This window comes from Eretmochelys imbricata, chromosome 3 (genome assembly GCF_965152235.1).
Source record: "Eretmochelys imbricata isolate rEreImb1 chromosome 3, rEreImb1.hap1, whole genome shotgun sequence".
Taxonomy (NCBI): domain Eukaryota; kingdom Metazoa; phylum Chordata; order Testudines; family Cheloniidae; genus Eretmochelys; species Eretmochelys imbricata.
Genome location: NC_135574.1, coordinates 109,131,282 through 110,284,714, shown reverse-complemented (window position 1 = coordinate 110,284,714; position 1,153,433 = coordinate 109,131,282). Strand labels below are relative to the sequence as shown.

At 41.8% G+C, this 1,153,433-nt stretch overlaps 5 protein-coding genes, 2 long non-coding RNA genes and 1 other non-coding gene across 11 annotated transcripts; 2 read left to right on the top strand and 6 right to left on the bottom strand.

Annotated features, from left to right (window-relative positions):
• Nucleotides 1–301,753: 301,753 nt before the first annotated feature.
• UTRN (utrophin) lies at nt 301,754–830,498 on the bottom strand. Its single transcript, XM_077813162.1, has 76 exons — nt 830,394–830,498; nt 790,695–790,756; nt 769,074–769,166; nt 768,167–768,244; nt 763,292–763,384; nt 762,204–762,376; nt 758,623–758,738; nt 757,129–757,292; nt 756,261–756,461; nt 755,030–755,211; nt 754,138–754,288; nt 752,154–752,273; nt 749,090–749,191; nt 744,161–744,268; nt 743,399–743,578; nt 741,872–742,041; nt 737,708–737,831; nt 734,530–734,617; nt 726,265–726,503; nt 725,833–726,013; nt 713,685–713,830; nt 711,206–711,418; nt 701,240–701,353; nt 700,200–700,355; nt 697,519–697,689; nt 695,198–695,377; nt 694,302–694,436; nt 693,655–693,804; nt 691,449–691,610; nt 691,021–691,149; nt 688,122–688,295; nt 687,310–687,465; nt 683,460–683,630; nt 679,740–679,919; nt 676,669–676,797; nt 676,366–676,536; nt 675,175–675,336; nt 674,395–674,532; nt 673,843–673,995; nt 662,236–662,409; nt 656,754–656,942; nt 654,540–654,712; nt 646,967–647,117; nt 645,353–645,528; nt 643,888–644,023; nt 641,395–641,544; nt 640,161–640,245; nt 634,032–634,246; nt 632,659–632,776; nt 629,144–629,349; nt 626,555–626,709; nt 619,286–619,475; nt 514,301–514,473; nt 505,959–506,115; nt 468,794–468,923; nt 452,507–452,775; nt 450,142–450,288; nt 448,614–448,692; nt 444,853–444,913; nt 427,711–427,772; nt 426,263–426,337; nt 417,405–417,606; nt 406,754–406,839; nt 397,813–397,970; nt 394,107–394,273; nt 384,892–385,003; nt 363,673–363,809; nt 361,438–361,476; nt 361,141–361,206; nt 352,352–352,417; nt 338,406–338,564; nt 337,733–337,976; nt 318,097–318,205; nt 316,226–316,312; nt 306,142–306,164; nt 301,754–303,951 (listed from the first exon to the last, which is right to left on the bottom strand). The coding sequence occupies exons 1-76, from the start codon at nt 830,485–830,487 to the stop codon at nt 303,943–303,945; spliced, it is 10,644 nt and encodes a 3,547-aa protein (XP_077669288.1). The 5' UTR covers nt 830,488–830,498; the 3' UTR covers nt 301,754–303,942.
• A 103,203-nt stretch (nt 830,499–933,701) lies between these two features.
• TRNAL-UAA (transfer RNA leucine (anticodon UAA)) lies at nt 933,702–933,784 on the bottom strand. The gene has a single exon. It is a non-coding gene; the product is annotated as a tRNA-Leu (tRNA).
• Nucleotides 933,785–947,092: 13,308 nt separating this feature from the next.
• STX11 (syntaxin 11) lies at nt 947,093–975,253 on the bottom strand. 3 transcript variants are annotated; one of them, XM_077813159.1, is made up of 3 exons: nt 974,728–974,774; nt 971,008–971,081; nt 947,093–950,449 (listed from the first exon to the last, which is right to left on the bottom strand). In XM_077813159.1, exon 3 carries the CDS (start codon nt 950,442–950,444, stop codon nt 949,578–949,580), a length of 867 nt encoding a protein of 288 aa, XP_077669285.1. In that variant the 5' UTR covers nt 950,445–950,449; nt 971,008–971,081; nt 974,728–974,774; the 3' UTR covers nt 947,093–949,577. The 3 variants fall into 3 exon arrangements, with proteins under 3 accessions (XP_077669285.1, XP_077669284.1, XP_077669287.1); XM_077813158.1 differs by lacking the exon at nt 971,008–971,081 and having other exon boundaries at nt 974,728–975,253; XM_077813161.1 differs by lacking the exons at nt 971,008–971,081; nt 974,728–974,774 and adding an exon at nt 974,216–974,316.
• Nucleotides 975,254–983,112: 7,859 nt separating this feature from the next.
• Nucleotides 983,113–1,014,583, bottom strand: LOC144262846 (uncharacterized). 2 transcript variants are annotated; one of them, XR_013345655.1, is made up of 4 exons: nt 1,014,480–1,014,583; nt 997,999–998,152; nt 986,531–986,684; nt 983,113–983,963 (listed from the first exon to the last, which is right to left on the bottom strand). It is a non-coding gene; the product is annotated as an uncharacterized LOC144262846 (long non-coding RNA). The 2 variants fall into 2 exon arrangements; XR_013345654.1 differs by lacking the exons at nt 997,999–998,152; nt 1,014,480–1,014,583 and adding an exon at nt 989,644–989,745.
• Nucleotides 1,014,584–1,015,372: 789 nt separating this feature from the next.
• LOC144262847 (uncharacterized) lies at nt 1,015,373–1,016,883 on the bottom strand. The gene is made up of 2 exons (XR_013345656.1): nt 1,016,300–1,016,883; nt 1,015,373–1,015,786 (listed from the first exon to the last, which is right to left on the bottom strand). It is a non-coding gene; the product is annotated as an uncharacterized LOC144262847 (long non-coding RNA).
• A 343-nt stretch (nt 1,016,884–1,017,226) lies between these two features.
• SF3B5 (splicing factor 3b subunit 5) lies at nt 1,017,227–1,018,138 on the top strand. Its single transcript, XM_077813157.1, has one exon. It carries the CDS (start codon nt 1,017,322–1,017,324, stop codon nt 1,017,580–1,017,582), a length of 261 nt encoding a protein of 86 aa, XP_077669283.1. The 5' UTR covers nt 1,017,227–1,017,321; the 3' UTR covers nt 1,017,583–1,018,138.
• A 100,888-nt stretch (nt 1,018,139–1,119,026) lies between these two features.
• ZC2HC1B (zinc finger C2HC-type containing 1B) lies at nt 1,119,027–1,148,601 on the bottom strand (the record flags this gene model as incomplete). Its single annotated transcript, XM_077812156.1, has 8 exons — nt 1,119,027–1,125,139; nt 1,132,067–1,132,587; nt 1,138,443–1,138,533; nt 1,141,709–1,141,802; nt 1,142,833–1,142,963; nt 1,146,906–1,147,044; nt 1,148,050–1,148,169; nt 1,148,521–1,148,601. Coding segments are annotated over 6 exons (645 nt in total), but the record flags the coding sequence as incomplete, so codon positions are not given.
• Nucleotides 1,122,056–1,123,340, top strand: PLAGL1 (PLAG1 like zinc finger 1). The gene has a single exon (XM_077812157.1). It carries the CDS (start codon nt 1,122,060–1,122,062, stop codon nt 1,123,338–1,123,340), a length of 1,281 nt encoding a protein of 426 aa, XP_077668283.1. The 5' UTR covers nt 1,122,056–1,122,059.
• Nucleotides 1,148,602–1,153,433: the final 4,832 nt, after the last annotated feature.

The following is a 1,153,433-nucleotide window of genomic DNA, read 5'->3' as shown; positions in this document are numbered from 1 at the left end:
TGATCCTGCAAAGACTTACGTACTTGAAGTCGCTTCATTGGGTTTCCTCATAATGCATAAACTTAAGCATGTGGATGCGTCTTTTCAGGTTTGAGGCCTATTTTTAAGTGTTTTGTTTACCTATAGTTTATTTTTAAGTGTAGGTTAAAATCAATCGAGACCTGATAAAATGGAAAATAACGGAAGATAGGAAATCACTAAGCTATGGAAGGAATATCTCACCCTAATTGGCATGAAGTCTCTTCACTTTTGTTTTTGAGGGCAAAATGATTACAAAGTTTTTAGGGTGACTGCCTCTCATATTAGCTGGGCATGCATCAGAAAATACTTCTGATTATTTTTGACCTCTCATCATACAACAACATGGCTGAATTGGAGTTCCTAATTTTCACGTTAGTATGCATTAACAGCCCAAGAAAACCATCTCTAAACATCCAACTCAGAATTTTCTAATGTGTTGCATAAGCAAAGCACTGCTACAATTAATATTTTTGCATAAAAAGAATAAAACTCATTTGAATCAGCTATACACTGCCTCCTCTCAGTGAAATGCTTCTATGACTCCACCTGAATGCATTCAGTAAACTTTTGTATACACATTTACAATATGTTGTTCTGAATATATTTATGACATTTCTTTTTATAGAAAAGTAATTATATTAATTCTCCAAGCTATCACAATATCATTATGACCTGGATTCCCAAGAGGCGTCTTTTAAAATTAAAAGAGATTCTGCCAAAGATTACATGTGGCATAATCTTCCCAACTAAAACTGAGTATGTAAATGTATCTGGGGAATCATAGCCCAGCTAATAGCTTCATCATCTCCCTTTTGAAGCACTATCCCTGGAAGTTTCAGTGGAGAACCTAAAATGCTTTGCCTGCTAAATGATTTACCAGCATTTCCTTTTGGTCACACCAAGCAAAATTCGGCCAGGCCCTCAACCGATGTAAATCAACACTGATGTCAGGAGAGCTGTGCTGACTTACAGTGGCTGAGGGCCTGACCCGCTTCTATTCATTTGTTTCTCTGCCAAACCCTCTTCCAACAATATCATGTGCTAGTTGTTTTTTCAAGGCAGAAGCATGTCGAGAATGATAAAGTAACCATGTGTAGTACATTTAATATCAGACTCTTGGGTGATTGCTATTTCATAAGTAATTGAGCATTTTCTGAACTAGGTTTTGTATGATCATTAATGTTATACACACCTCTTTGTATCTTATACTTTTGACTTCTATAGCATGTTCCAGTTCAGGATTTTGAAGTGGTTTACAAACATTAGTAAATTAAACCTCACAATTCTCCAGTGAGGCAGGTAAATTGTATCCTCGCAAATTTACATATGGTGAAACTGAGGCACAGAACATCAAATGACTTGCCCATGACAAATGGCTGTGATTGCAATAAAATTCAAGTCCTCATTTCCATTCCTTTGTTTGAATGTCAGGGCTATCATTTCCCCCTAATAAAATATGTATTATATATAGGTGTGTGTGTACATACAGTTAATACATTGCTTTTATTTATATTACAGTAGCATCCAGAAGGCTCAATCAGGATCAGGCCCCGTTGTGCTAGGTGCTGTATAAATACATAAAAGATACAGTCCTTGCACCCAAAGAGATTATTTGATTCTTTTGCAAGCAAACATGTATACTTTTTAATATACATTTGCAAATGTTTTGTGATTACAAATAGAATTGCTAGTAGATTCTCACATTTAGGAACACATGAATAGGTGATAAATAATTATATTCAGCCTTACATATTTGCATATTCATTCCCTCTTTGTGTGACATCTGTTATTTTTTTTCATGGTGCATTCTTTTGGGGTGCAGTTTAATTGAAATCTTATGATTAGTTTCACTCAGCATGAGAGCCCACATTTTAGTGAACATTTCCATCATCATGGGTAAGTGACAGGTTTCAGAGTAAGTTTCATGGGTAAGTGGTTATCCATCAGTAGTTAAAATAGTGTGGAGCACAATGGAACCATATCACCTGCTTCTCAAAAAGCAGGAGTAGCCTTTTGTGCTTCTACAAGGAGTACAGTCCATTTCCTATACGGTGACATGGCAGCACACCTCACTTCTCTCAGTTCTGCATTTTCATATTGTGCCATATCAGAAAGCATCATGTGACACCATCACACAATGAAACAACTGATCCAAGCATCCAGTTGTAGCCTGCAATTCTGAGGTCGACGATTCAGTGTGTCACTGCCTGACTCTGATGACAACTCCTGTGCAATCTAGGTTGGGGGTAGGCTCAATCCTAGGAGCATGGAGGAGAAAGGGAATTAGTAACGTGTGTATGGCTGCATAGCTAGTTAGAAAGCACTGGATGGAGGTTTCCTGTTAAAGAGGAGTGAGACCATATGATGTACCCCGGTGAAGGCCACATACAGAGGGAGAAATATAGCTTTCCAGAGGCACTTGAATTATTATCGTATGGAGTTCTCAGGAAACATGAAGTGGCTCAAGCTCAGTGCTGTGTTGCGTAAGGACACAAATATTAACTATCCCACTAGCATTGGTGGAGCATGGCACCCGGAACTGGTGCTGAATCTGACAGCCTACAGCCATCAAAGTCTATGGGTATGTCTACTATGCACACGAACCTCAGGCTGTGACTCAGGTTTGAGCCCAAGTCCCCCCTCCATCCATACACAAATCAGTCTGACTCAGGCCAGCAAGCACTTAGGACCTGGGTCCTAAGACCCAGGTTGGGAGTGGGTGTGGGCACGGGGTCCTTCTCTGACTTGGGCCCAAGCTCTGTCATTTTGCAGTGTGGATGCAGGTCAAGTTGCAGACCCAAGTCAGAAGATTTGCATAGTGCAGTATTGGTGCATTAGCACAGCTGTGTGACCCAACTCCAACAACTGTAAACCCAGTTTACAATGCTGTGAGGGTGCAAAAGCATGGGCTTGGAAACACCAAGCCTGGGTCCCACAGATCCAGCTTTGCAATTCAGTTACTTTATGAGATTCCCACTCCTTATAAGCTCTGATTCAAAGTCATTGCAATGGAAGCTACTCGGGTGTCTGTCTGAGACAGAGCAAACCTTGTTTAGAAAGGAACTAGTGAGACACTCTTATGTTTACGAAGCCAGAATCTACCATCAGATATGCCTGCTTCTGGCTCTCATCGATTTCAATAGGAGCACATCTGAGGGCAGAATCTGACCCAAATTTTTGATCATACATATAATAGCATTATATGTATAAAATTAAAATGTAAAAATAATTAGCCATTGGGCTGCTTGTGCTGAGGGTTTTCATTAACTGGGACCCCGGGATGGAACAACCTGCCTAATTATCTTGTAACATCAACAACAGTGGAAAAACTGCTGCTAGAAACCTTTGTAGTATTTCTCCACACAAAAACACTTGCAGGTCCCCCTTGTGTTAAATTTTCTTCTCCCGTGGCATTTTGCTTGGCTGGTATTTATCTTGAGAAGTTATTTTGTTCTGAAGTGCTTTCCAAATATTTTTTCCACCTCACTTAACTGTGTTCCCAATCCTTCCAGTAATCAGAAAATGTCAGACCTGAAAGTAAAAATGTCAGACATATAAGGAGAAATCCCTCTAAATGACATTGAATTCACTTTGTAGAGCTTCAAAGAGTTTAAAAATAGCTTTTAGATATATAAAAATTCTACATTCTATATCGTCTCTGTTATTCTTAAGGAATTAAATCAGTTTCCATGTTTTATTTGCTATAGTAGGTCTAATGCTTTTTTGGTTGTTTGTCTCTAAGACCTGGAGCTTTTAGAAAGTCTTTAGGTTCCTTTTTTTGCCCTGAATACAATTATCTATGGAAGGCTATAAATACTTGTGTGATTTCTACGACCCCTTAACCTCTTATCACAGTTCTGTCTGCCTGCTTTTTCCCCCCCGCCACTGGCATCCTCACCTTTGACTTGATGTTACTGTACTCTTAGTATCTTTTGTTTCATCATTCTCAGTCGCTTGTTTCTCTGTTGGGCTACTCGAGAACTGATTCATTGCTTTTCAAACTGAATCTAATTTTCTCTGTCTTTACCACCCACCTTTCTAACTTTATTGTTTGTAACTCCAATTCTTTATGTTCCGTATATTGCTCCTTTTGTGCTGTATTACATGTATTATTCTCCTCCTCCTGAAAGCCACCTTAATCATTTCCCACAGCAGGGTCGATGGGATGCCTTTCTCCTTCTTCTCAATCTATAGAGGTTGAAAAAAATTTATATTCCCAGGCTCCTTTTTTTTTTTTGGAGCATATCTGTCCCAAGAGGATTTCAGTTAATTTTTGCTCAGAGAGGGTGAAATTCAACCCTGGTAAACGGGCACTGCAAGATCTAAGTGACACTTAGGCCCAATTTTGAATGCGTAAGTGGTACATAGAGCTTGTGGTGGTGAATTATTATTGAACAAGTTAATTATAGTAGAACCTAAGGACCAGCCAGGATGGGGAGCCCATTGTGCTAGGCGCTGAACAAACAGTGGTAGATGGTCCACGTGCCCTGAAGAGCTTACAATCCAAATAGACGACACAGACAGGGAAGGGGTATAACACAGAGAATGAACAATGTGATGGCAGCTAACTGCATATTAATTCCCCATTTTTGAAGGGGAAGGGGGGTTAGTTAGGCAATAAGCTAAAAGGAGAGACAAGTGAAAGGAGTGGGGACAGTGATGGGCGGGGAGAAGAGCATAAGAGGTACAGTTGTGGAGTGAAGCTGAGGTGAAGAGACAAAGAGAGAAAGGGTTGGCGCAAACAGTCAATCAGCACAAGGCAGAGAAAATCCAGTCCAAACTGTAGAAAGTTCTCTGAATGTCCACAGGTCCCAGCTTTGGCTGCTTCTGCAGCTGCTCCTACTGGCTGTTTCCTCTGCAGTTTTTCCCTAATGACACATTAGTCCTGGAGCCTCCAGAGTGTGTGGGAGCTGTCACCCATACACAGTTCTGAGTATCAGGGTGGGGGTCCTGGCTGTAGGGGTGGGCCCAACTGGGTCTCAATTTACCCTCCCCTCCTGAGTGCAACAGTCCCTACTGCACTGGGTGCTTCACCCAGAGCAATTTTCAGCAGTACTCTTCTCTGAGACCACTTGCCTTAGTAAGAATCCAGCAGCACTGCTTCGTGAATTTAAATGGCCACCACCCTCTTCGCTCATCGTCTTTTCTCCTGTTTAGTTTTTCAATAAAAAAAGGAGCAATGACACAGTTTAGTCTTAATTGTTTTTATTTTAGGTAAAGGGAAAGAAGAACAAACCAACAAAGAACAGTATCTCTCTGATATAGGCTCTGCCAGCTGCCGCACAATGACAACTGTCTTTGCTGACAGCAAGCACATAGAAATTTAAAGGTGCAGTACCTAGAACATAAGCACCATGACTGCATGACACACCAGGCTTCCCTAGCCCTTCTATATGTGGGAGCAAAAACCTTGCTGACCCTCTTTAAACATTTCTTGGAGTGAAGTGCTACTGGAATAATCAGCGCCTATCTGATCTACTGCAATTGTAAGCCCAGTTGTTGGAAAGTAGGTACAAGTTCATAAAATGTTACAATAACCAGTAACAATGAATGCTGATAGAAAAGATATGAAAAGGAAACAGGCTGAATTAGCCCAAATAAAAGGGGTGACTGATGCTACCCGAGCACTGTGTTAGGGTCATGACTGATAAAGAAGAAGAGAACAGGATCAGCAATCAGTGGGCCAAAATTGGTGTGTTGGAAGTTAAGCCTAATCAGTGAACAAAATAAATGTGGGAATGGCCTATGCCACTCATCACTCCTTGAAGTTTTAAAAAGAGAAACTTTGGGACCAAAGTGGCCAACAGGGCTCTTCTTCACTCCAGAACTTCTGCCATTCACTTTTTCTTTTTGCAAGTACAGACTAACATGGCTGCTACTCTGAAACCTGTCAATTATTGGGGTGTCCTTCTGACCCACACTGGTGAGGATGCCTGAAAATCACTAAATAACCAGTGAGTACGCCAGCCTGATACATGTAAGATCCTGTTGCATCTTCTGTTGCTTCACGTGTTCCTTTATGTCCCCCACTATTTTTCTCCTGTGTTCTCGTTCTCTCTCTCTCAGCTTTTCATCTGATCCTAAGACCAGCTGCACCACACAGCACAACAAACCGGAATGAGGCTGCCCATTCAGCTCTGCCCTGTTTGAGAAGGACCAGTGAAAGCAAGGGACCCTACCAGATCAGTCGGGTGGCATCCCATAGCAAGAAATTAAGCCAGAATCCAGAATAACTGTTATCAAATTTCTAGCTCATGGTATCCATCCATGATTGACCAGCAACCTTGTATCCTGAGAACATCAACAAAAGCCGTGTTTCCCCCACCTGTACTTTCCTATCTCTTTTCCCTCTTGCGTCTGTCTGTTTTGCCAAAAGGCAGAAAATGTAAACACTGTTCTCAGTGATCAATTCAAAATCCAACAGGGTTAATCCTTTCTTCCCCACTCTCAGAAGGATTGCATGATAGAACAGGAGGTCTAACCGATATCCTCTCTCTCAAAAAGGGACTTAATCAGTTTTGATTGTTTGCTTTGTTGGACAATTTAAGTTTCAAAATGCTTTGTTTTATTGTTGATTCTTTTCCACTTGTGTATCCCAGTCAATGTATGTTCCAATTTTGGCATGAATTTTCTTTTTTGTGCCTTGGAGCTAATCAGACCAAGATCTCTGTGCTCAAAACCTTGAACCTAGTTTAACTGTTCAGTGTTGCATGGTGACAAGGTCATGTTAATACCTTTGACCCTCTGGGCTCATTTAGCCCATCCAAGTTAACACAACTGTGTTTCCCCTATCTTACTGTGATCTCTCCTCTCCTAGTTCTACTGGTGTCCATTTTTAATGACGTAACTCTGTCAGGCCTTAAATTGGCCTCCTGCTCCTGAATGAATTTCACCAATTGTGATCAGCTGCTCAACTTGCTGTTCTAACTGCTCATCAAGTGCCTCCTCATGTTGTTGGTGGGCCTTCCCCAGTTCCCATTCAGCATACCTGCACCTAGTTTCTGCAGCCTGTCTCTTTTGAGATTATTGTGCTCTGTTCTAGCCTTTCCTTAACACACATTAATGCCTAGAAGCAGATTACTTCAATTGTAAGCTCTTTGAGGCAGGGACTGTCTTTTTGTTCTGCATTTATTTAAGCTCTGGAACACACTGGCTAGGGAGGTTGTGGAATCTCCATCATTGGAGGTTTTTAAGACCAGGTTAGACAAACACCTCTCAGGAATGGTCTAGTTATTACATAGTCCTGCCTTGAGTGCAGGGGACTGCACTAGATGACTTCCTGAGGTTCTTTTCATTCCTACACGTCTATGATTTGTACAGTACCTAGCACAATGGGTCCCTGGGACTTCTGGGCACTATGTGATCCATATAATAAATAATATGCTGTACTGGGCTCAGCTTCTGAATTACCACCTTGAGTCCTAATGTCTCCAAAACCTATGCTCAAAACCCTCTAAAACTTATAGTCAGGAAAAGGAGGAAGATAAAACCCAGAAGATTCCATCTGTGTGGATTTTGACAATAAAATAGAAATTATCTCGGATTAGATGGCTCTGGGAATTGAGAATGGAGTCATCAGCCTTTCACTTTGAGATCACTGGTTCAAATTCAGTCCAATTTGTGATTGAATGAAATTCTTTACTATCTAATGACAGCTCAGCAGTTCAAAGAAAACATTGTTTAGCTAAGTCTGGTGCCTCCTAGTGGACACGAGTCTATATCACAAGCACCTATATCACAGCTGCTACTACTTGACATCCTGATCAGCAGCCTCAGAGGACCAAAAGGCTATTAATACTGAAATACCCACTCGCTCCTAGAGGTGCTCCAAGAAGTCTAGGTTTATGGTGTACTGGTAAGACAAAGTGAGGAAGCTTAAGAGTGGTTGCCTTCATTATACCTGTTCTGTGAGTAGAGAACATCAGCCTCCACTGGTCTCCATCTGGCACCTTTTACCAGAGCTAAATGTACACTGAGAAAGCAAACTAAAAGCATCCCATTAGGTTAAAACTGGCATATTGTATAACTCTAGGAAGTCTAGTCTTTTTTTTTTTTCCTTTTGTGGACACACTCATTCAACCAGATAACTGTGTAGAAAGAGAGCAACTCATGTCAAGGGACATAACTGGGGCTGAGATAAGAGGCATTTCTGGTTGAGAATATGTTCACAGGCCATTGAATTAAATGGAAAGACTCCCCTTAGATTTCAAATGACTTTGGATAAGGCCTAAATGGAGGGTGGATACATGAGATTGTATTGTATTTAATGGCTTACCTTTTCTAATATTAGTGCTTGCTTTTCCTTACTACTCTCCCTGGGATATTATTCATGATGTGTCTGTGTAAGCTAATTCCAATGCAATGTTTCCATTCCACTTGCTGCCTCCCTCTTTAGGTAAGCAATCAGGTCACTCTGTATGCAGGATTGTAATAGAACTATCAAGGGAGGTTTTTGTGCAAGGCAAAAATTTTTGGGGAAAAAAAACACTATTATTTTCCTCATTAGAGTGTAAATTAGTAATTTTCCTCATTATTTTAAAAGAAAATATTCCCAAGAGTAAACAGGCAAAGAAGTTCAATTTTGGATCTATTTACTCTGGCAATATTTTTTATGCAAGAAGCATCAATGATTTTGTGTTGCATAGAAGAATGATGCAGAACCACTAATTAAACCCATTAGAACTTCTGTCACAGCTAGAGGGGCTTATAAAGTATTTGAGTTAATTAGGATAGAACTGCTTATATTTTTTTTCCAAATCAAAAGATTTAAGAAAAGAGAAACAAGGTGCCTGGTGTTATTTCAGGCAATGTGAATAAAGTATAACATAAGTGTCAAGAATGTTTCACTTATTGAAAATTTCTGGTCCATCAAAAATAATTTGGATATTTTAATAATGTGGAATCTAAAATGTAATGTCAGTTTTATCTACATGTTAAGATGAGGCTGGAGTTTTGTGAACTGACCCCTAGGAGATATTTGATTTCTCTATTCGTATTGAAAGAACGTGATCCAGAATTACCTTTTCAGTAGTAGGGCAATCTTTTTCTCCAATCAAATCTCTACCTCTAGGCCATATCTACACAAGGGAAACTTTCTAAAGATTCACATACTGGCCCACCTCCACCAGCATCACCAACATGGGGAGTCCTAGTGTTGATGGGTTTCCAGCCACCACTGGCATTGTTAACAACTGCATCATGTGACCTTGTTCAGAGTAGAGCTGAGTGATTTTTTGTTTTGTTTTGTTTGTTTCAGTAAGAAGCTGAAAAAATCAGTTTGGGTTCAAAATGAACCTTTTTTTGGGTTCTGCAAACTGAAAAATCAATCTCTAATTCCTAGTAGTTAGCATTAAAAACACTGGTGGCCCATCTACATTATGGTTTCCAATCTTGCTACATTCTGGTGGAACAGAGCAGGTGTTAGCAGCAATGGGAATGTTTTAGAAAACATCTCTAGTGCAGACATCACTATAGTTGTGGGAGGATAGTTCTGTTTTCATGTCTACTGACTTCTCTGTCTATGTCTTCACTATCATTTTCAGCTGTCCCTGCCTACTGACTCAGCTCATGTTAAATGTCCTGGTGGTGTGGGCAGGGTCTACCAAGTTCCACATACACTTCAACCTCTCAATCTAACATGGATTGGGGAACGCAGGTTTTAGATCACTTGTCTAATGCAGATGAAACTCCTACTATACACAAGGCCTCTATTGACAGGGTGCTGATAGTGGTGATGGGTTTTTTGCAACGTAGACAGTAATTCAATATAGTAACCATATGGTAATGACTTTGTCACTGCCAACCTGCCTGCATTTGAACTGGTGAAGTAGAAATGAAAGGTTCTTTATCCCATTACCAATTTTTCAAGAACATCAATATCTGCACCAGAAAAATGAAAATGGACTAGTTCTCTACACATTCTAGTATCATAGAATTTAAGGTCAGATGGGACCAGCTCATAATTTAATCTGACCTCCTACATATCACTGGCCACCAACTCCACCCCCACACTAAACCCAACAACTGAAATTAGACCAAGGTATTACAGCCCACAGGAGACTCACCTATTATGTGCCATGGGGAGAGAATAGGCAGAGTTGAGGTGCACCAGTGCCTAAGGCCCTTGTAATGGCAGAGTATTAATTAAGGGACATATGTAGATTATCCCGGCAAGCAGCCTTCACCCCATGCTGCATAGGAAGGCAAAATATCCCCAAGATGACTGTCAATATGATCTAGGGGGGACATTCCTTCCTAATCTCACATATGGTGATCAGTTAGACCCTAAGCACGTGAGCAACAATCAGCTAGCCAAGCACCCAAGAGAGAATGCTCAGTGCTGCCTCAGAGCCCAGGCCCACCCCCTGTCCAATGTCCCATCTCCAGCCATGGCCATCTCTGATGCTTCAGGGGAAGACAACTAACCCCTTCCCTACCCAGGATACATGGGGGATAAGGGTGAATCCCTTCCTCACCCTGCAGGTGACTGGCTGAAAACCTGAAGCATGAGCTTTTAAGAACATAAGACATAAGCCAGAAGTGAGCCCCAGGACTGTTGAGCCCTGGCTCATACTATTACAAACAACCTTGTCATACAATCACACTAATAAATTTATCCAGCTCTCTCTTAAAATTAATTGTTTGCTCCCACAACTCCTATTGGGTGGCTGTTCCAGAGCCTCACCCCACTAATGATTAGAAACCTTCTTCTAATTTCCAGCCTGAATTTGTTCATGGCCAGCTTACACCCATTTGTTCTTGGGACAACATTGTCCTTTAACTTAAATAGCTCCTCAGTCTCCCTAGTATTTGCCTCTGTGGTGTATTTATAGAGCACAGTCATATCCCCTCTCAGCCTTATTTTTGCTAGACTAATCAAGCTAAGCTCTTCCAGTCTCCTCTCATAAGACAGGACCTCCATTCCCTTGATCATCCTAGTAGCACTTCTCTGCACCCATTCCCGTTGAAATTCATCTTTCTTGAACATGGGTGACCAGAATTGAACACTGTTCCAAATGAGATCTAAGCAGTGCCTTGTACAATGGCATTAACAAACATCTCTATCTTTACTGGAAATGCCTTGCCTGATGCATCTTAGGTTCACATTTGCCTTTTCAACAGCTGTATCACATTGATGGCTCATAGTCATCCTGTCATTGACAAACACACTCTGATCTCACTCCTGCTCTGTTGCCTCCAACTGATGCAACACGAGCTTGTAGCAGAAATTCTTATAATTAGATCCTCAGTGGATGCCCTTATACTGTGTACTATTGAATTTCATCCCACTTCTGTCACTCCAGGCTTGAAAGTCATCCAGATCTTCCTCTAGAATATTTCAATTCTTCTTTGTATTGACAATGTCTCTCAACTTTGTATCAGCAGCAAACTTCATTAGCATATTTCTACTTTTTGTGTCCAGGTGTGACAGGGTTGGGGAAAACACCGTTCAGTGCGGGGCGAGGGCACCCCGTCACACTTCTAACTCCAGTCTATATACTCACCCTTCTTAGCGGGGAGTGAGGCCCAATGGCCAGAGTCAATAAATTGGCTCCAGACGGCAGGGCAGTAAGGCCCAGTGGCTAAGTCAATAAGTTCACCCTAATGAGACAGGGCAATGTGGCCCAATGGTCAGCAACAATAGACTTGCCCCTCTTAGTAGGCCTAGTAGCCCTAATCAGTACATTCACCCCAGGAAGACAGGGCAGTAAGCCCTAATGGACAGAGTTCATAGATTCACCCTCCTTGGCAGGGCAATGAGGCCTAGTGGCCAAATTCAGTAAATTCAGCCCAGTTTGCAGGGCCGTGTGGCCCACTGGCCAATGTCAATAGATTTGTCCTAGTTAGCAGGACTGTAAGGCCTAGCAGCCAAAGTCCATAGATTTGCCCTTCTCAGTATGGTAGTGAGGCCTAATGGCTAGAGTCCATGTATTCACCCCAATAGCTGGGCAGTGTAGCCCAATGGCCAAAGTCAATAACTTCGCCCCTCTTAGCAGGGCAGTGAGGCCCCGTAGCCACAATCAGTACATTCGCCCCAGGAAGACAGGGCAGTAAGGCTTACGGGCCAGAGTCCATAGATTTGCCCTTCTCGGCAGGGCAGGGAGGCCTAGTGGCCAAACGCAGTCGGGAAGGGGGCCGCACAGACAAGGAGGGGGGTGGCAGCCCTGATAGGGGGGTCCAGGCCCTCCCTCACCACTGGGCCCCAACCCAGGGCCCTGGTAGTGGAAGGCGCATGTGCCACTGAGTCAGCAGGCGGGTGGGGGGGGTTCCGACTGAAACATGCTGACTCAAAACTCCGGTTCACTAACCAGGCCACTATCTAATTCCCCTGGGTTGCTTCCTACCATAACACCCGTTGCTGCGGTCTGGGTGTCTCTGCTGTCTCCAGGTTCCCCAGTCTGCACTGTCCCCAGTGACTCCTGATGCAGCGGGGTCTCAGTAGGTACCTTAGTGTCTGCTTGGGTTACAGTGTCTCCGGTCTCTATGGCCTTGGGTTTTGGCTGATCCTCAACTAGAGCCAGCTGAGCACTTCCCTCCTCTCCAGCAGTCAGTCCCAACTGAGCTCAGCTGCTCCCTATTATACCAGTGCTCCTGGAGCATGCCCAGTAGAGTAAAGGGGGCATGGCTTCCTCAACCCACAATGTAGGGTTAACCCTTCCCCGTCCAGTGCGGGGCGAGTGCACCTACTCACACCAGGTCATTAAAAAAAATACTAAATAAGATCAGGCTTGTGATTGATCCTTGAGGAACTACACTAGTAACCTCCCTCCAGCCCAATAGTTCACTAGTTTCAAATAGCAAAAAAAGGACAAACATCCCAACGCTGACAAGTAATCAAACAAGTATGTTTGTTCTATCATTAAAGAACAGGGAAGTCACACAACTGTTGATGAGAGAAAAAAAACCCCTCCCAATAGTAACTAGTTTTATGCCCCAAATAGCAAACATATATAAGGAATATGAAATTAAATTTAGAGCACAGTGAATATTAAATCCTTTTTTACTGTAATTCTTTCTCTAAGACTCAATCTATGGGTAGATGATTTACAACTCTAGCATTAAAATAAAAAGGAATTAGCATTCACTCCTGGAGATATGGAGATGAGGCCATGGGACTCCCCTGCTCATTAGTAGGAGAACAGACATGTTGTGTTTGATTACTAGTCAGTCTTGGGGGTTGTATTCCTTTCTCATTGATTAAAATGTATAGAGAACCAGCCAGTTTGGTGATGTTTTCCAGGTACGGCAAGCAATATAAGATTGCCAAATCCATGTTTTAGCTAAGATATGTTACCCTAAATAAATGCTGCTGTGAGCTGCTCATCAGAGATTGGAACTTCAGTGAACAGTTTCTTCTAACCTTTTAAAACCCCTCCTTTCTAAGATAGAGAAGAAAAGAGATTTACAAAGTTCTGAAATCCACTTCAGTGGTTCCTAGTGTGCTTATGATCTAATCTGTAGTTGGTGCAACACAGCTCATCACTCTTCTTGTGCTGTATTGGAATTTTTATTAATTAATTTTAGTCTTTCTCTTTCCTCTATCTTGGGACATTGTTTTCACTGTGCAGGATAGAATCACTCTCACTGAAGTCAATGGCATTTTTATATATTCCATTGGAGGTATAATTAGGTACCCAGAAGAGGATGTTGAAAAGTCCAACCCCATCCCAATGCAGGATTCTTCACTATAATACATTCCATAATGCTCTAAGTTGAAATGATCTTTGTAATAGTTACCCCCACTTTCTGGAAAGGGAGTTCATGGAACAAATTCATAGTTCTGATTGGTGACTTATTGATTGTGAATATGAGTGAAGTTAACAACTGATTTTTTTATTTAGGTACTAATATTTAACCTTCACTTTCTCTGCACTAGCTTAACTGGCAACGTCAGTTCTGACCTCACCACTTGTGCAGAATAATTGATTCTTGTTCTCTTTGTAACATCCCTTTAGATATTTATCAACATTATGTTTACTCTGTCATCTTTTCTCCAGACTGAACATGTCTAGTTCTCAAAATCTTTTTTGAAAGCTCTCACTGTCCAAACTTTTCATCATTTCTCTTGCCCTCCAATTATCTTGTTTCAATTTGTTTGTCTGTGTTTGTTCTGGAGTTGCTGATTAATGCTTGCCATCAGCTAAACAATTGTTTAATGAGAATCTTAAAATGAACTATCAGAGAGGAAAGGGAAGAGCAGGATAAGTGAAGGAGAATGGAGGAGGAAAGAAGAGATCAAGAAAAGATAGCCATATTTTAATGGCAAAGCTATTTTGCTAAAGAAGTCCTCAATGGCCCTTTCCCCTCATTCAAAGTGTACAAGTTTCATTTTTTTCATATTTTCCAAGGCCAGAAAGGACCATTGTGACCATCTAGTCTGACCTCTTGTATAACAAAAAGCATAGAACTTCCTTCCCCTAATTCCCAGAGTAGATCTTTCTGAAAAACATCCAGTTTTGATTTTAAAATGGCCAGTGATGGAGAATCCATCATGACAATTTGTAAATTATTCCAATGATTAATTACTCTCACTGTCAAAAAGGTACACCTTATTTCCTGTCTGAATGTGTCTAGATTCAACTTCCAGCCATTGGATCATGTTATAACTTTCTCTGCTACATTTTGAAAAGTCCACTATTAAATGTTTGTTTCCTATCTAGACACTTATAGACTGTAATCAAGTCATCCTTTAACCTTCTCTTTGTTAAGATAAATAGATTGAGCTCTGACTGTATCACTATAAGGTATGTTTTCTAATCCTTTAGTAGTTCTCACGGCTCTTCTGTGACCCCTCTCCAATTATCACCATCCTTCTTGATATTAAAAGCATTTTCGTGGATTTTTTAAGCTATGGCCATCATCCCAGAGACACTTTGGAGAGCAGGGTGGCACAGCAAGCTATTTTTTGTAGGCACAGTTCATGTTTTGTAACTCTTCTTACTTAACCTGCTTGCCCATTTACTAGCCTACAAACCTCTAAGCCTCTTTGGGAAAGGGAATAGGAAGGGGCAGAAAAGCAAGAAGGAAGATGTAAGAGAGGATAGCAAAGAAGGCCCAGTCTGTACTTAGGTTTAAATCATGATGCTAGCAGTAGTTCTATGCTATCAGTTTGCCTGCCCAGTGGTGGCAAAACTGATTGATTTGTGTCTCCTCCCTTCCTGCCTGCAGCTGAGAATCTGAGCCAAAAAGTGACTTGTCTTACTATTTCCATCAGTGATAATTTTGGTCTACTGTATTTAGCAATATTTTTCATATTTCCTTATTCCTATGGAAGGAGAGGGGTACACAGTCTTCTCCATTTCGCAGAGGAATAAGGAAATACGAAAAATATTGTAAAATACAGTAGACCAAAATTATCACTGATGGAAAACTCAGATACTTGCTTTGAGGACTGTGGTTTCTACTAAAATGGCCAAAATATATCTAACACTGCATTCTCTAGATTGGCCAAGGCAGTTATCAAAGAATTCTTCATTAGGTTTTTTAAAAAATTGTTCTATATGTTGGCTAGTATATAGTCTCCAGATCCTCATGCCCTTTCATCTTCGCTCTTTTATAGCTTTCCCCATCCCAGAGTTCTCTTTGGATTCCTGGAGAACTGAAGATCAATTAAAAGGTGGTCTAATGCTACTTACTTGTTTAACAATATCCCATCTATATTGATGATGTAATTAAAAGGTTACAAATTATGAATGCCACTAGAAAATGCTTAGTCATCCCTGCCAGACTTCAAGTCCTTGCTCCAAAGCATGGGGGCACTAGAGCTTGTCAGAAAAAAGGTCACCAGCATTTTTTTAATGGGCAAAACCCCATATTTTCCCCCAGTCTTGCTCTTGAAAATGGCTGAACTGTTTTGGCTGAAGTTTAAAAAAAAATCTTCATACTCAGGCAGACACCTGGTATGGAAAATGTTAGCTCAAATGGATACAGTTCGGCAAAGCTATAAGGAACTGAAACAGGGTCTTCTAATGGGAAGTGTCAAATAAACTTATAATAGGTGGTGCTTATCATATAAACTATATACATATAAAAGTAACAATACTTTATGGATACATATATACTCTTAACACAACAATAGATTATTTGAGCTAAATTTGATGTTGGTATAAAAGTATGCACTAGTCTACAAACTTAAATGGAGCTGCCCTCATTTACACCACTGCTAAATGTGGTCCAATGTCTGTGCCTTTGTATCAAGATAAGACCTTTATCATTAGCATAATTGCTTAAATGAATGTTCTAGTAAACAAAATGCAAGCACAATATAACAAAACAATACTTTGTTGCAGGCACTGACATTACTTATAATAAGAACATGAGGAATTTGATAAATTAAGCCAATTTGAAGTAAGCGAAGAAAGACTAAAAGCTCTGGGAAATCTTATCTGAAATCCAAGCTGCAGGTGGTTCATAAAGCAGCCAAGTTATGGTGAGCATACCAAGGCAGCATTGCCTTCTCTTTAGCTGGTAAATGCTGTCTGTTCATAGAAGCCAGGGAACAACTGGCAGATGTTAGAAAAACTAAGGAAGAAGATGTATAATGCATTAAACAAGAAGATGCTATCATTTAAAAACACTTAGATAGGCCCACTTTCCTTTACAGTAGAACCTCAGAGTTATGAACACCAGAGTTAAGAACTGACTAGTCAACTGCACTCCTCATTTGGAACCAGAAGTAGACAATCAAGCAGCAGCAGAGACCCATCCCCAGAAAAAAAACAAATACAGTACAGTACTGTGTATAATGTGAACTACTAAAAAAATAAAGAGAAAGCAGCATTTTTCTTCTGCATGGTAAAGTTTCAAAGCTGTATTAAGTCAATATTCATTTGTAAACTTTTGAAAGAACAGCCACAACGTTTTGTTCAGAGTTACAAACATTTCAGATTTAAGAACAACCTCCATTCTCGAGATGTTTCAGAGTAACAGCCGTGTTAGTCTGTATTTGCAAAAAGAAAAGGAGTACTTGTGGCACCTTAGAGACTAACCAATTTATTTGAGCATAAGCTTTCGTGAGCTACAGCTCACTTCATCGGATGAAGTGAGCTGTAGCTCATGAAAGCTCATTCTCGAGATGTTTGTAACTCTGAGGTTCGACTGTATTTATCTCCTAGCTAAAATGACAGAGTCCAAGGTAAATAATCATGTACTTGTTAGGAATGTAACTGTACACTGGCCTTGCAAAAATCCCATTCATTGACTCACTGGGGAGAAATGAAAGGGTGCATAGAGTGAATGCTGGTACAGGTGTATGGAGTGAATGCATTGATTAGGTGTGAGTAGGACAAAGAGACATTGTGTCTGCAAATTTATGTAAATGTACATACATGCATGCCATGCATATAAATATATAAAATAGTTTAAAATATAAATTAGTAAAATATTTTCTTTTTTTCATCATCAATCATCAGACTGTAATATCTCAGGGGCAAAAAACCTTTGTTTCCTTACATGTCTGTCAAATGCCCAGCACACTCTTGACGCTATGTACATAATGATGACAGTAATAAATTATCCTGGTAAAGATGAGCTGAGTAGATTTTGTGCCTGAGCTGGTCATTTCATGATGGTTTGGCTGGGCTACTACACAGACAGATGCCCTCCTGATGAAATGCCAAGTACGTTCAAACAGTGTTGTCAGTTGGGATAGGTAGTTGATGAGAACCAGGGGTGCAGGAACAATTTGTACATTGGGGGTGCTGAGAGCCATTGAACCAAACTGTAAACCCTGTATCTGATGGAAACCTCTTCAAGCCAAGGGGTGCTGCCGCACCCTCAGCACCCCTAGTTCCAGCACCTATGATGGGAACCACAAATTAATAGCACACGACCTAAAAAAACGCACAGCAACCCTCATGACTAAAAGATTTAGTAACAAAGGGCAAGTGGTCTACACACACAAGGACTAGAGGCCTCTGCCCACACACAAAACTATTTCATGTGTCCTTCTCCCCTGCCTTGCCACTGTCCCCTTGCAGAAATGAAGATGTAATATAAACTGTCCTCCTGCCTCACCTAGAAAAGAGGATGTAATAGTGATCCGCTAGAGGGCATTGATACAAAGTTGGTCTTGGTTCTCTTACCACAACAGATAAGGGAATAAATGGGAGGTAAACCCATTGACGTTGGTGGAAACTCATTGGTATAACAGTGTGAGATGAGACTCTCACCGTAGGTGTCTTAAGGTTATCTGTACACTCTAGGCTAATGAGGTTATGTACTATTAGTTAGGAGATAAATCAAGATAACTAAGCAAATTTCATGAGTTTTGGTTCACAGCAACCTCCTGTGTATTTCTTCTTACTTTTCTATTTATCTAAAATCCCTAATTTAGACTTGGCCTCCTGCATTGATATCCTAGCTATTACTATAGAGTAACATTGTGTTCCTGAGTAAAAGGGATCTGCACACCTTGTCTTTAGAGCTAGATTATCTATTACATCCCCCTTGTTCCTGGGTTTAGGGGCAAGAGAGAAGGTGCATTAAGGGATGGGTGGTTTATACTATGGTTGAAATGGTTATACACCCAAACAGATATTATTCTGCACCCACAAAGTACTTCTTTCTCCCAGAAACTGCTTAGGATAAGGGACAGTGATTGCTTTCTATTGGCGTACCCTGCAAAAGAATGTTACTATGATCTCATTCTCATTACTCTTCTGCAGCTTATTTCGCTGTCGTTTGTCTTTCATTCTAAGCTCAGTTGCCTCGTGATCTCAGCATTCCCCACGACCCCCCATGGGAATAAACTGATGATTCTAAAGAGGTAAAAACAAAAGTAAATTCTCCTGCACAAGTTGCTACCATGGAACTCACTCCCTGAATGGAGGAAACAGCCTGTGGTAGAGTCCCTCTGTCTGTCCTCATTAATACCTACTGACAGATAGTTGCTCAATTACTCTAATTCTTAATTTTCTTCCTACCCTGCAAAGCTCCAGAACATTCTCTGCTCAGACTTGCCACTCACCACATTTTCAGCCCCTCTAACCACAGCTTTTGCAGCAATTAAAAATCAATGTACTTAGCGGATACCCCAAACTGTGATACTTCTGAAGCCTTCATTTACAGAGCCACAGTTGTGGGTTTCCATACGGACAGCTTTACAATTTCACCTTTTCCTTTTCTAATTAACTCCTGCTTGTGCTATAGTGTACATGAGGATTCTCTTTTACCCTTTTGCTGTTAACAATAAGTATCTCAGTTTTATAAGAAGTGAGATGAGATTGTAGTCAAGGGAAGTTTCAAAATGGCAGTGTTTTTTGCTTTGTGGATCTCCATCTTCAAACATTAAACTTTTAGGTGTCCGTAAGATACAGGTCCTATCAAACCTGTATTGTTCCCCTGGACACTTTTGAAAATAACCTGTCTTTGCTCTTTGCTGGGAATTGTACCCTCTGCCATAACTAGAAAACAGAGGGTTGTACACAATCATTTACCTTTATTTGTCTTCAGGTTCAATGTCCTGCCCAGATGCATTACCACAAGGATTTTTTAAAAATTAATTTCAACTAATTTTGACATTAGCCTGTAAAATGAGAGGTGCAGTTCTCTGATCCTGAGTCAGTGGGCTGCCATTAGAGGCTACTGATTTTGCAATGCATTTGTACAACTTTCTTTAAAATCACACAAATATTATATCAGGCCACAAGCAGATTGCGACAGTTTATGCCATTCTGAAACCAACAGGAATAATGCTTTGCACTTACAATAATAATACTTTTAAATGTGCAATGTTTGGTACAAACAAATTACTTACTGGATGTGGTACTTGCCTTTAAACATCTCAAAGCACTTTACAAACATTCACCACTCTATTCTAGCGGTTTAATAGAGTGGTGACTCAACATCCAATGTTTGTAAAGTGCTCTGAGAAACTTGAAGACCAAGACACCATATGCTACTGGCTTAGGGACAGAAACTATGGAGTTACCCCAGCATAAAAATGGTGGTATTGTGTAGTATTATACCTATTTTACAGTAATATAAAGTTACTTATCTAGCAATTCAGTGTAAAGCCAGGAACAGGATCCAGGAATACTAACTCCAAGCCCTCTGTTAGAAATGCATGATCACATACCTTCTCTACTACAGGACATTTGTGTCCAGCACATGCAAATTCAAGATGTTGATTTCCTTCTGCAAAATATAAGCAAGATCACAAATCCCAGATGGAGCTGACATGATTACAGGGCTAGCTGTACCTCTGCTGCCTTTGTGGTCTCTCTGAGTTCACCCTCTCAAGTGTCAGGCCCTATACCTTTACCGATCCTGGGACGGACTTCCACAATTCTCCCACTCTTAGCCTGGGCCCTGGGCTTACAGTAGTTGTGTTATAAACCATGCTTACCCAGAAGGTACAACTGAGTTCAGATACCTGCAGTTCTTCCCTTTGGGAATGTGTGACTAGTGGTAACCACTGATTATACAGCCTTCTTACAACAAAGTACTGTTTATTTTGCAATATGAGCAAAGCATTTAGAGAAAAAGGATTTTAAAAGAACCAACCGTCTACACATGTCTGTCTTCCTGAAAGGCTCACTGTTCCCTGATGGTAACCTAACCAGGCCTAACTTCTTCAGGCCCCCTATGCCCCATTTCTCAACTGGGATCTTGTGTCTCAGTCTGGTTCTCCTGAATGACGACCTCTCTTCCTTGAGAGAATGTTCCTTTTTTAACCTGCCACAGTTTTTTTGATTTCCTGGCCTTTTCCTGGCCTGACTTTGTCTCTTAACAACACTTGATTGTTTCAGAGTAACAGTCGTGTTAGTCTGTATTCGCAAAAAGAAAAGGAGTACTTGTGGCACCTTAGAGACTAACCAATTTATTTGAGCATAAGCTTTCGTGAGCTACAGCTCACATCATCGGATGCATACTGTGGAAAGTGTAGAAGATCTTTTTATATACACACAAAGCATGAAAAAATACCTCCTCCCACCCCATTCTCCTGCTGATAATAGCTTATCTAAAGTGATCACTCTCTTTACAATGTGTATGATAATCAAGTTGGGCCATTTCCAGCACAAATCCAGGTTTTCTCACCCCTCCCCCCCAAACACACACACAAACCCACTCTCCTGCTGGTAATAGCCGTTGCCAACTGTGCCCACATATCTATTCAGGGGACACCATCACAGGGCCTAATAACATCAGCCACGCTATCAGAGGCTCGGTCACCTGCACATCCACCAATGTGATATATGCCATCATGTGCCAGCAATGCCCCTCTGCCATGTACATTGGTCAAACTGGACAGTCTCTACGTAAGAGAATAAATGGACACAAATCAGATGTCAAGAATTATAACATTCATAAACCAGTCGGAGAACACTTCAGTCTCTCTGGTCATGCGATTACAGACATGAAAGTTGCTATATTACAACAAAAAAACTTCAAATCCAGACTCCAGTGAGAAACTGTTGAATTGGAATTCATTTGCATATTGGATACAATTAACTTAGGCTTGAATAGAGACTGGGAGTGGCTAAGTCATTATGCAAGGTAACCTATTTCCCCTTGTTTTTTCCTACCCCTCCCCCGCCCCCCGATGTTCTCGTTAAACCCTGGATTTGTGCTGGAAATGGCCCAACTTGATTATCATACACATTGTAAGGAGAGCTTTCAGAGTAATAAATTGGTTCGTCTCTAAGGTGCCACAAGTACTCCTTTTCTTATTGTAAGGAGAGTGATCACTTTAGATAAGCTATTACCAGCAGGAGAGTGGGGTGGGAGGAGGTATTTTTTCATGCTTTGTGTGTATATAAAAAGATCTTCTCCACTTTCCACAGTATGCATCCGATGAAGTGAGCTGTAGCTCACGAAAGCTTATGCTCAAATAAATTGGATAGTCTCTAAGGTGCCACAAGTACTCCTTTTCTTTTTACTTAATTGTTCACTAAGGAGGCTGATACTGAGCCATTCTTCTTTTTTTTCCCTGTTTGTTTATCTCAACAGCCTCCTATTAAACAAAGCCAATATATTTAAACATTTGAATAAATAGGTCAACAAACACTATTCATACATTATTACAGAGCAGCTCCAAATTCATCACAGCAGCTTCTTGAGTTTCTTCAATATTATGAACTGATTCTGAATTGAGGCTGCACTGTGGAAACAAGATTTTCAGCTGAGAATTACAGCATGACTTCAGATTTATACAGTTTGGGGATAATTTTTATTTAACGGCCACTTCTGGTGTTTGGATCAATCTGTTTGTGGGATGGTATTGAACAAAAGTTCCAGTATAGGTGCATCTAACGTAGCATGAGAGATCATCGTTACTAAAAGGAATACCCCAAATGAGTAACAGCTAGTTAATATTTAAGCTCCAGTTGTATTCTCTCTATTAAAAAAGTATAGTAGGATTCTATGTAAATTCTGTCTCAATGACTTCAGACAGAATTTCCTCACTTTTCTAGTTAAAATAAGTCTGTTCCATCAGTTCTGAAACCTAACTCTGGAATTTAAGAGTCAAGCTATTCCATTTCTGGCTTGTGCACTATCACTGGGAATAAGGATTTTGCAATAGGCATTTAGTTAACAATTCTGATGATGATGCACAAACTGGAATAGAATCCGGCTTGTTTTCCTGGAATTGTGATAGCTCTGCGGTGCTCAGAGATGTAAAAGTAGTTAAAATTTATTTTTGTTGCAAAGTAGATATGGCCGAAAATATAAATAGGGAGATGATCTCTGCAATGGTGCCATTTTCACAGAAACTTTTCTGTCAATGATCTAACTTTAAAATGTAAGGCTTTGATCGTGCAAAAGCTTATGCACATGTATAACTTTATGCATGGTGAGTAGCACAGTGAGCAGTCCACTGACTTCAGTGAACTACTCCATAGTGTGTACATTTTTATCACATTTTAAGTGTCTGCAGGATCTGGCCCAATGTTTGAATTTGAGGGAGAAATCTTCAAGCCATTATGGTTGTCAATACTCCATTAGTGGATTGGATGTAGCCGAGTTTTCAGTGTGCTACTGTTCTACAGAAATCGGGCTTGTCTTGGGAAGATTGTGTGGAAAAAATAAGAACAGTATATTTATTATTCTTGCCTTATTTTCATTTTCTATTTTTTTCATCTTTTTAATGTTTCAGTATCTCCTTCCTCAATTTTTCTTTCTTCTCCCCTTTCCCTGTACTTTTTTCTCCCCCTTTCCATGTTGAAACTAGAAAAGGGGTAGGGGATGGAAGAGTAAAAAGGGGGAGGAAGGAAAACAGATTAAATGAAGACTCCAAAACTTAAATATTATTTTAAAAGGCTACATTTTTTAATTTTAATTGGAACATTTTGAAAATCTTTTTTCATGGACTTTTAAAAAAATATTCAAAACAATTTGGTCAACCTTAACTGGTTATCTGGTAAAAAGCCAAAGTAGTTTTGTCATGACCAAAATGAGGTATATCATTCACATTTCCCTGGGTAAGATGCTGGACCATTAAAAGGAAAGTCCTGAGGATGAGATTGAAAATAGCACTTTCCAGTTTTCACCATCCTCTATTGGCTATAATAGTACTGGGTTTGTGTATTTGTTTTTTCATTCTTTTTATTGATCTTTCTCGCTCACATAAATGATTGCTCCAGAAACTCTTTCACAATCGCATAAAGTGCTTCTGTATTATATTGCCCACTACCCTCTGCATGTTCTCATAGCACATTTTACACAGGACAGCTATGGAAAATTTAAAACACAATTGCCATGTAAGCCCTCTGTTCTTTTCCTTGGGAGACATTGCTTCTAGTATTTAGGTAAGGGGACTTGAGTCACGCTGTTAAGATTTATTTCCAACCCTGTCAGTGACTCAGTCTGTAACTTTGGGCACGATATCTCTCTATGTCTCAGGTTTCCCATTTGTAATATGGGGATAAAAATACTTCTCTCTTTGGGAGTATTATGAGGCTTAATTAATTAATATCTGTAGAATGCTGTGACACCCTTGAAGTGCTATAGAAGTGCAAAGTGACTGTGTTCTTTTTCACCCTATGTATGCACATGGTATGTATAGAATCTTCTGTAAGCCTTATCCTGGGAGCAAGGGGTGGCATAATCTAGGCTATAAATGTGTTTCATTTATTTGGTTTTCTTTTCTAGCAGTTGCATGCACAAGAATAGACAACCATCAGAGTCAAATTCTCTCCTTCATGCAGTTTCATAAACAAGTGGAGAATCAAGAAGCGAGAGTGGCCTAACATCACCACGCTAGGCCCCACTTGGTCCAGCTCACTTTGTCAAGGCCAGAATATATTGGTTCCCTGCTGAGGCCACGTTGATCCAGGATAATGCTTTGATTTCTCTCTCTCACTGACTCTGTTACGAGGAACACTGTGAGTGAAAAGAAGCTTCACACCATGATGCTGTTTTTCTGCGTGACGCCCAGCAGGGGTGGGGGGTGGGGGAGGAGAGAATAAAGGACAAATGAAGGGCAAGGGCGAATAAGGTTATAATTCTTCAGCTGCTGTCAGTTCCTTTCATGTGTCTAATATTTTGCTGTATAAATGGAGGACATTACTTGTATCACAGAAGTCTTATATCAAAGAAGAAACAAAAGCTGGCCGAAGGGACCTTCAGTGGGATTCATTAAAAGACTCCTCAGGTAATCAAATGCCTCTTTCTCAGGCCTGTTGGAAAATTAGTTATCTAATAATCGGTAGGTGGTAGCCAAAGACAGCCACCCATCTCATAGTCTGTGTCTCTCTAGCTAAACCTCCCAATGCACATGTTATCAATTATTGCTAGATGCCAGCCTCCAGCAGAAATTGCATAAGCATGTTGGAAGTGGTCTGCAGTCAGTGCTAGTGTTATCTGCACACGTAAAGGCTATATGTCCTGTCCTTTGAGTTTTACATAATAACTTCATTAGTGTACGAAAACGTGTGTTTTTGTACTGGTAGATGTACGTGCATATATTTGTGTGTGTGTATATACATACAAACATAAATAAGTGTGTTTGTACATTTATGTGTAATTTATTCTTAAGCGTTCAATTTAGTGATATAGTAACCTTTGTCAAGGGAAAACATTTAAAGACATAATTTGGATGATATTCTAAGCTAGTACTTTAGCTTGTGTTGCATTTCCCAGATTTGAAATGCTCATAATTCAGCACAATTACTGGGAAGCCTGTGATTTACTCACATTTTGCATAGGATTTACAGCAAATACACATTGCTAGTGTAGGGCTTTTATAGCTTGCCCTCATTATGTCATTGTGACAAAATAACCCTACTAAAATATATCCAAATTATATAGAATATGCACTGATTATGCCAAAGGTTTTCAGTTCCTGAGAAAAGTTCTTAGTCATGCAATTAGATCATATTTTGCTACAGACAGGTACTTTTCCTAATGTATTGCAAATGCCCAAAATTGACCTAATTAAGCTAAATGTTTTAAGCAAGTCTTAATCCACAAACTACATTGTGCTGCTAGATTTATGCATTACACTTCATCAGAGTGCAATTTAGAATCCACCTCACCATTTATGTCAGTAACAGTATCCTTTTTTTTCTTTTTTAATTTAGGTAAATTATAATATTTGTGACGATGAAGGCCTGATAAACTCAGACTAGAGCCAAGACGGTTTATTTGCTGAAAATTCTTCCAGAAATCTCTGCCAAGACACACCAGTTTTAGCATGCAGAACTTCTATTCCCCTTTTCACAAACATGCTTCCCAACGGCATGCCATGACAGTTTTAGTAAGTAAGTAGGTGGTACAACACAGCATGCTCCATGCGGTGCAAGGTCACACAGTGCAGAGAATGCCATTTTGTGTGAGGGCCAGACAGAATCATCCTGTTGGCCAGATTTGTCCCATTTGTGTCATTTGGACAGTGCACAGCCGGTCAGGTATGCAGGGCACGCAATGCCTTGCATACATAGACTGCAAACCACTGATGCTTCCTCAGGCTCCAGTGATGTCTGCTGTTCTCATTCTGTCTCTGCAGGCCCCATTAAAGTCTTCAGTTCCAATTATTTGCACCCCCCAGACACTATTCCTTTCTACAGCCCTGTAAACTCTGCTCTTGCTTATGTTCTCCTATAACATCCTCCTCTGGACTCAGTATTAGTGTCTCTTCTTTGCCTTCAACATCCTTCTAATAAAATCTACTGTTCCTCTGGTTCACCAACACCCTGCCCTCTTCCAGCTTTCTGTTCCCATCACTTGCCTCATCATCTCCTACCCCAAAATATGGTGTTCATGGCAGATATGGCAACTTCCTGCAATATCCTTGGAAGGCATTGTTGTATTAAATTTATGTATCACTGTGGGCCAGGATTGTACGTAACTCTCTAGAGGGGAGATGTGACAGATATTGCAACCCCATGCAGTATCTTTCGGATTCATTGCTCTAAATGAATGGCTTATATATGATTGTGTTCTACTCCGTGGGGGACAACTATCACAGCTCCTCCAGAAACTAAAAACAGTGGGTGGCGATTAAAGCAAATTAACCTGATTGCACTCCCCCCTGCCCAAGAGGTACCACCTTCTGGAGAGGCTCACATATACTTTCCAGAGACCAACAGAAAAAGATAGGACTTTTGGATAAACAGCCTGAGGTTAAACTGGCTCACGGCCTTCCGTCTGATCCAGCAAACAGAAAGGGCCTTATGTCCAAGGGGGGTTCCCAGTCCTTGCAGAAGGGTTGGAAGGACTTGACCTACTAGGGCTCCATAAGACAGAAGGGTGACCTCTGGTAAGTGATGAGTTTGTGTGTAAGTTCTTTTATTGTTTTTAAAGTTTTCTCTTGCAATGCTTTCACCTTATGAATACATGTGCTTGAGTATAAGGGACTGTGTGGTAACTGGTAACTGCGGGCAATTATGCTGTTCATAGCCCTTGGCGAGAAAGCAAAGTGCAGATGCTGGCCTGTTTGGAAAGTCTGGCTCACTGGGAATATCACAGTGTAAGACAGGGAATTGTGCAGCCTTGAAAACCCTGGTCAGGAGGCACAGAGACGTGGGTCTCTGCCCAAAAGAGGTGATGGCTGAGAGCTAGAAAGCTAAAAGTGGTTTGGTGGACCATGGAGGGGTAATAAAGGTACAGCTGCCCTGAACAGTGGCAGTGTTCTCTCTCCCATGGGGGAAAAAGGAAGAAAATCACAAATACGGATAGAAAATGAAACATGTACGAAGAGCAAAAATATTTCTTTCAAACACCAATCTTAAATTCCTCTTACATGTAAGGACTGTTACTTAAACTGAGGAAATGAAAAGAAAATGTGATAGAGTTTCATTTGAAATAGCCGACCCCTCACGCTGAAGGAATCTGAAATGAGCCAACATGAGCTTTGCATTCTACTTTCTCTCCTCTGTTTTTTTTAAAAGAAACTGACATTATTTCAAACCTGTCATGTCTCATTCTAAATAATTTAAGTATTTGTACACTGCTGCTGCCGATCTTGTTTGTCTCGACCAGCAGTCCCCTCAGGATAAGGTGTTTATAGGTTAAAAAAATAAATGTTATAACTAAATAAATAATACTTTCAACTGTTCTGCTGGCATTCGCTTGTAGCCAGTGAAACAGAAGTGGGAGGCCTTGGAGAGCTGAGCGGAAGCAGCAAAAAACAGAAATGGAGAATCTGAGTGCTCTCTCCCAGGGAAATTTGAAATGCCAGGTACAAATTCCTTCATTTTAGATAAATTTAAGGCAATTCAGCCTCTCACTCCAGTTAAACTCAGCTGACAATAATCATGCTCACTGGACCTATCAAACACCCTCTTCCTCGTACACACACTCATGCCTCAGCCATTCTCTCATGCAATCACTTATGCTTACTCCCTCTCTCTCTCATTTCTCTGTCACACAAACATATGCACTCTTATGCTTTCTCGGGTGGGGCGCGGGGGGGGGGGGGCAGAAAGCAGGGGAGAGTAGAGGGTGGGGTCCTGTGAGGCAGTGTGTGTGAGAGGCACAGGGCAGGGAGTGGGGGAGGGGTGGGAAGGAGTGGAAGGGGGCAGAGGACTGTGTAGGGATGAGGTGCAGAGTGGGGTTCTGGAGGTGGGGATTCTCAGGCACTTGGTGTGTGGGGGCCAAAGGAGAAAGAAGAGCTGCTGGAAGCAGGGCATGAGGTGGAGTCCAGGTGGCAGGCATTGGGTGGAGTTCCATAAGAGGAGGAGGAGCTGCTGGTTGCTAGAGGGGTGGAGCCTTTACCAAGGCTTCAGCCAGCCACTTTTCTACATGTGTTCCCTGGGGGTTGAGTATACTTTCCCTCAGGGGAAAGGCGTATAAATTTGAGTATCACTGACCAGTGTGATATTTTTCTGGTATATTGTTTTATCCTAGTGACAGAAATATTTGTGCAAAACAGTTATGTGGTGACAATTATGTGGGAAAATGTGTACGTTCAAATTTTAAAGAAGTCACTTTAGATTGTACTTCTTTTAGTGTGTAGGTGCTACAATAAAGGCTGAACACCTGCTTCCTATCAAAATTAAACTTAGGGTTCTTGTTGGCACACATCCCTCGATGGAAAACATCTCACCCTTAAATCAACAGACCAACTACCTATAGCCTTGCAATCACGACACAATACCAGAGGCACATCAGTCATGAAGTTCAACTGCAATGAGGCCATGTGGAGAAAGGCTCTTGTAGGCAAAGGGTTGACAATGAATCCCCATGTGCTTGTCCAACCTCTAAATCAAATTACATTTCTGGAAGAGGTGCATGCCTAGAGACCCGAGTTATAAACGATACTTGCAAATTGAGACCCAGCAACATCTTGTGAGGTGCAATACTGCAAGCTGTGGTTTTCTGATGTTGTCAGCAGCTTTTCAGTTCAGCACAGCAGCAATCCAATTTAAATGGCCATCAAAGCAGAGCTGAATGCATTAAATGGGTCTCATTAATGTCATATTTAATTTAGTGGTTCAGTGTTGAAGATGTTCATCACTGTCCTTTGCTAAATTCTGAACTTGTGGCCAACAAGCTTTATAAATTATATTTACATCTTAGGCAAGATAAACATTGAAGAGTTCACATTTCCAAACAGAAAAGGAGTACTTGTGGCACCTTAAAGACTAACCAATTTATTTGAGCATAAGCTTTCGTGAGCTACAGCTCACTTCAACTGCTCCATGTTCTGTTCCCTTTTTATTTTTATATTTTTTAAACCTGCTACGGTTGGATGACCAGTTTTCCCTTGGTTACTGATCTAGAGCACCCTAGGAAATCTTGATGGGTAGAAAACCACAACAAGGCAAATAACACCTAATTAAGAACTTTTTGTTCGCTCACTCTCTTGCTGCACAGGTCAATCCAGTCTTTTCCCACTTTGTAGACCACTTGAAATGACTGGGACTTCCTACTAACCATAGAGATCTGGCTGCCCTTTACTAAAATCAAGGAGACTTGTATTAGATGTCCTGTGAAGGTGATTCGTCCTCTTCTTAGGGACACGTGAAATATAGATGGAAGTTCTCACCTATGGGCACTGCACAGCTACTTCACCCTTTCCAGAACTGGCCTTTGGGCCCTTAATTTGGGAGATGCAGAAATGTAAATGAGAATCTTAGCTTTCATCTTCTTAAAAATAAAAAGAAGTAAAATTGCTAGCCCTGTTCCTTTTGAGGACAGCCTATGTGAACCAATTGCTAGGCTTGAAAGGAACAAGCATCTGGATACTTTATTTCTGCAGCAGGAAGTGGCAATGGGTTGTGGCAGGGAGAAACCTAGAGTAAAGTGTGACAGTAATCTTTTACTAAGCTTTGAGCCAATCTGCATTCCATATGACTGTATAATATTAGCCAGCAGGGTATGTAATGTACTAAACTGGAGTATTAGACCCGAAGGGCAAGTGTAAACTTCATGCACTGTTGAACTTTCCAACATAGATCAGAATTGCAAAAAAAATATTTGTGGTAAATAATTGCATATTAAAGCCACTGTGAAAATTCAAAATTTAACAGACTGGAAATATTTGGAATGCAGCAATGCCAAAAGTAGCCTACAGATGATCGTGGACAGGATAGTAGATAGAAAGGATACAATATGACAGAAAAAAATTAATTTGTGATTTTGAGCTAAACTCGCAAAGGCATCCTCTCCTCATCCTAACACCAAGGAACCAATAATCCTTCTTTATGTGCCGAAGCATAGACCATACCTAAATAAATAGTTCAGTTTGTCAACTCAATACCGGAAAGATGTCAGTGAATTGGAGATCATTCAGTTTGGAGAACAGCAACAAAAGTAATTGTTATATAATGGTTTGAGATATGAGAAAGATAATAAGAATTGATCAAATCATGGCCAATTGTGTATGTGGGAAGGAATAAGATGTCCATTTGCAAGTATTTAAAGAGTGTGAATATTAAGGAACAAGAGGTATTGGTTAACATCAGCAGCAAAGGAAAATTTAGGGTGAATATCAGGAAACATCCTAATCTCAAAATGTATTAGATTGTAGAAAAATCACCAAAAGGGTATTTCATTGCTTAAGTCATTTAAAACTAGCCTGGGCAAAACATGCTTTTCAAAAATCCTACCTGGAATGTGTAATTGACCTTAGAATCTTTAAAATTAAGCAAGTCGAACATAAAGGGCCATTTTCATTATTAGTGAATTCTTATGGGTATTCAGGTTTGGAAAATACTAAGGGTCAAATCCTGAAAGATGCTGAGCAGCTGCATTTCTAAGTCTGTATCTTCACTAAGAAGAAAGGCGAGTTTTTGGTGTGAGGTAAAATCTTTGTGAAGACAAGGCAGTTAGTAATTTTCACACAAATTAGCAGGTCTAGTGAAAGACTGCCTAGTCGCAGGATTTGTCTGTTTGTGTTTATCTCCCATGCCTAATACAAATCTCACCTATCAAGGGGTGCCTATGCAATTCAGATGGCAATGGCTGCACAGTTTGAAAGCTTTGGTTCCAGCTAATAGGAGGCTCTGCGGAAAACAGAAGACATGGTGATAACAATTGACAGACAATGCTGTTTTGACTGACTAATGACAGTAAAGCACAGAAATTCTAACAATAATAACTCAAGAAGACTAAATGTAATATCAAAGAATCTCCCATTATTGAATTTTTAGTGGTATTTCCAAAGGTGGAGACACTAGGTATAACAAAGCTTTTTAAAAAAAATTTTTGCAATGAATTTCAAAAATCTTTTTGTTTCAAGTAATTTCAAAATGACCATGCTGTATATTTATTGGAAATGGTCACAGTAGTGCATTACTTTAGCTCCTCCTACAATCCCCTAATAGCAAAGGTCAGAATGATCATCAGTGAAAAAAATAATAATGCTGAGAAATTTATTGTTAGACTTCAAGAATTACCCCCATTAAGGTGATTGGGACAGTCCACTCCTCTCTTAAAGTTGTTGTTTCAGGTTGTCTGTTTGTGGATTCAAGAGGACAGCATTGCATTAGTTCACATTCAGATGGTTTTCTTCATAATCAGAAGTGTTTATTTTTAAAAAGAACTTCATGGGCCTTGAGGATACTCAGTACCTGACAGAAAGCACTCAGCAACTTATCTGATTTGACTCTTTGACAGTAAGCTCTTTGGGAAAGGTACTATGTCTTTCCATATGCTTAGTAAAGTTCTGTGCATACCTATGATGGTGAAGAATATTCAGTGACCAAGTGGAATAATAGCATGCAATTTATTCTCTTGTGCAGAAGTGGCTGCTTTTCAGTGATGGGGTAAGTGATATCAATTTTGCTGCAAGTGGATTGGGATCCTTTGGGTCAAGAGGTGCTCTACAAATTTACACATCAGAAAGGACTGGTTGAGTGTACACACCAGAAAGAGTGCAAGTCGAGTTTATTCACAAATGTAGCATTAGAGTTTGTGTTTTCCTTGTTTCAAAGAAGCTAAAGTGGTCAGAATGTATTTTGCATATTAATGCTGTATATTAATATATGTTATATTTTCTCATCCTTTTAAATTCATCCTGTTATAATGGCACAGGTTGCATTAGTTGGTGCCAGTCTAAGTGCAACGCTTTGATAGAACATGATATGGCATAAGATGGATGTTCAACTCCATAACATACTTTTTCAAAGCTTGTGTTGTTAAATTTTCAAATAGTTGAATGAGATTTTTGATGTCCTATCACCATATCTTTATCAGCCCAGTGAACAGAATGCCACACCAAAACTCAGTATTTTCAGCAACCTCTGGGTATAATGGCAACCACTGCATGAATTAGGTCCTTATTACAAGAAATAGCTCAGATGATTTTGGTTAAGCTCTCACAGTGTGTTGTGTTAACTGAACTCTTCATAATGAGAACACAGTCTTCTGGCAGATTTGAGTTAATGCATTGGGTGTGTTATGGTTCTATAGTACACCATGTTCTTAGTGCATTTTGAACAATTTAAATATTAGATTATGCAAGTAGAACTCATGATTAGTTCTGGTTGGGAAAATGTTTTTTTTTCCGGTGGAAAATGTGGTTTCTTCAGTCATCAAATTAACAGAATTTTGCCATAAAATATTTTCAATTTTCTGCTGGGAAAATTGAAACAAAATGTTTAGTTTTGGATTGAGTTGACCGGAATTAAAACCTTTAATTTTGGGTTAATTCTCCATTAATTTGCATCTGCCTGAACCATCTTAGTACTTCGTGGGTATTGCCGTTGAAGTGCCTCATCCCCTATTTACTTCTGTGGACCCGGCTACACCCTGGTCTCCCTCTGGCTGAACCATTGAGGTGCATCATGGGAGCTATAGTCTGGCAGGGAAGCCCAGCCCTTACGGGAGAATAGGGGCAAGATGCACCACGACAGAGCAAGCAGATGCAGTTAAATGTTGAACCAACATGTAGCACAACATTTTGATTCGGGAATATGACAACATTTTGTTTTGATAGAAAAAGTTGAAATAAAACATTTGGCTATTTCCAAATCAAAATTCTTCTGAACCTTTTGTTCTGTGAAAATTTTTGATACTTCAACTTTTCATCAGGATGAAAACAAGTGTCAAAATGTCGGAATTTCCCAGAGGACAGAAATTCTGACTTTTGATCAGCTGTGCTCATGAGCCAGATTTCCAAGCTATCTCACTGGCTTGGAGAGAAGACTGTGGATATGAGAAAGAGAGCTATTTCAGGGAAGTGGTGGAGGAATTTGGGAGCTCTCCAGAGCTTCTTGTTAAAATTCTGCAGCCAAGTTGAAGGCACAGGCAGAAAAGATTTCCCGGGTCTAATTTGAAGGGTCACCTCCTTTTTACAAAGAGCTTGATTATCCGTTCCAAATACAACTCTTCTCTCTGAGCTCATAAACTACTTCTGAAGAGCAAACTTTTGCCTTTGGAATACACAAGATTTCATCACATGTAAGGTATGCTTCAGAAATTGTCCTTGTAGAGTATAAGCCTAGTCCCCTATGAGGTCTTCCACCTTCCAGCACCAATTACTTCTCAGGGTAAATTATAAACATTTTCAATCAGTGCTGCTTAATATAATTTTGTCTGCCTGTTGTGTAGTGGTGCTGCCTGACTGCCTCCTTGCTTGTGGTCATTATGTTTCTGTGGGAAAAGAAATGAATAGATTTCCCTGTCTCTTTCCCCTCCACTATGCATTCACAGACAATCTCAGTGAAGTAGAAGAAAGGGAGACATGACTGAGAGGGCTTTGTCCTCTCTCCGTAAGAGATTGTTGTTAAATATGTCGCCTCTGGGCAAGTTTTATCAAATAAATAAGTCTTGTAGTGCTCTCTAAAATTTGTTTGCAGTGTTGCTGTATGAGAGAGACCAAGTTGGTAAGGTAATATATTTTATTGGACCAACTTCTGTTGGTGGAAAAGGTTTTGAACTACACAGAATTCTTCTTTGCAGAACAGCTTTAAAAGGCGAGCCTGGGAACTTAAATTCATAACGCTGCTGGACACTGATAGTCAGGGACATTGGTTTCATGGCTCATTACAACAATCTGTGACATACACCTGCCTGCTAACTGTTAATGGCCCTCTTGAAACCCCTTATATATAACAATCCAACCTTTATTGCCCACTCCATCTCAAGTGAGATCCTACAACATGTGTTAACCCTTATGCTTAACTATCTGTCCCAACTTGTATTTAGCTCAGACACGATTTCTTTCCCCAGACCTGAAGGAAAACTCCAAGTAGTTCAAAAGCTTGTACCTTCCACCAACAGAAGTTGGTCCAGTAAAATATATTACCTTGCCTATCTTGTCTCTCCCTAAAATTTGTCAGACTTTGGATCATTCTTAGTAGTTCCTTGTGCCTCAGCCGTGAATACTTTATCTCAGGTCTCCTGATCTCATCCTGGGTTTGGTTAGCTGCATTGTTCCAGAGTGCATTGGTTAGCTGCATTGTTCCAGAGGAATGCCCTTGCCTCAGTGAGTCAGGGATGAAGAATCAGTCTCTACAGTAGCTACCTTATTTCCTGTCTGAATTTGTCTAGCTTCAATTTCCAGCCATTGGATCATGTTATACCATTCTCTGTTAGACTGAAGAGTCTATTATTAAATATTTGCTTCCCATGTAGATACGTACAGCCTGTAATCAAGTCACGACTTAACCTTCTCTTTGTTAAACTTAGTAGATTGAGCTCCTTGAGTCTACTACTATAAGGTATGGTTTCTAATCCTTTAGTCATTCTTATGGCTCTTCTCTGAACCCTCTCCAATTTGTCAATATCCTTCCTGAATTGTGAGCACCAGCAGCTGTGTATTACATCAGCAGTCACATCATCATCAAACCAGAGTAAAATGACCTCTCTACACCTACTGGAAATTCCCTTGTTTATGTATCCAAGGATTGGCCACAGTGTCACACTGAGAACTCATGTTCAGCTGATTATGCACTGTGACCCCCCCCACCCATAGCCATCCCACACACCACCACAAATCTTTTTTCAGAGTCATTGCTTCCCAGGATAGGGTCCCCCATACTGAAAGTATGGTCTACATTTTCTGTTCCTATATGTATACGTTTACATTTGGCCATATTAAAACGGACATTGTGTGCTTAAGCCCAGCTTACCAAACGATCCACATCGCTCTGTATCAGTAACCCATTCTCATCATTATTTACCACTCCCCCAATTTTTGCATCATCTGCAAACTTTATCAATGATGGTTTTATGTTTTCTTTCAGGTATTTAATAAAAAACGTTAAATATCATAGTACCAAGAACCAATCCCTGAGGGACCTCACTAGAAACACACCAATTCGATGAAGATTACCCATTTAAAATTACATTTTGTGACCTAACAATTATCCAGTTTTTAATCCATTTAATGTGTGCCATGTTAATTTTATATCTTTCTAGTTTTCTGATCAAAATGTTACATGGTACCAAGTCAAATGCCTTGCAGAAATCTAAGTATATTACATCAACACTGTTACCTGCAATCTCATAAAAAAAGATAAATTAATTTGATGGGATCCATCTACCATAAATCCATGATGATTGGCAATAATTACGGTACCCTCCTTTAATTCTTTATTAATCAGGTCCCAGTATCATTCATTTGGCGATTTCTTCCAAGCCTGTTATGTATATTTGTTTAAGGCAAAGGTCTTGGAATCAGGAAACCTGAGTTCTATTTGATGAGTCTGACACACATTTCCAATTTGACCTTTGGTAAGTCACTTAACTCCACTGTGTTTCAGTTTCCTCATCTGTAAAATGGAAATAATATTGCTCACCAATCCTACTTCAGCAAGGTGTTGTGAAGTTAAATACACTGACATTTGTAAATTGTTTAGATGTTGTCTGATGGAAGGGGCTGCTAAAGTCCAAAGTACTGTATTTTTATTATTGTTTTATTATAAAACTGAAATCACAAGAAAAAGAAAATATGTTTAAGTTTTCAAAATTTCATGGCCCGGAAGTGAAGCTATTCAAACCTTATGAAAAATCACACCATTTTTTCCTCCCCAGTGAAGAAGACAACTTCCTTTGTACTTAAATAACCCTCTTTCCTTTGAGGAGCTCAAAGCACTTTATAAATATGACTAAATTAAGCCCCACAGTGCAATAAATCCACGTAGACACAGTTACAGTACAGGCCCCTGTGGAGCTGGTACTACAAACCTTGGTCTTTCAACTCCAACATAACCGACCTTCACCGCTGGAGCTGGTATAACAGTGGGAGCTATCTGCTAGTAGTACAAGAAGTAGTAGGCCCTTCTATCCCTTATGTTGGCCAAATGCTTGAGAATGACATTATCACACACTTCACCAGTACATTACAACACCCCTTTAAGAAAGGCAGATATTATAATAGTCATTTAATAAATGAGCAAAGTAGGCACAATGGCCCAGATCTTCAAAGGTGTTTATTTAGACTCTTAACTCCCATCGATTACCTTTGAGGATCTGGGCCATTGTGCCTACTTTATCCATTTGTGAAATGGTTGTTATAATCTGTGTCTTGATTTCAATGGAAGTAAATACCTTTGAGGATTTGGGCCAATGTACTGAAATGATTTTTTTTTCAAGGTCAACCGGAGTCAGTGGCAGAGCCAAGACCAGTATCAAAAAAGCCTGACATTTACTTGGTTGTTCTCAGCCCTCAATTTCCCTTCCTTTCTCACACACATTCTTTTGCAGAGCACTTTGAAATGAGAGGGGAGATGTTATTGTGGCTAGTGACTTTCTAGCCAAATGGTGGTAAAAAAATTCAGTACAAGGGCTGGAACTATGTTTAAATTTATTTTATAATTCTACATAATTAGTCCCCCAGTGCTGAGTCAAGATTTTATATGGAAGACTATACTGCTACTTCAGAGATAATCAAACCAATGTATGACACTTCATTCCCAACCAGATTGGCAATCAGCTGTAGCAATTCAGCAAACTGAGCCACAAGGCAATGTAATTAAGCAATAAGCCACAGAATGACATGCATTAATAAGCTAGTGCAGCAAGCCTCAGATAGGCTGTGAGGCACGAAGTCTAATAATGCACATCCAGAAATAGCTGATTACTATTAGAACATGTGTGGAAAACAGCATTTGTACCTTATTTTTTCCTAATCGTACAATAATTTGGAGGAAATGTATATGGATAATCAGAATATCCAGAGTTATAACCATAAGAATTAAAGATTTGATCCTGTAAGGTGCTAGGCACCCTGGCACTGATCCAGCAAAGCACTTAAGTATGACAAGAAGTTAGTGCATGCATGTGACATTATCAAAAAGATTCCCCACCACCCCCGTCCAATCTGCTTTGAGTAATCAGTGTCCAAAGCCAGTCTCCCATTTTTAACATGAAAAACCTCTTTAATAACCTCTATGCATCATCAAATTAAACCCAATTTCCAGAAAGTTTCTACTTGTTAGTCTCAATGGGCTAAACCAGAGGTGGACAAACTTTTTGGCCCAAGGGCCACATCGGGGTTGCAAAACTGTATGGAGGGCCGGGTAGGGAAGGCTGTGACTCCCCAAATAGCCTGGCCCCCTTCCCCTTATCCACCCCCTGACTCCCCCCCTCAGAAACTCGAACCCATCCAACCCCTCCCCAGCTCCTTGTCCCTGACTGCCCCCTTCCAGGACCCCCCGCCCCTAACCGGATCCCTGGGACCCCACCCGCTATCTAACCACCCCCGCTCCCTGTCCCCTGACTGCCCTCTCCTGGGACCCCCCCGCCCCTAACTACCCCCCGGGACCCCACCCCTGACTGCCCTGACCCCTATTCCCACCCCCACTCCCTGACAGGTCCCCGGGACTCCCATGCCTATCCAACGCCCCCTGCTCCCCATCCCCTGACTGCCCCCCAGAACCTCCGCCCCATCCAACTGCCCCCTGCTCCCTGTCTGCCCCCCCAGAACCCCCTTATCCACCCCCCTGCTCCCCACTCCCTGCTCCCTTACCATGCCGCTCAGAGTGGCAGGACTGGAAGCCGCACCGCCCTGCCGGAGCCAGCCACACTGCCCACGTGGCGGCATGGCTGCAGGGGAGGGGCGTAACAGGAGAAGGGCCAGGGCTAGCCTCCCCAGCCAGGAGCTCAAGGGCTGGGCCAGATATGGCCCGTGGGCCATAGTTAGCCCACCTCTGGCCTAAACTTACTCAAAATGGGAATAATTATGTATAGCGAGATGCAGCTCTTTTAGAGGTAATTATGGTAACCATACCGATATATGAATGAGACAATAAATGTCTCCCAAAGGGCTAGAAGATTTTCAGCCTCTTGGGTTTATGCACTTTTGGAAAATTTTATATCTACTCCTTTCTACTATAATTAGAATAATTACCAACTATTCCCACCAATGTAATTATGGAACTATTTTCCAGTTTCTTTGAAATAAACATGATTAATTACATCAGTCCCCATCTTCCCATATAGTAAAGTAGAGAAATACTTCATTTTTTCAAAGAACTCAGAAATTTTTCAGATAATCTCTTGGTTTATGGTCCAGCCCATGATTTATGGTATTTTCCTCGATAAATGTTTCTGCCTTTTTGAAAAGCAGTCTGCTTGCCTGAAAGTTTTTAATTTTGCAAATTATTTTTGTTTTGTGTAATAAGGTTCAATCCAGTCTTCTGTAGCACTGAAGGGAAGAACATAAAAACATTTGAAAAGGGAAGAATTACAGCTTTTCTGGAAGCAGAGAAAAAGGCAAAGCCACCTCAGAAACACAGAAGGAAGGGGAGCTGCACTGAAGTGTTTGCAGGTTGAGGCAGGAGAACCCAAATAGCACCATGAGATATTTTTTCACAATTCTTGTGAAATTTCACAACAATGAAAATAAGTATATTTTTTGCTGGGCCCAAAGAAACATTGAAGAGAGGTTTTCTGAGGTGTCATGCCCTGAATTAATTCTATTCTTGGCCTTTGAGTCTTTCATGGGCTAACGTTGTGCCCTGAGGCATCATTCAATCTAGTGACGGACCTGGGAAGGGGTTATGCTATACAATATCCAGGAGCTTCCAAGTTCTGCCTTTAGCCTTACGTGCAAAACCTGCATAACACAGCTGTAACATATTCTCTGACTTCCCAGTAGAAACTGCCTTTTGCAATGATGTAATGTTCAGGTGGAGGCATGAAATGATTAAGAATTCAGCAAAAACATGAATTTTCATGAGCAGTATACATTTTTATTTTCTCATAGATCTTTATCCACCAGGCGCTCAAGGACATTTCTCAAATGCCTGAGGACAGGCTATTTAGTGAAAATAAAAGTAACAGGCAAACAAAATGATGGAGACAACTCTAAAAGTCAATTCTGCCCAAAGTACTAAACGCATTAAAAATGTCTACTACTATCACCATCATCATTACTGAATATTGATAAATATTCAAAAAAAGAATTAGATAAATTCATGGCTGATAAGTGCATTGTTGGCTATTAGCCAAGAGGGTCAGGGATTCAACCCTCTGTTCTGGTTATCCCTACACCTCTGACTGCCAGATACTAGGACTAGACAACAGGGGATGGGTTACTCAAAATTGCCCTGTTCTGTTCATTCCCTCTGAAGCATCTGACATTGGCCTCTGTCAGAAGACTGGATAATGGACTAGATGGAGCATGGGTCTGATCCAGTATGGCCATTCTGATGTTCTTAAGTAGTGCCCAGAGGCCTCAGTCAGGAGCTAGGTGCCATACAAACATATGGGTGAGGTCCCAGAGACCTGGAGACAGGTGAACATTGTACCTCTCACACCAATTAAATACCAGCAAAACAGGCAGAGGACAAATATATCCTTAGATATTTGACTACTGTTTATTCAATACTCACAGTATATCTGCCTGCAAAAATACTAGCACACTTGCCCAATTTTGTTGAATACTGACATGTGATAAACATATATGATTTGGTAAATCTGAGCAGAGTCTGTAGTTTTACTCAATTTAATAATAGCATCTTAAACAACACATCCTGGATGTGTAAAGCGGCTCATTCTGTAATGGTGACATGCTGCTAAGCGGAGCGACTCGATGATCACAGCATGAAGTTTAAAATAATAAGTAACAGCCAACATGGATATGTCAAGTACAAATCATGCTGTACCAATCTACTTTCTTTCTTTGACAGGGTTACTGGCAGTAGACATGATATCTCTTGATTTTAGTAAGGCTTTTGACACAGTGCCACATGATATTCTCATAAGCAAACTAGGAAAGTGGGCTCTAGATGAAGTTAATATAAGGTAGTTGCAGAACTGTTTGAAAGAGAATAGTCATCAATGGTTCGCCATCAAACTAGGAGGGTGTATCTAGTGGGGTCCTCACAGTGGTCAGTTATACAGTCCTGGGTCCAGTACTATTCAATATTTTTATTAATTACTTGGATAATAGCGTGGAAAGTATGCTTATAAGATTTAAGGATGACACCAAGCTAGGAAGGGGTTGCAAGCACTTTGGAGGACAGGATTAGCATTCAAAAAATGATAAATTGGAGAAAGGGTCTGAAATCAAAAAGATGAAATTCAGTAAAGCCAAGTGCAAAGGGTATATGCAAAAACTACTTGAGTGATCAGATGATTTACAGTGCAAACTGTAGTTTTCTGACCAGTGCTTGGTCTGATTTGAACTTGGGGAGTATGCAACAGTGACGGGTGGCCATAGTTACTTAGTAATGCAACGACAGCTAGAAAGGTTCAAGACACCCTTATGGAACATGAAACAGTTCATGAGTTTTATGTATCCCAAATGGAATAAAGGGAACTGACTTGGGGTGCCTGGTGACCTCTCTACATTCTTTTTCAGGACATTTGTATCCATCTGATTACAAGCACTATTTAACATTGCAGAACTCTTTGAGAGATCAACTGCAAATGCCTAGAAATAAGTGCCTCCAAGGAAGTTAAGAAGGAAATGGTTCAATGCCAAAGGAGAAAACTGGCATCAGCTAAATTTACAAAGGACTTTAGGACAAAAGGTGGGGTGGCCTCTTCTGATATACTTTCAGGATGTAAGGAAAAGAGATTGCAGCAGGATATGGAATGTTGGCATGTTGAGGATAGTTCAGGAATATTACAGTAAATTATTTCAGGAACAAACCATTTCTCCTTCCCAGCTGCAGCAGGAGTTGGACAGTACTGCAGGTTTTTCAACACTGGCAGATAAGGAACAGGATTCACTTGTGAGACCAATAGAGGAAATGGAGGTTTGTGCAGCTAGCTTGTCACTGAAGAAAGGAACATCCTGGGGGCTAACAGTTTGAATGGCATTTTTTCAGAAGTTTATGGATCCACTCTCAATGATGCTCTTGTGCTGTCACTGATACCTTGCCTAAAGGCACACTGGGATCTTCCTTTTATGAAGACTTTTTAATATTTTTTAAAAAGAGGATTTGGGAGATATTCCTCTTTTGAACACATATTACAAAATTTTGGCTTCCATTCTAGGCAAGGGTTTGAGGGAAATAGCAGGGAAATTATTGCATCCTTCTCAGTGTAATGCCGTTAAACATCACATGGTGACATTTTATGTAGTTTATGAGAAGTAATTGCGATTGGGCCACAGAGAGAATAGTAGGGTTAGCTTTTGATAGCGTGAATCTTCCTTCCTTACTGTCGGTCCTATCTCCCACAGGATCGTATGGTTTTCTCCCACAGTTTATTAACTGACTGAGGTTCCTGCATGTTCATGCACTAAGCATCTCTTTAGTAAATGGGTGGAGGAGAAAGGCTATACAGACACATTTGGGGATAAGGCCTGGGTTTCCCTTGAGTCCACTGTTGTATGGATTTTCTTTGCTGTGGGCAGTGAATGGTGACAGAAGATGTCAGGGATTAAGGGGGAGAGGAATTGCATGCTATGAATGGAAAGCCTCACCCATGCAGATGATGGCAGAGTGCTGGTGGGCAGTGAGGAAGGTAGGGACACATTCTTTGGCACGTCACATAATTATTCAGCTGTGGCTGCAGCAGTGATTAACATGAAGAGCAAGGCTTTGTGGGTGGGGATTTCAGGGTGCTCTTTCTCTCTTCCAGAGAAGTTGATAACTGTGATGAGTCCTCCCAGGGTGATAGATATTTTGGGATTCTTCTTTGGTGGTGATTCAGTAACTAAGGTGAACTGGGAGAAGTAGTTTGCCTCCTACCAGGTTAAGGTACTGAGGTGGAAGAGATGGTTCATGACATTGGCAAAAAGGGCGAGGTTAATTAAAACATCCCGGATACCCCTTAGCATTTATACAGCATATGTGTATCCTTCCCCCGGAAAACTGTGGGTGAAATTGACCGGGTTATTTTTACAGATGTTCTGGGGTAATGAAGAGAAGTATAATCTACCTGCCAGCTAAAGAAGGGAGTTTGGGGACAGTTTGCCCTGAAGATTTCTTGATGGTGTTGGGTTTTGTTTTTTAATTTTCATAGAGTTCACATGCATGGCCACTCATATTCCAGTGTTACTGGGAAATGTCACAAGGGAAGAAATAGAGTACTGGTAAGAAAAAGGGGATGAGGCCCCTACAATTTTTTGTTTGTTTCTGCAACAGCACAGCTGACTCTCTCTTACATACAACTTTAAGATGCATTTCCCATTGGCAAGTTCAGGCAACAGCATTCTAGCACTGTGGCTCACAGTTTAGAGAGCACTATATCAGAGTGTGCTTCAGGAATAAGAACATAAGAATGGCCATACTGGGTCAGACAAATGGGCCATCTAGTCCAAAATCCTGTGTTCTGACAGTGGCCAATGCCAGCTGCTTCAAAGGGAATGAACAGTACAGGGCAACTTATGATACTGGATTAATCTTCTAGTTTTCGGGCCAAAGAGTCTGTGTGGGAGGGGGTGGATGATTTTTTCTTGTATTTGGGATTTATTCTGATTGTGACTGTAATTTCTCGATTTTTATTTTGAAGTTTTTATTTCAATAAACATGAACAAACAGTTCATGAGTTCAACAACAATAACAGCAACAGTTCAACAATAAACATGAGTGCAAACAGGAGAATTTCTGAAATAACCAGCTAGAGGGAAAGAAAAACAGTAAACAGCTGAGTGAGATGAAGGAAAAATATTTCGGGGTAGCTATGAATTTATATTATGTATTTACTTGAAAACTGAACAAACATCTACCAGTTTTCATGATTAAAATGGCTTAAATTAAGGTAATAATAAGGAGTCCAGTGGCACCTTAAAGACTAACAGATTTATTTGGGCATAAGCTTTCATGGGGTAGAACCCACTTCGTTGGATGCATGGGTTCTAGCCCAGAAAAGCTTATGCCCAAATAAATCTGTTAGTCTTTAAGGTGCCACCGGACTCGTTGTTGTTTTTGTGGCTACAGACTAACACGACTACCCCCAATACTTAAATTAAGGTAGTTTCATTGAATAAATGCTATTAAACTTTTATGTATTCTGCCTCTGAAAATAATATTTTAAGGTGGGAGGAAAAATATGTTAAATAAGTAATCCTGTGGGAATAGCATTTACATTACCATAATTAAATGCAATCATAACGTTGGAAATTATGCACAGAGAGGTTGAGGGCTGATTTAATACTCAGGGCAGGGAGCATAGAATGTAATTTATGAATTAAGGGTGTTTGCAGTGATAACTTATTGAAAGGAAAGAGGTAAAAGGGATAACGGAATGGGGAGATAGGAACAAAGTTTACAGAGGAAAGGCTGGGAAAAGGCAGTTAAGAAGAGGGAAAATGGGGTGGGATGAAGAAAGAAAGAGGAAAAAAGCAGCAGAAGGAGGGAAAGTGAAGCAGTGGAAAAGCAAGAAGGGAAGGAGGGCAAGGCACTGAGACAGCAAGGTGCTTAAATACATGCCTAACTTTAAGCATATGTGGCGGAAAGGGGAGTAGGAAGGCGAAGGGGTATTGCCAGATCTGTGAATGAGAGATGCGCAGGATTTCTGTGTATGGAGTTGGGAACAAGCTATCAATGGAAGGACATTGTTACTCAGGATTCCTGTCTATAATGGGTCAGTTATTGCACAAAATAAATCATGTGTTTTGGGAAAGGAAAAGACAGAATTAATCGGGGGTGGGGGTTGATTATGTGGAAATGTTGAACACATAGGGACATGGTGGTGGGTGCACAGGGAGAATCCAAAGGTTCACCAGGGATGGAGAGACACAGAAGGAGGGGACCCAAAGAGGGGGGGGGAAACCCAAAACCTTCCCAACTCTCATGATACAGATGAACAGGAGAGAGGTATGGAGGCTCTCTGAGGGATAGAGTGGGGAAGATGCCCCACGACTCCCACCACAACCCTCCTGCTGCAGCTTCCCACATCCTGCCTTCCTCTTAGCATTGTTGCAAGAACTTCTGCATTTAAAATGGTAGTAACTTATGCAAACACCAGTTTTTCACGGGTGTAACTCATTGGATGTTTTCCTGATTTACACTAGGGTGTCTGAAGGGTGACTCGGGCTCAATCTTCCATAGACGTGTGATGGGAGATGCATGAAGACACAAGGTCTTATTGTTTTGGTGCAGATTTAGGGCAAATAATGTCCTTGTCTCATTGCCTGTGGAAGATCTTCTGGCAGTGGAAAATGATGCATCATAGTAAGGTAGCACCTGATTTAGGGGAATGCACAGTGGGTATGCAGCTCCGGTGAGATGCAGGGGTTTGCTTTGCAATGGCTCACTGCACACCATGAGGGCAGGTAAGGGTAGAGCATGTGTGGGAGAAGGCAGGGCTGGAAAATATGCTGCTCTGGAGCTTTGCCTCCTGTATAGGGGTGCTTTGAGAGCCATGGTTGCTCCTGCAGCTAGCTCAGACTAGAGCAGGTCCCTGCACACTCCATGGCATAGGATCAGAGGGTTCCTTTCCCCACTTATCCTCCTAGCCCCAGCTCAAATGCTTGAGTTGGTCACTGGAAAATGGATTTGCCCCCTTAACAAAATGTAACTCACCATGCTGGCAAGTAGAGAATTCCAAATAAACACCAAGTGGACATTTTTGTTGTTGTTGCCATAAATGTTGAGTCGTGAAATGTTTTTAAATGTTCTAAAAAGCTACATATTGCACCTGAAATTTCAAACTGTTCCATCTCTAAGGAAGCTGCTGCTTAATCTGTTTTCAAAATCACATAAATGTGCCTATGGGCTTGTGCAGTACTGGATGCGCTCCTGATTGATTTGCATATGCACCTGACTAGATAGGTGTCTAGCTAACCATGTGCCTGGGCAGGCAGAAGATGTGGGTGTACACTTCTAGAAGTGTGTGCACCACACAGGACTGCATATCTATGCATGGCAATGTGTGCCTACAGATTGACTGAAAATACAATGCCCAAGAGACTAAGATAGATTAACAGGCTAAAAGCAATGAGCTCTGTTTATCCGCAGAACAGGTGCAGCATGGGAAATGGCAGTGTAAGATTCCTTATACCGAATCCTTGTGCAGAAACCACAACTTGGGGTCTGGGCATGTCAGTAATTCATTCTCTGTATTTCTTCGGTCCTTGGCTTCTATGCCAAACAGCTAATCATGTTGGTGGATTCAGTGAAGTGGAGTCCTGTCAAATAGGAAATAGATTGAAATCAACCCATTTTACATATGATATCCTCCAGCCATCAGATGATAATGACTTTCTGTCACTACCCAGGTTTAGTGGATTCACACCAGCAACTTAGAGGAGAAGAGCTCTAGACCTCATAATCAATGCCCTGAGCAACTCAGTCTACCACTGTTAAATTGTTTTCAAGATGAGTTTTGGCTTCAGAGCAAAATTCAAGTTTCCCCCCGCTCTGAGCTGTATTGATTTATGGCACTAGATATTCAATTCTTTACTTGTGACTCAGAAACTGAATTTCCATAAATAAAAAGGGTTAGTGAAATATTGAAATAGATGGCTGTCTGAAAAATGCTTGCAACTCATTTTTCTTTATAAAAAAAAAAAAAGCTCAGCTTGGCTTGCATTTATAGCGGAATGAAGAGAATCTGTAGCCATGTGAAATGGGGTTTCAGGAAAGGTTTTAAGGACCAATTACCTTAAAATAACGTGGCTTTCCTTTAAATGCAGGGATATCAATAACAGACTGTTGTTCTTGAAGCCAATGATACTGGGGTAATGTAGCTACAGTGGTGCCTTTCAGCTTTTTGTTCAGCTATAAAAAGCAGCAGGGGCATCAAATATTGAAGAGCACATCAGGCATCTCTCTGAATTTATGTATGTTTGCTCAAGGTCTGCAACATTGTAAATGCTACTGGGATTTCACTCAGGTAAAAGCCTTCAGCACATTGATGTAGGTCAAATTTGGGGGCAGCTTTTTACTAAGTCGTCCTAAGGGATTACTGGTAGAGAAACACTAGAGGGGACAAGTCCAGTATTTTTATTTTATTTTAATGCAGAGAGCTCATCACTTTTCCATACCTCCAGGACATCTCAAAATAAGCATTCTGGGGGTAGGGGTGGGGATATCACTGAAGCAGAGTTTTAGGGGCTTAAGTTTTAGAAAGACTTAAGGATGTTAAACAAACAGTAAAGTAGGGAGTCACATCATCATCTTCTGAGGACAGCTGTAACACTGAATTGCTTTAGGGTATTCTCTCTTCACAGAGGGTTTTACCATGATATTAATTTAACAGACTTTTCAGGAACTTTGCCCCCAAAGTCCTTTTTTGAAATCTTCAAAGCGCTCTGCAACTCAAACCAGATTTAAAGAAATAGACAAGAGTCTGATTTGAGAGGTAAGGGTTCATTGGGGTGAGTTTATATTTAACCACGTGCCTTCCGTTAGAATGCTAGAATTTTCCAGGTTGCCCGCTGAGTGAATGCTTCAATTGCGGGTGTGTGTGAGTGCACATTTTAACAAGCAGATTTAAACAAGAGGAGATGCTGCATAATATATCAGCCCACACAAAGAAACCTGTTACGGTTTTGAGCAAATACCAGCATATTGCATGATGAGCAAGTTAAAAACGTACAAAAATAAAAAAGTTACAAACCCAAGCAAATAAGGTTTAAGGTGCACTTCCACAACAAGACACAGTCACACTCAAATAACAACTGCATACCTCGCTCTCCTCCATTGTGTTGGTAACCTTGTAGTAGTCTCAGAAAGAAGCAGAAAGTATTGTATTTTATTTTTTATAGTTCGATTCAGAAAGTGTATTTTCTTTTTCGTTGTAAAAGCGTATTCATTTGGATATCTTTACTTGTCATGACTCCATCTGCCACCTGTTAAAAAAAGGATGCATAAGCACCCTTTGAACATCCAACTCTACAAAAAGCAACAAAGCATTTGTCTTTTTGAAAATGGCTTCCCCTATGACCACTAGGACCAAATAAACCTTGTTTTTTGGATTACTGAACGAAAACTGAATTTGTAATGGAATGCATTGGGAAGTTACATTTAACAGAGCCAGTAGCGTTGCAAACTCTTTAGCTACCTTTGATGATGACTGTTCCGTGTAATGAAATGGGTGCAAATCTGAGACTTTGTTTTGATGCCTCTACTGATGTGTGGTATGTAGTAGATGGTGGTTGTGCAACTAGTGAAGTCTTCATCTCTGGGTGGAAGAGTAGAGGTTACGCAGAGATAGACAGGGAACTGGTTTGTTTCCTTTGCATTAGATCTGGTGGAATGGAGAGTCAGCTATTTTCAATGGATCTATGATGATTTACAGCTGAGGCTCTGACCTGTTTTGTGCAACCTACCTTGTTGATACACTGTGTAGTGTTTGTATATATGGTTATATTGTGCACATACATCTGTCCTCAGTCTACAAATTGTTAAAGTGAAATTATAGTTAGAAAAGTGACTAAAAAGGGCATTGTGAAAATTCTATACTTATTCTCGTGCTGACTTCCCTATTAGGTACTGTGTGCTTAGTTTACAATGCTTGCAAAGTCTTAATTTTTGTAATGCATCAGCCTAACAAATTCAACTGGAGCCCTGAAGCTCAAATGGTTTTCTGTTTCTTACATCAAAACTTCTGCAATCATAATGGAACTGAAAGTTTCCTGGATGATTCACAAGACAGTCTAGACTCCAGTTCACAGTTGTATACCTTTGTTGGCTCTCCAATACAAAGAGGAGTAAATAGTTAGGGTCAAAATTTTCACACCTGGATGCCAGAAGTTAGGTTGATCTGATGTTCAGGATTGTTGAGCACCCACAAATCCCATTGAAAGAGGCACGTGGCTATCTCACCATACACTGTCATTTTATCTCACGTGTATTTTAAGGTCATGGTTGTTGCAATCAAGATCTCTTCTGAACAAGGCATACTAATGTTCCTTACTTTTACTCATAAAGCCATATATATATATATATATATATATATATATACACACACACACACAAAATGATTCATAGTTTAGTTCTAGTCAAAAAATAACAGATTTGTCTCCGTGCAATACCTACATGTCCTGTAAATGTGTCCCTCTCTCAGGCACTGGCTCCTTGGTTAGCTTTTTTTTTTTTTCGTATCGGGAAGAGGGCAGGGGCTGCTTTTGAAGGGTTAGTGACATCATGTTATCGTTTGATAAATGGTGTGACACTGACTTTTTGTGCTAGCGAGTGGCAAACAGAAACTTCATTTACCGCTCGTCACATCTGTACATAGAAATCATTTTGCCACTGTGGTATATGTCACTCTGCACAATGGGGACAAATGATGCTTAGAAATAGAGAAATTGAAGGATTTTTTTAATTATCCTTTTGCTTCCTTATTCAACAAGTCCCTAATTTAAATAAGGTTAAAATCACATTGCAGCAGTGCACCAATACTCTGTTTTAAATACATTTTGGCCATTAATGGACTTGAAGTTTACATTGGCTGTTTCTGTTACCTTTACAGCATAAAATCCTAAGGAATCATTCTTTGCCCTTCCCTGCCTTTCAGTCAAGCATCGCAAAGCACTTGACGAACATTAATTACACCTGGGAGCAAGCAGCTGTGGTAGTTAGTATTATGATGTCTAAGTAGGAAACCTGTTGTTGTCTCAAGCTCTGTGTGCAGCCACTGTTGCATTCTTTTACATTTACCATACTGGCATTTGCGAGCAGTTAATGACCAGATAAGTACCAGTGGGAATGCAGGAGTTCATTCTCAACATTTAGCTGAGGTTTTAATGAAAAAATGTCACATTCAGGAAGAATCCTGGGTAATGATTGGCTGAAAACAGCCATGTGATCAGTCTGTAGAAAGTGCATAATCCTAAAGTATGAAACAATGTTAACCAGTTAAATTTCATATCAGAATGATTGCAAACAATTGGCTGCAAACTTAGAACCTAACACTGCTCATAGTTTTATGTAGCTCCATTGATTTATTTGGAGCTATTCCTCATTAATCATAGTGCCAAACAAAATCAGGCTGTAAACTTTTTCTGGAGCTCCAGTTTCATTGCTTTCTTAGATCATTAGTTTAAAAATAACAGCACTTTCTGAGGTTTACATAGCTAGATTGATGTCTAAGCTAGGTGCTTGAATGACTGTAATGAAGAGTATATGCAATAATATATACATTGTCTCTCAAAGTAAATTAGACCTCAATCAGACTTTAGCTTAAAAGGTTAAATCACTTACCCCAGCCTACACAGCAAAAGGGAGCAATAGAATAGAACCCAGGATGCTTCAATTCTTGACCTCTTCCTACTTATTCCAAAATTATTAAAATCTAGCACCATTATAAATAAAATTAAATATGTATTTTACATTAGCAATGTGATCTCTGTTATTTCAGTAATGTGCCATTCCCTTGACAAAAGTATTCTCTATAAAGACAAAGACTGAATAAAGATAATCCTCACCCTTCAAAATTTCTGTGTGACAGCTTTTGTTTGACTGGACTCTTCGGTTTGGATTGCCAAATGGCAGAAGACACATTTGCCTGGATCCAAGAGACTGAGTACAAAAATGAAGCTGAAGATTATGCACTGCATGTCCTAGAAAGTAATTTGTCTTTTGCTGGCGCACTTTCGGGAAGAAGTAGTTTCTGGAGTAAGGCAGAGCATGGAGAAGTTTGGTTTAAAATATGCATCTGTTTCTACAGATCCAGATCGTGTAACTTGGTGAACATCACACTAAGGACACTGCAGTTATTGTACATTTTGTTTTTTAAATGAAGTTTTCTAAGTAAATTTTTAAGGTTGTACATGAGTGCTTTGTTGTCATATGCTTAACGTTTATGTACTTAAGTCTGGTTTTAGTTGACTAGGGCTCTGACACTAAGTGATAGAGTAGAGAATTGGGTCCCTGGGGTGGGATTTTTCAAAAGCAAAATTCCCAGTTACATCAATACTAGTCACTGCTGATGTCCACTATTCATTTTCTATGTTGAATACACACACTATAAATGAGAAAACTGTTTAACATCAACAAACCTAGAGGGAAGGACAGTGCTATAGAAAGCTCAGACAAATAGGTTTGAATAACAATTTCCAGTGATTCTAATAGATATTAACTGCATTATAATGCCTGAAGATGCTTTACATGTTGTAAGCACCACATGGCAGAATATCAGAGTAAGTGCTGTGGTATACAGTCCGCTGGAAGGGTACATCAACATTTGAGCGAGGGGTGTAATTTCCAGCCACACATATACTAGCTTTGATAAGGACAGCATGCTAAAATAGTAGTGTTAGCCAGGGTGGTGCAGGTAGAGGAACAGGCTTGCCAACTCAAGTACAATCCCACCAGTACTCTAGGCATCTAGTCAAGTTGCTCAGGCTGTCCCACTGCCCATGCTGCCCCACTTCTATGTTTAGCGCACTTGCTCGATGAAAGCTAGCATGCGTATGGTCACCTGAGCTGGGAATTATACCCTCAGCTCACCTGTAGACATATCCTACATGTCTGGTTGTGTGCTCTGTGTACTATGAGCTCGAAGGCAAACGCTGTAGGTGCTGCAAACACTAGGCTCGACAGGCTCTAGGTCTCAGTGGATTCCTATAAATACACACTTTGAGTAATCGAGGACTGCTTTACTACAGCTTCCAGAAACACAAAGTGCAAACACCATAGGCCCAACTGCTTTTAACAGTTACAAGGAAAAGATCAACACAGATCATAACCCATCCCTAAGGACAGACGACACTAAACTGGGAGGAGTGGTAGATACGCTGGAAGGTAGGGAAACGATACAGAGGGACCTAGACAAATTGGAGGATGGGGCCAAAAGGTTCAACAAGGACAAGTGCAGAGTCCAGCACTTAAGACGGAAGAATCCCATGCACCGCTACAAACTTGGGACCGAGCAGCTAAGCAGCAGTTTTGCAGAAAAGCACCTTGGGGTTACAGTGGGCGAGAAGCTGGATATGAGTCAACAGTGTGCCCTTGTTGCCAAGAAGGCTAAGGGCATTTTGGGCTGTATAAGTAGGAGCATTGCCAGCAGATAGAGGGACGTGATCATTCCCCTCTATTTGGCATTGGTGAGGCCTCATCTGGAGTACTGTGTCCAGTTTTGGGCCCCACACTACAAGAAGGATGTGGAAAAATTGGAAAGAGTCCAGTGAAGGGCAACAAAAATTATTAGGGGACTGGAACACATGACTTATGAGGAGAGGCTGAGGGAACTGGGATTGTTTAGTCTGCAGAATAGAAGAATGAGGCGGGATTTGATAGTTGCTTTCAACTACCTGAAAGGGGGGGTCCAAAGAGGATGGATCTAGACTGTTCTCAGTGGTAGCAGATGACAGAACGAGGGGTAATGGTCTCAAGTTGCAGTGTGGGAGGTTTAGGTTGGAAATTAGGAACTTTTTCACTAGGAGGGTGGTGAAGCACTGGAATGGGTTACCTAGGGAGGAGGTGGAATCTCCTTCCTTAAAGGTTTTTAAGGTCCGGTTTGACAAAGCCCTGGCTGGGATGATTTAGTTGGGAATTGGTCCTACTTTCAGCAGGGGGTTGGACTAGATGACCTCCTGAGGTCCCTTCCAACCCTGATATTCTATGATTCTATGACAGCCCAGTACAGGGAGCTAATGGCAAGCATCTCACTATCCTCTTGCCACCAACCCACTCCACTGTATCCTCTTGCTGCAGCTACTGCGAGCCACTGGGGATGGGGAGATGTCTTCCAAGTTCTTTGACTGCCTTGTCTTTGCGCCACAGTCAGCTTCTCTAGTCTCTGCCCCTCCTCCCATGCAGCCTCTGGTTCTCTCCTGCGCCTGCTCCCTTCGGACCTCAAGGAGTACTTCCCTTTCCTGTACTCTGGGGATTATGCAATCCTCTACTGGCTGTCAGACTTGGGCATAGCACAGTGCAGGTTCATTATAAGACAAGTGCTTCTTATTTCATAGGATCCCAAAGCTCTTGGATACCTGGGTTAGGCAGAATCTGGCTGGGGGAGCCCAGGACTGGTACTGAACCTCTCACTTTCTGTCTCTGCCAGCACGCCCACCCCTGTTCCTTCTGCCACCATTGACAGAGCCTCCCCACTCCGTCATGCCTCTTTGCAGCAGCCAGGGGTGCCCCCGGAATTTTTTCACATGGTACATACATGTATCACATGAGCCAGGGAGATCCCACAAATCACCACCAATCCCTGTGGAGCCATCCCCACAGCAGCCACTGGCCCCAGCACCTCACCCACCAAGTCGGCGCATGCTCAGCTCCTGTTGGGTTGGAGAGCAAGCCTGCCACACACACACACCTCGCAATGGGAGCTCCTGGAGACAGAGGCGCGACCGGGCCAACCTGAGTGACACTGCAACCCCCATGCACCAGGTTCCAATGCCACTCGGTGTGGGAGCCTATCAAACCAGGGGCTTGGGGCAAAGTGCCCCTTTTGCTCGCCTCCCCACTCTGAGCATCCCTACTGCCAATGGTACACAGTGTGTACCCAGCTGCAGGCACCATTTGCCACAGCTGCAGCTTCAAGTGCCAGATAGCTAAAGAAAACGGGTCAGGAGAAAGTGCTGTGCAACTAATAACACCACAGGATCAAAGGCGTTGTATTACCTGAACACCTTTAATCTATTCCTGACTAAAGTACCAGCGCAATACATAAAGGCCTTTTCAAATGATGTTGGCAGTGCTGTTGTAGCCGTGCTGATCCCAGGATATTAGCAAGACGAGGTAATATCTTTTACTGGCGCCAACCTATGGCTCTTGAAAGGAACCCGACAGACAACTATATACAAGAAACCCAGGGATCACCACATGTCCCTTTACAGAGCCAGGAACCACCCCAAACACACCAAAAAATCTGTAATCTACAGCCAGGCCCTCAGATACTACGGAATATACTTCGAGGACAAAGTCTGGTATATTTAACTTACCACACTTAAAACCACCTTCCCCAAATAAGTACACTCCGCTAGAGAAATAGATTGCATATTTGGGCCACCCAAATACCCTGAGAGAAGCTGCTTCAATGTAGGGGCGAGGGGTGGGGGGGACCACCAACCACACATGCCTAGTTGTCATCTAGCATCCCACACTTACTACCCCAAACAATCACAATGTATACTCAGTGTGGGGACCACAGCCTGAAAGAAATCTTTCCCAGACCCTCCTCTTCTGGCCTTTAAACAACCATCCAACCTTGCCAAGCTGAACATCAGAAGCAAACTACCCACAGACTAGGATGTACCAACACAAAGCTGTTATGCTTATACAAAGCACATGAGATCTTTTTATAGGGGAAAAGGCAACACCCCACATTTATTGAGAATACAGCAGTTAGCATATACTTTTCAGTCACACATACACATACCATGCACACAGTCCCGCCAGTCGATGTTTATAATTACCAGTCCAGAGTCTGGATCAAATTTAGTGGCCAGCCAGATTGGTCACAGAGGGGAGCTGGGCTCTGTCGGTCATGATCTGATGCTCCTGGAGTTGTTGGCAAGACGAACCCAAAGCCCCATGGCAAAGCACCCTGTTCTTATAGTCTTTTTTCCTCCGTTGAAGTCTGTGGATTTTGCTGTGTCAGTTTATGACTGGTTACTCCTCAGTGAGTGTTATCTTTTGATGGTCCAAAACACCTCCGGGAGGGTCATTGTGTCTGGTTTCAATTTAATCAATTATCTTGTGGTTTAGGATGCCAGCCTTCACCTCAGGGTCGTCAGTCTGCCCCTCCTCAACCATGGATGCGCTTTGATGGTTCTCTGGTGTCTCTGAGTCTATTCACTCCTCCTCCCTTGGCCATCTGGCTTCAAAAATGGCCTTCACATCTTATCTTTCCCTGATGCATACATTCCTCATTCACACAAACAGTTCTTTGCAGAGACCTTCAAAAGGTAACAAATAGCAGTGTTTTATATTGAACAAGAAAGGCATCATAAATTAGACCTTACTAAATCTTGTAACTGTCCTTTCCCACATTGGGGCCTGGGCCTCCGAAATTAACATAGACACAGACAAAATCCTGTCTGTTACTTACAAGGCATGAAAAGAAAATGGCTAATACTACTATCCACTATCCTATTCATTTATTCAAATACCTTAATTCTTACTAAAAACATACAATGTATATAGCCAAAACATAATCAATTATATAACACAGTACCCATGGTACAACAAAGCGGCACCAGACCCTGCCAGAACAACAGATGCAAATGCTACAATGAGCAATATCCCCACAACACACCTGTCAAGATCCTGTGTCCTACACAAGCCTATCACAACATGTGGTATATCTCTAGTCCACTAAATGCCCCTATAACAACTATGTGGATGAAACAAGACAATCACTATGCTCCAGAATGAGCTCACATAGAAAAATGATAAAAGACCAAAACACCCTATCACCTGTGGGTGAACACTTTTCACAAAACAGTTACTCCATATCGGACCCCCTCAGTCCTTCTCCTCAAAGGAAACCTGCCCAACACCTTCAAAAGACGAGCCTGGGAGCTTAAATTCATAACTTTGCTAGACACTAGAAATCATGGCCCCAATAAAGACACAGAATTTGTGGTGCCCTACAGCAGTCAGTAACCCCCACCCCCACCCCACCCCCCACACTTTGTCCAAGGACTACAGGGATGTTAACTGCCCACTTCACCTTGAATGGTCTCTTGCGACATGTGTTATCTCCTTATGCTTAACAATCTGTTCCACCTTGTGACATTCTGAGTACGTTTGCCAGACCTGATGAAGTGCTCTGTGCAAGCTCAAAAGCTTGTTTCTCTCACCAACAGCAGTTGGTCCACTAAGAGATATTAGCTTACCCACCTTGTTTTTTCAAATGATGCAATGGATCCAGCTCTGAAGGGTTTTTACCTATTCAAATAATAAAAGCACTTAAATATCTCAGTGTATAATCCTGCAAATCCTCATTTAAATTAACAATTGGAACACAAATTGGGGTGGAGGGAGGGGTCAGCAAAGGGACTCATCATGTAAGAACTACTTTCATGAGTAAAGATTTTCAAGTGTGAGCCCTCATGTTTGTTAGAGAGACATAAGTTATTAAATCAGAACCATTTACCACAGTAACTGTTTTTTATAAATATACCTCTCCTAGGATGATATGCTCATTGCTGGGATGGGCATCATAATCTCCTCCTACATCTATCAACACAGAAAGAGGTTCTGGGTAAGCTCTGTGTGGTAATAGGCAGACTGAAAAAATGACACTCCATTTACTTCTTATACATCTTCTGATGTGTATCTTTTCTTTTTTAAGTGCTCATATGTCCCCACAGTACTATAGTGTCTGAGCACCTCACCATCTATGCCGGTATCCTCACAGGGATGCTGTGGTTAATAGTGTTAGCCCCATTTTACAGATGGGAAATTGAGGCACAAAGAACCGGAGTGACTTACTCAAGGTCGTGCAACTAACGAATTTGCCAGCTACACACTATAGCTTCCTCTCACCTCTCTGCTCTCGTACGCTCCAGTGTATGGGGGATGGTATAGATACCATAGCAAAGAAAAAAACGTTAATCCTCAAGATGTGTGCACCGACATCTTCGGCACCCCACATTACCTTATCACTGTTGCTTTTCTCCTTCTCTCCCCTAATCTCCCCAATATGTTTGTTCACACCTTTCATGCATCTTGACTCTGTAGGCTTGGCAAATGTGTTATGGTAATTACTGAAGTGCAGTAAATATGAAGCTGCTGTGGGACATCTTTTATTTATCTGTAATGTGTAATTTATCGGGCCACAGAAATAATAATAAAATAAACGCAGCGGATGAGTTATGAACATTATTAGTGAACGTTGAATATGCAACTCCGATGTGTGTAAGCCTTCTGCCAGATGGTATTGGCAGCAACAAGGGGTTTAATATGCAGGGGTTCCTTTTAACGAGGGCCGGCCTTACAGGTGGGCGACCGCCCTGAGCGCTGTGGTCAAGAGGCTGCAGGAGGGCTGTGCCCACCCGGAAGGCAGGGGGAGGGGATAAACAGGGCTGCAATGAGGGAGCCACACACTCACACACGTCCCCACTCCACCCTCCTGGCAGCATGACACCTGCAGCACCATCCTGGCTCCACCTGCTGCTGTTCTGCCTGCTGAGTGGCCTCATTTCCCCTAAGGCTGGCCCTGCTCTTTTCCCTAAGAGCAGGGCCTGCTCTTTTCCCTAAGAGCAGGGCCTGCTCTTAACAGAACCAACTCCTGCCCCCACCCAGAGATCAGGGAAAACTAACCATCACCTCTGGGTACCCTTAAGGGTACATCTACATGGGGATAAAAACCCACAGCTGCCCCGGGTCAGCTGACTCGAGCTCACAGGGATTAGGCACCAGGGCTGAAAAATTGCTGTGTAGACATTTGGACTCAGGCAACATTGTCCCTCCACCAGGTCTAAACTTCAGCCCCTGGACTAGTGATTTCAGCTCCAGTAATCACTGAGATGAAAGGACGTTTGTTTTTTTTTTTCCCCATAGATATTTAGGTCAGAAGGAACCACTATGATCATCTAGTCTGACCTCCTGCACAACGCAGGCCACAGAATTTCACCCACCCACTCCTGCGAAAAACCTCACCGATGTCTGAGCTATTGAAGTCCTCAAATCGTGGTTTAGAGACTTCAAGGAGCAGAGAATCCTCCTGCAAGTGACCCGTGCCCCATGCTACAGAGGAAGGCAAAAAACCTCCAGGGCCTCTTCCAATCTGCCCTGGAGGAAAATTCCTTCCCAACCCCAAATATGGTGATCAGCTAAACCCTGAGCATATGAGCAAGATTCACCAGCTAGATATAAAAGGAGTACTTGTGGCACCTTAGAGACTAACCAATTTATTTGAGCATGAGCTTTCGTGAGCTACAGCTCACTTCATCGGATGCATTCAGTGGAAACTGCAGCAGACTTTATATATACACAGAGAATATGAAACAATACCTCCTCCCACCCCACTGTCCTGCTGGTAATAGCTTATCTAAAGTGATCATCAGGTTAGGCCATTTCCAGCACAAATCCAGGTTTTCTCACCCTCCACACAAATTCACTCTCCTGCTGGTGATAGCCCATCCAAAGTGACAACTCTTTACACAATGTGCATGATAATCAAGTTAGGCCATTTCAGGTTCTCTCACTCCCTCACCCCCCTCCAAAAACCCACCCCCATACACACACAAACTCACTCTCCTGCTGGTAATAGCTCATCCATGAACTATTACCAGCAGGAGAGTGAGTTTGTGTGTGTATGGGGGTGAGTTTTTGGAGGGGGGTGAGGGAGTGAGAGAACCTGGATTTGTGCAGGAAATGGCCTAACTTGATTATCATGCACATTGTGTAAAGAGTTGTCACTTTGGATGGACTATCACCAGCAGGAGAGTGAATTTGTGTGGGGGGGTAGAGGGTGAGAAAACCTGGATTTGTGCTGGAAATGGCCTAACCTGATGATCACTTTAGATAAGCTATTACCAGCAGGACAGTGGGGTGGGAGGAGGTATTGTTTCATATCCTTTGTGTATATATAAAGTCTGCTGCAGTTTCCACGGTATGCATCCGATGAAGTGAGCTGTAGCTCACGAAAGCTCATGCTCAAATAAATTGGTTAGTCTCTAAGGTGCCACAAGTACTCCTTTTCTTTTTGCGAATACAGACTAACACGGCTGTTACTCTGAAACCAGCTAGATATAGATACTACAGAAAATTCTTTCCTAGGTAACTCAGATCCCACCCCATCTAATATCACATCACAGGCCATTGGACCTATTTACCATGAATATTTAATTACCAAAACCATGTTATCCCATCATATCATCTCCTCCATAAACTTATCGAGTTTAATCTTAAAGCCAGATAGATCTTTCGCCCCCACTGCTTCCCTTGGAAGGCTATTCCAAAACTTCACTCCTCTGGTGGTTAGAAACCTTTGTCTAATTTCAAGTCTAAACTTCCCAATAACCAGTTTATATCCATTTGTTCTTGTGTCCACATTGGTACTGAGCTTAAATAATTCCTCTCCCTCTCCAGTATTTATCCCTCTGATATATTTATAGAGAGCAATCATATCTCTCCTCAACCTTCTTTTAGTTAGACTAAACAAGCCAAGCTCCTTGAGTCTCCTTTCATAAGACAAGTTTTCCATTCCTCGGATCATCCTAGTAGCCCTTCTCTGTACCTGTTCCAGTTTGAATTCATCCTTCTTAAACGTGGGAGACCAGAACTGCACACAGTATTCCAGGTGAGGTTTCACCAGTGCCTTGTATAACGGTACTAAAACCTCTTTATCCGTACTGGAAATACCTCTCCTGATGCATCCCAAGACTGCATTAGCTTTTTTCATGGCCATATCACATTGGCAGCTCATAGTCATCCTATGATCAATCAATACTCCAAGGTCCTTCTCCTCCTCCGTTACTTCTAATTGATGCGTCCCCAGCTTATAACTAAAATTCTTGTTATTAATCCCTAAATGCATGACCTTACACTTCTCACTATTAAATTTCATCCTATTACTATTACTCCAGTTTACAAGGTCCTCCAGATCCTCCTGTAGGATATCCCGGTCCCTCTCTAAATTGGCAATACCTCCCAGCTTTGTATCATCCGCAAACTTTATTAGCACACTCCCACTTTTTGTGCCAAGGTCAGTAATAAAAAGATTAAATAAGATTGGTCCCAAAACTGATCCTTGAGCAACTCCACTTGTAACTTCCCTCCAGCCTGACAGTTCACCTTTCAGTAGGACCCGTTGTAGTCTCCCCTTTAACCAATTGCTTATCCACCTTTCAATTTTCCTATTGATCCCCATCTTATCCAATTTAACTAATGATTCCCCATGTGGCACAGTATCAAACACCTTACTGAAATCTAGGTAAATTAGATCCACTGCGTTTCCTTTGTCTAAAAAATCTGTTACTTTCTCAAAGAAGGAGATCAGGTTGGTTTGGCACGATCTACCTTTTGTAAAACCATGTTGTATTTTGTCCCATTTACCATTGACTTCAATGTCCTTAACTACCTTCTCCTTCAAAATTTTTTCCAAGACCTTGCATACTACAGATGTCAAACTAACAGGCCTATAGTTACCTGGATCACATTTTTTCCCTTTCTTAAAAATAGGCACTATGTTAGCAATTCTCCAATCATACGGTACAACCCCTGAGTTTACAGATTCATTAAAAATTCTTGCTAATGGGCTTGCAATTTCATGTGCCAATTCCTTTAATATTCTTGGATGAAGATTATCTGGGCCCCCCGATTTAGTCCCATTAAGCTGTTTGAGTTTCGCTTTTACCTCAGATATGGTAATATCTACCTCCATATCCTCATTCCCATTTGTCATGCTACCATTATCCCTAAGATCCTCTTTAGTCTTATTAAAGACAGAGGCAAAATATTTGTTTAGATGTTGGGCCAAATTGGGTTCTTAATTGAGTCTGATCCGCTCTGTCTTTAAACACTGAAGAGACAGGTCATGCAGTATGGCGGACTCTTTAAATAGCAGCCACACCCCCACATAAGTGTACATGTCCCCACCCCCTCTGACTTCCACTTGGACATGGCATTACTACACCCTGCTTAGCGAGTGAGGCTGAATTTAGGGTTACCCTGCTAAATCAGGGTATATTACGTATAGTTCAGCCCTTTAGTCAGACGATAAGGATAACAACATTTCATTGCCCCTGCAGCCAATACTAAAGTGAATTTTAACCCCAAACAGCCAAGATCGATCACTTTCTCAAAGCAGCTCTATCCCCGATCACCTAGGAAAAGTATGTGTGTCTATGCAACTACAGTCACCTCCTGAGGTCTTCCTCTGCCCCAGTTCATCCATAGCTGGCAGGGGAGAGCTCATTCACACCCTGGCTCACACATGTCAGTTTTAGGTAACTGTCTAATCATAACCACCCTGGAAGTAAGGCACTGGAACCCTTTATAAGGGTAAAAGTGACCATAAATTACATGAGGACAATCTTTAGCTATATTCCTCCTAAGCTGTTACCATCCATATGGATGTTGTATCCCTCTTTGGATTTTTAGTGTGTTCCTTAAATTACTGTTCATGAGACTGATTCTCTTTTTCAGGTTTTTCTATGTTTGAAAAGTTATAAGGGATCTGTTTCATAGGGGCAACTACATATGCTTTGTCATATATAAGTGAATTGTTCAGCCTCACTTCCATATAATCTTCATAGTTTTTTCTTTTTAATGTCATGGCTAAAAGAGTGACATTCAGGTATGAATTTAAATGTTTCCCTAGATACTTTTCGTAGTGACTATGATTCTTTAATAAATCTGAAATCCTATGTTCTCATTAATTAACAAAAAGAGTGATTAAACAAATTTGTTTGAAGGAGTAGGTTTATATCTATAGATGGCACACTCTTATTTTTCATAGTTTCCTTGCAAAGCAGAAAACCAGAATCTGAATATACTAGTGGTGAATAGATTTCAGAGTAGCAGCCGTGTTAGTCTGTATCCGCAAAAAGAACAGGAATACTTGTGGCACCTTAGAGACTAACCAATTTATTTGAGCATAAGCTTTCGTGGTCTACAAGCTGTTCTTTTAGTGGTGAATAGTTTCTTATCAACTGCCTTAGGAACCACAAAAAGAATATGAACGTCAGGAAAGGGAAAATAAATCTTTTATGTACTTCTGCTGAAATTGATGGTATTACATAGGGGTGAATTTAGTAGCCCATTGCTTATCTTTGCACAGGCAAAACTCTACTGTGGGCTTGGGGATGATGGAACAGAGAACAAACAGGGTTAAAGATGATCATGTTTCTTGTGTCTGCCGTGGTCTGTCTTTTGCTGTCCTCTTCTAATCTGTGCTGTGAGACACTGAGCCTGAAATGAAGCAAAATTAAAGTGTTTCATTATAACTAGGGAAAGCCCATTCACTTACTATATCAGCATGGCCTATTGCTTCTAAAGATCACAAGTGCCAAGAATTATTATGAATACTTGAGGTCATGTCTGTCAGACTTTGGAATCAGAATGGTACCTTTCGTAGCAATGAATAAAGCTGATGTAACAGTTCATACATGTATATTCTGCTTTTTAGGAACAGGAGAGATACAAACTTAGGGTCTAGTGTTGCAAACAGTTACTACTGGGAGCAGACTTCTCATGGTAGTAGGGCTTATTCACAACAGAAAATAGTTGTAGGATATTGTGCCTTTAAGATATGGGTAAATGAAGACTGCGGTGGTAGTTTCTATTATTAATTTTTTGTTGAAAAAGCTTAATTTGTGACCTGAGAAATAGTGAAGTGTGTCACCATCCATTGCAATGCTCAGTTTTTATGCCACCACTTTTTAGTTAGCAGATTTTGAGGAGTATTTAATGTTGGGCTCAGTCCTGTTCCCACTGAATTTCATGGCAAAACTCCTACTGATTGTTCCCCAGAGCAGAACCGGGTCCATTGTATGACTGTCTAACTTGAAGAATAAGAGAAACCTATGTAAATACACACAGCACCTGTAACTCTGATACAAAACAGAGTAAAGCAAGATCAGAATCTATACCCAGATATGGAGTACCCTTTGCTATAATTAGCAAATAGTAGAAACATGCAGTTCTTCTTCTTAAATTGCTACATCAGGACCTGAAATATTGTCTTGAATCTCTCTCTGTGCAGCTGTCTTCAAAAAGAGAGAACAGTGATTCTGAAAATGTTTGGCTCATATGGTCACCCATAGTACAAATAATAATGAACTAATAAAATAATAAGCTAAAATAGAGAATCCAGAAATGTATTAAACTTTTTTTTAATTATTCTGGGTTTGATTCATTTTGATTTTCATGAGTTGGTTCCATTAGATTGAACTGAAGCTAATTTGTTCCACACTATTTAGAAAATCGCGCTAGAGCATGTTTCATTGGGTGTCTTTGCTGGTCCTTTCCTGTGTGCAAGTATTTAGTAATCTGATTGTTGTCAAGTACTATATGGCAAACTCCGTCCAACTTTCCTGATTTCCCCACCACCACCTTTAGTTCCCCCAGAAAATACATAATCTTCTCCAAAGTCAATAGCTGGATAGATAAGCAAATGAGTGAATCTTTATTTTTCCCCTGACATATGCCACCTCTACAGATCTAATGCCAGCTGATAGAGTGATATGGTTATGCACCATAATCAAGTAGATTATGCACAGACTTGATTAGCACCAAGAATATTTTAATAGCCAAGTCAAAAGCAATCTGGAAATGTTTATTGATAAAAATAATTGGGAAGATAAATTCAAGCATGACTAGGGAGAACATATAAATATCAAAATTACGCTTCATTTAGTCAGTTTTAAATGAGTTCATTCCAAATATACTTCTGAAACTAATCAGAGCTGAGTAATGCCCAGATCAGGTTTACACGCATGACCTATGAATCCACAAGCATCTACAATAGGGTGACCAAACAGCAAGTATGAAAAATCGGGACAAGGGATGCGGAGGTAATAGGAACCTATAGAAGAAAAAGACCCAAAAATCGGGACTGTCCCTATAAAATCGGGACTTCTGGTCACCCTAATTTACAGTAAGTTTCATCCTCTAGTTAGGGGACTGTCATTTGAAAATGCCTGGAGAATGGGAAGTTGGCTGCCTGAAGTAAAGCCTGGTACATAGCTGACATAAACTTTTTAGTGCTCCACTGCCTTTGTAAATCTACTCACTGCATGACAATATAGTTTCGATCGTATTCACTTGCTGTCCAGGCTACTGCTAAATGAACACCAGTCTTACACAACACACTTGACAGAAGTTCCCATGGGTAGCAGAAAGTGGACCATTGTGTGCTCCAGAAAACCATGCTCTACCCAAGAAAATGAAAATTTACTTCTCAACCTCTGCTAAGCTCCATATTAATACCTTTGTTGGATCACGTGCTGTTTGTTCCCCATTTAGGTATTCTTGCAGGCTGGCAGGGTACAGAATCCACATTTTACAGTCTCTCGCTCCCAGGATCCACCATTAGCCTCCCTCTTGTCACCAGGAGTGGGCAGGTATGTGAAAAGTTCCATTTATAGAGCTGCTTTCAGTTGTTGTTGCAAACTGTTTTACAGTAATTAATGAAGCTTCACAACACTCCTGACTGGTAGGTAAATATTGTTAAACCCATTCTACAACTGTGAAAACTGACAAATGACGAGGTTCAGAGACTTGATGAAGGTCATTTAAACAGCAAATCAGCAGCAGAACTAATCATACAACACAGCAACTAGAGTTTAAAAAACAGGAGACTAAAATTAAGGGTTTAATTCTGTATTTCGGCACCTAAATAAATGACCTGATTTTCAGAGGTGCTGCTGAGGTCCAACTGCTCCCATTGATTTAAATGGGAGCTGTTGGGCACTCAGCACTTTTGAAAACTCAGGCAGGTGCCTAAATAAGACAGCAACTTTAGCCTCCTGGGCTGGGTTTTGGGGATTTGTGTGCCTCACTCCCCTTGGCTCCTTTGAAAATCCCAACCCTATTTTAAAAAAATTCTTGCCTCAGAAGTCCTGTCTCCCCATCCCTTGTTCTAAGCTTTAGTCATCACTTTCTCTCTCAAAATCCACACATACCTCTCAAACAACACATATCTCTAAAGTTCAGAAAAATGTTTAAACAGAATCCGTTTTCAAACAATTTCCTTTTTTTAGGGGAAAAAAACACTGGGGATTTTCATTATTGCCAAGTTCAGAACAAAACAAAGCAAAAATACAAGTCTTGTCACTTGAAATTTTTAGCTCCCCCCGTTTCCTTTTTCTTTTTCAAAGAACTGTCTGAAATGCCAAGGATGGCTGAAAGAATAAGTCAAGTAGACATCTGGAAAAAATATCTTTACTTCAGTGCCAAAATGGGGGAAACTACCCTAGCAGTGGGTGGCACATGGTTTATACATACTTTATAAAATTGTTTTGGTAAATGACATTGCTGCCAACTTACCCTTTAAAACAGGTGATATTTAAACAATTTGGGGCTGATTCTTCTCTCGCTTGCATTAGTGTAAATCAGGACTGACTTCACTGAAGACAATGAAGTGATACTGGTGAAAGTGAAAGGAGAATTACGTCAGTTGGTCACAGGAATGTATTAGTTTATGCATCCTGAGGAGAAGCTGGGAGGCATTTCACACTCTAACAAACCCTTCATTAACTACAGATCTGGAGGCTGTTAATACTTCAGTAAAATATTTTCAGCTGTTTATCTCAGCAGTATTATTTCATTCTGAAAGGAAAAAAGTTATGGCTTTAGGTAAATATATTGTGATCTCCATCTGAATGTGATTACAAAGCATCTCTAACGGATAAAGGTAAAATAGGAAAGTAAGTATTTAAAACCACTAATCAAAAAGAAAGATAACTTGAGTCAAAAGAGAAGAGCACAAGTATTTGTTACATTGTCTGACTATGAATTGAGTCCATGGATCTATAATTTTTTGCAATATGTCTCATCCAGGCACAGCTCTAGTGGTTCTAAGGACACATCTCTTCCCTCAACACAAGAACAAACATCAATTCAAACATCCATTGCTGAGGTAGTGGCTGACTATGATTTTTGTGCAGGAGCGCCTCATTTCCATTAACCCTCAGAGAGCTGACAGTTGGCAAATATCTATCTGGGTTTTCAGGAGCCTGGCTGGGGTCACTTGATGAGCAGTTGAGGAGAGTTTCCTGTAGCAGTGATATTAGACACACTGGACCTCTTGCAGTCCCAAACTGCTTCTCAGCTCTTGGCTGCCAGCACCTCTCCTTGACCCCCATGTTGCACAGCACACCACATATGCCCACATCTCCACTGTCAGTTATCAGTATGACCCACAAGCTGGTAATCAGCAGGGTGGAAAATGGGAGTGCACACCTGGAGTGAGAGAGACAACTGGCTACAAGCCAGAACAGGTGCTGATGGCAACAGGAACAGCAGCATGGGTGAGATGGGAGAGTGACATGAGTGCATACACCATGGAGAGGGGCATTTATTGTACAGAACCCTATCCTGGGGTGAAGTCTCAAGGAGCTGAAAGGTGCCAGGAAGTCATTTTAACCAACAAAACCATAAAGCAAAACTCCTGTTGAAAGAAAGCACAGAACAGAACCAAAGAAAAGATGCAAACTGAGTTTAGCTTAAAGGATGAAGATTGATTAGAGCTTTCTAGGGTACAGTATTGTTTTAGTAACAGACTACAATGTCCCTAGGCTGAGAGAAAGCACACAAATGTGGGCCATTGGAAATTATTCTTGAGCTGTTAAGTTGGACATATCTTTTCAGGGAGCACATGGCAACTTCCTCATCAGAGTGAGGAAGCGAGCGGTGAGCATAGCAGGGCACATTAGTCAGCTTCATCTGGAACTCAAGCTGTTGGTTTTGACCTATAGAGCCCAAAGGGAAGGGTGATATTTTCTAAAGCACCTATGTGATCTAGCAGCCTAAGTCCCGTTCCCAAAAGTGAGTTAGGCAATTAGGACTGGGCAACTTAAGTCACTTCGGTGCTTTTTAAATATTTACCCCAAATGTAAATCACAAGTGAGGCAAGGCAAGGGAGCATCTGTGTATGTCTACATGGCAAAAAAAAAGAACAAAAAAACCCCCACTCTGTGGCAGCGAGTCTGTAGCCTGGGTCTACAGACTTGGGCTCACACTACAGTGCTAAAAATAGCCATGGAGGGTATGTCTACTCAGGGATAAAAGCCCAGTGGCATGGCTGCAGCTGGCCTTGGTCAGCCGACTCAGGCTCACAGGGCTAAAAATTGCTGTGTAGATGTTTAGGCTTGGGATGGAGTTTGGGCTCTGAGACCTTCCATCGTTGTAGGGTCCCAGAGCTTGGGCTCCAGCCTGAGCCTAAATGTCTACACAGCAGTTCTTCAGCCCCGCAGCCCAAGCACTGCAAGCCCAAGTCAGCTGACCCAGGCCAGCCATGGGGTTTTTATCCCCATGTAGACATATCCATAGACTCCCAGGCTCAGGCTCTGAAGCCTGAGAAAGGGGGGAGGTTTCAGATCCCAAGCTCCAGTCTAATCACAAATGTCTACTCAGCTGCTTTTAGTGCCATAGCACAAACCCTGAAGCCTGGGTCTGTAGATCCAGGCTCTGGGACTCATTGCCGTGTTTGTCTGTTTGTTTTTGCCATGTAGCTATACCCTCTAGGGTCAGCTGCTGGAACCCCTAGGAACAGCAAATAGTGGGCACACTCAAAATATTTACTTAGGTGCTAGAGAAATTATCAGTTCTAGCATTATTCTCCGTTTTAACTACAAGGAATATTTCTGAAACCTTTTCAAAATCTGGCCTTTAGGCACTTTAGAAAATGTTACATAGCTGACCACTGTATTTACCTGTCAGTGTGTCCACGAACAGAGGGGTAAAGGGTGCTGCCCACCATTGAGCATCTGAAGAGACTCAATGTGAAGTTTCTAAGCTTTTGGGAGGAATCATTTAAATTGAAAAGAGAGAGAGAAAGAGTTTAATTGAAAATATGTACAGATATGAGTCAGCGCTTATGCAACTGCTTAACACCAGAGTCAGCACTACAGCTATGGCATAATCTCCTTTGATACGTTGTGCAGTATATACCATTATCCATGGATAATTAGTATATCTTTAGTTCCTAAAGAGCTTCTTTTTAACACTTTAATAGTTGTGACTATTTCATAGCATAGAGAGTAACAATTACTTCTATACAATGAGAATAGAAAATATTACCTGTGGGACTTCAAACAGAAATTTAATTACAAACCAAACAAGTGTATCACTTCATACCTGAAAAAGATAACATTAGGTCTGGTCTACCCACACATTTTGTACTAATATAGCTATGTCTGCAAGGGGTATGATTTTTCACCAAAATAGTTATACCAGGACAACTCCTAAAGTTGTCAGTAGAGTTATATAAGTACAAAGTTGCCTTATATCCATGCAGCTTTATCCCTCTTCCCATACAGGAAGAAGTTATAATAGGCTAAGTACTGTTGTACCAGTATAACAGTGTAACCAGGGAGATTGTAGTGTACTCTACTGATACAGTTAAAAAGATACAACTTACGTTGTACACAAGACCCGAATGACATTGGAAAGCAGAATCAAATTGTCTCTGGTAACAAATGAGGGTTTCACTAGTGCAGCTTTTCTATATATTTAATACAATTTTGTCATTCGTGCTGCAGTTATGGGGCTTAGAGGAGTTTTTAACATATGGATTTTTCTATTCTGCTGAATTTCAAATAACTATTGTTTGCCAAGGGTCAAAAGTGGAAGGAGAAACTTTATGCGGCTCTTGATCCTTGCCATCCAAAAGTTATATGGCACATCAGTTCTTGTTCATCCCACAACAGCATGCTAAACTGTGTGCTGGCAACTGTGTGAGCCTGTCATATATCGTGCATAGCCAGAGTAAGCATGTGGTCATATTTTTCCCTGCCTGATGCCTAGTTTCTCATCTTCCTGCAACTGTAATACTGGCAGTGAGGCAAAAGGGTTGGAAATGTATGGGTGCAAACATGTATTCCACTACATTCATTTTGTCTGTATGTGACTGAATATATTTTGAAGGTTTCTTTCTTGGCCAGAATTAATTCATTGATCGATTCTGTTCTAAGGGAAGGAAGGACAGATCCTAGCACACCTCCTATCCATTACTTTTTACCTCCAAAAAGGAGGAGAAGTTGGAGGTGAAGAACTGGTAGGAAAGCTCGACAAACTTTTTCTTCATTTCTGGTATAATGACAAGATTCCAGAAGACTTGAGAAACACTAACATTGTTACAATCTTTAAGGAAGGAGATAACCCAGAGTGTGGAAACTATCGAGGCAGTGCCTTGCGATCTACAGCAGGGAAAATTCTTGCCTGTATCCCCTTAAACCGATTACTTTCCCTTGTTGAGGAAATATTGCTGGAACCTCAGTGAGGTTTTAGACCATCCCACGGGACAACTGACATGATCTTTGTTGCCCGCCAAATCTAGGAAAAGTCTAAGGAGCAAAATCAGGACCTGTACATGGCTTCCATCAATTTGACAAAGGCCTTTGATTCTGTCAATCGCAAAGCCCTGTGGAAAGTGCTGGCCAGATTTGGCTTCCCTCCAAAATTTAGTAAGGTCCTAAGGCTTCTCCATAATCAGATGACGGCCACGGTTCTCTATAATGGCCTGGAGACAGAACCTTTCATCATCAAAACTGGGGTTAAGCAAGGATACCTTATTGTCCCAACCCTATTCTTCATCTATTTAGCAGTCATTTTGGTACTCGTTAAAGACCACCTCCCCAATGCAGTTGACATTCAATACAGAACGGATGGGCAGCTCTTTAATCTTCAACGTCTCCGCTCAAAGTCTAAAGTCCTCAAGGCATCCATTACTGAGCTTCAGTATGCTGATGATTGTGTCATCCTCACGTACACTGAGAATGACATTCAGTCCATGCTGGATTTTTTTGCACAAGCTTACCAAAGCCTAGGACTCTCACTCAATATTGAGAAGACTAAAGTGCTCAATCCACCTGCTTCAGGCCTTGCACATGACCCACCACAAATCACCATCGAGGGACAGACTTTGGAGACTGTGAAGCACTTTTGCTACTTCTGTGCCAACTTTCTCAAAATACAAAAATTGACAGTGAGATCCAGCACAGGATCCAGTGTGCAAGTGCTTTCTTTGGGAAATTCCTCCAATGCATTTTCATGGGCTGTGACCTACGGCAGGACACCAAGATCCAGGTCTATAAGACAATTGTTCCTACACGCCTCTATGGATGTGAAACCTGGTGACCTATCGACAGCACCTCAAGAGTTTGGAGAGGTACCACCAATGATGCATCCGGAAGACCCTTCGCGTCAAGTGGCAAGATCGCCGCACTAACACCAGCATCCTTGCTGAAGCCAATGTCACCAGCATTGAAGCAATGATCCTCATGCACCAACTTTGCTGGGCTGGACATTATGTGCGGATGCCAGAGTCTTGCCTCCCAAAACAAGTCCTCTACTCTCAGCTCACCCATGGTCAGAGATCCTGTGGTGGCCAGAGGAAACACTACAAAGACACACTGAAAGCATATCTTAAGAAAACTGAAGTGGACATCACAAGCTGGGAAGATCAAGCCACCAACCGCCCTCAATGGCACCACATCCTCCATCAGGCAGTAGCCTGCTTCGAGGAGAAGTGCCTTACCCTCGAAGCTGAAAAGAGAGAGATGAAGGAAAAAGAAAGAACTTTCTCCCAGCAGGCTGCTGGCCTGCCACAAAATGTCTGTATCTACTATGGGTGGACTTCCAGTACCAGGATCGGACTCCTGAGTCATCTCAGGACCCATATGTAAATCCAGGGTAGAGATCATCTTCAAATCAAGGGATTCCCCAATCAATCACTTTTTACCTGAGATATATGTGCACGCATTGTGTTGTATGTGAACGAGCAAGCCACAACATTCAATAAATTGCAATTGAGTGTATTAGTTTTCAACTGGATTTTTAAATGGTGGTATGATTGAGGCAATGGAATGCAGACATAGGGTAGCTCACACTGTGCTGGCTCAAGCTGTCACAAATGTTTGGGCAATAGATTTGCAGAAGAATGACAATTGCACTCAGGTGTGTGCATTATCCGCAATACCCCATCATACCCCTCTGGTCAGGAGTAACGTTTTGTATATATATGCCACTTGTGACCTTCCTTTGAAAATTCTCAGTTGGCACATGCACCACTGATGCCTGTTGCTGCATATGCTAAGGCCGGACGTAGTGCTCCAAACACTTTGAAAAGGTAGCCCATGGTGATGGTTCCAGCTTTTAATATCCACTCTTTGATCAAGTCAGGGTTTTTTGTTTCTGGCTTTGTGGTATGAGGTTCTTTTTATGGGGGAAGGATGTGTCTGCATAGGGATTCTATTGACAATCAGACAGCAAACGTGAGCTGGAGGAAAATGTTCATATATAGCTAGTTCTTACTCGTATAACCTGTTTGTTGTCCAAAAAATTAATAGAATCTTATTTAAGCCCTTCAACATTTACTAGCACTGTAGTTAAGTACAACCTAATTCCAGTCTAAGCAAGTATGCCTCTAGTTTCCAAGCAATAATGTCAGTATGACACAATAGAACAAAAGTGTAAGTCACTTCCACAGCAGTCTCCTTAGTTTAGATTGATTTAGTCAGTACTTACAGCATGCACTAAGAGGTATAACTAGGTTCAAAAAGAAATCTGGAGGATAGGTCCATCAATAGCTATTTGGTCAGGGACACAACATGCTCCAGATATCCCTAAACGTCCACCTGCCAGAAGCTGAGATGGGATGGATCATTCGACATTGCCCTGTTCTATACACTCGCTCTGAAGCATCCGGCACTGGCCACTGTCAGAGACAAGATAATAGGCTAAATAGACCATTGGTCTAACTCAGTATGGCGATTCTTATGTCCAAAAGGAATATTGAGAGGAAAAGGGCAGGAATAAAATTCTAGAAAGAGAAACTTTTTTTGTCTTCATAGGATTCTTCCTATGAGGGTGAAATGCCTAATTTTGATAATTCTGGCAGGACTATCAGACCCAACCACTTAAACTGAAATCTGAAGCAAGCAATAGCTCACTCAGACACTGGAGTTTCTGAGGTCTGGTTCTATGCATCTCACTGACTGAGCTGATGTGATATAACCAGGGCATGTTAGATGAAACTCACGTCATTAGAAGTGATGGCCCCCATCACTGGGTGCAGAATTATTAGACACTGACAGAAAGTGCTATGAAGAACATCCAGTTGACTCAAAGCATTCATAAATTCTTTGTCTCCCTTTTCTTTTCTTCTGGTGTGGGATTGAAAGCAGTTTTCTCTGGACCATTTAATTAGCCTGTCAGTATATGTTTGGAGGCCTGCTAATTCATGAGCCTATAAGACTGATTTATGGTGTGCGATGTCAGTACTCTCAGATGGAAGAAGAGAATGAAGAGAAGCTTCAAATCAAAATCACACCACAGCAGAACCATAGGAATCTAAGGCTGGAAGGGACCTCTAGTCCTTCCCCCGCCATGCTGAGGCAAGATTGAGTCTATCTAGATCATCCCTGTCAAAATTAATACTGAGATGTTTCTTTGTATAAGTTTTTTTTTTTGTACTGCCATGATAGTGTGACTTCTTTGTTTTGTACAGGACCAAAAGAAAAAAAAAGCCGAAAGAGTAGAAACACATGCCACTGCCCTGTGGCCATAGTACTACCGGTGTCTCCTGCTCTAGTTATAGGAAGAGATCACAGAATTATTGCAGGATTCTGAGTCAGTGAATTTTCATTGAGTCAAAGATATTAAGGTCAAAAGAGGCCATTACAATTATCTACCCTGACTTCTTGCATAACCCAGTCGATAGCCTTTCAGCCAATAATTCTTGCCTGGAGAGCATAACTTCTGGTTGAGCTAAAGCATCTCTTTAAAAAACAAAACATATATTTTAGTAATCTTTAAATTGGGCCCACACTCTGCCTTGCAAAAAAAAAATTGCTATTCAAAAATCTCCATTAGCCAAGTTTTGCTTTTTAAAACTAGAAGCTTAAAGCTGGGCTCCAAAGAGGGAAATCTTCAAAACACCTAAGGGATTTAGGAACCACAGGTGCCAGGTTCCTCCTTGCCCTGAGGGTGCTCAGCAACACCCAGGCCATGCTCCCACTCCACACCTTCCCCCAACCCCCACTTCTTCCCCCCCCCCAGTTCTGCCCTCTCCCCCAAGCATGCCCCATCCCTGCTCCTCCCCTCCTGCCCAGCACCTCCTACACGCCGCGAAACAGATGATTGTGGCAGGCAGGACACACTGGAACGGAGGGGGAGCAGTTACTTGGCAAGGCTGCTGGAGGGGTAGGGAAGGAGCTGGCTGCCTGTGGGTGCTAAGCACCCACTAATTTTTTTCCGTGGAGCAGGCTTGGAGCACCCACAAAGTTGGCATCTGTGTTAGGAACCCAAGACCCACTGCAAGTCAATGGAACTTGCACCCTCAGTCCATTACACATCTAAAAATCAACCCAACATCCATATTTAGGGATGGGATCTTAACACATGTACACACACACACACACAAAGGCACCTAGCTCACATTAGCTTTCAATGGAAATTGGGTGCCTACCTCCTTTAGGCACTTCTGAAAATCCCACATTAGGCTCCTAAGTGACCAGATTTTTGAAAGTGTTGAGTACCCTAGAGCTCCCATTGAACTCAATAGGTGTTGGAAAACCAGACCCCTTATTTAGAAGTCCAACTTCAAGGTCCTATGTTTGATTACTGTTTTCCCTGTAAACGGCACTCGCAATAAGTACTTTGTACATGTGTTTTAACCTTTTGCAATGTGGAGAGCCCAGATGTCTGTGGCTTCTTCCTCATCTGCCTTTCCAGTTAGCAAAAGAAACTGTGCCAATAACTTCTGGAGGTGCTCCACTCCTGCAGCTGTGTTCTACATGCAGGGAATGCAGGAGATTATTTTCCTACCGTTAGTTCGTTGGCTCCCAGACACTATTCCAGCAAACTGAAGTTTTAGTTTTCCTTTGATATTCCCAGCTCCCTGCCAATCTCAGGGCAAGAGAAGAAGAGACCGGGACCCTCCTACCACTTCCAGCTGAGCTCCCAAGTTTTAGGGTTACAAGTCCTCCTTTTCTTTTTGCGGATACAGACTAACACGGCTGCTACTCTGAAACCTGTCATTTTCCAAGGGGCCGTCATTATGCCCAAGCAACTGCTTTGCATGCTATCCCTTGCACACAAATAACAATGTATGAATTCCTACTCCCAGCTAGGCCTGTGGTGTAATGTGCTTTGAGATCTACTGATGAGAAAAGCTAAAGATTATTACAAAAAGCATGGGTGCCTTGCCTACAGAAACGTTTGTGTGCAACAGATAGACATGGATACAGCAAGAGAGACCACATTTTGAAAATCTGACTCTTAACATCAACAGGATTAATTTCCTAGTGCCACAGTTGTATAATTCCTTTTATGGAGTGATACCCCTTTCACCAGCTGGGACGGAGTCAAAAATCCTGAGAGCTCAGGACAGTGTATTTGGCACTTAAACACCAGAAATAGAAATAGTCGTGGAAGATTAGATTAAGGAAAAAATACAGCTGCATGGAGAGTTTTAAAAAAGTGAATAGGAGGTGAGGGCACTTAGAAACTTGAAGGAGGCACTCACCACCTCACGTTACCAGGCCTTTTATCAGAGTTTAACAGAAAATTTACTGGTTTCAGGGTAGCAGCTGTGTTAGTCTCTAAGGTGCCACAAGTACTCCTTTTCTTTTTGAGAATACAGACTAACAAATTTATTTGAGCATAAGCTTTCGTGAGCATCCGACGAAGTGAGCTGTAGCGCACGAAAACTTATGCTCAAATAAATTGGTTAGTCTCTAAGGTGCCACAAGTACTCCTTTTCTTTTTAGAAAATTTACTGTGTATTTAGTACACCCAGATTACCTGCACCTGAGTACAAGCAAATGGACTTTTGGTGACCTTATCAGACTTTTGTATATTTCCTCTTACTTATTACATATCTAGCACTATGCATGTGCCTGGTGTTATCTCTGTATCCTTGACTGTGCTGTTTTACCCCAGACCCATGCCATTGTACTACGTCCCTACATTAAGTGTATTTACAAGATCCCTCCAGTGCTCAGATCTATACTATGTAAAGAGGACCAATATTGTGTAGAACTCCTCCTCAGCATGTCTACATATAGCAGATAGGATGAAAGAATACATACAATTTAATGTGTCAAAATGCATTCGGTACTTATTTAACAATAAGTTATTAAGGAATCGAAGGATAGGGTCCTGGAGTTGGGGGCTCTTTTTTTAGGGTTTACTATATGTATTATAAAATCTGGTGCTGTCTATAATCTTCCTTCAGCTCACTCCTCCTCTCCTGTTTTCAGAAATATTTCTTCACTACTGAGCACCATTGAAAGAACCATGGACGACCTCCCACAGAGTAATGGGACCCACTTATTTTATACACACACACAGGTTCCTCGAAAGGGTAGTTATCTTACCCAGATAATCTGTCGGTCATCTGGAAATATAATGGCCTTTTCCAGCTACCTTTAATTCCACATTAACAAGTTGTATGGAATAACTAGAAGTGTTCCTGTATCTCAGTGGCATTCAAAGCTAGGGATGGGTTCTGACCCTTATTGAAAGAGGGAGTCCGATTTTATCCAGGATCTTTTACAAAATGGTGAAGTGCACCCTAATACAGAGCCCATTGTGCTCTTGGATGTTTCTTTAACAGATCTGCTCTAGGAATTATTTTGGGGGGGTTCTATGGCCTGTGTTTATAGGAAGTCAGACTAGATGACCACAATGGTTCCTTCTGGCCTACCAATTCTCTCTTTTACATTGGGTTGGAGGGAGTTCTATTTTTCTCCCTCCCTAGGGGGCTTAATATTTTCCATGCAGTCCCAGTACATCCAGGAAATGTGCTCATCCATAGGGATGATTCTGGTACATTCTGATGGAAACTGTGGCCTGAGCACTTACAGAATCCAGCAGGATACGTGAGGAAAAACAAGGCTTCTTCCTTGGGAATAAATACGTGAATATACTATAACATTTTCTGAAAAATTCATATAAAATAATAGAGTTGAAAACTGGGAGCCCAGCTTTTAGCATCACATGTGTAGGGCCATTTCACAAGGATTCTATTTACAGTGTTCAGGCACAGAAGTTCTACTCAATTTTATGCCACAGCAACTTTACCCAGTACAGGTGTTCAGCTTTTGTTAATATTCTGAATCAGTCTGTCCACGTAAAAACCCATTCCATAAAATATGTATGCTCCTTTAATGTCTGGTTAGCGTTACATGTACAGTAGCCAAGAAGATGCTGCACTTCAATTATCCAGAACCCCCCCTTTCTCCCTACATACTGTACAAGTCACTATTTTCCCCCATAAGTTTGCCCAACTCAGAAAGGGACAAGAGGTTGTGAAGACACACCACAATGCTTCACTGTGAAATATGCCACTGAAACAAAACGTAATTGAAAAGGTAGACAAGTAAATCAAATGAATCAATTGCAGCAGCCTGAAGGTGATCCTATCAGGTCCTCAGTGCCAATTTTGGAAGTGAGCAGTGCTGTGCATTAGGAATACAGTGTATTGTGACATTACTCAGGGTACAATCTGGACTGTTGAACAGCTATATCCCCTTAATTCTCTAGCCTGGGGTGCCTTTTACACTGCTATGCTGTCAGAATATCCATTCCCAGCTTGCTCAGCTTTCAGCATGCAAATTCACTCCCAGCTAAAACCATGAGCACTCTGACCAGTCACTCATGAATTACATACAGGATGACACCTGGAAGTTTGTAGTCCCAGCCTTGTTCCCCCAGAAATGTGTGTCTTGTTCAGTAGTGTGCTGGACAGTACAATGCAAGTTCAGAGAATGTCCATCATTTCCGATGAAAAAGATACTGCACTAGTTTTGTTATCCCAAATGGAGTTTCCCCACACACTTTAATCCAAATACACTGGTTAAGATAAGATAAAATAAGTTTATTAACTACAGAAAGATAGATTTTAAGTGATTACAAGTGATGATGCATGAAAGTCAGGATTTGGGTACAAAAAAATAAAAAAAGAGTAATACACATGCTAATACCTAATTTAACAAGCTAAGTGCACCTAAAAGCAAAGGTTTTGTCTCACCATATGCTGCTGTAAATTTCATAGGCTGGCTCTCCTTTCAGCCTGGGACCACTCCCCCTAGTTCAAGTTCTTTCAGAGTCCTTGATGTTCCTCCTGCTTTATAATTCAGTTCTTTGTATTAGAAACATCCTTGCTGAGCCATGGTGACATGCAATCCATTGTGGATGTGAGGTTTGAATTGTCCCTGTGAGGAAATGTAAATTTCTTGTTTGTACCTTCCTCCGCTGGAGGATGGCCACTTAAATGGGTAATGGCCTGTGAACACCTGTCTGGGATGCTAGTATGTCTTTGTCTCTGAAAAAGGTATTATCCAGAATTACGCATATTTCAGTAATAATACAGTAGAATCTTATAACTTGGCATACAATGTTGCTACACATCTTAACAGGTTAATGGTATTCAGCAAATTTTGATTTTTCAAATGATATTTTGTACAAAATATGTATCAGTCTTGCAAAAAGGGTGACCATAATAGTATAGACTGTCACATATATATTTGGGCTTTGTAGAAGAAGGGGGAAAGGCTGAAAGACTCATGGCTATTATAAACTCACTTCTGGGAACAACAGTGTGTGAGAGAGACACTAACCATTTCCTGATAACCATTAGTAATAATAAAAGTCAGATCCTCAGATGATGTATTCTGGCACAGTTCCATAGATTTTTAATGGAAGTATGCTGATTTACACAAGCTGAGGACCTGGCCCTTGGACCTTACATAGCACTGTGGATGCTTTAGATGGGCAGGAATCACTCTTCCACTACTAAAACACAATCACCTCTGGGGCAGGATCTGGCAGTTGTTTCACAGCTCATGGTAATGTTACAAAATAGTTTCGAGCAGGATATTAAGAAAAATATCACATGCCATTGAAACTGCTATGGAAATTTAGATATAGAATATAATTATTTCCTGATTGGGATCACCAGCTGTACGGCCACCTTTTTCTAAATTCATGTTGCCAGTGACCAGTCTGCTTCAGCAAATATTTGCCTAGGCCCTCAGCCCAACTCTTCTCTCACACTCATTTTACAGATGTATAAATCCACTGAACTCCATCCTGTTTGTGGAAGTAGATCCAAGACCAGTGAGAAGGGTGTCCTATTAGACACATCATGTCATCTTCCTCACAAACAACCAGAACACAAAATCCTTCTCAAAAGTAACCAGATAACCATTTAATAGCCTCTAGAACACATCTCCTTACAAGGGGAAAAACACTAAAAGAAAAGAAACTGGTAATCACAGTACTAAATTATAACCGGATAGAATGCTCCTTGCTTGCTGAAATCTGGTAGTGCACATATTGTGAGCACTGAATTAGACTTCTAGGAAAAATCTTAAAAGCATTGTTCTTTCTCTATCGAGTCAAGCTGTCCTTCGTGACCCATCTCTTAAGATGAAAGAGTGGCGTTTTGTCAGCTCTTCAGCTCCATCCAATGTAGAGTGTAATTCTTTTCTCTCTGGGTGGTAGATATAGGAAGATTTTTTTTCCCATAACAATTTACTTTTAATTAAAATGCATATTTCTGGACAATCCAATTAGCTTGGAGTTTTTCTTATGTTTTCAAACTAATTTCCTTCACACTTTTAGCACTTCTAAAAATATACACTGCCTTCTCTATTTCCATTAGCCATAAGGGTACGGACTCCAGGTCAGGGACAGTGTTAATTTTGTGCCATGTACAAAGCAAAGTGCATGATCTATGCTTAGCAAACAATTATAATAAGTCCCATTCCTTCATTTGATTTTTGGGAATGCAACAAGAATGTGGGTGTTATCGATGCAGTATGGAACACAATAAGCCCACCCCACACCAATGTATACTTTTCATTTAGAACCACACTTCTTTGTACTACTCCTTCCAACTCCTGCATTAAAGACTTTCAGCACTGAAACTGTTTCCTCTATCCATCATTCAGAACGGTAGCACAGGTAAGACTGACAAAGAATACAGAATTATTTTATAACTAACTGGAGTTGGAAACCATTTCTAACTAAATTAAAGATTAGCCACTGGGAATCACTCCCATTATTTACAATCTCTAGCTAAATTAAAGTGAGCTGTGGTTTTGCAAGGACCTTCAGCTAACCTGTCATGGCTCTCTGACTATAAAGCTCAGAATTTTCTTTAGATATGATCGGGGCGGGAAGTTAATCTTGAACTAAAGAAGGATTTTTTTGTGCAGTGTGGAGGAAGCATCTGTTAAATTTATTAACTGAAGTCTACAGTTGTCAATTGAAATGATTGCAGAATATCTATCCTCACAGCTGGAGAATGTTTACTTTAACAACTTCATTCCCAGAACCAGCTATGCAAATGTTGACTTATTCAGGAGAAAGGGAGACTGAAAAAATCTCAGAGAAAGTCCTCTCCACAGGAAAACCTCAGAAACCACACTTAAATTCTAATTACCTCATTTCACAGATCCTCTTCTGGGCCAGTGACCCTTCATAATTTCACCTGCCAGTCTACTCAGTACAGAAAGAAAAGAAAAGCTGTTATCAAAATACAACACTCCTTCAAAAACTAAGGATTTGTCTACATGGGGGAATTAATCTAGAATTAAGTAGGGTGTGACGTTTAAGCAGAATAGCCAACCTTGATTAGCTCCCTGTGTACATGTTCTTATTCCAAAATAAGAGTACATTATCCTGAATTAGCTTAATCTACTTCCAAAATAGATTAAACTCATTCAGAATAAGGCACTTTTATCCCAGAATAAGAATGTCCACACATGGAGCTAATCAGGAACAGTTAATTAGGAATAGCTATTCTGGAATAACTCTCCATGCAGACAATCCTTACCTTGTAATTTACATACCAATTCCTGCACTCAGTATGATGCAGGCAGTTCTTTGGAGGCTGCTTCAGAGATTAAAGGTGTTGTTGCAGTGTTAAAACATGGGACTATTTCACCAAAAGATATACATAATTGTACAGACACATATACACAGAGTTTATATACATGTGATAATAGGAATTTTCTTCAATTTCTTAAGATGTCTCCTAAAAGCAATCCACACAGCAGTAGATGTTGGAATACTGCGGTTATAAGAAATATTAATTTAGTGTCCTTCTCTATGATGGAGCTGTTTCATATAGTCCTTAAGGCTGAAGCTAGATTCCCTCCAGGATCCATGATGGATTTGAAAAACAAGGATGTGAAAACACTAGCTACAAGCTGACACCCATGTAAAAAACATTTTCTGGCCTTTGCCAGAATCAGCTCCTTAGGGGCAGCACACTGGGATATTTCCCAAAGAGAAAGTCTTAGATATATTACAATTACTTTTAGCAATGCTTCCCAAAAGCCAAAGGTTACTTGAACAGATGAGGGAGGGAGAGACACCTCATGCACCTCATGACTTTCATGTGTTTTTCTTTCTACCATTCCTCATATTCTGTCATATGCCTTCAGTGAAATTTTAGTAACGTTTTTCCTCTGCTGGTGAGCTGTAACAATACAGTCCTTGAGACTCTGACATTGTAATTTGTTGCCATGACAATGATAGTGATATAATAAATTAAGCTACTGCAAGGTCTCTGTGCCTCCAGACAGAGGCTGCAGGAGATGGGGGGCATAGAAATTTGATTTAAAACTTATGAGAAAATGTCCTCCGTCCCTCCCCCAGCAGCAAATATAGAGTATCTGCTGCTCCCATTGAAATTAATGGCAGTTCTTCCACGTACATCAATAGGAGCAGCATAAGGCAGAGTTTGTCGTGGAGATTATTATGCAGAAACAAGAGCCTGTGAGAAATAAAAGCTGCTTTGCAATCCCATATTAAAAATCCATTCTTGCTTTTTGGATTTTTTCTCTCCATGAAAATAAGAGTTAAAAGTCTGAGCAATGAGATTGGGTGGTAATCTCTAAAGTATGACACTTTGTTTTTTAAAAGGACGTGTTTGGCTATTTTTCTTGCTCAGGGAAGACAAACCCTCCTAAATAGGCTTTGCCAGTGATTACGGACCCAGTGGTCATGACACAGTGATATACAAGATGAGTGTCAAGTCAAACTGATCACTTAATGAGCGAAGGCCTTAAGACAGTATCCTTCAGCCCTCACTCACATGCATAGTCTTTAATCACCTGAATAGGTCCATTGAAATCAAGGATTAATATAAGTGAGAACTGATTCCATGGCTAAAGGTTGAGGATTGGGTCCTAAAAGAGACTAATTTTGATCTATGTCACCAACTATTTTCCTTTTCTATGATAGTAATAAAAAGCCACATCTGTCATTGGTTGTCTAGGTATGACAAATGGATGGTCTTGGTCCAAATATCAAGAGACAGCAATCTGCATGCATGAATGATCGTCAGAATCAACACTAATGATCATTCTTCATAGCAGTTTCAGTGGAGAGACTGAAGGCTACATATCTAAGGAGACCAAACTACCATTTCATTCTTAGATGTGAGCCCTCTCTCTCTCTCTCTCCAGTTCAGGATTCAGTCACACTGCCAGGGTGGGTAGAGAAACTTGCAAGAACAAGACTGGCTTCACCCTGCAAACTCAAACAGCAGCAACATTTTCGAAAGTGCTTAAGAGACATGTAGGCACTTCTGAAAAGTTTTCCATTGCTTGTGTTTGCAGGGCTAGCTAGTTTTGTGTCCCTGTAAGCTGAGCACATTTGATACAGAAAGAATTCAGGCCCAGATCCACAAAGGTACTTAGGCCCCTAAATCCCAGTTTTAGGCTTCACTGTGGTCTGCAGAACTTCTGTTCAGCTGCTTTCTCATCTTGTAAGCACCTAAACTCACTCAGCAGCTAAACTGTCAGGGTAAAAGTTCCCTAGGTGCCTATGTCTGACTCTGGCCATGCATACTGCTGCCTCTCTCTAGGCACCCAGATGCCCATCTTCTGCCTTAGCCCCAGCACAATCCACAAACTGAGGAAAGCTAGGCAGAGGAGCACCTCTCTCACCTGCCGGGCCTGATCTGGTAGGAATGCTCAGAGGCTGCCTACTGCTTCAGACGCCATTCAAAATCTGCCCATGGAAGAGATGGTGGTGACGGTGCCCACCTTATAACTTTTAGCCCTGTGGTTAAAGCACGCACCTGGCATATGGGAAAGCCAGGTTTAATTCTCCCCTCTGTCTGATGGGGAGAAGGATTTGAACGGGAGTCTTGCCACCTCTCAGGAGAATGCCATAACCTTTGGAATATGTGATATTCTCATGTGGGGTTCCCCGTCACTCCTGTTGGAGTTGTTCCACTTTGGATGAACATTTTAATAGCCAGAGAAAGAATCAGAATCACTCTATGGTCTGATAGTTAAGGCTCCCATCTAGGACGGGGAAGATCCAGGGTGCAGTCCCTGTGCTTCAATGGCTCTCTAATTAGTTATACAAAGTGGAACAGCTTCAACGGGAGACACTGACTGAACCCACATCAGACTATCCCATAGCTCAATAGTTAGAGCACTCCCCTGTAGAGGTGGGAGATCCCTGTTCAAATCCTCTCTCCACATCAAGCAGGGGGAATTGAACCTGGCTCTCCCACATCCCAGGTGAGTGGTTTAACCACTGGCTAAAAATTAAGGAGAGCATCACCACTGGCCACTTTGCAAGGAATGGGGCAGGTGCCTAACTCACTCACAAGAAACAACTTAGATGCCTAAGCTGTCTTATCTGCAGATGGCAGATTCCCAGAGGTGGATCATTAAGCAGGGCTAGGCTCCTCCCCTCAGCCTAGATTTAAGTGCCCAACTCTGTGAGAGAGGCAGGGCACTTTTCTCTTGGTAAATCAAGACTAAAGTATATTGTTTCTCAAATTATTGTGAAGTAAGTTTTAGAATCTTATCAGACAATTGAAACTCCTTTAAGTATGGGCAAAACAATTTATTTAAGGGCAAGTCAAGTCTGTTTATTATTAATAATCTCAACAGTTGATAGCCAGGCAAAGTAGGCAATCTTAATTAAATCCAATGGAATCAAAGAAAATATTTAAACCAGTTACTTAGAAAAAGCCATTTACAGAACGGTTTTAAAAACAGGCTAATTATGAATATTAATAATCCTAAATCCAAATAAAATCCCACTATCTTTCTTTTCCCCCAGAGTTTAGCCCTGTCTCTTCTCCAGGAATACATGGTCTGACCACTTGGTGATTCACAGCAGAAACATTCGGTAAATTACATTACAACAGCCTTTCGATATTCCAATAAAATCATTACAGGAGTTTTAAACCTAATTCCCTGGCAGTGTTAGTTAACTTTCTCTCACCAATCCATTTTGAAGTTTACGGGAGGTTTTACTTGAGCTGGTTTCTTCTGGAGACTTCTGTTTTCTTAGCTGTTTGAGGCAGCTTGCTTCTAGAGTGCTGTGTTTAAACAAGGTAGCAGAGGGTGGGAGGGAAGTGATGCTTACTTCAGAGTCTTTAGGCCCTTCTCCTTCCTAGTGTCATGAAAGGAAAGAAAAACACACCTCCTTCCAGCATGTTTAGATTCAGAATTTGTTGCTGTCACCCTTTCATTGGCTTTATGCCTTCAGGGTTGGCTCAGTTGCCAAGAAAGCAAGAGCTAAATATAACTTTGAAAGTTCTTTTGTTCATCCATTCTCTGAGATATTCTTTCAATTGATTAGAGTTTGACAGGAAATGAAATTCTGTTTTCAAAGAGTCCAAACAGTCCTGTTCTTTATAGAAAAGTTCTTAGTTCTCAGAACAGTCTTTTAAAACTAAGTAAGTCTTACAAAGCCTTTAGCTTAAATAATTAAAAATCTTATAATAATTTTTGGAGAGATAAATCTTGTCTTTCAGAGTTGGTTTAGGGTAGCCTGAGCACTGCCAGTAATTAATCAATTTCCTATTAATATACATATTCTATAATTAAATGGCTTCTTACACTAGTAATTAGTTTAGCATCAAATGACCTTGTGATATTTGTACATAAAACATCTTACTATTCACATAACAATGTTATCAGACAGTTACTATATGAAGACTTGCATTTAGATAAAAATATAAATTTTAAGAGACATTTATGCTATCTTCAGCATTTGAAAAAAAAAACAAAGTTTTCAAATTTCAGTGGACACATGAGTTGGAAGTAACCAATATCTTCTATAAAAGATTTCCCACCATAAATATTCTCCAAGTTTGAATAAGGAAGACGTTAGTGTGTTTACAAAAGAAATCAATTTCAATAATATTTCTAGAATCCTTTGGTGAGTTTAAACTAAGGTTTCTCTTTGCAAACATGAGGGCTAAAACCACTTTGACGTGGTTTATAGGTTTGATAACACACCCTAGGCCTGCCTCTTCTTGGAGTTTTCTAAATAAAAATAAAAACATCCTCACATTTTGACACAACCAGAACTCTTTCTCAAACACAAATAATTTACAAAATCTGTTAGACTAAGATATCCCAATTGGTATAGATATGATCTTTTACAAGAGGGATGACCCTATCCTTTGATAAGACTGTGATAGGTTTGGTTGCCTTTTGTCCAAATGGTTTCCCGATTTACTACCTACCATTTATAACTATATTGCAATTTGTAGTTGTCACAGATCAGTGTAACTGCACCTATATTTCCTCTCTGTAGTCTCTGGGCTCCCAGCCCCTCAGCTGTCACCTCTCTTGAGTGGAGACCTGTATCTCTCTCCCTCCTGACTGGGTTTGTTTCAGGCTGTACAGTTCCCTGCCGACACTATGATACCCTCAGGAAGCCAGGCTGCCTAAACAGGCCAGTGTCTGCACTTTGCTTTCTCTACGAAGGGTACGAACAGCTTTTGCCAGATACCACACAGAAAGCACGTTTCAAGTGCAAGAATTACGAGGAAACATAAAAACAACAACATTTCCTATGTGCTTGCTAACAGCTTATCAGAGATCACTCATCAATCTTATGGTGCCTCAGTAGGCCAAAGTCCTTCCAAGCTGTGATGAGTGGTGTTGTGTGTTACCTTCCTGTTCTGTTTCCTGCTTCCTGAACTCAGTTTAAAAATCAGGCTACTTATCCAAAAGTCCTTTCCTTGTCTGTTGGTCTCTGGAGAATTCAGACTAAACTAGTATATACAAGCCTCTCCAGGTGATGATTCTGGAGGTGTTACAACATGAGTGAATTTGCCTAATCACCCACACTGTTCTTAGTTCTTGGAAAATCCGTGGTCACCTCCACCTTAGAATTACATGCAATCCCTGTCCCACAATGATACATTAACTCAATATAGTAAGATCTCCTAAAAATATTTCAGGGAAATTGCCATATCTGCCCCAGTAATTACAAACTCATATAGAGTATTCTATACAAAGGACAGATCACAATAACTAACACCTATGTACATCTTTAAAAACACAGTATAAAAGAAAGTAGTATAGAACATTAAAGCAAAACAAGAGTTATAATGTTGGATTCCAAAATATGTGTAAACACACTTGAAGGTAATAAAGGCCATAAAGCCATGTTTAACTTTGACATTTGCTTGTCCTTTGAAGATAAGGTAGAAACCTCCTGAGACTCCTTTGGTCAGCTTGAATATTTCCTATAATTAAGCAAATAGATATGCATATGAGGTGCTTTACTCCAAGCACATATATATGAAAGTAATGATAAATATATTGTGAGCTTCAGTAAAAGCACAGTCATGTTTAATGAGCTGATATTAAAATTATAATAATTTTAATACAATTTTGCATCAATATTGAGATATCTCACTGACAGTGCCTAGGTGCCTAACTCAGGCTTTGTGGATCACACTGTTGTTCCAGTGATTTCTAGGTGCCTAGAAGTTAAGCACCACAATGCTGAGCACTGCAATCCCTAAGTCCTTTTGTGGACCTGGGCCTCAAAGCCACTAAACATGGAATCCAAAAAGGCTATTTTTGCAGCTACTTTTCAGAGTGATTTGCACCCAGATCAACCCCTGCTTTTCCCACTAAGTACTGTGAATACACAGATGTCCATGGGAAAAACATGGGTATCTGTCAAGGTTCCTTCCCCACTCTGAACTCTAGGGTACAGATGTGGGGACCTGCACGAAAAACCCCCTAAGCTTATTTTTACCAGCTTAGGTTAAAACTTCCCCAAGGTACAAATTATTTTACCTTTTGCCCCTGGACTCTATTGCTGCCACCATCAAGCGTCTAACAGATATATAACCAGGAAAGAGCCCACTTGGAAACGTCTTTCCCCACAAAATCCTCCCAAACCCTATACCCCCTTTCCTGGGGAAGGATTGATAAAAATCCTCACCAATTTGCATAGGTGAACACAGACCCAAACCCTTGGATCTTAAGAACAATGAAAAAGCAATCAGGTTCTTAAAAGAAGAAGAATTTTAATTAAAGTAAAAGAATCACCTCTGTAAAATCAGGATGGTAAATACCTAACAGGGTAATCAGATTCAAAACATAGAGAATTCCTCTAGGCAAAACCTTAAGTTACAAAGACACAAAAACAGGACTATACATTCCATTCAGCACAACTTATTTTATCAGCCATTTAAACAAAACAGAATCTAACGCATATCTAACTAGATTGCTTATTAGCCCTTTACAGGAGTTCTGACCTGCATTCCTGCTCTGGTCCCGGCAAAAGCAGCACACGGACGAGACAGCCTTTGTTTCTCTCCCCTTCCAGCTTTGAAAGTATCTTGTCTCCTCATTGGTCATTTTGGTCAGGTGTCAGTGAGGTTATCCTAGCTTAACCCTTTACAGGTGAAAGGGTTTTTCCTCTGGCCAGGAAGGATTTAAAGGTGTTTACCCTTCCCTTTATATTTATGATAGTGTCCTACTACGGCGTTGGAACGATGACTATCTGACTGAGCTACAACCTGAAGACAAGATAGTCTTTGGCTGCATCTATGCAATCCTGGAACCAGAACTAGCTGCTCTACATTCCTGTCTTCAGGAGAATCTGGGCAATGGGTTTAGCCCCTGTTCTTTTTGTCAAAAAAGGGGGATCCTGCACCTATGCTTGGATTACGGGACCCTCGGACAAGTAACTTTCAGAAACCTGTACCCCTCTTGCTCAACCTGGAGTTGTCTGACCATGTGCAAACATCCCAGTTATTCACTAAGCTTGACCTGCAAGGAGCCTATAACTGGTCAGGATAGGAGCAGCAATGGACGATGGCTTTTCAAACCAGGCATGGCCATTATAAATACTTGGTAATACCACTTGGTCTCACATGCCTGCCTTTGAAGTGATGCCACTACCTAGAAGGGCCCCAGCACCCAATGAAGTGTACATGGATCATAAAAATTTATATCTTCTCAAGGCTAACATACTAAACCACAAACAACTCTGGGTCCTGTCCTGCACGTGTTTTAACTTACCACCCCAGAACAAGGCCACCAAGGGTCACTCAGGGTGACTCTTGTACAGAACCACCATGCATCCTTACGCCCTGCAATTTTCTGGACACCACCATTTCCCAAGCCCTCATATCTTTAATCTGGTCAGTGAAGGGGGAGGAGCATCCTCCCAGGAATTCAAGATTGGAAGCAAGAGGTAACATCAGATATGGGATGGCTTACTCTCAGCGTACGGTCACCTATATGTTCTGCTAGGACGCCCACAACTGGAGGTACTGAGACTCAGCCACAACTCCTGATAGCAGGCTTCAGCCACCTCAAGACCCTTCTCTGGATTGCCTGCTCCTTCTGGTGTCCCTGGATGTGTGCAATTGTGCATTCCTAGGTAGATTCTTTCAAGGTATGCACTCATACCAAGAGGCTGCACACAAGATCGCTCGGCACTCTGCAAGCCACCTGATAGACCTCGGGAGGCCATCACCTTCAATTTTATAGTGGAGCTCCCTGTATCTGACAGTTATTCCATCATCTTCACCATGGTCAAACAGTTAACCAACATGGCCCACTTTTCCCCCATTGCATACCTTCCCACCAGAGAAGAGATGGCTCAGCTCCTGGTGGTGCAGATTGTCTGTCTCCAGGGACTCCCTAAACTGGTCACATCTGACTGAGGTCTGCAATTTGTTTTGCAATTCTGGTGCAATGCCCTGTGGCTGCTTGGGGTCTGTGCCTACACATGCTCCGCCTATTACCCCAGATCATTGGCCAGTCCAAGACAGTGAATCAGGTTTTAGAACAGTGTCTATGGCACTTTAAAAATTGTCATCAGAATGACTGGTTAGCTTTCCTGCTCCAGGCAGAATTTGCTACAATAATGCTGATCATGTCTCCAGCAGGCAGAGTCCATTCTATTTGAACTTTGGGTTCCATCCCTGTCTCCATCTGGCTATACCTGCCATCTCCACAAACCCTGCAGCCACGAGCTGGGTCTGGCACATCCACAAAGTCCAGGAAGAGCTTAAGAGGCAACTTGAAAATGCAAAAAGGGAGTACTAGTGATACACTGACCAGAAAGGCCCAATGTTTGCAGTTGGACAGAAGGTCTGGCTCTCAGCACAACACATGGACTGGTTTTGTTGCAAACTAGCCAGGTGATCAACCTAGTAACTGTCAGGCTCCGACTGTCCAGATCCAGCAGGGTTCACTCAGTGTTCCATGTATTGCTGCTGAAACCGCATGTCAATAACTCCTTTGCTCACTGACAACAACTGCCACTTCCTCCAGTACAGGCCCAAGGTCATGATGAATATGAGGTCCATGAGATTTTTGGATTCTAAAAATCAAACACTTCCCTCTGCTACCTCATTGATTGGTAAGGTTACAGCCCCAAGGAGTGCTCCTGATGATGGTCATCCAGGTCCACGTGCTTGACTTTGTAACAGCCTTCCATACATTCCACCCAGTTAAATCTAGCCTGGTATGTATGTGGGGTGCCCCTAGAGAAAGAAGTCACATAAGGAATGGCAGGACTCAAACCTAGGTCAGCAGAGCCACCAAGCAACAGGCATCTCCATACCACTACTTGACAACAACAATGCACAAACCACTGCAGATGTACACTACAGGAAGTCCCTCCCGTGAGATCTGATTAGCAGCTGCCTTGGAGGCTCCTGATTGGCCCCTTGACCTCATATAAGATCATGGAGCATACCAGGAAATGTCTAGGTACAATGTGGATCCATGCTGAACTGTCACAACCAATTCTGCTCCAAAACCTCTGGCATCGGCTTTGACTTGGACTCGGACTCTCTCTCTGGACCTGAAATCTTGACACAAGTTCTAACCTCTGGTAATGACCTCAGCCCAGAAATCTGACCTTGAGCAGCTCATGCCCTGACACCTGTCCCAGGACCCTGATTGTCCTTCCTGAATAAGCTATACCCCTTTATACCAATATTCCACCCATGAGATTTATCTCATCAAGACTCAGTGATGAGAATTAAGTCACAATTTAGCTTGTATACTGACACTTCCAGTTCTTCCTATTTATTCCCCATGATCCTGGTATTTGTGTATGGACATCTATGATTCCTCTTTGTCATGCTGTCTGGCATGGCTTACAACTGAGTGTGCCAAAATCAGGGCAGACTGTCAGAAAACAAGGCAGACACCCTAAATTGGTGGTATTTCCATAATTAGATTTCACCAATCCAGTAACAAATGTGTACTCCTGGATCACTACATTAGTCTTACCAGGGAGTCACAAACAGTCCCCTTAGGCTCTCCAGCCCCTCTTTTCAGCCCAGACAAACTCAACTTTGTGATGAAAAGTTATTAAAACCAAAAATCATCTCACCATAGGTTACTCCCAACCAAGGGGTCGGTCACTTACCCCAGGTCAGTGGATACTCTGGATCTCACCCCAAAGACAATGCTAAGAAAAAGAAATGAGAGTTATTGAGACATTAAACCAGGTAAAATACATTAACTGGTGATTCCAAGTTTGTAGGTCCAAAGTGCTAGCAGAGATGTAATGACCTGCTAGCTTTCCATAAGTCTCTCAGGGTTACCCAACATAATTTTGGAGATCTCTGTCCAATCGCTCAGTGTTTCACCATGTCAGAATCCATCAGTCCAGAGATACAGAATCACTTATAGCTGTTTTCCCCAGAAAGCAGTCTGGCAAAGGTCCCTTACAGCATGAGTCTATAGATTCCCCATTGCTGAATACAATGACCTGTGCTTTGCAGTTTGCATGCTTCTCCATTTACAGTTCTAAGGCTTCAATCCCATTTCATGGGCAATTAGATTTCAGATATATGCATAATGCATTTAGTTACAGTAATTCAAATAATCATTCATTAGTTTTCATGAATAATGTGATAGCCAGAAACAATCCTTCATTAGTTTTCATGCAGTTTTATGCATTAAGTAAATTCTCATCCCAAAACGATCACACACTTTTGATCTGGGGTTATCTAATTACAGGGTCTACATATATAACAAATTGTAATGCAATAGCATTCAACTGGTTACAGATAAATGAAGACAATACTATCACATTGCTTTTGAACTATGCCAACACACAAGTGAAGTGGCCTGATCACTTTACAATGCCTTTTTGATTTCTATTAGCATGCGAATGAGTTAGTGTGCTGCCTTGGTCTGAGCGGGCAACCTGCAAGCCTCACAACCTTATTATAATTGCTCTCCTAACATGTAGCCCTCTGTTAAGGTCACCCTTTCTTGTACCCACCTGTGGGCTTTTGTCAGCTTCTTTGAACCTAGTTTAAAGCTCTTCTCAGTAGGTTGAAGAGTCAGTCTCTGAAGATGCTGTTCTCCTTCCTGGTCAGGTGGACTCCATCTTTTCCTGTTATACCCATTCCCATCTCCTCACTCCAGTCTTTGCTTGTATACCAGTGCCATGTACTGAGCACCCTTGCTTTCAGCTCCCCACCCATTTCAGCACTGGTGCCTGTGACATCCACTAGACCTGTTCATCCCCATCCCAGTCTTGGCATTCTGGAAACATGCTTTGACATGGAGACAGAAATGGGGGGTATGGAAGTGGTTTGCGGGGCAGAGAAGATGCTCCCTACGTTCCCCCACTGCACAGTTCTGACCCCTTCCTTTCCACGCTCCCCTGCACTGCTCTGGCCTCCCCTCTTATCTGAGAAGTAGCACCAACTGGGGGAAGGGTAAGCACCACTTCTATTTCCTGAAAGTATGTTACTGGAGGGGAAGATGCCCAACTTTCCCCTTTATGGCTCTGCTCTGTCAGCACTTTTGAGCTCCCAGCCAGCAAAGGTCCCTTTGGGAATGACCCATATTTGGAGAGGGATCACAGAAAACTACTTTTTTTGGAAACCCAATTCTTCATCAAAGCTCTAGTCAAACTGGGCTTTAAAAACAGCATTGGGATGTTCTGTCTTCTAGGGGTGTGCTGACACCTTAGTAGCTGTGCCAGAGCACAGTCTTAAGGGATGAAGGTTGGCAAGAAGGCAGAGGTCCCACTCTGCACCCTTGCAGCCCCCACACTCTGAATTGCTCTAACATGTCTTCTCCACCCCATTTCACCCTCACTGCTGTAACACACTCCCCATATTCCCTAGCTCTGCTCCAGAAAAGTTATATCAGGAGCCCCTTGACCAAATGATCCAGCCATTTGCTTTCATCTGATCACACTCAGTTCCATTGTTCAGGAAAATGTAGCTCACGAAAGCTTACGCTCAAATACATTTGTTAGTCTCTAAGATGCCACAAGTCCTCCTTTTCTTTTTGAGGATACAGACTAACACGGCTGCTACTCTGAAACCTATAATAATTATGACTCATGCTCTTCTTATACCCTAACTACTTACTAGAGTCAGTCATCTTCCCTTTATTTCATTAATGCGGATTTCCATGACAATACTTTTGGTCGTAGGAAACAATTTCCAAAAGCAGCCCCTGTAGAAAGTAAGGACCATGCAGAACACATGTTCTCTGAAAGCTGCCAAGGGTAAGGCACATGAATGTAGCTCAGGTTCAATGACCACAGCATGTCTGCTTGAGCCACCCCAGTCACAGTTACGACAGACTGTCTGCAAACTTTTTGGCTTCATCAGAACCCTAATCTTTGCTGCAGGTATACAATTCATTCTCTTAGCTGCATCAGTTTAACTTGTTCTTACCTGGAGTTCCAAACTTCACTCCAATATCTTTTTGTATATTACTTCCTCAAAGGAGCAATGGGGCTGTGCATTAGCTGAGATCAATCCCAAGTGGGTAGCTTACAGTGACAGTATGTGCACAAAAAAATATAAGAACCAAGTGATTTTGTAAATATATGATTTTTACAAGGGGGTTTTTCTCAGGAACCTCTTGCACAAGTGACCCCACATTGAGCCAACCTACTGTACCCTTCACCCCCAAGAGGTACAGCAAATTGCAAGACTATCTGAATCAGCATATGGATTTTAGAGTGCTTAGAATAGTTGTCCTTTAAACAGTAAGTGATTTTCAACCTGGACCATAGTAGAGCCTCTCTGATATAATATATATGCAAATACCATGGATGCCAGAGCACCTCCTCTGCTCTTTCAACTTCCCAAAGACCATCAAGAATCAAATGCACCATCTTTTGCTACTAAAACCACCAGTTTTCCCTTATGATCTAAAGTAGAAAATCCAGTACTAGAGAACTATCATATAAATAGCTCTGACAAAGTTCCATATATATTTATTTCAGTAGTGGGCAGTTATGCACATGCACAAACACACACCGACTTCAGGGTGCTCTTTAATATCTTCATTTTACTACACACTTTCACATTCATTCGTAGAGCAAATGTGTTGCTCTCAGATCTCTATGGCAGTATTCAACTTTGATCTCCCACTCTCCCTAGATCTGTGGCTCTCTCCTTGATGTCAATGGGAGAGCTGTACATGGAGTGAAAGTATAATACCAAAGCAGTATGCTGTGTTGATCTGAGAAAAGAATTTTGCCTTTAGTGTTTTAACGAAGTTACAAGTGAAGATATAGGTCTCGCAGCTTGTGCAGATACCCTGCACAGATTTATAAGCCATTTTGCCATCGTCCTGTCCATTTCTCACATTCTATATTTCCATATATCATTCTGATTGCAGTCAAGTTTCTATCCGCACAGGATGCTGCTTGTATTCTTGAAAAGGATGGAAGATATTTAATTTCCTAGAATTAAGAATAGAGGACACTGACAGGAGAAGAAAAAACCAAACACTTTCACATGGCAATAGAACTGGCCTTGGAAGGAGTGAAAAATGATAACTAATATTTAGAAATCTCTAAAAATCCCTAAAATTGCTTTTCTTTATAAAATAATGTTCTACATTTAAAATCCAATATATCATTGTGTACCTAGATTAGAATCATATGCCTAATGCTATTTTAGAGGAGGAATTCTAGCTATCTTCAAGTATTAAGCTTCCATTTCTAACGCTGAGTTGGCCTTAAAAAAAAACCACCTAGGATTTAAATTAGGACTGTCAATTAATCTCAGTTAACTCACACAATTAACTAAAAAAAATTAATCATGATTAATCGCACTGTCAAACAATAGAATACCAATTGAAATTTAATAAATATTTTTGGATGTTTTCTACATTTTCAAATATATTGATTTCAGTTACAACACAGAATACAAAGTGTATAGTGCTCACTTTATATTTATTTTTGATAACAAATATGCACTGTAAAAAAGAAATCGTATTTTTCAATTCACCTCATACAAGTACTGTAGTGCAATCTCTTTATCATGAAAGTTGAACTTACAAATGTAGAATTTTGTACAAAAAACTGCATTCAAAAATAAAACCATGTAAAGTTTTAGAGCCTACAAGTCCATTCAGTCTTACTTCAGCCAATTGCTCAGACAAACAAGTTTGGTTAAAATTTGCAGAAGATAATGCTGCCAAATTCTTGTTTACAATGTCACCTGAAAGTGAGAACAGGCGTTCGCATGGCGCTTTTATAACCGGCGTTGCAAGGTATTTATGTGTCAGATGCACTAAACATTTGTATGCCCCTTCATTCTTCAGCCACCATTCCAGAGGACATGCTTCCATGCAGATGCTGCTTGTTAAAAAAAAGCGTTAATTACATTTGTGACTGAACTCCTTGGAGGAGAATTGCATGTCTCCTGTTCTGTTTTACCTGCATTCTGCCATATATTTCATGCCATAGCAGTCTTGGATGATGAGCCAGGAAGTGTTCATTTTAAGAACACTTTCACAGCAGATTTGACAAAATGCAAAGAAGGTACCTGCAAGTGTTGGGAGGATTGTTCATTGTTCTTAAGATCCAAGGGTCTGGGTCTGTAGTCACCTAGGCAAATTGGTGAGGCTTTTTACCAAACCTTGTCCAGGAAGTGGGGGTGCAAGGTTTTGGGAAGTATTTTGGGGGGAAAGACGCGTCCAAACAGCTCTTCCCCAGTAACCAGTATTAGTTTGGTGGTGGTAGCGGCCAATCCAAGGACAAAGGGTGGAATATTTTGTACCTTGGGGAAGTTTTGACCTAAGCTGGTAAAGATAAGCTTAGGAGGTTTTTCATGCAGGTCCCCACATCTGTACCCTAGAGTTCAGAGTGGGGGAGGAACCTTGACATGGTGGCATAGTGGTGGGATTAACCTGAAATCATTTTGAGATCCAGTTGAGATTTTTTGAACTAGAAATACAGATTTTAAAAAGGAAATTTTTTTTCCTTTGGAGCTGCTGGAAAAGCAGCTTGTTTTCTCTCTGCTTTGGAGCCAGAGCTGAGACAAAAGGGGATTATCTTTGTGAATTGCAGGTTTCCTTTGCCTGGAGGCAGGGTACTTAACTCCTGCAGGGAAATTCACAGTCTTCCAACCCAGAGGTTTTTTTTTTTTCCCTAAAAGTAAATAGGGAGGGGGGTGTTCTACCCATTTGCCTGGAGACAAAAGTGGCAAGTTTTTTTGTTTTTTTTTAGGATTTTGATTTTTTACAAGGAGCACAAGTTTAAAAAGGAATATTTTTTTCCGTTGGGCTGCTGGTAAGCAGGTTTCCAAGTAGTTGGAGGTTTTTTGCTTGGATTTGGGCCCAGAGCAGAGACGAGGGAATTGTCTTTTTCTGTAGGCTGACAATCACTACCAGAGAATAGGTATTCTATTCCAGCACAGCAAAATTTTACAGCCAAGTTTTGTTTATTTCTAAACCTTGGGTGTAAAGTTAGTTAAAACAGAGAGGTTAGAATGACAAAATCCACGGCTCAACACAAGCTGGAATTAGCCAGATTTCAGGCTGCGGAAAGACAAAGGGAACATGAAAGACAGATAGAACTCATGCGGCTGAAGAAGGAACAAGCGAGAGAGGCAGAACAACACCAAGCAGCTGCTCACAGGAGAGCTATGGAAGCAAGGGACAAAGAACTGGAGGAGAAGGAAAAAGAGAGGAAGTATGTGGAGGAGATGGAGAATATAAAGGCTCAGCAGAATATCCCAACAAACCCTAGTAATCCTTCTCCAGGTACCACTTCCCATCCCAGAAAGTTCCCCACCTACAAGGCAGGCGATGATACTGAGGCCTTCCTAGAAAACTTCGAAAGCGCCTGCCTTGGGTACAACATCTCTACTGACCAATACATGGTAGAGCTGAGGCCGCAGCTCAGTGGACCCTTAGCTGAGGTGGCAGCTGAAATGCCTAAAGAACACATGAACAAGTATGAACTGTTTAAATCCAAGGCAAAAGTCAGAATGGGGATAACACCCGAGCAGTCTCGTCGGAGGTTCAGAGCCCTAAGGTGGAAACCAGACGTGTCATTTACCCGACATGCCTACCACATTGTGAAACATTGGGATGCCTGGATATCAGGAGCAAGTGTTGAATCTCCAGTAAATTTGCCCTTCCTAATGCAAATGGAACAATTCTTAGAGGGTGTTCCTGAGGAAATAGAAAGATACATCCTAGATGGGAAGCCCAAAACTGTAATCGAGGCAGGAGAGATTGGAGCCAGATGGGTGGAGGTGGCAGAGAAGAAGAAAACTGGTCGCAGTTGGAGCGGAGACCAGAAGGGACAACCCCAGACCACACCCTATTACCGGAGGCCGCCCAAGGCCCCACCTACCTCCCAAAGAACCCTCCAGACCCCTTATCGTCCCACCACCCCGTTCTCCAGCAACCCACCTCGCCCCAGTGACCCGTCAGCTGGACGATGTTTTAAATGTAACGAGCTGGGGCATGTAAAGGCCAACTGCCCCAAGAACCCCAACAGATTACAGTTCGTTGCACTGGAATCACACCAGAGGTCTGCAGGCCCAGATACCTCCCAGGTACCCTTGGAGCGGAGGGAAACTGAGTGTGGGTGGGAAGAAGGTCACCGCATGGAGGGACACCGGAGCACAAGTGTCAGCTATCCATGCTTCCTTAGTGGACCCCAGTTTAATCAACCCAGAGATCCAAGTGATGATTCAACCCTTCAAGTCCAACTCTTTCAATTTGCCTACAGCCCAGTTGCCTGTCTAGTACAAGGGCTGGTCAGGAACGTGGACTTTTGCAGTCTATGATGATTATCCCATCCCCATGCTGTTGGGGGAAGACTTGGCCAATCATGTGAAGCAGGCCAAGAGGGTGGGAACGATCACCCGCAGCCAGGCTAAACAAGCCGTGAGGCCTAGCTCTGTTCTGGAAACTTCTATCAGGACCCAGTCAGAGGTGATGGACCATGACCCCAAGCCAATGTCTGCAACAGCAGTAGTGGATCCAGTCCCAGAGACCCAGATGGAACCAGTCCCAGAACCGGAACCAGCCGAACAACCAACACCAGACCCAGCGTCAGCACTGAATCCAGTACTTGCAACCTCAACACCAGAGGGCCCCACCGAACCTGAACTGGCAGCAGCCGATAACCCTACACAAGAGGCTCAGCCGGAGCCTGAATCCCAACATAGTGCACCAGTGGAGAGCAGTTCACAGTCAACAGAAACAGCTCCATCCCCTATATCGCTTCCAGAGGGACCACGCCTAGGTCCACAATCCCATGAGGAACTGATGTCTCCAACATCAAGGGAACCGTTCCAGGCCAAACAGGAAGCAGATGAAAGCCTCCAGAGAGCTTGGACGGCGGCACGGAGCAACCCACCGCCTCTCAGCTCTTCTAATCGATCCAGGTTTGTTGTAGAAAGAGGACTTTTATACAAGGAAACTCTTTCTGGGGGACACCAGGAAGACTGGCATCCTCAGAGACAGTTGGTAGTTCCAACTAAATACCGGGCCAAGCTCTTGAGCTTAGCCCATGATCACCCTAGTGGCCATGCTGGGGTGAACAGGACCAAAGACCGTTTGGGGGAGTCATTCCACTGGGAGGGAATGGGCAAGGATGTTTCTACCTATGTCCAGTCTTGTGAGGTGTGCCAAAGAGTGGGAAAACCCCAAGACCAGGTCAAAGCCCCTCTCCAGCCACTCCCCATCGCTGAAGTTCCATTTCAGCGAGTAGCTGTGGATATTCTGGGTCCTTTTCCGAAAAAGACAGCCAGAGGAAAGCAGTACATATTGACTTTCATGGATTTTGCCACCCAATGGCCGGAAGCAGTAGCTCTAAGCAACACCAGGGGTAAAAGTGTGTGCCAGGCACTAGCAGACATTTTTGCCAGGGTAGGTTGGCCCTCCGACATCCTCACAGATGCAGGGACTAATTTCCTGGCAGGAACTATGAAAAACCTTTGGGAAGCTCATGGGGTAAATCACTTGGTTGCCACTCCTTACCACCATCAAACAAATGGCATGGTGGAGAAGTTTAATGGAACTTTGGGGGCCATGATACGTAAATTCGTAAATGAGCACTCAATGATTAGGACCTAGTGTTGCAGCAGTTGCTTTTTGCCTACAGAGCTGTACGACATCCCAATTTAGGGTTTTCCCCATTTGAACTTGTATATGGCCTTGAGGTTAAGAGGCCATTGCAGTTGGTGAAGCAGCAATGGGAGGGATTTACACCTTCTCCAGGAACTAACATTCTGGACTTTGTAACCAACCTACAAAACACCCTCTGAACCTCTTTAGCCCTTGCTAGAGAAAACTTACAGGATGCTCAAAAAGAGCAAAAAGCCTGGTATGATAAACATGCCAGAGAGCGTTCCTTCAAAGTAGGAGACCAGGTCATGGTCTTAAAGGCGCTCCAGGCCCATAAAACGGAAGCATCGTGGGAAGGGCCATTCACGGTCCAGGAGCGCCTGGGAGCTGTTAATTATCTCATAGCATTCCCCACCTCCAACCGAAAGGTGTACCATATTAATTCTCTAAAGCCCTTTTATTCCAGAGAATTAAAGGTTTGTCAGTTTACAGCCCAGGGAGGAGACGACGCTGAGTGGCCCGAAGGTGTCTACTACGAAGGGAAATGTGGTGGTGGTGTGGAAGAGGTGAACCTCTCCATGACCCTTGGGCGTATGCAGCGACAGCAGATCCAGGAGCTGTGCACTAGCTACGTGCCAACGTTCTCAGCCACCCCAGGACTGACTGAACGGGCATACCACTCCATTGACACAGGTAATGCTCACCCAACTAGGGTCCAACCTTACCGGGTGTCTCCTCAAGCTAAAACTGTTATAGAACGGGAGATCCAGGATATGTTACAGATGGGTGTAATCCACCCCTCTGAAAGTGCATGGGCATCTCCAGTGGTTCTAGTTCCCAAACCAGATGGGGAAATACGTTTTTGTGTGGACTACCATAAGCTAAATGCTGTAACTCGCCCAGACAACTATCCAATGCCACACACAGATGAACTATTAGAGAAACTGGGACGGGCCCAGTTCATCTCTACCTTGGACTTAACCAAGGGGTACTGGCAGGTACCACTAGATGAATCTGCCAAGGAAAGGTCAGCCTTCACCACACATCTCGGGCTGTATGAATTTAATGTACTCCCTTTCGGGCTGCGTAATGCTCCCACCACCTTCCAAAGACTTGTAGACGGTCTCCTAGCGGGATTAGGAGAATATGCAGTCGCCTACCTTGACGATGTGACCATATTTTCGGATTCCTGGGCAGACCACCTGGAACATCTACAAAAAGTCCTTGAGCGCATAAGGGAGGCAGGACTAACTGTTAAGGCTAAGAAGTGTCAAATAGGCCTAAACAGAGTGACTTACCTTGGACACCAGGTGGGTCAAGGAACTATCAGCCTCCCTGCACGCCGAAGTGAATGCTATCCAAAAGTGGCCTGTCCCAAAGTCAAAGGAACAGGTTCAATCCTTCTTAGGCTTGGCCGGTTATTACGGACGATTTGTACCGCACTACAGCCAAATCGCCGCCCCACTGACAGACCTAACCAAAAAGAAACAGCCAAATGCTGTTCAGTGGACCGAAAAGCATCAGAAGGCCTTTAACAAGCTTAAAGCGACACTCATGTCTGACCCTGTACTAAGGGCCCCAGACTTTGACAAACTGTTCCTAGTAACCACAGATGCATCCGAGCGTGGTGTGGGAGCAGTTTTAATGCAGAAAGGACCTGATCAAGAATTCCACCCTGTAGTGTTTCTCAGCAAAAAACTGTCTGAGAGGGAAAGCAACTGGTCAGTCACTGAAAAAGAATGTTACCCCATTGTCTATGCTCTGGAAAAGCTACGCCCATATGTCTGGGGACGGCGTTTCCACCCGCAAACCGACCATGCTGCACTGAAGTGGCTTCACACCGTCAAAGAAATAAAAAACTTCTTCGGTGGAGTTTAGCTCTCCAAGATTTTGATTTCGACATCCAACACATCTCAGGAGCTTCTAACAAAGTGACTGATGCACTCTCCTGTGAAAGTTTCCCAGAATCAACTGGTGAAAATCGTCCTTGAGATGTAGAAAATATTGTTAGTCTTTATGTACTTGGTAGTATATTTAGAGATGCATGTGTCTTATTAACTCTGTTTTTCCTAGAGCTCCAGGAAGAAATCCCAGCCAGTGTTTCACCCTAGCTGAGATTTGGGGGGCATAAATATAAAGGGAAGGGTAAACCCCTTTGAAATCCCTCCTGGCCAGGGGAAAGCTCCTCTCACCTGTAAAGGGTTAAGAAGCTAAAGGTAACCTCGCTGGCACCTGACCAAAATGACCGATGAGGAGACAAGATACTTTCAAAAGCTGGGAGGAGGGAGAGAAACAAAGGGTCTGTGTTTCTGTCTATAGTCTGTCTTTGTCGGGGATAGACCAGGAATGGAGTCTTAGAACTTTTAGTAAGTAATCTAGCTAGGTACGTGTTAGATTATGATTTCTTTAAATGGCTGAGAAAAGAACTGTGCTGAATAGAATAACTATTTCTGTCTGTGCATCTTTTTTGTAACTTAAGGTTTTGCCTAGAGGGGTTCTCTGTGTTTTTGAATCTAATTACCCTGTAAGGTATCTACCATCCTGATTTTACAGGGGGGATTTCTTTATTTCTATTTACTTCTATTTTTATTAAAAGTCTTCTTGTAAGAAAACTGAATGCTTTTTCATTGTTCTCAGATCCAAGGGTTTGGGTCTGTGGTCACCTATGCAAATTGGTGAGGCTTTTTACCAAACCTTGTCCAGGAAGTGGGGTGCAAGGTTTTGGGAAGTATTTTGGGGGAAAAGACGTGTCCAAACAGCTCTTCCCCAGTAACCAGTATTGATGGTGGTAGCGGCCAATCCAAGGACAAAGGGTGGAATATTTTGTACCTTGGGGAAGTTTTGACCTAAGCTGGTAAAGATAAGCTTAGGAGGTTTTTCATGCAGGTCCCCACATCTGTACCCTAGAGTTCAGAGTGGGGGAGGAACCTTGACAGTACCAATGTGAGATTTCTAAAAATAGCTACAGTACTTAACCCAAGGTTTAAGAATCTGAAGTGCCTTCCAAAATCTGAGCGGGACGAGGTGTGGAGCATGCTTTCAGAAGACTTAAGAGCAACACTCCGATGCAGAAACTACAGAACCCGAACCACCAAAAAAAGAAAATCAACCTTCTGCTGGTGGCATCTGACTCAGATGATGAAAATGAACATGCGTTTGTCTGCTCTGCTTTGGATTGTTAACGAGCAGAACCTGTCATCAGCATGGCCGCATGTCCACTCGAATGGTGGTTGAAGCATGAAGGAACATATGAATCTAGCGCATTTGGCACATAAATATCTTGTGGTGCTGGCTACAACAGTGCCATGTGAATGCCTATTCTCACTTTCAGGTGACATTGTAAACAAGAAGCTGGCAGCATTATCTCCTGCAAATTTTAACCAAACTTGTTTGTCTGAGCAATTGGCTGAAGTAAGACTGAATGGACTTGTAGGCTCTAAAGCTTTACATTGTTTTATTTTTGAATGCAGTTTTTTGTACATAATCCTACATTTGTAAGTTCAACTTTCATGATAAAGAGATTGCACTACAGTACTTGTATGAGGTGAATTGAAAAATACGATTTCTTTTGTTTTTTTACAGTGCAAATACTTGTAATCAAAACTAAATATAAAATGAGCACTGTACACTTTGTATTCTGTGTGGTAATTGAAATCAATATATTTGAAAATGTAGAAAACATCCAAAAATGTTTAAATAAATGGTATTCTATTATTGTTTAACAGTGCGATTAATCATGATTAATTATTTTAATGGCTTGACAGCCCTAATTTAAATCTCTCCTTGGTCTACTAGTGATTACTGTCCTGTGCCTGGGACAGGGTAACTTTAGGGGAAGAATTCCACAATTTGGAAGGAAAGAAGGCTCTGGGAAGATTGTTTTTATATTTAAAAATGAGACCTGTCTGAAAGTGCCCAGAAGCTTTCAATGTTTGAAATTTACAATCTTAGTATTGCTGCATTTTATACCAGAGGAAGGCTAATTAACATTAATATATCACAAACATACACAACCCCTTATGAATAACACCTTACATATGAAATGGTGGTTTTGTGTACTTTTCAACAACATAGGTACCCGGTTTTGTTTTGCTCAGTCTTTTGTATAATTAATCTGATGTTTTGAAAGTCAATGTTAATATATGGGCTAAATCCTCAACCAGTATAAATTGATGTAACATAAGAACGGTCATACTGGGTCAGACCAATGGTCCATCTAGCCCAGTATACTGTCTGACAGTGGCCAATGCCATGCCAGATACTTCAGAGGGAATGAACAGAACAGATAATCATCAAATGGTACATCCCCCGTCACCCATTCTCAGCTTCTGGCAAACAGAGGCTAGGGACATTTCAGAGCATGGTTTTGCATCCCTGTCCACCCTGGCTAATAGCCATTCATGGACCTATCCTCCATGAATTTATCAAGTTCTTTTTTGAACCCTGTTATAGTCTTGACATTCACAACATTTTGTAAATTCCTTGTTTACAGCAGCCGAAGATCTGGCTGGCTGTTTACTATTCATCCCTGATAAACACTCTGAGAGTCAGGCATACTTTGTCATCAGGAGGTTTAGTTGGACTATTCAGTGTTTTTTTGTTTCATTTTGTTTTGGTTGGTTGTCTTCCCCCACACCCCTCACACACACTTTCAGGGCAATTTCCTGTGGTTGCCTTCATATAACCCCCTCCCCTGGTTAGTTTGTGAGTTTTCATTTCTTATGTTGATGTTATATCACTTAAGCCACACACATATACTCTGTGGAGTTTATTTGATTCCAGAAATTTATCATTTCTATGGGTTTTGCAAGACAGTAATTAGGAGTGAAAATTAAACTTTTATTTGGATTAAAATTCAACCAGCAAACAGCAGAGAAAGACTAATCTTACAAAGATAATGCTGCTCTACTGGAAACATTAGTGAGTGTTTGAACTGAAAAATCAATCTTACTGTTACCTTGGATGCATGGTGCACTGGCAAAACTAGGGACTGGGGTGTGCCGTGTAAAGCAGTATAATATTGGTCATGTTACAAGCTGAAATAAGGCAATGTGAAAAGTTCCTAAAGTTATAAAAATCTTGTTTATTAACAGTGCTTCTGGCCATCACCTGGGAGTGATACCTGGCTTCGAGTTAACCCAGGACTCTTAGGCTCTCATCCTGCAATAAGCAGGAGGACCCTTGCCCCCACACAGAGCCTCATTCAAGCCACTGGGATGCAGTTGTAGGATGAAGGCCTTAGATTGGATCAACAAGAGCTGAGAGAGTCACCACCTAAAGATAACCCCTTTAGCAACTCTCTCACTGTTAAATGACTATATTACAGGTCACTGCCACAACAATTTTTCAAACATTCCTACCCCTATCCCCTGTGATGGCGAACTATGTCCACTGACACTGAGGGGAACCCAGACCAGTTTCTAGCATTCCCTCCCCAACAATGACTTGGTCTGGGTTCCCTCCAAAATCAACAAAGATTGGCTGTTGATTTCACAGATCCCAAGGGCCACCTCTGGACAGCTGTGGGGAGGAATATATACAACCCATGTTTTTTGGTTAAAAAAAAAATCACTGACACAACAGCCATGCTACTTTCACAATGAAAAGGTTTGGAATGAAAAATGAAATGAGAGCTCATATTAGCCTTGACCTAGCTAGACTTCCAAAAATGGCGGGGCGGGCAGAGTACAACCCTGGGCTACATGGCCCACAAAAGCTAACTCTGACAGGATCAAACCCTACAGTGACTTTTTCACTTTGTCAGAATCTTATGAGTCTGTCAGATTCCCAAAGCAATGAGCAGCATTTAACAGAGGAGACAATTGTCAGCTTGGGTGTAGAGTCGATGGATAATAAGGGCAGGGCTATTTCTGCTTTGTGTATCATACGCTTCCCAAGCCTGTCTTGAGAGGAAAAGTGAGGTCTGCTAATAGAAGACAGTCTAAAACCATAATGACCCCTCTCTACAGTTAGCTCTGTTCACTCTGAATTTTAAGGCCAGACTGTGACTGGCCCTTAGCAAGTTTGCGGGGGGGCGGGGGGGGGGAGGAGGTGCCTTCCCTGCTGCCTGCCCCTGAGCTGGGCTAGTGCTTGTGTAGCTTGGGAGCACAAGCACTGTACACATCTAGTGCTGTCAGTACGGCAAACTTCCACAAAAGCAATGAAGTGAGCCAAGGCCGTGGCCCCACCTCTCTGCACACCAGCTAGTAGAGGGGAGTGCATGCTATACTCTGTCTCAGAGTGGCAGAAGTGCTATAATGTGTGCCCCCGAGAAGAAATCCTGACTGAACTCCACCCCTCCAGAGGCTCCAAGTGCAGTGTGGCCTGGCTGTGGCTTTAAAACAATCTAACCCTCTGTGTAAAAACGATGCACATGGAATGATTTTAGAAACCCCAAACATCTGATTTACCTCTGTGATCACAGTGTGGGTTATCCAACGCCAGCCAACATACAAAGTAATTGAAAACACTTGGGTCAGAAGGGATCATACTGTGGTACTACTACGAATAAATAATTAAAGAAATCTAAATTGCAGGACTTCAGACAAAAACTTGCACAGTCTTTAAAGACCTATAAGTAAGGCCCTACTTGAATTGTGGGATGATTGTCAAATAATTGAGGCTGAGTTACAGACAAGACATAGAAAATTGTAGAAAAGTAATAATAGACCTTAGGTAATTGTGGTAATTTAGAAAAGCCAGAGAAGAACTATTTGTTTAAGAAAAATTTGCTGGAATAATATAAATACTCAAGTATTATGTTATACCTGCTAATTTTTTTTGATAACCAGACATTTTGCTGTAACTATATTACAGTCCTTAATGCGTGGGGCTGAAAGCCACAGCCATAGCTGCTATCTGCCTGGGTAAATGGGTTTCTACTGTACTAATAGGGTAACGTGTGTGCTGCAAACTTCAAGATGTATGCAAAATTGTGGACTGTGCAAAGTAAGCTAATTAAAATCAAAATTGCAGTGAAAGCCTAATATTGTGTGACCCACAATTTTGCAAATTAAGTAGGCCATTACCTATAAAAACCAGTATCCACCCTTAGCTGAGTTTTTTTAAAGTCAGCAATGGGTTAATGGAAACTTTAGCTTCTTCGATAAAGCTGCCTAAAAATCAAAATGGATATATACAGGAAATGGAAGGAGGGACATGTCACTAAGGAAGTATACATGAGAATAATTTGAATGTGTAGGGACAAAAATCAGGAAAGCCAAGGCAAGGAATGAATTACAGCTTGCAAGAAATGTTAGACAACAAGAAGGGGTTCTACAAATGTCTGACAAAAAAAGAAAGATCAGAGATGGTGTGTGTCCGTGCTCAATGGAGAAGGTAGGGTAACCAGACAGGAAATGTGAAAAATTGGGACAGGGGGTGGGTGGGGGGGTGTAATAAGAGCCTATATAAGAAAAAGACCCAAAAATTGGGACTGTCCCTATGAAATCAGGACATCCAGTCACCCTAGGAGAAGGTGAGCTGGTAACAGAAGATGATAGAAAGGCAGAGCTGATCAATGCCTACTTTGCCTCACTCCTCTCAGAAAAAACAACATGACTAGACAACTAGTGAGTTACCATAGACAAAGGGGAAGGGATGCAGATCAGGATAAGTAAAGAACATGTCAGAGATCTTCTGACCAATTTGAATAAATTCAAGTCAGTGGGGCTTGATGCTATTCACCCCAGGATGCTGAAGGAATTAGCTGAAGAAATCTCAGAGCCATGGGCAATAATATTTGCAAACTCATGGATGACAGGAGAGGTCCCAGAAGACAGGAGAAAAGGGCACTTTGTTAACCTCTTTTAAAAGGGGAAGAAAGAGAAGCTGGGGAACCAGTTCAGTCAGCCGGACCTCAGTACCGAGAAACTACTAGAGCAATGTATAAAACATTCAATTTGCAAATACCTGGAGGAAGAAGGGGTTGCACCAAGCATGGATTTGCCAAGAACAAATCATGCCAAACCAGCTTATTTCCTTCGACAGGGTAACTGGTTTGGTGGATAGGGGGAATGCAGTGGACATAATATACCTGGACTTTAGCAAGGCTTTTGACACATAGTTTCACATGACATTCTCATAAGTAAGCTGGAGAAATGCGGGCTCAGTGGAACTACCATTAAGTGGATACGTAATTGGTTAAACCACCACAAACAGTAACTATTAATGGAATGATGTCTGATTGGAGGGAGGTCTGAAGTGGAGTTCCACAGGGATCTGTTCTGGGTTCAGTGTTTAACATCTTTATTTATGACCTGGCTGTAGGAATAGAGAGCATACTGATCAAATTTTCAGATGACACATAGCTAGGGGGAGTTGCAAATACTTGGGAGGATAGAACTAAAATTCAAAGAGATCTTGATAAATTGGAGAACTGGACTATAGACAACAAAATGAAATTCAACAAAGACAAATGTAAGGTGCTACACTTAGGGAAGAAAAACCAAATGCACAAATACAGAATGGGGGATAACTGGCTTGGCAGCAGCACTGCTGAGACAGATCTGGGAGCTGTGGTGGATCACAACCTCAACATGAGTCAATGTGATGCTGTTGCAGAAAAAGCCAGTGCAATTTTGAGTTGCATTAACAGAGGCATAGCATGAAAGTCATGGGAGGTGATAGTGCCACTCTACTCAGTGTTGGTTAGGCCTGAGCTGGAGTACTGTGTCCAATTTTGGTCACCAATGTATAGCAAGGATGTGGAGAAACTGGAAAGGATCCAGAGGTGAGTGACAGATGATCAAAGGGATGGAATGCAAGCCATCTGAGCAAAGGCTGAAGGAAGGGGGTATGTTTAGTTTGGAAAAAAGGCAATTGAAGGGGGACATGATGGTGGTCTTTAAAGGCTGCCATAAAAAGATGGAGAAAAGTTGTTCTCTCTTGCCACAGAGGGCAGGACAAGAGGCAATGGATTCAAATTACAGCATAGCAGATTTAAATTAAATCTCAGGATAAACTTCCAAACTGTAAGAACAGTAGGACAATGGAACAGACTGCCTAGTGAAGTTGTGGAAGCTCCTTTGCTGGAGGTTTTCAAAAGGAGGCTGGAGAGCCATCTGTCTTTGATAGTTTGGCCACAACAAATCCTGCATCTTGGCAGGGGGTTAGACTAGATGACCCTTGGTCCATTTTAACCCTAAGGTATGATGATATATTGTTAATGGCAAAGGATGATGTCCTAGCATTTATATAGATGGAAACTTTCAAAATGTTTTAAAAATGCATCCCGACTGCCAGCATTTGTCATGTTATCATTACAAAGCAAGAGAGATCAAAGGTAGGAAGCACTGTGAGTCCAAATAAAATACCACAGTATTCTGCAGGAATAACTCAAACTGTTGTCATGCATCTATTGCACACTGTAGGGCTTTGGAGCATGGCTCCAGAATAAAATAAAGATTCCTTGTCCTTTGTTTTATATCTATTCTGTTGCCAGTAATGCTGCAAACTGACTAGCCATATACCAATGTTTTCTTTTAGAGTTTGTGAAAGATCCCCAAGTTGTTTTCTGAGACTACAGATGTATGACTCTCAAGTCAGAAACAACTGGTTGAGTGTTTTATCACTTCCAATGCCCCTTCCACCTCTAAGGGCTTGTCTATACTACCCGTGTCTAATATAGATGCAATAAATCGAATGATGAGCACTCTCCCGTTGATTCCAGTACTCCACCAGAATGAGGAGCACAAGTGGAGTCGATGGGAGAGCATCAGCTGTTGACTTACCACAGTGACGACACCGCGGTAAGTAGATCTAAGTACATCGACTTCAGCTACGCTATTCACGTAGCTGAAGTTGCGTATCTTAGATCAACCCCATGTGGTAGGGTTGACAAGCCCTAACTTACCACTTTAGGTGTCACTTTTATCATTAACACTTCAAATGCCCCTTTCACTCAGAAAGTACTTGGCAAAAAGAGGTGTCTCTAAATACATGGGATTTAAGCCTCCTTCAAAAGGCCTAGACAACAAATAATGTAGTGGGCCAAATTCTTCCCTAACATACCCCCTTAAAATTCCATTGAGGTCAGGGCAGAACTAAACTAATTCCATCTCCACTTACACCAAGTTGATGCAAATCTAGAGGTTGGGTGGTTGTTAGTTACAAATTCTATAACAAAAAAACCACTGTATAATAAAGCCTACCACTAATAAAGTGGCAGAAGGGGACATTTGTAACATATTTTAACAAAACAAGTCTAGTTCTTTATCATTAATTTTTTCAATGAGACTTCATGGACTACATTTTCAGAAGTGTCTAGCCGTTTTAGGTACCAAAATTAAGCCATCTTAAAGGGGTCTGATTTTCTGAGGGCAGGATGCTCAGAACTTTCTAAAAACCAGTCCTCCTTACAGTATCTCAAATTGGGCATCCAAAAACAGAGGCACCACAAATGACGAATCACTTTGGAAAAATGAAGTCCACGTGTAAAACTTTCAAAAGTGCCAAAGTCACTTAGGAGCCCAAGTCCCATTGCAAGTCATTGATTTAGGTGCTTTTAAAAACAGGACTTTTTTAGGTGCTTTTGACACTTTTTACCCCGTCTTTTATTTTCCCAAACAAAGGCTATCAGACATAATATTTCATAGGCTGATGGGGAGGCACGATGTCAAGCGTGAGCAGACCTGGGCTCTGTTTCCAATCTTGTTGCTGTCAAAAAGAAGCCTGTCAGAGGCTTTGTTTCCAGACTCAGAGCACCCAGCAGCATTTTATTTCCTGCTCTAGTGTTAAAGGATGGACAGGTTGCCAACCTTCCACAAGACCTATGGATACAAAAGGGCAGGGGCCTTCCTTGCCAACTCTGTCAAAGAGCCATCAGCCAATCTAGAATGTCCTGGAATGGGAGAACAGGCCAGTCTTTACATCTGAGAAGTCAGTGGAGCAGGTGAGGTAAAAGAAACTGAAGTTTTTTAGAGGAGATGCCTAACGGTAACTGCAAGGGAGGTCAAAGTCTGCTGTGGGGAAGGGTTTGCATGGAAAATGGAAGATGAACAGAGGTGATTTCAGTGTGGGGAGGAGATTCCTAAGAGCCTGTTGTAGGGTATAGGCAGCTCCCCAGGTCCTATACTGGAAAGGGATCTTTTCGGGGACCAGAGGAGGAAATCACTGGCTTTGCATGAAAGCCATGAGGGCAGAGATAAGGGGAGGATACTGCTTCTCTAGTGCAGGGAGGATGGAGTAGGAGACCCAGAAGTTCCTGGTTTCCAAGCCCTGTGAAAAAATTCTAGTGAAGAAGTGGGCTTTGCCTGCGCTGTAGAAGCCACAAGCAGAGGAAGCATTTTACACCTTAAAAGAACACCTTTTATCACTCAAGACAATTATCTCTGATGTGAATCAAGTAGTCTGTCTGATCGTCAAGTATTGCCCACCTTTAGTGCTGCTGCCTTTCTTTATCAGAGCCTTTTCCTTTTACTGTGAAAGCCTTTGTGAATCCAGCCAGCAAAACATTAAATATTTTATGCCTTTTCTGTAATAAAAAAAGTCTGCATCTGTCTTAAAATGCTTATTTAAAGGGCTCGTGATCAAACTACAGTAGCTGCAAGCTCAAAGAATTTGCTCAACGGTGGGACACCTGATGGGTGTCCTGATTTTCACAATGGGTCTCTCAATATATTCAGCAATGTGTTTGTTTAAATATTCACACTTGTTTGCTTATAAGCAAGCTTTTAACGTATTTAATTTTGGAGGGTACTCAAACTCACTCTCTCCTGGCCCCCTCAGGACTTGTGGTATGCCATTAATGCGTCCTCCTAAGGTATTGTTAGCAGCTCCATGCTGTCATTCTGCAAGATATATTACCCAGAGGTAAGTTAATTGTTAGTTGGTATAAAATTTATGATGTGCTGTGAAGTGTCACATGAAGTGTTGCATGGAGCAGTAAAATAAAAAAGCAGAGAGAACAAGTAACTGCTAAGCCTTCAGGCATTGCATATACATTTATGAGATCCTCTACAATTCACTTCTCCAGCTTGTTTTCCTAAAGTTGCCATGGGTTTATTTTCAACTAAAATACAAAATAGTACCTCTAACATTCATTTGTTTAAAGTGGACTTCACTCTGTGATTAGTAAAGTACTAATAATGATGCCTACATTTACAAACATGTCCTTCATGGCAAACCCGGACCCATGGTAATGGCTCAGAGCTATCTCAACACTGTTGTAAAAACCTTCTGTGTTCAATTCCACACACCCCGATTTAGTAGGAGCCACATTAAGCCTTCTTTTTGACCAAAGTTACTAAGTTTTCCTACTCACTGCCTGGAAGTGTTGCCTGAAGTATTATAGGGATTCCTTTGTAAGAGGGAAATGTCTCTCTGTAGAAGATTTCAACAGTCGCTAGATGTTTTCATGATGTTCATACTTAACTCTTCTACAGTATTTTACATGAAGAAAGTGCTATACTAACATTAACTAATTAAGCCGTATAACACCTCTTATAAAGGAAATAACTGCCTCAATTGGCCCATTTATAAAATAGACATAGCATAGGTAAAAATGACTTACCTAGAGGTAACACTGTGCTTAGAACTCAAGAGTTCTTGACTGTCTAACCTTTGCGTATTCCTATTTACCAAAGGTACTCTTATATAGTGACTGTTTGCAAGTGCTGACTTTGATGGTGAGCACTCCCTCTACCAATTTCTAATGTACCCAATTACTGTGGTAATTGCTGAGATCCAGCTCCATGGTTATTGCACTATTTAAATCAGAACTGCAGAGATGCGGCTATCTTGGTTCAGTGGAAGCTCACAAGGAATGGATTAAGAGGAAGCATTCTTCCATGGAACGCTGTGCTGAGGAGTCTCCTACCCCTTCACAGACTGGATTAAATTGAGGTGAGCAGAAGGGTGAAAGAGAGAGAGAAGTTTGCATTTCCTGTTTCAGAAAAACAAAAGTTCTCTTATCTTTTGAGGTGGAGGCCCATTGACTCAGAGAATCACTGCAACCTTGGCTTTCACAGGCCCCTAGTGTTGCCTTTCGGATTGCCTGTAATACAGAACGAAGTGGTAGCCATTATAATAATGAACAAAGGACAAGCTATCTTAGAGTACCATTCCACTATCTGGTTTGCTTTTAGGGCTGGGTTCAGAGAGGTTTAGAACCAACTGAACAGTTTTTCCTAGAGATGAACTCTTCCTTGTTCTGTGGGTGTGGGGTGTATAGAATTGTTTTCATGACAGGATGTTGCAACAGAAATGTCTAAGTAGTGTCTGGCAAAATTAGCTCCCCACATTCAGGTTTGCTGCAGAAGGTTACATTATGTTCTGATTTACTCCCAAACAGTTTGCCAAGCACTATTTTGTTTACAAACCACCAGGGCTCAATTACAGAAAACTGCCATTTTACAGAAATCATTTTCAGGGTCTTACTCTTTCCTGAGGATTTAAAGCATGGAAATTTGGGCCCTGACATACATTATAAGCACAAAGATATAGATGAAGCATGGAGAACAAGGAGGAGCTGTCTTCGTAAAGCAAGGGTCCTAGAACACAGGCAGGGCTGGTCTTGGAAAATGCCACCACACCACAAAATTACTTTATTGAGGTAGTTAACAGGAGTAACAGGAACCTGGAAAATTGAGCAGGAGCAGTGCCATCTGTTGGCAATGCCTAACATATATCATTTCCCTCATCATGATTAACGAATCACCACTCCGTAGCCCACATTAATCATCACTCTATATTCAAACAGCCAATGCACAGCAGTGTTACTGTCAGGCCACTGGTTCGTGATGAAAGATACTGAAGGGCCAACCGTTCTCAGCAAGAAATTTGTCTAAATTAGCATTTTCCTGCATTCCCTAGATTGTGATTTTTACTAATTTGTTCACCACTTGAAATGTTTGACGAAAGTTGTGCATGAACAAATTCCATCTTTTGGATTTGCTACAAGTTTGCTTGTTTGCCACAAGTATCAATAGTGAAGCTGTCTAATTGGTCATCTAAGTCACATGGCATTGTGTCTGTTCCCTGACAGCTTTTTCAAGATGGCCTTGTGAGTGCTTCTGTTGTGAATATTTGCACAGATATAAATTTGTATGAATATTCGAGGGATTTTCTCATGGGACATTCTTGCAAATATAAAGATATGTCACTTGCATTGATGTTTGTGGGAAACTAATAAATAAGGTTGTAAATTAGGAGAGCTGGTCAAAAAAGTGATTCTATTTTCCATGACAAATTTCAAAGAACATAAATTGTTCATTTTAATTGAAATTTGAAGAATTTTTTGGGTTAACACCCCTCCAAACCAGAGTTTTTGACAATGAAAATTGTAAAGCTGATTTTGTTTTCAGATTTCAACCCCCTCAGCCCCCAATGACTTGTGTTTTCAGTAAAAATAAATAAATAAAAACAGATTTATTTGCAGAAAAGAGGACTGGAGGGGGATGAACCAATTTGAGAAAAAAAGATGTACATCTAGAGAAATAAGAAAAAAGGTGCTTACCCAGGAAAAGGTAGTAAGGAACAGGCACAAGAATGTCTATGAACTGTTGGGAAAGGAAGGGGTAATTCAGGCAGAGTATTTTGTTTTTAGGTATTGTCTGAAAAAAGGCTGCAAACCACTGGGGGTGGAATAATACAGGTATGCCCAAGGGATTTGTTTCTATGGGTGATTTTATAAACTGTGAACTGATAGCAGGAGCAAAATCATAAAGAAAGAGCCATTTGGAAAGTGGTGCCTTGGGAGCTATAAACACAAATCCTGTTGTTTGCTAACAGGATTTATGAGCAGAATTCCCCATTTGCAATGTTACAGACTATGTCCTGAAAAGATCAGAATATATCCAGTGTTGCTTTATTTAATCTGCTCATTTTTATTCCTTTATTTTTCCTTACTACTCAAGGTGTCATCAAATTCCCAGCAAGAGGGAACATTTGCCGGGGGTGCAGCACTTGTCGGCTGCATTGGTATGGGAATTAAACTGTGTAATTTCATCCCCTGAGAGCCAAATTCTGCTCTCAGTTGCACTGCACACAGGAGTAACTCTGAATTCCAGAGTCACTCTGGATTTACACTGGTACAACTAAGAAAAAAAAGAAGTAAGGCCTGAGAAGCTACTGTGAGTGGCAGCGTTCGAAGAGTCCTGACTTTTCACTAGCAATTAAAAAAAAAATCTTTTCTAGCACACTTAAATGTGCAGGGTAATTATGAGCAAGGAAACAGGCATTTCTTACATTCCCTGAAGACTGGGGGCTTATTATCCTCTAATGTAAATTGGTGTAAATCAGGAGTAACCCCACTGAAGTCAATGATGCTATCATGGTGTAAAACCAGTGTGCTAAGAGAATCCAACTCTGTGTCTAATCATGTTTTGCTTCATCCTAATGAGATAAAACAAATTCTTCCTGCCATCTGATTTGAGTTCTGTTAAGGGAGATAAATAGGTGCCAACACACCTTTCTACAAAATTCTATCTTAAGATACATGTCTTTGATGATGGGTTTGCATAGGTGTTGCCACAACCAAAAGTAAAACATTCAATTATTGAATGTAACTTTTTCATCACTTTGGAAAGAAAATTTAGCTCAGATGATTTGTTTAGTAGCTTATCCTACTAATAATTTTTAAATAAATTACAAGACCCCTGTCCATAGCTCTAGGTGCTGTACAATAACTGAAGAAAACAACTTACAAATCCAAGTCAAAATACAAACAGAAGGGTGAAATTCTCCCCTGTGCCAAGAGCCAGCACAAGGCCAATGCAAATCTCAAAATAAGCTTAAATGGCTTCATGCTGGCCCTCCCCACAGAAGTAAATTTTACCCCAAGTGAAACTTTAAGCCCAATCAAAGTCATTCACACTGAAAAACATCACCTCTGAAACTAAATAATAAAATTATTTTGCTATCTGAGAGAAAAAAGGGAGGAGCACCTTGCCCCACACGTGTTTGTCAACTGGGAAACAAACAAAAACAAAAGCCCCTGCTAGTACCACTGGAAGTGAAGTCTGCAGGGAGATATTCAGACAGAAGCTGTCTTTGGCACAAGAGTTACAGCCAGTGTCACATGAGCTCAGAGGAAGAAGCCATGATCCAAACTGGAAGCATCCCTTCACATCTCCTTTTATCTGTAATCATGATGGACCTGTCTGAAATGTGATCCATATCTATTCATTCAGGGGATAATAAAAAAAATTAATTAAAAGTCCCTTTCAAAATGACATCAAATTTGTATCTACTGTAGTTGATTATGTGTAACTATTCCTGACAGTTTGGTGGAATAATCTGGATTGTGCTTCATCCTGAGATGCAGATATTTTGGTCTAGTCATCTTGAATATTACATTCCAGTTCATCACTGCCTTGAATCTTGTGTAGTCATTTCCATGAGTGTGAGGTAGATGTAAAATAGTACCATTCTGGTCTGATAGCATTTGACATCTCCTTGGCACTGGTATAAATGACTGTACAAGGCACAGGGCAACTGAGAATCAAACAACTGAGCATCTTAGAAAATAATATCACTAGATACCAGAGACCAAGTCAAGGCTATGAAACTGGTGTCTGTAGTTGTTTCATCTTATTTGCTTAGGAATTCAATATTAGTCGCTTGTATCTCCATCTGTGTTTGTTTTTCCACAGAAGCTGTTAAGAGGAGAGAGAGAGAGAGAGAGAGATTATGCTTCAGAGGAGATGGGGAGAATTTCTTTATCTGCATCTATTGAATTAATTATATTTTGTGGCGTGGAAGCTGGTTCTATTCAGTGTATATTGGTCGTTTTTAAAATAAATTTGAGGTTCTTATAAATCCATGCTAAGTATATAAATATTAGATCTTTCAATTGGTTCCAAACCTAACTAGAGCTGCTAGAAAATTAACATTCTAGGTCAGGACTCAGAATAAGCCTTGTGGATGGGGGGAAGTGGTAAAGTTTTTGATACGGTCTCGCATGACCTTCTCATAAACAAACTAGGGAACTACAACCTGGATGGAGCTACTATAAGGTGGGTGCAAAACTGGTTGGAAAACCGTTCCCAGCAAGTAGTTATCAGTGGTTCACAGTCATGCTGGAAGGACATAAGAAGGGTGTTCCCGCAGGGATGAGTTCTGGGTCCGGTCCTGTTCAATGTCTTCATCAGTTATTTAGATAATGCCATAGAGAGCACACTTATAAAGTTTGCAGACGATACCAAGATGGGAGGGGTTGCAAGTGCTTTGGAGGATAGGATTAAAATTCAAAATGATCTGGACAAACTGGAGAAATGGTCTGCAGTAAATAGGATGAAATTCAATAAGGACAAATTTAGGAAGGAACAATCAGTTGCACACATACAAAATGGGAAATGATTGCCTCGGAAGGAGTCCTGCGGAAAGGGATCTTGGGGTCATAGTGGACCACAAGCTAAATATGAGTCAACAGTGTAACGCTGTTGCAAAAAAAAGCAAACATCATTCTGAATGTATTAGCAGGAGTTTTGTAAGCAAGATACGAGAAGTAATTCTTCTGCTCTACTCTGCGCTGATTAGGCCTCAGCTGGAGTATTGTGTCCAGTTCTGGGTTTCACATTCTAGGAAAGATGTGGACAAATTAGAGAGAGTCCAGAGAAGAGCGACAAAATTATTCAAGGTCAAGAAAACTTGACCTATGAGGGAAGATTGAAAAAATTGGGTTTGTTTAGTCTGGAAAAGAGAAGACTGAGGATATAACCATTTTCAAGTACATAAAAGTTTGTTACGAGGAGGAGGGAGAAAAATTGTTAACCTCTGAGGATAGGACAAGAAGCAATGGGCTTAAATTTGCAGCAAGGGAGGTTTAGGTTGGACATTGGGAAAAACTTCTTGTCAGGGTGGTTAAGCACTGGAATAAATTGCCTAGGGAGGTTGTGGAGTCTCCATCATTGGAGATTTTTAAGAGCAGGTTAGACAAACACTGTCAGGAGTGGTCTAGATTAGTGGTGGGCAACCTGCAGCCTGTGGGAATGGCGAACCGCTGCTACTGGGAGCTGCCTGCCTGTGGATGGTCAATGTAAACACTGTCTCGCAGCCCACCAGCGGATTACCCCGACGGGCCACGGGCAGCTCGCAGGCTGCCCATCACTAGTCTAAATAATACTTAGTCCTGCCATGAGTGCAGGGGACTGAACTAGATTACATCTTGAGGTCCCTTCCAGTCCTATGATTCTATGATAATACATGGGCTTAATTCCATGCTCTGGCATGGATTTCCTATGTGACCTTGGGCAAGTCACTTAGCACTAGATCTACAAAGGGATTTAGGCACCTACTGCCATTTCAGGCACATAAGTCCAAAATTTTAATCCTCAAAACCTCTTGTTCATCAACTCCATAGATGCCTAAATTCCCTTGGCAACTAAATTTCTACTGGCAAATATCCTATAGCGACTAAATTTCTACCACCTGACTAAACTTTTGCACATGTGCAAAGCTCCCTAAATCATGATGCTGCAGGGCTGCTCAGTGCCTAGCTCATGCCTCAGTTGCAGCTGGATTCACAGACTAGACATTCCCTTGCCTATCATGCCTGCAGGACCCAATCTAGTAGGTGAGCTCTGAAAATGCTTAACTCCATGTGAAAGATAACAACAATAGTACCCCACTTTCCTTTCCCCTATGTACAATAGCCAGTGATTAAAGTACTCACCCAGGATGTGGGAAACCCAAATTCAAATCCCCACTCTGCCTGATGTGGAGCAGGGACGTGGACCCAGGTCTCCTAGCAGAGTGCTCTAACCCAGGGGCTATTCTGGTGTGGGTCTCCTTCAATCTCTCCAGTTGAAGCTGTTCCACATTGTATAAATAATTAAGTAGTCATTGGAGTAGGGGTATTCTACCCAGAGGCTATAGTAAATCATCACTGGGCCAGTGAATGAAGTATTTCATACAAAGTGGAATGATGACTACACCTGTTTCCCCCCCTCCGTGATCCCTTAAGGGCACATGCTCTAGGCTCCTGGCTCCATAGCCGTCACCTCTCTTGGGTAGATACACATGTCTCTCTCCCTCCTGAACAGGGTTTTTCCAGGCTACACAGTGCCCTGACTACACTGTGATACCCCCAGCAAGCCAGGCTGCCTAAACAGACCACTGTCTGAACTTTGCTTTCTCTCTGAAGGATATGAACAGCTGAATAGGGCTGTATTAAGGGGCAGGCAACCCAGGCAACTGCCTGGGGTGCAGGGCTCGGGGTGTGCCAGGCTCAGGGGGCTGTTTTTTGTTATGAGTGACAAAAGGAAAAATAGAATGTTTGAAGTAACACGTTTCAGGTATTCCGTATGTGGATTCGTTTTTCACTAACCGCCTAGAATGTTCTGGACTTTTGTAGAATCTCCAGACTTTGTGAGAACTACATTTTCCTCAAACGTCCTAGAATGTTGTCAGCCGTGCCCTTGTGGCTATATAAGGGGCAGGGCATCGCCAGTCAGTCAGTGAGATACAAGAATGAATTTAAGTGAAGTGAAAGCCCAGAGGCGAAATTGTGAACCTTGTTTTATTGTGAATGTGTACTTGTATTTTAATGAGTTCAGACTCATTTAAGGATGCTGCAGAAAACTGCCATGTCTGTCCAAAATACAATGGAGAGCTATATATCCTACTCATCCCCCCTACAGACTGCTTGTACAATCCTCTGCATGCTGACAAGGAACATGTTCAGTGGCAAACTATATCAATTCTATACCGATGAGTGCAATGTTACATACCTTAGTCTCAGTACCGAGCACTTTTGCTGCCAGAGGAAAAGCCAATCTCCAACAGGACTTGTGTGCTCAGAGAGACTCTCTACATTAAGAAGCTGTTGCGCTATCTAATTTTATGGGACAGAGGAGGAGGAGAGATCTGCAGCTCAAATGAAACAAAGATGGCAGCATTAATCACAGCTGTGGTGCAGCATGAACGTTAGGTATTAATAGAAACATGTAAACCATGAGAAATAAAGAGCTTTGGAGTCAGGTCTTGATGGCTGTGTTCAGACCATTAGAAGGAGATTAATAGGATGTGAGATGCATTACCGATCAAAGGTCTGCACGCAACTCTGAAAACTGATGTGTATTTGCCATAAGAGTAAACAGTCTCCACTGTAAAATTAAATATATAAGACTATGACAAAGCAGGGCACGTGACTCACCACCTCAGCGCCGCCTGCTGACCGTCTTGGGGATTAGCTCTCAGCCCTTCCAGTCTGCCTTCGACTAGTAGTGTCACACCTGCCATCTTCTCTCTTTGGACCTGCATCACTCCCCAGACCACGGCATCCTCTTCTGGGCACAGTCCTCTGGCTGTGCCCCCATTCTGGTATCTCCCCACTTCTGGGGGACCAGCAGTCCTTAGTCCCTCCACTTACCTCAGCAGCCAACTGCAGTCCAAGGTCCAGCCCCTCGCCTCAGTCTGGATACCAGCCACTCTCCTCATTGGCAAGTGGGGTGCAAGGGCGGGGAACGACCCAGGCCTGCCCACTACTCTGGGTCCCAACCCAGGGACCCTATAGCCGGCAGCCACCTACTACCCTCTTCCAACCTGCTGCCTATTTTCCCTTGGCCACTTCCCCCATAGCCCTAGCACCCTCTCAGCCCTTGTAGCAAGGCCCCAGCCTGGCAATGTTCAGCCAGCAGCTCACCCTTGCACTCTGCTGCCCCTGCCTACTACTCTATCTATGGTGCTTCTTCAGGCAACCAGTCCTCCTCTCTTGCTTTCCAGGGAGAGATTCTGTTTGCGCTGCTGAGCAGCCCTTTATATACGGCCCTCACCAGCCCTGATTGGATGCTCCAGCAAGCCTTCCCCCTATTGGTGGGCTCAATAAACCCTTTCCTGATTCGTGGGTTCTGTGCAGCCTCCCTGGTGCTTCTTTTAACCCCTTCTTTTCTCTGTGTGGGGCAGCAATCCCACCACAAGGACCCTTAAAAACACATGCTGGGAGGCCTGATTCTTAAAATCAGCCACCCCACTTTTACCTGTGGATTATGGAGTTACATGTCTGCCTGCTTCCTATTTTGTCCACAATTATTTGTAGGCAAAAAAAGAGAGAAAGCAAATTAAGGCCCATAGTGTGTATGAAGTACAATAATGTGATTCTTAGCTTGGAGACTTGGCTTGCAACAGCTTTTCTACAATAGATAGAAACATAATTGGCTGGCACAAACAAAAAAATATCTAGAGCCAAAACAACAATATAACAATTGTTTATAGCCATTGGGTGAACTTGATACAGTTTAGTGGCTCAAATACCATTGAAAACTGCAAACGCTTATTTGAAACTGGCCCACACTTCTTTGTCTGTCACATTAGGCCTGGAAATCTCACTAAAGCATGCTCTGTTTTTAGATTTCTGGTATTATGTTGTGCCATGCAGATTAGATATGCAGTGTATTGACCTTTCTGTTTTCTGTCCTGTGTGATTCCAGGATATGTAGATGGAAAATCGAAACAGGTAAACAATTTCAGGCATCAGTCTGAGGTCTAGGTTTGGTCTGAGTTAGTTCATATTTTATCTGAACCAGCTTTGCCCATCCCATTACCACACAAGGACCTAATGAATTACGGCCAATTTTTCAAAAACTTTATTTCGTGCATACATACAATTATTACACTCAACCTGTTGCTTGCTCAAACACAATTTTTTTGTTGCAAACACAAATGTGGGATCTGGGTGTGCATATGTTGCACACACAAAACAAAGGCCATTTGAAAAGCTGTTGCTAAACATGAAAAGCAGTGGTTAAACACCAAGCAATGATTATTGCAGACGGTTGGCAATGTCAGGACATGGTACAATATACCATGGTATGGTGCCAACATCCTAGGGAAGTAAAGCTTTCCTTTCACTCCTTGCCTCAGAGAACTATGCACAACTTCCATAAATAGGACAGGCAAGAGTACAAAGGCCTCGCAAAGAAAAGTGACATGAGACAGGGTCACCTTGCAAAAGTCTGCAGAAGGAACTCAAAGTCATGATCTTATATCATGACAGTCTGAGGAACAATATTCATAAGCACTTGACATTTCAATTATGGTGAACACTAGGAAGGCCTGAGTGATTAAAAATAAAAGTAAATGGAGTCAAGCACTGCATCCATTCTCTCTATATGAGACCTTAAGCCGGTGCATCAGTGCACAAGACTGAGCAAGAGACAAGAGGTTTATGAGATACAGTTTCAGAAAGATGCACCTGAGTGAAGTCCCTCTGCAGCTTCTATTCTGGTTTATAAACTCAGACATCTTTCAGTTTAACTTTTAAAAATCATATAAATTAAAGATTGAAAAGACCTGTTTATTCATCTAGTTCTCACTCATTTTTCACAGAACACAAAATGCACCCCTGGCTTCACCATGACCATCAAAGGCCCACAATCCTTTGTGGCAACAAGGATTATTCAGCTGGGGTCATATAGCAAGAACACATGTCTGGGTTTGGTTGCGGGAGACTGATGTTTCGTGGGATAATGGTTCGGAGTCTTCTTCCTTCTCCTCCCTGCCTTCACAGCTCTCACTGCTGCAGGTAACACTGGTTCAAGAGGCAGTTTACTCTTAACCTGCTCTTGCCCAATCCCTCTAGGTTCTAGGGTAGGATTATTCTGTCTCTTCCCCACCACCCCTCCCTGACCCAAACTTGTGGAATGTAACCTAACAGACATTTGCTCACTACCTGCTTGTGGGTCATACCATGCAGTTTGAGACTTATTGCTCTAGTTCATCCACCCGCAGGTTTCCTTCAGCGTATTCTTTCTCCAAGACTTTATCCAGTTTAGTTTTATTTGTCCCTGGCAGATTAATACTCCATCACTTCCCTTGGGAGGCTACTCCACGGTCTAGCAATTCACCATCAGACAATCAACTATACAAACTGCGTTTTACAAGCTGCTGCTAGTTTTGGTTCTTCTCAGAAACAATCTCTCTGTTCCTAGATTGCTTTGAGATGAGGAAAGTAAGGAAGAGATTATGGTGATCTGTATAAAAATATCTTCCTGGGATTCCCCTCAGAGGGTAGCCGGACTTCCATCTGAGAAAAATATGTTGTAATTAGAGCTGTGCAAAATGTTCCTGCCAGTACATAAAAGCACCATAAAAAAAAACTAGCCAGGGGGTTTCATTCAAAACACAAAAATTCAGACTAGGATGAGTTGATTATGAGTTTGTTACCAAACTGACCCCTGGGCTATTGGGTCTGAAGGGGAGAAACCCTGAAGAAGTGAGTAAATGCTTGTATCATCCTCATGAGGTGAGCATACTGCATTATATGCAGCTTGAATATCCTGAAACATTGGATGGGAATGTGGAATCTGAACCCAGATCAGAACTTCAGTTAGCCTCTCTCTTTCCAATGGGTTGCATGAAAACCTGGGATTAGAAACACCCCAGTACTTTGCAGGGTTAAAAACCTATATCCAATGCTGGCACTTGGGTCCATCTCTAGTTGCAATAAAGCAGAGTATGTTGCATAAGAAAAGTGATAAAGATGTGAAAATACATTAATTGAAATATGTCATATTTGAGATGGTCCATCCCTTTCATGGCTCAGGCTTAATGACTTCTGTCCTCAAGATACTCATTACCACTATTATCTTAAAGACAGGAGTTCCTTTCAAGTGTCATAGGGCAAAATGGCTCCCTTTTTGTCAAAAAAGGAACCTCTGAAAGATTGGTCTTGTTTTGGCAACTGAGGTTATTCAACTGAGCCATCTTAAAGGGCTTTTTACACTTGAAGCCAAAGTTGTTTTGCTAAGCTCTGAAAGGGTTGCTACCTCTGTTGGTAAAACTGTCATTTGCATTTATGATTGATATCCCACTTCAGTAACTTGTCATTAAAATGGACTAGGAGTTCAATATCTTTTGCCTTTTTCAACTATTTTTTCTCTCCACAAGGACTAACCCACTTTGGAGCCCAAACTCTTCTTGACCATTTGGAAAGCGGGACAGTCTGAAGAGATGCATCTGGCTTGTGTTTGACAACTGGTGACCCCACGCAAGAATAGATTTAACCAGTCAGCAGAACCCCTCCACCAGTTGGCATCTGGACTTGCATAGATTCATAGATACTAAGGTCAGAAGGGACCATTATGATCATCTAGTCCGACCTCCTGCACAACGCAGGCCACAGAATCTCACCCACCCACTCCTGCAAAAAACCCCTCACCTATGTCTGAGCTATTGAAGTCCTCAAATCGTGGTTTAAAGACTTCAAGGAGCAGAGAATCCTCCAGCAAGTGACCCGGGCCCCATGTTACAGAGGAAGGCGAAAAACCTCCAGGTCCTCTTCCAATCTGCCCTGTAGGAAAATTCCTTCCCGAACCCAAATATTGCAATCAGCTAAACCCTGAGCATATGGGCAAGATTCACCAGCAGGATACTACAGAAAGCTCCTGTGTAGCTCAGATCCCACCCCATCTAACATCCCATCACAGGCCATTAGGCCTATTTACCATGAATATTTAAAGGTCAATTAATTACCAAAATCATGTTATCCCATCATACCATCTCCTCCATAAATTTATTGAGTTTAATCTTCAAGCCAGATAGATCTTTTGCCCCCACTGCTTCCCTTGGAAGGCTATTCCAAAACTTCACTCCTCTGATGGTTAGAAACCTTTGTCTAATTTCAAGTCTAAACTTCCCAATGACCAGTTTATATCCATTTGTTCTTGTGTGTCCTCATTGGTACTGAGCTTAAATAATTCCTCTCCCTCTCCGGTATTTATCCCTCTGATATATTTATAGAGAGCAATCATATCTCCCCTCAACCTTCTTTTAGTTAAGCTAAACAAGCCAAGCCAAATACCTCTCCTGATGCATCCCAAGACCGCATTAGCTTTTTTCACGCCATATCACATTGGCGGCTCATAGTTATCCTACGATCAACCAATACTCCCAGGTCCTTCTCCTCCTCCGTTACTTCTAATTGATGCGTCCCCAGCTTATAACTAAAATTCTTGTTATTAATCCCTAAATGCATAACCTTACACTTCTCACTATTAAATTTCAACCTATTACTATTACTCCAGTTTACAAGGTCCTCCAGATCCTCCTGTATGATATCCCGGTCCTTCTCTAAATTGGCAATACCTCCCAGCTTTGTATTATCCGCAAACTTTATTAGCACACTCCCACTTTTTGTGCCGAGGTCAGTAATAAAAAGATTAAATAAGATTGGTCCCAAAACTGATCCTTGAGGAACTCCACTGGTAACCTCCCTCCAGCCTGACAGTTCACCTTTCAGTAGGACCCATTGCAGTGTGTGTCCATCACATTTCTACAGATACCATTTGAACTGGAACCCTGAAGGTGTATGACCAGTTTCCAAGCCCACTAGAGGGACAGTATAACACTGATGACATCTCTGCAGGTGTTAGAGCACCATCAAAGTTTTACTTTGGATTATAAAGAACCACTCTCTTATGTTTTGTTGTCAGTCAATTGGCAATGACGCTAATTGTAAGAGAAGTGTTGTAAGATGTATTTATTCATATATTGTGTTTTTAAACAGTGGCAGGTACCGCTTTGACTCCCCTTGGCAAACACGACCAGCTTCATGGCTTGTCTTTCTATAAAAGAGATGGCCTCCGCAAGAAAAGTTCATATGAATTAAATATAATACTGATCTTGTAGCAACTTAAAAGAGTTCATGAATTAATTATAGCATGGTCATTGAATATTAGTCTTAAATTATGCACAGATGTGAATGTTATATTTATTGTCATTTAATCATACAAAGACATCTGTTAGAACATTAAAAAACTAGCAAACTTTTTCCATAAAACAAAGAGCCATAGCTAATTTGCAGAATGTAAGGTAATTATTTGGCTTCTTTTTAATGAATGTACTGAAAATCCTGAATGACCATGACATTAACTGCATGCCTAATGCTTTATTTTAGGACACCTTCCAAGCATCATGCAGAATAGTGTGCACAGAGCTTAATGATCATAGTTTTGTATTGAACAGTTGGCCCCCCTGGCACACATACCTTTCTTGTAAGCATGAAAGGTCTTTATAATTTGAGATGCAACATCTTACTCCTGCATCTGCCTCCTTACATGGGAATTGAGACAGGAGAAAGCCAAGCGAATTGCCCAAGGTCACAGTGTGAGTCAGTAATAGATCTGAAATTGGAATTCAGGCCCTATCCTTCTCCATTGTTCAATTGTCTGCTGTCATCTTTCACAAAAGATGAAATTTAAATAATGTTAGGACTCAGCTAACACCACAAAAGCCCTCAATTTCCAAGCAAAGCCCCAAACTCCATCCTTAACTTAGCCCGTTGTCTGTAAGTAATGTGAAGTCTTAAAGGTAACAGATTTTAAATATCTAACAATACTACTTCTGCATAATCTGGCAGGAGAAACAGGGAAATGTCTGCCTTAACTCTAAACTTCCTTACTTTTGTGTGTATAATTCAAATTCTTATCATGATCTGAACATTTAAATAATGATTATGGCATCCTGGTTTGTATCATTATGCTTAAAAGTTCTGGTACCATTTTAACCAGAATCTGTAAACTCTGAGTTCAACATAGAAAATTGTCAGCTTGTGTCAAACTTGATAATGAATGATCACACTAGTAGGGACTGGAAATATTTGTATTTATTTGTTGTGGATCAAAGGCCTGTTTCTCCACTCACTTACACTGGTTTACATCATTGTAACCCTGCTGACTTCAATGCAGCTAGTCACAGTTTACATGGGTATATGAGAAGAATCCAGTCCTTGTGTCCCCTGCATAGATCTGTCCTTGTCAGTTGTGGAACTGGGCAGTCTAGAAAGTTGGAACCTAAATGACTGAACTAACTGGACATTTCTTTAGTTAAAAGCTGCCTTTCCTAGGTTTTGCTTAGTGGTCAAGTCTCTTATCTTAGGATTATTTTGACTAACACCCCACACCCAAGGATCTTTCATTATACATTTTTCAGGTAGTTAGCTCCTTACATCATGTGCCTGCAAGGGCTGGGGGGAGATACCAGTGAAAGGAGGACACTCAGGCCTAAGAATAGTAAACTAGGCTTTATTGAAGGAAGGAAGGAAGGAAGGAAGGAAGGAAGGAAGGAAGGAAGGAAGGAAGGAAGAACTTACACTCCAATCTGCGCAGGGAGCCCCTAGGACACGTGGAGGGGCTGCAGGGGACTCTGGCCGTTCGGGACAGCTGACCAGGCAGGACTCCGCCGGGGCGGGGAGTCCTCTGCGGTGCTATATTCTCCGCGCTTATCTCGGGGTTACATGGGGTCAACAGCTGGTTACATTCTTATATGTATGATTTATGCTTATTACAGAAACTAACTTGTTTACAGGCAAAAATATGCTGAGCTATGCTACAATATCTTTTGGCAGGGTTTGTCAGACAAAGTTCATTGAAACTGCCTGTATCCTTCGCTTACATCCAGTCACGTACTCAGTCCAGCACTTAGCTCCTCACCAATCTTCCACAACCTTGCCCCTACACTCTACCCCTTGGCTGACTGAGGTGTATTAGTTACTGCCACCAGTGCACGGCAAGTGTGTGCACTGGTTTGGGGGTTGTTAGTCGGCCAGGAGGGTGGAGGAGCAATTCACGCAGCATTGAAGAATGACAAACATACATACAAAGCCCAGTCATCCAATCGATAGCAGGAGCCCAATGCGTCTCCCCCAGGTGCCGAGATCTGGAAGCCAGGAGGTAAGCCACCGCCAAGGGTCATCCATACAGAAACCTCAGAGCCCACGTCATGTAACACCTTCAAGTGGTCCATCACATTATGAACATCAGTCTCGATGCACTTATCCTGATTTGAGTAAAAACAACAACTTTCATTAATCAAGGCACAAATGCCGCCTTGAGCGGCTAATAAATAGTCCAATGCCATTTGATTTTGTAATACAACTTGCAACAAAGAAGCTACTTCTAATTGCAGGGCTTGGATTGCATCTATGGTATTATTCTCTATAACCTCTAATGTGGCTGAAATATTTACAATAGCCCGCTCCAGTTTGGCCACCCCTAGCCAGGGGAGGAAAACGCGGACAAACTGATGGAAGCCCGTGGGTCTCTGCACAATGGGGTTTGGGCTCCGTCGTGGACATGCCACCAATATGTAATTATGCACTGCATGAGCGTGCACTGCGGCCCATGGAATGCCAGCACTTGCCAACTGGGAGGCATGTGAGCCGTACCAACAGTCCAACTTGTTACCTGCTAGTGCCACCGATTGCATCCACTGGACGGCCGAGTTGTGGTGCCAAGTGGCTTGGGCACCTATTGCAGCTAAAATTAGTTCAAGGATTATGCCATAGAGAACATGCCGTAGGGCCATCACAGGTGTCGGCCTTCAGGTGGCGTGACCAGGACACTCCATGGACCCACCCAAACTGCAGTGTGGTGGTTATGGTTGCCTGGAAGAAAGACGCTTAGAGGGCACATAAATTGGGGTATCTTCCCCTTTTAGCAGTACGAGGTGAGTGTCTCCGGGCTAATGTACTGCCAATCTTTAAAAAAGGGAAGAAGGAGGATCCTGGGAACTACAGGCCAGTCAGCCTCACCTCAGTCCCTGGAAAAATCATGGAGCAGGTCCTCAAAGAATCAATCTTGAAGTACTTGCATGAGAGGAAAGTGATCAGGAACAGCCAGCATGGATTCACCAAGGGAAGGTCATGCCTGACTAATCTAATCGCCTTTTATCATGAGATTACTGGTTCTGTGGATGAAGGGAAAGCAGTGGATGTATTGTTTCTTGACTTTAGCAAAGCTTTTGACACGGTCTCCCACAGTATTCTTGTCAGCAAGTTAAGGAAGTATGGGCTGGATGAATGCACTATAAGGTGGGTAGAAAGCTGGCTAGATTGTCGGGCTCAACGGGTAATGATCAATGGCTTCATGTCTAGTTGGCAGCCGGTGTCAAGTGGAGTGCCCCAGGGGTCGGTCCTGGGGCCGGTTTTGTTCAATATCTTCATAAATGATCTGGAGGATGGTGTGGATTGCACTCTCAGCAAATTTGCGGACGATACTAAACTGGGAGGAGTGGTAGATACGCTGGAGGGGAGGGATAGGATACAGAAGGACCTAGACAAATTGGAGGATTGGGCAAAAAGAAATCTGATGAGGTTCAATAAGGATAAGTGCAGGGTCCTGCACTTAGGACGGAAGAATCCAATGCACAGCTACAGACTAGGGACCGAATGGCTAGGCAGCAGTTCTGCGGAAAAGGACCTAGGGGTGACAGTGGACGAGAAGCTGGATATGAGTCAGCAGTGTGCCCTTGTTGCCAAGAAGGCCAATGGCATTTTGGGATGTATAAGTAGGGGCATAGCGAGCAGATCGAGGGACGTGATCGTCCCCCTCTATTCGACATTGGTGAGGCCTCATCTGGAGTACTGTGTCCAGTTTTGGGCCCCACACTACAAGAAGGATGTGGATAAATTGGAGAGAGTCCAGCGAAGGGCAACAAAAATGATTAGGGGTCTAGAACACATGACTTATGAGGAGAAGCTGAGGGAGCTGGGATTGTTTAGCCTGCAGAAGAGAAGAATGAGGGGGGATTTGATAGCTGCTTTCAACTACCTGAAAAGGGGTTCCAAAGAGGATGGCTCTAGACTGTTCTCAATGGTAGCAGATGACAGAACGAGGAGTAATGGTCTCAAGTTGCAGTGGGGGAGGTTTAGATTGGATATTAGGAAAAACTTTTTCACTAAGAGGGTGGTGAAACACTGGAATGCGTTGCCTAGGGAGGTGGTGGAATCTCCTTCCTTGGAAGTTTTTAAGGTCAGGCTTGACAAAGCCCTGGCTGGGATGATTTAACTGGGAATTGGTCCTGCTTCGAGCAGGGGGTTGGACTAGATGACCTTCAGGGGTCCCTTCCAACCCTGATATTCTATGATTCTATGATCAGCTAGGATTTCCCCTTCAAGTGGGTTATGTTTGGTGGGGTCGTGGACCCAAACTGCATGTCCAGTCGAGCCGAACCCCCCCATCCGAGTGGTGGGTGCAAGCGCATCCACTTCCTGTACATTTGCGCTTGCAAATCAACTGCCCAATACGTTCGCCTTGGGGAAGGGTTACTGCCTGTGGGCTATTGTGAACCAAAAGCACGTTAGCCTCCCTGGTATAGTCAGTGTCGATTACTCACACTGTAACATTTATGCCCTTAAGGGCCAGACTGCTGCATGGGGCAATGCGCCCATAATAGCCTTGTGGTAGTCCTATGGCTAAGCCAGTACTTACAAGGTTCCGGCTATTGGGCTGTAGAGTGAGGGACCCGCAGATCAAGACCAGCACTTCCCGGGTTGGCCTGAATGGGGAGGTGGGCTTGCGGGTGCAAGCACGCACTCACAACACATGCGCTCGATGACCTCCCCCTTGAATCTAGCGTACGGGGTGGAGCCGTACAGAGGGCGGAAATTGAGCACAGCCATGGGCTGGAGATTACAGCTCCACCTGGCCAGGGACTCAGTGGGAGATAGTTTGTGTAACTGTTCTTTAAGCAAGCCATTCATGCGTTCAGTGAGCCTGGTGCCCTGCAGGTGGTATGCGATGTGGAACACCCACGCAATCCCCCATCCCCTAGCCCATTCTCTTACTTCCATTCCCATAAAATGGGTTCCCTGGTCACTTTGCTCCTCAAGGTGGGGATCCGTAGTAGCGGATGAGTTCTTCCATCCCCTTATAGTCTGCTCCTGTGTGGCACTTGCGCATGGGTATACAAAGAGCAGACCTGAATATGTGTCTACTGCAGTTAGCGCGTATTTATGTCACTGACTTTCAGGCGGCGGGCTGATGTAGTCCACCTGCCATACTTCCCCAGGTTTCTGACCTCACTTCAGGTACCCCTTCTCTGCTTTTAAGCGCTGGGGGGAGAGCCTGGTACACTGTGGGCAGTGCTGGCAGGCATCCTGCTGCGCACTAATCGTCGTCTGCAAGCCACGATCGGTGGATCATTGCATTGCTTTTTCCCCTCCCAGATGACCACTCTTTGATGTATCCACTCGGCCAGACCGGGGGCGGCTACTACATATACTGTGACTATGTCATCTACCTCTCTGTTGAACCGGGCCTCCTCTGATTCCCCCGTCAGGTGGGCATCTACTTGACAGACAGCAACGGGCCTTTAGCTACAGGCATCCCAAATGGCAGGCTACATGTTGTAACCCCAAAGGGATTTGTCATGCACCTTCCAGCCAGTCGCATGCCAGACAGCCATCCATTGTGTCATGCCTTTATAGACTGCCCAGCTATCCGTATACATATAAAGGGGCCCTTGGTTTTCTGTGATGGTCATGAATGCCGCCCGTAGCTCAGCCCACTGACTAGACAGGCCAGGGCCAGTTTCGAACAGTATTTCCTCAAGGCAGGGATTATATGCAGCCACTTGCCACCATTGTTCTGCCCCCCGTACGAGGCCGATCCATCAGTGACCCACACGACCTCTCGTTGTTGTTCGGTTAAGGAGGCATAGAGAGGGGCCTCCATACAGGGGGGTTGAGGCACTTCAACCGGGGGGCATAAGTGTGCTGGCCTCCGGAGGGCAGTTCCTCGAAGGTGACAGCACCCAGAAGCCACGCATGCGCATCGGTAATGCTTGCCTGGGTCATTTGCATACGCAGCTGCAGGTAGTGTTTCCACTTCCATAAGGTCTGAGTCTGGCTACCCCAGTCCGTGTGAGTGGGCTTTTGTCCCAGACCCAAAGCATAATCGGAAGCAGGGTACGCACCTTTACAGGCTTTGCACCCATTATGGGCTCAGTTTGCTGAAGGGCCCATACTACTGCAAGCAGCTGCTGCTCAAGGGGTGTATAACGCTCAGACGAGCCTCGTAGGGATCGCGACGAATACCCAAAGGGGTCCTTTCAAGATGACACTTGCTGCCACAGCCTCCATGAGGCCACATGGTCAACCACCGTTACCTCGAGTTCAAAGGGGATGCCTCATCTGCCTGGGCTCAGCACTGCGTGTTGGCTGAGCTCCTCTTTAGCCTGCTGGAATGCGACATGCTGCTTGGCCCCCCCACCTAAACGTGACTTTCTTCCAGATTACTGCTTGTATGGGCTGCAAGATGTACCCTAGATGGGGAATAAATGTGCGCCAATACCCAAGGAGGCCCAGGAAAGTTTGGGCTTGGCTTACTCTAGTGGGTTCTGGGAAGTGGGTAATTTTTGTGGGATCTTACGTTGAGGCCCCGACCAAAGTATTCCCAAGAGGATCACCTCCTGGCTGGGCCCCTGGATTTTACTAGGGTTGACAGCCCATCCCCTGGCTGCCAGAGCCTGCAACACATTGTTCTTGGCCTCGGAGAGTGCCACCTCATCGGGCCCGCTCAGCAGGACATCATCAATATAGTGCTCTAGTACCACTCCCTCTGGAAGGACTAGGTCTCGACTAACCAACTGGTGGCAGATGGTTGGGCTATGCTTGTAGCCCTGAAGCAGCACAGTGAAAGTGTACTGCCGATCCTCCCATGTAAAGGCAAATTGATCCTGGCTCTGTGGGGCAATGGCAATGGAAAAGAAGGTATATGCCAAGTCCACCACGACATGCCACTGCCCTACTCGCGTCGCGAGGCGCTCCATGATGGAGACTATGTTGGGAACTGCCGCTGTCAGGATTGGGGTGACCCTATTCAGGTTGCGGTAGTCTACTGTCGTGCACCAGGTTCCAGCCTTTTCACGGACTGGCCAAATTGGGCTGTTAAATGCACTGATGATGGGCGAATGATGTCCGCCTAGAGCAGACCTGTAACGGTAGCGGTTATTTCCTCATGCCCACCAGGTATCCAATACTGTTTGGTGTTGACCACTGTGGTGGGGGTCGGAAGCACCATGGGGTCCCACTGCGGATGCCCCCACTTATGGTTACAACCGCTTGGACATACAGCGGGCGCCCAAAGGAAAAGTGTCCCCATTGGGTATCTATGGTCTGCCCTTGGAGGAGGTGGAAGTCAATGAATGGCTACGCAGGTGGTGTCGGAGAGAAGGCTTTGGATTCTTTGACCATGGGATGGTGTTCCATGAAGGAGGAGTGCTGGGCAGAGACGGGCTCCACCTTACGAAGAGAAGGAAGAGCATCTTTGCGAGCAGGCTGGCTAACCTAGTGAGGAGGGCTTTAAACTAGGTTCACCGGGGGAAGGAGACCAAAGCCCTGAGGTAAGTGGGAAAGCAGGATACCGGGAGGCAGCACAGGCAGGAATGTCTGTGAGGGGAGGGCTCCTGCCTCATACTGAGAATGAGGGGCGATCAGCAGGTTATCTCAAGTGCTTATATACGAATGCACAAAGCCTTGGAAACAAGCAGGGAGAACTGGAGGCCCTGGTGATGTCAAGGAATTATGACATGATTGGAATAACAAAGACTTGGTGGGATAACTCACATGACTGGAGTACTGTCATGGATGGTTATAAACTGTTCAGGAAGGACAGGCAGGGCAGAAAAGGTGGGGGAGTAGCACTGTATGTAAGGGAGCAGTATGACTGCTCAGAACTCCGGTACGAAACTGCAGAAAAACCTTAGTGTCTCTGGATTAAGTTTAGAAGTGTGAGCAGCAGGAGTGATGTAGTGGTGGGAGTCTGCTATAGACCACCGGACCAGGGGGATGAGGTGGATGAGGCTTTCTTCCGGCAGCTCGCAGAAGCTACTAGATAGCACGCCCTGGTTCTCATGGGTGACTTTAATTTTCCTGATATCTGCTGGGAGAGCAATACAGCGGTGCATAGACAATCCAGGAAGTTTTTGGAAAGCGTAGGGGACAATTTCCTGGTGCAAGTGCTAGAGGAGCCAACTGTGGGGGGGGAGCTTTTCTTGACCTGCTGCTCACAAACCGGGAAGAATTAGTAGGGGAAGCAAAAGTGGATGGGAATCTGGGAGGCAGTGACCATGAGTTGGTTGAGTTCAGGATCCTGACGCAGGGAAGAAAGGTAAGCAGCAGGATACGGACCCTGGACTTCAGGAAAGCAGACTTCGACTCCCTCAGGGAACGGATGAGTAGGATCCCCTGGGGGACTAACATGAAGGGGAAAGGAGTCCAGGAGAGCTGGCTGTATTTCAAGGAATCCCTGTTGAGGTTACAGGGACAAACCATCCCGATGTGTCGAAAGAATAGTAAATATGGCAGGCGACCAGCTTGGCTTAACGGCAAAATCCTAGCGGATCTTAAGCTTAAAAAAGAAGCTTACAAGAAGTGGAAGGTTGGACATATGACCAGGGAAGAGTATAAAAATATTGCTCGGGCATGTAGAAATGAAATTAGGAGGGCCAAATCGCACCTGGAGCTGCAGCTAGCAAGAGATGTTAAGAGTAACAAGAAGGGTTTCTTCAGGTATGCTGGAAACAAGAAGAAAGCCAAGGAAAGTGTGGGCCCCTTAATAAATGAGGGAGGCAACCTAGTGACAGAGGATGTGGAAAAAGCTAATTACTCAATGCTTTTTTTGCCTCTGTCTTCATGAACAAGGTCAGCTCCCAGACTGCTGCGCTGGGCATCACAACATGGGGAGTAGAGAGCCAGTCCTCTGTGGAGAAAGAGGTGGTTAGGGACTATTTAGAAAAGCTGGACGTGCACAAGTCCATGGGGCCGGACGAGTTGCATCCGAGAGTGCTAAAGGAACTGGCAGCTGTGATTGCAGAGCCATTGGCCTTTATCTTTGAAAACTCATGGCGAACGGGGGAAGTCCCGGATGACTGGAAAAAGGCTAATGTAGTGCCAATCTTTAAAAAAGGGAAGAAGGAGGATCCTGGGAACTACAGGCCGGTCAGCCTCACTTCAGTCCCCGGAAAAATCATGGAGCAGGTCCTTAAGGAATCAATCCTGAAGCACTTACATAAGAGGAAAGTGATCAGGAACAGTCAGCATGGATTCACCAAGGGAAGGTCATGCCTGACTAATCTAATCGCCTTCTATGATGAGATTACTGGTTCTGTGGATGTAAGCAGTGGATGTATTGTATCTTGACTTTAGCAAAGCTTTTGACACGGTCTCCCACAATATTCTTGTCAGCAAGTTAAAGAAGTATGGGCTGGATGAATGCACTATAAGGTGAGTAGAAAGTTGGCTAGATTGTCGGGCTCAACGGGTAGTGATCAATGGCTCCATGTCTAGTTGGCAGCCGGTGTCAAGTGGAGTGCCCCAGGGGTCGGTCCTGGGGCCGGTTTTGTTCAATATCTTCATAAATGATCTGGAGGATGGTGTGGATTGCACTCTCAGCAAATTTGCAGATGATACTAAACTGGGAGGAGTGGTAGACACGCTGGAGGGCAGGGATAGGATACAGAGGGACCTAGACAAATTGGAGGATTGGGCCAAAAGAAATCTGATGAGGTTCAATAAGGATAAGTGCAGGGTCCTGCACTTAGGACGAAAGAACCCAATGCACAGCTACAGACTAGGGACCGAATGGCTAGGCAGCAGTTCTGCGGAAAAGGACCTGGGGTGACAATGGACGAGAAGCTGGATATGAGTCAGCAGTGTGCCCTTGTTGCCAAGAAGGCCAATGGCATTTTGGGATGTATAAGTAGGGGCATAGCGAGCAGATCGAGGGACGTGATCGTCCCCCTCTATTCGACATTGGTGAGGCCTCATCTGGAGTACTGTGTCCAGTTTTGGGCCCCACACTACAAGAAGGATGTGGATAAATTGGAAAGAGTCCAGCGAAGGGCAACAAAAATGATTAGGGGTCTGGAACACATGACTTATGAGGAGAGGCTGAGGGAACTGGGATTGTTTAGTCTGCGGAAGAGAAGAATGAGGGGGGATTTGACAGCTGCTTTCAACTACCTGAGAGGTGGTTCCAGAGAGGATGGTTCTAGACTATTCTCAGTGGTGGAAGAGGACAGGACAAGGAGTAATGGTCTCAAGTTGCAGTGGGGGAGGTTTAGGTTGGATATTAGGAAAAACTTTTTCACTAGGAGGGTGGTGAAACACTGGAATGCGTTGCCTAGGGAGGTGGTGGAATCTCCTTCCTTAGAAGTTTTTAAGGTCAGGCTTGACAAAGCCCTGGCTGGGATGATTTAATTGGGAATGGGTCCTGCTTTTGAGCAGGGGGTTGGACTAGATGAGCTCCTGAGGTCCCTTCCAACCCTGATATTCTATGATTCTATCATTCTATGAGGTCGAAACCCAATATGTATACATGAATCACATTCAGGTGATTAAAACGGTGACTCGTATGTGGGGGGGGGGGCTTCCTGATGGCCAGCCGTAACTGCATTGGTGCAGACCAAATGTCCGCCCCTCCAAGGCCGCTCACTGTTACCAACCAGCCCCAACAGGGCGGGGTGCCATGCAATATAGTCACCTCCACTCCTGTGTCCACAAGGGCCATTACTCGTTGTCGCGCCCTGCTAGGCCAATAGATCTCTACTGGGACATAAGGGCAGTAGTCCCCCACTACATAGCGCCTTACCTCCAGGACTGGGGGGGGGTGAGGGGGACCCACCACCACGTCAATACTGGGCGGGCAGTTTCCATTCAATATAGTCTGCCTGTGGGGCAGACTGTTGGGGCTGCTGGGGGATGCCATCTACCTTGTTTTGGGGTCCCCCTTTTCATCCGGGCCCCCATCCTTTCCTTGGTACGCTGTTCTGGCTTAAGCTGTAACCAGCGTTTTAACAGCTCAGCATTGGTTTTCCCATCCACTTCCCTCAGGGGAATCTTTAAACATAGTATTGTGGCTAACCCTCTCCTTTTACTTCACATTCACCTGCCGCGGCTTTGTGGTTTTCATCATACTGTCAATTTCCGTTAATTGGATCATGAGCTGTGCCTCATCCCCCACCAACCCTACGGCTCCCCCAACCATCGGCAAGATCATCGCCTTGAGGTGTGTGGAGGGGGGGGGGCATTCCACAGAAGCCTGGTATGGGTCAGCTCTACGACGTCAGGCCCTTCAAAATGCTCAGCAAAGATGCCAGTGAGCATCCCCAGTGGCCGGAGCTCGCTAACCCCCTCTGGGAAGGAGGCCCACTGTTTCAAGCTGCTTGAAATGCTGCACAAAATCCTGTATCTCGGAGGATTTATATTTCCAGATAAAATCCCTTCCTACCATTTGATCGTTCTCCCATGCGGTCCCTCGTATTGTGTCTCGACAATGGGCTGCAGTTGTGGGTACAGTCCCGCCTTCCCCCTCCCTGGGAGACTCATCCCCACTTGTCTCCCAAATGTCCCCATCCCAGGTCTCTAGATTCCAGTCGCTTTTGCGTACCAGTACGCGTATGGCAAGGGGATGCACGTCTTGCTGTCCTCCCTTTCACAACCGGCAGTTCGCAATGTGAGCCGCCATAACCATGCATCGGTGCTCTAACCACTTGGCCCATTCGGCCGTACTAGTGATGACTTCTTGGTTTAGTGAATGGGCCTCATTTGCTTGCTGCAAATCAGCCTCTAATCTTCCTATCCTCTGGCGCTGAACCAGCAGCACCTCATCCACCGCATGAAGCGTGGTCAGGAAGACCCATCCCAGGTCCCCTACCGCTTTTCGCTCTGCGGGTCCTACTTTGTCCAGCCGGAGCTTGAATATCAGTTCCTCCAGCCTAACTGGGGTAACCTCCGGCTCCTGCTCTAGCTCCGGCCATGCAGCGGGAGCAACCAACCCTACCAGCTTGCAAGCCACCGGTGCCCACCATCCCGTCGAGGGCCACCCGGGGATGCGGCTCTCTCCCTCCCCCTTATCCTTCCTTCCTCAAAGAGGCATCCCTCCACTGGTGTCCTGTTCGTGACGCCAATTGTGCCTGCAAGGGCCGGGTGGGGGAGATACTAGTGAAAGGAGGACACTCAGACCTAAGAATAGTAAACTATGCTTTATTGAAGGAAGGAAGAACTTATGCTCCAATCTGCATGGGGAGCCCCTAGGACAAGTGGAGGGGCTGCAGGGGACTCTGGCCGTTCGGGACAGCTGACCAGGCAGGACTCCGCCGGGGGGGGGAGTCCTCTGCGGTGCTATATTCTCCGCGCTTATCTCAGGGTTACATGGGGTCAACAACTGGTTACATTCTTATATGTATGATTTATGCTTATTACAGAAACTAACTTGTTTACAGGCAAAAATATGCTGAGCTATGCTGCAATATCTTTTGGAAGGGTCTGTCAGACAAAGTTCATTGAAACTGCCTGCATCCTCCACTTACGTCCAGTCATGTACTCAGTCCACCACTTAGCTCCTCGCCAATCTTCCGCAACCTTGCCCCTACACATAGTCTATATTCATGTGGGAATTAAAAGGCTTTAAAATGACAGGTTTATTTTTATTTCCAAAATAACGATGCCACTAGTGAGTTACGCGAGATTCCGATGAAGTGGTGTGTTTAATAGGAGTATTAAGGGAAGAGTGCCAAGCGCAGTCCTATTCAGAGCCGGTGCAGATGTTGCAATTCAAGCCAAGCCAAGCCTTTAATACTGGCTGTTCTGTGATGCAGAAATGGAACCACACCAATGCAAACATCCCATTCACTAGTATATAAAAGCCACTAAATGCTTCCCTCTTCCTACCATTCAGACACCATTCAGGTTCAATGCCAGGGGTTCCAAAGCACTTTCATAGTGTAGTTCACATTTTAATATAGGATTGTCATGTGGCATTTGCCTTCAATCCTCCAATTCAGAAATGCCTCACATCCTGGGGAAACTACAGTGATTGTTTACATGAAAAAGCAATACCGGGAAAGGATTTATTCGTTTGCACCTGTCTTTAATGTGACTTATTCTTGTGAAAAAAATTAATTAGTTTCCCCTTCTATCTGTTCTGTACCTGTCAATCCCCTGTACCTCCTCTGCTAACTCCTGCCCTTTCCCTCCTCTCCCCCTGCATGTGCTTCCCAGTTGCTCCTGTTTTCCTGCTGTGCCATACTGCCTAGCAGGCTTTATTCCTTTTCCCCTGTCCCTTTCCCCTGCTTACCTGGACATTCCTTTTTAACAGATGGCTGGCAACCCACAGGTTGTTCCTATTTCTTCTCCCTCTCCTTTGTAGCAAAGGCCCCTAACACAAACATCTAGACTTCTTGTTTGAAGCTGCCTTTATGGCCTTCCCAATAAGTCTTTGCAATTCAGAGCCAGCCTCCCACTACAAACCTCCTACAGGACTTTTCTTGGCTTGGTCCATGTTTTGTGCTCATGTCTGTTCCAGCATGATGCATACTAATTTCTTTCTTTAAGAGTGTGGTTTAACCCATTGGGCATTACCCATTATAAAACATAATTGCATCTTCCAGCTTGAATATTGGATGGTGCTATTTTTACCAAAGAACTGGGAGTGAGACTTTTGACGTTCTTTTAATCTAATGTAATTTCTAGTTTGGGTCTTCTAATGTTTTGCTTGAGATGGTACTAGATGTTCAATTTCCCTTGTTTGTTTCTTTTGGTATATTGATTAGCAGAGCCATTCTAGTCCTTACACACCTCAGACTGTAAGTTCTGTGGTATTTAGACTTCTACTAAGAAAGCTCTGACATCAATTGGGATTCAATTGGGTTCATAAAAAAAAGTAAGAGCAGCAAATGATATTGGTTACCTGTAGCATTTATCGAAGATGAAAAAGCCATGCTGGAATCAGTGGGCAACAAACTACAGTGTTGTAAAAATAAAGTATTTTACTGTAACAGAATATTGATTTGCCACAATATTTAGTAATGTATATTAATATCCTATCATGAAACCCCTGCTGTTAGCAACTATTAGCATGCTCAATATATTCAGAGTATTTTTGGTTTTGTTTGAGAGAGGAAGCCAGATGAATGAATCCTAAAATGGAAACAAATTAAGATTTTTTAATGTATTTTAAATGAATATTTTACTAATGCTTTCAGTAATACAAGAAACATACAACTAATTATGGCCAATCCAATCCAGCCTTGAGTGACAGAACATTGAAGAGGCCTAACAAACTGAAGTGTTTGAGACAGTTATGCAGCAAGTAATTTGTACTAACCCCCTAATCACTGGATCTAGACACCCCTTTTTCAGCTCTGGGTCAATATATGAATTTTGCATCTGGCCCCTTTATAAAGGTCAAAGCCAAAACCTCAAATCCAAACATTCCCAAACTTTGGGAAAGTTCAGATCCTAACAATGCAGCTAAAGCCCATAACAAACACCAGAGAAAAAAGGCAGGCACTGATAGGAAACCTACATTATTCATTACTCTGTCAGATGTTTTGAACTATTGCTCATATAAATGAATTTCTTTAAATAAAATGACATGGTGATTTGGTCTCCCCATTAAAAAGAGTGATAGTGACATTTGGTGGCCATCTGTCCATAGCTCTAAGAAAGAGAAAAATCACTTTTCATCAGAAAATCACCAGAAAAATCTCTGGTGTTTCCCATGTCTCAGGTGCATCGAAGAAAAGCCAAAATTTACAATATAGAACTAGAAAAACCAAATCAGTATATACATGATTGATAGTGATTTGTGATGATTGCAATACAATATTAAGAATTCTTCACAGACTGTCCTATTGGGGCAATTCTTGCATTTCTGTTCTTAATAACGATCTATTCAGGAAGCTTTAACAGGCTTACAAATCATTAATAGGTAAACATGAGAAATAAAACATCAGACATTACAACACTGAGCTTATTTTTTTGTTTAGAGAAACATTATGCAGTAAACATCAAATTTCTGTGCCTAGCAGGGTGTTACCATATTACAGAGTGAGCCTTTTTACACTACTCAGGATATGTCATTTCAGCTGATTTTATTAAATTGAATGGAACTCCTGACTCTGTACATATTTATCGAAAAAGGTATGTTAATTGAACCATTCATATTCAACAACATTGGGCAGGTGAGCTCGATTCTGTTTTGCAAGTGAAGGTGCTTTGAATATTGAATAAATAATAACCAAATATCTAAGTATCTATTTGTCTTCTGCCTATTTTGCTGGGGAGGTAATTGGTGCTTTAATTTTTCCATTACCACCCCCTCCCATATTTTTGAACCATTCCTCTCATTTGGGGCCATTTTTCTTTTTACAGTGAGAGGCTATCCATAGCCTAGTTGCTACTGGCAGCTGTGAGATTAATTTTTCAATTCTTTGCACGCGGCCACTTCCACGAAGAAAGCCTAGGAGGATACGACTTACCCATCAGTGTGCAGCAACGGCACACATGCACCCTTTTGACATGCGTACGTTCATAGATTGGAACGAGTGTCACAAGCAGAAAGACTACACATGTCATTTTGATCAGGGAGACGTTAACATCAAGAGCCATATTGATGAGTATCCTTCTGCTGTGTGATAAGGAAAGGGTCTAGCTTTGCAGCGGGGGAAGAATTTCTATATTTGTCTAATTACATATCATTAGAAATTCTAATAATAAATGCTCATCTGTGGTGCCCTCTCCCTGCTGTTGCCCTCTATTTTTACTCCCTGTAAACAAGGTCCTTACAAATCTCAGTACAGGGTAGAATTTTAAATCTTCAGCTCCAATTATTTTCTCTCTTTCTGACACCTCAGCAGGAAACTGGAAACCTTATCAGCAGAGAGGGGGGGGGAGGGGCAAAATAGTTACTCTCCTTTCCTCTGAGAAATACATTGAGTGTGCCTGTGGAATCAATAATCTGTGATTGTAATAGAGAAATGGGGCAATGGACTTTTCACTCCTGAATCTCAAAGACCGCTGAATCCCCAGACAGACTATGTTCAGGGAGGAGCATGGCTAGGAAGTCAAAGGGTGCAAATTCAGGCCCCAATCCAATTAAATTTAATGGGACAACTGACACATGAGTTTGTAGGATCAGGGCCTAAATATGCATTTTGTATATGCATTTCCATTGGAAGTCAGGCCAGTCCCTACAGTGAGAAACATGGATCAGTTTAGGACTTTACATAAGACAACCTTATTGTTCAAGCCTTACCTTAACACTTCTACTGTGTTGCTACAGAAAATCCATTGTTATATTTTTCACTGTGTGCGATACACCATTTTCCAGCACCTAAATCTGAATAGTTTAAGTCGCTGATGGATGTCCAGGATTAAATCGTGGTAAACTGGTACCTATTTAAATGACTTCTATGAAAATAAATGACTATTGCTAGAAGCCCAGCAATAATCTCCAAGCAGTTTACAATGAATGAAGCCTCTTAAAACCCCAGTGAGACATTATTTTCTCCATTTTACAGATGGGGACCCCAAAGCCCAGAGAGATTTAATTGGCCTTCTTTAGGATACCCAGTGAGTCCGGGGCACAGTCCCAAATGTTCTCACTCCCATTTCCATACATTAACCAGTACACCAGGCCTGCCGTAACTTTCATTTGAACTTCATTTGATTTTCACAAAAAGTTCTCCCAGGTTACTACCTACTATAGAGAAACAAAAGTATCAAAACTTTAGCCACACTCTTCTTAATGGGAATGGCATATTAAAGTGCAAATATCTAATGCAGCTTCCTCCAGTGTCCCCAGAAATATGCTTTGATAAATAATGGGGGTGAATAGAAAGCATGAGAAAACTGGATCACCAGAAAAAGCTCCTTTTTAACAATTTTTTCTTTAATTCTCACAAGAGAATTAAGTTGAGGTATTGATATTTGAATCCAGGGGCAACGTCAGCCTCTTCCCAGTGGGGCCAGGGGAGGTGGGCTAGACAGAAAATTGGGGGGGCTGTGCTATACATCTCAAACTGGGGGATGCACCCCCCTTCTCCCCGGGAGTGTAAAATGTATTCGGGTGTGGGGAGCGGAGCTGCCCAGCTCTGAAGGCAGCGCAGAAGTAAGGATGGCTATACCACACCATGTCATCCTTACTTCTGTGTAATGTTTGACCTTTGCACTGGGAGGGGTGGCTACAGGAGGGATAAGGCAAATTTTGGAGTGGCTATCGCTCCCACAATCCCTCTCCCCTCCTCCCACCCGCACCACTCCTGTTTGAATCTTCTGAAGAATAGATGAGGAAGTGGAAGTCACCGCATTCGGAAAGGCAGAGAGGGCCAAACGTTTGCAATAATACCCAACCTCTTTTCAGCAACTCCTAACCTTCCCAGGCTCAAAGGGCCTGAGAAACAGTGGAGCCCCTTCTGTTCTGCTGTGCGTCAGCATGTAGAAGGGTGGCTGAACTTCTGTCCACAATGGACTTTGCACAACCTGCTCAGCTGTCTCTGGCAGTATGAAGGGTGTGAAGGCAGAGCCAGTGGTGTGGCTGGTAAGTCTACACACAGGGTCTGTACCAGGCCATTGTTACTACTACAGTACAGACCAGAGGCTTCAGCAGTGGCTGCATGTGCCTGCTGGGAGAGGAAGCTTTAGTTGCAATTGAGTAGGTCCTTGCATGAATCCCAGGAACCCTGGTTTTCCGTGAGAGATGAGAATTTGACTGAGTACTCAAATACAAGTTTACTACATTTCTTTTTTTAATTATATCAGTTTAGTCCTGGTCAGAAGTGTCTGATTGACAGCCCCGGAGACTGAAGCCCTCTGCTTATTCACAAAACAAACAGAGGCAGTGAAAGCTTTCCTACACATCCCAGCCCAGTGGACCAGAGCCTGATTTGGAGGAACCCTCTAGAACAGTAGTTCAATTTCCATGCCCCCTTCAGTCTTTGGCTTCTCTAGTGAGCTCAGAAGTCAGCCAACTAACCATAGGTACGTTCGGGGTAGTCAACATTTATGACTTGGAGCCATTTATTGTGTACATGGCTAACCCGTGTATCTGTATGAACTTAATACTGTTACTCTTGTCCTCTTTTCTCCCTCTTCCCATCTATCATGTGTTATGCTCACTTGTTCTCTCTTGTCTTAAATTAGATTGGCAGCTCTCCAGGACAGGAATTATGTCTTCCTCTGTATTGGTACAGCACATAGCAAAGGGGGCCCCAGTGCTAAGTGGGGCTTGTAGACACTCCTGCAATACCAAATTGCAGTTTTGCAGTTTAGTGGCCAGCATTGCACATCTTAAGTGCACATGTCATGGAGTTGTCTTCCTCAATAGTTCTAGCCCATCAGGTCACCTTGGAATTCTACTCTCAGGCCTTGTACCTACAGAGTGTCACAACTGGTTCTTTCAGCTGAGCCTGATGACTAGCCAGGCTATCCTCCAGGCTGGTTAATGAACTCGGCTAGGTTGTATTAGGATGGCCTAATTGGACAGCCTGGCTGATTGGCTGAAGGAAGCTTGCAGATCTGCAGCAGCAGCAGCAATGTTGCTGATTGTTTCTGCCCTGTTCCTGTCTTGCTCCAGTTCTGTGTTTCCTTCCTGGTTTCTGATTCTGGTTCAGACCTTTGGCTCTGGTCCCTAGTTTCTGCCTCTGGCTCCTGGCCCCCTCAGTCCAGTTCTAACCACTCAGGTGGGCTGCTGGTGTGTGGGCTCCTGACAAGAAGTAGCCTGGATTCATCTCCCTAACTCTCATAAGATTACTTCCTCTTTCTTGCAACCACCACATCACCTGTTCTCTAGGGAATACTCCTGAGTTCAGCTACATTTTAAGAAGTTTTGCACAACCAGAGGAGCTATGCAAAGTACAGTAGGAGAAAAGCTCCAGGCATGAATAAACAAGAACCCACCATCAGTGCCAAGAAATGCTCGCTAGTAAAGAATGTTGTTGAAAACAGCAAGAGGATGAATCCTAAATTGTACTGGCTACTGTCAATAGATGAAGAAAGGAAATAGGATGCTTGGTGAAGCAGAGCCAGACCTCCATAACCAAGATAGATAATCAAAAAAAAAAATATGAGCGAAGCAGAAAGGGTGTGGGTGAAGAAGAAGCCCAAGAAAATTAAAGTTGTTCTTTACAGGCTGCAGGGGTGATTACATGAAAAGGAAAAAGAAAGAAGAAGAAGAAGAAGCAACAGTAGCTGTTTGCATCTCCTGACTGAAGGAAGAAGTGCTTTAACACCCAGAATGCTGGCATTTTTCACACTGCTAGCTAAGTGAATCTATAGGATGATATATAGGTCTGGATTTTACCTAGCCCTTACCTGTGTGAGCAGTTGCAGGAAGGGAGTAAAGAGCCTCCTCCCATCTTGTGTGACCTGCTTAAACAGGAGCTGCTCCCTAATTATTCTCTGAGGAGCATAAGAGGAGTGAGGACCAGGCAGAGCCCTGGCTCCACACATGCAGTAGGGTGTGTGTGGTGGGAGGAAGGAATATGCTGCACGCTTTAATAGGATGTAACAATTTGCTTGCTCCTCCATGCTCTGAGGATCTCCAGGAGACATCTTTTGCCTAAAGGAGGCAGAATGCTTACCCTGAGGCAGCATGGCTCTGAACTGCCCTCAAAACGGTACTGTGCCTAAAAGACCCAGCCTTGCCCAGAGGTAATAAACGATGATGTGAGTGTGGAATTCATATCTGTTCTAGCTTTATGAAGCTTTCCCTTTATCTAGCTGATTAGTATCAAGAGAGATTTCTAAATATCAGGCTAAAACGCAAGGCTTGATCCTCCACTGCATGGCACATTGGGTAAATGTTTACACAGTTCCAATCTCATGGGCAACAGGCATTGCAGGCCAGGGGAGACTGAGCCTACCCAAACAGCCAGGTGTGACCCCACCCACACTCCACCCCAAGGCCGCCCTCCTGCTTCCTGCTCTTCCTCCTTGGCCCAGAGTGGGGGTGGGACTTGGGCAGCCAGCCTGTGGCGACATAGGGCACCTGGGGCCAGTGTTCAGGCCACCCGATGCTGGGGTTACCTGCCCAGCACTCCAGGACTGGGGGACTATATATATATATATATATACATATATATATGAGCACAATATGTTATTGTTGGACAGGAATTTAAGAAAAAGGAATATAACTTGCAAATGAACTACTGGAACATAAATATGGCTGCTCAAACAACCTGGAAAGGGGAGGAAACAAAATCACACCTTCTTCTGTTGGAATAGTCTGGTGGTCCTCACCCATGGCCAGGTCTCCCAAATAAAGACCATTGGACATAAGATTTTCGGTAAAACAGAGGAAGAGCTTAATCCCAGTGCTGCTTATTTCAGAGAACAGGGCAAAGTTCTCAAGCAAGTTAAAAGAGAAGATGACAGTATGGGAGATAGGTGCCCAGGCACTTTTGAAAATGCCCGTAGGTGCCTATCAGCATCTTTAAGCACCTAAATATCTTTAAAGCCTGCCCTATAAAGATTTATGCAACTAGAACTACCCACATTAGTAAAGTTACTCACATGCATCTGCATTTGCCGGACTGGACCTTACACAGAGGTGAAAGTAAGCCGGTACGTCGGTGCGCCGTACCAGGACCGGCTTTCCGAGAGGGCAATTTAAAGCCCTGGGGTAGCGGCGGCGGGGCTGCAGCAGGGATTTAAACGGCGCCGGAGCTCCAGCACCCGCCACCCTCCCGGGGCCCTTTAAATCCCTGCCTGAGCCCTGCTGCCAAAGCCCTGGGGTAGCGGCAGCGGGGCTCCGGAAGGGATTGAAAGGACCAGGGTGGTAGCGGCGGCTGGAGCCCCGAGCCCTTTAAATCCCTGCCTGAGCCCTGTTGCCCGAGTCCTAGGGTAGGGGCGGCAGGGCTCTGGCAGGGATTTAAAGAGCCCCGGAGCTCCAGCCACCGCTACTGCCCCGGCCCTTTAAATCACCACCGGAGCCGTGCTGCCAAAGCCCTGGGGCGGCGGCGGTGGGGGGGCTCCAGCGGGCATTTAAAGGGCCAGGGCGGTAGCAGCGGCTGGAGCCCCGGGGCCCTTTAAATCCCCAACGGAGCTCGGCCACTGCTATCCCAGGGCTCGGGCAGCAGAGCTCAGGCGGAGATTTAAAGGGGTCAGCGCTCCGGCAGCTGCTACCACAGCGGAGCCCCAGGCCCTTTAAAGCTCTGCCAAAGCTCAGAGCCCCAGGGTAGCGGTGGCAGCCGGGAGCCCCCAGGGCTCCTCAGTGATTTAAAAGGCCCGGGGCTCTGCTGCGGTAGTGGCAGCTGGAGCCCTGGGCCCTTTAAATCACCCCCAAGCCTCAGGGCTCCCAGCCGCCTCTGCAGCTGATAGCTCGGGGGTGATTTAAAGGGCCCCGGGCTCCCAGCCGCCACTACGGCAGCTGGAGCCCTGGCCCTTTAAATCAAGATTTAAAGGGCCCCGGGGATTTAAGGCCCTGCCTCTTCCGGTTGAGGCCACGCCTCTTCCGATTGAGGCCATGCCCCCTGCTCAGGACTCTGGCGTACCGGTAAGTCCTCTAACTTAGTTTCACCCCTGACCTTACATTAATTGAGTTACACTCATACCGCACTGAACAAATCCCCCGAGGCTTTTTGCCCAGATGGTGGGAGAACCTGAAACACCCAGTTATTTACCCCAGGTGTCTTCAGCCTGCTCTTTACATGTTCCAAGGGGCCCTTGCTCTTTGCAGGCCTTCTTAAATCTAGCTGGCTTGCCCTGGGAGTTTGCTGCACTCTCCATAAAGTCAGAGTAAAGAGCTCCTGGCTGGGAGTTCCCTCCATGGCTTCAGGAGTCACTCCTTCAGTCTACTCACTGCTTAGAACGATCCTCATCCTCCCGCTCCATCCCCACTGCTGACTGCAGTTTCCTCCCTTTTAAAGGCCTCCTTGCCATGCATGCCTAACATATCTGGAGGCATAGGGCTAGCCTTGTCCCCAGCATCTCTCTGGGACCCTCCTCTCCAGTGTGGGGTCTATACACCACATCACATCCACATTCAAATTTGTGGAGTATTGCACATGGTTAAAACAAATGCATATATTTGTGTAAACTATTCTTTATTTGATCTTAAAACTTTTAATGCACAGCACTAAGTTCACCTAAACCTACCCCAGAAGTTGCTATCAAAAATGCATAATCTGTTATTTTTCTCTTTTCAAAGAAGACTTTCTTATGCACTCTAACCTTTCTCATAAATATTCTGCTACAAAATTGCAGCACATTCAATCTACTGACTGAGTCAGTTGACACACGCTGGTACAATCAACATAAACTGAGCTGTTTATTTGCAGGCTATGTTGCTACAAGTCTATAAAAGTATGTAAAGCTATTGAGTAAGTAGTCCACACAACACCCCTGGATGAACTACCAGAAACAAAGGCCTTTTTTCCCCTATGGGTAGAGCTAATCAAATGATGGGGGGAAATACATTTGTGAATAATTATTCCAAAATCCAAAATTTGCCATTAATATTTTATACAAAGATTGGTTTGACCAGTTTTAGTTGTGAATTAAAGCAGGGGACCCTCTTTAAGGATGCCTCTCAGAAAAAGAATAGCAGTACGTCTCGTTCTGACAGACCACTAAACGGCAGAATAAAATACATGCTAAACACCAAGGATATTTTAGGAAATGTAAAAGGCTTACATGGGATCAGCAAATTTTACACTAACCAAGCAAATGTTAAAACAAAAGTAAGATTAAAAGAACTTGGCAGAATGAGGCAGGCTAAAAATAACTCTATTCAGGGTAAAATTAAACATAATACAGAGAAACTAATTGTATCATGCAGTTAAAAACACCTCTCTATAAAGGCCTATAAAAACAGAAAAACAACATAATAAACAATACTAGAGGAGATAGAGGAAGACAAGTAAAGTAAGGAAAACAGGCCATAGTTTTCACAGAAGGTTTAAAGAGTGAAAGAGCAATCAAAAGCACACATCAAAGGGAGGAGAGATAGGTAGAGCAGAGAACTACAGCGTCAGCATCACCATAGGATCAAATCCAATTAAGGTTATAGTGGAAATGAGTGAGGTGGTTTCCTCCTAGCCTGTGGTGTTTGTGCACACAGTACAGAACTGTTAGACAATTTGACACGATTAGCCAAAGAAGCCTCGAAACAGAACAACATTCCTGCAGTAGTGTCTTTCCAGCAGTGGTTGCTAAAGTGGTCCATGGGCTACTAGTGGACAGCAAAAAGCTGGCTGGTCGCAGCTGGCTGGCACTAGCTTTTCCTTTTTTCTAGCTGCTAAATTGAATAAAAAGACAGCTAGAATACGTATGAATTACTTTTCCTAATATTACCTGTCTACATCAGCAATTGCTGTCGTTCCATAGGGATGTAACAAAGGAGAGAGGAAGTGCTCCTCACAGTTGTGAATGGGCTAGGAGGTAGCCCATGTGATTGAAAATGAAAGGGGGCGTGAATCAACAATACAAATCTATTACCTTGTGGTCCACACTACAAATTTCTTGTGAGGAATTCTTGCTTTTTAGCATTGTACTTAGGATGTTGTCAGCTGTCTACCAGAATATCCATTATAAGCTCTCCTTTTCAGAGGAAAATATTTTGGAATCCACTTCATAAGAATTAGTGTCCCAATCAATGGCCATTCTTCCCTATTAAGTTAAATTCTCAACTAACAGAAGATACCATGTTATACCTTAAATGGTTCTCCATTGCTCCCAAATTGCTTCACTTCACTGCATGAGTCTGTTGACTCAATGAAGATATAAAGATAATTAGGTCTGCCTTTAGGAAAGGCAGAAAGTGATTTTTCCCCATACTGAGCTAAATGCTATACCAGAGAGATAGGATGCCAAGTTTTGGAGAAGACTTGTGATGCTGCTCACCTAAGAGAAAGAGGGCGTTAAATAGAGCTTTAAGAGGGCCTTTGCTGAACTATCACTGCCGAGGTCACTTGAGGAAAGCAGAATTTACACCCAGGTATCCCTCTGAGTCTTACTTTATCACACAAATACAGATATAAACAACAAGCGACAGTAAGTCCAGGTTCACTTTCTTGGGGTGGAAAACAGAGTGAGGTAGGAGGAGCAAATTTCAGCAGAGTGCAGGAGTTTTAGTTTCATAGAGAACTTTATTATGATAATTAAAAATATCCACAGATTTGAACGATTTGATCTTATTATTGCTACTGCTGTTCTCCCCTCTGCCTTACCTCCTGTTGTTTGCTATCCTGACTTGTTGCCTCTGCACTGGGACTTGTTGCCTATGTAAGTTCCTGTTGTTTGACTGACCAAGAATCAGAGCAAGAGAATTTTCAGGTGAGAGCTCCTTATGTCTGAAACTTACCTTGTCATAAAATCCATAAGAGAATGGGGTTTAGAGTTTCAGGGCACAATGAAGACCTTTATCTAACTATTATGCCAGACTCTACAAGTTTTTCATTTAAACAGGTTCATAACCTCGTTTGTCATTTTAATCTGCTTCTGAGTTTCCCAGACATCACTGCACTGTGGGCACTGCACAAAATAGGAGGCATTTTTAAAAAATGCATAAATGTCAACACTAGACAACACAAGTTGTCAAAATATGTCTTCTCTTAGTCTACCAAGGCTTTAGAATAATCAGTGCATGCATCCTGCTGGCAGTGGCAGAAGACTGAAATAGACTAAGATATTAGATTGGTAGTGGCAAGAGCAGCAAATATTTAAAGCTAAGGATATTCCTCAGAAACATTCCTCCCCTTTCCCCTTTGAAGATTGGGGAAATTTCAGTCTACATCCACATTGAGTCTTGGGCTCACCTCTTATCCTGCCTTCTTTCGAAGAACACTGAACGTCTCACAGAACTGAGGCAAATTCAGTTAAGCCAAATGCAATGGTGTATCTGAGGACAGGGTTTGACCTGCTACTTTGGTCTTCCAATACCTGGGTGATCATAATACAGAGTGTGTGTTCTTTAGCACTGTTCCAGATGTCAAGCACATCTTTAGGCTTTACTGCCAGCAACTTTGGCTAATCTCTCTACCATTCCACCAACCCAGTAATAGTCAGAGCTGATCAGGTTTAGTGGCGACTATAGCTAGAAGGAAAAAACTCTTATTACTGAAATGGTTTACTGCTCTCAGGGTACGTCTACACTACGAAATTAGGTCGAATTTATAGAAGTCGGTTTTTTAGAAATCGTTTTTATATATTTGAGTGTGTGAGTGTCCACAGAAAATGCTCTAAGTGCATTAAGTACATTAACTCGGCGGAGTGCTTCCACAGTACCAAGGCAAGCGTCGACTTCCGGAGTGTTGCACTGTGGGTAGCTATCCCACAGTTCCCGCAGTCTCCGGAAATGAGATTCAAAAGTTCGTGGTTCTTTTCCTGTCTACCTGGCCAGTGCATCTGAGTTGAGAGTGCTGTCCAGAGCGGTCACAATGGAGCACTCTGGGATAGCTCCCGCAGGCCAATGCCGTCGAATTGTGTCCACAGTACCCCAGATTCGACCCGGCAAGGCCGATTTAAGCGCTAATCCACTTGTCAGGGGTGGAGTAAGGAAATCGATTTTAAGAGCCCTTTAAGTCGAAATAAAGGGCTTCATCGTGTGGACGGGTGCAGGTTTACATCGATTTAATGCTGCTAAATTCGACCTAAAGTCCTAGTGTAGACCAGGGCTCAGAGAGCAATGGCTAGCATACCAGCAGCAGTCTGACCTTCGATCCTTAATACTGGCGCACACACACACACACACACACACACACACACACACACACACACACACACACACACACACACAGAGGCAGCTACTTTTACAGGGCATTGGGAACAGTATGTCATGAGTTTATGAGTAATGAAAGACTTCAAGGGCACTTTATATGAAATGGTGCTAAGTACTTTCTCAGCCCTAGCAAAGGTCCATTAGTTATCACTCTAATCGAGTCAGTGCATTAGTCTTCAAGACGAACTTTCACATTGGCATTCCTGGGAGGCTATGGAATGCACAGGAACAAAAGACAAGAAAGTCTGTCTGAAGTGTTATGTCAATATAATTTACTGTAGGTCTTGCTCTAATATCTAGTATGGCAGCTCACCATAAGATAAATGTGTCTCCTCAATTCACCTTGACAGGTAGGTGGGGTATCCTTTTTTCCTTATTGGCCAGATTTTCAACTGGTGTAAAATAGTATTGCTTCATTGACTTCAACAGAGCTACAGTGATTTACAAAAGTTGAAGATCTAGCCCTACCATTATTTTGTTCTTCCTTCATTTAGTTTCTTGTATATATCTAGTGTTTTTAATGTCCCATTTCACTGTCACTATCAAAGAATCATCTACTGTTGTATTAAAATTTTAAGTGAACTCAGTGTGGGTGAAAAGTGCCAGATTGACAGCCCTAGAAACTAAATCCTCTAATTCTATCCATGGAGTTACAGCATGGGGAGCAGGAATACAAAACAGCACCCTGAAAAACTGCTTCAACCTTTTGCCTGGGGTTCTAACTTACAAAGGTTTGAGGGCACTGCAACATCCAAGCCCATTCAATTCTTGGCCTCACTGTTGATGCTAATAGTGATGCTCATAATTAATGGGTAATTCTTGGACTGTACATTGTGTTCTGGAAGACACTTGAAGAGTTAATACAAAGCCAGAAGTAGTATTGATTGCCTCCGTCAAGTCCAGCTTTTGGTGATAAAGCAATTACCTGTTTTGCAGCAGTTCTTGTGCTTTTTGATCCTGCCTGCCCCGCAACCGTGACATTGTGTCAGGACTGGCTGGATCCCACAGAGAGAAAACAAAGGGACAGGAATAAAGGCAGAAAGGGCAAGTAAGAAGAGGCTTTGTTTCCATCACTCTAAAATACCAGAGCAGCTGGAAGAAGAGGGTGTGCTGCTAGGCTACATTGAAAGACAGACAGTGGAGAGAAAGCAATTAAAACTGTGGAGGGCAGCAGAAGCAACACCCAGATGAGAAGACAAAGAGAAAAGCAACCAGAGCAGAGAAAAATAAGCTCTGCTGTAAGCGTATATGCCTCTCTACATTCCCTGCACTACAGAATGACACATTGTTTATGTGCACTTCATACAGTGCAGCCAATTCATGCTATTTTATTGAGAGTCTGGCAATATGTCATGTTTTACTTAAAGCCCCAGTTCCTGGAAACAAGTAGAATTCTCAACGTTTATTTTCTGAAAAATGTATATTTCTAGTCCTCATTATTGCAGTGGAAAGCTTGAAAATGTGACTGGGTGCACGCAAAAAGCTCAGAAACCAGAAGGCAAATAAAAAGAACCCCACATTTGCTGTTGTTTTTAAATATCGTGATTGGGAGGAGGGACTGACTCCTGAGTTTTGAACATCTGAGGTTAGCAATACTTTAATGTTTGAAATTTGAGCTGTTTAGATTGGACACAAAATCATACAGTATGTTACTGTTCTCTAATTGGATGAGAATAAATGTTAAAATCTGTTTCTGAATATTAATCCTTATGAATGTGACTTTGAAATTTGCTCTTTGTTAACTAGTCTACAATGTTCTTCTAAAATTCACGGTTTTGGTGAATGATAAACTAATTTGCTCAAATATTGATGGAAAGCAAAACACAAACAGGACACGGACATGGCTGAAGCAAATGTATATGAAAACTTGAACAAGTAATAGTGGAGGAGTTTTGGAGGATTGTCCGAGCAGTAGTCTACTAAATCCTGTTTTCTTTGGGGAATGGTAATGGTCCTGACTGTCACTGCAAAAGATTCAATCAGCTACCTGACTATCTAAAATATGTTCGCCAATTTCTGTGCCACTAGCAACCAAAATTCTAAAGTGGACCACCAGTTGGCTATGCTTACGGTATGGACATCCAACCAAGAATCAGCTTTTTTAGAAGAACCAAAAGAAATCATCAACTCTGACCAACCAGAAGGAGCAGTGCAAAACTTTTCTCAGTAGCTCTAGGAATCTTTCCAGTAGGCAGGAGAAAGGAACTGTACATCTACAGAGAAACATTCTGTGAAAATAAACACATTGCCTATCACCATTAGACAAGCTTTCCACCCCAGTAAAAAAAATCTCCCTGGACATTTTCATTCTGCACACTATTACAATCAGAAAACAAAACAATCAACCCTGTAAGCATGAGATGAAAGTAAAATTCAAGAAAAAAGTACATTTGAAATAAATCAGCATGATAAAGCTAAACTGCCTAGAATCAAAACATGCACACACACAGACCTGGAATTGAAAAATCATATGCTTAAGGGAAACCAAATCAAAGCACAGATTAGTGAGGAAAGTCTACAATAATCAGACTGAGGAATATACATGTGAATACCACGAATCAAAAACCTTACACCTCAAATGACTGCCATCTCTGCCGGTCACACATTATTTTTTCGTATCAGTCAACCCACACCTACAAAAAAAATGAATACCAATTAAGAACTCTATAATAAAGATAACAATAAAAAGAGAACTCTGTTACCCACAGTTAAGAAAGGCATGAAGTGAAGGAGCATTTAAACAGAGGTGTTTCCAATAAAAACAAAAGATAAAAAAGAATCTGTTGGGAGTGTAGAGTGGGAAACTGAGCCATATTTCCACCCAATTTAGGGTTAATCAGTTTTTGCCTTTGTTTAATACTTTTCAGACAGAATTATTGTCATTTATAGTGTCTGGACACATATTTCTGACAGATGAGTAGTAACACACAAGACAGATTAGGTAAATGGGCCCAAACTACTGCATTCTGGGGCGCCAAGAATTCCTTTTTTCCTCCATGATGGTCATCACCTCCCCTGAGCTCCTGGTCTGGTCTGCAGTCTCATTCTTCAGTTTCTGATCTGGCATTTCTCCAGTTTAGGGCCCATTTTCACATGTATTCTAATACATTTTCACATTCTCCATAGGGCTGTCAACTGATTTAAAAAATTAATCATAATTAATCATGCTATTAAACAATAGAATACCATTTATTTAAATATTTTGGATGTTTTCTACATTTTCAAATATATTGATTTCAATTACAACACAGAATACAAAATGTACAGTATTCACTTTATATTTATTTTTATTACAAATATTTGCACTGTAAAAAAAACAAAAAAATTGTATTTTTAAATTCGCCCATTACACGTACTGTGGTGCAATCTCTTTATCATGAAAGTTGAATTTACAAAAGTAGAAATGTTAAAAAAAAAAAACCATGTAAAACTTTAGAGCCTACAAATCCACTCAGTCCTACTTCTTGTTCAGCCAGTTGCTAAGACAGACAAGTTCATTTACATTTGCAGGAGATAATGCTGCCCGCTTCTTGTTTACAATGTCACTTTAAAGCGAGAACAGGCATTCACATGGCACCGTTGTAGCTGACATCACAAAATATTTACGTGCCAGATGTGTTAAAGATTCATATGTCCCTTCATGCTTCAACCACCATTTCTGAGGACATGCATCCATGCTGATGATGGGTTCTTCTCAATAACGATTCAGAACAGTGCGGACCAATGCATGTTCATTTTCATCATCTGAGTCAGATGCCACCAACAGAAGATTGATTTTCTTTTTTGGTGGTTCGGGTTCTGTAATTTCCGCCTTGGAGTGTTGCTCTTTTAAGAATTCTGTAAGCATTCTCCACACATCGTCTCTCTCAGATTTTGGAAGGCACTTCAGATTCTTAAACATTGGGTCGCATCATGTATCTATCCTTAGAAATCTCACATTGGTACCTTCTTTGCATTTTGTCAAATCTGCAGTGAAAGTGTTCTTAAAATGAACAACATGTGCTGGGTCATCATCCAAGACTGCTATAACATGAAATATATGGCAGAATGCAGGTAAAACAGAGAGGAGGCATACAATTCTCCCCCAAGGAGTTCAGTCACAAATTTAATTAACACATTTTTTTTTTTAACAAGCAGCATCAACATATTCTCTGGAATGGTGGCCGAAGCATGAAGGCGCATACGAATGTTTAGCATAGATAGCATGTAAATACCTTGCAATGCTGGCTACAAAAGTGCTATGCGAATGTCTGTTCTCACTTTCAGGTGACATTGTAAATGTAAATAAACTTGTTTGTCTTAGAAGTTGGCTGACTGACTGTGTAGACTAGTAGGCTCTAAAGTTCTACACTGTTTTGTTTTTGAGTGCAGTTATGTAACAAAAAAATCTACATTTGTAAGTTGCACTTTCACAATAACGAGATTGCATTATAGTATTTGTATGAAGTGAACTGAAAAATACTATTTCATTTGTAATCAAAAATAATACTATAAAGTGAGCACTGTACACTTTGTATTCTGTGTTGTAATTGAAGTCAATATATTTGAAAATGTAGAAGATCAAAAATATTTAATAAATTTCAATTGGTATTCTATTGTTTAACAGTGAGATTAAAACTGCGATTAATCACGATTAATTTTTTTTAATTGTGATAAATTTTTTGAGTTAATCGTGTGAGTTAACTGCGATTAATCAAGAGCCGTAATTCTCCATTACCTAATTTTCCTCCAATCACCATTCAACACATTATCACCCATTGATTTTTACATGACTCATGTACAAGTGTTAATCACCTAATGTCTACAATTTTCCTGCCAAATTTACAGTTTCTGGGTTGTGTTGCCCTGGGTCACCCTCTGTCTAAGTTTCCCAGAAACAGGGGAGGGGATTTTTTAAGCATTACATGTCTGTATCTCTTACTTACATCTTCCAACACTTCACATTATTTATCTTGCCAACAATATCATTGTAAACAAATCAGCAAATTTTATCATAGAGAAATTAATGAAAATACACTTATGCCAGACAAATCTTGCCCGGCATGTTATCTTCGCTATACTTACTCAATATCCATAATTACAATTTATTAAAAATATAGTTAACAATGCTTGTAATCTTAGCATTAGCAATCCTCCATTTTAATGTTATAGATCTGCACATGTTTTTATAAGTATATTATCGACCGCTCCTCTCAATCCCTCTCAAAATTAGAAGGGGGTTATGGAGAGCACACTCTGATAGATTCTTTAATGTCAACATTTCTTATGTTCTACAAACACAAATTTGTCAGGGGATTTTTACTCAAAGTCAAAAATACTTGGTGCTTTTTTATAACTAAATCCCATCTGTATTTTTTCTGTTACAAAATTTTAGGTTCTCTGGGTTTTAGGCATCAGTTTTTTGTCGTTTTTAATGATTCTTCAACAAGTCACAGAAAAAATTCCAACCAAAAATTACAAACAGTATTAAAAATAAGCATTTTTATCCAGCCTCAATGGAATTTCCCTAAGAAAACTCAATATGTGTCTATAAAAACTGCTCAAATCAAGCAGTGCTGATAGCAAATTTCATAGCTTTACCCACAAGCCCAGCATTTTAAAAACCATTACTTTTCTGGCAATCACTGCTGTATTAATTTAAATGTAGTATATGGGCCAAAGATTTTAACACAAACCAGTCTCTGTCCAACTTTAAACATTGTTAAACAAGATTAGGTGTTTGGTATGCAGAGACCTCAGTTTGCTTCGTACCATGGCAAACACACCATTAAAAATCCTTTTATTAAAATACAAAAAAAGAAGGGGAAACAATTGAAGCATTTGAAATATAAGGTATTAAACAAGGTTTTCTGTGACCATTGTTGCATGGAGGGGCCACACTGAGCTTGTTCAGTCAGGGCAAACTGCAAAAGAATGGGGCAAACGATCCTCCAAACTGGTGGTTATTCTAATAAATATTAGAATATTGCACCCAAGTTTCATCTCAATGTTAATATTCCCTTCTGATCTCTGAATCAATGGACTATAGTAACAGACAGGAACCCTCTGGTTACATGGTTAACATCTAACAAGATATAAGTAAACAGATACCATTAATATTTACCTCTACTTCTCTAACCATATAGGTTTACATTTCAAAGCGCTAGTCTATCTAACGTGGCTTTGTTAGCTATTTATAAGGAATGGCCCTAACTTCCATGTATATACTTTTCTAATATGCCTTCAAAGGTTGAATTTGGGTCATTTAGCCTGCTAGTCGCCTAAACCTTTCTGGCTCAATGTCACACTTTCATTTTAAGAACATCCCTTATTCCCTTTTCCTTTAGTTGGAGACAGGTTTTAGAAGGAACCCCCCCTTGTTTGACAATCTCTTAGAGCAGAGTTTCCCAAACTGTGGTCCATGGACCACCAGTGGTCCATGAGCTCCATTCAGGTGGTCCGTGGATAGTTCCCTCTAAGGTTTGTGCTTGGGTGGTCACACACAAGAGAATGAAGGGCCACCCACCTCATTAGTGGAACTGCACAGGCGTGGGTCCACTAATTAGGTGCCTGGACTCTGGAGAAGATGCACATGTAAGGTGAGGTGGTGGCCTTGGGGGGAATAGGGAGTAGGTGGGAGGGGGCTGTGCAGTGAGAAGAGGGGGTGGGGGGAATTTGGGATGTATAGGGCTGCGGCAGCCAGAGAAAGAGGTAACTTTCCCCAGCTCCAGGGCTGCTGCCGCAGGGGAGAGACAGCCCTCCTTCCCAGCCTCAGCTGTGTGGTGGGGGAGAGACCCCCTCCTTCCCAGCCACAGCTTGGGGGCTGCCATGGCGGTGGAGAGAGGGCACATCCATTGCATTAGAAAGGTAAGACTACTGATATTAAAATATGAGTTGTGTGCTTTTATTTGTAGAACAAAAAAAGATAATTATTATTAAGGGTTTTTTTTATATAGTGCTTTTATCCAAAGCACTTTACAATAGTTAGCTAATGGTACAAACAACATTTGGAAAGATCATTAAGTGACCCGCTGAGACCCTCAGCAATTTTCAAGTGGTCCACGAAAAAAGAAGTTTGAGAACCACTATCTTAGATGGTATCAAAGATAGTAATAATTGTCCTTTGGGGGAGAAGAGAAGAAGTCAGCTGAGATGGCCTGAGGCAGTTGTTGCTGCTCTTATTAAAGTTCAATCCCATTTTATCCAGGTGAAGTTTGGGATTCAGCTGAAGCCCAGGTAGGTACCAATGTCATCTGGCTCCCTTTTTGCCCAAGTCTGGTCAGGACATCTCTCAGGATCAAGATGATGAAGGCCCAGGATCCCAGGAGGGGACAGCCATAATGGTGAAACTAGATCATTTTTTTCCATAAAGTCTCTTTCCTTAAGTACCCATGGGGGGTAGGCAGAATAGCATTTTGTCCACAAATTAGACCTAGTTTTCAACACACCGATTTTGGTTCACTTTATTTCTGGTTCCAAACTTTTCTTGTTTATTAGCATGATCTTCATACAGTCCTTGAGTTATATCAGGAGGCCTTCTTGTTTGTTGTAACTCAGTCTGTCTCCCTTTTGTACCTTTCCCCATCAACATTTGTTATATTAAGTTATTGTATCGTATTATGAATTTTCAAATACATTTTACCTGACCTCATAATTAGGGGAAATTTGTAGGCCCAATTATGATGACATAATCATAATCTGATTATCTATCTGTTATATCATTTCTATCTACATATTATCCATTTTTACACATGCACACAAAAAACAAGACAATCAGTCAATTTCATAACAATAAAGTGAAATTAATCCACTTATATTATGTTGTTTGTTTTGTAATATTGCATAATTTGGGTCCTGATTTAGTTGAATAAAAGACTGCATAATCCCATGTTTAACTGTGAGACTAGGTGGTAAATTATGATTAAAGACAGAAAATAGCACTTGGGTTCAGTCAGATATCAGCTGCATTTGTATTAGCTATTTTAAAGAGAATAAAAGAAAATTCAATTTCAAGAGAGAAAATAAAATAAGAATGAAAATTCTTCTCCATAGTTTTTACACTATAATTAGTCTGTCTTGTGCCCAAAAAGATGTGGAAGAAAACCAGAGCATATTATCTGAGTGACAATGACTAATGAAAATAATAGTAAAGTAGTGACAGCTTTTTCTAATACAAAAAGGACCATTAGGCACAAAAATGCTGCTGTCGCACACATTGCTACAGGACTCTGGTATTTTCATGTGTTTATAATCAGTGGTTGGCTAATACTGCAAAAAGTTTTCCATTAATAACCCTATAAAATTTGTTCATGAATTTGCTTCAGCTGAGTTTACTGGAAGGAATACCTGATGACATAGCAAAATTTAAGCATATTCAGAATATTTTCTGAAGGTGTGTTTTGAATTCAAAACCATGAGTATGTTAATCTTATTCAGAGAGTTAAATTTATTCTTTTGCCACTTCTAATCCCATTTTTGTTATGGGATGTCACTTAACTTCATGACTTAGTGAGGTTACTAGTTCAAATTGCAAACCAAAAATGTTTGGATAGTCATCCAAAATTCTCAAAAAAAGAACAGGAGGACTTGTGGCACCTTAGAGACTAACCAATTTATTTGAGCATAAGCTTTCGTGAGCTACAGGTCACTTCATTGGATGCATCCACTGAATGCATCTGATGAAGTGAGCTGTAGTGCACGAAAGCTTACGCTCAAATAAATGTGTTAGTCTCTAAGGTGCCACAAGTCCTCCTGTTGTTTTTGCGACTACAGACGAACACGGCTGTTACTCTGAAACCCATCCAAAATTCTGGATGCTTATTTAAAACACTGAAACTTTTGAGGTTCCCCCATCTACAGTGACAAGATAGCAGCAGAAGCACCACCAATGTCTTTTCTCAGCCAAACAGGTATATGGTTCAACACCCAAGAATAGTCTGAGACATATCACATGGTCTAGCTGACAGATTTTTTTCCACTGAATTATATAATGATGTGATTTGTGTTCAATAACAAGGAAGCATCCCTGCAGTTTCTGTGTGGCAAACAAACGTTTGTCTAAAATAAGCGGTACTATACTCTGTCATGATACCAACTGGCAGTTAAACCAAACTTAGCCATTAGAAGAGTCCTATATCTCCAGTATGAAATTGCTGTGAGTGTTACCCTCTCACCACTTTTGCTGAATTAGAATAACTTTTCTAACAGAGAAAACAGCTAAAGAGAAACTTCCCAATGGCCAGGTCAGTCAGAGCAGACATGAATTTTCTCAGCTTGAAGTCAGTCATATATCACAAAATCCTATTCCTGTAGATTTTAACTTTTTTGTTGTTATCAGATAGTCTCACTTGAGTGGGAACTACTGTATTTTTGAATATAAAGGCTGCTGGGAAAGAATTCAAATACTGCTCATTTGCATCATTTTTCTGAATCTCCATAATTGACTGAAGAGGTAATTGACTGCAGCTTGTGCTTAAAATGACATGTGGGCACACCAGTCTCTTTTAGAAGACTGAAAACTTCTAAATGTTTGTTACCATTAACAGAGATCCGATTTTTGACCCTGGGATATGAGGTTTTATTGATGTTACTAGGCCTGTACCTACCAAAATGTTCTGTTACTGTAGAAATCACTGCAGAACCCTAGAGGTCTTGCTTGCCTGAGCACATCCTGATTCAGCAATCGAAAGATGCTTCTTTTTCCCTCCATCCCTGAGCTCAAGATATACCTTGAAATCAAAAGCCTCGACCCATTTCTCTGGGGGTTTGAAATCCATTCCCTCCATCCCCACACAGGACAACAGGTTTTACAAATCTTCCTGGTCAGTTTTATATCTGTCTTGTGGGCAGAGCACCTACTGACAGCATGTGCTTGCCTTCCTATACAAACGTTCTGAGAAGAAGATAGAGGATTTACCTGAAGTCTTTGGTGAGATTTTCAAAGCTGCGTTGGACACACAATTCCCACTGAATCCCAGTCTTCATTTTGATTCCCTCTGCACCAGGTGCAAGTGGAATTTGGAAAACGTGGCTGGCCTGCTTTGCTTAGTTGATGTCTTTACCCAGTTTCAATGGCAGCTGCAAAAGGCTACTGCTGAGTCTTCTCTGGTGAGGTTGAGGTTAAAGTCCTGATTAAAGTCATGAGGTTAAAGTCATGATTTTCCATTAAGTTGTGCTAGGGGCTACAAATATTTGAGACATCCATTCTGGGATGCAGCAACATAATTAAGACTAATTTCCTGAGCACAAACTGAGGGACAATGGCAATTATTTTGGAATTTCTACCTTATTTGTCAACAGGCTTCTTTTATTCCCTCTTCTGCTTTTCTCCTTTGTTCTCTGCTGTATTTTCCCATTTAAAAATAGTTTCTCTGGAATAGATTCACAAACAGAGTAACCATAATATAGCTGTGATTCAAAAGAAAAAAAAGAAAAACGTTCTAAAAAATTCAGATTTTTAAAAGAAGACACACTGTGTTCTTGTTGCACCCTGAAAACTCTGTTCTTGCACGCACAAACCAATATTTTTGCACAAATATTGGGTAACTTAATTATTTACATGTGCCAATTACCCAAATTATGAACACAAATACCACTTTGTGCATGCAAATGCAAGTTTTTGCTGGTGCAGGGGAAGTGTGTTAATCCATAATCTTTAAGCATTCTGAAAATTTGGACCAAAGTTGCGTCCTTTTTTTCCAAACCCCAGAAGCAGAAAATTCCTTTGGTGAGTTTTGAATAAAGCCAGAAGATTGGATCTGGAACACCTGACCCAGTTCAGTCACTATCAAGATTAGAAGATCCTCTTTTTCAATTCATGGGCATTTCAGGGTTAGTTTAAGTTTGTACAAAGTTTTAGTTCATCTTTAAGTGTTTTAGAATCTGCTCATTTCTAGTCACTACTGAACTAGACTATCTTCAGATCAGGAGTGGAAATCTTAATATAGCAATATAAATCACCTGCCCCTTGACAAAACAAAAAATTTGAAAGTAAATAATTTGGTGCATTCTTGATAACATTACAGAAATTATTACCATCAATTCATTCTGCTTTGAAAATGAGAACAGGAGTTCAAGTCATTTTTAAAGTAAAATTTCTAATTTTACATTTGACGCATTGAGTTGCCCTGTCTTCATCTACTGATCTCTGGAGCCATACCATTGTGTGCTGTGTTCCCATCAGATCTCATACGCTAGGCAATTTTGAGATGGGTCAGTACTTGGATGAAAGTCCTGTTAGGAATACCTAATTATTATAAGGAATGGGGTTGGTAATTGCAGTGGATGGCACTCTTCCTTCCAAATCTGTTTAGAAACAATGCCCTAGCATAGTGATAGGATACGATATGCTGCTAGAAAAGGTGCATTTCAAATAGAATGGTCTTGGAAACTTCTGTGCATGAAATGCTCCTCAAAAAGTAGAAAGATTCATAATGAGTAGAGTGTAAACTCCATTGTCCTGGCCATATGTCCTGGCTATATTTCTCCATGGGTAATTTGCTAATCTAAATTCCCCTGGAAATTAAACAAAGTATTTTACCTCCTCTTTTAAACTGTTGTGTAGTTTATGGTGTACTCTGTTGATCAGCGATACCACTCTCGGGGTTAATAATTGGTGGTGCTAATGAAGAAAGATTGATCTCCAAACTGTTGAGATTTGGAAGAATTGGTTTGGTATTTCACTGCCCAACCACCTACAAGTAGGTACATGGATATCTCATTGTTTGGAAGTAGTTGACCTTTTTGAACTACAAATCCCTCTCTAACAGGAATCATTTGTTTTTAAGATTCAAGGGAATGTTGAACAACTCAGTTACTCAGAGGCTCTCTGTCTGGAATGGAATTTGTTCAGTAATTTAGAACATCTATAACAAGCCATTAAAAGAGTGGAAGTAAAACTAAGCAAAAAAATCACTAATGACTTCCAATAACCATGTTTTCTAATTACCTTAGACATGCTAATAGACTTTCCAGTTACCATTCTGGAAGATATATCAGAAATAGGAATCAGAATTAGGATATAGTAAGTAGGCCCCCCCTACCCCCCCGGGTTACCTGCTGCGGTGCAGGTTGCCCCCCTCGACCCCCCCCCCCCCGCCCCAGCTCCCCTCCGCTCCGCCTCCCTGGGCCTGAGCATGAAGCTACCACTTGCTTCTCAGGCCCCCCCAACCCCGGCTTCCCGCGTGAACATTTGTGTCACAGGAAGCCAGGGGAGGGGGCAGAGAAGCAGAGCGGGGCAGTGCGTTCAGGGGAGGAGGCGGAGCGGAGGTGAAGTGAGCTGGGGCCGGGCGTGCGGCGGGGAGCTGCCGGTGGGTGCTCTGCACCCACCAAATTCTCCCCTTGGGGGCTCCAGCCCCGGAGCACCCATGGAGTCGGCACCTAAGGTGCCACTTTTGATGTGATCAGTGGGGGGAGCGGCCGCTGCTCCCCCCCAGCTACACTACCCCGCCCCTAGGAGCCAGAGGGACCTGCCAGATGCTTCCCGGGAGCTGCCCCAGGTAAGCACCACTGGGACTCCTCACCTCACCCCCTGGCAGGTCAGTCCCTCTGGCTCTTAGGGGTCGGGCAGGGTGGGCACCCAGTACGGTGGCCCACAAGACCCTCCTGCCCGGTTCTGGGGGCAGTCAGGGGACAGGGGAGGGGGGTGGATGGGGCAGGGGTCCCGGGTGAGCATCAAGGAACGTGGGGGGTTGGATGGGGCAGGAGTTCTGGGGGACAGGGGCAGGCCACAACCTCCTCGTGGGGTGAGGAGGGAACCGGTTGTTAAGATTTTGGCACCTCATCACTGCATAGACTCACACATAGGTGTGGGAAGTAGAGGTGTGGGGGGTGCTGCAGCCCCCACCCCCAATGTTTTATGTGGGGTCCCGGCTGCTGGTTGCGCATGCAGGGTCTCAGCTCCCGGCCCTGCACATGGGGTCCTGGCTACCAGTCCCACGCCCGGCCCTACACACAGGGTCCTAGCTTCTGGCCCCACACCTGAGAGTCCTAACTGCCAGTCCTGCACGCGGGGCTCCATACCTGCCCCCAGCCATGGCCCCGGCCTTAGTCCTCTTACCCCTCTCCAAGTCCCCCCTCCAACCCTCCTGGAGACATGACCCTGTTCCCAGAGTCACCTCAGGGGGTGGGAGGGCAAGGTAAAAAGTTTGGGGATAGTTTTGCTGACTTTCAGCACCCCCACTATAAGAAGTGTTGTAGCACCATGGGACTCTCAGAAATGTAAGACTAGAAAGGACATAAGAGGTCATCTAGTCCAGCCCCCTGTGCTGAGGCAGGTCCAAGTAAACCTAGACCACCCCTGACAGAGGTTTGTCTTAAAAGCCTCTAATGATAGGGATTCCACAACCTCCCTATTCCAGAGCTTAACTATTCTTATAGTTAGATTTTTTTCCCTACTATCTAACCTAAATCCCCCTTGCTGCAGATTAAGCCCATTACTTTTTGCCCTATCTTTGGTGGATTGGAGAACAATTGATCATCATCCTCTTTATAACAGCCAATACCATATTTCAAGACCATTATCAGGTCCTCCTTCTGTTTTCTTTTCTCAAAACCAAACATGCCCAGTATATTTAACCTTTCCTTGTAGATCAGGTTTTCTAAGCTGTTTATCATTTTTGTTGCTCTCCTTTCATTTTCTGCATTGTCCACATCTTTCCTAAAGTGCACTGCCCAAAACTAGACACAGTACTCCAGCTGAGGCACCAAGCAAAGCTGAACAGTTACTTCCCGTGTCTTATATATGACACTCCTATTAATACACCCCAGAATATTAGCCCTTTTAGTCCTTGTCACTTTGTTGGCTCATATTCCATTTTTGATCCACTATAGCCCGGATTCTTTTCTGCTGTACTATAGCTTACCCAGTTATTCACCATTTTGTAGGTGTTAATTTGATTTTTTCTTCCTAAATGTAGTACTTTGCACTTGTCTTTATTGAACTTCATCTTGCTGATTTCAGACCAATTCTCTAATTTGTAAAGATCATTTTGAATTCTAATCCTGTCCTCCAAAGTGCTCTCAGTGTGTTGTCGTATACAAATGTTATAAGCTTACTTTCTACTCCATTATGTAAATCATTAAAGTATTGAATATTAGTGGATGTCAGACAGACCCCTTGTGGCACCCCACTAGACACAGTATGAAAGTGTTACAAACTACACCTGAGAGGACACGCTCACAACTGCTGCGAATTATACCTGGTAGGACACGCACACAAATGCTACGAATTACACCTGGTAGGACACGCACACAAATGCTGCGAATTATACCTGATAGGTCACACACAGTTCGAATCTAGGCTGAGGCACATAAACAAAGTCCACAACTGCAGAGTTCCTAAAAGACACTAAGTTTATTACACTCGAGGTGGTGCCCCCGTTAGCCAGGAGGGGACCCTGAATACAGATTATACAAAGGTTATATACTTTTTAGCAAAGCATGTTGCCCTCGTGCATCGGAAACCTTAGCCAATAAACAAACCCTTTTCTTATCTACCACTTATCCCTGCTTGGTGCATTCCTCGTGCTAAACCAGTATGTTAATTACACAGCATGGTCCTAAAGCCATGCATCAGTAACTTTTATTATCAGGATGGGAGGCCTCACATCAAAGGCCAAGAGATAGGGAGTTAGAGACTGACAAAAAACAGATACTGGGAGTCAAGGCAGGCTGGAGACAAGGAGGAGGATTTTCACAGGGATTCAGTATCTAAGGATCACTCCTCCTGGTGTATGATGTGCTTGCTTTTAGACAATGGTGGGCCCCAAACCAAAATGGAGTCACATGTGCTAACTTTTCCTTAACAAAAGCAACCCCCTGATAACTATTTTTTGAGCACAGGTTTTCAATCACTTTATAGTGCACCCACATTAAAGTAATTTCATCTTGACCACATTTCCCTAGTTTGCTTACAAGAACGTGGGATTGTGTCAACATATTTATTAAAATCAAGGTAAATCACTCCCCCGCTCCATCCACTAAACCAGTAACCTGTCAAAGAAGTAAATTAGTTTGATGTGGCATGATTTGTTCTTGAGAAATCCATGTTGGCTATTACTTATCATCTGATTATCCTCTGGGTGCTTACAAATTGATTGTTTAATATATTTTTCCAGCTATCTAAGTTAGGCTGACTGGTCCATAATTCCCTGAGTCGCCTTTTCTTCCCCTTTTTAAAGATAGGTACTATGTTTGCCCTTCTCTGGTCTTTTGGGATCTCACCCAACCTCCATTAGTTCTCAAATCACTAATAGTTCCAAGATTGCTTCAGCTAGTTCCTTAAGTATCCTACAGTGAATTTTATCAGGCCCTTCTGATTTGAATACATCTAACTTATCTAAATATTCTTTAACCTGTTCTTTCCCTATTCTGGTTTGTGCTTCTTCCCTCTTGTTGTTAAGATTATTTGTATTAACCATCTGGCACAGTTATCTTTTTTAGGGAAGACTGAAGCAAAATAGGCATTAAATATTAGCTCTCCTTCCCCACTAAGTAGTGGACCCACATTTTCCCTCTTTCTTTTGCTCCTACTGTGCTTATAGAACCTGTCCTTATTGTCTTTATAGCCCTTGCTAAGTGTAGGTCATTTTAGGCCTTACCGTTTCTGAAGTTGTCTCTACCTGCTTGCTATTTTTTTTTACTCCTCCTTAGCAACTTGTCCACTTTTTGTATGGTTCCTTTTGATTTTCAGATCACTGAAGAGCTCCTGATGCAGTCATATTGGCCTTCTACTATTTTACTTATCTTTTCTTCACATTGGGATAATTTGCTGTTGTGCCTGTAATAGTGTCTCTCAGAAACTGCTAACTCTCCTGAACTCTTTTTTCCCTTAGATTTTCTTCCTGTGGGACTTTACCTACTCGTGCTCTGAGTTTGTTAAAGTATGCTTTTTTAAGTCCATTGTCCTTATTCTGGTGCTCTTACTCCTTTCTTTCTGTATGTCGGAGCCAACCCTCAGCAGTGCCAGTCCCCTGGCAACCCAATGAGTGCATAGAAGCTGTCTGATCGATTGCACCACCTGACTGGCTGCAGGAGTCTGCAGATAAATACTTAAGCTCAGGAGCAGCAGCAGTCCAATGGCTGCTCAATGCATTCCTAGCTTGCAGCTGCACTTGGTGCTGTCCCTGCCTCCACTGTCTCTAGCCTTGCTCTACCCCAGCCCCAGCCTGTAACTGCTCCCGTCCCTACCTCCTTCCTGACTCTGATTCAGAACCCTCGACTCCATCCTCTGACTGCCATTCAGGTTAACCCTTTGGTTTAGGTTTTGACCTCTGGCTCCCGGCTCAGACTCTCGGCTCCACCTTCTGACTGCAGCTGCGGATAACTCTTCAGCTTAGGCTTTGGTCTCTAACTCCACCTATGACCCTGGGCTTTGCTCCTAGACCTGTCCCATGTGGATGCAGGTCTAACTAGACTCTTGCTTCAACCACTAAGCCAGACTGCCCACAACTCAGTCACTGACACCTTAAAATCATGCAGCCTATCGTTTCATGTTCACTTTCACCCAAGTTTCCTTCCACTTTCAGATTCACAACCAATTACTCCTGCAAGTCAGAATCAAATCTAAAATGGCAGTCCCATGACTACTTCCTCTATATTTTTTTTAAAAAACAAGAAATTGTCTGCAACACATTCCAATAACTTACTGGACATTTTGTGTTTTGCTGTATTACTTTTCCAACCAATATCTGGCTAGATGAATCCACATCCCCCAGCTCTTGTGGTTTGGGTATTTCTGTAATTTGTTCTAGAAATGCCTCATCCACGTCTTCTTCCTGATTTGAGGGTCTATAGTAGACTCTAACATGACATCCCCCCTGGGTTTTTTTCACTTTTTATCTTAACCCAGAGACTTTCAACTGCTCTGCCTCTCACTTCCTTCTGTACTTCAGAGCAAGTGTGTACCTTCTTGATGTACAATGCAACACCTCCTCCTTTTTCCCCTGCCTGTTCTTCCTGAACCAGCTATGCCTTTCTTTACGAATATTCCTGTCAACATTTATCCCACCAAGTCTCAAAGATGCCAATTCTGTCGGAATTTTTCTTGTGTACTAAGACCTCCAGTTCTTCCTGTTTATACCCCATACTTGTATTTTTGTTTCAACACCTACGATATTGAGGAGATGCTCAACACAGTTTTCCCCCATTACTCCTATGACCTTATGAACATAAGTATTTTCACCGTTATATAACGGTACTACAATTATTTTCTTTCTTCTTTATATGATACCAGACATTTCACTGCCTGTTAGAATTGGTCGACTATTGTAGTTTACCCTGACTATAACTTTACAGAACAGAAATATCTCCAGGCTTGTTTGTATTCCGTAAGGCAATTAATTTAACATGTCCCCCTTACGTTTATGAACAATCAGCATTGCCTCGAGAAATATTTTAAGGCATGTCTCAGTTATCTCTGAAACGGTAAAACATATAGCTTCCTTTAGATTCTGACCATAGAGTGGAACTCCAAATTATGGAGAATTATTTCAGCAAGGTGTCAATTCACCATCCATTTGTATGCATGCAGCTTAGTTCACACAAATCATTGTACACAGTGGTAGAGCCAGGTTTTGCAACCAGGGAGGGTGTGAGTCATTGGTGGTGCCACTTTCAATTATTCATAGAGTCTAAGGCCGGAAGGGACCATTATGATCATCTAGTCTAACCTTCTGCATATCACAAGCCATAGAATTTCCCCAAAATAATTCCTAGAGCAGATCTTTTAGAAAAACAGCCAATCTTGATTTTAAAATGGTCGGTGATGGAGAATCCACCACGACCCTTGGTACATTGTTCTAATTACCCTCACTATTAAAAAAGTATGCCCTATTTCAGTCTAATTTGTCTACCTTTAACTTCTAGCCATTGGATCAGGTTACATATTTCTTTGCTACAGTGAAGAGTCCATTATTAAATATTTGTTCCCCATGTAGGTACTGATAGTCTGTGATCAATCACTCCTTAACCTTTATTTTGTTAAGCTAAATAGCTTGAGCTCCTTGAGTCTATCACTATGAAGCATGTTGTCTAATGCTTTAAACATTCTCATGGCTCTTCTCTGAATGCTCTCCCATTTATCAACATCCCGCTTGAATTTTGAGCACCAGAAATGGATGCAGTATTCCAGCAGCAGTGGTCGCACCACTACCAAATACAGAGGTAAAATTACCTCTCTGCTCCTACTTGATATTCCCGTTTATACATCCAGGATCGCATTAGCTCTTTTGGCCACAAGCGTCACACTGAGAGCTCATGTTCAGCTGATTATCCACCACAACCCTCAAATCTTTTTCAGAGTCACTGCTTTCCAGGAGAGAGTCCTCCATCCTGTAAATATGGCCCTATATTCTTTGTTCCTAAATGTATACATTTACATTTATCTATATTAAAGCACATATTGTTATAGCTATTGGCTTGCTAATTTCACCCATTATCATGCCTGCGTATTTTACACTCTATCATACCTGGCACCGCAACACCAATCTCAGCCTGGTATCAAGGGGCGGTCCTGGGGGAGGAGGGGTTGGAAAGCGAGTCCTCCCAGCACACACTTGGCAGCAGCAGCTCCTGTCTCATTTCGCTGCAACTCCTTTCAGGTTCGCCCCAGCCAATGGAGGGTCAGACAGGCCAAATTTCAGTGAGTCCCGTTGCAACACGGTGCATGAGGACTCAGCACCACACAATCCCATGCGCTATGTCACAAAGCCCATAGTGGGAAGCCAGGGCCAGCTCCATGGGAAACAAATTACTGCTGCTGGGTGAGTGCAGGGTAGGCTCGATTTTCAGCCCCTTTCTGAAAATTTGTGTTGTACACCCAGTGCTTGAATTATGGGGGCAAAATTAGGGGGCCCTGAATGAATGCAGATGTCCGGGAAGCAGCACAGAGCTAGGTGCCACAGTATCTCTTGGCCAGCTTCTGTACTGGCAGCCTCCATGTTGCTGAATTGAGCCGAACCCCGCTGTGGCAAGAGTGTCTACCTCCTACCTTCTGCCTTGCCTCCTCTGCTACCCTTAATTGACCTTTGGCCTTTACCTGTTAATCCTTGTCTTCTGGCCCTGACGTAGTACACCAAAGGTATATGTATCTCTTTACACACCAATGACAGATTTATATGAGTGTAGCCCATTTACATGGGTGAATAGGGTTTCGTGCATGTAGTGAACTCTACCATTCATGTGCAAAATGATATTGAGCAAGTGAGGCAAAGCAACAAATGCACCAATTGAGGCCATATGTTGACAATTCTGCCCCCAAACGTAAACTAAATATTTTTATATCATTTTATTAATTATTTGATGTTGGTCTTGTTGTGGTCATTTTTTAACTACTCTTTAAGGCGCTTAGCTAGAAAGAATGTCTTGATTTGGGAAGTCAATTATTGTCTTCACAGCAGATCAAGTCTGCATTTTCCTTTAAATGCTATCATATATTACACCGTGTCTATCTGTTAGTTGAGCATGGATTTAAAAAATGGAAGTTATTGACTGACTTTGGAGATAAAAAAAAATACGGAATTGCATAAGTTACAATAATAACATAATTAGAGACCCAAACCTGTACCAGCTAATTGGCTCTTAGTGCATGCAAAAATAAAAAGCTTAAAGATTCTTTTATTGACAATGACAATAGACAATATGAAAACATCCACGCATTAAACAAACTACTCCTGAAAACACTTAGAGAAAGCTGTTTCAACATAATATCATTGCTAAAGAAGGTGAGCACCTAATTAAAAGGAGACCAACTGAATGTCAGAGTCGACTAATCATGTCATCAGCCAATTAGGGGAAGCAGCAATTTCATAGGGAGATTACAAAAGCAATGAAGGGGGAGCACAATCATTTTGATTTAAAGTGGTTTTAACTTTAATCATGAAAGGCACATCTGTCATTAGCTGTATAATCTAAAATGGCTCTTTTTTAGTTCCCTTCAGCCACTGTAGAGCACAAAACAGTCACTTTGACTTCTTCTTCAAAAACGTGATGAGGTGATTAAAATGAAGAGAGACCAGTGAGTGTCTTCCTATCCTCTTGGCTGCATTCCTTCCAACTCATTAACACTGTGGGCTAAAATTTTTCATGCCACATCTCAACTAGCACTCTGAAAGGAGACACAAGGGGTGAACTTTTCTCTCTGTGCCGACTTTGAGTTGAAAATTCAGAATTGTTTTCTTTTATCTCTAATGTATCCAGATGCCATAACAATGAGTGCCCTAGGGACTTGATCCTACATAGACCAGGTACAGATTATTGTACCGATAGGGCCAAGCCCTACTATGACTGCTTTGTGCCACACATGTCTACACTTATCTCTGGAGCGATCGATCCAGCAGGGGTCGATTTATCACACCTAGTGAAAACGCGATAAATTGACCGCTGAGCACTCTCCCATCGACTCCAGTACTCCACTGGAGCAAGAAGCATATGCGGAGTCGACGGGGGAGCGGCAGCAGTCAACCTACCACAGTGATGACACCACAGTAAGTAGCTCTAAGTACGTTGACTTCAGCTACACTATTTTCGTAGCTGAAGTTGTTTAACTTAGACTGATATAGCTCGCCCCCCCAGTGTAGACCAGGCCTCAGGTGAGGCAACTTAAAGTCAGCTTAATCAGGGACTCCTAAGGATACTTCCTACACTGGAGTCCTCCCCTTAAGTGGCACAAAGCCAGTGAAGCAGTTCCTAGGCCACCACTTCCCACTCCTGCTGTAAGGAGTGTGTCTGGGGTGTGCTTATGCTCCAGGAATTTCTGGCTGTTTGAATAGGCCATGAGCAGCTGCTGTGTGTTAGTGCTGCCTTCAGACTGCATCAAGACAGTGCACGTTGGATCCAAGAGGTGCAAAAGTATCTCACCCTCCTTCCAGTTTTTCACTAAGGCCATGTCTCCACTACAAACAGTGGTTGATGCAAGGTATGTCAGCATACAGCTTTTGAAGTTTGTATATTGCTTGTGTAAGTGCATCATTACCAGGAGTGCTTGCATTAATGTAATGTGCAGTGCACCATTAGCAACTATCCCAGTGTGCTACACGTCATCATCCAACACAATGTCTTGTGGGAAATTTTTGCAATGTGTTGTGGGATAGCAATGACTTGCCCAGCAATCTTTAGGATCAAGGGTTAAGTCCCAGCATGCAACTTTCTCCATCCCCTAGTGCAGTCCCCACCCCAACGGTCCTGTCACCTTCAGGTACACCCTCAGGTGACCTGTGTGTGGCCACATCCCCCTCCCCATCATCACTTTTGGGTCCTACCCCCAGGTCAGCCCCACACAGCCCTAGCCCCATTGCCTTCATTAGACTGGCCACATGTAACCAAGAGCACTTGGCCCATTTAACTATCCTACTGGTGATCTGTGAGCCAGACTAGCCTCTGGGTCCCTCTCCTATCACTGGGCTGAATCTGTGGGGCTAACAGGAGGTTTTGTTTCCCTGTGAGCTGACAACTCTGACCGTTACCTCCAAGAGGCATTCTGCACATCACAAAGGAACTGTTAAACCATAGGTACTTCTTGCGGCTAACGGCAACTGGTAACAGAGCTGACCGCTATCCCCTCCTTTCTGTGATGCCAGTCTTTTGGGAGCACATTCCATAACTGATCAGTGAACTCCCTATACTTTATGAACCCATCCTGGCCCTGAGGGACTGGGCTCCCCACAGCGGCTCAGGCTCCCTAGGCAGCTCTTACCATGGCTTCTTACCAGCTTCTGTTCAGGCCAGGGGGCAGGGCCCTTGGGGGAAGGAGAGGAGCAGGGGGTGGGGCCCCATGGCTCAGGGTGTGGGTGGGCCAAATGTTCTTTGTGCCCGGGGCCTTTGCACATAGACACCGGAATGCATGCAACATTGACAGTGGAGAAGCAAGTGGTGATCACGCTCTGGAAGCTTGTAATGCTGATTTTCTACTGGTCGGTGGGAAATCAGTTCAGAGTTGGAAAAGTCATGCACATGTGTAGAGCCATTAATTGTCTCCTGCTATGCAGGACCATGATGCTCAGCACTGTGCAGGAAATAGATCTGGAGCAATGGGGTTCCCGAACTGCAATGGGGCAATAGACAGTACGCATATCTCTATTTTGCCACAGAGTACATCAACAGAAAGGACTACTTTTCTATGGTTATGGATCACAGGGGATGCTACACTAATGTCAGTGTGGGCTGGTCAGGGAAGGTGCATGATGCTCACATCTTTAGGAACACAGGACTATTCAGAAAGGGGGGACAAGAGGTCTTGGGACTCTGGTCATGTGGGGGGGGGGCAGTGGAAGGGGCAGAGCCAGGGACTAGCATCCCCGAAGTGGGGCTCCACCCACTGCCCATGAGTACAGACAGCCTTTCCTGACTGGTGGAATACTATTCACAATATTGAGATGCCAGTAGTGATTCTGGGAGACCCAGCCTACCCCTTAATCCTCTGGCTCATGAAGACATACACTAGCCACCACGATAGCACCAAGGAACAATTCTACCAGCTCAATAGGTGCAAAATGACTGTTGAATCTGCTTTTGGCAGATTGAAGGGATGCTGGCAGTGTTTACTCACTGGAATGGATCTAAGGGAGAAAAATATCCCAATGGTTATTATGTAGAATCATAGAATATCAGGGTGGAAAGAACTTCAGGAGGTCATCTAGTCCAACCCCCTGCTCAAAGCAGGACCAATCTCCAACTAAATCATCCCAGCCAGGGCTTTGTCAAGCCTGACTTTTAAAAACCTCTGAGGAAGGAGATTTCACCACCTCCCTAGGTAACCCATTCCAGTGCTTCACCACCCTCCTAGTGAAAACGTTTTTCCTAATATCCACCTAAATCTCCCCCACTGCAACTTGAGACCATTACTCCTTGTTCTGTCATCTGGTACCACTGAGAACAGTCTAGATCTATCCTCTTTGGAACCCTCTTTCAGGTAGTTGAAAGCAGCTATCAAATCCCCCCTCATTCTTCTCTTCTGCAGACTAAATAATCCCTGTTCCCTCAGCCTCTCTTCATAAATCATGTGCTCCCGCCCCCTAATAATTTTTGTTGCCCTCTGCTGGATTCTTTCCAATTTTTCCACATCCTTCTTGCAGTGTGGGGCCCAAAACTGGACACAGTACTCCAGATGAGGCCTCACCCGTGCCAAAGAGCGGGGAATGATCACGTCCCTCAATCTGCTGGCAATGCTCCTACTTATACAGCCCAAAATGCCATTGGCCTTCTTGGCAACAAAGTCACACTTGACTCATATCCTGCTTCTCACCCACGGTAACCCCTAGGTCTTTTTCTGCAGAACTGCTGCTTAGCTGCTCGGTCCCTAGTCTGCAGCAGTGCATGGGATTCTTCTGTCCTAAGTGTAGGACTCTGCACTTGGCCTTGTTGAACCTCATCAGATTTCTTTTGGCCCAATCCTCTAATTTGTCTAGGTCCCTCTGTATCCTAGCCCTACTGATTTGTAATCAGCTGCTGTAACCACTAGACTGTATTACAAACAGGATGGCTTAAAGCCTCAAAGAATCAATAATAGGATGCCAAGTGCTTTTCTCCAGGTCACTAGTTCTGATGTGATCAAGGTTTGGAGCAGTGAGCAAAATTCATATCTGTCAGCTCTTTGGTTGGTCTATGTGAAATGATAGCGGCCAAGTCATGTTCCCAGTAGCATCACAAAATCACCAACACCACTGGCAGCAATTGTCACAGATTAGATTCAATGGGCATGGAAATTAAACTATTCTCATGTCCAGAGAGCGGATCCTTCCAGTTCAGGGTGAAATGGGAGGGGTTTCCTACGCTACCCTTCCATCTTAAATTAAAAATATGAGTAAATTCAAGGCAGGACAGCTAGCAGCTATCCAAGGTGCTGAGAAAGGACTACTATAGGAACTTCAGCTTCATAAGGTAGGATCTGAGGTATGGCATCCAGAGCTACAGCAGCCTCCACAGAAAGTGCCCCCATGTTCCCCTGCGCGTTCTACCCCCCCTCGCCCCCACACACACTTGTTCCATCTCTGTAGGTTAGCTCCAAGAGGGATTTTTTCTTCCTCTCTTTCTCACCTTTTTTTTAGCCAGATTATTTTAAGAGTCAAATATTTTTTACCCATGCTCAGCCTTTCAAAAAAATCATGAAGGGATTTTTACTACAAAAATTACAGCTCTGCAATCTGATTTTGGAAACCACTGCACAACCTGTTGCAGTCAGAGAGCAAAGCCAATTGTCTTCATGCACAGAAAAGTGTGATGTAGGACTATACTTCTCATACCACATAGTCTTGCAGACACAAACTTATTAAAATTTAGCACCACTCTCTCATGTTGTTTACTGCATTTGAGGCAGCAAATTAAGTAGGTAGAGTTCAAAGTGTGGCATGGCCATTTACTGTGCAGATATATTATTGGAAATATGTCTTTGCACTGTTAATCACTCATGCTATAATGAAGGCTGAATGGGAAATTAGGTGTCAAACAAGGCTGTATTTCTTTTGTGGAGAACTCACCATATCATGAAAAATACTCTTGCTCGCTTATATTTTTTTTCCTTCCCTTGATTGTTTGGAAATAGCTTTCTTAGTACTTGGTACAGGCTCCTAGCATTTCTTTAACGTCTGCAGATTTCAAACAATATAATGACAGTAAATAATCATCCTGTACTTGAAATTATATCTCCTTTATTTCTTGAAATGCAGAACAATATTTGAAAGGAGACCTGGAAACACAGTGCTAAGAAAGCTGAGGGAACAGCACAGCCAGGAGCATCAGAACATAGATAAAAGACAGTGTCTAGTATCTCTTCAGTTTAATCAGTCATCTCAAAATGTTGATGAAGAAACCAAGGACTTCCACAGTGAGTGAAAGGAAACAATAAGAGCAGTTTTATATGGCACAACTTATGACATATGTGCCCTTTGTGATTAATGTTAGAACCCCTTTAAATCAAAAAGGATTATGTTCCCCTGGAGTTTTGGGATTTTTTACCCTTCCCCAATGCAACTGCATAATCCCTTAATTAGCTCGCTGACTAATTGTTAGAGTCAGACCTACATCATTCATTTGAACTAGACATGCTCTGACTGACAGCTCTCTGGGTATAATTTATTTTACAAAGCCACTTTTTAAAACAAAGATATATCTAAAGGTTGTATTAAAGAAAGACTCTACCTTAAATTGTAAAAACTAACTTTTGCAAGGGAGTTATCACTGATTTCTTTCGTCATAAAATGAAGCCCAGGGAGGAAAGCAGATGTTGCATATAATTTGAGTGGAAAGTTGATGTCTCTTGGGCCTTGCTGAAGCTAAATAGTAACAAAAGCTATGTATTGAATTTGTGCAAGAAAGTATACATCAAAGGAACTGCATAGTCCAGGGAGCTGGAAATGAGATAGTAACAATATCCAGTCACTATCAATCAGATATTCATTCCAAAATGGTGACAATCTGATTTAGTATGAAATGAATTATTGTGTTAGTCCAGTTCCTAATGTGCAGGTGTCCACATCACAAACAAAAAAAAATCTGTGGGATTAGCTTGGCATCTTTCTTAGGACTCTCAGTGGTATGCTATTGAGTGGGCAGAGGGGCTGAACTGTGAAACAATCCCCTCAGTCCAGTATTGGGGAACATTAGCAGGGAGGTATGTGGTAAAGCTTGCACTGCTACTGCCTCAGGATGAGAAGACTTCACTCTAGGGCTGATGAACATGTTGGAATGGTAACCCCAAATATTTCCTACCCAAAAAGATGAGAGGAGTTGTTCTACCTATGTATCTCTGGATTTTATACTTCTACCCATCACCACAGTATCTGATCATCTTCAGCATAAAATCAATAGCAATAATGAAGTGCCTAATGGCCTTCATGGAGTCTCTAGCATGTCTCCCTTTTCAGGGTCAAAACTCTGCTTGGGATTTTGGGTTGGTTAGGGTTTTGGAGTAGAGGGCATGTCAGCATTGTGACTGTCATTCTTGTGGTGGATAGGCTTTTTAAAGAGGAAGCTTTTGGAAGCCTTGCGCTCGCTTTCAGTGGCAACAGGATGAGACCATGAGGGCCTGATTTTGAGAGGTCCTGAAAACCCAGAAGTCCAATGGGAGCTATGGGTGCTGAGCACCTCTGAACATCAGGACCTTAGTATCTAGAACCTCACACTAATGTGTGTGTGTTCATCCACCTCTAGTTATAACGTTTCCTCTACCACCCCAGTCCTGCCAGCACTTGTGCACATACACTGTACATAGTCCCCGTCCTTTTCACAATACCACGCACCCCATGCTATGGAATAAATGGTAGGAGAGCAGTTGGGGTGAAATATTAGATGGCAGTTTAACCCCTCCTGATTAAAAGAGTTCTCATTTTAAACATATGCAGATTTAGGATTTTTATTTTCTTTTGACACAACACTAATTCCAGTCACGTCAACATAAAAATTGATGGGCATTCTTCAAAGCCACAGTGAGAGGCTGGATAATAAACTATGTATTGCAAAAAACTAAGTTATGGTTACACAGGAGGGAAATGAAAACTTGTCTGCCAACTAAAAAGCCCTGAAACAAAACACAAGAGACCCCAGTCACCTACATTATATTCCAAAATTTACCAACTATCCTGTAATTGCAAAATATATCACAATAAAGGAAACTTTGCGTTTTACAAAATAGGGAATTTGGCTGGAAGGATATTAACTGCAAAATACCAAAGCCACAGCTAAAGGAAGTAATTATTGTTCCTCAAAGATTATTCCTCCTGCAGGAGTTATAACTACCTCATCAAACCAAATAAAAATGGGATTCTTACAATTTCTGTCAACAGCCATTTCTGCCTCAGATGCAGTAGGAAGGAGAGAATACATGGACAGTGTCCCATTAGTATAACTCACATTAGATAAAACAATATGCTAAATGCTGCCATAATGGGAAAGGAAATGGAAATTGCTATTTAAAACCCAGTGAAGGGAAACCTCCAGGGGAGAGTGGCTTGTTATTGAACTTTACACTATAATCCAGGAAGACATTGGACTGTTTCAACAGCAATTGTAAGAGGAGTGTCTCTTTTCAGGTACCTGTTTTTTATGATAAGGAATGATCTAATAACTTGTGTGCCCAAACAAGGTCAGAAAATGGCCTTCATCATGCACAGAACTGCCTAATGTCACTGATAGAGATGGATTCGAAAAAAATCCTTTAAAAAGAAAAATCAGCCAGACTGGAACAAACCCTGCATAAAATGCACTTAGACCCTGAGAAGTGGGGAAGTAAGAAGGGTTTTGTAATAGGGAGATTAACTGCTGACAATGTAAAAACAAAACAAAACAAAAAACACACCCCACAAAGAATATAATTCAAGTGACATATGAATTGCACATTGTTGATGCAGTGTTGTAGCCATATAGGTTCCAGGAAAGCTTGTCTCTCTCACCAATGGAAGTTAGTCCAATAAAAATATATTCTCTCACCTACCTCATCTTTGTAATATGCGTCTCAGGTCCTTGCAATTGTGGTTTCTATCATTGCACACAACGCCTTTGCTGGGGATGAGTCAGATTATGAATGTTTGCAACATGGTTAAGCACTCAGAGCCAGAAAATGGTAAGGTTCTACATGCGGCATTCAGCGTTAACTCTCTCAAGCCCCTTGTGTCCATGCATTACAACAGTTTTTAATTAAATGCATGATTGCACACTATTTCTCAACTAATTCAACAATATCTATAACAATACTTTTTTCATTCTTTTATGCTTGTACTAATTTCATTGTTTAGATAGATACTTTTCAGATGGTAAATTCTTGCCTCTCTATGGTATGTATTTTAACAATTTGGTGCCAGATTGTGATTGGCCTCTGAACACGTGTGCATGGTGGTTGGGTACAAGGTACTGGTGTTGGATCATGAAACAATTAAAGAGTTTCACAGAAAGGGATGCTTTCTTCTTACAGCAAAAAAAAAAAAAAAACAAAAAAAACTACTAGCTTGTGGAATATAGTGCATTCTTTAGGGATGACAAGGTATGGCTGGCCAAACAAACATTCTGAATTCTAGAATATCCATCAATAGACACTGGAGATATTCAAGCGGTGGTGATGGATGAAAGGTAAAAAAGATGAAAATCTAGCATGAAATGAAAAAGGTGATTTGGTTTTCCCAAAATAGGCAGTATAACATAAAAAACACCACGGTGTCTGTACAGTTATAAGAACTAAAGGAAAATTCCCCTGCATTCGTTATTTTTCTTCACTAAATATGAAATCAAGCAGGTCTGGAGGATGCTTACATTTCCAAAAGAATGTATATATCTGTTTCATTATAAGGGAATCCAGATGTAGAGAATCTTTGCCAACACCAGAGACAGACTGGATCTGTCTGAAGAATGCACTGGAACACAGTTAGGAGGACTTTTCCTTTAAGAAGTCAAAACATACCAATACTCTTCACAGCCAGATTTTTTCCCCACTCCATATAGATCAAAAAGCATATTGGAACATTTAAATAGCCAGGAGAATTTATTTCAGATAAAAATGAGCTAACGATGTCCCATATCTAAAGATTAAATATTGAAATAACTTCTCCGTTCTATTCAATTTTGCACAATGTTGACAGTGATAAACTGCATGATGAAGTGGGAGTTCAGTTCAAGACAGAAATGATTCCCCCCAGAGGGGACACGAGGGCTGCTAGTAGCGTGACGGTGTAAGAGAAAAGTTAAATTAACATAATCAGTTGCATCCTGGTACACAGGCATTGGTCGGATAGTACTCTTGTCCATTAATGGCATCTTTATGCGTAGGAGTGATTGCTGCACAAAAATAATGGAGATTGTTTTTTGTAAGACTTCCTTTAAGATGTGACCAACCACTGTCAGGATATGAACAAGGATTAAATTTCAAATAAAAGAGATTGAAAACAAATAGATGTTGCCTAGGGGTGAGTAAGAGATTTTACCCACCAAAAACTTTCCAAATGAGCCAGACTCTACCACTGCAGCAGCTAGCTTCACGCAAACAGCTTTCATTAAAAAGACGGTCTGGAAGCATATGTAATTCCTTGGGCATATTAGTGATAGAAAGGTAAGGAAGCTGGCATTTGATTCATAAAAATTGACAGAATCATAATTTCAATTATGTCACCCTCTGAGGTGGAGCAGGGGGATTTACTCTCAGCTCTAGGTCCTCTGGTTGCTGGAAATTTTCATAATACAATGTCATCATAAATTAGTTAAGTTGGGTATCATTTGAAAGCCCTTTCTTCCATGAACACAATGGTACCAAACATGACAAACCTAGTAGATTAGAGATAGATATGGGGAATTCTATGCCAACAAAAAATTAAAATTCTGCGCACAATATTTTAAAATTCTCCATATTTTATTTGTCAAAACAACATGATATAATCACACCAGTTTCAATTATTTTTGGTAATTTATTGCAAAATACCTGTCAGTAAGTATTTTGTAATAACAGGCAACAAAAGATTCGGGAAATGTTTTTTGACAAATAGATTCCTTACTGGCATATTAATAGAGAACTGAGTAATAATTCATTTAAACTACAATACAGAACTGTCTTTCCCTCCCCCTTTTGGCCCTGTGCCTCCACTCCCATTCAGCCCCTGCCCCCGTCTGTCCTTCCCCACTAGCCCTTATGAGCCCGTCTGCGCCCCCCCCCCCCCCCCCCACCCAAGCAGCCCTACACTGTCTGTCTCCCCATATCCCATCTCCTGACCCGGCCCAACAGCCGTTGTGAAGAGGGCACTGCAGGTTCTTCCTCTTCCTTAGCTGGCTGGGAGCTGCTGCTCTGTTCTATTGCCACAGCACCCTGCAGTGGACAAAAGGTGGAACAGCACCAAACTTTCCAGCTGAAGCAGTTTACTGAACAAAATATTAAAAATATGCATGGCACATTAATTATGCACATGTGCAGTGGTACATAATTCCTCCAGGAGTATATAGGTTACAAATCAATTTTTGGTTAATTATTAGGGCTGTCAAGCGATTAAAAAAACCAATCGCTATTAATCACACAATTAACTGTGCTGTTAAACAATAGAATACCATTTATTTAAATATCTTTGGATGTTTTCTACATTTTCAAATATAATTATTTCAGTTACAACACAGAACACAAAGGTACAGTACTCATTTTATATTTATAACAAATATTTGCACTGTGAAAAACAAAAAATAGTATTTTTCAATTCATCTAATACAAGTACTGTAGTGCAATCTCTTTATCATGAAAGTTGAATTTATAAGTGTAGAATTATGTACAAAAAACTGTATTCAGAAATAAAACAATGGACATCTTTGGAGACTACGAGTCTACTCAGTCCTACTTCTTGTTCAGCCAATTGCTAAGACAAACAAATTTGTTTACATTTACAGGAGATAATGCTGCCTGCTTCATGTTTACAGTGTCACCTGAAAGTGAGAACAGGCATTCGCATGGCACTGTTTATTTATGATATTTATGTGTCAAATGTGCTAAAGATTCATATGTCCCTTTGAGCAGGGGGTTGGACTAGATGACCTTCTGAGGTCCCTTCCAACCCTGATATTCTAGGATTCTATGCTTCAACCACAATTCTGGAGGACATGCATCCTTGCTGATGACGGGTTTTGCTTGATAACAATCCAAAGCAGTGCAGACCAATGCATGTTCATTTTCATAATCTGAGTCAGATGCCACCAGCAGAAGGTTGATTTTCTTTTTTGGTGGTTCGGGTTCTGTAGTTTCCACATCAAAGTGTTGCTCTTTTAAGACTTCTGAAACCATGCTCCACGCCTTGTCCCTTTCAGACTTTGGAAGGCACTTCAGATTCTTAAACCTTGGGTCGATTGCTGTAGCTATCTTTAGAAATCTCACATTGGTAGCTTCTTTGCATTTTGCCAAATCAGGCTGGCCTTACCATGAGGAGAACTGAGGCAGCCACCTCAGGTGCCAGACTGTAGGCGGGAGGGTGGGGCACTCCACGAAGACCCAGAGTTTCAAAGTTTTGGCCCAAGCGAGCGGGTATGGGGGTGTCATTTGAGCTCCCTGCCTCAGTTGCCAAAATGTTGTGGGCCAGCCCTGGTGAAGGTGTTCTTAAAATGAAGAACATGTGCTAGGTCATCATCCAAGACTGCTAGAACATGAAAAATATGGCAGAATGCAGTTAAATTGGAGCAGGAGACATACAATTCTCCCCCAAGGAGTTCAGTCACAAATTTAATTAACACTTTTTTTTTTTTCAAAGCGTGTCATCAGCATGGAAGCATGTCCTGTGGAATGGTGGCCAAAGCATGAAGGCGCATACGAATGTTTAGCACGTAAATACCTTGCAATGTCAGCTACAAAATTGCCACACATATGCTTATTCTCATTTTCAGGTGACATTGTAAATAAGAAGGCAACATTACCTCCTGTAAATGTAAACAAGCTTGTTTTCTTAGTGATTGGCTGAAGAAGAAGTAGGACTGAGTGGACTTGTAGGCGCTAAAGTTTTGCATTGTTTTGTTTGAGTGCAGTTATGTAACAAAAATTCTACATTTGTAAATTGCACTTCCACAAAAAAGATTGCACTACAGTACTTGTATGAGGTGAATTGAAAAATATTATGTTTTTGTTGATCATTTTACAGTGCAAATATTTGTAATAAAAATAATATAAAGTGAGCACTGTACACATTGTATTCTGTGTTGTAATTGAAATCAATGTATTTGAAAATGTGGAAAAATATCCAAAAATATTTAATAAATTTAAGTTGGTATTCTATTGTTTAACAGTGCAATTAAAACCGCAATTAATCATGATTAATTTTTTTTAGTTAATCATGTGAGTTAACTGCATTTAATTGACAGCCCTATTAATTATACTATAACACAGGGATGCATTGCTTACACAAAAAAAAAAAAAAAGACATTGATCTTTGGTATTTGTAGGGAAGTTAGCCTTGACACATAGGACTAAAAACATTTATCAAAGTCATCCTCAGTGTCATCTCCATCTAGGACATGATTGCTAGACACTGATCCTCATCTGTGCTGCATTCACACATCTCTGTATGAGGCAGGCTGCTAGCCTAACATTTGTAGGGTGGTAAGCATCTAGTCTTTGCACATGAGCATTTGTTTAGCTGGAGGGTTGATTCAGGATTGCATAGTATTTCACACAACTCGTATGATCAGTCAATCCTCAAGACCCATCCAGGCCTGATTGAGCTGGTGGGTGGGGGGGTGTAGTTTTGAATCTGCTCAATCGTCCCTAGAGACTTTCTAGCACTAACTTGTCAACACAATGAGATTTTACTGCATTATGCTAACAGACTACATTTCGGGATTCTCTATGCAGAAAAGGAGAGATGGAAAATGTATTTACCCACTTAGAGCAATGCCTCTCTCAATAATCTGCTGTGATTTGAGACCATTGCAGTTAGCAAGTCCCAGATCCTCAAAAGGTATTTAGATAACTCCCTTTGATTTCAGTGAGAGCTAGGTAAGTGCCTAAGTACCTTTGTGGGATTGTTCTCAAGGTTCCAAACAAAGACCCAGCCACTGAGCTGTGGCTGAGTAATGATTGAGGTAACATGGAGTGGAGGGAAGGCAAGGGAATGTGAAAGTGACTTAAAGGTACATTTCTTTTCCCATGATGGAGGGAGATCTCCAAGGCTACATCTACACTATAAACTAGGCATGGGATTCCCCTGCTCCTAAACTCAGCATGACTCAGCCATGCCTCCACTGCTACCCATGTTACGATGGCTATACTGTTGTTTATACTCATGCTAGTTTGATGACAGCTAGTGCAAGTATGCATATACAAGCAGGGGATCACACCCCAGCTCATAGTGTAGACATAGCATTAGACAGCTAGGCCCAATCCCCTAGAAGATTTTGAGTATCGGGACTTTAAATTGGATTCTATGTTCAATGGGGAGTGGAGCACCAGGCTGGGGGTTCTCAGGGTCCGGTGTTGCTGAGCAGGCAGGCAGGCAATGTTTTCTATCAGTTGGAGTATCATGGGGTAGGTAAACCCTGTCCCGGGTGTCAGGTCACATGTGGCCAAAAGAAAAGGCAGAGGCGGTACTGCAGCCAGTTAGGTTCTATGCTGACAACCCTTATTATAAAATGTGGTAGTATTGCCTAGTGACTGGGGTCAATAAAGATGCCCTTCCACACAGGGCTGTGTGGCCCAATGGCTAAAGTCAATAAAGCAACCCTCCCAGTCAGGGCAGCATGGCCTAATGGCCAAAGTCAATAGAGTGGCCCTTTCATTCAGAGAAGCAGAACCTAAGAGACTTAGTCAATAATGCGGCCCTTCCACTCAGGACGGTGTGGCCTAATGGCTGGAGTCAATAAAGCAGCCCTTTACAGGCAGAGCAGTGTCTCCTAGTGGCCAGAGTCAATAAAGTTGCCCACTTCTGGGGTATCGTGTGGGCTATTGGCTCATTGGGGAAGTGGGGCACCACCACCAGTGTGGAGCCCAGGGTAGGGGGACTTGGGCCCTCCCTATTCCTCCAAGTCCCAGCCCAGGGCCCTGGCAGTGGTGAGGGTGCTCACCACTGAGACAACGGGGATCCTTCCAAAACACACCAACCCATTTCCTGGTTCACTCAGAGAAAAATCAAAGTTTCCTGGGCTGCTTCTTACCCTTTCTCCCTCAGCGATACTCCATGGTCCCCCTGGGTCTCTGGGGTCCTCAAGTGACTTAGTCCCTGCCAGCATGGCCTCTTCTCTGGGCTCAGCAGACTGCATGGAGTCCATCTGAAGCTCTACATGCTGTGGCTCTGTAGTCAGAGCCTGTAGCAGCTCCCTGGAGAGAGCCTGCAGTCATACGCCCCCCCCTTCAGCAGCTTGCCCTGATGGAGTTGGGCTGCTTCCTTTTATACTCTGCGTCCAGGCTGAGCATGCCCAGCAGAGTCAGATGGGCAGGGCTTCCTCAGCCTGCAGAGCACAGTTAACCCTTTCAGGGCTGGTGCAAGGTAGGTACACCCCTTCACATGGAGCTTCTTCTAGAGTGCTTGGAAAGTGGAAGTGTATAGTTATTGCTGCCCTATCTATTTCAGCACCCAATTGCATTTGTTCCTGGAATTCCCAAATATCTGTGTAATGTACATATTTGATTACATTCTGTATATTTTCATCTATTTATACCTCACTAAGTTATGGGAAAGAAGTAGCTTCCTTCAATATTAATGATGTTAAGCCAAGTTAAACTTGTGCTATGTTTCTGTACAACATTTATGCTATTAAAGTTTCAGTTTATTTTCCACATGTGCCTTAATCTTTATATTTTAAGATCTGGTTCCAAATAATTACAGGAGGTAAATCCTGCTTAAATAGGATCAGGGAAGCAGAAGAATGTCTCACATGAGGGATTTAGAGCACTCAACTGACACTAGAATTTAAAGTCACAGTTGATTACCAATGATGAAAATAATGTGTAAGTATTCTCCTGAAGTAACCAGAACTACCTGTTCTTAAATTTTAAAGCAAATTCTTTTCCCCTGTAGAGCAGGCAAAAGCGTCTTACAAAGTCTAGAGAATCCTTCAGGAAATCCGTTTTTTCCCCCATTACAATGCATGGTGTCTTATATAAATGGTATCCTGCTACAGATAAATATACCACACAGTGGCTGAATACAACTGAACACTAACCTACCATTCATAGTAAAATGTTCTCATTAAGCACCTTTTAGTTCAAGATCCTTGCTCCAAAATACCATGCTATGACTGCCTGCAAATTCTCACTGAATGCAGCTGTTCCAGTAGCAACTGCTTATTGATGATCCTTAAGATTTGAGTAGGGTATAAGGAAAAGTCACTCAGGCAATGACTGTAACTGTTTGACTTACATTGTAAGTTCTTTGAGGCAGCGACTGTTTTTTTTGTTTTGTGTTTGTATAGCCCCTCGCACAATGGGGCCTGGTCCACGATTAGGGCTCTTGGGCACTACCACAATACAAATAAATACATATAAGACGAATAAACTGGATACTGTCTGCCCTCAGTTGTACTTGAGCAACCAAATTTTAGCTAATTGTAGTCAATATGGTCTTGTGGGTAAACTGAGGGCAGAATCTGGCCTATTTATTTAACCATGTAGAAGACTACTGTGAGAGTCAGGAAGCCATATCAGAATCTTCTCAGTTGCTTATTCTTGAAGAAGAGAGAAAGCGGAGTTCTTCATTACCCCTCCCCATATCTTATCATGAAGCCAATGACTTGGAGTAGGATGCAAGGTTCAGATACAAAATGGAAAGGAGGTTGCTTCACCCCCTGCCTTGCTCTTTTCCTTTTACTGAAGCAGCAAGGAGAACATTATTGGTCTTCTTTTCCCTCTCTGTGTAGTCCCTTTTATCTCATTGCCTTATTTCTGACTTATTTTTCTCTCAGTGAGAGAATAGATTTTTTTCCCCCTGAAAACTCAATGATACTTAGTAATTAACAAATAGAGATGTGCAAATTGTCCTTCTCCTTCTTGATTTGACCTGGACCACAAGCATCATCAAATTATCCTGTAAGAGCTGTTGTTCATCTTTGTGGTGGGGCGGTTGCCCCATTCACTGAGAAAAGGGCTGGAACAGGCCTTTTGAGTCTGCGCAGACCGGCAGCCAATCAATAAAGGCCTGTGGAGGGCCAATCAGGGGAAGGAAGAGGCAGCCAATCTACAGGCTGCCTAGCAGAGAAGAAGGCAGTCTCTCCGTGACTAGTGAGGGAGAAGGACAGGCTCCTGAAGTAAGGGAGCCTGCCCAGCACTGCTCTGTCCAACGTGCTGGCTCCAGGTGCAGGAGAGAGCTCCAGCTCCCTTACCTGCCAGGCTGCAGACCCTGCTACAGAGGGCTGAGAAGGTGCATAGGGCCAAAGGGGAACTGGCCCAGGGAAGAATAGGCAGACAAGAGGGGAATGAAGGATGGCAGAAAGAGGCTGCTGCTAGAGGGTCCCTGGGTCGGTACTCCCTCTTCCCCCCCTTACACTGTACCTGGCCACGGAAGATGGTGGCCAGTATAGACTGCATCTTGGCCCTGAGTTAAGGGGCCAGACTTTGGGTTGTGGTTGGTCACTGAGGCAGGTGAGAGTCCCAAAAACTGCTGTTAATGCCTCCCCACCCCCCACAGGGGTGAGTCTGGAGTAGAGGGCACTGCTGGAGGGCAGTGTCCTGAAGCGGACGCCACCAAGCGGGGAGCAACGCAGGTCCCAGGGCATCAGACCAGACAATGGGCAAGACACCATGCGCTGAGGACGCTCAGCAGCAGGCAGAGCTAATTCCCAGAACAACCAGAGTCTTGAACCCTGTCACAATCTGTGTGAAACTAAAACGGAATTAAAATATCACATTGTGTTGTGAGATTTCCACCCTGAACTAAATACATTTTGAATCTAACCTTTTGACATTCTGCCCATCATCACTAAGAACTAGAGAAGAGACAAGTCATTTTGGACTGATGTTTCTGGACTTTTATTTCCCCACAACCCCCTACCTCTCATACTGTGTTTTTTTTTTTCTTCCCATCATAGCGAGTACTCTTGCTCCTGAGGATATAGTTCAGGTCAAGACCCCAAGATGCAGAAAGCCATGGTCACACTTTATAATAAAACTATTGCAATTTTGGTGATTATGCTTTTTGATGAAAATTTTCCAGTAATTAATGTAATCAGAAGGTTAATTACTCAGTGCACCTTTGGTTTCAGAGCTCTTATAAGTACTTTTAGAATGGTATTTATGCTATAAGAGATTACATCCAACCCCTTCCGTCCAAACTATGTTAAAAGAACATTATGGTTGCAAAGTCCAGCACTTAAAAGTTAGGAAATGCCAGAATTTAGGTTGCCTGTGCAACCTTAATTTGCTTCTCCCACCTCCTCTTGAGCATTTTGCTACAGTCTTTAATTACATGATCTCATGATTTTTCCCCACAGGATCCAGCCTTAAGTGAATTTAATATCACTTTATCTTCATCATTCAATGTGTGGCCCCATGCCCTATTTACCACACACCAACCAAACCATGCACTGATTACAGAATTACTAAATTTCCTCATGGGCATCTCTTTTGTGCTCTCACCCATAATAGCTGGGTACTTCACAAACAGTAATGAATTTATCTTCACAACTTCCCCTGTGAAAAATAGGTGGTGATATTCTCATTTTACAACCAGGGAAATCGAGGCACAGAGATTATTATTTTTAACATCTAAATTGGGGGAAAAAATCCTCTAGTTTTCTGTGCCCAAATTGAAACACATAGGGCTTGGTTTTTCAGAGTACTTAGCAGCATTTTATAGCGCTTTAAATGTTCAAAGCACAACTCCTATTGATTTCAGTTGTCAGTAGTGGAAATCCATCGATTCGCGGATGATCTTTACCACGGATTTACATATTCGTCCCAAGATGACTCGGGAGTCTAATTCTGGAACCACAGATCCACCCGCAGTTACAGATATTTCCTGGCAGGGCAGCTGCCTGCTGGGAGAAAGTTCCCTCTTTTTCAGCTTAGCCAACCCTAAGCATCTTGTCCTCTAACTGCCAAGGTGCTTGTCCTCAGAGTGGGCCATTGCCAGATGGAGGATGTGGTGCCATTGAGGTCAGTTGGTGGCTTGCTCCTCCCAGCTTGTGATGTCCACATCAGTTTTCTTTAGATATGCTTTCAGTGGGTCTGTGTAGTGTTTCTTCTGATCAATACAGGATCTCTGACCATGGGTGAGCTGAGAGTAGAGGGCTTGTTTTGGGAGGTGAGAATCTGGCATCTGCACACAATGTCCAACCCAGTGGAGTTGGTGCATAAGGATCATTGCTTCAATGTTGGGGACATTGGCTTCAGTGAGGATACTGGCATTAATGCAGCGATCTTCCCATTTGATGAGAAGCATCTTCTGGAGGTATTGGTGGTGGTACCTCTCCAGACTCTTGACATAGGTCATCCAGGTTTTGCATCCATAGAGGAGTGTAGGGATGACAACTGACTTATAGACCTGAATCTTGATGTCCTTCTCTAGGTCATGATCCATGAAAACGTGTTGGAGCAGTTTCCCAAAGGAAGCACTTGCGCACTGGATTCTGTGCTGGATCTCACTGTCTATTTTTGTATTTTGAGATATTTGGCTGCCAAGGTAGCAGAAGTGCTTAACAGTCTCCAAAGTCTGTCCCCTGATGGCAATTTGTGGTGGGTCATGTGCAAGGCCTGAGGCAGGCTGATAGAGCACTTTAGTCTTAATATTAAGTGAGTCCTAAGCTTTGGTCAGTTTGTGCAAAAAGCTTTTTGAATTCAGTTATGGTTACAAGGGCTGAGCCCTTCTGCAAATCTGGCTCCATGTGTCTCAGGTTGGGCATCCAGAAAATGAGGAACACACAATCAGTGAACATCTTTGAAAAGTCTGGTTTAAGTGAATCTTGACTGACATCACACAGGAATTCTGTGGCAGAGGCAGGGATAGAATCCAGTTCTCCAGGGCAGCACTCATTTTCCTTAACCATGAGATCCTTTCTTTTCCTACAGGGCCCTGCCTCATTCACTGCACACCTTCCAACTTCTGAAACAAATGAGGCATGCTGAGTACAGACAAGTCTTCATCACACAAACCTATTTTTTCCCCCACACAGGGAACGAATCATGTGATCATGTAATTAATTGTAGATTGTATCATAATGCATACTCAAAGGGGGGTTGTAGCGAGGCGCACGCTGGACCCCTCTGGTTTTGGAGGAACACCTCAGCTTGACGCAACACCAAGGTTCTTTATTTACAGTTCTTTTCCTGCCACCACTTTCCACCTATGTACAAGTTTCACAGCCAACTTTGCCAAGTGCAGGCCTGGCTAGCAACAGATCAGAAGGCTCCCACCTCCCTCTGTGCCTGTCCTTTCTCTCCCCACCTTCCTGTGGCTTCCTCCCAGCCTTTATAGCCCAGGCTAATGAGGCTGGCAGGTGCTGCCCATTACCAGGCAGACACAGGGCTATTCAACCAGCCCCAATCCATTGGCAGGGGCTGATTAAGTGCTTCTCACTCAGCACCCTGTCACAGGGCTTAATTAAGACTGCACAGGCAACCTTAATTCTGACTTTCTCAGTTTTCAGTGCTTGACTTTGCAACTTTAACTTTTTTTTAAAAAAAAAAACAGATGGATGTAATTTCCTAATTTTTTAAAAATACAGACTGAAAGACAGGAACCATGTTGACCCACAACAGGGGTCATCAGCAAGGTCTGGCCCATTAGAGCAACAGTCCAGAGCTCTATCACTTGAGCTAGTAACTGGTAGCAGTAGTAGGCAGTTATCTTCTGTGTAAAATAGTCACTAGATGGGAAGGACAGACACACTTTGCCAGTGGACAGAGGACTGTACAGACTAACGACTCCTGGGTTCAATTCCAGGTTCTGTAGGGGAATGTGCACTAGTAGTTAGACTCTCTGCCTCATGTCCCTAGTCTGTCTCGGTCCCTTTTTGCTGCTATCCTCCCTGTGCCCATACCTGGTCTCTGGGCCCTTACTATCTCTCCCTCAGCTCCTGCCTCCCCTTTGTTCCTATCCAGCCCCTCCGTTCCTGCCCCCATCCCACTCTGCCCCATCCCCTCCTCCCCATTCCGATCCATCCACCACAGCTCCTGTACTAGTGTCCTTACAGTCACTGTATTATGAAGTGTAATTGGCAACACTTTGTTCTTCGGTTTTAGCAAGCAACTTTCTTTACTATTGCAAAAAGTAGTTGGAACTACATTGCAGGGTGAGGAGAAGAAAATGTAGGTTACATACCTGTAAGCTGGAAGTTCTTTAAGATGTGTGGTTCCTGTGTATATTCAACATGTGGATACACAAGCACATCATACACCTGACATTGGTTGTTTAGTGTTCACTGATCTGCACCTGCATGTTGCTTTCCTTATGCTCTGAACCAAGGGTGTAAGTCTAAAATATCAAAGATGTCTACAGATTCTGGAGATGACTGGTTACTTTGCACCAAGGAAGAACTACTCCTCCATTTAGCCAGATAACATTTTTCTGGTGAAGTCTTAGATGGTGAATAGATTGAACTGCCTCCCAGCATGAGCATTCTAGGTATGGTGCCTGTCCAAATAGCAGGCCATGAAGTGAAGGGGGCCTGTGCTGGGATGTCTGGTCTTGCCATTTTCCATAGATGATAGACCCAGGAAGTGTTGGGTGCTGATGGGCAGATGCGTTAGCAGAAGGTCCAGAAACCAGAATTGTCTGAGCCAGTTGGGTGCTATAAAAATAACTTGAGCTTTATCATTTCAAATCTCCTGCAGAACTTTGATAACAGAGGGATGGAAGGAAAGGCATACTTAAGATGCTCTTCTATTATGGACAGACTATCAGCCCAGGAGCTGAGACCCAGAGTTTCTCTGCAGCAGTAAAGGGTGAACTTCTTGTTTGTTTAGGATGCAAACAGATCCCAGGATGATGATACCCATAGTGTGAAGATCTTTTTCAAAATGGAATTGTGCATTCTCCACTCATGGTCCATGGAGAAGTGGTTACTGAGATTGTCCACTAGATAATTCTGTACATCTGGTGGGTATGTAGCAGAGAGAATTGTGGTTTCTGATACACCACTTTCTTAAATTGCTTCTAAGCTGAGAGGACTGGATTTTGCTCCACCTTGTTTATGTAAAAGACAGTCATCATATTGTCTGACATTATTTGGACATGGCAAGATTAAATAAGTGAGAGGAATGCGTTGCTGGCTAGATGACTAGAAAGCTGCTATGCATCATGGCTTCCTGGGAAGACGAAGATTTTCCAGCTGGACTCCCCATCCAATGAAGGATGCATCTGTGACAATAGTCACATTGTGGGAGTTCCTTTCATCACACCCATACACTTGTTCTGGGTTCATCCATAAGCCAACGGAATCTGTGACCTTGGCAGGAATTGTTACTCTATTGCCTCACTGACAGAGAGCACATGAACACCAGACTAGAGCCAGGGCTGTAGGCAAGTAGGTGAAGTGATGAATGGTGTTACGTAAATATATAATGCCATATGGTCTAGAAGGGAAAAGCAGACCTTGACAGTGGCTCATGGTCTGAAAGTGACTTGTCTTATCAAATTGTTTGTATATTGGAATCTTTCCAAAGGGATTTAGGCCCTTGATGAGATCAAATGTAGGGTTGCTCTCAAAGTCTATAATCCTTGAGAGAGTTAACATGGGCTTTTCTTTGTTGAGACAGATTCCCAAAGCTGCTAGAAGATGGAGCAAGAACCAAGTCACTGATGAGACCTCCTGACTGGAGCGACCCATTAGGAGCAAGTTGTCCAGATACAGAATTATGTAGCTGTGATGTCTCATTTGGGCCACTGCTACTATGAAGACCTTAGTGAAGACCCTGGGTGCTGTTGTAGCCTGAATGGAAGTACTCTGAACTAGCAATATTCTTGTCCTACCGGAAACTTGAGCCAAGATCTGAGAGAGGTCTTTTCCATAAAATGTTTTCTCAGCTAGAACTCTTGAGGCTTGAAGGGGAGACAAGTGACAAATGCTGCTCTTTACTGCGATATGCACCTCTCACAGACAATAGAGGCAGTGTTGGTGCTTGTGGCTCACAGAGAAGGAGTGGGGGTAGGAGACAATTGTTAAACCCTCAAACTCTGGGCACAGTCTTTGCCCATGGGAAGAAACTCTCCAGGGCAGGGAGAAAACTAAACTATACTAACTCTGCTAAGACTAAAAGTTCTAACTAGACTACAATACAAAAACTATTTACAATATATTCATAGCTTCACTAAGAAGAAAGAAGCACAGACAAATCTGTGGACACAGAGGATTCTGACTCAGGCCAGTAAGAAGGAACTAGAGACATGTCAGTCCACACCGAGCCTTACACCCTTGGTTCAAAGGACAAGGAGAGCAACCATGCAGGTAAAGACCAAACACCTACTTTCTAGAAATCTCTGATCTCAGGCACGTGGTGTGCATGTGTACCCATGTGTAGAATACACATGGGGACTAGTACTTGAAGAATCAATTACTCTTTTCCACTTTGGGTGCTTTACTGAAAAAAAGAAAAGCAAATTTAGGTACTTACTTCTTCGTGGGCACAATTCTTTGCACAACTGTGTTTGTAAGATTCATGTCATGCAGTTCATAGAATATCAGAGTTGGAAGGGACCTCAGGAAGACCTCTGTGGTTTTACTGGTTGCATCATTTAACTGAGTATGGACACAGTGAAATGAACAGGGATGGTCAAAACAAGGTAATAGGAAAAACTGTTTCAATAGCATTTGGCAGCCTCATAGCAAAATATTTAAAGCAAGAGCACCATTTAACTGTGTACCATTCCCCTTATGTATTTTCAGTCTTTTCATTATCTTTTTGATATTAAGTAGCCTCATCCTAGCATTTTAAACTCCTCCTTGGTTATATTTAAATGTGTTACCACTCTTGGCAGGTGTGAACAATTAAGTCTAGATAGGTTTAGATATTATTTACCCAATAAATGAGTCCCATCATCCACCCAGGAGTGCAACCAACCTTACATATAATTGCATGGTTTCAAAGGGAGCAATTGAAGATGTTTGCAGAACAGGGGCAGTATCTAGTTCAACAGCTAAATTTATACTATAAGGCAAAGAGTGGAATTAGAAAAGGTCACCTGGCAGCATTACACAATTGTCGATGTGATCACTTGTCACGGGCAACGAGGTTCTGCCTTCTCTTGTGTTCAAACTACAGAGCACAACAGTGGCAGCAGAGACCTCATTTTTGCAAATACTTTGCTAGAGTCTCCAATGATGTATCAGAGGTCTATTTTTCAGGGAAGAATGAAGTGGCCAGCAATACTGACATTCTTTTTTTCATATCATTGCCCTCTGCTGTCAAATACAGAGAAGGAATCTAGCAAAAGCTAAAGGGTTGTGGGGTTTGGAACATCTGTTAATATCATCATACATGGGAATCTTAACTTCACATGCCATATGTAATGGGGCTCAACTCACCACTGTGGTGCCTCCTGCTGGCCATCCTGGGAATTCTCTCTCCTTTCACCAGAGCGCCCTCATCTAGTGGTGTCTCGCCCATCCTCACTCTCGCCTCCAAGACCCACGTTGCTCCCTGGACCACGGCGTCCTCTTCTGGACACAGCCCTCTGGCTGTGCCCCACTCAGTTCTGTCCTGAAAGTCCTCAGTCCAGCCACTTGCCTTGGTGGCAAACTGCAGTCTCTGGTCTAGCCACTCACCTCAGTGGCAAACTGCAGTCCATGCTCTGGCCACTCCCCTCAGTGGCAAGTGGGGAGGCACGAGGGGTGGAGAGGGGACCCAGGGCCACCCACCACCCAGGGCCACCCAGGTCCAGGCCCAGGGACCCTGTAGCCAACAGCCATGTACTGCTCCTCCTCCTACTCTGCTGTCTGTTTCCCTGGGCCATTTCCCCACAGCCCTAGCACCTTCTCCACCCTTGTATCAGGGCCTCAGGGCTTGTCTACACTACCGCCCGGGGTCAATCTAAGATACACAACTTCAGCTACATGAATAGCTTAGCTGAAGTTGATGTACTTAGATCTACTTACCGCAGTGTCTTCACTCCGGTAAGTCAACAGCTGAAACTCTGGTCAACTTCGCTTGTGCTCCTTGTTCTGCTGGAGTACCAGAGTCAATGGGAAAGTGCTCAGTGGTCAATTTATTGCATTTATACTAGATGCGATAAAGTGACCCCCTACCCCACCCCACTGGATTGATCGCTGCCTGCCGATCCGGCAGGTAGTGTAGACAAGCTCTTTTCAGTCTGGCAGACATCAGGTGGAGCTCCCTCTTGCTCCCCTGACCCTGCCAGGCACTGCTCTGTCCATTGTGCTGTCTCTCTCTACCCTACTATAGGACAGTCGTCCTCCCTTGGCCTCCTGGGAAAGACTGCCTCTGTTCTGCTCAGCAGCCCTTCTTATGTGAGCCAGCCTGGTGCTGATTGGCTGCTCCACCAAGCCTTCTCTCTATTGGCTGGCTCAGTAAGTCATCTTCTAATTGGCTGGGTTCTGCACAACCTCCCCAAGGCTACTTTAACCCTTCTTCTGCCTGTGTGGGGCAGCCACCCCACCACCACCATTTTATCAGGACAATACTCACCAGCAAATTATGAGTAAGGTTACAATTTTTTCAGGGTTATTTTTAGTAAAAGTCATGGACAGATTACAGGCAAAAAACAAAAATTCATGGGAGCTGTGACCAGCCCATGACTTTTACTAAAAATAATGGCGGGATACAGTGCAGGGGAGGGAAGGAATGATAGCTGGAGCCCCAGTGGTGGGGGGATTGAGAGCCCAAGCCCCAACACAGGGGGTAGGGGAACTGATAGCCCCAGGGCCATGGGGAGGGCACAGTCCCAGCTCCAGACCCTGCTGCAGCCACGAGGAATGAACAGTCTTGGCTCCAGCCACGGGGGACGGGAAGGGTGCACCATCCTGTCTGCAGCCATGGGGGAGGAAGGGGAGGCACAGCCCTGGCTCTAGCTGAAGCTGTGCAGGGAGAGAGGCACATAGCCCTGGCTGAATCTGCAGGGCAGGGATGCACAGCCCCAGCTCCAGCCCCGGCTGAAGCCCCGGGGTGGAAGGTGCACAGCCAGACTCCTGCTGCAGCTGTGACGGGGGAGCACAGCCCTGGCTCCAGCTGAAGCTGCAGGTCCAGGGCACAGAGCCCAGCTCTGCCCCCATTACTGACAGCTGATGTGGAAGTCACAGAGGTCTGGTAAAGTGACAGAATCCATGACCTCCATGACTAAATCATATCCTTAATTATGAGTTTTCAAATGATACCTTACAATATTATTACAGTTATCTGTAGGCTGTGAATACAGGGCTATATTCCATCACAAGGATGTAATAAAAATGTGGCACAGGATTCCAGTTAAGAGGCTGCCTTTAGTTCCTGGCCTCAATGACATGAATCGTCATTAGCAAATTGTATATCCCACTCCCATATGCACTCATTTCAATGGTTATTGTTTCTCAGGAGTTCGTATGTGTCTGACATCACTCACTGACTTCGGACTTGTACATCACTAATACTGAGAGCAAGCCCAGGCCCCCTTTCTCCAAAATAGAGCCATTTACAATGGAGGGTCTCTAAAAGGCAATACTTTATAGTATTAATGGGCTTCAAATAACCCTACAGTGCGGAATCCTCAGCTGGTCAGTCTGTCATAGAGCTTTTTGGCCAAACCTAGAAGTTATCACTGTTTGTTAAGCACACATTGGCTCCCTCACCTCTCCCACAGGGCTCAGTAATGATTTCTGCAACCAGTCACATCTGCACCATTAACAATAGTATGTTATCGTACTTATAGCATAGCACAGGTTGTTGCATTGACTTTTTGTTTTAATACAGTGGTTATGTGGGTGCATCTTCCCAGTTTATAAGCTATTAGAATAACTGAAGTCCTATCTCTGACAAAAAATTACCAATAGATTGTGGAATGCAAACAAATTTAAAAAGTCTGACCTTTGTCACATTTAATTTTTATATTTTCATTCTTTTAAAATAAATTCTATGTAAATATAAAAGTGATTCTGGAATAAAGTATTTTTTAAATCAACAGCTTAGACTGCAAGTTCCTTGGGGCAGAGTCTTGTTCTGCGATTGTACAGCACCTAGCACAATGGGGTCCTGGTCCATGAGTGGGGGCTTCTAGGCACTATGGTAATAAACATATTAAATACATTAAAATGCAACTGGAGACAACAAATATCATTAATCTGAGAGATAAGATAAGTGAGGTAGTATTTTAACTACTTGTGTAAATCTTAGGTACTTATATGTCTCTCTTCCCCCTACCCATCATCCCACACACACCATAGTATCCAAGCCCTCAAAATCTAATGTGTTTATCGTCACAAAAAAACCCATAGATAGGGAAGTGCTATTATCCCAATTTTAAAAATGGAGAACTAAAAACACTAAGTGGCTTGACCAAGATCACAGAAGATGTTAGCAAAGCATGGGATCAAACTACTTGAGCTAGCTTCCTAACCTCTGGACTGTCACTCTGCTTCTCTTCATTGCCTGATTTTCAGATTGTTGAACATGCAGCAGCTCCCATTGACTCAGCACTTCTGAAGAGGAGGACATTTATTTGGCACCTAAAAACAACATATGAGCCTCACCCATTTTTAAAAATATTGATCTTCATGTACATTTAGGCCCTTATCCGCCTAACTAATTCAAATGAGAGGAAGGGATTGCCTGTGTGGAGCAGTTTGCAGGATTGGGATAGTGGATGTTATTGTTGCAATATATTTCTTAGAATTTCAGATGTATTTTTATCTTTAAATACATTTTATTCTATACAAAGGTCAGCCACCATATTTAGACCAGCCTTAGCAGGGTTTTCTGTTAGTGTACCCTGACTGGCCCATGCCAGGACTTTCATCTCATACCCATTTGGTTGGGCATCCTTTGCTCACAGGACTGGTATCTTCTCTCAGTCAGCCCTGACAGACAGAAGTCCCATGTTTATTCACAGAAAGGGTATACTGTAGACAGAGAGATGCCCCATACAATCCTGCCAAAGTGCATGACTGACTTGGACATACATCATGGTGAATGAGTCAGAGGTAAGAAGTTTGATCAGTCTCTACACTCATTTGGTCCTTGGCATCTCTACCTACAGTGGTGCTAAGTAGGTCTCATTTTTGTCATGTGGATGCCTTAATACTGGATCAAGACCTCTGGCTCTTTTCCAAGAAGAATATAAAATTCAGATGGTAGTGACTAGCTTTTGGTCACTACCATCCTGAGCTTGGTTCAAACAAAGGTCAACTAGAACTTTATTTTCCCTTACTAATCCCCCATGCCATACAGCCTTCGCCATCCCCCTATTCCATCATATTAGGTGTGACAAAGCTCTGTCCTTGCCTCTGTTGGTCCCGTGTTCCCTGGCAGATTTCGCTAGGCTCAGAGGCTCACTGTGACCCTGCACATAACCCTTCTCTCTCTAGAGAGAAGGGTCAGTCTACTGAGCCACTTTCATCATAAGCCAGCGAGGGAGGTGAGGAGAAGTTATCCTTCCTTGCATAGTCTCTGTTGTCTCCCAGTCTCAGTGATTAATCAGGGGGGCAAAGGTGGGGCAGGGGAGCCTGGGCCCACCCTCTACTCCAGGCTCCAGCCCAGGGACCCTAGTAGTATCAGTTATGGTAGCTGACCTTTTAGAAACATGTACAATTCCCTGGGCTACTTCCCCCACAGCAGCCCTCACTTCAAGCTCCACTTCACCCTTACCTCAGGGCCTCCTTCCTTGTGCCTGATATGGTATGTACTACTCAGCCTCTTCAACAGCGCAACTTCCTCCCACAGCTCCTGACATGCACACCCACCTGACTAACTGGGAGGCTTTTAACTAGTTTCAGCCAGCCCCTGATTGGCTTCAGGTGTCCCAATCAACCTAGTCTTCTCCCTGCATTCTGGAAAGTTCTTAATTGGCCCCAGGTGTCTTAATTGACCTGGAGCAGCTGCCATTTCACTTATCCTCATACCAGGGATTTGTTTAACCTGGAGCTAATATCTATCTCCCACTACTTTTCTATAGTCATCTGGTAATACATAGGTAATACATCCATATGGTTTATACTCTTACTGCATAAAGGCCTTGAAAGAGAAGCATTAATGTAGTGTTGAAAGGCAAATCCACAGAGTCTGGCAGGTCCTAGCAGATTATATTAAAGTGATCAGCCTGATGAATGTTCAAGTTCTGCTGCTTTTCTTTTAAAAAAAAAAAAACCTTGTCTCCATTAAGACTTTTTTTTTTTTAATTGTGATTGAAAGATGAAAGAGCCTCATGACCTTTAAGAAATCTTTCGCCCTCCTCTCTGCCTACTTCCTCCTACAGCACTCTTCCATTAAAAATATAAAAAACATTTATACTTTTCTTTTTAATTGAACAAGATCAGCTCCAGTTCCTGCCAGGCATCACTCAGATGCAAACTGAGTACTAATTGCAAGTACTAATACTAATAGTACTCAAATTGCAAGTACTAATAATCAGAGTCACTTGCTAGTAGTGATAGAAGCCCCTGAAACTGAACTCTCCACAGCAAGCTGGATTTCATTATGTTGCTTTTCTATTTAATATCTGCTTTTAAAGATTAGAGGAAGAAACTCTCTTGATGTATACCTGAGATTTGTTTACTTTGCTGATCCTTGCCAGATGATGAGCTGACAGTTTTCAATGTCCACAGCAATCATTTCTAGTCTCATGCGGACCTAATTTTGTCCTGTTGAGCATAAAGGCAGCTATACTGCAACATCTCAGGATAACTCCTATGACAGGTGTTAAATCACTGTGTATTGTATACCTATGTAATTATCATGGGCAAACTTCACACAGACTCCTATTCCATATAAGTCAACGTCTGTGTTAGGACAGAAAGATTTTGCCTCATGTAATTCTATGATAAGACTATGTAAGTAAAGCTTATTTTTACTGTATTTCTATGCTCTGCAAAGCAAAATGTTATAGTCTGTGGAAGTAGGGAGGATATTTGGGATTGTCTTTATTTACACTATTACTGCACTATAACTAACATAGTATCTATAGTAAAGCATAATTGTATATGCCATAAGAATGGCCATACTGGGTCAGATCATTGGTCCATCTAGCCCAGTATCATGTCTTCCAACAATGGCTAGCACAAGATGCAACAGAAGGCATGAACAGGACAGGGCAATTATCAAGTGATCCATCCCCTGTCATCCAGTCCCAGTTTCTAGCAATCAGAGGTGTAGGGATACTCAGAGCATGGGGTTGTGTCTCTGACCAGCTTGGCTAATAGCCATTGATGGACTGATCCTCCATGAACTTATCTAATTCGTTTTTTAGCCCAGTTATACTTTTGGCCTTCACAACATCCCCTGGCAACACGTTCCACAGGTTAACTGTGCATTGTGTAAAGAAGTACTTCCTTATGTTTGATTTAAACCTGCTGCCTCTTAATTTCATTGTGTAACCCCTGATTCTTGTGCTTTGTGAAGGGGTAAATAACACTTCCTTATTCACTTTTTCTACATCATTCATGATTTTGTAGACCTCTCTCATATTGCCCCTTAGTCATCTTTGTTCAAAGCTGAACAGTCCAAGGCTTTTTAATCTCTCCTCACATGTAAGCTGTTCCATATCCCTAATCATTTTTGTAGCCCTTCTCTGTACTTTTTCTTAATTCTTTCTTGACATAGGGCAACTATAACTGCATGCAGGGTGTGGGTGTACCATACATTTATATAGTGGTATTATGATATTTTCTATTATTATCTATTCTTTCCTAAGGGTTCCCAATGTTCTGTTAGCTTTTTTGACTGCCACTGCACATTGAGCAGATGTTTTCAGAGAACTATCCATGATGACCTCAAAATCTCCTTCTTGAGTGGTAGCTGCCAATTTAGAGCCCATCATTTTGTATGTATAGCTGGGATTATGTTTTCCAATGTGCATTACTTTCCATTTATCATTACTGAATTTCATCTGTCATTTTATTGCCCAGTCACCCAGTTCTGTGAGATCCCTTGGTACTCCTCAGAGTCATTTTTGGCCTCAGGGCCCAGACATATAAACAAGCTTTTCAATATTATTATATATTTAATCTCTATACTTATTTTTTCCTCCAGGTGGCCCAGCTAAATTCTGCTGTAATTAGTTCATTTAACACTAATGACTGCATGGCTTTTGCCAGGTGCTCTCAGAGAGTAGCAGATGAGTTGTTCCTCACAAATCTCATCTAAAGATCAGAAACTCAGTCTCAGACTCATGTCATGGTCACTGGTGACCCTCAAAAGTGATACGACCAGTGATTTGAAGTTCAGTCTTCTATTTTCATTCAGGAAGACAAGAAATAAATGAGGGAGGGAAATTATGTATTCTATTGTTAATTCAATCAAAAATATATTCTAATCAACAATTCATTGTTGAAAAGATTATTCACAAAAGTGAAATTTCAGAAGGGTTGTTTTTCTATAACTTGTCATGATCTTTTTTATCTAAACTTTTACTGAAAAATTTCAATAGCCATTCTGATAACATTTTCAATAATATTTGAAATAAAATATTTTTAAAGGCACAAATTTTTGTGAAAAACAAAAATTTCAATATTTTTAAAAAGGCCATTTTTCAACTAAAAATGCTTAGTTTGAAAAATTTTGACCAACTTTATTTACAATATTGGTGAATTTATTTGTGGGAAATTAAGGACCTCTTTGTGGATATTTTAAGATATTGGCTATACATTTTTCAAATCATTTAGTTAAATGAATATCATCCTTTATATAAAACAAACTACATGCCAACTGTCTGAGTCACCTCCCGCTTGGGTTGTAGAATTATTTGGGATCTCAGTATATTAAATCCATCAGCATATTTTCTGATAATACTTATGCAAATATTTTTCAAGTTGCTACTACTTAGTTTTTTCCTTAGTGGGTGGAAGTTTTCTACTCACATTGCGGTGCTGACTTAAATTAGACGATTTTGTACAAGCAGAAGAGGTGGTGAAATACAGTATCTAGTTTAGTTCCATCTGGATATATCTCAATACCCCAAGCCCTAAATTATTTTTCACATCAAAAACTTGGCATAGTTCACTTGTGCATCTCTAAGGCTTAAAAGAAATATAAGCTCACAACACAGCAGTTCTGTTCACAACATATAGCAAATATGTAACAGTTACTGAAGGCTAATCTGTCAGTGGGAATTTGATTCTACCTTACAGTGGTTTGAGAGGATTCAGTGTCTAGATCAGCTACAGTAGCGAAACTGTCATTAGACTGCGGACTTTGTTTAGCTAATATAATGTATAACGTTACTACTCAGATAATAGGTAGTGAATTGTCTCTCATGTGCCTTTCAAACAATTCCAAACGCTAATGTGGCAAAGTAGATAGAGCCATTACTCACATCATCCTTTGTGGGGGCCCCCAAAGTAGGTGCTCCAGGCATGGTCATCAGGTCAGCATGTTCCATTGTATGCCAGAGCACACAGGCTTTTAAAAGGGGGTTACACTATTGCCAACATACCTCATATGTATTCAATAATGGTTTCAGCCTCTTTTCCTAATACGTACTTCAACACCTCAATAATATTGGGATCCCAAACTTAGAAAGGTCAATTAGCCATGTATGTTATATTCATTAGCATTTATGTCAATTAGTTGCCATGGTATACCTGCAGTTAGTACATGAAAGTTTCAGTTAATCTCAACATCCATTACATTTTTCCTAAAATTCCAACAGTCTATTCTTGTAGTTTTGTACTTCCCCTTTTCCCAACACATAACAATTTTGTTTACGGTTATACTTACCTTGAGACTTAAGGTCACGAGTCAGTTAGTTCCTTATTGCAAGCTACTCATGTGGAGGTAGGCCTTGGTTATTTTAAGCTAATTGTCAGATAGGCCTGAAGGTCTTGCATTACAACAATATTTATGCCTTATCTATAAAACCTAGATGGGGCTCTTATACAAATGGTCACTACACTACTATAGATACTCTGGTGATGAGGATAGTGTAAGAACCTACACAGAATAGAACTAAACTGAAATACTGGTCTTGCTGCTGCCATGGTTTGCAGGATCTTATCAGATAGTCCTACATATAGTATATGTACAGGAGATGAATTCTGCAGTGCTCTAGGTAACTCTATACGTTATTGTAGCGAGACAGGACTCACCCTTGCAGCGCCTCCTGCCGGTCTCTCAGAGAATTAGCTCTTCCAGCCTCTGGAGCGCCCTCTGCAGGCCAGTGTCCCACTCCCTCCCAGACCCTGGTGCCCCTTCATCCTGGGGTGCTGCCCCCTGGCAGTATCCCCACAGTCTCAGGGTCCCCCTTCCCCAGGGAACCCCCACTTACTATCCCCACCTCACCTCAGTCTTTGGCTACTGCCAGTCACCTCTGAGCCCCCGCACACTGGGATAGACTGCAGCATATAAGCCAATCATCACAGGCAAGGTGGGGTTTGGACCTACTGCCTCTTCCTACCTTTGGGCTGCCCCCTACAACCCCAGTACCTATCCAGCCTTACACTAGCCCTGCAGCCTGAGGAGTTTCCAAGCTGGAGCTCCCCAGCTCCCTTGGCCTTCCCCCAGCACTGCTCCAGCTCAGGTACTCTAGTACACTCCCCAGAAACCAGGCCCTTATCCCTCTACAGCTAGAGAAGACTCTGGCTACTCCTAGCCCACTGCCCTCTTATAAGGGCCAGCTGAGGCCTGATTGGGGCATGGCCACAGCTGAGCCAGCTTCCCCCAATCAGCCTGGGAACTGCTTGCTCCCAGCTACAGCCCTCTCCCAGGACTGATTTCAAGCCCTTCAGGAGCAGGTGGCCACCCGACTACCAGAGGGAGGCCTCCCTCTTCTCTGGCTGCCCTGCTGGCTGGAGCCCTCCCTCTTCTCTGGCTGGAGCTCCTTCTCCCTCCCTTGAGCTGTTGCTGGTTGGAGTGTTCCTTCCCTGGATTGCTGCTGACACTGCTGTTGGAGGGGGGGCCTTGCCCACCTGCCCCCTCCTCCACCTCTCAAGGGAGAAGCCAGGACCCCACTACTGCCACCCGTGAGGGGTCCTTCCTGCCTGGCCACTAGGGCTGCTGCTGCTCCATTTGTCCTGGGGAGCTGCTGGAGCCTGGAGCAGGAAGACAACTGAGAGGATCATCAGCTGCTGGGGGAGCGCACAGACACTCTGGAGACCACTGTGGAGGGGACCATTAAGGACTGAGTGACTATCGAACTGCGCTTTTGTGGTGGGGGTCCTGACTGTCTGTGGGGATGTAGGGGGTGTGGTGTGGAGCCTGCCCCCTGGTCCATCTCTGTCCCCCCCAACTCCCACCACCAGCATTGCCCCCTCTACCACCACCACCACCAGCCACTTACCATCTGCCTCAAGCTCCTGCCTCTAGGACTCCGCTGCTTGCCTGGCCTGCCGCGCCCATTTCCACCATTTGGGCCTGCAGCAGCAGCCAGCTAACCATTGACTTTTCACAAGCACATGTGGGTGCACTTACTCCCCCCCCTTTTTTTTGGACTGCCCCCCCTCTGATTACAGCCCTTTGTCCCCCCCGATTCTTTGCTTAAGCCCTTTGCAAGCCCAGTTTGTTTGCCTGCCCTCCCTTTTCCCTCTGCGGTTTGGTTTGGTTGTCCCACCCGAGCCCTACAGCTAGCCCCTTGGTTCCCTTGCCCCACCCCCAGCCTGGTTGCTCCCCTTCCTTTACGGCAACCCCGTTGCCCTGATTGGCTCCTCCCTTTGTGCCCCCATCCCCCTGTTTTGGTTGATCACTGCACCCCCCTGACGTTATTGCAACCTTCCCTCCCCTAGTGCACCTAGAGGAGCCAGACTTCCATCCTAGGTTGGTAACTGACCCCCCGCCCCCCAGTCCTTTATAGCCCCCATATCTGCCCCCCCCCCATTTCGGTGCCCTCCTCCCCTGCCTGCAGCCTAGGGGCGAAGAGTGGTTGACCTCCCTCCCCTCCCCCGCCCCCTTTCTCCAGTATTTTTCCCTAGCTCATTGTGGCGGGAGATACGACGGGGTGGGATCCCTGGGGCAGACCCCGCCCCCCTGACACCTCCCCTAGCCTCTACTTCAACCGCTGCTGTCGAACCACCTGCTATCGCCCCCACTGGGGCACTGGCAGGCAATGGGGTGACCTCCACTGCTGCCACGTCCCTCGCCCCCTCCAATTCTGGGAGAGCTCCCCCAGACGGCGGGAAGGGCTGGGGAAAAAAGAAGGGAGAAAGCCCCGCTAAAAAGACTAGGCCCTCCATGGCAGGGGCTGACCCACTGCTGCAGCCCTGCCTTTGGCCGCGGCATCCCTCCCCAGTGCTCCCTCCACCAGCACCGGGGGCGCCCCCCCTCTGGCTCCTGGAGTGTATGCCCAGGTGGCAGCAGCCCTCCCCCCCGCTGCCAACTACTACGTCATCTCTCCCAGCCACCACCGTTGTTACCATCCCTAGCGGCCGGGGCTCCTTCCCTACCTTGACCAGGAAGCATGGCGTCCGTTACCTCCTGGTGCCCGCCTCGCCCCACGTGGGTGGTAGGGCTCACAGCCATTGTGGCGGCCGCAAGAATGTTTGGCAAGGTCATCTTTTTCCTTGCCTCAGAGGCTGCCACCCAGGAGGCAGAGGAGAAGGACCTGGGGGGGGGGTGCGTGTTCATCCCCCTGGAGCTGCTGGGGGATCTGGGTGCCCGTGTAGTCCTGACCTCCATTCCTCCCCCAGTGCTGCCCTCCCTCTCTACCCTGGGGAAACCGGTCTCTGTCATCAGCCCTCTCCTGCTGGGCTGCAAAGACCCCACCCTCCGTCACGTTCTCTCATTCCGCCAGCAGGGCCAGATACAAGTGCCGCTGCCGGTGCATGATGGAGAGGCGCTTGAGGGGTCTTTCCTGGTCCCCTACCAGGGGGCCCATTAGCGGGTGCATTATTCCACGGGGGAGGCCCATCGCGACGTCTGCCGGGCGATGGGGTATGTCTGGAGGGACTGCCCCTTGGCCCGCATGGAGGAGCACCCGGGATGCCCGAGCCCCGGCAGGGCGCCAGCCCTGTCATTGCCGGTGCACCTGGCTGCCTGGCACCCGGAGCCACCCCTCCTCCTTCTCAGTCCACCACTGCTCCCGCTCGGGCCCAAGGGGTAATCCCCCCAGTGTGCCCAGACGAGTGGGAGAGCCCTGCCTCTGCTGCATGTACTCTGACGGGGCCCGTAGAGGAGGGTGTGGTGGGGGTATTGCCAGGAGTGGGAGAGGGCCCCCCCCAGGGGGAATCTGCTCTCCCTCGTGCTGCCCCACCATTGCCTTCCTAAGTCCCCAAGTCATCTTCCCTGCCCCCAGACGCAATCCCTGTTACTCAGCCTGCAGACAATGCCATGGATGGCTGGACCCTAGTACAGGGAAAGCGGGGCAAGTAGAAGGCTCGCGCTCTGCTCCTGCCATCCGATGTGGAGGCCCGCCAGAAAACTAGGAAGGGGGGCACCGCTGTTAAGTCTTCCACCCTGTCCACAGCCACATTCCATCCACCGGTGCCAGCTGGGGAAGACACGGCAGCACCTGAGATGAGCACCACCCCTCTGTCGGGGTCCCTCCCCATGGAGGCCTCTGATGGAGCCCCTCCTGCCCACTTAACAGCTGAAGCCCCTGCGAGTCCCAAAGCGAGCGTCGCCCCGGATGCTGGCGGGGAGGGCCCCAGGGTGGTGGGAGGTGATCTCCCCTCCATCTATGAGGAGATTGAGGCCCTGGGTCTGACCCCGGTCACCCAGCAGGAAGACAACCCTCTGCCAGTGGGCCTCAACCTGAGCAACCTCAACCTGGCCCCCCCTTCCCCATGCCTCCTCCCCCTGACCGCTGCTTCTGCTCCTGTCTCGGAGGGTCCCCTGGAGTCTTCGACCTGCCCGGTTGCAGGTGGCACTCCACTGATGGCCACCGAGGCTGCTGAGGCAACGGCCAGTGCCTTGTGGCTGGGACCCGAGTTACCGGGGTATCCCCTGTTGACGTGGGGCAACCAACTTCCTTCCTGGGCGGGGGCCCCACTGAAAATTGCCCACCTTCTGATGCCATGGCTGTCACACCTGCTGTTGAGCCTGAGCCCAGCATCACTGGGGACCCGCTCCCCATCCCTCAGACCCCTGAGCCAGACTGAGGGGAGACACCTCCCAGCGGCCTAGTTATTGGGACCCAGGATCCCGCCTCTGTCCCTCTCCCCAACCCTACTCCTGACCCTGTCCCTATCCGCTCCACCTCCTGCGATGCCATTGCCACCCCTGGGGGTGTCTCCTTCCCTCTCCTGGAGGGTGACCCCCAGAGAGCGGCCTTTGTGTTTCCCTGTCCCGACCCACTAGGGGTTGCTATCTTCCCTCCGCCGCCCCTATTGAGCAGGGGTCTGAGGCAGGCCACGTGGTGCCGGCCCATTGGGCGCCACGTCAAGGGTCCGCACCTTGCCTTCCCCTCTCAGAGGCCCCACCGGGGGCTAGTGACCCCACCCCCCATCGGCTGCGAGAAGAGCTGTGGGAGTTTCTAGAAAACGTCTGTGGCTCCCGTAATAAGGTGCAGCTCACTCTCCAGCGATGAGGGGATTTTCATCAAATCCTCCAGGCAGTAAGGGCCCTCATGGGGGACAGTAAAAGGACCAGGAAGCAGGGCGCCATGGCTTATCACCGGGCCCCCAGCTTCCGTGACTCCCTGCTCAGCTTTGGGGTAGGTCACGGTTTGCTGCACGGCCCACTGGGGGCAGTGAGTGTCCCTGCCGGTGGGGATCCCCCCAGCCCTCCTCATGGCACCTATTACCTTTGCAACACTGAACACCCGGGACTGTAGGATGGGTCTCCGCAGGTGCCAGGTGCTCTCCTTCCTTTGGGAGGGGGTTTTTCTGCGGGAGACCCATATGGATCTGGCCGTCTAAGACAGCTGGCAGCTGGAGTGGGGGACAGGGTCTACTTTAGCCATCTCACAGTTCGTATGGCTGGAGTGGCGACCCTGTCCTCCCCCGACCTACGGCCCGAGGTGCTGGAGGACCCCGAGGCTGTGCCGGGCCACCTGCTGCACCTCCGGGTCCGCATGGAGGGGCTCGTGGTCAACCTCATTAACGTCTATGCCCCTACATCAGGCCCAGAGTGGCTGCATTTTTATCAGCAGGCATCCGCCTTCCTCAGCTCCTTGGATCCTCATGAGTGCCTGGTCCTGGGCGGGGACTTTAACGCCACCCTCGAGGAATGGGACCGCTCGGGGACCAAGCAGATCCTGGCCGCCACAGACATCCTCCAGGAGATTGTCGAACATCACTCCCTGGTGGATGTCTGGCGCGACCACCACCCGGACGATGTCTCGAAGTTTAACTATGTCCGGGTGGAGGCCCATCGGTCGTGCCACTCCCAGTTGGACTGCATCTATTTGTCACGCTTCCACCTTTCACAGGCCCACTGCTCCAGCATCCAACCGGCCCCTTTTTCAGATCACCATCTGGCCACCATGACAGCCTCGCTTGGAATCTATGAATCTACAGAAATGACAAAACCCAAATTATTAACCACCAACCAAACCACAATCAGCAAAAAATGATGTGCAAATGACTGAGGCTGTACTGTATATTAAAATTAACCTTGTGTTATAATGGCTCTAGTTCTCTACTGTTGTGCACTTTGTGTAGTTATTTACAGCTGCAGAAAGTGAGTGTGAAATGCTACCATTGGTGTAAAGTATGGGAGAATTGTGATTTAGAGAGATCTGTGTCTATGTAACTAGATGTGAACTAGGAGCCATAGGCTTCCTATTTTGGGAAAAATGCATGTAGGAGGCAGGAAGGATCATTAATTTCCCCACCACCATCACATCAAGATACAGTTTTCCCCACAGGAAAGGGGTTTCAAGCCCCTAAACTGAAGATTTGGGACATCTAGTGAGACCAAGGACATCCACACAGCCCTTCCCCCATTGGGCCTTTCCCTCTCCCACCAGAAACTGGCAGCAGGATTTAAGGTAGCATGCCTCAGAGCACCCAGCTCTCAGAGCATTCTGGCCTTAGCTGTCAGGCTAGGCCCTGCTACATCCAAAAAAAAAGCAGAGAATCTGGTGTTTACTTTGTTTGAACCCTGTGATGCCAGAACGAAAAAATCAATTACATTTTCTTTGTCGTTGTCAATTTGACTTTATTTCACTGTATGGGACTCCTTTTTCAAAATCAATGATGTTGCAACAATGTAAGTGACAGATATGTTTTCAAAATCTGTGTGTTTTCATTCAGATTGTGATTAATAGTTTGAGAGGGGGTTCAGTATGATATGGATGAATTAATTATTTCCTCTTAGTTCTTCCAGCTTTCTACAATGAACAAAAAAAAGTGACATCCTATCAAAGATATTTAACTCTCACAAAAGAACCCAAGTTAAAAGAATAATTTAAATTGAGATCTGTTTTAGTAACTAAGCAATTGATATCACAAAATTGGAAATCCTTCTTATCCTAAAAAGAGACCCAATTTATGAGAGGATCTAAGTGAATTAGCTGCGGGGGAGGGGAGGGCAGGATTTCAGCCAAAAGACAGAAATTAAGTAATGTCACCTAGGATTCATAGTTCCTACTTATACTGTTATTCTGAGCGGTTCTGGTGACTGCTTAGGCCACGGACTGTGGTTGGCGCAAGTTCCATCAGGATACCGCTGCCGCAGTTATGTCGCTCGGGCAGGCGCAGACTTCTCTGATTGCGTCAGCACTGTGTGTACTCACCAGGAGTGCTTGTGTCAATGTGAAGTGAGGTGCACCACGAGTAGAGATCCCAATGTGCCGTGTGCCATTGTCTAGCACGGTGTCTTTTGGGAAATTTTTGCAACGTGCTGTGGAATCAAAATGACTGGAAGCTAGAGGTCAACTTTCTCCATCCCATAACGCCATTCATATCCTATAATTTTCATGCCTTTTTAAAAAATCCTATAAACCTGTGTGGTGCTTTTCACATCTGCCATCTCTGAGAGAAGCATGGAGCCTGCAGAGCTACGCACTAGTTTCCAGAACATTGAAAATACAGGACACACGATTCTCCTGTACTTGCAAACCCCCAGGAAGTAGTGCAACAACAGGGGACATGACAGTTTCTTAAAGGAAAGTTTGCTGTGGGACAAAGGAAAAAAAATTCAAGATTGCTGGTGGCATTCACAGAGCAGCTGCAAACGGTGAAGCACCACTTCTGGGCCGAAGTCACAAGCACTGACTGGTGGGATCATAGCATAACACAGGTCTGGGACAACGAGCACCAGCTGCGGAACTTTCACACGCAAAAGGCCACGCTGCTGAATCTGTGGGCCGAGCTCACACCAGCCCTCGAGCAAGGGAACCACAATGAGAACTGCTTTGACAGTGAAGAAATAAATGGCAATCGCACTGTGGAAACTTGCAGTGCTGGCTGGCTACTGGTGAGTGGGAAATCATTTTGGAGTTGGAAAATCCATTGTTGGAGTTGTTGTCTTTAAGTGCATAGGGCCATTAATCATCTTTTGCTAGGCAGGACTGAGAGTCTCAGCAATGTGCAGTGGATGCATTTGGAGCAATGGGTTTCCCAAACTGGGGCACGGGGAGAGAGACAGTATGCATGTCCCTATTTTGGCACCAGATCACCTTGCCCCAGATAACATCAGCAGAAAGGGCTACTTTTCTATGGTTACTTTTCTACATTGCCAGCCTATTTACTGCAATAGTGCCAGTTGAACTCCTTGCAGAGTGGCATGGGAAACAAGGAGGAAGAAACAAGGCAGCCATCCCTAGAAACATTCAGGAGAGGATTGCGGAGTACCTCCACGAAAGTTTCATCTCTCAGTAGGATAAAAGGGACATCCCTACACACATAACCAAATTGCTCTGCATGCTGCCCGTCCCCTATCCTAACCCAACAGGAGAATGAAAAGCAGGTGCGAGCTCCACCTCTGTTTGTTGTATCTCTACTTCCGCTCATACGAGTAAAACAGTGAACAGTGGAAACCTTTTTCATGTTAACTTAGGGATGGTCCAGGCACCATCTTTAAACTTAAACACTGTAAGGAAAAATGCATGCACACACTTATCCAAGTTTCCTTCCCCTTCATCAGGCTCATCTGGGATTGGCTGGACTGTGGCTCTCTCACACAGGCCCTGACTCTCTGCATGGCTGCAGTCCCTTGCCATGTCTTTCTTCTCCTTCTGTTCTTGGGGTGGGGTGGGGTAGGGGAGGGGGAAGTCTGTCTTACACTCCTCTGGTGGGCCCCACACTACAAGAAGGATGTGGAAAAATTGGAAAGAGCCCAGCGGAGGGCAACAAAAATGATTAGGGGACTGAAACACATGACTTGTGCGGAGAGGCTGAGGGAACTGGGGATGTTTAGTCTACAGAAGAGAAGAATGAGTGGGGATTTGATAGCTGCTTGCAACTACCTGAAAGGGGGTTCCAAAGAGGATGGTTCTAGACTGTTCTCAGTGGTAGCTGATGACAGAACAAGGAGTAATGGTCTCAAGTTGCAGTGGGGGAGATTTAGGTTGGATATTAGGAAAAACTATTTCACACGGAGGGTGGTGAAGCACTGGAATGCGTTACCTAGGGAGGTGGTGGAATGTCCTTCCTTAGAAGTTTTTAAGGTCAGGCTTGACAAAGCCCTGGCTGGGATGATTTAATTGGGGATCAGTCCTGCTTTGAGGAGGGGGTTTGACTAGATGACCTCCTGAGGTCCCTTCCAACGCTGATATTCTATGATTCTATGATAACTGTTGGGGATGTTGAAATGCCTATAGTTATCCTTGGGGACCGAGCCTACCCCTTAATGCCCTGGCTCATGATGACATACACAGGCACCTTGGACAGTAGTAAGGAGCTGTTCAACTATAGGCTGAGCAAGTGAAGAATGGTGGTAGTGTGTGCATTTGGACATTTAAATATTCATGGTAAATAGGCCCAATGGCCTGTGATGGGATGTTAGATGGGGTGAGATCTGAGTTACTACAGAGAATTCTTTCCTGGGTATCTGGCTGGTGAATCTTGCCCACATGCTCAGGGTTCAGCTGATCGCCATATTTGGGGTCTGGAAGGAATTTTCCTCCAGGGCAGATTGGAAGAGGCCCTGGAGGTTTTTTGCCTTCCTCTGTAGCATGGGGCATGGGTCACTTGCTGGAGGATTCTCTGCTCCTTGAAGTCTTTAAACCATGATCTGAGGACTTCAATAGCTCAGACATAGGTGAGAGGTTTTTCGCAGGAGTGGGTGGGTGAGATTCTGTGGCCTGCATTGTGCAGGAGGTCAGACTCGATGATCATAATGGTCCCTTCCGACCTTAATATCTATGAGGTATCCAAAGTGACCTAAAGGGTGCTGGTGGGTCTTCACCAAGTATGACACAGAGCTCCTCATAGAAGCGGCAGGTTTATGGCAAAGCACTGGATCTATTGTTGCACTCCCTGGCCTTGTAGTATTCCTAGAAAAATCCCTTCACATGGCACAGCTTCTGATCCCCGTCTCACCCTGTGGCCTGCATCCCCCATGCAATCTGCTCAAGGATATCCATGTTAGTATAGCTGGTCTGTAGCTGCGATTGCTCAGCCTCTTCTCCCCACAGGTCCAGGACAACCAATAATTCCTGTCTACTCCAGGCAGGAGCAAATCTAGGGTATGGAGCCAACATGGTCAACTAGGCAGTTGCACACAATGAGGGTGAGCTGCTAAGTGGGCTCACCAAGGTGGGAAATCAGGAAAAGCCATTTCAAAAACATGCAAGGGATTTAAAGGAGCAGGTGGCTTCCGGTCTCTGTGATCCCTGGGCAGTGGAGTTTAAAATGATGGCCAGCGCTTTGTCACAGCAAACAGGGCATTATGGGACAGCTGCTGTAGGAAAGTTAGGTTCTATGCCATTCAGGGAGATGGTTTTACTGTGTCATTGTAATGGGGCAGTGTAGGCTGCGTGGCCGTCCCTCCCAGTCACTCTCTGAGGGGGGCCATGCCTCCTCACTGCCATGTACTGTACAGGTGAGCTCAAAGGGGGGAATTAGCTGCACCTAGTGCTCCAGCCCTACAGCCAGGCAGAACAATAAAACAGTCTACGAGCCCCGAGGCAGCAAACAGTGAGTAGGCTCTGGCCTGCAATCAGGGCAGAGCGGTTAAGCAGTCTAAGAGCCCCAGGTAAGGGTGAGCACCTACAGAGTCTAGGGGCTCAGGTAAGGGTGAGCAAGCAGTAGGGTACCACAGACCTCCTGGCCTAGGTTGGGGTGGCAGGAGGTAGGGGAACACGGACCCATCCAACTCCACCGCATCCCGGCTCAGGGCCCTAACAAAGGAGGAGTGGTCCACCATTGGCTCAGTGGGGGTCTGCAACTGGGTCAGCAGGGATCCACCCGCAACACGCTGACCCTTTATCAGGCCAACATTCAACCAGACAGTCGTCTAGTTCCCCTGGGCTACTTCCTACCTCCCTGGGGTTTGGTACCTCTATACCATGAGGGTCGTCCGTTATCTCGGGGATCTCTGGCCAGTCCTCAAGGAGGCAGCCCCGGCAGCTCCTCTGCAGGGTCCAAGAGCAGACGGAATGCATCTGTCTCCTGTGGCAGCTCCATACCAAGTGAGTTGCAGGGCCTGCCTTTTGTACTTCCGCTTCCTGTCTCGTCCTTCCGCTTCTGGCAGGGCGGGCTTGGATCTCCTGGTTCCACCCACCAGGGGGTGTGTTGTGGTCCCTCCTAGTCACTCTCTGAATTGGGGGGCACATCTCATTACAGGCGTTTATGTCTGTCAGAGACAAATTTTCATGCAGACACATGCACACATGAGTCATTTTAAGGTTTCTTTTAGATCACAAACTTCTTTGAGATGGCAGGTTATGTTCACACTCAATTAACATTACTGTCAGGATGAGGGAATCAGAAACCCGCTCACTTAAGACAAAAGGGAGCTGTCTATCTGCCCAGGAGTGGCAGAGGGCTTTTGCGGAATATTGTTAGTGTTTTGGAAAGGGGAAGGCAGAAAACAGAAGCTGAGAACAGGGAGAGAGAGGCAGAGGCAAAAGAACAAGAAAGCCAAGAAATAGCCTGTGAGCACAGCATGACCCTGGAAAAAGCTAGAGAGAGTGCTCTTGGGTCTAGTGTTGCATAAAGAGGACTTGGGCAGTAAACTAAGAAGTGCTCCTTTTGTTCTTGGTTCCTCCTGAATTTGGTGAAGCAGGATTTTGTACCTTCCTTGTAAATAAACAAGACTGCATCAAAGAAAAACACAGACTCCATCAATTTCTACTTCCAACTGGAACATCCTCAGGGCCCCAAACTTTGACTAGCCACTTGGATCAAAAAGGGGCAGCAGAACAGTACTCCTTGTGCTTTCCCTCGTATAGCCACACAAAAGCAACTATGAGACAATATAGCCCATAGTGATGAGCTATAGCCCTTGTTCCAAGCAGCTTTTATAAAGAAACACAACACACAGGGTAACATTTCAGTAGAGGGAGGATGTGGAGAGTATTGATGAGGAGAAGTGTGGAAGGATTGCTTGGGTTTGAAAAAGAGCATGAGTGCTTGGTTGATGAGGATAGGATGATAATTCCAGGAAGAAGATGCAGTGTTTTAGACAGCACAAATCTAGAATGGGGGAGAAGTGAAGTAAGGAGTAAGGCAAGCTGATTGAGAACGGCATCTGAGGTGGGAGAGGGCGTATTGGGAAATTAGAACAGAGCGGTAGGAGGGACATGATTACAAAACAAGGAGCTTGAGTTTGAAATTTTGTTAGGGACAGGAAGTTAATGGAGGTATTCAAAGTGGGGTTAATTTTATCTCTCTCTCTCTCTCTATATATATATATATATGATGTATATAGAAACATACTCATTCATATACAATGTATAAAACACCACACAAATTGTTTATCTCATATCTGAATACTGCAACAGAAGAAACATTTTTGTATGTGTGTGCTGTTTTTAGCTGTATACACACAGCCTATCCTATGAAAAGGAACATGCAGTCTGCACTGCAACAACAGTATAATGTTTAGTAGAAAATTCTCTTTTATATGATACTGTGGCTATCAATAAGAAATATTTTTTTAATGACTGGTTTGCCATTTTTTTGCTGTATTCCTATGACAGCAATTATCTCATAGTTGCAGGTATTGTGACTGGGCATGGTATTTTTGTATAGTGTAATTTCCTCTGATTACTATATTGTGTAACATGAATGCTGCACTTCATCATGCTATACAATATCATTGCAAGTGTGCGTGGCTGCTGCCTTGCCTGTGGCTTCTGTGGATAAGGAAATGAAATATTAAATTGAAGGAAGACTTCTGGTTAACACAATTATTCGCTTACTGGACTGCACTTTCAGTATGCATAAAAGATAGAAGAAAACTGGAAAGAATAAGAAATTACACAATTTCTCTTCATAAAGATATTTTAAAAATCATCAAAAAGCAGAAATTAATTCATACAGAGTTCCTGTTACTAATGCTGACTAGGCTTTGGAAGCAACCAGAGTAATATCTAGTTATTTATATAATGTAATTAATGCAATACTGAATGTCTAGGGGTTATTTGGGGATTATTACAAGTTTATTTGAAGCTTCAGGTTATTTAATTAGCATTTCTTATTCCACCCTGCATCCCAAATAACATCATAAGACCACTCAGCCATAACGTATAGTACCCTAGCCTGACAAGAATCTAGAACAATTTATACACTATGTTACACCAATGCTGTAGGTACAGTAAAGGTAAGCCAGTGATTTATCAGGTAATTATTGTGCTAGTCCCACCCAAACAGCAGTCTCTTCACTTGGTATTGCCTTATTGGACTTAATTCCAGATTTGTGCCAGGGTAACATAGCAGAATTTGTCCCTGTGTATTTAATCTTGTAGAAGGGGTGAGATGGGGAGGAAGACATTCAATCCATTCATTGTTTTTTCCTAGCTAGCACCTGGAACAGTTAAATGCACAGTAATTTTCCTGAGGCCTAGATGTGCTACTGCATGAAGGTTGTGCCCTTTAAACTACAGAATAATTACCTGAGTAATGATTCACTTACTGCAGTGACAGTGCTGCAAATAACAATGTCCTGTGTTCCTCTTGGCCTAGAATGCTGTGACGCTAGCCTTATGACTTCAGCAGAACTGTTCCAGAGTTACACCAAGACAACAGAGTCTGGACCACTCTGCTGTCAAAAAAGAAAGGCACCTTTTTGTTTGACTCTTTAACCTTTGAGGACAGTAAAGCTGATGATGAGCTGCTAAGTGTGTGAGCTGCCATGAATGTAGGGCTGATTCTTGGAGATTAAAATCATTGAAGGTCACAAAGCTGCTAAAACTTTCAGAGATAATCGGGCAGATAATGCACTAAAGATTAAAAATGATCTATAGTTTCTGAGACTTGCTGTCACTCTTTCTGACTCACAGTTTGAAATGCAGTTGTGTCAGTATCTGATAGCCTGGTGAACTGCCCCAAAAAACTTCCACATGGAAAACTGCTGACCTACAAGTATGTTATTACTGGGAGAACCTTCACTAGGATCTAATGCTTCCAGGAGCGACAGAAAGAAGTAGGAGATCATACTCTGAGGACATAGAACTGTACCAGTGTCAAAAACACCTGACTTTTTCATTGATGAAATTATAAGTGTTTAAAGATTACACAGTTGTGTACAAAAGGGCTGACTGTAACTCTTTGCTATTTTAAGTTCAAGGGGGGAGGGAAATATTAGTTTCTGGCATAAGCAGTTTTGTACAGTTCACTCAGAGAGGCGGCAGGTTTTTTGTTTTGTTTTGTTTTTTACAAAGGAAAATCTGCTCTTGGCTTCCTGAAAAAAAAGTGAAACATACTGTGATGGGTTGGATCACAACTGATGTGCCAAGACTACTTCTGCCCCTGCTTTCCCTGCCAGCTTGGGACTCCAGCACCCTGTCTTGTTGAGCCAGACACAGCAGTCTGCTCCAACACAGACCCAGGGTCTGAACCATGTGCCCCAAAGCTTCAATGGTAACTTAGCAAGGATCAGACTGATGAGTACCTACTGACACTCAGAATCACCATCTCCCTGTCCTCTTCAAGCACACAGATACAGGGATGAGGAAATCTACTGGCCTCATTTCTAAGCTGCTAGGAGGCAGGGGCTTCAACAGAGGTGTGTTGGGAAGCTGCTTAACTCTGTCTCTCAGCACCTACTGCCTCAGCCTCTTGTGTGGCAGCTCTGCATCATCTGGTGACTCAGAGTTCAATACCATTGACTTTCAAGTACCAAAGCTCCCAGTGCATCAAGGAGCCATTGCTTGGTGGCACCCCGTATTTAACTAATCATGCTGCTGGGATTGAGTGTGGGGCCAGGTCTTTATTGATATGAATGATGCTGCTACTGAATCCCAGTGATCAGAGTCTCAGGTTCTATCTTTCATGGTTTACTGGTCCATCCTAATGTCGGACTTATAGGAGTCTCCTTGGAGCATGTCTAGGAAGACTTGGAGGTGGACATACGTTGCCTGTACATGCCATCAGTTCTGGAGGAAGGGGCTGATTGTTGGGCTTCATTAGGATGTAAGATTTTAAAAAGGAAGGTTTTGGAGCATGAGAAACACCTGTGTGCTTTCAGGAAATAACACACTGGGCTTCAGGCTTCGAGAACTCATTCCTGAAGGGCTTAGTGCCATGCAACACTGAGTGGAGCTTAGGCTGTCTTGAGACACACAGGATTGTTGTTGTAATGTTCCCTGGAGAGCCAGACACATTTGGCTGTGAGTCAACCTTGCCAGTGGAACTGAAATAAAACCCTCTGTTAAAGACCTACAATGGTCGTGTACATCACTGTTCAAACTAAGTCATCTGAACCCCAGTGACCCAGCCAGGGCAGCAACAGTGGGCAAATAATAAATAAGGTGAGAAAGAGAAGCCCCAGATAGGGAGCAAAGAAATAAATTTGTTTTTCAAATTAGGAAGAAATGCTGGGGGGGTGGGATTTAAAGAACGAATGTAACTACTTCATGAAAAGATAGTAAAATCACATGAAAAAATCAGGATTCATAGGCCAATAAATTTAAAAGGGCTTTAAGGACTGAATTTTTTCTTTAAAGCACACAAAGTTTTCAATAAAAGTGTTATCCCTGACTGAGTCTTTTTCCAATGGGGACTGACTTAGCAAACTGATTGGAGAGCAACCACATGCTTTTGACTTTGCTACCTGGAGTTTATGCCTTCCTTCTTACATGATTGTTGCCCTGCCCTTTGTTGAAGAATGGTTTTGCCCCTGCAGTTTTTACAAGCACAAATGATATTCTAGGCAATCCAGTTTAATTTCTACCTTAAGATGGTTTTGAATTGATAAGTGAGTTCTGTTTGACACCATTCCAGTTTTAATGGGCTTTGACACACATTCTGCACAGCTCAGAGGAAATGCTCTTCTTCATGAAGTGTAGGTGGAAACTGGGCTAGCAACAGTATTTATTGATTGATTGATTATTCAATAAGAATCAGGGCCACATTGTGCAAGGCACTGTATGCACATGTAATAAAAAACTCAAAGAGTTTATAATCCAAGTGCATGATGAGAGACAACAAGTAGATAAACAAATGAGGGAGGGAGGGAGGATAAGGTAACTGTTATTGTGTTCAGTGATGACTCATTGCTTAAGGTGTTTATTCTGTGTCTGATTCCAACTGGCTTTATTAGAACAAGAGCTTCACTGTCTGCAAAGCTCAGCCCTTAAAGTCATGAACAACCATGAAACAATCATGTCTAATACAAGTAGCAGTCACAGCACACCAACTTTCTAAATCCGCTGCATACCTAGTCTCTCTTCAACCACAGCTGAAACAGTTATCCCTAGCTTGGTTTCAAGTGCTTCCTGGGCAGGGCCTATATTATTTATTTATTTACTTCCCTCTGGCGGAAATTACTTTTATGTCAGCTTCATTCCAAGGATCTTTTCTTCTTCCCCTTGTCAGGCAATTCAGATAGGGAAAACCCCTTATAATCCTCACTGAATGGGCCTTTTTCAGTCTGTCTAAAACCAAGCCAAAACAGTGGAAAAGAAAATCACTCACAAGACCTTTGGAAACTAAGCAATATAATTCAAATTAATATTATCTACTTGGACATATTCTTGGCAGGCATGTAATTTTGCCTAATAAAGCTAAGTTATTCTACACACGCACACACACATAGACAAAGAAGAGTGGAAAGTCCCAAGGAACTTAATGGTGTGTACTGTAATTGTGTTCCATTAGTCTTTTTTCCTTCAGGTGATGCTAAGTGGCCTTAGTAATAAAAGATTACAGTGACAAAGGTTTTTACATTTCAATTAAGGGCTGTGATTAATGAATATGTTATCTTAGTATTAATGGACTGGCAGTTTGTGACAAGCTGAAGACATAATGGCTTCTACCATTACTTTTATGATAATAGATGTTAGCACTTTAATATTAATATTTCTCACATCACATCAATGTGGCAAAAAATCACCTACTAAATAAGGAATGATTAGAAAAGGGTCTCTGGGGGAAGGCCTTTTGGAAAAGAAAATACTCATTAAAGTATAAAGGAGAAAAGGGAGGAAACAGCTGGCAGACCTCCAGGTTCTGAACCTTGTCTGCTGAAATTCCTGCTTGCAGCCACTGTTTCTCCATAAACTTGCCTAACTTGTGGAAGGAAAGGGATACAGGTTACTGTGACATACTGGGGTTCACCCAGGTTAGTAATGGCTTCAGTCACTGTCTGACCTATACCCCTGGGATTCTTGTGGCTGTGAAGCTTTGGTCCAAAGCTGTGACCCAACAGCCTACCAGCAGCCCACGTGCCTTACCCTGGCTTTGCCAACCTGGGTATTGCTTGCAGGCTGACATTAGTGCCCTTCTAGCCCTGAATTCATCCCCAAAACATCGTACTGCAGTGAGCAGTCCCTCTCCCTGGACCTTCATAGAGAAAGAGTTAGGTGGCTGCCTTTACAGAGACAGAAAAATACTCTAAGCCTTCTAGAATCAGACACTTTACTGAATTTACCTACCACTGATGATCGATAATGAAAGCAAAAGAAGTTTATTAACACAAGAACCTGGATTAAGTGATACCAAGAAAAAAAGATAAAGGTAGAAATGGTTATAAGCAAATACAAGTGAAAATATGCATCTGAAAGTCTAAAATTGAATCTAGCAAGTTACAGTCTTTGTTCAAGATGGTTTCTCTCACTCTCAGTCTCCTTTCCAGCTTTTTACTGGCAGGCTTGGCCAGGACCCATCACAGGGATCAAATCACTTGATTTCTTTGTCTCCCAAGGTGAAGGATAAAGATGAAGTCTCCTCTCTGTTCCTTATATCCCCAAAGGGATGTCTTTGTCAGGAAGGCCCCTGAGGACTCTGTCTCCTGTCTCTCTCTCTCTGTCTCTGAGATGCAGGAGCCATGTTAATTCCCTGTCTCCTAGTTCAGGATAACCACCCCTTCCCCCTGCGCCCCGCCCCACCCGTTTAGCTCAATGGCTTTGTTTACTGATAATAAATAAATTAGGGTAAACCCAGATTACTTTGTCTAGGACAGAACAGTTTCTCTCTTTCACCTAGGCTAGACTGTCTGGTCTCAAACATATTCTAGTAACATCATACATAACTAACAACTTCACACATAACGTTAAAGTGCATTTTACAATTATATTAGTAACCAGCATGTTATTAGCTTTTACGTGATACCTCACAAGGCATATTTTGTACAAATATTATTGTGGTAGTGAATAGGATGTGAATATAGGGATGCCTGGTCACAATCACTTAGTAACAAACTGCATTGCATTTAATGTCCTTGAGACTCTTGATGCATCAAAAATACTCCCATTTATATTTTAGTAACATTGGGGAACGTACTAATGAGATAGCCTTGTTTTAATTCAGAGTCTACATATTTGTATAAGTATCTTATTATTTATTAATAAATGAAATACTTAAGTCAAGTCCTTTTATACATACCTGCTCGCTCTTTGTGGCTCCCTTTTGATTTATGGACTAACTCAACAGAACAAAAAAAGACCACGTAGTATCACAGAGAGGAGCCCAGTGGAGGAGTAAATCAGCAAAATAGTGACCCTGTTTCAAGGCAACTTCTGTTCATTACATAGGTTCGGTCACATTCAGCAAAACCACTCAAGAAACTCACGCACAGCCAAGTGAGTCATGAAAAATCCTCTGAAGAAATTAGACTGGGCTTCTGTTTGTTTCTGGATTTTAGTGATGCTCTGGTTCAAAACACTTCTTTTTGTCCAACATGACATTTTTCTTTGGTTGTTTTTTGTCTTAGTGCTTGTCTGCCTTGCCTGTTTAGGCCCTGATCCTGCAATGAGCTCTGTACTGGCAGACGCCCACTGAAGTCACTGAAGGATCGAGGTATTAGACTGTAAGCTTTTGGGGGCAGGTACCATCTCTTTCTCCATGTCTGTAAAACTTACCACAATGGAGCCCTTATCCTAACAGACCCCTTTGGTGTAATACAAATTTTAAAATAAAAATTAATCTATTCTTCCCACGGTTCTCCTCTTTTCTTCTCACTGTGTGTTGAAGGTCAATCAATCTCTTACTAATGCACTTTTTTTCTTAAATTGAATTTCATCCAAATGCACACAAGCATTTAACATAATAAGCAAGTCAGTCTGAACAAAGTAAGCATAGTACTTTAGTGGAAATAAAATTGTCAGTCCTAGAAGTCTCCCAGATTTTGGCAGGAACAAATGGTCAGTGGCAAATTCATGCTTGAAGTGTGTTATTTCATATTCTTCTTCTTCTTTCATCTTGACTTATTTTCCAATTTATAAGGTATCATCCAGAAAATGATGGAACTAGAAAAATGACCATACGACATAGAGGACCAACCATGAACCACATTTAATGGCTAATAAATAGTTAAAATGACCAATCCATGAACAACTCATCCAGGCTAGTCAGTCATTGTGCATACTTAAAATGAACAAAAGCATTTGCAGAAATCAGGATTGCCTCATGAACCGTTGGTAAATAAAAACAAAGGAATTCAGCCAGCTCAAATTGTAAGCAGGCATTTGACAGTGACATGGCATATAACATTTAAGATTTCTCTATTGATAGAAGCCCAAAATGATGTGTCAGGTTTCTAGAATTTCTTGTGAAAATTCCTGCCTCTCTCATTTTGAATTATTTTAGTACAGAAAGTTGTAATTTTAGCCGAAGCTTTTATGGCTAGTCTTGCAAGCTTCCTGAAGATTCCCTCCACCCCCACAGGTTTCTACAGAAGGTCCTGTAGGTATGGGTACTTTTTCAATAGATATTTATTTCTAGTTTACAAAATCTGTCCACAATTACCTCGCCTGGGCTACTGGACGAACTAAAGGATTTAAGAAAGGCTTTTGTTTATTATGTTTAGGTAGTTAGTCGGAGAGTGTCTCTTTTCCAACAAATGTATGCTCTCTCTCAACAGCAAGACATTTACCAAAAAAAAGAAAAAAAAAAAAGTCTGTATTAAATTCCCAAATGCCCACTCTCTTGTATGGTGTATCCTGCTCATTAAATAAGGCTGTACAAGGAATTTCTTTTAAAAACTGTGCTTTTTGTCCCACACAAAAATAGCTTAAACTGTAAGGGTCCCACTCTGGAACGTTTACAGAAAACCTCAACACTGTTGCAAAATCTTATTGTTTTCCATTCTAGCATCTCACTGGTGAATCTGCACCCATATTTTAGCTAATGTTACAAATTCTTCCTTCCTTCCTCCTTTGAATGTTCCTGGAATTTTCCTGAAATTCCTCTCTCCACACCCTGTGAGAAACTCAACTTTAAATGGTTATTTAAAAATGAAAAATTGTTAGATGTGAAGGATGTTTTTCAGTTTCTGGTATTATATTGAATACAGGTTGAAACAAAGGTCTTGCATATAGATGCTTAGTAGCATAGCCGGGAAGAAAGAAAAATCAGCTTTGATGAAGGTGAGCTAATGCAAACGGGTATGAACAAGGGTGTTTCTATAATTGAATGAAGGTACTGAATGCCAAGTAATGTTATCTCTAAGCGATTAAACATCATGACTGGAGAAACAAATGCCTTCGCTGGCCAAATTAATAATAATTCTTTCCTGTGATCCAAATGGTCACCAAAGGGTGCTTCTCACCTCAAGGGAGTCTATGGTTCAGAAAACCAAAAAACCTCCAGCCAGTAATTTAGGTGTAGGATTCAGATACTCTTACTCATGTTGGGAAGTAACTTTACACCACAAGTAGCCACATAGAAGCCAATGGGCTACAAAGAGAATAATAAATAAGAAAAAGCAATGACAAACAGTATAGTAATTCAGCCCAATTATAATCACTCTGTCTCTCTCTTTGAGAACTTCCATCTGAAGTTGCACTTTCTAGCAGAGAGAGATCCTCTTCCTGTTGGGACACGTTCACTAGAAGAGAAGCTGAAATAGACGCTGATTATCCAGAATCAACAAGTTGATCCCATCTGTTTATGACAAACTATTTAGGCAATTTACTAATAGGCCCAGGATGTTGTGTTCCCCAAAGTCAGATCTTAACTTAAGTCCCATGCCCATATGATTACTAACTATCACGCTATCCATGCTATTATCAAGAATTTTACAAGTGGGAAGACTACTTTAATTCTATTTCTTGAAGAAAATGTTTAAAGAGTATTCACTTAAGATCTCAGCATGTATTTTTTAACCCATAGAGTTGCTTAAAGACTGGTTTTTCAAAAGGCTGATAAACAGAAATCAGGAGTCAAATTCAAGTTAAATCCCACAAAATCTGTTTTAGCTAAACTAGAGGTTCCAAGTTAGGCATATTGACACCTAGAAGGATACAAGCAGTTGTTAAGGGGTCATTTCCAACCATCCCTTCTCATATTCCAAAATGAAAGGAGAGTCACACCAGGATTTGGGTATGGAAAAGGGAGTCTCATTATGGAAAAAGTTGAGAATCACCCTGACCTAACTGATCTCCTTGTTTGCTCGCCAGGAACATGATGTGCTAATAATGTTCAAGAATTAGCATGAGAAACTGTTAGTACAATTTAAGATTATATGTCATTACCCCCAGCTAAAATCAGCTTCAGTACTACTGATCTTTGCCTGGGGCACGACTTACGTTTGAACTTTAAATGATAAACCCTGGATGATAGCGATGACACCTTTTTCCGGGGTAACACCACCTGAAGAATTCTTCAAAAGGGAGCTCTCTGCACTTCCTTTAAGAGGGCCTGAATCTTCACTGCCTTGCACTTTAGGAAGTCACTTGCGCCTCTGCAAAATGGCAGTAAAACATTACTATTCAGATTTGGTAGCATTTTTACACTTCTTTTTCACAGGTGTAGATGATCACAAAATTGCAAGGAAGTGGAGAATCAGATCCTGTACATGTCAGGCAAGTCTACGCTACAAGATTAAGTCTACTTAAGTTACTTTGACATACAGCCACTGCAGTTATTAAATCAATTTTTCATGTCCACACTATGCTCCTTCTGTTGGCAGAGCGCGTCCTCCTCACCAGGAATTCTTCCACTGATTTAACTGTAAGCATGGAGCATTCTGGGGCACTGTCCGCGGAGCCGTGCCGCGTGGGGCTGGCAGCCCGGGCACCTTCTGCTCTAAAAGAAAGGACTCTAAAGTGCCTTTAAAGTTTTATTTTTAAACCTCCTCATAGTCAGTTCAGTGTCTGAGATATCATTCCAGTTCCACAACTGTTTAACACATAGTTGGTCAAATCATTTTAAAAATTGGAGTTTAAAATGCAAAGATTTGGGCATTAAGAGCACTAAAAATAAAGATGGTGCATCATTAATCTGGCATAAACCGAAGCTACATTTTTCTTTTAACTTACTATTCTTTGACGGATGAGTGTTGTAAAGATAAGCAGCGGGGGGAAATTCTCCATTACAGTTAATGGACAGTATATGCAGACCATAGGGAGAGAGCGGGAATGGGTAGACAGCTAAAGAACTAATGAGTCAAAATAAATAATGAATAATCAAAAGATTTTCTCAGCTCTGAGACTAGCCAAGATTCAATGCAAATAGCATTAAAAGCTGGTAACAATCAATTATGCTGTTTAAATTCCCCTCGTATTCACCCCATAAGCCTATGTTGTACTTTGCAGGTCCTGGAATGATAAATGGAAATTCAGTTGAATGCTTTAATAGACACCATCATTCTCTGAATGGCATCCTCCGAACTGCATATTATGCAGCCCACAAAGGTTTAGTGGAAATCAACCATTAATACAAATGCATCCCAATAGTCTGGTTGGATGGCTCCTGGCTTGTATCAACACACTGCATCCCAGGTGTATGATGAGGTGATCTGCTTTTCAAAATGAGAAGTGGGCAGAACTGTTTCAGAGAAGTCTGGATACCTCCAAACACTGAAGTGTAACTCTTCTGCCTGGTGTCAGTCACTGCCCAGTTCAGCAACAGGTCTCAGGGACCTCTCTTCAAATAAATATAATGTATGGCTCAAGTACCCACCTAAAATGTTATCCACTCCCAACATTTAGGAATTTAAAAATCTGGCATCCTTTCCAGGTGTCTCTTCGCCATTCACAAGCACACAGGAGTCCTTGGGAATATGAAACCACAAACACCTTTTATCTGGGAAACATAAAATAACCAATACTTACATAAAAATAAAACTAAGTAAATCCCAATATATCACAAGAATGGCTGACACCAAAGTCCCAGTTAATAGTTGTCCTGTTTACTGAGGCCCAGAACTCTTATGCACAAGACAGTTCCCACCCATTTACAGACTCATTCACAAAGCCAAATAGACTAAGTGGTAGTCAAGTGTGTGTCAAGGGTGGCTTCTCTGCACCAGTCCAGCAGCAAAGCCCACACTATACTTTTGTTCCAACATACATCAACTTGGTCTAGCTCCACCAGCTCAGCTGCTGCCTACTCCAGATGAGGAACTCAACTCCTCCACCACTGGTCCAATCCACAAAGTAAGCTGTACATAGGGTTCAGAATCTATGGGAAGGAAACCCAGAGCAAAGAACCCATAAGGAGCTTAGACAGAGTGCTCTGGTCTCCCCTGTTTCTGGCACAAAGGGTGGGGCTGGCTTGGCTCCGCCCACTAGGAGGTCTGAGGTGGCTCCTCCCCATCTGGCTTAGAGGGAGGCCACTCTGCCGCACTACACTAACATTCAGTTCATAAAATGGTTCATAAAATGTCACATCTGCGGCTAATTTCCATTATCAGGTTCCTGCTTATGTTCAGAAAAGAAAATGAAGTTTGGCACAAAAGAATGTAAAATCAAAAGCAAGCTGGTATCAAAAGCTCTGTGGACCAGTTGTCAATGACCTTTAGTGTGTCAGTCACTGATGGAAATCTCTTGGAGTAATTAACAGTAATAGCATAGAATGTGTTTTGCCTCACAAACTTCTAAAAGCCCCAGATTCATTTAGATCTACAAACCACTATATTCTCTTGGTATTGGATATCTGATTTAGATCTATAACCACCATATTGTTTGGGTGCTGGATATCTGTTCCCCCATTAAGAATATCTTCACTTACTTTCATGCATCACTTTGGTAGTCCATCAGAGCTGCATGAGCTAAAAGTTGCTCACGATGTGCTTGAGCCAAATGGAGTGCCCACAACTCTGGAGTTTACTTTCCTGACTGGTATGACAGCTCCAAATGGCTCACTTTTAGCTTGGTACAAGGCCTTTCTCTCAAGCTTTGGCCTAAATGAAGGGGGTAGGGTATATGGTTATTTACTTTGCTTTTATGAAAAATCTTTTTCTTTCTGCTTTTGGCTTAAAATGTAAAGACCAAAGACTGTGTACATCTGTAGACTTAGGGATAATGCTAATTCTTTTAATTATACATAGCCAAATAATAGATATCTTCTTTCAAAGGAGCATCTCAATTTGCATGTGAAGTGGCATAACCACAAAACCCCATGTACAACCAAGGAATGGAAATGGATTCAAGACCCTGGTCTGGTGGCATAAAAGAGCTGTAACTGGCTGGATCTGGTCCCCCAGGAACATAAGTTCTCCACTTGGTGTAGAGCGTCAGGAATAACCCCGTACCCTCCCGCTCATAGACTCCAGTACAGGGTGTGTGTGACAACAGTGTGGCTGGAAGGAGTGGAATGTGGCTGTGTAACAACTATTCTCAGCTGCCAGATGACTCCTTAATGGCAGTTCAGCAGTGGCTGAAGCAAGAATCCAGGGCTGCGAGGATGGCTTAAAGCAATCTTTGCCATGCCCACCTTGGATGGTGCAGTAAGTGGACCCAGCTCCACACATAAAATCGAGTGATAAGAGGTCTACCTGATTTGCATAAGAAAATGTTGTTTGCATGCATGTCTTCCAGTTTATCTAAACATGCAGATGACCGCACACACAAAATTAGGGATCAAAGGTAGGGGACATACTGATCTCTCCTTGAAGACTTGATCCTCGTTGTTAAGTGAGTGAATGGTTTTTACTGCACTGATCTAAAGCAATACTGGAGGATGCCAGAAAACGGCATCAAGGTCTCTTTAGATCTCAAATAGAGTGAAAGAAAGCAGAACCATAAAAGGAACAACTGCTCGAGCCAGTTGTAGCCTCTCGTATAAAAATGCTGCATCTGCTACTAAAGCTGAAACTTTCCAGCTGCAGCGAGGGTCAGATACCGGTTTCCTGAATTAAGCTGCACACAGAGGGATGTCCAGGAAAGGATGGAAGAAAACAAAAAGTCCACAGCTCAGCTAAGAAATACTTACCCTTCTGCTCTCTTTTCATTGCTTTCTTTCCATGTTTATCCTTCATGCTATGGCAATGATGTTGTGTGCTAATAGCACCACCAGATGTATTCCTCGACAGATGCTTCTGGATGATTTCTCCAGCTACTGAATAACTAAGGTTATTGAATAACTAAGGTTATTTCTCCAGCTACTGAATAACTAATGATTCTCCATTGCCCTGCATATTGTGTAGCCATTTACTTATGTGCAGAGTGAGTATAAAATGCTACCACCATCATGAGCAAGTGAAGAATTCTGATTTGGTAGTATTTTACACCCACTTTGCACAGTTGTAAATACATGACTGCACAAAAGGCACGGCAGTGGAAAAATTGGGTCCACTAAATTTGGTTGTTGGTTTTGTTTGTCGGTTTTTGGAGAAACAATTTTTTGGGCAGAGTACAAGGAGGGTTGGGTTACCCAGATATACTGGTACCTTGGCTATCAGTGTAAGTATTCCGAGCCCGGGCCAAATCTAATCATAAGCCAAAGAGATGTACTGACAGCTTTAATATAACAGGAATTAGATACCCCATTGGGGCACACTGAGATGTCGAGCTACTGAGATTGCAGTGTAATTTTTTTTGTCTGACATATCCATTAGTTGAAGTTCAGACTTATAGCTTTTGACAATAGGATCAATATAAAGCATGAAAATTTTCAAAGCTCCTGTATCTATTGCCTGGCTACCTTTATTTTTTTAATAAGCAGCTCGGTTTCCCTTAAAGCTGTTAACAATCAAGAGAAACAAATTGTGTTGCCTTTGAAGTGCCTGAAAAGGATCACTGGTATTAACATCTCCAAGATATGGACACTTTTAATACCATTTCCCAATTTGTGCCTGAAAGCTTAGTGAACAATGAGAGCCCACATTAATGAACACAGCCTTTCAATTAAAAAAATAAATAAATAGAGTCCAAGTCTTTGTTTAGCTCTTCATAAATTACTCTAGTTTCTTTGCCATTGTTTTCACACTCAGAGAGAATGTGAATATCTAGTGGGACTAGAGTATAGTAAAGAAGGGGCAACATTAGACTGTAATCAGTATAAAGGTCATTGTTTAATAAGGAACCTGGATATAAACAGGGCTTTGTAGATTTGTTTTTTCTAGTTCCCAGACTAATTAACAAGAACCTGTGTTGCCAAGCATCACCACACAGGGTCTGCCTAAAAGGGAGAGGATTCCTGACTACATGCTAGTGATAGCTCATTCATTTCATATTAGAAGTGGGCCCAAACTGGACAAATCAGTAAGTCAACTAGAAAATCCAACTGATGCTATGATGATGGAGAAGCAGAGCCACAAGAAAGTTCTTCATTTGAAACAGGGAATCTTCGCAGCTAAGTTTAAGACAAGCATTGGGTGTTGGAATGTTAGATTACTTTGGAGCACAGGTAGGCTGATACAAGTTTTCAGAGAAATAAAAATCTTTGGCCTAAGTATACTTAGACTGAGGGGGATAAGATGGATTGGATGAGGCAAATTATCATTGCAGGGCATGATTATTTTATATTCTGATTGAGAGGATGACAACACTGGTAAGGGGTAGGCTTGTTATTGAGCAAAGAAGCTACTAAAGGACTGAAAGAATGGGAACCTGTAACTTCAAGAATATTGACTGCATGCTTTGTGACAAACCATGCAAAAGTCACAGTTATTCAGTGTTATGCACCATCAGATGATAGGGATGAGCAGGTCAGACTGTTTCTGTGAAAGATTGCAGAACATCCTTGCAACATGATGTTGTTATCTGTAAGAGAAATCTAAATGCACAGGTTGATGATGATCATAGTGGAAAGAACTCATTACCAACAGACATGGCATCCCAGGACAGAGTGACAATGGAGAACATTTTGTTGAACTATGCAGTCTTCACTTTGGAGTTCTTTTGTATCACTACCTCTACCTGGAAAAGTGCTTTGCATTCTCATTTTGAATAGGATGAAAACTGGTATTCATAAAGTATTCAGGGAAGGACAGGCTGGATTTCAATCTGGTAGGTCATATTCTGACCAGATTTTCACCTTGAGAAGACTTTTTGAGAAAGGCTTAAAATACCAGCAGAAGATGGTTTTTAACTTCCTTGATTTTACAAAAGCATTTGCTAGTGTCCACAGAGAAGCCCTTTGGACAATTTGAAGCACTATATAATTCCAGCAAAGACTGTCAATTTGATAAAAGCTTTATACCACAAGTCTGTGTGCTGCATTAGGATAGCAAGTGGAGACACGAAGGAGTTAAAGATGGTTATTGGTGTACGGCAAGGTTGAGTATTATTTCCCCCCGGCCCCATCTCTTCTGCATTGCTATAGACAGTGTGATGAGAAGGGTGACAGCTGCTGCAGAGGACACTGGTATTATTTGGGCAAGAGCTAAGCTCTGAGATTTAGATTTTGCAGATGATATAGTCATACTGAGCAAAAAAGCAGACGTGGCCAAAGTGGAACTTCATATCAGTACACAGAAGACTAAGATCACGGAGACAGGAGAGAATTCTGTCAATACTGGTGGATATCTTGATTGATGGAGAAGAGTATGAAAGAGCTGAGGACTTCATCTATCTTGGAAGTACAATAAATGCTAACGGCCGGCACACTAAAAAAAAAAAGTGAAGGCAAGCATCAGCAGAGTAAGTGGATCATTTTCCCATTTGTCAAACATTTGGAAGAGTAAAAAAATGCATCTACACACTCAAATGGGATTGCCCAACCCTATTGTCCTCCCAGCACTATTTGACAGCTCAGAAATATGGCAGATGGGGGAAGCACACAACAGAAAGCTGAGTGCACTCCAACAGCATTGTTTAAGAATAACCGTGGGAATTCGTTGGAGATCGTGTAAGCAGTGTGAAAGTGTTGGCTGCAAAGGTCAGCAGACTCAATAATCAGACAGAGACAGCTACAATGCTTTGGCCATGTCTCAGGCTACCACACAGAAGCAGCCCAAGGTAGGTCTGAGACTGGATCCCACCTGGAGGGAACAGAAGGCATGGAGGACAAAGAATGACCTATTGCAAGACCATAATGGAAACATCCTTTTTGATTAAGATAACTTATGATGAAGTCCAACATCTTGCTCTGGACAGGCAGCAATGGGAAAAATGGGTTGTCTCATTGCCACTAGGCACAGGAGATTCTAAAGCTCAAAAGCTTTATTAGGACTGAACAAATTAGTCTCCATGAGCAATCAGGTTCTATTCAACAACCTTGGCCAGGGGTACAATAACTGAAGAACCTAAAAGAAAAGGAGTACTTGTGGCACCTTAGAGACTAACCAGTTTATTTGAGCATGAGCTTTCGTGAGCTACAGCTCACTTCATCAGATACATACCGTGGAAACTGCAGCAGACTTTATATATACATATACATATATATACATACATATATATATTGTCTGGCTATGTAGACTCCCTCCTCAGGCCCTACGCTACCAGCACTCCCAGCTACCTTCGAGACACCACTGACTTCCTGAGGAAACTTCAATCCATCGGTGATCTTCCAGATAACACCATCCTGGCCACTATGGATGTAGAAGCCCTCTACACCAACATTCCACACAAAGATGGACTACAAGCCGTCAGGAACACTATCCCCGATAATGTCACGGCTAACCTGGTGGCTGAACTTTGTGACTTTGTCCTTACCCATAACTATTTCACATTTGGGGACAATGTATACTTTCAGATCAGCGGCACTGCTATGGGTACCCGCATGGCCCCACAGTATGCCAACATTTTTATGGCTGATTTAGAACAACGCTTCCTCAGCTCTCGTCCCCTAAAGCCCCTACTCTACTTGCGCTATATTGATGACATCTTCATCATCTGGACCCATGGAAAAGAAGCCCTTGAGGAATTCCACCATGATTTCAACAATTTCCATCCCACCATCAACCTCAGCCTGGTCCAGTCCACACAAGAGATCCACTTCCTGGACACTACAGTGCTAATAAACAATGGTCACATAAACACCACCCTATACCGGAAACCTACTGACCGCTATTCCTACCTGCATGCCTCCAGCTTTCACCCTGACCACACCACACGATCCATCGTCTACAGCCAAGCTCTGCGATACAACCGCATTTGCTCCAACCCCTCAGACAGAGACAAACACCTACAAGATCTCTGTCAAGCTTTCTTACAACTACAATACCCACCTGCGGAAGTAAAGAAACAGATTGATAGAGCCAGAAGAGTTCCCAGAAGTTACCTACTACAGGACAGGCCTAACAAAGAAAATAACAGAACGCCACTAGCCGTCACCTTCAGCCCCCAACTAAAACCCCTCCAACGCATTATTAAGGATCTACAACCTATCCTAAAGGATGACCCAACACTCTCACAAATCTTGGGAGACAGGCCAGTCCTTGCCTACAGACAGCCCCGCAACCTGAAGCAAATACTCACCAACAACCACATACCACACAACAGAACCACTAAACCAGGAACTTATCCTTGCAACAAAGCCCGTTGCCAATTGTGCCCACATATCTATTCAGGGGACACCATCACAGGGCCTAATAACATCAGCCACACTATCAGAGGCTCGTTCACCTGCACATCCACCAATGTGATTTATGCCATCATGTGCCAGCAATGCCCCTCTGCCATGTACATTGGTCAAACTGGACAGTCTCTACGTAAAAGAATAAATGGACACAAATCAGATGTCAAGAATTATAACATTCATAAACCAGTCGGAGAACACTTCAATCTCTCTGGTCACGCAATCACAGACATGAAGGTCGCTATCTTAAAACAAAAAAACTTCAAATCCAGACTCCAGCGAGAAACTGCTGAATTGGAATTCATTTGCAAATTGGATACTATTAATTTAGGCTTAAATAGAGACTGGGAGTGGCTAAGTCATTATGCAAGGTAGCCTATTTCCTCTTGTTTTTTCCTCCCCCCCCCCCCCCAGATGTTCTGGTTTAACTTGGATTTAAACTTGGAGAGTGGTCAGTTTGGACGAGCTATTACCAGCAGGAGAGTGAGTCTGTGTGTGTATGGGGGTGGGTTTTTGGAGGGGGGTGAGGGAGTGAGAGAACCTGGATTTGTGCAGGAAATGGCCTAACTTGATTATCATGCACATTGTGTAAAGAGTTGTCACTTTGGATGGGCTATCACCAGCAGGAGAGTGAATTTGTGTGGGGGGGTGGAGGGTGAGAAAACCTGGATTTGTGCTGGAAATGGCCTAACCTGACGATTACTTTAGATAAGCTATTACCAGCAGGACAGTGGGGTGGGAGGAGGTATTGTTTCATATTCTCTGTGTATATATAAAGTCTGCTGCAGTTTCCACGGTATGTATCTGATGAAGTGAGCTGTAGCTCACGAAAGCTCATGCTCAAATAAACTGGTTAGTCTCTAAGGTGCCACAAGTACTCCTTTTCTTTTTGCGAATACAGACTAACACGGCTGTTACTCTGAAACCTGAAGAACCTAAAGTTTCTTCACTCCAGGTATATTTCCATTCACTGCCAAGACTAACAGAAAGCACAAAGTGATACATCTCTTCACTCCATGGAAGCTTATACTATTGATGGACACAGCATGCTCAAAGAGAAAAGTCAATGAAAGGTCTGTAGGAAATAGACTGATCTCACACCCTCACTCATTCACACAAAAAGGAACACACGTCTATTCTGTGTCTTTTCGACCAGGAAGATCTGTTTGTCTCCAAATTTTTGACCACTGTTCAGAATGAGTGTTTTAGGATCCTGCTTCAGCAAAGCAGTTCAAGACATTCCTAAGTTTAAGCATATCCTTAAGTCCAACTGACTAACAATAGCCACTGTTTCATTAGCAAAGAGTGAAGCTGAATGCAGAACTAAATGTAGAACTTTATTAAATCCTGTGTACTGCCCTGTCCATGGGGCTGCATTGCTTCTAGCCTAATTCCATCCATTCCCTAGTTCTCCTTCCACAACAGTCCTTCCAGGATCATGGGCTCTCTGACTCCAGTTCCATTGATCGTGATTAAGGCTACATTTATGTCATGGAGGTCATGAAAGTGACAGAATCTGTGACTTCCAGAGACCTCCATCACATTCTCTGCTTCAGCCCTAGGGTCTGTGGGACTCTGGAACTGGCAGCCAGAGGAGCCCTGGCAGGGTTCTAGCAACAGCTGACAGCAGTGACAGGGGGCCCCCTCCAAAGTTGCAGCAAGAGGTGACAGACTCCTGAAGGGGCCCTCTTCAGGGTTCCAGTGACAGGAGACAGCCTCGCGTGGGGGAATAGGTAGGGGGCAAGCAGCTGGGATGTCCCATTTTCATTTTGGGAAATATGGTCACCCTGCAGCTCCCAGCTGCTCTGCGTGGAGGGGACCCCCCATTCAGATTCCAGCTGCCTGCGGGTGGAGGGGGAACCCCACAGCTCCCAGCCACCATGGTGGCAGGGGAAACCATGGAGCTGCAGCAGCAAAAGTCACAGACAGGTCACAGCATCCATGAATTCTTGTTTATTGCCTGTGACCTGTCCATGACTTTTACTAAAAATAACCATGACAAAATCTTAGCCTTAATCATGATATAACCGCCAAAAGGTAATAGCTTCAAGAAAACATAATCCATCATAATCTTCTCCATAGGGAAGTTCTTGCACCTTTTCTTGGGTTGCTATTTTGAAATCCTGATGGCTTCTGTTTCCTCCTTTTGGAAAATTCCAAATCCATGACATTATTTTAGCTAGGATTCTGTCCAAGGAATTGGCTGCATCCTGGAGACCCCACCTGCTGTATGGCTGCATCAAAATACCCTAACATGTTAAAAAGGTATTTCTCAGATTTTGATTCAGTATGGAAATTAAACTACTCTGTCACTACCTAGAAGTGTTGCCTTCATGTAAGGTTTAAGGCATACTGGTGGGTAGATGAAAGAAGGTTGCATTCCTGCTGCCAAACTGTACTGGTTCCGTGGATGCTGGCATTTTCGCAAGCATTAAAATCTGTGCAAAATATAGTGTCTAATAGAACACTGTACTGCAGCACAGAAAATAATAGAAGTGGCATACATTAAATATGCTACCCAGTGGAAACCTGCAATCTAATCTTACCTAGCTATGAACATCACATTGAATTCCTGGCACTGTAATACCTACAGTGTTCATTCGCCTCATTTTTATGTTGATCTCAAGCTCATCCTCTTATAAAAAATGAAGAGATCAGCAAATATTCAAGATATTTTTATCAGCATTAAACAGTCATTGTATTCAATTTTCTCTTTCATTATGCATACCACATTACCCATTTAATCCCAAACAAATACACTCATATATATATACACATAAGATTTGCCAAGAAGTTATTGTGGAGTGAGTTTATGGAGATCCTGAATTTCTTGTACCTACCTACCTACCTATGGAATGCATAATACATCAGGGAGGACTTACCAATGAGTGCTTTGTTCTATGGATAAATTACAAGTAGGGATGATTCTACGCCTGAGCCCCAGACCTGAACATTCCAAAAGGCTGGGAAATTCTCATTGGAAGTGGATCCAAATTTTGCATCTAGCTTCTCTGAACAATAGGTGAAATCAGAAGCCCATATCAGAACACCTGAAACTTTGGGAAAGTTGGAATCTAGATCCAGTTCTGAACTTTGCAGAAAGTGCCACTTTCTACTTGGATCCAATAGGCTCCAATTAAATTATCTCACTAAGAGTCTTAAATTAGGCATAAATGTTTTATTACGAAGGGCTTTAAAGACTCTCACTTGTTTTTCTTTTCTTTTTTAAATCACATGGATTCAAAGGCTGAAATGTTAGAGAACTGCGAATCGATGAATAAGTTATGAAACACACTGAGGAGAAGAAAGTGCAGAAATACAAATCAGAATTCCAGCTCTAACTATGAAGGACATTTCAAGTTGCACTCACCCTGTCTCTGCGGATGTATTTTAAATAGGCCATCAACACAAGTTTTTCTTAAAAAACTGTTCCCTCCCCCTTTTATCATAACTAAGGATTGAGTTAATATTTTGAGTCCAGTGTTCAAATCCAATTTAAAAGGGTGGTTGCCCTGTCAGTTCCTCGATCTTCATTTGTTTAAAAATTGGCCCTCCCTTGAAGAAAGACAGGCAGGCAGGAGGGCCAGGGACCAGCAATTAGGGATTTGCATCTCAAGGTGGATGCAATCGGGACAGTCACCCTCCCAAATGCCAGAGTTGCGGAGAAGGAACAGGGAGAGGCAAAGTTGGTTTCATTGCCTCTGCAAAATTACTATTTGGGTCTGATCTCCTCCACACCCTTCTTCATTATAAGCAGGACTGCCACCATTACTCCTCTCAATGCTCAGGAAGACTTTTGAACTACAAAGAGCAGGAGAGGAAACTGGAGCTGTTTCAGGCCAATCCTTCTCTACCCCTTCTGGATCTGGGTGAGCTGCAGTATTGCCGTCCCTGAAGAATTTGAAAAAATTAATAGCTGGCTGGGATTTTAAATAAATAAATAGAATTGGGACCCTTTGTCTTTACCTTTTAGCATTGGAGCATTTGAAGTTCACATATGCAAGTTTTTCGTTACAACAGTGACGCTAGAAACTTACATTTATATAGAAAGCTGAGCTTCTCAGCTAATCACAGGTACGCAAGAGCTGAGGATTAAAGAAATACATCAAATATCATGAGACTCAAAATAAACACATCAGAATTAGCAACACTGGAGCTTAATCCTTCGATCTGGGATGGGCCAAGGAGTGAGGGTCTAGCCAGACATAGCTTCATTTCTGCTACACTCCAGGAAATTATGTAAAAGGTTGTCGTGTCAGGGAGCAAGTAGCCTGGCAGTCGCTCTATTACAAAATAGGGTTTGTAGAGCAGATCAGAACACAAGGTTCTTGTTTTCGCAGCCAGTGACATTGGCCACAGCTTTTCCTGCTCCCCTGCCTCAACTCCCTGGCATCTGTGGAATTTTGGGATGGTGCTGCTCCCCCGCAGCTCTCTCTGCCCCAGCCAGAAAGATCTCTCTGGGGAAGAGCCATTATCTGCTTTCCTACCTGCCGATCTCTATAGTGAGCCTGTCCTGTCCCCCAGTTACTAATGTGACTTGGAATGAAGCATAGCTTGGATCCTGTTCCTGATCTCCAGCTGCCTGTAGGAATTCCTGGTGCTATTCCTCTGCCTGATAGTTGCTGAAGAATGTCACTCTTCATCAGCCATGCTACATTCTCCAGCCTTCCTCCTTGCTGTAGCCATGAGGGCTTAGGATACAGCAACTCTTTAAAGTCATAAGTGAAAATGTGTTTGATTGGTGTTATCTGGACCGGTGATCTGCTACGTCACTCCAATCCTTGACTCTGGGAGCTATCATTACCCTGCTCTGCTGTGAGAACCCCCATTCCTGGGCTGTTCACGCACAGCCTCTGGCATGTAAGCTGCTCCCAACTATTTGCAACTGAATGACACTAGCTAATATCTCCGGTCCCAGACACAACCCTCGGAACCTCTGTCTTACAGTGTCCAGTTATGCTTGCTGGACGCTGCAAGCTTATCTGAGTTTGTCAATTTAACAGAGAAATTGATATGCACCAGGCTTGTTATCCCAAGGGGAGTCTCTGACATGCTTCAAACCAAATGCACTACTTCAGGTAGAACAAACAAACAGATTTATTAACTACAGAGATAGATTTTAAGTGATAATAATTCTAAGCATAAGAAGTCGTATTTGGTCAAATGAAATAAAAGCAAAATGCATTCTAAGCTGATCTTAACACTTTCAGTGCCCTTACAATCTTAGATGCTTCTCACTACAGGCTGGCTGGTTGCTCTTCAGCCAGGCTCTCCCCTTTGATCAGCACTTCAGTTGCTTGGTGGTGATGTCTGTAGATGAAGGTGGAAGAGAGAGAGCATGGCAAACGTCTCTCCCTTTTATCATGTCCTTTCTTCCGTCTTGGCTTTACCCCCATCTTCAGAGTCAGGTGAGCATTACCTCATCGCAGTCCCAAACTGACCAAAGGAAGGGGGGTGACTCCCTCAAGAGTCCAACAGATCCTTTGTTGTTGCCTAGGCCAGTGTCCTTTGTTCCTGTGAGGCTGGGCTGGTTTTGTCCCATACATGCCCTGATGAAGTGTGAACTGTCCCTCTGCTTCTGGAGAGTTTTGCCTGGGCTTGCTTTAAGCCATGAGGACACATTTACAGCCTCATAACTATATACATGAAATTACAACCTACAATATTACTACAACAACAATGCTGAGTGCATCATGAGCCTTCTGAAGACACCCAACGTGACAAACTTTGCATTAGATACCATACAATCATATTATAAGGATGAACATGGGGGTGCTGGATGTTCAGTACAGAATGTCACACCCACCCTAATTTAAATATATAATAAACACAGACACACACACGATCACAACACACTCTGCTCCAGAGGGGCAAAGGACTGTAGTAATGGTGAGTGAGAGTTGTATGGGGCAAAACTTGGTGAAGTACTTGCTCAAAGATTATGCATGGTTCCAAATAGTGCTCTCACACTCACTCTCTTTCCTGAGCAAGAAATTCACGGACACATTTTCAGAAAGAAAAAAACAGGTTCAGCTCCCCAGCTGCAGTTTAAATGTCTCACTTGAAGAGAAGAAAAAAAGCAGCAGCAGCAGTCAGTCTATGGACCCAACATGACTTAAAAGATCGTCCCTTTTTAATCTTAATGACAGCATGTTGATATTTCTATGCATCAGCAAGAAAGTACACAAAAAGATTCATGGCCATTAGCATGTTCCCACTTCACCATAGTAACTTATGTTTCAAAACCAAAGCTCATCTTCATTCACAAGTGATACCACAGCAAACAAACATTAAATAAATGTGTTGATTGGAAACATTTTACATCAGTTAGTTTCCCTAATAGAGGAATCATTTAAGAACACTTTACCAGATGCCCAAAAAGCCACAGTTGAGAAACCAACCTGGTTTAGAGGGGAAGTGAAGACAACTATTAAAATAATAATAAATAACAAATGGAAGAAAGTGGAAGTTGATAGCAATGAATATAAATCAGAAGATAGGAATTGTAGAAATTTGCAAGGGGACACAAAGAGAACTCTATAGCCAGTGGAGTTAAGGACAATAAGGAGTTTTAAAAAATATATTAGGAACAAAAAGAATCTTGACAATGGTATTGGTCCAGTGTTAGATGGAAATGGTAGAATTATCAAGAATAATACAGAAGTATTCAATAAATATTTCTGTTCTGTATTTAGGGAAAAACATGAGAGAGTCTTATCATATGGTGATTACAACACTCTTTCCATTCTGCTTGTGTCTCTGGGGGATGTTAAACAGAAGCTACTAGAGTTACAAATTTTTAAATCAGGAGGTCCAGTTAACTTGCATCCAAGAACTTTAAAAGAGCTGGCTGAGGAGCTTGCTGGACCGTTATTGCTGGTTTTCAATAAGCCTTGGAGCACTGTGAAAAGTCCAGAAGACTGGAAGAAAACTAATGTGCCAATTTTTAAAAAAGTAAATGGGATTACCTAGGTAATTATAGGCCAGTAAACTTGACATTGATCTCAGCAAGATAAATGGAGTAGCTGATATGGAACTCAATTAATAAAGAATTAAAAGATGATAACTTGATTACAGCCTATAACTATCTATGTGGGGAACAAATATTCAATAATGGGCTCTTCAGTCTAGCAGAGAAAGTTATTACATGACAATGTCTGGAAATTGAAGCTGCACAAATTCTTACTGGCAATAAGGTGTACATTTTTTAATGCTCTCACACTCACTCACTCACATTTTTTAAGGTCAGAATAATTAACCATTAGAACAATTTACCAAGAGTCATGGTGGATTCTCCACTGACACTTTTTAAAACACAATTGGATACTTTTCTAAAAGATATGCACTAGGGATTATTGTGGGGAAGTTCTATGTGTTATACAAGAGGTCAGACTAGGTGATCAGAATGGTACCTTCTGGCCTAGGACTCTATGAACCTATGAAAATTAGTATTTTATAAAATGGATATAGTTTTCCAATTAGAAGGTAAACTTTTCCAACACTGTATGTCAGCTAGCAAAAGGCAAGCCTCAAAAAGTTGAGTTCTGTTCTGATAAGCCCCCAAAAGTTTGGATCCTTACCTTTCTCTAGCTGTTTTTAACCATGCTATAGAATTTCATAGTGTGGATATAATTCTTTATTAAAGTCAATAGGCTGGCTCAAAAAGTCTATAAAATAGTTATTTTGTATTATATTCTAGAGGACTTTTCCATAATGGTTGTAGTTTGACCAATGAATTCTCCCATCCCTCAAGTTAAAATGTCAAGTTTTGTGAGGAAATATAAATGACATACAAAGGAAATTGCTAAAAATTTCCTTTCTCCCTAATGGCATCACATGCAACCTGTGCTGGCAAAGCTAGTCACTCAGTGCTCAATGGAGGTGTACGCAGCCATCTGGCCACTGTGTTTTTTTAAACTATTTTTACATGATTACTTCAAATAATGACTTACATCTCCTAAAAGTGAACATCGGTTAGAAAAAGAAAAAAACTTCCCAGAAGATTTGGCAGCATATCACAGATTACTAATGAGGAACCAAAAGTTGCTAAGGAGAATGGTCCCATCTCAGATGTCACTTTTGATAAATAGCTTTAAGTAAAGATGCCTTCAACAGGAACCTCCTGTCTCGGCGAAAACTTAGTTTCTGTGATAACCCAAGCCCTTGATTTCCTTGTAATGAACTAAGAAGCCAATTTCAAATTCTTCACAAAAGACAGTGTCACTAATTATTTCATACCCCAAATTTCCCCATCACTTTATTGTTAAACATGGATATTTTGCATCACATTCTCAGCTGATGTCAATCAATCTAGCTTCATGACAGTCAATGGAGTTATGCCAATTCATACCAACTGAAAATGTGACCCTTTATTTGTAGATTGTTGGCTGTTTGGAGCAGGGATTACTTCATCTTCTGTGTTTGAAAAACACCTAGCATGTTTTGGGTACTACCACAATATACATTAATCATCATCATGGGTATAAATTTTAGAGAGTAGCTTTTCCCCTTTTATGCTGAAAGATCTTGTACTGTGAAGGCTATTTGTTTTTAAAAATCCCCATGATGTAATACTAATGGAAAATAATAATAAATATCATTACAACAACAAAACCAATACTGATTTACTAAAAGTTGCATCCATTCCCCAAAGTGTTTTTAAAACACCATTTGTGGGAGCTAAAGAAAATCTATTGTTTCCCCTGTGGAATACAGAGAACAATAAAACATGTTTATTTCAAGTTAATAAAACCAGAATTGCGAAGCCTCTCATCTTGTGTGCTTGAGAATGGAGACTGAAGACCCCAGATGACAAGTCAGGATACCTCACCAAGAGTCTGTGGTAACACTTACAAGAGTTTTATATCAGTGTAACTCTATTGACTACAACAGTTACTCCTGATTAATACTAGTGCAAGAGAGATAAGAAACCTGAACTATTATACCATAGGGAGTCATCAGTGGCAGCCAGATGGTTGGTGTTTGTGCGTAACTAAGTGGTAATCAGAAAGCGTGCCTTTACTTAGACTAGTTTCCATATCTATGCAGAAGTTAATCAGGACATGTTTGCAGTGATGGCCTGGTTTAGTCATCAGAAGAGATTGTTTCTTGCATATCATCCCATAACAAGACAATTTACCATGAGCCATGCCCCCATAATAATTCTGCTTAAGTTGTAAAGATAAATCAAGCATGAGTAGACTGATATGGTCACCATCCAGGGGTTATGGATCAGATAAATACACATTAAAAGGGATTGCATGTTGACCCATAAGATGTTTGGTGGCCTCTGAGAAATGAACTATTTGTCACAAACCTTTTCACAGTAGATAGGTGCCCACAGCATAAAAAAAACTCCACCAACCTAAACAGTGCCCTTATAGCCAGTCTCAGGAGAAAGGCCAAGGACTGGACTGGCATGAAGATTGAACTATCACATCTTGAAGGCCAGACTGGAGGCAGAAAGCTAGTGCAGTTGGAAGAGCTTGCTCTGCCAGTCCTCTAAATTTACCTATTTTGTTGATAAACAGGGAATTTCTGTCTCCAGAATTGTCAATCTCACATTTTCACCAGGTACTGAATTTACACCATAAACATTAAAGAAAAAATTTAAAAGTTTCAGAAATCATTACATTACAGTCTGAAGGTCTTTACTAAAGAAATGAGGTACAACAATCCACTCTTCTAGCTGCTTTTATGATAGTACTGAGGTAAAATTACCTTCTGATGGAAGAGGGGCTTTTTATTAAATTGTAAATACACGACGCAACAAACACATGTAACAATGAATTAAGAGAGAAAACAGATGAGAAGAGGAAAGAGTCTTCATGAATTGTGGGATTCTCATTTCCGGTTAGTCTGTAGAAAGATAAAGCTTAGTAAATGTAAAACTAATCCTAAGGACGACAAAGAGAAAAGTAAATTCAGCTGGATCGTTAAGAGCGTTAGGAAGGTCTGTATAGATGCATAGATTATACACCAACAAACTAAACATACAAAAAATGGTTATACTCTACAATTAATTCAATTCCGTCTAACTTCCCCTGCTTCCCCTCCCCCGCCCCATTCACCCCTCCACCTCTGAACAAAGAAGAGCAAAAATTTCAAAAGACCTAAAGATGAGGTAGATGGAGGAGAAAGACTCCATGAGACAATCAACAAAAGAGAATTTAATAGCAGTATAGACACACCCTTCATGATTAATCACCGTTGGGAGGCTCCTGCCACAGGCCATCTGCAGGTGTTTAATTGCAGTGTAGGCATACCCTAATTGGTCTAACTGGATTTTGAGAAACAAAAGACAGGGATTATTCCAAAAATGGTGAATCCTTTTGTATCAGCAATTCCATTTAATTAATTTAAAACTGAAATTGAACTTTTTCAATGTATTTAAGAAAATAAGACTAGAGTTTTTTGCACTATTAAACCATGTAGTCAGGACAAAGAAGTTCATAGCTCCCTCAGATAGAGTAAAAGATTATAGAGTCTGCAGAGTAAAGTTTCCCCTGCAATGAACTCAAACCCTTCAATTGAGATGTACAACGTATTAACCTACAGTTCTTGAAAATATGATAATAAAGGAAATTGGACTAATTTTAAAAGATATTCTCTTAGTGTGAGAAGGCATTTCAGATTACCTAAGTAAGGCTGAAGATGTTAGTTTTACGAAAAGATGGAGGAGAAGATTGTTAGTCTTTTTAGAAATTAAATAGAGAGTCACATAACATGAAGATATGTGACAACATGACAGTAATTTCAATAGACTGAAGTGTGAACCCAATTATCCCAAACAAATGAAAAATGCTCCTATTATTATATGTATAACTGTATTATTTAAACAATACCATATGTGTACTAGAGGCTTTATAGTCAAATAAAAGGACCAGATCTGTAATTTAGACTAAAGAGAGCAATAAATAATGATGTGGGTGGGGAAAGAATCAGGAGGACAAGGGATATTATACAGAGTGATCATGAGATATGTTTCTGTTGCGTACACTTCATCTCTTAAACTGCTTGATTCAGCAGCAATGGAAGGCTTGTCAAAAGTCTTGCTGTGACTGGGGTCCTCGTGGGGAGCCAGCTATGATCACTCAATTAGGGTGAACTGCAAAGAATGGGGCAGACAATCCCCATACAGCTGGTGGATATTCCACTACTTAGATTCACCAACCCAGCATAAAACAGCTTCTTTATTACCTTACTGGTTACTCAGAAGTCCAAACAACACACTTCCCTAAAAGTGATCCAGCCTTAGGCCTCCATCCAGGTACCCACGTCAAATATGATGAAAATTTCTGTAAATCTTATTTCATCATATAAAAGAAAAGGTTCTACCAATCCCAAAGGATCGGACACATTACCTCCCAGATTAATGAATGTTTCAGATCTTACCCAAATACACGCTACAGCCGGTTCTTATTAATTAAACTAAAATTTATTACAAAACAAGAGAGTATGGTTAAAAGATCAATATACATACAGACATGAGTTCAATCCATTCAGGTTCAGATTCATAGCAGAGATGGTGAGCTCTGTAGTTGCAAAGAGTTCCTTTAGAATTCAGTTAATAGGTTATAATCCAATATCCAAATATCATATTCCCCGTGTAGCAGCATAACGGGAACCTCAGTCTTGCGACTCAAACTTCCCCTGATGAAGCCTAAGCAGATCTGAGGTGACGGAATCAGGACCCAAGGATCTTTTATACAATTTCATGTCTTTTGACAAGTTGGAGTTCAAAAGGCAATTAGCATGACTTTGAAGGAAGTCCATCACTGCCTTATGTTAAATCTATAGCTAAGTACCAATTTGCTTGTTCCTCCACCATTCACACATTGTTTGCTATACATTTCAAAGAGATGAATACAGAGATATCCTGTGTTTACAATTCATTTTAATGATCGGATGTTCTTTTGACCTCTGAATTATTAGAATACAGCATAGACAGGGACCATTGATTACATTGTCGACCCTATTCATACATATGTAAATACACAAAAACACAAACATTATCTCCCCATGTGTCTTTTGAGCGTTATTTATTTTGCAGAATGTATAACCCTTTCTGGCCATGCATCACACTTGCAAAGGGTTGTGAAGGAGGTAGGAGAAATTGCATGACATACAGGACCAGGGAGGATGTTCCAGGCATAGAAGGCAGCATGAAAAACAGCATCTAGTGCAGATTCAAAACTGCAAACTGTACTAAGTTAATAAAGCATGGTTGGGCCCATTTACTTATCAGGGTTCCAACACACTGCCTGTGCCTTCATAGCTGTGGGAATTAGGGGTGTTGGGGGTGCTGCTACACCCCCAGTTTTGAAGTGGTTTCCATTATATACAGAGTTTACAGTTCAGTTCAATGCCTCTCAGCATCCCCACTATACAGATTGTTCCAGCTCCCCTGCCTTCTACTGCAATGAAAGGCAATTCACCCACACTGAAGGTCCGATAACCTTTAGCAGTCATATTGTAGCCTAGCAATTCTTGTAGGATGATATACTCATATCATGCAGGAAAGACACAAGGGCCTCACAGAATACCAAGATTGAGGCCAAAAGTCAGTTTGGTGGCCCAAATTAGGTCAGAACCTAAACCAAAATGTGAAATCTTACTAGGCTTTCAGAATAAGCAGAAAGACCCAACTCAGAGAACTTTGATACCTATAGCCATAGGTGCTTGAACTAGGGGGCTGCCGCACCCCCTGGCTTGAAGTGGTTTCCATCATATACAGGGTTTAGTTTGGTTCAATGGCTCTCAGCACCCCCAATATACAGATTGTTCCAGCACCACTGCCAATAGCATTAGACTATGACAAAGAATACCCATAGGCTGGAGAGAGAAAGACAGATGTTCCCATCTGATAACCAATAATCATTTTTATAGATTTTTAGAAATTCCACTACTCTGTAGCCGCCACAGTACAATGGACATAGGACAACTGAAAGACATTTTTTCTTACGCAACATTGTGGAAGAAGGTCACATTTTCACCCCTCTACATTCCACAATTTTGGGATACAATATGGGGGACATTATTTCCATCCTTCACTCTATAAAGAGGAACGGACTGGTGGCAAACTTTGCAACAAAGAGATCCTGCATTAGTTCTGCTGGTGTATAGAACAACCTCCATATCAGTCATCAGAGCAAACCCAGTTCAGCTGCTTAGGAGTTGACTGACCAGAAGTATTGAACACAAGCTGCTGGCATTAGATGTAGTTACACTCAGAGATCCATCCTACATGGTTGTGTGTGACCAAGGCATTCAGTACAAAGGAAACAGTCAACATCTTCATCTGGCTTCAAACCCAGATTAATTGCTGTGTGACCCTAGTGGCAATAGTTTTATACCATGAAAACCTCCTAAGCTTACTTTTACCAGCTTAGGTTAAAACTTCCCCAAGGTACAAACTATTTTACCTTTTGCCCTTGGACTTTCGCTGCCACCACCAAACGTTTATCTGGGTTTATTTATTAGGAAAGAGTCGTTTGGAAACGTCTTTCCCCCCAAAATCCTCTCAATCCTTGCACCCCACTTCCTGGGGAAGGTTTGGTAAAAATCCTCATCAATTTGCATAGGTGACCACAGACCCAAACCCTTGGATCTTAAGAACAATGAAAAAGCATTCAGGTTCTGAAAAGAAGGATTTTAATGGAAGTAAAATGTAAAAAAGAATCACCTCTGTAAAATCAGGATGGTAAATACCTTACAGGGAAATTAGATTCAAAACATAGAGAATCCCTCTAGGCAAAACCTTAAGTTACAAAAAGACACACAGACAGGAATATCCATTCTATTCAGCACAGCTTAATTTCTCAGCCATTTAAAGAAATCATAATCTAACGCATATCTAGCTAGATTACTTACTAAATTCTAAGACTCCATTGAATGCATCCGATGAAGTGAGCTGTAGCACATGAAAGCTTATGCTCAAATAAATTGGTTAGTCTCTAAAGTGCCACAAGAACTCCTTTTCTTTTAGCCTTAATAAAGAGAGGTAACTCTTAGGGCTTGGCTACACTTGCAGACGTAGAGCGCTGGGAGTTAAATCAGCCTTCAGAGACCGCAGCAGGGAAAACACTGCCGTGTGCTTACACTATCTGCTGCAAGCCCACTGGCGTGGCCACATTAGCAGCTCTTGCAATGCCACAAAGAGCAGTGCATTGTGGTAGTTATCCCAGCGTACAAGTGGCTGCAGCATGCTTTTCAAATGGGGTGTGTGTGGAGTGTTACAGGGAGTGTGTTGTGTTTATGTGGGGGGAAAGACAGTGTGTTTTGGGGGGCAGACAGCGTGTCAGCATGCTGTCTTCTAAATTCAGACAGCAGCAGACCCCCCGCCTCCGGTCTCTCTCTCTCTCTCGTTCTCACACACACTCACAGCATTCCACCGTAATGGTTGCTTTGTCCTGGAGCAGATAAGCAGCCGGCTCTCAGAAACGGAGCTTTGAAAGGGGATATCCGCATGCCTGCAGCCGAATTCAAAACAATGACCAGAGGCGCCACTTGACTTCAGGGGATTATGGGACATTTCCGGAGGCCAATCACAGTGCAATAATGTAACACATCGTCCACGCTGACACCAAGGCATTTCAGCCGGGGTGCAGCAAACTGTATGCTTCTCGTGAAGGTGGATTACCAGGAGCGCTCCAGCTGCAGAGTCCAGGCGCTCTAAGTGCCTTGCCAGTGTGGACACCTCAGGAATTAGGGCGCCTGGGGCTGATTTAATGCATTCTAACTTGCAAGTGTAGCCAAGCCCTTAATGAAAATAGATCTTTGAAAAGAGTCCTATTTACTGAGTTTATATACTTTTGGGATTTTGCTAATCAACTTGGCAAAACCATGCTCAAATGCCAGAAGATGACTAGCTCTGGATGAGGGTTAAGCTGATGACTCATCTAGATCTATTAATTCTTATTAAAGAATATACAGAAAAAGGAGTGGAGTGGCAGGGCTGGAGAAGGGATTGAGTGAGTTTAACTCTATAGAGCACGAAGCCAGATAGAAGGGTGCTGGGGACAGTTCTATGCAGAAGATCTAAACAATCAGAGAGAGAGGCAAAAAGAGGCAGTATAGCTTCACAAATAATAATGTTTTCTAGAGCTGGTCAAAAATGGGAAAGGAATGTTGCAAAAATAATTTAAATTTCTGAAGTTGTTTCAATTTTGCAGGGTTCAAAACAGAATGATTTTCAGTTTTATGCAAAAAACATTTTTTGATATTTCACAATTTTGAATTTTAAAATTTTTCAAATGTCATTGTTTTTCTTTTTTCTTCTTTTTCCCACTGAATTCAATAGAAAGAATGATGTCCAGAGGTTTGTTCTTCACCTTTTTTCCCCCTACTCTAACTTTTCAAATGTTAAAGAAATTTTGGAAAGTTAGAGTGGCAAAAGGAAAAATTAAAATTGGGAAATGAGAAATGACCTGGGGATCATCCATTTTGCTACATTTGTGGCTTGGGAATCCTAAACCAAGACACAAATTTTGAAATTTTCTATTTCAACCAAAGAAAATCCAGAAAACTTCTGGAAAATAAAACAAAGCTTTTTGCAAAAGATTTTGGTTTTGAAAAAGATAATTTTCCTTTATAAATAATAAACTGCATGAAAGATTTCAGCCAGCTCTACTGTTCTCCTTATTCTAATAAAGTTCCTTTTTCAGTGTTAAAAGAAAAACTGGTTTCAGAGTGGTAGCCGTGTTAGTCTGTATCAGCAAAAACAATGAGGCATCCTTGTGGCATCTTAGCGACTAACAAATTCCTTTGGGCATAAGCTTTTGTGGGCTAGAACCCACTTCATCAGAAGCATTGAGTCGAAAATACAGTAGCAGGTATAAATATACAGCACATGAAAAGATGGGAGTTGCCTCTAACAGACCTAAAAGTGGCAATTCTTGAACAAAAAAACTTCAGAAACAGACTCCAACATGAAACTGCAAAACTGGAATTAATTTGCAAACTGGACACCATCAAATTAGGCCTGAATAAAGACTGGGAGTGGTTGGGTCATTATAGAACCTAATTTCCCCCATACTAATTTCCCCCTACTGTTATTCACACCTTCTTGTCAACTGTTTGAAATAGGCCACTCTCATTACCGCTACAAAAGTGATTTTTCCTCCCGTTGTATCCTACCGTTAATTGCATTGGCCTCGTTAGACTGACCCCCCACTCAGTAAGGCAACTCCCATCTTTTCATGTGCTGTGTGTTTATATACCAGCCTACTGTATTTTTCACTCCATGCATCTGATGAAGTGGGTTTTAGCCCGTGAAAGCTTATGCCCAAACAAATCTGTTAATCTCTAAGGTGCCACAAGGACTCCTGGTTGTTTTTTTTAAAAAGAAAAACTATTTGTGATTCTCTATCACTGTCATATAACCAGCTATTCCCTTGAATTAAAAATAATTATCTGTCTAACAACAATGGTTATGTGTGTGTTTTCTTTAAAAAAAATACACAGAATAAATTATTTGCATATAATTTTCCAGATAAATTTCCCATGAACTAAGTACAGGTTTAAAAAAATAAAATAAAAACAAAAACCTCCTCTAAATCCCTTATATTTGTAAGTGTCTTGTAATTTTCAATATCTTACTAATGCATTCAGAAAACAATATGGGAACCCTCCAGTGGGTAATTTAACACCAGTATGTTTGCATGGCTTCTTACCAGAGACTATTTCATTTATTGAATAAAGTGCCTGATATTTCAAAGCCATTGAGTTCAAATCCTATAAGGGTTGTAATTTTTATGAAATATTAATCAGACATTTTCTCTCAGAATTAAATTATGAAAAATTATACCATTAATGAGTTTTATCTTTCAAGTAATATTTGCCACCTAAATTTGTTTATTGTTATTAGCTTTTAGAATTAACTAAGAAACGTGCTTTTAGGACTCTTTCAGAGATTTTTTTAAAACTGTATCATTAAAATATTGATATGGTCAGAAAGATCAAATGTAAAAATGGCATCTTCTTACTCAGCAGATTGGCTCCAAAGATATATCTTATTACTATACAAAAAATAAATAAAGTGTACTGCTTTTCATTTATGTTAACACTGCAGAGCTAATTTAACTCCGGGAGAATAAGCTAAATTCTCTTTTGGCTTATGCATCATCAGCAGAATTGTTACATAACTTCCAACTGCAGGGGGAAGGATAGCTCAGTGGTTTGAGCATTGGCCTGCTAAAGCCAGGGTTGTGAGTTCAATCCTTGAGGAGGCCATTTAGGGATCTGGGGAAAAAATGGGGATTGGCCCTGCTTTGAGCAGGGGGTTGGATTAGATGACCTACTGAGGTCCCTTCCAACCCTGATATTCTATGATTTCCCACTGGTGATGAAGTGTGAAATAGAAAGAACACAGACTGACTTACAGTTTCTGGGTACAGTTTACCAGACCAGCAATTAGAAAAACAACAGCATCTTTTGACTGGTAAATTGAGCAAATTTTATATGGAGACTCAGAGAAAAACACAGAGCACCACAAGGTCATTGTTACAGAGTCACGTTTCATTGTAGAACCACATTTCTACTGCATTAGTGGAAAAATATGGGCACCGTCTACTGGTTAAAATAATAAATACGTTCAGATGAATATCAGTGTTTGCTGCAAAGATATGGGGTGAAATTTTGGCCCTAAATAAGTCAATGGGAATTTTGTCATTGACTTCTGTGTGACCAGGATTATTTATAGAAGAAAATAAAAAGAAGTATATATGCACAGTTCAGGCTATTTCCTATGGTTGGGGGGTACTGGTTCAGCCATTTGCCTATAGGCAGAACCCCAATAGCTTTGCTTTGGCTCACTTTCCCTGAGATCACAGTTGGTTATGAACCTTCCACTCACAATAGCAGAAGACTTAATGAAAAAAAAAAGGGAATTCACACAAATGAAGGGGGCATGTTTTGATTATTAAGCCCATTACACAAATTGCTTCAAATCGTAAACATTAGTTTGGGAATCAAGTCTTTATTTTTATTTCCATTTATCTGGAAGGACCATTGAACCAAAGGAAAACACATGGAACACTGGCAGAGTTGGAGCTTTGCTATGTTTGGGCTGGAAACTGAAATCCATCCTCACCCACATGGTGCCCACAGAAAAATCCCCAGACATTCCAACCTGAAGAAGCAACCATGATTAAAAACGAACAATGTGCTTCTGCCCACTCAAGGTAATGTAACACGTCGTCCACACTGACACCCGGGCGTTTCAGCCGGGGTGCAGCAAGCTAAATGCTTCTCGTGAAGGTGGATTATCAGGAGTGCTCCAGTTGCAGAGTCCAGGCGCTCTAAGTGCCTTGCCAGTGTGGACACCTCAGGAGTTAGGGCGCCCGGGGCACGATGACCCTTAGCCCATAAACCTGGACAGCTGGTAGTGTATTCTGAGCACTCCTACAGATTTCCTGGGACAGCTACTGCAAAAAAAGGATGATCACAAGAAAACCTGGACAGGTGGCACACTACTGTCCCTCTTCTCCCTCCTCCAGTTCCTGTCACCCTCCACCTCTACTCTTCCCCATCCTCTGGCTCCTGGAACCCCTCTCCCCTCCCCTTCTATTTCTCACCACTTTGCATTCCAATCAGGCTGCTGCATCTTCCTCCTTGAGTCCTTGCTACCTGGGTATCAGCACTGAGGTCATTGAGAGAAAAGGAAAGACATTTCCCTGCCTGGAGCCATTGTGGCCCCTGGCAACAAGAGGAGCAATTGTAGGAAACATCATGCTCAGCACTTGGAGCCCTTGTCTGAAGTGTGCTCCGAAACTCTGTGTGCACAGTGTGTGTGCACTATAGTTGCACATAGGAGCAGTGAGGGAATGGAGCATTTTCAGTGCAGATGGAATCTTTGGAGAATTAAACTGCCAAACTCTAACAAGTCTCTACTGAGCATGTGCAAACTGAAAATTCAGTGACTTAGACCTTGGTCAAATTTAGGTATATTTTCATGAGGACAGCAAAAATCACATCCCTGACACCAGGGCAACACCTTCCTCTCATTCCTCCCCCCATTCCAGACATTTCAAGTCTCTGCTCCAAAGTATGAAGGAGCAAGAGCTTCTCAAAGTGGTTGTAAGAATTTAATATGGGAGAAACAACCTATTTTCCCTAATCTCGTTACCAGAAATGGCTGAACAATTTTTGCTGAATCTTTCCAAAAAAGCCTTCAGCACAAGACAGACTCTCAACCTTAACTACAGTCAGCAGTTCCAGTTCCAGCTATAGTAGTTGTATTAAAAATATCTACTAGCTCTAATACAAAAAATAAATTCTGTATATCTTGAGGATTCAAAACTATTAGGTTTTAAGCTAGGGAATGTCTTTTTTATTAACGTTATGTGTGTGTACAATACTTACCAGAGTCAGCCTGGAGGGCTGCAGTAGAAGTAAATATGAATTAATAAACTAATAGTCATAACGATAATGTCATACTATGAACCTATACACTTTGTGTCTATGATGCACATTTGATGAGGGATAAGGTTCAGGAATTTTTCCCTCCAAAAACTGATTCATCCCTAATAAAACGCCAGAGCTCGCGGTAGCTATAACATTGCTTACTGAACCATCACCATGGATGCTGTTTAAATGAAGATTTTCTTAACAGCACCTGTGGCTGAGATGAGGAAATTAGCTATTGAAAAAGAAATGTGTGTCATTAATGGTATATTGTGCATTCAGGGATGATGGGAGCTATTGCAAACAGAGCTCACTAGGACAGAAATATCCAGTTTTTTCAAAAGCCTGTTTTAAATTCAATTTATAAAGCCCAAACTGGGTTGACAGTAAAACCAAATCCTGCCGAGCTATTTGCGACCTTGGCTCACATGCTGAGCCTCCTAAAGAAGACCAGAGATTCAGTCCATATACTATATACTTCCTCACTTAGTTTGTCTTGTTTTCCACTTGTTTGACTTCCATTCCTCTGCTGTCAATTTTCTCTCTTGCCCTACTCAGTCTCTACTTAAATATCAGGACAAGTGATTTGCTTGCTGTATGGTTCAGTATAATTGAAAGTGTTTCCAGCCTCAAATGGTCAAAAGTCATGACTCAGGTCCCAACAAATCATAAAATTGGCTTAAAGAATCAAAGTTTTTTCAAAGGATACATTCTAGGTTTTTATTTGCTTTTGGTGAGGTTAGTATTAGGGTACACACAGGTCACTTTTCAGGCCTCTCTCTTCAACACTTAGGCCTAGAAACTTACTTAAAAAAAAAAAAAAGAAAGCTGAGATTGCCACATAAGCAGAAGATTCAGGAGCTGGGGCTTTATGACATACACCAAATATCCCAAGATTTATGAAAAAAATTCCAAGACCTGGTGACACTGCGACATTTCTTTTGTGTTCTCTTTAATGATGTCCTCTTTTAGCATCTTCTTTTGTCTAGCTGTAAAATCAATTGTAGCTGGTTTAGGGCCAGGTTATGATCCCTTATTCACACTGAATAGTACCTTACACCACAAACAGTTCCACTGAATTCAGTGCAGCTAGGTACTACTTCATGTGAGTAAGAAAATACTCTGTAAAGGAGAGGAATGAAATGATGTTATGGAGTGATCATGTTATATAAAGATTTATTAATACTAATAACGCAAGAGAGAAAACATTCACGTGAAAAGACAAACATTCAACATGCCAGGCCTCTTTGCTAAACTAGGATATGCCACTGGGATTTGTTTTAAGCAGCTGTAAACTTTTCTGACATCTGTTTCATTGCTTCCTCATCGGCATAGCTGCTACTGAATATCAACAGCACAGGCTACCAACACAGGATGAGCGGAGTCAAATCTCATCTTGGGAATTTCTGCTCCATTCTGGAGTTAGGGAAAGTGAGGCTGTGATTTGCTAATGGTCAGGCAGGAAGTACATAAAAAAAGCAGGATCAGAGTCCAGATCTTGTGATTCGTAACCTTAATATTTCTTCATGAGCCCGCAGCAGAGCTCCTGCATATTGCACAACATCAGCCTTTAAGAGGACCCTGCTAAATGGAGAGTGTTTTGACACCAGGATCCTGAAATAGTATAGGGAGAGGATTAAAGAAATCTGGGGGGGAAGGGCCTAGATCAATGACATTGATAGTCATCTGTCCAGGATGTGCCATTCTTGCAGTAAACAAAGCAAAAGAAAAGAGTCTGTTAACTCCAAGCACATTTAAAGAAAGTGATTTTGACCAAACTAGATTAACAGCAAATCATTTTGAGGTAATTTAAATTGGTTGCTTACACCTTGAGTTTGTTTGATTTCTTTAACTCACCTGAACTTTCACCACTTCCTCTCCTAGCTTCAATTAATCTTGTGTTCTCCAAGCATTGCTAGAAATATAATATGCAGTACGATATTATGAAGCTTTCACAGCGTTCATGCTCTGCACATGTTTTCCTGGACAGGTTTCACAGCAAACAAGTCATGCTTTGCTGTCTGGTTAATCCTCTTAATAGAAGTGATGGGGAGCCAGGAGAACCAGCACCTTCAGTTTCCTCTTCGTTGTAACAAGTGGGTGTACAGAGAAACAGCATTGACCCAGTCACTTCCCCGAACTCTACACACATTGGGGGACAGAATTTAACTATTTATGGATATATTTTAACAGTAGACGCAAGATGTGTAACACATCACATTCTGGGTTTTCCTTGGTCCTGGTCTTTTCATCCACAGGCTGGCAGTGTCCATGTTGGCTATGCAGGCGTGTTACTCTGTGCCTGGGAAAACAGAGAAAGAAGCTTATAAGGAGGGCTCTCTATAACCCGGGTCACTGCCATGCCAGGTTTGTGGGAGTATGCAAATAGATAGGCTAGATCCACAACATAGCATGCATGGTTAGTAGGTAGCTCATCTTCAGACATACCAAATATTCCCTTCAGGCACCCTTAAGCTTTTCTCCCATCTTTCTTCAGATCCAGCAGCAGGTTTCCCCCCACCCCCCATTTCAAAGTGTTCTCTGCTTTGAGAAAACGGTTTATTCCTTCCCACCATCACAGTGGGTTAATTCTGTTCAGAGAGGATTCTATGTTAGTAGTGTTATATGTTGACATATGAGACTTGATTGCATCATTTAATGTGATGTTTCAAATGTGCCACTGAATATGCATTGAGACTGTACTGCAGGAAACAACCAGGCTGCTTTGGAATTAGGAGTGAAATATGGGAATCCATAGAGAATGTAGATTCATTATTGGGGGCTTGCAGGTTCTCTGTTTGCACTAGAAGATTTCTTGTCAGCTGTCCAGATGTCTGGCTATTTTAACATCCAGAGTGTACTCTCTAATACAAACAGCGCCTTAGAAATGTCTACAAAAAATTAAGTGGTTTTTACTTTTAAATTAAATTATATTTAACATTTAAAAGGTCATATTCATTTACCATTTAAATTATATTTAACATTTAAAAGGCCAAATTCTAAATGGTCCAGGAACACATGCACATTTATGCTGCAAATGAAGAACACACCTGTATTCTAAGTGATAGCAATTCCCTTCTCCTGAGCCTTCCCGCCACCCACTACATACAATATACTCCAGAGCAGTGTGTGTTTGTATAGTGGAACTCTACATGGTTAGGTCAGAAGGCATACATGTGTAAACATGCAGATCTTATTCCCTGATAATAGACCCTCATTCCCCAATAATATTGCCCCAATATACTCCTGCATGGCTTCAGTGTTAGAAGGCCAATGGAAACTCTGAAGAATGGCAACCAATTTTCACAATGCCAGAATTTGCCCTTAAATGTTTTCCCTCATCTCCTTCCCTTAGGCAACAAATCTGCTGCGTAGTATCTTGAGGCTGTACTTATTCCATTGCATGAAGTAAAAACTATAAATGCACACTAAGTCATTTGTTCTTTACCCTAATCCAAAACTGGCCTTCTGAAACAGGGTATTGATATATACACCGAAGTACAGATACTAGCATATAGCAGACTGGGACTGGGTCAGTCAGAGCCATTTCCAACCTAAAGCACATAGCAATGGCAAATATACCAGTTTGTTCATTATTTTCTTCCTAGATACAAGGGAGAGAATGTTAAAGCTAAAAATAAACCCCAACACCTGTACTTTTTTCTTGTACGGAAAACTGGCATCCAACAGAACAAGATGACTAACCAGCTCCTGGTGATGAATATTCCTCCCACAGACAGAAATCTTACCTCACCTGTCTCTCCCCGCTGAACTCTGATTGTGCTTGTTCATGTCAGGCAAGCATTTGCAGGGCAAGACTGCAGGCTCTGGGAACGTGCTGAGACACCTTATGCATTTTCCTCCAGCTCTTTGCACAGCCATGTAGGTGCAGCCTGAGTTTAAAAATGACACACAACTTTGATGCGTAGCTGTAGCTAGATTCTAAAGTACATAACCTGCTACATTAATTTTTATGTGTTTAATCATTATTATCAGCTGTTCAGTGCAGCTGCAAAAGTTTCAGGCATCCAAACATAAGTTAATGCTTGATTGCTTTTATAGGAAAGAACCTCCCTCCCTCACAACAACTTCCTCCGTTTCACTGATGTTTCAGATGCAACGCTATTTAAATTTCATTGCCAGTTGCATCTCATTTACAAAGGTAACAGAGTGATGGGAGGGGAGTATGAAATTGGGATTGCGTTGGTTGAACTCTATGGCTAGAACCTAGCCACATATTTCGTCTGTTGTCCGTACTTCTTCTAACAAATAAATACTCCCATGTAATGCAGAAGGAATTAATGTCTTTGTGCCCACTCATAGGTGTAGCCAAATGATTTGAAACCAGAAGCAAGCATGGAATGTTTTATTGTGAGACGGTAATTATCTCGGCCACAGGAAGATCACAATGCAGTATCATATTACAGTAGGGAGTGCAATTTTCTGATAGCTAGTGGCATTATGAATGTTGTATTGTGGTCATGTGAAACATGAAAGCGTCACTTAATATGAAATTTGAGCTGTACCACCACATATGCACTGAGATCAGGAAAGAAATTAAAGGGAAAAAAGAACCCTACCTTGCTTTCCTTTTGAGTGTCTCAGTGAAACTGGAGTGGAGGACAGAATGTCAGAGGCTGTAGAAATTGGAAGTAAGATGAAGAGCAGCACAAGGAAACTTTCAGTTTAACCAGTTCTGTGATTAATTTAGTTTTGCTCATTCTTACATCACCTCCCCTCCCACCATCAGGAATAAGCTAATCTCCCCATCCTTTGACTTACACAGGTGTGCCAACCAGCACACTACATGTTCCAGAGGTTGTCTGCCTTTAATGACCATGTGCAAGTGTAGCACTGCAGCCACACACTGTGCATTTCAAGAGAAGATAACGGCCTATCATAAAAACTTCCTTCTTACCCAAGGGAGACTCTTCTCTCCAAGATCAGAGGAACATTCGCAGGCACATAAAAACTTTCACACTGTGACTTCTTTTGAAACACAGACAAAAAAAATTCCTCCCCAAATGTCATTCTATGATCAGAAAAAGACAAAAAGGATATTCGGTGATCAGACTGAACTCTGTGTCTGGAAGTTAAGTTACTCACACTCCACTGAGCCCATGCCTTATTAGTTTGAGAGATCCTGACACTCTTCTTGGGATAAAAGAAAAAATGACCACATACCCCGCAGCTTAAAACGTCTATGCTATTAAATCTGGTGAAATAGAGAGTGCCGGCCCATGTGGCCAGCTAAAAAAAAACAGCATGCAGAAGAAGAGAGCTGGACACCTTACTACAATGGAGGAGGAACTATCTTTGAAGAGCCTGTGGGCCATACCTCGTGTCCTGCATTACACAGTACATTGCGTATTACTATGATACTACCATACCTCCCAATGTGTCCCACATTTGCCTCTCTCCCTATTGTGAGATTGCACTCCATATGTTTTATGGAAATATGCTTATGAGTGTGAATATGATATAACTGGAATATGCTTTATGCAAGAGGTCTCTTGTAAGGTATCATTACAAAGCTGATAATCGACTGAGTGTGTTAATCTTATTTGTATGCATGTATCATTCTTGTATCTGTAGCTAGAAATATGAAGTATAACTCTGAGGCCCTATTGTAATTATGCAAAGTATGTGCCGTTAATGATGGTTTAGAATCTTGATGGCTCCCATTGACTAGAACAATTGGTTGTAAATGGTTTATTTACCGGCAAGCCTTCCTGTGTGAGCCAGCCCAGGAAGAATGGAGGTTAGGGTCTCACAGGACATGTGAGCATGTCACCTCATACTGGAATCCATCTTAAACCTGGTGCTTTTTCATTTAGGAGGAGGGTTGGGGACCCAGAGAAACAAAAGATTCTTGCCTTGTGCCAAAGCTATAAAAGGGGGTGGAACAGAACAAAGGTGGCTGCCAGTCATGAGAACACCCCTGTTTTCCACCTAAGAAGTCTGCTGGAACAAACAAGGACTGTACCAGGGGAAAGGATTGGGCCCAGACTAGGAAGGAGTCTAGTCTGTGAAAGAAGCTTATTGGAACATCTCTGAGGGTGAGATTTTACCTGTAAACAGTTTCTTAATGTATTAGTCTTAGACTTACGTGTTTTTGCTTTATTTTGCTTGGTGATTTACTTTGTTCTGTCTGTTACTACTTGAAACCACTTAAATCCTACTTTTTATTCTTAATAAAATCACTTTTGTTTATTATTGAACCCAGCGTAAGTGATTAATACCTGGGGGGAGCAAAAAGTTGTGCATACCTCTCTATCAGTGATATAGAGGGTGAAAATTTTATGAGTTTACCCTGTATAAGCTTTATACAGAGTAAAACAGATTTATTTGGAGTTTGGATCCCATTAGGAGGTGGGTGTCTGGGTGCTGGAGATAGGAGACCTGCTGAGCAGTTTTTGGTTTAAGCCTGCAGCTTTGGGGGTGTGGACCAGACCTGGGTCTGTGTTGCAGGAGGCTAGTGGTGTCTGGCTCAACAAGGCAGGGTTCTGGAGTCCCAGGCTGGCAGGGAAAATGGGCTCAGAGGTAATCTCAGCACATCAGGTGACAATCCCAAGGGCACCTCTGTGACCAAACCGGTCACACCTATGACTTCAGAGTTCAGGCCACTGTGTAATGTCCCTAATGATGCCCTTCATTTCAGGATCAGCATCCCTCATTGTCACTAATCTTGTGATTTAGTATGTCCCATATTGTGGCATTATAATTCCACGGCACCTTAGGCAACTGCCTATGTCATCTGTCCCTAAAATTGGCCCTGGGCAGAGCATGGATAGGAGATCAAAGGATGAGGTTACATACCATGAACACTGCAACTATATAGGCACAAGTTCAGGATGCAGCAAACCTCCAACATAAGCTCTAAACTCTGAATTCTCCTACTTCCCTCACTATGTGTCAAAATCTCATTTGTAGCTTGGATTTGTTCATTTTAACAATAAAACATGTTAAAATAATCTGTCAGGGAAAGTGCCTGAGAGTTGACCCAAAAGACTAAAGCAGCTGTAGTGATGGGAGCTGTTCTGCTGTCTCTGGTAAACGCATACCAGTACTTAGACCCAGAGCATTTCACATTAATATTCTAAGAATTTTGTTCACCAGTTAGACTCTGACCTAAGGACAACCACATTATTTTGTATGCACAGTAATTACTCATCCGTTAATAGTCCTCCAGCTATCCCACTCAATCCAATAAATCCATATGATAGCACTATCTAAAGCAGCAAATCCATTTTAAAGCTCTACTGAAGAAAAGCTAAACAAAAATGTGTATGCCACGTGATCATTCAATACTACTCACTAGTACTGTTGACCTGCCATGGGAACAATAGTAGATTTAAAAATTGAAAGAAACTAACGACAAAACCCAAGAACTACACAGTTCTTCTCTCCCTTCACCCCATCCCACCTCAACCTTCCGGCCCACAATGACCCACTTGCTGTACATTTAACCTATCCACCAATGGCTGCTACACTATACCTATGAGTTACTTGTGTGAAACAGAAAATGACGTCACCAATTTTAAGTACAACCTCCAACTATCTCTGACTTTAATACTCATATTATTCTTGATAAATCACCAACCAGCAGCTCATCTCCACTCAGATTAAAAGGAAGTGTTGGACATATCTGGAATATTTACTCCAGATGCCAACACTGACTCCCACATGAAGCCGTTACATGGAAATCAGCTGGTGTGAGGAAATGTGGGTGTCTAAGAGAAACCTTAAGATGAACCCATAATAGAGACAGCAGAACAGTCAATCTCCACAGCGTAGAGTAATGGAATCAGCAGTAAATGACAGAGAGGGATGGAAGAGACTCATTTCCACCTGTGCACCACAGTTGGCTTGAGAAGGACATAATAATAGTAATAATAATGCGTAATTCCTTCATGGCTTTCCATTGGCTGGCAGGTTGACTCCCTAGGCCAGCCAGAGAGAAATGCTGTTTATGCCATGTATTACTTTCTACCTACTCACCAGTACTAGGGAACATAGAGGGTGACAAGTGGTTGGCATCCAAAGTAGCTCACTTTGGCTGGCCTCAAGAATGGACCTGCTGGCCATTTAGCCGTTATGTCTGCTACCTGGGGGTGGCAAAAAGGGAGAACTTATTTCCACTAGGTTTTCCCAGAAGAAAGCTAGGCATTCCCAAAATTACCCACCCATACTATTCACAGCCCAGAAAACAGACTTTGATCTACAGCAACACTGCATTCCAGAAAAAAAATATTGGCCTCAAATGCTACTGCAGCATAATGCACCAAGATATTCTCTCTGATGAAGAAAGAGCAGTCTGTGTTGTATTTATGACAGCTTACTGATCAAAGCAAGACAGGCTCTTAGATGAGTACACTGTGTCTCTTACACCTTACCAGTGGTATGTGAACAACAGCCAAAGAAGACATTCTTTTTCTAACAGGATATTGGGATAGCTTTGAGGCTCAGAGAGCAGGTAGGATTCTTATTTCCTGCATTGCCACAGGGCATTGCACTTCTGCTGTTACCAATACATAGAGGCAGCAGCAAGCAAACACACAAGAAAACAGCTGTGCTCCAAATTGCTCATTTCCCTCACACATGCACAGACCATACAAAAACAGCTGGATTGTCCAGTCACAAAGTATCACACCTGTCTTCTTCACTGGAGGCAATGTTAGCCAATGTAAAAAATACTTGGGGATTCTGGTTCACACATCTGCTGCTTCACCTGTTAATTTCATTTTATCATGCAGGATTTTCTTGACAGTGAACAGCAGACAACCATCACGTTGGAGCTGGTGTGCAAGATTTGGAACCATTTAAGCCACTCTATGAATAGTTATGAGATTTTTGCCCAAATCCATTATCCTTAAAAACACACACACACCCTTGCAGTGCTTTAGGTAATCAAGCCTGATGCCATGCTACTGTAACGCTGACAGACCCCAGTCATCAGCAGGCAGGATCAAACCTGGGGCCTCTGGAGCTTAGTGCATGAGCCTCTACCGCATGAACTGAAAGCCATCTGGCTGTTAGCTAAGGCTGTAGAGCAGACTTATTTTCTCTCTTTCTCTCTCTCTCTCTAAGGGGTCTCGGTGCCACTAAATGGGACAGAACACCACACCCAGAAGGTGTGTGGGTTACCTACTTCCCCTAGGTGAGGAAGCGTGTCCTGAACTTGAGACTTTCCAGTTGAAATCCTGGACGAGCCCCCACTTGTAACACTGACAGACCCTGGTTGGTGGGAGGGATCGAACCTGGGACCTTAGTGCATGAGCCTCTACCTCATGAGCTAAAAGCCAGCAGGCTGTTAGCTCAGGCTGTAGAGCAGACTCATTTTCTCTCTCTAAGTGGTCTTAGTGCTACCAGATGGGACAGAACACCCACCCAGAAGGTGTGTGGGTTACACTACCTCCTACATGATTAAACTATCACTACTACGCTCTTATACCTCCTGCGCTGGGGGCTTGGGGGCCAGGGGAATAAGGCAGGTCATGGGCAGCTGAGTGTAAGGAGAGAATTCAACCTTTGATTGAAATTCAACTCCACCATCACCTTCTTCTAACATCACTCACACAGAACTAGTACCCTATCTGATCACAAATCAGGACAGCTGATAGTATAAGAATAAGTGGTAGTGACACTGATCTCTAAGGTCATTGAACTAAAACTTAAATAGCTAAAGTGAGCTCTGTTATTTAATACTGGAATAAAGGACGATCATTTAGTGTTCAAAAAAAAGCATCTGGCCAAACTTGCACCAACCCCCCTCACTCTTCTTCAGTTGCTTCAAGCTCCTATGGCTAACCCTGGAGCATCCTCCCCCAGGACCCCTCGCTATCCCCTCTTCACTTTGGAGAGTTATGCAGCCACTGTGGAGTGAGTGCAGGATGGGCTCATTTTCCAATTCCCCCAGTCCTTCCCTCTACAACAGGCTGAGATAGAAACAGCAATCCTCACACATATGCCTGACCACAGGGCCTGATGGTTTTACTCAGCCCCTCCCAAGAATATTTTCACCATCCTCCTATGGACAGAGGTGATGCTAGTGGTCAGAGGAAAGCAATCTGAAGAGTTTGCAGCCACAGGGCAGTCTCATGGGGTTGAAAACACACACTCACAATTGGTCAGTTTGGTCTGCGGTACAAGTGCTCCTAGATACCTCCTGAACGCTAAGCTCTCACCTAGCAGCAACTGCAAGTAGTAAAAGGAGACACTAGTGAGCTGTAGTTCACGAAAGCTTATGCTCAAATAAATTGGTTAGTCTCTAAGGTGCCACAAGTCCTCCTTTTCTTTTTGTCCCATCCCAGTAGACAATGACCCAGCCTCAGCTCTACCAGCTTTCTTCATTTCTCATCTGGTTTATGGCAATGTGATATACCTGGGCATGAAGATACCATCCCTTAAGAAACTCCAACTAGTATAGAATGCTGCGGTGCAGTGGTTCTCAACCAGGCTATGTGTACCCCTGGGGGTACGCAGAGGTCTTCCAGGGGGTATGCAGAGGTCTTCCAGGGGGTACATCAACTCATCTAGATATTTGCCTAGTTTTACAACAGGTACATAAAAAACACTAGCAAAGTCAGTACAAACTAAAATTCCGTACAGACAATGAGTTATTTATACCGCTTTATATACTATACCAGTGGTTCTCAAACTGTGGGAGAGTTTGTTTTAATGCAGTCACCAGAGCCAGCATAGATTCGCTAGGGCCCAGGGCAGCAAGCTGTACGGTACTGAACCCAAAGCCTGAGTTTTTAAGTGAGGTGAAACTTGGGGCACGCCAGACAAATCAGACTCCTGAAAGGGGCATAGTGGTCTGGAAAGGTTGAGAACCACTGCTGCACTGCACCTCCTCAGCAACACAGGCTACCACAAGGCCAAAATAACCTGTCCTCTGATCTCTATACTGAATAAATACTGCATATAATACTGAATCAACTCAAAATCTTGGTCATTATCTTTAGAGCCCTCTGCAGATACAAAAAAATTGGATCCGCATCTGATCCACATCCGCGATAATTAACTTGTATCCGACCCATGAGCTGTACTCCACCTTTTATATGTATCCACATCTGCACCAACACTGTAAGAGCCCTGCGCGGATACAAAAATTTGGATCTGCATCTAATCCGCAAGCCGCAAAGATGGTAAACCATACAACGGCATCCATGGATGAAGATATCTGCGGATATAAAGCAGTTATCCACGGGTTTGCATGGCTCTATTTATCTTCACAGAGTTCAATAGCCTGGGACCAGAATACCTAAAAGATCATCTAGAGCTCAGGATGAAGACCACGGTTGATAACTCCTCTCCTCTGGCACAATGGAATTCTCTACATTGAGGGCAAAACTCATCTGTGCAGGAGATAGAGCTTTCTTGGGGGCTGGTCCAAGAATGTAGAATGAATGCCCAGGAGCTATGAACCATCACAATCTTCACCACCTTCCATTCCAAGTACAAGATGGACTTTTTTTTTTAACCTTGCCTTCTCTACAATAAACATATAGCAGCATGTATTTCACAAAAAATAATCAAAAAGCCTACAAGAACAAAACACTTAGTTGCACACACAGTTCTCCCTCGGGGGAGAAGCAAAGAGAGAGAATGAAGCACAGATGAATAATGACAGTCACATCACTTAATGTGCTACTGGAAGGTGCTCAGATACTACAGTGATGAGGGTGGTGTAAGAACCTATATAGAATAGAAATGCTGGAGAGAGAGAAAGAGAGAGATCTGTGATTGCAAGTAAAATTATTAGTTAATTGCAAAGAATTTCTACTGCAAATATTTTTCAGAACTGTGTGCTAAATCAGAGACCTGATAAATCTGTACATCCATGGATTTCAAATATGTGAAACTGTTGAAAATCTGTTGTTGCTTCACTTTACTTGCCAAGGCCTGAGTGCTGTGTTTGTCCTCCAACAGCGGATGATATCACAATTGCAAGGCTTTGTAATGTTTGGTTTGCTTGGGTGGGTTATAAACTAATCTGTAGGCAGCAGCAGCTGCACCTAATGATTTTTAGTCAGAGGGAGAGATAAAAAGATTCAGGGGAAGACAGACGTTACTCATGCTCAGTCTCTGAAAGGAAGGGCATCAAAGCCAACAGTAAGTCATTCTGTCAGCCAAGCTCCTATACATTCAGAGAAACACAAATCAAACCACTATTTGTCGTAGCACCTTTTAGTTCATGCCCTGGTTTCAGAAACCAGCCTGTGAGGTGCATTAATGTTGATGGCTGCTGCAGGTGCTCAGCACCTTTTAGCAGTCACACAGCATTTTGCAGGATAAGTCCATACAAATGCAAGAGGGTTGCAATGTTATGCCTTGAAGAGATTGGCTGCTGTTGCAGTACAAACACCAGTTCCTGAACTCAGGTCTAGGCAGATCATAGAACCAGACTGAAGAGGCAGTCATTTGATTAAAAGGATATTAGATTTAGGTGTGATGACAAAGCAGGGGATGAGGACACGGAAATTTGTTTTTGGCAAATTTTGGTTCAAAAAGACAATCTCCTCCTGAGATCAGCTATTCTCACAAGAGTCCCATGTTCTTGGGCTGAAGACTAGTGAGAATAGCTGTTCCTGCAAATTTTTGGTTGCATACAAACCAGAACCATACAACACGTTCCTTCTGGTTCTGAAACTAACCTACAACACTGAAGCAGCAAATTCAGATCCAAGGACTTGAGCCTAGGTCTTCCCTGAAATAGGAAGGGGGGTGGATTAGGGGCTGCGATTTTGGCCCATCTCTATTTTCAGTTTTTAAGTTTACATATGCTGTATATGCTATCAGACGCATGCCCACAGCTCCCATTAAAGTCAACGGGAGCTGCATTTTTTCACATATCCTTTTACTTATTTGGGATCTTTACCTATTAAGTGAACATTGCAGTTTATATTTAAGAAACTGGCATGCTGTAAGGGTACGTTAACATTCCAGTTTCCCCAAGAGCAATACATAGATACAATCTTATGAACCAAATGTTAACAATCCTTTGTGGCTGGAAAATGAAATGATGCAGCTGAAAGGACCTGGCCCAGGGACAACTGGGGAGGCGGGTGAGGGGAGGTGTGAAGATGGTCAGTCCTTATAATAGATTAATTGCATCCCAGCTGTTCACCTGTACCATCCTGTGATAAGGGCCTGTTGTTATAATCCTTCTGAAAAATAACAACTCGACATGCACAGTACTTCCCATGCTGTTTTAATGGGAGTTATGTTCCAAACTGCACATTAGTCACAGATTATTGATAGGACATTAAATTCCAGCAGAGCCAGAACAAGTTTTCACAGGAAGGTTTACTTCATAACTGTCCCACTGACTGCATGAAGCCAGGATGGAGGGAAGGGGAGCGTCAAGCCGATGTACTGTTCTAGGCAGCTCGATATTATGCAAACCACAATTTATTTCACTGGGTGTTTGCATGAAAAAAGAGTTCCACAAATATAACAGTGGATCTGGAGGAGCAGCACAGAGGACAGTGTCAATTGTTTTTCTCAGTGCAGCTGTCCAAAGCAGTAATATTGACTGTGGGAAGTGGTTACTTTGCACTATCTGCGTACGTCTCATTATGAAGCCATGGAGTGATTTTCCTCCCCTTTGTTTTTTACACTATAATTAAAAATAAGACAATCCCCAAATACCAAATACTATGTTAAGGGCATTACTTAAACCAAATAAAGACAAGAAAATCTCTCCTTAACTTGTCCCTCGTTGCCCATGCTATACCACTTGTGAGGTCTCCCGTGCTTCTGAGATTCTTTCAGAGCTACTCTGAGATCACAAAGAACTCCCTGCAAACATCAAAAGATGAGCCATTTCTCCCTCCATAAACTAAAGAATATTGCGACCACTTTAATCCCTGCTTCTTTTGAAGTCTAAAAGCCTAGGGCAGATAGTCGACTGCAAAATAAAACTTTCCTTGGCTCCACCTAGTAAGTGAAACACAAAATGACAATCAAATGAATTTCCTGAAGCCTGACACTCATTATTTATACAGCACCTAATAATCTACATGCTTATATCTGACCCTTCTTTTTTGATAATAATTTATAGGCAATATTTCCATTTTATTATCAGGGTTGTTTTGAAGAGTCTCTGAAAGCATAACAATCCTTCCATTTTGTTTTTACTAGGGCTGTTGATTAATCGCAGTTAATTCACGCGATTAACTAAAAAAAATTAATCGTGATTAATCGCACTGTTATACAATAGAATACCAATAGAAATGTATTAAATATTTTTGGTGTTTTTCTACATTTTCAAATATATCAATTTCAATTACAACAGAGAATACAAAGTGTACAGTGCTCACTTTATATGATTTTTATTACAAATATTTACACTGTAAAAATGATAAACAAAAGAAATAGTATTTTTCAATTCACCTCATACAAGTACTGTAGTGCAATCCCTTTATGATGAAAGTGTAACTTACAAATGTAGTTTTTCTTGTTACATAACTGCACTTAAAAACAAAACAATGTAAAACTTTAGAACCTACAAGTCCACGCAGTCCTACTTCTTGTTTTGCCAATCGCTAAGAGAAACAAGTTTGTTTTCAGCTACGGGAGATAATGCTGCCAACTTCAGCAAAGAAAGTGAGAACAGGCATTCACATGGCATTGTTGGCTGATGTCCCAAGATATGTACATGCCAGATGCACTAAAGATTTATATGCCTCTTCATGCTTCAGCCTTTGTTCCAGAGGACATGCTTCCATGCTGATGGCGTTCGTTAAAAAAATAATGCGTTAATTAAATTTGTGACTGAACTCCTTGAGGGAGAATTGTATGTCTCCTGCTATGTTTTACCTGCATTCTGCCATATATTTCATGTTATAGCAATCTCGGACGATGACCCAGCATATGTCGTTCGTTTTAAGAACGCTTTCACTGCAAATTTGACAAAATGCAAAGAAGATACCAATGTGAAATTTCTAAAGATAGCTACAGCATTTGACCCAAGACTTAAGAATCTGAAGTGCCTTCCAAAATCTGAAGGGGACGAGGCATGGAGCATGCTTTCAGATGTCTTAAAAGAGCAATGCTCCAATGCAGAAACTACAGAACTCAAATCACCAGAAAAAAAATCCACCTTCGCTGGTGGCATCTAACTCAGATGTTGAAAATGAACATGCGTTGGTCCACACTGCTTTGGATGGTTATTGAGCAGAATCAGTCATCAGCATGAATGCATGTCCTCTGGAATGGTGGTTGAAGCATCAAGGGACATATGAATCTTTAGTGCATTTGGCATTTAAATATCTTGCAATGCTGGCTACAACAGGTGCCATAAAAATGCCTGTTCTCACTTTCAGGTGACCTTGTAAACAAGAAATAGGCAACATTATCTTCTGCAAAAGTAAACAAATCTGTTTGTCTGAATGATTGGCTGAACAAGAAGTAGGAACGATTGGACTTGTAGGCTCTAAAGTTTTACATTGTTTTATTTTTGAAGGAAGGTTTTTTTGGTACATAATTCTGCATTTGTATGGTTCAGCTTTCATGATAAAGAGACTGCACTACCGTACTTATATTCAGTGAATTGAAAAATACTACTACTTTTGTTTTTTACAGTGCAAATATTTGGAATCAAAAATAAATATAAAGTGAGCACTGTACACTTTGTATTCTGTGTTGTAATTGAAATTAATTTATTTGAAAATGTAGAAAACACCCAAAAATATTTAAATAAATTTAAATGCTATTCTATTATTAACAGTGCAATTAATCACTATTAATTTTTTTAAATTGCTTGACAGCCCTAGTTTTTACTCCTACTTATCTTCAGTCTCCCTACATCACAGTAACTATCTCTGTAGAGGAGGAGAGCTAGGTGCAGTCACTTCAGTGTAACTGCTGAATCAAAAATAGCTAGATGAGAAACTATGGAGAGACCCAAGGTACCTTCTGCACTTCAGGGACAGAACATGCTGCCTCCCCAGCACTACTACTGGACAAAGAGTGAAGGACTGATCATGATACACAGCCATTTATCTAGGCAGTCTTCAAAAAGGGAGTAGAATCAAGTGACCCAGAAGTCTTTGCTTGCCTGTGTGTATTCTTCATATGGCTTAATGGTTATATAGAATGCTTGCAATATTATTACAATTCAGCATAGTATTTGTGAACCCATGGGTTATGTTCATCCTGTCTGTACTGATGTTTGGGATTTGTATAACAGGTACAAGAGGAGAAGACCTAAATGGGAAGAAAGAAACAGGAAGGTGAGGCCCTGCTGAGAGGAGACAGCCAGGAGACTGAGAACTAGGAATTTGCTCTGTTTGTGTATGTTGCTGTGCTGTGCTTGATGAATCAGACTGGGAGAGGACAATTAATCCTGTTGTGTAAAAATCTGATGAGCAGGCTTTTCAACACAACTGGTACCATGACTCAGAACATGAGAGGTAAGCTTGTTCTGGTTTCCGATAATGGAGGACATTTGTGGGACAAGACCTTCATTATCTGAACAAGACATTTTTACCTCAGGTTAACTGATCTGTCAATTCACTCATTGTACTTTCCACATTTGTAAAAAGCTAGTGTGTTCCAACATGTTTGATACAGGCTATGGATCTAAAACACAAAATTGATAAGCAATTAATGCAAGGCAAAAAATTCTACTTAGGACAAGTGCTATATAATTTACCTTACAAAAAACCAAGTAATTATACTGTGAACACTACAAAGTCTCCTAGTTGAAAAGGCATCTATTACTCCAACAATCCCACACAGACATTATCAAAAACTCCTAGCCATGTCCCCTTTTTGACTCTCTGATTCTATGAATATTCCTTTGCCTTGGTTCTTTAGTGAAGTGTTCTTAATGAACTGGTGCTGCTCTATTCTCTTCATAGGTAAATATTTCTGCTGAAGCAGATCCCCGATAGCTGCCGACACGTACACACACAATGCAGATTGGTGATTACTATCTGCTAGTTACATGACAGGAAATCAATTTAACCTCCATCACAATATTAAACCAGTGGAAATTACATTTAAATTATCTTACAAAGTCTGACTCAAAGAAATTAAAGCTGAACCTTTGAGTTTGAGTTAAACCTCAACAAAGTTGTTTAAGTCACTATAGAGCAGGGGTGGGCAAACTTTTTAGCCCGAGGGCCACATCTGGGCATGGAAATTGTTTGGCGGGCCATAAATGATCACAAAATTGGAGGTTGGGGTGCGGGAAGTGGTGAGGGCTCTGGCTGGGGTGCGGGTTCTGGGGTGGGGCTGGGGATGAGGGGTTGGGGTGCAAGAGGGTACTCTGGGCTTGGACTGAGGGGTTCAGAGGGTGGGAGGAGGATCAGGAATAGGGCAGGAGGTTGGGGCACAGGAGGGGGTCAGGGGTGCAGGCTCCAGGTGGCGCTTGCTTCAAGCAGGTCCCAGAAGCAGTGGCACATCCCCCCTCCAGCTCCTACACAGAGGCGCTGCCCCCGTCCTCAGGCTCCACCCATGCAGCTCCCATTGGCCATGGTTCCTGTCCAATGGGAGCTGCGGGGGCAGCAGCATGTGGAGCCCCCTGGCTGCCCCTACACGTAGGATCCAGAAAGGGGGACATGCTGCTGCTTCCAGGAGCTGTGCAGAGCGGGGCAGGGCAAGCTCCTGACCCCACTCCCCAGCTGGAGCGCCAGAACACGGCAAGCTCCGGACCCCGCTCCCTGGCGGGAACTCGAGGGCCAGGTTAAAACTTCTGGAGGGCCGGATACAGCCCCTGGGCCATAGTTTGCCCACCCCTGCTATAGAGCCATAATAGTGACTCACTCCATACAAATGCTTTCATCCTGAAAACACTTAGGCACGTTATGTTGCCTACCCCAAATGTTCAAAAATCATGAGTCGGATCTCAAAATATAATGAGAGTGGCTCAAAAATAAGATATTTTAAAATAATAGGTTGTGGGGAGGTTACTTGCCTTTTGTTTTTTCAGCCTTTAGAGTTTACATTTTCCAGCTTTTTCTCTGCAACCATGAAGCCTAGAAATTAATTTTTTTTAAATGAAAGCTGAGATTGATTCTCGTGACTCCAGGTGCTGGAGCTTTAAGACCACCACCCAATATCACAGAAGTTGGCAACACTGCCAAGGTGAATAGTCCCATTGAACTCAATGGAACTAGCCACACATGCAACTGTTTGCAGGACCAATGCTTAAGGCTGCTACTAGCTTTCCATTATAAGTACAATATTTATGCATATACCAACTTCCTTTAAGAAATCCTGTTCCACTTTATTTTTATCATGTGTGGTCTCCTGCCAGATATCATGCATGTAAAAAAACTGAGATTAATTGAACAAGGAAGGCGTAGCAGAGATGGGAGAATTTTACTTAGATTTGTCTTTTCAGTTTCACATCTTTCATATATATATATTTAAAAATAGATTGGTGTAGAAACTCCAGATTTGTTTTATTCCTTTGTCTGCAATAAAGAAAGTACCTTTGAGATTTTTAGGGAAGGGTTGGGGTTAATTTCCCAAATACTTCTCTCTAATTCTGCATTATGAATTCCACTGCTCTCAGGTTGATATACTATAGGTAAGGCTCTGTGTTTGTCATGGAGGTCATGGATTCCGTGATTTTCTTGGATTTCTGCAGCAGCTGGTGTGTCTGGCCTGGGGGCTGCCTGAGCAGTTCGGGCAGCCCCCAGGCCAGGCACACCAGCTGCTGTGGGTGCAATCTCTGCTCCCCCCCCGGCTCCCCAGCAGCGGGAGTTTGGGTGTGTGGGGGGGTGCTCAGGGCTGGGGATTGGGGCAGTGCTTACCTGAAGCGGGGGGCTCCCCTCCCTCAGATTCTAGCTCCACATGCTGCCTTTGCCAGCAGACACCGCCCCCGCAGCTCCCATTGGCCATGGCTCCCAGCCAATGGGAGCTGCAAAACCGGGGCTTGGGGAGGAGCAGAGGCAGCATTTGGAGCTCAGGAGCCAGGTAGGGATCCTGCCCCAGCCCCACCAAGCCTCCCACCCCAGCACCCGCAGGGCCTCCCCAAGGCCGCATCCCTCCCTCCCCCCCACGGCCATCCCGAGTCCTCCCACAAGTTTTAGTCAGGGGTATACAGTGAATTTTTGTTTACCGCCCATAACCTGTCCATGACTTTTACTAAAAATACCCGTGACTAAAACGTAGCCTTAACTATAGGACATTTGCAGCCACAGATTGCAGGTTCTTAAAACCTATAGATGGACTAGCAGGATTAAAATACAAATAAACTGTGGTTCTACTCTTTAAAGAGACTAAATGTAGATTATGAAGATTTACCTTTGTTGTGTCTCAATGATGCCTAATCAAATGTGTTTACTTTACAATTACAAGAAACTTCTTATTGGCTTTAAAATCAACCTGAGTTCTTTCCTTCTTGTATATTGCCAACAACAATAAAGGCCAGATAAATGCCCGATGTATATCCTTCACTGCGTTTCTTCAAATTCTGCCTTCACTGTGAAACTCCATTAGTGTCATTAAGTTTACCCAGCTGTAAAGCACACAGGAGTCAAGCAGAGGTTTCAGAATCTATGGCTTGATTCAAAATACAAAAAAAAAAAAAAAAGGGTAACTGCTAAAATATGCAATTTATCTATTGTGAGATTTCCTAGTGGGAACATTCACTGATTTGCTGGATCATCTGCCATGCTGCCTCTCATACCCAGAAAAAAAATTATACACCCAAAGATGCCTATAACATTCCTCTCGGCTCTTTGTAAGGTAAATTGCAGACAGAATAGATTTTCCAAGGAAGTATGAAAAAAAGTGATGAAGTAGTATTGCACATAGGAAAAACATGGAAGCTGACTCCTGACATTACCATGCAGCGATTAAAGGATTGTAGGGAGCCAGGGTGGCTCCCCTCTGAACCAGAGGTAAAGAGCCACCCTCTGAGCCTGGGCGGGGCCAGGCCAAGCTTCCACCAATCCCCGGAAGGGGAAGGGTGGGACAGGAAGTACAAAGGGCGGGGCCCTCTGCCCAGTGAGGAGAGCACCAGGGAGGGAGACAGACACAGGCTGCTCCCTCGCAATCCTGCTGCTGACCCAGGCGAAGCCCTGGGCAAGGAGGAGCCTGACCGGGGGGAAGGCCTGTGGCAACCAGGGCTGCCGGCCGCTGAATACCCAGAGGACCTGGAGGGGCCTGACTGCAGCCCGGGCCAGCATGAGTCCGATACCGAGGGGGAGCGGGGGTGGCCTGCAGCGGAATACCCGAAGGAGATGGAGGGACCGGAGCGACCCGCCTGAGAGAGACTGGGTAGGAAGTAGCCCAGGGGCCCAACTACACCATGGGGTGGGTGTGTTTGGTCAGCGGCTGCGGATTGCCCTGCTGACCCAGCGGCGGGACCTTCGCCTCCCGCCACTGTCAGGGCCCTGGGCTGGAACGCAGTGGAGTTGGGTGGGCCTGCGTTCCCCTACCCCGGCGCTCCCCTGCGTGAGGGGCGCGCTATGGACTCTGGCCGGCGCTCCCCTGCCTGAGGGGCACGCTATGGACTCTGGCCGGCACACCTTTCCGCTAATTTCCCAACGCCCGGGAGGTGGGGCCGAGGCCTGCCATGGAGACCATTGCTCTCCATCGCCCCTAGGGGCTCGGAGGACAGACCAATGCCTGTCACAAGTGGTGGAGAATGCGGGCAGGCGATCCCAACCCCTGCCGAAAGGGGTGAGTGCGAGGGCACCTCTGAAGCTCCCCTACTGGAAAGATGGAAAGGCTTATCAAGTTCCTGGCTGAGAGCCAGCAACAGCAGCAGCACCAACTCATGCAACAGCTGGGCACCCACCAGCAGGAGTTGCGCCAAACCCTGGGGGCCCAGCACCAGGAACAACAAACCCAGTGGTTCCAGCAGCTTGCAACCCTGTGGTCGGGCCATGGTGGTGCTCAACCGGAGTGGGCAGCCACCCCGACCCCTCCCGCCGCACCAATCCGTCTGGCCAAGATGGGGCCTGAGGATGACCCGGAAGCCTACCTAGTGATCTTCGAGCGGGTGGCCTCAGTGGCTGGTTGGGCGCCTGACCAATGGGCGACACTCCTCGCCCCATATCTGACGGGGCTAGCCCAGAAGGCTTATCGTGGGCTCCCAGATGATGAGGCCCGCATTTATGCTCGAGTGAAAGCGGCTATCTTGGATGCCTTCAACATTACCCCAGAAACCTTTCGGCAACGGTTTCGGGAAAAGATCTACCCACTGGACGCCAGACCCCAGGCGGTGGCCCAGGAACTGAAGGACACGGGTACCCGATGGCTCCAACCCGAGCGTTGAACCACAGCTGAGGTGACAGAACAGGTCATCCTCGAGCAATTCGTGCACATCCTCCCACCCCAGGGGAGGGCTTGGGTGTTAAGGCACCAGCCACAAAGTCTGAGCTCGGCTTTCGCGCTTATGGAGGACTTTCTCGAGGCTGAGGCCCCGATAGGACCGGCCGCCTGCCCCCCAAACCCTGGACCCAATGCACAGAAAATTGAACGGAGGGGGCCCACCTCCCAAACCAACGCACCCCACCGTACCTGATGACCAGAAGGCGGCAGGGCCGAGTTTTCCCAACGGCCCGAGTCAACACCACTCTCCGGCCCTGGACGCTTAACCCAACCACCAGGCCCCAGCCCACTCTGCGGCCCCACTGGTGCCCCCACGCGGCCGGCACACCCAGAGGTAGGACCTTGTTTCCGATGTGGCGAGTATGGGCATCTGCAACGGGGCTGTCCGGCAATGGACTGCAACTTTGGCCTGGTGTGCGCCGGGGAGCGACAGGCCCGTCTGCCCTCCGTGGCCAAACTGACAGCTCCCATGGAAGTCGCCGGGGTCCCCGTGGTGGGTCTAGTCGATTCAGGCTGTAGGCAGACCCTTGTCCGCCAGGCGCTCTTCTCGGACCCCTAGCAGAGCATCGAGGAAGTACGGATTCAGTGCATCCACGGAGATGTAAAATCGTACCCCAGGGTGCGGGTCCCCGTTACGGTGCATGGAGTAACGCAGTTAATGAATGTGGCAGTGGCGTCATCCCTCGCCTATCCAGTGATCCTGGGCCGGAACTGGCCAGACTTCGTCGAGGTGCTCCAATCCCTACCCACCAAAGAGGCGTTCAAGGGAGCCCCACCTGAGAAGAGGACAGGACCTGACTCGAGCTCTGACCCTGGAGCTGAACCAGGCCCCACCCCCCTGGGCAGGAGGGCCTGAAATGGCGGGTCCCCCTCCTGACCCGGTGGACTTTAGCCGAGATCAAAGGGAGGATCCTACGTTCCGGTTTGCCTACAAACAGCTGGCCCGGGTGGATGGTGAGGTCGTGGAGGTGCAGCGCACCACCCAGTGGCCCAGGTTTGAACTCAACCACGAGCGGCTCTACCGCCTTGACCGAGACCCTGAGACCCAAGAGGTCCGGACCCAACTCGTGGTCCCCTGCATCCATCGTCAGGCTGTCCTGAAGCTTGCACATGACATCCCGGCTGCCGGTCATTTAGGGCAGGAAAAAACTGTGACCAGGGTCCTGGCCAGGTTCTTTTGGCCCGGCGTCCACCGTGAGGTGAAGGAGTATTGTGCGTCGTGCCCAGACTGCCAACATGCAGCCCCGGCTGGGGTACGGAAGGCCCCCCTGGTCCCGTTACCAGTCATAGGTGTGCCATTTGAGCGGGTAGCAATGGACCTGGTCGGGCCTTTCCCAAAAAGCAAGGCAGGCCATCAATACATCCTCGTCCTGATGGACTATGCCACCCGCTTCCCAGAGGCCATCCCCTTAAGAAGTATCACCACCCGCACTATCGCTGCGGAGCTCGTGAAGATCTTCGCAAGGGTGGGCCTTCCACAGGAGATACTCACTGATCAAGGGACCAATTTCACATCTAAGCTGTTCCACCAGGTATGTACCCTATTGGGGATTAAGAAATTGCAGACCTCGGTCTACCATCCCCAGACTGATGGATTGGTCGAGCGGTTCAACTGGACCCTGAAGGGCATGTTGCGGCGTTTCTCCACCCAGGATCTCTGCCAGTGGGACCAGCTGCTCTCTCCTTTACTACTGGCGATTCGAGAAGTCCCACAGGCGTCCACGAAGTTCTCCCCATTCGAGCTCCTCTATGGGCGGCGACCCCGCGGGGTGTTGGACCTCTTGAGGGAGACTTGGGAACACAACCCGTCCGCAACACAGGGTCTCTTGCAATATGTCTTACAACTGCAGGGGCGGCTGGTGCGGGCGGGTGAGCTCGCGAGGGAGAACTTAAACACCGCCCAAAGAGCCCAGGAGCAACACTACAATTGGGGCGCCGAGGCTCGATCATTCGGGCTAGGGGACCGAGTACTCCTCCTGCTCCCCTCGGAGGAATCAAAGCTTTTTGCCTGCTGGCAGGGTCCGTATGAGTCCTCCGCCAGGTAGGGCCGGTAACTTATGAGATTTGGCAACCTAGTCGCCATAAGGAAAAGCAGATTTATCATGTGAACCTCTTAAAACCTTGGCAGGACCGGGAAGGGCTCATAGTGGCCCCATATCCCCCCGAACCGGAACTGGGGCCCCAACCACCCGAGGAGTCGGATAATGGTGAACCCCAGCTAGCAGAGACACTCACCGTCGAGCAGCGAGAACAGGCACTCTGCTTAGTGAGGGCATTCCCCAAGACGTCCACCACGAAACTAGGGCGGACTACGCTCACCTACGATGTGATCCAGACGGAACCCGGGGTGGTGGTCCGAGAGACAACCCGGCCATTGCCGAGGCGAATGCGGGAGGCCGTAGAGGAGGAAGTCCAGGCAATGTTGGAGCTGGGTGTTATTGAGCCCTCCCAGAGCAAGTGGCGGAGCCCCGTTGTCCTCGTACCGAAGCCCGATGGGAGCCGGCGGTTTTGCATTGACTTCCGGAGGGTCAACGCCATCTCAAAATTTGACGCCTATCCGATGCCCTGCGTCGACGAGCTCCTTAACCGGCTCGGGGAGGCCTGTTATATCACCACTTTAGATCTCACCAAAGGGTACTGGCAGATCCCCTTGGATCCCAGGTCCAAGGAGAAGACCGCGTTTGCCACCCCTTCAGGGTTATACCATTTCACCCGGATGCCTTTCGGCCTACATGGGGCCCCGGCAACCTTCCAGCGTTTGATGGACCGGGTGTTGCAACCACACACGAAATACGCGGCGGCCTACCTGGACGATGTGATCATCTATGGCAATAACTGGGAGGAGCATCTTAACCAAGTAGCGGCAGTCCTCTGGGACCTCCGCGCAGCCGGGCTGACGGCCAATCCGAAAAAATGCCGAATCGGGCAGGAGGAAACCACTTACCTGGGGTACACCTTGGGCCGGGGACAGGTCCGCCCCCTCATCGGGAAGGTCCAAGCACTCCAGGAATGTCCGGTGCCGACCACGAAGAGGCAAGTACGTCAATTTTTGGGCTTAGCTGGTTATTACCGTCGGTTTGTACCCCACTTCGCAAGCATTACGGCCCCGCTAACGGAGCTCTTGACCAAGGACAGTCCCTGCCAGGTGCATTGGTCCAATGAGTGCGAGACGGCCTTTCGAACCATCAAAGAACGGCTGTGTAGCGATCCAATACTCTTCAGCCCCGACTTTCATGGTGACTTTATTGTCCAGACAGATGCCTCAGGCGCTGGGCTTGGGGCGGTCCTCTCGCAGGAGGTGGACGGGGAGGAACACCCGATTGTTTACCTCAGTTGGAAGCTGTTCCCCAGACGGAACTACTCCGTCGTGGAGAAAGAGACCCTAGCCGTTAAGTGGGCAGTCGATGCTCTCCGCTACTACCTCCTCGGGACCCCCTTTATACTGGGTACGGACCACGCACCCCTGAAATGGCTCAATAAGATGGACAATAATGCCAGGCTGATGCGATGGTATCTCGCTCTGCAGCCCTATGCTTTCACGATCCACCATCGGGTGGGATGAGACAACGCCAATGCAGATTTCCTATCCCGCCTCGGAGAAGGTGAGGACGCCAGCTCCGAAGATCTGGAGCTGGATTTGAGGGGTGGGGTATGTAGGGAGCCAGGGTGGCTCCCCTCCGAACCAGAGGGTAAAGAGCCACCCTCTGAGCCTGAGTGGGCGGGGCCAGGCCAAGCTTCCACCAATCCCCGGAAGGGGAAGGGTGGGACAGGAAGTACAAAGGGCGGGGCCCTCTGCCCAGTGAGGAGAGCACCAGGGAGGGAGACAGACACAGGCTGCTCCCTCGCAATCCTGCTGCTGACCCAGGCGAAGCCCTGGGCAAGGAGGAGCCTGACCGGGGGGAAGGCCTGTGGCAACCAGGGCTGCCGGCCGCTGAATACCCAGAGGACCTGGAGGGGCCTGACTGCAGCCCGGGCCAGCGTGAGTCCGATACCGAGGGGGAGCGGGGGTGGCCCGCAGCGGAATACCCGGAGGATCCAGAGCTGCCCGCAGCAGATTACCCGGAGGAGATGGAGGATCCGGAGCTGCCCGCAGCAGAATACCCGGAGGAGATGGAGGGACCGGAGCGATCTGCCTGAGAGAGACCGGGTAGGAAGTAGCCCAGGGGCCCAACTACACCATGGGGTGGGTGTGTTTGGTCAGCGGGTGCGGATTGCCCCGCTGACCCAGCGACGGGACCTTCGCCTCCCGCCACTGTCAGGGCCCTGGGCTGGAACGCAGTGGAGTTGGGTGGGCCTGTGTTCCCCTACCCTGGCGCTCCCCCTGCCTGAGGGGCGCGCTACGGACTCTTGCTGGCGCTCCCCCTGCCTGAGGGGCGCGCTACTGACTCTGGCCGGCACACCTTCCCGCTAATTCCCCAATGCCCGGGAGGTGGGGCCAAGGCCTGCCACGGAGACCATTGCTCTCCATCGCCCCTAGGGGCTCGGAAGACTGACCAACGCCTGTCACAAGGATATAATCTGAGCAGGCCTGTCTGAACCTACGCTGAACGACCATTCATGCGACCAGGCATCTGGCTTACCAAAATCCCAGTTTTCCAATTAGGTCCATGTTATGCCCAGGCAAAACCCCATTGAAAGGTCTGCCAATGCAGACCTGATTGCAGGGCTGGGACCTAGCAGAGCTGGTAGAAGAATACTCACAGCATATTTAAAAATGTTTTCCCATCAGTTGCCAAATAGGTCATTCAGTAAGGTATTATTTTCCCACTAGTCAACCAGCTCGCTAGATAAATACATCAGCAAATACAACTATTCTCTTCTCTGGCTTATTAGCAAATAATGTATTCAGAAATTATTTCTTTCAGTATCCTACCTGCTCTACTGGGTAGTGTTCACAGTGCAATGCACATAGACAGCGTGATTACCACTTAGTGGCCATCAACAGAACTGCAGCCTTAGAAAAAATGGTTATTTTTTTTCCATTCTCTAACTATGATAACCTGTCTGAACATATAGGCCCTGATCCTGCAGTTGGCTCCTCATGTGCAGACCCCACTACCTACATGAAACCTGATCAGTGGGGCAGATTCTCAGCTGGTAAAAACTGTCATAGCTCCATTGAAGAGCTGCCCCAATGGATCTCCACACAGGCTCAGTGTTCATGGGGTCAATTTCAGGATCAGAGCCTTAGACAGCAATTAAATGAATAATTTGTCATCTACGAGCTTAACATGCAATATATTAACAACAAATTCCATATATACAAAAACTTTTTTAGGTTATGTGCATGAAGGCATGAATTCAAAAGGACAGTATCAATATTAAGAAATAGTTTGCTATGCTGAGCTAAAAAGTGATCCATAAATGAACACAGAGGCACTCTTGAAATTAACCTGAAGGACAGTAATAAATCTTCATCACCTCCAACCTCCTGAAATTTCAATAGGGATGCAACAAAATATAACTGACCAAATCCTCAGAGGGCTTAAACTCTGATTTAAATCTCTCTCACACAAACACACACACACAGACCCACACACACACAGGGCTATCCTGCAGTGAAATCCATGGAGTTATATCAGAAGACAACTACCCCAATTTTTTCCTAGGGTTTCTCTCCTAGTGCAGGGTAGGGTTGTGAGCTGCAGTTTCCTGGTCCATTTCCAACTAAGGCAATTATTCTTGGAAAAGTGTTGCTGGGGCTGTTAACTGGCTGATGCATTCTGTCTGAGAGGCGACTGCCTTTCAATGATGGGTGAAGCAGTGTCTGTATATGATCCATATAGCACTTCACGATCTTTCTGGATGAAACATCTTTTACTGGTTGTTTAACCTGTGGGACGGAGTGAAGCCATTTTGTAAGCATGAGGTATTATTAATACTCCCCCTTCCTGCGAGCCTAGGGAAAAATCTCACTTGGGTTTATCACAGATTTTAAAAAATTTCTTCACATTATGGCTTTGTATAGAAGTTCAAAGCTTGACTCATAGTAAAAAAATAAGTTTGATTTTTAAAAACAGCTTTTGTAGCCTTGTCTAGGTGACTTAGCTTTAAAATGTTTAATTACTAATTTCAAAAGGCAAAAGAAGTGGCTATTCCTAAAGCCCACCTTTGCTCAACGCTTTCTTCTATCCAGTACTCCACAATACTTAAATGTCTAAAATATATTTTGAAAGAAAAATGTCATCACTTTGAGTGTTCAGAGATTTAACTTTGATCAGAAAATTTACTGGCAACTGTGTCATTGGTGGTGTAATAATCTATGGAGGTATGCTTCTAATTGACAAAGACAAATCCCTCTCACTTAATTCTACAGTGGGATAGGGGAAAATATCTATTTTCTTTGTAAATCCATATTTCCATGCTTTCATAGAGATGGATATAATCTCCTCCAATTAGAGAAAAGGTAATGGGAAAAATTACAAGAAGCAGTGTATTCATGAGTGTCCCTGTATATAAACTGCTCTTGAAAAGTGAATTAAAAGAATCAGACTATACTTCTTTTTATGTAGTCTATTGTGTTACCTATAATATTACGTTATTAGCATAAATCCATATGCAATATGACATGAAGCAACCTAACTTGCTGTTCATATTCACTTTACAACTGCTTTAGTAATTGTAATGAAAAGAAATGCAACAATGGCAAACTGACAAGCAAAAGTTAGATTCCCAGACAGCTAATCCTGCTTTTTATGTTTGGTTTACTTTGAACCAAATATAAAGCTATTATCATCAGTGTCATCAAGAGGCAACATTCAAGGGAACATTTTTTAATCACGGCAAAAAAGTTGATATTTCATCATCTGGCAAAGTTATTCTTTAAAACAATCTTTTCCCAGCAACTTCACACTCAAACATTACTTTATAAGGCAAAGGAATAGTAGAAGTGAGTCAATTTTCATACCGTGGTAGTCATATGCAAGCCAATGGTAATGTCCAGAAGGAAACAATGTCACTGATTGGCAAGGGGGCAACTGCGCTGACCATCTTAAACAAGATTTAGTCTTTGAAAATCTACAGCTTAAAGACCAAATTATGAAACTTCAGTTTAACTGTTATTTCCATTTTAACATGTGGATTTCCAGCTTTTCCATCCATCAAATGTTTATACAGGCATTTCAATGCCTTCAAAAGCAAATCCCTTAGGAAAGTACGAGGTATTAATGAATTTATAACCAATACTGAGCTTCATCAGAGAATTCAATAATCATGAAGCTCTAATGTTACCCAGTAAAGAAGAGAGAAATATCTTGGATAAGTGTTAAGCATGGAGCAAGAGAATGCTGTTGCCTGCTGACTGTGAGGGTGTTGGTTCATGTTTTTGCTGTGATAATGCACAGGTTGATTATACCCCACGTCCTGCAATGAAGATTCACTAACTGGGCAAATCAACTTCAGTGGCTGTCTGGCTACCAGTTAGCAGACAAAACAGTAAAGCCATTGTGACTCTCAACACTTCATTAAGGCATTTCAAATACTGCACCGTGTCGAGTCTCTTCCCTTATAAACTTTAAAAAGCCGCCTCTGGGAGGTGAACAACTAGGTCACAGCAGTGTGCCTAGAACAGTTTACATTTCATTGTTTTCATTAGTTGCAGCTCTGATACGTCTGAGTCTACGCTGAGGAGTAATCTTTGAACAAGACTCACACACAGCTGCAAACATCTCCCAGTCTTCTCAGTCACTAGCTGCAGCCTGTGTGCAGTGGGGAGATCTATGTGAGCCTCATTACTTTCTTCTGGTATTTTTCCACTCTAAAAAGCAATTCACACATGTGATGTTTACCCCTCTGAGGAATGCATCTGCTGTATTTCATTGTACACTTTTTAGAAGTGCAGCCATGTAAATATAAAACTTGGTGAAATAACTACTGAAAATAGGTGATTTATCTTCAAATCGATATCTGCCCTGATTATTCCAGTAGCTTGAGAGTACTGAACCTTGGGGGGCGGGGGGGGTGCTGAGTCTTACAAGCCTCAATCATCTATTATCTTTTATGTTACTGCTGTGAAAAGATGGGAAAGAGATGCGGAATCTCTACAGAAATATCTAATAAGGCATTGTAACGTGATCAGTAGTTTAACATTTTTACCAAATTTACTTGATTCATTAAGGCTTTTTTGGTGTATTTGGGGAGGGATGATCCCTTGATTCCTCCAGGACTTTGAAGAGATGCCCCCTTCATCTACCCTCTTGATGCTCACAAGCATCACGATACCACACATTGAATGCAAACACACTGCAAGTGGCCACAGGGCAGAGGGTAATTTAGCACAATTGTTAGAAAGTGCTTAGTATGAATGTGACAGGTTTGTATTCTAGTTCCATTGCAACATGATGACACTGAATTCAACTGGGGGAGTTGTTCAACCATGAGTAGAGACTGTTCACCTCTAAGGGGTTGCAGGGCTGGGTCCTCAGAGGGTAGCTTTTTCATAGAATCATAGAAGATTAGGGTTGGAAGAGACCTCTGGAGGTCATCTAGTCCAACCCCCTGCTCAAAGCAGGACCAACCCCAACTAAATCATCCCAGCCAGTGTTGACAGATTTTAGGAAGGTCAGAGAACAGTCAAGATATTTGTCTCCCTACCCGCATCTATCATCAGGGTTTAAGATCGCCCAAAATAAAAACCAATAAGGGAGTGTAGGAGTAAAATGCAGGTATGTTTATTAGACCAACAACAGTCAAACAAGGTAAGTAAATGGGATATGCTCTAAAGGACTGCCAACACAGTTAAGTAAGGTAAATAGGTAAAGGTGACACTATAACTATACTGACTGTGACCAAAAAGGGTTTACTCCCTCTCCAAGATGGGTCCCAGGTAAGGGGTATGGGGAACTTGAAAGGTCTCTACCATTTCTTGTAGCTTATGTCTGGAGCTTCACGACCTCATGACACAGATTGGGTCCGGAACCGACCAGGTGACTCAGTGGGGTGAGGAGTGGACCTCAGGCAACAGGTAGGTGGTAACTCTGCTTGATGCTGGTGATTCTTCTTTCTCCTATCCTGCATCGGCGTGGCTGCCAGTAAGATCCAGGTGAGAGGGTGGCAGCTAGCAGCTCACCCTTGCGTGCAAGTGTGTTAAACCCTCCCGCAACCCTAAGGTGCGATGTTCTGGCTTATGCACCTGAGTAGAACACACTGCTGTGGTCCAGCACTCTGCCACTCAGATGGGCAGCCCCGTCCTTCTGGCATGCTAGCCCTTATATGCCCTGCTGTTCCTGGTCAGATTGCATGTCACATGGTTATTTGGTTTCCCACCTTTTCGGTGGGAAGGGCGGAAAACTATACCTGAGGAGCGGGAAGAAGGGCATCCAAGATGGATTCCTAGTTGTTGTTGCCAGAAATTCAAGATGGCGTGTGGTTATTAATGCCAAAACAGAAATTTCGCCCCTTCTGTCCCCTCCTTGTCGGCAAGCATTCCCTTCAAACATCGGGATCTGATGCAGACACACCTGGCTGACACTCAGATAGGGTGGCACACCTGGATTTCTTGTCTACCTTTCTGAAATTGTTGTGAGACCAGCTGTATTGTGACAAATGCAATATAAACATAACAAATTGCAAAGAAAACAAGATCCTAAAAGATGCACCAATTTGTGCCAGGATTCAGCAACCTTGGTGGGAGTCAGTGAACAGAGATTTCCACCAATTACTTATAGCCGCTGTCCTCTTCACTCTTTTGAGAACCGCTTCTATTTGTTCTGATGAGTGGTGAACGATAAGCATAGCTGATTACTTGGTTCTATGACCTCATTGACTTGCCTGGTGAAGTCTGCGTGCTCCATCAGTTGGCTGATAAGTGAGATGTTTAGTCCCAGACTCACCAGTTCGACATGGTCATAAAGATAGTACGTAGTTTGAATGGCTCTAGATGTCATCCTTTCTGATTGAAACATCACACACCTCTATGGTTAAGACAAAACATAAGCACAAGTTTGGGTGGATGTCATTATCTAGTCATTATTGACAGGCTGGCTATGGTCAGGGGTTCCTGTTTGATTAAGAAATGGTAATGTGGGTGGGGAACCTTCTGAGGATATGGAACGGATTCCCCTCTGGTGTGACTCCATTGCCTTCAATGAAGTTAATCCTGATTTACTCTAGCATAAGCGAAAGCGAATCTGCTCTTATAAATTCCCCACTTTGGCCTCTTGGAGCTCAGTACTAGAGCTGTCCCTGTGCAAGATGGAATAAAACTGTTCTCTCTTTGATTTTAAATGCTGTTTCTGACCAGTTTTGTTTCAGGGCCCTGCCACAGGTCCTCAACTCACGGAGCACAGCCCCAAGCCAGGACAGCCTGCAGTCTTGTGATTGCAATTCAGGAAACAAAATGTACATACAAAATGAAAAGCATCCTTCATTCCAGTAAGGCTCATGTTAATTTCAGTTCTTAATCAAGCAAGCTTACTGATCTGTGGAGAGAGAAACTGTCAAACAGATGTATCCCAGGATACCTCTTGTTTGTCTACAAAGCTTGATTCATAATTTTTCATAACAAAATGAAACACAGGTTGATGTTTCATTTCAACAACTCTTAGTGTTCAACCTCTGACTGAGTAAATTCATTACAGGAACAGGGCCTAGGATTTGGGGGAGGAAGTGACATTCTTATTCAAGTCCATATTTTACCCAGTCAAGTTTTAATTTGTTCACATCTGTCTTTATGGAAAATTGAAAGGGGCTGTAATTACATCCTGTTGGAAGCAAGTAGGTAAGAACCATACTTTCCGTTACTGAGGGGCCACTGGGATTAGAGAGAGGGATTTACATCTGGGCAGAGATTCTTTTTGCCTCTCTCTCTGCCATCTATTAAAACCTCATCACCATCACCCACCAATACACACTAAAAGGCATCTAGCAAAATCAGCTGAAGCCTCTCATGTGCCTCAAGGCTTCTGTCAAGAGAAGGTCAACAGATGAGTAGGAGAGGGCTATCTTCTCTTTCAAAGAGCTGCCCTGACTGAGTGTTACACTAATATTTTAACTGGGCCGTACTGGGAAGGAAAGTTTCCCCAGTGGCTACAGAGAAGCACTTGAGTCTCTTGAGGTTCTAGGAAAGTGAGGGGGGTAGGGGAGGGGAAGTTGTTTGACTTGGTTGTAACATAACATGCCAGCTGTGCACACTGCACTCCAGCATACAGACAGGTTACTGCGAAAGGCTGGGCTTTGCTTCTTGTATTTTGGGCTGTGATGTCATCATGGTTAGTGCTCTAGTTGGGTGTTGTTCCAGTGGGGACCACAGCAGGATTCACTACTGACTTAAAGTGGATGCTCTCTTCAGGCTGCGAGGTCTTTGGGTTCAGAGACAGATGATTGCACAGGCTTTCCTGCCACCATCACTTCCTTTTCTACAGCTTAAACTACTTATTGAAACAAGATACCACAGGGATGAGCACCTTATAAATGAGAAAGCTCTATTAGCAGTGCAACAAGGAATCATTTGTCTGATAGAAATAACCTGACCTTTCTGTAGTAGCTAGTTGTTTTTCAAAGCTTCATTCACACTAATTTAATTCTTGCCACAAGTTTGCCATAGGAAATATTATGATGGCTGTAAAGCGTTCATTTTCCCCCAGTGACAAGAAACAATGACTAACCTGTTCCCTAACTGTTGTTCTTCGAGAGGTGTTGCCCATGTCCATTCCACTTCAAGTGTGCATGTGCCCAGTGCCCAATTGGAGATTTTTCCCTTACTGGTATCCATCAAGGTGGCGTACGTGCCCTCTGCTACCTCACACTGCTGCACTATGGGCTGAAGGACAAAGCCAACCCTGGCCCACCCCCACAGTGCCTTCTTACAAACAGACTTCTACACCCAGGAGAAGGAGGGTGGGTTGTGGAATGGACACGTGCAACACATCTCAAATAGGTCAGTAACCATTCCTTCTTCTTTGAGTACTAGCACATGTCCATTCCACTTTAGGTAACTCAGGAACAGTTTGGTCTTGAGGTGGGATCAGAGTCTACCTGAACAAGCAGAATGCTAATGCTTTCCTGACTTCCAAAGTGTGGAGTCTCTTTTAATCCTTATGAGCATGAGACTTTGGTAGAAAGAAGGTAGATATGCTGCCTGCTTGACGTAGAAGTGAGACCACTTTTGTGAGACATGTCAGAGGGACAAGTGAATTTTGTCATTGAAGAAGGCTTTATATAGAAGTCCATACAATTGAGCACGTAGTTCACCTGCTTTCCTGGCTGAGGTGATTCCAACAGTAAAGTCTACCTTCAATGAAAGATTTAGCAAGGAACAGGTAGATAAATAAAACAATTATAAATCGGAGGATGGGGGGGGGGAGGAAGCCAAGATAGCTGCCAGATGGACCTTGATGGAACTAATGGCTAGACATTGTTTTAGGAATAAGAGATAGTCCAGAATACAGCGCATTAGAGCTGGGTCCAGGGAAACCCTTGGCCCAGATGGAAACCCTCCTTCTACTTTGCCAGGTCAGTATACCTAGTAGATGTCTTTCTACTACTTAAAAGTAGATCATGAACTCTCTTTGAACAAACCACTTCCTGGGAGGTTAGCCACGGCGCATCCAGCTGTCAGGTGGAGGCCCTGCAGGTTGGGATGGAGGAAGTGATCGTGATCCTGAGAGATTGGGGCTCAGTCTGGTGGTAGAGTCAGTGCCTGATTTTCACCAACAATCTGGGAAGGAGTGGAACTGAAGGAAATCTATATAGGAACTTGTCTCTGTAGGGCAAAAGGAAAGCATCTGGCTGTGAGCTAATCAAGAACAAAACTGATGACACTTTCTGTTGACTTTCATTGCAAAGAGGTCTATATGGGGAGGTCCTCAGAACTGGAAAATGCATCGGGCCATGTCTGGAAGGAGAAACCACTCATGATGACTGGTGAAAGATCTGATAAATTGTTCTGTACACCCATAAAGTGAGAGGTTTTGAGGTTAATTGAACTGGTGATGCAAAAGTCCCATAGCCCAAAAGCCTCTCCGCATAGCAGAGTCAACTGGCCTCCTCCTTGCCTGTTCACATAGAACATGGCTGCTGTATTCTCTGTAAATACAAGCATATTTCTTCTCTTGACAAGCCAGTTGACTAGCCCTCAACTCCCTTACATTTATACATATTTAAATACTGTGTAGACCAGGGGTCGGCAACCTTTCAGAAGTGGTGTGCTGAGTCTTCATTTATTCACTTTAATTTAAGGTTTCACGTGCCAGTAATACATTTTAACATTTTTAGAAGGTCTCTCTCTATAAGTCTATATATTATATAATTAAACTATTGTTGTATGTAAAGTAAACAAGGTTTCCAAAATGTTTAAGAAGCTTAATTGAAAATTAAATTAAAATGCTGATCTTATGCCACTTGCCTGCTCAGCCCGCTGTCAGCCTGGGGTTCTGTTCACCTAGGCTGGCAGCAGGCTGAGCGGGGCTAGCATCCGGGACCCCAGACCAGCTGTGGGCTGAGTGGCTCAGCTCGCTGCCATTCAGCCCACTACTGATCTGGGATTCTGTCCGCCGGCTCCTTCCAGCCAGGGTCCCGGCTGCCAGCCCCGCTGAGCCCGCTGCCAGTCTGGGATCCCGGCCCTGCGCACATAGAGTGGGTACCTACCTTCTCCCTGGTTCTAGCCCATTCTCTTCCTCTCTCTCTGCACTGAGCTAAGGGTGGGAGTGCACTGAACACAGGGATGGGGGTGAAGGAGCAGGCTGGGGGTTGGGGTGCAGGGTCTGGCCAGTAGCTAGAATGAGGGAGGGGGGTCAGGGTTGGGGCAAGAGGTTTGGGTGTGGAGTGCTTACCTGGACAGCTCCCATTTGGTGCGAGGAGTGCAGGTGGGAATGTGGGAGGGTGCAGGAGCTCCTGTTTGGTGCTCAGGGTGGGGGTGGGAATGTGGGGGGTGCAAGAGTCAGGACATGAGGTGTAGGGGGGCTGGCTATGTGTGGGGGGTGCAGGAGTCAGGGCTGGGTATGTGTGGGGAGGGTTCAGAGGTCAGGGCAGGAGGCTGCGGTGTGGGGGGGTGCATGGGTCAGGGCAGAGGGCTGGGTGTGTGTGAGGGGGTGCAGAAGTCAGGGCATGGGGTGTGGAGGGGCTGAGTATATGCGGGGGGTGCTGAAGTCAGGACTGGGGTCGTGGGGAGGTGCAGGGATCAGTGCAGGAGGCTGGGGTGTGTGTGGGTGCAGGGGTCCAGGCAGAGGGCTGGGAGTGTATGTGGGGGGGTGCAGGGCAGAGGGCTTGGGGTGTGGGCTAGGCTCGTAGGGGTGCTCCCAGCCCCCTGCCCAGAGCAGCTCATGGCAGGGGGCTGGAGGGGAAATGCCGATTCCACCCCCTTCCCCAAGGCCCTGTCTCCGCCTCCTTCCTGGAGCAGTGAGTGCGCTGTGGCTCCGCTTCTCCCTCTCCCTCGCAAGGGCCTGATCGGCAGCAGGGAGGGAGAGGAGTAGGGGCAGGAACCCAGCATGGTGGGGGGGGGGGGGAGCTTGCCTGCCCTGCAGCAGTAGCCGGCAGGACCAAGCTTCTTCACTTTGCCCCCGCAGGGCGGGGGGAGGCGGAGAAGAGTGGGTCGGGGCGGGCAGGATTTTTAATGGCACGTTGCTGCCTGCTGGGGTCCCGGCCCCGCGCAGCCTGCTGCCGGCCTGGGTTCGGCAGCAGGCTGAGTGGGGCCAGCGGCTGGGACCCGGCAGGGAGCAGCGTGCCATTAAAAATCGGCATGCGTGCCATAGGTTGCCGACCCCTGGTGTAGACCATAAATCTTGTGTCTGTAGGGAACCCAGGTGAGCTCCCCAACCTAGGGCACAAGTGTCTGTATGCAGAGTTAAAGCTGGCTGAGGAGAGGCAAACAGAAACACACACGCACACACGAAGGATTTGTCCACCAGTTTAGAGAGGACAAGATCTGAGTGGGCACTAGCACCACCATGTCTAGAGGATAATGAACTGGAGAGTACACCAAAGCTAGCAACTTTTACAGTTTCCTGAGATGGTGCCTGGCATATCAGACAACATAAGTACATGAAGCCATATGCTCCAGAAGCCTGAGTCAATGTTGTACTATCACGGTAGGATAAGCCTTCAGCAATGGCCAGTTTCATCTGAAATCCTGACAGAGGAATAAAAGCCTTGGGTTCTGTAGAGTCTAGGACCACTCCTATAAACTCTGTGTTTTGTACAGAAGAGACTTCTCTGTGTTGATATCTTCTAGTGTATTGAAGATGGATTGGAGGAGAGACCGGCGGGACAGCACTTGAGCTTGGATTGGCTTTTCATCAGCCAGTCATCAAAGTACATAAACACGTGTATTCCTGACCTCCTCAACAACATCACTACCATCTACATTGTGAAAACTCAGGAAGCTATGGACAGGCCGAATGGTAACATTATAAACTGGTAATGGAATTGATGGACCATGAATATGAGGAATTCCCTATGGCTTTGATGAATAGCCACATGGAAACATGTCTTTTTCAAGTCAAGAGCAGCATACCAATGTCCAGGATCCAGAAAGGGAATAATGGAAGCTAACATGACCATGAGAAATTTTATTTTCTTCAGATGTTTGTTGAGCTGCCACAGGTCTAGTATAAGGACTGAGAGCTTCTTTTGCTTTCAGGATTAGGAATTAGCGGGAGTAAAACTCCTTCCCCCTGAATAACTGAGGAACTTTCTCCACGGCTCCCTGCCGGAGGAGAGATTGCACCTCCCAAAGAAGAGCTTCACTATAAGAATGGTCCCTGAAAGGGATGAGGAAGTAGGGATGTGAAGGAGGGATAAAAATAAATTGAAGGGTGTATCCCAGTTCCACTGTGCTTTAGGACCAGCTGGTCTGAAGTGAAGCAGGACCAAGCATTTAGGCAGTGGGATAGCCAGCTAGCAAACAGAGGAGTAGGAGAAGCTGGCACCATGGAAGCTGATATGCTGTCCTTGATAAACACTTCAGAATATTTGCTTTGCTCCCAGATTGGCTACATGAACGAGGAGTTGCAAATGAAGGAGGGGTGGTCTTCTTCTATAACCTCTGCTCTTTTTCTTGCTAGCTCCTGGCAGCAAGGCATGAAAGTAGGAAAGTGGTGTGGCTGCTGAGGAGAGAACTTCCTTTTCTTTGTGGCAGGTGCATAAATGCCCAGTATTTTTAGCATTACCCAGAACCCCTTCAGCCTATGCAGTTTGTCAGAGCAGGCTCCTCAATGGGCAGATCCTATACGATCTGTTGGACCTCTTGAGGGAGACCTGATGACTGGAGCCATGAACATCTATGTATTGTAATGGTTGATGCCATCCTGCAGAGTCAGCAGCATCCAGACCTGTCTGAAGTGAGGTTCTAGCCATTAATTTACCCTCATCCACCACTGTAAGAAATTTTTGCCTCATGCCTTCTGGAAGTCGGTCCTGAAATTTTAATACACTGTACTAGAGGTTAAAGTCATAGTGTCCCAGCATTGCCTACTGGTTAGCAATCCTGAGCTGCAGGCCAGCCATTGAATAAAGCTTTCTACCAGACTGAGTATTTTAGTATCCTTTGATTTTGGGCAGATGCCTGCTGCCCCGCCCCCATGATCTCACTGCTTAGCAGCTGAGACCAACAACCACCCCAGTAGGAGGGGTGTAAAAATGCTTGTACCACCCAGAGGGTACAAAATACTCGCATTCAGACTACTTTAATGTGGGTGGAAGGGAAGGCAGAGTCTGCTATAGTACTATGGTGGGCTTCAGAATAGCTTCATTAATTGGAAGTGCCATCCAAGGTGGTCCTACAGCAGTCAACACGTCAATCAGACTAGCAAAATCTCTTCCACCTGGATATCCAAGGTAGAAGTCACCCTCATTGATGGGGGGAATAACCTTCTGACACCACTGCCTTGTCAGGTGAAGAGGAGGATTGGGGATGGTGGAGCCTCCTCTGGCACAACCAAGGTGAGGATTTACCAGAGGACCGTCCTCCTTTTCAGTATTAAGTGCAGTACTGTGCAAGGGCTTCCCACTGTACTTGGCAGGATAGGTCTTGACACCTACTTGAGGAAGCAGAGCTGGTAGGACAACATGCAGAAGATGACCTGTTGGAAGGCAGAAACCCCCAAAAGGTTCCAAAATAGGCATTGGTAAGGACCCAGAGCCCAATTCCTTCGAGACCATAGATCCATAATGGCACGCCAAGATGGGCCCATCAGTAGGTTCCATTGGGGTAAGCCCTTGGAGGGGAATGGTGAGGTACAAGACATGACTACAATACGTATGACCCAACCTCTGAGTCCAAAGATGAATCAGCTTCCTCTGACCAATGGAGGGGCTGTTCCTATCAGTGCCAGTGAACAGTTCTGAGAGCCCAGAAAAGATGGCATGGGAGAGATTGCTGCTGGTTTCCCTCTGGATGGCACAAACGATGAAGCAATTAAAGATCTAGAGTGACCACAGTACCAAACGTTGGGTGGTAGTGATGAGTTGATAGCCGCTTGCTGGTGTGACAACACAGATGGCACCACTAAACTCAGTAGTACAACTTCAGGGGCCTGTCGCAATGTGGCCTGTGCTGGCACTGGCATCAACAGTCTCACATGAGCAGACGACTGCTACAGGAAGTGCCTCAACTTTGAGTGCACTCTACTTCCTTTGCCCATATGCTTGCTGGACTTTGGTGACAGGGATCTCCCAGAAGCCGAGTCCTTCCGGGACAACTTGCAGTACTTCTTCCTCAGCACTGGGGAAGGAGACTGGTACTAGGATCCAGCCAACACAGGAGGGCTGCTCCTGATGGAAGCAGGAGTGCTCGGCAGCCATTCTGAGCGGGAAGACTCTGCAGGTGGGCACAGAGCTGCCTCCATCTGTAGAAATTTAAAGTCTGGCTGCCATGTCTCTCTTGATCCTTGGTGTAAAGTCCCTACAAATGGAGACCAATCCCTGATCAGAGACTCTCAGAAACACTTTAGGCAACTGCATTGAGGGTCACTTACTGACACTGGCTTTCTGCAGGAATGACCAAGTTTGAAACCTGGTGACATGGGCATGCTTCAGCCCTGGTACCGAAACCCAACAAAGGGAACCAAAGTGCATAACAACACTGAAAAAGAGACAATACTAAAAACCACCCAACGCTAAAACTATGGCTAAAGCAGTACCAACTATGTACAGAATAGGCAAACTGGGAAAACTTGCAAAGGTAGGACAAGATGCTACAACAAATGTCACGGGCGCTAAGAAGGAACTGAGTGGGGATGCTCTGCCATTTATACCATTGTGCAGTGGCACCAAATGGGCACATGCACCACCCCAGCTGGTACCGCGGAAGGAAAAAATCTCCACCAACTGTGCACTGAGTGCATACACAACGGAATGGCATGGACATGTGCAATCACTCGAAGAAGAATTGTTTGCATGTCCATCAGCTGTTCAAATATTTTTAAACAAGTATGTTGTGCTAGTTTGTATAGGTATAACAAGGGCGACTGAGGGGAAGAAAAGGAGGATAGAAAAGCTGCCTTCCCTAGTGCACGCACGTTTATAGTCCTCAATGGAACTGACATTGTCACAAGCACTTGGCATTCATTCCTGTGTGAATGTGGCATGATGAATTCTTGGCTTTCCATTTATCAAGGGTCAGTGGATTCAAGACAAAGTTAAAATGGATCTTTAAAGTGCCATGGGTTAGAAAACATGCAAGTTAAAGTCCAAAGGAATTTCTAAACCTCATGGCTTTGGAAGATGTAGAAGGGCCAGAATCTGGCATAAAACTTAAGTGACGATTCATGCTTTTATTACTTATTGTGACATTTAATTGCCCTAGTGGATGGTTTCACACACTCCCAGACAGAATTCTGTCCAGATTAAAAACTGCAGATTGTTACAGCAGAAATCTTGCCCACCCGAAGCATTTTCAACATGTCCACCTGTCAGTCTTTGAACTGACTACTCAGATCTCATACAGATAGGATAGATATTCTGTTTTACAGAAAATATCTGGTGTGGCTTATTTTAGCAACTTCCTTGTGATTTATTCATTGAGTGAAGCATTGAGGTCCAGCCAAGAAGCTGCCCAATGATTCACACCTACAGGTGTAAAACCACCAGGCTCAGAGATTTATGTGTAGCCAGGTCCTTCAAATTGGGAATTGCCCGGTCTTTCTCCTCCTGACACTATCTCAGTTTCAGCTTCCAAGTTTCATCTCAGACTGCACCTGTCTGACTTGCCATATTCCAAAGCACAATGAAGTGCTAATTTACTTTTCACTGAAGTACCTTGGCATTCAGCATCTGGAAGCGTGATGGCTTGATGTGATCCATCTATCTTTGACAGACTGATTCTCTATTAGTAACTTCAAACCTGATGACTTTTGTAAAGGTAAACAACAGGAGGAGAAGGTGGAGATATTGATAATACATGGCACTTCTACAGAGTCTTTTATCTAAGAATCTCAAATTTCTTAAACAATTGATGGAGCCTCACAACACCCTGGTGAAGCAGGCATTATTGTAATTTTGCAGATATGTAAAGTGAAGCAAGAGAAATGATATAAATCGCTCAAGGTTACACAGGGAGTCACTTTCAGACTAGGATTAGAAACCATGGATGAAATCCTGGATCCACTGAAGTCAGGGGGAGTTTTGCCATTGACTTCAACCCAAATCTCCTGACGCATAGACCCATAAGCTATCCACTGGGCCATGCTTCCTTCCTCTTCATATAGGGATAACTGGGGAACATTACCTCATCAAGAGCATTTTAAAATGCCCATTGGTTGCATTTTTAAAGGGTCATCCTAATTTTATTGTGGCCTCTTTCAAGTCCAGCAAGCCTAGCTTGCAGGATATCAGAGTATCTCAAAATAAATGTTGGTAAAAGTATGGAAAGAGAGTCATAGGTGAGAGGTGCTGGCCACTTTGTTTCATTCAGTGTTGGAAGATGCTCAGATGTTACATGGATGGGTGTAGTATAAGTAGGTGAACAGAATAAAATCCTAAACTAAGGCTGATAAAACCTTTATATTTCATCATGACTTATTCTTTCTATAGCCATAATGTAATGATTCTGGCTGACCCTGAACTCTGAAAACCTCCCTCCATTTTTTGCCATCTTACATTGCTTTAGACATTAGGCAATGTGTTTTCAAATCAGATTGCAGGAGTTAGCATCTAAGAATCCCATGCCACTTCTCCTCGCAAGGCCTTGTTCATCATTTTAAAAAAAATTGCCCTAAGCTAGTATGGTTCTTAAAATGAAATATCAAAGTGTTGTAGTTTTCTGTTGTTTGTTTTAGCTGTTTGATAAAAGATTAGAGTCTATTCCCTAGAACGGTGTTCAACACACCACAGAGTGCTCCCCAGTGAAAACAACCAAGAGATGGCAACTTCTATCTTGTTTGATTCCCAGCATTCAGTAGAATAACTAATCATGTCTCAGTGCTCTGAAAGCTGGTCAAGACTCATTCCTGTATGGTAGGTACTGTCAAATGCAAAGAACTGAAGGGAGAATGGGAGTCTCCCTTCAAACTGTGGATGTATCGATGCAGCTGTGCCACTGTAAGCTCTGTAGCATAGCCATAACCCAAGACTGAATCTCCTTTGTGAATCTGCCCCTCCTGGTGCATGGGTTGTAACTGGAAGCTAGCCAAGTCTCTAAGCTCTGCCCCAACACCATGGAATTGCAAGTAGCACCAAATATGAGAGACAAGCTCATCCTTGCCATCCAGAATGCAGAAGCCAAGACAGTTTTAAGCTCTGGTAGACTCTGCCACTGTGCTTAGTGTGCGTGATTTTCTCTGCCGAGGAACATTTCATATAGCTGATGATTCCTGGGAGCTCTTTGCCTGTGAAACAGACCTGACCTTTTCAAGCTCTTTACTCCAGGGTGCTTTACAATAACTAAAACCATTCATTGAAACATCACCACGTAAACCAAGGTTACAAATCCAGCCAAGCTTGTAAACTGATGCCATTAACATTGCTTTTGTTATTAGGAATGAACATATGCAAATTCCCAGCTTTGTGATTTCACCCTTTCATCTCTTGATGGTGATAGAGTCAGGATATATTCATTGGCTTTAGCTACATCTCTCCTATGTAGTAGTCCTCTCTGTTCTAGGGCAGCTCAGTGTTAAGGTATAAAACAAATATCACCTGCAAAACCTCACCTGCTGCCAACTGGGCGCTTGTGCAGAGAATACCTTCAGGTATCATATACCTCCAGCTCTGAACTGTCATTAATCACAACACATCAAGGATATGTAACTATAGCTCCTTCTGGCTCCTGTCCTGGTGCAGCCCCAGTCAGCCACTCTGTCCCTCCCAGGCTTGGGGCAGGTTCTCAGCTGCTTCACTATGTGATGATCTGCTCCCTGTAGCCCTCTTGTCCAGAGTTCAGACACACACCCCGTCACACTCCTTCTCTCCACATCCCTGGAACAACCAACATTTCCTCTTCCCGGAGCAATTAGCTCTTCCTTCCCCTTAGGACAAGCTTTTAAAGGGGCCATGCTGTACTCTATAAACTACAAGGGGGTTACAAATATAACTATTTCTCTTACTGACACAAACAAAACAGTAGAGAGGGTTCCAATTACTGATTCAAGAAGAATGTAGTGTCCATCAGGTCATAGAGGATGGGGATTTCTCAGGTGTGCGTATATAGTATTCATCCATAGTTGCCATGTCTCCAATGACCTCATATTAATACCTGTAGGGCTAAAATCCCAGTAAGTTGAAAGTTAGGAATCAGAAAAAACTTTGTCCAAAGAAAGGCCCCAACACACCACCACCAACGTCATCACCTGTAGCTTTAGGAAAGCCAAACTTCAGCTAGACTTCTCCTTTTTAACCTGAAGCAGAAACACTTCTGTGCTCCAGCACCAGTCATACAAATCAATATTATACCCTGTTTAATACACACACTGATTTGCTGGTAATGTTTCAGCTCACAGAGCTTTTGTCAAAATGATTTAAGCAGACAAGTCATCTGCCGCCCAATCCATAATTGGGTTTTCATGCTTAGGTTGTCCTAAATGCACATGTATAGGATCAAGGATCTTGCTGCTGGAAAAATTGAATTGCTCAGTTGAAAAACGTCACAGTCTTTCAATAGCCCATATCCTAGCTCTCTCTCTCTCTCGCTGCAATGGGTATACCAAGTAGGTAAGAGAACAAAACATTTATTTTATATCTTAATTTATAAAATGTGTCCTATTACAAGAAGCCTTAGTGTAAACATACACAATTGAAAACAACAATTACTGTTTAAAATCACAAGATTCCAGCTCTCTCAATTTACAAACACAGTCGTACATCCTGCTAAACCTGCCTGCACCCTTCCTCAAGCACAACCTGGGGGCAAGAAGAGGATCCACCATGCCTACAAGGTCAGGAAACTAAATTCCAGAGTTGAGCAGCCTCCACTAATAGCATCCAATCACCTGCCTCCTTATACTTAGCTCTGGGAATGGAATTGCTTGAGGGCATCATTGCTAGAGTCCTGCACCGATAAAAATTTATATCCGCAGATGCAGACACCCACGGATATAAATCGGTATCCGCAGAACAGCAGGGCTCTCCCAGGAACTGCAGCAGTGAAAGGAGCAGAATGTGGGGCCAGAGCACCATGTCAGCAGTTCCTCTGGCACAGCTGTTCCGCCCCCAGCCCCACCCCACTGGCAGCTGTCCCTGGTGGCACGCTCATGTTCAAGTGGCACACACGCCCCCAGACAGGAGATGCAGACAGCTGCGTGGAAGGGACGGGGGGGGGGGGGGAAGACTGGGGGTGGGCAGAGCCGGATTAACCTTTTGTGGGCCTGGCGCCCAACATATCTGTGTGCCCCATGGGGGCAGTAGAGCATGGTGCAGGGGGGTTGGGCCCTGGAGTGAGTGGCTGGCCAGGGGCATGGCATGGCGGGGCAACCCTGCTCCGCCCAGCCCAGGGTGAGGGCATTATTTACAAACTGGCAGTTGCCAGACGCACAGTGGCCCACCCAGCCCTATGCTGCCAGCATGCCCCTTCCCCTCCGGGGGGGGCATGCCATGCCACAGAGCCCCCCCACCCAACACTGGAACAGCCCTCAAATTCCCTATGGCACAACACCACCCCCGCCAGGATATAGATATTCAAGCCTGTCTGTAAAGACCTATACTTTAAGAATTTAGGTATATGTTTATCATTTAGCTAGTTATAGAGGCATAAAAGAAAGAATCTGTGTAAGGGCCTTCTCTCACCATGACAGTCAATCTGGGGCTGTTGGAAAGGTGAACCAATCTATCACCTCCAGAGAAAGGGAAGAGCCTAGAAGATGTAAAAGGAAATTTAGTTTGATAGTTTTCTGCCTATTAAGAACTCAACTTATCAATAGACACAGCTGGGAAACCCTTATGTCTTTATAGATGTAGTTGTGAAAACCTCACTTCTGTATTGTTTTGTCATTATAGTTCCCCCTTTACTATTGTTTATTTGCATGGTCTCTGTTTGGTTCTGTGATTGTTTCTGTCTGCTGTATAATTAATTTTGCTGGGTGTAAACTAATTAAGGTGGGGGGATATAATTGGTTAGCTAATCATGTTACAGTATGCTAGAATTGGTTAGGTAAATTTCAGTAGAATGATTGGTTAATGTACAGCTAAGAATATTACTATATAAATTAGGGGAAAACAGGAAGTAAGTTGGGATTCAAAATAAGAAAAAAGGAACTTGGATTTAAGCTTGCTGGAAGGTCACCCCAATAAACATCAAATTGTTTGCACTTTCGGACTTCGGGTATTGTTGCTCTCTGTTTATGCGAGAAGGACCAGGGAAGTGAGAGGGTGAAGGAATAAGTCCCCTAACAAGCCCCACCACAACTGCCCAGCACCTCGCACAGAACCCCCACTCCCTAGTGCCCAACACACACAGATCTTCCCCACCCCCTCACAGCCCAGCACCCCGCCCCTCCAGACGACCTGCCTCCCAGCTGCATGCACCAGCCCTGCTGAGAGGCGACTGTCTGCCAGTGCAGGTCCCATGGTGGGGAATAACTCCAGCCCCTCGGGAGCGGTACAATCAGCCAGGGCCTGCCCCAGCCAGCCTCCCTTAGGACCCACTTGCCTGGAGGGGCCCAGCCAAACCCGCATACTGTCCCACCCAACTGGCTGAGACTGGCCAGGCTTCTGCACCAGTCCCAGACAGCTCAGCTCTGGGGAGGCAGGTGAGGCCCCACAGGTGGTGGGAAGCGGAGACTTCCTGGAGCTGGAGGTGCACTGGGGTCCGTCCAGGGGGCAGAGAGAAGGCAGCGGGTGGGGCCAGGAGGTGAAGAGGAGCCCTCGGTGGGTAGGCCGGCCAAGAGGAGCAAGTGCTGGGCAGGATGGGGAGAGCCAGCGGGCTGCTGGGGTCTCAGGCACAGTGCAAGCAGAGCAGGGTAGTGCGCCTTCTGAGCATGGGCCTGGCTCCATGGCATCACTGACTCCATTGTAAACCTGGCACTGGAGGTGGGGCTGCAGGCAGTACAGCTGCGCCAGAGGAGCTGCCGGCGTGGGGCACTAGCTCCTGTGAGCGGCAGCCCCACATTCTGCTCCTTTTGCTGCTGCGGTTCTCGTGAAAGCCCTGAAGTTCTGCGGATACCCATTTATAGCCACAGCTATGAATTTGTATCCACACAAGACTCTAGCCATCTGAACTCAAATGTCTGGGCAGTACGTGAGGAAAGGTGTGGTCTCTTAAATAGCCAAGACCCATTAAAATCAAAATCTTGAACTGATCATGTAACTGAATAGTAATCCAGAGTTTTTCTGCTGTAACATACTGCTGGCAGCCAGTACCACCAGAGGCTCCAGGGAGGCCCTATACAGAACACATTCCAGTAAGCCAATATGGAGGTCTCAAATGCAAGTCACCGTGTTTGCAGAAAATGGTGTGTTCTAGCCTGAGAAAAGGGGAGACAACTATCCTGGGAAGGGGTTGGACAATTTCAAGCAGGTACGCCCAGGAGATAAGAAAAGACTCATAAATCCAAAACTGCTTCATGTTTGTAAACCACCAGTTGAACTAAAGCACTGTGTCCCCTAGCTGGAGGCCGCAACAGGTTTAAAGGTTCATAAATTGTGTGTGTGTGTGTGTGTGTGTGTAGGAGAGAGTTAGAGTGAGTTTGTCCATTGTGTGCTTGCTTGAAGATTACAGTGTGGTCTGTTTTGGGGGCTATGTGCTGAGCCAAGTGGCCTAGCAGGCTACGCTGAGAGCTTGCTATCAAGGCTCTTGCCTGCTATTCCTTGATCCCTAATCCCTTTAGGATCTTCTGACAAGAGGGCAGGGCTATCTCAGGGAGAAGAGCGGGGTTAAAAAGTCAGCTCCTAAACAACCAGTGGATCAACAGAGACTTTTGCAATGGACTTTAGAGAGGGAGCATGAGAAGCAGCTACATCCAACAAACATTCTCTAAATTTAGGCCAATAAAGATCCTTCACCCCCTCAAACAAACAAGACCCAGCAAGAGTAAAAATAATGCAGGCAGAAGTACAGCAGCAGAGTAGGGGCAATCCAGTTTACTGCACTGAATGCAGCAGATATGATTATGATGTATGTATGCATTCAGTGCTGGTAGCTTATAGCCCTCAGAGACAGGGTATGGGTTCCTGAGGACAGAGTGGCTGAACTGGAGGAGTTAATGGAGACAGAAAGGTACACAGGGGCACAATAGAGCAGTCCCACCCCCCCGTCTGACAGCCTGTGTGCTGTTAAGAAGGATGAAAATCTCAAAGAAGGAGATCATCAAGCTAGACTGTAGTGACACAGTCCCATAGTTGAGACCCTCCTTCCAGATGATATCATGGTATCCTCTCACACTGAGGATACCCATCTTGAAGAGGGAACACCAGTTACTAGAACGAGCAAGGTAATAGTGGTGGGAGATTCAATTATAAAAAATACAAATGCTTGAAATCTTAATACTAACATGGGTGAACTAGAATGCCTGGCATAAAAGGAGAAAATTGATATAATGTGCATTACAGAAACTTGTTGGAATGCAGATAATCAATGGGACATGGTAATACCAGAGTACAAATATATAGAAACAACAGGGTAGATTGTGCTGGTGTGGGAGTGGCATTATATGTGAAAGAATGCATAGTGGCAAATACAGTAAAAATCGTAAATGAACCAAACTGTAACATGGAATCTCTATAGATAGAAATTCTCTGCTTGAACAAGGAGTATAACAGTAGGAATATACTACCAACCACCTGACTTGGATGATGATGGTGATTGTGAAATGCTCAGGAAGATTAGAGAGGGTACAAAGGCAGAAAACACTATAATAATGGGAGATTTCAACTATCCTCATATTGACTGGGTATATATCACCTCAGGAAGGGATTCAGAGAGAAAATCCTTAGACACTGACTGCTTCTTGGAGCAGGTTGTCCTGGAACCCACAAGGGGAGAGGCAATCCTTGATTTAGTCATAAGTGGAGCATGGGATCTTGTCCAAGAGGTGAATATAGCTGAACCACTTGGTGGTAGAAACCATAATGTAATTCAATGTATCATCTCTTCAGGGGACGGAAATGCCAAAGAAATCCACCATTGTAGCATTTAACTTTAAAAATGGGAACTACATAAAAATGAGGAAGCCAGTTAAATGGAAATTAAAAAGAAGTCACAAGGGTGAAATGCCTGCAAACTGCATGGAGACCATGCAAAAACACCATAATAGAGGCTCAAACTATATGTATACCCACATGAAAAATAAAAAGTAGTAAGACGACAAAAAAAAAGCCACTAGGGCTAGCCATCAGATTAAAAGAGGTAGTTAGAGACAAAAAGACACCCTTTAAAAATTGGAAGTCAAATACTCCTGAGGAAAATAACAAGGAGAATAAATTCTGTCAAGTCAAGTGTAAAAGTATAATTAGACAGATCAAGAAAGAATTTGAAGAGCAACTAGCAAAAGACACAAGAACTAATAGCAAAAAAAAATGTTTATGTAATCTGAAGAAGGAAGGCTGACAACCAGTCAGTGGGGGCCCTGTACTATGCTAAAGGAGCACTCAGAGATGATAAAGGCCATTATGGAGAAGCTAAATGAATACTTTGCACCGGTCTTCACTGCAGAGGATATGAGGGAGAGCCATACACCCGAGCCATTCTTTTTAGGTGACTATCTGAGAAACTGTCCCAGATTGAGGTGTCAGTAGAGGTTTTTGAACAAATTAAACAATAAATCACCAGGACCAGACAGTATTCACCCAAGAGTTCTGAAGGAACTCAAATATGAAATTGCAAAACTATTAACTTGTTATCTAATCTATTGCTTAATTAAGTCTCTGTACAAGATGACTAGAGGGTAACTAAAGTAACGCCAATTTTTAAAAAAAGGCTCCAGAGACTATCCTGGCAATTACAAGCCAGGAAGCCTAACTTCAGACCAGGCAAATGAGGTGAAACCACAGTAAAGAATAGAATGATCGGACACACAGATAAAAACAATATTTTGGGGAAGAATCCACCGAGCTTTTATAAAGGGGAATCATATCTCACCAAGTACAATTCTTTGAGGGGGTCATCAAGCATCTGGACAAGGGTGATCCAGTAGATATAGTGTACTTGGACTTTCAGGAAGCCTTTAACAAGGTACCCTCAAAGGCTCTTAAGTAAAGTAAGCAGTCATGGGATAAGAGAGAAGGCCCTCTCATAGTCAGTAACTGGTTAAAAGACAGGAAAAAGGATCAGAACAAAGGGTCAGTTTTCACATTGGAAAGGGGGAAAATAGCTGGGGTTCCCCAGAGTTCTGTATGGGGACTTGTGCTGCTCAACAAATTGATAAATGATCTGGAAAAATGAACAAACAGTTAGGTGGCAAAGTTTGCAGACGATACAAAATTAATTAAGATGGTTAAGTTCAAAGCTGACTGCAAGAGTTGCAAAGGGATTTCACAAAACAGGGCAATAAAATATCAACAATGAATTTCATCTGCCAAGTGCAAAGTAATGCACATTGGGAAACATAATTCCAACTATATACACAAAATGATGGGAGTCTAAATTAGCTGTTACCCCTCAAGGAAATTATCTCAGAGCCGTCATGGATAAGTCTTGAAAACATCCGCTCAATGTGCAATTAGAAACCATTAAGAAAGGGATAGATAATAATAATGCCACTCTATAAATCGATGCTATGCCCATACCTTGAATAATGTGTGTTCAGTTTGGGTCTCCCCATGTAAAAAAATATTAGAATTGGAAAAGATGCAGAGAAGGGCAACAGAAATTATTAGGGGGTATGGAACAGCTTCCATACGTGGAGCAATTAAAAAGCCGGGGACTGTTCTGCTTAGAAAAGGGGGAATGTGATATAGGTCTATAAAATGATGAATGGTGTGAAGAAAGTAATTGTTATTTACCCTTCCACGTAACACATGACCTAGGGGGTCACCCAATGACATTAAAACAAAAAAGCAGATTTAAAACAAATGTAAGGACTTCTTCACACAACTCACACTCAACCTGTGGAACTGGGATGTTGTAAAGGCCAAAAGTATAGCCAGGTTTAAAAAAGGAATTAGATAAGTTCATGGAAGATAGACCTATCAATGGCTATTAACTATAATGGTCAGGGATGCAACTCCATGCTCTGGTTGTCCCTAAACCTCTATGAGAAACTGGGTCACTTAAAATTGCTCTGTTCAGTTCATCTGTCACTGACCACTGTCAGAAGACAGGATACTGGGCTAGATGGACCACTGGTCTCACCCAGTAGGGCTGGTCTTCTGTTTGCCAGCATTTTGCCCATGGGGATGAAAAAAAATACAAAAAGCTGATCCCATCTGCCTCCTGAGAAACCCCCCAAAGAAAGTTTGGGTTTAATGTTAGATGTCTGAGAAAGGGTGGGTGGGGTGTCCTGGTGTGTGTTTTCCTACTGAAAGGGAGTGAGTTTTCATTAAAGAGAGATTAGGCTGCCTTTCTGGGAGGCTGGCCTAGCGTATGGTTTTCTTACCTGGTAAATCAGATAAGGAGGAATTTCAGATTGCCCTGTAATCCTATCCCTTTCATTCAACCCTAGCCTTCATTCTAAACTGGGAGAAGAAATCCCACCACCTTCACCATGTTTTAACCCATAATACTCTGTGCACCACCAAGAACAGAGTATATTGGTAATTAACCTGGGAGAGTCTTGGGCAATGTTTTTAAGGCTGACGACAGCCAGCAAGACTTCAGATAGGTTTTCCTGGCCTTTTAGGGAAAACCAAAAATACCTCATCCTGCTGTAATTCCAATAGTTAGCAAATGGCTAATTAGACTTTTAATTTAGTCATGGAATGTTTACAAAATTATAAGAGAGAGCTCACCCAGTACTCTCAGTATCACCGAGAGACTTTTAAAATACACAAATGGAGAAGGGATCGAAAGCTGAAGAAACAGGCACACAGTTCAAGGTACACACACGCACATTTTCTCTTTCTCACTGCTCCACTTCCCTATCCAGGGTCCTTTGGTAGTATTGGATTCTATAGGGATCTCTTTCTGCTTTGAATACAACTCAAGATTTTTTTTTAGTTGATAGAAAGAGTCTTACTCTTCAACAGAAGTTTAGTGGTTTCTTTTGGGAGGCTTTTAATTTCATGACTGTGAAAATGTGCTTCAGCAAATATTGTAGTCCTCATACGTAACCCAAAGTAATGGGGGCAAGGCCTGCCTCTTTAAGAGAAAGAATACCTCTCCTTTTCCTGGTTTGGAGCCAGAGCCCATAACGATGGCTACCATATCAAAGTATGTGAAGGGTGAGGGCCAGTGCCCATCTTATAGATTTTGTTTCTAGAAAAAGACTGCGTTTGTAGCAAACATACCCCTGGAAACAATGGAGGAAGTAGGTGAGGATGCTGGGAACACATCAGCTTTGTGTGTGTGAAGAGGGGAGAATTTTCTGGAAGGAGAGGTAAAGTCAGATTCAGCCACCAGGAAAGGCTCATTAATCCACTCTAGCATCTCAGGAGAATTGTGGGTTTGACCACTGACACCCCTTATCTACAGAAGTCATGACACCTAGATTCTCGGGCTGCTTCATGGAGACCTTTGCCTCCACAATCTTCTTTCCCCCTTTAGGGAAAATGCATGGACTGGTTTTGTCCATCACAGCTCAAGAACTGCTTCAGCCACTGCCTTGCTCGACTGTGGAAAGGGGATTTCACGGTGAAAGCCAAAATGGCCCTGTAGCGATGCAATGACTCACCGGTGTGGAGCCTCCTGCTGGTCATCTGGGAATTAGCTCTTTTCCAGCTTACGGAGCGCCCTCTGCAGGCTGGTGTCTCACCTGCCGCTGACCCTGTGTCCCTCCCGGACCCCGGTGCCCCTTTAGCTTGGGGTTCTGCCCCAGAAATATCCCCACATTCTGGGTCTCCCTCCCTGGGGAACCCCCAACCCTCTAAATCCATCTTGCTTCAGTGGCTACTGCCAGTCATCATCTAATCCCCCGCTCATTGGGGCAGACTGCAGTGTAATGGCCACTCATCATTGGCAAGGGGTTAGGACCAGCTGCCTCTGCCTATTCCCAGGCTGCCCCTCTGCAGACCCCGTACCTTTCTGGGCCTTTACCAAGGCCTTCAGTCTGGGGGTTTACCAGGCTGGAGCTCCCCAGCTTCCTTTGCCCTTCCCCAGCACTGCTCCGCTTAAGGTACCTCGCTCTCAGGCAGCTAGCCCTTCCCACTCAGCTTCTGGCCCACAGCCCTCTTATAAGGGCCAGCTGGGCCCTGATTAAGCCAGCCACATCTGTGGTCAGCTACATAGTCAGGGCCAGCTCTAGGTTTTTTGCCACCCCAAGCAAAAAAATTTTTGGCCGCCCCCTCCTTTTTCATGTGAGGCTTTTACACATGTATCTGCCTGTACCTGAATTGGGGTCCTGCCAAATGAATTAACAGTATTGGGGTTCACCCCGGCTTTCAGCAGCAGCCACACCCTCTTCACGTCCCCCTGAGCCGCGGCGTTAGCCAGCAGGTCCCTCTCGCCGCCTGCAGCTACAGCCCCGCCTGCATGCCTGAGGGCACCAAACAGCCAGCTCGCCCCGAGCTCCCCCACTCCACCGCGTTAACTAGCGGCACTGCTGGGACTGCCCAGCATGATAGATTTGCACCGCCTTTTTTTTCCTTACAGTCCCACCCCACCCCGATCCTTCAGGGGCACCTGTGTGCAGGGCTCCCCCCGCCAGCCATGGGTGCCACTGCAGCCCCCAGCCGCGGGAACGATCCCAGGACTAACTTGGCTGTCGTCTCCCTGCTCACCTGCGCATGCGCGCTCCCCATGCAGAGAGGGTCCGCAGGGAAGCTCTGCCATTGCACAGGGAGGTGGCGGGGGCGGCTGCAGTGGCTGGGTTTGGAAAGCAATCCCTGCCCCTCGCAGGCGCCCTGCCGAGAGCTGTCCCCCTGCCCTGCTAGCGCTGCGTGCCTTCGTAGCTTTCCTCCGCCCTGATGCTTCACTCCCTGCACAGCCGGTCCCCTCTCCTCCCAGCTGCAGTGTGTCCCCCCGCCTTGCTCAGTCACCCCCGCACACGGGCATCCCCCCCACGCAACCCCCTCCGCACTGAGCCTTGAGTGCTCACTCTCTCCTGCAAAGAGGGGCGCCCTGTGGCTGGGCTCACCACCAGCTAAACACCGTCTCCTCTACCGTGACTTTGCCGCTTGACAGCGAATCTGGACCCAAGCCAGTCTCAGCCGGCCAAAATCGCTCTGATCTCTACAGAGCGACCCACGTGGTGGATTTTTCCGGAAAAAAAAAGAAAAAGAAAAAAAGGATGGCCGGAATGCCACCCCTGGAAATGTGCCGTCTCAAGCACATGATTGTTTTGCTTGTACCTAGAGCCAGTCCTGTACATAGTCAGCTTCCCCCAGCTTCACTCCCCTTATTTCCAGCCACAGCCCTCTCCCGAGCTGCATTTACCATTGGCTTCCCAGGCAGAGCTCTTGCTGAAAGGCTATGGAGAGAGAGGCACTAACGGGATAGGCAGGAGATGCATAAAAATGAATTTATTTGTCTTTAATGATTTAAGGGTTAAGTGTGATCTCCAAAGTGTGATGTGAGTACACTAAGGGTCTAATTTTCAGAGGTGCTAAGTGCATCTGTAAATCATGTCCTAGACCACTGTTCCACATCTCGCCTGTTCCCCTTAAGAACATCGGAATGGCCATACTGGGTCAGAGCAAAGGTCCATCCAGCCCAGTATCCTGTGGGCAATGCCAGGTGGCCAATGCCAGGTGCCCCAGATGGAGTGAACCTAACAGGTAATGAACAAGTGATCTCCCTTCCACTCTACAAACACACAAGCATACATTTAAAAGGCTATGCCTGATTGTGTTCCTTCCTTTAAAATTTTCTAGTAAATGTAGCAATTTTAAAGAAAATCAATTCCTATTTCAAATCATTTTTTTTAAATTGACTATTGGATCATTTGCAAATAAGTTGCTTTTCCCCATAGCTTGGTTTGTTTGTTTGTTTGTTTTTTAAATACAAAATGTATAAGTAACATCAACCAACCTTGTTTGGAAACTACAGCAAATTGTTTAAAATATGTATTCACATATTATTTGTAATACATACAGTATATATTTTTTTAAAGCAAGCAGTCAATTGCTTGGTTGTTTAAATTTAAATCTGCCACACAGCAGAGAAGGATTGCAGAGTGTCTGTGTCACCAAAGAAGGAAAATTGCAGAAGAATATGCAGAGATTTATTTTTTAATTTCCCCCATATGTTGTTTTCATAAATGTACCTTGAAGCCTGAAATACTATCCCACGGGAATAGTTTTTAAAATGTGGTTCATTTCCGAGCTGAGGAATATCAAAGCAATCTTGTGTTAAAAATTAATTTTATTTCAAATGAAATGTATAATATGTATCCAGATTAGAAGGGAGAAGAGTGATCATTCTCTACCACAAAACTCAAAAGAATGACATACCTTTTCTCAATGTTACTGCAATATACTCCTTTTATTTATTATTGTCTCAGAGGAAGAATGTTACAATGTAGTGTTTTAAGTAGCTTTTACTTGGCAGAAGAGTAGAGGACATAGCTTGCATACAAACACAGGCGGAAAAACAATTTTATACATAACCTTTCACAGACAGAACAAAAAAGCCACCAAATTGACTACTGAGACCTTTTGAATTCAGGGAATTTTTTAAAAGGATTTCTTGCATTGATATGATGTGGCCTGGTAAAAACAAAATACCTTGCAGAGAACAGAGCATAAAGCTATTTTCAATACTACTCATGAAGATTGGGTCTGAGGTAGAAAGGCGGTCATGGCTTTTCCTCTTCTGTAAAACTACTTTCCTTCTCAAAATAACTCTACTACAAATATATTTTTTCATAGATGAAGGAATCCTATAATAGCCAGTCTCTCCCCATCCCACCTTGACAATTCCTCCATTTCCCCCATCCAAAAAGAATAATACTTATAATTTATACAGCATTTTAATCTTCAAAGCACTTTACAGACACTAGCTAATTAAGCCTCAACACCTCTGAGAGGTAGGTATTATCATCCCATTTTACAGATGGGGACAACTGAGGCAGAATGGTTAAATTCCTTGCCCACAGCTTCATATGGAATCCGCACCAGAGTCTGGTTTAGAACCTGTGCTCAGACCATGCCTTAAGCATATACTGGTGAGTGAAAATTATGAATGTAGGACATTCTGGTAGGCACCACCTCAGTGAAGATAATCAGGTATTAACAAATCCTGATGTTTTAACTGCATAACTTCTAGAATGAATACCAATAGAACTATCCAATTTGTAGCTTTTCAAGACCATTCCGAGATTTTCCTTCAACAACATTATTTTAGGATATGATTTTGTTTCCTCTCATTGTATCTGAAAATTGATTATTGCATGCCATTTACCAATCAAATATGTGTTCTGAAATTAAAACAAGTGTCCATGCAACACTGTAAACTCAACAGTGAAGGCAATTTGAATATTTGTATTGTAAATCAGTGACACAATCTTCCCAAAATTATCCCTACCTTAAGCACATAAATAAATGAACAACAAATGAGCCTTTCAACAATAAAGAGCAAGACTGAATGAAAACGTCCAGGGGCCCTGAACTGGTTTAAAGAAAATGTTCCAGCCCTGATATTATTGGAGAGGGCTTCTTAATTGATTAGACATTTCCAAAAGAAATACAAAACATGTGTGTACATTCAGATCTTATGTATAAGATCCCCGGTAACTGGTCTTTACTTTGCAAATTGGAGAATCAAGGCTTTAAAAAAATGTTTGGCACAACTTGGAACAACAAAGCTCTGTCTCTGCGGGGAAAATAAAATTGCATTTAGTTAGAGAGATCCTATTAAAACAACTTAAAATATTGTTAAGTCTTTATGTAGCTATGTCCTGATTTTTGAGTTGAAATAAATCTTAAAAACAAAAAAAGAAAACTTATCAAACATAAAATCTTGAAATGCCCTTTTGGTGCATAGCATTTATTACTGTAGTTTTAAAAGAGGGTCTACAATTGTTAAATGGAGCTTAGCCTTCACACATTGCCACTATGATTTTTTTGTTAAATAATAATTGTGCAAGTTATGTGAACTTGTTATTTTGCCAATCTTGGAGACAACGGAAGGGTCTTCAGAAATCTATCTGGTTAGATGGCTGACACAAGTATAAATAACCTGTACAGAACAGTGAGGGTGTCAGAAAATAAATGTTTTTGCAATGGAAATGCAAAGAACTGAAAGGAATGTATAAATGTAACATTTTGCTCCGAACTCTATGCAGTTCTCTTTACTGTTATTAAAAAGAATGTATATAAAGCCCCCGCCCCCTTTCCCAATGCTATATATTTATACAAATCAATGACAAATGTATAATCATTTCCAAATACTCCGCTATTCATTAATTTACAGTTGCATAGAAAGGGAAAAAGGAGGAAAAAAAGAACATATTATAAAAACACAACTTCCTCATCTTTGGGTATTCAGTGTTTTACTATTTCAAGTAGAACACACAATCAAGCTGAACAGCATGTTCCAAGGTCCCATGCAGTCTTCTGACTAAGCAGAACTTGTGATTGGCATTTGTAGAAAAGGGCCATACTGCAGGTCAGGAAGTGTTGGTTGCCTTCGAAATGAATACTTCACATTGCCTATAGTGATGAGAAATAATGTCACAACAATATTTACATGCATAGTCCTCTATGCAGTGTCCTGAACACCCATGACAGAATGCAAATACGAAATTTTGAGGCAATTTAAAATAAATGGGGTATTCCAAGTGTGACAGTGCCCCCCATAAGGCTTTTTGGAAATATGCTTATGAATGTATATATGACATAACTGGAATATGTGTTATGCTACATATGCCATGTAACATATCTATGTAAAGATTATGATCTACTGAATATATTCATCCTATTTGTATGCATGTGCCATTGTTGCATTTGAAGTTATGAATATTGGCTGTATACTTGTTTGATTTCTGGAGACATTCAAGATACCATGTGGGCAATGGCTGCTGCCTGTAAAAACGGAGTCATGCATGGACATGTGACTTGCCCAGGTGACTCCAAAACTCCATCTTGGAGCTGGACTTTGAATAGTAGAGAGGAGGGTATCTTCTCCCACAAGAGAAAGTCTATTTAAGCCCATGGGAGACCCCTCCATTTTGTCTTCAGCTGGCTAAAGAGATAGCCTCTCCACCCCCAAGGATACCTGAAAGAAACTGGAACAAAGGACAGTAACTACAGGGGGTGTGCTGGACCCAGACTAGAAGGAGACTAGTCTGTAAAAGGAAGCTTACTGGAATTCCTCTGAGGGTGGGGTTTTATCTGCGTTCAGTTTTCTTAGATATAGACTTGCGTGCTCTATTTTATTTTGCTTGGTAATTCACTTTGTTCTGTCTGTTACTACTTGGAACCACTTACATCCTACTTTCTGTATTTAATAAAATCACTTATTAATTAACTCAGAATATGTATTAATATCTGGGAGGGGGTGCAAACAGCTGTGCATCTCTCTCTATCAGTGTTATAGAGGGCGAACAATTTATGAGTTTACCCTGTATAAACTTTATACAGGGTCAAACGGATTTATTTGGGGTTTGGACCTCATTGGGAGTTGGGCATCTGAATGTTAAAGACAGGAACACTTTCAGTTTAAGCCTACAGCTGTTAGGGGATGTGGTTCAGACCTGGGTCTGGGTTTGCAGCAGGCTAGCGGGTCTGGCTCAAACCAGGCAGGGCACTGAAGTCCCAAGCTGGCAGGGCAGGAAAGCAGGGGCAGAAGTAGTCTTGGCACATCAGTTGGCAGCCCCAAGGGGGTTTCTGTGATCCAACCCGTCACACCAAGTATTAGACTTATAGGTGCTGGATTCAGCAAAACACTTTAGTCCTTGCTTAACTATAAGCACATGCTAAAAATAAGCCTTTTAAAGTGCTTTGTGCTAAACGCTTTAACAATTTTAAAAGGGCCACAGAAAACTTGTATTACAACCATAGATGATAATGCTTAGCATTTATACAGGGAAGTGCCTTGCCCAAGCCTCAGAGTGCGTCAGTGGCAGAGCTGGAATTAATACACAGCTTCTAGCTTCATGCTCAATCCACTAGGCTGGGATACTTGCTTCCAAGCTCTGGAGCCAGGCTGCTTCCTGTACTCAGGGAATAGCACCCCTTCTCCAATGGGTGTGGAAATTGCGGAGTGACAGATTGGCAGTCTGGCCATCTTCTTACCACACTGTATCTCTACAAAAACTGGGGGTGTGGAACTTTCATCAGAGAACTCATGGGGCATGTTTGAAGTCCTCTGAGAGCCTGTTAAAAAGTAAGGTTCTTCTCTGGAAAACAATGCAAGTTAAACTAAGGGTTGGGGGTGGGAGGGATAAATTAAAAGGACTGCAGCCCCAAGTTATTTAGTCATTGACTGTAAGTCACAATTTAATTTATCCCCTTCAGAAATGATCATAATTTGGGAGAAGCCATGAAAATTAGACTATTTCTGTTATTTATAGACATATGGCATTACTTTCTCATATAATTAGTGTATATATTTACAGATATTTTTGTTATTTATGTTTCTGCAATTTATAACAGAAGTTACTGAAGTTTTATTAGCAGACATTCCATCCAAGAAAAAAAGTGCCATCTGTTTTTGAATGACCTTTTTTGACTTACTGATACAAAAAATCAGTAGCATTTAAATCAAACTAGTTTGCTTTGTTTTTGTCAGCTGAATGCGTATACCTGAAAGCCAATAATTTGTTATAAAACCAAAGGAGCTCTTCTGCCTGTATTATATTAACACTATGGAAAAAGTGCACCATGCAACATGTACCATACCTGTGGTCTGCCAGCGAGACTTGCTGTAAATACACCAAAAAAAAAAAAAAAAAGTTAAAATGCAAACGTACAGAATAGTACGAGAGTTAAATATTATTGTATTCAGAGAATATTTGCAACACAAGGAGAGGAAAATTTCATATGTGAACTTCATAAAATGTAAAAGCTGAATGGTGCTTTGAGGGCCAAGGCATAATTTTCTTAGCATCATAATTACTCTAATTTATCACATCATTGTAAACACTGAGCATGTGATTTGCTGACAGTTAACACTTTGTGTCTTATATATCTACACAATATTTAAGATTGCTGCATTTCAGTACTGTGAATGATAGATGTGGGTCATTCTCGAGAAATCTGGATTCAGTTAAGAGTAATATAAATATTATAAATATTGTGTTAACTATGTGGATAGCTCATTATAAGTGCAACCATAACAACAACTGATGATCATCCCTTAGGAATCAAAGACTATATGGACTTGTACACTAACTTCCTTAGGGTTACACTAAAGGACCAGGCCCCAGTAATGCTCTCCCTGTTAAGTTCCACTATAATTTTTTCCAATTGATTTTCTTTGGATACATTTCAACAGAAGAGGTCAGTGCTGTATTTAGCAAGATTTACAAAGCATATTAACGAAGGTGAGTGGGAGACCCAACAACTTAGGAGCAAGAGTAAAGGTCAGGATGTGGGAGGAAAGCAGCACACAAAAACACAGGAATTTGTGAAATATCCTTGGCAAATATATAGTGAGCTATATTCCACAGCTAACTCCAGGTATTTACTTCATTAAAATGAATGCGTTTCAGGAAGTCTTTTAGAAATTGCTAGAGAACAAACAGCCAAAATGAGAAAGGAGGGGGTGGGGCAAAAATCTCAGGCAGTGATGTTTTCACAAAAGAACCGTTTAGCATCACGTTATGAAGGTTTCAGAGTAACAGCCGTGTTAGTCTGTATTTGCAAAAAGAAAAGGAATACTTGTGGCACCTTAGAGACTAACCAATTTATTTGAGCATGAGCTTTTGTGAGCTACAGCTCACTTCATCGGATGCATACTGTGGAAACTGCAGAAGACATTATATACACAGAGACCATGAAACAATACCTCCTCCCACCCCACTGTCCTGCTGGTAATAGCTTATCTAAAGTGATCATCAAGTTGGGCCATTTCCAGCACAAATCCAGGTCTGCTCGGCAGCTCTCCAACACCACTTTCTACAAGCCATTACCCTATGATCCCACTGAGAGTTACCAAAAGCAACTACAGCATTTGCTCAAGAAACTTCCTGAAAAAGCACAAGATCAAATCCGCACAGACACACCCCTGGAACCCCGACCTGGGATATTCTGTCTACTACCCAAGATCCATAAACCTGGAAATCCTGGGCGCCCCATCATTTCAGGCATTGGCACCCTGACAGCAGGATTGTCTGGCTATGTAGACTCCCTCCTCAGGCCCTACACTACCAGCACTCCCAGCTACCTTCGAGACACCACAGACTTCCTGAGGAAACTACAATCCATTGGTGGATCTTCCTGATAACACCATCTTGGCCACAATGGATATAGAAGCCCTCTACACCAACATTCCACACAAAGATGGACTACAAGCCTTGGATTTATGCTGGAAATGGCCCACCTTGATTATCATGCACATTGTAAGGAGAGTGGTCACTTTGGATAAGCTATTACCAGCAGGAGAGTGAGTTTGTGTGTGTGGTTTTTGGAGGGGGGTGAGAAAACCTGGATTTGTGCTGGAAATGGCCCACCTTGATTATCATACACATTTTAAAGAGAGTGGTCACTTTGAATGGGCTATTACCAGCAGGAGAGTGAGTTTGTGTGGGGGGGGGGGGGGCGGAGGGTGAGAAAACCTGGATTTGTGCTGGAAATGGCCCAACTTGATGATCACTTTAGATAAGCTATTACCAGCAGGAGAGTGGGGTGGGAGGAGGCATTGTTTCATGGTCTCTGTGTATATAATGTCTTCTGCAGTTTCCACAGTATGCATCCGACGAAGTGAGCTGTAGCTCACGAAAGCTCATGCTCAAATAAATTGGTTAGTCTCTAAGGTGCCACAAGTACTCCTTTTCTTTTTACGTTATGAAGGTTACAGGTCAGAGATTAATAAGTCAGTGTCATTAAAACCTCTAGCTACCCCTTTGTCTGTAACAAATTGGAACAGATTGTGTTCACTAACTTCCCCTCTTTGGTACATGTTAGTAAACACAAGACAGAGGTTGTGACTAAACTGCACCCTTTTCGGTCTCTATGTATTTATCTATTTTAAAGATACCCGTCTATCACGGATGTATGTACAGGCCTGTGCTCCTGTGTAAGACATCAGTGTACTAGTACAGAGCACATTTCATACCAAAGTGGGCATTTCACAAAACTAGACAGCCAATAAAAACAGAATGCTTTGCCAAGAGTGAGGATAGTCCAGTGCTTATGGCCCTAGCCTCGGACTTGGGAGACCTCAGTTCAATTCCCTGGTCTGCCACAGACTTCCTGGTGATCTTGTGCTAGTCACTTAGGCTCTCTGTGCCTCAGCTCCATATTTGTAAAATTGGGATAATAGCACTTTCCTATCTCACAGAGTTTTTGTGAAAATAAATGCTATATCTATACTAGAGAGCTTGCAGCAGCACAACTGTACCTGTGCCAACGGGTGAGGCAGCAGTGGAAATGTAGGCACCTAGGGGACTTTAACAGTGTAAATTTAGGCACCATGGGATTTTAGGAACATCTAGGTTTAGGCAGTAGCTTAGCAGGGGTTTTGAGCATGCCAAAGTGTCTAGACTTTGCATCTAGGCACCTAAAGTGAGAGTTAGGCCCCAAATCCTGTGGTTCTGGGCCTAAGTGCCCCCAGTTCTCAGGAAAGTGGTGGCACTGAGCAACTTCTAGGAGATGCTCAGTACCTCATAGAAGCAGACTTGCTGGCAGTTAGTGTAGAAGATATTTAATACCCCACATTACTGAAAAGATGGGATTGCTGAAGCATCGTGTACATTCAGTCTACATAAGCAATGTAGATTCAACTTTGTAAAGCACAAAGGACTTCCAGCTGGGCTAGTGACAGACTATTACACGGCTCCCATTAATTACAGCAGCTTGGGGCATCTGGAGGAACTCAATTCTTGTTTGCTGCAATAAACAGTAGTGGACACGGTCTATATACCTTTATGAAATGGTTATTAAAGAAGTATGTTACCTGACATTCTATTTGTCATAAAAAGTCCTTTAACTTGATTATATGAATTATAAGTATATGAAACCTGATCCAGGAGACAAAACAAAAAAAATGGTGGTAGAATACACAACAGAACCTCTTCCCACCCTCTAAAAAACGAAAAACCTGGATATTTTTATCCGCTTTCAGCAGCAGAGAGCCTCCCTTTCCCAGAGGGAAAAACGGTTACTTATCTCTCGTAACTGTTGTTCTTCGAGATGAGTTGCTCATGTTGATTCCATTCTAGGTGCGTGCATGCCCATGTGCACAGTCATCAGAATTTTCTGCCTTAGCGGTATCCATAGGGTTGGCCGGAGTGCCCTCTGGAGTGCCACACTCATGTGTCAGTATATCAGGTGCTGCTGGCCCTTTGCCCTCTCAGTTCCTTCTTGCCAGCAACTCTGACAGAGGGGCCGCAGGGTCAGTAATGGCATACCAGTCTCCCGGATCCAGGGAGGAGATGATGGAGGCCAGGGAAACCATGCGGAACTTCAACTTCTTGAGATGTTTGTTGAGTCTCCACAGGACCAGAATGGGTCTTAGGAAATAGTGGAAGTAGAATCCTTTCATCCTCATTTCCCAAGGGACCTCCTCCATTGCCCCCAGCTGGAGAAGGTTGTTAACCTCCTGAACAAGGAGTTGCTTGTGAGAAGGGTCCCTGAAGAGGGATGGGGAAGGAGGGCGGGGGGGGGGGGGTGGCGGCCCAGAATTGCAGGGTGTATCCTAGACATACAATTTCTAGCACCCAATGGTCCAAGGTGACCCACAACCAGGCCAAACAGTAGGAACGAAGACGGTTGAGGAAAGGATGAGGTGGATCTGGGGAGTTGACTCTCAAGCGCACCCTCAAAATGAACACTTCTTGCCCCTGTGATGTTTCGCCAGGCCAGGTTGCGCAGGTGAACGGGAGGAGGAAGGGCAGCGACGACTAAAACTCGTGTCCCAAGGCCATGGCCGGAACTACTTCCTTGCCAGCTGAGGTGTATGCAGATCCAGCGAGTCGAGGGTGGCCCGAGTGTCCTTTAGTCCGTGCAGCCTTGCATCTGTCTGCTCTGCAAAGAGTCCAATCCCATCAAACAGGAGATCCTGGATTGAGGAGACTGGAACTGTGCCTCATGACCACCGCTGAGGTGACCGCCCGAACAAGGTCCTTTACCCTTGGTCCTTCTTGCTTGGTGCCTGGTCATGCTTTTTTGACCTCTTTTTGGGCACTGGCTAAGGGGAACAGTGCCAGGTACAGCCCAGTGCTGAAGGTGCACTATGAACCGAGGCAGATGTACTCGGAGTGAGGCCAGGTGGAGAGCAGCCTCCATGAGGAGAGCTCTCAAACGGATGTTGCGCTCTTTGTGTGTCTTGGAACAAAAGTTCGTACAGATATGACACTTTTCTTTTACATGCGATTCTCCCAAGCACTTCAGAGAGCTGCCTTGGGGGTCATAACAGGCACAGACCTGTTACAGTCAGTGCAGGGCTTAAAACCCGGAGACCAGGGCATTCCCTGCCTGGGGCAAAGTCCCTGCCGGGACCCTAACTTACTAATTACAGTGCTTAACTGGTAAGTCGCTAACTAACTACAGTAAACAAAACTATTTACAACTCTAATACACAGAGTGAAAAAGAAACTGCTGACCACTTGGCAAGGCAAGGGAGAGAGGTGCTCTGACCAACCACCCCGGGTGGTAAGAAAGAACTGAAAGGGCATAGGGCCGGTGGTGCCTGATATACTGAAGCATGAGTGCGGCACTCCAGAGGGTGCCATAGCTGACCCTTACAGATACCACTAAGGCAAAAATCTCTGACAAATGTGCATGTGGGCACGCACACACCTAGAATGGAATCGACATGAGCAAACACTTGAAGAGGAATTCTTATTTTTCATAGTTAATTTTCCCCCTTCAAAACAATGTTTTCCTGACTACAGAAAAAGGTCAAAAGCATCTTATCTGTTGAGGATAACGGACTCTTATCATTGTCCCATGGACCAGTTAATGTCATTGCAAAATACAAAGCTTTCCCAACACATTCTATTTTGGATTGTAAGATTTCACTAGAGAAGGACTTCACTGAGGGACTGTATTTCCATTAGATTTCATTTTTTTGAAATTGCAGCTATCATGAGTTTGCTTCCAGGCTCCTTACTGAGTCTAACTCAGGGAAATTACATATTAAAAACTGGCTGTACTCGAACATTACACTCTTACAAAATGACAGACTCTATCTGTTATTAACTCACTCTACAATAGTGCCTCATCTCACGTCACACATGCTGAAATACTCAGCGACAACAAGTTGACTTAAGGAATAATAACAATACATGTACTACTACTAAATATATTATTTAGGGCTGTCGATTAATCATAGTTAACTCACACGATTAACTAAAAAAATTGTGATTAAAAAAATTAATCGCAATTAATCACAGTTTTAATCGCACTGTTAAACAGAATACCAACTGAAATTTATTAAATATTTGTGATTTTCTACATTTTCAAATATATTGATTTCAATTACAATACAGAATACAAAGTGTACAGTGATCACTTTATATTATTTTTATTACAAATATTTGCACTGTAAAAATGATAAAAGAAATAGTATTTTTCAATTCAGCTCATCAAGTACTGTAGTGCAATCTCTATCATGAAAGTGCAACTTACAAATGTAGATTTTTTTTTTTTGGTTCATAACTTTGTAAACAAAACAGTGTAAAACTTTAGAGCCTACAAGCCAACTCAGTCCTACTTCTTGTTCAGCCAAATCGCAAAGACAAACAAGTTTGTTTACATTTACAAGAGATAATGTTGCCCGCTTCTTATTTATGTCACCTGAAAGTGAGAACAGGCTTTCGCATGGCACTTTTGTAGCTGGCATTGCAAGGTATTTACGTGCTAGATATGCTAAACATTCATATGCCTTTCATGCTTCAGCCACCATTCTAGAGGACATGCTTCTATGGTGATGATGCTCGTTAAAAAAAAATAATGCATCAATTAAATTTGTGACTGAACTCCTTTGGGGAGAACTGTATGTTCCCGCATTCTGCCATATATTTCATGTTATAGCAGTGGCAGATGATGACCTAGTGCATGTTGGTCATTTTAAGACCACTTTCACTGCAGATTTGACAAAAAGCAAAGAAGGTACCAATGTGAGATTTCTAAAGATAGCTATAGCACTCAGCCCAAGATTTAAAAATCTGAAGTGCCTTCCAAAATCTGAGAGGGACGAGCTGTGGAGCATGCTTTCAGAAGTCCTAAAAGAGAAACACGCCGATGCGGAAACTACAGAACCTCAAACACCAAAAGAGAAAATCAACCTTCTGTTGGTGGCATCTGACTCAGATGATGAAAATGAACATGTGTCAGTCTGCACTGCTTTGGATCATTATCAAGCAGATCTCATCATTAGCATGGACGCATGTCCTCTGGAATGGTGGTCAAAGCATGTAGGGACATATGAATCTTTACTGCATCTGGTATGTAAATATCTTGTAACACTAGCTAATACAGTGCAATGGGAATGCCTGTTTTCACTTTCAGGTGACACTGTAAACAAGAAGTGGGCAACATTATCTCCTGCAAATGTAAACAAACTTGTTTGTCTGAGCGATTGGCTGTACAAGAAGTAGGACTGAGTGGACTTACAGGCTCTAAATTTTTACACAGTTTTATTTTTGAATACAGTTTTTTCTGTACATAATTCTACATTTGTAATTTCAATGCTCATGATAAAGAGATTTCACTACAGTACTTGTATTAGCTGAATTGAAAAATACCTTCTTTTGGTTTTTACAGTGCAAATATTTGTAATAAAAACAAATATAAAGCGAGTGCTGTACACTTTGTATTCTGTGTTGTAACTGAAATAAATATATTTGAATATGTAGGAAACATTGAAAAACCTTGAAATAAATGGTATGAATCAATCAATAAATCAATTGAACAGGTTATGATTAATAGACAGTTTCTCAACAGAACAGCAAATAAGCCATTACACTTCACCCATTGCTGTCATTAGTGGCTGTAAGAGACAACGCAACTCATCAAATGTGCACACAGCACCCATACACTTTTATCATAAGCAGAACTCATCATCCAACATTTATAGCAGAAGTTACTCTGGAAAATGCACTGAATAATACACATTAAATGTGTTTCAACATTAAATTACCTGCCCTCTTGATCTGACCCCTTCCCCTGCAAACTAACAAAAGAAACCAAACTCCTTAATGAAGACGAATATTGTACTATGCTTCCATTTTTAAAACTGAACACTACTTTACAGTTAGAATGGTCTTAAACCTCCCTCTCCCACTACTTATTTGAACCTGCTCCAAATATTTCGATTACTCAGTATGTAAGAACCACAACATATCCATTTTGCACCACTGCTGAGCAAACGAATTAGCCTTTGGACCTACCTCTCAAAAACCAAATCTTAGCCAGATGTAATTTTAAATGAGTGAGAAAGAGACCTAAAATAAGGTTTATAAATAAAACAGCAGGTATAAATTTTAATCTAAGTGGGGCTACTCCAGCTTCATGAAAAAGAAACATAAAAAAGCACAGCTGATTGGGCTGCAGTGAAGGAATTTCTCAAAGTGAATTTCTGAAAGGAAATTCTATTTTGAGCAAATAGCACTAGTTAGCTAGTAAGATCTTTGCGATGGTTACTGGTGATACTTTGGCAAAAGTGGCTGACATTACTACTAGTAAACCCCAGAAGTTATATTGCGGCTAACGGCATCCTGCATTGGGGAGGGAGATGGGGAAGGGGGGGACGACACCAACAGGAAGGGATCACATCAGCTGGAAGGATTGCGGCTAACTCTGTGAGGAATGCTCTGGTGGTGCTAGGGAAACTCATATCAGGGTGGGATGCAGAACCACTATTACAAGCTCAGCTCCACTCCGCAGTGTAGAAAGGGCATGGAGTTTAGAGTTGCTATGGGGAGTAGATTCTTCCACTCCTGTTCAGGGAAAGCACAGACTGGGATTATGGCTGTCTCTTGAACAGGAATGCAAGGGAGCTAAAGAACCCTCCATTCCCTGTGGGCCTGAGCATGTCCAACCATGATCTAACCCCATATTGCTTTCACCATTGCATTACAGGCCTTCACAAAAGCAAAATAAAAAACATGGGAGGAGGGGATACTTTTCCTTCGCATTTTCCATTCACTACAGTGACAAAGAAACAGTCTTATGGCCAAATGTGAGCGGCGCTGAGCACCAGCACTACTGACTGACATCAGTGAGAGTTCCTGCAGCATAGCACCTCTCAGAATTAGGCCCTTAACATGCACTATAGTGGCCAGTAATCTAGCACTAACTCAGGACCTCAGGGGACTGTTGAAACAAGCCATGTTTTGCAAGATACTAATTTGCTTTCTCAAAATGTGTAAAATGCATTTTCTCTGATGCAATTCTTCAAAGACACGCAAAGTGTGTCGGAGAGATAAAGGGAGTGTTTTAATAGGGTTCAGCAGAGTTTGAGAAAAGGAATACAACATTGAGCGAATAGCTGACTTCTTTCGCAGGGATAAGAGATAGAAACCCTCAACATTTTTTTTCCCCTAGTGGCCATCTTCATTACTTTGTGGACATTTAAAACAAAGCTTTACAAAGATGCTATTGAACACCAGAGCTTTTATGGATTAGCTAATACTGCTAGCTTAGCTAATACTGAAAACAAATTTGTTACATATTATAAACACAAGCTCCCTGCAACATCCCACAGCTAGGAACAATAGCATATACACAACGCTGGCAGAACTAAAGGGATTCTATCTTGTGTGACCAGAGAATGCATTGACAGTAGGAAGAGAGGTCAGCAGATACATGAATTAACTGCTGTAAAGCGCTCACAGGTGTCCGAGGTGCCTCCAGCTGTATAATCTTTTCCAGGGAGCCTTCACAGCACTGGAAAAGAGACCATGATTCTCTCTCCTCCTCCACCGCCAGCCTTCCTACTTCTCCCCATGGCTGGCCCAGTCTCCATGCCTTTCTTGCAGGTCAACAGAGCGTCCCTTCCATGGGGCATGGAGGAAGGCATTCCAAGGAAGGCAACGCAGTCTCACCCCTGGATGCTGGAAAGCCATGCACAGAGGGTGTTCTCACTGGGTGAATTTAAGTGGGTCAATCTGCTCAGGCTCAGGAGGCAGTGTGTGCTCAGCCCTTAGGGGAGAAGGCTATGCCTGGTGTCTCTCTCTCCTAATATTTTATATGGTTATATTCAAACTATTTGAAGATATTTTAATTGATGCTGCCTAGAAAATTGCACAGATTCCTGATCTGGGAGGTCAGTGGTGTGGTGAAGGACCCAATCCTGCAGCTCCTATTTTGCCCCCTAAATTCAAGAGAGATCACTGGCACCCAGAATTCCAGGGGCTACATTTACTACTGGTATATGTGAGCATAACTCTATTTTACATCAGCAGAGAATCTGGCTCTGCATCTTCATTTCTTCTTCTAGACACAATTGAAGATCCTGTTTGAAGCAAACTGCTTTTCTTAAAGTAGGCCACGTTAGAGTGAATATTTTTTCTTTTTTAAACACAGGATGACTATGATTTAATTTGGCTTCATTTTATCACTCGCTATGTACGTTAAACAGTTTCAAAGAACAGGATTACGCAGCCATCACATCTTGCCAAACGTTCTTATCAGACTTAAGCTTCATTTTTCTTGGTCAATATTCTGCATATGACCTATTTGCAAATAAGGTTCAGTCTTATATCTATACTGCTCCGTGTTAACTTTCCAGAGAATGACAAGGGGAAAGAAGCAATGGCGGGGGGGGGTTGGGGAGGGGGAAGGGAGGGAGACAGATTTCACTGTACTTAACACTTACAGCAGCAAGTAGGAAATGTGCTGTTGATTTGTTCCATGACATCTGTTAGATCTGTGCTGGTATCATGAGGTGGGCCTAACAAGTCATCTGCAGATATGACAACAAGATAAGCAATAAATTTAATAAGGAAAAAAAAAAAAAAAAGAGACAGATTCTGAAAGTCATTCCCATCTAACCTACCGGCTAAATGCTCTTTTATATTTAAACTGAAACCCCCTACTTGAAGCATTTGTAATGTAATGTGCAGGAATTGCTCATTGATAATTGACAATCTTGGGAGGGGAGGTGGAAGCTCAATTATCAATTTACAACTGATCTCGTTTTTCTACTTTTGAGGCTTAACCACTGTGCCTGAGATTTAACCAAAGGAAATTGCCCACATGAAGCAGAATGTAAGAACTTACTGTTAAAATAAATAAATTATTCTCTCATCTTGTTAAGCATTTTTGGCAGCTGCACATTTGATATTCTGCTTTATTTTAAAACAATTTGCTGCGCAATTTCCAAAGCAAACAAATCTGAGATTTTTCGAAAAACATTTATCTTCCAGATAGTCTTTGTTCAATATGCATCAGCAATCCCATCAGTGCAAATGTTTTCCAGGCCATTTCCTTGTTTGTTTGTTTCTTAAAGGGCTTGTTAAATTTAGCCAATGAAATGATTAGGGAAATCCGTTTGCTTCACTTTTGGCAGTGTTATTACAAAGCATCATATATAAATCTATCAGTTCATGAAAACAGCATGACAAAAGTTTCATGTCACATTTACATTTTTTATGCCAATACTGAAAGAAAATGCTTTAGTATGAAAAACAAAAATCAATATTTTTTTAAAAATTGTTTCCACTGCATTGGAATCAGATTATCAATAGTTCAATGATTTGCATATAAGGAGTGGTGGTTTCTCCCCTCTTAGCAAAGATTTAATCTCTGAGGCCTTGAGTCAGGAGTTTAACCCTATTAAGGACTTTAAGCACTTGCTTAAGTTCAACTGAAGTCAATGAGAATTTGAATTAAGTGATGTCCTGGTAGGGACGGATTTAAGTATGTGCTTCAGTGCTGTCCTGAATTGGACCCAGAGTCCTGTAGTAATATAGCTCCATTACTTTTACAAAACACTACGTAGTACTACATCCATACGATATTATTGGAATTAAAATGTACATCAACTGTTAAAATAAATGAATAAAGTATGTTAATTGAACAAAGTATGATGCATTAGTCTTGTTTTTTAGTGTTTATCTGCAAAGGTTTTCCCAGCCATTAGTGAAAATTATTGAGGTTCCAATAGAGTAAGTTTTAAAATACCCATTTAGGTAAGATTCACCCATGTGCAGAGGGTCTGCACAACTTAAATTCCACTGAAATCCTAACAAATAAAAGTTTTTTCATCAGAATATCACTATAAGATGAAGAGGTTCATTATATCCAGAATTGCATTTAGGACTAGGAAATTATACTATTTGCTGTCTTCAAAGAAAGAGTGCTTTGCAGCCTATCCTTATGATGTGAGATGCATACCATGGCTGTAGGTTCCTTCAGTCCGATGGGATTTAATTCTTCCCTCAGTGCATTAAGGGATTGTGTCAGTAATTCCCCTTCTCAGAAGGGACAGGAGACCAAGTAGTATACACTGTCATCCATTACTCATAAAAAAACAAGTCCTCTTTCCCCAAATCACAACACTATATTATTCTTCTCATGATGCCCAGTTCTGAAAACTCCTACTACCAATTGCAGTGAGCTTTGCACCCAGCAGTGTTAGCTACAAATTATAATGGGACTAATATTGCTCCTTCAGGCACACATTAGTAAACCTGGTTGCAACCACTTGTAGACAAACACGGCACAATATCTGACCAAAGTACTAACCTGTCTGATGAAACTGTGAGCTGGTGTCCTGATCAAATGAGTAGCTGTGAGCAGAATACTGGGGTGAAGCACAGGAAGAGACTCCATTAACTCTGGAATCAGATTCAGGCTGAAAGAGGTTTAAGAAACAAAAATTCCATCATTACAGTAACGCAGAAGTTTACATGTACCAAGTTGCGCGCGCGTGTGTGTGTGTTGTTCCCTTTTTAATCACTGTCATCCATTTTTCTTCCTTTTCTCTTCTCATGTTATTTCTTGTTTCCTTTTAATTCTTCCCCACTCATCTCTGTTCCAACGTGGGTTGATCTTAGGAAGATATACTTTCTAGGAAAGTAACCTATAAAGAAGATTTGACCTTTCGATGTTGTCATAGTCAGCCTCCAATTAGCTCCATCATGTTAAGGCAGTGTTTGGCTGTGCATGTGTTCCACAGAGTAACAATCTCCATTACACAAAACAGTCCACTCTTCTTGCCCAAATCCCTTGGTCAGGCCAGGAAGGGATAATATGAAAGAATCTTACAAAGGGGCTTGGGTCTTCCATTAGACTATCTTGGAATCCTTAGGAGAGGTTAACTCCAAACTCTTCAGTCTTGTATAACTTTATAAAATTCTCCCCACACACCAAGTCAAGCAAACACTAGTTTTCAATAAGAATTATGTCCAAATGAAGTTTAAAACTTCAGCTGCTTTTGTTATAGCCTGTTCTAAAATGCATGGAGTGTGCATTTAAAAAAAAATATGTGTGTGTGTGTGTAGACATGAATATAGCTGAACTGCTTTGTAATAGTGACCATAATGTAGTTAAACGTAACCTGTAGGGGGAGAAATACCAAAGAAACTCAAAACAGTAGCATTTAACATGAAAAATGAGAAGCAAGCTAAATGGAAATTAAAAGGAACAGTCACTAGAGTGAAACGCTTGAAAGTTGCATGGAAAAAATTTTAAATCATCATCATACTAAAGGTCAAACTAAAGGTATACTCCAAATTAAAAATACAACATTAGGAGGACAAAAAAATGCCACCATGGCTAAACAGAAGAGTAAAAGAAGCAGTTAGAGACAAAGAAGACATCCTTTAAAACTGGAAATCATATCCTAGTGAGGAAAATAGAAAGAAACATAAATCTCTGGCAAGTGTAAAAGTATAATTAGACAGGCCAAAAATGAATTTGAAGAGAACCTAGCAAAAGAGACAAAAACTAACAGCAAAATTGTTTTGAAGTACTTCAGAAGCAGGGAGCCTGCCAAGCAATCGATGGGAGCACTGGACAACCGAGGTGCTAAAGAGCACTAAAGGAAGACAAGGCCATTTGGAGAAATTAAATGAATTCTTTGCATTGGTCTTCACTGCAGAGGCAGTGGGGGAGACTTCCCATACCTGAGCCATTCTTTTTAGGGGACAAATCTGAAGAACTGTCCCTGACTGAGGTGTCAATATAGGTGGTCTTGGAACAAACTGATACAGTAAACAGTAATAAATCACCAGCACCAGACGGTATTCACCCAAGAATTCTGAAGGAATTCAAATATGAACTTGCATAACTACTAACGGAGGTATGTAACCTATCGCTTAAAATAGGCCTCTGTACCAGGTGACTGGAGAATAGCTAACATAACACCAATTTTTAAAAAAAGGTTCCAGAGGCAATTCTGCTAATTACAGGCCAGAAATCCTAACTTCGGTACCAGGGAGATTGGCTGAAACTATAGTAAAGAACAGAGTTATCAGACACATAGACAAACACAATATGTTGGGGAAGAGTCAACACGGCTTTTGTAAAGGAAATCATGCCTCACCAATCTATTAGAATTCTTTGAGGGAGTTAAAAAGTATGTGGACAAGGGTGATCCAATTGATATAGTGTACTTGAACTTTCAAAAAGCCTTTGACAAGGTCCATCACCAAAGGCTCTTAAGCAAAGTAAGCAGTCACGGGATAAGAAGGAAGGTCCTCTCTTGGATCAGTAACTAGTTAAAAGATAGGAAACAAAGGGTAGGAGTAAAAGGTAAGTTTTCACAGTGGAGAGAGGTAAATAGAGTTCACCAAAGATCTGTACTGGGACAAATGCTGTTCAACATATTAAAAAATGTTATGAGAAAAGGGGTAAACAGTGCGGAGGCAAAGTTTGCAGACATTATAAAGTCACTCAAGATAGTTAACTCCAAAGCTCACTGTGAAGAGTTACAAAGGGATCTCACAAAACTGGGTGACTGGGCAACAAAATGGCAGGTGAAATTCAATGTTGACAAATGCAAAGTAATGCACATTGGAAAACATAATCCCAACTATACATATGAAATGATGGAGTCTAAATTAGCCGTTACCACTCAAGAAAGAAAACTTGGCATCATTGTGGATAGTTCTCTGAAAACATCTGCTCAGTGTGCAGTGGCACTCAAAAAAGCTAATAGAACATTAGGAACCATTAGGAAAGGGATAGATAATAAAACAGAAAATGTCATAATGCCACTAAATAAATACATGCTATGCCCACACATTGAATACAGAATGCAGTTCTGATCACCCCATCTCAAAAAAAGATATATTAGAATTGGAAGTACTATAGAGAATGGCAACAAAAATGATTAGGGGTATGGAACAGCTTCCATATGAAGACAGATTTCAAAGATTAGGACTGTTCATCTTAGAAAGGAGATGACTAAGGGGGGGGATATGATAGAGGTCTATAAAACTGTGAATGGTATGGAGAAATTTTCAGGGTTCCTAAGCACCCAAAACTACTTAAAATCAATGGGGGCTCAGCAGTGATGAAAATCAAGTCCTAGGTGACTCATGTTGGTGACCTAAAAATTGAGGCACCTAGTCAGAAGTTATTTCTAAAATGTTGGTTGTATTTAGTTTGAGTATATGTATATGTGTACATACACACACACTATATCTATATATCTATATCTAGATATATGCACAATTCTTGTGCATACACACACAAATACACATAAAATGTAAAAAGATCAAACTGTTGGTTCAATGTAACATAAATCCCTTCTGATATTTTTGAGTTTGTTCAAACATTCCTAAAAAAATTCATTTTGAGGAAGAGACTAGTCATGGAAAATTCCAGCTCCAGAGTTAAATATTTTGGGAAGCTATGAGTATGTGACAACAGGTGTTTGCGTAGGTTTGCAACCTTAACCACTGTTATCATGTATGCTGCTGAATGCAAATTACTCATCTTCCATGTTATTTAATTAAACCTGGAAAAAGCAGCCACAGAAATTGTTTTAAAGAATAATATTTTAGGACTAAAGTGGAAACAATTACTGTTTAACATTCTGACTTTTAAAACTTAGACTGAAAAAGTATTTAGAATGACTAAGAATGATGTTAAATCAATGCAGGGAGTAGGAAAAAGATGGAAAACCATAACTCCTTCACTGAAAAACCCTGCTCTCCTTTCCAGCTCAAACAGCCTTAAGTGAAACATTTAATTTCCTCAGACAATTTCTAGCTAAAAGATACCTAGAAATTGTTTGACGATGTGAGTTTGCCTTCCCCTCCATATACAATAGAAAGAAATATTCCATTGAGCACTTTAACAAAGCTGTTTTTCCCCTCTCCAAACGTCACTTTTTCTTTCATTATGACATTATGAGTACACAGCATAAATCAAGGAGCATAAGTCTATATTCAGCAGAGACATAGAAATGCTTTCAGGATCTCCAGGTGTTTTATTATCAAGAAGTTCACAGGCATGGTGGCTGACTGTTGTGTAGTTAAGTCACTTGCCATTCAACTTCAAGCTCAAATCTAACTAGAGAATCCAGATAAAATGAGTTTTTGTTGTTCTTAAAATAGTGAAGACCAAGGTAGTGAGAAAGCTGTCACAGACAATTTCGTACAGCTGCTAGTCTCAACTTGGGAAAAGCCTAGAACTGCTGTGGCACAGAGATTAAAGGTCAAGACAGACTGCTTCTTCTAGAACAAATCTGAGGTCAGTGGCATGGCAGCTGCCTACCTATCTAACAGGTGGACTGAGATTAGTAAGAGAGAACATTTGAATTCTCAAAGTTGCTAGAACCCTGGCTAGTTTTGGTCACCTCACCTTACAGCTGTAACTGTGAACAAAAAGGTGCAGAGAAGGGTAAGGAAGAGGATCAGTGTTATGTCTGGACTTCATACAAAGCAATACTATAGCAATCAACACTTTCAAATTTCATATACAGATAAACTGAATTAAGCCTGGTGAGAGATTACAAAACCAAGATTAATTAGGATAGAAAGGAGATCTTGACGGATTTAGAGGTAGTGGTGAAAACAGATTATTTCCTCTTAATTATGCCATTTCACAGCATGACAACAAGGAGCTTGCTTGGTGAATTCAACGGCAGTTAAATTTAAAACAAATAAAAGAAGATGCTACTGTACTCCACATAGTCTGTAGTCAGCCTACGGAATTCATTGCCACAGGAGGTGAGAATCAAATATTGCAGCTGGATTTTAAAACAAGCCTGTATAATTTTATAACCAGTAACATTTCATGCATGCACACTTTAATAAGGGTGGCTATGCCAAAAAGGATCATCAAATCTCACACTTCAAATGATTGTTGCAGAGGGCAAGAAAGAATCTAGGACTACACAACTGGCCAGATAAATTATTTTGCCTTCTCTGAAGAATCAGATACTAGAAACAGCATACCAGGCTTGATCCAGTATATATGTAAATAAATCAATCCATCCATATAGCTCCTTCAACCTGAGGATCTCAGTTTTTTTTTTAAAATATCATATCATCCCCATTTTGCTGATACCGAAACTGAAAGTGTCTTGCCCAAGACTACACAGTGGGTCAGTGTCAGAGCTGAGAACCCAGGAGTCCTGACTCCCAGTAAATGCTCTACCTACTAGAGCTCACTAGCATAACACTAAGCAGTCTACTTTCTCCCATGTCAACCACACACACACGTATCACAGAAAAGTTCAGGCACACATTCAAAACGAGGCAGGCAGCAACATTATACCAAATGAGATAAGAAAATAGGCCGAGACTTTCCCCTGCACTGGGGCTGCTTTGTGCCATGTTGCTGGACAAATAAAATCCAGAAAAAACAAAAGTAGTATGAGCATGTGCGCATTTTGCTCCCCAATCCAAAATCATTTTAATCTACAAACAAATAAAGAGAGGAGGTGCAGGCAGGCTCTTCTCCAGAGAACTCTGAAATTCTGAAGCAATTTTCTACATTTTAGTAGACACTTCAAAATAGATTTTGAACAACCTCTCTATGTCCCATGCAACTGTCTTCCCTCAAGAGGAAGCTGGCAGTGTTTAGAGGCTAGGAAGTGTATAAGAAACTCTCTCTTCTTCCCTTGTCAGCTGCTGTTGCTTTTCCATCCACTGGTGGGAAAGAAAAGGAGCCACAGGAAAAGGCAGCCAGGCATCAGCTTCCTTGTCCTGCACCCACTTCAGATTTCTTTGCTAGGTACATCCTTACTCCACTAGTCGGAGAATGAGGGAAGTTAGCTCTCTGCTTTTTGGCAAAAAGAGGGGGAGCTGTACTCTACCCCTGCTCCTCCTTATGGTCTAATCCTGTGCCTACTGAAGTAACTGGCAAGCTCCCATTGACTTCAATAGTGCAGAATGAGGTCCCATATGAAACCTCTGTTCAGTAGATTAGTCAAGTAGGAAAGAATCACCACACATCTGTAAAGTACAGATTTGTAATGTCCCTAGTAACGGGGTCTTGTTTTTGAGTGCAGGACTGGCTCGAGGCACCAGCAAAGCAAGCAGGTTCTTGGGGTGGCACATTTCCAGCAGCATCCGGCCACCCTTTTTTGCGGGGGGCAGTTGCGCTCTCAGAGCTGCGCCACTTAGACGGGGCGAGGGCGCCGCACCCCTGGCCTCAGTGGGAAGGGGAAGCCCCAGCCCCGGGATGCTGAGCTGCCAGGGCCCAGCCGCTACCTGGGGAGGAGAGGGCGAGTCCTGCAGGGGCAGCACCACCGCATCTGCGCACTGGCTGCTGCGCTGCCTTGTGCCACCCCTTATATCGGGGCTTGTCGGCGCGGCCGGGCAGGGGAGGGGGGAAAGCCCCTGCAGGCGCTGGGAGAAGGTGACGTCACTCCCTCCGCTTCCAGCGCCGCCTGTGAGCCCCAGCCCCACCTGAGCTTGGGGCGGCAAAAAACCTAGAGCCTGTTTGTGTGGCATGGAACCTGTAGTTTCTAAAGGAGATGAAGACGGAAAAGAAAATAACTTTTTTATGTCTCCTCTTTACAATTAACATGTCGGTGTCAAAACTGTCACATGCCACTTCTGTTTCACCTCCATGTTTGGCACTATAATCAAACAGACAGACAAACATGACAGTGTGTGTGTATATGAGAGAGTGCATGCATATGTCTGCTACGTTTGTTCCCTAAAGAATTTCCTTCAACGCTCTCAAATACAGATCAGACTGTTATGGCAGGTCAGTTTTTAAGTTTTACTAGTTTGCTCCCCACACATCTGTACGTAGAGACACCCACTCTGCATCTACTGGAGAAAGACGTACCAGTGCTTTTAGATTCATTGACAGGTTATTATCCCAAACAACGATCATGAGGTTACCCACTGTAACTAGGCAGCTGAGTGAGAAAAGACGGTCTTGCAGCTGACAGAAGACAGGAACAAACAGATGATGAGAAATGCCAGTGATGGCAAAAAAATTACTGTAAATAGGACAGTATTTTCAGACTAATACTAGTGATTATTATAAAGAAACATTGTGACAATCAGCTAACCATCCATCTCATCAGTGATGAAAAATGATCTCTTAAATCACATATCTTTAAAACAGATTTCTTTAAGGAAGTCAATAAAATTAAAGAAAAAGCAATAAATAAAATTTATTTGGACTTTCAAAAAGCTTTGATAAAATCCCTCACAAGAAAAGAAAGAAGGGACAGCGTTGAAGGCAAAGGTTTGTCATGGATTAGAAATTGGCTAAGAGACAGAAAACAAAGTAGGAATAAATGGTCAGTATGGAAGAAGGTTAATAGTGGGGTGTCCCAAGGATCCACACTAGGACCAGTGGTGATGATAAATGCATTAATGATCTTTCATATAAAATAAAGCAAAGAAATGCACCCTTGAAAGTACAACTGGAATTATTCATAAACACTGATGTGCTCTAAGTGAATCACTGAGGAAAAAGACCAAGGTGTAATTGTAGACAACTCACTAAAAACATCTGTTTAGTGTGTAGTAGTGGGTAAAAAAGCAAACAAGATATTAGGCGTGTACTTAGAAAGGCATACCAAAAACTATGGAGAATGTTATGTAAACCAGCGGTACACCCGCTCCTTGAATATGGCACTCAGTTTCTGACCACCCCACCTCAAGAAGGGTAGAGCAGAAAGAGAAATGGCCTGGAAAAGGGCAGCCACAATGATTAGAAGCATCAAATAGCTCCCATATGAAGACAAAGGAAAATTAGAGCTATTTATGTCAGAGAAGAGGCGACATGATAGATGAGTTTAAAATAATGAAATGTAGAGTGAAGGTGAATTGTGCTCTTCCATTTACCCAGTCAGAAAGAACCAGGGGACACTCAATAAAATTAAAAGGCAAAGCTGCTACAATTTTTTTTTTTTTGCACAACACAGAATTCACCTTAACTGCCAAATGATATTATTGAGAAAAAGAGCTTATGAGGATTCCAAAAGGATTACACAATTATATATACACACAATAAGAATATCCAGCTGAGCGGCAGCGAACCAGCTGAGCAGCGGGGACAGCAGAGCAGCTCACAGCAGGAGTTTGCCTGGGACTGGTAAGTATCCGAGTGTGTGTTTGTTTGCTTGCTGAGGAAGTATCCGAGCGTGTGTTTGCTGGGAGGGCAGTGTGAGAGCCTGAGTGAGTGTCTGATTGGCTGCTAGCCTGCAGGGGGCGGGCATTAGGGTGTCTGTTTGTTTGCGTCAGGGAAGCCTGGCTGTTTAAAAAGAGCCAGAGCTTCGCGAACCAGCTGAGCAGCGGGGACAGCAGAGCAGCTCACAGCAGGAGTTTGCCTGGGAGTTCGCCTGGAGTGAGCCCAGTGAGGCTTACGTCTTGCAAACTGCTCTGAGGAAGCTCGTAGTAGGAAGGTGATATGGAAGGGCGGGGTTCAGCTGTTGTGACCTGCACTGGATGTGCCATGTTTGTCTTTCTTCCACAGGACAGAAGTGACTTTGTCTGTACAAAGTGCAAGCTGGTCTCCATATTGGAAGAGAAGATTGAAGGTCTGGAGCAACAGATAACGACCCTGCGTTGCATACGAGAAACTGAGGATTTTCTGGACGAAACTCAGGATAGGCTTCTAGGGGCACAAAGCTCTAAAGATATAGAGCAGGTTGCACACAGGAGCCAAGAGGCCAGTGAAGAAGCTTGGCAACATGTGACCTCCAGAAGAGGTAAGCGGAATGTCCGGGTTCCAGTAACACAGACACAGGTAACTAACCGCTTTCATGTTCTCTCCACAGGTACCGTTGCGGAGAGTGGACCAGATGATATGTCTGGGGCGAGAAAGCAGAAGGAGACTCCACTGGTTGGAAGGCATGAGATGCGATGTCCTGAGGTTGGGGGTTCCACGACCACCACTCCCAAGAGGAGAAGGCGGGTGGTGCTGGTCGGGGACTCTCTCCTCCGGGGGACTGAGTCATCTATCTGCCGCCCTGACAGGGAAAACCGAGAAGTCTGCTGCTTGCCGGGGGCTAAGATTCGCGATGTGACGGAGAGACTGCCGAGACTCATCAAGCCCTCGGATCGCTACCCCTTCCTGCTTCTCCACGTGGGCACCAATGATACTGCCAAGAATGACCTTGAGCGGATCACTGCGGACTACGTGGCTCTGGGAAGAAGGATAAAGGAGTTTGAGGCGCAAGTGGTCTTCTTGTCCATCCTCCCCGTGGAAGGAAAAGGCCTGGGTAGGGACCGTCGAATCGTGGAAGTCAACGAATGGCTACGCAGGTGGTGTCGGAGAGAAGGCTTTGGATTCTTTGACCATGGGATGGTGTTCCATGAAGGAGGAGTGCTGGGCAGAGACGGGCTCCATCTTACGAAGAGAGGGAAGAGCATCTTTGCCAGCAGGCTGGCTAACCTAGTGAGGAGGGCTTTAAACTAGGTTCACCGGGAGAAGGAGACCAAAGCCCTGAGGTAAGTGGGAAAGAGGGATACCGGGAGGAAGCACAGGCAGAAATGTCTGTGAGGGGAGGGCTCCTGCCTCATACTGGGAATGAGGGGCGATCAACAGGTTATCTCAAGTGCTTATATACGAATGCACAAAGCCTTGGAAACAAGCAGGGAGAACTGGAGGTCCTGGTAATGTCAAGGAACTATGATGTGATTGGAATCACAGAGACTTGGTGGGATAACTCACATGACTGGAGTACTGTCATAGATGGTTATAAACTGTTCAGGAAGGACAGGCAGGGCAGAAAAGGTGGGGGAGTAGCACTGTATGTAAGGGAGCAGTATGACTGCTCAGAGCTCCGGTACGAAACTGTAGAAAAACCTGAGTGTCTCTGGATTAAGTTTAGAAGTGTGTGCAACAAGAGTGATGTAGTGGTGGGAGTCTGCTATAGACCACCGGACCAGGGGGATGAGGTGGATGAGGCTTTCTTCAGGCAGCTCGCGGAAGCTACTAGATCGCATGCCGTGGTTCTCATGGGTGACTTTAATTTTCCTGATATCTGTTGGGAGAGCAATACTGCGGTGCATAGACAATCCAGGAAGTTTTTGGAAAGCGTAGGGGACAATTTCCTGGTGCAAGTGCTAGAGGAGCCAACTAGGGGGGGCGCTTTTCTTGACCTGCTGCTCACAAACCGGGTAGAATTAGTGGGGGAAGCAAAAGTGGATGGGAATCTGGGAGGCAGTGACCATGAGTTGGTTGAGTTCAGGATCCTGACGCAGGGAAGAAAGGTAAGCAGCAGGATACGGACCCTGGACTTCAGGAAAGCAGACTTCGACTCCCTCAGGGAACGGATGGCCAGGATCCCCTGGGGGACTAACTTGAAGGGGAAAGGAGTCCAGGAGAGCTGGCTGTATTTCAAGGAATCCCTGTTGAGGTTACAGGGACAAACCATCCCGATGAGTCGAAAGAATAGTAAATATGGCAGGCGTCCAGCTTGGCTTAACGGTGAAATCCTAGCGGATCTTAAACATAAAAAAGAAGCTTACAAGAAGTGGAAGGTTGGACATATGACCAGGGAAGAGTATAAAAATATTGCTCGGGCATGTAGGAATGAAATCAGGAGGGCCAAATCGCACCTGGAGCTGCAGCTAGCGAGAGATGTCAAGAGTAACAAGAAGGGTTTCTTCAGGTATGTTGGCAACAAGAAGAAAGCCAAGGAAAGTGTGGGACCCTTACTGAATGAGGGAGGCAACCTAGTGACAGAGGATGTGGAAAAAGCTAATGTACTCAATGCTTTTTTTGCCTCTGTTTTCACTAACAAGGACAGCTCCCAGACTGCTACGCTGGGCATCACAAAATGGGGAAGAGATGGCCAGCCCTCTGTGGAGATAGAGGTGGTTAGGGACTATTTAGAAAAGCTGGACGTGCACAAGTCCATGGGGCCGGACGAGTTGCATCCGAGAGTGCTGAAGGAATTGGCGGCTGTGATTGCAGAGCCATTGGCCATTATCTTTGAAAACTCGTGGCGAACCGGGGAAGTCCCAGATGACTGGAAAAAGGCTAATGTAGTGCCAATCTTTAAAAAAGGGAAGAAGGAGGATCCTGGGAACTACAGGCCAGTCAGCCTCACCTCAGTCCCTGGAAAAATCATGGAGCAGGTCCTCAAAGAATCAATCTTGAAGTACTTGCATGAAAGGAAAGTGATCAGGAACAGCCAGCATGGATTCACCAAGGGAAGGTCATGCCTGACTAATCTAATCGCCTTTTATCATGAGATTACTGGTTCTGTGGATGAAGGGAAAGCAGTGGATGTATTGTTTCTTGACTTTAGCAAAGCTTTTGACACGGTCTCCCACAGTATTCTTGTCAGCAAGTTAAGGAAGTATGGGCTGGATGAATGCACTATAGGGTGGGTAGAAAGCTGGCTAGATTGTCGGGCTCAACGGGTAGTGATCAATGGCTCCATGTCTAGTTGGCAGCCGGTGTCAAGTGGAGTGCCCCAGGGGTCGGTCCTGGGGCCGGTTTTGTTCAATATCTTCATAAATGATCTGGAGGATGGTGTGGATTGCACTCTCAGCAAATTTGCGGACGATACTAAACTGGGAGGAGTGGTAGATACGCTGGAGGGGAGGGATAGGATACAGAAGGACCTAGACTAATTGGAGGATTGGGCCAAAAGAAATCTGATGAGGTTCAATAAGGATAAGTGCAGGGTCCTGCACTTAGGACGGAAGAATCCAATGCACCGCTACAGACTAGGGACCGAATGGCTAGGCAGCAGTTCTGCGGAAAAGGACCTAGGGGTGACAGTGGACGAGAAGCTGGATATGAGTCAGCAGTGTGCCCTTGTTGCCAAGAAGGCCAATGGCATTTTGGGATGTATACGTAGGGGCATAGCGAGCAGATCGAGGGACGTGATCGTCCCCCTCTATTCGACATTGGTGAGGCCTCATCTGGAGTACTGTGTCCAGTTTTGGGCCCCACACTACAAGAAGGATGTGGATAAATTGGAGAGAGTCCAGCGAAGGGCAACAAAAATGATTAGGGGTCTAGAACACATGACTTATGAGGAGAGGCTGAGGGAGCTGGGATTGTTTAGCCTGCAGAAGAGAAGAATGAGGGGGGATTTGATAGCTGCTTTCAACTACCTGAAAGGGGGTTCCAAAGAGGATGGCTCTAGACTGTTCTCAATGGTAGCAGATGACAGAACGAGGAGTAATGGCTTCAAGTTGCAGTGGGGGAGGTTTAGATTGGATATTAGGAAAAACTTTTTCACTAAGAGGGTGGTGAAACACTGGAATGCGTTGCCTAGGGAGGTGGTGGAATCTCCTTCCTTGGAAGTTTTTAAGGTCAGGCTTGACAAAGCCCTGGCTGGGATGATTTAACTGGGAATTGGTCCTGCTTCGAGCAGGGGGTTGGACTAGATGACCTTCAGGAGTCCCTTCCAACCCTGATATTCTATGATTCTATGATTCTATGATCCACAGTTATATTGGACGGAATAAAGAGTTTTAAGGAATGTAAACCCTCATACTTTAGGATGCAGGCTAATTATTAACTATCTGCAGTTCAACAGAAACTTCCCTGATGAGCATGTTACTGCACAAGCACCTTTCAAGGAGGTTTTAAAAACCTTCCCCTGAAGCACCAGGTAATGGCTACTGTCATCTCAAGATACTGGACTAGATGGACCACAGATAGGAAGAAACGGTTACTCACCTCCTTGTAACTGTTTTCTTCGAGATGTGTTGCTCATATCCATTCCAAATAGGTGTGTGCGTGCCACGTGCACAGTCGTCGGAAAGTTTTTCCCCTAGCAGCACCCACCGGGTCAGTTGTGGAACCCCCTGGAGTGGCGCCTCTATGGCACTCAATAAATGACCCTGCCGACCTGGTGCTTCCTCAGTTCTTTCTTGCCAGCTACTCCGACAGAGGGAAAGGTGCGTGGGTCTGGAATGAATATGAGCAACACATCTCGAAGAATGACAGACAGTGAGAAGGTGAGTAACTGTTTTTTCTTCTTCGAGTGCTTGCTCATATCAATTCCAGTTAGGTGACTCCCAAGCCCTACCTCGGAGGTGGGGTCATAGTTATGGAACAACAGACTGGAGCACTGCTCTGCTGAAGGCTGCATCATCTCTAGCATGCTGGGTTACGGCATAGAGAGTGGCAAATGTGTGCACAGAGGACCAAGCTTCCGCCCTGCAGATTTCCTGAATTGGCACGTGGGCCAGGAACATTGTCAATGAGGCCTGCGCCCTCGCGTAATGGGCCATGGAAAGCTGGGGCTGGAACGTTGGTTAATTCATAGCAGGTGCGGATGCAGGAGGTAATCCACAATGAGATCCTCTAGGACAAGAACGGGAGACCTTTCATACGTCTGCTACCACCACGAATAGCTAGTTCGACTTTTGGAACAGCTTTGTGCGTTAGATGTAAAAAGCAAGCACTCATCGAACATTCTGAGAGTGGAGCCATTGCTCTTGGCTGGTCACATGAGGTTTAGGGTAAAACACCGGCAGAAAAATGCCCTGGTTGGAGTGAAATTGGGACACAACATTTGGAAGGAAAGGCGGGTGAGGCCTGAGCTGCACCTTGTCCTTGAAGAAGACTGTGTATGGAGGGTCAGAGGTGAGGGCCCTTAGCTCCGAGACCCTCCTTGCCGAAGGAAGGAGGAAGAAGGCGTCTGCAAGGGAGCCCTGGCTCTGGAAGGAGCAGAGCCTCGGGCACTTCCTGTTGCTCCGAGTGGTGAAGAGATCGATATGGGGAGTTTCCCACCTCTGGAAGATGGTGAAGATGACACCTGGCCAGATGGACCACTCGTGGTTGTGGAAAGATCAGCTGAGGTAGTACGATAACTCGTTCTGTGATCCTGGGAAATACGTCTCCTCCAAATGAATAGAGTGGGCTATGCAGAACTCCCACAGCTGGAGGGCTTCCCAACAGAGGGGAGAGGAATGGGCGCCACCCTGCTTGTTTATGCAAAACATTGCAGTTGTGGTGTCCATCCTGACTCCCGCACATTGACCACTCAAGTGGACCTGGAAGGTCTGGCACGCTAATTGAACCACTCTCAGCTCCTTGAAGTTGATGTGGAGCGAGAGCTCATCTTGAGACCAGAGGCCCGGCATCTGAAGGTCCCCCAGGTGTACGCCCCACTCCCACGCCAACATGTCTGTTACCAGGGACGTGTCTTGTTGGTTGAACTACCAGCCCATGGACTGGAGGACATGACCTGGAAGAGTGACCACAGAGTCCAGACTGTTGCATCCCGGGCAGTACGCTGACGCAAGCCAAATTTGGAGAGGTCTGAGATGCATCCTGGCATGCTGTACCACATATGTACAAGATGCCATGTGATCGAGTAGTCTTAGGCAGGCCCTTGCTGTGGTGGTAGAGTACCATCGGAGACCTTAAATGGAGTCCGAGATAGTTAGAAAATGGGTCTTCAGCAGAAAAGCTCTGGCACAACCTGAGTCCCGCACTGCCCTGATAAACTCTACCCTTTGAGTTGGTATCAGGGTCGACTTGCTTTTGTTAAGAAGAAGGCTCTACCTGATGAGCGTAGATACATATCTGTACTTCTACCTGGTCCCTGCAGTATCCCCGGAGCAGCCAGTCATTGAGTTACCTGCCTCCAGCGAAGGAAGTCAGCAATGACTGATATTCACTTGGTCACTACCCGAGGAGCTGTGGACAGGCCAAAGAGGAAAACTGTAAACTGGAAGTGGTTGTTATTGACCACAAAACTGAGGTATCGTCTGAGAACAGGATGAATGGATATATGAAAGTGTGTGTCCTGGAGATTGAAGGCGGCAAAACTGTCTCCCAGATCCAGAGAGGGGATGATCGAGTTCAGGGAGACCATGAGGATCTTCAGCTTCACCATGAATCTGTTGAGACCCCACACGTCTAGAATGGGTCTGAGACTCCCTTTGGCTTTGGGGATTAGGAAATAACAACCTTTCCCCTTAGCTCCTGAGGAACCTCCTCCACTGCCCCTGCAGCGAGAAGCACCTGCGCCTCCTGGATAAGGAGTTGCTTGTGAGAAGAGTCCCTAAAAATGGATGGGGAAGGGGGAGTGGGAGGGAGGGGAGAAGCAAAATTGGAGAGAATAGTCCACTTTTACCACACGAAAACCCAGCAGTCTGATGTTATTTGGGACCAAGCACGGTAGAAGTGAGATATACGGTTCAGAAAACAGGGTTGAGGACCCGGTCCATAGTCTGACACACCGTCCCCAGTTACACCTTCAAAAGGCCTGCTTAGAACCCAAAGAGGTGAACACCTAGCCCTGAGTGGATGAGGGCTGGGATAGCTTCCGTCTGCCATTCCTACACACTTCCTAGAAAAATCCTGTCTAGGACGAGGTTGGTAGGGACATTGAGGAGGCTGTGGTTTAAAATGTTTCTGCTGAGTAGCCGGGGTGTACACTCCTAGCGACTTGAGCGTACCATAGAATCATGGAATATCAGGGTTGGAAGGGACCTCAGGAGGTCATTTAGTCCAACCCCCATGCTCAAAGCAGGACCAATCCCCAACTAAATCATCCCAGCCAGGGCTTTGTCAAGCCTGACCTTAAAAACCTCAAAGGAAGGAGATTCCACCACCTCCCTAGATAATGCATTCCAGTGTTTCACCACCCTCCTAGTGAAAAAGTTTTTCCTAATATCCAACCTAAACCTCCCCCACTGCAACTTGAGACCATTACTCCTAGTTCTGTCAACAGCTACCACTGAGAACAGTCTAGAGCCATCCTCTTTGGAACCCCCTTTCAGGTAGTTGAAAGCAGCTATCAAATCCCCCCTCATTCTTCCCTTCCGCAGACTAAACAACCCCAGTTCCCTCAACCTCTCCTCGTAAGTCATGTGTTCCAGTCCCCTAATAATTTTTGTTGCCCTCCGCTGGACTCTTTCCAATTTTTCCACATCCTTCTTGGAGTGTGGGGCCCAAAACTGGACACAGTACTCCAGATGAGGCCTCACCAATGTCGAATAGAGGGGAATGATCACGTCCCTCGATCTGCTGACAATGCCCCTACATATACATCCCAAAATGCCATTGGCCTTCTTGGCTACAAGGGCACACTGTTGACTCATATCCAGCTTCTGGTCCACTGTAACCCCTAGGTCCTTTTCTGCAGAACTGCTGCCAAGCCATTCGGTCCCAAGTCTGTAGCGGTGCATGGGATTCTTCCGTCCTTAGTGCAGGACTCTGCACTTGTCCTTGTTGAACCTCATCAGATTTCTTTTGGCCCAATCCTCTAATTTCTCTAGGGCCCTCTGTATCCTATCCCTACCCTCCAGCATATCTACCTCTCCTCCCAGTTTATTGTCATCTGCAAACTTGCTGAGGGTGCAATCCACACCATCCTCCAGATCATTTATGAAAATATTGAACAAAACCGGCCCGAGGACTGACCCTTGGGGCACTCCACTTGATACTGGCTGCGAACTAGACATAGAGCCACTGATCACTACCAATTGAGCCCAACGATCTAGCCGACTTTCTATCCACCTTCTAGTCCATTCATTCAATCCATACTTTTTTAACTTGCTGGCAAGAATACTGTGGGAGACCGTGTCAAAAGCTTTGCTAAAGTCAAGGAACAACACGTCCACCGCTTTCCCCTCATCCACAGAGCCAGTTATCTCATCACAGAAGGCAATTAGATTAGTCAGGCATGACTTGCCCTTGGTGAATCCATGCTGACTGTTCCTGATCACTTTCCTCTCCTCTAAGTGCTTCAGAACTGATTCCTTGAGGACCATGATTTTTCCAGGGACTGAGGTGAGGCTGACTGGCCTGTAGTTCCCAGGATCCTCCTTCTTCCCTTTTTTAAAGATGGGCACTACATTAGCCTTTTTCCAGTCGTCAGGGACTTCCCCTGATCGCCATGAGTTTTCAAAGATAATGGCCAATGGCTCTGCAATCACATCCGCCAACTGCTTTAGCACTCTCGGATGCAGCGCATCCGGCCCCATGGACTTGTGCTCGTCCAGCTTTTCTAAATAGTCCCGAACCACTTCTTTCTCCACAGAGGGCTGGTCACCTCCTCCCCATGCTGTGCTGCCCAGTGCAGTAGTCTGGGAGCTGACCTTGTTCGTGAAGACAGAGGCAAAAAAAGCATTGAGTACATTAGCTTTTTCCACATCCTCTGTCACTAGGTTGTCTCCCTCATTCAGTAAGGGGTCCACACTTTCCTTGACTTTCTTCTTGTTGCTAACATACCTGAAGAAACCCTTCTTGTTACCCTTAACATCTCTTGCTTAACATGTCTTGTACCCCTTGAGTCTTTTAGGCTATGCAGCCTGGAGTCAGTTTGGGCTGCAAATAATCCCGCCCCATCAAAGGGCAGGTCCTGGAGGGTCTGCTGAACCTCAGGTGGCAGATCTGCGGCCTGCAGTCATGAGCGTCTCCTCATGGCTATACTGGAGGACAAGGTGCACACCACTGAGTCTGCAGCATCCAGTGAGGACTGTAAAGAGGTCCATGCTACTGCCTTGCCCTCCTCAACAATAGTCCGAAACTCCTTCCTGGATTCTGAGGGTAACAGTTCCCTATATTTTTGCATGGAGTTCCAGAAGTTGAAGCTGTACCTGCTCAGGATGCCTGCTGATTAGCAATCCTGGAGCTGTAAGCCTCTGGTAGAATAGACCTTCCTGCTGCAAAGGTTGAGACCTTGACCGGTGCCAAGACCGGTACTTCTCCCAAGACAGGGATCTGTGCCAGGATGGTGAGCAGTGCCGCTAGTCCGACCGGTGCTGTGAGTCCGAGCGGCGTGGTGAGATGGATCAGTGCCGTGACTCAGAGTGGTGCCTTCTTGTCGATACCGGAGAGCGGTGCCTTGGAAATGCAGGCGGATGCAACATCGCTGGCTCACCTTGGGATGGTGCTGCCTTTGGTGGCGCTGGAGGCTTGTCGCGGAGAGCCGGGTACTGCGGTGCCATCATGGCAGTGAGATCCCTCAAGGCTTCAAAGGTGCCTGGGGTGGATGGTAGCCCCATCTCTTCCACCACATGGCTTGGGGAGTCCAATGGCACCGGATTCAACGGTCCCCTTTGTGGGGCTGAAGTCGACAGTGCTGGCTTCAAAGCTCTCGGCGCTGGGACCTCCTCCCTGGGACGTGCTCCACTGGCCAGCTCTGAAGGAGTGGGTCTTGAAGGTGGAGATCAGCTCCTAACCTGCTTCCATGTCGCCAGGGTATGGGACAGTTCCCACCGACTTCGGTGCTGGGGAGTGGCGGTGCCGCGGGTTTCTGAGCCCAGCATCTTTCCGCAGTGCTGCTTCTGCCACGGATGCTGGAGCGCTCTGCACGGATGAACTCTGTGCCGGGCCTTGCCGTGCTGAGGCGGATTGCGGTCTCAGTGCCACCTTCATAAGGAGCTGCTTTAAATGGAAGTCCGGCTCCTTTTTTGTTCTAAGGCGAAACCCTTTACAAATCCTGCATCTATTGGCTTGGTGCACCTCCCCCAGACACTTTAGACAAGCGTTGTGGAGGTCACCCATTGGCATGGGCTTATTGCAGGACTTGCAGGGTTTGAACCCTTGGGACCAAGGCCTGCCCCGAGTCCGCAAGAGGAGACTACCTGCAGAGATGAGAGAGTAGCTCAGTCTTTGGAACTGTTTATTTCTTGACCTTTCTTCCAGGACTGTCAACAAGGGTATGAATTAGTTCTTAGGTGTTAATAATAGAATAGAATAAAATAGAATAGAATAGAATGCCAAGTGTGATGTCCGTTTGATCTGATATGGCCAACAGGTTCATTCAGAACTGGACTAAGACCACACACTTGGCCCACCTGTGTCAGGGAATATTTGTCACATTGAACTAGGATTGATCAGAACTGGTGATCTAGAAGGCAAAAGTGATGTACCATCTCTGCAAATTTCTCAAGTTCCCAGATCCAAAACAGTGCAATCAAAACAATGCTTAAAAGCCAGCTTTTTCTGTACCTAGACAAGACTGTCAAAAAACCCACCCCATAGTTATTGGCACTTTCAAGAAAGAGGTAGGTTTCTCTACTGCAACATTCAGTTGTAGCTACACCATCATTTTACTGCACATACCAGATGTATATATGTGTTACTCAAAAGACTTGGTAAAGGAATTGTCTAGTTTTCCCCACTTTTCTTAGGAATTAATTTCTTCACTGCCTGCGAGACAAACCTCTTGGTCCTCTCTATCATCATAATTCTTAGCAATGGTGCAGTGCCCAACTTTAAAAGCCAGACCAAGCTTTTGGGGAAGGAGTGATAAGGAGCAGAGAGATATGGGCGAGGCAGGTACATTGTGTGGCTGGGCCCACTGGCTGAAGAGGGAGATGGATTTTTTCCCTCACTTTTTTATTTGTTTTGAGAAAATTGCTGCACTTATTTTTGTTATTTAAGTAGTTCTGAAATTTTCATAGATGTCAAAAGTGTCTTGAGCTCTTGGAAGGAAGGAAGGAAGGAAGGAAGAACGCCAGCCATATTATTAGCATGCTGAACATGCCGGATGATTATTTGGTTATTGGCAGGAGGGTGCCAAAACTGGCAGTTTTCATAGAATCATAGAATATCAGGGTTGGAAGGGACCTCAGGAGGTCATCTAGTCCAACCCCCTGCTTAAAGCAGGACCAATCCACAAGTTTTTGCCCCAGATCCCTAAATGGCCCCCTCAAGGATTGAACTCACAACCCTGGGTTTAGCAGGCCAATGCTCAAACCACTGAGCTATCCCTTATAGGGATAGAAAATGTTTTAATTGCCCCATGTGACAGGTTTTATCAATGGGGGATTTTTGAAGCATCATTTTGCTTCAAATTTTGTTTTTTGCTATCGCAAATATATTTATAACTGAAGGTAGAAAAATACACACCCTTTTCCAGACCATCAATAAAACTGAAGGCAACAGAGTAAGCTAATAAAGGGAGAAATGTCCACAAAACATTTAATGCATTTGCATTGAATGCAAAAAAATTCAACGCTGACATGAATGCCGTCTCACAAGCATGAAAGTTGACAGAGGGCGCCACTACTTATTGTACCTGCTCAAGCAGCTGCCGTAGCCGGTGAAGCTGAGATTCCAGCTGTTTATTGTGATCTTCCAATATTTGCATTCTGGCCTCCAAACGACCTTTGTGCTGCCTTAGGAGTTTGGCCTCAGCAATGAGCTCAGCATCTTCAGAAGTGTGCTGGGGCGATACAATGGAGTCTGGGGGGGAGGCAAGAGGGTTTATTCCTCTCCGAAGATGTTGTTCCTTTAGCTGCTCATATTCCACCTGGAGACTCCTAATACAATTATAAAGAGAAAAAGGAGATTACATTTCATAGCAGCATACATGACAACATAATTTAATATATTTCCCCTAATTCAGTGCATCTTTTCATTACCTATATCTTTGGAGCCTAAGTACCTTCTACCAAGATAAAGTCTAGGCTCCCAGTGTATGATAAATTAGACAGCTGCAGCACAAACTAGGAGGAGTGAAATTGCTACTTTGTTAGACTGTCTGATCACAGGACCAGCAACTTAACTTACAAAGGGCCATTGTGAAGAGCTAAAACTCTGATCAGGTTTTCACCAGAAACTGAAACTTCAGTGCCCATTTCAGTTCCTTTTCTCATTTTGTCCAAACAACGATTATGCAGTGTGTGTGCACGATTAAAACAGAGTTAATGAAATGCCAGTTCAGACGCTGCACTGGAAGATTACAAAACCTTTGCTCTTCCTCGAGGTTGGCAATGATGCGCTCCAACTCTCCCCGTTCTTCCTTTTCCACTGACTTCAGGATTTGGGCAGGACTCTGCGGTTGACTCACAGGCGACTCTCCTCCCAGAGTTTGACAGTACTGCTGGATGAGGGCATGTTCATCCTCTCTAGAATAACAAAGCAACACAGATGGAAACAGCTCATGTAAATGTACTTGATACCACTGGAAGTATAAATTAGCCAATGATCTAACAGCTTTGCTAAGTTTGTCTTTTTAAAAAAGGCTGGCACGGAGGTAAGTTGGTCTCCAAGAGTTTGGGACACAGCTGTCAGTTATGTGTGGGTGAACTATACATATCCATATTTTTTCTGACTTGCTCCCGGCATAAATATCCTGCAGGATTAAAAAATCCACATGAAAAAGAAAGATGTTCTGTATTAGTGTAAAGCCAGTTTAATTTAAATGCACATACACAGCACAATGGCTGGTGATACTTCTAAAAGAAACAAACAAAAAAAGAATCAACTACTTCTTGATGTCTTTTGCAGCAGTTGTGTATTTTAACAACACACACCTGACATCTAGTGTACTTTGAGAGATGGGAGAGAAAATGCTAGACATATGTTTCACATGCTCAATATCCTAGTAAAAATTATAGATGGGAATATTCACAGATATCTTAGCATGGTCATAGATCAGAGATACAGAAAGAACTGTGTGCTTAGCAAAGTGGAATGGTTGTGGCATTAAAGAGGAAACATGTTATGCTTATAAAATATTCTGTGAAGTTTTTATAAGCATAACAAACACAAGTTACAAATTGGTCTTTTCGCCCATTTCTTAAGATTGTGGTTCTCACATAGGCAACATACTCAGGTTCTTTGAGGGAGGTAGCTACATCCTTCTGGCTAGAGCAGAAATTATCTTGTGGTAGGCGGTATGGAGGACCTGAGGGATCCAGTAACGACTATTACTATTTGGCTGAACCTGCTTTTCTAGATGCATCATCCTTCCCCCCACTTCTAAGTCTATTAAATAATCCTGCTTTTTCTCCCTAATAATCTTCAGATGGATAGGAGGTAGAAGATGGACTCTAAATTCATTCTCTTCTTTAAAGAGAAACTGCTGAACCACAAAAAACTTGAATGCTAGAGAACTTTCTCGATAAATTCCAATCTTTACGCATCGGCTTACAAACAAAAGCTGTAATACTTTCTTCTGTACAGCATCTATCAGACCAACTGTACCCCAAAATGCTCTAGAATTAAAGAATGGATAATCACACAGGGAGAAACACATTAACAGCTACAGATATGTTTTGAGATAACATCTGGGAAAGTGATAGAGTGAGTGAAAGACAGAGAGATGGAAAGAAAATTCTAGATGGGAACTAATCACAGAGGAGAGAGTCCCTACACCAGATGTCCTGAGAATGTGGGAGGGTACAGCGCTAGATGCTGAATAGGGAGAAGAAAGGGAAGGGACAGGGAACAAGAGAGGACAAGACTTGTGAGGTAGGCTGAATCTAATCTGACAGTGGATGGAAAGAGGGCTGTTTTGACACTACGGGTGAAAGCCTCGTCCATTGAAGTCAATGAGTATTTTGCCACTACAGTGGGGCCTAGGATTTCACACTAGGAGGACAGTTTGGAATCAGTAGAGGGTGTTCTTTCTTTCTTTGTTTTGGTGTTTTTCCATAAGGATGGGAGTGGTACAGCTATTTTACATGGGAGAAAATGGTTAACAGCAAAAAGATATGATGAAAGTTCTGTGTGTGAAAATAAAAACCAATTCCTCTAAAAATAATCCATAATTCAGAAAGATAAAAAGACTAAACCATAAACTATTTATTATTGAATGTATAGCCATCTCTTTCCTTAATTCATGTCTTCAACACTCTTTCATTTAAAGACATTTATTAGGAATAATAAATTCTTTGCCATTTTTGATTGAAACAATTACAATTCACCCAGCATAACTACGGCTGAGAGAACTCTAATGCTAACATCTGTCTTAGGCTATTACAAAAAAAACCTCTGCAAAATGCTCCTAGTATTGACCTCTGTCTTCCCAAAGAGGGAAGTCCTTGTCCCACTCAGACACCTATTTTGGAATAAACTTACTGGAAGTCTTTTCATGAAATAATAAAAATACTAATTGGAGTTAAAACAGATATTTGCTGTTCTGAGGAACTTGGAAGTGATTTATTTTCTTAAAAATGAACATACAACGTTGTTGGGTCTAATTTAGACAAACAGTAGCATCCTGCTACACAAACTATTTCTCATCAACAACGTTTATCTCTTGTTATGAGTTTTTCGTCAACGAACTAACCCATAACTCCTTGATCCAACTAATGGTGCAATGGACATAACCAAAAGTAACCTGAGCCAATGCCCTATACTGGACATACTTAAAATGACAACTGGTTATTTGGAAAATATTTATTTTTGATATCAAATGTAATGGAACATTTAAAGAGACCTTTTTTTAATAGAATATGGCCAATAAGCAACACACACTTATGTAATACCATTCATCCCAAAACATTCAAATGTACAGTCACATTTTAATTATTTGAAAAAATAGCTGCTTAGAAGCAGACTCCTTTGATGAGAGACAAACCACAGTTGTGGTGGTTGGTAACCAAGAGGAATTAAACACTCATATATGTGAATTACAAGCCATCTTTATGGATGGCAATGACTTCTCAAAGATACATCAAGCCATCATCATGAATGGCATTCTCTATTCTCACAAATGCATTTAGGTAATGTATATAAGCCCTAATGAGAATTATGAACATAAACTGAGTGTGTATGTATGTTAAACCTTCTTTAACTGGGTACACTGCTGAGGCAAGGACGTTTCCTGATAGCTCACTGCATACACAGCAAAATCTGTGCAAAAGACCACTGCTATTAGGTAACCTCCTAGAGACAGTGCCAAAATATCCACAAATGTATGCAGTAGTTTTCTGCTCTTTATTAGAGGATCACTTCTACTAAGTGACTGGTGTAAGCTCATTGAGTATTTGCTTCCGGCACGTCTTCCTGTACACTAGTTCCTATGTTAGAGTAAAATGGAAATATCTCCAATATTTCTCTGCTTGAGTATAAGTAAACTACTCACTATAAGCTGTTACGTGGGCTTCTGCTTCTTGACTCTAGCTGGATTTACTTCTTGTCATTTAGGTATGAAAGTTTGGGGTTTTTATCAAATACTTATATGTTAAGTAACCCAAAGTGAAAAACTACCAATTCCACCTATATCATGTGACAGTCCTGTCAATTGTTTCAATTCATGCTGTTTCAGTCCACATGCATTCATTTATGTTACAAGAATTAAAAACAGAATAGAGATGAGAAGCTCCTTCCTCTATGCTCCTGTTTTGTGTAATTTTCTCTCAACTGGTGCAGGGATGCCTCAGAGCTCCTGGACACCGGGCAGTGGGGCCCCCAGGAGCTCCTTGCCATCGCGGATGGACCCCACAGCTCCCAGCTGTTGTGGGCGGCAGGGCAGCAGGGATGTCCCAGAACTTGGAGCAGCCATGGGCGGTGGCGGTGCCCTGAGCTTGGACCCATGGGCAGTGGGGGGAAGCCGCAAGCTCAGAGCCGGGCCCTTCGGGTTGGTGTGAGGACCCCACAGTTCTCCATTTTGTCATGCATATTTTTAGTAAAAGTCATGAATAGGTCACGGGGTCCAGTGAATTTTTCTTTATTGCCTGTGACCTGTCTAACTTTTACTAAAAATATGCATGACAAAATCTTAGCCTTATTGATGAACACTGTTGGCAGGGGTAGAAAGAGATCAATGTGCAGGTTGTTTTTTCATTTTTCTTATACCTACAAAAACAAGCCCCTTTGTCCTTTCTTCTCCCAGCTACTTTCATATCTCAGTGAAACTCATAACTGCTTCTTTTCCAATAACCTAGTTACAAACTAAAGGCCTGATTCAAAGACCAGTGGGAATCTTTTTATTGACCTCAATGGACTTTGGAGCAGATCCTAAAACATTAGTGAAAAACTGCAGTAGCTTGCCCATGTTCTTCCTTTATCCACCTTAAAAATATTCTCCAGTTATAACTAAGATTATTGCTTAAGTGTATTTCAAGGGAAATTATGATGTTGCATAAAGCCCTAGAATATTTGTAGGGCTTCATAGAATAGAATCATAGAATATTAGGGTTGGAAGAGACCTCAGGAGGTCATCTAGTCCAATTCCCTGCTCAAAGCAGGACCAACACCAACTAAATCATCCCAGCCAAGGTTTTGTCAAGCCGGGCCTTAAAAACCTCTATGGATGGAGGTTCCACCACCTTCCTAGGTAACCCAGTCCAGTGCTTCACCACCCTCCTAGTGAAATAGTGTTTCCTAATATCCAACCTAGACTTTCTGCACTGCAACTTGAGACCATTGCTTCTTGTTCTGTCATCTGCGACCACTGAGAACAGCCTAGCTCCATCCTCTTTGGAACCCCCCTTCACTCTTCTCTTCCGCAGACTAAATAACCTTGGTTTCCTCAGCCTCTCCTCTTAAGTCATGTGCCCCAGCCCCCTAATCATTTTCATTGCCCTCCGCTGGACTCTCTCCAATTTGTCCACATCCCTTCTGTAGTTGGGGGACCAAAACTGTACTCCACGTGTAGCCTCACCAGTGCCGAACAGCGGGGAATAATCACTTCCCTTAATCTGCTGGCAATGCTCCTACTAATGCAGCCCAATATGCCATTGGCCTTCTTGGCAACAAAGGCACACTGCTGACTCATATCCAGCTTCTTGTTCGCTGTAATCCCCAAGTCCTTTACTCCAGAACTGCCGCTTAGCCAGTTGGTCCCCAGCCTGTAGCGGTGCATGGGATTCTTCCTTCCTAAGTGCAGGGCTCTGCACTTGTCCCTGTTGAACTTCATCAGATTTCTCTTGGCCCAACCCTCCAATGTGTCTAGATCACTCCGGACCCTATCCCTATACTCCAGCATATCTACCGCTCCCCCCATTTTAATGTCATCTGTGAACTTGCTGAGAGTGCAATTAATAAAGAAGTTGAACAAAACCGGCCCCAGGACTGACCCCTGGGACACTCCGCTTGATACCAGCTGCCAACTACACATCAAGCTGTTGATCACTACCCATTGAGCCTGACAATCTAGCCAGCTTTCTATCCACCTTATAGTCCATTCATCCAATCCATACTTTTTTAACTTCCTGGCAAGAATACTGTGGGAGACCGTATCAAAAGCTTTGCTAAAGTCAAGATATGTCACATCCACCACTTTCCCCATATCCAGAGAGCCAGTTATCTGATCATAGAAGGCAATCAGGTTCGTCAGGCATGACTTTCCCTTGGTGAATCTATGTTGATTGTTCCTGATCACCTTCCTCTTCTCCAAGTGCTTCAAAATGGAGTCCTTGAGGACCTGCTCCATGATTTTGCCAGGGACTGAAGTGAGGCTGACTGGTCTGTAGTTCCCCAGGTTCTTTTTTCCCCTTTTTAAAATATGGGGGAAAATCATATATTTGCCTTTTTCCAATCATCTGGGACCTCCCCCAATCACCACAACTTTTCAAAGATAATGGCCAATGGCTCTGCAATCATACTAGCTAACTCCCTCAGCATCCTTGGATGCATTAGATCTGGACCCATGAACTTGTGCTTCTTAAAATCCTGGAAGCCATACAGAATCACCCCACTCAAACCAGCATGTTCTTGGACATACTGAGAAATGCTGGCAATTCTAGCCTCACTCTTCAGGTGAGAAGCGAGTGCTACAACACAGCACTGAACCAGACCGAAGAGACAGAACATTGTGAAATCAAGTTGTTTTTTTTTTTAAAAAAAGATGGTCTAAAACATTCATTTAACTGATGAGTGCAACTATTTCTTCAGGGCTGTTGTGAACGAATGGCATCATTTTGAAGTGCAGAGACATCCTTATGGTGAGAGAGACGTTTTTGTGAAAAGTTCAGGTGATACACGAAGTAAAATATTTCTATTTTGGCTACTTGAATTAGTTTTTAAATAGATACCAAAAAAGCACTGTCTAAATTACAAGTTTATTCATTAAGCACTGACGTCTAAAATAGAACTTTTTTAAAAAGTGCTCCCAAAGCTGAATTCTTATACGTTAAAGTCCTGTTCTGTCATTTCTGGCATGACGTGATAATCTGTGAATTTTTGCATAACATTTATAAGACACTGAAAAATGAAATTTACAAATGATAATGTCTGACAGAACCCTCATGGTACTGCTACTAGCTGCTGTGACTGCAACAGATAAATACAAACTGATAAAAAAAACTACTAATTTTTTTTTTATTTCGAACTCTATAATCATATTCATTCAGGACAGGAGATTTTCTCCCCTTCTCTCTCACTGTGGCTACCTCACATGGAATACAGAGGACAAAGATTGGAAGTATTGATTTGTCCATTATAAGCGGCACATTCTTACAGATAACATTCCTGTTCAATGAACACCAGATAAAGGAAGAAATCTACTTAAGGAAAAGATGAATCTTTGCTATGTATCTCTCCCTCAACCTTCTGTCTGCCTTGCTAAATTATTGGTCTGAAAGGCAGGACCTTGTGTCTGCACTAACAAATCTCATGACAGTAATTAAGATAGATCTATTAGTGGCACTGGAGTTTTAATTCAGGGTTTCATGATGACAGAATGGCCTACAAGACAAGGAAGCAGCAAATGCACTCTGGCAAACAAACATTTTGATATTGCGAATCCATTACACTTTCTTTTCCAGAACTGATAGGGGACGGTAGGCAACAACCTCTAAAAGCAGAGAATCAAAATCAACTCCTCAGCCTTTTTCAGTAGTTATTCCACTGTAGATTTTCAGCTTACTTTGATTCAAAATCAGGATCATGAAGATGGAGAAGTTATAAGACTGCACTGTAGTGTTTAGTGCCTGTGCCATTTAGCAGAATGACAGCACTAAGGTGTAAAAATGGGCTGCAGGAAGGTCAAATTTAAGAGAGGTGCATCTCACGTAACAAGCCATGGAAACCTGCACTTGAAACACGCTATTCTGTGTGTGTGTGTGGATATCTTTAAATAGGTGTGTATAGATTGTATGCATAAGTATATGGAGAATAAGGGGCAAATGGGTGTAGTTTCCCACGTCTTTCAGAGCATTCAGTCTGAGCTCTAAAAAAAGATCAAGTCTTTCTGACAGAATCATTCTGAGCTCTGGTGGATTCTTGATTCTATTTGATTGAGAAAACCAGATAGTAAATTAAATCTTATGCACTAACCTGAACGTGCTGGTGATAATTGCATTTCCCCCTTTGACCTAGCGTTGCTGTGAGAAATAGCAAAATCCTGAAGGTTCAACATGGTTGTCAAAATTTCTCTCTCCCGCTTTCACTTTTGCTTATCTGTTCTTTTCCCAATTTATTGCCAACTGAAATTAATTTCTCTCTCTGACTGGATGGTCTTTAACTTCTTGATTGTCACTAGCTGATTTAGGCACTTTGAGGGAGAACACGGCTGCTGTGCTGCTGAATGTTCAAGGTAAGTTCTAACACGGCACAGTTTTTGGTGGCATGTTCACCGGCATTGGCAGCATAGAAGGTGTGGAGTGAGACTAACAGCAAAGGGATTAATGAGAAATGTATTGTCTGTCGTAGCAGACATATGTGCATATTCTAAATAGATCTCAACCTCTTAGGTATGGTACATGTACAGATTTGATAGAATAGTTATATAGGATAATATAAAAAGTTACTTCTAAATATACATTGTGGCATTTCACAAACATTTAAAAAGTAGAAGAGAAGAAAAAGTTAGTTATGTTAACAAAAATTATCAGTATTTACTGATACAGTACTGAGTTTTGGCCTATTGCTTTATGCAGATCATTACAACTTATTTCATTAATGCTATAGATTAACATTAGTATAAATTCAAAATAATTATTTTCTCAATAATGTTCATTTTCCATTTACTACACTAAACCAGTGTTTCTCAAACGACATGACCAGGATCTCTGTGAGACACCAGAACATTTGGGGAAAGAGTATGAGGAATATCTTAATCTTTTTCCTCATGATCATTCTGAGTTTAGATTCAACAAAGGGGAATAATCTATTTTATAAATGAATAGCCATTAGATTTAGCTGTATTTGCTAAAACTAGGGGTGTCAAACGATTAAAAAAATTAATGATTAAAAAAATTAATCACGATTAATTGTGCTGTTAAACAATAGAACATCATTTACTTAAATATTTTGGATGTTTTCTACATTTTCAAATATATTGATTTCAGTTACAACACAGAATACAAAGTGTACAGCACTCATTTTGTATTTATTTTTATTACAAATATTTGCACTGTAAAAAACAAAAGAAATAGTATTTTTCAATTCACCTAATAGAAATAACGTAGTGCAATTGCTTTATCATGAAAGTTGAACTTACAAATGTAGAATTATGTACCAAAAAAACCTGCATTCAAAAATAAAACAATGTAAAACTTTAGAGCCTACAAGTCCAATTAGTCCTACATCTTGTTCAGCCAACCGCTCAAACAAACAAATTGGTTTACATTACCAGAAGATAATGCTGCCTGCTTCTTGTTTACAATGGCACCTGAAAGTGAGAAAGGGTGTTTGTATGGCACTGTTGTAGCTGGCGTCTCATGATATTTACATGCTAGATGTGCTAATTATTCATACGTCCCTTGATGCTTCAACCACCATTCAGAGGACATGCGTCCATGCTGATGACGAGTTCTGCGAGCTAACAATCCAAAGAAGTGTGGACTGACACACGTTCGTTTTCATTATCTGAGTCAGATGCCACCAGCAGAAGGTTGATGTTCTTTTTTTGGCAGTTTGGGTTCTGTAGTTTCTGCATCAGAGTGTTGCTCTTTTAAGACTTCTGAAAGCATGCTCCACACCTCGTCCCTCTCAGATTTTGGAAGGCACTTCAGATTCTTAAATCTTGCGTCAAGTGCTGTAGCTATCTGCAGAAATTTCACATTGGTATCTTCGTCGCATTTTGTCAAATTTTTAGTGAAAGTGTTCTTAAAACGAACATGTACTGGGTCATCATCCGAGACTGCTATAACATGAAATATATGGCAGAATGCAGGTAAAACAGAGCAGGAGACATACAATTCTCCCCTGAGGAGTTCAGTCATAAATTTAATGAACGCTTTTTTTTTTTTTTTTTAAATGAGCTTCATCAACATGGAAGCATGTCCTCTGGAACGATGGCTGAAGCATGAAGAGACATATGAATCTTTAGCACATCGGTCATGTAAATATCTTGAAATGGCAGCTACAACAGTGCCAAGTGAACGCCTATTCTCACTTTCAGGTGACATTGTAATTAAGAAGTGGGCAGCATTATCTCCCGTAAATGTAAACAAACTTGTTTTGCTTAGCTATGGGCTGAACAAGAAGTAGGACTGAGGCTTGGTCTACACTGGGGGGTGAGGCGGAGGAATCGATCTAAGTTACGCAACTTCAGCTACGTGAACAACATAGCTGAAGTCGACGTACTTAGATCGACTTACCGTGGTGTCTTCACCGCGGTGAGTTGACTGCTGCCACTTCCCCATTGACTCCGCCTGCGCCTCTCGTGGAGCTGGAGTACAGGAGTTGACGGGAGAGTACTCGGGGTTGATTTATAAAGTCTAGAGTAGATGTGATAAATCAACCCCCGCTGGATCGATTGCTTCCCACCAATCCAGCGGGTAGTGTAGACATACCCTAGGTGGACTTGTAGGCGGTAAAGTTTTATGTTGTTTTGTTTTTGAGCGTAGTTATGTAAAAAAAACCCCTACATCTGTAAGTTGCACTTTCACGATAAAGAGATTGCACTACAGTACTCATAGGAGGTGAACTGAAAAATGCTATTTCTTTTAGCATTTTTACAGTGCAAACATTTTTAATTAAAAATTATATTGAGTGAGTACTTTGTATTCTGTGTTGTAATTGAAATTGATATATTTGAAAATGTAGAAAAACATCCAAAAATATTTAATAACTTTCAATTCCTATTCTATTGTTTAACAGTGTGATTAATCACGATTAATTTTTTTCATAGAGATTAATTTTTTTTAGTTATTCGCCTGAGTTAACTGCGATTGATAGCCCCAGCTAAAACTAAATTAACCTACATGAAAAATTAACAGGACCCCCTTGTTCAAATGTTTAGAACATTCTTCCAGAATTAATGTAGCAAACGCTATGAAGGAAAAAAAAATTTCCTTTTCTTTAAAATATTTACATCAGGAAGGTCCTAATATTTTGCTTGATTTAGACACATTTTGGACACTCTGCACTGGACACTTTCCATGCTTATGTGCTGGCCGCCCTTCCCGCAGCCCCCATTGGCCTGGAGTGGCGAACCACGGCCAGTGGTAGCCGTGATCAGCTGAACCTGCAGACGCGGCAGGTAAACAAACCGGTCCAGCTCGCCAGGGGCTTTCCCTGAACAAGCGGCAGACCGGCTTTGAGAACCACTGCTTTAGAGCATGAAAGTGTGTTAACAAGCTCATTAACAGGGTTCAGCTGACAAGACAGAAGTAGCAACTTTCCAATGTTAAAAGTGACTTTGCCCCTATTACAAGTTTGCAATACACTGAAGGACTCTCAGGGATCAATAAAATAATACCAAATAACAGAGCTCTGATTATGAGCAGTACAGAATTTGATTTACAAATCAGTAATTCTCTCCTGAGGCCCAGCAAAATGCACTAAGATTTAGGGATTTTGCCCAGATAGGTTTATATTAGATGAGCCTGAGATTAAAAATTTTGACCTAAATTTCAGCCACCCCATAAAGTTCAGGTTATTCACATCCAGAGATTTCATTTCTGTGGTATGTTGTATCTAAAAAACCTTCAGATGGGCCTGAACCAAAATCCCAGGTATTACAGAAGTTCAGGACCTGAACTGGGATCTGGATCTGAATTTCATAGATGTCTTCTATATCTACAGTGGGCCTGTGACAGGGGCCCATTGATGGTTCACCACTCTGTGTCATCAAGTCTTGTCAAGCATTACATACTCATTATAGCCAACACACTGTTGTCATAATCTGAATCTAAAAGATTTCATGTAAAGTATATACAAACTGGTAAGATACTGATACTGATAATCATTGAGTGGTGTATGTATGGGGTATGTACTAAGAGTAATAAATACGTACTAGAATTATGTTCTTAAAATGTGTTTGGAAAGCAATGCACAAGCCCAGTCTGCCTTAGACAAAGAATGTGCATTTGCTTGTCAGGCGGAGACAATGAAGGTACATTTACATAGAAGCTAAATAAAGCTAGTAAGCAGGGGAGAAGACAGCATGCTGCCCATGCCCCAGCAGAAGAGAGAAACTTTATCTGGGGAAATGCTACAGAAGAATACGTTTCAAAGGTTTACAGGGCTATCCAAAGGGGGTCTGAACTTCAAATGATAAGCAATTGAATCAACTAATTGTATACGATATTCCTGTATTATAAAAGTGTATTCAGTAAACCTGGGACACAATGTTGATTAAAACCATTGTGAATTGTACGCATTAACACTATATAAGGAATTATGGATACTCACTGATATTATGCTTTAAAGTGGGATCAAACACATGGAGAAACAGGTTTTCTCTCAAACAGAAGGGAGGGCAGCTGTCTCCAATGTAAAATTAAGCATTATGGAATCAAAACAATGGAAGCCCTGTTTACATATGAATCAGTGGGGGAGGATGGAAATCAACAGGAAGAGGAGAACAGCAGGAAAACTTCCTGCTTCTTGTAACAGGGTCAATAAACTTTAGGAGATATAAGCGGAAACAAAGTCATTTTGGTATTCTTCACCTGAAGAGGTAAAGGAACTGAGCAACGTCCTGGCTAGAGAGTCCAGTCAGCTATGCTGGAAAAGAGACTTGGTGAGAAACACTTCTTGGAACAAGAGACTCTACTTTATTAAATCAGGTTTTGGTCTTAGAAGTGTATTTTTACTTTTGTTTGCTCGCGCCCCATTCTATCTTTATTCCTTCTACTTGGTATCACTTAATCCTATGTCCTTTTATTAGATAAACTTGTTTTACTAATAATATAAACCAACACAGTGCTGTGATTGAAATAAGAGAATTTGTCAAATTCCAGCTAAATTAATGAGCTGTTGCTTACTGACTCTTTAAAGAGCAGCGAACTTAACTTCTGTGAGCATTCTGTAAGGGGGCTAGACACGGCAGGGAGACATCTCTGGGGAACTCAGGAGTTGGGGCTTCACTGTTCGTTACCTACAAGGCAAGGTCTGGACTGGCAGAATCCTGAAGAGTTTGCTGGCAGAGCAGACAAGCTAGTATGTCACACAACTTAGCAGTAGCAAAACTTTCACTTGCTGAGGCTCAGAGGAGTAGCAGTAACTCACAATTCTGGGAGCCCCAGCAGACTGTCACAGGGCCAAATCAAAATTTTAAATCAAAACACTTTTCAATTTTGTGGGGGTTATTTATTTAGTTATTGGATCCAATTATTCCAGTTCAAGCACATCTCAAGTAAAGCCTGAAAAATACCTGTAATCAGAACCAGGGCGCAACTGGAAAGAAAGAGTTAGTGTTGCTGCCCTCCTTGACACCTATGGCTCTGCTCTTACAAATACTTAAGCACATGTGTAACTTTTCTCTACAGAATCAGGACCTAAACTTGGAAGTCATCCCAGCATCATAATAGACAGAATTTACTGAATTAACCTTTGTTATGAGGCTTGAGACCAATTTCAGACCCAGGAGTTTTAAACATTCAAAATCTTAGGACAAAACAGGGGATGAATTACTAATAAAATATTACATGTGCAAATTATGTTTTAAATGTTAGAATACATGGTGTATCTGTCTCGCCACCTTATTAGATTCATTAACTGGAAAATAAACTACTCAACCAAATGTGTAGGCATTAGCAGCTTTCAATTTTTCCTTTTATGAATACAAGCCAAAAGGCAGTGAGTTTGCAAGTTTTTCAAGTGAACCAAGAAAGGATAGCTCTGCATTCCAGTCACTGATGAACTCACTAGTAAGGAAATATGTGAAAACAGATTTAGTAGCTTAAAAATTGTGAGAGCGAGAATGCACCAAGTGTGCAGGAGTATGGAGAAGACTTCAAGGTAAACTTAAATGTTTCTTTGAAACAAACTTTTTGAAATCTCAAATCACTAATGAAAGTCATACTTAAACTTAATACATGATTAGGTTTTAAAATAATAAATACATTAATTTTAAAAATGAAAGGGCTTTCTACCTAATGAAAATTGAACAACAAAGATCTGTGTTTCCCCTGCAAGAGCTGATAATATCACAAATAGCTAAAAAGAGCCAGGATTTATCTTCCTATGCTTGGATCGTTCACAAAGCTCCCAATTTCGGTCTTGGCAAAGACATAAGAAGTTTTTCAAATATTTTTGCTTGACAATGAAAAATTATTCATATTTAATCTATCAGGAATTTGGTATCTTTTTTATTCAGCACATCAGTTCATCTCAATTAAAGCTTTTTATAAGCAAAATATCCCATAACGCTAATAACAATGTGTCTCCGTGTAGATGAGCCAATAGCTGGCAAAATCAATATAACTGTTCTGCATAAGTAACAACACAGTTCTAGCACTGTATATTCCTCTACTGAATAACTTTTTCTCCTTTAAATTAATGGGCTAAACTAGAATGAATTTATATGTGCCTTTCAGCTGAAATGACCCAATTTCTTGAGGCAGAACCACTTCACTAAATGACACATCAAGCTGAACAAACCCTGCCAATTTATACCATTACTGCTTGGAAGCATAAAATTTATGCAGGCTTTTTTGCACCCCATTTATTACCTACTTTGATTGGGACTAAAATTCAGCACTGCAACCAATGAAGATTATATTAATTAGACATTTATAATCAAATGAGTTGGCCTTTCCCAGTAGCTCTAATTGCTTGATTTACTTACACACTTCCCGTGGTGGAGCTGCTGTCTGTCAACAAGGAACCATTGGTCCTTTCCATTTGTGCCAGCCTGAAAGAAAAGAGAAATGTGACTTTGGGAGACCATGCAGAGAAAACAGACTGGGATCATTCTATTTGGGAGTGTTTCAGATATGCCAATTCTTGAAGTTGATGAGGGTTGAACCCCTAAACTGCTGATAGTTCACAGAAAAGACAATGTGGATGGATGGATGGATGGATAACAAAAACACACTAATAACTAAGGTGTTCCAAGTATTTTAACAAAACTAGAAAATATGGTGACATTATAGGTTTATCCACAGAAAATAGAATTGGTTAGTCTCTAAGGTGCCACAAGTACGCCTTTTCTTTTTGCGAATACAGACTAACACGGCTGTTACTCTGAAACCAGAAAATAGAGCGCAGTGGTATGAACCACTGATATGGATGGACTTTTATGAGAAAACTTTAAGTGAGTTAACAAAGTCTGCCTGCCCACTCATCTGCAGCAAGTACATTATTTGGCAATCCAAGAGAAGACCATTAGATTTTCATTAGCATTATCACAATCATCATGGAACCTTTGAAGCTATGCTCAAATAAATACTATTGCACAATGGACAAATTGACCTATAAAGTATTAACAGACATATTCCTGGAAAAATCATAAATTTATATAGAATAACCGTGGGGGGCTATTGCCTGTATTTCCCATTTTAATAGAATTAATTTAAAGGTTTGGGTATCACATTTTTATAAATTAAAAATATAAACTGTTTTTGTCATGCTATCTTGCAGACATGTTATCTTGTTATTGTATAGTTTGCGCAGCATTATGGAAAGAATAAGATAAGGAACACAGAATGACAATCATTTAAATTGAACGCTCATGGAGCAAACATCATCTTGGTAATTTGTTTCTTTAAAGACGTGCTAGAAATTGTTTCAGGTCTATTCAGTAGTTTTCACTGCATAAAAGGAATACAAGCCATTCTAGAAACATTTAATGGTGTGTGTAGATCCATGGGTGGCACAGACAACTCCCCTTATTACTCTACTGAATATTTCTATGGAACCACCTTCTTGGAGTCTACAAAACCGTAAGGATGTCTCTTAACATTTTCAAATCCAATAACTGACTAAAAATAATTAAAGAAATCACTGAAGATTAAAATAGAAGACAAGAAGAATTTCCAGCACTGGATTTATCTTGTTGATAAACGCCTGAAGTTGAAGGAGTTCAACCTGGTTACAAGAGATTTACTGAGTTAAGTTGGAAATAATGATGACTCTAATGTGCAATAAATAAAATAAAGAACAACAGAAACAATCAAATATCTTTCATCAAACTTATACTGACCTCAGGAAAGTGAAATTCCCTCCTCACGCCAGGAGTACTTCCCGTTCAGAGACCTGAAACCTGCACTACCTCTGTCCTCTGGGAGTTGGACCAAATAACCTAATAGGTCTTTCTTTTCCTGTTCTAATTTCTAGGATCCTAGGGAAGCTACTATGGCATTCACTATAAAGAAAAATTACCACTTACATTATATAGACATATTTGAACTGAAGAAAAATATAGTGTGCACCACCCCATGGCTCATTTTTGTTAGTTTTCTTTTTTGTCTAAGAGCAAGTTATTTAATCTGTAAATGAATTAGCCTTCTTTGAAAAAATTAGAGGCAATGAAGGAAAACCTATTATAAGATAAAGGACTCTTGATATTCTTGGTCACCTTATTCCACTGAAGTGGAGGCATGGTATAGCATGTGATGGAATAGCACTATCTAGACTGGATTGTGTATTTGGAAGTCACGTTTTTAACTCATAAGATGGCATTCAGATAATCCTCTATTTCTAGACCTTGATCTCTTGTAGATCTTCAGCATTAGCTCACACTGAATAAGCCTGCAGTAATAACAATCCTAGTCTCCATCTGTAATGTTGCCCACGTAAGCATCTATGTGGCCTTGAAAAAAAATTCTAAATTTAACTTCAAGGCACCCCTGTAAAATAGAAAAGTGGCATAACTATCACTATTTCACAGAAGGGCAAGCTGAGGCACAGAGTGCTTTAGTGACTTACCCAAGGTGTCTCAGTAACTCAGTAGCAAAACTAGGAATAGACCCAGATCCTCTGACTCCCAGGCCTGCGTTCTAGCCCAGGGATGGGCAAACTTTTGGCCTGAGGGCTACATCGGGGAATAGAAATTGTATGGTAGGCCATGAATTCTCACAAAGTTGAGGTGCGGGAGGGGTGAGGGCTCTGGTTGGGGCTGTGGACTCTGGAGTGGGGCTGGGAATGAGGAGTTTGGGGTGTAGGATGGTGCTCTGAGCTGGGACCGAGAGGTCTGGAGGGCAGGAGGGAGATCAGGGTTGGGGTGGAGCTGGGGATGAGAGGTTTGGGGTTGCAAGAGGGTGCTCCATGCTGGGATCGAGGGGTTTAGAGAGCAGGAGGGCGACAAGGGGTGGGGCAGAGGGTTAGGGCGTGGGGAGAAGGCTCTGAGCGGCACTTACCTCAAGCAGCTCCTAGAAGCTGCAGCACATCCCTATAGCTCCTATGTGTGAAGCAGCCCCTGACCCACAGAGAGGGGCCGTGCGGCTGCTTCCAGGAGGTACGTGGTGCGGCCCCCAACCCAGTGTCCCAGCTGGAGCATGGCTGAGCCATGTGGTGTGGCCCCTGACCCGGTGCCCTGGCTGGAGTTCGTGGGCCAGCTTAAAAAGGCTCGCGGGCCAGATTCGGCCTGCGGGCTGTAGTTTGCCCACCCCTGCTCTAGCCACTACATCATACTTCCTCCCCTGTTATTTTAGTCCTGTGAAGACATGTTTGGAACAGTTCTCAGCAGCACACAGATCCTATCATTACAGTTTACAAAACTCCTCAAATAGACATAATGGTGGAAAATGAGGATGGCTGTGGAAAAAGTGGACTAATGAGGTAAGCACTGGTGACATGGCAGAGGGGGTGATATAATGTGAGAGAAAAGCAGCTAGATAAATAAGGGCAGCGTTGCAAAGAGCCTTGAAAGTGAGGACAAGACATTTGAACACGATGTGATGGAAAAATGGGGGAGTCGGAGGATGGATTCAAAAGCAAGAGGGAGGGGACAGAGTGATAGGCAGGGGAGATTATATTTGTGGCTGTGTGTTGAAGGAGGATATTGGGAAATGATGGGGACAAGAGTTTTAGCTTTGTAGACCGTAAGAAATTATTCTTATAGAAGTTCACATATGGCCTCCATGTTTGGCAGAAGGGACAGGGAACAGCTGAAGAGTCTCCCAGGTTCTGGACTGGAGAGACAGGGTGGACATTGGTACTTACTAAAACATCCTTGGTAAAACAAATGTCTACATGATTTTAAGAAAGTATCCCTAAGTTTTCAAAATGTAGGGATGGGCATTTTAGTTCAATGCAACTCCCATAAATATCTATACTGTCTGGTTATATGGGCCCATGGATCCCATGCCCCACCCATATTCTGGGGCTGCTTTGGAGCTGGCACCCCCGCAGAGGAGAAAGCCCCCATACCAGCATTCAAGCTGTGCCAGAACGGAGTTCTGGAACTTCCTTTTGGAGCCAGAAAAGCATTCCAGAACTTCTGATCCAGCTCCCCCTTCCAGAATGAGTGATGATGGCTTGGTAAACTGGGAAGACCCACGGGGAACCCAGGGTACCCCTCTCCTCCTGGTGCAGGCCTAGAAGAAGAATAGGTGGAGGCAGCAAGGATGCCACCTCCTCATGCTGCCTCCTCTACATCTTCTGCTTCTGGGCCTGCTCCAGAATGAGTGATGATGGCCTGGTAACCAGGCTGCCCAAGTTACTGAACCACCATTTCTTCTTCTGGAATGGGGCCCCTCCTGGGCTTGCCCCATTTATTGAGCTGCCATCTTTCCATCTGGAGTGGGAGTTAGGTCCAGAGATTATTTTAATTTTTTTCTCTTACCTGGGGGATCACCACCCCCCAGACACTCAAGTATAGGGTGCTCCATCCCCTACATCACTGCTGGAAGATTCACCCCTTGATCCCCACCAAAAATTTTACAAATCTGGCTTTTATGTAAAGGTCAATGGTCAACAAATGACTAAAACTTGAGCAGCTCTGAAAATGTGAGCTCTGATCGAAAGACCATTGAAATTAATTGATGTCAATGGGCTTTGGAACAGACCTTTTACTGCTTTAGATTATACCCCAGTTCTGATACAAAGCCACCATTGATACATGTCGAGTATTAAAGGGCAAGATAATACCCAGACTTTTGTTTAAGATCATTAAAATTCTAACAATTAATTTGGTGTAATGCAGGAGACACTAGAAGCTATAAAGAAGACAAATATCTCCTTTTATAACATCTTGGCGCCAATATTTTTAGGGTTGTGACATGTACAGAATTATTGATGCCAGTCAGCAGAAGAAGAGAGTCTAGAATTATGCTCTCCTGGTTGCTATTTATTATTTGTATGCTTCTCTGCTCCAGAAATTCTGAGTCCTTATCCTTGGGATATTGTGTTGGTCCTTAATTGCTGAATGTATGTTTATTAACTCTTTTCTGTTCTGAAACAAGAATCATGCTCAGGTTGCCCCATTTCTCATTTATATTGTATCGTTGAGGTGGGGGTAGTCTTTCTTAGGGGTTAAATTGATTCAGCTGCTTGGGCTGGGACAGTAGGCAAGGAGGGATGTATATCCCCCAGAACTGAGAGACTCAATATGTAGCTGGGACAGAGAGACCAACCAGCAGAGGTCACCCGAAGTCTGCCTCAGAGACAGCTCTAACCGTTGGGCTACAGGAATGGAGCATGGCTTGTGGTCCAGGCCTGGCTGGGTCAGACAATATATCTAAGTAGCCATTTTGATTTTGGGACCTGCCAATCAGAATAAAAGGCTTGAGATTGACAGCTTCAATCAATTTTGCTTTTGCAGCTTTGCTGCAAAGACCACCTTCATTTGTTTACATTTTTATTGATTTAATAAAGCTATAGTCATTGTGCCTTTTCTTGTGAGGTATCTTTCTGGCAATCTCCCAGAATGGAAGATTAGACAACCTACACAGAATAGTCACTGCCAGCTACTCAAACAAATTATGTTACTATTTATAGTATGAACAATATTTGTTGAATATTTTAAAACACTTGACTCCTTCCCTAAGTAACTGAAAGGGGGAATTCAGCACAAGAGCTCAGGTCAATCATAAATGTTCTGCATTTTGAAAGAGAAATACCAGTTGGACCAATAACAAAAAACAACCCAGTTTTAATATGCAGGCATATGAAACTGGCATGCAGAATATAAGGTGTCACTAAAATAATTTCACTTCTCTTAAGCATATATTAATAGAAGAAAAACAGTTCCATTAATTTAAGAAGGTCAAGTTATACAAGTAATTAGCATTTTCTTTTAGCTTCTGAACATAGTAGGTACAGTTATAGTTCTGTAATCCTCAAGGACCCATCCATCAGTAACGTGGTTCAGAACACTTCCAACTCCCCTTTCTATAGCAGTATGACCATAATCAGGATTGGTCAGGCCAGCATGGAGTCATCACAAATGGGACTAATGGAATTATCTATTATGGTACCACTTACTGCTCTACAGTAATCTTGAAGTGTGGTTTTCACCTGGGCTCTATGAATCATAAAATCTAAGTGCAACAGGATGAATAAAGGATAGACAGACTAAAAATACTGACATCACTCCGATGGAGGCCAACTTACTTCTTAAATCCAAGTTTCCTTGCTTTTGTCTGGTTTCAAGCTGGGCTCAATGGAGTTGTGCATGTTTTTGTGTGTAATTATATCACTGACCTATTTTTTATTGTCACATGGATATTGGTGCTACATTTTCCCACATGAATGGCACATATCTGAGCAACTAAAGTGCTTATGATTTTAGCCTTTAATAATCATAGAAATGTAAGGCTGGAAGGGATCTCAAGTGGTCATCTAGTCCAGCTCCCTGTGCTGAGGCAGGACTAAGCATATCAAGATCAACCCTGTTGCATGTTTGTCTGACCTGTTTTTTTAAACCTCAAGTGATGAGGATTCCACAATCTCCCTTGCAATCCTATTCCAGAACTTAACTATATACTTAGAGTTAGAAAGTTTTTCCTAATATCTATCCTTAAGCCCATTACTTCTTGTCCTACCTTCAATGGACATGGAGAACAATTGATCAGAGTCTTGTTTGTAACTGCCCTTAATATATTTGAAGACTGTTATCAGGTTCTCACTCAGTCTTCTTTTTTCAACACTAACCATGCCCAGTTTTTTTTTGAACCTTTCCTCCTAGGTCAGGTCTTCTCAACTTTTTATCGTTTTTGTAGCTCTCCTCTACACTCTCTCCAAAACTATATATAGTATTCCAGCTGATGTCTCCCCAGTGCTGAGCATAGCAAGACAATTACCCCCCATGTCTCCTGGAAATACACGCCAAAATGATATTAGCCTTTTTTGCAACTGCATCACACTGTTGGCTCATATGTAATTTGTGATCCACTGTGACTGCCAAATCCTTGTCGACAGTACTTATTTTCTAGTCAGTTATTCCCCATTTAGTATTTGTGCATTTGATTTTTCTTTCCTAAGTGTAACATGTGGCACATATCTTTATTGTTCATTTCAGATCAACTTATTAAGGTCATTTTGAATTCTAATCCATTCCTTGAAAGTGTTTGCAACCCCTCCCAGCTTGGTGTCACCCATAACTTGTATAAGCTGCTCTTCACTCCATTATGCAAGTCAATAATGAAAATGTTGAAAAGTACTGGAGCCAGGACAGACCCCTATGACACCCCACCAAATAAGTCATCCCGTTTTGAAAGTGGCCCATTGACAACTACTTTTGAGTATAGGCTTTCAACCAGTTATGTACCCACTTATATTTATTAATGGCAAGACGAGAAGGACAAAAACATTAATTGTCAAATCAAAATGAGGAAGTTGTGGCTGGTAATAGGTAGCACTTAAGTGTTACTTTTCCCCCTTGTATGTATAATTGGTCCTTTTCTGATTGCATTTTCCTTTACAGCTACAATGTTTTTTAAGATGGTTTTGAAGCTGTTTCTTTGTGGTGCGTTTAGATAAATTCAATGGCAAGTTATACCAAATTATTTGATTTTGACTAGCAGATATAAGCTCTGTATTGCCTTTAAAAACAGAAGAAATGAAATGTGAGGAGACTAGATATTTCTGTTGCAGTGCATAAAGCAAAACTGGTAAGCTCCTGTTCTAGATACAAATCAGCTTCTTTGTTGTCTGAAGGTGAATTGTAAGCACATACCTCTAGGGTTGAACAGTGCTGAACTTCCCACTCTCCTGGGCGCAAAGAGGTGAAATGCCCATACACTCACTGCAGCACTCAGCAGATCTTGGCAGCATAGCAACTCTGCCCTAGCAAAACACACTGGGGTACTGGCTCCAAGTATGGCCCTAGAGAATCTGTCACATAGTCCAGAGGTTCTTAACTAGGGGTTCAGGGCCCGCTAGGGGCCACAAGCAGGTTTCAGGGTGTCCACCAAGTAGGGCCAGTGTTAGACTCGCTGGGGCCCCAGGCAGAAAGCTGAAGCCCCACTACATGAATCTGAAGCCCGGACCCCCACCACCCAGGGCTGAAGCCGAACCCTGAGCAATGTAGCTTTGTGGGAGCCCCTGTGCCATAGGGCCCCAGGCAACTATGCTGCTTGCTACCCTAATGCCAGTCCTGGCTTTTATATGCAGAAAACCAGTTATTGTGGCACAGGAGGGTCGCGTAGTTTTTAATAGCATGTTGGGGGGGGGGAGGACCTCTGAAAGAAAAAGGTTGAGATCCTCTGACAGTCTATTTGTAACAATTTATTCTTCTGATGTAGAACAGAAATTCACTATTTACAACTGGAGCTGCAAATACACATTTACAAATACAGCTGTAGCCTCAAGTGAAAGGAGGGGAGGTTTACAAAATGGCTCTGAGGTTACTTTGCAGAAAATCATTTATGCTCCAAGAATTAGGACTTATTCAATGAAAACTTTCTTTCAGAAAATAATATATTCTATAGTCGCTAAATAAGAAAATTTTGTATTAGGTCAGAAACTCTTTCCCAAAACAGTTAGTATGCACGATGCAGAAATCTCTTAGAATCTCAGGACCCCCGAGATGAAAAAGACCTATCCAGTCCCTAGTCCTTCTTCCCACATGATACAAGATTGTTTCCTAAGGAATTGTCAAGAGTTTTGTCCCATCTACTTTTTTACTGTTATGACTCAAATCACAGAGCTTCCACCATGTTGCTTGGGAGACTAATCTACAATCAAATATACTATTCTACTGCCCTCTAAAAATGGATGCAAGTAAATGCAATACTTCCTCAGTTTGTTTCAGAATCAAATTAAATGGCAGTTTATTCCTTACTTATTTTACCCTCCGCTGAAGTTCAGTGGTTAAATTGATATTTTCAATTATGTACCTTTCCATACTGGGTCTTTATTTATGAAGACTAGACATATTAGAAGGTCAGAATGGAAAGAAACTAACATTTGCAGAAATCCCACAGTAATGCTGCAACACTATCCATTCTATACTGATCAACAACAATTTTGATGTATGTATTTCATTCAATATCATTACATTTTAGTTAGGATAACTCCCCAACTCTTGGGGTGGAAAGATTTAACTTTCCTCTGGGTATTAAAAAGTCATGAGACTTAGTCATGCCTTTTTAATAAATACTGTCCATTCAACATAACATACATTTCACCCTGCAGGAATCAATCCGAAAATGCAGAGGTACAATTAAAATAAGAAGTCTGTATGTTTCTTACCTGGTGGCATACTGCTCTATCCTGGAGTGTGTGTCATCATGAAATAGCTGTGGAGACTGGGAGGGACTATTAAAAGAAAATAAGCACAAAAATGTTAATAGTATCTAATGTAATCTAATTACAGAGACAAGGGTTTAAAAAAATTTAAGACTGATGAAGTTGTCAAAAAACAGGCTGTTATGTGGGCTTTTGGTCAGGTGTGTATAACAGGTCATACAAATAGGTAAGCAATTAGTCAACATTAAGAAAACAATCAGCATATTCAGCTTTCTAGATACAAGAGTTGTGCATACTCACTCATATTGCTCTGGCCACATACTGATGAGTGTGATAGGACTGCAAAGAAAGAAAGAAAAAAAAGAGAAGAAAACGACAGAACAAAAACTTTACTGCAATTAAGCAAGAATAAGGTGTAAAAGCACAAACTATCTACCAATCAGCCCGCCCAGATGATTTACATTAGCAACATCTATGACACAGGAAAGCAGTAGCAACAGAGACTGCCGTGTGCCATGTGGAGGATAGGACAGTAACTGAAGCATTTTTTAAAAAAAGGGAGTTTTAAAAAATACACCATCACCACCACACATTGAATTAATCATCTAAAACTATGCCTAACTTGTTTAAATTTGGAATTTCTTATATTTAATTGCTAAGACTTTTCTTTAAAGTTACCTGTGAAACTGAACTTATAACAACTTATTTGTAGAAAAATTAAAAGGCTAAAATCAAGGTTATTACTATAATATTTTTCTATTACATAGCAAATAACAAACAAATATCCTATAAGGGAGAGGTTTTTCTTAAAGACAAAATACTTATGGCTGTTTTCATAGAATATCAGGGTTGGAAGGGACCTCAGGAGGTCATCTAGTCCAACCCCCTGCTCAAAGCAGGACCAATCCCCAACTAAATCATCCCTGCCAGGGCTTTGTCAAGCCTGACCTGAAAAATATCTAAGGAAGGAGATTCCACCACCTCCCTAGGTAACGCATTCCAGTGCTTTACCACCCTCCAGTGAAAAAGTTTTTCCTAATATCCAACCTAAACCTCCCCCACTGCAACTTGAGACCATTACTCCTTGTTCTGTCATCAGCTATCACTGAGAACAGTCTAGTCTAAGATTTATTGCTTATGGAAGGGAAGCACTGATAACATCCGTCGAAGTGGGTATTCACCCTCAAAAGCTTATGCTCCAATACGTCTGTTAGTCTATAAGGTGCCACAGGACTCTTTGCCACTTTTACTGATAACATAGGCTACAGCCACCCTTTGCAGAGAGACTATATGTATGCTTACCTCATAGCTTGACAATACACCTTTATCCCGACCTGTTGAAATATCCCTACTATTCTAATCCTTAGCCACTCCTAAGCTGGACTACCAATTTGCCAGGGAGGTTGAAGTGTTCTCCGACTGGTTTTTGAATGTACAATGTACATTGGCCAAACTGGACAATCTCTATGCAAAAGAATAAATGGACACAAATCAGACATCAAGAATTATGACATTCAAAAACCAGTAGGAGAACACTTCAACCTCCCTGGTCACTCAATTTCAGACTAAAAGTTGCAATTCTCCAACAAAAAAATTCCAAAACCAGACTCCAAGGAGAAACTGCAGAATTGGAATTAATTTGCAAACTGGACATTATTAAATAAAGACTGGGAGCGGATGGGTCATTACACAATGTAAAAACTATTTCCCCATGCTAATTTTTCCCCTACTGTTACTCACACCTTCTTTTCAACTGTTTGAAATGGGCCATCCTGATTATCACTACAAAAGTTTTTTTTCCCCTCCTGCTGATACTAGCCCACCTTAATTGATCAGTCTTGTTACAGTTGGTATGGCAACACCCATTTTTTCATGTTCTCTGTGTATATATATCTTCCTACTGTATTTTCCACTGCATGCATCCGATGAAGTGGGTTTTAGCCCACGAATGCTTTGACCAAATAAATTTGTTAGTCTCTAAGGTGCCACAAGTACTCCTCATTTTTTTTTTTTTTGTTGATACAGACTAACACGGCTACCACTCTGAAACCATGCATATATGTTTTAGAATGGTTTCATTCACTTTAAGACAAGTATTGTGTTTATAGCACTTGAAATTCCAGGAAATAAAGGAAAGTCAATTAATGGAATTACTCTCATTGTCTCTTCAATGCATCTTAATTTTTGTTCTACTAAAAGTGGCCTCTCCTGACAAGTAGTAATAAATACTAAATAAATAAAAATAAACTGTTCTCCATGAGAAAAGTTTACCAAAAAAAAAAAAAGAATTCCAACTTCACTTTTTTCTGAATTCCATGACTTTATGGCAACATATTTATACAACCAAAGTATAAAATTATTTTTAGAAAATAAGCAAAGAAAGTAAAATAAAACAAAAAAGGGTTCACAAAAAATATTCCCTCACTAAGGTTCTGGTACGATTGCTTCACATTAATTTTGTTTTTGATGGTTTTTTTAAGGGGGGGAAGAGGCTTCTGAACCACATGGCAGAGATCATGCTTCATTCAAACTTACGCCTCCAAATTATCGCCTTCAAGAACTGTTTGCACAGGAAGGTAGCCAAGTCGTGGGTGCTTAGCAAAATACTTCTTTGACCGGAACTTGTTCTTCAGCACCTTAGTGAAGTCGCGTACATCTTCTCCGGATGTTGTCTAGAACAGTAGAGAAATAAAATTAAACATTTCTAATTGGCACTGGGTTATATCTTAAATAACGCTGGAAGAGTACATATGGGGGAACTTCTAAAAGCTGATGATTTTATACTCTATGAATAGCCTGAAATTTACATTAGCAATTGTGGAAAAATGCATCGCCAGGATTTGTTATGCTGGCTTGAAAACCCACAGCGCTTAAACCTGTTAACAATGAATACACAAGGTTTCTTTATATTTTATGAAATGATGGCTAATAAAAACTAGAAGTTACAAGCCTAAAAAGGCATCAAATTATAATCAAAATGATAAAAAGTAACAAGCTATTTTGTTTAGAAACAATTACAGTCAATTCTACTCACAAAAAAGTATTGTGTTCTTTTAACTATATAAAACAGTTATGATGATGTATTCTATAGCACTTGCTTCTCTAACCCCTCTCTCCATTTACATGTCTGAGTACTGGTAGGGTAAGAAAGCATATACTTTATCAACAGGGTCACGTAAGAGACTAACGCATTCTACTTTTCCAAAAGTGCCACAGAGTATTGAATGACCTCTCCATTGTCTGATTGAACTGAAGAGAGTATCACAAGCAGTAGATTGCCCACTCAGACTCCATGCTGGGTCACTGATTTAATATTGCCTTTAAAAAAATAGGTATTATCTGCTCAATCATAAGAACTCCCCTGCCTGAGTTTTCCTTGGATGCTTCCTAGTCAAGTTACCAGAACTAATCCTACTTCTCCTTATTTGTATAACAGTAGCTCCTAGAGGCCCAAACTAAAACTAAGGCTCCATTGTACAAGGCTGTATAAAGACCTAGTAAGAGGCAGTCCCTGACCTGAAGAGCTTACATTCTAAGTGTATGTCCATACTGCAGTATAACAGCTGCAGCTGGCTGACATCAGCTGACTCAGGCTAACAGAGCTTGGGCTGAGGGGCTAAAAAACTGCAGTGTAGATGCTGAAGCTCAGGTTGGATGGAGCCCAAACTCTGAGACCTCATGAGGTGGGAGGGTCCCAGGGTCCCAGCCCGAGCCCAGAAATCTACACTGCAACTTTATGCAATCTACAGAAGCTCCACAAGCCCAAGTCAGTGGACACGGGACAGCCACAGCTGTGTTATTGCAGTGTAGACATAACCAAAATAGAAAGACAGGCAAAGGAAGGATGGAGAGGAAAAAGACAGAACGGTGAAGTGATTTGCCCAAGGTCACACAATAGGTCTGAACTTGGAATATAACTCTGGTGTCTCATTACTTCCAGTCTAGTATCCTATTCACCAGACCCCAAGAGCCTAAACATACAAGTTATGGCCATCAATACTCTCAGAAGCTTTTCATTTTTCCCTGTTGATGCTGTCCTTTTCAAACTGGCACACATTCATTTTTCATCTGTTTAGAATGACTGCTTTTAACATTATCTGTATCGATTTTAATTTGAATGGTGATGGCAACATCTCTTTCATCTTAGAGTTCAGTAACTTCTGCTAAAGAAACATCAGAAAGAGTATAAAATTTGTCGATGGGTCTTACATGAAAGTGACCTAAAAAACCTCAGGAAGGGAGTTGTAATTTTTTTTAAACTTATACTTAAAATGCATAGAACTGTTCCCATCTGTTCTAGCTATACCATCTTCAGCATGCTTCTAATTGCAGTACCAAAAACCAAAACCAACCTAACAAAAAAAAGACTATTTCCTTCCAAAAGCAGCTATTCGTTGAAGATCACAATGGAATCCATTGCTTTACATACAAAAGGACTCTTTCCAAATGGTTCTAGGTGTTTTCTCCTCACTACAAATTATAAAATTACATGAAACAGCATATGATATGGTGTCACTGAACGACAGAAAATTCTATGTTGGAAGCAGCTCATCAACATAAAGTGCTGCTAAAGCTAGGTGGAAATCCACAGTGAAAGCAGAGCTATTAACATTTTTCAGAGTTGTAAATTTTTTCCCCATTAACTACTGTAACAACCTCAGATTGAATAAGTCAAGCCTTTCCTGCCTTTTATTTCTTACTGTGAAAAGAGGTAGCTCTCATCCCACATGTTTAAGTATTTAATGTAGATACACCCGAGTATTTCATTATATATTTTTATGCAAACTGAACTCCCTTCAGTAACAGTATATGATTAAATTTATGACAGGTTTCAGAGTAGCAGCCGTGTTAGTCTGTATTTGCAAAAAGAAAAGGAGGACTTGTGGCACCCTAGAGACCAACAAATTTATTTGAGCATAAGCTTTCGTGAGCTACAGCTCACTTCATCGGATGCATCATCTGATGAAATGAGCTGTAATTCGCGAAAGCTTATGCTCAAATAAATTGATTAAATTTATGTGACCACTATCTGTTCGAAACAGTTTCTTAAATCTGGTTGAGAAGCGTTTGAAGAGCAGCATAGAATACAATGAGCAATAAGGTAGAAAAGCTAGAATGGAATTCACGGGTCCTTTAAGCTCCAGAAGATATAACCCGGTGGGCTCCCAGGGAACAGCCTCACAAGATCAGTCCCAGAAAACATCTATTAGACTCTCAGATTATCCAAAAAATGAACATGAAGCCCAATGGGGTTGCCTACTTTCATGCAAAATAACCTGAACAGATGGAACTCTGCCACAAGGCCAATAAACTAAACTTCTAATTCTTGTGAACTATAAAAACAAATGCCTTTTAATCTGCCAAAATGTTTCTCTGGGGTACAGTTTATGTGGTATGACAACCTGACCTAACTGCTTAAAAGGACCGATTTGGTTAAGAAACGAGAAATAGAACACACTAAGCACTGATATATTAATAATGGGGGAATATTTTATCTATGTTAAATGTGTATAAGTCAGAGCTTGGAAGAGTCGTACAAACAAACCATCATGTAATTACAAGTCAAGTGTTACTCATGGGTGTGCGTGTAGCTGGTGTTGCACGGTATTCTAGGGTTGCCAACTTTCTGTCTGCAGAATACTGAACACCCTTGCCTTGTGCCTTCCCTGAGGCCACGCCCCTGCCCCACCCTTTTTCTGAATCCCTGGCCCCTTCCTACTCCCTCCCTCTCCTCCACCCTCGCTCACTCGCTTATTTTCACTGGGCAGGGGGTTGGGGTGTGAGAGGGAGTGAGGGCTCTGACTGGGGATGCAGGCTCTTGGAAGGGGCTGGAGATGAAGAGTTCAGGGTGTGGGAGGGGGCTCTGGGCTGGGGGAAGAGGGGGGGCTCTGGGAGGGAGTTTGAGTGTGGGATGGGGCTCAGGGTTGGGGCATAGGAGGGGGTGAGGTGTGCAGGCTCCACGTGGCTCCCGGAAGAGGCAACATTTCCCTCTGGAACTACGGAGCCGGCGGTCCAGGCAGGGGCAGTGCGCAGAGCCCCCCTGGCCACCCCTATACCTAGGAGCCAGAGGGAAATGCTGGCCGCTTCCCAGGAACCATGCTGCAGGCGGCCAATCGGACTTTTAACAGCCTGGTCAGTGGTGATGACTGGAGCTGCCCAAGTCCCTTTTTGACCGGGCATTCTGATTTGACGCCTGACAGCCCTTTAGCATATGTACTAGATACGCTAAACATTCATATGCCTCTTCATGCTTCGGCCACCATTACAGAGGACACGCTTCCATGCTGATGAAGCTCGTTAAAAAAATAATGCATTAATTAAATTTGTGACTGAACTGCTTGGGGGAGAATTGTATGTCTCCTGCTCAGTGGTTTACCGGCATTCTGCCACACATTTCATGTTGTGGCAGTCTCAGATAACAATCCAGCACATGTTTGCTTTAAGAACACTTTCATTGCAGATCTGACAAAATGCAAAGATGGTACCAGTGTGAGATTTCTAAAGATAGCCATAGCACTCAACCCAAGGTTTAAGAATCCGAAGTGCCTTTCAAAATCTATGGGGGACGAGGTGTGGAACGTTGTCAGGAGTCTTACTGAGTAACACTCCAATGTAGAAACTACAGCACCTGAACCACCAAAAAGAAAATCAACTTCTGCTGATGGCATCTGACTCAGATGATGAAAATGAACATAGTCAGTCTGCACTGCTTTGGATCGTTATCAAGCAGAAACCATCATCAACATGGAAGCATGTCCTCTGGAATGGTGGTCAAAGCACTAAGGGTCATACGAATGTTTAACATATCTGGCACATAAATGCCTTGCAACACCAGATACAACAGTGCCATGCGAACACTTTCAGGTGATGTCATAAATCAGAAGCAGGCAGCATTATCTCCTGTAAATGTGAAAAACTTGTTTGTCTTAGCGATGAGCTAAGGAGGACTGTGTGGACTTGTAGGCTCTGAAGTTTTACACTGTTTTGTTTTTGAGTGCAGTTATGTAAAAATAAATAAATAATTCTACATTTGTAAATTGCACTTTCACAATTAAGAGATTGCACTATGGTATTTGTAAGAGGTGAAATGAAAAATACTCTCATCTGTTTTACAATGCAAATATTTGTAATCAAAAATAATAATATAAAGTGAGCACTGTACACTTTGTATTGTATTGTCACTGAAAGCAATATATTTGAAAATGTAGAATAGAACAATAAATTCTATTATTCTTGAACAGTGCGATTAAAATTGTGATTAATCATTTTTTTATTGTTTGACAGCCCTACTACATACTATACTAACGATAACTATTAAGCTAAGATTTAAAACTATTTACAACTATTTTATTTTACAAGTTATGATTTAGGCCACGTGGGAGCTAGAAGAAACTGGAGAGGTGTTGACCCGGACTGCCTCTTATGCCCTCAGTTGGGAGCCTGAGGGAAGCTACTGCACATGTGCGGGTTAACGAACACTGCTTTGAAGAATTTCTGTACTTGGGCGCATGGCATGCATGCATGCATACTCACGTGTGGAATACATCTAGGGACCAGCATTAGAAGAAGAACCAAAAGTCACCATAAGCAACACAACTGAATGCTGTTACAATTTTTATAGTGTATTGCTGAATGATGTTACTCTACACAACGAGCTGAGAAGTCATATCAACAAAGTCAGTTCATCATTTGGCAGACTGTTAGGCAGAGTCTGGAAGCAACATGGTAGTAAGCTTCAAACCAAGCTACTAATAAAGTAGTCATGCTTGTTGTATGCGTGTGAGACCTAGCCCTATTTCAGGCATCGCATTAGGCTTCTAGATAAGTTCCATATATGAGGTGTGTGCGCCATACTTTGCATCAAATGGAAGGATAAAGTTACCAATAAGATTCTGGAACACAGTCACTTCACAGGAACTGAAGCCACGCTTATTGCATCAGTTATGCTGGGCTGGTCGTGTGTTGAGGATGGACAACATCAGAATGCCAAAGCAGTTGCTGTATGGTGAACTGAAAGTGGGCAACCACAAACAAGGCAGCCAGAAGAAATGCTTCAAGGACACACTGAAGCATAACTTGAAACACTGCAACATTGACACTGACAACTGTGAGTCATCAGCGACAGATGGATCATGTTGATGAGCAGTAGTCAACGATAGGGTTACCCAGTTTGAGATTAACCACTGTATGGATCTCGTGACAGACGCTGAATCGTAAACAGCAGCAGACTGAGGCCTTGTCTACAGTACCAGGGAAAGTCGAACTAAATTACACTACTCCAGCTATGTGAATAACATAGCTGGAGTCGACGTAGTGTAGGTCGACTTACCACAGTGTCTATACCATGCTGTGTCGATGAGAGACGCTCTCCCATCGACTTACCTTACTTTTCTCATTCCGATGGAGTACCAGAGTCGACCGGAGAGTACTTGCGGTCGATTTAGCAGGTCTTCACTAGACCACTACATTGATCCCCGCTGCATCAATTGCAGTAGCATCGATCCCTGATAAGTATTGACCTGGCTTCAGCAGTCACAGTTTATAATTGCTTCCTTGACATCCAACTATCTATGAACTTCATGCGGAAAAGACTGCCACGCATGCATTGGTCTTTTTAGTCACAACTGTACTCACAAAATGTAAAACCATTATCAGTGTGCCATCTTTGATTACGAAGGATGATGACAACAACATGGGGAACAAATATTTGATAGTGAGCTCTTCAGGCTAGCAGAGAAAGGTATAACACGATCTAATATATGGAATATGAAGCTATACAAGTTCAGATTGGAAATAAGGCGTACATTTTTTAATGGTGAGAGTGATTAACCATTGGAGGAATTTACCAAGGGTCATGGTGGATTCTCCATTACAGGCAATTTTAAAATCAAGACTGAATGTTCTTCTAAAAGATCTGATCTAGGAATTATTCTGGGGAAGTTCTAGGGCCTGTGCTATACAGGAGATCAGACTAGACGATCAGAACAGTCCCTTCTGGCCTTGGAATATAAAAATAATCCCCAAAACAAATAGCCCCTCACCATAGTACATACCTCATTCACCGCCTGCACGAATTCACACAACTCTCCCAGCACAACAATACAACAAGCACACACAACAACTCTAAACATACACAGCTCCTCCTGGTAGCACACACTAACACACTCAAATCAATTCAACTACCCACACAACAACACAACCAGCACACACAAAATAACCCCAAACATCACTCTGAAGATTATAATGTTGATGCGATGAAAACAGCTACAAGTATGGTTGAAAGCTCTTTTTGTTTAGACCATCACCAAGTTCAATCATCACTGGCATTTGTGGTCTGTTACCATCCAATTCTGAAGCCATTTTCACCCCCCCCTCTTTTTTTTTTTTTTTTTTTTAAAAGGCACAACTTTATGAATTATACCCATGTGACAGCAAAAGGCTTTCACCTACAAGTTATTTACATTAAAGTAGTACTCCAAACACCTGACTGTGCTAAGCATCATACAGAGTAAAAGATTGTAATCGGAGATTGTATTGTAATGCACGTGCACATGAAACAAAGTTTTATATTTGTGAGGATGGCCTTATTACTACTCACAAATGATGAAGCTATTATTGAATTATGCAGGCAACCCTAAAGAAGTGCCAGGAAAGCCTTTGCAACCCAGCACACCATCAATTATTCTCCAACAATCCATACATTCTACAAAAAATGTTTTAGAAATGTTTTAGTGAGTTTTAAATGTTTAGTGAGTTTTGTATCCCTCTGCCTATAAAGTCAGGATGACTCTGTATCATGAATCCAACTATACTGTATGAAGAAAATTCATAAATACTAGAAGACTTATCTAAAATAGATTTTACATATACATGGGTGTTGTAGTTTTAAGGTGAGACAACTCTGGATCTTAAAGGGCTATAAGCTACCTTTTGGAAAGCTGGGAAACTCTCCAACCAAATGGTACAAAATGTATCAGTTCCTTGCCCTGAAAATTCATAATACGTTGGAGATTAAGACCCTGATTTTGAAAAGCACTTAAGTATGTGCTTAACTTTAAGAATCTGTTTAAATCCATCCCTATCCAGCAAAACACATAGGCACATGTTTACATTAAGTGATTTTTTTTTTTGTTTGTGAGCTGTAAGATGGGTTAGTAGGCAGAGTATAAATGACAGTTTCAAAGGTGCATCACAAATGACCTTATTGTATGGCTATCACTAACAAGTAAAAAGAAAAGGAGTACTAGTGGCACCTTAGAGACTAATCAATTTATTTGAGCATAAGCTTTCGTGAGCTACAGCTCACTTCATCGGATGCTCACTAGTACTCCTTTTCTTTTTGCGAATACAGACTAACACAGCTGCTATTCTGAAACTAACAAGTAAGTGGAGTTTGCATGCCACTACAGAAGCACTGTGAAGATTCCTCTCCTGGAGGTGATGATTTTGGAATTCTTAGCTACAGGAATTCTTCGCCTGTCTCACAGTAAGAGTACAAACCCAAGATGTCATTACATCTTGTACCTTTGGAAAAATAATATTTTTTAAAAAATGTATCACACAGAAATTGATCTTTTTGCAATTTCAAGAGTAACCATCTGATTTTAGAATTTAGCAAACTGGAAGGAAAATGGGTACTAGGCTGCCAAATGTCAGAACAACTATTATACAAGCAGTGCTAGAGACAGGAAGCAATATTCACTTTGACACAACTGTTTGGATTCAGACTATTCTGATCAGCTGTTCAATCTTCTAAGGGCATGGATTAATCTCTGAACTCTACAGCTGAAAATAATGTTCTGCATTTGAAATAGCCAGATTCATCTTCTTTCAGCACACTTGTTATTTTCCTTCTTCTTCACAGAACAAAGTAATTCTGATAAAAACAAAGTGATAAGCTTGAAGGAGTGAAAGCATCGTAAAGTGGCGCTTCCCTGTGCCAATTTGTTGCTTACAAAATACTCAGACATGCTGTTTAAATGCTCAGGAAAGTAACCGCCTTCTCAAAATGTCAGCAACCATTACATTTTTGGGGTGTTGTCCTAGAGGAAGGTTCTTAAGAGGAATAGTTGAAAGGAAGCTTTATTGTGTCTGAAACATATTTTTCCCCTGAGGTCAAACCATTGGTTGGACTAATAATTTTTGACATCTTGCCTGTCGTGTTATGAAATTCTTCAGAGAAATACAATATTGGTCAGATTCCTTCCAAGGTAAGATGTCAAGAATAATTATAACAACAAAGGAGCAATCCTCAGAAAAATTTGCATTTCAGATTTGAAACATTACCAGAAGAAACTCTAGAAAGGAGACAACCCTACCTATTTCTTGCATCACTTTTGACAGCTCAGTTTACCACGAAGAAGCAAACCAATGACAGAAGTTGCAAATCATATACTGTAGGCAGAGTAATGAAAGAGTAAAGAAATTAGTAGTGCCGTAACAGGAGCAGGACGGCAGGAGGTACCATGAGCTGAAGGAAAGGACAAAAGGATCTCAATAATAGTAACCCCAAGCATTACCCATTAATCTGCCTCAACAGTAATGTCCATCTTGCTTTAGAGAGACACAGTGAGTGAGATAATATATTTTATTGCATCAGCTTTTGCTGCTGAGAGAGACAAGCTTTCAAGCTTACACAGAGTTCTTCTTTAGTTCTGGGAAATGTACTCAGGGTGTCACAGCTAAATACAAGGTGGAACAGATAGTATAGAATAAGGAGTTAACACACATTTCAAGGGACCATTCAATCATAGAATATCAGGGTTGGAAGGGACCTCAGGAGGTCATCTAGTCCAACCCCCTGCTCAAAGCAGGACCAATCCCCAACTAAATCATCCCAGCCAGGGCTTTGTCAAGCCTGACCTTAAAAATATCTAAGGAAGGTGAAGAGGCCCATTAATACCTCTCCAGTCATAGGGTGAGGGAGGAAAAAGATAAAAAAGAAAAGAAAGCGGGGGAGGGGGGGTTAAGTGGGTTACAGATGGTCGTAATAAGCTATAAATCCAGTCTCTGTTCAGTCCGTGATTTTTAATATCTAACAAAGTTATGAATTTAAGCTCCCAGGCTCATCTTTTGAAACACACCAAGAAATCTGTTATCTACAGCCAGTCACTCGAGTACCACAAAATATACTCCATGGAGAAATTCCGGGATATGCACCATAACACACTTAAAACTGCCTTCATCAAACAAGGACGCGCCATCGAAGTAGAAGATCGCCTCATGGAACAGGCCACCCAAGTATCCCAAGAAAACTTGTTTCAATACAGAAATAAAAACCACTCCGACCACACATCCCTAGTTGTCACTTACCACCCCACACTGGAACCTATACAGAAGGAAGCTCCCTTCAGACCAGAACCCACCAATTCAAAGTGGCACCAGACCCTGCCAGAACAACAGATGCAAAGCCTGTAGACATATCTTCACAGCTACAATGTTCAACACACCTTTCAAGGTTCATGGGTCCTATACATGCCCATCCCAACTTGTGGTGTACATCATCCAATGCACTAAATGCCCCCAACAACAACAATACAAGACAATCATTATGCTCTCAAATGAACTCACACAGAAAAACGATAGAAGACAAAAACACCACACCATGGGTGGGTGAACACTTTTCACAAAGTGATCACTCCATTTCTGATCTTTCAATTCTCATCCTCAAAGGAAACCTGCATAACACCTTCAAAAGACAAGCCTGGAAGCTTAAAATTATAACTTTACTAGACACTAAAAATCATGGAGTGAATAGACATACTGGATTTATGGCTTATTACAACAATCTAGAACCCACTTAACTCCCCTCCCCTCAGCCTTTTCCCTTATGACTAGAGAGGTGTAATGCATCACTTCATCTTGAATGGTCCCTTGAAATCTATGTTAACTACTTATGCTAAACAATCTGTTCTACCTTGTATTTAGCTGTGATACTGAGTATATTTCCCAAACCCGAAGAAGAGCTCTGTATAAGCTCAAAATCTTTTCTGTCTCACCACCAAAAGTTGGTCCAATAAAAGATATTACCTCAGCCATTTTGTCTTGCTAAGGGGAATACTTTTCAAACATTGCTGTGGTTCAGTTTCATATACAGACTACGTAGCACTTTTATCATACTGCACAGAGGATAAAGCTGCTTGAGAGCATTCTAGATGGATATGATGGTTGCTCACTCTAAAGCAGCAACAGCTTTACAGATTTATTTTTGGATACTTAACACTTAATACAGTATATCCTACCTCTTACAGTCAAGGTACACAAAGACACACACAAGCAAAAGCAACCTCTGTAGAGCTGTAAAAACACATATGACTGTTGAGAAGGGTCAATGGCCCTAACTCCACAAACCCTTAGGCATGTATTTAAGTGCTTTCCTGAATTGGGTTTATGTTCTGAACTGTGGGAACGGCTTTGAAAACGGTTACCTGTCTCTGCAAAATTATCTATGTATGAATTATTATATTAAAATTATGATTCCCTCCCCTGCCCCTCTTTGTTAAAATCATTTTTGCCAGATAAGGGAATTTAATGGCTGGACAGGTTGAACATAGTTATTGGGATCAAGCATTTGTGCTGGATGTTTACATAGAAAAGGCCTAGTGTAAATCTAGGCATTATTACTGTTTTGGATTTCAGGCCAAATTCTTAGCTGATGCAAATTAACACTCAATGGAGCCACGCTGATTTATACCAACTGAGAATCTTGCCCTCTGGTTTCACTGCCAACTTAAAAACAAAATCTTGAAGCTGCTTTCCAAATTATCCTGATTATTTAAATTTATGGCCAAACCAGCTTCTGAAACAAATCCCGCACACTGAGTTGCTTATCCAACCACGACTCAAAGGTTTTCCCCTCCTATATTTAGCCCAAGTTGCAGATTTCAGTTTTACTTATCAACTATGAGGCATTTATATTTTTCTAAAATATTTATTGTAATGTTGAAATTAATACATTAACAACTTTGAGACATTAAGAGACATTTGTGACTAGTTCAAATTTGATTCATCTATGTTTATACAGTGCTTTGCCAATATGGGGCCAAGAAAGACTTACATTGGCTTCTGTGGTCACTTTGGATCAGGTCTATAAAGCTCTCTAAAAGTGCCAACTATCATTATTGTAGGTAAAATGTACACGTTTTCTGGGCTAGAAATGTATATTGAAATAACAATGCAGCCTACATGGATTGTGAGACACAAGTCATTGTCTACAATGCCGAAGAAATTGGGTTATACCACGGCAAACACAAACCATGTTACAAACTATTGCTTTTTGACAGATTTCCATTTAAAGGATTTAAAAAAAAAAATCTATTCTCTCTTTCAAAGTTTTTTGACATTACCTTGATTTAAGTGAGTTCAAGATACAGAGGGGGCTGCAAGGCAATGCATCAACAGAAATAATGTTGTTAACTAACCATTTAAAATAACATTGATTTTGTTTTTAAATCAATTATTTCTGAGCTACCTAGAAATAACTGGTCCAACAGACGGGTTTCAGTACACCAGAGCCTCCAGCTTTCTACATGGCTAGAACTAGAGGGGAGCTTTCAGCATGGCCTATGAAAGGCCCCAGCCCCCCAGATCTAGCCTCAACAATACCCGAGTAGTATCTCTGCTTGGACAGTTTGAGACTATGACAATTGCATGTCCATCCCACCTCCTGGGCCTGTCCAACTTCCTCCTCCTCTCCGTTCTCCCATCTCTCTTTCCTCACTTCACCTTCCCTACTCCAGCAACCTCATCTCCTCCTTTTTCCTCATTCTCTCTTTTCACCCCATCATCCCCACCAAAATTACACCAGATGAATTTGCATGCCAACTTGCGCCCTGACCTCTTGTTTATATGCTGTACCTCTTTTCCCTAATATATTTTTAATGTTTGGGCTTTTTAGGCGGAAAACTCTTTGGGATGGGAGTGGAAACTGTCTTTCTACATGTTTGCATAGCACAACAAGATCTTGATCCCAACTGGGACCATGGGGCATCAGTGTAAACAGGGTGACTATTACTGCTAATGTGAATACCACAAATATTTGTCTGTCACATATCAAATTCCTTGCTTCAGGCTAAAACCTGAAGAAGTCAGGAAGGAATTTTTCACAGCCCGCATTTAGAGTATTGCATATATCTAGCTAAGTGCACTGTGTTTTCTGTCTTGCCTCCCCAACATATCTTTGACTAGCACAGCAGGAAAGGATATCTTATTACATGGATCAGTGGTCTCAGCTGGTATGGCAAACAATGTGTTTTGTTCTTACAATTTTCCACATATTCCAAATATTAACATATACAAAGGTTACCATGGATATAAGCTGAAGAAGGGGAATTGGAGAACCTGACCTGGAAAACAGCTACAATTGTATGCATGTGTGGCAAATATATTCTAACATTGTTAGGACTTTCTGGTTAAGTCTTCTCAGGAGGAAAATAATCCGACAGTGGCTATGGCTTTTGAAAAGAAAAGAAAAATGTACAAAAGTAAAAATCAAATGGAAAAAGATGACTTGTTTCATCCACACAATCAATATCAATAAACGTGTTGTGACAAAGTTCCTCCCCTGCCTTGGTGAGTCCTGTGCTTATTGGCGGACTTGCTCACCTCAGAGGTTCACGGCAGCCCTCAGTTTGGCCACTTTCGTGGCTCAAATCTGCCGTTTACTCAGTTAGCCTCATCACTGGCCAGCATGGGGAAAAGGAAAAAGAACAATCCCCGCAGTCTCTGCTGATCATAGAATCATAGAATATCAGGGTTGGAAGGAACCTCAGGAGGTCATCTAGTCCAACCCCCTGCTCAAAGCAGGACCAATCCCCAATTAAATCATCCCAGCCAGGGCTTTGTCAAGCCTGACCTTAAAAACTTCTAAGGAAGGAGATTCTACCACCTCCCTAGGTAACGCATTCCAGTGTTTCACCACTTAGTGGATCGGGGAACAGGCCAGAGACCTTCCCCTCTGGTGGAACCCACAGTCCAGGTCAACTCCTCCAGTATCAAGTAGGGAGTTGGGGGGATGGAGGGAACCCGGGCCTGCCCTCTAGTCTGGGTTTCAGCCCAGGGCCCTTTGGATTGCAGCTGTCTACAGTGGCTCCTGTAACAGCTGTGTGACATCTACAACTCCCTGGGCTACTTCCCCATGGCCTCCTCCTAACACCTTCTTTATTCTCACCACAGAACCTTCCTCCTCATGTCTAATAATGCTTGTACTTCTCAGTCTTCCAGTAGTACGCCTTCTCACTCTCAAGAGGCTTCTTGCGCCTCTTGCTCCCAGCTCCTCACATGCCCACCACAAACTGAAGTGAGCTCCTTTTTAAACCCAGGTGCCCTGATTAGCTTGCCTGTCTTAATTGATTCTAGCAGCTTCTTGATTGGCTGCTGGTGTTCTAATCAGCCTGTCTGCCTTAATTGTTTCCAGAAAGTTCCTGATTGTTCTGGAACCTTCCCTGTTACCTTACCCAAGGGAAAGGGACCTACTTAACCTGGGGCTAATATATCTGCCTTCTATCACTCTCCTTTAGCTATCTGGCCTGACCCTGTCACAGTGTACAATGTTAACTACTCCCTTCCACACAGACACTTATCATTTGATGAAAAAGAGAAGGCAATGCAGAGCTTCTTGTCCTCATTACAGTGTAAGGTAAAAAATCTTTCCTTAAAACTAGGGAAACTTGACATAAGTTGGCTTATGTCAGACCTGGAACACAGTACAGAGAAAACCAAGAACTGAGGTATGTGAAAATACGATACAAGAAAATGAGACTGTAACCAAACACTGACTTTAAAACACGATTGTTTTTTAGAGCAAAAATTAGAAATTCAGGAGAAGAAATTGCATATCCAAAATGTTCCAATTTTAGAGATCCCTGTTGAAGAGGAAGGAACTTTTCTTACATTATGTATTTGCAAATTAATCCTGCAACTGCTAAGACTTAACATTATGGATGGCTAAAGGAAGGCATCTTAAACCAGATGCTCCAGGGCACGAACATGCTAAGTACCATTGACTTCAATGAAAGTTAGGCGCCTAAAATACCTTTGAAGATCTGGACTCCTGTTACTAGTATGGGGTGACTGCAAATAAAACAATGCAATGTTAGGATGAGCTTGACTATGCCAAGACTTATGATTAAGCATCTGAGTATGCCCAGCAAGAAGTAGAGCTGATGTCAACTGATCTAAGAACTGGTGTGATGGCTGTTACCTTCGCTGACATACTGAGCACACAACAGGGGACTTCCGAGTTCCAGAGCTAAAAGCATGCTACAGCTTGAGATAATAAGCCAACACATTCTAGCAGGGGTTGTAACAGACTCAAGCCCTCCGAGAACTGGGCACAGAGGGGGGACCTGTAGCACACACAGCAGCACTTAATAAAAGTATCAGGCCAGATCTTGGTAAATGTGACTCTTGCGGTTTCATGAAATGTTTTATTGTGTTAAAAGTTATATCACACCAAAGGAGGAACAATTACTTCCTTCAGTTCCTCTCAATTTGCAAATGAATCTTATAGGAAAATTCTGCCAATTTAAGCAAAAGTTGAATTTTTTCTAATTGCCATGCGGGCTGCAGAGGAAGCACTTAAATCAGGTGATGGTGCTTCTCCACATGATGGGCCCAGCAGCACTGCAAATTGCTTTTATATGGGAGGAGGAAGGAGAAAAAAGGTTTTGGCACAGATTATAGATAAATGTGAAAGATACGCTAATGTAAGGATATTAATTATGAGCTGGGATATTTTACTCTTATGAAACTGACAAAGCTCAGACACGAATTTGGGGAGTATACAATTCCTTAATGACTTCTGTGTGAAACATAAAATGGCCATAGAGGCACACTCTGTTGCAAGAAGTTGATTTAGCATTGACCCAAGCCACAGCGATATATGAAGAGCCAATCAAACTGAAATGTAGACTCCGATTTCAAGTGACTTGACAAAGAAAGAAAAGCTAGTCTATATGGCATCATTTCAAAAAGATTGAAACTAGATGTAAAAGAAAACAATGAGCAATTACAAGAAAAAGGTTAAAAGATGTTATTGATTAGATGAGGTCACATAAGCCAAGAAGTTATCCAAGAGTTCGCTGAATATGCCAAACTATGTCATACAGCAAAAGCCAAAAGCATCTTCATGACTGGAGAACTGTACAGAAATATCACATCTCTCTCTGTAGGTTCAGTGTCTGCAGCACAAACTGCTTCACTTTGGCAAATATAGCTATTCGTTAGCATCAGAGTTCTGGACTGTAAATTGGATAGTGAAGTATAATCCAATGTTATCCCAAGGAAAACATAAAAATGATAGTTAAGGAAAGGGTACTGAAATATAAAGTAAACCTTGTTTCATATTTGGAATATAAAATACTAGCAGAAGGACAAGTTATTATTATAACTTGTTTAAAGGTTGGTAAACAGACCTCATTTGTTGAGTATTGGAAAGGAAACCCACCTCCATATGGAATACCCCAGAGAATATTAATGGCAACAGTCACAGAATTAACAGATACACGCATTCATCAGCAGAAAGGAAAAAAACAGGAGGTAGAATAAAGATTAAACAGTTGAAACATTTTGAAATATTTACATTTTAATATTTAATAAAAGTTGTTAAAATGCAGAGAATTAAGCCATTTGAAAGTCATTACTGCAGTGCTGCCTTCAGTTTTTTGAGTTTAAAGGTTGATTTTCTTTTAAAATGTTTTCAGGTTTTGTGCGTAAAACATGCAGCTGTGAACACAAAATGCATAATTGCACATGCAATTTCTGCTGGTTTACTTTGCAGTTCTGTGCACAGTTACTTATTTTGCATATGCAACATGTTTTTTCTGAATCACAGATATAATTTTCAAAATATAGGTCGCAGTCAGCCAATTAACTGTTAGGGAAGATGAGACAGGAAAAATGGGGATGCAAAGAGAAAACTAATTACAGAATATGGAAAAAAACAGAACTGACTTAACAAAACTGTGATATAACATGAATATCAGCTTTCCTCAGAGTAGTTTCATTTATATAGCTACAGTATCTGGCATGCTAATTTACCAGCCCAATCCTACCATTAAAGTTTACAAAATTAATGAACTGAAATGTAATGTAACTCATGGCTATACCGCATGATAATGAACCACTAGTGCTACTCAATATCATTTGAATTCTGCTAATAGAGATGTACAACATGCAAGGGGATGTTATACTAATAAGCCCACCTACTGCAGTAATGGAAAACAACCAAAATTTATCTAATGCTTTCTCACTCTGAGGATCCCCATAGGGTTCATGCATCAATATAAGAAATGAATGAAAGAAGGTCAGATTCAAACCTGAATTTTGTTCTTTGGGTTGTATATTCAAGGTATAGATGTTTGAACAGTTGTACTTAAGATGCAAATCCAAACACTATATCCTTTATTTTTGGTGATTTGAGAGTTCACACAGGTCACATATCAAATAAAAAAGCAAACTTTAGAAAACAAAAACACCAAAAATTATACTACCATCCTCGTACCAGGAAAATAAGAGGTTACTCACCTTGTGCAAAAACTGTGATTCTTTCAGATGTTTCCCCCTCTATGGGTATTCCCCTTCAGGTGCACATATGCCTCTTGAGCACTTGATTGGATACTTTCCATTGGCCCACATATGCACCTTATAACTCCTCATGCTGGACACCGAAATTACATAGGGATGCACAGGTGAACTGCTCTCAGTTCCTTCTCCACCCGAACATCCCATAAAGAACTGTCCAAAGCACAGGGGAAGAAGGGCGGGTAATTGAATACCCATCCAGGCACACATCTCAAAAAACTGCAGTTACTGCATGAGATGAGTAATCTCTTCTTCGAGTACTGTCCCTATGGGTGCTCCACTTCAGGTGGCTTCCGAGCAGTATCCGAGGGAGGAGGGAGCTTCATAATTGAGTCTAGAACTGACGTTAAGTGCTTGGTACTGCAGTACTATCAGATCTGGCAGCATGGATCAATGCACAATGTTTAGAAAATGCATGTATTGATGTCCATATAGCAGCCCTACATAACTCAGACACTGCCATGTTCTTGAATAATGCTGCAAATGTTGCTTGTGAACAAGTACAATGTGCTATTGCCCTTCGGTGGCTGCATCATAACAAGTGGTAATACACCCAGATATCCATCTCAACAGTCTCTGAACAGAGATTGTGGCCCCTTTGAATCTATCTGCGAAGGAGATGAAAAGTTTAGGTGAACTTTCAAAATTGTTTCATACTACCTAAGTACAAAGATATGAAAACAGTTCTCTTGCAGACAGTTATGTGGTTTTGGAAAAAACACTGGTAGATTAATAGATTGGTTAAGAGGAAATTCTGACAGTCTCTTAGGTAAGAATTTAGGGTGCAGGCGTAAAGAGAGTTTGTCATTGAAGAACAGTGTAAAGGAGGCGGCGGATGGGATCTGCCATCAAGGCTCCAAACTCCCCGACCCTACAGGCCAATGTGATGGCTACTAAAAAAAGCCATCTTAATAGACAAATGGAGAGAGAGCAGATTGCCATTGGTTCGAATGGAGATCTCATAAGGTATTCTAGTACTAGGCTGTGGTCTCTAATCTGGGGACAGAGAGTCCCCAAACATTTAATAAACCAAGATGACATAGGGTGAGCAAATATGGAGAACCCTTTACTAGGGAATGAAAGGCTGATATTGTGACCAAATGGACCTTAATTGAACTGACAACCTTATTTCTTAATTGAACTGACAACCTTAGATCCAACAGGTAATCCAGGATGATTGAGAATGGCACAGCTTCAGGCAGACACCACCAATGGAAAAATCTTTTCATTTCTTCAGGTAAGTAATACAGGTTGACTCCTTTCCACTGTTTAGAGCAGTAGGATCCTAATCCTGTGAACCATGGAGGAACCACAACTTGAAGTGGAGAACCTGTAAGTGGGGGTGAAGCACATGACCCGCATCCTAGGAGAGGAGATAAGGACTGCTCAGAAGCTTGAACAGCCATTGAATACATAGACGAAACAGGTAAGGGTACCAAGCATGTACCAAGGACACCAGCCAGGTTGGTACTATAAGGGTAACTTGGCCTTGTCCTGCCTGAATTTATCACCCTTAGTATTAGCGGTATTGGGGGAAATGTATAAAACAGATCCTTCTTCCAAGACAGAAGACAGGTATCTCCCAAAGAGTGGTGCCCCAGATCCCTCTTGAGAAGAATAGAGGGCACTTCTTGTTCCTGGAGGTGGCGAAGAGATCCACTTCTGGAAGTATTCCTCTCTGAAATATATTGTGGAGAATTTGAGAGTCTAGCTTCCATTCATAGTCCTGCAAGAAGTCACTGCTGAGAATATCGGCTGTGGTGTTCCGATTTTCATGACAGGATTGATGTCATGGTAGGCATCTACCATTGACCACCCAACCAGGAGAAGGAGTGGAGGAGGCTGTGATGGGTTCGGTCACAGAGACCCCCTTGGGACTGTCACCTGATGTGCTGAAACTACCTCTGAGCCAGTTTTCTTTGCCAGCTTGGGACTTTAGAACCTTGTTTTGTTGGGATAGACACACTAGCCTGCTGCAACGCAGACCCAGGGTCTGAACCACGCCCCCAAAGATGAAGACTAAACTGAAAACAGCTCAGCATGTACTCCTGTCTCTAGCACCCAGACATCCAGTTCCCAATGGGATCCAAACCCCAAATAAATCCCTTTTACTCTGTATAAAGCTTATACAGGGTAAATTCATAAATTGTCCGCCCTCTATAACACTGATAGAGTGTAATGCCCAGCTGTTTGCTCCCCCAGGTATTAATCACTCACTCTGGGTTTATTAATAAACAAAAGTGATTGCACTAAGTATAACAAGTAGGATTTAAGTGGTTTCAAGTAATAACAGACAAAGTAAGTTACGAAGCAAAATAAAACAAAACTAGGGGGGAAGGATAACTCAGTGGTTTGAGCATTGGCCTGCTAAACCCAGGGTTGTGAGTTCAATCCTTGAGGGGGCCATTTAGGAATCTTGGGCAAAAATTGGGGATTGGCCCTGCTTTGAGCAGGGGGTTGGACTAGATGACCTTCTGAGGTCCCTTCCAACCCTGATATTCTATGATTCTATGATTTCCTGAAATTTGGATCTAATGAGCTAATGCACCAGCACCATAGGTTCATGGCTTGTTGATACAGAACATGCAGGATATATTGTCTTTCATGACCCAGACTGATATCCACCGATGAAAGGTAGGAAATGAAAGCAGGCGTCCCTGGACTTCCCTGAGTTCTAACAGATTGATGTGGAAATTGGTTTCCTGAGGTATCCATTTGTCTTGAGTCATGAGGTCATTGACATGAGCTCCCCATCCCAACAGTGATGTGTGTCTTGTCATAGTTACTCATGGAGCGGAGCGACAGAAATAAATGCCTTCACAGACACTGAGTTGATCTTTCCACCACTCACTCGGAGAGTATCTGTCATAGGCCTGTCCATGGAGCTTCTGTCTGTAGAATAGGTTGTTCTGAGCCAACCCAAGAAACAGCAGTTGAAGGTGTATATATCTTTCCCCCACCAGTAAAGTAGACTTAGAGTTCTTTAGTGTGTACAAGGACTCATCCCTGGTCTCCAAGAAAAGCTTATGACCACTGAAGGGGAACAGTGTTCTAGTCTTCTTTCAGAAACCTTGAGAGTTGGAGTCATGACACCCTGCATGTAACTACAGCGGTGGAGATGGACCTTGCAGCAGCAGCAGCAGCATCCAAGGATGCTTGAAGAGTGGCTCTGGCCAATAACTGATCCCCTGAAATGATGGACTGGATAACCCTAAACAAACTATTTTAGAAACTGTAAACAAGATAGCTAAGGCATGCTCAAGGTGAACATGTTAAGGCTCTATCTCAGGCTAAGATGGTTGAGAAGGGCAGTTCATCTGTGCATCCCTATATAGCCTTGGCATTCAGCACAAAGACACAGAGCACATGCATGGGCTGAACAGACACTGCTGACAAAATCTCTGATCACGGGTTCAAGAGGCGCATGCACACTGAAGTGGAGCACTTATAAGGACGCTATGCGAAGAATTACCAATTATTTTAGTTAAATTTCACAGAAAACACCTCGTAGAAACAGCCTTAATTGAGAATCCCATGACTACTTACATCAGCAAGAAGATGCACAGTTGTGGTAATTAATGATGGTTAGTTACTGCAAGGGGACTTTTCACATTGCTTTTTGGGGTGTCCCTATAAAAAATAAGCTAATTTTTTTCATTTCTCAGCAACGATCTAATTAAAAAATCCAAATAAATATTATGAATTCAGAGGAAAGGCTGGCATATTTCCAAACCAGATTTTGATAAAGTAGGCCAACTACTGGGCCTGGACAAATTTATCATGTACTTTGAAAAATACTGAAGTTTATTATGAGTACACAAATGTTTATAATGCAGTAGTAGCAAAGTGTATCCATCTAATCTAACAACGCCTCTTCCATACAAATGCTTATGTATATTGTAGGTTTCTTCAATACTGTACATTTGTTTTACAAAAGAGAAATCTATCTATATTAGGACTATAGATTGCCACCCCTTATCTGAGAGCCTTCCCTGTAAAATCAATAACAAGAGCAAAGTCCCTAGTGGATTTCATGGGGAAATGCAGCAACACAAGCCATGGTAGAGTCTATACCAAAAGTAGGCAGCCTATTTAGCTGTCAAAGGCTGTGCAAGAAAAACTAGACTAATGCAAAAATAATCTACTGGAAACAGTTAGTAAATCAGCACTCACAGGTATACAGTACTCCACCATTGGGTAATTTAATTTATGGCCCTTAGCTGTACGGCCAGAAAAGAAACAGCTCTGGCAGACATCATAGTTGAAATGTTTCAGGCTCCGGTACCTGTGGAGATATTAAGCAGAGTTATTAAGTCATTTACCAGAGCTTCCTAAATTTAAGTTCTATTATTTGCTTGCTATTAAATCTCATAAGGTAAATTAGCTTACTTTCTCTCTCTTTTGTGTTCTTAAAAAAGTGGAGAGGAAGTTGCTCTTTGAAATGGTGACAGCTCATTTGACTTGGATGCTCTGTAACAACAGCAGTGCAAGGGGGACACTGAGTTTGTGAAGCTAAGCTTAGAAACCACCATGTTTGTCTTCATAGATTAAATTGTGGGAGCATGGCTCATCTGCCTGATGTGGTTAAGTCACATCAGTTTCATAGCGAGCAGCAGACCAGAGAGTGATGCTGCCAGCATCACGTCCAACTGCCTTTGATTGTCCTAACCCGATAGATCAGGTACCCATTTTGCAGCTGGAGGAACTGGAGGTGGCCTTTCCATGTGAGATCAAGCAAGGTTTGAATCCACGATCTACCACTGAGCCACTGCATCTCTATAATACTGCCTGATATAAGACACATGTTTCAGCATACTGCTTCAGGATGTAGCCCATTGTCTGTGTATCCATGACATGACACCTCAGAACAGAAAACCTTGCAGAACATGAATTCATATGCGGGGAGTAGAGGTTGGCTCTGGGAGGTATAATGTGAAAAAACAGAGTTTATAATTCTACAATTTAAATCCACTTTTAAAACTCGTGGTTGCTTGAACACATTTTTACAAAAATGTGCCTCAGCAATCCTTCTGTGAACATCCTCAATTTACCACCTTCCTGTGCATGGTAGAAATCTTTCCCTGTGTAGCAGCACAGCACAGAAACAACAGTTAGTAGAGACAGAAAAACACAGCAGTATCGCAGGGTTGGATTTAGGATCTGTGTAGAGCCCCATGCAAGAGCTTATGCATAAACTGCACCACTCTAGAATACAGGAAGACTCCTCTGACCCATAATTTCTCCCCCCCACCCAGTCTCCTTGCTTAAGGGGATCATATTTGCTATTGACCTATACAAGCAGCAAATTTCAGTGCCCCCCTCTACCCGATACCAACTCAGCTGCACTGCCCAGCAAATGTGGTGGTGAAGCTAAGGGTGCACAGCACGCACTCACTCCTGTATGCCTAGACCCAAGATCCAGGTAGCCCATATAGAAGTATAAGGGGGTTCTTACCCTTACACCTCTGGGCAGGTGTGCAGCCTGGCTCAGATCTAGCCCCAGTTAGAGAGAGCAAATAAAAACAACCCCTCCAAAATATGTTGCATGTATTTAAACTGCACTTGCACATATGCTCCGGTATGTCTTGATTTCAGCTATCAGAACCGAGCAGGGGCTGCTTATGAGTGAGCCAATTCAGGCTTGCTTTGTGTGGCTTTGGTCTACAGAAGCCATGATGTTTTGTTGGAGGGATTTAACGTTCTTTTCTTTTTTACTTCTATCTCAATTCTCGGAAGACTTCCAGCCCCACAATTTGCCAGAAGTTCAGGCTGTAGCAGGAAAGGTTGCCTTATCTTTTGGCCCAAGTCCCAAGAAATTAAAGGGAGTAGTGGAGCTGGAATCTGTGCTGTTATGATTTTAGGGTAGTGACTTCCAGTAGCTAAAGCAGATTTAACTAAAAATGCTGAGTTACTGTGTACCAACATGTGAGAGAAAAACAGAATTATCCTCCAAGTAACTTTATGCAGTAGAAACTAGAATGGCTGACCGTGTGAGCACAAGGGCTCACCTTCTAATGTACGTCTTATGTTCCTGAAAGGTCATGCTTCAGGGCTTTAGCCAAACACCTACATGGGTCGGGAAGGGATTCTCCCCTTACATTCCTTGTATTCTGGTGGGGAAAGGGTTTGCTCTCCTTCCTCTGAAGCATGGCTGGAGATGGGACATGGGATGGGGGTGGCCAGGGCTCTGAGGCGTCACTGAGCATCCCCTCTTTCAGATGCTTGACTGGCTGTTTCTTGCTCACATGCTCAAGGTCTCTCTGATTGCCATATGTGGGGCTGGGAAGGAATCTTCCCCCAGGTCAGATTGGCAGGGACCTTGTGGATTTTTTTGTTTTCCTCTACAATGTGAGCGTGCAGGTCGCTTGTCAAGATTATCTGTGTACATTGCACTTAATCATTCCCCTGCCATTGCAAGGGGCTCAGGAACTGGTGTGCCTCAGTCCCTCCTATTCTCTCCCTGTGGCACATAACAGCCTAGTCTCCTTTGGCCTATAATACTTGCGTCTAATTTCAGTTGCTGGGTTTAGTGCTCAGGTGGTGTTGGTGGCCTGTGATATACAGAAGTCAGACTAGGTGATCTGGTGGTTCCTTCTGGCCTTAAACTCTATGACTCTGACTCCACTCCCATGTGGGTGTCCAGGTCTTTGGGAGGGAGGGGCTCTTGCCCCTCTAGAGGAGTCTGAGCTACCTCCCTCATATGAGGTGTGATATGGGGCCTTGCCTTACCCCACTGGGGGTATCTGGTACTGCGCCTGGTATGTATGCAAATAATTCCCACTGGCTACCACCAGATTCAGATGAACAGAGGGAAGGTAGGGTAGGCAACCTTTGTTTTTTTATTATTAGCGTTAGAATGGACTCCTATGGGGAGTGTGAAGGGGTTGTAAAAGAAGATGAATGGCTCGTACATTTCAGCAACTGTCAGGTTGGCAGAATAAAGGTATGTGTGGTAATGGGGCATACTGGGGCACTGCTGAAAGACGGAGTGGCATTTCCTGGCTTTCAGGCATTTGAATTTTGCTCAACGCAACGTTCACCAAGTGACCTTAATGCTGCATTAATGTAGTTTTTTGTCTTTGAACAGTATATACCTTTCTTAAAACTAACAGCTCAGAAAGACTAAAAGGCATTTGCTCTCAGGAAAACCAATGAAGCCCAACAAATTTTGGGTTAATAGGCCAAGCTATTTTGGAGACATGATGTCCAAAAAAAATTAGGGATTTTTTCAGAAGGTCAACAGCAGGGAATTTTAAAAGAACACCGCGTTATGCATCCTGGCCACAAAATTTAAAAGCCTCTACTCTGATTTTTTCCAAAGTTCCCAAGTGAAAAAATAAAGGTATACTGGGATGAGATGTGATGTGAAATTTATGAGGAATTGGTTTCTATTTTGGGAAAGTTCTGGGGGTGGTGCTGAAAACTGAGCTCATAAAGGGAATTTCAAACTTCAATTGTTGAGCCACTACCTCATTTCAAACATTTTGATCTCATAGAGTAGTATAGGATAGTATATATCTATAGTATAGTATAGTCATAGTATAACCTTTCCTAAAGCTGGACAGTTCTAAAACATGTCAGATAGATTTGAATTTGCAATCGAGTAATTGCTTTAGTCACCTTACAGAGATATTAATCCTACTCGTTTGGGCAATATTTAATGGAAAGAAAACCTAAGTGTTTTTTGTTTTGTGATGCATAAGAATGTGTTTGTGTATAATTTATAGATTTACTTTTAAGGTACACTGATGCAGCTGTTTATATGATTTATGCAGGGCCCCACATAAAATATGGCCAGTTAAATCACTCTTTGCCATGATGTTATATAAACCTCTGGCTGTGTTGTATAAACTGCAAAAAAAAGCTATTTCCCTGCCATCTTCCTGCTCTCAGCTTCTGTCTGTCTGCCCTTTTGACTTTCTTTTCCATCTCTGGTTTTTTTGTCTGTGTTTTTCCCATAGAGGGAGTTGAGTAAGATTCCTGCGTTTGGGCCCTTTATTGTTGCTCTTAAAAGGACAGAGGGAGAGGCAAAAAGAGGAGATTTTTTATAGTTCAAAAGAGCACAAGAGTCACCTGCCCCACCAGACCTACTCTCAGAAGGGGCTGAATTGTCTTGAAGGGGACATGAAGGAGAGTTGTAAGAGGCAGAAGCTGCCTTCTGTAGTTCTTAAATGTCACAGGTTACTTTCATGCACACAACAAGGTGAAGGGGAAGTGATATGAACCTCCTAAACCTTGCTCTGCTCTTGTATGCTTTTATATGCATGCTTTTATATTCCATAATTAGTTGTAACAGATTTCAAGTTTGGTCACCAGCCAATCCAAATCATAACATTTTTGGGACTAAGTTGGAGAATTTTCACTGTCTTTTTCTTTAAAAATTTCCCAGGCTTCTTTTCGACAGACATGGGAAGAGAGACCTCAGTTAGATTGTTTAGTGCTTTTGGAGAGAGATTGTACAGAAGACTTATCATAGCAATGTATTAATGCTCGAGCCAAAATGAAGAGAGATTGCAGCTTTAGGGTATTTTAATATTGGCTAGTGTCCATTACGTTGGCATGATTTGCTGGAGAGCATAATGCCAGACTCAGTGTAAAGTATAAACATGAACAAATATATATAAAACTTTCCAGCTGCTCAGTTCTATTTCTGATGTCTACAGAGTACATAAGAAGAAAAGGAGTACTTGTGGCACCTTAGAGACTAACCAATTTATTTGAGCATGAGCTTTCGTGAGCTACAGCTCACTTCATCGGATGCATACCGTGGAAACTGCAGCAGACTTTATATATACACAGAGAATATGAAACAATACCTCCTCCCACCCCACTGTCCTGCTGGTAATAGCTTATCTAAAGTGATCATCAGGTTGGGCCATTTCCAGCACAAATCCAGGTTTTCTCACCCTCCACCCCCCCACACAAATTCACTCTCCTGCTGGTGATAGCCCATCCAAAGTGACAACTCTTTACACAATGTGCATGATAATCAAGTTGGGCCGTTTCCTGCACAAATCCAGGTTCTCTCACCCCCTCACCCCTCTCCCAAAAACCACACACACAAACTCACTATCCTGCTGGTAATAGCTCATCCAAAGTGACCATTCTCCCTACAATGTGCATGATAATCAAGGTGGGCCATTTCCAGCACAAATCCAGGTTTTCTCACATCCCCCCCACCCCCATACACACACAAACTCACTCTCCTGCTGGTAATAGCTCATCCAAACTGACCACTCTCCAAGTTTAAATCCAAGTTAAACCAGAACATCTGAGGGGGGGGGGGTTGTAGGAAAAAACAAGAGGAAATAGGCTACCTTGCATAATGACTTAGCCACTCCCAGTCTCTATTTAAGCCTAAATTAATAGTATCCAATTTGCAAATGAATTCCAATTCAGCAGTTTCTCGCTGGAGTCTGGATTTGAAGGTTTTTTGTTTTAAGATAGCGACCTTCATGTCTGTGATTGCGTGACCAGAGAGATTGAAGTGTTCTCCGACTGGTTTATGAATGTTATAATTCTTGACATCTGATTTGTGTCCATTTATTCTTTTACGTAGAGACTGTCCAGTTTGACCAATGTACATGGCAGAGGGGCATTGCTGGCACATGATGGCATATATCACATTGGTGGATGTGCAGGTGAACGAGCCTCTGATAGTGTGGCTGATGTTATTAGGCCCTGTGATGGTGTCCCCTGAATAGATGTGTGGGCACAATTGGCAACGGGCTTTGTTGCAAGGATAAGTTCCTGGGTTAGTGGTTCTGTTATGTGGTATGTGGTTGTTGGTGAGTATTTGCTTCAGGTTGCGGGGCTGTCTGTAGGCAAGGACTGGCCTGTCTCCCAAGATTTGTGAGAGTGTTGGGTCATCCTTTAGGATAGGTTGTAGATCCTTAATAATGCGTTGGAGGGGTTTTAGTTGGGGGCTGAAGGTGACGGCTAGTGGCGTTCTGTTATTTTCTTTGTTAGGTGCTGTTGTCATCATGAATAGGTCGGAATATGAACAAGAGGCTGCTTGGCAGCTCTCCAACACGAGTTTCTACAAGCCATTACCCTATGATCCCACTGAGAGTTACCAAAAGCAACAACAGCATTTGCTCAAGAAACTTCCTGAAAAAGCACAAGATCAAATCCGCACAGACACACCCCTGGAACCCCGACCTGGGATATTCTATCTACTACCCAAGATCCATAAACCTGGAAATCCTGGGCGCCCCATCATTTCAGGCATTGGCACCCTGACAGCAGGATTGTCTGGCTATGTAGACTCCCTCCTCAGGCCCTACGCTACCAGCACTCCCAGCTACCTTCGAGACACCACTGACTTCCTGAGGAAACGTCAATCCATCGGTGATCTTCCTGATAACACCATCCTGGCCACTATGGATGTAGAAGCCCTCTACACCAACATTCCACACAAAGATGGACTACAAGCTGTCAGGAACACTATCCCCGATAATGTCACGGCTAACCTGGTGGCTGAACTTTGTGACTTTGTCCTTACCCATAACTATTTCACATTTGGGGACAATGTATACCTTCAGATCAGCGGCACTGCTATGGGTACCCGCATGGCCCCACAGTATGCCAACATTTTTATGGCTGATTTAGAACAACGCTTCCTCAGCTCTCGTCCCCTAAAGCCCCTACTCTACTTGCGCTATATTGATGACATCTTCATCATCTGGACCCATGGAAAAGAAGCCCTTGAGGAATTCCACCATGATTTCAACAATTTCCATCCCACCACCAACCTCAGCCTGATCCAGTCCACACAAGAGATCCACTTCCTGGACACTACAGTGCTAATAAACAATGGTCACATAAACACCACCCTATACCGGAAACCTACTGACCGCTATTCCTACCTGCATGCCTCCAGCTTTCACCCTGACCACACCACACGATCCATCGTCTACAGCCAAGCTCTGCGATACAACCGCATTTGCTCCAACCCCTCAGACAGAGACAAACACCTACAAGATCTCTGTCAAGCTTTCTTACAACTACAATACCCACCTGCAGAAGTAAAGAAACAGATTGATAGAGCCAGAAGAGTTCCCAGAAGTTACCTACTACAGGACAGGCCTAACAAAGAAAATAACAGAACGCCACTAGCCGTCACCTTCAGCCCCCAACTAAAACCCTTCCAACGCATTATTAAGGATCTACAACCTATCCTAAAGGATGACCCAACACTCTCACAAATCTTGGGAGACAGGCCAGTCCTTGCCTACAGACAGCCCCGCAACCTGAAGCAAATACTCACCAACAACCACATAACAGAACCACTAACCCAGGAACTTATCCTTGCAACAAAGCCCGTTGCCAATTGTGCCCACATATCTATTCAGGGGACACCATCACAGGGCCTAATAACATCAGCCACACTATCAGAGGCTCGTTCACCTGCACATCCACCAATGTGATATATGCCATCATGTGCCAGCAATGCCCCTCTGCCATGTACATTGGTCAAACTGGACAGTCTCTACGTAAAAGAATAAATGGACACAAATCAGATGTCAAGAATTATAACATTCATAAACCAGTCGGAGAACACTTCAATCTCTCTGGTCACACAATCACAGACATGAAGGTCGCTATCTTAAAACAAAAAAACTTCAAATCCAGACTCCAGCGAGAAACTGCTGAATTGGAATTCATTTGCAAATTGGATACTATTAATTTAGGCTTAAATAGAGACTGGGAGTGGCTAAGTCATTATGCAAGGTAGCCTATTTCCTCTTGTTTTTTCCTACACCCCCCCCCCCTCAGATGTTCTGGTTTAACTTGGATTTAAACTTGGAGAGTGGTCAGTTTGGATGAGCTATTACCAGCAGGAGAGTGAGTTTGTGTGTGTATGGGGGTAGGGGGGATGTGAGAAAACCTGGATTTGTGCTGGAAATGGCCCACCTTGATTATCATGCACATTGTAGGGAGAATGGTCACTTTGGATGAGCTATTACCAGCAGGATAGTGAGTTTGTGTGTGTGGTTTTTGGGAGGGGGGTGAGGGGGTGAGAGAACCTGGATTTGTGCAGGAAATGGCCCAACTTGATTATCATGCACATTGTGTAAAGAGTTGTCACTTTGGATGGGCTATCACCAGCAGGAGAGTGAATTTGTGTGGGGGGGTGGAGGGTGAGAAAACCTGGATTTGTGCTGGAAATGGCCCAACCTGATGATCACTTTAGATAAGCTATTACCAGCAGGACAGTGGGGTGGGAGGAGGTATTGTTTCATATTCTCTGTGTATCTAATGTCTGCTGCAGTTTCCACGGTATGCATCCAATGAAGTGAGCTGTAGCTCACGAAAGCTCATGCTCAAATAAATTGGTTAGTCTCTAAGGTGCCACAAGTACTCCTTTTCTTTTTGCGAATACAGACTAACACGGCTGTTACTCTGAAACCTGTCAGAGTACATAAGCTTATTTATACTTCATTCACTGCCTATTTGCCCCCACTGATGCAAAGACACCTCTGTGACAGCATTTCTGGTATACGGGTCAATCACAGAGCCCTTTAGAGTCTATCAGCACCATCTGCAGGAGGTAGAAAAATAAATAGCTCTGGGGACACAGCAATGAAATCCAGATATTGAGCAGCCTGAGGAGAGCAAGATGAACTCATCAGTCAGATGGGAGGGCAGTGGCAAAACAAAGAAGGGCAAGTAATTTGGCAGGAAGATATGATCGATTATATTAAGAAAAACCCATAACTAGGGCCCTACCAAATTCATGGTCCATTATGGTCAATTTCATGGCCATAGGATTTGAAAATTGGTAAATTTCACATTTTCAGATGTTTAAATCTGAAATTTCAGGGTGTTGTAACCGTGGGGGGTCCCAACCCAAAAGGAGATGGGTGTGTGTGTCACAAACCTGTTGTAGGGGGGTCATGGGATTGCCACCCTCACTTCTGTGCTGTCTTCAGAGCTGGACAGAGTGGGAATGAGGGGGTGCAGAACTATGGCAGCCAGGAGAGATACCCAAGAGCAGCCCTGCAGGGAACGAGCAAGTCCTGTCCTGCCCCAGCCCTTTGCTGGGGTGCTCCCAGCAGCACAGGGAAGATACAATCAACTCTACAAGCGTCCTCCAGCTGCAGGAAACTCTGGGGCTCCTGCCCAGACCCAGAGCATCCTGCAGCAGGTGGAGGCACCTGGAGGTGGGTCTAGTCTCCCCCCCACCCCGAGCAGCTGTGCAGGGGTATGGACAAGTCCTGTTGACTCCTGTCCCTCCCCAGCCCAGCCAGAGCTAGGAGGCCCCTTTGCTGGGGTGCTCCTAGGAACAAGGGGACATCAGATTTCATGGGGAAAAGCTTATTTCACGGCCCTGAAATTGGTAGGGCTCTACCCATAAAACTCTGTACCAATTCCACTCTTCTTACCTAAAGCCAACAATTGGACATTCCTTGCAGATGTTGCACTTGGCCTGGTGTTTTGCTGTTTCTGCAGCTGCCACTCGGTGTAGAACTGGTAGCCATACCATAGACTGTGGCTCCAAACGCATCCAGTCTATAAACTGCTTTACGCTAATTTCCGGCTTATTGTGATTCTGGTGAAGGAAAACCAAAACACAACAACAATAAAAGCGTAAAACACAAGATTTTTTTTTTCATTACTCTATTTTAAAACCAAAAATCAACCCAGCTGTAGGCACTGCACAAAAAACCCAACAATATAATTATAAATATGAGAAATAAGACAGCCTTCATTAAATTTCAAGCAAAGAAACAAATAAGGTGAGCCTGTAAAAAAGGAGGAAAAAAGCCAAAAAGGGTAATAAATATGGGGCTACCAGTGACCCATACTAAAAATTATCTTTGAAATAGAAGCTGTTAGAAGGAATTGGAAAGTCAAGGGAAAGAAAGATCTGCACTGACAGGCTACTTTTAGAAAAGGCACCCTTGCCTGCTGACGTAAGATGCGGCAACAGGCCACCTAAAAAGCATAAAGTATTTGAGTGTAATTACTCATTGCGGTGAGGCTAAAGGAAGCGATAACAATGTTGGCTATTTTTTTTATAAAGTCCTAAACATCGCAGAATTTAAATTAACATGTACACAAATCTAATATAAATAATAATTTAAAGTAAATCTTTAGGCAACCACATTATCATCACACTTGTTCCATGGCAAGCAAACATGTTTGTGCAGTTTGAATATGCTGAAACCAGTGGAGAAACCTTGATAAAATGGAAATATATTAATCATATTTGATGATCATAAGGACATGTGCTATTGTTCTGAGTTCTTGGCAAGATAAATAAGACACAGCCTAAAAAACATCAATGGTAAGCAGTAATGCATGACCAAAAGTGACTCCAAGATTCTTAACCTACTCATTGCACAAATGAATCCCTCCCAGTAAGTGGTAACACCAAGGAAAACAGTAATAATGAGCTCTACCCATCAGCAAGACATTTGTTTTCACAGAACTAAGGACACCATAGCTCTGACACATCCAGCTGAAAATATCATCCAAGCACTCCTCTAGAGCAGAGGCTTAACTGGCAGGGTCCACCTGACAAGAGAGATGTAACTCTATCGTCAACAACATAATGATACCCTAGTGTGTGTTTAAAGATTATCTTGCCAGGAGGCATTATGCATACACTGAATATCACGGGATATGAGATTGATCCTTGAGGGACAGCACATCAAATACCTTATTGGTGACACACAAAAAGTCTGTCACCAACAATTGAATCCTCTCTTCTAGATAGGACTTGAACCACTTCAGGCCAGGACCAGAAACACGAGCAATATCTCATATTTACTGAAGCAGTAGTACGAAAGCTTAGGAGAGGTCCAGAAGGGCCAACCTGCAAACTGACCTTGATCTTAATCTGGCAAATTACTCATGAACCTAATTCATAGATTCCAAAGCCAAAGGGATCATTGCTATCGTCTAGTCTGACCTGTATAACACAGGTGATAGAACCTCCCCAAAATAATTCCTAACAAACATGGTCTTAATTCCAAAGGAAGACCAGAACCCAGATTGGAAACTACCACTTATCTCTTATAAAAACAGTTTATACCACTCAATCTTTCTGAGCGCCGAACTAACAAGGGAATAAAGCACAAAGATCACTGAAAAAAATCCCAGATGCCGCAATAAGGAAAGGTAAAAGAAGAGATGTTGCCCCTCTTCCACGGAAGTCTTCTAACATTCTCTTTTGTAGGATTTAACAAAGTCACAATACTATTAAATGTCTGACATTTCACTTATAGAGATTAATTTATATACAGCATAGTGACTTTTTATTCCCTATCTGATTCTTAGCATTGCTCAAAGACAGCCACATTCACAAAAATAATAAATGCAACCAACGTAATTATCACTACAAAACAGCTAGAGCCTTGGGCATCCTTTACAAATTCAAAATTTGGTTGTGTTCCATTAGAACGTCTTCTCCTTCCTCCTATCTTCCCTAAAAAGACAGACATCCCCTGCAGTCTAATCAACAGCCTGCATACAGCTGAACTGCAGTCCTGTACTATGATCTGTCTGTTGCATAAAGACTCCAGACATATAAATGACTATGTTGCAAACATTGTGAAATTGCCAGCTCCCTTGTAAAAAAAACTAACACTAAGTCATCTCCTGATGTGTAGGATCAAAATTACTAACATCACTCCCCTGAACGGCTGAGATGAAGCCTTGTTCCAACAGAAGAAAGTGTGTTGTTCCCACAATATAAGGCTGCCCAGAAAATGTAACGCAGGGTAAGTAATTGCTACTATCAGTTTTAACAGGGCTGAAAGCTGCCAAGACTGCCATAAGCTTAAGGGTTTTAAGATACTTTCAGATGCACTCAGAATAATTTATTTTCCTGCACTGATATGTCATTCACTGGAATTACCTTTTACCAAAATCCTCAGCTTCTTGTTTTCCAGAGCATGCAGGTCTCTGAATAAAACTTAACTGATGAATTATGTTTTTAAACACCCACCTGTTTATTTTGTATATGCCTTTTAAAAGTGGAGATCAGGAGCATACTGTACTTGTGAGAGGAAGGATTGTCCATTGGTCAGGGCACTAACTTAGGACTTGGGAAACAGAGTTCAATTCCCTTCTCTGCCACAGACTGTGTGATTCTGGGTGAGTGACTAAGCTTCTCTATGCCTCAATTCCCCATCTGTAAAACTGGGATAATAGTACTTCCCTACCTCTTCAGGGTGGTGTGAGGATAAATACATGAAAGACTGAAGTGCTTTGAGATCTACTGATAAAAATTGCTACATAAGAGGTATTATTATTATTTTCAGTATGGCCATTATCCAAATACAACACTAGTCAATAATTTGACTCATTTTACATACAACCCACAAAGAGAAAACAAAAACCTTTTAAAGAAATTTCAGATGTCTTGGATGGTTTTGACACAACAAATCCTGCATCTTGGCAGGGGGTTAGACTAGTTGACCCTTGCGATCTCTTCTAACTCTGTTCTATGATTTGTGTGAAAGACAGACAGAGAAGAGTCATGGTTACCACCTTAAAACAGGTTTTAAACGTTTTATCACTATGGACTGGGCATACTCTGTCTTTTTTCTTTACTACAAGAACAATAAAAACAATCCTTACATTATAGTTTTGCCATTAATGGGAGCTATAGGTGTCACTGAAAATCACACCAGTTATTGAAGTATGTAAATGTGGATTCAGCTTTCTGCCTTTATAAATCCAAGTTTAAAAATTTTGACCTATAGCCTAATTACTTTAGAGTGAATAAAAATGTGTAAAATTATTTTTTCACATCTGTAATATGTATTTCTTAATATAGCTCTAATGCATAATTGTTTTTTAGGGTGATCCAGTCTATTCCTTGAAACCATTTACATATTTTAACTCTTGATCTGCCTTCTCTTGGTCTTCCATGAAAGAGCTGCATTTAATACTCATTCTAATTACATATTTGGATACACAGTGTGCCTTTTATTATTTTTACACTTTACTATGAAGAGACTGTCTGCTAATGCCACAGTTGATTTTGACCTAAATAAAGTTTCTGAATTTATAAGGAGGTACAAAACAAAAAAATACAGCTGACGCATTTCATACATAAAGAAAGGGTGTTGAGCTTACCTGCTGGAAGCAGCTACGAACACTGGGTTCAATATTACTGCCACCAAAAGCTGCTACTTCTCCAAGCTGCCGGGGGATCTGGATGGCATCATGAAGCAGAAGGCCAAGCTGCCTCTGGTCACACATTTCTGTAGGCCCTGCCACTTCCTTAAAGAGATCTGCAATACAGACAATAGTCGATGGCTCATATGGGAAAGTCATTTTAGTCTCAGTCCGGTCTTTTTTCTTTTTCTAATTTATTTGTCAGCACTTCAGCTCTATGGGTTTTATAATATTTCCTATTCCAAATGTAACTACGATGGGTTTGATTCTCCCATGGCTTACAACCGTCTTATCTTAGTGTAAATCAATTAACTTCAATAGTGTTTTTCCTGATTTACACTGATGTAAATGAGGATAGAATCAGACCCAGTAAGTGTAGTTTATGCTGCTTATTTTAATATTCTTTACAACAAGAAGTGGAATAAGCACTATCGTATCATAGCTCTCGATTTACAATCAATTAACTATCTGATAAAAATGTGGGAAATACCACAAAACAAAATAATATAGGATTAAAATAAGACATTATATTATATTTATTTTTGCAACTTATAAAGTTTTCTGTGTTAACACAAGTATGATAACTGACAACATTTTATGCTAAAACTTGAGCTATCAGTAGATAGGAATGGGATAGAAGAAAATTTGCATCTGAACTGAGAGATATCAGACATGGTACATACAAAAGTTGAAAGATTTGAGAATCAGCCAACCGGTCACTGATCTATCTACAGCTACTTATGCTACATCCCTGGATAATCACATCCTTCCACGCACTTTCCCTTCGCTGGTCCCTCCTTTCCTGCAGCACATGTCAACCCCTGGAGCATAACTAGAAGTATTGGGATGATATTAAGAAAAGAAAAATTGAGGCTGAAAAAGATCAGGAATACAGTTCCTGATAATGAGACCTATTGGACATTGGAATAGTTTTTCAAGGGAAATGTTGGAAGCCACTTGAATCATTTAAAATCAGGCAAGACAAGCTTTGTAGAATAGTTTGTAGGCAACAATTTTGCACTGACTACTGAATATGGATTAGATGCAAATCAAACAGGTCTCTTTGGGGGGGAAGGGATAACTCAGTGGTTTGAGCTTTGGCCTGCTAAACTCAGGGTTGTGAGTGCAATCCTTGAGGGGGCCATTTAGGGATCTGGGGCAAAAACATTGGGGATTGGTCCGGCTTTGAGCAGGGGGTTGGACTAGATGACCTCCTGAGGTCCCTTTCAACCCTGATATTCTATGAATCTTCCGTTTCTCACTTCTATAAAGTCCAACCACTCAGGAGACAATTGCATTAGTTGAAGGTTTCTGCCTAAATGATCAGCAACTAAATAGATAAAAGGGTGGCCATTTAAACTATTATTAAAAACTTTAGCTGTTGAGATTAATGGAGCAGTGAAAAAAATCTAAGAGCTGTTTTTCCAGGGTGCTGACTGGAGTCTCAGGAAGACAGTAGTGCAGCAATTTATATTCACGCGAAAGGTTTTTTTGACAGTTAAGAAGTCAAAGGGTTAAATCCTGGACCTCGTGAAGTCAATGGAGATTTTGCCTCCTCTGTTGCAAAATGAGGTCTTTCATACTTTTTAATTAAAGAATCTATTTGTACAGTTTTCCATATATTGCACCTCTTATCATAACACACGTGTTGTTTAAGAACGAGTATAGTTAAAAAAACCCATCTGACTACATTTCTGAGGGAGAAGCCGGCAGAATCTGTAAGTGTAAGCACTTCGCATAAAAATTGGGCACAGATGTTTTTTTGGTATGGTGGTTGGGGGTCATAAGAGGAATTTCACAAAAGGGACATCTGGGTTATCAACTGCATTTTGGCAATTTTGATGTATTTCTTGCTGGTTTTGGCACCCTCGTCATAGGCTTTCAGAGTCCTGGCCAGTTTTCTAGGGAACAGCAGTTGGAGTCATTTTTGTAGCAACTACGGGTCACCTTTGCAGAGCTGATGGGAGGACAGAGCTACCCCTCTGAAGCGTTTCTGCTGGTCTCTGTGCATACTAAAAGTTGATGCAAACGCAGGCACGAGGGCTCGGCAGTCACTGTGACTGGGAGAAAGGTGGAATAGCACATCTTCTCAAGTCCTAACCCTTCCATTGATGATGGGGGTAAAAAGATGAGTTAAGAGCGGGTAGGGGGAGAGAAAGGTGATCAGTTGATGGTGATCTAGGTAGGAGGTTTTTGTTTTTTTTGCAAAAGGGATTTGTTTAAATCATTCACAATCCCTCCCTGTGAATTACTAACCCAGAGAGACTAACTGTGCTGGGGCCAAGTGCAGAGAGAAGTCGGGGGCACCCAGCACCAGCAGCTTGACTGTGTTCTGCAGGGGAAAGGAACCTCCTGAATCAAGAATACAATAAGCCAAAGCTCCAGCACTTTCTGACCAACTGACTTCAACTAGCCTAGAAACAGGAACCCTGGCAGGTGAAGAGGCTGGCGGTGGCTCTGATACTGAGGGGGAGCGGCAGGGGACAACATGTTGATAGCAGCTCTGATGGGGAACACGCGGTGTCTGTTACTTTAGCAGCGGAACCCATCAATCACTCACTGAGGATTCCACAACCCATAGACTCCAAGAAATGGTCTACAAGTTGAAACCAGTAAGTAGTTTAAATTCAGGGGGAAAAAAAAGAAAGAAAAAAAAAAAAAGGTTCCCCTTCATCAAGATGGGCAGGACAGGTGCGATGGGGGAGCTGCGAGCTTAGACATATTAGAGGTATGGGGGACCCTAATCTAATACTCCCAAATTCCTGAGAATGCACACACATTCTGATAAATACAATTCTGTGTCATTCAGATTCATAGATATTTAGGTCAGAAGGGACCATTATAATCATCTAGTCTGACCTCCTGCACAATGCAGGCCACAGAATTTCACCCACCCACTCCTGCGAAAAACCTCTCACCTATGTCTGAGCTATTGAAGTCCTCAAATCCTGGTATAAAGATTTCAAGGAGCAGAGAATCCTCCAGCGAGTGACCCGGGCCCCATGCTACAGAGGAAGGCGAAAAACCTCCAGGGCCTCTTCCAATCTGCCCTGGAGGAAAATTCCTTCCCAACCCCAGATATGGCGATCAGCTGAACCCTGAGCATATGGGCAAGATTCACCAGCCAGGTACTACAGAAAATTCTTTCCTGGGTGGCTCAGATCCCATCCTATCACAGGCCATTAGGCCTATTTACCATGAATATTTAATTACCAAAACCATGTTATCCCATCATACCATCTCCTCCATAATCTTATCGAGTTTAATCTTAAAGCAAGATAGATCTTTTGCCCCCACTGCTTCCCTTGGATCTTGCTTATTGGAAGAAGAGTCTTTGAAGAAATATGACCACAGGTTGGTAACTACAATGCACACTAGGCAGTGCAGGAAAGTTTGTTCAACACTTTTCTGCACTGTTTGTTCCCAGTAAAAATTCCACCACAAGCGTGTTGTCTGTGTCTTTTGCTGGCAAAGACTGCTGAGCCACCAAATTACATTTTAGCGCTGTCAAACCAGAGCCATTCAAGCAGCTACAAAGAGCCCAGTGACAGAGACTCCATAATTACAATGAAATATGACCTTAATTAGAGGCATAAACAGAGAAAAAATGTATTTAAGACTAATTTCATTTGTTCATGCTGATTGTCTCAGAAATGGGGTCTATTTTCCCCACCTAAAAATAAAATGCAGTACTAGCAGTTCCAATCCTTACAAAGGATGAGAGGCCATGGGGTTGATTCTCCCACAGTTGAACTGGAAAGTCAATTTTCCAGGGTCTTGTACATTTCTTGAAAACTGAGTTACTCAACCAAAAGTAGAGATCTTTCAATGAACAGTCTTCCTCATGGCATCCCAAATCCTTCAGGTCCTGAGTCCCGGATGGCATCGTCCCAAAAGCCAAGGAAACAGTAAATTTGAGATGTTTTCTGTCAGTCTCAAAGCTTGTTTTAATTGCCATTCACACTCATATCCTGGGGATGAGTTCCAGATTCAGTGCCAGAGTTCAATAAATAATTTAAAACATATAATTTATTCAAGTAAATTTACCTTTGTTTTCTGCTTATGAATTATAAGCAAGCAGAATGGGCTTTTCTTGAATGTATTTGTTATTTGAATTTTGCCAATTGTTTTCAATTGTGGATTGATTGCAAACAATTTTCTGTGACTACCTGATCATCATTCTTCAAGTTATGTTTCTTAGTTTTGACAGGTCAAATAAGTCACGTAGTAGTGCATCTGTTTCCTGTCTGGATGACTGTGAAAGAACTCAGTCATGAATAATCACATGTGAATTTAAACTTTAGTTTCTGTGAATACTTACATATGACTTTGAAGTTTGCTTTCCAAGAGTACATGTGCCAGTAGAACTAAATAACTCACAAATGGCCTATTTTTTCTGCAGTATAAATGATGTTATGTAACTAATTGATAGTAATGACACTGTATAAAATAACTGATAATAATAATAGAAAGAATTGTAGAAAGAATAGTAAATATGGCAGGCGACCAGCTTGGCTTAACAGTGAAATCCTTGCTGATCTTCAACACAGAAAAGAAGCTTACAAGAAATGGAAGATTGGCCAGATGACCAGGGAGGAGTATAAATTTATTGCTCAGGCATGCAGGAGTGAAATCAGGAAGGCCAAATCATACTTGGAGTTGCAGCTAGCAAGAGATGTTAAGAGCAACAAGAAGGGTTTCTTCAGGTATGTTAGCAACAAGAAGAAAGTCAAGGAAAGTGTGGGCCGCTTACTGAATGAGGGAGGCAACCTAGTGACAGAGGATGTGGAAAAAGCTAATGTACTCAATCCCTTTTTTTGCCTCCGTCTTCACAAACAAGTATGGGCTGCACAGCATGGGGAGGAGGTGACCAGCCCTCTGTGGAGAAAGAAGTGGTCTGGGACTATTTAGAAAAGCTGGACGAGCACAAGTCCATGGGGCTGGATGCGCTGCACCTGAGGGTGCTAAAGGAGTTGTTGGATGTGATTGCAGAGCCATTGGCCATTATCTTTGAAAACTCAGGGCGATCGGGGGAGGTCCTGGATGACTGGAAAAAGGCTAATGTAATGCCCATCCTTAAAAAAGGGAAGGAGGAGGATCCGGGGAACTACAGGCCAGTCAGCCTCACCTCAGTCCCTGGAAAAATCATGGAGCAGGTCCTCAAGGAATCAATTCTGAAGCACTTAGAGGAGAGGAAAGTGATCAGGAACAGTCAGCATGGATTCACCAAGGACAAGTCATGCCTGACTAATCTAATTGCCTTCTATGATGAGAAAACTGGCTCTGTGAATGAGGGGAAAAGCAGTGGACATGTTATTCCTTGACTTTAGCAAAGCTTTTGATACGGTCTCCCACAGTATTCTTGCCAGCAAGTTAAAGAAGTATGAGCTGGATGAATGGACTATAAGGTGGACAGAAAGCTGGCTAGAAATTGTCGGGCTCAATGGATAGTGATCAATGGCTCCATGTCTAGTTGGCAGTTGGTATCAAGCAGAGTGCCCCACGGGTCAGTCCGGGGGCCATTTTTTTTTCCAATATCTTCATTAATGATCTGGAGGATGGCGTGGACTGTACCCCCAGCAAGTTTGCAGATGACACTAAAGTGGGAGGAGAGGTAGATACCCTGGAGGGTAGGGATAGGATACAGAGGGCCCCAGACAAATTAGAGGATTGGGCCAAAAGAAATCTGATGAGGTTCAACAAAGACAAATGCAGAGTCCTGCACTTAGGACGGAAGAATCCCATGCACTGCTACAGACTAGGGACCGAATGCCTCGGCAGCAGTTCTCCAGAAACATTCCTAGGGGTTACAGTGGATGAGAAGCTGGATATGAGTCAACAGTGTGCCCTTGTTGGCAAGAAGGCCAATAGCATTTTGGGATGTATAAGTAGGGGCATTGCCAGCAGATTGAGGGACGTGATCGTTCCCCCCATTCGACATTGGTGAGGCCTCATCTGGAGTATTGTGTCCAGTTTTGGGCCCCACACTACAAGAAAGACGTGGAAAAATTGGAAAGTGTCCAGTGGAGGGCAACAAAAATGATTAGGGGACTGGAACACATGACTTATGAGGAGAGGCTGAGGGAACTGGGATTGTTTAGTCTGCAGAAGAGAAGAATGAGGGGGGATTTGATAGCTGCTTTCAACTACCTGAAAGGGGGTTCCAAAGAGGATGGCTCTAGACTGGTTCTCAGTGGTAGCAGATGACAGAACAAGGAGTAATGGTCTCAAGTTGCAGTGGGGGAGGTTTAGGTTGGATATTAGGAAAAACTTTTTCACTAGGAGGGTGGTGAAGCACTGGAATGCGTTACCTAGGGAGGTGGTGGAATCTCCTTCCTTTGAGGTTTTTAAGGTCAGGCTTGACAAAGCCCTGGCTGGGATGATTTAGCTGGGGATTGGTCCAGCTTTGAGCAGGGGGTTGGACTAGATGACCTCCTGAGGTCCCTCCCAACCCTGATAGTCTAGGATTCTCTGATTTTAATAGTAATGAACAACAGGCATTTTGTTTATTCTGTTCTTAATATTTCAGAATTAGACTAGGTTATATATTATTAAAGCAACTAATAAACATTTTAACACATTCATTAACTCTTTGTTTGCTGTATACCTCTAGTCTACAGCTCAGGAAAGCACTTAAGCATGTTCTTAACTCTACCTCTATTCAAGAAACCACATAGGCAAGTGCTTAAAGTTAAGCATAAGGATTTTCCTGAATGGGGATGCTTTCTTGAACTGGGGCTTTAAGTGTGTACTCTTTTCTTAATACAACTAGGAATTTTATTTGATCTAGCTTCTTCCTTATATCACCTACACAAATCTGCAGTCTTACAAAGATGACTGGGAAGCGGTTTAATTATATCAGGAATTGCTTCACCAAAACATGTTTTCAGAATGCATCTGAGTCAAAGTATTCCTAACTGTATGGGACATGAACTTGGCTTTGTGTGGTAGATAAACAGACAAATTAATAAGGTAAATGGAAGAATAGCCCAGGGGGAAATTGTTCTTCATTTCCCATAAAACCAACTTGCCAAAAGCAGAGCAACAGAGGAAGATGCTACTAACAATCTGTGTTGCTTTGAGACAATCTGACCACATCAGATAACACTTCCACCCCTCTAAAGAAAAGTCTTGTATTGTCACAAGCTCTGGAGGTTCATCAGGAGGTGGACACTAAAGCTGACAATTATGAATGTCAAAACCTGACATACTGAAAAAGAACTGAATATAGAAATTAAAATATAAAAAGATATTTTATGTTAAGTGACAGAGTAACTGTTGAAGTCCTAAAGAAACAGATCAGGAAGCTATTTAGATGTTTAAAGTCTCTTTGATACAATGAGTTTTAGAATTGAACTTGTGATTGTCTTAGTACACAAATCTTCTGAGACAAGTAAGTTAACCTTTTGTGCCCCCAAAAACCAGAACTCTTCACTTTAATTTGTTTCTGAAGAGTGCTGTAAACTTGTAAGTCAATTATGCAAATTTGTACTGGCGGTCAATTGCCACTTTTGTTTTATATTAGAAATAATTGCTGAAGTTTACCTTCACCTAGCCAATTTACTATTCAACTTAAAAGTTTATATTTAGTCTCTACAGGAATATTTGATCAACAAGGTCTATTTTACATTGTTGAGGGCAATTTTGAGTTTGGAAAAAAAAAATCAACCTCTGTGAAGTTTTCCTAATATTTTGGTTGGTTCTTACCATTTTATCAAGGGAACCTAACCTTTAGATCCTACAATCAGCTTTTCATTTTTCACAAATCCCATTCTGCCACCTTATTATGAATTTTGATTAGTTGTATAGAGACTCAGCCCTCCCCCTTGTTCATGAAAACAAAGACCAATTCATATGAACTAAATCATGCTAGGGAATAAAAAAATGCACAACATGCTGCGGAGAGACTATGACTGTACAAAACCACAGATGTTGAAATTGGCCCCAAATCACAAGATTTTTGCTAATTTAGCCATGGTAATCAACAGTTTACATAAAAGTGCTCTTTTTAAAAGCCAGGAATATATTCCCAAAGAGCTCCACAGTTTTCTTTGAAAGGTATAACAAATATTCTCTCTATATACTATTACTTCTGTTTCTGCGAAATGTGTCAGACTGCTACTCCCATAAAAACGAACTTTAAGTTCCATAAGTCCATACTGTATTATTAGCCCTCCCCTAGGACTGCACTAGTCCTTTGTTCTGAATTACTCATAAGGTACTGTACAGTAGAATGTCACTCTATGTTTCTGCAAATATTTTTGCTAAATGTTGCTATTTTACTAAAGGTTTCCAAAATGTCCAACATCCTCAATATTTTCAAAATATCTAAATCAATACAACTTCATGCCTTTGTTCTATTACATTGGGCAAGGTTTTAGCAGGAAGTTCAGATAATGGAGCAGTATCTGCAAAGTGGCAGTCATCCTTCCTCAAACAGACCCATTTAATGCTGCTGCTGTATGTTGGTATATTTCCTCGCAGCAGTTTATCGAACCTATGCACTTGTTCCTATCAACTCTGACTTGTTTGATTTTTCCGTAAACTGAACAGATGAATGTTGCACCATTTTGTTAAACGGGTAAAGGATCATTCCAAATATACGTAAAACAAGACATTTTTCTGGCTTCTCTATAGAAACCACGTACAACTACTTAATCCCACTTTACCATATGATGTAACTGCATAATTTACAAGTCACGGCATAAAATCTACTTGCCCACACTTTACCCCAATGACCAATGACAGTGAAAAAGCTCATGTTATTCTACTATCTCATCCAAAAATATTTCTTATCCTGGGCAAGAGGATGATTTTGCTTTTGTTTAAATCATGACTCAGTGTCTTTTAATATAAAAAGTACAGATTCACACATTTTATGAAAGAAGTTCTTACTTACATCTGTACTTTTCTTCTAGAAGACCCTTGGAAAGAGACATCAACCCAATCTTCAGGGACTGGACTCTGATTTTTCCTGTCCGACCCCTGAAATTGCACAAAACTATTAGAGAGCTTAAATACAGTTAATATTATAGTATAGGTTCATTTCAAATTCAAAACACCTGGCAAGTTATACAAACTATACCTAAATTCTTTAAACAAGATACTTCAGGTCTTTAGAACAGATAATCACATTAAGGGAATTCTCCTTCACAAAAACTAAACTTGGGTACACGTCATCTTAACATTTCACATTACCCCCAAAATGATGAAATTTAGCACTATAAAAATCATAGCCTTATTTGATAAATGTGATCTACACAACAAAAAGTACACACCAGCAGACAGCTGGGAAGCACACTGCACAGTGAGAGATGGGGCTGAATGAAGCTGAGCTCTTGTACTGTACAGATTCATTAATGTTTTTTACCCACTGTGCTTCATCTTTCTTTTTAAACATTTTGGTGTATCGATGCACCAGTACATAAACAGCTGAATGTAAATGCTAATTAGAGAACGTGGAGCTGTTCGCAATATGACTTCAGACTCATGCTGTCTGACATTTTAAAAAAATATCAGGATACACACTGGGCTCCAAACGATACAATTTTAAACCCATAAGCAAAATGCAGTTCATAATTGGTACTAATGTGATAAAGTCAGGAAATGGAAAGAAAGGACCATCATTTAAGAAAATTCAGAAACTGCACTAATTAAGGACTTGCTGATTTTTGCCTTTACTAATGACCCTTCCAACGCTGAAAAATATGCACATGCTTCATTTCTGACATGGTGTGCATGAGAGGAGTTGTTAAAGCAACACACACGTTTTTGTTTTCAAATAAACAAACAAAAAATGTTTTGAACCAAAAAGTGAAACAAATGGGAAATTTGTCAAAACCAGAACTGTTCACAGGAAAGGATCGATTTTGATAAATTGTTACTTTCTACTTCAAAAAATGTTGTCAAAAAATTCTGGACCAATTCCAGTCTCAATCTCCGCTCCCAGGCTCCTAGTCCAATTTCAGAATCCCCCATTCACCCGATTCTTTGTCCTCATCCCTGTTATTAACCGATGCCAGTTCTTCCCCCGATATACCAGCTCCTTGTCAGATCTACCTTCCCTTCCCCATCAATACCTTCCCTACTGGTTCTCTGTCCCAGCCTCTTTGCCCAGCCAGACCAAGTGTTTCTCTTGGCTCCTCATCCAGTCTCAGTCTCCTCGCCATCTACTGGCTCACATTCCCATACAGCGCATTTTCCTCCCCAGCTCCCATTCCTCTTGACCAACCAGTCCTAATCTTCCTTCTTGCTCTTAGCCTTAATCTCTACCCACCCAAATCCCCAAGACAATTTCTCTCCCCCTTTTTCTTGCCAGCCTCCAATCCTAGTCCCCCTATCTGGGCTCTTTGTCTCAATCTACTCCTCCCAAACCCCAAACATGCTCATTGCCTTAATCTACTCTCACAGCCCCTCAAACACAGGGTGGAAGAGGAAGCTGCCTGATTTGAATGCAGAGGGATAAAGAACCTCTCTTCCGCCTCTGCATTTGAATCAGGAAGCTTCCTCCTCTATGCTACCAGGACCTGGACCTGACACAGCACATATTAGCCCAGAGCTGCAACTACAGGTTAAGTCCCGCTCAGCCTAGGATGAAGAATGCCCAGTACACAGAGCATCTTTGGGGAATTTAGCTGTTAAAATATAAAAAGTTTACACTGAGCATGTGCAAAATGCAATTTTGCACAGGCCTATAAATTGGCCATATTTGGGTGCATTTTTACAGGGATAGGAAACGAAACATCCCTAACACCAAAGCCACACCTCTCGTCACCTTCAAGTCCCTACTTCAAAGCATGGAGATGCTAGAGCTTTCCAAAGAAAAGGTCACCAGAATTTTTTAGGCTGGGCAAAACAAGGTATTTTTCCTGGCCTCATTTTCTCAGAAACAGCTGAACCATTTTCACTGTTATTTTCAAAAAAATTCACACTTAGCATGGAAAATTTTAGCCCAAACAGTTGAATTTTTGCCAAGTTATAAACAGCTGAAAACAGGGTTCCTATAATGAGAAGTGGATAATCTTAATAGGGCGCAGTGCTACCAGCCTGACCTATCATTTGAACACAACACTCCAGAGTCTAACATCACTATACTGATCTAACGACATTTGGTATGACACAACTCAGATGCATCATCATAAAGATTACATGGACAAGACAATGTAATTTACTGTGCACCTATCACTGCAGCAACTCAAAGTCATGATTTGTTTGTTACTTCACTGTGGGATCCAAATTGAGAAGAGTCCATAAAACCATTCTAAGATATGTTGGAGCAAAGTTGCCAGTTCTTGATTAAAAGAGCACAATATGTGAGCCAGCAGGAAGACTGGAATTTGCTGCCATTTGACCTAATTTCAAGTAAAAAAATGGGACAAGATAAAAAATTATAGTAAATACAACATCTATGAATGGATCACTGGCAATTTTACAACAACAAAGCCATGATTCTTTGTAGGAGGAGCAAACCACAAATGAAAGATAATGAGGTGGCTCTAGGAGAACAGCTTTGAGTCTTACAGAAAAGCTTGGGTCTATAACATTGCCTAGCATACGCATCACAGACAATTGGACACAGAACGCAAGACAAAAAGCACACCCAGCCTTTCAAACAGGCATTTATACAGAAAAGACCCCTCACTTCAGGAGACCTTGACATTTGAAAAGATTAAATTTCCCTCCAAAATACAACAACCTGATAAAGTAGTTACAAAACCAGCGGAAAACCCATACAAGTTTCCTTATGGACACTATGTGGTTCATTTAGGGTTCTTTGAATTACTTTCAGATAAAAAGAATGGGTCATTGACCACCATAGGGAAACACACTATACACCACATATTGTGTTCACCTTAACACAGGTGAAGCAACTGCTTCGGGGGGGAACTATATTTTACTGTAATCTATAAGCTTGTTAGCCCATTTCCATGTAAGTGACACATATATTTCCTAAGACTGGACAATGTATGATATCCATAAGAGATAATAATGTACTTATTTATTTATATGTGCTTTCAGATTAATAAAATTTATGTAAGTGTCCTAGTGCAATAACCTACCTGTGAGATTTATTTAAAAACCCATACGAAGTACTTGACTCCTCACACAAACACTTCTCTTCCCTCTATAAGACATTTAAAACTATTTCACATTGTACCTATAAGTTATATTTTCAATACTGTATTTTTAAAGGTGTTCTAGACAAGCCAAAATTTTCTCAAGGAATCGAGTTTAAGACTGAAACATATTTACAGGCAGACGCTAATCAACAAAATAACCTTTTGGGTCCCTGAGAATATAAAGGCTGCAGGGAGTCTGCTCCTTTTTTCTATCGAGCTTGAAGAATTAATAATTCTCCATATGTCAGAAAATAGCAAACACAACAGACTTCATTGTTGTCAACTGTCTCTAAAAAAAAATTGCTTCTTTTTAATGGCCATATACATCAGTAAGTGAATTTTACTACAAACTGGGAAATGTTCCATCTGCAAACCACTAATTAAATCTCAGGTTGACAAACAGATGCTTTTGTAGGAAGTTTAATGATTTGAAACACTGTACATGTATAACATGATGCAATAAACAAAGGAAATGTCAGGAGACAAATTATTTCCTTTCTAAAGGACATTTCAAAAATGGCAATTTAAAATGATTTCCCAATCTTTAATATTTTTGGGGATGGAGAGCGAGGGGGTGAAGATGGAAAGAGAAAGAGAATATTTACTCTCTAATTTTGAGAGTAAGAAATCTAATATTTTTCTTATTTTGTACCCTAAGACTTCTGTAATCAGTCTAAAGAGTTTCGTTTCAGACATCATATCAACACTTTCAACACAATAACCAAATAATGTTCCAATGATAAATACAGAGGAATCAGAAGTTAATATTCTCCTTTGACACTATCCATTTTCTGATACTAAGCATGCAACAGCTTCCAAGTCAAGGAATGTATCTGAACCTGCCCCTCTCTCTGTTTTCCACTGATACATTTGTGATGAACTGGAAAAAATGTAAAAAGAAAAGGAGTATTTGTGGCACCTTAGAGACTAACCAATTTATTTGAGCATAAGCTTTCGTGAGCTACAGCTCACTTCATCGGATGCATACTGTGGAAACACTTTCCACAGTATGCATCCGATGAAGTGAGCTGTAGCTCACGAAAGCTTATGCTCAAATAAATTGGTTAGTCTCTAAGGTGCCACAAGGACTCCTTTTCTTTTTGCGAATACAGACTAACACGGCTGTTACTCTGAAACCTGGAAAAAATATCAGCTTTATTTCTTATGAATATTGTGTGTGTCTCAGTTTCCCTGTTCAACAGACTAACACGGCTGCTACTCTGAAACCTGTTCAGCTGTGTATTGCTACCTGCCTGAATGCATAGAGTTAAATCGAAGGAAGCTGTTAAGGCGCTGATGAGGGGCCCAGAAAGAAAGTTAAAATAGTGACATGATAAGACAGCCAGGTACCCAGCTTCAAGGGAGTTAAAACAACAATGGCTGGGCCATCAGTTGAGGGGAGAAGTCACCTAGCTGGTTGTATCCAGGCTAGGATATCCTATGGATGGCTCTGGAGCTGTGAGACTATCCCACTTCGCAGAGTCCTAGAGCCTAGGCTCAAGCCTCAGCCCAAATGTCTGTACTGCAATTAAACAGCCCCCTTAGCCTAAGCCTTGTGAGGCCCAGTCAGCTGTCACAGGCCAGCCACAAATGTCTAATTGAAGTGCAGACATACACTCAGAGACAAGAGAAGACTGCAAGGAGCCTGGGCTTTTTCTCCCAGCTCAGAGATGGAAACTAAGCCAGATCTGCACCAGTGATGAATAGAAAGGTTAAACTTAGGTAAGAGAACATGCACATAGGTCTCTTATTTTAAATCCACTTTTCTAAGCACTGTGTATCTTTTGGGCAAAATAAATCATGCTTTGTTTTGAAGAAGCTGTCTCTTACTGCAAACGTATGCTGTCACAGACTCCCAAAGAGAAACCCCATGGTGTGGGTGGTGTCTTAGAGACGTTGGAAGGCGGGACTGAAACTCTCTTATTTCTCCACAAGCAAGGCAACATTGTCAGCATAATCTTGGTCTGTGGTACCCATCGGACTGCAAACGAAGCCCTGATCTGAGGCTGGGCAAACTGTGGACGCCACCCCAGGAGAGGAAAAGGCCTGAGGCCTGAAGTTTGAGGAGGTGCACTCAGAAAGACCCTTAGTGAACCTAGGCTGGTAACAGTCACATTAGTTATCTAAGGGCACAGCTTTCAGACCCTTCTGTGGCTCCCTGTCCCCTAAGAACTTCACAAGATAAATACATGGTAGGTAAAGAGCCTCGCTAGTTTATAACTGCTGGTTGGTCAGTCAAAATGTAAATGAACCTAACAGGGGTGAGGGAGGAAATTCTCCTCAGTAGGTTGGAAAAAGGGAACTTGGCACTGGGGAAGATGGGAATCCCTCATCTATCAGAGGCCCACTCTGCTGTGGATCCTTCTGGGCCCACCCCAACTAATCATAAGTATTTGGGTGACAAGAGCATATGGAGAGTGTTCATGTGCCCCACATATGTACTTCCTTCGTGGGGGATCATGAGGGAGGAGATCTGTAATGACGTACATAGAAACTGATTAGTGATGTTTTAATGAAAACTGTATATTGGTGTGATTTTGGGACTGTTTTACTGTATGAAGTTTAAATCAATAAGGTGCAACAGCAGAGGGTTGAGGGGGAGGGAGACAAGAACCGCCCTGGAGTACTTGGGAGATGCCTCTGCTCTGTTCGTTTTGAAGTGGGAAGAGATATGTGACAACTTGGGGAATCTATGTACAACATATGAATTCTGACTGATTTTATGAAATCTACAAATAAGTAACCTATAGTGTGTATTAAAATCAGCCATGCGCATATCAGAGATCACATACTCTATCTGGAAACAGCTACAGGACAATCAAAGCAGTCATTTACATGGAATGACTCTGCCTGGCAATACAGTGAAATTTGGCCAAGCTGCAGGACACTGGTTTTCTGTCCCGTTCATCTGCAGGGAGGAGGGTTGGAGAAGTGGAAATGCTGCAGCAGCAAAAAAGCAACAAGAAATAAGGTGTTGGAACTGACTTTGAAAAATTCAAACTCTATGAGGTCCAGGAAACACAGAGACGTACTTTCCAAGCTAGAAGGAACCTTTTGATCATCAGATCTGAACAAGCTGGAGGGAGCGCGTTACATGGGCCAAGAGAATGAACCTGAAAGCTGATCAGGAGCAGAGGAGGGTCTGGGGACCCTGAAACAACTGAACTAACACCCAGTGAGCACTCAGTGTAGTGGGGACACTGGAAGGAGGGATTTTGTGGGCAGATTTTGTCCAGTAGGGGGGCTCAACCAAGGCTGTGAGAGAAATATAAGCTTGGAAGAATTTGATTTAAGGGGGAGCAAACATTCCACTGTATATACACAAACCGTAGAAAAATATTTCCATTGATGAGAAGCAAAATTTACAGATAAACAAAGTGAGAAACTTCCGTTTAAGAACTTAGAGCCCCACCTTAATGTGTATAAAACGTGTTGTAATGAAGGCTGCATAAAGCACGTATTTACAACTCTATTAAAAATTATGGTCTGACCCCTCGCCATTGAATTTTCTGTAACTGTGAACATTTAAAATGACAAGAACTGAAAAAGTGGTTAAAAATAATCAAAATTATCTGTCAAAATTATAAAAAAAAAAGAGAATCAAATTCTGACAAGCTTACAGATACATAACTATTCAATAAATAACTGAGATGTTCCCTGTTGTAGCCCTAGAATTGTGGAGTTATTTAGGTAGAGTAACTGATTAAAATAATTCTGAGACACAAGGTGAGTGAGATAATATCTTTTATCAGAGCAACTTCTGTTGGTAGAAGGTACAAGCTTTTGAGCTACACAAAATTCTTCAGGTTGGGGAAGGAAGCAGAGAGTGTCTGAGCTAAATACAAGTTGAGACAAGATTGTTAAGGAGAAGGGGTAACCTGTGGTAGGCAGTCACTTGAAATGAAGTGGGCAATAGTGGGTTAGACTGTTACCCATAAAGGGTTTGAAGTGGGCAACTAAGGGTAGAAGGCAGTGTGGCATGTTACAAATTGCTGTAATGAGCCATAAAACCCCAGTGAAGGCCACACCTTTTGATGTCATGAAATTTATGAATTAGTTATAGAGTTATGAATTTAAGTTCCCAGGCTTGCCTTTTGAAGGTGTTTTGCAAGTTTCCCTTGAGGACAAGTATTGAAAGGTCAGAAACAGAGTGATCACTTTGTGAAAAGTGTTCACCTATGGGTGATACGGTGTTTTTGTCTTTTATTATTTTCCTGTGAGAGTTCATTCAAAAACGTAGTGATTGTCTTGTTTCACCCACATAGTTGTTACTGGGGCATTTGATGTACTGAATGGGGTACACCATGTGTTGGATAAGCATGTATAAGACCCATTAATCTTGAAAGGTGTGTTATGGAATGTACGATCATTGTAGCAGTGGAGAGATACTTACTAGTTTTTCATCTGTTGTTCTGGCAGGATCTGGTGCCACTCTGAATTGGTGTCCTGGTTTATGGGGAGTTTGCTTCTGATAATGAGCCTGGAGAGGTATGTGTGGGGGGCAGAGAAATTGGGTAGTCTAAAGACCAGCAGAGGGGCTTCCTGAAAGATTTCTTTCAGGATATTGTCCCCATGAAATATGTGTTGTAATTGATTGATGATACCTGTAAGGGTTCCAGTGTGGAGTGGGAGGCGACAATTATAGGGAGTGCAGTCAGTGAGTTTCTTTTTCCTGCAGTGAAGCAGGTTTGCCTGGGGTATTTGGGTGGCCCTTTCCATGATGCAATCTACTCTTTTGGTGCAGCATCCTTGTTTGGTGAATGAGGTTTTAAGTGTGTTAGGTGTGTATCTTGGACTTTCTCCTTGGAGCAAATTCTGTGGCATCTGAGTGCCTGGCTGCAGGTAACAAATTTCTTGGTGTGTCTGGGATGGTTGCTGGATCTGAGGAGGTAAATGTGATGATAGGTGGGTTCCTTGTATATTATTGTTTGCAGCATTTTTTAAGTTGATCATGGTGTCCAATTGATGCTGGTATGGGAGTGGTCTAGAGAGATGTTGATGGATGGGTAGTGGTTGTTTAAGTTGTGGTGCAAGTCCATGAGGGAGTTTAGTTCATCCGTCCAGAGGATGAAAATATCATCTATGTATCACTGGTTTCGTGGTGCATTTTTCTAGAGATTCTTCCTCAAGGTGGCCCATGATGTGGTTGAAATTGGGGAGCCATCCTAGTACACATGGCTGCAAAGTGTTTGTTGTTAAATGTGAAGTGGTTGCGGATAAGGATGAAATGGATGAGTTCGGTGATGTGTTCTGGGTGGATTTCTGAGCATTGTGTATTATCTTGTGTGTGTCTGAGGCAGGCAGTGAGGCAGTCATGGTGAGGGATATTGGTGTATAGGGAAGAGATAGTCATGGCCAGGATGGTGTTCTGAGGGAGGTTGTTAATATCATGGAGTTTCTGGATAGCTGCTCCTTTGTCCAGAAAGTAGTTTAAGGGTGGTTTCTATGAGTCTTGATACTTCTTTGGTAAGAGTGTCATGGCCAGATATGATGGGTCTGCCTGGGTTCCCCGGTTTGTGTGTTCTGGGAAGCATGTAGAAGAAACCTGGGGTGGGTTGTGGGGGGATGTGGTTGCAGAGTTTTTCTTAGAGTTGTCTGGGGAAGGATTTGATGGTATCTTTAAATTCCTTTGAGTTCTTCATAGTAGGAGGTGTGAGAGTTGTCTTTGGCCTCATTGACATAGTCATCGCAATTAAGGACTACACTAGTGTCCCCTTTGTCTTCGGTTTGAACACAATCTGGTGGTTGGATTTCAGGGACTGTGTAGTTATCCCCTCAGTGGTAGAGAAACTGTGATGGATGTATTGTCTTGAGATTTCAGTGTCAATTTCTTTTCCTGAGGCATTCGATGTTATGATCCAGTGTGTGGTTTTGTTCTCTGGGAATCAGATGATTCTTATTTCTGTCAGTGGGGACGTGGTAGTTGTAGATAGTGTCATCTTTGTTGTGAAATAATTCCTTAAGGAGGAAACGGTAGAAGAATTCTTTTTGTTCTCTTCATTAGTATATTATCAGGTTCTGTGGTTGGGCGGAATCAGTCCACTGGAGAGTTCAGATACTTCAGTTCTGGTTAGGCTGAGGTGGGCAAACTTTTTAGCCTGAGGGCTGCATCTGGTATGGAATTTTTATGGCGGGCCATGAACGCCTGGTGAGGGAGGGGTACTCTATGGGGTGTAGCATGGGAGGGCTCTATGAGGGATGTTACCGAGGGGGTGGGAAGGGAAGACTCATGGGGTGTGGCGGCTCCACAGCAGCAGTATTGGGGACTCCTACTGGCAGTGACACCAAGGCAGCCGTACCAGGTGCGGCCCCTGAGTGGTTTTGAGGCTCTCGAGGTCGGGGCTGTAGGAGACCATGAGGGGATTGGGCGTGCTGCTGTGGGGGGGGGGGGGAGGGGCTGCCACATAGGAGCAGGGTTCTGATCCTGGAAACACCGTGGTGAGGTCACGCCTACGCAGCGTGACTCTGTATGCTGGAAGATGGTGCTCATCAAGGGAATTATGAGTTAGGGCTGGGGAGCGCCAGGCAGGTGGAGCGGGGCAAGCTCCTGACCCCACTCTCTGGCGGGAGCACTGGGCAGTCAGAGCGGGGCAAATCCCTGACCCTGCTCCCCAGTGGGAGCTTGAGGGCCAGATAAAAACGTCTGACGGGCCGGAAGTGGCCTACAGGCCGTAGTTTCCCCACCCCTGTGGTTGTGGTAGTCTTGCTGGGCGGATGTTGTTAGGGTGTTCTTCAGTGTCCATGTTGCCCAGTGTTCAATATCTTGGTTTCTGCGGGAGCCGGTTGTTAGTTGGTTGTGGAGTTGTAGTTAGTTTCACTGTTTGTGTTTGTGTTGGATGGCTGTTATCAAGTTTTTTTTTTTTAAGAGTTATTTTGTAATTCTGGCCATTTGTTACCTTTAAATTTGGAATGGATGCTTTGCAGGTTGCAATGTTCTTGGTGCTTCTCTGGTTCGGCACCCAGCACAGTAACACTAATTACCAAATGAAGGACACACCTCCTTTACATTTTTTATGCTTCTAGGGTAGCATTTTCCACACATACATACATACATACGCTTGTATTCCAGGGCTTTTGAGTAGGTGGGATAAGAAACAGGCCATTTTAAATACCCATAGAATCACCAGTGAATCGAATCAAACTCAGTGGCACCAGTGAATCAGACAGAAACTTTATCAATAGGAACAAATGCATGTTTTTCACTGAAGTATTAATTGAAGTTTTGCTATCACAGCTTTTCTCTCACCACCCAAAAAGAACATCTCAAAAAAAAGGTAGACAAATCTAGAGTGCTACGCTCTAGAATCTTCTCTTCTCTACACATCATGCCAAGTACAACCCCACTGAACTCACTGTACACATGGTATACATTTTGTGTATACTACATTGAAACAATGAGCTACACGCTGTAAATAAGAACACGTTACTTACGTATCATACACGTTGAGCAGCCAGTTGAGACACATATCTACACAGAGAGGAACATTCACCAGGTCCTTGTACTTCTCTTCAAGTCCAGTGTAAGTAGTAGTGAGACAACTGATCACATCCTGGACACCAAGGAGCTGGTCGTTTTGGCTCAACTTGTGCTCTTTGAAAACTTCATTTGTTCTGTTCAAATCCAACAGGTCCACTAATAACATAATAAAAAACAAAACAAATAACAATGATGCCTCATCACTGGATTCAGTGTTTGCCTCCTGAATCCTCATGTCATTATAGCATTAATTACAGGCAGGTTAGCTGAAGCAGCGGCTTAGCTGTACTAACACTGGTGAAACACTCCTGTTAAGCAGGGAGCTACAGCTTTGGCTGTTTTTGTTTCTTATTTGTTTGTTTTCTGGGTTAGTTTGGGTTTTTTAATCTTACAAGCAAACAGCAAAAACACTCTGCTACTCAGCATAATGTTTAAAAACAGCTGATGAGAACTGTATGATCAGAGAATTCTGCCCTCAGCTGCAGAATTCAGATGGGATTCCACTCACTTGACTGAGAGTCTTCTGCAGCACTCAGAAAGCAGAATCTGGCCTTGACTGCTAAGGTGTCAAACTAGCATTGAAGGGCTCTAGTAGTGTAAAGCTGTGAAAATTCTTTGATCATAATATTTGATAGTAATGTGCATTACGGATGCAATGAGGACTGATTAACTGAATAGTAGATGCAGAATTATGAAGATTTAAAAGAAACTAAGCCCTGGTCTACACTAGGACTTTAGATCAAAGAAAGCAGCATTAAATCGATGTAAACCTGCACCCGTCCACACGATGAAGCCCCTTTCTTCGACTTAAAGGGCTCTTAAAATTGATTTCCTTACTCCACCCCTGACAAGTGGATTAGCGCTTAAATCGGCCTTGCCGGGTCGAATTTGGGGTACTGTGGACACAATTCGACGGTATTGGCCTCCGGGAGCTATCCCAGAGAGCTCTATTGTGACCGCTCTGGACAGCACTCTCAACTCAGATGCACTGGCCAGGTAGACAGGAAAAGAACCACAAACTTTTGAATCTCATTTCCGGAGACTGCGGGAACTGTAGGATAGCTACCCACAGTGCAACACTCCGGAAGTCGACGCTTGCCTCGGTACTGTGGAAGCACTCCGCCGAGTTAATGCACTTAGAGCATTTTCTGTGGGGAGACACACACTCGAATAAAACCGATTTCTAAAAAACCAACTTCTATAAATTCGACCTTTTCGTAGTGTAGACATACCCTAAGGAGAAGCAGCTTGATGTAATTTTCATCTTATATTTTTATCCTGTTAGTCAAGGTGATAAAGTGCATAGTCATGCAAAATCTTCAGGCTCCCTTCATAAAAGAACACACTTCTGCTATGAATTTCTGATGGATAACAAGGAGTGGTGATACTAAAAAGCACACTCAAATGTAATAGTGATCATGAAAATCTAATTATCAGCTGGATGATGAGAAAGAAAAGGCGGCTTTTATTGAATTCTTTCAAGTCACTTTATGTAATGAAAAGAGGCATATCTTTGTCTAAAAGAAGGAAGGACAGTAAAAGCCAAATGGTGGCATAATTCTCAGTGACATCTTTAACTACACAAGTTGGAATTTTAGCAAGAAGTAGTGGCAGTTTCCTGGCATCTTTTCCCATATAACTACAGTATCTATAGCATGAATTTGAAACTCCATCATTCAAAACTGTTTCTTTGTGGGCAGAGTTATTAGTGTATTAACAGTATAAATGTCACTTCTCAATGGAAATAAGTCTTGACAGTTCTAGGATGAATTATAAATTGCTGTATACCAGGATAAAATAAGGACCCAAGAATAGGGTGACCAGATGTCCCGATTTTATAGGGACAGTCCCAATTTTGGGGTCTTTTTCTTATATAGGCTCCTATTACCTTCCACCCCGTCCCGATTTTTCACATTTGCTGTCTGGTCACCCTACCCCAGAAGGGCATCAGTCTTTGTGCAGCGTCAGATTGGTTCAGCATGGCCTGAAAAATGAGATACGCAGAAAACAGACACCATAACGGCAAAAACTAGAATGTTACTGGATGTCTAGCTATCTTTCTTCTGCCTATGAGCAATTCAGTTGAACCTCAATGTTTTCTTCTACTACATAGAAGGAGATACATGATTTAAAGAAGCCTATGTTCCCTTTCCCCGTTTTGTCCAATCCATTTTCCTACACACCTTTGTAAAAATGAGACTAAGGCAATAAAAGATTTCCTGTATATTCCTTGCTTTTCCCTTTCCTGACACATGCATATTGTACTCTGACTTTACAGCACTCATCCATACAAGATATTAGATTCTTGTAGGTTGTTTTTGAAGGAGAAGTTATTGTCAGATATCTCAGGCTTGGGAAAAAACACTACACATGCACAGGCTGGATAGGGGAGGACTTACTATAGCAAACCATTTGTTGGAATGGTAGCTACTATGCCTTGCAGTATCAGGGTAACATTATACAGTAGTTGAAATGAGTGAAATATACCCAAAATGGCACACAAGAAAATTAGAATTCAAAGATTGAAACATACACAGTACAATAATCTTTTATTTCATATTCTGGGGAGTCAGAAGCAAGACTATAAAGTACTATCAATCTTCAAACATATCCAGTCCAAGAGGGTTGAAGAGTATGTCATTTTTTTCACACCCCCTGTGCGTGAAATACAGGAAAGAACTCAGAATTGTAAGGTTGTCATAACTGGTGTCCTTATAAATTGTATTATTATTCTTTCTGTGTTGGTAACTGCAACTTCCCCAGTATTAAAACAGAACGTCTTCATCCTTGTTAGTTTATTTCATTAGGGCAACGGGAACTTCCCACCCCTTTTGAATGCTAAAAAGGAAGTAATAATGTCTGGAACTGGATGTTCCTAACACAGTGGCCTTTGCAATGAATACCTCTGTGCAAGCAGATAATAGAGCTACTCTATTGACTCTAGGACTTCACATGTTATGCTTATGAAGATCTTCTACTAACAGCAGTGCTTAAGATGCTGGAGGAATTCAGCTTTTAAGCTTTATACCTCACAACACATGAAGGAACTGAACACACTTTAAGGGCAGTATAGTTAGAGCACTTAAAGGAAATATTTCATAGTTATGTAAATTAAGCTAATAAATCAATGCAAGTGTAATCATGTCTTGGATAAGACTAATTGCTTGTGGAGTATGGCAAGAAGGAATTTACCCTATCCCAATGTATAGCACTGCTCATCTGGCTGGTTTAATCTGGACATAGGAGGTAATCATACAAAGCCATTAGGTACTGCCCTCAGTCAGAGACAGTATACTGAATTCTACAGACCTGTGGACCAGGTCGCAATACCACGCACTCACTTAAGTGAAGTTCTTTCAGTTCATGTGCAAATCTATACCAGTGGATAAGTGGACAGAAAAAAAAAATCTCTCTTCTCAAAAGGTCAACTTTTTTAATACAACAGCAGCAAATAAGTTAGAGGGACAATTTTGTGTACTCCATCATATCCATGCAAATGAACTAGGTCAGTCTCTGGCTGCTGTACATGGCTACTGATAATTATATTTTGCACTGAAATAGCACCTTACATGAAAAAATCTGAAAGCACTTTACTAGTATATTATACTAGTTTCAGAGATGGATGAATATCACAGAGAAGTTAAGTTTCTTGTTCAAAGTTGCACAGTGAGCCAGTGGCAGAATGGGAGAATAGAACCCAGGAAGCCCTATCTCCACTAACTTGCTCTTACCATTAAAATCCTATCTTTCTGTTGAATGGACACAGACTGTAAACGACAGCCCAAAACCTGGATTCCAGCAGGGTCCTTAAATTATGTATTACTTAATTGGGTTATGCAGCTCTACTACTGCGTTACCAATTTACACTTCAAAGTCAAAGTTCATTAAGCGTCAGTAGGCTTAACACTCCTTCAGTTTTGTCCTTGCATTCTTCTCAAAAAGGCCTTTTCACAGTTATGCACTCTGCAGCTGTGACAGCAAATTGGCACATTTTACAATCTACAGTGACCCTATTTGTAGTGATTCAATTTGACACTTTCTTTGCCCTAGTGCATAAGCCAGACATAAGCCTTTCTGAAGTGTTGTACATTCAGATACCTTTAGAGACATTCCACATTTAAATTATGAGAAATGATTTTCTTTTTTCAATGGAAGGCAAATGACAACTTGGTCCAAGGGGTGAATAAGAGAGACACAGCAGACATGTCCACACCCTTCCTAAAAAAACGCCAAAATCAAAAGCAGAATTATAGATTTATCATTTTGACTCTCTTTATATATAGGCTACCCTGAAGTATCTGCTGATGGTGCGCTCTAAATATCTCAGTAGTAATCCTCAGAACAGAAATGTTCTAATTACTATGGTCACAAGGAATCAAACTGTACCTTTGGCTGGATGTCAGGTATTCATTTGTAAGCAAACAGTGACAGAAAGAACAACATAGATTTTTGAAAGTGTCTATAAAATCAGGCTAGCAAATAGAGAGTTTGGGTAAAGGAGGCAAGAAAGTGTGTTTGGAAGCTGAAAATTCCTCAGATTAGTTTGCTTTGAGGTGCAAACAGCAATGTGTTTCTCAGCGATCCGTATGCCTCCTGAGTCCTCCTTCTGTATTAAATAAATCCATTTTCCAAAACACATGTTCAATTAAGTTCGCAGATTTCTTTGGCTGTCTCTCCTTTCTTCAACTTGACAGCTACATTCTCACACAAGAGACAATGAGATTCAGGACATAAGAGTTAAGAACAGCTATACTGGGTCAGAGCAAAGGTCCATCAAGCCCACTGTCCTGTCCTCTGACAGTGGCCAATGGCAGGTGCACCAAAGGGAATGAACTGACAGGTTATCAAGTGATCCATGTCCTGTCACCCAATCCCAGCTTCTGGCAAACAGAGGCTAGGGACACCATTCCTGCCCATCCTGGCTAATAACCATTGATAGACCTATTTTCCATGAATCTATCTAGCTCCTTTTTGAACCCCGTTATAGTATTGACCTTCACAACATCCTCTGGCAAGGAGTTGCACAGGTTGACAGTGCATTGCGTGAAAAAAACACTTTCTTGTGTTTGTTTTAAACCTGCTGCCTATTAATTTCATTTGGGGGCCCCTTGTTCTTGTATTATGAGAAGGGGTAAACAATACTTCCTTATTTACTTTCTCTATACCACTCATGATTTTATAGACCTCTATCATAACCTCCCTTAGTTGCCTCTTTTCCAAGCTGAAAAGTCCCAGTCTTATTAATCTCTCCTCATACGGAAGCCATTCTATACCCCAATCATTTTTGTTGCCCTTTTCTGAACCTCTTCCAATTCCAATATATCTTTTTTGAGATGGGGTGACCAAATCTGCAGGCAGTATTCAAGGTGTGGGCGTACCATGGATTTATATAGCAGCAATATGATATTTTCTGTCTTATTATCTATCCCTTTCTTGATGATTCCCAACATTCTGTTCGCTTTTTTGACAGGTACTGCCCATTGAGTGGATGATTTCAGAGAACTATCCACAATGACGCCAAGATCTCTTTCTTGAGTAGTAACAGCTAATTTAGACCCCATCATTGTATATGTATAGTTAGAATTATGTTTTCCAATGTGCATTACTTTGCATTTATCAACATGAAATTTCATCTGCCATTTTGTAGCCCAGTCCCCCAGTTTTGAGAGATCCTTTTGTAGTTCTTCGCAGTCTGCCTGGAACTTAACTATCTTGAGTAGTTTTGTACATCTGCAAATTTTGCCACCTCACTGTTTACCCCTTTTTCCAGATCATTTATGAATATGTTAAATAGGACTGGGCCCAGTACAGATCCCTGAGGGACACCACTATTTACCTCTCTCCATTCTGAAAACTGACCATTTATTCCTATCCTTTGTTTCCTATCTTTTAACCAGTTACCAATCCATGAGAGAACCTTCCCTTTTATCCCATGACTGCTTATTTTGCTTAAGAGCTTTTGGTGAGGGACCTTGTCAAAGGCTTTTTGAAAATCTAAATACACTATATCCACCGGATCTCTTTTGTCCGCATGCTTGTTGACCCCCTCAAAGAATTCTAGTAGATGGTGAGGCATGATTTCCCTTTACAAAAACCATGTTGACTATTTCCCAACAAATTATGTTCATCTATGTGTGACAATTTTGTCCTTTACGATAGTTTCAACCAATTTGCATGGTACTGAAGTGAGGCTTACTGGCCTGTAGTTGCCAGGGTCACCTCTGGAGCCCTTTTTAAAAATTGGCATCACATTAGCTATTTCCAGTCATTTGGTACAGAAGCTTGTTTAAATGTTAGTTTATAGATGACAGTTAGTAGTCCTGCAATTTCACATTTGAGTTCCTTCAGAACTATTGGGTGAATACCATCAAGTCTTGGAGACTTAATACTGTTTAGTTTATCAATTTGTTCCAAGTTCTGTTCATGGCTCTGTTACTGGTCAGCTGGGTGACCTTGGGAAAATAACTTCATCTCTCATTGCCCCAGTTTCCCCATCTGTAAAATGGTAATAATACTTACACCTCCTTCGGAAAGCACTTTGAGGTCTATGGATGAAAAGAACTATATAAGAGCTAAGTGCTGTTATTCCTGCATCTTCCCACTTTGCAATGTGGGAGGAGGGAAAGAGAAGGCGGTTCTTCCCCAAAACTTGTTAAAAGCACCATGAATTAAGATGGATGGTTAGTATCTCCACTTCAATTTTGCAGAGGTCAGGCTGAAAGTCAGCACTGTGTTTGGATTTTGAGAGAGAAACCTTGTAAAGTGACATTTTTCAGCTGAGTCATTTGTAGTCATTTTGCACTTCATTAGCTCTGTGGAGACTTGTACTAACCAGTCAGCTGGATCCTGGACATGCAACTAAGGTTAGAGACCTGGAACAAAAATAAAAGTGCTACCACTAACCCACTGAGCAGAGTCTGAATATTCCTTTTGCACCTGTCATATTTTGATTTCTCCTTCCTTCTGGCAACTGCCTTTCAAATGGCTGCTGTGACCCCTCTTTCCAAAAGCTCCAGAAACGAAGGCTTTGTAGTATGAGCCACACCCCAAACCTTGCAGTCCTGTTGTCAGAGGTGGGAAACCAGTACAGTCCCCAAGCGGTGAATCTGCAAGCAGGAGTCCTAGCCAATCGCTTGCTCCACTGGTACTTCAGACTGGCTATCCTTTCCTCTCACTTCTTCCCACATACTCTACAGACTACTGTACTATAGACACTTGACAGTTGATTATTCCATTTATAATACAAGAGTCTGATTCCTGAGTTCAAATCAGAGGAGCTACAAAAGCCATACAATATTTTAAGCCAGTTGTTGCCAAATTTATAACAAATCCAAGTCTTGGCCCCTTCGTGCACTACTATAACCCCCTCAATACCACACACTGGCAAGGTTCCCATATCATACCTGTTTTTACCCAGTCTCTCCCCCTTACTGCTGTTCTCTCTTTTAATTCCTGTCTTTCTTCCTTTTCTATGTATTGAGTGGCTTTTCCTTTCCATTTTTATTCTTTATTTTACCTTTAGCTGTGTCTCCCCCAGTCCCCTCCTCGTTTCCTCATCAATCTTTTTCCTCCAGTTTCCTATTCCTTCCGTCGTCCACTTCCCTCCCAGTTTCTTCCCCATCTGCATCTCCCCTCCCCTCCCCTTCAGCCTTCTCTCTCACAAATTCAAAAAAACAAAAACAAACCATCAAAGCACTACTCATCATTTTCCACTGAAACCGACCTCCCTAAGAGCAATAGACAGCAGTGCAAGGCCAAGTTAATTCTGCCAAAACAGGATATTTCTGTTTTTCCTTACCCTGACTATTCATAAGAATTCAGGGGAAATGCTGAGTGAAAGGATAAATCTCAAAGGAAGTTAAGGCCCTGAGCAGGCCACTCAGATGAGAATTTGGGATATCTTGTTTTGAGGATGAGGAAGCAATTGACAGTTTTGAATCAGAAGGACAGTTCTAAAATCAACCAAACAAAATCCCCAGATATGCTACTTCTAAGACTTCCAAAACTGTACATGTCAACCTTAAAAACAAGCCTTTAAACCACACTTTAATAATGAAATAACACAAAAGGACTTCTCAAAAGAGTGTACAATACGGAGCATGTGCAATGCACTCCTGCTTTCTGGATACCTCAGAGAAAAAACACTATATAAAGTGAAAACTATTGCTATTAGTAGTGTATTTGTTTTCCACAACTTTCCTCTATTTGTAAGGAACGTTTACAGCAAACCCATCTAATAAAGTTAGAAAATGACTAAAGTAAATTTACAGACATTAAGACCCTTTACCTGCACCCCAACTCTGAGCAGTTTACACAATTTGAACTTTACACAATAAGAGTCATTTTCCGTTAGGGCAAATATTTTTTTATTAAGTATAACAGTTATAAAAGATGATGAAATAGCCCAGTATTGGACTTGATGATCAGAGATCAGCTTCTTAATAAGAGTAATTTCCTATTGCATAGTATCACTTCACACTATGGATTGTATATATATGATGCACATTTTCAATTTTTTTCCCCATTTGCTTTTCAAAAAATAACAAGGGGAGAAAGCAAGTTAATTTAGCTCATTCCGCTGATCTGCCCTCCTTTGTATTCATTAACTTTGTTAATTCGTAACAGTGACAAGGGCCACAGGCAATTAATGTCATTTTTTGGTGTGAATGATGAACTATCAAGGAGACATCTGACCCCCCCCACCTTTTCCTCTCTTTCTTTTTATTGATGTTAGTGTCTTTAGGATCACGCCCACCCTCCTTCCCCCAAGTACTGCACAGAGTGATTAATTCATTTTGAAGGATAAACTTACAGCATAATGCTTTTTGCAATCTTCGGATTTTGATGGCTGTACGGTATGCAGAGAAACGTACGTTGTTCAAGTCAGCTGAAATATTACAGAGCAGAAATATTAGTGGTTTCTAAATAAGCACCAATACCAAGAAATCCACAAGTCTTCCTTGACACAATTTCCTAAATCATCATATATCAATAAAGTTTGAGGTTAATTTCATTTTACAAAGCTGGACAGGAGGAAGGAATACTATATTTCAAATCAAAATACAAAGACAGCCATGGAGTTAGGACCTTAAAGTCAACAGAAAGACTTCCCCTGGACTTCAGTGGGTCAGGACCTTAGATATTATTACATTTTCAATGGTGTGCTCAGTATTTTCCAGACAAGATGAGGAAAAAGTCCATCTCCCAAAGAACTCACAATCTAAAAACAGACAATGTACAGATGAAGGATAGGGGATATGATACAACAAATGTCAAAGTGATTGAGTGGTGAAGTTTAGCAAGAGTCTTACTAGCTATGATTTCCATAATGTAATGATTTTGTTAACAACTCTGAGATGGGAACATGGATGGATGGATAGATAGATGAGCAGTCAGAAAGATATATACTACTAATTTTACAAACTGTTAAATACAGTCATATCTTTTCCAATTTAATAACGTTTTATCCTTGCATTCCTCAGACAGAGGGCATTTCAGAGTAAATGCAGATGTTTACATAGGTATGCTGCTGAACCAGTCCTACCCTACCATCATAAACTAGGCTTTATTGCTCTGAGTCATTGCAAACCTTAGCATTCTACAGGCTATGCATCCTTGCTTAAATGCACAGGGAGCCTGAGTCCTATGATCACCCGAGGATAGAAATATAATTGCTATTTGAAATTAAATAAATAACACAAACACTACATTACAAGGTAACATCACGGAAAACATTCTATTGAGTTAAAGTTGTTTACTGAATAACAATACAGATTGTGTGATTAAAATACAAAGTTTCCTAGCTCTAAGTCTTCAGTCACGTAGCCAGGTATGCTTAGTTAAATTCATGACAGCTCAGTCATGGTCAGCAGACAATGAGATTTTCAGTCAACCCGTTAGAAGTGGTCCCCACATTTTTCTGGCTCATGCCCCCCCGACCCCTGTCTGCACACTGCCCACCAACCAGGGCTGGGAGCAGGGCTGTGCCTCAAAGGGAAGAGAGGAGATGTGGACAGGGATAAGGGAGCCAAGGCTGGGGCCAGGAGCGGAGCCAGAGCCCGGGGCCAGCAGCTGGGGCCAGCAGCCAGGAGCAGAGCCGGGTGGTGCTTGCTCCCTGCCCCCCGGGGGGGCTAGCTCGGGCCCCAGCCGCACCCTCATGAACAGTCCTCTGTGCCCCCATGGGGGGCACCCCCCACAATTTGGGGACCTCTGTGTTAGATGAACTCCATAAAATTGTTTATGTAAAGGAAGTGTACTCACCTAGGGACTGGAAGAGTTCAGACATTTTAGGATGATCCCAACAGGTTGTTTGTGTCTGGTGACTATAAGAGAATGAGAGAAGCAAAGTTTGAGGAAAAACCCCCGAAAAGAAAACACATTTTGCGGCACATACAGATTAAACTCTTTGGTTATAAGCAAAACAGAAAAATTCCTCAGCTCTTATATCAAATTACAAGATTTGTATCATCCAATTGCTCGAAGCATTTGATCCAATAATAACTTGTAAAATAATCATCCCATATTTAGCATCCAATAGAATGATTTATTTCTGATCCTTTTTCAGTCCTACTTTTGTCTGTTCTCTCTCACTGTATCAGTTGGACTCTGCTTCTGAAACCAAGATGACAACTAATAAGGTAAAGATGCAAATTCCTGGCTATCTCAGCATACCAAACTCACTTTTAAATTAAGTGTTTTTACAAAAGGGAGGCTTTTATTCCATAGTCTTCATTATGCATTTGCAATTAGTCAATATCAGAATACAAACAGTGATCTTATGACTTATCCATAACGCTTTTAATGAAGCGCATAATAAACTTTCTCACATGTATATCTGTAGCTACCTAATGTCACAAGATGACTTTCTGCATTTATGCTCTCAGAACATGAAGATACAATGAACACCACCTTTTAACAGCATGGGTTAATCTATCAAAGTATCATATATCCAGCCATGTGGATAAAATGCAGCTTATCTCATGCCCAATGAAATCTCAGTTTTTTCATCAGTGATGTTTTGGTTCTATTTCTGTATATTAATTGCTGGAAAGATGACACATTCATACCACACGCAGGTGTTTAAATTTAAATCAAATTAATCAGACAATTAATATACTGGATGTTATACTAAAAAAACCACAACATTCCTGCTAAGAATTAACTAGTTAGTACTGTAAATGAAATGATCCCAGGTTAGAGAATTACGCAATATTTAATGAAGCGGAAAAACCTACTGTCTTTAATCTTTGTTTTCATTTGAATTTGTCAGCAAACAGACAGAGATAAGCATAAACAAATGTTTTCATAAAATTACTTAATTTCTGAATGAATAGAAATGTTACCATGCGTGAGAAAATGTGCTAATTGTAGCTTTTTTAAGAGAGGACAGTAATTTGAGGACTCTATAGATTTGTCATACTCTTAAAAAAAGAAGGGGTATTTATTTGAACTTGTCAGTAAGCAGACACACAGATAAGCATAAGCAAATGTACAGTACAAAATAAATATTAAGAACTGGCTACATTTTAACTCTTGATAGTTTTGATTTTTCAAAGGTTCTCTGCTTGTTGTACTTTTTTTGGTAGAAGTTATTTAGCATATTATAACAAAACAAGGTGGCATGGTACTGTGACCAGGATTTACCAAAGAAGTGAGGGGGGAACAAGAACGATGTCAAGGTTTGATAAGTATCCAGGGGTTCAAACACTCTTAAAAAAAAGTCTGGACTGAAAGTCTCATGAAAAAATAAACTTTCTTGGGACATTTCTGACATTCAGAAGAACTGGGTTTCTTATAAAAGAGTATCCAAATATTTCAGAACCTTAAAGCAGAGAAAGTTTGTTTCAAATCTGGCTGTCAAAGCTTCCTGAGCAGAGGGAGGCACTTAGTTTTCCCATATACAGACGCTTCGTTCATAACTGAATTACAAGATGGTATTTTGCCATTGAACTCAGTGGGCCATATCTTCAGCAGGTGTAAATGGAGGATCTGGCCCAGTCATACCTTCAACCACTGCTGTAGAGAGAGGAAGCGTTTGTTCTTTTTTACTAAATATTTCTTGACAGACATTTGAAGGCAAAAAATAGCAGCATACCCAAGTGACAGGACTCTACCCAACTTACAGATTCGTCTGTTAGACCTGAATTCAGGAAAGAATTAAGCATCTGCTTAAATCCTATCCATCTCTATTCAGGAAAGCAATTAAACATGTTAATTAACATTACACACATGCTTAAAGTTACAGATATGCTAAAATGCTTTCCTGAACAGGGACAACTTCCTAAACTGCAACCTTAGACAGGTTTCAGTTTCATAATAAAATTGTGTGAACTGAACACAAAAAAGTCAAAGCCTTGATATCCTGGACTAGAAAATAGTGCCAATGTCGAAAGAAACACATCCAATCATCACAGTTTTTCAACTTCTAAAAGGAAGCCTTAAAAATGCCACTAATGTATGCCCTTGTCTGCAACAAAGTCACCTGAAAGAAAACAGTAACATTGCTAGATTTGACAGTTATTCCCTGTCAGACAAACTAATAAATCAGCAGTGAAACCAACTCCGAAAGAAAGAAAACCCGTGTTTCTTGGTCCACTGTTGGCACAGGGCTATGGCAATTTACGGTGCTGCATTCTGAATGATTCTAGTGTAGCAATAAATTAAGATTCCTAAACCAGGGTAAGGGGCCTGTATAGCTTCAGTAAATGGGAATGGCAAATGTAATATAATGGTCTGCATTGATCAGCCCATTAAGTAATCTGAGAACTAGTGCCTCAGCTGAAGAGGCAGGAGGCTGATATTGCCAAGTGTCTCCAATACACTGTTAAGTGAAATGCTGTCATTATCACCTCAGCCGTTTCTCACTGGCCTATATTACTAGCATCAGCTGTATCCATCAAACTGTATGGTCACAGCTAAAATACGGGCCATTAGTAAAGCTCATTTAGGAACACTCATTTGAAGCAGTAATGAGTCTCGCAAAAAAAAAGCGACTGGTAAGTGGAACGTGGTAGTTTGAGAAACACTTTTAAACACTGTTTACATCCGATTTTTAAAAGTTAACATTTCAAAGGATTTAAAAGCTAAAATATTTGTTATAGTCCAATCCCCAGATGGAAGTGCATATAATAGATCACGCTCTGGTTCACCCCAAACCCTGTTTATCTGACTGTGCCTCCAGTGTCTTCACACACTTAGTACTTTGCTGAATCAGGGCCTCTGTACCTCAGTACACTCATCTGTAAAACAGGTATTATGAAACTTTACTACCATCAGCTGGAAGGTGCTGTAAACGTACAAAATTTTAGTATTAGCTCCTATTACCTATCAAAAATAATGATGAAATTATATTACCAGTGATGGCTCAAAATTTCTCCTCCCCAACACAGAATTATTATATTCTATTAGGCCCAAAGAAGTGGCATTTTTCTCCTTAAGAACTACTGTATAGACAATTCAATATATTTCTGACAAAGGGGGAGGAACCTAAAACAACTTTTACATACAAAACGTAATCACTTCAGAACATCTTTTTAACGTCTACTGTAGAATGCCAGGACTTGTGACATCTTCACTGGCATAATCGCGGGCAATCTGGACTCCTGATCCTGTAGGATTAACATCCCCAAAATTGGATAACTAAGTGTTAAAAACAGTCTGGGATCCCTGGATAATTTTTCTTTTAATTATATCATTATTATTAAAATTACATATATACATTTCTGTGGCACTCTTTAATTGAAAATCTCAAAGGGCTTCACAAGTGTTATTTTAGCCTAACCATATCCCACATGAAGTGTTATTTTCCTATTTCACATATGGTTAAAAAATGAGGTAGAGAGAAGTTAAGTGAATCTGCCCATGTGACACAGCCCAAAGGTAAAGTAAGGATTATACTCTAGGAACCCTCTCTCCCAATGCTCTGCACTTTGCACTATGCCTCGCTGCCTCCCTGTCATGGAATAACCACCTGGACAACTGAATTTTCCCTTTGACATGAAAAGACAAAGAATGTCAACATGAGATCTGTGCTATTTATACAAAAATCTTCCCAGAACGCAGCCATTTTCAACAATTACCCCTATAACTCTACTAAGATCCACTATGTTTCACCAGTTGGAGTAGCGCATTCTGAACATGTCTGTTCATGGACTAATGGATTTTTAAAGACCTCTCTCACTCCTTTTATACCGGTATGCTTTTGGTCAAATGCAATTCCATCTGTTAGTAAACTGTATGAGAAAGGCAACCCTATGATCCATAGAACTGAAAATGGGATATAGAACTTTTTTCCTCTAGGTTACTGATTCAATATAGCCCTGTTTTCTAGTGACCAAAAAGTTATTACTATTGGATAGCTGCTAGGTGTTTACATGAAATGAATTTGGTTGTCTAAGTCTTATCCCCAGAGGACAAAGCTTTACATGATAAAACCACCACTCATAGTTTCCAATCTTGTTGGCAGGTTTAGCAGAGAGGCTTGCTCCCAGCCACAGTGCAGACATTCCCTGAATGACCCACGTGTTGGAGGTGACCCATTCAGGTGAAAGCAGCAGTGCATTGTCACTGCTGCTGCTGGTGGTGTCACTGTTCATGTTATATCTCTTCTGTGGATTACAGACTACAGTTTCCAGGGCAGAAAAGCTGGCACCTTTCATACACACTGTGTTCGAACACACAAGCACAAAAAAGCTATATTAAAACTGCAAATGAGGGCACATTGGATAGGGCTGTAAAAATGCTACGATAGCTTCATATTAATAAGGAGTTAAAAAGGAACCAATCTCAATGATGCTATTTCTCACAACAAAATTGTGTTTGATGACAATTTCATAACACACCGGGACTTTTTATGTGCACACAAATCGAATTTCACAGGAAGAATGAATGCGTGTGCAGGTAACCTTAACATGCAACAAATAAGAATGTCAGTTAAAGAGTCATTTTAAGGGTTTCAAAATAGGAGGCAAGCAAGATACACCAATTTGTGTGAATTTGGTTTAAAAAGCAGCCCTCTGAAACGAGACTCATCTTTCTGTGCTGTAGACACATTAGCTTTTGTGCTACTGATGCATGACTAATACAAATAGACCAACCTATAAAAACTGTGCTTAGAAAGTAAAGAGGCTCATAATGCTGGATAGACTCCTGCAAAGATGACATGGACTTGCAGAGACTGGGGGTAGAACTCTCTTGCTGTGTCCTGATGCCTCTTTTATGCATACTCAAGCCATAGTGACCAATATTGGTTATGATTGCTCAGCAGGGATATCTTCCAGGCACAGTAAGGAGCCATTGGATGCTTCTTTGCTTTTCTGATATCCTGGCTAATAGGAGAGTAAACATGCAGAAAAGAAACTCTTTTGACAACAAAGAAAACCAAGAAAAACTAGTAAAATTAAGACTAAATTTTCCCTTAAACCTTAAAAAGAAAACCAACCAACCAAAAAAAACTTGTAAAAGGTGTTGTACTAACAGCCTCAGAGACCAAAAATAGCTACAGCAGGGTAATGACAGTGCAACCTTCTCACTATCCTACCAATGGGCTTCAATCTTTTTCTGAAAGTTCTCCCTGGTCAGAGAGGTAGTGACAATTAGGGGGAAGAGATTTCAGTCTCAATTCCCATTTAGGTCTGAACCCCCACTGAGACCATGCAAGGGTAACATTTAGTGCAAAGTGTCATGATGGTTTTCACCACACAGCTACCAGTCAATCCTTACAAAATTCAGTTACTAGCAAGATGTGTGACATAAACATGGGGAAGCTAAATTATGGTCTTCAAGCAATTCAAACTGGGCAATATTTAGTTCTGTCTCAATGATTTCAACTCTGTCTCTCAAACTGCAAAGCTAGAAACAGGACATTTATATTATAGGAAAGGGGAGATTTCTAGTTTTCCACATTAGGAGGCACAGCACTTTATCTTAGCTCTAGAAATCCCAAGAAATCTCACTTTAAATCTGTGACATTTTCAGGCATAGAAAAGCTATTTTAGGTATTTTTAGAGGTGTTTTAGATTTATTCATTTTAAATTTGGTCCCTTTTTAAGCCCTGTACAATTGGACTTGTGACAATTACAGTGCCTGAATTTGTAGAACTGTCTCAATACAAGTTTTTAAAACTCTGACACATTTCTAAAAGTGTGTGTCTTTTGTATAAACAGCATATACTGAATACATGTATTAGTAGGAGTGTCGTAATCAAGACACGAGAAATAATTCTTCTGCTCAACTCCGTGCCGATTAGGTCCCAGCTGGAACATTGGGTCCACTTCTGGGCACCACACTTCAAAAAGGTGTGGACAAATTGGAGAAAGTCCAAAGAAGAGCAATAAAAATGATTAAAGGTCTAGAAAACATGACCTATGAGGGAAGATTGAAAAACTTGGGTTTGTTTAGTCTGGAGAAGAGAAGACTGAGGGGGGACATAACAGCTTTCAAGTACATAAAAGATTGTTACAAGGAGGAGGGAGAAAAACTGTTCTCCTTAACTGTCTCCTGATGGAGACATGATGGAGATAAGGTTTAATTGATATTGTTTGGGATAATTGTTCACTTTAAACTGTAAACAATCTGGAACAGGTTTGTCTGTTTTCTCTATTTTGTATAACACCTAACACAATGGAGACCCAATCCCAACCGGGGCCTTCTGAGTGCTAGCATAACAAATATTTACTGCCACCTCTTTCAATAACTTAACTTGACGCTTCGGCACTCATGAATAGCTCAATCATCCCAAAGTCTGTACATCACACCACCTTGTACTGTATTAATTAAAATATTCCATTACACACAAATCCTTCGGTGAAAAACCAAAAATGAGTAGTTGGGGGTTTGACATACTGGATCCAACAACACTGTTACGATGCCAAAGTGACCTAAGATGGCAGTATATGTAAGGAGAACCTACTCACATTTGGCAACTGGATAGAAGGAGGAAAACTATTTTTCCCCACTGTTTTCTTTCTAAAGTTACCACTAGCTGACTCATTAGACAGAGATACCAGTGTTAGTGGGAAGTGTGGGGAGAAAAAAAAAAGGTCTATTTTCAAAATATAGTGGAAGCGACTGTAGTATATATAATGTAATGAATCCTACTTGCTGCAATTAGATTATTGTAAAAAAACCAACACAACATAAAGCAACCTAGTATACAATCTAAATGAGTTAAGAAGAGGGTATGAGAATCAGATTTATGTTTAGCCTGCAGTTTGGGTTCAGATTCAACTGCTGAAATCTCAGCCTAAAATGTCAACATGATACTTATAGTAGGATATGATATTTATTATGTAATTATAATTTTGTTATATGTGGATTGTTTTTCTTTTGTGCAATTATAAAAAAGACTAACCATCTTTTCACTTGCAGTTAGGGCTGTGTTGATCCCAGGATATTAAAGACACAAGGTGGGTGAGGTAATATCTTTTATTAGACCAACTTCAAAAATTACCTCAGTTATCTTATCTTTTCATTGGTTCACAGAAATAGCTAAATACATTTATGAGTCAGATCTTGTTAGGCAGTCAATAAAGACTCAAGAGTACAATATCTCAATTACCACCTGGAGATGAAAGACAACTGTTCTATAATGGATGCATTGTACCAAAATAGCATAAATATGATAAGACTGTGGTACGGAGGAGTTTCACAAGAGCAGCTGGTCTACCAATTTAGACTGAAACCTCACAACAATCTTCCAGGAGATTTTAAGAAGCTTCCCAGTCAGAACCAGAAATAGGATCTGATCCAACACTGAAGCCAAAGTAGTAGATTTGGATCTAGACATTTGACTCTGAACTCTCCTACTTCAGAAAACTCAAAGATTCCACCAGCAAGTATTTTCCTTCCTTCACACACACAGTCAGTTCAACAGTGCTATCAATCTCAACACACACCAAAGAACTGAAAAATGATTGCATTTTTCATACAATCCTAACATAATCTGTTTTATTTATTATGCAAACAACTGGACCCAATTCTATTGCCTCACCTGTGTTGAATAGCACCTTATTCCACAAGCAGATGAGTGATTTCATTGAGACTACTTGTGGAATAAGACATTACTCAATTTGACTGAGAGAGGCGAATCAAGCCTATTATGAATATACCTCTGAAACAGGTCTGTTTGAGGGACAGTGGGCAAGTAGGCCTTACAAGGTCTACAGGAGGGTCCAGAGAGAAGTTCCCAACCTGCGGACCATAAGAGGCAAAAAGGAGCGGAGTTCTTCTCTTGTGGAACTTAAGAAGTCTGCAGGAGAGCAATTCTTCTGCTACAGACATGCCAAGCTCCAGGAGGTCCCAGAGATAATCTGTGTGGGAGTGGGTCTTTTCTTATAGCTTAGACAGAAAAACAGTGAACTGTTTCACTGACTACGCCACAAGGCAGCATTTTTGATACTGAATTCTTTTTCTGTTGGTTTCACATATGCGACTCATTCGGCAAAAGTATGTTGTACATCTCATTCTCTAACAAAAATTATTGACAATATAAAACCATATTCTACAATATTCCCAGTAAGATACATTTCATGAGAAATTTGAAGCCTCCCCCAAAATAAGACCAACATCACAGCATGAACAGATTTATGTATTAATAAAAATAAATACAACTGGTTACAACTAATAGTGTTATAACTTAAAAATCTGAAAATTAATAAACTGAAAAAATAGCCCAGGCCTTCAATTTTAGAAGAAACTGGGGGCAACATCAAAGTTTTTGTCCTCAACTCTCAGACACGAAAATTTCAGATACCAAATTTATCATACAACCCATGTGTTATCAACTCCATTTGATGATAAACTTTCTAATAATTCCCTTTGCCAATTAATACATTTTTAACATTTGCTGGACATGTCTGTTAAAATGATAAGTAATGAAATAGTTAACAGTGTTGCCATTTAAATTGTTATTGGTAGGTATAAGCGTTAGCCACTCAATTGAGTTGAATGGGACAGTTCGCACATCTCAGAGGTATTGTTTTTGGCTGCCTGCAGACTCAGGAATACTCTAGTCACGTAATCAGGTTTTCTCCATAACAATGTAGGTTAGAGGTGGGAATTATTTTTGTAAAATTCCAAAGCGTAGACAAAGCGTAGACAAGGCTAGAGCTAGTTCTAATACTGATTTGCCTGACAGAAAATATACCCTGGCATGGTGTATTTCTGAAGATGAAGTTTTTTGGATGGGATGTAAAACTGAAGTTGTGATCTCTAATAGTCTCCAATAGTCATTAATAATCTCTAATAGTCATTAACAGTCATTAACAATTCCATGGCACTTTACAAGCTGGCACTGTTGTCCTGGCTAAATTCCAATTGGAGGAATTACTTCCTGCCTGTCTAAGCTCCTCATACAGTTTCATCTGGATACAGCATATTTAACTTCCTTTCTTAAACTACTGCAAAAGTGTGCTGTAAAACAGCCAGCATGCTGTTGTAAGGGCAGCTGCATTTCAGTAGTGGGTGGAGTAATTTCTGTATGTATACTGTGAACTCCCTTAGGACAAAAAGCACTACCTGTAATTCTTAATTAGAAAATGAAGGCTAGTGGTAACTAACGAAATAATCTCAAAATTAAAACTATATAACATTTGGAGGCAATTTAATTATTATTTTCCCCTTCAGTTCACACAGAAGATGGTATTATGAATGGGGCCAGTAGGAAGAAAAAGATTTACTTCCAGAGTCAGTGGATTTTTTTCTCTCCCCTAAACTAATGGTACAACTGAGATCAGAAGAGAAAGAATTGTTCTGAAGGAAGACTTGAAAAGTACAGCATCAAGATTCCTCACCCTGGAGAGTTAAATGTGATATAGAAGGGGATAAAGTAGCTTTTAAAATGTTTTTGATGATGCTAGGTCCTTTTCAAGATCATTTAGAAGTATGTGATTACAGATTTTGAATTTAATGGCTTGATGATGATGATTGCTGGGACATCACTGCCCTTAAGTAAAATGCCTTCTACAATATTAAATTTGCTTTGATCCCTCTCATTTCCTTTTGAGTTCTTCTGGACAGTACAAATACCTAATACATTACAAATATGGAAAGACTCATAACTGTAATAGGATTAGTTGTGTTTAACTGAACACCACTGAGAAATGCCAGGGTAATTATTTCTTTCCTCCAATCCTTTCACTGATGACATATTCCTCAAATTTATTTACAGACTGTGAATTTTAATGGATGTATATTTCAATGTCGTTTTTTAAAAAATGAGTGGATGTAAATTTTCATGGTTTTTTAAAAAAAATTTTGTATGAATATACATTTCCTTAAGTTTTATTTTTGCATCATCTATATGGAGGCCAAACATGCCTTGTGTGCTTCAAATGGTTATAAATAAAAAGTTGCAGAGAATGTCCATTAAAGCCCACATATCTTTGCAGCACAGCCAATGAAAAATGCATTCAATTTACTGCTTGCTCAAAGAAATCAATTTTTGCCTCTTGTAACCATTTCTCCAAACTTATCACATTTATTACAAACAATAGTGGATTATAAATACTGTGAGACTTATATTCTATCCTTCTCCATACGGCTCATTAGTCCCAGTCTTTTGGACACGTTCTTGTCAAAAAGTTCAAAAAAATCAACTTTCCTCAAGAGCATTTAGATTCTACAGATGTAGACCTCAGTCACATCCTCGGTTTCAAACACCGTCCACTGAATTCTACTACAATAATTAACCCAAAATGACAGAACTATGGAACAATTTGGTAATATTTTGCATTAAGAAGAGATAGAATAGAAGTTAAATAGGACCAAGAAAAATCTCAAAAGCCACTTGGCAACTTGTTTTATGTAATAAAAGATTTGAACAGGAGGAAACAAAATAACAGAGTAAATTGTATATATTAACAAACATGTATGTTCAATTCAATCAAATATTTTCACTGTGCAGAGCATAAAAGCATAAACAGCTTCATAAATCTGGGCTCTAGAGAACGAATCTCACTTCCATGGAAACCAAACTCTCTCTCCTCTTCAAAGTACTCCACTGGTTTTCCTCTTGCTCAAGTAATAGGGGGCCAAAAGGGTTTTGTGCAAACCTCTCTTAGGCACATTACATGTAATTGAATAACTATACAACACCAGAATCAGTATGCGCACTTCAAAATTAGTGAACAGGTGGGAGGGAAAAAAGCCAGCAATAGAACCCTCTTTTTCTTTGAGACATCCCTGTCTGGGCACATAATAGCCTGTTACCATGGGCATTAGGCAGGAGACAGAACAAATGCTACTTATCTCAAAATACAGACGTTTTAAATCGTTTTGACACTCTCCTTACTTACAGATCCATTGCAGGCTAAAACACACCCTCCACCTTCTCAGAGAGAGTTTCCTAATTTGTGAAAAACACTTCCCTTATTTGTGTCATAAAACTTGAGGATGTAGTATATTTTCAAAAAAAATCATCATCCTAACAGGTGTACTTCTGCAGAATCCCAATTCAAAGGTAAGATTATCTGCAACTCATCTATCACATTCTCACTCTCTGAATATCTCTGACAGATGTCAAACATTGTATCGTACTCTTTGTAAGAGGGTGGCTTGCTCTTAAGGGCTGAATGCCTGGGGTCAGACAACCCTGATTACTGAAAAGGCACACCTGGAAGAGATCAGGTGATTCCTCTATAAAGGAGCAGTAGGTAGCTGCAGTGAAGGGGGTCTGTTTAGGGAGACCAGAGCAGGAAAAGCTGGACACAAACTGCTGGTAGTGAAGAGGCTCCAGCAGAAGACCTTGGGAATGGAAAATGAGACTACAGGCAGGAAAGGCCTGGGAGTGACCCAATGAGAGGGTAGAGAGATGGACTCTGATTTGGGATGCTGAATTTTATTTTCTATGAATAAACCCAGACCCCAAGAAGGGGTGTTGTGAATGGCCTCCCAAAAGGGTGTGTAGTGTATATTTAAGAAGCCCTTTGAGGGGGAAACTGAGGCAAGGAGACACTGTCCTAAGGCTACCAGGGGGCATCAGCAGGTGGCAATTCATTGATGCTCTTATTCTCCCCCTTTTTCAGTTCATTTTTATCCCTCAACTCAGACGAAAGGATATCCAGTTTATTAAGCCCCATCTCTCTACATACAACCCCGACACTAAAAATGGCACAAGCAGCATGCCTTAGGATATCTCCTTGAGACCATTAATCTTAAATATAACTATTCTTGAAAGAAATGGGATGCTGAAAGACATCACTGCCTAGACTCCAGGGCAGCCCTGCTTCTCTTTCAGCTTAAGTTATGCGTTATATCAGCTCCAGGTTTACACTTCATTTAAAGACCAGACCTTGGCCTAAGCAACCAGAGAAGCCAGCGAACAGAAGCAGCTAATAGGGGAGTTTTGCGAGGGAGTTTGGAGGGAGAGTGTGAAGGGGGGCTAGATACATTTAACATTTTTTAAACTTCCTTAAACTTAATGCCAAAACCACCCCCTGATAAAAAGAAAACATCAACAAAAGAATGAGCTGCAGGATTAAAAATAAAGAGAATGCAGGCAGTAGTCCAGCAACAGATTGGGGGCTTTCCAGTTCAATGTACTCAATGTGGCATGTATGATTGATTACCTGCCCTATGGGCAGGTGGTGTATGTTTGCGTTTGGTGCAAGGAGCTCCTGACTCTCAGAGACCGTGTATGGGCTTTGGATACCAGAGTGGCTGACCTGGAGGAGCTAAGGGACACAGAGGTATACAGATGAGACTTTCCAGGACACAGCAAAACAGTCCCAACCCCTGGTCTGACAGCCTCTGTGCTGTTGAGGAGGATGAAAGTCTCAGAGAAGGAGAGCATCCAACTGGAGCAGAAGAAAACAATCCCATAGATGAGACCCTCCTTCCAGATGATGTCATGGTATCCTCTCACACTGAGGATCTCTCTCCAGGGCAGGGAACTCCAGTTACTATAAATTATAAGATGGGTGAACTAGAGTGCCTCGTATTAAATGAGGAATATGATAGAGGTCTATAAAATCATGATTGGTGTGGAGAAAGTAAAGAAGGAAGTGTTATTTACTCCTTCTCATAACACTAGAACTAGGGGACACCAAATGAAATTAATAGGTAGCAGGTTTAAAACAAACAAAAGGAAGTATTTCTTCGTACAATGCACAGTCAATCTGTGGAACTCTTTGCCAGATGATGTTGTGAAGGTCAAGACCATAACAGGATTCAAAAAAGAACTAGATAAATTCATGGAGGATAGGTCCATCAATGGCTATTAGCCAGGATGGGCAGGAATGATGTCCCTAGCCTCTGTTTGCCAGAAGCTGGGAAAGAGCAACAGGGGATGGATCTCTTGATGATTACCTGTTCTGTTCATTCCCTCTGGGGCACCTGGCACTGGAAGACAGGATACTGGGATAGATGGACCCAGTATGGCCTGACCCAGTATGGCCATTCTTATGTTGAATCCAGAAATATCATTAGGAAAATTAAGTGACAAGCTAATCTGTACATTTGTCCAAGAACTCGTTCCTTGTATAAATGGTAATTATTGCAGATGTGAGATTTCTCTCTTGAATTGTACTGTCAAAGCACACGAATTGTTCAATTAAATATGTTTTTAATTATGGCATTGTTTTCCCTCTCTTCTCCTAACTAGGTCTGAAAGTAGGGAATGGACATAGTTTAGGGTTAGGGTTATACCAAAAATATATAAATTTAAATCTGGATAAAATGCCTCAGCCTGATAATTCCCCAAAAGACAAAATTAAGCATCAGCTTTTTTCTGACACTTTTTTTGTTCTGTTTTCCATAATTCAGTACTTCCCTTACCTGCTGCTGGCAAGTGTGAAGTTTGGAGACAGTATGCAATGAGAAAATAAGGCAACTGCCAAGGAAAGATGGCCTAGCAGATTGTGAAGCTATAAATATTTAGCATTCTTCAGCGTGCTTTTAAAAAACAAATAAAATCTGCCTATTAAATATCAGATTGTTCTACTTTTTTTCAAGGCATAAATATCAAGGCAGTCTACATCAAGCTTATAGTAAAGAAAAAGCTCTGCAAAAGCCTTCTTGTGGGGACAGTGGGTGAATTTTCTACTTCAATTGCTTTGGCCTTGCTTATTAAAACCAACCTTTATAAAAATAGACAAATGATGAAAAAAATCTAGTGGGGACATTAAAAGACTCTTCCACTCGCTGCCTACACTTGACCATTCCCCTTTTATAATGCTGTCTTAATGATTATTGAATGATGATAGTGCTTTGTCTAAAAATCCTGACTGGCCACAGCAAAATTTTACAGCCAAGTTTTGTTTGTTTATTTCTAAACCCCAGGTGTAAAGTTAGTTAAAAACAGAGAGGTTAGAATGACAAAATCCGCGGCTCGACTACAGCTGGAATTAGCCAAATTTCAGGCTGAGGAAAAATAAAGGGAACATGAAAGACAGATAGCACTCATGCGGCTGGAGAAGGAGGTACAGAAGGCTGCCCACAAGAGGGAAATGGAGGCAAGGAAGCATGTGGAGGAGGAGAAGGAAAAAGAGAGGAAGCATGTGGAGGAGGTGGAGAAGATAAAGGCTCAGCAGAATATACCAACAAACCCTAGCAATCCTTCTCCAGGTACCACTTCCCATCCCAGAAAGTTCCCCACCTACAAGGCAGGTGATGATACTGAGGCCTTCTTAGAAAACTTCGAAAGGGCCTGCCTTGGGTACAGCATCTGTGGGGCTGCCAGATTAAAGTAACTGTTTTGCCTGCTTTGCGATCATCCTTGTTGAATCTTTTTAAAAAAATCCTCTGCTTTATTACATAAAACATGATTTTATTTATTTCAGCTAAATCTCTTGTTAGCAAACTCTCCTCTTTGGCCAGCTCTGATAATTTTATTCTCTTTTTATGTTGTTTTCCACCAAGGTAATTAACAAGATATGACTGGAAAGACTCAATACTCTGAATTTCTTAAGCAAGGATCTACATAGTTGGTCCAGACTCAAATAACGTGTAGCCTGCTTTCGAAATATATATGCTATGTATGTTTAAATTGTTTCTCTTTGCTAATCAAAAAAGTGCATTAAAATTGCAAAGTGATGCCCTCAAAAAAGGCAGGAAATGCAAAGATCATGTTGCCAATGCAACTGTATCTCGCTGCTCTCACCCCCCCGATATGCATGCATTATTATACATTAACTATAATATAAGCTTTCATATGAGATGCCTGCCTCATTCAGCAAGCAGGCTGGGGAAGCCCCCAAATGCACAGAGTGCGCTAAAGAAAAGAAAAGAAAAGAAAAGAAAAGAAAAGAAAAGAAAAGAAAAGAAAAGAAAAGAAAAAGAAAAAGAAAAAGAAAAAGAAAAAGAAAAGATTAAGGGAGAGAGGCAGCAAGCTGTGCAGTTAGCTAACAGACACCACTATGCTCTGTCATAAGCTGCAGACAGGTTGAGAAGGAACTGGAGAGGCAGCGGGTATACTTTGCCCCAGAGCACAATGGGGAGGAGGGTGCAGGCATGGACCTGCAGAACTGGTGATGAAAATCTGCAATTAAGGGTGCATGGGTTCGCAGATATCTTGGTGTGGAGCAATCATAGGGACATTACTCAAAGAAGAACCCCAAATGTTAACTGTGGTGAGGGGGAGACCCATGATGCTACTATAATGACAGAGTGAGCCCCACAGTGCTCCTTCCTGTCAAGAGAAGGTGATGAGGTTCACAAAGCAGCCCAGATGATGTAGCTGTGAGGTACGAGGAGCCTCTACAGGGCTCTCATAGCTGCTGGTGTCAGAGAGGATCAAGCACCACAAAATCCAGCATTAATTGTAGGTTGGAAGAAGATGCACCAGTGACTTCTCCCCCTCCTACCCAGAGATACAAAGCCGTGAAGAAGGGACAAGCGTATCCAGAATGAGAGAGGCAATTTGGGAGATGAGGGGGGAGGAAGGGATCCCTTCCCTCTCCCCCAAACTATGCGTAGCTTGGCAGAACCTCTATCAGTACTAACACCTCTTTATCCCCAAATGCTCCAGCCATTGGAGGATGAGTCAGTGTGAGCAAGGATGAGTCAGTGTGATCAAGGACATAGCAGCCAAACTCACTTCTTCAAGCATTTAACTTCCCTGCACACCTAGCACTGCAGACATGGTTGCACCAGTTTTGCAGCTGCCTGAAGCAGGGTGGCCTTTTGAAGCACTGCAGAAAGGGAGAGGCACTATAGACTATGCTTTTTCAGTCTCCTCCTTCTCACCTCAGCTCCTCTCCCCCATCCTGGGCATGAAGGAAGGAATCTCCTACTCTGAGAAAGAGTAGGAAAGGCTGGGCAAACACAGGCAGAGAGACAAAGAAATAGTACAATTAACTTCATATTTAGAACACCCAAATATTTCTAAAATAGTTTTTAGTGAGACTCTGAATGCGAGCTCTACAGATAAACGACAATGTCATGTACTGCAGCATAAAGGTTTTGATGGCACTGGTTTGGGATGACCTACGATGCTCACTCATAGATATGCTACAATGAGGAGTAATATGGCCCTTCCAAACAGACACTGACAACATTTTGCATGGACTTTCCCCCACTCAGAACTAAAACAAACTACTCCTGGTTTGGTTTAAAATGGCTGTGCATTGGATATTCCAAAACAGCATTTATCCCTTTTGCAAACAGCTGCTGGTTTCCTGATAGAGCCATGATCTTTGTCCTTCTAGCATACAGGAGAAAGTACAGGTATATAAACATCATTATATAAGAAAACTGATTGCAAATGATTTTTTCCATTAGAACACACTGAATGTCTCCACGAAGACCTATTTTCATTGTTTACAATTTATTCAGCAAATAGGTTAATTTTTTGCCAAGTCGGTATTTCAAAAGCAAAGAAAAAAACTAGGAGAACAGGAAAAGCAGAAGGATCAGCCAGATGGCTATGCATATAGGAGCTCTGAACAAAAAGAAAAACAACAGATTTTCAACTGTAAATCATTTACTTTTTCTTTGTAAAAATTAGTCACTACAAAAATGCTTCTCAACTATGGACTTTGTCATTAAATGATTGAGAGTAGATATACCATGTATTCAGACTTTTACAGAAAAACAATCTCCCCCCCCCCCTTTTCTTTTTCTCTACGGGTTAGGCTTTGAATGAACAAGGTTCTTAAACATGTGCCAAACTTTAAGGACACGAGTAGCCCTATTGGCTTCAATGGCACTACTCATGTGCTTAAAGACAAGAATGTGCTTAAATAACCTTGCTGAATCAGAGCTTCTATGCTGGATGATTTGTATACATTTGTAAACCAGTGCTCATATTGTAGAAAAAATATATAACACATACAGCATGATACATTAAGCAGTGAGTATGCTGGTAACATTTCTTCTAATATTGTAACATTAGGTTCGTAACAGGCTTAGCTCACAAAACTCTTTGCTTTCTTTAGTGCAGCTAAATGAGAATCAAGGCCAACTTACTTGATGTAATAGGGCACTTTGTTATGTGAAACAGATCTCTGCCATGGAAGCTGAACTGAAGCTGGGGGGAAAAACATAGGAGGTGGTGATTAAACAGCACCTGTCTTAAAAACATGATTTCTTTTTACATTTAAACCCTCTTATAATAAATTAAGTGGAAAAGGCTCTAATTTTCCAGTCAGGCTTTCAGTAATTCGGCTGGAGAAAACCATGGTAATATATCAGGGTGGTGTTATACATCCATTTGATGCCAAGCAAGAAATAAAATAAACAAATATGGTGATTCCATTTCAAAGAAGGATAATAAATTGTAGCTTAGTAAGCCATCCACTCAGAAGCAGGCTAAGAAGGTATTTTAAAACTTTTTCCTATTTGCAGCAATGGGTTTCAGAAATTACAAGCAATTTAAGCTTTGGAAATATGGGCCTCCACTACCATAATTAATATACTACAATATAATGAAAAAGAAAAATAATAACTACGCTATTAGTTATTTTCCTCAGCTCCTGTTTGCAATCCAAATTAACATATATTAATGTTCTGTGAAATACAGAAAACATTAGACCGATTCCCATGCTCCTGGAGACAGTAATCTGTGCAAAATTTATGTAAATCTGATAGCAAAAAAGGTAATCTGTAAAGTCAGGTTGCCCTATAACACACCCACAGATAAGACATACAAAATGTAAAATACAGTACAATTCTGTTTATCTAAAAGTCTCAGGAGACACCAGAAATCTTTAGATGAAGAGTGAGGATAGGTGGCAGATTATCTTCGAAGTGGCCACATGCTGGGCATCCCCGTATACATATTCCATATCTCCACATACTTTATATCTCCCCAGAGGACATAACCAAACTGGTGTTTGGTTAAACAGTTTCTACTATACGGGAAATTCACTTCATCATGTTCACTGTGGAAGCAAATGATATTTGTTCTTGAAAGAATAAGAAGGAATAATTAACCAGCACAATGAGACGAATTTATATTCAACACACAAGCCAAAGTTAGACCCCGAACGTTAGGCATCAAACCCCATATTTAAACATCTAGGCAAGTGGGATGAAAATTCTGTCCACATTGTTCAGAGTTAATAAATTAATTTACTAAACAACAGATTAATTGGGGAAAAATATGAATTTATGAAAAAAGTCTACATTTTTATATGGTATTGAAAGAATTAAGCAAAAATTCTGTGCCACCCATAAAGGGGAAAAAATGTATCCATATTTTAATAAGTGTTGCTAATTTGTAAGAAAAAAAGTTCCATGACCAAGCAGTCATTTTATTTTCTCATAATTTGAAACAAAGAGAATAGTAGGGCTTGTATTTTAAGGATTTGTAGTGTGGAGGAGAGAAAGAGTGAAATCACACAGATAGGCCAAGATAGCAGACAACTTTAGAAATATGTTGCTTTCAGACCTTCATTTCCTAATATTGTTAGTGATTGCCATTGATTTCTGCGGTACTATTATTTGAATGATGTTAGCTAACTGAGAAGATTAGCCCCCTCCGAGTTTTGCTCAGATTTGACTTATTAGTTATGAGTGACTGCAGATATTCTGCACTGGCAGGCAGAGAGTCTTGATAATATAATAATAGATTTATCTCTAATTCCTGTGGATCAAGTGATACCATTCTTATTTAGAACCATAGTCAATAAAAACATTGTCCATCTTATGTGCTGCATGAACCTGTGCAAAGGTGAATTTTTTTAAAATCATTATTTATGGGTGGAAGATGAACAGAGTAATTATTGATTCTGGGCCCCAGTACGAATATTGCAGATATTAGTAAAAGGTTGGATGCAGTTGAGGGAGGCATTGAAGAGGGTGGCTGAAGGCTTTGGTTGAAAAGTACAGCAGGCTGAGTCACAGAGCATATGAAGATAACAACTGATTGACATTAATCTATTCTTCTAAGAATACAAAAGATGAACTACAGAGTTCTGGAACTGTGGACCTGTAAAATAAATTAAAATGAGCAAAAAATCAAGCTAGTATTTCTGAAAGCTTTGAGACAGTACCATGGATTTCTTTTAGGGAATTATGGATTATTTTATACTCATCTACATTAGGGATGGCTAAACTTGGCCAACATGAGGGTAAGCTTTAAGGAGCCCAAGGATTCCAAGTTGAGAAAGGATGCAATTAGATTGCAGATGTCTTCCCTCTCATAAAATGTTGGTGGGATGACAGAAATAGATCAGGGAAGAGCTGGAGCATGGGTTGGGGCAACCTATTGAGATTGCTTCAAGCTCTCCTCTGTGTCAGGTTGTCCTTTGTAGAACAGGAGTGACTAGTGTTTCAGGATTGACTGCCAATCCCCGAAAGGGACATTCCTCAAGAACAAAGCTGAGGCATGCTGGTAAGGCAGCTTGAGGATGCTTCTTTAGCTGTACTAATTCTAAGACTAAACAGAGTCCTCCAGTTTCCCAGGCATTCCCTGGTACTATTGAGGTATTTTATTTACTAATTTGTGCAAAAAAGGTGTTAAGTGGCTCTGTTCTCAGGGTCACTGTTGAAGTAACTGGCAGGACTTAGAGGTACCAGCTGGTCTGCAAATAGGTCCCATTTTGGAGGAATTGCTCTAAAAATCTTTGTCCTATGTGTGACCTGTATTTTTGAATTAAATGTATGACACTGCACCTCTTTCACCAGGCTCTTTATTTCAAATGCACTTGTGGGTTTGAAATGAGAATATGGCTGTTACATTTCCTGAAAAGGGGACAATAGGTATCTAGGGCTTTTGAAATTATTTTAGGGTATTTGGCTTGTCAGCTGACAAGATGCTCCTAGCATTATGTCACGTATCAGCATACAATACATTGAGATCTATGGAATCAAAAGTGGAATATAAGAATTAAGTCATTTATATGACACTCTCTGCCCATCTCAAAGCACCTGAACAGAATACATGACAAAGAGCTATGATTATTATTGCAGTGTTCATCTAAAAACTAGAGACAGGCCTGAATTAACACCTTATATCTAAACATACTTGAACTTCGGGGGTGCTGGTGGGTGAGAGAAAGATTCAGAAACCGAACATGGATCTATATTCCACAGTTCCATTATGTTTCCATAATGGAGCAAATGTTGGCCATGAATCTGAAAATCCCATGAATACTTGGGGGTTCCAGATCTATATTTCTAATAACTCAGTACATGGGAATAAATAAATAAAATGGTCTCTCCAAAGAAGAAGGAAATTGTTAGACTTTTCGCCTCATTTGAAATTCTGAAAAGACAGAGCATGTCATACAATGAAACTTTTGATTAGTATGGGTTTTTTGTTTTGTTTTGTTTTTTGAAGAAGTTTGACCAGCTCGTGTCTTGTATCAGTTTGGTAGCTAAGGTTAGAGGTAAAGATAATTTGAATGAAAAGAATATGGATATCAGAGGGCAAAAGGACAAGAACTGACATATATCACACTCTCTCTATATAAAAAATAGATGCTTGGTGGAGAAAAGCAGCAAAACCTGCAAACAAAGAATGAGTGGTTAGATAGGTAGGAGTAGAACCATTGTGCATGGAGACACCTAGGTGATCCATGAGGATGGAACAGTATAGAAAGCTGAAGTGAAATGAAGAAGAATGAGGAGGAAGAGGGAATCGACCCAGCTGAAAGAACGGAGTAGTTAACTACAAGGAAGATAAACTTCCCAATGTTACGGGTCAGTTAAGGGTATCATTGTGAGAGGGGTGACTGGAGAGAAAACTACTGTCTCAAATTTATCAATTAATTATTAGCACCTACTGGAGAGAAAATGTTGAGATGTAGGGCCAAAATCCTGGTGTGCTTCCTGTAGCAGTTTAAGGCGATCCTCTACAGATACCTATACACAAACAAACAAAAAATAACAAGGTTTCTTATTTATTTCATAAAGGAGGAGTCACAATAAAAACATTGGTTTGCATTCAATTCCAAATAAATTTCATGTGTCTTCCAGATTTATTTATTCTCAGTTCATTTACATCCACTGTTTTTCTTTTTAAAAGCAAGGTAACGTTGCACTTGTGTAAGCAATGCAGATCAATAATGAACAACAGAAGTTTCATGGTGACTAAAGTTGTCCATTAAAATTTCTGTTTTATTTCTCCCCATTTCTTTTGTCCAACTATCTGTAGTCAGCAGGCCTCACTTTGATCGTATCAATCTTACAGCTGCCTTTACAAGATGGGACCATTCTGGAGCATGCTTCTTCACTGGCTGACAGGATGGCCAGACTTCCTTCTGGTTTACTAATTAAACTTCACTAAGCATATGCAGCAGGGGCTTGGCTGTTTAGCTAATTCTCTTTAAGGCAGAAAATCATTCCAACACCAAATTACATTTTGAGAGACAAGGAGGGATGCTTCAGAAATGTTAATAACTTTGCCTCCCAGGACAGCTTGTTTTGAGCCTAGTAGCCCAGGAGCTTACATCAAAACTCTGCAGGTTCCCAGCAACAAAGATAAAGATAAAGGAGACATATTTTTTCCCTCTTTCAAAACATTTTGATTTCCCCAATTCCTTCTTTATGTGGCAGGAGACAGTCTGAGATTTGGGGAAATCAAAATTAACAGAAGTGGATTGACAATAAAAATACCATAAAAGATAGTGGTTCAAAGGGAGTGGGTTAAAAGATTGGTAAACTGATAAATAAATTAAGAATCCTCATTATTTCATTCAGCATAAAACTGTAAATGAACTGAATAGATACACAGGTTCTGCCTTACCAGTCCTAGACCACTGAAGCACCAGTGAAATATAAGCCATATGAATTCACTCCAGACCCCTCAAGCATGTTTTGTTATCCTAAACCTTCACTTCCTTTCCCCCACCCCATGGTCCCAGACCTATCAGTGTTCACATTATTCATGAAAAATTCCCTATGGAAATTGGACATTTAAAAAAAAAAAAAAAAAAAAAACTTTTACACAGATGGCAACACAGCAGAAATATATGTGCCAACTTTCAAAAGTTTCAATAACTATGATTTATGGAGTTATTTCAGTGCTTACAAATTGGTACAAATATTGCTAACACACAGATGAAACAAAAATAAGATGTAGTCTCTGAAGAATAATGCAGTCCCTTCAGTGAGTGAACTGCTGAGAGAGCAGAAAAGGGAGGCTATCAGTCAAGACAGTGAAGGAAAGACAGCTCCTTTCATTGCTATTTGCCACTATGGTAACAGAGTCAAGAGAGCAATAAGAGAAAAATAGTAATAATTTGTTTTGTAAGAGAAAAAGAAGAGTACTGCTGAAGCACTTCCCCCTTCAGGGAAAGGAGGAGGGCATACCTGCAAAAGTTTCCAGCGCATATTCAGGTCATCCAGCTGGCGAGACATCTTTAAAGATGGATGAAGGTCAAGTGGAGACAGCTGACTAGATAAATCATTCACTGTTTTAACTTTCAAGTTAATTGGTGCAATCTCTTCTCTGAAAGCCTGATAGGAAAAAAAAACACACACTTGGCTTGACCACCATCTTACAGAACAGAATAAAAGCTTGCATGCCAAAGAAAAAACAAGTTACATTTGGCTGACACTGACACGGCAGTATAAGGTGACTATGCTCAACAAGAGCATGCAGAGGAGATAATCAGCACTCTCTCTGGAGGAAAGTCTATTTACTTAAATAGTCTGACTGTAAAGGATTCTTCCCAGTTGTATTATTTCACTTTAAATCCACTCCTGTACACAGGGCCCATATAAAGCCTACTTACATCCCACTTAAGCCATCAAAATAGGCCTTAAATAAGTTTTTGGGAGTGCATAGGGGTTGTGCGGTCATTCTGCACAGGGGTAGATTTCATTCAATACTGCAATATTCTTCAGTGAGTTTTAGTAATACTAAAAAGAAAAGGAGTACTTGTGGCACCTTAGAGACTAATATATTTATTAGAGCATAAGCTTTCGTGAGCTACAGTTCACTTCTTCGGCTTCACTTCACATTCATGAAGTGAGCTGTAGCTCACGAAAGCTTATGCTCTAATAAATTTGTTAATCTCTAAGGTGCCACAAGTCCTCCTTTTCTTTTTGTGAATACAGACTAACACAGCTGCTACTCTGAAACCTTAGTAATACTAGTTCACATAAAAGATTCTTAAACCAAATCTATTGAATAAGCCTGACTATTGTTCCCTGATCAAAAGCTGCTGGCAAAATCTTTATTCAAATACCTCATTACTGAATTAGCAAACAAGAGGCAGTGCATCTTCCAAGGAAAAGGAATAGAATACTTTATGGGATTCTGACTGTACAGTTAAAACAATTATGATAAAAAGAAGAAGAAAGGTTTTCTGAATCAAACTAAACTAAATATAACATTAAAAAGTAAAAGTTTTAGTTATGGTTGAAAATATGCACTAAATGTCTTTCTTGCTGTGAGCAGGTAAAAGTAATTGTTTGATGCTGTGAAGAGCTTGACTAAATGTCACTGAACAAGCCAATAACAACTAGAAAAAGAGAGAGGTTTTTTGGACAATCCAGTTATTCCCTACCTTCCCTGAAACTATGCCTAATCAGTCCCATTCACAGCAAGAGGGGAAATTTTGGTTTGTGGGCTGCCTACAGTCCTCCACAACTCTAGCAGATCTTTCTGATTTCCATAACAATGAAAATTTAATAGACTTTGCTTTACCCTCCTTTGCAGAAATGACATCAAGATATGACACACTGTTTCTTAACACAAGAACAAAGAGCTATTCCCTGCAGCATGCGAGAGCTTGGTTTACTATCTATATGAAAATGGAAAAGGGGGAGGAATGTATACATTACTCTTCTTAAATCAACTGCAGTCTGGATATAAATCAGCTTTGACTGTGTTTGACTCAAAGTTTCTAGGTTCCATTGAACCTGAAAGTCTGAGCAAAACTTCAGAGGACGGAGATGTAAAGCCCTAGTCATGTATGTATGAACACCAGTGAAGTGAAGCAGTCAGATATACTACTTACATAGTACCATACATGCACATAATTATTTGCAATACATATAAAGATGGAATCTTTTTGCAAATGTTTACATGCTAAGATGGTTGATCCTTTCATGAGTAACTTTACATGCTAAGGTCAGAAGTAAACCTGTGCATTTGAGTATGGCTTTGATCACTGTGTATTGTGCGTGCTGTATGTTGGAACTGAAAGATTTTGTTGTGAAGCTAAGGAGTCTGAGTGTTTCTAGGTATGACATAATTTCGGTACTAAGGAATATGAAATGAAGTTAGTGACAATTATAGCTGTTGCCTTAATTCGCAATTTCCTTGAAGTTTAATAATTGTGTTATAGGAAATGCCCTGGAGCAAACTTAATTATAAGGCCTTGTCCATACTGTAGGCGGCATGCCGGGTATGCTTACCTAGTGAAAAGCAGCCTATGTCCACACGGCAGCACGTAGCCACATGCGGCAGTGAAAGGCTCTGGTGGGGGAGGCAGCTCCCTGATACTAGAGCCTTTCACGGCGGTGAGGAAAGGCTGTGGCAGAGGGGAGGCAGCAAGGAAGGGCTTTAGCTGTGAGGAACTGTTAGAGTGTTTCCCTGCTGCCGACCCACTGCCAGAGCCTTTCCTTACTGCTGGAGCCTTTCCCTACAGTAGGGAAAGGTTCTGGCTCTGGGGCTCTCTACCCTGCTAAAAACAGTTGTTATATTCACATAGAATTTCATGCTTACTGTAGTTTTCTCAATGTGTTCCTGCAATGAGTCAATCAGTAAATCTCCTACTGGTTTCCAGCCATTTCGCACATTCTCAGCCTCTTTCAAGTCAGCATCCAGGTCGTCCATGGCACACTGCAAGTCTTTTAGTTTCTCTAATGCTTTGTCCACTAGCTTCTGCCAATTGTTGGCACTGGCATTCAGGCTCTCCCATTTCTCTTTCACCTCTGAAGACTGCTTGCGCACAGCTTTGGCAATTCTCTGTGCTTTCTCCTCAGGAGTCAACTCTGCAGTGAAAAGGTGGTTTCAGGGTTTAGGATTTTTTTTTTTTTTTTAAAGCTGCTGTTCATTTTTGGTTGAACAGATTTAATTCTGTACAAGGAGCACATTCAATAAGACGTCCAGCCAATTCAGAGCTCATCATAATCCAGCAGATTTTTCTTTAAATAACTCAACAAGTAAAGTCCAATAAAATAAAATGAAAAACAAACTTTATTCTTAAAGAACAACATGGCTAGGATAATTGCTAAGAAATTCATCCTCATTTCCATGCATTACAAAAAGCAAGAGCCTAGGACTGGCTATTGGTGTTTGTGGTACCTCTGGAATCTGCAAGAGTAATCTGCAAGGTGTGCCACCTCACTTTCCCAGTTCATGAACCTCTGCCCCAACCCAAATCTTTTTTCTCTCTTAACTCTCTGTTAAAGTGAATCACGTTTTCTCAGTTTCACACCTTAAATATTTCCGCAGCTCTGCAACAGTGATTTTAATGTTAATGCCCCACTTAAACAGTCATGTAAATGGAGTACTGCAAAGCTAGAGCTGCACAACAAAACCAAAAACAAAACCAGGATTCCTAACCAAAATGACAGAGTTGAGATTTTGATGCACATTCCTCATTAATTTCAATGCTTTATGTCTAAATCCTCCAAGCAGCTTTGAAAACTGCATCCAGGATCCCCAGAAAAATCCCATTTATGTCAATGGAGACCTGTTATAACTCAGCAAACAAAGCTGAAGGTAGGATAAATATGGCAAGGATGGGTGCCTTAGTCTTAAGGAGATAAAATGGATGATGACACCGATTATGTCTGGAAGTTTTTGTTTAAATCCCACTCAGAGTCAAGACCTGAGCATGCATAGTATTATTTGACATTACTGTAACTTACAAACACACTGTCTAAAGTTTCGCACTCTGACAGTATGTGTTAAGTATGCATATGCCGGATCTCTTCCTTCTTATAAACAATTGGTGGGAGCCTGATAAGTGGTCTACTAGCAGCATGATGTGCGGACATACAGGAGTTCCAAACTTGGGACTGAGCAATGGCTCTCATTTTCTAGAACAGGGACCGAGAGTGCACTCAGCTTGTAAAGAGAAGGCAAATCTCCATTTCACACTCAAGCAAGACCTTTTGGCTGGCACTCAGAGTGGCCTCAATGAGCTCTGGTAACAGCTTCATCCAGCCTCTTTCATCTGAGGGAATGCTGCTGTCACAGTGACTGAAACAAAAAGTAACTCCCAGAGGACTCCTCTTTCCTGCAAGAGACCCTCCTCCACACACACACACACACACACACACACACACACACAATTTCTGCAGGCACATAAATACTTGGAACAGCAGAAGAAAATTATGGTGCATAAACCAAAACACACACACACACACACACTGTTACATGCACCTAAAAATAAGCTAAATGTTCTTACACTCATGCCTTTGTACAGAAAAGCAGCAGCATTTTAGGAACATTTCATTTATGCAGTTTTCACCATTGAAGGTGAATGTTGTCTAGAAATATAAGAAGGACATTAATGAAAAAAGATGAAAGCAGCATTTTTATTGAAAGAGATCAAATGAGTCAAATAACCTTCCATCTAGTGGTGGGTAGCCATTAAAAATATCTTTATAACTGACTTGGCTTATCAGTCAGGCAGCTGTAAAAAAGAAACAAAGGGAACAGGTTTTTCCTTCTTTGGAGGACGAAATGTTATAGTCAAAAGTATATTATTGTGATGGCAAAAATATATGCTATTAATATGCCTCTAATGAAGGTGAATACTAATCAGTTTGTTACCCCCTGGTCTCTAACACTTGCAACCTTGCTGGGGATAATTAACACAAAAGAAACTTGTAAAAATATTCAAGTCCGTACTACTCATATTTTAGCTGAGAAAAGCAGACATCCTTAACTAGGGGTAAGAGTGGATGGAAGGACCTGGTTTAGATTTAAAAAAGAATTGCTATTAGCCCATTGTGTGAAGTTTGAAAAACGTGTTTATTTATTGTGAGCCCCTGCCTTTCTTTCTTTTGGTACACACAAGAATGGAAATACCATCAGCATCTATTTGACAACAGCTGAAGGCAGAAGTACTTGAAGTTTTCTGAAAACCCCTGTTTTCCTATGATTTTTTTGAACAAAATGCCATGACAAAGCCTTGTTGGAAACTGCAAAACAGCTTGCAAGAAATTTTATTGCTGACTATGTAAACAAAGTAAGAAAGGGAACTAAAAAAAAATTCAACAGAACATGCACAACAGTGGAGCCAGAGGCTAATAGGTAGACTGTAAATAAGACGTAAATTCTTAACAGTAAGAGTGTTATAGACTATACCCCTGTATTCATCTCTTGAACACTATTGTGATAATTTTTGTACAAAGTATGCCTTGTGGGGTATCATTTGAAAACTATAATTTGCTGACCATTTTTATCTTGGTAAATTATGTGTGATAACATTAGATGTAAAGTTATAAGATTTCACTGTGCAGTGTTACTTAAACATTTTCCAAGTCTGGGGAATGGCCAAACCAGTTCCTCTGAGACAAAGGGCAAACTGATGCCTCAGCCAGGTCTAAACAAGGTCAATGGGCCATTACCTGCTAAATGGTCATTCTTTGGCAGGAAAGGGGGCATGGGTGAGAATTTGCATTTTAGCAGAGAAACAGCATTGGGTTCCTGTCCAAGCAGACTTTTTGTCTCCTGAATCTCATCTGGAAATAACTCTCAAAGGAGAGAGAGGACTATAAAAAAGGAGACACCACAAGAGCCCCTCCTCCTCCTCTCTGTTCTCTCTATTCACTGCAGCAGAGCAAGGGTGCTGCCTTTACTCAGGTACTGGATGGATCACTTGATGATTGCCCGTTTTGTTCATTCCCTCTGAAGCACCTGGCACTGGCCACTGTCGGCAAACAGGATACTGGGCTAAATAGACCATTGGTCTGACCCAATATGGCCAATCCTATGGGTCCTGGCCTAAGAAGTTTGGCTAGTAATAATGTTGAGAACTTGTGGTGAGAAAAACTTAAACTACATTAAATTTAGTGCAAAGTTAGACACTAGTTGTGTTTTAAATTTATTTTTCTTGTAACTATTTCTGACTTTTATGCCTCATTACTGTATTTGCTTAAAATCTATTATTTTGTAGTTAATAAATTTGTTTTATTGTTTTTATCTAAACCAGTGTGTTTGACAAACTCGATTTAGGATAACAGGATTTGTGCACATCATTTCAATTAATAAAATGATGGACTTTATATGAGCTGGGAAGTACAAGACATACATTTCTGGGGGGAAATCTGGGACTGGGAGTGTGCTGGAGTCACCCTGCAGTATAATTCAGGTTGGTAAAAGTTTGAGTGTGATTGGCAGGTTGCAAATGCACACAGACATAACTGGGAGTGACTTATATGCTGGAGGCTGTTTGCGAGCAGTCCAGGAGCACTGCAGCAAAGCACTGCAGGCTGAAGGGAAGGGATGAGACAGCTACTCACTAGCCTAGATTGTACCCTGGGTATGTCACAGAGGCTAATTAACCATTAGATCAATTTACCAAGGGTGGTGGTGGATTCTCCATCACTGACCATTTTTAAAACAAGATTAGATATATCCTAGGAATTTGGGGTAAATTCTATGGAGTGTACTATACAGGAGGTCAAACTAGATGATCACAGTAGTCCTTTCTGGCCTTGGTTTCTATGATTGTCAGTTTCAGAGCATTATTTGAGTTCTAGAACTGGGGAAAAAAACTCTTAAAAATGTAAAACTATTTTGAAAAAAGTCTGAGAAAAGGCAGAAAGAAGTTTTGTACACCCAATCTTACTAGATGTTTCAGGGAAATATTCCAAGCAATTCCCAGACTGCCAAAACTATTAAGGAAAACTTCCATCTGTGTACATTTTAGCCTGCAGAGCCATAACTGAGCCAGATGCTGACCATGCTTGGAGATATCAAGGATTTTATGGAGCAGACTTCCAGGGACACTTGTGACAGAAAGCTGGGGCTGCACAGGTAGATGTGATTAGTCAACAGGCTATGTAGAGTCCCGGGCACCGGGAACTGGTAACCTAGGCATGACGAAGACCCACTATTTGTGACATTGAGAGGAGAAGAATGGAGGAAATCATCCAAGAGGTGCTTTGAGAAGAATTCTGACTAGGGATGTTAAGAACCACTGGGGAACATATGAGAGGCAGAGATTCAATGTTGTTCTAGATTTGTTTGTTTGTTACAATTTTATTTCCTATAGTTAACGTGCAAATCTCAGACTCTACCCTGCCACCTGAACAACTCCACCACAGGGTTCTGCAACACAGTTTACCTTATACATTAAACTCAGTTTTCAGATGAACTTTTTACCCAAGCCTTTGCAACAGATTTCTGCAAAGGGGAGAGAACGGTCATCTAAAAGCTTTTAGACAGAATCAACTATTAAAGTAATAAATTATATATACAGGGCAATAACAGAGGGTTTGAATACTTGGGGATAGATAGCAAGGGAGTTTTCATTTTAATTCATTTGGGAATTATTCATGTTAAGAGTTTACAACTGCCATGAGCTTTTCTAAAATAATCTGAATTGACTAAAATCCAGTGACAACAAGTCAATTTACTGATCGTAAAGTCCCGGGACGATTTCAAAATAATTTCTTGTGTACCAAATATACTGATGCTGTGATAAAAAAACAAAATGTAATAAATACTTTCCATTTGGTTTTTTGGAATAATGCACTTACAATTAGTTACTTTTCTGTACAGTATAACAACTTGCAGGTTTTATTTAGAAAATTGAACACTGTTAAAAACTAAGAATTGTTTATGATAAAAGATAATGATCCTCTTTGGAGGATTTAACAACTAAATAAGAGATAATCTGACATCTCTGCATAAAATGGCGATGAGATACAGGGACTTAATTATCTTGGTCAGGTGGCTAGTGACAATTTGAACTACTCAAGCCACCAGCTAACTGGCCTCAACTCTGGAAGAATGGGAAATCTCTCTGAGAGCTGTTGGCTGATCGGTATTGACAGTAGGCTCAAGAAAGGCCTCATTCTCCAACCTGATTGGAAAGCAAGTATGACAGCACTTGATGACAGTATTGGGTACAGAAATCAGAAAAGTATTCTACACTGAAGGGGGGGAAAACACTAATAAGGTACCCTGAGAAGATGGTGGTGATGGCAAATGTTGGGGAAGAGAAGAAGGAAGATTCTTTTACTTGGTTTGTCCTGCTAGCTAAAACCAAACAGAAGCACACGTGACAGATGTTAGTCACATCTCTTACTGTTTGGAAGGCACCTAGAGACCACGGTGACAGGTGTAAGAATCAGAACTGAACAGAAATAAAAATAGAAACATTATCCTGATGCTGTTGAAAGGCATGTGAAAGTTATTTGTTAATTCACTGTCACTGTGCAAACATGACTATTGCATTTTATTTGAAAAAATACCTGTTGTATTAATGTGTTGAGACTGTTTTATTTAACTTTAGAAAACCATTGGGGGTGCTTATCAACTTGCTTTACAAAGACATTTACTATGGAAATAAAGCCAGATAATTAGTTTTATGAGGTATAAAATCATTTAACTTCTATTCACTTAAGAGACTAATTCATCTTGCATAACTATATTTGCCATTGTCATAGCCCAAAGTGTTAACAAGAAACCTCTTATTTTTTAAAGCAGAGAACACATTTGCAGTGACTTTGGTTCCATAGTTTAGAACTGTAGACCTGATTTCATAAAAGATGATTTAACAGTGACAATTTTCCTGGGGTTAGGAAATCTTTTCATCAGTCCATCATTAAACAAGTTGGCACAGGGATACAAAACTCCTTTATGTTGTGACAAAAACACCATACACTCGTTATTACTTTTTTTGTCTTTTGATTGATCAGTCTCTTTTTGATGGTTCTTATTACATTATCTCCACTTCAGCAGCTGCTCAGAAAGTAAAAAAAGCTCTATAATCATCAGACCATCTGGTTACCAGAGAGGAAAAATATTAACGGACCTTGGAATCAGGGAAGAGAAAAAAGAAATCCACTGCTCTGGTTGCAACTGCTTCATTTCAATAAGCGCCTTTTGTCACAAAGTGATGAAAATAGCAAACGTTTTTCTAAATGTCTAGCGGAGGTAAACTGCAATGGGATGTGAACTTCTAAAACTGAGCCTTAGAACACTTATTTTGAGAATTAAGGCAAGCAAACAGGTTTCAAGGAGTGGACAATATGTAAAAAGGAAAATATTATGTATGAACAGTATGTTGCTTGTTTACAAATTTATTTTAGAGAAGTTAAGCTGCTCCTAGTTCTACCAGTTCTTGGTTTTTTGAGCACTTATTCTTGTTCATTTCTCAGTCAATAGAAAAAGTGATCATTTTAGGGCCTGACAGGAGCTAGTGGTTTCTCTCTCTCTGCTTAGCAATCATTAAATTTATTTTCCCTTACCTTTACTATGCTCTTTAAACAGCATAGAAGAACTGGAGCCGATTTAATGTCCATTCCCCCAATTATACAGAACATGTTCTCTCTTCCACGGTTCAGTGGGTCTTTGCAGCAGAAAGTGATGGGTGCAAATGACACTGTCATCATTATAGCACTTTCAGAGCATTTGAACAGGCATAATGGGATACTGTCAAGTTCATAATTGGAAGAATCCAACAGTATTGTCATCACATAATTATATCTAGCATCACTCCAATGAAAAATATTCTTCAAGCTTCTAATAACCCTGGCAGAAAACTTGCTTACAACAAAAAGTACTACAGGAACAAGAAGTTTAGATAATAAGAAGCAACTGGGTACTACAAAATGTAGCAATTAGGCAAATTCAAAGCAGCCATCCACGCAGGGATAACATGGCATGCCACTAGTTTCTCATAATTCATATATCTACTGTGCATATAGTTGGGGGAGGGGTTGCAGATAGTTGATCATTTTCATCTTAACCCTTTGGTTTTTCTCTGATTAGCACTGAAAGTTCTTGAAATCAAAGAAAATTAAAAAACGATAAACAATAAGGAAAATGGCTGCAGGATAAAAGACAAATTTTTTTCAACCTGGAGATGAATGAATTACTAGGAGCAAAGAACACTGAATATCTGAAGAGTGAGTTCTTATATTGTGGGTATTTCTGGGAAGAACAGTATAAAGTCATCAATAAAGGGAAAGAAGAGGGATGCTAGTACTACATGCGTCCCCTGAATATTAAATGCAGTGTAGTTGAAGCCATGTCGGTCGCAGGGCCTGTGAAAGAGAAAGTGGGTGAGGTGATATCTTTTATTGGACCAAATTCTGTTGGTGCAGGAGACAAGCTTTCAAGCCACAGAGAGCTTTCCTTCTTCAGCAGCCATTGCATTAACATACCAAAGGTAAATCTGAAAGAGAACTACTATGACAGGAAAAAGCAGACTTCTCTACTACAGATTAAGCTGAAAACTCACACAGCAGAACTATTTTTTGAGCTTGTCAGAAAAGTATATTAACGCTTATTCCTAACCTTTTCTATTTTTAAAAGGGAAAGTCAGAAAAAATATAGCTATTTATCCTTTTTATTCTTTGCACTGTAAAATTATTTAAATTTAAAATCATATGGGCCAACCTAGTAAGTGATTAATTTCATGAGCCAGTCTCTTGGCTCCCAAGCACAGTGGAAGTACCGGAAAGGCAGAGTGCTTCGCCCCTACAGAGAAACAGCACGTCAGGTGCTCTGCAGCATTCCTTTGGTCACAGACTTTGACAGGTGTTCCACCTCTCCCCAGTAGGCCAAGAGGGGTCCTGTGATACAGAGGAGAGAGCATGTGAGAGCACGTACACAAGTGACCAGTACAAGGTACTCAACTTTTTTTTTTTTTTTTAACCAAAAATTGCTTCAATTTTGCAAAAGCGTTGTGACTTCAAATCAGGCCACAATATTTTTGCAAAATGGAAGCAACTTCATGGAAGTGTAAGGCCCAACTCTCTCAACAGTGCAGAGTAGCTGAAAAGCCAGCTTTAACTGCTCCCCCGTCCCGATGACTCCCCACTGTGTAAGAGGAAAGCTTGGATGGCACAGAGCTGGGGTAGCATCTCTAAGCCACCCTTTGCTTTCTGCAGTCCCCGGTGAACAAGACATTCGTCTGGAGAAAAGAGGCAAGACAGAGGCACCCCTCTGCTGTGGTGGTGATTCTAGGCAGCCCAGGATGTGGTTCTGCTTCCTGATGCACTGGGGGTGAATGGTGTGAAGGCCTAATGTTCCTCCACCAAAGACCATCTATAATTTTAGTGGCACAGAGGCCATGCCTGGCAGTTCCCAGAGGATGATGGAAGAGACAGCTGTCCAGCCCCTAAAGACACCTCACTGGTATGTTAAAAGGTGACTAAAATAAAAAACATATGATCACAAGCCTTCTCTTCAATCAGCCTGTTAATCGGCTGCACCATTAGCAGCACCGGTGGGAGACCTAGTACTGACACAGCTCTGGTGACTTCTGGAGTCTTTACAAGCATGTGTCAATTAACCCTGATCACTAAAAGTATATCTACACTGCAGTTAAATGCCTGCAACTGGCCTGGGCCGGGTGACTTGGGCTAAGGGGCTGTTTAATTGTGGTGTAGATATTCAGACTCGGGCTGGAGCCTGGGTTTTAGGGCCTTGTGAGATGGGAGAGTCTCAGACCTTGGTCTGCAGCCTGAGCCCAAGTGTCTACGCTGCGATTAAAGAGCCACTTAGCCCGAGGCTCATGAGGCCAAGTCAGCTGGCACAGATGAGCCGTGGGTTTCTAACTGCAGTACAAACATATCTTAAAATTCCCGTTGGTGCTGTTGATGGCATTGGTAGGATTTTTGGGTAACATATCTGTGCCCGAGAGGGCTGGGGGGGGGAGATACCAGCAAAAGGAGGACACTCAGGACTAAGAATAGTAAACTACGCTTTATTGAAGGAAGGAAGGAAGGAAGGAAGGAAGAACTTACGCTCCAAACTGCACGGGGAGCCCATAGGACACGTGGAGGGGCTGCAGGGGACTTTGGCCATTCGGGACAGCTGACCAGGGAGGACTCCGCCGGGGGGGAGCCCTCTGCAGCGCTATATTCTCCGTGCTTATCTTGGAGTTTCATGGGGTCAACAGCTGGTTACATTCTATATGTATGATTTATGCTTATTACATAAACTAACTTGTTTACAGGCAAAAATATGCTGAGCTATGCTACAATATCTTTTGACAGGGTCTGTCGGACAAAGTTCATCGAAACTGCCTGCATCCTCCACTTATGTCCAGTCACGTACTCAGTCCACCACTTAGCTCCTCGCAACCTTGCCCCTACAATCTCCTAGTGTATCCATGGCACAGTGTACACATTATAGGAATCAATACTGCTCTGGAAACATTCTGGGGTCCACCTGGTAAACAAATTGGTCTATTTGCTGTCATATTACAACACTAAAAATAACCATTATATCCTCAGGTTCAAATCTCACTTCCCCTACTCCAGCTGCCCAAAATTCGGTTTTAAAAATCTCCTCTTTGGCCATGTGCAGGATTCCAATGCCACCTCTGGATAGGGAAAGAGGGTGTTTACATCTCTGGCCACTTCTTGTGCTTGTTTATCTGTCACACACCTGTCCACTAGTGAGTTTGAGACGACTTCACCTAGAACACCAAAGAGCCAACATATAGTAAAAAAATTTGGGCTTTACCACTATAGACTGAACTTAAACTGGTGACCTATACGCCTGGCTAAATATCCCTCCTCCGCTCAGTCAGTCAGGCATTACATCTTTGGTAGTTATAAAGTTGTAATCTTAGTACGTCTCCACTCTTCCACAGAAGCTTTCAGAAAAGACAAAGATGGGTGAGACCAGAAATTGTAATATAGGGAGAGATTTTCAAAAGAGCCTAAGGGACTTAAAAGCATATGCTCCATTGACTTTCAATGGCATGTGCGTGCCTTATTCTTAAGCTCTTCAGCACATCCTCACGCCCTTATACAGTAAACCACCTGGGGTTGAAGGGAGTGGCTTTTCAGGCCTTCTAACAACCAGCTGGTTCAGTATCTTGGTAGGTGTATGGTTACTAGCTGCACTGGTACTTTGGCAGAAATCGGTGTTTCAGGCAGCAGTTCAATTCCCACCCATCAGACAAAATGATAAGTTTTAAAACTTTGCTTAAGTCCTTTATTGTATTTTTCCTTGCTATGGATAAAAATATTATATCAGGGAATTTATCTCACTGCATTGGGTAGCAGGAAAAGAAAAAAAGCGGTTCCCCTTCATTTATATATGAAACATGAACACATGCCAGATGCCTGCTAGAATAACTAAAGTATATGCATGTAATTTACTGATATATGATATTGTTCTGATGCAACTGTGGTATATTTTTGCATTTCTAATTTAAAGGTAGAACAGATGGTGAACATTAAATTAATTTAAAGTGATGTGTCCATCAAAATAACCTTTGCTACCAAATAATTGCTCACTAAGTGGGGATTTGATCATTTTCACCAGCTTTCTACACTAGCAATGCACATTGATATGACTGAAGACTTCTGGAAATGTTCGCAATTTCACTGTATCATCCTGATCTGTCAGCACTTTATTTTATAGTACACTTCATAAACTGAATTTTAAGGACAGGAATGCTTACCATATCAAGAAGGTCATATGGTTGATCTGTGGTTAAGAAGCCCAAAGAAAGAAAATAACATTCTGTTTTTCTGTGTTTTTCATGGGCTGTAACTTCACTAATAATTCTTGGATCTGAGAAACTAATTGGAGTTATGTTCTTGATCTAAATGTCTGCAAGCAGTTAATTATACTCCTCTAAATTTTCTTACTATATATCATGGACAAGTGATAACAAAGCTAAAAATATAAACATTTTCACAGTGCCCTTATCTTGTTGATTTATAAAATCTAGCAGCTGGTTTATCAGTCTACTGTATTTAGAAACTAGAAGTTCAAAAGCAAGAAACAGGCTTGTTCTTTTGTGATGATGTGATCCCTGGGGAGATGAAGATGAAATCAGAAGAAAAAACAGAGGGGATACGAAAGAACTCAAACAATTAAAACTTCCTGGATTATGGAGGTTCAGTGTTCAGAAGGGCCAGTTACTGCACAGTTGCAACATAAGGCCAACACGCTAAAAGGGAACAGCATCAGAGCTAATATCGTAACCTAAGTTAATGTACTTGTTATCGTAGGACATATAACAAGATCTTATTACATGTAATACAGCAATGGAGTTAATATAAGGTATCTTGTAATGCATGAGCAGGTATTGTACTCCTCTTACAATGTATCACCTGACAACAAAGAATTTATGTAATTGTTTAGGGACTTTTTAAAGTATCTTTTCTTTGAGCAAACCCAACACTGATTTGTGTGGGCTCACCTCCAAATTTTGTCCAACACCTTCAAACAATGTATTCCGTCCCTTCCACAAAAAGTGTAGAGGAGCAAACAGGCCTTGCTAAGTGGCTGTAAGGTTAACAGAATCAGGCTCTCGTGAACTGAAAAGGGAAGTGAATTTTTCAATTGAGGACCCAGCGCAGAGAATGCACCATTTCCGTTCTCCTTGCACTTAACCCACAGGGTATTAGACCACGAACCTTGGACAATTTCAACTATCGTAGTATCACAAAAGAATAGAGGCAGTCACTGAAGTAACTAGAACCCAATCCGCTGAAGGTTGTATATGAAAAACCTTAAATTGGATCTGGAAATAAATAGGAAACAGGAAAGAAGTTGGAGCACTGGTGTTGAGGTGGTTTCTATAAAGCATATTTCTAAAACAGGCACCCTGCATACTATCAGGCAGCAAGTTTCAGAGTGGTTTTAAAGTACAGTCCCAAATAAAGTGCCCTGTCGTAATCAAATCTTGTGCTGAAAAAGATGTGGATCCTGTGGCGAGATCCACATGTAAATGAGTGGACACAAACCTTTTGTTGAGTGTCAGAAATAAGAAACAGTATTGACCACTCACACTATACCGAATGCTCAGAACTAGTTCTGGAACCAACAGGCTGTGCATCTGAGTAATAATGAAAAGGAAACTTTTCCAACTAGGGAGCAGGGATCTTCTCCACCAATTTCTCCAGTCCACTAGCATAACTTCAGTCTTGTGCAGGTTCAGTCCTCATCTAAGCCGCAAGCCTCACAAGTTACTCATCTTATTATTCCACATGCATTTCCTCATCACCTTTCCATATGTTCCATACACCCTTATTATATTGCAATCTGAGGTCCTATCTACACAGGAACAGAGGAAAGTCAATTTGGATCTATAAGGGTATGAATTTATATTGCATTAGTTAAACCTCATTAAATCCTTTTGTGGAGATATTCATACAGAATGAAATTGCCCTTAATTCAGATTATCTTAATTTACTTCAAAAGTGTCCACATGGGATTAATGTGGTTTAACTAACATGCTTTAAATTCTCACCTTTAGTTGATTCAGATTAACTGGCCTGAATGTTCCATTGCAGACAAGCCCTAAGATACTGTTGAATACTTTATACCTGCCTACACAGAAATTACATTTTACATAAGTTGAGCATAAATTAGCTAATATCAGGATAAATAATCTAACACAAAAACTAAATTATAGTATAATTCAATGTATCTTTGTAAAGTGCCTTTCATAAAAGAGTAACAGAGAACGCTTCAAAGACAATGTCTGAAATGAAAAAGATCTGACAGGATCTATTTAAAAATACCATCAACATCTATGACACATTCTTGAAATATAGTAATTTTGTTAATTGAGTAGTTATTGTGTATTTTCAGATGTAGAGAGAGATCAGTGAGATTACCAAGTACTTTACTGTTTACTTAAGACACTGAATTGGTCTCATATTGGAATTAGTTGGTCATCATTTTGCATTATTCTGGAACTCTCATTTCACTACATGCACATATTGCCCAGACCATAAGGGTATTTATCCCAGGTATATCCTTGCACAATTGGCTATGATGCATTAGAATTGTGTGTTTTGGGGAAGAGGATTTTTTTTCTCCTTACTCTGAAACACCTGGTGTTGCCCCCAGTGCAAGAAGCGGGTTACCAGACATGTTCTCATTAAGGAAGATGAAAACCCTAACTCTTATTTTGTTATTATCTGTATAAGAGTAGTGCCTAGAGGCTTTAATCTATTTCTGGATATCATTGTGCTTGATAGACTGAAAGAAAGTCACTGCACACTGAAAACTATGATCTAAAGGCAAGATTCTGCCACACCTACTCCTGTAGAATAGTACTTTAATCAATGGGATTATTTGCATCTTTAATAAAGTGGAGAAAGGCATAACAAAAACCTGTGTCTGGAAACTGAAGCCAGACAAATTCAAATTAGAAATAGGGCAGAAATTTAAGTGAGGCTGATTAACCACGGGAACAAACTCCCAAGGGAAATGGTAGATTCTCCATCTCTTGATGTCTTCATATCAAGACTGGGTGCCTTTCTGGAAGATACACTGCAGCCAAACACAAGTTATTGGTCTCCATACAGGGGTACCTGGGAGAACTGAATTGTCTATGTCATACAGGAGGTCAAACTAGACGATGCAATGGTCTCTTTCTGGGCTCAAACTCTATGAATCTACGTACAGCAAGGTACTGTTTTTGCAATATGATATGTGGACAGGAGATATTCATAAAACACTCTCAGACCACCAGCCTGCCAATTATCATTTGGCAGTTTACTATGGTCAGCCAACCTCCTAGTCTGTCCCCACTACCTTTTGAATATTACAAGATACTATGTTTTCATAATATTGTACTGTGAGAATTTAACATGTGTATCATCATCTAAAGATCACTCTCGTGTTTTCATTCAACACTGACCAGCTTACAAAAATCAAGTCCTGACAAATACTGCTGAATAAAAAACACCTGGCACTAGTGGTGTGTTATGATTTGGCACAGATTGATTTGGGTACTTTTACACATTTTGAGATGTAAGTTATAAAATTTGTTGAGCTCATGACTGGCTGAATGAGCAAAGCTAAAATCAGAATATATTATTTTCATCTTCATGACACTTCATGCAATGTTGGCCAAACAGCACATTTATTATATATGCAACATATCAAATAAGATGCAAAACTACCAAATTTTGCATAACGTACTCCTGATTTTTCAAAATAGCAGGAGATAAGATCTAATATAACAACCAAGAAGTAAGTATTAGTCAACGAAAAAAAGGTTCATTTGTTTTAACCAGGAGGTATTCAAACTATGCAACGCAAAGCCAAAGAAGGGAATCAGAAATGAGGAAAAGAAAAAACTCTTTGTGGTAGAAAATTACACAAAAGTAAAGTCAGATTGCTATAACATTAGTTATTTTTAATTAACATTAAGTTGAAAAGTCGTCTAGGAAGGCTCTACAGGATGTATGAAATCAGGAGAATGAATATTAACACAGAACACAAATAATCATATAATGACTTTGCAAATTATATAGAGTACTGAACGATATGCATTTGCATGGTAATTCAGATTTCTGCAGATTACTAGTTTTTTTCTAGTACAATTACAATGCAATTTTCAACAGTAAGATTTCATGATAACAGAAGAGATACAATTATGAATTCACTCTACAGATATATGATACACTTCTACACCGATATAACGCAGTCCTCAGGAGACAAAAAATCTCACCGCATTATAGGTGAGACCGCATTATACTGCCCCCTGACAGGCACTCACCAGCAGCTGCAGGAAGCGGAGCAACGTGGCCCCAGCCCGCTCCACTCCACCAGCTCCCAGCCATGGCGCTCCGCTTCCCGCCACCGGTGAGTGCGGGGAGGTTGGGGAAAGGACGTCCTCTGCAGATACTGGTGACAGGAAGTGGAGTGACGCAGCCCCAGCCCGCTCTGCTTTCCTTGTCCTGACCCCAGCCGTGTCACTGGGGGGTTGGGGAAAGGTCCCGCACTCACCTGCGGCGGGAAACGGAGCACCGTGGCTGGGAGCTGGCGGAGTGGAGCGGTCTGGAACCGAGCTGCTCCACTTCCGCTACTGCTGGTGAGTGCAGGGGGGATCCCTTCCTCCAAGCCCCCCTCCCCGAGTAACACAGCTGGGGCTGGGGCGAGGGAAGCTAAGTGGGCTGCTCCTGGCGCCCCGCTAATTTCCCAGGCCACTCTGGGACTGCGGGTCCCCCAAAAGTGCCCCCCCCCCCACAGCTCCTGCCTCCCAGACCCTGGTGCGGGGGGGGGGGGGGGGGAGCCCCTGACCGCCTCCGAGACCCTCGGCCCCTTATCCAACCCCTCGGCCCCGGCCTGACACCCTTAACATGCTGTTCAGAACAGCATGTTGGAGCTTTATTGCATTGTATGAGAACCCGCGTTATATCAGGGTAGAGGTGTACTTACTGTATGTACTATGTACTTATACAATTATTACATTTTTTTTTCTTTTGAACAATTATGAATAGACTTACTACTTTTTCTCTGGTTCCTGAAAATAGCTAAATATGAGTCAACTCTTGCAGTCATTAAAGAGTTAAACATTCAAATAGCTTAATTACCACCTAGAGATGAAAGACAACTGATCTAGAACAGATGTGTTTCATTTTTCATCAGGCAATTCCAGAATCTATTTTGGTTAATATTTTACAAAGAGTAATATATGCAGATTTTAATGGCTTATGTTCCAATATTCTTCACAATCATATTTCAGGTGCATAGCTTTGTTATTGAAGCAAGAATACACAAAATTGCACTGATGTTATCCATATTTTGAGTTTATAATGAAAGGCAAAAAATTCCAGATGTGCCTCCTCAAAATGTTTTTGATATAAATATAGCCTTCTGTGATTTATTTGTACATTTCCTCCTTCCATCATTGAACACTGGATATTTACAAAGCAATGAGGGTTATACTTGATCAATTTGTAGGATGTGAAATGCCCAATTGCTTTAGAAATTCTAGAAGGCTACATAAATAATGAGCTATAAAATGTATACTGGGGACCTAAAAAGTGGTTTGATGTTGCAACATTCATTTTACATGTTCCAAATATGAAGAAAACAGTAACTGACCCGTTTTTGAGTGCAGGTTTTTTCTTGGTTCTTCAGGGCCCTCGATTGGTTGGTTGGCAAGGAAAACTCGTGCCTGGTCTATGGCATTCAGAATGGTTTGCTCTTTATCCTTCAGTTCACGCCTCAGTGCCTTATGGAAGGGAAAATGAGAGTTGCATTTGTAACTTAATGTTTTGTACAACAGGCAATGTAGCAACTGCTCCATTTTCATCCCTCTGACCTGTGTAGTGAGTGACTAATAGTCAACATTTAATTCATGTTGCAAGACAAAAATTTAATTTTGCAAAAGAGAGATGGGAAGAAAATGAATTTAGATTGCAGAGGTTTTTGCAGAACTAAGTTAAATATGTGAATACAAGAAAAATGATGATGATGATGATGATGAGTTTAAAATATTCACCAAAAGGAAATTATTATACTTGAACTTACACAAAAACACACTTTGAAGCCTTCATTACTATCCGAAGGATTCATAGGATATAATAGACTGCTCTGACTTTTTGTTGTTGTTAGCCAGAGCGAAAAAAAAAAAATACATTCAATGGAACACAAGCAGATAATTTCACAACTGGTAATGAGAACTGCAGAAGTATTTTAAATACTTCACAATATGTTAAGTTAAAAAATATGAAAGTTAAGAGGCAGGAACAAATTAAACTACACAGAATCAAAACTCAACCAAAGAGAACATATTATGAAAAGACAGTCTCCAATTAGCGTAAAATATTTTCAGCCTGTTACGCCAAGGCAATTGCAATTTTTCTTTGAGAGGTTTTTCATGCAAATGTAAATGAATCTCAACAAACTTTATTCTATAGTGCTTTTGTTCTTTCATTTGTAAAGGGCTGTGTGTGTGAATTTAACCTTCCTCCTTTGAAGTCTTGTGTTTATGAGCAGTGCGTTCCAATATTCTCTTCTGAAAAACATTTAGCTCCATACAATCTTTTAAAATGATCCTTCTCAGATATAAATAATTTTTCATGAAACATTTGCATGTTACTACTACTGTAAACACACAATAGCATACCTTTAATGCTATGTATTATGGTTTTCTGCTTTTAAATATAATTTTTTACATCTCTAATTAAAAATAAATGTTACTTTTACTGAAAAAGGCCAGTCACTCCCCACTGCCCACAAGAAACAGCATAGTACTCCAGGGACTGTATAACAGAACACACATCTTTTTCCCCTATAAAAACGAGTTCCTAGTGGAAGGATAAGAGCAGAAAGCAGGAAAATGTCTTACTATCTTTTTTCCAGATATTTACATATGGGGTGACACACATTAGGGCCTCAATTATGCAACTGGATCTACATATGGGAAGACCCAATGGGACTCCATATGGACACAACGGTCTGCTGCACGGATCTGATTGTAGAATCAGGGCTTAAAAAGCTCGATTTTAACCTCCATTCTGTTTTGCAACTAAATTCTAATCTTAATCCTCCTCCCTATTCTCTCCCCAAATTTTCTTCACAGCAATGAACACGTGAAAATAACAGTTTTTCCTTTGAGAACACACATGGCCATTCCTCAGAACCAACACAGGGTATAGCACATCATACTGAAATTCTCCTGCACATTTGACATTAGGAGGTGTCGAAAGCACAGCATTCTCAACACCAAGGGCTTGACTCCAATAGGTCTATTCATATGAGTGAAGACAAGATGCATATATTTGTGCATCAGATCCCTAATTTTAAATAAGCCTTACTGACCAGCTTTTCCTGATTTAAAACTCTACCCTTCCGTTTAGAGGGCATTTTCATTAGAGATAGTACAGTATGCTGGATACGTTATTTTAAAAGTCTGAAAGACAATTCAAGCCAGATAATCTTTCACTGATTTTCTGCCCAGTTTACTTTCTAATTCCTTACTTGCACACAAAGACTACATGCACATTTTAGCAGTAGTGAGGCAGAGAGGAATGGTACTGTACTCATTTCACAGCCCTTCCATTGTTATTAGATATTCGTAGTACATCAAAACAGTTCCACTGAGCAATTAACTTCAGCATGAAACAGAAACACACACACAATAAATTAAAAGAGTCTTTTATAGTACAAAAAGAAAAGGAGTACTTGTGGCACCTTAAGGTGACTCCTTTGCTTTTTGCGGATACAGACTAACACGGCTGCTACTCTGAAACCTTTTATAAATACAGTATTTCTTTTATCACCACCTAGTCAATTAGACTCTACATAACTAAAATAAAAAAATCAATGTGGGTAAATAAGATCACATGACAACTAGTACAAAGTCAGATAATCTCTCAATAGTTTTTAAACTAACCGGCCCATAACATTTCAATATAGAGCACAAAGCTAAAATATAAAACTTGTATGTCACCAGCTGCTGTCTGGAATTCCTTTCCTCCAGTTCTATCCCATTCCCACCCCCTGCCCTGGATTCTGTCTTCCACACTCCACTGAAATTGTTCTTGTCAGTCACTAATGACCTCTTCACGGTCAACTTAAAGAGCCTGTAATCCATCTTCCTCTTCCTTGACACTGTCAACCATGCTCTTCTTCTGTCCTCCCGTAGCCTTTGTTAATCAGCCTTTCCGGTTTCTCCTCCTCCTCCTGCCTAACTGTATCTTCAGCAATACAGTTAGTGGTCATCCTTTTCTTCTTTCCAACTTTTGGTGTGGGTCACACAGGGCTCTGTCCTTTCTTTTCTCCTATATATCACACATCACTAGACAATCTTATTTACTTGCACAACTTTACCAGTCATCTTTTTGCTGATGACTCTCAAATCTCTCTCTCCATTCCAGACCTGCTTTCCTCCATGCAAACCCACATCTCTACCCATCTTTCTGAAATCTCTTTGTCGATTGATGTCCAGCCATCAACTTAAACTCAACATGGCCAAACATGACCTCTTGGTCGCTCCTCTTCCCCTTGCTTCATCACCATAGATAATAATATCTTCTTCTCAGTCACTCAGGGTTATAATCTGGATCCCAACATTGAGTCAGCCCTAGCTCTAGAGACATACATCCAGACAGAAATCTCATAGCTGCTTCTTACATGACCTGTCTAGGATTCAGTCCTCCTTCTGGCCATTCCATCAAAACTCTCATGTATTGATGCCTAAAAACTTACTCTTCCCAAGTCCATTCAAAATTCTGCTGCTATAATCATCTTCTTGGCTTGTTGCTCGGACCATGTCAACCTGCTCTTTGAATCTCTCTGCTCACCCCCCACCACCCCCCCAGCTCTGCATCAAAGCTTTGTATATTTACCCTTATGGACATTCACAGCTTTGCCCAGCTCCAGTTAACTGATTGTGTAACTTAACCTCTTGTTTACCACTGACAATGTTCCATTAGCTTTCCCAGACTTCACTCCCCACCATGCTGATTCTGCCTCAAACACCTCTGGCGCACACTCACACCAACCCTTATGAATCAAAAATACTCTCCATAAAATTCCATACCGACTCTCCTTATCCTTCTTCAGATGCATCCTTTAGTCTCATTATAATGCATGCAAAACCCAGCCTCCTGACTTAGGCAAGTGATGAACTGCAACTATTTAAGCCCTACATATCAAGTCAGTCCACTTCAATATTTAAATTAAACACAGAACAGATTACAATAAACCTCTTAGGAATCATCTACACATTACCAAGTAAGAGACCAGTCCTGAAAGCACTCTGTATGCAGGAACTGATTCTAGATAAGGAAGTAAGGCAGGAGGTCATATCACTGGCATATGCATAAGTTTCCTTGGGTGAGCCTTGGATGCAAGTCTCTACTTCTGAAAGTTTGTTGTTTGTGTATCATTAAAATAGAACTTTAGCTTTAAAATTTCCAGGATAATATTTTTTTGTGCAAAAAATACATTTATTTTAAAATGTTTGTGGGTTGGTTTGGTTTTTTACCCTCTGAAGTGAGAGATTCCTTCAATGTTAACTCCAAATTAATGAAGATTTTCATGTAAGGGTTTCCATAGGATTTTTCAACCCCTGAATTTTTCAAAAGTGTTCAGAGAAAGGAGTCCATGTGGAATCTGTGCAGAAATTCAAGCTAAGCTTTGAAACTCTATAGGGATGGATCTCCCCATCTTCCTAGATTGCCTCTAGTTTACAATCTCAAACACTAACGAGACTCTTCCCTCATCTCTCATTTAAATTCTCTCCATGACTCCTTTGGTTCTCTGCCTACCATGCCCTCCATTATAGTTGTCTGACTTGAGACTCCATTTAATGGAGAACTTTATCTAGAGGATGAGGAACATATGGGCATTAAGTATGCATAGGGGCATGTATACTTGATTACTTCCACATCATCAGTGGAATTCCTCATCATTAATTCCTCCCTACTGTGAGATCCTTCAGCATGAAAGGGATTTTACAGATGAAAAATTAATATTCAAATAGCAATGATTTGAGAGTAAAAATTAGTGTCTTATTTGTGCAACATGTCCTGTAGTTTACATATATCTAAAGCTACTTCAAAAATATGCTCCAACCCAGTCTTCTTATTCCTTATTTCTTTAGCAGTACTTAATTTCCTAGTCTGTTTTTGTGCCAGTAAAAAGGAATAGTAAATGGGCTGAAGTAAATAGGATGAAATTCAATAAGGACAAATGCAAAGCACTCCACTTAGGAAGGAACAATCAGATACGCATATACAAAATGGGAAATGACTACCAAGAAAGGAGTACCGCAGAAAGGGATCTGGGGGTCACAATGGATCACAAGCTAAATATGAGTCAATAGTGTAACACTGTTGCAAAAAAAAGCAAACATCATTCTGGGATGTATTAGCAGTAAGCAATACTCCGTGCTGATCAGGCCTCAACTGGAGTATTGTGTCCAGTTCTGGGCACCACATTTCAGGAAAGATGTGGACAAACTGGAGAAAGTCCAAAGAACAACAACAAAAATGATTAATGGTCTAGAAAACATGACCTATGAGGGAAGACTGAAAAAAATGGGTTTGTTTAGTCTGGAGAAGAGAAGACAGAGAGGGGACATGATAACATTTTTCAAGTATGTAAATGGTTGTTACAAGGAGGAAGGAGAAAAATTGTACTCCTTTACCTCTGAAGATATGACAGGAAGCAACGGGCTTAAATTGCAGCAAGGGTGGTTTAAGTTGAACATTAGAAAAAACTTCCTAACTGTGAGAGTGGTTAAGCACTGGCATAAATTGCCTAGGAAGGTTGCGGAATCTCCATCATTGGAGATTTTTAAGAGCAGGTTAGACAAACATCTGTCATGGATGGTCCACAAAATACTTAGTCTATGGGGTATGATAAACCAAGTTTCATATTCTAAAGGCTCTTGTAGTAAAAGTCATCAGGTTAAAGATTCCACTGAAACTTACAAGGGAAAGGGGAAACAAGAGCACAAAATCTGACTGTCAGTCTAGTAAAAAAAACCCTGCTCTTTAATCCTGAGTTTAAACAGCGTTGATCAATAACACAACCGTCCTCCACTTAGTCTTTAAAGACCTACCACAAAGCAACATTGCCGTCTACTGTTACATTTTATGCAAACTCTCAGAAAGCAACAATAGAGCAATGGCAGCATTCATTTCACAAGGATGAGGGACATCCTTCTGACGGCTTGAAAATGACATGGTAATCCCTAACCTCCTATACACAAGTCTTCTGTCATCTAATGTTGGTTCTCTGAGGTCATGGAATAAACCAAAACTAGTAAAATTAGTAAAATCATTATCCTATGATATGCTGTCTATTTTGATTCCTTCTTCCTTCAATAACTCTGAAGGGTATGGTTGACCAATTCTAATTTGGGATTTCATGTCTATTCCATTACACCAAGGCAATCTAAGACTATATGTGCCATCTCTTCAAGGGAGATTGTGATGGGGCTTCTGCTCCACACAGCCCCATAAGCGGTTAATAGAGCCCCAGGGAGGCTGCGCAGGAGGCAGCCAACTGGAGAGGGGCTGCAAGGAGTAGCCAGTCAAGGCCGGGGGGGCCCATATAAGAAGGGCTGCAAAGCAGATGGCATGCTGAGGCCCTGAGACAAGGGTGGAGAAGGTGCTAGGGCTGTGGGGAAGTGGCCCAGGGAAGTAGACTGAGGGGTTGGAGGGGACGCAGCACATGGCTGCCATCTACAGGGTCCGTGGGCCAGGACGGGGCTGGGTGGGTGGGGCCAGGTCCTCCACTGAGGAAGTGGCTGGACTAAGGGACTGCGACATTCCCCTGGAAGGGGGGAGCACAAAATGCAGCACAGCCAGAGGGCTCTGTCATGAAGAGGATGCCAGGGTCCTGGGAGTGAGGTGGGTCCCTGGATCAGAAGAGGGTTCACTGGCTAGCAGAGCTTATCCCTGAGACATCCAGCAGGGGGAACCACAGTGGTGAGTCACACCCAGTCACAGAGCTATTTATGAGTATATGTGACTTCTCATATTAAATAATGCTATTTGAAAGCTAACATTTTCTAAATACTTCTTCAACCAACGGCATGTATTGAACTGAGGACTTCCAAGATTTCTGATGGGAATGCTTTATACCAGAAGTGTTTCCTCTCTCGAGGAATTACATTGCTGTGAAAACTTTCACTATTCATGATTTTTATGTTATATGGTATACCACATAGCACAAACTTCTTTCAGAGTTAACTTAAAATTTCTAGCATAATGAGTGGGCTTCCAAAATTAGATGCTACTGATTTATAGTCCTTCATTCTTTTTTTGTTGCACAGGTTTACATAGAATATCTCAAAGAGCAAGTCTACTTAGAGGCTCAAAGACAAAGCTAATTTCAATTACAACACATGAAATAATTTCTTGAAAACAGAACACATTTAAATCAGGTTTCATTATGCACCCCTTTCAGTGAAATAAAGACACACATTACTGGAACTCAAATCTGTTTGCCTCATTGTAGCTTTATGTAACAATCAGCTCTGCTTGTGTTTAATTACCTAGTCATTCTTCACCAGGTGTTGGAGAAACTACACTTTCTTTTATGTTTTGAATGGAAATAAAAAATAACTGAGCACCGAGAAGTGTTGGAGATAAGCTGTTTCTATAGATCACAGAGAAATCAAGTTTGTCACTGGCAGCTGTTGCAGAACATTAAATATGTCTGCATCATGAAAGCATGAACTTGATCAAATAAAAAGAATAGAAAAGGTAAATGTAATAATGTGTAGTGACTGTTCCTCCATGTCAGTCAATGCATCTTCTTGCTGTTTCATATGAAGTCCATAGAAGAAACATTCTAGTCTGTGTGTGTGAAAAACCAGATATAATTACCCCCAGGCGATAAAACTATGCTCGCAAGCCAAAAATAGTATTTTTGTCATAAGATGCAGGTTTTATATTACATTCTCTCTCAAACTTCAGCACTCAAACAAAACAACAAACAACTGTGACATATTCTAAATGATGCATTTTATTCTGTGTTTGACTACCGCATTCAGTTGTTACTTCAGACTTCATCTATACAGGACCACTGATATTTATTCTCATTTATACACCCCTGAAAGCATGCATGGTGCTTCACAAAAATATGTAAGACAGAATCCCTACTAACAACCTAAACTAAAGCCTTGTCTACACTACTGTGGCAAGTCAACCTAAGTTATGCTATGTAAATAATGTAACTGGAGTCGACTGATGTAGCTTAGGTCAACTTACCGCAGTGTCTCCGATGAAGTGAGCTGTAGCTCACGAAAGCTTATGCTCAAATAAATTGGTTAGTCTCTAAGGTGCCACAAGTCCTCCTTTTCTTTTTGCGAATACAGACTAACACAGCTGTTACTCTGAAAAGTGTCTACACTGTTTTGCGTTGACGGGAGATTCTTTTCCATCAACTTACCTTACTCTTCTCATTCTGGTGGACTACTGGAGTTGACTGGAGAGCACTCTGCCATCGATTTAGCGGGTCTTCGCTAGACCTGTTAAATCGACACCTGCTGCATCGACCGCAGCAGTGGCAGTCTACCAGTAGTGTACACATGGCCTCAGATAAGACATAAGAGATGGTGATAAACCACTGGAGTGGGGAATGTAGTAAAGGGGGGCAAAAGTAACACACTTATCCAAAATACACACACACACAAATGCAAAAGGTAAGATTCAGAAAAACTGCAATCTATTCTCTTTTAGTTTACCAAATGCTGCCTGGGAAAACTATTGCTATATACAAAATTAGAGTGATAACCCTTAGCTCACATAACATGAGAGGGGGGAACGGAGTTGCTCCTGAGCCACAATAAGTGCTATGCAGTACAACAGCCCTGCAGAACTTTCTGTGACTTATAGGGAAGGTCAGTCAGAATTTAAGATCATAATTCTGAGTAAGGGAGAGAATTAGACTATGTATGCTGATGATCTCTTACTAGAAGGCCATAAATGTTAGCTTAACTAGGCCTTTTCCCTTAATTTATTGAAAATGATATTCACACAAAGTACAAAAGGTATGGAATTAACAAAAAGCATGCTAAATGTCATCATTCTGTTCGATTACTTTGCATGCCTTTCTTGTTCCCCATCCATCCTGAAAATACTACCAAGTATGTTACTTCTCAACATGACAAATCCTATTCAGTTTAACGTGACTACTAATAATATTAAGTACAATATATGAAAGTAAGTGTGTATAGAAGGAGGCCATTAGAACATAAGCTCGTTGAAGCAGAGGCATTGTCTTCAGATTTGTTTTTGAAGCACCTAGAAAAGTGATGACACTACAGACAAAGAAAAGGCAATAATATTCTATTTTTGACTCTGTGAATTTGTTTCCTGTAAGTACCATTACTTTCTCTGGTACACACGTGAGATTTAGTATATAAAATCTGAAACTAGGGGTATTCTTCCTGGAAAACAATCAGACCCTTAATGACATTTTTTGTCATTGGAATATCTATGGTTACACCCCACACATAAGTATGGGCTTTCACCTCAGTATTCATACTTTTTGCATGCTGTGTATACAACCCATCTGAGGCTTTTAATAGTCTTTGCAGTCTTGTAGTTTAGAATCACACATGGCTGGTGCTTATAATTACTCCTTAACATCTATAGAACAGTCAAGTTTGTAAAGAGCTATGAAATTATAAAGAACTATACAGTAGAATATATATTAATATTTCTATAAATACAGTAAATTGAAATTCTCCACCTGTACCTATTGGGGTACTTTTGTAGTGCCTCACAAATAATTTAAAAAGTAAAGAGGCTCTCATTCCTCACCCCTTCCTTCTTCACTTGTATGGGATAATTTCAAAGGTGGACAGTTATTTTCTTCTTCCTCTTTTTAACATAAGAATTTTGGAGCTGCAATTAACAATGTTCACCTACAGAGATCTTGAAAGACTCCGGCAAATATGTATTATTTCTTTCAGGGACTAAAAGACACCTAATATTTATTACATCATAAGTTATAGATAAAGGCACAATTTTAATATGATGCCATTGACACAACTGTATTGCATTCCCACATCTATACTGGAAAAATTAATATAGGGTTAATATTTTTGAGAGAAAGATGTAAACCTGTAGTTAACCACTCAGCAAAAGGGAACAGTCTGTCCCTTACTGAAGAGCTGCAGTAAGCATTTCCACCCCCATGAACATGACAGAGTCTGAGTATGTCTAGGAATGAGACAAGGCACTGCTTAATTGAGTAAAGGTTACTAAGTAGGAGGCATAATGATGTTCATTAATAAGTCTTCCACTGACAGTAATTTTACATAATTGGACCTCATAATTCAGAGTCCTCTGAAATGAGACTTTTATTGTTTGCACTTCTAGGTCAATGATTGTTTCAGCTGAGGAAAGGGCCTGGGTTATGTTGCTAACAAAGTTTGAAGGGCCCTGCAGAACAGACGGTCTTCTCCTCAGCCACTGGAAAGTTTGAATGATTATGAAATTCGGTTTTGAGAGAAAAAACCCTGCTAAAATGTTACACAGCATGCCCCTAAAAGGCTAGCTGGTGCCAGAGTGCCCACTGTCTTGGGATGAGTTTTGTTACAACTTTGAGATCTTTGTTGTCACATAAAAGTAACCTGAAAAATTAAAGAAAAGGAGTACTTGTGGCACCTTAGAGACTAACCAATTTATTTGAGCATAAGCTTTCGTGAGCTACAGCTCACTTCATCGGATGCATACTGTGGAAAGTATAGAAGATCTTTTTATACACACAAAGCATGAAAAAATGGGTGGTTACCACTACAAAAGGTTCTCTCTCTCCCCACCCCACTCTCCTGCTGGTAATAGCTTATCTAAAGTGATCACTCTCCTTACAATGTGTATGATAATCAAGTTGGGCCATTTCCAGCACAAATCCAGGTTTTCTCCCCTCCCGCCCCCTCCACACACACACACACACAAACCCACGCTCCTGTTGATCGCTCTCCTTACAGTGTGTATGATAATCAAGGTGGGCCATTTCCAGCACAAGTCCAGGGTTTAACAAGAACATCGGAGGATGGGGGGCGGGGGAGGAAAAAAAAGGGGAAATAGGTTACCTTGCATAATGACTTAGCCACTCCCAGTCTCTATTCAAGCCTAAGTTAATTGTATCCAATTTGCAAATGAATTCCAATTCAACAGTTTCTTGCTGGAGTCTGGATTTGAAGTTTTTTTGTTGAAGAATTGCAACTTTCATGTCTGTAATCGCGTGACCAGAGAGATTGAAGTGTTCTCCGACTGGTTTATGAATGTTATAATTCTTGACATCTGATTTGTGTCCATTTATTCTTTTACGTAGAGACTGTCCAGTTTGACCAATGTACATGGCAGAGGGGCATTGCTGGCACATGATGGCATATATCACATTGGTGGATGTGCAGGTGAACGAGCCTCTGATAGTGTGGCTGATGTTATTAGGCCCTGTGATGGTGTCCCCTGAATAGATATGTGGGCACAGTTCGCAACGGGCTTTGTTGCAAGGATAGGTTAAACCCTGGATTTGTGCTGGAAATGGCCCACCTTGATTATCATACACATTGTAAGGAGAGTGATCAACAGGAGCGTGGGTTTGTTTGTGTGGGGGGGGGGGGGCGGGGGGGAGGGGAGAAAACCTGGATTTGTGCTGGAAATGGCCCAACTTGATTATCATACACACTGTAAGGAGAGTTATCACTTTAGATAAGCTATTACCAGCAGGAGAGTGGGGTGGGGAGAGAGAAAACCTTTTGTAGTGGTAAACACCCATTTTTTCATGCTTTGTGTGTATAAAAAGATCTTCTATACTTTCCACAGTATGCATCCGATGAAGTGAGCTGTAGCTCACGAAAGCTTATGTTCAAATAAATTGCTTAGTCTCTAAGGTGCCACAAGTACTCCTTTTCTTTTTGCGAACACAGACTAACACGGCTGTTATTCTGAAACCTGAAAGATTAAGACTGCACTGCAGCAGGGCAAATTCCCAGCTGCAGCTCTGTCTCCAGCCCTCAGCGATCCATCCACTCTGAATTTCTCAGATAGCATGTATTGAGGGCCCCAGTTTTGGGAGGTCCACTGTGCATCTTGTGTATTCACTGCATTTGGGGAGTTTGTATTTTTGTCTTCAAGAAAATCATCTAATATTCAATATCCGCTTTATATTTGGCAGCATGTTTGTGTCAAGCCAGGGCTCCTCCTTCCTGACTCTCCCTTACTTAAGCCTCGCTCTCTTATCAATGACAATTTTGGCATAGAACAGTAAATGGGGCAGCAAGCTTGTTTTCCTTCAATGAAATGTGTGCCTATTCTTTAATGGAGAGAGCAAGCAGAAAGAAATTAAAAAAAGATAATGTAAAAAGATCTGCTAGAATACAATTCTTTTTTGCTCATCCCATGGTTTCAAAGCTAAATCAGCTAATACTAGTTTAAGGCTGTTACAATACGACAGCTAAAAAAGGGCAGAAGAATCATTACATTTGATAGCACTAATAAAACTACACAAGAAGTGGATGAACACAGACTTACTTTAGGATTGGTATGCGTATGCTATAACAAAATTCTTACAGTGCTTTAAAAAAATCTGGTTAAGATCCCTAAATGAACATTTAATATGAAAATTCATATTGGTTCCACCCCAGTAACAGCAAAAATGATGTCTGAGTCAGAGTGTGGCGTGTGCATGCTAACGACCGGGAAAGAGTCCTCTACGGTCTTTCAGCATATAGTAAATCATGCCCCCAGTGGAATTTTCAAAAACACACACAGAGGTAGGGAGGAAGAACCATGATGACTTCTGCTTCTTCCATCTCTAAGTATTGTTCTATCTTCATTAGACTGTAAAAAGGCCCGTGTCTGATGCTTTTCTCTTTGATGGAGGAAAGAGACCCGGTATTTTTCTCAACTTTCAAGGTGGCACTTTACAGTGGTGCTAGCTTTAGTACTTACTTTAAAATAGCTATATAAACTCCTTCCAATTATACAGATGCTTTTATGCCAAAGGATTACGTGTTTTATCGGAAGGAGAATTAACCTTATTATCCTGGAATGCAGCCACCCTCTGGAGTAGAAACACAGCAACCATCCTCTACTAGCAATACTACAAAGGCTAGATATTTTATTTTATTTTTTGTGGAATGATCTGATAGGGGTGAGGACACAGAGCAACTTCCCCATGGAAAATCTGGAACGCAAGATTAAGTCGTTTACACTTGAAAGTACAACCAGTACTTGGGAGCTAACCAAGGATTCTTGCAGAAGAAAACTTCAATAACCAGAGGTGATCACACCCGCTGTTTTACATCACACTAAAAGGAGAGCACTTCCAAAGCATAACGCCTGCTAACACCATGCAAAAAGATTGATTAAACACAGTCTGAAGAGAAGAGTGCCATCTACTGAGCCATCACCACTATGGCCTGTAGAAACTAGGTTTTCCCTGGGCTTTCCAATAAGTAAGTACACAGTTATGTAAAACAGAGCTGGGCTGTCTCTCAATCACCATGAGTTATATGTTATAATACAACTGATAAAGAAAGAACACTATATATTCCTTATGATTCCCCCTTTCCAAACTCATCACACAGATACAAGGTGGGTGAGGTAATATTTTTTATTAGACCAACTTTTGTTGGTCCAACAGCTTCTGTTTCACCAACAGAAGTTGGTCCAATAAAAGATAATACCTCACCCTCCTTTTCTCTCTAATACACTGGTGATAAGTTTTAAGCACACTTGTGCATTTCAGGAAGTTAATAGTCCGCATCAGTGGTGAAAGAACATGTTTAATGTATTGATGTACTCTATGGTTCATCCAAGATTCAGGTAGCAGCAAGTAAGTGCTGTTGACCAACCTGTAGGTAAGGCACATACAAAAGAAGAGCTGGTCAGCTGCTGAAACTCTGAATAAGATTGGAAGTTTCAATATTGGTTTTGAGAAGCTGCTTACTAGAAACATTCCCATATGAACACAATGCATTATTCACAGTAAATTAATGTTAATTTAACAAAAAAACTAATAAAAGGTAACAAAACAAACCCATAATAATTAAGTTTCCAACTTCTTACATGCATTTATTCTTACATAGTTCATGCTTTTGTCATAAACTATGGGTATGACTATACTTTGAGCAAGGGTTATAATTTCCAGCTTGAATAGACATACCTGCACTAGTTCTAGTCCACTAGAAACAGAGTGTAACCACAGCAGCGCAGCCCCACACACACGTACCCATCCAAAGTGCTATGTATGTTCTTGGGGCGGTTAGCCCCTCCTGCTGCTCACTCTGCTGTGGCTGTACTCTTATTTTTAGCTTGCTATCTCAATCAGAACTAGCGCATATATGTTTCCTTGAGCGGGAAATTTCACCTGCAGCTCAAAGTGAAGACATACCCTATATATCAGGAGACTGGGAAGAAGGCAAATTCTTTAGTCATTTTCATTATATTTTAAAGTTATTTTAGTAATTTACATACTTTCACTGCTAGATTAATTGATTGGACCAGATCGTTAACTAAGCCCAACTCAGTAGCTTTAGCAGGATCTGTGAGCACTTGCAAAGGGGTTTCTTTCTCATTGACAAGGCACTGGATGATGCAGGGACCACTTTAAAAAAGTTCCAAAAAGAATGGATACCAGTGTCTCTATCCTAGGACAGGACTGCGGACAGCCGAGGAACTCAACTGTCAAATGCACTTAGGCATGGTCTACACTGAGGGGGGATCGATCTAAGATATGCAACTTCAGCTACAAGAATAGCGTAGCTGAAGTCGACGTATCTTAGATCGACTTAGAATCACTTACTTTGCATCCTCGCAGCGCGGGATCAACGGCCGCCACTCCCCCATCAACTCCACTTCCGCCTCTCGTCTTGGTGGAGTTCCGGAGTCGATGGGAGAGCAATCGGCGATCGATTTATCGTGTCTACACTAGACGCGATAAATTGATCCCCGATAGATTGATCACTACCCGCCAATCCGGCAGGTAGTGTAGATGTGGCCTTAGAAAATAACATAAGAACGGCCATACTGGGTCCCATCAATAGTCTATCTAGTCCAATATCCTATCTTCCAACAGTGGCCAATGACAGGTACTTCAGAGGGAATGAACAGAACGGGCAGTCATTGAGCGATCCATCCCTTGTTGTGCAGTCCCAGCTTCTGGCAATCAGAGGCTAGGCACACCCAGAGCATGGGGTTCCAACCCTGTACATCTTGGCTAATAGCTATTCATGGACCTATCCTCCAAGAACTTATCTAATTATTTTTTGAACCCCATTATAGTTTTTTGAACCCCATTATGGAACAAGTTCCACAGGTTGATTGTGCGTTGTGTGAAGAAATACTTCCTTTTTGTTTGATTTCATTGGGTGACCCCAGGTTCTTGTGTTATGTGAAGGAGTAAATAACACTTATTCACTTTCTGCACACCGTTCACAATTCTATAGACCTCAATCATATTCCTTTTTAGTCGTCTCTTTTCCAAGCTGAAAGGTCCCAGTCTTTTTACTCTCTCCTCATACAAAAGCTGTTCCATATCCTTAATTATTTTGTTGCCTTTCTCTGTACCTTTTCCAATTCTAATAGATCTTTTTTGAGATGAAGTGACCAGAACTGCATGCAGTGTTCAAGGTGTGGGCATACAGTCCTTCTACTAGTAGTAGAGGGAGAAGGGGATTTAGTATAAAGAGATCTAAAATGAAAACTCAGAGATCACCTAATAATCTGACTCAAGGTTCAGACACTAGAATCCTTTTTGGAAAAATCCTTAGAAGTGCCTACATGACTTAGGAGCCTAAGCCCCATTGAAAGCACTTTGGAAAATGTTACCCATTGAGTAATGGCATGTCCTACAAATCCCAGCTAGCACCATATTCCTCCATATTTCAAACAGGAGTGTGTCTCTAGAAAAGGTTGCTCCTTTCCTATGTTCCCCAAAGGGCTCCAACAGGAAATTATAACGGACCCTAAAAACAACAGTTTGTCTAAAAAATGCTAAGTATTCCACAGCTTGCCCTTTTCATTTATTTTTTTAAAAGTTTATGTCCTAGAAGCATAAGAGAGCACATCTGATATATATGCCAAAAAGAAATAATGAAGGACAATTCATGGTTCCTATACATTTCCTCAGAAGAATGAAAAACTTCTATATTTCTGATATTGTAAAATATCTTGTTTGTGTTGAGCACTGCCGGACTATATACACGAAAGACATCTTCCAGGTAGCAGAAAGCAAAGGTGATTTGATAATACCTATGTAATTGCCATAAAAATTAATTATACTGCCAATTATTGCACAATCTCTAAATATGTGGTATTTGAATAACTCCACTAAGTATGGCACTGCAGATCAAATAGATCATTATTTTAATTAAGTATCCTTCTTCAAACTAGCCCTGGATGATTCACTCTCTGCAAAGGATGCTTCAAATATAGCACTGTAATAATTTTCATCTGCATTTAAATGGGAACAGCTGTCTGGACATAACAGACTGAGGGCTAGTCTACACTAGAAAATTGTATCAACCCAGCTACGTTGCTCAAAGGTATGAAAAATCCACCCCCCTGAGCAATGCAGGCTAAGTCCCCATCGAGACAGCACTAGCTCAATGGAAGAATTTTTCTGTAGACCTAGCTACCCTCTCTCAGGGAGATGGATTACCTATGGAGATGGATGGAGAACTCCTCCCGTCAGCATAGGTAGTGTCTATGCTGAAGCGCTACAGTGATGTACCTGCAGTGCTGCAGCTGTACTGTTCCGAGTGTAGACAAGTCCTGATATAATGAAGTCAGAGAGTTTAAGGCCAGAACAGAACACAAAACCATTTAGTCTGACCTCCTGTATAGCAGAGGCCAATACCACTTCAGCACCCACATGTTAAATCCAACAACTAAAATTAGACCAAAGTTTTACAGCCCACAGGAGACTAGACTATTATGTGTCACAGGCAGAGGAGGGACAAAGGAGTACCAATGCCCGACGCCCCCACAATGTCAGGGAAATGATTGTGAGATGTATTCATATAATCCTAGCAAGATATATCCATATGATCCACACCCACACACTTCAGAGGAAGGTGAAAAACCCTTTAGGTCACTGCCAGTCTGACCTGGGAAATTCGTTCCTGACTTTACATAGGTGATCAGTTAGATCCTAAGCATGCGAGTGAGAGAGAATGCCACTTCAGAGGCCTGGCCTACCCCACCCAGTATCCCATCTCCAGCCATGGCCATCCCTGATGCTTCAGAGACAGGGGATTAAAAACAAAACACACTCGCAGAATATACTGGGGGGCTGGGGGGGTTCCCTTCCTGCCCCCTGCTGGTGACCAGCTGCAACCATGAAGCACGAGTTTTTAGGAACATAAGACTTAAACCAGAAGTGAGCCCCCAGACTGCTGACCTCCTCCTCTTACCATCACAAGCAACCCCACCATACACATGCACTCAAATTTGCCCAGCTCTCTCTTATAATTCCTTAAGTTGTTTGACCCCACAACTTCTATCGGAAGGCTGTTCCAGAACCTCAGTCCTCTGATGGTTAGGAACTTGCTTCTAAATTACAACCTAAATTTGTTCATGTCCCATTTATACCATCCATTCTTAGATCAACACTGTCCTTTAGCTTAAAGAGTTCTTCACCCTCTCTGGTATTTACTCCCCTGATGTATTTATAGAGAGCAATCATGTCCCTCCTCAGCTTTCTCTCTGCTAGACTAAACAAGCCAACCTCTTGCAGTCTCCTTTCATAAAGTAGGCCTTCCATATTCCTAATCATCCTAGTAGTTCTTTGTACCTGTTCCAGCTTAAATTCAAATGATGAAGAAAACAGCAATATAGGACTTAAAATTCTGTCCTCTGGGGAAAAGGCAACACATTATGATGAATAGCACTGAAACATCAAAATGCTCTCTCAAAAGTATTTCAAGAGATGACATCTTCAAGGATCAACCTTCAAAACGAGGAAGTGACCCATTAAAATAGGGACCCTTCCTCTTGAGATGAATTGCCGCAGCTGACGTATATGCAAGATCATCCGAGTAGATAATGCAACTTCCTCATCATAAGGAAGAGTCCCTGGATTTATGAAGCTACCTTCTTTGCAGCAGGAAAAGGAAGAAAATGTACGTGCTCCACACTGACCCTGATAAGCTTCCGACTGTAAAACTGCACAATATACAACATACATTAACACAGTTTGGTACAAATTTTGTCTGAGCTATATAAACCCTTAAACAGGTTTTATAATGGAAATGTTGACACAATCTCAAACACAGCAACCATGGTTTGCAGGCAGTGATTGCTACAAGTTTTGGCTTTCATTATTCTATTTTATAAATTAGTAAATTTTATATATTGTAAACAAACATTTGATTTCTTCAGTTTGATATATTTGTGTTCATGTTCAAGACGACACTGGATACCATTTGGAGTGTGCCACTTAATTATCAATATCACTCAAACATTCTCTGTCAGAGCCAACACCACTATATCTACCTAGATTTATTGACACCCATCACCACACAGTAGCATCTGAGTGCCTTTCCAGCATAACACAAACAACTGTCTCTTTCTCTTCCTTGTTTGCCAGCTTAGTTTTTTGTTGTTTTGTTCTTTTTAATGATTATGGAGTATAAAAAAGTGGGAGTGTTGGTATGAGTGAAAGTAGTGGGCTAGAAGGATGTGGTTTCAAATCCCAAAATTTAGCCTCATATCTAGTGCTGACAACGCAGTGCAGTAATGCAAGGATGTTGCATTGTCATTCTGATGATATATTAAACTCCTGCTTCTTTCTACTCTTTCTTTGAGGTTGTATTGATGGAGGAAGTTAAAAGTACCATTGCATTAAAAACAAACAAAAAAACCCCACCACACTCAAATGACAAAGTCATTAAATGAGGTCCTAAAACAGGTTTTAAATAAATGTGTGAGTACCTGTTGAGGGCACAAATTTGCCCGCACAGTCACTGCATTACCTGTGTGATATATATAAATTATACTACTGTAAAATTTGGAATATTCTTTAGAGAGTATGATGCATATTGGAAATATTTAAGAGTATTTGAAAGATATATAAGATTATTATGTATACTTTGGTTTTAAGATGGAAAGAGCTATGGATGATATCCATGTATAGGAGATATCCACACGGGGAAAAAAAATATTATTCACCCTCAAGGCCTCACATCACCTCTTCACCAGGACTTACTCTAACATCTCAAACTCCTGAGATGCTTCAAACAATTGCCATTTTGAAAATATCAACTTGCCTTACAAATGTTTCATTTTCCTCCTCTCAAAAGTGGAATTTCCCTTCTAAAATTACACCAGTCTTAGACTGAGGATAGACAAGATTCAGCACTGAAATAATGAAAATCACAATACATAAAAACGTAATCACAGTTTAAGATTGAGTATCCTACAGCTCCACGAGGCAAAAAACAGGAACTTTGTACTACTGCTAAAGGAGATCCCCTGCTTCCCCAGCACTTGTTTCTAGCCCTGAAAGGGCATAAGGTAATATACTTCAAAATAGTTCTATTTTATGTTATAAAAAGCTGTTTCAGATAATTGTAGAATTTTTTATAGCTCCTTCTGAGCTCTGTAGTTAGGCTCATGATAACTATAAAAACACAAACATTTCTAAAATAGTTTCTCTGTAACATGACAGACCAAATCTATGATGTGTGACCTAACAAAGGTTTTATTAGCACTCCCTTGGATCACCTTCATAATGCACCCATCCCATACTCATGCTGATAATACCTTCATACGCCTCACATCATCATGTATTTTCACCTGGAGTTTACCTGACTTCACTTGTATGTGTGTATAAAATGCAAGCACACATACAATTGATCACACTTTGAAGTTGCAAATACCTGTCCATATCAATAATAAAGTGGCTGCTTTACTTGTCCAAATGTTAGAATTTGCACCCATAAAAATCCACTACAACACATGGGTCTGGCCAACACAGCCTAAAAAAATTTGCATGCAGGGTATTTACACCAGAAAAATGTTGGCTTGTGTAAATCCCTGTGCAATTTTGTGCATGCACCAGTGGAGCCAAGGGGGTGAGAATCAGGCCATTACATTTGTTACATAATAGGGGTTACATTTACACACACATTCATTTCAAGTAGTTAAGATTTCATATCACTGGAGAAAGCACATATAATATATTGATTTGCACCATAGTTCATCCCAAACTGAGGTAGCATCAGACAAGCGCGATGAACCAATTGCAAGTAGAACATACTTTGACACAATCTCTGTCTGGCTTCAGTATATTTCAGACTGAATAACTGCTACTGAAAACTTCTGCGTAAGTAGAGGCCTTATCAAACCCAATTAATCCTCCCTTTGAGATTTTAAAGGGAAACCGAAGTGATTATCTCTAATGTCTTAGACAGCTTAAATGAAATCACTAAAAATTGCACACGCAGTCCTAGCTCCCAAGTAGCTAAATCTTCTTTTTCTTTGCAGTGACAACCAGGACAATACGAACAACAATTGACTGCAGAGGCAACAGCAGTAAAATACTACCCTAAGAGAAAACCTCAAGATTGTAGCATTTCATCCAAAGCCTTTGGTACAACATACACAATCCAGGGACCTATTTTTACCTGTGAAGGGGTAATTCAATTGCATTTACCACAGCAGCCATTCAATGTTTGTTTTTCTACACACCTGATTTTTATCTCTTTGGCCTGGTCTACACTGGGGAGGGGGCAGGGGGCATGAGCTAAGTCGGTCTAAGTTACGCAACTTCAGCTACAAAAATAGCGTAGCTGAAGTCGACGTACTTAGAGCTACTTACCGTGGTGTCATCACTGCAGTAGGTCGACTGCTGATGCTCCCCCACAGACTCCGCCTACACTTCTCGCTCCAGTGGAGTACCAGAGTCGACTGGAGAGTGCTTGGTGGTCAATTTATCGCGTCTTCACTAGACATGATAAATCGACCCCCGTTGGATTGATCACTCCAGAGGTAAGTGTAGACATGCCCTCTGACCACTACTACAATCATCTCTCCCATCATTCCTAGCTCCCCAAGATCAGTCTCTCTCTCTTTCTCCCCCTTCTTTACCCCAATCTCTCAGCAGCCTCTTGTTTTTTCAGAGACACGGTGGGTGAGATAATCTCTTTTATGGGACCAACTTCTGTTGGTGAGAGGGACAAGCTTTCCAACTTATACAGAGCTCTTCTTCAGGTCTAGGAAACAGAATGTCACAGCTAACTACAAGGTGGAACAGATTGTTTAGCATAAGTAGATAATACATATTCCAAGGGACCATTCAGTGTGAAGTGACAAATTAACACCCCTCCAGTCTTAGAGGGGACAGGAAGTCAGGAGGGGGGGAGGCATTCGGGGGAGGGAGTTATTATTGGGTTATAGATTATTATGGTAAACCATAAATCTGATGTCTCTATTCAGTCTGATTTTTAGTGTCTAGCAAAGTTTTTCAAACATTCTTATAGCTGACAAAATCTAAGGAGTCTAATAAATACACTTAAACCACATGTAGGGGTGATGTCAATGTGATTAATTATATTTGTTGTACACCTCTGACTGCCTCACCTATTAATCTCTCTCTGCCAGAACTACTGCTAATATTTCAAACATCTGATCTGTTTTAAAACAGAGGGACCAATCACATAAAAAAATAAGTTGGGAAAAACTGAGTGCAAACTCACACATTCTACATCAGTGCTGCAGGAGACATCAATGGGATAGTTAAAAAACATCTGGGGAGTAAACAAGTGGGTCTTGTCCCCCTCTTTTCTTATCAGTAACTGCACCTATGATAGGTTTCAGAGTAACAGCCGTGTTAGTTTGTATTCGCAAAAAGAAAAGGAGTACTTGTGGCACCTTAGAAACTAACCAATTTATTTGAGCATAAGCTTTCGTGAGCTACAGCATCTGATGAAGTGAGCTGTAGCTCACGAAAGCTTATGCTCAAACAAATTGGTTAGTCTCTAAGGTGCCACAAGTACTCCTTTTCTTTTTGCACCTATGATTCTAATGGTAGAACCAGAGCTCACGCATCCCTGCATTTTTCTGTCCCTTTCTGGCATATGTCTGTGTGTATAATATAGAACAACTTCCTGTGTGAAATCCTCTGCCTTGCTTAATTACTTCCAGATCTCTCCAGAAACCAAGCTTGGCAAAGACATTCGCCTTGGTACCATGTACATAAAATTGTCAATGTCTGAAAAAATTACATTTCACAAAAAACAAAATGGGAAAGGTTTGAAAACACAAAATGGATAAGCAAAAACAAAAGGTGTGAGATTACACCTGTAATTTACTGCCAGTTTCACTCAGCCCTAGCAACAGGAATAAAACACTAATGGCCACAAAACATATTTATTTTATAAATATTGGTTAAACCAGGCTGAAGGCACTAAATTAAGTTGTAAATTGCCTGTGGTAAACCTTCAGATTTCATACACACGCACTCTTTCTATCCAAGTAAGTTTGTCACTTGATTATTTTACTTTACCTGGGATTTTCTAAGGAAAAAAATCAAAATGAATTATCCCCGGGAGAGGCATTTAAAAAACATTTTAATGCTAAGTGAAATCATCTTCCCATTTTGCCCCATGTCATTGTTTCCCATAACAACTGTTCACACAAACCATGCACCTAGATCAAAAACATGCAATCAGATAATGTAGTTCACTGTAAACTTGAAGGAAAAAACCCACTTGTACCATCCTGCAATAATTAGCATTAACTGCTGTTTGGAGTACAACATGATGATTGTCTATTGATGTATAACAGGAAATCATTGAACATGAACTGATATTAAATGGTTCAGATGTACTGAAATAGTGTGAAATGGGTTGGTGCTTGAAAACACATTTCCATTAAGTAAGCGGATACTAAGTGGGCTTGACTGTACAGGTATATTTGCACAAAAGGTCGCTCCATCAGACAGCTTTGCAATGCATTTATTATGCAAGTTTACATACTTCATTTCCTTTCCCTGCTTTGTTTGTAAAGTGTACAAAGGTTATTTATTTATTTTTATTATTACTCAGGCAGCAAACCAGCGTCTTTTCCACAGTGCACCTATAATGTAATTTAAATGAGGCTGCTCTTTTTAAGGCAATATTAAAAAGAATTTGGAGCTGTAGCAAGCATACATATATCTTAGCTCTGCCTGTTTCACAATACTGCCTTGCATTACATGGTCGTATTTTTCCACAGGGCCCCTCACCAAAACTGGTCAATGAACAAGGCCACTGTTCAGTATTTCTTCTGAGCCTCATTGAGCCATGGACCCACACTCTGAACAAACACTGAGTGCCATTTAAGTTTTGCCCGAAATAAGGAAGTTTTTTTCTTCCCTATAGACTTGTCCACAAGGCTCATCAATTTAGCATCTGAGTGCCTCAAACACATTAATGAATTTACCCTCAACACACACCTGTGAAGTTGAGAAATAACGCTATTCCATACGTTACAAATGGGAAACTGAGTGATTAGGTGATATTTTTCCCCAAGGTGACAGTCTGTGACAGAGCCTAGACCAGTGGTCACCGACTTGTCAGTCTTAGAGGATCTCCCAGTCTATTGCAATCTCCAGTGCTGCAGCGTGGCTGCTGCTAAGGCAGGTGCCTGCCCCAGCCCCAAGCCACTCCCGGAAGCGGCCAGTGCAGCCCCCGGACCTGGGGGCGGGGAGCCTCCCTCCGCATGCTGTTCCTGCCTGCAAGCACTGCCCCCTGCAGCTCCCATTGGCCGGGAACAGGGAGCTGTGGCCAATGGGAGCTTCAGAGATGGTGCTTATAGAGAGAGGCAGCATGCAGAGCAACATGCCCCACCCACCCCCAGGGGCTGTAGGGACGTGGCGAGGGGCCGGGGCGGGCAGGCAGGGAGCCTGCCTTAGCCTTGTTGCTCTGCCAACTGGGAGCCACCCCAGGTAAGTGCTGCCTGGCAGGAGACCCCACCCCAACCCCCTCTCAGAGCCAGCACCCCATAGCCCCTCCTGCACCCCAATACTCTGCCCCAGCCCAGAGCCCCCTCCTGCACCAAAACTCCTTCTCAGAGTTTGCACCCTTCACCCCCTCCTGCACCCCAATTGCCTGTCCCGGCTCATCCCAAAGCCCCCTCCCACACTGCGAACCCCTAGGCCCCAGCCCAGAGCCCACACCCCCTCCCAAACCCCTACCTCAGCCCAGTGAAAGTGAGCGTGAGGGTAGGGGAGAGCGAGCAATGAAGTGGGGCAGGGATGGAGTGAGCAGGGCTGGACTTTGGGGAAGGGGCAGGGCAGATCCTGGGTTGCCCTTAAATTCAAAAAGTGATTTTGGGCATAAAAAGTTTGGAGACCACTGGCCTAGAGCCTTAACCACAGAGCATTCTTCTTTAAGTAGACTCTTGCCATATTCACAACACACCATACAATTCAGTGGTCAAAGAGATATGGCTGCTCTAAATCTCAGACCAACTCAGCACACAGCCTAGCTTTTTTCTCTGCCCAGTGCGCAAACTGCATAGGTCAGAAAAAATAGCATGACCTTGTGTATGTGTGGAAGGAAGGCAGAAGCAGCTGACAAAATTAGCAGAATCTACTGACCTTGCAACTGAATTGATTCTCAGCCTTTGTGTTTTTTACCTGTTAGTCCTGCTCCCCTCTCAGGGGAGGAACACACAGAGTCAGCTGTGTGTGTAAAAGCATAGCAGCATGGGTATCTGCCTGGCTCTGAAAGTTTCCAAGCCGCAAAGGAGACTGAGACCCTGTAGATGCCGCTGCTACTACTAGATCACGGCTAAAAATCCTAACAGGACTCTAATGCCAGTTCGACAAGACATACCACACTCCTGAATGACATAATTATACCAACCTAGCCCCTGGTGTAGGAGTGCTACATCGGCATGAGAGCTTCTCCTGCTGACAAAGCTACTGCCTCTCGGAGAGGTGGATTAAGTATGCCGACGAGAGAAGCTCTCCCATCGGCATAGGAACGCCTTCCTTAAAGCGCTAACCAGTGCAGCTGTAGTGCTGTATGTGAAGACAAACCCTAGGGTCTACTCAGTTTTCTCCTTTGTGCAGGCCTTTCTATTAAGGGCTGGTCTTCACTGACACAATAAGATGGGAGCTAAATAAACTTGAGTTACAGTGCTGGAGCTAGCCTAGCTGGAGTAAGAGTAACTACATTCCAAAACAACACTCCAGTTACACAGAATGGTTTGATTAGCAGCAGCAGTTACTGGATTAGGAGAGTGATTGGATTATCTGATGATGAGATGTTGTAACTCAAACTATTGCATCCTCCCTGCAGTACTAGATTGAGCTTCAACAGCACTCAAACTTTAACCCGCACCCTCTGAGCTCTGGTCTACACTACAGAGTTAGGTTGACGTAAGGCAGTTTACATAGACCTAACTCTGTAAACATCCATATTAGAATGTACCTCCCACTAAAGTAATTTGCCCACTACACCGACTTAACTCCACCGCCATGAGAGGCACAGAATCAATGTTGATGTAGTTAGGATGACAGTGTCAGTTGAACACTGCGTTGCTTACACTGACTGTTGCTGCCTTTCAGAAGCCGTCCTGCAAAGCCCCACAGTGGCTGTTAAACCAGTGCAAGCTCTCCTCGTGAGGACATGCACCACTGAGACAAGGAGTAAGTGTGGACATGCAAAAGCGATTTAATTACCGCAATGGCTGTACGTCAACGTAACTTAGGTTGACTTAGTTTTGTAGGGTGTGTCCACACTGCAAATAAATAAATAAATAAAAACAGCAGCGAGTCTGACTCTACAGACTTGGACTTGCTGGGGTCATGCTACGGCACTAAAAATAGCCATGTGGACATTCCTGCTGCCCACTGTCCTCTCCAGGTTTCAGAGCCTGAGTGGGAATGGCTACACTGCAATTAAAATCCTGCAGCTGGCCAATGCCAGCTGACTGGGCCTGTGGGACTTAGGGTAAGGGGCTGCTTAACTGCTGTGTAGACATTCGGACTCAGGCTGAAGCCTGGGCTCTAGGGCCCTGTAAGGCAGGGTTTTAACACCCACTTGGGCTAAAACACTCAGGACAGGTCTACACTACAAATTTACCTCAGTATAGCTATGTCGCTCAGGGGTGTGAAAAATCCACTACTATCCTATGGGCCGGATATGTACTACTACTATTTGTGAAGTAGTAACATAACGCTTTCATAAATCAAAATGTCTGTAACTTTGTTCTTTTGGAAACTTACTTCAACCATGTAAAATGATGAGTCAGCTCTATTTTCCTGTATTTTTTAAGAATATATGAGAACTTCTTGTCCATATTAGTATCTATAGGTTTCTAAGAGATCATAATTTCAGCAATATATAATCCTATTTGAGGTCAGAATAAATTTTATAAAACAATCTTGTTATTTGAATCCCTACTGAATGGTTTGCTTTCCTTTTTAAATCATATATGTTTATTTAGAAAAGTAAACTTGGTAACCACAATGCTATGAATCTTATGGAATCAATATGTTGATACAATCTTACATTGCATAAGTTTAGACTAAATAATTCTTTCCTTACTTTCATATAAATTCCACCAAAAATATCTAAAGAATTAAACTCAGGTATTCAGATAATAATGTATGGTTTCCATACCTTACATCCATTGAAACTGCTCTTGCCAAAGTCTCTACTGCCTCTCCCTAGCCAAAAGTTCAGAACCACTATTCCATCCTCATCCCCCTTGACCTGTCAGCCGTCTTCGATGATTTCAAACCTTCGCTTTCCTTGAAATGTTGTCCTCCCTTGGCTTCCATGATTGTTTTCTTCTGGGTCTCCTTCTACCCCTCTAATATCTAATCCTTTGGAGAGTCTGCCTCATCCCACCTCCAGTTTTCTCCAAATTCCTCAGAGCTCCGTCCTTGCTCTCCTTCTCTTCTCTCTTGACACCTTTTCTCTGGGTAATGTCATCTGCAAGACCTTTGTTCACCTACACAGATAGGTGTCATCAAAAATGTATAAAGTACAGTAACTCACTTAAAGTTGTCCCGGTTAACGTTGTTTTGTTGCTGATCAATTAGGGAACATGCTTGCCTGAAGTTGTGCAATGCTCCCTCATAATGTTGTTTGGCAGCCCCCTGCTGTGTCCACTGCTTGCAGGAAGAACAGCCTGTTGCTGGTGGGGGCTTGGAACCAGGGTGGACCGGCAGCCGCCCATCAGCTCCCTGTGTCGCAGTCACCCAGCAGGCTATCAATTGCCGGCATCCCCCACTGCCATGTGCTGCTCCAGCCCTCTGCCTTGGAGCTGTTCCCCGGAGCCTCCTGCTTAGGGAGCGGTGGGGGAGTGGAAAAGGGGGGGGTTCATGTCAGGGTGTCCCACTCCCCCCCGCTTACCCCATTTCCATAAGGGAGGGAGGACATGACAGGGCTCAGGACGGAGTGAGCTTCCTGGCAGCAACTTCTGTCTCAACTTGCTGATCTACTTAACAAGGCAGTGCACTTAGAGTGGGGTCAGCATACTTAAGGGGGCCTTGTGCATCTCTCTCTCTCTCTCTCACACACACACACACACACACACACACACACAAAGTGTGTGTCTCTGTCTGCTATGCTGTCTCCCCTCCCTCCATTCGTGCTGGTTTGTAGAGTGTGAGGCCACATTAACAACAATGGGTTAATCAGCTGATTGCTAGTTCATCGTTTTGCAGTAAGGTATTCCCTAGGAAATACCCCACCCTCTGACTTCACCACCTCAACCAAGCTTCGCAATCATCACTGTGTACCAGTATTAAACCATTTGTTTAAAACTTATACTGCATGTGTGTGTGTGGGGTGAAAAAAATTTCCCTGGGACCTAACCCCCCTATTTACATTAATCCTTTAGGGGAAATCGGATTCGCTTAACATCATTTTGCTTAAAGTTGCATTTTTCAGGAACATAACTACAACATTAAGTGAGGAGTTACTGTACTCTTCATCTTCAAAGCTCTTTGCACAAATTAAGTAGCTATTCCACAAGACAGCCTTATGAGACTGGTAAGTATTAACCTCCTTTTATAGATTGGGAAACTGATGCCGAAATGTCGACTGATTTGTCCCAGGCCATAGATGGAGCCTACATCAGGAACTAGGAGTATCTTCTGATGTGATCACTGTAATTTATCAGAATTTTTATACAAAAGTGCTATTACCATATAACTCTTTGAAAACCTAAAATGAACTGTTACAAGGAAGACTGGGAAAGAGCCAAGAGAGTGAAAGAGAAATCATTGAAACAGACTGGCATTAATGAGAAATATGGAGTAGTAAAATAGGAATTAAAAAGGGAGTTGTCTTCATTCTGACACTTCTTTCTGGCACAGCAAATAACCCCCTAAGAGTTAAATTACATCTGAGTTTTCAATAGTATGTGAGGCAGAATGTAATCTTTGCCTTAGGTATATTTTATACTGCTCATTTTTATTTACTTTTAATTCCTCTCAAATTACTAATATACTTTTCTTTACTTAAAGTATTTTTGGGAATATTCACCTTGGGCTGTTTTGAAAGAAGCAAAATGAACTTCTGGACCCTGGTGCAACACATTACTCCACTTGTAAAAGGCTCCTGTTCATTTGAGTAATGTAGTCTTGATTTTGCAGCCCTTACTCCTGGGAGTAATACAAGTATGTATTCTCTTTGAATGTAAACCTTCTTCAGAAAAATTGACATGATCACGGTTATCAAAATCAAAAGCCAAATTTATAATTAATTTGCAATCCATTTCTTTCCTCCCACCCTAAGACTTCTCAGTAGCACACAAATAAATCAAGCAAACATACATTTAAAATTACATTATATTGTACTTATATATAGTGCCTTTGAACCTGAGCACTGGGGAATGCTAACAGAAGGAGAGAGCAATAAAGCAAATTGCATTAAACAGGAACAAATAAATCAACAACAGGCATTTTGGAGTGAGAACCAAATATTAGGTTTACAAGGAGGAAGAGGGGTATCAAATCATTAGAATTAGCAACACTACAATGAGGAAAAGATTCAGGACTTATTAAAATGAACTGAGAGAAGATGATGTTTACAAAGAGCTAAATGTGGATAAAGTCTGGGGTGAAATCCTGTCCCCAATAAATTCATTAGCAAAGCTCCCTCTGATTTACTGGTATTTTTAAATGGCAGTGGCAAAATGATTTGTAAACTGGCTGAGTGAATATGAGTGAAAGAAGCAAAAAGGAAGGCATGGAGAAGTGGGAATAAAAAAAGGGAGGAAATACTGACCAGTTTGGTCGATGGCATTAAATGACGATTTCAAATCAACAACCTCAACAGAAGAAGCTAGTGAAGGGAAAAGAGGCAGCACGTGAGAGTAAGGCAAAGCAAATGCTGTATGATTTTGGGCTGATCTGCAGTTGCTGAAGAGAGACTTTTGGAAGACCAGCAAGGAGAGCACAATAGCAGGGCCTGGAACAACAAACAGGAGGTTGAGGAGTTTAGTAGCATTAAAAGTAAATCTTGCAGATATGTGAAATGTTTAGAAGATTTAACAATTTAAGAGGTAGGGTAAGCAAAGAAATTTCCTGGTCGAAAATAACGTGAGGGTTCCCAGTGCTGACAAGTGGAAGGAATATCATTGAAAAGTAATTTTCTCTTGGTCAGATTTAGCGAAATTTAATTGGCTTGTTTTACCAAAGAGAAAAGAAAATCAAAAGAGAAGCTGAAGGAAATCAATTGTTCTGTAGCATGCACGCACACCCACTGTATTGGGGAATGTAGTTGAATGGTTTTATTTAAAGATTGCTAATAAACAAAGATTTACTCTAATTTGTACGTTTACAATATTTATGGCAACAACGAAAGCATAATTCTAAACTAAATGCCCACGAACCTCACTATAATCACAACAAACAGAACCAATCACTGAGCATATGTCAGAAAACAGAAATATTAAATATTTGGCATTTGGAAGAACAAGGCTCAAATCCTGAGTGTTTTGCTCTGTAAATCAGAAGAGGGCTGCAAGTAGTACTGTGGAAAGATACTTCGCCCCAGAGAAAGGGGAAAGCATGCCACACACCTCTGCACTGAAAACCCTCTAGCCAATTAAGGATTGGCACTGATGGAATCTAAAAGGAAACCCATCATGTCATCCTTAACTGGAAGGCAAGTGATCCCAACATTAGGACTTGAGGATGAGTGATAAAATGGAATCCCTTGGTGTTCATTTACAAAGGCAGACATTTGGTGTAAGAGGTGGAAACATCAGTTACTGCACGGGTGATTGTAGAGCAAACCCCCGAGTTGATAGGCTGGGGCTTCAGAGTTGATTTGTTAAAGAGCACAGGGTATCCAATGCCGAGTTCTGGGAGATTGCATAATGTTGTACAAACGTGTCCACTGACATCCAGGTGACGGCTCTATAAATATCCCTAATTGGCACGTTGTTCAGGAAGGCTACTGAAGTGGAAAGCGACAGGGTAGAATGTGTTTCAGTTCCTGGTGGGAGTTGTAGATTATGTTGCCATTAACAGAGACGAATGCACTCAGAAATCCATTTCAAGAGTGTGCCTGTGTCATAAATATAAAGGGAAGGGTAAACCCCTTTAAAATCCCTCCTGGCCAGAGGAAAAATCCTCTCACCTGCAAAGGGTTAAGAAGCTAAAGGTAACCTCGCTGGCACCTGACCAAAATGACCAATGAGGAGACAAGATACTTTCAAAAGCTGGGAGGAGGGAGAGAAACAAAGGGTCTGTGTCTGTCGGTATGCTGTTTTTGCCGGGGATAGAACAGGAATGGAGTCTTAGAACTTTTAGTAAGTAATCTAGCTAGGTATGTGTTAGATTATGATTTCTTTAAATGGCTGAGAAAAGAATTGTACTGAATAGAATGACTATTTCTGGCTATGTGTCTTTTTCGTAACTTAAGGTTTTGCCTAGAGGGATTCTCTATGTTTTGAATCTAATTACCCTGTAAGGTATCTACCATCCTGATTTTACAGAGGGGATTTCTTTACTCCTATTTACTTCTATTTCTATTAAAAGTCTTCCTGTAAGAAAACTGAATGCTTTTTCATTGTTCTCAGATCCAAGGGTTTGGGTCTGTGGTCACCTATGCAAATTGGTGAGCATTTTTACCAAACCTTTCCCAGGAAGTGCGGTGCAAGGGTTGGGAGGATTTTGGGGGGAAAGACGTGTCCAAACTACGTTTCCCAGTAAACCCAGTTAGAGTTTGGTGCTGGCAGTGGATATTCCAAGGACAAAGGATAAAATTAATTTGTACCTTGGGGAAGTTTTAACCTAAGCTGGTAAAAGTAAACTTAGGAGGTTTTCATGCAGGTCCCCACATCTGTACCCTAGAGTTCAGAGTGGGGGAGGTACCTTGACAGCTTGGATATGGCAGATCTCTTGATCTTTCTGCAACACACAGAAATAGTCATGATGCCTTTCTAAATGACTTAGTTCTTTCGAGATAGATGTTAGAAGAGCGCTGGCCTTCCAAGGTGTGCAATGTGGCTTCTTGCTTATTTTCATGCGGCATGGGGAAGAAGGACGGAAGGTGAATAGGTTGGAACTTTGGGTAGGAACTTTGGACATGGTCTTTAAGTGACGTTACCTTGGAAGAAAAGTGTGTACGAGGGTACATCATGATGGCCCCTATTTCCCCTACCCATTGAGCAGATGTGATGGCTACGAGAAGGGCTGTCTTCATGGATAGGTGTATATAGCAACAAGTTGCCGTGGGTTCAAACAGGGAGCTGGTGAGGTAGCATAAGAATAGGCTGAGATCCCAAGATACGGTGAAATCTCAGACTTCTGGGTAAAAGTTTTGAAAGTCCCTGAGGAATTGTTAGGTTATTGGGTGAGTAAATACCAAATGACTCACAATGGAATGTTGTAATGGTGGCAAGATGTACTTTAATGGAGCTTGTGACCTTTTGAGCTCTAGGATGTAATCCAATATGAATGGTAAAGGAGCAGTCAGCGCTGAGACATGTATGTTGTCGCACCAAGTCTGGAACCTTTTCTCTTTGTGAAGGTACATATAACGTGTAGTTAAGTGTCTGCTATTTAAAAGGATCTACTTTAGCCCTTCAGAACAGGTCATCTCAGGGGCTTGGAACCATGGAGGAGCCATGTCTTCAGATGCAGAAGTTCCAGTTTCAGATGGTGAATTTGGCCTGTGTCCTGAGGAGAGGAGGTATGGAGCTGGTGGAAGGGTTATCAGTGGACAAACCACCATGTGCAAGAGGTAAGGAAACGATATTTTTCGGGGCCATGTTGGGGCTATTAAGGTGGCTCTGGCCCATTCCACTTTCATCTTGTGTAGCACTTTGAATAGTAACTCTTAGAGATTGATGTGCAACATTGACTCTAATGGGAGGGCCACTTGCCCTGTGCTGTATGGTTCTGTAGGTATGCCCCTCAGATGAATAGGGAGATGTTGGTTGTCAGTATCAGGGAAGGTGATGGCTGGAGGAAGGGGACTCCTGTGCAGACATTGCGGGGTTTCATCCACTAGTCTAATAAGTCCTTGACTTTGAGTGGTATCGAGAAAGATTTATTCAGACTGTGTCTGAGTGATAAGTAAACTGTACGGAGCCAGACCTGGAGGCAGCACATCTGTAACCTGGCATGTTTTACCACAAATGTGGTTGCTGACATACGACTGAGCAACCTTAAACAAGTTCTGGCTGACAGCTGTGGACTGGTTCGTACGGTTGTAATTAGACTATCATGGCAAATCTGTGGGTTGGTAAGGCGGCTTTGACCACCACTACCAGTGCGAGGGGGGCCCAATAAATATCAGTTGTTGTACTGGTGTCAATGTTGATTTTAATGTGTTTATTTCAAGGCCTAGTCTTGAGAAAAGGTCCATTCTTCTTCAAATGTCTTCAAGCGCGTCAGCTCAAGAGGGAGCTTTGATTAAACAATTGTCTAGGTATGGGGATTTTATAATTCCTTGTTTAAAGAGGTGTGCTGCTACCACTGTTAAAACCTTGGAGAACATTCTGGGTGCTGTAGAAAGGCCAAAGGGCACTTTGTACTGATAATGTTCCGACCCCAGGGCAAATCTTAGGAATTTCCTATGAGAAGGGTGTATGGTGATATGGAAATATGTGCCTTGGAGGTCGAGGGCTGAGAACCAGTCCCCCTGTTCCACTGCTGGGATTATTGTTGATAACATGACCATCCTGAACAGTGGTTGTTTCACGAACTTGTTGAGGTTTCTCAAATCTAGGATCAATCTCCACCTGCCATTTTTCTTTTGCATTATGATGTGTTTGGAATAAAATCCTTTCCCTCTGTGTCAAAATGGGACTGCTTCTATGGCACCCAACCATAGCAGGTGATTTATTTAGTTTCGCAGATGGTGCTTATGGGAAGAGTTCCTGAAGAGGGAGCAGGTAGGAAGCTGGGTAGGCAGAAGGGAGAGGAACAGAATCGAGTACCCATTGCTGATGATTTCCAACACCCACTTGTCAGAGGTGATCTTCTGCCACATTGGGTAGAAGTGGGTCATATGGTTACCAAGTTAATGGAGTATCTTCAGTGGTTGCAGCATGTGATCCAGAGGGAGGCATCTCGGGGCCTCAACCAAATTTTCAAAACTGTTGATTTGAGGTGGATGGGTGAGGTGTGGATGACTATGTTGAGGTCTGTCTACTCTTGGGACATAGTACTTCTTTGCGGGGACATAGTACTTCTTGTCCGCTTGCTTACACTTAGGAGGTATCAATGCTGGGGTATGCCAGATCACCTTGGCTGAGTCCAATAAGGCCTCATTGACTGGGAGTGCGATTTTAGCCTATGTGGAAGTCTGCAATATATCCAGCAGCTTGTGCTGTAATTCTTGCACTTCCTCCAAGGGGATTTGGCGAGAGTCTGCTATTCTACAAACCAGTTCTTGAAATAGTTTAAAATCATTACCAGATGTTGGAGGTGGTGGCATAATTGCCTTATCTGGCGAGGACAAGGAGATGTTGGTTCTACCTCAGGTTTGGGAGGCCTGCATACAGATGAATATGGAGAGTGCCGGTGTCGATCCCTCTGATTAATGGGTGGTTTGTGAAAGTGTTGCCTCTACATAGCACAAGTGTCCCAATAGGGCTAGTGTGGAGAGATAGGCATGTAGGGTGGCATCCACGGAGTGCGTGTACCAAGATCCTGGGTTGGTTCTGGACTCCTGATACCGAGGGCGTGTATAAGGTTCGCATTGTGCAGTCCCCTGGCACATGGGGGGAATGCATGGTGTAAACCTCTTCATCTTCTTCTTCCTCCTCACTGGAGAAGTGGGAGGAGGGCCTACATGGTGAAGGAGATTGGTGCAGTATGGAGGAGTGGCAATTCTGGGGTGTCAGAGACAATCAGGTCTCTCAGGAATGGAAGCATCAGGGCTAAGGGTCCCAGCAGACGCACCTTGCAGGGCTGAAGCCCCGAGCCCCGGCAGGCGTACCCAGCTCTCGAACTTCTGAAGACTGTTGTATGTGGCTTGGAGGGTCAGTAAGTTTGGCCGCCCCGATCTAGGCACTGGTGAGGACAATGCTGATGGTGCCAAACTTAGTCTACATTCTCCCAATTCACCAGTAGGTGGCACCAAAAGGTGGTGCCAAAGCACTTGGTCCCACACGTTTAGTCGGAGCAGCCAGTGCCAACTGTGCAGCTTTGGGCCTGTCTTTGCTAGTACTATCTTCCGTGGTCCTGCCCTCTTAGGGTTCTTGGACTTATCAGTAGTGACTGTACCGGAAGTCCCCAGGTAGTCACTAGAGCCGAGTCTAACTGTGGAAGATGTTGAGGCTACTGACCTTGTGGTGGGACCCTTTTTCCTGGGATGGCTCCTTGAGAGGCGAGCTCAAGGTCCATTTCTTGCCATCTTTATGAGAGTCTTTTCTTTTTACCGTGCACATCGAGCGCGGGGCGGCAGATGACAGGGCCAGCAGTGACCGCTGTGAAGGAGAGATATTGGGGCCACAGTCTGAGTCTGACCACAGTGCACACGCCATCATTAACCTTTTTAATTACAGCTCCTGTTTTTTTCAGGTCCAAGTCTTGAAGTTGAGGTAGTCAGTGCACATCTGTGGTATATGCCCCTCTCCCAAGCAACGAATGCACCGTGAGTGCCTGCTGCTTATGGGGATGGCCTCATGGTAAGATTAGCACCTCTTAAACCTGGGGGATCCAGTCCTAACCCCGTGTAAGGAAGAAAATAGAAAAAAAATACTATCCTAGCCTAAGGAGTAACAGAGCAGAAATTTTTTTAAAAAGGCGGGGCAGGAAAATGTAAGAAATGGAAATAACTATCAACTATAAACTTTTAACAGAAACAGTTACATTGCTAAAGGCAGTAAAGATTCTCTCATCAAGGTCTCTGCTAGAGATTCCATCCCACATCAAGGGCAATTGAGAAGGAACTGAGGGCAGTTGGACTGCACAGCGTTATACAGTTGCCGCTCGCATGTGCAGCCCATGTTGCATCCCTGTGTGTAGGATTAAAGTGCACCTAAAGTGGAGCACCCATAGGGACACTACTTGAGGAAGAAAAGAGAAATACCACATGCATAAGCCTTTTAGAGTTGATCAAAAGGGATCCTCTTCATTCCACGTCCTAAGTAGGGACAAGTCAAATATGTTGGAGGAAGAGAATCAGCAAAAAGATCTTTTTCGATTTTCATAGAAGAGACAGCAATTGCTCTGTTTGATGTAATACTGAAGTAATATACAGTACCTATTAAATATAGGAACATAAGTGTTGCCATAGAGGATCAAATCACTGGGTGCATCTCATCTAGGTTTCTCCCTCTGGCAGTAACCAATGGACAATGCTACAGAGGAAGGTGAAACACCACATCCAAATAGTTCACACTTGGGTAGGTGCAATGACATACATGTGGGATGAGAAGAGAGGATGTTAACTAAAGGATCTCTTCCTCCCAGCAAAGATAAACGTTAGAAAATAGTGGTTCAACCTACAACTCAAAATTATTTATACATACATATACACATCATACATACACACAAGAAATCTGTTCATTTCATTTTGTTGGGTGGTGTGAGAAAATGCTCAGAATCAAATCTAAAACCAGACATTGTTCTTGGACATCGTATTTTCAGCTGACAGCGTCAAATTCTGCTGTGCCTGGGACTCCTATTTAACCCAAACAGCAGTATACTAGGGAACTTTTACTGCACAGCAGCTGTGTCCACCCACACAGTGCATGGCAACAGGGTCCACATGGACAGTTAGTGCACGGCTTGCTGGAGTGCTGCAGGTTTACACCGAACCTTGCCTCATACTAACTGTTCATCTAAACATACCCTCAGAAGCTGCACATCTGCATTTAAAAACAGTATTTGGCCCACAATGGGGTTTTGTTGTCATTTTAAATAGATTATTTAAATTCTGGAAAATGAACAATTGTGTAACAATTGGTAAGGATGCTCCAAAACCGCATCTCTATAAAGATGTACTTGGTGTGTTCCATAATCTATACCTAGCTTCACCCTCTCCCATAATGTGAAAGAGTTACTCCTTAAGCAGAGGATAGGGAATATGGAGCCTTGATGTTTTCTCCTTCATGTTGCCACTATCTCACTAGTACCTAGGATGAGTCACTTAACTTCTTTGTTCCTCAGTTTTCCTATCTTTGGGTAGAACACCCATTTTTGTGAAGCATTTAAGATCTTTAAATGTTATATTAAAGGTTTGCTTTCCATGTAGTACTAGCATACAGTATGTGCTAAAGTTCATTTGAAGACAGTTAACACCTGTTTGACAGACTTTAAAATATATATTTATCTGCTCCAGTCTTTTATTGTCTATCTGATCTTAAAAAACCCTCTGTTTGATCACCATAAAGCATTCACATAAGTTGTTCCTGCAACAGCATGATTATTTTATTTCTATTTCTTTTTTTGGCCAGATGGTGCGGGCAGAGAAGATGAACTGTTATGAAACAAAGATCCTATATTTAAGGAAATACCTTTATTAAAAATGAATGCATGAAGAGATACATAGGGTACCAAATAAGATTTTTTTTAAATTTTCCTATTAGGAGTTAGCAGCTCTAAGCCCCTCAAAAAACTTTACTAAGGCAGAGCATCTTTCTATTGGTCAAAAAATTGAATGTGAAAAATATTTACATCCCCACTAAACAGTCATAGAAAAGAAACCAGTGTGTTATTGTGCAGAACTACTCAATTTGACAAGTTATATACATTATGATTAAAGTTATAATGCTCACTACCAGGATACATTTGGTTTAATAAGTATATTTACTATACTTGGAGGCTTTTGTATGTGTATATTTTAATGTACACCAAGATATTTTAGGATTCACTAAACAACACAGAAAAGCTAGATGACAAAATGTGAGGCCTAACTAGTTTTCTTTTTGTGCTTGTAAGCAGTTCTGAGTCTTTGAAAACAAAACTATCCACTAAACAGAAAAAAACAATACTGGCCATTTAACAGTATGTGGAGAACCCTTAAGATAATTCTACTAAATTTAGAGTCAACATTGTTTTACAGTTCTTGCTTAGTTCTTATTTTTATAGAGTCTTGATCAGTTCTGCTCACAGAATGATAGACTTACCTGTTAGAAGATGAAGAACACCAGGAAATGGACCAAGTTTTTCTTCAGTAAAAATATATAAATCAGAAACCATTCTGATGTAATTTTAAATAGAGTTTCTAAATTACTCTGATCTGGTAAGAAAAAGTGGCCATGGTTTAAAAAGGTACACTTCTCAAGATTTATCATTAGGGGAAATTCAAATCTATTTCTGCTTATTCCTTTATTTTAATATATTTATGTTCTAAATGCAGCCAACTCACTTTACAGTGGTCATACTGTTGCTGTAAAGTTGAAACATCCCCTCCAATGGGCATCTGCTTTTTCAGCTCTTCATCTTTCACATTCAGCCATTTGATTAGCTCTTCCAGTGATGTCAGCAGCCTGTTCCATTTTTCTGCACTTGCCTCCAAGTGGGCCCTGCAGAAAGATAAAACAGTGTCCTACTCAGAGGCTTGCCCTATATTCAAAATCTACTACATTTTATTTGAAGAAACTTGTCCCTGTTAGAACAGGAACACGTCCCTAACACCTACATGCAAAATAACTGCTTGAATGTGCATTAAAAGTCACCACTTTAAATCATTTTGCACTGCAAAAGCAAATTAGTCTGAGAGACAACAGAATGTGGACGAATGTCTGTCTGATGTGTGAATCTGCCTCAAACAATGCAGAGTGCATATCTGAGAGGGATGAAAGAAAATCCCCACTCTCTGTTATGAATCTGAACTTGTAGTGTACAAATTACATACATCTAATCTTTGCACCAAAATACACTATTTCTGAACTTTTGAGGCAAACTTAAATCTTTGATGCCAAGAGCCCAAATCTCCAAGGCTGAAAGAAATGATGCACACCAGCAATCAGCAATCATCAGAACTAAGTAATTAATTATGAATGGCTGAAAAGTAGGGCTGTTAAGCAATTAAAAAAATTAACCATGATTAATCGTGCTGTTAAACAATAATAGAATACCATTTATATAAATATTTTGGATGTTTTCCACATTTTCAAATATATTGATTTCAATTACAGAATTACACACTTTATATTTTTAATATCAATATTTACACTGTAAAAATAAAAAATAGTATTTTTCAATTCACTTAAGTACTGTAGTGCAATCTCTTTATAATGAAAGTTGAACTTACAAATGTAGAATTATGTACAAAAAATTACTCCATTCAAAAATAAAACAATGTACAACTTTAGAGCCTACAAGTCCACATGCACTTACTTCTTGATTCTTCAGCCAGTTACTCACACAAACAAGTCTGTTTACATTTGCAGGAGATAATGCTGCCTGCTTCTTGTTTACAATGTCACCTGAAATTGAGAACAGGCATTCACATGGCACCGTTGTAGCCAGCGTTGCAAGACATTTACATGCCAGATGCACTAAAGATTCATATGTCCCTTCATGCTTTAATCATCATTTGTGAGGACATGCGTCCATGCTGATGATGGGTTCTGCTCAATAACGATCCAAATCAGTGCAGACCGACGCATGTTCACTTTCATCATCTGAGTTAGATGCCACCAGCAGAAGGCTGATTTTCTTTTTTGGTGGTTTGGGTTCTGTAGTTTCTGCATCATAGCGTTGCTCTTTTAAAATTTCTGAAAGCATGCTCCACACCCCGTCCCACTCAGATTTTGGAAGGCACTTCAGATTCTTAAACCTTGGGGTGAGTGCTGTAGCTATTTTTAGAAATCTCACATTGGTACCTTCAAATCTGCAGTGAAAGTGTTCTTAAAACGAACATCATGCTGGGTCATCATCTGAGACTGCTATAATATGAAATATATGGCAGAATGCGGGTAAAACACTCCCCCAGGGAGTTCAGTCACAAGTTTAATTAACACTTTTTTTAACGAGAGTCATCAGCATGGAAGCATGTCCTCTGGAATGGTGGCCAAAGCATGAAGGAGCATACGAATGTTTAGCATATCTGGCATGTAAATACCTTGCGATGCTGGCTACAAAAGTGCCATGTGAATGTCTGTTCTTACTTTCAGGTGACATTGTAAATAAGAAGTGGGCAGCATTATCTCCCATAAATATAAACAAACGTATTTCTCTTAGCGATTGGCTGAACAAGAAGTAGGACTGAGTGGACATGTAGGTTCTAAAGTTTTACATTGTTTTTTTCTTTTTGAGTGCAGTTAGGTACCCAAAAAAAGCTACATTTGTAAGCTGCAGTTTCATTCATAAAGAGATTGCACTATGGTACTTGTATGAGGCGAACTGAAAAATACTATTTCTTTTGTTTATTATTTTTACCGTGCAAATATCTGTAATAAAAATAATATGAAGTGAGCACTGAACACTTTGTATTCTCTGTTGTAATTGAAAAATTTATATTTAAAAATGTAGAAAAACATCCAAAATATTTAATAAATATAAATTGGTATTCTATTGTTTAACAGTGCAATTAAAACCGCAATTTATCACGATTAATTTTTTTGAGTTAAATCGCGCGAGTTAATTACAATTAATCAACAGCCCTACTGAAAACACAGTGGTGGCACAGGCTATTTACTACATTAAGCCTGAGTCAGTGATTCGTTTCTGCAGTATTGTGCAGTAATGCAATTAAAAAGCATGCCCTCACTGTAATTTCTCTTGATAATAAGAAAAGGAGTACTTGTGGCACCTTAGAGACTAACCAATTTTTTTGAGCATAAGCTTTCGTGAGCTACAGCTCACTTCATCGGATGCATACTCTGAAACCTCTCTTGATAATGGTAGACATTCCTGTTTCCTTTATTTCTCCCTCTGCTCCATTCCAAGCTATCCTGACATGGGACCTTCAACCAAGATTAAATACTTAACAGGCAGTTGTGTAATCTCATGCCACTGCCTTTCTACTGTACCATCAATATACCTAGTATTTTCTGTTCTCTAGCTGCCCTCCCTACAACGTCTAGACAATTGTAGTAATGTCCCTCTGTTCTACTTTAATTCTGGTCATTCTGTGCTTTTGTCAATTAATTTTGAACCCAACATATAAATTACTTATACTTGTTAACAATAATTTCACTTGCCACATGTCAGCCAGGTTACAGAGCAGAACTAAATCCTTTTCAATGTAACTTGCTGCTAGCTCCATGGTCTCTGCTTTTCTGTTATCAACAAGCAGTATTATATATATTTGGTTTCTGTCTTTTTTTTTTAAATACCTGCTATTTCAATTTTTTTAATCCATTTTAGCTGTTACTCAGAACTTAACTCTTTCAATGCAACACTACTTCACCTGCCTTCTTCTGTGCTGTCATCTTAAATAGCAGTTCCAATGAATGCCCAATACTGACCGTTATTAATCTGGCACTACTTGGAGGTGCATATGAAATATGCTGGAAGGTCTACTTCAAGAGGATCATTTTGGTGGGGTTGTGATACTTAGGAGGGGTGTGTGGTTCTGAAGTGAGGGAGGGATACGAGGTGGATGAATTGGGAAGCACTTGTCATTGGGATTAGATTGAAGCAAGATTAATTTGTAGAGGCAAGGTGTCTCCAGGAAGGTTGAGCTAGGAGGATTTAGGGAGAGGAATCTATTCTCTCTTCACCCTAATCCATGAAAGCACTTACGCACCTATTTTGTTTTTAGCAAGTACTTAAATGTTTTCCTAACAGAGATGCACTTAAGCAGGTGATTTCCTAAATTGGTGCTCCTAAGCTTCCAGCCTCCCCACCATTCGTCTCTCTTAATGCTGAATTCAAGCCAGCTGTCTATATGCTGAGATTGAACATACAGCCAGCTTGCTGCCCCACACGGACTTGTGAAATGAGGTACTGCAACGGAGTACAGAGCATGATGTTGGAATCCACACACTGCCTTGCTCCACAGAATCTTCTAATTCAAAAGGGAGAAAGCCAACAGAAAAGTAAGTGGCACACTTGAACCTATTAAGGCCTGAACCCAGCTTTAAGGTAGAGAGGGAACCAAGGGACTTCGGTGGGAGGAGTCACACAGAGGGCAGAGACAGAGTGCCTCCAGCAAACTCTGTTGAATGGCAAAACCCTAGTTTCAGCAGAAAGGTCTGAAACCCCAGGACTGCTAACTCAAGAGAATCTCGTAAATAAGTATCCACTGCCATCCAATAAACACATGCAAAATCACTGCCAAACAATACATTTTCAGAGTCCGCTCTTTTAAATCTAATAAAGATTATGTCCCCTTATATCAAGATACTGCACTGTGCCTACAAACTTCAACAGTATCTATTCAAAATATTTCACCCCAAAGGTGACTGTGTTTCAAAGCAATATGAAGAGATTCATGTGCACAGTTTGTATTTACATATTTTAATTTAAACTTTTTGACCATAAGCCCCCTCTTAAAAATAATAAACTCAGGGAACTCCTAGGATTCTCAACACTCCGCCTTCCCCTTAATCAGTGCATTGCACCAGCCCTCCTTACAGTAGATGGAAATGGTATTATGCTTTCTACCGCATGTGTCATTGCTCTCTTTTGCACCTTTTAGGAAAGAGGACCACATGTTGAGTTCGCTGCTTTGCTGTTGAACCAACAGACTGGCCTTTTATTAAATAAAAGAAATCTCTCTAACCGCAGTTGATTTACTTGTACTGAAATGAGACATTTGTGGAGATTTTTAGGTCAAATAACAATTAGATTTAAAAAGAACCAACCTATCCATCTAAGTTGCTCTCACCTCTAAAAGCCGGTATTGCCTGAGGTTTTACAATTCTGTTCCAGTTATTTAGCAGACTTCCCATATGCAAAATGAATTGAAACTTTGGAAGGAAAAAATATGTCACTAGTCAGATATTTAAAGGACACTTTAACAGTGTTTCACTGTTAAATTAACATTCCCTGCAATAACATTAATCATAAATGAACTCATTTGGCATTAATGTGAATTTTGTGGTATACAATACGAGATTAAATTCACTATTATTTATCATTAATGAGTGTCCATTTGTGTGCCAGATTAATGACAGTAGTAGAATATTACCAGCATATGGTTTCAAAGTCTGGTGGAACCCAGATGTTCAGAAAAAGCCATTAAAGTAGTATAAAAGTACTGCTTAGGAATGAAAATGAGTAAGTATCTCACCAGAAACATTGTAAAGAGGTATAAAAGAAATGCACACTTAATGTGAGTATCATGGTTTATTTTAACCCAACGTTCCTGCTTTTATTTTCAATATTATTCCTTATAGAAGTGTGATATATAGCTGCCATAGATGAGTGGACACATGCTCAAATCTACAAAGGAAGAATTAGGTTTTTGATGGAATTCTGCTCAGGGTATGTGCTAAGCAGCAATGGAAAAAAACATCGTCAGGTTTGGGTTTCAGCCACAAGGTTCAGTGAATCCATTTTGTAATCTCATTGTATTTGTGACACAGGCATCAGTAGGGGAAGAGCTAGAACTAGGGGGAAACTATGTGGGTCTGGAAGGCATCTTGAGTTTTGGAGACTTTTTGCTTTTCTTTTGTACCTCATGGAGAAAAGATTTTTGTCCCTGTTTGGAGACTGGTCCCACTCTAGATAGTGCTTCCCACTCTAGATAGTGCTTTCCTCTGCAAGGAAAGCTTTGACTTTCTGTGCCCCGGTCACTGGATTCATACAAGAGAACTTCCCTGAGAAGGCCATTTGAAGTGGACTGGGTCAAGGGATTTGGAGGTGGGGGCAGCAGTCAGTGGGGGATTTATTCCAAAAGCATCGCAGGTTGGTGAGGAAGGACGTGCCTGCTGGATCCCAAGCACTGAACTAGGCTGATATTCCTTCTGGAGATGTCCCTATCAGATTCTTGGCTGGAAGGGAGGAAGGCAGAGGCCACAAAAAGCAAGCCAGACTAGAGCGAGACTCTGCAGGCTGAGAGCAACTGTGAAAGAACTCCCTTTCTACGGACCCTGAGAGATTCTTCTCACAGCTGGAGCACCTCTTGGCCTTTTGGCTTGCTCTGTTTGGATAACTCCATCACACTGGGGGACAATGGAACAAATGGAGGAAAGAAGTTCAGTGGGTGGTCTCATTCAGGGAATCACTCTTCCTCTCCCACACTTCCTCCTCTCACCCCACAAAAAACCTTTTGTCCCCTATACAAAAAGGGCAGAAGAGGAAAAAACACCAATCACTGATGCCCCAAAATTCTGCTTTAAAAGACAGACCTCTAATGTAGAAGACAGGAAAATGCTGAGCTGCTGCTCTGTTCATGTTGTAGACAGCAGAGAATCAGGAGTGAAAGTGGAATAAGTGTGGTCAACTCTTAAAATTCCTCTGGTATTAGCAAGAAGAGAGATGCAATCCAGGTATCTGAGATTGTGGGCAAGGCCACAATTGCCAGAAATGTAAATTTTGCAGTAGCTTCTGGATTGTATCTGAAAGTACACCTCTAAATGCTGGCAGCCTTTCCAAACTATAGCACTCTTTGCACATGGCAACAAGCGAGGAAACTAATCATTCTGGATAAAATCCACTCCTGTAAACAGGGCTAGCACTAGGCTCGATGTTCCATTTGAGTCTCACTTCAGTTTGATATTAAGGGTTTAAATTGGATTTAAGTGGTGCATGGGACTTGTGCTAGCCATTTGCAGGGTGAATTATACTCAAGAGTGCCTATTTCAATAAGGACTAAAGCCCAGATATGAAAGTGCGCATGATTAGAAATTTTATTCTGTAAAAGAAATGGAATAATCCTAATCTGGGCACAGTACAAAAACAGAACACAAAATCACAGCAAAATCAGACTTTTCAAACATCAATATTAGCCTATAAATTCGATTTGTGGTTCTTCCCAGACCTATTCTACATTTCACTTATAGTTCACCCCTCAATCCAGGCACAGCAAGGAAACAGAAGCATAAAATGCAAACAATTAGAGAGAAACAGTCTTCACACAAACAATATTTATCATTTCTGTCCCTCTCAGATTTTTTCATTATTATTTTATTCTTCGATTTAGACAATAGAACTATAAGTGAAGCATGGGGCTGAATAGGCAGAATCACAAACATTTCAGTTTCAATGGATATTAGAAAAGATTAATCTGTTCTGTATATGTTACTCCAGTTTGTCGACAAACTCTTTCCAGACTGTTTTTAGTTGTAGTTCATATTCAGAGTGACATGCTGTTCAGCAGCATAGTGGATGTCAACAGTAATCACATCCACACTGCTAACATTAATGATGTCCTGTGGACAGCGTGTTCCATGTATACACAGAAATTTAAAATAGCTTTATATCGTAAAAGAAAGTATTTCCACAAACCTTCCTTTTAAAATAGCAATCACAGTTTTGTGCACAGCCTCTCGCCTCGGAATTAATGACTGACTGGGGTAAATGGCTCGAGGGCAATTTGGACCATTAATTTCTCTCAAATGATCATTAATCCCCAGGAAAGGTCAAGTAACTCAGCTGTAATTGCTGGAACTCTTCAGCTGTTGATTAAACTGTAACATACGAACGGCTTTTAATCTCCCTCTTTTGGTGATTTATTCGGTGAGTGAAGCTCATGGAAGTCCAAGTTTAAAGAAACTTGCTTCAACTAATCACAAAGCAGGTCAGTCTCTGCAAGCTCCCTTCCAAACTCTGTTGGAGCCCTTAAATTCCAAAATATGCTATTCTGGCTGTGGGCTGAGCAGAGGTTGCCCCTTGGGCTTGTCTGTGTGACAGTTCAGCAATACGGCTAAGAGGAGTCTAAAATTAAATGACGCAGTCATTTGTACCCTTAGTTTATAATTTAAACTGTTGTGCCAAAATTCAAGTCGATTGAATTTTCTGGCCTTTGGAGAATTAATACGGATACTTAAGATTACTGGAATAGAACACAGTATAGTTTGCTTTAATCAATAGCAAAGTAATAGCTATTAAAACCTCTGTAAAGGCATTTACAAATAATTAACTTTAAAATAGGATTCAGTTTACTCCCTACAACAACTATAAGATAATATTGTCTTCTTACAAAACGATATTTTAAAGATTTTAATGGAGACTCTTGTACAACATTGGATTGGATGTTCTAAAAGATATACTTTGGGAATTATTTGGGGGAAGTTCTATGGCCTATATTATATAGGAAGTCAGACTAGATGATCAAAATGGTCCCTTCTGGCCTTGGAATCTATGAATCTGTGAACATTTAAAAAGGCAGGGGGTTTTTTTTCCACTATTAGGTTCAAAATAAAATAAATGAACACTCCTTTTGCCTATCTACTCACTTTTAAACAATTTTTCATAAATCATCATCTGCAAAGATCTTCAACAACACACACACAAAAATACAAATCCACATACCCAGGATATGAACCGTATAAAAGTACTAACTTCAGTTAAAAATATAGATTCTCTTCACACCAGATGTAACTCTACAGAGACCTTCTGATTTGCAACACTGAGATAGGAGAATCAGGCCCACTTTCAGAAGACCTTAATAGCATGTGCAGCTGTAACCTGCCAGTTTGTACACCACTGAAGAGAGTTACCTAAGTAGTTAAACCTCCATGGTTAGCAAGTGCCCAGGGTTATTATATCTGAGGCCAAAAGTCTTTTAAACAAGAGAATACAGCAGTATTTTAGAACAACAATGAAAGCCAGACATTGTCCCATTCTTATTTTGATGTTTCTGTTACTAACCTGATGCCAGCTGACTTTGCTTTCAGGTCATTCCAGCGCTGGTTCATGTCATCAAGACGGTGCTGGAGCAGTGCCGCTTCCTCTGAGTTTCCCAAGGCTTTTACCATTTTCTGTCTGTTTCCATCAATGCTCTTGAAGATGTCATTGTGGGCATCAATCTCAGCCTGGATGTCCTGGAAAAACAAAGAGAAAAACTCAGGTATGTTAGTTCTGTAACTAGAGCAGAAGGGATATATTTGTTATGAGCTTCCCTCCCACCACACCTCTGATGAAATTTGCCAGTTATCAAGATGGCAACATTGGAACTATTTTGCAACATTTTCTTCTAAATAGAAAATTTCCCACTATCTGGATGTTTACAGAAAAAGAGCCACATTTCCATGAAAATTTGTAGTTGTGAAATTTCAAGGAGTTGCCAAAGGAGGAAGTAACTCAAGCCCAGGCTGTCTAGAGGACTGAGCACACTGCTAGGAGCCAGGAGACACGGAGCTTTATTTCCACCCCCAACTAGCCTTAATAGTACTTTGCAATTGGATAGCACTTTACCACCATTAATCCTCAAAACATATAGGTAACTATCATTATCCCTATTTTATAACTGGGGAAATGTGAGTTATAGATATTAAGTGGGTTGTTCAAGACCACACAGCAAGCCAATGTGGGAACTAAATCTTCTGAATCCTAATCCTCTGCCTAAAGCCTTCAGACCAGCAACCCCCAAAGCAGGTGACTTGACCTTTCTGGCTGGCACTTTCAAAAGAGCCGAAGGAGCAAAGAACTCAAATCTCATTGACATGGCTATTATTAATATTAATAAATAATAAAAATAGCAGTTAGGTTCCTCACTGTCCTTTATGCCTTTGAAAATCTTCCCCACCTGACACCTGTCTATATGTGGCTCCAGAAATGAAGTCCCCTACATTTTCAGATGTCATTTAAGGTGACTACCGCTACCCTCTTCTTCCTCCACTATACAACATTTACAAATGCACTCCCAAATCTTAACAGGCAAAAAGTATGTGATCTCAAGCTTCATCACACTCACTTGCCCCTTAGCTCTTTAAAATAAAATACAGCAGGAATTTCATGTACATATCCAATGAGATCCACTCACCCTGCAGTGCTTTAGGCTATATATTCTAGTTAGAAACATTCACAGTGTATTTCTGCAAGTTAGACCTAATTTTACTGACTACTACAGCAATCACTAAAATCTTTTTCCACTTCAACTACTGTACACTAGCTTTTGCGATATATGGTACAGTATACATGAGAGGGCAGGATACATGTTATACTCTGCAGTAGATACTACCACTGGGGGGAAAAAAAATTAAAGTAAAAGTAGATGGCAAGTTCCTCATTTCCCAACCCTCCAAATGAAATGGAGTATATTCACTGATCTCACATCTTCCCCAAAAGACATTACTGTAGTCCATCAAACCAAGCACGTCACAGCCTTCATTAAAATAAAATGCAACAGCACTGACTGACATTGAAAGAAGCTCCAGTATGATCAGCCACTGTTTTCTAACATCTGTGTATGAATGTAGAAATAGACAAATGTAAATGAATGAAAGAGCCCTGGAAATCTCAATGAGATCAAACAACAAAGATTATTACCTGTTACAGATACAAACAAAAACTTCCTTTTTCAGGGGGAAACAAGTATGAAATCCCTTAAAGGTTTAATTCTTCCAAACTCTCTTCAACATAGGCCATCCCTTCCCAGTGGGCGTTTAAACACACCCCCAAGTGGGTGGTGCTGCATCTAAAAATGGCTGCTACGCATATGACAGACATTTGGGAATGCACTGAGTGTTGATGTTCACTTGGGATGCTGTGAAACTTATAATTATACTCCTTCAAAAAAATCAGATGAACAGCTGAAAAAATGAAGTCTTTGGGGGAGAGTCTATACTTGACAGAAATCATGGACTGCAAAAACATGTATATCTCTGTTCCTTCAGAGGGCAAGTAAATTACTCCCTGTGCCAGTGAACATGGCACAGTAACTCTGCCTGGCACTGCCACTGAACTGCCGTGTGGCTTTGGGCAACTCACTTTGCTATTCTGTGCCTCAGTTTCACCCATGTAAAAGAGGGACAATGATACTTCTTCTGCTTTGAAGAGCTAGATGATATTATATTTCTCATCATGCTGAGAACAGACCTTATGAAAGGGGTATTACGGGAATGAATTTGCACTGCAGTACTGGAACCTGAATTAGGCAGCAGCGCCATCGAACTCCAACAACTTTCATATATTCATGAGAGTATCTGTGGTTCTGATCCTTCAAGTTCATACATGCAGGCAGATCCCTGCAAATGTGTAGACACCTTAAAATCAACTAGACTCTGCACAGTTGCAAAGGGCTGATCTTTTAAGAATGGGAGATTGGGTAAGATGTTCATAGATAATAGATTGGGTTGACATTTGAACTATGTATTTCACAGACCTAGCCAAATCTCCATCTCCAATCTTACCTCCCCGACACTTAAGTAGCAAATCCAAACTGATTTCTAATTTTACAACAAAAATATTTTGGGCTATTCAGAACCTCCAATCAAAATTTCAGCCCTGATTTCATTTAAAAAGGGACACTGGTTAGTATGTTCACTTAGAAGATCAAAAATAACGTTTCTTTCAAAATGGTTGTGATTCTTGTATTTGAAAAATGCTATGTTATGTTGAACAAGCCACTATGAATTTATTGTCTTTGCATTCCTGTTCACATGATTCATCTATGATGCCCATGCTACTGTTTCTATGCTCCTTTGAGGAGTACAGTACAGTTCAGTGAATAAGCTTTCGTAATTAACTTGTCTTCCTATTGTTGACCTTCTCTGGTTAGACAGAAACACATACTACCAGTTGCTACATAAACAAACACAAAGTGGTGGATCAGTTTCTACAAGAGCAGAGACCTGCCTCAACAGAGCTTATGAAGACAATCAGAACAGGGGCTCCCCTACTACACACATCAGCAAGCCCCTGGCACAGATGGTGGGTGTGGGCAGGGTGGATGGTGGAAGGTAACGGATGGACATAAGAAGAGCCATTTATCTGCACTGGAAATATAAAAGAAAATAAATTTGTTAGTCTCTAAGGTGCCACAAGGACTCCTTGTTTTTATTTTTAAAAGAAAAGACAGTTAGCTTTTCTGTAACTGGTGTTCTTTGAGACATGTTGCTCATGTCCATTCCGTATTAGGTGTGTGTGCTCGCCACTTGCACCAGCGCCGGAAGTTTTTCCCGTAGCAATATCCATAGGAGACCAGCTCTGGCACCCTCTGGAGTGGCACCCGCATGGCATGGTACAAGGGGCGCCGCTGCCAGCTCTCCCCACCCTCAGTTCCTTCTTGCCGGAAGTTCTGACAGTGGGGAAGGAGAGCGGGTCATGGAATAGACATGAGCAACACATCTCGAAGAACACCAGTTACGGGAAAGGTAACTGTCTTTTCTTCGTCGAGTGCTTGCTCATGTCCATTCCATATTAGGTGACTCCAAAGTAGTACCCCTGGAGGCGGGGAGGAGTTCAAGGACATGTAGATTGCAACACAGCTCTGCTGAACCCAGCATCATCTCTGGCCTGCTGAATGATGGCATAACGTGCCGTGAACGTGTAGACAGAGGACCATGTTGCCACTCTACAGATGTCCTCAATAAGGATGTGTGCCAGAAAGGCCGAAGAGGATGCCTGAGCTCTAGTCGAATGGGCTTTGACAACTGGCAGCGGGATTGCCGCCAGGTTGTAACAGGTCTGTATGGAAATCCTCTGTGAGGACACCAGAAGGCCCTTCGTCCTGTCTGCTGTAGCGATGAAGAGGTGAGTCAACTTACAGAAAGGCTCTAGGTGAAAAACTCTAGGTATGCTCTAGGTAAAAAGCCATGGCCATTCAGATGTCCAAGGCATGCTGCCGCCTCACCTCACTGGTCTTGTGCAGCTTAGGACAGAACACCGGGAGGAAGATGTCCTGGTTCATACGGAAGGTAGACACCGCCTTCGGCAGGAAGGCCAGGTGAGGCCTCAGCTGGACCTTGTCTTTGTAGAATACCTTGTACAGCAGTTCTGAGGTCAGGGATTTAATCTCAGAGATTCACCTCGCCAATGTCACCGCCACCAAGACAGAGACCTTCCATGAAAGGTGGGAAAGGGAGCAGGAGTCCAGCGGCTCAAAGGGCAGGCCCAGGAGCCTGGAGAGGACCAAGTTAAGATCCCACTGTGGGACCAGAGTCCATACCTGCAGGAAGAGTCTCTTGAGGCCTCTCAACAATGTGACTGTCAGGTCATGAGAAAACACCATCTGGCCCTGGATAGGAGGGTGAAAAGTGGAGATGGCTGCTAGATGCACTCTAATGGAAGAGTGTGCCAGATACACTCTAATGGAAGAGTGTGCCAGATACACTGTACGGAAGAGCACAAGGGACAGATGCTATGCTCGGATGCCCCCTGGGAAAACCTTATCCACTTGGCCAGGTAAGTCAGTCTGGTTGAGGGCTTCCTGCTTCTCAGAAGGATCTGTTGGACCTCATCTGAGCAGGTCTGCTCCTCTAGGTTCAGCCACACAGCATCCATGCCGAGAGGTGGAGGGACATGAGGTTGGGGTGCAGGAGCTGACCATGGTCCTGTGACAGCATGTTCAGTTGGTTGGGCAGGGGTTAAGGAGGGGCCGTGATCAGTTCACGAGCATGCCGAACCAGTGCTGGCATGGCCATGCCGGGGCGATCGTGATAACCTGTGCCTTGTCTCTCTTGATCTTTGCTAGGACCCCTGCTGTTGAGAGGAATCGGAGGGAACGCGTACATCAGGTTCCCTGACCGTGACTGGAGGAAGGCATCAGAGAGGGAGTCCTTGCCCAGGCCTGGCAATGAACAAAACCGGTGGTATTTCCTGTTTAGCCTGATGGCAAACAGGTCTACAAGGGGAGTTCCGCACCTCTGGAAGATCATGCAGGCTACCTCTGGGTGTAACAACCACTTGTGGTGAGAGGAGAAGTCCCTGCTGAGGTGATCCACTAGCCTGTTCTTGATGCAAGGGAGGTGACAAGCTTCCAGATGGATTTTGTGGTTGGTGCAGATGTCCCAGAAACAAGTGCTGCTTGACAGAGAGTCAACGAACATGCTCCCCCTTGCTGTTGATGTAGAACATCGAGGCCGTGCTGTCAGTCAGGACTCTCATCACCTTGCCTGACAGGTGAGGTAGGAAGACTCTATGCCAAGCAGACCGCTCTGAATTCTTTGACATTTATGTGTAACATCATCTCCTCCAGGGACCCTGGGTCTGGAGGTTGCCGAGGTGCATGCCCCAGTCAAAATCCGAGGCATCCAATACCGACTTGATGGAGTGATGGGGGATGTCGAATGGAACCCAGCCTAGGACGGTCGTGCAATTAGTCCACCATCGCGGTGAGGTGAGTACCGTCAGGGGAATGGTAATGACCTTGTCCAGGTGATCTCTGGACTGGGAATAGACAGTCACCAGCCATTGCTGCAGGGACCTCATCCAGAGTCTGGCATGGTGGACATATGTGCATGCTGCCATGCGACCCAGCAGGTGCAGGCAAACCATGGCCATAGTCAGGGGGAAGACAGAGACTTCCGCGATGAGGTTCATCAATGTATGGAACCTTACTAGAGGCAGGAATGCTCTGGTGCAGGTCAAGTCGAGCACCACTCCAATGAATTCGATCCTTTGCACCGGAACTAACGCAGACTTTTCATCGTTCACCAGTAGGCCCAGGGAGCGGCATGTGGCTTTCAGCACCACGGCATCCTCTTGGACCCGAGAACTAGAGCTTCCCTTGACAAGCCAGTCATTGAGGTTCGGGTAGATCTGGATACCCTGATTCCTGAGGTAAGCACCCACCACCGACATGCACTTGGTAAGTATTCTGGGTGCTGTCGCCAGGCCGAATGGGAGGACCGCCAACTGGCAGTGGCAGAGGCCCACCATAAACTGGAGGAAGCTCCTGTGACCTTGAAAAATCACTGTGTGGAAGTATGCGTTCTTCAAGAGCGGCATACCAGTCTCCCGGATCCAGGGAGGGGATGACAGACGCCAAGGAGAGAATGCATAACTTTAGCTTCTTTAGATACTTGTTGATGTCCCTCAGGTCCAGGATGGGCTGCAAACTGCCCTTGGCCTTTGGGATTAAGTAGTACCAGGAATAGAACCCCTTGTTCCTGTACTTGAGAGGAACTTCTTCCACTGCACCCAGTTGCAGCAACCCCTTTACCTTCTGTGCGAGGAGACTCTCGTGAGAAGGGTCCCTGAAGAGGGACAGGGATGGGGTGGGGTAGAAATAAACTGTAGGGTATAACCATCCACCACAGTATTGAAGACCCAGTGGTCTGAAGTTATAGTGTTCCATGCAGGAAAGAAAAAAAAGTTGGTCTCTTTGACCAGCAGAAACTGGTCCAGTAAAACAGACTACCTCATCCACCTTGTCTGACGAATATTGAAAAAAGCCCCAAGGCCCAACTGACATCAGTGGGAGTTGCTATTGAAATAGCCCCAAAAATCAGGCTTCCTAAAATTAATGACCACTTTGAAAAGTTTGGCCCTCAACTGACTTGTCCAAGGTCACACAAAATCTGTGGCAGAGCTGGGAACAAAACCTAAATCTCATGAGTTCTCCCATTCCTGAACTTCAAGCTACAAGACCAAACAGGTAGTTAGGAATTGTTTGATTTGTTAGTGACAGCACAGTGGATATTTTAAACAGTTATTTCGATAGCAGAGACATTACCCACCAGATTATAGCAATTTATTACAGAGTAGGGTTGCCAACTTTCTAATTGTACAAAACCAAACATCCTTGCCCCGCCCCATCCTGCCCCTTTTCCGAAGCCTCACCCCCTGCCCTACCCCTTCTCCAAGGCCCCTTCTCCAAACCTCCTGCTCTCTCCATCCCCTCTCCCTCTGTCACTCACTCTATCCCACCCTCACTCACTCATTTTCACCAGGCTGGGGCAGAGGACTGGGGTGTGGGAGAGGGTGAGGACTCTGGCTGCGGACGGAGATGAAGGGTTTGGGGTGCAGGAGGGGGCTCTGGGCTTGGGGTGGGGCTAGAAATAATGAGTTCTGGGTGTGTGAGGGGGCTTCAGGCTGGGATAGGGGGTTGGAAGGCAGGGAGGGTGAGGGATACAGCTGGGGTGCGAGCTCTGGGGATGGGGGATTTGGGATGGAGAAAGGAGGTAGTGAGCTAGGGCAGGGAGTTGGGGCATGGGAGGCAGTTGGGATTAGGGTTGTGGGCTCTGGGAGGGAGTTTGGGTGTGGGAGGTGGCTGAGGCGGGGGTTGGGGTGTGGGAGGGGGTTCAGGGTGCGGGCTCTGGGCAGCACTTATCTCAGGTGGCTCCAGAAGCAGACGGCATGTCCGGCTCCTAAGCAGAGGGACCAGGGGACTCTATCTGCTGCCTGTGCCTGCAGGCACCGCCCCTGCAGCTCCCATTAAGCCTCGGTTCCTGGCCACTGAGAGCTGCAGAGCTGGCACTTGGGGCGGAGACAGCGCATGGAGTCCTCCTGGCTGCCCCGTGCCTAGGAGCCAGAGGGACATGCTGGGAGCTCCCCGGAGCCGGGTAGGGAGCCTGCCAGCCCTGTGCCACAGGACTTTTAACAACCCGGTCCTGCTAACCGGAGCTGCCAGGGTCCCTTTTTGACCGGATGTTCCGGTCAAAAACCAGATACCTGGCAACCCTATTACAGAGTGAAATTCTGGTCCTAAACTACACAACAGTATTCTGTAGCAGCCATGTTTGAAATGGCTTTTTCAGAATGGAAACACCATAGGACCCTCAATTCAGACTGCAGTAGCACAAACTGTGCCACTATAATTACTGCCACTCATGTTTTTGTTTAGATTTTGCTTGTTTATTCATATATGTGTTTCCATGATGTACATGCATGTTAATATTTTCTTCTGAAAAAGGTCTTCAGAGCCTGCCCTCCACTAACGGTCAAAATATGATGGGTTGGAGAAAACTCCTTATTCCCAATCTGGGGTTTAAGCAAAAACAAACAGAATGAACTTTTAAGTAAAAGGTAAAATCTCACTCTTTTCTGTTCTTAAGAAACTCGAACCCCAGAATACTGCAGTTATTTGGTTATAAGTACTAACGCACAGAAGTTATGTTATTAGCCACTGTGGATAAAAAGATGTATGTCAGGCTTCGCTAAATAGCGTGTTAACAATACACAAAACCATATTAAATAATAATATAGTTTAATAGTTAAAATTCATTTTGGAAAAGTCCTATACTATTTAATACAAAATTATAATATTTCTATAGGTTTCTTTGTGACAACTGCTTAGAATTTAATAAATATTTTTCTTCTCCTGTAAAAAATCTATAGCGTTTTAGAGAATTTCTATAGAACTCCATTAAATTTCTATAAAAAGCTACTGGTTTCATTCCCAGCAAACTCAATATGAATTTCCCATAAAGCAGAGACTATAATAAGGTTTTAAGAGTGATAATCCCCAGAGGACAATATCCCAGGCTATTTCACCATTGTGGCTTTATTTTGTCACTCTCTCCATCTGCCACCTTCTAACTCCTGACCTCTGAGGTTTATGAGTGCTCCACAAGGGAACTCAAATGCCATGGAAAGCTCTTTCAATTGGAATAACCCATGAGTGTCAATTGCAACCGAATGGAACAGCAACATGCCAGACAGACATCAGCCAGGACATCTCTATTTGATCACTACCAATGAGGGCCCACAGTGGTTAGCAAAGCAGTGGAGCCACCTAAGGGCAGACTACTTGCTCTGTTTTGAATCAGATACATTATTATATTTACCTACTACTGCTGTAAATTGTCTGTGAGTGCATTTGTAGGTCAGATTCAATGCTCACTAGCCTCCATTGCAGGAAGGGCTTTGCATTTCTTATGGGGAAGAATACACATTAATTATGTGCTTTTCTCCCCCAAAGAAAAAAAAAAGCTGCAGCCAAAAAGAGACCATTAAGAAATAGGAGGAGGATAGCGTCAAGAGAAACAAGGGACAGATTTCCTGAAGGGGCACTTTCTTCTAGCCCCAGAAGAGAATTCTGACTTTTGAAGGATTCCTCCCATCTCCTATGCCACAGAAGCCTGAAGTTGTCTGCTTTTAGGCAATCAATTCAGAAGGAATTCACACACAGAAGAGCAGCACACATGTACATGCAAACCCTTGGGCAGAACTGCCACGATCATAAATCCAGTACTGGCAGAACTACGTATAAAGAAAGACATTAAACCTTCTAAAATGTCACACAGACAGCACTGCCTATCATATCTATTGTGATTACTGTGTAAGTAGGTCAAAGCAGTATACAAAAGCAATTGGCTCAAGTAGGACAGTAACTTAATTAGTGTTTAAGCTCTCAGATACTTTCTAAAAAAAGAGTTTCAAAAAACCCTCTAGATAGTATTTTTCATCTCCTTATTTTCCATGCTCATATTATCAAAAGTCTTGCACTGTAGCAAGGGTTTGCAAGAAGCTGACTCAATTCTCAATCAAACCTGTAGAAAAGCTTAACAGGGGACATGAAAAATGGTTAAGGATTCTTTTAATAACATGAACTATTTGTTTTCAAAGCTTGAGATTTCAAAGTGTGTTGACATGTTTTAATTTTCTTGATACTGGACAAATTCTGCAGCCCAGTCATGTGGCAGTGACTGAATGTCTGAAGGGCAGCATAAATCTAGTTCTACTAATTCCAGCAGTTAGATCTTTGGGACTGAATAAAGCCAAAGCAGCACAAACCTCTTCAGTGTAATGTGACTCTGCTTTTGCATATGGGTTGCTCAAGCTTTGGGAATTCCATCTGGCTTCTGCATTACCACCACAGTAATTCTCTCCTTACAACATGTATTCATGCTTCCAGAAAGTTAGGAGTAGCTACAAAGCACGATCTCTCATGATGCTAGTATTCCTGGCAGCAAACCATTCTGCCAAAGGATGAACATGATGTGTGCATGTGTTTATTGGTGTCATGGGGGAAAAGGCACATGAGGAAGAGTTGTTCTGAAAAATACATATTCAAATTTCTGATCACAGTTCAAATAGTGAATGTTACATGAATATTATTAACATTCTTCTACAGTACTTAGTTATTCTCCTATACCATATTAGGAAACCCAACACAAAAGATAAAAGGATACAGCAAGCTTTAGACAAAAAAAGCAGAGAAAAGCGGAGATTTGTAAATTCTGCCTTTTGTCTAAAACTGCTACAATCAATTCTTTTAACAGGAATAAGATACTTGATGTCTTTCATTGGCACATTCAGAAACACAAGGGAGGATGTGAAATGTGCAGACACGAGGGCTCTATATGGTACAAAAGAAATACACTAGTGCTAGCTACTACCACAGCTACTTTCTAAACTGTCATTAAATGGCCCAAAGGCATCTAGAAGAATGAAGCTTACTAACATCTGGTGTCTGACCTAAGCTTTTAAGACAAACAGCAGCAATTACAGCACTAATGTCCAGATATTGCCTACAATTACTGACTCTCAGAGAGGTTAAGTGTAGCACAAGATTTGTGTTACACATACTATATACTTATTAAGAAAAAGCACATGTACACACAAACAGCCTTTTGTTGTCAAACTGTCACCTGCTGTTACCAGCTGTCACTAGAAGACACTTTTTCATTCATAATGGTGGACCTGCAGTACAGTACCCATCTCACTGTCTCTGCAAACTAGCTGAGAAGTCGCAGATGAAACTGCAGTTGAAGATACTACAGAAAGCTCACACCTATCAATCTTTTCAAAACAGTGGTACTACTGATTTTGAAATGAAATGAAATCATTGAAACAAACCATCCCTCCTGTAAGAAGAATAAAAAACCTTCACTGTATTCAACAAATAACCTTAGTTTCAGTTTCCATCAGGGACTACATTGGTAATGTCTCTTTTAGAGTTGTTTAGGTGACAAGTATTTATTTCTAACAAAAATTGCATGCAGAGTGTGAACAGTTTTTAGGATTTTAGGGCATGGGTGTGTGGCTCTCTCCCTTTCCTATCAATAACCTACAATTATTTTTAAAGCTGAACGCTTAGGAAAAACAACATTTATTTGCCCTCCCAACTGTGGCTCTGTATAACACCAGCACATTTACTGTGTATTTTCCATGGAAAAAAAGACTGCATGAAAACACAGTAAGTGGAGCCAAGCTAAAGATTCTGTTACATGAACACATACTACTGGTCTCAGAAATGCTGACACTTAGGTGAAAGTGGTACTTTTAGATGAGTCCAAGTACCATACACTCTGATCAGTGTAATTGCTACACAACCAAGCTTCCTGCCTCACAGCATTACAGTTATCAGGGGTTTAGATAAGGGAAAAGACTAAAACTAGATTGGGATGAGGAAGAGGTGATGAAGGTGTGGGGAGAGTACTATTCTTATTTGATAAAGTCATTATACTGTTAAATTCACTCAGATCTTTTAGTTTCACAAAAACAATTTTCAGTTAAATTAACAGCAGGTTATGGAGCATTCTCTCCTGATGTCAAGTTACATGAAATCATGAAAAGCACCCTTGTACTCAAGGCTGAGCAACGCTGAATACTTCTGTGACTTATTTTAAAAAGAGAAAGAAGGTGATTGGCAGAGTAAATGCTACAACAATACCTCTACAGACTGTGAAGGAAGAAAGAGAGAGAAAAATATTACTTTTAAATATTTGGGAGTTGACATCTCAGGACCTAGACAAACAGAAAATGAAGTTGGTAAAATTAGAATGACCTGCCCTTTTGTTTCTTTATTTGTTTGAAAAAAATAATACCTTGAAACTTGTCTCCTCGTACCTTTTCAAATTTTGTCAGCAACTCCTGTAAGCTGAAGGTCAGGCCAATCATGGTTAGGTGTCCCTTCGAGCCTACATCTTTCTGATAAAGATCCTCCAGTCAAGTCTATAGCCGCCAAAAAGTTTTGTGTTTTGTTTTTTTCCCAACTATGCCTCCTTTAAACCCTGAGGAAAATCCTGAGCACGTACCTCCCTTGCACTGTACTCCTTTGGTGGAAGCTTACATTGTATCAACATTTTAGTGTTCCCACTGCACCCACTTGTTCTTATGGGCTGGGCAGTTCAAAGTGAATGGACTCGATGCTATTTTTTCTGTTAACCAGGTTCCATGATGCTGGCATGTTCTCCTTGTCTCTCTAGATGACCCAGGATTCCCTTTTGTTCACCCCTCTAATGACCTGCAGGTCCCAACAGTTTTCTGCTGGGCCCCAAGCTCAATGTTTGGTCTCAATTACACACAGCATACGAAGCTATATCCTCGTGGCGTGCAGAAAGAAAAAAGCAAACTACTCCAATCTTGTTCCACTCAGGAGATTTTTCCCCAAAAGACATTTTTGGGTAGAGAAACCAAACACCATCTTCTTTAGAGGGATTAAAATAGGGCGAAGTAAACTTCGGTCTGAAGAAAAAGAAGAGATATCACCAAAACGCTGGACAGGAGGCCACCCCTTCTCTCACTCACTCTCTTTCAGCCACCAGCAGATGTGTTGCTATGGTAACGACCAAGCTAGTTTCAGCCCATTTCCTTCTGTCGGCCTAGCGTAGGGGATGCTGTCGTGAAACAGAATTAAGGCCCAGTTTAAAAGAAAAAACTTGCTTCCCCTATTTAAGCGAAACCTCCAACAAAGGATCACGTTGTCACCTCTGAAACCTTCGCTGGGGATCTCATCCATAGAGTCCTTCGCTGCTCTGCCAGCAGTGTGCTAATCTATTCCCCAGCATTTGTTTGTTGTTTTACTCAGCATCCTCCCTTCCACCACCCCACATGCTGCTCAGCAGCTAAGCTCACTCCCACTTCCTGGAGGCCTCCCTTGCTGCAAAACATTAATAACGCTAAGAAGTGCAAAACTCCTGGACCACTAGCCCCCCACTTCTGCACTTACTCATCACACTTCCCTCTCCTCAAGAGGAAACTGGGATATTTGATCATTAAATAGGTTTTTTTAAAAAACTGTTAAATGAACTGTAATATTGCAACAAAAGCCTACACACACACACACACACGTACGTCTTATTACTTCATATGCAGATTGTTTTCATTTGAGGCCTTTGCTCTCATTTCAGCAAGAAACCTGACACCTGAAGTTTGCATACTAGGGAATCTCAATTTAAAATAATTTCCACTTGAAACAGTAAACATGTGTGTGGCGGCCTGTTGTAGCTATCAATATTTTCTGTACATCGCTTATTATTCAATTGGCAAGTGCTTCAATATGCTTTCCAGCAAGTGAAAAATACAGTAATAGTTTAAAAAACAAACCTAACACTCACAAAGTATCTCTGTTATGGCTATCACTCATGTCACCCTTCTGTGAGCCATGCGATGGTTTCACTTTTTTCTTCTTCATTATGTCACTATTTAGAGTGCCAATAAAATTATTATATGACAAAACTGTTCAAGTGACAGATTGTTCACTGTCTGCGGTATGTTCTCTGGAGACAGGGGGATGTTTTTAAGATGAACATGTTTTGTAAAATACATTAACATGAGCAGGATTTTACTGCAATAATTGGTCTTTACTTTGTTTACATGTGTATGTATAAGTATGTTACACACATGAACACACCCAAACAAACTAGACAAATGTTCTACAGAAATAAAATTATATTCATAATATTATGTGATAAAATTAGAATAATTTAGCTATGGGTTGCCAACTTCCTAATTGCAGAAAACCAAACACCCTTGCCCTGCCCCACTGCCCACTTCCTCCATCCCCCCTCCCTCCATCACTTGCTCTTCCCCACCCTCACTCATTTTCATTGGGCTGGGGAATGCGGTTGGGGTGCGGAAGAGGGCAAAGGCTCTGGCTGGGGGTATGGGCTCTAGGGTGGGACTGGGGATGAGGGGTTTGCCATGCAGCAGGGGGCTGTGGGCTGGGAGGTTTAGAGTATGGGAGGGGGCTCCGGGCTGGGAAATGGGGTTGCAGTGTGGGAGAGGGCTCCAAGCTGGGGCAGGTGTGTGGGAGGGGGTATAGGTTCTGGCATTCGGAGTGCGGAAGTGGTCTCCGGGCTGGGGCAAATGGTTGAGGTGCGGGAGTGGGTGCGGGATCCGGGAAGGAGTTTGGGTGTGAGCTCCAGGAGGCGCCGACTACAGGCGGCTCCTGGGAAGCCGCAACACGTCTTTCCAGGTTCTAGGCGGAAGGGCAGCCAGGGGACTGTGTATGCGCAGTGAATTATTCCCTAGGAGCCAGAGGGACATGTTGCCACTTCCCAGGATCCATGTGGAGCCAGGCAGGAAACTGGGCAGGGAGCCTGCCTGCCCCACTGAGCCGCCAACCAGACTTTTAATAGCTCGGTCAGCAGCGCTGACTGGCACCATCAGGGTCCCTTTTCGACTGAGTGTTGTGGTCAAAAACCAGACACCTGGCAACCCTATTTAGCTAACCAAATTCATAGACAGTGAATCAGGAATTGTTTATATTCATTCAATTTTTTTTTTAATGGAAAGCAATAGCTGTCAATACATTACTAGTGAAAAGTGAGTTCAGCTACATCTGACTATATCTGTATTTTGCAAGGACTCTTCTCCCCTTTTATAGTCTGTATTTCCCTTAAATTAAATTTCTTTTCATAAACTCTATAAAACTGAATCCTGATCCCTGAAAACCTTCTGCATTTTACCTCCATAACAAAGGCTGCCAGATGGCTTGTGGGATTGGTAGTTCACATAGAGCTTTCACCTGAGGTGGCTGGTTTCAAATTTGCATAAGGAGAGTTACTAAATAATTGTTATTCTCCAACAGACTTGCTGGTGGTCTCTGTGCAGTTCTAATGAGCAGGTATCCACACCACAAGACAAACACATTGGTACTTATTGGCCCAATTGACATATAAGCAGATACCTTAAGGAACAAATGGACATGGAGACTGAACTACTTGCTCAAGGTTCACTCACATGGGCACAACATTTTGGGGTTATATGCAAGGCTGCTGCAGTGTTGTGCTCTAGTGACAGAGGAATGTAATCACCAAAGCTGCCTGTCACCTTTCACCAGCACTGAAAATGCACTTTGAGAAACTACATTTTTAAACAAAATGAGTTTATTCAAGGGTGACATCAGGCACTGTATTTAAACATACAAGGATCTTTGGGAAAATCCTCAGTTGGCGAAATTGTCATAGCTCCATTGAAGTCAAGGGAGACATAACATTTACCACAGCTGAAGACCGCCCCCCACCCCCACCCCATGAGCAGTTCAGAGAGTAGGATTCTTTACTTACTCACAAGACCAGAAAAGATAGGTAAAGTAAAGGGGGGTTGTGCACTCCCCCCCCCAACCAACTCAACATATGAAGTATTGTTAAAGGCCCATTAGTTTTGATGGTACCCCATCGAAGTCAGTGAAGAAAGCATGCGTTAAAATGTTAAACTACCAAGTCATTTTATTATACTAAGAGTTTTCCTCTTTTTATATAAAGGCTCATTTTAAACTCCCTAATCTTCTATAATGGATCCTATTAAGATCTAAAATATAGACTAGTCTGATTGGTTTTAGACGTATTAACTGCGCTCAATTTTCTTCTTCTCTAAATTAACCATTTACTGAAAAATCTGAAAATAAATATAGTGTGTCAGAGCCTTAAGACTGTACCTGCCCTGCAGGGGGATTCCATTGAATTCCTGTTTATACAAAACCCCACTTCTTTTCTGCAGGATACAGAAATTTTAGGTCTGATTCTTATTGACACTAAGGTCCCTTTCCATTGCACTGGCAGCGTAAAGGGGTTGGCTTTAAAGTTGGCATAAATTACATTTACACCCACATTAGAGGTGTCTTTACACTAAGCCCATGACCCCAGGCCTGTACACAAAGTGCATACGTCAATTTCTGTTTGACAGGAATACTCTTATATTGCATAGTTGGAGACAGTAATGGGCAGCTCCCAGTTACCTATCCTATCATTCAAAAAATCATACATTCCAAAACAAGCTCTATTTTATATCTTACACGAGATGTAGAAAGGTAAGTAGAGTGAGGTGGAAATGTATTGAATTGTCCTGTAGAATTCTGTGAAAAATGTTCCAATACACAATTTACTATTAACCTAACGTTTTCTGTAAATTGGCTCTTCAATCTGAACTGTAAAAGTAGCAATAAAAGTGTTCTTGATGCTCCTTCACGTGAAATGAAAATAGACTAATATTCACAAAAGTCTCCACTGGTAAAAGAAAAAAATCCTCACTCATTTAGCTAGATTCTATTTTGCCAAATACTTACTATAGTCTTTGTGGGAAAATAATTCTGTAGACATTGAACGGTGGTGTTGGGTATAAGAGGTGCCAACCATGGATGCTACATATACCATAAAAAGTTACACTATTTATTACATATTACTGTTTAAATTTTCATGATCAGCATCATAATTTTGTATAAAAGAAACAATGCATCTGTTGTTGATAACAAAAATGGAATATAATAATGAAAGGTACAGCTCACAGAAAAGTCTTAATTCAATACCAGAGTTCTAAGAAGCTGACATTCTGCCAGTTTAAACCTTCATGCAAATACCTCTGAGCTAATCTTCTAGGGATGAAACAAGCTTTCCACTAACAGTACAGTAACTTACTCCTGGGGGAATTCTGCATCACTGCACGTGCACAGAATTCATGTCCCTCTTAGATTTCTTTGGTTCCTTGTAGAAAAATTACTTCTGAAAGGGAAGCAAAGGGAAGCTGCAAGAGCAGTTACACGCCCCTCCCCGGCAGCAAAGGCATGTTGGTTTGGGTGCCTGGAGCAGCCAGTAGCGATTTAAACCACCGGGGCAGGAAAGCTGGGCACTCGTGCGAGAGAGAGAAGACAGAACTTGCTATATTTTGGCTTATATTTTCAATCAATTAAATGGCCATATCATCTCAGAAATAACACTTTTCAATGAAGATCGCATTGGCTCTAGTCACTTTCCAAACCTGGATTATTCTCTCAATTTACAGTGAACTCAAAATCACAGAGGAAGCAAAAAAGAGTTGATTCTGCTCAGAACTGAAAGTCTGGCTAATCTTTTAATGTCAAAAGATTGTAGTTTCAGATCAGCGATCCTAGCACCCATAACCATTCATAAAATGATCTTTCCTATTTAAAAAGGGACTCAATATGTATTGATTTATTATAAACTGTGTTTTTTTCTTTTGAAGTTAGTCTTAAATTTTGGGATATTTTTTAAAAACCTTAATGCAGAACATACCCCTACTAGAATAGTCAGAGAAATACTCCACCAAGAGCATAATTAATCTCTTTTATATAATCTCTGGATATCTACTGAACAGTTCTATGAAGACAAAAAAGGCCATCCACTTCATCAGCTGAGAGATATCAGAGTTCACCTCAGGAGAGGCATAACTGAGCCCAGCATGTTTATACCTGTTATATTTTTCATACATCTTTTCCTCAGAGTAAGCTTCCAGCTACTGATCAGGCAATTGACACTCATTATCTCTATGTTGTCTTCAAAAGAATTTGGATGCATTAATAAATGAATAAACTGTGAACTTTCTAATCTGCATAGCTTTCAAGGATTATAGAGAAATACAATTACAAAACTGGAAAAGATAAATTACTCAAACCTTTACCACCAGCTAACGAACTTATTCCACACTCTTTCCTACCTGTAGATATCTGTCTCAGTTTATCATATGCTCTATCAAACATGTGTGCGAGTTAGATGAATACTCTTAATCATCATAACTCCCATAACCGCATTGGGGCACCATTATGGATAAGCAATCAACCAATTGTCTCCACCCCTGACGATTGTGTGTCAGTGCTTGAGTCTCGGCAAAGTCCATTCCTGTCCACTCTTTTATGTTGTCAATCCATCTCTTCTTCTGTCTACCTGTTCTCTTCCCCTGTACTGTCCCTTGGAGGATGATCTTGTATAGGACAGATGATCTTGTTACATGGTCATACCACTTCAGCTTGCACTTCTTCACGGTCGTCAGGACGTCTTCATGACCCAGAGCATTGGGTGATGATGTTGCAGACCTCTTCATTCATTATGTGGTCGAAGTAAGAGATGCCCAGGATTTTACGGAAGCATCTCATCGCTACCACCTGTATTTTCTGTTCAAGTTCTGCTGTAAGGGTCCATGTCTCACATGCATACAGAAAAATGGAGATGACCAATACGTGCAACAGTTCCAGTCTGGATTGCAGGGAGATGTTCTTATTTGTCCAAATTGGCTTTAGCTTTGTCACTGCTGCTGTTTGCACAGTTCTTGCCCGAATTTCTTCCCTGGATTCTTCATCAGTGATGATTGCCCCCAAATACTTGAAGTGTTCCACTGTCTCCAGCTCTTGTCTACTGAGTGATATCTGAGCTGATCCCATCACATTTGTTTGTTGTCAGCTTGGTTTTCTCTGCACTGATTTCCATATTTTATGGAGGTTTCATCCAATCGTTTCACAAGGTTGGCAAGTTCATCTTCACTGCCTTCTGGCCATCAATGTCATCAGCAAACCAAAGATTTGAGATTGTTCACACCCACCCCCCCAGTGCATATGTGATCTTCTAGGGCAGGGGTGGGCAAACTACAGCCTGTGGGCCGAATCTGGCCCACAGGATTGCTCCCTGTAGTGCCGCAGGCCCCGAGCGGCTCTCAGAAGCAGCCAGCACAAGAAATCCTATGCCTTTGACATGTTTGTCCTCTCCACTATAAGAGTATATGGCCTTCTTCTGTTAGTACCTCTCCAAAGTTCTTCCATCTGACCTCAGAGATTCCTAGGAGGTGCCAGGTGTATTGTTCCATTTCGTATGTGAGTTCTTTCAACCTCCCTATTTGTCCCAATGTCCTTACATTCCACATGGCTATGGTGATGTTATCTCTTCCACAGATCCTCTTGGTTGGGGTTACACCAGTATTATACTTGCAGCATCTGCCCTGGTGGGAGACGGATGGTGTGGACATTATTAACCCGGGCTCCGATATGGACATCATTGACTTGCTCATCATATGGCGTGTCCTGGGCAAATTTCTAACCTGGCAGAGCCCATCCCACTCCAGGCAGCCCCCTTTTAGTTGCCTCTTACAACATGCAGGAGGAGCAGTGGTCTTATTCTGTCCCTGGATCCACAGGTCATGCTTATCTCAAAAAAAGAAAACCTCTCACTTTCATATCACACATCCAATGCAGAAGATCACAGACATGGTCACCACCCACTGAGAGCAATAATAATGTCCATGACAAAGACAAAGAGTTAAGTTAATATTTGGCCTTCATTAATGAAGTTGCCATCTAGTAACTAGAGTAGGGGTGGCCAACCTGAGCCTGAGAAGGAGCCAGAATTTACCAATGTACATTGCCAAAGAGCCACAGTAATAAGCAGCCCCCCATCAGCGCCCCCGTCCTCCCTGCTTCCAGCGCCTCCCACTCACCGGCAGCCCCGACGATCAGTGCCCCCTCGCCACACTTCCCAATCAGCCGTTTCATGGAGTGTAGGAGGCTCGGAGAGGGAGCGAGGGCACAGCAGGCTCAAGAGAGGGGGCGGAAAGGGGTGGAGTGGGGGCGGAGCCAGGGGTTGAGCAGTGAGCACCCTCCAGCACATTGGAAAGTTGGCGCCTGTAGCTCCAGCCCCGGAGTCGGTGCCTCGACAAGGAGCCGCATATTAATTTGTGAAGAGCCGCGTGTGGCTCTGGAGCCACAGTTTGGCCACCCCTGAACTAGAGCATCAACCTTTCCTTTTCTCAGTGACCCGAAACTGAAGTTACTATGATAGGACTTTAGTTTTTTTTTTTTTTTTTGGTGTGTATATATTTTTTTTTAAAGCAGCACTTGTCAGATGATTTGTAAATACCTAGACAGCAACCACACTCTTCTTTTGCTGAAATTTCCAACCCGAGTGAAGTTATTACACGCTGAGCTAAAGATCATCACAGAAGGATGTTTCTTATTAGCTTTCAGTATGTGGAGCTATTGTGTCAGCTAAATGGTTCACATGCAGATTTTAGCATTGGTCTGTCGAAAACAGAACATCTACATTTGAAATTATGAATACATCATCTTTACTCTTGGAATAAAATCTAAACTGCAATATCTATAACTGTGAATTTAGCACTGACCAGAACAAGGAGCTTATTTAAAGAGAGGGAGCCTAGGGCTCCCTCCTCCCCCAATGGTACTTATCTTTCTGGGAACAAATAGATTAACATAAAAAACTTTTTCTAACATTAGGGTAGGAGATACATTCCCACTGTAACATCTTTCAGAACCTCAGTTGAAGTCAGTTGAATTGAAGTCCTTGCATCTTCTAAATCTAACAATGTTCCTAGCACATCTCTTTATTCTTAATCTCTTGTATTTCTCTATATTGAAATTGGCAGGTTTCCATGCATTAGTCAGGTAACATAATGAACTTTATGTTATAATATTCTGACATCTCCTTTTCAGTTCAACCACCAGCATAGCCTCAAATATATCTAGGTATTTTGCAGTTCAATCAGTGAAAAAAACCTACAATTAAATGTTAAGGAAAAGTAAATAACATGTGCCCTGATTTAAAACATTTTAAATTAAATAATGTTTTAATCTTATTGGATTTAATCAACTAACCTTAAAATTCAGAGGATGGTTTTAGTTTCTGTTTTGGGGTGGGGAGGAGCACAAGGGAGTTGAGTGATGTATTCTGAACAAATAACGAATGAGAGAAAGTGACAGAAAAGATTACTCATAGCCTCCCTTATAAACACTAGAAAAGTTAGGTTAAAAGAGGTGACTATTTCTTACAAATGACAACAATCTGAGATTTCCAATGTGTAAATGTATTTATGATAGTGAAAGTGCTTCTGCTGCATTATATATGCTTCAAGCATTTTGGGTCAAATTCTGTGGACCCCTTCACACATGTGCAAAACCCAAAGCAGAAAAAATTCAGTGTTCCACTGAGCAGGAAGCAGAATGACTTTTCACCTTCTGTGTACAAAAAGGAATAAGCACTATGATGGCTGATCTAAGCAAGAACACTGAAGGTGGCCAGAGGTGAGCGAGCCACGAAGGTGTGGCTAATGAGATCATGTATAAAACGGATTCCCTGACCCAAAAAAGCAACTAGGGAAGAGAGTTTCAGCTTTCTCCTACGTACAGTCTGCAGTAGGAGTCATGGAGTTGCTCCACATGGGCTATAACAGATGCAGACTCAGAATTTAATTTTTTATCCCCAGATACATTTCCCTGACACGGCAGCCAGTTTGTTTTCTTGGGCTGTGTGTTCTATTTAAGGATTTTGTTTCTGGTCTGTGCCTCAGTGAGATCCCTAATTAAGATAAACATGACAAAATATAACTTTCACTGTAACATTTGCAAAGAAAGAAATGGCAAAGGGAGGAGACAGCGCAAATTAAATGCGCATTCAGCCAAACAAAAGTAAAGTGCTCTTTTCAGTTCCTGTGCAAAAAAGGAACTGAAAAGCTATTGGGAAAAAATGGGATTTGGGATAAACCTGAAATAATTGTTATACACATGCCTAAAGCACTCATCAGCATATCTGGGTGCTTTTACATAAATCCCTCTTATACAAGGGATGACCCCCCCACATACACATTTAATGCGTGCACAATGCCTGGTGCTCTTTGATCTGAGGTGATAAGGCTGATCATTGGTTAATCAGAGGCTGTATTTTATTCGTCACTAATGCAAATATCACTTTTGGTTCCAAATTCAAAAATTTAGTTTGCCTGCACCTAACCAATCTTTACTTACATAGAGAAATAATGAAATGATGAATAGATTTTATGTACAGCGGTTTTGAACATGCTCTTATGATCATTGGTTTGGCCAGCAAATTTACTGTTAGCACTGACCTATTCCAGCACTTCTCTCTAACACCTCCACTACACTGAGCAGTGAAAGATGGCCACATTTTCATTTGTTTTTTCTTTCCCACAACCTTTCCTCTCAATATAAAGAAGATTATATAGAAGACAAAGTAAAAGGAACGTTAAAATAACATTGGAGCTATTTTCAGAGCTGCTGAGTAGTTGAAGCTCCCGCTGAGGACAGTGGAAGCTGCAGATACTCAGAACCTCTGAAAAAATCATGTTTTATATATTTTAATCATTAGAATCATAGAATCTCAGGGTTGGAAGGGACCTCAGGAGGTCATTTAGTCCAACCCCCTGCTCAAAGCAGAGCCAATCCCCAATTTTTCCCCAAATCCTGAAATGGCCCCTCACGGATTGAATTCACAACCCTGGGCTTAGCAGGCCAATGCTCAAACCACTGAGCTATCCCCCTCCCCCGAAAAGCAACTGGAATACAGTAAAAGCCAGCTTGTGAGGAAATAAAGCCAATCAAAATATGGCAGGGCACCAAAAGGCATTGCAAATAGATTAAATGACTCTTTTCACTGTGTCAAATGTACTTTGGAGGACAAGAGAGTCATTATTATTATTTTTGTAACAAAGCACCTGTTTAAAGAACGTATTTCCCATAATGGTACTAGGTTGTACATTTAACAAGTTTCTGTAGCAACTGGCAAAATCATGTTGTATCTTCACTTCCCTCAGTGAAGAAGTAGTGTTTGATTTATGTTATATTTTAAGGAACATATGCAAATACCATATATTTATTTTAAAAAGTCAAGGTTACCATTACTATCCTTCGAAAATGACGACAGCAATATGGTATGACTCACACTTAGCTTCACAGGAAAATGAACCAGCACAATAGTTTGACTGCTATTTTTTTAAATATTATGCTGTTAAATAAAAGGTAGACCATATGGCTAGACATTCTCATTAACACTTCTTCATTCAGTCCTCAGCCTCTGAGATCTGCATTAAAATGCTGTCAAAATTGGCATACTACGTATCTTCACGTGGCATTCACTGAATACACAAAGTATAAAATAACTTCATCAGTACATTTTGCAAGATAGTCTCAAGATGGATCTTTTTGACTGTTCAGCAGAGTTCTAGACTGTGGCAGACAGAAAGAAGCTGAGTGATGTTCAAACCAAAAAAAACAAACATTTTTTCATACTGAGGAATGGAAGCCACTAATCTAAAATGTTTCCTAGAAAGGCTATGAGTTTTAAGTAATCCCACACACAGAACTGGAGGGCAGAATAAGAGGCATCACTCATGGCTAGTATATTTTTAAGTTCATTTCCTTTGTGAAACTATGTGTCTGGTTACAGAGGAGAGCAGCATTAGCAATTCTAGACTCAGGTCTTTGTGGGACGTGCCTGTGCCCTACTTTGACAATAGCAGCCACTGAGGCAAATGAGGTCTCTGACAGGAATGAAATGAAGTTCCACTCTTAGAACAAAAGAACTCCCATTGATTTTTTTTCCTCTTTCAGCTGACGTAAATAATCAAGTAACCATAAATTTGACAAGGAACAATTGCTGCACTGTCCCTTATATGTGCATCCTGAAAGGCATTTAAAATCACCATGAGTAGATGGAAAATGGACCAATGTCAGTTCTTTTGAGCTATTATACAAATAGCAACTCACTCTGTGCTACAATGCAACCTGTAGCCACAATCATCTACAATGAAAAAATGATGGCTTAGTGGTCTAAGCATCAGTTTAAAATTCCTCACAGTAATTCTGAATTACTACAAGGGTGACTAAGCCCTTCACCCTTCCAAACAAGTTCCATGCAATTTATAGATATGACCATTTTTAAAATACCAAACCACAGAACTAATCTGTGGTGCATGGATATTAATATTCCAATGGCATTTGCCATGAAAACAGCGGTTTGCCACAGTAACCTTGACCAAAATTTTCTTTAATCTTCTATCCCTTTGATCTGCCACATTTCCATGCTAGTGTGATGGCTGCCCTCTCAGCTGACAGGCTGGGGATTGAACTGGGAACTTCCACAGCTAAGAGCATGAGCTGCTATAGCTCAAGCTAAAAGGTCAAACCTCTGTAACTGGGAGCTAAAACAACTCCTATCCTTGGAGCTGGGCAGAGAGGGGGACCTATAAAACCTACTCACCCATGAGTTACACGAGGACCTGTTGTTTCTGCATGCTTGGACACTATATTAAAAGGAGGGTGGAAAGGATGTATTGTGTTTTATCCAAATTAAGTTCCTCCCTCAGACTTCTGGAAAGTTCTTAATGTGGTCTTTAGTTTGACAAAATGAGAATGCCATGGTTCCCAATGCACACTGACAGCACTATGCAAGGAAAAAATAGCCTGCTATAAAAACACATCATAAGCACTATTTCTTATCTTAGCCCTCTTACAGCTTGCAAGTCATTTTCCCCACAGCCAGATCTGACATCTTAACTTGGCTTAACTCTCACTCAGTGACAAACTAGTTTTTTCTAAACAGACAAAAACTGTTGCTAATTTTCTCTCTCTGCAGGGTAACACCTGAATTTCTACTATCACAGTCCCTGAGCAATCAGATTCTCAATGAACCTACATCATGTCAGCCACTACTCACGAAGGACCATAATCATAAAAAATACATTTTTTTTTAAAAAGTAGCTGGGTTCCGCTTAGCTGAGCTCAATGAAAGTCCACAAAATTGCTTCCACCTGATTAAATACATCATTACCTGTGAGGAAAATGGTAGCTTTGGCATTAATACACCTAAAAGTTAGTTTTGAATTGTTTTACTTAATGTAGCAGCACTGATTCCTGTCAGAGATAAAGTAAGTGTCATGACAACCAGCACCATTTTAAGAAAAGCTTTCAGAGTTTTTATTGTAGTGCAGTTAGAGATCAGTTAAGCTTTCCGTACGACATCAACTTTTTTCACATAGTTAGAGCTTGGTTGGTGTCAAATGGCACCAGTTATATTCAGATTTTAATTTCTCTCTTTCCTTAATATTTTACAAAAGGTCAATAAAGAAAAGGGGGCATGACTGTACTGATTTCAGACTTCCCAGTTCAAGAAATAAAATAATCACAATAGTAAGAAATACAAATTAGTCTTTACCATGGCTCTGGTTTAAAAGCAATGATGTCCATAACTTTTTGATTTATAATCACAAATAATTTTAATAAAAGCATTAGGCTCAGAGGGTTTGCAAGTAAAAGAGATCATAGAGGCTTTGCACATCAGATGGCAATTAATATCACCCCCACCCCAGAACAATGTGGCTAATCAAGTAAGTTACACACAAACTTCTAACTAGCCCCTAGCTGAAGAGTAGTAGAGGGGAAACTGAGGCTTGTATACAAGAAAAAAGATGTTGCAAGCTTGAATAGAGGTAGAGCTCCATTCAGTTTCCAATTCTGCCAATGTATTACTGTGTCACCTCAGGCACCCTCTAGTCCAAATGACAAATAAGAACACTTGGCTGTAAGAATTTAATTAATTAATGTTTACAAAACACTGAGATCCAGGGAGGGAAGGTGTTAGCAAATAAGATATTGCTACTGTTACATCAGAGAGAGGGAAAAAAAGGGGAAGAGCAAGATGTTCACGAAGGCTGAAGCTCAATCTGGTGCCATGCTCAGGAGTTTCACCAAACTGGATCCTCCTTGTATCTGAAAAGGTTCCCCTATATTCTGGGAGTCTATAATTTGGGAAGTAGTGCCAAAGGCAGCAGTATGGGGCTCAGAGAAATCTGAGGCAAAAGGATTAAAAAAAAATAAAAAAGAAAAAGGAGGCTATACATTGTCATAACACAGCAGTGGACAAATCCCTGAAAATGCTATAATGCTGATCACTGTATAAATTATAGCATAGAAGAGAACTATTAGAATTCTACTATGTGCCTCCCTCTCACACACACTGATACTGGAGTATCTGTAAATAATGAGAGAGCCATGAGTGACTTAAGAAAGGAGTTGAAGGCTTAATTCTATTTTCTTGCTTTTCGGAGTATAAATCATAGAAATATAGGGATGGAAGGGACCTTAAGAGGTCCTCAAGTCCAGCCCCTTGGGCTGAGGCAGGGTCATTTAAACCTAAACCATCCCTGACAGGCGTTTGTCCAACTTGTTCTTAAAAACCTTCAGTGAGGGGAATTCCACAATGTCCCTTGGAAGCCTAAGCCAGAACTTAATTTATAGTTAGAAAGCTTTTCCTAATATCTAACCTAAATCTCCCTTGCTGCAGATTAACCCAGTTACTTCTTGACCTACTTCCAGTGGATATGAAGAATAAGTGATCACAGTCCTCTTCATAACAGTTCTTAAGTTATTTAAAGGCCATTATCACTTACCCTTACCCCCCCGCCCCATCGTCTTTTCTAAAGACTAAACAGGCCCAGTTTAACCTTTCCTCTTAGGTCAGGTTTTCTAAATCTTATCATTTTTGTTGCTCTCCTTTGGATTCTCTCCATTTTGTCCACATGTTTCCTAAAGCTCAGAACTGGACACAGTATTCCAGGTGGGGCCTCTCCCGTGCCAAGCAGTGTGGGACATTTACCTCCCACATCTTATGTACAACAAATTTCATCCTTTGTGACAGAGTTACTAGCCTAGTGGACAGGGGGAAGCTCTAGACAGTGTCTTGATTTTAGTATTAATTTAGATGGGATATATGAGCAAAAGATGTTAACATAAGTTAGTCAACATCAAACATCATACAGTGTTAAACAAGGTTCAGGGTTTACTATACAGGGACCTCAGCCTGCTTAGTACCATGGCAAAGACGACATTACAAATCCTTTTAACCTTTTATTAAAAATAAAGAAAAAGAAGGAAAAACAGTTAAACCTTTTGAAATGTACAGTATTAAAAAAGACTGTTCCTTTCCCCTTTGGATAGAGTTTTTAGAAGGAAAACCCCCTTTGTTTGAGAGTCTCTCTTTCATAATATGAAAGATGGTAATAACTGTCCTTTTGGGAAAAAGATGTTAGTTAAAATGGACTGAATCTGCTGTTGCTGTTAGGATGAAACGGGATCAGACTTTATGTGATGGTTGGGCTTCAGCTGGAGCCGGTAGAGGTGGTGATAGCTGGATTTGTCTCTCCTGTCAGGACATTTCGCAGGATCAGGATGACAAAGGGTTGTGGTTCCCAGAGTCAGTGGGAATGGCAGCCATAAAGCCTATTCCACCTACCATTCCCTCATTATTTTGGCCTAGTTTTTAACATACCAATTTGGGGTCACTGATTTTTGGTTCCACGCGTCTTGTTTACCAAGCATGATCTTAATACAGGTTTTGAGTTATATCAGTAGGCCTTTTTGTTTGGACTGATTCAGACTATCTTCCTATCCTATCTTTTCCCGTCAACATTTGTTGTTATAGGTTATTGTGACGTTTCATGAACTTTCACATACTTTTTATAGTTTAGCTTACAATTAGGGTAAATTTGAATGTCCAGTTGCCACAACAGGCTTTTGACACAGACCCACAAGACATTCTTATAAGCAAACTAGGGAAATGTGGTCCAAATAAGGTGCGCAACTGGTTGCAAGACCATACACAGGGTAGTTAGGAGGATGTATCGAGTAGGTGCTACAGGGGTCTGACCTGGGTCTGGTACTAGCCAATATTTTCATTCATGGCTTGAATAATGAAGTAGAGAGTATGCTTACAAAATTTACAGGGTTGCAAGCTCTTTGTAAGACTGGATTAGAATCAGAGTAACCTTGACAAATGGAGAATTGGTCTGAAATCAACAAGATGATAGTCAATAAAGACTAGTACTTAGGAAGAAAAGATCAAATGCACAGCTAGAAAATTGGGAATAACGGGCTATGTGGTAGCACTGCTACCCAGGATCTGCTGGGGGTGGGCAGAGGGAATCACAAATTGAGTACGAGTCATCTATGGAATACACTTGTGAAAATGGCTAATAATCTTCTGGGGTGTATTAACAAGAAATGCTTTAGCTAACCCAAGCATCATAAAAATAGTTATTGACTGTACTGTTAGATGGCAATAGTTGTGATTAAGCACAGATAGGCTATTAGCCGTCACTGATCAGGTTTCTGTGGATTATTATTGAACAGTTTATTTTTCAGGATGGAAAGGCAGGTTTACACGATACGCAGCTGTCATGCCAGTGTGAAAATGGTGAAAAACACCAAACACACACCACACCCACGCTGCATAAACTTCATTCAGTAAACATCATATTCCATATGTCACCACCTGTTGAACTAATGGATGGAGGAAAGCATCCAGTGGCTGTAGATAAGCATTTGGTATTTTCAAAAACAATATTTTTAAAAAAATTATCAACTAGAAAAAGGTCTTTGGGAACAACAGCAACAAAGAAAGTCTGCAATCAATACATATACACACAAAAATATGAAAATGGAAACAGTACCAAGCATAGCCTGTCGTGGATATGTTCACAATGTTACCAATGTTAAACTGACCCAGTTCAAAATTATCCAGACCTAATTTTCACTGGATTCATCTGAAGGAAAAGAGCATGCATGGTATGATGATACTTTGATGAAAGGTGAACCTGTTGTGTGGAAAACCTGTAAGAAACTCATCCATCTTGCAGTTTCAGCAACTGGAATGATATGGGTATGAGGCCAAAATTGCAAGTATCTCAAATCCTCAGGAAAATGCATCTTCCAGTCTTTTTTCAACACCAGATTGGGTAATTGAATACTAAAATAAGAAAAGTATTCAGCCAACACAAGTTTGATATTTTGATAATAAATTAGCTATAAGACCTTGCACCTCTAAGGAGCTCAATTATTGCACTGATGGCATCCACAAAATTCTTCATAACAAACGACACTGAACAACCTCTGATGGGCATCGTTTGCAGTCCAACTTGATTGGCTTGGTTTTGAGTATTTCAGACTGAAAAACTACTCTTGTTTTTACTACTCTTAATAGCCTCTCAAAGCTCTGCAAAAAGATTCCAGAAACCAGACACAATATTACTGGCACATCATTTTAAAGGATGTTGTGAGAATATATTAATTTTTATGTAGTGCTTTGAACATACAAAACCATGTAAATGTTTATCATCATTATTATTTAATAAGAAATTATATGGCTGTTCAAGTCTGTATTCTACAGGTCACAGGAAAGGGCCTCTACAGTTAAAGTTGCAGAAGAAAGCATCCAGTGTTTTCACTTGCTCGTAAATTTCCAAACCAACCTAATTAGAGCTAAAAAAATTTATGTTTGATCCCTACCCAAATGAGACCTTGTTGATGGTTTTTAGTTTTGTTTTGTTTTTTAGTTTGTGCAAAATCCATTCAACCATTTCTGAGGCCTGGTGTATACACAAATGTGCACTGGTTTAATTAAACCAGTACAAATGCTTAGGCAGACTCTCCTACCGCTGCATACTGTGGCTTATTTTGGCTTAACTTAAACCTGTTCCTAATCAATTTAGGCTAAACCAGATAAGCCTAGTTTAAACCAAAATAAGTGTGGCAACATAGCTCTTTTGCACTGGTTTGATTAAATCAGTTTAAAATTGCAAGTTATATGAATGCAATTCTGTACCCAGAGAAGACCTGAGTTATGAGAGAGTGAAAAACAATCTGCTTTCTCTTGTAAAACAGTTCTAAGCTCAATATTTTTGACAGTGCTGCAGCTAAAACAGTTAACTTTCAAACATGATAGTATTTTGTCTCTATACTGAGGACTAATGGTTTTGCTTATTTTGAAAATTATATATATTTTCCTTTACTTGGCATACATATTTGAAATTTGAGAACCGAGCATTTGCAGCAGAAAGTGTCCTCACATATATCACTTATATGCTGTGCTTCTGTGCACCTGCAGTTTTTTTTCCCTATTATTTCTAAGTTCCAAAAACAGTAATAGCAAAAGGATGCCATACCACAATCTTTAGTATAGGTTCTGCCATCGGTATTAATTAGGTCTTGTTATACATATGTATTTCCAATATCTGTCTTTCTGTTTAAATAGGTAACTTTACTTAGTACTTTTATGCTGTAAAATGTATAATAAAATTCCAGATTTTTGACAGATTTTAGCTGTTCATTTTCAAGAGTTGCATTTCATGTCATCATGTCAAGAAAAACACATATTTTAACTATTCCTTAGTACATCCTTCCATTTTGATTTCTCATGCTAAATTCAGGCCTTCTTCAGCACTCCTTACTCATTCAAAACTCTTACTGACTTCACTGAGGGTCTTTTCTGAGTCACAAACATAGAATGAGTGAAGAACAGCTCCTTAAATCACATCTCAATCTAAAGCAAAAGTATGGACAGGAAGAAGAGAGAAAAACAAGTTAGACTCAAAGAAAATTAAGGCCAACCCTTATTAAGTGACTACTCTCTCTCTTCGCAAAAAGAAAAGGAGTACTTGTGGCACCTTAGAGACTAACCAATTTATTTGAGCATGAGCTTTCGGAAATAAAATATTTCATGCTCAGATAAATTGGTTAGTCTCTAAGGTGCCACAAGTACTCCTTTTCTTTTTGCGAAGACAGACTAACACGGCTGTTACTCTGAAACCTATTCTCTCTCTTGTTGAGCAAATTGCTTATTTCCATGTTTATGCTAACAAACCTTTCTCTCTTCAGTGACTATGTGATGGGGTGGACTAGTCCCGCCACACCAGAGACCGGGGGAATGCAAAGAAGCTCTGGGCTGGCTGCTGGAACTCAACCAAGACAGAACCCTAAGGTAAGGGTGAAGAATGAGCTGGGGCAGCAGGGAAGCGGCCCAAGGAATCAAAGCAGAAACGCAGCTTTGGGGACAGGGCAGACTGCTGCTATCTGCAAGGTCCCTGGACTGGGACTCAGAGTAGAGGGCAGGCCTGGGTCGCCCTAGGGTTGCCAACTCTGACTGACGCTATTCCGGGAGATTTTTTTTCCCCAACATGACAATGCCATTTTCTTAAAATATCCTATTAAAATCTTCCAGATGGCTTTCAATAGGCACCGGGAGATCAACGCCAATTCTGGGAGACTCCAGGCCAATCCTGGAGGATTGGCAACCTTAGTGCGCTTCCCCCGCCCGGGAAAGTGGCCTGGACTTTGATATACCCTAGAAGGGGAACTGAACTCTTTTAGTGGCCCCGCTGAAGAGTTGGGGCCAGAAAACCCCAGAGATACAAAGAGTCTCCAGGGAGGGAATCCTGGGGGACATGGCCTCTCACCAGGTCCAGGACCGCTTGAAGAGCAGGGGCAATTCAAGGGAGCCCAGAAGGGACAGAGAGAGTTCAGACCAGGGTACTGTGGTAGGCCCTGCCAGACTGATCGAGGAGCAAGCCCAGGGATAGGGCTGCAGATAAATGAACCTTACAGAGGGCACTCTGATAGGCCCCCATTGGATTTATATCCTGGAAGGGATTTGATTTATCTCACATACAGACTGTGTGCGACTCAGCCATTGGTCACTGAAGACTCATCACAAAGCAGAGAGAAAGTGCAGGCATACGCACTCGGCCAAGGAGGCACTTGCAAGAGGTAAGTGCACCCCATCACAGACAACCACATATCCTTTCCAAATTCTTATAAAAACGAGTGAATGAAAAATCTTCTTTATACTCAGCAACCAACAAGACTCCCTGGTAACAGTTAACCACATATACACAGACCTGCCAACATACTGTCAACAAAACAATACAAGTTGTCAAGGTTCCTCCCCCACTCTGAACTCTAGGGTACAGATGTGGGGACCTGCATGAAAAACCTCCTAAGCTTATCTTTACCAGCTTAGGTCAAAACTTCCCCAAGGTACAAAATATTCCACCCATTGTCCTTGGACTGGCCTCTACCACCACCAAACTAATACTGGTTACTGGGGAAGAGCTGTTTGGACGCGTCCTTCCCCCCAAAATACTTCCCAAAACCTTGCACCCCACTTCCTGGACAAGGTTTGGTAAAAAGCCTCACCAATTTGCCTAGGTGACTACAGACCCAGACCCTTGGATCTTAAGAACAATGAACAATCCTCCCAACACTTGCACCCCCCCCTTTCCTGGGAAATGTTGGATAAAAAGCCTCACCAATTTGCATAGGTGACTACAGACCCAAACCCTTGGATCTGAGAACTATGAAAAAGCATTCAGTTTTCTTACAAGAAGACTTTTAATAAAAATAGAAGTAAATAGAAATAAAGAAACCCCCCTGTAAAATCAGGATGGTAGATATCTTACAGGGTAATTAGATTCAAAAACATAGAGAACCCCTCTAGGCAAAACCTTAAGTTACAAAAAAGATACACAGACAGAAATAGTTATTCTATTCAGCACAATTCTTTTCTCAGCCATTTAAAGAAATCATAATCTAACACATACCTAGCTAGATTACTTACTAAAAGTTCTAAGACTCCATTCCTGGTCTATCCCCGACAAAGACAGACTATAGACAGACACACAGACCCTTTGTTTCTCTCCCTCCTCCCAGCTTTTGAAAGTATCTTGTCTCCTCATTGGTCATTTTGGTCAGGTGCCAGCGAGGTTACCTTTAGCTTCTTAACCCTTTACAGGTGAGAGGAGCTTTCCCCTGGCCAGGAGGGATTTCAAAGGGTTTTACCCTTCCCTTTATATTTATGACACAAGTTAAGACCTGGTTTAATAGAAAGTTGCAAATATTGAATAATTATTATTACCTGGCTGACCCCACCCTCATTCCTGCATTCATTTACTCTCTGGACTTAACATCCATCATTGAGAGGAGCTACCTCTTTTGGACCTTGCCTGTATTTTGTCTATATACACCCAGGCAAAATCTTTGTTAAAATGGAGTTAAGATTGGGGTGTTGTAAACATTCCAAACCAAATGTTATTTAAATCAAAAAATTCCAAGTTAAGGTTAAACTTAGGGCTTGTCTACCTGGTGGGGTAATGCACACTACAGGGGTGTAATTTCTAATGGCCGTTAACATGCTGAACGTTAATTGTCCCACGAAGGCCCTTCTGGTGCACCTTAAAGAATCCTAGGGAGTTTTTACCATAGTACTGTTTGGATCCTTTATGCGTGCATTTTCATTCCTTAACACATTTTGATTTCTTTTAAGTTTTTAACCTTAACTCTGAAATTCCTGAGTTTATAACTCTGTTTTGGGATAATTATTATATCCTTGTAATTTACTTTACCCTGATGATGCTGTATGGAATATGTGGAACACCTTATGATATGGTTGATACCAATATATAAAACTGCAAGGAATCTGACCAGATATGCTGTGTGAGGTATCTGTGACAATGTTATAAATTTCCAAGTATGATCATCTTTTTAATATGTTTGTATCATCTTCGTATTATAAGTTATAGATATGTATGGTATATCTGTATTTTAGAACTTGTGTTGTGTTTCTAGGTGACACCACCAGACAGATTGGCATCAGCATTGCCTAGTCTGTTTGATGGCCCATCAAGGGTCATCAGCTATACAAAGAATCCATTGAAAGGAGCCAAGGGATATGACTTTGCAAAGCATATAGAGACATGCCTATGGACAAAACTCTAAGACTTTTCCATGTCCATGTGATGTGAAGCTTGTGTTTGGGACACAGGAAGTACAAGCTATGTGGCAAAAGGAATATAAAGGGCAGCTGCATCTTCTCCATTTTGTCTTCAATCCTGCTTCTTACCTCTGGAGTAACTTTTCTACAAACAAAGCTCTGAAATGACTCATCCAAGCTGTGGATGTGTTCCAGAGGGACTTTACAAGCCAGCAAACTCACCAATACTGCTAAGAACCTGATATATGGACTTGGAAGTCTCTGTATGCATCTGACTGCTTTACCATTTAACAACTCTCGTTCTTTTTTCTTTATAGGCACTAAAGGATTGGCTGGCAGCGTGGTATTTTGGGTAAGATCCAACCTAATATTGACCGGGCAATGTGGCTGGCCCTTTGCATAGGGATCAGAGTTTTTTTAAATAACTTCTCACTGTACTGTACTTAGGTGCTGATTGGGAGCCAGAGAATTGACATACAATAAGGGGTCTGTGTGGGTTTTTTTTTAAACTTCTTGATAACCAGTGTGAGAGATCAGAAGTACAGTTTGTGACTGGTTGGTGAGTTTAACTTCAGAGTTAACCACCACTTTTGGGAGTATCTTCTCTCCCTTTTGCAGCCTGCCCTGACCTTGGCATTTTCAATGAGGGCTACCACAGGCACTCCAGGTCACAACCCTAAATTACTGATATGTGCTGTTCAGTTTTAACTCTATTATAATGTAGCATGCCAGAGAATATATACAAAATACAGGTTTGAATATCTGAAAAATCTGTCTCATCAGCAGAGGCTGGTGCCTAAAACCTTCTCTTTCAGAAAAACTCATGAAGAACAGTTCTCTGTGTAAATGGCCACCACCTCCCATTGTTCCCAAAGAGAGTGAAACCAAAGAATGTGGTGGGGCATGGGCTGTCAGAAAGAAGAGATGAACATACAGTCCGACTGAAAGCAATGAGAGATACATGTGTTTCTCAAAGTGGGCACCCGTGGCTTCAGTTCCATTAAGGAGGATTGGAGATGCCTGCCATTTTGAAAGAAATTTCTGTTGAAGAACATTACTCTTCAGCTTCTACTAAACAAGAAACTTTCAGATGTGAATAACTGAAAAAACCCATTAATCTTAAAAAAAAAAAAAGTCAAACATAATCTATGTAGAAAGTTTAAATGCGTTTGAAGCTGCTGCATTATTCTGCTATTAAAATCATTCAGAACAAAATTAAAGTGTGAAACCGGGTTCTAAATTTCCTAAATACTTACTTTTTAAACTAATTTTAACTCCTAAGCTACACAATATATTTACTTGTAAATACTTAAACTCATTCATACTCAGAGTGAGACTAAACCTCAGCTCAAGTACAAAACCAAAGCCAACCTTAACTATGCAGCCACAATTGACATCTCCATACTTTAGTCCATAAAAGCCACATCAGTCTTACAAAGGCACTTTAAAGAGCTTAAAAATGCACAAACGTTTGCTGCTATTCTTGTCTAGGTTACTCTTAGCCTGGTAACGAACAAATGTGAGACACTGGTCCTTTAAAATGTATTGTTATAACTGAAAAAGTTGTTTGAAGCAAAGGAGAAAAAAAATGTTTTTAACCTGGATGAAATTTATGTTGTTTCCACATTCATATTCCAACTAATGGTCAAATTCATTTTTAGGGTATCTGTGTGGAATAGCAACAGGTCAGAACTGGAATAAATTTGAGACTAAAACAACTGAGCAAAGGTTGAGGAGATACAGATTCAGAGATTTTAAGGCCAGAAGCAATCATCTAGTCTGACTTTCTGTATAGCACAGGCCATAGAAATTTCCCAAAATAATTTCCTGCCGGGTATCTTTTAGAAAAACATCCAATCTTGACTTTAAAATAGTCAGTGATGGATTAATTACTCTGACCATTATTTCTGAATTTGCCTATCTTTAACTTTCAGCCACTGGCTTGTGTTATACCTTTCCCTGACAGACTGAAGACCTATTACTAAATATCTGTTCTCCATGTAGGTACTTATACACTGTAAACAAATCACCACTTAACCTTTTTGTTAAGCTAAATAGATTGAGCTCTTTCAGTACGAGTACTATAAGGCATATTTTTTAATCCTTTAATCATTCTCAGTGATCTTCTCTGAGCTCTCTTCAATTTATTAACATCCTTCTTGAATTGTGGGCAGCAGAACTGGACTTAGTATTCCAGCAGCAGTCAGAAATACAGAGGTAAAATAACCTCTTTGTTCCTTCTTGAGATTCTACAGAGGGCTATAGCAGACACCAACTAGTACTCATATTGTGCTTTATCTGTTGGGATACTGATCTATAAGCATTCAAGATCATTTTCTTCTGAGTTATCACTGACTCAGAAACAGGTAATGCCATTTTTGACAGAGTCCCACTCAACTTACTCATTTTTGCCCATTCAATCCTTTCTAAATAGGTTATAACCATTGACTTTAACACTCCAATTGTGAGAATCGTCTCACCAGATTTCAGTAATATCAACTAAGTTGAGTTTATACGCACAAATAAGCAATTCCAATTCCTCTTATTCGTTACCCAGGTGCCTAGCATTGGTGTTATAGGAAATTAAGAATTTTTCCTCTTCCTTTGGCTTCTTGATTAATTTTGTTCTCAACATCTCAATCTTGTGCTGAGCGCTCTTATCTTTCCCTTTTTTTACTCCTCTCCTGCTATTAGTTTAAACCCCTCCTGGATGCCACACAATGCAATGGGGAATGATTTCTTGTAATGACTGAAGGATATAGAGCTGATTAAATGGTACCTACGAATCAGTTCACTTAAGCTCAGAACTATTAATGAAATGAGAAACACTTGCCTCTCTCACCAGCTTCTAATTAAAGGCTTGTTTTTCAGGCTCCAAGTCTTAATCACCCAGGTACACTTGACTTTTTCACTGTTTTGTCATTCAGTAATTGGTGAGCTGGGGAACAGAGTGCAAGCAGAATTTGAGGAACAACAGTGTGGCCAACTCTCATGATGTGTCATAAGTCTCAGGATAATTATTGTTTACTTTAAAGCCCCAGCTCCTGGAGTCAAGTGGATATGTGATTATTTCAGCCTTCATTCTTAAAGAAAAAGCAAGTTTCTAGCCTTTGCGGCTATGGAGAAAGCTTCAAAGCTTCAAAATGTGACCCCAGTGCACGGTAAAGGCTCAAAAAGCAGAAGGCAAACATTATTTTTACATAATCTCATGATTTTAAAGCCAATCTTATTATTTTTGGTGAACTCATGATTTTTGAACATTTAGGGCTGGCAATACTGGAATGTTATCATTGGTCTCATGCTGGACCACAAATCTCTCTTTAGCAGTAACAACATGAGTCATATTTAAACTGAGTCAGAATGACAATTGAGAGGATCTACAGTAGTTCATTGCAGTGCCATCTTGCAGCATGGATTCAAAAAGTGACCTAAACTCCCACAGTTTGGGGCTGATGAAGACAAAGAGCAATAAAGATGGCATGAAATCAATATTACACATGAGGAAGCAACAGCCTAATCTAAGCAAAGGGCCTAGTGTCATTAACAGCAATACAATTTTCTGAAGAATAATGTTCCACTCTTCCAACTAGAGGGAAGGGTCGTCTGCAATTGTTTGGAGAAGGGTTATGATAGGAAAAAAAATCAGATTCCAAACTGAAGAGATCGCTTTGCCAGCGCTGCAGTGACTATGGTGGGAAAAAAAACAAAATTAAGGAAGGGTATATACAACAGTGAAATTGGGAGAAAGAATCATTCATGTATTGAAGCAACTACAACTTTTTCAAAGGAGGCTACAAACAGTGCGGCACCCAACTCCCATTACATTTCAATAGGATTTAAGTCCGTAACGTTATAAAACAAGAAAGCCCCACACAATAAATATTACTCTCTGGAATCAATACCACCCTTTGGGGGCATGTGAAATAGGTTTGGGGGAGGAGGAGAAGAAGCAATTCATGCTAATTCGCAGAAAGGGAAAAACACTTCCATCTGACAGCTCCCAGCCACACAACAGTCTCAGTATGACAAATATAAACACTGACTTACTAAAGAACTGATTGTTTAATATAAACTCCAGATCTATATTTTCACCCACAAAGAACAAGACTGCAGTCTACGTCTCAACTATATAAATTATTAACATTACTTACTCAAATATGGATAGTACAGTGAACACCACTGGGATTTTTGCTATTATTGCTGCAGTATCTACAAGGCATTGTGATGAAAATTCTACTGCACGAGCAACTTCCCCATGAAATTCCCTGGTAAACAATAGAAGCAGGAGCAACTTTTAAATTTTGCTATGACAAATGAGGGGCTACAGGAAGCCTATATTGTTTGCTTTTGCAGATAAGCCTCTTAGCCTAACTGATGTGCACAATGATGGCAGAAGTAAATGACAAGGCAGTTGAAAAGCTGTGATGCTTGTTAAAGAAAAATTTTAAAACAAGTTATGTAAACCTTATCTGCAATTTTAGAATAAATACATTTAAGATTTATGTGGAGGCAACTCCATTTTAGCAACAGATTCTTCAGTATTACATCTAGTTACTATCTAGTCAGATTTTTTTGTTGTTGTTATTAACATTAGGGTCGTATGAAATAGAAATCATCTATTAAAATCTCCCCCTTTTTTAACGAACTTCATATTTAATCCGGTTATGTTTTCTAGTCAAAGCCATAAGGCATGAGATACTGAGACCTCACAAGGGCTACTGATGACTTATGCTCCTTCACTCTGTGGCAAGTGGACAAAGAACTACAGCATCTTCTCTCACAGAACTGGATAAAGGGCCAATGACAGAGGAAGGAGAGAATCCAAAAAATATAGGAGAGGTAAAAAAGTGAGAGAATTCTGTTTATTTTTTAGATAGTTAAGAAAAAATACACATGCTATCATAAAATGTTATACTACAAATGACTATGAGCCCAAGTTATGGTGTTGGGGAGGCTATAAAAATGTATAATCAAAATGGCTAGAAATATGAAGAAAAAATACATTCCCATTGTAGCATGGTTTTTTTCTTTTATTTTCCTCCTCATTACTGGAAAATTTTGTTATAGAGCCTGGTTAGAGGCAGTGAATCTTGTCAATTTCCAATAGCCAAAGCAAGAGCAACTCTGTAGCACACATCAGCATTTGAAATTATACAACTATACAAATTAAAAGCAAAAATACAAAAGTGCAAGATAATCACCAAGGTAAGACAAAATCAGATCAAATAATTCCTGTAGCCCCAAAGGGGGCTGGCTATCTTAACAGGCAAGTCTGCCCATGTCCATTTCTTATAGAAATTTAAAGAATCATCCACATACAATAGGTTGAATGGAATACAATCAACTTAAACACATCTAACTTTTTTAAACTGTTATTGTTACAGTACATACAAACACTAACTAAAAAGAGGAGAGAAATCTATTCCCAGTTTACTTTGTGCATTTGGCAACCTTGTTGTGTAGTCAATTTCACTGTTAGTCTTGTCCAGCACTCACTTAATCTAACTGTATGTGTGGGCCTTTCACACAGCAAAAGGGGAGAGAGAAAAATGTAAATATAGGAGAAACTGGCTGTAAAATTCCAAAGAGTGGCTGGGGGACCAAGAGGCAGGTGTGGTACCTGAAAGTATTTAACTCCCCAATACACACACACACACACAAACTGACTAGATTTAAAGAGTAAGTACCAAAGAAAATCAGTTGTTACAAACTAATTTAGACTGAATATTTGACATTTCGTCAAACTGTTACATAAAGGTTTCAGAGTAACAGCCGTGTTAGTCTGTATCCATAAAAAGGAGTACTTGTGGCACCTTGAAGACTAACAAATTAATTAGAGCATAAGCTTTCGTGAGCTACAGCTCACTGCATCCGATGAAGTGAGCTGTAGCTCACGAAAGCTTATGCTCTAATAAATTTGATAGTCTCTAAGGTGCAACAAGTACTCCCTTTCCGGTTACATAAAGGCAGTGTCATGACCCACAGACCTCGAACCTGGGTTCACAGGAGTAGCCACGCTTCAACTCTCCACTTGGTAGACTGCTGACGACTGCTGACCAGGTCCAGGGCCAGCCTTAGGAGTGGGCCATCCGGGTCACAGCCCAGGGACACTATCGTCAAGGGGGTGCCGTGCAGCAGTGCGGAGGTACGCTCTGCATGGGTAGAGTCAGAAACTGCTCCCGGCTGGCAGGGGAGTGCCGCGTGGGGGGGGGGCATCCAGATTTCTCCCCGCTCCCTCCCGGCAGAGGAACATGGGGGAGGCAAGTGGTGACGCACAAATACTGCTCCCCCCTCAACGTTCCTCTGCGCCCACTTAGGGGGACTGTGAGGAGCAACACCAAGCACTCCATGCGTCCAGGTCACTTTCCCCACCTGGGCTGTGCTGTGAGGGGAGTATCAGAGCTGCTACTCTCCTGCCCTCCCATTATGCAACCCAGGTGGGGAAAATGACCTCGATCCAGGGAGCCCTGATACTGCTCCTCGTTCCCCCACCGCAGCTCCCTAGGGGTGACAGAGGGGCAGCGATCCGGGGGTTGGGGGGGGAGAAGAGGGAAATGAGAAGCAATGCCAGCTGCTCCGTGCATCCAGGTCAGTTTTCCCATATGGGCACAGGAAGGGGGTGCAGGGATTAGGCGAGAAGTGGGCACGGTCCAGGGGTTAGGGGCAATGGGGGGGTGGGGAGCCCACAGGAGTGCCAAAACACAGATTTGCCCAGGGTGTCATTTTCCCTAAGGATGGCCCTCTCCATGACTCATGAAGCCCTGCCCCAGTTTAAGGCTCCACCCCTGATATCTCAGCAGCAAGTCCCAGAGCAGCTGATTGGCCCGCTGGCTCTACTTAAGCCTAGAACAGCAAGCTGTCTGAACAACTGGGATCCAACCGCTCTAGACTGCGTACTTTGTGCCTCTTGCTCTTCCAGCTTGACTTCCTGGCATCCTGACCTGACTTGGCACCTGATCTCTGACGTTCCGTTCTAATCTCTGGTTTGTCTCCTGCCTCCGACCCCCTCACATCCTGATCCGGCCTGACTCTGATTACCCACTCATGGTTCCAATCCCATGTTTGTCTATTCCTTCTCATCTCCCAGTTGACTCTCAACTCCTGACTGTGGATTCCAGCTCTGACCATTAGGTATGGCTGCCCATGAGCCAGCCTTGATGGGCAGTGAAAAAGGCCTTTCAAATTTGAAAATTAACCACTCTGTCACTGCAATATTATGAAAATGGAAACAAATGTTACTGCTTAAGTAAACCTACAAAGGAGAATGCCCTGCTGCTGCAGAAGCGGCCATCCAGCCCAAAGGAGTACCAGCTCATTTTTGACACGTGCTTCTGAAGTTGTACTGACGTTGCTGATAATATCAAGGGAACCAATAAGAATGTAACCAATAAAGATTGTACTGGCTCTTCCCTAAAAAGCAACAAGTGGAGGAGCAGGGCAGGAATGCAATTTTTGCCAACCCGAAAGAGTCTAAACTAATAAGGGGGAAACATATATTACTTTTCCAGAGACAGCAGTACAGAGAAGTAAAAAAAACATTTTGAAAGTTTCTAATGCATCTACTCAGTAAAAACTGAATGAAGCCGATTCATTCACAAACCTATAAATATTGAAAAGAGAATTCCTTGAGTATGTAAAATACATACCACTGAATAATACAAAGACACATTCCCTGCTGCAGAATATTACCTCAGACAGTACCTGAAACATTATTTCTTTTGAGATAGGGTCCCTTCTGAAGTTTGTAAGTTATTATTTGACACACAACCCTACAATCTCTTTAGAAATTGGCTAATTTGATAAATTGATATAGCAGATATGTATGTATTGATTTAATGTGAAAAGAAATCAAAGTATTACTTATGAATGGAATACTAATATCTAGCTTTTATATAGCATTTTTCATCTTTGTAGAATGCTTTACAAAGGAAATCTGTATCATTACCCACAATTTACAAATTGGGAAACTATAAAGATTATGACTATTTTGATAGTCTCTTTCTCCACTACTGTTCATATGCTGTTTGTCCTATTTGTTCAGGAGTATCGAACCCATTCTATGGACAGGGAAGTCAATATTTATTTATGATCAGTCGTCTCAGACAAATATTTTGGAATATGTAATACCCTTAATCCAGAGTAGAACTTCAAATCATATCAACAAGCGGTTTCCAGGGAAAGAATATTGCCTGTAAGTAGTAATTACAATTATTATTTAATCATTGTTGTCTGCTTACTATTTATTCAGTAATTTCTCATATTCAGCATCATTCAATGGGAAAATGTGGTCCCCTTTAAGAGTATTGCTATTTCACCCCTTTGTTTCTCTTCTATCCTAATCCTGCTTTCTATGTTTCTTTCACTCTTCCTTGTCTTCGTCTCTCTCATCTGCATGTTCATTCCACTGTATTTCCTTCCCTTCAGTAACTTCCACTGTACTTTTTACTCCCATCTCTTATTCCATCTCATATGCTAAACTGATCAGCAACTAATAGTGAATACTGACATTTAAAGTGTCATCATTAGATTTGAGAGTTAACACCCACTACAAATTACTGGGAAAGGAAGCATTCACATCTCTCAGGGTGACTGCTTCATGCTGTTTGCAGGCTCAGGTAGTATACACTGCATAGGTTACACTATGTTAATATTTGGAAGCATTTTTTCTTCAGAACCGTGAGGGCTAGAAATTAAAATTTTTGAAATGAACAAAGACTTATATTCTGCATAATCTGATAGGTAGGCCCTCCCTCTAAAAACATCAAGTTAGACAGATATATCCAGAAGGCCAGAGTTGAGATTCTGTACTGCAACACAGAACTCATAGCCTGGGGGGCAGTTGTGCCCTCCCAGTCCTGAGATGTTCTAAGGCAGTGATACTCAGACTGAAGCTCGCGAGCTGCAAGTGGCTCTTTAATGTGTCTCCTGTGACTCTTGGCAGCACAATATTAAAACACTGTGTGATTGCTAATTTGGCTCCAGACATATGAGGTCTCAGTATCACTGCTCTAAAGTCTATGGCTCCCATCGTAATTTAGAAAGCCCCACCAGGCTGCATAGGCATGAAAGAATTTCAAATTTTATGAATTTGCCAATTAGATTTTAAAGCTGAAATCTAACAAGCTAGGTTTGTCAATTGGATAGATGTTATAATCATTATAGATTGGAATCAAATAGAATAACCCCTTTTTACTGAGTCTAGGAAGCATTAGTTTACTAATTTTAATGCTGGGTATCTTGTTAAGTCTACAACTCTCTAGTGAGTAACCCAAGAAACCATATTATGGATTTTAAATCCTTTATCATTCCAAGCAAATTGGCCTAAAAGAAATTTGAACCATAACTTCAAGCAATTGCTTTTGATATTCTAGACTTGTCCCTTTTGAACCCATCCATTCAAATAGCAGGGACCAAACACTCAGAGGTGCCTTAAAGACAAGTACATCCCCCCGCCTTGGAGAAATGTTGGAAGGGAGATAAATGTGTTACATATTAAAGAAATGATGATCAGAAGTAAACTCGATAAGAAATCTTGATGATTTGCATTGTTCTTTCATATAACTGCTGAGCCTCAATCTTAGTCACTGACAGTAGCTTGAAAGACTGTATTGGTCGTTCAGTAGTACATGCCTTGAACATGGTATGTATCCTATGTGTATCCAGAAAATATAATTGTAATACCTTATTGTAAATGATCCAAAATATCAATAATGAAAGTCAGCCCTACACTCAGAAAGGACAATGGCAATTTACACCAGCTACGGATATACCTCCCAGCTTTCTTCTTTTATTCTGTATATGTATGGACCTAGAAGGCTGTCTTACTGATTTCAATTTTTAAAAAAATCAAAATTATACTGTATAGATGAGGTTACGGTATCTTACAATTAAGTCAAACGGGCAGAGTCAAGAATATGATGTAACTCCTGCTTCCTGTCCAGTCAGGCATTAGTGAGAAGGCAGAGCTGTATACAGCTCCTGTGTAAGCCTACTTGCAAAACATCATTGTTAATCAGTGCCTTTGGGCTGTATAGAGTGGGTTATTTGTTATTCCCTCAGCCATCTATACTTCCACTCCTCCTTTCCTCCGCCCCCCACATCGCACAGTATAAATGCGACATAATAAAACCACAAGTATTTGGTGAAAGTTTAGATTCTAGTTTCAAAGCACAGTAAGGAACTAAGACTGTATTAATATCAATGGTGGATGAGCTCTTCTGCGCAGTGGTAGAGACATCTATACTATGGATTTTTTTTTAAAAAAAGCATCCTTTCTTTAATCTGATACCGTAGATCTGGAGGTCATAGCTTACTTACAGGAGTGGTCGATTGGCCATCCATTGGTTCATTCCTTCCATTCAGAGATCACAGAAGCTAGAGGTTACGCGTGGTTCAACAGGGTGTATCCTTTTTATTACCCCTCCTGTCCAGTGTGTTGGCCAGCAGGCCAACATGTCTAGCAATCACTGTGCAGGTGACATTCATCTCCATCTCTTTTTCATCAAACCCAGATTCTGTAGGTTTGTCTACATTAGAGATCTAGATGAGGAGAGCCCAGTTACAACTTTATCCACACAAAGTGAACTGCTGCTTGTGAGCAGAAGGAAGTACCTAAAAGCATGGGCTGTGGACAAATGTTTGCAAAATGGTTCACAGCCTCAGAGCCCTCCTAGACTCACTGCGGCTCTTCGATACCCAGGTGGTGGCAGCAGCAGTGACTTGTACTGGATTTTGTGTCCTTGTAGCTGGTCAGGAGACTGCTAGTTCTCCTCTTCTCTCATTTGGACCAGGTGACCATGCCCCATGGTTCGCTCATTTCACACTATGCTAATTTAACAGACTTTATTTGGAGCTATAACCAGAGCATCACCTGGTGCAGTATACACCTTCCCATTTCCTGAGTGGAACAGTCTATTATAAGAACACTCCACCTCTCCTGTTGCTGTTGCTGCTGATTTTAGAGCAAGCAAGTGTTGAAATCTCTAATCTAGCTTCCTATTTACCGATGAATACAATTTAAATTGTCATCAATTATCTTCTTTAAAGCCCTGCAGAGTGTGGTATATGGTTCCAGGAGTGACTACTACTAGTCTTATACACCACTGGGGCAGTGAGGTGCTTTTAGTTGGTTCCTCGAGTAAGATTTTTTAAAATCCAAGGCAGGGCCCTCTCAGTCATGGACCTCTGCCCTTGAAATGCATTTCCCTTAGGAGTCCTCAAGAGCCCAGGTTTGACAAGCTTCAGGTCACAGAGCGTAAGGTCCATTTACATGTAAGATCTATTTGCATAGTAGTTTTTATTTGTTTTGATTATTAATTACTTTGAGTGACTTTGGATTGACATTTGATCTTACAACACATAGGCAATATTCAGGATAACAATCAATTTTAAAAGGCTTTATCCAGATGCTCATGAAATGTTTTTGTATTTACTCTGCCCTATGTTGCCTTAGCACTACGATAACGATACAAAATAAGTCTCATTGGGCTGCTGACTATGAGATCTAATTCTCAGACTTCGGGGGTAGCGTCCCAAAGTCAATTAACTACTCCACAATTTCACCTTTTACTTTAAAAGAAAAGGAGTACTTGTGGCACCTTAGAGACTAACCAATTTATTTGAGCTCATGAAAGCTCATGCTCAAATAAATTGGTTAGTCTCTAAGGTGCCACAAGTACTCCTTTTCTTTTTGCAAATACAGACTAACACAGCTGTTACTCTGAAAACTTTTACTTTGTGGCTTATCATCAATTAAACGTTATCGGTCCCGAAACCATAAGGAATCACAAGAATGATGGGCACACCATAGAAATCCAAACAAGGCTGCTTTTATTATACTTATGGCTACAAAACAATACATGGAATTAGAGTTCAGATACCACTATGGTGGCCATAGATGCATAAGTGAGGGGAGAATTAATTTGCCCATGACCAATGGACACATTTTCCATCACTGTAGCAGGCGGAATGCTGCACAAAAGCTTAATGGTGTGAACTGTACTGTTAACAGGAGGGGAGAGAAACAATTATTCACAGAACAATTCAATGACTTTTTCTACTAGAAGTAAAAGCTACCTTGTTCATGGATTAAAAAGTCAGTCAGTAAGTCATTTTAAAATAATTCCAGCACCCAAAATTCTCTGCATTTCGGAGTTCACAAAATCCTCCCAATTGGGATTTATCCCTATGGTAATGTATGTTGTAAACACTTCTACAGAAACATTCTTCACACCAATAAAGTGCAAGGAATCTGCATGGCATCCCACACCACTTTGCCATCTCTCAATTTTAAGACATGTATTTAAGGCTGTCCTCTGAGGATCCCAGATAAATATTCAAAAGCAATTCTCACCTACTACTCAGGAATATACTAACGCTGAAAATCACACACAGCCTAACTTCCCTCTAAGCTGTGCAGCTGCACAGCTGCCTATTAAGCCCCGCGCAGGGGCTCAGGCTGGGGGAGTGGCACCCCTCCCTCAGCCCAGCCCCAGCGCGAACCTGCCGCAGCCAGGGGAGGAGCTCCTCCCCCAGCTCAGCCCAGCCCCACTGGAGCTGCTGCGGCCGAGGAGAGGCACCTCTCCCACAGCCCCGAGTTGCTGCGGCGAGAAAGGGCCGGGGGAGTCATCTCTCCACAGCCCTGGGACAGCCTGTACCCCAAACCCCTCATCCCTGGCCGCACCCCAACCCTCTGCTACAGCCTCGAGCCCCCTCCCATACTCCGAACCCCTCGGCCCCACCCCTACCACATGAATTTTTGTTATGTGCACCATATTGGTGCACATAAAATTAATTCCGCACATGGACGTAAAAAATTAGAGGGAACACTGCACACAGCCCACACATATTAGAACCCATATAATGTGAGAAAACTTCTGGTGAAACTTCTACAAGCCTGCAGAGAACCTGCTGCTTTTTAGGATTCTGTGTGTTCTATTTTCTTCTGTTCTCTCAGTCCTCCAGCCTATAGGCATTCCTATCCAGGTTCTCTCAGTGACAGTCAACCAGGATGTGTAATGGAGAGAAGAAGTGACACTGATGCTAACCATCAAGAGGAATACTCTGACAACTCTACTTTGTCTACTAGTTAGTATATCACTTAAAAACAGACAAGCATTGCAAAAAATGTCTTCCTATCCGAACGCATGAGCAGTTACAATCCTTCATTTCTTTTTAAGGACAGAACCAACTAAAAGTGGTGCCTTTGGCACAGATTCTTTGGAAGAATGCAGCTAACCAGTGCTGTAGATTTCTAGCAACATGCCCCTCAAATACATTAATTTAATATCACATTTTAAGTTGCTGTGTTGGGTGGTCTCATCCCAGTAGTTTCAGTATGCATAGAAACTCAAACACAAACTCAAAATAATTCAATCAAAAATTAAACAGAAAATGTCTCTGAAAACAGTACCCCGTCTCCTCCTCCTGCAAATATTTCTATCAAGCTAGTGTAGCAGTGTTTATTACAGCAAGTACTGTACCATTAACAAGTGTCAACAAGGGAAAACTATGGAACATACCATTTAAAAGATATGCTATCTTCTACAAAAAAAAATGCCCTGTGCAAGTCAGCTAAAAAGAAAATTAACTGTAGCTTGCAACTCTGCACTAATACAGTACCCTCACTCTTTGTAATTGCTGATGTAGGGGGAAATTGCTCACTTTGCGAATCCAGCATGTCTTGACTTTTCTTCTTGAAATTTCAGAGCTGTACAAACCATATCTTTGCAAGTGCATAGTAACAATTTATTAAACTGCAAATTAGGTGGCTTTACCTCTACATCTTGGGAGAGGGATTGCAAACAATATAAATGTATAATAATCTGGTATTTGCAACGAATTAAAAACCAGTTAATTACATTTAAGAATAATTTTGGTTTAGTATCTGAGAAAATAATTTTCATTAACTCGTAATTAAATGGAATTTGTTTTTCTACAGAGTAAAATATTTATATACAGGTTTTCGCAATTAAAAAGATATTCCCAAGTGAACCTTAATTGTATCTGCAATACTCACTACATGACTTTTTCCTCTTATAATTAGCTGGCAAAAGCCACCAGTGGACATGAATCAGAACAAGCATCAACTAAGACAGACAGAAGTCTACATTATATGAAAAGCACTATATAAGCAAGTCTTGGTCAGTTCTCTAGGCAACAATAAAATCAAATGGAAACCAATCAATTCTCAGTTGTACAAAGGTCATTATATATTTTTAAACAGTTAGTTTGAAAAGAAATTCAGACTTTTAAATTATGAGTAAATAACTCTGAAGAAATTACCTCTTCCTCTCAACCTCTCTCCTGTGGAATTATAAAGCAGAGTGGAATCATGATCCTGTTCTATATTACATTAGAAATTAGAAACCCAAGATCTTTCAGCTTCTTACAAAGTCTTTTTGGGTGTAAGTACAATAAATGGTCCACAGGCATTCATTCTTCTTATTTTTATGTGGTGCAGAGCTTATCTAATTAAGCAACATATAAACAAAAGAGTGAAAGAAGAAATCAATAAAAAGGAACATGGCACATCTCGTTAGTTCCACATCTTTTTTTAATGCAAGGATTGTGAACACGGCCCAGAGGAGAAGATTACTATTTAAAAATTTGGCAAAAGAAGTTTGTTTAAAGGAGAAATTTGAAGGAGGAGAAAGTGATGGCAATGGCAGGGAGGGAAAACTCCACAGCAAGGAAAACTTGTAGCTCCTAAGTGCAAGAAGTCTGAGTGCACTAGACCAACCACCACTTTGAACTACTGGTTAAAGCTTCACCAAAACGAAGGTGCAGGAACACAGATGCAGAGCTGGAATATAAAAATTTCTGTAGTGCATCAACCCACATTTTGAATGCATCATGAATCACCTCGAGTCTCATGTGTCACAGGTTGTCCATGTACTATAAATTGCCTGGACCCATTCATCATTAACTTAATAAAACATTAAGGGCGGGATTTTTGAAAGCACTTAGCGTTGGCTCAACAAAGCAGAGCATTATATATAGTATATAAAAAGAAAACTTGGGCCACTTATTTCCCTTATACCTCTGAGGAAAAACCTACACACACATTCTCCAAGATATCAATAGTTTTTGGTATCAAAAGCTACTGGATGCCTACTCGCTGGATGTGACTGGGTTATATTACTCTTACAGCTAAACTAAAATTATTTTCAGGGCAAGAAACAAGCACATGCAAGAGAACAGAGACCAGAGAGCTATTTTAATTTTCAAATTTCTTCTTCATAAAGTATTCTTTTCTCCTCACCGGACAATAAATGGTCCATATGCATTCATGCTTCTTTTTATGTGCTGCAGAGCTTATCTAATTAAGCAACATACCAACAAAAGAGTCAAGCTTCAGAATGGTAGCCGTGTTAGTCTAGATCTGTAAAAGCGGCAAAGAGTCCTGTGGCACCTTATAGACCAACAGACATATTGGAGCATGAGCTTTCGTGGGTGAATACCCACTTCATCGGATGCATGTCGTGGAAATTTCCAGAGGCAGGTATAAATATGCAAGCAAGAATCAGTGTAGGGATAATGAGGTTAGTTCAATCAAGGAGGATGAGGCCCTCTTCTAGCAGTTGAGGTATGAACACCAAGAGAGGAGAAACTGCTTTTGTAGTTGGCTAGTCAGTCACAGTCTTTCATAGAATCATAGAATATCAGGGTTGGAAGGGACCTCAGGAGGTCATCTAGTCCAACCCCCTGCTCAAAGCAGGACCAATCCCCAATTTTTGCCCCAGATCCCAAATGGCCCCCTCAAGGATTGAACTCACAACCCTGGGTTTAGCAGGCCAATGCTCAAACCACTGAGCTATCCCTCCCCCCTTTGTTTAATCCTGAGTTGATAGTGTCAAATTTGCAAATGAACTGAAGCTCAGCAGTTTCTCTTTGAAGTCTTGTCCTGAATGGCTGCAGGATGGCTATCTTTAAATCTGCTATTGTGTGTCCAAAAGAGTGAAAGAAGACATCAATAAAAAGAAGCATGGCACATCTCCTTAGTTCCACATCCTCCTTCTGGCTCTGTGGATAAGGGGAAAGCAGTGGACATGTTATTCCTTGACGTTAGCACAGCATTTGATATGGTCTCCCACAGTATTCTTGCTAGCAAGTTAAAGTAGTATGGGCTGGATGAATGGACTAGAAGGTGGATAGAAAGCTGGCTAGATCATCGGGCTCAATGGATAGTGATCAATGGGTCCATGTCTAGTTGGCAGCTGGTATCAAGCGGAGTGCCCCAAGGCTCGGTCCTGGGGCCAGTTTTGTTCAATAACTTCATTAATTATCTGGAGGATGGCTCGTCTCTCTCACCAACAGAAGTTGGTCCCATAGAAGATATTACCTGATCCACCTTGTCTCATTAACATATGTCATTCTCATTCCCTTCTTTCCTTCAACTATATTAGAAAATCTTTTTCTAGATCAGTCCCTGCTGACTTGATTTACTTGGACACAGAATTAAAATGAACGGTATCCACTCAGGGTTGTTTTCTTCTCCCTTCCTTAATAAAACTGAGGCTTTGTCTACACTCTCCTGCCAACAAAACCGCTGCCACTTGTGGCGGGGGGAGGAGGAGGGAGTTTTTTCCTCAACAGAAGAGAGCTCTCCTGCCAACAAATAGCAGCTACACTGCGTGCCTTTTGGCAGCACGGCTCTAGCGGCACAGCCGTGTCATAGCATAGGCATAGCCTGAGTCACAGTGAAATCAATCCCAATTATCTTTGGAAGAAGAGAAATGTCTTTGATCAGTGGTAAAAACTTGTCCTTTCACAGTACATTAAAGGAATGCATGAAAAATCTTTATATTGTTTAATTGGACCACAGCTGAAACATTCATATTGCATCAGTTTCCTACTAAAAATAAAAGCAAATGTGACTATGTTCCAAACTAGCCCTTCGGGAGTTGTAATTAATACTCCATCCAGTAGGCATCTGTTCCCCTATATGATACTGACCTCCTGATTATAGCAACATCAATAATTTTCTGCAGATAGAAATTTACATGGATTTCTATAATGAAACCACTATGCACAGTGCTACCCTCACTGATTCATTTGGCCTTTACCTTCCTAAAAAAGGAAAATTAAATTTCACAAAATATTTAAATTTGAACATTTCAATTCATCATTAATGACTTAAAACCCCGAACACTTTCCATTCTGTATCATGTAGATTTTGAAGCAACAAAAGAAATTCAGGGATGGGTAGTCCTTTAAAATATTTCTTTCACTGGTTCCTATTCATAGTCAACAGGAACTCAGACAATACTCTCCCATTTCTTTTTCCTTCTCTCTTTGAGGAATTAATAGAATATATTAAATCTTGTCTTGATTATAAGTAGGTTTAGCAGAATTTGATTTTAACAGATAATATAAATGTTTATTAAGTGTTTTTTCCTATTTCCATCTGTTTACGCAGTAACTGGCATTCTTCAAGATGTATCCCCATGAGTGCTCCACTTCAAGTGTATATGTGCCCCTGCATTTTTGATCGGAAACTTTTGGTAGCAGTGCACATTCAACTTGCTCATGTGCCTTACTCAACCTTGTGCCCCGTACCGAGGCTACATAGTGTTCCACAGGCAAACCGCCCTCAGTTTCTTCTCTACCACCAAGTCCTGCAGAGGAAACACTGAAGCAGAGGAGAATGAGGTCAGTAGAAAACCCACAGGGACACACATTTCTGAGAACTAGTCACTGCACAAGGTGAGTAACCTCTCCTTTGAGCATCCCATTGGCTGCTGGACTTCAGGTGATAGCCAAGTAATATCCTCACAGAGAGGAGGGAACTTCAGAAAGAGTAATACTGAAGATAGAATTTCATTGCCAAATGCAGCATCCGATCTAGAGGCATGTACCAAAGCATACTGGTTGGAGAAAATATATACTGAAGAGCAGGTTGCAGCTCTTCAAATTTCAGCAACTGGAACATTCTTAAGTAATGCCATTGAAATAGAATGCAACCTTGTACAATGGACTAGCACCCTAGGAAGAAGCTGAATGTTGGGCAGACTCTTAACATGAGATAACACACCCAGAGATCCACCTCAAGAGTCCTCCAGTGAAGATTGTGGATCCTTTTGATCTAACCCCAATTGAAACAAAACAGTCTGGGAGACTTTGTGAATGGTTTGGTTGGTCTAGATAGATGACTAACACCAGGAAAAACAATCTGGAAGGTGAATGGTGTGATAATATGAAACTCAGAAGACACTTAAGGTAGAAACTTAGGTTGTAGTTGTAATGAGACCTTTTCCTTGAAACACATTGTAAATGGGTGGACTGACATTAAAGCCCTCTAGTACTCTGACCTCCAGGCAGATGTGATGGCCACCAAATGTTTTTCATTGATAGATAAAGCAACAAACACATAGCTAATGGCTCAGAACGGTAATTCATGAGGCAATTAAAAACAAGGTTCAAGTCCCATGTTGGAGCAGGTTCTGTAATTTGATGAAAAAGATTCCTCAGGCTTCAGACAAATCTGGATGTACAGTAACTCCTCACTTAACATTGTAGTTATGTTCCTGAAAAAGGCGACTTTAAGAAAAATGATGTTAAGCGAATCCAATTTCCCCATAAAAATTAATGTAAACAGGGGGGGGTAGGTTCCAGGGAAATTTTTTTCCACACGCGCGCACACACACACACAGTTTTAAACAAACAATTTAATACTGTGTACACCAATGAGGATTGTGAAGCTTGGTTGAGGTGGTGAAGTTAGAGGGTGGAATATTTCCCAGGGGATGCCTTACTGCTAAATGATGAACTGACATTTAGCTGAGCCCTCAAGAGTTAACACATTTTTCTTAATGTAGTCTCACACTCTACAAGGCAGCACGAATGGAGGGAGGGGAGACAGCATGGCAGACAGAGACACACACACCCTGTGTGTGGGAGAGAGAGAGAAGCGCATTGCCCCTTTAAGTACACTGACCCCACTCTAAGTACACTGCCTTTTTAAGTAGATCAGGAAGTTCAGACAGAAGCTACAGCCAACAAGCTCTCTCCATCCTGAGGCCTGTTGTGTCCCCACCCTGCTCTATATGGAGAAGGGGTAAGCGAGGCGCAGAAGCAGGGGGACACCCTGACATTAGCCCCCCTCTTTGCCCCCCCCCCAGCAAGCGGGAGGCTCCCTGCTCCAAGGCAGAGGGTAGGAGCAGCACATGGCAGTGGGGGGAGGGACAGCTGAACGGCTAGCAATTGATAGCCTGCTGGGTGGTTGCCACACAGGGAACTTAGGGGAGCGGGGAGCTGCCGGTCCACCCAGGTTCCAAGCCTCCCACCAGCTAGCTGAATGGGCTACTCTTCCTGCAAGCAATGGACAAAGCAGGCAGCTGACAAACAACGTTATAAGGGAGCATTTCGTAACTTTAAACGAGCACGTTCCCAAATTGATCAGCAACGTAACAATGAAACAACGTTAACCGGGACGACTTTAAGTGAGGAGTTACTGTACGTTGATGAGCAACAACAAAAAAGCCTTCTACTGGTGAATGAAAGGCTGTTAATAGCCACCCAGCAAACCTTGGCAGAACTCATAGCAAGACCTAAAATTTTTTTTCAACAGGTAGTCTAGAACAATAGAGGGCAAGAAAAATCTGACAACGGGTACAGCAGAGATGGTAACTCTTCCATTTCTGAAAGAAAAATACATCCTGTGGACTCCTTTGTACTATTTAACACGACCTGTTGCACGTCTGTTGAACAGGAAGTATCTAACCCAGACAACTATCAAGGAGCCATGCCTGGAGTTGCAGAACTTCTAGACTGGGGTGAAGTGCCCAACTGGCATCCTGAAACAAAGATGGGAACTGATAGGAAGTGTAGTGGTGGACAAGAAGTAAGCCTAATGAGATAAAGGTACCAACATTTTCTTGGCCAAGTTAGTGCAATCAAAATGACTTAGGCCTTGCCTTGCTTGATCTTGTTGAGAACGTTCAAGAGCAACAGCATTGGTGGACACATAAAAGAGGCCCTTCATCCATGGAGATAAGAAAGGCATCTTTCAGTGACTGAGAATCAAGTCCTCCTCTTGAACAACACTTCTTGCGTTTTGCACTGGCTATGGTGGCAGAAAAGCCCACTTCTGGAAATCTCCAGGTTAGAAATATGCTGTTGAGGATTTCTGAATCTAACTCCCACTCGTGAGTATGATCATGTGACCATGCAGGACATAAGTGAGATTAAAACCTATAGCACAAACCCCTGCCACATCTTCATCACGGCTCAGTCAGAATGCAGCAATGCAATATATCTAGGCATGAAGCTTTCACTGCTTAGGTAACTTCAACTGGTACAGAATCCTGCACCATGTCTCCCCAGCATTTTCTCGGCAACATAGGTTACCACAAATACATCAAACCTGTCTTCTGCTCGCTATACTGGCTTCCCATAGACTATTGAACCAAGTTTATAAGTAAGAACCTATATAGAACAGACTAGAACAAAACTTCCCTAGACTTTGAATGTTAGTGCACAGAAGTAAACAGACTCAGTGTCTGCTACTTTTTGCCTCACTCCAATGGGCAGCATGCAAGAGGGGCAGAATGTGGGTGGGACCTGCTTTCCCAGCATTCTAGCCAGAGCAACTGAGTCAGTGCAGATGATGGAAGGGATAATAATCACAACTGGCCAGGGCCAGAAGCAGATTGTTTTTCTTTTGTACCATGGGGAAATTAGAGAAGGAATCTCAGCTGCAGGCTGTACTTTACTAGACTAATATTGCATATCCACAGTCTAGTCTTTAGGCATTATATGGCCACTCTTAAGAATAAAATAGGATCAGCCTCCATGGTAACATAGCCAAGGAACTGTCATGGCTTAAACAGATACTGAAGCTGGTTTATTTTGGAAAGCGCTCTGAGTAGGCAACCATCACTTGAAATGTGCTTTAGATAGTAGCTTTCAGACTTCCATATTTGTATTAATGCAGACACTATAGATAAGCTTTTGAGCCATAAAGGTCCCTTTATTCAGGACCTGGAAGTTTAATCATTACCCCGTAGAGTAACAACAATCTTTGTAAGTGGCTTATGTGTCTCAGGAAACTTTTAAAGATGGGAAAAACATATGTCTGTTTGAAGGATAATTGCATATTTATTGCTGTCTGTTAAGACTGCTGCTTCAGTGACTCTTTTCACAGAGGCATCCATCTCTTTCCTCCCCTTTAGTCAATAACTGATTTTCTAAAGCATACAGTCTCAGACCTAAGTTTGAAAGAGTATCAATTATGCATGTCAGGATTTTCAAAATCATTAGCAATAATTGAATATTCTCTCACTATTAATTGTTTTTCAGATACTTCAGAAACATCTTAGTGTAAAGGAGAAATGAAATCCATTGATTCTAGAAAACAAACAAACAACAACAACAAGAGGCCAATAGCACAGCATTTACAAAATACTAACTTCATGGCAACGGTATTGCTGCTGATGGTCTGCTGTTTCCATTGAGGAAAAGACAGAATAGAGCAAACATGCTAACAAAGACTAATAATCAAAAGATGGGAGAAGCTTTTTAGAACACAATACATTCTATAGTATCATAGTTTTGCCACTTCTTATTGAAAGAATCATATTAGGGCAAGTCATATATATGAAGCACTTGTCAGACAATTCCTGAGTTATTGCCAACAGAAGTATCACCTCACTGGAGTCTTGCAAAAGTGTTATCAGTCTAAAGATAAATATTCTTGTGATTCAGTTTATGTTGAAAGCTCAATTTTCCAGTACTGGCAATGGCAAACAAGAAAGCCAACAGAGTCAGGAACAGGATATGAAAATCACAGCATTTTAAGAGGTTCAAATAACAATAGCCAAATAAGATAACAATTAGTTCTTAACTACTAGGTATTTTTTTAAAGCTTTGTGTTTCACCCAGATGTATACTACAAGATTCCAAATATTCAAGGTTTAATCGTATTCCTTGAAGCCTTTCCCACACTGGTCCCTGTATAGTCAGTAAAATGAAATTAGATGGAGAAAGCCCCTGGAGGGGATGTCTCTCTATTTATAATCATTGTCACAGTCTAGTAGGGATGATTAATGTCAGCTGAAGTCATTTAATAATTTGGGAGTCTACAGTGCAAGACATGCAATTTCTTACTGCAGTAATTAAACATTCAACTCCTTTTTTTCTGTTGACCCCTGAACAGCTCGAAGGACAAAACACAATTGCACTGTCAACCAAGACTACCATACCTACTGTACAACTCTAATATTCTAGCTGCTACACTACGAAATAACTGTTTGGCAGTTCTAGGTTTTCAATGACTCCACTGACATCTTTCCTGGCCTGTACTATATGAGGACACCGGAAATTCAAGAGGGATTGTGCTCTTCTACTTGCTGTAGCAAAAATCTGTTGTGTTACAGGAGTTTCTGTAGAGCTCACCCTTGATTCTGAATTTTAGCTATAGGTATTCATATGAGTATTTCAGACGTAAGATACTGACTCGACGTACTCATACTCATTAGCCTGTAAATATCCTTCTGTCATAATAATCAGTTTCACATTAAAAAAATTTAGAACTACTACATTAGTATCTCAAATCACGGGCTGCATGTATAAGCAGATTTACATTCCATAGCATTTGTAAGGCAAGCTAACATCATCTAGTCCTATATTTTTTAATTGAATTCCCACTTTTTTTTAAAACTGTATATATACAGACACACTTACACAAGTATGTATTTTCTACATATAAAGTATTATAATTACTATCCTCTTAAATTAGCATACTTCATATTTTCCACATAGCACTTAATATCGTTCCCAGTCATTTTGTAACCGGCAAAATATGATGTGTACATCATTTCCTACTATTGCATAAAATATATCAGCAGAATGTGTGTTTTCTCAACCGGATTTACATGGTCACGCCATCTATTTTTTTAAAAATTCAACAAATAATGAACTGCTTTCTTGCAAGAGAACATGTCTGCAAAATGACACAAATGGTTTTTACCCTTTAGGAACAGCTTCTTTAGAATCATTTATAAAAATTAATCTCAGGCTACTGTCAAATGTAACATGAAATATATTTATAAGCAATCTCTAGTCCATTTACAGGTTAATAGGTTGACATACTCATTATCCCTTTTTATTATATTTGATCTACCATTAGTTCTGAGGGGGGTAAAATAAATGAAGCACAGTATTTGATTTTAAAGGAACTAATTCATCATTCATCATTTTAAAGGAGCTAATAGAGATTGAGTCTGCTCCCATAAAAGCCAACGCAAGACCCTGCACTGAATGAAGGCAATGGAAGTTTTGTCTTATTTGCTTAGGTCACCAGTGCCCAAACCTTTTGAGCAACTGCACCAGTTTCATACACTAAGGGCCAAATCCTGCTCATCCTACTCTGGTTAGCAATATATTGTGACATTCAGTGGGACTGCTTGTGTGAATAAGATAAGCAGGATTTGGCCATAAACCCTTGAATAACAGCTCATCTTTCTGCCAGTATGCTACTCTGTATTTCTCATTCATTTATGATTCTTCCAACCCATAATGAAGCTTAGGCTCTCCAACACCTTAGAACATAAGAATGGCCATATCTGGTCAGGCCAAAAGTCCATCTAGCCCGGGATCCTGTCTTCCGACTGTGGCCAATGCCAGGTGCCCCACAGGGAATGAACAAAATAGGTGATCATCAAGTGATGCATCCCGTCGCCCGTTCCCAGAATCTGGCAAGCACAGCTAGGGACACCATCCTTGACCATCCGGGCTAATAGCCATTGATGGACCTATCCTCCATGAACTAGTTCCTGAAAGAGCACATACAATTGATTGGACAACCAGTTATCTAAGCTATGTTAATGAAATACAATTCTACACTATTTCATCTAACAGATAAACCACGAATCATAAGGAGCTCTTTCCTGAATAGGACACCCCTAAACTTTCACTCCAATTGCAAAAAAGAAGCAAAAAAAGAGTATGAAAATTCCTACAACCATAATGGAGATAAGGTGGAGGAAAAATAGAATTAAAAAGTAGTAGCCAAAGTTTCTCTGTATTTGTCATTTAAGGATTACAAGCTTTAGCTGTACAAGACGACCAACACTGAATGATTCTACCCATCTCCTCCTCTAGGCCCAGTCCCTCTGCTGCGTCTTCTTACGATCACCCCCCAGGTGCAGGGACAATTTGAAACTTGCCATTCATTTAAAAGCTAAATAGTGTAACTTCTGGTTCCAAAGTTAAAGTTTAGTTAAGAGCGTAGCATAAAGATACATTGTATGAACCACTTAATTGTTCTTCTAATTGATTTATTAAAAAGATAATTTAAAATGTTGAGCCAGATTCTAAAGTCAATAAGCTGTACCATTACACTGGGTAATTTATTGTGCTTCTCAGGTGGCTGACAACACTTGGTCTAAGTTTTTAAAAAGTGACTAATAATTTTGCATGATTCAATTTGTGGGTGCCCAACTTCAGACTCTTAAAAAAACGCCTAATTTTCAAAAAGTACTGGGGCACCTGCACTCTGAAAACCAGGCCCTTTTAAGATGTCTCAAGTTGGACATCCAAAATTTGAGACGCAAAATGTCACTTTCGAAAATCTTCGGTTGTTTTTCAGCCTTATGTTCACAATGCAATATATGTATATATCAGTAACCTGCTAAAAGACACCATGCTGTAGCCTGTGACTATATTAAAATACAAAATTTCCCCCACAAAAAAAATAGTGTAATTTTCCTGTTACAGCACAAATAAGAAACTTTTAATCAAGCTGCAGTACTACGACCTTGTAGAGTACCTTTTACATATGTAGACCCAGCAATTACAGTCACAAAGCACTGTGGTCACTGATATAATGGGCTATTTTCTAAATGTCGACAAAACCAAACAGCTTTATTTGAAGTGACAGACAGGTTTAATTAAAGCTGTGAGCTTGTGAGATTTCCCCGTTCCGAGATAAAAATTTTCGTCTCTCAGAAAAGAAAAAGTTGTTTTGTTAACAGACAATATGAAATCTGTAAAATGTTGAATAGAGAAATTTTATTATTATAAAATAACTGGTCATTGCTCTTGGACTCCAGAGTGCAAAGAAAAAGCTTTTTTAAAATGACAAATACCTAGAGTGCTACAGCTCTAAAAACAGTTCATATTGGTGATAACTTGACATGCAGTAAACGTCTTCTGCGTCTCCCGATGATAAAGATAAAAGAGCCATTTTTCCAAAAGGGACTTTACTTGGTTAGTTGCATGGAGCCTTTGAATGCTGCTAACATTGTTACGCTACCAAGCAGTCCCTGCTCCAGATTGCTGAACTGCTTCCAAACATGTTTTACTTATTTTAAAAATTCAGTACATGTCCAGCTCAAATGATTCCTGGAAGCACCTGACTCTTCCCAACCAAAACAAAAAATTCCACTGTAATAAGCATTCCAAAGTATCATCTTTCAGAAACTGCATGAGTTACAAATAGCTTCCATGACCCACATTTTTAATGGCCCAACACACCCCTCCCTGAACTTTCTTCAGTGCTCCAGCTTTTCATATGGTAATATGTACATACACATTCAAAAAAATCAAGTTTGTGTCTCTTAGTTGCTAATTAATACAAAAGTAATTATTTGGCTGATGAGGTGCAGCACTGAAACACCTCTAAGCTTAAGTGAAACTCCAGTCCTGAATAATATTAAGTTAAAACTCTGCATGATTATTCGAATTCCTTTTGTACAATTTTAGAAACTTACGCAAAATGCACACAAAAAATGGGTTAAGAATGCCTGAGTGAATATTTACTAATATCACACTATTTGTTACAGTTACCTATGTTTGCTATAATTATAGGTGTTTCCTATTATTTAAAATTCTAACGTTTCCAGTCTATTCTCTGCATCCAGAGAATGTTCCAGGTCATGTATACACTGACTGCTATAGATTTTCTTCCTATTAATATGGTAATTGTTATTGATCATACAACTTCCTTTAAGCCATTAGTGTGCATACTAGCCAATAACTTTTCTTCACTGGTTGGTTTTAAGTGATAGCAATAAGTGACTAATAATTTCTTAGATCTTACCACAAAGGCTTCTTGGTATTCAATTATTCTGATATACCATGCAAGAAAATTCTCTGCATAGTAAGGTAAATATTCAGTATGAGGCTTAGCAAGATAAACAGCAGGACAATGGCTCACAACCTCCAGCTAATGATTGATTGATGGGCGATCACTCGTTGCCGAGTATGATCATCTTCCATAGGAGTTATGCATCCTCAGGTGGCTAATAAGGCCAATCCTTGAACCACAAGTTCTATTGCAATGAGGGCAGATGTTTTCAGACTCAGCAGTAGGCTGTTGACCATGACTGGAAGCCAGTCTCTCCTTCCGTCTGCGCCTCTTGTCCTCTTCAGCTTGTCAGCGAGCAAGTTCAAAATGCAGGGGACCATCACGTGGGAGGACTTTACTCCATTTTAAGCGATCCTGGGCAAGTGTCTCCCAAGTGTCAATGTCAATATTACTGAAGGACAGCCTAAAAAAGTGTAAGTCCTTATAACTGTTCCATGGTCTACCCAAGTTACAGTACCCTTCTTTCAGCTGAGAGAACAGGACATGTTTTGAGAGGCGATGGTCTGGCATCAGGGCAACGTCATCAGTCCAGCGGAATTGCTGACAGATGATCATTGTCTCGATACTGGTGGTCTTTGCCTCTTCCAGGACATTAATATTGGTGCACCTGTCTTCCCATTTGATCTTCAGAATCTTATGAAGGCAGTGTTGATGGTGCCTCTCAAAGACTTTCAAGTGGTGTTTATAGGTTGTCCAAGTTTCGGTCCCATACAACAGTGTTGGGAGAATAATGGCTTGATAAACAAGAAGCTCGGTGTCTGTTCAAATATCGATCTTCAAAAACCCTGTGCCGTAAACAAGAAAAAGCTACGCTGGCACAGCTTAAGCGATGTTGAATTTCTGCATCAATATCTGCCTTGGATGAAAGATGACTTCCAAGGTAGAGGAAATGATCGACATTCTCCAGTGCCACTCCATTGATTTTGATAGATGGGGCAATTAAAACCTCATTTGGAGAGGGCTGATAGAGCACTTTAGTCTTCTTGATATTAAGAGGGAGACCAAGACATATGTGAGCATCGGCAAACATATTCAAGATAGTTTGAAGACCTCTCTCAGAGTGGGCAAAGATTGCATTGTCATCAGCATACTGAAGTTCGACAATAGATGTTGTCGAGATTTTACTCTTGGCTTTCAGCCTGCTAAGCCTCAACAGCTTTCTGTCCATTCTGTAAATGATTTCAATGCCAGCTGTAAACTTCCCAGCAACTAGGTAAAAAACGAAGGCGATAAAAACCGCAAGCATGGTTGGAGCGATGATACAGCCCTGTTTTACTCCTGTTTGTACTTTGAAAGGTTCACTCTGGGAGACAGTGCTGTTCAGAACAGTTGCTTTCATGTTATCATGAAGCAATTTTAGGACACTGATGTATTTATCAGGACATCCAATCTTAGAGAGTACAGTCCAGAGGGCATGGCGATTCACTGAATCAAAGGCCTTAGTTAAATCAATAAAAGCCATGTATAGTGGTTGGTTTTGCTCCCAACACTTTTCTTGCAGCTGCTGTGCTGTGAAGATCATATCCACAGTTCCATGACACGGTCGGAAACCACTCTGACTCCAGTAAAATTTCTCCTGATAGGGGCAGAAGGCGAGTTGCAAGGATCCACGCCAGAACTTTGCCTGCAATGGCTAGGAGGAAGATACCACGATAATTTCCACAATCCACTTTATCCCCTTTCTTGAAGAGGAGTGACAATCAGGGCATCCCTCATTTCACTAGGTATCTCCTCCTTTATCCAGATTTTAAGGATAAGCAGGTAAAGCTGCCGAATTAGCTCTGGTCCACTGTCTTTAAAGAATTTCAGTAGGGATCCCATCTAGACCTGCTGCCTTGTTGTTCATCTGCTTGGTAGCATTGTGTACCTCATACAAATTAGGAGGGTCTCCGAGCTCATCCCTAAATGGTTGATGAGGGATTTGCTCAAGGACTTCATCTGCAACCACAGAATTACGGTTAAGGAGATCTTCAATATTCTTTTCAGCGAGAATTGATGGCTTTGTTGTCCTTCAGAAGTGTGGTTCCTTCCTTAGAGCAGAGAGGATTCATACAATGGCAAACTGGCCCATAAACAGCCTTGGGGCACTAAGGAAACTGCATGTATTGTGGATGTCCGCGAGATGTTGGAGTTCTTGTGCTTTCTCAGTCCACCATTTGTTCTTGAGTTCTCTGGTTTTACGTTGGACTTTCGCCCTCGCCTTGGCATGGGCTTCTCTCTTGATATTACAATGTATGTCATTCTGCCAATGCCATTCTCACATTCCCACACTTTCCCTGACCACCTTCTTGTTACCTGTAGAAACCCTTCTTGCTACTCTTCAAATCCCTCCAATTGTATTTCGGCCTTCCTGATTACACCTCTGCATGCTCAAGCAGTATTTTTATACTCCTCCCTAGTCATCTGTCCAAGTTTCCACTTCTTGTAAGCTTTCTTTTTGTGTTTAAGCTCAAGCCTTATGTTTAAGCTTAAGCCTTTTTGTTTTTGCTCTCCCCTGCTTGTTAAAGGCATGATGTATGCTGTGAAGGTGGTGGGACTCCTTTATAAATAAGCTGCACAAGGTGTTGGACCAGCACAAGGGTCTCTGTGTAGTCTGTCGATAGAGACAGAAGCAGGACCAAGGAGGCCCTGTTACAGTGGCATATTTAAAATAGGGAGGTAAGCACTGTCAAGGTCTATCACAGAAACACCTGAAGCTGTAAGATCTCAGATTATGTAGTCCATATTGTAATAATTTGTAACACTCATCCCTGGGGACCAAACTACACTGGCCTCCATCCTCACTTTCTCTAGCACCACTGACCAAACCATTATCCTCACAGTCACTCATGGCTGTACCTTTGGGGACAACTTCAACTTCTTTTCTTTCTTTCCCCCACCCAGGCTCTCTCCAAATTTTGTCAATTCTCTCTAGGACATTTCTAAATTCTATGCGTTTCTCTCCATCCCCACTGCTGAAACCCTGGCTCACCCCATGCATCCTTCTCATCTTAACTCCTCATCTCTGGCCTTCCTGACTCAGACCTTTTCAATCTATTCAACAGACGATAGCTAAAATAGCATTCTTCTCCAATTGTTTCAATCATCATATCCCAACTCCTCAATCTCACATTCAAGGCACTTCACAACCTTTTTTCCCACCAACGTCTCAGATTTCTGTTCAATCTCCCATCTAAAGTATTATATCCTGTTCATTCTTCTTGATGCCCCATTTATTTGGAAGAAGCTTAGTCTTCCAGTGCATTAAGCTTTCTTGTTCTTTTTCTATAATTTCTCCTCAAAACTTGATACTTTTCTATTAATGCCATCTACTTCTGTCCTCTTGTTCACAGCGGAAAAATTCAGCTAACAAGCTGCATTTAGCAAAAAAGAATTACACTCTCTAACACTCATCCCTTCCATCTTTTCTCTATTTTTATAATTTTTTGTCTAATTTAGGTTGTGAGTTCCACTGGGTTTTTATTTTTATTTGTGTAAAATATGCCATGCTTACTTATAGTACTGTATAAATTCTATGCAATAATAATTAAAATAATCTGCTGCCAACAGAAAATTGCAGCTGGATTAAATTAAACAATGTTTTCTAAATATCCTCATCTGTTGATTTTGCTGGAAGATGGTAATATTTAAGATGCCTGTGGCATTCATGGATTTGGTTTGCTTATCCCCACAGATTGAAAGTTCGCGGCGCTTTGTTCCTCATCATGATCAAACGGAAATATCTTTGAGGGAGAACTTTGTGACAGAGAAATACAAACCGGTGAATTAAGCAAAATATATTCAAACAAAAGTGTTTTCTCATGCAATTTTCTATAGAAACAGATTTGTAAAAGCAAAAAAACACCAATACCATCTGGTGCAGCTGCCTCATAATAAAACACGTTTGTAGATACACCTTAATGGTTTTGATACCTGAGTGTCTAGAGATCTAATGGCAACACCAGTACTTTGGGGCAAAAGCAATTTCTCTACAGATGAATAATTCTATTAGCAAAGGTTTCAAAAGCTCAATTAAAAAAAAAAAAGTCTGATTTTAACAGTCTCTATTCAGCTTCAAAAGTGAGTGCCCGCCAGACCCCGAGGCTCAATAGCAGCACACCATGTTGGCTACCCAAGCACAGGTGCAGCCCAAGGGACTGCACTCATTGCTTTGATTGCACTCACTGCCTGGACAATCAGCAGCAAAAGTCACAACCACAAACAAAAAGCCAACAAGCCCTGAGGATGACAATATTTTGTTGCTGCTGCCAGTCATTAAACCTGTTATAGCAAACATGGCAGACTCTTATCAAGTCATTTTTCATTCAAACCTGTCAAATTCTGTACAGAAAACTTTTAATCCCTTTAGTGACAAGCTACCAAAGAGCCAGAAGGAAGAAGACAGAGACCAATTACAACTTTTGACTGTTGAACTCACCAGTTCCCAGGTGCTCTTGCTTACATTTGGGCATTTATCTTCACCCCACATATGTACAAACTTCACTATCTTTATTTACCTCTAACTGGAAAGACAGAATTTTACTGTAATTGTACATTTAACTCACCCTGGCATGAAAACTTAACAACCCAGTCACAAAAACTAAACAATAATGAAGAGCAAATCAATTTTACTTGATCATTAAAAAAAAATACTTGCCATGGACAAGCAGATTTACCTAGTGGCATAAAATCCTAAAAATATATTGTTAGGTTCCTGGGAGATAAGGGAGAGAGGTCTAGAATGAGGAAGTAACATTAAATATTTCATACATTAAACAGAATTTGTCTTTGTTTTAACTCCATGATAAATCCCATGTTTAATCTCAGGTGGATATACAATAACAGCCAACAATTCAATGAGAGAAAAGATGGATGAGGTAATATCTTTTATTGGACCAACTTTTGACAGGGAGAGAAACATGCTTTCGAGCTCACACAGAGCTCTTCCTCGGATCTGGAAACAATCACAGTGTTACAGCTAAATACAAGGTCAAACAGATTGCTTAGTTTAAGTATTCACCACACATTTCAAGGGACAATTCAAGGTGAGGTAGCCCATTGACACCCCTCCAGCCAGCAGAATGGAAGATAAGATGAGGTTGTTAGTGGGTTACAAATCATTGTAATAAGCTATAAATCCAGTATCTCTATTCAGCGTATAATTTTTAGTGTCTAGCAAAATTATGAATTTAAGCTCCCAGGCTCGTTTTTTGAGAGTGCTCTGCAGGTTTCCTTTGAGAATGAGGACAGAGGTCAGATCAAGAGTGATCGCTTTGTGAAAAGGTGATGTGGTGATTGTGTCTTTTATTTCCCTATGCAAGTTCATTCAAGAGTGTAGTGACTGTTTGATTTCACTGACATAGTTGCTACTGGGGGATTTAGCGTACTGGTTGAAATACACCACACATTGTGATAGGCATGTGTAGGACCCATGCGTGACACACTGTCCTTCGAAGTAGCACCCTGGAACCTCCATATTCACCACTGTCATAAATTATGATGTGTTGTACAAAGTATGCCTCGTGAGGTATCACTTTAATATCATGTTGGATTGTATGTGCTATCTTGGAGTTATGAAGTATTGCTGTGTGGATTACTGAAATATGCTGTGAGATTGGGAACACCCACAACCAGCCTTTCAGTTACAACAAAGGAGTAACCATTGATAGCCAGATAGTCATTAATGGCTCATTAACACACAATCCACTATTCATCTTAAGAGAAGGCACATACACAAAGGAAACTGCTTGACCAACGGGGACTGTCTGACCCCCAAGTCACAGCAAAGATCTTTCTAGCAGATGGAAGAAGGTATAAAAAGAGAGATAGTGACATCATCGCTTAGCCTCTCTCTGCCCCCATCTAGAACATCATCTGGGGGACAAAGATTTTGAACTAGGGAACTTTGGTCCCAGGCTGAAAGTTAGTCCCAGTGTACTGAGGAACTGTAACCTGCTTGTACCATCTGTCAGAGTGAGAAAAGCTGTTTGATTCAACATCTGCTTAGACTAAAAGTTTAGGATTTAGAATGCGTGTTTCTATTTTTATTTCTTAAGGTAACTATCTATGACCTTTACGAATACCACTTATAATCACTTAAAATCTATCTTTCTGTAGTTTATAAACTTACTGCAATGTTTTATCCCTACCGAGTTTGTCTATGGGTATGTCTATACTACCCGCCGGATAAGTGGGCAGCAATCGATCCAGCAGGGGTTGATTTATTGCGTCTAGTCTATGTTAATCATTTAGCTGAAGTTGCGTAATTTAGATCGATCCCTCCCGAGTGTAGACCAGGCCTAAAATACTTGGGAAATCTGCTCAGGTTACAAAGATTGGTGTGTGTCCCCTTTCCTATGAAAAAGTGATGATCTAAGTAATGAACTTACATTAGTCAGGCTTCTGACCAGTGCAAGATGGTACAGTTCTGGGGTGCAAGACTGGAAAGCTGGGGAAGAATTGGCTGGAGCCTCTCAATTGGCTGAGAGATCATTCATGTCCCTGCCCATGGATTTCTGTTTAAGTGCAGTGACTATCAGAGGTTTGTAGCTTGACATCAGCATCACAGTGTGAGAGGCTGCCCAGGTTGGTGGGTTTGAAGGTCTCAGCGGTCCCACAGTCCAGGTTGCACCCCAGGGACCCCATCACACCATGGATCTTGAAAGGTGTCTTGTAGGGGGCGTTGATCATTGCAACAGTGAAGATATGTCTGCAGATTTTGTATCTGTTGTTCTGGCAGGGTCTGGTGCCACTTGTTGGTGTGTGGGCAGCTTCCCTCTGATGATGAGCTTGGAGAGGTTGGGGCATTGTTTGAAGGCAAGAACAGTAGGTTTAGGAAAGATTACTTTAACATGGGGTCCCCACTGACTATGGGTTGTACTTGTTTGACACCCCTTATGGGTTCCAGTGTGGTAGGTGACAATTCGGGGTGGACAGTCAAAGGGGGGGTTTATTTCTGTACTAAAACAAGTTTTCTCTGGGTCAGTGGGCTAATTTCTGCTTCAATTCTCGCAAACAAATGCCACTGAAATCAATGGGAGTTGTCAGAATGCACCCAGGAAGAGAAATTGGCTTGAAAAGTATATTGTTTTGCTGGGGCAGTACAGTACATTAAGTCATTCAAACCAAAACATTATCTAAGCCAAGGGTCCTCAAGCATTTCCCATATCACAAGCCCCTTTTCCATTCATGACCACTCCCCCCGCTTGGTTGGGACCCCTTTCCCATTTGGCAATGTGGAAAGGCAAGATGGTCATGACTTCCTAACATTTGTTCATGAACATCCTCTTTTCTGCCACAGCCTCCCGGTGAATTAAACCATGTGTCATAATAGCTTGTACAACACACTGAATTCTAGGCAGAAGGCTGCTGTGTTTTTTGGTCATGGCTCAGGCATTATCAGTCCAAATATCAATACAGCAATGTCAATCCAACCCAGCTGCAAGCTTATTGTTAGGAAGCTTCGAAGATTCCGGCCCCCTAGCCCCACCCCCCCATTGCACGTCCTGTCAGTGGAGAACAAAACATGGTTCCCTCCCCTTCATATTGATCCAATAATAAAAGTTTGACAGAAGAATATACAACTTTAGTTTCACTCAGTTCTGTTGAGAAGTACTACCTCCCTTTACCTTTTCTGAATGGCTAATCCCAAACACCTGCAGCCATGTTGTGAACTTGTTAGCTGACTGCAGAAATTGCTGAGCCATTGACAGCAGCAGATCACACCTTAACTTTAACAACATCCACAGCATATGGGTGGAGGGGTGCACACATGCAGTCAATGTTTCCCTAGTAATGAGATGCTTTTCAGTAAACAGTGAAACCAAGTACGATTTCATGTTTACAGCATTGCCATTCAATGAAACAGCCTTCTGATTTTGAAAACCCATAGGCATATGCTTGAGAAATTCCATCAGTTTCTTCAAGGTGGATGTTGGGTCTCCAAATAGCTCAGCGCTCCCTCCTTTAAAAGGCCATATGCATGCCCTAATACCCTTTGCCAGCTACCTGTGACAACTCCTTTGAAGGGAGGTTGCAGCCACTTTGCTGCTTGGCTCCATGGGACAGTGCAGGGAGATGCATTGTACTCCAATTCAGAAAAAAGCTAGAGAGCAAGAGGCAGCTGTAGGCTAGTCCCAGCACGGCAGGGAGACAAGACAAAATGTGGAGTGCCTGGCTGCAGCAAAATGGTGGATTCCATGGTAAAAAATGCTGAATTATCTGAGGTTCTCCTTACAGCCAGAGGTACTGAAACTAGGGGTCCTGGGGTGGAGCAACACCCCCTGGCTTGAAGTGGTTTCCATCATATACAGGGTTTACAGTTTTGTTCAAAGGCTTTTAGCACCCACACTGTAAAAGTTGTTCCAACACCACTGCCTACAACCATTAGGGTTAGAAACATTTATTTTAAATAAAAAGGAAACCGATTGAGAATCCTTGATCTAAGACACATATTACTCAGGAACTAATTAATGTTTTTCCCAGAACATTTATAGGAGATGCAGAAAATCCACCTGCATTGGCACCCACATTACTTAGAAGAAACAACAGCTTGGCACAGTTAAGCCCACGGTCAAGCCCAGGAGCAAAATTAATAAACGCAATGTTCAACTGACCAAAACAAAATAGGAGAAAATAAGATTTACCATCAGCATTTTTCATTTAAAAATGTAACTTTACTGAACTGAGAGCAAACAAGCTTTTGTTTGAAGACTCACTGGTGCTACTGCAAGCCTTTCAAAAATGTGATGGTAAATGAATAACTCATTATGCGTCTCCAACTGGATCCAGCTCACTGAGCTGTACAACTGGATCATTTACTGTGAGCTACAGGAAGTGTAATAGACGGAGGGAGTTAGCATAAGAGATACCAGGTTAGTCTACTATTTGCAGGATCAGATATGGAAATATAAAAAGTACATTAATTGCTATGTGTCCTGTATTTGGAAATGCCTAAGCACATTTTGTATGCAAAGTGGTTATAGCTGAGTCGGTCCCAGGATACTAGAAAGACAAGGTGAGTGAGGTAATATCTTTTATTGGACCAACTTCTGTTGATGAGAGAAAAGTATTGAGCCATAGGGAGCTCTTCTTCAGGTTTGGGAAAGGTATTCAGGGCTGGTCTCCACTATGAGGAGATCAACGCTGCTGCAATTGATGTAGCAGGGATTGATTTAGCGGGTCTAGTGAAGACCCACTAAATCGATGGGAGCGCACGCTCTGGTCAACCCAGGTACTCCAGCTCTCAGAAAACAGTGAAGGAAGTCAACTGGAGAGCGTCTTCTGTTGACTCAGCACCATGAAGACACCGGGGTAAGTCAACGTAAGCTACATCAACTCCAGCTACGTTATTCACATAGCTGGAGTATCGTAACTTAGGTCGACTTACCCCCATAGTGAAGATGAGCCCTCAGAGTGTCTTACCCAAATACAAAGTCAAACAGATAAATTAGCATAAGCAGTTAGCACACATTTTAAGGGATCATTCAAGGTGAAGTGGCCTGTTAACAGAGTCTTCTGGACAGAGAACTTAAACTCCCTCATATATTTCCATCACAACTTCAACCCATCTATTAAACTCTCTGTGTAACATTCCCACTCTAACATGAACATCAATATCAGCTTCAACAATAGAACCATACAGACAACTATCTACAAGAAACCCAAAGATCACCACACCTATCTTTGTAGATCCAGCAACCACCCCAAACACACCAAGAAATCAGTTGTCTGAAGCCAGACACTCAAATACCACAGAATATGCTCCAAGGAGAAAGTCTGGGATATATGCCTCAACACACTCAAACCTGCCTTCACCAAACACTCCACCAGAGAAGACGACTGCACCATGGAATGGGCCACCCAAATACACCAAGAGAACCTGCTTCAATACCTTCCACCACACATCCTGAGTTGTCACCTACCACCCCACATTGGAATCCATACGGGGTATCATCGAACAACTACAGCCCATACCCCATAGGGACCACATCCTGACAGAAATCTTTCTTGAACCCCCTCTTCTGGCTTCAAACACCACCCCAGCCTCTCCAACCTCATCATCAGAAGCAAGCTACCCACAGATCAGGACAAACCAACTCAAAGCAGCACCAAACTCTGCCACAGAAACAAATGCAAAACCTGCAGATGTATTTCCACTGCTACAATGATTGACGCCCCCCACAACCCACCTTTCAAGATCCATGGGTCCTACACATGCCTAGCATAACATGTGGTGTATCTCACCTCCAATGCACTAAATACCTCAATACCAACTCTCTCAGGGACACCAGACAATCCCTATGCTCTCAAATGAACTCAAACAGGAAAATGATAAAAGACAAAAATACCATATTGCATGTTGAACAGTTTTCACAGGTGATCACTTTATATCTGACCTCTCAGCCCTCATCCTCAAAGGAAACCTGGCACAGCACTTACAGAAGTTAAGCCTGATCGGTTAAATTCATAATATTGCTAGACACTAAAAAATCCTGGTCCTAATAAAGACACTGGATTTATAACTTATTACAACAATCTATAACCCATTAACCTCCATTTTTGTCCTATGACGGGGTGTTAACAGGCCACTTCACCTTGAATGGTGCCTTAGAATGTGTTAACTATTTATGCTTTTAAACAATCTGTTTGACCTTGTATTTGGCTATGACAGTCTGAATACCTTTCCCAGACCTGACAGTCTGTTTCTCTCACCAGCAGAAGTTGGTCCAATAAGAGATATTACCTTACCCACTTTCTCTCTACCACATTTTTGGCACTTCCATAATAAAAAATAATAATTCGAATAATGACAACACCTACACTAATATCAATCTATGCCATAGGTTCTGACAATATAGAAAAACAATTATTCAATAATAACTCTTACCCAAACCTTTATTCATCATCCCTGTACTTATTGGTAAGGCACACATAATATGTGTTAAACATTGTTCCATGTTTCAAGCCAACCTGGCAAAAGAGTCAAGGATCATGCTGGCAGCATGACTGAGTTGGGCAAAAAAATTGCTAGTTAAGCTTAGCCCCTTCCAACAGAAAGATTTTTGGCAGGGCCCCAATCCATATGGCAGTCATCCCACAGAACACCATTTTTACTGGTAATTCTACAGGTATTTAAGCACTGCACTTTTTTTTTTCAGATGGTTTTTAAAGTAAAGGGGGGAAGGAATGAGTGACAAAGATGGAAATTAGAGTTCATCAGAAGAAGAAATGCTGAGCCTTTGATGTGGTATAAGAAGAATGACAGAATTCAAAAGTCCTATCCACTCTGAAAAACTAGGGAGACAGTAAATTTAGGCTTGGAATTTATTTCCTTGAGTTATTTTATGTTAGAAATGTAATATTTCAACTTATTCTGTGGCAATATTTTTTTTAAGAAGGCAAACACACACCAAGGGTGTCATTCTTCCATTCCACCCCAGGAAGAGGTCAATGTGTGCTAAGCCTAAGTGCCGCCCCACTGCATCCACACAGCACAGTTTGAAATCAAACACATCAGTGGAAAGCACTGCACATCATCATAGCAGCACCCTCAGAGCTGATCCATCATTGTGAAAACAGTCCCTATGCATGAAGAATAAATTATTTTTAAACAATTTAAAAGCCAACAGTCATGAACAAGGAACTTTAAAAAGCACCAGGCATCCTCTTTTCCCCAGAAATGTGGGAGGAGAAAAAACAAATCAGATAAACTACTTTCCTCTGCAACAAAAGGGCTGCCTGAATACAAACACTATTATTAACACGAATAATGTTGGGGTTTTTTTAAATGTAGTTTCAGTGATTTTTTTTAAAACTTTTAATTAACACGTTTAAAACTGGTTGCATACTGCTCAACCAAACAAGGGCATGCTGGTGGGAGACCAAACAGGTTTCTTAATATAAAGTCACATTGATTTAAAACAATGATAAAAACAGAGGGACAAGGAAACTGCAATCTGAAGCTGGAGGATTCCTGCATCAATACTGTAGAAATCATAAGATTGCAACCTTTTAAACGAGCACTGATACAATGACCTGACTCCAACAATTAGTTTCCAAGGAACTCCTGTGAGCCAAATAATTGAGAGGCTCACTCTTACCATTTTGATGTAAAAAAAGGAGTAAAGTCTATATGAGAAATAAAGACAACTGCTGAGTTACGGATGAAATTATGGGATTATTTTACTTGTAAAGTCCCCTAAGCAGGGACATTCTCTTCTTACTTGCCTCAAAGAACTAGTACACTTTTGGTGCAATGCAAGTACTTCAAATTCCAAAGAGGTTGACTAAGATTGTATCAGCATCTTAATTATAAACTTCTTTTTCCTCTAGAGAGTCTGTGATTCAATAGGTGATTCCCTGAATCAGAACTGAAGCATCAGCATGGTATTAAAAGATACTGTGCTATCAAAAGACCCAACTTTCAGATGACAGGTAAAAAACAACACCCTAATGCAAGCGGTCAAAGATTCCATGTCATTTTCTCAATAATAGGAACTACCTCAGTGCTTTGATCTAATTCTAACCTGAGCTAGTGCATTTCACTTACCCAATTTCACCTATCACTTTAATGGGTCAAGGTGACCAACACTACTTCTCCCTAAACAGCTTTGCTATGTTGCTGAGACAGAGCAGCTGCCACATTCCACCTTTCCTCCCATTTGGAATGTATGGTCTGTAATTCTGGAAAGGCTAGCAAATGATGCCATATAAATAAGCAATATTAATTAAGGCATAAGAAATACTACTTTGGTCATCTGTTTGGAAACCAACAGTATTAACTAAATGCTGGATGGGAATAAAATGGTTTACAATGTAGCCAGATCTGGTGCTAACAGCAAATTTTTATATTAGGCATCTACAACCAAATAACAAAAAAGGATACAGGGTTCAGAGGGAAACAAAGAACACTCAGCATCAACCACATTTGATTAAACCAGAACTTGAACCACTCTGGTGACAAGCAACAACACTGTATTTTATTTAAGTTTGCTCATTACATGACACTAACTTTTTCCTCCCATCCCACCCCTCTTTAAAATTTAGCATCACAAATAAAGAATTCAGCCCCTGTAACAATATATCTGACAGGACCATGAAGAAACAGACATCATTTAAAGGGCAGCCTTAATTTTTCTAATTTGCTTCTCTGGGCAATTTTTCATGCTGCCCACTATGCACCAGTCTCTCTGATTCAGCATGCCTAGCCATTTTAAGTTCCTCATTCAACTCCCTCCTAACAGCTTCTCTCTTTTCCAAGGCTCTCACGAACTGGGTGGGATTATATATTTAAGAGGGATGGCATTTAATAATTGTGAGAAGTTGATGGTGAGTAAAGTTCCTCATTTTTTTTTATTTTTAGTATTTGGGGAGGAAGAACACTTTAAGGAAAGAAAACAAACAAAACTGTTTAAGAAAATTGAGGTTGTAAAGCTTACAGAATCTGTTTTATCACTGTCTGAAGTTATGCCTTAAATGATCTGCACCGCATAGGCCTAATGGGTTCAAATAGACACTGAATTGCCTTGCTTTTGATACTTAGTCTCGTATCGTATTTTTAACTCAGCCTAGTGTACCAACAAAATTACTGTGTGCCTACATATTTATCTTTCCAAAACATATTATTCCTTTCACTGTGGAAAGGACATTATTTTTATGTTGATTGAAATATATTTCTTTTAACGACGGAACTATTTCAGTAGTTGAAACTGAGAACATTACAGGTCAAAAGAGAAATTAAATGATTCACACTGCATTAAAAATTCCAAGTCCCAATAACACTATAACAGATTTTAAACAAACAAACCTATTATGTACACAGATGCTCTGCAAACAAAATGAAAAAATCCACAAAACAGCTGTTCTTTCTATTCAAAGTTCATAGGATTCCCCACCATCACCACCAATGTCCAAATATCACAAACTGATCAGAAACGGGAGCGTAAACATTCAATATATATGTTAACCCTACAGAAATCACGCAATCCCTTTTATTTTGAAGATGTGCCGGGCACTAGTCCTACAGCTCTCCAGGGGATCAGTACTTCTAACTGAACACTTTCAATTCACGGTCGACTTTGATCCAATATGATTACCACTGTTGGCACTACAACTTTTGGAGGGAATTCCCTTTCTGCAGATTCCATGAATGGCCAAGACGATAATGTATAACCTACTCTTCCATCTTTGAAAACTATCCTAATTAGCGAGACTTAAGTAGTAAGAACAAGAGTTGAACAGTCTTTAAAGTGTCAAGTGGCTATATAAATGTATTCAGTAACACAGAAAAGGTTGCCTATAACAAAATAACTAAAAGTGGGAAAAGGTAGGAGATACATAAGAATCTTATCCTGCCAGTTTTAATTACAATACTTCTTCTGATAGTTGATTTCTGTATGTGGGTGAGGCATGTGTGGATCGGTTTTGCCGAATCTCAGTCTTTAACTCCATCTATGATTCTAAAACCTGCAAAAGAAAATGGCTAAACCATACTATTTTTCAGGCTCATGTGTCAACTATTGTTTTTTAATCTTGTCATCTATCTTTGTTTATTTTTCTTGACTGATAATTTTAGAATTATTATAGTTTCATAGGAATCCTATTGACTTTAAAGAACTATTAAAATGATGGTGTCCCCTTCTGAACAGGATATACTCTACTGAGAAAATATATCAAATATTAAAACACTTCCTCTGAGCCAAAAGGCCTGATGTATTATGGCTGGAGCCAACAGGGGGAAAAAATAATTCCAACTAATATTTTGAAACTGAACTGTTTACTTACTATGGACTACCTTTTTCATTTATGGAACAACTGAACACTAACTTCTGAAAGGTTTAGGCTATATTTTTATTAGTTATTAAACAAAAGAATATAGATCCCTACCTTATGGAAGATCGATTAGTCAAATTTACCTTGTATAAAATTGTTCAGAAACTAAACTGTTGACTTCCGTTGTAATTCAGGAACATCTCAAATAGAAACAAACCAAGCACTTGCCTGGGAAGTTCTCTCTCCAAATATTTACCATATAACAGATTTTCAAGGTATATGGCATACCAAAGGATACTCTGCTTTTGACAAGCTGTGTTACTACACACAAAGAATGTTACTTAAACAATAAAAGAGAAGCGATTGTAATTTATCTCTTAACCATTTTAATTTGTGTGTGTGTTCTGGGAATGACTTCTGTTGGGAAAATAAGAGCTGATCATCTCTGTAACTTTCCATACTGGGGTCATTATTATTGTATGTTGGTTTATTTAAGTTAATCAGAAGAGTTAAGAGTGCTGAATTTCAAGTCAACTGGAAGTGCCAAAACCACCATAGAAAATTTGGTGGAGGGGACAGCTGATTTTCAGCAGGAGTTGGGAAAAAACAGTACTGGTCCCAGTGTGGGTTTACAGAAACCCACAACCCTTTTCAACCATCCAGAAGAGTGTGCCAGTATATGCACACATACACGTGCATACATAGCTTTAAGAGGAGGGTAACCCCATGAAGACCAGGATGGGACACTGACAAGAGAGGCAACTTTCTGAGGAGTCAAGGAGAGGGGACATTCATAGATTTGTCTGGTACCACTCATTTCTTGGAATCCAAAGACTTTTACCACAGTATGCTTTCTCAGCCAGCAGCTTCATTAAACAAACGTGTCAATAAACCTAACAAACTTCCTTCAAATGTTAGATTGCTCTATAAACAAAAGATTTGTATGTGTATTGAAGACAAAGACAAGAAAGAATTTTGTCAAGAAGAATTTGCAACTTATTGTCTGGCATAAAGAAAAGAAACACAACAGAAAAATTAAAAAGTGGCACAGCAGTCTTTTGTAGCAAATGCAAGTAAACTATAAGCACATATGGTTCATTAACCGTTTACTAACCCTTTGTAATTCCCACCAGTTTAATTTGCTGTGCTTTAAGTGATCAGTCTCGAGTTATTATTTTGCCTTCTACTTTATTTTCCATAAAGTGTTCACTGCTTAGACCTGTGGCTCAAAGCTTTCAGACTTCTGTACCCGTTTCAGGAGTCTGATTTGTTGCATACCCTAAGTTTCACCTCACTTAAAAACTACCTGCTTACAAAATCAGACATAAAAATACAAAAGTGTCATAGCACACTATTACTGAAAAAATGCTTACTTTCTCATTTTTTACCATATAAAATAAATCAACTGGAATATCAATATTGTACTTACATTTCAGTGTATAGTACACAGAGCAATATAAACAAATCACTGTCTGTATGAAATTTTAGTTTGCACTGGCTTCGCTAGTGCTTTTTATGTAGCCTATTGTAAAACTAGGCACTATCTAGATGAGTTGATGTACCCCCAGGGGTACACATACCTCTGATTGAGAGCCACTGGCTTCGATGTACTCTCTGTAGTTTGCTCCATTTCTGATAAGCCAGAAGAAAACAATGAGCTCCTATAAGGTTCTAAAATCATCCTTCTGAATTTATAGTCCCTTTGTTGATTAAATAAATACATATAACGTCTTTTACTTTCCAGTGCCTATGGGAAATTGCATAATAATTTCTGTGTAATGAGGTCTATGGAACAGTCCTAGTACCCTTCAACCTTTCTTCAAAGGGCAACAGATAAAGCCTCATTCCCATTAATGATACTTAATCTCTAGTTTATTTATAAGTAAAATGACACTGCCAATGTTTTAATGAAGGCATTTGGGCATAAAACAGGTGTTTTTTGTTTCAGTAGGTTTCTGCTTTCTGACTCCTACCAAGTAATTATTTTTAAAGCAGAAACTTCAAAGAGTGATACATTTCAAAGAAGTGCTTCACATATTCTCCAGTCCTACCATCAGTGAAACTTTTTATATGCTACAGTATGACAGCAGGACATGTGCGCTGCTTAGCAACTAAATCAAGTTAAATTGCATAAAACCACAGTTTAATAAAATAATTTTTATTTCTTGTGGTGTCTTATATGGCAAGAAGGAATTTAAATAAAAAAAGCAAGAACATTCTTGATCATTAGAATGTTAGACTAAGTCACACCACGGAAATAGTAAACTAAGATATTCTGCTCCCATGTCTTATCTCCTCTTCCTACTCACTTTCTGCCCCTGTACCTTGCTTAGAGGAATGCAAAGGTATATAGAGGATTTTTCCAAGCATATTTCAAAATAAATATTAATTCTCCACATGCGTGCATGCACGCACACCCCAGAGGTGGCCCAACTGTGGCTCACGAGCCAGCTGCGGCTCTTTTACCAAGTGCTGCTTGCGGAGCCCCCACACCAGTGTTCCCTCTCATTTTTCCCCCGCATGTGGGGAATGAATTTTGTTACGTGCATCAATATGGAGGTGATGTAGGAGACAATGCACATAACAAAATTTATGTGGTGGGGGTTGGGCCGAGGAGTTCAGAGTGTAGGAGGGTGCTCAGGACTGGGGCGGAGGGTTGGGGTGTCGGGAGCGGGGTGAGGGCTCTGGCTGGGGATGAAGGGTTCAGGACTGGGGCAGAGGGTTAAGGTTGGGAGGGCTTTAGGGTGGGGCAGGAGATGAGGGGTTTGGGGTGCAGGAGAGGGCTCAGGGCTATAGCGGGGAGAGAGAGGATCACCTCTCCCCACCACGGCAGCTCCATGGCTGGGGCCGTGGGATAGGCACCTCTCCCATGGCTGTGGCAGGTCTGGGCCGGGCTGGGGCTGCGGGAGAGGACTCTCTCCCACTGCAGCCCTGAGCGCCTGCACAGCGCTTAATAGGCTGCTGCATGGCCACGCAGCTTAGAGGGAACTCAGCCCCATTCTCCGCCTACTATAATGGGGGCGGGGCAGTAGAGATCAGGACCTCTGCCTTGCAGCGGGGTGGTAGGGTAGGGGCTTCTGCCGAGCGGGGCGGGAGTCTCAGGGTTTCTGCCCCGAGGAGTCAGGGGGAGAGGCCCTCAGGCTGAAGCCTGAAGCCCTGAGCCCCATCAGGCTCCTCTCACAGCACTGAAGCCCTAAGCCCTGGCCCCCCAGCAGGTGTTCCCCAGCTCTTGAACTTCTGAAGATTTGTCCTATGCAGTTCACAGGGCCAGTAAGTTTGGCCACTCCTCATACATAGAGTTCATTCCTGCATATAAAAATCACTGCAAGAAGAAATCTTCTAACCTTAAAAAATAAGACTATTGACTTCTCATGCTCTGGTTAATAATAATGCCTATAACAAATATTGCACACTTCATTATTAAATACTGTGATCAAGAAGAAACTTATTGCAACCTGATCATGCACTTGGATCCCCTGGGTGGACCACTACAACTATGCAGAGCTCTACTGGCTGGAGGATTACCCATACACAGCTAATTGTCGGATTGAGTCCTACATATGAATCTTGTGGTTGTGAACAATACGAGAACTTTTTAATGCAGGAGCACACACACTATATTTTTAGGGTGAACAAAATTCTCCAAAATTTCAGTGAAAGGGGGAAGGAACATCTGAGTGTAGAACAATATAAAATCCACATGCTATAGACTAAGTCACAAGAAGAGTTGCATGCAAGTTCTACTAGAAGGTACTTGATGAGAAGCACATAAAAAGTATCATGGCGCATGTCTATGAATGCCTATTCTATGCTTGCCCAGCTGGTTCAGCTCTCCACATACTAGTTAAAAATGAGAACCAACATTACTAATTAGGATTATACTTAACGTACTTAAATTATAATGAAAGAAATGCAGTAGAAATCTCATCAAGCCATCTTTTTATCCTCTTCCAAACCCAGATGGCAAATCTTAGAACACATTTTCCTATCTTCAGTAACATCTGCCTTCTTAGCAAACTCATCATTGAGTTCTGTTTGCAACTTTGAAATTGCTTCTGCATCTGCAGGACAAATGATTTATCTCAAGAGAACTAAAGTGTCTCTCTCTTATTTTAAACTAAGTCTATTTCCATCACACAAGCTGAAATATGTAGTTGACCTTTTCCACATGCACACAAAAGTGGGCATTATAAGATACATAGCACAGGTAAGTAACAGGCGATGAACAGCTCCATTGTGATCACATTGGAAATACTGCAGTTCAGTTCTCTGTGTGCCCAATTTGACATGAAAAGTATTGACAAATTGAGTTTTTAGAAGAACAAGAAAATGATCAGGGAGCCTGGAGGAAAACATTTTGTAGTATTCAACCAGCTTAGCAGAAACTCAAAAACATTACTAGTAAGACCAGACAACATTTGTTAACTTTAGCAATACCACATAGTAGACTTGGTATCACCTCCTTCCAGACCAAGCATCCTCTCAATTAGAATATCCAGTTGAGTTGCTGAAGATTTTTCTTCCAGAGAGGAAACGATCTGGCAAAAACAAATCTTCTATTCTAAGCAGCAACAACAACCCATCTTCAGGAAATAGCAAGTAGTGCGAAAAAGGGAGGTAAGACTGGATAGAGGACTGTAAAATGCATAGTTCATATTGGACTATCTTGGAATCACTACATAGAGAATGACAGAGGAGCCATGCGCAGAGGCCAAGAGATCCAGTACACAGTACTTAAACAAATGTAATTGATCGTGAGACAGCTACTATATAGATCTCTGTTACAGAGGCCATTTTGGCCCAATGGAGTGAGTAGAAGAAGCTTTAATAATAGTAGCTGTTTGGATATTATGTACAGCAATCTTTTCTAAAACAGCATTTTATCAAGCTGGCTATGGAAAATTTGAAGGATTTGGTTCCGAGAGAGAAAGAGAGAGAGAGAGAGAGCGCGCGAGCGCATGGATGATCTTCTAAATGATTCATTAAATTTCAGATATATTTCCACCACTCTGCTGACATCCACATTTCCTCATGGTGGTTCTGGCTGGGACTGAACGATAGAAAGTCTGTTCAGAGAAGTGCTCAAGGTGGTTTTATTCCAGCAGCAGTTCCCAAACTTTATAAGTTTATGCACTACCTGCTGAAAAATTGCTATGAAGTAAATTGATGGGACATCAAACACAAGTACAGATTTGGGATCCTCTGCTCTAAGGTACATAAAGCAATTTTGTCATTTTAGAAGACACAATATGGTTTTTGAATACAGAAGCAGCATTTTCCACTAACCCATAACCTTGGCAAGGGACGCGTTAGAAAGCAGATCTCATTCAATAAAAGTACACAGATATAGAAAGCAGGCTTGAATAGAAGTAAACATACAGACAGTTGAACTCTCACATAAAAGAAAATTTGACAGACTGCTGGCATGGCTAACCATGATGATCTCAGAAGTATGGTGCCTTTGGGGGGCTCAAAAAGAAAGGAGTAGGACCGTGAATGATTGGCATTATAGATTGTGCTTACCTAAACTTCCTCTTGAACAGAGAGAACTTTTCTCACATAGCCATATACACCAAGAAATAAAAACCTCCCAAATAAAGTAGACTAATTAGGAGACTCATTCTGATATGCTGCGGATACATGGACTTTAGTTCCATAAGAGCAGTTTGCTGGTCCACATACGTTTCCCAGCTCAGTGGGCTGTTATCCATTGTAAATAGCTTGTAAATCCAGAATTTGCAGCAAAGTTCATTCCATCACAAAACTCCTGTTTTTCCACTATCTGCATGACTGGATAGCCTGATGGAGAACAATGACTCAGTCTTTGTCTGCTATGTGAGGAGTGATTCCTGAATTAGAGATATCTGTGGCAGTCTCTCTGCTAGATTGGGGATTGCTTGCCCTTGAATGCAGGTTTCAAATCATACTTGTGGGATTTTCAGGAGTTGGCTGAATATTTAATTTGAGAGCTAACTCCTGACTTACAATGGCAGAGTCTTCAGGTGGGGAGATACTAGGAGATCATATTACAGTCTGGGCCTCTGCTGGATAGGGTCTGTTGTCAGGAGTTCTTGTGCTTTCCTAAGGAGTCTCTACTTCATCTTCATCCTCCTAAGACTCAGAGCATCGTGTTTGAATGATGGTTGACCGATGTCAGCAGGCATGGCAAAATTCCTATCCTACGACAAGTAACAATGGTGCCTCCAAAACTGGGTATTTCCTCGACTTGGTGTGGTAATACTCAATTGCTCCACCCAGCTGAGTAGACATACAGATTAGAGAGTTGCTTTTCACTTCCCTAACTCACCCCACCCCAGAATTAAGTGTGTAAAAATAATAAATGTAAGTGTCAAGAAATTAAATACCAAACCAGGAGGTGGAAGAGAGGTTATGGAAAAATCAAAAAATGGGGTGTGGGTGTAAATATAAACAAAACTGACAAAGAATCAACTTCTGCACCGATGCTGGGACAGTACCAAACAGAAATGGACGTCTAAACATATTAAAATCAGGTTAAACAGTGCTAAACAAGACAAATCATCATATATAGCTTTATGCCGTAGGCTTTTTAAAGGACTCTAAATCACAGTCATCTTCCACATTCTGTGGGTAATTGGACTTAGGTCTGGAAAGAATAAAGTTTAAAGCCTTCCTATACCAGTTTTCTATTTAGCTGCCTGTTGTATTCTGTCCCAGAGTTGTGTTTCAGACAGTTTCACAACAGAAGTTAACGAGCAGATTTATTTTCTCTTTTCAGTCCTCATGTGGATGCGATACAAACATTTGATATCTATGCAGTCTTCCTTTTTGGCAAATTCCAAATTTTTTTAGCATAAGTCCATCTATACATTTCATGTTACCATTATCCTTCCTGACAGGAAGTTTTCCTGTTTCAGCAGCATGGCTAATTTCACAAGTTATGGCCTCATTTCAATAACTGCATATTATTCTGGCAAAATTGGGGGGGGGGAGGGTGTGATCCATTTCCCCTTCTTTTGCAAACCAAAAATTCCATAACAGCCATCTGTTTTTACTCTTTGTCTAGTCCCCACTCTTTGTAATCTACCTTTCCCACAGGAGAAGCTTGTATATTGTTTATTTTTAGATCAGTAGGGAATCCAGTAGTTCTTTTATGGGTAGACTAGCAGTCTGACAATTTGGTTTCCTCTGATATTTTTTAATTTTCCAAATCTAACCAAACAGCTGAGACGAATAACAACAGATCCTCTAAAAATCAGCTGAGTGGCATAAAAATAGCTTATTGGAATATATAATAGTTGGCTCTTAGATTGCACCTTTCATCTCAAAAGCTTAAGTGCTCTCTTTTTATCCTTGTGATTTTCCACAATTTTGAAGAGAAAGACGTTAAGTGATTTGCTCAAGCGTGCAGTGGAGTAGTTGGGAACAGAACCCAGGACATTTGTTCTAGCCACTAGAAAAACACTGCCTCATTTTTCAATTGATCAGGTGAGCTACAATTGCTGGCACTGTTATTCAAAGGACTAATGCCCACACTTTCAAAGCTCATTCTCTGCTGTAAACCTCAATTTAAGTCACGCAGCCACATTTTTTCTAAGCATTTCAAACAATATCAGCAGATCTTGATTTTGCTGGTTGGGTGCAAGTCTCTGTTCTATTAGGGAGGTTGGTTTCCTGCTCCTGAGAAGGAAAGAAGAAAAATAAGTCTGCATTGCAAAAAATACATCAATGTCGTGCTCTGAACATTCCATGCTGCATTGAGTGCTGTGGAATCTTGCGGCTCATCATTTCTGTCACTACCAAAGAGTTTTGCCCTATAGCATAGAACTACAGTTTGGGTACCAGGGAGGATAAGGGGGAAATTATCCTACTGTGTAGGCATGCATTTAAAAAAAAAAAGTTGACAAAATTAGAATTATATGTAGGGACAAAAAGTTCATGAAAATAATCAGATACCAGGAATCAAGTTAATTTAAGGACTCTAAAAACCTTGATTTTCACAGAGCTTCAGTTCCAAATTTTACAGCACAGGCCCATTACTAATCAAATCTCTCTTTTACTATGTTTCTATTTCCTTTTACGCATGCTCCTGCACAAGGAGAGATTTTATCACATTATTTTAAAGAATCACAATTCTGACACAATCCATGTTATTTGCCTCAAGACAAAATCACCACACTTCTCTCAGACTGTTAATTTTTTACAGAAAGAAAAGGAAGCAATTCAGAGCTGATTGTTTTGTGACGCTATTAGGCTATATACAGTGAAAGATCAGACAAAGCAGATTTTCTTTTTAGTGAAAATACCGGAGGGAGTCTGCATGTTTCTGCTGTTCAGCTGCCAGTGGCTGGCAAATACATAGTGGCCCAGCAAATACCATTAGGAACCGTAAAGATCTTTTTATGGACAAGGGGGAAAAAAGTGTTGTCTCCTAACAGAGAAATAGGAAAGGGTAAGCGTGGGACATGGGGAGTATTTTGGAAGGTCTGTCAGTTTCATTGTGTTTTTGTTCTCAAAGAACTTGAAGGGAAGAGAACAATCATGAAAAACAAGTAATTTCCATTGTGCTGTGAAAGATTAAGTGATCCTATTTTGACTGCTGTTTGGGCAGGGGAAGGAGTGAGGGGTTCTCTCTATTCTGTAATGTAATGTTTGTATTCTGTAGCCACTGAGTAATTCTTTTGCATCACAGAGTGAACCAGAGTGACAGTGGTTGAACTGGAACATTTGAAACGGAACATGAAAGATAACTGGTTGGCTCAGTGGGCTAATATTGTGTCCTTCCTCTCAAACATGTTAGTTCAAACTGAGACCAAGATGGCAGTGAGAGAAAGCAGTGACCTCAGGTGACTGTTCCGGAACCAAACCACAAAGGCCACCACAATTAGCACTAATTGGCACATTAGTGGTCAGCCTCAGCAGAAGAGGCAAGAACTGAACCAACACTGAGACTGAAGTATCCATCCCTCCATTAGAGCATGGTCCTTCCGGGTCAGGGATTTCGCATACTGCTGGGACAATGTGGAAAAGCTTGCATTCCCCTGCCAGTCCACAGATTCAGTGGTCACCACTGCACAATTAACATTTACAGCATCCTAGTATTTGTATTTGTCACTGTATTTGCTTATTGTCTATACCTATACTTATTGTAGAATAGAAGATACCACCATAAGGTATCAATGGCACCACAAATTATTATTTTCTTTAGTGACAACCAAAATGAACATACTACTTCAGTCTACAGGACAGTCACCCTCACCTTTCACCAACAGTAACTTTACACTCACACACCATGTAGCAAAAATTATTTGTTTTCCAGTGAAATGCTTTGTAGCAAACTATGACATGAGCTGTACATTAAGCGAATATGGGACAGTGCAACGTAAAGCCGAAGCAAGTCTGCAGTTATTGGCTCAGCAAATTTCAATGTAAGATATTCAGTTTCACGTGTGACCTGGGAACATTTGGTCTCCTCACTCTCTGCACCAGTTAAGAATGGGAGGGTAAGAGGTGATAGGAGTTTACGTTGCATCATTCTGTCAGAGTTCCTAATGCCTGGGGTGGCACTTCAACTTCAAAAGAGGTCGCTTATTTTTCTAGTTGTTCAGCGAGTGCAGTATCCATGCTATTAGTTTTGGTGATCTGTGTGAAACAGAATTAGGTTATATTTGGAGAAGACAGGCAGTTTTGGAGGAAAGAGTTGGTGAATCATTATAATCCTTCCTTGGAGCCATTCAGAAATGCTAAGTACAGCTTGAGGGAGACATTATGAAACAGTACATCACGTATGACTTTTATGCAGGAGTATGGGATTTGGGCTGAGGCAAGGTCACAGTTGGATGCTAGTGGGACAGAAAAAGAGTTCTTGCACTGCAAAAAGAGTAGCAATCAAAAAGTGCTGTGTAAAATATTATAGAGGATATCATATATCAAATATTGATCCAGTTCCTGTGAACACATGAAGTTCAAGGAAGTCAATTTTCCCATTAATTCTACGCTCAGTCCTTAATAAATCTACCCTATATTTTGTCTTCTTTTTTGTTCTTTCTGCATTGGCAACGTTGTTTTCAGCTCAACAAGCCAGACACACAACTAAACCTGATGTGATTTCTAAAGAATGTCATAAAATACTTTTTTTTTAAATAGTGATTTTAAAAAAATTATTATTATTATTTTTTAAATACAGAGTATCGGGCTTTAGCCCTTGCTAGAGAAAACCTAAAAGATGCTCAGGAAGAGCAAAAAGCCTGGTATGATAAACATGCCAGAGAGTGTTCCTTCAAAGTAGGGGACCAGGCCATGGTCTTGAAGGCGCTCCAGACCCATAAGATGGAAGCGTCATGGGAACGGCTATTCATGGTCCAAGAGCACCTGGGAGCTGTTAACTATCTCAAACCCCACCTCAAACCTAAAGTGTACCATGTTAATTTTCTAAAACCCTTTTATTCCAGAGTATTAAAGTTTTGTCAGTTTACAGCCCAGGGAGGAGATGACGCTGAGTGGCCTGAAGACGTCTAGCACAAAGGAAAAAGTGAAGTGGCATGGAAGAGGTGAACCTCTCTATGATCCTTGGACATATGCAGTGACAGCAGATCCAGGAGCTGTGTGCCAGCTTCGTGCCGATGTTCTCATCAGGTCGGACCGAACAGGTGTACCACTCCATTGACACAGGTAATGCTCACCCATTTAGAGCCCAACCTTACCGGGTGTCTCCTCAAACCAAAACTGCTATAGAACGGGAGATCTAGGACATATTACAGATGGGTATAATCGGCCCCTCTGGCAGTGCATGGGCATCTCCAGTGGTTCTAGTTCCCAAACCAGATGGGGAAATACGTTTTTGCGTGGACTACCGTAAGCTAAATGCTGTAACTCGTCCAGACAACTATCCAATGCCACGCACAGATGAGCTATTGGAGAAACTGGGACGTGCCCAGTTCATCTCTACCTTAGACTTAACCAAGGGGTACTGGCAAGTACCACTGGATGAATCCGCAAAGGAAAGGTCAGCCTTCATCACCCATGTAGGGTTGTATGAATTTAATGTGCTCCCTTTCGGGCTGCGAAATGCACCTGCCACCTTCCTAAAAACTTGTACATTGTCTCCTAGTGGGATTGGGAGAATCTGTAGTCACCTACCTCGACGACGTGGCCATCTTTTCTGATTCATGGGCAGAACACCTGGAGCACCTACAAAAAGTCTTTCGAGCGCATAAGGGAGGCAGGACTAACTGTTAAGGCTAAAAAGTGTCAAATAGGCCTAAACAGAGTGACTTACCTTGGACACCAGGTGGGTCAAGAAACTATCAACCCCCTACAGGCCAAAGTGGATGCTATCCAAAAGTGACCTGTCCCAAAGTCAAAAAACAGGTCCAATCCTTCTTAGCGTTGGCCAGATATTACAGGCGATTTGTACCACACTACAGCCAAATCACCACCCCACTGACAGACCTAACCAAAAAGAAACAGCCAAATGCAGTTCAGTGGACTGAAGAGTGTCAGAAAACCTTTAACCAGCTTAAAGCGACATTCATGTCTGACCTTGTGCTAAGGGCCCCAGACTTTGACAAACCGTTCCTAGTAACCACAGATGCGTCCGAGCGTGGTGTGGGAGCAGTTTTAATGCAAGGAGGACCGGATCAAGAATTCCATCCTGTCGCGTTTCTCAGCAAGAAACTGTCTGAGAGAGAAAGCCACTGGTCAATCAGCAAAAAGGAATGCTACGCCATTGTGTACACGCTGGAAAAGCTACGCCCATATGTTTGGGGACAGCATTTCCATCTATAAAGTGACCATGCTGCGCTGAAGTGGCTTCACACCATCAAGGACAATAACAAAAAAATTCTTCGGTGGAGTTTAGCTCTCCAAGATTTTGAAATACAACACATTTCAGGAGCGTCTAACAAGGTGATGACGCACTCTCCTGTGAAAGTTTCCCAGAATCAACTGGTTAAAATTGTCCTTGAAATGTGGAATTGTTAGTTTCTATATAGTCAGTAGTGTACCTAAAGGTACATGTGTCTTATTAACTCTGTTTTCTCCTAGAGCTCCAGGAAGAAGTCACAGCCAGTGTGGAACTGGCTGTCCAACACTATCTGTGATTTGGGGAGGCATGTCAAATATAAAGGGAAGGGTAACAACTGTATAGTATACAGTACTATAAAATCCCTCCTGGCCAGAGGCACAAAATCCTTTTACCTGTAAAGGGCTAAGAAGCTCGGGTAACCTGGCTGGCACCTGACCAAAAGGACCAATAAGGGGACAAGATACTTTCAAATGGTGGGGCGGGGGAGAAGATTTTGGTCTGTCTGTCCTGCGTGCTTGCCGGACACAGATCAAGGAATCAAGCAATCCAACTCCATTAGAATTAGTAAGTACTAGCAAGGGAATGCGTTAGCTTATTTTTGTTTTCGTTTGTGTTTTTCTCTGTGCTGAGAGGAAGGTGTATTCCTGGTGTTCTTTTTGCAACTTTAAAGTTTGGCCCAGGGGGAAATACTCTGTTTTTGAATCTGATTACCCTGACAGATTCGGGAACTAATTTCCTGGCAGGAACCATGGAAAGCCTTTGGGAAGCTCATGGGGTGAATCACTTGGTTGCAACCCCTTACCACCATCAAACAAATGGCCTGGTGGAGAAGTTTATTGGAACTTTGGGGGCCATGATACATAAATTCATAAATGAGCACTCCAATGATTGGGACCTAATGTTGCAGCGGTTGCTCTTTGCCTACAGAGCTGTACCACTGCCCAGTTTAGGGTTTTAACCTCGCAGCCACACACAAGTTCAAATGGTGAAGGGGCCATTACAGTTGAAGGAGTAATGGGAGGGGTTTATGCCTTCTCCAGGAACTAACTTTCTGGACTTTGTTGGCATAGCTGGTCTTCACCAGACGTGCTACAGAAGCACAGTTGTGTCAGTGCAGTGGCACCGATGTAGCACAATAGTGTTCAGAGGGTTCCCTCCTCCCCCAGATTTGAAAATATCTTGTCCCCTTATTGGTCCTTTTGGTCAGTTGCCAGCCAGGTTATCTGAGTTTCTTAACCTTTTACAGGTAAAAGGATTTTGTGCCTCTGGGCAGGAGGGATTTTATAGTACTGTATACAGGAAGGTTGTTACCCCTTCCCTTTATATTTATGACAAATGTAAAAGAACAAAATGTCTCAGGTCATCCGGTCTTAATACCAATTGTGTGAAACTTGTTCCCTATTATAGATCCACTACGATTTTCTCCAGTTTAGTCTCAAAATGGGTCAGATGTTGAGGGCTCTAACGAACTACTCCCCTTGGGAAGTCACAGGGTACTAGATCTTGCTGTCAAAAACTTTTCTAGCTATTTAGTCTACATAACTTATTTTAGTTCATTCTAGTACTCTGAATTATTACCCCCTTATTGTACTAAATAATTTATATCTTTGGTTAGCGGTTACACTCTTCAAATATTTGGAAATGGCTACGTAACATCCCAACACTCAAATACTGGCGGAATTCTACATCTTTAAGACTTTTCATCTGTCTTTATAAAAAAATTCCTATAGTCCCTGATCATTTTACACTCTTCTCTCATCTTCCTCCAATTTATCACTCTCTCTTTTGCTACAGACGCTCAAACCCCAACATAACATTTGACATGTGGATGGTTATTTCCCTGTCCCATGACATAATGCCTGTGTAAATGTAGCCCTAGTTGCCCTGGACTTTTATTTACCACCCCTCCACTGCCACACATACACCCCAAATCAAGTCTAATTTGATGTTAATAAATATTTGAAGTGTGACAGCAGATATTACTGTTTTCTAAATTTCTCCCTCCCATTGAGTATTTATGTTTCGAGTTATTTTTCCCTACCTTCATTTTTCAAACTTCAATTTCATTTCAGGAAAAACGTGGACAAATTGGAGAAAGTCCAGAGAAGAGCAACAAAAATTATTAAAGGTCTAGAAAACATGACCTATGAGGGAAGGTTGAAAAAAATTGGGTTTCTTTGGTCTGGAAAAGAAAAGGCTGAGAAGGGACGTGATAACAGTTTTCAAGTACATGAAAGGCCGTTACAAGGAGGAGGGAGAAAAATTGTTCTTCTTAACCTCTGAAGATAGGTCAAGAAGCAATGGGCTTAAATTGCAGCAAGGGAGGGTTAGGTTGGACAGTAGAAAAAGCTTCCTAAGTATCAGGGTGGTTATGCACTGGAATAAATTACCGAGGGAGGGGTGTGGAATCTCTATCATTGGAGATTTTTAAGAGCAAGTTAGACAAACACCTGTCAGGAATGGTCTAGAGCAGTGATTCTCAAAGCCGGTCCACCGCTTGTTCAGGGAAAGCTCCTGGTGGGCCAGACCTGTTTACCTACCTGCCGCGTCCGCGGGTTCAGCCGATCGTGGCTCCCATTGACCGCAGTTCGCCGCTTCAGGCCAACGGGGGCTGCGCGAAGAGTGGCCAGCACGTCCCCTGGCCCGCGCCGCTTCCCACAGTCCCCATTGGCCTGGAGCGGCGAACCGCAGCCAGTGGGAGCCGCGATCGGCCGAACCTGCAGACACAGCAGGTAAACAAAGCAGTCCAGCCCGCCAGGGGCTTTCCCTGAACAAGCTTGAGAACCACTGGTCTAGACAGTGTCCTGCCATGAGTGCAGGGGACTGAATTAGAGGACCTCTCAAGGTCCCTTCCAGTCCTATGATTCATTTATATTTTTGCCTACATTTTTAATCTTTACTTGAGTTATTTCCCTGTTCTCAATTATGTTCAAAACTCCTTCTAATTTAGAATTAATGTGCTGTTTACCTCACCTCTAGATCATCAACTGAAAATAACATCAACACCAACCAGACCTAAAGCAGACACTGATGGAACCACAGTAACCACAATGTCCTAACTAAATACACTGCAGTTCATCATAAGCCTGTGTGTAATACACTTTAACCAGTTTTCAATCCATGCAAGACAGGGCTCATTCCAAAGCAATATCAATTATTTTTTCAGAATCAGACTGAGATATACAATATCAAATGTTTTGCTGAAATCCAAATGGATTGATTCCCTTGTTTTCCCTTCATCCACAAATTTAGTAATTCTAACAAATTCCAACAAAAAGCAATCAATTACTCTTTGGCAGTATCTATTTATAAACTCTTCTCATATTTTTCGTCTGTTTTTCTATAGATTTTTAATTATTTTCTCTCTCAGTAATCCTTCCATTATTTTACTAGGGAGAGGAGAGAGACATCAAGGACAGTCTCCAAGATGACTTACTTTCTTTGAAGATCAGTACTAATACGCTTTTTTCCAAGTCTTTCCCAATACCTCATTAAGTTTTCCATGACTTTTTAAACATAAATTATCAGTTCCTATATTGCATATAAACTGAGCCAGTTGAGTTGCAGATGTTCATATTTCCAAGTATTACATTGCCTGTTTTTTTATAGGATCTTTCAGACTTCATAGTTTTTTACATTTCTTTATTTTGCTTGTTGGAGACAGATTCCAGATAGGACTTCAGTGTTCATTTTTCAATAATCATTCATTTAATCCCACTCAATCTATTAGTTAATTTCTCTCTAGCAATCCTTTCCTCTCAATTCTTATAAATCCTTTAGTCTCACTAGCACTCCACCAACCTACTTTTATGGCTCTTAATTGTCCCATGTAAATCATTCCTCTTCAGGTTGCCTTCAATTTACAGTGAAGATTTTTTTTTAAAACAACCTTCAGATCTTTGAGTGGTACTTTATAAAAAGCATATTGGCCACTAATTGTTCTTTGCCTTCATTTTTTTTTTTAAAAGATATTAATAGTGTGTTGCTTTTCAATCATCATACTTCCGTCAGGCTTCTTCCAGAAGGGCGGATCTTAATATTGCCTCTCATCAGATATTACTCACTTGATTCCTCAATTCCTCGAAATTCACTCTCATGAAATCTAATATCCTTACTCTAGAACATTCTTTAAATTCATTCCTTATTCAAATAGCTCATGTTTCCAATGTTTGCTTTTGTTCTTATATTTGTCAATGTACATTTCTTTGGTGGCAGATCTTCGTAGATGGAAAATCTGAGTCCCATGGCTTGTTTGCAGGGCAAGTTGCTGAGCAGCAAGCCAGGGTGTGAATCTACAGCTCACCAGCTTGCTGTTTGTCCCATGTGAACACTGCTACAGCACAATAAAATTTCCAAATGCAGCAGCCACACTCTGGGACTTTCACTGTGCTGTTAATGTGACCAGCCAGCTCTGGGATTGTGATTACATTTACTCTCCCTTTAAGGGCTCTTCACACCAACAGAGTGATATAAAGCAGCCGTAGTATAAATGAGAATTAGCTCCAGAGTTTCTACTATTGAGATAATAAATTTGCCTTATACATAGTTCAGGAATGCCTTTGATGATGTGCATATGGCTGTACTTGTCACTCATCAAATATTAGGCAGTTAAACAATGCCACAAGTACAGTTTTGACCACCCCAAGAGTTGCTTCAGGAAATTCTGGTTCTCTTTCTCTCCTAGTGCCCTTTAATTCTGCTATTGTTTCTCCTTTTTGCCCCCAATTGATTGCCACTACTTCATCAGCTTGAAAAGATGTCAATACTTTACCAAGTTCAGACCATTTAAATATTAAAGGTGAAATCCTGGTTCCACTGAAGTCAATGGAAAAACCTGTATTGACTTCAGTGGGCCACAATTTTACTCTAGCCTTTTGCCACAACAATCCCTATATTGATTTTTTTTTTTTTTGGCCTTATTCCCAGTCATGTTTTCCCAACTTCCATAAGACTGTAGCACTCTATACCTCAAAGCAACACCCATATTCACCCGTCATATAATTATGATATATTTCATACAAAGCATGCCATGTAAGATATCATATGAAAGGTCATAATCTGATTAAACAGATTGTTCTGTCAAAATATGTATTGCATTAGTGTGTATGTAGTTATGAGATTTTGCTGTGTGGTTGTTACTGAAATATGTTGTACATTTAAAGAGTCTCTACTGCTAGTTCCCCAGTGACAACAAAGGAGATGATCCACTCCCAGGAGAGTGTTAAGCGACCATCAATCAGCAGGGGAGTTATTAACAAGGGATTTACAATGCTGTAAGAGGACTGCACCAGCACCACACAATGGGGGATTGCTCAAAGCCCACCGGGGTCTGGACTAGTGTTTTCCAGGCACATGGACTGAGGATATACAATGGTGGACAGTGGCATCATACCTTTACCTTTTTCCTTCTCCACCAACGATGGAAGCAACAGGAACACTGGGAAGACAAAGATGAACTGAGGAAACAGACTGTGTATTAAAACTATAACCTAGCTGCAACATCCACTGAGGTAAGAATAACTGTTTGATCCAAATACTGCCTAGTCTAATAAGGTTTAAGATTTAGATTGTGTGCTTACCTTTTATTTTCTTTGGTAACTATCTCTGACCTTTTGTGCCAACCACTTATAATCACTTAAAATCTAGCATTCTGTGGTTAATAAATCTGTTTTATATTTTAGCTAAAACCAGTGGGAAATCTCAGCTCAGTTTATAAAGGTTAGTGTGTCCTCTCCAATCAAGGGAGAGGTGGACTGGGTAATAAACTTATACTGGTCAGGCTTCTGATCAGGGCAAGACCACACAGTTCTGGGGTATAAGGCTGGGAGCATTTGGCTGGTGCCTTTTTCAGTGTGATTTGTGAGTGGTTCAGGGAGCATTCATGCAATCTAGCTGGGTGTGGGACCTCACATGCTGTTGTACTCAGTGATAAAAGGGACTGGAGGGGTTTGGTGCTTGTCAGTAGCAAAGCACTGTGAGAGACAGCTCAGGCTGGAGAGTTAAGGGGGAACAGCGGTACCCCAGTTCCAGGTTTTACCCCGAGATCCCATCACAAAGTTGTTGCTACTTTCAATATTTGAGGACATCACCAATGTCACAGTGAAAGGTGACTCTGAGCTACCTTAGTGTTCATTATATTCAATTTATTCAATATCTTCATACACGTTTTAGATAATGGCATTGAAAGTACACTTATAAAGTCTGCCGATGATACCAAACTGGGAGGGTTGCAAATTCAAAATGATCTTGACAAACTGGAGAAATGGTCTGAATTAAATAGGATGAAATTCAATAAGAACAAATGCGAACTACTACAATTAGGAAGGATCAATCAGTTACACAAATACAAAATGGGAAATTATTGCCCGGGAAGGAGTACTGCAGAAAAAAGATCTGGGGTTTACAGTAGATCACAAACTAAATATGAGCCAACAATGTAACACTGTCACAAAAAAAGTGATCATCATTCTAGGATGTATTAGCAGGAATATTGTAAGCAAAACACAAGTAGTAATTCTTCCACTCTACTCAACACTGATAAGGCCTCAACTGGAGTACTGTATCTAGTTTTGGGGACCACACTTCAGAAAAGATGTGGACAAATTGGAGAAAGTCTAGAGGAGAGAAACAACATGGATTAGAGGTCTAGAATATATGACCAAAGGAGTAAAGATTGAAATAAGTCGGTTTGTTTAGTCTGGAGAAGAAAACTGAGGGGTGACATGATAACACTCTTCAAGTATGTAAAAGGCTATTATAAAGAGAAGGGTGACAAACTGTCCTCTTTAACCACTGAGGATAGGACAAGTAATAATGGGCTTATATTGCAGTAAGGGAGGTTTAGGTTAGACATTAGGGAAAAACTTCCTAACTATTAGGGTAGTTAAGCAACGGATGTTGTGGAATCGCCATTGTTGGAAGTTTTCAAGAACAGGTTAGAGAAACACCTGTCAGGGACTTAGTCCTGCCTCAGTGCAGGGGACTGGACTAGATGAACTATCAAGGTACTTTCAGTCCTACATTTCCATGATTCAAAACTTTTAAACATCACTATGTCTTAGTATATTCACTAACAGTAGTGAAAATAAATAGCAGAAAAGGAGGAACAACATTTTTAAAATATGAATTTATACATATTTTATGTTTTAATTTTTTTGATGAGCACATTTTTTCAGAAGAATATTCTCTCTCATATACCAGCTCTTTCCAATTCTCTTTCAAATGGTCTGCATACATGCTAATAGTGTGTAGTAATTCTCCAACAACATAATACATATTTCAAAATGTTCACTACATTTACCTGACTGAGCTATAAAACATTTTATCATTTTTGTTACAAGCATTCATAAAAGCTTTTTAATTTCATATAGTGTTTTCATAAGTAATGTTGCAGTTTTAGCTTTAGGGGAAAGATCACATGTTTTATACCTTCTCATGAAGCAACTTTTCTAGTCTTCAGTGATAACCTCATCCACTCCCAACCAGTTTGGACGTAACAGTAGAAAATGTGCTATTTGAATAATCTTGCATTGGATAATTGGTATTTTAGGTTATTCCATCTCTTACTTCTGAATTCTATGACGCAATAAACTATTTAAAAAAAAGATGTCTGACAAATAAGGCAAAGTTAACCATTGAATGACGACATTCTAGTACGCTCTGGTACAACGTAACTGTTGTCCTGCTACACATACTAGTTATGTCCTCAAGTGATTTCAATGTACAAAAATAGTTATGTAGCAAGTTCAGTGGAGGAGGATCATCAGAAAAAGAGTTAAGCATTCTTCATTGTCTTTGTGTGGAGAAGTCAGAGGAGGAAAAAGGAATAATTCCCATATGAAATATTAACCTGAACTTAGAATTTCCTATAATCTTCCAACATTCTAAATGTAGTTCAAGGAAGGGCTGAGTTTTGTTTCTGCTTTTAACAAATTTACAGCCTGAAGACTCTGAGTTTTAAGTTATTACTTTACCATGCTGCTAAATTAGAAGAAAAGCCATTCTGATTACAATTTGAGGATAATGCCTGTTTTTGTTTATGATGCTCTAATTAAATAAGCACCCTGTTTGTCTGAGCATTCATATTGCTGATGCTAATTTCTTTGCCATGGCTGACTTTCTCACTAACTTCAGAAGGGGCTTCTTTTACATGGAAAGTAATTAGTATTTGCTAGGTTATGCAATAAGAAAAAAAAAACAGTGAGGCACCAATCTGTTCATTCAATAAAGCATTCAGAACCCTAATAATGATTATGTAACTTTTCCTGCAGAATTTAACTGTTAACTCTATATTTCCACAAATATACAAGAGAAGTATATACTGCATTTTTTCCAAAGGTTTGAGGAGGTGGAGATGACCACTTGAGTGTAAATAATGATTTCCTTAAAAGCTGTTTTCAATTTGTAATTTAATTCTCAGAAGCAAAAATGGTTCCATCATCAGTCTCAGATATCACTGCCTTACACTGACACCTGCTGGAAGTGGCTGGGTTTGTAAATATTTCCTTTTCTATCAGTAGCTGATTTAGCAGGGCAGGACAATTCAAACTTCAGTTTAAATCACCAGGCTATCTATAAGAAAAACATACAATATATAATCACAAATTTCCCAGAGCCTACCATTCAGTCAGAAAATGTTTTAAGTAACAGCTTCTTTAAGATTTTTAGAATCCCTTGGGTAGATTTAAACTCAGAAAACTATATACATGGTTAGTTTCTAGACTTCCACTTAGTAGACAATTACTGCTGCTATTACCTCCCGTCTATAGTATTCATTGATTACTAGCAAGTTGACAAACATTCTGTTACAAGGTAGTTTATCTACAAACATAAAAATGACTAAAAAGATGCTTTTATGTATTCATATTTACTAGTAATTTTTCAAAAGAGAGAATGAATGTTTTCTTCTCCATTCATAAAAAATTGCTTTATTTGCATTACAAACGTTCTTTACCAAAGCAAAGTATTCATTGTTAAAATGACAAACAAAAAGTACTGAAGCAGATATGCTTAAATAACTTGCATTTACACAACTAGCTATTCTCAATTGTTCATTTCTGTGAACTGAAACACCACTTAACTACATTATGTAAATAGGGGACAATTTCAAATGTATATACAAAGGGAGTACGATCATCCCAAAAAGTCAAAACTCTACCCATGCAAACTTACATTCTATTCAACTGGTCAAGTTGGGAAATAATGAAAGAATATAAAGCATTTGGGCAATGCCTTTGTAGCTTATTTCACCTCCAAATTTCCCTCAACAGAAACTCTCTCACATTGATGCAAAACTTCATGATTAGCTAGCAGCATGCCATTTTCCAATCCAACAAAAAATGAACACTGAGAACTTTTCAGTTTACCTTCAGACATACGTTGGTTTACATACCTCATATGTAATTTGTGTGCATTTTCAATATGAAACAAAAAGGTTTAAAAACATCATAAGCACCAATTAACCAACAAACGGATTTCATGGTAATATCAAAATACCCTGTTTTTCTCATGGGCATGCACCTCTCCCAATATCTGTACTGTCAAAACTCATGAAAGAGAGAATTCACCTGTTAGGCTCCAATAACCCATGATAGCATGACTGACACACACATCAGGCTATGTTAACTGCCTAAGAAATGGCTTCCGAAATACAGCACAAACTTGCATTCAAAAGTCTCACATCCATGAAGTGACAATCCTTTTTAAAAAAAGCTGACTTCAAGTGGGCTGCTTAGGATACTTCCACAGCAACAAAGTTGTCCAGCTGTACCTGTGCAAGGTATGGAACAATACTACAGTCCTGCTGGAATCTGAACCCTATTCAGTCTCAAGGAATGAGATAATAGTTCTATTCAAACAAAAAGTTGTCAAATCTGTCAACATGATTTTCATCTAACTTTTTTTTTAATTTTGTAGAACACTAAAAAAATTAGAATCAGAAAGTAGAAGTGCTAACACTGTTTACTAACCTGCTGAAATCATATGCTTGTTTAAAGTTTGTTTCAACTCAAAACCAAACAAAAAATAGGAATTTAAGAAAGCTGAAGTATCCTGGATAATGACTAAATAGGAGTTGAAGAACTATAACATTTGCCAGAACCTAACCATCATCCCTAAATAAATAAATAGACTTTTAGGGAAGGTAATTGAATATTAAGAGTTCCTTCACAGAAATCCTTAAACGTTATCCAAAAACATTTTATCAAAAAAAAAAAAACCTTCAGCAAATGCATTTAAAACATATTTCACATTCTTGAATAACTCACATATATGTATGTACAACAGAATATAACAGGCTTTCAAAATTTACTTTCTAGGGTAGGATGCCTTCTATAGGATGCCCATCTTATTTGTTGTTTTTTTGAGATAAAAGTAAGGTCTACAGACTCTCAAAGGTCTGTTTTTTCCCATTTTTTACTCACCTTACAAAGCTTTTGGTAACGTGGAGAAGAAACTGCCATCCTCTGCAAGCAATGCAACAAGACCACAACTTTCTGCAGAGATGTTCTCACCACAGCCATCATTTTAAGTTTGCCACACTTCTGAAGACACCTCAGAATTTGCATTATAAATGAAGAGCAACTATGATTTCCTCCTGGTCACTGGACAATGATTTGCCAGCTCTCTGAGCATGCTCGCTTCCAGGATTGCTTTTGACAGCTACAAAGCTTTAAATGTCTCAAAGGCAAAGGAGGTTCATACAGCATAAGTTTCTCTCAATTGAAAACAAAAATCAAGAAAATACAACCCTTTACAGATCCTCCTAGCTAGTATATGCTCAGCTCAGCATGCACAGAGAAAGAACGAAGTTGTTGAGCAGCCGAATGTCTGCTACCATACTGGAATGCACTAAATAGCAGAGAAGATTGTTAACTGAAACATTAAAGCTGCAGAAACAAAACAGAATTCCCTTAGGAAGACAGCTCCAACATATCCCAATAGTTCTTCCCTTATAGCTGTTTTATATTGAGAGAGAGAGAGAAAGAGAGAGAAAAGAGAGAACACGAACATGGCATTCACTCCCTCACTCGGGAGAACTGTGTTCTCGCTCTCAGACTAAATGCAGCTCTGGCAGAGCTGTGGAGTGAGTGAATAACAGACCATGTTATCAATCTTGAGAGAAGAGCAGAGGGACACCTGCCCTAATTATATCAGCCATATGTTAAGGGCTAATAAATCATATACAGGCACATCTCAAAGCTAGATTATTAATAAAAAAGGAAAGACTGCTGGGGACAAATCTCTTTCCTGTGAAAACTCTCCTAAAGCTAATTCATCCAAAGGGCTCCCAAACGAATAATTTCCACGCCAGTAAGCATGAATATTTTTAAGATGCCATTTCCAATTAGAACCTTTTCCTGAATGACTCATTAAGAAATGGAAAGAACAAGAGTGAGAATATGATTTTGGCAAACTGAACATTTCAAGTCACGATCACGATCCCTAGATAGGGTCTCCACTGCCTTGAATCCTCAGAGGCAACACTTTGATGTATATTCACCGTAAAGCAATATTATTTAAGCAAGCTATCTAACAGCAGAAATAAGACACTACAATGTGGGAATTTTTTTTATACCTATAACATACTCCAGGTGTAATCCAACCAACATACGTAGCAATATTACAGCACCACCACATCCAGCCACGTTTTATTGCTTAGAGAGGTGAGTCAACCAAGACATTTTCATTTCTATTAGAGGTGCTGCCAGAACAAACATCCAAAAACATCAACACAGCAGGAAGCAAAACAGCCAGAGTTTTAGACTACACTGGACAACGTCACTGCCTCAAAACAGAGACAGATCCAACTTTGATTATAGAAGGTATGGCAGTCAATGCAAACTGGTAAAAAAAAAATTAGTGTTCTAGAAACCCATCAAAAAACAGTGCACAGTGAAGAAAGAACACCCAGTGAGCAAAGCCTTTTTGAATTATTTTTACATTCATGTACATGGCTTCCACTATCATGGCATCCTAAAAATTCTCCAAATTAAGGGAGGGGAAAAAAAACACATTGCTGATGGTAACCACATTGCTGAAAGAACAGGAAATGCACTTATACAACTACAATACATACCAAAACAGAACAGAAAAAATATTAAATTAACATATTAATTAGAATGTTGGGTCTCAACCTGGGGTGTCAACCCCCCAAGGGGAGATGCCAACAGGTCCAGGGGCTCTCGACCGCCTTTTCTTTCTTTATGGATAGATAGGAGAGCAGAGGAATGTCCAGAAACTATGGGAATTAAGAACATAAGAGCTTCCATACTGGATCAGACTACAGTCCACCTTTCCCACTGTCCTGACTCCTGCAGTGACCCATGACAGAGATTCAGGGGAGTATAGAGAACAGGACAACTATGGAGTGACCCAGCACTGTCTTTTACTCCCAGTTTATGGCAGTCAGAAGTTTAGGTTTTACCTGAGCAGGGGGTTGCATCCCTGCCGAGCCTGGCTAATAGCCATTGATGGACCTATTTCTCCATGAACCTACCTAGTTCTTTTTTTAACCCAGTTATGCTTTTCGCCATCTCAACACCCCCTAGCAATGAGTTCCACAGGTTAGTTTTGCATTACGTGAGAAAGTACTTCCTCTTGTTTGTACTCCACCTGCTGACTTAACATAGGGTGACCCCTGGTTCTTGTACTGTGTGAAAGGGTAATACTTCTCTATTCATTTTTTCACACCATTCATGATTTTACAGACCTCTTTCCCTCATTAGTTGACTCTTTTCTAAGATGAACAGTCCTAATCTTTTTACTCTCTCCTTGTATGAAAGATGTTCCATAACCTCGATTATATTTGTTGCCCTTCTCTGAATCTTTACAAGTTCCACCATAACTTTTTTGAGATGGGGCAATCAGAACTGCACACAACATTCAAGTGTGGGTGTTCTATAGTCTGATATAGGGACATTATGGTATTTTCTATCCCTTTCCTAATAGTTCCTAACATAGTTAGCCTTTTTGACGGCTGCTGTTCATTGAGTGGATGTTTTCAGAGAACTATTCATGGTGATTCCAAGATCTCTTTCTTGATGGTAACAGATAATTGAGAACCCATCACTGTATAATCATAATTGGGATTATTTTTTCCCATGTGCATTACTTTGCACTTAATGTTGAATTTCATATGCCATTCTGTCAAGTATCAAGGGGTAGCCATGTTAGTCTGTATCCACAAGAACAACAAGGAGTCCGGTGGCACATTAAAGACTAACATATATATTTGGGCATTAGCTTTCATGAGTAAAGCTTCTTCTTCAGATGCATGAAGAAGTGTTTTTTTACCCATGAAAGCTTATGCCCAAATAAATCTGTTAGTCTTTAATGTCATTCTGTTACTCAGTCACCCAGTTTTGTGAGATCCCTCTAACTCCTCACAGTCTGCTTTGGACTTAACTATCTTGAACAATTTTATATCATCTGCAAACTTTTCCACTTCAGCGTTCACCTATTTTTCCAGATTATAAATGAATATATGTTGAACAGCACTGATCTCAGTACAGATCCATAGGGGACCCCGCAGTTCACTTCTCTCCATTGTGAAAATGACCATTTGTTCCAATCCTTTGTTTCCCATCTTTCAACCAGTTACTGAACCATGGGAGGACCCTCCCTCTTCAACCCATGGCCACTTAGTTTCCTTAATAGCCTTTGATGATGAGAGAGCAAGTCAAAGGCTTTCTGAAAATCCAAGTACAACTATATCGACTGGATCACTCTTAGTCTTGCTGATTCCCTCAAAGAATTCTAATAGATTAGTCAGGCATGACTTCCCTTTATAAAAGCAGTGTTGACCTTCCCCCCCACCAATCATGTTTATCTGCTAGGTGTCTGATAATTCTGTTCTTGATTACAGTTTCTACCAATTTGTCACCCAGTGCTGAAGTTAGGCTCACTGGACAGTGATTTACAGGATCTCCTCTAAGGCCCTTTATAAAAATCAGAATTACGTTATGTACCCTCCAGTTATCTGGTACAGAGGCTGATTTCATTGTTAAATTGCAGAACTACTAACTATGGTATGTAACCTGAGTTCCTTCAGAACTCTGGGGGTGAATACCATCCATTCATGGGGACTTATTAGTGTTGAGTTTGTCAATTTGTCCTAAAACCTCTTCTACTGACACATCAATTTGGGACACTACTTCAGATTGGTTGCCCAAAGAGAATCTCTCTGATGTAGGAATCTGCTCTGCAGTGAAGACCAAAGTATTAATTTAGCATTCCTGCAAGTACTCCTTTGTCATCTATTGGCCTCACTGTATGGCAAGTTTTGTGCTTCTGATATACTTAAATCATTTTTTACTGTTAGTTTTTGCATCGTTAGCAAGTTGCTTCTCAAATTCTTTCTTGGCCTGCCTCATTATATTTTTATATTTTACTTGTCAGAGTTTCTGCTCCTTCCTATTTCCTGCATTAGGATTTGTCTTTCAAATTTTTAATATATGCCTTTTTGGCTCTAATGGCATCCATTAATCTGCTGTTTAGCTATGGTGGCATTCTTTTGGACCTTTTACCATTTTTTTTTATATGGGGTATACGTTTATATCCCAAATTAAAGGATTAAAACTTTTTTTTGTAACGTGGGGTGATAGCATACAAGAGATTTGAGCCACTGAATTAGGATATGAGATCTGGCACAGGATGAAGATGAGAATGGAGACTGCAACCAGTACTACATGCTTATTTTTAGACTGCAGCATTAGATATATTCTACAGAGCTAGAATACAATTTACCTGTTCACCTAGAAGATGCACACTTTTTTTTCCAATGTCTAGCCTGACTGGATAGCCAATGTCTAATTTCAGGTTTAGTTTGAAAATCTGAAAAAATTAATACAATTATGTATCTATTATTAATCTGCATATTATCCATGTGAAAATCTCCATATATCTTTCTAGTGCATCAGTCAGCATGGTATGGAGGCACCAATTAAAATTAATATTAAGGCTCTGATGAATTCACAGAACCTCAGGTATTGCATAGCTTTGAAGTGACCACGTTATACATTGCTCAGTTTTAAATGTTTCAAGTGCTGGCGTACTCCCTTTCAGACAGAGCGATCAGCTTGAAGAAGATTCTACGTCCTTGCCTTGGTTCCCTGCGAAGCAATCGGTTCTCCCCCCTTCTGTATACTCCCTTTTCTGAGAAATAGACAGCATGTAGGAATATGGGAAAACTAAACACTTCCTGTCTTTAAAAACTGTCTTAACTTGCTTTTGTGTTTTTCCATTTCTTTATTCTCTGCTCGCACTCTCTCCCGATTTTATTCTTTTATCTCCACATTAAATATTACACATTTCTCTATCTTTGTAATTATTTTCTTTCCTCTTCCTGTTTGCTCTTCATTTTCCCATTACCAGGCTCTATCCCTAGCTCACCTCCCCCTCTTCCAGGTCTCCTATGCATACATCCCCCTGCTTATACCTGTGCTAATGCGGCTTGCTCTGCTGAACCCTGTGTTCGTGATGGGATAATCCCTTCTGCATGGAGTCTGTCTAGAGCCAGCCTTCTTCATTTAAGCAGATTCTTCTGCCCAACACCAGCCTCCTCTACCACAGCCTATGCATTGGATTGGATGGTCCCCCAACCATAAGTTCTTCCTCCTTGAACAATTTTAAAATAGATTTCCCAGCTGGCCTTTTGGCTTCCCACCTCATTCTCACCTCCTCATTTGACCGTCACTAATGAATCAACTATTCTACTCACCAAAATGGCCGCTCCTCAAACTCATCTTCACTAAACACTGACATTGCAAATATCATATGAGAGCAATTTCCCCTTCTCACCTATCACCACCTCACTTCCAGGGCATAGCCCACCTACAATTCCATCCAGTCTTTTTCTAATCTCACAGCCATCAGTACCCTTGATTTCCACACCATTCTCCATCCCCTTCTCTCTCTTCTCTCAGCTCCTCTGCCTCCATTCAGTCCTTCCCCCAAAGCAGAATTATAGCAACACATTCTACTCACTCCATTTTGACTCTTTTTCCCCTCTTATCCACCACAAAGTCTGTTCCTTCAACCCCCTACCCTGACTTACATTCAATATCTGATGCTGCCACTTCCCTTCCCATGCCACTGAACACTTCTGGACTTCCCATGGCAAAATAGATTTCTTCCACTGCAAATCTGCCCTCTCCTCTTTCAACTGTACCATTTTCTTTGTCACCCATTTCATCCAACACACGCAAGGAATTAGACCACCAATAATAACAAGGTTGATGACTCGTTAAGTTCATTTTATCTATTTTAAAAAACAAACAAAAAACTTACAAATGATTTGGAACCATCAAATTATGCAACAGCTAACCTGTCGGAATCTAGTCATGTTACTCTAGTCCTCTCTTCTGTTATTTGTTAAAACCTCACTTGTGACTTGTTTCAAATTAGATGTGTCACAATCTGAACCCCTTGTAAAGTGCTATTCAATCAGTGTATAGTTCTCCTAAAGAATCTCCCCTTAAAGCAAGGACAGTATGAGCACAGCACATGTTTTGTAACCAATTTGATTTAGGAAATACAATGCCTTGTACATTTAAACACATGAAATTGTGAGATAGACAGAGTTTCATGTTACTGTATATACCACAGCACCAGGGTTAAAAATAAAATATTTTGAATGTGAACAGATTGTGGGTCTGAGTCTGGAGTAATTTTATTTCTCTTTCCTGTAGGTATAACAAGAAAGACTAACTGTACAGTGCTGAAAGAAACATAAGATAAAAAACAAATGTCTGAAAACACAAGAATACACTTGGAATTATTACATCAATACAATAATATGAAAATCTATACTTTTAGAAGACTAATGATCATCAGAAAGTGAAAGTGACCTTGGAAGTTGTGGGGAGGGAATTTATTTCAAAGTCACTGAGTTTTGAAAGCCTTTGATATGTACTATAGTTAAACCTTTCATATCTGAAAGGGAACTTAAAATTATGTGTTGACTCATGGGTAGGTTAGGAGACTATGCTCCCTCTGCTGTGCAGTGCAGAACAGAGCACAGCCATGGTAAAGATAGAAAACAACAGTAAAGGGTGTTGAACTAAGGGAGGTGGACAAGTGGCTGCGCTTTAACTTTCTTAGCCCCAAACAGTCACCTCTAGCTTCTCTGTGGCCACAGAACAAGAACTCTGCTCCTTGTGGATGAGAAGGAAGATCTCTGTTATTTTAAAAATGGAAACTTTGTACAACTACGGAAAGCTGATCACACCTCGTGACACAGAGGCCAAAATAAGGCCTCTTCTCCATTGTCTTACCCCTTGTGTACTCATTTTCACCTGTGCAGAGGGGGTGTAAAACACTAACATTCCGATTTAGCCTTTGAACAGGTGTAAATGACTACAAGGCAATGTAGAATCAAGCCCTCCACACACCACACTATCTCAGATCATTAACTCTCTGTTGTCCCATTTCAGATCCCTTACATCTCCTATTTGTATACGAAGTATTATTACAGTATTTCCCATCTGTGCTGGATTTACCTCCTGCTTTTGTGATTATTAACCATGGAAGGCTTTTTTTTTTTCCTTTTTAAAGGAGAAAATGCTAATTCATGGAAGATAATTACAGACTACTATACCACCATGGTACAATAGTTACATGAACATATCTAGAGAGGAATATTCTGATTGGCCACATTAAAGCATTGGCCATACTATGTCTGCTATACAATAAACTACTCTTTCCCTAAACTTTTGTTATCACAGATTTTAGATTAGTTAGTTTCATTTAAATTATATAGATATGCTTAGATCAATTGCACAACGGACTCTAACAAGCTCTTGCTCATTAAAAACTACTCGAGCACCATCAATTTAGACCATGAAAAGATATTACTCCAAACTTGGGGCTGGACTGTGTGGCTGACCTATCTATTGTGCTTTCTTTCCCCACAGAAAGAAAATACATTACATTAGATGATAAAGTAAACTAACTGAAGGAGAAACAACATATTAAAAAAATTAGGAAGAAAGGGGGATAGCTGTGAAGGAAATTCACAGGATGTCAACAGGGCAACCAAAGAATCCATATTATTTCAGAAACCATTTTAACCATTTATCTCCTAGCACAAATGCAAAACATGGAAAATTATTTTAATCTAGTGGAATCCAACCTTTTCAGCCTGAGGCCCAAACATAGCATTACAAAGAGATCAAGTGTCTCCAATCAACCCTTTGGTACATATTCTCTGCCCTGCTCTCTTCCAGTTGTGCCCCTAAGGCAGAGCCTGTGTCGCCCTCCCCACATATTCCAGTAAAGAGGCATGTTGGGTATGGAGAAGGGAAGTAGCTGGAGTGTGCTGACCCTAGGGGGAGTCTCCTGTCTTCCCCTCCCCCCGCCATCCTCCTTTTGGCCTTTCCTGAATTGCTGTGTGAGGGAGGAGGAGCCATTCTTTGCTAGGTATTCCCCAGGCCCAGGGGGGAATACCTAGCTTTCCCAGTCTGGCAGGAAGTAGGCAATGGAGCAAGCAGAGCCACTTTCTCTTCTCACTCCCATGTAATGCAGCTGGTTACCAGCAGGGGAACTGCTGAGCAACAGTGAAGGGATAGCAACAACTCAAAGCACTCCCGGCTAACAACAGCTCTGCTGCTGGGGCTGCAGGGAAAGTGCCTAGGAGGAGCGGGGAGTGAAGGAGGCATCTGAGAAGGCATACCTGTGCTGCCTAGTGGCAGGGCAGAGTCAAGCACTTAAGTTAAACAATTGGGTGTAGCTAAGGGGGCACATTTTCAATTCATAATATACATTTTCTTCTTAACACAGCTACCCACCAGGGTCACAATTTAGAACCTGAGGGATGCAGACTGCCCAAGACAAAGGCTGGACACCCTTGCTTTAATCCCTAGTAAGGATTCTTATATTTCATTAAATCAATAACTTCTTCCATACCCATTGCCATTTTGAAATACTGTTTTCATGAATAAGATGCAGGATTTCCAGTTTATTAGGCGCCTTTTCCCTGTCAGATTCACAATAATAAATGTTTAAATAGTAAATGTAAAAACACACACACAAACACACTCTCGTGCTCTTACCTGCATCTGTTTTTTCAGTTCCCCAATACAGGCACTGTCCTCCAGAGCAGTCTCCCGCTGGGATGCATCTGCAAGGACATTAACTGTAGTTTCTGCCTCTTGCATCCACTTGAGAAAGCCCTCTAGATCCTTGACTAAGGCTTGCACTATCTTCAGTTCAACCTCCAAGGCATTCTGCCTATCACCAGCTCTGAAAGCACAAATAAGACAGGCATCTCAATTTTTTTTCCATCAAGACATACCATATCATGTGAATCATAAATGCAGATACTGTAAGATGATCTCAAGATTCATTAAGATAAAACACTAAGAAAACTGTACAGACTGTTCCCACTTGTTTTTTTGTATGTTAGGTCATTGGTTCCTGGAATGTTGCATCTGTATCTATCATTCTGTACTGGATATATGTAGTACACCCCAAACCCCTGGATTTGTGTGAGGAAGATACAAATTATTCAATAAAACTTAACATTTCCATCTATGTGTTATCATAATGGCTGTGTGACACTGCAAGTGTGAGAAGCTGTTACTGCCACATTTTGAATGTTTTTCTCACTACTGTTAGCAGTAGCCCGTTGCTGTGAATGGAAACCATTTCCCTAAAATTGAATATACTTTACACATTACAGCATTGCGGAATATTGAATAGATGTACTTCATTTGCACTTGTTTAGGAGAGCCAAATGACTTCAATACCCTAAAAATACAGGGCTTCCACAAACATAAATGGTATTTGCCTTTATGTGACAGTGTGGACTTAACACTAGCTGACAACAGCCCCCATTAGGGTGGAAACATCTAACTGTATTGACACCTCTTGCCTTTGATAATTTTCTTGGTGAAAATCATTGAAATGTTGCAAAACCAGTTACCTCGAATGACCTTAATTTCTCCAAATTGGTGGCCTTATGCCCAGCATGACCGCCTAACACTGGAAGCTAAAATAATGTTTGCAATTCCCTATACTGATAGCCTTTTGGTACCCTAGGAAAGAAGTGTCATATTTAACATCTGTGGGTTTTCTTTTCTCCCTGTGGTCAGGAGCACATACCTAAAGAATGTGCCATATTTCAAAACTATAAGCCCAAAAAGATACTGGTTACAACATCCCTCGGCCCACACCGCTTCCCGCAGCCCTCATTGGCCTGGAACGGTGAACCGTGGCCAGTGGAAGCTGCAGTCGGCCGAAATTGCGGATGCTGCAGGTAAACAAACCAGCCCAGCCCATTAGCGGATTTCCCTGATGGGCCGCGTGCCAAATATTGCCAATCCCTGTTCTAGCTCAAAAGGCCATGTGAACAAGTAAATCAACTGATAACCTTTTGGTAATATTTGACAGAAAGGTCAATGGTCAAATCTGAGATTTTCCCATACATAGCAGCTCATAAGTAATAAGCCAAATTTAAATATTATGATTCAAAAAGACACTTAAATGACTGAAATTGCATTAAACAGATCAGATGTCAAGAATTATAACATTCATAAACCAGTCGGAGAACACTTCAATCTCTCTGGTCACTCGATTTCTGACCTAAAAGTGGCTGTTCTTCAACAAAAAGACTTCAGAAACAGACTCCAACGAGAGACTGCTGAATTGGAATTAATTTGCAAAATTGGATACAATTAACTTAGGCTTGAATAGAGACTGGGAGTGGTTGAGTCGTTACACAAAGTAAAACTATTTCCCCTTGTTTATTTCCCCCCCACCCCCCACCCCCAACTGTTCCTCAGATGTTCTTGTTAACTGCTGGAAATGGCCCACCTTGATTATCACTACAAAAGGCCTCCCCCGCACTCTCCTGCTGGTAACAGCTCATCTTAAGTGATCACCCTCCTTACAGTGTGCATGATAAACACCCATTTTTCCCATGTTCTGTGTGTATATAAATCTCCTCACTGTATTTTCCACTGAATGCATCCAATGAAGTGAGCTGTAGCTCACGAAAGCTTATGCTCAGATAAATTGGTTAGTCTCTAAGGTGCCACAAGTCCTCCTTTTCTTTTTGCGAATGCAGACTAACACGGCTGCTACTCTGAAACTCAACATTTTTAAAAAATCTCATTTACCCATTACCAGTTATACATAGCACAGTATGAAACTGAATTTGATGATGTTTTTTCAAAATATGGACCAAATAAAAGTGAGTACTTTCAGTAGGACTCTCATTGTATAGGCACGTCTACCAGTAGCTGCTATCCGAAATGCTGCTACTAATTCAGTAAACTGTCTCTTCCCTCCAAGTCAGAACTAAACTAACACTCTCATATGGTGTCAATGGCAAAGTGTTCATGAAGAGGCTGCTGTTTATAGGAGACATAAAAGCAAAATCCTCACCACTTGTCATTTTTGTATGTGTAGGAGTTTCCCTGTTATTTTGGCCAAAATTCTAACCTTGTACATTTACATTCAACCTCCTTACATTCTCCTTAAATTTTAAATGAAGGAATGAATTTTCTTCCCCTCCTTCCTGCTGTACTGTGCTGTGCAGTGTTTGCTCAATAGTATTAAGCAGTTGCTGTGTTTGAAGCTACAGGTGGCTGAATTTCAATAGTGGCTGAAATGATCCATAGATGCAAGACCTGATTTTAGAAACAAAAGAAGTTTCAGGTTACCAGTTCCCTTCAGGATCAAGCCCATGGTTTGTACATTAGTTTATTGGCACTTTGGAAAAGCATTGCATAAATACAAAACAACTGTCATTTAAACGCAACAAGTCTAATGTTATATTTTTATAACTATTCTGTTCAAAGAAATATCACTTGAATAATCCCCATCTTTTAGAAACTAAGTGGTTCCTACACACTCCAAATTCCGGCTACTGCCATATAAACTATTGACAGAGCAGTACCCTTTAATTTAGCCCTGCCTCCATGGCTTGATGCTTCTGGCTCTAGATCTGATGGGAATATGCCTGAACATTTATCTTCTTATTGAGGAAATAATAATGGAATGTTAATTCGAAGGATAGGGTGCTTGATAAATATGTTGTCTAATAATAACACAACACCCTCTAAAATTAAAGCGATGTAACTCAAAGAGAGTAAGAAATAAAGACGTCAAAGCAACTAGGAAGTCTTGACTTCAAAATCATTTCCCTCTGTAAGGATTTCCTTCACAAGCAAGGGAGTAAGTTTGAAGGTGAAATAGCGATGAAAACAGAACAGTCTGGAAATAAAGGTGGCTTTCAAAGAAACAGACAAGCTTCAAAGTATACCTTGACTTTAGCAAAGCTTTTGATAGTCTCCCACAGTATTCTTGCCAGCAAGTTAAAGTAGTATGGATTGGATGAATGGATTATAAAGTGGATAGAAAGCTGGCTAGATCGTCAGGCTCAACAGGTAACGATCAATGGCTCAATATCTAGCTGGTAGCCAGTACCAAGCAGAGTACCCCAGGGGTTGGTCCTGGGGCCACTTTTGTTCAACATCTTCATTAATGATCTGGATGATGAGATGGATTGCACCCTCAGCAAGTTCACCGATGACACTCAGCTGGAGGGAGAGGCAGATACTCTGGACCCTATCCCTACACCTCCAGCATGACCTATACAAATTGGAGGATTGGGCCAAAAGAAATCTGATGAAGTTCAACAAGGACAAGTGCAGAGTCCTGCACTCAGGATGGAAGAATCCCATGCACTGCTATAGGCTGGGGACCGACTGGCTAAGTGGCAGTTCTGCAGAAAAGGACCCGGAGATTACAGTGGATGAGAAGCTGGAGATGAGTCAACAGTGTGCCCTTGTTGCCAAGAAGGCAAACGGCATATTGGGCTTCATTAGTAGGAGCATTGCCAGCAGATCGAAGGAATGATTATTCCCCTTTATTCAGCACTGGTGAGGCCACACTTGGAGTACTGCGTCCAGTTTTGGGCCCCCCAATACAGAAAGGAGGTGGAAAAATTGGAGAGAGTCCAACAGAGGGCAACAAAAATGATTAGGGGGCTGGGGCATGACTTATGAGGAGAGGCTGAGGGAACTGGGCTTATTTAGTCTGCTGAAAAGGAAAGAGTGAGGGGGGATTTGATAGCAGCCTTCAACTACATGAAGAGGGGTTCCAAAGAGGATGGAGCTCAGCTGTTCTCAGTGGTGGCAGATGACAGAGTAAGGAGCAATGGTCTCAAGTTGCTGTGTGGGAGGTCTAGGTTGGATAGTAGGAAAAACCATTTCACTAGGAGGGTGATGAAGTACTGGAATGGGTTACCTAGGGAGGTGGTGGAATCTCCATTCTTTGACATTCTTAAGGCCCGGCTTGACAAAGCCCTGGCTGGAATGATTTAGTTGGGGTTGGTCCTGCTTTGAGCAAGGGGTTGGACTAGATGACCTCCTGAGGTCTCTTTCAACCCTAATCTTCTATGATTCTATGAATCAAGACAATTGACCCAGATTTGTAAGCCTAAGAACTGGTGCACTGGACAGGAGGATGAGCTGAACTTTACACCTAATTTCATCACTTCAGGAATGATGGCCGCTGCACTAAATTTTAATATCTCAAAACTTTCTGCTTGATTGAAATTGAGAGAAAGGACTATAACAGGCTTACATTCTATCACTTTCATGCTATTTGAACTAAAGCTGAAAACATGTTATTAAGTATGCTCTTCATATTCCAGCAGCATGATTAATATATCAAATGGTTTGAGAGTGATGATGTGGGTAACCTAGGAATTTTCCGTTTTTCAGTTAGAAGAAAAACTAGGGCTTATGTGATGGCCTAGTGGTGATCCACACTGTTATAAAAAAGACTTAGATACTTTTCATTTCATTCTCAGAAACTGCAAATCCAAAACTAAAAGAAAAGAGAGAACTCTACCCTGCACCGTAACCACCTTTTATGACAATACAGCAAGTGCAGTCAGACTCCAAGAGGAGTCCAAATCCAGTCATGAAAGGACAGAGTCTCTGACAAGGGTCTTCCAAGGTTGTGGAATCCATACTGGATGAAATTCAGACTTCCATAAAACTGCAGAAGTGACACTGGACTAAGGAGTCCATAGGGAAAAAAATATGTGAATTCTATTAGCAAAGCCACGATCAAGAACAAGAAAATCATTCCCCTTTTAATTTTAGGCTCTTCCCAGCCCGGCCCGAACACTAAATTCCATCAATTTGTTTTTCAGATTCATACTAAAAATCAATACTCTGCACAGGGGGGGAGAATGTGTCAGGAAGAAACAACTGGGATGCTGAAGACATGGAATGTAATCCATTATTGAAGCTGTGAAGATACTGATGAATTACCATAGTTTTAGCCCTTGAGTATAAAAATGTTATTAGCCACTGTACAGCATATCCAATTTACACCACATCAAACTGGAGGGCTCAATCTCTTTAATGTCAATAGCTTTAAAATTAGCTGTTGAAAATTTAAAGTTCTGCTGGAATTATGTTTTATAGCTGTATTGTAATGCTATTCAGAACAGTGAGTCTTCCAGCTCAAGTAACTAAGGAGAGTCTTCCTGGTTTCTCCATGCATGAATACTGCCAGAACAGACCATGTAGCACTTCTAAAATAATATTGTAAGCATAAATCTTTATTTAATGCATAAGCCATAGAACTGAACTTTGTGCACAAAACAATTTCTTCCCCACCAATGCCCCATGTGAAGTAAGCCTCAGATTGTATGGTATATATGGCCTAGGTTGCCAATCACAAATACAAACTGAGATTTTTATTTCCATTCTTTTTTCGTTTGGGCAATTACAGTAACAGCCATAGGGATGACCCAAAATCCCAAATCTGAATGTGAATGGGTGACCAAAAAAGGACCTGATCCATGAGATCCTCAACACTATGAAGTGGCCCACACTATGGAAAAAAACTGGGAATCTCTGTCATAAACCAATGCCTTTTCCCACAGTGTGCCTGGAGCCACAGGAAGTTAGGTGCCCAAATCCCAGTGAACTTCAATGGGTTTTCAAACTCCTTTGAAAATTCCAGCATATAACTCCAGACACATCTAAAGAGGGATATATTTTTGTTCTCTCTCTCTCTCAAATCATCATGTAAGATGAGCTACAAAGTTTTATGCCATTTCAGTTGTCATCTCTGGAAATAACCAGGAAAGCATTTGTATATATTCCATGCCACATCAAAAGTGCAAACTACTAAGGTAGAGTTTTCCCTCCCAGGAAGAGTAACAAGATTCTATACACTGCTTCCTTCATTACCTCTGATACTTACTGCATGCCACTGCAGTCACCTCCTCCTCTCCCATTAGGTCATAATGCCACTTATACAAAACTTTCATTATCCATCTCTCTCTTCTCATTCACTTTCAACTACAAAAGCAGTTTCGTTGGTTGTCGTTATTTAAAAAGACTTTTTAAACACACTGAATTTTTCCCCTAATAATGATTCTCCCTACTGAATCATCATTAAATGATTGGGCCAGACAACTATCGTGTTTTAAAGCTTTTGATATTCAAAAAATATCAGTCATATACTATTCTTGTATCATTTGTCTGTCAGCTACTAAAAAATATAAAACAGGAGTTGAATGGAGATTTGATTACCTTTCAGGCAATATACACACACATATATATGCACATATACACGAGTGGGACCATATTTTTACTGAAAGGAAGACTTTCAGCACCCAAGTAACTACATCTTTATCAGTGAGTGTAAATAAGTAAATTTCAAGCAGAGAATAATTTACTCTTCTTACAGCTCCTCAAGTTAGATACTCAGGTTGAAAAATAAAAGGTACCACATACGAGACCCACAAGAAATGACAAACTGGAGGCACTTCAGGAAAAGGATCACCAAGATCTGAAGAGGCTCATAGGAATTAACATATGTCAGAAGACTGAACTGAATACATATAGACTCACAAAAAGGAAACTTGGAAACCATCTATAAATATCCAAAGGTGCTGATTTCAAAGAAGGGAAAGAATTGTTCCAAATGTTGCAGACACAAATGGCTAGGGGCAAAAAAATAAGACTGAACGAAGGAAAAATTGTGACTCTACATCAGAATTTATTTATTTATTTAACAAGAAGATCAATACGTATATGGAAAAAGTCTTCCAGGGACAGTTATGGGAGTTCCCATAATGAGAAATACTCAAAAATAGACTCCCTCTGATATATGTGACTGTTGAACAGGGATAACTCTACTTGCTACAGAAAATGAATGGGATTACATGACCTATGAGGGCCTCTCATATCCATGAGTTTATGTCCAATATTTTGACTATTTAAAACTGCAAGATCTAGATTTACCATGTACAATATTTACATTCAACAGAGCCTTGAAAAAGTTACCTTTGATTCAGGTTTATCCAAGATGTGTTTAAGTGATCAGTGATTTCTTTCACCTTCCTTGTGTCATCATCACTGTAGTCCAGAAGAAGTTTATTAGACAGGTCATTGAATGCAGCCACAGTTATGTCCCCTTTACGCAGCTCTTGTATTAGCAGCTAAGGAGAAATTTCAGAATAAGTCAATAAAAATAAACAAGGCATCAGAGCAACCTTAAAATCAAAGTCTGATTTCTTATATTTTGAATTTTGTTAAATTATTGCACACACAGACTATAAAACGTTTATGTGTATATTTTCTTGTCTGACGTAAATCCCCTATTATTAAGGCACTATAAATTTCAGTAGATGCTAATGAACTATTCAAATAGAGACATGAGAGAAAAAACTTGCCAAAGAGAACAAGGGACTACACAAATTCTTTTCTGCATTTCATTGCCCATTTTTGCCAGCTGTTAAGCAAAATACAGAGTAAAAATAAAGATGAACTTCAAAATCAAAATATTTTTTGAAAAGTCTGTTTTGTATAGTTTTTCTCGCACTGTGTTCCACGTAAAACCTCTAAAATATTATGAGACATGCACCTCCTGCCATTAAAAATGGGAGGAGCTGGAATTTTTCTTCAGGAGCTGTAGGCCTGTTCTCTTTATAGGGAATGATATGCCATACTTGGTAACCAAAGATCAGAAGAGCATAATGCACGCCTGCTTACAAACAAACCAATAATATGCTGCTGTACATTACATATTAACAACAGAGAACATAAGAGGAAAATTAAATTAAAAAAATGTTTAACGTTAAGAGGACAAAGCTCAAACTGCAGAGTATATGAGAGAAGTACATTATGAATGGTTATTCATAACGTGTGAATACATTAAATATATTTTTCCATAATCTAAACATATTTAGTCTAAACTCTTCATTTTGCATGCTTCACTCATGCTACATTATCCATCATGGTATATTTATTAACAAACATTTAAATTATGTCCTTTAATAAACAGTGAACCATTTTACTCCCACTGCAGATGGGTTTAACTCTGGTCCACTGCTCTAGCGTATCTGGTGGGTACTAACTCTAATATCCAGAAAGGGGGTTTAGGTGGCAGTACAAAAGTGAAAGGGGAATACTGACGGGGCTCTCATGCCTCCCTAGTTCTGGGTGCAAAGGATTGGAAATATATGTGCTTCACACAGTACAGGCACTGTTGATGCTTTTCACTGACAGAGAAGGAGCAAGGGCAGGAGACACAGTTCTTGAATCCTGGAACTCTGGGCATAGTCACAGGACTGCGGGATTGTCCCCAAAAGGGACAGGGGAGTGAACTTATCCTATCCCAATTATAAGCTTACTAACTATGGACTTATTCTAATTAAAACTAGATATATACAAACTATTTATGAGTTTACTTTACAGATTATGCACTGAAGGAGGACATGATCCCAACTCAGGCCATGCAGCAGTAAGAAGGAACTGGAGAGGCGTCAACCCACACCACCCTTTATGCCCTCGACCAGGAGCGCAAGGGAAGCTATTGCACATGTGTAGGTCAACTGACACTGCTCTGAAGTATTTCTGGACTCCAGCACATGGTATGCATGAGTACCCACATGTGGAATATACCCTCAAGGAGGACCAGCACTCAAGGAAGAATATTTGAATGCTTTTTGGAACATTTGATGAATTCTCACCACATTTTCTCCCCCCTCCAACCCAACTTTTATCCTAATCTCCTCCCCTTAGACTATTTTTTCTAAAATTACATACTGTCTCTATCCCTTCACTCCTCCACCCAGCCCAAGAACAACCCACATTGATTGAGTTTCCTCCTCACTTTTGATTGTGAACCTTTAGTTCATCTTGTCCTACTCCTCCCCTAGCCCTCTCTATCCTTCCTTGTATCAGAGAGGCATGGCCAATCTCTGAGACACTCTCATGTCCTATAAAGGTAGCAACCAGCCCTGAGGCAGTTGGATTTGCTAATGTACTACAATGGCTTTACTGGAATATCAAAAGCAGGGTACCTGATGTGGGATAGAGAACACATTTATTCAAAGAGATTCATAATAAGAGGTCCTTAAAGGACCTTGCACTCTGCATTTGGGGTGACAATTCAGGTCAATTTTGGAATCAGTTGGCCCATCTCTAATAATTACTTCCACTGTCTCCAGTATGACTAATAAATTGCTGTGAAGTAACATGCACTATGTTCAGTGATTGTATGATAAGCTTGTGTCAGCGCATTGCATTAATCCTGTGCTTAAGTAAGGGAATTTATTAGATGGAGATATTAAGTGAATGTGATACAAATATATCGGTTATATAAACATATACAGACACACTCGCACACGCACCATAAACTCACTACTTTTCACCAAACACGACTCTCGGGAATTCTGAACAAAAATAAGTGGCTATTTAGAATATATAATTATATACAAACAGAGGTATATACTCAAACAAGCACAGAGAACCTGTCAAAGGATGTTATCAATATTGAATCATATACTTCTAAGTCAGAGAAGACCTTAGGCTGACCCAATGACATCATACAGTCTGAGGAAGGAATTAGGAAGCATGAACAAATCTTACTTTGTTTTCAGAAATCTGTTTGATAAGTGTCTCTTTAGGAGCCTGCAGAAGCATGTGCAGACGGATATCATACTGTCTTACGATTTGTTCCATTTCTTGCCTCTGCTCATCCCACTGCATGCTGTCAGAAAGCATGTATTTTAGCTGCTGCTGCCGTACCTCCACACCATGCTGAGTATTGTCCCACTGGTTCTTGACCTTCTCTACTGCAGAGGAGAATGCAGAAAGTTATAACCTGAAGTTCACATCCACTAGCCAGGACTTCCTTATCTATTGTTTCCTGTGACCACCTGAAATGGAGCAAACCACCTGTATACAGAGCTGCTGCAAGACCCATAAAAATACTTCTGCCGCACATCAGGAGTATTCATACTCGCAGAGGCAAGAGAAAAGGGCAAGTGGTTATACAGATTAGTTAATGGGTAAACAATAGTGAACAGGGTTAGGAAGACTGTTTTTATTAATGCATATATAGTCTGTCCAGCACAGTGATACACAAAATAATGAAGTGTGGGTATAAGGCCACATCTACACTAGAAAAGGTTTGTCAGGATAATCATTGATAGCTGGCTAACCTTCCTAGCAAAGAGACAGCTTACAACTGCAAAAAAGTGCTTGAGCCAATATAGCTTATACCGGCCTCTTGACTGCACTAAGCTATACCGATCAATACGTTTTTATGCTGGTATAACGGCCGCCACACTAGAGTTTTTGCCAATATAGAAATATCACCCAAAAGAAAAAATAATCACATCCCTAATCTACATTACTATACCAAAAAAAGTTTCTAGTGTAGACTTGGCCTAAGTGGCTTTTACAATAATATACAATAATCATTCATTACAATGTATTTCCTTCAAATATTACCAGTCCAAGAGCTGTCAAGGAGATTTAGCTATGCTGAAAGTTAAAAGGGGGAGTAACAAACCATTCTGTTACTAGAACTAGAGGTAAACAAAGAAAGAAAGGTCAGATTTTCCAACTGTGAAATTATAAAATGTCCTATTACTCTAGAATTTTGACCAGTTTTCATCATACTTTGAAGAAATATTTTCCTTTGCATTTAGAGTAAAGCTAGGCAACGTTCAGCACTAACTAACTATACCAGCCTAAGTTACAGGAGTGGCTCATAATAAGGTTCATACAGAACTTGGTTTCAGCCTTAACAATGAGGAGACTCATCTCTCCTGAACACATTTAAATCCTGCCCACCTTGCTCACACAAATAACTCTCTTAAAATCAATTTAAGTAATAATTACCAACGAGTTATGTAAATAAAGCCTATAGTCAGGAGCATATTGTTCCACTGATTTTTAAGAAATCTATATAGAGTTTTACTTATATATTAATGGTAAGATATGGGTCTCTGTTATTTATCTACATGAGGCACATTTTATTATTATTTTAAAAATAAATATTCTTTCAAATCGATTAGGGTTTCTATGGACAGATTTAGAAACTTTCTGTGCATAGACAGGAAAACCACTGTCACAGCCAACCGAACAGATAAAGTTTGACAGTATCTGCACCAATTCTAAATGACATGGTAATTCTATTACAGTCCTTGCCATTTTCCTTCAGTACTGCTACTTCCATCACCTATGGATAGTATTGATTACATTGTTCTGTTGTATATCACACTCCTGAGCACGGCTTTTATAGAAAAGATTCGCACTTATAATAATAGTGCCTCATGTACATAGGACAGATTTTTTTTCTAAAGAAAAATCTTGTGTACTTATTTCCTTTCTATTTCTAATGCTGTCTATTTTAGGTACTTACATGACCCCAGCTACCATAATATCTGAGCAACTCACAATCTTTACTGTATTTAACTTATAATACCTCGATCACCTTTGTTCTGATCTGTGGAAAATCAAATGGCCTGTGTTCAACACAGATAATAAATAATATTAAGTATGCTTGATTCTAATTTATATTTGTTTATCAGCTCCAGGGCTATTTATTTTGCTGTTAAACAGATATAAGTGGGTATCAAATATACTTGGGTACTCAAGTCATTTTATTTTCCACATCTGAACAAAGGCAAAGAAAAGGGCCATATTTAATTTAATGGCACTTGTATGAATTCTAATCCCATATAAACGATTTCAAAGTATTCTAAACCATCAGAGTTCTCTTATCTGCATGAGGGCCTCTTTACTCATCCTTCACCAGTAAGAAATGGTACACTCAGCTTCACAACTCTCTCCCTGAAAAATGTTGACAATAACTTGTACCAGAAAAGCTATTGTATTGGTACATAAAATGTACTAGAGTCACCAACTGCAACCTGAGAGCAGCTTCAGGATGATTTCAGAATGATTTCAGTAGTGCTAAATTAGATCTATGAAGAAAGAGCTCCAGCACCCCTAACAGAAAATAGAAAAATGTTACTATATTGGATAAATGTTAGGTTCAAAAGCAAACAGCAGTTGCTGATAAAAAAAAATCAGTGATTTCATTAAAACAGCAGAAGCAAAAACAACAGAAGTGAAAATGGTGTAACATTCTGCACTGGCTAATGTACTGAAGAGGAGAATCTCCAGAGCATTCAGGTCTCCTCTGCAAACCTAGCTGAAAAAAAACTCCTGAGACAACTATCAACATTGGCTGTCCATTTAAACCAGGACCCAGATTTTTAAAAATATTTAGGCATTGTGGCGCTTATCGTTGCAATGCTTAACTTACTTAGACAACTAAATCTCATTTTCAAAAAGGACTGCCAATAGGATTTAGGTTACTAAGCATCTAACTCCCTTTTGAAAATGAAATTTAGTCTTTTAAGTCAGTTAAGCGTTGAAACATTGAGTGCAGCAATGCCTAAGTAGCTTTAAAAATCTAAGCCCAACTCACTGGCTCTGAAGTTTTTATGGCACATTATTACAGACAAGAAATATCCTTTCCATATTACAGATCAAGACATTTCCCCCCATTATATGCTCAATTTGACCCTCCACTCTTTATCTCTATTAAAGATTCTTTCCACTTTCAACACACAACTCAATTATCTTGGCTTTTCTTTTTTTCCTCCTATTCCCCAAACCCAACAAACAGGGACAAACACTATCAGAATCTTTATTGCCCTCAGTTACAAAGTGTTGAGAACACAGCAGTTCATAATGAAATAAACAATACATTAATTCCTTTATACCACTGAATATGATGAAGAGAATAAGCAGGAAGAATTTTCCAAGCCGTTCTCAAGCCTTTCATGAGCTACTCTGTACTGAGCTATCCAAGATATCTCCCCTCCTCCCCCCATACTTAAGAAATGGACAGTAAAGAAGCAGGAACATTTTAATTAGTGATTAGTGATAAGTGTTTTTAAATAACACTGGGAAACTGAAAGTCACTTGACTGTTTTGACTGCTAAGTCCTACATGCGTACAAGCTAGTCTGCTATAATTAGGGAAAATGTTCATACTTTATTAAGAAAGAAAATAAGACTTTATTTTAGTACAATGAAAAACTGATTATGCTTGCAAAAATATATATATGAGAGAGAACTTACATTTTTCTGTGATCACTGTCCTAACATCTGAGCTGGAAGTTTTATTTTTCAAATTTTGAGCCAAAGTAAAAACAGAATCCAACTGAGGATGGCGCTGTTCTAAATCCTCCTTTGTTATCTGTAAGAATCAATATTAGATTTTTTTAATTACAAAATGCAAATTTTAACATTATAAAAACATTTTCTGGACTACATGCAGTTATGAACTTAAGACAGATTGTGCTTGTAGACAGCTGTTCCCATCTATATTTTACAAGTATAACTTACTTTCAGTGTCACAGTATCATAAAGCTACTTTATTTTGATTGGCTATTATTGAAGATTCTGAAGTGCAGATTAATCTATGTGAGCTACACATTAATTGGAAGTGAAACAATATTTTCGGCTACCTCTTTTTTCTCTTTTGTAAATTAGTTTCTCACTATAAAACCTAACAAAGCTATTACTAAAGAGTAATCATTATTAAAGGGGAAAAAGAAAATCAGCCTGTTTGAGGTAATCAAAAATGTCTTGTATCCAAAAATGAGAGTATAACATGATTTTGGCAAAGTGCTGCCTAATTACTTGGCTTTTCATTCATTACCAAGATGTAATGAATGCTATGAAGTTAAAAGAAAATCTTAACTTCTCTAAAGCTACCATACACTGAATTCTTCTTTGAAAAATTCTGACATTAGAAGTCACAATACAATGAGTTGCTCAGGGTTTGCCTAGTTTTTGGTCATGTTTTAACTCATATTGATTAATGTACAATTAACATAAGTAAAATGATCACAAATGCTAATATAGACATTCACAGATATCTATGCCCAGTCCTGCCTCAGTCCCAGCTGGACTATGATCAGGAACAAACATTTGTGAGTGTCTAACATTAGCATTTACAATCGTTTTTCTAATTTAAAATTAAATGGAAATAAATTAACTTGCATTATAATACAATCTAAAATACCCTTATATTGCACAGATAACAGCATAGCTTTCTAAACTGACCAAAAGCTGATGTACTGACTTTCAACAAAAGGCATATACCAGCAAAAGATTTTGGTAATGCCCCTACATATATTCACTCTACATACAGCACTTTTTCACAAAATCAGAAGGTCTAGGCATACAAACAGTATGGCCCTGGAGATGTAGGACACCAAGGGCTTAACAGGGGAAAGAAGAAGAACAATTTTAGAACTACAGTATATCTAACAAATTTTTATTTCTCAAACAGTCATTTTCAAATAATTTTCACTAGCTGTAGTAAAGTACAATGATTTTCTCTTTGTTTCTTCCCTCACAGAATATATGGAAATTAAAAAAAAAATAAAAAACCACTAAAGTTCTTGTGTATCATCAAGATTACTAGTTTCTCCAGTGACACGTACTTTCATTCGTGCAATTGTACGATTGATCTCTTCTGCATTTCCCACAGTGACTATGTTTGACTTGAGCATCTGGTCAATCAACACCAGCCAATCAGCCAGTTCAGTTGTAGTTTTATCCAGATCAGCAGGTGCAGAAAGTTCCAAAGCCTGCTGAGTCTGTACAGGAGCTTCAAAGGGAGAGGACAGTAGCACCACGTTTTGGACAGCAGGATAAGCTGAAACAATAAATATAGTCAGCGTTTTAAAAAATATTCTTTCCTTAATATTTAAAAAAATCAAGTCCAAAGTGACACTGGTAAGAACTACAAAAACCATGGCATTTTCTGCAAGATCTACAAATTCATGCCAATGTGTACAGAGAAAGAATAGCAACAATGACATTTGAAACACCTTGACAACAGCACACAAAAAAATCCTTCAGAGAACACAAAATACGTCACTTAATTTTATGCCAATAAAGAGTGACCCAATGATTCACATTAATTAGAAAACAACAATGGTTTCCAAAGAAGGAAATGTTGCAAAAATCAAACCTGAATCATGATTACTTGAGATACAATAACTTGCTGAACTAAAAATATCAGGGCCAAAGAAGAGTGCATATGCCCTGGACATGTAGATCTTGTTTCCAGTTGGGTAGGAAAGGGAACTACTGACCCACTCTCTGAAAGAGAAAAGTTACTTACCTTGTAGTAACTGGCAGTTCTTCAAGATGTATAGGCCCCATCTCTATTTCACTGTAAGTAGGCATGCACCCCATGGACCTGGAGCTGAGAACGTTGAAAGCAGTGGCCATTGGTCCACACGTACACCCTGACTCAAGCAGACCAACCGCCTCAAGTTCCTTCTCCGCCATGAATCAGAGATGATCTGCGGCAGAGGGGAAGGAGGGTGGGTAGTGGAATAGATATATGGACCACACATCTTGAAGAACCTCCAGTTACTATAAGGAAAGTAACTTTCTCTTCTACTTCGAGTGCTGGTCCCTGTGTGTATTCCACTGTGGGTGACTGATAAGCAGTACTCGTATAGAAGGAGGGTACGAGGTTGCAGATGGCAGAGCCGAATGAAGGATTGCTGTTCCAAAAGATGCATCTACAGAGGAGCCTTGTACCAAGGCATAGCATCTAACAGAAGTATGGACTGAGCTCCACAAAGCCGTCTTACAAATATCAAGTAGAGGCGTTTCTTGAATCCATGCCATAAATGTTGCTTACGTTCTTGTGGTATGAACTCTTATCCCACGAGGAGGGGGAAGATTAGACAACTGATAGCAGAGCAAAATATGGCCAGAGATCCATTCTGAGATTGCTTGAGAGGATACAGCCTGACCCTTTCCATTATGGTGACAAAAAGTTTAGGGGATTTCCTGATTCTTTTCATTCTCTGCAGACAAAAGGTTAAGGCTCGCCAAACGTTGAGGGAATGGAGCCTCCTTTCTTCTAAGGATGCATGAGGTTTTGGGAAGAATACATATAAGTGAATAGACTGGTTCAAGTGAAATTCAGACTACTCTGGGGTTGAATTTAGGGCGCAAACTTAATGAAACCTCATCCTTATGGCAGGATTGGCCATCAATGGCCCCTGATCACTAACCCTCCTGGCGGAAGTGATTACTACCAGTAATGAGACCTTCATGGACAGGAGAGACATGGAGCAAGAAAGCTAATGGTTCAAAAGGAGGCTTAGTGCGTACTGAGAGAACAAGGTTCAAGTTCCATTGAGGAACAGACTTTTTTAATAAGCGTAGGGGTTCTGATTTGGTCTTTCCAGAATCTGCTAGTCAGAGGGCATGCGAAGATCAAGTAGCCCTGTGAAGGCAGATGGTATGCACCGATTGCTGCCAAGCACACCCGTAAGGAACTGATGGACAAACCTGCTGTCTTCAAGGAAAGAATACAGTTCAGAATTAAAGAAATATCTGTGGCTTCTGGAGAAATAGGTCTGATGCACTCAGATAGAGAAGAGATTCCACTTGGCTAGGTAACAATTCCTAGTGGAATCCTTCCTACTATTAGAAAGGATGCTCTGTACAGCTTCAATGCACAATTACTCTAAGGACGATGCTCATTTAGGCTCTGAGATGTAGCAGACAAGGATCGGGTTGCCTGCTCTTGCCATTCCACTGAATAGGGAGATTGGGAAGCATAGGAATAATGGTCAGTGCCTCAGATGACACGTGTAGGTGGTCTGGGAACCAAAATTATCTTGGCCAGTTGATGACATTAAGAATAACTCATGCCCTGTCCTGCTGAATCTTGCGCAAAACTTGAGGCCGTAGTGGAGGGAAGGCATAGTTCATATGATCTGACCATGGAAGATGTAGAGCATTGTCCTGTGAGCAGCAGCCCAGGATTCCTCTAGAATGGCGTATGTTACATTTTCAATTTATTTGGGAGGCAGACAGGTCCCTGGAGGGGGACCCCTCTCCCGAGCAGAAATATTGTTTACCACAGAGTTGTGAAGCACCCATTCATGATCGACCACAAAGTGTCAGCTGAGAGTCCGTTAGCACATTCTGGTTTCCTCGGAGGAGGACTGCCAACAGGGTAATCTGATTATCAATACACCAGTTCCACAGACTAACTGCTTCTGTGCACAGAGGGGTGGATCTTGCTCCAACCTTTTTGTTGATGTAAAAAGACTGTTGTGATGTTGTCTGACATTATGAGGGGATGGTGACCCTGCACAAATGGGGGAATGCTTTTGCAAGCCCTTTGAACTGCTTGTAGCTCATGGACTCTCGAAACATCCAGGGGCCTCGCACTGCACTGTTGTTCACATGAACTCCCAACAGGGATGTGTTGGTAATGATTGTCCTGTCCCATGTGGAGGCAAGGAAGGGAACGCAAATGCACAGCTGGAGGGGATTCTTCCACTATGACAAGGATGACATCCTTTTGCTGGGAACAGTCACTATGGTGCTCACGGACTGTTGGTTTGGCAAGTACATAGTTTGAAACCACGCTTGTAGGCAAAACAAAGGTGGAGTCTAGCAAAAGCTGTCACATACGTGCATGAGACCATAAGTCTTAAGGGAGGGAGGGAGGGAGAGAGAGAGAGGTCTTGACAGGCACTCTGTGGCTGGCGATGAATCTGTCACGGAAGTCACAGATTCTGGGATTTTATGAGATCTCCGTGACTTCTTGAAAATTCCAATAATTCAATCCAGGGTGGCAGGGCTTGGGCTCCGCCTTCAACAAATCCGTGATTTATTGTTTATTGCCTGTGTCCTGTCTGTGACTTTTAATAAAAATACTCATGACAAAATTGTAGCCTTAGTTATGATCTAGTCTATGATAAAGTTCATAGCTTGAAAAAGCTCTGTCAATAAAATCCACAAATTTCGAACAATTCAGGAAGTCATACTTTCCCTGTAGCGCTTGGTAACTGGCTGTCCTGAACCACAGGCTAGAAGAAGAAAAGACTTTCCTTCCCAATAAGTTGAGACATTTGCCCTCCTTATCAGTCGGGGTAGATCAGGGTTGTTGCCTAGATCACTCTGCAGTGGCTAAAGAACAAGAAGTATGGTGAGAGAACAGGAATTCTGCCTCTTTGACAAGGCCATAGTGCCCTTTTAGGTATGGGGGTACAGGTAGCTCGGATATTCCAGAGCACTCTAGCTGGTTCCAGGATGGCTTCATTAACTGGAAGGGATATTGTACTGGAGCATGTCCAAGGGCTTGGTTTAAGGATCCTGAACCTTCTCAAGAGGAATCTGCAGCTCCCCTACAATTCTTTGGAGTTCCTGGAATTGATTATAGTCATCATGGGGAGATGGAAACAGAGTCACCACCATGTCTGGCACTTAAGATTGCAAGCTCATCGGATCTGATGGAAACACTGGATCCGGTGCATACTCCTCCTCAGTAGGGTTCAGGGGCAGCTCCAGTTGTCCCCTCAAAAGGGGAGGGGAAGGGTGACTCCCTAGCAGACGAGACCAACAGGATGGCACTGGTCCGATGGGCGCCAGTATGGTCAAAAGGATGGGTCAAATGGGGGTCATGGTGGTCAACAGTTATGAGGTGCATGGTAATGTGAAGGTTGGTCACAAGTTGGCCCAGGATCTTCTGACTGGGAAGGTTTGTCCTGGAGAAACAGGGCATAAAGGTTCATTGGGCAATTCAGAATCTCCCAAAGAAGAAAAAAAATTGATTCCAGTTCCATAGGTAGTGCCCATGGTGCTGCTGGAGGAAAATCATAGCCCAGAGATGGAATGGGAGACAAACTCCTTCCAAAGGCCAGCTTCTGTGGTGGAGTTGTAACCTCTCTCAAAAGGGAGGGAACCAAAGAAGTGGAAGTCTCCGAATCTGAGCGTGCGAAGATGTCCTCAGGAGGAGAGTAGGTCTCAGCTCTTCCCAAAGTGAGAGGATTCCTGTGTGTCTGAACCACTGGAGCCACAATAAAGACAGTCTGTGCCACAACTGTTGCAGATGGTACCATGGGTGGCCAATGCTCTCAGCAATATATCTTCATCAGTACCACCAGACCACGATCTGCTGCCAGTGAAGCCCTAGACTTCTGAGCTTTCTTATCAAGCCTCTGAGACTTAGTACGTTCCAAGTTCTCCTGGGCTGAGCTAATACTCAGTTTAGGCAAGATTGGATCCGACTTCTTCTAAGTGGATTTGAAGGAAGACTTAGCCTCTGGTTTATGAGAATGCTTCCTGCTCTCCCACAAGACCCTACCAAATGCTCTGTTGGAGCACACTCCTTCACTCCTGATTTGGCAAACTCCTTGCTTAGCTTGGCTCATGCATAGGGGACTGTGGTTAGGGGTTCCCTAGCCGTGATCATATTGGGCCACACGGTGCATCAGGAGGCAAAGTTTTCACCCTTCCCGGGAACAAATTGGCAGATACTGCACCCTGCTGCAATGTGGGTTTCCCCAAGGAGTACAAGAAGCATTAGTGGTCATCGCTGACTGAGAAGGATCATGGACAGGAATCACAAGTTTTGAAGCCCAGAAACCTGGGCATAGCCTAGTATCCAACCCAGACCACGCAGCAGTTAGAAGGAACTGGAGAGGCAGTCAGTCTACCCTGCGCTTTGTCTCTTCAGACAGAGGCAACAGGTGAGCCGGGTGAGACACTGCTTTCAAAATTCTCTGGCTCCAGGCCCATGTGTACCCACAGTGGAATACACATACATACCAGCACTCAAAGAAGAACTGAAGTATTTCTTCCATTATGGCTAGGTCCAAAACTAGTACTTTTGGTGGAAAACCACAAGATCTTTAAAATTCTCAACACAGAACTCACCTCAGACACAAACAACTTAGCTACTGCTTAAGGTCTTGCACAGATTTAGCAATTTACAGCTTGGCCTGATGTCTGGTTGGATGGAGCAGGAACAACAACACTTCTAGTCTGGTCCTCATCCCTTCTTTCAACACTCAAACCTGGTTACATTGAGGGCTCCCAATCTTACAAGTCAGGTGGCTTAGGGATGTGCATATTTTAAAACAAACACTTCAACGCATCACCAGATCACCTTCCAAAAACTCCACAAATTACAACTGCTCTTGGTTTACTTAGTTCCAAAAACAGATAACAAGTTCATCAAGCAGAAGTTCAAACCATGGACGTTTGCCTTCCAGTAACAAAAATTATGAACCATTGTTCACCTAACAGTCTTGATTTCAACTCAAGTCAATACAGACCCTTGACAGGTTGAGATTATAATAAAGTGTTTTGCTCCATTTAAGTTTTCCTTGGTAAGCAATTTTGAAAAACATTATGAATCCATTTACTTAATTTCAGATTGTAATCTCTTTCAGGCAGGGACTGCATTTGTTGTGTGTTTGTACAGCACCTAGCACAATGGGTTTCTGGTCCATGGTTGGGGTGCCTAGGCACTATGGTAATACAAACAACAAACAAGCAGTTTTATTAATCAACAGTCAACTCTCAAGCAACAACAAAAAACTGTAACCTGTCCTTTTCCCCAATTAAGTGCTCCAGTGTTGCCAATAATATAAAAGCAGTCCTAAATACAAGGATGCAAAACCTTCATATTATAATCTCCACTTCACCCAAGTTAGTACAATTATTATTTCTTTACTGCAAACAGGATTAAACTCAGCCAAATTAGACATGACCGTAAAATATGTTTTCTGCTCATCACTCACCAGAAGGCTTTGCCTGTGTCACAAGATGGAGCTGCTGAACATACGCCTCGAGTTCTCTCACTCTGTCAGGTACCTCTTTGAACAACTATAGCACAGAATGCAAGTGAAAAAAATACCCGTAAGAATGTTTGCTTTTTAACAGCTACAAAGAAACACTTATTAACATAGCTAAACTACTGATCACAAAATACACAAAAATACTAATGCTGTGTTTACAAAGAAGATTTCTTTAGACAGCAAACAAAGCATCATAGAAACTGATCATTTAATAACCACAAGCAATGTCACCCTGTGCTCAAATTTCGTTTTTATATCTATCTATAGTGTAGTGTTTTATATATGTGTATGTCTGAGTTAAGAGTCAAACAGAACAGAATTTAGAGACAGGTCAAAGACCCTCTTTTCCGCCCAAGTACCCAAGCTGTGACCCATTCACTGCTAGTTGAGATATTAGCAGAGGCACACAAGATGTACCATAATATGAGGTGAGGTTTTTTAAAAAATTTAAAAAATTATCCCACTACTAGAGCCAACCAAATTTAGTTACACTATTATTTTGGGGAAAGGAAAGGAAAAGAAAAAGGAAGAGGGTTACTTGGCTTGAGAAGGCAGCAAGAGAGATACAGGCATCTTTTTCCTCCCCACAGCTACCAAATCTCTCTTCCCCCTGGTAAATGCTCAGATTCCTGACCCACAACCAAACTGTCCTATCAATCTTCTCACACAACCTCAATCACACTACTCCAGTCTCTGGTATTCTCCTATCTTCATCTGGTCATCAAGCCAAAGAGGTCACATTTCATTAGAATTGCTAATTCCTACTATCTAAAAGGAAAGAGTTTGGTTTTATTTAATATTTGCTATGATAATTGCAAACATTCGATTTCTTAAGAAGATATTTTGAAAGGTCAATTTCTAATTGATACTTTACAGCTTGTTTAAAAAAAAAACATGGTCTAAATCTAGCTCTTTGAAAGAAAACCAGTTCAACCAGAAAGATCCAAACCAAAGGAGAATTCATATGAATTGAACAATTTTTACATGAGTTTAGCACTTAAGACATGGAACAGTACTTATGCTCTACACTATGGAGTCTAGCCTTCCCTCGACATGCATGGACAGCTTCCAAAAGCATTAGTGGGAGTCACACGTGTATGGAAAGGACGACAGACCTCTGTCTAATAAACTACTAGACATGCTGACTACACATAATCAATATGGAGAAAATACACACCTTGTTCCATTTCATGCTGATAGTCCTTAAGGTGTCAGAAATTCTCTCTTTTTCCTGAAAACCAACGCTTTTATCTGAAAGTATCTCAGGTTCAGTTCTGTTCAACCATTTCAGTTTTTCTCCTTGTACTTCCATTTCCTCAGTTAAGTCCTAAGGGGGCAAGAGAGAGCTTTAGTCTGAAGATGACTGTGCATGCGTGCGGGCAGACACACACTCACACACACTCACTCTAATAAATGTTTTAGTTAACTAAAGAATTTGACATTTGGAGAGTTCATTAGGAAAAATTAACCAAATCAAACAGCATATAAACTAGAGATCTAATAACTAAAGCCCTGCGTGGGTACAAAAATTGGTAGCTGCATCCAATCTACAATCCGCAAACATCTGCAGATATCCGCAAATTTGCAGGGCTCTACTAATAACATCCCAAACAGAAAACATTCAGATTATTTAAAAACTTTACTTGATTATCAGAATTTATTTTCTTCCTACATGAAACACAAAAATCTGAGGAACTGAAACTAAAAGAGAATAGCAAATGGATCTGCTTTTATACATTACTCATGAAAGCTACTCAACTGCTATATGCATACTTGGGTTTGGTTACCTTCTGGTGTAGCCAATATATTCAGAATTATAAAGCACTGATTACCTGTGTCTCCACCTCAGTTAAAACTACAGTCTGTACCAGTTTTCAAGTCTTTAAAAACTAAGGCCCCAATCCTGCAACAAGCTCCACACAGGCAGACTCTTGAGGCCTGTGTAAAGAGTTAGTGCACAGCAAGCTGAGGATGTAAATCTACAGCGCACGAGCCTGCTAAACTGAAAAGTTTCCTAGTGCACGATAGCAGGGTCCACTCAGCTACTCAGCATGCAGCAAGTTAGTGAGCTGCAGATTTACTCCCCAGTTTGCCCCAGACTAAGTCAATGTCTAGAAAAGCACACATGCAGTTTGTTACACAATCAAGACCCAAGATTGCGCTGAGTTTTTTTTGTTTTTTTGTTTTTTTTTGGGGGGGGGTGGGGGAAGAGAGGTTAAGAGGAAATTTTAAGTAAATGGTTTTGAGTAAAAAACCTCATTATCTTATTTTGATTCCTGAATCTTCCCCCCTTATTCACTGTTGCCTGTGTTAATGTTACATTGCAGGGCAGATCCAGCAAAAAGTTTTTCCTGTGTGTAGTCCCCAACTGACTTCAGTGGGATTATACATAGGAAAAACGGTCTGGGTTCAGGGCCTCAAACTGTAAGCACTGCACAACAGGTCTTCTATTTGTCTGTAAAGCACTTAGCACAACTAAATAAATAATTACACTGTTAACGACAAGGACAACAACATGTATGCAACCATTTATCCATCCAGATTTTTATATAATTGACGCTCATCGGACTATCTGAGTGCCTATAATGATCATTAGTAATACTTTCCTAGCAGGGTTTGCGCCCCCCAAAGTGTGGGCAGGGAGGATATAATGATCACGAAATAAGATTAGCTGGCAGGGAGAATATAATGATCAGGAAATAAGATTAGCTTTGATAACTACTGGTTGGGCACTATACAATAAACTGTACTCGAATGAACAATTGATGTAATTGTAATCAATTTACCTCATTTAAACAGATTTGGAGAAAGTTTGATTTTTGTATTCTATTTGGGGCTAATAGTTGAAATTTCAACGTAGTAGCATTGCCAGACAGACTGATCTGTTCCAGTCTATTCAGGTCCTGACAACATTCTCTCATTATCATGCTCACAGATACAACAGTATTATGTTATCGATGTTCAACACTGATAAAATTTAAAAACAAAAAAGTATTCCATGCTGACTAAAAGGACAATTAAAAAAATATTCAGCTTCCCAGTAACAGGACACAGGTGTCATTGTTTACATATATTTTAGTTGGCTATTTACCTTCTTATTTACCTTAAAGTACAATAAAACATTGACACACACACTGGATAACTTTATAGTAATCAAATGCATTGTGATATTAATTATAACTTCCTACACTTCAACCTCAAAAATGTTACTCACTTTGACTCACTTTGATAAGTAAAAACACACTTCAAACAAATTATAATTACGTGCCCTTGTTATAATTTTTGATGGTATTCAGTCTGTTTAGTCACATGAAGATATATAATGTTCGCAACTGCCCTTACTATTTCACATGCCACAAATTCTTTTTCAGAAGTGCCAGGTGTTGTTTTTGAACTGAGAATATAACAAAAACACTCTAAGGTTCCACGGCATAAGTATGTACTGACTTACTGCATCCAATGGCATCTTCTCCTATCTCATACACAACTCTCAATTGGCCCTCAGTAAAAGCTGTCCCTTATTTTGGTAATTAATCCCATGTCACTTTATGCCATACTATTTTTCTTGTGCCTCTCCTCATTTTGGATATTTGTCCCACATTAGGACCATGGCAGATTCAGAATTAATGAAAAACACACATGCACTCATACACATTTTAATCCATCTTGCCTTTAATTCTCGCAGGTTTTCTTCAGGGTTGAATGTAGGTCTCATTTCCAGGGAATTTTCTACATTTTCCAACCAGCAACTAAACTCATCCAACTTCTTCCTGTAGTCCATTAGCTGCTGATCCTCTCCTTTCAGTCTAAAAAACACAAATCCCACAGCGGATAAAAGACTAAAATGAATCAAATCAACATACATGATTAAATGGAGACAACTTGATTAAAAGTGGAAGAAAATACATGTTTACTGAGAAAGACACTTGCAGCAAACCTAACGTTTGCAAAATGTCACATTCAAATACTAAAGCCTGTTGAGGTGTGAGACATACTGCTATAGCAGCAAACACATTCCCACACTACCTCCAATGTGACATGCAGCTCTCTGTTTTACACTAATGAGAGTTACCAAAAGAGTTGGTTTTGCTGATCAACGGATTCTTTCCTCAACCATAAATAAGCAAATCACATTCCAACAACTATGGCTTAAACTTTACTTTAAAAATCTCCAAATAGGTTTATTCCAAATAAAATATTAAATTAAAAAGTGCACATGAACCAAGGCATCACAAAGCCAAGTTTCAACAATTACTAGGGCCTAATTTCTATAAGACACTAAAAGACCATTGTCTGTGAAAATATTCAGGAGAGCCTCTAAACATGCAAACATTGGGAAAGGACATTTTCTTGAAGTACATGAAAACTTACTCGGTTTCGCCTAATGTAATAATCAAGAAGATTTTATTTATTTTCTATATTCAGCAGAGAAGACTAAAAATTAGATTTGTTTCAGAAAACTCAAAAATAATATTAATTATGGGGATTTAGAGTCACAATTTCTATTAAAATTAAATGACACACAGGCATTTCATATCCCACATAGATATACGGAAAACGTGTACTTTTGCTCAGACTACCCTTGAACTTTGATCTTTTACACAACATTTACAGTAGTACTTCAAAATGGATTCTGATCTTATTTATAAACTGTCCATTCAGAAAAACAAACAATTGTGTATGAATCTTTCAACTCCTACAAAAAAATATATTTTCTCTTTGTGTCCTCTATTACTTTGTTTTTGGATTTCAGACAATACGTTCAGGTTATTGAAAATTAAAGATCAGCAGAAATGTACTTACAGCTAATTCCTCTGGGTAAGGTTGAACTGAACGTAGCAGTGGTCCCTCCAAATAATCCGATTTTGCAGTGAAGCCATTTTAAGTGGAGAAAACTGGGGGGGGGGGGGAGGGGGGTTGTGTTTGTTCGTGTTAACAGCAATCTGAGTAGTCAATTGCTGATGCTTTTATGAGAAAGTGGTTCTATGAGGCAGTTTGAAAATGGAGTCTAAATGTCAGGAAAATTCAGACTAATGATAGTGTGCAATAGAATCCTATACCTCCTCTGGACTCTTCTAATGAGATTTTCCCCATCAGATCTGCTCAGACACCCAAATTTCTGATTAACTTATTACCTCTGTTGTCTATCCACGATCTCAGCAGTAATTGCTTTCCAGCGTTTATTTAACCCCGCCAGTTTTTCCTGCAGGAAGCTCCCATCTGTAGTGGAGAGTTTCTGTATGATTCCTTCCCCAGTTCTGTTCAGTGCTGAAAAGCTGGTCTGATGACTGCTGACTCCTTCTTCAAGTTCCTGTCACAAGTATGAAAACCACACAGAATTTTACTACTGACCTAACCTGACTTTGATTTATGGTTTATAACATTGAGAATGCATCCTGGCTGCATATTATTTTACCAAAAAGAGCATTTTAAAGAAACTTTACATCAACAATATGCAGCTTTAAACGATTGATTAAATGCTCGTTATTAGTAAGTTGGCTTAGACTTAATAAATATTTTTAAAAGACTGATGCACAATCGGCTATTGAATACAACTGAATACAGGATAAAGGAACTGACTTTTACATGGTTAGTATTAGCATCTACATTCATGCCCTGATGTTTTTATTAAGTGCTACATTTTTTTCTTTTTTTAAAATTGCCCACAGATTAAAATTATTTTTCACCAGTTATTCTCTGAACTTGTGTGCACCGTGTACTTGTAACCTTACAACACTGTAGCTGGGATAATTTTGGCCATGCTGCCATAAGCTGCGGAGATCACAAAAAATCCAGGCAACTGAGGAAAGTTAGATAAAGTCAGGTTCAAACCTTAACCTATCCCTCGGGGCTAGAAAAAGCTTTTTACATTATTAGTACAGGATCTCTTTGTGCCTAGAACAGAACTGACTATGATTCCAGGAAGAGAAAGGAAATGCCCTAGAAGAAAACGCCCAACAGCACTAAGAACAAGAATAAAATTCAAGCAATACTCAGTGGATCATAAATTTCTCCTGTAAAACACAGGTATTTAACATTTGGATTTCTAAAATATAGATATATATATAGATATAAATATAGATATATATATATAAATATAGATACCTGGTATTTATATAGGGTATTTTTTTATTTGGGGTTTATTTTAAAGTTATGCTTTAGCCTCTTGCTTTTAGCTAAAACCTTAATTTAATTTTGTAAACAGAAAAATTGCTTCCCCTTTCTTGGTGATACATGAGAAGAACCAGGAAAACAAAATCTGAAAAGGCAAAACTAAAGCAAATAAAATTACATTTTTCTGGAGTCTTTACACAAGACAGTTTTATAAAAACAAAACAATTGTGCTTGCTTTCTACTCAGAATGGAAAACTAAACCCTGCAATAGCCAATTATAGACATACTGATTATTTTTAAAAGTATACCCAATTAAGGACTACAGTACACATTAATTCTAATATATTTTTAAAAGTACCCAACTGAACCTTCATATAGGAAAAAAAAATCAATAGAAGACAGGGACAAAAGCCCTGTTTTCTAACCCCTGATTAAAAAACTTTAAAAAACAATTAACTGAAATTACAATCAGAAAAGCAATTTCAAGTTACACACAGACCTATTTTCCTGCGAAACTTTAGAGGACCACCACAATTTCAATATATATTTTTATTCATGGGCAGATTTGAATTTTTGGCTCAAATCCATGCTCAACTTTTGTCAGCTTCCCTGTCCTTTGACTGAACGCCACGTACCTGCTGATGCATCCCAGCTGTCTCCAAATCCAGGCTACCATCTGCAGCATGGGCATCAGCCAGTAACCCTTCAGCTTCTGTTATCCACTGTGTGAGGTCATTGAGATCGCAATGGAACTGCCTCCAGTCTTCAATTGCTCTGTCAAAACAACTGTTGGGGAACAAGAAAGGGTTTCAAAATTACCTAGACTGTTTCAGGGAAAAGACATGGGCTGACCTATTTATATTTAATATGAAGAGCAGTTAATTCATAACAACTTGTCCTGCAAAATAAAAAGGCCTGATATATTACATTTAAGTAAGTCTTGTACACTGAACAGTTCCTGTCATTGCTCTGACTGCAAAAACCAACCACGCAAACCATCACTGCCTTCTAAATTGAAGGAGCTGAGGGCAGGGCTGAGGAATATTTGGTTTCCATGACTGGGGAAATAAAGATTAATTAGCTGCAGCAAAACTGGTCTGCAGAACAATTTTTTAAAATAGTTCATACATCAGAGGGCATGAAAAATTAAATATGATTAATTGCTCAGCTTGGGTTTTTTGCTCACAAAACCACGATTTCCTGCTGCCAGAAGCCTTAAAGAGTGAAGCTGATCTTCATCACACTGCACTGATTGTGAGTGTTACCACTCCACTTCCATTGGATCAGAAATAGACCTGCACACAGTAGGTCCCACAGACTTTAGTACACGGTAAGTTTCAATATATTTTACTTTTGCAGCATCATTAATGTTAAGTTTAACTTAAAAGGCAAACATTTTCTCTGGCATGCAAAAGGACAAGTAGAATAGTAGTATAAATGACGTTTTCATAGTAGCTAAAAGGACAGCGACAGTAGGCGGACACAGGAATTTTTTTTTTTTTTAAATAAACCAAGAATATACTCTTCAGAAAACCATCTTAGCCAGGCACGTGACTTTTATAATTTGTTGAGTGCTGACGGTATCTCTGCACTGTGTAGTAGATAAGATCTCTGTCCCCAAAGGATTTACAGTCCACGTAAGACAAAGAATACAGAAGAGACACAACACACTGATGGACAAGATCATGTCTCACTTCAAAATACTGCATTTTGTTTGCCTTTACAAAATATAAAACAGAGGGCAGATATCCTCAGCTGGCATAAATCTGCATAGCTCCATTAATGGATCTGGAGTTGAGATCTGGTATGAATTTAAGAAGGCAGTTCATTTTTGAAGACCAAAATTAAGACATGGTACTAGTTTGCACAGTAGGAGTATGAACCATTTTTCCATAAACTTCAATAGGAGTTGGATCTAGAGTTCCACTACAGAGGAAAACCTCAATGCTTATGTATACAATGATATTTAATAAGAAATACGTTTCACTTGTCTTTATATCATGAGATACCAAACCCTACAGAAGTGAACCAATTTTAAACTGTGAACACAGCATCTTTTTGCCAATCTCAAATTTTTCTTTGGTTTCACACAACACTAATATATGTTTAATTCATCCTTATATTTTTGAATTCATCATTCTGACTGGCTGTCATAAATGTAAAGGGAAAGGTAAACCCCTTTAAAATCCCTCCTGGCCAGAGGAAAAATCCTCCTCACCTGTAAAGGGTTAAGAAGCTAAAGGTAACCTCGCTGGCACCTGACCAAAATGACCAATGAGGAGACAAGATACTTTCAAAAGCTGGGAGGAGGGAGAGAAACAAAGGGTCTGTGTCTGTCCGTAGGCTGCTTTTGCCGGGGATAGACCAGGAATGGAGTCTTAGAACTTTCGTAAGTACTCTAGCTAGGTATGTGTTAGATTATGATTTCTTTAAATGGCTGAGAAAAGAATTGTGCTGAATAGAATGACTATTTCTGTCTGTGTGTCTTTTTTGTAACTTAAGGTTTTGCCTAGAGGGATTCTCTATGTTTTGAATCTAGTTACCCTGTAAGGTATCTACCATCCTGATTTTACAGGGGTGATTCCTTTACTTCTATCTACTACTATTTCTATTAAAAGTCTTCTTGTAAGAAAACTGAATGCTTTTTCATTGTTCTCAGATCCAAGTGTTTGGGTCTGTGGTCACCTATGCAAATTGGTGTGGATTTTTACCAAACCTTTCCCAGGAAGTGGGGTGCAAGGGTTGGGAGGATCTTGGCGGGGTAAGACGTGTCCAAACTATGTTTCCCAGTAAACCCAGTTAGAGTTTGGTGGTGGCAGTGGATATTCCAAGGACAAAGGATAAAATTAATCTGTACCTTGGGGAAGTTTTAACCTAAGCTGGTAAAAGTAAGCTTAGGAGGTTTTCATGCAGGTCCCCACATCTGTACCCTAGAGTTCAGAGTGGGGGAGGAACCTTGACACTGGCCATCTTTGTAGACAGATTTGGAGTACCTGTACAAGTTCAGATATAAGCTTGATTTAATTGTATCCCATTAGGAAATACCAAATCTAACTTTTCAGTTATTTACTTGCTGTGATTTAAAAAGTTACAATTTTGATGGTTGCTGATTGAGTTAGATCTAATCTTTGCCAAGACGCATGCATATTTCCTGGCCTAGATTTTTTTTTTTAAATGTTTGTTTTACTTTGTTTGTATGGCTTAGTTTTAACTACCAAGTTCAGTTCAATCCTTGTAAGATGTAAGCTAACCCAATTTAAGGATAGGCTTATCTGGGCTTCAACTTGTAAACATGAATGATTTCCCCAAAATGAAATCTGTATATTGTAATGCAACCCATTTAGAAAATGAGCAACATTTAGTTTACATACAGCTTTAATCTAAAAAGTTTTGCAAACTGAGTATACTTTAGACAAGATCAGTGGTTCTCAACCTATTTACCCTTGTGGAATGCATACATAGCTTTCTGGGTGTTATGTGGGCAGCATCTACACAATATATATACTACCTGTATGGCCCTGAGGCTGTCACATGAGCCGCAGCTGTGTGTTAATTGGGCCACAAGCAGCCCACAGGTTTATGAACCATTGAACTAGGTACAAGCGTTCTTTCTTCAGAGATCACTGTTTATTGTTCATCTTTTAAAAGCCAACGAATGAGAACGTAACACCTTCTGATTTCTTCAAATAAACTGTTATAATATCCCAACAGTAACATTTTAAGAACCGTGGGCCTGGTTAGAGTACAAATGGCTCCTTCACATTAACATATACAGTGACTTTTACATTTAATTTATTCATCACAAAAAAAAAAAAATCAAAGAACACACGAACACATGGGGAAGTCAAAGCAGGTAATGGGAATTAGTGAAAAAAAGAAACCTTCCCAAACACACCTTACTTTAAGAAATTAACCCAGTAAAACGATCTCTACAACTAAATGGGAAAACTAGTTCTCTTTTATTGCCAATGGAAACATTTGAACACCTAAGCAGGTCTCAATGCACTTGGTGAACACCCTTGGAGCTGATGACAGCTCGTAGGGAAGTACTGTGAGATGGGTCCCTGAAAAGAGCGGGAGGTGAATTGGATAACGTATCCCTCATTTAGTGTGCTGAGCACCCACTTGTCTCACATGACATTTTCTAAAACTCAGTGGAAAAGGGACAGGCATGTTCCAAAGGCAGTTGATATAGTTAGTGTGCAGTCCTCAATGGAGCAGTCAAAATGACTGCATGAAGTTTGTGTTGTCTGGTAAGAAGGGCCTGCTGTAGACGAAGATGACTAATATCTTCAAGGAAGTCTTGACATTCGAGGAACTATATGACCTCTGCTAAAAAGAGGATCTACAGTAAGGGTGTGACCTAAACTGTTTATCTTAGTCACTGGAGTGTAAACTAATATACAAAGTATTGAACAGGAGTCTTTCAGTTTGCACCCAGTATTTTCTGTTTCAGGGTGGTAGCCATGTTAGTCTGTATCAGCAAAAACAACAAGGTGTCCTTATGGCACCTTAGAGACTAACACATTTATTTGCGCATAAGCTTCGTGGGCTAAAATCAATTTCATCTGATGCATGAAATGGAAAATACAGTAGAGATACATAAATACACAGCATTTGAAAAGATGTGAGTTGCCTTACCAAGTTGGGGGGGGGGGGAAGGGGGTCAGTGCTAATGAGCCAATTCAATTAAGGTAGAAGTGGGCTAGTCTCAACAGTTGATAAGGAAGGAAGGAAAAAATGACTTTTACAGTGCTAATGAATTCAGTGTAATCAAGGTGGCCCATTTCAAACAGTTGACAAGAAGGTATGAATATCAGCAGGGGGGAAAATTAGTTTTTGCAGTGACCTATGCAATTCCAGTCTTTATTCAGGCCTAATTTGATGGTGTCCAGTTTGCAAATTAATTCCAGTTCTGCAGTTTCTCGTTGGAGTCTGTTTCTGAAGTTTTTTTTTTTGTTGTTGAAGAATTTTCACTTTTAAGTCTGTTATTGAGCATCTAGGGAGATTGAAGTATTCTCCTATGGGTTTTTGAATGTTATAATTTTTGATGTCAGATTTGTGTCCATTTATTGTTTTGCATAGAGACTGTCCGGTTTGTCCAATGTACATGGCAGAGGGGCATTGCTGGCACATGAAGGCATATATCACATTGGTAGATGTGCTGGCTGATGTGGTTAGGTCCTATGATGGCGTCCCTTGAATAGATATGCGGACAGAGTTGGCACTAGGGTTTGTTGCAGGGTTTGGTTCCTGGGTTAGTGTTTTTGTTGTATGGTGTGTAATTGCTGATAAGTATTTGCTTCAAGTTGGGGGGCTGTCTGTGTCATTGCAAAATAGTTTAGACTCTTCAACACCCTTCAAATGGTAAAACTTCACCTATATTTTGCAGCTCTTTCAGAATGCCAGAAACCTGCAGCCAGGAAGAGTACATTGTGGAAATCACAATGTCACTGAACACAAGGCTGTATCAGCAATATCAGTAGCTGCCTGAAGGGATATACTGGCCATGAGATACCCCTCTGAAACTAGAGCCATAAACTGTTCTTTATATTCCTCTGGCAACTTGTCAACAAACTTTGAAATTGTAGAGAAATTAATAAATATATATTTAAACAAAAAAGCCTGACAGTTAGCCACTCTCTTTTGAAGAGAGACGGTAGAGTAAGTTTTTTGGTCACATAAATCCAGCCTCTTGAATTCTTTGTCTTTTGGATGGGACTAATGGGATCATTCATTAGTGACCATGACCACCAAGGAATCAGAAACTGGATGGAAAAAAATCAAAATCTTTTTGATCGATTTGATATTGTCTGTCCACAGACTTGACCTTAGGTGATATAGAGGAGTCTGCCAGAGGGTTTTTGCCAGCTCCAGAAAGGCTTTATTAATAGGAAGGGAACCCCTTTCTGTGGGCAGGAGTTGGTAAAACATCAAGGATGCTGTGCAGGTTTTCTTGCACAATTTCCATGTACATTCCTAAGGAAGTGGCTACCCTCGCCATGAGGTTCTGGAAGACCTCTAAGGTCCTTCGGTGTGGGGTGGGGGAGGAGGAGAAAAGAGGAGATGTCCACTTTGGAGTGATGGCTTCATCTGCAGAAGATAATTAACTATGGGTAGGGAACATCCAGAGGTTCCTTCATCATTTCTCCTTCCTCCATAGGGTCCAGTACAGTGGGTGAAAGGATGGTAGCAGGATCATGGGTAGAGGTTTCCTGCACTGGGGGAGGAGTAGACTCTCTTTTCGAGTAAGATTTAGAATCCTTCAGCGCACCCCAAGACCAGTAAGACACTGCACTGCCTGAGTCATCCATGGTGGGAGACACCATGCTGGTGCCTCTTCATAAAAAAAACTAGCCCTGTTTCTTAGATCCTGTCTCTCCAATAACAGGTCTAATAGGGCAAACTGAAGACTTCTAAAGCAATAGAGTTTCCTCCCTTTCAGAGACCAGAGAAGAAATGTAGATTTCTTCAGAATAGGGAAGAGCAGTCCCATTGGTGCTCAACGTGGACTGGGAGACACCCACGAATACAACAAAAATGAGGATTCAGGTGGTTGGAATGCTGATGAAGTGGTTAGTTCAGATGATGTCAAAGGAGCCGGTGCAAGTGCTGCAGAAGTCACAGAGGTCCGTGAAAGACACAGAATCTGTGACTTTGAGACCTCCATGACAGATTCGTAGCCTTACTGATAGTCTATGAAATTAAATAGGATTTTACTGACTTTTTTTTTTTTTAAAAAGAGACAACAATGGTACTTGCTTTTAATTATGTCACCAAAAAAAAAAAAAATCCAGAAAAATATATTATGTACCAACAAAGCAAGGATGAAAGAAAATAAAAATTATATATATATATATATATATTTCAGTCATGTGTATAGTATATCAGTCAAAATACTACCATGACTGGCACCCTATATATATATATATATATACACACACACACACACACACACACACCATACAGAGAACAAGCAGCATGCATAAAGACATCCCTTTATGTAACAAATTGACAGAGGAGGATGGGGAGTAGTATTTTTAAATTTCTTCACGTGTTATAAGATGTGCATGTTTTACAGGGTGAGGGTTTAAAAAAAGTGTTCAAGACTTCATTTGCATAGTTATCCATTCTTGTTACCTCCATTCTCTCCCCTTTTAAATGCTGCAACTACAAATGAGCTCTTTCAATACTTTAAATTTACTAGTACAGCCCAGTTCAACTTGGGAACTACTGATTATAGAAATCGCAATCCTTAGTATTAAATGTTAGCAAGATCAGACCCTTCCAGTTTAATTAATGATAACTTCCTGAATTCCATTAGAACATTTTCACCGTTTTACAACCACAATGGAAACTTCTTATAAAAATGGTCCATGCATTTCAAACAATATAGCAGTTTTACAAGTGATTAACTGTAACAGCCAGCTATTAAATTATCTTTTAAGTGTAAAACATCCTATAATTGTGTCCAACAGTTAGCTTTCAGTTTAAGATTTTTTTTAAAGAATTGAAAACATTCATATTTGCTCAGTGAAAATACATGAAATTAAACTTGTACTCAAAAACTGTAGTTCTAACATGCTTAGCCAATCAGAAAAGTTTAAAATACCTGAAAATTTATTATTGTTCATGTTAAACTAAACATAGGAGATCTCATCTGTTTTCTTATACATTTACTTAATTGTTCTTTCAGGATCACTCAGCTGGAAGCAATTTCTTCTTATTCAGCCACATTTCAATGTAAAAACATTTACATCACAGATTATTGCTGTTTATCATGCACACAGTGCCACAGGTGTATAGCATTTTACCAAACATTTAATATATATAAAAGACAACTCATAAAAACTTTTTGAAAACATATCCCATTCAACACATTCTCTATTAAACCAGAGCTTTGTAATATCCTTACAAAATAAAAGTTGCAAACATTTTGCTATAATGTAAGAATATTCTACACTATCAAGTAAACCAATCATTTAAGGTATTCTAGCTAAGGCGGATATTTTTTTAATAAAAACCGCAATACAGTTTGTATGATAGCCAGTGTTAAATAATGTTCAAAATTATTTTGCAGCATTGAAATAGGAAACGTGCTGATTAAACTCTTTGATTAAGTTTTGTAAATAGTTAAAATTCTACAAACATAAAACAGTTACCACTATTCACATTAAAATATATTCCTACAAAATCAAACAGACTTACCACTTCTGATCATTGTACATCCTATTAATCCTGTCCCACTCTGCATTCAGCTGTGTTAGTGCATCTCCTATTTGAATTGCTTCAGGTCCAGATGCTTCCAGTATAACATCAGGTTGTTTCTCATGAATGACTGCAATCTGGTCCCCAAGTTTATCCAAAACGTCTTTTACGTTCTACAACCACAGTGATGGCACCAACCCGTTAGTAAAGTCAACACCAGCAGGAAACAAGAATAGTCAATAGCACCTTCAAAAAACATTGTGAATATTGCCAGTTGAATAACCAGAAATGGAAGACACTGGCTATCATGGGAAGAGCACCAGCAGTTGATAAATCAACAGAGAAAAACTGTTTTCAGTTGCACCTTTTTAATCGATCCTTTCCACAAGCTTATAAGACGACAACAGATATTTAAAGCCAATCGTTTTTTAAGTTAAGGGAACAAGTAGTATTAGAATGAACCTCACTTTTTCTCTTATTCTTTTGAGCAAAGACTGCTCTTGCAATACACTGAAGGTTAATTTATCTCTTTCTTCCTCGTCTCATAAGAAAAGGGATAGTTTAAATTACTCCCCACCTTACCTGACATACCCCGAACTGCATTAAAGTAATGTGAACATTTTAACTTTAAAGGACAAAAAGATTTCAGAGTTAATACTGCCAATTCCAAAGATATTGCAGTATTGTGTCTAGGTGTTACAGAACATTACACAGTTCTGGCACTATTTTGAGACTTCATGATCTAGATACAATGGCATATGGATGAAATAGCAGAATTGCCTTGTATTTATCAATTGTAGTTTCATCATTTCCACAAATCCCATACAAGTCTGCATGCTGTTTTTCTTCCAAATGTATTTTAAATAATGTGAGATTGTCAAAAAGAAAAATGTATGGGACACTATTACTTAAAACTATGATGAGCCTTTTTAAACCCATACAGTATTACTATCATCACTGGAATTCCTCCTCGGTGGGCGCACATATACAGCAAGGAGGGAATAGGGACTGAAAACAGCATCATCATCACAATGGATTAAAACACTCCACCCTGACAAGGCATGATGTTATAGTTATGTATGCTTTTGAAAACCTTTGGGTGAGTACCAGTAATTGCTTTTCTCAGTGAAACAGTTCAGCAATTTTAATTCTCCCTTGCTCCAAAAACTAATAAATGGTACTAGTCCAGAAGTCCTCAGACTGAGGTCTGTAGAGAGCTGGTGAGTCACATGTTGCTAGATCTTTCTCCTTGTTTCCAGCTGCTTTTATAGAACTTCGTAAAGAAATTACAAAGACGCACCAGGACATGTATACAAGCAGCAGGCAACAAGCAGAAGCAGCAGTCAGCTTAGCTACCTCTGTTAGGGGACATTGCTACAAAGGGAAGCTTGTACAGTGAATGGGAAACATCAAAAGGCAAAAAAACATGAATGGAACAGAGACGTATATGTGGGATGAGGAATGAAATGAAAAATAAAAGGAGACCAGCTATAAGTTTCAAAAACTTATAAAGTAAACGGGACTTAGACTCCTAAGTATCTAATTCACTTCTGAAAATGGTCTCAGGTGCTTTGGAAAATTTTACCCAGCAAGTTACTTTTTCAAAAACAACAATTAACGAAGTAGGTAAGTAGTCCAATTGACTTCAATTGGAATGAGTTATGGGCTTAGGTGCTTTACTGAATTGGGACAGGAGTATTTTCATGCTTAAAGTTAAACCTTATTTGCAGTAAACTCAGCTATGAACAAATACTTTCCTAATACTTTTCCAAGTAACAGCTACGGTTACTACAGGGATATGTGTATGAAATCACGATTGAGACAGTGGAAGGGAAGTTTACCGATTAGGCTCTCTCTCTTGAAATAAGATGTTGATCACATTGTGAAAAAAATTGGAATCCCTGTAGCAGTCAACATTTTAAACAGACAACTGTAAAATTTCACTGAAAGAAAACAACCACTTCTCACATCTCTGCTTGCCATTTCAAACTTGAGTGTTCCAAACAGAGAGAGAGAAAATATGCACTGACACGTGACAGTTACGAACAGCAGCTACAGTGGGAAGGACACAAGTAGGATTTATTTATTATTTTCTTCACGATATATATTGAACCAGTACACTACACAAGTTGAAAATGTAACCACTGAATCATTTCTTGGTTTTCATCCTTTTTTGTTGCTCTTTTTGCAATACAACACTTAAATTTGCAATACCTTCAATGAGTCTTCCTGAGTAGAGAAGTCCTCATAGACACCAGTGTTTAGCTCTGGTGCATTCAGCAACAGTTCAACATCGGCCATAGCCAGCAAAACTCTGTTAATTTCAACGAGGTATTCATTAGGGAAAGGAGAAGCCATAATTCCTGATGGATAGTTGCCTTTTAACCTCAGGACAGGGATCGCCTAAAGAAACATAAAAGGTCATTTAATTATTTATTCTTCTCAATTTAATGCATTTTGGAAAAAGAAAAATCCAAAACAAAAAGGCTACTGTTACAAATGAAAAATTTCTACTATATTCAGAGTAGGCATTTTCTAAATTAAAAACAAAAGACATAAGAGTTCTTTCTATCATTCTCAAAATTACCCAATATCAGGATTATACCAGCAATTAATTTATTTATTTTTTAAATCCTTTTAAAAAAAATCTTTTTAGTTCTCCCACCTTCATTTTTGTACCTCATGCCATAACACTTTCTCCCTGGACTCGTGTTTACAGGAAACAAATGGAAAGAAAAGAGAGTCTCTGCTTTCCTGGTTGTCAGTGCTTTACTGAAGACAAAACACAGTTGTAAATTTACTCCAGCACATCCCACCATTTTTCCTCCCTGTCTTCTTAGCACTTTTTGCTCCCTAAAGAATTTTTAAATATCCTCTCGTAAGTTTTAAGCTTTGCATGGGATGACTAAGGCCCTAAAAAGATTTAAAAGCATGTGAGCACTTTTCCAGCAAGTACTAAATATTCTTGCTGAAAGATGCTTACATGGTTTCCAGCATTAACATAGTTTGTGCCTCACTTTCCCTCATAATGACAAAATACTGCAACCGAGTGCCATATTTGTATGTATACAGCATCCACTGTATCCATTTTCCAGCCACAAAAGATTAGCAACTTCTGGGGCCTCTGGAATCATCTGATGTGGCTCCTATAGACCAGAATCTATTTGGGTGAATTTCTAGTTAGCAGAGAGGGAAGCACTGGAGGTGGTAAAATGCAGCTTTCTTCTATGGCATGTGATATAGATGACATAAGTGCACTGGAGAGTTCCTGGAAATTAGCTCCAGGTGGCCTAGGTTACATCGTTGCCATATCTGGAAAAGACAGTAGTCACAGGTATATGAAGCAGATTTTCCATGGGCTGAAGCATCCTGGAAATGGTTTCCTGTTTCAAAAGCTTGTTAAGGGACAGAGGACACTGTGTTGTCAGAGGACACTGAAAACACCAGAGCTTTAACATTAACCATAAAAATTAAAATCTTGCAATGAACATTCTCTGCTTCACCTGCTGTATGTAGAACACACTATCATGCTTACATGAAGCAAATGAGTTGACAAAACTGCCTGATGGTGCAATGAGTATCAGAGCTCTATATTATTTGCAAGTGCCTTTGTGTTTTGATCAAATGGCTTAGTAAGGAAATTGGAGAGGAAATGGAAGAGTTCTCTCTTATAAGTAAGAGGTTGTGCCAGTTTATTGAAGTGCCTACAGAACCAGTGTCCTATTTAAACTCCAATTCAATGCCAAATCTACTTGTACCTTTTAAAATATATAACAGTCCCACAAGGTACTTTGGGGGGAGGTAGGGGAGAAGGTGAAGTGATGCTGACTGTAATATTCCAAAAAGTGTTCTTTGTAATGACAGCAGCGAGAACATTAGTAACTTCAATGCCTTTAATATTGCCTCCGCTGAATTGTGTAGACATATTTAACAGATCACTCTTAGTACCAACATTAAGGTTTGCTGCCAATTAGCATGATGGTAGAAACACATATCAGAAGAATTCATCTAAATTTTCATCCTGTGTCTACCACTCTATATATAAACCATAAAAAAATTCAAAGTTACTCTAAAATTCATGATTGGGGTTTTTGGTAAACTCACTTCAGGTGTTCAGCTACCAAAGCAGGGTAATTAACTGCACCAGTAACAGCATGAAGTGGCATTTTTTCTTTCCTTAAGCTACTAAAAGTGATCTTCAAAAAATACCTCTACTTACAAAAGGTCTCTTCTGCAGCTGGGTCTGCAATCCTTAGAACAGTATTGAGGAAGATCAGCTTTTTGTGCTCCACTCGAAATGGACAGACCAGTTATTCAATCTCAGGAAGACTGAAGGAAAATTGGCAACTTTTGCAATTGATTTCTGCATAGCTGCTGTTCATCTGTGATATTTTGCATTTTCTTCCTCCCATTGTGCGGCTAAATCTCTTACAGTTGCTCAAATCACTCAAACGACATCTGGCCTCCTCATCATCCACTACCCAAATGTACTTCAATGGTCAGTGAGACAAACAAACAGCTCTCCTTCTCCCTTGATATAATAATTCTGTGTTTGATCAATAGCAGTGGCTGAGAAAACACACTTGGGTCTTTCACTCTATGAACTTGTCAAGCTTAAAGTTGTATTCAATGTCTGGATATTTCTGGGCACCTTAAACACGTTGTTCAAATCTACCAGAACCCAGTGGGCATAATCTGCGTGGTCAAGAGTAAAAGAACCACAGAAGGGCACCTAGCTGTTGAATGAAATTTATCTCAGATACTGAACACTTCTAAGGAAGGATGCCAAACTGCAGTGCTAGCACTGGACTGAAACTGGACCGTCAAGGCACTGCCACAAGACTACCAATTCATAACATGTGATGTCTCAGCCATTTATCATGCACAAAAAAAACCCATGATGTACAAGCACAAAATTGGGTCTAACGCAATTGAGAGCATAGTTAAAACATAGGGGCTTAAAATAATCATGAGAACGGCCATACTGGGTCAGACCAAAGGTCCATTTAGCCCAGTATCCTGTCTTCCAATGCCAATTGCCAATGCCAGGTGCCCCAGAGGGAATGAACAAAACAGGTAACCATCAAGTGATCCATCCCCTATCGCCCATTCCGAGCTTCTGGCAAACAGAGGCTAGGGACACCATCCCTGCCCATCCTAGCTAATAGTCATTGATGGACCTATCCTCCAGGAGTTTATCTAGTTCTTCTTTATAATCTTGGCCTTTATAACTTCCTCTGGAAATGAGTTTCACAGGTTGACTGTGAGTTGTATGAAGAAATTCTTCCTTTTGTTTGTTTTAAACCTGCTGCCTATTAATTTCATTTGGTGGCCCCTAGTTCTTGTGTTATAGAATATCAGGGTTGGAAGAGACCTCAGGAGGTCATCTAGTCCAACCCCCTGCTCAAAGCAGGACCAATCCCCAATTAAATCATCCCAGCCAGGGCTTTGTCAAGCCTGACCTTAAAAACTTCTAAGGAAAGAGATTCTACCACCTCCCTAGGTAATGCATTCCAGTGTTTCACCACCCTCCTAGTGAAAAAGTTTTTCCTAATATCCAACCTAAACCTCCCCCACTGCAACTTGAGACCATTACTCCTTGTCCTGTCCTCTTCTACCACTGAGAATAGTCTAGAACCATCCTCTCTGGAACCACCTCTCAGGTAGTTGAAAGCAGCTATCAAATCCCCCCTCATTCCTCTCTTCTGCAGACTAAACAATCCCAGTTCCCTCAGCCTCTCCTCATAACTCATGTGTTCCAGACCCCTAATCATTTTTGTTGCCCTTCACTGGACTCTCTCCAATTTAGCCACATCCTTCTTGCAGTGTGGGGCTCAAAACTGGACACAGTACTCCAGATAAGGCCTCACCAATGTCGAATAGAGGGGAACGATCACATCCCTCGATCTGCTCGCTATGCCCCTATTTATACATCCCAAAATGCCATTGGCCTTCTTGGCAACAAGGGCACACTGCTGACTCATATCCAGCTTCTCACCCACTGTCACCCCTAGGTCCTTTTCTGCAGAACTGTTGCCTAGCCATTCGGTCCCTAGTCTGTAGCTGTGCATTGGGTTCTTCCGTCCTAAGTGCAGGACCCTGCACTTATCCTTACTGAACCTCATCAGGTTTCCTTTGGCCCAATCCTCCAATTTGTCTAGGTCCCTCTGTATCCTATCCCTCCCCTCCAGCGTATCTACCACTCCTCCCAGTTTAGTGTCATCCGCAAATTTGCTGAGAGTGCAATCCACACCATCCTCCAGATCATTTATGAAGATATTGAACAAAACCGGCCCCAGGACCGACCCCTGGGGCACTCCACTTGACACCGGCCAACTAGACATGGAGCCATTGATCACTACCCGTTGAGCCTGACAATCTAGCCAACTTTCTACCCACCTTATAATGCATTCATCCAGCCCATACTTCTTTAACTTGCTGACAAGAATACTGTGGGAGACCGTGTCAAAAGCTTTGCTCAAGTCAAGAAACAATACATCCACTGCTTTCCCTTCATCCACAGAACCAGTAATCTCATCATAGAAGGCCATTAGATTAGTCAGGCATGACCTTCCCTTGGTGAATCCATGCTGACTGTTCCTGATCACTTTCCTCTCATATAAGTGCTTCAGGATTGATTCCTTGAGGACCTGCTCCATGATTTTTCTGGGGACTGATGTGAGGCTGACTGGCCTGTAGTTCCCAAGATCCTCCTTCTTCCCTTTTTTAAAGATTGGCACTACATTAGCCTTTTTCCAGTCATCTGGGACTTCCCCCGTTTGCCACGAGTTTTCAAAGATAATGGCCAATGACTCTGCAATCACAGCCGCCAATTCCTTTAGCACTCTTGGATGCAGCGCATCCGGCCCCATGGACTTGTGCATGTCCAGCTTTTCTAAATAGTCCCTAACCACCTCTTTCTCCACAGAGGGCTGGCCATCTACTCCCCATGTTGTGATGCCCAGCGCAGCAGTCTGGGAGCTGAGAAGGAGTAAACAACACTTCCTTTTTTACACCCTCCACACTGGTCATGATTTTATAGACCTCTATCAGATATCAATACTGACCTTTGATGCAGTATCACAATAGTGGATAGGCACTGTTAGAAAAAACTCGCAACAATTACGCATATGCTGACTGCACAATTCTGTCATGACAGACAGATCTAGAAAATTTATAAACCAGTACATGTGCATGCTACTATTTTCAGGGTGTCCCTATATGTTCATTTTGTTCACATGCTTTATTACTTCACCAACTTCAGTAATTTAATTCTGAAGACATAAATCCAGCTCTCTCTTCTGCAGCCATGCAGGTCTCCCTGGCCTTGGAACCAGTGTGCTTCTGCTGCAGAAGGAGAGGGCAGTCTCTTTGCATCATCTGCATCATCATCCTTGCTCTCTTCAAAATCTTTCCTCAGCAGAGCACAAGGTGTAAAAGAAGACTGAGAATGGACAAATGCCTAAAAGTCATGTAGGACAACTAAGGTGCACTGACCCACATGCTGTGGTTCTGCAGCTACCTCCATGGCAGAGGATGAAGGATGCTACAAATTATTGCAGCACGCATGCCAGTATGCACTGGCCAAATGCAAGGCTCTGGATTTCATTCAAATGGATAGTTCTTTTGACTTATCTTTCTGTCCTGCTGCATTATAACATACAATTGTTTACCTTCCATTAGAAAAAAAGCTTACCTGGGATTTGAACTGCATCTGTTGACATACAGCAAACTGGGTTTCAACTTGTTGCCAGCGCTGACAAACAGAGTGCTCTGCTTCGCCAACTGGGCCATATTGGGACAGGTTGCTGCTCTTCTTCTGCAAAGCAGTGAATTCCTCGCGGTGCTGTTCGAGCTCCTGAAGCAGTTCCTGCAGAGTACACCTAATTACAGCTGGCTGCAATCACTGAAAAGTTATTTCCCCCTTTTCACACATCATTCAATGGGTAAACACATCAGAGTGGTGTATGTATATTACTACACTACTGCTTTATATATTCAGCTTTTCTCCTCCTTAAATGTGGAGATGCAGAACCAACAAGGCCTGGGGAGGAACGGTAATTTCTGCCTCACGTAATTATGTCCCTTGCAAGTTGGCTCACTCCAACTAAATCTCATGTAAATCTGGTGTTTTTCTTTTTAAAAAATCGTAAGCATGGAAATTTGGTGCCCAACTTTATCTTAAGCACCAAAAGACAAAAAGCAAATCAAAGATCAAGTGGTTGAGCTATTGCCTTGGAAGAGGTGACTGGATGACCTAATTGTCTTTTCCATCTCTAATTTCACTGCTGAAAGGACAGGTTTATTAAACGTTTTGACCCATATCCTCAAAGATATCTAAGGAGTCTAACCCTTATTGCTGTCAAGGGAGATAAGCACCTAAATATCTTTGAGGATCTGGGCATCTCTCCTTACAAAATACACATCTTCAATATGAATGGAGAATACTCACTCAGAGCATACATTTTATACAATAAGGTACCTCAGTTAATCAAGCTTCCACTGTATTCCCATCTTTGCAAATAAACATCCTGTTGGTCACGGAAATCCAGCATTTCAAACCACTCTTGCCATACACACTGAATTCTGGAAACAGGCTTTTTCATTTGAGTATTGAGATTGCTGTGTCAGTTTTACGTGCTCATCCGAGTTAAATCTATGCAATCAGTGAGTGCACAAATTTTCTACTTAACTACTGCGAAAGAAATTGCTCACATTTACGAAATCCTGAGGTCTTTTTAAGAAAGATGAATAACAAATACAGAATAAGAGGAAAAATGGAGAGCTTTACTTAACTATGAGAGAATATTACTTATGAGCCTCTGGTGGCTGTGTTCTGACCCAATTAAATGTCAACACCAGTGTATCAGGAAGAGAACAGCATGAATACTAGCAGCAAATTCCCCTTCAATCTGTAAAATGATCATTTGTTCATGTCAAATAATTTTCTAAATCTTGGGGGTGAGGGAGGGGAGTAATCTCAAGAACTTTAGTCCACTAATTTCCTCCTGCAATTTAAGAATTCATTTGCCTTTATCTCAGCTGAATCATGGGGTATAGCAAGGTAGGAAGAAAATCTAAATGAGAACCATCCTCTTGAAATTGAAAGCGATTTTAAAAAAATGCCTTCACACTGAAGATCCAGCTAGAAAAAAGCTCAGGGAAAGTTTTATGAAAGCTATAAACTCCTGATTTATGCTTCTCCAGACAATATATATTTCAAATAAACTTTGTTTCAGTATGGGTGGGCAAGGGACACATAGCATATCATCAATATTTCAGGAAAGACTATCAGCCATTCTATAGAATAAGCGTATACAATCCTAAGTGGGTAGAGTCCATGCCACGCCTAACAAAAGTATACATTAATTGAGTGTTAAAGTCTTCCCCTTCCTTGGCCCTGGTTTAGTAACAGAAAGGTAACTCTTAAGTAATACTATATGAAACCCAAGTCTAAGCTTTCTTCCCAGGCTTATCTAATCCGAGAGTTGTTTCCCTCAAACTTGCCCATTCCAAATACTAGCTCCATCTTCTTGAGCGCTTATCTCATGGTTGCATATTGAGCTAGCTGCATCAGTGAGTTAACAAAACTCAACGAACACTTTCCAATCAGGATCGAACCAGAAGTTGGAAATGCATCAGGCAAACACTGGCAGCTTAGCAGAGAGTTGTGTCAGGTTTCTAAACTGGGATACTTCCAGGGATTTTTCCTCTTCTGCATAAAGCATCCTTACTGAGATCACAGGCACACAAAGAATCAAAATGTTTGCCCTTGCTGGGGGGAGGGAGGAGAAATTAAATGCTTTATCAGGTGATTCAGCATTTTTCTAGTTTCAGGATCAGACTGTCCGTTGGCTCCACAGGAACTCTATGGCAACTGGGTTCATCTTGACTGATCTTTCTTGGGAGCACAATTTCTCACTTCAGAAATGTTGACATTTAAAAAAAAAAGCCTCAGGGGACATACTTGCTAGCAAGAGTTCAAGATCACTCAACTAAACAGATAATACACAAGCCACAAAAACAAACCTCTGGAAGTGGAAGTTTCACACTCTACTCAAAGCGCACCTCAGTATCAAAAGTCTGGGGGTAAAAGGGTATGAAGCAATATCGGCACTATACTATCTGAGTTTTAGACCATTACATTCGAACAGCTCATCCTCTCTGTAAATCCAACTGATTTAACAATACTGGTTACGTCTGGAAGCTAGATGATGTTTTCAAATAGAGTAACTGATTGTGAGCAACCAACCTCCACATGAAAATTCTGGTCTATCAACATTCTGTCCTACGTACATACATTCCTACATGATTTTTTACATACAGGAGCCACCTTAAAAATTTACTAATTGCTTCATTATTTAAATGCCTTTGATTCAGGAAAGCATCCTGTTCAGCAAAGCACTTTAGCATGGGTCACCTGAGTACTCAAATTATGAGTAGCTGTTTTGTCTGTACTAAAGCCACATGTATCCTTATCCCATATTGAACCTGCATTTGCCCTCCTCCCACTGAGCATTCATAGATGCACGGACCTCCCTCCTCTCCCACTGTCTACTCCAGAACTCACTGCATGAAGCAAGTCAATGCTATAAAAGCTCTGAAGGCTGCAGAGGTGCCTTTTTCCTTTCTTCTCAGTGAAGATTCCACCTTCCTATCAATAGGTCCTTGCGTAGAAAAATTACTCTTTGAAGGATCCTTTGTTAGGGAAGAGAAAGCTGGGATGCTTGATGCCAGTTTTGCTTCAGTCTTCACTAAAAAGGTTAATGATGACCCAATACTCAACCCAATTAATATTAACAGGGGGAAGGAATGCAAGACAAAATAGGGAAAGAACAGATTAAAGAACATTTAGGTAAATCAGATGTATTCAAATCAGCAGGGCCTAATGAAATTCACCCTAGGGTACTTAAGGAACTAGCTGAAGCAAGCTTGGAGCTATTAGCAATTATCTTTGAGAACTTCTGGAGGATGGAAGAGGTCCCAGAAGACTCGAGAAGGGCAAACATAGTATCTATCTTTAAAAAGGGGAACAAGGAGGACCTGGGGAATAATAGACCAGTCAGACTAACTTCAATATCTGGAAAGATACTGGAACAAATTATCTAACAATCAATTTGTAAGCACCTCAAGGACAATAAGTTTATAAGGAATAGTCAGCATGCATTTGTCATGATATACCTTGATTTTAGAAATGTGTTGGACATATTTGCTTATGAGAATGTCATGTGGAACTGAGGGAAAGGTGGTCTAGATGAAATTACTATAAGGTGGTTGAAAGACTACACTCAAACAGTAGTTATCAACGGTTTGCTGTCAGACCGGGAGGGTGTACCTAGTGGGGTGCAGAGGTCAGTCCTGGGTGTGGTTCTAGTCAATATTTTCATTAATGACTTGGATAATGGAATAGAGAGTACATTTACAAACTTTGCAGATGACACCAAGCTGGGAAGGATTGCAAGCACTTTGGAGGACAGGTTTAAAACTCAAAATTACCTTGACAACGTGGAGAACTGGTCTGAATTCAACAAGATGAAATTCAATAAAGACAAGTGCAAAGTACTTCACTTAGGAAGGAAAAATTAAATGTACAACTACAAAATGGGGAAGAACTGGTGAAAAGGATCTGGGAGTTATAGCAGATCACAAACTGACTGTGAGCCATTAATATGATGCAGCTGCAAAAAGAAGGCTTATATGATTCTGGGGTATATTGAAAGGATCGTTGCATATAAGACATAGGAAGTAATTATCCCACTCAGCACCGGTGAGGTCCCAACTGGAGTTCAGTGTCCAATTCTGGGCAACACATTTTAGAAAAAGATGTGGACATATTTAAAAGAGTGTAGCAAAAAATGATAAAAAAAGATTTAGAAAAGAAGATTTAGAAAACCTGACCTATGAGGAAAGGTTAAAAAAGCTGGGCATGTTTAGTCTTGAGAAAAGACGACATGGGGGGACTGGACACCAGTCTTCCAACGTGTTATCAAAAGGATGATGTTCAGTTGTTTTCCATGTCCACTGAAAGTAGGACAAGAAGTATATGGGCTTAATCTGCAGCAAAGTAGATTTAGGCTAGATATTAGGAAAAACTTTCTAACTAGGATAGTAGTTAAGGTCTGGAACCGGCCTCCAAGGGAGGTCATGGAGTCCCTATCATTGGAAGCTTTTAAAAACAAGTTGGACAAACACCTGTCAGGGATGGTCTAGATCAGTGTTTCTCAAACTTTTGTACTGGTGATCCCTTTCACACAGGAAGCCTCTGAGTGTGACCGCCCCTTATAAATTAAAAACCCTTTTAAAAATATTTACCACCATTATAAATGCTGGAGGCAAAGCACAGTTTGGGGTGGAGGCTGACAGCTCGCGACCCACTATGTAATAACCTTGCGATCCCCATAGCACTGGTGCTGGACTTGATGATGTCTCAAGGTCCCTTCCAGCCCTATATTTCTATGATCTCTGGAAGGGTAGTCAGACTGGATTTGTTTTGAAGTACATTAAAATGCAGCCTTGTTCGCCTGTATAAGGTCTTAAGATTTTGTGGGAAATTACATTTCCCGGCACTGAGTGGAAGCAGTTCTTCATCCCACAAGGAGACCTAAGACTCCATTGGTTTACTCGTTTGTGGCTTGCTTCCTCTCAGAGATTCTGTGTCAGGAATGCACAGTATAGAAAAATCCAGAGAACTGGAAGGGACCCTTGGGTGAATGGTGAAGATCTGAAATCTGTGCTGAGAGGCCCCCCACTGTCTTTCCTGTCCAAACCCATCTGGACTCAGTGTCCGAAAGGGATATGGGCAAGGTGAAAGATTACAATGGCTCACCTCAAGATCAGACAACCTCAGGAGTTCTTTAGCTATGAGATTTGTCCTTTGTTTGATGGGAAGCCTTAAGAGGCTCTTTGTAGAGTATGAGGGGGAGGAGATTGATCCTCTTGGGAATAAGCTGCTGTCTGACATGCAGGGAGATCTTAAGCATCCTGTGAAGTAAATATAGTCCCATTTTAATATGGCTTGTCTCAGGGTGCCTGCCCCCTGGTGCAGCAGTAAACCCAGACGGGTCATGCACATAGGCAGGAGTGATTAATGAAGTACCTGATAGAGCAACTAGATACAGGTTCAGCTAACAGATGTTCGGACTTAGAGTCCATCATTAACAGCCCACTGATCCTGCAGGTACACAATAGAAGGTTAAATGAGTTAAAATGCCCATCTAAAGGGGATTACCATTAATGTGAACCTGAAACCTTAATGTAGCTATCACGATATACAAAGTCGCTAAGGACAGCAGACCAGCTCTTATAACCTTATGGCTGTCATAGGTAGCTGATGCAATGGGGCACTGAATGACATGTATCACATTAATATTTCATGCTGTATAGGTCTCATTCGGAGCATGAACATTCCCCATCCCCCTCTTTAATTGGTCCTGGGTTTAAAAAGTTACTGAACAATTAAAGAGATTGATTGGTTTTAATTATGAAGCTTCATAACCAGAAATTCAGAACTGACTTCACAGATTGCCTAACCCCCAAGCTTGTCCAAGAAAGTACTTACTCCTTCACAGGGCTTTTCATTGTTACTGCATAAAATATTAAACTAATTGTCATATCAGCCAAACTATCTTGGTAGGATGAAAAGGAGAAATAGAAAAAAGAATTCGTAACCTCAGCACCTAAACACACAGATTTCTGGACAGGAACTAAATCAATAAATAGTGTCTTAGCGGAAAGTCCTCTCAGATTATTTGGGAACTTCTAGCTGTTTGGGAATCTAACTATTACATACAATAGAATTCTCATAAGTAATATTTCACCCTTTGTAGTTAAATATTAATTCTCAGACAAAAATTATCTTTAAAGAATTATGAGGTTACAAAGTGAAGTACTCAGAAGTTTGCACATGAAAGTGAAAGTTGCTTATGCAACCTAAACTGCACCCTCTTTTGCATGTACCTTGATAGTCCATGTTTTTTACATGATCACATACTAGTACTCAAATAATGCAAGACATCAGAATCATATTATTTTATACTACCTTGAGTAAGTGTACAGAACTTTATGCATAATGTAAAAAAATTAGTATTCTCAAAGTTTAAGAGAAATTATTTCATATGTTTAATATCTAGGTTTCATTTTTATATTCCACTGAATTACAAAATATATCATTTTCTTTAGAAAATTAGCACACAATCCAGCAAAGATTTACGCACGTGCTTAACTTTACACACACTGAGTATCCCCACAAACTTCAATGAGACTTTTTATATTGTGTAAAGTTAAGTACACATATAAGTCTTTATACAATCAGGGCCTGACATATTAATATTTGTTTAAAAAAAGAGGAGAAACCTAAGAAAAATATTATACATATTTCCAAGTTAAAATTAACAGAAAATAAATTTATGGGGATTTAGTATGTAATTACTTCTTTAGACAAATTTATTCTTAAATTGCGTATAAATGTGAGGAAGGGGTCCCCAAAATTGATGGTATCATGTTCCCCTGTACTTTTATCCGTATGAAAATGGTTTGTTTCCTTCTTCCAGTATTTGGTGTGAATGTACCCTTCATATTCTATTTATGTTATATGCACACATTTTTAACACCATTTATACATGGCTGCATAGAATCCTGATGCTGCAAAGAGTTCTCTATGACACAGTGTTTCCCATGCCACCAGCTCCATTAACTTCAGTGAGCTATTCATATGCAGCTCATTGGAGAACTGAGACCACATTTACATTTTATTTACAGTAAAGCTATTACATTGTAATGGATTTAAACAGGACCACCCAAACCCAATCAATTCAGTAGCTCTTCACAGAGTAAAATTCAAATTTATGAAGAGGACCATAATAAAATACAATAAAAAATAGATAAGGTAATACAAAAATCTCTTTAAATACATATATTTCAAATTTTAAGAGACACATATGTACATGTATATTAAAACTGAATGCAATTAGAATGAATGGGTGCCACTGGAGGATGGTGGGTATATAGCTTTACAGCGCTCTTCCTCACCTACAATCCACAATCAGCAGCAGCTGGATTGCTTCCCCCCCTCCGCCATTTAACATTCGACAGATATTATTCTACAACTCTTTTCTTTTAATACGTTTATGGATGCTGCACCATCTCCAGACATTCTAAGAAATCCTAAAAGGTACAAGCTGTCAAATCGCCCTCTTGCAGCCAAGATGGCCATCTAGGGAGAGGCTTCCCTTCTGAGACTAGATGAAATTATGGACTGGCTAAAAATAAATTTCAAGTGAACAAACTATCTTGAGAAAAATATCTGAAGACGTAACCGATCAAAAATATTACTAGTATACATCAAGCTAATTTGCAAAGTTTGGCATCAAGATTAGAGGAAGCTGAGAACCTTAACTAGAGGCAGCACTGAACACTTGCCTGTAATAAGTATTTATATACAAAAAAAACCCGGTTACTTACCTTCTCGTAACTGTTGTTCTTCGAGAGGTGTTGTTCTCATCCATTCCACATTAGGTGTGCTCGCGTCACGTGCACAAGCGTCGGAAACTTTTTCCCTTAGCGGCTCCCGTCGGGGCCCCCTGAGTGGCCCCACTGCGCCGTGCATATATACCCCTCCAGGCCCGACCCCCTCCAGTTCCTTCTTGCCAGCAACTCCGACAGAGGGGTAGGAGGGTGGGAAATGGATGTGAACACCACATCTTGAAGAACAGTTACGAGAAGGTAAGTAACTGTTTTTTTCTTCTTCGAGTGCTTGTTCACATCCATTCCACATTAGGTGAATCACAAGCTTACCTCTGGAGGAGGGTACAAGTCACGGAACAACTGCTCAGAGGACCGCTCTGCCAACTGCTGCGTCCTCTCTGGCCTGCTGGTTGACCGCGTAGTGGGTGGTGGAGGTGTGCTCCGAGGACCAGGTGGCTCTCTGCAGATCTACTGGATTGGGACCTGTGCCAGGAAAGCCGTGGAAGTTGCTTGCGCCCTGGTCGAGTGGGCCCTGACCGCCAGGACCAGAACACCTGCGAGCTCACAGCACACCTGGATGCAGCTTGTAATCCAAGACGAGATCCGCTGCGCCGACTCAGGGAGGCCGTTCATCCTCTCTTCTATGGCCACGAACAGCTGCACGGATTTATGAAAGGGCTTGATGCACTCCAAATAGAACGCCAGGGCTCAAGGGACATCCAGGGTGTGTAGGCTGTGGTGACTCGGGTCCGTACAGGGTTTTGGAAAAAAACACTGGCAGACAAATGTCCTGGCCCAAATGGAATTGGGAGACCACCTTAGGGAGGAACTTGAGGTGCGGTCGGAGCTGCACCTTATCCTTGTGAAACACTGTATACGGTGGCTCAGAGGTGAGAGCCCTCAGCTCAGACACCCTTCTGGCCGAGGTAATGGCCACCAGAAATGCCACCTTCCAGGAAAGGTGGAGGAGGGAGCAGGTAGCGAGGAGCTCAAACGGGGGTCCCATGGGCTTAGAGAGGACCAAGTTAAGGTTCCAAGAGGGCCTGGGGGGCATGAGTACAGAAACATTCTCTCTAATCCTTTAAGGAACCATCCAACCACTGGGTGGGAAAACACCAAGCCCCCCAAAAACCCTGGATGGAAGGCGGAGATGGCCACCAGGTGCACTCTGAGTGAGGACGGGGCCAACCCCTGCTGCTTGAGGTACAGGAGAATGGCTTGCACCGGGGCCTGGCACGGCTGTACCTGTCAGTGCTCACACCAACAAGAGAACCTTTTCCACTTGGCCATATAGGTAGCCCTGGTAGAGGGTTTCCTACTGCCAAGCAGAATCTGCTGCACAGAAAAGGAGCACTGGCTCTCCAAGGCATTTAGCCACAAAGCTTCCATGCCATCAGGCGTAGCAACTGCAGGTCGGGGTGGAGAAGCCACCTGCCGTCCTGCGTGATGAGGTCCCCGTGTAGGGGCAGGACTACCGGGGCCTCCACCAACAGCTCTAGGAGCATTGTGTACCAGTGCTGGCGGGGCTACGCCGGGGCGATGAGGACCATCACTGTGACCCTGCGTACCTTGAGCAGGACCTTGTGTACCAAGGGGAGCAGGGGAATCGCATACATCAAGCCCCCACCCCATGGGATCACAAACACGTCTGCCACTGACCCAGGCTGTGGTCCTGGAATGAGCAGAACAGCGGGCACTGGGCCTTGTCCCTGGTGGCAAACAGGTCTACCCGCGAAAACCCCCACCTGCGGAAGAGCAAAAGCATGACATCCACTCTGAGCATCCACTCGTGCATGCGATATGACCTGCTGAGGTAGTCCACCTACTCATTTTGCGCCCCCGGGAGATAGGACGCCTCGAGGAAAATGGTGTGGGCTATACAAAAGTCCCAGAGGAGGAGAGCCTCGCGACAGAGCGGCGAGGAACAGGCCCTTCCCTGCTTGTTTATATAAAACATGGCAGTACTGTTGTCTGTCAGAACTGTCACGCTGTGACCACTCAGAGTGGCGTGAAAGGTCTGGCAGGCTAGACGAACCGCTCTGAGCTTCTTCACATTGATATGGAGTGACCGCTCTGCTTTGGACCACAAGCTCTGAGGTCCCCCAGGTGAGCCCCCCATCCATGGTCTGATGCGTTGGTCACCAGCATCAGGTCCGGTTGTGGGATGGCAAAGGGGATGCCTTTGCAAACCACAGGCTGGGACTGGCACCACAGCAGGGAGTCCAGCACGTCCCTTGGGGTTGTCACTAACAAGTCCAGGGGGTCCCTGCCCGGGCAGTACACCCGAGCGAGCCACGCCTGCAGCGTCCGAGTCACAGTCTGGCATGCTTGACCACGTGCGTGCATGCTGCCATGTGGCCCAGCAGCCACAGGCAGCACCTGGCCGTTGTCATTGGAAACTGGTGCAGGGAGGTCACTGCTTGCTGGATAGCTCAGAATTGGGATACTGGAAGGCTTGCCCTGGCCTGCACCGCATCCAGAACCGCCCCTATGAATTCCACTCTCTGCATGGGCATGAGAGTGGACTTGAGGACGTTGACCAGGAGCCCCAGCTCACGTCCACAGACGCGGAGCTCGACCGAGACCAAATCCAGGAGCGATGCCAGGACGGTGTCCTTGAACGGCGCCCCATTGCCAGCTTACCCCTCAACAGCACCAATGGCAAGGGTGCCGGCGGATTCTCCCTGCACAGGAGGAGGCTCATCGCCAACAGCTCAATGAGGTCCTTTGCCGCCTCAAAGGTGCCAGGCGTGGAGGGCTGACCCATTAAGTCCTCGAGCCCATCGTCCGCACTGAGCTCACTGAGGCCTGGGCTCGGCGGGACTTCTGGTGCTGAAGCCGCACGTACTGCGGCCTTCCCGCTCTTATCAGCGCTCAGGGCCTTGGAAGGCGCCGGCCTCCTATGCAGAGAACGTCCGCACCTTCCTTTTGGCTGCGCCACGGGCCGCACCGGGAAGGACAAGCGGTGCCGGGGCCTAGTCTGGTGGCGTAGTGCCGACAGCTTTCGGTGTTTAGCCAGTGCCAGGTCTCCCGACAGCTCCGAAGCAGTACACACCGAGGAAGCCGGAGCTGATGTCGGGTGCTCTGGGCCCGGTGGCTGCAATGCGGCTTCCATCAACAACTGCTTCAAACGAAAGTCTCTTTCTTTCTTTGTTCTTGGCTTGAACGCCTTGCAAATCTTACACCGCTCAGTTTGATGCTCTTCCCCCAGGCAACGTAGACACGAGCTGTGGGGGTCACTAACTGGCATAGGCTTGCGGCACGTGGCACAACCCCTGCGGCCCAGGGCGGGTGCTGGAAGCCTCCAAGCACCTGATCACTTAAGTGTCCACAACAAAGGTAAGCTAACTAACTGATAACAGCTGTATATAAGAGAAAGGCTAAGGGGCTGCTCTCGTACGAGAGAGAGAGGTTGTTCCAACGCCGTCACAGACGGGAAGAAGGAACTGGAGGGGGTCGGGCGGCAGGGGGTATATATGCACAGCGCAGTGGCGCCACTCAGGGGGCCCCACCGGTGCGACGGGAGCCACTAAGGGGATAAGTTTCCAATGCTCGTGCATGCGACACACGCACACCTAATGTGGAATGGACGTGAACAAGCACTCAAAGAATAACCAATTTAAAAGAAAGTTAGACAGGGGTTGCTACTGCTCCCCCAGTAATGATAAGACAATGCTCCAGGCTAATCCCAAACTGACACAATGGAAAAATTAATACAACCCTTCTGGACACACTCCTTACCATGATGGCATCAAAAGAATATCCCTGAGCACCAGCACACAACTCTAATATGAAGTCATTTATTACCTTCACTCTTAATTTTTTAAACATCTGTATTTACCTGTAGTTTTTGTTCATCTTCCTCTCCGTGCAGTCCTGACAGATGGTGCTCTGTCTCATTCAGCCAGTTCAACAGACTGTCCTGTTCTCTCTTATATTGTGAAAACGCAGGGGAGAGCTCCACCGCCTGCCTCCTTTGAAAAGACTTCAGTTCCTAGAACAAAATAGGCATGGGGGATATGCAGTGTGAGAAAAATTAATGGGGGGGAAGAGGGGTTTTACTTATTTATATTAAATCGAGCTCAGATTCTGTTTAGTATGATGTGGGGGTTAATTAATTACAACAAGTTCTGATTGGCTCGGGGGACAGATTTAAAAATTTAGAAAATCAAACTGCAGAAACACAAAACTATAACTTTGGAGAATATTTTGGAATTAGGGATCACTGAGTTTCAGTCAGTCATTTTTTCTGTATGTACAATAAATATGCTGAAGGCTTTCATCCCCTAAACCATGCTACTACGTGGTCACAATCAGATTTCAAATCGGCTTCCAGAAGTCCACCAGGTAGACTGCACCAGAAGTCAGTCATGTTAAAACTCTGAAGTCACACCTTTACATTGTTGTGCCTTGTCTGCAGAAGCAACAGCTGCAAGCGGATCTTCTCCCTCTTGTTGTCCTCCATGGGCCGCTGTAACACTTGCTCTCCACTCCGTAAAACCTCCTCAATCTGGGCTCTCTCTTCATCCATCTAAAAATTATAGAAGCCTATGGTCATTTACAGAAAGCCCAAGTTAGAGTATTCAAAATGGATTTGCTGACTGCCTGAATGCTAACAAAATTAACACTCAGACCTGTTAAGCATCCCACTGTCACCCAAAACAAATTGGAGCTGAGAAATTCCAATTCTCCACAAGCATCAAAGACTAAAGGACATATAAAGCCATCATTAAAATAGACTGAGACAGGATGGGGAGTTCTCACTGCACCAGCCAAAGAGCAGGGGTGAACAAGGCAGACAGTACAGCTTATCCATGCTAGGGAGAGGAGGAGAAGCTACTCTACTCATCCCCTCATTCTGCCCCAGCCGCTCTACTTTACTGCCAATTTAAAGTGGTTTTCAGTAAAATATCCTTAGAGGTTTTTAAGGCCCGGCTTGACAAAGCCCTGGCTGGGATGATTTAGTTGGTGTTAGTCCTGTTTTGAGCAGGGGATTGGACTAGATGACCTCCTGAGGTCTCTTCCAATCCTAGTATTTATGAAAATTGTGGTATTACATATTCATTGAGATATCAAAATTTCCTTTTCAGAGAGATCAGTTAATTCAGCAGTGTATTTTAAAGAAACAGAGAAGAGGTGATCGAGTTGCTTAATTTATCCATTACTCACAAACCTTTTCATCTTCATCACTTGATTCCATGTGTTTTTCCACAACTTTTAACATGTTTTGTAAATCACTCTCAAATTTGTCAAGGTCTGCAGAAGCCACTCCAGGTTCCTGGGGTTCTGGCTCGACAGGAAATTTATAAGGCAAGGGTTCCTGACCAACAAGTATCTGTAGCACAAAAGCAAAACAAAAACCACACAAATTAAGGGCTCAATCCTGCAAATACTGAAGTAACTCATGTAAATGTGACTCTCTGTGTAAGTAGTTATCAGTATGCATGCCTGTCTGCAGGATCAGGCCATAAAACTGTATACTGAACTATTTATTTTCAGAAAATAAAGCTAACCCCCTCCCTGCCCAAACAAACAGTATTACTCACCCCAGGATTCAAAAATCCTCAATGAGGTTTCCCCAAAATCAGGAGATTTTAAAATTAATTAGTTTGGACTGTTTTCATTTGGTTTCTGGTATTTGAGCCCTTTAAGGTTCATAATTTCAAGCTATTTTCCACAACCAAAAGGGCAAGAAGCTTAGCTTTCATTAAAAAGAAAAGTGAGACTCTCATCATACACATGACCATGACAGAAAAATACCAAAATATCATGGGACTTGTAATGAAATCGCAGGAGTTGCCTCATTACAATAACTAGAGATAACTAGGTAGAATGTTGGTACATGCCAGAGACTTTCTGCCAATGAATTTCAGCCTGCAGGCCTCTGGCTAGCCTAGTCCTGTGGCCTCTCTCTAACAGACTGACAATCATGCCAAGATATGGATTTACTTTATCGTCTAAATAAATGACTACTGGATAATAGGTTAGTGCCACTTAGGGTGACCAGATAGAAAGTGTGAAAAATCAGGACCGAGGTAGGAGGTAATAGGCGCCCAAATAAGAAAAAGCCCTAAATATCATGACTGTCCCTATAAAATTGTGACATCTAGTCACCCTAGTGCCACTACACCCTTTCACATATGATCAAATTCAGGATTCAAACCTGCTGATTGCTAGGTGTGACTGGCTACTGACTGAATCCATTAATTTTCCCATATAGAGATTTACATAGATAAAAAGTATCTTTGTATATTAAAATGAAGTTATCCCTACAAAGCTGTTAGTAGTAGTATACCCACACAGACATTCAAATGTTTTTAAAATATAAATTAACTTCCTGGTTTTGTGACTCTTTCTTGCTCACCTTAGCACTTTTGATGTGCTGTGATACCTTCTCAAAGTTCCGGTTCAGTTCAGACAGCTTCGGTTCTACAAGTTCACGGCATGACACGCCACGACTGTTCATTAAGATAACGGCTTGGTCTCGCACGTTATCCACTCGAAGACTCACATCATCCAATTCTGATATCAAACGCTGAGAGGAAAAAGCAGCAGAAAGTTACTGCAGTGCACAGAAAAATCAACAGAAAAGCTAGCTCAATCTCACATGGAATCAAAAAGTGCTATTATTTTATAAGTCCCTGCTTTAAAAGATTAAGTTTACAACCTTCACTGTTTCTTCCTTTTTGCTCACTGGCTTTTTCTCAGTCTCATCCAGCAGGGCTTCAGCTTGATAGAGCCAAGTACTTATGTGGGCAACATTCTCATCAAAGATTTCCAGCTGGCTCTGATGATTCTGGAAAGGGAAGCAAAAAATATATCCAAGTAATAAAAACAAAAATATTTGTAAATGTCCCAGGTAGGGAAATCCTAAATGAAATATAAAAATGCTACACATTCTTTAGGAAGAAAAATACTGAACATTTTATAGCACTTTTCACACCTTCAATCAACTTTATAAACATTAACCAATGAATCTACACTCTGATGATGTAGGTAAGAGTTAGTGTCCCAGTTTTACAGACAAGGAAATGGACAAAGGTAAAGAAGGTGTTTTGCACAAGGCCACACAATTCTGTAGCAGAAACAGGATTAGAATTTAAGAATTCCCGTTTTACAACATCATAATTTCATCACTAGTCCACTGTGACTATTGGAAAGTCATGCATTTTCCTTTTTAAAAGGATATTTTTCTCCCCATGTAGCTGTGTAAGGGACCTACACAAACGAAAAAGGAAAGTGACGGACTCTACAGGAGAAATACTGAAATGGACTGTCAGATTCACAACGAAAACGCAGGACAAAAACAGAATATTTCCTCTAATCTCTATCAATTATAGTAATCTTAGATGTTTCATAACAATAGTAGGTAAAAACAATTCAGACTAAAATGGGATTTTGTTTTTAAATTGAGTACCTTTTTGTATAGCTTTCAGTGTGGTTTTGATGTTTTGTTGCCATTTATGCAATTCCTGTCCTCTGATTCATCACATCTGATATGCATTTCTCACTTTACAGATAAATAGTCATGCGATGAATATACTAATCCTTCTGCTCTGATTGGCTCACATATTTAGAATTTTTAAGCTGTGCGCTAGCAACAGAAAACACATGCATCTCTGCACTCCCTCTGTCTGATGCTCCCAAGTTCCCATTGGGGAGAAACACGATAGTTATTTTCATGAAAGAGGCTAGGAAGAGAGAGAGAAAGAAAGAGAGAAAGAAAGAGAGAGAAAGAGTGAGGAAAGGAGAGAAATGGGACAGATAAGCAGAACAGGGGGCCAAATGGGATTTCTTCTTTAATTTAAGACACAGATATAGGGCCCAATTCAGGAAAGCATCTCTATTCAGGACAGCACATAAATTTAAGCATGTGTTTAAGAGCTTCCTGAGTAGAGATGGACTCAAAGCAGGTCCCTATATGCTTTCCTGAACTGGAAAAACCACCCTCAAAGTATCAGTGTATTACACAATCACCAGCTGAGCCACCAGGAGCTGGGGAAGCCACCCACAGAACATTCAGCATCCTGTAGAGTGGGGGAGAAAGCAGTATTTTGTATTGCTCAACAAGGATTCTTCCAAGCAGATGAAGCAGCAGCACTGGCAGACTCCAGAGGGCGAGCAATCCATTACTCTTTGCTTGTTTTTTTTCTTTACAATGCAATGATGCTAACCACAAGCGATATAGCAACTTACTTAGAAAAGGTTACATGGAACCATATACCACCCCCGGAAGTCATCAAATGAATGATTCATTAACTATGTTGCTATTTATTTCTATTGTGATAGCACCGAGAGGGTCCCAATCAGGATTGGGAACACATTGTGCCAAGAGCTGTAGAAAAGCATAATAAGACAAAGCCTCTGCCCCAAAAGGCTTGCAGACTAATCTGAGAAGGTCACAGATGAGTATGATTGTAATGAGGACAAAAAAAAGGAGGGGGGGGGAAGATATTTAAAAGTACCAGAACTAGTGGGGGGGGGGGTGTTCAGGAGAGGGGTGAGGTGGGGGTTGCTTTATTATTTTGGTTTATTTTATTCTATTCCATAAAATCAGCTATCCCTAACTAATGACTAAACCATTACAGGATACATTATTTCTTATAGGTGTCACAATAGAGATGGGTCTTGAGGTGACATTTTGATGAGAAGAGGATAGTGACCTTCCATCCAGATTAATTCAGGGGAGAGCACTACATGTATAAGGAGGGGTGTAGAGGACGGTAGAGAGACAATTATGGGATAAGCTGACAAATGGGTGGACAAGACTGGCATCACTGGTGGACCAGAAGAGGCAAGGTGTCGTCACAATAAAGGACTCGACAGGACAAGTAGGGCAGAGCAGAGCTACAGTAGACCATGAAAGTAAAGACAAGAAGCTAGAACTTAAGTGGTGAAATAGAGGATGCCAGTGTAGGGTTTTAAAAGGGAAGTAATGAGATCCGTGCAATAAGTAAACATGGTGATGCTGGCAAGGTGCATTTTGAATGGATTGGAGTGGAATGGCATGGCATGTGTGATACGGTGACCAGCAAGAAAGAAATTGCGGTAAGTCAGACTGGAGAAGATGAGGACCTGGATAAGAATTTAACAGTGCAGCCAGAAAGAAAAGCCTGAATGTTGAAATAAAAATATATCACTGTTTTTATTCACTGTGACTAAGCATCACTTCCAATGTAGTGAGTTAAAAATGACAACTTATCTGTCTGCCTCAGGAATTTATGTAGCTCCATCACTGTAGCAAGTAGGCACTAGCAACGTGCATTCCATTCCCAAAGACCATGTGGGGGCCAACGTCTGTAAGCTAGTCTGAAACACATACTATCTCAAAAGAATTTCCTGCTTCCTCATTTCATGTCTTCATAACTTCACTTGCCCTGGCTGCACAGCAAGTGGGCTGCCAAAAAATCTATCCCCCGCTTCCTTTAAGACATTGGTTCCCAAACTGCAGGGGAGGGAGGTCAGGGGACAGGGAGCAGGGGGGGTTAGATGTAGGGGTGCGGGGGGTTGGATGATAGTAAAGGAGAGGTGGGGAGCATGAGGGTTTCTCAAAAATTAAAAAGGGGGCATGGTGCCGAAAAGTTTGGGAACCACTGCTTTAAGACAATGGGCACAGTGGAAGCTTTACTGTCAAAGTAGAAAGAGGACTCTAAATTGTTAGTGGTTGGTTGGTTGGTTGAGGGGGCGGGGGACAAGAGAAGAACCACACACAAAATATTTTATTCACAAACAATTTACCAACAAGGTGTTGCACCAGTCTTCAGTCCAGGTCCGAACTCGACTCCAGCCAGCATTAAGAACACAGAGCTTCTCCTCCAGTGAAGTCTCGCTGCCTTCCACCAAGGCCTGGAGTGCTGCACTGCTCTCTGTGATGGTGTTCAGATCAGCTTTCCTTCTTTCCAGCTCTCTCAGTACATTCTGAAACAAGAGAAACACTTAATAGGATACCGCCACATCCAGTGGATCACAAAAGCAAGGAGGCAGTTAGTATGTTTGTTTTTTTAATGGTTTATTGCTTTTCACCAAAGAAAGGGTGTGCATTCTGTCTGTACATCACGTAGTGGAAAAAAATTACGTTCATTCAGTCAAAAAAATCTTGAATATTATTTAACTATTTTTGAAGCAAGTATTACCTAAGCAGATAGTTCATTTACAGCACACACTGCCAATCACTACAATACAAAAACAGCTGTGATTTTAAGAAGAGTCCTTTTCACACTATAAAGCATCATAAAGAGTGAGATTTTCAAACACACTCAGTATTGGCCTAACTCTGCTCCTACTGAAATGTTTTACATTGATTTTAGTGGGAGAAGAGTTAGAGCAATGCAAAATGCTTCTGAAAAATCTCAACTTCCTTTTGCAAAATCCCATGATCATTTTTCCATATTTTGTTATATTACCACAATGCTTCTGTTGCCATATATGCACATATACAACAGACAGAACTATTTCAATTAAGTGTTTATGTCTTCCTTAAATTTAAAAGTCTGTGTGTCACCTTGTTTTTCATCATGGCATGTGTTTAAATATATTATAGAGTGCTCAAGAGTTTTATTAGCCAGGGGTAAAGGGAGTTACCATACAATCACCTTTGGGCTCTCTCATACTTATAAGGAGGATTTCAATAATACAGTTTATTACCTGAAAATAAATAAATTGATACCGTGAGGGAAACCAAATATATAGTTCAAACTCTCATCATATAGGGTCACTGTTCACTAATGTACTCAAATCTGGTTATTTACAAAGCTCCCTGATTTATATAATTATAGAATAATAGAAACGTAGGGCACCTTGAGAAGTGACCAAGTCCAGCTCCCTGCACTGAGGCAGGACCAACTAAACCTAGACCATCCCTGACAAGTGTTGTTCAGCCTATTCTTAAGAACCTCTAATGATGGGAATTCCACAACCTCCCTTGCAAGCCTAACCCAGAACTTAACAACTACCCTTATAGTTAGAAAGTTTTCCCTAATATTGAAACTAAATCCTCCTTGCTGCAGATTAAGCCCATTGCTTCTTGTTCTGCCTTCCGTAAACATGAGCAACAACTGATCGCTGTTCTCTTCGTAACAGCCCTTACTATATTTGGAAACTGCTATCAGGTTCCTCCACCCCCTCACCCCCCGTCTTCTTTTCTCAAGACTAAACACGCCCAGTTTTTCAACCTTTCCTCATAGGTCAGATTTTCTAAACCTTCCCCCTCATTTTTATTCTTCTCCTCTGGATTCTCTTCAACTTGTCCACATCTTTCCTAAAGTGAGGGGCCCAGAACTCGACACAGTACTCCAGTGCCAAGTAGAGTGGGAATTACATACAACATCTTACATACAACACTCCTGTTAATACACCCCAGAATGATATTAGCCTTTTTTGCAAATGCATCACATTTTGGGCTCATATTCTATATGTGATCCACTATAACACAGATCCTTTTCAGCAGTACTACCCCCTAGCAAGCTATTACACATACTATATTTGTGCATTTGATTTTTCCTTCCAAAGTACTTGGCACTCGTCCTTATGAAATTTAATCTTGTTGATAATTCAGACCAATTCTCCAATTTGTCAAGGACATTTTGAACGCTAATCCTGTCCTCCGAAGTGCTTGAAACCCATCCCAGTTGGTGTCATCTGCAAATTTTATAAGATACTCTCCATTCCATTACCAAGTCACTAATGAAAATATTACAGTACTGAACCTCAGACTGACGTTGTGCGATCCCTCTAAATACACTCTCCCAGTTTGACAGTGAACCATTGACAACTACTCTTTGACTATAGTCTTTTAGCCAGTTGTGCACCCACCTTACAGTAATTTCATCTAGAACATATTTCCCAAGTCTGTTTATGAGAATGTCATGTGGGACAGTGTCAAAAGCCTTACTAACATCAGGATATCTCACATCTACTGCTTCCCCTCATCCACTAGACCAATAAACCTGTCAAAGAAGGAAATTAGGTTGGTTTGGCATGATTTGTCTTGACAAATACATGCTGACTATTTCTTATAACCCTATTATCCTCAAGGGGCTTACAAATTGAGTGTAACAGTATCTTTCCATATATATTATAACTTTATATAAAATATATAAATATTATTGTACTTCTCTTTCTCTCAGAGAGAGAGAGAGAGAGAGAAGTACTTTGAGCCACTCATCCGTCCTTCGGTCCATTAGGTGAATAATTATTTATTGATTAACCTCAATGTTCTCTAACTACAGCAACAAATAATGAAAAACAAATAAGCAATTAAGTTAGAAAAATGTGTTGAGTTAATGGAAAATATGACTGCTGAGTAACTATCGCATCAGATATAACATGACTGTATTCTTGCCAATGCAATTTTGCAGTTGTGAACAAATCAGGGAATCTTAAATAAATTTCCATGTATCAGTGTGATCTATAGTATAAATCCTTTAATATAGAATACATTGAGCTTGTCAGAATTGTTTTCCCCCCCTTTGTGGAAAATTTCAATTTATCCTTGAAAAACCCAAACGGTTTCTACAAAATTCTAGGATTCTTCAGTTTTTCCAGCAAAAAGTCAAAATTTTCCACAGAAAGCAGACAAAAAAAACCCTTTCCATTGAAAACCCAATTTTCCACCTAAAACAGTTTTGATGGAAACTTTCTGAACACACCTGTTGCTATGATAGTAATATTAATGTGTTCATTGATTAACACCATATTTATTAAGGATTAAGAACTATGTAGGAGACATTATAAGATAGCTAAACAGCTAATTCTTAACATCTTTAACATTGTCCTGGCATTTATACAGAATAAATAAGCTCACAGTTTAAGATATTTGTGATACCACAGATCTGATTCCGCAATGATCAACTCCAGTAAGAACTAAGCATCTAACAGGCTTGGGAACAAATGGGGAAGACCCCAAATTCCAGACAGAGTCACTGCAGCGTTAATGCAATAAAAATAGTAATTGATCTAGGAATTATAATTCTGGCTGTCAATTAATCACAGTTAACACAAGCAATTCACTTAAACAAATTAACTTGATTAAAAAATTAATCACAATTAATCAGAGTTTAAATTGCACTGTTAAACAATATAAACACTTTTGGGTGTTTTTGTACATTTTCAAATATATTGATTTCAATAACAGAATACAAAGTGTACAGTGCTCACTTTATATTATTTGTATTACAAATATTTGTGCTATAAGAAAGATAAAGAAAAGAAATAGCATTTTTCAATTCAGCTCATACAAGTGAATCAATATTTGAAAATGTAGAAAAACATCCAAAAATGTTTAAATAAATGGTATTCTATTAACATTGATTAAATGTTTAATGATTAAACTGCATGATTAAATGTTTAATGATTAAACTGCAATGATTAAAACTGCAACTGATTTGTTTTAATCTCCCAATTAATCGTGATTAATTTTTTTAATCGTTTCACAGCCCTACAACAATATAGCTTGCTTACTTTAGCCCAGCCAATTTCTGTATCCAGATCAGCAAGCGAACTCTCTGAAGTGGACTTTTGTACTAATTCAGTCTCTGTAAGGGCTAGCCATTCTGACAAAGAAGCAGTTTCTTTTTTCATTTTGCACGCCAGCTGCAATGCACGTTCCAGGTCTTGTTTCCCCTCAGTAACCTGCAGAAAGAAGCCAGCAATTAAAACTCACTTGAACACATAAAATAATGGCATTGTAAAGTTGTCTTGTATTGCAAAGTGCCCTGAAAAGAATATTAAGTTCTTTACAATTTTTACATCTTACTATAAAGAACAAAATCATCAATTTCCTCCCGCTAACTGATCAACAGTTGAAACTACATAATACACTTACACAAAGAACAGAAGAAACAAATGGGCATGTCACTTCTTTACAGCTACTAACTGACAAATTTAACCACTGACTAGGTGATCACTAACAGACTGAAGCTTAAAGCTAAAGGAACTTAAATATAATAGTTATTATGAAAATGAAAATTCTGTTTTGTTTATAATCCTGAATCGAAATGTTACCTCAAAGTGTTTTATATTCACTGAAGTCTAGTTCCATCCTCCCTGAAAAGGAACTCTGTAAAAGTGGCATTGGGGGATTCCATTTCTATTGTGTCCCAATGGCTTCCACTTCAAATGTATTGAGCATACTAGTAGTTTTTTTTCCAACTCAACTATGGGTATCAGAATCAAAATGGATTATTTCATTCTTGTTCATCACCAGTAATAAAGATCTGCAGGAAAACCTTTGTAACTTCACAAGTCAAAAGTGCCATTATTGCCTTCAAAGGTAGTGCACCACGAGGGCTGACCGGTACTTTCTAAACAATTCTGCTGATGATGCATAAGAAATATAATGCAACTCCCTTTGAGTTAGCGGTTCTACAGGTCTAACAAAAGCATTCAAAAGTTTTGGGTATTTAAATTAGCAGACGTCCCTTCAAATACACTGAGGGAGCAGATTTGTTGAGTAAGGTAGTGCTATTTTTCAGTTACTTTCCAGAGTAGAACCACACTAACGTATGAGAGAGAGAGAGACAGAATGAATCTTCTCGAAATATCAGCCAAAGACTATGCATTTACCAACCAGTAAGATTTTGAACAAAAATCAAGTAGTAATTGTTTATGTATTTATTTTAAACAAGCCTAAGACAATTCTAAGGCCCAGCCAGTGATTACACCAGAATACATTAATCAGTTAAAACTGTCATATATCCCTCCATAAGAGAAGTCATGGTATATATTAGATAGTTGACAAATTATTTATAGATGAGATTTTCCCTCCCCCTGCCCCCGTGTTTAAGGGGGGGAGAAATATTTGTTATTTAGGTCCAAGTGGATGAAGATGAAGGTATTACTAGCACAAAACCAATTACATTAGGTTAAAAGACCAAGATATTACGAACCATCCTCACTTGTCCAGATAAGTCGAGACTGTAACATTAGTAGGCAAATTATATTGCCAAAAATGTATTCAAAATCTCAACAATAAGAATTTATCTTAGTTTAGTATTTGTACTTGTATTCCTTTTGTGTTACTCAGAACAATACATCCTCAAAAGTTCTGAAAACAAAAATACCTTGGCTGTAGTTTTAAATCTTTTTCCTAAATGGCTTTGGAATGCTGTAAGCAACTCTGCTCTTCTAATAGGCTGTCACAGATTTTTCTACCCAGGTGCATAACAAGCAGTTAATGCACAGGTCTCAGTGGTATCTTTATTGGTCTGAATAGCCTCCACTTCAAATTGCTTCCTGGAATATTTTATTGTTCTGAACAAGTGTGAGTGAAGTAATTTGGCCATATACCATAACTTTAGCTGAAGAATGCTACATTGCGAAAATTCTGCTTCCTTTTAGATTTTATGTCTTAGCTAAAGCTAGAAGAAAACAAGTTTTCTACTCTTTTCTTTATTAAATGTTTGTCCAAAGAATTATATTTTCTTTAGACTGGGCACGTACATCATTCCATGACTGAAGCAAAAATCTGAATCAGTATCTAAAGGAGTTCTTAATGTCTATAACACTATTAGTTTGCACTGTTGTTGTAGCAGTGTTGGTCCTAGGATATTACAGAGAAAAGATGGGTGGGGTAATATCTTTTATTGGACCAACATCTGTTGGTCACAGACAAGCTTTCGAATGACAGAGTTGCAGAAGAGTTCTATGTAGTTCAAAAGCTTCTCTCTCTCACCAACAAAAGTTGGTCCAGTAAAAGATATTACCTCATCCACCTTGTCTCTTCACTAATGTTACTTGTATTTCCTAAAATTTTCATTTCACTCCCATCATGAAGGAAAAATTTGTCTAATGGATCTAGCTATCCGCCAAATCATTTCTAGTGACCTAAGCACCCCCGGAAGACCAAATAATCATAAAAGTGTCTTGAACGGGGTTCAAAAAATTGCTGATGAACACACCTTGTTTTAGGATTTCAAACTATAGGTTGCTAAAAGGAGATATGCTATAAGCCTGCCCAAAGACAACCCAGACGCACAGCAAAGAATGGAAACGACCTTGCCTCCGTGAGGAACAAAAACCACCACCTACCATCAAATTGGGATAGTAAGGAGGAGCAGGATCTGCTCCACCATTCTGTTCAAAAAGTGATTTTTTTTTAAAAGACTAGAACAAGCTAAAACCAAAACTACTGTATCTGTGATCATGCTGCAATTACATGAATACAAACTCTTACACTTAAGCTCTGATCGTGCAACTGATTATGAATGGATGCAGCAGTTTGCCTGCACACTGTCAGTTCATAAACTTTAAACCCAGAAGGGATCATCATGATCATCTAATCTGATCTCCAGCACTTTGCAGGTCACAAAACCTTGCGCACCCACTCCTATCAGATCTATAACATCTGGCCGAGTTACTAAATTCCTCAAATCATGTTTTAAACACTTCAAGTTACATAGAATCCGCCATTTAGACGAGTTTCAACCTGCAAGCGACCTGTGCCCCATGCTGCAGAGGAAGGCAAAAAAATAAAAAATAAACAAATAAATGGGTCTCTGCCAGTCTGACCTGGGGGAAAATTCCTTCCCAACCCCAAATATGATGGTCAGTTGGACCCTGAGCATCTTGACAAGATCCAATGGCCACCTGGGAAAGAATTCTCTCTTGTAACTGAGAATCTAGTGTCCAGTCTCTGATCATTGGGGATATTTGCTATTAGCGGTTTTATCACATCATCCCATTCATAAACTTATGAAGCTCAGTCTTCAAGCCAATTCAATTTTTTGCCCCCACTGCTCCCATTAGAAGGCTGTTCCAGAAGTTCACTCCTCTGATGGTTAGAATCCTTCATCTAATTTCAAGCCTACACTTGTTGAAGTCCAGTTTACATCCGTTTGTTCTTGAGTCCACAATAACGCTCAACTTCAATAACTCCTCTCCCTCCCTGGTATTTATCCCTCTGATATATTTAGAGAGAGCAGTCATATCTCCCCTCAGCTTTCTTTTGGTTAGGCTAAACAGGCCAAGATCTTTGAATCTCCTCTGAGAAGGCAGGTCTCCATTTCTCTGATCATCCTTTTCTGCACTTGTGCAGTTTAAATTAATCTCTCTTAAACATGGGAGACCAGAACTGGATACAGTATTCTAGATGAGATCTCACCAGCGCCTTGTACAATGGTACTAAGACTTCCCTGTCTACTGAAAATAACTTGCCTGATGCAACCTAGGACTGCATTAGCCAGTTGCAGGATCACAACCTTAATTTGAAACTCTGAAATCAAACCTACCACTGCTCATACATGAGTATTTAAGAAAAGGAAAAAAGATAAATGCTCTATATTATATGGTATATATTTGTCACTCTTCTTACCTGTGCACCCAGATCATTATAAAGAAATTTTAGTGCTGTGAGTTGTTCATCCATTCCTTTTGGATTGTCTGTTTGCTGTTTCTGTACGATCTGCCTTCCTGTCTTGATTACAGTCTCCACCTCAAGCTTCACTTCACTTAGAGTTTTATACAGTTTCTGAAACCAGAGAAAAATACATTTTAGCTACATTTTAGATTTAGTAGGTAATCGTTCCCTGGGACTGTTAAGAACTTGGACATCACAATGCATATAAATGCTGTGTATCATCTTCTTCAGGTCAAGTAGTAAGAAGCAAAATGTTTCATCACAGATCAATTCTCAAATTTCAGATGATCCATTTTCCACTTTATTATTAAACCGAATATTCATAAAATTTACTGTGCATCACCACCAAAGGAGCTGGCAGAGATTTCCCATGATCCCTTCTCTTTTTTTACATAAAGGTATTAGAATTAAGCTAAAATGAAAAGCCAAGTAAACACTTCTCTCTAAAGTGCATGTTGCCTCCAGAACATGAGCAACAGCCAGGGTGGGGAATTTTGATAAGTGTTGTACTACTTATATCCTGTAATTAACAAAGCATTACCTTTATGACTATGTATTTTCCACTCAAAAGTATTACAACTTTTATCCAAGCCTTTACCCAATAACAGTTCTGTTTGTATACTGTGGCAAGTTATATAAGCATTTACTTTAATCAAGATACAGAACTAAGCAAAAAATCCTAAGCACATCATTTTAGAGAAAGAGAATGTTATATATGGGTTAAATACACAAGATTTGGAAAAAATCCACCAATAAAAGTACTTTACCATACACTTGTCCAGGTGACACTGGATTACATCGGGGTCAGTATCCTTCACATCCAAAACATGGAGTTCTGCCTTTACACTATCCAGTACCCGCTTACAGTCCAACATGCGCTGCTCAAAATTGGCTGGTTTCTGGAAAAGTTGATACTTTGTGGATACCTCTCGGAGTTTCCTCTGTTTATAAGACACCAAAAGGGATCATTTTAAATTAATACCTGAGCTTCGAAACAATGTTTAAAACTTCTCCCTTCAGATTCCATTTCTTTTTTCTTTTATCATAATTAAACAATTCAATGCATGAGTATGCCAATTTCTTAGTACAATTTAACATGACATTATCCATCCTTAATTATCTTTCTTCCACAATACAACAGGCCTCAGACTCTACAACACATACTTCCGAAGTAACCATGCCATTAAAAGAAAAAAATCCCTTTGGCTCTGTGCATTCCAGTCTATGACACTTAAGGAATTAAGTTATTTGCTAACTCCTTCCCCTGGTACTTTCAGCTCCCATTTAGACCATTTTTCTTAGTAGCAGCCATGTTAGTCTGTATCCCCAAAAAGAAAAGGAGGACTTGTGGCATCTTAGAGACTGACCAATTTATTTGAGCATAAGCTTTCGTGAGCTACAGCTCACTTCATCGGATGCATTCAGTGGAAAATACAGTGGGGAGATTTATATACACAGAGAACATGAAACAATGGGTGTTACCATACACTCTGTAACGAGAGTGATCAGGTAAGGTGAGCTATTACCAGCAGGACAACGGGGGTGGGGGGGAGAAACCTTTTGTAGTGATAATCAAGGTGGGCCGTTTCTAGCAGTTGACAAGAACGTCTGAGGAACAGTGGAGGGTTGGGGGGAATAAACAAGGGGAAATAGTTTTACTTTGCGTAATGACACATCCACTCCCAGTCTTTATTCAACCCTAAGTTAATTGTATCCAGTTTGCAAATTAATTCCAATTCAGCAGTCTCTTGCTGGAGTTTGTTTTTAAAGTTTTTTTGTTGAAGGATACTCACTTTGAGATCAGAAATCGAGGGACCAGAGAGATTGAAGTGCTCTCCGACTGGTTTATGAACGTTCTAATTCTTGACATCTGATTTGTGTCCACTTAATCTTTTACGTAGAGACTGTCCAGTTTGACCAATGTACATGGCAGAGGGGCATTGCTGGCACATGATGGCATATATCACATTGGTAGATGTGCAGGTGAACGAACCTCTGATAGTGTGGCTGATGTGATTCAGCCCTATGACGGTGTCCCCTGAATAGATATGTGGACACAGTTGGCAACGGGCTTTGTTGCAAGGATAGGTTCCTGGGTTAGTGGTTTTGTTGTGTGGTTGCTGGTGAGTATTTGCTTCAGGTTGGGGGGCTGTCTATAAGTAAGGACTAGCCTGTCTCCCAAGATCTGTGAGAGTGATGGGTCGTCCTTCAGGATTGATTGTAGATCCTTGATGACGAAAAAGCACAAGAACAAATCCACACAGACAAACCCCTGGAACCCCAACCAGGGGTATACTATCTGCTATCCAAGATCCATAAACCTGGAAATCCTGGACGCCCCATCATCTCAGGCATTGGCACCCTGACAATCCATTGTCTACAGCCAAGCTCTACGATACAACCGCATTTGCTCCAACCCCTCAGACAGACACAAACACCTGCAAGACCTCAATCAAGCATTCTTACAACTACCATACCCACCTGCTGAAGTGAAGAAACAGATTGACAGAGCCAGAAGAGTACCCAGAAGTTACCTACTACAGGACAGGCCTAACAAAGAAAATAACAGAACGCCACTAGCCATCACCTTCAGCCCCCAGCTAAAACCTCTCCAACGCATCATTAAGGATCTACAACCTATCCTGAAGGACGACCCATCACTCTCACAGATCTTGGGAGACAGGCTAGTCCTTGCTTATAGACAGCCCCCCAACCTGAAGCAAATACTCACCGGCAACCACACAACAAAACCACTAACGCAGGAACCTATCCTTGCAACAAAGCCCGTTGCCAACTGTGTCCACATATCTATTCAGGGGACACCATCATAGGGCCTAATCACATCAGCCACACTATCAGAGGCTCGTTCACCTGCACATCTACCAATGTGATATATGCCATCATGTGCCAGCAATGCCCCTCTGCCACGTACATTGGCCAAACTGGACAGTCTCTACATAAAAGATTAAGTGGACACAAATCAGATGTCAAGAATTATAACGTTCAAAAACCAGTCGGAGAGCACTTCAATCTCTCTGGTCACTCCATTACAGACCTAAAAGTGGCAATTCTTCAACAAAAAAACTTCAAAAACAAACTCCAGCAAGAGACTGCTGAATTGGAATTAATTTGCAAACTGGATACAATTAACTTAGGGTTGAATAAAGACTGGGAGTGGATGTGTCATTACACAAAGTAAAACTATTTCCCCATGTTTATTTCCCCCACACACACACACACAGTTCCTCAGACGTTCTTGTCAACTGCTGGAAACGGCCCACTTTGATTATCACTACAAAAGGTCCCGTCCCCACCCCCCCCACCCCCTGCTGGTAACAGCTCACCTTCCCTGATCACTCTAGTTACAGTGTGTATGGTAACACCCATGGTTTCATGTTCTCTGTGTATATAAATCTCCCCACTGTATTTTCCACTGAATGCATCCGATGAAGTGAGCTGTAGCTCATGAAAGCTTATGCTCAAATAAATTGGTTAGTCTCTAAGGTGCCACAAGTACTCCTTTTCTTTTTTGATTTACACCATGTAAATGCATCCACCATTTATTTTTAAAACCTGATTGACTGCACAAAGTGATTTGCAAGTGGACAAAAGCGGTTTACAACTGGAAGCTGACTGAGTCTAAATTCATGGCTGGGATTTCTTTACCTGCAGGACATCCAGCTGAGTTCCACCACGAGGGGACCTGCATTCAGTGGAAGCTGAAGGCAGTGACCGTGCATTTTTCTTGAGCTCCTCCAAGGTGGATTCATGAACTGTGATTTCTGCTTGAATTTTCTGCCAACATGTAAAAATGAGGGGTGGGGGGGGGGGTCGGGAGGGGAGATAAAGGATACAAAACCCTTAGGGTATGTCAGATATCGAACAGTAGATCCACTCTGAAGAAATGTACCATAAATACTATGAAGTCTATGCTGACTTTGATGACTGCTTGCTAGGTTGAATGCCATTATGTACATTACAGCAGCTAGTTTAATGCATCCTTCCCCCACACAAACAGAATATGCTACTCCAAGGAGGTAATCATCTTCATACACCAGAAAATCTTATGCAGTGAAAAAGCTCTGCTGGAATACCTGGGCCTCCCGTGGCAGCTGGAAGGCATCTATTCTATCAGTCAAGTAGGAGGCCAACTGTTTATCCAGCTCTGTTAAGTTTTCCTGCAAGACCTGCAGCATGTGATCATTTTCCCGCATGGTGTGAAGCTGCTGTTCCAAAGCAATCTGCCTGCTCACTGCCTAAAGGGGAGGGAAGTATAAGGAGGAGTTGTTCAGCACCAATATTTTTAAACTTTGTCTCAGAATATGAAAAATAAATTCACACACAAAATAGTCATTAAAAGGAACTCCACACAGCATTGCCGTCTGAAAGCTGGTGTGCAATTTATACCAGTAATTGATAACAAAAAGAGTAACGCAGAAGGGAAACTCTGATGCTATGTCTGAGTTACTGAGAAAGTCTCTTTTTAATCACCTCAGTAAACAGAGGCAAAGCAGTTTGTTAAAACAGCTATGTTTCATAAATTGGATCATACAGGATTTGGGAAATTTGTAACATGCATCAAAAAACATTTCTTCTTGACTAGTATACAAACAAGTATTTCCTTTATGAATAATAAACTCTCTTCCCAATTCTTTTTCCATTTGTTCAAAAGCAAAAAGGGAATGTTACCTGTAGAATCACTTCTCACAAACGAATGCCAGTTCCCCTACCACCAGCATACATGCACACAAGAAACAAAACACCTACCTAACTTCCAGATGACCACACTAAAAAGTATCATCAGTGCAGCTACCAGGAAAGAGGGTTATTTGGAAACAAATAACCAAAGTGTAAAAAATCTAAGAATAATATTGACATATACATTTTTAAAAAGCACACCCCCACACACCATTACAAGATAGGGCAACCAATTATCCAAATACACTGGACTCAGACTATGCTTCTCTGTCCTTACCCTTCAGGTAGGAGCCTGGGTTACGCGATTATGATGTGTAAATTTAATAACCTGAGATGCAGCTACCATTTCACTGCCCATTATATCTATATCACATATTTCAAGACTAGAAGGGTCCATTGTGATCATCTAGTCTGACTACCTCTATAACACAGGTTTTTATAACATAGAGCTTCACCAACATAATTCCTACAAGCATATATTTTAGAAAAGCATCCAGAGTCTTGATTTAAAAATTGCCTGTGAAGGAGAATCTACCACAACACTCAGCAAATTGTTCCAATAGTTAATTACTTTCATTGCTAAAAATTTCCACCTTATCCAGAGTCTGAATGTGTCTAACTTTCAGCCATTGGATTGTGTTATACCTTTCTCTGCAAGACTGAAGAGCCAATCATCAAATATTTGTTCCCCATGTAGAAACTTCAGGGTAACCAAGTCACCCCTTAACCCTCTCTTTGATAAACAGATTCAGCTCCTTAAGTCTACTACTATGAGGCATGTTTTCTAACCCTTTAGTTATCCTCATGGCTCTTCTCTAAACCTTCTCCAACTTATCAACATCCTTTCTGAACTGTGGACACCAGAACTGGACACAGTATTCCAGCAGTGGTCACACTAGTGCCAAATACAGAGGTAAAATAATCTCTCTACTCCTACTCAAGAGTCACCTGTTTATGCATCCAAAGACTGCATTAGCCCTTTTGGCCACATGTCACAAAACATGAAGAGGAGAAAAATAAATACTCAAGACTTTAATGTCAGAAGGGACCATGATGATCACCTAGTCTGATCTCAAGCAATGGCCTCCTCACATACTTTATTTCAGTTTGACTTTGTTCTAATCATATTCAAGAATAAAAATGGCAACCGTACATGTTCTTTCAGTGTTAGGGAAAATGTGCAGAGATCTGCTTCTGGCACTACAGTTTTGCTAAAATATAGGATAGTGGAAGAGGAAATTTAATCTGGAGTACTGGGATGAACTCCATTTCAAAGCGCATTTTAAGTTTTGAAAATGAAATCTCTTCCATTTTGTCACAACTATTTGGAAAATGAGGTAAAAAGATACTGTAGCTTTTCCAAATAATAATGAATTAATAGAAAAATAAACGATCATGGATCTGAGTCTGATGGCGATTTTCTACATCAAGTATGCTTAACACCATTGTGAACACTTTTCTGTATTACTGCCTTTCAGTCTTGTGTCCATGATTTGAATGGCCTAACCATAACCATTTCAGCTTTTGTTCAAACCCATCTGAGTGCACGAAGCTGACTGTGACACTTAAAGGCTTCCTCCCACCACACCCCCAAATTCTTACCAAGTGACTTAATTCTTCATAGTGGGCATTGAAAGCCTCCAATTTTTCACTGATGATGTCATCAAGAATCCCTCCATCAATCAACGTCTGACCAAGCTCCCGAATCTGGGTTCGATTATCAGCTGGATGACGCAGGACAGATTCCAGGGACTAAACAAAGGAGAATGACAACAACTGTTAGGATGCTGAATTTTGCTTTGTTTTTAGAATTCAAATTTTGGCTGTACGCAGAGCACCTTTTATACTCCAAATGTTCTCTAACAGAATGTGTTAGGTACAGCTAGTGCAGCGACTGTAGAGGGCAAGTTCAACAATCGTTATGTTTTCCACAGGTAAATCACAGCACTTATTTGCTATTCACAACTACCCCAAAATGAAGGCTACTGAGAAGACTTAGCAATTTATATGGGGCAGAAAACAACATGTAACTGTATCTCTAAATGATACAAAGTACAATAATCTTTAGGCTCCCTCATAACTGTATCTCTTCACTGGTTATCTTTACAATTATCAGTTCTGTAGATTTAAATAAATTATATATTCATTTGACATAGGAAATGAAAAGTTCAACACACATTTTTGTATGTATATATACACATTTAACAGGGCTATCTGAAAAGTCACCAATCCAATGGGATGACTAATACCTCAAGAGCTTCATTGACAGCATTCAATTTATCAGGTAGATTTTCTGTGCTTTGCACCCTTTCCTCTAAAGAGTTTAGCCAAGCAGTTTCTAGGTCCAGATACTGAAGCAGCTCAACCCAACAGGACCATACCTCCTAAAGGTAATACAAAAACTGAAATTAGCCTAAAGAGCATTTATTCAGATACCTCTGAGCGTTCCAAGTATGAACAGATTTGCCTAAGATAGTAGAACAACGAGCACTATTATTCATAAATGCAACAAAATTCGAACACACGTTACAGTAGGTTCTGGAGTTGGATAGCAAATGCTTTTTTTTTTTTTTTTAAGTTGGCTCCTGGACACAAGAATAAGAAAAACAGTGTTTCGTAATGCAAAGAATCTAGATATCTGCAAATCACATAATACAGCATAGGAAATTTACATGCAGAATTAATATGTACACTCATATCATCATACCATACCACTCATCTGTCCTTCGTGAAAAGGACCACATTTACTCCTATCCCACACGAACCTATACTTATTTCAGTTTTATTATTAGAGTTAACATTTAAAATGATAAATAATAATGTTGTTCTGTGGAGATTCTTTTTGCCATTTTGGAAGCAGTGGCAACACATAACAGAGCTGTGTGACAGTATTCCTTGGCTGGAGAAACGTTTATTGCAGTACAATATGTGGGCCTAGTTATTGGACACAGAATCAAATCAAAATTAGATGGTACCTTGTGGGTTCCAGTAACCTACCCCTGAAGAAAAAGAAAGTGATAGTAAACTCTGTGTTCACAAAAGACATTGGATTTAACGATGAAACCTCACATTTTAAGTGTCCATCGCCATCTTTTTCTTGTGCCTCTTTCCTGAGTTTTATTAATTTGAGAGCTATGAATCGTACCTCTAAAGTGTGGCATTTCCCCCGGATCCGATTACACAGTAGTTGGTAGTTCTCTAACACAATGTTAAGTTCCGATGTCAAGTGCTGACCACCAGATGGCACTTTTGCAGCTAACACCTTGATATTGTCTTTCAAAATCTTCACCCGCACTTCTTTCTGCAACACATCCTCTTTCGCTCTCTAGTCAAAAAGATGTATTATTTGATCAGCTTCTGCTTAATTCAGTGCCCCCCCAGTAGTTAACATAAAACAAACCAAAACAATTTACTAATCTGATAACTAACCATTAAATGTTATTCTAATTATAGGCTTAAAAGGCTCATCCTTATATTGCTGTAGTTACGTATGAACTGACCAAATGCTGACTTGCACACATTTTGACTGAAGCCCATGTGTCTGTGTGTGTTTGTGCATATTTTACATGTACACACGGATGGTAAACAAATACACACAGAATGGTCTATTGAGAGAATAGGGAGCTTCCCAAGACTTCTGAGCAGCAGAAGATTAAGCACACATGCTTTTGATATGTGGATCTGAATCTTGGCTGGCAGAACTTAATTCCAACAGAACTTGGACCCCAGAAGACCCATGGACAATAAGGGATAGGAGAGAAGAGCACAAAGTGAAGTCAGTAGAGATTCAGGTGGGAAAGGGATTGTTGGCCCAAGCTATCTTATATTGTCTCTTGTGCTGAAATTTACCATACTGCAATATTATGGCTCAGAAGACACCTCATAACGCAAGCAGAGTAACATGTTAAATACATGTTAAGTGGCAGCAAATGGCAGGAGGGTAGCACACATGTCAAGCCAAGGACTGAGGCAGTTTGGCCCAAAAGAGAATGACAACATGAAATGACAGCCTCCTTACCAGAAAAGATATTATCCCCTCTAGGTTAGAGAAGGTAGAGGTAGGTTAGACACCACAAAAAAAAATGCTGCCCTGGGGGTCCTTTTCTCATTTTTCTCTGTAGGCCCTCGCCTCCACAGTTTGAACCATATGCACATGGTTCTGTTCACGTATTCTTTTAGGATGGGATTTTCAAAAGCGCTTATCGTTGGTTTAATTCTGCTCCCACTGAAGGCAATGGGAGTCTTACGATCAATTTCAATGACAATGAAATTAGGCTTCTGAAAATCCTTGAAAAGAAAGATTTCTTTTCCTTTCAAATATTAAATGCAATCCCAAAATAATACCCTTTATCAACAACAGAAGAGTTTGGTTAGATATTAAGTATATGCTAAAACTATGGTCAACCACCTAGATTATTACAATGTCCCTATCACATTAAGTAGTACAGGGTATGAATCTGGACTAAACAGACACAGACTGCACTCAGATTTCTCAGACATTTATTCGACTGAAAAGACGCAAGGAGGTTCTCTGGCCTGTGTTATTCAGGATGTCAGATTAGAAGATCATAATAGTCTCTTGTGGCCTTGACATCTATGAAAAACCCTTGCTGAAAACTGCTTCACAAAGACTCCTTGAGAAAAGCAATTTATAACTTTGAATGTAGATGTGTCAGGATAGTACAAAGTAAAAACAGACCCTATATTTAATATTCTACTGGATAACCTGGGTCTATAATTGTTTTAATGCCCAGACAAAAATGCTAGTCAGTTCTGTACCTCCACCCAGAAAGATTAGATCATATAGCCATCTGTTGGGTCAATGATCTATATTCAACAAGAATATATATTTTAAATTTGGGACTGCTGGCCTGAAAGTTGAGAGGAGCAGGGACAGGGCTGCTTTTCTGACATTAAAGTCACAAATTTGTCTTGGTTACAAAATACAAAGCAAATTTGTTTTAATTTTTTTCCCCACATCAAGACACCATATTTATTCAAGGACATATGACCCAATGGCTGTAAATGGATGGATCAGTTTATAGAATTGCTAATTTACGTAAGTATAATACCACATTTTCTCTTGTTTTCTCAATTTTTGGCTCCTGCAGTAAATTTCTATTGTTCTCACTTTTCACATCTTTCCTTCTCCCCACGCCGACCCCGACCCAATTTCCTACAGACATCAACCCTGCTTGTCGGTCAGGGTGGGTAGACTTTTATTATGGAACTCTTGCTGCTGTTTGCCCAATGAGAAAATCTGCTTATTCAGCCTGTGCTTTAAAAATTAAAATTCCAGAAAGTGTAGTTGAAGAATAGCACTAATCTTATCATGAGCAGAACACCCTTCCAAGTAAGTAATCATCATATAAAACTCAAGGTAAGCGCCCAGACAAAAAGTGTTAAGTGTTGTTTTTTATTTGTTTATGCGTAACCAGGTCTTTGTAATGATCTAGTATTTCTGACCTTCATTTCCTCTACAGCATTCTCTAGTTCTTCTGGAGATTTGTACTCAAAATCTCTCTCCAAGTACTCCTCTTCAGCCTGCGTCATCCATTCTTGCATCTCTGCCAAATCCTTCTTCAAGTTTACAGTTTTTTCCTGACTTTCAGACAACCGATTTTTTTGACTAACAATCTAGAAACGTCAACAAGAAAAGTTAAGGTGGTTTCACTATTTGAAGTTGTTCACATCATTTGAAACGCATTTTAACATAGACTCAAAGTCAAGTAATTAAATACCCTCAACCCAAACATTTTTTACAGTTCTCTTTTTAGATAAAAAGATTCAGAAATTCAAAACTAATAATTTTTGCTATTTTAAGCAGACCAAGCCACCTGCTTCCATGGAGGAAGACCAAGATCTGGCGCGGACAAAAGATACGTCTTTCCTCTCTGAGTATAGTCTGGTGACACTCCCAGAGATACTAGAGAGTATCAAGTGCCCTTCGGTGTCCTATCTTTTTAGTTTATAAGTATTAATAAATAAGTAGTCACTTAGGAACTTCACAGGTGTCCCTATGTTGCTCACCATGGCCACTCAAGACACATTCTCTTGCTCCAAAAGTACATGCCCCTGCCACTTTAGCTAAAGAAAAGTCACAGCAACAGCAGTATATGGCCTATGGCACATGGATGTGTAATTCTTTTTCTATCCAGAAGAGGTACAAACACATTCTGATTAATGTGGAGACCAAAGACTGGAGAGGGAGGGTCAGCACTGGAAAACTAACAGTAAAAAAAAATTTTTCAGAAGGGTTTTGAAGGATGAGTCAAAAATTGCGTGGCACACAGTGTCAGGAATAATATTCCAGACCTCCCAGGCAACTTGAGAAAAGGCCTACAACTGTCTGTTAGGGAAAGAGATAAGATGAACAACAGGCAAGTTGACTTGGTAAATCAGATAATCTTTAACTACAAACAACTAAAAACTGAACAGGAAAAAGATCTAAAGCAATGATACCCATTAGATATGGGAATAATGCATTTCAACTTTTAGTGCATTTGTCAGAGGATTTACTGGGCCTGGGTTGAGCTTTCAGCCGTTTTAACAGTTGAATATATAAGGTGTACTGTAATTTAGAAAACAGAAGTTTTGTTTTAGGAAACAAAAACTTTATTTTTTTACCAGCAGCGAGGAATTACCAGTCACTCTAGAGAACACATTTTTTTAAACTCCATCGGGGGACATTATAACACAGAAGATGGCTATTATTTTCCTTTTAGGGTAAAATTTTAAATTTGGGCCTGTCAATCTCAAACCTGTTCCCTTTTGTAAGCCACTTTCCAGACATGCCTGAGAACGCTTCCTAATATGGAGCTCAACTGTATTGAGTGGAAAACCGATGGACCAGTTTGAACAATGCACTAAACTAAAATTAACCAAAAGGTAAATTAACTGGATTTTTGATCATTTACTGTAAAATGAAATACTGATTTGACAAGGTACAATATTAAAACTATATTCCCTTGTGACAGAGTACTGGGAATCAGCAACTTAACCAGCACTCTGGTCACTGTTTAGCCAGTTAAGCCCTGGGCAGGGCCTGATTAAGAGGAGGCGTTTCTGATTATTAGTTCAGATTGGGGTTGTGAAGCTAATGAGCCCATTAACAAGGAGACTGGATAAAAGAACACAGGAATAAAATGCAGGAGACAGAAAGAGACAGACAGACAAGACTAGCAGGACCTGACAAAAGGCAGTTCTCTGGGAAGAGAAACTTCTCACACATACATGCTTTGGAAAAGGAGTAGTAGTAAAGATACATAATATTGTAAATACTATGACTGTACTAATATGTAAAAGCTAGGGTGACCAGACAGCAAATGTGAAAAATCGGGACAGGGATGGGTAGTAATAGGAGCTTATATAAGAAAAAAGACCCAAAAATCAGGACTGTCCCTATAAAATCGTGACATCTTGTCACCCTAGTAAAAGCTGGAGTGACACACTGTAAATAAACCGCATGGTGGTATCTACAGAAGGGAAGGTCTCTGTGCAAAACAAAAAGAGGACAAGAGCAATGGGACCCAACACATATCTGTTTTAAAAGTCTTCCATTATTCTCATTAAAAATGATTTCAATATATTACTTTTAAAACTTAAACTAAGGGCCATCTATCTCCCAGAGCCACAAACGCAACTCCAAATGAAGTCAATGGGACGGTGTTTTAAGACCTCTGGCAATAGAGCATGCGTGCTGCAGGCTGTTCTGTTCAACAGAACCAAAAGGGCACATCACAGGATGTAAAAATGTGACTTAAACATACTTAATAAAATGAAACACATGCGCTGGTAAAAACTATTCTTGATCAGTCATCTTTTCTTTTGATTTATCATTGTATCAACAACTTTTTGAATTATAAATATTTAAAAATTAGAAACAGACATTTACCTCAAAAAGTTCAGTGTCAAAGTAAAGCATTGATTCCTTGAACAAGCCCATCATACCATTTTTTCCTAGCAGGCTACAATATCAAACTACAAATTTCCTTTTTAAACAGATTTTATAAATGGGATGTTACATCTAAAGGCTTGACTATTCTATTATTACCCATTTAGCCCATTAACACCCACAGAGTAAAAAAGCAATGAACAGTTACAGTACCAGATAAAACAAATAAGTAGTAATGCTATCAGTTACTGACCTGTTTGCTCAGTTTCTCCCATTTTGCCTCGCAGTCGAATAGCCTAGACTTTATCCAGGTATCAACTCCTACAACAGGCTGGCTTCTTAAAGTGGACTCTACTTCTTTCATCTCTTTCAAAGTCAGCTCAGTCTTTTCCATTTCATTAACAAACACCTAAACATGTATCAGAGAAAGAACATGTTAACAACCCCTATTATGGGAGTACACGAATTATGCATTTATTTTTGTAAGACATCTGTATGATATGCATTCCTGTCATTTTTATTTTCTCAAATACATCTGTACTAAAGGCAATGAGACACCAAGATAAATATCAATCCTATTCATATACCAGTCAGCAGAGTGTGTACCATAGGCATAATAGACAATATAACTATAGCCCACCTGACTCAGTCATTACATCATTCAAATTAATATTCAAAAAATGCCAAATGCCTATATTATCCCCTTGGAACGCCATGGGTTTGAAGAGGATGCACAAGTGTTTTGGACATTTCCAAATTTCCAGAAACAAGGGAAAGCCACACAAACAAACTGACTATGTTTCAGGGTTTATTCACATGCTCTCAGCCAAAATTCATAACCATTGGGGGATAATACTACTAGTCATTGGTTGGGAAGAAAGGTTGAGGCCCAGAACTGGGGAGTTGGGAGATTTGCATGTGGTTCTTGACTCTGCGCAGGACTTCTTTTATTACCAAGGAAAGTCACTTTTTCCTCTGTCCCAGGTCCCTCAAAATGTGGGAAACACTTACCTATCTATCATGGGAGTTGTGCAGCTACATTATATTAGATATTTGTAAGCATGCTAGGAGGCCTGGAAGAAGCTCTCTGAAGTGCAATGTATTATTAGAGTTAAATGGATTTAAGGGCTAATTGAAAAATACAACCTGGACAAGAAAAAGATGACAACAAAGGGAAAGAATTTTTGCCATGCTTCACTGAACGTGTCACACACTCTGTTTAATAATAGCAGCAAAATAATAAAGATGAGAAAAACACTATTGCAGAAGGTTCCCTAGATAAGCAGAACTCACTGTGCATTGGTCAAGCTGTGTTTGAAGCCCTTCAGAATCTCCTTGGATAGCCTGTTCTTTCATTAAGAAGTCCTTCACACCATCCATCCACTTCTGAATGATTTTTGAATCAGCCTGAATTGAACACAGTAACTCCATGATGAACAGCCTATAACTACAGCATTTCAACAGCTATCAGTAACAAGGGAGGACAATTTTAAAAGCTGCTAGCATAGCTTCAATTTCTGTTCTGTTTGAGAGATTTGTTTCCCACCCTCAGACTTATATGAATGTTTGTAAAGAAATACATGCAAGTAACAAAACTTCTAAATACAGACTGCACTGATCCTGGCCACTAAACAGGTGCACAGAGGAGGGGGGTGAGTACAGGGTTAAGGAGTTTCTGCCCACACCCTACTGTAAGGCCTCTGTGAAGACCAGGCACAACTATAGGCCACTTTGTAGACAGGAGTGCAGGGACTGCCCCCGCCATATTCCCCAGAAATGCACTGTGCCCAAGGAGGTGGGGCCATGAATCCTTTCCCTCCTCATTGCACTGCACTGACACAGGTAGCAATGGTGCACACTGTATCTCTTTAAAAGGTGCAGTACCAAGGATGCTCCTCCTCCGTGCCTGCTGGGGACCACTGGGAGGCATTTTGCCTTTCTAAGGAACGCAGATGTGTAAAAAATGTCACACCTGATCACAATAATGATCCATTAAATCCAATCGCCTATCTCAGAGTGGCCATTACCAGATACAGGGAAGTGTCTTAACTCTTATCAGTTAGCTTATGCCCTGAAGAATGAAGATTTGTATCCCTTCTAACAAAAAAGTTTTATCCTGTCTAATGTAATTGTGGATGTGTAATATTGTTATTTAAACCTAATGTTTTAAAACCCCTGCTATACTCGCTGCTTCAATTATATTTGGGATAAAGAGGTCCTTGGGTTAGCTACACTTTGCAGAAAAAAAGCATTCATTTTCTCATTTTTCAATTTGTTGTACCTCAGTTTCACTTTATGCTGACACAACCATTCCAATACAGAGCTGTTCCTTAAAAGCTACAATTGAGTCTTATAAAGTATATATTCCATACTGCATTCCAAAGCTGAAGAAAGGTATGTCTTATTTCATTGGAACCTTGTAACAATAATACTTTCAGGATCCAAATATGACACTGCCAATTTCTAAAAAAATATCTGCATTGGAAGTCCATTAAAGCACTGCAGTACTTATTTTTGTCCCAAATCCACTATTGGAAAGATTTATGGTTAGATTCTTGACATTGTTTTGTTCCTCCTCCAGCTTTTGGAATTTTCTGCAGCTGATTAGACTGGTTTGTGAAATCAGTTTTCAAAACAAACCATAGGAAGCTCCAACAGTGAAACAACAGTTCCATATGAAATACGTATTCATTTAAGACTAAGATTTGACAGTTTACTTAAGCACGTGCTTACGTTAAGCACATAACTAGTCAAACCAAATGCAATAGGATAATTCACGTGCTTTAGAGTTAGGTATGTGCTTAAGTACCTTGCTTTCGAATGTTCTTATTTGAAAAGCCAGAACATTAAGATTGTTTGCAGTGTTGTTGTAGCCATGTTGGTCCCGGAGTATTAGAGACACAGTGGGTAAGGTACTGTCTTTGACTGGACCAACTCCTGTTAATGAGTGAACCAGTCTTTCGAACTTACTTTTCTTCAGGTCTGGGAGATGTAGCAGTAATGCTGAGTACCTCTCTCAGACCTGACAGGGAGCTCTGCATGGCCTTAAAGGCTTGTGTTTCACCAACAGGAGTTGGTCCAATAGGAGTTATTACTTCACCTACCCTTGGGCCTCAGACAGTTGAGATGTGGTTTCATCTTAATTAAATTTCATACTCTGGGTGCCCTACACCTCTGACTGCCAGATGCTGGGACTGGACGACGGGGATGGATGACTTGATAATTGCCCTGTTCTGTTCACTCCCTCTGAAGCACCTGGCATTGGCCACTGTCGGAAGATAGGATACTGGGCTAGATGGACCATTGGTCTGACCCAGTATGCGTCTTACGTTCTAGGTTTAATGAAGTAAATACTTACACATCATGCAGAAAGAGAATGAGTCAGTCAAATGCATAAGGCAGGGGGTGTTTTTTTTTTTTAAATTATACCCTAAATTTGGATGAGGTCAATAATAGGACAATTTCATCCCAACTGGAAACAAAGATTACATGTACTGAATATCTACATGAGTCCCTATAAGAAGCATGTGCAATATTTCTTTGCAGTAGGTTAAAGAAAAATGAAAGCAAGAGTATAAGTATGCAAACAAGAGAACCAAATATTACAATATGGTGGAAGTATGATAATCTAGAAAAGAATTTGAGGAGGGAAGAGAGACGAAAAAGATACTTAGCATTCCTTTTAAAACAACTACAACGCACAGACAATCCAGGAAGTTTTTGGAGTGTGTTGGGGACAACTTCCTGGTACGAATGCTGGAGGAATCAACTAGGGGCCGTTCTCCTCTTGACCTGCTGCTTACAAACACAGAAGAATTGGTAGGGGAAGTAAAAGTGGGTGGCAACCTGGGCAGCAGTGACCATGAGATGGTTGAGTTCAGGATCCTGACAAAAGGAAGAAAGGAGAGTAGCAAAATACGGACCCTGGACTTCAGAAAAGCAGACTGACTCCCTTAGGGAACTGATGGGCAGGATCCCCTGGGAGGCTAATATGGGGGAACAAGGAGTCCAGGAGAGCTGGCTGTATTTTAAAGAAGCCTTATTGAGGATGCAGGAACAAACCATCCTGACGTGCAGAAAGAATAGCAAATAGGGCAGGAGACCCAGCTTGTCTTAACAGTGAAATCTCTGGTGAGCTTAAACTCAAAAAGGAAGCTTAAAGAAGTGGAAATTTGGACAGCTGACAAGGGAGGAGTATAAAAATATTGCTAGAGCATGCAGGGGGTGTAATCAGGAAGACGAAGACACAATTGGAGTTGCAGCTAGCAAGGGATGTGAAGGGTAACAAGAAGGGTTTCTACAAGTATGTTAGCAACAAGATGATGATCAGGGAAATTGTGGGACCCTGATTGGATGGGGAAGGCAACATAGTGACAGATGATGTGGAAAAAGCTGAAGTACTCAATGCTTTTTCCCCCCCCCTCAGTTTTAACAGACAAGGTCAGCTCGCAGACTGCTGCACTGGGCAACACAGTATGGGGAGGAAGTGAGAAGTCCTCAGAGGTGAAAGAACAGGTTAAGGACTATTTAGAAAATCTGGACATGCACAAGTCCATGGGTCCAGAGTGGGAGGGGACCCAATGCATTCAAGGGTGCTGAGGGAGTTGGCTGAGGTGATTGCAGAGCCATTGGCCATTATATTTGAAAATTCATGGCGATTGGGGGAGGTCCCGGAAATTGGAAAAAGGCAAATATAGTGCCCATATTTTAAAAAGGGAAGAAAGAGAACCCAGGGAACTACAGACCAGTCAGCTCACTTCAGTCCCCAGCAAAATCATGAAGCAGGTCTTCAATGAATCCATTTTGAAGCACTTTGAGGAGAAGAAGGTGATCAGGAACAGTCAACATGGATTCACCAAGGGCAAGTCCTGCCTGACTAACCTGATTGCCTTCTATGATCAGATAACTGGCTCTCTGGATATGGGGAAAGCAGTAGATGTGATATATCTTGACTTTAGCAAAGCTTTTGATATGGTCTCCCACAGTATTCTTGCCAGCAAGTTAAAGTAGTATGGATTGGATGAATGGACGATAAAGTGGATAGAAAACTGGCTAGACTCTTGGGCTCAACTGGTAGTGATCAACGGCTTGATGTCTAGTTGGCAGCTGGTATCAAGTGGAGTGCCCCAGGGGTCAGTCCTGGGGCCAGTTTTGTTCAACATCTTTATTAATGATCTGGATGATGGGATGAATTGCACCCTCAGCAAGTTCACAGATTACCTCTCCCCCCATTTTAGTGTAGATACGCTGGAGGGTAGGAATAGGGTCCAGAGTGACCTAGACAAATTGGAGGATTGGGCCAAAAGAAATCTGATGAGGTTCAACAAGGACAAGTGCAGAGTCCTGCACTTAGGATGGAAGACTCCCATGCACTGTTACAGGCTGGGAACCAACTGGCTAAGCAGCAGTTCTGTAGAAAAGGACCTGGGGATTACAGTGGACGAGAAACTGAATATGAGTCAGCAGCGTGCCCTGGTTGCCAAGGCCAACAGCATATTGGGCTGTATTAGTAGGAGCATTGCCAGCAGACTGAGGGAATTGATAATTTCCCTCTATTCAGCACTGGTGAGGCCACACCTGGAGTACTGCATCCAGTTTTGGCCCCCCAACTACAGAAGGGATGTGGACAAATTGGAGAGAGTCCAGCGGAGAACAACTAAAACGATTAGGGGGCTGGAGCATATGACTTACAGAGAGAGGCTGAGGGAACTGGGGTTATCTAGTCTGCAAAAGAAAAGAGTGAGGGGGGATTTGAAAGCAGCCTTCAACTACCTGAAGGGAGGTTCCAAAGAGGATGGCACTAGGCTGTTCTCAGTGGTGGCAGACAACAGAACAAACAGCAGTGGTCTCAAGTTGCAGTGCAGGAGATCTAGGCTGGACATTAGGAAACACTATTTCACTAGGAGGGTGGTGAAGCACTGGAATGGGTTACCTAGGGAGGTGGTGGTATCTCCATCCTTAGAGGTTTTTAAGGCCCAGCTTGAGAAAGCCTTGACTGGAATGATTTAGTTGGGGTTGGTCCTGCTTTGAGCAGGGGATTGGACTAGATGACCTCCTGAGGTCTCTTCCAACCCTAATCTTCTATGATTCTATGACAAAGACATATAATACAACGTATATTAAAACTCAGGGCCAGATCATACCACTTATGTTCTCATGTGGGGGTGGTCCTCTTAATGCACAGATATGAACCATTCTGCACAAAATGGGAGCGCTTACACTTATTTGGCACTGCCCCCACCCCTGTCGAGGGCCTCTCAGCTGTCCACTTTCCATGTGGAGAAAAGGAGGGGAGATGGTGATGGCCAGGGGGGTGTATATCGTAAGACCCTTAGGAGCCCCTTCAGAACTCTACCTAAAAAATAGGACAAACTTCTCTGTATTCTCTCTCCCAGGTCAGTCCCTGCAAGGAGGAACCCAGGGACAGCTGCAACCACAGAGCAGGAGAGATCCCTGCAATTCTGTTCCATTACTAGCTGTGCTACCTGAGAGATATAAGAGGCCAGAGCCAGTGCAGGAAGCTGAAGAGATGTGTCAGCTTTAGGGGCAGGCTTTGTCGCCTTCATGACAGGGAGGCAAACCCTGCCATCCATGGACAAGATGCTGAGGAGGAATCCTTCTGGATATTTCTACACAACAGTCCCTCCCACAGCTATCAATCCAGCGGATGTGCGAGTGTGATGGTCTCTTTAGAGTGGGATCATTTGCCAAATAGTATTTTCTACAATATTTTCCACTAAAATTTGTAAAGCTACGCACCATTTAACAAAGCTGAATAAAATGAATGTTTCCTCTCTTATTTCCCAAAGTGAAATCTAAACACACATTTTAGTCCATGTGCCATTGATGACCCACAGAATTCGCTTCCCACAATTAAGGGGAAATTCCATGGTCCCTTGTAGCATAGTCCAGTGAACAGGACAGGCTCTGCCACTGACCTGCTGTACGACCTTTGATAAGTCACTTCACTCTCTGGGTTGCCTATATGTAAAATGGGGATAATGATATTTGTCAGGTTTAGATCTCAGAACTAAGTGTTCATATTGCTGCAAAATGTAAATTTAAAAGCATGAGAAAATTTATTAAAAACAAAACAATAATCATGTAAATGCAAACTATCTTCATCAGGATCTCACTTGCTTCAACTCACTCCCATGTCTCTTGCCTACCCACTCATCTATCTGCTTTACTAAGTCTGGGTATAGAATATCTATGCAAATACAACTAGTTTACAGATTAGATCCTCCCTCCCCTGGCACTGCAAACTTCACTCTGCTCTGCCCAGTCCTAACCATGAGTTTTTGTTTCAATCTTCGTGTTTAAACTATGATGGTTTTTAAACTACAGCATCCCGGGATATCACCGCCAATGTATGCACTAACAAAGCTCTTCAAAGGAACTCGGAAGCTACAAATATGCAGCTTTATGTAGGTTTGTTCGTTTATTGATAGCTTTACAAATCATTCAGGAAATGCTGGCAAAAACTATCAGAAAAAAGTTTCAGTGTATTAAAAAACACCCACATTTAAGCCATTTGAAGAACCTCTCCTCAGGCACCACCACTGCACATTTCAGAATACTTCAGTACGGTCTCCTTCTGCAGTTTTCTTAAGCTTTTCCCCTCTGTTAAAACTATGTTCTGGTACCTAGTTCCCCGCTGGGGAAAAAATTCTGTTCTTAGATCTGCACAGCAGAACTCAACTTCAGCATTCTGTTCTCCCTATGTCTCCAGAACTCCTATTGACATCAGTGGAACATCAGCAGCCTTGACATCAGTGGGTGACCCAAACACACAGGGAGGGCAGTACACTAACATTGAGTACTACTATGAAGATCAGAAAGGAGAGTTTTTCCCTCAGCTTGTAGCTGCATCACATCACGGAGACCATTCTGATACAATAACGGAGTACGCTACCTTGTTCTCTCATGCTCATGTGTATGCAAAAGGGAGCATTTTCAGGGCCCAATCCTGCACAGGATAAGCATGTTTAAGTGGGTGAACATGGGGATTATTCAAATGACTGCAGTAAATGTTGAATTTGATGTGCAACTAGTTACAAGAAAGATATTGCAATTACAAGAAATTAGAGGGAGTTCTGAAAAGAACTGCAAAACTGAATGAGGAGCTGAGGCAATATTTAAAAAGTTAAGTACCTATAGTTAAGTGAGAACTAAGAGGGAACCATTGTAAGTCTACTAGTAATTTGAACGATGTGAACATATGGAAGAAGAGGAGTTATTTAGCATGAAGGGCAATACTAGGAAGAATGGGGTGAGATTAAGAAAGGGAAATTGTAGGCTTAACATCAAGATAAACCTTTTAAAAGTGAGATGCATGCAGAATAATCACCAAAGGTTTTGGCTGAAATTCCATCACTTGGCAGGTTTAAAACTAGACTGGGGAAAATCCTGGTAAATTTACAACAGGGAATAACCCTGGCCAGCCAGAGAGAATAAGTAGATGACTTAAATGGTCATTTCCAGCTCTAGACTATAAAACAGAGATGCTCACCTTAGGCCTTCTCCAACTCACTGAAATCAATGAAAAGGATTGCCATTGACTTCAACAGAAGTAAAATCAGGCTGCCCCCTGAGCTCGGACCTTCCCTACTTTTTAAGATCCCTCAGATCGGTGCCATGAAAGTAGCAAAAAAGTGAGAGTTTTGATGAAACAGAATGAGCATATCTTGGCAGAAATGGATCTCCACCTGATCCTGGGCTGCATAAATAATTAAGCAGCAACTATTTTTTAAACAAACCAGGTATTTCTGATAAAGTAGACAGACCGCTCGTACTCCTCTCAGTATTACAGGCAACAGGACTTCCCAGTAATAAACAGAAAGCAGCAGATAGCTTCCTTCTGAGAACTCCCTTCACCTCCCTCTAATTTCAGACTGCTTTGTGGATTCTATTTACAAGTTTATTAAATAGGGCCATATTTCAGTGATTGTTATACCAATACTCAGAGAGCTTGCCCAGCCAGTTACTCAGGGGTAAACTGGAAGCCAGCTCCAGATCTAGGATGAATAATTAGTAAATAACCTAGCAAAATACTCACATGAGCATGTGAGTGTATACTCTGTCCCTGCGAAGGAGTGAGGCTAGGATTTAGCACCACAAGTATGTTTTTCCAAGCTTATGGTAGCAAATCCCAACCATTTTTTCATTTATCAACCTTAATCAGCTTATCCAGCTTTGACTAAAACTCTGCAAGCCAGGCCTACGTTACTTAGCCATACCATTAACAGTCTCAACTTAGACAAATGTAGGTCTCCACTGACAAGTTCTTAGTATCAGGGTAGGCCACCACCCAAGCACCCCCTCGTGCCCAGAGGTGCCTCTGCAGTAATCTGCTCCTGTAGACTCCTTCACATGGGTCCCCAAAATCAAGACAGTCCAAAAGAAATTAAAACATTCCTAGCCTGGGGTCCATTTTATTCAGTCCTCAGAAATACACAGGCCCTCGAGGCCCCAACCCCCATTCAACATCTCTCCCCACTTCATTAGAGGGTTAACAACCCCTTTTTCCCAGAGCTGGGCACAGTTCAATGTCTCTGCAAGAGTCAAATCTTTCTCGTTGCTGCAAGCTAACTCCTCTGACTTGTATTTCCTGAGCATTCCCCAGCTAGCTACAGCCACCTGCTGCCTTTTACAGGGAATTTCCTGATCCCGCTAAGGCGAAGCTCATCCTGTAATCAGCGCTGACTTAGCCTGAGGCTCAGCAGCCCATGGGGCAAACCACCCTGTTACATCCTTGTCTGGATTAAAATTTCTCCAAGTAAAGTGTACATTCTACCCCCCACTCCCACCCCAAAAGTAGTGGGATCAGAAGAGGAAAAAAGCACTCTCTCCTTTCTCTGAATCTTATGCTATATTATATATTATAAAACATATATTCTTCAAATGGAAGAGAATATAGAGATTATTCAAAGATGTTTAATGCATATTAAAACATCTCCAAATAAGGCAGATTCTTGAAGTGGAAATATAAAATTCAGACAGCAGTTCAATTTGAGAGCTCGGCATCTCCTTTGTCAGCAATTTCTAGCTGCAAAACGGTGGTAAAGGAAACTTTATATTCAGAATCTGGAACTACCATAAATGGACTAATTAGGGATAGATGAGTAGATCTCCCAGACACACATTTTTTACTTTCTAGATTTTGAAATAAAGAAAGAAGAGGAAGCCCAGACCTGAAATGTATTCAAAATGTCTGCTTACACACTACACTAATCACATTAGACACACCAATGACTCCTTATTAACGGACAGACTGGTTTTTAATCTGCTCTGATTGGCACACACTCTCCACTTCATAACTACAAATGATGGTTAGTACTATATTTTTTGAGCTACATTTTGAAAGCAAGTTATGATGCACTCAATTTCCATGTTTTTGCTTCCCCATAGAGATAGTACAGATTAATAAACTGAGAATGGGAAGGCGACCCAGAAGTTAATTTAAATCCATTTTACACAATGAATCTGTGACACAGAGCAAGTAATCCCTCCCATTCTAAAGTGAGGCTATTTCCTTTCCTTCCTCAGAGAACTGTTGCCGAGGATTGCTTGAAAAGCGTTTTAAAAAATGATGAAGTACCATACACTGTAAATGCTAATTATTCTTACTAACCATTACCCACCTTCCTGAGATTTCAAAGACTAATTTTTAGAACTGGAAAACCGTTCCTGCATATCACCCTCCTTTTTCCCTTACTCTTTGAAGGCACTGTGCCAATCCAATACTACACTTAATACAAACTCAACTTCAAGGGACTCAGGTTCAGCAGCAGAAATGGGACTCTTACTTTTCAGACACAGAAAAGCAAAGCATTTAGAGCTGTATTCTGTAAGGTGCTGAACATCCCTGAGAGGCGCTGAACGCTCTCAGCTTCCACTGACATCAATGAGAGCTGAGGGCACTCAGCACCTAGCAGGAGTAAACTCTTAATGATAAACTTGACCCTTGCCATTCCAGAAACAGAGTAAAAAGGAGGATTTTTTTTTTTTAAGTAAAAATTCTCAGATGATCAAAAAGTAAATCAGAGGTTTTAAAATTGAGACACTCATGACAACACTACACTATGAATACTTCAGCATTCCCTGTGATAAGATTTTTATATTGTACTTAAATCTGTGGCCAATACATATTTAATGTTGAAGTCAAACATCAGCTGGATTCATACTTGCATAGGGAGAAGGAAACGGACTTTTAATGGGTATGTAAACAGATATAAACCCAAATATTTTTCACTTTACCTCAAATATTCTCAGTTTAGAGACAATTTCCTCCAGTAGGTGAACATCATTAGAAAACTTGACCTTTAACTTGTCCCATTGCTCCTGTACACGCTTGAACTCTTGCTTGTAGATCTTTGCTATATCAGAGGAAGCATATTTTTCCAAAGCTTTTGTTTCTGCAGCAAGTTTATCTACGGTGGGTTTCTGGCCTTCTATTGTTTCACAAACAGTCTGCAGGGAGAAAACAGAAAAAGAATGTACATATGAGTAGTACTTTTAGGGTTACCATATTTCAAGTTCCCAAATAGAGGACACTGCCAGAAGGGGAGAGTTGTGGTGGGAGAGGGATACAGCAGCCGCCACTCTCTGGCCACCCAGCTCTGAAGGCAGCGCCATTGCCAGCAGCAGAAGTAACGATGGCAGTACCAAATCATCGACATTTGTTCATATTTCAAAAATCGGCCCAGACCGAGACTGGAAAACCAAAAAAGATGTCCTGTCCAGGAAAACCCAGACATATGGTAACCCTAAATACTGTGATATACCCAGTATGTGCACACATGCAAATAGTCTACATTAAGGAATTTGAGTCAAAAGAGGCAGAAAATGGAGCTAAGACACTCCCTTCAGCCTCAGTGTCCCATTGATATTGCATGTTATCACATAAATACAGGAAGCACTATGGAAGCAATGGCTACCTTGGCTTTTGGTGCTGCTATACCAGTTGTAATATAAGATTATAGTAATAACAATAGGCGTCATGATTTTTAAAGTTCTAAAGAGCCACAGGATAGGCCAAATACCTAATTTTCAAATATTAACTACAAAGAAAACCCTCACATCCTTTGAGACAAATTTAAAATAAGAACCGAGATCACCACAGTTTTACTTAAATCAGGCATTTCTGTTAGTGTTCTGAAGTTTGGTTTTTTAAAAGAATCCCACAAAAATGCTAATATTTGCACCCATTGCTGACTTGTGATGATCTCTAATTACACGTACTGTAATGGGGAAGTTCTCTCCTCTATGAACATTTTAACATTTTCAAATTCACCATGTAATTAGTGAGAAAAGACACACAGGAAACTTATTTTGTGCTTCCTCTTATGACTGGCACTTGCTTATCAGTCTGTACAAACTGCAAAGTGTCCATCTGATAAGTCTGTTTTCAGGCTAAAGTTTCTGGAAAGAAGATGCACTTTCTGTAAAGGGGTATAATGATATACCTGAGTGGTGTAATGATGACTAACGCAATCCCAACGTAAGCTCTATGCCGCAGGCACTTATGGCTCTTTGTTAGTGGTGAGTGAAGAGAGCAGACAGACTCAGGTTCCTTCTACTCAACATCATCTGAGATCTTTGCTGCCCTCCACTATAACTCTCATGTCTCTCTTTCTTATACTATCATACATCTGCACAGTATCTCTCTTCAGGTCCATTAGTCACAGAGGTGGAGTGGGATTCTTAAACAGAAGTTCAGTCAGACAGACCCCAGAGACTAAAAAAATGTCATGTTCACGATTTCCAACAGCTCATGTACTAAAGGCTTCTGCCAACTTTAAATTACACAGCAGCAGTATCAAAAGAGCAAGCTATAGAATTCCTGCCATATTGTAAACAGCTGTCTATAAAGTAAAGCACTGATAGCCTCACTTACTGGGGATTTTAACACCCCCAAATACCCACCCACAAAAAAAAAACCCAAAAAAAGAAAAAAATTAACCAGTGATTAGTCTTCAGCAGAGTTCCTCAAGCTTCATCCCCGCACTCCTACACTAATGCATAGAAAAAAGTTTCTCCATGCACAGCGTAGTTACAAAAAGGGGTGAGGAGGGGAGAACAGTTAATTTAGGGGGATATTTTTTAAACAGTTTAACTATTTGGAGAGAGAGAGAGAGAGACACACACAGACACGAAGTGGGAGGTTCGTATATTTATATAGCAGGTTTTGACAAAGATATCTACTTACTTTATAAAAAGAACAGGAGTACTTGTGGCACCTTAGAGGCTAACAAATTTATAACAAAAAATAATTGGTTAGTCTCCAAGGTGCCACAAGTCCTCCTGTTCTTTTTGCGGATAAAGACTAACACGGTTGCTACTCTGAAACCTTTACTTACTTTATATACATGCAATAATAGTAAGTGAAGTCTCACTACTACAGATGTTTTAAACCAATGGTCTCCACGGTTCCAAAGGGCCAGTACTCTTTGCTTCTGAAAGGCAGGTCTTTCAATAGCTCACAGCTATACTTCTTCACAGTTTAGGATAAAAAAAGATAGATTCCTTACCCAACTGAAATTCCAAGGTGATGGGAAAAAGTTTAAATTATCCCAATTCATTTGGCTAGAGTACACCAAACACCTCTAGTCACAGTTAAGCTGGCTAAAGCACTGGGATGTAGGATGGGAAAGAGCAGCTGCATTAATGCTTCTTTGGGGTAAGTAAATTATCAAGACCACCAAATTTCTAGATGCAAAAGTGAAAATAAACTTACCTTTGTCTGCTGCAAAGCTCTCTCAGCCTTACTTGGGTCACCCGCGGCACTCATGATGGACGGTACTTTACTCTCCAATTCATTCAATATATCTTTCAGCCTCTTCAAAGTGTCCAAGTAATCCTGGCTAGGCTGGCATTCTAGCTCTGTTTTTGATAAAAAGGTTGCTATTTTTAAAAGAGGGAGGAAATGGGCACAGAATGTTTTTATTTCTAAAAGGAATTAAGCTATATTTCATATATTTGAATGAATGCAAACTCCTGCAGTCAAAATACTGATTATCATGCTAGCAATTCAGGCCAAAATATGCAAAGTGCTAGGACTTCATGGAAAAATTTTTGGTGGGGGGGGTGGTAGTTTATCTGTAGGTGTAGTTGTTGGTGTTTTTACATAATGAAGTATCAGAGGGGTAGCCGTGTTGGCCTATATCCACAAAAACGAGGAGTCTGGTGGCACCTTAAAGACTAACAGATTTATTTGGGCATAAGCTTTCGTAGGTAAAAAAAACCCACTTCTTCAGATACATGGAGACATAATGAAAAAAATTTACAAAATGAAGTATCAGTAAGGAGGAGGAGGACTCTTTCTTGTTGCGGTTTTTAATTCTAGGGAGTCTTTAATCCTAGTTTTAAAAGTGATTTAGGCACTTAGGAGCCTGAGTCTCATTGAAAGCCAAAAGGACTTAGACACTTAAGACCATTTTTTAACATGGAACTTAGCTCTGAAAATTTTAACCTACGTCTAATATTCCTGAAGTAATAACAGAGAGTGAATCCATTCTGGCAATACATCAAATAATATTTGGAAACACTGAGGAGCAGCCTAAAACTAGGGACCTATGAATCAGCAAGTTAGTATGTGTTGTGAACTGTTTGCACATCTTTATTTATTTTTAGGCTTGGCAGAATTTTTTTTTATATAATTTTGATGGATAATATTTTTTTCAATTTTTATTTATTTGAATTTTCATTTGTAGGAAATCAGGGATCAGAGAATAGGGGCATCAGACAATTATTTAAAGTACAGTAGATGTTGAGATTCAAAAAGTTAAAGTTTTATAATGATCAAAACAAACAAAGTATATAGTCTTAAGTCAAACTCTGATAAGCTCTCAAAGTAACATTTTTCTTACTTTGCCTATCTCGAAATTTCAGTCATCAAGGAAATATTTTTTCCATCAGATTGTGTGTGTGAGGTGAAATCAATGTTTATTAACCTTTATCAATAAAAATCTAATCCTTGCAAGCCTATTTATTTTTAATTAGGTTTCCTGCTTCTGACTTCTTTGGAATCTCAAAGGATTTGTTAGTCTAAGGTGCCACAAGTATTCCTTTTCTTTTTGCGAATACAGACTAACATGGCTGCTACTCTGAAATTTGGCATATTAGTTTGTGTGTTTCAGAAACTACCAACACAATATTTAATTTAAAATCAGCACTGAACACGATTATGGCTATCAAAATAGTACCGCAGTATGTGTACTCTCTGGCCTCGGATACATATGCAAAATTCTTCACTGCCACCACCAAAAATTAATCAAAAGGCTCACTTTCAACAATGGGTTGTTAAAACTATCAGTGCTACTTCATACCATTTCTAATTGAATAATAAGTGAACACTTCTGGAGACAATTAGACCTATCCAGCAGCACCATTTCTCAAAGGAAGCCATATCAGTTTTAAGAGGAAAGCTTTCATGATATAGCAAGTAGGAGCACAGTGTTTAATCAGTGAAACCTGCTGATAAGGAACTGACAGTGAAATTCCAACCCTATTTGAAATAAAATTCAAGTTGCAATTCTCAACACAACATTCCTATGGAGCTGTACAAGCTTATAAACTCTGCAGATTCCAAGCACCAGTACTTCTCACCATTGTAGGAACTTATAAATGCTGAAGGTTCCTTCTATTTGCAAGCAATTCAAATTATGTTAAACCACAAAAAACACAGTATACTGCACTATATGCAGTTTCCACTACATAAGAAAGTTTTTTTAAACAAACAATAGGTTCTTTTATAAAAGTTCGGAGAGTATCTTGGGGGCAAATACCATGCGCCCCAATCTGCATACAAACTACACTTTCAAAGACTATAATCTACACTGAATATATTATCTGACCCCTTTAATTAGGATGTGTTTCCTAGGTAATAAATGGTTAAAATATATGGTCATTCATAAACAAGCTTACTTAAATGATTTTCTAGATATTAAAAAATCTCAAGCATATTCCAGTCACATCTTGCAATGATCTACTGCAATGTACGTTACCAATATATCTGTTTATATGCACGTGCACTAAATGATAATAATTACAAAATAATTCATCACAATGAGCATGATAAAACCCCATAATTTAAGCATAATACGTGGGAAACTTTTCTGACAATGTGAGTTGAAGAGCTCGTTCCTTACGGGATGCATTAAATAGCTGCCCTAATAGCATAGCATTTTAATCTATTTTTATTGCACTGGAAAGACAGCTTTTCTCCTCCCCCAACTGGAGCCAGCATAAAACACTTCATCCAACCTCTTTGAAGTATAAAACAAAAGACTATGGGGTGAGGAATCTACTTATAGATCAGTGCACTTGATATTGGGCTGTAAAATATTAAAAGCCACATATTTGTGCACTACATTTAAAATCCCTCAGAAGCCAGTATGCATGACTTGAATGTTAATAGTGAAGCTTTAATGATACAGAGAGGCAAGGAGAATGTTCCTGAGAAGCAGGTCAAACTCCTAAAAGCTTCAAAGATGGAATTCATCTTCAGACAAGTATCTCCAAAAAGAATTATGTATGCTCGACAAAGCTGAAAGAAAACAAATTTCTTATGCACATTTCAATTTCATAGAGCTCTCTATCTTCCATTCTTCAGTGGCATGTGGTTGGCTAATTTACCCTGCACTAAAGTATTATTTATTTCTATAATGCCACAGGCATACCTAGTTCTTTATCCTGTATCATATACTTCAAATATGTTTTGCTAATTAATTAAATTTAATTTCAGGAATGCAGCATCCTTGCATAATCACTTTTCCCATTAGGGAAGAACATATTTAGCAAGGTGCGTGGAGGAGGTAATCTGGCACTCCAATTTTCTGTTACATTCTATGGGCCTCATCCAAAACCCACCGACGTCAATGAAAAGACTCCTGAGGAATTCAGTAGGCTCTGAATCAGGCCCCATACAAATAACTATTTAAATTTAATCATCAGTACACAGGAAAGCAATTCTTTAATCTAATCATGAACTGTCCTGCTTGCGCCTTCCTACCAAGTGACAGTAAGTAGCTGTTTCATGGGGTTCTGAGCTCCCATTTTAGACATGGTAATAATAGTGGAAGCCCACCATTTTAATTTGCTAAAGTAATTACACACCTTTCAGGATTTTTAAAAGTTGTTCTTTTATGTATGAGTTTTAGTTAGCTACACTGAGGAAAAACATATTTTGAATTAATGCTTGAGGGCCTCATCTAAAACCCACTGAAGGCAATGCAAGCGTTTCCACTAACCTGAGTGGACTTTGAATCAGGCCCCTGCCCAGAAATGCCGAAGCTAAGGCTTTGCATGTACATCTTACACTTTAGTCTATGCAGTTACATATTATACTCCTGGGGGAATTCTGCACCAGAAATTCTGCACCAAAAGTTTAAAAATTCTGCAAATTTTATTTATCAAAAACAACACTATATAATCACACCAGTTTCAAATATTTTGCTAATTTATTTCAAAATACCTGTGAGCAAGTATGTAACAATACAGACACACAAAAAATATCCCTTAGGAGGCAAGAGTTAAGGAAACCTCTAGAACAACTCAGTTCCTGTTTCTTTGCCCCCTCCCCTACAGAGCCCAGCTGGGGGTCCAGACATACCATCCCCTCCCCACAGAGCCCAGTTATGGGGCCCCACCAGCCCAGAAACTCACACCCCTTACCCCCCCAGAGGCCAGCTGTGGTCCCCACCCCACCCATGGCCCCCCCTAGCCCAGACACTCACAGCCCCTACCGCCCCAGAGGCCAGCTGCGGTGCCCATCCAGACCAGACACTCACACCCTCCTCTCCCCCACAGCCCACTTGCAGAGCCCCCCTGGCTCAGACACTCACACCCCTTACTCTCCTAGAGCCCAGGGATCCAGAGGGAGAAACATCCTGATGCTGGGTCCCAAGCTTGCAAAGAGTTTCCTACACACTTTCTTCTTCCCTCAGGGCATGCTGGGAACTTCCCTGAGTCTTGTCTTCTATTTGTGAGCGAGGCTCTGCTGGGTCCAGCAGCCCCTTGGGGCAGCCAACATCTCTGCAGCCCATTTCTGAGGTGGGGGGGGGAAATTCTGCACACACAACATTTATTTCTGCAAAATTCTGCATTGTGCAGTGGCACAGAATTCCTCCCCCTCCCCCCCGGAGTAATATTATTTATTTTGAAGAGCCCCTGCCTTATTTCATGTCAGAGTGATTGGTGAATGAGACTAGAGGCCCCTTACTACATTCAGTGAGGATGATGTGCACTGCATGAGGTTTAAAACTTTGTAAAGTAAAGCATTTAGCAGTCAAAAAATTCTGAAGTTAAGGACGTCTGTGGAATCTTAACTCTTTGCTACCACTTTTGCTGTATTATGTTATAGTCTTGAATGAAATGGTCACATCCCGTTTTTCTCCATAGGATCACTGCCTTGTTCAACTCACAAAATGGACTGTGCGCAGAGAATGAGGTAAATGTTCAGTATTTTTCAGTGTAGCCGAAACTGATAGCACTGAAGGTCTATGATCCAACAGACTATGAAATATCAAACAGCACATAAATCACACTACATTTAAATATAGTTCAGGCATAGATACTGAAACATAGTTCACATAACTTAGGATTTATTTCATGCAGAAGAATGCTACTTTTTTGTAAATAAAGGTACATATATGCCCATGTTATCATTTACTAAGTTTAAAATTGGCTAAAAATTAAGAATATATTAGAAATTTTAATAGTTTTGCTTAATGAAAAAGTAGTTGGACATCTTTAGTTTACAAGCATATATGGTAATACAGATATAGGTCAGTCTGGCAGGAGTCCATCCAAAAGCTCTGCATCAGAGGAAATGCTACAAGTATATGAAAGATCTTAATAGAAGACCTAAAATGAGATTCCCGAACAGATCATTACCATATATGTGTTTGTGCGTTTACCATTTATATATTTGGCTGCAGTTAATTACAAAAATAGCTCCATCAAGAGGTTATGGTAGTACATGAAGTTACTAATTGACTCCATGAAAGAGGTAGATATTACCACATCCGAGGTAGAAGCTAAACTTGAACAGCTTAATGGGACTAAAACAGGGGGCCCAGATAATCTTCATCCAAGAATATTAAAGGAACTGGAACATGAAATTGCAAGCCCATTAGCAAAATTTTTTAATGAATCTGTGAACTCAGGGGTTGTACAGTATGACTGGAGAATTGTTAACATAGTTCCTATTTTTAAGGAAGGAAAAAAAGTGATCCGGGTAACTACAGGCCTCTTAGTTTGACATCTGTAGTATGCAAGATCTTGGGAAAAAATTTTGAAGGAGAAAGTAGTTAAGGACATTGAGGTCAATGGTAATTGGGACAAAATACAACAATGTTTTACAAAAGGTAGATCATGTCAATACAACCTGATCTTCTTTGAGAAAGTAACAGATTTTTTAGACAAAGGAAACTGAGCGGATCTAATTTACCTTGATTTCAGTGAGGCATTTGATACAGTTCCACATGGAGAATTATTAGCTAAACTGGAAAAGATGGGGATCAATATGAAATTGAAAGGTGGATAAGGAACTGGTTAAAGGGAAGACTACAACGGGTCACACTGAAAGGTGAACTGTCAGGCTGGAAGGAGGCTACTAATGGAGTTCCTCAGAGATCGGTTTTGGGACCAGTCTTATTTAATCTTTTTATTACTGACCTTGGCACAAAAAGCCAGAGTGTGCTAATAAAGTTTACGGATGACACAAAGCTGGGAGGTATTGCCAATTCAGAGAAGGACCTACAGGAAGATCTGGATGACCTAATAAACTGGAGTAATAGGATGAAATTTAATAGTGAAAAGTGCAAGGTCATGCATTTAGGGATTAACAAGAATTTTTGTTATAAACTGGGGACACATCACTTGGAAGTAAGAGGAGGAGAAGGACCTCAGAGTATTGGTTGATCACAGCCAATGTGAGCCGCCAACGTGATATGGCCATGAAAAAAGCTAATGCAGTCTTGGGATGTATCAGGAGAGGTATTTCCAGTAGAGATAAGAAGGTGTTAGTACCATTATACAAGGCACTGGTGAGACCTCATCTGGAATAGTGTGTGCAGTTCTGGTCTCCCATGTTTAAGAAAGATTAATTCAAACTGGAACTGGTACAGAGAATGGCTACTAGGATGATCTGAGGAATAGAAAACCTGTCTTATGAAAGGAGACTCAAAGAGCTTGTCTTGTTTAGCCTAACCTAAAGAAGCCTGAAGGGAGATATGATTGCTCTCTCTAAGTATATCAGAGGGATAAATACCATGGAGGGAGACTAATTATTTAAGGTCAGTACCAATGTGAACACAAGAACAAATAGATATAAACTGGCCATCAGGAAGTTTAGACTTGAAATGAGACGAAGGTTTCTAACCATCAGAGGAGTGAAGTTCTGCAACAGCCTTCCAAGGGAAGTAGTGGGGGCAAAAGACATATCTGGCTTCAAGACTAAGCTTGATAAGTTTATGGAAGGGATGATATGATGGGATAGCCTAATTCTGGCAATTAATTGATCTTTGACTACTAGCTGTAGATATGCCCAACGGCCTGTGATGGGATGTTAGATGGGGTAGGATCTGAATTACTACAGAGAATTCTTTCCTGGGTGTCTGGCTGGTGAGTCTTGCCCACATGCTCAGGGTTTAGCTGATCGCCATACTTGGGGTCGGGAAGGAATTTTCCTCCAGAGCAGATTGGCAGAGGCCCTGGGGGTTTTTCATCTTCCTCTGCAGCGTGGGGCACGGGTCACTTGCTGGAGGATTCTCTGCACCTTGAAGACTTTAAACCACGATTTGAGGACTGCAATAGCTCAGACATAGATTAGACGTTTGTTACAGGAGTGGGTGGGTGAGATTCTGTGGCCTGCGTTGTGCAGGAGGTCAGACTAGACGATCATAATGCTCCCTTCTGACCTTAAAGTCTATGATTCTGTCATAAATATAAAGGGAAGGGTAAACCCCTTTGAAATCCCTCCTGGCCAGGGGAAAGCTCCTCTCACCTGTAAAGGGTTAAGAAGCTAAAGGTAACCTCGCTGGTACCTGACCAAAATGACCAATGAGGAGACAAGATACTTTCAAAAGCTGGGAGGAGGGAGAGAAACAAAGGGTCTGTGTCTGTCTGTATGCTGGGTCTTGGCCGGGGATAGACCAGGAATGGAGTCTTAGAACTTTTAGTAAGTAATCTAGCTAGGTATGTGTTAGATTATGATTTCTTTAAATGGCTGAGAAAAGAATTGTGCTGAATAGAATAACTATTTCTGTCTGTGTATCTTTTTTGTAACTTAAGGTTTTGCCTAGAGGGGTTCTCTATGTTTTTGAATCTAATTACCCTGTAAGATATCTACCATCCTGATTTTACAGGGGGGATTTCTTCATTTCTATTTACTTCTATTTTTATTAAAAGTCTTCTTGTAAGAAAACTGAATGCTTTTTCATTGTTCTCAGATCCAAGGGTTTGGGTCTGTGGTCACCTATGCAAATTGGTGAGGCTTTTTATCCAACATTTCCCAGGAAAGGGGGGGTGCAAGTGTTGGGAGGATTGTTCATTGTTCTTAAGATCCAAGGGTCTGGGTCTGTAGTCACCTAGGCAAATTGGTGAGGCTTTTACCAAACCTTGTCCAGGAAGTGGGGTGCAAGATTTTAGGAAGTATTTTGGGGGGAAAGACGCGTCCAAACAGCTCTTCCCCAGTAACCAGTATTAGTTTGGTGGTGGTAGCGGCCAGTCCAAGGACAACAGGTGGAATATTTTGTACCTTGGGGAAGTTTTGACCTAAGCTGGTAAAGATAAGCTTAGGAGGTTTTTCATGCAGGTCCCCACACCTGTACCCTAGAGTTCAGAGTGGGGGAGAAACCTTGACAGTTTCTATGAAATATATTTCACTGAAACCTTGCATATATTCAATAGTTTACTGTCTGACTGCAACATGTGGAGTACCTTCAAATCCCCTTCACGTCACAGTAGCAGCTGAGGGCACTCACAGCCTTGCCGGGTAAAGCCCATAGCCAGATAAGATCCCCCCCTACATCTGTGACCTAAACAATAACTGTTACTATCATCTATTTTTTCTGCTTGACAGAACCAGTTACTGAGATTCAGAAGATGAACTCAATAGCATAGAGGCTACTTGTGGTACCCAGAGCTACTTCCATTACAGTGGTTGAACAGGTGAACTAAAAGGCCAGTTCAGCCCTACATAGAAGCCAATATTCAAGCACTGACCCATGCACCCACAAAAAAAAAAGGGTGTGTGTGATTTCACATCATCTTGCTACACACTACACCTCAATTTAAGTAGTCATGAAGAATGTAAAAAAGATATTTGGATTTTGTGAGATTTAGCTGGTCAGATGAATCCTCTAGAACAGTGGTTCTCAAACTGGGGTCACCCGGATGGCGTTAGACTTGCTCAGGCCCAGGGTCAAAGCCCAAGCCTGGGCCCCATCGCCCAGGGCTAAAGCCTTCAACCCAAGGCTGTCAGCCCTGGCTGATGGGGCTTCAGGTTTGCCCCCACCCACAGCCGGGCTCAGGCTTTGGTTTAGTCCACCTCCTGCCCTTCCCCCACCAGGGACAGCAGGGCTTGGCCAGGCTCAGGCTTCGGTCCCCTCTTCTGGGGTCATGTAGTAATTTTTGTTGTCAGAAGGGGGTTGCAGTGCAATGAAGTTTGAGAACCCCTGCTCTAGAAGCTCTCTAGAGAGTCACAACTAATGAGACTTTCTGTAATACCACATCTCTCATGGATCATATACAACACAGCAGCAGATAGGACTGAAACCTGCATTGTTGCCTATTTTACAAGTTTCCCCATCTCCTTTTTTTGTCAAATAATTATTCTTTTCCTCAAAATTGATTTTAATCTTGTTCCCTTACCAGTCATTCCTCCAGACTTCCCTCATATCTGCTATACAGCAGTGTTTCTCAACCTTTTTGTTACCATGGACAGGGTTGTTGCCTTCCTAAATTGTGTCAGGGAGACCTGTCCACAGACCAGTCACTGAGAAACACTGGTATTATCCTGGGGGGAGGGATAGCTCAGTGGTTTGAGCTTTGGCCTGCTAAACCCAGGGTTGTGAGTTCAATCCTTGAGGGGACCATTTAGGGATATGGGGCAAAAATTGGATATTGGTCCTGCTTTGAGCAGGGGGTTGGACTAGATGACCTCCTGAGGTCCCTTCCAACCCTGAGATTCTATGATTCTATGTATACCGGAACTGAAGTCTGCTAGAAACTCTTTCTTTTGCTTAAACGTTTCTTCTGTGTAATTTCAACCAAATTTGCAGACACCACCAAAATCACAGAGGTAAACAACATATAGAACTGCAAAGTAACCAGCAAAAGGTGAGAGCAGTCAAGTCTACAGGCAACAAGAGGAGGAGACTTGATGTTAAAAAAAGCTGTACACCCAGGAAGAAATAAATAAATAGCAGGCACGAGATGAGAAGATGTACCTAACCAGTTGCACCACTATGTTATTTTCACCTTGTCTGTATCTCCTTAATACAATCCTGATATTAATTTTTTAACATATAAAGCCATATAGTTGCTGCAGGAAATGTGGGAGATCAGATTGGGAATTCAAAATGGGACGTTCCTCAAGAGTTATTTCAAGTGTGATTCTATTCTGAAACCGGTCCCCTCCAGTTCTATGAGATAGGTATATCTCCATATTATAAATAGGACACAGCAGATCAGTTATTTGTGTCTATTTAGAAGCCTATAAGCTCAGCAACTAGATCCGTTTTCACTACTTTTTACTCCAATTGGCACCAGAGAACCAACACAGATTCTTATGCACCAAGAGAAATGCTTGTTAATTTTCCATCAGTTACACCCACATGGAGGGCAGTGAGCACAGATAACACTGCAGGCCTAATTACTAGAGATATGTAAACAGCTATCTTAATTTTCATGGGGCACTGGAGGAAAACTACAGAGAGAAGCCAGCCAGAGACTGCAGCTGGAAGGGGCAGAAGTAGCCAAAGCGGGGACCACCTCTGGACAATCAGAACTTTTTACAGTTTTAACAGGACTTTCTATTTCCTGTGCTGATTGGCTGTTCACTCTAATCACCCCCTTCCCTCACAGCCTCTTCCCCTTCAGCTTCACTCCAAACCTGCTCCTCTTACCCTCTTGCCCTACCCCCTTCACCCCCTTCCCTTTCTATTTAATTTATCCTCTTCCTAACAAAATCCACCCACAAAAAAAAGTGGAACTAATGTGTTGTTTGCTGTGATCACAAGGTTGTCTTTGTTTGTTAAGACCCTATGTTTGTCTCATCTATTTGGCTTATAAGTAAGGCTACAATTTTGTCAGACATTTTTAGTAAAAGTCAGGGACAGGTAATGGGCAATTAACAAAAATTCATGGAAGCTGTGACCTGTCCCTGACTTTTACTAAAAATATCCATGACAAAATGGGGAGAGAGGAGAGTCTAGTACCCTGCCCTGCTATGGATTCCCCTCCCGCCACACAGCACTGCCAGCAGGCGTACCCCGCAGCTCCTGGCCACCAGCAGCTGCGGGGTGAAGTCGCAGAGGTCTGTGGAAGTCACTGATTCATAGCCACCAAATCATAGCCTTACTTATAAGCTCTTCAGAGCAGGGTCCAACTACTACCGCGTGTTTGTTTGGTGCATAGCACAATGGGGCTTCCACAGTAGGTTGGGTCTTAGTCATAACTAACTTCATAAACATGATTAATAATAGATCATAGGCTAGCAGAGCTAGCAATTAGGACATGTTTTTTAAACTTGTAAATTGAACACATTTGATAAGGAAATCAGACACAAACATGGAACCTTACTATTATTATTATATATATTATTATATTATGTATTATTAATTATTTTGATTGCTGTAGTGCCAAAGGGCAGCAATCCGGGCTCCATTATGCTAGCCACCCGAGAATCATGTGAGATGGTTCCTGTCCCAGAGAGTTGACAATCTAAGTCTAAGACAAGACAAAACAGGTAGATACAAAAACCGACAAACTACGGAAGTACAAGGCAATATGGAGACAGATAACTTTACAGGGGCACTTTAGAGACTTTTAGAAGAGAAATGTATTTTAGACATAGTTCTCAAACTTTTTCCTATTTTGTAGATTGTGGCCTAACCAACCAGCCAACAACCAGAAGAGAACTAAGTTTCTTGGCAGCACAGCAATTTATCCCATAATTTTAGCATATACAATTCATAAAAGCATAAACGTTTCCTTTCTTAGACTATAATTGGCTGGTGCTGGGTCTGGTCCTACAATGTGTATGTCAAAAATTCCCACTGTAGTCAACAGGAATAGTGGCAGAGTGAAGGATTATAGAACCAGACTGATAAATGTACCACTTTTTTAATTTATTATACATAGTTCCAACAGTGTACTAGGCATCTTCATAAGGGGTGAACTGTCCTTGACAAGAATAGTTGCAAGCGGTTTCTTTAACTGTTATATTTATAATAGTGCACGGTATAATTAGGTTTCAAGAGTCTGTCCTTACATTACCTTTCAGAAATTCTAATCATTCCTTTCAGCACTTTCTATCATTTTCTGAAACTCTCTCTGGATATCACAGACTTATAATGTAACCTACTCTAAGAACTAATGATCTGTGGATAAAAGAGGAAAATGGAAAAGCTACTTCTACATTTCTACACAGCTACAAATTCTACATGGCACTTGCAGTGCGACTACATGATGTATATAGTATGTCAATGAAGACCTAAGACAATCATACACATTATACAGTGCAGCACCACTTCTTTGCAGGCTCGGAGAACATCAGACTATGCACCAAAAGAGTGTGTATCAAAATCTGATTTTTAAGAGGGACAGAATCAAAAGAGGCATCAATGTGATTTAAATAGAAGAAACGGAATATTTACCTTTCTTCAGCTGCTGATGCCATTCTTCCAATTTCTGTCTGACAGATCTGAAGCGATCAGTAAAACTGCTCAAGCTGTCTTGGATGAAATTTGGAGCAGCAGGTTGGGATGTGAGCACCTTAGAGGTAGCAGTCTGATGTTCAATTTGAGGGCACAGACTTAACAGATGAGTGAGCTCCCGCTGTGAAAAAATTAAAAAACACAAAAACAAAACAAGACATAAAAATTAAACCATTTGTATAAATAGTTGTGCTATGATTATTCAACAGATTTAGGATAACCTTTTCAAATGCATTTAAGTCCCATTAATTTTAAGTAAGACTTGAGTGCTTTTAAGCTGATTAGTTTAGCCTGTGTCAGCGTAAGGGTGATCTGGGGTATTCCGTTTTTCTATAAGTTTGATATCAAAGTAAACAAAGTTGCCAACCTTACCTGACATGACTCTTTCAGGGCTGTTAAAGATGGTTGTTGCAATGATGAAGTGACATTTTTTAGCCACACCTCCTTCTCATTTATAATCTTCTCAAGTTCACCCATTTCCCTAAAGTATGTGTTTATTTCATCCTGGTATTGTATCTTTCTTGCCAGTTCCTCCAGGTGCCTGATCACCTCTTTCCACTCTGTCAATATCTGCTCCAAGGCACTTTTCACATCCTCAGTAAAAAGTTCCTCTGAGTCAATGAAGGAAATAAACCATTGTGGTTAGAGAAACTGCAACACATCTTGATTTACAAGTATCTAATCATTACATTCTTCAGATATATTAATGCAAATATATATATATGTTTCATCAATAATCACACAGGTGGTGTTTTTTTTGTTCTTTTTTTTCGTTTTTTTTTTACTTCCAAGTCAGCCTTCCTTGAAACTATGTCAAGTAGTGGTAACAAGCATTTTGGCTTTTAATTTCACGCTTATAAGCAAGACTTAGGGTATGTCTACACAGGGATTAAAAAAACCTGTGACTGGAGTAAGTCAGCTGATTCAGGCTCAGAGTCCAAAAATCACTGTGTAGATGTTCGGGCTTGGGCTCCAGCCCAAGCTTCAGGATCCTCCGCACTCGCAGGGTCCCCCAAATGTCTACACAGTAATTTTTAGCCCTGCAACCTGAGCCCCACAAGCCCAAGTCAGTTGACCCAGGCTAGCCACAGCTCTGAGTGCCACTCACTCCCTCTGACAAACAAATTCACAGTTTACAGTGATGAGCTGCCACCCGTTTTTTATTTTAAATATTGAATTGTAGTTTGCAAGTTAACATTTAAACATCTTAAATCATTAAATAAAATTAACTTCATTAAACAATGGGCTTTTTAATGAAGTTTTCCCTGCAGCTCTCTAGAGTCACTGTTGATAAAGGCAAGCAGCTAACTAGAAAGCATCAGTCCCTAACTGTACACTGGGGTCAGTAAATTTGTTGAAAGGGTGGATGGAAATGCTGCATTGTCAGGCTGGGAAAGAGGAGGAACAGTACCAAACAATGTTACATTGCAGACAGATGTGATTAAGAACTAAATGTTAATAAGAATAATAACTGCAAAACACAAGCTGACAAACACAAGGCTATTGCCAGCCCACAGAGACTGAATGAAGCATTTCTCTAGCTCTCACACACTTTTTTTTAAAAAAAGACTGAATAAATTTGAACAGCCAGTACAATACATGCCTTGAAGATGTAATATTGTAACACGAACAGACTTCACCCACACACTTCTCTCGCTGTGTTTGTATTTTTTTTCCCTTGTGGTTGGTAAGTAATTGGGGATTTTGTCTACGCTAAAACGTTATATATATGCTTGTCTTCATCACACTGCCTTGAAACTTGCAATCACTTTCAGTGCTGGTAACACCACGATTTGTAGTAGAAACTGTGGCTTATGTACAGTGATCTTACAGATACTTTCCAGATTCATAACCTTCATCCCTGCAGCACCATTATTAATAAGACATCCGATGAGGTGAGCTGTAGCTCACAAAAGCTCATGCTCAAATAAATTTGTTAGTCTCTAAGATGCCACAAGTTCTCCTTTTCTTTTTGCAGATACAGACTTACACGGCTGCTACTCTGAAATCTATTATTAATAAGGTATCTGGATATTCAGGTATATGAAGAATTTGTAACTTTAATTAGCAAGGCTATAAAATCTAATACTCTAGTATAATGATTGAGGCACTCTGAATTACAGCCTAAAATAATCAATAATTCAGATTCTTAAAAATACTCTTTATAACTTGCAGTTGCAAGTTTGTGTTGCTATTTCTGTTTCAATTTGCCAAATCCTTATACAAGGTGTATTTGGATGAGACCTTATGAAGTATATGCACTAGGTGAAGAAGTCATAAATTTTAAAAGAGAAATCTACATATTTTCTCTTGCTTGACATTATATATTTTTCCCCTCAACAGAAAAGTTAAACAATACTTCTATAATATCGTATTGTTAAGTGGCACTAGCTAAATTTTGAAACATGTGTTTTACATTATAATCAGTATGTAGTGCTTGTTAAGGCCAAAGACCTTCATAGTTTAGAGAAGAATAGATTCCTCCCAGAAAAAGGTTCGAAACCTAGAAACAATTACAAAGCAGCACAAGTTTTTACTGTCTAGCTTTACACTGAATTAGCTAGCTCATCAGGTTGTGAGAGATTCTGACCCATTGTAACAGAGACTCAGGTGCAACGTTAAGCACTCCTATATTCTCACCCTATACACTATTGTAATAATCTTTGTACAAAATGTGTCTTGTGAGGTATCATTTGAAAACTAATAACTCACCTGAATCAACTGATTGTATACAATATTACTGTATTATAAAAGTTTATAAAGTGAGGTCTTCTCTGAAAGCTAATGACACACTGGTGACTAACATCATTGTAAGATGTATGTATTAACACTATATAAGAAATTACAGATATTGATATTAGGCTGTACTGTCTGCGGAAACAGGAGAGGATGTCACAGCTATCTACCTGTCTCCTATGTAAATTAAGCATGGTGGAATCAGAAACAACGGAAGCTCCATTTACTTAGAAATTATCGTGGGGACGGGAAGCCCACAGGAAGGGAAGAAAAGCATAAAGTCATCCTGCCTCTTGAAACAAAGACCACATCTAATCTACAGACCTATATCAGCATAATTACATTGCTCAGCGGAATGGATTTTTCACACCCCTGCACAACATCGTTATACTGAGCTAACCCCATACACCAACAGGAGAGCTTTTCCCATCAACATAGCTAATCCACCTCCCTGAGAGGCGGGTAACTACACCGACAGGAGAAGCTCTCCCATTAGCATATGTCATAAATATAAAGGAAGGGGTAACCACCTTTATGTATGCAGTAACATCAAATCCCTCCTGGCCAGAGGTACAGAATCACTTACCTGTAAGGGGTTAATCAGTTCAACTAACCTAATTGGCACCTGACCAATGGGGAAAGAAGATACTTTCAAATCGGGGAGGGGTGGGGGGGTTGTTTGTTCCCCCTCAGGACAGAGAGAGAGAGACCAAGCAGGTAAACCAGCTCCTAAAAAGATACCTGAAATTATACATCTATAATTACAGAAATTGTAAGTAAAGGCAAACAAATGTGTTAGCTTGTGATTTTTCCCTATGCTAAGAGGTAGTTTTATTCCTGGTTTTTGTAACTGTGAAGTTGAGTCCAGAGGGGAGTCCTCTGTGTTTAAAATCTTTTATTACCCTGTAAAGTTACCTTCCATCCTGATTTTGCAAGTGTCATTCTTTTACTTTTTTCTTTATAATAAAGTTCTTCTTTTAAGAACCTGATTGATTTTTAGTGTCCTAAAAGCCCAAGGGTTTGGTCTGTGCTCACTTTGTTAACCTATTGGTTAGTATATTATTCTCAAGCCACCCCAGGAAAGGGGGTGAAGGGGCTTGAGGGGATATTTGGAGAAATAGGGACTCCAAGTGGTCTTTTTCCTGAATCTTTTTTCTAAATCACTTGGTGGTGGCAGCAGTTACGTCCAAGGACAAGGAAAGGATTTGTGCCTTGGGGAAGTTTTTAACCTAAGCTGGTACTTATAAGCTTAGGGGTTCTTTCATGAGGGTCCCCACATCTGTACCCCAGAGTTCAGAGTGGAGAGGAAACCCTGACAGCATACAAGCATCTTCACTTAAGCACTGCAGTTGCACCAATGCAGCATTTTAATAATAGTGTCCAAAATAATAAAAATAATGCCCAAAGTCATTGAATTTTGGAACATATAAGCAAGGAGAGAAGCGGTCTTTGTCATCCATCACTCGACAGACACACGAGGCCAGAATTCTTGCAAGCTGAGAGGATGCCCTTCAACCAAAAGGTTGAAATATCTGGAACCAAATGTATGTGAGTAACCTGCTTAGGCAAAGATCTTTCACCTAAGACAACAGGGGAAGCTAGCACCTTATACTTTCGTTGAAGGTCCTTACCGAGGGAAAGTCAGCCATGGCTGGGAAGAAGAATGACTGGTGAGAGCAGGGTTTTGGAGAGGAGCCCAGAGTTGGAGCGCGGAGCAGCTCCAGAGCAGTGGAGCTGCAGGTTTTTGCCTGGAGCTGGAGCAGAGCCGGAGCACAGCTCCAAAGCCTTGGGCAAGAGAAACCATTTTGAACAAAACCTGTATCTTTCTAGATCAAGATTTAGACTTTTAGAAGCATATTTATTTTAGAAGCATATTTTACTTGTAACTCTTTCTATCTTCATTCCTTATATTTAAACTCACTTCAAGTCTGGGATATACACCTTAATCCACTTAAAGCTGCCTTCTCCAAACAAGGCCACTCCACCAGAGTAGTATATCAAATCATGGAACAAGCCACCCAAATACCCCGAATCTGCTTCAATACAGAAATAAAAGCCCATCCAACTGCATACCCCTAGTTATCACCTGCCTCCCACACTTGAACCCAGATTGGGTATCAAACAACTACAACCCATGCTCAATGGGGACCTCATCCCAAAGAAAAGCTTTCCTGAACCCTGGCCTTCAAACACTTCTGGCCTTCAAATACCACCCCCTGACTCTCCAAGCTCCTCATCAGAAGCAAGCTACCCACAGACCAGGACACACCAACTCAAAGTGGCAACAGATGCAAAATTTGCAGACTTATCGTCACTGCCACAAAGATCAAAACTCCCCATAACACACTTTTCAAGATCCACAGATTCTACACATGCCTATCACAAGATGTGGTACACCTCCATCAGTGCATTAAATGCCCCATCAACTATGTGGGTGAGACCAGACAATCACTATGCTCTTGAATGAACTCACTCAGGAAAATGATAAAAAGATCAGAACACCCAATCACATGTGAATGAACACTTTTCATAAAGTGATCAATCTATTTCCGACCTATCAATCCTCACCCTCAAAGAAACCTGCACAACACTTTCAAAAGATGATCCTGGCAGCTTAAATTCATAGCTCTGCTAGATATTAAAAATCGTGTACCCCTCTTTTTGTCTTAACACTGCAGAGATGTTAATGAGCTACTCAACCTTGAATGGTCCCTTAGAATGTGTGCTAACTACTTATGCTAAACAATCTGTTCCATCTTGCGTTTAGCCATAATGCTCAGAGTACCTTTCCTAGACCTGGAAAAGAGTTGTGTGTGGCTCAAAAGCTTGTCTCTCTCACCATCAGAAGTTGATCCAATAAAAGATATTACACCACCTACCTTGTCTCTGTTAATCCTAATTTTGTTAATAAATTTATTTCACTTTACCAAAAAGAAAAAGGAGTACTTGTGGCACCTTAGAGACTAACCAATTTATTTGAGCATAAGCTTTCATGAGCTACAGCTCACTTCATCGGATGCATACTGTGGAAAGTGTAGAAGATCTTTTTATACACACAAAGCATGAAAAAAATACCAGCAGGAGAGTGGGGTAGGGGGAGGTTTTTTTTTCATGCTTTCTGTGTATAAAAAGATCTTCTACGCTTTCCACAGTATGCATCCGATGAAGTGAGCTGTAGCTCACGAAAGCTTATGCTCAAATAAATTGGTTAGACTCTGAGGTGCCACAAGTACTCTTTCTTTTTGGGAATACAGACTAACACGGCAGTTACTCTGAAACCTTTCACTTTACCATAAACCAACTCAATGCTGTGTTTAAAGAGAAAGGTGTATTCACCCCAGTTAATAAGCTTGTGATGTGTGTGTGTCTCTAAATGAACCATATTATTTCTCTGAACTACCCAGGAGAGGTTAGACATTGCAGAACACATGGTTTTGGTAAAATTTGGGAGTAGGAGTATGTTGGGGGTCACCCTGCAAGTAGCAACCATGACTAGTGGAAGCTAGAGTAGGAATGTGGACAGTCTGCTGGGGTCAGAGCAGCTGACCCACAGCTGTCTAGCACAAAGACATTCAGGATGCAACCTGCATGCTGGCAGGCTGGCTGTGAATGGTCCAGGTTGGGAGCTACAACAGCAAAGCACTGAGAGACACCTAAGGTAAGGGGTTATCATTGTCTGCCACCACACTGGTCTGGACTGCACCCCCAGAAAGTGACACCAGGTCACTGACAAAATTAGAGATTTGAGCACTAGCAGGAAAAGAATAGTCTGGCTAGACACTCCTAGCAATAAGGGCTTTCTGAGTGGGAAAAGCCAACTGTTGGGTAGCCTAGCAGAAGTTTTATGAAGTCTATCAGAAAAAATGGTCAACACCAGTGGTGTGCACTATTAGGATATAGATATTCAGGCCTGTCTGTAAAGGCCTGTACTCTAAGAATTTAGGTGTATTCTTATCACTTGGCTAGTTCTAGAGGTATAAAAGAAAGAATCAAAATCACTGTCTGCCAGTGTAAGTGCCTTCTCTTACTGAGACAGTCTGAGGCCCTGTGCTTAGGCAGCCATAAGCTGGGAAGCGACCGGTCACAACCTCACATTCCAAACTAGTCACATTGAAATAAGGTGCTATTGGGCTGTTAGGAATACAATCCTGTCCTGATAGTGCCTATCACCTCCAGAGAAAGGGAAGCGCCTAGAAAATGTAAAAGGAAATTTAGGATGCTGTCTGGCAAGAACTCACTTATCAATAGCTGGGATGTGAAATCCTCACTTCTGCATCGTTTCGTCATTATAGTTCCCACTTTGCTATTGTTTGTCTGTATAATCTCTGTCTGGTTCTGTGATTGTTCCGGTCTGCTGTATAATCTGGGTGTAAACTAATTAAGGTGGTGGGATATAATTGGTTACATAATCATGTTACAATATGTTAGGATTGGTTAGTTAAATTTCAGTAAAATCATTGGTTAAGGTACAGCTAAGCAAAACTCAAGTTTTACTATATAGTCTGCAGTCAATCAGGAAGTGGGTGGGTGGGTGTGTGGGTGGGGGAAATGGGAACAGGGAATGGAGGTGGGGAATTGGAATCATGTTTGGCTAAGGGCAGGAATGGGAACAGGGACACAGGTGTAAGGCTCTGTGGTGTCAGAGCTGGGAAGGGGGACACTAAGGAAGGAAACTGGAATCATGCTTGCTGGAGGTTCACCCCAATAAACATTGAATTGTTTGCACCTTTGGACTTCGGGTATTGTTGCTCTCTGTTCATGCGAGAAGGACCAGGGAAGTAAGTGGGTGAAGGAATAAGCCCCTTAACATGCACCACAACACTTTTAGTAAGGCATGCAACTTTCCACGTGTATGCGAGGTCATGACCTCATATGTGCGAAGGATCCCATTTTGTAGAACATGTGGCATGATCTCTCGTGTGTGAGATCACACAGTGTGGAGGATGCAATCTGGTTCTTCAAAATGATGTCCTCCATGAAGTGTTCAGGGGCCAGACAGAATCATCCTAGGGGCACAGTCAGTCCTGGGGCATGCAATGCAAGTGTTGCATACACAGACATCACTGTCAACAGCTAATGGTGGTATGCATCACCCCTTTTACTAGCTGAGAGCTCTGCTAATCATAACTATGGTGCCAAGGTGCAATTGTGGACTAGACCTCAGAGCAACAACCATTCTGTCTCCAGAGTATGTGAAGAGCTGCTTTACAGAACAATGAGACATGTTTTACTGACAGCATTTCATTATATTTATTGGAATTATTATCTAGGAATCCTTTGGCATGGCTGAAAGATTCAGCTTTCACTGATGTTAATTATAAGTTTTCAAAAGTTCGGGTTTTAACAAACATTCACTTAGATTAGGTCTCAAGCTATGATCATCTTCTTTGCGCCATGGGTAGTGACTGTATTTCCAAAAACACTGACGAGAGTTTTTACACAGAGTCATAAACATGCATAAAGTAGACAAATATTCAGAGATAGATACACTGATATTTGTCCAATTCAAACTTTGCTCTAAAACGGCAGGCCAGCATGCAAGTCTTTAAGACAAATGCTTTGTGTAAGATTCCAAAAGAACAATATATAATTTGTACATTGCCTTTTCCAACGTCTTCAGATCATTGGAAATAAAACAGAAACCCTAGGAGGAAGTGAATGGACACATACTACTTTAGAGAAATGTTTTCAGAGCTGACCTTTTGTAAGTTTTGTTAACATTCACATGCATTGTGTTCACCAACACAATTAAGACCCATTCAGCTCTCTAGAAGAGAAGAGTTGAAGAAAGACTTAATCTGGAAAAGTATCTTCAATAAATGCCTCTGTTTCCACTCAGTCAAGTGCTTACATCACTTGCCTCCACCAAAACAAAATGAAAGAACTTTAAAGATCTCTTACCCTTTCCCATTTGATCCAACAGATTCTGTCCGCTTTGGCTCAGATCATCTATCTTCTGGCTTTTCTCGGCCATTTCTTTTTCTAGGGCCTGTGAATCAAATCCCAACAAAGAACAGTTTCAAAGATGGGCATTTCAATTGACATAAAAACTTTTTCAGTACAGCACATAATACGTACTTCCCTGCCACTCCCCAGATAACTCAGGATTTCTTTAAGGAGATTCCAGTTGCAAACAGCAACACATCTTTGAGTGTTTTCTAGTCATGTTTCCTTCAGAAACTAGTGCAAAACTGTATTACATAGTAAAACTTACTGGTCACAAAAAAAGCGAAAGATTAATCATAGTAGCAGGATACCAAAAATAAAAGGTGACCAAAACAGTCTAGTGGGCCAGTGATGGTGAGATGTGGACCCTTTCATATATGAATTCCAATTCAAACCTGAAACATGCAGCACGTGACTAACTATTTAGCAGCCATTCAGTGTCCCATGGGAAAGTGACTTTTCAGTTAAATTCATATTAAAATACAGTAAAAAATACAGTTGGAAATCTCAGAAGAGAACAGTGGGGTGAAGGTAACAGCCCACTTACTCAGCAACACGGGCCAGCAAGGGCACACCACTCAACATTCTCTGTACTGGCCTCCCAGGGAATATTTTATTCCCTGCATTTAAAGCCAACAAGCATTTTCTCCCAGTGCCAGTTGCAAGAAGTTGATAAAACACTGCAATTTTATTCCTAGTGTTGTTGTAGCATTCTTGGTTTTTTGGTTTGATCCATGTTTATTAAGTTTAGTCTAAGTCAAATTCAGCCAATGGGTAGAATTTCCTGGCCTTTTATTCTTGAATGCTTAACTCCCATGTTCTTTTCCAGTTAATTTTGTGTGCCTTAAAGGGCCTCATTTTGGTCTCCTAAATGTCTCTGGAAAACTTTCATAAATTCACAGGAGTAGGATTTGGCCCCAAATTAACAATAAGTGAACAGTGTTATCCGCTGAGTAGAGCTAACTGCAGTAATTTACACTGTGAGCTGCAGAAGTTGGTCCTGCAGACGTATGTAATTCTGTTAAAGAATGCGTCGAATCCTGTGAAATCTGAAGCTTCCAATTTGCCTAGAAAGTAGATATTGCAAATGCAAGCTTCTCCATGTTGTCCTGCCTACACATTTTTAATTTGTTCTTTTGAGAATGCCCTGACACTTGCAAGATCAGGGCTCCAGGCGCTTTTATTTTTCCCTCTCTCTCCATACCACACATCATTAGAAGTGAAACTGTTAATTCTTTCAAATAACTGAAGTTTCTTTTCCCTCCTATCATTTCCCCCAAAAAAGCTTCTTTAAAAATAATTGAGTAATGAGGGAAATCTGAGTCGAATTGATGAGCTTTCAAATGTGGTGTGAAGGCAGAGAGATTCATGGTCATTTTGATACATTCTGGGAGTGAAGTCTGCAATAAATGCTGGAGGCCTAGAAACCTGCCCTCTGTAGTAATGGGTGTATTGCTCCAGTGTGATTGTGTAGAGGGAGATGGTTCCTCAGATAACCTGTGCCAGCCCTGTGGAGAGCGCTGAATACCAAAACCTCAAGCTTGAATTTAAATTTCTTAAATCGAAACTGTCAAAATCATTTACCTTCTTCCTTCCTTTTTATTTTGGGGGCGGGGGCAGTAATTAAATTATTGGTTCAGATTGGCTTCTTTAACTTATTAGTAAATATAGGGCCAACGTTTTGAAACTGGAGTGGCTCCATCTTCCTTCTTAGCTCTTCCCTCATTTCCATTTCCCAACATATCCATTGTGCTCAGGTCAAACAGCTCAGCTAAATAATCCTTCACATCCTTAACCCACATTTCACTGGGTTTTTTTTTATTTTTAAAATCTCACACACACACCAGGAACCCCCTCGCTACTCCCTCTTGCGCCATCCATCTACCCCTCCTTCCAGTTCCCCCTCAAAATAAATCTTCTTGAAGGGATGCACAAGCCACAGTCTCAAATTCAATTAACTTTTTAATTATAAGCCCTCCTGATGCATGCCAGTGACCTCACAGACTTATTGTTTGCACACTCATCCTTTTCTCCATCAACTCTTCATGTTTGTCACCCTCTTCTACTCCTGTCTTAACACAGACTCCAAGCCTGCAATTGACAACAGACAGATGGAACTGCTACACTTCCCTGGAACCCTTACTTACTTAAATGGGGCTCCACAGGGGAGCATGCCGTCTGTGTGCTGTAAATTGCAGAACTGGGATCATACTGTAAACTCTTCTGGGCAGGGACTGTTTTGTGAAGAGCCATGCACATTTATGGAGGTTTATGAATAATAAAATAATAATAATAATAGCAGCAGCAGCTATAACATCCTTCCATATAGCCTCAATGTCATCTTTTTGCACTGGAGCCTACTCAAAAGTGAGCCTCCTTCTGGAGGCTTACATATGCACATTAAGATTCCACAAGCAGATTCAAGTACTGCTAATATTCCAGTAAGCTTTTGCAAAGACAATGCTTTCCAAAAAAAAAAAAAAAAATGGTGACAAGGATTCAGGCTTCCAATGGCATGAATCCAAGACAGAGGAGGCATAGCTCCCACAGGGTCTTGTAAATTCTACACTGTCTCACAGGTTGGTGACAGTTTTATAGCAACAGTACTGTATAAAGCATATAATTACAGGGACTCTGACCTATGCTAAGATTCTAAGTAGTAAGATTCCAATTACTTTAGCAATAAAACACTTCAGGCTCTTCTGAGGGATAGGGTGGGCAGAGGGTATGCCTCCAGGGGATTGTGTATAGAGACTGCCCACAGCTGTATACTTCCCCAAAGTTTCTTGAGTTTTCAATCAGTCCCCATCTCCAGTTGTCAGCCATGAGGCCAAAATAAGTAGCCAGATAGAAAACACAATAATCCTCAAGAAATGCACTTATTACTACACTGAAGATAGATATTAGCAAGAAAAAAACCCCAACTCCCAGTAAATCAGTAAGCATGACCTTACAGCCACAATATCGCTTATAGCCAATCAGAGAGTTCCACATTTGTCCAGCATTCTAGAGCCATTTAACAATGGGACTTAATCCACAGAAACCTCTCAGATCTGACTGTACCACCAACAGATAGCAAGCAAAAACTGACACAAACTATTCACTGGAACATCCTTCCATCTTCTCAGTTTACCTTCAACTTTTCTTTCACGTTTGCAGTCTCTCTCATCTTCTTGTATTCTTTGATCTCTATGGCCTGAATGGCAGTTTTTGATTTCAAAATCCAGTTCAACAGCTCAGCATTTTCAGCATCAAACCTGGTTTAAAAGGTCAGACAAAATTTTTCATCATTTTTTTTTCTCCCCATTCAGTCATTGTGTCTTTTATTTAGTTCTGCACGTTCCTCCAACACTGAGAAAGCAAGGTGGCACACATACATTCATGTATTTTCACATTACTGTCCTACCACAAGTAAGCAGTGACAAACCTCACTGCTTACAGGTTTCAGAGTAGCAGCCGTGTTAGTCTGTATTTGCAAAAAGGAGTACTTGTGGCACCTTAGAGACTAACCAATTAATTTGAGCATGAGCTTTCGTGAGCTACAGCTCACTTCATCGGATGCATTCAGTGGAAAATACAGTGGGGAGATTTGTATACACAGAGAACATGAAAAAATGGGTGTTTATCATGCACACTGTAAGGAGAGTGATCACTTAAGATGAGCTATTATGAGCAGGAGAGTGTGTGGGGGGGGGTGGGGGAGAAGAAAACCTTTTGTAGTGATGATCAAGGTGGGCCATTTCCAGCAGTTAAAAAGAACATCTGACGAACAGTGGGAGGTGGGGGGGGGGAGAGATAAACAACGGGAAATCGTTTTACTTTGTGTAATGACTCAACCACTCCCAGTCTCTAATTCAAGCCTAAGTTAATTGTACCCAATTTGCAAATTAATTCCAATTCAGCAGTCTCTCGGAGTCTGTTTTTGAAGTCTTTTTGTTGAAGAACAGCCACTTTTAGGTCAGAAATCGAGTGACCAGAGAGATTGAAGTGTTCTCTGACTGGTTTTTGAATCTTATAATTCTTGAAGTCTGATTTGTGTCCATTTATTCTTTTACGTAGAGACTGTCCAGTTTGACCAATGTACTTGGCAGAGGGGCATTGCTGGCACATGATGGCATATATCACATTGGTGGATGTGCAGGTGAACGAGCCTCTGATAGTGTGGCTGATGTGATTAGACCCTATGATGGTGTCCCCTGAATAGATATGTGGACACAGTTGGCAACGGGCTTTGTTGCAAGGATAGGTTCCTGGGTTAGTGGTTCTGTTGTGTGGTGTGTGGTTGCCGGTGAGTATTTGCTTCAGGTTGGGGGGTTGTCTGTAGGCAAGGACTAGCCTGTCTCCCAAGATTTGTGAGAACGATAGGTCGTCCTTCAGGATAGGTTGTAGATCCTTGATGATTTGTTGGAGAGGTTTTAGTTGGGGGCTGAAGGTGACGGCTAGTGGCATTCTGTTATTTTCTTTGTTGGGCCTGTCCTGTAGTAGGTGACTTCTGGGTACTCTTCTGGCTCTGTCAATCTGTTTCTTCACTTCAGCAGGTGGGTATGGTAGTTGTAAGAATGCTTGATAGAGATCTTGTAGGCGTTCGTCTCTGTCTGAGGGGTTGGAGCAAATGTGGTTGTATCATACAACCTGGCTGTAGACAATTTTTTCATGTTGTGTGTATATAAATCTCCCCACTGTATTTTCCACTGAATGCATCCGATGAAGTGAGCTGTAGTTCACGAAAGCTTATGCTCAAATAAATTGGTTAGTCTCTAAGGTGCCACAAGTACTCCTTTTCTTTTCACTGCTTACAGACTCTTTATTAAACTGCCATAGTGAAAACCATATCATCATCAACTTCCCTTGCAGGAACTTTGATGCAATGATACCATTTGTTTTCTCATTTTACAGATACCTTACAACACATGACATAAGGTCCTATAGGATGCATCTTTCAATGCTATAAGCATAAGAATAGGTTTCCCTAAAACAAAACAAAATTAAAAATATGAATGAGACAACTAAGGACTATTTTTTTTCCAAACTGTAAATATATGTAAAAAATACATATTAGCTTAAATGAAGAACCAGCAGCTAAAGAACTACATAATAATTCAGAGAGCAGCTGGCAAAAGCATTATAAATGATCAGCTGATTGAGAAATATCTTATAATCTGGCTCTTCAGCTACACTAAGGGCTTGTCTACATAGGAAAGGTAAGCCACTATCAGCTAAGGTGTGAATTTAAACCAACATATTTATACCAGAATAGCTCACCATAGAAGTGACTTTTTTAGGTTTAGTTTAAACCATTTCCAAAAGTGACAAATTAAACAAGAAAAAAATAAAATAAAAACACACACACACTTGGGACTATACCAGTTTAACTATATTGGTTTAAAGTCACACTTTAGATTATACCAGTATTACTTTCCCATGCAGAACAACAGCCTGTAATTAACCCAGTGAGAAACTAATTCCAGCAAGTTACTGTTAATTCAGTCAAACTGTTCATGGGAGAATTTGCAGGTTTCCTGCCATTGTTCATTTATTGGCTCAAATGTGTGTTGCTGGGAAGTAGCAAAAACATCAACTGAAAGTTTAACCTGTTTTTTCCAACTCCATTTTCTGATACAGCTTTAACACTAGTAAAGGGAGATGGTAAAATGAGGCAGGATCAATCACTGCTTAAAAAGCAAAAACAGTTTACACAGCATTATGAACCTCTAATTCAAGAACTGTAAACAGAGAAGGATGATCTTATGGTTAAGACATCAGACTGGGACTAAGGTGCTCTGGATTCAATCAGACACTGCGCTACAGACTTGTCAGGTGACTTCAGACAAGTTCCTTTATCTCTCTGTGCTTTAGTTCTCCATCTTTAAAATGGGGATATTTTAAGCTATAAAAAGATACAGCTATTTCTTACCATGTGTAAGAACAGCATCTAGCACAGTAAAGCCCTGCTCTTGGCTCAGGCCTCTAATATTAATAAAGTACAGAAGACAAACCGCTGACTGGTCAAATAAACTATTGAATTTTTCAAAATAGAGAGTAAACGGAAAATGACATGGATAAGACAAGTGCATGCACAACATCTACTCTGTTCATTTGTCTTGACCATAGTAATTTAGTTTTCGTTACAATATTTCATAAAGGACACTAAAGTACATTTTGCTAAAACACACCACACACCCAAATGAGTTCCTCGCAATGAGACCTTAATACCTTCTGGTCTCTGCTATTAAATATATAAGAAGGCTGGGGGCAGACCACCAGTTTTTCTGTCCAGATAGTTGCGACAATGTATTTTAATGCAATTACAAGTAAATAATAAATTAATAAATTATATATTCCTAAATAAAATAAATATTACTTGGCACTTGCATGGTGCTTTTAATCTAGAGATCTAAAAGTGCTTTACAAGGGAAATTATCTCCCTTTTTCAATGGGGAAACTGAGGCACAGAGAGGCTGAACACCACATTTTTCAGTGGTCTTGAGCACCCATAACTCCATTTGAAGTTAATGGGATCTGCAGGTATTCTGTATCTCTGAAAACCAGATGGTGAATTGACTTCCACAAAAAACACACAGAGAAGCAGAGACAGAGCTACAAACAGAACTCAGGTCTATGAGAAAATGTCTTCTAAATAAATAAACAAACAAAATGGAGATACATTCACTTTTTGAGTGGTGGAAAAATTCATGATTATTCGTTACACACCAATTTCCAGAAGGTTGTGTGTAACATCCTTAAACCTTTGCACAAGTGGAGGTGCAATGCAGAGCATACGTCACTGTCAGAGATGGGGACCTACCAAGTATAATTGGGGCCTGCACTTATGTGAAAACAACAGATTTTTCTTTTGAATCACAGTTTGGAGGGGAGGGGGGGAGCGGAATCAAAAAAACAATTGTGTCAACCTGAAACAAAATGTTTGGCAAACCAAAAAGTTGGAAAAAAAACAGATGATTTTTGAAAACTCATTTTTTAAAACTTAGTTTTGAAATGTACTTGAAATTTTTTAAAGAAGTCATTCTGAATCAAAAATTCAAAACACATTTTGTTTTAGCTTTTCTTTTAAGGTTTTTCTTCCCCCGGACAAATAAATCGACAAGCTCGCAAAACGTTTTGGTCAACCCAAATTTGCATTTTTTGTTTAAAAAAGTTTTGGCTGAAAAATTTCACCCAGCACTAGAGATTATAGATATTTCTTACTTGCATAAAGACAATTTCATATGTAAAGACTAAGGAAAATAAGTTTAAAATATTGTCTAGTGAGTAACAAATACCAATAATACATTCTTACCTTTTTTTTGCTACAATATCCACGGGTATCTGCCTTTTCTTCGGTGGTGGAGGTGGTGGTAGTTCCTGTCTGGATTCTTTTATCATTACCTGCTCCTTTACAGAAATCATTTCAGTAACTGTCTTCTGTGAAACTTGGGACACTCCGACATTTCCCACAGCCTGTGTTACCTACACAAAAAACGATTTAGCAAATAGAGTTTATATTTTACGGGACAAATTCTGTGTGGTTTTCCTCCCCCTACCCCCCAATCAATTATATTTACATGTCATTCAAACCCATTTAATTGTTAAATTACATTAAATAGTAAAATCAATCTCTTTTAGACCTTCTCATCTGTAGATCTCAAAGCACTTCAACAAAAGAGTTAAGTAATATTATCCTAATTTTTCCAGATGCGGAAACTAAGCATCAAAATGCTCAAATTGACTGAAAGTTTGTAGCAGATTGAGTAAATATAATCAACAAAGCAAATGACAGATTTTCATTCACTGGTAAAAACTAACACACGGGGGAGGAGAGGGGAAGGAGGAAGAGGAGTTGTTGTTTTTAAGTATAACACAGAACTTTAATGTTTATGCTGCCAGTTCATCACAACTAGACTCCAACTATGCAAAAATTGACATGCAATCCATAGACCCATTGGGAGTCTATTGACTTTACAGGGCTTTGGACTGGACTCATGGGAGTGCTCTAGACAGTTAAAGTCAAGCACGTGATTAAGTCTTTTTCAGAAATGTGGCCTAGCTCAGTACTTCTCAAGCTATCTGATGTAAGGAACTGGCTTTTTTTTTTTTTTTTTTCCAATGTGCGCGCAGACCGGCAGCCGATGGCTCATGGACCGGCACCGGTCCACTGACCACCACTTTGAGTCGCACTGGCCTACCTTACTCATCACTCCTTACTCAACGGGAGTTTTGTCCAACTAAGAAATACTAACTGGAGCCCTAAATAGCAAGCTATATGTTGTAAACATGCAAGCTTTGCTCTTATTCTTGCATGCCAAAATAAACGTTTACTTCTATAATTTCAATATATCATGGTAAATCTGAGAAAATGTTAAGAAAAAAATCACACTGGTCTAAATTCAACCTTGGTATGACTCCAGGTACTTATTTATTCTGACTTCTAAAGTATCACCAATTCAGCCAATCTCAGCACCCTTACAACAAAAATTCACATAACCAATAAAATTCCAAACAATATAAAATAAACTATTTTGCCCACCAGTAAAAGATAAACATATTAATAAGCCCTCCCCCAGCCCCAACCTGAATGGAAGAAATTGAGCCCCACAAAGCTGTGTCAAAAAGGTTAACAAATTTGGGCTGTGACAGACCAAGGGAAGTTCACAGAATTACATCAGGGATTAATTTAGACATAAGTAACTGAATGAACCTTCCTTTACCAAAACTGGTGCCAAAGGCTTTGCTGAGCAATTCTGTCCATGGTGACAAAGATTTTTATTTTTTTGAGTATATGGACACATCTCGAAGATTGAAAGACAATTTAATATTGTTTGCTTACCTGATTAGAGAAGTCCTCAAGCTTCTGAACTAAGCTGTCCCACCTCTGAGTTAGTTCCTCCAAATCACTGTCAATTTTCTTTGAAGCCCTGTTATTCCCAAGGAGCTGTGCCACATCCTGACCAACCTCACTTAGCTGATCTAGCATGTGACGCTTCATTCCCATATCTTCCTTTAAAATCTGACATTTAAAAATATATATATATATCACATAAAGGTCCCAAATATTTCCCCACCCCTTCCCAGATTTTACTCAATTTTTCTCTTAATTTCATAGACAAACTTATCCCATGATCTACATGAACTATGTGTTTTAAAAACAATTCTTTATCATGCAACAAGAGAAAGAATTTCATAAAAAATCTGCCCCAGAATCAGCTGTTATATTGCAGAGTATTCAAGAGTACACATACTCCAAAATTTAGTATAGGTCTTAGCTAGCACTAGGAACTATGGAAAGTGTCTTTTATTGAAGTCTTCAGTGAAACAATGGGAACTGCTGACCACAGAGGCAACTGGTCATAATGCGGCACAGAGAACCAGAGTTTGCCACAATAAGTTAAATACTCAAAACAGATGTCATTTTACAAAGAAAGAACTCCATGAAGGACTTTGACACACATAAGGAGGGAAAGTGTGGTCTGATTTTCAAAGGTGCTGAATGTTCACAGCTCCTACTGACATCAAATAAAGTCAAGCCAAAAACATGTTACTTATTCATGTTTTCTAAATTGACAGGGAAGACCAGGATACCAATACTCACAGCCAGTTTTCGAACATTCACACTCAGCTCTGTTTGATCTCTGAAGTTCCTTGTTTGGACTTTATTTAAAGCCTCCTCTTTTTCAGTTAACCAAGCTTTCAACAAGCACTGAAGAGGAAAAAGAATACAGCACTTCTGAAACATACTACAGTGTCAAACAACTCATGGCAAATTCCTCCTTTCAGATCTTCTTGTTAGATCACACCACCACTGTTCTGCAATCCTTACACGCAACAAATTTCTATTGGCATTAATAGGAGTAGCACACATGCAGGGATAAAAGAATACTAGATTAGCTATCTGCCAGAAATTCAGCCTGAATTTACAAATTATTATACCAGAGTTAAATGCAGTGAAATACTTAGAATAATCCATTTTCCTTCTCATCACTAGCAGGCCCAGTGCTCCAAAAATCTTGCTCTCAGGACCTGTCAGTGCTTCTAGCCTTGGCAGCTTGTCGCAACCAACTTTCAAATCACATGATTCTAATTACCAGCCTTGAATCTTTCTCAACTTCAACTGAAACACAGTTTTAGCAGGCAATGCCTCACAAACTGCTAGAGACAGACTGACACTAAGGATACACTGCTGTCGAATATCACAGATGAGGGGTGCTCTAACTTTTTCATAGCATGGAGCACATCTTTAAGGAGAAACTGTCTCATGGCTCCTCCTCCTCCCATCTCATCTGGAATTGTGAAGACCACTGTCCTTCCTCATCAGTGGTCAAATACCATCGTTGTGGTAACCACAACAATGCCTTATGTGAAAAAATGTTAGGAATTTATATTAGCTTCTTTTAATATAATTTAACAGCTGGAAGCAATAAGGAGCTGCCCATGTCCCATCCAACATTCCATGGACCACAGTTTAAGAACCACAGGGACACAGGGGTTTTTTTTTGTTTGTTTTAAAGCAGCCCCAGTAGTTCACTAGACATTAGACTATAAAACAGTCACCAGGATCCTCCATCTAGCTGTGCAGTTTTGGCATTGGCCCAGGACTGATTAGCAACTCGTGGACCTAAGACTACTTTAGTTTTCCCTTCCCATATAACCTGAGTACATAAATGTATAGACAGGAAAATATACGGGTGATGAAAATGCCATAAAGTATGAAAGTACGAAGCCACACCACCACATATTCACTGGAAAAATTAAGCTGATGTTCCAGCCAACACACTTTATGTAACTGAGTTAAGAAGCTGTTCAACGTGAATGATTAATCTCTGCTAACTTAGCTGACAACGATAACCCGCCTCCAGAAACTGAAACAATATAATCATTACAGTGCTAAGAAAGGAATGGCAATGACTGACTAATGTGTTTCCTGAGTGGTAAGAATTATGCTGCCTCGGCAGTTAGGTGTCCAAAGATTCTTTAAACACAGTCACCAAAAGACTGATGCATCTCTGCTCATTCGTCCAGCTGCCTGGTGCAATGGTGGAAGCGACAGCAGCTGACTGATCTAAAATATTTTTCTCAATGACAAATATTTTCCTGGAACTTGAAATTAGTTCTAACTTCAGTATTTCTAGTTAACTTAGTTTTCCTGGAACATATTAAGCTTGGTAGTTACAGAGGACTGATCCCAAGCCAGTACCTCAAACTGAAACAATTGTTGCTTTAAACCACTTAATTATTTCTTCAGATGAAAGGACATTTTGGTAAAACACTGACATTTCCACATCACACTCACTATATTTTAAATATACAGTAAAAAACCTTCAAGGCTTTTTCACTTTCAGAGTCACACAGTTCATGTACATTATGTAAAATACTTGCACATGGAGACTCACATGTAAGTTGCACTCATTTCCACTGACTAAGCTGTTCCCATTTCCCGGTTAGCAAGCAATCCTCCTGAATGCACATCTGATAAGAACTGCACTTGCAGCTCTGCAAGGACCAGAAGCACATTCACATAAGCTACTTTGACATGGGAGTAGTTGAGGGCCTGTACCCTGACCTGGAGTGGGATTAGTGGCTCCTCTGTTCATCTCCTTGACTCAGATATAAGCCTACCCCACACAAAAACTGCCATAAAATTTTGCTCTACATTTCTCTGCTTATACAAGAATATATGTATGACATTTGAGAGACCAGTTTCTAAAAACAGCAGAGTCATGCTAGCTACAATCAGGATTAACGGTAGTCTATAGAAAACATTACTGTAACATGGTTCTCAGATGAAAAAAATCTCAGACCTGGTATACACTACAGAGGTTAGGTCAACATAAGACAATTTATGTCAACCGAGGTCTGTAAGCATCTACACTAAAGTGTAGTTCCCACTGACGTAAATTGCCCCCTATCTTAGCTTAACTTCACCTCCATGAGACGCATTGCGTTATGGTTGATGTAGTTAGAGAAATGCAGCGTCTGAGTAGGCACTGTGTTACTTACATCACCTGCTGGCTGTCAGCCCTGTGCAGGGCTCACAGCTGGAGCCGTCCCCATCCCAGGGCTGACAGCTCAGCAGCAGGGCTCCAGCTGTGAGTGCCCCATAATGCCCCACACAGTTAAGTCAGTGGAAGCACTCCTGGGGAGGACACGCACCACCGACAGAGGGGGCGTAGTGCGGACATAAACCACTGCAGCTGCACATCAACCTAACTTAGGTTGACTTAATGGCATTGTATAGATCTGCTCTCAGTCACAGAAGCCAGGCTGGAACCCTGCTAGCTACAACGGGATAGATACCATTGTTCTACACCCACCAGCCATAGGACCCAAACAGATTTTATTTTTCATAGACGTGAATAAGCATATCTTTATTCTTTATAGCATTTCATGCCTCTATTTAAGAATACCAAGCTGCCAAAGTACTGCCCAACTATTGCTATTAAACAGGACTACAGAATAAGCACTAGCTCTCAAACAAGGGCTCTGACTATCATAGCTGAAGAAAGCACCCAGTGTGGCTGTTTACGCTAAGACTTAAATTGTTATTTTTAACATGCTGTGCAAATAAACCTAAGTGTAGTGTCACATCAGGTAGGCTTAAACTCATATTGCCATCTCTTTGTATCTCAAAATTATGTAAATAAATCAGCAAATATTGAGATAGGGCACGTACCTCATTCTATTAAAGTGCCTGTTTTATTTTATATCCGTAACTATAAAAAGATTAGTCACCGGATTGATTAGCTGGCTGCAAAACAATGTGTTTGTGTGAACGCTGGCAGCACAGAGAGCACATTTGGGAAAGATTCTAGAATTACCAGGCTGCCAATGAGTTAGTGATTCACTCTTACTTCGCTCTCAGGGTCAATGACCAACAGTTTCCATTTTACTCCATTCTTGACCGGTCTTAACCGAAATAAAACAATCTGTTATTTAAATACTGTTTTACAGTTTGAATATAAATCAGATACAAATCCTTTAACTATCTCACCATTACACAGACAAACATGCACTCATGGGTGGCAGGTATAATAGGCAAGGGGAGGGTAAGCCACCCCAAACCCAGGCCATGGCCCCACCCATGCTCCACCCTGAGGCTATACCCTGAGACTGCTCCCTCACTCCCCTAAAGCTGGTGGGGGCTCAGCTCAGGCCGGTGGCCTGGAGCTTGGCCGGCCAGCGGCAGGCTCAGGCGAACTGGTACTCAGGCCGGCATCTGGGGCAGGTGGGCATTGGCTCAGCTCGGCTCCTCCAGCCACAATGGAGGGGAAGAGTGGCAGAAGGGGTGGGGCTAGCCTCCCCGAAGGCAGTTTCATGTGCTGCCCATATATACATGGTTAGCTAACAAGACAGGAGAGTCCAATGTCCATGGGGTCCTAAGTTGACAAATTATCCTCAACACTCCACAAATATTGATCCTGCAAGGTAAGATGCTCAGAACTGCATTGTGATGCAATTACTTCTATATTAAAGTCACTGGAAATGCACACTGATATTATTATGAACGAGGAGTAAGGATTATTTATTTTAATAATGCAAGAAAAATGAAGCTGGAATGCAAAAATGTGCAACTGATAATTTTATTTTCTACAACACTTCACCTGTGGAACACACTGGCACAATATATTACGGCAAAACAATCATTTTAATTTTTTAAAGGATTATATATTTTTACAGTTATGAATACCACTACATTGGACAGGATAAAAATGTGCAAACTCTCATGCCTAGACTTAAGAAACTTCTTCCTCGGGGGCTTGAATAAAAGGGTCACTGTGTTCAGGAACCCAAACCAGAATGACAACAAAATCCAACTCCACAGGGCTGTTTTCTCCCTGAGAGCAGTTAGTCCTTCATCAGAAAATCAAAACAAGAAAAGAAAAAAAAAAAACAAGCTCCTTCCAGGTTGCCCCATATCCCAAATCCTCCTTTGTATCAAGTGGAGGAAGAAGAGCAACCTGGTCCCCTTCACCAGGCCCCAGTCCAGTCCTCTCCATTGGAGATGAAGCTCCACTCATCTCTCACTGGCAAACCCTCTCCACCCTGATTCATTGAAAACCTGAGATACTTAATGGCTTCTCTTTCATAAGGCACAGCTCTTCGCTCCAATCTTCAATGTATTAGCTCCCAGTTTCCTTTATTTAGTTCTGAAACCTCAGGCAGTTCCTACTACATGGATTTTTGATCTCGACAGAGCAAAGGGATTTAATTACTTCATGATTCAGCTACTAACAGGTAAGTATTGTATCCTACCACATCACATTATTGTTCATTATCAGGGTTTTATAGTTTCCTCAGGAGCATGGTAGAGACAAGGTACTGGACAAGATTGGTCTGAGCCACTACAGTTATTCCTACATTACTTTTATGTACAGGCTGGCAGGTCCCAAGGAGAAGAGATTATTTTGCATCTTGTGGCAAATAATTTTACAGATGAAAATTTTACAGTTTGACAAATGTTTTCGGTAGTTACAACTGTAATGAGTTAGAATCAGAATTTTGGGATAATTGCACAACTTCCTACCTGCTCTTCCACAAACTCCTGCCACAGAATCTGAATGTCTTGCAGCTTCATCCAACGTTCCTCAGTCCAATGACAAACTGCTGTCCAACGCTCGCCAAGTCTCTACAACAGCAAGAAATGTTAATGAACATTCAGTCACACTTTGAAATGCATAAAAAGCTAGATTTTCTCTAAATCTCTATAACCTCTTTCTAAAATGAAAATTATCCAAGCCTAGAATTGCAATTATTGTTGTACATAAAGTCAAAGGAGGGAACTTTTAAGAGTCCTCAACAGGTGGCCTAACTCTGAAAATCCCACATTTTACCATCTCTTGTTTTAAGCCAAGTAGTAGTGTTTTTAATGTAGGACATTTTGGGGAAAATACTTTAAAAACTACAAGAAGTTATTTAGGCAGTACATAAAAAGGTCAACTCTTCAAACAGCAATATACTTTACAACCAAATTTCACATGTACATATCAACCAAAATTACTTATACAAAAGAGAAGGTAAAAAAAAAAAAAAACTACTGTGAATCATAGAATCATAGAATATCAGGGTTGGAAGGCACCTCAGGAGGTCATCTAGTCCAACCCCCTGCTCAAAGCAGGACCAATCCCCAATTAAATCATCCCAGCCAGGGCTTTGTCAAGCCTGACCTTAAAAGTATCTAAGGAAGGAGATTCCACCACCTCCCCAGGTAACGCATTCCAGTGTTTCACCACCCTCCTAGTGAAAAAGTTTTTCCTAATATCCAACCTAAACATCCCCCACTGCAACTTGAGACCATTACTCCTTGTTCTGTCATCAGCTACCACTGAGAACAGTCTAGAGCCATCCTCTTTGGAACCCCCTTTCAGGTAGTTGAAAGCTGCTATCAACTCCCCCCTCATTCTCCTCTTCCGCAGACTAAACAATCCCAGTTCACTCAGCCTCTCCTCATAACTCATGTGTTCCAGTCCCCTAATCATTTTTGTTGCCCTCCGCTGGACTCTTTCCAATTTTTCCACATCCTTCTTGGAGTGTGGGGCCCAAAACTGGACACGGTACTCCAGAGGAGGCCTCACCAATGTCGAATAGAGGGGAACGATCACGTCCCTCGATCTGCTGGCAATGCCCCTACTTATACATCCCAAAATGCCACTGGCCTTCTCGGCAACAAGAGCACACTGTTGACTCATATCCAGCTTCTCGTCCACCCTAACACCTAGGTCCTTTTCTGCAGAACTGCTGCCGAGCCATTCGGTCCCTAGTCTGTAGCGGTGCATGGGATTCTTCTGTCCTAAGTGCAGGACTCTGCACTTGTCCTTGTTGAACCTCATCAGATTTCTTTTGGCCCAATCCTCTAATTTCTCTAGGGCCCTCTGTATCCTATCCCTACCCTCCAGCGTATCTACCTCTCCTCCCAGTTTAGAGTTATCTTCAAACTTGCTGAGGGTGCAATCCACACCATCCTCCATATCATTTATGAAGATATTGAACAAAACCAGGCAGAGGACCGACCCTTGGGGCACTCCACTCTATACCGCCTGCAACTAGACATGGAGCCATTGATCACTACCCGTTGAGCCTGACAATCTGGCCAACTTTCTATCCACCCATTACTTTCCCATAGTTCCACAAATGAAATTGCATTAAGGGTAAAATTTTCAAAAGTGTCTAGTCTCTTAAGAGTACAAATCTACCAGAAAGAAAAGGAGTACTTGTGGCACCTTAGAGACTAACCAATTTACCTGAGCATGAGCTTTCGTGAGCTACAGCTCACTTCATCAGATGCATACCATGGAAACTGCAGCAGACTTTATATACACACAGAGATCATAAAACAATACCTCCTCCCACCCCACTGTCCTGCTGGTAATAGCTTATCTAAAGTGATCATCAAGTTGGGCCATTTCCAGCACAAATCCAGGTTTTCTCACCCTCCACCCCCCCACACACAAACTCACTCTCCTGCTGGTAATAGCCCATCCAAAGTGACAACTCTCTACACAATGCGCATGATAATCAAGGTGGGCCATTTCCTGCACAAATCCAGGTTCTCTCACCCCCTCACCCCCCTCCAAAAAACACACACACAAACTCACTATCCTGCTGGTAATAGCTCATCCAAAGCGACCACTCTCCCTACAATGTGCTATTATTATTATTACCAGCAGGATAGCGAGTTTGTGTGTGTGTTTTTTGGAGGGGGGTGAGAGAACCTGGATTTGTGCAGGAAATGGCCCACCTTGATTATCATGCGCATTGTGTAGAGAGTTGTCACTTTGGATGGGCTATTACCAACAGGAGAGTGAGTTTGTGTGTGGGGGGGTGGAGGATGAGAAAACCTGGATTTGTGCTGGAAATGGCCCAACTTGATGATCACTTTAGATAAGCTATTACCAGCAGGACAGTGGGGTGGGAGGAGGTATTGTTTTATGATCTCTGTGTGTGTATAAAGTCTGCTGCAGTTTCCATGGTATGCATCCGATGAAGTGAGCTGTAGCTCACGAAAGCTCATGCTCAAATAAAGGAGTGGAAATCTACCAGACTATCAATTATCTTCTGTAAGCTGGATTTGTCCTCCAAAGTGACTTAGGCACTCTTAAAAATGGGTTTTGGACTTTTGAAAATTTTACCCTGAGCAATTTTATTAATTCTCTATGTTGTTATAAGAAACGAAGAGCAATCTCTCAGAGATAACAATGATTTAATAATTTGTTTACAGCGCAAAAATGTGTCCAATTTTAAAATTCCATTAAAACTGATGTGTGGGGTATTATCTGTATTCGGGCAATGACAAATTAACTTCTTATTTTGGGGCCTGTAAGCCAGGTATCCTGCAAACACCTTTCTATGCTTCAATTCTAATATTTTATTTCAGAGGAATAAAGCATATGCTAACAAATTATAGGTGTCAAAATACACTAGTGACTGAAGTTGGAGAAAAATTATGAATTAAGCTAGTTTACAATTAAGAGGTACTATATTTACAGCAGCTTCACAATTAACTATCAGATAACAAATGGACGAAAACCAAGCCATCCTACATAGTTTGTAAGTAATGTAATGTAGTACAACAAACAGTACAAAACATTTACCTGCAGTTGTTCTTCCAGTACAGCTGTGGCACTCTCACCACTGTTTTCATCAACAATCACCACCATGTGGGTCAATGAGTTTACCTTAACCTGCTCTATCTCAAGATCATTCTGCAGCCCCTGGAAGAACAAATCAATGGTTACAGGAACTGGATGGGGGTAAAGAGACACCTTTTTGGCCATAGCCATTAAAACTGTTGCTGTGGAAAAGTGCTAAAGACTCAACAATTAAGCAAATGTTTTATTAAGGAGAGCCATATCTATAATGTAACTAAGTACTAGAAAATGCAACTAGAAAGTGTAATGAAGCTAAAATACATTATTTCAGACGATGGAAGATACCAGGCAATAAGAAAAAATTATATATTTAGTTTTTACCAGCCTTCTGTTTTCCTTTACAAAAAAATGTTCTTTGTGCTCTCACAAATAAAAAGGGATGTCTGAAAATTCAAATGTTTGGCTCTCAACAGCTAATGACATTCTGAACCTCTAATGATGCATGTAAAAAAGCTAAGGGTTCCTATAAAATGTGTTCCTATACATAATAAAGTATCAGATTGCAAGTATAACAGCAGATTAAATTACTTACTATGCACACTTGTCTTAATAGGTTTCGATGGAACAATAATTACAACTAACTGTACAGCTTTGATGATATATATTGGACACTATGTTCAGAGACAATACTGACAAAAGACTACACAACAACTACAAAGAACATGTAGGAGAAGAGAGATACTCCTGTTATTTAGCAATATAGAAGTGTAGTTATTGTAAATATCTAGGTATTACACAACAACATGTATCAACAGAGTACCTCTGCCCCAGAAACACAGTTTTACATTTTCTATAGCATCTTTTATCCCAAAGGATCCTTGGTCCAGTAGATACAACACCAGAGTAGGATTTGGGAGATCTGGGTTCTATTCCCAGCTCAGCCAGTGGCCCGCTGGGTGACCTTGAGCTAGTCACTTTATCCTCATTTTGAAGATTGGGTAAGTGAGGCACAGACAGATGATGATACTGACTTCTGCAAAGCACTCCGAGATCCACTAATGAAAAACACTATATAAGAACTATGCATTATTATTCAAAATCTATATACTTCAAGCCACACTGAAATATAGCCACTGCTCAAGATGGAGGAAGGAAACAAACACTGCACTCAACTCACAAAACTGTGAGGGGCGGGGAAATTTTTACCAATGCCTTTCAAGGGCAAAGCCTACTCTTGTGGCAGTTTTTATAGCCTCTCTAATGCCCTTTTCCCTTAAGATACATACCTTATTGGGAACCGGGAAGGTGGTCAATAAGCTACGTCCACCTCAGAATGAATGTTCTTTTTAATGCTTACCATAGAATGCCGTAAGAGTGATGAGCATTCAAAAGCCCTCTCCCCTCTAAAAGCACCTGGGGCAGAAGGCAAGACTCTGCTCTAGAAACTTGGCTTAGAGCCATACCACTAGTGGAGTGCTGGGCAAATAAAAGAGCAATTTCTTCTTGGCTTAGTGGTTTGTTGGATGGTGGTGTTTTTTTGGGGGGGTGAGGGGTGGGGTTGTTTGTTTTGTAAGTGGCAAGAGGTACAGTGTACTTGAGCACACTCTGCTCTTCATTATGGATAAATTATTTGTTATTTTTCAGCCCCTCTCCTACACAGGTAACTTAATGAAGAATTTTTTTATGCAGCAAACAAGGCAAGATATGCAACTTCCACTAAAGGTGCTTTACTCAGTTAGTAATCAAAGTGCTTTCAAAACTGTCCAGTTCTCTTCCTTTCCATTACCATCCCCTTCCACATCAAAACTATCAAGCATGGGCCTCAGTGTACAACCAGATCTGAATCTTTCCTTAAAAAAAAAAAAAAAGAGGACCGTGAAGTGGCTGCCACAATTGTGTTTCTCCATTGTAGCCGTCACTAAGTTCAGAGCTTCCGAGTATTTTTTCCTATATCATGTGTATTACAGAACAGGCAAAAGCCATTTACTTTATGTACTTCTATCTGTTTTTGAAGTGACTCTAAATCTTCAGCAAAGGCCTGAGATTCCATCTTTTGAATGCGCTCTTCTGTGACTGTCAGCCAGTCAGACAACTGCTGCAATTGCTTCTTCTGCAGTTCCATCAACACATCATGCAGGCTGCACATGGGAGAAAACAAAGGCAGAGTAATTCCAGAAAGGCTTTTGCAAGTAAAAAGCATAAGATCTAGGTATAAATAAGAGGAAAGCCACATAGCCATATCTAAGTCATTTATGTCTAAATAAAATTGTTCGGCATTTAATTCTAAACTCAAGAAAACATAGTTAAGTTTCTGTTTACTCCTCAAAAGTTAGTGAAATATGCCACCAGGGTACATAGAAATACGCTCAGAATTTCTAACAGCTTAATTGTTTCTTGCATCAGATGTTCACTCTTAACGACAATGTCAAGAGCAGCAATGAAATGCAGTTTCCCCCTTAATAACTGTAATAAAACGTAGCAGGAAAAAATCCTTCAGATAGTCCTTAGTATATAATAAATAAATACCACCCTTTACAATGACTGAAGGCTTTTATTTGTTTGAGAACTTAAATTATTACAACAATTTTAAGACTATTTGCTACACGTAGAAGCACTACACTGCATTTTCAGCCTGGCACCTTCTACATTATATACATATAAATATTTGCATTAAAGTAGCCAAGAACGCAGGTTTTTCTTCTCCTTCTTGCTTTGCTGAAGATGGGTTACTGAGCCACAAACAGGATGGATTTAATGCTACAAAATGACAAGTCCATTCTGAAAAATCTGATATTAGGCCTCAAAAATCAGGCTAAATACACACGGACTTCCATTAACTAGTTTGCCAGCTATACAAGAAGTTTTAGGGCACAACTCACCGAGCTTGCCTGTCCATGCTGTCCACTCTTAGAGCTTCCCATCGAGAGTTTAGCAGTTTCATTTGTTCCTGGATCTCATTCTCCTCTTCCTCTGATAGATTGCCCTGTGCTATCAATTGGTTCCCAGCCTGCAGTACACTACCCACACTACTCTGGTGTGCAGTAAGCTCCATCATAAAAGCCTGGAAAAGGTACAACAAATGACATCATCTTAATTTGTGAGCTGCCATCAGGAGTTTATAACAGTCTTAGTAAATTGATAATGTTCAAACCACAACGCTGCAGAATAAGCTGGCATCATCAAAAGCACAAGCACAGCAGACCTTAACCCACTGGTCTCTACATCAGAAAATTTCAAAAGAACTGCCAGTATGTGTTTCGGTAAAGCAAAAGAGGTGGCAAAGGAATAAAAATAGAACTTTCCCAAGAGAAGAAGTTGCAGGTTAGGAGACAACCTTTAAAAATAAGTTCACTAACAAACATATTAATTGGAAACATTGAAAACCAAAAACAGAACGAACTGCAAAGAAAGCAGATACGTTTTCAACGATGGAAATAAGAGTTTTATTTATTTATTTATTTAACAAAAAGTCCAAAAAATGTGCACATGGGAGGGGGTCTTTTCTCTTCTCTTCTCTATATATGGTCATACAGCTCCTACACATGGAGAAGGCAACTATTGTGAAGGTAGCTCTATTTTCTGATGACATGTGATCATATATTTTACATTGACAGAAAGACAGACTAAAGTATCTAACAGAATTTTTCCATCTCCAGCACCTACAGCTTTTAGCAACATTATACTTACAACCAGAAACCTCACACTAATAAATCGGGAAACAGCAGGACCAGCTCCTCCACTGGTGTACATCAGCATAGCACCATTGGATCTGGCCCATAAATCATGACAAAGTCTATAATATTCCCTTCAAATAATGTAGAAGTTGAGGAATGAGGACAAATTGTGCACTAAAAATAACATTCTAATAATCAATTATTTCTATTATTTAAAAACAAAAAAAACAAAACAAAAAACCCAAAAGGTTAAAACTCAAAATCTAATGCGCAAAACAAAGCATGATGCAAATGACACAAGCCTTAAAATATCCTACAAATGTTCAGTATAAATTTAGCAAAAGCAACACAAATGAAACAGAAGGATGTTTTTATAGTATCAAGAACTAACAATTTTAAGAATGGGTTGGAAAAAGACCTGCCAACACAAACTTACTTCATGGGTAGCAAACTGCTCCTTGACTTCTTCAACATCACCAGATATGTTATCTTGCTGATATGTATCTTCAGCTGAAAGCAACCATGTGAGGACCTCTTCCAGAGCTTCTTGGTAGCTGTCCAAGTCCATATCCACCTCAGTCACAGTGCTAGGGGTTTCTGCTCTAGAACCTTCATGTTCCTCTTCAGGTGTTGCACTCTACATAGCAAAGAGGAAAGTAACATTTCTTAGGAACGCAGAAATGTTGTTTCCATAATTGGCACAAAACACTGATTGTTTAAGATCCTTTGAGTACTTGAGTGATGTGACAGTGTGTCTGTTATGCCAACTCTTAACATTAAAACAGGATAGTTGGTTACTTTGTAGACTAGAGGGGCCAACTGTCAGATCTGATTATTTTCCTTTTTTTCTCCAAGGGGAATACAGAATCTAGAGGTCACCACTAACAAATAAAATCACCCTCATTAGCGTTTATTAAATTAAGTCAGCAGGTGACACTGAAGTAGAGCGGAGGAGTACCAAAGAAAAATAAAAACCTCTCCCCACGCAAATTCAATTCAGGATCAGGAGCCACCCTGTCCAGCACACCAAGATGAATGAGAGCGATGGGCAGAAGCAGGAAGCTTAAAGCGTTAAACTTTCCAGGACAAGTAGACAATTGTCAGTGTAGGAAAAGGGAGCGGGAGGAGAAGGAAAGGCAATGCTAGAGTGCAGATGAGAGAGAGAGAACCAGGAGGAGGATTGTCAGGGTGCAATTTTAGTATCCTCCAATGAATTTTGCAGGGGTCAGGAGGGCTACCAGTATACTTGAACAGGTGAAAATTATAGCCAATAACCTTCCAGACCTGGATGGACAGAAACATACTTGCTGTATATTAAATGCTCCTCCTTCACATTCCTTTTTGTATCTCCTTGGAAGAGTCTCCACCTCGCGGATGTCTTCCATGGTGACTTGCTGAGGAAGGACCTCAAACAAAGAGGTCAAATACATGATGATAGATTTTTTGTCAGGAAGCTGTACAGCAACATCTACACAGGAAATTTTAAAAAAATGAAGTGAGACTGCTTTTCTAGAAAATCTCCTAGATAGCTATGGTGTGGTCTGTATACCAGAAAGCGTCAGGGTCTAAAAGTTTTATGCCAAAAGGTCAGGCCTTCCTTCCCCAATGCATCTGGAATGGCTAACAGATCAGAGCAGCACCAGCAATGGAAAATGCAAGTAAATAAATAAATAATAGTGGAACAACCCCCTTTACTTCTTGGAATGCTAGAATATTTTTGGTAAGAGGTTGGAGAGATTCTGCCCCAACTTTTAACTTCATGTTTTAAAGCTGATCCCAAACTCTTCAGAGCAAAGAGGCTCCTGAAATCAAGGATTTTAGTTTGGAAAGTCTTGGGAAACTCAATGCTTACAAAAGCTGAGCAGAGAACAAAACGGAAAGTCCACATTCTGTCAGTCCCTACATAGTATAGGCAGTGCAGCAGAAGCTACCAAATCCTATAAACATACCAGTTTCCTCAGAGCTGCAACAAAACCATAAGTACAGCCCCGTACCATCCCAATGGAGAGTCAGGCCCCATTATCCTCACTTGGGGGGATACACTGGGTGATGGGCTTAAAGAGCTCTCTCTAGACTGAATCTTATCTCTATACCTGTACCTCTAGGACTGATCACCTAATGCTGTAGAGGCCATCTGCTAATCTATTATGCAGGATATATCTTTGGGAAGCCCAGAGTCCACTCAGAGCAGTGGAGCTTCAGCAGAAGTCATAGAAGCTTGGTAGCAAGTTCTCCCACAGGTGAAGCACTTAAGCAGTTAATAAGTGGCTACTGCTGTTCAGTGGGCATAGAAAGCAAAGTGGGTTTGTGTATGAGAAGAGCTACCCAGTATATAGTATTTAATGTTTTACATGAGCCTGAAAAATGCTTAGTTATTTATAGTTTTAACTCCTACACGTTTTGACATGTACAATTATAATCAACTCATACTTCATTTAAAAAAAAAAAAACAAATTGCGAACCAGTTTTTGCTTCTTTCTCTTCCTTAACCAAGGATCATCATTTGTTGCATCACTTAATTTTAAATAAAAACAAATCAGTGAAGACAGATGTCACTGTTACACATACACATACACACACACACACACACACACACACACACACACACACACACTCACTCATCCACACACACCCCTTAGTAACTGGATCTCTCTTCAAAGACAATGGCTGAAGACAACAATAAGTTACAACTGGAAAACAACTTGACACTGTATTTACATTAAAAGTAAATGGAAGTAAATTTTGAACACTTATCTCAAAAATGATTTTCTAATCAAGAGCAAGCAAACACATTTTACCTTCAGGATCTAACAATTTTTCTATTCCCAGGTGGTTTTTGGCTATGGTGAAAGCATGTTCTAGTCTCTCAGTTGGGGTCAACTTAGTAACTTTATCCCAACTGAAGAGCTCAGGTCTGAAAGAATAAGGAAAACAAAATCAACCGGGGGAGAGGCGGGGGGAGGAACACCTCACACACATCAGATAGTGTTACAATGCAATTACAGATTTTAAAAAGAGTAACCGAGACCCCAAGCAGAAAACTCTAGTATGTGCAACAAAATTCTGAACATATTTGAATCACTAACTTTATATCTATATGACTGTAGTTATATTCTCATCCCATGCCACATAATACACTCTACAACTGCTATTTTTGTAACATTTGAAGAGATAGAGTCAATTTTAAAAATGTACAAATCTATTATTAAAATATTTATTTTTCAGCATTACTGCAGAGTATTTACTTTTTGTGTTGCACTCAGTTTGGACAACGTAGAAAAAAAAGTCAGTTTCCCTTTTCTTTCGAGTCATTTTGCTTCCAAGTCCAGAGCACTATGATTAGCATGGCATTGCAGCGTTTGAACTGCAAACATCACAGGGACATAAATAATCATTTCCCATTTTTTTTTTAAAATACAGACATCGTGAATAATTGCCATTTTTTCATAAGATTTCTAAAACTTGGTAGAGGAGGGATGGGGTGGGTGCTTAAATGCAACTGAAATGAATACAGAGCTGAGGACAGAGGCGGATTTACAGAAAAAACAGGGTGCCCTGGCACGGCACCCCCCAGTGACAGGGCCCCAGGGCCGGGCAGCTGCGGAGGCAGAAGCCTGGTCCTGCCGGTTCCTGGGGCTTCTGAACCGACCAGCAGCCAAGCTCCCCCCTCCCCTGTCTCCTCCCCTGAGCGTGCCGCGTTCCAGCCCCTTCCTGTCCCTCCCAGAGCTTCTCGGGGGAGGAGGCGGAGAAGAAGCAGGGCCTTGGGGAAGCAGGTGGAATCGGGACAGGGAGGAGCAAAGGCAGGGCCGCTGCACTCCCCCTACACATACACCCTCCATCCCCCTGCCATGAGCCAGTCAGGGCCGGGGTCTGTGGTCTCAAGTCGTGGGGGCGCCCCCAGCCCCCTGCCTTGACTCCTGCATCCCCTCACACACCCCCAGTCTCCTGCCCTCTCTGACTCCTATACCCCCCCATTCCCCCACACCTTGAGCACCAAAGGGGAGCTCCTGCACGCATACCCCACATTCCTACCTGCACCCCTCGCACCAAATGGGAGCTGCCCCAGGTAAGTGCTCCACACCCCAACCTCCTGCACCAACCCTGAGCCCCATCCTGTATCCTAACTTCTGGACAGACCCTGCACCCCAACCCCCAGCCCGCTCCTGCACCCTAACTCCCTCCCAGACTCTGCACCCCCAGTCCACCCAACTCCTGCACCCCCTCACACACACCCAGCCTTGACTCCTGTCCCCCCATCCCATCCCCCTGCCCTCCCTGACTCCTGCACACACCCAGTCCCCTGCCCTCCCTGACTCCTGCACACACATCCCCAAATCCCCACCTGCACCCCTCGCACCAAACAAGAGCTGCCCCAGGTAAGCACGCCACACCCCAACCCCGTCCCAGCCCTGAGCCCCCTCCCACACCCCAACCCCCAGCCTGCTCCTGCTCCCCAGCCCTGAGCCCCCTCCTGCACCATAAGTCCTAGCCAGACCCCACGTCCCAACTTTTTTTTTTTTACACATTTTTTTACATTTTTTTAATAAACCACTCTTATCCAAATCGCTTTACAAGAGTTAGCTAACAGTACAAACAATATTTGGAAAGATAATTAAGTGGTCCACCAAGACACTCAGAGATTTTCAAGTGGTCTGTGGAAAAATAAGTTAGACTACAAAAACAATCAAGGTACCTCACTTTATTTTCATTTACTTCCTATTACCCATAGGAGGAGGAGGAGGAAGAAAAAAAGAATGAAAAAGGGGGGTGGAAGGGGCGATGAGAGAATGTTCTTTTTCTTGGCTGGGTCCCAAGGAAGGGCCCCAAAAATGAAGCTGAGCTCAGGGCCCCACTAACTCTAAATCCGCCACTAGCTGGGGAACAAGACTGAATAGGGAGTTAAAGGTTCTGACATGTAGGAAAAGGTTAAAAAGCTCTAATATCTAACATAAATAGGATAAATTGCAACTAATAGGATTTTAATAATTGACTACAAACACTAGAAGGAGGGTTAGAAAAGGATTTACAAAATGATACCACTACGTGTAAAGGAATAAAGTAAAGAGAAGGAATATTTAGGTGACATTAAAAAAAAATCCATTAGGCAGCTAGGAAATTGCAATTTTTGCTGATAAGAATTTCACACCTCCTATTATTTTTGCTACGCTGTCTCCCCTGAACCCCATCCCAAACGGTTTGTTCATCACATCACATCCCATCCAAATGTTATGCCTTGCGTTTTGGATTAGAAGATCACCGAGGCAGGGACCGACATTTAGACAATGACTGTACAGCACCTGGCACAGTGGAGCTGTGATCTGGTTGGCCCCTAGGGGCTATAACGATACATTTTAAATGAATAATTATAAAATTATACTGTGGAATAGCTCATTCTGGGAAATGATGGATCCTGAAACATTTGTGAAATTTAAAATTACACTGGAATGACCAAAAGCAGAAATATCTGATGAAAGTCATACTTTTTTTAAAAAATTAGGAATGATTATTTCTACAGACTACCTAACACACCTCCCAAGACAAAGAATACATGATCTTTGCCCAGAGCAGCTTAAACAATACCTCTCAGAAGAAGGGCCAAGGGAGAGTAAACCACCACAGGATAGAAACAAAGAATTGTATTATCCTTTGATTCTTCTGTTAAGTAATGTATGCCAACTGTGTGAGAATAATTACTTTGTCTCTCAAATCACACTTACTCAAAACTAAGAGGGAGCCATGGTGCCTGTATTACTTGTTGATTTGTTTCAAAGTGTTCCTTTATCTACTCACTAGAGATGCTACAAAAAACAAGCTGGACTGGAGCCTTTTTTCCAAGTGTTTTCAGTTTTGGGGAAAGGAGTAAGATGGTCTAACAGCCAAGATATCCTCTCTGTAAAGATGTATTCAGCTTGCTTTCTAGTTAATGTATGTCATTTGCAATTTAAAACACTCAAGTACTTTTATTTTTTGGTAATTGAAAAGTGAGCAAAGGAACAGCGGGAGTTACAGTGTAGCCCTGGCTTTGCCCTCTGCAAGTAAGTAAGTGCTGGATTGGCCAATTTCCCTCCATTGTTAACATAACCACACCCAAAAAAATAAATAAATAAATCCCCAAACTAAAAAACCCATCACCAGTGAATCATTTAAACAGTCTAAAAGCTGTTGTCAAGTATCAAGGGGTAGCCGTGTTAGTCTGTATCCCCAAAAAACAACAAGGAGTCTGGTGGCGCCTTAAAGACTAACGGCACAGTCTCTAAAGACCTTCAGTCTTTAAGATGCCACAGGATTCCTTGTTGTTAAAAGCTGTTGAACACTCCAAGATGAAGAAGCAAAAGCTGCTTATTGGTGTAGCTGTCTAATCATCTAATATGTCACTTACTTGTGTCTGTGGATCACAGCATTAAAGGCAAGTCCATCAGTCCAGCTTGTGGTAAAGTTCAGAACATTGACCTGACTGTAAGGCCTTGTGGATTGCCGAACCCAGCTCAGCAGGATTTTCTCACTGTTTGTCTGCTGCAAGTTTGACATGATGTCCTTCATGACATCTTTCACCTGCAGAAAGCAAATAATCAGTCACAACTACAATTTTACACAAGTTAACTGTTGATCTGCCAAACCAGCATTTAAGCTGAGTTGTTGCACCAACTGGTATCGGAGTTCAAGACACTGTTTTCACTAAACACAATAGGTTAGCTGCAGACAGTGCAGCTGAGGAAGGGAGCCTTTAAGACACTTTGCACCCTCCTGATCAATGGCTGCTGTGTGTGCAGAATGGGACCCTAGTGTAACAGTCTACGACTGCTCTACGTTACAACAGCATCCCCAGTGCTGCCCAGGCTTGCACGGCATACACTATGGCTCTGTCTCCTCCTGTCCTTGGTTCTACCCCTAGCATGTTCCCCTATACTGGGCCTTGTAGGGAGACGATTCCACATGGGGAATTCTCCTGAGCCTCTTACACGCCATTTGCTGCTTTTATATGATGCCTAAGCAGAGACCAAAGTCCCTCCCAAAGCATTCAATTCTCCTCTCACTCATGCTTGTGTAAATCATGAGTAACTGCATTAAAATCGGGGAGGTACTTTGGTGAGACACTAAAACCAGGCCACAATTACAGTACCCAGGCCATTCTGCTACAACACTTTAAAAATACCTTGCAAGTAGATCTGTACAGAAAGCTTGAATAAAAATGTAATGCTATTGTCTCCATTTAAAATGTTTCTGTGTGGTAACAACACTAAGAACAGAACCAATTGACTGAGTACAACTGGACACGCAATTAGAAACTGCGTTGTGGGATTCAGCCAACAGAAGAGGTCAGAAACTAAACTCTGATCTACACTAATTACAAACTCAAAAGAAATGTGATATTTTCCATGCTAGAGGACAAAGAAAGGTTTGTAAGAATTTAAAAAGATCAACGTGGAAATTCCTGGAAAGAGACCCACCTCCCCAAAGCTTCCTCACCTGCCAGTGCAAGATGATGCTCCACAGTAATCCCAGCGTCAGTTTGGGATTTCCATCAACAATGTCAGTCCCTCCTATATTCACCAATTCCACCTGGAGGAGACATTAAATTAACATTTCTCACCAAGGATTTGAGTGTCCTCCCATTTTCTTATCTACCAACCAGCCATTAGCAAATGAACAGATACATTTAATTTTGTGGAAATTGCCAAGCAGAGCTGCTCTCTTCAGAAATCTTATCTGAATTTGTCATGAAGGCAATCAGAAGCAAAATACATAGGCAACAGAGTAAGGGTTCAATCCCGACCAGCAATATAGGGGGGGTACCAAAATCAACCAATACACAGGCAAAATGCAGTAATTCATCTGTTTTGCAAGGTAAGAGGTAATCCTTAATACTATAGGGCATTATAGAGCCATGGAAGTGTCATAATTACAAACAACTTTAGTTTTCAGATTGACACAGGAGCCACACATGACAAGCTTTGTATGTGGTAACACAGTGTCCAGGGGAGAATCAGTTTGCATTCGTTTTAACTGAAGAAGTTTAATTAGGGCTTACTTCAACAAAAATTATATTTAATTTTTCAGGAGGGGCTGCAAGGGGCAAGATGACATTGGTTTTATCTTCCTTTTTAAATTTCCTTAATCACTAATGATCTCTGCTTTTTTCTTGACACTTCCCCTCTTGTTTTAACTTGACCTCATCACTTATGGAAGCTTTTGAACTCTTCTTCATTTCTATTTTACACTGTGAAATGTAAAGTTTTTGAAACAAACTCAGTTCTTACTCCTTTTTTCACAAGAGAGTACAAACGAGAGCCAGATTCCACAGTTTTTCCTCAGAGAGTTGAATAAAAGGGGTGGACCAATGAAAAGAGCAAACTGCCTAGAAAGCTGTGTGTAAGGCCAAGGTAGCGTTATCTTTTAAAGTTAAGCAGTCCATAAACAATGTCCATAAGATGTCTTAATGGGAAGAAATCTGAACTGATAAATTTAATGTAGGGAAGCCAGAACTAGAGACTGGATATTCTCTTTCTGGGTTATGAGCTCTCCAAATCCAAAATGGACAATGGGATAGCATACCTTACAGCAGCAAATCTAGAGGCTATAGAAGAAAGGCAATTAAGGTGACCATGGTGCTATTCCCAAAGGCAACACCACCTCCACTGCAGTATCAAGCACTCAGTGGAAGAACTTAGATTACGCCTGGGTTGAGGCACTTCATAAAGCACATATACATGTGTGTCAGGTGCAGCAGCAATTTCTTCCTCTACGCAGAATGGGGGTCATTAAGCTCACAGAATGAATGTGAACAGAAAAGGAAAGCAAATTCCACTCTGCCTTACACAGTTACTCTGATACAACAGTGAATCTCTTTCCTGCTATCTCATCTGATAAAGCATGTTTTGTTCAACATCTTTATTAACGATCTGGATGATGGGATGCATTGCACCTCCAGCAAGTTCACAGATGACACTAAGCTGGGGGAGGGGGGGAGAGAAGAGGGAGATACGCTGGAGGATAGGGTACAGAGTGACCTAGATAAATTGGAGGATTGGGCCAAAAGAAATCTGATGAGGTTCAACAAGGACAAGTGCAGAGTCCTGCACTTAGCATGGAAGAATCCCATGCACGCTACAGGCTGGGGACCGACTGGTTAAGTGGCAGTTCTGCGGAAAAGGACCTGTGGATTACAGTGGATAAGAAGCTGGATATGAGTCGGCAGTGTGCCCTCATTGCCAAGAAGGCCAATGGCATACTGGGCTGTATTAGTAGGAGCACTGCCAGCAGATCAAGGGAAGTGATTATTCCCCTCTATTCGGCACTGGTGAGGCCGCACACGGAGTACAGTGCCCAGTTTTGGGCCCCACCCCTCTACAGAAAGGATGTAGACAAATTGGAGAGAGTCCAGCGGAGAGCAACGAAAATGATCAGGGGGCTGGGGCACATAACTTACGAGGTGAGGCTGAGGAAACTGAGCTTGTTTAGTCTGCAGAAGAGAAGAGTGGTGAGGGATTTGCTAGCAGCCTTCAACTACCTGAAGGGGGGTTCCAAAGAGGATGGAGCTCGGCTGTTCTCAGTGGTGGCAGATGACAGAACAAGGAGCAATGGTCTCGAGTTGCAGCGAGGGAGGTCTAGGTTGATACTAGGAAACACTATTTCACTAGGAGGGTGGTGAAGCACTGGAATGGGTTATCTAGAGAGGTGGTAGAATCTCCATCCTTAGAAGTTTTTAAGGCCTAGCTTGAAAAAGCCCTGGGTGAGATGATTTAGTTGGTGTTGGTCCTGCTTTGAGCAGGGGGTTGTTCTAGATGACCTCCTACGATCTCTTCCAACCCTAATCTTCTATTACTAGTTGGTGTCTGCTATAAATCACACAAGGGAACATGACGACGAGCTCCTTATGCTCCTATCTATAATGTGTAGGGAAGAAAAAGCTGTGTGAACGTGTGGGACAGGACTTCAAGTTAAGTGACGTGCTGGAGGGTAATATAATTTATGCCAATGATTAAAGGATTAGAAAACGTGATTTACAGTGACAGACTCAAGGAGCTCAATCTATTTATCTTAATAAAGAGAAGGTTAAAGGGGTGATTTGATTACAGTGTATAACTACCTATTTGGGAAACAAATTTGATAATGGACTCTTCAATCTACCAGAGAAAGGTATAACCCAATCCAATGGCTGGAAGCTGAAGCTAGATAGGATGGAAATAAGGTGTACATTTTTAAAGGTGGGGGTAATTAATCACTGGAACAATTTACTAAGGGCCATGACAGATTCTCCATCTCTGGCAATTTTTAAATCAAGAATGGATGTTTCCCTAAAAGATATGTTCTGTGAATTATTTTGGAGATGCTCTATGGCCTGTGTTACACAGGAGGTCAGACAAAATTATCAGAATAGTCCCTTCTGCCCTTGCAATCTCTGAATTATCACCAATAATACAGATTCTTCAGTCTGCCTGTGTAACTCCACTGAATTAGTGCCGAGTGTCACCTTTTCAACCAATCTTTCTGTTTGTTAGGAGAATGAAACTGACATGGAATCACTGGGACAGACATGGAACCTCAGAGTCACTTTTCAGGAAGACACACATTTTAAAGCAGCAGAAACTTATGTTTTTGGAGAGACAGTGAGGAAGGCAATGGGATGGGAAGGGAGGGAGAGAGAGAGAAAAAATAGTCACCAATGCAGATAATTTAACCATAACACTGGAAAGAAAACTAGGATGCAAAGAGGGGAACACATTATAATGGAAGGACTCCAAGTGCCGCCTGCTGAAAATTATTTTGTAAAAGGTGTGATTTAATCTGAGTGGAGAAGGAAAGGTTCTGAGAACACGTAACAGAAATGCTTATGGTTTTGGAACCTGTGTGATTATAGACAACTCTTTCAATATCCTCTCTGTATCTGTACTAAATCCTACATCATAGAATCATAGAATATCAGGGTTGGAAGGGACCCCTGAAGGTCATCTAGTCCAACCCCCTGCTCGAAGCAGGACCAATTCCCAGTTAAATCATCCCAGCCAGGGCTTTGTCAAGCCTGACCTTAAAAACTTCCAAGGAAGGAGATTCCACCACCTCCCTAGGCAACGCATTCCAGTGTTTCACCACCCTCTTAGTGAAAAAGTTTTTCCTAATATCCAATCTAAACCTCCCCCACTGCAACTTGAAGCCATTACTCCTCGTTCTGTCATCTGCTACCATTGAGAACAGTCTAGAGCCATCCTCTTTGGAACCCCCTTTCAGGTAGTTGAAAGCAGCTATCAAATCCCCCCTCATTCTTCTCTTCTGCAGGCTAAACAATCCCAGCTCCCTCAGCCTCTCCTCATAAGTCAACATCCAACCCTGTAACTATACTTTATGAAAACCATTGCATGTTCTGATCTTCAAATAGCTTTTTCTATCATCATATTCTAAACTATTCTGCTCACATGAGTGAACTGAAGTCACAGCAATCACTGTAAATTTTGACATCTAGTACTCACCTGTTCCTTAGAATTTTTTTTTTAAATGCTCAATACTAATTCTTTCAAAAGTTATTGATATTTTATAGCCCCTAAGCTCCCAGGTAAGAGGGAAGTAACAAATATTTTAACAAATGTTCTCTAAAATTATTGTATGTATTACAGCAATGGAAAGAGCAGAGCCGTACTGTGCTAGGGACGGCACAAATTATAGAAACATACTCCCTGCTCCAGAGAATTAACAATCAAAGTCTCCAATCCCACTAACTTTCAAGCACGTGCTTAAAATTCAATATATTGTATTTTTAATTTTAAATAATATCTATCATGTGTTATTTCTAAGGCCTGTTGCCATTAGACCAATTGAGGATTGATCAAACGACTCTTCAGAACACTTCTACTGGCTGAATCATAGAGATTTCTAAAGAAGCCATATGTGCCATATATAGTTTACATACCAAAGGTTTGGTGAAGTAGTGCTCAAATACTACTATCATGAGTGCATCTAAGAAACCAGATTAAATAATATTGATTCAATAACATACACCGACTAGAAGTGATAATGACTTATAAGTGGCAAATAATGAGAGATGAAAACGTAAAACAGTTTCACCCACACAGAGAACAAATGCCTATAACCATTCAGTTCCTCTTCATCAAAATCTCATCCAAAACTATGCCATTTTCGTAACATCTTGCTTGCATTTAATTATTTCACAAAAATATTAGACAGTTGAAAATACTGACCACATGAATTGTGAATAGTTTTCATTGTCTGGTGGCATTTTTATTTGCTGTGTGCAACTGGTTTATGATCTGCAATTCCAAGTCTTATCTGAGAAGACTTATTAAACCAAAATTACCACAAAAAATATTTTAAGTTACAATATAAGCTTACACTGTTCTGATGTAAAACTTGCAGTACTCTGTTGACATTATTTAGGGCATGTACTCTTGTGGAACCACGTTCTTTGGGCTAAAAATAAAAATACAAAATTACATTTTGTTCATGTCAAAACACTTGACAGTTGAAAACAAACAGAAAAACGGGAAATTTGTCATTTTATCCTGTTATTTTTATAAAGAAAAACAGAAAAATAAGGAAAACTGCAGATTAAAGAATGTTTACTGAACTATGAAAAAAAGAGTAACACTTAATACAATACTCCTTATATGTTGAAACAAACCTCAGTTTCAGAATGTTTCAAATTTATACAAAACTTCGTAAGTTTTAAATTTTCAATGTGCTGCGGAATTTTGTAGTGGTAACATAACTGCCTTGTGGAAGTTCCCAAGTGGGGGGGAAGGTGAAGTTTTTGGCAGTGCGACAGAGCAGCTGGGATTATTGGCTCCTCGAAAGGAACAAGAGGCAATTTGTTGTTTTGATACCCATAAGACAACTGAGGCCTTGAGCACTGGGGAGAGGCTGCACTTCCTCTTTTTTCATGCCCTACTTTGGGTAGGGGCAAAGAGAATTTAAAATTCAAAGCAATACTTGACAACACCAGCCACTACATTTCCCCTGTGCTACCACAATCTGATTCGTGCAGCAGGCCTGCGTGGAGCCCTATTGCCCTATTGGTGCGAGGATCCAATTGCAGGATCAGTGCCATAAAGCTTATCGTGGACTGCCACAAACGGGTATCAAAGCATGAAAGACTCTCCCTCTTGTGATGCCTTGCAACTTCAATGGGCTTTAGATCAAGCCCAAAGTTACATGCACTACATAGTGGGATGTTTGTATTTAGGAAGCACAGGTCAGGTGGTTACCATCCTTCACAATCACTAATTAATACTTTTCTTACCAGTGGATTTCCTGTGAGCCCTTCTAGAAGATCCAAAAGCTTCCTTCCATCCTTGAGCTCTGTGAACATATCCTTAACTGGTGGCTTCCCACTCTACAGAAAAAAAAATAATATGGGAACAAAATGAGAGTTTTATTTCGGCAACAGAAGCCTCTTTAAAATTAGAGAAATTTTAATTTTTCATCATATTTTCAATTCACGGTTATTGTAATAAAGGAAAAAAGAAGAGTCCCACAACTGTGAGTTGTGGCCATCCTCTACAGATGAAAATTCTTTCCTTACCTTTTTGCTTTCTCCTTCACTGTACATCTACAGCCTAATATCGACACTCTCTGAGCACCCCCAGCTCGTACTAACTTTAATGTAGGTGCTTCAACACCCCAGGGAAAAAAAACCCATGTGCTATACTTTTGGAGATTTCTTTGAGAAGAAATGTTCTGTTTTAGCTACACCTAAGGCAGAACTAAGACTATGAACACATTAAAAGGAGAGAGGCAAACAGATTCTCAACAGCAAGATTCTTGGCTAAATTCTCTTGGTGGTGTTGCTTTTCATTGTGGGGCTGATCCAAAGCTCACTGAAGTCACTGGGAATCTTTCTGTTGTCTTCAATGGGCTTTGAATTGAGTCCTTAGGAAGGAACACCACCACTTCTGTCCAGATTAGTTGACTAGAAGATGCAGAAATTGGGATTTCCATTAATATTTTGAAACTGTTCACTTTTTTCCCCCAGCCATATATTCATTTTCATGGAAAAAAAGTACAGGAACAGAATCCCAGTAACCATTTCTACTGAAATGGGTACATAATTGGTGTAAGTTAGGCAACAAAATTGTAATATCAATCCTTTCCTATACTTCCCTTTAGTCTCATTATCCATGGATCCAATCACAGATTCTATGGAAATGGGACTGGAAAAAACACAGGCAGCCGGTAGCCAGATTAGTGTGTTACATTCATCTACTGGCTGTGTGATATGCAGATGAGTGCCAGATTGGAGAACAAAATAATTACAAAAGGTGTCTAATGTCCATAACATTTCAGAATTTCACTACACCATCCCCTTAACTACATGCCACTCTTTTTCAGAAAGCAAAACCGGTCAATTTACACAGTTATGTCAAGTAGTTGTGCTATTACCACATTCACTGTCCTGGCTCCTCTTTCCCCAATGACAGGTTTATAAAAAGAGACAAGAATTGCCGAGTTCTACTAATACATTAAAGCAGAAAAAGCAGAACTCACGCTTTGTAACATCAACACAATTGCAAAACGGGATTATTTACATGTGACCCGAAGCAGCCAATTTTTTTTTTAATAATGTTTATTGTTTCAAAGCTACTTTTTGGTTTCAAAACTTAAAACCTTAGTTAGAGCAACAGCTGCCAGAAAGGTCTGATACTATTAAAAGAATTTATAGAATCAAAGTTAAGCTATTTCAGACACTGAACCACATTGTGATCTCGTTCACATCAGCATAATTGCAATCAAAGTGCAGTCCCCAGTTTTAACTAAAACCATCTGAAAAAAAATAGTAAGGATGCTCATGTAACTGACACAGCTCAACGTTATTTTTTTTATTTTTATTTTTTAAAGTAGCAACCATCCAAGATTTCTGACATTAAATTAATGCAATAAACTTTTCTGGCAGAAGGGTTACCAGTCAATTACTGTCACAATCGATTTTATAAAAAGTGTGTACAGAGCGTATATATACACACACAAGTCTAGGATAGAGAGAGCAATGCAATTGACATACTATAATTCCAAACAGAGTAATGATGAGATAATGTGCACAAATTAGAGTTTATGAGCAGGAACATTAAATATCAGTATTTAATAAGTGTAACTATACCCTTCCAAGCATGGTAAGACCACCACATATTCACACTATTCGCATATGCTTTTCAGGTGATGTATATGTCGTACAGTTCAACCTCAACCTTTAAACTTGGCCTGGGATGGCAGAATGGGAGAAAGGAGAAGGTGGAATTTTTTGGATACTCCCACACAATGTGGTGTGCCATGGGAGCAGCTCGGCCATCACAAATTACTTTTACCACGAATACCAGCATACAAGCCAACTTAATTTAGGATTGGATCAAGGGATAGGTGATGGGGTCATGGCAATTAAGGTGCACGAGTCACTGCTCCTGTTGATTACAAAATACCTGACCATGAGGGGCCAATGGAAGCTTGACTAATTGGAGGAAGCCCCAAGGCCCCCCCCCGCCCCCCCCCATAAAATCAAGTACCTGCTAATGTGTGTGTAAATGGTTGGGCTAGGGGGCTACTACAGAGTCTACCCCTGCCCAGTTGCTAAATAGCAGAACCAAAGGTGCCAGATTTGTGGCCATGGGGAAAGGAAGAGGGTAGGGAAGTTAATATTCCAGAAGTCCAAGGATTTCTTTCCCTCAGGAATCTGTTGTCGTTAGTTTGATGCACTGATAAAAGTTTCCTACAATCTTGCCAATTGTCTTACAGAAAGAAGAACAAGTATTCTATTTTGTGTCCATGGTTATAGGCTCGAGCTATGTGTGCATCACCCCAGAATTGCATTCCTCTTCATATTAGTGGCTAACAAACACATATAAAGATTCACAGAGATCTATAAAATGTGCAGAGCCTGAAAATACCAATATCAAATATCCTGACATGCATTTTGATAAATAGCCCACAAGCAACTTTTCTGTCTCTGCTGTGGGATTGTAACAGTTTTGTTGGAGAGGATAAAAAGATCTTCATTGTGCTGTATTACATTTAGGAGGTTCTGGACATATACCATCTGATTTTTTTCCCAACTTGGATTTTTTATTTCTCATTTTAAGTATACGAAGAAAAACCTGATTATTTCCTGCTCTGAGACATTTTGTTGTGCAGGTCATGATATTTTTCCATCTACAAGTAACTTTCCACATACTGTACTGCTTGAAAAAGTTTCGATCCGCTTTTTCAAGAGAATGGTTTTATTTCACTGGCATCAGAGCAACACTTTCTTCTGCCAGTTTAAACAGCCATCCAAAGAGCTTTAGATTATTTCTGAAATTTAAACTACTCATTTCTGCTTTACTACAGCATTCATTATCCTCAAAACAAACAGATAGATAAAGCAATATTAAAAAAACTGTTTTGTAGATTTGTAGAAAGCTTCCAGAGAAAACAATGCACGGTACTGGGATGAGAACTAGGGTCAGATGATAAAATAATAAAGGTATCTTAGTACTTTGTTAGGTTGCCATCCAATATGCCTTGGGAATTATTTTTCCTTTTTTCCCCCCAAAATAGAGAGTCATAGAGCATAGTTTCTGATATAATTCACTATTTTGTAAATTTTGCTAAGCACTTTGGACCCTTGTAGGAAGGGAACTACATAAGTGTTATTTTTATAGCAATGTGTTAATGGCCAGATACAAAGCTCCAGGAAATCAATAGAATAACTGTCTCCCAATTACTTCAATGGACTTCAGATCAGGACTGTTAAAAAAAAAAAAATTAGCAAGATTTTCCACCACTGCCATTTACACCGATGCAAAGTGAGAATAAAATGTTGCCATTCGGAACTGGTGTATTTTATATTCACTTTTCACAGGTGAAAGTAACTACACAAGGGCAAAGCAATGGAGGCCTAATGGAGGCCTAATGATAGTAGATTCAGATACTCCATTTAGGGTGACCAGACATCCCGATAAAATCGGGACTGTCCTGATATTTAACCCTTTGTCCTGCGTCCCAATTGACGTACGATCAGGATGCTGTTTGTCCAGATATCCAGGTGAGGAGGTGAGCAGCGGGCAGGGGAGTGAGGAGGCAGGCAGGGTTCAGGGGTCTCACAGCAGGTTGGGGGAGGGAGGTCCAGCGAAGGAGTGAGGCAAGCACCAGGCAGGTGTGGGGATGAGAAGGCTCCATCCCCACCACCCAGTGCACCCCCCAGAGTCCCAACTCCTGGCCGTCACTGAGCAGAGCTGGAGACATGGAAAAGGTACGCCTTTCCTTGAGCCTGGAAACAGAAGTTGCACTTCAATTCAGCTGTCACCTGCCAGCTCTTTGTGATCAGGCTTAGCGCTGCGCCAGATCCAAAACAGCTCTTGGCGAACAAGCTTTGGAATCCGATCCAAAATGAACTGAAGTCCCACATTTATTTTAAGGGGTGGGGGCAGCACCCCCAGAAAGCTCTGCCATCAGGAAGACTCACTCTGTGTCAACAACAGAGAGGAAAACTCACCCCAGCCAATTGAGCCTGGAAGGCTGCTGACCCCTGGCCCAGCCCCCAGGCTGAAGTGTTCCGATGGCTCTCGGCACCCAGGGCTGAGTGACAGCCCTGGAGCGGGGTCCCCCCTGCGCTCAGGGTGCCCCTAAGAAGGGCTGGGCAGGGCAGCTCGCACCCAGAGCCAGGCAGTGAGTCCCCCGGGGCTGGATCTGTGGATGCAGTGGAAGGGCTAGAACTGCCGGCTCTGAAATGAGACATGGCTCCATGTTCAACGGGGGGGCTGCCAGAAGCTGGCAGCTGGCCAGAAGCTGTTTCCAAGCTTTTCTTTCCCCACTGTTTTTCCACAGGGGGAGCGGGGGAAGGAAGGTGCCCCACAGAGCTAATAGCGGCATCATCACCAGCAGGGCATGCGCAGACCGGCCCACTGAGCTCACAGCAGAGCCAGGGAGAAGAGGTGCCCAACTACACCTGGGGCGGGGCTGCTGGAGCTCTGCACGTGCTGATTCCACTCAAGGAAGGTGGGGGCTGAGCACTGCTAAGCTGCTACCCAGGTCACACTGGTGAGCGGGGGGAGGGGGCGAGGGGGGGCAGCGTGCACCGGACTCAGCACAGTGTGAGTGCCCCACACACGGCAGCCTAGCTGTTAGCCACAACACCCCGACCCCAGCTATTCCCAAGTTGCACAAATCGCATGGCCTTGACTCCTCCAGTGGGGATCCAGACATTGCCTCTCTGGGCACAAACAGCTGCTCTAAAGGGAGCCAGAGTTTTCAGAAATCAGCCCCCGCCCTAGAATTATTTTACTGCAACAGGAGACTCCATAATCATGACTGACAAGCAAACTCCTGCTGTCTCCTTCTGAATGCTCCATTCCAGAGGGAGGGCTCCAAGGGTGCTTCAGTTACCGCCCTGGCCTCAGTGGAGTCACTCCAGATTTGCACTGGTGTAAATGAGGGTAGAATCTGAAGTTTCAGGGGTGCATGCTGCCTCAGCCTCTTGTTGATTCCCCAGCCTAGGTGGAGCGTGGGACTTGTGATGAAAGACATCACCACACTGAAGAGATGAGCTCAGAAGTTACAAGTGGTGGGGTCATTCCAGACTCCTAGAAAGTCCTCCCCAGTGAAAGTAAATATTTCTAACACACTGCCTGGACCTCTGGGCACAGGCTGGGGTGTGACTGTTGGCAGTAGGGATGTGCTCTGTGGGTTTTGCTTGTGCAACTGACTCAAGATATTTAGGGCCAAATCCTGATACAAAGTCTTCCCTGGGGGTAATAACCTGTTACCATGATTAGGCTCCCAGAGTATACTGTGATTTGGACACAGTATAGCTGGGGTGGCCAAACTGTGGCTCGCAAGCCACATGCAGCTCTTTTAACATTAAAGCGTAGGTCACAGAGCCCCCAACAGCTCCCCTCCCCCATCTCCACCTACCAGACTCTGGGTGGAGCTCAGGACCTCAGTCTTGCAGCAGGGTGGTGGAGTAGGGGCTTCTGCCCATCAGGGAGAGGAATCTTGGGGCTTCTACCCAATGGGGAGCACCTGCTGAAGCCCCGAGCCCCAGCAGACACGCCCCATCGCTCAAATTTTTGAAGATTGTCATATGCAGCTCAGAGGTCAGTAAGCAGGGCTGGCTGTAGGGAGTGCGGGGCCAGATTGGAATACCTGCTTGTACTCACCCAGTGGCGCTCCAGGTCTTCGGCGGCACTTTGGCAGCCGGTCCTTCACTCGCTCCGGGTCTTCGGCGGCACTGAAGGACCAGTCGCCGAGGTGCCGCCTAAGACCCGGAGCAAGTGAAGGACCCACCACCAAAGTGCCGCTGAAGACCCAGAGCGCCACCGCGTGAGTAAAACTTAAAAAGGTGCCAGCGTGGGGCCTGATTCTGGGGCACAGGCCTAAAGCTGGCCCTGTCTAAGTTTGGCCACCCCAGCAATATAGCCCGCTCAAATCCATGCAGGGCTCAAAGACCCGAGAGGGGAAATGGCTACGCGGGAGGGCAGGGAAAGGGAGGGTGTATTAGGGAAAAGCCAGAACTCTCTATAGGCCAACCCAAAGCGCATTCAAGGGATTATCATCATCAAATTACTTGTATTGTCTCCTTGCGAGAGGCAGGGTCTGGCAGGGGAGTGAGGTGAGCGGAAGGTGGGTGGGGAGGGACACAGCAAGCCAGCAGCGGGCAGGGGGGTGAGGTGGGATGTGGGGACAGGGGGCCCCAGGAGAGCAGGAGCTGGGCCGACGGTGTCCCAGTGTGTCCCGATATTTTTCTGTTGCAATCCGGTCACCCTAAATTACATTGGCCCTAAATCCTCCTGACAATTGTGACTTTACAAACACATTTTTACTCTTTTTCATTGTTCTCTCTTCTTATTACTGAGTGAAAGACACACACACACGGGAAACTAACAGAATGGCTGTACAAGTGGAAAGATTAAATTGACCGTACACAGGAGTGCTGTTAGAGGCACAAAGTCACATACAGAAAAAATAAAGATTTTTCCTCTGATCTCTCATTATGTAATACATATAATAATAGCAAGTAGATGCATATCACTTTAAGTCAATAATGTCCTTTTAAACGGTAGACACTATTAAAACAGCAAAAATTATTGAAGGAACAGTGCAGGTGCATGAGAGGGAGAAAAAAGGATTTATATATTGGACTCAATTTTCAATGTTGGGTGCCCAACTTGAGACACCTAAAGGAGCCTGATTTTTAAAGGGTAAGCACTCAGCAATTCTGAAAACCTGGTTTCTTTAAGGAGTCAGTTTAAGCATCCAAAAATTGAGGCAATCAAAAACACTAATGAAATTTGAAAATTCAGGCCGTACGCTGAAAACATTTAACTGACAAAAGGAAAGGAGTACTTGTGGCACCAATTTATTTGAGCCTTTAAGGTGCCACAAGTACTCCTTTCCTTTTTGCGAATACAGACTAACACGGCTGCTACTCTGAAACCTGTCATTTAACTGATACACATTTCCCCTTCTCATGTTATATCTCTGAACCATTCAGGTTCTCTCTGTTGACTGAAATAAGACACATACAAAACCAATCTAGAATATGACCTAGTGAGAAGCCCCATTGATTACATCTATCCCATCAGATATCTCTACCAGGTTCATCACTACTGCAGTGGAACATCTTAAAACATTTACTCTGCTCTAGATCAGAGACCAAAAAACCAACCTAGATATTTCTTTTTTCCCTACTTTAATGAACAAGAACGGACTTTTTTTTCATCTTAACTGTACTATAATAATTTCATGTCAAAGCCACCTTACTCCCACTCCCTCAGGCTGCAAGTTTGATGCTGTGCCTCCTTGTAGCTCTCCCCAGAATTTCACCCCATGGCTTCTAAACTTGATCGGATACTCAACGGGCCAGTGAGTGTGACGGAAGCGCTGAAGGATGTGCTCTGAATGAAGTGTGCTGTTCAGCAGACAAGTTGCTGGCTAAACTCTTCACCAGGTGGCGTTTACTTTACAGTCACTAGCTGCATTTTAAGATACAGCATGTTGGTCAAGCCTGGAGGTCATAAATGCATAGATTACTGAGACTCATTTTATCTCTGACAAGATAGGCCAAAGTCTCTTGGAAAGCTGGAGGTCATTTTGAGTGCTGTTGCTCTCTGGGTATCTAAAATTCAGGAGGATTTTTTTCTAGGCTACAACCACTTGGACAATGATGGTTCAGACACGCTCTCTTGAAGGAGATGTTTTATTGGCTGATTTTTAAAAAGTGTTTCCCTTTATGCACAAGCACCATTGCCATCTTGCCTGAGATTAGGCATCGATTTTTCATCCAGGAGTTGATCTCAGTCAGGTGCTGCAACAGTAATAACAGATACCCAGCTATCTTTTTCCGGCATTTCAAAACACTCATTGCTTATGGAGCTCTCTCATTTGGACAGTTCTTCAAAGCTTCGTTCTTTCCCTGTATTCTTCAACATCTATCTAAAAACCAGCAAAGGTGCTGCTGCCTACCGTAAACACCCTGGGTACTATTCATCAATTAGGAGCAGAACCAACACGCTGTGTTTACTCCTGCCAGATTTCTGAGCAGAACCTCACAGTAGCCAGAATTAAGCGCTACAGAGAAACAGAGCAGAACAAGGATGGAAGTTTGCCAGTTAATCATATGAAGACGTGCCACTCATATTGTTTTGAGCCATATGACATGTAACCAGGTTATCTGAGAACACATGTAGCTTAAGACAGCTTTCAACTAGTTTCTCAATTACCTTCTTAGAACTGACTGACTGGATACAAGTCAGTAATTGCAAGGTCAGTTACCTCAAGCTTCAGTTTCATGCATACCAGTGAGACTGTTCCGTGTTTAGAGGAGGGAAGTAGGCAGCAGTCTTTGAAAGAAGCCCCCTCTCTCACTCTGTGAGCAGCAAGCCCAGATGCTCTTGGCCATCATTCACCAACCAGAGCGGATGTGGGTCAGTGTCACAGACAGAGAATCAAATTTCCTTCAGTGTATCTAGGATTACCTGTTGTGCAAATGGGTTGAATTTTGTAAAGGAGGGTGTAGCACCATTAGATCAGTGTGGAGCTATGCTAAGTGTTCCTCCTCCCTGAAATTTATATGATATAAAGTAAGATCTGGCCCACTGAAAGTTAAGTCGTCTTATACTACTAACAACTCTCAGATAATCCACTTACATACATAAGCTTCTGCTGCTAGCTTGCAAATCTGTGCAGTTTTATTAGAGCAAATGACTTCCTGTATTTTTCAATTAAACATCCTTAAGTTTCCATTTATTACTAATAGAGAAATATTTCAAATTCAATTATGATGAAATAAGAGGGTTCACAAATTCTCATTAAGAAATTTCCTTTTTCTAGGTTGTTGCTTAGTTTATTTTATGTTACAGGGACTGTGCAATTTATTTTGTTTTTACAACCTCAACTGTTTGCACTCTGTGTTTTACTTGTAATGTATTTTAGTTTATAAACAAAATCAACTCACAATCATAAAATCTGTAAACAAAAGCCATTATTATAAGTAGTGCCTGGTTACTTTTAGCAGAGTTTCTTGTAGCAGAGAATTTAACATGCTCTCCTTTCTCATTAAATGAATTGAGGATAGCTTGTAATAAAAGTATTTTAGTAACAATGTGTCAACATGGGGGGTAAAACGGCCTGCAGAAATCCAGCCTCTGTTAAAATCCTCTGCTTACAGAAACATTAGCAAGAAGAGCAGCAACAGAATAAGAGAGTCATGATCCCTGTCAGCTTCATACTGATGCACCTTAGGGGGCACCAGGGAAAAGGCATGTACTGGAAAAGCGAAGGTATAATTCTCCACCAGCTGTGTGGTGAGACTCAACAGGTTCCAGTGTTTAAAGCAGTGCTGGCAAGAACTATAATAAAGTATTAGGTCATCCACAGCCTCCTGAAAACCAGTCATTTAGCCATATTTTCCCAGATAGCCTAAATTATATTGTGAAAAGGTTGGGGATTTTTTAACCTGCAAAATTGTCCAGTTTGTGCACCCTATAAGATGCTAAGTAGTTAAGTCAAAATTGGGACATTCCCATATAAAATTATGGCCATGTGTCAACTCTAGTCTTGCAGGCATGGAGGTTAAACCAGGGGAAGAGATCAATGTAGTTAAATTAAGTAACTAGAACACAAACTATTTATTATGTTTTAATTTAATTTTTTTCCCCAAAGAGATTATGCTAATGACCTTTGCAATTTAGTTACACTCCTCAATAATATAGGCACCAAATAAAAAGCAAAGATAACTTGATCATGCCCAGTGCCAAATCATGAGTCCAGTACATGGGAACTTGATGTGGGAAACAGTTCAGAAAGTGAAAAGGTCATTGTACAACGTACACGATTGCGTCAACAAATAAAATCTGTTATAGCTTCCCAATTTCTAAGTTTAGACCACAACTTGAAAATATTTCTGTAAATAAAGATGTGAAAAAACTTCTTTCGTATATCTGGAGGACTAATAGAAAGGAGGACAACAGGGCCCAACATACACGAACACAAACAGAATACATTTTTCAGGCCCCAATTTCGCAAAGTACGTGTGCATGTGATTCATTTAAGCATATGCTTAAGTCTTATTCTCTTTAAAAGGACATAAGCCCATGCTTAAGTCCCCTGTTAAATATACTTAAGCCCTTTGTGGTCTTCTGTCTTCTGGTCTTCTTACCAAAAAGCAACTAATAGAATTAAACATTAATGCTGATGTGTTTTAAAAAATAAAAACAATCAAATAACCAATTAAGTCTCCAGAAGACAGGTGAAGAGCAAGAAGATTCATCATTGAGCTATAGTGCAAAGTTTAATTAAACAAAGATGACAGATATAGGTTAAAGTATTTGTAGAACTGAAATAGAATCATAGAATATCAGGGTTGGAAGGGACCCCTGAAGGTCATCTAGTCCAACCCCCTGCTTGAAGCAGGACCAATTCCCAGTTAAATCATCCCAGCCAGGGCTTTGTCAAGCCTGACCTTAAAAACCTCTAAGGAAGGAGATTCTACCACCTCCCTAGGTAACGCATTCCAGTGTTTCACCACCCTCTTAGGAAAAACTTTTTCACTAATATCCAATCTAAACCTCCCCCACTGCAACTTGAGACCATTACTCCTTGTTCTGTCATCTGCTACCATTGAGAACAGTCTACAGCCATCCTCTTTGGAACCCCCTTTCAGGTAGCTGAAAGCAGCTATCAAATCCCCCCTCATTCTTCTCTTCTGCAGGCTAAACAATCCCAGCTCCCTCAGCCTCTCCTCATAAGTCATGTGTTCTAGACCCCTAATCATTTTTGTTGCCCTTCGCTGGACTCTCTCCAATTTATCCACATCCTTCTTGTAGTATGGGGCCCAAAACTGGACACAGTTCTCCAGATGAGGCCTCCCCAATGTCCAATAGAGGGGAACGATCACGTCCCTCGATCTGCTCGCTATGCCCCTACTTATACATCCCAAAATGCCATTGGCCTTCTTGGCAACAAGGGCACACTGCTGACTCATATCCAGCTTCTCGTCCACTGTCACCCCTAGGTCCTTTTCCGCAGAACTGCTGCCTAGCCATTCGGTCCCTAGTCTGTAGCGGTGCATTGGATTCTTCCGTCCTAAGTGCAGGACCCTGCACTTATCCTTATTGAACCTCATCAGATTTCTTTTGGCCCAATCCTCCAATTTGTCTAGGTCCTTCTGTATCCTATCCCTCCCCTCCAGCGTATCTACCACTCCTCCCAGTTTAGTATCATCCACAAATTTGCTGAGAGTGCAATCCACACCATCCTCCAGATCATTTATGAAGATATTGAACAAAACCGGCCCCAGACCGACCCTTGGGGCACTCCACTTGATACCGGCTGCCAACTAGACATGGAGCCATTGATCACTACCCGTTGAGCCCGACAATCTAGCCAGCTTTCTACCCACCTTATAGTGCATTCATCCAGCCCATACTTCCTTAACTTGCTGACAAGAATACTGTGGGAGACCGTGTCAAAAGCTTTGCTAAAGTCAAGAAACAATACATCCACTGCTTTCCCTTCATCCACAGAACCAGTAATCTCATCATAAAAGGCAATTAGATTAGTCAGGCATGACCTTCCCTTGGTGAATCCATGCTGACTGTTCCTGATCACTTTCCTCTCATGCAAGTGCTTCAGGATTGATTCTTTGAGGACCTGCTCCATGATTTTTCCAGGGACTGAGGTGAGGCTGACTGGCCTGTAGTTCCCAGGATCCTCCTTCTTCCCTTTTTTAAAGATTGGCACTACATTAGCCTTTTTCCAGTCATCCGGGACTTCCCCCGTTCGCCACAAGTTTTCAAAGATAATGGCCAATGACTCTGCAATCACAGCCGCCAATTCCTTCAGCACTCTTGGATGCAACTCGTCCGGCCCCATGGACTTGTGCACGTCCAGCTTTTCTAAATAGTCCCTAACCACCTCTATCTCCACAGAGGGCTGGCCATCTCTTCCACATTTTGTGATGCCCAGCGCAGCAGTCTGGGAGCTGACCTTGTTAGTGAAAACAGAGGCAAAAAAAGCATTGAGTACATTAGCTTTTTCCACATCCTCTGTCACTAGGTTGCCTCCCTCATTCAGTAAGGGGCCCACACTTTCCTTGGCTTTCTTCTTGTTGCCAACATATCTGAAGAAACCCTTCTTGTTACTCTTAACATCTCTCGCTAGCTGCAGCTCCAGGTGCGATCTGGCCCTCCTGATATCATTCCTACATGCCCAAGCAAATAGGGAGGTTACTTACTGTAACTGGAGGTTCTACAAGATGTGTGATCCCTATCTGTATTTCACAGAGGGTTACGCATGCGCACCATGCATCCGGAGCTGGAGAAGTTGAAAATAGCGTCAGTTGGTCCGCGTATGCACACTGGCTCACCTCATGCCTCAGTCCGAGGGAATAAAGGGTGGGGAGGACCAACCACCTCTCCACAGTTCCTTCTGTACCGTGATTCAGGTCAGATCCAAAGTGGAGAGGAAAGAAGGCAGGTAGTGGAATACAGGTAAGGATCACACATTTCAGAAAACCTCCAGTTACCTCCCCTTCCTCTTTGAGTGATGTTCCCTATTGTATTCCACTGACAAGCAGTACCTAAGTAGGAAGAGGGTGCGAGGATACAGATCGGGGTGACCAAACCGAGGCTTGCAAGCCGCATGCAACTCTTCTACACTCAAAATGCAGTTTGCGGAGCCCCCTACACCACCACTCCATTCTTCACCTACCAGACTGAGGTGGCAGGAGCTCAGGGCTTCTGCCCTGAAGCAGGATAGTCGGGCTAGGGGCTTCTGCCCTGCAGGGAAGAGGGTCTTGGGGCTTCAACCCTGGAGGAAGCAGATTTCCTGGGATGCGGGCTTCAGCAGGAGTGGGGCTAAAGCCCCCAGCCCTGGCTGACACGCCCAGCTCTTGAACTATTGAAGATTATCATATGTGGCTTAGAGCATCAGTAAGTTTGGCCACCCCAATATAGATGCTAAGGCTGAGTGGAGTATCACCACCCCAAAGGAGGCATCAGCAGAAGAGTCCTGCCCCAGGGCATAGTGTCTTGAAAACGTACGAACGGAGTGCCATGTCCATGCCATGCTACTTTACAGATGTCCAGGAGGGGGACCTCCTGAAGAGATTCCATAGTTGTTGCTTGCACTCTGGTGGAATGAGCTCTTACCCCATTGAGGGATAGAGGGGAGGGAAAGTTCAATAGCTGATAGAGTAGAATGAAACCCGAGATCCATTTGGAGATTCTCTGGGTAGAGATGCCGTGCCCTCTCACTCTTTCCACTACAGTGATGAATACTCTCAGGGATTTTTTTAATTGGTTTTGTTCTCTGCAGGTAAAGGCCAAGAAGGCCTGCCGAACATTGAGGGAATGGAGTCTTCATTTCTCTCCTGAATCATGTGGTTTTGAGAAGAACACTAAACTATTAAAACAGCTAAAACTATTTACAAACTAGATTATTCTTATTTTGTAGAGCAAAGCCGAACCTGTGGACATTAAAGGTTCCAACCCAAACTATGCAGCAGTGAGACGGAACTGGAGAGGCAGTCAGTCCACCCTGCCCTTCATCCCCTTGGACAGAGACATGAGGTGAGCTACGGCGCACACGCAGACCAACGGACACTTTTCAAATTCTCCATCTCTGGACTCATGGTGCACCTGCATAATTCTGAGCGGAATACAGAAGATAAAGATACCGCCACTGTACTCTCAGAACATAAGAAACACTATTGACAGTATGTTGAAAAGAAAAAAAAAAGCAAACAAAATATGGAAGCAAACTTCAGATCTAACAAGCAGGTAAGAAACATGTTGCAACAGAAAATCCATGATTTATCTGGTCACCTGCGAATATACTGAGCCTGGTCCCACTGAAAATGATAAAAGATATTATTAATTCTTGCTCATTTTTCTCGCCTGGGTTCATGCATGCATGCTACAGACAAAGATCCTTCCTTTCTTCATCCTCTTGAACTGGATTTTTAAAGAGTAAGTTTTGAATGTCTATTCTTTTGATTTTTTTCCCTTAACTAGGTAAGAACATTTCAGTTCAAAATTAAACATAATAAAATCACACTGAATGGGCAGACTATTACTTTCATTTCTAGCTCCTAACTTAGAGGCAAACTAATTGATTCATATTACTTTTATACCAAATGCCATTTATCCTCACACAACATATTAAAATTAAAAATGAGGATATGTTTGCATATCAAGATTACTTTACCAAAAAAAAAAAAAAAAATCAGATTAGAGCACTATTCTGAGCTCTGGTAAGAAGTAAGTAGAAGTAGTAGAAGAAATAAGAACAGGCCCAAACACTGAACCTGAATGTTTTCAAAGGTTTAGATCAGTTCAGATAAATACAGTTTATGCCAATACAAGAAATGTTCGGTCCCCAAACTGATGCTGATATTCCACCAATCTGCTAGGCTCTAGCTATCTTGCTGAGCCAGGTTACATCTTTCAGGGTAAATGGAATGCAATTTAGCAAAGGAGAATCTAGATGAATTTTGAAAAATGTCTCCTACTGCAAAAGTAACAATAATTAGGTTAAGGAATACTCTACCAAGGAAATGAAAGACGTTTCTTCTCTTGAGCCACTCAAAAATTAAACTGGAGAAAGTACTACAGATATCTTGGATTGTATTTCCTTGGACAGACAAGACAACTTAACAGATCATTATGACCTCTATTTTTGCAGGATCCATACACTGCACATTCCATAATCTCCCTGAATCAGACACACATAATCCTTTTTGCAATGTCTCTGGCCTGGAGAATCCCCAAATCATGTGAAATTGTAGACAACAGCAGGCCCAGGCAACATAATTACAGATTTATCAGACTTGCCAAGACACTGCAGTGCATTTGGCAAAATGTCAAAAAGGTAAGGGGCCCAGCGTTTGTTGTGTGCTAAAACAAACCTTAGATTGGAAGAGAGAAAACCAAAAAGCAGTAATGCTGAAAGAGACCTAAAAGTAACAGCAGAAAGAAGATTTCACGTGACTTTTCAGTCACAAAACAAAATTAATGTCTGATAAGTATGGCAGAAAACATACACAAGGGAATAATCTTACAAAACAGGGATCTAAACCGTCCCTCTCTAATAACTTCAATTCAGAAAAGTACTTTAGCATATAAACAGCTCTTTAGGAGAGGGACTATATTTGTGTATGTTTTTTCAGTCTTTAAGACAACTGGACCAGGAACCTGATTGGGGCATATGGGTGTTATCAACGATTACTATTTTTATGTATTTGTATTAACGTTATTATAGGCAGAGCTGATAGCACCACCTATTACAGCTGCCCACTACTTCCAACTGTAAGAATATGGGGTTTCAGTTACTTATAACTTAGCCAAACTTTGACCATTTGAGCTGAATTTTTCCATGACAGGTGTCGCCTCAGGTTGAATATTTCTGCCATTTCTGAAAACAAGACTAGGGAAAATGTGCATCATCCATGTTAAACAATTCTGGAAACATTCTCTTGTAGAAGCTCTAACACCCCCTGCTTTGGAGCAGGAACTTGAAATTTGCCAAGATGACTACCTTTGCATCCGGGATGTGTCTTTTGCTATACATGTGAAAATCCATCCCCCTTCCCTGCCTACAGGGTTCAGACCCAGGGCCTTGATCTGTTGCAAGATCGCTCAAAGGCCCGCACCTGACATAAGGAGTTCCCTCCACATCAGCATTCCACCTAGGCACCTGAGGAGGCGACAGATGGCAGAAAGGCGTGGGGGGCTCCCTCAGGCCTCCTTCATAATGGACTCTGTGAGGGGGACAGCACCAACCCCCACTGTTGCCAGAGCTTGCTCAGCCAGCTCCACGCACTACACTTTCTCAGGGCGTGCAGAAGCAGCCCTATCGGCAGTCACCCTAGATGCCTTTTAGAGGCGGTCTAGTTCGAGGAGGGGGAGATGCTGGGCCCACAACTTGCTGAGGCTTTCCCCCTGGTAACCTGTACGCAGTCCTCCATGGTGTTGGGGGCTGGCCAGTGGCGTTGGGTCCAGGGAGTAAGGGCAATGGGATCAGGACTTGGGGAGAGAGGGGGTGAGAAGATGGGCAACGGAGAAAGGGGTGTTCTTCCCCAGAGATAGGCCCCAGACATTGCAGCAACCTCCTCTTGCATAGACACCCCCGATGGCTTTTATCAGCAGCAGGGTCTGTCCACTCGGCTGGGTTCAGTGATGGGACCATCCCTGGCATCCAAGTGAGACTGTCAGCTGGTGCTGGTGGAGGAGGGGGAACTTGACAGGTAGGATCACCAGTGGAGGCAAGGCCAGCATCCCTCGAGACGTTCCCCAAAGCCCAGCAGGGGGAACACTGAGCCTTTCCCTGATGAGAAGTGGGCCCAACAGGGCATTCTAGTTGGGAACGAGGAAGGATGTTCCAAACTCCCCACACACTGCCGCCAGCAACTGAATGGGGACTTGCCAGCAGAAAAGAAGCCATGCCTCCTGGTCAGGGTGGGGAAGAGGAGGCAGCGGCAGCAGTAGTGGGTGCAGGGACCACAGCAGATCGCACTGGGGCAGCAGACGGAACCACAGCCACCTGCGTGTAGGCCCTGGGTGCTGAGGAGCCAATGCCCCTAGAGCTGGTGGATGGATGGCAGGGGGACAGGGAGCCGCAACCGATGGTGTGGCTGCCGCCACGGAAGGAGCTTTTTGGGCGGGGATCTTGCCCTTTTTCCTGCCATGGCCCTTTCCGACAGCTATGGGGGCCCCCTTGATGGCAACGGTAGTTTTGGCAGTACTGTCCCTTCTTCTGCCTGCTGGTATCAGCAGCGGCGCTAGTGGTGGTTGCCACAGGGGCAGTTAGGGGAGAAAACCTAGGTGGGGCAACAACAATGGTTAGGGGTCCCCATCCCTCAGTCCCCCACCCCACACAAGGCAAAGCTGCTAGAGAGAAGGACTCGCATATAGCCTGCTCAGAGTCCACCTTCAAAGTCAGATGATGGGAACAGCCAACCAGGGGATGGAAAGAAATGATCAAGGGAAGCGTGGGGGGTAGGGAAAATAGAGGCTGACCGCTCCTCCGCACTAGCTTACATAGGATGCGGGGGGGCCACAAACAAAACAGGAAGGGTTAACACAAAATAAAGGAAGGAGGGCTTGGAGCATAATAGGCAGTGCGTGGGGAAGCACCAGCTCCTTCAGGTGAGGGGCACCAGTGAATGGGGGATCAAATGAAACAGGAGGTGGACCACAAGAGCAGAAAGTGCACAAGTGCATGGGGCAAACAGGGCCAGGCAGGGCAGAAGACAAAATAGTAAGCGGAAGGGGTCTGGGTAGGGGACAAACAACAAAAAGTGTGGCTTGGGTGGGGTAAGGAAGGCAGTTAAACAACAACGTGGGCCCAGGAGGGCCAGGCAAAGAGAAAGCAAAGAGGGAAACTGGCACAACAGGGGAGGTAGGCAAACAAACAGCAAAAAGCAGGAAAGACCAGGCAGGGCAGGAGAATTATATAGCAAACAGCGAAGGGGCATAGGGGTCAGGTAACAAGCAAGTCCCCACATAAAATGGGGAGGGAGGAGCTGCAGAGAGGAGGGGAACCACATGCGACAACAGGAGCAGCAAGCTGCAGGGGAGACAGACCATGTGAGATAGGGGGCTCCAAACCATGAGTGTTGAGCACTTACAGCTGCAACTGAAGTTTATGGGAGTTGGGCTTTGAATGTATAAAGTGCTATAAGTACTATGAAAAATCAGGTACTACGGGTCTCAAGTTGGGAACCCCAAACTTTTGACCTAATATCTGAGTTTTCCCATCTATGAAATGGGGATAATATCTCACACACACCCCGCATCTCACAGGGACATAGTGAAAATAAACTTAATATGTGTGAAGCACTCACATGCTAATGGATGCCAGAGAAAAACCCATGAGGATTATTAATAATTTAGTCTTCAGAGCAGGGTTTCAATAGGGTACAGTAAACAACAACTGGGGCCACACACTGAACAAAATATTGAATAGCTGCTCATTAATTGAACACCACAAACTGAAGTGAGCTCCTTGTTAAACCCAGGCGCCCTGATTAGCCTGCCTTAATTGAGTCTAGCAGCTTCTTGATTGGCTGCAGGTGTTCTAATCAGCCTGTCTGCCTTAATTGTTTCCAGAATGTTCCTGATTGTTCTGGAACTATTCCTGTTATCTTACCCAGGGAAAAAGGATCTACTTAACCTAGGGCGAATATATCTGCCTTCTATCACTCTCCTGTAGCCATCTGGCCCAACCCCACATAACACAGAGGGGAGGGGGAATTAGATGTGGCATAGGTAACCTTAATTCTGGCATTTCCTAATTTTTGAGTGCTTGACTTTGCAACCCTAATAATGTTCTTTTAATGTAGTTTTTTCGTATGTTAATTATAAGCATAGATTAAATTAGAGGTGACAGAGGGAGAAGGGGTAAGGACAGGATAGGAAGTAACAATTGTTCGAAGAGCACACATTTGAAGGATAAACATTTACACCCGAGTATAACTATGAGTAGCAGTATGCAATTAAAAAAGAAACGTTTTCCAGATATTCACTCTAAACCTTCCTGACAATTGGTTACATTATTTTGTGGAATAGTCTCTTTTGGAAATTGGCAGAAGTCCTATAACCTGTCTCTTAACAGTAAATTGGACAACACAATAGAAAATGAATATTAAGGGACAAATTCCCCTGGCTTAGTTGTGTTGGTTTGTAGCTTTCCAGCATTTTTGCAATTTATAATTGTTTCCATATTTAGCTTTTATGTTGAGTACATATTAATAAGATGGGGTATTTTTCTGCCCATTTTTCTTACAATACCTGTAAGTGTACAATTTTTAAAGTATATAGATTTTTAGAATTAGCTGGATCATCTTCTGATGGTGCCAGCTTCATAGACTTGCTGAAGTCATATGAAGCTGGGTATACTACAGCTTTCAGTAGTTTGAGGCTTAGCAGAGTAAATTAACTTCCTTCTTTACCACTTAAACTATTTTAAACTAACTCTGTTTTATAAAAAAATTGATGTGCAATTGGGGTGTAATTAAACTGCCAGTGTAATTCTTGGAGTGATGGACGAGACAAAAGAACGACATTGTTCTATACTGTACAGAAGTTTTTTAAACTACTTCCAATTGGTTTAATTAAAGTTCAAGCAATTTATAAAGTGCATGAAACTGAAGTGGCTATGAAATGGCAATATTTTCTATTTCTCTGTACATTAAATTGTTTTATACAGCAAGTACAGCATAAACTATTTTCCACTCATTTATACATTCAAATGAAGGGTACTTACAGTACAATTAATGTTCAAGTTCCTAGAGCCTGAAGTTAGAAATTCTTTAAGCAATTTCTCAGTTTTATATCCATTTATATTTTCTGTGACAAACTACATAAACCTACCCAATTTCTCTCATCTTCACATTTCTCTATCGTGAGAGATGTCCCAATTAATCCAACTGTGATTTACAAAAATTACATTTTAAGCAGCCAAAATGATTTCATAAATACAATATTTTGATGAGACTGCTTTCAACTACTAAGTATTCCTGTCTCATTTCCTTAGGTTCTTAAAAATATAAGCTAGGCTAATATATTATCTTTCTACCTACACCTTTTATCATGTTCATCACCACAGTATCCAAGTGCATTAGTCTTCCTAAACTAGTGCCCTGCCTGTGCAAAGTAGCCATACCCAGTGCTTGAGCTGAACGTGAAAAAAAAAAATCAGAAGTGCATCATACAGGTGATCACTTTATGCCCTAGAGTACAAATCTTCTAACCATTAACTTAGCTTGCATAACTTCATGTGTTATTAATGGGTCATGAAATTGCCCAGATTTTTCTAAATCCAGCCATAGTATTAGACTACTTCCTGTGAAAGAGAATCCCACAGGTAGAATGTGTGTCACGTGAAGTGCCATTTCTTTTTATTTATTTATATATATATATATATACACACACACACACACATACATATATACACATACATACACACACACACACCAGCCCTTAATTTCATTGCTTGACATTTTAAGTTACATTTGCCCATGTCACATCAAAAATTATACCTTGAGATTGAATAAATAGAAAACACTTGTCCTTTCACTTGAATTGTGATATGCTAATGAAATAACATTGTCAATTTTTCTGTTTACATACTGATTGGGGCCCAAAATAGGGAGAAAAATATCACCATGCTTCAAATTTTTCTCATCTTGTTTTTGCTTTTTCCCTTTGTTCACTAAGCAGCATTGAGAAGGTGGTGTCCGGCATGTTCAACTTACACTCTTCTCCCCAAACTAAAACACTGGCCAAGATTATCTTGGCTAAAAGCTAAGAATCTCAGCTATCAGCCAAAATGAACCTTCAGACCAAAATGAATAAAATCATACCAACCTTGCATTTAAATGATATACTGTAATTTGGAGAGTCGAGGGGAGGGTAATCAAACCTCTACATTCTGCAGACCAAGCTACAGCTTTGAGAAGTCTATGATATTATCATTTCCCACAACATTGTCACAAAGGTTTTTAAATTTGTCTCCTCGTACTCATCTTCAAACACTGGACTTCACATGCATGTACCTTTCCACACTAGTTGTCCTATTTTCAGTAGCCTTTCTGGCCAAGAAAGAGATGTTCTTTACCTGAGGCCAACCTGGATTCCTCTTTTCATGCTATTAACTAGGCAATAATCCCATGGCCATTGTGTTTACTGAAGATGGAACCTTGTCCATAATCAGCAGAGTGACATAAAGCAAGGTTTAAAATAGCTACTTTTCTTCCCTGTGAGATGTTACAACTTCCTTTCCCATCCCAAAATAAGAAGCAATGTCCTCAGTAGGTTTTAAGTCACAGGAAAGTTAGAGTGTGAAAGCAAAGGAGTGTGCAAAAATGAGTGAACAATTATCCACCAATTCATAACCAAGACTCAAACTGGAAGCACCTTGTGGACGAGTGGAAGTTCACTGACTATTTTGTATGAGTAGAAATGACTCAGCATCTATATAGTGGAGACTAGTTTTTATAATCCACACTAATGCACTCAGGATATTGTATGCAGAGTTAAACTATGAACCGAACAGACACTGCCATGCAGAAAACTGTAGTTCTTAACACCTGTATGTATATAATTGTCTCTCACAAACTAACAAGAGTATATTGGTGCAATACTTTTGAGGGGATACAGTGTGTTTAGTTGAGGGGGAGGGGGGGAGAGAGAAGGAGACATTACCAATATTTTACTTAAAACATATATTCTGCCATTATACATTTTACTATGTTTTTCAGAGACAGTTCTTCAAAATTTTGAGCCAAGTACATTTAGTAACTGCTAAAAGCCCTGAAACAAAACATGGCATCTAGAACTGAAATTTATTTGATTTTTGGAATTTTTGAATTGGAATTTTTGAAAATTATTTCTACCTTGGAAAAGCGAGCATTTATCCATTTTGTAAAGGTCTTCTTCTGTACATCATTGTGTTCATCTAGAGAGAAAAGAGGGGAGGGGGAAAGAATGAGTGAACATTTATTCTTTAAATTCCTCAAATAAGAATACCTCAATCTTGGGGTGTCAGAGATAGCATTTCAAAATAAACAATTCCAGCCTCACTGTGAAGAACTTGCTGGCTACTTTGCAGATAGAATTGCTCAGATTCAGACCAAACCTCCTGCATCCAGGGTAGAGGGCAATGTCATGACTGCAAGACAGCAACTGTGGAATCTATTGTGTTCAAGTTACAACCAGTGACAGTTTATTTCTGGAAGTGGTGGGGGCACTCTGGGCCTCTACATATGCATTTAACATTCAACTACCTGAAAGGAGGTTCCAAAGAGGATAGATCTAGACTGTTCTCAGTGGTAGCAGATGACAGGACAAGGAGTAATGGTCTCAAGTTGCAGTGGGGGAGATTTAGGTTGGATATTAGGAAAAACTTTTTCACTAGGAGGGTGGTGAAACACTGGAACGCGTTACCTAGGGAGGTGGTGGAATCTCCTTCCTTAGAAGTTTTTAAGGTCAGGCTTGACGAAGCCCTGGCTGGGATGATTTAATTGAGGATCGGTCCTGCTTTGAGCAGGGGGTTGGACTAGATGACCTCCTGAGGTCCCTTCCAACCCTGATATTCTATGATTCACATCCCTCCTGGCTGCTAACCACCAAGTGAGACAGTGGGCTCTTTGCTGGTGGAGCCTGTCAGCACCTTGATACCTGATAGCGTGTTACCAAGGAGGCATTGGTGAGGCCCTTACTCTATTATTAAACTCTTGGTGCTGCTAATCTCATTGATCTCCTAGTTTGGGGAAATGCTAATAGAGAAGGCTATGGCAATATTCACAGTATTCAGACTTCCTTAACCCTAGGCCTGGATTAGAACCTGTGTGGGTGATATTGGATGATCCCCTCTTGGCAATCGAATAGGCAATTCACCCACACTGATTTTTAACTCTGTCAGTTGCTTTCGATATAGCCGATCATGGAGGTGCTATTGTATTGACAAGGTTTCAGGCCTTAAACGAAAGCAGATGGACCTCTGAAGTGGTTCACTCCTTTTAATATGGAAGGACCCAGGTGGTCATTATGAACTATTGTACACCCAGCCCAAGAACCCCTCAGAATAGAGGACAGCATGATTCTACTCTATCCATTTCCTGTTCAACATGCATATGAAGCTGGTGGTATACTGTCTGCAACATCCGTTGAAGTGAGCTGTAGCTCACGAAAGCTTATGCTCAAATAAATTGGTTAGTCTTTAAGGTGCCACTAGTACTCCTTTTCTTTTTGCCTGCAATAAGTAGACGATACCATCTGGAACAAATGCAGTGGAACAAATGATCCAATATCTATTGGATAAGACATGGACAGGAACCTATGGAAATCATGAAAGTGCCCCAAACCACGATCTTGTACATGTTTTCTTCCTTGAAATTGATTAAATGTATTTGTAACATTCATTCCATGCAAACTCCATGAAATTCAATCCTTTACTGTTGTGGATTTTTCTTAAAAAAAAAAAAAACCACGTGATTTGCACAGGGCCCTCGTCGTGGGTGAGGACTAGCAGCTAAAACTTAATCCAGACAAGACAGAAATAAGGTTGTTGGGTAGGAGAAAATAAACCAGAAGAATTTGTAAAAATTACATCATCCTTCATTAGTTATGAAACAAGCTTGCAATTTAGGGATATTATGAGATTTAAAACTACCACAGGATGACTAGGTTGAAACCAGGTTAAAGATATGTTAAAGATATGTCAGAGTACTTTTTTACCATCTGCCTTGTCGTTAGAGTCACCTTGTGTTTCAGATTCAGACTTTTTACACTTATCTATGTCTTTGTCACCACAAGTTCAGACTAAACACATTACTTTGAGCTACACGTTGAGCCTATTCAGAAGATTAAATTCATCCAAAGCATAGCAGCCTTTTAAATATAACAGTCTCACACTGGACACAGAACCCTGATGATGCAAAAACTGCACTGGCTGACTATCAGCATCTGAATGGAGTTGAAGGTGTTGGTTTTGATCCATTAAAGCCTTAAATGTTTGGGGACCCAATTACTTAAAACACCATGCCACACTGCAACAGTTCTGGTTAATACAGCCATTTGAAATGGCACTCCCAGGACATTACAGAGAAGAGGGAGCTGCCAGCCTGGCATTCTTCACCAGGGTCCCTTGACTCGAACACCTTTGCCCTATGATCCTCGAGGGCTCAGACATACTGACAAAGCTTATCTATTTTTTCAGACATTTGCTAAGAGGACAGAATAAGGGTTGGACGAGGGTATTTATTAGTATGACATAATTAAGTTTGGGGGCCGGAACTGATAGCGACTGTATGGGTTTAAGCATTTCGTATTAACTTTGGGAATTAATATGAATGGAAAGCCTTGTAGGGGAGCCCAGATTATCATCCCAGTGTTTAACACAAAAATAAATAGATAAATAATAGATGAAATGAAGACTGAAATACTGAGCATTATTCGCTAGTCTCCATCCCCCTACCAAGACCCCATCGATATGCACGTAGAACACATCTTTTCATGGGCTTGATTTGTCTCTTTGCATTCCTAAGCCTTTGAGAGAACCACCACCAGTAATTTAAACCAATATTTGAGGGTTTAGGTGAATTTAATTTGGTTATCATTGAAAAAAAATAAAGCAGGTTTATTAATGTTTGCAAAAATAAAAGTCTCAATGATCATGTAAACCAACAATGATTAAGAAACAAATGAAACAGCATTTGCAGTAAACTGTCATCTGACCTTCACCACCACAACCCCATGCACACACTCCGACACCCCACCAGGAGTTTACAATTAGTGCTACCCCAGAAAAGCTTTGCTCTATAGGTTTCCTTCCCCTCTCCCCCCAGTTTTCAGACCCAAGGGCTGAAGTACTATCTAGGCATTTATACCATATTCATCACTGCGGTATTTGGGGGCAAGGATTGTGTGGGCAACACAAGCATCTGTCAATGCAAGCAACTGGACTAGCAGACTATTTCATTTCACTTTAAATGGGAACCCCTTATTTTTTCAGCTTCTGACAAAGTGACAAAAATACACACTCTCACTCCAATCCTCTTTTTTAGGAATTTTCTACCTACCCTACATCAAGGAATTTATGTGACCCCATCAATTTAACAACTAAGCATTCTTGCAACACAAAAAGTCACATTTACTTTACGTCTCTCCAAAGCATCCTGCTCACTTTCAGAACCTGTGGATGTTACTTTCCCCTCCAGGCCACACCTTTATATTTGATTTATAAAGCTCTGAAATTAGCATTTTAGTAATTAGTGATTATAGTTAATGAGAGGTCATGTCTACCATTCATTTATAAATCCCCAGGAAGAGAATTTCAGATCTGAAAGGCTGATGTACTATTAACTAGAGCAACACACACAATGCCCAATTAATTTTATGTGCTACCTGTCTGTAAAGGTAACTTCCAGAGACTGACATTATGACAGACGACAAACTGTCTATGTTTGACCAAATAAAATATTACCATTCAGTGAAGCGTATAATACAATATACACACACCTTCATGTGCATGACATTAACTTTAGATTTTTCAGGCATATGCCAATAAAATTCTCTCTCAAAAAAAAAGACAGAAATAAGTAAACATTATGAACCAAAATTATGTTCTCAGTTACACATGCGCAACCCCAAAGTCAATGGGGTTGCATAATGACAGTACAGAATCTGGCACACAACTCACTCAATTATTACAGAAACCATTCCCTCGGTTAGTTTCTTACTTTTTAGCCCTGCCTTCAGTCATTTAATGACCTTTCCTTTGAACAGTTAGTTGTTGATCCCTCTTCCTAAGGGATGACATCACCCAGAAGCTCTCAACGGAGGGTCCGCAGCCCCCCCAGCCCTTTAGGGGGGCCACAGGACCCCATGGCTGAAACCCAGAGTCCTGAGCCACAGCACTCCTGCTTATAGCCCTGCGGGGAGTTGCAGGGCTGAATCCTGGAGCCCCGACACTCCAGGGGACATACGGAGAGCTGACACTCCCTCCCCCCCCCGCAAACTGCAGTACCTTACCCAGAGAGGAGCAGTTCCACCCACACACCACCTCTTCTCCCTCCCTGGCCCCCATCCCCTGCTGGGCCCTTGATTGTTTATAACATTTGGGGGGGGGGGCGCACCTCAGAAAGAAAAAGGTTGAAAACCCCTGCCATTAACAATAGCAAAAGACATTTTCAAACTCTCACAACAAAGAGAAAAGAAAAAAGGATTTTCTAGCAGGTTGGTTGTTGTCTCTTGTACCATGTTGTGTAACAGGAGTATGTTTGTGTCACTGGACTGCACTCATAACAAATGGCTCTTAAGATCAAATGCCAGAGCTTCATTCTGAAGTTTAAACACCTACAGAACACACTGGCAGCTTTGCATATTCCTCCACCGCAAACATTATCCTTTCAGTTGATCAGGATCTTTTCATACTCCAGTTCTGTTCTAGTTTTCAGCTTTATGCCTCCTTTTTGTTCCTGAACACACTATTCATACTGATATACATATAGGAGGGGACCGCACTGAGTTGTGCTTTGCCCTTCACTTAACCTCTGCTTCTAGTATTCACCTTTAAAGCCAGCCTCCTACTTTTACCATTTACATTACACTTGAACTATACTGGATTTTTTATTTATTTAAGACAAAAGATTTGTTCAGGGATAGTTGGAAGAGCACATTTTTGTCATGAAAATGGCACTGGTGAGGTTTTATGGGCCAGATCAAACAGTCCCACTGCCTTTTGTGTCAACCAGTCCAGCAAGAGTGAACGAGGGTCAACGTTCATCTAAGTCAGCCTTAAATTTGCCTTGCACCCTTTGTTTAAGCTTCTAATTTTCTACAAAGAAGGAATTTAGAAATAAAATAAGGAATTAGCCTCTGGGTTTTCAATTATGGTACTAGGAATGTAACAAAATTAGAAATGCCTATTTGTCTAGCCTTGGGGTAGGTACACTGTATTTATCATAAATATCTCCTCACATCACACCAGTATGAGTTTACAGAAGAAAGGGGAAAAGTGCTCAGTTTTTCTGGGCGGGAAAAGCAGTTAGCATTTGTAATGTATTAAGTATACTTAAAAATAGAGATTTACTCACATATGTCATCATAAAATCTGTGTATGCATTATTTACAAAACCGAAACCACTTAAGTGTTTACTTCCAATTAATGGAGTAATACAAAAAAGTCAAAATAAAAATGCTGTCAGTACAGTAGGATTTCATACAGTGGCTAGCACAAGCAACCCCGATGCCGATCAGGGCCTCTAGCATTACCATAATATAATTACTAAATAATTATCTTAATGACTGTCACTGTTTAAAAAGATAAACTTAAGATTGTTAAGCAGATCCCCTCCCTTCTCATATATGACCGACATTAAACAGGAATCTGGGAGGAGTAACCTTTCACCTCCATATTGCAAGTCTGCATTTCGCCCAGGTCAATAATGACCACAAGTCTTACCACTTTCCGACACTTTGGTTGTCCATGTGAAAAGAGCTGGGGGTCTCAGCCCAGGTCCTAATGTACAAGTATCTACATGCCAAAATTGGCATCCTTGTTGGCAGTATCATTAGAGAAGCCAAGAATCAGTTGAGGACGAACACTAACCCCCAACACTTTGAGGTGGTCAGTGCAGGTTAGGGTACAGAAAAATGTTTGGGGCATGACGGAAGGAGGCTGATAGGAAAGGAGGAAGTAATGGTGGATTGACAATCATTTAAATTTTTAAAAGGTCACCCAGAACTATGGTTCTTTAATATCATCATGGGCCAAATCCCACCTCACAATGAAGATAAACTTTGGTTATTGACTTCAATGGGACCTGTGTCTGGCCCCTTATCTCTCCATAAGGCCCTGTCTATATTGGGAATTTGCCCCAAAATCCAGTTATCAGTGGCTAGCCACTAATGTACTTGCACTGGTTCACTCTACTACCGAAAAAAGAAAAGGAGTACTTGTGGCACCTTAGAGATTAACAAATTTATTTGAGCATAAGCTTTCGTGAGCTACAGCTCACTTCATCGGATGCATGCCGTGGAAAATACAGTGTGGAGATTTTAGATACACAGAGAACATGAAACCATGGGTGTTACCATCACTCTCGTTACAGTGTATATGGTAACACCCATGGTTTCATGTTCTCTGTGTATCTAAAATCTCCACACTGTATTTTCCACGGCATGCATCCGATGAAGTGAGCCGTAGCTCACAAAAGCTTATGCTCAAATAAATTTATTCGTCTCTAAGGTGCCACACGTAATCCTTTTCTTTTTGCGGATACAGACTAACACGGCTGCTACCCTACTACTGAAGTAAGGCAAAACTAAAAAGGTAGGGTAATAACTCCACCAGCGCAAGTAAAGATGGTGCCTGTCTGCATTGGGGCTTGCACCAACACAGCTACATCAATGACTGTAATAGTGGTAAAACCCCAGCGTAGGCAAGACAAAGGAATACAAGATACAGCCTCTTTAAAAAAAATTACACCTCACTTAACTATTTCTTGGAATAGATGACATCAGAAACAAAACACCGAAGAGGAGGAATCGAGGACCCTGACACTCTCATGAGAGTATGCTGCAAGTCTCTGAGCTAACAGTATTTGCTTGACAAAATACAAAGCTTACCTGGAAACTGGTGTCCCAGCTGCTAAAGAGATACTAAAATAGCTGTTTCCATACCTCCCAGCTAAAATATTCTGACATGCCATGTTGCCAGTCTCCATGCATAAAAATGAAATTTAAAAAGAAACTTGAGAGTGCAAGGCTCACAGACACATCAATGATACTGTGACATCAGACAATAGGCCCTTTTCAGACACCTACACATATCAGTCAGTTACTGCACTGTTTTTACATAATGACAATGCAGAACTAAAAATGCCAGGCACAGTGTCATAACACCTACAAAGTACCTACTGTAGGTGGCAGTCTCAAAGGTTATGGTTAGGAATCCAGGGTTGTTCTGTTGACTCATATAGGGCCTGGTGCTAAAATCCTGCATTACGATTACTGATCATTAAATGGGTACAAAGAGGAGCAGAGAGAGCAAACAGGAGACACAGATGAAGGTTAGAGTAGAAGGAAGGTCCAGTGGTTAGGGCACTAGACTAAGATTTGGGAGAGCTGGGATAAAGTTGTTGATCACAGATTTCCTGTGTGATCTTGAGCAAGTCACCTGACCCTCTCAGTGCTGAAGTGAGACTGGGCCAATTAACTGGCTATAGAGATATGAACTAGATTTGCATAACAGACAGTAGGTATTTGCATTTCAGATGGAGGTTACATTAATATTATAATTGATTTCCACATATTCATGTGCTCCCATTTTCCCTTTTTAATCTCTCTAACCTAGGAATTATTTGGCTCACTTGCATTCATGGAGGTGACTCACCAGTTTTAAGATCAGAAGTGATGATTATAATCACCTAGTCTAATCTCCCACATAACACCATAAAATTTCACCAAGTAACTCCCACATAAAGGCCATCTGTGTACCAGAATGAGAAGCCATCCAATGGATGTTGATTAAGAGCTGAGAAAAATATAGCAGTAGAGATATTGTTAAGGGGTGGAGGAAGGCCAGGCAGGCAAATGAGGACTATAATTTGTAGCTGTCCAGATGTATCTCAACTATCACTTTTTCACCTGGACATCTTACGATCAGTTATGGCAAAAAAATGATTACAAATCCAGTGGACAATATCATGAACAACCAAATGATCCAGGCACTCAAGAGGCTGTTCAACATTTCAAGGGAGAAAAAGGACATGGGAATCCACCCATCTCCAATTATTCTGCAATATTCTCTTACCATCTTTACTACATCTTGTATTTTTTTTAAAAAGTAAATTTTGTAAAGGCTGTAAGTGCTGACTTGTAAAACAGAATTGATACAAGGTGGAAGGAGACATTTTGGTATTCCATAGCAGAGGTGAAATTTCCTGCTTGAGAGAGGACGGCCGAGAAAGGCACAAGGCTAAATGCACAACAATAGGAGTCAAACAACTTGAACACCAGATTTAAGCAATAACTAAGTTTCAGGAGCATGGCAAGCAGTACTAGACTACTGTATGCGAAGAGGAAGCTACATCCTTCTTCCATTTAGCTTACCATAGAAGCCAACATGTATAGGTTCATTTCAAGATTTTACACCTAGGATTGAGAGTCTTAAGCAGCAAATCACCACACACTTTGTTCACAATGCTGGGATTAAAGATAAAACTGACCAACTTTGAGTTCTGAATTAAAAGCAAGCAATTAATTAGGAAAATTAGTCTACTATCCCAGTTGGAATGCAATGATAGGAGAGATTCAAATTCTTGGACCACACCAATCACTCTTGGCATAAAACTCGCTAGTTTAGTTCTGAAGAGATTATACTCAAACTAGAAAGGGTCCAAAGAGGGCTCGCTATTTTTAAAAGTGTCCCAATTGTCAATTTATAATTTATATTTATTGTTGCAAATCTTGATGTATGTGGGAGAACTGTTGATGGTAAAGAACTTTAATTTAGCATGAAAGACTAGAGAAAGCTTTCCTGAATAGTAATGTGTGTTAAATATCCAAGGAGAAACACTATCACACAACTGACATTTAATCGTTACAAATCAGATCACAATACCAGTGATAAAACAACCTACAGTCTGTCTAGAACTTAATCATTTTCTGTGTGCCTCAGAGACAAAAAAGGTTTTGCAAGAAAACGTCATGCAGCAAATATTAGGGAACATTTCAAACAAAAAAAAAAAATACATTCTTCTCACCTGTGAAGATATTCATGTTGACAGGGGTATTTCAGTAAGATAAAAGGAAAGAAGGTGAAGTTGTTAAGTACACTACAGATAATTCAGAAGTAAAAAAAGATGTCATGCAGGTTAAACCTGCTCCAGTATAGGTTAGCATGGATAACGTTTAGCGTAATGGTACAGAGGTAAAATGTTAGTGTAATACTAAAAGCCATGCAACTATTTGTATCCCTCTGCTGAACTCTTTAGTAACAGCCTAATCCTGCAAAGTGGTTGACCTCTCCTGAGTGGTGACTTTATTGAGTGTTGAGGGAACTCACAAGAGGTGCTGAGTACTTCACACGATTGGACCCTATCATCATAACCCTATGCCACCAACGACATCTCCCCTCCCCCCCTCCAGTCACATGTGAACTTTATAATCACATTTGTGCTAAAGTCAGGGCACTAATTTTTCATACACAAACAAAAATAGACTCCAATAGATGAAAAAATTGAGGGGAGTGTAAAATAAAAATATTTAACTGTATTTAAATAAATTAATGATGCTTAGACATGCCTACAAAGAGGGTTAACTAAATACCATACAACACAGGCACCGTAGCCACCATTCCAGTTTATTTCAGCAGATGACAAATTAACTAGGGTTATTTAAAATAAATGGAATTTATACTAGGCTGTTAAGAAAGATTTATGAAGTAAGTTGCAACCTACTGTAGTGAGTCTGTTAAACTCGTTAAGTATAGGTATAGTTTTGCTATATTTGGTTGCCTCAAATTTCTGAAAATAGAGGAACAGATGTAAGCCAAACAGGATATTTATTGGGTCATTTCCATAAAAGGTAATGGAAAACAAATTCTTTTATAAAGTAGTAATTAACCCACAGATTTAGAAAAGAAAACCGTAAAGAGTTTTCTCTTTTTTTTTTTTTTTTTTTTTTTTTTTTTTAAGAGAAAATTGTGATAAGCCTCAAAATTAATTTTATTTTTTTTGCAACTTGAGTCACACTTCTCTAGATAAAGATAGAGATGGGATTTAAAGATTTTACTTCAAAATAATAAACTTCATAAATGTCAAACACAACAGTAACAATAATAAATGATTGGTTTTCCTTAGAACTTTCATCTGAACATCTCAAAGCATGCTATAAACATTTAGGCAAGCATCACTACTCATCTGAAGTTGGTATGATGATCACTTTCCCATTTGCCAAGTTGATAAATCACTGGGTTAAGAGATTTGCCCAAGGTCATACAGCCAGTCAGTATGAGATACAGGAACAGAACCTGGGGAGTCCAGCCTGCCAGTCCTCTTAGGTTTTTAGGGATATTTTCTAGAAAACATACATATTGTGCTGTTGGGTTCCCAAAAGCCCTTTGATTCCCATTTACCTGGGAACTCCTGTAGCACTTTACAAGATCAGAGAACCCTGTACACCGACCATATCACAAATAAAAAAGACCCAGTGAGCCAGAGAAGCATGATAGAACAATGCGTTCCCTCCCCCCGGCCTCATTCCTATCCACTAAAACAAAATCGGAACTACTCTCATTCACTGGCAAATCATCTTTCCTTCTTTTTATTAAGCTACAAATGTTACTTATTGAGATCCCAGATTTTCATTCTATTGTCATGTGTGGCTGACACCAGTTCTTATTCACCAAATGACAGTTCTCTGGGATTCCTCTCACAAAAGGAGTGAAATAATGGACCCTTCCACTTGACCAGACAGGATATATTACTAAGAAATGACCTGCAAGATGTTTAAGTACTAATCAGCTCTGCTATAGGCAGTCTAAAATACACACAAAACAAAACAATACAATTACCCTTACCAATCTTGAGAACCACGTCTCCAGTCTGATAGGACTCTCAATGCACTGAACCAGTGAGACTGGACAAAGAAACAAACCAGCAAACTTTTGATGCAAGCTACCCTTTAGCTCAATATGCTGTAATCCAGATCCTGTCACCAAACCCAGCAACAGAAGGAAGTCCAACTTCTAACTTAAAATGGTTTACATTCAAATGGATGGATTTTCACATGGCCACCTCACAGTTGATTTTTTTTTCTTCTTTTGTCCTCCAAATACACTGTCAAGAAAGTATCCAACACGATAGAAAAGTAAACATACAATTTACCAGTGTAAACTATGCGCCTTAAAAGCCTCCTTAAACCTGCAAGAGGTAATTATTCACAAAATTTTAAGATCAAACAGGACCACTGTGATTGGCTAGTCTGATATCCTATAATACACAGGCCACAGGGCCGTTAATTCCTGACTGAACTAGACCATATCTTTTAGAAAAACATCCCATCTTGATTTAAAAATTGCCAGTGATGGAGCATTCACCACAACACTTGTTAAGTTGTTCCAATACTTAATTATCCTCACCATTAAATATTTGCACTAGTAGAACCTCAGAGTTACAAACTGATTGGTCAACCACACGTCATTTGGAATTGCAAGAATGCAACTGGGCAGCAGCAGAGACAAAAAAAGAATATATAGGACACTACTGTGTTATAACGTAAACTACTACAAAAATAAAGGGAAAATTTAAAAAAATATTTAACAAAGTAAGGAAACTGTTTCTGCTTGTTTCATTTAAATTAAGATGGATAAAAGCAGCATTTTTCTTCTCCATATTAAAGTTTCAAAGCTGTATTAAGTCAATATTCAGCTGTAAACTTTCAAAAGAACAACCATAATGTTTAGTTCAGTTATGAACAACCTCCATGGCTGAAGTGTTCGTAACTGAGGTTCTACTGTATCTTTGCCTGTATTGAAATGCAGATTATTTGCTTGTGCCAAGCTTATCAAGCGACCCAGATCACACTGAGTTTATGATCATCTTCATTATTTATCCCTCCCACAATGTTTGGGTCATCTGCAAACTTTATCAGTAAGGATTTTATGGTTTCTTCTAGGCCATTGATAAAAGAGCCTATGGCCAAGAACAGAACCCTGAGGAACTTGACTGGAAACACTCCCACTCAGTGATTCCCCATTTACAGTCACATTTTGAAATACATCAACCAGTTTTAATCCATTCGATGTGTGCAATGTTTATTTTATATCTTAATCAAAATGTCATGTGATACCGTCAAACACCTTACAGAAGTCAGTCTGTTACTTCAACGCTATTACCTGTATCAACCAAACTTGTGATCTCATGTGGGGGAAAAAAAAAAAAGAGACATGCAGTTCGTTTGCCAAGAGGTATTTTTCCATATTCCATGTTGATTGCCATTAATAGTATTACCTTCCTTTAATCCTTTGAGTCCCAAATCAGCCATTCCATTATTCTACCTGGGATCAGCATCAAGGTGACACACCTATAATTACCCAAGTTGTTCTGTTTACCCCTTTTAAGAAAGAAACGCATGAAGATTATTGTGGGACAAGTAGGTGACAGAGGCTAGCATTAGTGGGGCACAAGGCAATTAAAATCCCATTATTAGTTGAAAAAGACTGGGTCAAAAATCATTTCAATCCATGCAATGTGTTAGGAAAGCCAGTACAAAAAACTCCACAAAAACAAGAAGTTATCAAAAGTATCCCTGCACACTTGTGGAAGTATAACATTGTATAAGTATAACATTGTATAAGGGGACATGCTGGATACATTGTATATGAGAGGGCATGCCAAAACATGTTATAAAGTATCTGAGGGAGCACACGTAGGGACAGTTAGCTTTTGAATGGAGAAGCAATTAAGATAGAGCCAGCACGTCTAAGAAGCAGGCATCAGAATGGAAGGTGTGAAGGGCAATTAGTTAAGTTAACTGGAAGCTGTTAAAGGAGATTGTTAAGGGTGGCAGGTAATTGAAGATACGTGACTGGTCTCAGGGATCTCGAAGGGTGGTGACTAAAATCTTTTTCTTCTTTTGTCTGTAACTTCTCTGTAACTTGTTCTCCAAAAAACTGTATAAATTAAGAGACAAGCCCCACTCGGGGGGCTCACTTCTAAATGTATTAGCAGAGCAGCTTTGCTAATAAAACAGAGTGGTCTGATAAATTGTGAGTCTGAGTCAAACTTTGACACACTATAGTTTGAGCCAAGAAACTTCTGAAGTGGGGGAAAGGAATCCACTTCCTTCGACAAAAAGGCATACTACCCTCTTTAGTAATGCTCTTTCACTTGCCTCGCTGCCAGGGAAAGGTGTTCTGCGCAGTCATGAGCAACGGGCCTTTGCACAATAACGTCGGACTACATAAAGCTTGAATGGTTGAACATATGCAAAAACTACCTTTCTGAACAGAAATATAGCACATTTTTATCTAATATATTTCTTGATTGCTGCCATTTGAGGAGGAATGAGGAGAGTATAAATGGGGCATTGGAGTAAAATGCCATCTCTCATAGAAGGTCCCTTCTCCTGGCACCTGTTACAGAATTTTTGTTTCTTGCAGTTTGAACAGGATAACAGGCCTACGCATGGCTGGCCCTACAGAACCGGTTTTCAAACTTTTTGAGCTGAGCCTCCTCTCCCCCCCACCCCCTTTAGAGTTACAATTTTTGGTTTTGCCCCCCAACTCAGACAAACAACAGTGCATCTTGGCTCTCTCCCCAAGCCCCGCTGTGCTGAAGCCCAAGCCCCGCTACACTGGACTGAAGCCCAAGCCGCCTGGTGTCACCATGCCCCTCTAGAGGGAGTGTGCCCCACTGTATGAAAACTTCTGCCCTATGTCCTAATTAAGCTCCCATTACCTTCAACAAAATAGTTGTCATGGAAGCCAATTTACCCCCTGAAGTTGAATACCCTGCCTGATTAACTGCCTTGACAGTTCATAAATTCAGTCCTACCTACTAAAGGAAAGCGTAACTATCTGGCACGCACTGAAACACGAGTTTTTATACAATTAACACTACCACTGAATACCAAATTGGTATGACCCATGTTATATACAGGTAACCCTATGCTTTGTAGAGCTTATTGTAGCTCACCACAATAACTTCTTGCTAGTTATCAATGGTTCACTGTCAAACTGGGAGGATGTATGTAGAAGAGTCCCACAGCAGTCTGTCCTGGGTCCAGTACTAATCAATATTTTTTATTAATTAATTGGATAATGGAGTGTAGAGTACGCTTGTAAAACTTGTAGATGATACCTGATACCACTGTGAGCGGGGTTGCAAGCACTTCGGAGGACAGGATTAAAATTCAAAATGATTTTAATAAATTGAAGAATTGGTCTGAAATCAACAAGATGCAATTAAATAAAGACAAGTGTCAAGTACTACAATCAAAAAGGAAAAAAAGAATCAAATGCACAACTACAAAATGGAGAACAGCTGTAGTACTGCTGAAAAGGACCTGGGGGTTATAGTGGATCACATATTGAATATGAGCCACCAATGTGATGCCACTGCAAAAAAGCCTACTAACATTTGGGGGGGGGGGGGGGGGGGGGGGAATTAACAAGATTGTCATAGGCAAGACACAGGAGGTAACTGTCCTACTCTACTCAGCACTGGTAAGGCCTCAGCTGGAGTACTGTGTCCAATTCCAGGTACCACACTTTCAGAAAGATATGGACAAATTGGAGAGAATCCAGAGGAGAGCAACAAAAATGAGAGACGGTTTAGAAACCATGACCTAAGGAGGAAACGTCAAATAACTGGGCATGGCAAGTCTTGAGAAAAGAAGAATGAGGGATCATCTGATAACAGTCTTCAGATATGTTAAGGACTATGATCAGTTGTTCATCATTGCCACATAAAGTAGGACAAGCAGTAATGGGTTTAATCTGCAGCAAGGAATATTTAGGTTAGATATTAGGAAAAACTTTCTAGCTATCAGGGTAGTTAAGCACTGGAATAGGGAGGCAGTAGAATCATCAATGGAGGTTTTTAAAAACAGGTTAGACAAACCTGTCAGCAATGGTCTAGGGTACACTTGATCCTCCCTCGGTGCAGGAGGCTGGACTAGATGACCTCTCAAAGTCTCTTCCAGCCCTACATTCTATGATTCTATAAAATGTTCCCCAGGATAAACTATACCTAAACGGATTTCAGAGTAGCAGCCGTGTTAGTCTGTATTCGCAAAAAGAAAAAGGAGTACTTGTGGTACCTTAGAGACTAATAAATTTATTTGAGCATAAGCTTTTGTGAGCTATAGCTCACTTCATCAGATGCATTCAGTGGAAGATACAGTGAGGAGATTTACCTACACAGAGAACATGAAACAATGGGTGTTACCATACACACTTTAAGGAGAGTGATCACTTAAGGTGAGCTATTACCAGCAAGACAGTGTGACGGGGCGGGGAGAACCTTTTGTAGTGATAATAAAGGTGGGCCATTTCCAGCAGTTTACAAGAACATCTGAGGAACAGTGGGGGGTGGGTGGAAATAAACATGGGGAAATAGTTTTACTTTGTGAAATGACTCATCCACTCCCAGTCTTTATTCAAGCCTAAATTAATTGTACCCAGTTTGCAAGACAACCCCCAATCTGGGGCAAATACTCACCAGCAACCACACACCACACAACAAAACCACTAACCCAGGAACCTATCCTTGCAACAAAGCCCGTTGCCAACTGTGTCCACATATCTATTCAGGGGACACCATCGTAGGGCCTAATCACATCAGCCACACTATCAGAGGCTCGTTCACCTGCACATCTACCAACGTGATATCTGCCACCATGTGCCAGCAACGCCCCTCTGCCATGTACATTGGTCAAACTGGACAGTCTCTACGTAAAAGAATAAATGGACACAAATCAGATGTCAAGAATTATAACATTCAAAAACCAGTCGGAGAACACTTCAATCTCTTTGGTTATTCAATTACAGATCTAAAAGTGGCAATTCTTCAACAAAAAAACTTCAGAAACAGACTCCAACAAGAGACTGCTGAATTGGAATTAATTTGCAAACTGGATACAATTAATTTAGGCTTGAATAAAGACTGGGAGTGGATGTGTCATTACACAAAGTAGAACTATTTCCCCACGTTTATCCTCTCCTACGCCCCTCCCCCCACCGTTCCTCAGACATTCTTGTTAACTGCTGGAAATGGCCCACCTTGATTATCACTACAAAAGGTCCACCCTCCCCCCCCTCCCCGGCTCTCCTTATGGTAATAGCTCACCTTAAGTGATCACTCTCCTTACAATAAAAATAAAAGGAGTTCTTGTGGCACCTTAGAGACTAACCAATTTATTTGAGCATAAGCTTTCGTGAGCTACAGCTCACGAATACAGACTAACACAGCTGCTACTCTGAAACCTCTTATGTTCTCTATTTATATAAATCTCCCCACTGTATTTTCCACTGAATGCATCCGATGAAGTGAGCTGTAGCTCACAAAAGCTTATGCTCAAATAAATTTGTCAGTCTCTAAGGTGCCACAAGTACTCCTTTTCTTTTTGTTTATACCTAAATGGAGTATCAAAAGAAATGAGAGAATACAAAAATGGAATTTGTAGTGAAAGGGAAGCCAAACCTAGACTGTCAGAGCATATCAGGACTTTCCAAAACTCCAAGCCAAGGGATTTCCGCAGACAGTTGCTCAGGTAAGTAATTGTGTACACATATTCCATGCCCCATGCTTTACTTATCTTTTTAAATGGGACTGTGGTAAAAATAAGTGAGTATGATCTGGATTTCAAACAAACACCGTTACTAAAGGTTTTTCTGATGGAACTGCAGCATTGGGAACATGGAAATCAGCATCCCATTTTGTACACACAGGAAAAAAAGGGTCATCTAATTAATGTAGAAGACTGGAAATCGGACAACTTTCCCACAGCTTCTGGTGACATGGTGTCTAAGTCAGTTAGATCCACAAAGACAATGCACATTGGAGAAATTTCCTGAACAGTTTTAAAACGTCTTTAGAAATTTTAAAACCAGTTAGAACCATAGTGTTTTAAGGATGCCTGAAAGACTTCTAGTGAACCAGTCTGAAAACTAAGGGTATGTCTACACAGCTTGCAACAGTAAGTCTCCACCCTGAGTGGACAGACTCAGGCTTGAGGGTTTCGCACTACCATGCTAAAAACAGCTGTGTAGACATAGAAGCTCGGGCTGGTTCTGAAGCCTGGAGAGGGGGATAGGCTCTAGAGCTCAAGCCACAACTTCAAAGCTCTGTCTACGCAGCTATTTTTAGTGCAATAGCAAGAGCCTGAGTCTGTTGACCCAGGTTAGGAGGATCACTGCTGCAGGCTTCCACAGGCTGTGTAGGTGTGCCACTGGGTGACTAAAGTAAAAGCTGTCTTGAAATTAGCGCAGAAGAGAGAGAGAGAGAGAGAGAGAGAGAGAGAGAGAGAGAAAGAAAGAAAGACCACATTAAATGGCCTAAAACTAGGTCCACACTTTCGCTTTAACTAGATATAAACCTGGATAATACCATTTTAAAACTGGTTATAATGTTTCTCCAGTAGGGGAGACAAGCGCTATGTACTTTGGCATGCACTGCTTTTAAAAATTAATACTAATTGCCTCACAGGAGCACTGTGAAGATTGTTCCCTAGAGTTCTGAGATAACTGAATGGAAGTGTAAGACAACACATTAAAAGTTTCCCACCTCCCCAGCCCTTGCTGTGGATGTAGGATGTTCACCCTGAAATGCTGATGAACAATCGACGTCCATCAGGTGCAGTACTGGACTAAATTAACATGGTGATGGAATTCAAATAAACTGAAGGATCGCTGGACAATACCATCATTGTGGGTCACAAGTCTGCTCCTTTGACAGGGCTGGGGGAGGTTATGTGGTATCTGCATCTTTCCCTTTGAAGAAAATAAATCTAGTTGTAAGCAATGAGGATCAAAGACTCTTAACGAAACATAATTAGAACTGAACTTGCTACTACTGGCTTCCCTCTTTGACAAGATGGAAAGATGGTTTAAAAAGTAGTTAATTTTTAAGGGTTGTGTCTTTATGAGAAATAGGTATGTCAGGAACTGCAGAATCAATATGTCAAGTTCTACACATGGCAAAAAGAGTCTGCAACAACACTGGTCATTACCCTGTCTCAATTCTGGGGAAGCAGATAATCTACAAGGCTAAAGAAATGAGGAACTGAAGTAAAAATCATTTATTCTGGGAAGTGCAGCTTTAAAAAAAAAAACCTAAAAAACAAACCAAAAAAAACAAAACAGAAAAACAAAAAACCCTGCATTGTGCATAGTTTGCTAACTAAAAACAAAACACTCTAAACCCTTTCGAAGATTAGCTCATTAAAACACTAGTAAACTACCCTCATGGTGAGGGAAAGCACTATACACTGGCTCGAGGCTCCAGAATACTCCAGTGGTTGATGTGACATCACAATACAGAGCAGCACACTGGAGAAGCTGACAGTGATCTGAGTAGTGCCTGAACACCGTTGAACTTTAAAACGTGTTCCCTCCTACTTAGGTAATTTACCTAACGATCCTTTCATCTGGGTACTGGAGCCATTCAGCATTCATACTGCTGAAGTTTATTACATTTTGACAATTCCTTTTGCAGTGAAGCAGAAAAGCCCTATACTAAAATATAGCAATGGGTACGAAAATTGTGTTTGCTTAAACATCATGAGACATACAGAGAGAACAACTGTGCTTCAAAAATGGGAAATACTATTAAGTGGAGTCCCTCAGGGGTCACTGAAGATTTACTTTTCTCTCTCTCTCACAGTGACTCTATAAACCAACAAGATGGAGAAACCTGCTAAAAATTAGTTAAATTCATTTTACACACATTTCCAGAAGCAGGGAGCAATAAATATAAAGTGATTTGTTCACACTCTGGGCAGACTATGAAATTCAATGGTTAAATAAAATAAATAAATAAATAAATACCATACTTCTCATTGGCTGAAGTACATAAATAGAAGCATCAAATGAATAAAACTAATAAAGCAAGAACATTATTATTTCTAAAGCACTAGAATATCACTGCACATCTCTAGAGAAATGTCTCAAAATGCTAGCAATATGCTGAAACATGACTGTATCATAACAGCCACAGGATGATCTGGTGAAACAATATTTTTGGCCAGTACAGACCTTGCTAGAAATACCCCTTAGTTTTGTTCACTACCTTAAAAAGAAACAATTTGGCTATAATAAAGGCATAGTGTATCTGACCTAGGATTTAAATGGTATTTTTACTTGTCTTCACGGCTCCACTGATATAATTTAGGAAGACAAAACAATTTAAAATAAAACATTACATAGCCAGAGCTATTTATAAGCAACTCCAGACTAACATGGCTGCTACTCTGAATCCAGCCCTATAGTCAATCATCTCTGTGTCATGCAAGGGCAAAATTAGGAACATTTTAACTGTTAAACTTTGCCAACAGGCTATATAAAATAAAATCATTTTCCTTCTTGTAGCAGCTCAAGAAATTGTTGGCTGGTCACCACAGTTTACGCACAATTATTGAATCACTATACTTTTATAAAAATATGGCAGTCTTAATAATGTGGCACTATTTATATTCTATATAGTACTGTGGTAATAATGGTTACACCATCCAATGTCCTGTGTTATACATTAGACCCAAGCTGTGCATCAGGGACCCTTGCAACACTACTTTTTTTCCATCATTAGTCTCCTCTCTCTGAGTCCCCAGTGCAGTACAATGCATACTGTGTGTCATATTTCATTTGGCATTAAATTAAACATATTTCACTCTGTCAGAGTTTTCAGAACACTACATATTTTTGCATTGCAACACAGACCTGAATTGTGGAAGTTGTCCAGGTTTGGCAGCTGAGCAGGGAACAGATGTGGCTTCTGCTACTCACGACAACATGGGAGGAAGTTTTGGTGTTTGAAAAGTGTAAGCAACAAAATCCTCAACTGCCTCCTGTCTGCCAAATACTTATGAGATTTATCACATCCTCCTTAGCCAGAATTTAGCGAACTCCATTTTCCATATGTAGCTCTTAAATCTTCCCACTTTTTTAAAGCACTCAAGCCCCTTACTAATTTTAGGTTTCAGAGTAGCAGAATTTTAATAATTCTTCTACAATTTCGCTGCAATTTTTAAGTCCTCTTTCTGCTACTGAGTAGCACAAAAGAAATCACAGAATTATAGAAGGGATCCAATCACAGCCATGAACAACATTTACCACCATATCAAACTGAAAGCTATCTTTGCTGTTATCTACCACCCCTTAGACCTTTCCATAGCATTACTGCTTTCCAAGCCTGTTCTTCTAAAATTGTACATTATGCATAACATGTATTACAGAAAGCAGAAAACACTTAATCGGCTATAAGGGGGGAAAAACACATGATGTGTGAAGGAGCATAGTAAATCATTTGCACCCTGTTTAAAACATCATGAATGCAAGCAGCAACACTCACTAGTCTTGACATATGTGAAACACCTTGACACACGTGTCAAAATTCTGTAATGTCCATGGGACTTACCACTTCATGGTCACTGGGGGAGGAATTCTTGTGACTGCACTTTCAATCTTTATGCACATGCACAGATGGCTAGAAGACGTTAAAAATCAATCACTTGGCTGCTATTTTTTATTTTTTTAATTCATATTCAAGAAGGAAAATACTTCTGATATCAGTCATTCGCAGTTCTGGAAATCTAAGGGCATTTTTACACTTGGAGCTGGGGGTGTGATTCCCAGCTGAGGAACAAAATACCTGCACCACCTCCAGCTGAGCTAGCATGCCAAAGATAGCATACCCATGGCAGCACAAGTAGAAGGAGGAGCTACTGCCCCATGTCGGATGGGCATTTCTGACAGGCACACAGTGAGGGTGGCTAAACCCCACCACCACCTGCGCTGCCATGGCTAAGCACCATTTTTAGCACCCTAGCTCTGATTAAGCTAGTACAATGTGTCCTTAAACTAGTAATCATAACCCCAGCTCCAAGTGTAGACATACCCAAAGAGAGGACCCTGTTTGAAAAGTCCCTCGGTGGCAAGTAACCAAAGTAATCCTTCATTTACTGCACTGTATGTGGAAAACTCTGGTTCAATTTCCTGTCAGAATCTCATCACCCAGGCCACTGGGGCTTTGGAAGGCTACAGACAGGGGTGAAAGTAAGTCAAGTGACTTACCGGTACTTTGGGGCCAGCCCCAGCCCACCCTGTAAGGTAAGTGCCCCCCTACCAGGGTAGCAGCAGCAGCCCGGAGCTCCCCTCTTCTACCACCCGGGCCCTTTAAATAGCCGCCGGAGCCCTGGGGAAGCGGCAGGGCTCCAGTGGCTATTTAAAGGACTGGGGTGGCAGAGGCAGCTGGAGCCCCGGCCCTTTAAATAACCTCTGAAGCCTCCGCTACCCCAGGGCTCCAGGGGCTATTTAAAGGGCCCACGGCTCCCCTGCTTCTACCGCCCCGGTCCTTTAAATAGCCGCCGGAGCCCTGGAGTAGCGGTGGCAGGGCTCCAGTGGCTATTTAAAGGGCCCGGGCGGTACAAGCAGGGGAGCCCCAGGCCCTTTAAATAGCTGCCGGAGCCCTGCAGCCACTACCCCGGGTTGCAGTAGCGGGGCTCTGGAGGCAATTTAAAGGGCCTGGGGCTCCAGCCAGTGCTGGGAGACCCAGGCCCTTTAAATTGCCCCCTGGGGTAGCCGGGCTGCCCCAGTACAGTGCACCGGCTCTTGCCAGTACGCCATACCAGGGCCTTTAGGACGGCAATAAAAGACTCATGGCACAGGCAGGGTTTCAGAGCCCGGGCTCCAGCTGAAATTTCACAGCCCAGCAATCCCAGCTCGAGTCAGCTGACCGGGGTGCTGAGACTTAGTGCCCATGGTTTTTTTTTATTGCAGTGTAAATATACCTAAGATGGCTGTCAAAGTCAGAAAAAGAAATGGGGAAGAAAACTCTGCAAATACCCGAAGAGAAGATCCTAAGGCAGTTTGTGGGAAGAGGAATGCATTCACAAAGACTTTTGCTCAAGAAAGTATTAGCATGCCCAAGCATTGTCCCTAGCAGATTATATTGGTTAGCAATTTTTTATATTTAATTACAACCTTTTCCATGTACGAGGTTTGCTTTCAATCCCACGGAGAGCAACACAATGAAAATAAAAAAAAAAGGTAACTTGCCAAAGGAATAAATAAATAAGAACTCCAAAGCCTCAGTTGTGTCTATAATCAGAGTTGTTCTACTCTTTCAATTCATGTCACTCTGGTCCATTATTATTCCTCAAGCCTTTATGTGGCTGTGGAAGAAGAGAAAGAACAAAGGATGACTACTAAGCTTTTTATCCTTAAAATCTAGAAACTAATTTGGGTTCATTAAGTGAGCATTAAAAGATAACACACACAGGTTCCAGCTGCCAAGCTGGAGTACCTAGATTTCATGGCAGTAAGTGCAATGTAAAAAGAAAAGATAGATCGTGACATCTGCCTAACAGACGTGTGTTTTTATCGGTTCTACCCTCTTACCTGTGTATACTTGAATAGTAGACATGGAATAAACTGAGGCCCCATTATCATTCAGAACAAAGGGTTTGGAATAATAAAGGTGACCTAAAATCGTATTTCTTTACTTTACCAATACATATTCAGTTGCATCATCTGGCTCCCAAGAAAGCATCGTTCTGCAATTTCACAAGCTCTATGCACCTACCATGAAGCATTTAGGCACCAGGGGAGAACTGATATGAGGTAGTAGTTTTGTATACTGCATGTTTCTCATTTTATTTTTGGGGGGTAATTTTATATTCTTTTGGATAGCGTTCAAACAGTTGGCGCAATGACTATTCCCTGACTCTAGCTCAATCTATCCCTTTCTCTAGATGCTGCTAAAGCAGTCATGGCTCATAAAGGTTCTCTTGAAGAGCAAATTTTACTTTTTGACTGTACCAAATTACTTCATTTTTGCTGATGACATTGTTCTGCTTAGATCAGCATAGCTCCAAATGGAAGAAACAACAAGGCAAAACATATGGCTATCAATGTCCCCAAAGCAACCATCAGAATAGACAGAAATACTTGAAGTAGCAAGTTATTTTACCTAACTACGGAGTGAGATGTGCAATGATCGCGACACCATGTTAGATGTCAACCAACGAACATCAAAAGCAGCAAACAACTTTTCCCAATCTTTTCAAGTTTATGAAAATAGCATGACTGGAATGGATACAAACATACACATTTTTGACACCAGCATCGTGCCTGTCATCATTTATGGAAAAGAGCCATGAAAATCTATGACAAATTGATAGCTAGGTTATTCCAAAGTAAATGCCTGCAGAAGATCCTCAGAATTAATTAGACTTGCTTGCAACATTAGAAAGTCTAAGTAGAGCAAACCAACCTAAAGCATCACACATGGAGAGAAGAGGATGATGGATATATTTAGGACATGCTAGAAGGATGCCACCACCACAACTTCCAGTTCAAGTGATAATATGGACACCACCTGAGAACATTACATTGAACAATAGAAAAAGAAGCCAAATACCTCAACATGACACTCAGAAGTCCGAACAGACCAGCACAAGAACAAAAGTGGGTGGAAACAGCTGGACACCTCATGCACTTGAATGTGCAGGAGAATAAAGAGAAAAAAGAAAAAGAAATAACATGCAAATAGTGTTTTGGGAAAAGATATCCCTGGATCATGGACTTATGCACTCCCACCCCACTTGCAAATTAATCAGGTCAAACACTGCTTTTGGAATTCCTTGCTTCAAAGAACCAGAAAATATTCTGTTGCTCATATATTGACTGTTCCTCATTGACTGGACAGTGGGGCAACACAGGAGCTACTCCTGAAGAAAGTGCATTTTTTTAAATAATTTACAGTTCACCTTTCGAAGAAACTGTTACTTAACTTGTTTTACACTCATGCCAGTCAAACAGGCAAATTTGCTATTTGCTATTAGCTATTCGGGAGGAGGGCTGATACTGTGGCTTAGCAGTGGGTGCAGCAGAAAGGGAGACTCAGCCAGCAGACTAAAAGCAATTGCCAGATGAGGGAGCTGTCATCTGGGCAGTCAGAGGAATCCTCAGCCACCCCATTTCAGGCACTACTTTCTCTACACAACACAACGGGATCTTAGGGTACTGTATTCACTGCACTGTTAACCTAGGCTCTTAATCAGGTACTCCTCATACAAAAACATCTCTGTCCTGTGTTTGGAGAGGAGTTAAAACCGGGCTAGTTACACAGTTGGGAGGGCACGTTAGAGTCCAGTATCTACTTTAACTCGGTTTGGAAATTGCTCACTTTGCAGTGAGAACACAAGCAAAAAAAATAAATAAATCACTCAAGAGCGGATAGTTCTCAAATACTCTTCCCACAATTGCCCCAAAGGACAGACTAGTTCTCTCACGGTTGACACAACTAACTGGAAAAGATACCTACAACATCTCAGCACAAAGAACCATAGGATACACCCCCAGACACACATGGGTAAATGCAGAAACAGTGAGGACACAGTAAAACAGGCAGGGCTTTGCTGAGGAATGCTCACACCCAGTAAGCTAACCCAGGTGCTCAAACTCAAGTTAATTGTAAAGTGAAGTGGGGTTAGGGATCTGGCCCATGGTCTACACTTCCTTTAAAAAATTCTCTTCTATAGTTAAAATGAACTTAGACGTCTGACAGTATTGAAACAAAAATTTCATCAGAGATGAAAATTGTCGGGATTAGTGTCTGTCCGGGCCCTTAAACACCTTCCTATACATATTCACCCCCTCATCCTATAATGATTTGCTTCACACTTGTGTTAACAAACAAGTCACAAAAAGGAAAGGAAAATCTTAAGGAAAACAGCAACGGAGTACTTAGGTCAATGAGCGATATACATTTTCAATTAAATTCAATGGGTTTTGCCCATTGAATAAGCCTGGTAGCAAGGAAAAGTAGTCAGGTTTTGTTAAATGTTAAATCAATTTAGAATCCTGCATTATAAGTTTGTGGAAGTTATAAAAGTTTTGAGGAAGACTATTTAGGGACAAAAAGGAGAAAACCCACACAAACCAAAGCTATGCCTACACTTAACACACAACTTTCATTGTAGCTCTTCAATTTAAATATTCACTACAGCTACAGTTGGGAGGGGTTCTCCCATTGCTATAGTTAAGCCACTTCCCCAAGAGGTGATAGCTAGGTTGAGGGAAGACTTCTTCTGTCAACCTAGTGCTGTCTACACCAGGGTATTAGGTAGGGTGACCAGATGTCTCAATAAAATCAGGACTGTCCCGATATTTAGTTGTTTGTCCCGCATCCCGACTGATGTACGGTTGGGACACCATTTGTCCCGATATTTTGCTTTGGCCGCACTCTGGCTTTTTTTTTTTTTTTTTTTTTTTTTGCGTGGGGCGGCAAAAAACCTAGACCTGGCCCTGGCCTGCGGCTGCCCTGCCAGGTCTCCTGATATTTTGTTCTTGTCATCTGGTCACCCTCGTATTAGGTCAGCTTAACTACACTGCTCAGTGGCGTGGATTTTTCACACCCCCTAGTAATGTAACTGAGTAGCCCTAATTTTTCACCATAGGCCAGCTAAGGTTGCCAATTTTGGTTGGACATATTCCTGGAGATTTCATCATATGAACATCTTTATGTAAAGATCACTCCAATTCCTGAAGATTCCAGGACAATCCTGGAGGGTTGGCAACCCTACGGCCAGCCCTGAGAAACTACCTGTAAAAGGGTATTAAAAGTCTACAGGGGGACAGCAGAAATTCAAATAAGAAATCAAAGGACTTGGGAAGGGTGGCTCCATGTAATTAAAAGAAAAGGCTAACCACAGGGAGTAGTCTCTACTAACCTAAAGATAAACAAAGTGATACTTGAGAAAGAAGATAAGAAAACAAACACTCAGCCTAGCCGCTTCTTGTTTTTCAATCTCACTGAAACCAGGTAAGAACTTCGTTCACCTATTTCAGAACATTACATCCCAAATTTTTCTGTACTGTTTGGGATTGGGATTGTTTACAGAAGTAAGAGTCCATGCATGGAGATCCATTTGCAGGATAAGGTCTTAAATGAGAATACAAAGAAAGATGACAAAGATCTGAAATAATGCCTCCTAAACACAGAAAATGGCCTTGCATGACTAAGGGTATGTCTTCACTAGTAACGTTAACGCACAGTCGTGGCAACAGCACTGGGAGAGAGCTCTCCCAGCACTATAAAAAAACAAAAACAAGACCACGAAGAAAACCACCTCCACAAGGGGAGTAGCTCCCAGTGCTGGGATTGCTGAAACTTTGCAGTGCTGAAACTTGCAGCACTCAGGAGGGTATTTTTTCCACACACCCCGAGCGCTGCAAGTTTCAGCACTGTAAAGTAGCAGTTTAGACAAGGCCTAAGATTCAGGAGACCCGTCTCTAATAAAATTCTGAACTTCTGTGCTGCACTATCTACTGTTCATTTTAATAGAGGAAATCGGACTAAGTAACTATCTGCACCCCGAAGTCTATTGCCAGTACACTTAAATGAACAGAAGGCAAAGCACAATGCTACATATTATGGTTATTACCACCAGTAATAATAATAGAGCAGATGTCAGCCTGGTGATATAGCTGTTCCCCCTTGCCCACTTCCCTCACAAGAAAGATTAGGAACCATTGCTAAGGAGGAACACACGGCTGTCAAATAGTTTCTATTGGAAGTCCAGTGCTTCCCAAATGCTGCAGGTAATCTTGCAGACAGTTTATTGTCAGTGTTATCTCTGCCACGCTCTAATGGATGTCAGTACGGAAAATAACATACTGCCAAGAATTACTAATTTAATGCTACAGTAGGACTATCTGATATAGGATCAGTGATTGGTTGAAGGGTTTTGTGTAAACAGAACTTCTCAAATGATGAAGACGTCAGCAGAAATAATAGAAGTATTAATCAAAAGCCTTTAAACACTAATGTTTTTATTCATAAAAAAACAAACAATTTAAATGGCTCCTTAAATAATCAAACATCACACTAGCTCACTGTTTCCTTATTTCACAGATGGAGACCCTCAAGTAGTAGCTGATTATTTACTGGTGCATGCCTCTGCTCTGTAAAATGCTTGAGGATACTTAATAGGACAGTGTTATCATTTGGAACAAGCAGCTCTGGTAAACTTGCCTTGACTTGCTTCCTATCATATTAGAATGCAGTTGGTCATGTGTACGTGGGTTTGTGTGTGATGTGATGGTCTGAAGAGGTAAGACGAGAAAGAGAAGCCAAGTCATTAGACTTCAACAAAACACTTGGAAAATGTCTGACTCCTTTCTCTGAGTAATCATATACCAAGTGACTATAACATATGGTTAAATCAATGTTATTTCTCCTATGTTACCTTGGTGTGAGCCAGTAAAATACACACACACACACACTCCCCCCCCTCCCAATTTAACAGAAGGACTCCGCCGTTGGAATACACTCTACATTTAGCAGAGAAAACAGCTGTGTGGTAGGCGTTTTCAAGATCCTTCAGACAATCTAAGAAACTCTGCCAACTTCAGTAATGGAAATTCAAATACTGAACACAAATCAAAGCCCGGGGCTGGTCTACACTGGCAACTTACATCGGCATAGCTACGTGTCTCAGGGTGTGAGAAATCCATGCCCCTGAGAGACAGAGGGCAGCGCTACACTGGAAACTTCAAAGCGCTGTTGCTGGAGTGCTCCCATGGCAGTGCTTTGAAGTGCAAGTGTGGTCGCCCGCGAGCACTGGGAGAGAGCTGTCCCAGCGCTCCTGGTAATCCACCTCCACAAGGGGATTAGCTCCCAGCGCTGGAAGCACAGCTCTCAGTGCTCGAGCTCGGAGCCTGTTTACACTCATGCTTTAAAGCACTCTGACTTGCTGCGCTCAGGGGGGTGATTTTTCACACCCCTGAGCCAGCAAGTTAGAGTGCTATAAAACGTAAGTGTAGCCAAGCCCAGAGTTATCCCAACCTATCCACCCCGCTCCATCCCCCCGTGTAGACTGTAGTAAATCGACAGAGGACTTCTTTTGTCAACCTAGCTATCACCTCTCGGGGAGGTGAATTACCTACACCGACAGCAGAATGCCTCCCATTGGCATAGGCAGTAGTGGTTTAAACAAACCTACGCCCCAGGCTTGATCTGGACTGAAATGTTTTATCTGTATAGCTACATTGGGCAGTGCTGTGGAGAAAAAAAAAAAAAAAAAAAGAGAGCCAGAGGCCTCTGTGGTGCCTCCTAAGCAGCCATATGGCCTCTATCTCATTGCTCCCCACTGCTAGATCCCTGCAGGAAAGGACCTGCCAGGAGGAACAAACAGGCAGCAGTCACAAGAGCAGGGACTGAAAGTGAGGAGAGCCAAGTGTCATCCCATCTCCCCCTCAGCTACCAGTTAGAGCATCCAGTCAGGTCCCAGCTTCCACAAATTCCCCCACAAACCCAGCTATACTTTTCTTCTCCAGGTTATTCAGCTATGCCTCCTGGACACCCCTTCCCCCCAAATCTACCTATTCTTCAGCCCCACATCTCCTCCCAACCATCCTCCTTTCTGGACATCCCAAACCCAGCTTCCCTCAGCCACTCCCTCCAGCTCCCTCACCCCCCACTTTTCACTCAGACAGCCCCACAAAGACAGCTGTTCTTGCTTCTCCCCACCCCCAACAGCTGCCTCCGACTTCCCAAAACACCCTTGAGCACACACTAACTTGTCCCAGCTACCAAGTTTTGTGCTGCTCCATTTCTTACCCCTGCCACTCCTTGAGGCAGGACATACAGAACTTAACCTGAGGTTTGTGGTCATTTGCAAATAAGTTGCATATTAGCAAATATTTGCCATAAAATGTCACGAGGCTACATGAGACCTGGCCATTCTGTACAGCCTAAAATACACAAAGAGGCAACAGTTACTCTTTGTTCCAGGAAGCTCACACAACTTTCACTAAAGTCCAGAATAGAAACAATTATCAATCAGACAAAGGCTAAGAATTAGATGCTAAGATAATGTTTTCAACACCTGATAAACTTTTCCTTTGTTTCTAATGCACTTGATAATCAACTATCCCCATACCCCAGTACTCCCACTTGCAGTCTCATTATTAAGTTCACGTATTTAATTGTTCCTTCCAAAACAATTAAAAGGCTCACTGTTACATTTCTCACTTTTTGTAGGCTGCCCTGAAAGCAGGATTTCCACTGACATTTCATGAGGATAACCCTTCATACGCCAAAATCAAAGCAATGGGTTAAAGTATGCACATATTTTACAATACCAGATTATTACTATTCTTAATCTGTGCATAAGTGAAAGGGGAGGTTGTTTTGTTTTTTGTTGCTAACTTGCATTCTTACATCACATGCGCATCATGCGGAACGCTCCAGTGATCAGCACAAGATATGCTCTTACAGGCTTATACAGAGTAAATAATAAGACACCGAACTGTCAGACAGGGCTGCATTTGCCTGCTGGCCAATATCAAAAGGCTGTAGCAAGCAGGCAAATACACTGAAGTCTTGTTCACACTCTCCCATTTAAGATCCAGATTCAAATATCCTTAAAAGCTGGTAAACACAACCCTTGCTAAAACTCACAAAATTTAAGGGCTCCCCAGCATCACAGGGCTAATGGTTTTAGAATATTAATACGTCTCCACAAGGTTAATTCTTCATTGACTTCAGTGGAACCCTGATACTAGGTACCTTCAAAATGCAGTCTGTTCTAAACTGCTTCAAAAAGATCCTGAGCTTTCATGAGTGTGGTTCTTCAAGATTCAGAGCCAAATATTACCATTTTAAATGTGAGACTTAAGTTAATTCCTAATAAACTCTCACCTAAATTTGCATAGTAATGTAAATTCCTAGTTATGTTACCCAGCAAAATCAGGAAATTCCATATTTTTTATCTCCTAGACTACTGTCCGAACCAATAGGGCTAGCAAGGAGTCAATTATCCTGCACTAGACTGGTCACCTAGAAGCAACCAGCTTTAAACCTTCTTGGTCCAGGACTATCCCTCACGGCTCCTTCAGCATCTCCATAGGCACCCAACTCCACACAGTCCTCAATGGCAATGGGATAGTGCCAATAGGCAAGCGTGATTACCATTGGATTAGGCACTGGCAAGACCTCATCTGGAATAATACATGCAGTGCTGATCTCCCATGTTTAAAAAAAAAAGTGGGACAGGTGTAGAGAAAGGCTACTAGGATGATCAGAAGAATCTGTCTTATGAGAAGAGATTTAAGGAGTTTGGCTTGTTTAGCCTAACAAAACAAAGGAGGAGGGGAGAGCTGATTGTCGCTCTAAATAATCTAGAGGGATGAATGCTAGGCAAGGAGACGAGTTATTTAAGTTAAGGGCCAATGTAGGCACAAGAAAAAAAATGGATATAAACTCATCATCCATAAGTTTAGGTTTGAAATTAGATGAAGGTTTCTAGCCATCAGAGGAGTGAAGTTCTGGAACAACCTTCCAAGGAGAGTAGAGGGGGCAAAAAAGTAACTTGTTTCAAGAATGACCTTGATATGTTTAGGAAAGGGATAGTATGATATTGCCTACAAAAGTATATGGCCCATCTGCAACTGCTATTAGCAAATATCTCCAACAGCCAGAGATTGGACTCTAGATGGGGAGAGCTCTGAGTAACTGAGACTTCTCTCTCAGGTATCTGGCTGGTGGGTCATGCCCACATGCTCAGGGTCTAACTGATCGCCATATTTGGGGCTGAGAAGGAATTTTCCCACAGGTCAGATTGACAGAGACCCTGGGGAGGGCAGGGGTCATCTTCCTCTGCAGCGTGGGGAACTGATCAGGTTTGAACTAGTGTAAATGGTGGATTCTCTGTAACTTTAAGTCTTTAACTCAAGATTTGAGGACTTCAGCCAGAGAACATGGGACTACTACAGGAGTGAGTGGGTGAGGTTCTGTGAACTGTAATGTGCAGAAGGTCAGACTAGATGATCATGAAGGTCCCTTTTGCTCTTAAAGTCTATGAGACAGTTCAACCAGGGCCCTCATTTTCCTCCTCATTTCAGGTAATTTTGTCAATCCCCTCAAAACTCTTGCATCACAGTCTCAGTCAGCTGTTCCCTCACCCTTTCTTCTCACTCTCTCTCCACTTATGTCCAGCAAACATGACAAAGAATCTATATGAAGAATTACATCTTCTAATCATCCCGGGGGACTCCCAGAGACCTAACCAGCCCCTGAATCCCAGAGTCAAGAACAGAACCTCCCTTTCAAGGCCCTACCTTCACCTGGATAGGAGACCCTCATTCAGGGGGATGGGAATGGCAGTACAGTTTCTTAAGGTAAGCATACAATTCAATGAATGAAACTTAATCAGCTCAATTTAGAACATTCTTATAATTGTTCAAACACAAATACCAGTTTTTAAGATTAAGCTTACCACTCTTATCAGTAAGCACTTTAAGGGCTGGGACATAGCCCTCTTTTGTGTTTGTGCAGTTCCTAGTGCATTGTGGTCACTAGCAGAAACGAACTAATAATTCATAATAGCATTTTTGTAATATCAATAGTAGAAGAGCTCTGCAATTCTTAATGACATTCCTTGTCTTAGCTACAGCACAGAAGTTTTGTACAGATTTCCTTGCAAGTCAAGATCTGAAAAAAGTTGTCCAAAATTTCACCGTCATTTAGTACGATAGGCCCCAATTCTGCAAAGTCAAACTTGCTGAATTTTACTCAGTGTAGAGTGTTCTTGGCAATTTCAGCAAGGCTCCACTGAGCGGAGTCTCCCCACACTGAACAGATTGCAAGGTCAGGGCCCAAGTCTTCAATACATAAGCAACTCTATGGATTCCTTCGGAACATTGATTTTGTAAGGTGGATTTTACTTTTTAAAGATTTTTCTCAGCACTAGGCTGAAAATCCTCATCTTATGAATTGCAGAGAAGATCCTTTATCATTATGGATTCCATGATTTTCTTTTAGTATTTTGCACCCCAATCCTGCAACAGAGCCCCGTTCAACTTTATGCAACCGCATGTGGGTGTTAGGATTCGCCCACATGAATACCTTTAAGGACTCAGTCCACCAATTAGTATAGTCATGGATTCTAGAATCTTGTCTCATATGATTAACAGTCTCATGACAACCTACTTTTACAAACTGCATTTAAATTTCCCCCCTTCCATTTACAACTTGTGATGTCTCATAAGATGCAAATTATATATAATCTAATTGACTTCTCAAAGAACTCGTTTGGTTCCATTCTTGTGGATAAAATAAACAGAAAGATGTGGAAAAATTTTTATATCAGTAGCTGCTGTTTTAATTTTTAAAAAACCCACTACATGCATTTAAAAATTATGTCCCAGAACAAAATATATTCAACTTTTGTATACTTTTTTTTTTTTAAAAAGACACCTTTTGCTTATATCCTCTGAGAAGCTACAAAACATTTTCCCTACTAGTTTTGTCCTATATTATTTAGCAACCCTGGATTTTATCTGCATTATTTTTGACTCTATTGTTTATGTTCGCAGTAAAGGAATGATCCATGTATCAGTATAATTGCATCTGGCAGTTTCTGGGATTGAGGTTTGTTAGCTAGCTGGTGCTTTTTCTAAATGTACAAGGCAACAATGCAAAACTTCAAGAATCAACCAAAGCCTTTTTGTTGATTTTCTTAAAGGAATTACCATAACAATTAAAAATCACTTTTTAAATGTCTAAATAATAAGAAGGATCTTTTTAAAGAAGAATTCAAATTATCAGAATCTTTTCCCTCCAGCTGATTTAAAACATTCCAAAGCAGATTATAGGAAGACCTTGTAACACATATTCTTCTTCTCTCAAGTTATTTCTGTGGCAGAATAAACCAAATTAGCAAAGCCCACTTAGAAGCCCACATTGCTACTTAGGATTAGCTTCTTTTACATATCAAAAGTCACCAAAAAGTAAAACAAAAAACAATCACACCACTAGAAGTCTGCAACACCAGCAACACAGATTTATTTCTATTTAGAATTTAGGCTCAAGCACACACCTAGAATAGGAAAAGGACCTTTGTTTTAATTCACTTAGGTGTAAGAATAGTCAGAGTAGCAGCCGTGTTAGTCTGTATTTGCAAAAAGGAAAGGAGTACTAGTGGCACCTTAGAGACTAACCAATTTATTTGAGCATAAGCTTTCGTGAGCTACAGCTCACTTCATCGGATGCATTGGAATCACATTCCAGGATTAGATCAGGATGCTACAGTTCTCTATCCTTTTCTCTAGATATCTCTAGATATCTTCCGTTACTCCTGTAGGACAGACCCTCAGGAGCATTTCTGAAATCTGGTCTGTGAGACAGGTTGCCAGCCACTTTCTGTTTGGAATCTACCATTCTTTCTCACGCACATGCATTTTCTGCAGAATCCAAATATTTCTGTGTGACATTTTTATGAAGCATCACATCACATAAGGAAATACAAGGTATAATATGACATTTTTCCTGGAGAAGAAAAGAAAATCTACCCTTTTTTGGGGGGCAAATGTAATTTACTTTTGCTTGTTTTACCTGATTACTATCGGTCTCCCCACACATGCTGAAAATGAACCTTACACACTGGCTAGTTTTCAGTATCTTCCCACAGTTACCCTCAGCTGCAAGCTCTCTCACAGCAGTGTTGTGCATGCCACCAGTCACTGGCTGAGAGGTTAATAACTCATTTTTGAATCCCAAGCGTAAATCCAGACTGATTCTCTTGTGTGAAATGCACTGTTCTACAAATCAAGCAAGGATGATGAAGCCATATTAGTTAACTATCCCATTATATACGATGCATGCAGTTAAGTCACATTAACTATTTCTTCTCAAAGAAGTAGTGTCATGGTTGAGGACTGATGAACTCTCTTTCACAGAGTTTACTAGGGCATGTATAAATGCTTGAAATCTACTCTAGAAATTGCAGTTATTTGAAGCCGTCTTTAGCAGTATGTTCAGTTTGCACGTCTGCTCTAACCTATGCCATTTTGTACACAGAACACAGCCTAACATTCTATCTACACTATTAAAACCTAGCGTGTTCCAGTACCGGATTACAAACTGGTAGTGCTCAAAATGGTTAAAAAGCAGTTTAGTCTCACTTGTCTAGAGTAACTGAACTGCATCTTACTCAAGGATTCTACAGCCTTGCACTCCAACACTTGTGTGGTTCAGTAAGATGGTTAAAACATAATCTGGTCCGATCTGCACAGGCAATCCTACACAATGTTTTAACTCTCGAGCATTACCAAGTTATCACTGGTCTTGCTTACATCATAGCTTTTACTAGTGCAAACAGGACAGAAGAGTGGATAGATGTCTACTTGAACACCACCACCACCCCACAGAATCCATTCTGTAAAGGAACCAGCTTGAGAAACTATCTCCCTTCCTCTCAGCATTCAAACACACACACACGTACACATCCTCACTGCATTTATGTGTTATCATATGAAAGTTACTTTACTAAAAAGGTATTCCCCCCCCACACTTAGTTAAATCTCATCTTTGACAAAAATATTTTTTAAATTCTAACATTTGAATAAACTTCCAAGAAAATTCAAAGTTTCCAAAACTATACAGAGATTTATACCTAACATTTTGTTATAAATTATTTAATTTTGTGGAGGTGTTTCCATAATCTAATCCATCTGGACATCAAACCAACTCATCTGTTACAACCTACTTTTTGAAGCAGAAACTTCAATCACTTTCTCCATCGCTCCTTTAAGATTAATATATAAAAATTTATTACAGAAATCCATTTCACCATATCTTGAGCGTTAAACCATGACTCATCTTACTTCCCCTCCAAAACAATTACACATTTAATTCAATGGAAGGATAGTCCAGGAGTCAGACCAACTCACTTTTTGAATTACTTGCTTAGTAAGATTTACAATACACTCCATCCAGAAATAAAATTCACAAACCAGGTCACATAACAGACTGTATTTCAGCCATTCTTGTACTCATAGCTGACTAGAACAGGAAGCATATGGTGCCGTTCAATTAAGGGTCAGAGCATTTCAGTGGAAATTCATGAAAGTGACAACATCAAATTCATGGTCAGTCTAGGGAGGATCCCTGTTTCCCACAATGCTGCAAGTACACAAGGATTGTTCTTTATTTTTTTTGCAGAGGGTTGGGTTTTGGGGGGAGAGAAAGAGGGAAACTGTTTATCTTTTTACCTCTCATGGTTACAAAAATTACTCTGAGTATAGAGAAAAATATCTCTCTATTTTTCAGTTGTTTACTCTGAGTTTAATAACACTTAAGGGATAGTCAGCATCAATAGTTGCCATCATTATTAGTCAGTTTCCCATGTTGCTCATGTGGGTCCCTTTACGCAGCAATGGTAGAGAGAAAAGGGTTAGAAAAAATTCCTTGAAAAGCCATGAAAATTGACAGAACGGCTCAAGGGGAGGTATTCAACTTGAAACTACTTACAACTTATCCTTACAAATCGATTAGATTTCAAGTTGACTGTATCCCTTTAATATATTTCAAGATAAAAAGGTTAAACAGCAGAGTTGTTGCCAAAAGGAAATAACTGCATGTATACAATTTTTAAATGTTTCTAAAAAGCAAAAACGCAAAAAATTAAAATGATTGAAACAATAACGTCACACACTTACAAAATGCTACCAGTGTATGGGATGGCACAGAGCAGGAAACTGTGTTTGAACAGCTGAAGGAGGCAGGACCCCCATTCTTTCTCCCAGTTAAGGTCCAAACTTAGAAAATCCAAGGCCTCTCTAGCTGGACCAAGTCACTGGAATCAAACCAGCTGAACTGAAGGTCGTCAGATTGTATCATTGAGCACCACATCCAGAGCTTTGAATGAGGCAACAAACCTATTCCTAACTATATAGAGCTTGTACTCCATGATCCCTTTAGCATCAAGACTAAGAAAAAGAGACAAGAGAAAGGCACTGCAAGATTAAACCCACTCAGGGAAGAATGTTTATTTCAGACTTCCCTGATGCAAGATCATCTCATACCCAATAGATTCTATTTATGCACTCAACTGAAAACTCCTTACGCAGAGGAACAGTTTGTGCATTTGCCTGAACAGCCAGTACATAACTCATCACTCCTAAAAAGGTTTGGGATGAGTAGAATGCAAAAGGAACTACATAAAAATGAAATATTTTACACAACCCAACTTAGCCGTGTACCACCATACCAGTAGATATCACAGAATCCAAGAGCTTAGAAGGATTCAAAAGAAGATTCAATCTTCATAAATGTAATGAGACTATCCCATTCAATCAGAGAAAAAAATTAGTATGGTAATAAACCCCCCAGGTTTCAGGGTGTAAAACAGCCTCTAATTAGAAACATCCACTATAGAGAAGTTAGTCCATAATTGCCCACTACAGGGTTTCTTACGCTTTTCTGAAACATCTAGTACTGGCTCTTGTCAGACATGGGGCACTGGACTAGCCACACGTCTGGTTTGAATTTTTACAGACCGTTGTATGTAGCAGATCACAAAAATATGCAACATCAGCACCCTAGGGCATAGATCAGATTCAGCTGGGCCTTGCAACAAATGCACAAATACACTTTCAGGCCAACCCAAGCAGCCACCCATGCCACTGTGACCACATTGCTATTTTTAGCATGCTAGCTTGAGCACAAGTAGCACGTGTCTGTGTAGCCACACTGAGAAGCACACTCCCAGGTGCAGTTGTAGACATGTCCTTAGAGAAAGAAGAGTCTTCCTAATAGTTTGGGGGTTTTTTAATATTTGGGTTTAACACAAGGAATTGGCAAAGGGTTTAGTCTAGTTCTTTTTTTGGCCTAAAACAGTTTAATCCAGCCCTAGCTCATATGGTCAAATATCAGATTTTTTCAGAAAAAAATTATGGTGATTTCTAGCAGTGGTTCTCAATCAGGGGCACACATACCCCTGGGGGGGTACATCAAGGTCTTCCAGGGTGTACATCAACTCATCTAGATATTTGCCTACTTTTACAACAGGCTACATAAAAAGCACTAGCAAACGCAATACAAACTAAAGTTTAATACAGACAATGACTTGTTTATATTGCTCTATAGCAGTGGTTCTCAAACTGTGAGTCAAGACCCCAAAGTGGGTCACGACCCCATTTTAAACTTGCTGGGGCTCAGGGTTGAAGCCCAAGCCCCACTGCCTGGGGCCAAAGCCTGAGGGATTCAGCCCTGGGGATCAGGTTACAGGCCCTCAACCGGGGCAGTGAGGATCACAGAAATCCTGACTCCGAAGCTCAGGCTTCAGGTCCCCCTCCCGGGGTCATGCAGTAATTTTTGTTGTCAGAAGTGGGTCGCGGTGCAATGAAGTTTCAGAACCCTTACTCTATACACTGAAATGTACGTACAATATTTATATTCAAATTGATTTTATAATTGTATGGTAAAAATGAGAAAGTAGCAATTTTTTAGTAACAGTGTGCTGTGACACTTTTGTATTTTTATGTCTGATTTTGTAAACAAGTAGTTCCTAAATGAGGTGTAATCTGGGGTATGCAAGACAAATCAGACTCCTGAAAGGAGTATAGTAGTTGGGAGGGGTTGAGTGACACTGATCTATAGCACCCAAAAGGGGTCAAAGCCTGGAAAATTTACAGACCTGTACATTTGCTACAAACAGTCAAACCACCATTAAACCACATAGTCAAAGCACTGCAAACTGCAGGTTTTTATACATGACTGAAAAAGATTTGGGAGTTGTGGTGGATAATCTGAACATGAACTTCCAGTGCAACACTGTGACCAAAAGGACTAATGCAATCCTTGAATGTATAAACAGAAGAATCATGAACAGGGGTAGAGAGGTTATTTTACTTCTGTATTTGGCACTGCTGCTGGAATAATGTGTCCAGCTCTGGTGCCCACAATTCAAGAAGGATGTTGAGAAATTGGGAATGGCTCAGAGGAGAGCCACAAGAATGATTAAAATCAAGATTGGATATTTTTCTAAAAGATATAGTCTAGCATGTGGGGGAGGGCAGCGGGGAGAGTTCTTTGGCCTGTGTTATACAGGAAGTCAGACTAGTTGATCACAATGGTCCTTACTGGCCTTGGAATCTATGAATTTCTGTTAAAAAGCTCTCTCCTTCGTTTTTCACCATCTACTTTCCTGTTTCACTTATGGTCCTTTGATTATCCATCTATATCCTGAAAGGTCTTTTCCACTCTAACCTCTCTCTCTCTTTTTCACCCTTTCAATGTTTCCATTTACTGTTTCTCTAAAACTCCCTCATTCTTTGTTTAAAGAAATGTTTCCTTTTTTAATTTAGCTTCTTTTCTCGATCTTCAGTGTTTCCCTGGAGAAGATCCAAAGGAATGCAACTCACAGCTAATCTGTGGATGAACTAAACTCTTGAGAGCTTTCACAAAAGCAGCGTTCATCAGTTAACAAAACACACTACTTACAATACTGTCTTCTTCCCCCAAGCCTGTACTCTAGGAAAAACAGGTACAAAAGATACAAAAGAGTCCTCCAAAACAGCTTTTCATTCAAGATGGAGAAAAGCAGAGCTCAAAATGTTCCTTCTGATCAACAGTTCAGGCTCAAGACAAGCCTCCCAATGTTTTTCTAGCCCTGGCAGATCAAGAGATCTGACCTTAGAAATGACCTGCTTCTGATTAACATTTTGTTTTTATTTCACTTCAGCTTTAGTAGGATTCAAGAGCATCCCAGCTCTCCAAAGTCTGTGGAGCATTGTTAGCCAAACCCTTGTATCCAACTCCTACTGAAATCAACGAGTATGCCCAGAAATTTCTATTGACTTAAATGGGAGTGAATTGGGCCTTTAAAGCTTAAGGACCAGATGCAGACCTTATTTAACTAGTATAAATGCAGACCAACTCCACTGCTCCAAATTTATGCAGAAGTAAGCAAAATCAAGAATCTGATCCCACAACTTTATTCTACTGGAAATGGGGAATTCCTCTTCTAAAACAGCATAGGTTTCTTGCTTTAGCAGTTCACAATCCCGCAGCAAAAAATTGGGTCAAAACTGAAATTAAATAAAAGCAATGTGTCAAACTCTCTGCTGTTTGACTTTAAACCAGCAAAACCAGCTGATGGACCTGTGCCAATTTACATCAGCAGTCAGCGTGAGGCAATTATTATCTCAGATCTGACGCCCTGCCATAGCTAGAGTACCATCCAAAAAAATGGAATTCAGAGATATTGGAATCTTGAATCTGTTCCTGCTCTCCTGGTCTAGTTTTTTTAGTCCTGGTTCCATACTCCAGAGCACTACAATTTTCAATTCCTAAAGAAGTTTCAAACAGGAAAAGAACATGCATCCAGGTTTGTCTCCCCACAAACCCCATCTGGGTTATTTTCAGTTGCAGCAAATCTCATTCATCTGTCACAAAAAACATTAAAGATGCCTTTTTTTTTTTTAATCCAAGTTTGAAAAAATCATTTCAGCAACTGTGCTGAAATGTGAAGGGGGATAAAGTTGTTAAAAGGAAGTATGTACAATCCAATATACTCAAATCACAATAAGCAGAACTTTATTATATATGCTTAATTGGACAATCAAATCCAAAAGATCCAGTGTTTCTCTCAGCTAACAGGAAATGTCAGCAAGACTTTCCGATCTTGTCTATACTCACTTTTCATACTCCAAAGTGCATTCTCAAGGAAACCAGTCAGTGACAGAGTAGACATAATTTTAATAACTAACTTCACCAAGTTAATTAACACTTCAGATTTTAAAATATATATCAATTCCAAAAGGTGTTATGTGACAATTGTCTAGAAGCAAATGCTAACCAGCCACAATTCACATAGTGCTTGCAGCAGAGTTGTGCCCCAAACAGCACACTGTAAACTATCCTTCCCGTGGACTGTTTCCTGCCATGCCTTTAATGTCACAGCGCTATTAGACTAAACAAACAAACTGTGTTAACAAAAAAATGGCTAGCAAAAGGTAAAATTTACTTCCCTGTATCTCCACTCTTGGAAATATATATGAGACTTAAATATGCACTTACCTGGGGGACGAGAACAAGCCTGGATAGCTGTATGCCCAAGAAAAGCAAACATATACTTTTTCCACTGAACTTTTTTGATTGTCTGAATGCTCATGATCAAGCTTAATGTTTAAAAACAGGAAAAGTGAAGATGCAGAGGAAGTGCACACCAATAACAGCATGAGAACTGCATGCTGGGATTTTTGGAGGGGGAGTAGAGGAGAGAACTGGTTTTTCTATGAAAGAACTGGACTTAACCACAATGTGAGCCGACTCAGGAAACACGTAAACCTTTTACAGTTGAAGAATGTATGCAAATAACAGACTTGAACTAATTAAAGGTGCCCCCACGTAACAATTTACCAATACAGTGTTTGTGTTCTTGACAAAAATAAACTTTGTCTTTCTGCTTCCAAAGCAGTAGTTCTACATACCGAAAGTAGAAAAGAATCTGTGGCTGTTCTAGACTATTGAAATGACATGGAACATCCTTTAAAGGCTATGAAAATACTTTTTAGCATTTAATTTACAAAATGCTGTAATGATAATAAAATAATATTTATCACGGATATAGCACTTTTCTTCTTAATTCATTATAGCAACACTCCTGTCAGGCAACTACCAGAAAGTACTTTCATCAAGTATTTCAAAGCAGTGCAGGAGATTTAGGCATAAATCTTCCATTAAAATGAATAGAAGACGTACAGCTGAACTGATCTGAAAATAAGCTCTGTAATGTAGGCATAAACAAAGGTTGAAATCCTCAATGTGTAGAAATGTCAAGTAAGACGGAAGCAAGAATAGTAATGTTCAGTTTTAATAATATGAAGTAATATTAGCACCACAGTTAATACGAAGTTAAAAATCATATTTGTATACACAAATACCCCAGGGTGTCCCTTCAAGAAGCACAGGACACACAACTCCCTGTTCTCCCTTTTGTGTTCTGAAATCAACAAGCAAGAGAGCTTTAAACTCTGGAATTAGCTAGTTAAATGTCTTTCAGTTTAATTATAAAATATATTTGTAATTCAAGGCTACATATTTTAGGATCTTAATCTGTGTTTATGTATTCACAGGGAAGGTAACAACAGGTAAGTGATGTATGATGAAGAGTATATTACAGACAGAGGGAGAGCTCTGTACAGAAAAGATAAAATAGTGCAAAAAAGGATGCCATGAAACTTACCTTAGGTACTTTTGTATTAAAGTATATTTTAAGAATAGTGCCCACACAGCAATGTAGTGGATTTCTTTAATATATCAGACTGATGAACTTCTCCCAAACAAATTTTACCAAGACATCTCTCATCCAGGTCAATTTTTAATAAAAGAAAAATTACTTAAAACTAGGGCTGTCAATTAATCGCAGTTAACTCACGCTATTAACTCAAAAAAATTAATCGCAATTAATCACACTGTTAAACATAGAATACCAATTAATATTTAATAAATTTCTTTGGATTTTTTTCTACATTTTTGAATATATTGATTTCTATTACAAACACAGAATACAAAGTGACCAGTGCCCACTTTATATTATTTTTATTTAGGATGACCAGATAATATCGGGACTGTCCCGATATTAAGTTATTTGTCCCGATATTTTGGTTTGCAGTTCGGGACCACACATACCTGGGGTCCCGGGCTGGCGGCACTTATGTGGGGCAGCTCCCACCTCCAAACAGGGAAGTGGCCACCAGCAGGTGCCCACGGTGCATGCAGCCTTTAGCTAGGCAGAGAGACAGCGAGAGGGTCTCCGTCTCTGCACGCTGCACTGGTTCCGTCCTGCCCAATCAAAGCTGCGGGGGCAGGGCTTGCAGTCGCCAGCAGCACGCAGAGAGCCCCCTGCCCTGACCAGACCCTACCCTAGGAGCCAGAGGGACCTGCCGGATGCTTTCCGGGAGCCATCCCAGGTAGGCATTGCCAGGACCCCCCACCCCCAGCAAGTCCCTCTGGCTCTTAGGGTCGGGGGTGTCAGGGGGCTCTGCAGGCTGCTCCTGCCTACAAGCCCTGCTCTGCGGCTCCAGCAGCTCCTATTGGTGCTTTTCCCGGCCAATGGGAACCACGGAGCTCGCACTTGTGGCGGGCACAGCACATGGAGAATCTGGAGTCCCCCCTCGCCACTCTGACCTTAGGAGCCAGAGACCTCCCAGCAGGGCAGGTGAGTGCGGCCAAGGAAGGGGGTAGGGCGTCATGGAGTGAGTGTCTGGGAGGTCTGTGGGGGGTGCTGGGCTGTGAGGGTGTGGAGGGCACTGAGCAGTGGGGGAGGTTTCTGTGTTGCTAGGCAGTGCGGGCCTGTTGGGGTGTGCTGGGCAGTGGGGGAAATCTGTGTGTGTCAGGGCACTGGGCAGTAGGGGTCTGTGTGGGGCACTGTTCAGTTGTAGTGGGGCTGTGGGAAAGGGCACTGGGAGGGAAAGAGAAAGGGGAAAATCTGTGTCTATTGGGAAACTAGCAAGTGGGGGGGTTCTGTGTGGGATGCTGTGCAGCTGTGGTGGGGCTGTGGGCACGGGGGTGCTGGGTAGGGGTGGCGGTGTGCACAGCAATGTGCATTTGTGGTGGAAGGGCTTGGGGAGGCTCTGGGCATAGTAGATTCAAGGGGTGCGGGGCACAGTGGATCCAGGGGGGCGCTGGGCAGGGGAGCTGTGTGGCGCAGCATGGGCCCACCCCTAACAGGAAGGGGCATGCTGGTAGCACAGGGCGAGGTGGACCAGTGTGCCTCTGGCCATGCCATGCATGCCCCATTGCCCCTGACCGACCCCCCCCTTCCCCGCTGCTCACCTCCTCATCTGAAGGCGGGGTAGGGAGTGATGGGGTTGGTCCCGGCATTACTTATCTGGGGCGGCTCCCAGGAAGCGGCCGGCAGGTCCCCGAGGTAAGCATCAGCTGGGCTGAACCAGCAGCGTGGCCCGAGCCAGTCCCAGGGCAGGAAATCACTCTTGTGAGCAGTGTGATCAGCCAGGACAGGGCCTGCCCCGCCACGTTTCTTCAGGACCCACTTGCCTGGAGGGGCCCAGCCAAACCCCCCCCCGCCACACACACACACACTCTCTCACCTGCCCACACTGGCTGACTCTGGCCCCTCTGCTGCACCAGTTCCAGGCGGCTCGGCTCTGCGGAGACAGGCAGGGCCCAAGAGGTGGCAGACAGGAGACTGTCCAGAACTGGAGCTGCACTGGGGTCCAGCCAGAGCAGGGGGCGGAGAGGAGCCAGAGGGCTTGGTGGGATCTGGGGGTGCAGCACAAACTGAGCGGGTTATGCCAGGGCCCCTTCTGAGGCCTGGCACCACTGAATCACCATTGTAAACCCGGTACTGAGAAGACTGCCCTTTTCTTGAGGCTGGGAACAAAAAAGTCACACTTAAGTTCAGCTGTTTATGACCAGGCTTCGCACTGCACCAGATCCAAACCTGCTCTTGACGAACGAGCTGTGGGATCCAACCGATCCAAAGTGAACTGAAGTTGCCCATTTATTTTAAGGGGCGAGGACAGCTCCCCCAGAAAGGTATGCCATCTGGGAAACTCACTCTGCAACAACAGAGGAAAACCCATCCCAACCAATTGAGCCTGGGTGGTTGCTGACCTCCTCTCTGGCCCACCCACAGGACTGAAGTGTTCCAATGGCTCTCAGCACCCAGGGCTGAGTGACAGCCCTGGAGCAGAACCACTCTGCACTCGGGGTGTCCTTAAGGAGGACTGGGCAGGCCAGCTCGCAGGGAGCCCTGACTTCCAGAGCCAGGCAGGGAGTCCCCTGAAGCCGGCTCCGTGGATGCAGCAGGGGGGCTAGAACTGCCAGCTCTGAAATGAGATGCGGCTCTGTGCTCGATGTGGGAGGCTACTAGAATCTAAGAGTTGCCATTTCCAAGCTTTTCTTTCACCTCCTGTTTTTCCATGGGGGGTAGGGTCAGGTGCCCCACAGAGGTAATAGCTGCATCCTTCCCCCAGCAGAGGGTGTGCAGACCAGTCCACCTAGCTCATGGCAGAGCCAAGGAAAGGAGGCACCTGCCTCTGCACGTGCTGATTCCCCCCAGGGCAAGCCGGGGCTGAGCACTGCTAAGTTGCTGCCCAGTTCACTTACCCACATTGGCAAGCAGAGATTGCACCTGGCAGCGTACATCTGCTTGATGTACAATTGGGACGCCATCTGTCCCGATATTCGGGTAAAATTTAACATTTGCTAGTGAAATAGAAAATCAGTCTATTGAGAATGTCCCATTAAACCAGACTATAATCTGTTCTCTACTGGCAATTTTGATTTTTCAGGTTTTCAAGTGTAATGCAGTTTACAGTAGGGATATGTAGTTTACAGTTCTGAACCACAGTGCATACCCTAGGACAGACTACAGTGGGCACGTAATAACATGTAAGCAGCACAGAGACTGCACGGTTTTTTTCAGCGGATAGCTATCTAGCTAACGGTCTTCAGCCAAAATCCCCACCCAAAATGGCAACGGCAAGGGAGGAGCCAACTACCAAAAAACAAAACAAAACAAAAAAAAAAAGACAGTGCAGATACAGGACAGAATGGGAAACCACTTACACCTGGATTCAGAAATCCTACGAGTGTGATTCGAAAGCTTTTTGTAAAGCATGCAGGAAGGAAATTTAGCATTTGCCATGGCAGTGAGTCTGATGTTAAACATCATGCTGATTCAAAAAATCATGAACAAAACCACCAAGACTCACAAGAGCAATACCCTGGGGTCTCATTTTTTCAGCAGGCCAAATGAATCCTTCAACAAGGTTAGCGCTGCTGAGCTAACTCAAGTTTACCACACAGTAGTCCATCAGTACTCCTATCGCTCAACTGACTGTAAACTTAAACGGACGCCTACCCAGTTTCCAGATTCAACGATTGCGAAGCACGTCAGTTGTGGCCGGACTAAAGTAGAGTCATTGATCAAAAATGTGCTGTCACTGCTCTCGACAGAATTTTTAAGAGACCTCAGCAAGCCAAATGGTCCCTATTTCTCAGTTGCCACAGATGCATCTAGCAAGGGCAACGTGTAAACTTTCCCCTTATCATGGAGATACTGGACACCCGAACATGGGGTCCAAGATAAACTGTTAGACTTCTATGAGCAAAGCAAAGACTGCAAAGGCAATAAGCAACACATTACTTGAAAAACTTGCGACACAAACTAGACCTAAACAAAGTGTCTTCCTACTGTGCTGATAACGCAAACATGAATTATGGAAAGTGACAATTAGTGTAACAGAATTTAAAAAAAACAAACTAAAATATCTTGCCTGCAAACTGCCCTGCCCATGTTATGCACAACGCCTTGAAACATGCTAGCAATACCATACAAGTTGACATTGAGACTCTGGTGATTAAGACATTCAATCATTTCAGCAGTTCTGCTAAGAGAGTAGCAGCATTGAAGGATATGTTTCACTTTGTGGATATGGAGTATGCCACTTTACTACGCCACGTTCTGACACTCTGGTTGAGTCTTTTCCCAGGTGTAAACAGGCTTGTAAATATGAGGCAGGTTGTTAGAAACAAAATAGTCCTTATGGGCAGTGAGACGTGCCCAATAATCTCGATGGATGCTGTTCTCAGACATGGAAAACTGAACCAGGGGAGGGGCCTAGCAAATTTGAGGTTCACCTGTTTTTTCTCCAAAATGTCCCATAAATCTTCAGTGATACCGTGCTCTGTTTGAGAGTATGACAGCATGCAAAGTGTATGCCATAATGAATACTCTAAGAATTAAACTTCAGCAACGGAAGAACAACAAATTCTTTGGCTTCAAAGTTGAAAATGCTTTAACTGAGATGCTGCCTGTCACTGCTGCATGTCTCCAGAAAGACTTCATGAAATTTTACAATGTGTCAATCCTATATTTGGAGAAATGGTTCGATTTTTCAACAGCTGGCTACTTGTTCAATACCCAGTGCTTGAACATCAAAGTTAATAGGGCATTCGAATACAAGGATCTGTCTGCGACCGTGACAGCTGTAAATCTCCAGAAAACAGTGGATCTTGATCAGATCTATGAGGAGTACTGTATCATCAAAGACATCAGCTCCAAGTTGGAGCTTGGAAAATACTCAGTTGGGGAATTCTGGTCTCAAGTGCTAAGAAACAAGGACGGTAGCACTGAATTCCTGAACATGACAAAGCTGGTGTCATACATGCTCAGTATACCAGTAAGCAATGCATACACAGAGCATGTATTTTCAATCATGAAAGATGCACGTACTAATGTCCGGAATCGATGCAGCATAGACTTGGTACGGAGTGAAACGCTTGTCAAAATGAATTTCCAGATGAGTTGCAAGGACCTCTACAGCTTTGTAATTGCCCAGAAGCAAGTCATGACTATGGCAAAGTCATCCAAGAAGTACTAGACTTCTGGCATGTCTGAGAGGTATGCAGATTGTGAAGTTGATTTATTGACTGAATAAAAAACCCTGCCCTTTATATCTGTATGTTTAAATATGGATTACAACTAAGTCTATAATTTAGTCAGGGGGCCCATGACACTCCAGACCTCTGTGACTTCATTTGCTTCAGCTGTCAGTAGCTGAAGCTGGGGCTGAAGGCAGGACTGTGGGCCTCCTCTCTGACTGCTGCTGGAGCCAGGGCTAGAACTGGGACCCTTTGCTCCCCTGCCCTGCAACTGGGTCTGACTTTGCAACCAGGATCCAGCGTCCCTGTCCTGCGGCTTCAGCCGGGGCTGGAGCTGGAGCCCCGTGGTTTCTGCTGGGGGCTGGAGCTGGGACGATGAGTCCTTGCCCCGTGGCAGCAGCGGCCGTACACCCCTCTTGCAGATTTCTAGGGTTGTGCGCCCCCTCTCATGGCTCCAGTCGGGGCTGTGCACCTGTGGCTGTCTTCCCCCCCGCTCACCCAATGTATCCTGATATTTCACTCTTGCGATCTGTTCGCCCTATTTTATTACAAATATTTGCACTGTAAAAATGATAAAAGAAATAATATTTTTCAGTTCACCTCATACAAGTACTGTAGTGCAATCTTTTTATTGTGAAAGTGTAACTTAAAAATGTAGGGTTTTTTTGGTTACATACCTTCATTCAAACAAAACAATGTGAAACTTAGAGCCTACAAGTCCACTCAGTCCTACTTCTTGTTCAGCCAATTGCTAAGACAAACAAGTTTGCTTACAGTTACGGGAGATAATGCTGCCTGATTCTTATTTACATCACTTGAAAGTGAGAACAGGCATTCGCATGGCACTTTTACAGCCGGTGTTACAAGGTATTCACGTGCCATATATGCTAAACATTTATATGCAGCTTCATGCTTCAGCCACCGTTCCAGAGTACATGCTTCCATGCTGATGATGCTCGTTTTAAAAAAAAAAAAAAAAGCACGTTAATTAAATTTGTGACTGAACTTCTTGGGGTAGAATTGTATGTCTCCTGCTTTGTTTTACCAGCATTCTGCCATATATTTTATGTTATAGCGGTGTCGGATGATGACCCAGCACATGTTCATTTTAAGAACACTTTCACTGCAGATTTGACAAAATGCAAAGATGGTACCAATGTGAGATTTTTAAGAATAGCTACAGCACTCGACCCAAGGTTTAAGAATCTGAAGTGTTGTCCAAAATCCGAGGGGGACGAGGTGCGGAGCATGCTTTCAGACATCTTAAAAGAGCAACACTCCAATGAAGAAATTACAAAACCCAAACAACCAAAAAAGAAAATCAACCTTCTGCTGGTGGCATCTCACTCATAATGAAAATGAACAGGTGTTGACGGTCCACTCTGCTTTGGATTGTTATCGAGCAGAACCCGTCATCAGCATGGCTGCATGTCCTCTGGAATGGTGGCTGAAGCCTGAAGGGACATATGGATCTTTAGCACATCTGGCCCGTAAATATCTTGAGATGCCAGCTACAACAGTGCTGTGCAAACATCTTTTCTCACTTTCAGGTGACATTGTAAACAAGAAGCGTGCAGCACTGTCTCCTGCAAATTGTAACCAAACTGGTTTGAGTGATTGGCTGAAGTAGGACTGAGTGGCCAGGTAGGCGCTAAAGTTTTACATTCAAAAATAGAACGCAGTTATTTTTTGTACATAATGCTACAATTGTAAGTTTAACTTCATGATAAAGAGATTAAACTACAGTACTTGTATTAGGTGAACTGAAAAACACTATTTCTCTTGTTTTTTTACAATGCAAATATTTGTAATCAAAAATAAATATGAAGTGAGCACTGTACACTTTGTATTCTGTGCTACAATTTAAATATATTTGAAAACTTAAATGGTATTCTATTATTGTTTAACAGCAAGATTAATCGTGTGATTTATCACAATTAATTTTTTTTAATCACTTGACAGCCCTGCTTAAAATTCAAGGTTCATTACTGCTAACGATTACACACAGGTGTAGGCCCAATCAGCTCCCATTCATCAAGATATTGACATAGTTAAATGTTTTCAAAGTCAGGCCCTAAATTTGAATCTATGTAATAACACTCACTGATGTAAAACTAAATTGTGTTAGATGTGATTTGCAAAGGAGTCACTTATAGAATTAGCAGGTTGCAGGAACAATAAGACATTAAAATAATCTAAAGTCAAAATGAAACTAGGGCCTCTGCCAAAATATCACACTGGATGCGAAACACATATCAACTGCAAGAGCTGGTAACCAAGACAGGAACATGCTGAGTTTTAGGAGGTAGCCTTAATACTAGAGCTAGGGGATTGTTTAAAAACAAAATCCTAAGTGTTCAACACATGCATTCTAGCTACAAACTACTTCATTCATTCTAATAAGATGGTCTCATTCCTACTACTACAGAATTCAATAGACCATTTATTTAACAGCTATCTGTCTAGGGTATGCAGTCTCTTTTATTCATTCGGGTGTTGACAACAGTAATCAAATTTTGTACATACCACTGGCTCTATTATAGCCCAACAGTCACTGGCTGGTTGCCTAGTTTTCTTATCATCCCACAAGATTTAAAAAAAACAAAAAAAAGGCCAAAGAGACCAGCTGAAACTACAGAGGAATGAGAGTGTAAGAAGTGGAGCAAAGGCATTTGGTTCTCCCACAAGCAGAAACTAAGAGTCTTTGACATACAGCTACCTATTACCAGGTAAGAAGAAGAATATTCAAACAAGGACAGATCGACACCAGCACAAAGCAAACAGTCTTTAATAAATAGTTTTTTCAGGAATATAGTCTTGAGGCACGTTTGAATAGGGATCATTTTCCTTTAGGAAATCTCAACTCCACACTTAAAAAACGGAGTCTACATCCACCAGCTCAGATCACACCCCCAGGAAACGGGGGGGGGGGGGGGGCGGAGAAGGAAAAAGGGTTGTTTAAAAAAAAAAGGAGAAGGAGAAGGAGAAGACGGGGGGGGGGGGAGAACATACCGCATCCTGTTATTCTAAGGCAGGGGTGCCCAAACTACAGCCCCACTGTCCATACTTGGTCCGCCAGAGCATTTCATAAGGCCCGCAGCCTGCCTCAACGCTGTATGCTAACAGCCGATTCATTAGCATTGTGTCATGTTTACATTATTTTAGTTTACACAAATGTGTACTTAGATAATGCTGTATATAGAAACAACCTAACAAATATAAATCAATACAGGTGACTTTAAATCTTATTGGAATATGTAGAATCTGTTAAACCTAAGCACAACCTTGCGTGGGCCAATGTGGCCCTCCTGGGTAATAAGGATGGGCAGCACTGTTCGAAGGCACGGAAGCACCAGCACCACTCTCCATCCTGGCCCCAATATCTATTGAATCAGGACAGGGGCTTCTTCTGCCTGGTCCAAAAATAAAATTAAAAGTGAAAAACTATAGACTAAGAGGATCGGTGTGCAAGGGAACAGAGTCCTTAACTTACACAGTCTCTTCAAAGCATCACAATCTTCTTTAAGACCATATTATAGTTCCTGGCCTTCTGGCTCTGGGAGGTTCCGGAGTCTGTCTGCTGCCTGGACTAGGAGAAAGGAGTTCTATTCTCTCTCCTGGCACTTCTTTTTAGCCCTTTTCTACCATTTCCTGTCTATCTTATTGTGGGGTATGTACACCTGATCACAAGCACTTTACATTTATCATTGCAGTTGCCCACACTAACACTGCCTTCTCTTGCACATCAAAAAGCAAGTCAGCAAAGGATGGCTTGCTTTAATCGGGGGGGGGGGGGAGTGGGGAGAGACAACTTGACTTTCTTATAAGCAATACAGCTAGATGGCTAGTTAGCTAATTCTTCCTTTTTTTGGAGATGTGGGGCTAGAAATTTCTTGCTCCGGTAGGAGTAATATAAGCATTTTACTTGTTCCCAGGGCTACTGTCCCAGCCTTCTTTTGCCTCCACTTTATGTCCCTGCTCTAATGAACTCTTAGCTAACCCCTTCCTTCCCTATCCTGTTTTACTGTGTGGTATTAACATGCCACCCATCACAAGCTCTTATTATACCATTTTAATTCACAATACTAAGATCACCCTTGGTCAGCAAAGCCAATCAAAGACGACATTTAATAACTAGGCTACGCAATTTTGAAGTGATGATGAGCCAGAAAAAAAAAAAGTTAGGGGAAATGCTGAAAAAGGAAGGAGAGGAAAAAATGTATTATTTTAAACACCTTAACTAAGTCTCCTGCCCACCCCCCAAAAAACAAAATAACGTACAAAAAAATTCTACCCTGGTTTGAAATGCGACACGATGTTTCAGGGGAACTGGTTTCATTTTGGGGGACGTTGAGAATTGATTATAAGGTTTAAAGTGGGAAGCAAGCTCACCTTTGAATTATAGAACTGTTAATTCCATTGCATAGTAAAGTAAGAGGATTTCTAATCTCTTTTGAAACTTTTATTCAAACACCAGAATTTTGGGCTGATTTAAAATACCCTGCTCAACACAAAAATTAAATTAAATTAGGCAGTACGATGTTCAGGTGCACAGGTAAAAGGAACAACTTTGCTTTTTTTGCTCAGAACAGCATTGCAGAGAGGGTATTTGATGGGATTCCCAGGGTGCAACCTGGACTGTGGAAACACTGAGCCCTCTGTCCACCAACCTGGGCTGCCTCTCACGCTGTGATGCTGTTGGCAAGCTACAAACCTCTGGCAGGTACTTCACTTACACAGCCATCCACAGGCTGGGACACACTCAACTGAGTGACATGAATGCTTCTCCCAGACACTCATGAATCAGCAATTGAGAGGCTACAGCCAATTCCCCTCAAGCCCCCAGCCTTGCATCCCAGAACTGTACCAACTTGCCCTGGTCAGGAACCTGACTAGTGTGTAAGTTCATTACCCAGTCCACCCCTCCCACGACGTGGAGAGGACACACACTAGCCTTTGTAACCCAAGCAGAGATTTCCCAAGCACTTCAACCAATACACATGGTTTTAAATAAAATATAGAACAGAAAATCTACCTTTCTGCAGTTAATAAGTTATTACAAGAGGTAGGCACAAAAGGTCAGATATAGTTACCAAAGAAAATAAAAGGTAAGCACACAGTCTGAGTCCTAAACCTTACTGTACAGTCTAATATGTGGATCAAGCAGTTTCTCACCCTACTGGATGTTGTGGGTAGGTTACAGTCCTTAATATACAGGTTTCCCCTTTAAGCCTGGAACCAGTCTCCTCAGTTCAAGTCTTTGTCTTCCCAGAGTTCTTGTTGCTTCCAGCGTAGTTGGGGGAGGGGAAAGGGGACAGTGGCATCATACTATTATCTATTTAGTATCCTTAGTCCATGTGCCTGGAAAACACTAGTCCAGACATGTCCTGGTGTGCTTTGCTGAGTCCCGGAGTTGAGCAATCCCCATTGCGTGATGGTTGCACAACTCTTACAGAATTGTAAAACCCTTGTTTATAAAACTTTCCTGCTGATTAATGGTCATTTAACGCCCGCCTGGCTGTGGATCACCTTTGTTGTCACTGGAGAACTAGCAGTGGACAACTCCCAAACTCACATCATATTTCAACCACCATACAACAAAGTCTCATAACTTCATACACACTAATGATATACGTATTTTGACAGAACCTAGAACAATGGATTTGAGCAGATTATGACCTTTCACATGATATCTTACATGGAATGCTTTGTATGAAATACCACAATCATTTATGAATGATGAATACGTGGGTTACAGGGCTCTACTTTGAGGTATGGTGCGTCACTGGGTAGTCAATCTGGAAGAAATTTGTCATTTACATGGGCACTAAAAGGACAAACAGCTTCTATTATGCAAAGAGAAGAGGAGATGGTATCAATCATTTTTAGAACCCATAGAGCTCTTTTTAAAAAAAAAAGAGAAAAAAAAAGTATTCTTCCGCCAACTGATTCAGTTTCATTAATAACAGCACCGATTTGGCTGTGCAATAATAGCTAATCAACTGACTCATTTTGCAAAAGAGATAATTATAGATTACAAAATCTTAAATCTTTCAAGAATCCACAGTTTCGTTCACTTTTTCCTGAAAAGTGTTCCTGACTGATGACATTAAGAGAAGCCATATTGTGTTCCTTTTCAAATTTCACAGAGAAAGATATTTCAGAGACAGTATCACAGAACATCTGGAAAACCATAAATATTTAGGAATAAGTTATTATTTATATTGTAGTAGCATTTACAGGACCCAGTCATTGGTCAAGGTCCCCACTGTACAAAAAGGACAATCTCTATCCCTAAGAGGTTACAGCTTAAGTACAAGACAAGGGACAACATATAGGAGGAACACAAGATAAGACGACAATCGTAGTTACCATGACAGTTGTTTCAGCACACCAACTGCCCAACCCCGGTTAAGTTTTTTCTAGGCATCACGACAGAACAGAATTTTAAAAGGGATTTGAGGAAGGCCAATAAGTTCGCTTTGCAGATGTTTATGAGGAGCCTCACGTGTGAGTGGCAGCATGGGAGAAAGCACAAAGAACATGTTTGAAATTTTACCAAATGGGTGACGAAGACTGGCATCATATGCAGACTGGAGACAGGAGCTGACATCTCAATAGCTTCCTGGGAGTATCTTAGTAAGCCCTCAGTCAAGTTCATCAGGAGAGCATCCACAACACCCACATTAACAGCATGAGCAGCCAGCTCTATCAGAGACTCTTCGAGCTTCTGGAAGCCTCTAGTTCAGGGGTTTTCAAAGTTCATTGTACTGCAACCTCCTTCTGACCAAAAAAGTTACTACATGACCCCAGGAAGGGGGACTGAAGCCTGTGCCCTGCCACCACAGGCAGGGGGGCTAAAGCCAAAGCCCAAGGACTTCAGGCCCAGGTGGGAGGCCTGTAACCTAAGGCCCGCTGCCTAGGGCTGACACCAAAGCCTGAGTCCTGCCTCCCAGGGGTGAAGCTCTTTGGCTTCTGCACCAGATGGTGGGGCTCAGGCTTTGGCCTCAAGCCCAACAAGTCTAATGCCAGCCCCAGTGACCCCATTAAAACAGGGTCCCGACCCCCAGTTTGAGAACCACTGCTATAGTCCGCACAAGGATGCTCACAGGTTCGTTCAGACACTAGCAGACACATTTACCTAATACTTATCCTTACGGTTATGAGTCAGTGCTTTCATTTAGAACAAGAGTTTATCAATAACACTGATAAAGGAAGTTTTATGTCAATTATTTTTTAAATCACTACAGGTTTAAGTGTAGGATTTAAGCATGTTTGCTTATTGTTGAAGTAACTGCTAAATTAAGTTTAAATGGAAAGAAGACCACACAACCAGCAGAAGTTTGTCCAGGTCTTCTTTTCTATGAAGATTTTTCTCAAACACATTCTTATCCAGATCTGCCATTCCATTATACTTTAGGCCACCTCAACACCGTCTCCCAACTGGAACATGGACCTAGGATTGGAGACAACTCTTTTCAACAAGCGCTCTGGCAGGGATAGAGACTGATTTTTAGGTGGTGCAGGAGGTAGCCAGTTATTGTGGGTGGGCAGCTGGCTGGAGTTGGATGATGCTTAGAAGGAAATATTTACCAAGGGGAGAACACACATACAATTTTATGGGGAGAGAAAAACCATTTTTTAAATGGTGAGACACTATAAACATGGAATACAACAATACCATCTTCACAAAGTCCCTTCTCAGAACAGAATCACACTAAGACAAAGCTTAAAAATAAACTTGAACAAATAAGATAAACTTTTTTCAATACAGAATAGGTACAGACTCTTTACCTCAATCAAGAAAAATAAAGTGTGTTATCAAAAAATGGTATTCCCAACCCCATAAATGGGATAGAGTCTATAAAATATTAATGAAGCTGCTATAGATGTGGGGGGGGGGGGGGCAGGAGAGTGGCATTGCATTACTTTACCCCACAGGCTACTTGCAACCGTTGCTAGTAGAGGGGGAACATATTATGAAACCATTCCCCACAAATATAAACAAACCCTGGCAGAAATCTCAGGGGGCGGTGACCCCACGTGTCTCCCCCCGCGCCAACATTGCCTAAACACAAATGTAGGGTAAAGGAAACTGGGATATGATGTTGTTCCAGTTTTATTTCCACTGGAGCCCTGCACCTGCTGTTGGCTTCTCACTGTACTGTATACGTGACTTCTACAAGATAGAAAAGGAGTACTTGTGGCACCTTAGAGACTAACCAATTTATTTGAGCATAAGCTTTCGTGAGCTACAGCTCACGAAAGCTTATGCTCAAATTGGTTAGTCTCTAAGGTGCCACAAGTACTCCTTTTCTTTTTGCGAATACAGACTAACACGGCTATTACTCTGAAACCTGTTCTACAAGATAGGAGCAGCTACTATACACTTCCTATTTCCTCTCCAAGTCCATATCCTTGGGGGATAGTGGGTTGGGTTTGTAACTGATCTGAAGAGCAGCTGCTCTTGCTGAGTTGTTTATGAGTTTAAAAATCTAAGCTGTCTCAGTAGTGTGTACCATGCTGATGATGGAGGACAGATTCAAGAGTCTGAGACTGATCCGTCGAAAGACTAACTGTGTCAGAAATGGTGGGTTTTCCCCAACAGTGGCCGCTAGCTAAAACTTGCACCAGTGTCACTATTAAGGAACATGTAACACGGTCACTGTTATATAGCTATTAAATGAGTAATAGGAAAACCATTCCATTACTACTTAGATACATATCTCTGGTGATGAGAGCACTCTGCCAAGGCAGACCCACCCTGAGGAAAACAAAATATGAAATTCCTTTTGTTTCTACTCGCCTGACTCAGATGCGCAAGAGTGATGTGACAAAACCTGATTTGGACTTGGTCACAGGGCTATTCTGTCAAACTTATATTTGTTAAATCTCCAGAGGCATGAGCTAATTGAATCTCTAGCCAAACACACGTACATCATGACATATTATATATAAAAATCTAAGATAATCAGTTTCAGAAAGAAAAAAAAAAAAAAAAGAGACCTGAGACTATACACTAATCTATGTACAAATCTAAGAACAGAAAGTATCACTTATATCACAGACAGTTCCTACAGGTCAGTCATATTGGGTAAAACTTTCAAAAATGTTTAAGTGACATAGGAGTCTGAGTCTCCACCTCCAAAAATAATAGAAATTAACTCCTTCCCATATAACTGAAGTCCAGTAAACAGCTTTCTAAAGTTAAAGTTATGGCCATAGACATTTGTATACATAGGCACCTTAAATTTTATATTAATAGTTTTATGTATCCTCTCTAATTGTACTTTATATAGGTGTTAAAATTTATTTTTAAAAGACCAAGCACACAAACAAGAATACTCCTTGCCCTTCATTCCAAAATATCTGTGTGTCACTGCTTCACTGAGCCCAAGAACCCTGATCCACATGTGGTACTGAGATACGCTTCACTGTACGCAAAGTGACCAAAAAATACTACCATCAATGATAAAATTTACAGAAAGACAAAAGAAACCTGAGAACATATTAGAGTTTGATTTAAGAATATTTACTGTGTATATTTTGACAGGATGCTCACAATTTGTATTTTAATGGTTATAAAAGCTTTAACGTTTTGAATCTCAACTTCTCATCATTAGTCTGACATTCCTTCCCCATAATTTCACCCAACTGTGAAATTTTAAAAAGGATAAAATTTGAAAAAAAAATGCGTAAGACCCTACATTTCACGCAATTGTGAGAATTTAAAATCAATAAAAGTCTAAAAATGCTTAAACATTGATATTATCTGTCAAAATTATAAAAGAATAAAAATCTAACTCTGCCAAACCTATTTCTAGTTAACACTGTTTTCGAGGGATGAGGGAGGGAGAAATCGCTATCCACACAGGTCAGAGACCATGTTACAGCTGTGCTTACAGCAAATGTGTTTTAATGTAGCTATCACTGATGTGGTTTCATCACAGTAGGGATACGGAGCTCTAAAATCTTTGCAAGGGGCTGTTATAAAGTCATACATATATAGTCTAGCTATTTCACCCTGGAGGAATAGAACCCCTAAACATCTTCCGTTTCATGGATTAGATACCACTGTGGTAAGTGCCATATAAAATCCTTAAGCAGATATTTATAGATTTTATATAGGCTATTTTAATCCCAATGGTACTAAAAGACATTCTCTACTGGCACCGCTACCCATTGGCCTGTTGGAGGATCAGACTCCACGCTGAGATGTTAGTAGGCTACCAGGTATCTAAACACCAGCCCACCCACCACACACACCCCATAGTTTCTCATTACAGTATTCTAGGCAACACCCTTTTCTCCTCCACACAAACATTCTCTCTGCCTGTATTTACTAAGATATCTATGGGTCCAATCCGACACCCGCTGAAGTGAGTACGAGGCCTGCGTGTAATATCCTTAGAACAGGCTAAGGAAAATATGAAATCAAGTTTTGTAGAAGAGGTGAAGCACTTCCCACCCAACTGCAGGTGCTGAAGCCAAATAGTTCATCCATCCACCATGTGACGGGAATATGCGGTCCATAATGTATTTTTAAATATTAATTTTAAATATGAGAGAGCAAGAGCGCATGCTCATACATGAATTCATTTCAGATTCTAAATATCTACTTGATATTTCAGGACTCATTCAGTTTGGTTAATGGGTTTTCAACAGCACATCATGTCTGTAGTACGCATGGTAACGTGCTTTAAATGACTGATGCATAAAAAAATGAGCCTTCTTCGTCTAGTAGAATTATAGGTCATCAAAAAGATACGGATTTTTGTGAAAAAAATCGAACTATTAAAGCAACTTCTGCTCGTAAACAGCATCCTCTAGATGTAAGGTTGTATAGGTCTTGGGGTCTCAAAACAATACCTAAATCTGAAATAAAATTGAAGGTGTCCGTATGTAGTTGAATCCAACAGCTTGGCTGCAATTGCTTAAGTATTTGCATTAAGAACCTAGTGCTTTAGAACTACTCTGTCAAAATTCCTTCTATGCTAAAGTACATTTAACACTCCTTATTTCCATGAGCAGTAAATTTATTCATAATATTTTTCAAATACACATTTCCATACTAGTATTAACAGGACCTAAATACATATTAATACAGTACAATCAAATCAAAAGATCTGCTTTACTAATGTCTCCACAATATTGGCTGACATAACATAGATAGATACAGCTAATATCTTGGTGTTATCTACTGAGCCACTACTCTTATTCATGCTGTCATGTGTTTCTTTCAACCTATACTGACTCAAGGAAGTGGCAACACAGCCACATTCTGAGACACTCCAACATGAGTGAAAACAGAGGTGTCTGACAGCTAAGTAGTAAGTTATATCTAAACTTAAAAGGAACATTTCAATAATCCTTTACATTATATGCATTGCATATATGCAGAATAATGTTTAATCCTCCAATTACTGCAAATGCCTACAAGCAACCTTGCGTTCAAGACCACGCAAATTCACTTGGCCAGTAAACCAGAAAAGAAAGAAGAGTGTACAGTCTTGTCTATACTAGAAAAGGTTCCAGTACAACTATCCCAGCAAATTCTCCTAGGGCAGATGCCACTGATACCAACAAGAGTATGCCTTGTCAGCATAGCTTACACTGGTTCTCCAACAAAGTAAGTTATAATGGCAAAAACACTCTTGCACATACACTAGGGCTATTAAAAGCATAGAAATGTTTAAAAAAAATACATCAACATTGCTAATGAACATTGCTATACTGGCAAAAAATTCTAGTGTAGTTTTCAAGATTAGCTGTTTTGTTACAAAACCAGAGGGCAAAATTGGAGCCAAAGGATCTCTCACGGTCCTTAACACCTTGCATATAAATGCAAATATATCCAGGTTCTTCATTACCAAGGCACATAGAGCAAATCAATGACATAGCTCTAACTCTGAATTTTTTTGCATACTACTTAATTAGTAAAATGTCAACCAGCGTCTCGGACCAGCACTGCCTATTACTGCGTATGCCCTACTCATCTCTTCGTCTGTGGTTCCTAGCCCCCTTTACACTCTAATGAACTGGGAAATGTGTATTCTTATTTATGAATATAGTACATGCCTGTGTTTATGGTGAGTTATTTGCTAGGGAGCTAGATCAAAGAGGATTGTTAAAGAAACCAAATCAAGAAAGGTGTCAAGGCTGACCCCCCACTCTGGTACTGAGCGCAGAAGATGGGGGCCCACAAGGATTCTAAAAAATAATACTGGCAACTCCAGGCTTGTATTAAACTTCCAAGGTTACAGCTTTTTTTTTTTTTTTTTTAAACTTTGGATAGGTAGATGCTGCCACCAAAGTGCAAAAACCCCTTTGAGAACCCAGGAAGGCGCACTTGGGAATTCCTTCCTTGCTGTGGGGTACCCTCAAGCCCTTTTACACCCCCTCCAGGGAAGAGCTGAGAAAGAAAAAGTAAATCAGCTGTTGCCACCAGCTAATTAAAGAAGAGGTTTGTCCATGTTAGGGACACAAAAATCCAATCCTGTTCTTAAAAAAGATAAATTTTATTAAAAACAAAAAAGATAGAAAATAAATCTGGAATGTAGGCTTTTTGCTAGATTTAAAAAAAAAACAAATTACACGGATTAAGCATCAAGATAGCTTTCTTGAGGTCCAGCTTAAAGGTTACAAGCAAAACAAAAGCACCCGGGTTAGCACAGAGGAGTCCACAAGCCATAAAGAAATAAAAAAGATAAACCTAATAGTGTCTTCCTAGACATTTCCTGATCTACTTACATATCTGGGGTTTTAAATGAGTAGCTCCCAAACTCTTACAGCATAGCTGCAGCCCCTTCTCTCCGGGAGAACAGACAAACAAAGGGGAAGTTTTTTCCCCAATTTTATAAAGTTCTAGACTTCCCATTAGCTCTTTGGTCAGGTGCCCACTCCCCTCCTTTGACCTATGAACTTTTTAACCCTTTACAGGTAAAGCAAGTAGAGAACAGCCACTAACAGGGATTTTATGAATAACTGGATGTCCATAAAAGGGAGTTTACACACACACACCCCTCATTTATCACAAAAGGCAAAACAACGGCCCAGATATGAAGTATCCCGGCAAAACATTCAAACACAATAGCAAGGTTTCTAGCCATGACAGGAAGATAGAGGCCATAGCAAACAAAATCATTATAGACCCGGGCTCAGAAAAGAAAAAAGGGATGGGGGGTTGACCAATTTGGGAGCAGCTGCCTAACGGATGTCAGTCAAAAGCTGAAAGACTGGGACTGACAAAGAGACAAAGTCAGAAGGAGGTTTCCTGCAAGCCTAGAGTCCATGGTATTATGCTTTGCTTTACCTTTTTAACCCATTATACGGTATCCCTGTTGTCTCATAACGGTGCCCCCTTTTGAAAAGGCTGTCCCTTTGTCACTGCCAACATTTTCTGGTTGCCTAGCTTATCAAGCGGAGAATGCGTCCAATGGGGGTCCAAGCTCCTTTGGACCTGCTGAAGAGCCACACTGAGAAACAGAGGTGCTGAAGCCAGGGACCAGCCTTGGAGTAAGGGAGTCATGGGGCTCCCTCTTGAGAAAAATGGAGGGCCAGGGATTATCCTGTGGGACCATGACTCTTTCATATAACTTATCTCATTCATATACAGTTCCATATATTCTAACTGAAGTACACTGTAAGAGTTGTATGAATGATAAGTTACAAAATTGTATTGCACTGTACCGCTTTGCTTTTTTCAGCTTCTGGCATAACCACAGCATTACTCTGAAGTTGTTTTTTAATTTGTTTGTTTCTTTGTCATCACAGCGCTTTTGACCTTTCAGCACATTAACATCCCACTAAAGGGATGTTACTGTTTAAAATAACTATTTTTTGTATTACAGGAATGCCTAAAGGCCCCAACCAAGATCAAAGCCCCATTGTGCTAAGCACTGAACAAAACATAGTGAGAGATTCTAGAGTCCCTGCCACAAAGAGCTTACTGTCTAAACCAGTGATTCTCAACCTATTTACCATTGTGAGCTGCATATGCAGCTCTGTGTGTGTTATGTGGGCTGCATCCACACAATATACATACACACTACCTGTATGGCCCTGAGGATGTCACATGGGCCGCACCTGTATGTTGATTGAGCTGTGGATTGCTGCCGCTCGTCTAAATAGATAGGACAACCATGGGGTGGAAGAGGAAATAGAGGCATGAAGAGGTGAAATGACTTTCTCAAGGACAAACCTAATCTGTGGCAATGCTGGGAGCAGTCCAGTGCTCATTGTCCATTGGAAACACTGGCTCTCCAATGCCCAATTTATGGTGGGTTATAGTCTGGGATGGTAGCTGAAACCCAGGTTCAAGCTGCAGAGCAAACTTTTATTGCCTGAGTGAGGCTTAGGCCTTGCCTAAGTAAGAAAGTTACACCAGCTTAACTAAAAAGGTGTTATTTTTAAAGCAGTTTAATTAAACCAGTGAAAACCTCTTTGTTGACGCTCTTATTTCAGTTTAAAAGTAGCATATTTCAGTTTAGCATAAACTGATTCCTAATTGACTTAACCTAAAACTGAAATAGGATATTAGTTAAAATTAGAGGGGGAGGGGGTATTTTTATTTCTTTTTTTAAAACCACACTTGGAGGTAAACGGTACAATTTTATGTAGATAAGACCATAGGCAGTGGCGGCAGAGTTCTAGAGCACACAGCCAAAAGAGCACAAAAGGAATATGACAAGAGATTCCCATGCAAAAAAAGAATTCAGGTTCAAAAGGTGTTTCAATGAAGTTCAGCTAATAGCTCCTTCCTGTCTATCCCCATCCCCCCCACATACATACACATGATAGCTCTTTGTTTACATAAATTCTACATTTTTTAAAATGCCAAAAGATCTGGAAGTGAACAGTTAAGGAATCCAGCCAATATCTCACCCCATAACCCTTCATCAGTCACTGTCACGCCACTGTAATTAACTTTGCCTCCCTTATTTCATTCTGTAATTTAAACGTATAGTCAGTACTGTGTAGAAAAAAAGATGACCATGCTTTTGTGCACCACTGGTGCACAACTGTGATAAATCTTGTACAAAGTATGTTTTGTAAGGTATCATTGGAAAAGTTGTCGTCTGTTGAACAATATCCTGTTTATGTGTGTTTTATCATTGTATATGAAGTTATGGATCTTTGCTATGTGTTTGTATCCCAAACATGTTGTGTTCTACCCACAAGACAGATTTACATCAAGACCAACCAAGGTCAATGGGCCATTAAAGAGAGTCAGCTTCCAGTGGGACCCTCCTGCGGATGCCTCAGACACATATAGACAATGGAGGTCCAATGACTCAGCAGGGCACATAGAATATGTGATCCCTGACTCCATGTTTGAGACAGTAACTTTCCATGCAAATGGACTGGGAGGTATAAACTGGAGACTGTAACATTGCCTTCTTGCCTCTTTCCTGTTCCACATCTCTGGACTATGATTTCTAACAGGGAAGCTTTGAACAATGGACTGAGGACCCCCAACCTTTTGGGTGATCCAGAGAGACTTGCTGCAAGCTAGCAGATTTAACAGCACTACTATTATCCTGATCTATAGGATCTGAAATCAACTGCAATGTATGTGATTCACTTTAACCATTTAATAATTCTCTTCTTGTCTTTTTTATTTTTAAATAAATAAATATTTAAGTTAGTTTACTAAAGACTGGCTACCAGCATGGTGTTTGGGTAAGATCCAGACGTACATATTGACCAGGGGTGTGTCTGGTTCTTTGGGACTGGAAGAACCTAATATATGTGATTTCTGGTTTTAATAATCATTTATCACAGAAGTCTGGTTTGTCTGGATGGTGCATGAGGGGCTAGAGAGCCTGAAGGGGACTGTCTGTGGCTTCATAATAAACTAGTATAGAATTTTGGAAACAGACATCTGTTACTGGCTTGGTGATATCTTACAATAAAACATGCCCTGTTTTCTGACAGTCTGACCTGAGGAGACTGGCGCTTTTAGATGTGTCCCATTCCAGGCAGCATGACAGATACCATGCTAAAGCCCTCATCTTACAGTGACAAAGGCAGGTGGACCTCATGCCCCAGCCCCAGTGAATTCAATGGGGTTGAAATCTGCATGGCTATTCAAAATAAATATTGCACCAGACCGTGCGCCTTGGTTTTGGTCCCTTTGTGTAAAGGGAGCATAGAGATACCCTAAGAGTGTAAGAGAGGATAGTGGCCTCCTTGGAGGGCATGAAGCTAGAATAGTAGGATCTTCACAACTGATGGAAGTGGTTAGTAAGGGGTCAACAGGAGGCACAGTGGAGGTCTACCATTCTGACAATGATCAGAGTACTCTGAAGCAGCCTTCAGGAACCGTTTTGGCAGCCAGTTGGGCCAAAGATCCAGGGAGCAGGCTGAGAGCCACTTTCGCCAGTAATCCCTGACCCAAGCACAGGTCAGCCAGACCTAGATAAAACACCCAGGGCATGATCCAACTGTCATTGATTTCAACAAGAACTGACTGGAACAGAACTACCTGAGCATACTTATGAATCTACACAAAGCTATTTTGGTTTTGTTTTGTTTTTTTTAAAACTCTGCCAACTTCTCCTGATGACAGAAGTTGAGCTGGAAAGCTAGTCCCCTAATATGGCTATTTTGCTACCTCTGGATACTACCACAATTACAAGCACAAGAAAGATCAACAGCACTGATACTGCCCAGTTACTGTAATGACTGTTTGACCAACTCCCACTCTCTCACCAGATAATCTTTGCTCAAAAATACCAAGAGAAGAGAAACTTCATGGCATAACATATTTGACGTTTGTCCTAGTGCTCCAGGTCAACAGTTTCAATGACAGGCTAGTCCCACAAAGACTGAGCAAATTAAAACCTCTACTACAATTGCACAGATTGTTAGAAGTCATGCCAGGATGGTTGGTGTGCTTTTCTTTGGAAATACAAGTATAGACACTTAAAAGAACATGTAACTATTCTGAAAATATTCAAACACACTTTCACCCACTCTGAATTTTGGCTCCTGCTTCATATTAACAGTCAAGAGTCTGAACAACAAAGCAACATATTCCAAAGCAGAATAGTGACTAATTTTCAATTTTGAAGCACATACTCCAAAACCTGAGTGTACCAAGTTCTACTTTCCAAACGCATCCCAGAGTGCGAAAATTGCTCCATCAGATAGTTGAGGCCTAAAAAGAGGAATACCAGATTGAACAGAATGGCTAAAAGAGGACTCCCACCAATCAACTCACACAGGTTATTTAGTATAGTAAATGAAGTTGCCAAATTCCTTTAATTACAGATTAACATTCCAGGATTGCACAGGTATCTGCCATCATGTCTACTCCATGCAACATGTAGAGAATCTGGGCAGAGAAAGGCCAGGCTGTATGTAGCAAAAAGCTGACAAGGTATACCACCATAAATGAACTGGGGACTAACACGAAAGAAAATAAGAATCTAGCTACTGTTCTTCCTTTCCTCAGGCAACAACAGCAGGACGCACAATCGAATCAATATGGACTGTGGAGGGTAATAGCAGCGAACATTGGCAGACTCAGATCAGTTCTTTGACTGCAGGGCGTGCAAAGGGATGGCTCACAGTTACAAGAATACAACCACAGAAGCACTAACTCCAAAATGAGATACAGTCTCCCATCTCAGGAGTGAGGTAGCATGGTCAGAGCTTCTGATCTGCACTTCCAGATATTAAACAGGAATCCTGCAAGAATTTAAAATTCCAAAATTGCATAAATGTTTCTCCAAGTGCTGAGGGTCACAGCCAAGGACAATTAAAACACCAATGAAAAGAGTGAGGAAAGTTCCCACATCTCTTACATAGTTCTGTTGCTTCAGCCTGTCAAGCTGTAGAAACACCATAAGAAAAGTATTCTCACTCTGGTGTCCGGGCAGCATTCTGTAAACAGGTTATTTTTTTTTCTGCCACTTAAAAGCCTCATGCAATTTTAGCTGGACAATGTATTCTTGGTTTCCTGCCCTACACTGAAAAAATGGATAAGACAATCCACCCCAGAGGGGGCTGGATTTCTGTCAAAGGCGCATTAGACGGAATTAGACTTTGTCTACACTGGCACTTCGTCAGCAAAAAAAAAAACACAACTTTGGTTAAACAAAGGTATTTAAAGAAAAAAAACAAAACACCACACCCCCCAAACGACAGAAGTTTTACAGACAAAAAGTGCCGGTGTGAACAGCACTTTGGCGGCAGGAGCACTCTCCTGCCAACAAAGCCGCTGCCGCTCATGGAGGTGGAAGTTTTTTTGTCGGCAGAAGAGACCTGTCCTGCCAACAAACAGCAGCTACGCCGCGTGCCTTTTAGCAACACGGCTGCAGCGGCGTCACTAAAAGCCTCGTATAGCCTTAGTGTTTATCACTTGTCCATCAAACAAAATGTGTCAGCGTGCAAAATATTGTTCTTATAAACAAATTAGTTACAATAATCCACATAAGATGTAATTAAACCATACTAAGTCTGGCAGCATTGTCAGTTTAAAAGAGTCCCCAGAATGGTTCTCAGAATGGTAACAGCCTGAGTATCCAGTTTAGTTTTAATATATATATTATACATAAAACGTGCACGCACGCACACACACCAACTTACTTTACTTGCAAATCTATAATGCACAACACTGTAGTATCTAAACACTTCCCAAGTAAGCAAGGACCCTAGTGGACTTCATAAAGTCTTCTGTTCTCCCTTCCTTGCTACAAGCAGCAGGACATGCAACAAAAGAGGAGAAACCACTCCGTATACACATGCATGTGTCTAAACATACATGCGCTTATTGAGAGACTGGTCATCCTTACCTAGCCTGATAGCAAGTGTGGAAAAAACAGGACACTTTCAGGAGGTGAGGGGATATAGTTACGTATATAAGACAAAGCCCCCTATTATTGGGATATCTGGTCCTCCTAGGCTAGGTAGATATGTAAACTAGAACAAACCTAATTTCTATACAAAAAGAAAAGGAGTACTTGTGGCACCTTAGAGACTAACCAATTTATTTGAGCATAAGCTTTCGTGAGCTACAGCTCACTGCCGATGAAGTGAGCTGTAGCTCACGAAAGCTTATGCTCAAATAAATTGGTTAGTCTCGAAGGTGCCACAAGTACTCCTTTTCTTTTTGCGAATACAGACTAACACGGCTGTTACTCTGAAATTTCTATACAGTAACTCCCCACTTAACGTCCTCTTGCTTAACACTGTTTTGATCTTACGTCCCTGCTCAATGACAGAACATGCTCCATTTAAAGTTGTGCAATGCTTTGTTAGAACATCGTTTGGCTGCCTGCTTTGTCCACAGCTTGTAGCCCCTCTATCAGCTCCCCTAAGTCCTGTCCCCCCCACCCCCGCCTCCTGCCTGCCAGTAGACCCGGCAGATCAGCACCCTCCCGCTCCTCCCTCCACCTCCTGCCCAGGGCAATCAGCTGTTTTGCAGCGTTCAGGAGGGAGGGGGGAGGAGCGAGGACGCAAGGTGCATGAGGAGTAAAGGGGGATGGGGGGGGGAAGAAGAGGCAGGTTAAGGGTGGGGACTTGAGGGAAGGGGTGGAGTGGGCAGGCCGAGGGTTGAGCCCCCCCACCCCTGGTGCTTGCAGAGTAGAAGCTGCTGCTGCTGCTGCACAGCGTGCTTCTCCTAGCCTACAGCACCTTCAGCCTCCTTGCCTGCCTCATTATCTCCAGTGCCAGTGGGCTGTGCCTGTGTGGGGTAAGGCGGGGGAACCTCCCAACTATAATACTGTACAGCAAAAAAAATTTCCCTGGAACCTAACCCCCACATTTACATTCATTCTTATGGGGAAATTGGATTCGATTAACATCCTTTCACTTAAAGTCGCATTTTTCAGGAACATAACTACAACATTAAGTGAGTTACTGTACTAAAAAGTGATTCCCCAACCCCATGAATAGGTCTTATGAACAACAAATGCAGAACACGCAAGCCGTAGCACTTCAGTGTAGACACTACCTATGCTGATTGGAGGGGTTCTCCCATCGGCATAGATAATCCACCTCCCCAAGAGGCAGTAGCTAGGTCGAAAGACTAATTCTTCCATTCACCTAGCACGGTCTACACTGGGGATAGAGTCGTAATAGTTACATCTCTCTAGGGTGACCATATTTCCCTATGCTGAATACGGGACACTTGGTAAAGTGACTCACATTCAAGCAAGTTTAACAGCAATCAATCGTACTGACATTCAAATTAACATCAAGTTGACTGAGCCCGTTAAAAAGAAATACTATGTAGTTGGATTCTTTTTTTATTTACCTTCTTATCTTTAAGATTTTAGAGTTCACACAGGGAGGGATCACACACACACGCCCCCAGGACAGACCCACCTCTCCTAGTACCAAGTCTTCTCGAGGAAAACATGGGGGAGCACACAGTGGGGCCCCCACCACCACTCCTGTGTCGCTAGAAGCAGCTTGTCCTTTCCTGCCCGCACCGTGTCAAAAGGCAGCTAACGCCTCCAGGCTACTGCTGGCCACTCACATAACCCAGCCGCCTCCAGTCCCCCAGCTATAGCGTTGGCAGGAAGGGGTTAAGCCTTAAGGATGCATTGTGCACTAGGACCCAGGGAACCTGACTGCAGGGACTTCAGCAAACTGGGCCAGATAGGTGGCTCAGCAGAGGAGGGTGCCTAGGGGACAGAGCAGCCCGTGCTCCCTGGGGGCAGGACCCAGGACAGAGAAGGGAGGGTAAAGAGGGTGCTAAGCCCCTGCCCTAGGGGCTGCTGTGGTGCCTGCCGGTTTGGGGTGCGAATAGGCTGGGTATCACTCCCTACCACCACCACCACCACCCCCCCCCTCCCTCCCTCCAGAGCTTAGCTGAGGGGAAGAGAGGCTTCCCCAAGCCAGCGCTGTGCAGGGCTTGGCTCTTCCTGGCCAGAGGCCCGGGCCAGAGGGTCTTGGGCTTTCCTAGGGTGGCAGCCCAGCCAGAGGCAGCAGGGGGAAGGAATGAAGGACCCTGCCGGCCAGGCTGTTGATGAGCTGAGCGCTCCAACCCAGGGCTGGTTCTCCACACAGCACTGGGAGCAGGACGTGCCCTGCTGGGGCAGAGTGGGGAATATAGAGAGCAGTGGGGCATGAGTGGAGGAGCAAATGGGCAAAGCAGGGACAGGACAGCAAGAGGGGAAGCATGTAAAGGACCAATGGGTGGGCAGCAGAGGTCACATGTAACTGTGGCGCCTGCCTGCACTCACCAACCACCAACCCACCAATCACCGCAGCTTGCAGCCAGTGCCCACCAGAAAACGGGACCGGGCGGGGGGTGGGGGGGGAGGGAGAGAGGAGAGAGAACACCTTCTGGCCGAGAGCATGGCAGTGCGGGCTCACTGATGGACCAGCGGGGGAGAGAACGGCCATTCCGTGCGCTTCATCTTCACCCCGCCACCAACCTTGCACACCCACCCCCCATTCTTTGCCACTTGACCCCCCCACTCACTGCTGGTGGGAAGGCAGCTGGCGAGCAGGGACCCGGCCAGTAGCAGGACCCACAAGTACTGATGGGGGCAGGGGGAGAAGAGACAGAAAATACTGGACAATTTGCCCATTTTCAAGAAAAAGTCGGAACACCTGCAGGAGAACTTAAATATGGGACTGTCCCTTTAAAAATGGGATGTCTGGTCACCCTACATCACTTGGGATGAAAAATCCACATGAGTAATGTAGAGTTCCCAGTGTAGAGCATCCTAAAATAAAAACACAAAGTAATTCCTCCCTTGGCTGAGAAGGAGCACATAAGGTTCAGACAGCAAATAAAGTCGAAGAACCAAAAGAAAGCCATATACAGTACATTTGGAAGTGAAATTAGATTTTCATTTTAAATAAGTCAAGCTCAAGAAAGCTAGCCAACTGCTGCTACCCCCACAGAACTCTGCGTGCTTATTTGTGGCTGCCCAACTGGGTGGGGACCTTTTCACGTTGATGCACAGTTGTAAGATTTTCCAGCATATTCATGAAATTGCAAACCTCCCCCTGCTTGCTCATTTTAGCAGCTCAACCACAGTTTTCAATTTTACACACACACACACCCCATCTAAAAACAAACCTTGAAGAGGGTAGGGAGGAGTTAGGAAAGAGAAATGTACAGAGACTATAGAAAGAACAGCTAGCAATCCCAAGCAGGGATTTTCAAATTCAGAGTCAGATCCAGAGCCCAAGAAGAGGTGTGTGTATTAAATGTGTCATACCATAAAGGAGAGCAAGAGGCAGTAGGCTGATGACCCTAAGTCATTTGTCCAAGATGCACTCTCTCTCTCTCTCGTCCCCATTTACCTAATGCACATAGATTTAGTCTAGCTATATTTTGACTTTTTAAACAAATACTGAATGACAAAAAAAAGTGTATGCATTTTCCCTGCCTGGTATTTCATTCATTCTTGAGAATGAATTCTGTTTACAATCAAGACAGCTGCTATTCAAGGCCATAGATTGTAAGCCATGCAATTTATTTGGGCAAGGAGAGGTCCTGCAAAAATCACAGGTCCCCTGACTTTTCAGATATTAAATACTAAAGAATATAAGAATGGCCGTATTGGGTCAGACCAATTGTCCTTCTAGCCCACTATCCAGTCTTCCAACAGTTAACACTGCCAGATGCTTCAGAGGCAATGAAAAGAACAGGGCAATTATTGAGTGATCCATGCTGTCTTCCAGTCCCAGCTGCTGGCATTTAGAGGGTTAGGGATACTCAGAGCATGCGATTGCATCCCTGACCATCTTGGCTAATAGCCATTGATGGACATGTCCTCCATGAACTTATCTAGTTCTTTTCTGAACCCACTTATATTTTTGAAGTTCACAATATCCCATGGCAATGAATTCCACAGGTTGACTGTGCATTGTGTGAAGTAGTACTTCCTTAAGTTTGTTTTAAACGTGCTGCCTATTAATTTCATTGGGTGAGCCCTGGTTCTTGTACTTTCTGGAAGAGTAAACACTCCCTCCACACCATTCATGATTTTATGGACCACTATCATATTCCCCCTCCTCCCATTGTTTCTCTTCTAAAATGAAGAGTCCCAGTCTTTTTACTCTCTCCTCATAAAGAAGCTGTTCCATATCTCAATCATTTTTCTTGCCCTTTTCTGTACTTTTTCCAATTCTAAATATCTACATTTGAGATGAGACCACCAGAACTGCACACATTATTCAAGATGTGAGCATACCATGGATTTATATAGCCATATTATGATATTTTCTGTCTCATTTTCTAGCCCTTTCCTAATGGTTCCTAATATTCTGTTAGCTCTTTTGACTGCTGCTGCACAATGAGCAGATGTTTTCAGAGAATGGTCGATGATGTCTCCAAGGTCTTTCTTGAGTGGTAACAGCTAATTTAGACCCCATCATTTTGAATGTATAGTTGGGATTATGTTTTTCGGTGTGCATTACTTTGCACTTGTCAACACTGAATTTCATCTGCCATTTTGTCACCCAGCTGTGAAATCCCTTTTAACTCAAATTTAATTGACATAAAAAATGACTATTAAAGACTTGTTTTCGATTGTGGAGATAGTACTGAAAATTTAAACTAGCTGATGCGATTTGGAGTTTGTCACAGTGATCCACAAAGTCTAAGGAGAAATCTCTGAATCAATTCACAGTTGTGGACGAGAAATGGTGCCAAACGTGAATGCTACCATTCACAATAGTAGAGTGGTCATCACCAAAATACGCCGGCCTAATACCAGCTTGCAAAAGTTTTAACTGACAAAAATGCTAGTGTAGACAAAGCCTGAGTTAGAGAGCCTGCCTACTACACATTAGTCATACTAATGCCAGTGATTATCTGTAAGCAGATGAAGTATGAGAAGGAAACTCATTTCACAGTTTTACCTCTCGATTAAGAGAAGAAAGCTTTTCTACAATATAAACACAAAGAAAATCTCAATTGAACAGGAAACCTGAAAACAATTCTTTAAAAATAAATCAATGACGGTTAGTAAAGAATAATTGTGTGTCCCAGAGATACTGTCTTAACATAAACAGGTCTTTGGTGATTCAAATTTAAGTGGGATTAATACCACAAATGATACCCTTCATGCACCAGAATAAAATCACTCTCCCACTTCACAGCTCATTTAGAGACTGCATAATGAAACAGACAGCAAGAAGAACAAACAAAGTTAAAGATAAGTGAGTCAAGTAAATTTTTAGTAGCCGTAAACATATTGGTGTCTCCCACTGAAAAAACAAAGAGTGCTTGAGAGTGAACTACTGCAGTTAGTCAGCCCTATCGAAAGATTACATCTAAATTTCTTGGACTGCTGAACTGCTTTAAAAAAAGATTCCAGTTTCAAGCAATCAATAGACATTAAGTGACAAGAATTACAAAACCTTTGATATGCCAGGAAAAATCTCCAGCTACAGGAAAACCACAAAAGCATCATCCCACTATCAGCAGAAACAACTACAGGAGTCTGAAAAGAGAGACGAAAGAGAAGATAGGATGAGTGGCCAAAAAACAGAAACCCACACATAGGAGAAAAGAGATCAGAATCCAAGGGGCGGGATAATTACAATCCAAGGCACAAATTACAACAAGGGAATATTTTTAAATATTCTGATGCTTAATTTATCACTTTATATTTTCCAAGACATCTTAAAGGCAATTCCAAAAGGGATATGAGATATAATAAGAAAAGGAGTACTTGTGGCACCTTAGAGACTAACCAATTTATTTGAGCATAGGCTTTCGTGAGCTACAGCTCACGTCATCGGATGCATATTGTGGAAAGTGGAGATGATCTTTTTATACACACAAAGCATGAAAAAATACCTCCCCCCATGCATCCGATGAAGTGAGCTGTAGCTCACGAAAGCTTATGCTCAAATAAATTGGTTAGTCTCTAAGGTGCCACAAGTACTCCTTTTCTTTCAGCTATATTGAGTCTCCTTCGCTATATTAAACTGGAAAAGGTTTCTAATGTATTTTAAGGTACTTCCCACTTTCATAGACCCAGGCTGATACGTGGTGAAAGGCTTGTCTGTAACAAGTCATTACTTGAAGTAAAAATTTAACAGATCACATTAAATTTTGGCTAGATCTGGTTAATGAAGAAACTACTGACAGAGGGTAGAGTGTCCTGATCTTTACATCTTGACTTTTCATTACCTATAACAGACAGTAAAATTTACTGAGCTTTCCACCTGTACAAAGCTGCATAATTTATCTCTCTCCACACTACACAAAGCAAGTTAAGAGGGACTCCTATTTCATTCAGTCTATTGTTTTGCCCATTGTTTATCTGCCACACATCCTGTATCCAGTTTAAGTAGAGCAGGTGGGTCAAGTGTGACACAGGCATAGTGTAACTGGGTGTGCATGTTACGAGGGAATTGTCTTGTAGATACTAAGGGTATATCTATACTACCTGCCGGACTGGCGGGCAGCAATCAATCCAGCAGGGGTCGATTTATCACGTCCATTCTAGACGCGGTAAATCAACCCCAGAGCACTCTGTCAACTTCTGTACTCCAGCACCACGAGAGGGGCAGGCAGAGTCAACGGGGGAGCAGCAGCAGTCGACTCATTGTAGTGAAGACACCACGGTGAAGAAGTCTAAGTATGTCGACTTCAGCTACGTTATTCACGTAGCTGAAGTTGCATAACTTAGATTGATCCCCCCCGCTAGTGTAGACCAGGCCTAAGCTACTCAAGAACCATGTCTACCACTATTTCAGTCACCAGAAATCAAGCTATTTTAACAACCAGCTCCATTCTTCTGATTTGTATGGTCTCTATCCTTCCAGATTTGTTAAACTTTCTTCTTCAAAATGAATATATTTTTCATTCCTAACACTGGCTCCCTTCAGTCTGGGCAGGCTGCCACAGAAGAACAAGGACCATTCTGAAAAGAAAGTCAGCTTGAAAAGATTAAAGGAAAGAAAGTGAATATTCTTCAAATCTTTCCACTAAAGTAAAATTCCTCATTTTATTGGAAAAAAGAATTCCGCCCTATTCAAAGAATGAACTGTACAACAGCCCAGAATAAAGCACAATGGAGATGAGTCAATCCCCAGGCCAATTTGACATTTTCTGTTAAAAGTTAAAACTCACTCAAAAAGAAAAATCAAACAAAATATCATTAAAACCTGAAATTAAGTTGAGACAACTGTTGGGGGGGGGTGGGGGGGAGGTGGCTACAGGACATTTCCCCCACACATACACTCAAAGTTTAAAAAAACAAATCTGAACGAACAAAAATTACCATCCATCAGAAAGTTAATGTATTTTTTTTCTGGAGTAGCAAACTGGCAGATTTGATTCCAGTTTTTCTTTACTAATAATCTATTTTCAAAGGATTTTTTTAAACACAAAATGCTCTCTGCAAATAAACTGTTGACTTCACCTGGAGCAGCCTAAAAGACCCTGAAAGATTTTCTGCCATTTTTATAACACATATCCGGTTTGACTCAGGCCCTGATTCTGCAATTGGATCAACATAGCGCAGGCCCCAGGGCCATGTCAAATCCCATTGATTTCACTGGGGCTTCACACACATGTAGTCATACTGATCCACTTGAGGAGACTAGGCCCTAAGAATTTTAGGAAATTCTCCCACCAGTGGTGCAGCTCTGTAAGTATGAGCAGCAATAGGAACACTACCGAAGGCCAGCCCATAGCATTTTTACCAATGTTAACTAAGTAACTAGCACGATCAGAGAATTCCCCCAAAATTCTCAGGCTAGACACAACAGAGATGCATAAGCAAGGGGGCAGGCAAGTCTGCCATGCTTTTTAGCTAAAAACAAGCCTAAAAAGAACCGCAAGACAGAATTAGAGTCTATAAAAATAACTGTGATGGAGTACATGGGAGTCCTGGCACTATTCTTTGGAAGGCTTTAGATGTTACACAAACTTTGTATTGCGGCTATAACCCTCTTTACTGGATTTTTCCAATAAATTGACCACAAAGCATAGAATATTACCTCCACACAGCTGGTGTCCATCAAGTCTCTCGGCTAAACAAGGAAAGATACGTGAGGTTGAAAGAGTCGTCTCCAGGCTCCATTGCTGATGGCCAGATTGCAAATACTAGATGTCCCCGCATTAAGCTAAAAAGTTTGGGTACTAAGGAGCATTTCCATTTGGAGGGGGCATTCTGTACAATCATTGTGGTTGGGGGAGGGCACAGGAAAATGGAACAATCAGACAAGAACTCTCTTGTGGTCAGCAGCATCTTTCATCCGAAGATTTCAAAGATTAGTTATGCCTCTCAACACCCTTGAGAGGCTGGTATTATTTCCATTTTACAGATGGAGAAACTGGGGCAAAGTTCTTAGCCTGTCCCATTTCTTTCCACCATTATTTCATCTTGCTCTACGTTCAATTTATTTATTCCCTTCAAGAATGCCATTTTAAAACCTTGAATAAAATCTCTGCTTCATCTGTATTCTTATTTGAAGACATATTGAAAGTACTGATCTTTTTCAAAATTAAATGTATGGTTATGCAAATTACACTTAGTTATTTATACCACACGTAAGGGGAACCCTGAAATGGAATTAGAAATTAGTTAACCCTGAGCAGACTTGTCAAACTAGTTATATGTTATTATGGAAAAAGGTAAATTATAATTACAGGATCAGTTCTCATTAAACTATTAGAAAAGAAAAACCCATTCATCTTTTTCCACCACACTCTCCATTATGAAGTATAATTATTTTGTAATAAGATTGTAATACAAAAAGCTTTGCAATTGTAGAGCAGTAGGTTAAGATAATGCAATACTGACATTTGGACAAACAAGAGCTAATTATTCGTAAAACGAGGAGACAGACTTGGAAAATTTGAGATTCAATACACCCACACCTGAAAGGAAAAAAAAAAGGGGTGGGGAAAGAGAAGAATCAAAGACTATTAGAAAATACAGCGTTTGTATAGTAAGTTAGAGGCAGTTCCTTTTAATAAAGGTACATAATTCTCTCTGGTTAAACTACTTTGATTTGGCAGCCTTTTGAAATTTATACGAACAATTGCATTTTTTTTTTAAATCTGAATACTCTGTATAATTCCTCTGACAGATAAGGGGCCCCACAACAATATAGTGTTTAAGAAAACTCAAGCCATTGTAGAGACAACTGAAGATCCCCATACATTTCTGTGTCTATTACATCCACATCCTTGTCCTAACATTGTAGTTTCATTGTCTGACAAGACTTGGAGTCCTTCTATAGTGAAGTACGCTGACTGGACACCCAGGTGGCTCAACCCCAGTTTGATATATGCAATTTCTTCATTCACAAATAAAAGAAATGACACAGAATGAATATTTTTCTAAGTGTTCCCCAAGAAAAAAAAAGTTACACAAGGTTTTAGTAAAAAAATTATTCGAGTTCAGCTATATTCAAAACACGCACACACACACACACTTGCAGCATAAGGCGGTGAATAGAGTTGACTGGAAAAATTCCAGGGAAGCATATTTGTCACGATTTACAGATTCATCAAAATCAAAACATTTTGCAGAGACTGTTCACTTCCAATGAAGTTTCAACAGAACTCAGAGGCAGTATTTCTACATCTACATGGTCACCCACCCAACTCCTCAGGACTTTGCCAGGCAGGATGTCCTAGAGCAGTCCACAACTCTGGGGCTGCCCACCATGCAGACGGCCTGGCACAGGGGACCCAGGACTCCCATAGTCCATGGCTCTGGGTCAACACGCCAGGGCACGCCAGAGCCACAGCTCCATTCCCTTTCACAGAGGATGTCAAAAAATATATATTTATTTTCATTCCAAACTGAAACAAAACCAAGTTCTGAATATCAAAACCCTCCCAAAATTGAATTACCTTTCTCTGCCCAGCTCTAGTGGTGAGGTTTGTGATTGTCCTTAGTTCAAGTTCATTCTACAGTCTCCGGACTGGCCTCCAAGAAAGCTGTTTCCGATACAGAGGATCTTTACCTTTGTGACAAAGTTCCACTGTGCCTAAGTAGTGGAGTTGTTTACCATGATCACCCAAAGCTCTGGGGTGGAGACCTTGTAGATTCCTTGGGCCTAGGCCACAGAGCACCCAGAAAGTAAGGACCAAAATCTTGAACCTGACTCAAAATCATATGAGAGCCCTGTGTAGGAAGCAGAGGACAGGTCTAACGTGTTTGTAGTAGCCGGCATTGCTGAGGAAATATGTTGTAGCACTCTGTACTACTTGGGAGTTTGCAAAGCACTGAAAGCTTCAGGCCGAGGTATTTTGCTGCAGTCCAGTCAAGCAGTGACGAGTACTACACCCGTACAGTATTTGCAGAATGAAGGAGATAAATTGGAGTTGGCTCACACAGCAGAATTCACAAAACTTCAGTCTCTTAAAGAACCCCACATAGTATGCAATGCATAGACAACAAGCCCCTCACCTTCTCTTTCACGATTCACATTGCCGAGAGGCAATGAATTCTGCCTCAAAACTGGGAATTTTGCTACCGTGATCATTGATTACTGAATAATTCAGTAACATGTGCAGCTCTTGAGAAAAGAAGAGGAGGGACTGGGTAGTGTCAGCTGAACCACTGAACAGCTACCTCATGAGGGAATGTCAGGGTAGTTGCAGGAGGAAGCAGCTGTTTTTCAGGGCTCCAGAACCCCACCAGAGCAGAGCTCCAGTCATATAAAGCACAGCATGGAAAGCACTTTCCCTAGCTGCAGTTACACAGAAGTGGAGTTCCACTCTTATGGCACCCGAGATGACAGCAGTTTTCTCCAACAAGCCTGGTCATTTTCCCTCCAAGACTCACAGCTTGACCACTCAGCCCCTCCTGCCCAATATGACACTGCATTCACTTCATGAGCCAAGACAGGCGCATACACCTTAAGAACTCAAAATGGCAGGCAGGCAAGCTCAGAAGTCCGAAGTTGGCTGTAAAACGGCTTTTCCCCCCTCCAATTTATACAGCTTCTTGACAAAAAAAGGTAAATCATCATCTACACAGTCACATAATCCCATTATATTCAGAGCCTGGATTACAGTCCCCTCTTCTCTGATGTCTAAAGTGTTTTATGACTGCTAAAGCAATCTGTACTTCAAGATGACATTTTACCCTCATCTGTCTAAGTGAATTTACTGTGATAGCCAAATAAAGTCTTTCTGCCTCTTCTCATGGACACTATGTAGGGAATTCTACCAGAAGCGTGGGGGAAGCTTTGGGGAAAATTTACCTTATCTGATGACCTGATTAAGAGACCATAATTATCAATCTGGGCTGGCAAAATCTCTTCACTGCTACAACCTTTCCGGACTAGACCTTAATGACAAGGTCCTGTCAACCGTACACAGGCAGGAGCAGAATTTTCCTTCCAACCTTTGCCTGTCCCATCTACCCAACAGGTGCCTGCACTTCAATGGTTAAGTGATTCCTGCACGTATACAATAAGCCACTTTGGAATTCTTCAGGTTAAAAGATAAAAGTTTTGTTACAAAAGTAAAATAAAGTTGTCTTCAATCCATTCAGTCGATCATTATCTCCTGGCCTAACCTCAAGACACAGTAGCTTCTTACACAACACTAGCTTCCATTATAAAGCCTATTTTGATCATCTAACTTTGACTTGGAAAATGGGCTGAGTCCAGGGGTGAAAGTAACTTACCAGTACGCTGGTGCCAAGCTCTGGCCCCTGGAACGGGGGGGCCAGGGCCAGTCTCAGCCCACCCTGTAAGGTAAGTACCCCATCCCCTTCTCCTCCTCCCCACCCCCCCCCCGCCACACAGCTATGTCGCTAGAAGTCGGGCAATGTAGCCACTATTTGTCAGCACTTTTGCGGACAAAATACTTCCACCCCCAACAAGAGGTATTCGCATTGTTGACAGGAGAGCGCTCCTGCAGACAATGCACTGTTCACACTGACACTTCCCCCGAAAGACAAAAGTTTTGCTGGGGCGAGGGGACAGGTGGGTTAGCACCTTTGAACAACAAAAAGTTGTGTCACTCAACTGCAAGTGTAGACGTAGCCTAAGTCTCTTTATTTTCCCTCAGTTTGCCTCTGGCACTAAATTTGTTGCTCCTCCCTATAACTTGTTTTAGAGGGAATAAAGTGCTAATTCAGATTTGTAGCTACAGGAAGCTATTGGTGGGGATAATCCAAACAAGTCCCATAGCAAGTGACACTTCCCCTACTCTTTACATTATCTCCTTTGATAAAAACACCAGTATTTGTTTTAATCAACATATTCATTCTTTACGATTCTGGAACTCATTGGCATGGAGCTGCTACAGGGTCCGGTCAGGCACAACCGTGTCATACGTTTATTCAAGAACTGACTGGTTTTGACTGGATGGTTGAAGTGGAAGCCATTTGGGATATTTCATTAGCTGCAAATTTTTCAAGTCAAAGAAAGCAAAGAACAGATCTCATCCTTGTGTCTTCTTTATGGGGATGAAAATCCACATTAGTATCCTTGTTTCGTATTATTGCCCTATATAAAGTGGTAACTATATAACTCTGCCTACTGATAAAAGCAGTGATAAGAATAGATTAACATAAAACCCTTTCTCTCAAATTATTGGGAGAAAAGAGGTCAAAGAACTACTGAGAAATCTTTGCTCACAAAAGATCTAGAAAGATAGGTCATGGGGCAGTTTAAAAAAAGAAACCTACAGTTCACATGGAATTCATTAACATTATGCTTCCAAACTTCTAAACCCATTTCCTTCAATATTTCATGACTAAATAAGCACATTTCTCAACTGTTGATCCAGGCAAACAAAGTCTGAAGCTTAGCTGTTCTTAGCTTTAATTGTGTCTACACCCTCATGCTCCCTCTGAAAGAAAAGAAAAGAAAAGAAAAAAAAAAAAGACGGTATAAAGATGTGTGAGAGGCCTGTCCAGCATTCTTGTGAAGGGGAAGGCACTGCCATGTGCAACAGAAGTTGGGAGGGACATTAGAGTTCAGTTCTCCTCCTCAGGTCATAAGAAAGTAGACATGGCAGGCACTGTATTGAACCTAGGGGAATAAAAGAGATTTCACTCAACTATGAAGTGGCCTCCTCTAGCTAACTAATGACTGGTGTCCAAAGGGAGACATGTCTAGCCCACCTCAGCTCCAAGGAAAAACCACCACTTTTTTTTTTTTATATATAAACAAACACACACACACACACACACACACAGAGTATGAGACTTTGGAGAAGATAGAGGGGAATAAAAAGAATACTGGATAGGATCTTGAGGGATCCCAATCTTCTTATTAGGAGCAAGGAGGATAGAAAAGAAAAATCACATGTAATAAGAAACAGACTATAAATGTAACTAGTTTTCCAACCTTTACTCTATGTGAACAAGAGTAAATCTCAGCAGCAGTTCCGACACTTGGGCAGCTGGAGAGGGAAGTGGGGGGGCGGGGAACTGAAAGAGGCTGTGTTTATACTATGGGCACTACAGCAGCACAGCTACGACACCACATCTGTGCTGCTGTAGCATCCGTAACATAGATGTTTCCTACGGCAACAGGAGGATTTTTCATTGCTGTAGTTAATCCCCCACCCCAAATGACAGTTGGTAGGTCCAGGCGTTAGGTCTGCATAACTTTGGTTCTCAGGGGCGTCAAATTTTTACACTACTGAGCACCGTAATTATGTTGATCTAACTTAAGAACGGTCATACCAAGTCAGACCAAAGGTCCATCTAGTCCCGTATCCGGTCTTCCAACAGTGGCCAATGCCAGGTGTCCCAGAGGGAATGAACAGAACAGGTAAGCATCAAGTGATCCATTCCCTGTCACCCATTCCCAGCTTATGGCAAACAGAGGCTAGGGACACCATCCCTGCCCATCTGGCTAATAGCTATTGATGGACCTATCCTCCATGAATTTAGGATCTAGTTCTTTTTTGAACCCTGTTATAGTCCTGGCCTTCACAACATCCTTTGGCAAGGAGTTCCACAGGTTGACTGTGTATTGTGTGCAAGAGAACCTTGCCACTTTTTAGCTACCTGCCATTACATGATCTCAAATGAAAAACATTCCCCATTCAATTACTGTTTCTCATCAGATCCTACCTGTATTTTATCATCTTTTATCCTCTCCTCCTCATTAGGACAGAGGGAATCTCTTTTTATAGATCCTCCCCTACGGGATGTCTGAACCACGTGCTCCTCCGCACCTGTCAGCTTTCCCCCAGCCCTTAGTTTAAAAACTGCTCTAACTTTTAAGCGTAGAGCAAGACAGACTATATGTTCCATGATCCCAATTCTGTTCAGCTTTCACAATTGTTAACAGCACAGCTCATCTTCATGGGAGGAAAGGGAACCTACTCCAGGCACCCCAAGCAGCAGAAGACAAGCCTAGCAGCTACAGTGGAAGTCAGAAACTCTGAAAAGGTAGATGCAAGTGTAGCAAAGAAGGGCTGGAGGCACCCACAATGATCTACAGCAGCCGCTGGTCACAGTTTTCTTTAAAACTAAATTTCTTTTCCCATAGCCCAATCATTTGTACATGGCTAATTAGGAAACAACTCTGTTTTCTTGCTGAAAGTTAATGAAGCATTTTAACTTGTATAAGATGCACTGACTTCAAAGAAGAGCAGGTGGGGGGGGGGGAGAAATTCACTAGTAGCTGCTGTCACACTAGTTCATCATAAAAATTGCCATTATGCACTCTTATTCCCCCTTCCCTCTGCTCAATTATGGAAACCCTGGTTGTGATTCTAGAATTAAGGTGGAGCTGACTTTTGCATTTCAAACAGGGATTCAACCACTGTTATTTTTCAAGATTACAGTGCATCCTCCCCAAAATTACAGTACTCTCTTTTTTAGGACAGAATCAATTTTCTAAGAATTTATAAGTGAATCCATTAGTTAGTTTAGGAGTTAGAATGAATTAGAAATGGCGCCTCTAAGAAATTTATTACCTTGCATCAGGCCATTCTTTCGTCCAAAATTATCTTAATAAAATAATGCACTCTTCAAACTTGAGAAAAGGAAGGAGAAAAAAAAAAAAAAAAACTGAAGCATTTACTGGAACACTAACCTCAAATGAGATACCCAACCACTGATCAGGAGGAAGAAACGTAAGCAGTCTTGGCATCCTGCTGGATTCCTCACTGCTCCTGGACACAAAAACAGTAGCAGAATGGAACATTTTCCTACTATCTTCATGAGCCCAGAGAGCACATCCCTTCTTCTCCAACGAGGTCCTTGGCACTGTGATAGTCTAGCCTTCATTACTGACCAGGTTAGACAGCTGCAATTCCTTCTATCCAGGGCTGAAGACAGACTCTCACATCACTCAGTAGCTGATTTATTGAGCATCAAAGGCCAGAGAGAATACCATCACTCCTGTGCTCTGTGACTCCTGATTCATTCACCGATTAAATTTAAAGTTTTACTACTAATCTAGAATGCTTTGAATGGGCTACAACCAGGCTATATGAGTATTTAGTTCCTGGAAAGTTGGGGTGAAAATTTACCCCACACTAGCTTGCCGGGGACCGACCGTCCAAGTTGACCCTGCTAACGTGCATTAACAGTCTGTTAATGTGCTTTGATCTAGTCCTCCTTGAAATAAAAACTAGAGCAAAGCACATTAACAAACTGTTAATGTGCATTAGCAGGGTTCACACAGACAATCCTCAGCAGACACACCGCAGTTTGCCATGGATTAAAGGCATGGCTACACTAGAGTGTTTATTTAACTATTCCCCCAACAACATAAATGCCAGTGTGGACAGTGCTATGTGAGTGTAACTTATGCCAGGGGAGGTGGAGGGGGTGATTTATTCACACCCCTGAGCAACACAAATAATGCCAATATAAGATGTATTGTAGACGTACCCTAAATGTTCACGTATACAACCCTGAAGAGACCACTTATCAATCCCCAATCAAACAAGTTGGGGACACTCTAAAAGGACACTATAGCTAAGCCCCATATAAAAATTCCTGAGCACAGGTGCAACAGTCAAAGCAGGAGAAATCTGAACATGTAATGCCGTCCCAGAAGCCACCAGACAAACCCAGACAGTTTTCAGAGTTAACTGCAAGTTCCATCTCTTCAGAACAGCTTTTTCCCAGCAAAGGACCTTCCCCCACTACTGAAATCTGTTTCCATGGAGTCCTGAGAGGAAAAGAGCAGCAGCACATATTTCTGAAAAGTCAAGACAGAGAGTTGGGGCTCCCTTTGTGAGTGATTTATGCTAACCCTAGTTGTTGCTCAATGCCAGGTTATATCAGATAGATGTCTCAGAAGAAATTAAGAAAAAGGGTGGACCTGTTGTGGCATTTAAATACCATTTCACCCAGACTCATTTTACATTAAACAAAAACATAGCTATGTAAAAGCTGTTAGAGACCAGAGATGCACATGCTACTCCCAATATGCACTTCTCTAACTGCTCAAATAAATTCATCTAAGCAGTACTTTCCTTTGTGCATCCAAAATTGTTTGCTTTTCATTTTCTTCCTATTAAATACCATCCAAAATATTTAGAATGTTATCCAGGACAACACTTTTTCCTTCTCAGTAATTTGTGACATAATGTTTGAGGGGCATATTCCTTCTAATTCCCTCCCTTGACACTTCAAATGGAGTGGAGGAGGAGGAGGGAACCACACATACATTTGATTTAAAACAAAACAAGCCAGTACAGAGAAATTAACAAAAACTATTTGTTAAATGGATTGTGAAAATTTTTCAAAGTATTTTGTTCCAAGACTCAAAACCTCACATTTCTCCCAAGCTAACTGCATAAGCCAGCATCTGCCCTTAACTGTATGTATGCCTGTCCAATTCCACATCCTTCTTAACTGAATTACTTTGTTCCACCTCCACCAGGTTTTGTATCACTAGCAAATTTTTAAGGAACCACTTAGACTACCTAGTCTAACTTCCTGCACAACACAGGCCATAACTTCTGAGTGATTAGACCAAATTGTCACATGTTCCCTCTCAATAGCCCATGGAAAAAATATTTTCTTCAACTATATACATCCTAAATACCAATCCACATGTGTTACTCAGTCACAATTTCTTTCCCTCACAAGTACCCAAAAAATTTTAAATATACAAGGCACTACTTTGTCCGCATAAATATGCCACATTCTATCAGCACAATATGCATGCCAATCAGCAGTTTTCCCACAGCTCTTCCTCAGGTAACAAGACAAATTTCAACCCTCTCAAACGTGAAAGAAAACCTAAAGCACAATAGGTATATTGCTTAATTTTCAGAGGTGCTCGGCACCTGCTCCAATCTATGAAGTCAGTCATAGATACAGGAGTTGGCAGAACCTCTGAAATCAGGCAAATGTGCTAAATGGGATGAAGGTGTTAGTTAGCAAGAATATTACTGTAGTGGTTTGGAGCAGAGTTATGAACCAGGACCTCATTGTACCAAGCGCTGTACAACACAGAACAAAAAAGATAGACTATACGGTTTTGGGAGCAGAGACTGAGCATAAGACAAGAGATGGACAGACAGATAGGGGAGTACAAGGAAACAATGAGACAATACTGGTCAGCATAACAAACAGTGATCTCAGCACATCAGCAGCCTTGACGTTATCAAGTTTTTTTGTACGCATAACTGAAAGGGATTTTTAAGGAAGGATTTATATTTTAAAATCCTAATAAATAAATAATAATAAATAATAAGGGGGTAGAGGTGTAAAGCTTTTTCTAGACTGTACAGTGAATACTTTTTAATGCCATCACTACTCTAGTCCATGCGATGCCCTTTCACTTAACAGCTCCTCTTATGCTACTGAGGCCCACATTCAAAATTGTTCAGCCAAATCAGAAAGGAGGAGTATATTGTGCAGGAGTACTCTGAACCTCACACTAATAGGATTTCTGGACACTAGAGGAAACTGCAGCTACAGTACACTTTCTGTAGATAGTCTTCTGTCATGATTTCCAGTTTTGGAATATCCTTTTCTAGGTACAGTGAGTTAGATTCTCAAACCTGCTCTGTTCCCTTTGTATTGCACAGGCAAGGAAAAGGGAGCAGAAATTGCCCGTAGCCAGCTGAGGATATCCACACTTCTTCTCCAGCGTGTGGGAGGCCCCACAAGCACAGAACTGGCTCTGACACCTTCTACTTTGCAGCCTCTATCTCAGGAGTGGGGAGAGATGTGCTGCAGGAGGGACCAGAGTTCAACTGGAGCCCCTTAGCTTCTCTAACCTGGGAGGGGAGGGGGCACCCCTGGGGACAGTAATCAGCTCCCCAGCAGCCCCCTCATTCTGCCAAGCCCAGCAGATGCACAAGGTAACTGACCCTCTCCTCTGCCCCATACTTTATTGCTTTGCGTAATCTGTTTGGCATTTCCTCATTTTGGCTTGGTTTGTTTCCTTCCCCACCGCCCAAACATTAGCTAAGCTTCTGTATAAGCCTTCCTCAAGTCCAAGTCAGTTATGCATGACTTCCTCAGGTCAATTTTCTCATTACTTTATCCAATCTCTGTATCAAATTTCTTGACCGTCCCTTAAAAATAACTCAGACATGTCCTAAACAAATCGCAGTTTTCACATTCACAGATTCCAAGGCCAGAAGGGACCATCATGATCTAGTCTTCCCCAAAATAATTCCTAGAGCAGATCTTTTCAAAAAACTGCCAATCTCTATTTAAAAATTGTTAGTAATGAAGAATCCGCCTTGACCCTTCATAAATTGTTCCAATGGTTCATTATTCGCACTGTCAAAAATTGACCTCTTATTTTGAGTCTGAATGTGTCTAGGTTCAACTTTCAGCCATCAGATCATGTTATACCTTCCCCTGCAAAGTGTTTTTTAAGTGTTCCTTTATTCTGTCTCCATTCAGAGTTTCCACTGCCTCTACAGCTGTTCCGCCTTGTATTGAGCTGTGACAGTACGTTTCCCGGGCCGAAGAAGAGCTCTGTGTAAGTCTGAAAGCTCGTCTCTCTCTCCCCAACAGAAGGTAGTCCAGTAAAAGATATTACCTCACGCACCCATCTCTTTAATATCCTGGGACCAACACAGCTACAACTACACTGCATTTGGCAGCTGCTGGCATTTATAAAACTGCAGTTTCTTGAATAATCCCATGGTCTTGGCTAATGGAAATGATTCCACACAATTTTCTCTCTAGTCCCCACAGAGGTTTATTTATCTATCTGCCCAGTAACTTTTGCAGTTACTTTTAAAATTCCCTCCCTTCACTTTGAATAAAATAATCACTTTCTGAAATGCTAGTTCATTGTGTATCCATTCTTAATTCCAGAAATTTAATAGAGAAAACCAGACTCCTGATATGCGCTGACCATTAAGTTATCCTTTCATCAACATAAGTCCACCAAAGGAAACCACAGCCCCTGGCTGCCAAAAAAAACAAAAAAAAAAAAAAAAAAAAAACACTACACACAACACACCTTAGTCATAGTTTAGACTGTTGTTTTATGCCAGCTGCAGTAAGTGCAACTCTCCCCTACACCAAGCTGGGAGCATTTCAGTATGCAGGAGGAGGAACAGCTGCTCTCTTCGGACTTTTGAATTTCCATCAAGGGAGGGTTACTCTCCATCACAATGAAGGCAGAATAACGTATTCAGAACATGCATAATATATACATCTACAGATATTTCACAGCAGAGCATCTGTATCAGCTGGAGGATAGAAAGATGGTCACAGTCAATTTGTTCTCCCTCTGTTCCCCACCCCCCAAACACACTGAATTATAATTTTCCCAGGCTCTTTGCCAGTCCTCCAAAACCAAAAGTGTTAGTTAAAACATTGCCTTGCTCTTCCCTTTTCATAGACGTGTGACACATTGTGCCTGGTATAATCAAGAGTGTTTACTCTACTAGGAGGAGTTTTCAGTGAGAGGAAAGGTAAGTAATTTTATGAAAGATGCCAGTAGTGACATAGCTAAGCCTTGCTAAATGGCTTTAGTATATACTAGTACAGTACCACAATCTTTAAGAACATTATATGTAGGATAGAGAGAATTAATGTTTCCACATTTGATTAGACTCATCCCCGCCCTGCTCTCAAACTTGTGAATGCTAAAATCTTCCCCAAAAGAGAGTGTGTTAGTTAGGGGGGTAGGGTTGACAAAGAATGTCAGTGGTCTGTCCAGGCATGTTACCTATACTTGTGTTTTCACTTTCCTTTGAATCGGTCTGTCATAAATATGGGAAATATGTTTGCTTAAAATCTATTACTTATACGATTCCAGGAAATAAAGAAGCTAGATATGAAGATTCACGGCTCGCAAAAACAGTGGTAAAGACACTGTAGCCATTAAAAGCAGAAGGAGATGTGAAAATACATGAGACCTGCAATTATATTGATGGGAACCAAAAATAGGTTAAGAATTTGAGGAAGACGGACCCTCCCTGTCCCCACCTCAAACTTCTCAGTGGTTGCAATTCTAGTGCAATATACAGTGAGGCTTGTTTGGTTTTTGTCTCTCCATCACAGCACTCCTGCATGGGAGTGCAATTTGTTAATGCACTGACCGCTATTTATTTGTATTACCATAATGCCAGTCATAGACCAGGATATCCAGTACCCACGACCCTTCCACTCATTTCAGCCAGGCAATCAAGTCAGGTTTGGAAGTAGGAAATTCTGCTCAGAGAGGTGAAATCAAACCAGATTTCTGTACAACACACAGAACAAAAAGACTGTAAGCTCCTTTGGGAAGGGACAGTCTAAATATAAGGCAAATCACAACAGACTGATACAGGGGAGTAACAAAATAATGAGATATTAGTGACAGGTCATGACAGCTACCAAAACAGGTTGTTCCATACAACAAAGGCTAAATGCAATATTTTACCATTTATATAGTATCTTTCAACCTGAAAGATTCATATACATATACTAAACAACTGAAATACACCCCGTCTACAGTAGAGTGTGGAAATCATCCAGTATTCTGCATAAGGACAAGGGGTAAGGAGATTTTGGCCGAAAACACACTGGTAGAACCCAATCCTATAACAAGACTCAAATGTCTATTTTTAAAAATGAGGAACGACAGTAAAAATTTTGTTGTGCAACAATCGGATATTGTACTGAAAGGGGAGAAATAGCCTTGCAGAGTCCTTGGGGGTAGAGATAAGGTAGCAGCAGCATTTAAGGGACATTGATCAACTCTAATGGACCAATTTTTAAAAAGTTCCAGGTTTCTGATCAAGCACTATTTGAAAATTCCTTTAAAATAACAAAACTATTGCTGCTCCCCTGTTTATGTTTATAAGGTCTGTTTCAGTTAGCCATTTTCTCCCTAGCTAAATAACTATACACAAAGTGAATACGTACACAAAAAAAGAGAAACATCTGCTAACTTTTAAGTTTTAGCAATCTCAGGGGTTACTGAAATAGTAATGCCTGTAAAATTTTCTGATGTGATTTTCAAATTCACAAGGCCCCATTAATTTGCTATAGACCCACAGTTTGAATTTAAACCACCAAAAAAAATTTAAGCAATCAGAAGCCCCAGTGAGAAAAGGCCTCATCCAAAGCCCATTTGAAATCAATGGGAGTCTGTTGACTTCAGTCACCTTCGGATTCAGGCCAATCCCTTCTAGTTCAAATTCTTTTATTAATGTTTAACAAGTTTCTGATTGCTACAGTGGTACATATGTGCAAATGCTCAAAGTGATACCATAACCAGCTGGTTTCCTCTACATCAGTCAGTCAATAGCTGCTTCACCTGGCAATTTTTGCACTTTAAAAAAAGATAGATATCTAGATACAGAATTAGGACATGTGTTGCACACAGTATATTCAACAGTCACTGTTTTATGGGCCAACATCCAAGAACTATGGAATGAACATGTCTCCTTCTCAAAGCATGTCCCAGGGCAGGGAGATCTCTTAGCAAAACAGCCGTTGACCACCTAAATATCCTCACGAAGCAGTCATACTTCTCTTCAAACAACAACGTCAACTCCCAAAAGTGATCCTCACCAAAGAGCTCTCAAAATAAAAGTACAATTTTTAGATCAGTTCTTCCAAGACCCTGTCAACCACAATTAAAAATGAAAGCTAGATTAGGAGAATTAAGCTCCTACCAATCTACTCTTGTACCTTAAAATGCACCTGAGGCACTCAGTAATATTCCAGAAATGTTTTGCCTGTCTGTCTTATTGTTTAATTATATACACATTACTGTTCAAACTATCATGACAGATTTCAAGTGGGGGTTTTTCCTCAGTGTTACATAATTAATCACAGAAAAAATCTGTTCTTTAAAAAAAAAAAAAAAAACACACTGATTACAGCACTGTTCCCGCCCCACCACACACAATAAAGCAAGCAACCCCTGCATTCCTTCTTGAAAGTTTCTGTTTGAAAACCAAACACAAAAGCACCGATTTCTCCAAAAGGATCTTCTTTAAAAAAAAAAAAAAAAAAAAAAAAAAAAAAAAGCTACATTCTAGATTACATATAAAAATTGTTTGTGTTATGGAAAACATATCCATTAAAATGAATTTTTGTTTTAAGGAATAACACAGACATATGTAAAGTTTGAGCTATGCCCATTTAATGTCTCCAGATGCCTGGAATACCCTATATAAGATGGTAAATATTTTACTTAAAAACACAATATAACCATTCAATTGACAGATATGCTATCATTTTTCAAGAAAAAAAAACACACACACACACCCCACACAACTAATATTTGCACACTAAGGACTGTTCTACAGTACACGGTTATTTCTTTGAATTAGCCAAGTTAATTCAAAATAAAACTGATTCCGTCCACACGACCAAACAGTTTTTCGATTTACAGGGCTCTTTAATCCAGTTTCTGTACTCCACCTCAGCAAGTGGAGTAGCGGTAAAAATCAAGATTGCAGTTCCGGATTACAGGTACTGTGGATGCAATTTGACGTCATTGGCCTCCGGGAGCTATCCCAGAATGCTCATTTGTGACTGCTCTGGACAACACTGTCAACTCCAATGCACTAGCCAGGTAGGCAGTAAAAGCCCCGGGAACTTTTGAATTTCATTTCCTGTTTGGTCACCGTGGCGAGCTCACCAGCACAGGCGACCATGCAGAGTCCACCATCACAAGAGACCACACAGTCCCGGATTCGCAGACGAGCGCCAGCATGGTCCAAACAGGAGGTACTGGATCTCATTGCATGTTGGGGAGATGAACCGGTTATAGCAGAACTACATTCCAAGAAACCACCCACACACGCAAATACGTACACTAAAGTCTCCAGGGCCATGACGGAAAGAGGCTACTTACTCCAGGGGCACAGAGCAGTGTCGTACAAAAGTCAAGGAGCTCAGGCAAGTGTACCAAAAAGCCAAGGAGGCGAACGGGCGCTCTGGGTCACAGCCTCATACATACAGCTTCTACCGTGAGCTGCGTGCAATAATAGTGGGTGATGACACCACTACCCCACCACTGTCTGTAGACACCTGCAACGGGGGAGTTGCACGGAGCGAGGAGGATGAGTTATTGGAGGACGAAGAGGACGACAGTGCACAGGTGGCAAGTGGGGAATGCATTTTCCCCCCCAACCAGGAACTATTCTTAACGCTGGAGCCAATAGCCTCCCCCGACTCCCAAGGCGGGCTCCCGGACCATGACCCTGGAGAAGGCACTTCTGGTGAGAGAGAGCCTGATAGGAGCCATGCAGTGTGGGGAAACCCAGCTGTGCTGGGCTGTTCACGTTTAGTTTTAAGGGCTCATCCCTGCTCAGAGCCTCAGAGCCACACGGTGGGTGTGGGGGTTGTGTGAAGCAATCATCCCAGAGAGCCCGCAGGCCCTCTTTATATGGCAAGCCCACCAGGCATTGCTTGCTATGGGAAAGGGGGCGCGGCAGTTTGAAAGCATTGAAATGAATGCGGAAGCAGCAGAACCCCGCATGCCCCTAGGGCTTACCATGGTTGCCTGCAAGCTGAATTCCGTTGCCCGGCCGCGCGTGATGGCTTACTCACACCAAAGGGGCAGGCACTTCAGTATGAGGCAAAACGGGACCTTGTACAGAAAGTACCCAGCACACGTTCTATGAATTGCCTGTTGCACTGAGAAAGTGTCCTCTTTGTTCTCTAAAATGTATCTTTTAAAATACTACCCTCCCTTTTCCTCCTCCCACAGGTGCAAATGTTTCAACGCCCCTATCTACTCCGTCCCAGAGGCTGGTCCAGATTAGAAGGCGGAAAAAACGAACTGAGGACGACATGTTTGCTGAGCTCATGCAGTCCTCCAGCAGTGATAGGGTCCAGCTGAATGTGTGGAGGCAAACAACTGCGGAGTCCCATAAAGCGTTCAATGAACGCAAAGAGAGGAGGGACGCGCACGATGAGAGCAGGCAAGATGCTATGCTCAAGCTCATGGGGGAGCAAACTGACATGCTCTGCTGTATGGTGGATCCAATGAAGGAAAGGCAGCAAGACCACGGACTGCCACTGCAACCCCTGTGTAACTGCCCTCCCTCCTCCCCAACTTCCACAGCGTCCTCACCCAGACGTTCAAGAACACAGGGGTGGGAAAGAAGGCTATGGGGACCCACACACTCAATCCCAGAGGATTACACAAGCACCAGAAGGCTGACATATCCTACATTTTGATTTGGTTTCCGGATTTCTCCTTCCCTTCCCCTCAACCCCCCTAACCGAATCTCCCCCCGCTTCCCCGGTCTACCTTCTCATTTCTCTCAATGTGTTGTGCAAGAAATAATAAAGAACTGTTTTTAAACCATTGTGACTTTTTTTTTTTTTTTTTTTTTTTTTTTTTTTACACACACACACACGGAGCGGATAATTTCAAGAGAAACAAACAACTGTCACACCATACCCTGCCAGTCATGAAACTGGCTTTCAAAGCTTCTCTGATGCACAGTGCACCCTGCTACGCTCTTCTAATGGCTCTGTTGTCTGGCTGTGCGAAATTGGCCACCAGACAAGTTGCCTCAACCTCTCACCCCACCATAAACGTCTCCCCTTTACTCTCACAGATATTGTGGAGCATACAACAAGCAGCAATTACAATTGGAATATTGGTTGTGCTGAGATCTAACCAAGTCAGTAAACTGCACCAGCGTGCTTTCAAACATCCAAACACACATTCTACCACCATTCTGCACTTGCTCAGCCTGTAGTTCCTCCTTACTACTGTCCACGGTGGCTGTGTACAGCTTCATGAGCCATGGCATTAAGGGGTAGGCTGGGTCCCCGAGGATAACTATAGGCATTTCAACATCCCCAACAGTAATTTTATGGTCTGGAAAATAAGTCCCTTCCTGCAGCTGTTCAAACAGACCAGAGTTCCTGAAGATGCGAGTGTCATGCACCTTTCCCAGCCATCCCACGTTGATGTCGGTGAAAGGTCCCTTGTGATCCACCAGTGCTTGCAGCACCATGGAAGAGTACCCCTTGCAGTTTACGTACTGACCACAGCGGTGTGCCAGGGCCAAGATAGACAGAACGCATATCCCTATCGCCCCACCACAGTTAGGGAACCCCAGCACATTAAAGCCATCCACAGTGGTCTGCACATTTTCCATAGTCACTACCCTTTATAGCAGCTGGTCAATGATTGCATGGGCTACTTGCAGCACAGCAGCCCCCACAGTAGATTTGCCCACTCCAAACCGATTCACGACTGACCGGTAGCTGTTGGGCACTGCACACTTCCACAGGGCTATGGCCACTCGCTTCTCAACCATGAGGGCTGCTCTCATTTTGGTGTCTTTGTGCTTCAGGGCAGGGGACAGCAAGTCACGAAGTTCCACGAAAGTGGCCCTACGCATATGAAAGTTTCGCAGCCACTGGGAATCATCCCATATCTGCAACACTATGTGGTCCCACCAGTCTGTGCTGGTTTCCCAGGCCCAGAATCAGCGTTCCACAGCATGAACCTGGCTCAACGCCACCATGATCTCTCAATCACCACATGCCGTGCTTCTAGGAACGTCTGTGTCCTTGTCCTCATCAGTATCGTAATCGCGCGGTCATCGCTTCCTCACCTGGTTTTGCAAGTACTGCACATACTGCTGGTTAATGCACGAGGTATTTACAATGGTGAAAACTGCAGTGGAGACCTGAACGGGCTCCATGCTTGCCGCGCTATGGTGCCTGCAGGGTAATCCTGGAAAAAGGGTGTGAAACTTATGAGAGCAGAGTGGCAGCGGAAGAGGTGCTGTTCAAGTTCACAAGTGTCAAACAGAGGTGGGAAATGGTTGTCTTCGGTAGCTTTCAAGGAGGCAGGAGCCCAGGACAGACAACATGGAGAGGCTCAGTAGCGCAGCAAGAGTGGGAGAGCAGAGTTGGCAGCGGAAGCTGTGCTGCTCGGTTCACGATGGCTGAGCAGAGTTGGCAGCAGAAGCAGTTGACGAGGAAAAGAAAGTAGATATTATAGAGATTACATAGGAAGACGAGAGGAAATGTGAGGTGGATTCATAGTAGCAGGAGAGCAGTGGTGCACCATACTGCACCGTCTGCTGAAAGCAGTATGGCATCTGCACGCCAAAAAGGCGCGAAATGATGGTCTGCCATAGCTTTCACAGAGGGAGGAGCGACTGAGACACACCCAGAAACACCCACGAGACTGTTTTTGCCCCATCATGCACTGGGAGCTTATCCCAGAATTCCAATGGGTGGCAGGGACTGCAGATTAGTTACCCATAGTGCACCGCTCTGACATTTGATGCTAGCCTCAGTACTGTGGATGCACGCCGCCCAATTCATGCGCTTAGTGGGGACACACAAAGACCGAATGTATAAAAATCGCTTCCAAAAATTCCAATAGAATAATTTCAAAATAATTTCATACTGTAGATGTACCCTAAGAAGAGAGGTTAACAGTAAATACAGTTCTTCTGCAAACCTTGGGTTGGCTTCCATGTAGTTGCCAGGGTTAAAATAGTTATTACTCAATATAGTTTTGGTCACAATCATATGTTATTCTAAACATACAATAGATTTAAAAAAAATAAAATCCATTACGCAAAACAGCTTTAATACACTATCTAATCAGAGTATGTGCCTATATTTGTCTAGTCTATGTAGAGTCTCTCCCAAAATTTGATTATAACTAATAAATCCTAATCAGACATACTTTAAAAAAAAAAACAACACCTCACACCCTCAAAAGACTCTTCTTTAGTATTATGCTTTACAAGAAAGGTTACTGAATGAAACCAAATGTGTTTATGATTAGTCAAACAAACTAGGGTATTCTCAAGCATTTATGACTTGCACTTCTGTGGCCTTTGTATCACTGTCTTAGAATATGCTTTCTTACTGAACAAGACAGTATTGGTAATGCATTCAATAATGTGTTTAGAGCCATTTATGTACTGGGTAGGTCTTACTAATCCAAAAATATGATGTACCACCCTCACAATCTGAACGTACAAGAATTCCCATGCACAGTGAATTTAATCTTTGAATGACAGAACTAGATCTTGAACTAAAACTTTTCTATAAACGTTAATATTTTTCCAAATATTCTTATGATACAGTTTCGCAGACACTAAGGTTTTATTTTTAAAAGGTAGGCATATAAAAAGGTCCATCCCCCTGCAAAATTGGTTATGAAACTGTGTAACCCAGGATTCTTTTTCTTTGTGTAAACGACGTTTTTAAATTGTTCCATCTTATTTTTTTAGTACTTAGTTTTTTGTACTTTTATGGCAAATACATATCATATAGTATTTCTACAGATTATTCATTCTTCCCATCCTCCAACTGTATAGTGCACTTATTTTTCTAAGTTTTTCTTTAAAATTGTATATTTAAAGTAAGTTCTAGTTCATTTTTAATTCCGTAATATTGAGAAATAACAGAAGACAAATGCACTGCTACGCATGCGACATATCCTAGCAGATCTGTAAGGCCTGACATATTTTAATAAATTATCATGAGTAAACATCATTTTAGCTCAAATAGCTATTTCTATAATTTTCTATGCATTCATACGATCTGCTTCTGAATTTTCCAAAGCCAGCTAATTAAAGCAGCAAATCTTACAAAGATTGGTCATGTACTCAGTTTGATTGTTTTCTGAGGATTATATTATACACTCACAGGCAGCGAAAACTTTTTGCTGGTCTGCATTCTTTCCTTGCTGCCCCCTTTTTGAAATACTGGACATTCCACTGAACACAAGTTACTATTTCACTGCTAAATTTTGCTCCCTAAATTATTAAAATAATCCAGGCATCTTAAACATCTTGTCTGGCAGCTTTGTTTAGTTAGAAAAAGAACAAAAACAATGAATGGGAGAAAAGTTGGAAAAAAGTTTAACTTTTCGAACCTCAGGGTCTATGGTCATTTATTATTGTCTGGCCCTTACCCATTGTGTGATTCCCCCAATGCTTTTCCACAACAGTGAAAATGTAAATTGATAAAAATGCTTTAAAGTACACACTGATATTTGTCAAAATTATAAAAAATACAAAGATTGAATTCTGCCAATCCTACTTATAAGTGGCACTATATATTACCCTCCCACAGAGGACTCAAATTAGCTGCTTTTTTAAAATCCCTATTAAAAAAAAATCTGCACTACAGTAATGAGACATTTTAAACAAATATTCTGAAAATTTAAATTGACTTATAAAGAAAATTCTGACAAGCAGCTGTTTTCTTGCTTCCACTATTAATGAAAAGTTGTGCATGCATACTTACATCTCTAATCTCTATCTTGTCCCATCCCACATCCTCCCAAAAATATATTTGTGAAGTCAGCTGTTACAAATCATTAGGGAGCATTTTATGAGAAGTGAATTATTTTACAGTAATATTTTTGTTGGACTTTGACCATTTGTATCTCTATCATGAACAGCAACCCAAACGATAAATGGAACACTGGGTTCTTTCCCATTAAAGTGCCAACATGAATATCGCTTTAACTTAGCATTTTTCTTTTTTCAGTGGGGTAAGAGGAGGGGAAAAGTATGCAAAATATATTTTTTAAACCTGGCAATTAGCCTTTACTTTGTTGCTGTCTATTCTTGGATAGATTATGTCCCTCTCATTAAAAAAAAAAAAATCACTCCTACAGGCTTAGTTAGAGGGGCTGGTTCAGATCTCAGCTATGTAGTGTAATAATTAACTTTAAAATGTGTAGCGATGCATGCTGCATATCTGAGAGCCAAATTTAGTCCTTAGGGGTTTTGAAAACACGATTAAAAAAAAAAAAATCCCATTTTTCATTTAGGCTAAAGTTGAATTAAGTTATTTCTGATTTTAGTATAAACAGATCTTAAATATATAATTAATTTATGAGATGAGAGAAGTAAAAAAGGCCTACTGTAGATAGATGTAGGTCCATATCAGAACGGAAATTACAGCACATTCTATTTATACAGAGGACTCATGAAATACAGCAATGATTCTGCAAAATGCCTGCAAAAATTACAGTATTTGTTAAAAGAAAAGGAGGACTTGGGGCACCATAGAGACTAAAAAATTTATTTGAGCATAAGCTTTCGTGAGCTACACAAAACACACACAAAAAACCAGGTTTCAGAGTAACAGCCGTGTTAGTCTGTATTTGCAAAAAGAAATGGAGTACTAAGGTGCCACAAGTACTCCATTTCTTTTTACAAAAAACCAGGTGCTCACCAACCCAGACTCCTTGGCTTATAGTAGACATTTCCAACCAGGTCAAATATAGTCCAGAATTTGGAAAATATCTGAATGAAACCACAAATATTGTTTCACAAACTGCACTTCCAGAAGTTAAGAAAAATTTTCCACACTCTGAACTTGTGCACTACGAAGAAAAAAAAAAGTGGAGATTCCTAAAACTAAGCTGTGTTCACCAAAGGCCTGATGCAAAGACATCTGAAATCAATTAAAAGATTGTCATTGATTTCAATGGGCTTTGGATCTGGTCCCAAATTTATATCCTACTTAATTTGATAGATAGATATAAATAACCTGATTATACTAATTGCATATACATAATTTTGAGTCTGATCTATCTGCATTTGCACTAGGACACAAATATATTTTGTAATTACGAAGCCATTTTGTTACTATTCATAAATAATTGGAAAAGTTCCAGTTTGTTACATTGTGGATATCAAATCGTCTGCCTTTAGAAGAGAAAAGATAGCCTTTAGGATAAAACACTGAATTAGGGATTGGAGCATATTCAGTTTTTGTTTCTGCAAAAAGATTTCCTGGGTGCCCTTAAGCAAGTCATTTCACCTTTCTGTGCCACCAATCTGTAGAACAGGGTAATAATAGTTCCCTACTTCATAAACATATTTTAAGAATAACTTCATTAATGTCTGTGAAGCACTCACATACAAAAGTGATAGGAACTACAAAAGGACCCATAAGCAGAACATTTAAAAATAGTTCTGAAAAGAACATTAGCCAGAAACTGTTTCTTTGACACAAATGGTTTTGGTGCAAGACACACCTGTGGTGCTAAAGTGAGACAACAGCAGCAGATCAAAAAAAGTAGATTAATTTTTACAGAGTACTATTAAACATGTAAAGCACCTTACAGTGTTGCAACCCTGTAATAGCCATTCTCCCCAGCTTGAAATAAACACAGAAGCAGCCGCCAAAACTTGGTTGCATAAGCGCACTTATTTAAACATATGCTTATTTACAAAAGCAGAGGTAATTATAATGCAGGAGGTGGAGCTTAAATAAAAAGATTTGGTTACCAATGTAGAGATATCCAATTATTTTTTACATACACACGCACACACATTTCAGTTGTATCAATAAACTCCAGTTAGAATCAGTGCCTCCGTGTGCTAGACGCTACACAAACATACAGAAAGACAAAAAAAAGTCGCAGGAACTTAAGAACATAAGAACAGGCCCTACTGGGTCAGACCAAAGCTCCATCTAGCCCAGTATTCTATCTTCCGACAGTGGCTAATGCCTGGTGCCCCACAGGAAATTAACAGAACAGGTAATCACCAAGTGATCCATCCCCAGTGGCCAGTTCCCAGCTTCTGGCAAACAGAGACTAGGAAATTGTCAATTAAACACAGTTTGTCTCACATTATGTGATGCATTTTCCTAATCAATGGTCTATAAAGAAAGAGATATACAATTTTGTTTTTCTGCAACCTACCAGATCTGGACTTAATGATATCACTGAATTCACTGTGTCCTCCTTCTTCTTGATCTGAAACCGTGGCCATTCTTGTACAGCCTTGAAGTTCTTCGCTGGTATACTCTAAACCCTTCCAAAAACAGTTCCTATGTACAGGACTGGTTTACCATTAATACCTAAAATACAGAAGGAAAAAAGTAGTTAAAAATTGATCATTCCATATATTAAACCAGAAATTATTATTAAACTCTATACATGTGAACAATGGTATATGCTTGACATTCATACATGTTTTCAGTGTATATCAAATGTTATAAATATCACTGTCATTAAAAAGTTCTGTTCCTCTTCCAATTAAAGAACATTTTAACATAACAAACAAAGATTCAAATTTGTTTTCTACTCCGAGTACAAGTCAGAAAGAAAAAACACAGCCAAGGAAACTGCTTAATGTTAGTCTACTGGGAAGTGCAAAACATACAAGTGAAATGAAAGTGAAGTCATTACACTTTAAATTTACTTGGGACATCAAAGACAGACTTTGGGGCAAAGATCAAGAATTATGAAGCTTGTCATAATTGGACTATCAACATTGTATACCTAACTTTTAAAATCTTAGGTATTTGGAAATCAGTTCCACATTTCTTCCAATGCAACACTAATCAAACCACTATTAAGAACATTACCCTCACCACTTGCTAGTCCCGCTCCACAGAACAGAAAAACTCAGACGGGCTGGATTAACCCTTACTGGTGCGCAAATTATAAAGGAAGCAGTTTGCCCTCTACCCCAGAGCCTGGATAGGTTCCCAAACTTTATATAAATATTCCTCACCAAGTTATATAGGGGGTTCAGTTACTTGTCTCCTACGGAGTTTAGACACATAACATGAAAGAAGAGCGTGATTTTTTCTTCTTAAATCACATCTCTTTCCCCACCCCCGACACACACACACAAACATGTTTTCATCTAAATGACACCTGCAGAGAGCGAGAGGAGAAGAGAGAAAGAAATAGCCTCAAGATGCTATGTGCTGAGAAACAATTGTAACACATTGGGTGGGAGGAGAGGAAAGTGACCAAACAAGAGGTCAGATCACTGGAGCAACAACAATGCGGGCTGCAAGTGGGATTCGGCTGGCACACGACCACCTGCCCCCTCCCCGCCCCCGAGTGACCCGGAGCAACCTTTACACCTACGGTCCCAATCTGTATCTTCCCCCACGGTCGGCGCTAGAGCGGCCACAGCCCGCAGGGCCCCTGAGCCGCGAGGGGCCAAACCCCCTTGGGTCCAGGCGTCGCCTCGGGACCTGCTGCCAACCCCACAGGCCGTTACCAGCAGCGGGCACCATGCTATGGGCATTGCTCTTCCCACGCGCGCCCCAGCCCCGCTGCGAGGGGTGGGAACGGCACCTGCAGCTCCGAGCGAGCCGCCCGCGGCCCCACACGCAGGGTGTGAGCCCTGGCTCCCCTCCAACGGTCTGGCTGTCGTTACCCCCCCCACCCCCCATTCGTGCCGGGGGCTCTTTCCACCCGCGCACCCGGGGCTGGGCGGCTGTCGGCTCCCCACGCCGGGAGAGAGGAATCGAGTCCCGCAGGGGGAGTGCTCGGCCAGGACCCCTCCGGAGCTGGGCACAACACCCCCATCCCCTTCCTCGCGGAGGCGCCGGCGTCCCGCCCCCGGGCTAGCGCTCTCTCACTCACCTCCTGCACGCCGCGCCCAGCCCCCGCTGCACCCCACGCCCGGGGCCAGAGAGCTCGGGCTCGGCGTGAAGCACGGGCTCGGGCTCGGCGTGAGCACGCTGCAGCTCCTCTCCCCTTCGCCCGGCCGGGCTTCCCACCGCCGGGGCCGGGACAAGCGGCAGCGGGTGCAAAACAAAACAACCAAAAAATAAAAAAAGCTGTTCCAGCTGAAGAATTCCTGCTTAACCTTCCCACCCCCGAACCCCCTCCTCCGCCCTCTCGCCGCGTCCCTCGGCAGTAGGAAGCGGCTCCAGCTGCCCCCTTTGCAGACGGGCTCTCAGCAACTTTTTGTACAAGCTGCTCCTCCTGCTGCTGCTGCTGTGGCCCCCGGGATTTCCCCTTTGTTTGTAGGTGAGACACGACGGCGCTGAGGCTCCGGGCAGGGCTGGCGCTAACCGCGCGCGCCTGCTTCCCTCCGAGCAAGCGAGCAAGCGGTGGCGGGACAGGCAGCGCCCGGGCTGCGAGTGCTCCCAGCTGCTGCTGCGCCTGGAACTTTGTTTGTTCCCAGCTCCCCTCTCCCCGCCCTCCGGCTAGAGCAGTGGCGGCGGCTGCCGCACGCTGGCGATGGGAAAGTGGCGTGGCAGCGTCATGTGACCGCCTGCCCTGGCAATCAGCCCTCGGAGATCCTCGGCACGGGGCGCCAGACCCAGCTCCCCAGCCCAGCCTCTGGTTGCCCTCCTTTTTGGGGCGGTCGCTCTCCCCCTGCAGAGTGGGTGAAGGTTAGAGGCCGTGTTTGCTAGCAGGGAAGGCTGTGCTCTGTGGGTGGTTGAGGGAGACCGTTCCAGCCTCCACATTGTCCCAGCTCCAAGTTGTTCCCTAGCAGGCTGGGACTGAGTTACTTGAAGGAAGAGGAAGGCTGGGAAAGGACCCTGCACTCAAGGAATGAGCTCGAGCAACTGCCTCCAATGAAGTGAGCTGTAGCTCTGGAAAGCTTATGCTCAAATAAATTGGGTAGTCTCTAAGGTGACACAAGTCCTCCTTTTCTTTTTGCGGATACAGACTAACAGGGCTGCTACTCTGAAACCTGCATATTCAGAGACGCCCATCCAAACCACACATTTGCATGTACAAATGAGATAATGACAGGTTTCAGGGTAACAGCTGTGTTAGTCTGTATTCTCAAAAAGAAAAGGAATACTTGTGGCACCTTAGAGACTAACCAATTTATTTGAGCATAAGCTTTCGTCAGCTACAGCTCACTTCATCGGATGCATACTGTGGAAAGCGTAGAACATCTTTTTATACACACAAAGCATGAAAAAATACCTCTCCCCACCCCACTCTCCTGCTGGTAATTGATAATCAAGTTGGGCCATTTCCAGCACAAATCCAGGTTCCTCCCCACACACCCACACACACAAACCCACTCTCCTGTTGGTAATAGCTTATCTAAAGTGACCACTCTCCTTACAATAAGAAAAGGAGTACTTGTGGCACCTTAGAGACTAACCAATTTATTTGAGCATGAGCTTTCGTGAGCTACAGAAAGTGAGCTGTAGCTCACGAAAGCTCATGCTCAAATAAATTGGTTAGTCTCTAAGGTGCCACAAGTACTCCTTTTCTTTTTGCGAATACAGACTAACACGGCTGTTACTCTGAAACCTCTCCTTACAATGTGTATGATAATCAAGGTGGGCCATTTCCAGCACAAATCCAGGGTTTAACAAGAACGTCTGGGGAGGGTAGGAAAAAACAAGGGGAAATAGGTTACCTTGCATAATGACTTAGCCACTCCCAGTCTCTATTCAAGCCTAAGTTAATTGTATCCAATTTGCAGATGAATTCCAATTCAGCAGTCTGTCGCTGGAGTCTGGATTTGAAGTTTTTTTGTTGTAATATCGCAATTTTCATGTCTGTAATCGCGTGACCAGAGAGATTGAAGTGTTCTCCGACTGGTTTATGAATGTTATAATTCTTGACATCTGATTTGTGTCCATTTATTCTTTTATGTAGAGACTGTCCAGTTTAACCAATGTACATGGCAGAGGGGCATTGCTGGCATGTGATGGCATATATCACATTGGTGGATGTGCAGGTGAACGAGCCTCTGATAGTGTGGCTGATGTGATTAGGCCCTATGATGGTGTCCCCTGAATAGATATGTGGACACAGTTCGCAACGGGCTTTGTTGCAAGGATAGGTTCCTGGGTTAGTGGTTCTGTTGTGTGGTATGTGGTTGCTGGTGAGTATTTGCTTCAGGTTGGGGGGCTGTCTGTAGGCATGGACTGGCCTGTCTCCCAAGATTTGTGAGAATGTTAGGTCATCCTTCAGGATAGGTCCTTAGGATAGATCCTTAATAATGCGTTGGAGGGGTTTTAGTTGGGGGCTGAAGGTGACAGCTAGTGGTGTTCTGTTATTTTCTTTGTTAGGCCTGTCCTGTAGTAGGTGACTTCTGGGAACTCTTCTGGCTCTATCAATCTGTTTCTTCACTTCCGCAGGTGGGTATTGTAGTTGTAAGAATGCTTGATAGAGATCTTGTAGGTGTTTGTCTCTGTCTGAGGGGTTGGAGCAAATGCGGTTGTATTGCAGAGCTTGGCTGTAAACGATGGATCGTGTGGTATGGTCAGGGTGAAAGCTGGAGGCATGTAGGTAGCAATAGTGGTCAGTAGGTTTCCGATATAGGGTAGTGTTTATGTGACCATCGTTTATTAGCACTGTAGTGTCCAGGAAGTGGATCTCTTGTGTGGACTGGACGAAGCTGAGGTTGATGGTGGGATGGAAATTGTTGAAATCATGGTGGAATTCCTCAAGGGCTTCTTTTCCATGGGTCCAGATGATGACGATGTCATCAATATAGCACAAGTAGAGTAGGGGCGTTAGGGGACGAGAGCTGAGGAAGTGTTGTTCTAAGTCAGCCATAAAAATGTTGGCATACTGTGGGGCCATGCGGGTACCCATAGCAGTGCCGCTGATTTGAAGGTATACATTGTCCCCAAATGTAAAATAGTTATGGGTAAGGACAAAGTTACAAAGTTCAGCCACCAGGTTAGCCGTGACATTATCAGGGATAGTGTTCTTGACGGCTTGTAGTCCATCTTTGTGTGGAATGTTGGTGTACAGGGCTTCTGCATCCATAGTGGCCAGGATGGTGTTATCAGGAAGATCACTGATGGATTGTAGTTTCCTCAGGAAGTCAGTGGTGTCTCGAAGGTAGCTGGGAGTGCTGGTAGCGTAGGGCCTGAGGAGGGAGTCTACATAGCCAGACAATCCTGCTGTCAGGGTGCCAATGCCTGAGATGATAGGGCGCCCAGGATTTCCAGGTTTATGGATCTTGGGTAGTAGATAGAATACCCCAGGTCGGGGTTCCAGGGGTGTGTCTGTGCCGATTTGATCTTGTGCTTTTTCAGGGAGTTTCTTGAGCAAATGCTGTAGTTTCTTTTGACAGGTTTCAGAGTAACAGCCGTGTTAGTCTGTATTCGCAAAAAGAAAAGGAGTACTTGTGGCACCTTAGAGACTAACCAATTTATTTGTCTCTAAGGTGCCACAAGTACTCCTTTTCTAGTTTCTTTTGGTAACTCTCAGTGGGATCAGAGGGTAATGGCTTGTAGAAAGTGGTGTTGGAGAGCTGCCGAGCAGCCTCTTGTTCATATTCCGACCTATTCATGATGACGACAGCACCTCCTTTGTCAGCCTTTTTGATTATGATGTCAGAATTGTTTCTGAGGCTGTGGATGGCATTGCGTTCCGCACGGCTGAGGTTATGGGGCAAGTGATGCTGCTTTTCCACAATTTCAGCCCGTGCACATCAGCAGAAGCACTCTGTGTAGAAGTCCAATCTGCTGTCTCGACCTTCAGGAGGAGTCCACCTAGAATCCTTCTTTTTGTAGTATTGGTAGGGAGGTCTCTGTGGATTAGTATGTTGTTCAAAGGTATGTTGGAAATATTCCTTAAGTCGGAGATGTCGAAAATAGTATTCTAGGTCACCACAGAACTGTATCATGTTCGTGGGGGTGGAGGGGCAAAAGGAGAGGCCCCGAGATAGGACAGCTGCTTCTGCTGGGCTAAGAGTATAGTTGGATAGGTTAACAATATTGCTGGGTGGGTTGAGGGAACCATTGCTGTGGTCCCTTGTGGCATGTAGTAGTTTAGAAAGTTTAGTGTCCTTTTTCTTTTGTAGAGAAGCAGAGTATGTGTTGTAAATGGCTTGTCTAGTTTTAGTAAAGTCCAGCCACGAGGAAGTTTGTGTGGAAGGTTGGTTTTTTATGAGAGTATCCATTTTTGAGAGCTCATTCTTTATCTTTCCCTGTTTAGTGTAGAGGATGTTGATCAGGTGGTTCTGTAGTTTCTTTGAGAGCATGTGGCACAAGCTGTCAGCATAATCTGTGTGGTATGTAGATGGTAATGGATTTTTTACTTTCAGTCCTTTTGGTACCATGTCCATCTGTTTGCATTTGGAAAGGAAGAAGATGTCTGTCTGTATCTGTACAAGTTTTTTCATGCAGTTGATAGATTCCCACTCCATGCAGTGCCTTGCATAATGACAGGTTTCAGAGTAACAGCCATGTTAGTAGTAATGGCAAAGTTCTTGGTTCAGGCTTGTAGCAGCGATAGAATAAACTGCAGGTTCAAATCAAGTCTCTGGAGTACGTCCACAGCTTGGATGGGTCATTCAGTCCTTTGTTTAGAACTTCAGTTTGCAGCAAAGTACCAAAAGGACTGAAGGTAAATATCCATTACAATCTACATACCTGGATTTGTGCTGGAAATGGCCCAACTTGATTATCATACACATTGTAAGGAGAGTGATCACTTTAGATAAGCTATTACCAGCAGGAGAGTGGAGTGGGGGGAGGTATTTTTTCATGCTTTGTGTGTATAAAAAGATCTTCTACACTTTCCACAGTATGCATCCGATGAAGTGAGCTGTAGCTCACGAAAGCTTATGCTCAAATAAATTGGTTAGTCTCTCAGGTGCCACAAATGAGATAATGGTGCACACAATTTTGCCAGTTTGTACATGCAACTGACAGGTAGTGTAGAAATGCTAGACTTTGTGGACACACCAGATGTGTCTAGCTTTAAAAAGGTGGCCCTATCTGTAGTCTACCTGTTCAACAATTTTCCAGCCTAGGGGTTTTCTCCTCCGCTATATATTTTCTGATACTTTTCATTATCCTTTGCTAAATATATATCAATTCTCTATTTACCTCATTCTTCCACCTCAAGATCTTCCTGTGGATTCCTTTTCTCTTGAAATTTAACAAATAACTCTCTGCGAGGAATAGCAGGAGAGGAGACTGGAGGAGTTTGCATTGGACATTTGTTTTGTGGAATAACACTACTGAGGGGCAAAATAAAACGCAAGGGAGATGCTATAAATATATAATTTACTGCATCCTAGCTTCAAGTGGAATGAGTTTGTAAATAATGTGAAGGGAGTTAACAACTGCAACAAAAAAAATGCCCTGAGTTCACTTTAATATGATTTGCTATTGTGAGCACAATCACATTTACAGTTAATTTTAAAGTTGTATGTTGAGTGATTTTAAAAAATGACAGAACAATTAAACTCATGCAGATTTGTGTATCAAGAGCAGGAGCTTGCTGTCCTGAAAATTTCCAGACAGGGGCTAATTCTCCTGGGCATGTCTCACATATTTGCAGAACAGTTAAAGTCTCAGATTGTTTTGTGTCTCACACCATTATAACATTACTTCCATATATAATGACATTATACCATAAATTGAGAACCTCAGCTCATGGGGTATTGACAGAACATGAAGGCACACCGGTTGTGACATTATTAATCAAAGTATTTATATAGCATCTCCCTTGACTATCTTGCCTGTTTAAAATGTATAAGACAAGGACTGTGTCTTACTATGTTTGTGGAGCATCTAGTACAAGGGAGTCCTGATTTGGGGCCTTTAGATATTAATGTAATAAAAATAATTTAAAAATTATTATGATATAAATGCCAGTCGACACTGAGAAGCGGGATATATTCATACTTACCCTGGTAGAGACTTGGTATTCATTGCCAACAGCAAAAACACTGAATAACAGTGGTAGATTTCAGGCCAGAAAGACAAGTTAGGTACTTTGTCACCACAGTGAATGTGTCTATTGGCCCCAATGTAGCAAAGTCTCTTAGACCCTCCATCCCTAGACAATGAAGTGAGACACAATGTTTTCTTTCATGTGAAACATTTGTTAGGTAGATCAAACAACAAGACACACGCATGCACGTACGCAAACACACACACACACACACACCCCTTAAATTATTAAAACCAGTCTGTCCACAATACTGGAAGATCACTGGACACAGCAGGGAATAGTGCAGAAATTGAGAGCACTGATTCTATCATCTTTATCAGTGATGTTAATAAAATCTCAGACAGTGAAGGCTCAGAACTTGCATGTCAAAGAAATACTGTACTAGCCTTACAGTTAACGCACAAGACTCAGAGGCAGAAGGTAATTTAGGAAAAATAATCTCTCAGAACAGGGAGTCAGTCTTTTTGTTCTGAGTTTGTATGGTACAGAGTTTTGTTAATGGTGTAAGGCCTAGCACCCTGATCTACAATTGGGCCCCTACACACAACTGCAATATAAATAATAACAATCATAACAGAAGAACTGACTTTTACTCCTGAGTCTGCCATAGATTTCTTATGTGACCTTGGGCAAGTTACTTAATCTCTCTGTGCCACAGTATCCCTACCGCTAAAACAGAGATAATAATACCAAACTACATCCCTACAGTTTTATGATTATTCATATTTTGATGCACTTGGATATCCTCAGATCTCAAATTACAGGCATTATAGAAATGCAATGTATTATTTATATTAAAATATAATTATGTACTATATAACACACCTCTATATGTATAGTTTGATAACTTGTTAGAGTTTTTTGTTTGTTTGTTGTCTATTATATGTGACCCCGATAGATCAGTAATAAAAAATAACTTGCACGTATACAGAAACACATTTTGCTGCTTGCATTCTGCTTTACTAAATGAACGAATGTTTGCATACATACTGTATTGTAATTCCACTATTATCCCAGAAATTCCCAGTGTATACTGAATATCTATGCTTCAGTGCCTGTTCAGTAAAATTCCAGAACACAGCTTCCATAAATATAATAGCTAAAGATGACAAACACATAGATCTCTATGACTCGATACTTATCCAAGAGCAAGGAGTATCCTAGCAAGCTGGGGAAGAAAAAGAAGTAATTTTTCACTTCTGTTGCTACCTAGAGGTCTAGGATTAGCAATGAGTCTAGCAACGTTTGAGTCTGCCCTAATGTATGTAGGGAAATCTTCACTGAAAGGATGGAGAAAGAGGTCTGTCTTTTGGAAACTGGAGTGACATGATCAAAGTCGCTTCAGACAGGTTACCAAAGAGCCATGGGATGGTAATATTTTCAGTCATTACACTCTGGGGCTGGATTCAAAGGCTCTATATCCCATTACAAATTCTCTCAGCATCCAGTTACAATATCCTGACTTTCATAAACTGACACCCACACATCACCACACCTATCTTCACAGATCCAGTAACCACCACAAACACACCAAGAAATCTATAGCCAGGCACTCAGATACCACAGAATATGCTCCAAGTAGAAAGTCTGGGATATACACTTTAACACACTTAAAATCACCATCACCAAACAAGAATACTCCACCAGAGAAGTAGATTGCATCATTGAATGGGTCAACCAAATATCCCAAGAGAATCTGCTTCAGTGTGGAAATAAACTCCCCTCCAACTGCACACCCATATAGGGTATCATTAAATACTTACAACCCATACTCAAAGGGGGCCACATCCTGAAAGAAATTTACTGAACATCCTCTTCTAGCCTTCAACCAACCACCCACCCTCTCCAAGCTCATCATCAGAAGCAAGCTCCCCACAGACCAGGACACACAAACTCAAAGCAGCACCAGAGCCTGCCAGAACAATAGATACAAAACCTGCAGACATATCTCCACTGCTAAAATGATCAACACCCCCCACAACGAGTGGCCGATTAGCCACTGGGCTGACTGGGCCCAACTGAAGGGCCCCTGGAAAAAATCCACTGCTGCGCAGCAAAAGCCTGGAGCCCTGTCTGCCAGGTGGATGGGGTGGGGGAACCCCCGAGCCCCGACCCGGCTCCCCAGCAGCAGCACTCAGCAGTGGGATGGGGGAAGTCATGTGTCGTCCCCCCCAACCAGCAGCCCTTGTCCCCGGCAAAAGCCGCGGGATTGGGGAACCCCCCCCCAACAGCCTCCTTCTGCAGCAGAACCCCCCCAGACAGGGGAAGCCCCAGTGCCCCCCACAGGATGGCAGGGGAAGCCCCGGTGCCCAACCCCACTCTCTCACAGAAGTGCTGGGTGGGTGGGGTGGGAGAATCTGCAGTGCCCCGACCTTGGTCCACCACAGAAGCACGGAAGGTGCAGGGGGAAGCCAAACCCCCGTTGCAGTCCTGGGACTGGAGGAACTGTCACTCCCCACTGTGCACTGGGGCCGTTGCATGAGGACAGGGCTTCTCCAGACTTGGGGCCGCAGTGGGGGGTGGCAGAAGGGAGCAAAAGGGGTTGCAGGGCTGCAGTAGGGGGCAGAATGGGGGGGTCTGGGTGGAACAGGGACACGTCCCGCCTCCAGGGAAGGGGCAGAAAGGGATGGGGCTGTGGCTGGGGCTGAAGGCAGAAGGGTTCAGAGAAGGGCCACCTACTTGGTCTGGCCAGGATCCCAGGAAACCTTAATCCACATCTGCCCACAACACACCTTTCAAGATCCATGAGTCCTACATATGCTTATTATTAGAACATGTGATGTATCTCATCCAGTACACAAAATGTCCCAATAACAACTACGTGGATGAAACCAGACAATCACTACTCTTTTGAATGAACTCAACAGGAAAATTATAAAAGACAAAAACACCCGATCACCGATAGGTGAACACATTTCACAAAGTGATCATTCTATATTTGAGCTCTCAGTCCTCATCCTCAAAGGCAATCTGAACAACACCTTCAAAAGATGAGCCTGGAGCTTAAATTCATAACTTTACTGGACGTTAAAAATCATGGACTGAACAGAGACACTGGATTTATAGCTTATTACATCAATCTCTAACCCTTCCCCCCCTCATTGCCACCTTGACTTGAGGGGTGTTTATGGGCAACTTCACCTTGAATGATCCCTTGAAATATGTGTTAACTCCTTATGCTAAACCATCTGTTCCACCTTGTATTTAGCTATGATACTCAGAGGGTTTGTATACACTTAAACCCCCTCTGACCACACACCCCTAGTTGTCATTCCACACTGGTATCATTAAACACTTACAACCCATACTCGATGGGGACCCCATTCTGAAAGATATCCTTCCTGAACCTCCCCTTCTGGCCTTCAGACAACACCCCCAACCTTGCCAACCTAATCATCAGACGCAAGTTCCCCACAGACCAGGACACACCAACTCAAAGTGCCACCAGATCCTGCCAGAACAACAGACGCAAAAAATTCTTCCATTGACCTAGCTCTGATCTACACCAGGGGTTAGGTTGGTATAACTATGTCTCTCAGGAGGTGTGGATTTTTCACACCCTTGAGAGACGTAGCTATACCGAAGTAAATTCCTAGTGTAGACCCGGCCTAAGTATATCTCCCAGACCCAGAGAAGAGCCCTGTGTAAGCTCAAAAGCTTTTCTTTCTCACCAATAGAAGTTGGTCCAATAAAAGATATTACCTCACCCACCTTCTCTCTCTAATAAACTGATTCTGACAGTTACTTAAAAAGAGGTTAAAGCATTAAACCTTTCCTGTAAATACATTAATTTTGTTTTAATCAGGTGGGATCTTTTTCCTCTTTACATTTTAATAGTTATTTTTAATGTTTTACACAGAAGGGGCATCATTCTGGGTCAGAACTGTCTACTACTCTGTGTTTGTACAGTGACTAGCACAAGGAGGTCTCTGATTCTTGGTTGCTCCTTGTGCCGCACTGTAATAAACACAGTAACATTTTCTTCTCTGAACTGCACTGTGCCAATGGAAGGTGAGTATAATATCTAAGACAAGTATTGCCATATGGACGTGGGAAGAGAATATTGCCCTAAGGTTTGAAACATGCCTCCATTCAGACAAGTGATCAAACTCTGTGCATTCGTCCTTTAGATTGTAAATAAGGCAAAAGCACAGAAATTCTTTTTGTAATGTGTTTATACAGTGCCTTGCACAATGGGGTGCCAATCTTATTGTGGTTTTTAGGTACTTCTGTAATGTAAATAAAAATTATAATAATGTATATGCTACACCTATGTATATTTTAGGGCTTTGGATTGTAATGGTCTGCACAACTGCGAAAGCAATGAATAGCACAACAGTGTATTCATTCAGGCATAAAAAGGGCTCCACAAGAACATTTGTCTAAAATACTTCAACAAGACCCCTTGATTGCTGTGGGACTTTAAGATTAAATCATGTGACATGGTCTAAATTTCTGTACAATGTAAAAGAAATGAAGAAAAATACATGAAGAGCTGAGAAACCCTCCAGGGAAAGGAAAGGAAGGAAAAGCAAGGGGGAAAGCAACAGAAAGCATGAAGAAATTGGCTGAAATGAAATGTATCCCTCCAATTTTGGCTCACATCAGTAAATACTTTTGTTTCCTTTGCTCTCCTTACCGCTATTTTTAGGATGCACTCATGATTGATAGGTTTAGAATATAGCTAAGAACTTCGAGGTCAGTACCTGGTGATAGACTGCTATAATAATACATGTACCCATTCATCAATGCTTTGTCATGATTTCAGAAAACCATTCTATATTAAGAAAGACATAAGATACCATATGGATTGCTGTGTAAGTAGAACAGCTTCATTGTCCTTATCTGCAGATCACATCATGTTGTCATTCTCAGTTAATGTAGCAGGTAGATTGTAACTTGGCAGGAATTTTTTCTTCAGCACTTGTACCTTTAGCTCCGATAACAGTTATACAGTGCTTCCATGTTGATATATTATAAAAATATGTTAGTACAAGCCTCTTACTATTTTGGTACTTCATTTTCTCAGAAGACAAAACAATACATAAACAACAAACATTATCTGTAAACTTAGAAATATACTCCATTGTATATATATGAACACAGGAGTATCTATATCATGTGCGATCATGCTGTCCATTCACAAACTCTTGTCAAGTCCCTCAGAAGGTACTTACAGTTGTTTCTAATCTTGACTAGCCAGATTATTTTGGTTTATCTGTACATTTTGCTCCTCATTGGCCATCCATTTTCATGACTTCAGAAATACATTAAATAATCCTGGTTCTTGTGTGAGCATTGGGGTACCTCCTGTTAACTGTTTGCCATTTTGAAAATTCACCATTTATTTCTACTGTTTGTTTTTGTCTCTCTTAGCCAGTTTCTGATCTATGACAAAACTTTACCTAACTAACTTTTCCATAATAACCTCTTGTGATGGACTTGATCAAAGGTTGTTGAAAAGTCCAGGACAATGATATCTACTAGTTCATCTTTATTTTCTCCTTTTGGGACATGCTGAAGGAATTCTAGTAGCTTGCAAAGGCACTTACCCTATCACATTATTTTATCTATGTGTTTTGTAGCTTTTTTTCCCTTGAATTATTTTTCAACCAGTTACCCGGTACCAAAACACAGCTCACTGGTTTGCAATAACTCGGAGAAGCTCTAGCACCAGTTTTAAAAATAGGTACAACATTTGCCCCCCGGTAGAGTAGCTGAATTTAATGAGAGACAGCATAGTTTTGTTAAAAGTTCAGCTATTTCTGTGATTAAATTCCTTCAGAACTCTGACATGTATATCATCCAATCCTGATGACTTGTTGCTATTTAATTTATATTTTGTTCCAGCACCTCTTCCTCAGTTCCTGACAGTGCCTCACTCTTATTACCAGAAAAGAGGAGGTCCGGGGTAGGAACCTCAGCAACATCTTCTGCAGTGGAGACTGATGCAAAGAAATTAACTAGCTTCTCTGCAATGTCCTTATTCTCCTTCATTGTTCCCTTCACATGTCATTAGCACAGCAGACTCTCTCACAGGCTTTCTGCTTCTGATGTACTTACAAACTGTAATGACCAAGATCGGGCCACCTTTAGAACCACTCTCTAGGGTGACCAGATAGAAAGTGTGAAAAATCGGGTCAGGGGGTAGGGGGTAATAGGCACCTATAAAAGAAAAAGCTTCAAATATCAGGACTGTCCCTATAAAATCAGGACATCTGGTCACCCTACCACTGTCACACACAGATCTTGCCTCTTGCATGGAAGTAGAGATTCAAGGTGTGTCCGCAGTACCATCTATCACCATCCCCAGGTCCTGTAGATAGGGTGGAGTCAGGGTAGGGTTGGGGAGTTGCACTTTGTCCTCTCTTATCTGACAAAAGTTGCCTCCAAAAACTAATACAGATTCTGATTTTTCCACAGGTCCCTCCTCCTCCAAGGAACCTGGAGGCAGTACAGCAAGAGGGGGTCCCTGGTAGCCTGTCTCCACTGGAAGTTCCGGAGAGCTGAAAGTAGAAGAAGCACCAGAGACCAGAACTGCTACAAGGGTACAAGGCTTCTGCATAGATGACCTTGGCCTTCTTCCATGGATCAACAAAGGTATGTATAAAAGAATCTTGTTCCAACATAATGTATGACCGACCACCTCTGTAGCTGAAGTTACACATTATTTAATTATGATTATTTATTATCTGCATTGCTGTAGTGCCTACAGGCCCCAATCAGGGATCAGGGTCCCAGTAGGCTAGGCCAGTGGTCTTCACTATTTTTGAAGTGGGGGCCACTTTGGCAAAAAACCTTCCATGTGAGAGCCCCATCAACTACTAAATTAAAACATTGATTACTACTCCTTAATGATGTAATGTTACAGAGCCACTCATGTAACTAAAACAAAGTCTATTTGTACAATAAAATGATACTCCTTTTATAAAATAATAACCAGGAAAATATATGGAATTAAAAAGGCACCTATGCAAATAAACTTTTTAAGAGCAGAATCATTGAAAACTTACTTTAAAAACTGGATGAGCGAAAGTGTACCTGTTCCTCCTTGACTTTGTTCATGCAGTATTTGTAATCTGTCATCCCAATCCTAGTAAGGCAGTCCAAATGTTATTTGTTCCTCTGTTTTCTTTTCACAATATTCATTGTTGAAAATGTAGATTCACAGGTATACGTACTGAAAAATAATGACAGCATTTTTTGCACACAATGTTTTAGAGATGGGTATTGTGTATCAGGGACCATGTTCCAGAAAAGATAAACACCTGTATTAAGTTCAGACTTCTTGTCATTTGTCTGAAGTTACAAAATTTCACTCTCCAGTTTAGCACGGTTATTACAAATGTCTGTGATAATTGGTGACAGAGATGTCACTGATATGTGGAAGGGGTTCTCAATTAAATTTAAAAACTCCTTGTACTCCATTATGTCTTTGAATCAAGACTCGAATTCCACCCTTAATTCTCCCAATATTTGTACAAATGAATTGTAATTGAAATGTTTCAAAAGCTCAGGATTTTCTAAGGTGACTGCTCTGAGTTTTGGAAGGTGAACAAACTGCGTGTTGGGAATGAATAATGTCATAATCTTGTTTTGAAAAGCAGTTATGACATGCAACATGTTACTAGGAAGTTTCTGTTTCCCTTGCAACTGGAAATTTAGTTGCATTCAAATGGCAAGTGAAGTCAGTCAAAAATGCCAGCTTAATTATCCACTCTGGATTTTCTAAGTCTTTCTCCTTCTTCCCCTTGCTTTCAAGGAAATCATGAATCTGAGGAAGGAGACCCAAAAATCTTTCAAGGACTCTGCCACGAGAGAACCATCTCACTTGATTGTGCATCACTAGGTCACCATAGCTTTCAGAGTAGCAGCCGTGTTAGTTTGTATTCGCAAAAAGCTCACAAAAGCTTATGCTCAAATAAATTGGTTAGTCTCTAAGGTGCCACAAGTACTCCTTTTCTTTTTAGGTCAGGGAGCCTGCATTAGCGGTAGCCCTGCTGTGCCACCAGAGATCACCGGAGATCACGATCAACAGGGAGCCGCACTTAGGGTCTATAGGAGCCACCACTGGCTCACGGGTTAGAAGTGAAAAACACTGGGGTAGGCACTGTAAAACATAATACACAAGGCTGTCCTTGCCCCCACAGAGTTTACACTCTAAACATATGATAAGAGTCAACAGGTGGAGAAAAACAGAAAGACGGAGGGAGTGGGAGGACAAGTGAATGGTGAAACAATTATAGTGAGTACAGTGAGCAGCAAAAACAACATGCTCACCACCTATTACAGCTTTATTAGATTTGGTTGCTTCTTTGATCTCAGTCAACATGGTTATCTCCACTCAGAAACTTTTATCTCATTAGATTCAATGGAATATATATATATACACACACACACACACACGGTTCCAAAACAGACGCAAACACACAAATATATATATATATATATATATATTTGTGTGTATAATTTATCATCATTTAGACGATAACCACCTTAAGAACATTACATAAGTGCTACATTAATGAACAATTATAGCCATCAATTTACCTTCCTGGTATGATTTTCTTAACTGAACTAGACAATTAAAAACAGCAACAACAACAACAAGGTATCTTTGCAAGACAGGAAGCTTTAGGTTAATAAAAAGGTGTGTTCATATTATGGGCAGATGTAAATTGTTACTCAAAGTCATGTTTGATACAGATTGTTTTCCATTTTATTTATTTTTATTCCATTTGTTTCCAAGTTGTTCTTATTTTATCAGTCTGAGTTATAGAATTGGTTTCGGCTTGATTGGTGGCCAGACATATAACACACAATGGTTGGGTAGACAAATTGTAATTTCTTTCTTTTTAAAGGGAGTGTCATTTAGTGGTTAGAACAGGGAACTAGGTTCTTCCACTGGCTTATTATATAAATTTCAACAATTCCCTTAACCTCTCTGTGGCTCAGTTTACTCATCTGTAAAACAGGGATAAGAATTCCTTCACAGACGCTTCAATAACTCATGTTTGTAAAATAAAGCGCACTGACTGAAAGATGATACAGAAATGTATTTTACAAATTAATGGTCCCACATTGCTGAAAATATTTATCATCTGGAGGATCTGAAAGATACGGTGGATTTTTTGGGGGTCTGTTTTGTTTTGGGGGGAGGGTGTAACACTTAGTGGGCTTAGTTCCCAAACCCACCTTTTTACTCCCCTGATCCCGAGTCAACCAAACGCTGAAATGGCCCCCAGCACAGGATGAATTATAAGCATGATTTTAAAAAATGACCAAACAAAATCCATTTAAATTAAACTGTGATTTGTTTAATTTAGATCAATGTTGGAAAATTTAAATCAGATTTTTGTGTAAATTCGCTAGTTCTTTATTTTCTTCCCACTATAGAGTCTTCAATGGCTCAAGTGGATGTTGTGTACCTGTGCTGGCTTTAATCTAGCTAGCGCAGCTAAAAATATCAATGAAGACACAGCAGCACAGGCTTCAGCGGTGGCCATATGAGGCTGCCCAGGTCCCTGAGTTTGTACTTGTGTTGCTAAGCCACACTGAAGCTCATGCCACCATGTCTTCGCTGCTCCTTTTCGCCACACTAGCTCTCTGTGATCACACCTTTGATTGCAAGACAGACATACTCTGAGATGTTTTTGAAGCCCCATCCATAGGTGCCTAACTTTAGGCTCCAAGCTTTGAAGAATTTAGCCTGTATGTATTAAAACGTTCAATAACATTATTAATACATTGAAAGTCTAAATCACTTTTCATTGTCAACACTGAATCAATTGTTTTAAAGTGACAAAGATTTGATGTTCTAAGTGAAAAGCTTGTCATAAAAATATAATTTTAGTCCCTAATGTTGCAAACACTTATGCACATGCTCAACTTTAAGCACATGAGTAGTCCCTTGAAGTCAATGGGTCTATTCACATGAATAAAGTTATGTACCTGCTTAAATATTTGTTAGGATAAGGGCTTTTATTTTATTTTATTTATTTATTTATTTTGTTGACAGCAGTTTTGTAAAATGAAATAAGATAACCATCCCACAAGTAGTTGCTTTTTTAAAAGAGCATTTATAATTTAGTTCACTATATATTTTTATCTCCATTTGCAAAAGGACAAATTTTAAAATTAGTTTTACAAAGCCTCAACCTGATTTAAATCAATTATCTTTTTTTAAAAATGAAGTGATTTCAATCTTAATTTAAATCAGTGATTTCAATTACCTTGATTAAAATCACTCTACCATCCCTAAACTCGTCTACACTGTAACTGGAAGGTGTGACTGGAGCTTGTGTAGACCTACCGGAGCTAGCTTTGACTGAACTAGCTTGCTAAAAATAGAAGTGTAGTCATGGCAGCATGGGACTGAGACAATGGGCATGTACTCTGGTGGCTAGCCCCTGACACCACAGCTAAACTACTATCTTTATTGAGCGCTAACTCCAGCAAAGCTAGCTGAGATATGCCTACACATCAGTGGTGGGTGACCTGCGGTCTGTGGGCCACACGCAGCTTGTCAGGATAATCCGCTGGTGGGCCGTGAGACAGTTTGTTTACATTGACCATCCATACAACCCATGCCGCTTCCCGCAGCTTCCATTGGCCAGGAACGGTGAACCGCGGCAACTGGGAGCTGTGAGTGGCTGTCCCTGTGGATGATCAATGTAAACAAACTGTCTCACAGCCCACCAGCAGATTATTCTGATAGGCTGCAGGTTGCTCACCACTGTTACACATGCTGCAGCCACACCTCCCAGTTGCAGTGCAGACATTCCCTTTCAGCAGCCTTTAGGCTAGCCCTTGCCTCCAGCAAGATCTGGTGGAATGCCACATGCTTTGCTCTCCCTTCCTCCCCCCTATGCCAAGGTGGGTGGTATAGATCTGGCCATGCCAGTTTTGCGGCTTCTGAGGATTCCTCTGTGTCAGAGGAAAATCTTGGCTGCCCCTTTAAGGCAGCCTTCCAGCTGCTTTTGTGTTGCTGGAACCAAGAGCAAGAACTGAGCCCAACAGATGTTGTGGTTTTGAACAATGTATAAGTCTAATTTATATTCTTGGGACTATTTTCAATGTGCATGCAGGGCTGGATTTTCAGTAGTGATGAGCACCCACAATTCCAGACAAAATCAGTGGAACCTGTGTGAGTTTAGTATCTCTGCAAATCAGACTTATGCATTGTATTTTTGGTCTTTATATACTTGGCATAATGGGAAAAATTCTGCATTCAGACTCCAATGGGAATTGCATGCATGCATGTAAGAGAAGAACTTTGCCCAATGTATGCAATTCCTTAGGAAATTAGACATTTTCCAATAAAACATTTTTTGCTGGCTATTTATATTATTTTGAAGCCAGTTATTTAACTGCTGTGCTAGAATTTCTGCATGTAATCATTCCTACTCCATTTTCTTCCATGAAGCAGACCTGAACCCCTGCCAGGCAAACTGCCTTGAAATCACAGCAGACAGAGAGGGAACTTTTGAACATCATTTACTTTGGGACATTCTAAACCAAAGCCAAAAATGATCTTCCAATCCAGACAGGAACTTAAATAAGTCCAGCCCTGCCAAGTACTTTATCATTGTAATGCAAAGAGACAGAGACCACAGAACCATCTGAAAAGATAATTGAAGCCATTTTGATGTTCAGGGGGAAAAAACAGTTAAGCCTTTTTTGAAGGCATTATTGGACAGACTAAGAAGAGGAGGGGGAAATGGAAAAGACACACTTAGAAAATCAGTGAAGTCTGTAAACTGGAGTTGGATGCTGATGAGCAAGTGAAAATGAAATGTTATAATTAGTTCTTGCTAGCAAAGAAGTCACAGCAACATTTCTCATTTCAGAAAATAAGTTTGCCATTGAACAGAGAGAGGATTTTGCTGAGCGTACAGGGATCAGATTCTTTCCAAAGGAACTAGTATGCTAGCACATTATTCACTTGTAATATAATATTCAAGCACTGTACAATCTTAGGGACTGATCCTGCGAACATTAGCTACCAAGAGTAGTGCTTACTACGGTACAGTAGTGCTGAAAGCTCCAACTGAGACGTGCGTGCCATCATGCTAGACCATATACAGACACGTAGGAAGACAGTCCCTGCCCCAAAGAGCTTGTTGAGCCTAGGAAAAAAGCTGTATTTTAAAACTGAAGTGTAGCGAGGGCAAGTTAAAACATTTTAGCTAACGTGTTTTAAAAAAAACACTTTTTAATCCTAGTCAAGACAAACCCAAAGAGTTTATAATCTAATCAGAAACGTGATGCAATAAGTGTAATAAACAATAGCTGTAAACAGGAGCGGCTCTAGGCACCAGCAAAGCAAGCACGTGCTTGGGGCGGCACAATTCCAGGGGCGGCATTCCGGCCACCCCCTTTTTTTTTTTGCTTGGGCAGTTGCGCTCTCTGAACTTGGGGCGACAAATTTTTTGCTTGGGGTGGCAAAAATCCTAGAGCCGGCCCTGGCTGAAAAGGAGAACGAGAAGAAGAGGATAACAATAATAAATCACAGGCTTATAAAGTTTAGCTTTGGGTAGAGTTTGAGGTTTTTAAATCATTTGAAATTTTTTAAAAAAATAAATAAAATCAGCAATGCTTACACAATCGAGCAATCAACAGTTTTTTGTCGGTATCAGCAGAAAGGAGATTTGAAGGAGAGATTTGAATGAGGAAAAGGTAGTGGCATCACAGGGCTCAGGGAGGGTGTTCCATTGATAAGCAAAGCAGGTAGAGATTTGTGGGAGCAGCTTCGCTGAAGTCCCTGGGGCCACTCAAGGTAATAAGCACATTGCTCAGTAGTAAGTGGGATCAAACCCTCATCTTCACCATGATACTTGTTTCTTAATTGTATTGATTTAATTCACTTAAGACACAGAAAGCATCTTCTCCAGACTCCAGGTGCCTTGACAAATAATTAAAACCACAATCCTTAACAAGAAACAAACAAAGCAAAGCAAAAAAAAAACCCAACAACATCAGCAGAACAGCAGCAAATCCCACCCAACAGCCAATAAATATTCATAAGATGCCTATGAAGTACCCACTGGGTAGAGGGTAGGGCAGCAGTATTTGCTGCGCTACTTCAGAGTGCGGTTGCCCCTGCCAACACAAACCTCAGTTCCAGCAGGCTCCAGCCAGTCGCATCTGATAAGGGCCCCTGTTCAGGGTTATGAGCAAAGGCCAAGGATAGACCCAGCAGAGAAGGCAAAATACTTCCCAAATGATGGGGAAGGCAGATGAGCTATGACCTAAGAACCATCTGCTTCCTGGTGTTCCCAAACAAAATCACCACTCTATATCTCCCCTATCCCAGGAGACAGAGTGAATCAAGAGGCATCTGATAAAACATGCTCCACACTTTAGACTGAACTCCATAATGCGTATGGGGTCCCTAACTGATTTGAGAAAATACGCCAGGTTTGCCACTTGGAATGTACAAACCCTAAATAAGGTTGGGAACCAGGTTTCGTTAGTCCAAGTGTTGAAAAGATACAATGTTGCAGTCGCTGGGATAACCAAGTTGAGACTCATGAAAAATGGGGTTAACATTCTGTGGAGGATGCAAGTGTACTGTACTCTGGAGGAACCAGCCATACAAATGGGGTAGCACTTGTCTTCTGTCCACCCTTTACTAAATCACTTACAATGTGGCACCCTATTTCTGATTGACTGCTATAGGCCAGGTTGATACATCGCCATGGGCAGCTGTCCATCATGATAGCCTACGTGCCCACCGAGGAAGCTACAGACACTAATAAAGATTAATTCTGTCAGCAGCTTACAGCAGTGACGTACTTTGCTCCACAGCAAGACAAACTTATTCTACTTGGAGATATGAATGCTGCACCAAGTTGTCCCAGAAATGGCTTTGAGACTACTATTCTCGGGCCCTTCTACTCTAGAACCATAAATGACAACTCTGTGAGATTTCTCTCCTTTTGCAGTTCTAATAATATTATCATCACTGGCAGTTGGTTGAGGCACTTAGAGGAAAGAGCTGGTTCATATACTGGAATCATAGTATAGCAAGGTCATATTGGGTCTACAGAGGTGCAGAAGCCCTGGAAAATACTGACCATTGTCTCCTTGTTGCTAAAATGGCAATTAACCCCCAATTTCTGTACAAGTGCATCTGTTATGACACATTAGGCACAATGCACCTGTGAAAATTCAGCACTTGCTAACAAGTACTCTGTCACAGCGCATAACAAATGTGACACACATGGCACTGTCCCGGATGATGTAGAATCACTTTGGACAGCCACAAGTCATCTAAGATGCAGATGCCATTCCCAAACTGAAATGCTACAAGAGACGTCCTTGGTTATCTGATGAGACATTTCAAATTCTGCAAAAGAAATCTGAGGTGAGACAGCACCATGACGACACTGAATGTAAACATTTACAAGCTATTTTTTGGGCAAGAGCAAAAGTGGATGATGAAGCTTATTTTGGGAACTTGGCAAAAGAGGCAGAAGAGGGAATCAGATCTAATAAATCACGGCCTGCATTCATAGCTATTCTGTCACTTTTATCCAAAACTGGACTTTACGTGTGGTTTAAGACAATAAATAAATTGGCAGTAAATTGTCATCAAATGGGAGCAGCCAGCGAGACATCCTAAGAAGTATCAGTTTAGTAGCCTCAGCCATGAAGGATCTGTATAGAGTCTAGAGCCAAAAAAAGATGAAATTATATACAAAAGTACGGATTTATCAAATCTGTGTACTTCTGATCCTCTTATGCAGACCTGCAAAATGGATGTTGCTTAAACAAGAGAGCAGGAGGCTGAAGGCGTTTCATGTATGTTGCCTTTCCAGAGACAACTACTGGACAAAAGATGGTTTGATTTTATCCGTAATAGGAATGTATTATTAAAAACTGGCCTCAATAGGATTAAAGTAATCATTGGTCACCGCTGGCTGGTACTTTTTGGCTATATAGCTTGCCTCAGAGATAAAGTCCCTGCATGTCTAGACCTGAAGATCAGACTTGGGGTCAGCATGGGACATTGCCTGGCCATGGACTGGGAACGGTCACGAATGCTGTCATCCATGATTAACCTGACAGCACCAGATTCAGTAATAATCCTGTGGAGTTTTTGGATGCCTGGAATAAAGCTGTATAATGAGGCCACAAACATTCGGTGGTATAGATCCTTGCTGTTTAAGCGTGTCGTTGTATGAAATATCTACAAAATAGAACATGAACTATTCTTTTCAAGGCTCTATTACCATTTGTTGTCGTTACTGTTAAATAAATAAAAGCTAATGTAAAACCATATTTGAGATCAGCAATGGGCTGGAGTTTTCCAGGTAGGTAAGGCTACTTTGCACCACCACTTACAGCTTTCAATCAACAGCAGGCTCATGAAGAATCTCTTCCTCCACAGGGGAACGCTCAGCTGGCAGAGATGGCTCAACCATCTCCTATGCCAACCATCCTGCTACCTCAGCAGCCACCACCTTTACTTCAGTATAATGAGACAGGGGGAGCATGTAAGGACTGTGCCAGGGTCAGAGAGTGGGCAGGAAGAATATAGAAGGGAGCGGGGCAGAGCTCAGCTCTACTCTACCTAGTCCTCCACTGACTTTAGTTGGAGCTGCCCATCTGAAGCCCTAACTTGCACTCGGGGCAGGCAGCCGTCACTCAGAGTGCTGCAAATGTCTCCTTGCAGACCCTCTTTGTTCCATCCAAGCTCCACTCAGAGGGAGTGGAGAATAAAGCCCAGTGTGTTTATTGTTTTGCTGCTGAATTTAAAAAAGAAAAATCGATTCCTAGTATTTGAAGGACATAAGTCTTTACAGGCAGAAAAAAAATATTCAGCACCATTCATGGGGTTTCCCAACTATGCCACCACAACCAGGGGATTAGAGTTTCACTCGTTCATGTGTGCCCCCTCCAATTGCCCTCTGCTGTTTCTTCTTAGTTTTGTTGGTGCCAAGAGGCCTCACTGGAGGAATTCAACTTTCTGATAGTGAAGATAATTTCAGAGAATAAACATTGCAGATGTGGCTAGAAACAGAGCTTCTTAGGCCTGAGAGGATGCAGTGAACATAGACCTTGGGACCATGGCCTTTTGGGAAATGTAGGTTAGCAATTAGATGGTCATTTTGTTGCAGGCGTTGTCGATTGGTTAATTTAGAACATATGATTTTACAACAGGAATCTTTCTATTAAAGGTCACGGGTGATTTACCTATTCTGTTTGCAGCATACGTAAAGTAAAGAGGGGATTTTTCTTTTGAACAGAGAGGAAGATTTAGATGGTTGGGTTATGAGCATCTCTCCTCCTCTAGGCCCCAATGCTGTCAAGAGAATCATGCGGACATCTCCCTCTGCCTACAGGGAACCACAGTAATGTCTTCAGTGGGTGCCTGAGTCTGCTCATATGCTTCTTTTTGGAGAATAGGGTCCAAATAGATTTGCAAAAATAATCACTGAAGCCTTAATTATCTGTTAGTAAAACAATGTACAATAATCTGCAGAAGCGGTGTTATGAGCACACAGTAACAGGTTTCTAAAATATAAGGTAGGATGGTCAGAAGAAGCAAATATAGAAGTTCAGATTACTGGTTAGTTGTGCTTCTTGTTTATACCTCCTTGGACATATCTAGTTGGTATAGCTGATGAAAGAAACATACAAAAACATTTTTTAAATGGCTGTTTAGGTTTTTTTTAATTTTCTGCCCAACTCAAATAATAGATTATTTATTTGGGAAAAGAAATTATTTATTTATTACATTCCTAGTGTGCCAAAGCCACTCAAAGGTTTCAGAGCAGTAGACTGAAATAAATAATGTATTGTGCAAATGATCATGCAACCCCCTACCACCACCAAAAGATACAGAAGATATAGAATGCAGCAGAAGGATAAATAAAACTGGCTGAATATTTTGAGTTTCAGAACAGATAATATAGAGGATTTACTTTGGCTTTCTCCATTCCTATTACAAATAAATCACAGAATAAGTATTTTAAAAATAGCTGTTGGTCCCATTCATTACATTATCAAATGCTACAAATCTTCCAAAGGACTTTCTCCCTTTTCCCACTGAATATCTCTTCCCATGAATGTTTATTTAAACCTGGATTTTTCTGGCAGGATAGCAACAAATAAACAGAAGCAGAGTAACAGCAGCAACAGGAAAGAAATGTTAACAAGTTAGAATATGAAAATAAAAAAAAAAAATCCTTTCAGTGCTTTTGAGTAAGCCTACAAATCCCTATAGTTGGCTCAAGCATTTTGCTAATCCAAAGCCTTACACCTCCAAGACACAAATTCAAATCCAGCCAAAGTTGTCACTGACTGAACATTTCTGTAATGTAATAATGGCTTTTTGGCAGCCTCACCTATTTAAAATAAGAATAATAATGATTTTGCATTTATTTAATAATTAAATTCCTCCACTTTATTTAAATCATCATTTCATTGGTGGGCAAAATGATCCTATACAATCAATCATTTTGATTTGACACACAGACTCTAATAAATCTAGCTTTTATACAGCACCTTTTACCTGTAGATGTCAAAATGCTTTACCAAGGAGGTCAGTATCATTATCCCCATTTTACAATGGGGAAAACAAAGAGTTACCCAAGATCACTCAACAGGTTAGTAGATGAGCCAGGAATAGAACCAGGTTACCTCAGAGCTAGGCCAGTATGTTAGCCACTAGGCCACAGCACCTACTGTAGATAGTGCGATAGTATAACGATATGTAAGTATAATTTTACCCACCACTGGAACACAGCTACCTCTCTGATGAGTAACAACTGTTTGAGGCCCTGAGCCTGCAATAGTCATGCCAGTGACTAATGAGGGTAAAGTTACTTGCATGTGTAAGTGTTTGCAGGACTAGGGCCTGAGACTACACAGGAAAACTACACATTTCAACACAGAAGGCAAAGGCTACTCTGTCAAACTGAAATAAACTAGAATATAGGTAAATGAAATGTAATTACACCTGTGAGCATTTAGCCAGGAAATCAGGGTTAACACCTGTACTCTTCTCAGAAGAGATGTAGGATGCTGCCACCACCATTTTAATTCCCAGCCAAAAAAATGGGACCTCTAAGAGCAAAGCAATTTTCTAATACCACTGTAGGGCCATTGGCTAAGTAATGACTAAGGGTATGTGTAGACTGAACTCATGGAATATGACTGCCGCTTGAGCCAACATCACCATGCTAGCTTTAATCTAGTTTGCTTGGGTAGCAGAACAGTAAAGCTTCAGCACCATGAGTTAGCCCCACACGTAATTACCCACGGTTCCTGGAAGGTCTGTACAGCCTGTGCTGCAACCATAGTGCCGACTCCATGGGTGTTCCAAGGTTGGCGCACCCACAGGGAAAAAATCAGTGGGCACTCTGCACCCACCGGCAGCCAAGCTCCCCGCTCCGCCTCATCTCCTCCTTCTCCTCTGCCTCCTCCCCTGAGCGCGCCGCGTCCCCACTCCTGTGCCTACCTCCCAGGGCTTGCCACCACCAAACAGCTGTAGCAAGCTCTGGGAGGGAGTGGGAAGGAGCGGGAATGTGGCACGCTCAGGAGAGGAGGCGGGGAAGAGGCAGGGATTTGGGGAAAGGGGTTGGAATGGGGGTGAAGTTGGGGTGGGGACTTTGGGGAAGGGGTTGGAATGAGGGCGGGAGAGAGCAGGGAAGGGGTGGAGGAGAGGCGGGGCTGGGGGCAGACGCGGCTCGAGCACCCACCGGTGCCAGAAGAAGTTGGCGCCTATGGCTGCAACAGCTTCCCTGGTCCAGGATCTAGATTTTTAAAGCTAGCTTCGGTATGTTCATTGGCTCTAGCTGCAGTCACACCCAGTTATTGCAGTCTGGCTATGACCTATGAGAAAAAAGTGCCACCTACTGAAACACCAACCCCTTTCTGCACCTATGTTTTCCTTAAGCAGCCTCCCATCCAAATATTAACTGCTTCAGTTATGAGCTCTGACAAGACCATATGAGATGGCAACTAGGCAAATGTCTAATCGCACAAACCCAAATACCTCTGCCCTGCCCCTGCCCCAAGGCCACGCCCCTGCCCTGCTCCTTCTCTCAGGCCCCACCCCCCACTCATTCCAGCCTCCCTCCCTCGGTTGTTCACTCCCCCCCACCCTCGCTCACTTTCACTGGGCTGGGGCAGGAGGTTGGGGTATGGGAGGGGGTGAGGGGTTCGGGCTCCAGGAGGGAGTTTGGATGTGGAGGAGACTGCGGCAGGGTGTTGGGGTGCAGGAGGGCGTTTGGAGTGCGGGCTCCAGGAGGGAGCTTGGGTGCGGGAGGAGATTGGGTCAGGGGGTTGGGATGTGGAAGGTGTTAGGGGTGCAGGCTCCAACCAGGAGGTGCTTACCTCAGGCAGCTCCCGGAAGCGGTGGCATGTCCAGCAGCGGCTCCTAGGCTCAGGGGCAGCTAGACAGCTCTGCACGCTGCCCCCACCCACAGGCACTGCCCCCGCAGCTCCCATTGGTCGAGATTCCCTGTTCCCAGCCAATGGGACCTGTGGAGTTAGTACTCAGGGCAGGGGCAGCGCACAAAGACCCTCTGACTCCCTGTGCGCCTAGGTGCCGCGGGACATGGCGGCCACTTCCAGGAGCAGCGTGGAGCCAGGGCAGGTAGGGAGCCTGCCTTAGCCCTGCTGCACTGCTAGACTTTTAGCGGCCTAAAATCTCCCAGATTGGCTTCAGTAGCCTCCAGGAGATCAAGCCTGATTCTGGGAAACTTCCAGCCAAATAGGGAGGGTTGGCAACCCTAGCGGAAGCACTGAATTACCAAGGATTCAGTCTTGTGTATCTGAGCTCCACTTAGCACAGAGGAGAAAGGGACCATCGGGAAGCCAATTAAGAACCCTGATTCAGTTCTGGCCTGGCCCTGGCATTACTTAGAGCAACTGAGGGGTTACTTTAACTCACAGTAGTGAGGAATTGGCATAATGGAGCCCAATTCTGCCACATCCCCAGCGCACCATGCCTGTTTCAGGCTCTCTCTCACCCAACATCTTGTCCACCAAAGTGGAGTGAGGGCCTGCTCCACAGGCTCTGCTGGCTTTTTGACAGCAGGGAGTTCCACTCTGCAAGAAGAATTTTCCACTAACCTTTTCCAGCTGGAATCCATGTTCTTTGTGTCACCTGAGTGGCACAAAGTGGTAGAGCAGATTGGAGTCCCAAACATTTATGTAGTACATTATTTTTCAAAGTGCTGTCCATATAGCTTTGCAAACTTCCCAACATCTCTAAGCTTTGGAGTATGATGAGGTCTCAGAATTACCAGTGAAGCAGGCAATCCCTTAACAGGGAAGTGGCAAAGGCTTCTACACACACTATTTCTAACCAGCTGAGAGGTTTATTTGTAATAGCACCGATAATTCTGCTATCTGAGCATTCTCTGGGTTACTTGGATTGGCACAGAGAAGTCCTCTGTAGGGTTCATGTGATCTTCAGCTCTTCTCCCTTTTGGTATTTGGAAGCTCTGTTTGAGATGTGGTTTTGGTTTGGTTTAGGGAGTTTCCTAGTGGTGAGAGGATAATGATAAAACTTTTCTATCAAAGAGGAAGGTCTGGCAGCACAGCCTAAAAGTGGTATACTTTTTGATTAGTCTAATCTCCTCTGGGAATTTATTCTGCAGTGCATCCACTTGACTGAGAATGCTTTGTCTCCTATCTTATTTGCTTTGATCTGGGCTTTGTGATCTGCATTGCCTAAGAAAGATACAATTGTTTGGGCATTTCACAGATGAAGATTCAGTCTCTAATGTAGCTGGAACCTTGTTACTTAATGGCTTTGAAGGTCAATTTAGATGTGGAGTGGGAGCTAGAGGACTGTCCAGAGCAGAGGGGTAATGTGCTCAGAACAGGTAACCCAATGGAGGAGGCTGCATTCTGCTCATGCCTTTGCATTGTTTTCACATGCAGTTTCAGAAAATGATATGAGGTCTGACTCACAGCAGGCCAGGAGTCTGTGTGGTTTCCCAGACAACTTCCTGGGCCACCCTCCAGGGTTAAATTGTGAGCACAGACCAATCAGAGGGCCACAGAGTGCTATCGCGCTGGACTCTTTGGGCGATACTTCCCGTGGCATGTAATCTCCATGGTGCTCCTTGGATGTAGGTCTGCATGGGCTCCTAGTTGAGATGTGGGAATGTCAGCTGGCCCAGGCTCTGTAGATCCAGCTTCCAGTCCCATGGATCCTTATATATGGATTACAAGGTCCAGGCCCTCATCCAGAATGAAGGGGCAAAGCTTCCTAGTAAGCAAGAGATGGATTAAGGTACTTTCTGACACTACCTGTTCATCCTAGGCTCAGTGCCAGCATGGCTGATGCTGGGTGGGGGAAGGAATCTTTACTTGTCAAGGAACAATAACCAAAGAACCTCAACTGTCATGAGTATGGACGTGTGGATTCAGGGGGAAAGAAAGTAAAAGACTGTCAAGGAAAAAAGTCTGACTAGTTTGTTGTGTCACACTGAGAGTCCCCTACTGCAGACGCATAACATGGATTTTGTTTGAACTTGCATTGTTTTTTAAAGCAGATGTTTACAAAGAGAGGGCACGAAAGAGCTGTTGGTTCAACATAAGGTTGTATCATGTGGCCTTTCTGGCCCACAAGCTTGTGCATGTGACCATATACAATATGTTTAGTCTACGCCATCACTCTAGCTCCTGTTATAGCAGAACCAGCCTACTGTTCAGCTGCTCAATGGGACTTGGCTGACTCAGCTACCACAAAACCATCTCAGTCCTCCAGTAGTCCAAGTCCAACGCAAAATCTACTGCTTCTCGCAACTGGCATTCACACTGAGCAATCAAAAGGTTATAAAGCTCTGTGCAGACAGAATCTTACCAAGTTAAGAAAAGCTTCTGTCACCAGAATCTCTCAGGCTCCATTGTCTCAAATACATTCTGCTCATTTTCCACTTCAACTCATAAGCCAAGTCTTTCCCTTCCTATTCAGTTTCCCCCTGCCCGATGGAGGAGAATGCTGATTAGCTAAGACCAGCCTCATTTTGTCGCTCCACATCACAGAAAGGGTTCTCTCCATTTGCTGCAGAGAAGGCATATACCGGTCATTTCCTTGATCTTGAGCAGGTCTCTCCACTAGACTCAGAACTGGGTCTATCCACTCCATCATACAACTTTATCCACTTACACTGATTTTTGAGACATTATTACCAAAACAACTAAACTCTGCAGGAGATAAAGATACCAGATTAATAGAACAACACTGATTCCATGTCACCTACCCCAATTATTCTATCACATTAGGGAGGCAAAAGAATAGGATCCCATTAAAGCAAAAAATAATAGCATCCATCAGTTTTAGGGTGAGAAAAGCTATCTGGAGATTATGATCAAACAAAAATGTCCCACATTATCCTTATTGCATAGTCCAGTGCTTTTATGGAATATAATACAGTCAAATTTATTATCATATTGATACTATTTTAAAGCAGTCCTGTTCTCATGCCAGGATTATTTGTAGTTGTGGCTGTAAGCCTTAAATTAAAATTTACATATAAAAAAATTAAAAATTGCACTAAAGAAATTTATTCTTCATTTGACTTAAATTGTCATTAAGGGACCATTTTGCCTAATGCAAGTCAAATTTCTATTTTACTTAAGATAACGTATACCTTTATATGCTAGATTTGATTTTATTGTAGTGATGGAATTATATATTACATTTTCACAGCAAATCATAACAACATATCTCCTATGCTTAATGAAGGGCTGAACACCTGGCTTTCATTATAATTACGCAAACTTTGTTTTTGTCATAATAAAATAGAGATTGTTAGTATTTTGGGTGGGGGAAATAATTCAAAAATCCAAGGCAGAGTTGCTGATAGTTCCACAGCTCATTTAGTTTACATATTAGAAGTCATTCTGAAACTGAGGTTGAACTGGGTGGAACAGTGTTACAAGTGTTTAAACCATGAGAACAGTATTCTTAATATAGCTGTGTGCAACTAACACAGTGGGTGGAATTCCCAAAGGAAACCAGTAAATACTGTTACCATATGTTAAAATAACTTCACTTTAAAACCCTGAAAGCTGTAATCATATTGATATGAATGTGCTGGAAAAACTGAAATGCATTTTGGCTCAAGAAGCGAATGTTTTGTTGACAGATTCTTCACAGCAACAGGCACCAAATGCCAACAGTAGAAGTACAAAAAAAAAGGCACAAAAGTGTTATAAAGTGGGAGGAGGCAATAAGTTGAAGAATGCAAAGTAGAACCATGCAATGTGCTAAAATGCAAATGAAAGTCTGTCCCTTTAACACAGACAGCAGGGTCTTTCCCTATACCCCATCCCCATCTGTAGTGTGTGCATATGAATGGAATACAAAAGGCTTTATCTAAGAATGCCAAATACCCTAAAACACCAGGCCTTTGACCTTATTCTGACCTCAAGAGACAACAGTAAAAAGACTCTAGCAACAGAACACTTGAGATATTACAAGCTATGCAAAAAGCTAGGCAAGTACAAGTTTAGGTTTGAGATTTTAACTGCACAGCAGTCAGGATATTCGGTGGTGGTTCCCACAGCAAATTTAACTTTGGCTCTTTTTGCATATGCACTCCAAGAAGCCTTTTGTTTTTCACATGATCTGCCCTTAAACAGTAATTTTTATGAAATAATACACAGTGTTATATATGTATATTTAAGGTGCTGTTTAAGGTACAATTTAGTGGGAGTGCAGTACTAAAAATCGTTTGATGAGCAAATACAATACAGCAACCGTTTTTAACATGCTGGGTGCATTAGGTATGCACATTCTAGGTAGACTGCTATGGGTGCTGCACACTGGGATAAAAGAGATCCTATTTTATAAATCTAAAATATAAATAGACAAATAAACAAGCCCTGGCTTCTTTGGCCACTGGTAGTACCTGGCCCGCAGTGCCATTAATTTCAGAATGTAAAGGATAGGGCAGCTCTGTTCCCTATCCTCCCACTTTCTGATTGACCAGATGCCTCAGAAGAGTGGCAGGAGCCAAGAAACAAAAAACAAGGGGCAGAGAGCACTGAAGGATGTGAGAACAATGGCGCTGTCATGTCCTGGGTCTGCTTCCACTTCCTGCTCATACCAGAAAGCAAGGGATACAGCAGGCAGCTCTTTAAGCTGTGGTTCACCCTCCTGCAGCTTGCTCCTGAGTGGACTCAACTTCCAGAGCAGCACAGAGCCCTATAGTGGGTTGGGAGAGAAGGAGGGCAGAGCTCCAGAAAGATACAGAGAATCCCCTGAGGGAAAACAATGGGACTGAGAGAGCAGTGTTGAATTGTGGTCCAATGGAGCGAGGCCTGAGGCTGCAGTGAACAAGACACAACGTCCACTAATCAAAGATGAAAACAGAAAATTTTCCACAAATGTTTCCATTTTTGTTTGGATTGGGTCTCATGGTTCATTCCAGCCCACGGGATAACTCTCTGGTCTTGTGGATGCTGTCTCATGCATTCTTATGCATGCCTGAAGCTTGGAATGTTCACTGAATGCAGCATCAGTAATCTCAATACAGAGCCAATGCAGAGCCTTTGGAGCCTGTGAAGCATGCCCATACCCCCTACCCACGCTTAATCTTGGGGAATGGCAAATGTCAGGACTAATCTCAATTTTAAAAAAATCGAGCCCTTCTCCTTGTGAAGTGTCTTGAAAATGTAAATTGATCACTAGGACTGAAAGGCTGTCATTGATTTCTCCTAATGTGTGTTTATTTGGAGTCCCTCTTACAGCCATGAACGGTTCTGTGAAAACCGTGCTCTTAGTTCCCTCAGTTTTTGAGAACATCTCAGACGAACTTTGTGGCTGTGTGCAGAAGGACCAAATCAAGCTCCCTCTCAGTCAACTGCCTCCTCTACTGATTAGCCAGCGTAGCTTCTGACCACAAGAAGGAGCAGCTCAACAGCACGAGAAGCAACATGGTCCAGTAAACAAAGTCCTGATCCTGCAACACTGAAATCAAAGGGACTCTGCTTTTTACTTCAATAAGAGCAGGATCAGCCTCTATATGTAGAACTGGTAGCAAGGGACATTGTTATACCAATAAAATAAAAATCAACAGGATCTTATTAAAGGGAAAAAGGCAAAATACCACATTTATTGTGAATACAGAAAGAATCATAGTAAGCAGTTAGTTATAGCTATACTATTCCATTCAATTTCATATTTATTCACACATTCATTCACACACACACACACACACACACACACACAGGTTCTGCAAGGTTGTTATCATATAGTTACCAGCCTTAGAGTTGCTCATGCCAAGCCACTGGCCAGGTGGCCTGGACATGAGGAGGGAGCAGGGCCTTGTCAGATGCTCATCTGATGCTCCTGGAAGTTGGTTTGCAGAATCAGACCCCAAAGTTCTCACTTTCAAGAGTCCATTTGTATAGGAGTTTCTTCCTATGCCAGTCTATGGGAATTGCTTTATCATGCTGTGACTGAATCAATCAGCAGATAGCACATTCCTGACAGCTCCGTGCTGCTAGATGTTATCCTGTTCTTTGGTTCTCCCATTCTTGAGGCTGTTGGGTAGATTCCAGTCTGCCCTCCAGGGGGGTCCTCTGGTTATTTCCACTTGACGCCTTCTTCAGCAGATGGACATTGGATTCTTAGGCTGGCACCTCCCTGATCATTCAGTTATTATCCACATCAAGCATCCATCCACATACATCCTCTATCTCTATTTTAATCACAATTGAAAATACAACAAAAGGGTGGGGAGTCTCTGGGTGCTGTTTCTATTGTTACAGAGTATTGCTTTGAGTCTCTCTCTCTGTGAATTGCTTTGAGAACAGACTCTGTCTTAGAATGTACTAATGCAATTAGCAGCTTGCAAGTTTCAAACATAGAGGGAGAGAAACAGTACCAAAAACCAAGAGACCTCTTAATTAGTAATACCCTGGAATTTAAACTATGGGGAATCAAACTCATTTGTGATTTTAATACAGAACTTCTTTAATATGATCCAACATAATCCCCCTTTTGACACTAAGATTTATAATTGTCAGTGTCACTTTCTATGTAGCCTATTCAAAAGAAGGTACTGTGAGGCAATTTGAGTTTGTGATTCCAATTCATCCCACATACATGATCCTAGTGATGTATCTTTACTACAAGGTTCTGGGGCAACAGGCAAGGTGAGGCACACCCATTTTTGAGGAGTTCATTCAGTACAACCTCTAGTGTCCAATAGCTTCCCTCCTTCCCCAGCCCACTGGCTTGAGGTCCAGGGTAGCCAGAAGGATCCCATGTGTAATATGGGGAGTGGGCTAACCTTCAATACCTTTGCCTCCAGGGACTGTTAGTGTGCAATTTTGACAACAATTTCTCCCATTAACAAGTCTGGTTTTACAGTACTGGAAACTTATTGTATCCATTCATTTTGATAAGTGTCAAACAAAATTATCTCTTTCTTTGTTTTAACAAATGCATCAAACCCTTAATATTTCCCAATATGGCCCAGAACATTTTGTGTTCCAAAGTTGCTAGGGCAAGTATCTGCATTTCAGTGCATCCCATAGCTATGGCTGCGTAGTTTCCTATTTCTAAATTTTTTTTTCCTTATGCATAAGCCATGTGGTAGTATTAAGCCATTGCCAAAGATTCCATCAGGCTTTTAGGTTACCCAGACCAATTTGGACCAAGTCTACATTGGCATGTACTTGTTTTTGTATCAGTCTGTCCTATAGCTGGGACAGAGAGCTTAATTTATTTTTCAGTACCTGCAGGTATTTAGTATTTTTTTTTCTTAAACACACAACAGTGCTAGCAACAAGACAAAACGCAAGACAAAACATAGAACACAAAACACAATTTCTATTGTGACAGTAGATTCATGGTATTGGGTTGCTTTTCAGCTGGCATCAGCTTTTCCTGATTTTCTGAAAGACAAAAAGAACATGTTTCTACCCCTTTTGGGGTGGCAGATTATTGCTTAAAATATTTCTTTTACGAATACCCTTGCTGATTGCAGGCAAAACAGAGGAATTGCCCCCACATTTTCCCTGTTTTTGTTCTATAGGCAGGCCAGGTTTCAATGGCTTTTATATTTTAAGGGTTATGGGGAAATTATCCCACTGTTTAGTCATTAAATCCCTGAGTTTTCCTTCTTATACAGCAGACCAAGTTTATAATGTTTTTCCTGCTGTGTTAAGCTTTAAGTTTTATTTACAGGTAATAACTGAGAAGCATCATTACCATATGACCTTAAAGGGTTTTTCCAAAAATCATACACACTATACGTTGTTACAGGAATACTTATCATTAAATTTATTATTATCTTATCCCATGCCTTTTATTTAGACAATTTGTTTGCTGACCAGGTATGTCCTTTATCTGCAGCTCCTTTGTGCTGCTAGTTCTTTCCTTCCTTTATCATTTAGGTAATTTGCATTTTCACAGAAGCTTCCTGCTTTTGGATTTAAAGCCATCTTAAAAGGGACACAATCAACTTTCACCAGAGTTTTAATTATTTTTAACTTCTGCTTCCAAAACACACAGCAATCTGAAAAAGAAAACACAACCTATTGTGGCTCCCTTTGGAGCCCTAATAGCATTTTAATTAAGTAGCATGGTATGTTTGCTTTTCTTTTGCCCCTTCTACAATATACCCTGTACATGTTCTGGGGCAAATGCACATTCCTTCCATAGTTTAACTTCTATAACATTATCCAGATCCATTTTTACATAAGGTGTCACTATTTCTTTTTTTGCTTACAGAGTTTTCATGTACCTTTATCAAAGTGACAGTCTGGTTACTCAGAGCCATTTTAAGACTCAGTGTTTCTAACATTGCTTCTTTTTGTTTTGTGCACCTCACCCCTGCTGTTGCTTCAGAAGGGCACTGTCTTTTTTTAATTTTTTTTTTTTTACTACAACTCTCATCTGCTATTTTGTTACAAAAAAAAAAACAAACAAAAAGAATCCAGAATTTTTTTCTATTCTCCTGATTTTGACTGCCCTGCTGCAGCCACAACTTAAACACATTTTAAATTTTGTAAAGCATTGAGTTACCTTTTAAGGGTTAAATGCCAAATCCCAAAGCCAAACACTAATTACCTGGGTCTAGCAAAAAGGTCTGTTAGTTTTGCAACTTTGAATTAAAAAGTCAAATGAATTTTTAGTGGCATTATTTAAAACAAAACCAAAACCAATTGGTCCTTAGAACTTTACATATTTACACACACACACACACACACACACCACACACACAGATAGATACATACATTTTTTTTCCTTAACATCCCTTCCACAGTGCTCTGTTTTTTTACATCTTACATTCCCTTTATACATTTGAGGCAGTTAAGTTCCAATAGAACCCCCTTATGTTCTTTTAGCAAATTTGACTAAGTTGTCCAGTCAAATGATTTTAATCAGATAGTTTATTTTTGCCTGGCTAATTTACAGACATTCCTTTGGAAAAGGGCCCATTTTTCCTTCAGAATGGTTGCAAAGAAACCAAGAATGCTCTTTCTCTAACACTTTTCCTTTTTAACATTTTCACAAAGTTTAGCTGCTTAATTCCCTCCAGCCTCTGCAGAGTTAACTTTTTTTTTTTTACTCTCTTTTCTCTTTGTAATTATACCTGGGGGTGCTGTACATAGGACCTTCTCCCCCTTTACCTGCGTCCCTTCAGCCTCTGCAGAGTTAACTTTTACACTCTTTTTGTATTCCTGGAGTGCCTCTTTCACTATTTTCAGCTGGCTTTGGGTATTTGTAGCCAGCACCTTCCAATTGTCTGCTCCCTTTTCTGTTTGTGCCTTTTCCTCTTGACATGAGGAAAAGCGGAGGTAAGAATCCTTACATGCCTCCCACAACAACCAAATTGCTGCTGCATATCTTTTGGCAGCACTAGAAGGTTTGTATATGAGGCTATACGGAGCCAATCTATCCTCTAGGTCTGAAATAGTGCAGACATCAGCTAGGGCTTGTTTAGGCCAAGGACTGTGCCCACATTTTTGAAGGATTTGTTTAAAAGGTGTAATTTCTTTAACAAAAGGTGAGGTTGGAGTTCCTTCTGACTCCATTCCTCCCTCTGGTATTGGCTTACCCTGTTTTCTTTTAAACATTTTAACATGGATATTTCAATCTCTTTGTCACTCCTGGTATTACTTAATAAATGACACAGCCTAGATTCTGAAATCATAGCTTAATCTACGCTTTTTTCCCCTGCTACCTTCCCGAAGGCCAGCAGGTCCCCTGCTACCTTCCCAGAGGCCAGCAGGTCTGGTTAACCTAGTAGAAATGCCTAGCTCAATAGAGCAGGCGGTGTGCACACCAATATTTACAATAACTGAGGTTTTTTACCAATATTCCCCCTTTTGCAATTCTCCACCAAAATGAAAAGGAGTACTTGTGGCACCTTAGAGACTAACCAGTTTATTTGAGCATGAGCTTTCGTGAGCTACAGCTCACTGAGTGAGCTACAGCTCACTGAGTGAGCTGTAGCTCACGAAAGCTCATGCTCAAATAAACTGGTTAGTCTCTAAGGTGCCACAAGTACTCCTTTTCTTTTTGCGAATACAGACTAACACGGCTGTTACTCTGAAACCTCCACCAAAATGTTATACCAATAAAATAAAAACCAACAGGATCTTATTAAAGGGAAAAAGGCAAAATACTACATTTATTGTGAATACAGAAAGAATCATAGTAAGCAGTTAGTTATAGCTATACTATTCCATTCAATTTCATATTTATTCACACATTCATTCACACACACACACACACACAGGTTCTGCAAGGTTGTTATCATAGTTACCAGCCTTAGAGTTGCTCATGCCAAGCCACTGGCCAGGTGGCCTGGACATGAGGAGGGAGCAGGGCCTTGTCAGATGCTCATCTGATGCTCCTGGAAGTTGGTTTGCAGAATCAGACCCCAAAGTTCTCACTTTCTAGAGTCCATTTGTATAGGAGTTTCTTCCTATGCCAGTCTATGGGAATTGCTTCATCATGCTGTTACTGAATCAATCAGCAGATAGCACATTCCTGACAGCTCCGTGCTGCTAGATGTTATCCTGTTCTTTGGTTCTCCCATTCTTGAGGCTGTTGGGTAGATTCCAGTCTGCCCTCCAGGGGGGTCCTCTGGTTATTTCCACTTGATGCCTTCTTCAGCCGATGGACACTGGATTCTTAGGCTGGCACCTCCCTGATCATTCAGTTATTATCCACACCAAGCATCCATCCATATACATCCTCCATCTCTATTTTAATCACAATGGAGAATACAACAAAAGGGTGGGGAGTCTCTGGGTGCTGTTTCTGTTGTTACAGAGTATTGCTTTGAGTCTCTCTCTCTCTGTGAATTGCTTTGAGAACAGACTCTGTCTTAGAATGTACTAATGCAATTAGCAGCTTGCAAGTTTCACACATAGAGGGAGAGAAACAGTACCAAAAACCAAGAGACCTCTTAATTAGTAATACCCTGGAATTTAAACTATGGGGAATCAAACTCATTTGTGATTTTAAATACAGAACTTCTTTAGTATGATCCAACAACATCTGTGTTCTAACCCCAGCTCTGATGATGCTGCCTTGTCTGGAAAGTAGGGCTGTCAAGCGATTAAAAAAAATGAATCACAATAAATTGCATGATTAAAAAAATTAATCATGATTAATCGTGCAGTTAATCACACTGTTAATAGAATACCATTTATTTAAATATTTTTGATGTTTTCTACATTTTCAAATATATTGATTTCAATTACAACAGACTGCAAAGTGTACAGTGCTCACTTTATATTTATTTTTATTACAAGTATTTGCACTGTAAAAAAACAGAAATAGAATTTTTCAATTCACCTAATACAAGTATTGTAGTGCAATCTCTTTATCATGAAAGTTGAACTTACAAATGTAGCATTATGTTAAAAAAACAACCCTGTATTCAAAAAGAAAACAATGTAAAATTTTAGAGCCTGAAAGTCCACTCAGTCCTACTTCTTGTTCAGCCAGTTGCTCAGACAAACAAGCTTATTTGCAGCAGATAATGCTGCCCACTTCTTGTTTACAATGTCACCTGAAAGTGGAAACAGGCATTCACATGGCACTGTGGTAGCTGGTGTTACAAGATATTTACATACCAGATGCAGTAAAAATTCATATGTCCCTTCATGCTTCAGCCACCATTCCAGGGGACATGCATCCATGCTGATGATGGGTTCTGCTCAATAACAATCCAAAGCAGTGCAGGCTGATGCATGTTCATTTTCATTATCTGAGTCAGATGCCACCAGCAGAAGGTTGATTTTCTTTTTTGATGGTTCAGGTTCTGTAGTTTCCACATTGGAGTGTTGCTCTTTTAAGACTTCTGAAAGCATGCTACAAACCTCATCCCTCTCAGATTTTGGAAGGCACTTCAGATTCTTAAACTTTGGGTTAAGTGCTGTAGCTATCTTTAGCAAAAAGAAAAGGAGTACTTGTGGCACCTTAGAGACTAACCGATTTATCCAATGCACCCGATAAAGTGAGCTGTAGCTCACGAAAGCTTATGCTCAAATAAATTGGTTAGTCTCTAAGGTGCCACAAGTACTCCTTTTCTTTTTGCAAATACAGACTAACATGGCTGTTACTCTGAAACCAGCTATCTTTAGAAATCTCACATTGGTACCTTCTTTGCGTTTTGTCAAATCTGCAGTGAAAGTGTTCTTAAAATGAAGAAGATGTGTTGGGTCATCATCCGAGACTGCTATAACATGAAATATATGCAGAATGCAGGTAAAACAGAACAGGAGACATACAATTCTCCCCCAAGGAGTTCAGTCACAAATTTAATTAACACATTATTTCTTTAACAAGCGTCATCAGTATGGAAGTATATCCTCTGGAACGACGGCTGAAGCATGAAAGGGCATAGGAATCTTTAGCATATCTGGCATGTAAACACCTTGCAATGCCAGCTATAAAAGTGCTATGCAAATGCCTGTTCTCACTTTCTGGTGACATTATAAATAAGAAGAGGGCAACATTATCTCCTGTAAATGTAAACAAACTTGTTTGAGCAATTGGCTGAATAAGAAGTAGGACTGAGTAGACTTGTAGGCTCTGAACTTTTACATTCTTTTATTTTTGAATGCAGTTATGTAACAAAAAAAAATCTACATTTGTAAGTTGCAGTTTCATGACAAAGAGCTTGCACTACAGTACTTGTATAAGATTAATTGAAAAATACTATTTCTTTTATCATTTTACAGTGCAAATATTTGTACACAAAATACAATATATATGAAAATGTAGAAAAACATCCAAAATATTTCATAAATTTAATTTGGTATTCTATTGTTTAACAGTGCGATTAAAACAGTGACTAATCGCAATTACTTTTTAAAACTGTGATTAATTTTTTTACTTAATCGTGTGAATAACTGCAATTAATCAACAGCCCTACTGGAAAGGTCTTTCCACACCTGCTGGCCAAGCTCTCACTAATATCCTGGGGGACATGGATCAGCGTTCACGTCGCACTCCCTGTCAGTACTTGGCCCAAGCCGGGGAAGCTAATGAGCCAACCAGCAGACCAAATTTGGATGAATCCTAGTCATGTGCCACCTGAGGCATGTTGCACATATGCTAAGAAGAAGACTCACATCCTCCTAAAAACTTGCTTCTGCCATTTAACCCAGAAGAAGTGAGATGGTGGAAATGTGCATCAAAACCAAAAGAGGTACCATAACCCTCCAGATGTGTACATAGCTTACTGAGATACGTAACCATGGGATCTTAATATCATGAGGCCTGTCTGTCCTTTCCCCTTGCCCCCTTTTTTGTTTGCTTATGACCTTCATTTTGTTGTCTCTTGACAAAGTTGTCTCTTGACAAGTACTGTACAAACTTCTGGCCAGGGGCTGTTTTTGTTTGTTTATGTGAGGTGCCTAGCATATTTTGGGTGTTCAGAAAATAACTAGTAAATAATTATCGAAGTCTTGATCCTGCAGTCTCTTAAGAATTAGAGGTGGACAGGAAACATTTGTCCCATTCTGAAAATTTTTCAGATTTCAAAACATTTCCCATTCCACTATGGGACAAAACAGATCTTTTAATTTTTTTCACATACACATGCATCACATGCACGCGTGCACACAATAGGCTTGTAGTCAGAGCACTCACTTGAGCCCAAGTCTCCCATGTCAGTCCACTAACCACACAACCCTTTCCTGAAAAAAGTTTGGTTAGACAAATCAGTATGTGCTGACAGAAGACCATTCAGTCAGATTCCCAACCAGCTCTACCTGGTGGGGTGTTGTGATAATGAATTAGTTAATGGTTGTAAAGCACTATGTAACTGCTAAAATTCACTAAATACACATAACCCCTCCTGTATCTACTAGAGGCTCCCAGATCTCCAGTTTAGGTGTTGAGAACTATGCATTGACCCTGGCACAAGTAGCTGGGTTCCACTTCTCATACAGCTGGAGGGCTGGTGATAACCTGAAGATTACCTGCTTCCTTTTTATATAAAATAACTCAGATTTGGGGGAGGAGGAGTTGGTGATGTCAGATGGGCAGAACAAGCAAACATACAAATCAATCACCTCCCTTAGCCCACGCCAGGATCCTCAGACTGACCTTGTGCATTGTGGTGTTGTCCCAAGGACAGGAGTTGGCTAGATCTGAGAAGCAAGAAAAATAGTTGGTAGCAAGTTGATTAGTTCCTTTCATTAGGTGAAGGGGGTTAGGGAGCATCAATTTTAGTCTTAGCCCAGGGTATCAGGAAGGATAGATCTATCACTGGACAGATTGAAAGCAGAAATCTGGGATCAAAGGTGAAGTGCATTTATTTCAAAATGTTAGACGCTATGAAAATGCTACATACTGTGTGCATCTTCGTTTTACGTTATGCTCTGAACTTGTTCTTACGGATTTTAGTCAGTCCTCTAATTACTAATATTAGTCTCTGTACACATGCATCAAACGGCATGGATTCTGGAGTTAATTTAGAGGGAAGAGCACCACCTACTGGCTCACTTCCTGTGCTTTTCTTGACTGGAGGTTTCTTGAGAAGAACTTTTAAATAGTAGTCACTATTTTTGGATTTCAGCTGTCAGGGTAGGATGCAGCTGTCTTGCTACAGTATGGCCCACCTGTTTTTTTCCAGTTTATTTCTTTCCTTGATAGGGATCAGGTTGATAAAGTCTGTGCTGCATCTCCTGGGAGACACAATACAGAAGGTGAGGCCCAGAAGCACAAGAGGCAAAGCAGGTTTTACAACTTCCTGCAGGTTTTACACCATCCTGCATTGCCTGGATTCTGGGATGCTGCAGGAATCAAAATGACCCAGACGAGTATAAATTTGAGCAGCAGCCTTATTGCCTATGGGTGGCTCTGCAATCCAGAGCTTCCATAGCATTAAGTATCCTTTCCCACTCCTTCCCTTGCCCCTCTATACATGCCCCTACACCAGGGACAGCAAAGGAGTACAGCATAAGGCTGTTCACATGAACCCTATGCGATTCTCAGACTATTGCCTCTCCTTTATGAGCAGAGCAGTGTACAGGGCCTGGAGAAGGGGCCATAAGCTGACCCAAGATCTTTTGTGTTCACTATAGGAACACAAACAACAAAATAAATACTTCCCCAGGACAAACTATTGGGAATAAAAGCAACAGGAAAATATCATGGCATACCTGATAGACTCTGTAGTGAATAACTCACTTAAATCTCCATTTCATGCAAGTAATTTAGGATTACAGGTTTCTGCTAATATTAGACACAAGCTCAGACACTCCCTTTTAAATAGCTTTGTCAGTTACCTCTGCAGCATGTTAGGAAATATTTCTAAAAATGCTCTGACAGTTATTGCCAAAGCCAGCCCTGGGGTATCACTGTTTCAAATATATTTAAATGAGATTTGTCTGGGAAATAAATAAAATATTCTTCGGAGCAGAATTAAATACATTTGCCTCAATGCCAAAAAGTTTTAATCCCTGAAACTTTTTTAAAATGTGTGCTCTACATACAGAAAAGGGATTACACACAGCAAAAGCAGTAACTTGAGACACTTCCATTTTTAGTGATATACAGAAACAGTTATCAAGTGAAGACATAACTTCAAGAAGAAGAGCATGGTCAATTGTGCCAAAGCTGGCTGACAGAATAAGGAGGATGAATATGGAGTACTGGTTCTGACATTTGCCAAAGAAGAGGTGTCAAGGTTCCTCCCCCACTCTGAACTCTAGGGTACAGAAGTGGGGACCTGCATGAAAACCTCCTAAGCTTATTTTTACCAGCTTAGGTTAAAACTTCCCCAAGGTACAACCTATTTTCCTTTTACCCTTGGACTTTATTGGTGCCACCGCCAAGCATCTAACAGATATATAACCAGGAAAGAGCCCGCTTGGAAATGTCTTTCCCCCCAAAATCCTCCCCAAACCCTACACCCCCTTTCCTGGGGAAGGCTTGATAAAAATCCTCACCAATTTGCATAGGTGAACACATACATAGTCTAAACCCTTGGATCTTAAGAACAATAAAAAAATCAATCAGGTTCTTAAAAGAAGAATTTTAATAGAAGAAAAAGTAAAAGAATCACCTCTGTAAAATCAGGATGGTAAATACCTTACAGGGTAATTAGATTCAAAACACAGAGAATCCCTCTAGGCAAAACCTTAAGTTTCAAAAAGCCACAAAAACAGGAATCTACATTCCATTCAGCACAGCTTATTTTCTCAGCCATTTAAAGAAAACAGAATCTAACGCATATCTAGCTAGATTACTTACTAAGTTCTAAGACTCCATTCCTTTCTGTTCCCAGCAAATGCATCACACACACAGACAGAGAGAGACTTTATTTCTCCCTCCCTCCAGCTTTTGAAGGTATCTTGTCTCCTCATTGGTCATTTTGGTCAGGTGCCAGCAAGGTTATCCTAGTTTCTTAACCCTTTACAGGTGAAAGGGTCTTTCCTCTGGCCAGGAGGGATTTTAAAGGTGTTTACCCTTCCCTTTATATTTATGACAAGAGGTCACTAGAGACTTTGGCGAGAGCAGTTTCAACTGAGTGCAAGGGTCAGAAGCTAGATTGGAGAGAGTCTAGGATGGAATTTGAGGAGAGGAATTTCAGAGAGTGATTGTAAACAGCACACAATGAGATTAGAAGATTAAAGGGAGATGGCACAATAGTTGGAGAGGCAAGTGGGGCTCTCGTCCTTGACTAGGGCGCCTAGACACTGTAGAATAATTAATTAATAAACAATAATAATAATAATGGCTCTGCAATGCTAGTCCTTCAGTGAGGGGTCAAACACCTTAACTGGCCAGGGCAGCTGTCTGAATGCACTACAGTAGGTTGTCTTTGGTTGATTTCACTCAGAGTATAACACGGAGTTCATACTTTGACAAAAATATAGCCCACGTAGTCACAGTTATATCCATATAAACAGTGTATGTAGACCAGGCCTAAGATGGTGGATAAGGTTTAAATAGAAATCAAACCCAAAAGTGGCCTAATGTCCAGAGATACCAGCTGAGTCAGTACCTAGAATGAGGGAGAACCTCTTGCCTATAATCTGGTGATCCACTTTGGCCAACACCTAGGCGTGGGGTTGATAAATTCTGAAGGGAATAGCACATAGTCCTCCACAGCCAGAGAGAGGGTCATCATAACACAGAATTCTTGAGGGTGGCAAAGGAGGAATCCAGGAAAACAAAGGAATCCTGTAGGATGTACTCTACTCCTAAAAATGCTGTGATAATTACACCCCATTTAAGAGAAAGGAAGACAGTTTAACAAATTCATATTGAAGAAAACAAACTGCAGCAGATATTACATTTGTCTGCTGCCTCCAGTCAAAAGCCTGTCTTGAGAGGCAAAAAGCGCGTGTTTTTCAATCCTTTTAGCTCAGTCAGGTTTCTTTAATACAACTGAAAAGGCCCTGTAAGATGCAGGCTAACCTGTTTGAAGCCATGTTGTCTGATCCTGTTGGAGTCTAGGCAATAATACAGCTCGCTATGTTTTCACATTTGTTAGCCTGCTTCTTACAGAAGTTTTTCAACCCTGTTAAGCTAAAGACATTGACGCAATGTGATTGAAAAAAAAAACATCCTTTTTTGCCTCTCAAGAGTAATGCCGAAGAGTAATGGGATTAAGAAGTAAAATTCTTAAAAGGTCTGTTTAGAACTAGTGTTATGTATGGATTTGGACAAGGAAGTAGACAAAGAATTAATGAAGTCTGGTTGACAACACTCAATTGTTGCAGCTATTAAATCTCATAGATGATTGGGGAAACTCCAGATAGAATCAGACACACTGGAGGGATTGAATAACACTACAGATGTTGAACTGGAACCTGGATAAATGCAAGATTATATACACTGACAAAAAATAGTCTAAACTCAAGTACCGGAGGCTCCTGCATGGGTATCCTGCAAGGGCAAGAATTAGGCATCAATATTGGTAGCTTATTGAAGACATCATCCCTTTGGGCAGCAGCAGAAAAATGAAAATAGGAGGAAAAATGAAAATAAAAAGTCAGTTCCTGCTCCTGTTGAAGTCAATGGCAAAACTCCCATTGACTTGCATAAGGGGGAACATATTTCTTGAGTGCTTCCTGATGGAGGAGTGTGGTACTGCAGTATTTTTCTCAACTCTGGCACCCCCTGCAGGCTGCCAGCCAACCTTGGTGGGTCTTCAGCAGCTTGACCCTCTGGCCACATCACAAAGTCCAAATGCACCCCCACCAGGGCAGGAAAGAGTCTAGCAAACAGATTATTTGCCCTCTCTAGGGTTTTCAGCTCTGGGTCCTTTAAATTCAGCCACTTGTTCAGGCTCCCAAATCAGGCCAGTTCCCTTCTTAAAGTTTATGGCCCTTTACCTGTGACCAGTGGGGAAACCTGGGCCTGTCCACTACTCCAGTGTCCAACCCAGGGACCCTCGACACGCTCTGCTGACTCCAATCTGTTATTGCTATTTCCCTGACTCTCTTCTTACCAGGCCCCTTTTATCTCCAAACCTCTCTCAGGGCCAGGGTCCCCAGGTTCTGCTCAATTGTCAGGGCGGGGAGCAGCTTCCCTCCCACCCTCCCACCCCCAATCCCAGCCACAAACTGAGCAGCCTAGGCCCTGCAGCTCCTCTTAGCTGAGTTTGCTAGGCTCTGGCCATGTTCCTTGCTATCTTGTTCCTTGCCCTGCATTTCTTAGGGGCCATCATTATATGTGCTTCTAAATCCCCCAACCAAGGGAAAAACATGCCACCCACTGGCTCCTCTAAACGGGGTGGGAGCCCCCTTCTTGGGCCATTTCTTCCACACTCTTGACTTGAACAGGCTTTCTGCTGCTGCCTCCCCAGCTGCCCTGGGCCTGGAATCTCCTCTCTGCATGTCTTTCATGTCTCACTAAATCTGTTTCTGCTGAGTCTCTGTCTCCATTTGTACTCCTGTGTCTGTCCCTGTATTTATCTGTCTCTACATGTGCATATTTCTGCATATTCTATGTCTCTCTCCATCTGCATATGTAAGTCTTCATATGCATAGCTGGTTTCAGAGTAGCAGCCGTGTTAGCCTCTATTCGCAAAAATAAAAGGAGTACTTGTGGCACCTTAGAGACTAACAAATGTATAGCTGTGTCAGTGTCTGCTTGTCTGTCTTTTCCTGCTTGTGCATCTGTCCCTGTATGTTTCCCTGCATTCAGACTGTGTATGTATGTCTCTCGCTCTCTTGCTGTGTGTTTGTGGCTGCCTGTGTGTGTCTGCAGGTCTTTACTTCTGTCGTGGCATGCCAGTGTATCTATGTGTATCTGTTTCTGCATGTCTGTGCATCTCCATGCATCTCTCCCTGTGTGTTTGCATGCTTGTCCCTGCATGTCTGTGTCTCTGGAAGTCTGGGCGTCGACCTCTGCACGTCTCTCTGCCTGCCCATGTGTCTGTGTGTCAGTCTTTGCATGTGTCTTTGTGTGTGCATCTCCGTCAGTCTCTGCATGTACGTGCGTGTTTCAGTCTCAGCGTCTCCGTACCTCTCCCCCTGTATCAGTTCCTGTATGTCCGCATCTGGCATATTTGCCCCTGTTTGCGTGCAGAGACCATGCCTGAAGGAAGCCATGTTTACTCTGTGGCGGGAGGATTTTCCTACACTAGGGGTGCTGTGATCCCGGAAGATGTTTCTTTACACAGTTCTGCACAGTCCCTGTCCCAATGTGCGAGCAGCAGCCACAGCTCGGTTACATGCCACTCTTCCTGGTGTTAAGTTGGGTGGCAGGCAGAGGCTGGGAGTCGCCCTGGGGCATGACTGGGGTTTCAGCATTGGTTACATTCCCTCCTTGTGAATTTAACGAGCCCGGGGGAAAAAAACATCAGCTACCAGGAGTGGGGTTCGAACCCACGCGGACATGCGTCCATTGGATCTTAAGTCCAACGCCTTAACCACTCGGCCATCCTGGTGCAGGTGCAAGACTTGCACGAGGACACTCCTACATAGCTGCCGCCGCCAAGCCTGACTTGCCCCATCTACGGGAGGAGAACGGGGCCATTAGCCCCCAGCGGGGCCCCCCGCAGCTTGTCATCGTCAGCGCGGGAGGGCGCAGAACCCAAAGCAGCGAGCGGGACGCGCCGGGAGAAAGGCGGGCCGCGCCCGCGCCGGGAGAAGCGGGCGGGGGATTTAGTGTGAGAAGGGCGGGAGTCGCGCGCTCCGCCCGGCAGCGCCAGGTCACGGCCTCACCTCACCCCCCCGCCCCCCCACGATGGGAGCGCCTGGACCGGCCGCCCCGCAGCCAGGCCGAGGCACGGTGCCCCCGGAGCGCCCCCCTACTCCACACCCCCCACTGCAGCCCCCCAATCCACATGCCACTCCCCCCACATACTGCACCCCCCCACTGCGTCCCCCATCCACACCCACACTGTGCCCCCACACTGCATCCCCAATCCACACCCCACACGGCACCCCACACTGTGGCCCCACTGCACACTGTTTCCCCCGCACGCTGCACCCTCCAGCTGCACCCCCCACACTTACGCCCTGTTTCACCCCTCCCCTGGACACCCCACGTGGCACCCCCGCTGCGCACTCCACACTCGTTCCCGCCATGCTGCACACCCCACACGGCAACCTACTTCCTGCACTCCTTCAGTCAATAAACCTGCACCCATTGCACCCCTATATGCAGCCCTGCTTATACGCCACACCCCACTGCACCCCACATCACCTCCCACATGCCTCAGTGCACCCTCCCCCACCCACTACACCCTTCACTGCCCATACACCTGCACCCCATACACACCATTATATTCTCCATACACAGACACTTGCACTACTGTATCCCCCCCTACAAAAAAAATCACTGACACACTCCCCTCCCTCACAAACAACCAGACAGAGAGCATGGAAACTTCTGCCTGACAAAAGGGTAAATTTTTCTGAAAAGTTGTAATTTCTGGAGTTTAGAATAAAAGTACTTCCACCCCCAGCGTTCCAGTGCCCTTGTTGGATCACCAAATGAAATTAATAGGCAGCAGGTTTAAAACAAACAAAGGGAAGTATTTCTTCACACAGCGCACAGTCAACCTGTGGAACTCCTTGCCAGGATGTTGTGAAGGCCAAGGCCATAACCGGGTTCAAAAAAGAACTAGATAAATTCATGGAGGATAGGTCCATCAATGGCTATTAGCCAGGATGGGCAGGGATGGTGTCCCTATCCTCTGTTTGCCAGAAGCTGTGAATGAGCGAGAGGGGGTCTGTTCATTCCCTCTGGGGCACCTGGCACTGGCCACTGTCAGAAGACAGGATACTGGGCTAAATGGACCTTTGGTGTGACCCAGTAGGGCCGTTCTTATGTTCTTGTAGTGCTGTGTCATGAAAGTGCCACTCTTAATAACCATAACAGGCTACTGACTTTGCTCCATTTTGCGCAAAGCCAGCAAGAAGCAGGTACCATGGCTGAAATGCTGCCCCTCACTTTCTGTTTAATTTATGTAATAAAAGCAGTCTTCCCTTTCCTCTCAGTCTTTCCCTTTAGAGGTCTTCCCTTTCCCCTCAGTCCTGCATGTGGTACACACCCTTGGGCCTACATGAAACTGAAAACAAATCCTTCCTTGCTCTATTTCACACTTATGGAACAAATGACATTTTGTTTGTTCTTTGGCCATTTAATTAATGCTCTGAAAATGAGATTAAGTTGGCAAAACAGTCACATTCTAAGGCAGTGAAACCCTATGGTGCAAAGTATTTCCTGGCAAAACTGTGGTTTCCTTAAGGAAATGAAGAACTGTTCAGAAAAAGTCCCAATCAATTGTGATAATGAAGAGACCATCAGTCTACCAAAAAGGAAAGGAAGAGAAGAAAACAGACACTAACTTTATTATTTACTGACATTTTACTTATTCCCATTTAATTGTATACTGGAACATACGTGCCCTGGCTGATAGAAACAGGCTTCTCTAGTTAAACAGGTTTCTTTAGGGGGGAAAATGTTACTCCTGGAATTGTATGGTGTCGCCACACCTTTCCCTTCAAAGGCATGTTCGGTCCCACAGAAATCTGAGCACTATGTATGACACATGAAATCAGGCAAATAGTTACATATTTTCTGTATGTAATAACTAAAGGCAAAAGCAGGATTTGACAATGAAAAATGTTTCATGTCTTTCAGTTCTTCTTTTTCTATAAATATATAGGTCATTTTATATTGAGGTTCCATTTATAAATAGCATATATTAACACTTTAACAAATCATAAATCAGTTGCTAGTGTCGCACAGGTCACTACATTGCTTCTAATAATTTATAACTCCTTTAGCTGATGTTCTTGGAATTCTATAACATATGCTATCTATATTAATGGGTCCTAAGGCTAGCAGTGCTGGATTTACAATGGCGCCAGTGGCTCAGAAGGGGCCCTGGCCTACTCCGCTTGCACTGCACCCCGAGACTCCTCCAGCCCGCTCCCCTGCCCCACGCCCACCACTTGCTCCTCTCCACCCTCTGGCCCCACCTGCCTGTTCCTCTCTACCCCCTGGACGGAACCCAGTGCACCTCTGGCTCCAGGAACTCTCTGCTTCCCACCACCTCTGGGGCCCCACCTGTCTCCCCGGAACTGAGCTGCCTGGGACTGGTGCAGAAGCCTGGCCAGTCTCGGCCAATTGGGGCGGGGGGGGGGGGGGGGGGAAGACAGTGCGGGGGGGCTTGGCTTGATCCCTCCAGGCAAGTGGACCCTGAGGGAGCCCAGCCGGGGCAGGCCCTGGCCTGGCTGATTGCGGCACTCCCAAGGGGCCGGAGCGATTCACCGCCCTGGGACCAGCCCTGGTTGCACTGGTTCCTCAGCCCAGCAGACAGCCACCTCCAAGCAGGGCTGGTGAATGTGGCCAGGAGGCAGAGAGTGGGGTTGGACTCTGGGGAGGTGTTCTGGGCTGTGAGGGGGGAGGGAAGATCTCTATGTGTTGGGGCACTAGGGAGTGGGGGTTCTGTGTGGGGTGCTGGGCAGTTGTGGTGGGGCTGTGGGCCCCTGGGCAGGGGTGGTGTGCAGGGAGCTGTGCATTTGTGTGTGGGTGCTGGGCATAGTGGTTCCAGGGGACTCTGGCCATAGGGAGTCAGGAGGGTGTTGCAGAGCTGCCGACTTTCTGATTTCCCTGGGGGTGCTTGACCCCCCCGCTCTCCCCCTGGCCCTGCCCCCACTCTACCATTTCCCCCAAGGCCCCACCCCTGCCCCGCCTCTTCCTGCCCCATTCTGCACCCTCCCCCAAGTGCCCCCCATCCTCACTGTGACATTGCACTCTATATGATTTTTATGAAAATATGCTAATGAGTGTGAATATAATGTAACTGAAATATGCTTCATACAAAAGGTCTCTTGTAAGGTATCATTACAACGTTTATAATCTACTGAGTGTGGTCATCCTATTTGTATAAATGTATCACTCTTGTATCTGAAACTAGAAATATGAAATATAACTCTGAGGGCCTACTGTAGTTATGCAAAATGTGGGCCATTAATGGTGGTTTGGAACCTTGATGTCTCCCATCAACCAGGACAACTGACTGTGGATGGCTCTGTTTGCAGGCAGGCCTTCCTGTGAGTCAGGCTGGAAGGAATGAAGGCTTGGGGGTCTCACAGGACATATGATCATGTCACCTGGTACTGGAATCCATCTTAAACCTGGTGCTTTTCCATTTAGAAGGAGGGATGAAAACCCAGAGAGAGACAAAGGATTCCTGCCTTGTGCAAAAGATATATAAGTGGGTGAAATAGAACAAAGGGAGGCAATCATGAGAAATCTCCGAGCTACCACCTTGAGCTGGAACAAGGGCTGTACCAGGGGAATGGATTGTGCCCAGACCAAGAAGGCATCCAGTCTGTGATAGAAGCTTATTGAAACATCTGAGGGTGAGAGTTCATCTGTAATCATTAGGTTTAGACATGCGTGATTTTTTTTTTTTTTGGTTTGGTAATTTACTTTGTTCTGTCTGTTATTACTTGGAACCACTTAAATCCTACTTTTTTGTATTTAATAAAATCACTTTTTACTTATTAATTAACCCAGAGTATGTATTAATACTGGGGAGGAGGGGGGCACACAGCTGTGCATATCTCTTTATCAGTGTTATAGAGGGAGAACAATTTATGAGTTTATCCTGTATAAGCTTTATACCAGGTAAAACGGATTTATTTGGGGTTTGGATCCATTGGAAGCTAGGCATATAAGTGTTAGAGACAGGAACACTTCTTAAGCTATTTTCAGTCAAGCCTGCAGTTGCTGGGGGATGTGGTTCAGACCTGCGGCTGTGTTTGCAGCAGGCTAGTGTGCCTGGCTCAAACCAGGCAGGGCACTAAATCCCAAAGCTGGCAGGGAAAGTGGGCTCAGGGGTAGTCTCAGCACACCAGGTGGAAGTCCCAAAGGGGGTTTCTGTGATCCAACCAATCACACTCACTTCATCTCTTCCTGCCCCTCTCCCTCTCCCTCCTCCCCAGCGCCTCCTGCCCGCTACTGAACAGCTGATCAGCAACGGGCAGGAGGTGCTGGGGGCAGGGGGAGGAGCTGATCAGTGGGGCCGCCAGTGGGTGCTCAGCACACACTATTTTTTTTCTGTGGGTGCTCCAGCCCCAAAGCACCCATGGAGTTGGCACCTATGGGGTGTTGGGGGAGGAGGGCTATGTGGATCGGTATGGGCCCACCCCTGAGGGCAAGGGGCATGCTGGCATCACAAGGCCGGGCGGGCCAGTGTGCATCTGACAACTGCCGGTTTGTAAATAGTGTCCTCGCACTGGGCTGGGCAGAGTGGGGCCGCCCCTGCCATACCATGCCCCATTGCCTTTGGCTGGCCCCACACTCTGGGGACTGACCTCCCCGTGCCATGCTCCATTGCCTCCATTGCGGCCCACAAATGTGTTTGGCTCTGGGCCCACAAAAGATTAATCCAGCCCTGCAGGCCAGAAGAGACCATTGTAATCATCTACACTGACCTGTAAAACACAGGTTATGGGATTTTCCTGCATTAATGCATGTGTGAATTAGAACATATCTTGTAGCAAAACACCTGTACGTATCTGTAACATGCTCATGACATTAATGATTTATTAAGCCATATTATTATAACATATGACCAATGTAATACACACACAACCACACATATGATGATATACACACAGGACATTAAATGTCATGTAATATATTAGTAGCCAGAACCCCAGATCAAACCAAACATGCCTTTGAATGGAAAGGTTGATCAACTCTTGTTATTAGAAACAAACAAACAAAAAAAACCCAAACCCCACTGTTTATATTATACATAAGAGAGAGAGAGACTCACTCAGGTCTGGTCTACTCTACGAAGTTAGGTTGACGTAACACCTTGCGTTAACTTAGTTGTGCATATGTCTATACTTAAATTTTTCTCCCACCAATGTATGTGCCCCATTATGCTGTCTTAGTAACATCAGCTCCCTGAGCAGCACTAAGCCATGGTCAATATACGGAGACTGACACAACACGACTGTAGACCCTATGTTACCGACGTCAACCCTAACAGCCTTCCAGCTGCTGTTCCACAATGCCCAGCACTGAGCACTCTGGTCACAATTGTGAATTCCACTGCCCAGGTGTCACACATACTTGGAGTCCCCCCCTCCCCCTAAATCCTTAAAACCCCCACAAATGCTTGAAATGTCTTTTTCTGGTTGTCGAGCCTGGTGAGCACACCTCTATCTGCTCTCCGTTGTTCTGAGCAAATGCCCAGCTGACCATACGAGCTACGCACTCCAGACATGCTCTACATGGAGTAGACAGGAGATTTTAGATTTCCTGGGCCTGTGGGGAGAAGATGCTGTGCAACCACAGTTCCAAGCCAGCTGTAGAAATTTTGACATCTATGAGTAGATTGCTTGGGAAGTGCAGCAGGTGGGTATGACAGGGACCAGCAGCAGTGTCACATGAAAGCCTAGGAACTGCAGCAGGCACAGTAGAAGGCCAAGGAGGTTAACTATTGATCCAGTTCCAAGCCACAGACCTGCCACTTTTACAAAGAGCTGTATGCCATGCTTGGAGGAGACCCTTCCACCACCCTGCAGGCCACCGTGAATACCTCAAAGGAGCTTGAGTCACAGGCCCCTGCCATGAACCGTGAGGAGGAGGAGTGGTATAGTGGCCAGGCGACCAGAGAGTCCAGCTGTGAGCCAGGACCTGTTTTTGACTGCACCAAATTCAGCCAGTCCCTGAAGCTGAGTATGGATGATCCTAATAGAGGGGAAGGAACTTTGGGTAAATGTGTAAATACATTTCTCATTATGGTGATGTCCCCCTCCCCCGCAACTTCGTTATTATCTGCTTTTCATTCTCCTCCAGAGTTAGGTGGGAGGGGCATGCATAACGGTTTGTTTCTGTAAATAGGGATGTCACTTGAATCCTCCTGAGAGATCTCAATGAAACTTCCATGGAAGTACACTCTGTAATCCTCTCCTGAAGGTTTCTGGGCATGGCAGCCTTATTTCTTCCTCCACAGTAGGACACTTTCCCATGCCAGTCAGTGATAACTCCAGCAGGCACCATCGTAGTAAACAAGCTAACGGCATATGGGCCTCGTTGATTTTAGGATGCCAGCAGCAGCTGTGCTCTCTCTGCCACTGTTAACCTCAGGAGTTAGACATTTTGTAGAACCACTGCCTGTGGAAAATGGTGCCAGTATTCATGGCCAGTGTCCTATGCTAATAGTTTCATGGAACTAAGCAATTGCCTCCTCATTTCCCTTACCCCGGTGGGTCAGACTCACCACGGCTTGAGCTGAGAGTGGTACCAACACAAACACTCAAAAGTAGAAGTGTCAATGAGCATGTTGTGTTTCACACTTTAGGGGAGCAAGGGAAGGGGGGAGTTCTGAATGTTAAGTTTTGCTTTCTATGGTTATACTAACACTGGGGCACCTGGCATTGGCCACTGTCGGAAGACAGGATACTGGACTAGATGGGTCTTTAGTCTGACCCAGTGATGGCTGTACTTATCCTCTAATATTTTTATGTTCTTAAGAATAGTACTTCTGTGAGTTTTATCTGTAGCTGTGGCCTTGAGAGGGTCCCCTTCCACACCAGTGGAACAACTGGTAGGACATGGTCTCTGAGATTCTGGATGTCAGTGCAGCATCAGACCTTGAACAGAGGGCATGGAGGGTGAATATTGCCGACTGTATGGAGATGGAAAGAGCAGACAGGAGAAAGACACAGGAAAAGGAGAGAGGGATACACCAGGACATACCTAATGGGTCTTCTCCATCAGCAAACTCAGATGCTGCAGTGTAGACTCCTATGGAGCTCCAGGTTCAACAATCCCAGGCTCGACTCCCATTGCAGTCAGTGGAGAACTGCAGCATAGCTGTTCCCTAAGCACTCCCCCGCCCCTACCTAGTATTCTACATGGCCTCAGGGCCTTCACACCTGCTTCCACTCCACGCTGGGAGAAAGCGTGGACAACCCCAGCTTCATCTACACTGACGTGTGAGAGCCACGGTTGATATTTGTGTAGCTACAATGGACATCAGTGTCTGCTTTATTTATTAAGGTTCCTAAATATTTTTAAGTTAAAATGTATATACTTTTAAGGTCTTCAGGAAATTTTTGAGCTATTTTCATAAGTGAATAAAACTCTTTTGTTTTGAAAGTGAGTCATCTTCATTAGTTTACAACACATGGTGTATAATGCCTGCTGGCAGTAAAAGTAATGGTCTTGCATACTCACAACCCATAGGATCAATGCCAAACAGTGTAGTCATAAATGTATAGCAAGCCCCCACCATTAATAAGTGCACTGTCAGGAAGCACCACACAATTCCTAACAGGCCCACAAACTGCAGTACCACGTTGAGTCTAGTACACTACAGCACATTAACAGCGAGCCACAATAAAGTGCTCTTTCAAAGCCTCCCTGAGCTGTATAGCTCCTCACTGAGTTCATCAGATAGCCCTTATGTCTGGCTGTTCAAACTCAGCAGACAACCGCTCACCCTCCAACCCTGCAACAAGTTTTCTCCCCTTGCTTAACAAATATTATACAGGACACAATGGGAAGCTATACCCACTGCAATATTCTTTCGCACTGACATCCGGTCTGGTGAGGAAACACCACCACTGTCCCTTCAATCTACCAAAAGCACATTCAACTGTCATTCTGCACCTGCTGAGCCTGTAGTTGAATCTCTTATTCATGCTGTCAAAGTGGCCACTATATGGCTTCATGAGACAGGGACTAAGGGGTAGGCTGGGTTCCCCAGGATCACTATTGGCATTTCAGCATTGCCAACGGTAATCCACTGCTCAGGGAAGAATGTCCCTCCTTGTAGCTTTCTGAACAGTCCTGTGTTCTTAAAGATGCACGTCATATACCTTCCATGAGCAGTGCACACTGATGTTGGTGAAGTGCGGGCACGACCACGTAGCCCATTCTGCTGATGTACTCTGGGGCCAAAATAGGGATATGCGTGCCTCTATTGCTCCACCACAGTTTGGGAACCCCATAGCTGCAAAGCTATCCACTGTGTCCTGCATGTTGCCGAGAGCTGCAGTCCTGTGTGGTTGGAGATAGTTAATGGGCCCAGGCACTTGCATGAAAATGGCCTCCACCGTGGATCTTCCCACTCCAAAATGATGTCTCACTAACTGGTAGCAACATGGCGTGTAAGTTTCCACAGCATGAGAGCCACTTGCTTCTCCACTGTCAGTGCAACTCTCAGTTTGGTGTCCCTGTGTTGGAAGGCTAGGGGAAGCTCGGCACACTGATCCAGGAATGCGCCCTTGTGCGTCCGAAAGTTCTGAAGCTGTTGCTCATCATCCCAAGCCTGCATTACATTGCGGACCCACCAGTCAATTCTCGTTTCTTGAGCCCAGAAGCAGCTCCTCAATGAATGCCACCAATAACCTTGAATTGGTTCTCGCAATGACCCACAGCAAACTGACCACCAGGAAATCATCATGTTCCCCACATTTCTTCTTGTGGCTCTGCAGATACCAGAGGATCATGCATCCTGTGCTTGCAATGCTTATGACAATAGCGCAGAGACGTGCAGACTGTAAGGTGGCCAGCTACAGGTCCCATGTGGGCTCATGGGAAATTGAAAATAGGCACAAAAATTATGCGGTAGAGATGATATAATGAGATGAAGAGCATTGCATTATGGGAAGTTGACCCCTTTTTCCCAGTTACCTCCGGGGGTCTCGTTTCTGCCTCACCACTCATTGCCACAACTTTCCAAAAGTCAGCGTCCTTATTGGTGGCAGGTTGCAAATTGAAATTCCTACCTATGGTGCACCACACTGTGCAACAACACAAGCCCTCTTAACGAGTACATGCAGCACTGATGCAAGGAATCAAGTATGCAAGTGCACAAGTGATATGCTAAATGTGGTAGCTATATGCTGCTGTAACTTGCGTCAGCACAACTTTGTAGTGTAGCCATAGCCTTAGTTTGTCACCCAAATTTGGGCCTTTCCCCATAAATTTATCAGGAACTGTCCCTGACTTCAATAGGAATTTACAGGACTTTACAACAAAAAAGCGTTAATATGACTAGATCCAATCATCACTGTCCATCTTTTTTGGTTAAAAATAAGTGTTCTTGGTTGCAAGGCAAAAGTAATCTTGATAATTGTCTTTCTTTCACAAATTGCAAAATCATTAAGATAATGGTTCTGAGAGAAGTGAGAAGGAGCTGGATAAGTAATATAATTAAGATTTCCTTAGCATTATGGATATGTGGCCAGGTTGAAAGTGACATACAACAGTTTCCTAAGAGGGAGCAGTTCTTCCTTGTAGTACAATGAAATGCTGACACCTTTCAGAGACATTTGGCTCCTAGGTGAACAAATCACAGGCCTATACAAAACTAGAATTGAAACAGCTGGGTGTGTGCACATGTCAATATGTATGCACTGAATGCAACATCTCATTAAGTAACATTCAGTCACTATTTGAACAATGGGGTATTAATATTTTAATTTGTTAATTGATAAAAATACATATTTCAGTCATTACCCCACCCCAATTCAATAGTATTTAAATTATTGTAATTCTTAATCTAAAATATCCAATTTATTATTTTCCACCTCTCCCCTTAATTACTATTTTAATTATTTTATGACTAAAATTTCCTCTCTGTTCTCAAGCACTGAATTATAGTGAATGTTTATTATTGAAGGGAATTGTCTATTATTGAAGGGAAACTGCATATTTTACAGTTTGTGCCACACCACCACATATTGTTTGTATAAATGCCAATGCTTAAAAGTAACCTCTTTAGCTAACAGAAAAGGACTGATGATCATAAAAGTTGAGAGGCTACAAGATAAATATTTTTAAGAACGTTTTCACTCTTCTGCAATTTCCTGACAAGATCTTTTAAGCATTTCAGATCAGCAGCATCTACAAGAACCTGAATGCTGAAAAGCTTCCCTACAGAGGTGTACCCAAGCACTGCACTTCACAGCTGTTTACAATTACCTATCACCTTCTCTGCAGTAACATCCAGAGGAGTGAGGATTTCGCCTATGTATAATTTTAGAAGCACTGAAGTTTTCTGGAACTTCACACTTTTAAGTAGCCTCTGCTAACCCTGTTGTGAAATTACAGAAACAGCAGACAGCAAGCTCCATTTTAAGTTCCTTCTATTTGTAAATGAACCCAAATACTACTACATTTATTGTCCTCTAAATTACAGAATTGTAGAGATGCTTCAGTATTCTCTGGGGATTCCATGTTGGCACCTACAAACTAGTGAATCTGAAATTTGCTGGCATGGCCCTTTTAAGATTGAGTGTTCTGTGTTGACCTGCATCTTTTGTGTGTGAGCTCCAATTTCTTGCAGGTTCTCTCCTTGAACCAATAATTATTTGCATGGTGAGGCTGTTTCCCACAGTTAAAACACCCAATGTTCGAGTGTTCTTCATGTTGTGCTTTCTGCTTGACCCAAATGTGCGTTGCTCAGTTTTGTTGATACTGTTGCAACTCTCTGGCATCTTTACTAGACGTCTCCATTGCTGCTGGTGGTAAAACAGTAGCACAATGGTGAGATTTAGGGCTTATAACTGGGGAACCCATCTGAATGGCTTTGCAGAGGTCCCCCAACTTTGTAAAGAGGTGGCACTGAATGCTCCATCGACCACTGAAATAGCCCTGCTCTTCCACAACATAGGTCCAATATACATAGGCCATACAATGAAACTGGTAAATGGAATGTGTAAAACTGTCTCTTCCGTACTCTCTCATTATTGTGTATTTCCCAGGGTGTTTGCAAAACCATCCTATTTGTGCACAGTGTGCACCTAGAGCGCTAAAGTTAAACATCTGCATTTTGTCAGCACATTTCAAAAACAGGGTTGTAATTGAGACTAGGGCACAGTGGCTGGTTGTTTATTACATTTCTGAAGAAAAAAGTATTAGGTTCACATGAAAATCACATTGTGTTTTATCTGCTGTAGAGGCAGTCATGTAAACGGTCTATAAAATGATAGTTCATTTCCTGTCATAGTCATATCCTTTTCATTTTTAGAGAGATCTGAGGCATCAAGTCTTGCAACTGTGCCCATTTCCTTTATCTTCCAGTTGTTCCTGGCTTTCTGACAAGGCTGGAAAGTTTATTCAAATTTCTAAAATGTAACTATATGTAAAATTAATTTAACAGTCTAGTGTGCTGGCCAAAAATCCCATATCACAAAGTAAATAGAGGGCTGCCAATAGATATATTCCATGCAGCCAAACCCCTCCTCAGTCGCTTTAGAGAAAAGAGGAAAAAAGTTTGGGCCAATTACTCTATTTTTATTGCTTTGATGGAGGGAGACGGGGGGAAAGACTAGAAGCTGTACAACCTTTTTTCCCTAGATGATTCTCTCAAAACAAGTGCCAAAGAGATGCCCCCTAGGCTGCTGCAGTTCTTGGGATGGCCTGAACCCTTCACGTTGAAGTTACAATTTAAGAGCGTTCTACCCCAATAACTCAAAGCAAATTTTATAAAGTGTAGCAGAAACATTGAACCCTCAAAGGTGCAGTGGAGTAACCACTAACATATAGCATTGAATATTCCTCATCCATTAGCGAGTGCATGGTATGAGTAATACAATTTTTCCTTCAATGCTAAGCGCATAATTTTAGAGGAAGTGCAGCACTGTGTTAGGGCTCGCTTGGTTTTCAGTTCCCCTCTGCCAGTACCAGGAGGATCCTGCCACTGTCACCAATTTCCTCATGAAGCTCCTGCCATTCCCCTCACTTCCTCTTTCACATTAACTGCCTCCTCCCTACTCCTCAAAGCCAAAACAAACCAAAACACCTTCTTTCTTTAAGGCCGTTGCTCCTGGCTCGAATCCTGTGGCTTGGAAGGTAGTGCCGTGTCATTGGCAAAAGGAGGGTACATGCAATCCAACTGTTTGCATCTCCCTAAGCATGGCTCTAGTTTTACTCCAGCTCATTTTCCCCATGATTCCTTCCATTCCCCAGCTTGTTTTATAAATGCACTGACATGCTATCAAGCCCCTTTTATCTTCTTCCCCCACCCATCCTATGGGGACCTGACATTGTGTTTCATTCTCTGTAACTACAGTGAAACCCATCCTTTCGAAAACACTATGTAATGGTGACAAGGCAAGTTCACAGACTGGTAAAGTCAAAAAGCAGAGCATTAAGCAATACACATTTACAAGAAACAGAACTCTTAATTCTTGAAAGTAGTTCACTATTTAACTTCACAAGCTTTAGATTTCTTAAGAATATATTTTACAAGAAATATACTAGATATAGTTTTTCCATCTTGGACTAAACTATTAATTGGGGATTGCCAATCACAGCCTGTTTGGATGCATGCAAGCCTTAACTACTTTCACAACATAACTGTATTTTTCTTGTTTCAAAATAGGTTTCTTCTTCTTGCTTATCTCAGTTCCTTTCCTGTGTGACAGTGAGGATGCAGCATTAGAATGGATATTAGCAATGTGATGTTTTAAATATGATCTTAAGGATCTCTCCGAGCTGCTGGATTTAATGTGTACCCCTTTTTACAATGGAGGAATGTTTAAGATTTTCTGAAAAAACCTGAAGTGTGAGTTACATTGGCAGGGAACAATAGCAGGACATTTTTTCACATTAATGTTTCAGGCACACGTGTGAGTTGATGAAAGAGGGTAATGTCTGGTAATGTGACTTTTTCCAAGTTCCACAGAATATCAATGTGCATGGAACCATTTAGATCTGCTGATTCAAGGTGCGACTCTCTGCATCTTTACCATTATGCTGAAACACTTTTATTGCATTTCTAGATATATACATGTACAAAAAAGAAATACAATTAGAACATTTACATAACTTTATCATAAAGGGGGAGGAAAAAGCTACAATACACAGAGCAAACAGATTCACGTTTTTCTGGGGCCTGATTTAAATCCAGATTATGATATCTTCGCTTTGTACCTTTCTTCAGAAACAGTCTCACTCACTTGATTGGGACTACTTATGGAGTAAGGTGCTACTCAACATGACAACGGCTCTTAAATATTAGTAATGGGTGCCAGCCAGTCCATTTGACGCCCCAGTCTCTTCCCCCTTACAGTTTAGATTTGAATTGTTTGAATTTTCCCAAGCAAATGTAACACTGATGGCTTCAAGACTTCACTGTATACCACAAACATTCTCTTGTTTGAGGCTCATTTGTCCCCTACATAAATTCTAGCTAATGAACACATGCAAATACAGGCACAGGTGCTTCATATAATATTTAGTTCAAAGCAGTGACTTTCAGCTTGAGAAAAAAAAAAAGTTCTTGTCCACAGTTCTTCATCTAACTCCCTCATCCTCCATGTGGCAAACCTGTCCAGCAAGCAACATTTTCTTGCTAGGCAAAGAAAGCTTAGAAGTGTGTATCAATTTGTTTTTGCAAGGCTTTATTGTTTTATAAGTAATTTAAAATAATTTGTTACAATATACATTTAGTGTGCAAAAGACAAAAAGAGAAACCTTTCATTGTGAAGGGTGCAGAAGGATAGCTGGGAGCATCTGGGCAGGAAATCACCAAAATACAAATGTGAAATGTTAAAATATAATATTATTAAAAGGACATAAAAAAGGGGAAAAAGTTAACCAAACAGAAGATCTCTGAAATCACTAACTTCTGGAAAGGGGAGGGGAAAAAAAATAAAAAGTCTTGTATGAGTTCAAAGTACCAATAAATCACAATGTAGCAGAAAGCTGCTTAGAAACACATACTGTAGTTGGAATATTGTGCATACTTTTGGCATTGCCCTCTGTTCTCATTAGGACTAACACGGAGCACAAAGGACTTCAAAAGTAAGGGCCAAATTCTTCAGCTTTCAATCAAGTGAAACCAATGTAATCAATTAAGGACTGCAAAATTTGGCCTTAAATTTCTCTCTTCCTCCCTTTTTGTCCAAACCTAATATGGTCAATCAGAAACGGTTTTACAGGGAGGAGGGAAAACTTTTCAAACCCAATAAAAGGAAGTGTCATTTTGACTCCAAAATGTTGGCTCATACAGGAGTATTGAATAAAGGCGTCTATTCTCTCTTCAATATGCAGTTGTCCCAGAGGCAGAAGACAGTCCTATCTGTCTTCATATACAAACCAGAGTAAACATTGTTATTAATACCTTCATGTTAACAAATACAAAACACAATATATCAATACATTGTCTTACAAAAATAAGCATCTATTTACAAGGTAAATCTGTCACTATAACTTCAAATTTGTGTGTGTATGTGAATCACTAAAATGTTGCATTTGCCTTCCAGACAAATGTCCATTTATGGGTGTTAAGTCACATTTGAGAAGAGATGGCTGCATTAATTTTATTTATAGGACTAAAAATCTTTGAAAAGTTTGCCATGACCATTTTCAGTCCTCCAGCAGATAACACTACAACCTTAAAGAACAACATTAAAACAGAGTATTTAAATGACTAAAGTAAAGAGTCAATTGAAGAGAGGTCTTAATTTTTCAGTGTTTCCTGTGACCTGGTCAAAATTCTGGTGTGTTCACAATGATGAAAGAGATGGGGGGAGAGGAATGAATACTTCTTGGGACTGAGTTTGATCTTATTTACACTGGAATAGATCAAAATTCACTTTGTTCATTTCAATGGAGTTCCACTGGTGTAAAACTAGTATGAGATCAGAATCAGGCTCCTTGTGTAAAAAGGTTTAAGAAAATAATTCTATATTTTCTGTAAATAGTTTAACAGACTTACTGTTTCTTCAAATGAATGTGGCAATGAATTGCTTAAGGGTTGCATCACATGGGCTCCAAGTTTCCTAAAGGCAGGCAAACTTACAAAGCACCACAGAATTACATCACTACAGCAGTAGAGCTGTACCCTATGCAGTCTCACTGTGGAAGATAGAAAATAGCCATCTTGTGGTACACCAACACTCATCCTTCATCGATTAACCTATTAGCCTTTCATTCATTCTTTTAAATTAGGTGGGGTCAGGTTGGAGCATGTATCATTTTATGAGGCTCTCTTAAGCACTCTAGCCTAGATTACAACCAAATAGGTTAGGTTTGAATTTTATTTTTTTCTTTTTTAAAGATAATAAAATTTGCCAGCAACATTTGGCTTTTATTAGCACAAAATCTAAGACAAGGGGTAAACCCCCCCCCCAAAACCAAAAGCAATCCTGTTCCAAAAAGTAGCCCATTTTAAAAGTACTATTTCAATTGTACATTCTTAGGGCACATTCAAGTTGGTCTGTAAGGCTTGAGTAGGAGAATCAGCTTTTGCAGCATGAAAAGCAACAGCAGAGGAGTGTTCGACAAGGGTGTTTCCGCCTGTATTCCAAAGCTTTCCTCACCTGACATTTAGCCTCTCCTACATAGTCCTCAACCTTTTCCACGTTCAGTTGAATGATGTCGAAGGTGTCAGCCTGTTGCTCCACCAGTAGTGCCACCTGCAGAAAGAGCTCATGGACTTCCCTGATGCGAGTCTCCAACTTCATCAACTCTTTGTGTCGCGTCTCTATCTCATTCAATGCTGCACGAGCCCCTCTGACATCAGACAGGAGATTCTCGGAGAAAACGTCCCACTTGCCTTGCTCAATCATGTCCTCAATCTGGTTTCCGGAAACATCCTTGCCCATGATCTCCAGCTGTCTCTGGATCCGAATCTTGCAGTTCTCCCGCTGGTTCATCTCTGCCTCATTGTACTCAAACATGGCTTCCTGAAAGGCATGCATGAGGTCAACATAGTGATTCTTCGATACACGGGTTATGACAGACGTCGTGCCATATTTTGTTTCAGCATCTTCACTGAAGTCTCTCATTGTCTGGAGTTTCCTGTGGATGCCTTCTCCACGGGCCTTGATGTCTTTGGCGATGCTGTTAGTATCTCGTTTGATACTACTAAGACGGCGCATGGAGGTAAGAAAGCGGTTATTTTGTTTACCTAGCCGTTTGACGTCCTCTTTCAGGTGGAGGTTGTCTGTTCTGATACTCTGGACATCTTTGTAAAGAGCTGCGAGGGCATCATCAGTCTCGAACAGGAGGATTTCATGAGGTAAAATCTCATCATCCTCATTGTTAGGAAACTGTTGGTTATAAAGCCTAGCTAACTCATACAGTTCATATAACCGGTCTTTCATCCTGCCTGTAGGCAAAGAGAGTTGGGGAGAAGGGAAAAAACAAAAACAAAACAGAAAAATTAAAGAATGTATTAAAATGAAAAAAAAATTTTTTTTTAAAGTTTCACATTTAAAGTATCTTTGCATAAAACACACCACAGAATACCAGTTTCTCTTAAACTTCCCTACATCGCTTGACACAGGTCATTGGATTAGAGGTGCTAAAACACTGGCACTTGAGTCCCCTTGTGGTAGCAACAGGGCTCAGTAAATTCCCCCCACCCCTCCCACTTTTTTACTCATGCATTATTGAAAGCTGTGCATCCAAAAACCTGTCAATAGTTAAAATAAAAAAACATTGCCATGATTCTTGTAAACAAATAATTAAGGTTTAATAAGAAGCTTGCAGTCATTACTGCTGTGTGTAGAACAGCATAGATCTAATTGAAAAAAATCAAGATTCCTCTGCACCTAGATGCCTTCTAGACCCTAACCCTTTACTGAATCACTGACCCCAATGATCAGAAATTCTGCCTTTGCAGTTCCTGCCTCAGTGAAACCTGTCAACATGTTTGCAGAGTACAAACACATGCACAAAAAATGTAGCAGGGAAAGAACTGGTTACAAGGATTGATAGGGAAAGGTTCAGGCTGGGATTTTAGGAGAGGAGGGGCGCACCTAAGGGGATCCATGTCTGTTAAAGCCCAATTTTGGTGTCGTTCAGTGAGCGCTAAATGTGGAGCTGTCAAGGTTCCTTCCCCACTCTGAACTCTAGGGTACAGATGTGGGGACCTTTATGAAAACCCCCCTAAGCTTATTCTTACCAGTTTAGGTTAAAAACTTCCCCAAGGTACAAACTTTGCCTTGTCCTTGAACAGTATGCTGCCACCACCAAGCGTTTTAAACAAAGAACAGGGAAAGAGACCACTTCGAGAAGTCTTCCTCCAAAATATCCCCCCAAGCCCTACACCCCCTTTCCTGGGGAAGGCTTGATAATAATCCTCACCAATTGGTACAGGTGAACACAGACCCAAACCCTTGGATCTTAAGAACAATGAAAATCAATCAGGTTCTTAAAAGAAGAATTTTAGTTAAAGAAAAGGTAAAAGAATCACCTCTGTAAAATCGGGATGGTAAATACCTTACAGGGTAATCAGATTCAAAACATAGAGAATTCCTCTAGGCAAAACCTTAAGTTACAAAAGGACACAAAAACAGGAATATACATTCCCTCCAGCACAGCTTATTTTACCAGCCATTAAACAAAAGAAAATCTAATGTAGTTTCTAGTTAGATTACTTACTAACTTAACAGGAGTTGGAAGCCTTGCATTTCTGATCTGTTCCCGGCAAAAGCATCACCCAGACAGACAGAACCGTTTGTTCCTGCCCCCTCCAGATTTGCAAGTATCTTGTCCCCTCATTAGTCATTTTGGTCAGATGCCAGTGAGGTTACCTTAGCTTCTTAACCCTTTAAGAAAAACCCTCAGATGAAAGGGTTTTGCCTCTGGCCTGAAGGCATTTTACAGCACTATAGCATATAGTATATAGAAAGGTGGTTACCCTTCCCTTTATATTTATGACAGGAGCAGACGCAGAACCAACTCTTTATAGAGCTAAATAAAAACTAAAACTAAACATCAGATTATCCTAGTGGCACGCCTCTTCCATTATTGGAGCACTGTAAGTTTATTTTCAAAATCTTGGTACTTGAGACATAAAACTAAACTATCGACAGCAAATACAAGAGATCAAATTTACTAAAGCAAGGATTCTGTGGCACTGCAATTTAGAACCTGGAATTCCATGACAGGGCCGTTTAAATTAAAGAGAGTGATTACTGAATTAAATAAGAACATGAATAATGCAATAAGCATGCTGCCTCTAGTGTTCTATGTTTTGACACTAAACTGAATTTTAGTAATAAAATAAACTGCCTTACGTTTTCATTTTTCAAGTGCATGTCCACGCTAGCCTTTACAAAGATGTTAACTACCATGAATTAATTGACACTAAATTATTTCAAGGTTAAAAAAAAAAAAGCTTAGTGTAGACATGGCCAAAGGGTATAGGTGTGGACCCAGTGAAGACAATGGCAGTCAAAAATGCAGATTTATGATCTGTTGCATAGTTTTTAAAAGTTAAAGAACAAAAACAAAATCCTAATTGCAGCCCCCTCACACAGTAACTACCCTCTTTGACGCACATACCTTAAAGTTTTGTAGAACAGGCTTAGCAGGAATCTTGCTAGGGATTTTAAAGAGCTTTTAAGCCACAATTCTGCAAATGCTCATGCATACGCTTATTTTTATGAACATGAATAATCCCACTTAAAGACACTGGACACATGCAAGTGTTTGCAGGATTGAGGCCTTAGGGCTTGTCCTCAAGGCAAAATTTACCATTGGTACCAATAAAATTATAGTAGTATAGCCCCAGAGTAGACACACTTACCTTGGCATAATAGTGGCTTTTTGGTTTAGCTTTATTCCTTTCCAGGCAATAAAGCTAAAACAAAACCAAACCAAACCACCCAAACAAAAACCAAACCAAACCACATTCTTTACACCAGTATAAGGCTATGTCTACACTGGCAATTGAACGACAAAACTTTTGTCTTTCGGAGGTGTTTAACCACCCTCAAAGTCCTCCGCCCCCCAAAACCAAAAAACAACACAAAAGAAAGGGCAAAAGCTTTGCCGTGACAAGCACCAGTGCGAACAGCGCGTTGTTGGCAGGAGCGCTCTCTTGTCAACAATGCAAACGCCACTCATTGTGGGAGGAAGTTTTTTGTCAGCAGGAGAACTGACAAACAGCGCGACTTTTCTATACTACAGATAGCTAATAGCATCAAGCTGTTTGTGGTGATTTAAAAATACATACTACAGTAGCAGAAATGAGCTAAGGCACATAAATCTCTGTCATTTTTTGAGGCCAAAAAGGTTTTTAATTTGTTAACTTAAATGCAGTGTTGCATGAGACATCTCCCCACCACCACCACAGAGAAAAGAAAAAGATGGTTTGGGTCCTGTTAAGACAGAGAATTCAGTCTTCCACAAAAAGCTTGTGACAAATTAAGAACGGGGACCTAGCATGAGGTTTTGGTGCTGGAATATTTCTTGCCTCTTTCTGCTCTAAAAGCAGGCCCTGAGCACCTTCTCATGAAACAGAATGATTTACTCCTAACAATTTCAAAGAAGATATTTGTCTTCCTGTACTCATGGTAGGTTTTATAACCAAGTTTTACATGCCACCGTCAATAAAATGGAAGATGTGAAATAATATGAAATTATTTGGGCACTGTTGTGAAGCACTGAAGAGGCAGACTGTGGATTCAGCCACTCTAAAAGGATCAAACTGCCCATGAAGTACTACAGTAGTCTAAATCCAAGATAAAAATAATTGAAAATTAATTCCTTACTCTTAACAGTATCTGAAATTTTTTAAATTGCAAGAATACTTTTAGAGAATGTAAATTACGCTTCACCATGTGCACTCTTTGTTTGTGTGTTTCATCTAAACTGAATGAAATACAGAAAACAAACAGGATAGCTTAGATAGTTTTGCTTATAAATTAGTTTCCTTTTTCAATTCTCATGCACTAGTACAATGCTAAAGTGTTTGGGGATAGCCACCACAGGAGACTATTCAAAACAACAACAAACAAACAAAAACCCTACAGATAGCCACTGAAGTTAAAAATAAATACATAAAAAGTAAAACAAAAACAATTGTGTTAGAGAAATATAAATAGCTATACCACTTCTCTCTTTCATGAGAGCTAACCCCTAAAAGTGTGTGTCATAAATATAAAGGGAAGGGTAAACTCCTTTAAAATCCCTCCTGGCCAGAGGAAAAATCCTCTCACCTGTAAAGGGTTAAGAAGCTAAAGGTAACCTTGCTGGCACCTGACCAAAATGACCAATGAGGAGACAAGATACTTTCAAAAGCTGGGAGGAGGGAGAGAAACAAAGGGTCTGTGTCTGTCTATATGCTGCTTTTGCCGGGGATAGATCAGGAATGGAGTCTTAGAACTCTTAGTAAGTAATCTAGCTAGGTATGTGTTAGATTATGATTTCTTTAAATGGCTGAGAAAAGAACTATGCTGAATAGAATGACTATTTCTGTCTGTGTGTCTTTTTTGTAACTTAAGGTTTTGCCTAGAGGGATTCTCTATGTTTGAATCTAATTACCCTGTAAGGTATCTACCATCCTGATTTTACAGGGGTGATTCCTTTACTTCTATTTACTTCCATTTCTATTAAAAAAGTCTTCTTGTAAGAAAACTGAATGCTTTTTCATTGTTCTCAGATCTAAGGGTTTGGGTCTGTGGTCACCTATGCAACTTGGTGAGGATTTTTACCAAACCTTTCCCAGGAAGTGGGGTGCAAGGGTTGGGAGGATTTTGGGGGGGAAAGACGTATCCAAACTACGTTTCCCAGTAAACCCAGTTAGAGTTTGGTGGTGGCAGTGGATATTCCAAGGACAAAGGATAAAATTAATTTGTACCTTGGGGAAGTTTTAACCTAAGCTGGTAAAAGTAAGCTTAGGAGGTTTTCATGCAGGTCCCCACATCTGTACCCTAAAGTTCAGAGTGGGAGAGGAACCTTGACAATGTGTCTCTCTTTAAAGTTTAAACTCGTCCTCTTCATAGGCAGCCCATGAAAGAGAAACTACTTAAGTTTGCAAAAACAAAAGGAGTACTTGTGGCACCTTAGAGACTATGCTCAAATAAATTTGTTAGTCTCTAAGGTGCCACAAGTACTCCTTTTCTTTTTGCGGATACAGATTAAGACGGCTGCTACTCTGAAACCTGCTTAAGTTTGGTTCAAGATTTACATTTTGCAAGAACAGCTTATATAAAACCTAGGATCGAGGGAAGCATTTCCACCTCAAAAAACAAACAAGTCCAATTACAATTAAATTAAAATAAGCATCCTCCAGCAATATTGAAAATGCATCTATTGCAGCATGGAGGACCCAAAAATAAAAGTGTTGAAACAAACATTCAATTGATCTCATTGATTTTCATTGTCGAAACTGAGAGAACTTCAAGAAATACATACACAACCCTCCAACAACAAGTGACAAACACACACTTCTAGTGATTTTAAATATTAGTACATAGGTAAAGAAGTGTGGTTATAAATTGACAATGTTCCTTTAAGTCCATTCTACATCCTAAGGTGTGAAACTAGTGGTGAAGACTGTAGGGGAGATGTAGTCGGTCAAAATGACAGCTCCGCTGGATTTAAAAAAAAAAAAAAAAAAAGAGTTAGTTGGTACTTCTTAGGGGTGCAAAGATAACCCGACAAAACCCAAAGCTAAGCTGTCTGAGAGTGCAGACAGCCTGAAAGAGGTGAAAATGAATCACATTCATCTGAATCAAGTGTCATCACTGTAACCTAATTAACTATGCTGTCATTTTAGCAGAAACATTTCCAGTATGGTTTTATACTGAGGAGTCCAGTGATGCAAAAAATATTTTACTGCAGATCATCTAGCCCATACTCAGTTTCAAATGTCATAAATATATAGTGATGCTAGTTCGCTTTCACTAGATCTAAAATCAAAGCACTATTAATGGTAAGCTAATTCTCTGGGTGAGGTGCAAAGGTACTAAACCGGTGTCAGTTGAAAAGATTTCCCCATTTAAAATCCCTTAGCAGTAAATAAGAGGCAATTTGAAGCACAAGCACGGAGCACTGCTCCAACTTCAATGAACTAGCTTCACAACGCCCTTTTGGGACAAAGGAAGGGTCCTCACCATTTTATATCTCAGAAAGCTAATATGTGCACTCTCTCTACAAGAACACTGTTTTTGAAAGTTATTCACTTCACAACCATCAAATATGGCTCCAGCATTGCTATCAGAGTACCTTCAAGAAATGCTCCAAGAATTAATTCCTTTAACAAGAGCAAAGAGGATTATATAGCTAGACTTATTTATACTGAGATTCTCACATTTGTTTATAGCGTGGACCACAATTTTAGAGAGCCTGCCTTGCGGATCACCTCCCTCCCATTCACAGTCATCATGACACATCCCTGTAGTGACTAGAGAAGTTACTGTACTTACATTTAAAAAAAGAAGTCAAGCAAGGAGTGTATTTTTAGTAGTCTTTTCATACGATTTAGCAGTTGGACGTTAGAAAAGCCTGCACTATGGGACTAGCTAACTCTTTTCTGTCTCTCTCTTTCTGTCACACACAGAGAGCGTTTAATAAAGGTTGCAGTTCTGGTCCATACAGTGAGTGCTCCCCAAATTAGGTAAATAAGAGGAGAGCTAATCAAACCCAAATTCTAGACACAACAGAAGCGAAGAGAACTGGATATGTGTCTATATGCACAGGCTGATTATCAGAATTGTACAGCTCAACAATTAGTCTAGGGCAAGATTTTCAGTGCTTATTTAGGTGCCTAAAGATGCAGACAGGTTTCAGAGTAACAGCCGTGTTAGTCTGTATTTGCAAAAAGAAAAGGAGTACTTGTGGCACCTTAGAGACTAACCAATTTATTTGAGCATAAGCTTTCGTGAGCTACAGCTCACTTCATCGGATGCATACTGTGGAAAATACAGAAGATGTTTTTATCCACACAGACTAGGATTTGTGCTGGAAATGGCCCACCTTGATTATCATACACATTGTAAGGAGAGTGATCACTTTAGATAAGCTATCACCAGCAGAAGAGTGGGGTGGAGGGGAGAGAAAACCTTTTGTAGTGATAAACACCCATTTTTTCATGGTCTGTGTGTATAAAAACATCTTCTGTATTTTCCACAGTATGCATCCGATGAAGTGAGCTGTAGCTCACAAAAGCTTATGCTCAAATAAATTGGTTAGTCTCTAAGGTGCCACAAGTACTCCTTTTCTTTTTTTAAAGATGCAGATAGGTACTTCTGAAAAATCTCACTAGGCACCTAACTTCCCTAAATCTGATGTTCACATGCTGATTAAAACACCAACAACAAAACAAAACCCTACCCGGTGGTGGTCAAAGCCTCCTGTTACAGCCCAGTAACTAGTGTTATCAATTTAAGAAAAATATTTTACAAAAAGTTGAGTGTGAAAAGCAGCTGAGCAGGCAGGAGATATAGTTCATAATTCTACACTTATTGTAACGCCACAATCGACTGAAGACGACTTGGAATATCACATCAAAGTGGTTGATGTCAATTAACATGTAACATGAAACTATTGTACCAAAACTCCTTCCTGGCAAGCCTGTAGAATCCGGGTTAAAGCGCCATTGTCATGTTAACAATCTGTGAATATAGTTTTTTTTTTGTATGTTAAAGTTGTAAAACCAAGCATTAAAAAAAACTGGGAAATGCCAAGATGATGGTTGTCTGTGCAACCTTTGTTTGCGCCTCTCTTGTGTGATTCAGTCTTTAAATTATATGATCACATATTTCCTCCGCCCCCACACACCCCGTGCCCCTGCCACATTCACTGAACAGGATGGACAGTGCTCACCAAATGAGCAGCTATTCAATATTTTATATTCAATGTATGACCTCAGGTTTTATTTATTGCAAACCATTCGAGCCATGCACTGAGTATAGTATTAATTTCTGCATGGGCTTTGCCATGGTACTCACTGTAATATTTGAGTGTTCAAAAACATTAATAATTTATCTTTGGATAAATTACATCTGTGGGGAAGGGTGTTATTGCCCTTTTATAGATGGGGCTTTAAGGCACAGAGAGATTAAGGGCAAAACTGTCATTAGTCCACTAGTTTTGGGTGCCCAATTTGAGATGCCTAGGGCCTAATTTTTCGGAGAATTGCTTTTGTAGTACTTCACATATTTGAAGCACAGTTCCCACTGACTTCAGATGCAGCAGTGAGGTGTCCAGGTAGTGTGGTGAAAGGGGAACACCCTGACTTGCCTGAACATATAGGGGGTGAGGTATGGGAGGCAGACAGGCAGGATAGAGGATGTGTTCTGGGAACAGAGGGAGAAAGGGGCAAGCTCTGGGACGATGGGAGCAGAGGAAGGTAGACAGGAGGACTCACATGGGGAAGGAGTGGCAGGATCAGACTGGGTGATATGGGGCAACTGTCTGCAACCAATAGAACATACTCTTTCAGAATCTGGAATAGAACCCAGAATTCCTAGTCCCAACAGTTCTTTGTTGTCAATCAATAGCAGTAAAGTGGCAAAGAGTGTGTACTCCTCCTCTAGTGGCTTGCCCAAACAGAGCATAACAGCCTCTTAATGCTACCAGTTGACCCATTAACTCAAGCGGAAGAGGTCTGTTCTGTGGATCTATAGTGGATCTGCTGCTGATCCTCGAAATTGCAAAAAAAAAAAAAAAAAAAAACATATTCAAAGAACATTACGGTTGCAAAGTAAAGCATTCAAAAGTTAGGAAATGCTAAGATTGAGGTTGCCTGGATTCTGATCCTGCCTCTGCCATAGAGTTGCTCTGAGGTGCTGGGCAAATCTCTTAAACTAAACTTTGCGTGTGTAGCCACTAACTGTGTGTTCCACATTAACTTGTGCCCAACTTCACTCTCAGACATAGCCAAACCATGTTAGCGAAAACATTTAAAAAAATTCAACATGAGGCAGGCATTCGGCATGAAATTTCAGCCTGAATGGCTGTTTAGCTAATTATAAGCAACTGAAAGCAGGGTCTTAAAATGGACAGTATCGGGCAACCTTAACTATGGGTGGCGTAATTATAATTAAATAGCACTAGGGTATAAAATATTATTCTTTGACAAGTACAGGCAGTCGAAGTTGGTCCAGTAAAAGATATTACCTCATCCAACTGGTCTCTCTAGTATCCTGGGATCCGACAAAGCTACAGTCACACTACATACATAAGTATAGGCCTAAACATTCACCCTTTGAAATTAGTGGTAACAGTCCCATTGATTTCATTAAGCTCTACGTGAACAGGTGAGAGTATTTTGCACGCTATCATGAAGACTCACTTAGGAATATGCAGTATTGTCCAATGCTGTGATATTGTGAGGACCAAGCACAACGGGGGAAGAGATTCCAGAAGACTGGAAAAGGGCAAATATAATGCCAATCTATAAAAAGGGAAATAGGACAACCCAGGAAATTACAGACCAGTCAGGTTAACTTCTGTACCTGGAAAGATAATGGAGCAAATAATTAAGCAATCAATTTGCAAACATCTAGAAGATAATAAGGTGATAAGAAACAGTCAGCATGGATTTGTCAAAAACAAATCATGTCAAACCAACCCAATAACTTTCTTTGACAAGGCAACAAGCCTTGCAGATTGGGAGGCAGGGGGGGGGGGGGGGAGAGAAGATGTGGTATATCTTGACTTTAGTCAAGCTTTTGATGCTGTCTCGCATGACCTTCTCATAAACAAACTAGGAAAATACAACCTAGATGGAGCTACTATAAGGGCAGTGCAAAACTGGCTAGAAAATGTTCCCAGAGAGTAGTTATCAGTGGTTCACAGTCATGCTGGAAGGGCATAACAAGTGGGGTCCTGCAGGGATCAGTTCTGGGTTCGGTGCAAATGCAAAGTTCTCCATTTAGGAAGGAACAACCAGTTGCACACATACAAAATGGGAAAGGACTGCCTAGGAAGGAGTACCGTGGAAAGGGATCTGGGGGTCATAGTGGACCACAAGCTAAATATGAGTCAACAGTGTAACGCTGTTGCAAAAAAAGCAAACATCTTTCTGGATGTATTAACACGAGTGTTGTAAGCAAGACACAAGAAGTAATTCTTCGGCTCTACTCCATGCTGTTTAGGCCTCAACTGGAGTATTGTGTCTAGTTCTGGGCACCACATTTCAGGAAGGATGTGGACAAACTGAATAGAGTCCAGAGAAGAGCGACAAAAATGATTGAAGGTCTAGAAAACATGACCTATGAAGGAAGATTGAAAAAATTGGGTTTGTTTTGTCTGGAACAGAGAAGACTGAGAGGGGACATGATAACAGTTTTCAAGTACGTAAAAGGTTGTTACAAGGAGGAGGAAGAAAAATTCTCTCTCTTAACTTCTGAGGATAGGACAAGCAGCAATGGGCTTAAATTGTAGCAAAGGAGGTTTAGGTTGGACATTAGGAAAAGCTTCCTAACTGTCATGGTGGTTAAGTACTGGAATAAAATGCCTAGAGAGGTGGTGGAAACTCCATCATTGGAGATTTTTAAGAGCAGGTTGGATAAACACCTGTCAGGGATGGTCTAGATAATACTTAGTCCTGCCATGAGTGCAGGGGACTGGACTAGATGACCTCTCAAGGTCCCTTCCAGTTCTAGGATTCTATAAAAACCTGACTGAAAATGCCCTGGTTTAGCCCTCATTTTTTTCATATGTAATTTTTAATATTCATTTTGAAATGTATACTTTCAGCAAGTCTGTCCCTCTAAAGAGTATTTTCCTTTTGCAATTCAACTGTTCTCAGACACACACGGAACGTAGACTACCTAATGTCTGCAACAGTCGGGTTAGGTGCTTGAAGCTAGATCCTCTCCTGGTGTAAACTTTAAATTTAGCCAGCTAAGTATCTGTCCCATAGTTATTTTCCCATGACAAAATGAAACTTCTGTCTATTAGTCACAACCCAAACAGTTTTCCCATGATGCACAGGAGAGTTACAAATTCTTGATGTGGTATGTGTTGCAATAAGATTGCAACTACTGTACGTTTAGCTCTCTGAAATACCTGGTTACTGAGTGGCTTGGGCAGAGCAAACTTTAAGTACAAGCAAAAGCTGTGTCAGCTAATGAGGGCTCTGAATTGATGCAATTTAAAATATCTGTCAAAACAAGATATTTGCAGTAACGGAATTCAGTGGCACAGGTGACCTATTATTTCACAGTGCTGCAAGTGTTCATTTCTACTATTGCTCCAGTGTTATGCATCATGCTGCTTCACTAATTATCCCACTGCCATGCAGCGTTCACTCTCCAAATTTAAAAAGGCAAAAACCAAACAATTGTCTCTAACTGCAAAGGACTAGTTTCAGTTTAGGCAGAGCTGTTACTGCTTGATTCAGGCAGTCAACTAAACCCTGATGTGTATCATAGCAGGCCAGATCTTTGATAGCAGATAGCACCAAAAGGTTAATTGATTAAATGAGCTGTAGCTCACGAAAGCTTATGCTCAAATAAATTGGTTAGTCTCTAAAGTGCCACTAGTACGCCTTTTCTTTTTGCAAATACAGACTAACACGGCTGTTACTCTGAAACCTGTTAATTGATAACCGGAACTTATAACAAAAAAAACAAACAACACCTTTGTTTAAGTTTTAGGATGTACATGTCCAGTGCCCTTGACTTTTGAGAAGAAAAACTAGTGAAATTTCCAAAGGCTTCAATGCTCCGTATATCACAAACAGAACTGGGGAAATCCAGTGTGCTTTTGTTTCTTTTTTGTAGCATAAATAAATTAATCCACTAAGTAATAACAGTTAATGAGAATTGGTTAATAGCATTTACTTCCCCAAATACTGGCGAAAATCTTAATACTAATGTGGATGTGGATATAGCAACAGGATATATGGAAACAATAAAGTGTCAGTTGCCACCTAAGAAGATAAAATACAAACATTTCTAAAATGCATTTTGAGCCACAATACACATTCTTCTTTCATCTGCAACTTCTTCCAAGAAGCTAAGAGCTAATACATATTGTAATATAAAAAACATAAGAATTGCCATATTAGATCAAACTGTTTACTCTAGGATCCTGTCTTTGGCAATAACCAGTACTCAATGTGTCAGAGTAAGATACAAGAAATCCTGCAGTGGACAATTATGAAATAACCTGGCTATAGGAGAAGTTTCTTTATAATCCCATCGCAGTACATTCCTGTAGTTTTCCCACACTGTGGACAATTTAGTGCTGATGGACTTTCACCCAATTAGATCATTTGACTGTCCAAGCATTCCTTTATGTATTTATGCAATGTTGCAGCTGTGTTGGTCCCAGAATATTACAGAGACAAGGTGGGTGAAGTAGTATGTTTGATTGGGCCAACTTCTGTTGATGAGAGAGACAAACTTTCCTTTGTCTGCAGTAGATTAGAATGCAGTCACAAGACAACAGTCTCATGCTCTTCCTTAAATTATTCTGATTTTATTTAAGAAACATTGAAGTACAGCTGAAATGTTCATTTTAAAAGAGGTTGACATTGATCTAATGACAGTTTTCTAATGACTTATTTCAGTTATGAAAGTAGTACTTATTGTACAGTAGATTTAATAATTTTGTCTGGTGGATGCAATTGTGCAAAAGTGCAGTTGTGTGATACAACATTAACTTGGAGAACAGATGTCTTTTACAACATGGATTTGTTAACAAGATGGCTTTCATAGGAGAATGATGATCCGTCATCTCTCCAAAGGTAACACAATTTTGAGTAGGGTGTGTATTGTGTATTTTAAAAAGTCACTGTGCACATTAAGTAGTAGCTGATATTGAAGTTAGTTCTTGAGATCACAGTACACACTAAACCAAGATGTTTTGAAATTATGGCCTTTGAATTATAGAAATACAAGAAGATCAGTAGCTACTGAACTATTTCTTTAGCATTTTTAGAACTTAAAATGAGCAGGGAAAGGAAGGGGATGTAAGCAGGGAAGAAAGGGCTGCTTTGGGAAAGCATCCTGTACTTCTGAAGTTATCACAAGCCTGTCAGCTCCCAAAACATCACTCCCTGACAGTCTAGAGAAGCAATTCTCTCCACTATAGCCAGCAGCTTGTAGAACTACAGACTGCGATCCCTCAAGCCATGTATCTGTTTTTCCTCTCTCTCACAAACTAGCTCTGCACAAGGCTACATACAGTATATATACACAAGAGGACTTGTGGCACCTTAGAGACGAACAAATTTATTTGAGCATAAGCTTTCGTGAGCTACAGCTCACTTCATCGGATGCATTCAGTAGAAAATACAGTGGGGAGATTTATATACACAGAGAACATGAAACAATGGGTGTTACCATACACACTGTAAGGAGAGTGATCACTTAAGGTGAGCTATTACCAGCAGGAGAGCAGGGGGGAAAAAACCTTTTGTAGTGATAATCAAGGTGGGCCACTTCCAGCAACTGACAAGAATGTCTGAGGAACAGTGGGGGGGTGGGGGTGGGGGAATAAACATGGGAAAATAGTTTTACTTTGTGTAATGACCCATCCACTCCCAGTCTCTATTCAAGCCTAAATTAATTGTATTCAGTTTGCAAATTAATTCCAATTTAGCAGTCCCTCGTTGGAGTCTGTTTTTGAAGTTTTTTTTGTTGAAGAATTGCCACTTTTAGGTCTGTAATCGAGTGACCAAAGAGATTGAAGTGTTCTCCAACAGGTTTTTGAATGTTATAATTCTTGACGTCTGATTTGTGTCCATTTATTCTTTTACGTAGAGACTGTCCAGTTTGACCAATGTACATGGCAGAGGGGCATTGCTGGCACATGGTGGCATATATCACATTAGCAGATGTGCAGGTGAACAAGCCTCTGATAGTGTGGCTGATGTGATTAGGCCCTATGATGGTGTCCCCTGAATAGATATGTGGACACAGTTGGCAACAGGCTTTGTTGCAAGGATAAGTTCCTGGGTTAGTGGTTCTGTTGTGTGGTGTGTGGCTGCTGGTGAGTATTTGCTCAGGTTCGGGGGCTGTCTGTAAGCAAGGACTGGCCTGTCTCCCAAGATCTGTGAGAGTGATGGGTCATCCTTCAAGATAGGTTGTAGATCCTTGATGATGCGTTGGAGAGGTTTTAGGTGGGGGCTGAAGGTGATAGCTAGTGGCATTCTGTGAAGCAAATACTCACCAGCAACCACACACACCACACAACAGAACCACTAACTCAGGAACCTATCCTTGCAACAAAGCCTGTTGCCAACTACATCCACATATCTAATCGGGGACACCATCATAGGGCCTAATCACATCAGCCACACTATCAGAGGCTTGTTCACCTGCACATCTACTAATGTGATATATACAATCATCTCATTCTCTCCAAGTTTAGAGATGTAAGTGTACCCTGGGGTGAGAAAAGTCATCCTTTAACACCAACTGTAACATTTAAAGACCTACAGATATCTCATAAAACTATCAAAACTTCACCAACAGAATATTGCAGGTTACCCATTGCAGGTTACAGCTAAGACCTGCTTCCTTTCCTCTCTGGTAGGATGAGCTCTCTCTCTGCTTATCCACCCCTATGTTTTAAGTACTCTACGTAGGAGTGTGTCCGATTGCCAAGGTCATAGGCCAGTTCTCTTTTAAAGACTTGCTCACACACAAGGGTCTACTTCTCTTTTCCCTTTCTTATTAAGATTTAATTAAGCTTTTCAGGATAAGCTTGCATCCCCCACCCCATCATTTATTTGAATAGCTAAATAGCAAAATTCTTGAATACTAAGTCCCATCTCAGAGCATGATGTCATCCCAGAACACGTTAATTACATATGTCCAGGGAATTAGATATGGCATTAGACATGTTAGCTTTTAATGATGCTTCCAGCCTTTGATGGCTTTGTTTATCCAGTAAACTCAATCTTCAGGATGTCTATTGTCTTCCCCAGCTGATAAGAAGAACTAGGAATCAAAAACAATTAACATTCAAATGCTTGGTGCCTCTAGCACTATGAAATGAGGCATTAACCACTTGAATGTTAATTGCCTTTGAGTGTCCTGTTTGACTAATCCACATTTCTGTAATAGTGTTCAACACAGAGCAAGACTGTATTGCATCTCCTGAGTAACACTTCCCACGTCTATTTATATCTCATATTTCCCAGGCTTATTTCATGACCCTGTCTACCTTGATATTTCCAACATACCATTTATCATGTTATCTGGATGCTAATATTAATGAGTCCCTTACTGGTACCAGGTTTCAGAGTAACAGCCGTGTTAGTCTGTATTCGCAAAAAGAAAAGGAGTACTTGTGGCACCTTAGAGACTAACCAATTTATTTGAGCATGAGCTTTCGTGAGCTACAGCTCACTTCATCAGATGCATACCGTGGAAACTACAGCAGACTTTATATATACACAGAGAATATGAAACAATACCTCCTCCCACCCCACTGTCCTGCTGGTAATAGCTTATCTAAAGTAATCATCAGGTTAGGCCATTTCCAGCACAAATCCAGGTTCTCTCACCCTCCACCCCCCCACACAAATTCACTCTCCTGCTGGTGATAGCCCATCCAAAGTGACAACTCTTTACACAATGTGCATGATAATCAAGTTAGGCCATTTCCTGCACAAATCCAGGTTCTCTCACTCCCTCACCCCCCTCCAAAAACCCACCCCCATACACACACAAACTCACTCTCCTGCTGGTAATAGCTCATCCAAACTGACCACTCTCCAAGTTTAAATCCAAGTTAAACCAGAACATCGGGGGGGGGGGGGTAGGAAAAAACATCGGGGGGGGGGGGGGTAGGAAATAGGCTACCTTACTCCAACGCATTATTAAGGATCTACAACCTATCCTAAAGGATGACCCAACACTCTCACAAATCTTGGGAGACAGGCCAGTCCTTGCCTACAGACAGCCCCCCAACCTGAAGCAAATAATCACCAACAACCACATACCACACAACAGAACCACTAACCCAGGAACTTATCCTTGCAACAAAGCCCGTTGCCAATTGTGCCCACATATCTATTCAGGGGACACCATCACAGGGCCTAATAACATCAGCCACACTATCAGAGGCTCGTTCACCTGCACATCCACCAATGTGATTTATGCCATCATGTGCCAGCAATGCCCCTCTGCCATGTACATTGGTCAAACTGGACAGTCTCTACGTAAAAGAATAAATGGACACAAATCAGATGTCAAGAATTATAACATTCATAAACCAGTCGGAGAACACTTCAATCTCTCTGGTCACGCAATCACAGACATGAAGGTCGCTATCTTAAAACAAAAAAACTTCAAATCCAGACTCCAGCGAGAAACTGCTGAATTGGAATTCATTTGCAAATTGGATACTATTAATTTAGGCTTAAATAGAGACTGGGAGTGGCTAAGTCATTATGCAAGGTAGCCTATTTCCTCTTGTTTTTTCCTCCCCCCCAGATGTTCTGGTTTAACTTGAATTTAAACTTGGAGAGTGGTCAGTTTGGATGAGCTATTACCAGCAGGAGAGTGAGTTTGTGTGTGTATGGGGGTGGGTTTTTGGAGGGGGGTGAGGGAGTGAGAGAACCTGGATTTGTGCAGGAAATGGCCTAACTTGATTATCATGCACATTGTGTAAAGAGTTGTCACTTTGGATGGGCTATCACCAGCAGGAGAGTGAATTTGTGTGGGGGGGTGGAGGGTGAGAAAACCTGGATTTGTGCTGGAAATGGCCTAACCTGATGATTACTTTAGATAAGCTATTACCAGCAGGACAGTGGGGTGGGAGGAGGTATTGTTTCATATTCTCTGTGTATATATAAAGTCTGCTGCAGTTTCCACGGTATGCATCTGATGAAGTGAGCTGTAGCTCACGAAAGCTCATGCTCAAATAAATTGGTTAGTCTCTAAGGTGCCACAAGTACTCCTTTTCTTTTTACTGGTACCAGCCATCTTTTGCAAAGAAAAAGTTTTATTGGACCTTTTATCCAGAAGGCTTGGGCTAAATGAGGGTTGGGAGCAGGTGAGGATATAGATAGATGTGTAATTGCTTTGTTTCCTTCCTTGATGTATTTATGCGCCAGCAGTGGGCAAGAATTTTAACTTAGAGTATTTTTTTATTGTTTGTATTCTAGCAGCACCACAACATGTAAGTAAACATAGTTCCCGGATAGTCAGAGTAGAAAGCCTGTTTTATTGTACCCAGCTAGGATTCAAATCTCTTCAAGAGTTAATGAGACCATAAATTAGTTTTCAAAGTTCTCTGTAGGAAAATTCTGTACAGCTTGTGTATCACTACTGACCAGTTTCCAGCATCCTAAGACAGTCTTCTGACCTGGATTCGTAATAAAAGAGTCCCTTGGTCATCTTGGTATACAGACATAGAATATCAGGATTGGAAGGGACCTCAGGAGGTCATCTAGTCCAACCCCCTGCTTGAATCAGGACCAATCCCCAATTTTTGCCCCAAATGGCCCCCTCAAGGATTGAACTCACAACCCTAGATTTAGCAGGCCAATGCTCAAACCACTGAGCTATCCCTCCCCCCACCACTGAGCTATCCTTTCCCCCCTTCATGGGAAAGAAGGTATGAATAGTGGAAGTCTAGAATGCTGGAAGTCACTCTTTGAATTTGATTGATTACAGTTAAGTAAGTTTGGTTTCTGAGTGTCTTATACCAGGGCTGTGATGACTAGATTAAAAGTTTCATTCACCCTCACTGTAAGGCCCATGAAACAGAGTTAACCTTAGCATTTTTGGTCCCTCCCCCGCAATATTGCCGATTCCTTTTGACTGAGGATCATACATGTATGCCAAAAGCATTCTAAGGATTTGGGTGAGGGTTGGGGAGAGGATAAATTAGTTGGGTCCCTTGAGTGTACAGGAAAGTAATTCTACAGGATTGTACTGGAGACTGTGCATGTCTACCAACTTTTTAAAATGGTTTTGCAAGAGGCAATCATCAGAAACACTGAAGGCTTGGGGCTAGTGGGCCCATTTTGGTGAATTTTAGCATTTGTACGGCACTTTATAAAAAACATCTATTCATCACAAGACTCCTGAGAAAATATTTATTTCTTCAATTTTAAAAAAATACAACTATAGCTACACATCCAGTGTTCTGGGCTCTTACCCTACACATTAAAAACAAAAAACACAAGATAAAACAAATATATCTTTATATACACATTTTGGTAATTAGGTAAAATAGAGTAGAGGAGTTAGTGACTTGAATAGAGTCACAGAAATCATACGTTATGCAAGTTATACAAAAAGAAAAGGAGTACTTGTGGCACCTTAGAGACTAACCAATTTATCTGAGCATGAGCTTTCGTGAGCTACAGCTCACTTAAGTGAGCTGTAGCTCACAAAAGCTCATGCTCAAATAAATTGGTTAGTCTCTAAGGTGCCACAAGTACTCCTTTTCTTTTTGCGAATACAGACTAACACGGCTGCTACTCTGAAGCAAGTTATACAGTAACACATACATATCACTAATGCAAGCAGTAAGACACAGCATCCATGCATTTCTGGGCAATTACTATACTTCTTGGGCATCATTATGAGTCAGTAGGCAGTATTAATAATACTAAGCACTTACTCATACTGTAATGCACGTAATGTAATGTTTGAACATATAATCACCACGATATTCCTGTATCGAAGACAGGATCAAGTGACTGTACCCATATGTAACAATCAGGGTCCTGATACACCAAGGAGAAAATGGGGGTCTGAACCCCAAAGAATAAGCAATTGAATCAGCTGTTCGTATATAGTGTTACTGTGTATAAAAAATGTCAAGTAAGATCTTTTATTAAAGCTTGTAATGTTCTGAACTCAATGGTCATTAGGACACACACACACACACACAGGTTTTTGTTATAAATGTATGCATTATGTGTAGAAAATTGTAATCTTAACTACAGTACCTCTAGAACATCATCTCACAGCAGTGTGGTGAGGCAATCAAGCAGGGAGGAATCTCCCAGGCCAGGTGTTTATAAAAAACCAGCTTCAAGCACCTACATTGTCCAGCCAGTAAGAGACGTTATGGGAAAACAAAATTTGAAACCTGAAAAGAAAATCCCAGTCTGGGAAACCCCCCTGCTCTGTGTCACCATGAATTACCACACTCTGAGAAAAAGAGAAGGGGGGGAAAAAAAATAAACAACTGCAAACCCTGCTAAAAGGGAAGGGATCTGAAGTGAAGGCTATCCAGAAACTGAGGGCCAGCAAGAAAGTGGGATCCTGTCTGGGAAGCACTGGATCCCCTCTAGGACCAAGGGCATATTGGGAAACTGTTCTGATGCAATAGGTAACTTGTATTAGAAAAGGGAATACCAAAATGTAAAGCCTGAGATTACATCTTTATTTTCTGTGTAAGTTGGATGCATTTGCTTTCCCTTACTATTTCATCTTTGAATCCATGGATTTTTCTATTAAATAAACTTTGTTTATTTTTACCCCAAGCAGATCTTTATTGTGCAAACTGTGTGGAGTGTGTGTGCCAAAGTGAACTAATAATTGGGGGCAGGTTTCACATCTTTGAAGGTGATGAACCAGAGGGGAAAATTCCAAGTGGCTGACGGTCGACAACTTGGGGAGATGGATTGGGGGGGTGGGGGAGGAGAACTTGGACCAAAAGTGATTGTTGAGGTCACCATGCAAGTAGTAACGAGGCTGGTGGAAGCCAAAGTGGGACCTCATGCTTGTAAGCTGGCTACTTGTGTCAGAGCACTAAACCATAGCAACACAGTATTAAGATACCCAAACGTACAAGGCAGATGTGACAGAACCCTTTATTGGTCTGGGTGATGCCCCTAAACGTCACACCACAGAAGTACAATATGATCATGGAAATACTATTTCTATTATGAAATAGAATTTATAAATAAAAAGCAAGCAAGAGGACATTAAACATACATCTGAGCAGTAACATCAGGTTGTCAGTGGTTATCAGTCAGATAAACCAATTTATACGGATAATTCTAAAGATGGACCATACATCCTGGTGTAATGAGTAAGTTTATGAAGATAAGAGTGGAGGAAATTTTTAAGTTTCAAATAAATCAACACAGAATTTAGAATACATATCTTGAAATATCATAGGGGGGGCAAATGGGGAGGTTTGCATTCTCATATAGTTATGCTGCTGATCAGACAGCATTTTTAAAAACTATCTCCAACCAACATTGTGTTACAACAGATTATTGTTCAATATTATTATTAATCTAAATTAGTGCCTTGATACAGTTAGGGCCCTAATTTTGAGGGTTACTGCAACCACTACAGCAGCTCAAAAGCTATAAAGGGTCCAAAAAGCCAGCTTAACTGGCCCCAGGAAATACCCCCAGCAGTTACACCCACATCCTGCAAACTCAGCACAGGGACATGCCAATAGTTGGAATGCTTTGTACTGATTATTCTGTAGTGCATACCAATCCATGTCAGGGACTGGATCAGCCCATGTAACAAGAGAGAACCCTGGAAGTGAAAATCCACTTTTGCAATGCTAGCCTTCCCTTCCCACCCCATCCCTTTCCACACACCCTATTACACTTGGAGAGAGAGCACAGATCGTGACCTTTAGTCTATAGCTGCAAAATACTGACAAGCATTCCACTCCAAATACAAAAAATGTAACCACTCTTGCAGAACTGGACCCAGTGGCACAAAGCACTTCTTCCCAAGGCAAGCCCCTGATGAAAATGAATGGGAATCATGCCTGAGAGCCCAGGAGTCGGTCCATATTAAATTGTTCTTTTTCTGTGGCAGGATCATGTTGTCCCTATCTCATTTGTGTCTACAATGCATATATACTCTTTTAGAGTAGATATTTTTTGAGATGTAAACTGAAACTAGTTTGAAGCAGAGGGTCGATCTTGCACTCTAGCTCATTTCAGTCCAGCCATGTGCAAGACCCATAGTCGTCCCCCACCCAGCTTGCAATTTAAGTTAAAACGGAAAGCCACCGCCATGAGGAAGTTACCTCTATATCTTCTTGTACATTTAAAGCAGTAGCTTGTAATCTGCCTTGGCCACTTGTCATATACAGAGTTGTGTCTGTAAAGGCAAGTCAAAGATTAAAATCAGCAGCACTGATTAATGAGATCATCCTTAAGCACAAGAAAGATTTCCCTAAACAGAGAGAGCAATGTATTCTTTGTTATACTCCTGGGACACCAGCAATGTTGACAATGGTGCAAAAGCATAACTAGAAATATTATGGCATATGGCACTTAGAGTATCCTTTCCTGATCAAGTATATAGAACCTCACAAGGTGTTTTTCTTGTTTGTGTTTACAAATTGACTTCTAATACACAACTGCAGCCACACAAGTCAGTATCATAAAAGGCTCTGCAGTGCTAGATCTATTTTATGGATAATGAGGTGCTGATCTGTAGAAGTATATGGGACTGCCTTTGGTAATTTTTGTTTCTTTTTTTCTTTTCTTTCTAATAGATTCTTGAGGGTAGTTTGGGTACTTTCCTGTTCTAGATGCATGAAAGATTTAGCAAGGAGGCATGGGCTGAAGTGTTTTCAGAATGACGGCAACATTCATCAGCTTTACATTCATCAGCTTTATCTCCGGCCTGGAGAGTGTAGCTGAGTGTCTCTTGTGGTTCAGGTGAAATTGAGGAATGGATAACAGTGAGCTGGTTCAGACTTGAGCCAAATAAAACTGAGACGTTTATGGTGGATGGGGGGAGTAACTATTAGGTCTGCTTTCATTCAGGGAGGCCACATGTTGTTTGTTACAAGAAGTTCACAAATTGAAGAGCTGGTCAGATTTCCAGATGATTTCAGACAATCAAATATCAGCGACCAGGGCTACTTTCCCCCCCATTTGTGTAGTCGTCTCAGTTTGCAAACTTTTCTCTCAAATACATATATTCAGTGAAACAATCCAATACTCAGTGGTAGAGATGGCTGGAATCATCCTGAAAACATTTTGACTTTTCATTTTAAAAGAAAAAGTTTGGCAATTGCAAATGAAAACATTTTCATTTTTTGGGCAACCATTTTCAATTTAAAAACAAACTGAGGAAAGCAGACACTGCATTTTTTTAATAGTTGAAAATGTTTCTTATGGAAAGAAGTAGTGAACTTAAGCATGTAAGTTACCAGGCTGCCACTCTATTACTCTGTACCCTGGTACAGAACATGGCTTTAATCTCTTACTAGATCCTGCCTGCAGTGTGGAACCTTATTTGTGCTGCTCCAACAGCACAAACCCACAGGAAATTCCTCTTGCTCTCTCCACCCTGCCTCCCCTTCATTCTGAGTCAGGTACAACACATGTGCCCGTCTATAGTTGTAATGTACTATAGTACTGTCCCTCCACCACTCCTCACACACTGTTTTTGCTCCATAAGCATGCAAAGAAACTACTACAATAAAAAGAAAAGGAGTACTTCTGGCACCGTAGAGACTAAAATTTATTTGAGCATAAGCTTTCGTGAGCTACAGCTGTGGCACTGTAGAGACTAACAAATTTATTTGAGCATAAGCTTTCGTGAGCTACAGCTCACTTTGTCTGGGGGGCAGAATGTGAGAAGGAGAGGACCTCTATTTGACAGCAAGGTAACACTAATTTAACATTAGTTAAAATCAGAAATTGCAAATTGCACCGTAGAGACTAACAAATTTATTTGAGCATAAGCTTTCGTGAACTACAGCTCACTTTATGTAGCTCACGAAAGCTTATGCTCAAATAAATTTGTTAATATCTACAGTGCCACAAGTACTCCTTTTCTTTTTGCGGATACAGACTAACACGGCTGCTACTCTGAAAACTACTACAATAAAGCAATTTGTGACTTTAACTAATGTTAAATTAGTGTTACCTTGCTGTCAAATAGAGGTCCTCTCCTTCTCACATTCTGCCCCCCAGACACATAAGTATACGTCTAGACTTCCCAGCACTAATAATAACTTAACAGTTTATTAGTTACCATTAAAAACTATAGCAGTAAACCCAACCAAATCACATGGTTAACCTTCACGACAGTATGGCATGACATGTGATTTTGTATGCTGTTGTGTTGCACTTATTTGCAATGATCAGAAGCTACTATTACCACAGAAAATGATAATCTGAAACATTAGGCACATTATCCACGAGAAGATGTTGTGTCTCACCCTTCTATTCTTAATAGAAACGTACCCTAACAACACCTGTTATCTTACCGTTTTACACTAAAGGGAAAAACCAAAACATGGAGACTAGCTGGCTAAATCCATTGTTTAGTTCATAAATTCACCTGCCATATTTAACTGGTCACTCAATATATTGTCTGTCCTCTAAAGCCTTAAGCAGAAAAAAAAATTATTCATAGGGGAAGGGCACCATAAGAAAGAATAAAGGCTCAGCCTCAGCTTCTCAATCTGAAAAATAAGAATACTGTCTTACCTATCAAAAAGGAGCATCACAATTACACAGCCCTTTGAAAATTTGAAGTGCTAAGTAACAGCATTATCAGAAAATCATGCCACGGTTTAAGTTTTCCTCAAACTGTGAGGCCTTGCATAAAAGCCACTGATTTTCCTTCTTCGATGTCTGAACACTTAAAATAAAGAAAACCTCACAATTCAAGGCTAGGAACAGGACGTTTAAATTACCATTTTCAGGCCAATGCCAGTCCTCTGGTCACTTCCTGTCCCACTAACATACAGTCTGTATTACAAAAGGCCATCTCAGGTATATGCAGGTTCTCATTCATTTTAGCAGGAATGTCAATTCCAATCAGTTAGTAGGAAGAGCCAGAGAAAACTAACTTGTTCAGTCAGTTAATCATGGGTCATTCTGGGGTGGCTAAGGAAAGAGCAAATGACTTTTATATTCTGGATCTAAAGGCAAATACACTACCAGAACTGTTAATGAAGTTAGCATTTGTTAGGGTACATAGACTGGAGGAGTAGGGAGATCCTGATTTTGTTCTTCTTAGTGACAGGAAGAAGAAATTACAGCTGAATACATTAAAAAAAAAGGATTTAAAATAGTTTTCAGCCAGATATTATAAATTCACCTTCTAAACCTGTTACTTTCTTGAAAAACAGACACACTGCATCTCTTTTCCCTGAGATAAGAAAGAAACTATTTCAAAGCACACCCAGGTTCAGAACACTAGCTCGGTGGGACACCAGAATACTGTTCTCTCTTTTGCTTCTGTTTGAAAGGGCCGTGATACTTTACCTGGGGCTCAAGCACTTCTCCAGAGAGATGGAAAGGAGTCAGTTCCTATGTTCCCCTGGAGGTTTCCAAATGTGGCACAATTTGAAGGGCACCTGAACTGTGCTAGTTTCTTACTGGCTGATGGTCTTCCAATTAAAGCAACCATCCGTTCCTTGTTACGAAAGGGAAATACTAGGACACTGGCGCCCCAAGTTCCCGTCCTAACTCGGATTGTTCCCTTAGTCCACGGCCACCCCTCCGCCCGTCTCCGGCGGGTACCGCATCGGCCTGTTCGGCGAAGTTCAGATGCTACAACGTCCCCCGAAGCGAGCGGCTCAGCTCACGCCCACCCCACCCAGCCGAGAGCGGGGCGCGCCCCTCCCCAGGCGGCGGAGAGGCGTCAGGCGGACTCGGGGCTCCCACGAGCAGCCGAACGAGAGAGGGGCGCTCGCCGCCAACCCCACGCGGGCCCCGGCAGCCCTCGGCTCGCTCTGCCCAAGCCGCAAGGCAACAGGGCCCCCGGCGGAACTCACCGCTCCAGGAAGATGGGCGAGAGGCGGCGCCCTCGCTGCTTGCTCCAGCCGCGTCCTCGCGCAGAAACGTGCCGCTTCCTCGAGGGAGCCCGTCAAGCCGGGCTGGGCGCAGGGAGTTTCCCCGGCCCCTCACGGGCCCCGCCCAGGCTCCTCCCCCGCCCAGGCCCATTGGCCGCAGGTCCGGGCCGTGGCGGTGACCGGCCGCGGAGCGGGCGGCAAAGGAGGTTTCCAGAGCCTGGGAGCGAGCGGGGGAAGGGGTCTCCAAGTGGCTGCCTCGGCATGGGGCGAGGGGGAAGCCCGGGGTCCGTAGGTGGAAATGGGGGGTGCGCGGGGCTCCTCCAGGGTCTGCTGCGGGAGCCGTGGAGGATTTGGGGAGCGACTGGTACAATCCCCTCCTACTCCCCCACCAGGCCTGCTTCAGGGGAGAGGCTGGCGGTGGGTCACTTCCGAGAATTGGCTGAGGGGTTTCCCCAGCTGCTAGGAAGCGTGGGTGGCTCTGGTTGTAGCCAGCAGCTGGGTCCGCCATGCTCCTTGCTACCCCCTTCCCGGTGCTCTGGTTCAGAAGGGGCCTTTTGCCAGCTGTGCCCAGATGAGCACCTCGTGAACACGTGCAGGGGGCCAGCACAACCTCCCTTAAGTGGCTCTTTTAACCCTGCTCTGTGCTGCTGATACTCTCACCTTCTTGTCAGCTGTTTGAAATGGGCCACCTTCATTGCATTGGCCCCATTAGCACTACAAACGTCATTTTCGGGTAGTATTCACCCTTTCTTGTCAGCTGTTGAGAATAGGCCACTTCCACCTTAATTGAATTGGCTCCTTAGCACTGACAGCCCCCCCCCCCAACACTTGGTAAGGCAACTCCCATCTTTTCATGTGCTGTCTATTTATACCTGCCTACTGTATTATCCACTCCATGCATCTGACGAAGTGGGTTTTAGCCCACGAATGCTTATGCCCAAATAAATTTGTTAGTCTCTACAGTGCCACAAGGACTCCTCATTGTGAGTGCAGTTAGAGCAGGCTGGGGAGCTAAATAAAGGGGTGTGGAGCAGAGGGTGCAGAGTAGGGGAATGAAAGGGGAGGAGATGATTGAGAATGGAGCATCAGAACAGAGAAACAGCAGGGTGAGTGGGGGGAGGGATGTAGGAGTGACAGGGTGAAGAGTAAAGTTAAGGGCAGGGTAGAGGAATAGGAGTTCCTGGGGACCGGGGTGGGGGTGTGATGGAGGGGGTGCGATGGATCAGAGCATGAGATATCGGGAGCAGTTGCGTAGCTAGGATGGGACATTTGGGTGGGTGGGCAATGATGGGGGGAGGAGGGATCAGGCCTGCCTACTCCCTCCAGCCAGCCTTATGGGGGGTGATGGACAGGACCAGGAGCAGACCCAGCTCCATGAGGAGAAGCTGCTCTCCAGCAGCAATGGCTCCCATCCCAGTCCCACACCGGGCCTGGCTCCCCAAGCGGCAGGCCTACCTTTTTTGAGGATTCCTCTGCTGCCACTGGGTCGCCTGAAGCTTGCTCCTCCCAGTGGCACATTAGCCACTGGGCCAAAGTGGTGTGCCCAGGGCCTCCAGCCAATTGTGGGCCCCTGGAAAAATGGGCACCCTGTCCGCTCTGCCTCCCTGCCCGGCCCTCCAGCCAGGGAGCATGGTCAGGGTGCGGGCGCTTGCCCCACTCTGCCTGCTCCCCAGCTAGAGCACTGAGTGGGTGGAGTAGGGCAAGCCCCCGCACCCCGGCCACGCTCCCTAGCTGGAGTGCTGGGCAGACAGAGCAAACCCCCACGTCCCGACCCCGCTCCCTGGCTGGAGCACCGGGCAGGCAGAGTGGGGCAAACCCTGAGCGCACTCCCCAGCTGGAGTGCCGGGCGGGCAGAGCGGGGCAAGCCCCCCACTGCCTGCAGGAGCGCTGGGTGGACAGAAGGGGGCAATGCTCCGCGCCCTGCCCTCTTCTTGGCTGGAGCACTGTGCGGATGGAGCTGGACAAGTCCCTGACCCCGCTCCCCGGCTGGAGCGCCGGGCGGAAGGAGTGGGACAAGCCCCCGCACCCCAACCCTGCTCCACGGCTGCAGTGCCAGATGGGCAGAGTGGAGCAAGCTGGGGCCGAAGCAGAGCTGGGTCTGGATGCTAAGTGGGTGGGCTGCGGCCCATGGACGCCCACCCATGGCTATACTCCTGATTGGGAGTAGGAGGCACTGCACAGAATGATACAGGAGAAGGGAGGTAAGTGATAGACTGAGAATTGTGGATGGAACAGACGCAGCCCCAGTGAATGTCAACAATCGCCAGTAGCAACAAAAGTGGCAGAAAGTCAGACTACAGTTTTTTGGGCCCTGTTCATGTTATAAGTTGTAATCAGTTGCTGGCATGGTTGGCTGTACACATGGCTTGCGTTTGAATACAAGAGGTTAAAACTTTATTTGTGAGTGTGGTAAGTATAGTAACTGTGTTGCATTAACCGTATTTTGCTGTGCCAGAGGCCTAGGGGTAGACAAAGCATCATGCTGTAACAAGTACAGCTTTTTTGCGGTGTGGACCAGACACCCTAACTAAATTTGTATAACCAGTTTGACGAGTCCTTCTTCACTGCTCTGTGTGAAGTACAAAGCCCATGCCAAATTCAGTTGTGAGTCTATTAGTGTAATTTACCCAGGAGTTGTACTAACATACTCTGCCTTAAATTGGGTCTGTACTGAAGAAAACTTCCCCCAAATTCTAACCACTTTTAAAAACTCGCTCAGCTAAACACTGTTAAAACTAGATGGACTGTAACATTTCTCTAGTGAAGATGAAGCATCTAAGTTACTTCAAACTTGCTGAGCTACGCTCACTGATGTGCATCTTTCACGCCATTATATCTGACTTTTGGATCTTATCATCTAAATCTGGAAGTTTCAAAATACAGAACTTAGGTTTAGTCTTTGTAGGTCCCACGCTGTAAATGAAATAGCATCTGTACTTTCTTCATGGCTGTTGTACATTATAGGAAAGTTTTAAGCCACCTGTATTATTTCAGCAATACACTCTTGAATGTTACGTGAAAATTCATTCACATTGGAGATTGTTGCCCTTAGATAGTCTTTGATGCAAACTTGCTTTTTCCTTATTTGTTGTTGCTTTTCCTGTCACAAAAACAGCACTCTCTTCAGCAGCACGAGAGGATTTAAGTGTTTTACAGTTAGTGGTCAGTTAAAGAACATAAGAATGGCCATGCTGGGTCAGACTAAAAGTCCATTGAGCCCAGTGTCCAGTCTTCTGACAGTGGCCAATGCCAGGTGCCCCAGAGGGAATGAACAGAACAGGTAATCATCAAGTGATGATAAAAGGTGATAAAAAGATATTGAGCATTATACCTTTTACCCCCTAAGGGAACAAAAGGCCACAATTAAAAACAAAAAACCACCCATTTCCCTTCAGTGAATGAACTCACTCAGTTTTTGTATGTAATACATGTGCTTATGTTTTGTGAAACATAAATCCAGAACTGGAGATTAATTTAGATTGGGGTGGGCAAACTACGGCCCGCAGACAGTTTTAAACCAGCCCTCAAACTCCTGCTGGGGAGCGGATTCTGGGGCTTGCCTGCTTCGGCGCTGCGGCTGGGGAGCAGGGTCGGGGCTGTGCCACACGGCTCTTGGAAGCAGCCACATGGCCCCGCTCCGGCACTCAAGCTGGGGAGCAGAGTTGGGGGCTGCTCCAGGAAGCTACGACATGGCCCCGCTCCAGCTGGAGAGCAGGGTCAAGGGCCACTTCATGTGCCTCCCAGAAGCAGCAGCATGCCCTGCTCCGGCTCCTACATGCTCCAATGGCCCCTTCTGGCGCTCCAGTGGGAGCTGCAGGGGCGGTGCCTGCAGACAGAGTAGCATGCAGAGCTGCCTGGTTGCGCCTCCACCTAGGAGAAGGGACATGCTGCTGCTTCTGGGAGCCATTTGAGGTAAGCGCCACCTGGAGTCTGCACACCTGAGTCTCTCTCCATGCCCCAACCCCCTGCCCCAGCCCTGATCCCCCTCCTTCCCTCTGAACCCCTCGATCCCAGCCCAGAGCACCCTCCTGCACCCCAAACCCCTATCCCCAGCCCTACCCAGAGCCCATACCCCCAGCCGGAGCCTGCACCCCTTCCCACACCCCAACCCATTGCCCCAGCCCTGATCCTCCTTCTGCTGTCTGAACCCCACAGTCCCAGCCCAGAGCACCCTCCTACACTCGAAATTCCTCAGCCCCAGCACCACCCCAGAGCCCGCACCCCCAGCTGGAGCCCTCGTTCCCCCCCGCCCCGCATCTCACTCCCCCTCCCCAGCCCAGAGCCTCCTCAACTCCTCACTTCTGGCCCCATCCCCGAGCCCGCACCCCCTACCAGAGCCCTCACCTTCCTGCACCCCAACCCCAATCTTGTGAGCACTCACGGCCCGCCATACAATTTCTATTCCCAGATGTGGCCCTCAGGCCAAAAAGTTTGACCACCCCTGATTTAGATCATAGATCTTCCATTGGTGACAGAATCCTGCTCTCCACAGACGTAGAGGGCACCTAAAGGCAGCAGAACACAGCAAGGGAGAAACCTGCAGAGGCTCTGCATGTTTCAGAGGAGAGCTCTCTCGTCAACAAAAAGCAAAGAGGCTTGCAGGCAGGCTTAAGGAGGAGGAGTGGTGGTATGGCCAATTGTTCCACAACTACATAAACCTAATGATTAACTTAAAACCCCACAGAAGGGAGAAGCAAGTGCCAGGGTTGCTACTTCAGCTAGAAGCAGAGCAACTCCACTCACTTCCAGGGACATGGTGGGGGAGAAGGAAGAATTCTCTCCCATCCATCCACCCACACAGAATTGCTGTGCAAACCCCATTTGGCCTAGATTTATAGGTGGGACTGGTAGAGCTGTCTATTATTAATGTTACCTGACACAATTCCCATTATAAAATCCTGTTTTCAGTTGCTTATAATGTTGCTGGATTTTATCTGCCTGGACTGAAGTTCTCCATGCTGGGTTTTTGCCTCAGGTTTAGTTTTTTGGGAAAATTCTAGGCAAAAAACTCTTCAGCCATTTCCAAAAATAAGGCTAGGGGGAAATGCATTGTTTTGCCCACACTTAAAAAAAAAAAAAAAAATCCATTGACTTTATTTGAATACTTCTAACATCTCCATGTTTTGGAAGAGGGACTTACAATTTGTGAGGGGACTGGCCTTAGTATCAGGCCACGTGCCTTTTGCCAGCCCTGTAAAAATCCCCCTGAATTTAGCCAAGTTATAAACCTTAAAAAAAAAAAAACCCAACTCTTCAGTGCACACAAACTCTTAAGAAGACTCTACTGAGCATAACAGCTAAAATTTCTAAAGAGCCCATCGTCACTGAGCTTGCTCAAGCCTCTCAATGCTCCTAATGCAGACTATAATGCACATGTGCCATCTCCTCACAATTCCTACATGGAACTGGACTGCACATGTGCCACTCCCACATTGTGTGCTCCAGGCCAGGGCTTCAGGGGCAAAATTGGATTTTCCCTTTAATGATTGCTCCAGATGGGGTGGGTCCAGGCACTGTCTCTCCTGTGTGCTTAGTAACCCCCCTGCTTGCACCCAGGCATTGTGACCCGTCTGATTTGAATGCAGAAGGGACAAAAGCTAGACTGGGGAGAGGGAAAAGAGTAGATTGAGAGAAGGAGTCCAGTGAGACCAAGGGCGACAGGTGAACCCACACTTCTGGGAGGTCAGCCCCCCGGCCCTATCCCCCTGCCCGAGCCCCCCTGCGCAGCCAGAGCCCTGAGTGCCCTAGCTGCATGGGCGCCTCAGCTCCTGGCTGCCAGTCTGAGTTGAGCCTCTGTCAGCTTCAGGGGAGCGTGGGTTGGGCCACGGCCTGGGTTAAGGGAGGCTTAGCCTCCCCTGACCTTTGATATTCACTGCCCATGGGTGAAACTGGGCCTGGAGTTGGGGAGAAGCCTGGAACTGTGAGCTAGGGTGGGGACCTGGGAGACAGTTGGCAGGGGAGGATAGAGATCTGGCAAGGAGGTAGGGGGAAAGACTGGGACTAAGAACAAGTGTGTGTGAGGAAATAGGAGTGAGGGGGAGGGGAGACAGATCTGACAGGGAACTGGGGTACAGGGGGAGAACTAGGACTAGTTGGGCAAAAGAGTATGACAAAGGCCAGGAAGGGGGAGACTGAGATTGGATGTGGAGCCTGGGGAGGGAGACTAGCACTGGGAGCCCGTGGCGGGGAGGTAAGAGGCAAATTGGATGAGGAGAGACAGGGAGGGAGAAAGTGTGAACAAAGAGTTGGGACAGGACTCCTCGCTGGGTGAGGAAACTAGGACTGAGTATGTGGAGGGGTGACAGTGGTGGGTTTTGGGACTCAGACTGTTAGACTAGGACTGACTGGGCAAGAAAACTGGGACTGGAATGAGAAGACTGAGGAGTAGAGACTAGGACTGCATAGTGTCACAGGGTCCACTCACTGCTGGTGGTGCCTCCTGCTGGCCATCCTGGGGATTAGTTCTGGCCAGGCATTGCACCCTCCTCTGGTGGGGTCTCTCCTGTCCTCCGCTCATCCTACGGACCCCTCTCATTCCAGGGACTGCAGCCTCCTCTTCATGACTCAGCCCTCCAGCCACGTCACTATGTGGTTCTGGTAAGTAACAAAGTCTTTCCCAGACTGAGTTGTCCCAGGCAGTTCACAGTCCTTTGCTTGGTATTTGCCACATCTTCAGTGACTGGTAGGAGAACCTGGGCCCATCCTCTACTCTGGGTTCCAGCTTAGGGGCCCTCCAATTAGCAGCCAAGGCCTGCACTGCTATTCTTTGCTGCTATTCCCTGAGCCTTCTCCTACCTTCCTGTCTCCCCACTCTCTGGGCTTGCCAGCATCCCAACTCCCTTCACCCAGGGAGAAACCGTGGATCACCCTCTATAGTCTTAACATACCTCCCTTGGAGTGACTTCAGCCTGCTTTCCTGCAGCCCCCTGGCTTTATGGAACTCCTGCTTTTTCCTGCCCTGCTGAGCCTGCTCCCAATCAACCCCCTGCTCTCTGGCAGCTCCTCCTCCAGGTGCAGCCAGTGGAGTTAATTGGCCTGCCTGGTTATCTGAATCCTTTCCAGTCCTGCGTGGGTAGACACCCCATCATTGTAGGCAATAAGAATGGTTCTGCGACAAGGGTTGGGATAGGGAACAGACTGGACTGGGAGAGGAATAGATTGGAGGGGATGGGCAGATGGGGTCAGGCTTTGGAGGAAACAAGTAGAAGAGCCTGTGCCCACTACAGCACACTCCCTTGCAGAGCCTGGAATGGAACCCAAGACTCACCTTTCCTCTGCTGTCAGAAAACCCACTGCCAAAGTGTGTGTCTCCTCTCCCTTAAGTGCTGGTACACATGGATGATGACAATTTACTACTGCTATCAGTTACTACCTTAGCTCAAGTGACTGAGGTATGTGCAGTGGATCTAAAGGTTCCAGACACATAGATGCAATAGGTGGGTGTCCACATGATGCTAAAGGATGGAATTTCTGTCTTTCAGTTAGCTTTTTAAAAAGCCCTAGGAAATAGTATATGATCATGTAATTAAAGACAATTGTTATACTATCCACCAGGGGCCAAATTAAGATTGAACAAGCAACCTTAGTTCTCACATTTTCTACCTTTTGAGTGCTTCACTTTACAACATTAATGTTCTTTTAATGTAGCTTTGTGTGAGCCATAACTGATATAGGCTTATAATTGATACTTGCATGTTTACTTTTATAGTAAATAAGGGGGTCATTTTTGATGTATGTAATAGAATTTGAAGATATAAACGATGACTGAATTTGAATATTTAAATACCTTCCCTTGGCTGTTCATTCCTTGACACACATGCCTACCGAGAGAACTGAAAGCCAAGTCAGTTGAAAGGGGTCTTTCAGTTCTCAGACACAAAAATTGTTAACAGGAGTTTTGACTGAATAAAGACTTAAAGATTTGGGGCCAGATCCTGCAGCCTTTACTCACATTCAATATGAGTACAAGCTATAGAATTGGATCTTTGGCCCTCTTAGTCACATAACTGACAGCACAATGTGTATATGTTGCATCAGTAATCTTGTGTAATATGTTCCAATGCTGAGCCTATTTAAATTGGTACATTTACTCAATATCTAGTTCTCAAAACCCTTTTTACACCATGTGACATTTTCAGATAAGGAACTGATGAAAGAATGAAGTGCAATAAGAACAACTTGAAGACAAAGCCAGAATCAAGCTGTGAAAGAAACAAACAGCGTTTTATTGAGGAAGATTTTTCCAGAGATGTTCAAAGGCCTACTTAAAGTGCTCTCCTTCTCTCTCTCTCTCTCTCTCTCTCACACACACACACACACACACACTCTCTCTCTCTCTCTCTCTCTCTCGGAGAGAATTACTTTCCATTTGACGTGATGTAGTTGGGGCTTTGTTCTGATTTCGCAAACAAATAATTTTAACTAAAATTTCTTTAAAAGTTTATATTAAAGAAGTAATTTCATACATTGCATGACCTCTTCTCTTATCCTCTAAATCTCTCCAAAATTACTGCTTTTGTATAATCTCCCTCCCTATTCATGAAATATTTCTGTGGTGGTTCTCAGCTATGGGTTGGGACTCCACAGTGGGTCGTGACCCTGTTTTAATAGGTTGCCAGGGCTGGCATTAGACTTGCTGGGGCCCAGGGCTGAAGCCCCAGGGGTTCCGTCCCCCTGCCTGGGGTGGCAGAGCTTAGGTGGGCTCAGGGTTGGCCTCTGCTCCTGGGGTCCTGTGGTAATTTTTGTTTTCAGAAGGGATCACAGTGCATTGAACCCCTGGTAGAGTATCCCTTTTATTGGGTGAAATCCTGAGCTAAGTGAGGTCAATGAGAAAACTTCCAAAGACTTCAAAGAAACCAGGATTTCACCCATTATATTTTTCTGAATCAGAGTGGGAAGGACCATAGGTCTATTACAAAGCAAAGTGTACACTTTAAAAGCATTCTATAAATAATAATAATAAGCAGCCATAAAAGAAAACCCTACATTTCTGAGTACAAGATTTGTTCCTCCTCTTCCCTCTCTTTTTCACATCCATCTGGATCCATCTCCTTGGTAGTATTGATCAATTAGGCCTGGATCCCAGCATCCATTTAAAGCTATCTGCAGGATCAGAGGATTGGATACTTTCTTGCTTTCCCTCTTCAAACATAATGTTCCTTCATAAGGCTGACTACATCACAAGATTTCAGGGACACAGCTTTCTCCTTTACACTGGACTGAAGAAAATAAATGAAACAATTTAGAAAATAAAAACCATTACAGCAAACATCTAGAAATAAAATTGCTTGTTAATGTAACTGCATGGGTCATCAAGGATATATTCTGTCTGGTATAACTTAAAACATTGATTGAGAATTAAGTAAACCCGTAGGCTGTTCCAGAAAAACTGCAGTTAAGAATCCACTGTGTGACAGGCTAGTTGACCAAGAGAGGAATTAAATGCTTATCCAGAAACATTTGCTGCCTGCAACATCATTGGTAGAGACTGTTACCTGCACAGATTAGGGCACCCCACCTTTTCCCAGTCCGTAGGGCTCCAGGCAAAAACCACTTATCCTTACCCAAACCATAGGGCTCAGGGCCATATGTAAACAATTCATAGGGCTCAGGGTGTAACTAACCTGGTCAATTTAAGTACGCACACCCTTTTCCAATACATAGGGCTCTGGGTGTATACTACTTCTGCAGGTTTGCAGGACCTTTTACCAGTGAAAGAACCTTACACAGTAATATACTACATAACCTCTATTTATTAACAATCACCAAAACCAGACTGCCCATGCTACACATACAGTGCTCACCACTCCCAGTAAGACAGATGAACTTTTTTTGATGGCCAGTCAGGATCAGGTCCACCTGCGGGACTCCAGTTTCTGCACAGTGTTATTGGCAGAATGTTGAGGTCTGGCAGCTCTGATCTTTGGGGCTGTGTCCTGGAGTTGGTTCCCAAATAACTTCCTTTTGGACCTCAATTTATATAGTGAAATTTGAGTCCTGTTTAGCTGTACCTTAACCAATCATTATACTAAAATTTTACTAACCAATCCTAACATAGTGTAACAAAATTCTCTAACCAATTCTACTCCACCACGTTAATTAATTTACACCGAGTAAAATTAATTATGTAACAGACAGAAACAATTAAAGAACCAGACAGAGACCATACAGATAAACAATAGGGGAGTGGGGACCATAATGATAAAACAATAAATTAGGATTTCACAACCACAACTATTGATAAGTGATTTCTTGCCAGACAGAATGCTATCAAACTAAGTTTTCTTTAGCCATCTTAAGATCCGTTTCTTTATCTGGTGATAGTGGGTGCTCTTAGGACAGGGTCTCCTTCTTAACAGCCTGATTTTTTCATTGTTTTAATGTAATTTAGATGGAATGTGAGGATGTGACTTCCTGCTTTTCAGCTAATGGCTGCTTCTTGGCTGCTCTTTTAATCTGGCTGCAGACAAAGGCCTTAGGCTTTAGGCCTTACAATATGGCTGCAGACAAAGACCTTCTCCTTACAGAGACGGTATGGAAGACCAGATGGGTCAGGACTGAGGCTCCTCCTGGGCTCTTGCCTCTCTCATGATCTATGCAATTTTTATTATCTCCTCAATATATGTGCTGCAATGCTGTATTACTGTTACTAATTAATGTTATGGAAAAGGGAATGAACAGTGAGATGGTATAATTTGCAGAAAATAAAATAATTTAAATTAGTTAAGACTAAACGAGACTGTGTGGAATTTCAGAGGGAACTAAACAGTCAATCTGAATGGTCAGCTTGATGGCAGAAACACTTCATCACTGACAAATGCAAGGCCATATACTGTATAAGAATAATCTGAACTGCTTCCTCTATATTAGGTATAGCCACTCAGGCAAAAGACCAGGGTATCACTGTGAACAGCTCAGTGAAAATATCTGCTCAATGTGCAGCAGCACTAAAAAACGATCAAGATGCAAGGATAAATTTAAAAATAGGAGAAATAATACTGAAAGTATTGTTATGCCATTATAGATCAATGATATGCCCATGCCTGGACTATTTTGTTCAATTCTGGTAACATTATCATTTGGGGGATGTTCTGTGACCTGTGTTTTACAGAAGGTCAGACGAGATGAGCACAATGGACCCTTCTGGCCTTGGAATCTATGAATCTCTATATATAGCTGAGGTGGGTGATGGAATGATTTATTTATGAAAAGAGATTGAAAAGTATGAAACTTTTTAGTTTAGAGGGGGGACATGATAAAAGTACACAATATAATGAATGCTACAGAGAAGGTAAATCTTGTACTCCTATTTACCCTCTCTCATAATACAAGAACAAGAGAAAATATCCTGATTATTTCCTGATTGTGTACTCTTTTTGTTGGGTATAAACTGTTATGGTTTATTGAGTTACATGTGTGTATCAGACCCAATAATCAGTTTTAAGGATATTGTAGCAATCCAAGATGGGGTCTGAACTGTCATCTTGTGACTCCATCTTGTGACCCCCTGTCAGCCTGGCCTGGATGAAACTGGATTGAACTGTTTTTTCTTGCCACTGGGCGATCCCATGGCCACACCACCTCAGACTGTTTCCCACCTTTCCCAGGATCATACCATGTTTTCCCACCACAGACTCTATAAAAGAACTGTAATCACAGACTGGTGGCACAGTCCATCACAGTGACTGTGTGTGCGCGATTCAGGTCTTCATGGCAGCAGTGCACCACCGAAGAATACCATTCATCCCCGGAGTGAGAAGAAAGAAGAAGACGCATTCCACCTTACCTGTCCTGCTCCTGGGAACGCCAACATCCAGCGGGTTCTCGGTCCGCTTCTTCAGTTCCAACAGTCATCGAGGGACTCTCCAGCGCTCCTCCTCCACAGGTTCCAATTAATCCATGGAGTAGAGGTCCTGGACTTCGCCGCCGCCACTGAAGTGCTGGGAATACAGTGAGACAAATTAGGGTTTCTTAATTGGGGTTATATTTTCTTGAATGCCAGGGTGGGTTCGGTTTCAATTTTCAGCCTGAGCTTTATGCTCATAGGAAGGGCTGCTGTGTCACTGGTTTTGTGTTCTTTATATAGTTATTGCTCATTCACATATATCCCTTCCCTTATCTGTAATTTATTCCTTAATACACTTACCTGTTATTTAACCCTTATTTCTTTGTCAGCTTTTATTTATTGCACACCACACAAGGGAAGAGGGGAGGAAATCTGCACCAATCCACTGGTGACAGAGATGGCAGAGGGCGAATCTGCTCTTTTGGGAAAAAGGGGCTAGTTCCTATTCTGATACCTACACCATTTATACATTCAGAGTTATCTTGGCTCCCCTTTGAGATAACATTTCTGGTGACCGCAGCAGGACTCTCTGCGGACTGGATTAGCCATCTCCTTAGGGTCCTGTTAGGCTATTTTATTTTTATTATGTGAACAGCAGCAGTTTCGGTCCTTGAGACTCGGGGAGGGAGTTCTTACTGGGATATTATTGTGTTAGCCGAAGGGCAAGTGAACCAGTTGGCTCCTTTCCCACCTCTTTTGACAAAGGGTGGGATTTTATCCTAACTCCATTGAAATCCTGTTATTGTGGATCAGGGGTCGTGGGACGCCCGCCCACCTCGCCCCTTTGGTAACAGATAGCGGTTACTGGTTGCCCTGTCCAGTGAAGTTAGTACTTTTCTCTGTACAGGGTAGGTACGGAGTGGTCTGGGCCCCAAAAGCGTGGCCACTTTTCTTTGGCAGAAGGCAGTGTATTAGACTAGCCTAGCCCGAGCCGAGGTGCCATGTATAAAGGCACGGATTCTTACCGGAGCCCTCCTATCTTCACTTAAGTTACCCTTTAAATTCTGTAGTTGGGCAAGCAACTCCCTACAGCACGATGGACCGAATTTTCAGTCTACAAGGATGGACTCCCCAGTCTAATAAAAATTCTTTGGATCATGCTATCGATTCTTTCGGGAAGGGAGAAAATCCTTAGCAGCAGGAATCACTAGCAGGAAGGGATTCCCTGGGTAAATTTTCCATCTTGTGGGCTCCCTACCACTAGCAAGCCTAAGCCCAGTAAAAAGGAACAAAAATGAGCTCTAATTTACAGCCTGACCATGGCCGGCCGGGAGCTCAATTCTCAAGTGATGCTGCTGAAAGAGCATGCAGACCAGGGACTTGAGAAGTGCAAGCAGCAAACCAGCAGGCTGAACAGCAAGCCGCTGAGTTGAAAGCAGCTAAGGCCACTGTATCCACTCTAATATTACAGGTGGCTCAGACTGAACAGCACCTGAGAGACCTTAGCGCTAAAACTACAGCGGCTGAAAGAAAAGCAGACGTTAAAACACAAGAACTGCTGGAATCTCAGGCAGCAGTTAGTTAATTAAAGAGCCTGCTGACAATCGGGAAAGGTCTGTCTCCCATGCTGGGTGTCAACGCCACATCAAACAACTGTAAGACCAGCTGTACTTAACATAGGCGTTAATAAAGGCAGTTGACACTAACCCCTTGGCTGCCTTAACTATGGATTGGTGTGAGGAACATCCACCAGAAAATTGGTATGGGAAAGAGCAGCTACCCTCTGCACCTCAAAGCTGGGAGGAGGTGGAAGCTGCACAGAAAGGATGCCCATTGGCTCCTGTGGTGATCACAGTTACACAATTTGAAAACACTGGGCAACCCCCCTTGGTAAAACACCAGAGCAGGCTAGAGCCATGGGAAAGCACATGCGCCCTTCTAACCAAGATACAGTGCTTAACGGGTTAGCCAGATTATCTGTTACACCACATTTGACTCAAGATGATGTGATATGTATACTAAGGGAATGTATGTCTAATGATGATTTTGCAGCTCTTCCTTATAATGTATTAATTGATGCAAATAATGAACCATCTACTATCTATTCATGTGTATTTTGACTGTTTTATCCACATGATAATGTAATGGGCAAGGCATATTCAGAAAAGCAGAGTGTAGAGGAAAGGCCAGAAAAATATTTTCTGAGGAAAAAATTGTTATTCTGGTTGGCTAGACTAGGGGTGAACTGAAATGGGGTAATCATTTAAGATACACCAGAGTTAAGAGAACTTTATGTACAGAGTTTAGCTACTAGCATATGGCTAGCTATGGGTCCAGTAGATATATGTAACACTCGGCTGCCTTTACTAGAAGCAAGAGCTTGGGAGATTTTTGAACTCCAGAAACTAGCCCATCAAGGAACATCAGCAAAAAGGAAGGTAGCTATAACAGTAAGGAGACAACAAATGGTAAAAGCAGCAACACAGGACAAAGTTCCTCCACTACTAAACCCCTGGACAACAGAAACTTTATGTTCAGAGGAACTGGAGATGAGATAAGGATTTTTAAAAAGCGTATGCTAAAAAGATTATCTCAGTATGAGCCATGGGACAAACTAAATAAGCAGAGACTGTCAGGAGAGGACATGTTTCTAAAATTGGCTAAATATGAATCTGGGCAAAAGGCTGGAGGGCCAAGTTCCGATGCTCCTGTAGAGTCTGTCTCAACTAGCAGTACTTACTGAGGAGGCCGAGCTTCCCAAGCCCCTGGTATGGTAGCCTCTGTAGTTAACGATGAGTGGGGCAGGCCTACAGTAAAAATTAAAATCATGGGAAGCTTTGGAAAAATAGAACAATCGATGCTGGTGGATACAGGGACCTCCACTAGTTTGTTATGTCTCAAGGGAAATACTACAGCTAAGAACTTGCCAGTAAGAGAACTGAAATCTTTGGTCTCGTATAACGGTAAAGAAAATGTCATTCCTTTTACTTATGATGTTACATGCCATATCGGGTCTCTATCTACACAGGCCTCATTTGGACTGCAAAAATTGGATGGTACAGGCATAATAGGAATAAATCTGTTGCAACGACTGGATATAAGTATTGAATTACCTAATAGGATGTTGATTCAAGCCGAACACGGAGAAGCAGGTATTCTAATCCCTGCAACACACCCTATCTGTGCTGCCAAGGCTCCAGAAGAATTGCAGTTTCCTGTATGGGAGACAGAAATCCAACAAGAAAAGGAGTACTTGTGGCACCTTAGAGACTAACCAATTTATTTGAGCATAAGCTTTCGTGAGCTACAGCTCATTTCATCGGATGCATACTGTGGAAAGTGTAGAAGATCTTTTTATATACACACAAAGCATGAAAAAATACCTCCTCCCACCCCACTCTCCTGCTGCTAATAGCTTATCTAAAGTGATCACTCTCCTTACAATGTGTATGATAATCAAGTTGGGCCATTTCCAGCACAAATCCAGGTTTTCTCACACATCCCCACCCACACACACACACAAAATCAGATGTCAAGAATTATAACATTCATAAACCAGTCAGAGAACACTTCAATCTCTTTGGTCACGCGATTACAGACATGAAAGTTGTGATATTACAACAAAAAATCTTCAAATCCAGACTCCAGTGAGAAACTGTTGAATTGGAATTCATTTGCAAATTTGATACAATTAATTTAGGCTTGAATAGAGACTGGGAGTGGCTAAGTCATTATGCAAGGTAACCTATTTCCCCTTGTTTTTTCCTACCCCACCCCCCTTCCTCAGACGTTCTTGTTAAACCCTGGATTTGTGCTGGAAATGGCCCACCTTGCTTATCATACACATTATAAGGAGAGTGGTCACTTTAGATAAGCTATTACCAGCAGGAGAGTGGGTTTGTGGTGGGGGGTGGGGTGAGAAAACTTGGATTTGTGCTGGAAATGGCCCAACTTGATTATCATACACATTGTAAGGAGAGTGATCAGTTTAGATAAGCTATTAGCAGCAGGAGAGTGGGGTGGGAGGAGGTATTTTTTCATGCTTTGTGTGTATATAAAAAGATCTTCTACACTTTCCACAGTATGCATCCGATGAAGTGAGCTGTAGCTCACGAAAGCTTATGCTCAAATAAATTGGTTAGTCTCTAAGGTGCCACAAGTACTCCTTTTCTTTTTGCGAACACAGACTAACACGGCTGTTACTCTGAAAGAAATCCAACAAGTTATCAACAAATACAAGGAGGTGTTTGCTCCTAACAAACTAAGTTGTGGAAAGGTTCAAGCCTCAATAAAGGTAGAAAGTCCTGATGCAAAGCCTATACATCAATACCGGTATTCTGCAGAGGTGAAGGAGGGGATTCGACCCACAGTAAAGGCATTATTGAATCAAGAAGTGCTGATACCTTGTCAAAGTGTCTGCAACTCTCCTATCTGGCTGGTTAGAAAGGCCGATGGACGCTCCTGGAGGTTAACCGTGGACTATAGGGGATTAAACAAGGTGACACCCAGGTTGGCCCCCGTTGCTGCTAAATTTCCAGAGGTGATGAATTTAATCACTGAAGGTGCGTGCTGGAACAGCATCCTAGACATCTCTAATGCCTTCTTCTCCATACCACTCCATCCCTCCTGCTACTATAAATTTGCTTTCACTTATGAAGAACAGCAAGTCACCTTTACAAGAGTTCCTTAAGGGTATCACAATACTCTGAGTTTATGTCATCGTATCGTAGCAGCATTATGAAAAACCACTTCTTACTATGACAACATTGTCAGTTATGTAGACGATATACTGATAGCTACCAAAACCAAGCAAGACAACATCAAAGCTCTAGATGAAGTACTAGGAATTCTGAAAACAGCAGGGTTCCTAGTAAACCCAACCAAAGCTCAGCTAGTTCAACAGGTAGTCTACTTAGGGATGCAACTGGGCCCTGCCGGGAGGAAACCTGATACCAGTTGAATAGAGCTAATATCTAAACTGCCTGCTCCAACAGATCAGTTAGCACACTCAGGTCCTTCCTAGGCCTGGTTGGTTTTTCCAGGGATTTCATTGAAGGTTATAGTGAGAAGGCAAGGCCACTTTACCAGCTACTTAGGAAAGGCCAACTATGGAAGTGGGGTGAGGGAATTGTACAACAGCTGAAGCAAGCCTTAATGGAGGCACCTGCACTGGCATTGCCTCAGATAAACAAACCCTTCCACATCCAATTAGCAACCACTAACACAGCAATCAGCTCTATCCTACTGCAACAACATGGAACTTCCTTGAAGCCCATAGCAGATGGTTCCAGAGTGTTATCAGGAGTGGAACAGCAATTCACTGAATGTGAGCGAGAGGTATGGGTGCTGGTTCATTGGGAATATATAGTGGGCATGGCTCCTGTAGTTTTAAAGTCCCCGCAGACTCCTGTGAAATATGTGCTGACTGGAAGAGTAAGCCACCCTTGTCTAGCTAACTGGACCTTAGCTTTGATCAACAAAGAAATACAGGTAGAAAAGTTTGCACATCTTAGCCTGGCACCATTCGCACTTTGAGTTCCTGCACCAAAAGAGCCCCTGATAAATCATTGGTGTCCTCTTCCTGAGAATATGAATCCTGAGATCATATCACCTTTCAAGTTAGAATCAGTGTTTGAAAAAGCTAAAACTTGTAACCTAGACCTCTGGGTTGTGGATGGAAGCAGCATGTACATCAATGGAAAGGCAGCCACAGGGTTTGCGGTTTTACATGTTGCATCTGACAAAGCATTCCAAGGAACCATCGCACACAACTCAGCCCAGGCTGCAGAAATAGTGGCAATCGTAGCCTTGGAAAATGCTGAATCTTCCACAGATATTACCATCTGCACAGATTCTGACTGAGCAATGAGGGCATTGCTGGACTGGATGGTTATTTGGAAAACAAGGAAATGAGAACAGCAGACAACCAGCCAGTTGCTTATGCCGGATATCAGCAATATGCATGGCAGTTAGCTGAGTCCAGGAGGGGTGACACTTTTTTGTTTAAGGTTAAGGCTCACTGAAAGAATCAAACAGAAATCACTCTCCTGAATAGCAAGGTGGATCGACTGGCAAAACAAGCTGCAAGCTTGGGACCAGAGTTTAGATGGAACAAGGTAAAAGCAACCATTGATGCCTTAACACAGGGGTGGGCAAACATTTTGGCCTGAGGGCCACATTGGGGTGCAAAACTATATGGAGGGCTGGGTAGGAAAGGCTATGCCTCCCCAAACAGCCTGGCCCCCGCCCCCTATCAGACCCCTCCCACTTCCCGTCCCCTGACTGCCCCCCTCAGAACCCCCTCCCATCCAACCCCCGCCCCGCTCCTTGTCCCCTGACCGCCCCCTCCCGGGACCCTGCCCCTAATCGCCTGCCGGGACACCACCCCCTATCCAAGCCCCCCGTTCTCCGTCCTCTGCACCCTCCCATGAACCTCTGCCCTATCCAACCGCCCCCTGTTCCCCGTCCCCTGACTGCCCCCCTACTCCCTGTCCCCTGCCCCCCAGCCCCGGCCCCCTTACCATGCTGCTCAGAGCAGCATGTCTGGAGCAGCGCCACCTGGCTGGAGCCAGACACGCTGCCGCGCTGCCCTGAATGAGCGTGCAGCCCCACCGCCAAGAACACTGCCCTCACGGTGGCGTGGCTGCGGGGGAGGGGGAACAGCAGGGGAGAGGCCAGGGGCTAGCCTCCCCTCCGGGAGCTCAGAGGCCGGACAGGACGGTCCCGCGGGCCAGACGTGGCCTGCAGGCCGTAGTTTGTCCTCCTCTGCCTTAACATCAACAGACCCCCACTGATCACCAGGACATCATAAGGTTACAATCACAAGACCCAGAAATTAGGAGCTAGTAAAGGATGGCAAATGCAAATCCTATACCATTAAACAGCATTCATCTGGTTTAATTACGGTAACTAAAAACAAGGGTGGAGACCAGGAATCTACAGAGGATAGTATTCCATTGCTTGTAATCCCAACTGTGCTTCGACAAGAACTGATACAACTGGCACATAGACAGGGTTATTTTGGAGTTCAGAAAACGCTATGTAAATTGGCTACTGTGGCCTGGTGGCCAGAGATTGCAAGAGATACGGAGCATTATATCAACAACTGCCTGAGATGTGCTCAAAATAACCCAGACACCAAAATCATCAAAGCACCTCTTCTCCATAAACCAGTGGATGGTCCATGGGTAAGGGTGCAAATTGATTATATTGGACTCCTACCTCAAACAAATAGGGGAAACCAATATTGTTTAGTATGCATTGACCTCTTCTCAAAGTGGATCGAGGCTTATCCAGCATGTAATTGTACAGTTCAAACTACCGTCAAGTTATTGCTGGAAAATGCATTCAGTCAGTTTGGTCTACCAAGAGTCATCGATTCCGATCAGGGTCCTCATTTCACTGGGGAAATAACTAAACAACTCTGTATAGCCCTGGGGGTGCGTGAAAGATACCATGTAGAAGGCCACCCTCAAGCATCTGGCCTTCTAGAAAGATCAGATAGATCTCTGAAGACTGCACTCCGGAAAGTCACTGATTCCTCAGGCAAAAACTGGGATCGATACCTCCCGTTAATTCTCATGGCAATGAGATCCACCATTGGATCCCACGGTTTCACTCCTCATGAGGTGTTATTCGGATGACCTATGGCAAGGCCAGAACAAAGGTAGGTGCCAGAAGGGGTACCCCACGATGAATATCGACCAAGAGCAATAACAGACCAATATATAAAATCCATGCTAAGGGTCATCACTGGTGTGCAAAGGGCAGTAGCTGTGACCCTAAAAGCCAATTGTAGGATGGACCAAAGGCTCAATAATAACCTTAAGTTCATTGAATGGAATGTGGGTAATCAAGTTCTATTCAAGTACTATTCAGAAAAAAAAACATCCACTCAGTCCTAGATGGGTTGGTCCTGTTACCATTATAAACAAAGCAAGTCCTACTACTTACTAGCTGGAATTAAAATCTGGGAAGAAACAAGTCACCAAATGGTTTCACAGCACACAACTCAAAGCGTGGAAGGGAAACATCTGCCTAGACAACACTGTAAAGGAAAGAGAGGAGAAGTAATCATAAACCACCTTAGGTAAAATTAATAGTTTCATGTTTCAGAGTAACAGCCATGTTAGTCTGTATTCGCAAAAAGAAAAGGAGTACTTGTGGCACCTTAGCGATTAACCAATTTATTTGAGCATGAGCTTTCGTGAGCTACAGCTCGTAGCTCACGAAAGCTCATGCTCAGATAAATTGGTTAGTCTCTAAGGTGCCACAAGTACTCCTTTTCTTTTTGTTAATATTTTCATGTTTTCTTTTATAGGGTACTGAAGAAAGCATGAACGCTCCTGAAAAATATCTGATGTCTATAGTTATGGCATGGTTATGCCTAAGGATTTGTCAAGGTCTAATAATTCAAGAAAACAAGCACTGGTTTGGTTAAGTGAATGAGAGTCTACTCTACAAGACCAGGATGAGGATTCAGAAAAGGAGGTATATACACAAGAGGACTTTGAAAATGAGGAACATGATGAGGAGTATGATGAAAATTACGAGAAGGAAAACAAAGGAGCTAGAATCCAAATGTTGCCAAGGGCACCACCTAAAGCCCCAACAAAACCCTTTCCAGAGGAAATTAGGACAGAAACACCGTCTAAGGCACTATTTAAAATACGCACTTTTGGATTTAAATGGGGAAAACGAGATCTGCCAGCAACTCGAATCCCTCTCACTCCTGCATATTGGGTCGTCCCTGAGGATGTAATGACTGGATTATCCAGCATTTACTCCTACATAATGGAAGGGTATTGTTATTTAGTTATAAAGGAGAATAAAGGCAACAACTCACTGGTGTCATTCACCCTACAAGACAATCGAACACACGACCCAATGCTAAATCCAACTGGACAGCTAAAATATATTAAAAAGCTATCTAATGGATGTGCGTGGATGTTGGACGCTTTCCCTTTCATAGGTTGTTCACAGGACATATAGGGATGTTCACTGGGACGTATCCAAGTGTATCAACTTTAAAATCAGGGCACCTTCTATCACAACACCAGGCTTTATAAATATTACTTCTAGTTTACATCACCATAATCTTCAATCCACCTCAATTAAATTATATGCGTATCCTCCTTATACCAACAAACATTTAATCATGAATCTATCCTGTCAAGTATGCAGAAATCAATGTTCTCTCTCTTTGACTAATTATGTTTCATCTAAGTTTTGCAAATTGGATGACTCAGTAAAACGACAACCTCATTTGCACAGGAATTCTCATGGTTAATACTAGTATTTTGCCCGTTTTAACTGAAAACATTTGTTCAAATTGACCATTGCTCCACCACCACCAATTAGTTACGTGGGACCTTTTGTTTTCAAAAAGGATGTATCAAGAATTATGATGATTGAACCTCAGTTCGGCCTAAAGAAGATCATAATACCTATTCAGATCTCTATCATTCCACTACATCTTCCGCGTGCACCCTTTCTGACGCCCTTATTAATGGGATGGAGAGCATGGCTACAAGGAATCTTGCTATCCTCCTTACAACAAAGAAAGAAAAGGGATATGATAGCAAAGGTGCTCAGAGGAGTAGGAGCTGGACTTGGGGCAACTAATACCATCGATGAAAACTTCCTTGCCAAAAGAATAGGTGATCTGAGTCATGACGTGTCAACATTATTGGAGCCACTATCATCGGAGTTGATGGGATTAGGAACCACCAAATTCAATATTGTAAATATCCTCCCTTATTGGTTGGATATTCAGGAACAAGATCACCTACAGGTATTGGGAGCTTTTGGCATCCTGCAACCAAATTTATCTGAGGCACTTACCTGTATGGAAGCTCAGCAATGATTCTTAAGTGTGGCAAAATCAATTGTAAGAGATGCCTTTGGAGTTAAAAAGAATAATTGTAAATAACTCCAATGAATTTGAGAAAAGGCATCATGAATGGTGGAGACTCATTAGTTTTACGTACTATTCCCATAATGAGACTCTATAGCCCTCGTACTCACCTTACGGTCAGCTGTTGAGGAAAATATCCTCTCGTTCCACTAGGAATTTTTGCCAACCAATCCCTAATGGTGCCTTTGTGGAAGAAAATAAATGGGTGCATCTTAAGGGGAAAGAGTATAAACCCATTAATGTACAAGCCTGTACTGAGCAGAAAGGGTTGAGATATACTTGCACTGTAGGCATATGGGAGGAGTCCCATGTGTGTCTAAACTCTTTGTCAGGAACATGTAATTACGAGCTGCACCACCATTCCCTTGGTAACCAGTCAGCCATAGTGCAGGTAGATAGACACTGTGTCTGTGTAAGAAGTCTGTGTCCAATGTTTACTGTAAATAGGTTTCACCATATAATCAACAATTTTATTGCACATATTCGTTTGTGTCAAGTATCTAGTCTAAGGGGATGTGATATAAATGTGACGTTGCATGACCTAGAGTCAGAAGTCATTCAGTCTAAATATCGACTATACGACTACATAGAGCCTATACATATTGGAGCTGACTTAGAGGCTATCAAGAAATTACTACACCATAAACAGCTCACCTATTATATCAACAACTTAAAAACAGAAGGTCTTAAGACTCTTCTCACGGTCCACCATTCGGTGGATAAAATCAAATGAATCCTTAAGAAAGTAAAGGATGAAACCACACCACTACATTGGTGGGAAGGTATTTTTACCACGAATGTGAGTGAAGCTCATGCTGCTTGGATCATCATGCTCCATCCAATTATGGTACTCTTAATCCCACAATTTCTTTTAAACATTTAGTACGACCACATAAATGATTATCTGTGCAAGCTCAGAAAGGTTAAGAAAAGGTCTAAGCAAGTTCCCTTTGACATCTCTATTCTTAATACCTAGGTATAGTTATTTAGTTAGATACTTGCCTGTTGTATTATCTGTGAATCTTTATATGTGCATTGTTATGTTGATACTTACCTTTGTTATAATTCTACATTGTACCAAGGTTGTTTGGGACCTTTGTACTTAGTTAAGTAAAAAGGCCCCAAGGAGGGGATCTGTTGGGTATAAACTGTTATAATTTATTGAGTTACATGTGTGTATCAGACCCGGTAATCAGTTTTAAGGATATTGCAGCAATCCAAGATGGGGTCTGAACTGCCATCTTGTGACTCCATCTCGTGACCCCTCTGTGCACTGTCAGCCTGGCCTGGATGTAACTGGATTGAACTGTTTTTTCCTGCCACTGGGCGATCCCATGGCCACACCTCCTCAGACTGTTTCCCTCCTTTCCCAGGATCATACCATGTTTTCCCACCACAGACTCTATAAAAGAACTGTAATCACAGACTGGTGGTGCAGTCCATCACAGCGACTGTGTGTGCGCGGTTCAGGTCTTCATGGCAGCAGTGCACCACCGAAGAATACCATTCATCCCCGGAGTGAGAAGAAAGAAGAAGACGCATTCCACCTTACCTGTCCTGCTCCTGGGAACGCCAACATCCAGCGGGTTCTCGGTCCGCTTCTTCAGTTCCAACAGTCATCGAGGGACTCTCCAGCGCTCCTCCTCCACAGGTTCCAATTAATCCATGGAGTAGAGGTCCTGGACTTCGCCGCCGCCACTGAAGTGCTGGGAATACAGTGAGACAAATTAGGGTTTCTTAATTGGGTTATATTTTCTTGAATGCCAGGGTGGGTTCGGTTTCAATTTTCAGCCTGAGCTTTATGCTCATAGGAAGGGCTGCTGTGTCACTGGTTTTGTGTTCTTTATATAGTTATTTCTCGTTCACATATATCCCTTCCCTTATCTGTAATTTATCCCTTAATACACTTACCTGTTATTTAACCCTTATTTCTTTGTCAGCTTTTATTTATTGCACACCACACAAGGGAAGAGGGGAGGAAATCTGCACCAGTCCACCGGTGACAGAGACGGCAGAGGACGAATCTGCTCTTTTGGGAAAAAGGGGCTTGTTCCTATTCTGATACCTACACCATTTATACATTCAGCATTATCTTGGCTCCCCTTTGAGATAACATTTTTACACAATGGATAGTTCAATGATGTGACTCATTTTCAAGGAGTATCACTTATACCAAGATCATACTAGGATTTTTTTTTAAAAAGTTACACATGTTGAGCAGTGTGGTCTCAAAGAATGAGGAAATCCCTAATTCCAGTCTTGGCTCTGCAACTTGACTCACTGTGTAGCCTTGGGCAATTTATACTTTTGTTTCAGTTTTTCCATTGGTAAAATGGAAATAATAATGATCACCTGAAGATCTGACAGAGGTTGTTAGGATTAATGAGTTAATGTTCTTTTACTAATGCTTTGAACATATAAAGTGTTGTTATATGGATAATGGAAACATCCATAGTTACATCCCAAATCACTGCTGTTCCATGTCTGTTGAAAAATATCACCCTCAGCTCCTTGACATAGACTGTACTCTTCAAATGTTTCACTGGATGGAACATAAGAATTGCTATGCCAAATCAGATCGGTAAGGAGAGTGATCACTTTAGACAAGCTATTACCAGCAGGAGAGTGGGGTGGGGGGAGAGAAAACCTTTTGTAGTGATAAACACCCATTTTTTTCATGGTCTGTGTGTATAAAAACATCTGCTGTATTTTCCACAGTATGCATCCGATGAAGTGAGCTCTGGCTCACGAAAGCTTATGCTCAAATAAATTGGTTAGTCTCTAAGGTGCCACAAGTACTCCTTTTCTTTTTGTTTCTGACAGTGGCCAATAGAAGGTTTACAAACCCCAATATAGAATACCCTATGCACAGGGAAGTTTCTTCCAAAATCCTATATATTCGTGGTTGCTTTATGCCTAGAAGCATGAAGGTTTCTCTTTCTCTAGACTTCTCTCACAAGCAAGTATTCCATAATTCAATTGTGGTTTTTCTGGCCCCTACCTTTGAAGCAGTTAGAAACAGGATATTGGACAAGACAGATACTAGGCAGGAACATCTTCTCCAACTCATATCTGTAGTTATGTGCTTGGCTCCAATTCTGCAAGCTAATCTATGTGGGCAGGTCCCAATGCCTGTGTAGAGCCCTACTTTAATGGAATTCTGCCCAGGCATAAATAGCCATTTGCATGGATCAGCTTGCAGGGATCATCAGATGCTAAATCAAACTCCATCCCTCGCACCTGTAACTATTTCAAATAGTGAATTACTGTGTTGTGGAGCTATACTTTTTTGTTTGTTTTTGTTTATTTTGGGTCAAGCTAAATTTTAGTTTTAAACATAATAGGTTGCTAGCAATCAACTATTACATAATAGGCCCAATTCTTAGTTACGTCAAACTCCTTTACACCACTCTGAGAGTACACTGCAGTGCAAAGTGAGTGTAAACTACATTTATGCTTATTTGTAAGCCCATTTATACTGCCAGAGCAACATAAAGTCACCTTAGTGTATGTGAGGATCAGACTCAATGTAATCTAGCCAATATTAATAATCACAGATATTAGCACTCCAAGCCCCTGGACACATATTATTAGATTAATTAGTTTCCACATTTTTATTTTTAGCTTTCTGGGTGAATTTAAGTGTTCATGGAACTGAAACATTAACTAACTGCTGAGTTGAGTGATGGAATATGATGTGGAGTAGATGCTATAGAAACGTCCTCACCCCACTGATCTGCCAACAGATCTGTATCTGAACCTACAATACCCACTATTTCAGCACTAGTCTTCTGCCTTTGACAGAGACTGCCAAATGTACCAAACTGCTGTGTTTTTTAAATCTTACCTTCCAGTGTGAAATAAATTCTCCTGAAAAGAACTCAGGAGCCAAATTTTTTAAAACGTGTGTAAATCCAGATTAATTCAATTGAAACCCATGGATTTACAAGGGAATAAATGAGAGCAGTATTTGGCCAAGCGAATGGTGTTCTATGTACTTTGCAGTCCTTCATTAGGAAGGACTAAGCCAGTGGTCCCCAAACTGTGGGACACGCTTCCCCAGGGGGGCACGGAGAAATGTTGGGGAGGTGCGGTGGGGCCTGGGCCAGCCCCCATCGGGGGCAGAGAGGGAGTGCCACCCAGCCCCACTCATCCCCCAGCACTGCTCCAGCCCCTCCCCCAGCCACAGCCCCAGCTCCGTGACTGGCCCAGCCCCCAACCTTGGCCCCCAACCATGGCCAGGCTGTGGCTCCACACCTGGCCTCAGCTGCCAGCCATGGCTCTGCTTCTGGCCGCAGCTCCATTCCCGGCCCCAGACCCACCCCCAGCTGCAGCCCCCTTACTCCTGGCTGCATCCTCACCCCCTGGGAGCTGCGGCCCAGCTCCTGGGCACAGGGGGTGCGGAGCGAGGTGGGGGGGCACAATCCTGAAAAGTTTGAGGACCACTGTACTAAGTGAAACTGTTGAAAAAAAATGGACTGTTAAAAGATCTACAGACATAATGCTCCAATGTTAGAGACTTTTCTCTTGCTTATCTAGGAATGGATGTAGCATTCTTTTTCAATTATGCCTGAAAAGCATTTGAAACAAACTTCTGAATTCCTTGTGAACCACAACTTGCCACCCATGCATGGCTTTTTAGGTTCATTGCACATACATGGGTTCTTAATAGCTGCAGAGTCAGTTAAGATTGTATCAAATGCCAGATTGGATTAATTTTGTGTCTTGTGTTGACACAGAAGAGACGGCATGTGCCAGCATGTTTGACTAACCTAATAGCTGAGTAAATGGAAATTCAAAGTATTTTCCCATAGTGGGCCAGTAATAAACCACTGGATTTTTGCACTGTTCCCATTAGTTTTGGATGCAGAATAAAATCCTTATACGTGTGATAAAGAAAAGCTTTTGTTTGAGTGAACAATTTTATTTTTATTCAAAGGTATTTATCCACCACCTATCACCATAGTACAATACAAGTAAGTTACCATAACTAGCATCACAGTATATCTGCATGCACATAATACGGCTTACATTACAAGCAATAAACTTTCAAAGCATAAGGAGCACAACCCTTTGTGAAACTACAGCTTTAAAGAGTAGAGATGGGAAAACCTTGCCAGTGGTCTCAATACTAGAAATACCAGAGCTAGAAGATAGCAAAAAGCCTGAATAGAGAGGTGCAGCTCAAACAAGTTTCTGAATGCAGCCTGGCTCAGGTTTAGGTGTAATTCTGGCAGTACTGAATTCCAGAGGAAAGTTCCTGTTATCAAGAATGCCCTGCCCCAACCCCCTCAGTTGTCAGCCTTAGGAAAGTGATTGGGCAGATTGCCTGGCAGATCACAAGGGAGAGGTACCATGGGATAGCTGGGTCCTAGACTTTTAAGGGCTTTGAAGATGGTAATCATTCACTTATGGAAATGATCTGACAAATGTAATAGAAAATGTTAGCCTTCTGTAGTTTTTTGGAGCATCCTATATAAATAACTAGAAAATGACATCCTTTCTACTGAATAGATAAACAAACAAAAACAACCCACAAACCCCAAGACAGAAACCCATTGTATGGGTTTTTAATTTCTATAGAACCATATTTATTTATAATCCTTATTCAATTCTATAGGACTTTTCCATAAAGGGCACCTTGCAATTCATTCGGAAGGGGCTTGGCAGCCAGCAAAGACTGCACAGAATATTCTCTTATCATATAGCCACTGTATTCTGAAGGCATTGGTCACTAGCTGAAGCTTTCAAGTGGCTTGGTTAGCCCCAAGAAGAGCACTTCACAGTAGTCTAACTTAGAATAATGTAGCAAATTCTGCATCTGAGAAGAAAAGGCATAGTTAGCCAAAAGGCTGTCTGAAGCTGAAAAAAGCCTTTCTTGGTGACTAATTTGGGAATACATGGGCAGAGAGCAATAAATTTCACAGACCATCCATGACTAATTATTGTTACTGAATAGAAAGCCAGACAGGTAATTTGTAGATAGCACATTAATGGCATGGCAGATTTCCATGTATCACTTTTAATGAAACCATGTTATATTTATGTTTGTATTTGATAGGGTTGTGTTCTAGCAAGGAAACAAATAAAAATCAATGGTACATATTGAGGTGCAGGGATATTTGTCAAACAAGTCATGAACCTGAGCTGAGGAAAATAGGGGCTCGTGTTTTATTTTTTGAAACCTAGCTGTAGACAGTTGTGGCTATTTAAAAGATACTGCAAATAGTTTTTCAGCCACAGTCAAGCACTCAGAGTACAGAAAGTGAAGAATTACTGGCACTGAATAGCTATAAATGTCCTTTAAAAGTTTCACTGAAGTCAGTGGAGTTATGGTGATTTATAGCAGCTAGGGAACTGGCTCACCATTAAAAATGAAAATGAGTGGGGTGGCAAGTGGGAGGACAACTGTATGACTGTATCAACACAAGGACCAGTAATTTCTAGTGAGTGCAATCCCACAGGTGGTGGTTCAAAGTATGATTAGTCAGGAGGGTGGTAAAAATACCTTAGTCGACCTAAGCCTTGGCTACACTACACCGTCCACCAACAGATCTGTATCCATTCGGAATTGCAGGTAAAAAAAAATCATGGTGTAGCCAAGGTCTATGGGCTTGTCTACAGATGGAGTTATTCCTGATTATCTCTATGTGTGGACTCACTTATTCCAGAATAAGAGTATCCACACAGAGTTGATCAGAATTTTATTTTTACCTGCAAGGGATAACGTGTCTAATATATATGTATGATGAAAAAAGGCTATTTTTAGAGACAATGGTTTTCACATAATTAATATAAAGCTACATATTAGAGCTACAACAGAAAATTCAAATGACTTAACTTTTGTTTCTGGGGAGCATTTTTGTACAATCTTTTTACTCTTACTTTTTTCCTTTACTCAAAGGAAGCTCTTGGGGGCAGGAACTGTCAGTGGCTAGCACACTGAGCCTCCCTTCTTGGTCGAGGCCTGTGAGCACTGCAATATTGTAAATAATGCACAGGAAACAAAACCACCACAAGACAAAATGCAATCCAGTCTAAACTAACCGTATGGAGTCATGGAGAGTAATTCAAAACAAATAGAGAATACAATAAAAGTGTTTTGTGACACATTGGTAGGAAAAAAGCTATACAAAGTTTGCGAAATAAACTTTCCTCCTTATAGAATAATGCTTGTAAGGACTGACAAAAAACTAACAATTATTTCTTTGCAGTTATGGAAATAGGTTCCTCTCCAGAAGATGTATGAGTTTATGTAAATAATATTTTAATACAATATCCTATGTTCAAATTTAGCATGTGAACACCATTCCTAGAGTCAGAGTGGATGTGCTATATATTTTTAATTATTTGTCACGTCATCAGATGTATAATCCTTCACCATAAAACATCACCTCCGCCTCCAAACACTTTTATAACAGCATTCAGGAGCAGATAAATGCAGTTCATGGATGTAGAAACCCAAAACATGATTTCTTAGGGTTTGTGTACACTTAAAAACACTACAGCATCACTGCTGCAGCAGCGTTGCTGTAGTGTTTCAGTGTAGACAATACCTACACTGATGGGAGGTGTTCTCCAGTCAGTGTAGATAATCCACCTCCCCAAGAGGCGGTAGCTAGGTCAACATAAGGATTCTTCCATTGACCTAGTGCTCTCTACACGGGGACTTAGGTCAGTTTAACTACACCACTCAGAGTGTGGATTTTTCACACCCCTGAGTGACGTAGTTATGCCAGCCTAACTTTCTAGTGTAGACCAGGCGTTAATCTAAAATGTTAATGGAAAAGTGCTTTAAATGTTACTTTCATGAGTAAACAATGCTCAATCTTCAGCTAGAGATGCGAAGTGTATACTTACTCCTGTTCAAAATAATGCATCAAAATACTTGGACACCCAACAGACACATAGATCACCCCTTCATACACAGATCTTCCTTCTTTACCAAAGAATGAGGTTCAGCTGCCTTGACAGCACTGGCTTCCCCCTCATTCAGACCCTGTGGAGGACATCAGGAACACAGAGACTGGACACAGAAACTGGACAGCGCAAGGGAAATCCCCACTTTCTCCCTTCTAGCTCTGTGGAGCCTATCCTCAGGCTGTATTGTCTTTTCTCCAGAGCCCCTCCATGGGGCTGGAGCCTCTAGACCAGAGGTGTCCAATATGTTTTCCACTAGCCACAATTGGCTAATAGCCTATTGAATTGTGGCTAATGCATGTGGCTTTTTTATAATGTGGCTTAATGTCACTTTTTTTTAATGTGGCTAATAAGAAAAATTCAAAACCACAAGTGTGGCTAGCAGTGTGGCTAGCATCGAATTTCTATTGGACACCGCTGCTCTAGACAGATAGAGGATTCCCGGGAATTCACCAGGTTTTGAGGCAAGCTTTGCAATATTTTTCATGGTGGGGTAGGTTCACCTCTGAATCACAATTGCTCCACTGCTTCAACCTTATTCCTGAGGAAAATTCAATATGATGGGGGCTAATTCAATATGATGGGGGCTAATTTAGCTACAACTAATCAGCAGAAAGATCTTGGAGTCATCGTGGATAGTTCTCTGAAGACATCCACGCAGTGTGCAGCAGCAGTTAAAAAAGCAAACGAGATGTTAGGAATCATTAAAAAAGGGATAGAGAATAAGACGGAGAATATTTTATTGCCCTTATGTAAATCCCTGGTACACCCACATCTTTAATACTGCGTACAGATGTGGTCCCCTCATCTCAAAAAAGATATACTGGCATTAGAAAAGGTTCAGAAAAGGGCAAATAAAATGATTAGGGGTTTGGAATGGGTCTCATATGAGGAGAGATTAAAGAGGCTAGGACTTTTCAGCTTGAAAAAGAGGAGACTAAGTGGGGATATGATAGAGGTATATAAAATCATGAGTGGTGTGGAGAAAGTGAATAAGGAAAAGTTATTTACTTGTTTCTATAATAAAAGAACTAGGGGCACCAAATGAAATTAATGGGCAGCAGGTTTAAAACAAATAAAAGGAAGTTCTTCTTCACTCAGCTCATAGTTAACCTGTGGAACTCCTTGCCTGAGGAGGTTGTGAAGGCTAGGACTATAACAGGGTCCTATAAAGAGAAGTGGATAAGAGAACTGGATAAATTCATGGAGGTTAAGTCCATTAATTAGCCAGGATGGGTAAGGAATGGTGTCCCTAGCCTCTGTTTGTCAGAAGGTGGAGATGGATGGCAGGAGAGAAATCACTTGATCATTACCTGTTAGGTTCACTCTCTCTGGGGTACCTGGCATTGGCCACTGTCGGTAGACAGGATACTGGGCTGGATGGACCTTTGGTCTGACCCAAATGGCTATTCTTATGTTTTTATGAAAAGTAATTTACTGCTGGGCTATACCAGCACCTAGTGCATAATGGCTCAGCTACTCTAGCCAGTGAGAGTGTGTATACACATTGGGGAGAGGAAACAGGGGTGAAGCCACGACTGTGCCCATTCTTTGCTCTCTCCCACCCACTTGCTCTGGGGAGGGAGTAAGTAGCTGAGTAGCCTCCCTTACCCTAGATCCAACCACCCACGGAGCATTTTAGAAGTTCACAACCATACCTGAACTTTGTGGTTAGCGCCCATATTTCATAACCAGTTAAACCAAAATCCCAGCCCTGATGCACCCAATTTTTGAAGAAATTTCAGTTCAGATCTGGAGCCAAACTTAGTGACTCCCACCACTACCAGATAAACAAATACAGTATTAGTAGAATAAATAATAATAATATTTTGCACCTAAAGAGCATCTTCACCCAAGCAACTCAAAGCATTTCACCCTTCATCAGCACCAATGTACACGTGCTCTTCGGTATTTTAAGACATATATGTGTTGTGTGTACAAGGGACATTGATGATACTGCTTTAAAAGTGTATTCATATGGACTTGATGCTGACTAATTGAGGTTCTGACAAGGAAGTGACAGTTTCTCATTTTGCTGTAGAAGTGTTAGAACTTACTGGGGTTAAACACTTGACTGGCTTTGCAGACCTAGCTTAGGTTGCAAAGACACTGTAATGCTTAAAAGTGTGAAGTATAAGAAATGCGTCAGTGGCAGTGTGGGTTCAGCTTCATGACTACTTGAGAATGTAGGAGGAAACAGAATCTTAACTGATAATGAAATTTTCCATAGGGCTAATTTACAAACAGCAAGCAGTTATATTTTGTGGTCATATTTTTGCTTGTAGTCATAAGCAAAGCTTATCTGGACATTATGTACTGTGCTTGGGTAATTAGCTTTTGTAACTCACAAGAAAATAGATGGGCTAGACTGGGGAAGATCGTCAGATGCTTAGCGCAGGAGAATGGGAATCAGACGATCTGGGTTCTATGCCTGATCTTGCCAGTAACTCACTTTGGGCAAGTCATGCTCTCTACCTCAAATACTCTCTACCTCAGTTTCCTACTCCATAAAACAGGACTAATAATACTTCCCTGCCTCACAAAGGGGTTGGGAGTGTTAATGAACTAATGTTTGTAAAGCATTTTGAGATCATTGGATGAAAAGTACTATTAAAGTTATTCATTTGCATTATAAGGAAGTGATGTGTAATTGCCTGGCTGGTGGTTACCCTTCATAAGTATTTTGCTAGATGTAAGGCTCCATGACTCTTTAATCATACTTTAGTTGCTATTATTTCTTTGTTTGGAGAAGCATTCCACATACTAATTTTCCTTAGTGCAAAGAAGTTTCTCCCTAATTTTCCTTTGCCCTCCAGATCTTCTGAATTAAAAGCTAAATTCTGCTTTCAGAATTTATTCATACCAACTCCTACTAAAATCAATGGAAGTTGACCTCATGTATCTTAGGGAAGAATTTGGCTCTCGGTTTCCATCCTATCATTTAAAAACTTTATGCCAACTCAGAGATTCCATCCCATTCTCTAGATCTTACTTGTGAGTGAACATATCATGATTCTGTTTGTGCCCTTTTACATTTACTCTTTTCTAATGGAATATAAGTTTAGTATTCCTACTCCTGTTCAGAAAGTCCAAAAATGCAGCAAACAAATGCAAATGAGAGGTGGGTGGGGTTTATTAAAGACATTTTCCAATTACCATTTTCTTTCTACAAAGAGTCACCATGAAACATTACATCTGATGAAGTGGGTTCTAGCCCACAAAAACTTATGCCCAAATAAATTTGTTAGTTTCTAAGGTGCCACAAGGACTCCTCATTTTTTTTTCTCAGCTAATATGTAACAGAATCTTATTGAAAAAGCAAATGCTTAGGGTAGTTCAGTAATCACAATCTATATTTGATGAATTTGAGGGCCAGATTATCCCATATCTGCCTATTGCAAGGCTTAGAACATTAGAATGGCCATACTAGGTCAGACCAATGGTCCATCTAGCCCTGTATCCTGTCTCCAACAGTGGCCAATGCCAGATGCTTCAGAGGGAATGAACAGGACAGGGCAATTTCAAGTGATTTATTCCCTGTCATCCAGTCTCAACTTCTAGCAGTTGGAGGTTCAGGGACACAGGGAACATGGGGTTGCTTCTTGCACCTTCCTCTGAAACATCTAGTGCTGGTCATTGTTGGAAACCAGACAAGAAGGACCACAGGTCTGATCCAGTATGACAAGTCCTATTTTCCTCACTGCATGATCATACTGTGTACCTAAAGCCATAAATCATGCCTTGTTTAGCAGAAATTTGGACAGAAGAGCATATCTGAAGTAGACGTGTCACTGCAATGGTTCATGTTGTAATTAAATCTGATCTCCACTCCAGGTTACAGGTGTGTGTGCATGTGTGAAAGAATGTGATATTCAGCTGAGTCACTGGACTAGCTTGTTTTATTATTTTAAATTATGTAAGTAAGTTTATGACTCAGAAATCTGTGCAAGATTCCATTCTCCATTTACAATATAAATTAATTCTGCAGTAAAGAGTCATTCAGAGAGAACCTTTTAACGGTGATGCATGTACAAGGGAGCCAAGGTATGGAAACAACTGTGGCTGATGTAACTGAGAAGTTAACTATCATAGAACAGGACAAATACTTTTTTAGAGAATGGTAACCTCCTCACCTGCCCCCTGCCCAAAAAATAATTGTAATTGTTATGTATGGAAAGAAAGGAACTGTAACAGAATTTGATTGGACTGATCAATGCTTGTGCTGTATGTCATATATGGATTAAATTTACTTTTATACAGCCATTGCCTACTGCTGCTGATGTGCGCTTGTCCCTTGGTTATATAGAGTGAGTGGCATATGTCTGTAAAGACCAGCCTGAAAGTAAGTTCTTTGTCTTTGTGTTTTCTCCCCAAAAGGCAGGAAATAATTTCACACCTTTCAGTGTGCCACATGGATTCAAATGTCAATGTTATATCATGTGTGAGTGTCAATTGGAATAGCAATCATTCTGTTCTTGCAATAGTGATTTTGCTTCCGGCATATTGTGAAATAACATTTCAACCTTCTTTACAATTAGAGTCTGATCCTGCAAAGTGCTGAGTGTAGTCGATTGGGGCCAGTGAGCTCAGCATCTTGTGATACTGAGCCCCTAGTGCAGGGGTGGGCAAACTTTTTGGCCAAGGGCCACATCTGGATGGGGAAATTGCATGCAGGGCCATGAATGTAGGGCTGGGGCGGGGGGTGGGGTGCAGGAGGGAGTGCGGAGTGTGGGAGGGGGTGCGGTGTGCTGGAAGGGGCTCAGGGCAAGAGATTGGGGTGCAGGAGGGGTGCAGCAGGGGGCTCAGGGCAGAGGACCGGGGGGGGGGCAGAAGGCTCCGCACACTGCCCTCGCCTGAGGGTACCTCCCCCAAAGCTCCCATTGGCCACGGTTCCCTGTTCCCGGCCAATGGGAGTTGCAGGGGGCAGTGCCTGCAAGAGAGGACAGTGTGCGGAGCCCTCTGCCCCTCCCCGCTCCCAGGGTCCGCGGTGCCGGCCGCTTCCGGGAGTGGCACGGGGCTGGCAATCCTGCAGGATGGATCCAAAGCTCTGATGGGCCAGATCCAGCCCGCGGGCCATAGTTTGCCCATCCCTGCCCTAGTGAATAGTGACCACATGTTTAGGCCCTATCTGGAGTAGAACACTGGAGAACAACCTAGGAAGATGCTTGTGATAATTTTCCATTACTTCCTTCTCCCTATTAAAAAATTTAAAGTATCTTGGTAGTGTTGACAGATGCCTGTGCTGGCCCTCTGCACAGAAGTAAATTTTACCAATATCCACATTATTATTTTTATTGCAGTTGTGCCTAGGGGCCTCATTGTGGTAGGCTCTGTACAAAACAGAATTAGAGCCAGTCCTTGTCCCTGAGAGGTTGCAATCAAAATGAGTAAGACAGACAAAGTTGGGGAAAAGGGAAAGAACACACAAGAAAAATGATAGTTTACAATCACCATGAATCAGTTCTGTAGGGGCTTTTCCCAAGCCATAAAATGGCTTAAATACCAAGGTGGATGAAGCAGCTGCTGTACATGAATATGCAAGGAAACTATTTTTCACATGGATTTTTTGACTGCCTTACTGGTAGTGTATGCGCACTATAGAAGGCAGTCTGCCCATAAATCTTACGACAGCGTTGCCAACACTCACAATAATTGGTGTTTTTCTTAAAGCTTGAGCTCTTGGAGTCATCTGAATAAATGAGAATCTCAGCTTATGTATTTTTTTTAAATGTAAGTTTCTAGCCCTCATGGTAGAGGAGAAAAACAAATGTGATTCAGTGAAATCTAATGGCTTAAAATACAGAAGACAAAAAGAATCGCAATTGTTTTAAATCTCATTATTTTTAACCCAATTTACGATTGTTAGGGTCTGAATGATGAATTTTGAATGTTTGGGGTTGGCAATACTTTGTACAGTAGTCTGTACCATATAGTCTAGTGCAGTGTTTCTCAACCGATGGGTCATGACCCCTAACAGGACTGAAATTATTATTACAATCTAAAGCAGGGGTTCTCAAACACCACTGCACCGCAACCCCCTTCTGACAACAAAAATTACTACAGAAGCCCAGGAGGGGGGAATCGAAGCCTGAGCCCGCCCGAGCCCCGCCACCCAGGGAGGGGTGGGGGAGGGGGAAGTGCAAAGCCGGAGTCCTTCAGTCCCAGACAGGAGGGCCTGTAACCTGAGCCCTGCCACCCAGGGCTGAAGCCTTTGGACTTGGGCTTTGGCCCCAGGTGGTGGGGTCGGGCTTCAGCCCCACACCCCAGCAAGTCTAACTCCAGCCCTGGTGACCCCATTAAAACAGAGTCGCAATCCACTTTGTGGTTCTAACCCACAGTTTGAGAACTGCTGATCTAAAGCATAGAAATCCTCACTACCCCACTCCCTGCCCGTCCTTACCTTTAAAGTCAGGTATTCTCTGACAAGCTCTCAAAGCGCACACAAAAACTATAGGCAGGGCTGCTCACACTGCCTATTATTAAGGTTGCCTGACACTTCACATTATAAAACCCTGTTTTCAATTGCTTATAACTCTGCCATAGTTTAACCATGAAATTTTCTATGCTGGGTGTCTTCCTCAGGCTGAAATTTTTGGAAAGTTTCAGCCAAAACAGAATAGCCATTTCCGAGAATGAGATTAGGAAAAAAATACGTTTGCTTTACTAATGGTAAAAAAAATCTGGTGACCTTTTCTTTGAACAGCTCTAGAGCCCCCAGCTTTGGAGCAAGGGAGTGAAATTTGGCAGCCAGGTGACTTGTGCTGTCCCCTACAATAATTCACTCAAACTTGGCCAATTTAAGAGCCTTTGCAAAAACTGCAGATCACATATGCTCAGTAGAGACTTCAGAGATTGTAGCTACTGAAATCTCTGAAGATGCTGTTTGCTCAAACCAGCCTGGGACCGAGCAGGATTTTCCCAGCAATTGCAGCTCTGGTCCGCTACTGGCCGTGCCAGGTCTGGGTTCAGGCACTTCAACTGACAGCAGGGAGACTGTCTCTCCTGTGCTCTCAAATGTTGCCTGGAGGGGCCCATGTAGCATAGACAAGGAACCTGCTTGATACATAAAGCAAAGGGGAGGCCAAACTAAAGTTCCACAAACAACTTGAATTTTGGCATATCCTAACTTTTGAGTGCTTGACGTTTCAACCTTAAAAATGTTCTTTTAATGTAGTTAGTGTGTGTGTGTGTAGGTATGTATTAACTTATATAGGCTTATTGTTATCATTGATACATTTACTATAAAAGTAAGCTAAAAACATAAGGGGGTAATGAACACTTTTGCTTTTGAATAAGAGATTGCCAACCTGAGAAAGTTGAGAAATACTGGTCTGGTTAACAGTCTCTTCTGTTATCGATACCCCAGAACCCAGTAACACAAAGATGAATCAGCTCTATTGTATTGTTCAACTTATCCTTAGTTTAAACTTTCCTAAATATCTATTGCCATGATCAACCACAATGATTTCTGTGTATCCATTATTGTCTGTCATGTCAGTAATCCTCAGATCAAAACTCCATAAAATAAATTAGTACACTGCATTTACGACAGCATCAAATGAACCATTTTGGTCAGTCATGTTAGCGATTCAGAGATATCAACATCTCCGCACTTCTACTGAAAGTATTTTTTGTACTTTCTCAAATTTCTTATCTATTGACTCAGTGTGTTTACAGATGAGTTTTAGACTTGTGCATAATAGAAACGTTAGAGTTCTGTTAAGATAAGGATTATGACACCACTGTTCTAGTATCTAATTCAAATGATAAATATTAGCGTTTTTTAAATAGATAGGCTTCTTTGTGGAAAGTAATTTTAAAATAGTTTCTTTAAAAACATAAATACATATTTAAAAAACATAAAAATGAAGACTGCTATATTAAGCAGTTTTGAAGGGTCAGACAAAGAAGGGAGAATGAGAGTTGTCTTTTTCTCTGTCCTAACTTGCCCTACTACACAGAAAAATTGTAGTGGATACAGAATATTGGTCATTGTTCTGATCAGCTCCTTCTATCTTAGGCTGACCATAAAAAGTTAAAGTGGGGTTTTCTGTTAAGGGTGATTCAAATGTGTTTATGCTACCATACAAGCCCACTTATTCAGGACAGACTGTTGTCTCCCTCAGCTCTGTATTAGCTGTGATACTTTACCTGGGATGAATGACATAAAAAGGTCCTGGAAGAAAGGTGAGAAGGATGAGGGAAAGGAGAAATCAGAGCACAGCTGCCTACATAACTGCTGATTACTGATTCTTGATTTTAAGATCCATTTTATTTACCAAAATGCATGAAAAAGAACATAACTTTGTGAATTTTTAAAAATTATCCTGCAGTAATTATAAACAGTTTAAATTCACCTGAGACTGTCTGCTCTATTTTTAGCTTTAGCAGAAACTCAGCACATTAGAGAGGCTTTTATTTTCAAAATAAAGGCTTTGGAATAGAGAGCTCCTCTCCAAATATCAAGTGATAGTTATCTCTTTCTGAGACTTTTGATGTGTTCTTTAAACAGATGCTCTCTCTCTGTTTGTCCCATGTTTCTTAAATTGCTCTATTTCAAGCTTTTGTCCATAGATGCTGTGCTAGTGAAACTCTAGTGTGAAACTTCCTTTAAATGCTCCTGAATACTATGGAATAAATTATCAATCACTTTCTAAATTAAACTAAACTAACCTAGTGTTAAATATTGATCTAGGGTATTTATTATTATTACATAATCCATTACATATGTATGACATAATGCTGGGAACTGGAATAAAGGTGTCATCAGTATGAGAGTGTATTACTAACTATATTAGTCACAATGTGAAACTATGACAGGTTTCAGAGTAACAGCCGTGTTAGTCTGTATTCGCAAAAAGAAAAGGAGTACTTGTGGCACCTTAGAGACTAACCAATTTATTTGAGCATGAGCTTTCGTGAGCTACAGCTCACTTCATCGGATGCATACCGTGGAAACTGCAGCAGGTAGGACAGTGGGGTGGGAGGAGGTATTGTTTCATATTCTCTGCGTATATATAAAGTCTGCTGCAGTTTCCACGGTATGCATCCGATGAAGTGAGCTGTAGCTCACGAAAGCTCATGCTCAAATAAATTGGTTAGTCTCTAAGGTGCCACAAGTACTCCTTTTCTTAATGTGAAACTATGACTTCATTACCCAGATCATCGCAGACAACCTTTAGCCTGTCTTGTAAACTGCTCCATCTGAGTGGATCCTTCTATGTAGAGCCACAGTGAGGTCAATGGGGCTCAGCATTGGTGTAGGGGCCCGTGGAAGGCAGCCTGCAGGATCAGGTCCTTTATCCCCTACTATGCCATCATATACATGCCACATATGTTATAGAAAAACTACTTTAAAAATGCTTCAGTTTTGATAATGGCAGAAGTGTACATCTAGCAATACACGTTGCAGAGGAGAATTAAAAATTGAAATAATGTGTTAAACCTCTCTACAAATTTCCTTTAAAAAGCTCATAATTTTTAAATCTAATATTTCAGGCCCTTCCAGGGTTATAAGCTGGGAATCTCTCCATTCCCCTGTACAAAGTTTCTGTCGCTAGTTGGGATGCATTGCTAAATATCAAACCTTAAACATGTCACTGGCCCAGTTCTGGATAGTGCTTGCCCTGGGCCTCAGGCAAATGTAATTTTGGGAGTGGATGCTAGATTTAGAAAAAGGATAAAACATTTTAGTTGCAGGTTGACTTAAAAAGCCAGACACATACTTGAAGCATATGCCTTGAAGTGGTAGGATATGGTATTTTGTTGCTTTTATCTCGTTTTTATCATTTTCTTACTATGTACAGCTTTGGCTAGGATCCAGTGGCACAATCCTGTTCTGTGAAAAGTGTTTTTTTTTCCCTACACCATTAAATCAGATTCAAAACATTAAATAAAGCAAAATTTCTAGGAAATAATTTAAATTTTTTTACCATGGCTTCCTTGTTTTTATGCTAAGATATATTATGAGTAATTCACTTATTGGAAAAGAATCACAATTTGGATAGCAAGGATGAGAAATGGGGAGAGAGGGAAGGAGAGGTCCAGTTTGTGGAAAAAGCTTTACATAGGATTGTTCAGTAAAGAAGAAAAGATCTTCCAGCTGATACTTACTGTGCCAATTTATGCACATTCTGCAGTTACATGAGTTGTAAGTCATCAAAGTACTTGTCCAATTATGTGCATATAATAAGGTTTTTACAATGTATATGACACCATGGGACATCTGGTGGAAAAAAACCCACAGAATTAACAAGAGAGAGGTTTTATTAGCCTAGCATGACAGAGTCGATAGAATCTGTGCAAGTAATTGTCAAAGAATCCTGTTAGGAGCCAGAGAGGCCTGCTTATAAGAAAAATGCATAATCTCTTCCCATGCAATGTATTTTCCATCCAGGAATGAGAATTCTTTCCTACCTTAGCCCCACATTATTCTCACATATTTCCATTCTGTTCAGGCTGGTCCCTGGAAAAATCTCAAGCAATTTATTGTCAGGGAGATCTCTGTGATACTGTATCAGCAGGACAACAAACCAAAATAGTGAGGGATGCCGTGATTTCTAGTAAGTGTCAGAAAATTAGCAAAGTGAGTTTTGTAATGTTTCCAGATGCATGTCAAATATAACAATGCTCATATAACAATGCCCTTCTTTCTGGATTGATTTGTCCCTATGATTGAATTGTATTAACATAGCATGTGTGGGCTCTCCTGTTACATGCAGGACCAATGGGAGGCTTAAAAGATCAGGTAAAACCCCGAGGTAGAAAATCACAGTGTCTACCTTTCTCCATTGAACTAGTTGTCTCACATGAGAACAGTCCCACTGACTTTTGCAGCAGCAACCACTCATACTGATTATTATTGTATTCAGGTACAGGACAACTCTGACACCCAGTGGCCAGTTAGAGTCACTGCAAGTGTAGATTTCTTCTGGTTACTGGGCATCTCCTAACAACTTGGAATGATACAGTTTTTACTCTTTACGAATTTCAGCAAATAAGAAACACTATTTCCAAGTGTTTTTATTGTTTACATCAACATATTTTTGCAAATAAAAACACCAGTTACTTCAGAGAATCCAAGTATGGAGAAACTGTAGGCCCTTAATTATTCAATATTCATAATCCTTCTTGTATAAAAATCATTTACTGAAGCGTTAATTATTTTAATTGAAAATTCTAATATGAGCCAACTGACAGTTACAAGTATGGGCCAATACCTTTAATAAATTATTATTGTGAAATATATGAAGATTAATGTCAGTAATTCAGGATCTCATATACCCAAACCACATCTCAATTCTCTTTCAAGTCAATAACAAAGCTCTCCTTGATCTTCATAGGTGTAAACTCAAGCATCAAGTAGTTTTCTGAAGTGGAGATGTGGATTTGATAATGCAGTTATTACATAATTCACCTGTCTGGGAACCAGATAAGCACCATATTATAAAACCAGGCTAGAGAATATCTGGGAATTGCATATAATTCCACAATCATGGGTCCTCAAAAAAAAAAAAATCCAAAAAACATCCCCTCCCCTCAAACAAAAAACCCATCTGTCTACTTTTCTCAGGCAAACTATTTAAACACAGTTGTGTAATAGGTGTGGTTTTTCTCCCACAGCCTATTCCAGCTCCTGAGGTTATCTTTATATAAACAAAAAGAAAAGGAGTACTTGTGGCACCTTAGAGACTTATACTCAAATAAACTGGTTAGTCTCTAAGGTGCCACAAGTACTCCTTTTCTTTTTGCGAATAGACTAACACTGGCTGCTACTCTGAACCCTTTATATAAACAGAATCTCATTCCTGCTTTAGAAATAAGCACCCCAGGAAGCCTCACACTGAAGAGACAGAACTGTACCGCAAATAGCCAGGCTGCGGTGCACCTAGAGGGAAGTAAAACCTCGTTTCTAAAGTGTTCCGTTTTCTAACCATTTCCTCTGTTCAGAGGCACGACGCCATTCTCTGCTCGTAACCCCAAGAGGCGAGTAAGACGACAGACACGTGCACAGCAGCAGACCGATGCACGCCACAAGCAACCTGGAAAACACTCCCCATGTCCCCCTCGGCCGCTATGCCACTCTGCGAGCGGCAGCACTCCCGCTGCAGCGACTCTGCTTAGCTCTGCGGGCCCAGGGGGCAGGGCTCAGGCACGCCGCCCGGGCTCCGGACGGAGGCGCTTTGAGCAGAGCCGGGGCGGGAATGTCGCCCGGGGGCTGCCGGCGCGCTCTGCCCCAGTCCCCGCTGCACCGAAGCACTGGGCGCACCTGGCTGCGGGGAGCCCGTTGGGCCGGCCAATGGGGGCTGGGCCGAACCCAGTTAAACCCCCGTTACAGACACGCCCCGGCCTCGGGGCTGCCCAGGAACGAAGCGAGGGCCGGGTGGCCTGTCCTGCCCCGGCGGGCAGCGCCCCGCTCCCGCCGTGCCCGTTTAACAGCCACGACGTGCCCGAGCTGGGCTCAGACCCCAGCGCCAGCGAGCGCTGCACGAGGCTCCCCAAGAGCGCGGAGCCGGGGGCTCAGCGCGCCTCGCGCCCACGGGCCGTTTGTGAAAAGAAAGACGCAGCTAGCGCCCGGCAACAGAATCGACCCGCCCCCGCGCGCTCTTCGCAAGCCCAGGGACTACAGCTCCCAGCATGCAATTGGGGCCGTGCAAGTGCAATCAGCGCATGCGCCCCCCAGAGACGGGTGAATTTACCTCATTTCTCAGCCGGGCGCGATCCCATCATGCCCCTGGGCGACACGAACCACAGTTTCGTTTTTCTCCTCAGAGTGCGAGGTTTTGTGACTCATCGACGTAGTGTCGCTTGAGGGAAGAAAGGTTCGGGAGCGGGGGTACAACTACGCATTTCCTCCCAAACGTCACTTCCGGTCGCCATTTTGTGCCTGAGCCGGGTGAAGTCTGGAAGCGTCTGGGGCTCGGCGGTGTCGAGCCGGTCGGGTGCCAGCGCCGCCATGACGGATCGTTACACCATCCACAGCCAGCTGGAGCACCTGCAGTCCAAGTACATCGGCACGGGCCACGCGGACACCACCAAGTGGGAGTGGCTGGTGAACCAGCACCGCGACTCGTACTGCTCCTACATGGGCCACTTCGACCTGCTCAACTACTTCGCCATCGCCGAGAACGAGAGCAAGGCGCGCGTGCGCTTCAACCTCATGGAGAAGATGCTGCAGCCCTGCGGCCCGCCCGCCGACAAGCCGGAGGAGTCGTAGCGCCGCCCCTCCCTCTGCCCTTCCAGGGGAGCCCCCCTCTCCGTCCCGCCCCCCAAACTTTTGGACCCGACCCGGTTTCCCGAGAACTCGCCCCGCCCGCAGGGGAGCGAAGCCGGGATGGATTCGGGGTGGGGGCGGCTCTCGGGAGGAGCGAGAAGCTGCCGTCTCGACACCGCCGGGGGTGGGAGCCTGGGCTCGCCGTGCTGGACCCTGCTGTTTCTTTCCGCTCTCGGCCGCGAGTGAGCTCGGCAAACGTATTGCTTCGCCGCCCCGCCTCTAGCAGCGACCGTGGCCCGGAAGGGAGCCGGGACTGTGCCAGACCCCGGGCGGGGGAACCTGGACCCGCCGCTTCCCGAGATGGGGCCTAACTACGAGGAAAGCACGTGTCTTCGCGACCAGCCAGTGCGGGGCACGCTACTCCTGAGGGGACTCGAGGGACTCGGCCGCGAGCCCTTTCCTGTGGGGTAGCACTGTTTGCAACCCCATGCCACACTTTGTTTAGCTATACGGATTTTTTATTTGTATGTGAAATAAAAATGCGTTGAGTGATTTCAAATGTTGTTCCTGGTGATCTGCCTCTAATGGCTCGGTAGACAAACCAGGGACTAGTCACCTATATAACTATACATGGTGTCAAGTATCAGAGGGGTAGCTGTGTTAGTCCGTATCCACAAAAACTGTGAGGAGTCTGGTGGCACCTTAAAGACTAACAGATTTATTTGGGCATAAGCTTTTGTGGGTAAGAAACCCACTTCTTCAGATGCATGAAGTGAAAATTACAGATGAAGGCATTCTAGATCAGTATAGTAATGCCTGCATCTGTAATTTTCACTCCATGCATCTGAAGAAGCGGGATTTTTACCCACAAAAGCTTATGCCCATATAAATCTGTTAGTCTTTAAGGTGCCACCGGACTCCTTGTTTCTATACAACTATAGTAATGTGTGTTCACAGGGTTTTTAGGTGCATTTGTTTCTAGAGCATGAATCGTGGCTTCCATAACTGCAGCTATTTCCCCATGCTGCGTTCCAGGCATTTGCTTACCAAATTTCAAACCTGTAGATTTGATGGTGCTCCAAGGGATTAATTTGAGTCATGAATGTATTGTGCTAGTAAAATGTGCAACACAGCCACCTTTTTCAGTAAGTAATTTGATGCTTCCTGGCCCTGAATTACTAAGTGGGATACACTTATTATTTTCTCTAGTAGCTTGTTTGCTCTTGTCTCTGTTTCCTCTGGGCACTGTTGGGTTCTCTAAACCTCACCCCATCTTGTGTGGTGCATATCTTCTCTTCCTCTGGTTTCCCCTCCTTTTGTTGCTTTCGCTCTTTTCTCCCCCTTACAGGTATATAGTTGTGTTGCGTCTTTTATTTTGACCACTGTACTAACAGCAAAGTGAAACTTCATCTCCTAAATGCTTGAATGTATACAGCAACAGAGTACAACACTGCAGGGAGTCTGGGAGAGATGAAATAACTTTTTGCTGAAAGGCTTCTCCCCTATTAGTAGTTTACATAAACTTACCCATTTCCACAACAAGCAAAAATCTATTTTGTTTTCTGTCCAGATCTCCTTTTAGTAATGTTTATGTTTCTATCCTGGAAGAATAAAGTATGTAAAACCCTAGTGTAGAAGACTTGGGCAGAGTGATGAAATGCTAGGGCAACAATTTAAAACTACTGTTAACTTGACTGGCAGAGTAGATTGTGCTGCTCTTGGCTTGTTTCTAACTTGAGAATATCATACTGTTTGCTTGCAACAGCAAAAGCAAATAGTTTGAGTTTTGGGAGGTAGAACCCGATAACATTTATGGAGCTCTTATTTTGGGAACTGGATGGTAATGGCCACGCTCCTTTATTTTTAGTTCCAAATTGAAGTATTGGTTTGTCTTTCTAGTGCAGGAAGGGGAGGTATAGTACTGTGTGCAGCTAGGAGCTGCATTGTCTCCTCTCTCCTGCACAAGTGTTTCCAAAATGATGACCCTTTTCACATGAGATGAAGGGGAATCTGTTAATTCAGCTATTTAGTAGAGCATACACCATGATCACATGTAGGCTGGACATAGGCAGAAGCTAAAATAAAGCTTCAGCACATCTGTTTTATCTAGCACAGGGTGGATACAGAAATGCATTTCATTACAGTTCAGCATATCTGGATATAAAGTTTATCTTTTTAAACCAACAGTTTTAAGTTTGGGGTAGACAGATTGTCTTTCTGTGCTGTCTATTCTTTTATTAAGGTCTTGCTTTCATGAGTTACCAGTTATATCACTCTGAACTCCCCTGTGTTGATACCGTATGAGTGACATTGGTTTAGCATAAATCCTTTCTCCAGTAACAAGCTAAACAAAGGTTTCAGAGTAACAGCCGTGTTAGTCTGTATTCGCAAAGCTAAACAAAACAACCCACCCTTCAGCTTTTAGTACTATAAGTGGCCACAGTGGGGAGGTGTTTTTTGTAGAACTCCATCACTTTTAAATTCACACCTTTAGGTTATACTGAACCTTTCCCATGTAGACAAGGCCTTAAATAGAGACCCTGTTCTAGAAGTACCAGTGATTAGCCAATATTTGCTCTGTTAGCATTTGACTGTTACAGTACATTGAATGTATAGAGGTAAAAATGGTGCTTGAGGGTGATAAAGTTCTACACAAATAATGCTTGCAGTTCCTGTCTGAAGACAAAGTGCAAGGTATAACAAGTGACTAAGTTTAGTTTCATTTTTTTTAAATTGACGGTGTTCTTCAAAGAGTGGTTATTTGTGCCAGATGATGCACAAACATGTAAAGTCCACAGCTTGAAGGATAAAAGCACTGTTGGTAACTTGGACCTTCAGTGACAAGACTCAGTGGGGAGTGGATGGGGTAGAGTGAGGGTGAGGAGGCCCCTGCAAGGGTAGACAGGAAAGTCCTGCAATCCTTTGGGCTGAAAATGGCACGTAGGTTGTTGAATCTCTTAAAAGTGAAAGAAGAATCCAAAGGCTTCACCTTGCCCACTATTAAATCCATTCCTGAAGAAACCATATGAAATGTTTTATGGGGAAGCTTTATCAATTGGCTTATCTAGTGTAACAATGCGTGTTCTTGTCCATATTACATTAAAAATGCAATTTAGGGGAGTGCAGTAGGGAACTTAATGTGCATCAGCAGGGTCTACCTCAGTGGTGGGCAACCTACAGGCTGCATGCGGTCCATCAGGGTAATCTGATTGCGGGCCAGGCCTGTGAGACATTTTGCTGATGTTGACTGTCCACAGGCATGGATCCCTCCAGCTCCCAGTGGCTGTGGTTCGTCACTGGTATTCTGTTGTTTACCAGTGCAATTAAAACTGCAATTAGTTTTTTTGCGTTAATCATGAGTTAACTGCGATTAATCGACAGCCCTAAATTTAATACAACATTCTATTGTGTAATGCTACAAGGATTTGTTTTAAAAGACAAAAATATAATTTGAATGCATATACTCTAGACAACTTGAAGGTTTGAATTGAAAAACAACCCTCAAATCTTTCATAGGGTTCAAAACTATTTAAGCTATTATAAAACATATGCACCAGAGAAATTAGGGCTCAGGTTATCCTAACTCATTTTTATTTGACCATTCAGTATTCAGGTCTCACATTATAAGGGATATGTTTTGATATGAAGGTTTGAATAGCTAGCAAACAGTGATGCTATGACACCTAGTTTGCCAGAGGCTAAGTAAAAATGCCTCTTGTCCAAAGGCCACCCTTTTGTTTAAAGGTTTGTAAGGCGATTATGAGTGCTAAGGTTTAAAGGTTTGTAAGGCGATTATGCCAGAGTGCTAAGGCTATGAATACTCCAGAAGTAACATCTCATTTTGCACAAGCTCAAATTTGTTATAAATTGAAGGCCCAATCCTACAAACCTTTATTCACATGAGAATTCCTACTCAAGTATTCTCATTGAAACAGTTAGGACTTCTCATGTGGGTAAGGATTACAAAACAAAGAATAAGTGATGCAAATGTCAAAAAACAAAAGCAAAGGGTTTTTCTTAGGTATTTTTGCTCTACTTGTGAAACATTTGATGTCAAAATATGTAATGTTTAAAAATTATAAAGGAGCTTTTATAATGGGTGATAAATTATGTACACTACATATAACCTAATAGGAGCCATTGACATTTACTAACATCTGACTTAATTCTGTAGTCTTTAGGGACACAAAATTCCTATTGACTGCACTGGGAATTTTGCTTGCAGAATCAGATCCATAATGGGTCCAATTCTGTGAGATGGTTTTAAAATTTTTATTAAAGCTAAAGTTAAAAAAATTATATAATAGGTTGAGAAAAGAGTGTTTGTACATCTGGGTATAGTTCTTAGATTACACACAAATACAAAGTTTGTTTTTAAAGTCATATGATACATAGAGCACATAATCAGCAATAACCCAAATTTAGGTGAATAGATTTCACAATACAGTTTAGATATTAGAATCCGAATACTTGGGTACATCACTCATGAAAAGTTATACAGAGATTTGGTTGTGGAAAGCAAAATATATCAGAGTGGAGATTGTCCCTCAATAATTGAGAATTAGGTAGGTTGTCCATTTAGAAAATACAATCCACGAGGAAAGTATTTCAGTTACTTGCCTGACTGCGCTTCTCATCGGCACTCCAGCTCATCCCTCCTGGTATTGCCGACATCCGATGATGTGTTCTATGTAGATGTCCCTCGACCACTTGATGGTGTCCAACACCCTGAGTTGCCATGTCAGCAGAGCACAGTGTTGACCAATTCCGCCTTCTCTCATTACTAGTGTCCTGTGCGCCCAAGGCGCCGATGATCAGTGCGTGTCTGAACCTGGTAACCCTTAGCTCTCAAGGTTTCGTTCAGAGGGGCATATTTCTCTACCTTTCAAGCTCGGGCATCGTGGAAGGCCGGAGTCCTGTTCTCGAAGGGCACTGAGACATCCACCATGATGATCGTCTGGTCCTTGTTGGTGATGATAATGTCCGGTTGCAGTAGTGTTTACGCTGAATGTAAAATACCTGCTTTCGTATATTAATTACTTTGCTGTTGAAACCAAAACCAACCATTTTACATTGCATTACGTTGTTGTTGTTTGCAGTAATGACAGCCATCAAATACAAAAAGTAGAACCAACTACAACTCCTCCACAACCCATGGAACTTCACCTCCAGGCTAAACCATGCCACTAGGTCCCACCACATGGACACTGCACAACACCCCACAATTTATCAATAATACCCCCAACAAGCTGAATTGGCTGCTCCACGACAGAACCTGATACTATATTAACATGGAGAACTAAAAAATTCTCTCACCTTGATTATCATACACATTGTAAGGAGAGTGATCACTTACATAAGCTATTACCAGCAGGAGAGTGGGGTGGGGGGAGAGAAAACCTTTTGTAGTGATAAACACCCATTTTTTCATGGTTTGTGTGTATAAAAACATCTTCTGTATTTTCCACAGTGTGCATCCGATGAAGTGAGCTGTAGCTCACGAAAGCTTATGCTCAAATAAATTGGTTAGTCTCTAAGGTGCCACAAATGTTGTACCAAAATAAAAACCAGCAGGATCTTATTAAAGGGAAAAAGGCAAAATACCACATTTATTGTGAATACAGAAAGAATCCTAGTAAGCAGTTAGTTATAGTTATAACATTCCATTCAATCTCATATTTATTCACACAGTCATTCATTCATACACACACACACACACACACACACACACACACAGGTTCTGCAAGGTTGTTATCATAGTTACCAGCCTTAGAGTTGCTCATGCCAAGCCACTGGCAAGGTGGCCTGGACATGAGGAGGGAGCAGGGCCTTGTCAGATGCTCATCTGATGCTCCTGGAAGTTGGTTTGCAGAATCAGACCCCCCAAAGTTCTCATTTTTTAGAGTCTATTTTTATAGGATTTTCTTCCTATGCCAGTCTATGGGAATTGCTGCTTCATGCTGTTGCTGAATCAATCAGCAGATAGCACATTCCTGACGGCTCCAAGATGTTATCTTGTTCTTTGGTTCTCCCATTCTTGAGGCTGTTGGGTGGATTCCAGTCTGCCCTCCGGGGGGTCCTCTGGTTATTTCCACTTGACGCCTTCTTCAGCCGATGGACACTGGATTCTTAGGCTGGCACCTCCCTGATCATTCAGTTATTATCCACACCAAGCATCCATCCACATACATCCTCTATCTCTATTTTAATCACAATTGTTAATACAACAAAAGGGCGGGGAGTCTCTGGGTGCTGTTTCTGTTGTTAGAGTATTGTTTTGAGTCTCTCTCTCTGTGAATTGCTTTGAGAACAGACTCTGTCTTAGAATGTACTAACACAGTTAGCAGCTTGCAAGTTTCACACACAGAGGGAGAGAAACAGTACCAAAAACCAAGAGACCTCTTAATTAGTAATACCCTGGAATTTGAACTATGGGGAATCAAACTCATCTGTGATTTTAATACAGAACTTCTTTAATATGATCCAACATAATCCCCCTTTTGACACTAAGATTTATAATCGGCAGTGTCACTTTCTATGTAGCCTATTCAAGAGAAAGTACTGTGAGGCAATTTGAGTTTGTGATTCCAATTCATGCCACATACATGATCCTAGTGATGTATCTTTACTACAAGGTTCTGGGGCAACAGGCAAGGTGAGGCACACCCACTTTTGAGGAGTCCATTCGGTACAACCTCCAGTGTCCAATAGCTTCCCTCCCTCCCCAGCCCACTGGCTCAAGGTCCAGGGTAGCCAAAAGGATCCCATGTGTAATATGGGGAGTGGGTTAACCTTCAATACCTTTGCCTCCAGGGACTGTTGGTGTGCAATTTTGACAACAATTTCTCCCATTAACAAGTCTGGTTTACAATACTGGAAACATATTGCATCCATTCATATTGATAAGTGTCAAACAATGATCTCTTTCTTTTTTAACAAATGCATCAAACCCTTAATATTTCCCAATATGACCCAGAATATTTTGTGTTCCAAAGTAGCTAGTGCAAGTATCTGCATTTCAGTGCTTCCCATAGCTATGGCTGTGTAGTTTCCTATTTCTAATATTTTTTTTTTCTTATGGATAAGCCATGTGGTAGTATTAAGCCATTACTAAAGATTCCATCGGCCTTTTAGGTTACCCAGACCAATTTGGACCAAGTCTACATTGGCATGTACTTGTTTTTGTATCAGGCTGTCCTGTAGCTGGGACAGAAAGCTTAATTTATTTTTAAGTTCCTGCAGGTCTTCAGCATTTTTTTTTTTTTTAAACACACAACAGTGCTAGCAACAAGACAAAACACAAGACAAAACATAGAACACAGAACACAATTTCTATTGTGACAGTAGATTCATGGTAATGGGTTGCTTTTCAGCTGGCATCAGCTTTTCCTGATTTTCTGAAAGACAAAAAGAACATGTTTCTACCCCTTTTGGGGTGGCAGATTATTGCTTAAAATATTTCTTTTACAAATACCCTTGCTGATTGCAGGCAAAACAGAGAAATTGCCCCCATATTTTCCTGTTTTTGTTCTATAGGCAGGCCAGGTTTCAATGGCTTTTATCTTTTAAGGGTTATGGGGAAATTATCCCACTGTTTAGTCATTAAATCCCTGAGTTTTCCTTCTTATACAGCAGACCAAGTTTATAATGTTTTTCCTGCTGTGTTAAGCTTTAAGTTTTATTTACAGGTAATAACTGAGAAGCATCATTACCATACGACCTTAAAGGATTTTTCCAAAAATCATACACACTATACGTTGTTACAGGGATACTTATTATCATTAAATTTATTAAAATTATCTTGTTATCCCATGCCTTTTATTTAGACAATTTGTTTGCTGACCAGGTATGTCCTTTATCTGCAGCTCCTTTGTGCTGCTAGTTCTTTCCTTCCTTTATCATTTAGGTAATTTGCATTTTGCACAGAAACTTCCTGCTTTCGGATTTAAAGCCATCAGCAGCTCAGAGACTCTATCTTAAAAGGTTTCAGAGTAACAGCCGTGTTAGTCTGTATTCGCAAAAAGAAAAGGAGTACTTGTGGCACCTTAGAGACTAACCAATTTATTTGAGCATGAGCTTTCGTGAGCTATAGCTCACTTCATCAGTGAGCTATAGCTCACGAAAGCTCATGCTCAAATAAATTGGTTAGTCTCTAAGGTGCCACAAGTACTCCTTTTCTTTTTATCTTAAAAGGGACACAATCAACTTTCACCAGAGTTTTGATTACTTTTAACTTCTGCTTCCAAAACACACAGCAATCTGAAAAAGAAAACCCAACCTATTGTGGCTCCCTTTGGAGCCCTAATAGCATTTTAATTAAGTAGCATGGTATGTTTGCATTTCTTTTGCCCCTTCTACAATATACCCTGCACATGTTCTGGGGCAAATGCACATTCCTTCCATAGTTTAACTTATATAACATTATCCAGATCCATTTTTACATAAGGTGTCACTATTTCTTTTTTTGCTTACAGAGTTTTCATGTACCTTTATCAAAGTGACAGTCTGATTACTCAGAGCCATTTTAAGACTCAGTGTTTCTAACATTGCTTCTTTTTGTTTTGTGCACCTCACCCCTGCTGTTGCTTCAGAGAGGCACAGTCATTTTTTAAAATTTTTTTTTTTTTACTACAACTCTCATCTGCTATTTTGTTACAAAAACAAACAAACAAAAAACAAACAAAAAGAATCCAAAAAATTTTTTTTTTATATATTCTCCTGATTTTGACTGCCCTGCTGCAGCCACAACTTAAAAACATTTTAAATTTTGTAAAGCATTGAGTTACCTTTTAAGGGTTAAATGCCAAATCCCAAAGCCAAACAACACTAATTACCTGTGTCTAGCAAAAAGGTCTGTCAGTTTTGCAACTTTGAATTAAAGAGTCAAATGGATTTTTAGTGGCATTATTTAAAACAAAACCAAAACTAACTGGTCCTTAGAACTTTACATATTTACACACACACAGACAGATACATACACGTTTAACTGCTTAATTCCCTCCAGCCTCTGCAGAGTTAACTTTTTCACTCTTTTTGTATTCCTGGAGTGCCTCTTTCACTATTTTCAGCTGGCTTTGGGTATTTGTAACCAGCACCTTCCAATTGTCTGCTCCCTTTTCCGTTTGTGCCTTTTCCTCTTTACATGAGGACAAGCGGAGGGAAGAATCCTTACATGCCTCCCACAACAACCAAATTGCTGCTGCATCTCTTTTGGCAGCACTAGAAGGTTTGTATATGAGGATATACTGAGCCAATCTATCCTCTAGGTCCGAAATAGTGCAGACATCAGCTAGGGCTTGTTTAGTCCAAGGACTGTGCCCAAATTTTTGAAGGATTTGTTTAAAAGGTGTAATTTCTTTAACAAAAGGTGAGATTGGAGTTCCTTCTGACTCCATTCTTCCCTCTGGTACTGGCTTACCCTGTTTTCTTTTAAACATCTTAACATGGATATTTCAATCTCTGTATTGTAGGCTGGTATTACTTAGCAAGTGACACAGCCTAGATTCTGAAATCATAGCTTAATGTATGCGTTTTTCCCCTGCTACCTTCCCGGAGGCCAGCAGGTCCCCTGCTACCTTCTTGGAGGCCAGCAGGTCCAGTTAACCTATTTCTCCCTGCTACCTTCTCGGAGGCCAGCAGGTCCGGTTAACCTATTTCTCCCTGCTACCTTCTCGGAGGCCAGCAGGTCCGGTTAACCTATTTCTCCCTGCTACCTTCTCGGAGGCCAGCAGGTCCGGTTAACCTATTTCTCCCTGCTACCTTCTCGGAAGCCAGCAGGTCCGGTTAACCTATTTCTCCCTGCTACCTTCTCGGAGGCCAGCAGGTCCGGTTAACCTATTTCTCCCTGCTACCTTCTCGGAGGCCAGCAGGTCTGGTTAACCTATTTCTCCCTGCTACCTTCTCAGAGGCCAGCAGGTCCGGTTAACCTGTTCTTTCCTGCTACCTTCTCAGAGGCCAGCAGGTCCCCTGCTACCTTCCCAGAGGCCAGCAGGTCCAGTTAACCTATTTCTCCCTGCTACCTTCTCGGAGGCCAGCAGGTCCGGTTAACCTGTTCTTCCCTGCTACCTTCTTGGAGGCCAGCAGGTCCCCTGCTACCTTCCCGGAGGCCAGCAGGTCTAGTTTAATCTGTTTTCCCTGCTACCTTCTCGGAGGCCAGCAGGTCCGGTTAACCTATTTCTCCCTGCTACCTTCTCGGAGGCCAGCAGGTCCGGTTAACCTATTTCTCCCTGCTACCTTCTCGGAGGCCAGCAGGTCCGGTTAACCTATTTCTCCCTGCTACCTTCTCGGAGGCCAGCAGGTCCGGTTAACCTATTTCTCCCTGCTACCTTCTCGGAGGCCAGCAGGTCCGGTTAACCTATTTCTCCCTACTACCTTCTCGGAGGCCAGCAGGTCCCCTGCTACCTTCTCGGAGGCCAGCAGGTCTGGTTAACCTAATAGAAATGCCTAGCTCACTAGAGCTGGCGGTGTGCACACCAATATTTACAATAACTGAGGTTTTTTACCAATATTCCCCCTTTCGCAATTCTCCACCAAAATGTTGTACCAAAATAAAAACCAGCAGGATCTTATTAAAGGGAAAAAGGCAAAATACCACATTTATTGTGAATACAGAAAGAATCATAGTAAGCAGTTAGTTATAGTTATAACATTCCATTCAATCTCATATTTATTCACACATTCATTCATTCATACACACACACACACACACACACACACAGGTTCTGCAAGGTTGTTATCATAGTTACCAGCCTTAGAGTTGCTCATGCCAAGCCACTGGCAAGGTGGCCTGGACATGAGGAGGGAGCAGGGCCTTGTCAGATGCTCATCTGATGCTCCTGGAAGTTGGTTTGCAGAATCAGACCCCCCAAAGTTCTCATTTTTTAGAGTCTATTTTTATAGGAATTTCTTCCTATGCCAGTCTATGGGAATTGCTGCTTCATGCTGTTGCTGAATCAATCAGCAGATAGCACATTCCTGACGGCTCCAAGATGTTATCTTGTTCTTTGGTTCTCCCATTCTTGAGGCTGTTGGGTGGATTCCAGTCTGCCCTCCGGGGGGTCCTCTGGTTATTTCCACTTGACGCCTTCTTCAGCCGATGGACACTGGATTCTTAGGCTGGCACCTCCCTGATCATTCAGTTATTATCCACACCAAGCATCCATCCACATACATCCTCTATCTCTATTTTAATCACAATTGTTAATACAACAAAAGGGCGGGGAGTCTCTGGGTGCTGTTTCTGTTGTTAGAGTATTGTTTTGAGTCTCTCTCTCTGTGAATTGCTTTGAGAACAGACTCTGTCTTAGAATGTACTAACACAGTTAGCAGCTTGCAAGTTTCACACACAGAGGGAGAGAAACAGTACCAAAAACCAAGAGACCTCTTAATTAGTAATACCCTGGAATTTGAACTATGGGGAATCAAACTCATTTGTGATTTTAATACAGAACTTCTTTAATATGATCCAACACAAGCACTCCTTTTCTTTTTGCGAATACAGACTAACACGGCTGTTACTCTGAAATTTATCACAACTGCATCTAAAATGATAGTACCACAGATTAACAACTATATTTTTTGCTCAAACATGAGAATTCAAGAATAGCAGAAGGAAGACAGGCAGTCCTCAAGAAAGAAGTATGAAATAAAAGTGTACCAACCTGAAGATTCTGCATTATTCAGATATGTTCCTTTCATGATCTTCAATGCGGCTTCCTCCTGAGAAGGAACACTTCTCATGAAGATGTTTCATTCGGGCAACCAGGTCTTGCATTTCTTTGTTGCACTGTTTGCATTTTGAACGCATGCCTGTCTTACCCACAGGTGGAGGAACTTCATTAAAATATTCCCAAACTGGGTCTCTTTTACGGCCTGCTGCCATTACAGGTTTTCCCTTCTAGTGAGAGAATGGTATGGTAGATCTCAAATCAATGAAGGCTCACTCAGAAAGACCTCAAAGACTTCTAGAATATGCTGCTCAAACAGTTTCACTTTTGTTTCTACGGCCTGTCCCTCCCTTCTCACATTTATCTCCAGACTTCTTCTCCTTGTCCAGATCTATTTTGCCCCCAACAATCTTCTATTCATTGAGCTTTTTGAAACTTTGCACTTTTAAAGAGAGGTAAGGGATTGACTCTGTGTACACAAATTTGCAGAGGGACAATAGGGTTGAGGTCTATTATTTCCCACCTCTATATTTATTTATTTTATTTTATTTTAGAACATTTTTGCTGTTAACAAGCATGTTCTCTCTGGAGATACAAATTCACAGTTTGAGAACTGCAAAAACTAAGCATTTCTGATGGTATCTTCTAGACTGAGCACTGAGTCCCACTGGGTAGATAGAAAGATTAACCTAAAGAATCTATACAGAAGCCCCTGGAACCTCATAAGATTGGGTCCCTAATCCATGAACTATTGGAACTCATTTACAAAACTTTTCTTAAACATTACATGAATATATTGTCTCATACTATAAAATTAGAATTTATAATCCCTATTCCATGATGAGATATCTTAATTAAAACTATCTTTAGATAGGGTTTTTTCTCAAAATCATTTTATAAAAAAAATCCAATTTAAATAAAAAATCTGATTTTTTTTATTTAAAAAAACAACAACATTGATTTTTATTCAGCCTGGACAGTGCTCAGATATTCCCCCCCACCCCCCAAACACATGGCTAAACTCATTCATTTCATTCTCATTCATAACAATTTCATTTTATATTCAATAACAAGCACTTTGTCCAAACCATGGGAACAGCCATAGGTACTACGATGTCTCCCCACTATGCCAATCTCTTCATGGGCCACCCGAGGAAGAATTTCTGGAAAAATGCACCACAAAACCAATGATAAACCCAAGATACAGCAATATTTTCATGTTCTGTATGGGCGACCTAAACTCCCTCATAGATTTCCACCACAACTTCACCCACTACCACCCAACCATCAAATGCTTTCTAGAATACTCCCGCACCAGCATCAGCTTCCTGGACACCACAATCTTCCAGTTTCAACCATGGAACCCTACAGACAACTATATACAAAAAACCCACAGATTACAACACCTACCCTCACAGATCGAGTAACCATCCCACACACACCAAAAAAATCTTTTATTTATAGTCAGGCCCTCAGATACCACAGAATGTGCTCAGAGAAGAAAGTCCAGGATACACACCTTAACAAATGTAAAACCGCTTTCACCAAATAAGGACACTCCACCAGAGAAGTAGATCGCATCATGGGACAGGCCACCTAAATACCCCTAAGAGAACCTTCTTCAAAACAAAGAACAAATGAACCAAAAGCCCCCCACACATCCTCCAATGCACACCTCTAGCTGTCACCTACCATTCCAAGTAGGAATCCATACAGAATCCATAAATAATTATAACCCATATTTGATGGGGACTGTATCCTGAAATAAATCCTTCCCAGCCCCCTCTTCTGGCCTTCAAACAATGCCCAACACCATCAGACACAAGCGCCTCACAGATCAGAACCCACCAACTCAGAGCAGCACCAGACCCTGCCAGAACAACAGACACAAAACCTATAGACATATATCGACTACTACAGTGATCAATACCTCCCTCTCCCTAACGCATCTTTTAAGATCCACGTGGTGTCCGTCATCCAGTGCATTAAATACCCCAGTAACAACTATGTTGCTTCTTCCTGACACTGGATCTTGTAATGACTTTGCCTTTTTGAACGAAAAGACCTTCATTATAAAATTTCAGTTCCCCAGGTACGTACTTACTGGTAGTCATGAAGTCACCCCTTCACCTTCTCTTTGATAAATAAAATGAGCTCCTTGAGTCTATCACTATAAGGCATGTTTTACAATCCTTTAATCATTCTCATGGCTCCTCTCAGCACCCTCTCCAATTTATCAACATCCTTATTGAATGGTGGACACCAGAACTGGATACAATATTCCTGCAGATGTCACATCAGTGCCAAATACAGAGATAATATTGTGACCAGGTGCCTGGGATGGGCAACACTGAGAATGCCACACTCAGAGCAGACTGCAAGAAATAGGGCAGACAATCCCCCCCAAACTGGTGGTTTATTCTATAATTAGATTTACCAAACCAGTAACAAAAGAGCTTCTGCAGCACCACACTGGTTAACTGGAAGCCAAACACAGTCCTCTTTAGGTATTCCAGCCCTTGGCTCTCATCCAGACAACCCAATCTAGTATAGTGAGAGGTTATTGAAAACCTATGTCACCATATGTGAGATTCTTTCTAATCCCAAAGGATCAGACGCATACCCCCAGGTCAATATGAATCTCAGATCTTACCCAAATATCACAGTCAGCCAATCCTTAGTAACCTACCTAAAAATGTATTAATAAAAGAAGAGAGTTATAAATGGTTAATAGAACATATACATACAAATGATTACATCTATTGCTCTCATTGATGGTACTGCCTACCCACAGGGAAAAAAAGGAATCCAACCCCAACAATTCCCCCAAAACGCCACCACCACACATTGCAACTTTGGATTATGGTTCCTTGGCTTTAAAATTATTTCCTGGTTGATTGACCTTCCAGCCATTCATTAGCGAGGGACAGAATTTTCTCTGTGCCAGAATTTTGCCAATACTTCATCAATACTACCCTCTTCCCATGAAGTTAGGGAAGAACATGCATCTTAACAGTTGTTAAAGTAGATTTAACAATGATGGCGACTCTTTCTGCCCCATCCAAGGAAGAGGGGGAGCTGTGGAGGAGCCCTGTTTACCCAAACCAGGCTGAGGAGGGGAACCTCCCCTCTCATTTTAGCACAGGAAGCTGCACTCCTCTGACATTCTCCAAATTCTCCTTACTTTAACCTCAACACTTTAGTTAAATGTTTGGGGCCACTGTGAGCATTTTCAGTGGATTCCCTTTGACACATGGTCCAGCACTTGATTGCAATACTGTATGGTGAATGGAATTAGGTACTGGGTAATGGACAATGTTAAAGCAGTGTTGCATGACTTTCAAAGATCAGGGGGAAAATCCATTTTCTCTGCAAAATTAGGATTAGCCTGCACAGCAGGAGTTCAGCAAAATACCTATGGACCAGCAGTAACAGGAACTAATTACTTTTCCTGGCAATGTTTCAAAAAGAGACTTTCATTCCATGGCATATTTGATGAAAGAATTTTAAAGCAAGAAGAAATTGACAGTAATTTAGATATTCACAGTGCTATTATTTCTTTTCACAACCAACTTCTCTTCATCTCTTTCTCTGTTTGATCCTTAAATCCTGAATTTAGATTAGCCTGTTGCTAGGAAAATTACTGTGATATGAAAATTCATCACAATTGTGACTTGAGGTAAGTAGTGTGTGTTTGTGTTTGGGGGTTACTTGCTGTGTGCTGAGCTTGTGTTTGTCTGTCTGTCTGTTTGTTTTTCTGAAGGACCGTGTGCTGTGGCCGGCAGTTGGAAGCTGTGAGCTTCTAAACAAGGTTTGAATTCTAGAAGCTTCTGTTCATTGGCTGAGCCTTAGTCAGGGGGTGGGGCAATCAAGAAGGCCAGGGCTTTATAAAGCAGTGAGCAAGCGACCAGGGACCACTAACAGGGAGTTTTGAGAGGGAGTTTGGAAAGGGGGCGAGGTACACTTGCGATTCTCTAAAATCTTTAAACTAAACTATAATCAAAACTTCTTGATTTAAACAAAAACCCTATCATTAACCTAGGTAGTTGTAGGAGAAATGCAGGCAGAAGCCCAGCAGCGGAGTGGGGGCTAACCTGTTTATTGCACTCAGTGTGGCCTCTATGATTACCTGCCCTGTGGGTGGGTGGCGTATGTGTGCATTTGGTGCAAGGAGCTCCTGGCCCTCAGAGACTGTGTACGGGCTTTGGAGGCCAGGGTGGCAGAACTGGAGGAGCTAAGGGAGGCAGAGAGGTATGTTGATGAGGCTTTCTGGGACACTGTAGATTTGTCCCACCTCTGGTCAGGCAGCCCCTGCGCTGTTAAGGAGGATGAAAGGCCCAGAGAAGGAGAGCAGTCAATAGGAACAGAGGGAAACCTTCCCATAGTTGGGACCCTCCTTCCAGCTGATGTTGGGGTATCATCTCGCACCGAGGTTACCTCCCTGGAGGAGGGAACTCCAGTCATTAGGAAAAGGCAGGTGTTAGTAATGGGAGACTAGATCATTAGAAACATATGGTGACTTGCCTGCCTGGTGCGAAGGTTGCGGATCTCTCAAGGCATCTAGATAAACTTAAGTGTAGTGCTGGGGAGGAGCCAGTGGTCGTGGTACATGTAGGGAAGGGTAGGAGAGACGTCCTGGAGGCCAAATTTAGGCTGCTAGGAAAGAGACTGAAATCCAGGACCTCTATGTTCTGCTTCCAGTTCCATGCACAGGGCCAGGTAGGCAGGCAGAGTCTTCAGAGTCTCAATGCGTGGATGAGACAATGGTGTAGAGGAGGGGTTTCGATTTATTAGGAACTGGGGAAACTTTTCGGATGGGGGAACCTATACAGGAAGGATGGGCTCCACCTAACGCAAAGTGGATCCAGACTGCTGGCACTTCACATTAAAAAGGTTGCAGAGCAGCTGTTAAACTAAGAGATGGGGGAAAGCCGATTGCTGCAGAGGCGCACGTGGATCGGACAGAGACTTCTCTTAGAGGAGAGTCTATTGATAGAGATTCTCTAGATTTTAGTCAGGAGGAGGGGATGGAAGAGGATAAAATATGGGCCAGATCAGATAAGAAACATTCACATAATGAATCTGACACGTCAGAAAAGGGCAGACAAAATAAGCAGTGACAAGTTTTTAAAATGCTTGCACAGAAATGCTAGAGGTCTAAATAATAAGATGGGTGTACTAGAGTGCCTCGTGTTAAAGGAGGATATTGATATAACAGGCATCACAGAAAACTGGTGGAGTGAGGACAATCAATGGGACACAATCATTCCGGGGTACAAAATATATCGGAAGGACAGAACAGGTCATGTGGTGTGGGGGGGAGTGACAGAAAATATAGAATCAAATGAAATAAAAATCTTAAATGAATCCACATGTTCCATAGAATCTCTATGGATAGTAATTCCGTGCTCTAATAAGAATATAACAGTAGGAATCTATTATTGACCACCTGACCAGGACAGTGATAGTGATAATGAAATGCTAAGGGAGATTAGAGAGGCTATCAAAATAAAAACTCAATAATAGTGGGGGATTTCAATTATCCCCATATTGACTGGGTACATGTCACCTCAGGACGAAATGCAGAGACAAAATTTCTTGATACTTTAAATGACTGCTTCTTGGAGCAGCTGGTACAGGAACCCACATGGAGCGCAGGATCTGGTCCAAGAGGTAACTATAACAGAACCGCTTGGAAATAGTGACCAATATATAATAACATTTAACATTCCTGTGGTGGGAAGAACACCTCAACAGCCCAACACTGTGGCATTTAATTTCAGAAAGGGGAACTATGCAAAAATGAGGAGGTTAGTTAAACAGAAATTAAAAGGTACAGTGACTAGAGTGAAATCCCTGCAAGCTGCAGGGACACTTTTCAAAGAAACCATAATAGAGGCTCAACTTAAATGTACACCCCAAATTAAAAAACACAGTAAAAGAACTAAAAAAGAGCCACCGTGGCTTAACAACCATGGAAAAGAAGCAGTGAGAGATAAAAAGGCATCTTTTAAAAAGTGGAAGTCAAATTCTAGTGAGGTAAATAGAAAGGAGCATAAACACTGCCAAATTAAATGTAAAAATGTAATAAGAAAAGCCAAAAAGGAGTTTGAGGAACAGTTAGCCAAAAATTCAAAAGATAATAATAAAATATTTTTTAAGTACATCAGAAGCAGAAAGCCTGCTAAACAACCAGTGGGGCCCCTGGACGATCGAGATACAAAAGGAGCACTTAAAGACAATAAAGTAATCGCAGAGAAACTAAATGAATTCTTCGCTTCAATGTTCATGGCTGAGGACGTTAGGGAGATTCCCAAACCTGAGCCGTCTTTTGTAGGTGAAAGATCTGAGGAATTGTCACAATTTCAAGTGTCACTCGAGGAGGTTTTGGAATTAATTGAGAAACTTAACAGTAACAAGTCACCGGGACAAGATGACATTCACCCAAGAGTTCTGAAAGAACTCAAATGTGAAATTGCGGAACTATTAACTGTGATTTGTAATCTGTCCTTTAAATCAGCTACTGTACCCAATGACTGGAAGATAGCTAATGTAACGCCAATATTTAAGAAGGGCTCTAGAGGTGATCCTGGCAATTACAGACCGGTAAGTCTAACGTCAGTACTGGGCAAAATAGTTGAAACAATAGTAAAGAATAAAATTGTCAGACACATAGAAGAACGTAAATTGTTGGGCAAAAGTCAACATGGTTTCTGTAAAGGGAGATCATGTCTTACTAATCTATTAGAGTTCTTTGAGGGGGTCAACAAACATGTGGACAAGGGGGATCCAGTGGACATAGTGTACTTAGATTTACAGAAAGCCTTTGACAAGGTCCCTCACCAAAGGCTCTTATGTAAATTAAGTTGTCATGGGATAAGAGGGAAGAGCCTTTTATGGATTGAGCACTGGTTAAAAGATAGGGAACAAAGGGTAGGAATAAATAGTAAATTTTCAGAATGGAGAGGGGTGCCTAGTGGTGTTCCCCAAGGGTCAGTCCTAGGACCAATCCTATTCAATTTATTCATAAATGATCTGGAGAAAGGGGTAAACAGTGAGGTGGCAAAGTTTGCAGATGATACTAAACTGCTCAAGATAGTTAAGACCAAAGCAGACTGTGAAGAACTTCAAAAAGATCTCACAAAACTAAGTGACTGGGCAACAAAATGGCAAATGAAATTTAATGGGGATAAATGTAAAGTCATGCACATTGGAAAATATAACCCCAACTATACATACAATATGATGGGGGCTAATTTAGCTACAACTAATCAGGAGAAAGATCTTGGAGTGATTGTGGATAGTTCTCTGAAAACGTCCAAGCAGTGTGCAGTGGCAGTCAAAAAAACAAATGGGATGTTAGGAATCATTAAAAAAGGGATAGAGAATAAGACAGAGAATATCTCATTGCACTTATATAAATCCATGGTACACCCACATCTTGAATACTGCATACAGATGTGGCCCCTCATCTCAAAAAAAGATATACTGGCTTTAGAAAAGGTTCAGAAAAGGGCAACTAAAATGATTAGGGGGTTTGGAATGGGTCACATATGAGGAGAGATTAAAGAGGCTAGGACTTTTCAGCTTGGAAAAGAGGAGACTAAGGGGGGATATGATAGAGGTATATGAAATCATGAGTGGTGTGGAGAAAGTGAATAAGGAAAAGTTATTTACTTGTTCCCATAATATAAGAACTATGGGCCACCAAATTAAATTAATGGGTAGCAGGTTTAAAACAAATAAAAGATAGTTCTTCTTCACTCAGCGCGCAGTCAACCTGTGGATATCTTTGCCTGAGGTGATTGTGAAGGCTAGGACTATAACAGGGTTTAAGAGAGAACTGGATAAATTCATGGAGGTTAAGTCCATTAATGGCTATTAGCAAGGATGGGTAAGGAATGGTGTCCCTAGCCTCTGTTTGTCAGAGGGTGGAGATGGATGGCAGGAGAGAGATCACTAGATCATTATCTCTGGGGCACCTGGCATTGACCACTGTTGGTAGACAGGATACTAGGCTGGATGGAACTTTGGTCTGACCCAGTATGGCCATTCGTATGCTCTTATCAGAAGTTTCAATTACAGCAGGTGACAACTGTTGAGGAACTAAACATTAAAATATAAATATCTTGGTAAGCTGTATAAATGGTAAGGCAAACTATGAGAAATTAAAAATGGAGTTTTAAGTAGTTTTAAACTTTTCCTAGATTCGCAGTCCATCACCTTGAACACATAAAAAGACACACTGGCATAAGATTAATAGAAATAGCTAAGTCTCACATGAAAAGATGGATTTTAGAAATAAGAATTTGAGAAATACTACAATGAGTTTCTTGTAGTCTTGTTTTGAAACTAGAGTAAATAACTTAAATCTCAGTGGGAGCTTTGCTTACCCAAAACACTGCAGGATTGTGCCACTAAAGATCTTCCTGAGACAAAGATTAAATTGATCATTTGAGCTGAAAATAATTCAGAATATTTTGGATAGGAAAATGGTTTGAAAATAATCATGTTGCTTTTTACAGCTGCCTACTATAGGATAATATGCAATTGGCAATCATAAATGAAAATCTCTCAAGGTTTAAGTGGTTAAAATATTTGTTTTTTCAATATTGTGGCATGGTGGTTTCTCCCACCCTCACTGACAGAAAATGTAGATGTAAGCATGGGGCTGAAATTGTATGAGAGAGAGAGAGAAGTGTAAAGAAATTGCTGCAATGAGACTTAATTTGATCCTGCAATCCCTACTCAGACAAAATTTACCATTAAAAATCAACTGATGGCAAAATGTGGCTCAGTGGGAAGCATTATTGGATCCCATATTGAGAATTAAAATTATTTGCATTTTAAACATTTCATTTTAGTATGGTAGTTTTGAAAGGTACAGAGCGCAACAGGTTACAGAGAACCACAAAGAACTTGTTTAAATGTGTGGGAGCATTAGTAGACCAGGTACCACCATTTTAATCATGGTATAATGTAGATCTGTTTCAAGCAGGGGTAGACAACACCCTAGGTGGTGTTGGTCCTGCTTTGAGCAGGGGGTTGGACTAGATGACCTCCTGAGGTCTCTTCCAACCCTAATCTTCTATGATTCTTTTATGAATACAGTGCTTAAAATACCTATAACTGCCTGAAGCCCTGTTTATGTATATAGAATTTGAAGATTTTATATAGATCAAGGTTAATATTGTAATAATAACTCTTAACCAGCCAAGGCCCAAAGCTGGGCCATAATGTATGACAAAGACCCAAAATAAGGGACACAAAAATGATTAAGGAAACTTAAAATGTTGTGTGATTACTTCCTTCAGTGCAAAGAACCCCTTCTATAATCCCATTTTCATGATTTTGAATTGTTAAATCATTTTCTGCAATAAGAGTGTTTGTGGTGAATATAGGCTACATCACCAATTCCGGCAATTTTACCATGTCTAGTGATTTTGGAGGTTTTCTTAAAGTTCTTGCTGGAGCTAGGTCTCTCAGACGTCCTTTCCAAATAAAGTCAGTTTCTAGCCTGCAGAGAAAAGGTGGAAAAACCTCCAATATCAAAAGTCAAATGGAAAAGAATCCTATAGTTATTTCTTAAATCTAATGATTCTTTCAAAATCAAAGCCAATCTCATAATGTTGAAGTTGGTGAAACCACATGGGTAATTTTGGAGTTCAGATAAGAGGCACTGAAGAACTAGGGCTGGGGCCAGCTAGAGCTGTAGACCAGTAACCACCGTTGTGTCAATAGTCTGAGGCCCCGATCCTGCCAACACCTACCCAGCTGTGCACCAGGACTTCAGCGGGGCTGCTCACTGGCCCAAAGCTAAGCATGTGTCGGTTTGGAGAAGCACCATGGGGCTTTGGAGCGCTGTGCTCCAGGCGCGTCCCTCTCCCGGGGCCGGCCAGCGTCCGCCCGCACTCACTCACTCCGGCTCCGCCAGGAAGTGACTCCGCAGTTACACCGCGGGGAGGCAGAACCGAGTCACCCCCCGGCTGCTTCGCCACCCACCTCGCCCCCAAACCAGCCCCGCGGCTTGTCCTGCGCGCAGAGCGCGGGCTGCTCCGCCCGGGCAGACAGCGGGAGGCGGGGGCAGGGCCGGCCGGCCGAGCGGCCATACAACTCAGGGGCGCCCGCCCACCGTGCCTGGGCAAGTCCCCCGCCCGCCGCCGCCGCCGCCGCCGCAGCTGTCTCGGCGCCCGCCCGCCCGCAGCTGAGCTCCCCGCCGCAGCCTTTCCCCGGATTTGCATCGCGCGCTAGCCCAGGGCAGGGCAGGGCAGGGGAGGCGGCGGCGGCGCGGCCCCAGCCGAGCCGGGAGATGAGCGAGAGTTGCGGGTGAGTGGCGGCCGCTGCTGGGGAGCCTGGGGGCTGGGTGAGGTGGGTGTTCGCGGGCCAGCGCCAGGTCAGCCGAGCGGGGGCGCTGCCCTCCCGCTCCCCTGGAGGGGCTGCCTGGGCTGGGGGCCAGAGTGTGAGACTCTCCCACGTTGCTGGAGCTGGGGAGCCCTTGCCCCTGCTCCCCATGCACGCGGGGGCAAAGAGATTTCCTCGCCCCTGCTCCCCCCACCCCCGTGTGTTGTTACCGGGTATCCAGGACACTCTCCCTGCCTTTCCCAAGGAGTTTACAGGCTAAATGGTCAGGCGGCAAGACTGGGAGCCGCATAGGGATTTGGGAGTCTTATGTCTAAGCTGTAGTGCCAGGCTAGGGTTAGTAGAACTGGACTTAGCAGACCCTGGGTTTGTTAGCCTGGGGCTTGAGTGTCTACACTCATTGTAACCCCAGGTTAGGACTTGTTGAATCCTTGGTCCCAACCCGCAGCGCCAACATCTACACTGCATTATGGGGGCCTGAGTTCACCCATCCCTATCCCAGGCTTCCTAGCGCTCTCCCAAAATGGGGCTGCTCTAGTCCTTTGTTCATGGGGCGGTGTGGGAACACTTGACTGTCCCAAGGACAAAGAATGATGAGCTATGGGATACTTTTGGTGAGTCCAATAGGGCTGCATCTACAGTACAAAGCAATAAGGCTTGAAGTGTCCCGGCTTGCCTCCCCTCACTCCTCCATGAACTCCTGGGATCCTGGTAGGGTTGTCAACTTCAGTTGGATGAATTCCTGGAGGTTTCATCGCATGACTTTACCTTTAATTCTTAGAGACTCTGGGACAATCCTGGAGGGTTGGCAACCCTAGACTCTGGGTCAGCATTATTTATGTGTGGACGAAAGAGGGGTTACGCTTGAGCCTGAGTTCAAACCTGGTGCTTACATTGCAGTGTAGACATATAGGCTTTAGGGTTTGTCTACACTGCAATAAAACACCCAGGGCATGGCCCTGTCGGTTGACTCAGGCTCGTGAGTCTTGGGCTATGGGGCTATAAAATTGCACTGTATACATCTGGACTTGAGCTGGAGCCCAGGCTCTCAACCCCATCAGGGTTCCAGTTTGAGCAACTACACTGCAATTTTATAGTCCTGCAGCCTGAGTCCATCAGTCGACACAGCCAGCCACAAGTGTTTTATTGCACTGTAGGCGTATCCTTGGGGCCTTGTGAGATGCATATGAGTGACAGCATGTTTATTGCTACATAGTTAGCAACTTACTCTGAGTGCAGGAGGGAAAAGATGCTCTAGTGTCAGCAACCTGTTATCCTCACCGGTTTAAAGGAAACACATGTGATAATTCTGTTTGTTATTGCTCTCCCTGAGACTTTATTTGCTCCACCCCCTTCTCTATTGCCATCTTCTTGGGCTAAAGAGGAAGCTGCTGCTGCCATTTGTAAAGTATTGTGTATTGAACTGGACTGAAAACAATGATGTACAAAATGTTTTTTCTTCTCCTGCAAAGTATTCTGGGAAAGTAGATTCTCCCTTGTTGAATGAAGTGAGAAGTGGGAAGGGACTGCAAGGTGTGTGTAAGGGGTGGTGATTTTGATTTTTACATGCACAGGCATTTCCTTCTTGTCAGTCTTGAAATGAGTAAAGAGCTGCACAATCAGATCAAGTTTCAGAGTGAGGGGCAGGGGATGCAGAGGGGAAGAACAACATATGCCCACTATCAGAATAAAGAAATACAAAGGATTGGACAAAATGACATTCCTCAAAACCTACAAAGGTCCAAATGGGGGATGCAGTGTATGACAAAGACAAGAATTATTCATGCAGGAAATTTAGAATACTGGGTGATTCCTTCCTTCCATGTAAATAACTTTCTGTAACTTCAGTTAATGATTTCATATTTCTTATGTAAATATTTTTCAACATTAAAAAGTAGGGGACGCTATACATTGGTGTAGAACAGTGGTTCTCAATCTTTGCAGACTACTGTACCCCTTTCAGGAGTCTGATTTGACTTGTGTACCCCCAAGTTTCACCTCACTTAAAAAGCTACTTGCTTACAAAATCAAACATAAAAATGCAAGTGTCATAGCACATTATTACTGAAAAATGGATTACTTTCTAATTTTACCATATAATTATAAAATAAAACAATTGGAATATAAATACTGTACTTACATTTCAGTGTAGTATATAGAGCAGTATAAACAAGTCATATGAAATTTTAGTTTGTACTGACTTGGCTGATGTTTTTTATGTATAGCCTGTTGTAAAACTAAGCAATATCTAGATGAGTTGATGTACTCCCTGGAAGATCTCTGCATACCTGGTGGAGAACCACTGGTGTAGAACATAGGTAACATTAGGGCTAAAACAAATGATGTGCTTCAAAACTTGGGGGCAGTTAAGAGGTATGGGGGACACAGTGTGAGATATCTTTATGTTATATGTGATATACCCTTACCAGGGTCCTGGAGCGCCATTAAGTGTTGTGCAGCTAGGGACATATCCAGCCTCCTTCCTTTTCCAGGAAGCAGTACCACTTTCTGTGTAATCACAAGTGCCTTCTGAGGCACGGAAAACTGCATTGAGTAACAGGAAAGCAATTTACTGCACATGCATCTGCCTCCAAAAGATTTTTTTTCTTCTCCAAATGTTTTTATCCACAAGCCTCAACCTCTGCCCTCAGTGGAATGCAAATCCAGCCTCAAGCCAGGTTTTTCCACTTGTCTTTCTTCTTTGCTTTTTACAAAAGCCCGAGGATGGGCTGATATGTTTGGTGCCCAATACAACTTCTACTGACTTTATGAACAAAAAGGCTACAGCATTTTTTTTTGATGTTCATCTATACCTAGTTCTTGCCAGTTTATATTTTGCCATGGTAAATGTGTTGTAAGAGAGTCTTATAACTGTGGATGTGAAGTAGCTAACTGTGTTTTGACACATTCTGTAGCATCTATGCAGAGTGAAATTTCATGTTTCGACATGGGAGCTTTATGTTTTCCTTAAAAAAACCCCTCTGGGGGCCAACTATTGCAACCACCACTCAAAACATTTGCATTGACTAAAGTAGCCATACTACAATTTAAGGAATGTGGAATTATCCTTCTATACAAATACTGTATTGGGACAAACATCTCACTTCAGATAGTGGAGTCAGTTTTGATCCTGAATGTGTTTTGCTCTCATTGACTTCTAAGGGAGCCCTGTGCACATATATTAGGGGAGAATTTGCCTCATGATATTCTGGGTATTTTTAAAACTATTCAGTTAGAATTTAAGCTCTGTTATAAAGACAGTAAACAAAAAGTTAACTTTTCTGGGAATGTGCGGTCAGGAGACCTAATTACTAGTCCAAATACTGCTCCTTTCTGCATGCCCTGGGTGTATAACCTGTGTATCTCAATTTCTCCATTTGCAAAGGGGGCAAATAATGCAAATAACTTTTGTAGAGTGCTTTGAAATCATTTGGTGGAAGACACTATAAGTATAAATTATTACTATTTTTAGTGTGGGAGAGTTAATATAAACCGCTGTTTCACAGGATGAATATTTTATTTAGATTTATAAAAGACTTTATAGATATCCATCCTATGCTTTGGGTACCCATTACTTAAATTAAAAAATACATAGCACAATATACAAGACTGCATCTCACCTTGACACACATGCACATCCACATTAGTAAACCCAAAACCATTCAGCCCACCTCATGTCAAACACCTGGGAGGGAGAGGGGCGGAGAGAAAACAATGTGTTTCACAGCATAACCAAAAAGCTGACATCCAGGCTCTGACCAAATGAGGGAGGAGCAAGTTCCACAGTTGAAGAACCCACTCAGAAAGTTGCTCTACGTTTGTAGTGTGGGAGCCCCAGCTGAAGAGTCTCTGCTGTGGAACTTTGGCTCATGGAGAGAGATATTCTCACAAGTAACCAAATCTACACAACACACTTATATCGGTATAACTATGTCACTTGGGGTGTGAAAAATCCGCATCCTTGATTGACATAATTATACTGAGCTAGCCCCTGGTGTAGACAGCGCTATGTCTGTGGTGTAGACATAGCCACCACCTCTCGCAGAGGCAGATTAACTGTTCTGACAGGAGAAGCTCTCCCATGGGCGTAGTTGTGTTTTCACTAAAGAAGTGCAGCGGTGAAGCTGCACCAGCGTATGTGAAGACAAACTCCAAGTCCCAACTCATTTAGTTGCAAAGTTAATAACACTTTGCGCCTGATTTTCAGTTACTCCAGTGCTTGTGTAGTCACTTGCACCATTTGTAAAGTGAGTGTGCAATGCTATCAAGTCAGAATGACAGCATTTTGACACCTACTTTGCACTGTTGTAAATGGCTACAGTCACTTGTCTTGCATCTTGATTTAGGCTGCTAGAATTCCACTTGAAAACCTATTGGAAGCCCCTGTAGATCCCAGAGAACGCTTCTGTCATGAAACTCCACTTAATAAGTCAGTTGCCATATTAGTAGTTTCAGTTTCTGAATGGTCTCGCTCTAGCTTTTAAACCAGAACTAGTTCTTCTAGACTATATATATAAATAAATATATAGAAATATATAAAATAAACTTAGGGCCACAACTGACAGCAAAGATGAGAAGGGAAGGGTATTCCAAATAGATTTTTAAGTACAGCAGGTCATCTAATCCTGGGGTAGTCAACAGGCGGACTGTGGGCTAATCCAGATTGGCAAATGCTCTTGAATGGACCCCAAAATCTTTTATTTATTTATTATTGTTTTTTTAAAATTATTTTCTCTGGAGTCTGGATCTTGACTATATCTTGGCCAAGAAATTTGGACCTTAACAAAAAATAATTTAGAACCCCGATCTAATTCAACTTCAGAGTTTGACCAGATAGAGTGTCCATAGAGCCCATAATACAGAGGTTGAGTATTTTAAAATCAGTGATGGAAGGTTAATATGTCCTCTCTGTATTATGTATTTATAAACTAACATTTTTATTGGGGAGATGTTTCACATGCACCTTATTTTTCAAAAATACACACTAACCCACCAATAGGGCACAGATTCATCCTTCCTAACTAAAGATAATCTTTAGCTCTCTTTGAATTCAATAATTTTCTCTGTAGTCCTGAATTCTCCAAGCACTGAGTGTCACAAACACACGCATTCCAGCCTACCCTCTACACCAGGGCTATTTGAGGGGAAGTGAGAATTCACCCCCAGCCTTTTGTGACATCTTTACACCACCAAAGTTGTTATAGATAGTAATAGGGGTCAGAATCCAACCCTCCATTTAAAAAAAAAAAATTACTCTCAAATTCTTTGCAGTGGTAGATATCGGCCCCCAATCCTGCAAACACTTATGCACATGCTTAGCGGTTTCTTCTTAGTGTATGCACAACATGCCTCAGATGGCATGTGACCAGGATTCATTATCGAATTTGGTCCTCTGGTTGGATCATTAGCTTCCCCGGCTTGGGCTGGGTACTGAGGGGGAGTGTGACGTGAATGCTGATCCACGTCCCCCATGTTTAGTTTTACAGATATAAGTAGTATCTGTGACTTCACTAGAGCTACTCCTGTGTATGAAGTGTTTGTGGGATCAGACCCATATTTATTAAAGCACACATTATCAGGTAGTTCCCTAGTGGTCCCACATCAGTTTTATTTACATTAAGATGTTCTCATTTGGAATAGCCTCATTTCATTCACCTCTAATTTTCACAAGAGTTGTAAATGGACAGCAGTCTTACACTCATACTCCAGCATATGGCAGTGTAGTACAAAATATAGTTTAGTCAAGTCACTAAAATAGAAAAGATTCTTTTGGTTCTTTTTTGCTAGTGCAAAAAACAAACAAACAAACTGCTTTTCAACTTCGCAGGGGTAGATAAATGTACCAAAAAAAAAGTAGTCCAGGAAACACCTCTTGAAAGTTATCTCAGGGATGCTGCTATTTTTCTGATAACTTTTCTTACTTGCTGCTTGTTAGGATAGGAGGAAGGTTAGTCTGCTTTGAAATCAGTACAGGTAGCCCTGGAGTTCAGCTACTAAATTTAACTACATATATAACAAAAAAAAATTCAGGTAAATATTTTGTTTTCAATTTTATTTTATTGCCAGGTTGTATCCAGGAATTTCAAGTGGAGAGAGAGAGAAAACTCTGTGGGCTTGTCTACATGTAGAACGCTGCAGACTCAGGCAGACATTAGTTATACTTACTTCACGTTTTCATACTTTTGTTTACTGCCACAAGGGCTAGAAGCATACTTTTTTGTTAATAAATGCTTAGATTCTGACACCATAACATGATTCTGGTAGCTGGGCTAAGCTGCCTCCATCCTAATACAGCGCAAAGTCATATCTGAGCTTGCTCCCTCCCACTGTGAAAGGACCAGCCAAGCTTGCATATTAGATTTTGAACATCTGCATCATCAATAGTGCTGGTACCTCAGTTGAGCAGAGCTTGAACATACCACCACGTTCTTCAGTTTGGGTCCTGCTTCACCAGCTACTGTGCCTTAAACACAGCACTTTCAAAAGGTGCATAGGGGGTTTGATGCTTATCTCTCTCTTGTTTTAATGGGAATTGAGCTTCTAAAAATCCCTTAAACAGTTTTGAAAACCTTGGCCTAAAACTCCCTGCTGGTTCCTAGAAGCTATTTTGGTACTGCTAGCAACTCCCAATTCAGTGTAGTTTTCAGGTTCTGAATGTGTGTGTGTACAAAAAAAGCATTATAGAATAAATTTAAGTTAAATTGGTCCTGCTCTTACACACATTTGTTAGCTTAAAAACATAGTCTGCAGTACTGCTCCATGTAGACAAGACTTTGGGTACAAGTAACCATTTCTGGTGTTCATTGGATAAACACCATATTTTTTTTGTATTGGGGTATTTAATCAAATGTTTATTGATTAAAAGTAAAAAATTGGAAGCTGTCAGGACCCCAGCTACTGTGGGGAGGGAGGAAGAGCAGATCAAGGCCAGGGCCTGGTTGGAACAGACATGAGAATGTGGTCTGAGTTCAGTCTCCACAGGGTGATGGCCAGAGTAGCTGTCCATCCCAGTGTTGTGCCATAGGATCAAGTCATAGTCAAGGTTGATGAGCTGTACCAGGTCAGAGTCAAGTGAATCAGCTTAAGCAGGAACGGAGGCACGGCAAGAAGTCAGGAGTGGAGCTGGGGACCAGGAACTGAGGGAAGGTAAGACATCAGGAGCACAGCCAGGGATCAGGAACCAGGACTAGGAGTAGGCCAGATACCAGGAGCAAGGCAAAGCCTCAGGAGTGCAGAGCAAGGTTTGTTTTCAGCAGTAAGCCAGGTACCTGTATAATTGCACAGACAGGTTGCAGGTGTTTGGCCCAGGCACACTATTTAAGACCTCAGGAAATCAGGAAACACAGTAGGCTTTACCAGTAAGAACCTCCATGGGCAGGACATCCCATGTTGTTGGAACCTGTAGGGATCATAGGCTGCTGTTTTCAATTTCGACAGAGGTGGCAACGTGGACACAGCAACTGCCTAGGAACTTGCAGTTCCAGGTTCCAGACCAGCAGATCCTCACAAAGCTTTGACATAATTGTGATCCAGAATCAGATTTTTATTAAATAATAATTCTTCAGCCCTTTATTTTTAGCAAAGATAACCTTCAAAATATGAACCCATTCAATAATCTGTGCTGGAGTTTGCAGAGAACCTGAAACATAGCATTGAGTTAAGCTTGAACTGTCTCCCGTTTCTCTCAAAGGAATTATGAAACAGCAATAATGTAAATATCAAATATGATTAAGTATTTCACTGTTGACTATTTTAATAGAAACATCTAGCTAACCTTTGTATTATAGTAGCAGATACTGGAGATGAAAGTGGGTGGAGAGAGAGAACTCACGGCTAGAGTGCCTCCTCATAGCTGAATGTGGTGTAGCAGCCTCTCGCCTCTCTAGTGTCCCTGACAAAGCTTCCTGTGACGTTCTCCCTTCCCATAACTCAGCCCTCCAGACAGTCCACAATTTAGACCCACCTCTATTGGGGAACAAAATTCAATAAAAGAAAAGATTATGTCATTACAAAAGGTCCTCAACCCAGTCCTCTCAGCCATTCTTATCTCCTTCCTCAGCCTCATGCCGGTAAGGGAACCCACACCCTCTCACTCCACTGGGCTCTAGTCCAGGGAATCTGTGACCAGCAGCCAAGGTCTGCTCCATTCAACTGCTTGCTGCTGCCTTCCTGGACTCTTTCCTACCCTAGCCTTCCTCAGGACTTCTCTCCTACAGCTTTTCTAGGTTCACTCTACTTTCAAGGCCAGGACACCCAGGGCCCTCCCCTGGAATCCCCAACAAAATCCCAAACCAACAAATATAAACTTAAACCCATTTCCATGCTGCTTGGGCTTGACCCTTTGTCCCTGTCTTGTTTCCCTTGCTTTATTCCCCATGCAAATGCCTCCCAGGGCTCACCGTCTGGAATTCTGCTTCTTTCAGCATGCATACACCATCAGAGCCTGTGCCACCTAGTGGCCTCCCTGTCTTGCTCCTGGCCTCCTACCAGCCTTCTCTGCTCAGGTGAGGATCTCAGCATTTGTTCTATCCCCTGGGGAGACTAGGAGAATAAAGCCCGCTTTAATCTTACAGAGTGAATGCAGAATTTCTTCTTCTCCTCCCTACAGTTCTTTCTGTTCTAGACTTCCTGCATTTATAGTCACAACCCAGCTGGACTTAATCTCTAATTAAGCCTGTCCCACTCTCCAGGTGCAACCTTGTACCCTAATTAGCATCTCAGGCCTATATTAACACTTCCTCAGACTATGTGAGGTACATACCCCATCAGAGGGTGTAGTAGAGTAGTCAGTAACTATCAAAGATTGTTAGGGTGAAGAACAAGGAATTCTCCACAAAACCTTCAAATTTAACATGATCTTTGCACTTGCCCAAGAAGGGGAGGGAAGGATATGACATTCTCTCTTCAGTTCTAAAAGCCTTAGTTACCTTCTAGGTGCCAAAAAACCAAAGCTGGTTCCACACCTTACTGCATGCCAGTATCCCCAGTTGTAACAATTGGTTAGGGAGCAATCTTCAGCTTTCCTCTTGGTAAGTTCTAGAGTGTAGTTACATATTTCCAAAGCAACCATCTGCAGCAGATTGAAGGTTTGGTAGCCGCATAACATTTTAGAAAGCCAATATAAAAACAAAAAGAAAAGGAGTACTTGTGGCACCTTAGAGACTAACCAGTTTATTTGAGCATGAGCTTTCGTGAGCTACAGCTCACTTCATCAGTGAGCTGTAGCTCACGAAAGCTCATGCTCAAATAAACTGGTTAGTCTCTAAGGTGCCACAAGTACTCCTTTTCTTTTTGCGAATACAGACTAACACGGCTGTTACTCTGAAATATAAAAACATTACACAATGGATAGTTTCCTGTGCGTGTTATTAACTAGTTGATAGAAGTCCATCCTTTGAGTGGATTTAACAGTCAACATCACATACTTGCTCACTGCTGACAATTTTCTTGGCTTAAGTCTTTTAAATGGGGCCGGGATAGCTCAGTTGTTTGAGCATTGGCCTGCTAAACCCTGGGTTGTGAGTTCAATCCTTGAGGGGGCCATTTAGGGCTCTGGGGCAAAAATTGGGTATTGGTCCTGCTTTGAGCAGGAGGTTGGACTAGATGACCTCCTGAGGTCCCTTCCAACCCTGATAGTCTATGATTCTATGAAATGCTCTACAGCTGTTGCCCTTAAATGACCTTAATTTCTCCAAATTGGAGACCTCAAACCAAACATGACCACTTCACAGAGGGAATGTTGTAAATTAGAGTGACCTTATGGTGACTAGGGATAGAAATGTCAAATGCTAGTTTCTTTCATGACACAGTCGCCCATACTGAATGTATCAGATGTCAAGCTGGGAGCTAAAAAGGGCACATGATTGGTTGAAATCTAATAAGAAAGACTGATGATCTTTTGGTGACCTCTTATTGAAAGGTCAAAGTTCAAATTTAGGATTTTTTAAAAAAATTCTTTTTGCAAGCTTTTCCTCTTCTGGAGTCTCTTTTCTATTATGAATTACATAAATCCTGGGTTCTTTCCCTCTCCAATACTGGAAAAGTAGCATGTGAATTAAATAAAGTTCAAGATTATACCTGAAAAGGAGTATATAAATAGGTGAATCCCATAAGAATGACTTATGATCTTTCAGTGACCTCTGAAGGAATGGTCATAGTTGAGATTTTGCTGTACTTGACATTTGAATAATGAATGAGTGAACCAAATTTCAAGATTCTAGCTCAACAAGAGACATGGAAAATGTCTGGTGCTCGTACTCTTATTTCTCAGAGTTCCTTTATTCTATGAAGGTATTTGCTGAACTTTCCTTCCCCTTCTGCCTCCCTACAGAGCTCTTGAGCTATGGGCCTTGTTATTCTAATACAGGGTGACTCAGATTTCATTCCTTCCGCATTCCCCAGTACTTAAGAGAACCTTGCACAGAAAAGAACCAACCTTTTGTCCAATCGAGCTTCAGGATTGTTTGCATCATTCAAGAGAAGAGCTATATTACTATGAAAGATGAAATAGCAAGGGCTAATATTTTATATAACCAAACTAGCATGATGAGTATTGTAGACTTAGTGCTACATTTTGGCTGCCTGTTTGAACAAAGGTGCAAGGAGCCTCTTATTACCAGTTCAAGAGCCAGGCAGAATGTGGACATTACTAACAGTCTCTAAGTAACCATTCCAACCAGCACTCAAGATGAGAAAGGATCTGGTTATGTCTCTGTTACTAGTCTTCAAGTCAGGGAGGTGGAACATCAACCCAAATTCTAGATGTTTGCAAACTTCCCATTTTGAACTCTCTCTCCACTATCTGTGAAACAGATACTGCCACTGGGTGAAGATTCAGTATAATTATCTGTTCAGCAGGTTTCAGAGTAGCAGCCTGTTAGTCTGTATCCACAAAACGAAAAGGAGGACTTGTGGCACCTTAGAGACTAACAAATTTATTCGAGCATAAGCTTTCGTGAGCTATGAAGTGAGCTGTAGCTCACGAAAGCTTATGCTCAAATAAATTTGTTAGTCTCTAAGGTGCCACAAGTCCTCCTTTTCTTTTTAGTGTTAATACAGTGATTGGAGACTTCCTGAAAAATGCTAGCATAGATAAGGCTTGAGAGAGTTAAATGTTAACACCTGATCCATGGCACATTCACATGGGTGTTTACTGTGATCTTAAATTAGTCTTTTGACATCTGGGACCAAATTGCTGACTTATTCCTTAATGTCTTTAAGAGGAAAGGACATGAAGGATCTGAACATTTGTGTATGATAGTACTGTATGTGAAAAAGTGTCTCATCACTGACAAACCCCCTTGTCGCTAGATGCAACACACTTTCTCTTCTCTCACACCCCTTGCTGACAGTCTCTCCCACCTGACAGTGGCCTCTCTTTCCATAACCTAGTTCTCCAACCAGATCATGGTTTAAGTTCACTGCTTTCAAGGTAATAGAAAGTCCAATAGAACAAGAGTCCCAGTGTTCCTACAAAAAGGTCTTCAGCCCTACCTCTGGGCTGCATGGTCCTCACACCCTTCTCTTAAAGCTCCCAGTCATCCTTATCCCTGTGTCTGAGTCTTCAGATCACCTTCTCTGGTAGCTGGTAGGGGAACCCAGGCCCTCCCACTACACCAGGTTCTAGCTCGGACCCAATAACCAAGAGCGAGGGACTGCTCTGCACAACTCCTTGTTGTTGCATCTTTAGACTGCTCCCCATCCAGCATTTTTCAGGCTCTCCCCTTCTTAGGCTAAACTTTCATTCAGGGCCAGGGCTTTCATGCTCCCAACAAACTCCCAAACCATAAAATATAAACATAACCCACTTCTCATCCCTCCTTGGGCTCAACCTTACATCCCTCTCCACTTTTTCTTGCTCTGTTCCCTAATGGAATGCCTCCCAGGGCTCTCTTCCTGCAGTTTCAGTTCCTGCAGCTCTTTGAGCTTCCTCCTTAACCCTCTTGGTGACTACACACTCTAATCCCAGAGAAGAAAAGGAGTACTTGTGGCACCTTAGAGACTAACCAATTTATTTGAGCATGAGCTTTCGTGAGCTACAGCTACGAAAGCTTATGCTCAAATAAATTGGTTAGTCTCTAAGGTGCCACAAGTACTCCTTTTCTTTTTGCGAAGACAGACTAACACGGCTGTTACTCTGAAATCTAATCCCAGAGAGTGACTGGAAAGTTCTTCACACTCTCTCTGCAGCACCCTTCTGCTCTCAGCTGCCTCAGTGAAGCTTGATCTACCCTCTGGGTGCAGCTCAGTATGTTAATTGGCCTCTCAGGCCCAACTAACGCTTTCAGAGCCTGTGTGGGATACACACCCCATCACATAACACCCTAATTAGTAATGGAACTGGGAAACTAAGCCTCTCCTGAAAGTCAGTCCTACACAGTGTTGAAGAATTTATGTACTGAAACTTATCCTCTTCAATAGTCAATGTATCAGCACAGGCATGATTGAAAGCAGATGCCTTAATACCTCTGGGAATTGTGAGAAAATGGAAAGACTCAGAAAAGCACTGAGAGACATAATGGAAACCAGTTATCCTAATTAGGATCCACTGTTAGGGATCCCAATATTTAATAATAAATCAACAGTCCTGTTGCTCCTCATTTCTAGATGTTAAATTCTTTATGTCTAGCTAGAAGTCTTTGCTTAGCAATAGTCTTGGATTAGTCCCAGTTCTGGGCACCACATTTCAGGAAAGATGTGGACAAATTGGAAAAAGTCCAGAGAAGAGCAACAAAAATGATTAAAGGTCTAGAAAACATGAACTATGAGGGAAGATTGAAAAAATTGGGTTTCTTTACTCTGGGAAAGAGAAGATTGAGAGGGGACATAACAGTTTTCAAGTACATAAAAGGTTGTTACAAAGAGGAAGGAGAAAAATTGTTTTTCTTAACCTCTGAGGATAGGACAAGAAGCAATGGGCTTAAATCGCAGCAAGGGAGGTTTAGGTTGGACAGTAGGAAGAACTTCCTAACGGTCAGGGTGGCTAAGAACTGGAATGAATTGCCTAGGAAGGTTGTGGAATCCCCATCATTGGAGATTTTTAAGAGCAGGTTAGACAAACACCTGTCAGGGATGGTCTAGATAATACTTAGTCCTGCCATGAGTGCCGGGGACTGGACTAGATAACCTCTCGAGGTCTCTTCCAGTCCTATGATTCTATGATTAAGAAGCATCAGAAGGTGGTGTTATCTACATGTTTCCTGTGGCAGAGTGTAACATTTCCTTCATGCCCCTTGGGTGCTTGTCTACATCTGGGGCCTGCTACAAGCTGCTGTAAGGAGCTGCAAAAAGGAAGTTAGTTGCTGCAGACAACCAGAAGTTTTATTGATCCTACAAAATTTAGGAAACAATGCTGTATATCCTTGAGCGCCATTTACTGGCATTTTATCTATCAGTGTATACCTATATACCAGGGGTGGGCAAACTATGGCCCGCAGGCCACATCTGGTCCACTAGCCGATTTAATCTGGCCCTCAAGCTACCACTGTGGAGGGGGATCTGAGGCTTGCCTTGCTCCTGTGCTCTAGCTGGGGAGCGGGGTCGGGGACCGCTCCGTGCGCGTGTGCTGCGGCTCCACAAGGCTTCCGGAAGCAGCGGCATATCCACCCTCCAGCTCCTAAGCATAGGGTCAGCCAGAGAAGTCTGCACGCTGCCCCCACCCCATGTGCCACCCCTGCAGTTCCCATTGGCCAGGAACTGCGACCAATGGGAGCTGCAGGGGCGGTGCCTGTGGACGGGGCAGTGCGCAGGGCCGCCTGGTCGCGCCTCCACGTAGCAGCCAGAGTGGGGACATGCCACTGCTTCTGGGAGCTGCTTGAGGTAAGCGCCACCCTGAGCTTACACCCCTGAGCTCCTCCCGGACCCAGCCCCCTCCCCCCCCCAAGCGCCTCGATCCTAGCCTGGAGCACCCTCCTGCACCCCAAACCCCTCATCCCCAGCCCTACTCCAGAGCCCGCACCTCCAGCTGGAACCCTCATCCCTGGCACCCCTGCCCCAGCCTGGAGCCCCCTCCCATACCCTGAACTCCTTTCTGGCCCCACCCCAGAGCCTGCACTCCCAGCCAGAGCCTTCACCCCATCCCGCACCCCAACCCCAATTTTGTGAGTGTTTATGGCCCAACATACAATTTCCATACCCAGATGTGGCCCTTGGGCCAAAAAGTTTGCCCACCCCTTCTATATACAGATCTGTCTTTTATGTAACAGTCTTGTAACAGGCCAAAGAGACAAAGCCTTCTCCATATAACCCCTGCAGGTCACCTTTAAGAGTGTATGACACATCTTAAAAATATATATGCAAATAACCTGCGAAGATACCAAGTCTCTGATCCTGAAGTCCTTACTTGGGCAAAACTTCCATAGAAAGTGAATAGTCCCTTTGCAGAACAGTAAAAAAAAAAAAAAAAAAAAAAAAAGATGTGTGTAGGTTTTAAAAATGACAAACTATTGTAATTTTAACAAAATCTTATGGCATAGCTCACTAAGTTTAGACTCCTCTTTTTCATACTTAATGACAAAACACGTACATGAAACAGGGCAGGAAATGCATTTATGTTCACTCTGCTAGGTATTTGCAATATCAGTAGTGAGTATATGAAACTGAGGGATTCTAAAATAATTTAAGCAAGATGTTAAATTAACATGTTGGTTTACATAAGGCAAATCTATTTTTATGATTTATTTCTGCTACAGAAATGGTTGTTACATATGACCAGATCCCCACCCCCGCTCCCCCTTTTTTTTTTTTTTTTGGAGCCGTGGGAGGTTCAAGGCATGATTGGCCTTTCTGGTAGGATGCAGGCATATCTCTCTCTCCTTTATGATAGCTTGAATCCTCATGTTTGGAAACTTGGCAACTTGTAGTGTTTGACTTCTTCATAGTGAACTGTATAGGAAAATGAAAGAAGATGATGTTAGAGCCAAGTCTTTTGTAAAACCACTGTTTAGCTCCAGAAGGCTTGTTGGCCTTTCCTGATGGTTTGTTGGAAGGGAGCACAATGCTTCAGAGAGACAAAACAAAAAAACTTTCCCCCCCAGCCCCCTTTTCCCCTATGTTGTCAAATAGGTTGAGTAAAGTTGTGATGAGTGTCCCTCCTGCTATCCTAAAGTGCATATTCAGCTTCAAATTCAAAACATTGAAAATAGTTTAGTTGATGTGCTGAGGAAGGACGTAACCTGAGAAAATCCTTTTTCACATGATTTCATATGAATGGGTTTCTCATTTGCTTTGTTTTAGGTAAATCCAGAATTTGAACTGGTGATCCAATATTGTTTATGCAGGCATACTGAAATGGAGATTTCCTTACCCTCTGCTTTGGAACGTATTATTTTAGGAATGTGTCTGGGTCTTTTAGATACACAAGGGGGGAGGGGATGTCTTTTATTGGACCAACTTCTGTTGGTGAGAGAGACGAGCTTTTGAGCTACACAGACCTCTTCTTCAGGTGTTCTAGGTCACTTGTCATTTAAAAACTCACACTTTTAGGTACTGTTTTTAGTTTTAGTTTAATTGATTCCTATAACAACTATCTGCATATAATACCTCCTCTGTGGAACTTTATCCTGCAAGGTGATGAGCATCCTGACCCTGATCCAGCACATGCTTAACTTTAAACACAAACTAGTCCCACTGAAGTAAATGGTCACAGGATACTGGTTAAAATAATAATGTGCATAAATGCTTTGCTGGATCAGGATCAGAGGGCTCAGTACCTTGCAGGATCAAACCCTGGGACTGTTCCTGCAGTTTTGCCTGAGTAATGTGTCTGTCTACCTGGCCTGGGAGGCATGCTCCCAGCTGCATATAACCACACCCTAAGTGCATTTGTATGCTATACTTAACAGCAATTTCATTAAGTTATGTTTTTACTCTCCAAATACAAAATTTAAAATGGTCTTATGATTATTGCAGAGACTCTCCTCCTGCTGAATCCTATTATTCGTTACCCAGTATATTATCAACTTTAAAAAATTATTATTACTATTACATATTACAGTAGCAGCTAGAGGCTCCATCCAAGATCAGGGCCCCACTGTGGCAGGTGCTGTACACACATACATAAATAGACACAGCCGCTGCCCCCAATGAATTTACAGATTAAATAAACAAGACAGACAAAGCGGGGGAGAAATGAAGTGTTGTCATTACCAGTTTACAAATGGGGAACTGAGACACAGAGAGGTTAAGTCACTTGCCGAAGGTCTGTGGCAAAAGTGGGAATTGGACCCAGATATCCTGACTTCTAGTCCTGGCCCTTAACCACAAGTCCATGCTTCTGTTAATATCTTATGAATTTAGGCAACTGATGTTTTTAGCATAGAAGCTTAAAACTTGGAGGGAAATAATCTGATAGTTTTCTATTTTGTCAGTCAGATTTGTACACTTCCTTTTTTTCCTTTGGCTTCCTGGCTGCTAGATTAAAACTTTATATTGAGGTTCTCTCTGATGTACTTGCAACTTAATTGGATTTTAATGTAACTTTTTAAAATTTATTCTACAGAGCTTCTGCCTTCCTTAATGAGGTAAGGATGAGCAAGTACCCTGGTTGGTACATCTGCTGTCATGGAGACCTTGCTGGTCAGGGCAGAATACCATTAAGCAATCCAAAGGGCATAATAGTGGGAAAACCATGGCGAGAGTCCCAGGGCTGTGTCTCAGAACGGGGAAGCTTGTGTATGTGACAAGAGTGCAGTAATGGGCAGGACCTTGGCCATTGAGTTTCATATTAAATAACGAATTAGACTTAGGACGCCATTGGTACTTTATTTTAATCTGAATTGACACGGGCCTTTTTTAGGTAAAATAAGACTTTGACAGAGCTTTCTCAGAAGCAGAATATATTTGTCAGTATTTTGAGATTATTGCAAACTTGTGGATATGTGTATTGGTTAGTGCAGGAGATGGCTGGGTTTCATTTCCAACTCTGCCTCCCTCTGTAAGATTGGGCAAAACATAGCCCATCGATCTAAGCTCACTGAAGTCAATGAAAGTCTCATAGTCTGATCTTTGAGATCAGTGAATAATGAGGTGCTCAACACTATTTGAAAATCAAGCCATTATAACCTTTAGAGGTGCCTTTAAAAACTAGTTATAAAGAAAAGTATTCCACAACAGCCATGTTATTTGTTTTAAAACAATACCACAAAACTATAAAAAAAACTATGCACAACACATTAGAGAAGCTGAATCCTGAACTGCTTCACTCCTTTCCACCCACATCATCTACCTAGTGATTTCATGTTTTCCTTTGTTGTATATCTGCGTGATCCTGTGTGGAAGAGATACATTCCTCCCATGACATTTGAAATTTTTTAGCTTTGTCGCTTATAAATAAGATTTCCACATGAGGCAACTTCTGCTATGTCAACAAGCCCAACTTCTAAAATTGGAATACAAGGTTTTCTGTCTGCTAAGTATCAAGTTATTTGCATAACCAAAGGAAATTGAAATCTGTTTTTTAAAATATTTTGTAGTCCCATATACTGAAGAAAAATCCTGTAGCAAATATAATTGACTCTTCCAGTAACTTAAGATTCCATGTTTAATGTTTGCTGTTCTATGCTATATACGATAGACCCCAAATACACACAAATATTCAGCAAGATTCACTCATAGAAAATGCTGATGTGTTATTCTTAACATGGGCCAAATCCTAACCTTGGATACACATGTGAAGCTTCCATTAACTTCAGTGGAGCTGTGCATGTGTCTCCAAAGTTAAAATTTGGTCTTCTATATTAGTCTCTTCCCATTAGAACTCTGTTAATACTTAAACCATTTCTACTTTACTATGATATTCCTCCCCTTTTATGAATTAAAGAGAGCAGGAACTGTATAAGAAGAAATTCAGACAAGCAAACACAAAAGTGTCAGTAATCGTTAAAATAAGAAAAAACCAGCATGGAGAATCGTATGGCTTAGTACAATCAACAAATACCTGCAATACGGAAGGAAGATAAGGGAAGCTGGGACATCATAATCCTTACGAGAACAAAACCAAATATGTTTTGTTGCTGAGGAGAGAGTTGGGGGTCTACCTACACAGCATGTGTATTAGTATACACTTTTGATTATTCTGACCATTATATGAAGCAATACAAACTAGTCTAGGGCCTACTTACACAGTCTGTTAGAAGTGTGTAAGCTCCCACTGGTTGTTCAGCAGGTTTTGTAGGCAGAAGGGGATGCAGAGGTAACCTATTCTGTGGGGGATGCAGTCTTGCTTGGTGGGGTGGAGACCTCTTGTAAATGAAGTTCTTGTGCTGAGTTGAGCACCCGCCAGTGGATCCTGTTCCACTTCTCTTCCTTTGCTGCCTACCCTAAGTCTGCAGTTATCCCTCATGTAGTTGCCCTACATGGGAAATGATAGGGTGAGTAGAATTACTAAATGCTACCTTTTGGCAGAGAAGATGTGTGTGTATGGGGGAAAGGAGACACATTTCCTCTCTTCTTACTCACCACCTCCAATCGCCATGTGGAGGGGTTCTATACCCAGACAATGACATGTCCTCACAAAATTTCAGGGCTGTCAGCAGGGGATGCTTGCTTCAGCCAGAAATCTCTACTGTTGTCAGCCAACCTGGGAGAAATGCTCTTTCCCAAGATGTCAGGAGGACACTGCCTTGTCTGGCATCACCCTCAGTTCCCTGGAAGCCAGGAGTAAGAGGCAGAGCCATTGGCTTCCAGCAACAGCGTAATGACTGCCAACTACAACCTTTCTGTGCTAATTTTAATACCACTGAGATGTTACTGTTTTTCCTGCCTCACCATGCCTTGCAGCTGCATTCTCTTGAACTTACCACTTCTTTCTCTCCCCTTGGGCCTATTTCCTGCCCCCCTGCTCATGCTCTTTTTCCATCCAGCCTTCCAAACATCCTCTTCCTCTGTCACTTCCTCTGTCTCAAACCAATGTCATCAGTCCCCACGCCCAACCTCAAAATGTATCAGTTAGAAGCATCTTATTAACAGCTCATTTATTTTTAAAAGTGAGGATGAAATCCTGGATCAATTTAATTCAATGGCATAATCCTACTGATTTCAGTGTGGGCAGGATTTTACCCTCGATTTTTTTACAGTCGTGTCTCTGTACCCTCATCCACCGCCTGAAACCTTTAAGGGTAGGTCTACACAGCAACTAGACACCTGTGGCTGGCCCATACCAGTCTACTTGGGCTCGCGGGGCTCTGGCTGTGGGGCTGTTTCATTGCTGTGTAATGTTGTCTTATTATTATTTGTATTACCTAGCTCTAGGCATCCCATCCAAGCATCAGGGACCTATTGTGCTGGGCACTATACAGACAAGTAACAAAGGAAACGTGCCCCAGAGTGCTTGCAATCTAGGTGTTAGGGTACGATAGGTGGATGAATCAGATAATTAGGGTGGGTGGGAGTATGAAATAACATGACAAGAGTTTAGCAGAAAAACAGAAGTCCCCAGAAGACTTACAAAATTGCTAACACAGAATCTGATTCTGCTGTCCTTGACTCAGTCAAAACTCCTTTTGGCTTAGCCAGTGTAAGGACTCCAAGATCAGGCCCAGAAATAACAGATTCAGAGACAAAAATGGCAGTTAAGGACATAAAAGTTGAGGCATAAGGATGTGCTCTTTTAATGCTAAATAATAACAAATGATGGCTTATTTTGAGTAGCACTGGGTTCATTAAAAATAAACATTTTGACCATTTGGGAGTGTTTGTGAATTAAAGAGGGAATCAGTTCTACTGAATAAAGATTTTTACTCTTTTTTTTTTTTTTTTTTTGCTCTCCAAGCTATGATATTCTTTCCTTATTAAACCTCTTCAGATAAGATCCCTCTGACTTATAAAGGAACTGAACAACTATTTAAGGGTCACTTCAAATTGCCCATGCTGATCCTTGCATTGTCAGACTCTTTCAACTGCAACAAAATTAACACATGAGGATGTATCCGTGTGTGTGTAGCTTATAATATTATGATTCTATAGTCAGCTCTACATATGATTGTCTTTTTCAGGGTTAAACATGAACACTTCCACTATAGAAAACTAAATTTTTCCATTTCCTTTATTTAGGTTTCCTTTGCCTGATCTGTAAACATGTCCACTGATCTGCTATGTAAGTAAACTTCCCTCCTAATAAATGTTAGTACCACATGGTTTTATTAGAATGGTCAGGTGTGCTCAGGACTGATGTTTCATTTTAAATTGAAGAACTATTTTTATGTTGGTGGATTTTGTCAGACATTTGCAGAACACTATTGTTAGTGAGTGAGACTACTCTTGGAATAAGGTACTACTCACCATGATTAAAGTAGTGAAAATCAGTTGAAGAACAGACCCAAATTCGTTGAGACACCATCAACTTAAAAATCACCCTTCTGTCTAAAAGTGTTTTACCTGCTTTGGTTGCAAGTGAACCTAAGATGACAATAAGTTTCTTTCTTTCTTTTCTTCATTTGACAGCATGTTCTGTATTAATTGTTTCACTATTGTCAGTTTCCGCTGTTGCATACCTGCCTTTCACGCAGTGGCAGAGGGGAGACTCGGAAGAAAAATAGAATCGTAAAACCACAATAATTGTCAGAGAGAGGCTCAAGGAAGATGTGGCAGCTGAGACTATTTTTTTAGGCACATTTTTTTAGACTGACTAGATTTCAAGTTGATGGTGTCCCTTTACTTGATTCCTAGGAAGGATATTGCCTGGTGGCAAACAAGCTAATACTTACTTATTCCTGAAGACCACAGAATTGTCTGCTGAGGGCTGAGCTGCATGAGTGTGGCTGTGTTGGAGAATGTGATTACATTACAGTTGTCTGCTATCATGGTTGAAGCAAAACTGTTCTATTTTGTGCTACATACAGCAGTAGCGCTCAGTCTTTCCAGACTACTGTACCCCTTTCAGGAGGTTGATTTGTCTTTTGTACCCCAAGATTTCCCTCACTTAAAAACTACCTTCTCTTTGAATCCATCCACTGCATCAAGTTCAAGCTTCTTGGCATCGCCTTCAAGTCCCTACACAATTCCATTCCAGCCTGACTTTTTTGACTTGTCCAAGTATTAGGCTACTTTTATTGTACTGCACCCTGCCGTCTCACTCTTCCAGTGGTGGGCTGGCTACATCTCCAGTAAACAGCTGCTTTTTCTTTCACAAAGCCCTTTTTGAGGTAGTATGCAAAATCACTCTTCTTTTCTTTACCTTCTCCTGCAAACCCACTTCATCTGTGATGCCTATGATAAACTCTTGCCAATTAATTTCTGCTTATTTTTTATGTTCTCTCCATTAATCTCATGCAAACAATAAAATACTGTGTGTGTGTCTGTCTGTCTATGTGTGCTTAGTTATCTGCCTTTCCATATTTAGGTGAAACATGGTCACTAAAGAAGTGAACTGTGGAAAAGAGGGAATGTGACTTCTAGGGGAGGGGAACATTAGAAATGTATTGTATCAGATGTGAGTGATTTTTCATAAAAAGAATAAAGGAAAATTTAGATTTTTCTTGATAATTGAAACCAGATAATAAACTTATATAGGCTAACAGTTGGCAGATAGCAGCTCATCTTGGAGGTGATATACCTGCTTTAACACAGTTATTTGAGAAAGTACATTTTATGCACGCAGCAACTAATTGGTGCCATTGGTGGATGATTTAGTGCTCTTTAGCATATATAGGAAAACTTCAGACATAAAGATTTATAATGTATGTATATACTTGGTGATCTCTTACGTAACAAGGAAAACTCCCAGTTTTGGACTCCTAACATCTTATTTTGCTGATTTGTAATTGACATCATATTGCTGCTGCTTTTGCTTCTGCTCCAGAGATTGTTTTCCTGGAAGCAGAGACCTTTTTGTGTGTCATGATAGACTGGCACAAATAGTGGTCCATGCTTGGAGAATTAGTTCTAAACCAGATCTGCCGTGTAGCAGGAAGCTTGCCAGCATGTATTGCTCAATTCTTGACACACAGTTTCCAGTCGCATCTAAGTGTAATGAGTAATAAAAGCATGACTAATCTGTTTACCCCCAATTCAACTGTGCTAAACCTTATCATATGTATTATAATTACATTATTATTATTTGTATTGCCATAGCACCTAGGAACCCTAGTCTTCTAATGAACAAAATTGGAAGGTTTACACAAGAAACCTCCTGGATTGGAGTTGACCCTGGTGATCCATACATTCATGATCTTCAGGCCTCATTCCTGTAATATACTGTACCTAGGACTTAAACTGCTAACTTAGAAAGTTTCAGTTGGTTCAGAACACAACAGATTCTTTCTCAGCAGCACGACTTCAGTTCTCTACTCTTTTCTGTGCATTGAAATGACCCTCATCATTGTAATATCTAAATGCCTCTCTGTCATTAAGGTAGTTGTCCTCCCAACAGCTCTGTGAGGTAGGGAAGTACTATTATCCCCAGTTTGTAGATGGGGAATTGAGGAACATAGACACTAAGTGGCTTGCCCAAGATCCTACAGGACTTTTGTGACAGAGCAGGGACTAGAACCTGGGTCTTTGGTGTTCTAGCCCCCACCCCCCAAGGCCATCCTTGCCTAGCTTCTTAGGACACGTCTTCACGAGCCATGTCGGCAGTGCTTTAATGTGGCTGTGTAGTCCCGGCACCAGCGCTGGGAGTTGGTGGGTGTTTTTTCACACCCCTGAGCGAGAAAGTTGCAGCGCTGTAAAGTGCCAATGTACACAAGCCCTTAGTGAGCATTAGGTCAAATACAAGCTTCCTTTCCTCTTTTTCTAAGTCCATTATAGGGCTGGCCCCAATTGTCTGAGGGTGTGGCTACTGTACATGATCATAGAGCTCCAGTCCATTGGGGCAATGGAACTGTCAACTTCAGCACTGAAACTTGCATGTGTAGGAGACAGCTTTCTCTGGCGCTGGTTCACCTCTATGGAGTTATCTCCAAAAGAGATCAGGGAGACCATGAGCCTCACACCAAGCCTCTCTTATGTAACTCAACAAATACATACGCACATCCCCTAAAACAATGGGGTGCAAAGAGAAAGACACATTCTTCTTGTATTCACTTTAACAAGTTTGTGAGACACTCAGATGACACAGTGATGGGCATGGCATAAGAATCTAGACAGATATATGCAGAACTTGAAAAAATCCCCTCTCCTATGATGAGTAGAAAGCTTCCCTGAGTGAGAGCCATCAGCGTTCACAGAATCTAAGTTTTAATTAAAATGGTTGCGAAGATAACTGTCTTAGAGAGAACTGAATATAAAACAATGCAATGCTGTCTTCCTAAGCCTGCAGACTGACAGTGCTCTTCTTGTGCTCCTGTCTTTCACATACTGCAGCACAATGAAATTAACAAGACGGGTCAATTTCATTGCTGTTATTTGACACCCTAGGGGCTGAAGGGAGACTATCAAGAACCAGGGCAATTTCCACTGGGAACGCTGCATTTTCAGGGTAGGATGCTTGTCTCTGCAGCTCTCTGGCAGCAAACAAAGATCAGGATGAGTCCAGGTCTTGCCACATATAGAGAATGTTATAAGAAAGAGAGTAGTTGAAGGACCCAGTGACAGTGCATTGATATCATCTTTCTAAATAAAAGGTATACAAAACAGAAGGTGATGCTAATGGGTATGGGTAACTTCATTCATTACACCAATGTGTATATGGTGCATCAAGTTGGATCCAAATTCTGCTTAACTGTCCCCCAAGTTCTGCAACACTCTTGTGCAGTGAACTGAAAGTTCTGCAGTAGCTTAAATAAAAACCAGAGATTTCTTGAAATACTAAATATGAAAATGAATAAGACAAACAGTGCAGTAGCCTCATGTATTTTGATATTAAATTATATGTATTTTACATTTTCTGCATTTTCAGATTTAGATACGATACTGATGTTTGTATTGACATCCTAACATTGGCAGCACTGGCACTTATCATTGGGAAGACAGGAGGTTTTGGCCGCTGGTCGGGGACAATTTGGGGTTTGAGGCTTCAATGGAGGCATTTTGGGTTAAGTGAATTAGCTGGATGATTCTGCTAAAATGATTAGCAGTAAAAATAGTTGAGTTGACGTATTAAGATGTTTCCTTTAGGTTCCAGAGTTAACACTACATTGGCATGAATGACACAATTCACATCTCTAAGAGCTGTTTCATGTTGTGTGCAGAGTCCAGTCACATTTTCAAGGTTATCTTCCTAAACACGAGGACTAGAAACGTATTAATAAAGAAGAAAGCTTAAGTTCTTAGAAATCTTAGAACACAATTCTGCTGCAATGGATGGATTCTACAGAAAATTTCACAGACACATAACACAGGGGAACTTGCCAACAGCTGGAACATCAGTAGCAGTGTCAACAAACTTTGGGAAGTAAATTGAAAACCAAGGTCATAATGAAATTTTAACATGATAAATTAATGAGATCGCAAACAACTCTAACTAGTAGCCTTAACCTGGAAAATTAAGAAAAGAGTTAAAGTTTATTTATGAAAAAAGAAAAGGAGTACTTCTGGCACCTTAGAGACTAACCAATTTATTTGAGCATGAGCTTTCGTGAGCTACAGCTCACTTCATCGGATGCATACCGTGGAAACTGCAGCAGACATTATATACACACAGAGATCATGAAACAATACCTCCTCCCACCCCACTGTCCTGCTGGTAATAGCTTATCTAAAGTGATCATCAAGTTGGGCCATTTCCAGCACAAATCCAGGTTTTCTCACCCTCCACCCCCCCCCACACAAACTCACTCCTGGTACCAGCAGGATAGTGAGTTTGTGTGTGTGGTTTTTGGAGGGGGGTAAGGGGGTGAGAGAACCTGGATTTGTGCAGGAAATGGCCCACCTTGATTATCATGCACACTGTGAAGAGAGTTGTCACTTTGGATGGGCTATTACCAGCAGCAGAGTGAGTTTGTGTGTGGGGGGGTGGAGGGTGAGAAAACCTGGATTTGTGCTGGAAATGGCCCAACTTGATGATCACTTTAGATAAGCTTCAGAGTAACAGCCGTGTTAGTCTGTATTCGCAAAAAGAAAAGGAGTACTTGTGGCACCTTAGAGACTAACCAATTTATTTGAGCATGAGCTTTCGTGAGCTACAGCTCACTTCATCAGATGTATACCGTGGAAACTGCAGCAGACTTTATATATACACAGAGAATATGAAACAATACCCTACCAGCAGGACAGTGGGGTGGGAGGAGGTATTGTTTCATGATCTCTGTGTGTATATAATGTCTGCTGCAGTTTCCACGGTATGCATCCGATGAAGTGAGCTGTAGCTCACAAAAGCTCATGCTCAAATAAATTGGTTAGTCTCTAAGGTGCCACAAGTACTCCTTTTCTTTTTGCGAATACAGACTAACACGGCTGTTACTCTGAAACAGTTTATTTATGAAATGTCAGACAGTTATTGAAGGTTGACTGACCAGGGAAGTAAGTAACTTCCCTTGGAGCTTGTTTTTCTTTCTTACCTTAGATTAACTAGTGGGCAGTATATTATGCTGTCTGAATGTGTGTTTGTCACGATTAGCATTCTGCACTGTCACTGGAATGTAGGAAGCAGATGAATTTGAATGAACCCTGAGGTGGTCTGCAGGGCCCTTTCCTTGTCTTGAGAAAACCTGTCACTGTTCATCTCAGCCAGGCCTAGTGAAAACAATGAAGGAGAGGAGGTGGGTCTTTGATCTCTTTGTTGTATTTGCTCCTGGGGAACTCTCTGAAATGAATGCCCTGTTTTCGTAAAAAACTGAATGGCTATGCCTAACTAGCTTCGTGAAGCCCTGGGGAATTCACTGCTTCTTTTTATTGACCGCTGTAAAGGGCACATGGTACTGAATGGGTCCTCTTGTGAAAACAAAGCAGAGCAAAGTTAGACTTTAGTTTAACATGGGGGTATTGGAACAACAGTGCTGAAGGAGGAGGATATGTTCCCTGCTATCTTGCCCTAGACTAATTCTGACTCAAAATAGAATTTGCAGTCTGGTAAGAGTTGTTTCAGTTTTACTACACATAATAGGCTTGTGAAGTATTTATACTGTATTCTTAAATGCAAAAAGTTGGATCTCACTGTATTCTTTCCCATGAAACATATACATGACACTAGCTTGTTTCTTAGCTTTTTTAAAAAAAAAACAAAACCAGAATTAATTAGGACTTTTAATGAAAGTAAAAAAGGTAATAACTAGAAGTAGAATGAAAGATTTTCCTTTGACTGACATTTAAGGCTCTCTCTAAATTAAGTCCCTACCCTTCATTCACTTCTGTAGGCTGTAGTATTTATATGCAGTTCTTTACATATATGAGAATTAATTGAACTGCATAGAATCTTTCAGTGACCAGTGTATATCACAATCTTAATACTCACAGAGAGGACAGCTGATTAATAGGCCTATTTAGCAGGAAATCTAGAATCCTCAGAACCCAAGTATTGTTTGTAAAGACACCTCTCTACCTTTGCTTTTCCATTTATACACACCAAAGGCAGGAGGAGGGTTTGCCATCACTGATAATTTTTGATGATTTTAGGGTACCAGTTGTTTTCTGTAAAAATATAGGGAAGAAGATAACCAAGGACCAATGTTTTTCTGTTTACATGTTCAGAGTTGTTGTCAGAGGAAAGGAATCCCTCAAGTAATTGAAATGTAAATTTACTAATAAAAACAGAAAAAGCAAAACCTGACAGTATTTGTATTAGTTTCAGTGGTGACCAAAGTAAAAGGCTTTGGCTCATGAAACTATACCTTTCAGATATGGCAAACAGACTGACTGAAGGCAAAAAGCTATGCAACCTAGTTTCCTTATATACCAACTTAAATCCAAGTGCAAACTTGAGATGAAATGATAGTTGTCATGATGCCTACTAGTTACAGCGGGAAGTGGAAGTCAGAATTCTTGCATTATGGCCCTGATTCAGCACTATACTTAAATAGGTGTGTAACTTTAGTGCACATGAATAATCCTATAGACTTTGATGGTCTACAGACTGCTCACATATTTAAATTTATGCATATGCTTAAGGAACTTGTTCAATCTGGGCCTATATTCCCATCTCTGACACTGTTTTGCTGTAGGACCTTGAGCAAGTAACTTTATTGTTTTTTGCCTTAGTATCTTCTTCTGTAGAACAGATAACTCTTACCTACTTATCTCTCAGAGGTGTTGAGATTTAATTTACTAATGCTTGTAAAATGCTTTGAGATCTTGTGAATGAAATGGTGGTATTTAAGTGGAGAGTATATGTATGTAAGTTTGCAGGTTTTGCTTTTATATCCGCAACATTTTCAGGACACCCCGCCCCCCCCCCCCGAAAAAAACCCCCCCCACAAAAAAACCACAAAAAACAAACCAAAAAACTCTGTACATGATTTAGGCAGAGAAGTAAAAATCTGCACCTCAAGCAGAGTGGTTGCTATGTTTGTTGACCCAACATTTATTAAAAAAAAATGCACCTAGATCACCACTTGCTCTAGCTCTATTTGTACTTCACAGACAGTGGAAGCAAATATAGCAATCAGTTAGGCAGGAATGGGACACTGGGAACAAAGGCATACATCCTCAAAGGTATTTAAGTCTCTACTTCCCACTGGAATTTAGGTGCCCAAACACCTTTGAGGATCTGGGCCAAAGTGACTAGAAAGCTATATCTTTTCACTAACCAGATACTGTATTCTTCACTTTTAGTTTTATTTCATTTGCAGATGTTTCCTAAAGAGAGAATTAACAGGGCTTTATAGTGAAATGGCACTCTAAACTCAGATTACAGTATAACTACGGGAAGGAGAAAACAAAGTCTTTGTTAAAACCAAAGGTGTATGTGTATGTGACTCTCAAACTCACAAACATCTACTCAAAAATCCCCTTCTACCCAAAAAAGATAATTCTTATATGGAGTCATCGCACATGATGACCAAATCCAAGCCCTGAGGAATTCAGTCACTGCTAATTTTGTTTTGGTCTCCCTACCAATCATGCTATTTATTAGAAAAACTGGTTGCCAGTTTTTTAGCAACCTAGCTGGCAAGGCATTAGATTAGAGTATTGTCTTATGAACCTGCTAAGATCTGGGAAGCTGTCAGAAATGTAATTCCTTAGAAGTTTATTCTGGACCTGTAATGATGATTGTCTAGAACAGTGGTTCTTAACTTGGCGTGCACGCATCCCCTGGGGGTGCAAGATGCCCATTCTGGAGGTCCGAGACGTGCCAGATTTTTTTAGAAGGTAAATCATCGAAAACACCAATTAAGCACAGGCACGTAAGAACAACTACTTTGGTTCATCAAACCTATGTATTTATTAACACTATACATTTTTTAACGATTACTGTAATATACAAACAAAAAATATATCTAGGTTTAAAGAACTGACCTACTTCAATGATTTTTGATAAGGGGTGTGAGAACGTATTTTGAGAACCAAAGGGATGCAGGCTGCAGTAAAGGTTAAGAACCACTGGTCTAGAAGTACAATAAGACCAGTAAATGGAAACACAGCACTTTGGTTGGAAAGATAGGATGGCTGTTTTATCTATTTATGAACTGGACTTCTCAATTTTATTTAATGTGTAACACCACCTCTCCATTCCAAAGCTAAAATAAAAAACTCTGCCTATGCGTCCGTTTGGATGTACAGCAAATGTTTAAAGTTCATGTGAAGAAAGTTAAATACACATGTTAATGTTCGCAGGATTGGTATCTTAGGGAGCTGATCCGTGAAACAGGGCACGCAATAGGAATAAACAGAGACTTATCCAGGATAGAGCTGACAGATGCCAAGTCTGAGTTAAAACTAAAACACATAGTAAAAAGAGCCTCCTTGTTATATAAATTAGACATTTCTTAGTCTAACTGAAAATATCTGTTAGGAGGGAATGTTTATTGTTTTATCCATTAGTTATGGCCTCTTTGACATCACTCAAGATGTAATAAAGGCCAAAGCTAAACCGTTGGGCCAAGTAATGACCTTCACTTATAAGAAGAACTTCATGAAAAGATGCTCTGTCTGATCAAGATAGTCCATGTTTGAGTATCCTATCCAAACATACACTTTGGAACTCATTAGCTCATTTAAAACATCTTTTTTTTTTTTCTTTTGAGTGAATTTAGAGCTGGTAACAGGTGTCAGACTTTTTACTCTGAAGGCTGAAGTTTTCTGATCAGAAAATAAATACAGTCTTCTCCTCACGTCATCATGGAAGTTTTGATTCTACAACATAATTTTGTGGCAAGGGGAGGATTCCATAGCACACTTTAGAGATGTAGAATACCTAAGTCCCTGCTTCTCACTGTTATTGTGCCAACTTCTTCCCAGTGTCATCATTAAATGCTCATATTCATATTTATTTGTTGTGTGTCTAGGAAATTTATTGGTGTAATTCTGAGGCATCTTAAGAAGGCATATGCCCAGCATTTACAGAGTGGACTGTCAAAGTTTGACTCAGACTCACAATTTATCAGACCACTCTGTTTTATTAGCAAAGCTGCTCTGCTAATACATTTAGAAGTGAGCCCCCCCGAGTGGGGCTTGTGTCTTTTAATTTATATAGTTTTTTGGAGAACAAGTTACAGAGAAGTTACAGACAAAAGAAGAAAAAGATTTTAGTCACCACCCTTCGAGATCCCTGAGACCACCAGTCACTTATCTTCAATTACCTGCCACCCTTAACAATCTCCTTTAACAGCTTCCAGTTAACTTAACTAATTGCCCTTCACACCTTCCATTCTGATGCCTGCTTCTTAGACGTGCTGGCTCTATCTTAATTGCTTCTCCATTCAAAAGCTAACTGTCCCTACATGTGCTCCCTCAGATACTTTGTAACATGTTTTGGCATGCCCTCTCATATACAATGTATCCAGCATGTCCCCTTATACAACGTTATACTTATACAATGTTATACTTCCACAATCCCCCCTTTTGGTCAAGGCTACGCCCATGACCAATGACTTACTGGATTCCATACATCAATCGTTCTTTTTCATTACTTTCACTGGTGACATTTAACAACATTAGATTAGCACTCTGGTTAGGAGTAACCTGATGGATGGTGTGTCTTGTGCAGTTTTGGATACAACAAGAAATCAATTGAAAACACACAAAGATTATTAGAATTCCAAATAGGATAGTCAGGATTCCTTGAAACAACCTGTCATAAATATAAAGGGAAGGGTAAACCCCTTTGAAATCCCTCCTGGCTAGGGGAAAGCTCCTCTCACCTGTAAAGGGTTAAGAAGCTAAAGGTAACCTCGCTGGCACCTGACCAAAATGACCAATGAGGAGACAAGATACTTTCAAAAGCTGGGAGGAGGGAGAGAAACAAAGGGTCTGTGTCTGTCTGTATGCTGGTCTTGGCCGGGGATAGACCAGGAATGGAGTCTTAGAACTTTTAGTAAGTAATCTAGCTAGGTATGTGTTAGATTATGATTTCTTTAAATGGCTGAGAAAAGAATTGTGCTGAATAGAATGACTATTTCTGTCTGTGTGTCTTTTTTGTAACTTAAGGTTTTGCCTAGAGGGGTTCTCTATGTTTTTGAATCTAATTACCCTGTAAGATATCTACCATCCTGATTTTACAGGGGGGATTTCTTTATTTCTATTTACTTCTATTTTTATTAAAAGTCTTCTTGTAAGAAACTGAATGCTTTTTTTCATTGTTCTCAGAACCAAGGGTTTGGGTCTGTGGTCACCTATGCAAATTGGTGAGGCTTTTTATCCAACATTTCCCAGGAAAGGGGGGGTGCAAGTGTTGGGAGGATTGTTCATTGTTCTTAAGATCCAAGGGTCTGGGTCTGTAGTCACCTAGGCAAATTGGTGAGGTTTTTTACCAAACCTTGTCCAGGAAGTGGGGTGCAAGGTTTTGGGAAGTATTTTGGGGGGAAGGACGCATCCAAACATCTCTTCCCCAGTAACCAGTATTAGTTTGGTGGTGGTAGCGGCCAGTCCAAGGACAACGGGGGAAATACTTTGTACCTTGGGGAAGTTTTTGACCTAAGCTGGTAAAGATAAGCTTAGGAGGTTTTTCATGCAGGTCCCCACATCTGTACCCTAGAGTTCAGAGTGGGGGAGGAACCTTGACATGGTGGCATAGCGGTGGGATTAACCTGAAATCATTTTGAGATCCAGTTGAGATTTTTTGAACTAGACATACAGATTTTAAAAAGGAAATTTTTTTTTCCTTTGGAAAGGAAGTCCAGAAAGCAGTTGAAACTGAAAGCAGATTGTTTTTTCTCTGCTTTGTGGCCAAGCAGAGACAAAAGGGGATTATCTTGTGAATTGCAGGTTTTCTTTGCCTGGAGGCAGGGTACTTAACTCCTGCAGGGAAATTCACAGTCTTCCAACCCAGAGGTTTTTTTTTTTTTCTTTTCTTCCTAAAAGTAAATAGGGGGTGTGTGTTCTACCCATTTGCTTTTTCTTTGGGCTGGGTAAGCAGGTTTCCAAGTAGTTGGAGGTTTTTTGCTTTAAGTTGGGCCCAGAGCAGAGACAAGGGAATTGTCTTTTTCTGTAGGCTGACAATCACTATCAGAGAATAGGTATTCTATTCCAGCACAGCAAAATTTTACAGCCAAGTTTTGTTTGTTTATTTCTAAACCTCGGGTGTAAAGTTAGTTAAAAACAGAGAGGTTAGAATGACCAAATCCTCAGCTCGACTACAGCTGGAATTAGCCAAATTTCAGGCTGAGGAAAAACAAAGGGAACATGAAAGACAGATAGAACTCATGCGGCTGGAGAAGGAGGTACAGGAGGCTGCCCACAAGAGGGAAATGGAGGCAAGGAAGCATGTGGAGGAGGAGAAGGAAAAAGAGAGGAAGCATGTGGAGGAGGTGGAGAGGATAAAGGCCCAGCAGAATATACCAACAAACCCTAGCAATCCTTCTCCAGGTACCACTTCCCATCCCAGAAAGTTCCCCACCTACAAGGCAGGTGATGATACTGAGGCCTTCTTAGAAAACTTCGAAAGGGCCTGCCTTGGGTACAACATCTCTACTGACCAATACATGGTAGAGCTGAGGCCGCAGCTCAGTGGACCCTTAGCTGAGGTGGCAGCTGAAATGCCCAAAGAACACATGAACAAGTATGAACTGTTTAAATCCAAGGCGAGAGTCAGAATGGGGATAACACCCGAGCAGTCTCGTCGGAGGTTCAGAGCCCTAAGGTGGAAACCAGACATGTAATTTACCCGACATGCCTACCACATTGTGAAACATTGGGATGCCTGGATATCAGGAGCAAGTGTTGAATCTCCAGTAAATTTGCCCTTCCTAATGCAAATGGAACAATTCTTAGAGGGTGTTCCTGAGGAAATAGAAAGATACATCCTAGATGGGAAACCCAAAACTGTAATCGAGGCAGGAGAGATTGGAGCCAGATGGGTGGAGGTGGCAGAGAAGAAGAAAACTGGTCGCAGTTGGAGCGGAGACCAGAAGGGACCATCCCAGACCACACCCTATTACCGGGGGCTGCCCAAGGCCCCACCTACCTCCCAAAGAACCCTCCAGACCCCTTATCGTCCTGCCACCCCGTTCTCGAGCAACCCTCCTCGCCCCAGTGACCCGTCAGCTGGACGATGTTTTAAATGTAACGAGCTGGGGCATGTAAAGGCCAACTGCCCCAAGAACCCCAACAGATTACAGTTCATTGCACCGGAATCACACCAGAGGTCCACAGGCCCAGATACTTCCCAGATACCCTTGGAGCGGAGGGAAACTGTGAGTGTGGGCGGGAAGAAGGTCACCGCGTGGAGGGACACCGGAGCACAAGTGTCAGCTATCCATGCTTCCTTAGTGGACCCCAATTTAATCAACCCAGAGATCCAAGTGACGATTCAACCCTTCAAGTCCAACTCTTTCAATTTGCCTACAGCCAAGTTGCCTGTCCAGTACAAGGGCTGGTCAGGAACATGGACTTTTGCAGTCTATGATGATTATCCCATCCCCATGCTGTTGGGGGAAGACTTGGCGAAGCATGTGAAGCAGGCCAAGAGGGTGGGAATGGTCACCCGCAGCCAGGCTAAACAAGCCGTGAGGCCTAGCTCTGTTCCGGAAACTGCTATCAGGACCCGGTCAGAGGTGATGGACCTGGACCTCAGGCCAATGTCTGCAACAGCAGTAGTGGATCCAGTCCCAGAGACCCAGACGGAACCAGTCCCAGAACCGGAACCAGCCGAACAACCAACACCAGACCCCGTGTCAGCACTGAATCCAGTACTTGCAACCTGAACACCAGAGGGCCCCACTGAACCTGAACTGGCAGCAGCCGATAACCCTACACAAGAGGCTCAGCCGGAGCCTGAATCCCAACATAGTGCACCACCGGAGAGCGGTTCACAGTCAACAGAAACAGCTCCATCCCCTATATCGCTTCCAGAGGGACCAAGCCTAGGTCCACAATCCAATGAGGAACTGATGTCCCCAGCATCAAGGGAACAGTTCCAGACCGAACAGGAAGCAGATGAAAGCCTCCAGAGAGCTTGGATGGCGGCACGGAGCAACCCACCGCCTCTCAGCTCTTCTAATCGATCCAGGTTTGTTGTAGAAAGAGGACTTTTATACAAGGAAACTCTTTCTGGTGGACACCAGGAAGACTGGCATCCTCAGAGACAGTTGGTAGTTCCAACTAAATACCGGGCCAAGCTCTTGATCTTAGCCCATGATCACCCTAGTGGCCATGCTGGGGTGAACAGGACCAAAGACCGTTTCGGGGGGTCATTCCACTGGGAGGGAATGGGCAAGGATGTTTCTACCTATGTCCAGTCTTGTGAGGCGTGCCAAAGAGTGGGAAAACCCCAAGACCAGGTCAAAGCCCCTCTACAACCACTCCCCATCATTGAAGTTCCATTTCAGCGAGTAGCTGTGGATATTCTGGGTCCTTTTCCGAAAAAGACACCCAGAGGAAAGCAGTACATACTGACTTTCATGGATTTTGCCACCCGATGGCCGGAAGCAGTAGCTCTAAGCAACACCAGGGCTAAAAGTGTGTGCCAGGCACTAGCAGACATTTTTGCCAGGGTAGGTTGGCCCTCCGACATCCTCACCGATGCAGGGACTAATTTCCTGGCAGGAACTATGAAAAACCTTTGGGAAGCTCATGGGGTAAATCACTTGGTTGCCACTCCTTACCACCATCAAACAAATGGCATGGTGGAGAAGTTTAATGGAACTTTGGGGGCCATGATTCGTAAATGAGCACTCCAATGATTGGGACCTAGTGTTGCAGCAGTTGCTCTTTGCCTACAGAGCTGTACCACACCCCAGTTTAGGGTTTTCCCCATTTGAACTTGTATATGGCCGTGAGGTTAAGGGGCCATGGCAGTTGGTGAAGCAGCAATGGGAGGGATTTACACCTTCTCCAGGAACTAACATTCTGGACTTTGTAACCAACCTACAACACACCCTCCGAACCTCTTTAGCCCTTGCTAGAGAAAACTTACAGGATGCTCAAAAAGAGCAAAATGCCTGGTATGATAAACATGCCAGAGAGCGTTCCTTCAAAGTAGGAGACCAGGTCATGGTCTTAAAGGCGCTCCAGGCCCATAAAATGGAAGCATCGTGGGAAGGGCCATACACGGTCCAGGAGCGCCTGGGAGCTGTTAATTATCTCATAGCATTCCCCACCTCCAACCGAAAGCTTAAGGTGTACCATATTAATTCTCTAAAGCCCTTTTATTCCAGAGAATTAAAGGTTTGTCAGTTTACAGCCCAGGGAGGAGACGACGCTGAGTGGCCTGAAGGTGTCTACTACGAAGGGAAATGTGCTGGTGGTGTGGAAGAGGTGAACCTCTCCATGACCCTTGGGCGTATGCAGCGACAGCAGATCCAGGAGCTGTGCACTAGCTACGCGCCAATGTTCTCAGCCACCCCAGGACTGACTGAACGGGCATACCACTCCATTGACACAGGTAATGCTCACCCAATTAGGGTCCAACCTTACCGGGTGTCTCCTCAAGCTAAAACTGCTATAGAACGGGAGATCCAGGATATGTTACAGATGGGTGTAATCCGCCCCTCTGAAAGTGCATGGGCATCTCCAGTGGTTCTAGTTCCCAAACCAGATGGGGAAATACGTTTTTGCGTGGACTACCGTAAGCTAAATGCTGTAACTCGCCCAGACAACTATCCAATGCCACGCACAGATGAACTATTAGAGAAACTGGGACGGGCCCAGTTCATCTCTACCTTGGACTTAACCAAGGGGTACTGGCAGGTACCGCTAGATGAATCTGCCAAGGAAAGGTCAGCCTTCATCACACATCTCGGGCTGTATGAATTTAATGTACTCCCTTTCGGGCTGCGAAATGCACCCGCCACTTTCCAAAGACTTGTAGATGGTCTCCTAGCGGGATTAGGAGAATATGCAGTCGCCTACCTTGACGACGTGGCCATATTTTCGGATTCCTGGGCAGACCACCTGGATCATCTACAAAAATTCCTTGAGCGCATAAGGGAGGCAGGACTAACTGTTAAGGCTAAGAAGTGTCAAATAGGCCTAAACAGAGTGACTTACCTTGGACACCAGGTGGGTCAAGGAACTATCAGCCCCCTACAGGCCAAAGTGGATGCTATCCAAAAGTGGCCTGTCCCAAAGTCAAAGAAACAGGTTCAATCCTTCTTAGGCTTGGCTGGTTATTACAGACGATTTGTACCGCACTACAGCCAAATCGCTGCCCCACTGACAGACCTAACCAAAAAGAAACAGCCAAATGCTGTTCAGTGGACCGGAAAGTGTCAGAAGGCCTTTAACAAGCTTAAAGCGACACTCATGTCTGACCCTGTACTAAGGGCCCCAGACTTTGACAAACCGTTCCTAGTAACCACAGATGCATCCGAGCGTGGTGTGGGAGCAGTTTTAATGCAGAAAGGACCTGATCAAGAATTCCACCCTGTAGTGTTTCTCAGCAAAAAACTGTCTGAGAGGGAAAGCAACTGGTCAGTCACTGAAAAAGAATGTTATGCCATTGTCTACGCTCTGGAAAAGCTACGCCCATATGTTTGGGGACGGCGTTTCCACCTGCAAACCGACCATGCTGCACTGAAGTGGCTTCACACCGTCAAAGAAACTAACAAAAAACTTCTTCGGTGGAGTTTAGCTCTCCAAGATTTTGATTTCGACATCCAACACATCTCAGGAGCTTCTAACAAAGTGGCTGATGCACTCTCCCGTGAAAGTTTCCCAGAATCAACTGGTTAAAATCGTCCTTGAGATGTGGAAAATATTGTTAGTCTTTATGTACTTGGTAGTATATTTAGAGATGCATGTGTCTTATTAACTCTGTTTTTCCTAGAGCTCCAGGAAGAAATCCCAGCCAGTGTTTCACCCTAGCTGAGATTTGGGGGGCGTGTCATAAATATAAAGGGAAGGGTAAACCCCTTTGAAATCCCTCCTGGCCAGGGGAAAGCTCCTCTCACCTGTAAAGGGTTAAGAAGCTAAAGGTAACCTCGCTGGCACCTGACCAAAATGACCAATGAGGAGACAAGATACTTTCAAAAGCTGGGAGGAGGGAGAGAAACAAAGGGTCTGTGTCTGTCTGTATGCTGGTCTTGGCCGGGGATAGACCAGGAATGGAGTCTTAGAACTTTTAGTAAGTAATCTAGCTAGGTATGTGTTAGATTATGATTTCTTTAAATGGCTGAGAAAAGAATTGTGCTGAATAGAATAACTATTTCTGTCTGTGTATCTTTTTTGTAACTTAAGGTTTTGCCTAGAGGGGTTCTCTATGTTTTTGAATCTAATTACCCTATAAGATATCTACCATCCTGATTTTACAGGGGGGATTTCTTTATTTCTATTTACTTCTATTTTTTATTAAAAGTCTTCTTGTAAAAAACTGAATGCTTTTTCATTGTTCTCAGATCCAAGGGTTTGGGTTTGTGGTCACCTATGCAAATTGGTGAGGCTTTTTATCCAACATTTCCCAGGAAAGGGGGGGTGCAAGTGTTGGGAGGATTGTGCATTGTTCTTAAGATCCAAGGGTCTGGGTCTGTAGTCACCTAGGCAAATTGGTGAGGCTTTTTACCAAACCTTGTCCAGGAAGTGGGGTGCAGGGTTTTGGGAAGTATTTTGGGGGGAAAGACGCGTCCAAACAGCTCTTCCCCAGTAACCAGTATTAGTTTGGTGGTCGTAGCGGCCAGTCCAAGGACAACGGGGGGGAATATTTTGTACCTTGGGGAAGTTTTGACCTAAGCTGGTAAAGATAAGCTTAGGAGGTTTTTCATGCAGGTCCCCACATCTGTACCCTAGAGTTCAGAGTGGGGGAGGAACCTTGACACAACCAGTTTCCCAGACTAGAGAAATTGAATAAGTTACTTATCCATTTCCACAAGGAACTTGGTTCTTCGTGGGGAAGGTATGCAATTTGCTCCAGATGGCTAGCACGATTTATTACCTCATTAGTATTATCAGGTATGTATACACAGCATTCTGTTCCAATTAGAGCACAGGTCCCTCCTTTGGCTGCCAGTATTATATCTAATGCCCGACGGTTTTGGAGGGCCACTTGTCGGACCGCTCCTGCTTCTTTGGCTAGAGCTTTTAAGCTCTCTCCTGTTTCATTGGCCATGATCTCAACCACCACTTGTAACCTTAAAAGCCTTTTTGCATGGTGGATTACCCCCCCCACTGGGACTAAAGAAATGCCAACAGCTTCTTCCCAAGTTAGGGGGCTTATGTTATCCACATACCATTTAGCATCTGGCAAGTCCCTCCTTTTTCGCCTGAAATTACGGAGGCGATTTCATGGGAGGGATTGAAGCACCTGGAATTGTGGGAAAAGCTGAGAAGGATAACAGATGCCTGACCAATTTGCTGGTAACACAGTGTAAGCATTTTCCCCACAAACCCAATGATGTCCCATTAAAGCTGGGAAGGGTTGACTGCAACCCTTTGACATGTAAGAATTTACAAAGGAGGAATAGTATCCCCCAAAGGGCACAGGATGATTTTCACTGGGAGAAGAGGTAGCATTCACATGACATTTGTAGATGGTGCTGTTTTTCTCAGGAAGGCTGTAGGGGGAGCAAGAGATTGAATCTTTGGTTTATCCCAGGTTGAGAGGAAGTTTATCTTTCCATACCTGGTTCGCCATTCTCCAACCTTGTTTGAATAGTCCCATACACCATGGGACACGATGTATTGGAGACAGCTGCTCCTCCCTAGATTCAGCCCTGTCCCATTACACACCCAGCACCAGTGGCCCTTTCCTTTCACCACACTTATAAGTTTAGGAACATATGTTTTTCCCAGCCCCCAAGTGTCATTTTCCTTCCATGTCCTTTTAAGTGGATAGGGTTCTCCAGCAAGCTCTGAGGAATTCAAAGGGATTGCCATGGTGGGGATACTAGCTTGTGAGTGAGCTGGGATGTGGCTGCAGACCCAGCAATTAGAAATATTCAGGATCTGGGCTATCTGCACCTGTTGTTGGATGAAAGAATTGTCACTGTCACTCTGGATTCCCCAGACCCTCAGGACACAGTAGCTGAGGATTAAGCTTCTCAAAGGACACATGTTGGAAGCAGGACCCTTTCTGGTTCTGACAACCCCTTTCGAGGGAACCGCAGTCACGGTTTTATGTCCACCAGGCAGCAGGCGCTAGGCTCACTACTGCTTCTTGTTTGTTGGGTCCTGCTGTCTGCTTACCCTCTGCTTCTGGCAACCCTTACGAGAGCGCAGACTGTAAGGTATTGCAGGCTGTTTCTCTTTGTCTTCTGGGGTTGAAGCTGGTTCTACGTGGGCAAGCAGAGGTGCTTGGTCCCCTTGAGGTGGCGCTAGCTTACATTGTGAGGCGTGGATCCATGCAGCGATGCCGGATAATTTCACTGCTGTCTGGGTGGTGAGCAGTACCTGGTATGGACCCTTCCACCGAGGTTCCAAGGCGTGCTTCCGAAGGTGGTGCCGCAGGTAGACCCAATCACCAGGCTCAAGAGTGTGACAGGCAGCAGAGGTGGGTTCTGTCGGCCAAGCTGCTCGCACCTGCGAATGGAAGGAGCTCACAGCTTGCATTAACCCTTTGCAGTACTGGAGGAGCGTGCTGTGAGTTAGGTTTAGGTCTGGGGCTGGGGTAATAGCAGCCATTGTTCGCATAGGGCGTCCCATGATGATTTCAAAGGGACTCAATTTGTGTCTCTGGGATGGGGATGACCGAATTTCCATAAGGGCCAGTGGTAAAGCAGCTGGCCAGTTTAACCCTGTGGAACTACAGATTTTTGCCAGCTTATTTTTAAGCACACCATTTCGCCTTTCAACTGCCCTTGCACTCTGTGGATGGTAAGGGCAGTGCAACAGGTGGGTGACATGTAATACCTGGTTTAGATGTTGAACAATTTTTCCAGTAAAATTTGTTCCCCGGTCACTAGACAAAGTGGCAGGAATTCCCTTGGTAGGGATAATGCGGTTTAACAGACATTTTGCAACAGACAATGAATCAGCTTTGCGACAGGGAAAGGCTTCAATCCAACCTGAAAACAGACATATTATAACTAAAATGAATTCATATTTCTGACACTCTGGCATTTGTACAAAATCAAGTTGCCAGTGTAGGAAAGGTGCTTGAGGCAAACCCCGGAACCCTTGTGTTACTTTTACAGATTTGCCTACATTGTGGCTTTGACAAGTAACACAAGCGGCACAGTGGCGGGTTGCAAAGGAGCTGAAATGGGGAGCCCACCACCCCGCCTTACTCATAGCAGAGACCATCCCCTCCTTGCCGACATGCGAAACACCATGTAGCAGGGCGGCTAGAGACAGGTAGAGTGAGAGGGGGGCTATAAAGGTACCAGTGGGCGATCGCCAAAGGGAATCAGAATGCAAAGAGCAACCCAAAGCACTCCAGGAGTCTTTCTCTGTTTCTGGGGCAGAATCCTGAAGCTGAGCGAGATGAGACAGGGATGGTGGCGTTACAGAGACAGAGAGGGGACCAAGAAACGCTTCTGGTGAAGGTTTTATAGTGGCGGCATGTTTTGCAGCAGCATCAGCAAGTGCATTACCTTTTGCCACCTCGGTGTCTGCCTCTGAGTGGCCAGTACGCTTAACAATTGCCAAGGCAGACAGTAGTAAAACTGCATACAGGAGGGCGGCAAAGTAGGGGCCATTCTTGATAGGGGTACCAGTAGAGGTAAGAAAACCTCGAGCCTGCCAGAGGGTGCCAAAGTCATGCACAACCCCAAAGGCATACCGAGAATCAGTAAAAATAGTGGCAGAGAGCCCCTCGGCTAGAAAGCAGGCACGGGTTAGAGCAATCAGTTCAGCCACCTGGGCAGAGGTCACAGAGGGTAAGGGCGCAGCTTCTGTGGTCTCAGAGAGAGAGACCACAGCATACCCTGCAAGAAGTGGCCTTGGTCATTTCTATAACAGGACCCATCAGTGAATAATACCAGGTCAGAGTTAGGGAGAGGTACATCTGAAAGGTCGGGGCGCGGGACAGCGATAGCGGAGACAGTTGCAAGGCAGTCATGGGGTTCACCATCACTAGATAAAGGAAGGAGGGTAGCAGGGTTTAACCGGGAGCAGCGCTTAATAGTGATATGTGAGGCTGAAAGCAGCAAAAGTTCATACCTAGTGAGGCGAGCAGAGGAGAGGTGAGCAGTGTTGCGTTGCAGCAGGAGAGTTTCCACAGAATGGGGAACCATGAGAGTGAGAGGAGAGCAGAGGACAAGGGACTCAGGCATCTCGACCAGGCGCGCTGCAGCAGCTACAGCGCATAGGCAAGGGGGTAAACCCTGGGCTACAGGGTCCAAGGTTGCAGAAAAATAAGCCACCGGGCGATTTCTGTCACCGTGCTCCTGAGTAAGAACCCCGAGGGCACAAGCAGATTGTTCGTGACAGAAAAGGGTAAAAGGCTTGTCAGAGTTAGGTAACCCTAAGGCAGGGGCAGAGGCTAAATTCTGCTTAAGGGAGATGAAAGCAGCATTTGCTTCAAGTGGCCATGGCATGGGGTTAGGTACAGAGGATCGAGTGAGTTCTTGGAGTGGTTTAGCCAGAGAACCATATTGGGGAATCCATTGCCTACAGAACCCTGTCATGCCTAAGAATTTTCTGACCTGGCGTGGAGAGCAAGGCTGGGGAAAGCTAAGGATGGCTTGTACCCGGGCTGGATAGAGTGTACGGGAGCCCTGGGAGAGAAGGAAGCCTAGGTATGTGACAGAGGTTTGGCAGAGCTGCAATTTTGTGCGAGAAGCCTTATGACCCTTGTTTGCTAAAGCTGTGAGAAGTGTTAGTGAATCAGTTTCTGAGGCAGACAGAGAGGGGGAGCACAGGAGTGAGTCGTCCACATATTGGATCAGTGTGGATCCTGATGGGAAAACCAGATCAGCGAGATCCCTGGCTAGGGCTTGAGAAAAATAGGATGGACTCTCTGTATACCCCTGGGGAAGGGTAGTCCATGTATATTGCTGACCCTTGTAGGAGAAGGCAAAGAGATACTGGGATTCAGAGTGAACTGGGACAGAGAAGAAAGCGGAGCACAAATCTACAACAGTAAAGTGGGTTGCATTTGGAGGAATAGACGCTAGTATTGTAGCAGGGTTAGGAACCACTGGAAAAGAAGGTATGACAATACGGTTAATAGCTCGAAGGTCTTTAACAAATCGCCACGATTTGCCATCAGCCTTTTGAACTGGGAGGATAGGGGTTTTACAGGGGCTGGAACAAGGGACAATAATTCCTTGTTCTTTTAATGCAGATATAACTGGAACAATCCCAGCCTCTGCCTCAGGATTCAAAGGATACTGAGACAGGCGAGGCAGAGGTTTGGAATTGTCTATAGTAATCTGAACTGGGTCAGTATTTAATCGGCCCACTTCAGATGGGTGAGATGGCCATAGGGAGGAAGGAACCTGAGAGATTAGGTGCTCTAGGGACGGAGTTAAGGGACAGCAAGGGACCGGAGTGGAGAGGGAAGTTTCAGACAGCAGGGAGGCTACAGAATCACATAAGGAAGACTGAGGGATTTGCAGATAGACACCATCTGGGGAGCAGTAAATAGAACAGCCAAGTTTGCATAGCAAGTCCCGTCCCAGAAGGTTTGCAGGGGTGGAATCAGAGAGGAGGAATGCATGCTCCTCAGAGAGGGGACCGACCTGAACAGACAAAGGTTCTGAGAGGGGAAAAGAGGTAGGGATCCCTGTAATGCCAACAGCAGACACAGATTTTCCAGATCGGGGTACCTCAGGCAAGTCAGTGGTGCGGATTGTAGAAAGAGAAGCTCCAGTATCAACAAGGAAAGGGAGAGAGAGATCATTTACAGTCAGGACACATTCTCCAGTAGGGGACAGAGGTAATAAGGGAGCTAAAACTTTGTGAGGTTCCCCAGCATCCCGTCATTGTTGGGGTGAAAAATAGGGTTGGGGATCAGCTGGAGGAACCAGCGGGGGGTTCACTTGATTTCCCATACAATTATTAGGTCGTCTTGGACACTCCTTTTTCCAGCATCCAGGCTGTTTACAGTAGTTACAAACCCCAGTTAATCCAGCCCCCCGCCCCCTTCCGCAACCCCGTCCCTGTCCCCGATGTGGTCTGCTTAGTCCTGAATAATGCTGTATCTGCAGAGCCATTAACTTTTGGGAGGACTGTTCCTCCTTTCCTTTTAAAGTGCGGTGGCAATGCTCTGCTACTGCCAGCAATTTGTCCATGGTTTCAGTCTCCCATCCCACACTTATTTGTTTTAACATGCTGCCTGTGGCAGGGAGAAGACCATCAACAAATGCATGTGCCAAGGCCCCCTACCCATTTACATCGGGCTCTTGTATTCCTGAATGTTGTAGGAAAATATCAGTTAGCCGGGACCTATAGTCGCCTGGGCTTTCTCCTTGCCCTTGCTTACAGCAACGTATTGCTGTCCAGTTTGTTTCAGGAGACCACACTTTGGGAATGGCTTGATGCAGGCGCTTCCAAAGAGCCATACACCGGTCTCTGTATGCCGAATCTGGGCCAGTACTTTTTATGGTTGAGTGGCGTGCCTCAGCTGGCCAGTCTGCGGCAGCCAACCATTTTTCATAATAACTGGCAGGAGCTAACAATTTACACGGTTGGAGGAGATCTGTTTCAGAGGGTTCATAGGTTCACAGATTAACAGAAACTCCTCAGCAAATTTGACAGAGTTTTCCTGTGGTTTGGGAAAACTTCTAACTATAGATAAAAGTTCCGTACGAGTCCAGGGCTTATAATCCCATACGGACTCACTTTCTCCCATCTTAAGGACTCGTAAGGGTGCCACAACAGTTTGATCAGAGTCTCTCATTAACCTCCCATCAGGTTCTCTTTTCCAAGAAGAGATGTCAAGAGAATCTTTGCAGTCTGCTTTGGATTTCTTCTTCATAATATTTTGCAGAGCTGCGAGGCCAATGAGGGTATCTTCTTCACTTTCATTATCTGTAGTCACTGAAGATTTTTCCTTTTCTGATTTCTTATTTGCGCAGGAGTATGGTGGGGGTCGGGTTTGATCCGGATCATTGCACAGGACTGGGCAAAGGGGAGCGCTCGGACTAGTGGTGGGAGAGACTGCATCCAATTGAACTGTTAGTTTTTTGATAGAATTTTTAAGAGAGGTGAGTTTTGACTCAGTCCATCTACGATTTGCCTCTTCCCACCACTGCATGAAGCAGTCTACTTCTCCTCTCTCCAATTTGGTTTTTGAGAGGACGAGTTTGCTTTTTAAAGCGTCCACTCGATCCTTGTCCCAAGAACCTAACAGTGGCCACTGTAATTTGGGGTTCTCTAGAGCTAATTTGGACCATTTTTCAAGAAACCTACAAGAGTCCGGACCCCTCCTAAAATACATAAAATAAGCTGGAGTTCCCTTAGGGAACTGTTCTACCTTAGACTTCTGATTACCCATCCAGGAGGACTTCACACAGCACTCACACAAGAAGGAAATTCGGGCTCAGCAGAGCGGTACCCGGTGCAACACACAGAAAGGAGCCCACAGGCTACTGCCTCAACTGCCCCTTGCTTTCACACCAGGGGTTATACCCAAGATGTGGTGCGGCTGCAGCTGTGCAGATTCCACTTATTCAGACTGTGGGGACGGGGACCCCTTGGTCAGCCAGCCTCCGGACAGAGATGGCTCCCAGATTCACACACACGCCACGGGGAAGACGGATAGACAGAAAGACAAGACAGTCCTCAAACCGGTTAAAGCACAAAAATAATAATTACCTGAGATGTCTGATTCCAGAAGCTGGATCCAAAGACCCCTACCCGAACATAGAATCATAGAATATCAGGGTTGGAAGGGACCTCAGGAGGTCATCTAGTCCAACCCCCTGCTCAAAAGCAGGACCCATACCCAATTAAATCATCACAGCCAGGGCTTTGTCAAGCCTGACCTTAAAAACTTCTAAGGAAGGAGATTCCACCACCTCCCTAGGCAACACATTCCAGTGTTTCACCACCCTCCTTGTGAAAAAGTTTTTCCTAATATCCAACCTAAACCTCCCCCACTGCAACTTGAGACCATTACTCCTTGTCCTGTCATCTTCTATCACTGAGCATAGTCTAGAACCATCCTCTCTGGAACCACCTCTCAGGTAGTTGAAAGCAGCTATCAAATCCCCCCTCATTCCTCTCTTCTGCAGACTAAACAATCCCAGTTCCCTCAGCCTCTCCTCATAACTCATGTGTTCCAGACCCCTAATCATTTTTGTTGCCCTTCGCTGGACTCTCTCCAATTTAGCCACATCCTTCTTGTAGTGTGGGGCCCAAAACTGGACACAGTAATCCAGATGAGGCCTCACCAATGTCGAATAGAGGGGGATGATCACGTCCCTCGATCTGCTCGCTATGCCCCTATTTATACATCCCAAAATGCCATTGGCCTTCTTGGCAACAAGGGCACACTGCTGGCTCATATCCAGCTTCTCGTCCACTGTCACCCCTAGGTCCTTTTCTGCAGAACTGCTGCCTAGCCATTCGTCTCTAGTCTGTAGCTGTGCATTGGGTTCTTCCGTCCTAAGTGCAGGACCCTGCACTTATCCTTATTGAACCTCATCAGATTTCTTTTGGCCCAATCCTCCAATTTGTCTAGGTCCCTCTGTATCCTATCCCTGCCCTCCAGCGTATCTACCACTCCTCCCAGTTTAGTATCATCCGCAAATTTGCTGAGAGTGCAATCCACACCATCCTCCAGATCATTTATGAAGATATTGAACAAAACCGGCCCCAGGACCGACCCCTGGGGCACTCCACTTGACACCAGCTGCCAACTAGACATGGAGCCATTGATCACTACCCGTTGAGCCCGACAATCTAGCCAACTTTCTACCCACCTTATAGTGCATTCATCCAGCCCATACTTCTTTAACTTGCTGACAAGAATACTGTGGGAGACTGTGTCAAAAGCTTTGCTAAAGTCAAGATACAATACATCCACTGCTTTCCCTTCATCCACAGAACCAGTAATCTCATCATAGAAGGCGATTAGATTAGTCAGGCATGACCTTCCCTTGGTGAATCCATGCTGACTGTTCCTGATCACTTTCCTCTCACGTAAGTGCTTCAGGATTGATTCTTTGAGGACCTGCTCCATGATTTTTCCGGGGACTGAAGTGAGGCTTACTGGCCTGTAGTTCCCAGGATCCTCCTTCTTCCCTTTTTTAAAGATTGGCACTACATTAGCCTTTTTCCAGTCATCCGGGACTTCCCCCGTTCGTCACGAGTTTTCAAAGATAATGGCCAATGGCTCTGCAATCACAGCCGCCAGTTCCTTTAGCACTCTCGGATGCAACTCATCCGGCCCCATGGACTTGTGCACGTCCAGTTTTTCTAAATAGTCCCTAACCACCTCTTTCTCCACAGAGGGCTGGCCATCTATTCCCCATGTTGTGATGCCCAGCACAGCAGTCTGGGAGCTGACCTTGTTCGTGAAGACAGAGGCAAAAAAAGCATTGAGTACATTAGCTTTTTCCACATCCTCTGTCACTAGGTTGCCTCCCTCATTCATTAAGGGGCCCACACTTTCCTTGAAGTGAGCCCCCCCGAGTGGGGCTTGTGTCTTTTAATTTATATAGTTTTTTGGAGAACAAGTTACAGAGAAGTTACAGACAAAAGAAGAAAAAGATTTTGGTCACCACCCTTCGAGATCCCTGAGACCAGTCACGTATCTTCAATTACCTGCCACCCTTAACAATCGCCTTTAACAGCTTCCAGTTAACTTAACTAATTGCCCTTCACACCTTCCATTCTGATGCCTGCTTCTTAGACGTGCTGGCTCTATCTTAATTGCTTCTCCATTCAAAAAGCTAACTGTCCCTACATGTGCTCCCTCAGATACTTTGTAACATGTTTTGGCATGCCCTCTCATATACAATGTATCCAGCATGTTCCCTTATACAACGTTATACTTATACAATGTTATACTTCCACAGGACCTAATAAAATTGCAGACCTCCCAGCAGTCTTCGGATTTGCAGAAAATGGCTCACTTTGACTCCCCTGTGCCAGTTAAAGCAGAACATTTCCCACATTCAGGGCTGGGGGGAAAGGGGGGAGAAAGAGGGACAGGTTTGCTCCAGGGGCCTCATTTGAGAAGGCTCCCAAACCCAGTAGTATTGCAACCTGGCACATGGGGTTGCAGCGCCACGCATGTTTGGCCTGGCTGCCCCTCTGTAGAAGGAGGGGGTAGCTGGTCCATATTTGAGTGGTGCTGTGCCCCACTTTAGCCACTTGAAATGTTTGGACATAGGGAATTAAGCACCCAAAAATTAAAGCACTCACTGAAGCACTTGTTATTTTTGCAAATCTTTGCCAAAACTTTTAAACCTGTATATCTGTGCCTTATGCTGAGAGAGAAATGGAAAACAACAATTACAGGTACGTTCAGCACGTTCAAGAGTGTACTTAAATCGCTGTACCCCCAAAAGAACCCTGGGCCAGGTCCTTGCTCAGTGGGACCTGAGGGGAGGTGGAGAGTCCTAATCAAACTCCCCCAGTCCCAGGGGTGGCCAGGAGCTAATTCAGCCCCAATATGTTACAACAGGCTATTCTAGCTATTCTGAAGGGCCATTCCATGATCTCAGGATCACTGAAGCGTAGAGTTCTGGCTACCCCTGGACTCCGACTCCCATGCATCTTAGCGCTGAAGTAGAGGATCTGGCCCCATTTCCAGTCTTGCCAACCTTAAAGAAATCAAAAGTCATGCGTTAGACCCCCCAAAACCATGAGTTTTTAAAAAAACATTGAATGCTTTTTAGTATGTCTCTTCTTGACTTTTAAACTCCCCACTTCATCTCTGCCAGTGTGTGTGCGCAAGAGAATTTCAGGTTAAAAAATCAACTTCTAATCTACATAAAAATGCATGCTTCTCCCTGGCTGCTCAGATGGAGACTCCGCTTACCCTCATCTCACCCTGAAGATAGGGAAACTGTCATCGTTTCCTTTATTGCTTTGACTCTACCCCCTCCTGGTTTATTTTCTTACATAAAAGAGGGGTGTGTTGGTGAATAGTTTGAGAACCACTGACCTAATTAATGCACGATTCATACCCACACATAGAACTTGTATTACTTTTTAGGGTAGAGGAGTTACAGATATACATATTAAATAACCTATACAGATTATTCATATATGTGATAAAATCACACTGTAAAAAACAGTATGGGATTGGGTTAGCCTTTTGCAAGAAGCAACACTTCTCTGAGTCCCCCACTTCTCTGCCCAAAACTAGGCAGGGTTGTCCTCACTCCCACCCCCTGTCCTGCTGCTGCTCCAGACCTTCCCCCCCACTTCAACAGCCCTTCCCACCCCAGTCCTGCTGTCTCCCCCTACTCCAGAGGATCCCCCTCCCCCTGCACTCCCTTCTCCCCACCTCTCCTTGCCCCAGACCCCCTCCACCAAGTGGTTCCAGTTCAGAATATTTTTGGAGGGGAAGACAACATATACTTCAACAACCCTCCACCAGCCCCCTAAAAAGTTAGGTGCTAAGCAAATCCTGGGTGGCTAACACTGGTGTTTTTTGTCTCTGCACCTCACTTTTCAGCCTGCAGGCTTGAACTCAGAGTGTTGACACCAAAATCATGGACCATCCAAAAGTAAAATGGCCAGCTTTGTTAAAACTCTGGATGCTGTGCACATATGCCTGTGTCCTCCTAAGTGCACATTTGGCTGGGTCAAAGCTGGAAAATGCCAGTGTTCTGTAGGGGTTGTTTCATGTAAGTATCATTCACTAGGAGATTTGGCACGAAAAATCAACCTGCAAAAAGTCTCCCTAAAGGGAATTGCATAGTGGCTGAGACCAGCAAAAGATTACTTTTGCAATAAGGCAATAAACTGTTTTTCAACAAAATTGGCAATCATTTTTCTGACTCTGCTGCTAACTTCCACCACTATTTCTGGAAGTAATTTTATGTGACTTCATGCCAAACCATTGTGGGAAGAAAGGAGAAAAGCTGAAAACAAGTCAAACTATTTTTCAATTTGATTTTTTTGAAATGGGTTCAACTTTCAGCAATGAGGGAAGTATCTTTGTTCATGCTTATTAGAAACTATTACATGTAAACTACAGGAATTGAGTTCATTTGAACTGTACTTATTATGCATATGAATTCTGATAGTAACCAAAAAACATTGTGACCCATCGTAAGCGTGACACATATTTTAGCCTTAAGAATAATTTTAAAAAGGATAATTTTTGATTTACCCTTCCAACAACCGAAAGTTAGATTTCAATTCATTTTCAACAGGAGAAAAATGCTGAAAATTTGGATAAACTACTTGGTTTGAAAAAAGCAGAGAGAAATTAAACTTGATATGCCTTCCAGTATTTGGAATCACCTTTCTTTTTATAAATGTCACCACAATATGCTATTTCTGTATTTTTCATAAATATGGAAAATTTGCTGAATTCACCATCTAGGTTGATTTCACCATTGTAAAGTTGGTGGGTGAGTGAATGAATGGAGAGAGGGAATATTTAAATTTTTTAATTATTATTTTTGATGCGTTTTTGTTTTTATTCCTACATTGTGTGCATATATATGAAAAGAGAAACCGCAGAATTATACTTGTTGAATTGAAAAAGGTACTTACAAGATATATCAAAGGAAATATTTGTTTTAAAAAGCATTAACTTTTTGAATGTCATTGTCTACTGTCATTAAATAATTGTCTGACTCCTCCCCCATTATAATGGTGAAAATTGAAAGATAAAATCAAAAATATGCTTAAAACCCATAATTTTACACACTAATGAAAATTTAAATAGATGAAAAACACTTTAATGTCCATATTATTTGTTGAAATTATATTTTAAAAAAAAGCAACCAAATTCTGCCAAGCCTATGTCTAATAGATATCCAAAGCAATCTGAAAGAACAGCTTCATAGAGTTCAATTTGATAACTTTTTCCATAAAGTGAACGCTTCATGTTTTTTATTACAATTGTAAGGTAAGCTGTCCCCAGATTTAAATATTAAAAAAATCAATATTTTATTAAAAAATAAAAACTAATAGAAATATTACTGTATTTAAAAAAAAATGAAAACAGTTGTTTTAAGATAAACATTCCCTTGCAGTGTTTGAAATCTAAACACAGAGGCAAGGATGACCTGAAAATGAGTGTCCATTAAAAAAAACGAAAGGGATTTCATTTATTTCCATTGATTACTTTTTGTGTCTCTGAGCTTAGATGTAGTGCATAAATAGCAAATTGGAATTTTAAGATCACTGACTTTTAATAAAGTAAAGCATTATTAGTAATATAAATATGTTAACTTATGCAATTAAAGAGACAAAACTTAAAAAACATAGGTTATTTCTGATGGCTCTCCTAAATCAGACACTCACACTGGGTCCGGTCCCAGCCCTCACTTTGGCTGCTGAAAAGCAGCTAGGAAGGCAACAGAACCAGCTCCCTAAATCCTCTGTTAATGCAGGGTTGCCATAGCAGTTCCTATGCCAGCCCCCAATGTAGAGGGCATAGCTGGGGGAAAGTGTCATGGCTGGGAAGTCTTGGTGATCTCCAAGCTGCCAAACTCCTAAGTGTAAAATACAAGCACAATCTTCTATCTTTTTTAGGAATGATGTGGCAGATTGGCTGGTGGGATGTGTGTGCAGGTCAATTACGTGTACACACACACCCTCCCCTCCACCTAAATTCAATTACATTTTGAAACAGAATTTAAACTGTTGTATATAAGTGAGTGGTTCCATCCTGAACACCTCTTAAAATGTGCAGAAGTGAACTGCACTCCAGTGCACCTTAGGAGCTGCAAAACTGAAGGTAGGTTTCATGGCTTTTCCTCAGCTGTGAATCTCCTACAATGTGCTAGAGTAGAGCTCCTTCCTACAGATTGGTTTCAGAGTAGCAGCCGTGTTAGTCTGTATTCGCAAAAAGAAAAGGAGTACTTGTGGCACCTTTGAGACTAACCAATTTATTTGAGCATACGCTTTCGTGAGCTACAGCTCACTTCATTGGATGCATACTGTGGATGCATACTGTGGATGCATACTGTGGATGCATCCGATGAAGTGAGCTGTAGCTCACGAAAGCTCATGCTCAAATAAATTGGTTAGTCTCTAAGGTGCCACAAGGACTCCTTTTCATTTTGCGAATACAGACTAACACGGCTGTTACTCTGAAACCTGTCATACTTCTACTCTGTTTTTGATGGCAGTCATAGCAGAAAATGAGACTTCACAAAGATACGTTGACCCAAAAGGTAACATAACATCCAAAACAGGGTTCCCAATGTCAGTGTACTCTTTTTGTACTGAACACCAGAACTGGGTTAGTGTGGAGTCATTAAACTTCATTTGCAAACTATGGTCTGAGGACAGCTTAAAAAGATTTTCTTGCTGATTGGCAGAATGCTGCTAACATCTAACAAAATGAATGGGTTTCTTACCCAGTCGAGCTGAGCTGAGCAGTGTTGAATGTTGGGGAAACATGACTTGAACTCAGATGTCAAATGGGCCAAATGATCTATATCTGAAGCTTCAAGTGGTTTCGTAGAAATAGTTGAAGCTTTTTTCGTTTTAAGCTGGGAAGTCTGGAACTCATAAAACTTTCTTTGAAAAAATTCTACTGGCTTACCCTTATGCACAGGGTATTTTATCTTCAAATCTTGTTGCAAATACGCCGGCTTTATACTATTATTTGTTAGTTTCTCCACAAAAGAAACACGAAGCTTGAGGTGGATCACTATTGTAGATGTGAATCCAAAAGCAATATATTCCTTGCAGAACTGGGTTTGTTTTTTTCCAGTCATTTTCAATTTCTTAAATTTTTCACTGTTGCCACTACCACTTCCTCGTTTTAAACATCTATCCATTTTTACGTTGCAACTGCATGCACATCATGATAATTGCACCATCACTTACGTGCTTGCATGCATCAGTAAATGACATAAAACACATGCGTAATACTGCACGTATATGCACTTTACATTACCATACAATATAGAGAGAGCAATATAAAATGTCACTGTCTGTATGCAAATTTTAGTTTGTATGGATTTTGCTAGACAAATATCTAGATGAGGTGACGTACCCCCAGAAGACCTCTGCATACCTCCTGGGGTTCGCATACCTCTGGTTGAGAACCACTGCCATAAGGGTTTCACAACAGGGGAGGAAAGTCTTTGTGCTTTCCCCAGCAGGATGTGGCAGACATGAGGACTACATGGATGTGAGATGTCTAGTTAAATAGTTCCAAATTATGCAGTTTGCACCCACTATTTGAAATTTATTGAAAGGCATCTGAGTTTTAAAGTGCTGAAGACTAAACCTCTTTCTTTCTATATGTTTTTCTGGATCTACAGTTATGGAAAATAGTGTGCCATACCATTCATCTAATAATACAATGTGTGATGTATATTAAAGATTGTAGCTTAGTGCATTCACACAAATGGGCAGAGTTAAGGTTATGCATTCACAATCTTCGTTTTGTCATTTCCTGACTTTAAGTGCTTAACTGTACAATAATAATAACAGTACTTAGCTCTTATGTAGCAATTTTCATTAGTCCAGCCATAATGCTCTTTCAATATAAAACTATTTGTATGGCATAGAAAAATTAAGGCTACATAAGACTAAAATAAGGCATGAAGTCATGGAGAATTTGAAAAAATATTCTGCAGTCTTGTTAGACAAGGAATCAGTTACTATAGCTAAACATTGAAATTCAATAATTAGAAGAAATTTTAGTGAGACTAAAAAATTATAGACTAATTAAAAGACTTCAAATAAAATTCTTGACCTCATAATTCTATAATTGTAGTTGATGTGCTATTCTACCACAACATAAATTGAATTAGTTATTAATCAGTTCAGAGCTTCAGATACTTTACATACAAATACACTGTGCACACAAAGCTTAGAATATGGAATGTTTCTTTCACAAACATATTTTCTATGGTGGAACTGTGTGGCTGTGGGCCAAGATAAAGGGAAAACTACTTGGGATTAACTGTTCACTAATTGAGTACTTTGAATTTCTGCCAAGGAAATTACATTCTGAAACAAGCTTTTCAAGCTCTCCAACAGTGAACTCTTCAGAACAAACACAAAGCAAGAAAACCTTGTGTACTCTTAAGTAAGGAGAGCCAAGACTTGCATCCATTAGTGTTGCTGCTATATTCTTCTTAAGTATCTGGTAATTTTAGAATAGGATTTGTTCATACTATTACGTTCCATCAGATGAAATATTGTGTGTCACAGTATAATAGAAAACAAATATGACGTAATATAAAGGTCGGCAACCTTTCAGAAGTGGTGTGCGGAGTCTTCATTTATTCACTCTAATTTAAGGTTTCGCGTGCCAGTAATACATTTTAATGTTTTTAGAGGGTCTCTTTCTATAAGTCTATAATATAGAACTAAACTATTGTTGTATGAAAAGTAAATAAGGTTTTAAAAATGTTTAAGAAGCTTCATTTAAAATTAAATTAAAATGCGGAGCCCCCCGGACCGGTGGCTAGGACCTGGGCAGTGTGAGTGCCACTGAAAATCAGCTCGTGTGCCGCCTTTGGCATGCGTGCCATAGGTTGCCTACCCCGATGTAATATGTACTGCAATTATATTGTATGTTAGACAAATACATTCTCCCAGGATGTTTATTTCTTCAGCCAACAAAAAGCCTTCCACTACATAAGAACTAAATGATAATAGGACAGAACAGTTTACTCTGGGATAAATTACTTATGTTTGTTATGCAAATCTTACAATTGCAATTAGACCAAGATTGGGAGTACTGTATATCTTGATCTTTGTTCATTGGTTAAATTTAACATCTCCTTCTAGCCTTTTCACCTGCAGAACGAAGTAAAAGTTTAAATACACCTCATCTGGACAACATTTTGCCATAGAAACCTATTTAGAGGTTAGATTATTGCAGTTAGACATTGTAAAAGGAGTGCTTTTTCTCAACATTCAATGTGCTCATAAATTATTTTGTAATAATTGTGTGAGCGATTGGTGTTGGCCTTTCAAAGAATTGCACTGGTCACTTGAAGGTGAAGGACACAGAAAATGTAAAAAGACATGGCTATTGTAGAATTTCCTGTCTTATGGTAGTTGAAATTAGGATGACCAGACAACAAGTGTGAAAAATCAGGATGGGGTAGGGGGTAATAGGAGCCTATATAAGAAAAAGACCCACAAATTGGGACTGTCCCTATAAAATTGGGACATCTGGTCACCCTAGTTGAAATGAATTTGTTCAAAGGATTTTTGCTGTCAGTTGTATTGTATGATATTTCTAGGCAACACTTGGATTTAGTTTGGCTTATACTGTACTACAAAAGCAGACAGCCAGGTTCTCAAAATGGATAAGACGGAGAACAAAGCTAAGAAGCCTGATTGGACCTCATGGAGTCATCTGCCTATGCAACCTCCCTCCAGTCATTTATTTGGTGAGAAGGGGTGAATTTTTGCTATTTCACTAAACTGGGCTCCAGACTCTCCTTTCAGCAGGAAATTAGGCACTGGAATAGGTCAGCCTCTCATGGTTAAGTCAGACCTCCCTAACATCGTGTCCGATTATGAGTGATGCTGAGAAATGATTTACCTTCTCTGCAATGTTCTGCCCTTCCTCAATTGCGCCTTGGGTTGCCTGGTGATTGGGTAAATTCATTGATTCTCATGTAGGCTTTCTGCTTCTGCTATACTTAATTGCTTTTGTTTTTATGCTTTTGGCTATGGTTCACATTCTCTCCTAACCGTATCCAATTATGGACCTTCTTTTCTATTCCTGTTAGGTGGTAAACCTTTAGGTCATTCTAAGACAAAGATCCCTAAAGGGAAGAAAAGATTCACTGGCCATTTGTAGACTCTTTTATTGCGGGAAGGCCTCCACAAATAGGTGTATCTTGTGTTGTGCTTGCAAAGAGACAAGTCACAAACTCATCCTGATCTCTTGTGTTAGGGAATTCTACAGCTGTAGGCCTGTAGCTGAAAATGCTAGGTATTTGATGCCTGACAGTTTTACCCAGGACTCAGTCAGCTGAAAAAGTGAAAGTAATTATAGTATTCACAGTGGAGTGCAGAAGGAGAGAGACAGTCCTTGAGGTTTCAGGGTGGTAGCCGTGTTAGTCTGTATCAGCAAAAACAACAAGGAGTCCTTGTGGCACCTTAGAGACTAACAAATGTATTTGGGCATAAGCTTTTGTGGGCTAGAACCCACTTCATCAGATGCATGGACTGGAAAATACAGTAGCAGGCAGGGCTGTCCTTGGGCATACGCAGCTGCATAGGGCAACATGAAATTTGGGGTAGCTGCGTGCTGCATATGTGGCAGAACCAGCCCTATCCCTTGGCCGGCCCCTCCACAGGCTGCGCCCACTACGAGAGGCAGGGCCATCCCTAGGGAGGTGTGGGACCCCGGACAACTCCCTCCGCCCTGCCTCTTACCCTTCCCCCGTGTTCCGCCCCCAGCCTGCCCGCATTCCACCTCTTCCCCCAGCAACCCTGCGCTCACTGGCAGCAGCAGGAAGCGGAGCAACCTTGCCCCAGCCCTCTCTGCTCCACCAGCTCCCAGCCGTGACGCTCTGCTTCCCGCCGCCGGTGAGTACGGGGAGGTTGGGGAAAGGTCACCTACCAGCGGCGGGAACCGGAGCAACACAGCCCCAGCCCGCTCCGCTTCTCTTGCCCCGGCCCCAGCCATATCGCTTGGGTTGGGAAAAGGACCGTCCCCGCTCTCACTGGCGGTGGGAAGCCAAGCGCTGCAGCTGGGAGCTGATGGAGTAGAGCAGGCTGGGGCCGGGGCCGGGCTGCTTCGCTTCCCACCACTGTCGGTGAGTGCGGGGGAGGGATCCCTTCCCCAAGCGACACGGCTGGGGCTGGAATGAAGGAAGTGGAGCAGGCTGCTCCTGGCCCCCCACTAATCTCCTGGGCCGCTCTGGGCCTGCGGGGCCCCCAAAAGTGGCCCCCCACAGGTCCTGCCTCCCAGACCCTGGAGGGGGGAGGCCTGGGGTCCCACACAGCCCCACCTGAGGGGGGCTGCGTAGGACACCCAAATGGCTAGGGACGGCCCTGGTAGCAGGTATAAATACACAGCACATGAAAGGATGGGAGTTGCCTTACCAAGTGGGCGGTCAGTCTAACGAGAGAAATCAGCTTAAGTCCATTGAGTGTTTACAAAAGGAGAGCTTTGGGACCTTAACCCAGATCCAGAACTGGATGGGGGAGCCACTGTAGTGAAAATAGTACAGGTGAGCTGTATTCTCAATGATCTGTCCCATTTGGGAACTTAGCTGTTGTATTTTGGATCAGCTAAAAGTTGTACATGCTTTTGTGGTCAGCCCTAAGTAGTGGATTGTAGGAGTCCAGCCTAGAGTGTTCTACCATGGCTAAGTCCTTTGATAGGAAAAAACCCCATTTTCTTGCTAGCCAAAAGATAACAACAATGGCCAGAAACAGTTTTTCTGTTTGGATGTCAAAAGTATCAACTGATATGTTTGGCTTCACTTATATCCCTCCTCCTGGCCAATGCTGAATTTAGCAAAATATCAGAAAATTCTTCTCCGGGGCAAGATCTGTTGAACTATTTATTAGCTTCTAAGGGAACACATCAAAGCCACATCATCTGGGACATTTAAAAATAGAGTAGACAAAGCACTAACAAAAATACAGTGGGACAATCTTGTACTAACCAGTGCAGGGATATACTAAGTGACATGGCAAGTCTCTGCAGTTTCTGTGCTTTTTCTTACATGCTTATACACTGTCAAATAGTCCCGTAAACTTGCAATGGAATCCATTAATCTTGTTTAGATACACTTAATGATTTAAGGGGACAATGGTGTGGAGGAAGCATGGAGCAATATGTTAAAGTTACTATTAAAATTGGGAAATAATTTTTTGGCAGAATATTTTTTCTGTCAAAACACATTTCCTTCTCACTCCCAACAACTAACACTCTGTAAAGTACATAGCACGTCCATGTCTGTTTTCTATAACAAAATGTTCTGTATTGCAGAAACAACTTCATTATCCATTTTTTTACTTGAACAGCACAGTTAAAAGGATCTATAGAACTGGTGTAAATTGTCACCAGGAAGTTGGTGCCATATTGGGACTGTGTAACTTACATGTTTCTTTTCTGGCAATGTTTTTAATTCAGTGCACACCTACTTGCAGTATGTTATGAGTTCTCATGTAATTTTCTTCAGAGAATAAATTTAAGATTGACATATTTCAGAATTTTTGGAAGGAAATGGTGGAGGGCACCCTCACACGTTAATTCCAGATAATAGAGTGCAGAAAATACTGGGGAAAATAAACATTAGCTAACTTCGTGAAACCAACCCTAGCATTCCTTAAGCTTTATGGCTCACCTAATGCCCAATGTTACCTACTGCAATTGTCCTCCTAGATTTTCGTGAGTGTGCCTCTAGAGTTCACTTACTCTTCTGAACAACAGCCTAGGCCAGGGGTGGGCAAACTTTTTGGCCTGAGGGCCACATCTGAGTATGGAAATTGTATGGCGGGCCATGAATGCCTGGTGGGAGAGGGGGACTCTATGGGGTGTAGCATGTGGGGGGCTCTACAAGGGATGTTACCGAGGTGGGGGACTCATGGGGTGTGGCGGGGGGGCTCCACAGGGGCAGTACCGGGGACTCCTAGGGGCTCCCAGGTGGCCGTACTAGGCATCGCCATGGGTGGAGGCACCCTAGCTGGGACAAGTGTGGCCCTTGGCTGGTTTCGAGGGTCTCGAGGGTGGGGCCGTAGGAGACTGGGACGGGATTGGGCGCACTGCCGAGTAGGGGCAGGGTTCCGATCCTGGAAATAGTGCGGTGCGGTTATGCCTGCACAGTGTGGCTCTGCGTGTGTTGGAAGATGGTAGAGTTGTGAGTCGGGGGTTGGGAAGCACTGGGTGGAGCGGGACAAGCCCCCAACCCCGGCCCCCCGGTGGGAACTCGAGGGCCAGATAAAAATGACTGATGTGCTGGAAGCAGCCCGCGGGCCATAGTTTGCCCACCCCGGCCTAGGCTCATATTGCATGCCTGACTCGGCATCATTGAGCCTGGAGATCAGATTCCTTCCCTTGGGAATGTGTACTGTGCCTGTCCCTAACCAAAGTCTCTGCCATGAATTCCAGATATCTAACACGGAATTATGCACAGGATTAAAAATAAAAGAGAAAAAAATCACAATAAATAATAAGTAAGTAAAATCATGGCTGGGCTAGCACTATGATAATCATAGGTATTAATTTAATGTTCATTTAAAATATCAAAATATGAGTTAAATATGATGAACAATCTTCCAGTGTATCAAGTCCTTCCATGGCTGGCAGTTTGCTCAGACGTCTTCCCCACAACTAGAGTGCCATGTCTCATCTAGGCCTCTTTCTGTGGCCAGTCTTCTTCGGCCATGTCTAGACTACAAACTTATGCTGACATAACTTGAGTCAACATACAGCCGCCACAGTTAGTATATTGCTTGTGTGCATGCATACTTGGCTCTGTGTCGGCAGTGTGTGTAGTAGGCAGGAGTGCTTGTATTAATGCGGAGTCCAGTGCACTGTGGGTAGGGATCCCACTGTACAACTTACCACTGTCCAATGCGCAGTCTTTTGGGAAATTTTGGCAATGCATGATGGGGCTGAAATGAGTCGTGCAGGGGTGACTGGGAGCATGGGGTCAACTTCCCAGTTTGTATCTGTCTCCATCCCATAATGTTAAATGTATCCCATAATTTTTCTGCCTTTTTTTTTTTTTTTCTTCAAAATCCCACAAACCCACGCAGGATTTGTCACTGTGCACCATCTCTGACAGACAATCAGAGCCTGCCCAGCTCTGCCCTATCGTCATGAGTGTTGCAAACACAGGGCACATGATCGTGGAGTATTTGCAGAACCCCAGAACCGAATAAGTGGGGAACATGATGATTCCTTGGAGGAAAGATTGCTGTGGGATATAGTGAGAACCAATTCTAGGTTGTTAGTGGCATTCACGGAGCAGCTGCAGATGGTGGAGTGCCGCTTCTGGAACAAGCACTGATTGGTGGAATTGGGATGACGAGCAGTGGCTGCAGAACTTTTGGACACACAAGGCCATGTTCCTGGATCTGTGCACTGAGCTCACCCAAGCCCTCCAGTGCAGGGACACCAAAATGAGAGCTGCACTGACAGCAGAGAAGGGAGTGGCAATCACCCTGTGGAAACTTGCAAGCCAGTTTGCTACCCGTCAGTCAGAAATCAATTTGGAGTTGGGACATCCACCGCAAAGACTGTTGTGTTGCAAATGTGCAGGGCCATTAATCATCTCTTACTACTGTTGACTGTTGGCAGGTTGCAGGACATAGTGGATGAATTTGCAACACCAGGGTTTCTGAACTGCGGAGGAGCAACAGACAGCATGCATATCCTTATTTTGGCACCAGCCCACCTTGCTACAGAGTACATCAATAGAAAGGGCTACTTTTCTACGGTTATGCAATCATTGGTGGATCATTAGGATACTTCAATGACATCAGTGTGAACTTGTCAGGGAGGGTACATGACGCTCACATTTTTAAGAGCACAGGACTGTTCAGAAAGCTACAAGCAGGGACTTTAATTTCCAAATGGCAGATTACCACTGAGAAGTTGAAATGCCAATAGTGATCCTGCAGGACCCAGCCTACCCATTGCTCCCCTGGCTTATGAAGTCGTACACAAGCCACCTCAAGAGCACCAAGGAACGATTGCACTACCAGCTCAGCAGATGCAGAATGACAGTTGAATGTGCTTTTGGTTGTTTGAAGGGTCGCTTGTACTGTTTACTCACAAGATTGGACCTTTAGTGAGAAAAATATCCCAATGGCTATAGCTGCCTGATGTGTCCTGCTTAATATATGTGATGCAAAAATTTCCACTAGGGTGGAGAGCAGAGGTAGTATGCTGAATTTGGATATCCAGATACGAAGCCTATTAGAAGAGCTCAACACAGAACTATACAGCTCAGGGAGCCTTTGAAAGATAATTTAAACAGTGAACCAGAGTAGTGCGTATGTTGTTGTGGTGTGCTCTACCTGGTCCTGCTCTTTTTGACCTGGTAGGAATCGTGTGGTGATTGATGTACATGTAGGAATACAGCATTGTCAATTCACCAATTAATTTTGTTTGTGAATTACCCTGTTAGTTGTGTAACATTGTGCAGGTAATGAGTTGCTTTCAGAACTGCTGAGCACTTGCAACATATGTTATGAACTAATATTAGTGAATTATGTTCCGAATAATAGAATTTTATTCTGTAACCAAATCATGGAGGAAGAAATAAGGCTGCTATCCCTACGAATATTCAGGAGTGGATTGCAGAGTACCTCCATGAAAGTTTCATCAAGGTCTCTCAGGAAGATTCTAGGGACATCCCTGTGTACACAAACAAATTGTTTTCCCTGCCTCCCCCTCATCCCCTGTCTAACTGTACCGAGGAATGAAAAGCAGGTAAACTCTACCGCTCTTTGTTATACTGCTACATTTTCTAGTAGGAGTAAATTAATAAAAAGTTGATAGTTGTGTCCTGCTAAGTTGGAGGCACCATCACTGTAATGGAACATAAATGTGCACACTTTACCAGAGGTTCCTTCCCCTGCATTAGGCTCACGTTGTCAACTGTTAGGACTGACAGGACTGCAGTGGAGTCTCAAACAGGTCCTGCAGCATAACCGGACACACTTCCCCTCAGTCGCATGTCCCCCATCCTCCTCCTCTTCCTCACTGTTCACACACCATGGTCCTGTGACTTGGGCTCCTTAGAGTATCCACAGTGGTGCACAGGGTGGTGCTGGGGTCTCTGCCAAGTAGGGCATGCAGCTCTTTGTAAAAGCAGCAGGTCTGAGGCTCACCACTGGATCAATTGTTGGCCTCCCTGGCCTTCTAATATGCCTGCTGTAGTCTCTTTGTTTTTACGGGGCAGTGCTGCTGATCCTTGTCGTATACCACCTCCTGCATCCCCTGTGCAATCTGCTTATAGATGTCCATGTTTCTGTGGCTGGTTCGTAGTGGTGCTTGCACAGCCTCTTCTTCCTACAGGCCCAGGAGCTCCAAAATCTCCTGTCTATGCCAGGCAGGAGTGCATCTGGCGCATGTAGCCAGCATGGTCAGCTGGGCAGTTGCACACAACAATGGAAAGCTGCTAGGTGTGCTTGCCAAGCTGGGCAATCAGGAAAAGCCATTTCAAAAATTTGCAGGGCTTCAAAGGGGGTGCGTCAGGTGTTTGTGTCCCTTGGGCAGTGGAGTTCACAATTGTGACTAGAGCAGTCAGTGTCAGGCATTGTGGGACAGCGGCTGGAGCACTGTTATGCTAGGTCTACACTACAAAGTTAAGGTGACTTAAGTTACATTGACGTACAGCGACCGCTGTAATTAAAGTGCTGTTGCATGTCCACGCTATGCTCCTTGTGTCAGCAGAGTGCATCCACACTAGCAACTCTTGCATCAACACAGAGCAGTGCACTGTGGGTAGCTATCCTACTGTGCAACTGGCTGCAGAGTGCTTTGGGAAGGGTTTGCAATGCCTCATGGGGGTAGGTTCAGCGTCACTTGATGCAGGTTCCGTGGGCATCCTACTAGGTTTTCAACTGCCCTGGTAACCAGCGAGCCAGCCATCTGTGTCAGAAAGCATAGGTCCTGCACTGCTCTTCAGTGTCATGCTGTGCGTTATGAAAACAAGGCTGTAAGAGGAGCTCAATGGGGAGTGGAGACGAGGGGGGTCTATTCACCCCCACCCTGACCCCAGACCACTCCTTGTTACAAGTGGCATATCTGTGGCTGCACACCAGAGCTGAGTATTTGCCTCCCTTGCCTTCTGCTATGCCTGCCACAACTCTGCGTTTTACCCAGCACCGCTGCGTGTGTCTATCATAGCCCTGAGCAAGTTCCTGCACCTGAATTGGAGCTGTGCCTGCACAGCCTCCTTTCCCAGCAGACCCAGGAGATCCATCACCTCTGGTGCACTCCAGGCAGGAGCACGTTTGCTGCATGGAACTGGCCTGCTCAGCGGGGCAGTTGCTATGTGAGCTCTCTGCACCAAGCAAACAGGAAGAGCAAGTTCAAAACTTCCTGGGGCTTTAACAGGGGAGGGGCGTTCAGCTGTGTATCTGGCTACAGGGCAGTGGAGTTCAAAACGATGACCAAAGCAGTCACGGTGGGCATTGTAGGATACCTCCTGGAGGCCACTTAGGGTGATGTAAGCAATACAGTGTTTACACTGACACTGGGTTGCTCTAACTTGTTGCCCTAAGCTTTACGCCTTTCACCGAGGTGGTTTTATGTTGGCATAGCAGGTGAGTTAAAGTGGCGAGAGGAGCATTGCAGTGTGTACACCTTCACAGTTAGGTCAATGTAAGCTGCGTTTGGTCGACAAAACTGTGTAGCGTAGACATGGCTTTAGGCTTGATATAGGTAACACAGTGTCTACATTCACACTGCATTGACCTCAGTACATCGACCATGGCTCAACACTGATCAAGGAGATGATGTCACTATGTTGGCATAATGGAGAGCTTACATTGGTGGGAGATAAATTTAGACATGTGTAGACATGCACAAACAGGTTGACACAAGGCAGCTTATGTCAACCTAACTTTGTAGTGTAGACTAGGCCTAAGATATGCAATTTTCTTCCCTATTTTAAGTTCTTCTAACTTTCCAAAGTTTGGTCTGAAATTACTCATGGTTGTTTTCAGATAGCCTAAAGGTGATTTTTGTCATCGTTGTTGAGAATTTTGTGTGAAGCCAGGTGAATATTTTTTTAGGATACTACTATGTAGGAGCAAGAAAAATGCTTTACAAGTTTGAATGTTTTGCCTAAGATGGTTTTTTTTTGTGTCTTAAACGTTCAAATTTGGCATGTTCATATGTCTTCAAGGAGAAACATAATCTTTAATAAGATACTAAATTATTGAGAAATAGTGAAGTTAAAAGCGATAAAAATTTGCTTACTGCGATTACACACACAAATAAATTGCTTGTGAAGTGAAGTTTCTAGTTCCATATAAACTTGTAGGCACTTCGAGTCTGCCTGGAGGGAAGGCGCTTTATTTGTATTATTTGCATACTGTCAAAGATATTTATGGTAGTATAAACAGCAACACACACGTACTGATCAACTTCTACCTATGTAGGAATGGTGGTTGGGAAAGAGAACCAAAGACAGAACTTTGTTTAGATTTCTTATCGAATTTACAGGGGCTGATTTTTCAGAAGTGCTGAGTATCAGCAGCTCCTACTGACTTCAGCTAGAGTTCTGGCAACTCAATTTTGAAATTCAGGCCAACAGATTTTAGTAACGTGCTCAGATACCATGGCAGGACAGACAAACAACCCCCCCTTGGACCGTACAATCTAATTTATATAGAAACGTGAGTAATGATCACCACATTGGGCTAATATTAGTGGGGTGACCAAACAGGAGAAGAGAGAAAGAAGTGCTCAGGAAAGCCCTTTATAATGTTACTGTTGATGATATGTGTGTGTGTGTAAGTGTGGAAATTTTAAGCTGCAAGCATTTTAGTTACGCTACATTAACTTGTTGATTAAAATAAAGTCAGGCAGTTGATTGGCACTGGGGGTGCCTGAGTGGAGATTATGATGTGATATGTTGCTAGTTAGTCAGAGGGGTCAGCTTCCTGATCTGGGTGCTGTACCCTAACACTATTAAAAGTTGCAGTCTGCTGCGATTCTTCCAGAATCTTCCTGACACCTACAGTCCTACCAGGGGAGGAGTCAGCAAGGTCATTTACATAGCAGCTAACTCTTTAAAGGGCAAATACCTGGGGACTGTTAAAAGGGTTGTTCAAGAGTTCACAGTTTTGATGAATCACAGAGGAATGGCATGGATTGATAAGGTCACTGACTTTGTGATTAGATACATCCTCCCTATAACAGCAGTTCTTTGTCTCTTTTCTGCTTTTGGCAGTGTTTTTCAGTGGTTTGCACAAAACAAAGCCCACAGTCTCTTTTCAAGTACTCCTTTTCTTTTTTCTAGCAGTGGCCTTACAATCTGAAACAAAAGCCACCATTATTCCACTTTAGCTCAGGAAGCCAAACTAGGACCCCAAACACTTTTCCTGGCCTCAGAAGACATACAGATTGTTGGTGATTTATTTTAATGGCTCTAAAGTTAAATCACAAATAGATGGATGCTTTCTTGAAGCCCAGCTATATAGAAATTTCAAATACATAAAACAATGTATAGCAAGAAAAAAAAATCTGTTTTGCAGATAAATTTTGTGGGCTTTTTAAGTGAGGTTAATTTGTATGCCTTTGGAATGAAATGTACTCGATCAGAATCGACCAAAAAAGAAAAAATCAATTTCAACTATTGGCAGTGTGACTGCACAGCCAAGGGCTAATAACAAAAAAAAGTAACTTTTTGCCCTAAGGAAATAGTTCCCAAATTTGTTGTAGACCCTGAACCACTGCAGTGCTTCAAACCCTAGCTGGTTTCCTAACTTTGCTAAAAATATTTTACATTTATCTATCAATCAAGATTGATGAATCTGGGCAATGTTACCTTTTAAAGAATATTGTTAGGTGATAGCCTTTTGCTGATGTCTCCCCCTTTTCAATTACCAGATACAGTTGCCAATGTGCTGAACTGCCTATAAATCTACTTCCTCATTTAGTCTGATCCAGAGCCCAATGAAGTCAACAGGAATCTTCCTATGGATGTCAGTGGGTTTTGGATCAGGCACATAGAACCCAGATTCAGCAGAATATTTAAAAGTATGTAAAGTGCTTTGAAAAATGAGGGGCTACCTGTTGTTGGAACTAACAGTGAATACCTGCATATATGCTACCAGTCCCTTTCCTCAGAAAACTTGCTCTCTGTTGCAGTTGTCCTCAGTGTCTCCCCAGCACCCCAAGGCTTTCCCTGACCTGAGCTTAGCTGTTGGCCCATGACAGTTGTGACCCACAGAGCCACTGGAGGTCCTTCCTTCCAGCCTTCTCTCCAATCTCACACAGCCTTTTTGACCTCATATGGCATCTTTCCCATCCTCTCTCCTCATCCATCTTTCCTGCTCACTCTGTCATTGGATTACTGCAATTTACTTGATGAAAGGTTTTCCTATAAACTTTATGGAAATAAAACATGGATGACCAACATCATCTTCACATTTGAAGTCAGCCATGAAGAGCTGTGTTTCCTCTGGTTCAGATGTTGGTGGCTATGAAAGGATGGTGGTGGTTATTTTTTTGTCCAGATGGATAGCCAGTGTGTGTTAGAGCTGCTGTGAACTCTTTCCACACTCCCAACCTCAACTCCCCTGGCCCTTCTCTAAGTCCAGGCAGCTCCTGTCACTGAGCCACCACTGCATTGACAGTGGCAATTCTGCAACAGAAAAGCTTCAAAAACAGACTCCAAGGAGAAACTGCTGAGATTGAATTAATATGCAAACTAGATACCATTAAGTTGGGTTTGAATAGAGACTGGGAGTGGCTGGGGCATTACACGTATTGAATCTATTTCCCCATGTTAAGTATCCTCACACCTTCTTGTCAACTGTCTAAATGGGCCATCTTGATTTTCACTACAAAAGTTTTTTTTCTCCTGCTGATAATAGCTCATCTTAATTAATTAGCCTCTTACAGTTTGTATGGCAACTTCCACCTTCTCTGTATGTGTATATATATCTTCTTACTATATGTTCCATTCTATGCACCCAGTGAAGTGAGCTGTAGCCCACGAAAGCTTATGCTCTAATAAATTTGTTAGTCTCTAAGGTGCCACAAGTCCTCCTGTTCTTTTTGCGGATACAGACTAACACAGCTGCTACTCTGAAATCTGAGAGATACCGTATCAAAAAGTATAGCTCTAAAAAGTGTAGTAATGCTGGAATTTGCAGATATTAGTTTTCCCATCAATGCCCTCTCTGACTGGGTCAGTTATATAGCCTTCCAGATGCCATTCCTATGGAATAATGGCAGGGAGGCTCTGAGTATACTCTGTAGAGTACTTCTGACATTGTCAAACATTGTCAGTTGCATTGGCCATACATGATCGTCTGGATGGTTGGAACTAGAAGAATCCATTGCAACTATTTTTTTTATATGAAGTACAATTCTGAGCCTCCAATCCTGCATTGAGAACTGCATGGGCAGATCTCTGAATCAACACAGAGCCTTACTACCCTCCCTGGAACTCTGCACAGGTTTCCTTGTAGGATCAGGACCTCACTGCGCAGTTGTGTATACATCTGGGACATGGTACACAAGAGTATGTACTTAACCTCATCTTGCACTAATCTTAGTTCCCAGCAGCACTACTCAGAGTGCTTACAATTAAGCACACATATAAATCTTTGGAGGATATGGGCCTATTTAGCTGTATTCACACAAGCATGGGTGCAAAATTCAGTGGTTCTGTTTCCAGAGCCTTAATCTTCAGATTAAAACAGACAATATATTATCAACACCTTATGTAAAGAGACAGATCCTTTAATGGAAAATGGCAGTGACTACTTATCATAGGTAAATTATTAAATAAGATGAGTTTTAAACAGACTTACAGACACTTGCCACGGTTTTTATTTAACACTGCTCTGATGACTCATTCTTAGATGCAGGAAGGGCAGCATAGGAAAGTGAAAAGAACAGGAGTACTTGTGGCACCTTAGAGATTAACAAATTTATTTGAGCATAAGCTTTCATGAGCTCACTTCATCGGAGACAGATTGACAGAGCCAGAAGAGTACCCAGAAGTTACCTATTACAGGACAGGCTCAACAAAGAAAATAACAGAACACCACTAGGCATCACCTTCAGCCCCCAATTAAAACCTCTCCAGCGCACCATCAAGGATCTACAACCTATCCTGAAGGACGATAGGTTGTAGATCACTCTCACAGATCTTGGGAGACAGGCTAGTCCTTGCTTACAGACAGCCCCCCAACCTGAAGCAAATACTCACCAGCAACCACACACCACACAACAAAACCACTAACTCAGGAACCTATCCTTGCAACAAAGCCCGTTGCCAACTATGTCCACATATCTATTCAGGGGACACCATCATAGGGCCTAATCACATCAGCCACACTATCAGAGGCTCGATCACCTGCACATCTACCAATGTGATATCTGCCACCATGTGCCAGCAATACCCCTCTGCCATGTACATTGGTCAAACTGGACAGTCTCTACGTAAAAGAATAAATGGACACAAATCAGACGTCAAGAATTATAACATTCAAAAACCAGTCGGAGAACACTTCAATCTCTTTGGTCACTCGATTACAGACCTAAAAGTGGCAAATCTTCAACAACAAAAATTTCAAAAACAGACTCCAAGGAGAGACTGCTGAATTGGAATTAATTTGCAAACTGGATACAATTAACTTAGGCTTGAATAAAGACTGGGAGTGGATGTGTCATTACACAAAGTAAAACTATTTCCCCATGTTTATTTCTCCCCCTCCCCCCACTACTGTTCCTCACACGTTCTTGTCAGCTGCTGGAAATGGCCCAGTGTGTATGGTAACAGCCATTGTTTCATGTTCTCTGTGTATATAAATCTCCCCACTGTATTTTCCACTGCATACATCCGATGAAGTGAGCTGTAGCTCACAAACACTTATGCTCAAATAAATTTGTTAGTCTCTAAGGTGCCACAAGTATTCCTTTTCTTTTTGCACATACAGACTAACACGGCTGCTACTCTGAAACCTGTCATAGGAAAGTGAGAGAGGCAAGAAGAGGCTTTCAGTGTTGTTGTAAAACTAAGTTATTTATCTGGTTTTGTTTATGGTTTTTTTCCCCCCTTCCCAGTGCTTTAATATCCATTCAAAGTTTTTAACCTGTCTCATGCTGAGTTACCACTTCTTACCCCCCCCCCCCAACTACAGTTATTTGGTTGTCCAAATAGTGGCTTCCTAATTCATTGTTAGGTCACTTAAATCTTTTTTTTTTTTTTTTTTTTAGGCCATCATTTTCAAGTCTAGTGTCCAAGGATAGGCCTCAAAGTCCATACTTGGGCACCTGAATAAAAATGGCCTAATTTCACTTTTGATAACACTTGTGATTTTTAATCACGAGTCTCATGATTTTTGGTAATTTTTCTGTAGCTCCAGCTTTTGGAATAATTGAATATGTGAGAATTTCAGCTTTCATTTAAAATACAAAACAAAAGTAGGTTTCTAGCCCTCAATAATGCCAAAACTAACTGGAAAACATGAACCTTGAAAGTTTAAACATCATGATGGAAATTAAAAAAGATCCTAATCTGTTATTTATTAAAGTCTAATGATTTTTTTTAGCCAGTCATGGTTTATGAATTTTTGAATGCTTGGGATTGGCAATACTGTAAATTTCAGAGCTATTGAACTCCCACAATTGCCACTGAAATAAATTGGAGTTTTGGGGACTTAGAACCTCAAAGAAGTCAGGACATTTTTATTTAGGTGCTTAAATATGAATTTTGGCCTAAGCTTTCCATTTTAGTTAGTTATTGGGCCTGATTCTGCTTTTGAAGGCATGTGTGGTTCCATTTGATTTGAAAAGGAACTATGTAGGAATTACCAGAGGGCAGAATTTGATTGATTTCAAAATTATGTAATTACTTTGGAGTTTTTATTTAATACTGCATATATTATAGACACATCCTCCTCAGAAGTCTGATAAAGCTAGTATTCTAAGTGTTAAAGAAATGAAATAGGCTGTAATTTAAAAAGCTAAAATCTCAAATATTAATGAAGTTCAGATTTGGGCAGAACCTGCATAGGATTTAAAAATCTCTTTTGACACATAGCCAAGATGCACTGGAATTTTTAACTATGCAAGTGCTCATTTTTATTGTACAATTCAGCATCTTAAAATATTCTGATTCCTTCCCACCATCTCGGAATGTACTTTCACCGTTGGTATGCAGAATTCTCTACTGAGCACAGCTGCATAGTCCACCAGCATAGTTAAGTTGGAAGTTAACCAAATCAGAAAAACTTGTGTAGAGTTTAACTAATCTCTTGGAACTGGTTTGTTTATAACACTGATAGGTGATTTGTAATGCATATAGAAAGTGAGTATCTGGAAAATTTGAACAAAAGGTCATAGCTTGTTTTCCTGATCTTCTTGAACAACATATTATAGCACTTTAATGTTAACTATACCCTTTAAAGGGACTATATTAAATATTGGTAAACAAAGTGATTTTAAAATTGAAAAGTTTAAGGTTTGAGTATAACTGCCTAAATACTGTTGATCAGTCTTTTAAAATGGACTGAAATGAAAGGTTCATGTAGCAGGATTTGTTTTAAAGATAATGCTGTCTGGGAAAAAAAGAGAGTGAAAATAGTCTCTTGTGGTGCATAAGAACACAGCCCTTATACAGATTTGATCATTCATCCGTGTGCCTCTTGTAGCTCCTTAAAAAAGGACAGTTTTATTCATTGTAAGAATAGTTCTCACCTGAATTCTAGAGACCGTGGCAGTAAGCTTGTTTCTATGGTATTAACTAAGTGCCCATTTCTAAAGTGGTTCACAGGCTTTCAGCCACACATTTCTTGCTGATCTTGACATGAGTTAGAGCTTAACAGCTACACGCTGCACTGAAAATTTGATTTACACTCATTAGTATAAAATATTAAACATGGACCTCACTTACAAATCTCAGCACTTGGAGAAACTAATTGTTTTCACATCAAACTGTATTTATGTTCTAGAATAACAGATTTATCTTTTTCATTATGTCTCTCTGGAAAACACCATAAACAAAGGCAGACAAGTGCTAAACTGATCTAAATAAATGTCTTGATTAATCTGCTTTGATTTTTTGATGGCAGTTGCCTGTTTCTAATGCGGTTCAGTACTCAAAATACCCAATCTTTTGAGGGACATATGTTCCAAAGTACCCCCAGAATCTTTTCTAAACCACTTTAGTCTAACTGTAATTTTATAGTCCAAAAAAAAGGATGTTTTCTTGACTTACATGCCAAAATATTCTAGCAACACTATGCAGTAAGCCACCCTAAACAGGGGAAACAATCATATCCATAAAGGTACAGACATAAAAAATCCAAAAATAGCACAACATTTTCCAAAGTAGTTTGATTTAATTAGTTCTCATTTTATGTAAGTTTTTTGTGAGAGGTCAGGGGGAGACGTGCAGCTGTATTATGTTAATATGCAGTATAACTATTTTGTGCTAAGATCGATCAAGCCAAGCAAGTGATCAGGCTGGGTCCTGAAGCCAAGTGCTTCAGGGCAATTTGTTGGTGATGCAGCAGGCAGCACATTTTCTTCTTAGTCTTGACCGAAAGAGCCAGCAGGGTGAAGAATCCTTACATGCACACATAGGTTGGGCACGTAAGTGGATGGATGAAATTCTTTCCCAGTTTTTCTATGCAGCTGCTAATGCAGAGAAAATGTATTTGTGATGAGATAGGACGCTGCAGCATTAGTCTTTAGAGCTTGGGACAGAGATCCCCAAAGTGTGGCACGAAGGACCATCAGGGAGGCACCGTAGGGCCCGGGCAAGCCCCCATGGGGTTGGGGAAGGAGCTCCACACAGCCCCACCCTGCCCCCTGCTCTGATCCGTTCCAGCCCCCAGCCACATCCCTGGCTCCTGGCCTCATGTGCGCCTCTCCCCGTCCCCAGCGTCAGCCGCGGCTCCATTCCCAACCTGGGGGTGAGGCTGGGGGCAAGGTCAGGAGTGGAGCCGCACCTGGCCACAGGGCCGGATTGCTGGCCCCCACCACAGCCCAGTTGTGGCTCCAGCCACAACCCTGGCTGCGGCTCTGGCCCCAGATCCACCTCCAGCTGCAGCCCCAGCCAGGGCCCCCTTAACCCTGTCCGCATTCTGCCCCCAAAGCCATGGCCCCACTCCTGGCCCAGGCTCAGGGGCGCTGGGGGGCATGGACCTCAAAAGTTTGGGGACCACTGGGTTAGGAGCAGTGCTGGCCTGTGCTCCTTTTGCACGAGATCAGGTAGAGGAAGTGTTGCACGGATTCGCAAGCTTTCCCTTCCCTACTTTGGCATATGAAGGTGTGTCTACACAGCAATAAAAAACAACCTTGTCATCTGATTTCAGCTTGTGGTCCCAGAACCTGGGCTCCAGCCTGAGCCTGAACATTGACACTGCAATTTTATAACCTCAAAGCCCGAACCTGAGTCAGCTGGCATGGCCAGCCACGGGCGTTTTATTGTAGTGTAGACATACGCTGAGAGTTAAAGGAGGGGTTAGATGTGACAAGTTTCATGGCAGCAGAAAATTGTTGGGCAAATTCTATGTCCATGGAAATGTAGAAATTGTTTTGTGGTACGTCTCTCCTGAGGTGGCTGCATTTCATTTGAGGGTGAAGTGGGCCCTGTATTTAGCTAGTGTATCAGTTTAAGTTTGCAAAGGGCTTTGGGATCCTCCAGTATGAACAGTGCTATAAGGTGTTATTTTGCAGTCTCCTTTTCATTCCCAACTTCTTGGGAATAGTGGGATAGTACATTACTTTTGTAATTGGGAACTTTCTTCTTGGCTTATAGGGTGTGAGGACTGCAGCAAAAGCCTTATAGGAGAATGTAAACTCCATGGACCACTCATCAGGGTTAAAGACAGGGTTATTCCCAGTCGAGCCCGCCTTACCCTACCTCACTACCTCACTTTGCGAGTGCTGGAGCTGCGAGCTGGGAACCAACAGAGTAAGTATCAGAGCTCTTTCAGCTATGGCTTGGGAAAGAAGCGACGAAAAGGTACCAACACGGCTTGTTTTCATAAGTAACTTAGAGGTGGCATTTTGTTCAAATAGTTCTAAACAGCCTATCTTAGCTGGGCTCAACCGAAAATTAAGTCCCAGAACCTGCCACTGATGGAGACGGAGGGGCAGACAGGCCAAACCTGAGCAGTGCTGTGATCCTGTGCACCTGGTGATAAGGTCTCTTGGTTTGGGGGCCTCATCAAATGTATTTCTACAACCATTTCCAAGTTTTCATGGATTTTATTCAAATTCATAATTTATGACCTCCATGACAAAATTGTAGCCCTTTCTATACGTACCTCAGTTAATTGTGACATAGGCGTGCAAAGGGGGAAAGAGATGAAAGAAACAAAATTCAGAGGGCATAGGAAGGTTCAGTACAATTCACCTTTTCAGAATCTGAAAGATTCTGTAGAAAGATTGTATTGTTTCTTTCAGGCAACATGGTAGTTTGTTGGAGTTTGGAGAGAGAGGGGGAATTAGAAATTCCTTGCTAATTTACAGATATTCCCCAATGATTGTTATATAACTCTAATTCTGCCTAGCTAGTACTGCAGAATATGAAGGTCTTCTGTGCAGTACTATCAATCTTAATATGCGGGAATAATGGAACATGTAAGATAGCTTACTTTGTACTTCCTTAGCTATACACGCTGATTGACAAAGCTGTCCTCTCCAGCAAACATGCCAAGGTGCAGAACCGTGGGGAAGGAATATTTAGCAGCTTACAATAGCCCTGCTGACACTCACGTCATTCTGACTGTTCCATACTTCTAGCCCCACAGTTTAATATGGAAAATTGGCAATTTATCATGAATTAGACTCATTGGGTAAACTTTCCAAAACCACTCAAGTCCCATTTTAAAAAGTGACTGAAAATTTTACCCATTAGAGCTGTGGTTCTCAAACTTTTGTATTGGTGACCCCTTTCTCACAGAAAGCCTCTGAGTGTGACCCCCTTTATAAATTCAAAACTTTTTTATTAAAAATATTATTAAAAATGCTGGAGGTAAAGTGATGTTTTGGGGTGGAGCCTGACAGCTCGAGGGCCCCCCCTGTAATAACCTTGTGATCCCCTGAGGGGTCACGACCCCCCGTTTGAGAACCCCCGCATTAGAGGTACTTGCCTGATTTATTGCTCAGCCTGAGTCTAGGAGAGGAATTCTATGTGAGCATCCTATTTTACACGTGTTCATTTCCCTCAGTTGAAGCTATTTGGGATTTAGATCATGATGTGCATATTCTTCTTAAACTGGTCTTATTTTTATTCACAGTCCTTGGAGTGTTTGCTAAGAAAGTTATACAGAAGAGAACACAGTTTGGTCCTTATGTTGGGAAACTATCTACAAAACTTACCCACTATGACGACAACAGGCTAGTTCTACAGGTAATGAACTCAGAGGTTCAGCTGGGCTTTGGAGGATTTTCTTTGCTGGGTTTCAAGCTATTGCAGGAGGGCTTGTAATATTTCAATTTTTTATTTATTTCTTTTTTAAGTGGCATAAGCGTCTCTCTTTTTCCTATTCAAGTTTCATAGGCAAGAGTATTCATACTGCACATGCAGTCATGTCCAAAGTTTCATGGTTTTCAGGTAAGTGTAACTTTAATTGGACAACTGGTTTTCCAATTCTGATCTAATGATGCATAATCTGATACAAACATAATATATGATGCAGACCAATTTGATCCTCTAGTGTAATGGTGAGGTGCTGGCTTGTATTTGCCCAATCTAGAATTTGTCCAACCTATTTTTAAAATGGCTATAGCCAGGGTTTTCTACTAGTTCCTTGGGAGTGTTATTCCTCAGTCATTGCTGTTAGGAAATTTTTCCAGAAGGTAGGAGAGAACAGGCAGAGCTTTGGCAAAATCTGTCCTTTTATATTCTCACTAACCGGTAATCCAGGCACCATTTGACTTTATATAAAAAAACAACCCACTCTCACCAAAGATTAATCTTTTTCTGTGGGTGAGTCAGCAATAGTGGCAGCAACTGGTTAAAGCACCTGTTCAGTGAGGAAAACAGGATAAAAGGGGGCAAATATTTTTGAACGTAAACCACAAGACACACAACCTTTGCCACATTGCTTATATCATTTGTTGTTGTCTTGTCTATTTGGGTTGTACGCTATTTAGCCATGTCTTCCTATGAGTTTGTAGAGTGCCCAGCACAATGATGAGAGCTTTTGGGCACTTCCACAATGCAAATAAATAATATGCATCTCAAAGTTGTATCTAGGTATACCTCATGTACCATCCTAATCACGCACACCTTTGTTTAAATTTTAAAAATACTTGTTACAGTTATTCGCCTTAATTCCCTTCTGGATTACACTATCCCCTGCTAGCCTAGCCATCTGCCTAGGGAAGGGTTGCACTGGCATAGGACATTTGCTACCCCCACAGGCCCATAGACAACCAGTGCAGCCCTGAAAGTGACCAACAATAGCTGATACAATGCACCCGGTAGGAACCCCACTAGCAAAGGCTGCCTGTAGACCTCTGCCAGCAAGTTAAAGCTGTCCTCCGATGGAATCCCTTTGGGAGGTTGACAGTGCAAACAACATCTGCCCACCTCTGCCCCCGCTCCAGATACAGCAACCTGTACTGGGGCCGAGAGTATAATTTATAACAACTATGCCAGTATGAGTGAATCAAAAACTTGATAGTTTCCTCCTCTTAGCTGTCTTTTAACCAAGCTTTACACAATTCCCCCTGCCCCTTCCTCTGTCAATCCCTCTATCCCCTTAATTATCTTAAGATTTATATTCTAAATGGCTGATGAGTTACCTCACGAGATAGAGAGAAGGGCATAAGACTTTACCCTGAATTTCTTCTAGCACAACAGCAGGCGTTTTGTCTTCTGTCTGCCAGAATCCTGAGTGTGACTGAGACCAGCATTTATGCAGCAGAAATGTATTTTCATCAGCAACGGCAGTGTTAGATGGAAAGCTCCCAAAGGCTATGGAAAGGCAGGGTGTTCCACATAATTGCTTCTTAACTCTCAAGAGCTTTCAAATGACCAGTGGAGCAGATAAATGGCATATTTGTGTATGTAGTATCAACATACTGGATGTGGACATACCGCTACAGCAAGACAATCCATCTTTCAGTGTATGCCACTGAAGGGTGACATCCTGGCAGCAGATCTGAAGCCTCTTGCCCAACACATTCCTTTCTTTTTCCAACTAAAAGGAATAAAGTGAAGCTGAGAGAATGAGAGACTTTCCAGGCATTGTCATTCATTAGTATGACTTCCTTATTGTTATGGGAATACAGCATGTGGTCAGTCAAGAGGGATGAATGTTGAAATAGCAATATACTGGATGTTATCCCATTAGACTTATGTGAATTATATTATTTTTCCATGCAAAACAAAACTTCAGTACAGCATTTAAGATTGAGATATCAAGCACTTTGGAAATGCATTACAGTTCAAAGCTTATCTTTCTCCCTGTCTGCTTGCGCTTAAACCTTAAAATATTATCTTTCTAAAATTATTTGTCAAGTAATAGAACCTGTAATTACAGATTTCAAACAAATACCTGGTTACTTCTATGCCTGGGCCCTCAGAAATTGTACAGTCTTAACCTTTCCCCCCCCCCCCCCCCAGTTGGCTCATTTAAAAATCACTTATTTTGTTTTTAAAAACATCTTTGTATGAAAAAAATATATAAAAAGCATTGTCCCTGACTCAGATTCAACAAAAAACAGGTTAGTGTGTTCCTTTCCACAGCTCTGTTATAACTCGTGCCTTCTCCCATACCCTCACTCCTTTTTCTTCAGGTATTGAAAGATGACGGAAAGTACTTTCTGGATGCTCCCAATGAAGACACTGGTAACTGGATGATGTTTGTCCGACTGGCCCGGAACCAGGAAGAACAGACCCTTGTAGCCTATCAGTACGCTGGAGAAGTCTACTTCACAACTGTTAAGGTAGTTAAGGCTGCACCACCTCACATTACTACCATTCAAATGATAGTTTACTGTAACCAAAAACTCAGGAGACTAGCTCACCTCATTACAGATGAGAGGCTGATTATACTTAAGTAACCTCCTCTCCATTACACACCCCTCTTCATAACATTTAATGTACAATCGAACAGGCCGCTTTCTGACTAGACTTAATGTGTCATGGAATCTGCTGCAAGGGATAGGAAAGAAAATGATAGATAGTGGTGGTAAAAACAACTCAAATAGCATGGTTGATAATTGTAGTTTAAGCATGGATGTTATAAAAATATTCTTTTTCAAATCTGAATTGGTTTGTGATGAGCTTGCTCTAGCAGTATTACATCCAGCACAACTTTGTTTGGGAAAGGACAAACAGTACCTTTCTTTTCTTAGTTATATAATGAAACAACTTGTGGGAGACCAGTTGCTCAGAAACTGGATACTAAACAGAAAACTTTGAAAGCTCTACAATACTGAATACTATACTCAAGAACAGTGATTTAGTTGGAGACTTACTTTTCAGAATTTCTAGCACTGTGATCCTGTTGCAAGGTGACCAGTTTCTGAGAGAAACTCTGAAAATGAAATATAGCACCTTGCTTCTTGGCTTTGTTTCTTGTTTTAACCACTATAAAATGGATCCTAAGACTACAGCAGCTGTAAATCTTAGTTTACTATAAGACTGCAATTTTATTCTCTTGCTGTCTCACAAATAAGATTCTCTAGTAATGGAGTAAATGTGACATTTTTCTTGTTTCGCATTTTTTATTAACTATATTTTACTTGAGCTACTGTATATCATGTCTAAAGATGGCATACTTTAGAGGCCTAAGAGTCAGGAACTCACAATATCTAATACCAACTCTGCCCCAAATTTTCTGTGCGACTTTAGGCAAGTTATTTAACTGATTTATCTCCGTTTCTCTATCTGTAAAATGGGATTAATACTTACCTACTTCACAAGAGTGTTAAAAGCACTTTACAAGCATTAACTAATTCTTGCAAGATATACAGTGCTATGGAAGTATTACTGGTATTTGGCTACGTAAGAAAGTTAGTGTAAAAAGGGACAGGTGATAACATGTAACAGATTGTCACATTGTCTTGTAGAGGTGAATAATAGTTCTGTGTTCAGAATTCTGGAGCAATCCACAGTACTTTTGTGATTTTATACAAAATAAGATTACATCTATGCCATACAAGTAAAAACCAGTAGTATTATCATGATTTGGAAAGCACGAACAAATGCTTTTCAGGGCTGTCAAGCGATTAAAAAAATTAATCGCACTGTTAAACAATAATAGAATAGCACTTACTTAAACATTTTTGGATGTTTTCTACATGTTCAAATATATTGATTTCAGGTACAACACAGAATACAAAGTATACAGTGCTCACTTTATATTTATTTGATCACAAATATTTGCACTGTAAAAAACCAAAGGAATAGTATATATCAATTCACCTAATACAAGTACTGTAGTGCAATCTCTTTATCATGCAAGTTGAACTTACAAATGTAGAATTATGTACAAAAAATAACTGAATTCAAAAATAAAATGTAAAACTTTAGAGCCTACAAGTCCACTCAGTCCTACTTCACCCAATCGCTCAGACAAAGAAGTTTGGTTACAATTTGCAGGAGATAATGCTGCCCAGGTCTTGTTTATAACGTCACCTGAAAGTGAGAACAGGCATTCACGTGACACTGTTGTAGCCGGCATAGCAAGATATATTTATGTGCCAGATGCGCTAAAGATTCATATGTCCCTTCATGCTTTAACCTCCATTCCAGAAGACATGCGTTCATGCTGATGACAGGTTCTGCTCGATAACCATCAAAGCAAAGCAGACCGATGCATGTTCATTTTCATCATCTTAGTCAGATGCCACCAGCAGAAGGTTGATTTTCTTTTTTGGTGGTTTGGATTCTGTAGTTTCCGCATCAGAGCGTTGCTCTTTTAATACATCCTCCACACCTCATCCCTCTCAGATTTTGGAAGGCACTTCAGATTCTTAAACCTTGCGTCGAGTGCTGTATCTTGCCGTAGAAATCTCACATTGGTACCTTCTTTGCGTTTTGGCAAATCTGCAGTGAAAGTGTTCTTAAAACAAACATGTTGGGTCATCATCCAAGGCTGCTATAAAATGAAATATATGGCAGAATGCAGGTAAAACAAAATAGGAGACATACAATTGTCCCCCAAGGAGTTCAGTCACAAATTTAATTGATGCATTATTTTTTTAACAAGCATCACCAGCATGTCCTCTAAAATGGTGGTCGAAGCACGAAGGGGAATATGAATGTTTAGCACATCTGGCACGTAGATACCTTGCAACGCTGGCTACAAAAGTGCCATGCGAAGGCCTGGTCTCACTTTCAGGTGACATTGTAAATAAGAAGCAGTCAGTAATATCTCCTGTAAATGTAAACAAACTTGTTTGTCTTAACAAGGAGGAGGACTGAGTGGACTTGTGGGCTCTAAAGTTTTACATTGATTTGGAGTGCAGTTATATAACAAAGTAAATCTACATTTGTAAGTCACACTATGATAAAGAGATTGCACTGAAGTACTTGTATGAGGTGAATGAGAAATACTATTTCTTATTTTTACAGTGCAAATATTTGTAATAAAATAATATAAAGTGAGCACTGTACACTTTGTATTCTGTGTTGTAATAGAAATCAATATATTTGAAAATGTAGAAAAACACCCAAAAATCTTAAATAAATTTCAACTGGTATTCTATTGTTTAACAGTGCAATTCATCGTGATTTTTTTTTTAGTTAATTGCATCAGTTAACTGTGATTAATCGACAACCTTGAAGGAAAAGCATTAGGGCTGTGATAATGAATTAGTCAATCTATATTTAGGGTGACCAGATAGCAAATGTGAAAAATCGGGATGAGAGGTAATAGGAGCCTATATAAGAAAAAGACCCAAAAATCAGGACTGTCCCTATAAAATCGGGATATCTGGTCACCCTATCTATATTTTCTTGCATAATTTATATGTTACAGGCCAAACTCTTTGCAGGTGTCAACGAGTGCTGCTCTATGGACTTCAATGGAGCAGGACTCATTTACTCCAGCAGAAAATTTGGCCACACACATCTAATTTGAAGAATGTGGTATGGTGGATTGAGTCTTACCAGCCTAGCTGTACTCCGCATCATACGAGAGGCTGGTTCAATAGTGACCTTGCTCCTCTCACTTCTGAGGAAAAGCATTGCTCACTGTATTGTGGGAGTGTGATGAACTGTCCTGGAGGAGAGAAAGGGCCACTTGCTACACTAAAGCACATCCTGCTGTTTACTTCACAGAGTAGCCATGGAGTTGGTCACAGAGAAAGCTATTTCCTACAGGTAGGAGAAAGAACACCATAAATAACGTCTGTTAAGAGTGGTAAAAAGTGGTGACACCTCCCCTCCCCTTTATAATACAGAGATGAAGATCCTTAAGATTCAGTTTGGAACAAAGAAAGGAAACTGCAATGAGACAAATCTGCTGCTACGAAATGTGTATATGTACATGTATGTATGTAATTTTTGTTTAAGTGACTTATTTAGCTCTCATTTGCCTATTGAGTGACTAGAGAACACAGTTAGAGAATTTGGTGAAATACCACCACGAATGACAAATCGCTACAACACATTTTTAAAACAAAAATCCTACAGTATACAAGCGAATAAGCATCATCCATGATCAAAGTCCATCTGCCCACTTAAGAATTTGTGTGTATTACCACATCATTCCCATGTCTAACACTGATGCTAGGAAAGAACAAAAATATTGATGTAAAGAAGTCACACGTAGCACAAGACCCAGCCATCAATCTTCTTTGCTGTTTCCTCCACAGAGCATGGAAATTATATAAAAGAGTGAAATGCTAATGTATTTACTGCTGCTCACTCTGTATTTTTCTGTAATTTATCATATCTTTAGCCAATAATAATGCATAGTATTTACCTTGGTCTTAACCTCAATGACTTTTGTTAAATTTCCTCCTCCCGGACTTTAAGAATTGTACAAATAAATAACTGATTTTTCAACTCACACTGAATAGTAGTTTAAAAAAAAAAGTTGAATTTTGAAACTAGGCTGTAAACCAAGGTGCTTAGGGTAGCCCACCTTGAAAATGCCAAGGTCAGGGCAGGCTGCTAAAAGGAGAGCAGATTATCCCTAAACTGTGCTTCTGCCCCCCACAATGGTTATCAAGAAGCTAAAAAAAAAAAAAATAAAAAAAGTCACCCAGCTCCTTTTATTGAATTCTAGTCTCTGGCTCCCAAACAGCAAATAGGTCCAGTAAAGTGAAAAGTTATTTAAAACTCTAGTCACTAAGCAAAATGTTCTTCTGATCCCGCAAAGGGCCACCCATATAACATAATATTAGGTTGGAACTTATACAAAACTGCCAGCCAATCCTTTAGTATCTAAAACCAAAGGTTTATTAGAAAAGAATGAGAAGAGTGGTTAAATGGTGAAAGCAATTATATACATACATCATATATCAGGTTCTTAGCAGAACTGGTGACTTTGCCGGCTTGTAGAGTCCCTCTGGAACACATCCAAAGCTTGGATGGGTCTATCAGTCCTTTGTTCAAAGCTTCAGTTTGCAGAGAAATTACTCCAGAGGTGAGAAGCAGGATTGAAGACAAAATGGAGAAGATGCAGCTGCCTTTCAATATCTTTTGCCATGTGGCCTGTACATCTTCCGTCCCAAACCCAAGCTCATGGGCGTGGAAGAGCTCTTGTAATCCCCTGTCCACAACATGTCCCTCATGTCTTGCTGACTCATAGGCATAGCTCCTGGCTTCTCTAAATGGGTTCATTGTAGAGTTGATTGCCCTTGATTGGCCATCCAATAGGTTAGATGGTCCCAGACAGATCGGCCTCAGCAATGTCATCCAGAAACACAGCACGGGTTGGAGATGCAGATATATCATACATATTTGTAACTTACAAATTAAAAAAACAAGGCCATCATACTTAGCAAATCAGAACTTTTCCACTGATACCTTACATGGTGCATCTTGTAAGATTCATTGCAATTTTATAATATTGGTATCAATAATATTATAAATGGTCACCCATATTCCATACAGCATCACATAAGCTATCAATGGTTTAAGCAGATATGAAGAAAACAGTTGCTGTAAAGGTAACAACTAGACTATCACCTGTTTTAAAAAAGATGTAAAAGTTTCCTATAGAAACAGACAATACAAGTAAATACTGGGGATTTTTTTCCATTCACAGCCAATTGAACCCCACACAGAATTAAAAGTGTGGTATGCTGCAGATTACGCCAAGTTTATGGAAGCTTCTGCAGTTGTCATCAAAGAAGAGTCTGATAGCTGTGCTTTATCACCAGTTTTAACAACAGTAAGTGTCCAAGGATTGCATCCAAGCCAACACCTGGCCTTATCTCAGAAAACTTACCTGCTCACCTTGCCTCAGTTCACATGACTGAAAATGATTGTCAACTAGTCTAACGTTGAATTAACAGTTTCAATCAAATAGCAAAAGAAAAAAGTATTACCTGGAGCTCTATTACTTTCTGTACGGTACTTGTACTCTACACAGAGCACGATACAGTGTTGGCATGTAATGGTAACTTTGGAAAGGCTAACATGCTGGCACGTATTCTTGGGAAACTGAGTACACCAATCCTTAAGGTTGTCCTCTCACCCATTCACTGCTCTAGCTTATGTCCTAACTCTTTGTCATACATGTGCTGCATGTTACAGCCTGTCTCCCACCACCCAGTGTTAAAGCACAAAAGCTTTTACATCTCATTATTTTCTTTGTTCTCCATGTCTCTATGGGGAGAGAGAGAGAGAGATACATACTCTGCATTGTTGGCAAAATAATCCCACAGGCCCATGGTTTCTGTATAGCTGCAGTACTGCAGAATGCTCTCAGTGTAAAATTAAGTGAAAAACTTGACTCAGTCTTAACTATGGAACTGTGACTGTGCTTGTTCTTATTATGGAAGCGCAAGAGACACTGAAATTTACTATGCAGAGAAAAAAAACTCACCCAAGGCTCAATGAGAACTAGAATAGCAATAAACACCAGACAACAACATGGAAATAATCATTTACCCAATCATTTGTTTTCATGCTTGTACACAGCTAAGATTACTACGTCTCCAACTGAACACCAGTCTGGGTGGCACAGTTACGAGCTGTGCCTGTCACCAAGGGAAGCGAGAGGCCTTGGGAAGACTAAAGACGACACAGGGCTGGTGAGAAGAATGTGACCTCTCTCTCTTTGTAATGGTTAATCTGAGGGGACTGTTTCTGTTCTCATTGCAGAGAGAGCGTGCCGACGCCTGGATATGCTCCAATTGTAGTAACGTTTTTGGGACTTTAGCTCTGCTGGAATCTCACCAATGCATCAGTAAAGACAAAGCACTTCTCACCAGCTTCAGAGCAGCAAATAAATTAGAACCTCTAAAAGCCAAGGGCAAAACCAAAGGCAAACTGAGTGAAACTGGCTTGGGCACAAGCATTGTCCAGTGCTATGGGGCCATTTCCTGTTCCCCTAGTGCAAAGTCTACCTGTGCCAGCTCAGGAAGTGTTTGCGGTTCCATTGTGAGGTTTGTGCCTACATGGAGAAATGATCAGTCTTCACTACCAAAGGAAAGAGAAGCGAAGCAGCCAGACAGTTATCACTGCCGCCTCTGCGGGAAGATATTTGTTTCTGTTGAAAAGCTCACAGCCCACACTTACGCCCACACAGGAGAGCGTCCCTACAGGTGTTCCCAGCCAGGATGCATGAAAGCTTTCATTTCCAAATATAAACTGATAAGGTACAGCTCCTGAAGGGATAGCAGCCCTTCCCAGTGGGAGTGTGGGGAGGAAAAGATGTCTTTTCTTGGCACTAGTGACATCTACTCGCCAAACTCCATTGGTCATATGTCTATACAGGATGTTAAGATTTAAATAAATGCTGTTCAAGGTGCATGAATAAAACAGATTCACTGCCATGTGTTGCTTACAACTATCCATTCTGAGCCCCAAGTAGGTGGGCTTATATATGACTCCTTTCTTTTAAGGAACTTGAGCACTTCACAAACATTAAATTGATTACGTCTCACCTCACTTTTGAGAGTAAGTGTTATACCCCTTTTACAGATGAGAGAACAGGCACAGGGAGGATGAATGAGTTTTCCCATTGTATTCCAACGAGTCAGTGGCAGGACAATAGGTATGCCAACTCCCAGTCCTTTGTTGTAGCCACTAGCTATTCTCTGCCTCTCAAGTACAATTTATAATTGTTTTTCAAAAAGGTGTTTTTTGCAGTAATGTTAATCTAACTCTACAGACTATAAAAAACCCACTGGTTTGCTATTTAATAGAGTCTGTCTTCTTCAAAACTGTTACCCTAGAGAGCGCAAGTGCCTTCACATTCTGAAGCTGTATTCCACTTGTGTGCATGAGTTCCGTAAACATGTTGTTGTTCTTCTGTTTTAGGCACTCGGCCACCCACTCTCCACAGAAATCTCACCAATGTGGTTACTGTGAAAAGACCTTCCACAGAAAGGACCATCTGAAAAATCACCTTCAGACTCACGATCCCAACAAAATGGCCTTCAAGTGTGAAGACTGTGGCAAGAAGTACAACACCAAGCTGGGTTACAAACGCCACCTGGCTCTTCATGCAGCCACCAGTGGGGACCTTACCTGCAGGATGTGCTCCCAAGACTTCGGAGGCACAGAAGTGTTGTTAGAACACCTCAAAACTCATGCAGGGAAGCCAGGCAGTGGCACCAAGGAAAAGAAACATAAGTGTGACCATTGTGAACGCTATTTCTACACCCGCAAAGATGTGCGGCGTCACATGGTGGTTCACACAGGCTGCAAGGACTTCTTCTGCCAGTTTTGTGCCCAGAGATTTGGGCGCAAGGACCACTTGACTCGCCACATGAAGAAAACACATGCACAAGAGCTGCTGAAGGGCAGGTTGCAGAATGGTGACTTTCAGGGTCTCTTTGACCCTCTCTCTCCATTCAGACAGAAGGAAGATGCCAGTATCCTGTCCTCTTTTCCTGAGAGGGCTTCTATGCAGCATGGGATTCTGAACACATTGGATGCAGAAGAGTATAGCAGCCCACATATTCACTGTCAACAAAGCCTACAGTCTACTCATCCTCTGGAACCTCCTCACTTGCTAAGGATGAGCTGTGTAGATAGTCTCTCAGCCACTCATTCTAAACCATCTCCACCATCAATTCCTACCAACCAGAATCTTCATCAGCACAACAAATATGAACTGAGTACTACCTCATTTGCACCAGCATCCCTCAAAAACCTACCCATTGAAGTGGATGTTAAAGCTCACAATGTGAACTTGCTCGAGGACCTGCCTTTACCAGAACCTCACAAAGTCAATCTGGAAGAAGCTTCCTCGGGGGGTACAGGCGATGCTGGCAAGTACATATTGCACAAGGAGACTGTGACAACAGTTGAATCTATTAACATGCCCTCCATGGATCTTACTCATATACTGGGTTTCTGGCAGTTCCCTCAGAGTGATAACCAGAACAACAGTGGGGACATCACAATGGCATTTGGTCATGAGGAAGCACCACACAGGCTGAGCTGCCTCAGCCAACAGCAAGGTGCACAGCTAGCTCTGGGTGGAGTGGCCCTAAACCAGCTTCATCCCCATTCTTTTTCATCCAGTACAAATTCTGTAACATTGCCTCATTTTCACCATGCATTCAGATAACTATCATCTTTTTTAGGGCTCCTTTTCATACCCAGATTTCTGAAGGAGAAAAGCCCCAAACCATTTAAGAACTTTTAAAAAGGACATTATAAACATTGTAGAATGTTCCAGGAAGTAACAGAGTGAATAGATGTATTTTATCTAATACTTACTAGTTTCATAGCATATGACACTTGCAACAATGCCATCTTTTCTGCTCAATACCCTCCATGTTTTCACACTTAAACTAAATAGCTGAACTAGTGTTCTTCAGTGGAAATACAAATGTATCTAGAACATGCACAAAACATGATGGCTGCTATGGGGGTGAGGGTGGGAAACATAACTTTTTAAATGAGCCATGACTCGCAGTTAGTTTATACAAATGACTTGAACATTGTTCATATGTAGAATCTAGGAGGGTCCAGTAGGTTTTAATGGCAAGCACTTAATCACTGAGCTTTAAGAATTTTTAATTTAAGTTGTGACTTCCTTCAATTATTTTATCTCCTCTCACTTTTTTAAAAACAAAATATTTGCTCTGGTGATTAGGTTGAACTCAGATTTGTTTTTTTTGAAGTGCACTTCCGCTGTGTGTGGAGATATGGTGTTTTCTCCAAGGTTGGAAATAACTACCACTGTTGTAGCCTAAGAATAAAATGTCTTGTATAAATGGCTTTTTCTGAAGAGGAAGTATATGGTTAAGACAACACGTTAATTTTCATTTAGACCTTGATCCTGCAAGATGCTAGGCATTCTGGACCTAATCCAAGAAAGCACTTAAGCCTAAACTTAGCTTTAAGCACGAGTGGTCCCACTGACGCCAGCACTCAGCCCCTTGCACAATCTAACTCTCAGGCTATGTCTACACTAGCTCTTTTTTGTCAGCAAAACTACACCCCAACCCCCAAAAGCACCAGTGTAGACAGCACTATGTCAGCAGGAGATATGTCCCGCCGACATATCTGTCATTGCTCATTGGAGGTGTTTTAATTATGCCGGCGGGAGAGCTCTCTCCCGCTGGCATAGAGCAACTACATAGGAGACCTTACAGCTGCGCTGCTGTACAGTCTGTAGTGTAGACACAGCCTCAGGAAAGATTATGTTCCTCATCCAAGCAAGCTCTGTTCACTTTTGGTTGATAATGATGGCCTTTGTTTAATCCAGACAAGTGGTAATTCATCGTGAAAACAATGAGGAGTCTGGTAGCATACAGACTAATACGGCTACCCCTCTGATACTTATTCATTGTAACAATCTGTAGCATAAATGTTCCTTGGCAGCTAAACTACTCTAGCAACATGAGCTTGATGTTACAGTCCTCCACATACGCACGGCAGCTCTTGTTGCAGTCAATGACTGGTCTAAAGTCCTTCTGGATGCAAGATCAGAGAAGGTCCCACCGTGACTCTTCCACAGCTACAAATAGTGTCAAACCTCCACTAAAGTTGGATAAATATATGGCAGGTATGAAAATGTTAAGTAATTTTATATTCATGGTTTCAGCACAGTAGTAATTAACAAGTTATATCTAGCCATTAAGTTACATTTGTTTGTATAAACCAAAACAGAAATATGCTCTTTTTTGTTTGTGTTTTGTTTTTGTAAATTGTCTGTATATAGTTCCTTTCTAAAAGTCTTCAGGTGTCAAAGTGCCATCAACTGACAAGACCTGGTGAACTCACGCAAATTGGAAAAGATAACACACTACAAACTCTATTTTTTTCAAAAGAAAACCTTCAGGGTTCATTCATCTCCCGTAAACCACTTCACAAAGATCCTGTGGTTTTTAGTTTGCTGCTGTTGCTGATTAGGTTCTTCTGCATCAAAAGAAAACACAGAAATGTAAAGTCCAAATCCTGCAAGGTGCTCTCTGCCCTCAAGTCCTATTAAGTTGTTTAAAAATAGATTGATGTATTAATGAACTACTAAAAAAAGCCCTTCTCCGAAAACTTCAGGAATGCTAGTGTATGCCTGTTGTGCATTTTTAAATTATTCTAGGACTTTATGGATAAAAGCTTTAAAAATTTGTTTTGTGGGTGTAGATTTAGATGAATTAATTTACTGTGTTGTCCTTTCTGATTGCACATTGTATTCACTTTGCTTCATCCACTATTGTATATCTTTAACAATATGGATTTTTATAGGCATTGTCTAAACATATAATATTAATGAGCATTTTATCAGTTTGGTTTGAACTTCTGCAAAGAGTTGTAACTAAATATTTAAATCATTTTCCTTCACTTAAGGGTCACGGTTAAAAGAAATGCAACACAGATACTGAGCTAGAATCATGACCATGTTCTGTATGGAAATGTTCATCTTTAGCAGGATTCCACATTTATGATCCATCAAGAGAACCTGTGCCCATACCTGCTTACAAGCTATTCTGAAATACAGCACTGTGCCTTCTAGAGGGGTGCTAGTCTTCTGTAGTTAATGAAGAGTGCTTCAAGTTCAAATAAAAAGTAACATGAATCACCTGTGTTAGTAGAGCTCCTAGATAGCAGGAGGTAATGGTGATTAAAACATTCTAATGAAAAAGGTAATCAGTTATTTTAATTCAATTCAAAATAGCTTCTAACATTCCCGAAAGCTTAAATGTAGGGGTAGCCTAAACACAGGCCCTGTTTTGTATTGAATCACTAAGGGCACCACAGGTCATGTATCCAGTAAGAATTTTTATCTTTAGAATCTCAGAACACTACAAATACTAAAGAGGTGTGTCATATTCTAAAGTAGGAGTTTGGGGCAGGATCAGGGGGAGATTTTCTTTTCTTTAAATTTAGTGTTCTTAAGAAGGCCTCCACTGAAAGCCCTGGAGATTGACATGTGTTCATCCGTAGGACAAGAACAACTCACACAATAGCTTCCCCCACACTGCCCACTTGCCTCAACAGACCATCTCTTTATGCAAAGACTTTAACGACTGAGCTGCTTTAGGATCGAGACATCATGTCAGTGGAAGGAAAACGTTAAAAGATGTAAAGTGACATTATGTTGAGGAGGGTGTTTGGAACGTCTGAGCTTGGGAGACCAGTCTGGGAACCAAGAACTCCCAAATTCTCATCCCAGCTGCGTCACTTCACCTGTCTGGCTCCATTTCCCAATCCATAAAATGAGCATAGTGATACTTACCTACTTCACAGGTTTGTGTGAACATTAATCTCTACATAGTTTTGAATATGTAAAGTACTATATAAGTGTGAAGCAGTATTCTGTACAGTATATAGCCCCATACCCATGTATTTTTTCTGTAAACAGGATTATTCTTTTTCTAGATTATCTGACAACTCCATTGTGAGGGTTTCATTTATGCCTGAATGCAAAACAAAAGTATGGATTAGTCTAGATTATCCAATACCAGCACAGCAAAATTGCTTACCCTAACACAAAGTTGCAGAAATCATGTATACATTTATGGGTTTGGTTATGCACAGTTGTAAATCTGGGGGCCTATTGTGGGTATTAATACTATTTCACTTCAAGTGAGGGACACTTTGTAAACTCAACAAGATAATCAAGTTCTAATAGCATCCTGGGCAAAATTTTCAAAAGTGCCTTAATGATTGATGAGAAAATCAAGAGAACATGAGCTCCTAAATCACCAATGCACTTTTGAAAAGCTACTCTACCCAAGTTAGCCTCCTAACAAAGGGGTTTGACTTAATCACATTAAGCTACCTCAGCATACAAATCAAGCTACCTCTACAAGAGTTTCCCAACACAATTTTGTCATTTCACTTCACACCACCACTCCTTATATCCTTTATCGTGGGGGAGTCTCATCTCACTAGCCTACTAGCATAATCTGTAATAAAGTCTCAAACAAAATTAGAACAGAAAAGGGAAGTTACACTTATCACTACTGTAATGCATCTCACAGAACTCCTCTGGTTCAATAACTGAGCATGAGTTACACATTGTCACTATTCTGGTTAATACATAGCCACTGTAAGCATGCCATAAACCGTGCTTCCAATGGCAGGGGTGGGTGGGAAGGAAAGAGAGGGGGACAGATGGGGATGACACACATTAGAACAAGGATGATCTTAAAATCAGAGCTCAGCATCATGTAACTGTTCTTTGCCCCAACTTGAGTAGTGAAGCTGCTGATTTTTCTCGTATCTGCTCTATTTTTGCAGTATTTATGTGTATCACTCTTGTATTGTCAGCTTCCCAACATGGCAGCGCTGCTGCTGTTTATCCTTCGTGTAAACCAAAACCACAAAGGGTACATCAGTACTGCAATCATGGGGTGTGGTTACAGCTCAAATAGACACACCTGAGCTATCTTAACTCTAGTTAGTTTGGGTAACAGAGCAGTGAAGCCGTGGCAGGGTGTGCTTTAGTGTGGGCTGTACGAGCTCGCCCAAAACCCTAATTGCTCATGGAGCTGGCACGCATTGCTGCAGCTTCACTGCTTGTGGACCCAAGCTAGCTAGATTAAAGTTAGCTCAGATATGTCTACTCAAGCTGCAGTCACACCTCATGTGATTTTTACATATCCTGCACTTTTTTTCAGGAACAGGCAGGATAAGTTACCTAATTAGGCCTGAGAAACAAGGTGGGTGAGGTAATACCTTTCATTGGACCAACTTTTGGTGGTGAATGAGACAAGTTTTTGAGCTACACAATGCTCAGGTTGAATTAAGCCTGGGCATTTTCTTGCTGGTTTTGGTGATTCCCTCTTGTTTTCTGTAGATAACCTCTACCATGACTAACAGTTGGGATTGAACTAGTGATCTCAAGTGCTGATTACATTCATCCCTACAACTAGAGTTAAAGAGACAGGCTCTATAGCAAACCCTTGTCCTCTGTGGAATGGGCATTGAGGGAGAGACACCACACAGTGATCAGTGGGTTACACCATCATATCACTTTAATATCTAATATGTCCTCTACTGCAAGACTAGTTTTTGTGCTTGGAGTAGACAATGATCTAATCACTCTTTTCTATCTTTAATACGAACCTACATGCCACTTTGAAGCAATACAGTACAACAGGGCAAAATACCTCATAACATCTGTCAATTCTCACAATCCCATTTGAGACCTAAAGTCTAAAATATTTTCTGTGTAACATTTACATGTAGTTTATAAACAACTTTTATATTGTAATAAAATAAGCTATGTAGAGTAGAATTATTTTAATGTGTAATGCTTACTATGTTAATCAGGGGATACTAACTGAAAGCCTGTGGTGACAGCATGAGAGAGATCAGGCAAGTGTTAGAACCTCAGATCTTACAGGACGTGATGGCTTTGACTCTAACAAAGATTTGAGTGCAAATCAGGAATATAGCTATCAGGCATGGAAAGTGGGTCTCTTGGAGCCTGCTCCCTGGAAGTCAGTGAGAGTTTTGCATGTGAAATCAATATGTTCAAGTTAGACAGAATGAAATACCGTATGTTATCTTATATTTATATTAAATTGGCAAAACACTATTCTATTCACTCATTGAGTGGGGGAACATTTTCAGAGGCAGCGTGGCCCACTGATAGTGCCTTGGGCTAGACAACAGAAGGACTTGAGTTCTAGGCTCAGCTCTGCCATTGACCTACTATGTGATCTTGAACAAGTTATTTTACCTTTCAGCACTTCACTATCTATAATACAGGAATGACAATACTTCCCTCCTATGCACAATACAGATAAAACTTGCTATATAACAGCTAATGAATAGAATGACCATCAACAGGCAGAGATTATAAAATATAACAGAAAAAAATGGGTGAATTAATTGCCATATATTAAAGGTAAGGTAAGGTAAAGGTATGATGGAAACCATGCAACCCCAGTAAAACACTAAGAGGCTCATATTACATCACTCACAGCAAGAGATTTGCTATAGGAAGCAAAGGTTACACCTACATTTAAACATGTAACTAGAATGCACCATCCATCCCATAGATAGAAAGCTAAAATTCAGAAGAACCTTAGCACTCCAAGGGGTTTGTTTCTCTATCATTTTGTCTGGTTTCATTTCATGGACTGTTCTTGTTTAGATTCTCTCTCTTCTTAACCAACTTACTGTTGCTAATTTTCGAGAGAGTTTTTTGAATTCAGTCTGAAATATTTTGACAAGTTTCATGTTACTGCTTTATTCATTTTTTGTTAACATGGAATTTTATTTTAAATGTACGTTTTCTAATGTAACTGAGCTAAATTTATCCTAGCTGTTTACCCCTGAAAGTCAATGGAATTATGCTAGTTTGAATTTGGCCATGTGTCTCTTATTTTAACCTGTCATAACTGCAAACAACTCTGATTAGTTTACTTAAACTGTAAAGAGTAATACAGACTATAATCATTGTTGTATGCATTATTTGAGAATTATTTCTGGTCTTTCATTTACTGTATAAGCATTTTATATGAAGAAGCAGCACCTTCAGGATTTTTTTTTTTTTTAAATTAAGGACAACTATTGGGAATCACTGTGCTGAAATTAGTGTATTACAAACAGAATGATGGAAGGTACCCTCCTTTTCCTATCAAACAACTTGTAATAATGATTACACTTTTTTTTTTTTTTTTTTATGAAGGAGTTACGTTTGTGTATCCAGAAAAAGAAATCAACTTGAGAATTAATCAGGGAACATGAAGAGCATTGAAGCTGAGAGACAAGATTGAGTTTACACCTCTCTCTCTTTTTATTGGAAGGAGGATATGAGACTATTAAGAATATGAATTGGATTCACAGTTCATACCCAAGTCATTAAACTAATGAACCTCTCCTATCCTGTCTAAACAAAATGAACCACTGCTGGATCATATTAAAGAAGTTCTGTATTTAAATCACAAATGGAGTTTGATTCCCCATAGTTTAAATTCCAGGGTATTACTAATTAAGAGATCTCTTGGTTTTTGGTACTGTCTCTCTCCCTCTGTGTGTGAAACTTGCAAGCTGCTAATTGCATTAGTACATTCTAAGACAGAGTCTGTTCTCAAAACAATTCACACAGAGAGAGACTCAAAGCAATACTCTAACAACAGAAACAGCACCCAGAGACTCCCCGCCCTTTTGTTGTATTAACAATTGTGATTAAAATAGAGCTAGAGGATGTATGTGGATGGATGCTTGGTGTGGATAATAACTGAATGATCAGGGAGGTGCCAGCCTAAGAATCCAGTGTCCATCGGCTGAAGAAGGCGTCCAGTGGAAATAACCAGAGGTCCCCCGGAGGGCAGACTGGAATCCACCCAACAGCCTCAAGAATGGGAGAGCCAAAGAACAAGATAACATCTAGCAGCACGGAGCCGTCAGGAATGTGCCATCTGCTGATTGATTCAGCAACAGCATGATGAAACAATTCCCATAGACTGGCATAGGAAGAAATTCCTATAAAAATAGACTCTAAAAAGTGACAACTTTGGGGGGTCTGATTCTGCAAACCAACTTCCAGGAGCATCAGATGAGCATCTGACAAGGCCCTGCTCCCTCCTCATGTCCAGGCCACCTGGCCAGTGGCTTGGCATGAGCAACTCTAAGGCTGGTAACTATGATAACAACCTTGCAGAACCTGTGTGTGTGTGTTTGTATGAATGAATGTGTGAATAAATATGAGATTGAATGGAATGTTATAGTTATAGCTAACTGCTTACTATGATTCTTTCTGTATTCACAATAAATGTGGTATTTTGCCTTTTTCCCTTTAATAAGATCCTGCTGGTTTTTATTTTATTGGTATAACACCACTAGTAACTGAACTGGTGGGACACCACCGATGTAAGTTATCAACAGGGCAGTATGCTCACACCAGCCAGGCTGTTTTTTCAGTTTCAGTTTTTGTCCCATGTCTGTGCAGTTGCAGTGTCATTTCCTGGCCCAGCTCCCTAAAACAGTGGATTTTGGGAGATTTCAAAAGACCTGGGAAACCACAGAAAGGTTCTGAGAATATAGCAAACTCCCATAATACCCCAGTGAAAATCCCAGAAGTCCTGGTACCACCATTTCCTAGAGTTTGAAGGGTGAACATTCAGCTCTCAACCTCAGTTCTTGCTCAGTTAAAAAAGGTTTCTGCTGGAGTTTTTAAAACAGTCAAGAAGTGACTACGTATGTCCTAGCTCTACCTTCAGAGAAACAGGGAGACCAGCAGTACACGGAGTTCACGATGCAATGGCTGTGTGCCCAAGTACATTCTTGGGAATGGTCTTTAGTGGGTTGAACGCTGCTTTTGAATCAAGGCCACAGTTTGGAGGGACTGAACTATTATTATGCACCTGAAATTGCTGAGAGCAGCACATTCAGATACTGTAGTCCAGCCTATGGGCCAATATAATGTAATCTAAATGCTTTGGCCATCATGCCTAATATGTAATTCTCACAGTAAAATTCTATTTTTAGACTTTTACATTATGGTTTCTGTGTTACTTTTGAAATTTCTCCCCCTGCTTGAGTCCAGCCACATGGCATGGCTCAGCTAGCTGCTGTATCTGCCAAACTGCAACTTTTGCCCTGACCAGGAGCAGGCTCATGGATCCCGAACGGGTGAAGATATACAGAGATCTGGGAGTCAGGCTTAAAAGCTGCCCCTCTTGCTACAGAAGCATGTGGAAAGGGGGAGGCATTGGAGAGCAGGGTATGGCAGAGCAGTGGGACAAATGGACACTTGCACCTACATGAGGCTCTAACTGCACCTTTGCAGATACTAAAAGCAGTACTCTTAAGAACTTGGAAAACTCTTCCTATCGACCCTGCAAAATCAGCTCTCACAAGTACAACTTACAGAGAAAAGCAACATACCTGCAGTAGCGGGCCCCCGGTTCCAGATTCCTCCTCCTCCCAAGCTGGCTCAGGTATCATTCATCTGTGCTTCTGGGTTGGGATCCCAGATCCACTAAATTGATTCTGAGATCCCAGCAATGCATCAGGCATCTCCTGGTCCATGGAACAACTATTTTTCCTCCTCTGTGTCCCTCACAATTAAGCCTCAAGATGCTTCTGCGCAGTATCTACCAGCAGATTGGTTTCCGTTCTGAGGATTCAGTCCAGCTCATTGTAAAAAACAGGCAAGTTTTCTGCTCTGAGCAAAAGCAGTTGGAGTCATCCTGGGTCTTGTGTTTCTGGATCCTTTATCTTCTCATGGCCTGTTTGCCGGTCTCAGTGGTGCCCATGCTGGCCATGCTTGGCTGCCTTGTCACATGCCAGGATGTTACATATGATCAATTTCAGATGGACTTGGTCTCCTTCTCTCCCCAGAGGGATACCAGAGATTGCATATTGCTCTCACATCAGCTGGCAGCAAGTTCACAGGATGGTGTCCCCTGAAAATATGCCAGCAATGGATAAACTGGATTACAGAAGTGGGGACGAAAGGGGGGGAAAAGGGGCAAAGTTAAAGCCCAGTGGCTCTGTAACCTGAGCCCTGATACCCAGGGCTAAAGTGCTCGGGCTTCAGCTTCAGGCGGTGGGGCTCAGGCTTTGGCCCTGAACCCCAGCAAGTCTAAGCGAGCCAATGCAACCTCCTACCATATTATTTCACTGAGGGCATTTCAAGTAGATCCTGGGGACTGACATTCCTTTCAAGAGGAAGGGTTGCTTAAAGAAGAGGACACTGCAGTGTCTACTTCAGGGACTGAGGACCTTAATTTTACCTTAGCAACTTGGAATTTAAAGCTTAACTGAGTGAGCAGAAAAGGTAGAATTTGTATGAATTCCCTAGGTGTTTTATCAATAAGGGAATTTACTGATCATAGAATATCAGGGTGGGAAGGGACCTCAGGAGGTCATCTAGTCCAACCCCCTGCTCAAAGCAGGGCCAATCCCTAATTTTGGCCCTAGATCTCTAAATGGCCCCCTCAAGGATTGAACTCACAACCCTGGGTTTAGCAGGCCAATGCTCAAATCACTGAGCTATCCCGCCCCAGACTTTTCTCCTTCAATAAAGGGAGAGTTCTGCGAGAAATTGCAGACTGAATTCTAATAATATTCTTTGGTAACATTCGGACATGTAAGCAACTCTTCTAGCAGAACTCATCAGCAGGAACTGGTCTTTCTTGCAGCACTTTTCCTGCTCAGAATACCATATCCCTCACAACTACCCGACTGGTAGAGACTATTACTACTACTTCAGTTTTCAGAGTAACAGCCGTGTTAGTCTGTATTGGCAAAAAGAAAAGGAGTGCTTGTGGCACCTTAGAGACTAACCAATTTATTTGAGCATGAGCTTTCGTGAGCTACAGTTCACTTCATCGGATGCATACTGTGGAAACTGCAGAAGACATTATATACACAGAGACCATGAAACAATACCTCCTCCCACCCCACTCTCCTGCTTATCTAAAGTGAGCACTCTCCTTACAATGTGTATGATAATCAAGTTGGGCCATTTCCAGCACACATCCAGGTTTTCTCACCCTCCGTCCCCCCCCCCCACAAACTCACTCTCCTGCTGGTAATAGCCCATCCAAAGGCTAAAAAAAGGGGTAGGGGTGAGAAAACCTGGATTTGTGCTGGAAATGACCCACCTTGAATATCATACACATTGTAAGGAGAGTGATCACTTTAGATAAGCTGTTACCAGCAGGAGAGTGGGGTGGGAGGAGGTATTGTTTCATGGTCTCTGTGTATATAACGTCTTCTGCAGTTTCCACAGTATGCATCCAATGAAGTGAGCTGTAGCTCACGAAAGCTTATGCTCAAATAAAATGGTTAGTCTCTAAGGTGCCACAAGTACTCCTTTTCTTTTTACTACTTCAGTGGTTGAGAAGAAAGAGGCTCTAAGCTAATATTTACATCTTGATTGTCCACACAGTTCTCCACTTTTCTCCAAAGACTGGTCATTATCCCTCTGGTTGAGGAAGTAGGCCTGAACTTAGGTGGCAGAGTAGGGCTAGGCTGAATAAAGAATTCATCTTGTACTCTAACGTCTACAAAAGATTTAACTATGAGGGAAGCTAAGTTAGGCAGGAAAAAATTGAAATCAGCATTAGATGTACCAAAATTAAACAGACTGAGCTGAGTTGCTTATATTTTTGGCGGACTTCAGCATGGCCAAGAAAGGTTCACCATAACTACTGGAAGTTGAGTGTCCTAGAACACACAATTCTGAAACACTCCCACAGCAGCAGTTTGGAATCCTGATGGCAGTGGAGGTGAACAGGGCCAGCAGACATAGCTCTCAGCCTATCAAACATTTTCTGCCACTTTCTCAGTTTATCTGCCTTTTGACTCACAAGGAGTTCCTCTTCTCCTGCAGTATACCTCTTTCTACGAAGAAGGAGCAGGAACACATTCTTATGTCCCAGGTGAGTCTGCATAGTAGGGTACATAACTATAAGACTTATTAATGTTTTCATGGCATAGCTACACACCTGGCCCAGACTAAACTTTGTAGATCACTCCTAAGCATGCCACTGGGCTTAGTGTAAAGCACATAATGATTACTTCAGGACACTCTACTTTTTTGGAGATTCATAATTTCCGGTAATATTCCAGGGACATCCCTGTGCTCTAGAGGCATGTGTATAGTAAATATTAGGGAATTTTTGGAGGGGTCAGAAAGAAGGGCCCATGGCAAGAATTCTTGGTGCCAAAATTTTAATGCAGTATGATTGGTGCTCTGGTTATCACCCGATGAGAGCAATTCACCCCACCCAAGATTTCCAAATAGGTGTATTGGAGTGGCATAAATGTTTTTATGGTATACACAAAGACATGCAAGATGGTATTTGCATCTTGGACTTATTAACTGTGGTGAAGCTGAGAACCCTCACACCAGTACAAAAAGGGTTAAAAAGAGCCTATGCCCTCCCTATTCCTGCAGCCAATGCTAGGCCTGGAGGAAGAAGAAAAGGAGAGAGAGAACCTGGCACAGTTCAGAGCTGACTGGTGAAGAGGCAGGAGCCAGCTGCCTCCTTACATGAGGGGAGCATCACTAGGAGCCTGACAGTTAGGACAGCCCCAAGGGAAGAAACATTGTGTCCCTGACTGAGGGAGATTGCTGAAGAGACCGAGGAGCTCTCAGCAGTGAATGAGCTGTGTGACTGACGTTGTCAGGTTAGACCCCTCCAATCTTACATCCGCTCTGCTCAGAGGAACCTGGGACTGTAGCAGGATGCTACAAAAGGTCCACAAGGGGATGCTATTTGAGTTGAACCACTACAGACTATAGTGGCCATTCTCCAAACTGAAGAGACATAGACAGGAAGTAGCCCGGGGCAGTGGAATTAGGGTATATCTACACTTAAAATACTACAGTGGCACAGCTAAGCCACTGTTGTGCGTCAGTGTAGATACTCCCTATGGTGATGGGAGGGGTTCTCCCTTTAGTGTAGGGAATCCACCGCCCCGAGAAACAGTAACTAGGCTGGCAGAGGAATTGTTCTGTCAATCTAGCGCTGTCTACACCAGGGGTTAGGTCATCTTAACGACATTGCTCCAGGGTGTGGATTTTTCACCACTGAGCATCGTAGTTAAGCTAATTTTCTAGGGTAGGACAGATTTTGGACTCTCTGATGGGAGGACCCTGCTGGCATTGCTTCACACAGGGCCCTGGGCTGGAACCTGGTGGAGAGGGAGGGCCCAAGTCCCCCTATCATACCTTCTAAATGACTGAGGTACCTCTGCCAGGGAAAGCAAGGGGCCAGAAGTCAGGCATGCCAACCTGGCCCTCCGGGCACCCTACTACATTCACCATGATGTTTAAAAATAATTTTAAATGTCTTGATGGTATCCTCTTATAACCAGTCATAAATGGGGAATAACAAATTTACAAAAAAAATTTAAAAAAAATCAATTATGCTTTAAAAAGGGCACTAGAAAATAATTTGTATCCCACAAAAGAAACTAAGTAAACTTTTGTAAACGTTTGTAAACTTCTGCTTGCACATTGTATTGTAATCAGTAACACACAGTTGTCTTCCATATAAAACTGTGAGACAAGTTGGAATGCAGATGGTTTTATGGAACTGTTTTCCTAGGACCTTCAGTAGCAATGCCGTACAAGTAAAGGCAGTCATTTCAAGTCATGGGTGATCTGCCACCTTATCTTCCGCTTTGTGCTGGGAGTCTGAAATCAGTGAAGTGACATTTACTTACTATTAGTACTGGGACAAACCCTTCATACCGTGTTACTTATATTTTTTCCTCACAAAATAAGGTTAAACCAAAGCAACAGAAACAACAAAATTATCACAGCCAGTTAGATGAATTCAGCCAACCATGGAACAACAACTATTTCGGCATTCATGAAAGGCTCTATAAATTCATGAGCTGACGCGGAGTAGAGAAAAGGAACAACAAAAGGTGCTTAACCCATAATCAGACACCTTATTCTGCTTTTAAATTAAAAAAATATTAAACATGCTGCCCGTGAACCTGCCATTCCTTTATATGTAATACAAGAATAAACTGAATGGGCCGTGGCCAGGTGCGTGAAAGCTCGGGCACTTCTTATTAGACTGCCCCACCCTTTACTTATGCTGGAGATGACTGGACGCTTTCAAACTTGACAAATTCTTTGCATACATTTTTTGGAAGTTTTCACAGAAACTGCTTGCTCTGTTACCAGTTTATCAAGTGGTTAAAATTTTTCAAAAATTTAAATTTCTGTGAAAAAATTTGATTTTTCAGAATTTTTCTACTTTCTAACCGATTCTGTTGTTGCTTATGGATTATGGAATACTTCTCGGAGTGGTATTTTCCCTGGTATTAAATCCTGTCATGCCTAGGGCCAGTGGAAATTGGCAGCAAATTTTCCCTATTTACTGGAATTTTTGCCCTGGATTTTGCAGATATTTTTGGAAAAATCCACTAGATTTTTAAAAGAAAATTTATACCAAATTATGTTTGTTTGTATTGAATAATTTGAAGTAAAACGGTCACTCAGTCTTGTTTTAAATTTCTTGCCCTCCAAGTTCAGAGCTTTCAGTGCCTACTTGAGATTTTCACATGAACCCTCCCCTGCCTTAGAGACCTTCCACTCTCCCATCAGACATTTTCCTGCCCTCGACCCCGCAGGTCCCATGCTAAGGACAAAAATTATGTTATAGACATAATATTCAATTTTTGGTAAAATTTGGTAAAACATAAAACTTGAAATCTTAGCAAGTCTGGGAAGGCTATATGAAAGTACATTCCATACAGATAAGTATTGTAGCTGGATGTTTCTATTAGTATACTTCAGAGTGATTATTCCACTGAGAGCAACAGGGAAGTTCATAGTTCTTAAAGCTAATGTTTCTTGGTGTATGTCTACACAGCAAAGAAAAACCTATGGCTGGCCCGTGCCAGCCAACTTAGGCTCACGGGGCTCGGGCTTCTTTGCAGTGTAGACTTCCAGGCACAAGCTGGAGCCTGGGCTCTGGGACTCTGCAAGGTGGGAGAGTCCTAGAGGCCAGGCTCCAGCTGGTGCCTGAAAGTCTACACAGCAATGAAACAGCGATGCAGCCCAAGTCCAAATCCCGCAGCTGGCCCATGCCAGCCGACTCGATGTCTAGGTGCTGTGTAGACATACCCACTGTGTCTGCAGTCTCAGGCAGAAAGCACTATCAGTTTACATTGAAACTGTTCCCTTACCAGCCAAGAGTTCCACCTAACACTTGAGAAAACTCAAGTTCTGTAGAAAAGAATACCAGAAAAGCCCACAAGGAGACCCTCCCTTCACAGAATGGGTGGAAATTCTGCTACATCAACTTCCAGTGGCACTAGTTGCGACATATTTCCTACATACTGTATATGTTGTTTACATTTAACAAGCCTAGCAAATCTGATCATTTGATTAACCTTACTGTAAAATATACATTGGCTTGGCAAAATGAGTTTTTTAAAAAATAATTTTTATGGATAATATCAACTTTTTTCAATTTTTAATCAATTGAAATTTTCACGATTGTGAGAATCTAGGCTCAGAATTATTTAATGACAATAGATGTTAAGATTAAGAAGTTAAATCTTTATAACTGTTAAAACAAATTGTCAACATCACATGTCAAAACATACCAAGTAAATATCCTTGAAGCAAACTCTAATAACTTCTCAAGCATTGTTTTTGTCTATCTGTAAATTTTATAATTTGATCATATGTCACTTTGTACGTGTGTACAGTGAAATTGACGTTTAACAACATTTACTCATAAAAATCTAATCCTTCCAAGCCTCAATATAAAGTATTTCTTACCGAGAATCTCCTTAAGTATTTTTTCCAGAGGGTACACTGGATGTTTTTTTGGTTCTCTCTGGCATTCCAGCAGAGGACTGCACAGCAGGTCCTTTAAAAGCACAGTACTATATCTCAATTTTTTACATTAAATTACTTATTGCAAAATACACACATACATATAACTGCCTGGGTTATACCTCCAATAATCATTAATGTAACTTTTTTTTAAAGGGACTTTTTAAAAACAAGTATTGCTCCAGATAACTGAGCAACTGATTACCCATGGATGTTGACAGACATGCTAAGTGGAATGGTATTTAAAGAGAATGAACAGCTTTAGGAATGTGGTGTAGGTTGCTAACAGAGTCTGATGGGGGCGGGTGGGTGAAACCCTGAAAGAAACTTACCAAGCCCAACAATGGGATAGATAACAAATAGCACCTGGTTTCTAACTTCCCACCCTGCTCCAAAAAATACTGAATGCCAAATTCAGCATGTTTGGTGTGTTTAAGGGTTTTCTTGTTTTGCATGGGAAGACTGCCATAGCCTCCATGTTATCATTACTAATTTGTTGTCTCATGCACCTATATGCTTTAGATAAAGGGATGTCAAAAATAAAATAAAAATAAATCAGAGTAAGAGAAGAATGAACAAGTCATAAGGTCTACTGACTGCAGTAAGACTAAAAATTGGGGTTCCCCTTGTGGGTCAAAAGAAACCTTGTCACACAAATTACGTGCCAGCTGACAGCAGTGTCATATCAATAATACTTGGCATTCATAGCACCTTTCATTCAAGGATCTCAAAAGGCACAAGGATAATGGGCCCCCCTCTTATAATTTGAGTAAATACTCATCTTTAAACACTCATTATAAAGATCTCAGACAGAATTACAAGGAAAAGATTCCAGTGTTTCCAGCCCAATACTGTGCAATCGCAATATATGTAAGAAATGAAAATAAGGACAGCAGATATATTGGAATTATAGTGACACCAAGTGGCAAGGGAAATTAATCTCATTTCTGCCCCATTCCTTCCACAAGGTCCACTATAATGGATAGAAAGATTCAGTTTATTAAGCTGTATTTTTATTTCACATTAATATTAAACCTACATCAAGCTTGATCCAACAGATTTCAAATTGCTGCCATCTACAAAGTAACTATTATAGCATATAGAGGAATAATAATGGTGCAATACCCTTCTCATTACTCTTCTCCTTCTATTGCTTCTAGTCACAACCAGGTTCTTTGAGCGCATAAAGAAGATGTTGCAGCATTACTGAATTCTTCATTCAGCAAAATCCTTCACTGCCATTAACCTTACTTCTCAATAGTAGAGTTCAAATGCTAAAAACTAATTCTCTTCCTCAGGGACTACTACTGAAAAACTCTCCTCAGTTTCACTTTCTGGTGGTCATGCATTTATTTGTATCAAGCTGCAAGTACTGGGGTTTCAAGGCATGCAGGGGAATGTTTACATTTAAAATATGCCTAGCTAACTTTTAATGCATTTCTAGTAATTTTTGAAAACCCAAAGACTTAGAAAAAACCTAAAGTACAAAAGGATACAGACAAGTAAGTTTTAAAAACGCCCCAATGCTTCCTACACGGAAGCTTTAAAACCTCTCCCTCCTTCCCCCATTTCTTTTCTAAAAAGTGTTCTAGAGAAGTGAGTTGAGAACTAGGGCTGGTTGAAGATTTTCAATGGAAATTTTGCAACTGGAAAATGGGGTTTTGTCAAAATTGAAGATTTTCTTTGGGAAAAGATTTTGTCAGAATTTTCCATTGAAAAAAATGAAATGTTTTTACTTTGGGTTGACATTAATCTCTGCGTCTGCCTTAACTACTGCAGTGCCTTATGAAAGTTGTACTTCTGGGTCCCATAAAGAACCACACTGGTTCAGCCACAGAAGTCCCATGAAGCACTGCAGCATCTCAACCATAAGGAAACACTGTGATACATCAAGGAAGATGTAATCTGCCCAGGATGCAGAGGCGACCCAGAACAACAACTACCATGAGACACTGCAGTGGCTCAGCCAAATGCAGAGATTAATGACAACTCAAAACAAAGCATTTGGACATTTCCAAGTTGGAGTTTTTCATTCTGTGAAATATTTTGACATTTTAACTTTGTCCTGATTTGGGATGAAAATGAATGTAGAAAGACTAGTTTCCAACAGCATGGAAATCCCCTTTTGTGATCAGCTCTAGTCAGGACCTCCTGAGTTCTAATTCTGCTTCTGCCACTGATTCAGTCACTGGCCTTGGATCAAGACACTTAACTGCTCTGCCTCTGTTTTCTCACCCTGCGCCTCCCAGGATTATTGTAAGGATTCCATTAGTTTTTGTGCAGCACTATGAAGATGTGAAGTGCTAAGTATCATTAGTTCTGTGTGTTTGTCCTTTTCAGTGCGGGGGGTGGGGGAGAAGAGGAGGGAAATAGCTCCTCCTGCTCATGACAGAATTAAGCTAAGATCTAAATTTATTGTTCATTTACCAAGTTCTACACGTATAACACCACCCCATCCTAGTCGACAAACACAGCCATATTTTCTTTGCCAGTCTGTGACACACTCACGTGATCCCATTACAAACATGGTTACATTCTGTCCACACAGCAGAAGTGTTGCTTTAAAAAAAAAAGCCACGAAAACAACAAAATTACATTTGTGCAGCCGCACCGACAGTGCTGCCTAACTGGCTGTTGTAGTGCATTCTAGGAAAAGTCTCAGCAGCTACTCCATAGTGCCTCAGCAGGTGTTACCGTGCCTGAATGATTTCTACACAGAATGGCACCAAACAGCGCAGGGGCCAATGCGTTCTGGCATGTGTTTTCATAGAGAGGGTCTGATCCTACAAGTTGCTGAACACCCTCAAGGCCCATTGAATTCAATGAGAGCTGAAAGTGCTTGATGCCCCATGAGCTGCTCAGCACCTCGCAGGATTGGGCCCAGACTGCACAGACAGCGAGTGATGACTGGTTATAGGAAGACAGCCATCTACTGTAACTAGTCTATGCTGCTGGCAGGAGGTAACACCGTTAGCTGCCAGGGTTACTAAAATAATGTTACCCATGTTGCTGGACGACACAAACCGCTGTTAGAGCCAACCAGCTCACTAACTGGGTACAAAACTGGCTAAAAGTGGTAGTGCGGACAGGGTGATGCTACTCCGCCACATGTGAGCGGTAGCAGTAACTGGCGCCCAGTTGCAGAGTAGTAATGACCTTGTGCAAGTATTTCTGAATGTTCACTCGCCCAACCGACTGCAACTCCTTACCTGCAATGGCAGCTTCTTGGACTCTGTTCTGAAGCAGTGATTCCACAGCACTTGTTAAGGTTGGTTCTCTCCTTTGAGTCATTTGTTGCTTGCCCTGGTGAGGATAACACAAGCAGTCAGCATAGTTTCATGACAGAACTGACCAGGACTCAACTCAAGCAGAGATTTCATGGAGGTATTGAGAGGAGTCCATTTTCTTAATCCCCTCAGTGACAGCAGCAGCAGGCCAGACCAGAGTGAAAGGCCACCAGTAGCTTGCTCCTTCCCCAAAGCATTATTCTCCCATCCAGTCTAAAACAGCCAAGACACTCAGAGAAGCAGCCCTTCAGTGACACACGTAGGCATCTCCCCCTCAACAGCACCATCCCTTTGAGACACCCGGTTCTCCAGGAACTCCCTTTATTAGACACCCACCATCTTAACTATGGAGTTTTTTAAGCCTTTTGGTGGTAGATAAAGAATTTTATCCTTGTTTTCCCCCTCCATTGTAGGATTTACCTTTCCTTCCATCAGAAAGCTCACCCTCCTCCAAAATTGAAATACTTAAAAGAAAATGAACTGGTGGGCATAACAAGATTTTTACTTTGCTGATTACTAGTTACTAACTCCGTCTGTCACTTATTTACTCTTTTTTTAATTAATGAACAATTTATGTTTTAATAAAATCTTTTGACAAAATCTTTCAGTAGAAGTTGTATAAACATTTAATAAACACAGCAGCACAGCTCAAGACACAGAGGATTAACCCCACTTCGGAGGCTACCAAAGGAATTCGGCCTTTGATATATCCCTTAGCATAGTACAGTAGTACTCTGTATCCAGCATGGAAGCTGTATTCGTTTTCATTACTCTACAGTTGCTTTCCTGGAATCGGATTAGAAAAGAGTCTGAAGAAGCTATTTTCTCCTCAGCGTTTGCTACCATACTTTTCTATAACTTCCTGCAGAGAAAGGAGCTCTTTTTTGAAGCAACTCACATTGCATTTAATTAAAAAACCAAAAATATCATTAGCTTCTCTGTGGTTTAAAGCTACATATGAATGTGGAGCTTCCCTCCCTACATCACAACCCATTCTGTCTGGTGAGCCTGTCTGCAAGAAAACACAAGGCGAGTGTGTTACTTACCGGGGCCTGTTTGCCTGCTTTCTGGCCTGGTGCAAAGACGCGTCGTGTAGCTTGTTCTTTGCAAAAACTGATGTGCCGCTCTGCTGCAGCTTCGTTAAACCTTCTCAAGCAGTAAGGACACTGAATATAGTCTGATTACAACAAAGGAATGGGTATGATTGAATCAACAGCTCATAAGATATTGAGAGAGAATTGACTACTCTCTGGGAGACTAGGACTCGGGAGACCTGGGTTCAATTCCCAGCTTTGCCTGTCCTGTTGGGTGACCTTGGTCAAGTCACTTCCCCTCACTGTAACTCAATTTCCCCACCGATGCTAAGAACTGCCCTTGGCAAAATTCCGCACACCGTGGCAACTATGTTAATTTGATCTGTTTGTTGTAGAGATGAAGGCTGGGTGCCATGATCAATTGCAAAGTGTTGAGATTCTTGTTGTTGACATACAGGGCTTGGTCCAAAGCCCACTGATGGGAGTTTCTCTCCCCTCCGATATTGCACTACAAATCTCTATTTTGCATTCACTGAGCACAACTGGAGTTCCACATGTGGAATGAATGCAGAGTGGGCAAGAGTGCCACATTGAAGATATTTAGCATGGATCAGAGAGTAGCATTACTTCGTATAAATGTGGAGGACTATATTATGCTTGGCTTTTAAAAAAATAAAATGGAATAAAACTCTAGAAAAAAACCAGACATTTAACAAAAAAATGGCACTGTACTATATACACTATAGTTTCAACCAATTTGCTTGGTACTGAAGTTAGGTTTGCCAGCCTGTAAGTGCCAGGATTGCCTCTGGAGCCTTTTGTAAAAATCAGCATTACATTTGCTATCCTCCAGTCATCTGGTACAGAGGTACATGAGTTAAGTCAGTTTAAACTAAATGGAAAGCTAAACAGAAGTAGGTCTGCAACTAGGGTCATTGATTTCAAAAAGGAAAACTTTACAAAATGAAGGGAATTAGTTAGGGAAGTTGCCTGGACTGAAGAACTCCGGGATCTGAATGTAGACGAGCCTTGGAATCATTTTAAGTCAAAGTTGCAGAAATAATCTGAAGCTTGCATTCCAAGCGGGGGGGGGGGCAGGGCAAGGGGGAAATCTCATACAGAAGGGTTACAAGACCAAACTGGCTCAACAAGCATCTCAAACTGGCTATTAAAAGAAAGCAGAAAGCCTACAAGGAATGGAAAAAGGGAGGGAAACAGCAAGGAAAGCTATCTCTTGGAGGTCAGAAAATGTGAGGATAAAGTGAGAAATATGAAAAACCTTACAAAGGAAATTAAAACCAATAGTAAAAGCTTCTTTTTAGTTATATGGCTAAAGAAAACAAGGAAAGAAGAAGTCGGACTGCTAAGCACCGAGGATGGGGTGGAGATTAAAGATAATTCTAGGTAGGGCCCAACACCTAAACAAATACTTTACCTCAGTATTAAACAACAGTAATGAGGAGCTTGGGGACAATGACAAGGTGACTAATGGGAACAAGGATACAGAAGTAGAAATCACATCCAAGGTGAAAGCAAAACTGAAACAGCTTAATGAGACCAAATTGGGGGCCCAGATAATCTCCATACAAGAACATTAAATGAACAGGCACATGAAATTGAAAGCCCAACAGAAAAGATTTTTAATGAATCCATAAACTCAGGGGTCATAACCTAAGACTGGAGAACTGCAAATATAGAACATATATTTAAGAAATGGGAAAAAATGATTTGGGAAGTTAAGAGGACTATTAGTTTGTTCTCAGTTGTATGCCAGGTCTTAGAACAAATTTTGAAAGACAGTGTAATAAAAGACATGGCTTTACAAAATGTAGACCAACCAGATCTCTTTCTTTGAAAATATCTTCAATTTTCTAGACAAAGGAAATGCAGTAGATTTAATCTATCTGGATTTCAGTAAAGCATTTTATATAGTTCCACATGGGAAATTATTCAGTTGGAGAAGATGGGAATTAACATAAGAACAGAAAGGTGGGTAAGGAACTGGTTAAAGGGGAGACGACAGTAAGTCATACTGAAAGGTGAACTATCAGGATGGAGGGAAGTTACTAATGGAGTTCCTCAAGGACCAGTCTTTCGACCATTAATGACCTTGATACAAAATGTGGGAACGTGCTAATTAAATTTATGGATGACACACGTTGGGAGATATTGCCAATACAGAGGAGGACTGGAATGTCACACAAGAAGATCTGGATGATCTTGAAAGCTGGAGTAATAAAAATGGGATGAAATTTAATAGTGCAAAGTGTAAGGTCATGTAGTTAGGGACTAACAACAAGAGTTTTTGCTACAAGCTGGGGATTTACCAGTTGGAAGTGACAAAGGAAGAGAAAGACCTGAGTGTTTTGGTCCATCACAGATCACTAAGAGCTGCCAATGTCATGTGGCCATGAAAAAAAACTAATGCAATCCTAGGATGCATTAGGCGAGGTATTTCCAGTAGAGACAGGGAAGTGTTACTATTGTACAAGGCACTGGTAAGACCTCATGTGGAATAGTGTGTGCAATTCTGGTCTCTCATGTTTACAAAAGATGAATTCAAACTGGAACAGGTGTAGAGAAAGGCTATTAGGATGATCAGAGGAAAGGAGAACCTACTTTACGAGAGGAGACTAAAGGAGTTGACTTATTTAGCTAACAAAATTAAGGTTTAGGGGAGATATGATTGCTCTCTATAAGTACATCAGAGGGGTAAACACCAGGGAGGGAGAGGAGTTATTTAAGTTAAGGCCCAATGTTGGCACAAGAACAAATGGATATAAACTGGCCATCAACAAGTTTAGGCTTTAAATTAGATGAAAGTTTCTAACAATCAGAGGAGTGAAGTTCTGGAACAGCCTTCCAAGGGGAATAGTAGGGGAAAATTACCTAACTTGTTTCATGATTGAGCTGATACGTTTATGGAGGGGATGGCATGATGAGATTGCCTAAAATGACACATGGCCCATCTGCATCTGGTATTAGCAGATATCTCCAACAACCAGATATAGGACAATAGATGGGGAGGTCTCAAAGCTACTAAAATAATTCTTTTACTGGTCTGGCTGGTGGGTCTCACCCACATGCTCAGGGTCTAACTGATCACCACATTTGGGGTCAGGAAGGAATCCCCCCCACCCCAGGACAGATTGTAAAAGACCATGGTGGGTTTTTGCCTTCCTCTGCAGCATGTGTCACGGATCACTTACTGGTTTGAACTAGAGTAAATGGTAGATTCTCTGTAACTTGAAGTCTTTAATGATTTGAGGACTTCGATGACTCAGCCAGGGGTTATGGGACTGTTGCAGGAGTGGGTGAAGTTCTGTGGCCTGTGATGTGCAGGAGGTCAAACTAGATGATCATGATGGTCCCTTCTGGCCTTAAAGTCTATGAGAAGCAAGAGGCTCAATTTTCAAAAGGTGCTGAGCACCCACACCTCCCTCACTGACCTCTGAAAATCCAAAAGGTGAAATTCATCCCAATGCAGAGGGCCAGCATGGGGCCTATGCCTGACTTACAGTTTATTCCAAGTAGTAAGCGCTGAAATTCACCCTTTGTTAGTCAATGGCAGAGTCAGGACTAGAACCCAAGCATCCCAACTCCCACCCCAGAGCTCTGCTACTAGACTAGGGTGACCAGACAGCAAATGTGAAAAATCAGGATGGGGTGTGTGGGGGGGGGGGTAATAGGAGCCTATATAAGAAAAAGACCCAAAAATCAGGATTGTCCCTATAAAATTGTGACATCTGGTCACCCTATACTAGACTGATAAGTTGCTACCATTAAGGTTGAAAGGTCCAATTATTTTGCTTCCTCTGCAATTCATCTATGTTGCTCCACTTTTCCCTGATGCTACTACTCACTGAATGCAGAAACCCTCTTTAGCTGCTCCCAGGGTTGCCCCTAATTCATGCTCTACTCCACCACTACATTTTAAAAACAATCAGGAATGAGGGAGTTAATGTTCACCTTGGATTGCAGAGAATGGAGTAAAGCTGAAGCCCATCTGTGAATAATAGGAACTTATTGTTTTATCAAGGAGAAGCAAACACAAGAGCAGCAGTAAGTGAAACTAAATCACAAACCTGGATTGATGCTTGGAGGTGGAGGAGGAGGAAGGGGTCGGCCTTCTTTCATGGCTTTCGTGACTTGCTTGGCTGATTGAATAGCATTAATAAAGTCCTCATGCAGCTGTCTCCAGTTAGATTTCTTTTCTGGTTGTTTCTGTAAAGGAAACGTATGGCAACAAACTCTATATACCCATCTATGAGGCTATATAAAGACTTTGACTGAGGGTTCTTTTCTAAATAGATTTCAAAAGGAAAAAGAAATATTAAAAACAAATCTTAGGTCAAATCCACTTTCCTGAGTCTTACTATTTCCCCAACCACCCCTCACAAATTAACCAGTGCTCCAAGGGACCAATAAAGAATAGCCTCTCATATCAAGACATTTAGGTCACAGACGACTATAGTTTATACTGGATGAAATATGAAAGTTAGCATGACAATCCCTTCTCTCTCTCCCCCCCCTTTTGATCTCCTCTTATATTTTTTGCCTCTTTCCCCCAATCAAAGTGTGAAACTGATTTCTCCATAGCCTGCTGCTGTTCCTAGTTCAGCAGCAGCAAACAACACACAATACAGCTACCACAGCAATACAGATAATGACCTTCCTTGAATAAAGGAATAAAAATTGCTTACTGTTTGAATTTAATAGCAATGAAACTCTGCAGCTTTGTCCTTGGGACTTTACAGGCCACAGAAGGCTCAAGCTGAACCTTGAGCATTCCTGCACCAGATCAGTGTCCTGCCATCACTTCCTCTCACTGACCTAACTAGAGAGGAAGCTGTAAGAAGCTTGTATGTTATTCATATGTTTCATTTTTAAGGAAAACTCCTATAAGAACTGAGGCCTCCATGTGTTCCTACCGGTTTCACTGTGCACCAGCATGGCTCTTGCACTGAGAAGACGCCTTAAGTTACTGGAGGCAACAAGCCACTTATTAGCACTTGATAAAGCACAAAGGCTAGGGCTGGGGACAGGGAAGGCATGAACAGAGCCAGACCCACAGTCGAGGAGACATCATTTCCCAAGAGAGAATGCCACGCACAGCGAAGAACCCTAGGCTCATTCAGGACACCCACTCATCGCTGGAGTGAATGACAACATTCGTTGACCAACAATATTAGCATGAAGTCAACATGCCTGCTACAATTTAAACAATACCTTTGGTGGTGGCTGTTTCTTCACTGAGGGAATTTCAGTTCCCTGCAGTCTCTGTTTCAAAGAATTGAAAGGCTTCCGCTTTTTGGTGAAGACTTTCTTGCATATTGGCTGGTGCCTTAACTGGGATGCAAAGAAAAAACAAAATCTTATGGCAAAACCCTTGTGTTCTGCTAATGCTGCTTCCGTTTAAGGCATTATAATTATTTCTGCCACACTCTGGAATATTGCTAGATGAGAGAGCACAAATAACTTATTTACACCACAGGACAGATCAGTACTCTGAACACTGATCAGATCAGTTTGTCTCCTTTTTCACAGAGTGAAAGTTTCTTTCAACATCTGTGTTTAACCTACTGGCATTTACTGCCCCTTCTCCCCCCACCCAAACCCTCACAATTCCTCTACTTTCAGTTTTATGCACCGGGGGAGGGGGGGTGGGGCGGGGGGGGGGGGGAGAAGCCTTTGTTTTACCAGAACATCTTGTGCAAAATGTCTTCCACAGGTTTCACAAGCTAGCAATTCTTGACTTCCAGCAGCTGTATAAAATTCAACGTATCAAACTATTAGTTACACAGGATTTCTTAAAGGTCCCCCCCCCACCCCCAAAAAACAAAACAACACAAAACAATGGTAAGAGCAGGCCCTATGATTTCTGGAACTGATTGTTTTGTTGTGAGAAAGCACCCTTTATACAGTCACCCATGGGTTTTATTTTTCTTCCCCCTTTGTGATCTCTTCACCTCAGTGGTGGGGTAAATTTCATACCCCACAGGTCTCCCTTGCCTCTGTTTGTCTTACTAACTGGGTGAAGCTGGCTCCTCATTTCCATATGACAGTTATATTAAAGTTTCTGAAAGTAAGAAATATTAGGGGTTACCATTCAACTGAAGACTTACCAAGTGGCACATTTAGATCCTAGGATGATAAATGCCTAGATGGATAAAATTGTAACTTTAAGCCAACTGATCTTCTACTATATACCTGTTCTAACGTCCTACTCTCTGCTATTGAAGACCAGTATTTTTGGCAGGTCTGACATCTCACCCTCCGAGCTGTTGACTTCCTTCCCAGTCCTGTTCCTTCCCCACTGCCCAATGGAAGGAGAATCTCATAAGCCTCTCTCTCCGCTGCCCACTTGTCAGCTCTGTTTTAACTCTCCACTGTTCCCTGCCTGAGAAAGGAGTGATGGACAGGTCATGTTGTGATTCTTGGGAGATGGTGTAGTGAGAGGACGAACACAAGAGCCATGTTTAAGCACCAACTGGAGAACTCCTCAACCAGAAAATTCCTACCTCTATTAAACTCCCAGCTGCAACATATCCTGGTCCTCTCTGGAGAACCAGGTATGCTATAAACCCTCCACATCTTCCTTTCTTTATAAAGAAAGATTAAGACTAAGAATGTACACACACACACACACACACACACACACCCCCCCCCCACAATTCAAAATGAATTTCTAATTCCTTAAAACTATTTGCACGACTATGACCCTTTATCAATTGCATTTAAATAGTCCTGAGCAGTATTCTAAAGTTCAAGTCTTTGAAGTCTGGATCAGTCTTCCAGGCCATGTTCTCATTTCCATATTGAGTTTGTGCAGGGAGTTCCCTGTGGAGGAGGATCACCTCCCGACAAAGTACTTGCAGGTTCCAGATCTTCTCTGTATTGTCAGGAAACACTATTGTCAGAGATGTACCTGATCCCTCCAGAGAAGTACTTGCAGAGTTCCCACTAGGAAGAATGTGGGAATTTCTGCCAAATTCCAAACATCTCGGAGCTTTTAAGCCAAACTTTGTTCCCTGGTCTCAGTTCAGGTAGTGCTTTTGTTCTGTGCTGAATATTCAAGTTTTATTGTTGCTGAATTTTTATTTTGGCATACTGTTTTTTAAATTCCTTCAGGTTGCAGCACTTAGGTTTAAGCTGAATCAGATAAAGGCATCCTGAATCATCTTCCCATCAGAAGTTCTGCTGGAGATAGTTCAGACACAAACAGTGTTGACTGATATGCCAAGGAATGCTTTTTATGGGTCCAGTGATTTTTGCAGAAGTCTTTTTTGGAGTCCACACTGTTCTCTGCACTTCCCCATTACTCTGGGGTAATGTGGACTATGAGTACAATCTTCAAAATCAAGGTCTTGTGAAAATGCTAGGAAGGTTTCAGAGGTAAACCAAGGCTCATTATGAGATATGAGGACTTCTGGAGCTCCATATCTTTCAACTTTGGTTTCTGGATGACCTGTGCTGATGAAGTCTGCCAATATATCTGGAAAAGTAATCAACTACAATACATGTATGTGTGCCCTTTCCAGAAAAAACAAATCTGTGGCTAACCACTGCCAAAGTCTGTCAGGTAGCTCTGCAGAGAGTAATGGTTCTGGTGATTTTTTTTTCCTTTTACATATCTTGCAGCCCTCTACTAAAGTCTGAATTGGCCTACTCAGACCAGGCCACCATATGGATTGTTGTGCTTGTGCTCTGTGCTTGTTTATACTTTGAAGTCCTTCATGAATTTTGGCGAGCATCTCTTTCTGAAGTACCACAGGGATAAGAATGCATTGTCCTTCCACTGTGTGAAGGTCATTTTGGTCCCCTCAATATGGGTCTGCTGAAAGGTGACTCCTTTGACCTCACCTTCTTTGGCAGAGTTGAGTCAGTTTCTGGCAAGTCTCATCCTCTAATTGTTCATCTCTAATTTTCTAACGTTAGCTGGCAGATGCTAGAATTGCTGCCAGAACAAGGTCATTAAAGCCTTTGACATGTTTCTCTAAAGCCCTTTCATCTTCTGGTGCTGGCTGCTCAATTTGGGCTCCAGACAGAGTGTTTGTTTCTGGGTGTTTTCCCTGGTATGTGTTCAATGTTGGGGGGAAAAAAAAATTTACATCACCCACAGTCAAAATCTCTGAATCATAGGTGGAAGATATGACACCCTGCTCATGTCACCCAGAACTGTTACCGCCCTGACTCAGCGAGCCTTGCTGCAGCTAAACTACGAGTCAGCCCACTGATACACCAGCTTGGCCACCTTGCCAGAAAACTGCTCAGGACTCTGCCAGCCCAAACCTTTCCTTGCAGGTAACACACAGTCAATCCTAATTGCCAAGTTCCCCAGAGTCATCTTTTCACTGGACCCTCACAGAAGTTCACTGCCACGCCAGCCTGTTACTTTGGCTGAGGATTTTATTCTTCAGTTTAATACGCAGCACTGAGATGTTTTTGTAACAAAACAAGAGTATGTTTATTAACAAAGAACAGATATTTACGTGATAAGTAAGAAAGACTAGGAAACAGTTATAGTTGCAAGTAAAAAAACAAAACAAAAACATGCTTTCTAGTAACTAAACTGTAACTTCAGCAAATTGTAATCTTGGTCTAAGCAAGGTTTCAAACCCTGGAGATATTAATCCCCTTGGTTCAAAGATCCAGCTCTCTCAGATTACAAGAGCTCTGGCTCCTTGTATCCACCACAGCAATGGATAACCAATATATATATTTTGCTTCTGCTTGTACCTTCCTAAATATCATTGAACCTGTTTCAAAAGGCAGGAAAGCTTCCTGGGGTGCAGCCTCCATCCACCCCTTGCAATTGTTAAATGGTCAGCTTTCCTTACTTGCTGCCTGATGGGTTTATTTGACTTACATGTAAATGTCATTTTCAGTCTCACCTTGCTTAGTTTATATTGGAGACTCACTCAAGCCAAGAAAACAACATTCCTTTGTCTAGGACAAAGCCTGGACTTAGGCACTGTTTGCCAAACACATTAAGAACAGAATTATAGCTGTGTGCTAGAAATATTTTTACACTGCACCTACATCACACAATACTATTAATGACCAGCAGGTTACCAGTTTGCATATGACACTTTAAAGATACAGATTATGACACTAGCAAATTGGGGGACGGAGTGTATCAGGGCTGATGAGAATTATGGTATGGTGTGCCCTCTGCCACTTGGCATTGAGGGGCTCCCTCACTTACAGGTCATCCATTGGTTTTGAACCCAATAATCCTCTTAGGGCTTGTGATTGGTCTCTGAGTTAAAATTCAAGCCAGATATGCAGGACCAAGGGATTGCTAGAGCTTCCTTTTCCACCTGAGTATGCCACTGATCAGTTTCTCTAAAGCTTCTTGATATGAATGCAACAGGTCTCCTGCCTGCTTTTTTGTGAGCACTACCCCAACCCATATGAAGAGGCATCTGCTGCTACTGTTGATGGATAGTTTACTGAATAGTGTTTCAGAACAGGCAGAGATGTCAGTAGTTCTTTTATACAATTAAATGCATTCTGTGGTGCAGTCCACCAGATCACATATTCTGATCATTAAGAAAAATCTCTTAAGGATTTTGTTAGAGGAGCTAAAATTGGTAAGAATTTTCCAAAATGATCTGTTGTGACCAGGAATCTTCTTACAGTAGAAACAGCTTTGGGGTCAGGTAAGGTGAGTAATGCCTTTAGTTTGTTGGAATCTAGCTGAATTCCATTTGCTAAGTATGAGTCCTATAAATTTTATCTTCTTCTTTCCAAATTCACATTTCTCATTCAGAGTGAGCTTGTTGAAAACATCTCAAAACTGCATGTAGTCACTCAAAGTGTTCATTTTTATCTCTACCATATACCAACACATCATCTGCATCGCAAAGGACACCAGACAAACCTGATGCAACCTGAGACAGTCTTTTTTGGAAATGTTTTGGTGCTGAAGATATGCCAAATGGAAAATGATTCAAACAGTACTTTCTAAAGGGAGTGATGAGAATAGTTAACATATAGATTCTTTAGCAAGGGGGATTTGCTCAAGGTTGGGATAGCATCTAACTTTTAAGACTTTTGTGTTTGGTTAAGTGCAGGAAGCACATGTCTTTCTCTACCCATGCTTTTATTAAGTTGCCTAAGATCCACACGAATTGAGATTTTGCCAGTGGGCTTTGGTATACAGCCACCCCCCACACCAGTCACAGGGGAGGGGGGGGATCTTGCCATTCTTCTTTGACTTTCCCTACCACAGCTATAGAAATGCAGCATGGGGCTGTGAAGCAAAGGGAGTGGTTGATGACAGTCAATTTTATTTTGTACTCCCCTGACAGCTTTCCTAGCATAATGCAGACATGTGGATACACCTCCTCTATAGTTTGCTTTGTGCATTATTACCAAATCTCTGTACAATTTCTTATGAGTTATGTACCTGGATACTTGGATGCTAATATCTAAACTGTATTCTTAAATTTATCCACCTAAATTTGGGTTATTGCTGATTATGTACTCTATGTAGCATGTGACTTAAAAACAAACTTTGTATCTGTGGATAATCTAAGCACTGTACCCAGATGTACACTCTTTTCTCAACCTATGTCTTACATAATTATTTTAACATTAGCTTTAAA

Coding starts and splice junctions, on each gene's coding strand:
- UTRN (XM_077813162.1), bottom strand. CDS start 830,487: ATGAGCATTCAGACAATCAAAAAAGTTCAGTGGAAAAAGTATATGTTT. Junction 645,529..646,966: donor CAGCTGGGATGCATCAGCAG/GTACGTGGCGTT, acceptor TACTTGTGACAG/GAACTTGAAGAAGGAGTCAG. Junction 619,476..626,554: donor TGGATAAACCTGAATCAAAG/GTAACTTTTTCA, acceptor TTGTGCTTTCAG/AGCTGGTGATAGGCAGAATG.
- SF3B5 (XM_077813157.1), top strand. CDS start 1,017,322: ATGACGGATCGTTACACCATCCACAGCCAGCTGGAGCACCTGCAGTCC.
- PLAGL1 (XM_077812157.1), top strand. CDS start 1,122,060: ATGTTGTTGTTCTTCTGTTTTAGGCACTCGGCCACCCACTCTCCACAG.
- STX11 (XM_077813158.1), bottom strand. CDS start 975,253: ATGGCGGACCCAGCTGCTGGCTACAACCAGAGCCACCCACGCTTCCTA. Junction 950,450..974,727: donor TCGCCCATCTTCCTGGAGCG/GTGAGTTCCGCC, acceptor CTTTGCCTACAG/GCAGGATGAAAGACCGGTTA.